Below are 1,153,433 nucleotides of genomic sequence, written 5' to 3' on the forward strand. Positions count from 1 at the left end.
AAATTCGCCTTGGTAGGGTCACATATGAAAAATATTTGACCAAAAAGACTTAACCACTAAATAAAATGTATTTGAATTCTTTTATTTATTTCAAAAACTTATTTTACTTAGGTTGATTAAAAACCAATATTCAGTTTTATTTTACGCAGTTTTATCTTACAAAATACTTGTAAGAGTAAACAACGCCAATGAAATGAACACAAATATTGATTTCAATATTTAAAGTTAAAATTAAGAACTTCAATTTTATAAAAAAAACACAAAAACCTATTTCATAGCACAGATAATTATACGTACTCTAACAAAAAGATTAATTTACAATAATAATTTCAGGTATATATTATTTTATTGTATCTCCTCTTGTCTCAATTACTGCTCTCGATCGATTACTCATTGAAAATACCTGTTATTTTTGATGTCTCAGACGTTATTTGATTCCTTATCTGTTTATTTCGCTTATTAATGGTGTTTTTCTTAGTACGCGGCCATGTAATCCGTTTTTTTGCAAAAAAAAAAACTTCGCACTGTTTTTGAATGAACATTAATGGCCCCTATTATGAGTTGCTTTCGACAAACTATATTCGTTGTAAAATTCGTATTATAAGTTGGCATCGCTGTCGAAAATTTCGTTGTGCATTTAATTTTTCAAACAAACTTGGAACAATTTTCGACAATTGTGGACAACCTAAGATAGATGACAGGATGGGACATACGTCATTTTAAAGGAAATGATTCAGCATTTGTCACCATCATAGCCCTTTTTCCATAATTTCGTCTGACTATTTTTAATATATTTATGAAAATTTTAATTTTTCACTGTTGATCCTTGGAACAATTTTCGACAATTGTGGACAAACTAAAATAGATGACAGGATGGGACATACCTCATTTTAAAGGCAAATCACTCAGCATTTGTCACCATTATTGCTCTTTTTCCAAAATTTTGTCTGACTATTTTTAAAATTTTTATGAAAATGTATAACGCATATTTTTGGGAATAATGTAATTTTGAACATTAACTTTTAAGTTTAATTGTATTGGAAAAATGCGAATTGCATTGGCAAATTTTAAGAAAATAATTTTCATAACAATTTTTTTTAAATTTTATTAGGGTCATTCAAATTTAGAGGATATTTTAAATGTATTCATTAATTGGTGTGCCAAAAACAAGTTCAAGAAATTGGAAGACGAGATCAATAATATTTTTAAAAAAGGTAATTGTTACTTCAATTTGTGTTGTATTATGTATGTTATTGTTTTTTTATTTATAGTGAATGCAAATACGTTGCTTATAGAAACTTATATCCATTGCAATAATACGGAACAAAATCAAATTAAAAAAATAAACCCTACGAAAAACTTGAAGTAATTTCTGTGCAAATATTAAAACCCGTCTACTGCCGAAACGAATATCTCATCAAACCAAATGCTACTTGGATCAGATAATGTGTTTAACCCCAGCTGTGGAAACTTAATTAGTACCGTTGATGATATAAATTTTTCCCAAAAACTTTTTGATATAACAAATAATAGTCCAGAAAATAATATAATTTCATCTACACAAATATCATTTCAAAACATTGATCAACCCAGCAATATTGTAACCACTGCCACAACAAATAAATTGCAAAATATTGACGATCCTCAAATTCCACCAAATAAAATATTTTTTGAATCAGATACTAGTATTGATGATACCGATCTAGATTATTTAGAAATAGTAAATAATGTCTACAGCGAAGAAAATCATCTACATTATGTATCAAATCAAGAAATTTCTCTTCAAGCTGAATTAAGTATTGCTCACACTACGGATGAAAATATTCAAGAAGATGAATATCGCATATTGACAAAAACATTAAAATCCAGCTCAATACCAAATAGAAATGTTTTTAATTTAGAGAGTGGCGAGGAAATAGAAAATAACGGTAATGATGGCGAATTTATGCTGACAAGCCAACAAATGATTCATCTCGAGGAGTACTATTTTGAAAAAACGCAACAGATCAGAGCACAACGAAGAACTACATTAAAAGGTGATATAAAAAACCAGCTGCCATCGAATTTTCGTAATAATATGCTGCTACACCAGTCGACCGATTTGTGTGACGTTGGAAATACGCAGCAAATACCAACAAAGGAAGTGGCCAAAAAGCTACTTAACTTTTTGGCCACTTCCGAAACGAAACAACGTTTCAATAGGCACAAAGATATATTTGATGATGTGGTATCTATGAGGAAATATAAAAAATGGATGTATTATATACAGAGGGTGAGTGTACCTGCTGAATTATATCTATTCACATTAGATCAACTAAAGTTGCCTAATGATAATCGCAAATTAATAGAAAGGAGCAAAAACACTCTTTTTATTGATGCAACGGGATCCATTATAAAAAAAATTGAAAAAAAAAATCCAAACGCATTTTCTTTATTCAATTGTAATGCATATCCCGGAAAATAATGGCAGAGGTATATTAACCTATATCAGAGGCGTTTTTATGCAGACATGAAGAGGAAGTTGGAGCTACAAACAGCAGGTAACAAGGCAGAATTGCAAAAAAGGCTAATAGATGAATTCGAGCGGCGTGATATTGACATCGGTACTTACGAATTTAAGTACAAAGAAGAAACTGAGATATGTACCCGTTCAACAACGAGTAACATGGACTTAAACACAATGTTTGCCGCCATGATGGAGAAAATGAACGAATATTCGAAACAACTTGCAGTTCGAGAAATTTTTAAAGTAAACAACGAGAAGCTGTTGGCTGAAGTTAAGGAAACTTTCAGAGTAAACAACGATAAACTTCTAGAATCTTCTAGAGCCACAGATAAGAAAATTCAGAAAGTGTCTGATGTTATTAACAACAGAGTGGATGGTATTGATAAAAAGGTATCGGACTTGAATAATGTTCAATGTCAAAAAGAGGCAGTTTTAGAGGCTTTAAATGAGAAACAATGTAAAGCCAAAATTAAATGTTAAAACTGTGGTAAAATTGGTCATATTCAGCGAAGCTGTAGAGCACCAAGAAAGCGAACCAGATATGTTTCACCATCAAGAAATAACCAGCCACCTTTAAAAAGAGCTAGCACTGAGGCAGAGGATTTGATATGGGCCCGTGAGGAAGTGGAGGATTGTATAGACAATGGTTTGTTGGTGTTGGAACCAGCGGATGTGAGAAGTGGCCATGTAACAATGGAGGCCCTCGTTGAACAGTGCAACGACAGAAAGGTTCCCGTTGGAGTGCTTGGTCTGTCCTGCAGTTAAAAGATCATCAGGCCGGGTTCCAAGATGGGTGAAGGTGCTTCGGCAGAAAAAGAAATGCATGAACTCGTTCGGAGACGAATTAAAATGACCAAATGAAAACCAGATATAGCTCACAACGTAATAAGGGTTTGTCATCCAAATTAACGAATCACTGCAAAGGACCACATAGGGTAGTTAAGAAATTGGACGACATGGTTTATAGAATACGGAAATGTGAAAGACCGATATCGAGAATTAAAGTTGAACATCTGAAACGACTAGTCGCCTATGGGAGAAGTGAATCTATGCCTATTCGGGACGAACAGGCTTAAGCGGGGGGCAGTGTTACGAAATTGTACTTGAATTCAAATATAACGATTTTAAGGGCTGATTTAAAAGTAGCATAATGCTTTCAAATAACAGTGCTGTAATAGCAAACTGTAACATATCTGTGGGCATTATTAAATAATAGCTTTCAGTTGATTTGATCGTAAGTTGGCAACGCTGTATTCGAATATTCAGTTAAAGAACATTGTAGAAAGTACACCACAGATGGCGTATGTATTAGTAAGATCTAGAATATTCGAATTTTGACAGTTAAAGAGCAATCTAGAGTGCAGATGGCAGTGTTATAAATAGTTGCAGAGGTTGCAATCGTGTGTCAGTTTATCAGAGACGCTTTTCGAATAAACATCAACTGAGTGCCTTAAAGTGTGTTGTATTTTTCAAGTGAATTCGTGTACATTATAAAGTGTGTTTGTATTTCTGCGAATTTATAAACGTATATAAAAAACATTGAGTGACTATTTAATTCTTTTGTTGTACATTTTAAATAAATAAAGAGTTGTTACAATTTTCAAACTACTAAACGGCTTTTATTTGCAATCAAAAGTATTTGGTTTATTTAAAGGAAATAAACCAGCTTTTGAAAAGGTTAAAACGTAACAATATTATTGAGATTTTCATAAACATATTATTAAAATATGCAAAATGTTTCGCTTGCGAAGTTGGAATGGAAATTTTTAATCCCGAATTTTCTGATGAAAAATATGACATTTTAACTTTTAAAAAGGATATTGAACATGTAATAATGCCTTTGTACAAATTTTATTTGCTTTCTACACTGCAAATAAAATTAAAAAAAATTGTTGAAAAAGTATTTGTGATTTTATTTGTTTTTTGGTGGACCAAATACCACTAACTGACATTTTAGTTAATTTTATGCAGGTTTAAGGTTGTAACCAATGCATGTGAGCCATAATACCAAATGACAATTCGTTCGATCGGCTATTTCGACTACAGTCGAAAATCGAACAAATTTTTTTTTACAGTCTGCACTGTATACTTAGCACTTCCAACAATTTTAGCAATTCCCACTTTTCCTCAATTTTAAAATATGTTCGCGCGTTTCGATACAAATTTCCTTTGTTTTCTTACCCATTTTAACAAAAAAGTAAATTTTTTCTTAAATTTACTGTTGTCTTCAAGAACAAGCTTAAAAACTAAGCTTTTAACACTTTCCGTAAAATATTTTTTTCTTTAAATCTACTTATTTTTTAAAAAGTACCGATCTCTAATTGATATCGTACGTATAATTACATATCTGTGCTGCCAGATTAAGTTTTAACTTGTAGTTAGTTTTTGACACTGTGTTCATGACTTGCAAAAGCCAGCAAAAATATCGATCAGAAACCCAGGGTTATTCTTAAACTCCAATTTTAGAGGGGGTACATACTATTACATGTGTGACTGTAAGTGTTAAAAACAAGTGGTTACGCTTTTTTGAGTAAATATTTGCCATGTGTGACCCTAATTTTACTTGTTTATGTATGAAGTTTGATATTGGCATGAAAAAAACTGCTGTGATTCACATTTCAAAGCCCATTTATTAGCTGATCATCGCCGAATTGTCCTGATTGGCCACGTTTGTGATACACTAGTATCTAAACAGTCTTAACCATTGTCAGTAGTAACGCAGTCAATTTGTGTCTTCTCGATACCAAATTCCTCCAAAATTGCATCTATTTGCACAAATAATTTTGCTGCAGTATGTCGTTTATGGAGCTCAATTATTCCAAGGTTCTTTACTATAATTTTATGCCCATTATAAAATTGTATATTTATACCCAAAATTCCACGGTTATGTCTTGTTGCCGTATCCATTTTGAATGAAGAAAAAAACTCTAAATAAATTTTTTTTTTAAAAATTAATCATTTATTGGCTTATGACATTGCCATATTATGTGCCCTCCCACAGGATCCCACAGGACTGTTCCTTCCATGGCAACCTTTTTATGTTTGCAGTTAACCCTTACTAACCCTACACACACCACTAGATTATTTTCCCCCAATCACTTACCTTTTTAATTATTCTTCCATTTTAAATATTTAAAAAAAATTTCATATTTGTTTTCATCAACGTTATAAAAATAAATTTTTGTTATTGAAAATGTTTAATAAAAAATCTGTATTTAAATTTTACACATTTTATATACAAGCAAATAGCAAAAACTCTATAAAATGATCTCATTTTTTAAAGGGCCTACGTATTCCTTTGTAATTTCTTTAGGAATTAATTACTTAGGTAAACTTATACTATCATAAAATCATCTAAGTAGACATAATCTCTTTCAGGAAGCGCTGCGGGGTCACTTTATCCATTAAACGATGAAACCTTTGGGCTGCATTAATAAAGTGGTCGTCCGAGTACCGTAAATGCAGTTTTTCTCTACTAGATAATTCTAGTGGTACCTGGCAGCAATCGATATGCGGCAAAGGATAAGCATCCTTGACTGTCAGCGCATTGAACTTACAAGCGTCCTTTCGTACGAGAGTAACCGGATTTGCTTTTTTGAGCAAATATTTGCCATGCGTGACCCTACCTTAATAGGGGGGTCAGACGGCATGTATTGCTTATGTATTGGGACATGTATTCGATACATATGGAATTCCATGTGTATGTCAAAATTAACGTTATACATACGATTCATAATTTTCACGTTCAAACGTACATATGTAATTACATGTGACATAACCTCTGTTTGTTTATAACAGCTGATGTTGTGTTTGTTGTGAAAAATTTATAAAATAAATAAATAAAAAACTAAATAAAATGGATTCAACATCGTCTCAAATTGTTATATGTAGCAGCATTATATCAATGATAATTGCACTAAAAAAAAAAAAAAAGATAATCAAATACTTAAAAGAAATCGCTCTATATGGAGCCATAAGTGGTTGCTTCGAAGAGATGCAGGTCTAGGTTTCACTTCAATGGCTATGGACGAGTTACAAGTGGAAAACCCCAATGCATTCCGAATTTTTACAAGAATGTCGTATACTACATTTTCAAAACTGTTTGAAAGAGTGTCTCCGTTAATAATGAAACAAAACACTGAGATGCGCGAAGCAATTTCTGCTACTGCTAGGTATTTGCTTTGACCATGTATCTGTACACATATTGTCTTAAATTAACTTTTCCATTTAGATTGCTTTTAACTTTACGGTTTTTATCGACTGGTGAAAGGTACAAGCAGTTGTCATATGGTTTTCGGATTTCGCCAGCTCCTATAAGTGTTATTATACCGGAGACGATTGACGCTATTTACTCTGTTTTAAATGACGAGTTTTTGAAAGTATGTATAAAATTGTCGAATATATATACATATTTAACAATTAGGTAAATATTTTAGTTTCCTCAGAACGCTAATGAATGGAAATGCATTGCCGATAATTTTGCAGAGAAGTGGAATTTTCCCTTTTGTATGGGTGCCATAGGTAAGAAGCAGATAAAAGTTATGTTATATAAAATTATTTTTAATAAATTTATTTATGAAGATGGAAAGCATATTGCTATTCGAACCAGAAAAGGGTACGGATCTTACTACTATAATTATAAAGGCTTTAATAGTGTTATACTGATGGCCATTGTGGACGCAAACTATAATTTTTTGTATGTAAACGTTGGAAGTAACGGAAGAGCAAATGATGCAGCAGTTCTCAACGAGTCCGCACTATGCGACGGAATAAAAAAAAATCTCTTTGATTTTCCTGCAGATGCTGAACTCCCGGTACGGATAAAAAAGTCCCTTTTGTTTTTGTTGCTGATGATGCCTTTCGTTTAACGTCAAGAATTTTAATGCCATATGGGGAGAGATCGGCAAACACAAACAAAATTTTCAATTACCGGTTAAGTCGAGCTCGTCGAGTTGTTGAAAATGCTTTTGGAATTTTGGCAAACAAATTTCAGGTTTTTCAAAGGGAAATTGACTTGTCTGTGGAAAAAGTAGAAAGCATAACTCTAGCGTCATGCGCTCTTCACAATTTTTTACGAAAACATGAGGCTTTAGACACAGAGTTAGTGGATGTTGAAAATACTAGTGCCCTGACTATTCAAAGTGGATCCTGGCGGAATGATGTTAGCATGACAAATCTTCAAAAGTGTCAAGGTAATCGTACAGTTGATGAGGGAAGGAAAGTGAGGGACACATATTCCGAATACTTTAATACAGTTGGTTCTGTTCCTTGGCAAGATAACGCCATACAAAAGTTTAACTTTTAAAGTATGTATACTAATTTTGAAAACTCAATAAATAAATAAAAATCTATAATTTTTATTTTTAAATTTTATACAGATTTTCTAGTTTTATTAAGACAATTGTCAAAAATTCAAGAAAATTGCAAAAAAACAACATTACTTTTTATAAGTTTACAGGAGAAGTAAAAAACGATATAAAATGAGATATTGAAACATTTTCATATCTTGATCACAATGAAACTACACAGAAAAAACTATATTTCAATTCAAATATTTATCGCATATTGAACAGGTTTCAATTATTTCATAATTGAATCAATAATTTTGATAATTGAATATACAACTTTCGTTATTGCTTGAACTTTAATAAAAGAAAAATTATTGACATTACGTAATTGAAATCACATTTCAGTTTTGTGTTTTCAATTACAAAAAATGTATTTCAATAACTTTTATAATTAAAATTCAACCAATATCGAAAATTGTTTATTCAGTTATCGAAATCAAATATATTAGAAAATTTTGTTTTTGAGCACATGAAGATACTTGTTTCAATTATGAAATAATTGAAACCAGTTCAATGTGCGATAAATATTTGAATGAAACTGTTTAGGAAATGTTTTTTTCTGTGTAGAAATATATTTTATAAAAAAAAATTAATCTTTTAAAAGTACACTTTATGCTATGTGTCTTACGTTATTTTGAATTGTTGTTTTCTGAAAACAAAATAACGTATCATCAATTTGTATGAATAAATAAATACTTAAATTAAAATATATTTTTTATTTTAAATAAATAATTACAAATAACTACTTATTAAAATATGGCACTTCATTAAATTTTCATAAAGACTTCAAAAAATACAAAATATTGAAATTTATTAAAAAGGTATACGTTATTTTCTGACTAATGAAAAAACACATAACTGTTACCAAAGTATATTTATACAAGTACATGCAAGTGATCAGCTGTTCATTTTTTTCTCCTTTGTAAATACTTGTGAGATTGTCAAAATTTTTTACTTTTTTGTTTTTCTTTCTGTTTGTTTACATTTTTTGTATATGAAAATATTAATAAAAAAAAAATTAATTTTGAAAATTTTTAATAATAAAAGTAAAAATAACAATTGGAATTATGTGATTTTGATCATTGTGCAAAAAAGATGTACAAGTGGCAGTGGTGACTTAATCGCGAAAAGACCCGATTAAAAGGCAACGTGAGTGAAATTTGTGGCAAAAATTTTCAACTGTTTTTGACAATCTCGCAATGTTTTACACAAACAAAATTAATGTTGTTTTTTTATTGTTGATTTGTTGTAGAGTTGCATGTACTTGTATAAATATACTTTGACTGTTACGATTCCTCATATTGTAAAAATGTGCATAAAAAAATTTGTACATAACCAGTAATACTGACAGAATTATTTTAAAAATTGGAAAGTTTCCTTGGCTCAACAAGATCAATTAAATCAAGTAAACTACATCCAAATATACGATGAAAACAATCAAATGGCTACAAATATCTCAACTAAAACAAGCTTAAACGCATCACCTATGAACCATAATGTCCATAATTCAAATCCAAATAATTCCCAGAAAAAGGAAGCCAGAAACAACAATGACGTTTCTAATTAAACATTCCAATATTGGCCATATTTTAGCAATTTTCATTTGATAAAAGTCTTTTTCTTACCTTAAGGTAATGCATAATTTGTGTCTGTGTGACTTAAACGAAAATATTCTTTAAATTTCGTATCATCATTCATCAAATATCGATCAACCAAGATCACAACAATATCTTGGTTGATCGATATTTGATCTGGGCCGGTTTTTCTACATTACGTAAATATTTTTTTTATTTTTTTCATGCTTTCAATATTAACAGAATTAACACATCTTCTTCATATTAATGCTGTACCATGTTATAGGCAGAAATTCGATAATTTGCTTCGTTAATTTCATCAACACTATTTGCATCGAAAGATGTTTATGTTGTATACATAAGAATTATTTATTTTAGTTCCAAATTTTAAAAACCTGTTAACCGAGTGATATAAACCGGATAAACCAGTTAATCCAAAATCAACATTTCGAATTAAATTTAACTACAATTTGGTAGTAGAAAATAATGTAAAATCGTTGAGTGAAAATATTAAAACATGTAGTTAATGCTAACTTTAGGTTATAACTTTATTATTTGTGGTTTAACCCTTTCCGACCTATAGCCTATCCAAGTGATAGATTTATCTAAATTTTTAAATTCTGTTATTTCTGTGTACATAGAACAATTTAAGGTATTAAGTTTTGTCAGTAAGACCCTTTATCCTTTTTTTTCAGGATGCGCACAATTGTTGCAGTCCGGTTTATTTAGCAAATAAAACAATCAATATCTTTGAAACAATGTTATTTATTTTTATTTTTCCGTATGGTATTTTACGAAACAATTTTGTTTCTTACTAAGGCATAAATATACCTGGCATTTTGAACAATATGTTCGCGTTCTTGATTTACATCCGGCAAGTCGGCAGCATCTTGCTGATGACAAATCATGCTCAAGAGGCCAGTGTTTATATCCATCAAGTCTTTTGTCTTGGCATGGTTGTTCGGATGGACGATATTTTTTGGCAACATTTTGGGGTTCTTCATCTTCATCTTCAGATTCATATTCATTATTTTTTTTTGTATCTATAGCTACTAGCTGTTTAGCTAATGCTATTTTAAAACTTAATAAATCATGGGTATTTTTTCGAAGTTGAGAATTTATTTTACAGTGATCTCTGTATTGCATCCAGGCGTTGCAGCACACAAGATCAATAAAATGTATAAACACTTTTAAAGTCCATTTTCGTGTTTTAAAAAATGACCTGTACGATTCCATTAATTGATCGCAAACATCAACGCCGCCCATACACTTGTTGTATTCCCTGACGATTCTAGGAGCTGGAACTTCCACATACCTTTTCTCTTTTTTTTCCCAGCGTTTCACGTGTTCAACTGGGCCACACCCGTAAGCTGAAGATGCAAGAATTACCGACTTTGAATCCTTCCACTGCACCACGACAATATTGTCTTCACTATGACAAAATTCCTCCATATCACCCCTTTTCATGTGTTTCTCATTCGTGAAATGTACGTTTTTTATTCTATTCCTCATTATTGTTCCAGTAGCATAAATTCCACGTTTCAACAGTGCTTGTAGTAGTGGTATTGTCGTGAAATAACGGTCAAAAAACAGTTTGGATCCTTCAGGAAGTGTTTCAGCCAAACGCAAAACAAAGCCTGGTCCTAATCCTAAATTTGAGCATGGAAGTGGTGTAGTCTTGCCCTGATAAATCTCAAAATCAAGGACCAGCCCCTCAGAGGTTGTTAAAACTTCGTTTTTCAATCCCACTCCTCTAGGTTTATTTGGAAGGCTTTGTCTAACAGGGCACCGACCAGTAAATGGTATCATTTGTTCGTCTATTGAGTAATTAGCATTACATTTTCTTGGAATATTTCTACAAGCAGATCTAACACGTTCAAGTAACGGATTTATTTTCCAAAACACGTTTGATTGTTTCTCTGCATCTGTTACTTCATTGTTGTCCACCACATGTAGACACATGCGCAAGAGAAAGAATCGATCACGACTCATGGTATCAGCTACAATAGGGAGTCTTGTGGTTTTCTCCCAGTACATGCGAAGCCTTGGATAGCGAATGCAGCCCATCGCAATGATGATTCCAAAAAAATTTTTCATTTCAGCTACTGATGCTCCCAGTGCTTTGCCCTTCTCGGCCACATGGTACCTGTTTGTGTACTCCGTAACTTTTTCTAAAAACTCATCATTGAAATACACGGAAAAATAATGATAAGGGGTCTCTATAGGTGTGTTTGTGTCCGCAGTTGCATAAGAGCTGCTTTCCAACTGATTCTCAAACGGTCTTTTTTTCCAAATATCACGACGATTGGCAGTTTGACTTGACTCTGGTGGTGTCTCTGATAGAGCATTGAACTCTTCTTCATTGTCGCTTTCCTGGTCTGCCAAATCATTTGTTACAACTGGTAATTCCCAAGTTGCATCCACACACTCATCATCACTACTAAAATCTTCCAAATCTGAATTTAAAATTTCAGCAAAGATATCGTCTTCAGTTAGTCCACCTAAGAAAAAGTAACAAGAATAGTTAACATATTTTTATAATATAGTCCTAACACGCACAATTGTAGCACTTCAAACTAATTTGACGAAAAAATATAAAAAATCACAAAATAATCACAAAATTACACTTTACATACAATATTTAATATTTTTCTTATTGGAAACACGTGTTTGATAAAAGATCCCACAAATTTAAATAATTTTAATTTATATGCAAACTTACCCTTTCGACTCATTTTTACATCTGTACAAAGTACACAACTGAAACTACGAAATTAATATTTAAAAAACAAAAATTTATAACGGTTCTTTATAATGATCAACAAAGACAGAGCATACTCAATAGTGTTTTGCCGGTCTTACTGCATAACTTCATATATTAAAGAAATTATAGATACTTAAACATACCCGCACAATTGTGCGTACACGGTCGGAAAGGGATAACAATAATATGTAATAATAGACTAATTCTATAAAAAGATGTTCTAACAGGATCTTCTAATTTTAATTTTCAAAAGAATTTTACATGTTTATTCCTTAAAGGATATAACGAGTTTGGTCTAAACGTATAGGTGTTTTACACTTAATAGTATTAGTTAACAATTTTTATAAATACATACACACGGAACTTTGTATGGACGTATGAAGGTGTGTATTTTTTAAATACTAAATATATTTTTCGTTAGTCATACCTCACTTGGTTAGTTTTTTTTTATTATTTTCTGAGTGTTTGCCTTTGTTATTCTTTTTTTTATTTATTTTATTGTTTTTTCCTCGATTTTTGTTGCTGTTGTTATTATTGTGTTAATTCTATTTCAGCGTTGTGCTTGCTGACGTGTTTCATTTATTTGTGTTTTAATGATGGAGAAGCAGAGAAACCTTGAAAGTGTGTATTCATTTTATTTTCGTTCATTTTATTTTACTTTGTTTGAATGTTTATTCATTTTAATCATTCGCTTTTACGTAAATTCCAATGACACTCTTTTTTATTTATATTTGTTGAATTAAGTAGAGATTTCAATTTTAATTAATTTGCTTAAAATGTTAATAGTTTTTAAAATAAACATAAATAAATAAGTATATGGATTGAAAAATTCCTGGCCCGACAACGAATAAAAAGACTTTGGATATAAAGTAATTTCTATTTTCTATACTCTGGCATCTTTATCACACTTTGGCTACTGCCAAGGACTCTGGTTACTACTATATTTATTGTTAAAAACGAGATCATCTTATGTTAAAGTTAACCTTAATGTTTACTTACCTTCAATTAGATAAAACATATCATTACACTATCTTCTAAAATCTAAAAACGGGATGTTAATTCCTACACCACCTGTTTCGACTAGTTCCCATCCTCTGAACTAACAGGCGCAACATGAAACGGTTCACCATTATACTGTAGATTTCCTAGCAGCACGCAGTGGGGCAGAATCGAAATTTTTTGGAAATAAATCTGGCATTTCTAAACGGTTGGTCCGATCGTTTGGGCGTAGCCAAGGAGTATTCGAGTTTAAGTTATTAAAATGGGCCCTACAAATACTCCAGGGGCTATGGGGTCTCAAAGTAGGGTACCTTTGACATGTAAAATGTTTAAACACGTGCCATTTTTTGTTTCCCATCCGATTTCAAAGAATTTTATATTTTTGTAAAGCGCTCGGCTAGATCTTGAGTGTATGAAAAAGTGCAATATTTTTGAAGGACGGAGTTTTAAAGTGGCATATTTTTGAATCTAATTGAGATATTGACTTGAAATTGCTTTTGTAAGACCAAAAATTAACTTATCTAAATAAAAAAATATAGCTCGGATGAATGTGGATCAAATTTTTCCTAATATCCGCAATCCTATTAAAATTTTGATATAAATTTTAGTTTTAGAAACTCAGAGAATATGTAATATATAATAAAATCTTTATTTATCAACGAAACTTAATGAAATTTTCAGCGTTTTTTAAGTTTGTCATTCTAAATATCAAGGTGTATAAAAACTTGTCAAAGGGTCAAAGGGAATCCCGCAATTCTTAAAATTTGGAGCAAAAATCCTTTTAGCAAAACTTATTGCTTTTGGTATTGGTAATAACTTCTGTCGATTTATATCGAGCTTTCTCAGAGATCACACTATACGAGTTGTTATAGATGGAATTTCATCAAACGAGTTCAAGATCAATTCAGGGGTACCGCAAGGCTCCGTACTTTCTCCTACTCTATTTCTTATCTTTATAAACGACCTTCTACGTCAAACTTACAACCCTATCTACTCTTTTGCAGATGACAGCAACAATATTATTTTATTATATATTGTATGTTAACCCACAAACGCACAACAGATCATGTTGCTCCTTCTTTTTTTATGTGTGGTGTAAATATTAAGGAATCAGAAGCTCTTGATGTTTTAGGCATGAGTATTCAGTGCGATGCACAGTGGGAGAAAACCCTAATTTAGTGGAACTAAATTCGTATCTTCTAAACGCTTGGCCAAATTAATTTCATTTATATGGAAATATTGCAGGCAAGGAGGTAAGCTAATAAAGTAATGCAAAATGGGTACTGCTACTTCAGTAGAATGAGCGGGAGAGGCTGCTAAACTACACTACCTCGGAAGAAATTCTATACTATTTTCAATTGTAAGAAATTATTTTAATATATCTTTCAAAAAATTTAAATTATATAAGTAATTTTATTTATAGCAAGTAACTATTTAAATCTATAGATTTTGGACATTTACCCTATTGCCGGCATAGGTCGAAATATTCATATAAAATTAAACTTTTTTTAGTTTTATTAATAAATTTATTTTTAAAAACGAATAACAATTATTAGTTATGAAATGATTTTATTTCATTATTATAAATAATTTAGTTATAATTAAACAATGAAATAAAGAGTAATTAAGCTAACTAATACTTGTTACAATTTTGTGAATTTTTATGAGATTTTTAAAATTTATTTAAATTAGTCGACTTCAGAGTCTGATCAATCACTAGGAAGTAATGGATCCAACAAAAATTGCCTAACTTTTTATAGCTTGCAGATGAAACAAGAGATGCTAATTGGGACTGATTTTTGAAAATCCCGGGGTTCGGGATTCGGTAAAGAATCCCGAAATCCCGACCCGGGGTTTTGGGATTTTCGGGAAATCTAAAATCCCGAAAATTATAAGAAAGAAACGTACATAATTATGTCTTTACAATTGAAAGAAAATTTTTTATTTAGCAATTAATTTTTATTAGACACCAAAACGCTTAAATACTTGCCTGAGTACATTATATAAGAACAAATAACAATAAAGTATGTACATTACGGTGGGTCGATTTTTTTTGACGAAAAAAACCAAGAAACGATAGGTCTAAAATCAAATCCTATTTTGCGCATTTCGTCTTTTATCCAATATTTCAGTATTTTTTTATTGGATAAAAGGCGAAATACGCAAATGTTATATTTTTAATCTAAATAAAGCACTACCAGATTTAAAAGAACTCATAATTTTAAGGCAAATTTGGTATATGGGCATTTGTTTTTAGCAACTTGTAAGTAGTTAGAATTACATAAATTTAATTTTTATATAATGTAATTACCAATAACACTTCTTATATACAATCTTAAAAAAATAAGGAACAAATTTAGTACGAGATCCACTGAAGTTATTAATAAATGTTAAATATTTTCAAGTACAGCAACAACTATAGATTGAAACTACATAACAATAAATCAAATATGCGAAAGTTTTTTTTTTTATTTTGCGCCACTAAATTGTTGATTTCTCCCACAGTGCGATGTCCGCTGGACAAAACACATTTTTCGAGTGTCGAAAGAAGCATTCAAGTGCCTTGGTTTTCTAAAACGGTGTAAGAAATACTTCACTCCATCTGATCTCCTTACTATTTACACCACTTATATCCGACCTAAAATGGAATACAACTCTCATGTGTGGGCCGGTGCTTCGAAGTCTATTTTGGAGTTACTCGACCGCGTACAGGAGAGAGCGAAGATGCTTATCGGTGACAGTAGGGTATCCAGCTCTATTGACTCACTGGAACATCGTCGCAATGTGGGTTGTGTTTCAGTGTTCTACCGATACTACAATGGTATGTGCTCTGCTGAAATTAGGGAACTTGTTCCCGAAACCCGTAGATCTTTACGCAACACACGCTCTTCGGCAAGGGCACATCAATTCGTTGTCGACTGGACAGTAGATCTCACAACACATTACAGGGAAAATTCGTTCTTTAGCCGTACTGTCCGTATGTGGAATAAGCTTCCTCCTGAAGTATTTCCTGTCACTTTCAATATATGAAAATTAAAATCAAATGTCCACAAACACTACTCCCTCTATCCTCCCTCCCATAACCTATTTTCCTAGTTCCAACACAATGCTTTGCATGAGTAGGGGCATGCCCTGAGTGCTGGTCCAAGAAAAAAAAAAAGATGAAATTTTGATAAAAAATAGGTCAATTTCTAAAGGGCGTAGGGCCGACATGTTCCAAAAATAGGACATGTTTTTTATACCAAAATGTTCTCCGCAATGAAACTTTATAGAAAACCATAAAATTGTTATACGTTCTTAAAGAAAGTTGTTTTTTAATAAAAAAAGAGTTAAGTCACCTATTTGTCCAAAAAACAGCAAAAATATACTATTTTTTGAATTTTTAAATTGAAAATCGCTTATTTTTGGATTCGTAATTGATATTGCTCTAAAATCTTTTATATGTTGTTGGTAATTTAGTTGTCTAACTAACAAAAAAATTCGAGTCCATTCAGTCCGAAAGTGCGCCATATATTTTTAAAAATGCGGACCAAAATTTTAAAATTTCACTTTTGAAATGCCTATAACTAGGAAATTATAAGAGCCGAGCGCTTTCCAAAAATATAAAATTCTTTGAAATCGGATGGGAAACAAAAAAATGCCACGTGTTTAAAAATTTTATATGTCGAAGGTACCCTACTTTGAGCCCCCATAGCGCTTCCCCTGGAGTATTTGTAGGGCCCATTTTAATAACTTAAACTCGAATACTCCTTGGTTACAAGGATTCAAATTTTATCCCGATCGGACCAGCCGTTTAGAAATGCCAAATTTATTTTCAAAAAATTTTGATTTTGCCCCACTGTGCAGCGTGTTGCATTAATATTCCACTAGTAATCAACACATGATTGTAATGCTGGAAAACACGACTTAGATATAGCAAATAATTCATAGTTTAGGTTTAAAAATGAATCACACAGCTAATATAGAAAAGTTTGTCTTGCTTCGTGTGTTCTATTATCAATGGGTCCATATACTTCAAGTCCTCTATTGTAGATTCTAAATGAAACAAGATCCAAATATTTGTGTCGAAGGGTTTTTTTCTCTTCCTCACTGCAATATCATACACTCTCTGTCGAATCATCATTAGAAATTTTTTTAAATTTTGCTGAGTGGTATATTTGGAACCGATTATGATCTATTGGCTAGGATTCTGTAACTGGATGAATAAAAAATAAATAAAGAAAATCATAAAAATATTTCCTTCATCTGTATTATTCTCGGAGAATAATTCCACAATATGGTTATATCACGTGATTATATTGACCTCATGGATATCAGACTTGCTTAATAAAGTGGTATGTTTAGTTCCCAACTTTTCATATAAATTTCCACTTCCCAAATATTATGTATATAAGCTTATATCCGTATTAGTTTAGAAAATATACCGTTATCGAATTTGCCCATTTTTACACTAAAAAACTTCGAATTACTTAGTGGATTTAGGGTAAGGGGACGTATTGTTGAAGTCCGGTCAGGCCACATTGAAGAAGATTTGATCGATCTTCATGACGACCTTATCGATCTCGACTGAAGGTCCCCGAACACTTCCTCAGGCAGCTTCGGAACACGAACGAAAATCACAAAAATCAAAATAAAAACGCACTCCCGTGCTATTCATTAAATGATTGAAAAAACAACAAAGTGTTTGTGTTAAAAAGATCATCAAATTAAGTATTAAATAAAATTGCCAATTTTATTTGTGCCACGTTCAACGCTGTTGAACCATCTTTGTTAACAAACACAAAATTAAAGAAATAAATTAATCCACCATATAAAGGCTGACATTTGTTTATGGTCCTTCGAACCGGAGCTAGTAAATAAACGTTGAATTTTATGCCATTTTGGCATTTGGTTTGAGCAATGTTGGATCAGTCATTCACTTACTCAGTAACGTTACACTTTTATAAACACTGTTGCATGTAAAAAACTAACTGCACTTTTTGATTAATTAAGAGATTAATGATCCCATTTTTTCAACCACTGAACTTTTAGGAATATGTTTCAAGTAGCGTGAGGCAAGGGCAATCCATCAATGTGATCCTTTAAAATATTTAGAAGATTATCAACTGCACTATTGGGTATATTGAAATAAATTGCCCTTTAGCCAATTTATTTTTCAGTTGCTCATTTCTTTGAAAACTTTCATTGTCAATATTTTTAGGATTATTGCTATCTTGATTATGATTATAAGTTTTTTCTGTGGATGTACAAGTTACTGACATTTTTTGGAACCCTTGACCATAGAGAAGCATAGAGCGGAAACTAGAAAAAACTCAAAAAATTTACTCAAAATAGATTTGTTTTCACATAGTTTTTTCTACTAATACATTCTCACCACTTAGGTTTGCTACAACTGAATTAGGTCTTTGATAGGAGAGTTTCCGCTCTATGTTTATTCTCTATGGCCTTGACTGCTGTATTGAGTGGTTATTGAGTAAGCAATGCAACTATTTTTTTTTTGAGTTAATTTAGCCTTATTATTTATTTTTAGTTCTTGCTAGTTAGTTTTATTTTTTCCCTCTTTTTAATCAATCCAGAAAAGAAAATTGATAATGAGAATTTTCATTTGAAATTCGGAAAAGAAATATTGAATTGGAGACTTTTCATTTGAAATTCAGAAAAAAACAATTGAAAATGAGAAAAAAAAATTTATGAAAATGAGAATTTTAAGAGAAATATTTAATTTAAAGTTTTAAGGAAATCACAAGTAGTCTATGAAATTTATTGTTAAAAGCTCAATAAAAGATTGTTAATAAAATAATGGAATTTAAAGTCAAATGTCTAGGGGAAATGTCTGAAAACTTATCCCGTGTGGGCATTTGTTACATGATAAATGTTATTCTTCAGTAAATCCCCAATGTCTTTTGTGCTGCAGATCAGTTAGCAGTAAGTACTAACAAATATTTGCCTTGTGCACTTACAAATTTTAAAAATGTTCATAGATGGAGAAATGGTTGAAAGAAAAAAGTATAATAACATATAGTAACCAAGATCGCGGTCGTGTTCTATGTAGAAGCGCAATCGTAGATGGTCACGATATGGTACACGTGCCGTACATCCATAGGAACCGATGGATGTCCCCTTATGTTAGCAGAAAAGGATGCAGTAAAATAAAAATACAATAATTAGCCATAAATGTTTCTGTCATAAATTAAATAATTCTATATCTAAGAGTTCTAAAGTGCCAATCATCCAAAAAGCTAAATTTTTTTTTTAAAAACCACAATTCAAAACGTAATGCATTTTTGATGAAATATTTGAGTTCCAAATTGTCAAGATTATGCGTAACCCGATGTGTGGATCGACATGATACCATTTTATACTTCACGAATATTGTAGGACTAATATTGGAAGCATTGGTAAAAATAACTTAGTGGAAAGAAAGAGACACGCCATCAAAAGCACATTTATTAATAAATTCTTAAAGTACACACGAAAAGATATGTATGTGAATTTTGCAAGTGCAATTTTAGAAAAAAAAGAAGCGAAGTTTAGAATGTAACAATGACATCCAACCTCTATAAAATATTAAAAATATTTATTTCAAGGCCAGTGAGTAATGCTACATCTGAAAGGTCATTCCCAACTAGGGTAGCCATATTTGGAACTCGGAAAAACAGTACACCCAGGTCAAAAAACCAGTATAAATAAAGAAAAAAACAGAACGCTTTTACAAAAACACAACAATTAATAAATTCATAACATTTTAAGGTATTAATTAAAAAGTGAGATCATAGCAATAATTATGATTGCTTTTGCATAGTGGCCAGAGTAAAGTTATTTCAAAAAATAAATATTAAAATATTTTCACATATTTTTACTAACAATATGCCTTTTAGATCATTAGTTATTTGTATATTTACATATGTATATCGCAATGGTTCCTCTAAAGAGAGTCAACTCAAAATTTTTAAATTTTCACTTTTTGCAAGAAATCGATGTACAGTAGTAATATCTTACATCACTATCCCTACAATTTCGCTAAAAATTCACTTGTATCCATCTTCAACTTTCATTGTAATGTATTAAAAAAATGTTTTTTTGCCTCTACTGAAAATTTTTAAATTTTGAGTTGACTGAAACCATTGCGATATGTATACATAAATTTACAATATTATATTTTTTTCTTTTTAAAAATCAAAATAGTTTTGTAAATTAGTTTTAAAAAATATTTATCACTTTTTTTAGATGTTTTAAAAAGCGATTCTTTCCGTCTTCCGTTTTCAAAAATGTTAAAATTCATTACAATTATTTGTTTTTATAATTAATTTACTTTTCAAGTTTTCAATCAATAGTTTATCCAAAATAAAAACATCAGACCGAAAATCCTTTCAATAGTGGCATTTCAAAAATAGAATTGCTATTTTTTACAAAATTAGGGAAACTTCCGCTGTTTAAAAAGTCTTTCTATTTCTGTTTTTATATGAATATTTTTAATTGAGCACAATTTAACTTCAGTAAAATCTAGTTTTTTAAATAAATAGTTCTTGAGAAATCATTGTTGAGTGAATGTTGAAAAATATAAAATAACGACTTAAATGTACTTGCAATATTCAGTAACTGTTGTTACCTGTGATTGATTTTTTAATCACAGTGATTAAATCACAGGCATGGAAATATCGCTCATCGCTACCGCGTACTCTGTCACACTGAATAGTGCAAATATCTTGAAAACTGAAGGTACTACTTTCAAATTTTTGTCATATTTGTTGTCGGCGTGATATAATTGTATTAAACAATTAGAGGAAGAATTTTTTAAATCTATCGTTGAATGAAATAAATGTAAACATTTTACTTTTACACAAACTTTTTTTTGTATGGAGTAACTTTGTTGATATTGACTTCTGCTTCAACTTCGTTTACTTTGGTATTCAGTTTTTCAACTTCTGGTAGAGAATCTAAAATATTTTCTACATCCAAAAAAAAAAACGAAAACTCATTTTTAGAAATTAATTTAAATTAAGTTTCACAGTCGTACTCGTTTGTATCAATTACGAATTCATTGGGTAGCCATACACTAATATCATTATGTGATAATGGTACTTCTGGAGGTCTTTGGCCTCCCTCAGTTTGTTTGCTTTTAGCACGGAAATTGGACACCTCCTTCTGCTCGTTTTTATGGTTGTCCATTGGGATTTTAGCTGGGTAATTGTGCGTCTTACCTTATCCGTATTACTCCAGTTTTGCTCTTATTGTAACAAAAATTACCTGTTTCCACTTTTCCATATTTAAAAACTTTAAAAACAAAGAGTTTATATTCACAGGTGCATTTCAATTGAGCTTTGTACTCTTTATAAAAACTATAAAATCACTTAAAAAACTAAAAATTTAATTTTTCTATTATCAGATTATGCCACTTTTGCTCTATTAACTCCTGTTCAAATCATAAAGCTGTTGGAATGATTATTTTTTGTGATTTGTTGCTCTTTCCTCTTCAAGGATATTGGCAGAGAAAACTTTTTTTCGCCAGTGGCTGAGATGGATTTCGTGTAAATCATCGTCGGCCACTAAAATCTCCGACAATACACCTTAAATGTTTCTACTACAGCCTAATTCAAACATATTTGCTACACCTTCCACGGACTCCTTTATCCCAAACAAATTAACCCTTTACGGCGCAAGAACTCCAATTTTGTTAGTTTTGTTGTTATTGAGTGATAAATAGAAGATGCTACTGTAGACTTAAAATTTATATCCATATCTAGAAAAATCACACACAACAAACATGTTGTTTGTTGTATGTGATTATCCGGTAAATACTGTTTCAACAAACTTCTAGCTTTTGTTGAAAATTTGTTCATCTATAGATAACTGCGCTTCAAATGGAACTTTTTTGTTCAATTCCTCTATCAATGCCGAATTTTATACAATCGTTCAAAATCATCGTGAAGTGAAGTAACTGCCTAAGTGATAAAAATCGTTTCGATGACATTGTCTCTCGTTGGCATCTTTCTGAATAGAGTATAAATTAGTCTGGTCTCTTATGAGGTTGATAATGTTCCCAGTAAGTAAACAGGAAATACCCCTTTTCTAAGGGAAGTATTTCTGGAGATCATATCCATGAAAACGTACATAGCTGGTTATTATTCAAACTTAGGCTTTTCGTTTTCCATGTAGTCTAAATCCTAAGCAAATGGCTAGACAACATTAAAACCTAAATCATTTGCAGTACTAATGCTCTGACTGATCGTGAATGCAGTTGATATATTGTCAGTGGGCTAAAGTTTATTTTTTAAGTCAGGTAATGCCTCTAATTCCTCATCAGAGCTTTCATCATCATTCGCCTCTACGTTGGATCAACAGAATCAGCGTCATCAGAAAAGCCAAGGACATCTTCACTATCTTCCCATTCTGCTAGCATATTTTCCAGGTCCTTAGCAGGTAGATTATGCAATTTACGACTTATATTGATACTGAAGAGGAAGCATTCACATTGGTAAATTAATACATCTCAACACGCAATGTTGCATATATGCAACAAACCAAAATCATTACAAAGCGTAACCAAATTGGTTTTGAAAAAAAATAACATAAATGATTATTGAAATAAACTCTCTTACCTTTCACTCACACAAATTTCAATAAACAAATATCAGATTTCTTCAATAAATAGTTTTTCGCAAATGAATTCGAAGAGTGCAAAACAGATTTGTACACTTACGTTACTTGAATGAAATAAATACCCAATTGATCCTATATAGAAAGCTTATTAGCTTCTAAACCGTTAGAATGCTTTATTGCCAATCTTTAACATGGAGTTAAATTGTTATATCAGCATATATAATATTTTTACACTTATTTTAGGGGTATGTTACAAAAATGCAACATGGCGCCGTAAAGGGTTAAATATGGCCTCCTCAATTGCCGAAAAAGTCTGCTAAATGTAAATTTATCAATATATTAACAATAAAATTTTATATACATTTTTGTAGAGAACCTTTCAGGCTTTTATTTGATATATAAGTTTTAATCTTAACCCTTTAATTTCCGGTTCATTGCAAGTGTCGGTACCTGTGCCATTTTCTCTATCAATTTCTGGTTCATTGCAAATTCAGCAAAGTTCAGTATCAAATTCATGTGTGTCAATTTCAGTGGAAGCAAGATGTTGTACCATGTTTAGTGTTCAATTGTCGCATCGATTGGATTATACAGGCGACCGGCAAGTTTTAATGAATGGGTTGCGGTTATTGGTCTTGCACCATCTTAAAAATATAAATTTTTGAACGTACCCATTGAAAAATGACTTTCTGCTGTTGTATTCAGGATTAAAGGCTTTAAGGTGTTGCCACAAACATTCTATAATATTGGTATGGTTACCAGTGTCCGGGTTCACAAATAATATTGAGTGGTTTACGGAGTAGCGAGTGCAACCTTCCTATGCTGTATTATTTACTTTCCAACAATTGGATATAATGACTGAACCTTTGCTATGTATTTGAAAATAATTGACAAAATAGGAACCATAAAACATTTTCCACTGTTTCTTTCAACACCCCCAAACACCCATTGGCCTTCAACATCTTCTCCGGCAATTACAATATTCGTTTGAAATGAGAAATATACACAAACTTCCCTGCAAAATGAGTTGAAGTCAACAGATGTTTGCAAAGACATCTGTGTTTCATGTTGAATGAACTTCAGTTGACCATTTTGAACTCAAAGGTAGCATAATAGTATTATCTGGCCAACAACAATCTTGACTTCTTAAAGAATCTGTCTTTCTCTCAAGCTTCGGTTGATATTTTTTATTTTTTTAAGAAAAATAAAAAACACCTAACAGAATATCTCACTTTTTTCGATAACTTAACTGTTGAATACAAAAATAGCAACGCATAACTAAAAAAATTACGTTATTGCAAGTAATAGACAATTTATTAACATACTCTGAAATTAGTTTCCCACAAGAGTGCCTCAAGGCACGCATTACAAAACACCAATTATCTCAAAAAGAATTATATATTAAATTTAACGTTGACTTTATAGTTACACATCTTTTAACATTTCTCTCGAAGGTTGAAATGCATTCAGACTTTAGGTTTTTGTTTTATCAGCTTTTTGTGAGTGATGTCAAAATTTTAGCACGTGAAATTTTGTGTGTGATTTTTTTAAAATTTTTTTTTTTACTTACTTTTAGTCTCCCGTATGTATAGGAATGGCAGATACACCCGCATACGGATTAAACTATCCGCCTTGACTGATGATCCGTTGATAGAGTTTATGGAAGCTATAGAAACAGACGAAGAAGATTTACCAACTTTGTAGCTACATTGTTTATTTCGACAATTTCTACAAGTAGCTTCCATTGTTGGTTTATTTGCAAAGACCACGGACTCTGTCAATCGTACTCAACGCTGCAAACTTCCAAAGGATTAGTCGTCACAAACGAACCAATAGGTTGCTCGGCCTTCGGTGTTGAAATAAGCACTGTCTTGTGGAAAGACAAAAAATGTGTAGGATTGGCTTCAACATATGTTGGCATTGAGCCATTTACAAGAACAAATCCCGAATTGTAAGAAACAGAGGTATCACGTTTCGACCGAAAAGCAAAGAAATACGTGGAAGACGATTGCCCACAAATTATACGCGAACATAACAGCCATATGGGTGGCGTAGACTTGATGGATGGACGTATGAGACGTTACCATGTTCGAGAAAAGACTCGCGATGCGATGATCCGTCTTCATCATTTTATTGACATAGTAAATACGAACATACACAAAAAAACGTGCAGCTGGTCGTCCAGGCAGTGGACCAATAACACCACAAGAAGATCCACATCCAGGAAGTTCAAAAGTTGGCGAAAGAGCGAAACATCCAATTGATGACGTCCGTTGTGACAATATCGACCACTTTCCAATCTAGTTAGACAAAGAAGGTGCAAACTATGCAAAACGTCTCAAACACAGTGTGTTAGCTCGAATGTCAATAATTGTTTTTATGAGTATCTTCTTACAAAGTAAAAAATATTTTCTTATTTTTGTATCTTTTTCATTAGTTTTTTCAATAAAATCGTATCATAATTAAAAGTTTTCATCTTATTTTTTACACCTAAACTGTCAACAGTGACCTGAGGCACTCTTCACCTTTTTTCACCTGGCTCCTAAACTTAATTTGCAAATTAGTTTCTGAGTTTATTGGGTCATAATTACCCTAACAAAAATTATTCGACATTTTTTTAGCTTTTTAAAGTTTGCGGGTTGATTGTATTGTTACGAAATTGTACTTGAATTCAAATATAACGATTTTAACGGCTGATTTAAAAGTAGCATAATGCTTTCAAATAACAGTGCTGTAATAGCAAACTGTAACATATCTGTGGGCATTATTAACATTGAATAAAAGCTTTCAGTTGACCATTGATCGTAAGTATGGCAAGGCTGTTTGCTGCGACCGTATATTCGAATATTCAGTTAAAGAACATTGTAGAAAGTACACCACAGATGGCGTATGTATTAGAAAGCTCTAGAACAGACAACGGCAGAGAGTAAAATTGCCTTTGCACACTAACAGCACTTTGCGTTTTTTGAGTAGCGCTCTCTGGCATTCAGTGCACTGATTCAAAGGTTTGTAAGAATGATTTCTTTTAATTTTTTTTGCAAATTACGTACGTGTGAAAGAAAATAAAACCAGAAAGCTCTTAAGGTGGCTCTTTGCCGATGTCTGCTCTAGAATATACGAGCTTTGACAGTTAAAGAGCAATCTAGAGTGCAGATGGCAGTTTTATAAATAGTGGCAGAGGTTGCAGTCGTTAGTGAGTTTATCAGAGACGCTTTTCGAATAAACATCAACTGAGTGCCTTAAAGTGTGCTGTATTTTTCGAGTGAATTCGTGTACATTATAAAGTGTATCTGTATTTCTGCGAATTTATAAACGTGTATAAAAAACATTGAGTGACTATTTAATTCTGTGGTTGTTGTACATTTTAAATAAATAAAGAGTTGTTACAATTTTTAAACTACTAAACGGCTTTTATTTGCAATCAAAAGTATCCGGTTTATTTAAAGGAAATAAACCAAACGTTTTGAAAAGGTTAAAACGTAACAGTATATAAAATAAACATAAAATTTCATGTGACTACAAACATATTTATAAATTAGAATCTAATTTATAAATATGTTTGTAGTCACATGAAATTTTATGTTTATTTTATATACTAATTATTAGAACATACCTCCAATACCATCCATCTTTGTTAGCTCCACAGAGTAATAGCAATGTATGTCCATTAGGATATTTGTAAGTCCCTTCTTTACGAATAAGATTTCACTCCACAAGTTTTTGAATTACTTGTCTGGATAATATTCCGTCCACGCTCATGAATATTCAATATTCGAAACTCCCCCATATTTAAATAATATGCAAATGAAAATGCTTCTACTTTGTGTTCTTACAATTGCTTTTGAAGGTAACGGTAATTGCACAGTTTTAACTTTTAAAGCTCCCATATTTTCAAATCCAATTATTGCAACACTTAAATACTGTTTACACGAGAAATGTTTGAATGAAATGGAGAGAAAGCTATATAATAATTCTTTTTAGTTTAATCTCGATAACTGCGACGATTCAAAGCAATAACTTTTTTAAAAAATACAAGATTCCTGGAGGTATATGTTAAAGTCTTTATAGTATGACGATTTAATAATTACATAGTTGCTTATAGTAATCGGCTGTATAGACGGAACTCATTTTGGTTTGCAAGAGCATATGGTTTTTCATGACCGGAAAACAATTTTAACATTATTGTTTGAAAACCAATCAGTTTTCAAATAATTTTTGAGTGTTTTTCATAAAAAAATTTTAAAATTGTTTTTCGCTCGTGTTCCTGAATCGGGCCATTAATTCCATGATTGTGAGAAAATATTTTTGCTAATATGTATGATTATTTCGATTTTACACTACCAACTTTATACTGAAATCGACTTTGGACGGCGATTAATCGAAAATACAACCCTGCGAAATAAAAAGCGTGGAATTTATTGAAAAGTCGTATGCGAAAAATTAGTGCGAAAAATATTGGCCCATAATCATAGTTAGAAATAAAGTATATTTTAATAGAAATAAAGTCGTCTTTACTTAAGAGTGGACTTTAGGTCTACCATAGACAAGTTAAAGTATATTTTTGACGTTAATGTCGACTGTAAATATAAAACTAGCTGAAGCCGTTATTAACTCATTTAACAACAGCATCAGCTGTTCTTCGCCATGTAAAAAAGTTCGGCAAAAAGTAAACAAAATTAAGTTAAAAGAACTTGGCAGAGATTTTGCAATTATTGAACAGTTAACAATAAAATTTAGTGTTTATAAAAAACCGACTTTTTAAAAAACCGGTTTGTCGGTTAACCGACATCGAAAAAACCGGTTAACCGTCATATATATGTAGAAAACATAAAATGTCCAATAAAGTATATACAGCATTAAAATTTGTAGTTTTTAGTAGTCAGGAATGGTTAATATTAAATACCTATGAATATACAAAAGTGCTAAGTCCATTTTATTTTGTAAAAATTTAAAAATTATTATCTCAGTCAAATGGAATTGAGTATAAATATGATACTAAATATATAATATACTTGTTTTAATTATTGGTTTATTCATTAAATTTTTCTGATATGGAACAGAAAATGTAGCAAGTCCCAAAAAAGGACCTATAAGATGCAAACGCACTTCTTCTTAGCTGTGATTGTCATTATAAATCATACCAAATAATTAATAAAACTCCATTATCAGATTTCAAAATATTTCAAATTATGGATTTTGGAACGTTGTTATTTCTGAAAACGAATTTGTACACTAAGCGAAATGAATAATAAAATAAAATTTTAAGAACAAAACACACTAATGAAGTCAAATTGATTGAAAGAAGGTATGCACATCAAATTCAACTTGACGTTTGGTAAAATCATCATGCTTAACTTCTAGAATTCTGCAGAATTTAATTTTTATAGTTTGATTATGTGCAATTTATTCTGAAAAAGTTTTTAAGTAAACTCATAGTCCTCTACTATTTAGAATCATTGCAATTCTTAAAAATATCAATCTAAATAGGTTTATATTGTAAATCAGCAGTTTATGTTTCAAATCAGACCAATAATGTTTGTACAATGAATATAAAAAATGCACAAAACAATGAGATTTCTTAATTTTAAACCTAAATTTTAAAAACCGGTTAACCGAATGATAAAAACCGGATAAACCGGTTAACCGAAAATCAACATTTTAAATTAACCGGTTCGCAAAAAACCGAGATTTCGAAGAAAAACCGGTTTTTCGGTTAACCGGTTTATAAGCACTAATAAAATTAGTACCAAAATATTCTAAATATGATATTAATCTTATCTTTTCCATTTTTCCACCACAAAAAACTTTTTTTCTTTAGTTGTCCCGGTAACTTTTATTATTTACCTTTTTTGGTTTTTGTTTTAATTTTTTATGTCAGCTGTTCAGCGGTGCCACTTGTCTGTATTTTGTTGTATATTGTATGAAAACATTTTCTACATTTGAGGTGGCACCCAGTTAAAGTCGGTTCAATTTAAAACATACTTTAATTTTGACTATAGTTGGGAAATAATATAAAGCGGGTTTTTAATTTAAAGTTGTTTTTAAAAAGAACCGACTTTAGTGTTTGACTATGATTATGGGCCATTCTTTTAAAGAAAAAATAATTGTGTTTCAAAATAACAAATCAAAAGTGAAATAATGCCACCAAGCCACGCGTGCCCACATATGGCATTATTTTGAAAAAAACATCTAATGGCAAAAAAAGCCTAGTTTTCTATTTGTAAAAAAGAGTTAGCTTTTTGTGGGAGAACCACTAGCTTGTCAGTTCAACTTCCCAGCAGTCCGCAGGTTATTACAATTTAAAACACATCCAAATGTATACTATTATGTCAATAGGAAAACATAAAATAAAATTGGTTAAGAGTATACAACTAGCATCCGATTCAGATGAGTCCTATTGCTATTCCATTGTAAAATGAAATACATATTAGGATTAAAGAAAAAGACAAAATCGATTAAAATGTTGTTATCGTACTTGCATCTGAATTGGAAGGCTATGTTAATATAGTTTTGTTGTTTGTTTTGGTTCAGCCGTTGTCCCGTTATTTCTTTGTTTTTTTCTACTCTTTCAAAGTAAAATTTCATATTGTAAAGTGTTTTTGAAAGTAAAAGTGGTTTAACCGTGATTGTGGCATTAAAAATAAATAATTAATTAAATAAGTACAAATTAAAAATAGTAAATGTTGTGTGTTTTTTATATTAAAATTTCTTTTCGGCTTCAGTAAAAGAAATTTAAGACGATTAAAAAAAGTCAGTGGAGTTGGACCCATCCGACCTTCGCTTACAATGTAGGTGGAGTTGGACCCATCCGACTTTCGCTTACATTGTCGGTAGAGTTGGACCTATATGACGGCCTAGGCCATCGCTGTGTAAATGTAAGTGGAAACTGAATACAGACTTTGGATTAGTCGCATCTACATTGTCATTGGTCTCAGTTGGAAGATGTATGGGGAAAAAATCCGCTGTGTTCAAAGGTCCCACAAGATTGTCTCTTCCGGACGAAGATCCGGCAGAAATTTCAGATGAGGTGAACCAAAGTGAAGTCAGTACTCATTTGCATTTTTGTTGATGTTTGTGATACAGAACATATCTACAGAAAAAAATTATTAAAAAACTCTGATAAATTTACAATTTCATTACTTTTTCAGTCGCAAATTACAAATCCAATAACTTCATCTTTGGCTGAGAGGCCATCGTCAAGTAAAGATGCTTGAAAGATTGGAGGCTGATGAAAATATCATACTCACAACAGATTTGTGGACGGAAATAATGCATGTAAAGAGTTTTTTTGGGAGTAACTGTGCACTATATTGATGGTAAGATTTTTTAAGTTCCAATTATTTAATTTTATTTAACTCTTATAATAATCAGGCATTGATCTTAAATCTGTTAATATTGTAGCGAAACAGATTGTTGGCAAAAAAAACTACTTCTAATTTAGAAATTTCTTTAACTTCAATTTGTAAGTCGTGGAACATCAGTGAATGTAAAGATAACGGACCAAATGTTGTTGGGGCATGCCGTACAGTTTTTGGACCAGATAAACACATCCCTTGCTTTGCGCATACTTTAAATATGTTTGCCATTAAATCTATTGATTTTTACACACCTGATCTCGAGGCTGGATTGCCAGATTTTGAAAATTCAGATGAAGACGAAATAGATGAATAAACTGGGCCCTCTGTAATGAAATCTACAATTAAAAAAATAAAAATAGTTTGTTTTTAAATAAAAGCGAGGCAGCCAGTACAGCTTTGCATGATTTCCAGAAAGAAAGCGGCAGGCAACCGAAGCGATTGATACAAGAAATAAAAACTCGGTGGAATTCCTTGTACGATATATTGGACCGCTGCACAGTGGTTAAAAACTTTTTTTTGGAAATAATTCGGTATCTTGTGAACTATTGGAGATATTGTTACGAAATTTTACATAGTTTGAGCTGAGGTGCTTTCGAGTTGATTTACGTTTGTTCAGCGTCCTAGCCCTAATGGGGGCAAGTACGTAGTCCTTCAAAGTTGGTCACCTCTGGTCTAAAATTTTTTTTAAAAAAAATCGCCAAAAATCCATTTATCCAAGTTTAGCTTATCTCTATTAGTTGAAGAGATATTCAGGTTTATTGATTTATTTTTTTTTAATTTTGGTCGATCTTTTTATGTTTTTTTTAGATATGGCGGGCCTACGTAGGGTCGAAATTTATTTTTAAAATATCAGCTATATTGGCGATAAAATTCTAAATAAAATAAAAAACTAACCGTTATCTGTACTTGTAAAAAGGCCCGTATTTTTTAAGTTTTCCCAAAAAGCTCATATCGTCACCTAAAATGCAAAATAACGTAACATCACTTTTCATAAGTTTATAGGAGAAGCAAAAAACGATATAAAAGGAAAACTATACTCAGGTCTCGTTTTATGCTATAGATGCGTTCCAAAAAAAATCGCATAAATTGAATTCGCATAAAACGATATATTCGTTCCAAAATTCTGAAAAACCGCATAAATTCAAATTTTAATTAAAAATCCAGAGCAAAATCACATAAAAAAAATCAACAAAAATATATTTATTTCATTTACTTAAACAGTAAAAACAAAAACCCTTTAAAAAAAATAAACAAAAATATAATATTAATTCATTAATAACAGAAAATGATCAAAAAAATGTTCATCACTAGAATTTAAAAAAAAACATCTAAAATTTTAGAATCTGTTAAAATTCCAAAAAAAAAAATTGTGAATTTAAAAACCGCATAAATTTGAATCCGCATAAAACGGGACCTGAGTGTACTTGAGATATTGAAACAAAATTTTCAAATCTGAATTACAATGAGAAATATATTTTATGAAAAAAAACTAATTTTTTCAAAGCACACTTTAAGATATGTGGCTTACGTTTTTTGAATTGTTATTTTCTGAAACAAAAAAAACGTATCAATATAAATTTTTATGAAAAAATAAAAACTTAAATAAAACTATTTTTTTTATTTTAAATAAAAGCAGTTTATATATATGTACATTTTTAATTTAATATGTTTTTTTATATTAATTACTAACTACTTTTTTAAACTAAAAAAGTTTCTTCATTAAATTTTCATTAAGACTGCAAAAAATATTTAATTGCAACAAATTTATTAAAAAATAATTAGGATACTACCTAAAATAAGGTAAAAACGATTTATTAATTAATTACTCAAAGCGTATACGTTATTTTGTTTAAGAAAATCATATACTTGATGATACTTTAGTTTCAATTTTTGTTATAACTTGGTTATTTTTGATAGTAAAAGTTTAAAATTGTGTACTCATATGTATGTAGTGAATAGTAATCAATAATAAAATCAATTTCGAATTTTTTGATGATACGTTGTTTTGCATTTTAGGTGACGATATATTTTTTCTTTTGTAGAAAAAAAATTTCTTCGGGACTATATAGAATTTTTATATGATCAGGAAAGATAACTTAATGCAAAAGCGTGTAAAGAAAAATTTGGCTCACTTAAGCGGACATATCACCTCCCAGTCCTATCCAAACTTAGACAAATTAAAAAAAAATTCGGTTTGAGTAAAAAATTCTAAAAAGGCAAAGCATCGATCCATGAAAAAGCTCCATATTTGTATAACCCCATATGTTTCTTACCTACTAAGTATTTTTACACGGTAAATAACGCCACAGTAGGCACTTTTTTAAAAAAAAAACATATTCCCCGTTTTAGGAATTTCAGTATTTGAAAATAAAAAATTTAAAAAATGCTAATGCCATTGTTTTAAGGACATTTGAGTCTATATTGGTTCCAAATATTGTTATGATATCTTTAATTGTTAAAATTTTACATTAAGTCGAATTTTATATTTTTATTCGTGGAATATCACCATTTTTTTAGTTTTTAAGGTAATTTTAAAAAGATCGAGCAAAATTAAAAAAAAATAAATCAATAAACCTGAATATCTCTTCAACTAATAGAGATAACCTACACTTTTTGTAGATCTTCTCAAGGACTATTTATATTCAATATTTCAGCTCATTAATAATTAGTTGAATTAATAATTTCTCCAATAGTTAACAAGATACCGAATAATTTTCAAAAAAAGTTTCTAAACCACTGTGCGCTATTTAGAAATATATGAATTTGTCAGTAGGGCACTCCGAAAAATAACTTCTGAAAAAGCACGAAGATGAAGACACCCAATGATATATCGCTGGATGAAATTGAAAGTTTGATGGAAATTAGAGAAATTTTGAATCCTATGTTTCTAGTTACAAAGGAATTATGTTCCGAAAAAAGTGTAACTGCAAGTAAAGTAATTCCTTTAATCAAATTGCTTAAAAACGTAAGTATATTTTAAAATTATTCCATTTTTTGAACTTTAAGAATCTTAATATATATATTTTAATAGAATATTGAAAATATCCTGCCCGTGGATGATGCCGCATATGAATTAAGAAAGAAACTGCTGCATAACCTTACGGAAAGGTTTAGTAAATTTTAAGTGTAGCCACGTTATTGGATCCTCGGTATAAAAAATTTCATTATCAAGAAGAAAAAAATATTGAAGCTGCGATTGGTAGAATAGGTTGGTACAAAATATTTATAAACTTTTTATTATTAATTATTATAACTATATAATTCTCTATAATTTGAAAGTAAATTTTTAATTTGGCTTAAGTTTATTTATTATAATTACAAAGAATATAACTGAAAATTAATTTTACACAATTGTCAGGGTAGAAAATGCATTCCAATTTGCCAATTGTGTAAAATTAATTTTCAGTTATATTCTTTGTATTATTACAGAGTAATTATAATAAATGAACTTAAGCCAAATTAAAAATTTACTTTCAAATTATAGAAAATAAAAAGTTCAAATAGTTACCAAAAAGTCTACAAATTATATAATTTTCTATTAGCAAAACATTTAGGAAAGATAAAACAACTAATAATGAAGAACCCCCACCAAGCAAGCGTCAACGGGAACCTAATAGTTTGAGCAAACTGTCGGGTATGGAATTCCACTTGAACTTACACAATACTTGAATCGGCCAGTTTGTCCCTGTAACATGAACCCCATTGAAGAATGGGAAAATTCCAAACAAAATTACCCAAACCTGTACGTTATTGCGCTGAAATTCCTTGGGATATTGGCAACATCTGTGCCATATGAAATACTGTTTTCAAAGGCTGGGTTAATTATAACTAACAAAATTTGTCCGAAGAAGATTGGTTTGATAATTCTTAAAATTTATAAAAAAATTTATATGTTTGCACAAAAAAATTTAGAAACGAATGTACAAAAAACTGCAACAAAACACAGCTCAAAATATAAAATAATTTTCAATATTATACTTATTCATAATTAGGGGGCGGATTTTCATGCTTCAAAAAAACCAAAATATGACCTAAAAATTTAAAAAATATGCACTTATATTTTTTTGCAAAGACATAAAATAATTAACTATGGATGGAGCAATGTTCAAAAAATACACAATAGTGTTCCCACTAGTTAGGACTTTTTAAATTTAACAAGGAATTAAATAGTTAAAGTTTTAGAATTATAATTGTTCTTCTGAGAAAACGATGGATATATTGATTATAAGATCTTGGTATGAATACTTGTTTAAAGCCGTAATCTTTAGAGCATCTATCTTGCGACTTGCCTTTTAAAATCATTAATATTTTGATCGTGCTGTGAAGTAGCATCCAACCATAATTTTCATCTTTTAATAACCCAGCAGTTAAGCAAGTAAGAATTAAATGTATCCCTTATAGACAGTAAATGTTTATTATGTCTGATCACTTGGCTGATACGTATGTGGTTACTTTATATATCGCATGTAATCTAGCATAAATGCAATAGTCACTTATGCGTATCTAAGTAATCTGTAGTGTGGTAACTTTAAACGTTAATTGTGTACTGAATTTGTCTCTAAGTAATCCAAAAGGGTCAATTGACCCTCTGCTTAGGACATTCACGTGTTAAAATAACTACTCACGTAGCTAGTTACGTAACTAGTTGTCACCCTAAATCGCAGATAAAATCACTAGTTCAGGACAGTCTCCCAGAACTGCTGGGAAATGACTGTCAGGAGTGGTAACTGAATGAATTTTTTCGATACATTTAATGAATTTTTGATACATAAAAAACTCTGAACTTTTTTGAAGTAAAATGTTTTGAAATTATAATTTTTAATTGCTGATAGAGAAATGAAGAAAACTTAATGCCAGTTTCTCGACAACTTTTGATGCTATTTCTATAAAAAATTCAACAAAAAAACTTTTTGTCCAGACAATAAGTTGCCCTTTGACGACAAAAATATTAAAAACATGAATAATATGCATGTAAATATGCATTTTGAAGTTAAATATAACAAAATATGCATTATCAATAAGATATGCAAAAATATGCTCTAACAAATCGATGCCACATTTTACAGATAAAACAGTTAATGACTTCACGTCATTGATTGTTTCGGCTCTGGAACACTCTAGGTGCCAGATCCCTCCAAAAACTAATACGCCTATTTCAAGTTCGGATATTGAAAGACTTCTTCTCGAAAAGAGAAGACTCAGAAGAGAATGGCAACATAATAGATCACCTGCTGCAAAGCAGAGGCTGTCCGCAGCAGTACGAAAACTGAAAAGAGCCCTTCATTTAGAGGAGGATCGCATAAACGAAAAATATATTAAAAGTTTGACGAGTACAAAATACACAAATTTCTCTCTTTGGAAGGCAACGAGGAACATTAAGCCACCGGTAGAGGCACAAAGCGCTTTAAGAAAAGCTGACGGAACCTGGGCACGAAGTGCTATAGAAAAAGCCTCAGTATTTGCTGAACATTTAAGTGAAGTATTTCAACCCAACTCCACGGCAAATGAGTTTGAACTAGAAGAACTGCCAGCTTCAACAATGGCTAATGCAGCCCAATTCGATATTAGTCCTGAGGATGTTAATAGAGTAATTAAAAATAAATTAGACTTGAAAAAATCACCGGGATATGATTTAATAACGCCATCAATGATTAAGAACCTACCAAATGTGGCAATAATTGTGCTATCTATATTGTTTAATGCGATCTTGAAACTAGGAATTTATCCAAAAAATTGGAAAATTTCTCAAATAATAATGATACCTAAACCGGGTAAAGATTTAACCCTGCCATCTTCTTATAGACCTATTAGCCTACTCCCTTGTTTGTCGAAGTTATTCGAAAAAATATTCCAGGAAAAGATAATACCTTTTTTGAATGATGGAAACATTATCCCAGTACACCAATTTGGTTTCCGTGAACATCATGGCACCATTGAACAGGTCAATCGTTTAACTGGAGAGATTCGAAAATCTTTTGAATTAAAGAAATATTGTTCTGCCATCTTTTTAGACGTTGCTCAGGCTTTTGACAAGGTATGGCATAAGGGTCTAATACATAAAATCAAATGTTTACTACCACTATGTACTCATAAATTGCTGGAGTCTTATTTATCGAATAGACTTTTCAGAGTTAAGTACAATGATTATGTGACGAGAGAATGCGAGATTGGAGCTGGCGTTCCACAGGGAAGTGTACTAGGACCTACGCTATATTTGATTTACACCTCCGACCTCCCTACGTGCGATAAACTAACAATTTCAACATTTGCTGATGATACCGCCATTATTAGCTCAGACGAAAACCCACTCATGGCATCTAGTCAACTACAGAATTACCTCGTACGTGTGGAGTCATGGTTGAAAAACTGGCGAATAAAGGTAAATAAGCTGAAAAGTAAACATGTTACGTTCGCTCTAAGGAGAGGAAATTGCCCACCTGTCACACTCAACAACGTTAATATACCGCAGTCTGATTATGTCACCTACCTTGGTATTCATCTAGATAGACGGCTTACTTGGCGCCGACACATAGAAACCAAGAGACTTCACATGAAGTTAAAAGCCTCTAGCTTTCATTGGTTAATCAGTGACCAATCAAAATTAAGCCTTGAATATAAAGTCATCCTGTATAAGACCGTTTTAAAACCAATTTGGACATATGGAATTCAATTATGGGGAATGGCTAGCAACACCAGTATTGATCTTATACAGAGGGCCCAATCTAAAATTCTTAGGACCATGACGGGAGCACCATGGTACATAAGAAATGAGAACATCCACAGAGACTTAGAAGTGACATTGGTAAAGGAAGAGTTCGAGAAAGTCCGTGAGAAATATATTGTGAAGCTGCGAAACCATCCCAATACGCTTGCAAGACAACTTGTGCAGACCCAAACCCGATCCAGGCTCCGTAGAGCAGATCTACCACCCCGCTAAGATGAGTGACAGTTTACCATAATGGCTCTCTTGCTGAAGAGCAAATAGTTTTAATTTTAGTTATAAGATTTAAATACTTATTGTAAGGTCAAAATAGACAGATTCAATAAATCAATAAAACGTAAAATAAAAAAAAATAAAAAACATTTTACAGCAAAATTGTTGATTCATCTTAAAATATTGGGCAATATACATACATATGTACATTAGAGTGACAATCAGTTGTATGAAAAAAAATGTTTGTTAAAATTTTGAAGAGTGCCGGGTGGAATATTGTGATACTAGGCCTATTTCTGTACGCGCATCGAGGTCAAAGTTCATATATATTCAAAATTTTACTATTTATATGGAATAAATAGGTGAAACACCTTAACTTTCTGCATTGTTTTCTAGAAATATGTAGATTTATTTATATTAATGAATATTACATTAAAAATGACCCAAAAACTATATTATCGCCAAAATTCGGGAAAAATGCAAATTTTTCAGTTTTTGTAAAAATGTTGCTACTAAATAAATACTTTTGCAATTGAATGCAAAAGAATCGAAATGTATACGTAATTAAATGGTAAAGTTATTTCAAATTCGCCAGACCATTAACGTGCCTCAGGCCACTTGAACAAAAAATTTTGGAAAAAAATTAACATATTTCGAGAAAAATTAAAATAGAAGGTAATTTTTATTAAAAATATATCCTTATTCACTTGTGTATGAGTTTTTGTCTTCGTCGGATACCGTTTACCTATTCACAGGTATAGCCAAAAAAAAATATTTTTTTTAACGGCTGTTTCGAATCTCCATTTTTAAATTTTTAAAAATTTTGTTAAACAAATTTCAGAATTTTTCGATCATCACATTGAGATTTATTGAGATCATAATATGGAATAAAAATATGAAAAATTACGTCAATACCTCTTACAGTTTTTCCGTACCTGCAATTTAAATTTTGCGATTTTCAAGAAAAACAAATTTTTGGTCCATATTTTGGCGAATGAGCCCAATTTCCTTACTGTTATAAATTTTAAGTAAAATCTATTCATAATATTATAGCCCCGATCATTTTAAATATAGTCTGAAAATTTTACTAAAATTGGATAACGTTAACCTTTAAATCGTGAAGGTCAAATGTCAAATTTTTCAATATTTTGAATTTCTAATGAAAAGATAGCGAAATGTTGTATATTTTGGGCCGATTTTAATGAAACTTGAGGAAATTCATGTTTAAAATCGAATTCCATCGGGTTTCAATCAAATTTTTTTTATGGATTGTAAATGTGGTGATTTTATGGCTGCTTCCATTCTATTTCCAAACATCTTGAAGCTACGTCTTCATCAGTTTCTATTCAATTGCAAACATTTTGAATGTGTATGGTTTTATTTCACGTTTTGGTGAAGTCAATTGGCCACCAAAGACAGTGTCTACGCGGATAATCCCATAACGTTGGAGCATTCGAAAACTCACATTCGTCAACTTATCTCCGAAATACCGTCATCAACAAGTTGTCGCAAGACTGATTTCGTATTGCAACAAGTAGAAGAGTATGAAGAAATTGCGCAACATTTTTCAAGGGTTTCCAAGCTAAGTTATTTGACATCGCAACATGTAAGTGCATCCAGAAATTTATGTAAATGTATTACTAAAGTACCTGCTGCTGAGGAAAACTTTTTAAAGTACCAACAAAATGAACGTAAAATGTATTTTTTCGTAAGGCTCCCATATGAACTTACCTTTTGTAAAACCAGCATTTAATCTTTAAAGGTAACATAAAAATAAACTATCACTATAGATCTTACTGTATCATATACATACATAGATCTTACTGCCTTTTATCAATTAAGAAAATATAAAAAAATTAAATTTTCATGGCCAGTTTCATCGTTTCCATCCGCTTCTAATTCAATGGAATAATTATGTAACGAATCTAAGCTGACGTCAGAATTATCAGAATCATAATTTATGCTGAAGGCTTATTGAGTTGTATAAGGTAGTTGAAGTTGTGTTGATAATTCAGGTAATTTTAAAAGACCAATAACTTCTCGAGGAAGCGGAAATTTTATTGAATTTTATTAATTCGGTGATATAAAAGTGGAGGAATTGCTTTTTATTTGTTTGTTTATGATTGATGAGTCAGTGAATGAATGAGTCATATAAAAACAAATATATAGATTTTTTTTAAAAAAAGCCCAAAAAGTCGATCGTACGTATACTTTAGTAACTGTGTGTATATCTAATTCATAGTAAATGTGATTATACTTTTCATTTTAAACAGTTTTTATGTTCTTCTGTAAAATTTTACATATTTTAGGTTCCTATTTCTATTAAGTTATTTCGTAAAGTTAAAATACATAAATAGTTCAGCCTGAAATTATGCAATAAAATTATGAAACCTGGTTTAAATTACTAGAGGTTTAAAAATACAAATTAATTTACTGCATGATTTTAAAATATACAGAATATTAGCCTGTGAATGGTAGAGATCAATACACATTTTTATGAATAACTTAAATATTTAATAACATTTAGATACATATTTTACATTTAGATACATATTTAGATATCCATGGTAGAACTATTTAAGAGCACTTTATCATTTAATTTAATGACAAACATGAGAAAACAAAAAAATATTAAAAAAAATTGGGAAATAATTGAAGAAAAACTACAATTATTTTCGAAATAATTGAGTTTAAAATTTTTGTGTTAGTAGACATCAATTGATCTTTGTGGAAGTAGAATTTCACCAAATTTTGACCACATATAAATCAGTTATGTTGATTCTTATTATATGCTTATACACTATTGTTTTATTGAGGGGACGAAATATGTGTTACGTTGCCAAATAAACATGTGAAATGTATAAAAAATTAAATCCACAGAACATTTTTAGCTATGAAAACTTATTCAGAATCGAGTTCATATACAATATTTTATTCTGAACGAAATTTCAAATTTAATGTCAATTTCATTCTATGGTAGTAGCTTAGAAAAATCATTCAAATTTACAGCTCACGTGAGGTTTAGCAATATTAAGAGTATGTAGTATTTAATAGATGACATAGGACTTAGCCAACCAAACGCAAAAATCTTTATTAGCATAAGGTTTTGAAAACATATGTATGTAGATACGTGAGTTCACAGGAGCAATTCATGTGGCCAAGAACGAATCAAGCCAATTTCCGATATACTCTGTTATGACGTGAAGTGTATCCCACAGAAAGCGTTTTGCATATATCGAAACAAATAATAGTAGGATGGGGCAATGTCTGAACTAAAGGCAGTGAGGCAAAACATGCCAACGACTTCTTTCTAAATAGTTTCCAACAGGTATTGAAACATGTGGCAATTCCGCATGTTCTTCATATTCTGGGCGTTTTCTGGCCACCAAATATAGACCACTACCTTAGCGCTATGGATATTTGGCTTTGGTGTTAATTGAAAAATACGGTCCTTTCACATGTTCCAACTTTGGATGCGTGTAACTTTTTTTAGGGTCGGATTAATATTAATATCTAAAAAATTAAACAAAAAATTTAATTTCAGCTCATTCGGATCGTAAATGAATTTTTGGCGATTTTTTTTTTAAAAAAAGGTGAAACCCGTGGTGACCAACTTTGAGGTGCACCTCATTGCCCCATTTCGCCAACGAAGCTGAGCAACTTAAAATAACATCTCAGCTGCAACCTTGTGAAATTTCGTTAAGATATCTCCAATAGCTCCCGAGATACCGAATTATTTAAAAAAAACACTTTTCACAATTTATCTTTCCGAATCGAAGAATTTGCAACAAAATGGTATCGATTTGTTGTTGCATATTTTGTTATAAATGCATATTTTTCTTTTAAATGCATATATTTAGCATATTTTTCCATTTTATTGCATATTTAATTTTCTTTTGGATATATTTTTAGAGCAGCAAATAGTCTAAAGGTATTTTATTCACAACAAATTCATGTAACATGTTTAGCACATGGTTTACATCGAGTAGCCGAAGAAATTAGATCTCAATTTGAAGGCACCATCTCGTGTTGCTAAATTTTAAGAAAAGTGTACAGTACAATTACGTAGACATTTCGATTCTTTTGAATTCATTTGCAAAAGTATTTAGTTAGTAGCAAAAATTTTACAAAAACTGAAAAATTATTTTGACCCAAAGGAGATACAGGGTTAATCTCCAACAATTTTTTTTTAATGTAATTTTTATTAATACCTATAAATAATTCTACATATTTCTGGAAAACAATGCAGAAAATTAACGAGTTTCACCTATTTATTTCATATAAATAGAAAAATGTTTCTTATATCTGAACTTTTATATCGACGCGCGTCCCGAAATCGTTTTCCGATTTGGCTCAAATTTTCAGCACTTAACTTTTCACAATATTCCACCCGGCGCTCTTTGAAATATAAAATTGGCTGTCACCCTAATGTACATACATCATACATGGGCATACTGCATTACTTTTTTACTGCAGTAAGCGTTTCAGTAATCAGTAAATGCTTACTGGTAATGAAATATAAGTTTCATTACCAGTAAATTTTTACTGATTACTGAAAAAAAATCAGTATTCAGTAAATTTTACTGATTACTGAAAAAAAAAAATCAGTAAAATTGCAGTATCTAGAGATTTTCACAAAAAATTAAAAAATAAAAACTTCAATTGATGTCAATATTAACACGGAAATGTCATTGAAGGCAAGTACTTAGTAAGTAATGGTACTTCAAAGGGCCATTCTACGTTGTCGAATGAAAGTGAGTGAATGTGAAAATCTCTATGCTCTGCAATTTTACTGATTACTGAAAATAATTTCAGTAATCAGTAAATTTTACTGATTACTGATTTTTTTCCAGTATTCAGTAAAATTAACTGAATACTGATTTTTTTTTCAGTAATCAGTAAAAATTTACTGGTAATGAAAATTGAAGTGCAGTACCAGTAAAATAAAATATATACTGAAAAAGTACTGGTACTGCAAAGTGCCCATCTGTGACATACATATATGTATATTGAAACTGTGACCTGAAATTTATATTTTTCTTGTATTTTGTTGCATATTTTTGTCATTTGTATTTGCATATTTTCTCTATAGTGCACATTATAAGCGCATATTTTTTTTATCTGATCTTTATTTACTAGTTTTGTATTTTTTTAGAGTTACTTATTGTTATTCAAAATTGAAAAATACATGACTATAACATGATCTCAACTTTGCATTCCGTTTAATAATTATTATGATTATAATCATGGAGACCAGTATAAGATAGGACTCTTTAATTTAATAAAATTTACATATTTTCTTTAATAATGCAAGTCAAAAGGACAATTTTTACAACTTTCAATTTGTTAGTCACGGTTGACTTTTCTTTGGAAATGCCAATATGCAATCAGGGTGATTAAGTTTTCTAAAAGTTTTCAATAATTTCTGTGCAGACTAGTAATAATTTTGTTAAACATATTTTGGTTTTTGGTGTCATGTGCATTTAGACATTACCAAGTGATTTAGTAAAACGAAGAAAAACTTTCTCTAGAAAATTTTAAATGATTTTCATACAAATGTTCAGGCCTTTAGTTTAGAAGTTTTATATGTATGTATACCTACATAAATTTATTAACTAGTTGCCTTACTGTAAGACTCATTATCAGCAAATACTGATAGGCTATTAAAATGTGACTAGATTGATTTCACTCATCATAATATTAAATTTATATCTCTAGTGGTATTTTTAAAGTTCTTTCTCAATATGAAATTGTACGAAAAATATTAAAACACATGCTCTATCAGTTTCTAAAGCAATTTATGCTAAATTTTTAACAATTAACTATACTAAAACTACTAAAAGTCTCGAATTTCAAAAAAAAAATTTCTTGAATCTACAAATAAAATTATGTATTATGATGATGGTAAGAGAACAATAACAAAGTATAATAATAAAACCAAAATTGCTTCACAAATCATTATCGCATTGAAACGCACACTCACACACAAGTACTCACATTTAGGTTTGTATAAATATTTGGAACAACAGAATTCTTCAGTTACTACAAAATGGCCGCTAAAAACATTATGTGAATTGATGCTATAACATTAACAATGTTCGAATTGTTCAACATACAACAGACATTGTGGACAACAGTGGAAAATTAACTGAAAATTTTGCCATCAATTCTTTGTCTACAATTGCTGTTGTAGTTGTTGTTGTCAGAAACAGTTATAAAGAAGAAAAAATTGTCCAAGAATGATCTTGATTTCTTGTTGCTATAAATATGTTTATAAAAGGCGCAGCAGAGCTGCTTAAATTGTCATTTTATTATGTTAAACTTGCTCTCTAACAACTCGTGTTCTCTTACTGTTTGACTATTTTTGCGTAAACTCTTTTAATTCAAATTTATTTGAACTTCTCTTACGCTGCTAAGTACAGAGATTTTTAAAGAGATATGAACTCTGCTAAATAAACGCTAACTGTTTACATGCAGAGAATTTTAGTACAACAAACATCAAGATAGTTTTTATTTTTTGTGTATGCCAGAGAGTGTTTCGTGTTTTCTGTTTTGTTCTGTTCTGTCTAAAACGAACACGTGTGTAATGCCGGAATAACGATTAGTAATTTTTGCTACTTTATTTTATTCCTTTTTCTTTTCTGTTTTATTTTATGTTCGAACCATATACATAGTTGTAGTAAAAACAACTGTAGCAATCAACGGCTACAAAAAGACATTTAGTTTCTGTTTTTGCTACACATACTTACACTATTTTTCTGCTTTAACATTTGCCCTGTCATCGTTTTTCTTCTCGTTTTTCGCTACTCTTGTGTTGTGTGTGTGTGGCTGTGTTGTAGATTTTATCACTAAATTCTGCCATTTATAATCGCTTTTATGATTCTTTTTATTACATGATTGCATGAGATTCAATTGAAACAAAAAAAGTGTTCGTACTTATAAGGTGATGGATGCTTTTACTTAAGGATTCTTAGTCATATTTCCTTATGTACCTATAATTGTTGGTTATTGCTATTTTTCTTACTTGTTGAAATGTTTGCTTTATTTTACCATTACGTGCATTAAATCAGCAGTACCAACAAATCGCTCATTTAATGCAAAATCGTCACAACTCAAATTTTAACATTCAAAGAAAATCTAACATTTCGCTTCACCCAAATTTCGAGAATAACAAAATTACATTTAGGGCCATAATTACATTTTAAGAAATTTAATAATGTTTCGCATTAAGGTAAAAAGAGTATCAAGCTAAATTATTTTAAAGGCCATTATTACAACTTGCCGTTATAGTTAAAGTTACCTTTAAGGGTACCTTTTTCTATTGCTTAAAGTTACCTTTAACTATAACGGCAAGTTGTAATAATGGCCTTTAAAATAATTTAGCTTGATACTCTTTTTACCTTAATGCGAAACTTTATTAATTTTTTTAGATTGTCTTTATTTAATTTAGGAATGTACAATTAATCGATCAACCAAACTTTCAGATTAATCAACATGTTTAATCAAATAATAGGCAGGTATGAATTAAAATTAAAAGTCTTAAAAATTCATTAAAAAATAAAATTACTGTACCTAAAAAGGTAACAATTGTGGGTCCATATTCCATATTTGTGATATCACAGGATCTAGGCGGTCATTAATGCGAAATTAACTGCTCACCAAATTGATTTCTCAATAATGCCATTGTACACGAAAAACATTTCTCACTGATGAATAATTTAAAGAAGTTGTTGCGGTGTGAGTTTTTTTATTTACAGATTCCTTCCGACATAAATTAATGTACTTCCGTCTTATATATGTAGATCTCGTTAATGTCAGGGAACCAGGAAGAGAACGCAGATATTTTCGATTTTGGCTGTTATATTGCGTAAATACAAGTTCTTTGTAAATAACACCTCGGAATCAATGGGCGTTCAAAGATTTTAAAATGCTTTTTTATACACTTTATAAAAATTTTGCGATATGAGAACATAGTATAACATCTAACCAAAATAATTTTATACATCATTGACAAACTTTTTTCATTCAGAACAAGGACATTTTCTAATGCTTCAGTTTTATTTTTATTTTTTGAAAATATATCCCATTAACTTGAAATTTTGCGCGATTTTTATTTTTTAATTCCAGATTTGCCTAATTATAGAACTTTTGAGGGTCAAAAGGTGTTAAACTAATTTTACTACCAGGAAGAAAGTTTCCTCTTTAACCCTATATATACTTTTGTACCTGTTTGTACAACACATTATCCATTTGAATGAAATTACTTCCAACATTTTTTCTATTTGTATTTTACCTGTTCATGTGACTGCCGCAAAGTACAGGTATAATTTGGTACATAATTGAAACTTGCTGAAATCGGTTCATTATTTCAACTAGCACCCATATAAATGTTCTCCCGAAATTGGACTTTATTGGTCGTAAATGGTTATTTTATATAGGTATATACACAATTTTCGCTCCAAATAAGTTTTATATACAGTAGAAGACAAAACCGTTCACAAAAAGTCCCGAAATTTTTCTATTACAGAAGAATTTTATTATTCACTATGAATAAGAAAAATATTAATTCATTTTAAAAAGTATCAATTTACTAACTTAAACAAAACATAAAAACTAAATTTAAAAATTGGATTAAATACAATATACAGTTTTCGCTTAATTGATTTTCAAAAATGTTTCAGTTTTTGCTGCAATTATCCGAAAAATCATTTACCAGATATTCTGTTAATTGATTCAGCAACTCGATTAAAAGACACCCGTTTAATTGCTCCAATGAATCAATTAAACGTTCATATATTAATATACAAATAAAATGCATTATTTTACATTGCCCCAATTTTATTGTTTTAATTCATTTATTAGAAACAATGTTTATAGCAATAACTTCTTAAAATAAACAATAACAAAAAGTAAATAAAAGGTAAAAGGAAAAAATTAAATTAACTTCACATAAAAATGAGATCTATGTATATGTATCACAGTACAACATTTTTCTGTTCATTGCTTTGGGACTCAATTCTGACAATTGCACCTGAAAGTAGACCCAAAAATAAGAACTTCTGCATCATTAGTTTTGTCAAGTAATTTAATGTCCATGCGAATTTTTTTGCTCAAGGTGGATTTATATCACTTTTTCTATATTTTAACACGGTTATATCTCGGTATACCTTACGGAATATCTCTTTTGTGTCTGAATCAAAGTGGTAGATATGAATAGGAGAAAAGCGGAACATACCTACCCGAAAAAAGTGCATCCAGTGCCTTAAATTATTGTATGGAATTTAATGTTAGCGTGTTTTCTTGATCAAATAAGCGGGCAAATCAATTAAGCGGAAACTACTGTACTACTTTTAAAACAAAAGTCGGCGTGAACAGTTTTGCCCCTTGTTTGAAAACAGTGTAATTTTAAAATTAATATTTTGTATGACCACCACGTGATTTTTTAGAGGTTTGATTCTTTCTGGCATACTATTTACAAGATTTTCCGAAATGTTTGGGCTTATATATTGCCTTGCTAGAGGAGCTCGCTCCCACATTTCAACTACAGGTCTTGGAGAGTCTTTTTCGGCAAACAGGTTCCGTTTCAAAATTGTCCAAAAGTGCTCGATAGGGTTTAAATCTGTGGCCTGGGAAGGCCATTCGAGCAGTTTGATTGATCCACCCCTAAAATTTAATAGTTTGCGATCTCGAGCCTTACTGCAGTATTTGTGGCTCCAAAATGGATTAAGATTATATTTACTTAATTTTCTCCTTTTAATATGAGAATTTAATTTAAATTTTTCACAAAATTTTTTTTGGGACAATATTGTTCACATGTGACTTCGTTCAGATGTGATTCAAAAAACGTATAAAAGTTCCGTTAGTTTAAGAGTGAGACACCAGATAATAGTAAATAGAGTGCTTAACAATTTACAAAAGGAAAGTGTTATCGGACCAGTTGTTATGTGCAAGAAATAATCTGTAAACTAAAATTTCATCTAATCGTGAACAGTTTTGTCTTCTACTGTATATGCGGAATTCATGTCACCTAATTTTATGACGGTGGGTCCATAATTAGTCATAGCTCCCATGTAAGGTCCGCTTCCGAAAATCACTTTAACGAGCATAAATCTCTTAAAAACGTTGGTATAATTATAAAATTCAACAGAAATAACTTTCATCCATACAATTATATAAATGTCTTTGTACTTGGAAGCGCCAGAAAGGGATAAAAAGGGGAAAACCGGTAAAGTTGGTACCTTTAGTTCTTAAACAATCAAGAGTAAACGGAAGCACATATTTGATTGAAATTTGGAGCATAGATATTCCCTTACTTGTAAGCAATAATAGGCTATATCTTTTATCCTAACTTGAACCATAAAAGGATAAAACGGGGCAAAATTGGTACAACCCATACAAAGTAAATAGTTATTTTCAAATATCTAAAGTACTGTTATAACTAACTTTTATATTATTGTAAGTACTTTGACTAATATTGTAAAATCATACAATATTATAGCGGAGCGGACGTCTTACGAAAAATGTCATGATTTTTTAAAATCGCAGGGTATTTGATATACTTTCAGTGGCATGAACTTTGGTATTAATTGTATTCATTTACTTTTTTATAAAATCCTTTCACATTTTTTATTTATATACGAAAGGGGTAGCGAAGCGCGCCGGGTTAAAGCTAGTAGTGAATAAAAATATGCAAAAAGTATGACAATACCTCCTGCGATTTTCGAGAAAAACTAATTATTTAGCCATACTTTAGCGAATGAGCTCAATGTCCTTGGTGTTATGAATTTTAAGTAAAACCTTTCAGAATATTATAGTCCAGATAATTCTAAATGTACTCTGAAAGTTTTACTAAAATTGGAAAACGCCAATAGTGAAGGTCAAATTTTTGGGCCGATTTTAATAAAACTTAAGAAAAATATAATATAGTATTAATAATAACAGCACAAAAATGGAAATTAACCCTTAATATCAGTTGGGGTTAAAATGACACTCAACTTTTTACTGATAAAAGAAAACATATTGGTACATTTTCATTGATATTCTGTTACTTTTTAAATTCTCTGGCATCATGACAGTCAACAACTATGCTTCTAGGTGGGTTAAAAATCTAGCAAGAGACTCTGATGACATTTTTTAATTATTCTAAATCAATATAACTCAAATAATACACACATAAATAAAAATGTTAACTTTTTGTACATCACATAAATTATTTTGATTATTTTTTTTCTAATGATAAAATCTGCTAGAAAGTTTTGGTATTACATTCAAATTAACAAGTAATTTATGGTTATTAAATAAACACTTTTAATATTCATATTTTAAATCAAAAGTTCGAAGGTCATTAATATGTATAAAAAGTCATATTAAGTTATTGGCTACAAGTTATTTCGGGCGTAACGTATAATTTCACAAATGCAGGAGTATTATATTGTAGACGTTCAGGCGTAAATGCAATTAAATTTCTACTACGTATTTTTATGAACTTTATTGAATTACAATTGGATTATATTTTAACAATGAAATTAAAATTATTAATTTTTCATATAAATACATGAACATTTTTGGTAAAAAGCATCAGTTTTCTATCAACAATAAAATAATTTAAACTTGTTTAAATATTTATAAATTAAAACAAAATCAGAATGTCAAAACTTATCGTAACTTTGGCAATTTTCTGTGTTTTTGGTGCCATTTTGGTAAAAGGATTCGATAAAAATTAAGCAATTGCCGAATTTATGGCAAAAATGGATGAATGCAAAGCTGAAGTTGGAGCAAAGGATAGTAAGTATTAATTAGAAGTAAAACAATTCAGAAATAAATCTTCAATAATTTTACGGAACTAAACAATATTAAAAAAACTTGTGATAACTTTATACTTTCAGTTGATGTTGAAGAATTAGTTGGTAAAAAGCCGGCCTCAACCATGGAAGGCAAATGTTTACGTTCATGCCTCATGAAAAAATACGAAGTGGTAGGTGATATGCAAGCACACATCATTATATATAATTTTTCTATCACTTTCAGATGGACAACAATGGTAAATTTGTAAAAGATGTTGCTGTAGCACATGCTGAAAAATATACAGATGGAGCTGAAGAAAAAATGAAGATAGCTCATGAAATAATTGATGCTTGCAGTGTCATTGAGGTACCAGCTGACCATTGTGAAGCTGCCGAAAAGTATTGCAAATGCTTCAAAGAAGAATCTTTAGCACATGGCCTTAAAGATAAATTTGGCTTTTAAAACTGAAATCTATGGATTTATGTAAATTAAATTCGATTTCGACGAGGATTGTTAATGGCTAAAAATTAGATTTAGAAATTTAAGAATACTGTGTATATTTTTCTTGTTTAAATAAATTTTTTACTTTCGTTACTTAAAGCAATTAAAGCTAAATGTGTTAATGTTATCTTATTAATCATATTTATAATCGAATCCCATTTTATTGAGTACACAAAAAAAGTTGAATTGCTTAAAAATTATACATATGTGACCATATGTTTTTGACATGGAGAATGGATTCTAGTAGACAATATTTATGCCACAGTGTATAAAACTGCGCAACATCCTAGAACAGGATGTTCCACGTTTTGATCATACCAAACTGCTGATTATGAGTAAAACATTCACCCTTATCATGGTTGGCGTAAACGTCTTACGCCTACGACTGTTTTGTACTAGATTAAAGATAAAATGCAAACTGTTTCTGACGTTTACGCCAACCACGATAAGGGTGATTAGCTCTACACACCCAACCTTCGACGAACACCGAACAAAAATATTGCTATTTCTTTCTTGCCAACTTAGTTTTCGCTGTGCTCTTGCGTAAGCAACAAAATCCGAAAGCATATAATTTCTGGATACACTTAAGGACTTAAGTCTTCACACGTACAAGAAATTTCAGATAACCGCGAATCAAAGAGTACTAGGAAAAAAATTATTATACAAAAAACATTTAATTACATTTTAATTAATGTACCAAAACAAAAAATTTCATTATCCTAAGAAAATAACGAATAATACAGATTAAACAAATAATAACGATAGACAAAAGTGTTCATACATAACGAGAAAATTCTTTAACTTTTAGAAAACATCTAATTTTTGAGTTCCTTTTAATAAAATTAATAGTTTGTTGGTCCGCCGTTAGCATCAATCACTGCCTGCAGACGTCTCGGCATCGATGCGACCAGATTTTCGGTCATATCAGGAGTAATTTCTGACCAGCACTTCTGTAATGCTTCTTTTAGCATTTCTCTGTTGGTCACATCAACATGAGCAATTTTTCGCTATAAAATATCCACGCATGCTCAATAGGGTTAAGATCTGGGGATTGGGGAGGGGTTTTTAGCTGCCTTGGTGCATAATACAGGAGCCAATCTCTCACAATATTCGCTGTATGCTTGGGATCGTTGTCTTGTTGGAAAATCCAACCCTGGCCAAGACCCAACATATCAACTGATGGCTGCAAATTGCATTCTAAAACAGTGATGTTCAAAAATAAAAATGAAGATGTATTGGTGAGAGAGCTACCCAAAGCAACCCAGCAAACATAATGTCAAACACTTAAAATAATAACAAAATGAAGAAAGTTTAGATTTAGGATTTTTGTCAAATAAAACCAATTTATTAAATGAATGTAATTTAAATTTTAAGGAAATGAAAAAATGTACATTGTAAGTCCGAAATTCTCTTAAATTTTTTATTTATTTTTGACTTTGTTCAATTGTAATTGAAACGCGTGTGTTTGCTATGCTTCGAACAAGAACAGCCAACAACAATGCTTAATAAATTTCTGAAAAAAAATGACGATAGTCCGCCATATGTGTTTTCTTCGCATGCTCAGCGATGAATGAACAAAAGTCGTTAAAAGAGCATAACAAATGTGTGTAAATTTTTCAAACAATTGTTGTATGGCGTGAACATCACTGTTCTAAAAGGTGTTTATAATAGTATCGATCCATAATACCATCAATAAACACTAACCGGCCAACCCCAGATGCTGCTATGGCGCCCCAAGCCATTACGTTGCCACCACCATGTTTCACTGTAGGAATAGCATTCTTAGGATCAAGTGCTGTATTCTTTTTACGCCAAACTTTTCCAAGCCCGTCATTTCCGAACAAGTTAAACTTGCTTTTGTCCGTAAATAAAACCTTCCAGAAATCAATGTCTTTGTTAATGTGATTTTTTGCAAATTCAAGCCGAAGTCTTCTATTCTTTTCAGATATCAAAGGTTTTCTACGGGGAACTCTGCTGGCATAGCCATGAGATCGTAACGTCCTTTGAATGGTTTTTGGATGAACTTAATTATTAGTAGTATTTTTGATCCTTTCTGCTAATTTGGACCCTGATATTCTCGGATTTTTTGCCACTTCTCTTAAAACAAGACTAACATCTCGTCTGGAAAGTTTCTTTGGTCGTCCTGGTCTTGACTTATTTTCTACGCAACCGGTATTTTTATACTTTTTAACTATGCACTGAACCGTAGCAAGTGATATATTAAAAAGTTTGCTAATTCCGCGAAAGGATTTTCCGTTTTTGTTTCTTTACGCGAACTCATCTTGACACTTGATAAATACTTATTTCAACAATATAATGCTAAAAAGATAATTCAACAATTACGCTGCCTACTGGGATTGCAAAAAAAAAAACGGTACTTGAGTAGCAACAGTTTCCAAATTATGAAGAAATTTCATTTCTTTCGTATTTACCGTTATTTTTTGTTTTGGTACATTAATTAAAATGTAATTAAATATTTTTGGTATAATACATTTTTTCTAGTACTCTTTGATTAGCGGTTATCTGAAATTTCGGGTAGGTATGAAGACTTAAGTCCTTAAGTGTATATTACAAACTTGGTCGTCGTTTCGACGACTGGTCTCATATGACTATAACTGTATATTTAAAAATAATGGATTGTAATAAATATATTTGTAACAAAATAGAAATACATGATAAGGGAAAATACCTTCCACCTTTATGAAGAAACATGTCCTTAATTTTGTTAATGTTTGTTTTTTTTTTTTCGAAAGTAAGCACGAATTAGCAGTCATTTATATGTACACAAATCTTTAGATGTACATGACGAGGTGGCCGAGTGGTTAAGGCGTTGGACTGCTAATCCAATGTGCTCTGCACGCGTGGGTTCGAATCCCATCCTCGTCGTTAAATATATGTATTTTAAATTCGGTTTTATATTTTATTTCACTCACTCATTAAAACATACCCCCATTTATGGCCCGATATCTAGAAAATTTAGAAGATTGACTTTTGATTATATGAAACTTTTTGAGCCGAATCATATCTTCATAACATAAACTTTAAAATATTTATATCTCTGTCATATATTGGATCCTAAGTATCTATCTTTCGACAAATGTCGCAGAATCAGGCTAATCGGGCGTTTATAGAGAATATTATAAACAAAATCTTAGTTACTGCAACAATCTTCTAAATTGTAAAAATATAACAATATCTAAAACTCAAATTTTTATAAATTTGTTGGATTTCCAATTACGTACATACAATTGGGGGATTCAAATGGTCTACTATTATGTCGTATTGTCATAATGTCCTAAAATATTCTTTTAGTTTAAACAAATTTTTGTTGTGTTTCAAACAAAAAAGTTCTAAACTAATAAGACTTTTTGAACTATGTTTATTGTTTTGTCATAAAATAACACTTTTTTTGTTTGCAGCACAACAACAATTTTAGGACAATATGACATAATAGTAGACCGTTTGAATCCCCCAAATATATCTTGATTTTTATTTTAAAATTAGTTCGTCCAAAGCAAAGTGGTAAAAGATTTGGAAACTTATCTCTTGGAAAAGTAAAAAATAATCATCGGGGTAGAGTTTCATGAAAGCCATAAAATAAAATAGAATGCTTAAATATCGGATCCAATAAGACATACATTGGGACATATTTTTAGATATACCCACAATCAAAAAGATGTGGGTTATATTATTATTGTCATTCCGTTTGTAACACATCAAAATATTTGTTGCAGATCCATATTAGTATATATATTCTTGGCCCTCATAAGGTTCTAAGACGATCTAGCTATGTCCGTCTGTCTTTTGAAAACACGATATGACTCAAACGAAATGAGCTAGCTGGCTGACATTTCCACAAGTACTCTTTGTTGTAAGGTTTGTTTGGTATTGAAAATGGGCAATATCGGTCCATGATGTCCCACCGGAATACTGTTTGAGCAGTCATTAATATGATGGTAATGCGACAATCCTTATAAAATATTGTACAAAGTACTCTGAAATTATGCTGAAAATCGGGCAACATTTGCCCCTAGTCCCCTCAGAAAATGACTAGAACATTCATAATTGTCTTATAATAATGAATATCGTGATGAAACATGATTTATATGAGCCTCTTTCTACCAATTTTTGTGAAGTTCGGTCCATAATTGACCCTAACTGCCATTTTTTATTGTCACAAATTTATAGTGGGTATACAAGATTTGGCACAGCCGAATATAGCACTCTAGTTACACATGATCTTATATATGTAAGTGTTGTTATTAAAAGTACATTTAGATGTTACAACATTACGTACGACTTGACGAAGAAAAATCTTAATTTTTACATTATTTAAAAAAAAAAATTAATTATCAAATCGTATTATTCGAACAAGTTGAAATCTCTCAAAAAAAATCGAATAATTTGGATACCCAAATACTTACATAAATGATGTGGGAAAAAGGCCGAAAGACCTGACAATACGATTTTGCATGTCCGAAATGATGTTTGAACGCTATAAAAGAGAGAGCGTAAAAGATCGTACGTGAAACCCGGCTAACCAGCCGATTCGACTCCGAAGCTAAGGGCGCTAAGTTAATGCTCTGTATTTGGTGGGAGCAAAAGGGTCGTATCTATTATGAGCAGCTGAAATCAAGCCATACAATCAGGGAAGCTTTACCGAACGCAACTGATTCGTATGAAGCGAACATTGGCTGAAAACGCAGAATATGAGCCAGACATGAAACCGTAATATTCCATCATGACAACGATGGCCACATGTTGCAATAAACTAATTAGGAAGAAGTGGTTGGGACATTTTGCTTCACCAGCTTTATAGTCCAGACCTTGCCCATACCGACTACTATTTGTTTAGATATGTAGAACGCTCTGCTTTTGGAGGTGGCTAAGGAACATATAGTTCTTTTCATTTATTTTTGAGATCACTCGTGACTAGTGCCATACTTTCACCATATTTTTAGAGATACCGGTAGCAATACTGGAAAGAGTGATACCAAGTCGCTGCCAACATTTGAATGAAATTATCTTTAAAAAGTAAATGTCAAAGATTGTTCTTTTTATAGGGACCAGATAACTGTATGTAATAGAGTATCCAAAACCGGTTAACCAGTTTTTTCATCTTTGTACACTCCAGAGGTTTCGGTTTTTCTAACTTTTCGTTTTTTTGACAAACTGGTTTTAATGAAATATATTTTCTAAAGGTCATTCAAACATATTTATGAAAAACTTTGATACCTTTTTTTAAAAATATTGATCTATTTTATAGAAAATTATAGCATTTGACAATATTTCGTAAAAGATATAAAATAATTTCAAAAAGATAGAGCCTTAAGAAAACAATTCTTAACACATTTCCTATTAGAGTCCACAAATAAAAATAAATTTAAGGATACTTTTTTCATATTGTTACGTTTTAACCTTTTCAAAACGTTGGTTTATTTCCTTTAAATAAACCGGATACTTTTGATTGTAAATAAAAGCCGTTTAGTAGTTTAAAAATTGTAACAACTCTTTATTTATTTAAAATGTACAACAACAGAATTGAATAGTCACTCAATGTTTTTTATACACGCTTATAAATTCGCAGAAATACAGACATACTTTATAATGTACACGAATTCACTTGAAAAATAGGCACTCAGTTGATGTTTATTCAAATATCGTCTCTGATAAACTCACTCACGACTGCAACCTCTGCCACTATTTATAACACTGCCATCTGCACTCTATATTGCTCTTTAACTGTCAAAGTTCGAATATTCTAGATCTTACTAATACATACGCCATCTGTGGTGTACTTTCTACAATGTTCTTTAACTGAATATTCGAATTCGAATATACGGTCACAGCAAACAGCGTTGCCAACTTACAATCAATGGTCAACTGAAAGCTTTTATTCAATGTTAATAATGCCTACAGATATGTTAAAGTTTGGGCACTGCTATTTGAAAGCATTATGCAACTTTAAATCAGCCGTTAAAATCGTTATATTTGAATTCAAGTACAATTTCGTAACAATATTAAATTCAAATTTAATATAAACCGGTTAACCGGTTTTTTTGAACACAAAACACCGAAACCGTTTAAGCGGTTTTTTTAAAAGACTATAATAAAAACCGGGTTTTTCAAAAACACACTTTTTTGGTTAAACTGGAAACCGGTTTTTCAAATTTGCCGATTTTTTGGACAGTCTAGTATGTAACTTTTCCGATCCTAACTAGGTTCGCAACAGAAAAAAAAGACCAAAAATTTTAAAAAAGTTATATTTTAACCTAATTATCTGAACTAAAAGAGATAACACAAACACGTAAGTGTATTTTAGATATTTAAATACGTCAGTATGACACAATTCAAATTCTGTTGCCATTTTCTATTCAACACAAATAATTTTCCATTTATTATTTTTGTAATAAAGTACCACTTTTTTTATTATTTGAATGCATTTTGATGTGATTTAAAACTTTAAACAAATAAAATACTAAAACAAATAACAAAAAATATGTATATATTAAGAATTAATTAAAAATATTTTGATTTTGTTTTCCATATACTCGTATGTATAGTATATCGTCACATAAAATGCTAAACAACGTTTCATTAATAATAATGAATAAAAATAATTAAAAAAGGAAAATCTAAATTCGGAAATATTAGGAGAAATTTAGTACATATCATATCAGAAATCATAGATAAATACACATAGATCGGAAACTCTGCTGTCATAGACCTAATTCAGTTGTAAAAAATTAATGAATGTAAAAACAATAACAACACTCTCGTATGTTTGAATATTTTGAGTAATTTTTAGTTTGAGTTTTTTTCTAGTTTCCGCTCTATGTGCATTTCTCTAAGTCAGAAATTATGTTAATTTTGCAATCGTTGTTTGCCCATCACTATAGAAATTGTTGCAATGATGTTACGCTGTTTGGCATTTCCGGTGACGATATATATATGGATTTAAGTGTGTCTGTACATTAAGAATAGAATGCTGAAAAGAGAAAACAATATAATATATATAGAGAAAAGCCTCAGTCGGCATTGTCCAGTACGGCATCGATCAGAGCCACAACCTTTTGGCGAAAGCGTCTGTTTTGTTTCCCGGACATTTCCCTCAAATATGGATGCAAGCTATTGAGAAATGATTGATCAGCGTCAGGTGAAGTTGTCATTAAACAATGGCGTTGATGTTCATTTTTACTTTTTATCCATTCGGCAAATTCCGTTAGGTCCACCGCACTGGAACTGCGTGTTTCTGTTGGATGCGGAAATGGGCCACTTTGAGGAGGATGTGCACTGATGATGTTGCTGTTATTGTTGCTGCTGTTGCTACTAGTATTTTTATGATTGGTGGCATTCATAGCTGGAGTACCATTGTTCGTAGTGTTTAGATTATTGTTCATGGTGGGATTTGTGATGTTGTTATTATTAATGTTATTATGGTTGTTATTGTTGCTGTTGTTTATACATCCAGATGTTGAATTGTTTACAAAATGCCTTTGATGATCTAATGATTGCAGCAAATGATCCATAGGTGGCATAATTGTGTTGGTGCCACTTGTTGTAACATCTTTCTCTTGTTTAATGGCTTGCAAATTTAGCGGCTGAGGCAATGGCAGAGGTGCATGTTGTGCTATGGCAACTCCTCCTACTATTGCACCCTCATGTAATGATACCACAACGTCTCCCTCTGCTATGCCCGCCACATCAGCCGAGTTACTAGAATCTTTGGTGTCGTCACTGCTGACAATGGGCATGTTACTGATACGTGTCATGGGAGGAATATTTCCAGCTGCTGCCGCTTTTCTTTGTGCAATTATGGTGGAGCTATTTTTCAGACGAGTCTTGGTGAATGGTATCAGGAATTGCAAGTACTTGGAGAGATAATATTTACGTTTACCCCGGCCCGTACTTGTGCGTGATAACTTTAGAGAACGTAGAAAACTGCTGCGTATTGTACGCCATCGCTCCCGACAGTTTCGTACTGAAAATGTTAAAAGAGAAATGCAAATTAAATAGAAAATTGGTAAAGAAATAAATAACTTTTGCATTAAATCAATCATTTTTAATAGTGTAACAAAAACCGCGTTGAGTATGAACAGCCTTAAAAAAAACTATATACTAATTACTTGAATAACATACATTTCAATGACTGTTACATGCCATCGATATTACTTAGAAGTAGTTGAATAATGACTTATATAATTTATACACTAAATATTTTATAGACCTCGAATGTTGGACATTTTCGTTAAAAATTAGCAATGTTCAGTATTGAATAACATTGGAACACGTCATTTGATTAAAACAAACGTGGTGCCTTTTAAAAGTATTCAGTTTTATCTTTTGAAATAGACCTAACAGTGAATAAACAATTTTAGACGCTGAAGTTCATTCACAATAAACTATAAAAATACAGTTTTCCGAAGACATATTTTTACGAGACAAAATCTACATAATTCAATGAAAATAATTCCTTCAAAATTCTTTATTTCATAATATAATTGTCCAATTCACAACATAGTTGTATTTTGTATGTTGTATGATACAACTATTGTGGTTGTGAACACAAATTTCACCAAGTCGTAAGTTGCGTAAGCGTTGAAAATGCCAACAGAGGAAGATCAAAACAAACATTCTGCAACACGAATAATAACATAGTGCAACACGAAAAAAAAACAAGTAACAGAGCTATATTCGGCTGTGCCGAATCTTATATACCCTTCACCAAATTATACTTCAAAATACAAATTTTAAATATTTTTAGGTAAACTAATTTTTTTTTGCAGTTTTCATTTTTCGAAAAAACAATTTTTCGAATTGTTATTTTAAAATTTTTGAAATTTAAAATTCTTTTTTTTTAAATTTTTAAAAAATGTTTGATTTTTTAAATTTTTTTTTGGTGAAAAAAAAACATTTTTTCCGATTTTGAACCATTGTACGTCCAACTTACTATGGTATTATATACTACGTCGTTGCAAAGGTCTTTGAAATATCAATCATTAGATATCCATATTGTCTACATTAATGACTTTGTAATCCAGATATAGGTCAAAAATCGAGGTTGTCCTGGTTTTTTCCTCATATCTCAGCCATTTGTGGACCGATGTTGCTGATTTTAAATAGGAAACTTCTCGAAAGCATGCCTGACAGAATTAATTTTTATCCCGAAGATATCTGGGGTCTTCAGAAAATAAGGATCCAGAATATATATACTTTATAGGGTCGGAAAATTATATTGTGGAAATTACAAACTTATATAAACTTTTGTCACGAAGGTGAAGGGTGTAATAACCATATACGGACACCATTACGTGATATAAGACCAAAAAAAAAATACCCGTGTGTACCAGTTTTGCCCAAAGTCATGCACTTTTTTTGGGGCCCCCAAATATTTGGGGCCTCGGTATCATTTTTGCAATAAAAGTGATCATTTTCTCAGGTTCATATCTTGCAAACAGTTCGGAATTTTAAAGTTTTTATGCGATTTTGATCTTGAAGATGAAGTTTTTTTGATTTTATATGTTTGTACTTTATGACAAGGGCTACAACTTTACCTCAGAGAGTAAATCAAAATTCCGAACTATTTGCAAGATATGAGCGTATTGAAATATTTACTAATATGTAATCTGGATAATAATTGTATTTTGAAATTAATTTCAAAAATAGAGCAACAGCACAAAAAAGGAGCTTTATTGTTGGGAATATCTTGATAACCGTTTGGTATATATCTTTGTTTTTTCCACTGGAATATGGCTAATGTTGAATTGCGCTACAGTGAGCCTCATTTTGAAACAATGAAAATATAATCTAGGACAAAATTTCATGGGCGATTGATAGTTTTTCTTCCAATAATCATAGGGACATCTTTCCTGTTGAAAACCTTAAAAAATCTCATCTCATCGACTAAAACATCGATCAACGGAGACTACTCTGCATGAGGTTGTTAGAACCATTGAAAGGTTCTAACAACTAGAGAATTTAGATATACATATACATCATCAGCTAACTATCTAGTTATCAGTTTGAAATCGAAAGTTATCCCTGCGAGTCTTGAGAACATCTTGAAGTACCAAGCATATAGAGTCCAGTGCAGATTGGTCTGTATCGCAGAGAAATGACCCCATACTGTCAAAAATAATATCGGCAAAAGAAGAAGGCCAGCCCGCAATGAAATATCGGCCGAAAGTCCTCTGATTAAATCATATTGGGCCCTATGTAATAGTCTACAATAGTTAAATGGCTGCTTATACCGCATATGGGAAAGTGCTTACGGTAAAACAGTGACAAATCTAATTGTTGTACCATCCTCTAAAATAAACGAAGTAATGAAAGAGTTTCATGACGGGACCAGTGGTGGTCATCTTGGTGTGACAAAAACCTTAGAGAAGCTAAAACAACGTTTTTATTGGGTGGGTTTGTGATGTTAGTTAATCCCCAAATTTGTTTTTCATTTTTTTTTTTGTTCAGTGTAAATACTTATTTAAGATATTTAAAATTTTATACATCTATATGAAACTGGAAACATTTTTATTTTAATCGAGCAGGCTATTCATTTTGCTTTTCAAAATGTAAAATTAAAATTTTCATTTAACAAGAAAATATATAGGTGATTGAAAGTTTTTTTTTTTGTCAAATTTTATTAAGAAGCAGGGAATTTGTGAATTTGGTTTTTATTTATCAATAAAAAGGCGAGGAATAAGTTTATCTAATTGATTTTAACGGTAAGACAGTTAGTTTTGTTGGTAAATTTATTATATAAGTGACAGTCAAACTTTTCTTTTAGAATTTATAATATTGGTCATAGCAATAGATCAAAATTGAATGTCCAGGGTAAGTTGCAACAAAAAGAAAAAAAAAACATATTTTGGCTGCAGCATATACATAATTGCACAAGAAAAATCTTTTGGAAAAAAAAACAATCAAAAACGAAATATTTCATACAAAATACATCGAGAACAAAATATATTTTGGAATACAATTATTCAAAATTTCAAAATTTAGAGTGACCAGCTTCTTTTCATCAAAAACTAATTTTCATATTTCTAATTTTGAAAACACAAATGAAAAATCAGATTTGATTCATTTAAAACTTAATCTCAAGTTACATTTTCACCTAATTTAACTTAATTTTGCTAATTTTCTTAACATAATTTTAACGTAATTAATTCAGTTCAACTAATTAATCAAATTTTAGTAATTTAACATTTATTAGCCAAATTTAACTTACATTTCACAATTTAAATCAACTTAACGTAAAATATAATTAATTTTTGTTTAAATTTTAACTATTGTTTTGTGATGGTCACCTAAATATGATATAATTTAAATTTTTACACTATCAGCATTACGTTTAATTAGTTAAAGGAAATATCTAAAAACTTTTAATTTTGAATTGCCAAACTCAAACTCTACATCTTCCGGCGCCTGCAGATACGAGTGTCAAGTTTAAGAGTAAGTAACGAAAATTAATAATAAATTTAACTTAATTAAACATACATATATATAGCAAATTAATTGACACACTAAATAAAAAAGGAAAGGAAAAAAAAATAATAATTTCATATTTCAAAAGATTCATAATATATTGTTTCCATATGTCACATTATATTAAGGTGACCATATTTTGTCAATTTCTTTTTATATCATAACAATTTTGCATTTAAATTTTGTTTAAATATTTTGTTTACTTTGTTTATTAATAAATTGTGTTATTGTGTAATTATGAAGTTTTAAATATTTTTGCGTACTAATTACGAAAGGTGAAGTTATAGCATGGAAATAGACTAGGTTATGGCAGATTTTGGGCTGATATTAATGAAGTATTCGGCATGGTGGGTGGGTTAACAATTGAATAGAGGTTACCATCTCTCTATTCAAAAAAGGTCCTCAATAATAATTATGTTTGTTTATTATTTTAATTTATAATTTTTATTACTTTTATTTTACATGGAGAATCGCTTTTTGTAGAAATTGTGAAATTCTTTCTTGCTACCTAAAGTAAAGTTTCCTGTTTTCGATTCGATTGTAACTCTGATTGGGCAAGAACACACCCCAACCCAGAGCACGGCCGGTATTACTAGGTAGACCTGCCCAAAAGGAGATACACCTCGACAGAAGAATCGTTACAGGTTGTCAGCAAGCAGTAGCCGATTGGGTAGCCAATTGTCCACAATGCATAGCAGCGAAGGGCCCAGTAAGAAGAAGTCGTGGACAACTTCAGCAGTATAACTCAGGTGCGCCATTCGAGCGGATTGCGATGGATGTAGCAGGCCCTTTCCCTGTCAGTGATGCTGGAAACCGTTACGTTCTAGTGGTTATGGATTATTTCAGCAAATGGCCAGAGGTATATGCAATACCCAATCAGGAAGCTAAAACGGTTATAAGCGTATTTGTGAACAACTGGGTGTGTCGCTATGGTGTTCCACTGGAGTTGCACTCGGATCAGGGTAGACATTTTGAATCCGCCGTATTCAAGGAAATGTGCGACTTATACGGAATAAGAAAAACCAGAACAACGCCACTGCATCCTCAATCTGATGGCATGGTCGAAAGATTCAATCGCACCCTGGAGGAATATTTAAGAAAAGTGGTCAGTGCTCACCAGAAGGACTGGGATGAACACATACCAAAATTTCTATTGGCATACAGGTCAGCTGTTCATGACTCAACCTCTCGAACACCTGCAAAAATTGTCTTCGGGACAGAACTCAAGTTACCTGGTGATTTAGAATTCGATATTAAGCCCTCATCAAATAATGAAAACACTTCCCAAGAGCAAGGTGACCTTAACGAAATTCACGAATTCGTACGCAGACGAATAAAAATTACCAGCGACAAAATGAAAGCCAGATATGATCGAGCAGCGAATTCTGAGGGATTTAATGAAGGCCAACTTGTACTGCTTTATAACCCACAACGCAAGAAAGGACTGTCTCCCAAACTACAAACCCATACAGGGTGATTAAGAAATTAAACGCCGTGGTGTACAGAATACAGAAAGAAAAGAGCCCGAGATCTAAAATGAAGGTCGTACATCTAGAACGACTAGCCGCCTATGGGAGAAGTGAATCTATGCCTATTCGGGACGAACAGGCTTAAGCGGGGGGCAGTGTTACGAAATTTTACTTGAATTCAAATATAACGATTTTAAGGGCTGATTTAAAAGTAGCATAATGCTTTCAAATAACAGTGCTGTAATGGCAGACTGTAACATATCTGTGGGCATTGTTAAATAAAAGCTTTCAGTTTATTTGATCGTAAGTTGGCAACGCTGTATTCGAATATTCAGTTAAAGAACATTGTAGAAAGTACACCACAGATGGCGTATGATCTAGAATATTCGAACTTTGACAGTTAAAGAGCTTTCTAGATGGTAATGCAGTGTTATAAATAGTCGCAGAGGTTGCAGTCGTGAGTGAGTTTATCAGAGACGCTTTTCGAATAAACATCATCTAAGTGCCTTAAAGTGTGTTGTGTTTTTCAAGTAAATTCGTGTACATTATAAATGTACTTTTTGGTATGGAAACCACTAGGATCTTTTTTTAATTTCTTAATTATTTCCTGAGCACAGCCAACTTGTAAGTAATGTAACTTGTAATTCAATGAAAATGGCAAGGGCTCAGCAAAATGACTTAACGTTTAAACTGTTTCGTTAAATTTTTAACAATTGACAATTTGAAGAATATGGGAATTAGGGCTGTTGCTTTATGCGGACCCGCTAGGTGTTATTGTGTACTCCTTTAGACTAGATGATCAAGCGCTGGGCTATCAGTTAGATGGTTAGAAGTGTTCGATTTTTCTGCAGACAAGCCAAAATGCTTTGCTGCTTGTGTTTGCTTTAGTAAAAAAAATATATAGTGTTACGTTACTACCTTTTAAAAGCAGTTCAATAGTTTAAAAATTGAAACTGCACATTATTTATCTAAATTTACATAACAATTCAAACAGTCACTCTATTTTAACACACAATTTATAATGTTACTTCTAACAGCGTCTATCATAAACTGACTAACGACTGCAAACGCAGCGCCATCTACCTTCGAGTAGCTCTTAACGGACAAACTAGTATCTTCAAATTCCGGAGCTTTTAGTAGCTTCAATGTAAATGTTAGCAGCTTAATAATTTAGTAATGCCATACTTACAAACAATGATCAACTCAAAGCTTTTATTCTATGTTGTATGTTCCACAATTAGAAGTCTCCAGAAATAGAAAGGTTGAGAAACATGACGAAACTTTAAACCAGCCGATAAAACCGTTATATTTGAATTTAAATAGAAAATTTAATAGAAAATTAACCCGAGCAAACCCGGTTCTTTCTACAACAAATACTCAAACTAACACAGATACGGGACTCTGAACTTTACCTATCGAACACTGCGAAGTTGTTCGTGGAAACTGAAAATACAACACAATATGTTCGGTACAAAATGGTCAAGTAGATATAAACCGCTATAATATGTACAATATTGACTTATAGATCTTTGGTTTGGCGGGCTGCAATATAAAGGAAATATGTTGTGGATCCACTGTACATAATACATAGAACTGTTAGCATCGGGATTAATTGAATGGTTACTCTACGCACTATACTTTCAGAGGCTCTCGACACTTATTGCAACTAACTCAAATATACATTTATTTAATGGCTATATCCAGCTTTAGTGGCTCTGTATGTTAGGTTTTTGTATTAGCTTCCATCGCTCCAGAATTAAAAGTCTTAATACATGACGCCTCTTACGGACTTTGATATTTCTTCCAGGCTGGAATAGAGAGGGTATAAAACGGAATAATATTTCGGGGATAGTGACTGGGAGACTGAGTGATCGGTAAGTATTCTAGCAGACTTTGATTTCCTTTCAATAGTTCCTGTCGTAGTTTCCGAGATATCGGAAGGAGGAAACAGTCACCTTCTCTGTAAGTGTCTGGCATAGATATATGAACGATCTATTTAAAGTATCGCAAACCATATTGTGTACCTGAATGTCATAGGTTGTATCCAGTACTGATTTCACTGAATTCTATCTAGTCTTGATTTAGTTAATCGATTTCATTGAGTACCTCACAGAGAAATACTACATACACAAATTGTATCCTCGTAAATGCGTTTAAATCAATTAAGACCGATGTGACACGATGTTTTTACAGTAAATGGAATATTTCTAATGTTTTTTTACTTTTGTTAAAATCATGAAAGACCTTTCCAGTAGCATCAATTGTAAAAATGTCTTTGTTATCTTTTTCGAATGTTTGAAACCTTATGAAAAATTCATACAATATCTCGAATTTCGTATATACAATGTAAATACATATGCATTTATTAAAAATAAAATGCAAGCATTAAAAATCAATTTGAAATTCTCTAGCATAAGTTTATCAATTGATGAAAACTTACTCTAAATTTCAAAAATTTCTAGAGCTTTAACAATTAAAAAGAAAATGTTTAACTAGAAATGATTGAAATTCTAAGAAACTATAAAAATAATATTCGCACATTTGTACGTACGTACATAAATGACCCAGCAGTTCTGGTTGACTGTCACGAACTAGTGAATTTACGTATCAGTTAGGGCAACGGTTCTCAAATGGGGTCAATGTCAGTTCTCTAGGGGTCCGTATAAACATTTCAGGGAGGCCGCGAAGAAATTGAGAAATCGAAATTAATCTTCAGAAAATGAAAATTGAAGATGAGAAACATACATGATGTTTAAAAAAATATTGGTTTTTGTTATATTATTTTCGAATGAAATATTAAAATAAAACATAAAAAATAATATAATGCAAATTTAAAATATTGTTTAATACTTAAAGAATGAAATTTTGGAAATTGTTTTGAAAAAAAATTATTGGAAATCTAAATGGATATTCAAGGATAAAAATTTTAAATGACATTTTTGACATTTTTTTATCCTGACGGTATAAAATAAAAATAATACGAAACAATTAACAACTCTTCTTGATCATTTGACACCAAATTTCGCATAGTGAGATGATCAGAAGTATTTTAAAACATTTTTTTTTTAAATATACTCCTTTGAAAATTTGAAGTCCTTTTAAAATCAAACATGATCACGAAATGAAAAACTGAAAACGCAGTTTTTATCCATTTAATTTATTGTTTTCGATGTATATCATCCGGTTCGTGACTAATATTGAGAGTCGTACGGTGTATTAATTAGCTATTCTGAATTTCAATTTGTATATTCTCAATATTAATTTAGATTTCAATTTGTTTTTTTTTCTTTAACATAAACGTGTTTTTCTGAATTACATATATTTCTATTTTCTCAAAATGAAATTGGATTTTTCTACTTTCAATTTATATTTTCCCAATATTGCATTTCTTAAATTTGCATTTCTCATTTTCAAATGTTTTTTCTCAATATTAGTTTGCTTTTCTGAATTTTAATTAGTTATTTCTGAATATTAATTGGAATTTCTTGTTTTCAATTCACGCAATATTAATTTGATTTTCCCAATATCAGTATGTAGTTTCTCATTTTCAACTTGAAATGGTGTAGTCACAAAGAAATCTTGATTTCATAATTGCTTAAAAGAATTATAAATTATCACCCTAACTATGAAAGAAATTTTAATGTTAATTTTTGTTAAAGTCGATTTTATTTTAAAATAGAACCATTGTTTTTATTTGAAAAAAGCCTCAAAACTTTTTTCAACATAAGTATACATTCAAATAATTGAAAATATTATTTAATGAATGTAAATAAAAACAGAAGTTTCAAAAAATTAAAAAAATGTATGTAAAAGTTCAAAACCAAAAGCTTTTTTTTTAAATAATAAAACAACATTTTAAATTATATTTCAAAATTGTTTTATGGTACGAAATTTAAAACAATAGTCAACTTTATTGACTTTAAATCGACTTTAATGCTTTTGTAGTTAGGCTGTATATGTACATACCTGTATTGCCTAACAAAGGAAATTGTTATTTTTTGAGTATGAACAAAAAGTGTACCGTGCTTTCAATGGAATGGGTGACGGAGCTGTGAAACAAAAGCTTGTGAGAACCCCTGATTTAGGGTGGCCACTAGGTATATAAATAGCCACTAATTACATAATTTTTTTTTTTCTTCTTGGACCAGCACTCAGGGGATGACACCTACTCATGCAAAGCATTGTGTTGGAACTAGGAAAATAGGTTATGGGAGGGAGGAAAGATGGAGTAGTGTTTGTGGACATTAGATTTGAATTTTCCTACATTGAAAATGACAGGAAATACTTCAGCGGGAAGTTTGTTCCACATACGTACAGTACGGCTAAAGAACGAATTTTCTCTGTAGTGTGTTGTGCGGCCCACTGGCCAATGGATGTGTTCTTGCGGGTATCAGGAACAAGTTCCCTAATTTCATCAGAACATATTCCATTGTAGTATCGATATAACAGTGAAACGCAGCCCACATTACGACGGTGCTCCAGCGAATCAATAGAGTTGGATACCCCACTGACACCGATAATCACCTTCGCCCTCTCCTGTACATGGTCGAAAAGCTCCAAAATAGACTTTGAAGCACCGGCCCATACATGGGAGTTGTATTCCATTTTCGGTCGGATATAGGTGGTGTAAATAGTGAGGAGATCAGATGGAGTGAAGAAATTCCTACACCGTTTCAGAAATCCGAGACACTTGAATGCTTCTTTCAACACTTGAAAATGTGTTTAGACCAGCGGACATCACATTGTATTCTCATGCCCAGAACATCAAGAGTGTCTGATTCCACAATATTTACACCATCCATAAATACATATGAAGCGACATGGTATGTTGTTCGTTTATGTTTCAAAATGCAACACTGAGTCTTGCGAGCGTTGAAAGCGCCCTATTCGCACGACCCCATTCAGAGATAGTCAGAAGGTCCCGATGAAGGGAATCATTCATATTTTGCCTCATTGCCCCAATCTCCGAAAGGCTTGGTCTGTAACTGAATGAATATGAATGGCAACTGTTGCTGTCATCTGCAAAAGAATAGATAGGGTTGGAAGTTTGACGTAGAAGGTCATTTAGAAAAATAAGAAATATAGTTTAAAATAAGAACTGAATTTATCTTGAACTCGTTTGATGAGATCCCATCTATAACAACTCGTATAGTGCGATCTCTGAGAATGCTCGATATGAATCGAGAGAAGTTAATACCGACACCAAAAGCAATAAGTTTTGCTAAAAGCGCATCATGCCATACTCTATCAAACGCCTAGAAATATCTAGAGCAGTGATGTTCAAAAATAAAAATGAAGATGTATTGGTGAGAGAGCTACCCAGCAAACATAATGTCAAACACTTAAAATAAGAACAAAATAAAGAATGTTTAGATTTAGAAGTTTTGCCAGATATAACCAATTTATTAAATGAATGTAATTTAAATTTTAAGGAAATAAAAGAATATACATTATACGGCCGAATTTCTCTCAATTTTTTTATTTATTTCTGACTTTGTTCTTTTGTGTTCAATTGTAATTGAAACGCGTGTGTTTGCTATGCTTCGTCCAAAGACCAACCAACAACAATCTTAATGAATTTCTGAAAAAATGAGACATTTGTTATGCTCTTTTAAAGAGAATAAGAATATGTGTGTTGTTACTCAGCGCGAAAGCACAATGAACTGAACATCATTGATCTAGAGCCACCACTTTATCTTCGCCAAAACGGTATATGGAACTACACCATTTTTCCGATAGGAAGGCTAGCAAGTCTCCCATAGAGCGTCCTCTACGAAATCCGGTTGCTGAGTAAATTGTTGGACTCTAAATATTTCACAAGATGGTAGTTAACCATACTCTCCATAACTTTGGAAAGTGCAGAACAAATTGCTATTGGGCGATAATTTTCAGGGTTGTTAGCCTCACCCTTTTTAGGAATTGGCGTTACATTAGCAACCTTCCAACATACTGGAAATACGCCGACACGGTATGAAGTGCTGAAAAGGTTAGCTAATGGACGAGCTAACGTCGAAAAGCACTGCTTCAAGACCAGCGCTGATATGCCATCTGGCCCAGGAGACTTATTTACGTTAAGAGCCACACATGGCAAATATTTACTCAAAAAAGCGTAACCACTTTTTATAGCACAAATTGTTTAACGTGTTCACTCTTACAAGTGTTTTTTTAGATCAAACAGCATCAAATAAAATAAAACTAAATAATTGTTTTGAATTGTATTATGTAAAAAGAGATTTTGACAATAAATAAAAAAATTAAAATATATTTTATTTAGCGGTTACGTCTTTTTTGTCAAATATTTGCCATGTGTGACCATACCGTTAGAAACACTAAAATGGCAATTGAATTCACCCAAAAAAATCATCCGTATGGGAATTATATTAACACAACTTTTATAAAACCAGTATAAACTTTTTAAGTGACTACGCTCTAGATTACTTAGAGGCACTAAAGTGGCAATTGACTCTACGCTAGATTACCTTGGATGTGTAAAGTAACCAATTGACTTTTCTCTGCAATACGAAGAATGACCCAAATTATATAAATTGGAGTGATCAGACAATTACTGTCTCTAAGGGATACATTGACTACTTGTAAAACTGCTGGGGTGTTTGTATATAAAACTAACGCAAAAGCTCTTTTTTTGTATTGTTTAAAACAATGCAAGTTCTAGTAGACTAATAACAGCCAGTGAGTCTCTCATTTGCAATAAAAACAACAACAACAACAACAAACAAAAAAGTGCATAAAGCACAGCGTCATCGTAAATGGTCTATTACACAGACAGGCATAGATGAGTAGAGTAAAACAAATAGAAAAAATGGAAAAAGCTCTTTTTTATTCATTGCTTTGCAACAAATGCCAAGTGTTTGCAAAAGTTTCAATTTGCACTGCCACAAAGAATATGAATTGTGTATATATGTACATAAATGTACATCTGTATTTAGTAGTATAAATAAAATACAAAAATACTTGTAGTTTTAGCGTCAAGCAAAAGTTATCAGATATATAAGTATGTAATTTGCAAATAAAAACTGCGAGAAACAGCAAATCTACACTTTAACCCATACTGATTCAAAGTCAAATCGTTACAATGTCATTTGTTGTACCTATTTCAAAAAGAAACGTGTATGTATCTACATCAAACTAAACTGCAGTTATTATGAGTCCATGTATATACCGCAGAATTTTATGTGCAACATAAAGCTATTCAAAGTAAATCGTATTATATTACAATAAGAATTTCATAATGGAAACTTTTTAAGATCTTTTAAGCTAGCTACAGTAAGACAGAAAAGTATTTTTGATAGTTATTTCTACGATTCTGGGAATCCTTAAGCATATAGAAACAAATAGATTTTTATAGAGTACATAATCAATTAAGACAACAAAATTTTTGAATAAGTTGTAAAACAATTTGGATACTTTTCAAACAATACAAACCCAAAATATCCAAAATCTGTTTCCAAATAGGCCACAAGTTCAATAATGTTTACAAGGAAATCTGAAGCAGGTAAAATAAAAGCGCAAGGGCATAAACTAGTGTTGCACAGTGGGGCAGAATCAAAATTTTTTGGAAATAAATCTGGCATTTCTAAGGAAAGTGTCATATTTTTGAATCTAATTGAGGTATTGACTTGAATTTTTTTTTGTAAGACCAAAAATTAACTTATCTAAACAAAAAAATATAGCTCGGAATAAATGTGGATCAAATTGTTCCTAATATTTGCAATACTATTAAAATTTTGATATAAATTTTAGTTTTAGAAACTCAATGAATATATAATAAAATCTTTATCAAATTCCGAAGGGTGTAGGAATAGGACATGCTTTTTATATCAAAATGTTCTCCGTAAAGATATATTTCAGATAAACATAAAATTGTTATATGTTCTTAAAGAAAGTTTTTTTTTAATTAAAAAAGCAAAAATCAACTATTTTTTGAATATTTAAATTGAAAATCGTTTTATTTGGGTCCATAATAGATATTTACCTAAATTTTATTGCCAATTTAGTTGTCTAACTAACAAAAAAAATTCGAGTTCATTCAGTCCAAAATTACGCCCTATATTTTTAAAATAGCGGGCCAAGGTATGGCCAAATTTTAAAATTTAAATTTTTAAATGCCTATAACTCGAAAATCAGAAGAGATAAATAGCACACGTAAGCATGTTTTTTGAAGACCTAGCCTTGCGCTTTTCAAAAATATTAAAATCTTTGAGCCCCCATATCGACGCCCCTGGAGCATTTGTATGGCCTATTTTAATAACTTAAACTCGAATGCTCCTTGGCTACGCCCACGTAATTCGATTCTGTCCCACTGTATGTTGCTAAATGTACCGATTACTGCGGGATTGTAGCGCTTCTGTGTGTAGTATTTAGGGTTTTTAATTTGCCGACCTTTTTTGATTCCCGGGAATCGGTATCATTTTTCTCTTCATTCCCGTGTACCCGGCTATTCCCGAAATATATAATAATACTGTAAACTATGAATATTATAACAAAATTGCATATAAAAACTTTGTGTTATAATCATTATATACAGAGCTTCGTATTAATTTATTAAATTTGAGCATAATTCACTAAAATCTTAATCGGTAATTAAAAAATGTCAGCCTTTCATTTCGTAAATCCATTCCCAATATCTAATTCTTTAGCTTCCTTCAAAAGATTAATTTAAATTGAAAACTTTGAATTACTAAATTTTTGTTGATTCAAATCTACTACAAATTGAGTTAAATGTTTTTTCTTCATTCAGTTTTATTTAGCTTTTAATCATTTTCAAAATGAATTGAAAAAAAATTTCTTAAGCCTTTTAGAAAAAGGAATGAATAGTTAAGAGATAAAATTTATGTTGATCTAGAAAATTTACAAATTATTATAATACAACATCTGCAAAACACACTCATTATAAAGCTGTCATTGTTACCTAAATGGCCAAAATAAATTATATACTTGAAAATACCAAATGGTGTGTCGCCATCAAAAGTAGGGGACTTTGTTCTACTAGTGTTTTCTGGAATAATTCGCAACAGTAAAATTCGAAACCAGTCAACTTCACAGGAATCGAATTCTTGTACCTAAAATCAAAATGGTATCTGAATCCCCAAAAAGGTCATTACCCATACGAAGACATGACAGTTGTAAACTCTTAAATCGTTTTTATGTCAATTTAGCTTGAGTCTTAAGTGGGGTAAATTGAATCCGATTAAATTTAGATAATTTTGTCGCTCAGTGGATGATCTAAAAAAAGTGGAAGTAAATCTCTAACTTCTAAACGTGCAGTCCGATTTTAATAAAATGTCACATGTCTATTGAGGAGGTATAGTTTTGAATTTTGGGATTCGGAGCATCAAGATATGAATAATTCAAAATAATGTAAAAACTGACAGAAAACTGCTATTTTGGTATTTTACATCTTCGATTTTAATGAATTTTACCACGTATTACGGTTCCAAAGGGTTTCTCAAATCTATGACCATTTCATCGGAGAACCTTTCCATTTCAAAAATATCGCGATTTGAAAACTGAAAATTTTTTAAAATTGTCTAAAATTATATACACATAACTGCCCATAACTTTGAAGCTACTCAAAGTCCAACATATTCTTTGATTCATTTTTAAAAGCAAAGATATTGTCCCTAAAATGGTGTGAATAAAATTGTTTACTTCCAAAAGGTTAAAGGTCAATTTTCAGCTTCGAGGTTATGGGCAATTATGTGTATATAATTTTAGACAATTTTAAAAAAATTTTCAATTTTCAAATCGCGTTATTTTACATCGGAATGAGTTTTCATTGAAAAAGTCACTGATATGAGAAACATATTGGAAATATTATGTATGTGGTAAATTTCATTAAAATCGGAGATGGTAAATCCAACTGCTGTCCGCTTTGACATGGATCTTTCCAAAATTTTTGTTCTCGATCCGATTTGAAAAAGTGATATAGTGATATAACATATAAAAAAAACTTGAAATTTGAATTTTCAAATGCGAATACATAGTAAATTATAAGATAACATGTTGTTATAGCGATATGTTTTGTAGATCTCTTTTAGTAGATTCCATATATCGTCCCCTCAATAAAACAATTTATTTTTTTATTGCATAATGTTTGTGGTCAAAAATTGGTGAAATTCTATTTACACAAAGTGGGTCAAAAGATCAATTGAAATATTACTTTTGTTCTAGATGTCTACTAACACAAAAATTGTAAACTCAATTATTTCGAAATGACAAAAAAATTATACACTATTGTTTTAATAAGGGGACGATATACATATGTATAAGTTTTCAAACCGGATCGATAACAAAAATTTGACATAATTTTTCATTTACCCGATTTAGGGGTCTCAAGGAGGGGCCTCCTGGGTTGTAAAAGTTCAAATCCAAAACTTAAACTCAGCTACACCTCATATACAACCAGGGGAAATTTGATTAAAATCGGAAGTTACAGATTTATTTCCACATTATATTCCTCTGTCCTACTATGTGTAGTGAGGTCATCCATATTTATTATTGAGGTTGAGATCTCTGAAATAATGGTTTATGACCAATCCGCTAAAGAATAAATTGGGTTTGAAGTGATTCCCAATAGATCGTTCAATTCAAAAGGGAAGGAGAAAGAACAGATCACTACGGAACTCCGGAGTTCAATATAAATTTATCAAACGAAACCCCATCTTATTACATCATATAGTTCGTCTACAGAGGAAATACGAAATATACAGAGAGCCTCAAAAGTGAATTTTTTGATTTTTTTAAGATCATAAAAATCATTATAATCCGACTTACATCTTTTTTTCAGAACCGAATCTATTGTTTAGAACAATCTCCAACAAACCGAAACTTTTAAATTGTAATCGATAGATAGATTTTAGGATTTTCATTATATTAAAAAAAAATCAAATAACTTTCAAATCAAATTTCAATTAACCGATAAATATCCGGCACGCAGGAGTCAATTCGTCAGGCTTGAATTATGCAAGTCTGATTAAAAAAGGAATACAGTAGTTTTGACTTACCTGCCTTTCACTTAAGAGAATTTTGCATATAAGTGCACAAAACTTGTGCTTTGTGTATTTATTTACCATTTCATTTAGCTGCCTAATACAAAATTAAATCGAAACATAATAAGGAAAATACGATTTTGAAAAAAATGAGAAGTTTGCAACTTCTTAATAATTTGAAATGTAGCTAAAATAACAAATTTGTCGTTATGTTTAGACGGAAAAATCACAAAGCTTCATGTAAATTATTTGCCGTTAGCTGCTTTTTTGGACAGTAAACTTAAATGCACTTACCAGCATCAATGAGCACGTAAGTGTATTAAGGTTAACTGCATTTTTATCTTACCTGCACAAAATATCGTGCAAAGTTGGTTGTGCAGGTAAGTCAAAATTACTGTAATATACAAATTATTGTGTCAAATTGAAAACATAAATAAGTACATATGTATGTAAATTTAAGGTCAATGCTAAACGGATCTGAAGCATTTAGTGAATATTTTATATTAAATGTCAAGTTTGAAATGACGAACTCACCAGCAATTGAATAAATCGGGTTATAGAACCTAGTTAAACACTTAAATCAGTATAAACTACACATGCATATGGTATCAAAGTCTAACAGTAAAAAAAACGAAATTTACAAATCAATCTAACTAAATTTACTTGCTGCTAAGTAGAAAAAAATTAAACTAAAAGCTCAAATACTGCCGCTGCTGTCATCATTCAATGCATATAAATTGCAAAGCTCAGAAGTTAATGCGTAAACTAAACAGAAACATAAAATAACAATAATAATAATATAAAAAAAAGAATACATCAAATATAAAGAACAACAGATTTTCACACATGAAAACTGCATCAGAAATGCAAATATTAGAAATAAACAAGGAAAAAAAAAGCTTTTCATAAGTATTGTTGCGAATGAAGAAGACCAACAATAAAATAAAACATTAAGAAAATAAAATAGAAACAGGCAACAACAACTAAACGTGCAAGTATGTATTTTCCTCCAATGTCGCGAGTCATGCACACGCGAAGAAAAATGTATGTATGTATGTACGTACATGGGTAAGTAAAATACCCATTTGAACAATTACACATAATAACAACAAAAACAGCAACAACAAGTACACCAAAACAAAAACGTCGACAGCGACTGCGAGTACATCGTCAATACAACAGAAATATGGATGTGTGGAATGATGTACTCTACTCATACTCTTTTTTAGTTAGTTGGTGACATACATGCGAAATATACACGCAAAGAAATAAATATGTTTTAATCAAATTGTTGTTGTGGTATCACTCAAACAGCTGATTATTTTTTCGTTACTTATTTGGCACTATTCGCTATCAATGTTTGTTTATATTATTAACTAAATATTTGCTAATTTTTAACATAAATTAATTGAAAATATACAAATCTTATATATGCAGTATTGGTCATAACTAGGTAAAGCGAAGGTTAAGTCAGAATTTTTTTTATAAAAAATCTTTTTTGGGATTGTTAATGTTCATATGGATTATGTAGCAAATCTTTTCACTGATAATGGAAGATCGGCTTTTGAACCCAATATGGATACCCCAATGACAGGAGCACCAATAACAAGAAATGAAGTGGAATATGCTATCAAATCCTTAAAGGACAAAAATGCAACAGGTCCAGACGAAATCGCCTCTGAAGTTTTGAAACTAATAGACAGCAATAACGTACAACTTCTAGTCAAACTATTTAATCATATATGTATATATACGACATGGGTCTTTATCCAGAAGATTGGCTGAAATCAACATTCATCGCCATACCAAAAAAAGGTAATGCTAAGAAATGCAATGAATACAGACTAATTAGCCTGATGAGTCATGCATTAAAAATATTTCTAAGAATTATTCACAAAAGGATTTATACCGAAGTTGCTATGGGGGAATCGCAATTTGGATTCAGGGAATGCATGGGTACACGAGAAGCGCATATTAATTCAGAACTGTCGAGATGCTCAGAAAGATGTTTTCATGTGCTTTGTTGATTATGAGAAAGCTTTCGATGCGGTCAAACATGACAAACTAATGGAAATTCCAACCTCTATTGGAATTAATGAAAGACGGCATGAATTGATGTCTGAGGAGAAATTAACATCTCAAGAGGAGTCAGGCAGGATTGCATACTATCCCCCTTATTATTCAACATATATTCTGGCCAACAACAAAGTGTTGGCCAGTCACGACATCAACCGTCGAGTTCTGAAAATACCATGGACTGCCAGAGCTTCAAATGATGATGTATTAAGAAGGATGAATGTCGACCGACAACTAATATCAACTATAAATAAACGGAAAACTTCATACTTAGGACACATATTGAGGAACAATAAATACAACATTTTACAACGAATCCTTAAAGGAAAAATTTAAGGAAGACGTGGTAGAGGCAGAAAAGAAACTTCATGGCTGAAAAACATCCAGGACTGAACAGGGTATAGCGATGTAAATACCCTCCTACAAGCCGCAAAGAACCGAGAGTTGACCATTTTAGCATAACATCAAAATATAAAGTGTGTAGATATCTATATTTATAAACATAGAATTGTACGATCACTAATATCCGAATAATGGATGAGTAAATAAAGAGGAATGTTCATATAATATTCATTTAATAAAAGATAATTTCATGAAAAACTAGTTCAAAATGATAAATCATATAAAAACGGACAAAACAAAAGCACACTCTTATAAGATGTTTAAATATTTGCAATGTGAGTTAACGGGACTCATAACGAATGCATTTAAGAATTCCAGAAGATAAAAATAAAGGAAGGCGTAATTTAAGTTTTATACCGTTTATTGTGAAAAAAAACAATGGCAAGGAATAAGTACTCCAGAAAAGACTGGAAGTCGGTCTTACCCCGTCATGAATTTTCAGGCTCATTTCAAAGTTCATGCAGACTGGTCGCATATTACCGTTTCATTCTAGACGACGGCAGCGTAAAACCCAGGATATGATGATTCCTGAATCAAAAGAGCAATACCAAGAGATCCTATAGCATCAGCTAGTCAAAGTATGCGTTAGCTTAAGAACAATCCGTAGAATAGCAGTAGAAGCAGGATTATGTAGCCGACGAATAGCAAAAACAAGAAAGCTAGACTGGAGTTTGCCAAAGCCCACATCGACTGGAGTGTCAGAACTGTTCTCTGACGAATCAAAATACAACTTAAAAAGTTCCGATGCAGTAAGGCAAAAGTAGAAATACAGAGTATTGCAAAGGAACAATTAAACATAGAGGAGGCAATGTAATGGTCTGTGTTGCTTTTCTGGTCAAGGAATTGGGCCAATTGATAAAATTTATGGGATTAAGGATCGGTTCATGTACCGTGCTATATTGAAAGATGTAATGTTGCTTTATGCCAGTGAAGAGATGCCACTTATAAGGAGCTTCCAACAGGATAAATATCTTTAGCACACCTCCAAAGTTTGTAAGACTTGGCAACAGAGCAATAAGATTCAAATTCTTTATTCGCCTGCTCAATCTTCCGATCCTAATCCCATTGAAAACTTGTGGGAGATTATTAATATGAAAATAAATTGTGAAAATTTCCAAAATAAGTATCGGCAATTTTTACTATTTATTTCATGCCGTTAAAATAGCTTGGGAAGGAATATCGCTATTAGTCAACGTTCGCGGCTCAACATCATTCCAAGATTTGTGAACTATAAATGGTGAATTGTGTGACACATATACATAGAAAAGCGTGTCGACGCTTGCGATTTTTAGAGAATGACACTAATTGGGAATACACAATCGGAGATGCTGTCAAATGCTCATAAAATACGAATATTGTTTTAGATAATAATCACAAAATGCTTCCCATCCAAACCGACTGATTTGTGGACTAAATACAAAGATGCCATGTATGATGATATTTTGCATAAAATTTGCAACTGCGTGAGGAAATTTACAACGAAGCTTTGATATTAATTGAGGACATGTGCTTGATGATGTCGAACAAGGTATTACCTGAGTTAGGCATGACAGCTCGGAATCGTCGATGCACGACGCATTTAATCAAGAGTTGCGATGAGAAAAACAATATAAATGTGATGCCTTGAGGGAATTAGTTGAAAAAAAACGTTCCACTATTGAATCGCAACATAAATATGCGTTCGATACTCTTATGAAAGTTGTGAAATATGGAACTGGAGGGATTTTATTTTGCTGGAAAAACTTTTTTGATCGCGTCGATTTTGGCAATAATACGCTCGCAGAATGATATTGCACTTTCTTCATCTGGAATTGCAGCTACGTTGTTCATTCAGCACTTAAGTTGGCATTGAATATTTAAATCAATGAAAATCTAACATGAAACATTTTCAAGAACAGTACGATGGAAACAGTGAAATTACAATTGTTTAAGTGGTCAAAGTGATATTTAAGGAATTGTTTTGAATTTTTATCCTTGAAAATGGCAAATTGAAAAGATATTAGTATTCCAGTTCGGAATATGGTGGTAAATCTCCGAAAGGAAAATAAATCTTATGGAGAATTTGCTAAGACAACAAAATTAAGCCGGCTACTGTACAGACGATCATAAAAAATTATAATAACACCAATAGAACCTAAAATAAGCCAAGATCTGGCAGAACTAAGAAGCTTTCGAGACGTGATATTACCAGTATTTTGAAAGTAGTGAACCAGGATCCGAAAATATACGCCCCAAAATTGACGGAACACATCTAAAAATGTTCCAATAAAATTGTTACTCCACGAACAATTATAAATAATTTACATGATAATGGATTTAATAACAGAACAGCATGACGTGATATTACCAGTATTTTGAAAGTAGTGAACCAGGATCCGAAAATATACGCCCCAAAATTGACGGAACACATCTAAAAATGTTCCAATAAAATTGTTACTCCACGAACAATTATAAATAATTTACATGATAATGGATTTAATAACAGAACAGCACGAAAAAACCACTAATTTCTGCGAAGAATCCTAAACTTCGGCTTGAGTTTGCTAAAGCTCATATGGACAAAGGTATGGATTTTTGGAATCATGTTATATTTACCGACGAAAGTAAGAAAACCAAAGACTGCACTTGATCCAAAGAATATTATACCTACAGTCAAACATGGTGGATGCAACGTTATGGTATGGGATGCCATGACGTCACCTCGAGTGGGTCGGTTGGTTTTTGTCGAAGGTAACATGGACCTCTATCAATATAAAAACATATTGGAACAAAAAAACAAAATTGTTTACCTAAAAATATTTAAAATTTTTATTTTGAAGTATAATTTGGTGAAGGGTATATAGGATTCAGCACTGCCGAATATAGTACGCTTACTTGTTTTTCATTCAAACCCACTGTGTGACAATACTTTCTTATTTCTTTGTTCTATTAATCGTTAAATGGGGGTTTCCCGCATTGTAGTACCAAGAAAACATACTTATTTTGGAGTTTTCTGCATGTATGTATCAACAAACTAAAAATCAAATACATAGTACATGTGGGTACACAGATCCTAACATACGCCGTTTTTTTGATGCAGAGAGTACCACTGTTCACAACAAACAAAAAAACCTACATAGAAATCAACATACACACATGCATACATACATAAATTAACGACAACAGAATGAATAGCCCGAACGAATGAACGTCCGACTAAAACGACCCAGTGCAAAAGCAAATTGAGTCAATTGCAGCGGACTGAGTAATTGCACACACAAATTGCAGTAGGTTTACATGGTACATACAAACATACATACATCCATATGTATGTAGGTACATATTTACTCATATCATACAATGTGTAAATGGTTGATGATGTTCTTGTTGTGGTTACTTACCCGTATCTTTTGTTTCATTGGCCACCTCTTGCCAAGCTTTTTGTATTTCATCTTTTTTACTATACTCGGGTAAAGTTGAATTCCATAGACAAGGTTTCGATTCGACCAGTTGCACAAATTTCACATTGAATACGGGATCATCTTTACGACTGCTCATCGTTGCTGTGTTGTTACCGCAGTGGGTGTTGGAGGTGGTGGTGGTGCTGGTGTAGTAGTTGATGGGTGTAGTGGGGGTGAATGTAGTTGCAGTTGCGATATTGTTGGCACTACCAGCAGTTGTACTAGTAGTATAATTGCCAAATGCTGCACTTGCAGCAGTGGTTGCAAAGTCTGACGTGGTAATGGTTGAGATTTTGTAACCACTTAATGTTGTTTAATTGATTTGTAACACTGTCAATGTTGCAGTGTCTTTCTAATGGCGCCGTTTCGTATTTCTTTGTTAACGTCGTAGGTATAACCTTAATACACTTAATATGTCTGTATGTATGTTTTCCGTTGGGGGTACGGGTGACGGGCGCGTTTTTAGTAGCAAGAGTTTTCGAATCTAGGTTGCAGCAATTTACAAAAATGTTTATTCTATGCCGTTCGTTCGTTATACTATTTACCTGCTCGTAGCGCGCGCGTTAAATACGTTAGTGTGTGCAGTTTAGAATATTAGCAAGTAAAAAAGCCCAACCTAACTCAACGGCTGTTGAGTACAAACTGAGCGCACAGAAAAAGCGCGCAAAAACACTGACACATAGGCACTCATACAGCGAAACACACAAAAGCTGTTAATGCAGTTGCCTGCCAGCCTGCCGTGTTTACTGCAGATTTGCATGCAAAATAGTATAACAAAAATCGCCAGAACCCAACAAATCAACAAACAAACGAGCGAACGAACAAACAAACAATTAAGTTAGCAACCGATTAAACGACAAAACTAAACGATTTTCGCGTCATATTCCACATCAACCAAATACTTGCGTAATGTATTTGGCGGATTAAGTAAAAACCTTAAAATTGCAGTAAATGTTGATTTCGGCCACAAGAAAAAAAAAGAAAGAGGGCGAAATGAAGAAACCTTAAATCGTTTTCAAAAACTTGCAACAAAACACTTTATGATACTCTTACTCGTGTGTGCAGTTTAAGTAGTAGAAGCTTTTTTCTAGATGACGTCATCTTTTATATTAATTGTGCACATGAATATTTGATGAGAATGCAGCATTTGCTGCGCTTTCAATGTAGTTCTGGTGTACATAAGTATGTGTTTGTAGCATTGTTGTTGTTGTTGTCGATTTATTTATTTTTCTTCTAGTCTTTGTTATTGCTGTTGCTTTTCATATTTTTTTTTATTCATTTATAACAAAATAGTACTCATACGTTTTAAAGCTTATCTATCTAACGTTGTTGGCATTCTTCATATAAACACAATAAAGCTTTCGCTCTTGCTCTTGTTGTTAGCCAGAGCTTTTGCATTTTAATATTTAATGCACATTTTGTGCATTGTTTTCCTACACAAGTCGTCTTGCATGCATGCACGTTAGGCTCGTTCGTACGTTCGTTCGCTTGTCAGTTTCTTTCTCTGTTTATACTCGTCATACCATTATAGTTCTCTTCATTCAAGTGGTTGTGGATAGAAACAAAAAGTTTTGGTTATTAGGAAATTGTGTCGTGGTCGCAAATACTGTCGTCACAATTTGCTAATGTTTCTTTTTTTTCGAGTTGTTTCTGTTCTACAACAGTGTGTGCGTGTGTTTCAAGGGGTTGCCAAGCTTTTAATGAACACTCGGCTTTAACTAACATTTATCTAAAAGCTGTTTTATTATGTGATGTTAATTGGCTCATTAAATAAATGTTGGAAATAGGACGAGATCTACATAAGTTTAAAGAATTTTAAGGATGTCGAATTGATCGCCGAAGTGACAAAGAAAATCGTATTCTAGCGATCAAAATAAGAAATATTGCGCAAGGAACCTACCTCTAAAATGAATTCTGATGTTCCTTATTTTGACCCAAAGGTCAAATTTCAAAAAATTTGGAGAATTTGACTAAGCGTATTTTTGCAAATTTGTTTATTATGACACGAACGCCATTTTGTGCATGTGCTGATTCTCATAGACGCATGATAAATATTATTTATTACCTTCATCACATTTATATTTATCATACGGCCTATAAACATGTAGAAATATGCGAAAATATTCGAATCGTGAGTGGCGTTATGTTTTCTTTTAATTTCTTACACTAAACGAAATATTTTTCCTTTACAATCCGACATATTTAAATAAAAACAATCTTTGGATGATTTTATATTATTTAAAAACGATTCATAAAGAAAACTTTTATTGCATTTTAAAAATTAAAATTTTCCAAAAAAAATCAGCTATAATTTGTTATTCCCATATTTTTGAAAAACGTCTTCTATAATTTTTTTAATTCTTAAAAATTTTGCATAAGAGGACATAATTTCCTACACGTTGATATATAATATGTATATCTTTTCTTTTCCACTAGTCAATGTTTGTTGTTGATTTTGAAATCAACAACGAACAGTAAATTATAAAATCTTACCGTTTTGTAATACATTTTTTTGCACTGCCTTGCCGACTGCTGCTTAACCAAATACCGGTGAACACTACAAGATGAAGCTAATTACTGTGAGTTATGTATTTTGAAGCCATGAGACTAGCGAAAAAGATATTATATATCAACGTGTAGTCCTCTTTTCAAAAATGTACAAAATTTTTAAGAATTAAAAAAATTATAGAAGACTTTTTTCAAAAATATGGGAATAAAAAATTATAGCTGATTTTTTTGGAAAATTTTAATTTTTAAAATGCAATAAAAGTACAAAATTTTTAAGAATTAAAAAAATTATAGAAGGCTTTTTCCAAAAATATGGGAATAAAAAATTATAGCTGATTTTTTTGGAAAATTTTAATTTTTAAAATGCAATAAAAGTACAAAATTTTTAAGAATTAAAAAAATTATAGAAGGCTTTTTCCAAAAATATGGGAATAAAAAATTATAACTGATTTTTTTGGAAAATTTTAATTTTTAAAATGCAATAAAAGTTTTCTTTATGAATCGTTTTTAATGAAATTTTACACTTATATAGAAACGTTCGATCCAAATCCAAAAGTAAAAAAGATATTTGTGAATTGTTAATGACAATCCCACAATTCCCAAAAAACTTTCCAAAAATCCCAAAATTGGGATTTTTTAGATTTATATCAATATTGAAGAACATATTGGGACACACAAAAAAGGTCTTAATTTTTTGAAAGCAGCTATGCGATTTGAGAAAATGTCTTAAGTTGAAATTTATATAAAAAATAGGTCTACTTCGGAAGGCTCTTTACCACGCAATAATACGAATTTTGATATTATTTTGCTTTTATAATATTTCCCGAAATGTTGTCTTTCAGAAAAATATAAATACACTATTTATGTTTTTCTTATTTTCTGTATAATTTAAAATTAATGTAAGTACTTTTTTCGAAAAAAATGGCGAAAAAACGACTTTTTTATTTTTTTTTAATTTGAATGCACATAACTTTTGACTCAGTAGAGGTTTTTAAACAATTTTTTCCTACTATTATTACTACTTGTCTTGTTAATTCAAAAAATTATATTTCAAGAAAATCGGTAAAGAATCCGTTATTAGCAAAAAACCAGACCAAGGTAGGTAAATAAAATAAAATTTTACTTTTCAAATGCGAATAACTCGTAAACTATAAGAGATAATATATGGCTAAAGCAATGTTTTTTGTAGATCTCGTAGATTCCATATATATAAAAATCATTCAAATCGGATCGTAAACAAAATGTTGGCATCATTTTGAATTTTTGATATACCCGAGGTGCCCCACTTTGGGGCATTGTGGCTCGGCCCCCCTTGGTGTTATAAGCCCAAATTCAAAACTTAATCTTATCAACGCCTCCTCTATGGCCATGGGAAATTTTATTAAAATCGGGCTATTCGTTTAGAAGTTACAGATTTATTTCCACTTTTTTTCAGATCCCCCACTGTGCGTTGTCATGATGGAATATTACGGTTTCATGCCTGGCCAGTGGCCACATACTCTAGGTGTTATTCGGCCAATTATCACTTCAAACGTATCAGTTGCGTTTGGTACAGGTTCCCTGTGATGGTCTGGTCAGATTTCAGCAGCTCATAATAGATATGACCCTTTTGCTTCCACCAAATACAGAGAATTACCTTAGCGCCATTGATATTTGGTGTCGATTCGACTAGTTGGACGGGCTTCACATACGATCTCCTTCGGGTTATTGTAATGCATCCATTTTTCATTCGGTGCAAAAATAAAATTTTTTTTAGCGCTTAAGTACCTTCAAACAAATCAAATTTTTTTAAATTAACTCAAATGTATGTATATAGGCGTTAAACATATTTTCGAATGCGGTGAGTAATTGTATTCAAGAAATTTAGAATCGTTAATGCGCTAGTTCGATAGGGTATGAAAATGGGATTTTTTAGATTTTTGGTTATAATATTCATACCAGGGGCGGAGTTATCGGAACTCTTTGCAAAATAATTAAGAATATATTTGGCCATCTAATATTGGTTACTATATTTTGATATCGATGCGAATTGAATTTTATATAAAAAATAGTACTTTTTTTGGATGGACCTAGTCCCCTCGGTATCAACAATTTTCAAACTTGTTTTCATTTAAAATATTTAATGAAAAGTTAGCTTTTCAAAAAGTACAAATTCCTAATAAATCTTCTTAGACATTTTTTAGATAATTTAAAAAGAAAAAAGTTATTTTTCCCAAAACTTTAGTAACTTTAAACATTTTTAACCAATTTTTGTCTTTTAAATTTGATTAGAACGATAATTACGAACTCATTTCGATTCATTAACATTAAATTAAAAAAATTCATGACATGAATTATTTTTTACTTTTTGTCTCTGAGATTGGGCGATTTGAATTAGTTTTACATTATTATTAAATTTAAAAAATATATATTTTAGTTCAATATTATTGAACTATCACTAACTTTAATACTTTTAGAGCACTACATTTTTTTCTTATCAATATTTTTGATCAGATAACATAAATAAGTAATAAATGTAGTGAAACCTCATTTTAGCCCAAAAACAGCTGAAATAAATTAAATTATTTTGGCCTGCTATTTGAAAACGTTATAGTGAAATGAATATTCCGAAATTTACTCAAATATATTATTTGGAAGAATACGGACTACTGATTAGGCTGATTCCAGACGCTAGAGTACTAAACGTACGCTAAAGTACTAAATTCACAATTAAAATATTATTGATTAATGTGCTGTTTTTCTAAAGCGAATGAGCGTTTTGAGTGGACGTTTTACATGTATTTTGTTTTTGTTACAATAACAAAACACATGTTAAATTTCCACTCAAAGTACTCGTTCGCTATAGAAAAACAGCACATAAATCAAATTTATTGTTATTCGCTCTAGGAAAGTTAAAGATAATATACAGAAAACAGACAATTAAAAGTAAACATATTTTGTTTGCATGTTAAACATATTATTATTTAGTTGTTGTAAACATATTCTGTTAACATCTTAAACATATTATGACTACGCGTATATAAACTTAACATTTAATGGTTGTACATAAAAATAATATGTTTACCTAATTATCATTATTTAGTTGTTCGAAAACCATATTCATATTTATAATTGCGATGAAAATATAAACGTTTACAGTAACTATAATATTGTTGAAATTAAATTAAAACAATAATTATATGTTTACGACAACAATATATTGTTACAGAGAACATAGTATAGTTGTCGTAACCATGTCCAACCATGTTTTTTCTCTGCGTGTAGGCGCCAGGGAAATGCATCCTTCAGCATATCGGTTGTGGCACGTGCAGTGTGTGCCGTTGCACCGTCCTGTTGGAACCACATGTTTTCCAATCCCAATTCATCAAGTAGCGGCAAAAAGAACTCGTTGATCATTGCTCTGTAGCGCTCACCATTCACAGTAACCGTTTGGCCCGCGACGTCTTCGAAGAAAAAAGGTCCGATGACTCCTCCAGCGAAAACAGCACACCATACAGTGACTTTGAGCGGGTGTAATGGCTCTTCGTGGGTTACACACGGATTTTCAGTGCCCCAGAAGCGTAAATTTTGCTTATTTACGTACCCGCTATGATGGAAATATTAACTTAGATTAAAGTGGATTTTAAAGTAATGGCGAATGGGATTTTGAAACGTTCAAATAGATGAAGGCCATGATCTTAAAATATATATACAGTCAGCGTCAAAAGAAAGTGTACAACTTGTTTTTACATTTAAAGCGTTTTATTTACATATTAAAAAACAATTTTTTCTCCAGTTGTAGTGTATTTAACAAAATACTTAATTGTTCTCTTGCAATATATAAACAAAAAACTAAACTATTTCAACTGCAACAAAAACAGTAACAACAAAACCAAAAATACTCCATTTTTAACGCGTCAGAAAAAAGTGTACACATTTAGAATTGCAATAAGATTTTTCTAGCTACATAAAAAAAAATATTGTTATTCTTTATTTTTGCCTAGATTATAATTTTTTGTGGATCTTGCTGCTAGTCTCATGAGATTTTAAGATAGTAGCTTTTCTTGTTTGATCGCGAGAACTTTAAAACCAAAATGGGAAAAGAAACTGCAATTGAAACAAGAAAGTAAGTCATAAAATTTAAAAATAAAGGCAAATCGTCACGTGAAATCTCCTCTATAATAGGAAGAAGCCATAATACTGTAAAAAAAATTATAGACAAACAAAAAAATTTAGAATTTTAGAAGATCAGCAACGTGCCGGAACACCAAAACGCCTTAACAACCTTGAAATACGATCGATTGTGAGAACATTGAAGAAAGTATTCACAGTAAGTGTAGTAAAATTATGCGAAGAATTAACAGATTCGTCTGAAGTGAGAGTTAGTAACAGTACGGTTCGCCGAGCGCTACACCCAAATGCTCTATATGGTGGAGTTCCGAGAGAATAACCCCACATTTCCAAACGAAATAAAGAGCGACTTCGAGAATTCGCAAACAGGTATAAAAACCAAGAAAATTGTTTTGGAATAATGTGCTGTTTACGGACGAAAGCAAGTTTGAGATTTTCGGAAGTAAAAAAAGGAGTAAAATTTGGAGAAGCAAAAATCAAGAGTTCGACCAAAAAATTTACTATCCACCGTAAAGCATGGTGGTGGTTAGGTGATGGAGTGGGGGTGTATGGCGGCAAGTGGCATGGGAAAACTCATATTTATTGATAGTTTGATGAGCAAAACCGATTACCTAAACATTCTTATAGAAAATATGGAACCCATCATTAGAAAATTAAATATAGACCGAACCTGGATCTTCCAACAGGACAACTATCCGAAGCATACTTCTTAACTTGTTAAAGAATGGTTGTTGTATCATACACCGAAACAACTGGAACAACCCCCACAGTCACCGAACATTAATCCCATTGAACATCTGTGGTAGCATTTGGACAGACAGATCAGAAAATGAAATATTACCAGCAATGACTCTCTACACGAAATCCTGCAGGAAGAGTGGTTCAACATCCCAACATCGGTGACATCAAAATTGGTAGAAACAATGCCAAGGAGGCTTGAAACTGTTTTAAAACCCAAAAGATGTCAAATAAAATACTAAACACGTTTTTTCATCTAATTTCCCTAAACTGTACACTTTCTTTTGACGCGTTAAAAATGGAGTATTTTTGGTTTTGTTGTTACTGTTTTTGTTGCAGTTGAACTAGTTTAGTTTTTTGTTTATATATTGCAAGAGAACAATTAAATGTTTTGTTAAATATACTAGAACTGGAGAACAAATAGTTTTTTAATATTTAAATAAAATGTTTTAAATGTAAAAACAAGTTGTACACTTTCTTTAGACGCTGACTGTAAGTGATGTTATTATCCGCGTACGTAAGTAATGCAAAATATTTAATAAATCTAATGATAAACATAAAACATTGCAAACTTACGTTTTGTTGCAAGAAAATCATGGGGTTCGTCTAATATATGATGTTAAACATCATCGGACACCTTTGTCTAACATGGTAATAAACTTTTTGCGTACAGTGAACTCGCGATAACGTGAACTAATTTTTACCAAGGCGGTTCACGTTTACGAGTTCGTTCACGTTATCGAATGCTAAAATTAAATGATAAACAAGTATTTTCAAACAAATATTTTATTAATTTTTAAGAACAAAAAATACATACTATATATGCAATAATTCAGTTCACTTTGCATTTGATAAATAAAAAATTAAATTTCTTATGAATAAAACACCTCAAATTAACAGAAACATTTATTTGGTTGAAGATAAATTTGTGAAAAATTTCTCCTCCATGCAGATTTATTACATATTTTAAACGGGTCAACATGTTGTGGCTGCGCCGAAAGCTTTTCTCCGGAAATTTTGAGGCAAATTGGCTTAAATTTTTGAAGCCAGCCATCGCTGGCATTAAAAACATGATCACTTTCTTTAATTTGCTGGTGAATTTCTAAAGATTTTTCTTTTAGCATCATTCCGCTTACCGGCATTTTTTGTTTCACATGCTAAGGAACCATTTGTACAGAGTTTTTTTTCCATTTTCGGAAGTTTCGATGCACGTAATGTTTTACGCTTTCCGGTACAGTATTATTTACACGATTTGTGAATTTGTGAAAAGCGGTTTGAAATGGGTAAAAATAGTTTAAAAAAAAACGTATTGTTAAATGATAATTTTTATTCATATACATTAGACATATAACTAATTTTTGGCGTACCACCACGTGATGGCCAATATTGTATGTATAAGTAATGAAAATCATTTTTTTAGGTCATTTGGAATCAAAAACATCACGCACCAACACCAATTGGTGTTCTAAAATAAACCAACATTTTTTTCTCTGAAAAATTATATAAATAATTTCATATTTTTTTTTTGCAAGTGTGAGGGATACTTCCCTTATTTAAAAATTATCTTTTGAAGTATGTCCGCAGTTATTATTAAAATAAAATCAAAATAATTTAAAATATTTCAAGAAAAACTTTATTGCGTTTGGTGCGTGAACTTTTTTAACAACCGCGAAAAAATAACACCGTGGTTTTTTATATTTTTTAATACTCTATACGACTATGCTATGCCAATTTGCATATTTGACTGATCACAGATCGAGCTCCTTTTCTCGATTGAACGCTTATTGGCCAAGTTATTATCGAATTTTGACATTTTGAGTTTTTATTGATTAAACGATTATTGGCCAAGTTATTAACGAATTTAAATATTTCGAGTTTTTATATAAAAAATCGATTTTTGTCCACAAATATGAGTGATCGTAGATCGAGCTCCTTTTCTTGATTAAACGCTTATTTGCCAAGTTATTAACGAATTTAAATATTTTGAGTTTTTATATAAAAAATCGTTTTTTGTCAGAAATAGGAGTGATCACAGATCGAGCTCCTTTTCTTGATTAAACGCTTATTGGCCAAGTTATTAACGAATTTAGATATTTCGAGTTTTTATATAAAAAACTATTTTTGTTCAGAAATAGGAGTGATCACAGATCGAGCTCCTTTTCTTGAATAAACGCTTATTGGCCAAGTTATTAACGAATTTATATATTTTGAGTATTTAAATAAAAAATCGATTTTTGGTCAGAAATATGAGTGATCACAGATCGAGATCCTTTTCTTGATTAAACGCTTATTGGCCAAGTTATTAACGAATTTAGATATTTTTAGTTTTTATATAAAAAATCGATATGAGTGATCGCAGATCGAGCTTTTTCTTGATTAAATGCTTATTGGCCAAGTTATTAAAGAATTGAGATATTTTGAGTTTTTATATAAAAATCCTATTTTTGTTCAGAAATATGAGTGATCACAGATCGAGTTTTTATATAAAAAATCTATTTTTGGTCAGAAATATGAGTTCGAATTTTGATTCGGTGAACTTGGATGGACCTAATGCGTTTCTGGATTTCCTTGTTTCCGCCGTTGAAATTTCTTTGACGATTGATTCCAAGTATAATATCTTGGCATTTCAGTGTATAGCAGCTTTCGGGCAAATTTTCATTCCGGCACATTTCAAAAAATCTGGTCAATGTTGTAGATGACTGTCGATCGACTCATTGTAATACATTCTCCTCAGTAAAGTACACTCTTTGACTATTTTCCAAAATGAACAACAGTTGGATATCTTTCATGAATTGAAAATTAAAAAATGCGCCAAATGGCTTCGTTACTACTAACATAGCGGCCCATCACTACCTTTGGTCACATATTTACAGATGCATTTGATAGGTTTTTAGATATATCGAAATAAAGTGGGCGTGGTAAATTCTTCTTACGAATTTTACTACGAACATTTAACCCTTTAATGCATATTGTTGCCAATTGTCTACAATCCAGTTCCACTTAATTTTAGACGAATATAAGCTTGATTCTAATTCAGAAAAATCAAATGGAGAACGCAAAGTTCCAGCTAAAGAAATTCTAAATCAAACTAAAGCTAAAGGAAATATAATAATGCATATTGTTGCCAATTGTCTACAATCCAGTTCCACTTAATTTTAGACGAATATAAGCTTGATTCTAATTCAGAAAAATCAAATGGAGAACGCAAAGTTCCAGCTAAAGAAATTCTAAATCAAACTAAAGCTAAAGGAAATATAATAAATAAAAATCAACTAAATATTTGATAATTTATAGAAAAATAAAAGTAAAAATCATGCATTTATGGGTTAAAAACAAATTAGCCAAATAGTTGCAGCCGTTTTCCGATTTTAGATAAATCGAAAAAAGTGGGCGTGTTGAATTTGTCCTTCAGATTTTAAATTGGATAACTACGAACCTTTAAACAAAAAATTAGCTAAATCGGTGTAGCCGTTTTCCGATTTTAGATAAATCGAAAAAAGTGGGCGTGGTCAATTTTTAATTCCGTAAAAACACAAGTTGGACTATGACCAACATTTAAAAAAAAAAATTTGTCAAAATCGGTCCAGACGTTCTCAAATGATGCAATTACCAACGAACGACATTTGACTTTTATTTATATAGATGACGGATTGTAAAGGAAAAATATTTCGCATATTTCTCAATGTACCTCAAAATTACTTCCGTTTTGTGTACGATATACCCTTATTTCGCTCGATATTTTCGACAACAATGTTTCGAAAGAACTTATTATTTTTTAAAAATATAGTACCCGAATGGAACATAAAGTTCAAATTATTTTTCAGATACTCTTATTTTTGCAAAATATATTTCATTTTATAGGCGTACAAATGTCACGTACGATGACAAGGAATTGCGTATATGATAAAATATGCTATAAATATGCTATAAACTGTAAAGAGCAAAGTATGCAAAAATATGCACTAAAAAATCGATGACAAAAATCTTAAAATTTTTTGAAATTAATATTCATACTATATATGTACATTAGAGTTCGTTTGTGACCAGGTCACGTCATTTGATTTTCGGGTATCATAATTTTTCTGAAGGTTTTTGCGCAAATAAAAATAATGGCGTCTTTTTTTTGACCAGATCACGTCATTTGATTTTCGGGTATCATCATTTTTCTGAAGGTTTTTGCGCAAATAAAAATAATGGCGTCGTTTTTTTTGTGCATTTTGAGCACATTTTTCTGTAGAGCAAAAACGGTTGAATATATTGCAAATCTGATTTCACTAGTCGATTGTGCATCAAAAATTAATACAAGATGATTTTGAATCCTTAAAAATAGTTCCAAAAACTCAAAACACAAATTTCATAAACAAAATAAAAAAAAAATATTTTAGATTTTTTAAATATACACGATGAAAAGCCTATTTAAGCTTAGCAAAACGGCACCAATATTTCTTTTCTATCACTAACCATTAAAAAGTTATTTGTCTTCAAAGTTATTTATTTAACAAGAATTTATTAGCTTGCCTTAACAAAACAGTGGTTGACAAAACAATGGAAACTCTTCCAAATATTTCATTAGTGGCCTAAAATCAGAAATAATTTTTTAAAAAATTTTAACATTTTTGTAGTATTTTATTTGTATACTTTTATTAACTTAATTTAACAAAAAACAACATAATTAAAAAAATTAAAAGATTTCTTTATTACGGCATTGACAAAACAATGGAAACTTAGGTATTATTTTAACAAATATGGTCTAAACTTTGCATTAACTCAATATTTTGTTGGGTATCCCTTATTTTTTATAACTGCTACACATCGACGATGCATTGAACCAATTAAAGAGTCAATGGTCTCCTTTGAAATATTTTGCCATTCCCTTATAACCGCCTCCGATAAATCTTCCCTCCTGCTGTAATTTTGGGTCCTTATTTTACGATCTACAATTTCCCATAGATTTTCTATGGGATTGAGATCAGGCGATTGGGCAGTCCACTTCAAAACACGTACCTCGTTGGATTGTAAACACTCGGTTACAACCCTAGAGGTTTGTTTCGGGTCGTGTTGGAATCCCCAAACTAGGGGCATATTTTCCTCAGCGTATGGATACATTACATCGTTTAATATGGTTCTGTATCCTATACCTGTCATGGTATCTTTTATAATATGAATTGAGGCCATACCTTGACCTGAAAAACATCCCCATACCATAATGTTGCCACCACCAAACTTTACAGTCTTATTTGTGTACTTTGGATTTAATCTTTTTCCCTTTGGTCGTCTTACAAATGTTCTGCTATCACTGCCTCTTAAATTGTATTTGATCCTTGGCAAATTGTAGATGAGCAGAACGGTTCTTTTTAGAAATTAGTGGTTTTTTCACAGGACGATAGCAACCAAGACCAGCCTCATTTGCCCTGCAACTAACTGTTCGGGTACTTATTTCGAATTTTAGGCTATTAACAACCCTCTCGAGGAGTTATTTTTGGAAATTTCTTGAACTCTCTCGCTATTAAATTATCTTGTCTAGGAGTAGTCTTATGAGGTCTTCCACCTAAATGTTGAGTTTTTACAGAACAGGTCTCACGAAATTTCTTTATAATTTTTGAAAATGCTGATTTATTTATTGAATATTTGTCACAGATAGTTTTTTGTTTTAAACCAGCTTTAAAATCATTAATTATTTTATTTTTTAAGTCTTCACAAATCTTAACTTTAGCCATTTTCGTTAACTTTGAAAAAAGCAATTATGCGAACAACTTAGAAAAAGAAATTGTGAAAAATTACCAGCATTTAAAAATAAAATAAATGTAAACAGGATGCTTTTTACATCATTATTTTAAATATTATTTTCATTTTACACTTCTTTCTTGCAGAAGTTTAAAAGTTTCCATTGTTTTGTCAGTAGCGAAATAGTGAATATTTTTAATTTTGTTCCCTTTTTATACCCTTCAGCTTCGTGAGAAGGGTATATATAAGTTTGTCATTCCGTTTGTAATTTCTACATTTTTCATTTCCGACCCTATAAAGTATATATATTCTGGATCCTTATAGATAGCGTAGTCGATTAAGCGTAGATAGCGTAGTCGACAACCTCTGAAAATTTCATCAAAAAACACAATGTATTGCATGCTTTGACAAAAAAGCAACAAAACGTATGGTTGGATGTGCAAGCTTTGCGTATTTTTTTTTTTGTGTTTTGTTTCTTTTGGCGTTGTTGTTGTTTTTTATACAACTAAACGTTTGTTTGGTTGTGTGTTGGTTTTTTTGACAAAAAAACAACAAAACGTATGTTTGGATGTGCAAGCTTTGCGTATTTTGTTTTTTTTTTGTGTTTTGTTTCTTTTGGCGTTGTTGTTGTTTTTTATACAACTAAACTTTTGTTTGGTTGTGTGTTGGTTTTTTTGACAAAAAATCAACAAATCGTATGTTTGAATGTGCATGCTTTGCGTATTTTGTTTTTCTTTTGTGTTTTGTTTCTTTTGGCGTTGTTGTTGTTTTTTATACAATTAAACGTATGTTTGGATGTGTGTTGGTTTCATTGCCTTGCGTATTTTGTTTTTTCTTTTGGTGTTCTGTTCTGTTTCGTTTGGCGTTGTTGTTGTTTTTTGTGTTCTTGATAAATTTAGGATGCTGTACGCTGAAAGTGGGCAATGTACATACATACCTATATACTAATTATAAAAAATAATAATGCATCCACAACAAAGGTGAAGGGTATATAAGATTCGGCATAGCCGAATATAGCACTCTTACTTGTTTCAGAATATAATTAATTATTTTGTTTGTTTTTCAGTTAATTTATATAAATAAAACTATACAAGTAAAATACTAAAAAAAATTTTATTTTAAAAAAATATTTTAAATTTTGGGCTACATATGGAATATTTGGAAAAGTTTCCATTGTTTTGTATCTTGGAATTTTTAATAACTTTAAAATTGTTTAACCAATTGTTGACGTTTTTTGTCACATTTTTGCTGGAAATCAAGTGTAATTCAATTGCTTGAATTATAGTCAAGCAATTGAATTGCAGTTTTATTACACTTTATTTCAGTAGCATTCTCCAGTAAATAGGAAACATAAATTCATTTCTCTTCTAGTGGTGGGCCTGTACCTTGAAATTTTTTTCCGTCCATACAATCTAATATACATACACGTGAACGTAAATTTTTCTGTAAAATATGTAAAAGAATTTGAAAATATTCTATTTATTTTCGACTCCACAGTATAGTTGTTACAAAAGTCATTAATACTGTTAACTTTCCAACACTGTATATCCAATTCATAAACCTTAAAATACAACACTGTCAACTGTTTACTAACATTTTTAAATATTTTATGACACACCCAGTTGGGTAAGAGAAACATTGATCAGCTGTTTATAGTTTTGTAATCATAGAAAAAAACAGAATTGGAATTTTTGTTAAATTTCAAGAAAAATAGTATAATTCTCAAATAAAATATGGCTTTAGCTCAAAGAATCCTTAAAGAAATCGTAGGCAAAACTGTTAAGGTAAGAAATAAATAAAATGTTTAGTAAAATTTACTAAGATTTCTTTAAATTTTAGCTGCCGGTTACAGCACGTTTTTCAAGTTTCTTGTCTTCCGATAAAGTACATGCCTTGGAAGAATATCCCGAAGTAGAAGTTTTAAAAAATCCTCCAGAATGGAAATACGTAGAGCGTTTGTTGCCCAAGAAAGTAGTACCAAAAATTGAACCTAAAGCCGAATATCCCTCGGGCTGGAAACCACCATCTGTGGGCTTACACAATGTAGACAAATTGAAATATTTTGTAGCGCGTTCCCGAAACCACATGATGCCTGTTTACTTAGAGAGCACCTTCCGTGGTCAACGTAGAGTAACTGTGGTGAAACATGTTCATGGAAATATCTGGGAATTGGAAAAGGAACTGCGCCAGTTGGTGGAAAAAGCCCGCAACGGAAAACTATGTGCCACAAGAGTAAACGAAATGAGCGGTCAAGTGCGTGTGCATGGTGATTACGTAGACATTGTTAGAGAATATTTGAAATCCAAGGGTTATTAGGCAATAAAGTGATCATAAGTTCTTGTTATATTTCTGTTTTCATCGAAAACATATATTTTGAGTGTTTTATTCAATTTAGGAATACACGTAAGTGAAATTAACTTAAAAACTAAAACAAAAAAAAAATTAAGATGACTCAAGATTAGCCTGTCTAAGTATAAAGATAGCAGTTAAAGATATCTGTGAGGAAAATAATTTCGTTGGATGGCATTTATGGTCATGTGGCTGAAGTTCCTACCGAGCCGACCACAGTTGAACGTTTGAGTGCTTTACGTATAGTTGTCCAGTCTTCTAAGATGTCTTCCTCATGAAGCATATACACAATAAACGGACCATTAACGGTAACCGCTTTCTTACGGGCCGGTCCTCTGACTTTACTGTGACGTTTATCATTGCCCCAGTCATCCCACGATATATCAACATTATGACGATCTTCCTCCAAACGTCTTATTTTTTCCATTAGATCATCATAGATTTGATCTAATGCCAGTTGTTTTTCGCTCTAAAAATTATAAAGTAGAGTTAAATAAAATGTTTTCCAAATGTACAATTAAATTATATATAACACTATATTTTTTTGGCCATAAATGAAGTTTTGCCAATATGTTTTAGAATTTCTTTACTTAATTACTTTGTCAAAATTAAATTTAGTGCGTCGATTATGAATAGCAACTGAACTTCAGTTGCGTTCCGATTGCCAATTTGGCAATATAAATGATAGCTGTCAGTTGCCATCTGTAATATCATTTAGGCAACTGGCAACGCAACTGAAGTTCGGTTGCCATCCATAATCGACCCATAAAATAGATACAAAAGAGTTTTCTGTATATCAAACATATATTAATTTACAAATTTAATGAAACTGTTTTGGGTGCGTTCGGCAAATCAGTAAATTTGCGCATAAATGATAACACCACCTACAAATTTTAGCCACAGATAACTAAATGATGCTTTGGTTGCACAAATTTGCAACCTCACAGCCAACAATTTGCATTGAAAAACGTTTGACGTAAAGCAATGATGGTGGCAAATATCGAATCGGCTTGAAACCGATAAAGCTTGTGGTGAATTTATTACTTTCTTTTAATGTGTGGTTAAAAACTACTATTTAATACCTTTCCATAAATTTATAACATATTGTTTACAAAATGCAGTAATTTGAACTAGTTAAAAAATTATATTTAAAATCAACGCTCTTTCAAATCGATCGTGAAACCGATCGATTTTCATTTATCAAAACAGCCCATTTGACAAATACTAAATAATTTGACAGAATTTATTAAAGATATGTAATAGAAGTTAATTTAAATGCATCAAAATGATACGAATATAATAATGATTAAAATTGTTTCTCTTCGAAATTGTATGAATTATTTAAAGGAATGGTTAAAAGATAACATTTAATTTTAAAAATTTAATTAATAATTAATTTTCGAACCTTTGGTATACGAACAAACTATAAGATTGTTGACAGCCTATTAAATAATTTATAAAATTTATAGATCTTCTTATTGTCTTTACTTAATAGGCAAATTGTGAGTACTTGAAACACATGTATGTTTAAAATATAATCGGACTTTAAAAATCTTATTGACTATCGAGATATTAAAAAAATGAGATTGAAATTAGAAAAACTTATAGAAATTATTATTTTCTATGCATAATGAATTAACAAAATCGCCTTAATGAAATTTTCAGACAACCGTACTGAGTATTAATATTTGTCAAAAACGTATGTATCATAATACAATTTCATTGTAAAATAATAGTTTTTTCCATTACTAGTCAGATTTATATTAATTTTTGTTGTAAACACTTTTAAATTTGTTGTAAACCATTTTTAAGATTTTAGCTAAAATCTACGCATTACTGGAAAATGTCGGTCAATAAAACTACTTTGATAACAAATAATATTATCGCTTTTATAACTTAAATTCTGAATTACACTTACTTCGAAATTTTGCAGGGCAGCTTGTTCTTCACTTGAAAATTTATGTTCTATATTTTCTAGTCTAAAACGTTTTAGAATTTCGGCCACTTCTATGCGATTCTTATAGACCTTGTCCAATTCTTTTAATGGCTGTAAATACTCTTCGGAGCGGCCATTACGTACCTCAGCAGATTGTCGCTCGATTTGATTAATACGTTCCGTGTAATACTGCTCACGCAGTTGACTAAATTGTTTCTCCAAATGATCTAAAAGCACGATAATATATATAGAAAAGTCCACCTATTTACGGACAACTTACCTAAAATGTCTAAACATTCGTTCCGTCGTCTCTCAATTTCATTGGCATCCATTTCCGACGAGTCATCGGAATCGATTTCATTTGCCTCCTCATCGCTGGACTCATGACCCGGACTAGAGTTGGAATGTTCAGATTCGGCACCTGATACGTCACCTTCTGCATCAGATTCACCACCATTTTTGACGGGCATTATCAAATTGTTCTAATTTGAAAACCACAGATTGTATGATTTTTGATTAATTTACGGTATATTGGAGTTCTAGTGCTTTTTAATACAGTTATTTTTGATTAAATAAATATTTTTTTAACAAACAATATTTTTTCATTGCTTTTGCTTTTTCCTTCTGTAAATGTCAAAATTGTAGAGAGTAAATATGTTGCTAATGTAATGAGAACCAATTGAAATGTAATATTAAACACAGGGCTCATCATAATAAGAATATTTGTGTAAAATATTTGACATATAGATGGCGTCGTAATGTATCAAATTGGGTAATCATTGAATAAGGCGAGAGCAATTCTACTTGCAATAATTTTACTTGTTTAAAATTTATAAGAGGAACTGTTTATTTAAATTTAATTTTAATATATTCTATTTGTAAGAACATATATTTTCATTCTTGTTTAAACTTCTCAATTAAATAATTTGTTACACACATATGCATAAACAGGTTTTAAATTTGTAAAAGGTTTATAAAACAAATTTAAAAATTGTTTATGCATATAGGAGTTATTATTTAAGCAATAATAAAAATGGAAATTAACCCTTAAGAGCACTTTGGCTCCAAATGACCATCAACTTTTAGTTTGTGTGTCATTTTGACACAAAGGATATATATCCAAAAGATTTTTTTACATATTTCTGTAAAATAATGCTGAAAGTTAAAGAGTTTCAGAAATTTATATCATACAAATAATACAATTTTGTATATATCTGACCTTTGACCATATATCTGACCCTTAATCGTTGTCCGATTTGGCTCAAATTTTCAGCAGTTACGTTTTAGACCTAGTGTCACAATATTTTTTTTCTATACAACTGATTGTCATTCTAATGTACATTTATGAGATGCAGTACAATTTGTACTGTACAAATATGTGTTCTTAATGCAGTTTAATTAATACTTATAATAAAATTATATATAGATACATATGTATGTAAGTACATTTAATGATTTCCTACATTTGTTTCACAAAAGTTTAACCCCATAATTTAGCTAAACGTTTCGTTAACACTTAATCAATTGTTTAATGTTTACATAAAAACAACAATGTCATTAACAACTATAATTTATATTATTTACAAGAATTAACTTAAAACAAAACTAAATTTTACAAATCTATTACTTTTGAAGGGCTATAGTTAACAAATAACTAAATTAACGGTTAAGGAGAATACAATTTTGTTGTTTGTTTTACCGTAATAAAACAACATGTGTATAATTGGACCATTAATTTTGAAAGTGCTGTAAGTCTAGTTTTGGTTGAAGTTGGGAAAATCATAGAGTTTGATTTATAGAACTCTATGGCATATAACGATGATTAAAAAGAATTTAATGAAATATAAAAAACTTAAAAAATTTGTAAATTTTCTACTATTTCTACTAATAAATAAAATAGTATTCTCTGTAACCTGAATATATTTGTTAAATGTAGACTTTTCAGTGTGATTGAATCAATTAAAACGTTTTCACTTTTATCAAAAGCACGCTGAATTAATTATTCAATAGATCAGTAAGGTGCTTGTTCCCATCGGAGGTAGAAATTAATTTATCATCATTCTCATTTAAAATTAAATCATATGTAATTGTAGGTTCTATTTCAGCACTTAGTTAACTATGTACAAAAATTGGCACGATATGTTGTAGGCTTTTCTCAGTTGTCATTTTCAAGTTAGTAATACGAACTAAAAGAATAAAAATTAATAATACATTTATTAAATATTTTATATATGTACATATTTGTTTAACATCGTTCCCTCTAATGACACAGTAAGTTCTAAAATAACTAATCATATTTAATAAAAAAATTGCATGTCTTGAGTTGCAAAACATTTATTTTGATACATAGACATAAGCTTTCTTTTGAGCAAAAAAAAAAATTAAAAAAGGGTCCATTTTGAAAAAAAAAAAAGTTTTATATTTTGCAAAAAAAAAGTAAAAAATGTTATGTCTTGAGTTACAAAACATTTATTTTCATAGATAACCCACTAAGCGACAAAAAAGGACTTAAAGTAAAAAATATAAGCTTTCTTTTGAGCAAAAAAAAAAAAAATAAAAAGGGCTCTTTTGAAAAAAAAGTCAACAAGTTTTTGATTTTGCAAAAAAATGCAAAAATTGAATATCTTGAGTTACAAAACACGTAGTTTGATATACAAAGTAATCCTCCTATCAGAAAATGCTATAAATTATGCGATTGGCCCCTAATGTCAGTTCTGTTTTGACATACATATGTAGTATGTGTAGTAAACACATGCGAAATATTGCTGACTATTTATTTGACCAATAATCGGTCGGTGACTTTGGCACAACGTGAATTTCGTCGCAGATTTCCTGGCCGTCCAACGCCTACTGGTGAAACTTTACGTTTAGCCGCTCAGCTCGAAGAGACTGGCACAACACGAGATGCTGCCAGGCGTGACAGACCCCGGAGTAGCCGTTCTGCAGAGAATATTGCTGCTGTAGCCGAGGATGTCATGGAAGCGCCGTCGACATCGACCAGACGACATGCCACGCAAATGGGTATCAGTCAACGGTCTTTACAGCGAATTTTGGTACAAGATTTGAAGATGTTTCCGTACAAAGTCCAGATGGTGCATCAGCTGTTAGCTGCTGTCCGCCAATCGCGTTTAACATACGCTCAAGCCATCCTTAATCACCACCAAGAGGAAGATGATTTTTCATCAAAAATAATCATGAGTGATGAGGCCCATTTCCATCTTAGCGGGTACTTAAATAAGCAAAATTTACGCTTTTGGGGCACTGAAAATCCGCGTGTAACCCACGAAGAGCCATTACACCCGCTCAAAGTCACTGTATGGTGTGCGGTTTTCGCTGGAGGAGTCATCGGACCTTTTTTCTTCGAAGACGTCGCGGGCCAAACGGTTACTGTGAATGGTGAGCGCTACAGAGCAATGATCAACGAGTTCTTTTTGCAGCAACTTGATGAATTGGGATTGGAAAACATGTGGTTCCAACAGGACGGTGCAACGGCACACACTGCACGTGCCACAACCGATATGCTGAAGGATGCATTTCCCGGGCGCCTTATCTCCCGTTTTGGCAATGTGCACTGGCCAGCAAGATCGCCTGATTTGGCCGCTCCAGACTTGTTTTTGAGGGGCTTTTGAAGTCGCGGGGTTATGTCAACAAGCCTCAGACTCTTGCAGCTCTTAAAGACAATATCCGTCAAGAATGTGAGGACCTATCGCCGGAAGTTTTGGCCAAAGTGATGGAAAATGCTATAAAAAGGGCTCAAATGACAATCAACTGTGGCGGCGGCCATTTACATGAAATCATATTCTCGACTTGATGTAAAAAAAATTAAAAGACCAAATAAAAATAATCCACAAGAAGAATCAAAGTTTTTAATTTTTTTGTAATTGCAGCCAAAAAACATCGGAAGTTTACTTTTGCGCCACCTTGTACATATATCACACTCGTCAAAAAAGTTTTTGATTTTAGAAAAATATGTGAACAATTTTTTTTAATTTTTTGTTTTTGAAAGATTGAAGAAATAGTTATCTAAACTATTTGGAACACATAATAGAATAGGTAGTAAGTTAAAAGGATGAGAACTCAACGAGTTCTTAACCGATCTTGTTGACAAAATGTGTCCGAATTATTATCCAATAGGACTAACCTTGGTGCAAATTTCATCCCGATCGTAGGACATCGATTTCAAAATTTGGTACACTTCACATGAAATACCCCATATCCATATATAATTTCATTTTTATATCCACCATAAAAAATACGAGGCGTATATTGATTTTGTCATTTCGTTTGTAACACATCGAAATATTCATCACAGACCCATAAAAGTCTATATATATTGTGGGTCCTTATGAAATTCTAAGACGATCTAGCTATGTCCGTCCGTCGGACTGTTGAAAACACGATAGTAACCAAACGAAAGGAGCTATCTGCCTGAAATACTCTCTGTTGATAAGGTTTGTTTGGTATTGAAAATAGGAAATATGGGTCATGTTTTTACCATCTTTGAACTATTATGCGGCAATTCTGATAAAATTTGTCACAAATTAGTTCTGAAACTCATTTGACGTCCAGAAGTTCCTTTCGAATAAATGGATATGTAATATATGACACCAAAGATCCCAGAGGTAGAGCATGCGGAGGCTCGGCAATTTTAATAAAAGCTCGAATAAAACACTACTTAATGTGTGATTTTTGCGAAGATTATCTTCAAGCTACTACAATCTGTCTTGAAGATTTTCATCGAAACTTAGTGATTTCATCGATATACTCACCCCCAAGATTCTCAATTACAGAAAGTCAATATAATAGATTTTTTAAATCACTAGGCCCCCGTTTCCTGGCTGCTGGCGATTATAATGCTAAGCACACATTCTGGGGATCACGACTGATTACCCCTAAAGGTCGTGTTTTGTTCGACTCAATTTCTAAAATGGGTTTGCATGTGCTTTCGAGCGGCCAACCTACTTACTGGCCTACTGACCCACGAAAAATACCGGATGTTATTGATTTTAGCGTGATGAAAAATATCCCTAGAGAAATGATTCAAATTGAATCCTCGCTGGAACTATCTTCAGATCACTCACCCACTATTATTACTTTATTGAGCCCCCTAGAAATTGTATCCCCGACTGGTAATTTAGCGATGGCAGGCACAAGAATAAATTGGCTCAAATATAAAAAATACCTCAGTACACATTGCTCGGAAAACATACCGCTAAGAACACCAGAAAACATCGATCACTCTCTTATCAATTTCGATAAAAATCTCAGAATGGCTGCTCAACATGCTACCCAAACACCCCGAAAATTCAGATATAATAGAATTAATTCTGCAGATGTCGAACGGCTCTTAAATGAAAAAAGAAGATTTCGAAGAGAGTGGCAATTGCACAGATCCCCCCAACTAAAATCGAAGCTTAAAGATTGTATAAAAAGACTTAAAAAGCTCTTGGAATTTCGAAAAATGGAATCATTGAATAAATATTTAGAAAGCCTGGACGCAACCCCACAATCGGATTACTCATTATGGCGAGCAACAAAAAATCTTAAAAGACCCGTTATATGTAAGTCCCCCTTGCGAAATTCAAGTGGTGGTTGGGCAAGAAATGATACTGAAAAAGGGAATCTGTTTGTTAATCATTTAAAAAAAGTATTTACACCGAACACATCAAACGAAGCAATTGAGTTGCCACCTGTTGCACCCTATTTTGCAGCAGCCGTACCCCTACGTTTTGAGATTCGAGAGATCGAAAATGCTATTGCTGATTTAAATCCCAAGAAAGCGCCTGGTATGGATAAGATCAGCAACAAGATGCTTATGGAGCTACCCCGGATAGCAATAAAAATAATTCTTTTTATTTTTAATGCTATATTACGACTTGAATATTATCCTCCAGAATGGAAGGTTTCACTGGTTACCATGATACCCAAGCCGGGAAAAGATCACACAAAAGTAGAATCATACAGACCCATCAGCCTATTGTCTAATATATCAAAGCTATTTGAGAAGATACTTATGAACAAGTTGTACCCGATGTTAACTGAAAACAATTGTATTCCGAATCATCAATTTGGATTTAGAAGAAAACACAGTACTATCGAACAAACCCATAGACTTGTAAATATGGTGAGAAAAGCGTTTGAAGAAAAGAAATACTGTTCTGCACTCTTCATCGACATCTCTCAAGCGTTTGATAAGGTATGGCATGCTGGATTAATATACAAATTGAGTCAAAATTTACCGGCAAACACACATAAGCTGTTGGAAAGCTATTTAACTGGTCGAACATTTAAGGTTAAAGAGGGAAACTTTTTAAGTACTGCACAACCCATTGAAGCTGGAGTCCCCCAAGGCAGTATCCTGGGACCTTTTTTATATTTGATGTATTCGTCTGATATGCCAACTAACAATCGCACTCATACATCAACATTTGCTGATGATACTGCTATTCTAAGCATTCATGAAAACCCTCAAGAAGCTTCTCGTCACTTACAAAACCACATATTTGAATTAGAAAAATGGTTAAAACAATGGAAAATTAAAGTCAACGAGCAAAAATGTACACACATTACATTTACATTGCGTAGAGAATCATGCCCCCCTATTCATATCAATAACCAAACAATAATTCAACAATCGGAAGTGAAATACCTCGGAATACATCTCGATCGTCGCCTTACATGGAAAAGTCATATAGATGCAAAGTTGACTCAAATGAAATTGAAATCAATTCAAATTAATTGGCTTATTGGCAGAAACTCCACGCTTAGTTTAGATTGTAAACTCCTACTTTATAACATGATCATAAAACCGATATGGTGTTATGGCATACAGTTATGGGGCACGGCCTCAGCGTCAAATGTAGAAAAGATCCAAAGACGCCAAAACAAGTTTCTAAGAATGATCACAGTTGCCCCCTGGTATATCAAAAACGCGAATATACACAAAGATCTAAACGTGCCCATTGTAAAAACTGAAATCTCGAAAAACGTACAAAAATATTTAAAAAAACTTGAAGTTCACCCAAACCCGCTGGCCCGCAACATATTAGATAACCGTGGCCACACTCGATTAAGAAGGAGGGACACAGCAGACCTAATCTAGAAGGAAGAATGCCAATTTAACCAAAACAACCATGAACACAAAATTTTTTCGTCCGGCACTGGCTGGACTAATTAAATAATAATTATTAGATATAAGATTTGAACCACTTATTGTTAGTTCATTAAATAATGAAGATACAATAAATAAATGATGAAAAAAAAAACAAATTAGTTCTAAATATTCTGAAATTATACTGTAAAGTATGGCGAAAATCGGACAACATTTATCCCTAGTCCCCATACATGGAAGCCTTCAGAAAATGACTTGAACATTCATAATTGTCTTATAATAACACTCTGTACGAAATTGTCTTCTTTTCAAAAATGTATAAAATTTTTAAAAATGAATAAATTTCTTTAAATTTATTAATTTTTAAAAAATATGGGAAAAAATGTTAAAATGTTATTAGGGGATATTTGCTTTATCTTTTGTTAATAAAATAAATAGTTGTGGACAGATTTTAATCATTTAGAGCTTGTTTTGTTTATATACTCTTAAATTAACAGCATAGCTTCATTTTCCATTTTTTCATGCCGTTTTAAAAAACAAAAAATCGAAATTTTGCTAAAAAACAATTTTTTTTTTGTCAAGAAAAATAATATTTCTAAAACGACTGCGATGATTAAAAACACGTTAAGCCTTTCTTAAAGGTAATTTTATTGCGGAATTTCGAAATTTTTTCATTTTATTCACTAAACTAAACCGTTATTGAGTTATGCTAATATATGTTGTGCAACCTCCTCCATTTTCGAAATAACGGTATATCTCAAAAATACGAGCTAACCTAAAAAAACGGTTAGCATCACTGAATTCAGCGTACCCGAATTAGTTTAACCCACCGTGTGCCCCGCTTGACAGTTTTTTCAACTAGCACAGTGTAATTATTCTTTCTACCAACTTTAGTGAGAATCGGTCCATAATTGACCCTACCCCTATATCAGAAAAGTATTTTATTGTCACATATTGATGGTGGGTGACTATAACACTCTATATTGAAATTCAGTTACATTATTACATTTTAATAATCATAACCGATTTCCAAAAAATTGTTTTTCTGTGTATACTTAAGCCAACGTTATGGCCTAAACAAATTGGGTTGGAGCTTCAAAATAGATTATTTCGCAGTCGTCTGATGGGTGTAGTGTGCATTTTGAGGCTACGGCAACTTTATCAAGCGATATATGGGTATAATTTGGACTGTAATAAAGGCTCTGAGTTTTGGATGTGACCTGAGTTCACTTAGTAGGCTTTTGAGAATAAAGACTAATACATTTTGAGATAAGCTATGTTTACACTATATGAAATCGTATCAGTTCAAAATGGATTTGTCTTTTTTGCATAGAAAGTTGCTGATTTTCTGTCCCAAAAGTGGGTCTTTGGATTCAGATATAAAATAAATTATTTAAGTATATAAAATTATTCACTTGTTTAAAAAAAAAAAAATTAGGAAAGTCCTCTATTGAATCTGCTGCAAAATTGTGTTATTTAATTTCAAAGTAAAAATATCTTATTCGCTGAAATACCAGAAATATATCGTTGTATTAGGACTAAGTGTAATTATATGTGTTATGTTCTTATTGTTTCAACTACTTAATACATTTGTTTATAGTACTTATTTTGTTTTTGTTTTATAATTTCTTAATAAATATATGAAACATACTATATTAAATTTATAATGTATATTTGCGTTATACGTTTCCCAGCAGTTTTACAAGTAGCCAATGTATCTCTTTTTGTCAATTGGTTATTTTATACATCTCAGGTAATCAAGCATGAAGTCAATTGTCACTTAAATGTCTCTAAGTAATCTAGGGTGTAGTCACTTTAAACATTTTTTGTACTGCACTTTAGAAAGTAATTATTTGACCCACCAGAAATAATCAATTGTCTCTAAGTGTACCATTTTTATTCAGATTTTGTAAGCTAGGTAGGGCCAATTGACTTCCACCTAGGATACGAATATGTTAAAATTAAAGCTAAAATCACTAGTTCGGAACAGTCACTCAGAACTGCTGGCAAGTTTCTATAATTTGTGTGTTTGTGATTTTGAGCTATTCATGCAACATTTCAATAAAATATACAATCATCTCAATACACGATATTCAAATATAATTTGTATATAAAGCAATTGTCTTTCTATTGATTTTGTTTAAACGTATTTAAAACATCTTCGAACTCCGTTTAAAATATTTCATATACGCATTGAGAAAAAGCTATTTATTGAAAGTGTTTCTTTTTAATTAGAGTTACAAAAATGATTTTAAAACAATATTTGGTTTTTTTAATTGGCGCCATTTTGTGCATGTGCAAAGTATCGGATGTTATTGGTGGTGTAAGTTTAGGTTAAATAGATATTTATTAAAAGTTGTGATATTTTACAAGTGAAAATGTGAATTGTTTTTAAGGCTGTGCACTCACTTTAATAAGTAAATTTTTGTTTAATAAATTTATATAGTAAAATCGTTTAGTAGAAGTAACGACCAATAAAATATGGTGACAAATTCACCAAAACCCACCTGTTTTCTAATCGAGAAATTTGCTGTCATAGTTTTCATCCGTCAATTTGTCACATATCGCCTATTTTGTTATCCTATTTGTTATAGCAGTCCATGCCAAACCCACCTGATCGAATTTAAAGCATCCGGCTCCATTAGGATTTAAATCGCGTAGTTCAAATTTTTCGAGGTTTTCGAGGAGCTTCAGAAAAAACCTTTCAGAAGCTCAAAGTAATTGGATTCATCTAAGTTTTAAGTTTTCGCAACAACAAGTGACTGACTTTCACATTTTGTGTTCGAAGTGTTGCAAATAAAGACTACGAATTTTGTATGAAAATGTTAAGTTTCAATTCGATTTGTCGCTCAAAACTCGTTCGCATTGATGTGGAGGTAATGAAATGTAAATCAGATTTCATTCGTTTAGAAAGCAAACAGGAGCATTAGTTCGATATCGATAATCAGATCATTATACTTAACTTGTACTACTACGCTAAAAATTCTTTATTAATAGAGGGGTTTTATAATAAACATTTTTATACCATATTAATGTATAAAAAGTACCAAAATGAGGGATCACTTTAATCCCTTATATGTTAAAATTTCTAAAAAGTGACAAAATCCATTTGATTCCACAATTCCATTTAAAATGAATTTCTTTGATATGGGATACAAAAAAGTACTAACACCTGGGTTTCACCCGTTTTATCCCCTTAAATGTACAAAAATCAAAAAGTACCACTCACCTGTCCACTTATTTTTTGCATATATCATATATTAAGTTTGACTTTTATTGCTAGCTTTATTAGTTCCGGAGATATAGAGATGCCGGTTTTACTCATTTTTACCTCAGTACAATTCGAATTTCCAAAAATTCAAATTTGGGAAAAATGTTTGTGAGGGAAAATTCGAAAATCGGCTTTACGAACGGACCGAATGAACCTAATGTAGTATTTTAGATGTCCAAAACCATCTTCAGAAAATTTCCTTTCCAATGAATTTGGTTTGGAGCTAATCGGTTGGATGGTTTCAGAGTCTATAACGGACATAGGTTTAAACATGTTTTGTGTTATATATATATAGATTATCGTACGTATTGCAATGGGGAAGAAGTTTAGATTTCAGAAGAACGCAAATACCAGACAGACATAAAGCAGACAAATTTTTGTCCTAGTCAATAGATAACAATCATCAGATCTTGAGCCGGCAGGATAGAGAAACATTATTGGCTGTCTACAAGACCGATAAGTGATAAATTATGCTGCTTCATTGAGGACCATCCTTATAACTCAGTCTTAAGGTTGGTCACAGGCAGCCTACAAGATGTCGTCGGATGAATCATTCAAACTACATCATCATCATCACACGTTTGGAGTTTACACCGGAACATATTGAAAAAACCTTTCTGCATTGCAGTTGGAACATGTTAGTTTTAATCGACAGTCATAGGAACGCCATCAATTCTGGGGACGAATTTATGTACTAAACTATTCCTTGACCTCAATGCAGAAACCTGGGATTAATATTTTATTGTCCTAGGTAATTACAACAGCAGATAGAATCAAGTCTCCAATGTTTTTTCAAATAGGAGAGTTTGGGCGACCTAGACACAAATCATGGCTGGTTAGCTACGCTAAAAGGCGAAAACTTCGTATGTCAAAATAATAAGGCACGAAAAAAATCCATACCAGCTAAAGTTCATACCACTCCTAGGGCAGCAAAGGCATCTGGCCATTCGTTAAAAATGGTTAAAGATCAGATATTTAGCTGCTTTATAAAGCAAAACTTTTGGCTGAATCATTCGCAAGTACTTCTCTCTTGTCGGAAAGTGTACAACCACTGATCGATCACGAATGAGTTTTAATTACTGTTAAAAGGGTTTTAGCGATTATCAACATGAATAAAATCATGGGCCAGATTATAATTCCTAAAAAGGGAGAGGCTAATTACCCTTTGGCGAATGCCCTATTTCCAAGGCGTTTAATTTTTATCAAAACTAATTGCTGTTGGTGTATGTATTAACTTTTCTGAATTTTCCTATATATATCGTTGAAAGAAGGAAGTACTTCACACCATCTGATTGGAGCTTATCGACGGCGCACGGTGGCTCATATCTCAATTTCATCGGCCAAAAGTTCCACTTTTTGTTAACTCCGATTTCAAAAAATTTAATGCCATTCAATACTAAAACTAAGGTAGCCAACAAAATTAGATACAAATATTGTCAATTGTGTGTGTGGCATGCTGTTAAAGTCAAATATTTTATGTAATTTTATAAAAAAAAAAATGTGATTTTTGTAAATTTGATCAGAAGTAAATTATCATATACTCGCAAACTATTATCGATAATTGGATGATTTTGTTTTGTTATGTTGGTTGGATAATAGTCTTTAAGAACTGGTATGATTTGTCACTGTACCGTTTATACCTGATGTGTTATTAATTTTTTTCTCAGGTCTATATTTGAGTCAAATTTGAATTTCAGTGGAATAAAATTGCTTAGGGTCATAAGGGGTTAAACAAATTTTACTACCAGGAGAAAGGCCAATGTGTCCTCTTTAAGCCTATATATACTTGTTGGCCTGTTTGTTGAACACTTTTTTCATTTGAATGAAATTACTCCCAATTTTTTTTCTATTTTTATTTTACCTGTTCATATGACTGGCGCAAAGTACAAGTCGCAATTTTGAAGATATTGCGATAAAATTTGGTACATACATTTTTTCGGCCCGAGGACGAAGCCTATTGAAAATGACGGAAATCGGTCTATTATTTCACCTAGCATCCATACAAATCGAGCCCTTAGCGCCAAATTATCGTAAGCGACAAAACACAAATTTTACAGGAGAAGGTTTTTTTTTTGATTATTTAGAAATTTATACATAGAATTAAAAATGTTATGATGCGATATAATATAATCTCGTTCAAGCTATTTGTCTATTTTTCAAAAATATTGATAACATTTGACAATTAAAAATTCATGGAATACTTTATAGAAAAATATGACAACAAATTTTTTTATTGAATTTTTGCATAGATAAAAATTTTTCGAATTGAAATTAAATTTTTATTTATAAATAGTTTTTAATGAAATTTCATAGTTATGTAGATTTTTCTATTTAAAATGGATAAATAAAAACGAATTTTGAAATTTATTATCAGCAATCCCGCAATTCCCAAAAAAAGTGTTGAAAAATTTAAAAAATGGTAATTTTTATTTTTTTTGGCTATAATATCCATACCAGGGTCGGGGTTATCGGGACCCTTAACAAAATAATTAAAAACATATTGAGCCACCTATAATCGGTTACTATATTTTGATCCCCTAAATTTTTATTTTACATAAAAAATAGGTGTTTTTTGAAAGGATCTGGTCTCGGTAACAACAATTTTGAAATTGGTTTTCCTTTAAAATATTTTATGAAAACTTAAAAAATTTTGCGAAAAATTGCTTTTTAAAAATTTTTAAATTCAAATGCATATAACTTTGGACTTAGTCATTATTTTTAAACAATTCTTTTTCCATTTGACACATACATGTGTTGTTAGTCCAATAAAGCAAAACTAGAGAAAATCGGACCCACTGTTATCAAAAAACTGGAGTAGGGTGGGTAAAAATGTTGAAAATTTAATTTTCAAATGCAAATATCTCCTAAGCTATAATAGATAATTGATAGCTACGACGAGAAGATTCTACATGTATAATGTTTTTGAAGTCGGAACTCAAACCAAGAAATAATATCGTTTTAAAAAAGTAACATACCCGAGGTGTCCTACTTTGAGGGCCCTTGGTCGCGCCCCTGGTGGGCCCATGAGGTCCACGTTCAAAGTTTAAACTCGACAACACTTCTTCTTTGCGCATGAGAAATTTCATTCAAACCAATCTAACCATTTAGAAGTTACAGATTTATTTCCCTCTTTTTTTTCTATACCACTGAGTGTCGCTTACGATAAAATTTGTTTACATATAAAAGATAAACATTGACTTACGATAAGATCTTACCCCCTATATTTTTGATGTTATTAACAATTTTGATATTCTGAGAACGCTAAAACATCAGTCGGTCCATCAAATTTTAATTTCTGCAATAAAACAAAAATTTTAAAAATGTCGCTTACGATAATTTGGCGCTAAGGACTCGAAATGTTCTCCCGAACAAATTTTGCTCCAAATAAGTTTTATATAAACTGAATTAATGTCACCTAATTTTATGATGATCGGTCCATAATTAGTCATAGCTTAATGCCATCTTCCGAAAATCATTCACGTAAATAAATTATAGTGTAGGGTATTATATGGCCGAACATACTTCCTTACTTGTTTTTATCTGCTTACAACTTTTTTAAAAGTAAAGCTGATTCAAAAATAAAAAAAAAAATCAATTTCATACTAAATGCTATACAAAAATTAAAAGTTCAACTTTTTAACCTTAAATTGATCAACAACTGCTAAACCGATTTTAATGACATTAAAACTGGAGAAAAATTCTCAATCGGTTAAAAAGTTACAGAGTTTTGGCAGATGAAAAACGATAATGAGCCACTGTGCGGCGTAAAGGAGAGGACAGTGATGTATTTACCTGTTGTTTTATCGATACATGCTACTTGGTATGTGTTCTACTGAAATTAGTAAATTTGTCCCCGATACCAGACGATTTTTACGCAAGAACTCATCCATATATGGTTCATTGGCAGTAATATCCGTATGTGGAAGAAACTTCCTGCTGAATCCTTCCTAACGCTGCGTTTACACATGCAAGTAGATTGATGAAAGTTGATAATACGTATTATTGTCGAAAATACATCGAAATGTCTACAAGTTGCTTGAGCGTTTACACATGCAAGTAAAAGTTCATTTTGTAAATGTTAGCGAAGGAGAATGATGTCTTCAAAATGCCACAAATATAAGAATATTACAGCTAATTCGATAAATAAACCTTTTATATATCAGCATTTGTTATTTTTAAGTCCATTTGCGGCTTGAAACCAAATTTTATTATTTTTATTCATAACAATAAAGTGTTACCATGATATTCAAATATAAAAATTTCTGGGGAAAATGTTAGGTTAACAATTTTTATAGATATTAGTAACAATTTTATTTATTAAAACTAATGAAATTGCTATTTTTACGAAAACGATAAGCATTAGTGGTCATTTGTACTATTTTCTTTTACAAAAATACATAAAATAAGTTAAAAATATAATTATTATTTCACCACCTTCTGATAAATTTTTTAAAAGCTATTTATTGGCAACTCTATTTGTCATCACTTGTATGAAAGTGTCGAAAATCACTGTCCACCTAAATTCAGTAGGCAGTGAGCTGCAAGTGGCTGCATGTGTGATTGTGTTAGTGCAAAAGTATGTATGTATTGTGTTTTTCGAACTGTTACTTGCATGTGTAAACGCTAGGTAATACTTTAAATGTAGGAAAGTTCAAATCGAATGACCACAAGCAATACTCTCGCTATCCTCCCTAACAACAGATATTTACCTAATTCCAACACCACCAATTGTATGAGGGCTGGTCCAAGAAGGAAAAAGAAAACTAATAAAATTATGAGAAATTATGAACAAATACATATTTTACATTTCTTACAATTATTTCAAAAGTTAAGCAAAACTTTTAATTTCAGGCTACCGAAGAGCAGATGTGGGCCGCTGGTAATCTAATGAGAGACGTTTGCTCACCAAAATTCCCCAAGGTTACTAAGGAAATTGCTGATGGTATTAGAGAAGGCAACTTACCCAATGAGAAGGATCCCAAGTGTTATGTCAATTGTATATTGGAAATGATGCAAACGGTAATATACAAACAATGATATCTTTCAATTTATAATACTTACATTAATTGCTGTAAAATATATTTTTATTATAGATGAAAAAAGGCAAATTCTTATATGAAGGTTCTCTAAAACAAGTTGAAATACTAATGCCGGATCATTTTAAAGACGAATATAGAGCAGGTTTGGCCAAATGTAAGGATGCTGCAGTTGGCATTAAAAATAACTGTGATGCGGCTTATGCAATTTTCACTTGCCTTAGATCAGAAATTACTAGATTTGTATTTCCTTGAATTTTGGGCAAATATTTAAAAAAAAATAATTTTTTAGACTAAATTGGCTCAAAGTCTTTTACATAAATTCGTCAAGTAATTGTATATAATAAATTTAAATATGTTCTTTATAAATATTAGTAAATTATTGAAATTAAATGATACGAGTAGTAAATAATTAAATGCATTGTTATTAGAAGCAAAACCAGAAATACAATAATTTTTTTTTAAATTACAGTGTTTGAGAAAACTTGCATTTTTCCTCAATTACTTGTATATAATTTGTTTAACGAGAAATGGCAATTTGTTAGTCAATGATGAACGGAATACATCATACAGAGTTCAATTGGATTTTATGATTTTCCAATAAAATTTCAACATTAGCAAGTTATATTTGAAACAAAGATTCGAAATTTTAATTCCATTCCGTTAAGAAGTTAATTATGAAATAATTTATATGATTAATTCCTTTGTACTTTAAATGTATTGAATTCAATCATTTGAGAATTCATTCTTTATAGAATTAATTACTTATTCCTTATATCATTAACATTTTCGTGAATTCAATTTTTATTCAAGTCAAATCTATTACAAAAGGGCTTAAGAATTTTTTTTCAATTCATTTTGCAAATAAACAAGACAAAACTGAATGAAGAAAAAATATTTAATTTCAATTTGTATTAGATTTGAATTAACAAAAATTTAAACATCGAAAGATGGAATGAATTCCATTATGAAAAACGATAACTGATTTCTATTTTAAAAAAATAAGATTTTGAATGAAGCTAAATAATTAGATCTTGGGAATGAATTTATGAAATGAATGGCAGACGGTTTTTAATTCCGTTAATTAAATTAGTTAATTGGAAGCTCTGATTTGAAATGGTTTCCGTTGTACATCAAAATGTTCTAATTTGTTATTTTCAACACTTTTAATTGTATTTTTGATTAAAATTTCTGAAATATACGACGCACAGTGACTCATTATCGTTTTTCATAGGCCAAAACTCTGTAACTTTTGAACCGATAAAGATATTTTAGAATTTTTTTTTGATGGACAGATATCTTCTAGAATTTTTCTACAGTTTTAATTTCATTAAAATCGGTTCAGCAGTTATTGAGAAATTTAAAGCTAAATTGAACTTTTTAATTTTTTATAGAATTTAGTATGAAAATACGAATACCCCCAACAAAAAATGTCAGTGAATTTATCATTAATTGGGAAATTTAGCACTAGGATTTGTGTCGATACATATATAAATTAACCATTTACGACCGATAAAGTATAATTTCGGGAGAACATTTGTATGGGTGCTAGGTGAAATAATGGACCGATTTCAGTCAGTTTCAATGGGCCGAAAAAAATGTATGTACCAAATTTTAGCGGAATATCTTCAAAATATGAACAGGTAAAATAAAAATAGAAAAAAAATTTGGGAGTAATTTCATTCAAATGAAACAAGTGTTCAACAAACAGGTAAAAACAGGTCAACAAGTATATATGGGCTTAAAGAGGACACTTTGGCTTTTCTCCTGGTAGTAAAATTTGTTTAACCCCTTTTGACCCTAAGCACTTTTATTCCACTGAAATTCAAATTTGACTAAAATATAGTACCTGAGAAACAAATTAATAACACATCACACAGTGGTATGAGTCGCGTTTAAGTTTTGAATTTGGACCGCTCCACCAGGAGCGGGACCAGAGGTTCCCAATATAGGACAACTCGGGTATGTTCAATTATCTCTTATAGCTTAGGAGATATTCGCATTTGAAAATTTAATTTTCAACAGTTTTACCCACCCTACTCCAGTTTTTTGGTGACCGCGGTTCCAAATATTCCCCGATTTTATCCATTTTTCTTTTATAGGATTAACAATAGATCTATATATCAAATAAAGAAGTGTTTAAAAATCATGGCTGAGTCCAAAGTTACATGCATTTGAATTTAAAAAAAATTTTAAATTTGCAATTTTGGCAAAAAAGTACTTTTATTCTTTTTAAGTTATCTAAAAAATTTCTAAGAGGATGTATAATGAATTTGTACTTTTTGAAAAGCTAACTTTACGCCAAATATTCTAAATGAAAAAACATTTATAATTTTTGATACCGACGGGATCAGATCCATTCAAAAAATGCCTATTTTTTATATAAAATTCAACTTTAGGGCAAAAATTCTCAAATCGCATACTCGATATCAAAATATAGTAACCTATTTTAGATGGCCCAATAAGTTCTTAATTATTTTGTAAAGGGTTCCGATAACCCCGCCCCTGGTATGGATATTATAGCCATAAAACGAAAAAATCCCATTTTTGGGATTTTTCAAGATTTAAAAATTTGTTTTTATTTTTCCATTTTAAATAGAAGAATCTACATAACTGTGAAATTTCATTAAAAAATATTCATAAATAAAAATTTTATTTCAATTTGAAAAATTTGTATCTATGCAAAATTCAATAAAAAGCATTTTTTGTCAAATTTTTCAAAAAAGTATTCCATGAATTTTTTAATTATCAAAAGTTATATACATTTTTGAAAAGTAGACAAAATTCTCTATCGATTGATATATAACATGTCTACCTTATGTTTTTTACGTGTCAAATAAATTAGGTAAAACTAAACAACTCGCTCAGAAAGTTGCCACCGTGCGACGATAATTCTAAAATACACATGGAGAATTCAGAAATGTGAACAATTGCAAACATGGTAATTAATATTATAGATTTCGACTCAATAGTAAATAACATTTTCACAATTTATGCGGAATTCGAAAGCGGTCAAATATATATTAATCGTATATTTTTAATTCATGACTATGACATTATTACTTAAAACAAATAAAAATATTGCTTATTTTAAGTAGGGGACAGATAAATGCAAAGTCATGCAATATACATATGTATTTACATATACATATATTTTATTTTAAAATAAGTACGTATGCAAAGTTAAAACAAATATATACTTACCTCTAATATTTCCTAAATATTTATTTAAATATCATTGATACGGATGATTTATTAGTAAAATTACTAGGTATTATATTACTTCATTATTTCGTTAGAAAAGTAAATGATAAATTCAAAGTTATAGTATTGACTAAAAAACTTTGAACAAATTTGAAAGTGTTACAATCATAATGGGAATATAGTGTATTGGGCAGTTACGTGTTTTCCTTTGGATTTAGTTTCAAACTTGCTAATCTCTCAAGTGATCTGTTCATAAAATAGATATACCAACATATTTTATAGATTTAAAATGTTCAATGGAAAATGAGTAGACTTTGTTTATTTTTTAATTACACTGACAATATTTTTATATTAAACCACCATGTCATAATTTATCAAACGCTTGAGAAATGTCGATGAAGAGAGCAGAACAATATTTCTTTTCCTCAAACGATTTTCTATTATCGAGAATGATAATACTGTGTTTTCTTTTAAATTAAAATTTATGATTCGGAATACAATTGCTTACAATTAGCATCGGATACAATTTGTTCTGGAGTATCTTCTCAAATAGCATTAAAATTTTAGACAATAGGCTGATGGATCTGTATGATTCTATTTTTGAGTGATCTTATCCTGGGCGCTTTCTTGGAGTTTAAATCAACAATAGCATTTTAGTTCTCTCGAGTCGCAAAACGTAGGGGTACGGCTGCTCCAAAATGGGGTACAACAGTTTCAAATGATTAACAGTATCATTTCTTGCCCAACCACCAAAGACAGGTCTTTTAAGGCTTTTTGTTCTATTTTTCATTATATTTCCTACTTCCGAATACTGTTTTTCATATTCATCATTGATTTTTGATGTTCGAAATACAAACTACAATATGTTGTGAACACTGGATGTTCTCAAACAAATAAACAAAAAAAATAATTTAATACAAGATACACGAAACAGATTGTTGTGAATAAATCAAATGTTTGTTGTTTTAATAATATGTTCAATACAAATATTACTCATATCAAATTTTTACGTCTGTACAATATTGTAGCTACAATTACAATGTCAATGTACTTTAATTTCGTCTCAAGTTCTAATTAAAAAATTATATTCATAAGAAAATCACAAACCATAAAAAAAGATCACAAAAATCTACATATATATGTAGAAAATTAAGTGATATTCAAAATGGTACAACAATGTTTCTATAAAAAAATGTTTTATTTATATAAATATAAACATTAGGTTTCCACAAAAAAAGTTATCGATATAATTTTTTATTTTAAAAAAACTCATGAAAATTCGAAAACGGCAGAAATGGTTGAAATTGCTTTATTGCAAATCCACGTATAATAGCAACAAAATGAGATATCGACCATAAAAATCGATGGATTCTTTTCGAATTTATTCACAAGTAAGTGAATTCGCTCATTTTCACAAAATTTAATGTTAATGTTCTTCTTTCGATTGATTGAATTTTGAAAACACTTTCCCCATGCTATGTACAAATTTTCACATCTATATTGCGTTTCAATAGACTCAGTAATAACAAATTGAAGCAAAAAATAAATTTTTTACGTGGAAATAGCAATTTTTTGTTTTAAAAAAAATCATGAAAAATCGAAAACGGCTGAAATTATTCAGATTCAAGGATTTCTCTCAAAGCCACATGTAATAGAAACAGAATGAGATATTGAGAATAATAATCGATTGATTGTTTTCGAATTTATACATAACTAGCTGAACCCGGTCCGCGTTGCTGGCTCTTAGAAAACATCTGTTTTATATTGCATATAGATTTTAATATACAGTGTCGGACAAAGTCGGTAATCCAACCTTCAATGTTAATATATGTAGTGGCATTTCGGCTGGTTTCTTATTTATGCACCTAATATGCAAGAGTAAACAAAATTGTTTATCACAGACCGAAAATCAAAAATCTGACTATACACTGCTACCCAAAAGGCTTTTCTGAAGATTCCGTAACAATTTCATCAAAATCGGTCCAGCCATTTTTGAGTTCATACGGAACATACATACACACATCCATTTTTATGAAATATAGGGCATCAGCGGTATAATGTAAAAATTGGATTTTTACACGCTCCTCCGCCCATGGACCGAATATCAAAAATCTGACTATACAGTGTTACCCGCTGGGCTATTCTGAAGATTTCCTGAAAAATTCATCAAAATCGGTCCAGTCGTTTTTCATATATATAGATGGCATTAGCGGTATAATGTAAAAATTAGGTTTTGCCACGCCCCTCCGCCCACAGACTGAAAATCAAAAAGCTGACTTTACAGTGTTACTCGCTAGTCTATTCTGAAAGTTCCCTGAAAATTTCATCAATATCGGTTCAGCCGTTTTTGAGTTCATTCGGAACATAGATACCCACATACATACACTGATGGACGAAAGTCACCGCCATTTCCCTTCAGAATGTTTAAAGGACTACCACGTTATAAATATAATTGAAACACAAAATTTTATTTTTTCAACAAAAACAATAATTCAATTTAATTATACTTCAGTTAAAACAAGTCTTTTTAACTTAACCTAATTTACAAATACGTACCGTGGCGATCCTTTACACATCCTAAAGAGGAAATGGCGGTGAATTTTGTCCATCAGTGTACATACAAACTTCAATTTTTATATATATAGACAGAAGATAGATTAAGTGAATTCGCTCATTTTCTAAATTTAAGCCAGCCATAGTCAACGTAATGGTTATAGCAAAGGCAAGACGAAACGGGAACAGGAACAGGAACCGCTTGAATTGAAATGGTATGTAGTTGGAAATCATCGGTATGCGTGGATTCAGAACGCCTTTGAATCTGCCACCGATGATTGTTGCCTCAATTAAATTTGGTGAACATTTGTTGATGTCAATCTCGTTCCGTTGCATAATTTCGGTGTGTTAATAAGCATAATCGGTAATCCAACATTCAATATTAATACATGTGGTGGCATTCCGGCTGGTTCCAATTAATTAAAACAGGTAAGAGAGCAATATTCGGTTGTGCCAAATCTTATATACCCTTCACCAAATTATACTTCAAAATACTATTTTTAAATATTTTTAGATAAACAAAATTTATTTTTTGGAAAATTTTTTTTTGCAATTGTTTTTTTAATTTTTTTTTTAAATTTTTAAATTGTAAATTTTTTTTTTTTAATTTTAAAAAACATTTTTTTATTTTTAAAATTTTTTTTGGTGAAAAAAAATTCGGGTTAAAAAATATTTTTTCCGATTTTGACCCATTGTAGGTCCAACTTACTATGGTCTTATATACTCTTATATCTATGAAATATCTATCATTAGATATCCATATTGTCTAAATTCATGACTTAGTAATCCAGATATATGTAGGTCGAAAATCGAGGTTGTCCTGGTTTTTTCCTCATATCTCAGCCATTTGTCCGAAAGCATGTCTGACAGAATTCGCGAAAGCATGTCTGACAGAATTATTGAAGATTTGGATCCCGAAGATATCTGAAGTCTTCAGAAATTTTATTTCAACAAACAGACGGACATGGCTTAATCGACTCCGCCATCTATAAGGATCCAGAATATATATATAGGGTCGGAAAATTATATCTTGGAAATTACAAACGGAATGACGAACTTATATATACCCTTCTCACGAAGATGAAGGGTATAAAAATTAGTAAGATAATTGACAGCTGGTTCTTCGTTCATTGCTGTGTCAATCTATTTTTATTTCATTGTTTCGCCAGGCAGTTTCAATTGAATTTGCTCATTGAGCTTGTTGATATCATAATTTTTTGGTGCCAAAATTGCCACAGCCAATCTGAATTTTGTGGAAAACGGCAGAATTTCGAGGGAACAAAATCTCATTTGTGGCGGGATCTATTGTAATTTTTCCATTTCCGATGTCAAACAATTGTTTTGATAATGTTTCGGCACAAGGGTCTTGAAGCAAATGCACACTCATGTTCGTCTATAGCGTTCGGCTTCTATAGCTTCATTTCCAGTGAAATAAATTTGAAAGAACTTGGCATCATCATTGAGAAGCGGGAGCAATGATCCAATTCTGAAGTCGACATTATTTAAGATATTAGTTGTCCCGAAGGACGTAATATGAAAGTATGAGTTGTATCTTCGGATATTTTGAAGGAAGATGCCCTTTTGCGATTTTCCTCAAGACTTGAATATTGTACTTGTAATCGACTAAAAATAACCAATTATATTTAAACAATTTTCTTCAGATCAGGAAACGATTTCAAAATATCAACTTCTGCGCCAGTTTTTAAAAATTCAGCCAATCTGAATTTTTGATGTTGGTTGTATGACTTGGAAATACCTTGTCGAAAACGGCTTGAATATTCATTTGCATTTGGCAGAAGTTCGAGGGAACAAAATCTCATTTGTGGCGGGATCTATTGTAATTTTTTCATTTCCGATGTCAAACAATTGTTTTAAGAATGTTTCGGCAGAAGGGTCTTGAAGCAAATGTACACACATGTTCGTCTATAGCGTTCGGCTTCTGTAGCTTCATTTCCAGTGAAATAAATTTGAAGGAACTTTGCATCATCATTGGGAAGCGAGAGCAATGCTCCAATTCTGTGGTACATTTGGTCTCGAGCTTTAAATGTGGGTATGAAGCCGACATTATTTACGAAATTTGTTGTCCCGAAGGACGTAATTTGAAAGTATGAGTTGTATTTTCGGATATTTCGAAGGAAGATGCCCTTTCGCGATTTTCCTCAAGATTTGAATATTGTTCTTGTAATCGACTAAAAATAACCAATTATATTTAAACAATTTTCTTCAGATCAGGAAACGATTTCAAAATATTAACTTCTGCGACAGTTTTTAAATAATTTTCGAAATATCTCACAATTTTTTAACCACACCATTATTCATGTACATTTATTTTGTAAAAAAAATAGATAAAACTTAACATTAAACACTTAAACCTTAAAATATAATACATAAACTCTACTCTGAGGTACCGTATGATTTAATGCTGATTAATACAAATTATTCAAAAGAAGTTGAAATTAAAACCGAAAATTCAAAATATCTAGTCAAGTATTACAAGTCGTTATCAGGTAAACTGGAGGGAGTTGGCGTTTTGGTCGGCTATTTGCATTTGTCATTATTACTCATCCTTTAGATCGGGTATATCAAAATCACGTTCTTTCATTAGATCCATCATGCACATGCCATGAGCATGGGCATTTTCACATCTATTGAAGAGAATTAGGAATATGTTGAAACCTTAAGAGTTTTAACTTAAGAGTTTGTTAACTTACTTATCGGCAATGGCCTCATTTTTACTATTACACTCATCGATAATTTCACCTAAATCATCTTTACGATCTGAAAACATTGAACCCATCATATCAAGGGTTTTCTCTTTATCCATTACCTGAGAACCTTCTTGTATCTGAAATTGAATTAAAAAAGTGAATTGCTATGGCAATAATTTTTAATAGATCCACTGCAAGTTACCAAATCAAATTGAGCCATTAAACAATGCCTAAAGCATTTCGAAGTGTATTGGGCATCTTGAACATTTTTAACCACCTCGATAATATGCTCTATGGAGAAGGAAAAATAGATTTATATTTATATTTTTATATAGACCTTTAAACAATTAGGCCAATATTTACCTTCATCCGGTTTCGGATCACAATCTTCTCCAAATGACATTAATGCTTCCGCAATATCTTTTACAGACATGCCATCATCATCAGCCTTTATTAAAAGAAAAATAAATATCAATTGATTTCAGTAATTGCTAGTTTGGCTTTAAAAACTTACATAAGTCAAAGCGATAATGGTAAAACAAATTAACAATTTCGGCAATAAATTCATGTTGGTTTTGCTGTTTTAACACTTTCCTCGAAAGTGTTTCCTTAATTTCGTTCCTTTTCCAATTTGTAATTTTTAAATTAAATTTCACTACAACTTAATAGCAACTGAAATGCAATTTGGCATTTATATACAGTTTTATGTTCCATTAATTCATTAATTAATTAATTGCTCGAATATTCGTGTTTTTCATAATAACAATATTTGTTTATTTTTTTTATCAGATATATTTAAACATTTTATTAATGGAATTTACATACATTTTGAAATTGATTAAAACTAAATACACGATCATTGAATGGGTAAAGTTTTACATGTAACTCTATCCCTTCAATGATCGAGTATGTAGTTTTTTTTATACCCTTCGCCAATAGTGGCAATAATATATACGATTGTCATTCCGTTTGTAATTTCTACATATTCTTGATCGTTATAGATAGCGGAGTCGATATAGCCATAGTCCGTCTATCCGTCTGTATGTTGAAATCAACTATTCGTAGCCACCAAATAACTTACATACATGATTCATACATCAATATATTAGCTATATTTCCGGCTTGGTTGCTATTTAAAATCGTACAATGGCTCAATTTCACTAATAAAATTTTTTTCACCAATAATGTTTACAATCTTTTTCTTAACGTACAGTTTGGCGAAGGGTATATAAGATTCTGCTCAACCGAATATAGCTCTCTTACTTGTTATTTCCCAAGGCTGATTGAAATCAAATTAGATCATGAAATTGGTAGTGAAGTGGTTAACCGTTTGTATATTGCCAAGCTGCTACGACTTTTTAGTATGAGCTGTAACTTCACAGAAAAAATTATATTTCAATTCAAACATTTATCCCATATTGAACTGGTTTCAATTATTTCATAATTAAATCAAGTATTCATTTGCTCAAAAACTAAATTTCTTGATATTTTCTATAGAATTTGATTAATTTGACAATTGAATATACAATTTTCGTTATTGGTTGAATTTCAAATACAAAAATTATTGAATAGATCATTTTCGTAATTGAAACACAAAAAATAACAAAAATGTGTTTTTAATTACGAAAATAATCTATTCAATAATTTTTGTGTTTGAAATTCAACCAATAACGAAAATTGTATATTCAATTGTCAAATTAATCAAATTCAAAACTCAAAATTCAATAGAAAATATCAAGAAATTTAGTTTTTGAGCAAATGAATACTTGATTTAATTATGAAATAATTGAAACCAGTTCAATATGTGACAAATATTTGAATTGAAACGGTTTAAGAAATAGTTTTTTCTGTGTTCTTGTATAATTTAGCTAGTTTACTATTAGAGCAAAAAGCTTATACTCTCTACTAATCGTAGTTCAAATCGCTAATTCTATCTCTTTCTTAATATATGCCGGGATTTTTCGAGACACATCCACATTTGTACCCACCATTTTTTTGATAACAGACGGTCTAACTATTTCTCGATTTTCTCCATTTTTTTTATTAGACTAATAACAAATTTATATGTGAAACAAAAAAAGACTTGTTTAAAAATCATGACTGACTCTAAAGTTATATGCATTTGAATTGAAAAATTTTTAAAAAGGCGATTTTTCGCTAGTTTTTGGCAAAAAAGTACTTTTTCTTTTTATGTTATCTAAAAAATTACTAAGAAGATTTATACTTTATGAAAAGGAATTTATACTTTATGAAAAGCTAACTTTACATTAAATATTTTAAATGAAAACAAGTTTGATAATTGTTGATACCAATGTTAATTTCAACTATAGGGAACTAACTAGCTTATCCCCCAACAATAAATTTCAGTGAATTTATCAATTAAATTGGGAATTTAGCATAAAAACAATTTTACTAAAATAAAAATGGATAATTTCAATGCTAAGTAAGATTAAAGAGATTTGAAAATATATTAAATCCGGAATTGTTTCAATTTACTTTCTCAACACACACATCCAGCTTCAATTATCTTGTTCTTATTCATAAATTACTGGCTGTTTTGATAACAAAATGTGAAAAATCCACCCTTAGTGTTTTTAATTTAATCATTGCAATGATCTAATTACATGTTTTTAAAACTTTTAAATATAGATTTTGAGTAAGTTAAAATATTTAATTGTTATTAAAAAAAAATTACCCATTTCTATTAAACTTGTGAATGTAATTCTAACAAAATGAATTCATATCATTTTTAATTGTATCATCAGCACTTTCCTTTTTCAATGATAATTATAGTTTTTGGTTTAAATATTTATTTTACTTTACTATATCAGTTCATTTTAAAATGTAATATGTTACTCTCGCTGTAACTAGAATGAAGCAAACGTTACAGTACCCCAAAAAAAGTACAAGTTATTTGTGACCATCGCACAGTGGCCGTAATACCCAATCTAGCGGCGATTTGTTAATAACTTTAAAAACATAAAATATTGAGAATGAATTTCTTATTTTTTTTTGTTAATTTATATATATTTAAATATAATTAATTCATTAAATTTTAAAATTTGTTGTTTTTACAAAATATACATTTTGGACTTGACCCTCTCCAATCTTGACGAAATTGGGTATAATTGTATTCTACATGCCGAAGACAAATACAAACTTTTGGATTACTGGATCAAATAGTTCCGGAGATACCAGGTCATGATCTTTGTTTGTTTCAGAAAATGTATGTACAAAATTTCTAGACTTTTGCTTGAATAGGAAAAATTGTATGCGAAAGAATCGATTTGGATTGCATGGGCGGAATGCGGTGGGCATGGCCGATTTTATTAAAACTTAGCTTGCGTTCTTTTTTTGTTTCAGAAAATGTATGTACCAAATTTCTAGACTTTTTCTTGGATAGGGCGTTGACCGTTGAGCGTGAACGATTTCGATAAAATTTATTTTTTTTCTTAATTTAGTCCATATAATTCTCGGTGCCAAAATTCAATGCTCCTTATAATTTTTGCACAAAGGTATGAAGCCATAATAAAAAACACTCTGCCATTTTAATTAAAAAACTCAAAACTTAGCAAAAACTTGCAGCAAATATTTGAACTTGACATAGATAACAACCCATTTAAACAAACTATGTAAACAGTATTATGCAACTTTTAAATCAGCCGTTAAAATCGTTATGTTTGAATTCAAGTACAATTTCGTAACAATATATATAAAAATGATGGACCGATTTTGATGAAATTTTCGGGGAACCTTCAGAATAGTCTGGCGGGTAACACTGATTTTCGGTATGTGGGCAGAGGGGCGTGGCAATAAAATGTTTACATTATACCGCTAATGCCATCTATATATTTAAAAAACGGCTAGACCGATTTTGATGAAATTTTCAGGGAATCTTCAGAGTTTCCCAGTGGGTAACACTGTATAGTCAGATTTTTGATATTTGGTCTGTGGGCGGAGGGCGTGTAAAAATCCAATTTTTACATTACACCGCTAATGCACTATATTTCATAAAAATGGATTTGTGTATGTATGTTCCGGATGGACTCAAAAATGGCTAGACCGATTTTGATGAAATTTTCATGGAATCTTCAGAAAAGCCTTTTGGGTAACTGTGTAAAGTCAGATTTTTGATTTTCGGTCTGTGATAAACAATTTTGTTTACTCCTGCATATTAGGTGCATGAAAAAGAAATTTCCATACTGAATTTTTTAATTCCTTGGAACCAGCCGAAATGCCATTACATGTATTAACATTGAAGGTTGGTTCTCGACTTTGTCTGACACTGTATATTAAAATCAAGATCGAGATGCAATATGAAACAGATGTTTTCTAGTTTCTTCTAAAACAACAGTTGATTTACAATATTTTTTGGAGAGGTGGGATTATAATCAAATTGGCAGAAGAAGGTCATAACGTTCAAGTAGAGTTTCATATTCGGTTTTAATCGAAACCGAAACCGCAGTTTTTCAAGGCCTAAAACCGAAACCGACAATTATTCTTCGGTTTTTAATTTTAATCTATTTTTAGTAGAAAGATTAAAAATTTAGAAATGAAAAACAAACTTTTTCATCCAAGTATTTCCTGACAATTAAAATTCAAATGACTGTTTATTTATTTAATTTAAAAAATAGAATGCAAAGTTTTTTTAACAAAGACTTAAATATTTTCAAATATCCAATAAAAGTATGGTGTACTGGCTGACGGGGTGCGCTTCGCCACCCCAATTAGAAAAAGAAATAGTACTATTAAGTCCTCCTTTGTGCATTATTAATAATTCAGGATTACATGTCTCTAGTTTCAAGTTTATTGGTTCATTGTAATGTGGATTCTAGTTCATTCGATACGTATTATTAGAATTAAAAAAGTACCACAAAGGCTCACATTTTGTATTCCCACTCAGCCTAATTTCATATTTCTGGGCCCATTATTATTGAAACTTCCAAAGAAATGTACCACTAAAGTCACCTTTTTGGAATTCTAACTCATTCAGTAGTACATCCAAAAGTACTATTACAATAAAGAAATAGCACTATTGTCAACTATTATGTACATAAGTAAAATAATTTAATATAATAAAAATCACTTACTTTATTGAGCCCCCTAGAAATTGTATCCCCGACTGGTAATTTAGCGATGGCAGGCACAAGAATAAATTGGCTCAAATATAAAAAATACCTCAGTACACATTGCTCGGAAAACATACCGCTAAGAACACCAGAAAACATCGATCACTCTCTTATCAATTTCGATAAAAATCTCAAACTGGCTGCTCAACATGCTACCCAAACCCCCCGACAAATCAGATATAATAGAATTAATTCTGCAGATGTCGAACGGCTCTTAAATGAAAAAAGAAGATTTCGAAGAGAGTGGCAATTGCACAGATCCCCCAACTAAAATCGAAGCTTAAAGATTGTATTAAAAAGCTCTTGGAATTTCGAAAAATGGAATCATTGAATAAATATTTAGAAAGCCTGGACGCAACCCCGCAATCGGATTACTCATTATGGAGAGCAACAAAAAGTCTTAAAAGACCCGTTATATGTAAGTCCCCCTTGTGAAATTCAAGTGGCAGTTGGGCAAGAAATGATACTGAAAAAGGGAATCTGTTTGTTAATCATTTAAAAAAAGTATTTACACCAAACACATCAAACGAAGCAATTGAGTTGCCACCTGTTGCACCCCATTTTGGAGCAGCCGTACCCCTACGTTTTGAGATTCGAGAGATCGAAAATGCTATTGTTGATTTAAATCCCAAGAAAGCGCCTGGTATGAACAAGATCAGCAACAAGATGCTTATGGAGCTACCCCGGATAGCAATAAAAATAATTCTTTTTATTTTTAATGCTATATTACGACTTGAATATTATCCTCCAGAATGGAAGGTTTCACTGGTTACCATGATATCCAAGCCGGGAAAAGATCACACAAAAGTAGAATCATACAGACCCATCAGCCTATTGTCTAATATATCAAAGCTATTTGAGAAGATACTTATGAACAAGTTGTACCCGATGTTAACTGAAAACAATTGTATTCCGAATCATCAATTTGGATTTAGAAGAAAACACAGTACTATCGAACAAACCCATAGACTTGTAAATATGGTGAGAAAAGCGTTTGAAGAAAAGAAATACTGTTCTGCACTCTTCATCGACATCTCTCAAGCGTTTGATAAGGTATGGCAATAACCATACCTTATTCATATCAATAACCAAACAATAATTCAACAATCGGATGTGAAATAAATCGGAATACATCTCGATCGTCGCCTTACATGGAAAAGTCATATAGATGCAAAGTTGACTCAAATGAAATTGAAATCAATTCAAATTAATTGGCTTATTGGCAGAAACTCCACGCTTAGTTTAGATTGTAAACTTCTACTTTATAACATGATCATAAAACCGATATGGTGTTATGGCATACAGTTTGGGACACGGCCTCAGCGTCAAATGTAGAAAAGATCCAAAGACGCCAAAACAAGTTTCTAAGAATGATCACAGTTGCCCCCTGGTATATCAAAAACGCGAATATACACAAAGATCTAAACGTGCCCATTGTAAAAACTGAAATCTCGAAAAATGTACAAAAATATTTTAAAAAACTTGAAGTTCACCCAAACCCGCTGGCCCGCAACATATTACATAACCGTGGCCACACTCGATTAAGAAGGAGGGACACAGCAGACCTAATATAGAAGGAAGAATGCCAATTTAACCAAAACAACCATGAATACAAAATTTTTTCGTCCGGCACTGGCTGGACTAATTAAATAATAATAAGATTTGAACCACTTATTGTTAGTTCATTAAATAATGAAGATACAATAAATAAATGATAAAAAAAAAATATATAATAAAAAGTACCATTAGAAAATAATGTACCAATTTTCCACATTTGAATCCCATCAAGTTTGAAATCAAAGTAATTTCTTGATTCTATGTTGAATATTATAGAAAATTCGAAAAGTACCATTTTGATGAACGAAAAAGTACTTCTTATTTGGTTTAGTTCTCCTTTTTTGGTATCACAATACCATTGAGCCCCCCCCCCCTATAGTTGATTATTTCTTTACTGGGAATCATATTAGCTAACTTTAATGTATATAAGCTAACTAATTAAATATATTAAAAAAGTACCATTAAAAGAAAATGTACCACTTTTCCTTATCCCCTTGAACACCCGTCAAGTTTGAATTTTAAATTTGTTAGCTTTTCCTATATTATCAACGGATTTTGTTTCTATAACACTAGATATTTAATAAATTATCAAAAACAGAAACCGATCGGTTTTAAATTTTTTAAAACCGAAACCACGGTTTTGAAATTCTTCGGTTTTTTGGAAACTCTACGTTCAAGAGCTATGGGTGTTTGCTTATATTAAACCTAATAGCCTTTATTTTATAAACATGCGATTTAAGAGTTCTACATTAAATTAAACAATAATTTATTTTTTTATACTATAACAAAATATATAATTTATTTATTTTTATTTAAAAAATTTGGGTAAATTGTATTTCATTATTTTAAAAAATATTTAATACAAACAAATTTAATTTACAAATGTTTATCATTCTCTGCACTTAGAGATCTAATAATACAATTTTAATTTATGGGCTTTTAATTCTCTGCCAATACACTTATTGATCTGATAAGCCGCCTCGCAGGGATGATTGGCTCTGATCAAAGTGTTACAATTATTGGCTTTGGCCACAGCAATCGACACTACCAGAGGATTATTTTCAGAGATCATGCCGGCAATACGAGCAATAGTATTTGTTGACAATTTATTAACATTTTCCATCTAAATTGTGAAATTCATTAGTTATGGGAAATTTTAGTTTGTTATTTTTTAAACACTTACCAATTTTGTTTTCTTTAACATACACATCATTAAACACTTCTCTTCGTCTGTGGGAAACTCTTCATACATCAGAGATTTTTCCAAAATGCTTGGATCCATTTTCAATTCTTTAACACACTCTACTTTGGAATTGTTTAATACTTCTTGAAAGTCTTGTATGCCTTTGGATATTTCGCGTTTGGCGCGTTTGTAGTTATCATGTATACCATTACCCCAAGGACTGGCTAAGGGTTTGCGTTGACCTTTGCTGTAGTCTATTGAGTTGCCATAGAAACTTTTCAACTATTAAGAACGTTAGTTTTATTTTTTGCTTAATATACAGTAAAATAAAGAGTTTGTGCTCTAAAAATTAACTTACACTTTTACCGTTGGCCACATTAAAGTAAATGCAAATACAGAATATAATAATAGCAGCTGAAATTTTCATTTTGATTTTGTTAATTCGCTTATTGAACACTAATATCTTTGTTGTTAAATTACAGTGCTTTTATATCTAAAATTTCTTTTAGAAATAGTGCCGATTAAGCATTTTTCTTTCAATTGAAAAGACCTTGTCTGAGGTCGTAAATTCATAAACAAAAATGACCATGAATAAAAGAAATGTTATACTTTGCTAGCGGAATTGTTAACATAAAAGAAGTTAGAGTACTATAATCGGCTGTACCGAATATTAAATACCCTCCTTATAAATATAATGAGAATTATAGAAACTACGTTGATATAAACAATAGAATATTCATCTGTATTCAGTGTTTTATTGGGGTTTAGACCGGATTATGTGGGTTCGGACAACGCAATTTAAAGTTATATTATAGTATTTTATATATTGTTAGAAATACTAGTTATTATACCCTTCACCTCCGTGAGAAGGGTATATATAAGTTTGTCATTCCGTTTGTAATTTCCACAATATAATTTTCTGACACTATAAAATATATATATTCTGGATCATTATAGATAGCGGAATCGATTAAGCCATGTCTGTCTGTCCGTCTGTCTGTAGAAATCAATTTTCTGAATACCCCAGATATCTTCGGGATCCAAATCTTCAATAATTCTGTCAGACATGCTTTCGAGAAGTTTCCTATTTAAAATCAGCAAAATCGGTCCACACAACTTTGAAAATTAAAATTGATTTCGTGGAAAATTACAAGGCTGTATGTCAGCTGCAGGACCTGGCAATCTTGTATTCATTGCAATTACAATGAACAGCCGAGACTACTTACAAATTTTAAAGGGCAATCTGAAAGTAAGTGCTGAAAAATTAGGTCCTGTAACACCTTGGGTCGTTCAGAAAGAAATTAATTTTGTTTACCTAAAAATATTTAAAATTTGTATTTTGAAGTATAATTTGGTGAAGGGTATATAAGATTCGGCACAGCCGAATATAGCTAGCTCTCTGTTTTACTTAAACATTTTTCTTCACACAACACAAGTCGAGGAAAAGAGTATATTAAAATGTGTATACAAATATATTTGGACAATCATTAAACGTATTTTTTAATTCTGACTCAAATTTGGATATGGAAATAAGTTTTATAGCGGGATTTCGAAATTAATTTTTCTGGATGTAGGCCTTATATAGGAGATATATATTATTATGGACCGATAGTAACAAAATTAACAGTAGGCAGAAATCACTACTTCAAACTAACTTCTGTAAAATATTTTATAGATTTTTATGGGCGTTAATGTATTAAAATCAGATTATAGGTTAAGAAGTTATAGATTTATTTCCACTGTGCAACATATTTTAACATAACCCCCATATAAAGTTCACTTCTGAATATTTCGTTATCGAGTTGAAATTTCACACAAATAATCCTCATATATTATACATAACTCGATGTACTGAATTGTATGAAGATCAGCCGATAATTGGTTATAGCTCCCATATATGGACCACTTCCGCAAAACACATTAAAATTTATAAATATCTAAAAAAAACCTTTATAAATAAAAAAAAACATTATGCTATGTTCACACTTTTTATCTTATGCTACAACATAAGATAAAAAATGATCAATAAACAATATATATTATACAAAAAGTTATAGAAGAAATTTTTGAATATTTGGATCCCGAAGATATCTGGGGTCTTCAGAAAATTGATTTCAACAGACGGACAGACGGACATGGCTTAATCGACTACGCTATCTATAATGATTCAGAATATATATACTTTATAGGGTCGGAAATGGAAAATGTAGAAATTACAAACGGAATGGCAAACTTATCACGAAGGTGAATGGTATAAAAATAAATCTCTTAATTATGTGAAATGTTAATGTTTTAGAGTAAAACAAAATCGATAAACTAAAAACATTTTCACTTTTAATTTAAAATTAATCGAAATACAGATTATGGCCGTATATCATTAAAAACTGTTCAGAAATTGCATTTTTGTGTAGCAAACTCTTCTGTTAAGTACATATTTGTTAACGATTATTGAATTGTTTCAAACAGATGTGGCAACCTTATATTCATTTATTGCGCCTTATGTTATGCCACATTTTATTTATTTATTTTTTAACAGTAACTGCTACTCTAGATTTCTATAAATTGTAGTAGTTTTTCGTAGTTTTAAAATAAATATTAAACAAATTTGAGTTAATAAATTTTGTGGCTAAAAGGAAAAAGTACTTAATTTAGTGAACAAAAGGTAAATACGTTTGTATTAACGGTTTTATATTGGAATTTAAAACTTAAATTTTTCATTGTTGCCCCAGAATTTCTGAAGTTATAATCTTAAACACACTGAAGAATAGTAGTACAATTCAGATACAACTAATTATTCGTTGCATTGGTGATGTAAATGAAATTTCCTATATTATTCTGACAACGTTAATATTAATTTTTAGGACCTCCTACATCATTATATATATGGGGCATTTCATGTCAAGTGAACCAACTTTTGAAATCGATGTCTTCCGATCGGGATGAAATTTGCACCAAGGTTAGCTCTATTGGATAGTAACTCAGACACAATTTTTCAACAACATCGGTCGAGAACTCTCTGAGTTATAGGGGGTAAAATTTTGACAATTTGGTCAAACAGGGGTTTTTTCTTATCCATGTAACTTATTACCTATTGTTCTTAGCAAAATGTGTCCCAAATAGTATAGATAGCTATTTCTTCGATCTTTCGAAAAAAAATATTTAAAAAAAAAAAATAAAAAATTTTTAATATTTTTTTTCCGAAATCAAAAACTTTTTTGACTTTTTTTTAAAATTTTTTCTTTTTTTTTTTTTTTTTTTTTTTTCTTAAAATAAATTTTAGATATTTTCCTTGAACACCTACTTGGTCGCTTAGTGGGATGCGAGTGGGATATCTATCAAAATAAATATTTTGTAACTCAAAACATAAAATTTTTGACTTTTTTTGCAAAATCAAAAACTTTGTTGACTTTTTTTTTTCAAAATGGACCCTTTTTTAATCTTTTTTTTTAGGTCAAACAAAAGCTTAGATATTATCCTTGAAGACCCTTTTGGTCGCTTAGTGGGATACGAGTGGGATATCTATCAAAATAAATATTTTGTAACTCAAGATATACAATTTTTGATTTTTTGGCAAAATCAAAAACTTTTTTGACTTTTTTTTAAAATGGGCCCTTTTTGTAATTTTTTTTTTTGCTATAAAGAAAGCTTAGGCCTATTCCTTTAAGATGGTTTTGATCGCTTAGTGGGATGCGAGTGGGATATATATCAAAATAAATGTTTTGTAACTCAAGACATACAATTTTTGTGTTAAAACATTTATTTTGATAGATATCCCACTCGCATCCCACTAAGGGACTAAAAATATCTTAAAGGAATGGACCTAGGCTTTCTTTTGAGCAAAAAAAAAAAATTAAAAAAGGGCCCATATTGGAAAAAAATTTTGATTTTGCAAAAAAAAATTAAAAAATTGTATGTCTTGCGTTACAAAATATTTATTTTGATAGATATCCCACTCGCATCCCACTAAGGGACTAAAAATATCTTAAAGGAATGGACCTAAGCTTTCTTTTGACTACAAAAAAAATTTAAAAAAGGGCCCATTTGGAAAAAAAATCGTATTTGGAAAAAAAAAAGTCAAAAATTGTAAGTCTTGAGTTAAAAAATATTTATTTTGATAGATATCCCACTCGCATCCCACTAAGCGACCAAAAGGGTCTTCAAGGATAATATCTAAGCTTTTGTTTGACCTAAAAAAAAAGATTAAAAAAGGGTCCATTTTGAAAAAAAAAAGTCAACAAAGTTTTTGATTTTGCAAAAAAAGTCAAAAATTTTATGTTTTGAGTTACAAAATATTTATTTTGATAGATATCCCACTCGCATCCCACTAAGCGACCAAGTAGGTGTTCAAGGAAAATATCTAAACTTTATTTTAAGAAAAAAAAAAAAAAAAAAAAGAGAAAAAATTTAAAAAAAAAGTCAAAAAAGTTTTTGATTTCGGAAAAAAAATATTAAAAATTTTTTATTTTTTTTTTAAATATTTTTTTTCGAAAGATCGAAGAAATAGCTATCTATACTATTTGGGACACATTTTGCTAAGAACAATAGGTAATAAGTTACATGGATAAGAAAAAACCCCTGTTTGATCAAATTGTCAAAATTTTACCCCCTATAACTCAGAGAGTTCTCGACCGATGTTGTTGAAAAATTGTGTCTGAGTTACTATCCAATAGAGCTAACCTTGGTGCAAATTTCATCCCGATCGGAAGACATCGATTTCAAAAGTTGGTTCACTTGACATGAAATTCCCCATATATATGTTCCCATTGATCCTATATGGAGCATAGGGCCTCATCATTACATTATTTAAATATAATATCTCAAATTACAGAGGTTTTGCTAAGAAGCTCAGTGTAATACCTATGATATTTGAGCATATTATCACTGATTACATGTATCATCAATAATCGTCTATTCTGTCATCATGTCAGCACGGATTTAGAAAAGGTTGTTCTACTACAACGAATGTCCTTCATCTTACAAAAAAAGTATTTCCAAGGATTTCTACAAAGAAAACAAACTGATGCGATGTATACTAATTTTAGTGAAGCTTTTGATAAAGTGAATCACAACCTTCCATACTGTGAAACATTTGCTGCAAAACATTTGAGTTTGTTGATTAAAGGGGAAAGAGGAATGGAAAAGGGTACTCTGTTTCATGTACATGAAGTTTTTGTTGATCATGTCATCCACATTTATTCTTTCTAATTCGTTCTGTAGAGAAATGTCAAAACTGAAAAACAAAAACTTCACTGTGTGGACACGAATGCAGTTTCAAAAGAGAATTTAAAAATGTTTTGCAGCAAATGTTTCACAGTGTGGACCGGAACTTATTAAGCAGGACCTTCTGGGTTTTTCATTTCACAGCTTAAACTGGATAAAATTGTATATTTTGGATAGAACTCAACGTGTTAAATTTCATAACACTTCAGAAATATTTTGGTTACTTCTAGTGTACCTCAAGCTAGCCATCTTGGTCCAATTCTCTACTCCCTGTTCATCAATGAACTTCCGGAAGATTTAAATGTTTGCAACATTCTACTGTATGCGGATGATGTTAAAATCGTGTTGAGTTTCTCTCAAGATGTGGATAATTTTTATCTCCCATTCGATCTCAACAATTTATTTTCCTTGATCTCGGAATTTTACTAGACCATAAAGCCAGCAAAATTAATTTAAGAAACGTTAGAACCATTTAATTTTTTTTTTAATTTTTATTATTTACAAAAGAAAAATAATAACTTTTTGCTCCAAACGAACATAAAGGTCAACAAAACGAGCACTTATTATACATATACTGAGTAATATTAATAATCATTTAAATTTACACTATATTGTGAAATTCTAATGTTTAGGATTTAATTATTAAGAACAATGCAAACAAACCAATGACATAAAAAGTACTCCAAGCAGAAGCGTAGGCTGATGAAGATGCTGAATTTTGATTGCCGGGACGATTTGTATTGGTACTAGAGTAACTGTGTGTACCGGTGTAACCCGGTTGTCCTGGTTGTCCAGTCTGGCCGGGTTGACCACCAAAACCTCCTTGGCCACCACTATATGAATGTTGACGACCATGTTCATCGGTTACATTTACATGAAAGCCACCATTACCGCCAGAGCCACCATAGGGAACACCATTAGCGTCTATACCACCATAACCATAACTCATTTGACTGTTGCCATTAGAACCAGGTTGTCCAGATTGGCTGTTGGCGCTAGACCAGGAACCAGCACTGCCGCCATTATTACCTCCCCAACCTCCTTGACCTTGTGCTGAAATTTAAACAATAAATAAATTAAAATAACCAAATTACTTAAATTGTAGTACAGAAACCAATAAATACCAAAAATTGTGATTTTAATCAATTAATTGCAAATTTTTTTGTTTAAGTATTAACTCATCCGAATTTTATTGCGTCTTACCTGCACTCATTTGAACGTGACTCAATACTATTAGAACACCGGCTAAAACAAACTGAATTGATTTCATCTTGGCTGTTGTATGGTTTTTAAATAACTAATACGATATGTTTACAAATACAACAACTTTATAAACTTGACTCATTTAGTGTTTTCTTCCTAAAATTTCCAAAATATAAACAAACAAAAATGGGAGAGAAACAGCAAATACATTAGAGCTCTCTTCGCTTTAAATATACAAAGCGAAATATGTTAATGAATAGTGTTAAGTATATAAAAGGTCATGACGAATCATATTTGCTCTACATAATAATCGTTTGCATTGATTCTGTGACAGTAACATCACTAGAGTAATAAGTAGAGTTTTTCACGGGAATTCCCGGGACGAGAAATTCCGTAAAATTTTCAATCCCGGGAAATTGTGCGAGAATTCCCGGGAATTATTTTCCATAGTTTTATGTCATTTTTTTAACTCGATTTTCTCTAAAATATGCTTAAGCTCCAAAACAAATTCGTGAATGTTCACGGTCACAGAATTCTATCCGATCGAAAGTGGAATTATTTTAGTATTTTGCTTTTTCACAAAGAATAAAACTAAAATTTTTGGAATAAAACATCTTTCCGTGGAATTGAATTTTGTTTTATATTATTGGGTTTTCTTCTAGTTTAAATTAACTAGAAGCAAAACAATGCAATTCAAAATTAAAAAAGAATAAAATATATATTTTTTGCGAATTAACAGAAATAAATGGAAATTGAGCCATTCCGATACAAATGACAAATGGTGACATGTTTGTATATAACCCAATTAGAAATCGTGTCAGTTTATCTCTTTATATTAAATTTTTACTGGATTTTTTATTTGTATCCAATTACATTTTAAAACCAGACATATTTTAGATTTTTAACGAAGTCTATATTCTTAAAATTGAGTAATCTGTTCTAGGCGGGAATTCCCGGAATCCCGGGAAATTACAATATGAATCCCGATTTCCCGGGAAATGAAAAAGTGCGGGAAAAGAAAAACTCTGGTTATAAGTTATTCAGATCTGGTATTTCGAGGCTTTGTTGTGGCTTTTGACAGATGCACAAAATATCAATAATCCACCAACTAAATTTATTTCTTATATTTCACTCCAATAACACTGTGCTCGAAATTGACACTTTTTTTGTAAAGAAGGGCACCCAGTGGGTTAAACTAATTCGGGTTCGCTGAATTCAATGGTGTTAAGCCTTACTTAAAGGTAATTTTTCGTTTTTTTCAATTTATTCAAGACCGTTTTTGAGTTACGCGAATATATGTTGTGCAACCTCCTCCATTTTCGAAATATCGGTATATCTCGAAAATACGAGCTAACCTAAAAATTCTTGGGCATATTATTATATCGAGTTTACTCCTAAAGGCTCCATAATGTGGTCCTAAATACTTAAAAAAGTAAAATTTTAGCACAGTGGCCCCATATTGATGTAAATTTACATCTAACTTTAGTAGAAAGTAAAAATTATAAAAGTTTTAATGAAGTACAAAATAAAGGAGTTAAAATTGATATCTTTATATTGGGTGTATGACTTAAAAATGCGGGATTTCTTAAATTTTTATCTTTTGGATTCTGAGTCAAAATAACTGTTCATATTTTGAGGCCAAGAACAAATCAAGCCAATATCGGATACTCCAGTTCCAAAGTGAAGCGCATTGATCGAACAAAATATTCGTCGGGCGGGGCACGGTCTGGACTCTAAAGAGGGTGAGGCATGTCTGGCCGTATATTATGGGTGTTTTTTCGGCCAATGCTCGCTTCAAATCCGTTCAGGTTCCTTGTGATGGTCTGGTCAGATTTCAGCAGCTCATAATAGATAGGACCAATGGATATTTGGCTTTTTATCTAATGAAAATGAATTTATTTTATAAATCGATGAAACACATTAACCATAAGCTTTGGTGAGCAATCGGTGTGCTTCAGCGCCACTTTTTTTCAAATTAAAGCAAAACTTCCCTCATATGACGATTCGTTGGTAGCAAATTCGACATATTCGAAGCAAAAAAAAACTTTGTTGTTTACACTATAATGTTCAGTAACCAAGTGAGAATAAATGACAGAATAAAAAAAAAACGCATTCAAAAGATATGGCGTATCTTTGTTAATCTCGCTTTTTTAAGTCATACACCCAATATCTTAGGAATATATCAACCAAAGATATCTAAGAGATTGCATCAATGATTTAAATAAATTAAATATTCTTTTAAATATGAAACATATGTAGCTTACAATTGCCACTCATGATGGATATAGTGGGAAAACTCTCTAGTCGAAGACCTAACTCATTTATCAAAAACCAAAGTATCAGTCAGAAGGTATTAGTAAACAAATCTGTGAATATTTTTAGTAATTTTTTTAAATGATTTTTTTCTAGTTTCCTCTCTATGGTTAAAAATATTAAATTTTTTACTATGTTGGTGAGTCATGTTTCAAACACTCCAACGCATTCAGTATATCAGCTAAGTAAAGTGTAGTGAATTGCTTTAAATATTAAAGTTCTCATTCAAAACAAATTTACCACAAACACATAGTATATGAATTACGATTGTGTGTTAGAATTAACAATATAATGTTAGGGCTGTTGTTTTTAACTCTAAATTAAACAAGCAGAACTTTGAAAGAATTTAATCTGCAATTTTCAAAATACATATTAACATAATCAATCCCGGGAATTCCGCAAAATATTCTATACCGAAATCCCGGAAAATTATGCGAGAATTATAAACACAACATTGTCAATTCAAAATTAAATTTGAATTAAATTCTAGGGATACCGGGAAATTTAAAAATTAATCGACACAAATTAATCGGTTTATTTGTTATTTGAAAATCGTCAAATTGTAAATTAATTTTAAACACCCAAAATTAATCGGTTTACCGATTGACGGTTAATCGATTGAATATCCTAGTATTTACTTAAACTATCAAATTAAATGAATTGATTTTATCGATTAGTAGAAGCTTCCGTTAAACATGTGTCAAAGATATTGTAATCAAGCAAATCAAACGTAACAAAATGTATTATACAGCTGAATGTTGCCAGAAAAAGTAAGGACTATTTTCTTTTTATTTTTTCAAACAAAATAGATATGATTGAGTGAATTCTTTTTTATCTTGCTATGGGCGGTACCACGCCCAATTTTCGAATTGCGCCCGGTTTTAGCCAAGAAGCGCACAATGGTATCGAAGTAAATTCCGCGAAGTTTTGCGACTTTCACAATTTTAGTTTAACAAATATTCCATAATAACTATTTACTTTTTATGAGAAGTGCCACGCCCACTTGAAATTCCAAAATAAAGAGTATCTTATTGTTCCTTCCAGATATAGAGGAACACATACAGTGGATAATTTTCTAAATTTTTCGGTTTTTAGCCGCACAAAGGGGCCTTTGGCCGCACTGTGACCTAGTTCAAAAGTGACTCAACTCAAAATTTTAATTTTTCAGAATTCAAAAAAAACTATATACCAATTGAAACATAAAGAAAGACATAACAATTTTCAGCAACAATTAAAAACAGCAAAATACACTGATATTTTTGTTATAGATAAACAAGTATATTGTGCATAGTTTAAGCCATAGAGCGGAAACTCTCCTGTCAAAGACCTAACTCAGTTGTCAGAAACCTAAGTGATGAGAATGTATTAGTAGAAAAAACTATGTGAAAACAAAAACAACACTCGATTATTTTCAGTAATTTTTTTTTTTAGTTTTTTTCTAGTTTCCACTCTATGTTTCTCTATGATTTAAGCCATTGAGAAACATATAGCGGAAACTAGAAAAAAAATTACTCAAAAAAGGTACACATACGAGTGTTGTTTTTGTTTTCACATAGTTTTTTCTACTAATACATTCTCACCACTTAGGTTTCAGACAACTGAGTTAGTTCTTTGACAGGAGAGTTTCCGCTCTATGTCTATTCTCTATGGTTTAAGCATATAAACCCGAAAATGAAATTTGAGAATTTTGAGTTGAGTCATTTTTGAACTAGATGTGCGATTTGTTGAATTATTATATTATTAGTAATCTGTTAATGCCTAACCAAAACTGTCTCAAGCAACCTTAAGAATTATTTTTTTAAATGTATCAAAAATTTTGTTAAAGAATTAAATATCCAATAAACAATAATTCACATCATGTTTTTTAACATTTCAATATTTTATTGTTTATCATTTAGTAATTCTTAAAACTTCAAGTGGACATGGAAAACAAATTATTAATTACTTCCACATTTTAGAAATGTCAATAAATACATCTGAGTTGATTTTTTTAAATAGTTAGCAATAAATCACACTTTCAGAGATGATTTTCAAATTGTTTACTGAAAGATAAAAATTAATTATAAATAAGCTCTTTGCTAACTCTCTGTTAAGTCAAATCGGTCTGCTAGTTAGCAAATCGATAATTTTAACTGAAAAAATTTATTTTCCGATACAAACATTTTCATATTAACGGCGCAAATCGAAGTACAAACGACGCAAGTTAGAAGACATGCGGCGCAAACTGAAACCAAAACGACGCAAATCGAAGGACTAAAGACGTAACTTCGTCTGCCATGCGACGGAAACTGAAACAAAATCGACACAACTTCGAAATCACAGACATTTTAAAAAGACGCAGAACGAAGCGACGCAAATCGGGGTATTGATGTATTGAAAAATTTGACTTTTGACCTTCACGATTTAAGGTTTAACGTCTTCCAATTTTAGTAAAACTTTCAGACTATATTTAGAATTATATGGCCTATAATATTCTGTATAAGTTTTCTCAAAATATATTAATTTTGTTTCTACATTTCCTGCAACAAATTAATGTCCTGGGGAATTTTTAATAACTTTAACATTTTATATCTCATTACAATTACGTACACATTTCTATTTTTCAAATTAAATTGCAAAAGTAATTTTTGAATGGCAAAATTTTTATAAATACTGAAAAAATTGCATTTTTTCCCCTTGTAAATGCATCTCAAAACTTCAGAAGGCTTGCGGCACCTTACCAAAATTCACCAAACTGGGGGGTGAGACTGGGAAAAATCAAACTTTTCTTGGTTACGGCAACTGTACTGTGTTCTTGGTAAAAATATATTGTTTTTGTACACAAATAATAGTTATTTTAATTTAATTTCAGCAATATTTTGGTTACAACAATCAATTTCAGTGAATTTATCAATAATATTTATATTGGGAATTGATAATGATAAAATGATTACTTTGAATCATAATATAATGTCATTGGATCATAAATATGCAATTGGTCACAATATGATTTCATTGGATCATAATATGATTACTTCAGAATATAGTATGATGAAGTATTACAAATATATTTGATCATTATATGATATTTTATGATACTAATAATGATCATAATATGTTTGGAATACAATCATAAATCTTATCATAATATGTTGCTCTTAGATTATGTTTAACACAACCATGTTTAGGTTGAAATTAGCACAAAAATACAGATTTACATAATAAAGAAGCCAATCTTTTACAAAACTGTTTACGGCTGAATCATTTCATTAATTAACATTTGCCAAATTTTTATTTTCGTTTTATGTACTCATCATAATTTTTTTTGGTTCACTTTTATTTTTAAAATGTAACGCAAAATATGTATGTATATTTAGCAGTGATGGAATTTGAACATTTATATTTAGTGCCAAATTGATGTATAAATTGTGCCAAAATGAGTTCAATAGTGCCTAAACTACTTATCACAAAGTAAACATAATTTGAATCCATTTTTGACGCAATTTATACATCAATTTGTTAAAAAGTAGTGGTAATTCAATTGAAATATACTGAGTCATTTGATACTAAACTTTGCAAATGGAATAATGTAATTATGATGCCCTCAGGTTTGAGGGTCGATTCAAATTTGTTTTTCAACAATATCTCGCAGATTTTCTAAACTGTAATGGCGGGTTTTTGACTTGAAAATTGTAGATTTAATTAAGTGTTTTTAGGATGTCGATTATTTTGTTTTATTTTCTAGTTTAAGCGTCCATCGAGGGTTAATCTCTACAAAAAAAATATTTGTGAAGGATAACATAATGAACATAACGCTAATGAAAATTTAAGAGACTTGAAATTATATTATTTACATAAATATGTAGATTTTTTATTTTAATTAGTTTTTGGATATTTTTTCCAATTTATTTTCTCAACACACACAGCCAGCTGCAATTTCCTCTTATTATTCATATTGTTACGAATTTGCACTAGCGTTTTGAATTTAACGGTTTGTAGCAACTGCCAGCAAAATTCATCGTGTTTATAAACATTTCCATCAGTAGAAGCTTCTACTTATCAACAATGTTGATAGCATGCGGTTGTTAGCAGTGTTGCCGTTTTGATTATTTATAACCAAAATTGGTTATTTTTTTTCCTGATGTGTATTTATTTTTCATTTTGGTTACTTTTTTCAAACATTTTGTTATAGTCGGATTTTTCATTAAAATATATATATTGGTTTAATTACACAGCGGAACAGAAATTTTGGTGCCGGAAATTTCAACAGCGTTTTGTACGCGTTGATGAACCCTCAGTACTATGTTAAACTTGTTTTTCCAGTCAACTCTCGTTTTCGAAATATCGCGGTTTTTTTTAAATTTTGAGTAATGCAGCTTAGAATGTGATTTTTTTAGCATGCAACTGGCAGCGTTGCCACTCATAAAATATTTTTCCTACCAAATTTCTAATTAAAAACTACCAAAACCTACCAAATTTAAAATATTTGAGAAATGCTATATGGATTCGTTTCAAAATTAATAGTTAACAGGGCACTGCTACACGTTCAATATATATTGACCGCGATCCAGTATCGCGATATTTATTGAACGTGTAGCATACGGTATTGATGGATCGCGATCCAAATCGCAGAATAACCTCATTTTGCGTGATCCATTTCAATGGATCGCGATCCAAATATCACAATATATATTGAACGCTGCTATAAAATTACCCAGAGGAAGAAAGTTATTTAATAGCACTACAATCATAAATATGTTAAAATCGTTCAGTTTTCGAGATTTTATTTTTGAGTCGATTTAACGACTCTGTCTGGCTGGTTGTATTTCACATGTATTTCACATAGCCCCCATATAAATGTCCTCCAGAAATAAGACATTATCCGTCATAAATGCTTGATTAATATAGATATTAAATAACATTTTTACAAATAAATTACACCTAAAAATACAATTCATAATTGACCATAAGGCCCTCTTCCGAAAATTATTTCAACGAGCATAAAACTCCTAAAAGTGTTGGTATCCCGAAAAAATTCAACACAAATAAGTTTTATATAGAAATAAATTACGCGTCCTAATTTCCATAATTGGATATTTAAAGTGTCAGATGAAACTGCAATATTGAAGCAGAGTTTAACATATATTATTAGAAAATAAAAGTTTTGAGAGTCCTTTGGCATTTTTTGAACTCAACACTACTAAATAAATACACATTTACCTGACTAAACTAAATATTTAAGAAAATGCTATCTTCATATTTTGCAAATATGTAGTTTTATTATTTTGGCTTAACATAAGTAGTTTTTTAGTTATTATTTTAATTATTTTGTTTTTAAAAATACTTCTGTATTCAGAAACATCGTAGCCTACCAAAATACGACAAATAACGGAACAAACCAACCAAACTACCAAAAGTCAATTTGTTAACTTGAAACTACCAATTTTGGTCCAATTGGACCAAAGCGGCAACGCTGGCAACTGGTCTACAATGTAGACCAGTAGACTCAAAACGTTTGAGTTCCATACGTTTTTTTATTATACAACTAATAAAACACAAAATATTATTTATTATGCCGTCTTTTTAGAAAATTTTTTATATTTCAATCTTTCATTACACTATTTTTCGTAAACAAATGTATGCATTATTGCCATACTTTCTACTGAATGCTTTGCTTAAGTAATCAAATGATGGTGAAACGTAAACCGGTAACCGTTGGTTAAATGGTCCCCGTTAAACAAACCGACAGTTAGGTAATTTACCGGTTAAAATGAAATAATCGTACATTGTAAAAATGGCCGTAAATATGTTTACATTTTATTTAGGATTTACAAATTAAATAAACATAAAATAACAGAAATTCACAACATACATAAATTATCATATTTTAGTTTGTATATTTTTTTTATTTATTTTAAGTTTGTCAAAATTGCTATTCGTTTGTCAAAAATTTGTGTCCTATGAGTAGAGATGCCAAACGGGGAATACCGTTCCCGAAAATCCCGGGATTTTTTAATTTTAAATCCCGGGATTTTCCACATCCCGTTTTTCAAAAATAAATAGTGGAAATTGTCATTTTTGTGTGCCTTTTTCATGCATTTTGATATTCTACATGCCCGAATATCGCAAAGTTGTTAAGCTCAACTTCTGCTACAACATATGTAGTTAATAAAGGAAAGCGGTATTTTTGGTTTTCCTTGAGTGGGGCTCTAGAAAATCAATTATTCACCTTTTTTTGTAAACTATATAACAAAACTCAATTTAAATCCTCTTCAAACGAAATTGATTTTATCTCAGAGCTCGAACAAAATGAAAATATTTCGATTGCTCAAAGGCTAAAAGATATTATTAATAAATGTAAAAAAAATAAAATTTAAAAAAAAATATTTTTGAAATCAAAAACAAAAAGGAAGTAAATTTTTTTTTATTTGATTTATATTACTTTTCTTTGAAACTTAAATTAATACTAAAACTGTGTGTTCATTGCCACTAAAACTACAAAAAATATAAGTTCATTGACAATTTCTGGTCCAAGAAAAGATAGAAATAAATATACAACTTCCATCACTTTTCATGGTATAATCTGAAGCATTTCTGGTGCCATTTGGAATGCAAGTATATGGAATATCCTTTGCATCCTGGTACTTTACATATACGTTTTACAGGTGTATACTCCCGCCAATGTTCAATACCATCAAAACTAATCGAACCTGAAGAAGCCCTATCATATGAGAGTTTTGGTTTCGAAGTTGATGGAGTGTTAGAAAAATCTACGTCCTCAGATACCTTAAGACTTCCTTGTTTTCGAGAGAGACTTTCAACCGCTGACAATACTAGGAATCCATCAGCTGCATCATTCCGGAATGCTAATAAATCCATTTGATATTTTTTCTTATGTTATTACTATTGCAACATTCCAACCAAGAGTTGCATACTGCTAAGTCGAGAAAATGGAAACTCTGAATATCCAATTCTTGTCCGAATAGAAATTCGGTATAAAGATAGCAAAAAGTCCATCTTGTCGACTCCTCCCATATATTAATTATATACATCTACAACGTTAGGTTGTGATACAACGATCTTCTTCTTTTGCTCAGAACAAAATCTGGTGACCTTTTTTGTCTTTATCAGCATAAGTGACGAAACCAATTGAACACAGCCCCCATATAGCCATTGCAAAAGGATAATGTTTTGGTTCATTTCAATGCAATAGTCATAGCTACATCTTCAAAACTTTTTTAAATCCTTTTATTCCGGTTCTATTTCCTCGTATGGTGCTTGTTGCCCATATTCCCTTCTCTAGCAAATATATTAATAAATTTATAGTGGTAAAATAATTATCAAAAAATAACTTGTGGTTTTTATTTTCTGGAATAGTTTTACATAGACGAATGACAATATCAGAGCAAATAAATTTCCGTTGGAAAAAATGTATGCCATATGTCATAGTATGAACTATGTTTCGTATCTAACTTTTTGTACTTAATAAGGCAATGATTATCTACTAAATTAATTACATAAATTATTTTTTAATTTATTTTTAGAAAAAACTTCAAAGGAAAATATAGAATTATAAAAAAAATTACAATAAGTATTTTGCCATAAAATGGGCTTTATAAACTGGCTATGCCATATGGCATAGAAAAACCGAAAGGGTTAAAAAAATATTTTTTTTTTGGTTACTTTTTTAGCATTTTGGTTATTTTTTTAAACAAACTTGGTTACAAATATTTTGAGGTTGTGGCAACACAGATTGCACCATCGATTTAACCGGCGAAAATATGATAATTTCTGGCTTTTTATGAAAAATGTTGATTAGTTACACAAATATAACTCTGAATTAAAATTGTAATAAAATGTATTATACATTTAATAGAACGAAAATAGAACATTATTTTTAAATCTAATAAATTTTAAATCTAAAATTCATAATTATTTGTATTCATACTCTATTCGCATTTCATTGTGTTGAAAGATAAGATTTATATTATTTGTTGTATTTAAATAATAATTAAAATATATAGGTACATTTTTAATTATAACACCAACCCATATGCAAACAAAGTAAAAAAAAAATAAACTAAATAGTATTTTAAATAATTTCCAATTTCAAAGAAATACATACTAATAAACTGTAGAAAAACACAACAATATAAAAACCCCACACAAGTGTCACTCATTTTGCAGTAATCGTCTGGAAATTCAAATGCAATCATCTGTTAAATTGTAATTCAGTTAAGTAAAATCTGTTGTTAGACGCAGTCAGTCAAGTCAGTATTCGGTAAATCCAGAGAAACATGAAAATTGCAATTGCGTGTTTTTTATCCACATTTGTGGTGATATTTAATGATGGTACGAGTGTAACATTTTAATTGCTATACAAATTTGAAAAAAGATAAACTTAATTAATAATGGAATTATATATGTATTACAGTAAGTGCTCAGGGTGGAGCCCCAGGAGCTTATGGGGGAGGAGGTGGCGGTGGAGGTCCCTATGGCGGAGGAGGTGGTCCTGGTGGAGGATATGGTGGTAATGGCGGAGGAGGTGGCCCTGGTGGTGGATATGGAGGTAATAGCGGAGGCTATGGTGGCCAAGGTGGTGCCGGGGGAAGCGGTGGTTTTGGCGGTCAACCTGGACAACCAGGCCAACCAGGAGGTTATGGTGGTAACGGCGGTTATGGGGGCAATGGCGGTAGCGGTGGTTATGGTGGACAAGGAGGTCAACCTGGAGGCAGTGGCGGCTATGGAGGCAGTGGTGGTTATGGTGGCCAGGCAGGCCAACCTGGTGGCTACGGCGGTAATGGGGGCAATGGTGGTTATGGACGCTAATACAAATTCAATAATGCTGAGCATGTCATAAAGTATAACCTTTAAAAGTATCTAATAAAGTTATTATTAAATTTTTTTATACAAATATAATTCTTTATACATATACAGTATCATATCTTCTGCAATCTTCCACTTAGAATTATTCCATTAGGTCTACATTAACTTTTAGCAGCGATAATTCTGTTATTGGAAGGATGCAAGTATATCGGCATTTTTAGTTTAATTTCGATTCTATATATTTTTGAACTAATAATGGTTTTGATGATATGCTAATGCTTCTTCGTTACTATTGGTGATAATAATAATTGAGCTTTCTGCTGTTGTCTTTATAACATCTTTCCTTGCCTTTCAGAAAATCCTACATAATAACATCTTCATAAAAACTGGAAAAGATATTCGTTAAGATTTATTATAATTACATCATTTGTAATGCGGAACTCGAAGAACGTCGTGTTTTATATTTAAAATAAAAGTTTTAAATACACTTAAAAACAGGGACCGAAAATAATAATTATTCTTGAAATTTCAAAGGAAAAAAGTCATCACAAGAGAATATCGGAGAGTCAAGTCAAGCATACCATTTGGATCGTTTTCAACTATATTTTCATAAAATAACATGCTTTTTAAATTCCTGATTTTTATTTTTTTTGTCAAAAATAATTGTTATTTTTTGATTTTTTTTTGTCCAGAATATTTGTCAGACTTTGATTTTTAATTTTTTTGTCAGAAATAATTGTTCTTTTTTTTCAGACATATTTGTCAGACTATGGGCCGTTTTCTCATTAGGTGATTATCTTTTTTCCCAACGAAAAATTGCAGATTAAAGAAATTTAGTTTTCTCAATGTCTCATTTGATTCTATTCTGTCGCAAAGCTAACCCGACCTCATCTGCTAATTATTTACATATTTATCGTACAGATAAATCCAATCAGCTGACTGCTGTTGATAGTTTTTTAGTGTTTGTGTTTTTGTAAACGATATTAAATAGATTTTATAAAAAAAAAAGTTTAATAGAGGAATTAACATTAATTTGATGAAGGATGAACTCGAAGAACATGAGTTCCAAGTGAATGCTGAAAGAGTTTATCATACCAGGCCTACATACTGGCATATATGCAGGATAATGAATTTTTCAAAAGATTCCGGCTGTCAATGCTGCTGATTTATGTAAACCTGTTGTAACTTGAAGGCAGGGTTCCCAACTTTCACGTCTATTTTGAGAGGTATTGCCAACTGAAAATAATGTTTTTTGTCGGTATATTGAGAAAACAAATATTTTTAACGGACAGTTTATCGGACTAATAAATTTATGTCGACATTTAGTAACAGGCAGTTTGTCGATACATTGAGAAAACGGGCCTTATGATTTTTATTTTTTGGTAGATATAAAAATAATTTTTTGAATTATATTTACATATATGGCGGATTTCACGTCAAGTGAACTTTTAAAATCGATGTCTTCCGATTTCAACAAGATCGGTCAAGAACTCTCGGAGTTAGAGGGGATCAAAATTTTGGCCAAACATGTGATTTTTCTCATCCATGTAGCTTATTACCTATTGTTCTTAGCAAAATGTGTCCCAAATAGTTTAGATAGCTATTTCTTCAATCTTTCGAAAAAAAATATTTAAAATAAAAAATTTTTAATATTTTTTTTCCGTATTCAAAAACTTTTTTGATTCTTTTTTCCAAAATGGGCCCTTTTTTTCTTCTTAAAATAAAGCTTAGATATTTTCCTTGAGGACATATTTGGTCGCTTAGTGGGCTGCGAGTTCGATATCTTTCAAAAAAAAATGTTTTGTAACTCAAAATATGCAATGACTTTTTTTTTGCAAAATCAAAAACTTCGTTGACTTTTTTTTCGAAATGGGCCCTCTTTTTAATTTTTTTTTTGCTCAACAGAAAGCTCAGATATTTTCCTTGACCTATTTAGTCGCTTAGTGGGATGCGAGTGGGATATCTATCAAAATAAAAGTTTTGTAACTCAAAATATGCAATTTTTGACTTTTTTTGCAAAATCTATTTTTTTTTTAAATGGGTACTTTTTGAGTACCTATTAAAGTTTTGTTAGCGCATTTGTTTTTTCATTACTCTTTCGGTCGTGTTCGTACATGCACTGTTATTTATTTAAATATATGTAAGTAAGCGAATGCATGTAATGTTTTTTGTTGTTAAATATAATGGACCACTTCTTATTTATATTTTTGGTAAATTCTTTAATGGTCCAATATACTATTTTGTAAATTTTAGTGATAGTTAGAATCGAACCTGCAAATAGAAACAGAAATAATAAGGATAAAAAAGAGGTCGTAAATCACGTAATTGGAATGTAAGAAGGCGAAATTATTAAGAAATTCCGGAAAATCCTATGTACCATAAGGAAAATCAAGAAGATCAGTTGAAGAACGAAAAATGGGACAACCGTGCGAAGAAACAGGCCGATTGTGATGTACTGATCCATTGAGTGAAGCTGACCGACAACATTTATTTGATAATTATTGGACCAAAGGCAAAGAGAATATATAGCAGATAATATAGAAACAATACTATCAAAAATTCCGATACTCATGAACAGGAAACTTCCGCAAGCATAAAAACGCATTTTTTTTTCGGTGAAAGATATTAAAATTAAAGTTTGCAAGCTTTTTTCATATCTACTCTTGGAATAAGCGATCGATATATACACACAACTTTATCGAAAGAGAACTCGAATGCATTTGCCAATCCCGACGTGAGAGGAAAACGTAATAATCATGCCACAGTCGACCCAGCAACTAAAGACAGCGTTAGGGAGTTTATAAAGGCCATACCCAGAGTTGAAATCTTCACGCGAGTTTATTGAAGGCAGTAAATGTATTGCAGACTTATATCGCGCAAACAAGGAACTTCAAATCAACATTAATTTACCTTTTGCACATTCGCATATATTGTATGAAATATTTAATACTGAGTTTAACATTTAATTTTTTAAGCCTAAAAATAGGATCAGTGCGACTTTTACGAAACATACAAAAATGCAAATGTCCAGCAAAAGTTAGATTGTATGAATCTCACACATCACACCAGGAAGAGAAGGAACTGTCACGAAAAGAGAAAGAAGAGGACAAGAAAAAATCTCATGTAGCACTGTACGATCTGCAAGCAGTACTGACATTACCAAAAGGCTTGACATCTAGTTTGTATTATAAAAACAAAATTAACTGCTACAACTTTTTTTTTTTTTTTGGAGAGAGATAGAAGGAAATCGAGGATCATTTGAAATCGGAAGCTGTGTTCTGCGGTATATTGAAAATATTGATATTGATTTTATTTGTTCACAATTTTTGTTCTTTATGACAAGGGGTGCAACTTTGCCTCAGAAAGTAAATAAAATTCCCAACTGTTTGCAAGATATGAGCCCGAGAAAATTATTACTTTGTTGCAAAAATGACACTGAGGCCCCAAAACTTTGGGGGCCCATAAAAAAGTGCATTACTTTCGGAAAAAGTGCATTACTTTCTTTTTTTTGTTTTTTATCACGTAGTGGTGTCCGTATATGGTTATTTTTTCGTGTTGCACTGTGTATGTCACCACAGTGAACGCAAATCTCATTCATGTGATCCGAGAACTTTTGTAGGCATTGTTTTATTGTATCTCGCAAATTTGTAAATGTATAGTTATGAAGAAATGCTTCAGCATATTGACATATAATACTACACAGCAATTAAAACATTTTGGTGGTCATGCTCAATTTGAACATTTTCCCATTCTCTATTATTAATTTTATTTTCAAAATTTCAAACATTGCATTTTTTTTAAACGAACCATTTTTAAGGGGATCTAAAAAATAAAATTGTTGGTTTTTTATGTCTAAGTATGAACATGAAATCAAATTTATCTAATGGCAGTTGGATGTCGTTATCAAAATAAAAGAAAATTTTACCTTCTTCTGCTGACAATGAATAGGCAGATTTTACACTTTTTGTTATTAAAATATTTAAATATACATATATCAATTATATTATTATATAAACATTTAGTGGCATTTAAACTTTTAAATTCAATTAAGTCTACCGTTAAAGGGTAGGGGGAACAGGGTTATTTTTATATAAATTATGAAACGAAAGAAATATATATCTCTTTTCTTTTAAACCCCTTGGCCAAGAAGAGCTTTTTTGTTAAATTTGTTCATATGCAATTGTTGGGCAAATCCTCTTTTTATTTTCTTTTCGACCTTTTTTCCACGTATCTTCTTCATGTTTTATAATTTTTTTTTGTGGTTCTGTTGTCTTTTTAATCATTTGATATTTCGTTTATATATATATTTCCAACGTCATTCATTTTAGCGGTAGTTATACTCTGTTGGAATGATATTGCTCTTGCCCTCCAAAATAATATTTATTGTTGTATGAAAATAATTTTCCACGGTACTATTTCAAATTCTTGAATTGTTAGGGTCTACAAATTTTCCCATAATGTTTGTCCACAGAGGAGCATAGGGCGCATGTTTTTTTAGCAATAACAATGCAAATTTATCATTATAATAACCATTAGGTACTTTTGAATTTGTTGTAGATTTTTTTTATATTATTATATATTTTTAGTCCTGTTAAGTAATATGGGTTTTTTTTATAGTTGGGACAGTTGATATCCTCAACTTTGTTATCTTTATTTTAATTGTAATTGTTTTTTTGTTTTTGCAAATTAAAAAGGTTTTGGCCATATAATGCTCCAAACTATAAACATTTTGTTCTTTATTAAATGTTCTTGCGGCTTAATTTATTGCTGCTAAACTCCAGTCTAAGCAAATTCGATTACAAGGCCACATTATTTGGTTCTTTATGCAGAAAACCTTAAGAAATAATAAAAATATGTCTATGTCATCTGAAAAGTGACTGATGAGAAGAGATTAATGGGTATTATACATTTTGTGGCATTTAAACTTTTAAATTCAATTAAGTCTACTTAATTACACTGGAACAGTGTTATTTTTATATAAATTGTGAAACGAAAGAAATGCATATCTCTTTTCTTTTTAAAAACCTTGACCAAGAAGCGATTTTTTTTAAATTTTTTCATATGCAATTGTTGGGCAAACCCTCTTTTTATTTTCTTCTCGACCTTTTTTCCACATATCTTCTTCATGTTTTATAATTTTTTTTGTGGTTCTGTTGTCCTTTTTATCATTTGACATTTCGTTTATATATATACATATTTCCAACGTCATTAATTTTAGAGGTAGACCCCTTTCACACTAGGCAATGTAGTTGCGCAAGTCTCTTGTGTTTGTAGATGCCAGAGGTAATGTCGGGTTAAGGAGAAGAAAATTTTACATGCTGTTTGTTGTTGGGCAAGAGACTTGCGCAACTAAATTGCCTAGTGTGAAAGGGGTCGTTGGAAAGATATTGCTCTTGCCCTCCAAAATAATATTTTTTGTTATATGAAAATAATTTTCCACGGTATTATTTCAAATTCTTGAATTGTTAGGGTCTACAAATTTTCCCATAATGTTTGTCCACAGAGGAGCATGGGTCCATATTTTTTTTAGCAACAACAATGCAAATTTTTCATTATAATAACCATTAGGTACTTTTGAATTTGTTGTAGATTTTTTATATTATTATATATTTTTAGTCCTGTTAAGTAATATGGGTTTTTTATAATTGGGACAGTTGATATCCTCATCTTTGTTATCTTTACATTCTTCCATATCCTCAACATAAACTGTTTCAATGCCTTTTCTTAGAGCTGACTTAGATTTTTTCACCAGTGTAACATATTTGTTTAGTAAAACCATCCCGTATCCATTCAACAAATTGTCACTTCAAAATTGGCTTCAACATCCTTATACGATATTCTTATGAAATGGTCGCAACATATTTGTATTACAACTATTTTTAAAATTGTTTTTTTGTTTTTGCAAATTAAAAAGGTTTTGGCCATATACTGCTCCAAACTATAAACATTTTGTTCTTTATTAAATGTTCTTGCGACTACATTTATTGCGGCAAAACTCCAGTCTAAGCAAATTCGATTACAAGAAGGCCACATTATTTGGTTTTTTATGCAGAAAACCTTAAGAAATAATAAAAATCTATCTATGCCATCTGAAAAGTGACTGGTGAGAAGAGATTCAGCAATGGGTATTATACATGTTGTGGCATTTAAACTTTTAAATTCAATTAAGTCTACTGTTAAAGGGTAGGGGGACAGGGTTATTTTTATATAAATTGTGAAACGAAATAAATTCATATCCTTTTCTTTTTAAAAACCTTGAGCAAGAAGAGATTTTTTTAAAATTTTTTCATATGCAATTGTTGGGCAAACCCTCTTTTTATTTTCTTCTCGACCTTTTTTCCACATATCTTCTTCAAGTTTTATGATTTTGTTTGATAATATGCCTCGCTCCTGCTTCTCTCTTATATGCAGTGTTGTTAGGCTTTTTTTGAAAAAATCGTCACATGTTGTATTTATGATTAAAATCAATTTTTATTTATAAAAATGGTAATTTTTTAAAAGAAAACAATTCAATAACATTTATTAAAACAATAACGGCTATATGCATAAAAAAACCTTATTGTAGATTTAGATTTAAATGCACAATAACTAATGTACTGATTTTCGTTTAAGCTGGCAATGCTTCTCATTTATTTCCCCTTTTTCGTTGTTAGTGTTGCTTTCAATTTGGATAAAATATTCGTTAATTTTCTTTTTTCATTTATTGTTTGTAGTAATAATACATTTTTGAAGATAACAACTAATTTTTAGAGAAAAAAATATATATTTGATTTTAGTACAAACATTTTTATATAGTTTATTTCAATTATTATTAAAAGTATTCGAATGACGAATATTCTGTGATAAAATAAACATCACTGTTTTATAATTTGTTTTATTAGTTTATTTTTATTGAAATTTTGTTAAATTTTAACAAAATTTAATGAATTTCTATGTGGAAACACATAGTTTAAATTCCGGAGTGGGTATATTAGATTGTGTGAAGGTTAGGTTAGGTTATGAAGGCAGCTAGTTATCAGCCAGCTCACTTGGGTCCATGAAATTGGTCCCTTTGTGTTACCCTAAAGATCATGCTCAGAACCTTAAGAGATTCTTCACATGTCAGACCTGGGTTCAATGCCGAACCAACCTGACGCACGAATGAACGAATCCATCCTCCTGATATCAAGAGTAGATAGATCCGCTAGGCCGTGCAAAAATGGACTACCTATTGTCGCAGTCCGCACCCCTGCTAAGGCAGGGCAAAGACAGAGGAGATGTTCAATCGTCTCATTCTCGTCTTCATCATGGCAACTTCTACAGAAGTCATTATATGGAGTATTCATTCTCCTAGCATGCTCACCTATCAAGCAATGCCCCGTGAGCACTGACATCAGAGCTCGAAGCCTAGCCCGAGGTAGCCCCGTGAGGGACATTGACCTACGATGGTCATAAACGGGCCAGGTGAGTCTCGATATCGTGCAGTTTGTCGAGTTAGACCATCTGAGTTGAGCAGACTCAAATAATTTACGCTGTATGATTGACTTACAGCAAGACAGCGGTGAACCGACCAAGTTATCGATCTCGTCAATTTGTAGGCGAGAGCCTCTTTTGGCCAGTTCATCCGCAATAGCATTGCCAGGTACACCAGAGTGACCAGGCACCCAGAATAACTCCAGGTTAGAATGTCTCGCCATCTCATTAAGAGATACCCGGCATTCATGTACCAATCTGGATGTCGAGTAGACGCCAGATAGGGATTTGATAGCAGGCTTACTGTCGGTACAGATTCGGATATTCACACCAAATAGCCTATAGTACTTCATCCAGTGTACCGCCCTTTTGATCGCTGAAATCTCAGCTTGGATTACACTACATTGATCATGTAGCCTGAAACACACCCTCTTCTGAAGATGGGGAATATAGAAGCCTCCACCCACCCCATCCGCAGACTTAGAGCCATCTGTGTATATGACAAACGTGTCCATGGAAGAATTAGACCCGCCCGTCAATGACACAGAGAAGCGTCTGTCAATAAAGGGTAAGGGAGTGCAGTAGTCAATATTAGCAGGTATATAAGATATACCGCCCAAAATAGACGCATGGCCAGTACAACTAGACCTCCATGCTCCAACAGTACTTAACCTAACCGCCGAATTTATGGCCAATTGTTTTGCCATCAGATCAGCCGGTAGCCAGTGCATCATTACAAACAGAGCACGAGACGGAGTACTGCGCAGCGCACCCGTGATCATTAGTGCGGATATTCGCAGGATTCTCTCAATTATCCCACAGTAGGTGGATTTACTTAGAGCCTTCCACCAAACTAGTGCTCCATACATTAGTATGGGCTTGACCACCATATCGAAAAGCCATTTCGCATTCCTAGGGCTTATTCCCCAGGTACTCCCAATGGCCCTTCTGCAGGCATAGATAGCGACAGCCGCCTTGGACGCTCTCGCATGAATATTAAGGCTCCAGGATAGCTTAGAGTCTAGTATAATTCCCAGATACTTAGCACTATCCGAGAGTTTAAGTTCCACACCGTTAAGGCGCGGTAATGGGAACGGAGGGATTTTGTACCTTCTGGAGAACAGCACAAGCTCCGTTTTCCCAGGGTTCACACCTAGTCCACTTGCAGTGCTCCACTGGCTGAGTGTACTGAGTGAAGTTTGCAGGCATTGTGATAAAGTGTCCAAGTGTTTTCCAGAAACAGCTACGGCAACATCATCAGCATATGCAACAGTTTTGCACATCATGGAATCCAATTTCATGAGTAACATATTCCACAAGATTCCACAAGAGTGGAGATAAAACCCCCCCCTGTGGAGTGCCCCGATTCGCTAATCTAAAAATAGTAGCAGTTCCCATAGAAGAGATAATGACTCTATTAGTCAGAAGTCTACCTATGAAGCAGATAATAGATTGATCTATACCCAGACCACCTAGAGCCGAAAGGATCGTCTCTGGCGTCACATTGTTAAAGGCCCCCTCAATATCCAAGAAGGCCACCAATGCATATTCCTTATGCTCGAGTGATTTTTCTACGAATCCCACAAGCGAATGTAAAGCAGTCTCAACAGATCTACCTTTCATATAGGCATGTTGAGACATGGATAGTCGGTTCGGGTTAATCGATGAACGAAGGTGTAGATCGATCAACCTTTCCATAGTTTTCAAGAGGAAGGACGATAGGCTAATAGGCCTAAAGTCCTTGGGTCTAGTATGAGATGCCTTCCCTCCCTTGGGAATGAAGGCCACCGTACATCTGGTCCACGACTCCGGAATATATGACCAAGCCAAGCAGGCCGAGTATATACGAGTCAACCAGGGAATAATTAAATCCTCATTCCGTTGCAGATCCGCCGGAATGATGCCATCAGGACCCGGAGATTTATATGGGTCAAAGCTACGCAGGGCCCATTTTAGTCTCTCCTCATTTATGAGAATTGTGACTTCAAAAGGCCCAGTATAAGATATCGCAGTGTTACCCTCAGATAGGGGAACACTGCCAGGGAAGTGAGCGTCCATCAAAACCTCTAGGGTTTCCTTTCCGCTAGTAGTCCAGCTGTCGCTCGATTTCTGAATATAACTCGGGACAGCGGCCGAAGATGACAAGATCCTGCGCAAGCGACTCGTCTCAGAGGAACCTTCCACGCCGCTACAGAAGGACCTCCAGGATTTGCGCTTCGCGTTCCTAACCAGGTTCTTGAATTTATTCACAGAGGACTTGTAAACAGACCAGTTGCCCAGTCTCTTGGCCTCATTGAAAAGTTTGCGACACTCTCTACGAGTGTTCGCTATCTCGGAAGTCCACCAAGGTGGTTTTTTCCTACCTCTGCAGATACTAGGTCTGCATGAATCTGATATCGCTCTATCAAACGCATTAGTCAAATTGTTGACCGCAATTTCAATATCATTCCGATCACTAATGATCGGAGGGTCAGGGAGAAGGCGAGAGAGAGTAGCATGTTGCCCAACCCAATCAGTCCTTCTCCTGTTTCGGATGGGCATAGCCCCCTTTTCACGAACTTCAATAACAAAGTCTATGTACATATGATCAGAGAATGAACAGTCATTCGAAACTCTCCATCCACTGATAAGATCTGAGTGCCTAGAACTAACTAGCGTTAAATCAAGAACCTCCCTTCTGTTAGTAACTACAAAGGTTGGTTCTGAACCAGTGTTGACTATGTCTATGTTATTACAAAGAATGAATTCGAAAATTGACTCACCCCTTGCGTTGGTATCCGAGCTGCCCCATACAATATGATGTGCATTGGCATCAGCTCCAATAATAACCGGCAGATTCTCAACTCTTGCCCTTTCAATTATGTCGCGAACCTTGCTGTTTGGTGGTGGTTCGCTGTGGTCATGTGCCATGTAGCTTGAGATAACTAGTATAGTTCCTACACCAGTTTCCCAGGCCGCTACCACAGTATCTTCATCGCTGTAATCAGAAAGAATGAAGATATTGAGTTTGTTGCTAGCTACTATACATGATCTAATGTTACCTGAGCCTTTCATGTATAGTAGCTTATGGCCTTTGGCACCTAGTCCGCGAACCCCTTCTCGATGGATCCAGGGTTCTTGGATGAGTGCTAGCTCCTCCCCTCTCTCGGACATCCGGAGGAGCAGGGCAGCCGAAGCTGCTTTGGAGTGGTGAAGATTAATTTGAGTTACCTTCACCATCTCCGTGTTTTTGTACGATTGTGACGTTGACGTCTTCTTGGTCCGAGGGACTCGAGTCCAAGAGGGCGTCCACGTCAACTACATCGTCCAATGGCCCAAAAAATTCACACACCATTTCAGAGTTGGAATGGGTGTCCTCTTGAGCAACAGAACTAGTAGTCTCATCGCAAGACATGTCCTCGGGGGTAGGTTCAATGTCATCCTGAACCAGTTTACCCTTATCGTCTCCTCGGTAAACTCTAAGAAAGATCGACTCGAAACCGTAGTAGACCTTTCCTAGATTTTTCCGAAGAGGCGCTAGGGACTCCTGGTTCATGATGACCGTGATCCTCCTGTATCCCCCTTCAGATTCGGAGACCCTGGCAACCATCCAATCATGTGTAGGGATGTCAGGATTTCCGATCCGAAGGAGCTCCAGTATTTCCTCCGGTTTCGCCGGTTCGTCGGGAACTCGGGCTGTGGATCTAGGCCGGCGTGGTATCTCGTCAACAGATACCACATTCAGCCTAGCTCCTTCCCAAAGGCCGTCCAACAGAGCGACAGCCTGCTTAAAAAGCATGGCAGATCGCTCGTTTGAACAAGCCATTAGTTTAACCCGACCGCGATACCAGCCGGCATCATCACACTGAGGGGGGGGTCCCGGGTTCTCTTTGAGAACTCGCCAGAACACTCCCATCAGTTTTCTGCGCACCATATCCCAATTTGCATGGGATATAGAGCAGTCAGAGTCACTCCGATCGATGACAGCCCGAACAAGATGACCTTTAGCCACCTCGCTGAAGGATTTGTTCGGAACGTTGCCGTTTAGGCGCGTCCTTAGACGCATGATGAGGATTCTGCAGGTCAGCTATGATGTTCCTTGCCCAGTTGAGAGATGATAAATCATCAGTCGAGAGTGACTCGGCAGGTTTGTTGCCTAACCGGTCGATAATTTTCTCGGCGGCTCGCCGTCTCAAAAAAGCCCTTCTGGCTGGTGTCACGTGCCTTGTGGGGTTGTTGTCGCCCTGTTGGGCAGGAGGCACAGCTTGGGAACCCGAAAACTTGTTCGCAGTTCCTTTGCTGGCAGGGAGAGGTGTAGCTTGGGTACCCGAAATCTTGTTCGCAGCACCCTTGCTCACAATCGGCACTGGGTTAGCTACAGCCTGAGTTTTCAAGCTAGCAGCTCCCAAAACAGGGGTTTTTACCGATCCTCTGTCGGTACGGGCCAAGGCAGCTTTCGAGGTGCTTGGGTTGAAATTCAGAGGCACCTCGCTGCTTTTACTCTTGCATCCTTTTTTAGAGGATGCAGTCTTTGCGCATTCAGATGTTTTAGGTTTCCCTAAAACTCCTCCTGCTTGTTGTTGAGCGCCAGTAGCTAGCAGATTAGCTCGGCCCGGTGTCGCCACCGAACTAACCTGGATCTCAGTAGCTCTCGATTCACTGCGACCTGAAATCGCCGCCGCGGGAATAGGGTCTCCGGAGATTATGAGGCCCCCGACCGGATACATAGGGCACTGTTTGTTTTCTTCCATTTATCGGACGGACCGACGTAAAAAGTGCATTTTATACCTAGCTGCCAGGTGAAAAACTGCCGCCCCACTGGGGTCAAACAGACCACCAAGCCGCCCAATATGGGAACAGACGCTGGTGGATTTCGGACTCTGTAAGGGAAAGGGACAGAGGACCCAAGGGGTCCAGAAAAGCGGACATGTACTGTCAGGAAGGCCCCAATCTCATTGAAAGGGAAAACCTTCTGACAGTACCGTCAAGTAGCCGCCCCATAGGGATATACAGACGCTACTTGACAAGGGAAGGGTAGTTCTTAGTTCGTGCTCACCATGAGCCTCTCTGGTATGGTTGTACCTGCCAGCACGGCCCCATGGCTCCTTGCACTTAAGCCTCTGCATCGCGTCAAGATGACTACCCATCGCAGAGGGTATAACTTGTGTGAAGCTTCTTCCACAATGTTTACACATTTTATTACTATATGGCGTTGCAGGTTAAAAGTAAATGACAAAAATGCCAATCAAACTCACTTGTGAACCTCATGTAGAACACTGCCGGAGGAATATCATACAAAATCATATACTATTAAAATGGAACATATTCGCCAGCGGAGTGGAAATTGTGCTTATCAATTGCAATATTATCGTCTATTATTCCAAATTTATCTTTAAAATCCTCTTTTTAAGATAAAAAGTAAAAATAATTCCTTAAAGTAGGTTTAAAGTAGGGTCGAACCTACTATAAAATTTGTAGACTTAACAATTGTTTATCAAAGGTATTTTAAGCTATCAATCGTTTATGAATACAACTTTATGAAAATGTTCCTATAATTGGTTTATAAACCTTTTGTAAATGTTTATGCATATGGCTGTTAAACTCTAAAAACATAGAATAAGTACATAAATATTATTATTCGTACAAATTATGTGTACAATTGCTGAATTCACAAAACCCCTTGTATCATTGTATCGAGTGTATTATTGAATTCAAATACAATAGTGTAAGCTTGTTGTTGGAAAAAATTTTCAAAAAACTGGAGTATGGTGGTTAAAAATGTTGAAAATTTAATTTTCATATGCGAATATCTCCTAAGCTATAAGAGATATTTGACAGCTAGGACAAGGTTTTTTATAGTGCTCGATGAGAAGATTATATGTGTGTATTTTTTTTGAAATCGGAACACAAACGAATAAATTGGATTATTTAAAAATATAAAAAGCCCTACTTAACATGTCCTACTTTGAGGACCCTTGGTCGCGCCCCGGGTGAGCCCATGAGGTCAAGGTTCAAAACTTGAACTCGACAACACTTTTTCTTTTTTCTTTTCATTTGAAATTTCATTCAAACCAATCTAACCATTTGGAAGTTACAGATTTATTTCCCTCTTTTTTTCGATACCACTGTGTGTCGCTTACGATAAAATTCGTTTTCTGTAAAATATAAACATTGACTTACGATAAAATCTTACCCCCTATAATTTTTAAGTTATTAACAATTTTGATATTCTGAGAACGCTAAAACATCAGTCGGTCCATAAAATTTTAATTTTTGCAATAAAAAAAATTAGAAAATGTCGCTTTCGATAATTTGGCTATAAGGGCTCGATATATTTACTTATCTAACTAAATATTTACCTAATTAAATATTTTTCTAACTATCTATTTATCAATCTAAATATTTAAAAATTATATAACTATTTCAGTCCAACTCATGGAGTAAATGGAACCCCTCAAAGTTAAAGAAGCAGAAGTCTGAAAAACTTAACTTTAAAAAGTGCGCTGTTCCCGATAAAAGTGATCAACTGCTAGACAAGCAGATGTCTTTTTTCGAAAATGAGGACACAAGAGCTGAAGAGAGACATAATCTACAAATTAATGAACTTCGTTTGAAAGAAGAAGTATTAAAATTAGAAATACAATTAAAAAAATTAGAAATTCAGAAATTTGAGCAAAAAGATAAATATTGATAATTTCTACTGCTTTGAAATTATGAAATTCTATTTATTTTTTCGTTAATTTTTATGTTTACATACAGTTAAAAAAGTGAGTAAACACCAGTGAATTTTTTGATTTTTTTAAGATCGTGAAAATTATTATAGTTCGACTTAAATCTTTTTTTCATAACCGAATCTATTTTTCAACCAAATATCCAACAAACCGAAACTTTTAAATTTTAATCAATGGATAGATTTTAAGATTTTCATTATCTTAAAAAAACAAATAATTTGAGGTCACTGAATATCAGAGCTGTAAATGAATCATTTATTTCTGAATTAATTCGCGAATCATTCAGACAAAAAAATGAATTGAATGAAATTTGAGTCAATACAAATGATTTTGGTAAAAATGAATTCCAATTCAAATGAATTGCAATTCGTTTCTAATTCAAATGAATTTGTAGAATGAATTGCAATTCGTTTCTAATTCAAATGAATTTGTCAAAGTGAATTGCAATTTATTTCCAGTTAATTTGAATTGAATTGATTTTGAATTCAATTCATTTTACAAATTCATTTGAATTGAAAACGAATTTTAACAAATTCATTTGAATTGGAAATGAATTAAAATTCATTTCTGCCTAATTCGTTTGAATTGATTCAAATTTCATTCAAGAATTAATTCAAAATTTAGCTAATTCATAACGAATTAAAATCAAAAAAGAATGATACATTTACAGCTCTGCTGTATATATATTTTTTTTTGTCTTTTTGTGAATTATTCAATATTTTGTGTTATTTTGTTTGTTTGTGATACATTGATACCTTAAATTGCCTAACAAGGCTGTGAATTAAATTATAAGAAAAATATTTACGTAAATAAATACCTGAACCATATAACGATTTTCTATTTAATTTTTATATTATACAAATTGAAAGTGTAGTAACGTCCGTTTGAATTTAAGGTGACGATATGTGAAGTAAATAAATATTTAATACGACCACAGTACATGAAGTTGCAGTTTTTTTTACAAATGATTTTATAAATTCTACTAAGCAAATTATGAAAAAATACGGCTATTGATGATTAATACAAAAACTTTCTTTATTTAAGACCCTCAAAACCAACAAATATTTTACAATATTGAAAAAAAATGTTCAATAAGGCTGTTTCGTGTCCTCGATAATCCATCTCCGATAATTTCGTTTTCATCGCTTGATATGGAATAGTTATCAAAGTCATAAACGTCTTTCAGAATCCGGCATAAGTTGTGCAAAATAGTACACGACAATATTATTGCCATAGTAGAGTCAAGGGATACTCTTATTCCCAGAGATAATACTGGGAAACGTCGCTTCAATACTCCAAAACACCGTTCTATTACGTTTCGTGTTCTAATTTGTGACTCGTATAATTTTTCTCCCTCAGTCTGTGGGTTGCTTAATGGTGTCATCAAATATGGCTTAACACCATAGCCGCCGTCGCCTAAAAGTAAATAGGATCCAAAATCTCCATTTTCAAATCTAGCTTTAATACGTCTGTTATTAAAAATATAACTGTCGTGGGCCGATCCAGGCCATCTGACTCTTATTTCCAGGTTAGAGTTGCAAATAGCCTACAAATAATTTACATATATTCGTATGCTTATTAAATCTCAGAAAATTCTGTAATTTAAAGAAACCTTACTTGTACATTCAATGAAAAATAACCTTTACGACATCTAAAAATTTCAGCATCAGTCCCTCCAGGAGATTGTAATTTAATGTGGGTACAATCTATAGCTCCTATGACTTTAGGAAACTTTGAAATACCATAAAAATGTAAAGCTGTCTTCCTCATATCCTCCTGAGAATGTGGCATTGTTATAAATTTCATTGAAAGTTTTGCAATTGCTTTCGACACTTTTTTTACAACGCGACTTGCTGTTGCGATAGATACTCCACAATAATCGCTTATTACAATCAGGAAGCTGCCTGTAGCGTAAAACCTTAAAGTCAACAACAGCATTTCCATAGGTGATAGTGATCGATTTCTATAAAGCAGATTAATAAAATATTTTTTATTTAATTATATTAGATAAACTTTTTTGAAGCACCTTACCTAGTTGTTGCATATTTTATGTTGCTGCCTATAAGTTTAACAACGTATTTTGCTGTGGACTTTGATATTCTAAATCTTTGTCTGAATTCTTCATCAGTTAAAGAAAAATGATTACGCCGCGCCAAATTTCTTTTTCTGCGCTTTACATTTTTAAAATTAAAAATATTACAGAAATATAAATGTTGATTTTCCATTTTCTTTTATTATATTTCTTACAATTAAGATGCTAACCGGCGAAGTTTGTTCGGTTATATTTAACAGCAACTTTGTTGTTAAATAGTGTCAGTTAAGAGTTAATCTCACATTGTGAAATTCAGATTAGCCTAACTTGCGGTTAAAGTTCACGTTAACATTTAATCGTACATTGTGAAAATGGCCGTAAGTATACATATGTATATTTTAAAAAACACAAATAAAGCTCGTTGATGTCATTCAAATTTGTTAATATATCTTTAGCTGTATCGATGTCATCGATATTAGCAATATAAGCAAAATATATTTTAATGATATTTATTGTTATATGAAAATAATTTAACACGGTACTATTTCAAATTCTTGAATTGTTAGGGTCTACAAATTTTACCATAATGTTTGTCCACAGAGGAGCATAGGGCGCATATTTTTTTTAGCAACAACAATGCAAATTTTTCATTATAATAACCATTAGGTACTTTTGAATTTGTTGTAGATTTTTTTATATTATTATATATTTTTAGTCCTGTTAAGTAATATGGGTTTTTTTATAGTTGGCACAGTTGATATCCTCAACTTTGTTATCTTTACATTCTTCCATATCCTCAAACTGTTTCAATACCTTTTCTTAGAGGTGACTTAGATTTTTCCACGTTCAGTGTAACATAAATTTGTTAATATATCTTTAGCTGTATCGATGTCATCGATATTAGCAGCAAAAGCAAAATATATTTTTAGGGCTTCGTATAATTGTAGAATTCGAACAACTACTGCTTCTAATGAAAGCAATCTAGTTTGGGAAGCAGTTCAATTTGTATTTCAAAAAATTGTAAATGTTTCTGAAAAGAGTTTCTACAGACGAAGGAATTTTGAAGCATGCATATGATGAACATAATGCAAGGGAATGACAAATACATTTCAAATCTACCAAATTCGGAATGTCATCTTTAAATAATTTAGCTACAGACAGATTCTTACCAGTTGACTGATGAATCCAAAAAAACATTTTTCATTAATTTTGTCAAGTGGTCCACAGATAAAAATGCAATATTGTGTTCAGCCAAAAACAAAGATATTTTAATTTCAGCTTCTTTTGATCAGTAAAAGCTGAAGAAATTGTGGGCTGACTAGGGTACTTTTGAGTTTCTAAATGTTTTTTAGACAGAGTGTCTTAATAAATCAGACCTTCCTGAAGAAACTTTAAGGTTACTGAGGCAAATTTTGCACTTAACCTGCGAATTTTTTACCTCCATCCAATGAAATTCTGCAGCCTACTCATCACGAACTTTTCGTTTCTTTTTCAGCAGGATCTGTAAATTATCCAAAACATAAAAATAAATTCTTTAATAAATTAAAACTACTAATTCACCTCATTTACTTCATCAACATCAATTAGGTCTTCATCCTCTAGTTCACTGTCACTTTGGTTAAAATTTTTATCTAAAATAAATTGTATTTATAAATAATGCTTAAAAAAAAATAATATTTGATTACCTATTATTTCCAAATATCGTTCATTTTTTCTTATTTACACACACTTTAAATTAATTGTCGAAATATTCTTACAACAAGCACGTATAACAATTCTTTTTTATTTAGTTTCTTTTCGAATTTACAGTTACAAATATTTGCAAAAAAAAAATACATATTTTATATTTGTCTCTTTCATTTACATTTTTACTTGTGCACATATTGCTATGCTTCTTAGTTGTGCCATTCAACATGCAATGTAGATGAGATTTTCATAAATGTTACCATATTTTTATAATAAAAGAAGTAGAAAATCGTCATGTTAGCAATTTTACAAAAAAAATCGTCAAACCACTAAATTTAATATAAAAAATTGTCAAAATTACGTAAAATCGTCACACCTAATACAACTGCTTATATGTGCCACCAGAAAGTATAAAAATATTCTTTTTGAGGTTTTATCCAATTTTCTGACAATATTGCTTGTGGCATCAAAAAATAAAGTATATCTACTTTGTTTTATAAGATGTTGTTTATGCCTTTGTAGCAAATTTAGCTGTTTTGTTGAAAATAGGTATACATCTAGAGGGTTTGATATACATACATACATAAATACATACATACATATGCTGCATAAATGTCATCCAGTTTTTGTCAGTTTCAATTAAATATAGAGGGCGATAAGAAGACTTTGTTGCGTTGTAATATCCGAAGTTGTTCCGATTTCATTTTTCTGGCAATATCTTTGGATGGCACTTCTTGATCATTACTTTGCAGTCTAAATTGCCTTTTCTGTTGGCATAATTTTCTGTCATGCCAATTTGTGGCCTTTTGGTATTTTTATTCATTTTGAAACAATGTTATTGCGAAAATTGTGTGTGATCATGATGTGTTAAATGTGTTTCTTGCACAATAGAAAAGGCACGCCCGGTACTTATAATAAGTCGGCCAATGTTCTTTTCTGGTTGAAGGTAAGAATGATTTATAAACAAATATAGGGTTCTAAATATAAATATAAAATATGAAATGAATAATGTGACATGCTACAATTTTTAGCAATTATTCGCCGAATGCTTCGAATTTCGTGTTTTTTTAATTTGTTTAGAGTGCGCGATGGAGGCACCATTGGATTCGATTCTACCATAAAATCCATTTTTTTGTGTGCTTACAACAAATCCATAACGCCCGCTACCATTTTTATTGCCAACTTGAAGGAGATCCGCCAGATGGTCCAACCTTACGCTTTTCATCTCTAAAATGGTTCATAAAAAATGTTAATATGTAAGTATATTTATTATCAGTGATGGACTTATTCGATTTTAACGTACATGTACTTCTTAAGGTAGGGTCACACATGGCAAATATTTGACGAAAAATACATAACCACTAAATTGACGAGTAAACTACGTCAAACAAATGTGTGCTAAATAAGTTTAGCACAGTGGTTACGTTTTTTTCGTCAAATATTTGCCATGTGTGACCCTACCTTTAGTCAAATTATGAATTTTCACCCTTATTTCTTCGGAAGAAAATTGAAAACCACTGCTTTTCATAACGCTTGCCATCTCCTCAAATATGTGGCTATTTTTCCTACATCCTCGCAGACTTCCAATATGATCAGACTAGAGTGTAATAAGAAGAGCCTCTTCATCAGCGGTCCGCAGTTTTTTTTTTCTTTGTAAGTAGGTGCGTTTGCTGTAATTAAGTTAATTGTTAGTATTATAATTTGTATTTTAATGTGTATTACTTACCTTTTATTCATATTTGCCCATTTGTGAAACACTTAAATTTTTGCGCACTTTTTATATTATTTTTTATTTGTAGCTGTCAAATTTTACTTGTACAGTGCTGTATTTTTTAGTCCATTATTAAGAAATTCACGGTTGCATCACTTGGTACTGAGTAGATTTCCGAAAAATTTTGTCACGAACTAGGTTTCATTTTGTATGGGAAATCTTGTCAAAATTACTAGAGATCTCATATGTACTAGATTTCGCTTCGGTGTAACTGCTCTATAATACGTTTATATAAATTGTAATTTAAAAACAAAACTTTTTTTGAAAAATTAAATTTAACCCATATATGCCGACTATACTACATGTAGTACATGTAGTTCTTGTTTACAGGATACGTCACGTTGATCAAAATACCAATTTTTTTGTTCACGTACTCACCAATACCTCATGGGAGATTGTGTGATCGCTTTATTTTTTGCTAATATTTTTGAGTTTTTGAATTTTTAATTTGTGATATTTTCATAATGCCCATATTCAGTCATTATGGACATATCTCGTTTGTACGGAAAGTAAAATTTTGTACATTTACAAGTGATTAAATACTATATTTCTTTGGAATTTATATTTATGAAGAGTAGCTTGATTGTTATATGCATGAATGTTTCATTATTGCGAGTTAGTTTTGTTGTTGTTACCCCAATGTCCTTAAAAAACCACTTTTTTCAATAAATTTTTAAAAAACTCTAATTGCACAGTTTTTTATTTCTCATTTGCTTCCAAAATAATATAAAAGTAATTTTAAAATTATCAACCTCAAGCAATCGGCATATCTGGGTTAAAATTGATTTTTGGAAAAAAAATCCACTTTCTATATTTTTGTATGCAATTTACAGAACAAAAATATTGAAGGATACATACATTTTCTAACATGTTTAAAAATTGGAAACAGTTTTTTTTTGTCACGAGTAAGTTTCTTTGAAATTTTAAAAATGTTCTGGTTTAGATTTCAAAGTTTGAATTTTATATAATAATGGAGGAATATCGCTCAGTTTTAATTGGATATATGTAACTTGTTAACGGCTTATCCAATTTTTACGTTATATCATAGCTTAGGTAATTTACCAAACTTTCAATATTGAACACTCGCATCCCACTAGGCAACCAAATATTTTAAGAAAGGGCCCATTTTAAAAAAAGTTTTTGTTTCGGCAAAAAATATTAAGAATTTTTTATTTTTTTTTAAATTTTTTTTTTTGAAAGATTGAAGAAATAGCTATCTAAGCCAGAGACCGAAAATAACGGGTTCACTTTAATTTCAATGGTAATTTCTCATTCGCAGCCATTAAAAATAATTGTTTGTGATATAGTGAGTGTCACTCAAAATCGTACAACATATTTCTTTTTAAATATTATGAAATTATACAGGCAATAATAGGTGATTATATAAAAAATTAAAAGTCATTTTATTAATTGGAACAAAAAATATGTATTTCAACAAAAAAGTTAACAAAACCTCAATTCGTTAAAAAAATATTCATGAAAATTAAAGAACATCACAGAATTCATATTACACTTAAATTCGTACAATTATATTAAATTATAATTAAAACTTTAAAAATTAAAAAAAAAATGTTAATATTAAATAATCCTAATACTTTGTAGGGTATCATTTGCTATTTTTTAGTGCCTTTACGATTTTAAAAGAAGCGTTGATATTCTGGGCACTGACAGTCTTACCCAATTTTTTTTATTTGTGGATAAGGGCAATTACACACACAATATAAAAATAGGATTTTAAAATATTTCCAAAACATCAACTTTCTAAAACTAATGAATAAAATTTGACTACGATGGTGTACGATTTTAAGTGACATTCACTGTATCACTGAGAGAGTGATTTATTCGAGAACTTTTTAGGCTTGGGGTTGAGAGAAACAGAAAAGAAGCAAACACAAATAATCTGGATGAGTGATTTATTATTTATTTTTTTTGTAAAGGTCAGCTAACGACTTTTATTTGCGAACATGGAAAATAAATCGCACAAATTACTTCATACTTATATTATTTCCATAATTTGTTAAAAATTACTAATAATATGTTATATGTAAATAAAAGAGAAAGTAACAGTTATTAAGAACAAACGAATTGTTTATCTCACACCAAACCAATAAAAAACAACGAAACGAATAAAGATCATACCAAACAATTAATAATTTTATAACTCTTATTTTCAGTGATTTATATTGATCACAAAAATATAAATCACAATTTGGGTTTTTTGATATATGGACGAGTTATTTTCGATCTCTGATCTATACTATTTGGGAAACATTTTCCTATGAACAATAGGTAATAAGTTACATGGATAAGAAAAAACACCTGCTTGGCCAAAATGTCAAATTTTGAACCCCTCTAACTCAGAGAGTTCTCGACCGATCTTGTTGAAAAATTGTGTCTGAGTTACTATCCAAAAGTTGGTTCACATGGCATGAAATGCAATATACTAAATTAAAATGTTTTAAAACATGTACAAAATTAATTTTGATTTCAAGTTATTGACATTTATGGTGTTTTCTTTTCTGACACAAAATGTTGCCTATATATTTTGTACCATTTATTAAATGTTACCCATACACTCATAATGTGTTGCATTTTTAACGATCACAATAGAACAAAAAATCATTACCATTTATGCAATTTTTTTTTATGTAGCTTCGAAATATAAAACTATACTTTTTGTTTACATAAAAAAGTGGTGCGTTTCTAACCCTTTGATAAAATTGAGGGTGAAACATGTAGCATATACCCAGGGTTTCAGGGTAACATTATAAGAAAAGGACACAAAGGGTAAAAGGCAGAAAAAATGCATAATTTATGCCAGAAAAGAAAACACCATTAGTAAATATTTCCTAATAATTTGGAAAATAAACTATGTACAATAGTTCGCAAAATTAACGTTTTTCTTATGATAAGTGTTTTTCCAACATTGAGAATTTATTTTTATGAAAATAATATTAAAAAATTCGAAATATATTTTTTAAAATTCGTATCGAAACCCGCTATGTTAAATATTATGAACCCTGATTATCATCCATCATGTTCCATCCGCCCATATTTTCCTAGAATTCGAGGGATGAATCCGATAATTTTTACCAATATAAAATTTTGGTAAAAATTAAAAAAATTCTTCTCAAACTAAACTCTGTTAAATATTATGACCACTGATTATTATAGTGGGACAGTTTATCTATAAATTCCAGCAATTTCCATCCGCCTTCGCCCATTTCCAAAAAATTTAGATTCATCCTAAAAAAAAAATTTTTCTTAAAATTTTAATTTCTTTATCAGAATTCGCAATGTTAAAGGGTGCGAATGAGTTATGATAGTAAAACACCACCTATCTTCTGCCAGAAGAAATTTAGATTTATCCTCCCAAGAAATTTAGATTCATCCTCCCAAGAAATTTAAATTTCCGAAAAATTTAAATTTCTCTATCAAAACTCGCACTGATAAGGGTTATGATCATGAGTTATGATAGAAAAACATCTTGGCTATAAATTCCAGCAAGTTCCACCTGCCCATCATCTCCCGTTTACCAGGAATTGAGATTCATCCATCCATTATAAGTAAATTTTAAAAATTCCAAAAAAAATACATATAAAAATATGTTTGACATTTATGAATTGAATTAGTTTTTGGAAAAAGCGGGAGATTAGTTCCCGTTGCCATCATTAGTGGTCCATTTGGTCCAACCGTATGGTTATTTTGAGTAAACTTTCCTTGATTTAGAATGTTCAACAGTGCATGTAAATATTTAAACAGAAGTCTGTTAACTCTGTTAATTTAACTTCACGCACATCTGATATTCTATATAATACCCCCATAATCAGAATACCTCTAAAAAACTATGACCCGTACTTAACGGATTCATCAAGCTCTAAGTACGGCCGAGATTGAATTAATATTAAAATGAGCTTGCTTCAAGCTTTAAACTTGTTTTAAGAACGAATTCATACTTGATTTAATCCAAAAATCGGATTGGTGTAAGAATGTCCGAGATTGAATTAATCGCAAAATGAGCTTGTTTCAAGAATTCTGAACTAGATTTAAGCACGAATTCGTACTTGATATAATACAAAAATTGGATTGATTTAACCTTCGCTTTACCAAAGGTACATGGTTTTCCAATACCCACCCGGGTGGTACTGCACTTTTATACATATATGCGACGAACAAAATTTTAAAAAATCAAAAAAACCTCATAAAAAGTTTAAAATGATTTTAATAAATTCTACAGATGTCTAAAATTTGTTCAGTTAGTCTTAATTTCATTAAAATTGAAACAAAATTAAAAAAATTATTAAACTACTAAATCCGTAATGGTCAGCGAAGGTTAAGCTCGATTTCGTACTTGATGCAAGCCAAACTAAGATTGATTAAAGAAAAACACATTATTTTTTATTTTTAATAAATTTTATTTTGTTTTAAAAATATAATATTTAATAATACTTGCAATATGAGATAAAAAAGAAATATACAATTTAACAATAGTATTACCTTACTTAAAACTCGTTTGCCACGGAAGTGGCAAAATTTGAATTGGACAGAAATTGTGTCGTCATCGACGCCAAACTATAGAATAAGATTAATATTTGTTAAATTATATTTGCAAAAATCAGTATTATTAAATGCTTACCTGAATTTTTTCCATTTAAAAGCTTCTTCCTAAATTCGATTCGAAGACCAAGACGAGGTATTGCTTCCTTAATGTTTTCACCTTTCATATATTGCAAGCTGTTGTATGTTACCTGAGAAGCTAAAAATGTACAAACAAATGAAATAATATGAAAATTGTTTATAAATTCTTTTATAATATCTGTGGACATTTGACAAAACGGCTTCTTTCTAAAACGTCAACTTTTCAGGAGAGCGAAAAAACTGTAAAAACTACTAACAAAAGTTCTTGTGTAGAAAATCAAGGAAATATTATATACATATAAACATTATAGACAAATATCCAATAAACAAGTAGCGCTTTTTCTTTTGTTTGAAAGAGCAATAGTTTTCTTTAAAACAGCAACAACAAATTTTAAGCAAACAAATTAGCTTGTATCATATAAGTCGTTTTGTCAAAATTGTTTTAATTAAATTAGAGTCGGCTTATGTAAAAACAAGTTGTTTTGTGAAATTGAAATATAAAAAAAGTCGAAAGAAGTTGATTTGACAAACATATTTCGGTATTATTAAAAAAAATTATTCAACTTTTTCGTTACAATAGCCAAATAATTAATCAAATATAAAAATGTTTCTTTAAAAATAGTAAATATTTGATTAGGTTGAATTTTAATATAAAAATTAACTTTTAAATAAAATAATACTATTATCTTATTATAAGAAGAAAACAGTAAAAAATCATATTTTGCGATTTACTTTGTGAAACTTTATTGAGTTTCTTCTTCGTCAAGATCCAGATAGATGTTAAACGATCTTTATGCTTTAAAAAATGTGTAGATAGGTATTTATCAGTGGCAGCATATCCATCAAATCGCGTTTTTTGTTATGTGATACGACGAATGGAGACATGTAACTTCGACCAATTGTGGAATCGGCATCTTTAGACGACGAGAGTTGATGTCTAGCTGCTTAAAAGCCTATCCTGGGTCTAGTGATGATTTGTACTGCAAAACTCCAGGTTTACTATTTTCACTCAAATTTTTTACCTGAAAAAGATATATGTATGTAAGTAGTAAAAAGTTAATATATAATGTAGCCTATAAATAAAATTATTTTTATAAATACCTAAAATGTTGCATTTCCTCCATGTGTATCTATCTTTCATCAGACCAATAAAATCTAAATAAATAGTTTTGGTTTAATTCATGAACGATTTGTAGCCGTTATTAAATTTACCCAGTCGTGTGTATGGTATATTGAAAAGGATGAATTTTTCTTAATTTTTTTCAATTTGCTCATGCACTGTATCAAACTCAAGATGCAACACAACTAGAAATGTATGGTCAATCCATTCACATCATCGAAATTTTTGGCAAAGTATTTTCATCACTTGAACCATATATTTAGCAAAAGATTTTTCTAGTTTGGTCGAAAACAAAGACATATTTACGTGTCCTTTTTTCACATTATTGGCCATAGCCTCAAGTTTTTTAATTCATTCATTTATACGAATTTTAATTTATTTTTATTTATTCTAGTATTAAGTAGCAAAACAGCTTCTTTTCTTCTGTTTTCCATTTTTAAAAGCACTTATGTTAAGATAAGACTTAACTTTTTTAAATTTTCGTTTCTGTAAAAGAACCTCTGTCGATACAAGACGTTTTGTCAAAACGAAAACTCGCGATCAACTGATTTAAAAATCTACTTGTCTCAGACAAGTGGTAGGTATTTCAATCTTTGCTTTCGACAAAACGACTTCTTTCCAAAGAAGCTGTTTTATCAAAAAATAATTGTTAATAATGTGCTAAAACTAAATAGAGATAGGCTGTTTTGGCAGTTACTAGTTTTTTTAAAATGATTTGAATTCTATGAGAGAAGTTGTTTTGTCAAATTGAAATTGGGGAAAAACCTGAAAGAGGTCGTTTTTTTGATTGCGTATCTTATTAGGGTTTTTATCCCGGGAATTCCCGGTACAAATTTGCCGGGAATTTTGCCAATTTTTCAATACCCGATTCCCGGGATTTTTAGTCGGGAATTAAAAACTGACGAAAATACATAGAAAACATGTTAGAACTCTATTTTTTTTACCAAAAAACAGTGAAAAGTTTTTTACAGTTTTTTGCTTATATCTTGGCAATAATAGACCGCTTATTATTATTATTATTTATTTGGGGTTTTTCGTATGAAAATTTAAAAAGAGACTTCATTATTTATAGAATTGATTTCTTATTGAATCATTCTAATTTCTTTAAATTTCTTCTTCAAATCCATAACAAAATAGCTTCAAAAATTTATTAAATGATTAAATTACACAGTACAACATTTTTCAGTTCATTGCTTTGGGACTCAATTCTGACAATTGCACGTGAAAGTAGCCCCAAAAATAAGAACTTCTGCATCATTAGTTTTGTCAAGTTGGCTGCCGTAATAATTTAATGGCCATACGATTTTTTTTTCCTCAAGGTGGATTTTTATCACTTTTTCTATATTTTAGCATGGTTATATCTCGTATACCGTACGGAATATCACTTTTGTGGCTGAAGCAAAGTTGTAGATATTGACTAGTAGAAAAAAAGTACGGAACATACCTACCCGAAAAAGGTGCATCCAGTGCGTTAAAAATCGCAGAAATGCCCATTTTTTAAATTTTTTAACAATTTTTCACAAAAAGGTTTAAGACATTTTTTCAATTAATTTTGTAAATGCTTTGATTTAACAAAAATTTAATCATTCAAAGTTTGAATAAATTATGTTATTAATTAACTTTAAAATTAATTCAGATTAAACAAAGGCTTTGGAATGAATCTAAAAACTTAAATATTAGGAATGGATTTATGGAATGAAAGCGAAGCTCTGATATTTAATAATTATAACACTAAGTTTTTATATAAAATTTGGCTATAATATTCCTAATTTACAGTATCATTATATATTTCGCGAATAGCCGAGTACCCGGGAATGTAGAAAAAAATTTCCCGATTCCCGGGAATCAAAAAAGGTCGGGAAATTAAAAACCCTAGCTGTTTTTTATACTAATACACACAACGACGCAAACAACAAATTGTGCACATGTAAATACATACAGTAACCCAAGAAAGTCTACATACAGGAAAAATTATTATGTTACTTTAATTTAAAGCAGTTTTTTTAGTTTTTTATGAGATATATAATAATAAATGTGAATAAAATCTGAACTTTATAGAGTTTTAAAAGTTCCTACTTTTATTATAAATAAACAAGTTTATCTTGTTGCTTGTAGAGATTTAGGCTTTTTTGAATCTAAAAGAAATGTTTGGTTAATTACAATTGCTCCAATACAATTATAATTATGTTTATAAATAGAGAAAAATAAAAAGGGAATACAATTTAATCAGTTAGAGGAATTCAATATTTATTGGAGATATTTTCAAGCTCACCGTTCAATGGTTATAAATAGAATGATTTAAATATGCATTTTGTTAGTCGCAGCTAACTTTAATGCCAAAATAGTTTTGACATAAAATTACTTTTTGTAGTAAAGATTAGCTTGACAATTGTAAAAGATTAAGTACTAAAATAATTACACAACCGTTAAATAATATTTCAATTTGAATAAATGTAAATACAATGGTTTTAAGGACTTCAATATAATGTTTTAATACAATATTTAATATAAATAAATTCAATTTTTAATTCAAATAACGCCCAAAAGTTCACCGTTATTAGTTATTGATTCTGAGCAAAATAATGAAAAATTTATTCTCGGTCACACCTACTTTTGGGTGGGCGGGGCTATTAAGTTTCATAATATTTTGAACATAAAAGCCCAAAAAACCAAAAAAAAAAATCGTTATTTGACTCAGAATCAAAAATTCTAATAACGGTGAAATTTTGGACATGATAGGAAATGTTACTAAACTCGACTTAAGTGATGTTGTTTTAATTTTTTTTAGTGTGAATTTATTTTTTTAACAAATATATTTCATTACTTTTAACTTACAAATACAGCTTTCAACGAAAGAAATTTAATTTGAATTCCTGTATGTAGACTTTATTGGGCTACTGTATATAGGTGTTTGTGTGCCTATAATATAGACACACAAACATCAAGCACATGAATTCTTAACTAAGAACAAAATGCTTGTATTATTTGTTAACGAGTGCACATTTTGTTGTTTATGTCTCAAAAAAACCTGTTTCTAAACGATATGCGCAACTATATATGTATGTGTGTGCTAGTACAAACGAAACAAATATTTCTTATTGAAAAAAATTGTACGTTATACCACGTTGTACCGTTATTATTGCAAATTCAGCAGTCTATAAAACAGAAAAAAGAAAACATGTAAAAAGAAACTTATCCAATGTTTTCGATTGACTTGCTGTATTATATTTTATAAATAGAATAACTGTATTATTTATAAATAAATCACAATAATAAATAAATTATAGACTTACCTTTTAAATACCCATAAACACTGGGCTGATGAAACTCCTGGAGAAGCTGGAGCAGGAGGGTGTCTTCTTTGTCCGGAACCACTTCTGCATCAATCATATTTTTTTCACACAACACAAAAAAAACACAAAAGACCGAAAACAACACGGAACGTAGAAAACAGACTGATGAAATTGCTTGTTTATTCACGTAACCACTGTTGCCAGATTTGCCGATTTATCGGCATTTTGACGATTTTTGATTGTAAAAATGGCAATGTGCGATTTTAGTTCTCAAAATGACGATTTTATGAAAAGTCTATATCCACATCAAGGTTTTCATATAATCATTTAATTAACAAATATTCAAAATTGACATATAGTTGGTTTGAAATCCTTTCATATGATATATGAATTGTTTATGTACATGACTTAGTATTCGAGATATATGTATGTAGGTAAGTCGTGGCTTTTTGTGCAAATATGAAAAATACAAACTGAATTATAAACTTATATATGCCCTTACCACTCACGGTGAAGAGTATACAAATATTTAATTTTTGTATGCAAATATTGAATAATTCTTATTATATAAACCTATTTTACAACATTAATTGTTTAAATATGTGAATTCTTTATTGGATTGTTAGTTTTTTTTCGAAAAAAACTGACAAATTTCACAAAAAAGTAGGTATTTTTATTTTTTCCGATTTTTTGATGATTTCAAAAATATTTTGCCGATTTTGACGATTTTTTAGTCAAATTTTGACGATTTTATACCAAATTTATCTGGCAACAGTGCATGTAACTACCCAGCAGTCCGCAGGTTATTACAATTTAAAACACATCCAAATGTATACTATTATGTCAATAGGAAAACATAAAATAAAATTGGTTAAGAGCATACAACTAGCATCCAATTCAGATGAGTCCTATTGCTATTCCATTGTAAAATTAAATACATATTCACCCCTATCGGCAATAACATGTGAAATTTTGTTCCCATGAAATATCCATTTCCCTCGAAGGGAAAATTGTTATCGGGAATATCATGATGAACTTTACATTCACAATAGTTGATTTTGTTCGTAACAGCTGTTTATTGTTTACAAAATTCCATCTAAAAATTTCACAACAAGGGGAATTTTTTTCACGTGAACAAAGTTGATGAACGAAAAAAGGAAAAGGGAAAATATTTCATGTGAAATTTGATTCGCGATAGGGGTGATTAGAATTAAAGAACAAGACAAAATCGAACAAAATGTTGTCATCGTACTTGCATCTGAATTGGATGGCTAAGTAATGTAGTATCATATTTTTAATATAGTTTTGTTGTTTTGGTTCAGCCGTTGTCCCGTTATTTATTGTTTGGTGTTTCTTTGTTTTTTCTATTCTTTCAAAGAAAAATTTCATATTGTTAAGTGTTTTTGAAAGTACAAGTGGTTTAACCGTGATTGTGGCATTAAAAATAAATAATTAAATAAAATAAATAAGTATAAATTAAAAATAGTAAGTGTTGTTGTGTGTTTTTATATTAAAAGAAATGTTCGGCTTCAGAAAGAGAAATTTAAGACGATTAAATGTCAGTGGAGTTAGACCCATCCGACCTTCGCTTACAATGTAAGTGGAGTTGGACCCATCCGACCTTCGCTTACATTGTCGGTAGAGTTGGACCCATATGACGGCCTAGGCCATCGCTGTGTAAATGTAAGTGGAAACTGAATACAGACTTTGGATTAGTCGCATCTACATTGTCATTGGTCTCAGTTGAAGATGTATGGGGAAAAAAATCCGCTGGGTAACCGACAGCGCGAGTAGAAAATTACTTTGAGAACAGCTCAGAGAGTAAATTTTATACCGCTCTTTTTCTCTTAGTTAATGCATTTTGAACTACCGAAAATTTCCAAAATGTCTGAGTTTGAGTATTAAATGAAATAAATACACAAAAACATTCATTCACTCCCAGATTTCAGTTTGCTTTTAACAATTACAGCTGTATCGCAATAATTGTAAACTTGTGGCCAAAAATATAACAAATTTGTTGAAATTTCACCTTTAAAGATCTAAGTTTAATTGGTATATGCTAATTTTGACCATTACAATTCATATTCCCCTGCAGATAATTTTGGATTTAAATAAAGTTAATGAATGAATTTTGAACTACCGAAAATTTCCACATTTTAATATTGAAAATTCATTATATACTTTAAAAAGAGTTATATTTTCTGGTAACTGTTTAAGCATTTCTTTTAAAAGTTTTTTAAGTACAAAAAACCATTTTCTTTTAAAATTTCTACATCATATTCCTCCATTTTTTAATTCCGTTCCAAATTCTGTGCCAAAATCGATAGATTCCAATGGCAGAAAAGAATCCGGCGAACCAATAGCCAATTTTAATGAACATATTAAGTTATTAAGACGGCTTAAATATTTTAGAAGAAAAAATTAATATTGTTCAAACTATTTGATCGTGTATGCTACCTGCATACATATGATCAGATAATACGTGATTAATTTTAATTATTGGGTTAATAAATATCAAAGAAATGAAATTATTTCAAGAAAAACAAATAATTTGTTAAAAATCGCCAAATAAATCGCCAACTAGTCTGTAAATCGCCATGTCGCCAATTGGAAATTTTGGTCGCCAAAGGCAATGAAAAATCGCCACGTTTGGCGAGAAATCGCCACATCTGACAGCCCTGATTTCAAGTTATCTTACTCTTAATTTGAAGTTTAACTAATTAACTACTTGATTTAACTTCTCACTTGTACTGAAAACAAGATTTTCTTACTTAATTCAAGAATTTCGTTCTTGTTTTAAGAAAATTTCCGCTTAATTTTTTTAATCAACCCCGTTTATACTTATTCTATGTACAAATGAGTATGAATCGTACTTAAATTTTTAAGTACAATTCTGGCTAAATTTGAGTAAAATAAACTTAAATTTAGAAGTGTTTTTTTCTTTCTGTGTAGGTATTTTAAGAAATGTATTCACTTTTAAGTGTTTTTTCACGCGTGGGTATGACCCATTATGGACCTAAGTCAACAAATTTAGTAGCATGATTTCTGTGTATATACAATTTATTTGAACTAAATTGTATATCGATAACAATATGTACTTTTAAAAGATTTATCCACGTTAAAGTGATTTTCGGAAGTGTGCCTTATATAAGAGCTGTGACTAATTACAGTGTGCGAGAGCGAAAATCGGCGGTGGTTCTGATTACCGGGAAAAGTTATATCAATTGTCAATTTATCAAAATCAATTCAATTTTGTGTCATTGTATCTTCTTGTTCGACGCTTTCGGTTACATTTATTCTCACATTGAACATAATAGTGTAAACAACAAACTCCGAATGCGTCATATTCTGGAAGTTTTGCAATCGGTATGTGCCGCTGCAACATTTCTCACAAAAGCATGATATGTTTTGCGCGGTTCAGAAGTGGTGATTTTGACAAAAGATGAAAATAAAGATTGACCAGGCCAGCCAAAAAAGTTTGAAGATTGTTGTCAAACTCAACAAGAGCATGCAAAATCATTGGAAGCTACTCAAGCAGCAATTTCAAATGTTTGCGAACAGCACGATTCATCCAAATACAGGGAAATTGGGTATCATACAAATTGAAGCCGAGAGACCTTGAAAGACGCACTAAGGTAATGCTCTGTATTTGATAGGACCAATCTATCTGGTTCTATCTATTATGGGCAATTGAAATCTGGGCAGACCAGGGAACCTGTACCGCACGCAATTGATTCGTTTGAAGCGAACATTAGCCGGAAAACACCCAGAATGTCCGAAAAGCCATGAAACCGTAATATTCCATCACAATAACGCTCGACCACATGATGCAAAACCTGTTAAAAACTATGGCTCATAATCATAGTCAGAAATAAAATATATTTTAATAGAAATAAAGTCGACTTTACTTAAGAGTGGACTTTAGGTCTACCATAGACAAGTTAAAGTATATTTTTGAAGTTAAAGTCGACTGTAAATATAAAACAAGCCGAAGCTGTTATTAACTCATTTAACAACAGCATCAGCTGTTCTTCGCCATGTAAAAAAGTTCGGCAAAAAGTAAAAAAAAAATAAGTTATAAGAATTTGGAAGAGAATTTCCAATTATTGAACAGTTATCAATAAAATTAGTACCAAAATATTCTAAATATGATATTAATCTTACCTTTTCCATTTTTTCACCACAAAAAACTTTTTTTCTTTAGTTGTCCCGGTTACTTTTATTGTTTACCTTTTTTGTATTTTTTTTAATTTTCGATATCAGCTGTTCAGCGGTGCCACTTGTCTATATTTTTTTGTATATTGTATGAAAACATTTTCTACATTTGAGGTGACACCCAGTTAAAGTCGGTTCAATTTAAAACATACTTTAATTTTGATTATAGTTGGGAAATAATATAAAGCTGGTTTTTAATTTAAAAGTGTTTTTAAAAAGAACCGACTTTAGTGTTTGACTATGATTATGGGCCTATGTATTTAGAAAGAAATAGTTTTGCTTCATCCGCTTTATAGTCCAAACCTTACCCCGTCCGTTTCCAGAAAGACGCGAAATAGTCATAGTTTACAATTGATTGAAATAGACAAAAGAGTAATAGAAATTAGATAACGTATCCTCATATACTTACCTGTACAGTGTTTGGTCTTAATGTGTAGAATGTTTAAAATTCAAGGAAAACTATGATATGTACTCACATCCAGCGTATAAAATTTACTATTGGTCAATTGTCAAGGTCTCTTATCAGTCATATTGTCATAATGTCCTAATATATCTCGACTCGGCAGCTCGGCTTAAGTGACTCTTAGGAATTCGGCTGGTTGGTTACGATAACACAATAAACATAGCATACAGAGTAGTATTATTTTAGGACATTTTTTGCTTGAAAAACAATAAAAACCATTGTGAAATATTAGGACATTATGACAATATGACATGATAAGAGACCTTGTGAATTGACCATATGTCTATCACTTTTTAAATTCATTTAGCACTTAAAATAGAAATCTAGCACTGTTTTTCTTTTCAAATTTGATTTCGCATTTTTTCGTCATATTTTAGTTTTTTTTTTTCTTTTAAAAATAAATATTTTTATGAATATTTGTTTAAACAACGAATATGTAAATTAATAAACAGATTTCTTAGTTTGTAACAAATTAAAGTATTTTGTTGCATTTATTCAGTACTTTTCTTTTCGTTAGCATTTTTTTCCATTATAAATTAAAATTAACTACAAAATAGCAAATTAAGTGGAAATTGTCATTGTTGAGACCTGTGATTAGTTTTAACTGTTGTTTAACCATCGATTGTTAATTGGGATATGTAAAAACTGAAAATCTCATAGCAATTTTCATACATATGTTAGTGTTTGATAACAAGAAATCGCATTATAGTTTTCATAATATTTCTCAAAAACCCCCTCCAAATTTATAAATCAAGATTCACAATAATACTTCATTAATAATATCACTTAAATCAATTAAATAAATGATGTTGTTTTAATAAATCAATTAAATGAATGATGTTTTAATAAATATCAAGATTTATTCATTATTTAGTAAACAATTATAATGTAAACAATTATAAACAGTTTCTCCAGCAAGTTTAAATATGTATATAGACAGACATCTTTTGGGATCCAGGTAAAACCTTAAATTGATGAGCACTTCATGTTGTTGACCTTCGCCGATATAAAATTCTTAGAAATACAAATTTCACGTGTAAAATTTTCAAAACAGAAACGCATTTAAATCTTGATATAAATAATAGTTTTATTTTTATACTTGAATCACACATCATTGTCTCATCTGTGCTTCCAACAAGATGAATTTCTACGCTCTGTTTATTTTAGTCTTGGCTTTGGTAGCCTGTGCTTTTGGTAAGTAGGATTATTAATTAGAAAACGATATTCGAAACTAACTTGTAATATTTACATGTGTTTTAAATAGGTAATCCTAATCCCAATCCTCAGCCTAATCCTAAACCATTGGGTGGAGGTGGAGGAGGTGGCGGCGGTGGCGGTGCTAATGGAGGTGGTGGTGGCGGAGGAGGTGGCGGTGGAAAGTAAATGCTGTTCCAAATGTATCCACCAAGTACATAAACATTATTTAATACATTGGGTTAAATGTTTGTTATTCTATAATTCAATACAATTTTGTTATTAAATCAAGAGAATTTAATTGTTTTTATACCCACCATCAAAGCCACATCGAAATATTTATTGCAGACCCACAAAAGCATATATATTCCGTTTCCTTATAAATAATTCTAAGACGACCTAGTTATATTCGTTGGATGGACTAGGTAGGAACTGTTTGGTATTGAAAATGGTGAAAATCGGTCAAGTAGAACCAGAGTTAGGAACAAAATGTGAGACATCCTCCAAAAAAAATATTTTGCATTTTTTGTTGAAAAAATGTTGATTAAACAATTTTTTCGCGAAAAAAAAATCTAGGTAAAAAAATGTCGAAGCCGCGATATATATGGCGGGATAGGTGCTTGGGTGGCCCTTAATATATTGCACTTTAGCCATTTTCGATGCTCCCAAGGTCTTAAGTTTTAGCATATAATAAAAATATGTAAACATAGAATTTTGATCTATATTTTTATTAATTTACTAGCTGTCCCGGCAAACGTTGTTCTGCCATAGCTCAGACAAAGTTTGAAGACTCCCACTATAATAGTACTCCAGATATGCAATAATAAATTTTTATTTCGTATGGGAGGTGCCACGCCCAGTACCTATATAGGTCAATGGTGAATCTAAACCATTCAGGGTCAAACCCACACAAACAATTTCATCGAAATCGGCCCAGCCGTTACGGAAGAGTTCTGTTACTAACACTCGTACAGAAAAATGCCATATCTCCGGAACCACTATGTCGATTTCGTGAAATGTACATGACCATGTCCATATACAGACCATCCCCAACGTGCCCTGAAATTTTGGTTGAAATCGGTCGACCCGTTTTCGCAGTTAGTGGTGACATCAAAATGTACATTTCTTTTTATATATAAGATTATATACGATATTGAGCTAAATCAACAAGAAAATATTGAAGAAAATATTCAGCCATTGATTTCTAAATTCCCTTCGAATCATTGGTTCTTAAAAATTTTTTATTTTTAGTTGAGGAATATTTCTATAAACCTTCTATTATATGTATATTTGCCTAAAAAGTTTTTCTGGTTCTAAGTTCAGGAACTTACTTTTAGCATAAATTTTATTTTTCTGCAATTCATAGTAAATTGTTACTATGATGAAGTGGGTCGTCGCACAGTGGTATAGAAAAAATAGAGGTAAATAAATATGTAACTTCTAAACGGTAAGTCCGATTTGAATGAAATTGTCGAGTTTAAGTTTTGAACTTGGACCTCATGGGCCCACCAGGGGCGCGACCAAGAGTCCTCAAAATAGGACACCTCGGGTATGTTACATTTTTAAAAAGATCGTATTTCTTGGTTTGTGTTCCGATTTCAAAAAAATTACACATTTAGAATCTCCTCATTGAGCACTAAAATTATCTCTTCTAGCTTAGGAGATATTCGCATTTGAAAATTAAATTTTTCAACATTTTTACCCACCCTACTCCAGTTTTTTGAGCATCCAAATATTTCCCGATTTTCTCCTTTATTGGAGTAACAACACATGTATGTATCAAATAGCAAAATAATTGTTTAAAAAATAATGACTAAGTCCAAAGTTATATGCATTCGAATTTAAAATATTTTAAAAGGCGTTTTTTCGCAAATTTTTTTGGAAAAAAGTACTTTTTTTCTTTTTAAGTTATCGCAAAAAATTTCTAAGGGAATTTGTAAGGAATTTATACTTTATGAAACGCTAACTTTTCATCAAATATTTTAAAAGAAAAAAAAATTGAAAAATGTTAATATCGGGGTGACCAGGTCCATTCAAAAAAACCTATATTTTTTATGTAAAATTCAAGTTTAGGGCAAAAATTCGTAAATCGCATATTCGATATGAAAATATAGTAACTGATTTTAGATGGTACAATATGTTTTTAATTATCTTGTAAAGGGTTCCGATAACCCCGACCTTGGTATTGATATTATAGCCAAAAAATTAAAAATTCACATTTTTGGGATTTTTCAACACTTTTTTGAGAATTGTAGGATTTCTGATAATAATTTTCAAAATTTGTTTCTATTTGTCCATTTTAAATAGAAAATTCTGCATAACTGTGAAATTTTACTGAAAACTATTCATAAATAAAAATTTAATTTCAATTTGAAAAAATTGTATCTATGCAAAAATTCAATAAAACCCATTTTTTGTCATATTTTTCAAAAAAGTATTCCATGAATTTTTTTAATTGAAAAGTAGACAATATCCTCTATCCATTTATATATAATATGTCTCCCTTATGTTTTTTACGTGACAAATTAATTAGGGAAAACTTAACAACTCGCAGAGAATTTACCTATCACTGTTTTATTATGGGTTCTGCTGGGCTTCACAAACGATCTCTTACGCTTCGGGTTATAGTAATAGATCCATTTTTCATGGCAAGTAATGATTCGGTGCAAAAATTATTTTCTTTTATATAAAAGCATATTCCAAGATCTCTTAGCTTCAATATAGATGGTATCCAATTTCCCTTTTTTTTGTGATCACCTGCTGCTGGTGATCACTTTGAAATTGCTGATTGAGTAGCTCTCAATAATTTTGCAAGCTGTTGTTTAAATTGAAAACAATCTTCATGGAGTAATTTCTCCAATTCTTGATCTTCAAACATTTTTGGCTGGCCTGGGCGATCTTTGTCTTCCGTGCCAAAATCACCACTTCTGAACCGTACAAACCGATGAAACACATTCACTTTGGTAAGCAATAGGTTCAAAAGATACGTCATCTACTGTAAATCTCGCAATTTTAAGTCATACACCCAATATATTATTAGAAAATTTTTTAAGAAACAATTTTAACAAATTTGTGACCAAAAATAAAATTTCCAATAAAATATGCAAACTCTAAACGTTATCCGATTTAGCCTAAATATTCAAAATTTGGTTTTAGAACAATATTAGAATAAAACAAGTAAGAGAGCTATATTCGGCTGTGCCGAATCCTTTATACCCTACACCAAATTATACTTCAAAATACAAATTTTAAATATTTTTAGGTACACTAAATTTTTTTTTTTTTACAAAGTTGTCTTTTTCATATTTTGGAAAAAAAAAATTTCGAATTATTTAAATTTTTTTTTTTTAAATTTTAAACAAATTTTTTGGTGTTTTTTTGGGTTAAAAAATATTCTTTCCGATTTTGACCTATTGTAGGTCTCACTTACTATGGTCTTAAATACGTCGTTGCAAATATCTATCATTAGATATCCGCATTGTATATATTAATGACTTAGTAATCCAGATACAGGTCAAAAATATGTCAAAAATCCAGGTTGTCCTAGTTTTTTCCACATATCTCAGCCATTTGTGGACCGATTTTGCAGATTTTAAATAGGAAACTTCTCGAATGCATGTCTGACAGAATTATTGAAGATTTGGATCGCGAAAATATCTAGGGTCTTCAGAAAATTGATTTCAACAGACAGACGGACATGCCTTAATCGACTCCGCTATCTATAAGGATCCAGAATATATATAGGGTCGGATATTTATATTGTGGAAATTACAAACGGAATGAAAAACCACCTTCTCACGAAGGTGAAGGGTATAAAAAGAGCCACCCTACTGTATAGTTAATATTTGTAGTTTAATTCTAACGAATTGAAGTCGTCTTAAATATAAATTTGTTTGCAAAGTGTTAAATGGATGTTGCTGGATGATAATTAAAATGGGTTTACTGTTAGATTTGATTTAAATACATTTTTTACATGTACTTTCTGTATCAATTTAGACGTTTTCCAAGAATATAAATTTTAATATTTTATTTGCATTTGTAAGTACGTAGTTAATAAACAAAATCACTTCAAATAAAAGGTATAAATATAAACTTACATTGTTGTTTCAACATTAGTGTTGTTTTAACTTTTCCATAATGAAATTCTACGCTTTGTTTATATTGATTTTGACTTTAATAGCTTTGACGTTAGGTAAGTGAAATTAATTATTGCAGTTAAGTGTTAATAGTGATTATTAATTGTTAATATTATGTGATTAATTAATAATAGTAAACAATTAATTATTAACTATTTAAATTAGGACACGGTGCGGGTGATCATGAAGCTGGTAAAGCAGGTCAACCTGGGAAGCCTGGGTCATCAGACGGTTTAGGTGGTAATGGCAGTGATAGTGGAAATGATGGCGGTCATGGAGGTGATGGCGGCAATGGCTGTAATGGAGGAGGTGGTGGTGGTGGCAATGGCGGCAATGGTGGTGGTGGCGGCAATGGAGGTGGTGGGGGCGGCGGTAGCAACGGAGGAGGCGGTGGCAATGGAGGTGATGGTGGTAAATGTGTTGAATCTAACTAGATTCTTATTATTAAATTTTCTCGTTAAACCAATAAAGTACTTATTTGAAAATAATTACTGAAGAATTTTGACGTTTTATGTATGACGTTTATGAAAAGTATCGTAGATTGTAAGGCTATTTAAGAAAAAAATCTATAGTTATACCCTACACCACCATAGTGGGGAGGGTATATTGGGTAAGTTCTAATGTTTGTAACGTGCAACAATATTGTCCCTACCTTAAAGTATACCAATGTGCTCTTTCTGATTCGATTAAGCGATGTCCGTCCGTCCATGTAAACCTTGGAATCGAACTACAGGTAGCAATTTCAAAGGTAATTCTACAAAATTTGCTTTTCTATTGCCCCAAGGACTAAGCCTATTGAATTTGGTTAGAACCGGTGCTTTATTTCTCCTAGCCGGCATACGATTGCCCTATCAGAAATTAGTCAAGCTCTCATATAGTTTATTTATATACGTTTTATATAAGCCTTAAGCTCTAACATTAACAATAACAGTGCAAAAATGGAAATTAACCCTTAAGAGTGCTTGGGGTCAAAATGACCCTAAGAGCCAGTTTCTGACTTCGTATTTAAATATGAATTATATTTAAGTTCTATTTAAATGCGAAAATGAGTTTCTCAGTGCTTTTTTAAATGATACTTAAATGGCCGACGTTGGTCATTTAAATTCTATTTAAGTTTCATAAACTACCATATGTTTTTGACAGCTGACTTTTGTTGTTTGGTTTTTTTTTCACTCTATTGTAGTAAAAAAATAAAACAAACAACAGCGTCTTGCTAAAAAAGCGTCTTGCAAAAACTACAATTCCGATGCGGGGCAATTGGAGCTTCTTTTGTGCATTTTCCTACCAATAATTTTATTGTTTAATAAACTTTTATTTCTTATTGGGCAAAATGTATCAATTTTTGTTTTGGTTGAACAGCTGTTTTAAGCAAAACTATCGATAAATTTTTGATATTTAGTAGTGCTACCATACTTTTATCTTATTTAAATAAGACAAATTATGTAGCACTGAAAAACTCAAACTGTATTTAAATACAACTCAATTTTAAGTTAAAATTAACTAAATACGTATTTAAATAACAAGTCAAAAACTGGGCATAAGATTTCGAAATCACGAAAAATAGTAATTTTGACCCCAAGTGCACTTAATATCAAAAATTATAATTCTATCGATTTAAGGACATTTCAGTCTATATTAGTTTCACATTTTGTTATGATATCTTTATCAGTTAAAATTTTACATTAATACAAATTTTATATTTATTTTCATGTAAAATATATGGTGATTATATTTTTTTTAGTTTTAATGGTAAATGACGTCCCAAAAATGTATAAAATTCTTTAATTTTACCAATATAACAATCTTCAAGTTCTAAGTTTTTCACCAATATCAAATACTTATATAAAAAGCCTTTATTTACTCAGCAGAAGTTCCACAAGCACTGCCTCTTTTGAAAAATGTGTACATTTTTTCATATATTGTGGACTATTTTTATTTAAAATTCAGCTCATTCGGATTATATTTGGCGATTTCATAACAATATCTCCAATTGTTCCAGCGATACCGAATTATTTAAAAAAAGGAATCTAAACCACTGTTATGCGGTAAAGTAAACATTCCTTGATGTAAATTTCGGTATTTATAGAGCCGTTTGTAACAAATGTTTAGCTTCTTTTGCCGCAACAGCATATTGCCTGCTATGCCAAGAACTTTTTGGGAACATTTTCTGCTTTTGGGTCCTAAACTTTTCTACAACATTCCTTCAGACATCAGCAACATACAAATATTATATTTTTGTATAAAATTTGACTGCAATTTCCGTGCTCTGTCTTTGGCCTCTAAATATTTTTGAGCCTTGCATGTTTTTAAACCTGCATTGGCTTTAACTTTTCGTACGAAATAGTTCGAGTACTGAGCTAACCGGACTGCTTTCCTACCAGATGTGTTGGGAGCTCTTTTCTATTTATTGACTTTTATTGGAATCAGTTTGACGGCATACCTTTGATTGTTTGGCGAACTTTTTGTAGTTCCAAGTTGGGTTTTGTTGAAATTATTTAAAAATTTTAGTACGCACTTTTTTCTCGTCACTCATTTTAATCTGATTAACAACAAATGAATATAATTGACATTAAATATAATAACTAACATGCTGTACAAAGGTAACTTGATCAAAAAACAAGTAAGAGAGTTATATTCGTCTATATATCCTTGACCAAATTATACTTCAAAGGTGTTTTTATATTTTTTGGAAAAAAAATTTCGAATTGTTTTTTTTAAATTTTTTTTTTATTTTTTAATTTTAAATTTTTTTTTTAATATTTAGCGAAAAAAAACCTTTTTTGGTGAAAAAAAATTCGGGTTAAAAAATATTTTGTCCGATTTTGACCCATTGTAGGTTCAACTTACAACTATAAGTCGTTGCAAAGGTCTTTGAAATATGTATCTATCATTAGATAACCATATTGTCTAAATTAATGACTTAGTAATCCAGATATAGGTCAAAAATAGGTAAAAAATCGAGCCGGAAGAATTCCGGAGATATTGATGTATGAATCGTGTATGTAAGTTATTTGGGGGCTTCGGAAAGTTGATTTCAACAGACATACAGACTCCGCTATCTATAAGGATCCAGAATATATATACTTTGTAAGGTCGGAAAATTATATTGTGGAAATTACAAACGGAAATGACAAACTTATACATATATAACCTTCTCGCGAAGGTTAAGGGTATAATAAAATTATACTTGGATTAAAAGTTTTAATGAAAAACTTATGTTAATGTTTTTCGATCTCAGACCTTAACGCTTTTGATTAAAATGCTCAAGGCGAATCTATAGAAGGTGACGACAGAAGAACAGCTGATTATTTTTTTTATTCAGTTGTTTAGACAAGTGAACTGTCAATTCACTTGTGTTTGTTGTGGCGAAAAATACAACAAACCCAAAAGCAAAAACAACCACAGGCAACTTTGACAGTTCACTTATCTTTTTACAAAAACAAAGTACCTGTTGTTTTTGTATATGTTGTATTTGTTGTAGTTCTGTCGTCACCTTCTATAAATTCGCCTTGAAAATGCTATGTAAAATAATAATAGCATGAATAATGTCATTTTAGATTTTTTGCTCTAATTAGGGTACCAAAGCTGGGTCAAAAATGATCTTTGCTAAATAATTCAGAACATATTGGGGCATACAAAACAGCCTCTAATGTCTTGACAGCAGCTAAGTATATGATTAGACAAATTTAGCATTAAGTTTAAAATTACATGAAAGATTTTTTAATTTTAAAATTATTTTTCTTTGAAAATATTTGCTAAAATTTTATCTTTTTTATATTTTGTGTATAACTAAAAATTAATTAAGTATTAAGTTTATAAACTACTGTGCAACTCGCCGGACATTTCTTCAATTCGAAATTTTTCGTACGACTTTCTGAATGAATAACAGGTTTTTAGATAAAGATTATTTTATTTTTCCACATAGTCCCCTTTGAGCCCAATATACTTTGTCCAACGTTTCTCCACATGATTTCATCGTTGGAGTCAAATCTCTTTCCGCCGAGCCATTTGGAAACTAGAAATAGCAAGGAGCAATTCCTAGTCTAACAAATGGATTCTTGCCATGGAAACTGCACATGTGTGCACCCTTGTCTATCGTGAGCAAAAGTGGCACCCATCTTGCGGAAATCTTTTTACCATTGAAATTGATGGTACAGAGTTCTCATTATATTTATTAAGGTAGGATCACACGATTGCCGCAATGCACCAATTTAATACAATTTTTATTGTGCTGAATTGGGGCCCAATAAAGAAATTGTCCCAATCAAATTCTCTGCAGTCACATGATTGCTTCATTTTATATAAATTTGATTGTCGTAAATTGGCGCAAAGCGATTTAGTGGCAATAATTGTCGCATTTCAGTCACGATTGTTCTAGTTTACGGCAACTCAGAGAAACAGCTGTTGTGCTAGATTTTAAATTTTGTATTGTTTACATAAATGTAAAAACAATCTATTTTTGAAAAAAATATTTGTTAAATAAAAAAAGAAAATTGCGTCGGCCTTAATTATCGTATAAAAAAATTAATAAAGAAATGTTAAAAGATGTATGTGGGTCAAAGAGTGGCTCACAAAAAGAATATTTCTTTTACAAAAATGAATATTGGCGCTAATTGTCTTCTTTGATTGCCGCACTAGAACACAATAAATATTGTTGTATTTTTAACTTTTTTATTGGTGCATGTTGCATATCAAGCATTCACATGATTGCCGCACCAGTGTTGCATTTGATTGGGCCAAATAAGCACAATATTGTTGTGGTTTGACATATGAGCCAATGAGTTGTGAAATCACACGATTGACGTATAAAATAGACCAATAATTGGTGCATTGCGGCAATCGTGTGATCCTACCTTTAGTCTTGGTTTTTTGTGATGGTTTTTTCTGCAAAAAATAATGCTTAATGAGCACACGAAATTCACCTTTTTCCATTTTCTTCTCAAGTCACGGGCACAGATATATACAGATTTATCAAAACTGACATTTATAAAAGTGGTGTATCAGCTTTTCTTGATTTAACACCATCGAAGAAAAAAGATAGCAATACATTTTACATACATATTTGCTATTCCTTTCTTACCATGGTGTTAAATGTGTGATGCCACCAAGGCGAATTTATACAAGGTAGAGTCAGTCAAACAGCTGATAAATTTGTTTTCGCTTTTTGGTTCTAACCAAGGCGAATTTATACAAGGTGGAGTCAGTCAAACAGCTGATAATTTTTTTTTTTCGCTTTTTGGTTCTAACAACTGTCAAAGCTTGTTTTTATATTTAAATATCTACATATTCTAAGCTTATTAACAAAATGTTTTTTGTTTACATAAATAAGTAAAGCCCTAACTATTGAATTATCTACATTATATTAAGATTAAATACTTATTTGTTTAATTTTTCATTTTGGTTTTTTGACATTTGTTAAGACCAATCGTTGTTTTTGTAGAACTGACACCACCTTGTATGAATTCGCCTTGGTTCTAACAGTTGTCAAAGCTTGTTTTTATATTGAAATATCTACATATTCTAATTGTATTAACAAAATATTTATTTTTTACATAAATAAGTAAAGCCCACACTATACAATTATCTACACTACATTAAGTTTTAATACATATTTGTTTAATTTTTCATTTTTGTTTTTTGACATTTGTTAAGACCAATTGTTGTATTTGTAGAACTGATAGCACCTTGTATGAATTCGCCTTGGATGCCACTTTGATACATTTTAACACCGTGACGTATCTGTTCATAATCTGTAGTCAAGGGGTAGTCTGCTATCAATGGCTGTCAAACACAAACTAAATGACGCTGCTTGTTCAAATTTTGACAGAAATAACCTGTTGACAGGTGCAGTATTCAGTTAAGAGGCGGGATATTCAAAAAAGTCACGGACTTACTGACCCGACTTACTGATTTTATTTAAATATATTTGAAAGATATAAATTTTTTCCATTCTGATGCAACCATGGAACATGTCAATGTGTATGAAATTTCTAATTTTAAATTAAATTAATTAAATATTTATTATTTGTAGAAATTATATGTTAATTTATACTATATTTTCTAAATTTACTAAATATGTACTAACAAAAATTAAAACTTAACAATTTTTAAAAATACACATGTTATTGTATATTTTAGGGACAGGGAGGCATCCATGAAGGACGTACACAATCGGGCCCCTTTGCACCACCTGGTCCACCAGGACCATTTCCATGACCACCACCACCGCCTCCGCCACCTCCTCCTCCACCACCACGTTCACAATTACAACCGCGACCACCACCGCCTCCGCCGCCACCACCTCCTCCACCAGGCAAAGGCGAAGCTGAAAAGTAAAAAATAAGTTATATTCTATTTAAAATTAAATTACTCGTATAGTACAAACCTTTAATGAATGCCAATAAGGCACACAAATATGTCAGCAACAATAAATACTTCATCTTCATTTTGTCAAGTAATTGTAATTACTGAATTGATTCTGTTAATCAGCTTGTGTTTTTTATAGTTTTGCAAAATATCTGTTTAGCATTTTAAATAAATTTTTATACGAAAACAGAATTTACATTTGTAAACAAACTGATAAGGAAAATCCTAAATATTTGGAATCACCTTTTCAATAGAATTTTTACTGCTACTTATTAAACGGGTGGTTTTTTATTAGCACGCGTTTAAAAGGCAGCTGAAAATTTTCGAATAAATAAAAATATTTACTCTATAACAACTGATTAATATGTGGGTTTTCCAACACATGTACTAAATATAATTATATACATATTTTTATACCCTTCACCTTCGTGAGAAGGGTATATATAAGTTTGTCATTCCGTTTGTACAATTCCACAATACAATTTTACGACCCTATAAAGTATATATATTCTGGATCCTTATAGATAGCGGAGTCGATTAAGCCATGTCCGCCTGTCTGTCTTTCCGAAGCCCCCAAATAACTTACATCCACGATTCATACATCAATATTTCCGGAACTCTACCGCCTCGGTTGCTATTTAAAATCGGTCCACAAATGGCTGAGATATAAGGAAAAAACCAGGACAACCTCGATTTTTGACCTATATCTGGATTACTATGTCATTAATATAGACAATATGGATATCTAATGATAGATATTTCAAAGATCTTTGCAACGACGTATATCCTACTACAATGGGTCAAAATCGGAAACAAAAATTTTAACCCGAATTTTTTTTCACCAAAGTTTTTTTATAAAAAATTTAAAAAAAAACAATTCGAAAAAATGATTTTTCCAAAGAATGAAACAACTTTAAAAAAAAATAAATTTTGTTTACCTATAAATATTTAAAATTTTTATTTTGAAGTATAATTTGGTGAATGGTATATAAGATTCGGCACAGCCGAATATAACTCTCTTACTTGTTTAGATATATTTTGTATGGAACCGTAAAAATGTATACATTTTTCCAATACGTATTTTCTTCGTTACATTATTACTTCATCAATTGAGAAACACAATAGAATTTAAAATTTTATTGTTAGCTAAACGAAATGGAAAACAAAATGATTAACTGTATGTCTGGAACATAGTATCGAGGTAGTCGTGTTTTTATACCCTACACCACAATAGTTGGGAGGGTATTATGCGTTATTGCTGATGTTAGTAACGCCCAAAAATATTAGTCTCAAAATATACGATCGCCTCAGAATCACTTTCATTCAGTCCAAACAAATCTTGTGCGCAAATTACTGGGCGCAATTTTTAAGATATTTAGATCAAATTCGGCAAAAACTTTTTTGACTTTTTTTCAAAATGGTTCATTTTTTTGTTTCTCGAAAGAAAGCTTAGGTATTTTCCTTGAAGGCGTATTTGGTTGCTTAGTGGGATGGCAATTGGATATCTATCAAAATAAATGTTTTGTAACTCAAGACATACAATTTTTGCCTTTTTTTGTTTGGCAAATTCTATCGTTTTCAGAATGGGCAACTTTTTTATATTTTTGTTGTTGCTCAGTTACAAAACATTTATTTTGATATATATCACACTCGTCTTCCACAAAGCGACGAAAATGCTCTTAAATGAATAGACCTAATCTTTCTTTAGAGCAAAAAAAAATTAGAAAAGGGTCCATTTTAAAAAAATGAAAAAAAGTTTTTGATTTTACCAAAAAAAAAAAATAAAAAATTGTATATCTTGAGTTAGAAAACATTTATTTTGATATATATCGCACTCGCATCCCACTAAGCTACCAAAAACCTCTTAAAGGAATGGACCGATGCTTTCTTTTGAGCAAACAAATAACACTATACAACAAAATCAAATTTTTTCCAAAATTACAAGGTCCGACCAACAAATTTTGATAGAGGAGACAACAAAAAAAGACACGTGTATCGGCGTTTTGAAAGTTTACATCTGAATTTTATTTGAAGGTTTTAAAGTTTCCCAACTCTGGCAGATTGTTATGTTAATCGGCATAAGAAACCATGTGATCCTTACATTTTAGGTATAAAATGTGTTCAGAAAATTTATGTAAAATGTTACGGAGAACATTTTTGTCCTTTTAAAGAAGAGCAAAAAACACCATTAAAACAGGGCTTTAAAGGGTTAAAATGTTTCGCAAAAATATTATCCGTGAAATTTTATTATAAGTCCCTTAATACAACAAAACGGATAATTCAACAAGAAAGTCAGAAATAAGACACAACAAAAGAGAGCCTAGTGTTAATTTCGCATTTATTAAGAATTTTATTTAGCAAAAATTTAGCATGAAAAGAAAATTTTCAAATTTAACTAAAAATCACCAATATCTTTATTATTTTACCTCCGATAGCAAATTTGGATAGAAAGTATTCATTAATTACATTTTGTTAGCTCTGTTTTAATGTTGTTTTTTGCTCTTTTTTAAAAGAAGGACAAAAAAGGCCCATGCTTTGAGGATTTAAAGGGTTAACATATTCTACAAAAATGTTCTCCGTAACATTTTACATAAATTTTCTGAACACATTTTATATGTAAACTTTCAAAACGCCGATACACGTGTCTATTTTTTTTCTTCTATCAAAATTTATTGTTCGGATCTTGTAATTTTTTTCGTGTTGTACAGTATAATTACGATTTCAAAAGTTGGTTCACTTGACATGAAATCTCCCATATTTACTTATGTACTTTGAAATTTTGAAAAACGGAAATTTCATTTCATCTTTTAGTACATAATTAAGATAATAATTAACTTAATTTGCGATGAAATTGCTAAATTTCATAATAATTATAATTAATTTTGATTCCTGATTTATTTTATTTAGAGAATGATTCAGCAAGAATTTAAAACAATTAAACATCTGTGAACTTTTGATGAAAGGCTTTGCTAATATATTTTAACTTTTTCATTATCAAAGTTAATAGTGGGAACAAAAAAAATTATCGAAATTCATATCAAAATTGTTTGTGTTTTTCATCAAATTCTAAAGAAATTTATGTGACTAACATTTTTAATTACAGATACAAATATGGTTAAGAAATAAAATATGATTACTCAAAATAAGAATGTCTAAAAATGTAAAATCCCCAAAAATGGTTGTATATCCCCAAAAATTCTCCCACGAAATTCTGTCCGCTTCGCTTTACCAAACCCACCCGGGTGACCACTTAGTTTTTATTGGTTTAATATTTTTTTTAATTTTATTTCGATTTAAATGAAATTTATACTCACTGAACAAATTTTAGAGTTCTATAGAATTTAATAGAAACATTTTAAACTATTTATAAGGTTTTTTTCGATTTTTTAAATTTTCGTTCGTCGCATATATTTATAGAAGTGCAGTACCACCCGGGTGGGTATTGGTAAACCATGTACATAAAAAACCTTTGGTAAAGCGAAGGTTAAACAGCATCAAATATACTAAAACAAAATATTTGTTTGGAATCATCATTTTAAGTTTTTGAAATAAATAAATGAATTCAAATATATTTTATTTAATGGTTACGTATTTTTCGTCAAATATTTGCCATATGGGCTAATCCTGCGTGACGAACGTTTCATTCGTACACGTTTTCATATTTAAATTAGAAAATTTTTTGGTTTTTCAAATAAAATACCTCCAACGTATACTATACGCTATAGTGAGATTTAAGTACAATTCCAAATGGCATAAGACATTTCCTTTTAATTGCCATTTTTTTTCGAAATAATTGATCTCAAAATTTTGTGACGCACGTTACAAAAAGTGGAAGTAACTTTAATAGTTGAAGTGTTTATTCGTAATTTTAGCGAATTTGGCATAATAAAGCACACACAATCTTATTCCTAAAAGAAAGACGAATGAAAGAGAATTCTAATATAACTTATTTGCATGAACAATCATTTGCCGTTTTCATAAAAAGCCGAGAACATTTTGTTACGCACGTTACGTGACGCTCGTTACAAATTATCCAGATGCTAGAAAATTATCTCCTTTTCCGTGAGAAGTTGCGAAAAATTCCATTCAAAGAGAAATTACTCAAAATTCATTTGTATTTAAATTAAATGGTCAAAAATATAGCTATCACTCGAACCATCTTGTTAACATTTAAGTAATTATAAAAACACATTAAAAAATCAATTTTTTTTGTATAAAATTAAGATATCTGACCTAGTGTTGGATTTGATAATCATTTTTGTATGAATGACCATCAAAATACATTTTGTTTATATATAAAATATTAAGAATTCCAAGTTTGATTCATTTAAAAAATTTTTGTTGGTAGACTGTTTCTGGGACTTGCCCATATGTTAACTAATTTACGTAAAATTACAAGAAGAAATAAAAAATTTTAATTTAAGCTAAAATATCATAGAATTTAAATGTTTTTCGTTTTGTTTAGAAATAATTGCATATTAGGGAAAGATTAGATTTAAGTTACATATGTACCAGATATTACGTTATACTTCTAAAGGATTTTAAATGTTCGCAGGGTATTTTGGACCGTGTCAGTTTATAAATATGATTTTAATAGATTTTTCAAAATAGTAAATAATATTTCATTAACTAAGACCCCTTTGTTTTTGTGGATACCAGACGTAATGTCGGGTTAAGGAGAAGAAAATATAGCATGCTGTTTTGTTGTCGGGCAAGAGACTTGCGCAACTAAATTGCCTAGTGTGAAAGGGGTCTAACACAAATAATATTATTTGTGAATTTAAATAAACAACAATTAAACTCTATTACTTACTTTTGTTTCACTGTAAAGTATTAAAAATAAATTGTTTGAAGTATTGTTTGCATAGGTTAAGGCGTTTATTTATTTAAAAATATTTAGCTAGTTAAATTATTTAGACTCTATTTTTTCATATAACAATATTAACTAACATAAAATATATTTTAATTCATTGCTGTTTTTCATTTAGCCTTTCAACATACTCAAGAATTGTGCAGTATTAAAAGAACAAATAACAATTGTGAATATCAAGTTCTTCAAAATGGAATAGAGTATTTTATATCTGAAAGCTAAAATTTCTAGCAAATTCTCTTTCAAGACAAAATTGACAAAATTATATTCATCGTTATATAATGGAGTCCCACAAACTCTTGAAAGCTTGTGATACTCGATGGCTGTCAATAGCCGTTAAACGTACTGTGGATCTATGCTTCGAGTTAAAACCCATTTTGTTTTAATTTCCTCAAACCAGCAATGCTATAAAACCAAATATTTAACTGATTATAATTTGGCGTACCATTCTTTTTTGAATCATTTGTAAGCAATTCAGCGGATACAACAAAGCTGTTTTCTGATATAAAATTTCTTCTACATAGTTTGTGTTTTGAAATTGTAACAGGTACAATGCACAGTGGTTCCGCCCATAGGAAAAAATCAAAAAAACGATCACAAAATATTTAGAAAAAATTCAAAAAAATTGTCACTTAAATGTCCAATCTTCTTAATGGCAAACCAGTTTTTGCTGGAAATCTAACGGGACTTTTCAAAAATAAAATTAAAAGCATAAGCACATGTTCATTTGCAAAGCGCAGCTGAACGCTGGAAGAATAATTCAAAGCACTTTTGCTTCAAAACGGTCTTGTAATTGATGTAGTCTACAAAATTAAATTATTTTTAATGGATTTTTAAGTTAAAGGTATTTATTTTATCTTTAGAAAATAATAAAAACTAACTTGTGTTGTAATTCTTGTGAAATTAATGTTTTAGTTAACCTATTTGTTTGTTCCTTTTTTTGTAAAACTTCATTATATTTACTTAAAGTTTTAGTTGTTTATATTTATTAGCCTATTCCATCAGGAACATTAGCTGTTTACATAGAATCTCCATTCCTTTCTGTCTGTTGCGATGTATCTAAGTTCGTTAAAAGATTTCCCCGTTTCAAGGAGGATAGTGCGTCTCCAAGTAGTCTTCGGTCTTCCTCGCAAGCGTGCTCCCTGTGGGTTCCATTGTAGTGTTGCGTTGCATATTTCGTCGTATGGCTTACGGAGAGTGTGGCCTAGCCAGTTGTATTTTCTTCTTCAGATTTGCGTATTGATGTCTTCCTGCTCAGAGATTTGTAGTAGTTGTTCATTTGATATTGTTCTTGGCCACCATATTTTTAAGATATTGCGTAGGCATCTATTCGTGAAAATTTGTAGTTTACGTTTAATGGTTTGGTTTACCAACCATGTTTCGGAGCCATAAAGAAGTATCGATGTTATACAAGCGTTGTATATGTGTATCTTCGTTTTTGGCTAAAGGGATAGGTCATCAATCTTCCTATGAATGTTGTCCTTCGTCGTGGCAAGTAGGACAATATCGTCGGCGTATTCTAGGTCTTCCAGTTGCTGGTTTATTCTCCATTGGATACCCATGTTTTGATGATTAGTATATGCCAGAATAACATCAAGGGTTGTAATAAAAAGGAGCGGAGAGAGAAGACATCCTTGCTTTACACCGCTTAAGGTTTTGAAAGGTTCGCTGCTTTTTCCGAGGTGCAGTACGCTCATTTTCGCATTGGTGTATTGGGCCTCGATTAGGTTAATTAGTTTCAGCGGGACGCCCTTACTTTCCAAAACTCCCCGTATTTTTCCTCTGTTTATCGCATCGAAGGCCTTTTCAAAATTAATAAACATTAAGTATAGCGTTGTATTATACTCGTTACATTGTTCTATTATGAGGCGTAGACTGTTTATTTGGTCTACACAAGAGCGGTTGGGGCGAAAGCACCAAAATTCCCCCTTAGGTTTCTTTTTCATTGTATTAATCAGATTCTTAAGATAATAAAAGTGCAAGTTAGTTGCGGAAATTTGCGGATGTGCTTGTAATATGCAATATACTAACCCGCCGGCATATTTTTTCGGATTATAACAAACTTTGAGGGGCTACGTACTTGCCCCCATTAGCGCTAAGAAGCTGAACAAACGTAAATAAACTCGAAAACACCTCAGCTCAAACCATGTGTAATTTCATAACAATATCTCCAATATTTCACAAGATACCGAATTATTTCAAAAAAAAAAGTTTTGCACTCTTATATATTTACCAAAGGCACCAAAGCAGAAAAATTACAAGAAGTGATCATCCACTGAAAAATGTTACATATGTGGAGGAAATCCAACAGAAATGAATAATTAATAATGGTCAAATGTTTAAACAAAGTCGTAAACAAAAATTTCATGCAAAAATACGGTTCTTTGAATACATTTTACATTTGCTTATAAGGAATTTCGTGAAAAAATTGGTTTAATAGTAGACAAGGCCAGAGATGGAGGTAGAGGATCATCCAACGATGGAAATCTGATCCATTTAATGAAAATCTGATCCATCGTTGAGCCACTTTACTTCAAGCTATGACATCGGACTACAAAATTGATGCCTACAAATTTAATGAATATGCCTTAGATACGGCTAACGAACTAATCAAAGAGTATCCATGGTACTATTTGCCAGCTACAGTCCATTAGGTGTTAGTTCGTGGATCTGCTGTGATAGAGCATGCAATAGTATCAATTGGAGAGCTTGCAGAGGAAGGTGCAGAGTCGAACAACAAAGAAATAAAAAAGATAGACTTAATCACAGCCGGAAAATGTCACGCATTATAACAAACACCGACATTTTGAATTCATTCCTTTTACGGTCCGACCCATTTATAATAAAGTGTAAGTGTAATAATAAAGTGTTAAAATATTTAGTTTATATTATAAACTAAATATAAACTTTATAATTAGCTTGTTTCCCTTATTCTTCAAATATTGGTTATGGTTATACGTGAGGTTTAGGTTGGCACGGTGTGCAACGACAAATCATGTCCATCTTTTCACCACATTTTTTAATTAGAAGTATTTTTGGCCGGGCCTCCATACAAGCGAATTTGATACATTATCGTCCGCAATTGAAAATTGTTTAATGTATATATATACCCTTCACCAAATTATATTTAAAAATATTTTTTTTAAATATTATTATTTAAACAAAATTAATTTTTTTTCTTTTAAATTGTTTTTAAATTTTTTTTTAAAAAAAATTTTGAAAAAATTATATTTTATTTTTTTGAATTTTTTCTAAAAAAAATTTTGCGAAAAAGAATTTATGACAAAAAAAAAACTTTGGGTTAAAAAAAACTTTGGGTTAAAAAAACCTTTGGGTTAAAAAATATTTATAATATAAATGGGGGATTGAAAAAAGTTCGATTTTGCCGAAAAAAAATCAAAAATTGTATATCTTGAGTTACAAAACATTTATTTTGATATATATCCCACTCGTATCCCACTAAGCGATCAAATAGATCTTAAAGGACTAGACCCAAGATTTCTTTTGAACAAAAAAAAATTTAAAAAAAGGGCCCATTTTGGAAAAAAGTTCGATTTTGAAAAAAAAAAAAAAGTGAAAAATTTTATGTTTTGAGTTACAAAACATTTATTTTGAAAGATATCCCACTCGCATCCCACTAAGCCACCAAATAGGTCTGAAAGGAAAATATCCAAAAAAGGGTCCATTTTGAAAAAAAAGTCAACAAAGTTTTTGATTTTGCAAAAAAAGTCAAAAATTCCATGTTTTGAGTTACAAAACATTTTTTTTGATAGATATCAAACTCGTATCCCACTAAGCGACCAAATAGGTCTTCAAGGAAAATATCTAAGCTCTATTTTAAGACAAAAAGGGCTCATTTTGAAAAAAAAGTTTTTGATTTCGGAGAAAAAATATTAAAAATTTTTTATTTTGTTTTTTTTTATATTTTTTTTTCGAAAGATTGGAGAAATAGCTATCTAAACTATTTGGAACACATTTTGCTAAGAGCAATAGGTAATAAGTTACATGGATGAGAAAAATCAAATTTTGACCCCCTCTAACTCAGAGAGTTCTGGACCGATCTTGTTGAAAAATTGTGTATCCAATAGGTCTAACCTTGGTGTAAGTTTCATCCCGATCAGAAGACATCGATTTTAAAAGTTGGTTCACTTGACGTGAAATCCCCCATATATAAAATGATAAGAATCTGTAATTGTCTTAGAAATTTGGGTTGACAATGATCCAATTTAGAACCGTAGAAGCCTTTTAAGAATTTTAATATTTAATATTTATTACATGCTGTTTTTATTTAAATTTATATCTATTGTACCGATTTCTATCCCGAAACCAAACTTAATCTATCACAATAAAATAAATAATTAAAACACAATATCTTTAAATTATATTTCCTTTGATTCCTCATATTAAGTTGTTGTTGGTTGTTCTGCAGTTGGAGCTGCAACAGTGGTGTCCGGAGCTTGAGCTGTATTTGATCCATCTCCTTTTGGAGTTTCAGCTGTATTTAGTGGTGCTTGTGGAGTTTGAGTAATATTCAAATCCAAAAGAGGTGGCTTCGCTATATCGCCAATTAGTGAAGTCAATAATTTCGTATTCGTGTCTAAAATTTTGCCAACTTCTCCCAATAGAGAACCAAATTGTGCATTGGTAGATACAACCAGAAGAGCACAAACTATAAAGACGGTTTTAAATTTCATTTTCAATTAGATTTTAAAGTGAAACTAAGAAGCAATCTTGGGATTGAAATGGTTTTATAGTATTTTTTTTTAAACTACAACGTGCTTGGGCATAATTGAAGTGAAATATTTAGTTTAGAAATATTTAATATATTGTTAAGATTTATGATCGCAAATTTGAATACATATTGTAAGTCTAAATATGCGAAAAACCACAAAAAAAAATTGTTGAAAATAAATTTTAAGTAACTATTTTAAATAAATAGTTTTTAATGAATTAATCAGTATACCCAGGCATTTTAGATCTAAAATATCACCCTAACTGTAAATTACACTAAAACTATCGCAAAATTCAGTTACAATACATTTTTAAATCTATAAATAATTATTAAATTATGAACTATTCGTAAAACAACTTTTATTTTATAAACTCGCCAGCATTATTAATAAATTTACTTAAATTAAATTATTCTACATATAACTAGAATTTATGTAAATTAAATACATAAAAATGCATTAAATACTCACACTTTGTATTCAATTCAATTTCACTTTAATTTACAAGCTTAAAATCTTAATTAGTTGAGTTGTTAAAATTCTACATTACACAGTTAAACTCTGTAAAATATTACAAATAAAACTGCATTTATTTACATGTACAAACATGATTATAATTAAATGAGGTCTAGATTTTATGACACAATTATATTTTTTAAAATGTTAGTAGTACAATAAACCAAAACCGACAGATTAAAGACCATAAAGTCCATCTCATTTTGAACTTGATGTATGCAAATGAGCATTTCAATTGCACGGACACGTAAAAATATGTACATATTTCAATAAAATAAATTTTGAATACAGTAGAAACTTGATAGCTCATATTCATTTGTAGTTGGTTGAAAATGTATTCTGAAATATTTTGTAACAAATTATTTAAAAGAGTATAATTTGTATTTAATAACTGACAATCGTATAGGAAAACTGACATAATCATTTAGTTGGATGTCAATAACATCGTTATTTATTTAAATAAATATTTAGTTTAAAATTGGAAGTGAATATCTCAAACCCCAAGTCAATATCTCAATTAGATTCAAAAATATGCCACTTTAAAACTCCGTCCTTCAAAAATATTGCATTTTTTTTAGAAAAGTGGACCAAGGTATTGCAACATTTTTAAATTTAAATTTTCAAATACCTATAACTCGAAATTTGTAATAGATAAATAGCACACACAAGACCTAACTAGACGAGCGATTTTCCGATGCCGATTTTCAAATAACAAATAAACCGATTAATTTGTGTCGATTAACCGATTAACCGAAATTCCTTTTTTTGCACTTTAAACAATTTTTTTGTATTTATTTTTCCCTTTCAATTCAAATACAAATTTCAAATTAAAATTAGATATTTTTGGAACATCCAATAAACATGATTAGTGAGTATGTATGTATAACAACTGACATATTTAATTTACATGTCTTTAAAACTTTGTTTGTATTTACATGTATAGACGAAACTTTTTTTTTAAATGAGTCTCTTATCATAACTAAACGAAACTATTAAATTAATCAAAATCTAAAGCAATCCAAAAAGGAATATGTATTCTTTATCATGCTTTTGATTTCTCCAATATATACAATCATCGAGAGAGTGTTTTTCCAAGAAAAGTTTTATTAAATCTAAAGAAAAAATCGTTTAAATTATATTCTTTTTAGAAAAGATTATTTCAGTAGATCTCACTAAAACCCTAAAAACTCACACATCGCTCATTTGCTGCAACAACGTCATAATTAAAAAAAGTTGTTTCAATAAAAACGCCTTTGAATGTTTTATGAAATTTTACTATTTCTTAAATAAATTTTAAACAAATTTTTACTTATCAAATATACGAGAAAACATGAATTTTAATTTTGATGTTTACAACAAAAAAAATACTCTCATACAAAAAATAATTGACTTTTTTGAAAACTGATAATTTTGTATTACTCAGTTCAAAAAACACGGATTTTGAGTTATGACGTTGTTGCAGCAAATAGGCGATATGTTCACAAAAATGATTTCAAATACCTTATTTGCCGTTTTTTATGTTTTTGTACACAAAATTCGCTGTTGTATTTTCAATTTAAAATTAAAATAGAAATTATTCGGTTAATCGAATAATTTTAAATTAACCGATTATTAACCGAATAAATCTAAACCTCGATTAATTATTTGCTCGATTAACCGATTAAATCAGAAACCCGATTAATTGAATACCCTAATACTCCCTGACTCATCAGACAGTATTTTTAACCCTTTAATGCATATTGTTGCCAATTGTCTACATTCCAGTTCCACTTAATTTTAGACTAATATAAGCTTGATACTAATTCAGAAAAATCAAATGGAGTACGAAAAGTTTCAGCTAACGAAATTCTAATTCAAACTAAAGCTAAAGGAAATATAATAAATAAAAATCAGTGTTTAAAAACCTAGACTACAAGTAGCAGTAGCAACGAAAAAACACAAGTAGTCTAGTTAAAAAATTAATAAAAACTCGGAGTCAATCAATTACTACTACTACTGCTACCTACACATTTTGGTAGCAGTAGTTGTAGTAGTACCAATAAAAGAAAAATTTAAAAGTAGCAGAGTAATTTATTTTCTATTGCTACCTTAAAAAAGAAAAAGTTTTGATGTAGCAGAGTCATTAGTTTTTTTATTAATTCTGCTACTTTTAAAATTAGGAGTAATAGAAGTAGCAGTTGAGGTAGTAGAAGAAGTAGCAGTTGAGGTAGCAATAAAATAAGTCAAAAATAAAAATCTTCAGCCAAAAAAGTATATTTGGGTAAGTTGGTCGTGTTGTAAACAAAAGTTCGGCTTTTTTGTTATACACACAGACAACACCATCTTTCTGTTAGCAACACGAACAACTGAGACGAATAAAAACGAATAATTCTTTTAAATACTCTCAAAACAAAAACAACATACAGTGTTTAATTCTGTCAATTTTGGTGTTATGACTGAAGATTTTCTTTTTTGACTAATTTTATTGCTACCTTAACTGCTGCATCAACTGCTACTTAACTGCTACCTTATTTCTAAATAATAAAAATTAAAACTCGATATAGAGCAATAGCAATGATTTGTATTTTTATGCTACTACTTCATTTACAATTCATGTTTTATTACTACTGCTCTGTTAAGAGTTTTATATTTTGAAGGTAGCAGTAGTTTTAAAAAAAAACAAGAAAACGAAACAAGACTATACTTTAGTAACTGTGTATAGGTCAAAAATCGAGGATGTCCTGGTTTTTTCCTCACATCTCAGCCATTTGTGGACCGATTTTGCTGATTTTAAATAGGAAAGCATGCCTGACAGAATTATTGAAGATTTGGATCCCGAAGATATCTGGGAAATCAGAAAATTGATTTCAACAGACAGACGGACATGGTTTAAACGACTCCGCTATCTATAAGGATCCATAATATATATACTTTATAGGGTCGGAAAATTATATTGTGGAAATTACAAACCTTCTCACGAAGTTGAGAAGGGTATAGTAATTATAGCAGTCTATTTTAATTAATCGAGATTATATGAGGAGGTCCATAACAAAACGCAATAATTCCAATTTTACAAATTTTTAGATAAACGAATAAGGCAGTAGGATACATAGTAGGGATGCCAATCCCGAAAATCGCTGGATTTTTCAAGATTGGGATTTCCTGAATCCCGGGATTTTTTTGGATCTTCAAATCCCGGAAAATTACGAGATTTTTTGATAGGATGATTTTTGAAGCTCCCAAAATACCTAGAAGGATTTATTTTCATATACAACTTGTTTATTAAATTTTATCACGATATTAATTATTATAAGACAATTATTAATGTTAAATTCATTTGCTGAAGGGGCCCATGTATGGGGACTAGGGACAAATGTAGCCCGGTTTCCGGTTACAGTATAAATTCTAGTACTTAGAACTTATTTTGTGCAAAATTTTATAAGGATTGCCGCATAATCAATTTATTTATGACTGCTCAAACAGTATGGGGCTAGGGGTAATCATGGGCCATTTTCAATACAAAACAAACATTTCGTTTGTGCCCTATCGTGTTTTAAACAGACCGACGGAAATTTTTTGTTATAAAATAAAACAATACTTTTATTTTTTATTTTAAATTTTCAGAGTGGTTATGGATTTCTCACTCTTTTAAAGTTCAGAATACGATTATAAATATGAAATATCTTTTGTGTCAAATATATTATAATTCAATGCATTAGTTTTTGCATTGTTATATTTTTACTTAGTTTATTAACGAAATAGTTTTTATTGTTGAACTTGATGGTTTTTTACTTAAATCCCGGGATACCGAAAAATCCAGGGGTCCCGAAAAATTCCGGGATTTACAATTCTAAAATCCCGAATCCCGGGATTTGTAAAAGCCAGTCCCGTTTGGCATCCCTAATACATACTGTCAGTTATTCATTTTCAATATGAACCATTATGTTTGGTAATGGCTTTTAAAATGGTAACATAGATTTTAATGCGTAAAATTGTATTTAGTCCGCTAACGATTGACTGTAATTGACGCCCTATGATCCAATGGGTTCATACTGAATTGCCCTTATAATTTCAATTTAATAAAATAAATTTTTAATTTTCAGTTAAATTTTAGTTCCTGAACATTAGCATGACAAAAAATTGCTGTTTGCATGAAATTATTTTGAAAATAACCATTTTCATAAAACAAACGTGCCAAATTTTCTGGGACTTTGTGTAAATACCCCTTTTCATAAATAAGACAAATTTTAATTAAAAATTTATTACTAAACTGAAAAACGTGTGCTTTTTTCTTTATTCTTGAAGTGCAACGATAAATTATATATTTAATTGTAGCAAAAAAAAAATAATACAAATGCAATAAAAACGTGTTTGCTGAATCAAAAGAAATGTAATTAATATTATCATTAAAAAATTTAAATAAATTAATATTAAAAAAAAACATTTTAATATAAGTATGTAAATAATTATTCAGTCACAGCTTTAGCAAAGCTATTAAAACAACATAATAAATAAATATTGTAAACAATAAAACAAAAGTAGAAAAAAATCTCAATTAATTTAAAACTTGTTATACTCACGCAGTGTGGCCAATTTAGCAATTTTAATGCTAGATCTAGCATTTTTAAAACTCATTTAACTATAAAAAGGCATTTAGCTCATAAACGTTCTGACTATCGTTATTTGTGAAGACATAATTATAATTTTACATAGTTTGGCTGAAAATGGTTGGGATTTAATTAGTGGGCGTGGCTCCTACCATATAAACTGAATAAATAATTTTGAATATCTGGAGAACAATAATTGTAAAGTAGTTAAACTTTGTATAAATCAATTTATTTTCACTGAATGGAAATTAGCTAAAAATGGTCTGGATCAGAAGAGAGGCTGTGGCACCTCCCATACAAAGTATGTAGTGGAAACTCACATACAAAATTATCAAATATCTGGTGAACTGTATTAGAGAAAGTCGTAAAACTTTGAATGACTTATTACGTTACCATGGTACGTAGTTGGCTGATAATGTGCCGGATTGTATTAGTGGGCGTGGCACCTCCCATACAACATATATATATAGTTATTTTCGAATATTTGGAGAACAAAAATTGAGAAAGTCTTTAAGCTTAGTAAAGATAAATTCCTTACCACTATACGAAGTTTAGCTAAAAATTTACGAGATCGGAACAGTGTTTGTATGACCTTCACGTCAAAGAAAATTAGAATTTGGAGAGTCTTTAAGCTTTGCCTGTATCACTTTCTAATATTTTTTTTCGATGTTTGACCGAAATTGGGAATTACTCATATAAAGAAAATAGTTATAATTGAATATCTGGAGAATGAACTGTAATTGTGAGAGTATTTAAACTGTGTGTAAATATCGTTGAGGATATTGTCCTCTTATGCCAAAAGTTAGGGGAATCGGTTTCCTCTAACACAAATTAAATATTTATAATCCAATATCTGGATAATAACTAACGCAATATTTCGTTAAGTTACAAACAGAATGACAAAATTAAAATACCCCCATATATTCAGTGTTGGGTATAAAAATTAAATAATAAAGTTGGACGATGAACAGGGAATATAAAAATTATAACATATTGCGTTCAGAGACAAAATTTGAGAAATGACTCATACAAAAACGTTTCAAACATAATTAAATATTACGTGTGGACGATTAAAATCTAATGTAGCGGAAGCTCAATGAATACAAAACTATATTACTTATTACACAGGTCAACAGCAAAAAAAAGGCTTCACTAACCATTATATAGATTTGATGCAACATAATTACCTCCCAGTAATCACCAAAGCCCCAAAAATTCAAGCACTTGAACATTTTGTTGGAATTTGACTTGAACGCAAATGTAATTATACTTTAAACATGAAAAAAATTTGAAAATTTATTTATTTTTCAAACAAAAAACATATGGCTTGAATTAATGTTTCCTTTTTACTGGAGAATGCTATTGAATTAAAGTGTAATACAACTGTAATTCAATTGCTTGACTATAATTCAAGGCTGGAATTACAAAAAAATTATGATTTTTTTTTTATGTATCTCCACATAATTTATGATAACTCAAAAAGGGCTAGTCCGATATTATTGAAGTAAACTTGGAAATTTACATAACCTTTAATCTATTCATATATCGCCCCAGTAATTTCGGAGTTATAAAAACAAATTGGAGCAAAAAATTTATTTTTTACATGAAAATAGCAAATATTTTTGGTTTAAAAAACTCATGAAAAATCGAAAGCGGCAGAAATTGTTATGATTTATTTCTTCATCTTAAAGCCACGTAAATTTTACGTGTTTTTTTTTTGTTAAAATTTTCGCTACAATAACAAAATAGATTTAAAATTTACACTCAAAGTACACGCTTGAAAATGAGCAATTCACTTAATTGTGAATAAATTGGAAAATAATCCAACAATTTTTAAGGTCGATATCTAATTTTGTTCCTATTACATGTGGCTTTGCGATAAAGCAATAAATCTGAACAAATTCTGCCGTTTTCGATTTTTCATGATTTTTTTAAAACAAAAAAATTTTCTATTTTCATGTAAAAAATATATTTTTTGCTTCAATTTGTTATTATAACTCCGAAACTACTTAACCGATTAAAACGCAATGTGTATGTGAAAATTTTAACATAGCATGGGGAAAATGTTTTCAAAATTCATTCAATCGAAAGAAGAACATTAACTACTCAATTTTATGTATATCAAACAAAAAAGTAAAATTTTGTGAAAATGAGCGAATTCACTTAATTGCGAAAAAAAATCGAAAAGAATCAATCGATTTTTATGATCGATATGATCATTTTGTTGCTATTATATGTGAGTTTGCGATAAAGCAATAAACCTGAACATTTTCCTACGTTTTCGATTTTTCATGAGTTTTTTAAAACACAAAAATTAGCTATTTTCACTTAAAAAATATATTTTTTGTTTCAATTTGTTATTATAACTCCGAAACTAATGAACCGATTAAAACAGAATAAACAGAATAAAGGTTATGTAAATTTGAACCTTTCTAAGTTTATTTTAATAATATGGGACTAACCGTTTTTGAGTTATCATAAATTATGTGGAGAAACGTATAAAAAATTCACAATTTTACAAAAAAAAATTTAAAAAAAAAACTGCTCCATAGAATCTGAAACATAATTGTACTACTGGAACCACAATGCATCAAAATTATGTAGTGGTTTAAAAAGCCTATACAATTTTTTCGATTTTGTTGCTCTGTGTTATCAAGCTGTTTTGCTATAAATGTAAGACTCCTAATGTAAATTATATAATTTAACCTAACAAACAATGCAGTCAATCACTGGTTAAAGAACTACAATAGTTCTCGAACGAATACTAAGACGGTCAACGCCAAACTAGAATAAGTACTAACCACAAGAACGCGTTCTAGAATTAGTTGTGAAACTAATATATTTTTCTGAATAAATAGTAAAAATTTAGTATTTTTTTGAATCAACTTTTGAATTTTTTTGCCAACACTGTACTCACGTGGCCGTTTTAATGAAAACTGGAATCAAAACAAAACTATTTGAATTTCATACAACAAATTCCCATAAAAATAGAAACTAAATAAAACAAACGGCAGAAATAGAGGTTGAAAAACATTTAAATGCTCAAGTTTAACATACAACGTACAGATTTGATTGATGCAACAATATTTTGCAATCGCTTGTACCCGAGATCGACTAGCATTAAACGGGACCATACAATCTCCAAATGCAATGTTGTTGAGTGTAGCAAATGTCAACCACCACAATCAGCATGACAATCTATGGGAAGTTGCAATTATAACATTTACTATACACATATACGTATAGTTAGTTGTAGTTAGTTTGTCAATGAAACACTTGCATGTACATAAAATAATGTGTTTAAACTAGCATCGAAGTTGAATGATAGGTTATTTTTTTCAGCATCAGTTGAGCCCAAAGTCAGATTTAGTTGTGATACATACATACTTCCAAATTCAAGGATCGCCTTCCCTTTGGCGTAACCAACATGTCAAATTAATGAAGGAGTGAACGAAGAGTTTCAATCTTCATGTTTTAACATATGGAGGAGTATACCAAGATACCAGTGATTAGTTATCACCACTAAATGAAATCTCCAGAGATTAACCGCAATTTGCATACCCTGCGCATTCATATAGGACGCAAGTATGTCAGCTACACAATTTCCTTCCTTTAGTCCCTATGTTTACGTATTCATATAGGGTAAACGATGAGATAACCGAAATTAATTGAAAATTTTCGATGTGATTTACACATTCTCGACATACTATCACTAAAGATAAGGATATATCCACCTGATATCCTCATCAAATTCAACTGGGCCAAGTAAATGCAACATCCATATCCGATCCATTCGGAATATTTATCATAAAACCGGTATTTTATATCATTAATTTGAGCATGAATTATGGACATTCATGTGTTGAAGCCACATTGTCTTGGTTGTTCTTAGGGCTCCCGCTACCATAATCTCCATCATTGTCATGAAACATTCCAGCCAGCCTTCTTTTTCTACAACGCCCTACACCAGACCCGTAGAAGATAATTAAGTTTCCTTTCGAAGCCAGATATAGTTGTTGTGGTCCAACTCTAATATCATATGAGAGGTTGAGGTTTTAATCTTAAGACAAACTTTTTCAACAAAAGAAATATCACCAACATTTATAATAAGACGATTAGACTAAATTTTTTGTATAACAGTGATATTTCTGTATAGCTTACTAGTGATAGTAGCGTGCTTTCAGCCGATCTACCTTTGAGCCTTATTTAGATTCGTTGATTCTTGAAATAATCTAATGTATATTGTTACGTTTTAACCTTTTCAAAGCGCTGGTTTATTTCCTTTAAATAAACCGGATACTTTTGATTGCAAATAAAAGCCGTTTAGTAGTTTGAAAATTGTAACAACTCTTTATTTATTTATTTAAAATGTACAACAACAGAATTAAATAGTCACTCAGTGTTTTTTATACACGATTATAAATTCGCAGAAATAAAGACACACTTTATAATGTACACGAATTCAATTGAAAAACACAACACACTTTAAGGCACTTAGATGATGTTTATTCGAAAAGCGTCTCTGATAAACTCAACTAACGACTGCAACCTCTGCCACTATTTATAACACTGCATTACCATCTAGAAAGCTCTTTAACTGTCAAAGTTCGAATATTCTAGATCATACGCCATCTGTGGTGTACTTTCTACAATGTTCTTTAACGGATTATTCGAAATCGAATACAGCGTTGCCAACTTACAATCAAATCAACTGAAAGCTTTTATTTAACAATGCTCACAGATATGTTACAGTTTTACAGCACTGTTGAAAGCATTATGCTACTTTTAAATCAGCCGTTAAAATCGTTATATTTGAATTCAAGTACAATTTCGTAACACTGCCCCCCGCTTAAGCCTGTTCGTCCCGAATAGGCATAGATTCAATTCTCCCATAGGCAGCTAGTCGTTTCAGATGTTAAACTTTAATTCCCGATATCGGTCTTCCACATTTCCGTATTCTATAAACCATGTCGTCCAATTTCTTAATAACCCTATGTGGTCCTTTGTTGTGAGCTATATCTGGTTTTCATTTGGTCATTTGTCATTTTAATTCGTCTCCGAACGAGTTCATGCATTTCTTTTTCTGCTGAAGCACCATCATCCATCTTGGAACCCGGCCTGGTGATCTTTTCTCTGCGGGACAGACCAAGCACTCCAACAGGAACAATTCCGTCGTTGCACTGTTCAACGAGGGCCTCCATTGTTACATGGCCACTTCTCACATCCGCTGGTTCCAACACCAACAAACCATAATCCTCCACTTCCTCACGGGCCCATACCAAATCCTTTACTAAATCTGTTCTGATGATAGACTGCGACGCTCCCGTGTCCATAGTAAGGATGTGCTTCCGACCGTTGATGTACCCACTAGCAGTAAGATTGTTATTTTCCAGCTGCAGTACTGATATGGAGATGGTAGGGCCATCAGGTGTAGGTGTCAGATCCTGTCCCTCAGTGCTAGCTCGCTTTAAAGGTGGCTCCTGTAATACTTGATGATTCGCCAGCTGGTTATTTCTTGATGGTGAAACATATCTGATTCGCTTTCTTGGTGCTCTGCAGTTTCGCTGAATGTGACCCATTTTTCCACAGTTATAACATTTAACTTTGGCTTTAGTTTGTCTCTTACTTAAAGCCTTTAAAACTGCCTCTTTTAATTCCTTTAATTCTTGACCATACTTCTATCATTTTCAGCGACAACCTCGATTTTCCGCACATTACACACCTGGGGCTTTGAAATTATCTTTGCAGTTTCTTGTACCAGCGCGAATGAGACGGTTTCAAAGAATGATGACTTTGGTGTGGCACATACCGCATATTTTATCTCTGGATCGCGAATACCATTCACAAATGCCTGTATCTTCAAATGGTCCAATAACGGATGGTTTTCGTCTGGATATGTAAGCTGCATCAAACGTTCGATTTCTGCCGCAAAGTCTTGTAGCGTCTCATTAGGTTTTTGTACTCTACCACGCAATTCCATTCGGTATATTTCTTTCATGTGTTCTCCACCATACTTACGTTGTAGAGCATCCATTATGTCATCATAGCTATTTCTGTTACTTACTGGTACGCTTTCCAGAACTATTGCTGCGTTCCCTTTCAAGGCCAAAATCAATTCTATGGCTTTTTCTTCATTGCTCCACATGTTTCTAATGGCAACTGTATCAAACTGGAATTTGAACACATTAAATGGTGTAGTGCCATCAAAACTAGGGGCCTTTATTCTACTAGAGGATTCTGGAATAATTCGTACCGCTCCTTCTTGATACTGATGACTATTCACTTTTGTTACCAAGTCGGACACTTTTTTGTCAATTTCGTCCATTCTGTTGTTAATAACTGCTCCTTCTTGACATTGAACATTATTCACTTTTGTTTCTAAGTCCGAAACCTTTTTATCAATGACATCCACTCTGCAGTTAATAACCTCAGACATTTCCTGAATTTTCTCATCTGTTACTCTAGAAAATTCTTGAAGTTTCGCTTCCATTTCCGCTAAGTGTTTAATAGTTTCTTTGACTTCAGCTTTAACCTCAGAACGAAGTTTCTCATTGTCGGCAAGAAGTTTCTCATTGTTGACTCTAGAAGTTTCTTGAACTTCAGCTAACAGCTTCTCGTTGTTTACTTTAAAAGTTTCTTGAACTTCTGTAAATTTCTCCATAATAACAGCAAACATTGTGGATAAATCCATGCTGCTTGTTGTTGCACGGGTAGAAACTTCCATTTCTCCCTAATGGATCACGCAAAATTAGGTTATTCTGCGATTTGGATCACGATCCATCAATACTGCATGCTACACGTTCAATAAATATCGCGATACTGGATCGCGGTCAATATATATTGAACGTGTAGCAGTGCCCTAAAGATTTGAAAGATCCATGACGTCGATGTGATGATATCCTCCTGTTGATTTGCTGGAATAGAGAAATTCCTGGAACAAATCTTGAAATGGCATATTTATACCCTTCACCTTCGTGAGAAGGGTATATATAAGTTTGTCATTCCGTTTGTAATTTCCATAATATAATTTTCCGACCCTATAAAGTATATATATTTTGGATCCTTATAGATAGCGGAGTCGATTAAGCCAAGTCTGTCTGTTGAAATCAATTTTCTGAAGACCCCAGATATCTTCGGGATCCAAATCTTCAATTAATCTGTCAGACATACTTTCGAGAACTTTCCTATTTAAAATCAACAAAATCGGTCCACAAATGGCTGAGATATGAGGAAAAAACCAGGACAACCTCGATGTTTGCCCTATTTTTGATCTATATCTGGATTACTAAGTCATTAATATAGACAATATGGATATCTAATGATAGACATTTCAAAAACCTTTGCAACGACGTATATAAGACCATAGTAAGTAAGACCTACAATGGGTCAAAATCGGAAAAAATATTTTTTAACCCGAATTTTTATTTTTAAATTTTAAAAAATTAAAAAAAAAAATTAAAATAACATTTCTAATTTTTTTTCCAAAAATGAAAAAAACAACTTTGGAAAAAAAATAAATTTTGTTAAAATTTGTATTTTGAAGTATAATTTGGTGAAGGGTATATAAAGTAATTTAGTTGGTAATGTGAATTCCAAAACCTTCCCGCTAGATTACCAATTTCTAATGCTAGTGTAAATGATTTAAGATTATTTATTCGTATGCCGGTTAATTAGAAACACCACATTGGAGTGCAATTACAAACAACTTTTCTAAAAGAGATTTTGCAATACAAGCGCTCAGATTTCGCAGTGTAATATGAGTACAAACATCAACTACAAAAACAAAACACACAAAATGATATCGTAATGCAAGTCACTACCTTGTATCTTGCTTGCCTTTTAAATATTACAAAATCTAAGCAAAACATTCAACTTATAGATACTTAGATATGAGTAGTTTTATTTTTGCACATACATACTTACATATGTACAATATAAACAGCAATATACATATATACGTACATGAACAGCTAACGACCTACGACAGTTAGTCAGTCCGTCCGCCAGCTAACCAACCATATAAAGCAACTAATGACTACAACCAGAGTTGCTGTTTTGGCTATTTCTACCTAAAATGTAAGGATTATATGGTTTCTTATGACGATTATCAATAAGAATGTGCCAGAAAATCACTCACTAACCCGCCCTCAAATGAAATTCAGATGTAAACTTTCAAAACGCCGATACATGTATCTTTTTTTTTGTCTCCTCTATCAAAATTTATTGGTCGGACCTTGTAATTTTGGAAAAAATTTGATTTTGTTGTATAGTGTTATCAATTAAAAATTGTTTCGCTAGGTAGAATTTTCAAAATATTTTGTGTTTAAGAAGTTATTTTCATAATAATATAAAGTTTAAAATCTTGAAGTATAAACCCCTTTGTAAAATGTTTTAAGAAAAAATTAAAATTTCATACTTTTGTTCACATTAAAAAAAAATGTAGTTCAAAATTATTTTCTTCATTTTGGTTAAATTTTTTTAAACTTGGTTTAAAATATTTTGCGGTTGCGGCAACACTGAACACAGCATTCATGAAACCATAAAAAACAAGTAGAAAAGTATAATCGGTCAAGCCGACCATATAGTACCCTACACTGACTAAATGAGCAAAAACATTTTTCTTTTAAAATATCAATAATTTATATTCGTGAGTGATTTTCGGAAGTGGGTCTTATATGGGAGCTATGACCAATTATAGACCGATCACCATGAAATTAAATCGTGTGATTTATGTCTATATGAAAGTTATTTATGCTGAATATTGTGTGTTTGCTAACATTTTTAAGAGATGTATGCACGTTAAAGTGATATTTAGAAGCGGGTGTATATGGGAGCTATGACTAATTATGGACCGATCCTAACAAAATTTGGTGACATGAATTTCGTATATATAAAACTTATTGTGGAGATACATAAATAAATTAAACATTTATGACCGATAAAGTCCAATTTCGGGAGGACATTGTATGGGGGCTAGAGGAAATAATGGGCTAATTTCAATAGGCTTGGTCCATGGGCCGAAAAAATTATATGCACCAAATTTTATCGAAATAACTTGAAAATTGCGACCTGTACTTTGCGCACAAGGTTTACATGGACAGACAACCAGTCAGCCAGACGGACGGACATCGTTTAATCGACTCACGAAGTGATTCTAAGTCGATCGGTATACTTTAAGGTGGGCGTTAGACCAATATTTTTGGGCGTTACAAACATCTGCACAAACGCATTATACCCTCCCCACTATTGTGGTGAAGGGTATAAACAGCCGGGTGATTTTGAAATGTATTAAACTTGTTCGTTGTTCGTTCGTTCTCTTATTAGCGTTAAATGTTGGTGGTTTTTTCTTATTGTAAAATTTTGTATTGTTTACGAGTGTAAATATTTGTGTGTTTATGTATTACAAGTTTCCAAATGATGCTGCCAGATAAATATAAAATCAAACTAATTTGTCGTTTAATGTGTTCTATAAGTCGAATTGAAAAAAATACTTTGAAAAATTTAAGTTTGGTTTCAGATACCATTTTACGTATAAAATAGCTTGTTTAAAAATGTATATAAATTTGACACGAAGAAAACTAATTCGGACGACAAGCATCCGATGCTCCTGACGAATCTGATTAGATCAATCAGCGACGCTACCCAGAGACATTCCAGATCATATTATCTCTGCCTGTCAAGATATTTTGCCATTGTAGATGACATTGTACCGTTTATTTTCCCTATTCGTCCAAACTACTACGTCCAATCATACAGTGACCAGAATATTCTGGATATTTTGATACTAGAAACCGTAGACCAAAAGTGTGCCGACTCTCTCAGAGCTTATTCATCGATTGTAATCGATATCACAAAAAATACTTTGTGAGACGAGACAGTACATACATATGTATATATGTTTTGTACATATCTCTTTCTTTAAGTTCTTTCTCATTCCATGAGAACTGCCTTAGAAACTGATTCTTGCTTTTTAAAACGTCAAATTACGTAGTTATTAGTGGTCAACGTCTCTAGATTGAATTCATGTATAATTTTCGCAGCCGAAGCTGTGACGTAAATTGTCGCTTGAAAAAAGAATTTGGTCATTCTGATATACACGAAGGTTAAAATCACTACAGAAAATCTACAAATAGTGCACATTTTCGTCTATAAACCATCATAGATTGGGATCGCAAATTCCCAAAGAACAGAGTTTGCGGCTCAGGCTTCTCTGGTCAGTATTCTCCAATTTGTGTCCCAGATAGGACTGCAAGCTTTTTAGGAAGATATCATGTTCAGGTATTAGAATCTAATATAATTATAATAATTAGATCATAATAGAAAATACACGAACCAGTGCACGTTTCTGTATTTTATCCGTCAGTATTGATTGACAGAGTTTCCGACTCAATCTTTTTTGTTCGGTCTTCAAAGTTCTGTCAAAATCCGATTTTCGTTTTGTATTGGTCTGCCAATGCTTTGAAGGATGGTGCCATATACAGTAATATCATTTTTAAGTCCACATGACTCCTCAAGTCTTATGTACAACATAACAGAAGTGTGTGGGATGAAAATATAAGTCGTCTCTAGGCTGGTTTGAGGAGTAGCGCTCATTTGACCAGGTGTGTTTTGGTGCCCACCACGCAAGTGTACCTTTGATAAGGATATATATAATGACCGGTGTATTGGCGATCCAAAAGGTTTTCTTCCAAATAAACTAAGATATTTGGTTTAAAGGAGTTTTACACAACAATACTTTATATTATTATCAGGGTCTCATTATCTATAATACAAAATCAAATTGATTGTCAAAATCTATTTTTGTTTTAAAATTTGTCAAATACATGATACTTTTTGGATTTACTCTACAATACTCTTTCAAATTCTGATTTGTATTAATACAAAGTATTGTAGTATAAATGCCCATTAATTTCGAGAATTCCATTCAATCGAGGAAGAAATTTGTATTTCATTCTTAACGCGATTGATCTTCTTGGCCCATCATATAAATATCCTCAAAGTAATTCCATGAGTTTGCATAACGTGGCCAGAATTTTCTTTTTAATAAGGAGCACAACATCATCAGCATATGCAACGACTTTTGTGCCCTTTAGGTGCAACTAAAGTGGCGATATCACACCACCCTGCGGAGTGTCTATTGTCACAGATTGTCTTGCACTGCTCTTGATCCAGTTTATTTTTAGTTGATTAACATCTTTCTACCTTGCAGTGTAGAGGTTTTAGCAAAGACTTCTCCACTTCGATCTATCTTGTGCCGCTGTTTCGGCAGTTCTAGGCTCGATTCTTTGTTCTGTCAGAATATTGTTGATAGTGACCTATTACGTTATTCTTCTTCTTCCTCTGCTTCTCGGTCCACTCTGTCCCGCTTCTGATATTCGTTTCGCCAGGCGGTTTTCTGGCATTCTAGCCACATGTCCAAACAATCTTAGCTTACTGCGTTCGATTTTGTTTTTCAGCGGTTCCGTAAAGTGTCATTTCGTATTCTGTCTCGTCTTGTTTTACCGGCCAAACGTCTTAAGTATTTCATTTCTGTTGCCTGAATTCTGCCTTGATTCCTCGTTGTTAGCGCCCATGATTCGCATCATATGTAAGGGTTGGAATATACGTGTAGTTTCGTACCCGTTGAAACTTCTCTCTTACCGATGAAATTTTTATTTAAGGCGAAGTATAAATTGCCAGTTGTAGCTATTCTACGATTTAAATCCTTGTCCGCTTTTCCGTCTTCGCTAATTGTGACTCCCAAGTAGCGGAAGTGTTCAACTTACTTTAATGCTTCGGATCCTATGTAAATTTGATGATGACTTTTATCGCGACTTATTATCATGGTTTCCGTTTTCCCTGTATTTATACGGAGGCATCTTCTGGTCATTTCGTTCAAAAAATATTGAGGTTTTGTTGGATGGCCACGTCATCTGCGTATGCTAACATTGAAAATTTCACTGGTTGCATGTTCCGCTTAGATATTCAAGTTATATCCTCAATAGTATCAAACATGTTGAAGGCATTCTCTATATCTAAAAATGATCACATCATAATATTCATTCTTATCGAGTGTATATCCACGTCATGCAAGGCTATTTCCACTCACTATTGTGCCTTGCTGAAAATACTCGGTGAGAGAATTCTCCTGACTTGGATGTTTCGCAGCCTTAGTTTTGACTTTTCTGTAGATAGATTTTGTATTATTCTTCATAAATATTTCTTTTGTTGTAACTAACACAAATGGGTCCAACTTTTATCATTCCCTTCTAGTTTAAAGATTTTCAGACTTTTTCATCTGCTACGTCCGTGCGAAATTTCATGTCAACCGAAACATTCAGTTGGGAATGGAAAATTTTATTTGCAAAATATTTAGATTGAGTCTCACTGTGCATTTGTGATTGAAGTAGATTCGACAGCAGTTGCAATACAAAATAATAATTATCCTCTACAGATCGCAGCCTTGCTTTATTTCATATTTTAGAAAGTATCGTTATCTTTTGTATTATTCTTCATAAATATTTCGTTTGTTGTTTCGTTGCTTCTAGTTTAAAGATTTTCAGAATTTCGTTGAGACAACCAATTTGTTGCGAATCGATTGATTCAGTTTTCTGGACCGATTTTTCCAGTTTTAGCTGCAAAAGTTTAGATCATAATTTGTGGTTTCAATTGTAATTCATCTTTACGAACTGACGTTATGTAGGCTTAACCAACATAACTTTATTTACGTAATTGAATTATTTGGTTGTTACAACGAATCTGTTTTCTGGGGATATAATATGGGAATATAATATTTTAACCAAAGGTATAAGTTGTCCCATAAAGACTCCCAAGACAATTAAAATATGTAAAGCATCTGGCCACACTTCACATCGTAACCGCTAAAATACTCATTCGTACAGACTTGTTACAGTAACATACATTTTAGTCGTCTGAAAGCTGGTCGACCGAACCAAATGTAACGTATCTGTTGCCGTTAACTCACCTTGTAACCACAACCAAAAACGAAGTGCAAAATCAAACATAATGCGGTCGTATTCTCTGCTTCCGTCTTAAGAAATTTAAACGTATGAAATTCACTGAAAACTGAAGAATTCTTATCAGTTTGTTTACAATTCTGTGCGCTAGCGCACGTATTAAATAACACAATAAATAAAGTACCAGACAACAATAAACAAAAAGTGAAAATTCAAAGAAAACAATTAAAAATAAATAATAAATTGTTAAATTAATGTGAAAGTCGAGAAAGAGATTTTTTTGTTGTGGTTTTGTTGTTTTGCCAACTGAAACAATAAAACTGAAGATCGAATGCCGCACAAAATTAACATAAAAAAAATTATAAATTTATGCAAATAAAATTATAAATTTTTGCTGTGTTGTTTAAAATAAACAAAACAAAAACAGATGTTTGGCAATTATTTAAATCGTTACGATCACAAAATTAACTACATATTTAGTTGCATGAAATTGGAATTTTTTACGTATGTGTGGAAATAATTGCTGCAATAAAACCTGTTGATGCTGTTGCAAGTTCTTAAGGAAATTCTTAAAATTTTTATGTGTAAACAACCGGCCACTTGAGATTTTAATGACGTAAAACCACCGGAAATGTTAAACTAAACATTCTTGCCATTAAATTAAGAATTTTTGTGTTTCAAAAAAATAATTTATTTTAACTTTTATTTAGTAGTTTTAAAGAAATTTAACATAATGGACAACGCTTTAGATGTTTCTAATGACTTTATTAATGCCGTAGTCGATTTCAATACTTGCATGTCACAATTAATCGACAATTTCCATTTCCATTCTATATTTAGTAATTTTGATATTTGGAAATATTTATTTTTAAGTTAAAAATTATTTCAATTATTTTTGAATCGAGTTGTTTATTATGGTCTGTGTTCTGTTCTGGAGACAATTTATTTCCTAAATTATCTTTATTTATTGTATTATGTCTGCATTTATTTATAACAAAAATAACATGAAAACATCTGGTCATTTTAGCATTCAATCAGAAATTTATTCATTTATTCATATATATAAGTATTTTTAAAATAAACAACTCATCTTATATTTCTTAAATATTTCTTTAGTGTTAAGACCTTTAAAAGACTTAATTAAATTACAATAGTGAATTTTAATTTCTTTATTTGTGTAAATATTTCATGTTTTAATGATTAAATATAAATTAAAAAAAAAAATATTTCTAATGAGTTTTTTCTTTTAAATATGTTCTCGATTCCATAGGGGATTTTTGACAGATTATCACAAAATTTGTGAGATTTTAGAGTACTGTATGGAACTCTATACTCTACGGAGGATGAGATGGTTTGTAAAATTCAATTCAGCAGCCCCAAGACTCCAGAGAGAATATTAGCGTCCACATAAGAAATAGAATGCAGCAAATAATTTTCTCTCCTAATCAACATATCTGCATCAAAGGTAATTCGGACAAAGGTCAGATAAATATTCTGAAACCGATTACTCTGTCGAACTCTAATTTATAGGTATAACGCACTTAAACCACGAATAATGTGTGGGAGTGGAACTCTCAATCTCTTTATCAAAGAATATGCTCTTAGAACTCAATCATTGGCGTAGATAGGAGAGGGCTGGGGTGATCAAAGTCCCCCCAGACTCGCATCGCCCACCCCAGATATTTTTTCTTTATTTTAATTGCTGCCTTATTCTTTAAATTTTTGTGTACTGATATTGTTACGATATTGTACTTGAATTCAAATATAACGATTTTAAGGGCTGATTTAAAAGTAGCATAATGCTTTCAAATAACAGTGCTGTAAAAGCAAACTGTAACATATCTGTGGGCATTATTAAATAAAAGCTTTCAGTTGATTTGATCGTAAGTTGGCAACGCTGCATTCGAATTCGAATATTCAGTTAAAGAACTTTGTAGAAAGTACACCACAGATGGCGTATGTATTAGTAAGATCTAGAATATTCGAATTTTGACAGTTAAAGAACAATCTAGAGTGCATATGGCAGTGTTATAAATAGTGGCAGAGGTTGCAGTCGTGAGTGAGTTTATCAGAGACGCTATTTGAATAAACATGAACTGAGTGCCTTAAAGTGTGCTGTATTTTTCAAGTGAATTCGTATACATTATAAAGTGTTACAATTTTCAAACAACTAAACGGCTTTTAGTTGCAATCAAAAGTATCCGGTTTATTTAAAGGAAATAAACCAAACGTTTTGAAAAGGTTAAAACGCAACAATATTTTCCAACAGCCGAATTCATATTCCTTAATACATTTCTTTAAATGTATGCAAAGTATACATTTGAAGAGGAAAGTGTGACTTTCTTTTTGGGAAGGTGGTGTACTTGCCGAGCCCAGAATAATAGTCTAGCTACGCTTATGAACTCATTATTTGTTGAATTAACACATAATGTTAATTCTACCATTGAGTGATTCAATTTTTCATAATTAATTAAGCGAAATATTGGCTGACTTCTATAAAGGATTGCAATTTGCTATACTGTAGATTTTTGTACGCTAAGTTCCCACATGGAAGCTGGTTTGTGAATTAAAAATGCGGGATTTACCAAGAATTGGAGGCATTACTCTATGAAACTTATTCTAAAACTCAAATAGAGCTTGCAAAATCATTGGAAGCTACTCAAGCAACAATTTCAAAAACCTTGATAGGCGATTTGGCATGTCGGAAATATTGTTTGAACTATATTAAAGAAAATTCGATAACCCGAAGCGTAATAGATCGTATAAGAAGCCGAATCGATACCAAATATTCATGGCGCTAAAGTTATTGTCTGTATTTGGTGGGAGCAAAATGGTCATATCTACTTAAATCTGACCAGACCGTAACAGGGAACTTGTACCGAACGCAACTGATTCGTTTGAAGCGAGCATTGATCGAAAAACGCCCAGAATGAAGTGGTTGGGAAGTTTTGCTTCACCCGCATTACAGTCCAGATCGTGTCCCGTCCGACAAATATTTGTTTCGAACGATGCAGAACGCTCTCTCTGGGATACACTTCACTTTGGAGCAGAGTATTCGAAATTGAGTATCCGAAATTGGTCATGATAAAAATAATATTAATAGTTCTTCGTTTTCCCCATAAATTAATTAAAAATTTCAGGCCAATGAAAACGTACTATATTCTTTTAGACTGAATACTTCTCTCTCAGCTGTTTCATTCATATGTATGTACATTAAATTGTTTCAATTGTATCACCTCAGGATAAAACTGGTAATACCAGAAAACAATTCAGTTTCATGCTAACAAAGAAAATTGTGATCTTATTTTGTTGGGACTGCAAAATTTATATTATAATTTTTATTTAATCTATAGTCTTATTAATTATACCCTTCACCATAAATTGTCATTCCGTTTGTAATTACTACATTTTTCATTTGTGACCCCCCCGTTATATATAGCGGAGTCGTTATATCGACATGTCCGTCTGTATGTCAATAACAACTTTCCGAAACCCCCATCCTTATATAAGATTCGGCACAGCCGAATATAGCTCTCTTATTTCTTTTGATTATTTTAAGCTTATATGAAAAAAAAAATCAATAAAATTTTATTATACATGAGCAGAGGTTGCATTTGTTGATCTTTTTGGTCAATTTGCTTTCAACGAGACATCTCAATGGATGAGTCAGTTTTCTGTATAATAAAAAACTTTTTAAAAAACACCTTAAATTCAGCAATATAAAATAATCAACATCTGTCATTGTACACGTACAAATTCAAAATTATCAATCAAATCCCTTTAAAAAATCAACGTTTAAAAATGTTGTCCCAGCACCCACCTTAAAGTAGACAAATCTGCTCAGGATTACTTTGAGTCGATTAAGCTTTGTCCGTCCGTCAAACCTTCGATAACATCACACGGACTGCTATGTGGAAAGCATTTAGAAAAATAGGAGTACCCCAGAGTTACTCCACACAAACGCTGGAGTAAAACAAGGATGTCCCCTATCACCTCTGCTATTCATTCAGTACTGGATGACATCATGAGCGAAGTCTGTTCAGAGGGAAGAGGAATAACAAGGATTTGGATTATATTTGTCTACTCTTTAACAAGATCTCCAACATGCAAGCAAAAATAGAAGATTTTGAAAGATTAGCACGCAATGTTAGACTTCAGATAAATATCAAGCAAACCAAAGCTATGAGAATCAACAACGTTAGGACCGATTGCATCATTATAAGACGTTAATAAGAGGCTCAAAAAAACGAGAGCGGCATTAGGAAGACTACAACCAGTATGGAGAGACTCACGCATGTCTAAAGTCTACTCTGTTGTACGGAAGTAATACTTGGTTAGACCCCTTTCACACTAGGCAATTTAGTTACGCAAGTCTCTTGTGTTTGTAGATGACTGAGGTAATGTCGGGTTAAGGAGAAGACAATTTTGCATGCTGTTTTGTTGTTGGGCAAGAGACTTGCGCAACTAAATTGCCTAGTGTGAAAGGGGTCTTAGTATCGAACATCATCACGCAAAAACTACAAGTATTCATTAACAAGTGCCTCAGAACCATATGCAGAATATTCTGGCCTAACAACATCAGCAACACGGATCTCTGGATCCTTACCAACGAGGAACCCATACTAACACAAATAAAACGTAGGAAATGGTGGTGGATTGGCCATACTATCAGAAAGAATCCGGACAGTATAAGAAGGATGGCGATAGAGTGGAACCCTTAAGGTTCAAGAAGCCAAAGAATACATGGAGACACACGATAAAACAAGATCCAGGACATTGCAATCTTACATGGGAAGACACGAAAACAACTGCATCAAATCGTGTAAGATGGAGATGCTTTGTGGAAGCCATATGCTTCCAAGAGGTGTAATGGAGAAAAAAAATCCGTCAACATCTACTGAACCTATATCATTTGAGAAAGAAAGAAGATTGGCGTTATAAATTTCAATAACCGACACTTTGTTTTTTGGTACCTATAACTAACTGATGCAAAATTTGAGTTCAATCAGGTAACGAGAACACGTGCCGAAAATCAATGCAAATTTGGTAAACAAGATTACTTTTTGAATTTATAAAAAAACATTTTATAATGTTTGAATTAAATATTTGTTATTAGCAAAAAAAAACAAACAAGTGTTTAATCGATATCCGGTTCTCGTCATCCATCTGGCCTTAAATTTTACATCAGTTAGTTCCAAAACATATGGAGTTGAAAAAATGTGTATTTTGTACCCACCTCAAGATAATCCTTAGAGTGTTTTATGGTGTTTCCCAAAATATTTTGGGTCCGGTAACCGTACGTGAGTGAGCTGAACCGTTTTATTAAAAATCTTATTTCATGTTTTTTTTTCCAAATATCTATATTTTCTCATCATTGGGCGTATGACATAAAAATTGGGGATTTTTTAAAATGTGTAACTTTTATTTTAAAACATTTGTACAATATAAATTTATTCGAAGCTCATTGTTAGCTATGACCTTTTCCCATCTTTCTGGCAAATTATATAAATTCCGAGCCAAAGGAAAGTTCCAAAGTGATGGGCCCACCAGGGTCGCGACCAAGGGTCCTCAAAGTAGGACACCTCGGATATGTTACATTTTTAAAACGATGCTATTTCTTCGTTTGTGTTCCAAAGTTCCAATTATCTCTTATAGATTAGGAGATATTCGGATTTGAAAATTAAATTTTCAACATTTTTAACCACCCTACTCCAGCTTTTTGATCACAGCGTATCCAAATATTTCCCGATTTTCTCCAGTTTTCCTTTATTGGACTAATAACATACGTATGTATGAAATAGAAAATGAATTGTTTAAAAATAAAGACTAAGTCCAAAGTTATATGCATTTGAATTTAAAAAATTTTAAAAATGCGATTTTTCGCTAATTTTTTGGGAAAAAATAACTTTTTTTCTTTTTAAGTTATCGGAAGAAATTTCTAAGAGGATGTATAAGGAATTTATACTTTCTGAAAGCCAGGTTTTCACAAAATATTTTAAATGAACAAAATTTTAAAAATTTTTGTTACCGAGGGGACCAGGTCCATTCAAAAAATACCTATTTTTTATGTAAAAATAAACTTTAGGGCAAAAATTCTCAAATCGCATATTCGATATCAAAATATTGTAACCGATTTTAGGTGGCTCAATATGTTTCCAATTATTTTGCAAAGGGTTCCGATAACTCCGAATCTGGTATGGATATTATAGCCTAAAAACTAAAAATTCCCATTTTTGGAATTCTTCAACAATTTTTTACACTTTAAATTTCAAAATTCGATTTTATTTACCATTTTAAATAGAAAAATCTACATATGTAACTGTGAAATTTCATTAAAAACTATTCGTAAATAAAAATTTAATTTCAATTTGAAAAATTTGTCATATTTTTCAATAAAGTTTTCCATGAATTTTTGAAAAATAGAAAAATAGCTTAAACGAAATTATATTATATCGCATCATAACATTTTTAATTCTATGTATAAATTTCAAAATAACCAAAAAAAACCTTCTCCTGTAAAATTTATATTTTGTCGCTTACGATAATTTGGCGCTAAGGGCTCGATATGGGAGCTATGATTAATTATGGACCTATCGCCATGAAATTAGGTCGTGTGATTTATGTCTATATGAAAGTTATTTCTGTTGAATTTTGTGTTTATACCAACATTTTTAAGAGATTTATGCTCGTTAAAGAAATTTTCGGAAGAGGACATTATATGGGAGCTATGACTAATTATGGACTGATCGCCATGAAATTATGTCGTGTGATTTATGTCTATATGAATGTTATTTCTGTTGAATTTAGTTTATACCTAAATTTTTAAGAGATTTATGCTCGTTAAAGTGATTTTTTGAAGCGGGCCTATGGGAGTTATGGCTAATTATGGACCGATCATCATAAAATTAGGTGACATTATTTGGAGCAAAATATGTGTAGATACATATATAAATTAACCATTTACGATAGATAAAGTATAATTTCGGGAGAACATTTGTATGAAATAATGGACCGATTTCAGTCATTTTCAATAGGCTTTTCATAGGCTTCGAAAAAAATGTATGTACCAAATTTTATCACAATATCTTCAAAATTGCGACTTGTACTTTGCGCCACAGGTAAAATAAAAATAGAAAAAAAATTTGGGAGTAATTTCATTCAAATGAAAAAAGTGTTCAATAAACGATCAAAACAGGTCAACAAGTATATATAGGTACCGTGAAATAACTCCCAAATGAAATAACTCCCCACGAAAAAATGGAATTATACCAAACAAATTTTTCATACAGCTTGGGACTTATTTCATTATGAAACAACTCCTAACTCCTACATTGTCTGCCTTTGTCAGGTCGCAATGATTTCTTAATCAGGTGCGAAACGAAAATCGGCTTTCTGAAATATTATAAAACCTTTCTGCAATGAAAGAAATCTTTTCTGAGCGAAGCCAGATCTTGATACACCCCAGAGGAGAAAACCTTAGCGGCCGGCAGGGCAAACAACTTTTCTGAGCGAAGACAGTTTTTGATATACCCCAGAGGAGTGGAGTTAGATTACATAAATAAATTGCTTCGGATTGGGAATTATTTCCCTTCTTTATTGACTAATATTTTTAAAATTATGAAACAGCCGATTATTGGGAGTAATTTCATTTTATCCTTGGGTAGTTATTTCAGTTTTCAAGTTTGAGAATTATTTAATTTTTGATGGGAGTTATTTCATTTGGGAGCTATTTCACGGTACCTTACATATAGGCTTAAAGAGGACACTTTGGCCTTTCTCCTGGTAGTAAAATTTGTTTAACCCCTTTCGACCCTAAGTACTTTTATTCCACTGAAATTCAAATTTGACTAAATTATAGTACGTGAGAAAAAATGTAATAAACGGAACAGTGACAAATCATACCAGTTCTTAACCCTTTGACGCATATGGGACACCGGTGTCCCAAATGTTTAACATTGGATATTTTGAAATTAAACATCTTTTTGTAACCAAATGCAAAACCGACTACTTATAACCAAAACTTTATTTTCTCTGAAGTTTGGTACATCTGATCAGCAAAAGTGAAACAAATAATTCAACTTTATTTTTGATAATTTCGAAGTTTTTTTTTTATTATATTAAAAAGTGATTTCTAATACATTAGTGCATTTTCAAAGAAGTTTTTCGATTGATTTTGTAAGAATGGCAAGTAAAGATTGTGATTAAATTGATTTTTGCTAAAAAGAAGATTTTGAACTATCCGCAATACGAGATTTCTTGTAAGTGTGGAAATTTTCCCGTCAATGTTTGATGATGTTTATATACATTTTTTATATATTTAGGCCTATAAAACTACTAGAATATTCCGAAGCTACTGGTCCACTGAACCAGATATGGGAGTGCCATGTATAGCTTCTGTTATGCCTCTTTCACGGTTTGAGGAAATAAGAAGAAATTTACATTTCTGTAACAATAGTCGCGATTATTAACTTCTCTTGAATTTAGACAAGTTTTAGTACGCCTTACCATTAACATCCATAACAAAAAAGGGTAATGGAAAAAAAACTTCAAGTAAGCGATGTCTGCAATGTGCTAAGAGTGCAATATGCTATGTGCATTTATGCTTCATATCAAACAGAAATTGTTTTGTAGCTTTTTAATCCTTAAAATAAGCAATAAAAAATGTTTGTCTAATTAAAATTAATGTTTTAGTTATTTCAGTTTGAAAATGTATTTATTACCTCCTGATACTAATTTCTCAGGGATAGTCGGCCCTTAATGCATATTGGGATATAATGATAATTTACTTCTGATCAAATTTACAATAATCACATTTTTTATAAAATGACATTGAAACTAATGGCTACCTTAGTTACAATGTGTTTACTATTGAATGGCATTACAATTTTTGAAATCGGAGTTAACAAAAAGTTGAACTTTTGGCCGATGAAATTGAGATCGGAGCTTGCGGTGGTCTGGACTATAATGATGGTGAGGCAAAACTTCCTATCTACTTCATTCTAAATACTTTTTAACAGGAATCCACGGTTTCATATCTAACCGCATATTCTGGAAGTTTTTCTGCCAATTTTCGCTTCAAACGAATCTGTTACGTTCGGTGCAGGTTCCATGTGATGATCTGTTCTGGTGTCGGCTGGTTGGGCGGGCTTCATATACGATCTCTTATGCTTCGGCTTATCGTAATGGATCCATTTTTCATCGCAAGTACTGATTCGGTGCAAAAATGATTTTCTTTTATAGGGAATATAACATATTATACCCACCACCAATTTAATACTACGGGCATTCTGTATTTTGTATAAAACCTTATCCGTTTCACCCAATTTGATTAGTTTTAGTAGAAAACATCATTGGTAAATTTCACCTTGCTAGATTCATGCATTTAAATGTTATCGGAATCAATTGTCACCTAAACTAACATTGAAAATTAAATAAAAGCTTTTAAAATAATACAAGTCCTTTTTTCAATTAACTATAATTTTTATTTAATTATTTTACAATAAAGAACACGATGAATGTTGGTTAATATATCACTGCACTTCAAAAATCCAATAGGAATACAAATTACTTTCCACCACCGCCGCCTCCACCGCCACCTCCTCCTCCTCCTCCTCCACCGCCGCCACCTCCTCCTCCACCACCTAATGGTTTAGGATTTGGTCGAGGATTGGGATTAGGATTGCCTATTTAAAATGCGTATGTATAAATAAATATTTTATTTAAGGTTTTAAAAACCTCGATTATTCAATATCACTACTTACCTAAAGCACAAGCTATTAAGGCCAAGACTAAAATAAACAGAGCGTAGAATTTCATCTTATCAGAAACAATGATGAGACAATAATGTTGAATGAATTGTATAAACTATTATTTATATCAAGATTTAAATGCGTTTTTTTTGAGCTTTGAAAATCTCACACGTGCGAAATACATTTCTAAGAATGTTACCAACTATTTAAGGGGTTTACCTAAACCCTAAGAAAAATTGAATGAATTAACCTGTTGGAAAAACTATTTATAAAATTTGTTTACATTTTAATAATTAATTAATCTTGAAAGGTATTTATAAAAAAAACATTGTTTATTTAATTGATTTAAATGACATTTAAGATGAATTATTATAGTGCTTCTTCACTAAATAGTAGTAAATATTGTAAAAACGTGTTTGTCATTTTTTGTTAACAAATATGCATGATCATTTGTGTATAAATAAAATAATTAAGGGACTTTTTTTTTGGTGTATTTATTGTAAAATACTTATAATTAAAGTGTAATTTTATTTTTTTTATATAAGAAAGGGTTTTATCCAGGAATTTTTAACTTTCGGTAGAATTATTGTCAATTCAAAAAAAGTATATGTGCATTTCGTATGTTATCAAAATTGCATATTGTTCCTTTGAAACATATATGTATGAGAAAAATCGGAAAAAACTAGAAAAGGGCATTATTGAGTCAAATCGAATCTAATTCGTGCAAAGTTGAAGTCAAATTTCAAATATTTTTCCAATTTTTTTTTCTTTTTACATACGATCGTATGGGCATTTGTAAGCTTATACTGTGGAACAGATTTTGCAAAAGTTGGAGTAACTGAAAATTAATTTGGGCTTTATGTTCCATTCAGAAGGTACTATATAAAATAAGTACATTTAAAACATTGTTGTCCAAAATATCGAGCGAAATAAGTGTATATCGTGGCATAAAAAGAAAGTTATGAAAAAATATGCGAAAATCTGCCAATCGTGGGAGGAGTTTTTTCTGTATTTCGCTGGCTTAACATGCAAAGGCTCTAAGTCCATATTTTAAAATTTTACAGGAGAGACAAAAACATTCAAACTTTTTTTTGCGTAAATATTTTTGAATTCCGTAAACGCAATTTTTTTGTATTTTTCTTTGTTTTCGATGTGCGTAAAAGCAAAATGATAACATAAGTATTTGCCGAGATAAAAGGTTTTTTGGACTTAGAGCTTTTACTATTGCTTAGTTTGTATTTTTTCTATTTACTTAGGTCTTTTTCTTAGAACTTGTCTTTCATTTCTTATTTACTATAGACAATATGGGTATCTAATGATAGAAATTTGCATTGCAACGATTTATATAAGGCTATAGAAAGTTGGACCTACAATGGGTCAAAATCAGGAAAAATATATTCTAACCCGAATTTTTTTTCATCAAAAAATTTTTTTTGCCATAATTCCTTTTTTCAATTTTTAAAAATTTAAAAAAATTTTCAAAAATTTAAAAAAAAAATTGAAATATTTAAAAAAATTTGGATAACATTTTTTTTAAGAAGGTTATATAAGATTCGGCACCGCCAAATATAGCTTTCCTACTTGTTTATCACTAATAATTTTTAAAAAATTTTAAAAACTTGAAAAAAAAACAATTTAGAAAAAAAAAATTGATGGCGATCGGTCCATCTTCCGAAAATTACTTTTTTAAATTTTAAAAGAAAAAAATGGTTGGGCATGACCGACCATTTTTTCTTACTTGTTTTAATACATGTCATTGAACAATTTGACAGAAATGGTTAAACTGTACTTTTTATAGGGACTTAGAGCTTTTTCTTGTGATAAATTGTTTTAAATTGGACTAAGCGCTTTTGCTCATCACTACAAAACAACAACAAAAAGAGAGATAACTCCAATTTTTTTCTTTGTAATCAATGGCCCATAATCATAGTCAGAAATAAAGTATATTTTAATAGAAATAAAGTCGTCTTTACTTAAGAGTGGACTTTAGGTCTACCATAGACAAGTTAAAGTATATTTTTGACGTTAAAGTCGACTGTAAATATAAAACAAGCTGAAGCTCTTATTAACTCATTTAACAACAGCATCAGCTGTTCTTCGCCATGTAAAACACTTCTGCAAAAAGTAAAAAAATTATGTTACAAAAATTTGCCAGAGATTTTGCAATTATTGAACAGTTATCAATAAAATTAGTACCAAAATATTCTAAATATGATATTAATCATATCTTTTCCATTTTTCCACCACAAAAAACTTTTTTTCTTTAGTTGTCCCGGTTACTTTTATTGTTTACCTTTTTTGGTTTTTGTTTTAATTTTCTATGTCAGCTGTTCAGCGGTGCCACTTGTCTGTATTTTGTTGTATATTGTATGAAAACATTCTCTACATTTGAGGTGGCACCCAGTTAAAGTCGGTTCAATTTAAAACATACTTTAATTTTGACTATAGTTGGGAAATAATATAAAGCGTGTTTTTAATTTAAAGTTGTTTTTTAAAAAGAACCGACTTTAGTGTTTGACTATGATTATGGGCCAATGTATTTTTACTTATTGTACATTACTGCATTAAAATCTCAATTTCTAAAAAAGTGGACTTAGAGCCTTTGTATGTTAAGCCAGCGATTTGTAAGTTAAAAGTGATGAAATATATTTGTTAGAAAAATAAATTCTTACAAAAAAAAATTAAAATAGCGTCACTTAAGTCGGGGTTAGCAAAATCTCCCATCAAGTCCAAAATTTCACAGTTATTTGCAAAGCCACGCCCAAAAGTAGGCGTGACCGAGAATTAATTTTTCGTTATTTTACTCAGAATCAATAACTCTAATAACGGTGAACTTTTTGGCGTTATTTGAATTGTTTTTTTTGCTAAAATCAACATAAGACGTGTATTATTATATATTTCATTAAAAAAAAAAAAAAACTGCTTTAACCCTATCGGGACTACTGGGATAATATGGGAGCTATGACCTTTATGGACCGATCACCATGAAATTAGGTCGTGTGATTTATGTCTATATTAAAGTTAACTATGTTGAATTTTGTGAGTATACCAAAATTTTTAAGCAATTTATGCACGTTAAGGTGATTTTCGAAGCGGGTCTATATGGGAGCTATGACTAATTATGGACCGATCGTAACAAAATTTGGTGACATGAATTTTGTATATATAAAACTTATTTAGAGCGCAATTTGTGGAGATAAATAAAGCATTTATGACCGATAAAGTCCAATTTCGGAAGGACATTTGTATGGGCTCTAGGTGAAATAATGCAATGATTTCAGCCAGTTTCAATAGGCTTGATAAAAATAATATGTACAAAATTTGATCGAAATATCTTCAAAATTGCGACCTGTACTCTGCGCATAAGGTTTACATGGACAGCCATCCAGCCAGCCGACCAGGGAGACGGACATCGTTTAATCGACCCAGAAAGTGATTCTAAGTCGATCGGTATACTTTAAGGTGGGTGTTAGACTGATATTCAAACATCTGCACAAATGCATTATACCTTCCCCACTATAGTGGTGTAGGGTATAAATAGAGTTCAATTTGCGCAAATAGGAAGTCATGCCAGAGAATTCCAAAGTAGGTCAATTTGGGATCCCTTCGTTTGGATTCCGATTTTTAAAAAAAATACAAATAAAGAATCTCTTCGTCAAGCACTATAAAAAAACCTTATCGTATCTATTAATTATCTCTTATAGCTTGGGAGATATTCGTATTTGAAAATTAAATTTTCAAAATTTTTTCCCACCTCCAAATATATCCCGACTTTCTTCATTTTTATTTTATTAGACCCGTATGCCAGTAGAGAATTCAATTGGTAACGAAAAATGTACAAAGATGATATGCTCAGGCTGCAACAACGTTTTGTTTTGGACCATTCCACGAATAAAATCCCTAATTACATTTAAAAACGCTATAAATAAGCAAATAAATGTGTACTTTCATCTAAATTTAATAATATTCTGATGTTTTATTAATTTTTTTAATTTCGAATCACTCATCAAGAACACTGTCCCAGGATAAAAGTATGATTTCAGGATTTCTGAGTATGCAGACCACGATATTTCTTCCACATCTTTTAGAATAAGCAAAAATTTCTACCATAGATATCTTGGTTCTCAAAATAAAACTCCGTCCCCAAAGGGTTAAACTAAAGTAACACAATTATTTTTCCTGTATGTAGACTTTATTAGGTTACTCTTTGTATACAAAAACTATAAAATATATTTTCGGTTTTAGAAAACTAGCAAATAATAGCAAAAAAAACAATCAGAAGCAAATTAATTTCTTACTACATAATAATTGGGTGCTAAGTTTTCCCGCCACCTTTGTCAAAATAATCAAAAATTGTATATCTTACGTTACAAAACATTTATATTTTCAAGGAAAACAACTAAGCTTTTTTTGGAGCAACAGAAAAAAAAGTGTTCAATTTGGCAAAAAAACGTCAAAAATTTTATGTCTTGAGTTACAAAATTTTTTTGATAGATATCCCACTCGCATTCCACTAAGCGACTAAAAAGATTTGCAAGGAAAAGAAATAAGCTTTTTTTTGAGGAAAAAAAGTCAAAAATTTAATGTTTTGAGTTACAAAACATTTATTTCGATAGATATCCAACTCGCATCCCTCTAAGCGACCAAATAGGTCTTCCAGGAAAATAAGCTTTCTTTTGAGAAAAAAAGGCCCATTTAGAAAAAAAGTCTTAGATTTCGAAAAAAAATATTAAAATTTTTTTATTTTTAATTTTTTTTTTTCGAAAAATTGAAGAAATAGCTATCTAAACTATTTGGGACATATTTTGCTAAGAGCGATAGGTAATAAGTTACATGGATGAGAAAAAACACCTTCTTGGCCGAAAATTTAATCCTATACATTATTTATTAAGGCAATTGATGTGAGCTATAAACTTAAATAAACTATTTATTATCTCAGAGTTCCTATTATCAAAATTATTTCAGACTGTCTTCCTGCTTATTATAACACAAATAAAATTGCAGTCTGTTTAAACAAACTGGTTAATTGATAACACTAGGCAACAAAATCGAAAAAAATTTAAAGGCTTTTTAAACCACTACACAATTTTGATGTATTGTGGTTCCAGTAGCCCGTTTCTGTATTTCTCGAATCGAAAAACATTCCACATGAAACGATTGAATTGCAACAAAAACTGTGTAAAATGAAACAAAATATGTTTTTTCACGCACAAGTGTTTCTGTATCTTGAGTTTGCGAGAAGTATCTGTCATTTAAATAATTTTCCATCAATTATTGGAAGGATGTGAGAAAAAGTGTTTCTGTAACAATATTTTGCGAAAAGTTTCTCACAAGAACTGTCAAAACAAGTCACATTTGAAATTGGTGTGAGAAAAACAAAATTTTAAAAAATATAGATATTTTTAACTTCGTATGTATAAATATGGAACCCAAATCAGCCGAAAATGTAAGTAGCCAGAGTTTGCATAAAATAATTATATATACTCATGTAAGTACACAAAAATGTGTTTCTAAATTATTTTTTTAAATTCAGCAGTTTTAAGCGCCATACATTACATCATTTAAATGATGACAATCAATAAAACACAATTGTTATATTTTGGCATTTTAAATCTTTTTAGCCTTTCACTGTTTTGGTTTTATTATAATTTATTTCTTTCGTTGACGTTTGTCTTGCATTTGACACTTAATTACTGGAAATATTCCAGTAAGAACAGAATCTGTGTTGGTATGTTTTCGTATTCAAATACAGAAACACTTTTTTCTCGCACATCGAGAAACGATGGAATTTTTTGTTTCACACTTCATGTGAGAAGTTTTCCGATGCGAGAAATACAGAAACGAGATACGAGAAGTTTTTTTTTTAATTTTTTTGTAAAATTTTATTTTGGTAACTCAAAAAGGGTTAGTCCGATATTATTAAAATAAACTTAGAAAAGTTTGAATTTACATAACCTCTAATCCGTTTATATATTTTATTTTAATCGGATCAGTAGTTTCGGAGTTATATTAACAAATTGAAGCAAAAAATATATTTTTATGTGAAAATAGCTAACTTTTTTGTTTTAAAAAAATCATAAAAATCGAAAACGCCAGAAATAGTCCAGGTTTATTGCTTTACTGCAAACCCAAATATAATAGCAACTAAATGAGATATCGGTCATAAAATCGATTAATTATTTTCGAATTTATTCAGAATTAAGTGAATTCGTTCATTTTCACAAAATTTTACTTTATTGTTTGATATACATAAAATTGAATAGTTAATGTTCTTCTTTCGATTGATTGAATTTTGAAAACATCTCCCCATATTATGGTACAAATTTTCATATATATATATTGTATTTCAATCGGCTCAGTAGTTTCGGAGTTATAATAACAAATTGAAAAATGTAATTTGCTTTGTTTTATGAAATCATAAAAAATCGAAATCGGCTGAAATTGTTTATTGGATTATCGAAAAGCCACATGTAATAGGAACAAAATGAGATATCGATCATAAAAATCGATTGATTCTTTTCGAATTTATTCACAATTAAGTGAATTAACAGATTAAAGGTTATGTAAATTTGAACTTTTCCAAGTTCATTTCAGTAATATCGGACTAACCCTTTTTGAGTTATCATAAGTTATGTGGAGAAACATCAACAAAAATTTGCAATTTTAGAAAAAAAAAATTTTTAAAAAAACTGGACCATATTTGTACTACTGGAACCACAATACATCAAAATTGTGTAGTGGTCTAAAAATCCTCTAAATTTTGTTTCGATTTTGTTGCCCTGTGTTATGAATAAGGCCTTTAATATGTAATACAATAACCTTTGTTAACATCTTCAGAAACCGATAACGAAACAGCAGAAAATACCGTTTCCGAAATATTCCAAATTAGAGTTACCTTTTCAAATCTGTAGCCAGCCTTGAGTTTTAAGTACTTGTTCCAAACAATACAGTGCAGCCCGCGAATAGTCTGTGAAATTCCAATTTCACACCAAATTAACCCCACGTCTACATAGGGGTTAACGCTACATGATTATTCTTTTAATTATTTGCAAAACGTGCTTAAACAATTCTAGACAGAATTAACGGTAATATTCACATTATTTTTGTTTAGGGTTTTCCAACTGCTAAGATTGCATCAGATTAAAAGTTATTCAATATTCATAATTTAATCATGAACACAGCTATAACTATATTATAAACAATAGCGTTTGATGGGTGCATTTGTTTTCAAATGATTGGGATGAACCTAAACCCGTTATGTGTGATAATAGCACTTCTTGGAATTCAATAAACTAATAAGTTTTCTTAAAGCAATGTAAATTGATTGAAAAATGTTAGTATAAATACTAGTTTCATTTAAATTTTCTTTATAATTGAACAAGATGAAACTGTACGCTTTCTTTGGTTTTGCATTAGCATTATTAGCTGTGGCTTTGGGTGAGTATTCGTCGTATTAATAGAATTTATAATTATTTTAATTATGTTCTATTCAACAGGAAATCCCAATCCTGAACCACAACCCAATCCTCTGCCATTAGGAGGTGGTGGTGGCGGAGGCGGCGGCGGTGGTGGCAAGTAATAGTCCTACCTATCCTATGTTGACATATTTTCTTGTACATTTTAAAAAATAAATTGTTAAAAATTATTTAAAATTTGTTTTATTTTTTGATATATAAGAATTAGTGTTTCTAGGACAAGCATATTAGTGTGTCCCAAATTTATTTTTTTTTTATTTTCTTGGGTGCTCAAACATATTTTGAAAGCCTATAGGGTAAAGTATTTTTGAGAATTTTTTCAGATTTTTTGGAAGAGGTTTAGAGGTCGCTCAAGTCGAGTTTTTGCCAAAAATCGGGTTTTTTGGCTTTTTTTCGAGTTTCATAACTTTGTAAAAACTCACTACTCCAAGCTTTATTCTTGTGTTTGCACTGAATTAGCTCATTAAGGTGATTGATCTTTCAAACTGCATTGTTAGTTTTTTTCATTTTCATAAAAATTTTAAAAAAATTGTAATGTAGGACACCTTAATGAGCCAACTCATTGCTAGAACTAAAAATTTTTGCACATAAAAATAAAGCATGGACGTTTTTCTTTAAACTGTGTCCTCAAAAGTAATGAAAATCGTGGGTCTTGACAAAGTTATGAAGAAAACTCCAAAAAAGGCCGACAAACCCGATTTTTCGACCTCTAAACCTCTTCCGAAAAATCTCGAAATACTTTACCTAATAAGCTTTCAAATTATGCTTGAGCCCCAACAAACATTTTTTTTTGGGACACGCTAATATACATGGTTTTATTTCCCTGAAGAAAATAGGTTTAAACCAGCGAAATGCAATGAGCTCTCAAATGAGCTCTCTTGTTTTTATTTTCACATGTACGCAGTGTTGCCACCAAAAAAATATAAACTACACATGCCTCATAACTAAATTACACATATGGCCAAAAATTACACATGTAAATAAATTTTCGTGATCGCAAATAGGAGAAATTGACTAAAGGCCCTATTGCGAATACAAGATTTTTAAAACGTACATGAATATAAATGGTAAGTAATGAATTCTTGAGATCAGTAAAAAATATAACATTAAGTCTAGTATTTATAATACCAGCACAAAAATTAAAATTAACCCTTAATAGCAATTGGGGTTAAAAGTACCCTCAACTTTTAAAATCACGAAAAATACAGTCAATATGAATGGTGATAATTTTAATGTTTAATTTTAATTGACAATATTGTCTCCTTAATAAAACAGTAGTATATAATTTGTATGCCATTTCGAAATAATTGAGTTTAAAATTTTTGTGTTAGTAGACATCTAGAACAAAAGTAATATTTCAATTGATATTTTGATCCACTTTGTGGAAGTAGAATTTCACATTTATTATGCAATAAAAAAATAATAGTGTATATTAGGCCGGGTCGAATTGTATGAACGATAAAAAGTAAAAATTCTAAGAAAGGTTCCTCAAGAAACCATAGGTCTAAAATGAAATCCTATTTTGCGCATTTCGACTTTTATCCAATGATATTTCAGTATATATATTTGTTTTAATAATTTTTTTATTGGATAAAAGTCGAAATGCGCAAGATAGGATTTGATTTTAGACCTATGGATTCTTGGGGAAAACTTCTTAGAATTTTCCGTAGAATGCGTTTCTGCTATAAGATTTTTTATGAAAAAAATCGACCCAGCCTAGTGTATATCCCAGCAAAAACTTCGCTTACAAAGCAACAAATAATGTATTTTTTAATAACTTACATTTTAAGTAGTAAAGTCTAAAAAAACAAAATAAACAAACAAAACAAATAATCAGTTACTTTTTTTCAATTTGCCAATTTTTGTTATTGCATGTTTATTTTTAGAAACACAGAAAATAATATTGTATTACTGTATGAACACCATTATTTGATGCACAATAAAATAACTAAGCAGTGGTGTAGTGACTACAACAGTAGACTAGCCAACGGATAGTTGCTGGTTCGACTGTTGGCTGCGACTTATTTTTTATTTTTTTATTTTTTGTTTGCAAATACAAAATTCTATAAATAATTCTACTAACAAAACAACTTATTTTCGGCCAAAAAATAAAGGATTACTTTTGGGACATCGGGAACAAAAATAATGACTTCTTTCAGTAGAAAAATAAGTAGTCGAATCGTCAATTCCCCTTATTTTTCGGCTTATTTATAAGTAAAGTTTTTGCTGGGATGCTTATACACTATTGTTTTATTAAGGGGACAATGCATTTTTTTTATATACAGTGGTGGCCAGGAATTTAAGACAAAAATTGTTTGCTAAATTCCATGTAATTGTCAATTATTTTTTCAAATATTTCCACAAATATGTATGCATGAGGACTGTTTTAACACACAAGTGTGTTTTATTCGACTGTGTCAATTCATACATATTCACCACGAAGTCATAAAATTTTTCGACAACTTGACAAAATTTTTTTTTTTTTAAAAAACATATTTTCTCACATTTATATCATTATAATTTTATTATTATAAAATATTCTTACCAAATTTCGTATTTTTAGTTTCATTAGTTTCGGTCATATCATGTTATTAACAGCGGATGTTCGCTGAGGTGGGTCAACGTATTTCCACATATCTTTGTCCATATATGTTTTACCGATTTTTCCAAACATTTTTCAGAAACTAGAAACATTAATAATAAATTTCATACCCTTAGAGGTCCATTTATTTTGGCTCTATCGCACTTAAAATTCAGTTGATGAAAAAAATTCAAGTATTTGTCTTAAATTGGTGGCCACCACTGTATGTAATTCGAATTTAAAATTACACATGAATTACACATGCATTCAATTACACATGGGCTACACATCCAAGTTAAAATTACACACAATATGTGTAATTACACATGAAGTGGCAACACTGCATGTACGCAAGCACCAGAGTTGTCATATTTTGCAAATATGTAGTTTTATTATTTTATTTTGTTCTTAAAAATACTTATGTATTCAAAAATATCGTAGCCTACCAAAATACGACAAATATCGGAACAAACCAACCAAACTACCAAAAGTCAATTTGTTAACTTGAAACTACCAATTTTGGTCCAATTGGACCAAAGCGGCAACGCTGGCAAGCACACACATTGTATAAAAGCAGTCAGTCTCGCATGAGCATTGATAGAAGCAGGTTGTGTTACGCTTTTATGCTTGTTTATTTCATTATTTCAGCTATTTGTTTTTGCCAGAGAATAATTCTCAACTCATACAACTACAATATCTAAAAACTGTAGTGGTGTGAGTTTGCATTTCGCTGGTTTAAACGCACAAGTCTCGTGACCTATTTCTATCATAGAATGATCGAATCGCTTTTCAAAAACAACCCTTCAATATCTAACACCTTTAAGATTTTCAATATCTACACTCGTTTCATGTTAACTATCCCTTAAATTTGTTATTTTTCTTCATGCTTTATCAAACATTTCAAATAATTCCTATTTAGTTCACATTTACTTCAATATAATATGAAAATTTGTTTGGTTTTAAAATTACTCTGGCTTCTTTTCAGTAGTCGAATAAATCTTTCGCCTTTTACTAAAGATTTCCGTGGAAAGGAGCACTCTAATGAGTCTAAAATAAAGTTTTTGGAATGCCTGAGATCTCGCTAAGGATCGTGGGCGATAAATAATAAATTTCAACAGGTTTTTAATTATGTAAACTGCACCAAAGTGTTAACATTTTTTCACTAATAATTGGGGTATTCCCTATTAGTCTGCTATTAGTCATATTGTCATAATTTCCTAATATATTATAATCATGATAAAAATATAGAAGGTAGTTTCAATCAAATTTTGTTTTTTAAAATAAGGTTTTTTGAAGTTTCCTTATTTTGTGAGAATTATAAAAAGCGTTGCCACATTCCTAAAAATGATTCTGATTATCGAGACATTTATTACAGAAAATGTGTAATTTATAATTTAGTATTTAAATAAAAATGTATTATGTTGTGTTGGAAGTTATTGATTCAATTTCTAACGTGCGCTTACTTATATTGGAACACGTTGACTATAAAAATAGGTTGACCTATAAAAATAGGTCTTTTTCGTATGCATTTTTCCATTTATATTATTACTATGCAAATATTTTATATTTTAATTATAAGAGACAGCACACGCATGTATGTATTTTCAAGATCTAGCCGAGCATTTGCAGAAAATATAAAAAGTCTGAAATCTGATGGAAAACAAAAAATGGCACGCGTTTAAAAAATTTGCATGTCGAAGGTGCCCTACTTTGAGTTTTAGATATAGCCAGCCGCTGTTGTCGTATGTTGGGTAATGTAGAGACTTTAAAAAAAATCATGTTTGAATGTTTGCAAAAATATTTGGTTTTTTTGCAGTTGGGGAAAATAAACTCATTTTTATGTGTTTTAATATTTTTCAAATTAATGTAATTTAAATATTCCCAAAGAATTAAAGGGAAAATTTAAAATTAATATGGCATTACTATTTTTATGAATACGTCACAATCCTTAAGCATGTCAGACGTAGAATTTGAAAAAATAAAGAGAGAATGAAACTACCTTCTATTTTTCTACTATGATTATAATAGTTGTTGTTGTGTTTTTTAAAAAAAAAATATAATTTTATGACAAAACAATAAACATAGTTCAAATCATAGACAACAACTAGATAGGTAACTGAGAGCCAAAAACTTAAGTCTGTTGTCAGAAACCTAATTCATGAGAATGTATTGCATGTATTTTGTTTTTGTATCACCCGTATGTGTGAAAAGAGACTAATATTTTACTCTCTTCTTCCGTTCTATGCGTTTATTCTATGGTTCAAATAGTGTTATTAGTTTAGAACTTTTTTGTTTGAAACATAACAAAAATTTGTTTAAACTATCATAATATATTAGGACATTATGACAATATGACCAAATAGTAGACCGTGTGAATACCCCAATTGTATTTCAAAATAATTAAAAATATGTAATGAAAAACTTTATTGCGTTTGTTGCGTGAACTTTTTTAACAACCGCGAAAAAATTTAAAAAAAATTGTAAATACATTTGCCATAGCTCTCTTCCTTTTTCCTCACAAATAAAAATATTTTTATGAAATGAATATCTACACGTGAATTTCAAAGTCTCTATTAAAGTAAAATTAAAAGTAATATTGGAACCTCAAAATTGCAGTCAACCACAGTACTATGAGCGGACTTTCATGCTTAAAAAAAAAATCAAAATACATATGAAATAAAATTTTAAAAAATATGAATTTATTTTTTTGTAAAATAACATAAATGATTAACTATGGGTCGCTCAATGACTAAAAATTACAATGGAGTTTCCAGCAAGTAGTCTTTCGCATAGTCTTTATATAATGTATCAATGAAAAAGTTATGTTTGAAAATTATAATTGTTCTTCAGAGAAAAAGATTGGTATATTAATTATAATATCTGACATTAACACTGGTTTAACGCCACAATCTTTACACAATTCATCATATGATCGTGCTGTAAAGTAGCAACTAGTGTTTATAAAAAACCGACTTTTTAAAAAACCGGTTTGTCGGTTAACCGAAAATTGGGCTTTTTTAGAAAACCGGTTTTTCGGTTAACCGACATCGAAAAAACCGGTTAAACCGGTTAACCGTCATATATATGTAGAAAACATAAAATGTCCAATAAAGTATATACAGCTTTAAAATTTGTAGTTTTTAGTAGTCAGGAATGGTTAATATTAAATACTTATGAATATACAAAAGTGCTAAGTCCATTTTATTTTGTAAAAATTTCAAAATTATTATCTCAGTCAAATGGAATTGAGTATAAATATGTTAGTAAATATATAATATAATTGTTTTAATTATTGGTTTATTCAAGTCTCAGAAAAGGACCTATAAGATGCAAACGCACTTCTTCTTAGCTGTGATTATTTGTCATTATAAATCATACCAAATAATTAATAAAACTCCATTATCAGATTTCAAAATATTTCAAATTATGGATTTTGGAACGTTGTTATTTCTGAAAAGGACTTTGTACACTAAGCTAACGAAATGAATAATAAAATAAAATTTTAAGAACAAAACACACTAATGAAGTCAAATTGATTGAAAAAAGGTATGCACATCAAATTCAACTTGACGTTTGGTAAAATCATCACTAAGTTTATAATGAATCATTATTAAGATTTTGCTTAAATTCTAGAATTCTGCGGAATTTAATTTTTATAGTTTGATTAAGTTTTTAAGTAAACTCATCGTCCTCTACTATTTAGAATCATTGTAATTCTTAAAAATATCAATCTAAATTGGTTTATATTGTAAATCAGCAGTTTAGGTTTCAAATCAGACCAATAATGTTTGTACAATGAATATAAAAAATGCACAAAACCATGAGATTTCTTAATTTTAAAAACCGGTTAACCGAGTGATAAAAACCGGTTAACCGAAAATCAACATTTTAAATTAACCGGTTCGCAAAAAACCGAGATTTCGAAGAAAACCCGGTTTTTCGGTTAACCGGTTTATAAACACTACTAGCAACCCACCATGATTGTGATATTGCAATAAATTGCTATGAAAATTTATAACTTAGTGTGTGAAGTTAAGAATCTTTGGTCAAAATCAGATCAGCTGATTTTTGAAATTTATTATTTATCGCCCAAGATCTCCAACGAGATCTCAGGCATTACAAAAACTTTATTTTAGACTCATTAGAGTGCTCCTCTCCACGGAAATCTTTAGTAAAAGGCGAAAGATTTATTCGACAACTGAAAAGAAGCCAGAGTGATTTTAACACGAAAAACATTTGCATCTTATACCAAAAGAAAGATAAACAAATTGAGAATTGTTTGAATAATAGCATAACTTGAACAAGACATGAAGGAATATAACAAATTTAGGTTGCTAGTAGTGATAGAAAATCTTTAAGATGTTCGATTTTTAAGGGTTGTTCTTGAAAATAGCGTGTATATCGTTCTACGATTTGAAATAATAGCACTCGATGTACATTTAAATAAACACATATGGTCAATTCACAAAAACTACAAAAAAAAAACGCTAGTTCACAAATCTTTGTCAGTTATTAAAACAACTTATTAACTACGCAATGGTGTCATTTTCTCGAAATTTAGGTTTTTTTGAATTATGACGATGTTGCAGCAAATGAGCGATATAGTAAAACAGGATATAGCATACAAAATCATCTTAGTCAATGGATACCTCAAAAAGCCGCCCAGTATTATGAGCCATTGCACGATTAAAAACATATACATATATAATTCACAATGATTCGTTTGATTAGGGTCCTTTGAAGAAGGATATCTCGAATTTCATTTTCTTAATTACTATACGATTGGGAAAAAACGTGCTAAATATTGAAAATGGGGTCCTGAGGATGTCAAAACAAATGTCACAAAATGTATAAATTTTTAAAAAAGTGTAAAAAAGTACTACATAGTATACTTTTGAATGTCAAATTGTAATAAAGTGCGATCATATAAACATTTCTGTACCTGCTCTAGTCATGCATTCAATTTTTGTGACTACAAAATGCTGAATCAACAATATTATCGCATAATAATTACACTATACAACAAAATCAAATTTTTTCCAAAATTACAAGATCCGACCAATAAATTTTAATAGAGGAGACAAAAAAAAAGACACGTGTATCGGCGTTTTGAAATTTCATTTGAGGGGGGTTAAAGTTTCCCAACTCTGGCACATTATTATTGTTAATCGGCATAAGAAACCATGTGATCCTTACATTTTAGGTATAAAATGTGTTCAGCTAATTTATGTAAAATGTTACGGAGAACATTTTTGTAGAATATGTTAACCTTCTAAATCCTCATACACGTGTCTTTTTTTTGTCTCCTCTATCAAAATTTTTTGGACGGACCTTGTAATTGTTTTGGTGTTGTACAGTGTTATTGTTTAAGATCAAAAGGCACTAATTTTACACATTTTACCCATTTTTATTCATGTTTTGAAAGATGAAATCGGTTCAGCCAAGATCTTTGCTTTATGTAAAACTAAACTATATTCAAGATCTTGTTTGAAAATATACAATTTGGCTCATTTCAAAATAACTGCAGATAACAACTAATTTGTATGCTGCTGTTATTAAAACCTGTTGAAATTTATTATTTATTGCCCAAGATCTCCATGGAGATCTCAGGCATTACAAAAACTTTATTTTAGACTCATTAGAGTGCTCCTCATATTATATTGAAATATTATATTGAAATAAAGGTAAACTAAATGGGAATTGTTTAAAATGTTTGAATAATAGAATAACTTAAATAAGATATAGAATAAAACACATTTAGGGGGTTGTTAATATGAATCGCATGTACAGATGAAAAATCTTAAAGATGTTCGATTTTTAAGAGTTGTTTTTGAAAGCCGATTCTATCGTTTCACGACAGAAGAAAATACATATCATCATTGAACCATTTCTAATAATATAGTTTTAAATTTATCAAAGGTTTATTAACAAATTTTGTATGGTCATTTTATTTTATAAGTCTTTGATAAATGTTAAATATTATTATTAAATTAAATTCATTAATTTAAGCAGTTTTTCAACCTAAAATTTAAAACTACATATATTATTAAAAATGGTGTAAATATTTAAAAGTACATGATGTGATATTATGATCGGACTATAGAATCAGTTTTCAAAAACAACCCTTAAAAATTCCAACATCTTTAAGATTTGCCATCCCTACACGCGATTCATATTAACAACCCCCTAAAATTTATATATTCCATCATGTATTTTTCAAGCAATTCTATTATTCAAACATTTTAAACAATTCCCATTTAGTTTAATTTTATTTCAATATAATATGATCATTATTTTAGTGTTAACATCACTCTGGCTTCTTTTCAGTTGTCGAATAAATCTTTCGCCTTTTACTAAAGATTTCCGTGGAGAGGAGCACTCTAATGAGTCTAAAATAAATTTTTTGTAATGCCTGAGATCTCGATAGAGATCTTGGGTGATAAATAATAAATTTCAAGAGGTTTTAATAACAGAAGCATAAAAATTAGTTGTTATCTGCAGTGGTTGAAATTCAAAAGTTTGAAAAACTGTAAAGTAAACTCCTAAAATAACTGTAATGAATAATCCTTGAGTAGTTTGTGAATGATTTCCTTCCATTAAACTATGATAAGCTCAATTTACAGTAATTCCTGAAGTTAATAAAATTACTGTATTTAATAGTGGAATTTGAAATAGTACTTTTTTACACATCTCATAGAATTCATACTTTTTGTGACATTAGTTCTAAGCAACAGAATCTGTGTTATAGCTTTGTATAATTTCAGTTCCCTACTAGGATCGAAAATAACGTAAAACTCTACTGATACATATAAATAATGTAAATAAACTGTTTCGCATTTTTATCGAAATTGATCACAGATATTTCTTAATTTTATTGTATTTTTATATTTATTTTTGTAAATTGTACTAAATTCCCTATTAAGTAGCGACATTTTGGCAAAAGATATTTATCAAAGTTGCGAAATTTTTAAGATTCATGAAAAACAAAAATTAAATTGTAACTCTTTCCGGGACGCTATAAGAGATCGGTGAAAATTAAAGTCAAAAAGGGTTTGCTTTTGTTTATTAAAGTAATTTATAAAAAATATCTATTTAAAAAAATTTTATCTTTGCAGGATTCCGAGCAAGGATGAGGTATAATTTTTATACCACCGCACATAAGAATAAGGTTTATTTATGGAAGTCTTTATAAGAAGTTTTCGTTTTGCTTAGACAAAGTGGAACACTGCAAGTAGAACACATCCACCACTTATAGTCCAGCTGGTCTGAATTTTTTACAGTGGGTCAAAGTTTTAATTTTTTGATCGAAGGTAGCATTATACTAACTGGAAAAAATGTGGTAAGTTAATATCTGAGAGAATTCTTAATGTCAGACCAGCTGGACTATAAGTTTATTCTACAAAAATTATCTACTCAACATGCCCTTTCAGAATTATTGGGTCGCTAGTCTGCTCCAAAAATGCTGTTGGACAGTGTTATTAGATAAGTGTAAGCCACCTCAAATATAGTATCTGCTCCTACTTTTGTTTAAAAAACATTTTGTTCGATGATACTACAAACAAATTATTCTTTAACAAAATGTAAATTAATCAACGTTCTATAACAAAATTTTAAATTTATCAACGTTTTATAAAATAATGTTTCAATACAAAATTTGTTTAATAAACCTTTGGTTATTTTAAAATTATATTATTAATTTAAAGATAGATCAAGTGATATTATTTCCTATCGCAAAACGTTGGAATTGCTTTTCAAGAACAACCATTAAAAATCTAACATCTTTAAGGTTTGCAATCTCTACCTACGAATCATATTAACAACCCCTAAATTTGTTATATGCCTTCAATTCTTGTTCAAGTTATTCTATTATTCAAACATTTTAAATAATTCTCAATTTGTTTATCTTTATTTTGGTATAAGATGCAAATGTTTTTGGTGTTAAAATCACTCTGGCTTCTCTTCAGTTGTCGAATAAATCTTTCGCCTTTTACTAAAGATTTCCGTGGAGAGGAGCACTCTAATGAGTCTAAAATAAAGTTTTTGTAATGTCTGAGATCTCGTTTGGGATCTTGGACGATAAAAGATAAATTTCAAATGACATTTAATAATAAAAAATATGTTATGTCCAGTTTAGAGTTGTAAAATGTGGATACTTTTGACTATTCAAAACTGTACATACAAGGGCGGGTCGATTTAAAAATCACCCAAGTGACAAGGAAAATCTTATTCTAGGGATCAAAATAATAAACTTTGCCCAAGGAACCATACCTCTAAAATGAATTCTGATGTTCCTTAAATTGACCCAATGGTCAAATTTTGAAAAAATCCCACTTTGACCCATTTAAAGTAAGGAAAACCAAAAATACCGCTTTTAGCAGTAGTTGAGCTTAACAGGTTATTGAGAAATCGGGATTTGGAAAATACCGGGATTTAAAATTAAAAATCCCGGGCTTCCCCGTTTGAAGTCTCTAAATATAGTATTTCCTATGCTGCGCTTCTTATCAAACCATAGGTTACAAAAGCCTCTTTTCCGTGTGTGTTTTAATATTAACTACCCATCTTTGATTTCAAATATCTCGTGTATCGGATAGGTTATTTTGGTTGTCTTTTAAAATAGCGTTTAGAAATTTTATACGGATCTTCATGATCACTTTCACCACACTGTCTTTCAGTTGGTAGATTTTATTTTTTGTTTACTTTCACTAATTTTACTTTTATTTGATAAGAATAATTTATGACACGAAAAACACTAATTAGTAAACAATGAATTAAAAACAAAGCAGAATATTTATTATGTTTTCTAACAAATAGTATATGCACGTGCCGTTTTTTTCTAAATTACAAAGAAACATTTTCATTATAGATTGATAGCAAGGTTGGCTACCGTTACCCCATAAATACGCTTTCAGCTCGACTACCGTTAACTCTAAAATACCGTTACCGAAATAACTGCAGTTTCAGTTACCACTAAAATGTTCTAACAGCTATTCTAAACGGTGGTCCAACCGTTTAGAATAGCACGATGTTAATTGTGAGTTAAGTTTTTGGCCAAAAAAATCAACCATAACGCGCACAGAATTGAGCAGCGCGTTAAAATGTTGAAGCCTTTTACGAAAATGGGCGTTCAAATCAAAATGCATTTCGTGCACTTCGATTTTTTTGGTTAGCATAATCGACCAAATGTGTCCACAATCGGGAGAATTGTGCACAAATTTCCGCAAACAGGGTCTGTAGAAAATGGGAAAACACCTGTACATTCTCGCCCAGTTCGTTTTGCGGAAAACATTGCTGTTATTCGCGAAGGTGTGACATACAAAATTGAACACAGACTTGCTGTGTGTAAACACTCGAGCAAGTTTAAAAGGGAATCGAAGAGACTTGCTTCAAGTAAACTTGCTGTGTGTAAAAGCAGACTTAGCCTATATAAGTAAAAACTTATTTATTAAATAAAGAAAACAGTTTGAATATATTTTAATAGCATTTATTATTTTATTTAATACATGGAAAATATCATCGGGATTACAGATGTGGTAGAATTACTTGCCACCACCACCGCCGCCTCCGCCGCCACCACCTCCTAATGGCAAAGGATTTGGTTGAGGTTCAGGATTAGGATTACCTATTTAACGAAACGATTTTAAGAAAATTATAATTATTTATTTTAATTCTTGGCAATCTTCCTGGATCAAAAACTCACCCATAGCTAAGGCTATCAAAGCCAATACTAAACCAAAGTAAGCGTACAATTTCATTTTGTTGAATGATACTGAAACTCATGGAGTAGCCAATATTTATACCACGACTTCTAAACACTGTTTTTATTACATTATGAAAATGTAGAATTAGAATAATCAAATTCCAAGAAATATTGATTGGGTAAAACCCAATTGTTTTTATTTTAATATCATCAACCATCCAACACTATTGTTGAACGTGATTAATTCTCTGAATTAGAAGGAAGCTGTGCATATTTAATGGTTTATAATCTAAATTAATCTTCTTATCAATTTAAACAAAACTATATTCGGAATTATTAAAACAAAATGCATACGAGTGTCAGTAAGTCACAATAACTCAGGTTGAAAATGTCAAAGACGTAAAATCAATTGAAAAGTTAAAAAACTTAAAAATTTTAAAGTGTGTTGAATGTAGTTGAGTTTTCGAGAAAAGACATCCAAGTCTTTCATCGTTCTAGATTAGTAGTTATGGAATTATTCCCAAAGATAATACTCATAAATAATCGAAGGGAGTTGAAGCTCACGATTTTGTGGGACAAACTAGAATAAAATTCTTTGTAAATAAAAAATAGTTTGAGTTGAAGAAAACTTGTGGGTAAGCCCGAAACTGGCTGTCTATATAATTCTAATTTAGCCCTGTTTTCGAAAGCCAGTTGTACATCGTTTCTGGTTCATTGCTGAGGTCTTGAGAATTTATACACCACAAAGCAAATAATTTTAAGGTGTTTGCACACTCGATACTGTGTGTTGAGTTCATTTTCCTTGTTCTTTGCCAAGGAGCATGTGGAGTATAATCGGCCTAAAAAATGTACAATGAATAAAATCTATCAAAAAATGGAAACCAATAGTGACAGATCTCAGAGCGGTTAATTTTGAATGCATTTTTACAAATCGAAAATATTTCTATAACAAACTCAGTATGCCCAATGTAGCTCATTTCCTTTCCCATTCAATTATAATTGCAACAATACCCTGTCGTCATACTACTAAATCTATACTAAATTTATATTAACAAATTATTTTGATTATCTATTGGAAAAAAATAAATAAACAAACAATAATATTTTATTTATTTGCGAAACACCTTTCAACTTTTCAGCAGAGAATATAAATAGAGCTGATTTTGCATACTTGAAAATAGTCGAAAGTTTTACAATGAAAACGTTGCTTTATCTTGGAATTTTACTGCTGTGCAGTTTAATTTGTAGTGCTCAGTATGGAGGAGGAGGTGGTGGAGGAGGCGGTGGTGGTCCTGAGGGAGGTTATGGCTATGGTGGAGTGGGACCAAATGGTCCCTATGGCGGTGCTGGTGGTAATGGCGGCTATGGTTATGGAACTTCGGATGGTCAGCGAGGCAGCGGTTCCAGTGGCAACGGTTATGGTTACAGTAATAAATAGTGAAAACAAGAAATTAAAAACATATTGAAATTTTTATTTATAAAATATAATTTTAAGAATTTTTTTTTGTATTTTAAATAAATAACAATAATACTGCAAAAATGTAATTATGTGTCTAGATAGAAATGGATCTTTCCATTATCAATTTTGATAGAAATCTTAAAATAGCTGCCCATCATGCTACACTCCCTCGTAAACAGTTCTGATATGATAATGTTTACTTTGGAGATTTCGAAATGCTCATGACTAAATAAAGAAGAGATCGAATAACGTGCCAACTACATAGATCTCCGCAACTCAAATACAAAATGAAGGAATGTACGAAACTGCTTAATAACTTTGACGCAACGCCAGAATCTGATTATCTTTCCTTGAGCAAGAAACGATGGTAAAACAAGTAAGAAAGTATGGTCGGTCAAGCCCGACATGAATTCGAATATATGAAACTTATTTGCGAAATTATATATTTTAAATATTTTTGATCGATAAAATCGAATTTCGGGAAGACATTTGTATGGGGCATTGTGAAATAATGGATCGATTTCAGCCAGTTTCAATAGGCTTGGTCCATGGGCCAAAAAAATTTTATGTACGAAATTTTTATCGAAATATCCAGACGGACGGACATTGTTAAATCGACCCAGAAAATTATTCTAAGGTTATGTTAAGGTGTTAGAATAATATTTTTGGGCGTTAAAAACATCTGCACAACCGCATTTTACCCTCCCCATTATGGTGGTGTAGGGTATAAAAATAGAATCGGTTTATTAGTGATCTTAGAAAAGTATTTACAACGAAAATATCGTACCAAATATTATAATTGCCTGCTATTTTAAATCAGTTTAACGACTTTATTATTTAACTGACCGAAAGTGTAAAATTAAAGAAGAATACTTTCTGAGTACCCCGCAGCCAATCAAACTCTACCTTAAGAAGCATCTCCATATACGCAGAGAAAAAACATGGTACGGCATGGTTATGACAACTATGTTTTTGTCACCATATTTTATTGTTTCATTTAATAGTAAGGGTCCTCATGTAAACGCTTAAAAGCCTCGCAAACTGTGCAATCTGTGCATTTTTACACTCTCGCAAATGAAATGTCAAAAAATGTATGGAAATTCGTTTGCACAACTCCGATAAGTTTGCGCGACAATTTAGACTCGCAAACTTGAATTTATTGTGCATTTGATGAATCAGCTGCTTTTGTTTACTTTTATTTATAAGAAATAAAAATCAAATAAAATATAATAATTTTGTGCATGTGAAAATTGTGTAACTTTGGAACAGAATAATTAAGGGCCCTCATGTAAACGCTTAAATGCCTCGCAAACTGTACAATCTGTGCATTTTTACACTCTCGCAAATGAACTGTCAAAAAATGTATGGAAATTCGTTTGCACAACCCCGATAAGTTTGCGCGACAATTTAGACTCTCAAACTTGAATTTATTGTGCATTTGATGAATCAGCTGCTTTTGTTTACTTTTATTAATAAGAAATAAAAATCAAATAAAATATAAAAATGTTGTGCATGTGAAAATTGTGTAACTTTGAAACAGAATTATTGTATTAAATGGCATTGTGTATGAAAACATTAACCAACAGCTAGAATATAAACAAAATCTTGCAAACTCTGTATATCACCGTTTGTTCCAAAGATTTAACTTTCATTCAACATTTTTAAAATTAAAATTTATACAATTTGAAAAATTTGTTAAGACTTTTGTTGAATTTATTTTTATTTGACATTTATATCAAATAGAGAGAAATTTAATGTATAAACTTGCACAAAATTGATAAGGTGGGTTCATGAAACACGTCGCGCAAATTTGCACAATTGAACAAATGGCAAACATAAGCGTTTAAATGAGTACCCTTATTGTATTAAATGACATTGTGTATGAAAACATTAACCAACAGCTAGAACATAAACAAAGTCCTCCAAACTATGTATACCACCGTTTGTTCCAAAGATTTAACTTTCATTCAACATTTTAAAATTAAAATTTATACAATTTGAAAAAAAATTATTAAAGCTTTTGTTGAATTTATGTATTTTTATTTGACAAATATAAATTTTCTGTATAAACTTGCACAAAATGCCCATTTGCACAAATGGGAAACTTAAGCGTTTAAATGAGTACCCTTAGTATTTTGTTCTCAACATTTGTAGAATGCTTTGCATTACTGTTTATTGTTGGTCTACCTATGATAATTTTAAAATTTTGCCATACCTTGCTCAGCTTTTTTAAAAATATAGGTCGAACTTTTGGACCGAATGGACTCGAATTTTATTTTGCTAGTTAAATTACAAATAATATACAAAAGATAGCAATATCAATTATGGAGCCAAAAATAAACAATTTTCAATTTAAAAAAATATTAATTTTTTGGTCGAAAAGGTGGCTTAACACTTTTTTTTGTTAAAAAAAAACTTTCTTTAAGAACATATAAAAATTTTAAGATTTTCTGTAAGGTATTTTTACGGAGAACATTTTGGTATAAAAAACATGTCCTATTTTTCGAATATGTCGCCCATATGTCCATCGGAATTTTACCTATTTTTTTTATCAAAATTATCACGTTTGGAAACCTTGATGTGTTCCCTATTAATCTCCAAAGTATTTTCCCATCCCCGAAGGAATTGTGAACCCTATGGGAAAAATTGTAAAAAACAACTTTGGGATTTTCGCTTCAATTTTTAGGAGTTTGACCTTTTGTTTTTTTTTACACTTTGTTATTCGGAATGACAAATTTAAATTCCGAACTATTTTTTTGTTTGTTTAGATATGTTAATTTTTGGTCATACAAAAAAAAATTTTTGATAATGAACAAATAAGAGAGCTATATTCGGCAGTGCCGAATCTTATGTCGAATTTTTTTAAAATATTTTTAGGTAAACAAAATTAAATTTTTTTTAAACAGTTTTTTAAATTTTTTAAAAAAGATTTTTCTAATTTTTTTTTAAATTCTTTTTTTTTAATTTTTAAAAAAAACGTTTTTGCAATGGACTTTGAAATATCTATCATTAGATATCCATATTGTCTATATTAATGACTTAGTTATCCAGAACCGAGCCACAAGAATTCCCGACATATTGATGTAGAATCATGAATGTAAGTTTTTTAGGCAGTGTTGTCAGATTAGGGGATTTTTCCCCAAATTGGGGATTTTATTTTGTAAATGGGGATAAATAATTGGGTTTGGGGATATGGGGAACAGTTGGGGAAATATTGTATGTTTTGGGGATTTTTATTTTTTCGTTTTAGTTTTCGTATATACTGAATTGTTTTATTTAATTTATGTAAGACCCCTTTCACTCTAGGCAATTTAGTTGCACAAGTCTCTTGTGTTTGTTGATGCCAGAGGTAATGTCGCGACATGTCGGGTTGAGGAGAAGAAAATTTTGCATGCTGTTTTGTTGTTGGGCAAGAGACTTGCGCAACTAATTGCCTAGTGTGAAAGGGGTCTAAGAGATTATTTTAAAATCGAAAGAAAACTTTAAGTCTTATAAGTCGTAAAATTTCAACAAATGCTATTTCTTATGGAATAAAATCTGAAAATTAAATGTATATAAAGAAGAGTATTCATTTCAAAATGAAATGGAAAATTACACTCTATGTAGTTCTCTTAATTTTGAAATTTTTTTGAAATAAGTAACCTTTATATATGTATTATAACCTTTATATACATACATATGTATGTATTATAGAATTATAATTGTGTTTAATAGCGAATTTGTGTTGATGCAGATGAAGATCCATGCAGTGAGAATATCACCAAACCCAGTGACGACATACAACTCCAAAAAATCCTGGAAACAATAAATAATCCTTCAGTTTTTCTACATTAAAAAGGTAAGTAGAGCTATATATATATTTAACAGCGATGTAGAACGTAATAAGTATTTGTTTTATTTTTTAGAAAGAGGACATAAGGAAAGCAGTGCCACCATTAGGGATGCTATTTGAAATTTCACATACAGAAACTCCGACAATTACCATCAATGTTTTGCAACATTTAAATATAAAATTTTTTATAAGTATGTATGTACATATTTTATATTTAAGTATTTATTCTTATTGTATTTAAAAATAACTGTAAAAAATAAAGAAATTATTTATTTTAATTACCAAATCGTACACTAACGGTATCAAATCGACGACGTATGGTGTCAAATTGACAACGGTGCTGTATTAAATTGACAACGGTCGGTGTCAAATCGTACACGAACGGTGACAAATTGAAAAAATTTTAAAAATAAAGAAATTTGAAAGTAAATTTTTAATTAGGCTTAAGTTCATTTTTATTATAATTTATTTGTAATAATTCAAAGAATATCACTGAATACTAAAATTTTAGACAATTGGCAAATTGGAATGCATTTTCTACCCTGCCAAGGGCGTCATCAACAATCTTCATTGTCAAGGTCTATTTGTAAATATTATTACAAATAAATTATAATAAAAATGAACTTAAGCCTAATTAAACACGGATGTCTTAATTTTTCCCCGGGTGTGGCTATATCGACTTCACTATCTATAACGATCCAGAATATATACTTTGTGGGGTCGCAAATAAAAAATTTAGAAATTACAAAAATGTTCATAAATTTTCTTAATATTTTATTCAACAACAAGTCAATGGTTGTGACATAGTATACTAAAATAGTGCAATATTTTTAAAGGACGGAGTTTTAAAGTGGCATATTATTGAATCTAATTGAGATATTGACTTGACAGATTTATTTCCAACAAAATTTTGATTGTGCCCCCACTGTGCAATGTATGCTATTTTTGGCTATATTTTGGTTATTTGAAATAATAAAAAAGGCTAAATAACATTTCAATAATTATACTAAAGAACATTTCACATTTTAATTAAATACAGTACGTACTGAATGAAACTAATTTAGATATTTTATATTATCTATATATGAAATTGATTTCATGTCAAGTGAACCAACTTTTGAAATCGATGTCTTCCGATCGGGATGATGATTAGTTCTATTGGATTGTAATTCAGATACAATTTTTCAACCAGATCGGTGGAGAACTCTCCGGTCAAAATTTGCCATTTTGGCCAAGCAGGTGTTTTTTCTCATCCATGTAACTTATTACCAAATAGTTTAACATATTTTTTTTTTTTCAAAATGGGCCCTTTATTATTTTTTTTTTCTTAAAAGAAAGCTTTGAGATTTTCCTTGAAGACCTATTTGGTACCTTAGTGCGAGTTGGATATCTATAAAAATATTTTTAGCTTTCTTTTTAACAAAAAAAAAAATAAAAAAGGGTCCATTTTGAGAAAAAAGTTTGGATTTTATAAAAAAAAAAATCAAGAATTGTATGTCTTGAGTTACAAAATATTTATTTTGATAGATATCCCACTCACATCCCACTAACCGACAAAATAGATCTTAAAGAAACCCCCTAAGCTTTTCTTTGAGCAAAAACAATTTTTTTAAGAAAAGGGCCCATATTGGAAAAAATCGATTTTGCACAAAAAAATAAAAAATTTTATGTTTTGCGTTAAAAAATTCGATTTTGCATAAAAATTTAAAAAATTTTATTTCTAGCGTTACAAAATATTTATTTTGATAGATATACCACTCACATCCCACTTAGCGACCCAAGTGTTACAGAATAGACCAAAGCTTTCTTCTAAGCTAAACAAAATTAAAATTGGGTCCATTTTGAAAAAAAAAGTCAAAAGTCAAGTTTTTGATTTTAAAAAAAAAGTAAAAAATTTTATGTTTTGAGTTACAAAATATTTATTTTGATAGATATCCCACTCGCATCCCACTAAGCGACCAAATTTATTTAAGAAAAAAAGGGCCCATTTTAAAAAAAGTCAAAAAAAGTTTTTGATTTCGGTAAAAAAAAATTTTAAATTTTTTTATTTTTTTTACCGAAATCAAAAATTTTTTTGACTTTTTTCCGATTGGAAGACATCGATTTCACTTGTAATGAATATATTATATATATATATATATATATATATATATATATTATTATATTATATATATATATATTACTTGTTTGTATTGAATTTTATTGAAATACAAAATTTTTAAGAGATTTATATAATAAGAGCAAGAAAATTTATTTAGCATTTCCTATATTATCAACTAATTTTGTTTCTATAACACTTAATATTTAATAAATTATCACAAAACCAAAAAAAAAACCGAAACCGATCGATTTTAAATTTTTTAACAACCAAACCGCGGGTTTGAAATTCTTCGTTTTTTGGAAAGGTCCATTATTATAGAAAATTCAAAAAAGTACCCATGATAATAAAGAAAAAGTGCCATGAAGTATGCCCATTATTACAGAAAATTAAAAAAGTACCATTAGAATATATTAAAAGTACCACTTGTGGTTTCTCACTATCTCGGGTCCATATAAGCTTAATTTCATGTTTTTATGTTAACTGGTGAAGAAATTACAAAAAGTACCATTCGAATATAGAAAAAGTACAAAACAGTCTACCCCTAGAATTCTCACTCACTTAGGACCATATACGCTTAATTTCATATTTTTATGTCCATTATTATAGAAAATTCAAAATGTACCATTAGAATATAGAAAAAGTATCAAAAAGCAGCCAAGTTCATGTTTCTATGTCCATTGTTATAAAAAATTCTAAAAGTACCATTAGATGAATAAAAAAGTACCTATAGTTGAGTTCCGTAAACAATAAATATCTAGTTTATTATACTTTGTTTTGTTAATTAATGTATAAAACAGTAAAATACGTTTATATTTTTGGATTTTTTTGTTTTATTTTACAAATGGCAAATCTGCCCCATCCCTTTAGTGTATTTACCCCATGGGTAGGGTGGTTTCGCCGTTTTTGGTCAATCTATAAATGTTAAAAAAATATGTAGTATATTAAGATTAGATAGCCAAGATTGAAATGAATAAAACTAAAGCCAACATATCTAAGTATCCGAAACAAGAAGAAATTTAAGAATATGTATTGTGGTTTTGATTTGACATCGCCTCAAAAAAAGTGGCGTATGGTCCCCCCCTCTACCCAACATACATGTATACAGTAGAGTGCTCCAAGATTGTATGGACGAAAAAAACTTTCTAGGTACAGGCCGTCCCCCCCTCTAGAATTGTTCTATGTATTGTAGAAACACGTTGTGTAAAATATTAGGATGATAGAATAACGTTAACTGGTGGCGCAACGACGCTGAAGTTTTGAGGTGCATTTACAAGGGGAAAATATGCAATTTTTTCAGTTTTTGTAAAAATTTTGCCATTAAATAATGACTTTTACAATTTAATTTAAAAGAATCGAAATGTGTACGTAATTGTCGTTATAATAAGATATAAGAGACAAAAATTGGTGAAAAAATGTTAAAGTTATTAAAAAATCGCCAGGCCATTAACGTGTCTCAGGCCACTAGAACAAGAAATTTATGAACAAAATTAACATATTTTGAGAAATATTAAAATAAAAGCTTATTTTTACTTAAAATATATCCATATTTACTTGTATATGAGTTTTTGTCCACGTAGGATACCGTTAACCTATTCGCAGGTATGACCAAAAAAAATAAATTTTTTAACGGCAGTTTCAAAACTCCAATTTAAAACTTTTAAAAATTTTGTTAAACAAATTTCAGAATTTTTTGATCATCACATGGGAATTTATTGACAACATAATAGGGAATAAAAATGTGAAAAAAGTATGTCAATACCTCCTATAGTTTTTCCGTACCTGCGATATAAATTTTGCGATTTTCGAGAAAAACTAATTTTTTGGCCATATTTTGGGGAATGACCACAATTTCCTTACTGTAATGATTTTTAAGTAAAAGCTATTCAGAATAATATAGTCCAGGCAATTTTAAATATAGTCTGAAAGTTTTACTAAAATCGGAAAACTTTAACCCTTAAATCGTGAAGGTCAGGTCAATTTTTTCAATATTTGGAATTTCTCATGGAAAGATAGCGAAATATTATATATTTTTGGGCCGATTTTGATGAAACTTAAGAAAAATATAAAATGAAGTCTAGTATTCACAATAACAGTACAAAAATGGAAATTAACCCTTAATAGCACTTGGGGTCCAAATGACCCTCAACTTTTAAAATCACGAAAAACACATTCATTTTGACCCCAAGTACTCTTAAGGGTTAATTTCCATTTTTGTACTGTTATTGTGAATACTAGACTTCATTTTATATTTTTCTTAAGTTTCATCAAAATCGGCCCAAAAATATATAATATTTCGCTATCTTTCCATGAGAAATTCCAAATATTGAAAAAATTGACCTTTGACCTTCACGATTTAAGGGTTAAAGTTTTCCGATTTTAGTAAAACTTTCAGACTATATTTAAAATTACCTGGACTATATTATTCTGAATAGCTTTTACTTAAAAATCATTACAGTAAGGAAATTGTGGTCATTCCCCAAAATATGGCCAAAAAATTAGTTTTTCTCGAAAATCGCAAAATTTATATCGCAGGTACGGAAAAACTATAGGAGGTATTGACATACTTTTTTCACATTTTTATTCCCTATTATGTTGTCAATAAATCCCCACACAGAAAAAAGAAATTCATAATTGGAATGAATTTTGTAATAAATATTATTAATCGAACTTGACTTTTTTTTCCCAAACTTTTTTCATTCAAAATAAGAACATGTTCATAAATATTATAAAATTTTACATGACGGAAATTTTTGCTTTTTTTACTTAATTTTTTTAATAAATTGCATTATAATTGTATTATATAATGAATTAGTGCAAGAATATTTGCATAATAGCCATATATTGGCCAATATTTTAAGATAAAAAGGAGAATATCTGAAACTTAAAAATTATCATTAAACATAATAAAACATTCATAAATATAAATATTGTAGCTGAAAATCATAAAAAAACTAAAAATTTTCCATGAAAAATTTCAAACATTTTTTAACAACATAAAAATAAAAATGAAATTGAAATTATATTTTTCAAGCCTTCTAGATTTTATTTCAAAACATAAAATATTAAAAAAATCATACTATTTAAGAAATTATTTATAAATGTTATGAATTGAAATCAATGAATTCGAATCATAATATTTATGTTGAAACTTTTTTCTGTGCATATGATGATCAAAAAATTCTGAAATTTGTTTAACAAAATTTTTAAAAATTTGAAATTGGAGTTTTGAAACTGCCGTTAAAAAAATTTAATTTTTTTGGTCATACTTGCGAATAGGTTAACGGTATCCTACGAGGACAAAAACTCATATACAAGTAAATATGGATATATTTTAAGTAAAAACAAGTAAGAGTACTATATTCGGCTGTGCCGAATCTTATATACCCTTCACCAAATTATACTTCAAAATTTTAAATATTTTTAGGTAAACAAAATTTAATTTTTTTTTCCAGTTGTTTTTTGAATTTTTTGGAAAAAAAAATTTTTTTAAAATTTTTTTTTTTAAATTTAAAAAATTTTTTTTTTTTCAAATTTTAAAATTTTAAAAAGATATTGTCTTTAAAATTATGTGAATAAAATTGTTTACTTCCAAAAGGTTAAAGGTCAATTTTCGAAGTATATATTTCAATGTAAAAATATCAAACCTCGCGCTGCTAAAAATTAAAAATGGACATTGTATGAGGAAACCTAAACTCTCTACTATGTTCGTGCAAAAAACAAAAATTGAGACTCGATTAGTTCAGGAGTTATAAAGAAAAGAGTTATTAAAAGTACGTTTTTAACACCATTTTAAATATCATATTTTTTCTTTTAAAATGGAATCAAAAATTATGTTGGACTTTGAGTAGTTTAATAGTTATGGGCAATTACATATTTGTATATACTTTTAGAAAATTTTAACATATTTTTCAAAATTCAAATCGCGATAGTTTCCATTGATTTGAGAAACTCTTTGGAACCGTAATATTTTGAAAAATATGACAAAAAATGCTTTTTATTGAGTTTATGCGAAGATACTAATAATACCACTGTGCAACGGGTCAATTGCTGAAAAAAATTTTCTAATTCGGCTTTTTTAAGCAAATCAGAAAAGTCTTTAAAACATATAAGAAATAATTCACATCATGTTTTTTAACATTTCAGTATTTTATTGTTTATCATTTAGTAATTCTTTAAACTTCAGGTGGACAAGGAAAAGACTTATTTTCCACCACCACCTCCGCCGCCGCCACCACCGCCATAGAAACCACCTCCACCGCCGCCTCCTCCGCCACCACCTAATGGTTTAGGATTTGGTTGAGGATCAGGATTGGGATTACCTATGAAAGGAATTAAATTAACAATTAAATTCAATTTAAAATATATTTATAATGGATTCAACTTACCCAAAGCCACAGCTAGTAGGGCCAAAACAAAGGCGAATAAAGCGTAGAATTTCATGTTGCAGAAGTGAATACCACACTGATGTAGCAAACAATTTGTTGATAAGTTATATTTATACTAAGATTTCAAAGTATTTAATTGATTTCAATAACTAGCTAAAATAGTTGTTTACTAAGAAAATGTGTACTCGTATCATTAATCAAGCGGTAAGTTTTTTTTAAAGATGTTATTGGATTATTATTAAAGTTGGGAAAGCCCTTACTTGGGAAAATGATTAGAAAATAGATATCATAGATTACAATTTTTTATGATTATTACAGTATCTAATTGCAATTAATTTACTTGTCACTTTGTAAAGATCAAATGATCATATTACGAGTATTAAATGAGGAGATGCAGAACAAAAGGTACTTTTTTTACAATTTAAAAATTTTAGGAAATTGATTTTTTTTTAGATGATTTTAACCCAAATATTATAAAAATACCAAAAAATCAAAAGTACCTTTTGTTCTGAGGCTCCTCAAATACTGGCTATAAATAATTTTTAAGAGTATTAGGGTCATTAACAATAAAACCTTAACTTATAGTTAGCACTAGCTAAAATTAAAAAGTTTGGCTGCATTATTTTTGCTACCACTAAATGGTGGCCATTGCGCCAAAAGAACTGAGGCCAAGAACGATTCAAGCCAATTTCAGATACTCTCTTCTGAGGTGAAACGTATCCCAAAGAGTGCGTTCTGCATCGATCGAAACAAATAATAGTCGGACGGGGCTCGGTCTGGTCTATAAATCACTTAATTCAAAATATTTTTTAGCAGGTATTGCAATATGTGCTCGCTTCAATCGAATCAGTTGCGTTCGGTACAGATTCCCTGCGATGGTCTGGTCAGATTTCAATAGCTCATAATAGATATTTGGTATCAATTCGGCTAGTGGTCGGGCTTCACATACGATCTCCTACGCTTCGGGTTATTATAATAGATATATTTTTCATGATTCGGTGCAAGCGGTGAGCGTTCTTTGCAAAGCCTTCAATGTCGATGATAGACGCATTGTTTCTATCCGGTGTTTAGTCCACCGTGAGATAAGACAAATGCGGCAGGTACTCATGCAAATCTAAGACACATTCTGTGCATCGTTGGCCATCTTCGTCTAACATGGTAATAAACTTTTTGCGTAATTATAAATGCGTCAATCATGCACTGTCTGATTTTAAATTAGCCACGTTCACTGACATTAATATCAAACTTTGAACAGATTTGTGTAATTCCCTAAGACAACTTGATTAAGCAAAGATTCGGCAACGTTGATAGAGCTTGAGGGTATACTTACAATTTGTTATAAATAATTTATAAAAAGTGAATAATTCATTTACTAAAGAATTAGTTACTCATTTTAAACCCCGAATTAATGAAAGACATTAAAAATGTTCTTAATACGTTTATATTGTACTTGAATTCAGGATCATGTCAAAATAGCTCAAATTTGTTTAAAGCATAGCTACAAACCATAAACTAAAGAGTTTGCTAGTCAAATTTTTTTTTTTTTTATTTCATATTTTATTTATTGTATCTTCACAAAATAATGTGAACTATCAATAATTTGTTCAAATTTTAAATCTAAATATTATTTTTTTATTTACGTCCCACCACAGCTGGACGAAAAATTTTGTTTAATTTATAGATCCTATAATCCTATATATGGATTCCTTCTTCTTAGTCGGATGTAGCCATTACTTCCCATTAATGTTCGTGCAAGTGGGTTTGGGTGAACTTCTAACTAAAATATGACTCCGCTTGTTTTTTTATTTCATTTTTCACCAGGGAGACACCTAGGTCCTTATGAATGTTAATATTTCTCACATACCAAGGCGCTGCTGTTATCATTCGTAATATTTTATTTTGGAATCTTTGAATTTTTTCAATATTAGAAGCTGAGGCCGTGCCCCATAATTGAATTCCATAGCACCATATGGGTTTTATTATTGAGCTGTACAGCAAAAGTTTGCAATCTAAACTCAATCTCGGGTTTTTACCAATTAACCAGTAAATTTGTAGTAATTTTAACTTCATTTGAGTCAATTTCGTATCTATATGCTTTTTCCAGGTAAGACGTCGGTCTAGATGCAGACCTAGATATTTAACTTCAGTTTGTTGAGGTATTATATGATTATTTATTAGGATTGGAGGGCACGATTCTCTACGCAATGTGAATGTAAGATGTATACATTTTTGCTCGTTTACTTTTATTCTCCATTGTTTTAACCACCTTTCTATGTCGAGTATATGGTTTTGTAACAGTACAGATGCTTCTTGGGGGTTTTCATGAATGGCTAGTATAGCTGTGTCATCAGCAAAAGTAGATATGTGGGTTCGACTGTTTGTAGGCATATCACAATTATATAGCAAATATAGGAAGGGACCCAGTATACTTCCTTGGGGTACGCCTGCTTCAATAGGCTGTGGTGAACTTATGAAGTCTCCCTCTTTAAGAACGAACTTTCGATGACTTAAATAACTTTCTAGAAGCTTGTGTGTGTTCACTGGTAAATATTGTTTTATTTTTATCGATAATCCTTCATGCCATACTTTGTCGAAGGCTTGCGAAACGTCGATGAAGAGTGCAAAACAATATTTTTTTTCTTCAAATGTCTTGAATATGATTTCTACCAACCTGTGAGTTTGTTCTATGGTGTTATGTTTTTCTCGAAATCCGAATTGATGAGTTGGAATACAATCAAAATGATTCACTATCGGCTTTAACTTGTGCATTAACAGTTTTTCGAATAGCTTTGATATATTTGACAATATGCTAATGGGTCTATATGATTCTACTTTACTGTGATCTTTTCCCGGCTTAGGTATCATTGTAACTAAAGAAACCTTCCATTCTGGTGGATAATATTCAAGACGGAATATAGCATTAAAAATAAATAGATTTTTTGGAGGTGATTTTTTGGAGTTTAAATCAACAATAGCCTTGTTAATCTCTGAAATCTCAAAACGAAGTGGTTCAGCTGCAGTAATATGGGGTAATGTAGGTGGTAACTCTATTATGTCGTTTGACTCGTTTGGGGAAAATACATTCTTTAGATGACTAACAAACAGGTTTCCTTTTTCAGTATCGTTTCTCGCCCAGCCTCCACTAGAATTACGTAGAGGAGGTCTGCTCATAACAGGTCTTTTTAATTTTTTTGTAGCTCGCCATAGAGAGTAGTTTGAGTACTGGGTGGCATCTAAGTTCTCCAGATATTTATTAATCGATTCAGTTTTGCGTTTGTGAAGAAGCATACTGAGGCGTTTGCGACTTTTTCTAAGCTCCGTTTTAAGTTGAGGGGATCTATAGAGTTGCCACTCTCGACGAACTCTTCTTTTTTCAGCTAATAACTGTTCAATGTCTGCAGAATAGAGTCTATTGTATCTTATTTGTTGGGTTATTTGAGTGGCGTGTTCAACAGCAAGTTTTAAGTTTTGTTAAAAATTTTTGAGTGAGATATCGATATCTTCTGGTGTTCTTAGAGATATATTTTCTGTACTGTGTGTGCTAATATATTTTCTATATTTCAACCAATTTATTTTCGTGCTTGATATTGCAGAGTGACCATTCGGGGATACTATTTCTAGGGGGTTCAATAGAGTAACGAAGGTGGGTGAGTGATCCGAGGATAATTCTAATGAAGATTTAACCTGCATTAGTTCCATTGGTAAATTTTTTGTAACTGCAAAATCAATGACATCGGGTATTTTGCTTGGGTCAGTAGGCCAGTATGTTGGTTCTCCGCTCGACAGCACATTCAAATTCAATTTAGAAATTGTATTAAACAAAGCGTGACCTTTCGGGGTTACAAGTATTGATCCCCAGTGAGTATGCTTAGCATTTTAATCGCCAGCTGCCAGGAATCGGGGTCCTAGTGATTCGTAAAAATGTTCATATTTGTTTTCAGTAATCGAAAACCTTGGAGGTGAATATATCGACGAAATTAATAGGTTTCTGTAGCAATCATCCAAACAGATTGTCATAGCTTGAAGATAATCTTCATAATAATCACACATTGAATGGTGTTTGATACGGGTTTTAATTAAAATTCCAGAGCGTCCACATGCTCTATCTCTTGGATCATTTGTGCCATAAAAAACATATCCATTTATCTTAAATAAACTTCTAGACGTCAAATGGGTTTCCGAAACTAACATTATATCAACTTCATGACTTTTTAGAAAATACTCGAGTTCGTTTTTATGTTGGCGAATGCCGTTTGCGTTCCAAAAACATATTCTTAGGCAGTTCATGATCTGTTTAACACAGCCTGCAATAACATTGATTGATCTTAAGCATTTCTTGCATCATGTTACTCATTGAGTTTGTAAAGTTATTTACCGATTGCACAAGAGTTTCTATTGTAGATTCTAGTCTGGTAAAATTGAAAATTGGCGTTTGCTCTCTTACCTCTGGGTTCATATTTTGGTTTTTTGGTTGACGGACTTGCGTTTGAGTTTGGTTGTTTCTTAGTACATTTGCATATGTTTCTTTGTTGTCATATGTCTGTTGCAACGGGGGGTAGTTAAAATTGATGTTATTTAATGGCTGAGCGGGGAAAATCTTCGGTTTAAGGCTTTGTGATTTTTTAACAATTGAGTAGACAGGACAGCCCCTGTAGTTCGCTGTGTGGTTACCTCCGCAATTGCTGCATTTTTTCATTTTAGGATCATCCTTGGATTTGTTATATTGGGATGTGTTATGCAACTCTCCACAAATAACACATACGGGTGGCAATTTGCAATATGCCTTGGTGTGTCCATATTCTTGGCAATTCATACATTGGACGGGGCCAAATCGTTTATGTGGTTCTTCTACCGTAATTTTACGATGCAATAAGTACTTCAGGTTATATATGGGATGTGTTTCATTTTTTTCAGGCTTATGTCACCGGGTTCAAGTTCAACACGGAAGAGTGGTTGGGGTTTTTTTTTCGCGATTTCTAATGTTTATCACATTTTTTGTCTTAAAACCTTTATCTTTTAAGCTTTGCTTTATTTCGAGTGGTTCAACATTACAGTCAATACCCTTTATTACAACTTGTAGACCCTTGCTTCCTTTCAGCTGATAAGTGTAAAAACTTTTTTTTTGAATTTCAAAATCTGTTACAACCTTGCTAGTCAAATGTTTAGTAGATTGTCCGGGAAGGAATCAGGAGATTTCTGACGAAAGTCCATCTTTAGACATTGTTTTCGAATGTTTTTTTTATCATTATCAATACTTGAGTTGTTAACTTTAACGTAACTTTTTGTTTTTCCTTAACAATAAAGTATTAAAAAACCTAAATCAAAACTTGATTCTTTACTTTTTTAAAAAAAATTTTAATTATTCGAATAATTTGATTAATTTTAAACGTGTAATCGAATTATTCGTACAGATTAATATCTCTTATTCGAATTATTCGTTTTATTCGAACAAGGGAAAAATCGAATAATTTGAATACCCAACTAATAACGTATCAATTTTAATGTGTTTTTGATTTTAATATGTAAAAAAGGATCATACAAAAATTTTTAATTATATTGAAAAAGCTCTTAGTGACAGCTTCAGTAACGTAAATAGTTATTCGGTAATGATAATCGAATAATGGAACGGACACAATTCGATTGGCGAAAAATTCCTTTGACACAATGAATCTGTTTTCTCTGTCGATCACTGGTTTAAATCCTTGTTTGGACATACATACAATGTTTAATTAAAGCCCCGAAACTTTCCTAAACCGCAACAATTAAAATAATATTAATAATAAAATTTAAATTTAAACAATATTTAATAACAATAAATAAATAAATTTCCATATAAATTGCAGGGTAAACTACCCAATAACAACCTTTTAATAATTAGGTAAATATGTATGTAAATGCAATTAAAATGCAACCAACACCTAACTACTGATAACCTATGGGAAAATATTCAGTTTGCGATTTAAATATACTTTTCACTAGAAATTTAAAAATATGTATTATAAATAGTAATAAAAAAATGTATTAACAGATTTACAGCTTAAATAAACAACTTTTTACTTTGAGATACTGGAGATAAGAGTATATAAAGCGTAGTATTTGTAGTGGAGAACTTTAAAACAAAGTTTCAGCATGAGAAATTTGTTGGTTTTGTGTCTTCTGCTGATCAGCAGTTTATTGTGTAGTGCCCAATATGGTGGTGGCGGAGGTCCTATTGGCGGTGGTGGTGGAGGGCCATATGGTGGCGGAGGTGGTCCTTATGGTGGCGGCGGTGGAGGGCCATATGGTGGAGGTGGTGGCGGAGGAGGAGGCAAAAAATAAATATTGAATGTTGAACGGAATTTGTTAAAATAAAATGTTGTTTAATAAAAATAAAAATTCTATACAAACTTTTTTATTCTTATTAAAAGAAAAATATATTATATTATTTTCTCTTTGTATAATCATATCAAACCAGTTTTAGTAAGATTGACAAAGAAAACTACTATTTAGAAATAAGTTGTAATTAATAAATTTTAATAATGTTGGAACATTTGTTTTTGCAATCATTAAATAAGAATTAATTACATAGCTATGGTCTATGTTTAGAATAGAAACATCTTTATTATAATATACTTAATAAGATTTCTAACAATTGATGAATACCGCACAGTGTTTTCATTCGCAAGATCAATATGTTTATGTTTTAAGCTCATCCTGATGCCATTGTCAGGACCAAAGTTGACCATCTCGGTCGTGTAAAATATTTCCGGTCCTGTAATGTTCGCAAATATGAATAGATTTTTACACTTTTAAATTTGTGTAAAAATCTATTCATCTGTAAAGATAACTTTAAAATCATTATACATTAAGGTGGACCGTATGCACAGTGGGGCAGAATCAAATTTTTTTGGAATAAATATGGCATTTCTAAACAGCTGGTTCGATCGGGATGAAATTTGACGCGGGTGTAGCCAAGGAGTATTCGAATTTAAGTTATTAAAATGGGCCTTACAAATGCTCCAGGGCGGCGATATGAGGGCTCAAAGTAGGGTACCTTCGATATGTAAAATTTTTAAACACGTGCCATTTTTTTTTGTTTCCCATTCGATTTCAAAGATTTTTATAGTTTGGGAAAGCGCTCGGCTAGATCTTGAAAACACATGCTGCTCTCTTATAATTTCCGAGTTATAGGCATTTCAAAATTGAAATTTAAACATTTTGCCATACCTTGGTCCGCTATTTTAAAAAAATAGGTCGTACTTTTGGACAGAATGAACTCGAATTTTTTTTGTTAGTTAGACAACTAAATTACCCAAAAATAAACGATTTTCAATATAAAAATTAAAAAAATAGTAAATTTTTGCTTATTTTTGAGCGAAAAGGTGATTTAACTTTTTTTTATTAAAAAAAAACTTTCTTTTAAGATATCTTTATGGAGAAGATTTTGGTATAAAAAACATATTTTGAATATACCGCCCCTACGCCCCACAGTGTGTTCGATGGTACCCATAGTGGCGATTAATTCATAGAAGCCGTTGTTTTAAAATATAATATTTTTTATTGATGAGTTATTATAATCACATAAAAAGACAGCATTTTGGAAAAAAAGTTAAAAAAAATGTTTAACCCTTTAAGCGCATTATTGCTTTTTGGAAAAAAAGATCTTTGTTCACAATGATTCATCATAGCACAGCCCAAATGACTGAAGCTAGAGTCATGAAATTTTAACTGTGAGTTCCTCCCTCCCCAAAACGATCCGATAAGAAGGGATTTCGAACGTTTAGGTGGTAAAAAAGGGTAAAAACGGGTAAATTCGGTAACCTTATATCTTCAAAACTAATAAAGATACAAAAAAACTTAAAATTGCATATTACTCCATTTAAAAAATAAGCTGACAGGTGTTTCGTACTTTTTGGAAATTCGAAACATTTAGGGGAGAAAACGGGTAAAAACTGTATATTGGTACTTTTTTTTGCACGCTATGTATCTTTTAAACCAATAAACATAGAAACAAATTTTAAATCGTATTCTTTAATTATCAAAAAATAAAAAATATAAGTTTGGTACTTTTTGGAAATTCGAACCCTTAAGGGAAAAAATTGTGTTTATTTTTGCTACTTATTCATAAAATATGTTTTTCTATAATCTGACATAGACATGCGAATATTTTATTATGATCTCCCACCACGATACAGAAATTTATTTGAATAAAATTTTACCAAAGCAATGGGGATAAAAAAGGTACCAAAAAGGGGATAAAATCGGGAAAATACATTTTATTTGAAATTATTAAGCCAATTTTGATAATATTTTTAACATTGGTTCGTGGATTCATACAAAAATTAACTAACAGGGTGTTATTTGGAACTCGATATTGGGCCAAATCCGGGTAAACAGTTTGGTACTTTTTTTAAAATATATTTTTTCTTGGGCACATTAACACAGATTTTAATATTTTGAGACATGTCTGTAGCATAAACAATTTTGGCAAAATGGAATATTTTTAAAGTTCGAACTTGAGGGGTGTTCGAGGAAGAAAAGGGAAATTGGTACTTTTCTCCTAATGGTACTTTTTTAATATTTTAAATTATTTCACTTATCGACATTAAAGTTAGCTGATTGTATCTAAGTGAAGTTTGTGTTAGGCATAGGGTACAATATTTAGGTACCAAAATGTGAGAACTGAACTATAGGTACTTTTTTATTCATTTAATGGTACTTTTTGAATTTTATATGGCAATGGACTTAGAAACATGAAATTAAGCATATATGGTCCTAAGTGAGTGAGAATTCTAGGGATTGACTTTTAGGTACTTTTTCTTTATTCGAATGGTACTTTTTGTAATTTCTTCACCAATTAACCTAAAACCATGAAATTAAGCTTATGGAAAACCACAAGTGGGGGCTTTTTGGTACTTTTTATATATTCTAATGGTACTTTTTGAATTTTCTGTAATAATGGACATATAAATATGAAATTAGGCGTCTATGGTCCCAAGTGAGTGAAAATTCTTGGTACTTTTTCTTTGTTCTCATATGTACTTTTGTGAATTTACTATATTTCCGTTTTCAAAAAACCGAAGAATTTCAAAACCGCGGTTTCGTTTTTTTTTGGGTTTTGTGATAATTTTTAAATATTAATTGTCATAGAAACAAAATTAGTTGATAATATAGGAAAGGCTATACAAATTTAAAATTCAAACTTGAGGGGTTATGGTTTAGTGAATGCGAATTCAAAAGTGATAATCAATGGTACTATTTGTTTATTGCAATGGTACTTTTTGAATATTTTATAATAATAAACCTAAAAATTTTAAATTACTCACACATGATTCTGAATGAATTTGAATTCACAAAAGGTGACTTTAGTGGTAACTTTCTTTTGCATTTTCTATAATAATGGACCCAGAAATATGAAATTAGACATTTACAATTAGATTCACAAAGGAAGACTTAATAGTACTATTTCATTCTACTAATTGGGGGTGGCGAAGCGCACCGGGTCAGCTATTTAATGAATAAAATTGGAAATTAAAGCATACTTAAAAATTCAAAAAATAAATATATATTAGTATAAATTTAATTTAAAATCCAATCTTTGTTTTACAAAAAATTTTATAAAAATACAATTTTTTTCAAAAAAGTTACAAATAATAATATTATAATTTTTTAGTAATGAATAATCATAAATCCATAAAAACAAAGCACTATAGAAAAAAAAGTTAAAAAAAAAAATTTTTATCCCGTTAGGTGCATTATTGTTTTTTGGAAAAAAGACCTTAGCTCACAATTAATGCTGTAACTTTGGAATGATATAAATTTAATTTAAATTTAAATTTAAATTTTTGTTTTTCACAAAATTTTATAAATGTAATTTTTTTTTCAAAAAAGTCACAAAAGAGAATATTATAAATTTTTGTAATGAATAATCATAAATACATAAAAACACAGCTTTAAAAAAATGGAAAAAATTTTTTAACCTGTTTGTCGTTTTTTGTTTTTCGAAAAAATATAATTTTCGCTGTAACTTTGAAATCAAAATAAATTTAAAGAATAAGTTAATATGTAATATGTATTCCTATTAGTATAAATTTATATCCAGTTTTTCTTTCACTAAATTCAGTAGGTAATGTAAAATTTAATCTGAAAAAATTAAAAATTTAAAAGTTTTGGGGGAATCTTTGGTTTCGTTTTACCTTCTTAATAAAAAATATATTAAAATATATGTATTATTCTGCATTCTCAAATTCACCACAAATATCCCAATTATCAGAAGCTTCATTGTAATCATTATCTTTATCGTTATCATTTACTGGTCTTGTTAAATAAATGACAACCAGAGTTTTTACACAAAAATTAAAATAAAATAAAACAAAACAAAAGGGCATTGTCTGGCCCTTCGGAATTTCACCTATTTATTATAAAAATTTCAAATTAGGGCCACATGTTCTAAAAACCCAAATCTGAGATCAAAAAACGGAAAGCAGCTTTGGAAACCTTGATGTTTTTCCATTTATCTCCAAAGTATTTTCCCAGCCGCGAAGGAAATGTGGGTAAAATTGCTAAAAATACCATTTTTGGGATTTACGTTCAAATTTTTAGAAAATTGTGGGATTCCCCTTGACTTTTGACAAGTTTTTTTACACTTTGTTATTTAGAATGACAAATTTAAAGAATAGATAGATATTCTAAGATCATAGCCTTCGTCAATTTCAACGTAATCATTATAAATGCCATCCTCAATATCACTTTCGACGACCCTTTTTAAAATCACATTCGTCATCAACACCACTATACTCTAAGTTAATGTTTTCACAGGTCAACAGCAAAAAAATGGCTTCACTAACCACTATATAGATTTGTGCATCATGGTTACCTAAGTACAAAAATGGTAAAATTTTTCAATTCTTTTTTTTTTTTGATTTTTTTTCTAAAATTGTGAATTTTTTTAGATGTTTTTCCACATAATTTATGATAACTCAAAAAGGATTAGTCCGATATTATTCAAGTAAACGTAGAAAAGTTCAGATTTACATAACCTTTAATCTGTTTATATATTGCGTTTTAATCGGCTCAGTAGTTTCCGAGTTCTAATAACAAATTGAAGTAAAAACAAGTAAGAAAGTATGGTCGGTCAAGCCCGACCATATAATACCCTACACTAAGTAAAAGACCAAAAAAAATTTTTCTTTTAAAATTTCAATAATTTATATTTTTGAGTGACTATGTTGACTATGTTAACTATGTTGAATTTTGTGTGTTTACCAAAATTTTTAAGCGATTTATGAACGTTAAAGTGATTTTCGGAAGCGGGTCTATATGGGAGCTATGACTAATTATGGACCGATCGTAACAAAATTTGGTGACATGAATTTTGTATATATAAAACTTATTTGGAGCGGAATTTAATAATACCCTACACTAAGTAAAAGAGCAAAAAAAAATTTTCTTTTAAAATTTCAATAATTTATATTTTTGAGTGATTTTCGGAAGTGTGCCTTATATGGGGGCTATGACCAATTATGGACCGATCACCATGAAATTAGGTGGTGTGATTTATGTGTATATTAAAGTTAACTATGTTGAATTTTGTGTGTTTACCAACATTTTTAAGCGATTTATGCACGTTAAAGTGATTTTCGGAAGCGGGTCTATATGGGAGCTATGACTAATTATGGACCGATCATAACAAAATTTGGTGACATGAATTTTGTGTATATAAAACTTATTTGGAGCGGAATTTGTGGACTTACATAGATAAATTAAACATTTATGACCGATAAAGTCCAATTTAGGGAGGACATTTGTATGGGGGCTAGGTGAAATAATGGACCGATTTCAGCCAGTTTCAATAGGCTTGGTCCTTGAGCCGAAAAACTAATATGTATCAAATTTCATCGAAATATCTTCAAAATTGCGACCTGTACTCTGCGCACAAGGTTTACATGGACAGCCAGCCAGCCAGCCAGCCAACCAGACGGACGGACGGACGGACGGACATCGCTTAATCGACTCAGAAAGTGATTCTAAGTCGATCGGTATACTTTAAGGTGGGTGTTAGACTAATATTTTTGGGCGTTACAAACATCTGCACAAACGCATAATACCCTCCCCACTATGGTGGTGTAGGGTATAAATATATTTTTTACGTGAAAATAGCAAGTTTTTTGTGTTTTAAAAAACTCATGAAAAATCGAAAACGGCAGAAATTGTTTAGATGTATTGCTTTAGCGCAAAGCCACATGTAATAAGAACAAAATGAGATATTGATCATAATAATCGATGGATTATTTTCGAATTTATTCACAATAAAGTGAATTAGTTTATTTTCAGAAAATTGTGTGTGCGTACAAGCGTGTACTTTGAGAGTGCCACGCCGCGGCGCACAATGGTTGAAGAGTGGCCGAAATTATTTTTTTTCATGTTCGATTTGGATAATTTTTTAGTAATTTGTTGTCAGATATCAGAATATAATGATTCCGTAATATTAGGCTGATATATTTATTATTTGTTTGGACAGACACGATCGAAGTTCATATGTTAGGATTAAATTATAATATTGATAAAATTCCATTTCATCCTTATTTTACTTTTAAGGATATTGTTGGATTTATTGTAATAACAATAATTTAAATTTTATTAGTTTTAATTAATCCTTATTTAGTGTTCGCTTGTTTAAAATGGCATGCAAATTTACTGTATATTCAATCTTTTGGTACAATCACAGTAAACTTATCATTTGACTTTGTTGTATATTTTCGTAAATGACAATTGCCATAGATGAGATTTGCATTAAAAAAATTGGAAAAAGTGCCATATAACAAATTTCGTAGAACAAAATATAAACAACATCAAAATTTCAATGTTCATCAACTTCAGTGGACTGCATCTTTTTAGCGCTGTGGAGCGCTGTTTAACGAAAGATGTCAAATTACAGCTTGAAGTCTCAGCTAAAAGTTAAAAAAAATCAGCTGCTCCTTTCCAAAAAAAACAGTAAAAACTATAAAGTGATATAGTGATAAAGTAACAAAACATGAATTTCCGTTCATGCATGTTGTTGTTGCCATAATTCTTTAGTTGTAGGAAGGAGGAATTTATCTCCTTTCCTGGGTGTTTTGTTATTTTATTATTTTGTATACTTAAATTATTAAGAAAACCCAAGCGAGTCGATCAACGTCAAAGCTGGGTAATACTATGTATTTATTTATTTTTTTAAAGGGACAAATCGGACTATAAAAGTCTTAATCTGTCCTCTTTAGTATTATTTTTTATTATTTAAAAAAATTACTTATTCATGTTTTTTCTATGGAAGATGGGCGTAAAAGTGGTCGGATCAGGTATATATTTTCATTCTACAATTATAATATTTATTTTTTGAGAAAATTGAGTTGATGCATTAAAAATCAAGGGAGTTATGAAACTTTTTCAATACAAGTTGTATGGGAAGTGGGCGGATATTTTTCAAATTTCACACAAATGATTCCGAGTGTTTAAAAATGCTATGTGCCAAAAATCAATGCCGTAGGTCAAAATATAATTTTCACTTTGTATGGGAGGTGGGCGTAAAAGTGGGCGGATCATTTTGATTTTTAAATTTGTTCTTGATTCAAACAAAAAATGCCTATGTGCCAAGTTGCATTGTCTTTGGACAACTTCTTCTATTTTTAGCCGCTCGTTGTATGAACTTCAACAGATGTGCGGCGCGCCGTCATGTTTAGGTTATGTTTGAAATCAATTTCGAAAATCTTTATAGAAGGATATATCGGACCACTACCTTTATTTTTAGTTATTTGTCGAATTTCAGAAACAATACAATTTTGTTATTACTTAATTAAATTTGGAATTATGAAATATTTTATGCAATTTAATAAAATTAAATATATGTATATATAAGTACATTTATTTTATATATAAATAAATATTAAATAAATATTTGATTAATCGAACGATCATTATTGGAATGAATAGCCTAGTACATATGTATGTTTAACAATGCATATAGACTTCAGATTAAATAAATGCAATTAAAATGCAACCAACACCTAGCTACTGATAACCTATGGGAAATATTCAGTTTGCAATTTAAATATAGTACATTTCACTAGAAATTTAAAAATATAATAAACTAGCTTGACCCGGTGAGCTTCGCTACCCTTGTCGTAGTAATATAAAAAATGTGAAAAGATTTTATAAAAAAAAATAAGTGAATAAAATTAACAGGAATATCTTGAGTAGGGAAAAGGAGGCAGTGTTGTTAGCTTTTTAAGTTTCATCAAAAAATGTATTTTATTCAGAAAAATGAGAAGTGAAAAGGAGGCAGTAAAATTTAGTTCTTCGAGTTTTCCTAAAATTTTGTAATACTTAAAAAGTGTTGTTAGTTTTTCAAGCTTCTGAAAAATTCTAATCGAATAATAAACATCAGTCAAATCGCTCTAACCGTTCTCAAGTGATGCCATTAAATACATGTACCATTTAATTTTTATATATATACATAGATAGAAGATAGATAGTAATAGAAATAAAAAAACGTATTAACAGATTTACAGCTTTAATAAATAACTTAGTACTTTGAGATACTGGAGATACGAGTATATAAAGCGTAGTATTTGTAGTGTAGAACTTTAAAACAAAGTTTCAGCATGAGAAATTGGTTGGTTTTGTGTCTTCTGCTGATCAGCAGTTTATTGTGTAGTGCCCAAATGAGCGGTCCTTATGGTGGCGATGGCTTAGGTGGTCCTTATGCTGGTGGCAGTGGAGGGCAATATGGTGGAGGTGGAGGCTACCCTCACGGCGGCAAAAAATAAATATTGAATTTATTTAATATTTAATTCAATATTAAAAATAATATTGAATTAATTTAACGAAATTAGTTAAAATAAAACGTTTATTAAAAATAAAAATTATATAGTCTTTTTTTATTAATAGGAAAAATATTTTATATTATTTTCTTGTGTCATTTCTGACAAAGAAAACTATGTAGTTAGAAATTAGTTGTAATTAATACCCAATAAACCTTTTTGCTTGAATGCTAGTTGAAAACAAGTGTAATTCCAGCCTTGATTCCAGTGTCAAGCAATTGAATTGTAATTATACATACATACATATTACACTTTATATCAATATCATTCTCCAGTAAAAAGGAAACATTTAGGAATTTTGTGATTATTGGGTTTTTTGCAATCATTAAATAAGAATTATTTAATTAAATAGCTATGTTCTATGTTTAGAATAGAAAAATATTTATGTATAGACGTTTTTCAGATCTTACAATGTTGTCAGTTCTGGCAATGTGCTGACAATTAAAAATTTTTAGAAAAAGGTAAATTGTCAGTTCAGACAAACTCGAATATTTTAGGACTTACACTATGATTTCAGATACGATATTTAAAGCGGCTTTCAAATAACAAATCATTAAATTCGTAAAAGGACCTTTTCATTCAGCTCACCAATTGGTAATTTTCAACCGAAATGAATATGAACAAGTAAGAGTGCTATATTCGGCTGTGCCGAATCTTATATACCCTTCACCAAATTATACTTCAAAATTTTAAATATTTTTAGATAAACAAAATTTAATTTTTTTTAATTTTTTGGAAAAAATTTTTTTTCGATTGTTATTTAATTTTTTTTTTTTTAAATTTAAAATTTTTTTTTTTTGTGAAAAAAAAATTCGGGTTAAAATTTTTTTTTCCGATTTTGACCCATTGTAGGTCCAACTTACTATGGTCTTATATACGTCGTTGCAAATGTCTTTGAAATATCTATCATTAGATATCCATATTGTCTATATTAATGTCTTAGTAATCCAGATATAGGACAGAAATAGGTCAAAAATCGAGGTTGTCTTGGTTTTTTCCTCATATCTCAGCCATTTGTGGACCGATTTTGCTGATTTTAAATAGAAAAGAATGTCTGACAGAATTATTGAAGATTTGGATCCCGAAGATATCTGGGGTCTTCAGAAAACTGATTTCAACAGACAGACAGACAGACGGACATGGCATAATCGACTCCGCTATCTATAAGGATCCAGAATATATATACTTTATAGGGTCGGAAATGAAAAATGTAGAAATTACAAACGGAATGACAAACTTATATATACCCTTCTCACGAAGGTGAAGGGTATAAAAACTTATGTAGAATTTTATATTTGGCTGTGGAAATCTTATATTCCCACTACGAATATATTGCGGGTACCGATTTTTACATGAGACAATAAAGTATATTTCTGATATAGGGTTTATATAAGATGTAGGGTCAATTATGGACCGATCCCCATAATAGTTGATAGAAAGATTTGGGTTCTATCCAAAGCTTTTCGTCTTGTACAGCTCACGTAGATCCATTTATTGTTCTCTTTGTATTAACTGAGGAAGATAAAGTAAAAGAGAGAATTAAAAGAATTAAGCTATAAGTAAAGCGAGAGTAGAGTTAGCAAGATAAATAATAAATAGAAATTAGAGGAGAGAAGAATTCAAAGAGCGCAGACCATTATGCGACAGTTACGGAGCCACTATGAGGTGCTTTTGCATGCTGGTCTTACTATATACTTTTCCTAATAAAGGCGTTTATGCTCCTTAATTCCTTCCCAGATAATTCGTTCGCCTAAAAGCCGGACACGCAGATCACACAGTGCCGGACAATTACAAAAGTGGTGAAGATGTTATCTTCCTTCTCCTTATATTGACAACTCCTGCAGAATTCGTGGTGAGAGGTAACGAAAGTGCAATGCCCGATGATCATCGCTACCATATTGCAAAAACGTATTCGTTGTAAATCAAGTAGATACGACGTGCGTTTACAATTGGCTTCCATGTGTCCACGTACCCAAGTGAGTACAATTGTTGAATGTCTCGCCATCTCATTTAAGGATGCTCTGCATTCCTGGACTGTATTTGAAGTTGTATAAACACCTATCAGGGAATGGATTGCACCTATACTGTCGGTATATATAGAATATCTCTACCAGATATCCCGTAATATCTGAACCATATAGAATATCTTTACCAGAGTCAAACGTTCTTTCAATACATATATATAGGTAGCTTAAAAAACTTTTTTTCTAGGGAGAAACGAGTACCTAATATCGGATTTTCAGCCAAAGAAAAAAAATGAAAATTCAAAATTTTCTCAATTTTTAATATGAAAATCTATTATTTTTGAACTCGTAAAATATCTAGCTTTAAAACTTTTTTCATGTGATTTTTGATTTATTGTGTTAATTACATTTTAATAAAATCGGTCATCAATTGAGTCTTATATTGTGAAACCACCAGGCGAAAGTATGTTGTTATTTTTAAATTTTAATTATCAATTGCGTATAACTTGCTAACTTAACTATAAGAAATAAATACTAAAATATGTATTAAAGACTTTGAGACCCTACAGCGCCGATCCTGATGAATTCGAAGGATCCGAGGTCAATCGGATCCAGTTAGAATTGACAGATTTAGTTTAAATTTTTTTGGATTGAAAATCCATTACAGGTTTGATTTGCCAGCTGATCTGTTATCTATATATATTAGGGTATTCAATCGATTAACCGTTAATCGGTTAACCGATTAATTTTGGACGGTTAACTGTTCGAATAATTTAAAATTGACGATTTTCAAATAACGAATAAACCGATTAATTTGTGTCGATTAACCGATTAATCGAAATGTATTCTTTTTTGCACTTTATATAAAAATATAGTTTTAAACACACACATTTTATTTCTTAACTCGTAAACATTCCCTTCTAGCAATAGTTTTTTTAAGTATAGTACGAAAACTGACTAAGGAATTTGGAAATATGACCCTTATTTCTAGAATGTTCTATGATGATTTTTGTCCTAATGAGTCGGAGGACGATATGGTAATAGACGAAACTGAAGACATTACTGAAACGAGTCTTTTATCACAACTTAAAGAAAGTATTAAAGTATTCAAAATCTAAAAAAAATCCAAAAATCCATGGTATGATGGAAGATTTTATATGATTAAAAAAAACTAAAAAAATAACTGAGAAATTGGATATTCTTTATCATGCATTACTTTCGATTTCTCCAACATCTACAATCAGTGAGATAGTTTTTTTAAGTCAAGTTTTATTAAAACTAAAAAAATCATTTAGAAATCATTTAAATTATATTCTTTTTTTTAAAGATTTTTTCAGAAGATTTCCCTAAAATCCTCACATGTTTATTTATTGTTTTGTTGAAATGTTATGTTTTGTTTGTTTTTTATGTTTTTGTTCTTTTTATTAACAAAATGCTTATATAAATACACAAAATTCTTGTTTTTCTTTTCAATTTAAATTAAAATGAAAATTATTCGGTTAATCGAATAATTTAAATTTAACCGATTATTAACCGATTAAATCTAAACCTCGATTAATTATTTGCTCGATTAACCGATTAAATCAGAAACCCGATTAATTGAATACCCTAATATATATAAAAGAGTAACGTTACTGACGGACTGACTGATTCATCATCGTACAGACCAAACGGCTGAAGCTAGAAACACGAAATTTTAACTGTGGGTTCCTCCCTCCCCAAAACGATCCGATAAGAAGGGATTTTTGGAAATTCGAACGTTTAGGGAGTAAAAATTGGGTAAAAACGGGTAAATTCGGTAACCTTATATCTTCAAAACTAATAAAGAAACAAAAAAACTTAAAATTGCATGTTACTCCATTTAAAAAATAAGCTGACAGGTGTTTCGTACTTTTTCGAAATTCGAAACATTTAGGGGAGAAAACGGGTAAAAACTGTATTTTGGTACTTCTTTTGCACCCTATGTATCTTTTAAACCAATAAACATAGAAACAAATTTTAAATCGTATTCTTTAATTATCAAAAAATAAAAAATATAAGTTTGGTACTTTTTGCAAATTCGATAAGGTATAAAAATTGTGTTTATTTTTGGTACTTTTTCATAAAATATGTTTTTCTATAATCTGACATAGACATACGAATATTTTATTATAATCTCCCACCACGATACATTAATTTATTTGAATAAAATTTTACCAATGTAATGGGGATAAAAAAGGTACCAAAATGGGATAAAATCGGGAAAATACAGTTTATTTGAAATTATTAAGCTAATTTTGATAATTTTTTTAACATTGGTTCCTGGATTCATACAAAAATTAACTAACAGGGTGTTATTTGGAACTCGAGTGCCAAGGTTATATTGGGCCAAATCCGGGTAAACAGTTTGGAACTTTTTTAAAAACATATTTTTTCTTGGGCACATTAACACAGATTTTAATATTTTGAGACATGTCTGTAGCATAAACAATTTTGGCAAAATGGAATATTTTTAAAGTTCGAACTTGAGGGGTGTTCGAGGAAGAAAAGGGAAATTGGTACTTTTCTCCTAATGGTACTTTTTTAATATTTTAAATTATTTCACTTATCGACATTAAAGTAAGCTGATTTGTATCTGAGTGAAGTTTGTGTTAGGCATAGGGTACAATATTTAGGTACCAAAATGTGAGAACTGAACTATAGGTACTTTTTTATTTATCTAATGGTACTTTTTGAATTTTATATGACAATGGACTTAGAAACGTGAAATTAAGCATTTGTGGTCCTAAGTGAGAGAAAATTCGAATGGTACTTTTTGTAATTTCTTCCCCAATGAACCTAGAAACATGAAATAAAGCTTATATGGAACCGACTGGGTGGGAAACCACAAGTGTGGGCTTTTTGGTACTTTTTCTATATTCTAATGGTACTTTTTTGAATTTTCTTTAACAATGGACTTATAGACATGAAATTAAGCATATATGGTCCTAAGTGAGTGAGAACTCTAGGGGGAGACTTTTTGGTACTTTTTCTTTATTCGAATGGTACTTTAGGTAATTTCTTCACCAATGAACCTAAAAACATGATATTAAGCTTATATGGACCGGAGTGAGTGGGAATCTACAAGTGACTGCTTTTTGGTACTTTTTCTATATTCTAATGGTACTTTTTGAATTTTCTGTAATAATGGACATAGTGAAGTTAAGCATATATAGTCCTAAGTGAGTGAGAATTCTAGGGGGAGACTTTTTGGAACTTTTTGTTTATTCTAATGGTACTTTTTTGAATTTTCTATAACAATGAACTTAGAAACATGAAATTAAGCATATATGGTCCTAAGTAAGTGTGAATTTTAGGGGTAGACTTTTTAGTTATTTTCCTTTAATCGAATGGTACTTTTTGTAATTTCTTCTCCAATGAACCTAAAAACATGAAATAAAGCTTACAGGGCCCGAATGAGTGGGAATCCACAATTGGCTGGTTTTTGGTACTTTTTCTATATTCTAATGGTACTTTTTGAATTTTCAATAATAATGGACCTATAAATATGAAATTAAGCGTATATGGTCCTGTGTGAGTGAAAATTCAAGCGGATACTTCATTTTACTTTTTCTTTATTATAATGGTACTTTTTTGAATTTTCTATAAAAATGAACTTAGAAACATGATATTAAGCATATGTATATGGTCCTAAGTGAGTGAGAATTCTAGGGATAGACTTTTTGGTACTTTTTCTTTATTCGAATGGTACTTTTTGTAATTTCTTCACCAATTAACCTAAAACCATGAAATTAAGCTTATATCGGAGTGAGTAGGAAACCACAAGTGGGGGCTTTTTGGTACTTTTTCTATATTCTGATGGTACTTTTTGAATTTTCTGTAATAATGGACATAGAAATATGAAATTAGGCGTCTATGGTCCCAAGTGAGTGAAAATTCAAGTCCATACTTCTTGGTACTTTTTCTTTGTTCTCATATGTACTTTTGTGAATTTACTATAATAATGGACCTAGCGTTTCCAAAAAACCGAAGAATTTCAAAACCGCGGTTTCGTTTTTTTTGGGTTTTGTGATAATTTATTAAATATTAAGTATTATAGAAACAAAATTAGTTGATAATATAGGAAATGATATACAAATCTAAAATTCAAACTTGACGGGTTATGGTTTAGTGAATGCGAATTCAAAAGTGATAATCAATGGTACAATTTTTTTATTGCAATGGTACTTTTTGAATATTTTATAATAATAAACCTAAAAATTTAAAATTAGGCACACATGATTCTGAATGAATTTTAATTCACAAAAGGTGACTTTAGTGGTAACTTTCTTTTGCATTTTCTATAATAATGGACCCAGAAATATGAAATTAGACATTTACAATTAGATTCACAAAGGGAGACTTAATAGTACTATTTCATTCTTTTAATTGGGGTGGCGAAGCGCACCGGGTCAGCTAGTCATATTATATTGGAATGATTGTGTCTGAAATTTCTTGCTGCACAGTGTTATCGAAAGAAACATATCTGGTGGTCGCACTTCCGAGTTGAAGTCCATTCAATTATGCGCTGATATGCTACCATATTCATAATAGATTTTTAGATTTATAAAACAAAATTTTCATATAAAACTTTTTTGATAAATTTAAAATTTTTCTAACGAGTTCCCCTAATGGGGTAACTAATAGTTATACTGACAGTATTCATACAAAAGTAATTTAATCGACAGTATAACTATTAGTTAATATATAACCAGACTTCGTGTTAATGCGGGTAAGACCTTTAATATTTAATTTATATTGACAATCGTTTAATTTATATTTGCATTTTTGCAAAAATAAAATTTTTCTAGTTAAAGCAATATTTAAATTTTAAACTAAATCATTTTCTGCAGGTGTACACATAATATTAATTTTACAGCTTTTGTAATTGGCTCTGTTTAAGTAATAATAAATAGATTTAATTGTTTTGTCAATCTTTCCATATTCTAGTAAAAGTTATGGTTTTCACAATTATTTAAAATCATTATTATTTATTGTTGGCTGCTTGAAAAACCCGTGATTTACAAAGAAGATCTCCTATGTAAAATATTCTGCTAGATGCTTGCAAATAAATAAAAGTAAATTTTTAATAAATATAACGCTGTCTTCCAAATAGTATATCGTTGCAAAATTTTAATTTAAATTCTTAGTATTGTGAAGTCTTTAGTATGAATTAGGGGAATCCTTCTCACAAACGATATGAACTTCATTGGTAATGCAATGCGATTATAATTTATTCTTAAAATTCTACTTTTGTTTTGGATAATTAATTAAGTGGAATTTTTAAAAATTACGAGTTCAAGTAATACAAATTATACCACCTTGAAAAACAGTAGTTACCACCATATGAAAATGATGCTGGGTTCGCAAATTTTTTTTTTATAGCGATCCACATTTATTTGACATACTGCGTCAAACATTAACCTCTAACATTTCGATTTGCATAAATCCCGTATTGATTAAATTTAATACAAATCAGATGTCATCTGTCAAAACTAGAGTCTTAAGTTTGATAAAAAAAACTCAATAGAAAATTAAAAACAGAACATTCGATAGAATGAAATAAACATAATTTTTAGGGGCTGACTAATGAAAATATTTTTCATCGCTTGTTGAAACGGTCTGGTATTTTTATAACCTTCACCATCGTGACAAGGGTATATATAAGTTTGTCAATGCGTTTGTAATTTAAACAATATCATTTTCCGACCTATAAAGTATATACATATATTCTGGCTCCTTATAGATAGCGGATTCGATTAAGCCATGTCTGTCTGTCTGTTGAAATCAACTTTCCGAAGCCCCAAATAACTTACATACACGATTCATACATCAATATCTCCGGAATTCTTCAAGCTCGGTTGCTATTTAAAACCGAGAAAATTGTGTTTTTACCTATATCTGGATTACTAAGTCATTAATATAGACAATATGGATATCTAATGATAGATATTTCAAAGACCTTTACAACGACGTATATAAGAACATAGTAAGTTGGACCTACAATGGGTCAAAATCGGAAAAAATATTTTTTAACCCGAATTTTTTTTTCACTAAAAGTTATTTTTCGCTAAATATTTAAAAAAAATTTTTCCAAAAAATTAAAAAAAACAACTTTGGAAAAAAAAAAATTTTGTTTACATAAAAATATTTAAAATTTTTATTTTGAAATATAATTTGGTGAAGGGTATAGAAGATTCGGTATAGCCGAATATAGCTCTCTTACTTGTTTTTTTTATTGATTTTGAATTTCTATTAATAAGTTAATTTTTATTTATAATTCAAAACATGACCAACATCCAATAATTGTTTGCATATTAACGAAGTTTAAAATTTTCCCTAGCCTGTCAGTTTGTCTGTACATGTTGCACTTACGTGCTAATTAACTTACTAAGAATAAGTATTCAAGGGTTTTTTTTCGGAAAAAAAGTATAAAAGCGGCGCACACTTTGTATTATAACCTTATGAAATTGAACACAGTTAAGTTTGAACCATGAAGTTGTGGTTAATTTTTGGTCTACTGCTAATAAGCGGTTTAATCTGTAATGCCCAGTATAAAAGTGGCGGCGGTGGTGGTGGAGGCTACTCTGGGGGAGGCGCCGGTGGTGGCTATCCTAAAGGTGGCGGTGGAGGAGGTGGTCCCATAGGTGGTGGCGGCGGTGGGAAATATGGTGGAGGTGGTGGCAGTCCTAGCGGAGGAGGAGGTGGTGGTGGTCCATATGGTGGTGGTGGTGGCAGTCCTAGTGGAGGAGGTGGTGGTGGTTCTTTCGGTGGAGGCGGTGGTGGCGGTGGTAAAAAATACGGATAAATACGATTTCAACTTTTAAATGACAATAAACTTATTATTTTATTTAATTAAACAAAATGCAAGATACATATTTGTTTTCTTATTTTATATGTACGATGTACACTGTATTTACTATGTACAGTGGGATTTAATCATTGAGAATTACACGCAATCTATGTCAATTTTTTCTATTAAATACCTATTTTAAAATGTGTTGTTTTGATCAATATTCTTGATACGTTATATTTGTCAAAGTATCAACTGTCATTTTGTGACATGTTAATGGGAAAAACCATGCAGTAATTGCAATTTGATTGATGTAATAATGTAACTTTTATTTAATATGTAAATTTAAAACATAATTGATGATTATATTATTCATTAATGATATTCGTTAATTTATTTATAAGTAGCTTTTAACCCGCTACTTTGTCAGCAGAATAGTTAAAAATAAAGCAGATTAATGTAAGTTAAGGGTATTTAATGCAGCTTCCGAAATGTTAAATTTTCCATGACTCTGGCTGAGATAGATCGATGGCATAGGTTATGTTGATTTTTAGGACTGCTTTGGTTTGTATATTATTCGCGTAGACCTGCGACTTAAGAAAATCCTAAAAGAAAAAGTATAACGCGATCAAATCGCACGATGTTAATTACCTCCACTTGAGATGACCATGCCCTAAAATCCCTCGTGCAGAATGTCTAATGTGACATGAGTTTCCTGGCACGTAGCGCCGTCCTATTGAAACCACATGTCGTTAGTTTCCACAGCATCCATTTCAGGACAAAAGAAGTTGGTAATCATCGGCCTTTAGTACTCGCCACTGTCGGTGATGGCCTTGAGAACGTCGTCGCCACCCTAAAATCTGATTTTTTCCGGATGCATTTTACTTTCTTGGTCTCATGAGGAGTGGTATCGTCCAAAATTCTTGATGATTATATTATACCTGAACTCGTTTTCGATTCAGGATTTATGACAAATACACCGGATAGATTCGCTTATGACAATGGTTTCCACTTTCCGGAGAGTGTCATCCGTATATACACTGACAGTTCAAGATCACAAAATAAGGTCTGTTGTGGTATCTTTTCGGACCAGCGGAAACTGAGATACTCACATCAAGGGATAACGAATAGTTATATCAAAGAACTGATTTCACACATGTAAATGCCAATGTAAGACTGGAAAGTGACTTGTAAGGTGACCAGAACAATCTGGCCCAATAAGTATATGCAGATAACATGATTTGCGATAAATCCGCCCTTAATCCATCTAAGGAACCTCATAGCGATCATTACTGGAAACTGGCCTTTAGGTGTAGAATGTGAACTACTTCTGCAGAAACTGTTATGACGAGGAGTAAAGGAGTCCATTGAACATCTTCTCTGTAACTGTCCTGTACTTTCGGATATGAGACGTAGAGTTCTTGGGCAACAAATACTAATTGACAAAAAATCTATATCATTAGAAATAAAAGGTCGAATGGTGCACAAGTTATCACAACGGGATCAACGTTTTGACCTACTTTCAGCTCATTCGGACCAGAAATGTATTTTTGGAAAAATTTTAATAGAATGTGAAACCCAAAGTGGCGTGTAATATTGCTAATTAAGCATAAAGGGCTTTATTTACAACTTTCGTATCTTTGGTGACCCAAACATAAATTTTCCGGCAAAAATTTTCGTAGAATATTTTAATGCGAAAAAAAATGTCAAATTGACCCCTATAGACAGGAACTAGAGGGTTAAGATTTTCCACAAAAATGCTCCCCATAAAATTCCACAATATAACTCTGACAATAACAATTCTCTCATGCATTAACTTACACCATTTTTTTTATTTAGTATAATGCTCCCTTCGATCAAAAAATTAAAACTTTGACCCATTGACCAAAAAATAAGATCAACTGGCCTATATACTCAACATGTCCTTTCAGAATTATGGGGACGTTATTCTGTTCCAATCAAAAAATCACCGTTTGTTGGACAATGATATACGTACAGTTCCTACTAACGACTATACATAACAAAATGTAGGGGAACAAAATTAGTATATATGTTCCATATTCTGAAATACAATTGGAAAATTCTGAAATATAATTAGATTTTTCTGAAGAGAAATAGAATAGATTCTAATATACAAATAGAAAAATATGATAAACTTGCTTTAATTAAATTAATAATTTTTAACACTTAAAAAACCGATTAATGTTCGTAATCCCAAGCTGTATGTGGTCCGCATTGGTTTAAATTCCCTGCAGGAAATGTCAATAGTGAATCTGTACTGACTTACTATTGACACAGTCACCAGTTATCTGACTTCTTATACCCCAGACAATGCATTTAGACATTTAACATTTGCTTGACATTAAGAATGAACCACTGACTTCGGCACTATAGACTATGTAGTTCTTATGGGACCATATGTATAAATATCTAATATCGTCCAACTCTTTCAACTTTACCTCAAAATTAATTTAGAAAATGTCCATTTTTCTTATTTAAACAAAACAGAACAAAAAATTAATATTTGTTTCAGTTGCCATAAACGGCAAAGTAAAACATGTAGACGATTTGTAGACAATGTCACCAATTTATTCGATAAAAGTGGTGACTTGGAGACACTTAACCCCAGGTTTCCTCAGGGTTAATACCACATATTAATACATATTTAAATATGTATATTATAATATGATCCAATTCTTTACAAGGTATCTAGGCTATAAATGAATAACCCACCACTGAATGGTTTAATACAGGGAACGTAATCGAAGTCATGTTAAGATCCCAACAAAGTTGGGCCGCTGTCAGTATTTATATAATCTGTACCAAGCACTACACCATTTCCAATTGTATTTCAGAAATTTCTAATTATATATCAGAAAATTCCATTTGAATTTCAGAAATTTCCAATTATATTTCAGAATTTTCTAATTGAATTTCAGAATATTCCAATTATATTTCAGAATTTTCCATTTATATTTCAGAAATTTCCAATTGTATTTCAGAATTTTCCAAATGCATTTAAGAATTTTCTAATTGTATTTCAGAATTTTGCAATTATATATCAGAATTTTCCAATTGTATTTCAGAAATTTCCATTTCTATTTCAGAAAATTCTAATAATGGAATTTTCTGAAATACAAATAGAAATTTCTGAAAAACAATTTGAAAATTCTGGAATACAATTAGAAACTTTTCATAGTTCTGAAATATAATTGGAATATTCTGAAGTATAATTGGAAATTTCAGAAATATAATTAGAATTTTCTGAAATTCAATTGGAAACTTCTGAAATACAATTGTAAATGGTGTAGTAGTAGTTTGGCTAGTGGAATTCAATATGTATAAATATCCAAAATATACAAAAAAAACTTGTTATACAAACTCAGCATTATCTACAGATATCATCCATACCGACATGAATCGTCTACTATCTGTTCTGATATTCTCAATAAGAACATCATAGCAGAATCAAAACAATGTACTTATTCATATATATATTAAATTTCAATCGTTTAAAAATATCATCTCAAATTATTCCATACAATGAACTCTCCTCATAATAAATTCATTATCAATTAAACTGTTTGTACATTTATCTCCTTTTCCTAGAATAACAGCACATTACGTGGAATTTGAAGTCACGTTTTACCAGCCTATGATAACCACTAATAAATTAATAAATTTTTATGATTGATAAGAGATTTTTAATTAATTTTGAATGTATGCAAGTTTAAATACATATGTATTTAGTTATGTATGCAATTATATATACATATTAGACGTCTGTCAAACAAATCAACCATTTAGTTTATTTTACATTTAAAAAATATTATTAATAGATATTGTTTACAATAATTTATTGTAAATCCCACAAATTTTTGTTTACAAAAATTTCTCATTCTCAGAACATCATCATTTTACACTCGAATGCTAAAAACGCATTAAAATCTTGGTATAAATATTAGTTTACGAAATAATTTTAATTCATTGTGGTATTGACTTCTACAATATGAAATTCTACGCTTTGTTTATTGTTGTCTTGGCTTTAATTGCCTGTGCCTTGGGTGAGTTGGACTGTGAAAGATGATGACTAGCTTCAATATTAATTTTGATAATAAATTATTTTTCTTTTAGGCAATCCTAATCCCAATCCTTTGCCAAATCCTAAACCGCTAGGCGGTGGTGGAGGAGGTGGCGGTGGTGGCGGCTCCTTCGGTGGTGGTGGTGGCGGCGGCGGTGGTGGTGGTGGAAAGTAAATCCATACATTGCATTTGATGATATTATAGTTGAATTTAAATGATTTATATTTTAAGTTGATTTGAATAAAATAACGAAATTTTAAAAGCTAATAGTAAATAATTGTTCAAATTTGTTGACTATTTAGTTAAACAGTTTTTAGGTTAGGTTTAATTGGTAGCTGCCAGAAGCATTGCTCACTTGGGTCCAAATATAGGACAGAATATAGCGTATTATTGAATTCAAAAAAGCTAAAATCAGATTCATGGTTTTTTTATGCATCTGAACAAGCGTATGCTGCGACATTTTATATACATATGTACTCCTATATCTTAGTAACCAAAAGTAGCCTTGGATAGAGTTAAGCAGCATGTTAATTCTCCCAAACTAATGAACAAAATCCCGCTAATATGGAAATTCGTGGATGTAAACCACAAAACTAAAAGAGAAATCCTTTACAGAGTTGGGGGTAGTGCACTAATTTTTAACTATCACTAATAGTTAGTGGTAGTGCCAATGTGGCTCCTGAACTTACAAAATAATCGAATTTCACTGTTAGCTCCAGATGACTTAAATTTAATACAAATATTATCTTCTTATGTCATGCCTGCACACAATTAAATAAAATTTATATTTGAAAGTTCGACGCCCACTTACGTAGAGCATGATATTAAAAAAAAAATTATTTATTCGATTCGCAGAATATAATGGCCATTCCGAGCCATTTAGATATGCATATTGCCAGCATTGGGTAGTCGCTTAGGTTTCATGAAGTTCACAAAACATGCAAAACATTACCTAAAATAAATTGGTGGTACCTTAAACCACAGTGTCCAGTAAGTATTCTCAAGTCACCCTTTACGAGCGATAGCAACAATTGAGATCTACGTTTGGACGTCTAAGTCCTCGAAAATTACCCCAAAATCGTTCAGGATATATGAACGAGCGTCGCGACGAGTCTTGAACCCCTATTGGCCAGACAATCACCCAACACATTCACCTAGTTCATTCAAAAATATCGAGCAGTCCATAACAACACCAGACCTCACTGCATATGATGATAAGGCTCTAAGAGCAGCCTGACTATCCGACTTAACAAATATCGTAGTATTCCTTAATCTCCATCTTAAACATTCATTAGAGCATATAGGTAATATTGATGGGAATGTACCCATTAGGTTACCCCTTTGAAAGTTGAGCCTATAAATATTAGCCTCAGTGTCACCATTAGCTTTTTTGGAACCATCGGTAAACCACACTTGATCGGCAGTATCCTGCAACCATGTCTGATTTAAACACTCATCTATTTCAGGTATAAGGACCCTAAACTTCCTATGTAATACCAAAGTTGGTGACATACTCGGATCATTTCCAAAGATGCCTAGAATACGCATGTGTCCACCAGATCACCCGGTATTACACGGAATATCCCCGGTAATCTGGATGCACTCCTATAGGTTTCTTCCATTATCAATATATGTAAGGGTATAGGATTACACCCAGAGCATGAGTAGGGCAGGACCCATGGACCCAGTAACAGAAATACAGATGATGCGATAGACCATATCACAATAAATCTGGCATTTCGAGTTTATGTTATTAAAATGGGGCCTACAAATGATCCAGAGGCGGCGCTATGGGGACTCAAAGTAGGGTACCTTCGACATGTAAAATTTTTAAAAACGTGCAATTTTTTTGTTTCCCATCCGATTTCAAAGTTTTTTATATTTTTGAAAATCGCTCGTGTGGTATTAATCTCTTATAATTTTCGAGTTATAGGCATTTCAAAATTGAAATTTTAAAATTTTGCCATACCTTGGTCCACTTTTTAAAAAATATAGGTCGAGCTTTTGGACCGAATGGACACGAATTTTTTTGTTAGTTAGACAACTAAATAACGAATAACATACAAAAGATTTCAGAGCTAATTTCAATTATGGATCCAAAAACAAACGATTTTAAATTTATATTTGTTTTTTGGGCGAAAAGGTGACTTAACTCTTATTTTATTAAAAATAAACTTTAAGAACTGAAGAACATATAACAATTTTATATTTTTATATAAGGTATCTTTATAAAGAACATTTTGGTATGAAAAACGTGACCCATTTTTCGAGTATGTCGCCCCTATGACCTTCGGAATGTGACCTATTTTTTTTATCAAAATTTCAACTTTGGGCCGCATGTTCTAAAATCCCAAAGCTGGGATCAAAAAACGGAAAGCAGTTTTAGAAACCTTGATGTGTTTCTTATTTATCCCCAAAGTATTTTCCCAGCCCAGAAGAAATTTTTTTGGATTTTTGCTCCAATTTTTAGGAATTGCGGGATTCCCTTTGACCTTTTGACAAGTTTTTTTCTACATTTTGTTATTTAAAATTACAATTTTAAAAAACATTGAAAATTTCATTGAGTTTTGTTAATAAATAAAGATTTTATTACATATTACATATTTATTGAGATTCTAAAACTAAAATTTGTATCAAAATTTTAATAGGATTGTAAATATTAGGAAAAATTTTTTCCACATTTGTTCCGAATTATATGTTTTTTTTTAGATAATTTAATTTTTGGTCTTACATTTATTATTTTTTTATTTATTTATTATTTTTATAAATTTTCTTAATATTTTATTCATCATTGGATCTGACTGAGACACATTAAGAAAATTTATACCAATTTTTTAGTATGAAAAAGTGCAATATTTTTGATGGACGAAAGTACCCTACATTGATTCCCCATAGCGCCGCCCTGGATCATTTAAATAACTTAAACTCAAATACTCCTTGGCTATGCCAAATTTTATTCCGATCGGATGAGCCGTTTAGAAATGCCAGATTTATTTCCAAAAAAAATTTAATTCTGCCCCACTGTGTGGCGTTAAAAGCTTTAAACTTTGAAATAATTTTGGAATTCTCTTCTAGCTATAATAGAAAGCGTCCTAAATACGCGACTTATATCACCGATGTCAAAGGATCCAGATGAGCTACAAGCTCTTATCTCCAATCTTATCCGCCAAAAATACCTTCTGACAATTTAACCATATTTAATCACTGACAACTATTAAAAATAGTCCATCATAAATTTAATCAACGACTGTATTCCTTCACGAACTCCATAAGAGGTACAAATGGGAGAATCTACAGCGTGATCTACAGGCTTGTGATTTCGTCATTGCCAAAGATGAGATTCTTTCCGTAAGCGATTGGATCCAAGACGAAAATAAGCTGTATATGCCAGGACAAACGTGCGTCATGCCGCGGCATTATAACCCGTCCAATAGTCAAACTATGCATGCTTCCCCAATAATAAAAGTCTGTATATTCGCATGTCCTTGTGTACCTCCATAACGGTTCGAACGTAATACTTTTGTTTAAAAATCTCGATTCGGAATGGATCCAACTTAACGTCCCGATACTGTAAGATTTTCCTCATACTGACTTTGGTTATATTTGGTGCGGAACCACAAATACGAAAATTATCTATTTTTGTATTTGAAATTCAACCAATAACGAAAATTGTATATTCAATTGTCAAAATAATCAAATTTAAAACTCAAAATTCAATAGAAAATATCACAGATTATTACAGATATGAAACAAATGACAGTTGTCAAAAAAGTTTTCAATGGTTGTGATTTGCAGAGCGAGAGAAAAATTATAATTTCAATAGGAAACTAGTGTGAAATATATTTGTCCCTCTTTTCAAACCACAACCATTTTGACATTTTCTTTTGTTATTTTTCTTCTGAAACCAGCTGATTCATATCTGTATAATTTGTGGAAAATATCAAGAAATTTTGTTTTTGAGCAAAAGAATACTTGATTTAATTATGAAATATTTGAAACCAGTTCAATAGGGGAATATTATTAAGGTCATGACAAATATCTTCAACACACCCTGCTTCATCAAAGACATTCACGGTCTAATCATCATCAGTAACAAATAGCACCATTACAGGCGGTCTATACGTTAAACTGTACTTCCGTCTCAGAACCGAAAAAATCACTGCAAAGGACTCACCGATGGTTAATTGTTCTAAGGAAACATTTACAAATGCAGACACAACTAATAAAATGACAACAACAAACAAGATTTCAACAAGAGTGTCAACCGGCACATCCCTAAGTCCAACACTTGATATTGTTTTTCTAAAAACTCAGTCTGAGATCTGTCTCAATTTTTTCCAAAAATATTTAGTCGGATTTTCTCCCAGCCCATATCCCCAACACTATTACAATAATAATTCTAATATAGTAGTTCCAGTAGTTCGGAAAATATTATTCGATCTTCGTCGGTACCAAATTGAGGCTTCAACAGCGTCAAACCTGTAGTTCAAAGATTTTTTTTCTATGCCTAACTATTGAATATATCACAGTTTCGGAAGCCTTCGTTGAGGCATGTAAAACCTTGGATAGAAAGTTTTAAATAGAAATGAGGAGAGGATGATGATCATTTAACTTCCTTTAGCTGTGGAGACAATTTTATATTTACACAGAGAAACCAGAATCGTGATAGCCAATACATTCGATTTTTTGTCAATCGAATGATTCTACATTAGTGGCCAATATTACAGTTGTGGGAAAAAAATTTAGGCGTAACAAAAATTTGATTGCTTCAATTCTTCTTTATCAACTGACCGAATCATTCGATTGGCAACAAATTCGATTGCTACTACGAATCTGTTATCTCTATGTATAAGCTGCATTTGCAGACTAGTGGATTTCATTCCAGTTTTTATCCAGGGTTGTTGAATGCGCCACTGCAAGTTCAAAATAAATAAGCCTATATATAATTCTAAACGGAAATTTAATTAGACAAGCTCCATAATTTAGTGAAGCAATTACCATATTTTATTAAATATTAAAAATATATTTATTTATCTCTCAATATGAATCACATTCTCACTATAAATCTATTGTTTATATGTATTTTTTTTAAATTTAATTTTCGCACAATTAAAATTAAATTTCTAGTTTTAATTCTGTATAAAACAATTTAAAAATTTACAAACAAATTTAGTAGCTCTAACACTTTTGTTTAAAGAAAACGGGTAGAAATTGTTTATATTTCGTAAAACTATGAAAATATTTGTAATAATATTTTTAGTACTTTCTGTAGAGGAAACTTTGCAGGTATGAGGAATTAAGATAGTTCACCATATTAAATAACTATTACATGTTTTGAAACGATCGATCGCTACATTTAAAATTGTGTACTTCCGAAATATTTGTTCTATTTTAGCAATCACTTGATGGCTTAATGGAATTAGCGAAAACTTCTGTCATTGATTGTTATGAAGATGAAGAAAATACTAAAAAGATTGAAATAACTGAGAGTAAGTATGAGCAGAGATACTTAAATCAATATGAGAGAGAGATACTTAAATCAGATATCATTTCTTAATCAGGGTTATTCCTGTTCTCACTTTCACCATTCACCTTATTTTTGAAAGTAGAATTACAACAATAGTACATAATTTTCTCAAAATTTCTTATTAGAAGTGTTTACACGTAATTTGTTTAACCTTAATTATATAATTTTATAAATTGTATTTTATATTTGGGGGATTCAAACGGTCTGCTATTAGGTCGTATTGTCGTAATGTCGTAAATTTTTTATTTAGTTTAAACAAATTCTTGTTGTTTTGCAAACAAAAAAAGTGTTATTTTATGACAAACTAATAAGCATAGCTAAAAAAGTCTTGTTAGTTTATAACTTTTTTGTTTTAAACCAAACAAAAATTTGTTTAAACTAGGAGACCGTTTGAATCCCCCAATTATATTGTTGTAATTATGCTTTCAAAAATAGGGTGAATGGTGAAAGTGAGAACAGGAATAGCCATGCTTATGTATAATATATATTAAATGTGTGTGAAGATAAATTTAAATTTATTTAGCACATACCTAAACCACATATTTTAGCTCAGCCCATTTTGTAGTTAACAGAGCACTGTTAATCACTTAACAGTCATAATACATGAATTATAATAAACAAATTTATACCTACAATAGTTTTTTTTAATTTTTTCCATTTTTTTCTTATTCTGAAATAATTTCAGATATTGTAGGTATAAATTTGTTTATTATAATTCAAGTATTATGACTGTTAAGTGATTAACAGTGCTCTGTTAACTGCAAAATCTGTCTGTGCAAAATAAATTTAAATATATCTTCACACACATATATATTAATCTAATTTGTTTTATTTCAGCTGGCTTTGAAGATATTGCGAATGGATCTCGTGATGCTGTAAGAAATGCAAAATGTATTCGTTACTGTATCATGAAAAAACATAATTTGGTAATTATATCAGTTAAGCTTTTACACTATCTGAGTTCTCAAGTAAGTTTAATAATTGAGACCTGGTTAAAATTTGTTCTTTTGCCGATTTAGAACAGATTATCAGATGTAGAGTACATTGGCAACTGAAAATTCTAAAAATTCAGATAGTGTAAAGTTAGTTTTATTAAGATTTGTTAAATAATCAAAATGTTAAGCATTATTAAAGCTTAGTCAATGAAGTTTGATTACTTGACAGGCCTTAGTTTTTTTAATTAACACAAATATATGTAAATCTCTTACTCTTGTTTTTAGTTCTCTGACGATAATTCGCTAAATGAAGCAGAAATCGTACCATTTTTCGCGTATTTATTTAACAACACCATCGACAAGAACCATCTTAAAGGAATCATTGCTGACTGTAATAAAGCAATCGCCAGAGAAACTGATCGATGTGAACGTTCTTATATGGCAAATAATTGCATTTTACAACGTTTGAACGAGAGTGGCATGAAAGGTATTTGAAGAACGGATAAATGGCAGATATTTTACTTAACAAGCTATGCTATTTGTGTAACTGTTTTTAACGTGGACATTTCTTGTATCAATAAAGTTATAATAATAGGGATATAACTAATTTTGGCGAAATTTTTTGCATACCACTACGTGATGGCCAATGTTGTATAAGTAATGAAAATCATTTTTTTAGGTCATTTGGAGTCAAAAACATCACGCACCAACACCAATTTCTGAAATAAACCAAATATTTTTTCTTTGAAAAATTATATAAAAAAATTAATTTTTTTTTTTGCAAGTGTGAGGGATACTAAAATTATCTTTTTAAATTTGTTCGCAGTTATTATTAATTATAAAAATAACTTAACGAAGGAATAAAATATATTGTATTTTAAAATAATTGAAAATATTTATTAACAACTTTATTGCGTTTGGTGCGTGAACTATTTTAACAACCGCGAAAAAATAATGACATGGTTTTTCATATTTTTTAATGCTCTATTCGACTATACTATGCCAATTTGCATATTTGCAAAAAATGTCAAAAATGCCCTATTATAATAATTATTGAAATAATTCAAGGTTATTGATTGTATTTAATAATAACACTGTGCAACAAATGAAGACTTTTGGAAAACACACGGACTGAACAGTATACATAGATTCAATTGTATTACCAACTCAGTTCGGAGATTTTGGTGACCAACAGCTAATTCAGACTTGGTGATATCGTTTAACTATATATGTATGGCAATAATATATCTAAGAGTCCACTTCAGGGATTTAAGGGGTTAAAATGTTGCGCAAAAATATTATCAGTGGAATTTTACTATAAGTCCCTAAATACACCAAAACGGAAAATTCAAATGCGAAATTAACCCTAAGCTCTCTTTTGTTGTGTCTTATTTCTGAATTTCTGGTTGAATTTTCCGTTTCAGGGACTTATAGTAAAATTTCACGGATAATATTTTTGCGGAACATTTTAACCCCTTAAATCCCTGTTGTAATGGTGCTTCTTCCTCTTTTTTAAAAGAAGGACCCATGCCTTGAGGATTTAGAGAGTTAACATATTCTACAAAAATATTCTTCGTAGCATTTTACATAACTTTGCTGAACACATTTTATACCTAAAATGTGAGGATCACATGGTTTCTTATGACGATTAACAATAAGAATCTGCCAGAGTTGGGAAACTTTAACCCCCCTCAAATGAAATTCAGATGTAAACTTGCAAAACGACGATACACGTGTCTTTTTTTTTTTTGTCTCTTCTATCAAAATATATTGGTCGGACCTCGTAATTTTTTTGGTGTTGTACAGTGTTATTTATCTTGTTTTCTTTATTGAATCATTTTTTTCAGAATCAGTTCTGCCGTTTACAGTGGATAGACGTGTTTTACATCGCTCTCACAAATAAATAAATAAAATAATTGTGAAGATAAATACAAAAAAAAAAATATATACAAAGATAAGTAACAGCGAATGGACGCTTATTAAATACTTATAAATATATTTAAATATTGATTTAAACAGCCAAAATAAAATTAAAAAAAACTGTTTGTTAATGCAAATATTAACAATCAGAAAAAAAAACAAAGCAAAAGTAATAAAAAAAAAAAACAACAACATTAATAAAACCCTAAATAAAGAGTGTAGTGTTTGTGTGTTTGTGTATGAGTTTCTCTTACTCTCCAACAAGTGAAAGGAGGCTCAGCAGCAATGGAAATAATGCATACATTGTTGTGAGCTCTCCATACAACAATAATAATACATATGATCCAAAAGATCACAAAAATTATTTAAGTGTAAGAACAACAACAAACGAGAGATCTCCACTCTCTAGTGCGCCAAAACAAAACAATTGTGTAGAAGACAACATAAAAGAAATTATAGAAAAACAAACAACAACTCAAATGGTTGCTGAAAAAAGTAATGCTACTGTGATCAATGTCACAAATAGTAGTAATGAAAATATTAACTCTATAAAAACCGGTGATGATAAGCAAAATCAATCGAGTTTTACATTAAAAAATACTGGTGCCATACCAAAAAATAGTATAGTGAAAAATACGGGAAAAATCCTAACAGGAATGGACCGTTACATCACTATAACTAAACGCAAGTCCAGTCCTAGGACATCAAAATTGGAACCAAATCCAAAACAGGCGAAGAAAAATCCGGTAAGTCAAAATCGTTTTGCAATTCTTGACAATCATGAAAGTAAAGAAAAACCCGCAAAGCCTGTAAAAGACTATAAGCCACCTCCTCTTTATTTGCGCGAACCTACTACAAATGTTTTGGTGAACAAATTGTCCCAACTTGTAGGTAAGGAGAATTTCCACGTGGTCTCTCTACGTAAAGGAAATATTCAAGAGACAAAGGTACAAACTTATTCGGAAAAAAATTTCAGAATGATTGTTGATAATTTCGATTCCGAGAAAAGAAACTATTATACATATCAACTGAAAAGTGCAAATGGTTTGACAGTAGTCATCAAAGGTATAGATAGTTCTGAGCCAACTGATGATATTAAAAAGGCGCTAGAGTCTGAAGGCTTTGAAGTGAAGTCCATTCACAATATAATAAATAAAAATAAAATTCCTCAACCAATTTTTAGAGTTGAAATCACTTTCAACTCTTCTCAACTAAAGAAAAAGGGTGACACTCATCCAATATACGGTTTAAGATATCTTCTAAATCGTAAAATAATTGTAGAAGAACCAATTAAGCGCAAAGGTCCACCTCAGTGCCTTAATTGCCAAGAGTTCGGTCACACCCGAACATTCTGCAAATTACCTTCTGTATGTGTAAGATGTGGAGATATTCATAAAAGTCAAGAATGCCCCCACTCAAAAACAGATAATATAAGAAAATGTAGTAACTGTGGTCAAAATCACACCGCAAACTACCGTGGATGCCCAGTATTCCTACGCATACAGGAATCAACGAAGGCAAGAAGACCTTTATATGCTCAATATACGGCTTCTAACTTTCCAAGCCTTCCTGATGCTTCTAGTGCTCAATATAGAAGTATCATAAAAAACAATAATCAAAACAAATCGTATGCCCATACGACAAATGAGGGTTCAGTTACCCAAATGAAAACAAACACAGGTGCTTCTAGTGCTCAATATAGGGGCATCATAAATGATAATTATCAAAACAAATCGTATGCCAATACGACAAATGAGGGTTCAGTTACCCAAATGAAAAGAAGCAATGGAAATAATTCCCCATTATTTTCATATGCACATGCATTAAAAGAGGGTGTACCAGTACCCGACAATAACTCTCAAAGCTCTATTGAGAATCTAATTCAAACCATGAACAGTTTCATGACGAACATGCAAAATATGTTTCAACAATTGATGCAGAATCAAAGCATGCTCATGCAGATCCTGCTAAATAAAAAATGAATTCTCTAAGAATTTGTTTTTGGAATGCTAACGGCCTTAGCCAACATAAGAATGATGTACAACAATTTCTCCACCTTCAGGAAATTGATGTACTACTCGTTTCTGAAACACACTTTACCATAAAGAACTGTTTCAGAATTAACGGATACTATACTTATGACACAAAACATCCAAGTGGTAGAGCTTGTGGTGGAACAGCTATACTAGTGAGAAAGGATATTAGGCATTTCCCAATGCCAGAATATAAAACGGATCACATCCAGGCCACATCTATAAATATACCTGATGGTAGAGTTACAATATCTTCAATATATTGTCCTCCTAGGTATAATATTAATCGAGAGCAGTTTCTCGAATATTTTAGGACTCTAGGTCCAAGATTTATAGCAGCTGGTGATTACAATGCAAAACATACATTTTGGGGCTCTCGCCTTATTACTCCTAGAGGGAGGCAACTGTTAGAAGCAATATCGTCTAACAGACTAGATGCCATATCTAGTGGCCAACCTACTTATTGGCCTACAGACCTCAATAAGATTCCCGATCTAATTGACTTCGCTGTAATCAAGAATATAAAAAGAGAATTTATTTCAGTGATCCCTTCGCTGGACCTCTCGTCAGACCACTCGCCTACAGTTTTAACGTTATTAGCAGTTCCAAGTAAATTGGAAAACTCTTACTCTTGTTTCCCTAACAAGAAAACGAACTGGTTAAAGTATAAAATGTATGTTAGCTCACACTTGCCACAAAACATCTCATTGAAAAATGAGTATGAGATACAATCCGCTGTCGATATATTTACAGACATTTTAACAAACGCCGTTAAAGTGTCCACGCCCCCAGTCACCCTGGGGAATTACAGACATTCAAAATGTCCTAAAAACATTGATTCTCTTATCAAAGAAAAGAGAACCCTCAGACGTCAATGGCAACAATCGAGATCTCCGAACGCAAAGGCTAAACTTAATCAGTGCCAAAGAAGACTTCACGTCGCCTTAAAGATTAATAAAGAATCTAACCTGAGAAATTATCTTAGAAACTTAGACCCTACTAAGAACACAGAATATAGTCTCTGGAAAGCTGTGAAAAATATGCAATGACCTATTGTATATGAGTCGCCCATACGCCTTCAGAACGGAGAATGGGCAAAAAATACTTCAGAAAAAATCGAAGCATTTGCCAATCACTTGGAGAATGTATTTACCCCAAATGATACAAATTCATATATTAGAGATAATGTCATAAATAATGTGGTGCCAGCCCCACTAAAATTCCGGTTCTCTGCCGTGAGGACGACGGTCAAAGGTCTTAAGGCTGGAAAATCACCTGGTATAGATAAAATTACTACCACGATGATAAGTAATCTGCCCAACTCAGCACTGAGAATTATTTTGTTCATATTTAACTCAATACTACGTATTGGATATTTCCCATCCTCATGGAAAATATCTGATATAGTTATGATACCGAAACCGGGAAAAGATGTCACTCAAGTGACATCATACCGTCCCATTAGCCTATTGTCAATATTCTCAAAACTTTTTGAAAAGTTGTTACTTGAGAGACTTATAGTGCACCTTGACGAAAATTGCATTATTCCTGACCATCAATTTGGTTTCAGAAGGAAACATAGTACTATCGAACAGGTACATCGGATAACTACACTTATTCGGAAAACCTTCGAGAGCAAGCAGTATTGTTCCGCATTATTTATTGACATATCTCAAGCCTTCGATAAAGTCTGGCACGATGGACTAATACACAAAATTACTAGATTACTACCTGCGAACGTACATAAACTGCTTAAAAATTACATACAAGAAAGATCTTTCCAAATCAGATCAAAGGATGTGATCTCAACATGTCGAAAAATATCCGCTGGTGTACCACAGGGAAGTATTCTAGGGCCGTTCCTATATATTTTATATACTGCAGATATGCCCACGAGCGCACTGACTCACACATCTACATTTGCGGATGATACCGCTTTTTTAAGTACACATGAAAATCCCGTAATAGCTTCTGAACAACTCCAGTCTCACATCGGCGATTTGGAAAAATGGCTGGACAAATGGAAAATTAAGGTCAATGCAACAAAATGTATTCACGTTACATTTACTTTAAGACGAGAAAGTTGCCCTTCCATACAGATAAATAATATCAAAATCCCAGAACAGAGCCATGTGCGATATCTCGGTATCCATCTTGATCGCCGTTTAACATGGTCCCACCATATTGAAGCCAAGGTTACGCAAATAAAATTAAAGTCAGTCCAACTGTACTGGTTAATTGGCCCACGGTCTGCTCTAGACTTGGAATACAAAGTGCTTTTGTACAAAACAATTATAAAACCGATATGGCTATACGGCATTCAGCTATGGGGAACAGCCTCCTCATCTAACGTTGAAAAATTGCAAAGAAAGCAGTCAGCACTGTTAAGGACAATAACAGGTGCCCCATGGTACATTCGCAATAGTAATATCCATAGGGATCTCAATGTCCCCATAATACGCGAGGAGATCAAACTCTCCAGTCTAAAATACATTTCAAAACTAATGGATCATCCAAACCCCCTCGCCAGGGAGTTGCTGTCATTTGAGGGTCATAGACGACTGAGGCGATTGGAAACACTGGATCTGGCCAGATAATCATCGAGCACTCATGTTGGATATTGCAGCGGCAATAACAACTTTAGTTTTAGTTTAGGTTAAGATTTGAATACTTATTTGTAAATTTCTAAAAAGAAAGATTCAATAAAGAAAAAAGATAAAAAAAAAAAAAAAAAAATTTTTTCAGAAATTTACAATAAGTATTAAAATCTTAACCTAAAAAAAAACTAAAGTTATTTGGCCAGATCCAGTGTTTCTAAGTTATCTATGACCCTCAAATGACAGCAACTCTCTGGGGGCAAGGGGATTTTAATGATCCATTAGCTTTGAAAGGTATTTTAAACTGGACATTGAGATCCCTATGGATATTACTATTGCGAATGTACCATGGTACGCCTGTTATTGTCCTTAACAGTACTGACTTCCTTTTTTGCAATTTTTCAACGTTAGATGAGGAAGGAGTCTGTTCAACATAGCTGAATGCCGTATAGCCATATCGGTTTTTTAATTGTTTTGTACAAAAGCACTTTGTATTCCAAGTCAAGAGCAGACCGTGGGCCAATTAGCCAGTGCAATTGAACTGACTTCAATTTTATTTGTGTCACCTTGGCTTCAATATGGTGGGACCATGTTAAAAGGCGATCAATATGAATACCGAGATATATGTACGTATATAACTTTTCAAATAAAAATATGTAAGAAAGTATACCGTGTATGATATGATTATAAATAATGTTATTTTAAAATTTATATGGGAGCTTTGACTAATTATAAACCGATCGCCCTAAAATTGGTGGCATGTCTTCTGTATATATGAAACTTATTTGTGTTGAACTTTTTTTAAATAATATATTTATAAGAGCTTAACTATTTTCAGATAGGGCAGTTGAATGGGGGATAAATAATGGACCGATTTCAACCAAATTCAATAGGCTTTGTCTTTGGGTCAAAATCAAAAAGCTTGTGACAAATTTTGTGGAATTTTAAATTGCGACCAGTAGTTTGATTCAGAAAGTGATCCTGAGCAGATCAGCACTAACTCAATATACCCTTCCCACTATGGTGGTGTAGGGTATAAATATCTACATATTAATGGTTACTATTCGTTATAGCATAACGACTCTTACTTGTTAAGTTTGTTCTTACATTTAACGGTCGTTTTAGTGTTTATTTGAATAGACTTTATTTCATATAGAAACAGCTTTAACGACTTTTTGTTGATTTCTTTTTGAAAATAAATACATACATATATTTTTAATTTTAAAATTGTATACTCTCTTAAGTTCACATGTTTTTTTTAAACGGGTATAGTTGTTATTGTTGTTAATTTTTTCATATTTTCTTTTGTGTTTTTATTCTAAACAAGAATTAATTATTGTTTGTATTACCAGGAAACAATAGCAAGTTCTCTCAATCCCCCAGCAGTTCTGGGTGACTGGCATTAACTAGTGCTTTTACAGATCATTTAGGGTGACCACTAGTTATATAAATAACTAAGTAGGGCGTTTATTGAATCTATATAGATTACAAAGAGACTTCCCGATAGCTGGTCCAAAGAAGTCAACGCATTGGATCACATACCGGTTACATAGCGTCATTCTGATCTACTAGCTAGATACAGTTGCAAGCTAACAAAATGCAACGATGAGTCGTATGACATTTGAGTTTGTCTCTAGATAAATATAAATATCCTATAAATATGTTATTTTCTACAATATATTTATTAAAATTTAAATAGTATTTATTATTATTAAAAGTTTAAAGTAGTAGCCTACTACAGCATTTAATCTTGAAGGCATATAATAAACTAGAGATATAATAGTATCGACAGATATTTTATCCTATTCTGTTTTTATTATTATTTCTATTTTTTTAAAATTTGAGTGGTTTTTCTTCATTATTTCCCGATCTAGATTTTCTATGGGATTGAGATCGGGGGAGTGTGATACTACAAAACTTGCACATTGTTTCATAAAATATTGCTTGCTAAGCGACTTGTGGGTTTATGCTCATTGTCGTGTTGAAATATACCACCAGGGGCCATTCTTTCTCGAAAATGGGGTAGCATTTTTAAAACAAAAATATTTGCTATTTTCACGTAAAAAATATATTGTTTGCTTCAATTTGTTATTATAACTCCGAAAGTATTGAGCCGATTGAAACGCAATATATATGAGAAAATTTGTGCATAGCATGGCGAAAAGGTTTTCAAAATTCAATCAATCGAAAGAAGAAAATTAACTACTCAATTTTATGTATATCAAACATAAAAGTTAAATTTTGTGAAAATGAGCTAATTCACTTAATTGTGAAAAAAATCGTAAAGAAACTATGGATTTTTCTGATCGATGTCTTAATTTGTTGCTATTATATTTGGCTTTGCGATAAAGTAATAACCTGAATAATTTCTGCAGTTTTCTAATTTTCATGATTTTTTTAAAACAAAAAAAGTGCTATTTTCATATAAAAATATATCTTTTGCTTCAATTTATTATTATAACTCCGAAACTACTGTGCCGATTAAACGTAATAAAAGCCTTTAACATTTTTCGATTTTGTTGCCCTATATTATTGACTTTATTTATGAGTGATTTCTTGGCGGGTCGTCTGGGAACTAGCAATATCTACTGCCGTCTTTCGTGGATCAATTTTGTCCACTTTTGTCATCTGACGGTTTTGGCGAATTGTAGTTTTTCGTGGACGACCACTTCCAGACTTTCTTTCCACGTTGTTTCTCAGACGAAATCGCGATGCAAATCGGCACATCGTGGATTTGCTAATATTGAATTGGAGCCCAATTTGACCCATGGATTTACCATATTCTAGAGCTTGTATAATAACTGATCAGCTATCAGCTGATAGCTGTTTCTATTCTTAAATCAATAAATTACAAAGTTTAAAATAAACGCTTATTTAAATAATCATAACTTACAGTATAAAATAAACGTTTAAAATGACTACACTCTAGAAGTCTAGACATGTAGTCACTCTAAAGTGACAATTAACTTCACGTTTCAAACTTCATATAAAAATAATTTTTTTTTTTTGAAATTTAAATTTGGTTGGCGGAGTTGAAAACTCTCAAATTGCCAGGTTATCCCACGTTGATTTTAGTTCCCAGTCGACCTATATCTTCATATAGGAAGCTGGAACTTTAAATCATTTATTAAAAAGTTAGGTTATGAAAACCAAAAACGATTGCATGTGGACAATGCAAACTTCGAGAAACTGTAACGCGGTACAGTTAGACGACGCCAAACATATACAATGCGAGAGTGAGCCGCAGAACTCTCGAAGGCAGCGAAAAAGGGACGGCCTGATTGCCCTTAAGCGATAATGACAATGACGCGCGAGCTCTTTCTCCACCTAGAGCTGAATTACGATTGATATAAAAATAATGAGAAATTATGAGAATTATAACAAGACAATTTGTACAAAACCAGTTTGTCCGTATCACTCACAAAAAAGTCCAGTACAAAATAAGCGTTTAAAGTGACTACACTCTAGATTACTTAGAGATGCTTAAGTGACAATTGACTTCACGCTAGATTACCTGGCATGTATAAAGTGAACAATTGAATGGTATCCGCACTACAAATATCACATTCGTGTCATATGACACAAAATGTATAAATTGGAGTTAGCCAAGTGAACAGACATTAGTCACAATTACTGAATATAAGAGATACATTGACTACTTGTAAAACTGCTGGGTAGTTGGTGTGTATATTTGTTCATGGATTTGTGTTACCGGCAAACAATAGCGGGCTCTCTCAACTGGTTTTGCAGTTAAATAATTTTTGCTGAGATTATTTATTTAAAATTTGTTTTTGTTCATTATTCTCTTTGTAAAAAATATACACGCAACGGCTGGAAAAGTCAGTTCACTTGTGATTTATGTAGGTGAATATTTAGTCAAGTTGGAATTATTTATCGACTGAATATAAATAATTCGACTTAAAGTCTAAAAATCCAATCTGACTTGAAATCTATTTACAAATCCACAGGCCAAAAGAACATTATTCAAAATTACTTGAAACAATCGAAATTCAAAATCATAAATACATTTCTTATCTCTTTAAAGTCATTACAATATTCAATGCAAATATGCATATAATTTGGAAAATATTAATCTCTAAATTTATGAAATTGAAAACTCTGAATTTAACATTCTGAGCATTTTCATGAGAATTTATTTGCCTTTCAATATGAATCACATTTTCACCATAAATTATTTTATTATACCTTCGCCTTCGTGAGAAGGGTATATATAAGTTTGTCATTCCGTTTGTAATTTCTACATTTTTCATTTCCGACCCTATAAAGTATATATGTATATTCTGGATCCTTATAGATAGCGGAGTCGATTAAGCCATGTCCGTCTGTCTGTCTGTTGAAATCAGTTTTCTGAAGACCCCAGATATCTTCGGGATCCAAATCTTCAATAATTCTGTCAGACATGCTTTCGAGAATTTTGCTATTTAAAATCAGCAAAATCGGTCCACAAATGGCTGAGATATGAGGAAACAACCAAGACAACCTAGATTTTTTACCTATATCTGGATTACTAAGACATTAATATAGACAATATGGATATCTAATGATAGATATTTCAAAGACATTTGCAACGACGTATATAAAACCATAGTAAGTTGGACCTACAATGGGTTCAAATCGGGAAAAAAAATTTAAACCGAATTTTTTTTTCAAAAAAAAAAATTTAAAAAACAAAAAAAAAATTTTAAAATTTAAAAAAAATAAAAAAATTAAAATTTAAAATAATAATCGAAAAATTTTTTTCCAAAAAATTAAAAAAAACAACTGGAAAAAAAATTAAATTTTGTTTACCTAAAAATATTTAAAATTTTGAAGTATAATTTGGTGAAGGGTATATAAGATTCGGCACAGCCGAATATAGCACTCTTACTTGTTTTTAAATTAACTTGTCCGACAATTAAACATTTACAAACAAATTTAGTTGCATTCAGACTTTTATTTAAAGAAAACGCTATTTCGACAAAATATAAAACTTTTTGTAATACTATTTTTAGTACTTTCTATAGAGGAAACTTTGCAGGTAAGAGGGTTTTCCTTATTAAATAAATTGAATTAACTTGTGTAAATTGTTAAAAAGAAATACGACTACTTTTATTTACTAATTACGCAGAGTCATAGACTACAATTTTGAAATATCATAATTATGTATATTAGGCCGGGTCGAATTGTAATGACGATCAAAAAATAAAAGAATATACATTAGAATATATTTTTATTGGATAAAAGACGAAATGCGCAAAATAGGATTTGATTTTAGACCAATGGTTTCTTGATGAAACTTTCTTAGAATTTTCCGTAGATTGCGTTTCTGCTATACGATTTTTCGTGAAAAAATCTACCCACCCTAATGTATATTCTTTTGAAACTAATTTTAGAATTGTTTGTTTTTTAGCTTTCAAACAGATAACGATTTCTAAAAATGGCTTTGGAAAATGGCTGTGTTACGATATTTTTAAGTCAAGATGCACACCAACTAAAGCAAAAATTAAAACATGTTATCACAGAAAGAAGAGTAACTCATTTATTTTTTAATTTAATTTACTTACTTGTTTTATAACTTAACTTTTTTACTAAAATATTTTAGAGCGTAAACAAAATAATTTTTTTTTGAAAAAATAATTTTCTTAAACTAAACCACTGCCATTTTAAAACTGAATTTTATAAATCCTTTTCCGTTTGTTACGAATTTGCATTAGCGATTTGAATTTAAGGGTCTATAACGACTGCCTGCAACATTCATGATGTTTATAAACATGTCCATCAGTAGAAGCTTATACTTATCAACAATGTTGATAGCACGCAGTTATTGGCATTGTTTGTAAGTATGACAACACTAACACCCATTTTCTCCATATCTGGTTATCGTTTTTCGCAACGATAACCCTCCAATTAGCATTTTTTTGTATGAGAACTGTCAGTTAATCGTCACGATAAAAAATAACCAGAGATTGAGAAAATAGGGGTAAATGTTTAAGCTACTAACATTAACACTAAAAGCTCTAGAATACCAATATTGAAGTTTTGTCCTTTAAGAACATTCATGAGGCTACTCGAAGGAAAATTGCGCTGTGTATAAATAATGGCGAATGACGGGAATCCCGTGTGTCACATAGTTTGTTCGTTCACTTTTGTATCACTGAGTAATTATTAAGACTCAAATAACCCAACTTTAAGCAAGTAGTCAATGTATCGCTTATATACAGTAATTGTCCCTAATTGATCGATTACACAGGTCAACAGCAAAAAAAAGGGCTTCACTAACCACTATATAGTGGTTACCTAAGTACAAAAATGGTAAAATTTTTTAATTCTATGGATAGATTTGTTTTAAATTTAATTTTTTTTTAAATTGTGAATTTTTTAAATTTCTCCACATAATTTATAATAACTCAAAAAGGGTTAGTCCGATTTTCATAGAAACGTTTAAATTTACATCTGTTTATACATATATTGCGTTTTAATCAGCTCAGTACTTTCGGAGCTATAATAACAAATTGAAGCAAAAAATATATTTTTATGTGAAAATAGGAATTTTTGGTTTTAAAAAAATCATGAAAAATAGAAAACGCCAGAAATTGTTTATATTTATTGCTTTATCGCAAAGCCACATGTAATGGGGACAAAATGAGATATCGATCATAAAAATCGATGGACTCTTTTCGAATTTATTCGCAATTAAGTGAATTAGTTCATTTTCACAAAATTTTATGTGCTTTGTATTTATATTATGTACTTTGAGCGTAAATTTTACATGTGTTTTGTTTTTGTTACAATTTTTGTTACAATAAAAAAAACTTCTCCATAAAATTTAAAATTTGGACCATATTTGTACTATATCAAAATTGTGTACTAGTTTAAAAAGTCTCTAATTTTTTTTTCGATTTTGTTGCCCTGTAATTGATTCCATCCAAATTTTAGAATTTCCAATACATTTATTTTACTCTTTATTTTATGGACTTTAGAATTCAGTTGAATGCTTAATGGAAATGGAGAGCAAGTCATTCGTCGATTGTTATGAGGATGAAGGAAATACTAAAAAGATTGAAATAACTGAAAGTAAATATGCAAAATTATTATAGAAAGCTTGACATAATTTAAAAACCCAATAGAATCTATATATTTTTCTAATTTATTTCAGTTGGCTTCAAAGATATTGCGAATATATTCCTTGATCCCGTAACAAATGAAAAATATATTTAAAAACTCTACCGACAATAACCTTAAAAGAATCATAGCTAAATGCAATGATATGATCGCAGGAGAAACCGATCGATGTGAATGTTCTCATATGGTCAGTATCTGTATTTCGCAGCATATGAACGTGAAAGATGTTTAAATAAAGCCAAAAGGATGATATTTTCAGTAATTTTTTTTTCTTGGACTAGCACCCCTACTTATGCAAAGCATTGTGTTGGAACTAGGAAAATAGGTTATGGGAGGGAGGAAAGAGGGAGTAGTGTTTATGGACATTAGATTATAGGAAAGTTCACTATATTGAAAATGACAGGAAACACTTCAGCGGGAAGTTTGTTCCACATACGTACAGTACGGCTAAAGAACGAATTTTCTCTGTATTGTGTTGTGCGGTCCACTGGCCAATCGACCACAAAGGGATGTATTCTGGATGAAAAACGTGAATTACGTAAAAATCTGCGGGTATCAGGAACAAGTTCCCTAATTTCATCAGAACACATTCCATTGTAGTATCGATAGAACAGTGAAACGCAGCCCACATTGCGATGGTGCTCCAGCGAATCAATAGAGTTGGATACCCTACTGTCACCGATAATCACCTTCGCCCTCTCCTGTACGCGGTCGAGAAGCTCCAAAATAGTCTTTGAAGCACCTGCCCATACATGGGAGTTGTATTCCATTTTCGTTCGGATATAGGTGGTGTAAATAGTGAGGAGATCACTTGAATGCTTCTTTCGACACTTGAAAAATGTGTTTAGACCGGCGGACATCACATTATATTCTCATGCCCAGAACATCAAGAGTGTCTGATTCTACAATATTTACACCACCCATAAATTCAGATGAAGCGACATGGTATGTCGTTCGTTTATGTGTCAACATGCAACACTGAGTCTTGCGAGCGTTGAAAGCGACCCTATTCGCACGACCCCATTCAGAGATTGTCAGAAGGTCCCGATTAAGGGAATCATTCATATTTTGCCTCATTGCCCCAATCTCCGACAGGCTTGGTCTTCCGATTTTAAAAGTTGGTTCACTTGACGTGAAATCCCCCATATGTATATTAATTATGTAAGACACAAGAATAAATAATCTAGAATACGAAGATGTGTTTTCGACACATAAAGCTAGAATTTGAGAAAAATGGATTACATGGCGTGGCACCTCCCATAGAAAGTAATTTCAAATATCTAGAGAACTATAATTGTAAAGTAGTTATTTAAACTTTGTATGAATCAATTTATTTTCACTTGGTACAGTGGGTATGGCACCTTCTGTACAAAGTACATAGTAAATTTTAAATAACTGGAACACCAAAATTGCGAGACTATTCAATACTTTGTGCTAAACACTTTTTAAAATTTAACTAATTTGCCTGGTTATTATTATTGGACATGGAACCTCACATACAAAATAAATAATTTTATCAAATATCCGTAAAGCTTTGAAGGATTTATTTCGTTAACATTGTACTTAGTTGACTGAAAATGTGGCGAATTGGATTATTGGGCGTACCAATAATGTTTTTTGTTACCATTGTACATGAAATATATAAAAGTGGGTGGGATCAGAACAGTGGAGTGGTATCTCCCATCCCAAGTATATTGATATTTTCGTTGATGCCAACAAAGTTTTTCAACTTTGTGTTAATTATGTTGATGACAGAAAATTTCTATGTGAAATTGAGAAAAACCAAAATAAATAAATTTTTAATTAAAATTGATAAAATTCCAATTAAAATAAAAAGTTTAAGTATGAAATTGAGAAAAATCCAAATAAAATTGAGAATTTCCATTTTGAGAAAATTTCAAACATAGATCGGAAACTTTCCTGTCAAAGACCTAACTCAGTTGTCAAAAATCAAAGAGGTGAGAATGCATTAGTAAATAAAAAAAACAATGTGAAAACAAAAACAACACTCGTAGATGTAATTTTTTTGAGTATGTTTTTTTGTTTGAGTTTTTTTCTAGTTTCCGCACTGTGTGTATTTCTCCACGATTCCAAATAAACTTCTTAATGAAGTTGAGAAATTTTTAATTTTTTAAGTCATGGAAATATAACCATATACGGATACCAGTACGTGATAAAAGACCAAAAATGGGCCCCTATAGATTTGTGGCCTCGGTGTCCATTTTTCAAAAAAGTGATCATTTTCTCAGGCTCATATCTTGCAAACAGTTCGGAATTTTGATTTACTCTCTGAGGCAAAGTTGTAGCCCTTGTCATAAAGAACAACAATTGTGAACATATAAAATCAAAAAACTTCATCTTCACGATCAAAATCGCAAAAAATTTTAACATGCGAAATAATTTTTTTAAAGCTGCCCAAAACACTTAAGGCCTGTTTCACGATGTCGAAAGAAAAATGATTCGAACAAATTTGTATGAAAACTATTCGAAAGAATTTTAAAAACTGAGAGTTTTTCATACAAATTTTTTCGACATCGTGGAACAGGTAGTTAATTATTTTAGTTTTTTTTTGCGGCTACCTAAACGGTGTTAAGAATCATTCCTAGGAAGTTCATATATTCTAAGAAGTTGTTTACTGAGATCTTAGGTTTCCTTGAATTTGAACGGTCCTTAACAGGGGAAAAAATCGAAATTTTTAAGGTTTTTTTTTATTATTTTGATCTTGAAGATGAAGGTTTTTGATTTTATATGTTCACAATTTTTGTTCTTTATAACAAGGGCTACAACTTAGCCTCAGAAAGTAAATTCCGAACTGTTTGCTTGAGAAAATTATCACTTTTTGCAAAAATGACACCGAGGCCCCAAAACTTTAGGGGCCCATAAAAAAGTTCATGACTTTGGGCAAAACTGGTAGACACGGGTCTTTTTTTTGGTCCTTTATTACCTAGTGCTGTCCGTATATGGTTATATTTTCGTGTTGCACTGTGTAATTTGTATTTTACTCCTATCAGATGCATGTTGGGGTCACGGATAGCACTGTTCGGGATACAACACGAGACCAACCATGTGTTCTATGACAAATTAAAATTTCCAAAAAGTACCAATTACCTTTTAGGTGGTTTTTTTAACAGAAGAATACGATTTAAATTGTATATTTAAATGCGACTTCTGAAAACCCCACAAGAAAATGTCTAGTGGATTCAAATCACAAGATCTAGTGGCAAATTCAGATTAATTTAAATAATAAAGTTATATAATTTGAACGTGCTGTTAAATCTGAACCACTTAATAATAAAATAAAAGAAGTAAGAAAGTATCGTCGGTCAAGCCATATAATACAAACTCTACACTGAGTAAATGAGCAAAATAATTTTCACCTTCGTGAGAAGGGTATATTATAAGTTTGTCATTCCCTTTGTAATTTCCACAATATAATTTACCAACCCTATAAAGTATATATATTTTCTGGATCCTTATAGATAGCGGAGTCGATTAAGTTATCTCCATCTGTCTGTCTGTCCGTCTGTTGAAATCAATTTTCTGAAGACCCCAGATATCTTCAGGATCCAAATCTTCAATAATTCTATCAGATATGCTTTCGAGAAGTTTCCTTTTAAAATCAGCAAAATCGGTCCACAAATGGCTGAGATATGAGGAAAATATCAGGACAACCTCTATTTTTGACCTATTTTTAATCTATATCTGGATTACTAAGTCATTATTATAAACAATATGGATTTCTAATGATAGATATTTCAAAGACCTTTGCAACGACTTATATAAGACCATAGTAAGTTGGACCTACAATGGGTCAAAATTGGAAAAAATTATTTTTAACCCGAATTTTTTTTGTCACCAAAAACAAAAATTTAAAAAACGAAAAAAAATTTAAAATTTAAATTTAAAAAAATTAATAATTCGAAAAAAAAAATTTCCAAAAAATGAAAAAAAAATAAATTTTGTTTACCTAAAAATATTTAAAATTTGTATTTTGAAGTATAATTTGGTAAAGGGTATATAATATTCGGCACAGTCGAATATAGCTCTCTTACTTGTTTGGAGCTAAATTTGTGTAGATACCTATAGAAATTGAACATTTACGAACGATAAAGTTCTATTTCGGGAGGACATTTGCATGGGGGCTATGTGAAATAATGGACCGATTTCAGCCATGTCAATAGGCTTCGTTCTTGGTGTACATGCCAACTTTGATCGAAATATCTTCAATGTTGCGAACTGTACTTTGCGCAATTGTAATCGACTTAGAAAGTAATTCCGAGTCAATCGGTATTATTTAAGGTAGGTGTTAACTAATATTTTTGAGCATTACAAACATCAGCACAAACGCATAATACCCTCCCCACTATGGTGGTGTAGGGTATAATTATGATTTTGTTATTAAGCCATACCTTACATTTTATGTCAAAAGCTATAAAACTTAATCTTTTTATGTTTTTTTTTATTCACATTTTATTTAGCATGCGCACAATTAAAAATACTTAATGAAACTTCATTTATAGTTCGTTGACACTATAAATTTAAATTCCCAGAAATTGTTAAAGTTAAAAAAGAAATGTCCATTAAACAAAAGCGATTTAAGTCGTTGTTGAGTCAAGCAAGTACGAGACTTAAGGAATGAGTATTAAAGCAAATCTTCAGTAGAGGAGATACCTTTAGATTCAAATTCTTTTTTCAAGCAGCTACCGTATTCTTCAGCAGCTTCGCAACTGAAATGGAAAATGTTATTAAAAAATAAACTTGTTTTCATATACATACATATGTACTCAAAATAAAAAACTTACTGATCATCACTGACTTTTAAGCCCTCACAAGCTTCTATAACCCCAGCAACAAGCTCCTTTTTGTCATCATCCTTAACAAGAGATTTAGACAATTCTATGGCTGCATCCTTAAGCATTTTACCATCATCGCTCATCTGTAGTAGAAATGTAATGAAATTTTATTATGTTATAAAGATAATTAGAAATAGAAAATTACACTTACCACACCGAATTTCTTTAGAGCACAAGCACGCATACATTTACCCTCTTTGGTATCGGCTGGTTGATGTTTAATCATGGCTTCAAAATCGGCTGTATTTAAATTTTAAAATTAGTTTAAAGAAACAGTTAGAATTTGTGATAGTGTACATAATTGCAAAGTATTGTATTTACCATCGGATGCACCAGTCTCTTCTTTACAGCCAGTGGCAATGGCAATTGCTTCCACTTTGGTTAATTGAGCCTTAAAAAAAATTGAGTTTATTAATAAAATGTTTATAATCGTTATAAAATTGCAGATAATTTTGAATTATAATAACATAAAAAAATAACATGTCGGACTAAAAAAAATGTTTACTGAAAACTATAGATTTTAAGAACTAGATATATCCAGTAGGTTGTTTTTTCGTATTATGAGAGTTGCGGTTCGAATAAGTGTGACACTTAAACTTCAAAGCTGAAAATTTGAGTAAAATCAGATAATATTATAGGGCCCATACACAACACCATCATTATTGAGCAATGAAGTTATTGTGCAATTAAGTTTGAAGCACACATTACTCCAGCATGCTGGTACAAAATTAATTTTTTACCAAAAATTGTGTGGAAAAGTTTGTAATGAATAATGATAAACAAAAACGAAAAATGATCAAAAAAAAACGTGTTTGGATGAAGAAATTGCTAGAAAACAAAGGAGAACTAGGACACACTAAACTTCTAAAAGAAGATGGTACATTTTTCTTCTCTGGAACATTCCTGATCTTCCAAAAATGGAGTTTATCGTAATACCACAACGAAGACTCCAAAACATCATCTGTTCCTGCAGTATTCGAAAAACGTTGATTTTTTTACCATTCTTGCTCTTGGCCCACCTCTTTCAATTGTTCTACCATTTTATTGTAGCATTGGTTTTTTAATTCATAGGCAAGGCATTGTTTTATAAACTTCGAAAAATTCTCCCCAAAATATTTTTTTCTTTGGCATTCATATTTATTTTTTTTTATTTTTTGATGTTTATGTCTTGACGATTTAAATTTTATGATCTAATTTTACAACACACGATTCAATCATGCTGGTTCAATCAAAAAAATATCAAACTATTTTTGATAAAGCACCAGCAGCTGGTACAATCACACTACAAGCTCATACACGATCAATCAGCTGGAACAATCACTTGATTGCACAATCATGATGGTGTTGTGTATGGGCCCTATTAATCTATGCCATATCAACTCCGAAGTTTGGAAATACGTCATTTTCTTTTGGTTACAAAATTACATACATAAGTTTCGAAAAAAACTAATAATTCGAAAACTTTTAAACAACAACAGTTCTTTAAAAATATTTGATGCAAATTTATATAAATTTTCTGAACCATTCGAATGCATTCCAATAAACAATTCAGCAAGAATTAATTCGTTGTCTTAATTCCTAAATACTTCAAACGTATTGAATTCATTCCTTAGAGAATTCATTCAAGTTTTTTGTAATTCAAATCCACTACAAAATAGCTGAATAAAATGTACAGAATGATTATATCTTTAATTCAAATCTATTACAAATGGGTTTAAGTAAATTTTTAAAACTAAAACATTCAATAAAGAAAAAATATTTTAATTGAATTGAATGGATTAGATTTGAATTAACACAAATTTAATCATTTAAAGGATGAATGAATTCAGTTATGAATTGATTCAACAATAAATGAATTCAATTCAAATAAAAGCCTATGAATGAAGTTCAAGAATTAGTTTTTTGTCAAAGAATTAGTTTTTTGTATGTTGGAAATTCCAACTTGTAATAATATCTTTTAATTTTTATACCCTACACCACCATGGTATTATGCAACGAAAATAATAGTCCAACACCACCCCAGTATACCGATCGACTCAGAATCTGCTATTTCAGAGTCGATTAAACTTAGAGTTTTTCACTGTAATTCCTGGGACGCGAAATCTTGGGAATTCCTCAAATGTTTCAATCCCGGGAAATTGTCCGGAATTCCCGGGAACTATTCCTTAGATTTATGTGATGGTTTTTGAACTTGACTTTTTCTAAAATAAGCTTAAAGATCCAAAACATGCAGAAGATTCACACAATAAAAAAGATTTTACCCAAATAGACCAATAACAAGTTCATTATTCAAATTATTCCAAAAACTCGTGAATGTTCAGGGCTGTCACAGAATTCTATTCCGATCGAAAGTGGAATTATTGTAGTATTTTGCTTTTTCACAAAGAGTAAAACGTAAATTTTTGGAATAGAACCAACTTTCGTGGAATTGAATTTAGTTTAATATTATTGGGTTTTCTTAAATTTTTAATTAATATCTTTACTTAATTTTTGATATAATAAGCAAAACTTTGCCAAATCAATATAAAAAAAATAATAATTTGCGGATTTTTTATTTGCATCTAATTATATTTTAAAACCAAAGACCTTTTTAGATTTTTTTGAATAATTTGTTCTAGGCGGGAATTACCGACATCCCGGGAAATTGCAAAATCTATCCCGATTTCCCGGGAAATGAAAAAGTGCGGGAAATGAAAAACTCTTTCAAAGTATAGGTAGCAATTTTGAAGATATTTCGATCAAATTTATTTCAGTCCAAGGATGAAACCTATTGAAACTAACTGAAACTTCCCAAAAAATCCAAATTTTTGCATTTTTTCGAATTTCACCCTTAAAGTCCACAATTGGTCCGAGGTTGGTAAAAAAATAATATGAATGATTTGTAGAATGTAGAATGTAGAATGCCAGCTTTGTACATATTTTAGAACACTTAGCTTAAATTCAAAATTGGCGTTTAAAGATATGTATCATTGTAGAGATACATTTCAAATAAATATTAAAATATTATAATTTTTTCTAGGAAACAAATAGAAATAGTGGTTTTCGGGGAAAAAAAACGAAAATTCAACATTTCCAAAATCAATAATTTTCGGACTCGCTTCAAAGATATTCCTTTGAATCTTTTCTCATATGAATTTTTTTATTTATTCCTCCATATTCTGAACTTTATAAAAATTGTAACAAAATGTTTTTAATAACAATTTCCATACAAATGTTGTCAAACTTTCAGTTTTGTTATAATTTTGTCACTGTCATAAAGTTCCAAATACGGGAATCGTCTAACTAACAGAAAATTTTAATGAAATCGGTTATAAATTGTGTCCGATACTGTAATCGTACCAAGATATGGTGAACATTTTTAATTTGAATTTTCTAATGTGTATAACTCTCTAATTATGAGAGATAAATAGCTCAAGAAATAGGCCTAAATGAGGGCTTTTAAATTGGCATACGTTTTTAAAAATTTGTGACAGCACTGCTCCTCAGTGATCTGTTGGGTCCAGAATCGAATCAGGCAGTTAGATATGGTAGATTTAGTTCCGAAACATTTTGATTCCGCCTGTAACCCTTTTTAGAAATCTTTTGATCAAATGTCAGTAGTACTGACTCAGTATCATTTGAGTAATATAGAAAATATAAAAACTGTGTTTTTTACTTGATAATTCATAAATTTTCGATCAATTCTTTTTATTTTTTAAGCCAATTAATTCATTTGTAAAAAATCATTAAAAATTGTATCGTTATAGATTTTACAACCGTCATTTAACTGTCAAACGATCACACTACACTTGTGTTATGACATTCGTGATGGATTGAAATTGATCATAATTTTCTGTTTTAACAGTAATGCATTAGATATCAAACCAGATATTTGGCACATTTTAGAAAAAATATTGATATCGAGATTGCGATTTAATTATTATTCAACTAGTATGAATTTGTATCCTTTATTTACCCGTATATTACAAGCGGCCAAAACTAAAACTGTAAACACTACAAGGAATTTCATCTTTATAATTTTTTTAAAAAACTTTTTGACACGGAGTACAAACTTAACAATGAACTTCTTTATTGCAACTTTTAACAATAAATGAACTAATATTGCACAAATTTCCAAAGTTTATTTATATCTACTTGAATTGATCAATTTAAAAGCTGAAAAATGAATTTATAATAAAATAATTTAACTTTTTTCTTTTTGTTTTGTTTTTTTTTATTATAAATTCTCATTTTGAGGTATTAATTTAATTGCTTGAGAAATTGCTTATAAGAAAATAAACAATTAACTTTTCCACAACAAAAAAAATTAATACAATAATAATGAAAATAAAAACAAATACATATCAATTAGATTTCAATTTTCAACTTTAACAATATGAGTGACGCTTAATGACACCTACAAAACATTAGAGGTAAGTATAATCTGTCACTCGTAAATCGTGGTTATTTTGTAGCTTAAAGTTGAATTATTTTTAAAACAAACATGCCACATTAGTTAATGTATTGATCGGTCCCTGCTGACTATGAGTGACGATCACTGATCTAGAGGTACCGATCGGGGTTACTTTAACTAGCCTTTACAGATAAGACAACTGGACAACAATCTGCTAAACCTATTAATTGCTTTAATTTCACAGTGCAACACGAACATTACGTGATAAAAGGCCAAAAAACAGACCCATGTCTCCTAGTTTTGCCCAAAGTCATGCACTTTTTTTATGGGCCCCCAAAGATTTGGGAGCTCGGTGTAATTTTTGCAAAAAATTATAATTTTCTCAGGCTTATATCTTGCAAACAATTCGGAATTTTGATTTAATCTCTGAGGCAAAGTTGTAGCCCTTGTCATAAAGAACAAAAATTGTGAATATACAAAATCAAAAAAACTTCATCTTCAAGATCAAAATCGCAAAAAACTTTAAAAAATTCTATATTTTTAACCATTTTCCCCTATTCAGGTCCATAGGTAGCAAACCGTTCAAAATTCAAGGAAACAATCAAGTACAAAAATGTACCTAAGATCTCAATAAACAACTTTCTAGAACATATGAATTTCCTAGGAATGATTCTTAAAACCGTTTAGATAGGTCAATATAAGTTAGTAAGAAAAAACTAAAGGAATTAAGTGTTTTGAGCCATATTATTATTATAAACTAAAGCATACTTTTAGGCAGCTTTAAAAAAAATCATTTCTAAATTTATATCGAATTTTTTTAAGTTTTTTGCGATTTTGATATTGAAGATGAGTTTTTTTTGATTTTATGTGTTCACAATTTTTGTTCTTTATGACAAGAGATACAGCTTTGCCTCAGAGAGTAAATCAAAATTTCGAACTGTTTGCAAGATATGAGCCTGAGAAAATTATCACTTTTTTGCAAAAATGACACTAAAAATTACACACTTAGGCCAATCATGAATAAAAAATCAGCGGGAGTTTTTTTCGCTTTTCCTATTTTTATACCCTTCACCATCCTGAGAAGGATATATATAAGTTTGCATTCCATTTGTAATTTCCACAATATAATTTTCCGACCCTATAAGGTATACAGATTCTGGATCCTTATAGATAGCGGAGTCGATTAAGCCATGTCCGTCTGTCTGTCTGTTGAAATCAATATTCTGAAGACCCCAGATATCTTCGGGATCCAAATCTTCAATAATTCTGTCAGACATGCTTTTGGGAAGTTTCACATTTAAAATCAGCAAAATCGGTTTACAAATGGCTGATATATGAGGAAAGACCAGGACCACCTCGATTTTTTACCTATTTTTGACCTGGATTACTAATTCATTAATATTGACAATATGGATATCTAAACCTTTGCAAGGACGTAAATAAGACCATGGTAAGTTGGTCCTACAGTGGGTAAAAATCGGAAAAAAATTTTTAATCCGAATTTTTTTTCCCAAAAAAAAATTAAAAAAACCAAATTTTTTTTTTTTAATTTAAGAAAAATTAAAATATTTTAAAATTTAGAAATACAAAAATTTTTTTTTAAAATTTAAAAAAAAAATAACAATTTGACTAAAATTTTTTTTCCAAAAAATTAAAAATACCACTTTGGAAAAAGAATAAATTTTATTTACTTAAAAATATTTAAAATTTGTATTTTGAAGTATAATTTGGTGAAGGGTATATAAGATTCGGCACAGTCGGATATAGCTCCCTTACTTGTTTGACCTATATCTGGATTACTAAGTCATTAATATAGACAATATGGATATCTAATGATAGATATGTCAAATACCTTTGCAACGACGTATATAAGACCATAGTAAGTTGGACCTACAATGGGTCAAAATCGGAAAAAATATTTTTTAACCTGAATTTTTTTTTCACCGAAAAATTTTAAAATAACAATTCGAAAATTTGTTTTCCAAAAAATTAAAAAAAAAACTTTGGAAAAAATAATTTTTGTTTAACTAAAAATATTTAAAATTTGTATTTTGGAGTGTAATTTGGTGAAGGGTATATTAGATTCGGCACAGCCGAATATAGCTCTCTTACTTGTTAACACTGAATTTGAATAGGAAAAATGGGAAAATGTGAAAAACTTTCGCGCATTTTTTATTCATGATTGGGCTGACAGTGTTCTAAAACTACTCGTTGTGCCAGGATCAGATGTATGCTACCTGCATATCAAGTAAAATGTACTTATGTTATTATGAACCTTCTACACGTAACTAAGGTGTAATCAAAATTATTGGTAATTAAATTTTAAGTTTTCGCTGTCTAGTAACTACGAAACATAACAATAGTTAATAAATAAAACGAATATTTTACTTCACATGTTGTTAAAATTACTAATTGGGATAGGAAATTACAAACAGTCAATTTTGATCGATTTTTCTGATATTCTGCAATTAAATAATAAACAAATCTCTTAATAACTGGCAAATTATTTCAGTTAATAATAAAGCTTGTCTTTATAGCTGGTATTATTTGAGAATAAGTTAAGCAAAAATTGGATTGCAATTATCATTCATAAATAAAATAAAAAAAACTATGTCACGAATTTCTATTTATTTTAAAATTATTTTTACACTTTTATAATGTTTAGTTACATTAAATCATTCCCTATCATTTTTAATTCAATAGAAGACCTAATATTTATTTGAGTTTGACCGAATATTCACATTCGGCCGCCTTAAAGACGAGATGTACTACAACATTTTTTATTTAGCTATATTTTTTATTAATGATTTTTTCATATGCATACACTTACAAAATACTTAATAATACTTTGCAGATACATGGTTTGTTGACACTAATTGAATCTAAGTTCCCAGAATTTTTTTAAAGTTAAAAAGAAATGTCCATTACACAAAAGCAATTCATGTCGCTGAGTCGTTCAAGTTGCAGACTTAAGAAGTGAGCGAGTATTTATTAAACTAAATCTTCATCAGGGGAGATACCTTTAGCTTCAAATTCATTTCTCCAGCACTGTCCATATTCTTCAGCAGCTTCGCAGCTGATAACAGAAAATATTATTAAATAGAGAACTTAAATTTAAATCTAGATTAAATACTTACTGATCATCACTAACTTCCAGTTGGTCACAGGTTTCAACTATATCAGCCATAAGCGCTTTTTTCTCCTCATCCTTAATCAAAGATTCTGATAATTCCAGTGCAACATCTTTAACTAATTTACCCTCATCACTTAACTAAAATTTTATAAAATATATACAATATCGTAATAAAAATTAGTTATCGAATAGAATATACTTACCACACCGAATTTCTTTAAAGCACAAGCATGCATACATTTCCCTTCTTGACTCACGGCTGGTTGATGTGAAACCATGGCCTCAAAATCGTCTGTAATTTTCAGAATTATTTTTAAATGTATTTTGGTCGCTTTTTTTATTTATTTACCATCTGAGGCACCAGCTTCTTCTTTACAGCCAGTTGCAATGGCAATTGCTTCCTCTTTGGTTAACTCAGCCTTAAAAAATAAATTTTTAATTATAATATTGTAAAAAATTCTTTAAACCTTGCATTGAATACAAGAAATTTAGTAATTATAGATTTTATTTCATGTAAAAAATATATTTCTTTGCTTCAATTTGTTATTATAATTCCGAAACTACTGAGCCGATTGAAACGCAATACATTTGTTAAATTTTGTACATAGCATGGGGAAAATGTTTTCAAAATTCAATCAATCGAAAGAAGAACTCAATTTTATGTATGTATATCAAACAAAAAAGTAAAATTTTGTGAAAATGAGCGAATTCACGTAATTGTGAATAAATTCGAAAAGAATCAATCGATTTTTATGATCGATATCTCATTTAGTTGGCGTTATATTTGGGTTTGCGATAAAGCAATAAACCTTAACAATTTCTGCCGTTTTCGATTTTTCATGATTTTTTTAAAACACAAAAATTTGCTATTTTCAAGTTAAAAATAAATTTGTTGCTTCAATTTATTATTATAACTCCGAAACTACTGAGCCGATTAAAACGCAATATATAAACATATTAAAGGTTATGTAAATTGAAACTTTTTTAAGTCTACTTCATTAATATCGGACTAACCCTTTTGGAGTTATCATAAATTATGTGGAGAAACATCTACAAAAATTCCCAATTTTAGAAAAAAAAATTTAAAAAAAAAAATTCCATAGAATTTAAAATTTCGACCATATTTTTACATCCGCAAAAATTCGCAATTTCAGAAAAAAAAATTTTTAAAAAACTTTTCCATATAATTTAAAATTTGGACCATATTTGTACTACTGGAACCATCAAAATTGTGTAGTGGTTTAAAAAGCCTCTAAAATTTTTTTGAATTTGTTGCCCTGTGTTATCTTTGAATTATTATCTATTTCTAAAATTGATTTACAATCAAATTTCAAAACTTTATATGAGACAAAAGAGTTGTGCAGTCGTGAAGATTTTCGCGCCAATATCCGAATTAATTCGCTTTGATGTAGGCAGTAGTATTTCTGAAATTGTTTAGATATTTAGTTATGGTTTTCAAAATCATCTATTGTATCATATAACATTGACGATGTTCAGGAAAATATTACTGTTGCTTGAAAATCTTTATAAAAAGCTTCGATCTAAGGCAATGTACACTACCCACAACTGGTTACCACAGACACTTTGCAAATAACCCCGAACAACATATTAAAATAAAACTAAAAGCATGGAAACATAATAACTGTGGTCATGTCATAGTAAATATGGATATTCCTGTTGATTGAGCAGCACCTGAACCCGGTTTCAATCCAAGTTTTGTATCGAATGAAGCTAAGAAATCTTGAAAGATGATTTTGTATATCTGAAATGCTGATTCAACGCTATAAAAGGAAATCATTTTTGCACCGAATCATTACTTGCGATGAAAAATGGATCCATTCTGATAACCCGAAGCGAAAGAAATCGTACGTGAAACCCGGCCAACCATCCGAATCGACACCAAAGGCAAATATCCATGGAGATAAGTTAATGCTCTATAATTGGTGAGACCAAAAGGGTCCTATTTATTCTGAGCTGCTGAAATCTGGCCAGACCATAACAGGGAACCTGCAACATTGGCCGAATAACACTCAGAATATGCGGTCAGACATAAAACCGTAATATTCCATCATGCCAACGGTATTCCACATGTTGCATTACCTGCTAAAAACTATTTAGAAAGAAGTAGTTGGGAAGTTTTGCCTCACCCGTGTCCAGACCATGTCCGTCCGACTACTATTTGTTTCGATCGATGCAGAACGCTCTCTCTGGGATACGCTTTACTTTGGACTAGATTATAGCTAACAATAGGCAATACTTAATTTTACACTAGGTTCGCTCCTTGTTTAATAGGTGCTTCACCGCTGGGTAGAACGTTATATATGCACTTTTAAAGCCAACGTAGTTGATAGCCTGTATGGTTATTTAGTGCTTATAGAAACTAACCGCTAACAGTTCCCCTCAGTATGTTAGGTGCCTAGTCCGCGAATGCCGTCACTGTGTGAGATGGTCCGTTATTACGTGCACACTCGTGGGAACAAAATTGAAGACCGGAAGTTAATTGAAAAGTATTTAGTAGGAGGAGTGGGTACAGAAATGATGAAAAGATAGCTGGAGTTGCAGATACGGTTTTCAGGGAAGAAGGGGTATCCGTATCATGCCAGGATAATGGAGTATGAAATGCTGGTTTAGATTTTAGATGTGGACGGTCTTCTGTGATTTTCGAGAGACTCTATTGGTGAACCGAGTACCATTCAAAAGTTCAAGGAGGTGGCCCTGCTCTCCGACGAGGAGCTAGATATCACTGTAACAGTCAGAATCCAAAAGAGTCGATCGTTAGAAGATCGCCCACATGGCATTGAGAGCATGAAGCTAGTTCGGCAGGTCGCTGTGGAGGAGTTTCCAAATGCCCCTCCTCGTAATATTTTGAATAACAGCCAAATGAAGGAAGAGGAAGCTAGGAGCGGAACCTGGAAATCTCTAGCTTATCTGGTTAAGATGGAGAAGAGATATCCGGCTTCGTTTACCTCAAAGTAGAAGTATTTTCTCAAAATACATTGGCAGGACTTAGCTAAATTCGAAAGAATTTACGGTCCTGTAACTGCAGTTTTGGGTTGGTCCTCTTCTGGGGAGTGTCATGTAGATGCTGACGTCGATTTTTAAAATCGTAGGATATCATTACAGTATCGATGATAAAAACTACATTACATTTCGGTTATTAAACTATTTTTTATATTCAAATGCTTCCAATTTCCATTCACACATTACTAAAGAATCGATTATTTCAGATCTGTAAAGCAGGTGATCTCGTGACCTCAACATGCACCTAATAGAAGTAATTGGTACCGCAGGCTGGATATTTAAATTAAAAATTTCTCAATTTCATTTAAATTTTTCTGAATTTCAATTGCAATATTCTCAACTTCTTCAACTTCATATTCCCAATTTAATTTAGAATTTTCTAAATATCGGGAATATTGTTCTCAATTTCAATTAAAAATTATGTGTATATATAGTCAAACACATTCGAAATTTAAAGCCATGCCATCTCATAAGTAATTTAGATTTTTTGTACTCCAAACACGTTTTCGATACGGACTATGAAAACGTATTCCACCTTCCGCAGAATGTCATCCAAATATTTATCGAAATATCACATGAAAGTTTTGGATGTGTTACCTTAACTTAAGCCAATATTATTCGAGGAATAAATTTAATATCACGGGATATCGGGCAGATGTGTACAGAGGAGATATTGAGGACTCGAATGACATTGCTACGATGACATAATATCCCTTGTTGGGAGGACGACGAAGAAGAGAAAGCCTTCATTAAAACAACAAGACGACTTGAAACAATGTTAACCAAACAAGTTAAGGCAAACAATTTCGAATTAATTACTTTATTTATAAATTTTAATTCCACCAAAATAATTTATTTTAAAATTTATTTATGCATTTGTATCCTTTATTTACCCGTATACTACAAGCGGCCAAAATCAAATATGCAAACACAATAAGGAACTTCATTTTTAATACTTTTTCTATTCACAGAACTTTTTTATTGCTACTTTAAGTGTTAAACTAATATTGAAGAAATCGTATAATTTTATTTATACTTATATGATTTAATGAACTTTAAAAATTCAAATCAAAAAATTAAATTATAATCAAAATATTTGTCATGTTTCACGAATCAATTTAATTGCTTGAGAATTTTCTTATAAGAAAATTTATACAAAATAAACAATTAAATTTTCCACACAAGAGATAAAATAAACAATGAAAATTGATATCAACTAAGCAGTTTTTAATTATGAGCTTTAACCAAGGTTGATCACCGATTCGAAACGGTTAAAGGCAAACGGTAACCCACATTAACACGAAGTCTGGTTAGGTGCTAACTAATAGTTATACTGTCGTTTAAAATTATTTTTCTATGAAAAATGTCAGTATAACTATTAGTTAACACTTAACCAGACTTCGTGTTAATGGGGGTTAGTCGGATTATTTCGACTAACAAATAATAAATCTGCCATTTCTAACCGGCGCACAGTTTCTCATTCTGAAAACCGTGACAAAAATCAAAAATTGAACTATAATATTTTGTGGAAATACCAAAACCGTTCTTAAATCGGGTAAAACTTTTGGTTGTTAGAGCCGCTCGAAGTTGGTAATTGTTAAGGCTGAAGATTTAATTTTAATTTTTTTTTCGATAAAAACTTTAGTTTTCAAATGAAAATGCTTGCTAAAGTTTACAATTGATTATTGTTTTTTTTTTGATTTTATTGAAAAAGTGTGTTTATTTGTTTTTAAATCCAACAAAAGCATTTGCCGGTTTTTTTCATTTGTAGGCACAGTTTTTCAGACAAGCTTTATTTTAGAGTTGTTGCCATTTTTAAACTACTATTATTTTCAAACAAAATAATACGGTCTAATTAAAGGAAATAAACAACAATTTTTAAAAGGTAACAAAGTAACAATACATACATTTTTGACAGAAAAGTTTTAAAATCAACAACAAATATTTTATTAGCTTTTTTAAATTTGTAAATTTAACTGTAGTGGAAAATATCAGATATACATATTAAATATCAACGTGTAGGAAATTGTGTTGGCTTTTCAAAAATTTATAAACTATTTAAAAATTAAAAAATTTATAGACGATTTTTTAAAGAAATATGGAAATAATTTTTTTTTTGGGAAATTTTAATTTTTAAAAATGCAGTAAAAGTCGTTTTATGAATAGTTTTAAATTTTACAGTTATATAAAAATTTTTAAGGAATTGTATAGAATCACTTTTTGAGTCGATTTTACAATGTCCGTCCATCTGGCTGTCTGTCCGGCTGTCCATGTAAACCTTGTGTTCAAAGTACAGGTCGGAATTAGTTCTATAAAATTTGGTACATAAAATTTTTTGGCCCAAGGACGAAGCCTGAAACTGTCTAAAATCGGCCCATTATTTCACCTAGCCCCAATACAAATTTCTTTCCGATATTGATCTTTATCGGTCATAAATGTTTAATTCATATACATAGGTATCCACACAAATTTCACTCCAAAAAGTTGTATATGTATATAAGGAAATCATGTCACCTAATTTTACGATGATCGGTCTATAATAAGTCATAGCTTCCATATAAGGTCCGCTTCCAATCACTTTAACGAGAATAAATCTCTCGAAAATTTTGGTATACACATAAAATTCATATAGGCGTAAATCACATGACCTAATCTCATGGCGATCGGTCCATAATTTGTCATAATTTATTGAAATTTTTAAATAAAAATCATTTTGCTCATTTACTTAGTGTATGGTATTATATGGGTTTGACCGACCAAATCGGGCGAGAATTGGATCCGCTATTAGGATATAGACTGAGATAAGTAGAAAAAAACTAAAATTTTAATTTTCAAATGCTAATACACTAATACCCCGGTTTGCTTCGCTAATAGGGTCTGGGGAAACGCGATGCAAACCGAAACACGATTTTCCATACATTTGTATTGATTTTCATTTAATTGGTTCCTAGGATTCATAATTTTTGTTGAAAAAATAGATTTTTCAATACAAACATTTTCATATTAACGACGCAAATCGAAGTACTAACGACGCAACTTCGAAACCATGCGACGAAAACTGAAACAAAAACGATGCAAATCGAAGCACTAACGACGCAACTTCGGAGCCATGCAACGCAAACTGGAACAACGTCGACGCAACTTCGAAATCACAGACATTTTAAAAGATGCAACTTCGAAACCAATGCAGAACGAAGCGACTCAAACTGGGGTATTAGTGAATCTCGTAAACTAGCAGAGATTAAATATAAACATAGCAATGTTTCTTGTAGGTTTATTCTTGTAAATTCTAATCTATGCAAATCTTTCATATACCCGGGATGTACCACTTTCACGCATTGCGGCTCCACCCCTTTTAATGTTTAAAATTCAGCTACTCCTCTATAGCCGTGGGATAGTTTATTAAAATCTGACAAGCCGTTTAGAAGATAATAATTTATTTCCACTTTTTTATACCCTCCAACAAAAATTAATTAAAGACAAAAACCAAACCATCCACTCCAGATGACGCCATGGCACCCCAAACCATAACTTTGCCTCCACCAAGTTTGACTGTAGGTATAATATTCTTTGGATCATGAGCAGTGCTTGGTTTTCTCTAAACTTTGGATCGGACATCACTTACGAAAATATTACACTTATTTTCGTCGGTAAATATAATACGTTTCCAAAAATCCATACCCTTGTCCATATGAGCTTTAGCAAACTCAGGCTGAAATCAGTGGTTTTTTGCGTGCTGTTCTGCTATTAAATCCATTGTCATGTAAAATGTTTATAATTGTTCGTGGAGTAACAATGTTATTGGAACATTTTTCGATCTGTTCCGTCAATTTTGGGTCGATCATTTTCGGATCCTGGTTCACTACATTCAAAATACTGGCAACATCACGTCTCGAAAGCTTCTTAGGTCTGCCAGATCTTGGCTTATTTTCGGTTCTATTGGCGTTATTATAAATTTGTATGATCGTCTGTACAGTAGCCGACTTAATTTTGTTGTCTTAGCAATTTCTCCGTAAGATTTATTTTCCTTTCGGAGATTTACTACCATATTCCGAACTGGAATATGAATCTCTTTCAATTTACCATCTTCAAGGATAAAAATTCAAAAAAATTATTAATTATTACTTTAATAATTGTAATGCTTGTAAATTTAAATAAATCGCCAAAATTAACAGTTATTTCCTTTTCTTTGTTTTTAATATTATATTTTATGTTAGAAGATACTACGTTGTATGTTGATTTTTTTCCGACTAATTATTATGTTTTGCCCCAATAATTTCTATGTTACATTTTTTCATATTCTTTTTTACTTCCAACAGTATTAATTAGAAATACCTTAAACATTGCTATATTTTTTTTTTTAATTTTAGCCACTAATTCTCTAAAACTTCAAAATCGTAGGGTGTATTTAGACCTCATTCCTTGACTGTATATAAGCTTGTCACGGGTTCATAATTATATACAGTTCCTATATAAGAATCACATCCGGAAAATTCATTATTCACATATTTGTGACATAACTCTTTTTCACATGCAAAATTGAGTCAGAACAAAAACATACTTATACTCTTTTTCTTCACTTGTGGTAAATAAGGAAAATGTTGAGCCAATTGGTAATGTTTAAAAATTCTTAGGTATATATTTAGAAGTGATGGAAGATAGATTAACATATTACTGTTGGAGTATCACACGGAAGTGTCCTAATGACCTCCATCTTAGAAAATTCAATAAAAAAAGCTTCTAATCGGTTAAATAATTTAATAAAATCTTGTAAAATCGTTTATTTTCGATTTTTACTCCTGCAATTTCTCGAAAACTACACGTAGCATTGAAAAAATAAGTATACAGTTCGAATCAGGTTATCGAATATACGAATATACTGTGTAATAGTTTGGAAGGTTAATGTAAACATGAAAATAAAGTCAAAAGTAAAATTTATTATACCCTTCACCTTCGTGAGAAGGGTATATATAAGTTTGTCATTCCGTTTGTAATTTCTACATTTTTCATTTCCGACCCTATAAAGTATATATATTCTGGATCCTTATAGATAGCGAAGTCGATTAAGCCATGTCCGTCTGTCTGTCTGTCTGTCTGTCTGTCTGTCCGTCTGTCTGTCTGTTGAAATCAGTTTTCTGAAGACCCCAGATATCTTTGGGATCCAAATCTTCAATAATTCGGTCAGACATGCTTTCGAGAATTTTGCTATTTAAAATCAGCAAAATCGGTCCACAAATGGCTGAGATATGAGGAAAAAACCAAGACAACCTCTATTTTTGACCTATTTTTTACCTATATCTGGATTACTAAGACATTAATATAGACAATATGGATATCTAATGATAGATATTTCAAAGACATTTGCAACGACGTATATAAGACCATAGTAAGTTGGACCTACAATGGGTCAAAATCGGGAAAAAAAATTTTGAACCCGAATTTTTTTTAAAAAAAAAAAAAAATTTAAAAAACAACAATTTAAAAAAAAAAAATTTTTAAATTTAAAAAAAAAAAAATTTTAAAATTTAAAAAAAAAAATTTTAAAATTTAAAAAAAAAAATTTTAAATTTAAAAAAAAAAAAATTAATTTTAAAATAACAATCGAAAAATTTTTTTTTTCAAAAAATTCAAAAAACAACTGGAAAAAAAATTAAATTTTGTTTACCTAAAAATATTTAAAATTTTGAAGTATAATTTGGTGAAGGGTATATAAGATTCGGCACAGCCGAATATAGCACTCTTACTTGTTTTTATTTAGGGTTTTAACCATAGAGAATAGACATGGAGCGGAAACTCTCCTGTCAAAGACCTAACTCAGTTATCAAAAACCTAAGTGCTGAGAATGTATTAGTAGAAAAAACTATGTGAAAACAAAAGCAACACTCGTGTGTGTGATTATTTTGAGTAATTATTTTGTTTGAGTTTTTTTCTAGTTTCCGCTCTATGTTTCTCTATGGTTTTAACTCTAAAATATTAATGTACGTACCATAGAGAAGTATAGAATGACCCAAAAAAAAACTTTTTTCAAGATGTTTTGAATAGGGGAAAACTTTTTAATGGTTAGTGATAGAAAGGAAATATTGGCGCCATCTTGTAAAGCTTAAAATAATGGCTTTTCATCGTGCATGTTTAACCTTCGCTTTACCAATACCCACCCGGGTGACCATTACGGATTTAGTAGTTTAATATTTTTTTTAATTTTGTTTCAATTTAAATGAAATTAAGACTCACTGAACAAATTTTAGAGTTCTGTAGAATTTATTAAAATCATTTTAAACTTCTTATGAGGTTTTTTGGGTTTTTTACAATTTTGTTCGTCGCATATATGCATAAAAGTGCAGTATCACCCGGGTGGGTATTGGTAAACCATGTACATAAAAAAACCTTTGGTAAAGCGAAGGTTAAAAAAACTAAAATTCTTTTTTTATGAGATTTGCACCCCCTGTTGTGGGTTTTTGGAACTATTTGTAAGGATTCAAAAATCATCGTATTAATTATTAATGTGAAATCAGATTTGCAATATATTCAACCATTTTTGCTCTACAGAAAAATGTGCTCAAAATGCGCGTCTTTAGATGCGTTGAACCACCACAAGCAGTAAAAATTTTCGAAAAAAAGGATGCCATTATTTTTATTGACACAAAAACATTCAGAAAAATGATGATACCCGCAAATCAAATTTTTGAAATTAACTCTAATGTACATATATTTACAGAATATATGTATATTGTTTTATTATAAGAGAAAAATTTGTCACGTTATGTCACGTACGATATTAAATTTTATTTATTATAAAATCATGCAAAGATTATTTTTATGTAAATTTGATTGATTATAAAGGAAAAATATTTCGTTTAGTGTAAGAAATTAAAAGAAAACATAACGCCTCTCACGATTCTAAAATTTTCGTATATTTCTACATGTACCTCAAAATGAATTCCGTTTTATGTCACGTACGTATACCCTTATTTCGCTCGATATTTTGGACAACAATGTTTCAAAAGAACTTTTTATTATTTTAAAATATAGTACCCTCTGAATGGAACATAAAGACGAAATTATTTTTCAGATACTCCTATTTTTGCAAAATCTATTTTCCAATCTATAGGCTTACAAATGTCACGTACGATGATATGAAATTGCCCACATGTCTGATACAACAACAACATACATTGACTAGAGTGTATGTATTTTGCAAGAGTTTGGTTTTTGACAACTTACGTCTTAGGTTTTTGACAATTACGTCTCATCTCTATGTTACTCTATGGTACATAAATGTTACGTGTACTTTTGGCTATTACGAAAAATTTTAATTTATCTTCGTTTGCAGTCCATTGTTTTCATCCGAATTTTTGGTAACGATGTGTATTTTCAAAGAAAAAATCTAAGTATAAAACTTAATTATTATATTTTTTTCATATACACACAATTAAAACAACTTGACAAAACTTTGTAAACAAAAGTAGTTTGTTGGACCGTTAAAATTAAAAAAAAATGTCCATTATACAAAAGCAATTAAAGCCAATTAAAGACAATAAGTCTTAAGGAGTGAATATTCATTTAAGTAAATCTTCAGCTGATGTGATGCCTTTAGACTCAGTTTCACTTCTCCAACACCGACCGTATTCTTCAGCAGCTTCGCAGCTGCAAGAAAAATAATATTATTAAAAAAACAAATAAATCATATTTTTAAATTCCAGGCAAAAAAACTTACTGATCATCACTAACTTCTAATTCGTCACAGATATCAATTATACCAGCAACTAGCTCTTTTTGCTCCTCATTCTTTATAAGAGATTTTGAAATTTCCAAGGCTGCATCTTTAAGCAATTTACCCTCGTCGCTCATCTGCAATTGTAGTTTGAATAAAATTTATTGTACCATAATAAAATAATTTGGAAACCAAAATTTAACTTACAATTTCGAATTTTTTTAGAACACAGGCACGCATACATTTGCCCTCTTTGCTCTCGACAGGTTGATGTTTAACAATGGCCTCAAGGTCGGCTGTATTAAAATTGTAAGATAAGGTTAGAAATCTAGTCGGAATTTAAAACGTATGTAGTTTGGAAGTTTTTTGGTTTATTTACCATCTGATGCACCAGCTACATCTTTACAACCTGTTGCAAATGTTATTGCGTCCTCCTTGCTTAATGAAGCCTTAAGAAATTTATAGTATTTCATTAAACAAATTATTTAATTACATATTGTTCCCTTTCTTTACCCCTATAATTTTTAAAGCAGCCAAGATTAAAAATGCAAACACTATAAGGAACTTCATTTTGATTATTTTTTAAATGAACTTCTTTGTTGCAACTTTTAAGGTTAAATGAATGATATTGACAAACAACTGAATTTTATTAGTACTTACATGATTTGATCTGTTCAAAAAATCTAAAATTTAATAAAATTATAATTTCTATTTTAAATTCATTTGTTTATCAGTTTAATTACATGAGAATGTGATTATATGAAAGTGAAATACAAAGAATTCTAAGAGGAATGAATTCAAAACATTTAAAGTACAAAGGAATTAAGTCTATGAATTAGTATATAATGAATTCATTAATGGAATGGTTAAGAGATCAAATTTATTACGATTTCAAAAACAGAATTAAAAATTAATTCTTTCGAACCTTTGATTCTAATGTATTTTCCAAAATATTATGTCCTCCTGCACGATTTTCTTGTACATCATTTTGAAATCGGACCAGTAGTTCAGAATAGACAGATGTATTATCACTTTTCTTCTGATTGACCCCACTATGATGGATTTGAATGGAATTATCAAGGTTTTTGACAAGCATATGGTAGAAGACTATAAATGGAGTGTCGTGAGGGAAACAAAAATAATATTTACAAAAACAGAATATCACTGTTCATTATTATTTAAATTTTAATGGTTAGTATTAGTTTTTTTTAATAAATATCCCCAACAATTTGACAACCTGGATTTTTTCAATATTTTTCCAGAAGGTAGACGGTTTAAAATAACATATTTGTTTCACATAATGAATAAAAACCTAGTAAACTAATGTAACTCTTAATAGGAATATTTAATTCTCACGTTGTTAATGTGATTAATTGGGAAAATACATTGCATGCAGTAAATTTTTTATTAATTTTTTGATATTGTGCTATCAATTTTTATAAAAAAGTTACATTACTCATTGACTAACTAATCATTAAGGTAGGATCACACGATTGCCGCAATGAACCAATTTAATACAAATTTTATTGTGCTGAATTGGGGCCCAATAAAGAAATTGTCCCAATCAAATTCTCTGCAGTCACATGATTGCTTCATTTTATATAAATTTGATTGTCGTAAATTGGCGCAAAGCGATTTAGTGGCAATAATTGTCGCATTTCAGTCACACGATTGTTCTAGTTTACGGCAACTCAGAGAAACAGCTGTTGTGCTAGATGTTAAATTTTGTTTTGTTTACATAAATGTAAAACCAATCTATTTTTGAAAAAAATATTTGTTAAATAAAAAAAGAAAATTGCGTCGGCCTTAATTATCATATAAAAAAATTAATAAAGAAATGTTAAAAGATGTATGTGGGTCAGAGAGTGGCTCACAAAAACAATATTTCATTTACAAAAATTAATATTGGCGCTAATTGTCTTCTTTGATTGCCGCACTAGAACACAATAAATATTGGTGTATTTTTAACTTTTTTATTGGTGCATGTTGCCTATCAAGCATTCACATGATTGCCGTACCAGGGTTGCATTTGATTGGGCCAAATAAGCACAATATTGTTGTGGTTTGACATATGAGCCAATAAGTTGTGAAATCACACGATTGACGTATAAAATAGACCAATAATTGGTGCATTGAGGCAATCGTGTGATCCTACCTTTAAATTCAGATTGTAGGTTCAGTTCTTCAGTTAACTGTTGGGTATAAAAAGGGTTAACTTTGGTACCATTATTTTTTGCTATGTCGAATGATATAAACGCACCGCCAATATAGTACGAACTGATCCACAGGGCGGTCCTATGGGGGCTCAAAGTAGGGTATCTACGACATGTACAATTTTTAAACATGTGAAATTTTTTTGTTTCCCATCGTATTTCAAATATTTCTATATTTTTGGAAAGCGCTCGGCTAGGTCTTGAAAAAATATGCTTGAAATTTTAAAATTTTGCCAAAATTTTGTTAGTTAGACATCTAAATTACAAATAACACACAAAAGATTTCAAAGCAATATCAATTATGGATCCAAAAATAAACGATTTTCAATTTATATATTCAAAAAATAATTTATTTTAGCTGTTTCTGGCCGAAATGGTGACTTAATTCTTTTTTTATTAAAAATACACTTTCTTTAAGAATATATAACAATTTAATATTTTTCTGTAAGGTATCTTTATGGAAAACACACTGGTATAAAAAACATGTCCTATTTTTCGAATATGTCGCCTCTACACCCTTCGGTTTTTTTTTATCAAATTTTAAACATTGGGCCATAAAATCCCAAAGCTGGGATCAGAAAACGGAAAGACTCTTTTGAAGCCCTGATGTGTTCCCTGTTTATCCCCAAAGTATTTTCACAGCCCCGAAGAAAATGTGGACCCTATGGGCAAAATTGTAAAAATACCATTTTTGGGATTTTCGCTCCAATTTTTAGGAATTGCGGGATTCCCTTTGACCTTTTGACAAGTTTTGTTAATAAATAAAGATTTGATTAGATATTACATATTTATTGAGTTTCTAAAACTAAAATATGTATCAAAATTTGAATAGGAATGCAAATATTATGAATAATTTGATCCACATTTATTCCGAACTAATCCCTATCGGACCAGCCGTTTAGAAACGCCAGATTTATTTCCAAAAAATTTCGATTCTGCTCCACTGTGCGTTAGAGAAAAAACATGCATTTGTATATAAATCCGCCCCTTAGTGATCACAACACACTACTACACTCGGCCAGCACACAAGAAATCGGCAACCACAAACGGTCCCGTAAAAATCGTAAATCGTGTCCGCCTTTGTCTATTTTTACTGGTTCTGATTTGCCTGTTCGGCACGTAATAAACTTTTCGCCCACATTGAAAGTGGAATTACATTTGTCGCGTGTTGCAACATCAGTTACGTATGTTCCTCTCTGGTAAAGCAATTAGGATTACCCACATCTAAGAAGGGAAAGGATGGATTTGGTCGTCTTACCATAGAGTCTCTATATGACCGGTACCCGAAAATGTGTATTTCCGCGAGGGTTACTGAAATTGTAGGAAACTGTTCCGGATGCTATTAGGGAATATTTTGCTAAATTGGAACTTGCCGATCCTTCTTTTAATCATTTCGCAAAGGTTACACTCGTTTTAGGACCCGAAATTAATCCAACAATTTTGAAAACCCGTATTTCTTCGGGTCCGGAACTTCCGATGGTCCAGTTCACCATATTCGGGTGGGTAATTTGTGGGTCATCTCCTTTTTGATCTTTATGGCCTAACTACTACATCAGTTTCATAGATCGGCGAGGTCCTTACTGGTCCATTTATTTTGCTATGAAAAACTGAAATCGAAGGGGTCCTCCATGGCCCGCTCTTAATAATGTATCTTGCAAGGTAATGTTTAAGTACACATTAATAAATTTCTCACTTTTACCCAGTTTAACAGTATTTGGTTTGTTGGGTTAATACTAGTTAGTAGTTTAGTCTACTCCTGTTTTTATACTTCTTTGAGAGGAGTTTCTACACCAAAAACTAATTAGTAAAACCGTTCACGGTACTTAAATATTGTCTAAAGGTAATACCATATCTACAAGTAATAAATAAATTAGATCTTTTCTCAACTTAATAATTTGAAGAAAAACTATTTTTATACCCTTCACCATCATGAGAAGGGTATATATAAGTTTGTCATTCCGTTTGTAATTTCTACATTTTTCATTTCCGACCCTATAAAATATATATATTCTGGATCCTTATAGATAGCGGAGTCGATTAAGCCATGTCCGTCTGTCTGTTGAAATCAATTTTCTGAAGACCCCAGATATCTTCGGGATCCAATAATTATGTAAGACATGCTTTCGAGAAGTTTGCTATATAAAATCGGCAAAATGGCTGAGAATGAGGAAAAAACCAGGACAATCTCAATTTTTGATCTATATCTGGATTACTAAGTTATTAATATAGACAATATGGATATCTAATGATAGATATTTCAAAGACCTTTGCAACGACGTTGGACCTACAATGGGTCAAAATCGGAAAAAATATTTTTTAACCCTATTTTTCTTTAAAAAAAACTGCAAAAAAAATAATTTTTTCCTATAATTTGAGTATAATTTTTTGAAGGGTATATAAGATTCGGTTTTTATTCCTTTCTTTTACATAAATTTCCGCTGCGCAAACACAGACAACAGACAGCAAGGGTTAGGAGCATCATTGTTAAGGTTATATCCATTTAGTTCAAGGGTCGAGTTAATCGTCGTAATGGGTAGAAACAGATTTCAAACGGTTTCATTATATTCATAATCCAATTCAGGGACGTTCAGTGGAAGCAAAGAGTTGTATCTTGCTCAATACATCACTTGTCGGATCGAGTGGATTGCACAGGCGATCAGCAAAGTTCATAATTCATCTGAACAATATGAATTTATATCCATTGAAAAATTATTTTATGCGGTTGTGTCTAAAATATGGAATTTAATGTGTCATCATAGCCACTCTATAGTATTGATGTGGTAACCTGTTTCCAGATCCAGTGTAACATTCTTTGTTTAGGCTTCCGTAAGAAATATGCTACATTTTTAGATTTTGTTTATAATGCTACTAAGAAAATGTAACAAATTTTTGCTCATTATACTTTAGTCTCTTAAAACCAAGACCATACAGAGTATGCGAGAAATATAGGGCAATTCACATCAGCCTAATGCTGTTGGAGAACGAGGATTGCAGTAAGAGGCATTATGTTCTCATTAAAGATTTATCACGGTACGTTAAAATATTTAATACATTTTTTTAATTATTTATATATATTTAAAATTTTATATTTTGTTCTTCAGATTTTTGAGATCATCTTTAAGCAATAGCAAAAACAGCATTCACTTTAGCATGACGTGTCTTACTTACTCCAAAGATCCAGAAATGTCAACAAGACATAAAGATGGATGATCCGAAATGGTTACTACAATGCCGGCGTATCTTCGTATATAGAATTCAAAAATAGCATTAATAATTTAGAAGTGCCATTCGTTGTCTACGCAGACTTCGAATGTCTATTACAAAAAATTAATAGTAGGATTAGCTCTAAGACACTAAATGAACAGAAACACATCCCCTATTCATTTAGTTATTATATTAAGTGTAGTTATAATGATAGATATTCAAAATCATTCACTTATAGTGGATTAGATAGCCCCCAAGTATTTGTCAGGGAATTGTTGAAAGACACAAAAGAAATTTTCAAAAATTATTTAAATAAAGTAGTTCCAATGAAAGCACTTACAAATGAAGAAAATGAGGAATTTAGAATTTGTGTTGACTGTAACCTTTGTGGAAAACCGTTGGACGATGACAGAGTTCGTGACCATTGCCATTTAACTGGTCGCTATCGATCTGCCCTTCACAACCATTGTAATATTAATTTTAAAATTAAAAAATTTATTCCAGTCTTCTTTCATAATTTATCATCGTATGATAGCCACTTATTTATAAGGGAATTAGGTAAAGTTGAGGGTACAATAGAAATAATTCCCATAAATAAGGAAACTTATATTTCCATTACCAGTTGAAAATAATAATTTTCAGTTAAGGTTGTGACGAGCAAAAGTCGTAGGCACTTCTTTTTGCCTCACATTAGTTTTTATTTGTTATTATTCAAATTTGTCTAAACGTTTATTGTATTTAGTTTAAGTAACGCCACCTAGTAGTAAGTAGGGAAAACAAAACAAATATCAGTACATTTAGTTTGCAACCATGGGAGACGTTACATCGCTGTGTATTAACTATTGTGTATGTATGCATGCAAGGCGAATTTATACAAGGTGCTATCAGTTCTACAAATACAACAATTGGTCTTAACAAATGTCAAAAAACAAAAATGAAAAAATAAACAAATATGTATTAAAACTTAATGTAGTGTAGATAATTATATAGTGAGAGCTTTTCTTATTTATGTAAAAAATAAATAGTTTGTTAATACGATTAGAATATGTAGATATTTAAATATAAAAACAAGCTTTGACAACTGTTAAAACCAAAAAGCGAAAAAAAAAATTATCAGCTGTTTGACTGACTCCACCTTGTATAAATTCGCCTTGTATGCTTGGTTGATCTGCCCTATAAAAGGAGAGCATTTGTGAATAATGAGTCAGTCAGCCAGCAGCCGGCGAAGAGGTAAGATCTTATTTAGCTGTTTAGGGGTTATACCTCTTACAATTAAATAATATCTTAAACTCCGAGAATAGCGGTTATACCCACTCTCGTAGTTTGCCTTTTTTTCTGGTGAGATTTACTAAAGGTTTTATTAGTCGGAGAAGGGGTTATACCTCTGCCACCTAATAAAACTGTGGTAATTGAGTATTGGTGGGATTCTGTGGTTATACCAGTGCCCAGCTTATAGGGGGGTCAGACGGCATGTATTGGGACATGTATTCGATACATATGGAATTCCATATGTATGTCAAAATTCACATTATACATACGATTCATAATTTCCACGTACATATGTAATTGCATGTGACATAACCTCTATAACTTTATATGTTTATTGTTTTTAACAATATATTTATTTAAAACATTTTTAAATCACAATAAATATATTTAATGCAATGAAACTTATTTTATTATGATTTTTCTTTACTCGCTTTTGTTTTTTTTATTTTGCACTCACACAGTGTTGTATTTGAAAATACAACACTGTTATACACACGAAAATAGAACATGCTCTAATTGCCAAAAATGTCACGAGTAATACACATGTATTTTACATACACAAAGTTTCATGTGGATCACACGGTATGTATATGTTTACATATGGAAAAATGTCCCAATACATGGCACAAAACACAAGCAATACATGCCGTCTGACCCCCCTTTTACTCAATCATCTTCCCACTCCGGTACTCCCTCTTGTTGACGCCCGTGGTGGTGCCGCGGTCAACGGAGAGAATCCCTGCGGCCTAAGACGTAGAGAGTATATACGGGAAGCCTTTCCCCGTCATCGCCGTACCTCCGTGATAGAGTACTACGGGAAGCCTTTCCCCGTCATCACCGTACCTCCGTGAAAGAGTACTACGGGAAGCCTTTCCCCGTCATCGCCGTGCCCCCCTCTTCGTAACAGTGTACTACGTCATAATAAAGTGTTGTGTTAGTGTATAAAATAAAGTACGATTTATAACGTTATAAGAAAAAGAAACTGTCTTTTTAATCCCCTGGCTTAAAATAAATTTTTGTAACGAACCCTGGGAGCCGCGAGCTCTACCCCAGCGTAAGGTGGAAAAACCTGTCGTTACAAGGTTTGTAGACTCATTTAGGTTTATGGCATCCAGTTTAGACGCATTATCTTCAAACTTAACGGCTGATGATTTTAAAATCATTAATAAATGTTTTCCAAATGAAGAAGAAAGGGAATTTTCTTATATTGATTCTTTTTCAAAACTTTCCGAAAGAAATCTCCCTGAACGGGATGAATTTAAAAATTTGTTAACAAATAAAGAGTGCAGAGTAGAAGATTACCAACATGCTAAAAAAGTATGGGAAACTTTTAATTGCAAAACACTGTTAGAATATACAGAATTGTATGTTAAAAGTGATACTCTTATTTTAGCAGATATTTTTGAAAATTTTAGAAAGATTTGTAAAAATATTTATGGTTTGGATCCCTGCCATTATTATACAGCACCAGGGTTATCGTGGGACGCTATGTTAAAATCAACACAAATACGTTTGGAACTAATAACTGATGTTGATATGTATAATTTGATAAAAACTAGTGTTAGAGGAGGGCTTGTCCAATGCTCGTTAAGACATTCTGTGGCCAATAACAAATATATGGCTGATTATGATAGAACAAAACCCTCACAATACCTTATGTACTTGGATGTAAATAACTTGTATGAATGGGCAATGTCGCAATACAAACCATATTCAGATTTTGTTTGGTTAAGTAATGAAGAAATAATTGCACTTAATGTAAATTGTCTTGAAGATGAGTCCAGTGAGGGTTATATCTTGGAAGTTGATTTAGATTATCCTACTGGACTACATGACCTACACAATGATTTACCATTCTGTCCTCAAAATAAGGTAGTTCCTCCGATGAGAAATGAAAAGTTGATAGCAGATTTAACTAATAAAAAAAATTATGCTATACATTATAGAGTGTTGAAACAATGTATAGCAAATTGTATGATTTTGAAAAAAAATCCATAGAATTATAAAATTTAAACAGGCTCCATGGTTAAAGTCATACATCGACTTAGATACTTTTCATAGGACTAAAGCGACAAATGCATTCGAAAAAGATTTCTTTAAGTTACTAAATAATGCAGTTTATGGTAAGACCATGGAGAATGTAGAAAAAAGAAAGAGTGTTTATATTGTAACACAGTGGGAATTGGACAGAAGAAATTATAAAGAAGCAAGAGCTCATATTGCTCAATTGAATTTTCATAGTCTGTCTAGGTTTGGAGATGATATGTTTGCCGTACAACTTAAACGAGTGAACATTAAATGTAATAAGCCAATGTACTTAGGTTTTAGTGTATTAGAACTTTCAAAATGGAAAATGTACGAATTTCACCATGGCTATATGAAACCCAAATTTAATAGTAGACTTCATTTAAATTACATGGATACAGATTCATTTATATATACCATTAGAACAGAAGATTTCTATAAGGATATCTCAAATGATGTACTTCAACGGTTTGATACTTTCATTTTAAATTGAAAACAACAAATAAATTTTAAATAAATTTTTTTGTTGTTTTCAATATAAAATACGAAAGAAAATGTTCGTTCGCATTTAGAGAAACAGGCAGTAAATATTTTTAATAAATGAATTGTTTTTAATTTTTTTTTTTGTAAATACAATAAATAATACCATATTTTCAAATATTTGTCGGTGTTCTTTTTTTAATATGTCAGATAATTATAAAAATATAACGAAATTTTTTTATAAAAAATCATATGCACGAAATAAACTGTGAGGCACTGTATGTACATGTTTTGGTTAAGTGAGGTTATATTATTTGTAAGAGTATTTAATAAATTGTCCAACCCTACCGAATTTTTGCATACACTAGGTTGTTTATTATCAGACTTTAAAATACTAGCATAGGAGATGGTTCCAGACTGAACTCGAACCTTTTTATTATTTTTATTTGGAGTGGGAACTCCAGAAATTGGCGAATAATAACTGCAATTAAGATTTACTGGTTGAACTATTTCGCCTTTCTTAACCCCTTTTGTCTATCTTTTAATCCCTTCAACAATGCTTTGTCAACTGGTCATCCACTATAGTTAGCAGAGTAATCGCCTCCACAGTTAATTCAAAAAAGTAAAAGGGACATCCATTTCTAAAAATTTAAATATATACAGCTATAGGAAACAGCCGAAAGATCTTGCGACATGGGATCATGATAATGTAATTCAAAACCTTTATTTTTATCTTATTTTCATTTTTTTTAAACTCACGATAGCCTATTGGTATGAGTCGTAACTTACCACTCATTAAGCCCAGTTTCCAATCCCGATGAAGCAAAATATTTTTGTTTTAATTTATGGAACATACAACATTGAATAAGAGCTTTTAGTTGACCATTTTTCTAGTTTGAAGATCATTGTAGAAATAGAGCTATTTAGATGGTAATGCAGCGCATATAAATTGGTCGTGAGAACACCAAACAAGTCAGTCTAATTTGAAACATCGTTAAGTAATGACATCAACTGCATTACCAGTGTATACTTCTACATTATAAAGTGTGTGTATTTCTGCGAATTTATAAACGTGTATAAAAACACTGAGTGACTATTTAAATTGTTGTTGCATAGATTTAAATAAATAAAGAGTTGTTACAAATATTAAATTACTAAACGGCTTTTATTTGCAATAAAAAGTATATTTAAAGGAAATAAACCAACGTTTTAAAAAGTGTTAAAACGTAACAATATTTTAAATTTATGTTCTCATGAGAGACAGACGTGTTTTAAATCAGCTCCATTTTAATTCGAGAATATTATTTACATTTATTTGCGCATATAAAAATAAAATTACTTGCGCATGGATGCCTATAATTAAAAATATTAATTAGTGTATCAAACAAAGAAAATCCATAATACAATTACAATGAAATATTTTAAATTAAAATATCATAATTGCCAAAAAAAAATAACATTGTTATATCAGACTAGGATAGTATGCAAAAAAAATATAACTGATCCAAATTATAACTAAATCTATTTAGTCACCAAACCAAGTGAGAGAGCTCGCTCTTGTTCCCCCGCTCTTCCATCAAATAATAACAATACACAATTTTTTAACAATCCCTTGTTATGAAATCGGTATGCGCTCTTAAGTGATGATGAAAATAACGATCACGTCCTTAATGATAATTCCAGCCGAAAATCATTTAAAGCACCTCCAATATACCTTCGCGAACCCATTTCAAATGATTTAGTGAAAACATTTATTGATAAAAATAATTTTCACATTGTTCCCATAAGAAGAGGTGTGCCAGAAACTAAAATTGTTATATACACTGAGGATGTTTACAGAAAAGTCTCTCAATATCTAAACAATAAAAAAAATGTTACAGACGCTGAAAAGCAGTAAAGACTTGATAGTGGTAATTAAAGGTATTAAGACCAGTGTAGATCCTAACGATATCAAGGAGGCCTTGGAAGAATTAGCTACTTTATGTAGAGTAAACATTGACATGCACAGAATGTTATTTATAGCAAAGAGAGAGAGAGACCAATAGAAATGAAAACAGAAAAGACCATTTAACATATTGAAATGCACTATATGTTGATGGTAACACAGTTTTTTCCCCTCCCAAACCATTATCATTATCATAGAAAAGCGTTACAAATTAAGATACTTCATAGATAATAAGATATTTCATAGACAATTCATGAAACTACTAGAAGACGATACTGTGTATGTAATAGGGTTCTATAAGTTGATTGTTCGATTCTTCGAACAATCGACTATTTCCTGAAAAAAGTCGAAATCGACTTTTTGGTCGGAAAAAAGTCGAACAATCGATTATGTTATCTCAAAAGTCTAATAGTCGATAAAAGTCGAATAGTCGATAAAAGTCAACTTTTTAGATTGTTAAAAAAAATATTGCACTTGCATTTTTTGTAGTGTATGCTAATATATGTAAATAATAAATAAATGTTTATAAAATAAAGCATTTTTCTACACAAAATTCTTACAACATTCTTCTAACTATTATCGCCTTGATAAATTTAATTTTTATTGCTAAACATTACAAAAGGCGCATCAATAAATGTAGAAACCATGTATTTTTTACAAGAAATGGTAAAAAGTTGAAAAAAGTCGAAAAGTCGACTTTTCATAAATACCAACAGTCGAAAGTACGAAAAGTCGACTTTTTAAAAAACGGAAAAAGTCGAAAGGTCGACTTTTTGTTTCAGCTATAGAACCCTAGTATGTAAATAGTAACGGAAAATTGCAGTCAGTTAGTTTATCATAAGCGCTATTAGAATTAACATCAACTGCATTACCAGTGTATTATTGTACATTATAAATTGTGTAATATAAGTGTGTGTATGTGAAAGTGACTAAACAGTTGATGTGGACATTTGAATAAATAAGGAGTGGTTACAATTTTAAACTACTAAATTATTAGTTTATTAGTATTACTAGTACTTTGAAAATTACATATTGACATAAATTATTACATAATTGTATTTATCTTAACTCTGTAAAAAATTTTACACACTCTTTTCTAAATATATATTCATTTGTTTCAGAGTTTACATTATTTGGTAATGAGTTATAAAGTCTATGTCCTTTGTAAAATAGTGATAACTGCATATTTGTGCCCATGTCTCGCTGTAGTCTGAAATCATCAAAATCTCTCAGACTGCATGGTTGTAAGTCTCCGACATAATTTATTTGCTCGCATAGATATGCTGGTGCCTTCCTTCTTTTCATTTTGCTTATAAATAGCAATCTAATCTGTTTTTTATATTTAGCCAATTTAGAGCGTTTCACATATGATTTATTGATGTATATCTATTGCATTTTAAGATGGTTCTCATTGCCTTATTTTGTAATTATTGTAGTCTTTCTATTTGTGTGGTTTTACAGCACGTACAGCTGTGTTCAAAATTATATGATCAATAGTTGCCCATAATTTAATAAGGTTATTTTGTTAGTCTGTCAACATTAAAACCATGCAAAAAAGCTTACGGTTATTACAATTGAATGTAAAACCCCAAAATAAAAATGAATTATTGTGATAGCTTTTATTTCTATGATTTTTTCTATTGATTTCCTTATTTGAACATGAAGTACAATAAATTAAAGTGATACGGAATGTCATAAAAGCTACGAACATTTTTCAGTCTTCTTGAAAATAAAGTATCCTTACCGACTAGTTATAAAAGTTTTAAATTTTATTGGGATATTATCTTCCACATTATAATAGTGGTTTGGTGTTTCGAAAAATTTGTATACTCCTTTTCAAGATGTTTCCAATAGGCTTCTGGATTTATATTAATTTAAATTTTTTCTTCTACCAGTTTTCTATATATTTGTTCAAGTGTTTTTTTTGATTTTTTTACAGAGTTTTTGTAAATAATTTTCAAAAGCGTATGATGAACCATTTATAGGATCGCCAACCTGTTCTGTGGACAATATACAAAATGCTGTTTTCTCCGAATATAACAGTAAAATTTTCAACAAAATTATTTAATAATTCTTGGGCAGATACAAAATTGCTACTACATTGTTTTGGGACAAAAAAGTAGCCTATATGAGCAAAGCAGAAACTCATAGTAGATGTCGTCATGAACTTCATCCTTAAGGGTTATCATTGTACAATAAAAATAGCTTTAGTTCAGTGGCTTTCCAATTTTTTAAGTCATCTAGTGATCTAGGTTTCCGTACAAACTCCTTAGAAAGAAAAGGACTAATTTTATAATGTTTCTCTGAAATGCTTGCTTTAGAATCACTTGAAACTTTATTATTTTTTTGTTATTTACTATTCTTAGTATAAACTTTCTCATTACAAACTTGAATAACTTTAGAAATGCCGATGGTCTCTATAGACGATTTGACAGATAGATATCATTGTCTGTAATGAGTTGTGCTAATTTTGCGCTATACGTTAAAACCCCGTTTACTTTTTTTTTTGCTATTTGTATAGATTTTGTACATCCATGTCGTGAAAAATGATAGGGCGTGGTTGTAATGAATGCTCTTGCTGGAGCATCACAAATAGCTCTTACACTAATTGGTATAGATTTACCGCTTAGGATAATACCATTGTCGATAACATTAAATTTAGATTCTTTTTTTATTATTCTTAAATTGTTAAAAAAAAATTAATGTTACTTTTTGATACACTCAATTAAAATGAGAGATTTCATTAAACTTGAAGAAATCTGAACGATGGAATTGTCGAATGTATTATTAATGATTACAATAAAAATATGCCTGTGAATGACAGAATTCGAAATATTGCTAACAGAAAAATTATTTGCAATAAAGTAAGCAAACATAAATAAATACATAGTTTGATTAAAATATAGTAATAGTAGTAACCATTTTATATAAAAAGATATCCAAAACAACTTTCAAAAATGAATATTAAATCATCACATACAGAACCAAAAAGCAAATTTAAAATTTGTTCTACAAAATTTTTTGGTTTTGGGGAGAGGGAAATTCTTATTTCATGATCAGAGCCTGATCTAAATTATTGAAAATAAGCAATTAAGATGAAGCTGAAGAATCCGCATTAGGAGATACTTAAGAAAATCATTTTAATGGGCAAATGATGTTTGTAAAGCAAAAACAGTCCAAAGCTCATCTTAAAGTGTACCGATATACAGCTGATATTAGATATTCTTTTTTTAAGCGATATGTTCGTAGGAAAATCCTATGGTTTGATGAGTTAAATTTTCATTGGCATTAAATGGAGTTAAACTATTAAATCCAATATGATTAAGACGTAGAATATATTTTTTAGCTTTGGTGAAGCTTTTAATTGAAGGACAAAGTTTCTAAAGTTAATATTAAATCATTGCATGTATCTAAAAGCTCACATACATTAGAAGAAGAACCAAATAGCAAGTTTTTTAATGTGGATGAAATGTCCGATTTGGATGCATTCAAAATCATGCCACTAGAAATGGGCTTTTAAGTCTAGATGAAATGTGAGCTTTACATGATTTGATAAGTAAGCGACATTCAATTTCGTACATCCAGTTGGAAATATAATGACATTTTTACAAGAAGAAATAGTAAATTACTTATTTCAGATTGATGACCGTCATAATTTTATGGAAGAGCGTCATGACGTGTCATAAAAACGTAAGATCAAATATAGAATATACTAATGCGGTTTTTAAAATCTACTTTTTTATTTCCAAAGGGAAATGAATGAGACATTCTGACATACATATAAAGTTTGAAATTGTAAGTTAAAAAACAGATTAAATTTTCTTAAATAACTCTTTAACAATTTAAGTTTTTCTTGAATGATAAAAACAGATTTGTTTCAAACATTTTTAAAAAAATTTTCGATCTGTATCATAAATTATACTTTGGTACTTGTTTTTTTTATTTCCATTTCAAAATTAAAAAAAAAAGTTTTGAGAAAATTGATTCTCATTAATTGAAGGAGAATCAATCGAACATTGTTTTCAGACATTATAGTAAAAATCGAATTTCTGGGTCCCTTTAAAACTTCAGAAAGAAGTTTAAAAATATCAAAATTTCAAAAAAAATATAGAAAGATTTCTGGTTATGCGCACAGTGTAGATTGCGAGTTATTGTTTTTATTCTATTCTGATTCTTTGTAAGTATTTAATCACTTATGCATTGAACACATTGAAGACAGCAGGCTACACGACTACACAAACACAAATTCTGGTGTCTGGAGTTGTAGTCGTGTGGCAGCTACTGAATTATTTTAAAGACGACAGCTACAAAGTAAACAGTTGATTTATAATTCAGTGGTGCCACTTTAATAAAAAATAAGCGTACAAAATTCCAAAGTAATTAAGATTTAAACAATTATTTTCAGTAAACATATATATATGGTTATAATTAATTATGTACCTGTTATTAATTTACATCAATATGGTTATCAAAAACTTCTCTTAATTAAGTAAAAAAAATATATATGTTTTAAACACTCATTTGATTTACATTTTTTATTATATTAGCAACACTATTTCTTTGTAGTTGACAGAAATAGAAATAAAATAAAAAACTTTTATTTCTTTAATTTAAAAGTGATATTTATTGAATTCAACGGAAAAACTTAACGGAATGGCAACAAAACGAACAAGAGATTTAAAAGGAAATATTTTTTGATTTTGAGTTCGAAATTCCTCCAGGAGCCAAAGACGATACAAAATTAAAGCTATCTAATAATAAATTTGTACTTGACGTCATTCGCCAGAAGTATTTAAAGATAAACAATGCATGGGTTATATCACTCTTCAGTACCAGATCCTTTGGCATCCGGTTTACTGGTATATGAATGTTTTACTTTAACTGATTGCTCCTAATACAGATTCAAAATAATTTCAGATGGAAAAGTTTCGGTATATAGAACTGGAAAAAATTTCATGCTAAAGAAGAAAAACGTTTTTGCAGATGAGAGGTGTACTTCAGAGCGCAAATATGCAAAATATACAAAACCTTCCGACTTTGCATCAATACATTTCTGAATGCAGATCCTTTTCATGAGGTATACTTAATGCAACAGAATCAATACAAAGACTATATTTTTTTACAATTCATTTTGATGCATCTGGACAAAGTGAGCGGATAAGCGTGTTTTGGTCTATAGCTATTCCTTATCGCCACACTCTAAACTATAAATGTTTCATTTTGGAAAAATTTAAGCTATTTTGCATCGAATACAAATTCAAGTGGAAATTTTTTGAACGATTTTGCACAGATGTCAGTTATGCTCTATTTGGAGCAGTTTTAAAAAGCAGCAACAACGAAACTATATCAGAATAACTATCGAGTAGTTTTCACTTCATAGAAAATTCCAGTCTTAATAAGAAACCGAAAATTTCAGTCTTATAGCCGAAGAAGAAATAAACAATTTTGAATATATTGCAGTCCATTCAACAAAATATTTTTAAAAATAATTGAACAAATATGTAGTGACATCAAAAATCAATTCGTAAAAGGAGCCGACAATGAATATGGAAATGAAGAAATATATATAAAAATAAACACATAATAAATAACAAATATCATCGACAAATTCCATAAGAAACTTTGTTTTCAAATCCATTAAAAGCTTCACCAAAGCTAAAAGAAAGATATTCTACGCCTAAATCATATTGGATTTAATAGTGAACACCATTTTATGCCAATGAAATTTAACCCTTAAAAGCCATAGGATTTTCCTACGAGCACATCGCTTAAAAAAATAAAATCTTATATCAGCTGTAGATCGATATACATACTTTAAGGTGGGCTTTGGACTGCTATGTTGAAGTGGCTCCTAATGCGCATTCTGCAGCTTCATTGAAATTGCTTATTTGCAATAGTTTAGAGCAAGTGCGGATCCAGAGGGGGTGAAATATATGGACGATATGGTGCGACACGAGGAGGATAATTATAAATAATTATATTTTTCAAGTTCCAAGTGTTAACGTTATTATAATTTGTTTGTTGAGCGTTGCAATTTGAAAACGGCTACGCGCTATAATGCAGGAAATGCCAGCAACATATGGTCCACCATACAGTCTTATAGCCGAAGAAGAAATAAACAATTTTGAATATATTGCAGGCCGAAGTCCATTCAACAAAATATTTTTCAAAATAATTGAACAAATATGTAGTGACATCAAAAATCAATTCGTAAAAGGTGCCGACAATGAATATGGAAATGAAGAAATATGTAAGATGTGTGAAGCAATTGAAATTACTTCTCCAAATACAAAAGTAGCTTTTCGTGTTAAAATTAATAAAAATAAACACATAATAAATAACAAATATCATCGACAAATTCCATAAGAAACTTTGTTTTCAAATCCATTAAAAGCTTCACCAAAGCTAAAAAAAAGATGTTCTACGCCTAAATCATATTGGATTTAATAGTGAACACCATTTTATGCCAATGAAATTTAACCCTTGAAAGCCATAGGATTTTCCTACAAGCATATCGCTTAAAAAAATAAAATCTTATATCAGCTGTAGATCGATATACATACTAAGGTGGGCTTTGGACTGCTATGTTGAAGTGGCTCCTAATGCGCATTCTGCAGCTTCGTTGAAATTGCTTATTTGCAATAGTTTAGAGCAGGTGCGGATCCAGACACGAGGAGGATAATTATAAATAATTATATTTTTCAAGTTCCAAGTCTTAACGTTATTATAATTTGTTTGTTGAGCATTGCAATTTGAAAACGGCTACGCGCCATAATGCAGGAAATGAGCCGCAAACATACGGACCACAAGCAACATATTGTCCGTATAGCTGGGTCCGTATGGCTCACCGGTTATAACCACAAAAATAAAGATGCTGCACTTCGCTACCCCTACCCTAGTAAAATTAAAAAATATGAATGATTTCTGATACAACCTAACTACACGCAGAGAAAAAATATAATTGGGCATGGTTACTGTAACCATTTATATAGTGTTACAAGTTTTTTAACTATATTATAGTCACAGTAACCATTTACATGATTGTGGTAACCATAATATGGTTAACTTACGATTCACATGATTGTCTCAACCATATATATGGTTACAGTAAACATATATATGTTTGTGGTAACCATATTTATGATGAATAATTTTATCATAATATGTTGTTCTCAGATTATGATAAGCCGAGAGCACCATAATATGATAAGTCCTTCATCATATAAATGGTTGTCACAAACATATATATGTTTACTGTAACCATATATATGGTTGAGACAATCATGTGAATCGTAAGTTAACCATATTGTGGTTACCACAATCATGTAAATGGTTACTGTGACTATAATATAGTTAAAAAACTTGTAACAATATTGAAATGGTTACAGTAACCATGCCCAAATATATTTTTGCTCTGCGTGTACGTACACATGCAAAATATAACTAACTAATTTGGTATGGGAGATACCACTCCACTGTTCTGATCCCACCTATTTTTAAATCTTTTGTGTAAAGAAATAACTCATATCAAGCTTTACTTTAACTTTCCTTTAAAAGGGAGGGGGCATTCCTACTACGCCTATCACGCTTAGCTAAACTTCGTACAGGGATCAGGAATAAATTTGTTTTTAGCTAACATCCGTAGAATGGTAATAAATTGATTGATACAGAGTTTAAATATTTTTAGAATTATTGTTCTCGAGATATTCAAAATTAATTATTTACATTGTGCCACAACCACTACTGCAATCCCGACCATTTTCATACAATCTCTTTAAAATGGTATGAGAGCTATGCGGACAAAGTTTGAATAACCTTGCAATTATTACTTTGTATGGAAGGTGACTCACCTACTTTTCCAACCCCTCCCACTTTGTTTCCCCAGATATTCGAAATCAATATTTACTCTGTATGGGAGGTGATACGCCCTCTAGTCTAATTCCGTCTATATTCAGCTAAACTCCGCACAGTAATAAGAAATTAATTCCTAAAAAGTTTAAACACTTTTACAATTATAGTTCTACAGATATTCGAATTTAATTATTTACTTTGTATAGGATGTGCCACGCCCACTATTCCAATCCCGAATTTCAGCGAAACTATGCAAAATAATAAATGAGCCATTTAGACTATGTTTGAAGAATCTTGCAATTATAGTTCACAAAATATTTAGAAATAACTATTGCATTTTTTCCGACCCGTACAATTTTTTATTAAACTTCATGTAGTGATTAGAAATTGATGCGTATGAAGTATTTACCCCAATATGCATAAACAGTTTTTAAATTTGTTAAAAGTTTATTAAACAAATTTTGAATGGAAATTTTGTTTTATAAACCTTTGATAAATTTAAAAATTGTTTACGCATATGGGAGTTAGAAAACAAAAAACACCTTCAAAATATAGTTTTTTTAAGTGACTTTGAATTACTAAAGTCTTCTTCTTTGTTTTCTATAACAACTCTCACTTAAAACAGAGCGAAATCAATCAACTGTTTAATTGTTTCTCTTATTTATTTACAACAACAAATTCGACAAACACGCATTGCTTTGTTTACATTTTAGCTTAAGGTTCACATGTACACGTTTTTGCATATGTGTTAGTAACATCATTAAACGTTAATAACTCCTAAAAAACTGAACTGATTTCAATAAAATATATATTCTGCACTTCTGTGAATAAATCCCAAGAGCTAAAAAAGATGTTCTACACCTAAATCATATTGAATTTATTAGTTTAACACCATTTTATGCCAATGAAAATTTAACTCCTGAAAACCATAGGATTTTCCTACAAGCATATCACTTAAAAAAACAACATAGATTTTATAATTTAAAAATTTACATACATATATTTAAGTAGAAAAGGAGCGTTGTTCCTAAAGTTTTACTACCATAAGTCAAATGTAAATAGTATTAATATTATGAGAAATAAAATAAATAAATGATAATAACAAAAATAATGATGCTGCAATCATCGTCAAATTTGAAAGTCCATATGATAGAAACTTTGTTCTCAATTCAATTAAAAGCTTCACCAAAGCTAAAAAATATGTTCTACGCCTAAATCATATTGGATTTAATAAACCATAAAACCATAGGATTTTCCTATGAGCATATCGCTTAAAAAAAGAAAATCTAATATCAGCTGTAGATCGATATATGTACATTAGGCATATAACTAATTAATAGTTATATCCCTAATGTACATACTTTAAGGTGGGCTTTGGACAGTTTTTGTTTGCTTTACAAACATGATTTGCTCGTTAAAATGATTTTCTGAAGTGGCCCCTAATGCGCATTCTTCATTGCTCATTGAAATTGCTTATTTTCAATAGTTTAGAATAGGCGCGGATCCAGAGGGGGCCAATAAATTTACAATTATTTAAATTTGTTTTCATTGATCATTTTAAAATTTGTTATAATTTTCTTTAAGGATGTTTTCAAAATTATTTTAAAAAGCCAGCCAAATAGTCGGCGTGGACGTGGACGATATGGTGCGACAATAGATGGATGGGTAAGTAAAAAATTATATCTCTCAAGTTCCAAGTGTTAACGTTATTATAATTTTTTTGTTTAGCGTACCAATTTGAATAATACGACAATGCGCCATAATGCAGGAAATGCGCTGCAAAGGTATGGTACAGCGTATGGTCCACCGGCTCCGTATGTGCCACCAGCAACATACGATAGAAACTTTATTCTCAATTAAATTAGGAGATTCACCAAAGCTAAAAAAGATGTTCTTCGCCTAAATCATATTGGATTTAATAGTTTAACACCATTTTATGCCAATGAAAATTTAACTCCTGAAAACCATAGGATTTTCTTACTAGCATATCGCTTAAAAAAAGAAAATCTAATATCAGCTGTAAATCGGTATACTTTAATGTGGGCTTTGGACAGTTTTTTTTGCCTTTCATACATCATTTTCTCATTAAAATGATTTTCTAAAGTGGCTCCTAATGTGCATTCTTCAGCATTTCAATAGTTTAGAACAGGCGCTGATCCAGTGGTGGTGAATAAATTTATAATTATTTTAATTTGTTCTAATTTATAATTTTAAAATTTGTTATAATTTTTTCTTATTAATAATGTTCTTTAAGGATGTTTTAAAAATTATTTTAAAAAGCCGACCAAATAGTCTGCGTGGACGGGAACGATATGGTGCGACAAGAGGTGGATGAGTAAGAAAAAAATTATATATTTCCAAGTTCCAAGTGTTAACGTTATTATAATTTGTTTGTTTAGCTTACCAATTTGAATAATACGGCTACGCGCCGTATATCTCACCGGCTATATATGGACCAACAGCAACATTCGGACCACCGGCAACATAAGGTCCGCCACCAAAATACCGGTAGCCGTACTATAATGGTGACCAGTAATATGGCCCATCAGCGAATGACCATGAAAATATGTTTTGGGAGGGAGTAGTGTTTGTGAACATTCGATTTGAACTTTCCTGTGCGGGAAGCTTATTTCACATATGTACAGTAAAGAATGAATTTTCCCTATAGTGTGTTGTGCGGTCCACTGGCCAATCGACCACAAAGGGATTTGTACTTGATGAAAAACGTGTATTACGTAAAAATCTGCAGGTATTATCTGCAGAACACATTCCATTGTAGTACCGATAAAACAGTGAAACACGGTCCAATCTAATATCAGCTGTAGATCGATATACTTAAAGGTGGGCCGTCACTGTGTGACATAGTCCGTTTCTTTACGTGCATAATCGTGGGAACAAAATTGAACCATTAATAAACGAAACGAAGGAGGGTGGGGAGAAGAACAGGACTGACAGAAGTAATGGTATGCACATCTGCTTTCAGGGTAATTTTAGGTTAAGCGAAAAGCAAGTGAGTTATGAGTTAGGGAAATAAAACCATTGCATTTAAGGGTTAAAGAATATGAAGAAGCTAGGAGGAGAATTTTCGGAAAACGCGGATGGAAAAAACTAATGAACGATATAGAAAGAGAAGACAAACTAGACATGAGATCGACTATATATACCCGACTATATACCCATATATATATCAATGGGGTAGAGATTGAGGGTCTTCTAGATAGTGGGGTAACTGTTACGGTAGTCAACGATGGATGTGTCGATATCGCGGTGAAGGCTGGAGTGGAAATACATAATTAATGGAAGCAGCTATCGCCAAGTTTCCATCTTTCGTGGAAAAGGGGACTTGGTAAAACCGATCTAGAAACGCATAACATCGATACGCGAGACCTAGCGTCTGCGAAGCAGAGACAGTTGTTCAAAAACTGATGTATGCGGAATTGGTTAGAATTCTTGCTATGGGTGTAATTGAGACGAATCAATGCCAGTAACGTTAGTGCGAAAAGGTACGAAAATCAGACTTTGTTTAGACGCACGAAAGCTAAATGCACTCACAGTCAAAGACGCTTATTCACTTCACCATATAGAAGGATTGCTCAGCAGACTGGGTGACACGTACTACATATCTAGTGTGGATTTAAAAGATGCATTCTGGAAAATCCCACTGGATATGTAGAGCCGTGAAAAAACTGCCTTTACAGTACCGGGGAGACCACTTTATCATTTTACAGTCATGCATTTTGGTCTGTGTAATGCAGCTCAAACCACACGACTCTGAGGAGATTCTAGCGTACATTCAGAACGGTAATCCTAGCCTAGCAACCCACAACTGGAAGGTGGTAAATGTTTCCGCTCAAGAAATCCTTGGCGCCACTATATGAGAGGCAAAACAAAATGTACTACAGATTCGATAGTATCAAGCCTAATGTTCCAGTTTTTTTTTTAACTTTTCAACAACATATTGAACTGCGAACGAGGACTAGAAATAGTTTTGAAAATTTCTCCAAAACTTTTACCTTCATTGTGAATTTTAATGATCATTTCAGTGATGGAAATAGGAATTTTATAATTGGAATTAATATTGGAATTCGCAAACTTAATCGAGGTTAAAGAGAGATCGAAATGTGGACCACAATTTTCCAATTTATGAACTCAAGTTACAGTTCCTCAAATGATCTAACTATTTGTTCCGCTTCTCTTCATTTACCAACCTGTTGATATTGAGATTCAGCTGTGCCATCATTGGGTCGCCAAGGTTATTACTTCGGATATCATCGCGCTCACTTCGTGTAATCGACCAGCAGCAATGAAGCGAACGGCTGTTACTGTGACGTTTTCGTTGAACTTTCTCAATGCTTGGTGTAGGGTGCTTGGAGGTTGTTGAAAGATAATTGAAGATCCGATCGGTACATTCTCTGAAGCCTTGCCAGTCTGCTTTATTTCAGTCCAGACAAACAATTATGGATAATTGGTCTTATCCCAGATAAACTGGTGTATTTTCCATTGTTGCTTTATTGGAATTTTGTTCCATAATTGTATTTGGTACTGTACTTGTATTTGTGACTTGTACTTCGGTGTTTAAAATTGTTATATTGTACAAACATGTCTATGTCACCATTTATGGACTGCTTCTTTTTGTAGTTTACAAAGAACTAAATTTATTTCAAAACAAGATAAAACAAGACAATTTATAGAAGGTGGTGGCGGTTTTACAAAAACAAAAACTGGTCTTAGCAAATGACGGAAAACAGCTGATGAGATTATATGAAAAATTTGAAGAAAAAAAAATTGTGGATATTTGAATAGCGGTAGTCTAAGTTAATAATGTAAAGTATTTAAGTTAAAAAGCATAAGTTAATAATGTAAAGTATTTAAGTTAAAAAGCATAGAATATGGAGATATTGAAATATGGAAACAAGCTATCAATTGTCAAACCAGGTGTTTGACTGATACCACCTTATATGGATTCGCCTTGACTTGATATACGTACAATCATAATTGTCAAAATAATTAATATAAAATAAACGTTAAATCTAAAATATTGGTAAATAAATAATTTAAATAAAATTATATGGCACAGGTTATTATTGTCAGATATTTCTTAAGAATTTTAAAAATGTCGATTTTTGAGGTATATGTCTTTGAACTTTTTACCCCAAAATTTGACATTTTATCTTTTATATATGTATGTCATTATAAATTATATATGTACTTTACTACATAGCTTTTATATATAATATCTGTGATAAATTTAATTGAAATCTTAAACGGCGAATCGGAATTTTCGATCCGTTTTGGGATGGATTTTCCCCTAAGTCCCTGTGCGAAGTTTGTGATAATTGTTTTTTATATCACTTCAGTAAATGTGTAAAAAATTAAATGTAATCAATGAAATTTTAAGAAAAACAAAAAAAACAGAAATTTAAAAAACGAAACGACAAACGTAAAAAATTAAATGTAATCAATGAACTTTTAAGAAAAACAAAAAAAAAAGAAATTTAAAAAACGAAACGACAAACGTTTAAAAGAATTTGTATGGAAGAAATTCAAGTTTCAAACGTTTTTCCAGTATTCTGTAAACAAAGAAATTTGTTTCAAAAGGTTTCGGTTTTCAAAATGAATTGCAATATGAAACATGTTCGCTTAGATTTCGAGGTCAATTTTCAACCCCTAATCAAAGATAAAATAAGTAATTATTTTTCATAAAAAAAAATAATTTTTTATCTTTGATTAAGCCTTAGCTACATGTAATTAAAATTTCGAAAAGTTACCCTGGCTTAGGATATGAAAATGTTAAATGTTAAAATGTTCATTGATTCTGAAAATGTCTTTGATTACAAATTCCATGATATTTATATTACAATATATGTATAAATATTATGTTAAAGTAATACAAAAGTACTTTTATAAAATAATAATAATTATGTTAATTTAAAAACAAATATACAATTTAAAAAATAAAAAAAATTGAAAAAAACGAGAATTGAATATTATGAATGCTGTTTTGAATACATATTAGCTATTTACCAAGTACAGTAACGCAATTGAAATTCATCATTTATTTCAATATCCAAGTGTTGCAAAGACGAAAATATATGATAAATATCACACCGCAAATCCGCATGTATACGTATAGGTTTATAGTTCTTAGTAAAACAATTTTGAATATACAGTTTATTTAAACACGGCAATATTTTCGATATATGTTGGAGGTCTTCTTCTGTCAGCATCACATGTTGCACTGACAATTCAAATAAATTTGAAAATGTTATATCAATATAAAATATTATTAAGCGTACGCGTATGTATAAAATTGGAAAGCTTAATTCTTTTATGTTGTCAGCATTTAAACATAAAAATTCTATAAAATCGCTTTCAGTGAAACATTCATTAGGCTCTACATTAACAATAGTGAAATCTGTACCTTCACGTACATGTAGAACTTTATATTTATGTTTCCAAATGTAGTTTATAATGATATAGTGAAAATCTTCACACACTTTTGTTAATTGTAGTTGTTCTTGACAAGTTAAAAATTTAAAAATATTCGCCAGTAAATAAGGGTTGCTAAAGACTTGCTCCACAACTTCCAACTGCTGATTTTCCATTTTTGATGAGATGCGACAAAAGAAAATTTATTGTTTCGTCCTCTACAACATTTTGGAACAGACTGATTTAATTGTGTGTTGAATATTTTATTTATATATGAAATACATGTATCTAGAGAGGAATTTTTATTAGATTTAAATCATGTCAATTTCAAATATACTTTTTAATTTCAAATTATTTTCCTAGACTTTTCAGAATATCTTGCCATCGCAATATTCTTAAATTTCCATAAAAATCTAAATTAGAGACTTTTTGAATATAATCTCTCGATATATAATTCATAATTGTATATTTTCACTGTAATAGGTAAAACTTTTGTTGTGCTGGATATTTCATAAAGGTGTAGGTTAAAATCTGGAATTAAAATTTATCTTAAAGCATAAAAACCTGTTTAAAATCTTATATAAATAAATTATCGATCTTCGGTATGGCGATTTTTATACCCTTCACCTTCGTGAGAAGGGTATATATAAGTTTGTCATTCCGTTTGTAATTTCTACATTTTTCATTTACGACCCTATAAAGTATATATATTCTGGATCCTTATAGATAGCGGAGTCGATTAAGCCATGTCCGTCTGTCTGTTGAAATCAATTTTCTGAAGACCCCAGATATCTTCGGGATCCAAATCTTCAATAATTCTGTCAGACATGCTTTCGAGAAGTTTGCTATTTAAAATCAGCAAAATCGGTCCATAAATAACGGAGATATGAACAAAAAACCGGGACAACCTCGATTTTTGACCTATTTTTGATCTATATATGGATTACTAAGTCATTAATATAGACAATATGGATATCTATTGATAGATATTTCGATTTTACTAAGATTATTTTAGAATTTATTTAATTGGAAATTCTTTGTTTTCAAATCTAAATTATAACAGTCTCACCTTAAAATAAGAGCCTAAAGTCTCGGAAAATTATACTAAAATTTATATAAAGGTCTCAGGATAAACTTTATTAGTTCCAATTTGAAACTAGTTCTATGGAATCGTTAGAAAGCCCGTATCCCTTCTGTTTAGTTGAAGAAAGAAAGCTTTTGCTGGGAATATGGATGGATTAATGTTTACTACTCTCAGAGCCAATGATAAACAAAATAATAATTTTATTTTGTTTATCTCAGAAACGAAACCCCAATTGACAACGCAATGAATAATGAAAATAAATAAAAAATGCACAGAATTAGGATTAGGTTTTGAACAATAGGAATTTATTGGATTCAAGGAGAATATATAACCTTAAGGTTCGATTGATGAAAAAACAAGAAGGAAAAATTCTTAGCTTAGAACGGAAACTACATTTTAGACATCTTGGCCAGGTTGACAGATGGTTTTAGGCATTATAAGAGAAAGAGACAGCCTGATTTTCATAACATTCAGCCTTTATATAGATTAAAGCAAAGGGGGAAAACTTTGCTCATCTCTAATATTAAGGCCAAAAGAATGTAGTATGCTTTTGGCATTAACACCTTCCTTAGAACTGTTCTGGCACCACTTCTTTAATCTGTGATTTTTGAATGAAATTCTCAGCCTCGGAACTAGTTCTAAGGAAGCAATAAATAACGAACACTTTTCTAGAACTAGTTCTTCCATCACTGTTTTTTTTTGTTTAAAATTGTCATAGTTGGAACTAGTTCCGGGAAGCAGTTAAGAAAATTATTGGTTTCATTCATTACAATAAAAGGGATTTTGGAACAAGATATACAAATTATCCTGTAGTTTTTTATATATTTTTTTTATTATTTTTTTTATGTGCATACAATTAAAAATATTTAAATGATTATAAATAGTAGTTGGTTCAAGTATCCAGAATTAAAAAGAAATGTCCATTATACAAAAGCAATTTAAACCGTCAAGTCGTTCTAGTTTGACATTCAAGAGAAGACTATTTCTTAAACTAAATCTTCAGGAGCTATACCTTTATCACCTAATTCAGTTCGCCAGCAGTGACCGTATTCTTCAGCAGCTTCACAACTGAAATGAAAATAATATTATAAAATAAACCAATAAATTTATTTTTTAATTCTAGGGAAAAACTTACTGATCATCACTAACATCCAACTCGTTACAGGTATCGATAACAGCAACAATGTGTTCTTTTTCCTCCTCATCCTGAACAAGGGATTTTGATATTTCAATGGCAGTATCTTTAATCAGTTTACCCTCATTGCTCATCTAGAGAATTGTAAGTTGAGTAATAAGTATAAATATGATAAAAATTAATTGGGAATGGAAAATAGAACTTACCACACCGAATTTTTTTAAAACACAAGCAAGCATACATTTACCTTCAGCGCTCTCGGTAGGTTGATGTTGAACAATGGCCCCAAAGTCGGCTGTAATATGTTTTCAATTCAAAAGTGAAATTCTCAAGCCATTTAGAAATTTATTTACCATCTGATGCACCAACTTCCTCTTTACAACTAGTTGCAATGGCAAGTGCTTCCTCCTTCGTTACTTCAGCCTTAAGTTTGAAATAAAATTTGAATTATTTCAATGTATAAAATAAAATTGTATAATTTATTTACCCGTATATTATAACCAGCTAAAATTAAAAATGCAAACACAATAAGGAACTTCATTTCTATAATTTTTAATAGGTTTTTAACAAAATGAACTTTTATAAAGCAACTTCAACTGTCAAATGGTCTAATGTTGAAGAAATTTCTGAATTTTATTTATACTCGATTTAATCAAATTAAAATAACAAAAATTTAATTATAATCAAATTAATACCTACTTCGTTTTTGTACATTCATATTTTCAAGTGACAGTTTAATTGCTTGAGAATTTATTTATAAGAAAATAAACTTCATATGAACAATTAATTTTTTCACAATTATCAAAAAGATTTTAATGTTTACCTTTGAAAATACGTTAGAGGTCTTGGTGGGAGCTTTAGCTGAAAGTACAATATTTTCATTTCAATTTAGACATCCAAAAAAGCCAACAGGATAAAATGGGTTTTATGGGAGGACAGCTAATTAGGATCACCCCCAGATTTATGCCAACATAAGTTAGTAATCAAATTTAAAGTTAATGTTAGTTTATTTTTAACGCAAATAAAGATAGAATCAAAAATTTAATACTGAGAATATTTTTATTAGCATGTTGTTAAATGATTAAATGGAAAAACAAATTGCATAAAGTCAAGTGTGATCGATTTTTTTGATATTCTACAATTTAATTATAAAACAAAAATCTTAATTAACAAATAATTATTTTATTTACTAAGACAATCCTTCACAATGAAAAAAATGTATGTTAGAATAATTCAAAAACAAATGGCATTTTAATTATCTATGATGGAAAAACTGTGTTCATTAACCCTCCGTTATTCGCAACTGATCTAGTTGATACAGGCAAAATTTTTTTTATTGTAAATTTGTTTAAACACCCTTTAGTTTTAAGCTATTTTTTGATAAAAATATATTTATACTGCAATTTTGTTTTTGTTATTCCTTTAAATACTTTGAATTTAATATTGTTTTTATGTTTTCGAAATAAAAAGTGAAGGGATTATTTTCAAACGCGCCTTTCTTTTATTGATATCAATTTGATACATTGCGACTACACCATTTTTCATTGAAATTGAGAAAATTCCAAATGAAATTGAGAATTTCAAATTGAAATTGAGAAAATTTCAAATGAAATTGAGAATTTCCATTTTAAATTGAGAAAATTCCAAATGAAATTTAGAATTTCCATTTCAAATTGAGAAAATTCCAAATGAAATTGAGAATTTCCATTTTAAATTGAGAAAATTCCAATTAAAATTGAGAATTTCCATTTGAAATTGAGAATCAGATGTTGTGGTCTGGGTAGAGCGACCAATTTCAATTTATTTTGTCGTAGAAAACATAGTTGGTCTTGTGTTGGATCCAGAACAGTTCTTTTGATACCTACTTTCCGTGGCTCCGACGTCCACCTGATAGGTGCAATTGGTACCGCAGGCATTATTCAAATGGAAATAATTTGGTCCAAAATATAAAATATTGTGAAGTCAAAGATGAATATACCAACCGTAAATCCTCCAAATGTAGGAGAGCAGAGGATTTTATATCTTCAAGAATTAATTAACGATTCCAAGTCCTATATAACTATGTACCGGAGATTGAAGTAAAGCTATACAACATACAACATCATTCCACCAAAGCGCTTTGGAATTGCAAGATATGCCTGTTGGACAATAAGACTGTGTACATTATTTTTTGTTTAATTTATATTATATTTATTAATGTAGAGTAAAATAAAATTTTCTCAATTTCATTTGGAATTTTCATAATTTCAATTAGAATTTTCCCAATTTCATTTGGAATTTTCTCAATTTGAAATGGAATTTCTCAATTTCATTTGGAATTTTCTCAATTTCAAATGGAAATTCTCAATTTCATTTGAAATTTTCTCAATTTGAAATGGAATTTCTCAATTTCATTTGGAATTTTGTCAATTTAAAATGGAAATTCTCAATTTCATTTGGAATTTTCTCAATATCATGTATGTTCTCAATTTCAATGAAAAATGGTGTAGTCTCGATTGAAAATGATTGCTTCAATAAATTTTATATTAGTATAATGTTCAATTGAAGTGAACATTTTACGTTTATAAGTTGTGAATGTTGAACAACAGAATTCGATGGAATATGATCGATGATTAGCTAGTTCGTCGTTTAATAACACTAATCGTGAACAGCTCCCATCCGACGTCAGGGATCGGATCGCACCTAGAAAGCTAAATTACTTATCTCTTTATATAGGATTAATGTTTAAGTTAAATTACAATTTAAGTTAAATAATTGTAATTCCATTTGTAACATATCGAAATATTGTTCGTACATATAACCAAAAAGTATTTATATTCTGGGTCCTTATAAAATTCTTTTTTTGGAGGCACGATAGGGCATCAATAGAAAGACTTAGGGGAATAAAATTGGCAAATATTAGCTTGGTAGGGAAAATGGGCAAAATCAGCGAACTAGAACCAGTATTAAGGAGTAAACCTCCAAAAAAAATATTAAATCTCGTTTAAATATCGTTATATAATTTTTATTTTGAAGTATAATTTGGTGAAGTGTATATAAGATTCGGCACAGCCGAATATAGCTCTCTAGTTTTATCTAATTTCTTGACTACTATTTTTAGATTTCTGATAAATCAAATCTTGAAAACATGGATTGGGAAAATATTGGTGTCAATTTAACCAGCGCGTTGCAGGTCCTCTCTCTTCTTGGCTAAAACAGTAACAGACAACGTTGCTAATTGAGAAGTCCTTCAGTATAAAAGTTACTTAACTGTTGTTCAAGCCAACACAAAATTAAACTAAAAGAACATATGTACATTAGGCCGTCTCACTTTTCATTTTTTTCGAAATTCCTTCATGAACATCGATTTTCTTAATCTACTATAAAAACCAAGAATTTTGGTGTATAAAGGTAGGATCACACGATTGCCGCTATGCACCAATTATTGGTCTATTTTATACGTCAATCGTGTGATTTCACAACTTATTGGCTCATATGTCAAACCACAACAATATTGTGCTTATTTGGCCCAATCAAATGCAACACTGGTGCGGCAATCATGTGAATGCTTGATAGGCAACATGCACCAATAAAAAAGTTAAAAATACAACAATATTTATTGTGTTCTAGTGCGGCAATCAAAGAAGACAATTAGCGCCAATATTCATTTTTGTAAAAGAAATATTCTTTTTGTGAGCCACTCTTTGACCCACATACATCTTTTAACATTTCTTTATTAATTTTTTTATACGATAATTAAGGCCGACGCAATTTTCTTTTTTTATTTAACAAATAATTTTTTCACAATTAGATTTTTTTACATTTATGTAAACAAAACAAAATTTAACATCTAGACAACAGCTGTTTCTCTGAGTTGCCGCAAACTAGAACAATCGTGTGACTGGAATGCGACAATTATTGCCACTATATCGCTTTGCGCCAATTAACGACAATCAAATTTATATAAAATGAGGCAATCATGTGACTGCAGAGAATTTGATTGGGACAATTTCTTTATTGGGCCCCAATTCAGCACAATAAAAATTGTATTAAATTGGTGCATTGCGGCAATCGTGTGATCCTACCTTAACACTTAAATATTGATGAACCGGAAATGGTCTCTCAAACCGTTTTTTCGTTTTTTTAGGCAAAATGCAGTTTTTCCAAAAAATTAAAAAATTTTGCTTTAGTAATTTGCCTCTAACTCAAGCGGTTCTTAACGGATTTAATGCTTCTTAAAGCAACATTGCCATTTTGTTAGATGGTTTTTTATTTATAGCATTATAAATTCAGATTTTCAAATACGAACTTGTATTTTGTTATTTTTTGCTTACCTTTTCTTATATAAAAATTGAACGAGGCAAAATTTGTATATTCTGTAAATGCAGTGTGGTATAAAATTTTAACATACAAATTTTGGTGTAAATAACAGTAGCATTCTGTTAAGAAAAACTGCACTTTTAGTTGAAATGATGAAATGACTAAAGTTGTTTATTTGTAAATTTCCTTCAATTTCATAAATACATTAATATAAAGTAAGAAGAGATTGAGTTTGGTTTTTTATTATTTTCAAATTTGCTAAAATTGTACTTTTAATGGAGTTTGGATGCGTCAAATCATTTTGCTCACTGTTTTCCTTCACTAGTGTGTTGTTGAAGGTTTTTAGCTGGTCCCTTGGACTATTTAAAGCGGATGTCATTACGTCCAACGTATTTAGTGAATGTCTTGGATCAAAATAAGATAAGTCAATCGCCATTTCACTTAAGTGGCGTGATATTATTCCCAAAGCAGCCTCCGCCACAGAAATATTTATTTTGCTATATTGCTACATTTGTTGTATCAAAAAAATATCGTTTAAAGCGGCATGTGTTACTAAAGTGCACTTAAAACAATGCTCAACGTAAATTTTGTCCAGAAAAATACTGAAGTCAGTGAGACCACGCAACTCATCATCTAAATTAAAAAAAATAAAAACTTTAATTTTAACTTTAGTCATTTCATCATTTCAACTAAAAGTGCAGTTTTCTTAAAAGAATGCTACTGTTATTTACACCAAAATCTTTATATTAAAACGTCCTACCATACTGCAATTACAGAATATAAAAATTTTGCCTCATTCAATTTTTATATAAGAAAAGGTAAGCAAAAATTAAAAAAAATTATAAGTTCGTATTTGAAAATCCGAATTTGTAATGTTATGAATAAAAACCATTGAACAAAATTGCAATGTTGCTTTAAGAAACATTTAGGAAATTTAAATAGCTTTCTAATGCATGTATTAGATTCAAATTCGTTAAGAACTGCTTGAGTTAGAGGCAAATAGCTAAAGCAAGATTTTTTAATTTTTTGGAAAAAAGGCATTTTGCCTAAAAAAATTAAAAAAACATTTGAGAGACCACTTCCCGTTCATCAATATTTAAGTGTTATACACCAAAATTCTTGGTTTTTAGAGTAGATTAAGAAAATCGATGTTCATGAAGGAATTTCGAAAAAAGTGTAAAAACTGAGACGGTCTAATGTACATGCCCTAAGCTAGACACGGCCAAACGTTAATAATATGTATTTGTCTTAAATAAAAAATATAATATTTTTATTATTTTTCATATGCACATAATAAACCAAAAAAAAAACTTAATAAAACATTGTAAATAGTTTTTTTGACACTATAAATTCAAGTTCCCAGAAATAGTAAAAATTAATAAGAAATATCCATTATACAAAAGCCGTTGAATCATTTAGGTTCGAAATTTATGAAGTGAGTATTTATTAAATCAAATCTTCAGCAGAGGAGGCACCTTTGCTCTTCAATTCATTTCTCCAACAGTGGCGGTATTCTTCAGCAGCTTCGCAACTGAAATATATAGAAAAATTAATAAATAGACAAAGAAATTTGATTTTTAATTTGATAGCAACTTACTGATCATCACTAACTTCCAATTCTCCACAGGTTTCGATTACCCCAATAGCCAGTTCTAGCTTGTCCTCATGCTTAATGAGGGATTTTGATAGTTCTATGGCAGCGTCTTTTATCATTTTACCCTCATCATCCATCTAGAATTATAGTTTGATATAGTATATATTTTGAAACAAGTAAGAGAGCTATATTAGACTGTGCCGAATCTTATATACCTTCACCAAATTATACTTCAAAATACAAATTTTAAATATTTTTAAGTAAACAAAATTTATTTTTTTTCCAAAGTTGTTTTTTTAATTTTTTGGAATTTTTTTTTTAATTTTAAAAAAAATTATTTTGTTTTTTAATTTTATTTTGGTAAAAAAAAATTCGGGTTAAACATTATTTTTTCCGATTTTTTCGTTGCAAAGGACTTTGAAATATCTTTCATTGAGGATGTCCTGGTTTTTTTCCTCATATCTCAGCTGATTTTCAATAGGAAACTTCTCGAAAGCATGTCTGACGGGATTTGGATCCCGAAGATATCTGGGGTCTTCTGAAAATTGATTTCAACAAACAGACAGACGGACATGGCTTAATCGACTCCGCTATCTATAAAGATCCAGAATAGATATACTTTATAGGGTCGGAAACTTGTATAGGGTCGGAAACTATTGTACAAACGGAATGACAAACTTATATATACGCTTCTCACGAAGGTGAAGGGTATAATAAAAATAATTAGAAATCGAAAAATGAACTTACGACACCCAATTTCTTAAAAGCACAGGCACGCATGCATTTATCCTCTTGCGTCTCGGCTGGTTCATGTTTAATCATGGCCTCAAAGTCAGCTGGATTAATTAAAATAAAAGGTTAGTTGGTTATAATCCTAAATAGAATTAAACGCTTTTTATTTACCATCTGATGCCCCAGCTTCTTCTTTACAGCCAATTGCAATGGCCATTGCTTCCTCTTTGGTTAATTCAGCCTTTAAGCATGAAGAAATACATCATTTAGTAATTAAAAATTTTAAAAATTAAAATTTCTATTCAAAATTATATTTATTGAATTGTGTCCTTTATTTACCCGTATGTTACAAACAGCCAAAATTAAAAATGACAACAAAAAAAGGAACTTCATTTTTATAAATTTTTACCACAATGAACTCGTTTATAGCAGCTATAAATCTTAAATGGACTGATATTGAAAATATATTTAAAGTTTATTTATACTTAGTTGATTTGATCAATTAAAAAACAAACATTTAATTACAGTCACTACTTTATGTAGACATTTTCATGTATAAATTTAATTGCTTGAGAATTTGAGAAGATAAATATGTAATTAAGTTTTCCACACAAATTATTTTAACAATTAAATAAAACGAATATCAATATTTTCATTTTTGACTTTAACAATATGAGGAACTAAAACATAACCTGTTATGTTACAGATAATCAATAAGTCATTATACCACAACTTCTATGTAATACTGACGGTAAGTGATTTACATTGAGAAACTAGTTTTTTGCTGAGTAACTTGTTAGTTTCTTTAAAAATGTCAAGAGACATGTTCAAAAAAAATTTATAATGATCTGCAATGACTACTACATACTATCTGTATTACTTGGAAGTAGTTCTGCAATGACTTTTTTATTATTTATAACATGGAGTACATTTTGGTTGAAGTACATTTCTAGTTCCACAGGCTCAGGTGTATATCATGCAATTAATGTATTTAGGTTTATAAACATTGAACACGTAAGGTGTAATAAACATTATTGTTAATTAAATCAAAAGTTATAGGCGTCTATTAATACAGTTACTACGAGAATAAAATAAGAGTTAAGAACACGAATATTTTACTTCACATGTTTGTTAAAACGATAAACGTTGCTGTTTGTTTGAATTTTTTTTTTATATTTTAGAATTTAATAATTAAGTAAAATTCCTAATTAACAAGTAATTATTATTACAGATTTTAAAATAAGCCTTCCTACCATTTAAGAATAACTCCGAGTGTCACGCCCAATAATCCAATACCGCCCATTTCCCGCCAAGCTGCGCACAATGGTACCGAAGTAAATCCTAATAAGTTTTGCGGCTTTCACAATTCTAGTGATAACCAGTCAGTTTATTGTAAGTACAGTAGACGCTCACAAATTAGAGCTTTCAGCAATTCGAACGTCCAGAAATTAGAATCAGTGTTTGCAATACATTAAACGCTCTGAAATTCGAATTTAAAATTCCAATTTCAGAGCGTTTTTTTGTTATTTGAACACAAGAAATCTCTACTAAAAAGTGAAAGTGTATTATTATAAATGTCAAATAAACGTAAAAAAATCACTTTACCATTGGAAACTAAAGTAAAAATATTAGAAAAGCTTGACAAAGGCGTTCAAGGGAACCAGTTAGCCCTAGATTTTAATGTGACAACATCTTCAAACACATAAGCAATCTTTTGCTTCTCCGTAATGATATTTCGGATTCGATGAAACCAAAAATACAAACAGATATAACTGATTATATGTCAAACAAAGATAAGTTGTAAATTTGGCCATTGTGCAAGCTATCCCTCCAATAACTTTTAACTTTATTATTTAATTTTTTTTTAAATACATACATATGTAAAATATTTTAGTTTTTTGGACTGAATTGTTATGTTTTTTAATTTAATTTATAAAAATATATTTAATGTATTGGACTGAATTGTTACGTTCTGTTTTCTTGTTTTTATCAAATAAAATTGAATTAAAAAAAAATTAAAAGTGTTTTATTTTAGTTTTTGGAAGTAAATTTACTCAATTTTTTTATTTTTTATTCGAAAAAAAACCTCCAGAAATTAGAATTGCCTCAAAAACAAAGCGGTTCTAATTAGCGAGCGTCTACTGTATTGTTTGAACAATGTTCACTGAACAACAAACTGTATTACCAGTGTGTTTTAAGGTATTAAACTAAATTATAAAATTGTATTAGTTTGAAATAAACAAACGGAAGACATTTCGAGTTTATGCTGAAAAAACATTAGTTTTCCAAAATCTTCTCTCGAATAGTGGGTATAAAAATGCGGCCACTGGCTTAAATCGTGCCTTTTTGCATATCGCTGCCTACAAGTTATCTTAAAATAAGTCGTTACTCTGCCGAAAAAAATAAGTTTTATAAACTGAAATTAAATTTAGCTGTAATTCAATTTGCTAAAGAACGTTTTCTTTTGGATTTAATATCCACCATAATCTAACAACAATCTAATAAAGAAATTAACGTTAATTTGAACAATTTCTAATAAAAATTAGGTAGATTACGTTTTTGTTGCACTCCCGGCAGCAGCGAAAAGTGATTACAAATCGTTTGTTTTATAGAAAAAAAGCACACACACACCTACATAGTTTTCTTTCTACGTCATCAAATACACAAATTCTAATTTAAAGAGAAAAGAAAAATCACCATGCACATAAGGCTTGCGGGAAAATGTCAGGTTTTTAAAATCCCAATTGAAATTTTAAAACAATTATCGATTTATTGAACTAAAATATTAAAATCTGTGCGAAAATTTGAAAAATGTTTTAATTTTCATAAAAAAATATAAAATCAAAAACATTTAATTACCATAAAAAAATTAAAAGATTCACAAAACCTTAAAAATCAAACAACAAAAACAAGTGGAAAAAATAAGACATAAGAAATAATGATTTAAACCAAAAATTTTTTTTTTTTTTTTTTTTTTCAGTATCTTTTTCTTTATTGAATCTTTCTTTTTAGAAATTTACAAATAAGTATTCAAATCTTAACCTAAACTAAAACTAAAGTTGTTATTGCCGCTGCAATATCCAACATGAGTGCTCGATGATTATCTGGCCAGATCCAGTGTTTCCAATCGCCTCAGTCGTCTATGACCCTCAAATGACAGCAACTCCCTGGCGAGGGGGTTTGGATGATTCATTAGTTTTGAAATGTATTTTAGACTGGAGAGTTTGATCTCCTCGCGTATTATGGGGACATTGAGATCCCTATGGATATTACTATTGCGAATGTACCATGGGGCACCTGTTATTGTCCTTAACAGTGCTGACTGCTTTCTTTGCAATTTTTCAACGTTAGATGAGGAGGCTGTTCCCCATAGCTGAATGCCGTATAGCCATATCGGTTTTATAATTGTTTTGTACAAAAGCACTTTGTATTCCAAGTCTAGAGCAGACCGTGGGCCAATTAACCAGTACAGTTGGACTGACTTTAATTTTATTTGCGTAACCTTGGCTTCAATATGGTGGGACCATGTTAAACGGCGATCAAGATGGATACCGAGATATCGCACATGGCTCTGTTCTGGGATTTTGATATTATTTATCTGTATGGAAGGGCAACTTTCTCGTCTTAAAGTAAATGTAACGTGAATACATTTTGTTGCATTGACCTTAATTTTCCATTTGTCCAGCCATTTTTCCAAATCGCCGATGTGAGACTGGAGTTGTTCAGAAGCTATTACGGGATTTTCATGTGTACTTAAAAAAGCGGTATCATCCGCAAATGTAGATGTGTGAGTCAGTGCGCTCGTGGGCATATCTGCAGTATATAAAATATATAGGAACGGCCCTAGAATACTTCCCTGTGGTACACCAGCGGATATTTTTCGACGTGTTGAGATCACATCCTTTGATCTGATTTGGAAAGATCTTTCTTGTATGTAATTTTTAAGCAGTTTATGTACGTTCGCAGGTAGTAATCTAGTAATTTTGTGTATTAGTCCATCGTGCCAGACTTTATCGAAGGCTTGAGATATGTCAATAAATAATGCGGAACAATACTGCTTGCTCTCGAAGGTTTTCCGAATAAGTGTAGTTATCCGATGTACCTGTTCGATAGTACTATGTTTCCTTCTGAAACCAAATTGATGGTCAGGAATAATGCAATTTTCGTCAAGGTGCACTATAAGTCTCTCAAGTAACAACTTTTCAAAAAGTTTTGAGAATATTGACAATAGGCTAATGGGACGGTATGATGTCACTTGAGTGACATCTTTTCCCGGTTTCGGTATCATAACTATATCAGATATTTTCCATGAGGATGGGAAATATCCAATACGTAGTATTGAGTTAAATATGAACAAAATAATTCTCAGTGCTGAGTTGGGCAGATTATTTATCATCGTGGTAGTAATTTTATCTATACCAGGTGATTTTCCAGCCTTAAGACCTTTGACCGTCGTCCTCACGGCAGAGAACCGGAATTTTAGTGGGGCTGGCACCACATTATTTATGACATTATCTCTAATATATGAATTTGTATCATTTGGGGTAAATACATTCTCCAAGTGATTGGCAAATGCTTCGATTTTTTCTGAAGTATTTTTTGCCCATTCTCCGTTCTGAAGGCGTATGGGCGACTCATATACAATAGGGCATTGCATATTTTTCACAGCTTTCCAGAGACTATATTCTGTGTTCTTAGTAGGGTCTAAGTTTCTAAGATAATTTCTCAGGTTAGATTCTTTATTAATCTTTAAGGCGACGTGAAGTCTTCTTTGGCACTGATTAAGTTTAGCCTTTACGTTCGGAGATCGCGATTGTTGCCATTGACGTCTGAGGGTTCTCTTTTCTTTGATAAGAGAATCAATGTTTTTAGGACATTTTGAATGTCTGTAATTCCCCAGGGTGACTGGGGGCGTGGACACTTTAACGGCGTTTGTTAAAATGTCTGTAAATATATCGACAGCGGATTGTATCTCATACTCATTTTTCAATGAGATGTTTTGTGGCAAGTGTGAGCTAACATACATTTTATACTTTAACCAGTTCGTTTTCTTGTTAGGGAAACAAGAGTAAGAGTTTTCCAATTTACTTGGAACTGCTAATAACGTTAAAACTGTAGGCGAGTGGTCTGACGAGAGGTCCAGCGAAGGGATCACTGAAATAAATTCTCTTTTTATATTCTTGATTACAGCGAAGTCAATTAGATCGGGAATCTTATTGAGGTCTGTAGGCCAATAAGTAGGTTGGCCACTAGATATGGCATCTAGTCTGTTAGACGATATTGCTTCTAACAGTTGCCTCCCTCTAGGAGTAATAAGGCGAGAGCCCCAAAATGTATGTTTTGCATTGTAATCACCAGCTGCTATAAATCTTGGACCTAGAGTCCTAAAATATTCGAGAAACTGCTCTCGATTAATATTATACCTAGGAGGACAATATATTGAAGATATTGTAACTCTACCATCAGGTATATTTATAGATGTGGCCTGGATGTGATCCGTTTTATATTCTGGCATTGGGAAATGCCTAATATCCTTTCTCACTAATATAGCTGTTCCACCACAAGCTCTACCACTTGGATGTTTTGTGTCATAAGTATAGTATCCGTTAATTCTGAAACAGTTATTTATGGTAAAGTGTGTTTCAGAAACGAGTAGTACATCAATTTCCTGAAGGTGGAGAAATTGTTGTACATCATTCTTATGTTGGCTAAGGCCGTTAGCATTCCAAAAACAAATTCTTAGAGAATTCATTTTTTATTTAGCAGGATCTGCATGAGCATGCTTTGATTCTGCATCAATTGTTGAAACATATTTTGCATGTTCGTCATGAAACTGTTCATGGTTTGAATTAGATTCTCAATAGAGCTTTGAGAGTTATTGTCGGGTACTGGTACACCCTCTTTTAATGCATGTGCATATGAAAATAATGGGGAATTATTTCCATTGCTTCTTTTCATTTGGGTAACTGAACCCTCATTTGTCGTATTGGCATACGATTTGTTTTGATAATTATCATTTATGATGCCCCTATATTGAGCACTAGAAGCACCTGTGTTTGTTTTCATTTGGGTAACTGAACCCTCATTTGTCGTATGGGCATACGATTTGTTTTGATTATTGTTTTTTATGATACTTCTATATTGAGCACTAGAAGCATCAGGAAGGCTTGGAAAGTTAGAAGCCGTATATTGAGCATATAAAGGTCTTCTTGCCTTCGTTGATTCCTGTATGCGTAGGAATACTGGGCATCCACGGTAGTTTGCGGTGTGATTCTGACCACAGTTACTACATTTTCTTATATTATCTGTTTTTGAGTGGGGGCATTCTTGACTTTTATGAATATCTCCACATCTTACACATACAGAAGGTAATTTGCAGAATGTTCGGGTGTGACCGAACTCTTGGCAATTAAGGCACTGAGGTGGACCTTTGCGCTTAATTGGTTCTTCTACAATTATTTTACGATTTAGAAGATATCTTAAACCGTATATTGGATGAGTGTCACCCTTTTTCTTTAATTGAGAAGAGTTGAAAGTGATTTCAACTCTAAAAATTGGTTGAGGAATTTTATTTTTATTTATTATATTGTGAATGGACTTCACTTCAAAGCCTTCAGACTCTAGCGCCTTTTTAATATCATCAGTTGGCTCAGAACTATCTATACCTTTGATGACTACTGTCAAACCTTTTGCACTTTTCAGTTGATATGTATAATAGTTTCTTTTCTCGGAATCGAAATTATCAACAATCATTCTGAAATTTTTTTCCGAATAAGTTTGTACCTTTGTCTCTTGAATATTTCCTTTACGTAGAGAGACCACGTGGAAATTCTCCTTACCTACAAGTTGGGACAATTTGTTCACCAAAACATTTGTAGTAGGTTCGCGCAAATAAAGAGGAGGTGGCTTATAGTCTTTTACAGGCTTTGCGGGTTTTTCTTTACTTTCATGATTGTCAAGAATTGCAAAACGATTTTGACTTACCGGATTTTTCTTCGCCTGTTTTGGATTTGGTTCCAATTTTGATGTCCTAGGACTGGACTTGCGTTTAGTTATAGTGATGTAACGGTCCATTCCTGTTAGGATTTTTCCCGTATTTTTCACTATACTATTTTTTGGTATGGCACCAGTATTTTTTAATGTAAAACTCGATTGATTTTGCCTATCATCACCGGTTTTTATAGAGTTAATATTTTCATTACTACTATTTGTGACATTGATCACAGTAGCATTACTTTTTTCAGCAACCATTTGAGTTGTTGTTTGTTTTTCTATAATTTCTTTTATGTTGTCTTCTACACAATTGTTTTGTTTTGGCGCACTAGAGAGTGGAGATCTCTCGTTTGTTGTTGTTCTTACACTTAAATAATTTTTGTGATCTTTTGGATCATATGTATTATTATTGTTGTATGGAGAGCTCACAACAATGTATGCATTATTTCCATTGCTGCTGAGCCTCCTTTCACTTGTTGGAGAGTAAGAGAAACTCATACACAAACACACAAACACTACACTCTTTATTTAGGGTTTTATTTATGTTGTTGTTTTTTTTTTATTACTTTTGCTTTGTTTTTTTTTTCTGATTGTTAATATTTGCATTAACAAACAGTTTTTTTTAATTTTATTTTGGCTGTTTAAATCAATGTTTAAATATATTTATAAGTATTTAATAAGCGTCCATTCGCTGTTACTTATCTTTGTATATATTTTTTTTTTTTTGTATTTATCTTCACAATTATTTTATTTATTTATTTGTGAGAGCGATGTAAAACACGTCTATCCACTGTAAACGGCAGAAAAACATTGACCAAACCAAAAATAAATTTATATAAAATGTTCTTTTTTTAATATATGGGGAATTTCATGTCAAGTGAACCAACTTTTGAAATCGATGTCTTCCGATCGGGATGAAATTTGCACCAAGGTCTATTGGATAGTAACTCAGACACAATTTTTCAACAACATCGGTCGAGAACTCTCTGAGTTATAGGGGGTAAAATTTTGACAATTTAGTCAAACAGGGGTTTTTTCTTATCCATGTAACTTATTACCTATTGTTCTTAGCAAAATGTGTCCCAAATAGTATAGATAGCTATTTCTTCGATCTTTCGAAAAAAAATATTTAAAAAAAAAAATAAAAAATTTTTAATATTTTTTTTCCGAAATCAAAAACTTTTTTGACTTTTTTTTAAAATGGGTCCTTTTTTTTTCTTAAAATAAAGTTTAAATATTTTCCTTGAACACCTACTTGGTCGCTTAGTGGGATGCGAGTGGGATATCTATCAAAATAAATATTTTGTAACTCAAAACATAAAATTTTTGACTTTTTTTGCAAAATCAAAAACTTTGTTGACTTTTTTTTTTCAAAATGGACCCTTTTTTAATCTTTTTTTTTAGGTCAAACAAAAGCTTAGATATTATCCTTGAAGACCCTTTTGGTCGCTTAGTGGGATGCGAGTGGGATATCTATCAAAATAAATATTTTTTAACTCAAGACTTACAATTTTTGACTTTTTTTTTTGCAAATACGATTTTTTTTCCAAATGGCCTTTTTTTAAAATTTTTTTGTAGTCAAAAGAAAGCTTAGGTCCATTCCTTTAAGATATTTTTAGTCCCTTAGTGGGATGCGAGTGGGATATCTATCAAAATAAATATTTTGTAACGCAAGACATACAATTTTTTAATTTTTTTTTGCAAAATCAAAATTTTTTTCCAATATGGGCCCTTTTTTAATTTTTTTTTGCTCAAAAGAAAGCCTAGGTCCATTCCTTTAAGATATTTTTAGTCCCTTAGTGGGATGCGAGTGGGATATCTATCAAAATAAATATTTTGTAACAATTTTTTAATTTTTTTTTGCAAAATCGAAATTTTTTTCCAATATGGGACTTTTTTTTAAAAAATTTTTTTTGCTCAAAAGAAAGCTTAGGTCTTTTCCTTTAAGACCTATTTTGTCACTTAGGAAGATGTGAGTAGGATATCTATTAAAATAAAAATGTTGTAACTCAAGACATTCAATTATTGACTTTTTTTTTGCAAATTCGAATTTTTTTTCAAAATGGGCCCTTTTTTAAAAATTTTTTTTTAGTCAAAAGAAAGCTTAGGTCCATTCCTTTAAGATATTTTAGGTCCCTTAGTGGGATACGAGTGGGATATCTATCAAAATAAATATTTTGTAACTCAAGATATACAATTTTTGATTTTTTGGCAAAATCAAAAACTTTTTTGACTTTTTTTTAAAATGGGCCCTTTTTGTAATTTTTTTTTTGCTATAAAGAAAGCTTAGGCCTATTCCTTTAAGATGGTTTTGATCGCTTAGTGGGATGCGAGTGGGATATATATCAAAATAAATGTTTTGTAACTCAAGACATACAATTTTTGTGTTAAAACATTTATTTTGATAGATATCCCACTCGCATCCCACTAAGGGACTAAAAATATCTTAAAGGAATGGACCTAGGCTTTCTTTTGAGCAAAAAAAAAAAATTAAAAAAGGGCCCATATTGGAAAAAAATTTTGATTTTGCAAAAAAAAATTAAAAAATTGTATGTCTTGCGTTACAAAATATTTATTTTGATAGATATCCCACTCGCATCCCACTAAGGGACTAAAAATATCTTAAAGGAATGGACCTAAGCTTTCTTTTGACTACAAAAAAATTTTAAAAAAAGGGCCCATTTGGAAAAAAATCGTATTTGCAAAAAAAAAAGTCAAAAATTGTAAGTCTTGAGTTAAAAAATATTTATTTTGATAGATATCCCACTCGCATCCCACTAAGCGACCAAAAGGGTCTTCAAGGATAATATCTAAGCTTTTGTTTGACCTAAAAAAAAAGATTAAAAAAGGGTCCATTTTGAAAAAAAAAAGTCAACAAAGTTTTTGATTTTGCAAAAAAAGTCAAAAATTTTATGTTTTGAGTTACAAAATATTTATTTTGATAGATATCCCACTAAGCGACCAAGTAGGTGTTCAAGGAAAATATTTAAACTTTATTTTAAGAAAAAAAAAAAAAAAAAAAAAAAAAAGAGAAAAAATTTTAAAAAAAAGTCAAAAAAGTTTTTGATTTCGGAAAAAAAATATTAAAAATTTTTTATTTTTTTTTTTAAATATTTTTTTTCGAAAGATCGAAGAAATAGCTATCTATACTATTTGGGACACATTTTGCTAAGAACAATAGGTAATAAGTTACATGGATAAGAAAAAACCCCTGTTTGACCAAATTGTCAAAATTTTACACCCTATAACTCAGAGAGTTCTCGACCGATGTTGTTGAAAAATTGTGTCTGAGTTACTATCCAATAGAGCTAACCTTGGTGCAAATTTCATCCCGATCGGAAGACATCGATTTCAAAAGTTGGTTCACTTGACATGAAAATGTAAAAATGATTTTTTTCTTAAATCAATTCACTTTCTTTATTGTTAAAACCTTTAATTTTTAAATGTAAATAATTTACTTATTTTTCTTTCACTCGCGTTATTAAAAATCAAAACAAACTAAATAAATTTTAATTAAATTAAATTTTAACATAAAAGTCACTAACTAATTTAAAACAAAATACTCTTTTTTGGAGTAAATGTGTTAATAACATAAAAATTTACATATATACAGCTACAGGAAGCAGCCGAAAGATCTTTCGACGTGAGATCCTGGTAATAAAGTGACAACCTTTATATTTTTATCTTATTTTAAATTTTTCTAAAGAAACACCATAGCCTAATGGCATGAGTCATAATCTACCACTCACTAAGCCCAGGTTCGAATAACGGTGAAGCCAAACCCGATTTCGAATTCCGGTTGAACCAGACAGTGAATACCTGTGTTACCATCAACACACAGTGCTGTTCAATATGTTAAATGTTCGTTTCCGTTTTCTTTTCTATGTGTCTCTTAGAGTTTTTACACTAGCTCACATCTAACATCTACCATCAACTTTCAAAGATCTTAACATCTTCCAATAAGAATTACACAGGGCTGAGTTCCAACATCTTTCTACATCTTTAAAAAATGTTCCTATTGCAAAAATGGCCTGGATATTGTGTCCTCTGGACAACCAACATACTGGCCTGCTGATCCTAAAAAAATTCCTGATCTCATAGACTTTGCCATAACAAAAAATATTAATCGAAATTCAATATCTACAGAAATGTCATATGATTTATCTTCTGATCATTCCCCAATTATAGTTTCTTATTACGGGAGGACTAACATTTCAAAATTTCATACTGAAACATATTACTTTAAAACAAATTGGCTTAAATATAAGAAATACATAAGCAGTCATATCCACACAGATCTTTGTATTCAGTGTGAGGAAGATGTAGATAAAAGTGTCAATGACTTTACGTCATTAATTGTATCGACTCTAAATCATTCAAAGAGTCAAATATTTCCTAAAACTGATATGCACATTTCCAACTCAGATATTGAACGACTTCTTTTAGAAAAGAGAAAACTCAGAAGAGAATGGTAACAAAGTAGATCACCTGCTGCAAAGCAGAGGCTGTCTGCTGCTAGTAAAAATCTGAAAAAAGCCCTTCAATTAGAGGAGGATCGTAGAAATAGAAATTACATTCAAAGTTTAACAAATACCAAACACACAAATTTTTCCCTTTGGAAGGCAACGAAAAATATCAAGCCACCGGTAGAGGGGCAAAGCCCTTTAAGGAAAGCTGACGGTACCTGGGCTCGCAGCACGGAGGAAAAGGCTAAAATATTTGCCGATCACTTAAGTACAGTATTTCAACCAAACTCGCCAACAACTGTTTTTGAACTTGAAGAGCCACCTGTGTCAACATTATCTAATGATAACATATTAACGAAGTAATCAAGGATAATATAATATTAAAAAAATCACCTGGAAATGATTCCGTTAACCTACTATGATTAAAAACCTACCGAGTGTGGCAATAATTGTGCTGTCTACAATATTTAATGCGATCTTTAAGCTTGCTTCCTTGCTTATCGAAACTGTTCGAAAAAGTGTTCCAAAAGAAAATCATAACATTTTTAAATGAGAAAAATATAATGATGAGCTGGGATCAATTTGGTTTCCGGGAACGCCACTGAGCAATCGAACAAGTTAATCGTATAACCGGAGAGATAAGAAAATCCTTTGAATTAAAGAAATATTGTTCAGCTATATTTTTGGATGGCGCTCAAGCCTTCGACAAAGTATGGCACAAAGGCCTGGTATGTAAAATAAAATGTTTGCTGCCACCATCTACTCATAAATTACCGTATATTTACAGTTAAGCACAATGATTACGTGACAAGAGAATATAGGATTGGAGCAGGAGTACCACAAGGAAGTGTTCTTGGGCCTACCCTTCATTTACACCTCTGATTTGCCTACGAGCGATGAATTGACTATTTCTACATTTGCTGATGACACCGCAATTATTAGCTCGCATAAAAACCCATATATAGCATCTAGTATACTAGATGGCTACTTAAGATGTGTGGAAACATGGTTAAACAAATGGAGAATACGTGTAAATGAGTTAAAAAGCAAACATGTTACGTTCACACTGAGGAGGGGATGCTGTCCACCTGTCACACTTAAAAATGTTAATATACCTCAGTCCGATTATGTTACATACCTTGGTATTCACTTAGATAGAAGACTTACTTGGCGCCGTCATATAGAAACCAAGAGACTTCACATGAAGTTAAAAGCATCTAGCCTTCACTGGTTAATAAATGACCAATCAAAGTTAAGCCAGGACTATAAAGTCACCCTGTATAATATCATTTTAAAACCAATTTGGACATATGGAATCCAATTGCGGGGAACGGCCAGTAATTCCAGTATTGAGCTTATACAGAGGGCCCAGTCGAAAATTCTTAGGACCATGACGGGTGCACCATGGTACATAAGAAATGAAAACATCAACAGGGACTTGGAAGTGCCACTAGTGAAGGATGAGTTTAAGAAAGTCCGCGATAAATATATACTGAAACTGCAATCACACCCAAATCCGCTTGCTCGGCTTCTCGCACAGAGCTAAACCAGATCAAGGCTTTGTAGAGGATATCTACCACCCCGCTATGATGAGGTCCATGCATCAAGCAATGCTCTATTTAGAGAGCAATTAGTTTTAATTTTAGTTATAAGATTTAATCACTTATTGTTAGGCCTAATGATATAGGCAGATTCAATAAATAAATAAAAAGTTAAAAAAAAAAGATATTTGTATAAAAATGAGGGACATTTTATTTGTATGAAATGTGTTTATGAAATTATTTTCTTATTTTATTTGATAGTACAAAAAAGAAAACCAGTCTCAATTCGTTTTGTTTTCTTAAAAACAATGATTTTTAATATTTTACCAATTTTAATGATGGTAGATGTTAGATGTTGCAAGTGTGAACAAATCTTTCAAGTTTTCAACATCTTACATACGTTTTGCCAAAATGTACGTAAGTGTAAACACCTATCTCTCTTTGTTATCTGTTTCTGTCCCTGTCTTTAAAAATTTAGCACGCACAAAATAATTTTGTGCATGCCAATGTTTACTCTACCTGAAGTAGCAACGAATACTCCCGATTGCCGGTGAGATAGAAGCTGGAAACTAGTTTCGTGCTAGCTACTTTATTAGACGTAGGAGAGCATCCAACACCAGTGTAAAAACACATATCAGTTACATGCTACAATGATGAAGGCAGATATTTCTCCTCAAAAATCCAGTGGAAAATAACTTAATTTTTGTCTTTTTCATTTATATACATATGTATATGTATATTTTCCAGTAGTTCCCTTTTGGAGCATAGGGCCTCAACAAAAGTTTTCCATCTGGGTTTGTCGTTAGCAGTATGTATGATTTCGCTCCAGGATACACCAGCCTCTGCTTCCATTTATACCACACCATTTTCAATTGTATTTCAGAAATTTCAGAATTTTCCAAATGTATTTAAGAATTTTCTAATTGTATTTCAGAAAATTCTAATAGCAATACTAATGGAATTTTCTGAAATACAAATAGAAATTTCTAAAACAATTGTGTCCAAATTAACATAAAGTTGAATTATTGAATTTATTATTTTTATTATAAAGATTATTAAACATGAATTTATTATGAATTGTTATCTTTATTATTATATTTCAATTTACGAAAAATGAATTATATTTATGAGAAACTTCGTTAAGTGTATGATTGAATTAATCTCTTTTGGTAATTTAACGAAACACTTAAGATAACCGTTACGTTATTCTAAAAAAGCCTTGATGGCACTTAAACCAAAAAAGAAAAACTTACTTTAAAACCAACAGGCAAACGATGAGTATTAAATAAAAATCCACTTATTATTTACATTCAAACACTAACTCTGTGTTTATTATTTTCTATTCTCTTTTCTCAACTTCAACACTTATTTTGTAATTTCTCAATCCTGAGGAATTATAAAATCCTGAAATATAATTAGAAATTTCTGAAATATAAATGGAAAGTTCTGAAATACAATTGGAAATGGTGTAGTCTGCGTCAGGTTTTGGATGGACGACCTCAAGGAATCCAGGAGAGGCCTCCTTGAGGTGTCCATACGATACCTTGTATTGTTACATAATTTTGTGGTTGTCCAAGACACGACCATTTACCATTTGAAATAATCAGCTGTGATTATTTCAAAAGTGGACCTTATATGGGACCTATTACCAATTATGGTTTGATCCTCATTGGGTTTGGTAAAGAGTGTAGCTTTCAATAAAAAATATTTAACACTAACGCGGATTTAATTTCTATATTTAGTAAATTAAATATGAAGCAGGCTCTAAGAATTAAATATATAGTGGATTTGTAGGAAGATCTCATTACTGGAGCTGAACGTGTAACTACAAATTATGGAGAGGTCATTGTTTTGGAGCTTCCTTCCTAAGAGATTTAGTTCCCTAACTTATAAGGATGTGGAAAGCTTTTCTTCAGGTTTATATTTAATATCAAAAACTCCCTTGAACGATGGAAAAATGGCATTCTCTAGAGGTTGGAGTTAAATATGGTTCCCAGACCCAGAGAATATAACCCTTTTAATAATTTTAGTACTTTCAAATAAAATAATTTTTAATTATTTTTTGTATTTAATAAAAGCATATAATTAATCCGTAATCAGTTGTAATCGAAATATCAAGCTAGAAGGATGTAGATTATTGATGATTTTCTACAGAAATTTGAAAGTGTAATATTAATTTCTACTACATTGGAATATTTCCTTTACTGAAAATTAAAGCTTTCGTGTGGATTTTCCACAACGTTGGGATTTAAACCAGTTATATAACGGCATAAAATTTTATTCAGCTGGATGGGGAGGAGTGGTTACATCTCATGAGCTACAAGAAGTACATACAAAATACACTAAATCAAAATGTATTTTTAGATTTAATAAATCTTATTGAGAAAGATTGTGTAAAGGATACTGAATACTCCTTTCAATAAAAAAAATTGTGTATGCTACATAATATTTTAATAAGGAAAAAAGAAAATATAAATTTATCCTGACACAGGGAGATCGTTAACTCGAATTGAAGTATTTTTAACAAGATTATTATCTTTATTCAAAAACAAATTTTACATTTTTATTATGAGTATTACATTCCCACTAAAACCGTTTCAAATAAAACAAACATTCAATTATTGGAAATTAAAGGCATACATGAAAGAGATAGACAATGATTTACAATTTGGATTATTGATCAAGAAGGTTGTTTAATAAATTTCGGAGGTGATGAAAAAAAACGTAGGTAAAATCTCCGATAAAAAAATATATAATTTACAATAAAACTAAACTAATTATAATTAATAAAGGCATTCGCACAAAAACTGTAGACACTAGACTTCAAATGTATCTTCAAATCCTTGAAAAATTACCATTGCTCCTGCTTGATCCACAAATTTTCAACCGCTTTGACAGCATTGGATTTTTTTTTAATAATAACTAAATTAATAACTTATGTGTTCAACACCCATGACTTTACGCTTAGTGTCATTATAACTCAGAGCTACTTTATTTACTTTATTAGTTAGAATTGTATGTAATTTAGAGGTAAATGTTTGCATAGAAGCTGCAGCAACAGCTTAATAAAATTATGCATTTCAAGATCAGTTATAAGTTCTAGTTAAATTTTTCTATATTTCAATATAGCATCCCATAACAAACCTGGAATTGTACATTAATACGCTGGATCTGAATTATAAATTCTCTTGAATACTTTTCTAAAATTTTCAAAGACATCTATTAGTACAAGGCGAATCTAATAAGGTGACAGCGCTACGGCAACAAATACAACAAGGCAAAAATAACATGCTTTTTGTTTTTGTGAAAAATTCTTCCAAATGTCAAAATCAGCTATCATTTATAAATACAAATTGTAAACAAATATTTATAATTATTTTCAAAGTTTTATCAGAACCAAATGAAGAAAATTATCAATAATATCTAGTTTAATTTGGAATTGAATTGGTCTTCATATAATTCACATGATGCTATAAAATTTCGACATTTGGAAAACATTTTCGAACTGTTTCTAAGTCATTATCAGAAAAATTATTAGCTAATTCATCTATCCCAGATGCTATAAATCTGTAAGAGTCTACAAATTTTAGCTCAACTTTTTGTGACTTTTTCATATCGTATACTTTCAAGCTGTTTTTTAATAATAGCCTCAGGAATGTTTTTTTGGGTATTGTCATTCAATAAAGTTTCAATATTATCGTAACTATACAGTAAATTTGCATTGGTGTGATATAGATATGCATTGCAAAACAATTAACTACCATTATATGATGAAATTTGATTTTATAGAAGTCTAAACATGAATTAATTTTATTGGAATTATTTTAAAATATTATTATTATAATTATCTTGATATATTGTTGTTAACACATAGTGGTATGTCTCCATATCATTACTTTTCAACAACATTCGATTTATATGTATAATCTTCTCATTAGTTGTAATGTAATATGGTCCGACTACAATTTTCAGCTTCTGGTCAATATTATTTTTTTCAAACAATTTAATTTCCTTTATATCAGCTGGAAAGTTCATTGTAGACAAGTTTAATACTCAGCCACATTTCAATATTATAATACTGTCTGAAATATTATTTATCTCATACGTTGAAGTTCATTTTGCATTGTTACCATTTCCATAGACTTACATATAGAATTGTAAAACAGAATATATCATTATTGTTTACATTAATACATGCCCTTTTCCTTGCTAATTCCATTGGATTACACTTTTCAGCTTCTTGTCATATCCAAAGACATTTATACTTATGTCAATATTATTTTTTTAAAACAATTTAATTTCCTTTATGTCAGCTGGAAAGTTCATTGTAGAGAAGTTTTATACTCAGCCACATCTCAATATTATAATACTGTCTGAAATATTATTTATTTCATACGTTGAAGTTCATTTTGTATTGTTACTATTTCCATTGATTTACATATAGAATTGTAAAACAGAATATATCATTATTGTTTACATTAATACATGCCCTTTTCCTTGCTAATTCCATTGGATTACACTTTTCAGCTTCTTGTCATATCCAAAGACATTTATAATTATGCCAATATTATTTTTTTCAAACAATTTAATTTCCTTTATATCAACTGGAAAGTTCATTGTAAAGAAGTTTTATATTCAGCCACATCTCAATATTATAATACTGTCTGAAATATTATTTATTTCATAAGTTGAAGTTCATTTTGCATTGTTACTATTTCCATAGACTTACATATAGAATTGTAAAACAGAATATATCATTATTGTTTACATTAACACATGCCCTTTTCCTTGCTAATTCCATTGGATTACACTTTTCAGCTTCTTGTCATATCCAAAGACATTTATATACGTTGAAGTTCATTTTGTATTGTTACTATTTCCATTGATTTACATATAGAATTGTAAAACAGAATATATCATTATTGTTTACATTAACACATGCCCTTTTCCTTGCTAATTCCATTGGAGTTGGAATGTATGATGAGCCATTTATTGAGGATGCTTTATTGATGTTAATATCCAACCATTTTATTTTAATAAGTGTTCAACCTGAATCTATTTCTTGAAATTTGAACTTTAATGCTATCTATTTGGTACTTTAGAGTATCTCCAATATCGACTGCTCTAGACAATCGCACCATCTCGGTTATGTGGTACATATGCGTTTCCTGTTTCAGTGGATGTGCAGGTCCGCTAAGCTGCAAATATCCAACAACATTTAAATTAGTATCTCCTTTTGGGAAACGGTATGTAGAAAGCCGAGATCTAACTGAGCTTTACAATAGAAGCATTCGATTTCTCTGTATTGATTTTATGTATGATCTTTTGCGCTGCAATGGGTAAACCATTTTTCCGTTCGTACTTCCACATTACAATCCTCGCAAACTATAAATCGCTCCAACCGCTGGTGTTTTGCAGGTATCAGTGATTAAGGCTCTAAATTTATTGACCGCTTTCTCGCTGCAGCTGATGTTGATGGTCTTATAATTTCAGCCTCTGATATCCTTAATCCTTCATGTTTATGGTTTTTTTTCCATCGATGTAAGAAATACACGAGCGCAATGAATACAGGGTTCGTGTATTTCTTCATGTTTTTGTAAACCTTTTATTGTGGTGTATAAGTTTTGACAAATGTCACAAATTAACATTTTTGACGACAATTTTTTATATTTAGTTTCTTACAACTTGTCTTAGTAACGAAATACGAAAGACTAATTTGAGAAACAATGCTCAAAACTCTAAGTAAACTAAGATGATCGTGTATTTTATGCTAAATCAATGTAGAAGAATTACTTTCCAACTCTTTTTAGTTCAGATGTATTTATAAAAATATATACAACCGTTTATTTTATTAGTATTCATTTATTCATTTAATTAACTTATATCTACATCTAAAATAACTCTACAATCACCCTCATGATCATGCCAAAAATAATCTAATTTAATCTCCCTCATCATCATTATTAAAATCCTCAAATTCATTTGAAGTATTTAAATAATATCCTAATTGATTATTAGGAATATAAAATTCACTATTACTATCATTAAAAATAGTATTATAATTATCAATTAAAAATAAAATTGTATTAACTTCATCATCCACGGTTTCCTCTAATGCAGCTTCATTCTTCATTATAGGAACATTTCCTTGCACCTCTACATCTATGAGCACTTCTGGAACCTCTCCTTGCTCCTCCTCCATATCTATGGGCACTTTTTTTATGATGTCATCTTTTTTAAGCAGCACTACTCCACATAAAGGACAAGGGATATGAATGAATCCTCTTATGGATTAAAAGGGCGTGTTCCCTTTTGTAAATTTTTCCGCAGATCTCACAAAATAAACTTGACATTTTTTTTGTTGTTAATGCACTTCCAAATGCAGTATGAATTAGTAAAAGAAAAATTTAAATTCATAAAAATTTAAAGTAAATATTATAGGAGCCTCTACTTGCACCTCCATATCTATGAACACTATAATTTTTTAAAACTAAACAATTATTTAAATTCACTAGTCACTTTAAGATTCTTTGCTAACGTTAACGACATTAAATTCTTCAATAACATCAATCCATTCATCGTTTACACTCCAACCATAATAGTAAAGACTCTCCACATTGAAGTTCTGCAAAATTACAATATGGGTAACCTATTACCATGTAAATTTTAGTCTTTTCAGTAATAAAATACATTCAGAAACTCGAATAACTTTTTTTCAAGTCATTTAAATTATTTTATCTATAATCATAATAATACATGTTTATTACGTGTTTTTAATGGTTTTTACAAATTATTGAATTTAAATGCAGCGAGAAATGCCTCAATTACAGAGGAACAAAATTGACATTTTGGTTTGATGTAGCGAATAATATAATTGATATATAAAGCATACGTCACAGACCAAACTGTGACGTGTGCTTTTATCAACTTTGTGGTTTTACAGATAGCGACTATCTCCCTCTGGAAGACGCTGCACTCCTCAGAGAGTTTACATGACCGTTTAATAACGCTGTCGACGCTTCCTCTTTGCCTCCCTCCACACTGTACAACCATAAGTAATAATAGGACTATCCAACTCACCAGGAAGCCGTTAATTCTAAGTTCCACTAACGAATCCCTAGTAGCCTCTATCTTAATGCTATAAAAGGCTCCTTCTATATCTAAAAACACAGATAAAGTATATTCCATATGATTAAAACTGTGCTCTATACAACCCGCCACCTCATGAAGTGTACTCTCAACAGACTTAATCTTAAGATAGCCATGCTGAGCGTTGCCAATGCGGTGAGTATCTATATTGCTCCTCAGATGTAGAGCTATCAGTCGTTCTAGTGTATTCAAGAGAAAAGACGTGTTGAACCGCAACCTACTCCGCTGATAAGCAAAAAACAATTCGATCTCTTCGTGTCTATTCGAGAACTAATGAACATTCTGCCGACCTTGACAGATCATAATCTTTCAAAAATAATTTCAAACATATTTAGTAACTATCCTACAAATGAAGGTAAACGACATCTGCAGCTAGCGGTTGGTTTGCACGTTCTGCACAGGACAGTATTTGTAATTGAGATGAATATAGACCAAATATCCGTAGAGATGGGACAAGTACTGACATCTTTTGGCACCTTTATATAGTAATACATTTGAGTAGATTGTTCTACTTTTTATGTTAATATATTTGCAAAGGTTGCCCTTTTATATTAATCCATATGAGAAGATTGGTTTGTTCTTATGTGTATGTGATTAGCAGCAAATTGCAAAGGTTGCCTTTCATATCAATCCATCTGAGAAGATTGGTTTGTTCTTTCGTGTATGTGATTAGAATTCAGCAACTCCTTCTTGCCTTTAAATAGAATGGCTTATGGTTAGGTCATCGTATGTAAGCGTCTACTTTTGCATTTGACAATGTTGCCTAAGGCCATGTAATCCTTTGCCCTTATTTACCATCACATCATTCATTCCTTATCGGACAAAATTATTTTTTCTTTTCGTTAGAATTATTTAATTTTTTATAACGCATGATATATTTTACAATACGATTAAACCTAGTGTGATTAAAAGCTGTAGTGCCAGAAAATACTTCCAAACCATAAAGAATATGGGACATCAAGAGAGCATAGGCTAATTTGTATTTAATCTGTACTGGTAAATAAATGTTATTTGAATGTATAGTATGCTAAATAACCAAAACTCTGTCAATACTAGAAAAATATCATCTGCAAACAAAAAAGATCTATATTCAGTAATATCATTAACATACATAATAAATATTAAAGGGAAAATAAAGAGGACCTAAAACAGAACTCTGTGGAATACCAGAAAATAGTGAAAGTATCCCAGAAAATATACCATCAATATCAACAAATTGAGATCTTCCAGTCAAATACGAATAAATAAACATACACGCGGACCTAGAAAATCCAAAGTATGAATTAAGTTTTTCAATCAAAACAGAGAAACTAATAGAATTAAAGGCCTTGGACAAATCAAGATATACTAGCACTGACAGGAAATCTCTATTATTATTACAAATTATCTTGAAATTTTCTCCTTTATATAAATTAGGAAATTAGGAGGATTTGAGGAGAAAATAAATAATTAACTACAATCACTCATAAAGTGATTATAATTATTGAGATTTATAATGTAAAGAGACAAAAGAATGGTAAATTGTATTAATATTTAATGTGTTATATATGCACAATTGTCTTAGTAGTTTACCTTTGGAATTTGTTTGTTTAGTATGTTACCAAAATACGGAAAATAAAGATTTTAATTAACCTCCTCAGTCCCAAAGAAAAACCAAGCGTCACTCGGTGGCTCAGAACTTAATTTCATTGGCCAAAAGTCCAACTTTTTGTTAACTCCGATTTCCAAATTGTTAATAGTATATATACCATTCACCAAATTATATTTCAAAATAAAAATATTAAATATTTTTAGGTAAACAAAATTGATTTTTTAAAAAAATTATAAATTTTTGATTTGTTTTTAATTTTTTTTTTAATATTTAGCGAAAAAAACTTTTGGTGAAAAAAAAAAATTAGGGTAAAACATATTTTTTCCAATTTTGACCCATTGTAGGTCCACTTACTATGGTCTTATAGACGTCATTGCAAAGGTCTTTGAAATATCTATCATTATATCTCAGACATTTGTGGACCGATTTTCTCGATTTTAAACAGCAACCAAGCCGGAAGAATTCCTGAGATATTGATGTAAGAATCGTGTATGTAAGTTATTTGGGGGCTTCGGAAAATTGATTTCAAAAGACAGGCGGATATGACTTAATCGACTCCGCTATCTATAAGGATCCAGAATATATATATTTTATAGGTTCGGAAAATTATATTGTGGAAATTACAAACGGAATGACAAACTTATATATACCCTTCTCACGAAGGTGAAGGGTATAGATATTGGCAATTGTGGGCGTGGCATGCTGTTAAAGTCAAATATTTATGTTATTTTATAAAAAATGTGATTTTTGTAAATTTGATCAGAAGTAAATTATCATTAATCGCAAACTATTATCGATAATTGGATAATTTTGTTTCGTTTTGTTGGCAGTCTTTGTAGTCTTTAAGACCTCATATGATGTTTCACTGTACCGTTAATACCTGCTGTATTAAAATTTTTTAAATAATATTCATATAGACATAAATCACACGACCTAATTTCATGGCGATAGGTCCATATTCAGTCATAGCTCCCATATAATGCCTTCTTCCGAAAATCATTCACGAAAATAAATTATAGTGTAGGGTATTATATGGTCGGACTTGACCGAACATACTTTCTTACTTGTTTTTTCATTTTATAACTTTCTTATAAATAAAGCTGATGCAAAAAACAAAAAAATCCACTAAATTTTCATACTAAATGCTATACAAAATTAAAAGTTCAACTTTAGCCATTGTGCGTCGGAATTGTCTGGGGAGCTTAAAAATCGAGAAGTTATTCATGTTGAAAAATCTTCGTTGATTGTAGCGTAGGCCGAGTCATCTATCTGGTCTGATATTGAAATACCGAGTGGATCGTTTGGTAGTTGGGAGTACCAACTATCGTGGTGAACATTGAAATCGCCAAGTATGCTAGGATAATAACTAGCCCCAAAGCTGTTGACGGGTGGAATATACACATTAACAATTTCTAACTCAATATCTCTAGTATTTATTGAGATACTTGTAACTTTTCTCTAAATGTGGCAACGCTTATCTGAATATTTATAAATGTAATAAACTTCAAAAATCCTCTTTCTTGTCAAAAAATTAAAAATGAAATATGTTAATACATATTTGAAAAAAAAAATTAATTAAATCAAAAAATTGATTTTTCTCCACCTTAAAAATAAAAGTTGATAAAAAGTAAATTTTTTTACTTTTCTGAAATTTGTAATTTTTTATATCATGGTTGTTTGTGGAAAATATTTATAATTTAAACATAAAATGGATGGTAAATAATAAAGACAACTTTTGAAAAGAATAAAGAAATTGTTGGCGTAAATTTTAATGGCGATGAGAGTTATTATTTATTTGTAGAAGAAGGTAAGCTAAAATTGAATTGTAATCTGCGAAAATATTTTATTTAATATAATTTAACTTTTTGTTTGTAGTTATGAAAGTGTACAACGTGCCCAAAGGTTCCGAAATACAAGTATGTATATTCCGGAGCCACATATATTTTCAAACTTTTTGGCACAATATATTAGCAACCTCGACTTTGTGTTGGACATTAAAGTGGCAAGTAAGTACATATAAACATCTGTATGTATTTTTGGGGCAATAACAATGTAATCATATTCGACATAACTAATTTGGTTTTGTTTTCTTTAGGTACTGTAAAACGGTGTCATACTGCAACAACATCCAATTACTTTAGTAAGTTCATATTGTTACAGATTCTGCAAAACAAAACAACTTATAATATATATCTTGTGTTGTAGGAAATCCAACTAATTCCTGAAATACAACTAGTGCTGAAAGAAAAATAGGCACCGTACAAGGATAGCAAAGGCAGTTATAACTTTGATTCTTACTGACAATCAGGACAAAATGTATGCACTGCACTGTTTAAAAGGAGAGGGGGGTGGTACTGCCAATGAATAATTGACTCTTCGCTTTATAATGAAAGCAAGACCACCGCCACGATCTCGTTTTCTGTCTCTCCGAATGATGTTGTAAGCACCGGAAGTCGATAGCCTACAATCCCTGGTTAGTTTCGTTTCCTGAATCCACGACCTTATTTATAAGAATATTATAGTTTAACTGCATGATCTTAAACGATAGTTGGGAATCCCCGAATTGCAGAGACCGCCGGGTATTGTGCTGTTGAGATGGTTGTTAAAAATACGTTGCAATTGAGGAGTTCTTGCCGGGGGTGGTTGCTGGGATGTCTTCACAGCACTGTGCGGGGTGAATTGCACAGGTGTGTATGGGGTGGCAACTGTCGTCGGGGGATTATTTATGTAAAATGTCCATTGAGTTGGGAATGCTGTGCTGGGGGTTCAGTCGCGGTGACTGGTGAGTCCTGAGCAACTTTTCAGGTGACATCAGTTGTTGTAGCAGCGTAAACAATTTTACAATATTTAATCAGGATGTTCTGCATGTTGATCAAGTCCAAGGAATTGTGCTACTTCTACTGGAAGGATCCATATATATCCACTGGACGTAGTGAAGTAGGGTTGGCTGTACATTTGAATATGTGGAGGGTGTCATGAGGACCCTGACCACATGCTGGGCATAAGTTGAAGACGAAGGTCATATTGCCTTTGAAGGCTTGGCTGTGTTGATGGCTTCTGCAGATAAAATTGTGGTGTATTCGAAACTAGAAGATCATGTAGTTTGCGGAAAATACTTCTTTTCGCCTTGTCCCTCTCGGGTAGGTCAATAAACTGTCGGCAAAAAGCAAGGCGCACCGGTTATGGTCGGATATGGGGGTAACACAAACTTAATCGCGACCCTATCATCCTTCTTTGTCGGGTTGGAGAGACACCGAACTATAGACCACAAATTGCCTACTCCAGAACTTAAGTTGCAACTCCTCAAATGATCCAACCATTTGTTTCGCTTGTCCACATTTACCATCTGATATCACGGTTCAGCTGGGCGATCCTAGGGTCATCAGGGTTAGTACTTCGGATTTCATCACGCACATATGCGAGTCCCGCTGCTTCTGCTGGGAAGTGCGGTCGCACTACGGATATTCTTCCAGCGGGAATGAAGCGAGAGGCTGCTGCAGTGATGATTTCGCGGTCGGTAAATTCTCTGAAGCCGTGCCAGTCTGCTTTCTTTTGGTTGAAGTAAGTTCGGCGTTCATTTACGATGAAATAGTTGGGTCTATTAACACACGATTATGGGTAAATGGTCTGATCCTAGATAAATAACTGCACGGCAGGTTGTGCAGTTAATCAGACGAGGACTCACAAAGGTGATATCTGGCGAACCAGCGCAATTACTCATAATCCGTGTTGGGGAATCATCAGTTAGTGTGCAGAGGGTGGATTCGTCAATCTATTCCGCCAGCGATGCTCCTCTCTGCTCTTCCCCAAGACTTGAGTGTCAGAACTGATGATGAGCATTGAAGTGCCCTACGACCAAATGTCCTAATGTCGGGATGGTAGCCTGATGGACAACTGGCTACTGGCGGAATGTAGGCATCTCCTGATCTGAACGCAATGATATTGGTCTCTAGAATTCAGATCGAGAGAAAGAGCTTTATACAGCACGGTGTTGTGTATGATAAATGAGATGCCTCCACCGTTGCCTCTGGTGCGGTCTTTTTGGAGAACGTTGTATCCGTTGCAACTTTGCAAATTGGAACTACTCATAAGTTGTCTCATGGACCGCAGCGACCACGATGTTGTGCTGGCGCATAAATCGGGTTATCTCAGAAATCTCTCCTTGGGAGGCCATTGTAGTTGAACTGCAGAATGAATATCAGAATTGATGGTTGTTGTAACAGCTCGATTGTGACCGATTGTTCTTTCCTGAAATTATAAGAATATATAGTTTTAATTATTTCTCAGGTTTTAGAATGCGAATAATTCGCGCAATTTTCAAATATCAGGAATCACCAACTGTCGAATCGAGAGTTCGAGAAGATGTGTGAGATATTTAATTGCAACTTTACCAAGATTCTTTAACATAAGCATTGAGATGCCATCAGGACCAAGAGCTTTCGAGGGTTTAGATTTGGAGATAATGTTTTCGACTTCAACGGGAGTGAAGGAACAGGGCATAGTATCTCGTTTGAGATTCTTAATTCTCCGGATTATGCTCTTTTGTCCCGGTTCTGAGAGGTGGGGTGTTCGACAAACTGTCGACAGAACTGAATTGCACATTTTCTGGCATCTGAGTATTGCATGTCGTTAAAGGTGACAGCGGCGAGGATTATATTATTTGTCGATCCAGATAGACTTCTAATAGTAGACCAGAGCTTTTTCGAACTAGATGTACATTGGTCGAGATGGGCTAACCATTTGTTGCGGCGATGTTCATTTATGAGATTAATAATCTCTGCCGTCAACTTTACAATTTGTTCATCAGCTGGATTATTAGCACGTAAGTGGTCGCGTTGTTCTGCTAAACGTGCTGCTTGAGATGGAAAATTGGGTCTTATATTAGGTATTCTTCCTTCGGGGATAAAACGCTTTGCCGCCTTGAGAATGGTTTCTCTCAAAACTTTCTCACCCTTTATGGCACATGTGGGGGCGGCAGATGATGTAGGGAATCGTCAATAAAGTTTGTAAAGCCATGCCAGATGGCTTTGTTGTAGTTTACAAACGTGCGTTTATCGGGCTCCACAAAGTCGATAGGTTTATCTACAGTGATCAAGATGGGAATATGGTCTGAGTTCAAAGCAGTCTGGGTTTGCCAGGTGGTATAGGCAAGTAGCGACGAGCAGACAATGGAAATATCTGGGGAGCTTGAGCATCTTGCAGTAACTCTTGTAGAGAAGTCCTCATTTATTGCAGCGAAGTCTGAATCATCAATCTGATCGGCATCGTTCCGCGGGGTTCGTTCGGTAATTGGGAATACCAGATCTCATGGTGAGCATTGAAATCGCCAAGTATTATTTTGTTATCAACTTGCAAGAGATGAGATATGCTTGGGTGATAACTGGCGCTGATGCTGTTAACGGGCGGGATATATACATTGACTATTTCTAGATCAATATCTCCAGTATATATTGAAATGCTCATTACTTCTAAGAATGGGTCGTATGTGGGAGAGATGGGAGGGACTGTCAACCTATAGTTGACATTTCGCTCAAGAATAAAAGCGAGTCCTCCACCATGATCTCTATCCCTCCGAATGATGTTGTAATTCCCAGAAGTTGAGAGGGAACAATCACTGGTGAGATTCGTCTCCTGTATTGCAGCTATTAGAATGTTGTTATCGTGCATGAGTTTTATAATTTTTTTTTTTAATTTTCATTTATTTATTGTATCTTCATTATTTAATGAACTAACAATAAGTGGTTCAAATCTTATATCTAATAATTATTTAATAAGTCCAGCTAGTGCCGGACGAAAAAATTTTTTAGTCATGGTTGTTTTGAATAAATTGGCCTTCTTCCTTCTAGATTAAGGTTTTCTGTGTCCCTCCTTCTTAATCGAGTGTGGTCACGGTTATCTAATATGTTGCGGGCCAGCGGGTTTGGGTGAACTTCAAGTTTTTTTTAAATATTTTTGTACATTTTTCGAGATTTCAGTTTTTACAATGGGCACGTTTAGATCTTTGTGTATATTCGCGTTTTGGTTATACCAGGGGGCAACTGTGATCATTCATAGAAACTTGTTTTGGAGTCTTTGAATCTTTTCTACATTTGACGCTGAGGCCGTGTCCATAGCTGTATGACATAACACCATATCGGTTTTATGATCATGTTATAAAGTAGTAGTTTACAATCTAAACTAAACGTAGAGTTTCTGCCAATTAATTTGAATTGATTTCAATTTCATTTGTGTCAACTTTGCATCTATATGACTTTTCCATGTAAGGCGACGATCGAGATGTATTCCAAGGTATTTCACTTCCGATTGTTGAATTATTGTTTTGTTAATAATTTGAATAGGGGGGCATGATTCTCTACGCAATGTAAATGTTATATGTGTACATTTTTGCTCGTTGACTTTAATTTTCCATTGTTTTAACCATTTTTCTAATTCAAATATATGATTTTGTAAGTAACGAGTCGCTTCTTGAGGGTTTTCATGAATGCTTAGAATAGCAGTAAAATCAGCAAATGTTGATGTATGAGTGCGATTGTTAGTTGGCATATCAGACGAATATATCAAATATAAAAAGGTTCCCAGCATAATTTATCCTGGGACCCTTGGGACCCTGAAAATTTATCCAAATAATTAAAATCTTGTTTTAAGTCGATAGTTCTTGCAATATTAGTTCTTTTGTGTGGATTTGGAACTTCTTTTAATTTTAAACTGAACTGAGCTTCAATATATGATTTGATGAACTTTCATTTAGTTCTGACCAAAGAGTCTATTAAAAAGTGTTACTACATACGGTATAAAATGGCGGGCTGAGGCTCGCCGGATTGGGTGATTCTTGCCAACACTGGTACCATTGTTATGGCGTACAAAAAAATACATACCAGCATTTAGGAAAAGTATAAAAAAAATTAAAGGAACCCGAAGTGAGTGATGAACGCAAAACATAGAAACATAAACTCAATATAACAATTTTCTGTCAAAACTAATCATCTTGTCGGCTGATGGACCGCCGACCTATTGTTCCCTCCCACAGGACCCTATTTTTTTCGAGTATCTATTGAATGCATTTCCAAATATGTTTTTCCTAGTCCTTTTTTTGTATAGCAGGGGAACATCGATATGGCCAAATCTAATTTCTGTCGCTGTTCGGAATTCAACTTGTGAGTTACTATATCTAGTGTATCATCCTCGTAATCGCACAGATTAATACCATTAGTTGTTAAACTATCGATATTAGCGAACAAATTGAAAGCCTTCATAAAATCAACTCCCAAGAATAGCTCACGACTCAGAGTAGGAACTAAATAAAAGTTGATATCATGTGACATACCACGAAACTCAACTTTGACTTTAACTCGACCGACTATAGGGTGATCGGTTCCATCCGCCGTTTTTATACTAGTCTTAAAATCGTGGATTGTTAGACCGGTCCTTTGTATGAAGCCCATACAATTACGACCTAAGCACGTAACCGTAGCACCGCTATCTAACAATCCCTCGATTTCCTGATTATTTATCATAATCCTAGTATAAAAACGTTAATCACCGCCCTCAAACAACGACGTGGCCGAAATTTCCCGCCTAACGTTTCTCCGTCTTTTATATCGCTCGCGCGCCTTCTTGATTTTATTCGAAACGTTACCGAAAATTCCAATTTTTGCTTGATTGTATTCCCGAATTCTGATATGCAGAGGTTTTAATTCTCTGAGCCGAGGCTCAGGACTTGCATCTAATTTTGCTTCACTATTTCTCAAAATCCTAATTTGCCCTTTCCCTTCTTCAATAGTTGATGTAGTCACTTGTCTAACTGGGCCTATACCTCGGTTGTCCGCGTCTCCCCAGTTCGAGACGGGTTCCGTGTCCGGTTTCCCTGACACCTTGGACATTTTGGAGTCACAACATTGTCCATTCCACATTTAAAACAAAAAATTCTTCGTGTGGACGAAGGACAATCAAAAAAACTGTGGCCAACCTCCTTGCAGTTTCAGCAGGTGTATTTGTTCGTGTTCTGCATCGCGTCCACTTCCAGTGTAGGCATTACTTCTTCCTGCTGGACCTCTATTTCATTGACTCTACCATAATTGGGACGCTGTTGGTAGCTCTGCCTCTGGCTTGCCAACAAATTCTCAGCCCTTTTTTTACTTCCCGACCAAAATATTGTAAATTGTAAACTTTTATGGGGAACAACAGTTGCGCTAAGGACGGCTTCAAATTTCCTATCATTATATCTATCAGGGACATCTCGTCATATGGGGTCTTTTGTTGATGACGTAGTTTAATGATGGCGTTATAAAAGTCCTGAAATGACTCATGAGGCAACTGTCGTCGATTGAGTATTTGCATCTGTACCTGGAACTCATTTTCGAAACGCTGGCACTGACTCAAAATGGCATTTTCAACTCTTGTCAAGAATTTATTTGCGGTGGTTCCAGTACCAGTCTAAGGCTGAACCCTCTAACAAATGATGGAAATGCCGCAAATTATCTGTGTCCGAACAGTTATAATCTCTTCGTAGCTCGTTGACACGGAAAATAAATTCCTGAGCATTCAAGGATTTGTTAGTCCCATCAAATTTTATCCCCCACTTGGATAAATTTACAAATTGATGATTTCCAAAGCCATTGGACATCGGCCAAGCATAGTTAGGAGTTGGTACATAATTCTGTTGTGGCTGGTAATTATACCCTTGTTGTTGCTGTTGATGATAGTCTTGTTGTTGCTGGTTATTATTATAGCCTTGTTGTAGCTGGTTGTTATAGCCTTGTTGTTGCTGCAAGTAAGCCCGGGGTGAATTAACCGCAGGCTGAGCCATTTGTTGTGGCTGCTCAAAGAATCTGTTTGCCTGGTTTATTTGAGGCTCAGGAAAACCTGGATAAACCCTTCGCTGCTGTTCATTTGCCGTAAAACTTGGTGCAGGCAATAATGGTGTTGGTTGATTTGACCAAGGAGCCTGATTTACAGCTGGCTGAGATTGTGTATATGTGACTGATGTCACCTCTCTTCCACTTGGATATGTTACTTGTGAGCAAACCGGTGCCACTAAGCTTCTAGTACTCTTGCATGAGCATCATGAAATGGCATAGTCGGAGCTGGATTTGTTAGAGTATTTTGTTGTTGTTGATTTGCGTTCAAGGCCATTTTTATTTCGTTTAATGCATTATTTAGTTTGTCGTCAACTTGCCTAATAAATTGAGCCTGAGAAATTCCGATAGAAGCGTTAATAACTTCCTGAATATTACTATTCTGGTTTTGTTGAGCCATACTTTCGCGCACTTCGCGACGAACACTTTGAGCTGTGAGGCTACTAAATTCTGGAGATATAATGGTGGTATTAAGGTCGTCTGGGCTAAGCGAAACCTCGTGAGGTAATGTTGGAGCTATGTATGAAGTAGTTGTGGTAAACCCAAATGTAGTGACTGCATGTGCGGTGCGAGATACACCTGCTTCAGCGGTTGACATGTTGCTGCTGGTTGGTAAATTGCTGCCCTGACGAGTTACTACCATATTCCACCAAAATTACTCCACAAAAATAAAAATCATTTGGAAAAATTTTAAAATTATGTTTTTCTCTCGGGAGTAGAAAGTACTACACCAAGGATTATAACCACGATTATAGCGAAAATCAAAATTAAAATAATAAAAAAATCAAGAATATAATAAAATAAAAGATAATATATAAAAATAATAAAATAGAAATTATGAAAAAATTTAACGCAAAAATAATGGATATTTACGGATACCGCACTAATACCGAAAATTATTTCTAAAAAATATAATATTGTGTAAATAAGTGATTGGGGTTTAAATCTAGCAGTGTGTGTGTAGGGTTAGTTAGGGGCAACTACTGAACCAATTAAGTTGCCATGGAAAGGACAGTAGGGTCCTGTGGGAGGGAACAATAGGTCGGCGGTCCATCAGCCGACAAGATGATTAGTTTTGACAGAAAATTGTTATATTGAGTTTGTGTTTCTATGTTTTGCGTTCATCACTCACTTCGGGTTCCTTTAATTTTTTTTTTGGTTTTTGCCCCAGAGGTGTAAGTCCCGTTCACGTCAACATAAGAGTCCGTAACGCGTTGCGACTTTTTTTGGAAAACATATTTCTTTTTGTTAACCTTAGAACAAAAATCGATTTTTTGTATAAAAACTCAAAATATCTAAATTCGGTTTTTGACAACAAACTTAGGTTCTTTGTCTCTCAGTAGCACTTCTTTGTATATTTTATTCCATGTTCTATGTCATTCAAAAATACGTTTTTTTTTTCTTTTTAACTATTGTTACCTTTTTCAAACCGCTTCTCACAAATTCACAAATCGAACACAAGCATTTTAACTTTTAAAAACGCCTGACTTTCGCCACACAATTGCCAAACACGGTAAGGGTGAATATTTGTATCAGGAATTGACGAAAAATTAAACACAGCCCCGTCTGTTACAAACTATGCCTTCGATCCAATCAAGAGTAGTTAAATAGAAAATGCAAGACATTTTTGTTGTTGAATATTAATATTCTTTATTTTATTTTCTCAGTTTTTTTCTTATTGTTTTTCTTTCTATATGTAGTTTATTTCTTTTTTACAAAAAAAAAAAAAAAACTTTATAAATTAAAGAAATTGTACATTTAAACAGAATAAACAACTAAAAAATGTTATATAGAGTAGTAGATTATTAATATTATTTATGTTCATTATGAGTGTAAAGCATTTATAAAATGGTAGATTGGTTGATGGTTTTAATTAAAAAGTTTTATTTTTTTTTATAATTTTCAATATTTATTATACACTAAACTAAACAAGAAAACTAATTAATTGTATGGAAAGGTGGAAAAAATAAAAAGAAATTATAAAAGTAAAAAAAGAAACAATGATTTATAAGCAGGCTAAACTAAATAAATAAGTAATACATTCAAAGAAAGTAACAGAATAACTTTTGTTTGATATTTTTTTGTATTCATATAAAGTTTATTTATTTAGGTTGTGGTAAATAAAAATGTTTATTCAAAATCATATTCAGCATTGTATTTAAGATCTAATAAATTAAGTGTTTAACGACTTGCTCTGAATTTTTGGGGATCTAAGTGCTGCTTCACACACATCAAGTTTACTTGCGCAAGTATTGAGTTTATAGAAGAGATAACAAGAAAAACAGGAGAAAATATTTCCAATCTCCTCTACTCTAGACATGTCAAAGTAAACTTGAGGTGTGTGTTAATCAGACCTAATTTTAGTGACTTGATTCTATCTTCAATATTTGTTGTGTTTTTGTTTTAGAAAAAACATCCCAATTTGTTTAAAAGGATGCGGCAGTTTTTTAATATCTTCTCTGTGTAACGATAATAGTTTTCAAATAAACAGACATTTTAAAACTTTCCCTATAAATTCACAAAATCAAATAAAATGTATTTTTTTTTAGTTTTTATATTTTGTATTTTCTTTTTTTTAAATTTATATTTATTTCGTTTTATTATACAAAATCATATTTAAAGCAAAAAAATGGTATTTTTAAAATTTTGTTTATTTTTCTTCTCTTTAAAAAGCTGGAAAAACATCTCTGTTTTTAAAATTAAATTCTTTTTTGTGTATTTCTTTGTTTGTTTTTTTAAATTATATGGTATTTTTAATGTTGTTGCTTTCATTTGTTTGTTTTATGTTGTTGTTGTGGTTGTTCTAACTTAATACTTAGGTAACTATAACTAACATTTATTAAAAGAATCTGTTTTTAGTTTTTTATATTATTTTTTGTTAAATTTTTGTTTTTTTTGTTAAATTTTTTTGTTTGTTTTATTTTTATATCCAAGTCATTTTTGTTTATTTTAGTGGAATATTTTTTTATTTATTTAATAATTGAAGTTTTGTTTTTCGTAAAAATTTTTACAGTTCCACAAAAATATTTGATGTCTTAATGATAAATTATTAAGATTTCTAGATATTTTGTTGTTTTAATTTTGTTTGTTTTGTAGTTGTCGACATTGTGAATTAAGTTTTGTTATCGATGATGTTTTACTGTGTACCGTGCAGGTTGCTTAAAGAAAATAATCCGCTTGAGGCTTTTTAGATGGTATACCTCGACTTTCTTGAGGTGCTGCTTCGAAAATGACAAAATCACGATGCAGGTACTCATTTAATTCTAAAATAGCTGCCACATTTCCACATCTATAAATAAAAAACATACAAATTATTGATAAAATGTAATTTTTAAAAGCTTTAATGCTATGTTAGTTTGGTTGTTTGTATGTTAGCTAAGATCAAAATTTGTAACTAAATTTCAAACCAGTTCTCGTATGTTCGAAATCAAATTCGGAAATTCGAAGTTATGTGCGCAAAAATGTTTAAAACTGTTAAAATAATATTTAGATCATACATAAACCTGATGGCAATGCAAAAAAAAAAAACATCAAACTTATGTTCGAAAGCAGTTTAAAATTAACTAAAAATCCTGAGGATACTTAAAAAAGAAGTTGTTATATATTTGAGGCCAATTTCTTAAATTTTCCAGTTTCAAACTCAAAAATTTAAAAAATTGATACCAAAATTTTTAAAATATTTATGCACGATGAAATGATTTTCGGAAGTGTGCCTTATATGGAAGCTATGACTAATTACACAGTGCAACAGTGAAAAAAACACACGATCATGACAGTATAGATTCGACTCTACTACCAAAGGGTAGTAAAACCCTATACTCAGTTTGCCCATTTTGGTGACCGATTTTTTTTTATGGGCCCCCAAAGTTTCTGAAAATCAGTGGGGCCTCTAAAAAAGGTGTCATCAGGTTTTGGTTAACAGCTAATTCAGACTTTGTGCTACGGCTTAACTTTATATGGCAATAATATAGCTAAGAGTCCGCCAAATAAATTTTGTTAAAATTTGTTTCCAAAAAATAGCTTTTTCGTGCACTTTTGTTGAAAAAATATAGGAAGAAAATTTTTTTTTTTACTTTTTTTAGAATAACTTCCTGGGACTCCTAATTTTTCAATAACAATATCCCGCAAAGTTGTAGCTACGGTAAATTTGAATAACTCTCGTGAACATATCAATGCAATCCGAACATACCTAGGTATTCTAAATAGCTGTCAAAAATCACTTTGTAGCTTAAAATTTGTAGTTTTTTACTAATTTTTGACTCTAAAACAATAATTTTTTGTTAAAAATGTATGTTCGAGTGTATACTTCTCTATTGTGCTGGAATAACGAAGAATGGGCAAATCATTATCGGTATGATCCGGGCGCATAACTTTATCCAATCTTGATCATGCAAGACCGGCTTGATGCAAGATATGAAAAAACTTTAAAATTTTTGAAAGTGGGCAAGGTTTGTGGAACTTCTGAAGTGTAAATATAAGCTTTTTATATAAGTTTTTGATATCGGTGGAAACCTTATGACTTAAAGATTGACATTTTAGTGAAATGAATAATTTTGTGACGTCATTTACCTTAAAAACTAATAATATTTTAAAATGGTGATTTTCCATCAAGAAAAATAAAAACTTTGAATTAACGTAAAATTTGAACAGTTACAGACATCACAATAAAATTTGGAAGTAATATAGACCTAAATATTCGTAAGTCAATGGCATCACTAATGTTGCCATTCTTTGTTTTTAAACACCGAAATTCCTGAAACGGCGAAAATTTGTTCCAAAAACTAAGTTTTTTTTAGAAAATAGCCCACTTTGACGTTATTTACAGCATGATAGTAAAAACGTTCTGTATGTATATAAACAACATATGGGGCTATACAAATGTGATGAGCTTTTGAGGGTCGGTGTTTTGCGTTTTTAGAATTTTTTACTCAAACATAATTTTTTTTTTTCAAAATTGCCCAAGTTTGGATAGGGCTGGGGGGTACAATGTCCGCTTAAGTTAGTCAAATTTTACCTTATATATTTTGCATTAAGTTCTCTTTCCAGATCATAAAAAAATTTATATAGTCCCGAAGAAAATTAGTTTTTTATAAAAGAAAAAATATGGGGACTTTTTTGGGAAAAAACTTAAAAAACACACGCATACAAAGTTGAAATATATAAAAAGATGCTTCAACTTTGGATGCGTGTAACTTTTTATAGGGACGAAATAATTGTTATCAGATTTGTTTTATTTTCTTTAGAATTTTATCGCAAATATACGTCATATATAAAAAAACAAATTTCGACCTTTCGTAGGCCCATCAAATTTAAAATACGAAAAAAAGATCGGGCAAAATTTAAAAAAATATTAAACCCAAATATCTCTTGAACTAAAAGAGATAACTACAGATAAAATCATATTTTTTGTAGACCTTCTCAAGGTCTATCTATATTTGAAATTGCAGCTCATTCGGATCATAAATGACTTTTTGGTAATTTTTTTATAAATGTGTGACATTGAAGGTCCACCCACTGATCCCCATTCCGAACACCTCAGCCGAGTAAATAATACAGCACAACATAGAAGTGTGGACTTGATAATACTATTTTTACAAAAAAATCTTTGTTTTAGCGTCAAAAAATAGGAAAAACGAAAATTGTTAAGGTACAAAGTGATCTTTATGTGCTATGTAGAGTGACTAGACACATTCAGAATGCATTGATATGTTCACAAGAGTTATTCAAATTTACCGTAGCTACAACTTTGCGAGATATTGTTATTGAAAAATTAGGAGTCCCTGGAAGTTATTCTAAAAAAAGTAAAAAAAAAAAATTTTCTTCCTATATTTTTTCAACAAAAGTGCACGAAAAAGCTATTTTTTGGAAACAAATTTTAACAAAATTTATTTGGCGGACTCTTAGCTATATTATTGCCATATAAAGTTAAGCCGTAGCACAAAGTCTGAATTAGCTGTTAACCAAAACCTGATGACACCTTTTTTAGAGGCCCCACTGATTTTCAGAAACTTTGGGGGCCCATAAAAAAAAATCGGTCACCAAAATGGGCAAACTGAGTATAGGGTTGTACTACCCTTTGGTAGTAGAGTCGAACCTATACTGTCATGATCTTGTGTTTTTCCAAAAGTCTCCATTTGTTGCATAGTGTTATTGACCGATCGTTACAAAATTTGGTGGGTGATTTGTGTATAAATGAAACATATTTGTGCTGAATTTTATTTGAATACTAACATAGTACATATGTCATAGATTTATGCACATTAATGAAATTTTTGAGAATCGTGCTTATATGGGAGCTAGGGAACATTCTTGACCGATTGGAACTAAATTTTGTAGTACAAGTTCAGCTTACACATCTGCTCAAAATAATAGATACACCAAAATTTATTTTTTAAAAACGAAAAAAAATAATGGTATATTGTAAAATTATAAAAAAAATTCAGTCGATTTTTATTTATAGTTAAAAGGAGAGTAAAAAACAAAAACAAAATATTTCATAATTAATAATAAATATTATAAAGTAAATTAAATTTCTTAAATTTCGAAAAATTTGGTGCTCATAATAATAGATACATTTTTAAAAATTCTTATTAAACAAAAGCTAATAAATTTTATCTTAAAAAAATTAGTTTATTATTAAAGTAAAGCTAGTATCCAGTATATCCACCTTTGTTTTGTAAAACTTTCTCCACTCTTCTGGGCATACTAGATATCAAGTTCTGACACTTCTCCAATGGAATCTCGTACCATATTTTTTGCGTTTTCTCCCATAAATCGTCTTTATTTTTGAAAACTTCCTTCGAAAGCCTTATCTTTAATTCACTCCACATGTTTTCTATTGGGTTTAAATCAGGGGATTGGCTGGGCCAGCTTAAAACAGGTACGTTATTCTCCAAGAACCAGTTTTTAACTAATCTTGAACTATGTTTTGGGTCGTTGTCCTGCTGGAATGTCCATATTAATGGCATATTTTCCGATGCATATGGAAGCATTACGTTTTCCAATATGTCTCTATACCCACTAGCATTCATGGTATCTTCTATTCGGAATATCGGACCAACACCATTCCATGAAAAGCAACCCCAAACCATTATGTTTCCCCCGCCATGTTTTACCGTCTTTTTTGTAAATTTAACGTGGAATTCTTTTCCTTTTGGTCGGCGTACATTTCTTTGGCAGTCGTTTCCAAACAAATTTATTTTTGTTTCGTCGCTCCATAAAATATTTCTCCATTTTTTTTCGCCTTCACACCCGGACCATTGTAAGTGCTCTTTAGCAAATTCTAATCTTGTCTTGATATTTTTTTGGCGTATTAGTGGCACTTTTCTGGCAATTCTTCCCGGCAATTTAGCTTGTAAAAGACGACGACGAACTGTTTGTGGACTGATTTCGTTACATAGCTCCGCAGAAATAGCTTTCGATGATATGAAAGGGTCTTTTTTAACCATAAGGACGATCCGCCTATCTGTTTCTGGACTGGTTTTCTTTGGTCTACCGCGAGTTTCTCTTTTTTGTTTTTTAGATAAAGCATTTTGGACAAAATGTAAAGATCTTCCTATGCTCTTTGCTATTTCCCGTAATGATTTTCCTTGATTTCTCATCGTTTGAACAATTTCGGTACAATGATGATTTCGTCCCATTTTCTTCAAAAGAGTCCTATTTTTTATAAAATTGTTGCTAAAATTTAAATTATACTTACTGTTTCACGTAAATAGGAACAAAAAATTGCACAAAAAAAAAATTGTATATAAACAAATTACAAATTACTGATGTGTATCTATTTTTATGAGCAAATAATTTTTTGTAATTCAAATAAATTCGTTTTTAAAAATCAACATGAAAGCAAATAGCTGCCAGATTTTTGACTGACATGACATTGCCAGATAGAAATTTTAATAATATGATGTATTCTTAACGCATGCGAGGAAATTTTCAATGTTACCGCCATTTAAATTTTTTCCAATTAGGTGTATCTATTATTTTGAGCAGATGTGTATATACAACTTATTAGTGCTGAATTTGGTTTGGATATGTTTATAAATAGATATTTATGAGATCTTAACTATTTTCAGATAGAAAATAAATTCTCAATTATACAATTCTTGTAACGTAAAACAAAAGAAAATATGAAAAAAATCAAAATCAATTTTTGAAATTATAAGGCTAAATATTGAAAACTCTTCCTAGTGATTCTACCTTCTACAATTATTGTTTCATGAGATAGGGCATTTGTATGAGGGCTAGGAGAAATAATCGAATGATTCTAACCAAATTCAATAGGATGTGGCATAATTGCGACCTGTAGTTTGAAAATTTTCAATCCCGAAATTTTCTTAGTTTTATGTGATGTTTTTTGAACTTAATTTGTTATAAAAGAATCTTAAAGCTCCAAAACAAATGCAGAAGATTCATACAACAACAACAAATTTAACCCAAATAGACCAATAACAGGTTCATTATTCAAATTATTCCAAAAACATGTGAATGTTCATTGTTGTCACAGAATTCTATTCCGATCGAAAGTGGAAGTGCTTTTACACAATGAGTAAAACGAAAATTTTTGGAATAAAACCAAAATAAAGATGTGTTGAATAGATATTAAACTGAGAAGCATTGCCAGCTTAGACAAGCTTTTACATTACTTATTGTGTTTTTAACAAACGTTTATAAATACAATACTTTTATTAATGGTTTTTAAAGCCAAAGTTTTTGTTAACAAATTTGTTCTTTAAATCTACAATAGCGGTATTCACAATGTAGAGTACTTGGCCTGGTAATGTAGTAAAAGTGCATAATATCAAAAAACTAAAACAACTAGGCCAAGTACTCTACATTGTGAATACCGCTAAAAAGTTTTTTTATGAATAAGACCGTTTATCTTTAATCCTCCGTTAGTCGCAACTGATCTGGTTGATACAGGCAAACATTTTTTTATTGTAAATTTTTTTAAACACCCTAAATTTTTGATAAAAATATATTTTTACTGCAATTTTATTTGTATTACTCTTTGAAATACTTTGAATTTAATATTGTTTTTATCATAGACAATAACTAGATAGGTAACTGAGAGCCAAAAACCTAAGTCTGTTGTCAAAAACCTAATTCATGAGAATGTATTGCATGTATTTTGTTATTGTATCACCTGTATGTGTGAAAAGAGAGTCATTTTTCAATATATATTACTCTCTCCTTCCGTTCTATGTGTTTATTCTATGGTTTTTATGTTTTTGAATAAAAAGTGAAGCGTTTTTTTATTGATATCAATTTGGTACATTGCGACTAGTCTCGATTAAATTCAAATAAAACAAAGTCTGAGTGAGATATCGAAATTATTTATTCGTTTGAAAGACCTATCGATGTCATTATGTATGTAATTTAACACCGTGCAATTGCCCGTCCGTGACTCTGACACATAAATTTCGCTAAATTTGACCGATGATGTGGGTTATGAGGATTATTTGCATAGACCTGCGACTTAAGAAAACCCCACATGAAAAAGTCTAGCGGTGTAAAATCGTTCGATCTCGATGGCCAGTTCATATCAACACCAAGTGAGATGATGACCATACCCCCAAATCGCTCGTGCAAAATGTTCAATGTAGCATGAGCTGTGTTGCACGTAGCGCCGTACTGTTGAAACCAAATGTCGTTGGTGTCCATATCATCCAATTCAGGCCAAAAGAATTTTGTAATCTTCGAACTATAGCGCTCTGCATTAACGCCGCCAGCCCAAAATCCACACCAAACAGTGACATTTTCGGGATGCATTGTATGCTCTTGAATTTCATGTGGATTGGTATCGTAAAAATTTCCACAACCGTAAAATGGGCAAAACGCATTTTGATAAAACAATTTCATAATTTGCACGTGTTGTTGAATGCGTCCATGGCAAAACAAACTGAATAAATTATAGGCAATTCGACATATGTAGCTTCAACAATATGGTTCGTAAGTCCCTATTGGAAAACACTTTATATATTTCTTATAGAGATATTTCAGTTCTCTACACCATTTCCAATTGTATTTCAGAAATTACTAATTGTATTTCAGAAATGTCTAATTATATTTCATTGGAAAATTCAATTATATTTCAGAAATTTCCAATTTTTTTAGAATTTTCTAATTGAATTTCAGAATATTCCAATTATATTTCAGAATTTTCCATTTATATTTCAGAAATTTCCAATTGTATTTCGGAAATATCCATTTGTATTTCAGAATTTTTAATTTATACTTAAAAAGTTTCTAATTGTATTTCAGAAATTTCCATTTGTATTTCAGAAAATTCTAATAGCAATACCAAAGGAAATTTCTGAAATAAAAATAGAAATTTCTGAAATACAATTGGAAAATTCTGAAATACAATTAGAAAATTCTGAAATATAAATGGAAAATTCTGAAATATAATTGGAAATTTCTGAAATATAATTTAAATTTCTGAAATATAAATGGGAAATTCAATTGGAATTTTCTGAAATATAATTAGAAATTTCTGAAATACAATTTGAAATTTCTGAAATACTATTGGAAATGGTGTAGTAAGGTACGAAAATCTTAACATATTTTTGAAAATTAAAGTTTCTCAACCTTTGTATGTAGTATCTAGTGATTTATTGTAACAAATGCTTTACGACCCAAAAGCTTAAGAAACGAAACCAAATTTTTGTATTACCAGTCAGGATCGAAGGTCGTACAACCTCATCGATAACTACGTACTGTATATCATAAGAGATACAATTTTGCATCACTGATGAAATGGCTTGCAAACTTTTGCAACAGTAAAGGTACGGTCACACATGGCAAATATTTACTCAAAAAAGCGTTACCACTTTTTATAGCACAAATTTGTTTGACGTGTTTACTCTTACAAGTGTTTTGTAAGATCAAACAGCATCAAATAAAATAAAACTAAATATTTGTTTTGAATTGTATTAAGTAAAAGGAGTTTTTGACAATAAATAAAAGAATTAAAATATATTTTATTTTGCGGTTACGTCTTTTTCGTCAAATATTTGCCATGTGTGACCCTACCTTAAGTTAAATGAAGTGTAGTTTGCATAAATTTGCTGCATAATTAAATTAAAAAACATTTGACGTAAAGCAATTATGGCAAATATGTTTTTTCCAACTCTAAATCTTTATTATGCTGCAGTGATGCAATGTTACTGCATTTACGAATTCACTAATAAGTTTTAAGTTAGTCACTTATTTGCAAAGATACGCTACCGTTGCCCCTAAATCAAGATTGGCTACCGTTACCCTTTCAGCTCGGCTATCGTTACCGAAACAACTGCAATTACCGATATTGAATACTATTTTATAAATAATTTTAAGTTATGAAAATAATAATTTTTGATTTCAATAAACTACAGAATCAAGGCGTATTAATCAGGTGATAGCATCTCGGCAATAAATACTATTTGTTAATTATACAATCATCTTTTTATACGAAAGCCATAGTGGGGGTAGTGTACTAAATGATGATTGAAATCAGAATTGCACTATCACTCAATAAATTTTTAAAAAATTTAGTATCAGCGCTACAATAAATTAGTGTAAAATTTTAACTTGCAATTAACAAAAAGCTGCATTAAACATACTATAACTAAATTTTAAAAAATTGTTGATCATGAAATTGTTGAATTCAAATTCGAAAAATAAAAAGTTTAAATATTTTTTGTTATTTTTAATTTGTTGAATTCAAATTCGAAAAATAAAAAGTTTAAATATTTTTTGTTATTTTTAATTAAGTACTAGCTGAACCCGGTCCGCGTTGCTGGCCCTTACAATAATTCTGTTTTATATTGCATCTCGATTTGAATATACAGTGTCGAACAAAAAAAAGCACGGACTTCCCCGACCTGATATCGCACCCGAAACACTGAGGTGGTCATTTGACAAAGTCGTAGCAGATATCTATAAGTACAGTGGCATGATATGCCCTTAAAAAAAAGAAATGGATGTATTTAAGGCAAATCGGATATTATATTTATGAATTTATCTTAAGGACACGGGATATACGTTTCTTTTTTTTTATTTACTCGGGAGCAAACCACATACAAAACATGAATTTTCCAAATGTAAGCCAGCAATAGTCAACGATTGGCCTTATGCTTTGTCGTTGGAAATCTTTGGTATGCGTGATCATTACGTCTTCGCATTTTAATCTGCCACCGATGATTGTTGCCACAATTAAATTTGGTGAACATTTTTTGATGGTCAATCGTGTTCCGTTGCATAGAAAAATGTTGCGGAGAAAAATTATCTGTGATCCAACCTTCAATGTTTCCGAATTTTCCGAATCCGAATTTTTGTAGTTGGTTGTAAGACTTGTGAATACCTTGTCGACAACGGATTGAATATTCATTTGCATTTGGCAGAAGTTCGGCGTGAACAAAATCTGATTTGTCGACGTTGTTTATCATTCGCTTCAGAGTACACCACTGTGAATTAAAATTTTTAGAATGATGTTAAGCAACGAAATTAAAAATAGCATTGTTTGATCGTTGGGAATGAAAAAAAGCATTTATTTCTCGAATGAAAAAATAAAAATAATTTTTTGAATTTTTTTTAACTTTTTTTTTATTTGCTAAATTTGGCCACAATTACTGACCTTGAAATCATTAGGTATAGTGTCATTAGCGGTATAGTGTAAAAATCTGAAGATTCACTGAAAATTTTATAAAAATCGGTCCAGCCATATCTCCGGAACCACTGAAATGAAATTTTGGTTGAATTCGGTCGACCCGTTTTCGCAGTTAGTGGTCACATCAAAATGTACACTTCTTTTTATATATAAGATTAGTCTTAAGTTTTAAATTAGTGTACAAAAATAAATTTAAACCATTTTTAACATAACAATTTAGTGCACAATTTGAAGTTGCACTTAAATTAGTTTAGAAAATAAAGTTGCAATAAACTGATGATTTGCTTTTTTTAAAATCACTTGCAATGATGCAAGACCATTCACACTTAATAGTGAACTTCGCTAATATCTTTTTAAATTTTATGAATTAAATGTAGGATATGACAAATTGTCGGTAATATGCTGGGATTATACAGATTTTTTATGATTATCCAACCGCAGTTTTTATCCCGCATTTTAACAATAATTTCTTATTTCAGTGTTTTAGAAATTCTTTTTCTATACTAATTCATAAATTAATAGTAATAGTATATTCTTGAACATGATTGAACCAAGAGTTCTCTCATATTTAAGATTTTTATTTAATTATATTTTTGCCAAGGTTGGCAACCGGTTCGAATTATTTCGGTAAGGCTATTTAAGTGGTAACGATATTTGTCTTATTTCAATAAAAGTATTTTAGTGGTAACTGTATTTGCTGTTAGTAAATGACGCAAATATTCAAACAATTGTGAAATAAGTTTTCATCAATTTCCACTTGCGTTAGAAATAAACTACATATAGAAGCAAAAAAATATTAAAAATATTTTGTAACTATTATTTTAAATTTAAATCAAAAATGAAAACTTAACTAGAATTATTTTGAATGTTAAAAAAAAAATCAATAGTTCTCCTCACCTGTAACAATAATTTGGTGCTGACCACACCGTCAAAACCGCTTCTCCAAAATGCCACTTAAAGCCCTCCATGACCAATTGATGGGCACGACAAATCATATCAATATCATTCGTTCGGGTAAATTGCATGACCACATCGGCTCCAAACAAATAGCCGGCGCCACGGGGTGATACACCCCAACCAGTTTGATCTTCTGGATCTGACCACAACAGATCACACATGGGACCATCGTGTGGCACTTCCTGTTTACGGTCAATAGTACGAATTTGATCTAAATACTGTATAGAGGGCGACAAACCACCGTGGACACAAAATATCTTCCCATCGATAATGGCCGACAACGAGAGATAGTCGAAGATTTCTGTACAATAGCGCCAGACAGCTGTGGATCCATACTTACGCAGGCATTCATCGTAAAAACCATAGACTTGTGTAATTTGTCGAGATTCATGATTTCCGCGTATCAGTGTTATGCGATCGGGATAGCGGACTTTGAGAGCTAGCAGCAGTAAGAATGTTTCGACACTGTAGTAGCCACGATCCACAAAATCTCCCATAAAGAGGTAATTTTTTTCCGGCACATCGCCGCCTACTTTAAAAAGTTCTTTGAGGTCATAGAACTGGCCATGAATATCACCACACACTGTGACGGGGGAGTCTACACGTTGGACGTTACCCTCCTCCACCAATATTTCACGTGCCTTGGCACACAGGGCCTTTACCTCATTTTCTTTTATAATCTCACAGCGTTTCAATTGCTCTATTTGTCGATCGAGATCGCTGTAGTCTGTCATTCTGTTTTAGCACGCTTGCCACACAAACACACGCACGAGAGGAGGAAAGGAGGAATCGTAACGTTAAACGGGGGCTTTGCCAAGCAGGTGTTAACAGATGACACAAATAACTACGATGACAGGTTTTTCTTTTATACAATATACGAAAAAAACTACTAATTGTATAAAACGTTGGCGGCTGGCAGGCAGGAAGAGTGAGACACTGTCAAAGAAAAACAACAAAAAATAAAACATTAAAATCTAATTAAATATTTTAAAGAATGTTTCTAAAAACACACACATATATAAACTCGTTCCTTTTATTTAATTTTCAACTAGAAAACTTTTATTGCTTCTCAAAATTTACCGCCTTTTAAGGTGAAACTTTTCCATAAGTTTATTTCTTAACAACTAACTCCAGCCATTTTCCAACCATCTTATATTTCAACAATACACATAAGCCGACGTCGCTGCTTGCCTTCAAAATAAAATTAAGCAGAAAATCAACTTACCGTTTTGTTTTCCTTGTTGTTGCTTGATTATCACTTAATATTGTTGTCTATTTGTATTGTTTATCAATAGTTTGTTTATTATTTTGCATTTTTTACGCGTTTTCTGATAAAATTAACAAAAATTTTCTGAATATAACATTAGAAAAAAACAAAAGAAATTATCGTGACCACTCAACGCTTGCTTACACGGTTGCAAAATTGTGTAGCATTATAGCATTAGTGAATTATAGCAAGGTACAGTTATGTTTTAAATAGGCACAAAGTTGAAGGGTTGTATTTTTAAGTTCAACAAGCACATGGTTGCATTTCAATGCCATGTTTCGTTAGCCAAAAAACGTTAACTTTAAAAGTATTGAATAATTTTATTAACTTAAAATTTGGCATAATAAAAGAAATTGTCGCGTGACATACATATAATATATATCATAGATAGAATAGACAATCACCAGTAAATAATTTAAAGCAATTTTAAATTTTAAAAAAATATATAGGTTATATGTATATCTTTTACGATTTTACAAACAAGTTCCCTATTTTCTTAATGTTTCTACAGCGAATCAATAATGTAAATTTATTTATACTTTTTCTAATCAGAATTGAAAAAGTTAAATGTATAATATAAATAAATAATCAAAAATGATTTAAATTAAAGAAATAAGCACCAATAATTCAAGCACTTGAACATTTTGTTAGAATTTGACTTGATTGCAAATGTAATTATGCTTTAAACTTAAAAAATATTTGAAAAAAATAAATATTTTTCAAACAAAAAACACATGGTTTGAATTCATGTTTTCTTTTTACTAGAGAATGCTATTGAAATAAAGTGTAATACAACTGTAATTCAATTGCTAGACTATAATTCAAGGCTTGAATTAAACTTATTTTCAACTTGAATTCCAGTAAAAATGCTTATTGGGTTGGGTTTAAAAACTGAAATTAAAAATGGAGTCTATTTTTAAAATTTTTCAAAATTAATTACTAGAAGCCCCAGGAGTTTTTTTATAAATTGTTCCGTCAAAATATGAGGAAACAGTTCCTGGAATCTATATAAAAAACATTAAAATAAAAATTGTCTCCAGGCGTAATTTTTATTATATATAAATAATATAAACAGAATTATGGAACTTTATGTTTTTGTTCAAGGGGTAGAGAACACGTATTCTTGTAATTTGTTTTTGCAATTTTTTTATGACTATTTGAATTTATTCTTTATTTTTTCTACTTTATTTATATTTTTAACATTATTATTTTTGTTCTGTTTTGGGTTTTCAAGTTAAAAAACCAAAGCAAGGCGAATTCATACAAGGTGGTGTCAGTTCTACAAAAACAACGATTGGTCTTAACAAATGTCAAAAAATCAAAATGAAAAATTTAACAAATTAGTATTTAAACTTTATATAGTGTAGATAATTGAATAGTGCGGGCTTTACTTATTTATGTAAACAATAAATATTTTGTTAATAAGCTTAGAATATGTAGATATTTAAATATAAAAACAAGCTTTGACAGTTGTTAGAACCAAAAAGCGAAAAAAAAAAATTATCAGCTGTTTGACTGACTCCACCTTGTATAAATTCGCCTTGAACCAAAGTATACCAAGTAGTCCAACTCTAAATTTTTTCAAATTACTCTCTCACATATACCGTGTGAGCTCAGAGAAATGTAAACAAATGGAATGTCTTGAAATTTAAACTTTTAATTTTTGATAAAATAACGTTTTTTCCACATTATTACTTTAACACATATTATTTAATATTTTTTTAAACACTTGCACACATTCATTGTTAAAAAGTTTCTATTTTGCACAAATCGAGAAAAAAATATATTTGGAAATTCTGACATGTAATTTTTTATTACTGTAGAATTTAAACTATAGGACAGAGTTACAATTTTTGGTATTGAAAATTCATACATACTCAAATTTAGAACCATAGAGATAGACATAGAGCGGAAACTCTTTTATCAAAGACCTAACTCAGTTGTCAGAAACCTACATATGTGGTGAGAATGTATTAGTAGAAAAAACTATGTGAAAACAAAAACAACACTCGTATGTGTGATTATTTTGAGTAATTTTAATGCTTTAAAAAAATGGATGTTTTTAAATTTATCAGAGGAATTCTAACGTTGCCTTAATTGTTGCATCAAAAGGTTTTTGTGGTCGACTTTCTTTTATAAAACTAGCCTGTGCTACAAACGTGTTACTGCAATCTTTACTGGAACTACTTTATGTGTTGGCTAGAGATTTGAGAGAAGACTTTTATCCCTATTTTCAACGTGTCCTGAATAGATTAATATGTTTGCTCAATAGTCATGATGCTAACCAATTGGAGTGGACTTTTAGTGTGTTTCGCTTATCTATTTATGGTTCTTAAGCCTTATTTGAAACGCAATATAGGCTTTGTCTTCAATTATATACCACCCTTGCTGGACGAGAGACGCTATGAAGAACGTGTTACCAATTATGCCGTTTTTCATTTATTGCTCGGGATGTTCGTGATTATGGCAAGTTCCTGGAGTTTATATTGAAAACTATAGAGCGTGAACAAGCTGATAGTGTGCAGGGCTGTGGGAGTTTATTGAGATAAAGCGCGGCGTAAAGGGACAATTCCATTGCATTGCCGGAGACTTTGGTGGCGGATAAGAAGATAAAACCACAACAGAGCTAGCAGTTGAATGATATAGTGGAATATCGTCAAATAATCCACTGTATCATTCATCATACCAAGTATCTGACAGCTGTCCCAATGAAATTGTCTCTCAAATCTTATTAAGAGACTAGCTGACCCGGTGCGCTTCGCCACCCCAATTAGAAGAATGAAATAGTACTATTAAGTCTCCATTTGTGAATCTAATTGTAAATGTCTAATTTCATATTTCTGGGTCCATTATTATAGAAAATGCAAAAGAAAGTTACCACTAAAGTCACTATTTGTGAATTCAAATTCATTCAGAAACATGTGTGCCTAATTTTAAATTTTTAGGTTTATTATTATAAAATATTCAAAAAGTACCATTGCAATGAACAAATAGTACCACTGATTATCACTTTTGAATTCGCATTCACTAAACCATAACCCGTCAAGTTTGAATTTTAAATTTGTATAGCCTTTCCTATATTATCAACTAATTTTGTTTCTATAACAATTAATATTTAAAAATTATCACAAAACCCAAAAAAACGAAACCGCGGCTTTGAAATTCTTCGGTTCTTGGAAAAGCTAGGTCCATTATTATAGTAAATTCATAAAAGTACATATGAGATCAAAGAAAAAGTACCAAGAAGTACGGCCTTGAATTGTCACTCACTTGGGAACATAGACGCCTAATTTCACATTTCTATGTCCATTATTACAGAAAATTCAAAAAGTACCATTAGAATATATAAAAAGTACCAAAAAGCCCCCACTTGTGGTTTCCCACTCACTCCCATATAAGCTTAATTTCATGGTTTTAGGTTCATTGGTGAATAAATTACAAAAAGTACCATTAGAATATAGAAAAAATACCAAAAAGTCCCGCCTAGAATTCTCACTCACTTAGGACCATATATGTTTAACTTCATATTTCTATGTCCATTATTACAGAAAATTCAAAAAGTACCATTAGAATATAGAAAAAGTACCAAAAAGCAGTCACTTGTAGATTCCCACTCACTCCGGTCCATATAAGCTTAATTTCACTCCCATATAAGCTTAATTTCATGGTTTTAGGTTCATTGGTGAAGAAATTACAAAAAGTACCATTCGAATAAAGAAAAAGTACCAAAAAGTCTCCCCCTAGAATTCTCACTTGAAAATAAATAATAATAAAAAAAAAAAAAAATTTTATTCAAATAAAAATATTCGTATGTCTATGTCAAATTATAGAAAAACATATTTTATGAAAAAGTACCAAAAATAAACACAATTATTATCCCTTAAGGGTTAGAATTTCCAAAAAGTACCAAACTTATATTTTTTGATAATTAAAGAATACGATTTAAAATTTGTTTCTATGTTTATTGGTTTAAAAGATACATAGTTTGCCAAAAAAGTACTAAAATACAGTTTTTTCTCGTTTTCCCCCCTAAAAGTTTCGAATTTCGAAAAAGTGCGAAACACCTGTCAGCTTATTTTTTTAAAAGGAGTAACATGCAATTTTAAGTTTTTTCGAATTTCCAAAAATCCCTTCTTATAGGATCGTTTTGGGGAGGGAGGAACCCACAGTTAAAATTTCGTGATTCTAGCTTCAGCCGTTTGGGCTGTGCGATGATGAATCAGTCAGTCAGTAACGTTACTCTTTTATATATATATACTATTGTTTTATTAAGGGGACGATATACACTATTTAAATACACACACTTATACTACACACTTTAAAAACACACTTTATGATGTACAAGTATACAAAGCGTTTATATTAAACTGACTAACGACTGCAACCTCTGCCATTATTTATTGACAGCGCCATCTTTCGAGTAGCATCTACAATGATCTTAACGGACAAAACTAGAATATTCGAATTCTAGAGCTTTTAGCAGTTTCAATGTTTAGTGTTGCCATATACAAACAATTCTAAAACTTCGTGCCAAAGCCATTATTTGGTTTACCGCATTTAATCTTGAAGGCTTAACATCAATTAGAGATATAATAGTATCCAGATATTTTTTCCAATTCAGTTCTTAATATTGTTTCTAAATCTTTTATATTTTAGAGGTTTTACTTCTTTACTTCCCGATCTAAAAGCTCCCATAGATTATCTATGGTTTGAAATCGGGGGATAGGGGCGGCCATTCCAAAATTTGCACATAGTTGGTGTTTAAACATTACCTGGGTCCATTTTTTCACAAAGATTGGGTAGCACATGTTGTTACAGTACCTCACAGTATTTAATGGCATTATATTTCTTTACATTTTTGTTATAGGACCACTACCATCACGGGAGAAAGTTGCTAATTAAAATATAAATGAGCTACATTCAATCGACTACTTCCAGACTTTCTTTCCACGTTGTTTCTCAGACGAAATCGCGATGCAATTTAATACATAGAATAAAAATGCAAAAGAAGAGATAAATTAGATACCGTTATAAGTTTCGTGTCACGTTCAAAGGTCATATGACACTGCGTTGCATATTTTTGCTCGAATCTGTATTTGGTAAAAGATTATGTTTTTGAAAACTAAAATTACGGAATATAGTTTTCAAAGGAAGTTTAAAATTCTGGGAAATCCCAAACCTTAGTCTCAATACGCATTTCGAGACAAGTTGAAAATTTGTATTATTAAGATACAAAATGTTTACATAAACAAATATGCTACTATTAAAACTTATGTGAGCACGTGCTCATCGGAATTAAAAAATGCCTCCCATGTATTCTGCAATATTTACGAATTACGTAACATAGTTCGTTTTTACTTGAATAAACATGCTATAAATAAATAGCTCCTAATAAAACGCTAACGAGTCACTACTAAAAAAACAACAACTCTCTTATGTTGACAGACAATCAGAGTTGCCATAATACACTTTACTTTAAAAAAAGTAACGAGTTTAATTTTTAAAATCTATTTACAAAATTTGATTTTATTATACAAATAAAACAAAAATAATTTAACAAAGCGTATTGTTTAAAAGTTATAGACAATTTATGGTTTTATCAGAGAACCGAATTATTTTTATTTTTTTAATTTCTTTTCAAATAAATATCATTTTGGATGAATAATATTTTTCGAAATCTAATGTTTGTTTTTTGATAAGAATAAAAATAAAAAGTTGGATTGAAAAGTATTAAAATCTGGCCTATGGTTTTTACATCATGTTTGGAGAGCTATTAATAAAAACTAAACATACATATATTAAAATAATAATATACACTCAGGTCTCGTTTTATGCGATAGATGCGTTCCAAAAAAAATCGCATAAAACTAATGAGCTAGCGTCATATAAAAACTAATGATTCGTTCCAAAATTCTGAAAAACCGCATAAATTTAAATTTTAATTAAAAATCCAGAGCAAAATCGCATAAAAAAATCAACAAAAATATATTTATTTCATTTACTTAAACAGTAAAAACAAAAACCCTTTAAAAAAATTAAACAAAAATATAATATTAATTCATTAATAACAGAAAAAACAGAAAATGATCAAAAAAAATAAGCTAAAACATTTTTTAAGGAAATTCTGTAAATATGTATGATCCATCTGAATGACTGAATAATTGTCGGCATAGTTTAGGAATTGGTTCAACGTCATTTTCATCACTAGATATTATCATATTGTAAAATATAATTTTCATCACTAGAATTTAAAAAAAAACATCTAAAATTTTAGAATCTGTTAAAATTCCAAAAAAAAATTGTGAATTTAAAAACCGCATAAAAAAATCCGCATAAAACGAGACCTGAGTGTATCAAAATTAACTCAACTGCACCCAACGTACTTTTATTGAATTCAAAGTTATAAACATGACGTAAAATTGCTAAATCTTACTGTATTTGCACATTATTGGTATTTTTATCAAGAATTTGACTATAAAACGTAACATACGAAAATGTTTTGGCAATTATTATATTAGCGGAGTTCCTTATTAAGTGCGAATCGTCTTTCATCATTGCAAATGTAAAATTGTATAGGATTTTGTGTGTATTTTGTTATTGGATTATTGTAAAATTTTGCCTTTGCAATGATGCTAGACCATTCGCACTTAATAGTGAAATCCGCTATTATAAAATATATAAACAAATGAATAAAAGTGGTGCAGCCGATAAATTTATGCTAAAATTGCAGTTTAAATGCCATTACGGCAACACTGATGCAGACAACATTTAATTAAATTCTCTCTTGTGCCTCTCCTCAGCAGCCTCTTATTTTAATTTAAAAACTCCGTTAGTGTTTTACTAACGGTGACGTCATAAATGAATATGAACCACCACCACCGGCTAGAACAGATATTCCATTCCGTCTTCTCCAATACATTTTATTATTTTTGTATAGTGGATGTTTTTGTTAGAATGATTTTTGCGTTCGTCTCGTGAGGTTGTTGTTCAGTCTATGGACAAAAAGTGTGTGAGCGAGTGTACAAAACGCGTATAGAAAACGTCAGCGTGCTAGTGTTTTTTTTTTGTTCATGAGTATGAAACAAAATAGTGTGTATATGTATATAAAAAAATATAAAATTAAGAAAAGAGAAGAAAAAAATTAATAAAAAATTATTTAAAATTAAAAAAAAAATACAAATGATTTTATTTGTAAACAAACCAATGAGTGTTAAAATTTAACAATTCACAAACATAGATACCTAAGCTAAACAAAATTATAATCTGATAAGAATATTTAATTATATAGAATTATGGCAATAAGTACTTATACGTACAGAGTAAATATTTCAAAGAAACAGACATGTGTATAAATTTTTTAAGCAAATTTAAAATGACTTAATTTTTGGGTGTTCTTTTTTTATACAAAATGTATATATGGTTGCTTTTTTACGCTGCTAAATTAAAATTATTTAATAAAAAAACAACAATTAATACCATAGAATTTGTTGTTTTGTATATGTATATTTTTTTTTATTTATTCTTATACATAATTCTCTTATGTGTTTAATATTTGTTGTTAATTTGTTGTTATTTACTTTTTGTGCGAATTAAGTTATTGCTCTCCGTTTTTCTCCATATGAAATTATACAATTTTAAAGCATACTTTAAGGAGTTGAAATTATTGCTGTAAAGTTTGCAAAATGCAACAGTGTTGCCATTCTGTTATTGTATTTAGGCGTTTTATAGTCATATTTTCAATTAATTTAAGAAGTGGGTCTCAAACAAAATGTGCTGTAGTGTATTATACATTAAAATACAAACGATTTATGGAAATTTTATTAATCTTTAATTTTTTTCCTTTTATAAAATTAGACTTTGGTCGTATGTAGAAAGGCCCTAACTCAAATAATTTGAAATTTACAGGAGTAGGAGAAAACATAATAGATACTAAACTGTATTATCAAAATGTTAAATTTGTTAAACAATTATATGTAAATCCATAATTTCTGATACTATTGCATTATATTTTTGTGACGAGGTGTATTTGTGTGAAATGTGAGTTAGGACTTTTCTACATGGGACCAACAATAAGTATTTTACTTAATATTCTAGGTTATTTCTGTTAGATTTAAATATTGTTTAATGGCATAGAGATTTTATTTTAATAGAGATTTTGTGTAATTATCAAGAAAAACAACCAAAATACGAAAAACCCATAATATTAATATAAAAAAAGTTTAACCAAACAACTGTTGCAAATTATGCAATAAATAAATCTTATAACAAAAATATTTATTAGATTTTTAAATAATTATAATCATTAAAGTGTGTTAAAATTTAAAAAAAAATCTTTTTCTTGCAGTTTGTCAAAAAGTCTAAAGAAAAGTGTTTGTAAAAAGTGCTAAGTGTTTAAAAAATTTATACTAAGAAGTATATAAATAACAATTTCAATAATATATCAAGAATCTCAAATAACCCCACCATATCCAAGGATTTATTTATCTATCTACCAAATTCATTGAACCAGATCAACTATGGGAAACATACATACAACTGGACCAAATCAGGCCTTAATTGTATCAGGTAAGTCCACGACTACTTTACTAAATGTTTTCAATGAAATTTTCTGTTATCAGAGTTAAATTTTAAATTGATATTGGGTATGGTAATTCCCAAACAAAGTAAACTGACCTTGAAAGCCTGTATATAGGAAACTATATAACTATCTATGTAAATGGTTTTAAGTTAAGTCTACCAGCTTCCGTTTTTTGTTATTAAAATGAGCCGATATTAGAACAGTAAGCGTTGTACCATGCATATTATTTTTTTTAATACGAGTGTTGGAAATTGGCTGGAAACCTGCTGTAAAAAGAAAAAAATTGTTTAAATTTCTTATATTCTTAAGGTAACATCACATTTTTCTATTTTGTGTTTGTAAGAAAAGTTCCCTAGATTATACATTTATAAAAGATTTCGCAAATAATTCTAATATAAAAAAATAATAAAAAACAATTTAAATTAAAGAATTCAATCTAACCCTAGAAATAGAATAAACAACTTCTTTAACAACCAAAAAATTAAGTCGTTAAAAGTCCTGGATAAAATAATGTTTATAACCTTTTGCAAAAGATTATACATAATATTATTATAACATATTTTACTACAATATTATTATAACATTATTAAAATAAAAATCGTTAAAGAAATGAAAGTTGTTAATTGGTTTTTGGATTTATTTATTTCAACTATACTTTTTAAAGAAAATAACTCAGAAAAAGGTATTTAATATGTCAAAAAGTACTAAAAAATGTACGACAGCTCTGAATTGTTCATTTGTGATAACTAGGGGGCGGATTTATATGCAAATGCATGTTTTTTCTCGAACGTCCAAATACAATGTAGACCAATTATCTATCCGAATCGCACATTTTGCTGCAAAATGGCATCGATTTGTTAGTGCATATTTTTGCATATTTTATTGATAATGCATATTTTGTTATATTTTACTTCAAAATGCATATTTATATGCATATTATGCCAATTTTTAATAAAAATATATATTTTTTGTCATTAATGGGCAATACATTGTTTCGACAACAATTTGTTTGTCGAATTTATTATAGAAATAGCAGTAGATAACATTTACTAACTAACTTCTTTCGACATCGAGAAACTGGCATTAAGTTCTTCATTGCTTAACAGTAATTGAAAATTATCATTTCAAAACATTTTTCTTCAAAAAAGTTTAGTTTTTTTAAGTATCAAAAATTCATTAAATGTATCGAAAAACATTCATATTTGTTTTAATTGCAAATTCGATTTATAAGAGATTTCGTTATCGAAAGATTCACATACACAGTTACCGCTCCTGACAGTCATTTCTACGAGACTGACGTAAACTAGTGATTTTGGAAAACTTAGAGACACTATAGATTACATAGAGACACTTAAGTGATAATTGTCTTTATGCTAGATTCCATGGGATGTATAAAGTAACCAATTGCACGTCAAATGACCCAAAATATATAAATTGGAGTCAGCCAAGTGATCAGATATTATTTCCCTCTATAAGGGATACATTTACTAATTGCTTAATTGCTTGGTTATTACGAGATAAAAATTAAGGTTGGATGCTACTTTACAGCACGATCAAAATAGAGAAGCTCTAAAGATTATGGCTTTAAACAAGTATTCATACCAAGATATTACAATTAATATATCGTCCATCGTTTTTTCAGAAGAAAAATTATTTTAAAAATAGTTTTAGAACTTTAATTGTTTAATTCCTGGTATAATTTAAAGAGTTCTAACTGCTGGCAACAGTGTTGTGTATTTTTTTGGACATTTCGAATTCCATACTTAATTATTTTATGTTTCTGCACAAAAATATAAGTGCATATTTTTTAAATTTATAGGTCATATTTTGATTTTTTTGAAGCATATTTTAGGCGCATATTTTCCAATAATAAATGCATGAAAATCCGCCCCCTAGTGATAACCTCATGTTACTGTATTTACAATTTTATTTTTAGTAGAGCCTTAAAGTATGCACCTCTTTGGAGTATAATTAAGATTAACTTGTTTTTTTATATAAATATTTTTGAGAACATTTGATAGTTAAACATTTAATTCGTTAAATTATTGATGAGTGCATAAATAATTAGTTACTTTGAAAAGTAATTAAACAAGTATTTAGAATTTATTTACACTAGGGTATTTCCAATCGTAAGCACATTGTTTATATCCATTTGCAAATAATCTTTAGTCCCATGAAAATTATTTAAAACTCGAAAATTCTTATTAAATACAGTGGCATTTATTTAATGCATATATTAAAATTTTGTATGGTTTTAATTGCTTTTTCAAATACCCATTACACATATCATGACCTAATTTTCAATTTCAGTTAAAAGAAAAGTTAAATTTTTTAAATTTATATTGCAATTATTAATTAAATTCTCAAATTAAATCACACTTCAGTTTAAATCAACTAAAATAATCGGCAATTATGTACATTTTCTCAGTATAATCACAAATTCCATGTTAGCTATAAAATTCTTCTCTTTCAGTTCATATAAATAAGTAGTATCAAATTTTGAAACCGATATTTACCACATTTCATATTAAATTATTTCATTTCATTGAGATTTTACTTCCAGACTCTTAACGTTTGATATACATTTTTCAAAATATGTATGTAAAATATGTATAAAGAAAACATGTGGTTTTGAAGGAACAATTTAAATATAGAAATGATGCAATTGTTGGTCATTTCGAATTTTGATAAAATCTATAACAAACATATTTATTTAAATATATACAAGACCTAAATGTATGTATATTAGAGTGCTCCAAGATTGTATGGACGAAAAAAACTTTCTAGGTACAGGCCGTCCCCCCCTCTAGAATTGTTCTATGTATTGTAGAAATACGTTGTGTAAAATATTAGGATGATAGGATAACGTTAACTGGTGGCGCAACGACGCTGAAGTTTTGAGGTGCATTTACAAGGGGAAAATATGCAGTTTTTTCAGTTTTTGTAAAAATTTTGCCATTAAATAATGACTTTTACAATTTAATTTAAAAGAATCGAAATATGTACGTTATTGTCGTTATAATAAGATATAAAAGACAAAAATTGGTGAAAAAATGTTAAAGTTATTAAAAAATCGCCAGGCCATTAACGTGACTCAGGCCACTAGAACAAGAAATTTATGAACAAAATTAACATATTTTGAGAAATAATAAAATAAAAGCTTATTTTTACTTAAAATATATCCATATTTACTTGTATATGAGTTTTTGTACTCGTAGGATACCGTTAACCTATTCGCAGGTATGACCAAAAAAATTAAATTTTTTTAACGGCAGTTTCAAAACTCCAATTTCAAATTTTTAAAAATTTTGTTAAACAAATTTCAGAATTTTTTGATCATCACATGGGGATTTATTGACAACATAATAGGGAATAAAAATGTGAAAAAAGTATGTCAATACCTCCTATAGTTTTTCCGTACCTGCGATATAAATTTTGCGATTTTCGAGAAAAACTAATTTTTTGGCCATATTTTGGGGAATGACCAGAATTTCATTACTGTAATGATTTTTAAGTAAAAGCTATTCAGAATAATATAGTCCAGGTAATTTTAAATATAGTCTGAAAGTTTTACTAAAATCGGAAAACTTTAACCCTTAAATCGTGAAGGTCAAAGGTCAATTTTTTCAATATTTGGAATTTCTCATGGAAAGATAGCGAAATATTATATATTTTTGGGCCGATTTTGATGAAACTTAAGAAAAATATAAAATGAAGTCTAGTATTCATAATAACAGTACAAAAATGGAAATTAACCCTTAATAGCACTTGGGGTCCAAATGACCCTCAACTTTTAAAATCACGAAAAACACATTAATTTTGCCCCAAGTACTCTTAAGGGTTAATTTCCATTTTTGTACTGTTATTGTGAATACTAGACTTCATTTTATATTTTTCTTAAGTTTCATCAAAATCGGCCCAAAAATATATAATATTTCGCTATCTTTCCATGAGAAATTCCAAATATTGAAAAAATTGACCTTTGACCTTCACGATTTAAGGGTTAAAGTTTTCCGATTTTAGTAAAACTTTCAGACTATATTTAAAATTACCTGGACTATATTATTCTGAATAGCTTTTACTTAAAAATCATTACAGTAATGAAATTCTGGTCATTCCCCAAAATATGGCCAAAAAATTAGTTTTTCTCGAAAATCGCAAAATTTATATCGCAGGTACGGAAAAACTATAGGAGGTATTGACATACTTTTTTCACATTTTTATTCCCTATTATGTTGTCAATAAATCCCCATGTGATGATCAAAAAATTCTGAAATTTGTTTAACAAAATTTTTAAAAATTTGAAATTGGAGTTTTGAAACTGCCGTTAAAAAAATTTAATTTTTTTGGTCATACCTGCGAATAGGTTAACGGTATCCTACGAGGACAAAAACTCATATACAAGTAAATATGGATATATTTTAAGTAAAAATAAGCTTTTATTTTATTATTTCTCAAAATATGTTAATTTTGTTCATAAATTTCTTGTTCTAGTGGCCTGAGACACGTTAATGGCCTGGCGATTTTTTAATAACTTTAAAATTTTTTCACCAATTTTTGTCTTTTATATCTTATTATAACGACAATTACGTACACATTTCGATTCTTTTAAATTAAATTGTAAAAGTCATTATTTAATGGCAAAATTTTTACAAAAACTGAAAAAATTGCATATTTTCCCCTTGTAAATGTACCTCAAAACTTCAGCGTCGTTGCGCCACCAGTTAACGTTATCCTATCATCCTAATATTTTACACAATGTGTTTCTACAATACATAGAACAATTCTAGAGGGGGGGACGGTCAAAATTCGCAATTTTATTTTTTTGGAGCACTCTAATGTATATATTTATGCAAATAAACATGGCAGCATTTATTTTCGTATAACTATGTATAGACATTTATAGCTGTATTGAACGCATTTCCTTTTAGCGTATAAACCCTACGTCATGTTGTGGCCATAAGGGGTTTTTAATTGATTTGGGCACTTATATAACTCACAATTTCCAATAAATTTGTTCATTCTTAAAACTGTGTTATTTTGGAATCACAACTCCTCTTTGTATCGGATCTTAATTTTCTAATGATTTATTCCAGTACTGAAAAAACATATTGTTACGTTTTTACCTTTTAAAAACGGTGGTTTATTTCCTCTGTATTTTAATACACACCCACGTTTATAATTCACAACCTAGCAGTTCTGGGAACTTATACAGCACACTGTAAGGCCGTTAATTATCGATGCATCAGAATAGACTGACTGGTTGATGTTCTCACGACCACCTGCATTACCATCTAGAACTTTCCAACTCCTTCTATTGATGCTTCTTGAAAGCTCTATTTCTACGATGATCAACTCAAAGCTTTTATTCGATGTTGTATGTTCCACAGCTATGTTAATAATATCCACAGATATGTTAATAAGGATTACTGTTAAGTTAACTGCTGTTATGCGTCCGGTAAACAACATTGTCCACAATTAGAAGACTAATTGGGGACAAGAAGGTTGAGAAACATGATGCAACTTTAAACCTTAATGGCTGGTTTAAAGTTATATTTGAACCGTTATATTTGAATTCAAATACAATTTCGTAACAATATAAATGAATACCCCTATATTAGAAAAACGATTTCTCAAACTCTTTAGATAAAAGAGTAGTTTGTTGCAATGATCATTTTATTATTATTTTATGGTGAAGATTTTATTTCATTGTTCAAGTTAAGTCTTTTTTTCATCGAGATATTGAACAGAAAATAATCCCTTGGGTCTAAATCACGTTTTAGGGAAATCTACATTTGCTTTGAATAGAGAATATGATCTACGTCAAATCGTAGATATATTCATGGAATTTCGAACAGGACACGACTTACTTCAAGATGTCTTTAAGATTCTGTTTTGATTCAAATACAGAAAATAGCCGCATGTTTCTTAATCTAGAGAATATGATGGATAGGAGACAACCTTTTGAGGTGCAATTGTTTTCAGGATTCACGTTGTTTTTTTAGTTTTAAGGAAATCAATACATCGTGTAAAGCTTTGAGAATGTGGTGAATTCGAAGTTAATCCATATAGCTTCATGGACCTAAAGATGTCCTTAAAATGATCCCTATGCTAAAGTCCCATATCATGTTGTATAAATCGATTGCTTTGGATGGTTCTTAGTCTAACTAATATTGATACTCGTAACAGCTTTGCCTATTGTAGTCAACTATTCAATATGTCATGTCTAATCAACTAGTCATCATTTAGATCAATTTATGGAATTTTGAACATTGATTACTTTTTGACGATTACTTGATGACTAAGTGTATTTACGACACGTTTAAAATTATCCAAACTATGCTAATAATAATAGTGAAATTCCCGTTGCTTTGTTTTCTGAAGCTTTGAGCTGGTAGGCTACCAGTAGTGATCTAAATCTTGAGAATATGATGGAAATATACAACGTCAAATCATGGAGGAATGGCACAACTACATTGTAGTAGAATTATTCCATGATCTCTAATGTCATGTGATGGAAGAAGCTCTTGATAAAATATCACTTTTTCGATGACTATATACATAACGATTGTAATAAATAATATTAATAGTTGCTTTGTTTTCCATTTTTTGAGAAACTCAATCCCTTGTGCAGCAATTGAAAAAGCTGTTTCAGGATATTGTTGACCGTACTTTTCATCTTAGTGTTCTTAAGAGCTGATCTTTACATTTCAGCTGGTCTTAAATAGGTAGAAGTCTGATTTTTCAGAAATCTATCAATCTCAAATTTACATTGGAATATTTGGTATTTGTTTATTACTAGCAGTATTTTTATCACTAAATTGTTTTAAACTGTCCAACAGGTTGTAATAATATTCTTAGAGGTTTCGTTTTCTTCCTTTTATGAAAATCAATGCCTCAGTTAGCCGGTATTCTCATCTTAGCCTTCTTCAGCGCCTATACGGAAGTAGAAATTTACTGTTTTAACTGGTCCTAGATCTGAGGAGTTTTGTGATGAAAGCATGTTTTTCATCTGTACATTGCATTAATGCAAGAGCGTATTATAGTTGAATAAATGGGCCAATTTTTTCATAAAATTATGAAACTGATGGAAATAATATTAAAATTACCTTTGCAAGGAAATGAATGCTGTGTGGTTGGATGAATTATGTTGCAAAGATCCCGGATTAGCAATCTACTATTTTGCAAATAAGTATAAATTAAATATTAGCTGCCGCTGAATAAGGACTAAAACAGAGATTTATTTATCGTATTTATTTGGAAGCTTTAAACTACAATTGTTAAAGATGAAAATTAAAGAAATTCCTATATAGGAGTCTTTATTAATTTTAATATTAAAAGTTCAAACAGCATTAGATATATAAATCTGAAGTACTTGTTTGATAATGGAAATAAAAACAATAAAAATTTTAATTCCACTCACCATTAATAGTAGAGTGCTTTTAAAATTTAACCCAACCATGCATACTACACTCACACACAATACAAATTTTCTATTTAATATATTTTCCTTTCCACGAATACATTCTATATCCTGTTGAAAATCCTTTGAATTTCAATTTCATAAATTCTTGCTCACTCATATCATATTTTCGTCATTAGTCTCTCAATTGTGTAAAATTTAACTCTCCTTTTATCTTACCATTTGCTTTTGTACTCTCCCTCTCTCATACTCTCAGTACTTAGCTCTCATTATTTGTTAAAAACATTGTTTATTTACATAATTTTTCTCGAACACGTTTAACTTCTAGCCCCCACTCTAACCGGCCGTTTTGAAAGTTCATAGAACAAGTAGTAAAATATTGTATAGTACACAACAATAACAACAACAACAGCAACTATATATACGACAAAATATGAGAAAAAGAAATGAATACCGGCCGGCGCCATTTATGTCTAAACAATGTTGCTTTTCAAAAGTATAACACAGGAAAAACAGAAAATAAAGGATGTTCACTACACTGAGAAAATTAATATGTATTGTGCTGAATTGCAAAATTTGGAAGAATTTTTGGAAGTTTCATTGACTTACTAAATGATTTGTGCTGTACTCTGTATTGGTAATCATGAACGCGTTATACTATGTGTATATTTAAAATTTAAATCAGAGGTCTTCAATATAATATAAAAAGGCCCTAACTCGGTAGTCCACATTACCCGAAGTTACTCTATATGTTTCTTCTTAATTAAAATATGCTCGACATTTACAAATAGTTAATCTTTGATCTTCTTAATGAATGTTTCTTTTAAAAAATTTACAATAAGTATTAAAATCTTAATCTAAACTAAACTAAAACAAAAGTTGTTATTGCCAACATAAGTGCTCGTTAAAATGATTATCTGGCCAGATCCAGTATTTTCAATCGCCTCAGTCGTCTATGAACCTCAAATGACAGCAATTCCCTGGCAAGGGGATTTCGGTGATCCATTAGTTCGACAGGTAGGTTAAACTGGAGAGTTTGATCTTCTCGCGAACATTCTCTATGGGAACATTAAGATCCCTAGGGATATAACTATTCCGATTGTTCCATAGGACACCAGTTATTGTCCTGCTTTCTGACTGCTTTCATTGAAATGTTTAACGTTAGATGAGGATCTGATTTGGAAAGATCTTTCTTGTATTTCTGTATTAGTCCATCGTGTCAGACTTTATCGATGACTTGAGATATGTTAATAAATAATGCAGAGCAATACTGCTTGCTCTCGAAGGTTTTCCGAATAAGAGTATTTATCCGATGTCCAGTTCGATAGTACTTTTGTAATTCAACCCATACAATTTTTGACTTTTCGTTTGCAAAATCCCACTTTTATTAAAAATTGGCCCTTCTTTAATTTTTTTTTGCTATAAAGAAAGCTTAGAAGGGTATAAAAACGGGCCAATTTTGAAAAAAAGTCGAAAAAGAAAAAGCTATCTAAACCATTTTGCTAAGAACAATATGTAATAAATGTGAGAAAAAACACCTGTTTCGCCAAAATGTATAAAATGTACTATCTTCTGAAGCAAAATTGACGATCAGGAATAATGCAATTTTCGTCAAGGTGTACTCAAGTAGTAACTTTTCAAAAAGTTTCTGAGAATATTGACAACAGGCTAATGGAACGGTATGATGTCACTTGAATAACACATTTTCCATAATTATCTCAGATATTATCCATGAGGATAGGAAATATCCAATACGTTGTATTGAGTTAAAGAAAATAATTCTCAGTGGTAGTAATTTTATCCATATTTTTCTATTTCCAGCATTTAGGCCTTTGATTGTCGTCCTCACAGTAGAGAACCGGAATTTAATTGGGGGTGGCACCACATTATTTATTACATTATCAGTGATAGATGAATTTGTATCATTTGGGCTAAATACATTCTCCAAGTGATTGGCAAATGCTTTGATTTTTTTTGAAGTTTTTTTTGCACATTCTCCGTTCTGTAGGCGTATGGGCGACTCATATACATTAGGACATTGCATATTTTTCGCAGCTATCTAGAGACTAGTTTTCTTAGTAGTGTCTAAGTTTTTAAGGTCATTTCTCAGATTAGATAGTTTATTAATCTTCAATGTGACGAGAAGTCTTCTTTGGCACTGATTAAGTTTAACCTTTACGCTAAGAGATCGCGATTATTGCCATTGACGTCTGGGTGTTCTCTTTTCTTTGATAAGAGACTCAATGTTTCTAGGATATTTTGAATGTCTGTAATTCCCCAAGGTGACTGGGGGCATAGACACTTTAATAACGTTTGTTAAAATATCTGTAAATATATCGACCATATTCATTTAATATATCCCTCTGTCTCATCTCTTGATCGAGTTTACATATGCTACTGCAAGTGGTCATTTGTATGAAAACTACAAATCAATAGCTCAGGACCTATATATCATGGATGACATGAGGAATAATTATTTTATTTGTATAGGATTCCATAAGATCAGCTAGGGTTCTGAAGTGCACGATAGTAAAACACACGATGGTAGTTAAATCAGCTATGGATCATAGATGATTGGAGGACTAATAGTTTTATTTGTACAACTAACCTCCATTATCACGATGTCTTAACAAATAGTTATACTTTCGGTTAAAAATATTTTTGTATGAAAACTGTCACTTACCCCCTGTTCGTGTAAAAAAGTTTAAAGCGTCAGCAGTTGTAGAAATTCCTGTTAAAGTTTGGAGAATCATGAAATCATTTGTAACACTGTTCTTTATTATTTAAACTAATTTTTAGAATAATATTAATCCATATATTCCAAAAGGATATAAATAAAGCGATTATGAATTCAATATAAAACAAAATTTTTGAAAATTACCTTTACTTTTTCTCTCTCTGTACTCATCCACTACATGGTCCTCAGTACACAATAACGGGTATTATGTTGTTGATTGTGTAAAGTACTATGTATTTTTTTTATTTTTTTTTTGAAAATTCACGTAGCTGAACATGGAAGAAAAATCAATATTCCTTGGCAGAAAACTGAAGTTGGCTTAGTCAAAAGACATTGTCCTTGTTAAATTATTTTTTTACGGATGTTGATTTGCCGAAAATTGAATGTCAGTGGCCTTTTGTAAAGTCAAAGTGTATGTTTTTTTCTTCGTATATATTTCCTTTTCAATTTTGTTTGTGTTTTAAAAATAAATTTTCTATTTATATGTAATGAATATGACTTCCTTTTTAAGATGAAATGTATATAATATAAAGGATTATTTCTTGTTACATTATCATATTATTTGCTATTGTTTTAAATGTAAAGATTTCATTAAATTGTGTTTTTTTATTAAAGGAAAATGGCATTGAGTTTCATTGCATTTAAGGCAGTCGCATTTGGTGACCGCTGTCTCCTCTTCCAGATATAATCCTTATATTCATTATTTTTTTCAAAAATATATTCCGTTCTGTATTGTTTTTATAAAAATTATTTATATCTTTGAACTACTTCTTTGCAATAAAAAGAAGGGTTTCTCAATTATTTGCTTAAGCAAAGAATGTCGGGTTTTTTTGAATGAGACTTTCTAGGATAAGGCTAGCATTATAGCAAACGTGGGTTGTAATGCGATTAACACCTCCTCTGCTATTCCTCTTATAATCTCTAAATCGCTAGAGAAATGTTATCTGTTAAGGTTTGCTCAGATTAGGTTGTTCGGAATTGCGATGTTGACTTGGCCCGTATATGATGCTGAACGAATGAATCTAAATATTTCAGGACTCTGCATTCTATACGCATGCTATGAGACTTGGTCCACGATTCAACAGCTACTGCAGGAATTGTTCGTCATTGTACACCAACCTCATATTTTTGAAAGATGTTCCGGTCTCTTAGATCAGAACTTTTCAGTAACTAACCAAACTGATACACGAATGAACCAATGCATCCTAATAATATCGACTCTCGATATATTCGTTAGGTCATACATAAAAGGATAACCCATTGTTGCTCTCCTAGGCCCTGATAGAGCTGTGCAAAGACAGGAAAGGTGTTCCATGATTTCCTCCTTCATCATGGAAACTGATACAGATGTCTTTGGAAGGAGTATTCATTCTCCTAGCATGTGCGTCTTAAACAGTGTCCTTTATGTCTTTATGTCCCTTTGTGATACCCTAAAGGATCATGTTCCGGTCTCTTAGATCAGAACTTTTCAGTATCTAACCAACCTGATGCACGAATGAACCAATGCATCCTAATAATATCGACTCTCGATATATCCGTTAGGTCATACATAAAAGGATAACCTATTGTTGCTGTCCTAGTCCCTGATAATGCTGTGCAAAGACTGATGAGGTGTTCCACGGTTTCCTCAGTCTACAGATGTCATTGGAAGGAGTATTTATTCTCCTAGTACGTGCGTCTTAAACAGTGTCCTTTGCCATATTTTTGAAAGAGCTATCCATGGTTCAGCATGGAAACAGTTCGAAGCGATTGAGGGACTTGTTGATTACACCTTGGGTATCACAAAGGGATGGACCCAAGAGAGTTGCTGGAAGAGCAGCTGCTAACTTGAAGCTAACCTATCCTAAACCATCCAAAATCATGACATGTTGGAAGACTAGTTTTGGTGAAAATTGGAAGGACTTATCAGCGATATAATGTTCTAATTTGTCCTTTATTAAAATTCGAAATTGTTAAGTCCTTATTGGCAAACCCTATATACTTAATTTACTTAAATTTCGTCTTTGTCATGTCTTATCTAAGAACGAATGAAGACATTTATAACAATTCCTTTCAATGTCCAGCACTAAATTAAAAATAAACAAAATATAATGTCACCATCAAGTATAATTTTGTGCAGTACCAGCACATCATTAAAATGGAAAACAACTTTGAAAATAATATAATAGAAAAATCGCAATTAATTCAGGCTACATTTATTTTCCAATGGTTATTTTCCATAATGGGAATAAATTTGCCTCCATTATTGAATCATTACCAGGATGACGGCAACAAAAAACTTATACAATTTGTTTGGTTTTGCTTTGCCATCTATACAACACTCCTGGTGGCACTGGTTATATGGATAGTTTACATCAACAATATTGTAGTGGATTTTGTGGTATTTAGCAATGATTTGGATAGTATTACCAGTGTCCTAAGCATAAGCGTCAATATAACGGTGGCTTTTGTCCAGGTGATCATACAAATGGTATCTATAATTAAGCACAAATGCCTTAAAATGATGCTGAAGAGAATAGCCCAACTGGAACAGGATATATTATTGTATTTCCGTGAATACCAATTGTTTCAAGACGATGCGGGCTATTTAAATTTCCAACGAAGTCGTAAGCGTTTTACCTATTTGATTGTTGTTTATTTTGGTGTGTTTTCATTAGCGTTTGGCATTTTGCTGTGCTATGTCAACTATCATTTAGTGGCCAATATTATGGACTTAAGGGATAAAGCATTAAGCTTATTTTGTACATTGGCTCTACAATTAAAAACCGTGGAATATTGTATTATCGTCCAAATAATCGATGAATTTCTCAGGTCTTTGCAAGGCTCCTTAAGGCATCTAAAGTGGGAAATTGCCAAGAGTCAGGACAAACCCTTTATGGGGGCATTTTTCCATGGCAAACTAATGGCCAATCAATTTTTATTGAATCGTATTTGGTTTTTGGTTACGAATATGGAAGATTATTTTGCCATACCGATGCTGTCTTTATTTCTTTACAATGGAATTGCCATAACTCACACTATAAATTGGTCATATGTACGTTCATTTGATTATTTGTATAATGACATGGATTCCGGAATGTGTAAGTATTTTTTTAAAGAAAAGTTTTTTTTTAATTTCTTGAATCCGGATATTCCTATTTTTGTTGTACCTATTTGTGTTTATTAATCTGTTGACTTCGGTTAATAAAAAGGGAAATTTGTTTTAATCGTTTTATAAATGTCATATGGTTCCTAAATAATTCACATCAACTGATATTTTTTAACCATCTATATCCGATCTAGAATATAATTCAAGTCTCACATATTGACTGGTGTTTCAAAGTCTATTTTGGAGCTTCTTGAATGCTCCAGAATAGCGTCTGTAAAACTTTTGATTTACTGGAATATCGTTCAATTGGAGTAAACAACTTGTTCCTGAACTTCATCTATCAGCAATATTTCATTCATTTGTATACGATTGGACGGATCTCAGTGAAAAACGTTCTTCCTCCCTACCATAACCTATTTTCCTAGTTCCAATACAATGCACAGAATGAGTAAATGTCAGTCCCTCAGTGCTATTATAAGAAACAAATGCTGGTGAGACCGAAAGTTTCCGATTGACACCAAATATCTGAAAACTTAAACTCCAGTAATGTGTGTTGTTGGAGATTTGGCACAAAAAATTATCAACTATTTTTAATGAGTTGTGGTTTTATTTTGAGGACTAAGTCCAATAGAATCTCTTAAAAACAATGGTCTTGTTCCAATTTGATAAATACAAAAAAAATACAACATCATCTACTGAAGTTTCTACAATTGCATACCAAAGATATATTCCTCCTGTTGCTGGAGATTTGACCAGGTTCACTTACTACATATTATAAAGTCTTAAAAACGATGGATTGAAATATCTCGGCGTTAATTTGGAACAAGTACAACAATAATGTATCTGATTATAATTGATTGATTGATAACATCGACTCTCGATAAATCCGTTAGGTCATACATAAAAGGATAATCCATTGTTGATGTCCTAGTCCATGATAAAGCTGTGCAAAGACAGAAAAAGTGTTCCGGTCTCTTAGATCAGAACTTTTCAGTATCTAACCAACCTGATACACAAATTAAGCAATACATCCTTTTAATATCGACTCTCGATATATCCCTTAGGTCATCCATAAGAGGATAACCCATTGTTGTGACTGTTCTAGTCCCTGATAGAGCTTTACAAAGACGGAAAAGGTGTTCCACGATTTCCTCCTTCATCATGGAAACTTCTACAGATGTTATTGGATGGAATATTCATTCTTCTAGTATGTGCGTCTTAAACAGTATCCTTTGCCTTTATGTCCCTTTGTGATACTCTAAATCAGGACTTTTCTGTATCTAACCAACCTGATGCTCGAATGAGTGAATATATCCTAGTAATATCGACTCTCGTTATATCTGTTAGGTCATCCATAAAAGGATAACCTTTTGTTGTGACGGTCCTAGTACCTCATAGAGCTGTGCAAAGACAGAAGAGGTGTTCCACGGTTTTCTCTTTCATCATGGAAAATTCTACAGATGTCATTGGAAGGAGTATTCATTATCCTAGCATGAGCGTCTTAAACAGTGTCCCTTGCCTATTTCCAGGTACATCAGAATGACCCGAAACCCAATAAAACTCCAGGATAGAATGTATCATCATCAGAGAGAAAGATTTAATTGCAGGTTTACTGTTGCTAAAAAACTGGATATTCTCACTGAAAATACTGTTGTTCTTTAACCAGTATAACGGACTCTTGATGGTGGAAATCTCAGCCTGAATTGATCCTGCAGGGTTGGAGATCATCCGTCCCTGATAGATAGTCCGTTAAGTAAGGCTATGGGTGTGCGGTAGTCAATATTTGCAAGGATGTTAGATGTTGTCGCATGCCCGGTATTCATAGACTTTCATACCCCCACAGTACTGAGCTTGATCGCAGAATTTAAGGCCAATTTTTGCAGGTAGCCAGTGCCTCTTAACAAACAAATTTGTTCTCATTTGTAATATTTTAAATTAAATTTAGATAATTTCTCACAAATTTTCAGATCGCTTATACTACATAATATTGATATTTCTTATCATGCTACTACCATGTTGGTTAACTCAATCATGCATTGACAAGGTGTGTTTTTATTTCTGACATTTTCTAAAATATTCAAAGTAATTTAATGACAATAAACATTTTTTTACAGTACAATCAATTTGGCTCGATATTGCACAATATCAAAACGATCGATGATTTAGCTATAAATTGCCGTGTACGGGAATATTCATTGCAATTGATGCACCAGGAAATGTTATTTACCTGTTCGGGATTTTTCGATATTAATTTGAAATGTTTTGGTTTGGTAATTAAAGAAAAGTGTTATGAAAGGAATATTTTGTTATGTTATTATGATATGTTTCCAGATGATCTTATCGATATCTACGTATGTGGCTATACTGATACAATTTAAATTACAAAACGAAACGGAAAAGGCAAATGTTAGATTGTAAGATAAATGTTTAATAATTGCATTCAAATGAAATATACTTACCCACTTATTCATAATCAATTTTTAATTTTATAAAAGGTTTATAAAACACAATTTCCATACAAAATTCGTTTTATAAACCTGTAATAAATTTAAAAATGTATTATGAATAAGGCCTTTAATAAATACATGTTTAATCACTTTGAATTTAATTTTGTTAACAATTTGGAAAACTTTTGTTTATTTCATATTAAATCTAGTCATTCTATCCAATGATAACGTAATTTTGTATATATATGTATTAAAATTAGAAGGACCTCACAAGGTTTCAAATTTCATTTTATTCCAAGTATGTATTTCTCTACTGAGTTTTGTATTAAATCATCATAAATGCAAACATATTTGAAATAGGTCATCATATTCATAAATCGATAACAAAACTCATAACATTCTATGGCCGTTACTTCACAGCCATATAATTACATTTTGACAGTAAAATATTATGTCTCCCACACTCGAATCATTATTTAATTTTCAGTCAACAGAGTAATATTTTCATTATTGAAATGGAAAATAACTTTCTAACGAATGTAATAAAATAGTATTATTCCTTTTAATAAAATAATTATTAAATATGATATTGTGTGGTATTTGTAATTAATTTGGTTATATCATGGAATAGAAATTAATAGAATGATCAGCAATTAATTACATAACTGGTGATAATTATTATCTACTAGTTGACCGCCATGGCATCGCCCGGTAGCATTTACTAATATTAGTTCTTCAAGTTTCTCCAACCCACATACACCTGCCTGTTCTCATTTATTTGCATATAAAATATCTAAATTTGTTCTGCATACTTTAGGGAGCTGTTTTTCCGAGTTTTACCCGGAATTTCTTAATTTTTTTTCTTTACAAACGAATTTCGAATTCCTGAAAATTTCGAATCGAATAAAAAAAATCAGCCAAATCGCTCCAGCAGTTCTCACGTGATGCCATTACATACATGGACCATTTCATTTTTATAAATATAGAAGATAGATTATTTAAACATTACAACTAAACTTTAAACTGTACTTCATTTTGAGAAGCTGTACTTTCCCTAAGCTTCTCAAAGTTTTCTTCTTCCTCATACTTCAGCTTAAAAACTTAAAATATTAAATTTCATATCAAGTGCTAAGTATTATAGACTTTTTCTAACCACACTTTACTTACGTTTTTACCTCACGTCTGGACATCAAACCATTGAAAAGGGAAAACTGTCTGCCATCCCCACTTGGACAATTGTTGTTTGTGCCATGTTTTGTGGCAAGTTATTTTCCATTTTGCTTCATACTCTAGTTACGTCGTTACATCTAAAATATATTTGTACCCTAAATAAATGTATGGACTGGACATGCATTAATGTCTGGCTGTTTAATAGGGGTATTCGTGATTTGTGTCAGCTTATCCTGCAGAAGAAATCTATAAATTAGTTCTTAGAATATAAAAGAACTAAGTTACCAACAAGTAAAATGTAGGGAGCAGCAGGGAGCTAGGAAATTCAGGCCCTATGAATCTCTAAAAATCTATTTCAGCCATCATGCCATGGCTTATTATGATATTTAGAAACAACCTAGAACAGGAAAATTCATAAGGAATGGAGAGAGGTTACAGTGGAAAGGTAAACAATATTACCGCCAAGTACTATAGACCGAGCAGTCTGTCATCGTTTTTATTGAAAATACTGGAAAGACTGTTCGATATCCATTTCTGGAACATCCTCTCCCCTGATAACTTCTATAGGGCACAACACGTATACCTTAAAGCCATGGTAGGCATTCATATTGTTCAGGTTACGATGATTTTCGTCAAACAACCCGAATGTGAACAAAATAGCGTAAAAATACACACAATTCATTCAGTTTCTTGATGTTGTTGTGGATATTTTATTTTTTACCCAAAAGAGCACACAAATTAAATGACTCTTTTTGCCTACCAATGCCTTAAAGGGAGGTCAGTGTAGACAGCCTTGCATGTCGTTGTCGGAACTATCGGGGGGACACTTGACAGAAAGGAGTATGTTATGGCATCTTTCTTGGATATAGAGGATGCGTTTAATAATGTGAACATATCCGCAATAGTTGATGCTGGAACTGGACAGCAAATATGCTTAAGAGCAAATATGCGTATTGGAAGGGGCACACCACATGATGTTGTCATCTCTCCACTTTTGTAGAAACTTGTCGTAAATAATATTTCTTTCTGGCTCAGTAGGACAGGCACCACTGTAGTCGCAGAAAAGTTTCTTCCCACAAAGAGAGAGACAGAACTCGGCTGGTCGAATATCATCCCTTATAGAATATCCAGCCCACTCTGACAAAGGATTGGAACAGGACTCTTTTGCCTCTTGGTAAGAATTCGTTTAGGCTTCTTATGGGTATAATTACTGAGCACTGTTTGATTGGACACATGTCGGAACGGATGGGTTACCCACGTTATAGCTATTGTAGAAGTTGTTTAGAATTTCCTTGGTGAACGGATCGAATTTGATAGATGAATGGGCTTTGAGAGAGGCGGAACTCAGCTGGTCGAATATCATCCCTTGTAGAATATCAGTACAACCGTTTTTATGTGACTGCCCGGCCTTACATGAGCGTAAACTACTACATCTTGGTAGAGCTCTTTTTCATGATCTGTACACGCAGAGAAAAAATATAATTGGGCATGGTTACTGTAACCATTTATATAGTGTTACAAGATTTTTAACAATATTATAGTCACAGTAACCATTTACATGATTGTGGTAACCATAATATGGTTAATTTACGATTCACATGATTGTATCAACCATATATATGGTTACAGTAAACAAATATATGTTTGTGGCAACCATATTTATGATGAATAATTTTATCATAATATGTTGTTCTCAGATTATGATAAGCCTTAAGCCGAGAGCACCATAATATGATAAGTCCTTCATCATATGAATGGTTGTCACAAACATATATTTGTTTACTGTAACCATATATATGGTTGATACAATCATGTGAATCGTAAATTAACCATATTATGGTTACCACAATCATGTAAATGGTTACTGTGACTATAATATTGTTAAAAATCTTGTAACACTATATAAATGGTTACAGTAACCATGCCCAATTATATTTTTTCTCTGCGTGTACTGTCTCAGAAATATCAGTAGTAAATATGATCGGATTTATTTTTATTTTATTCGTTTAGTCTATGGATACAAAAAAACCTTACAGACTTGAAACTTGAAACTAAATTTAACATTTATAATAAATTATTTAATTGGGATTTAAAAATAGCATTAGCTTCACTTATATCTAAATATCGGCAAAATTAAGTGGTTCATTTCTGGCATAATCAGTTCTATGAAAATAAGTATGAAAAAATTGAAAATTCCTTAGAGATCTCTGAGGAACAGAAATATTATTCAATAGATCTGGGCAGTCTATGATACCACAAACAATTATATGAAGGGATAATAAAGAAGAAATATTTCTTCTAACTTCTAAGGACTTCATTGAAATCCAGATACATCTGTTTTCATAACAAGAAAGAGGAGTTGAAAAATATAAAAAAGAAAATACAAGTTTTAAAAAATTAATTTGGATCTTTTCAAGACGATTAATATGTGTACTAGCATTAGAAGTACCGCTTGGTTCTCACGGGGACCACAGGAATAACATAGCCATCGAACATAGCCACCAAAATGGGCCATAATTACGAGTGAAATTGCACTAAATTGAGAGCAATGTAACCTAACCTAACTATAAATTAACACCTAAGCAGACTTTGTGTTAGAGGGTTAGAAAGAGATCTTATGTATTCGTTCGATATCGTGATACATGTCGGCTTTTTAAACAAATTACTTGATAATTTTTGATACGTAACAAGTAAGAGAGCTATATTCGGCTGTGCAAAATGAAATTTTAAATATTGTTACGAAATTGTACTTGAATTCAAATATAACGATTTTAAGGTCTGATTTAAAAGTAGCAAATAACAGTGCTGTAATAGCAAACTGTAACATATCTGTGGGCATTATTAAATAAAAGCTTTCAGTTGATTTGATCGTAAGTTGGCAACGCTGTATTCGAATTCGAATATTCAGTTAAAGAACATTGTAGAAAGTACACCACAGATGGCGTATGTATTAGTAAGATCTACAATATTCGAATTTTGACAGTTAAAGAACAATCTAGAGTGCAGATGGCAGTGTTATAAATAGTGGCAGAGGTTGCAGTCGTGAGTGAGTTTATCAGAGACGCTATTCAAATAAACATCAACTGAGTGCCTTAAAGTGTGCTGTGTTTTTCAATTGAATTCTTGTACATTATAAAGTGTGTCTTTATTTCTGCGAATTTATAAATGTGTATAAAAAAAACACTGAGTGACTATTTAATTCTGTTGTTGTACATTTTAAATAAATAAAGAGTTGTTACAATTTTCAAACTACTAAACGGCTTTTATTTGCAATCAAAAGTATCCGGTTTATTTAAAGGAATTAAACCAGCGTTTTAAAAAGGTTAAAACGTATCAATATTTTTAGGTAAACAAAATTTATTTTTTTCCAAATCGGGTCGTTGCAAAGGTCTTTGAAATATCTATCATTAGATATCCATATTGTCTATATTAATGACTTAAAAATCGAGGTTGTCCTGCTTTTTTTCTAATATCACAGCCATTTGTGGACCGATTTTACTGATTTTAAATAGGAAAATTCTCGAAAGCAAGTCTGACAGAATTATTGAAGATTTGGATCTCGAAGATATCTGTGGTCTTCAGAAAATTGATTTCAACAGACAGACGGTCAGACAGACAGACAGACAGACAGACAGACAGACAGACAGACAGACAGACAGACAGACAGACAGACAGACAGACAGACAGACAGACAGACAGACAGACAGACAGACAGACAGACAGACAGACAGACAGACAGACAGACAGACAGACAGACAGACAGACAGACAGACAGACAGACAGACAGACAGACAGACAGACAGACAGACAGACAGACAGACAGACAGACAGACAGACAGACAGACAGACAGACAGACAGACAGACAGACAGACAGACAGACAGACAGACAGACAGACAGACAGACAGACAGACAGACAGACAGACAGACAGACAGACAGACAGACAGACAGACAGACAGACAGACAGACAGACAGACAGACAGACAGACAGACAGACAGACAGACAGACAGACAGGCTTAATCGATTCCGCTATCTATAAGGATCCATAATATATATACTTTATTGGGTCGAAAAATAATATTGTGGAAATTACAAACGGAATGACAAACTTATATCTCACGAAGGTGAAGGGTATAAACATAAAGTACATGAATATCTCAAAACAATATTCGATGGAAAAGCGACCCATTTCCATATATTGTGTTGTTATTACAGTTTTTAGCGGAAAATATTTTCTGGTGTAAGCGATATTATAATTTTTTCTTTAATAAATTACCACTAACTTCACGTGAATACCATTATTGTTTACAACAAATCTCACAATAAATATAAATTTGTAAAATAAGATGAAAAAAATCATAGAAATGCCACTTGACAAATCATCCATAAATTTATGCCGTTACAAAATTTTTAGGTTGCCACATTACAATCCAGAGCGTCTACACTGACAGAAATTTAACATACGTTTAACATATATTTGTGTTAATTGAAAGTTTTCCACACTTCAAATGTTAGAGTGAGTGTGTTTGGGGTAACTAAAAGAAAAAGTTTGTTTTTGTTTTGCTTTATGGAATAGAATTAATTAACCTAATACATATGTATGAATGTATTCCAACTTGCAACTTTTCAACCCTTCGTAATTGAAAATCAAAAGTGAAAATGTGGTCTGTTGCAAAGAGCTACAAGTACTACTACAACAAAAACCCAGAGACCCAGGTAATAAAAATATATAAAAGATTGTAGTATATTAAAAATTATTATTTATTTTTCTTGTTTTTTTTTGTTGTTTTGTTGCTTTTCCCTGATGCAGAGCACGTTGATGTAGTAAATTTCGTTAGGAAGAAGACATATACTGTGTGGTGAGGATAGATAAAAACCATAACGAAATAGGGGTTGACTGCTGGGCTAAAAGAATATCCACCACCCCACTATTAATTGTAGTAAGTGGTGGTAATGGTTGTGTGTGAAAGAACTTTCTGTTCTGGATATTTAAAATGTTGCATATTTTCCACATCATCATCATCATCAGTATGTCTATGGGGGTATAAACCACGTTTTTTCCTCCTCATCATCATCATCAGCAGCATCTTCTTCTTGAATTGTCAAAGGTTTGTAGCTAGTTTTGAAAAGTGCATTAACCCAGGAGTATGAATGAATTTTGTTGTTGATGTTTGTCTTTTATTTTGTTTTCTTCTGGGTTTATTTGTCATTTTGTGTGGGGGTTGTTTTGAATAGATTTATATTTCTATCGCCCGGAGCATTGCGATAGGGGAGAGAAATTGTTGATGGGCTGTTATGTTACTGACTGACATTATTATGAAATGTATGTTTGTAAACAAAATATGAAATCATCAACATCTTCCTTTATGATTACTTTATTTATGTAATTTTATATATATTTTTTTTTTATAAAAGGACAAAGTAAATGAAATAAAATAAATAATAACAAATACCCATTCCAGTAATTCAAACATAATAAAACAATTTTAATAAAGCGTATATAATATGATGACTCATATTAAGAGAGTAAGGTTATGGTTACACTGACAAACGTCGCCTGTCAAGGATTTTAAAATCATGTTGTTTTTGAAAAATTAGCTTAATATGCCAATGTTTTATAGCATATAATTTCTCTGCTAAAATAGGAGATTTGTTTTAGATTTTGCGACTGGAAACGCTTTAGATAACTAGATATTATTGAAATTAATCTTATCTTCGCCTTAATTTTTTATCTCACCTTTTAGAGGTTATTCATCTCATCTTCGGAGAGATTACTTCAAAGTCATTAAGTAGAATGCTATTAAATTTGTATGTAGCATTTCCTCAGTCCAGTGGAATTTGAGGCTGTCCCTTAGATATAGTAGATCATAGTAGTATTATTCATGTCGAAGTACCATTACTACTATAAGGATAGTCGCTTAATGATCCTTAAAAGTCTGCTTTTCTGAGGAAATGTAAATAAACTGTACAAGCATCTTATATGATTTTGGCATCCTCACTTGATTGTTATCTCGGTTATCCTGGCCTACATGATCAGAGAAATAAACATCTTTAGAACATCCCTAATCCGGTAATTATTGATCGATATAATATAGAAAAATATACTGTTTACATAGTGCAGACAGACACTATGTAGTCGGGATATATACATATATTGTCTCTCAGGCAGAAATTTAGGTGGCCTTAAAAGCTTCAGATATTAAAAGAGTAAGGAGTATTAAGACGACTTTCTATGCTGATATTGAGACGGCGTTAAAGCCCACTGGTGGATCAATATCCATGCTGGTACATGACTGCAAAAGGGAGCTGAACAGGTTAAAGGAACTCTATAATGAAAGACTCTGTTAACTACGAGGACAGCGGCTATCCTAGGGAGGGCGGGAGAAATCGGAGTAACTGAGGCACTAACCGCCAAAGGAGAAGCGATTTGATTGATATCTAAATTTATACTCTTGTTTTGTTTCTTTTCATCTGTCTACCAAATTCGTGTTGTATATACCATTTTGCTTTAGAACATCACTCATATTGTAGTACAAATGCTATCTATTTTTATGAGAGTTGCCCTAACATCTGATTTGCCATTTTTGAAACGTCAAATTCGACACATCTGTTATACTTGTACTCACCACTACATCATTATTAATTGAAATTGAGAACATTATACATGATATTGTGAAAATACCAAAGGAAATTGAGAATTTCAATATAAAGTTGTGTATTTCAATATTCAATTTTAGAAAATTCAAATTGAAATTGAAAAAATTGAGAAAAATCCATATATATGGTCAATTCACAAGGTCTCTTATCAGTCATATTGTCATAATGTCCTAATAAATCAAGACTCGGCAGCTCGTCTTAACCGACTCTTAGGCATTCGGCGCAGGTCTCTGCTGGTTGGTTACGATAACATAATAAACATAGCATACAAAGTAGTATTATTTTAGGACATCTTTTGCTTGAAAAGCGATTAAAACCATTGTGAAACATTAGGACATTATGTCAATATGACATGATAAGAGAGCTTGTGAATTGACCAATAACACTGTGCAACAAGAAAATCTTTCCCGAATGAGACCAACGGGAAATGAAAGTAGATAATTAGTAAACCAACTGACATTTATTGTTTATTTTTCAAAACTATATATAAATTTGACAATTAAAAATATTTTTCTATTGAAAATGTAAATATAAAAAATAATTTTGAATTTTGTTAACAGGAATCCCGCAAAAAATGTTTTTAAAAAACCAAAAGTCGAATTGTTTGGCTATAATATCCATTCCATTAATAACGATTTGAGAATTTTTGCCCTAAAGTTGAATTTTACATACAAATTTTTCAAATAATTTTTCATTTTAAATATTTTATGTAGAGTTAGCTTTTCAAAAAGCATAATAGAAATTTTCAGCAGTATATTTACTCCAGATGCTACGAGTTTGATTAAATCTGTTACTAGATTTAAAAATTAACTGCGCATTAATTTAAATGTAATGCAATGTTTTTTTAATTTTTGTTAATATTAGTTTAGTAATGAAAAGTCTGAATTAAACCATTGATTGGTATCGAAGTAACAAAGTCGATGTAATACCAAAACATATGAACCCACCCAATTGTCCCCAACTTCGGCCAATTGAAAAATTTTGGGCTATTGTCAAAGCTAAATTAAAGAATAATAGAAACGCTATTATCGACAATAAAAAAATGTTATCTGTTTGGAATAAAAATGCAGCACAGGTGGACCGAAAAGTTCGAAATTTCAAATGGAAATTCTAAATCGCATTTGGAATTTTCTCAATTTAAATTCTCAATTTTATTTAGAATTTTCTCAATTAAACATTTAAAATCTTAAATTCATTTAGAATTTTCTCAATTTCAATTTGAAATTCTAATATTCACTCGGAATTATTTCAATTTCAATGAAAAATGATGTGATTTGTGAACGATCAACAGCTTTAGTAACTCGACAAGTTGGTTATACAAGATGGATTATGTGGTGTATTGTTAACTTACGGTACCAAATTCTGAACCCAAGTGGTTTATCAGGCTGCTGTCGAATAAACCTAAGAATTCCAAGAACCATAGTTCCAGAAGACTCCACTCCAATTTTACAAAAAAACGACACAACTACTTTAAAATAAAGACATGTTTTCATTGATGGATTAAAGTTAAATTTCTTTCTTGCCTTAACTCCATGAAATTCTTCCATTTAGCAAGCATTATTAAAATATGATTATAAAGCATTTTATTTTCATGAACTTTTACTTCAAATTATCTTCTTGTTCTTAGTCCAGACAAACAGAAATACCCTTGAGCATAAAATACGTCTTCTGCTTTACTATGCAAATTATACTTATTTGTAGCATTGTCTCCTGCTTATTTTTTTTTGGTCATTCTCGATAACAACAGTTGAAAACCACTCAAACTCTAGGTGTCTTTGAAATGTAACTTTGATGTCGGTCTGTCTTTCTGGCCATGTTTTTTTTCAATACAAAAAGATTTAAATTTATGGCGAATTGTTGTTAAATCGAGGGCGTAACTTTATTTGTTTTTTTTTTCAAATTTTGTTTTTATCCTTTTCGTATTTTTATTTTTGCATTCAAACGCTGACATTAACAGTATTGTCATGTGGTTTTCTAATTACTTCACCATAAAAAAGGGGTGCTTGGTATGCAAATCAGTGTACTCAGGTGTGTGAATTGAAATATTGCTAGATGTTAGTGAAATTAAAATAACGGAACAGCAGTTTGAGTTAGGGGAATATTTTGGGTACAAAAAATGTCACATTTTTTATAACCAAATATAAATGTAATTCCCAGGGAATAAAGTCAACATGTGACCATCGATATGTGGGTTCTTATTTAGGGGATTATGATTTCTGTCTCGAATTGGTTAGCAAAGTATTTTTTAATATCCAATTCTAACTTGGTCTTGAGACCACTAAAGAAATTTGATAATAAAGGCAATACAATATTAAGCATTAGTTTAATATTGGGGAAAAATGGGATGTGGTTTTCATCTTAACCAAACGTCTAATATTTCTAACCATTTGAACAGAATATTTAAGTTAAAAATAACTAAGCATCGAGACAAGATTTTTGTTTTATATTTTTAACGATGGTTTAATGCAAAAAACAAGAAAGAGAGCTATATTCGGCTGTGCTGAATATTGTATACCCTTCACCAAATTATACTTCAAAATACAAATTTTAAATATTTTTAGGTAAACAAAATTTATTTTTTTTCCAGTAGTTTTTTTCATTTTTTGGAAAAAAAAATTTTTCGAATTGTTATTTTAAATTTTTTTTTTTTAATTTTAAAAAAATGTTTGGGGTGTTTTAAATTTTGTTTTGGTAAAAAAAAAAATTCGGGTTAAAATTTTTTCCGATTTTGACCCATTGTAGGTCCAACTTAATATGGTCTTACATACGTCGTTGCAAAGGTCTTTGAAATATCTATCATTATATATCCATATTGTCTATATTAATGACTTAGTAATCCAGATATAGGTCAAAAATAGGTCAAAAATCGAGGTTGTCCTGGTTTTTTTTAAGTAGAAAACTTCTCGAAAGCATGTCTGACAGAATTATTGAAGATTTGGATCCCGAAGATATCTGGGGTCTTCAGAAAATTCATTTCAACAGACTGACAGACAGTTAGACTGACAGACATACAGACTCCGCTCTCTATTAGGATCCAGAATCTATATACTTTATAGGGTCGGAAAATTATATTGTGGAAATTACAAACGGAATGACAAACTTATATATACCCTTCTCATGAAGGTGAAGGGTATAAAAAGTATGTCGTCTGTATAATTGCATCCTAATCTTTGAGGTTTAATAAACCTTTAGTTGATAACATTTCATTATTCTGAAATCTAGTGCGTGGTGTTAAAAGCCCCAGCAATAAAACTAAGTATATCAGTATGGTTTTGAGAAGCAACAGTTTTCATAACAAATAATTATTTTTCATAATTTCTATAAACATATGCGGTTATATGAATAAAACCCAAATCAAAAATCAAACTCAATTCAATACAAACTATTTATTTATATACAATTTTGTGGTTGTGGTTCTACAAATACTGTTTTTAAATAATGATAATTATACTTAAAAATTAAATAAATATACACGAGTTATAGGAAACTTTTCTAAAGCCTCTAATCCCCCCAGGCAGCTCTTATCATATCGGCCGCCTTTTCCCCAATCATAAACACTGGCGCATTGGTATGGGCCGTAGGAGGAAACGGTATAATGCCACCATCCACTACTCTTAGTTTGCGTATGCCATGAACCTTAAGTTCAGGACTTACAACAGCTGTAGGATCCGTTGCTGGACCCATGCGACAAGTGGCCACTTGATGATGCAACGTATAGGTCATGGTTCGTATGGAACAACGCCAATAATCATCGGAGCCAAATGTGTAGGACTCACAACCCGGTAGAGGGGTATCTAAAATTCTTGTACCAATTCTTTGCATGGCAGGTGTTTTTGATATACGTATGGCTGCCTTAATGCCCTCCAGCATTACTTCCACATCGTTGGGATCATCAAAATAATTGGCATCAATCATAGGCCACTGCAAGGGATTTTTAGTTCTCAACCATACACGACCCACTGATTTGGGATGAAAGGGCATTATTAATACGGTATAATGATCCTGTTGGCTTTGCATTATGGGTCTATACAAGCGATTGTAGATTTCATCTTTTATATTGGCACCAACTTTTAAAGCAGTACCATCATCTGAGGCCAAACTGCCGCTGGCAAATATAATTTCACAGTCTGGCCAGTCCTTGGGACGCTTAGATCCCGGTACATTTAAAAATGTCAATGCTTCTACACCCGTTAAGGTGGACATGCGGGTATCGGGTCTGCCAGCTAAGAATCCTAATATATCGGATATACCAAAACGATTGGTAAATAAGGACTGATTAGTGGTATTGACTAGAAATGTGGGACCAAAATGAGAAGCATGTTCATACATTCTAACGCCCACGGGAAGCTCTTGCAAGATATTAATGCCTAGGCGTGATAAATTATCTTCAGGACCTACACCCGATAACATAAGTAGTTGGGGTGAGTTAAATGAACCAGCTGAGAGTATTACTTCTTTGCGAGCCTTGAAAACATAACGTTGTTTGCGATAGATAAACTCCACTCCATAGGCGGCCTTTGTCGAAGGATCTATTAAAACTTTAGTGACTCGGGAGAAAGTGAATATTTTTAAATTTTGGCGCCGCAACATAATGGGTTCTATAAATGCGCGATAGGCACTATGACGGCGGCCACCTCGTGTAGTGGCTTGAACATATGAAACGCCCAATTGGGATTCACCATTATAATCCGTATAGGCATGTCCAGCCTGTTGAGCACCTTTTATAAAGGCATGCACAATCTCTGTGCGATATTTCACATACTCCACACTTAATGGACCCGATTGATTGTGATAAGGTGTAAATTCCAGACCATCTAGATTGGCCATTTCAGATTTTAAAAAGTAGGGCAAAACCTCATTATAGGACCAGCCATAATTGCCCGCTTCAGCCCAGCTATCAAAGTCACGACGATTGCCACGATTATAGATCATAAAATTAATAGAACTGGTGCCTCCCAATATCTTGCCGCGTGGATGTAGACATTCATTGTTGTACATGCCGAAACAGGCACGTTTCTGTGGCACAGTTCTATAGTTCCAAATGGCATTAGTAACTTGCATATAACCACAAAGTACGGGAGCCAAATTAAAAATATTTTCCGTGCCACCAGCCTCTATTAAGGCCACACGCCAGTTGGGATTCTCCGACAGACGATTGGCCACTACACTGCCAGCTGTACCGCCACCCACCACTATAAAATCGTAGACATCATTGTTGCGGGGTACTAAAAAGGAATTTAATATTATTGTTAGATATTTAAAGCCAGAAATGAAAATTCAGCTCAAAACCTTACTTTGAGGACGCAAAAGTTCTTGTCGGAAATTACTCAATCCCAGTTGTGTTAAATCTCCAAGAATATTTTGAAGTGCATACGAGCTGGTCTGCAGGCACAATATTATGAATATGCCAGAAGTGCTGAACGTTTGTTTTAACTGCATCGTTTATGAAGTGATCTCATTTAATTCAATTTCAATTTTAATTTTTGGGCAGCTAATCAGAGCTCAGGTGTTGAACTAAGTAAATGAAATTGTTAAATAAATTGCAATTATAAAAATTTCAGACTTTTTAATACATGTATTAGCAAACTGGTTTAGTTTATATATAAACAAATTACATATTAACAATGTAGACTAAATAAGTAACTTTAGAAACAAATACAAATTTAAAAGTCTTTTCTACTTTCTTAACAAGAATTTTTAACTGATACCAATGAACACAACTTATGTTTCTTTCAATTTAAAAAAATAAACAATTAAAACCCGATTTTAATACTTTGCTCTTGCAACAATATTTGTAAAACTTGAAGTGAATAATGCATTTTGTTTTCAATATTTTAAAAAACTAGATGTGAACAATAAATTTTGTTTTTAAATGATGGTGTGTATTTACAAATTGTATGTATTTTAATTCGATTTTTGATATTGATTCATTCTTTTTTTAATTGCGAGACATGTCTACATCTTTTTATAAATTTCAAAGAGACGTTTTTGGAAAGTTTCGAGCACATAAAACAATAATTTCTAAACAAGTATTCATTGGAAAGAGCAACGCATTTTCTACACAATTTTCGTAACATGTATATAATTATCCGAAGAATTTCAAAACCGCGGTTTCGGTTTTAAAAAATTGAAAGTGTTATAGAAACAAAATCAGTTGATAATATAGGAAAAGCTAGCAAATTTAAAATTCAAACTTGACGGGTGTTCAAGAGGATAAAGGAAAATTTGTACTTTTTGAATATATTAAATAAGTTAGCTTATATACATTGAAGTTGGCTAATATGCTTCTCAGTAAAGAAATAATCAAGAATAGGTATTATGTTACCAAAAAAGAGAACTAAACCAAACTAAGGAGTACTTTTTCTTTCTTCAAAATGGTACTTTTTAATTTTCTATAATATTGAACCTATAATCAGGAAATTAATTTAATTTCAAACTTGACGGGGGTTCAATTGTGGAAAACTGGTACTTTATCTTCTAATTGTACATTTTATTATATTAAATTATTTTAATTATGTACATAATAGTTGGCTATAGTACTGTTTCTTTATGTAATAGTACTTTTGGAATATTTTATAATAATAAACCTAAAAATTAGACATAAATGATTCTACATGAGTTAAAGTTCGCAAAAGGTGACTTTAGTGGTACATTTATTTTGCATTTTCAATAATAATGGGCCCAGTAATAAGAAATTATGCATTCATGATGCTGAGTGGGAATACAAAATGTGGATCCTTATGGTATTTTTTTTAATTCTAATAATACGTTTCGAATGAGCTAGAATCCAAATTACAATGAACCAATAAACTTGAAACTAGAGACATGTTACCCAGAATTATTATTAATTCACAAAGGGAGACCTAATTGTACTATTTCTTTCTTCTAATTGGGGTGAAGAAGCGCACCGGGTCAGCCAGTACTCCATACATTTATTGGATATTTGAAAATAACTAAGTCTTTGTTAAAAACATGTTGCATTCTTTTTTAAATTAAATAAACAAACAGTCATTTGAATTTTAATTGTCAGGAAATACTTGGATGAATCTTTGTCAAAATTTTTAATTTTTCGACTGAAAATACTCGTAGATTTAAAGTAACAACCGAAGAATAGTTGTCGGTTTCGGTTTTAGGCCTTGAAAACCGCGTTTTCGGTTTCGATTAAAAGCGAACACGAAACTCTATTTATAATAGATAGGGCAGCCACTCTTCAAATGGGTTACTTTGGTCCATCTAATACGGATCCCATTGTGATACTCAAGATGCAAATAGCGGATCTCAATCTACATGCATTGTTTTCAAGTCAAGCCAATCAAATTCTCCGATGAATGAGTCTATGTATCTGAGACTTATGATAGAGAGATCTTCCAATCATGGGAGTTGCCAAGACCTCTTTCTCACTTCGAAAATATCTGTCTAATATGTACGACAGTTCCTATGATGCAGTATAATAGTTAATATTAGTAGCCTTATCTGCTCGAGAATGTAGATGTGTCCTGCTAACATCAGCAATGGAACTGTTATAAATGCGGGATTTTTTAAAAATTTTTGGTTTTATTTTGAAACATTTGTACATTATAAATTTATTCAAAGTATTGTCCAATGTAAGCTATGACCTTTTCCCATCTTTCTACCAACATATGGATTCCGAGCTAAATGAACTGTTCATCTTTTGAGGCCATGAATGAATCAACACAATTTCGGATACTCTGTTTCAAAGTGAAGCGTATCCCAGAGTGATACTGCATCGATCGAAACAATAGTTGTCGAACGGAGCACAAATAGTTGTCGGACGGAGCACTTCCCAACCATGATGGAATATTATTTTTCGGTCAATCCTAGTTTCAAACGAATCAGTTATGTTCGGTACAGGTTCCCTGTGATGGTCTGGTCAGATTTCAGCAGCTCAAGCTCCCACCAAATGCAGGGAATTGCCATGGATATTTGTTGTCGATTCGGCTGGTTAGTCGGCCTTCACTTACTATCTCTTACCCTTCACTTATCATCGCAAGTGATGATCGGTGAAAAAATTATGTTCTGTTATAGCAAAATCGTCTTTCAATATATCTCGGCTTCAATTCGTATGGTACCCAATTACCCTGCTTTTAGATGAATCTTGCTCGCAAACGTTTTGAAATTACTGCTTGAGTAGCTCCCAATGCATTTAAAAGCTATTATTGAGTTTTACAATAATCTTCATGGAGTAATGCCTCCAATTCTTGGTCTTCAAACTCTCGCACGTTGAAACCGATGAAACGCATTCCCCATAATATTTGGAGAAACCCATTATCTAAGCGAATGTCTTGATTTTTTCAATTTATTCAAAGAACCTTTGCACTTGTTTTATTAAAAAGTTTCATTCATAGATATCTGTCCATATTTGTACAAGTTACAAGCTGCACAAAGTTTTCCTAACCGGAGGTGGTCGACTTTAACAGTCTGTATATTACCTTGTATTCTAACGGGGTGGCCACAAATTTCAGTTTCTATGTTCAAGCCTTTGTTCTCCTCTAAGATTCGTTCATACATCATTTTGCAATCGGACTAGTAGTTTTAAAGATTGGGGGTAATAAATGTGAAGTAAGTAATAAATGTGAAGTAAATAAATTTATTGAATTTTATAAAATCTTTATCAGTTTTTATTTTACTACTACTATTGGTGAGGCAAATTTTTAAAACTAAATTTAATTTATTATTTATTAAGGATACTCATTTAAACGCATAATAGAGGGAGTAGTGTTTGTGGACATTTGATTTGAATTGTCCTACATTGAAACGGACGGGAAGCTTATTCCAAATACAATTGGTACGGCTAAAGAGCCCCCACTGATGAATTTAGTATGAAACTACGGGTATCGGTAACAAGTTCGAACGCATTAAATTGTAGTATCGAGAATCAATCGAGCAGGATATCCCACTCAGAGATTGTCAGAAGATCATTCATGTTTTGCCTCATTGCCCCCATTCTCCGAAAGGCTTGGCCTATAGTTGAATGCAAATGAATGTCAAATGTTGCTGTCATCTTCAAAAGAATATATAGGATTGGAAGTTTGACTTAGAAGGTCATTTAAAAAAATAAGGAATAGATTAGGAGAAAGAACGGAACCTTGCGGTACCCCAGAATTAATCTTGAACTCGTTAGATGAGATCCCATCTACAACAACTCGTATAGTGCGATGTGTGAGATATAAATCGAGAAAAGTCATTACCGCCACCAAAAGCAAGTAGTTTTGATAAGAGCGCATCATGCCATACCATATCGAACTCCTTAGAAATATTTAGAGACACCACTTTACTTTCGCCAAAACGGTGAATGACACCATTTTTCCGAAAGCGAGTACTGCCGGTCGCTAAGTAAATTGTTCGACACTAAATATTTCACAAGATGGTGGTTAATCATACTCTCCATTACTTTGGAAAGTGCAAAACAGATTGCTATTGGGCGATAATTTTCTGACTTGTTAGCCTCTCCCTCTTTTGGAATTTTGGAGTAACATTCAGAGACCTGCGCCGAATAAATTTCATGACGGCGGCTGACTCCAAAAATGTTCGGCGGCGGCTCAAAGCCGCCCGTCAGCCGGAATAACTACTCAAATTCTAAATAACTAAAAATTTAAAAAGTAAAATTCCGAAAACGTTATGAAATTACTATTGAACTTTTTTCAAAACGGCGGCTATTATTAAGCCGAACAAATTTTCTTAACTTTTAAAATTTATCGGCGGCTCGGCTTAGCCGGCTTACAGCCGTTCGGCGCAGGTCTCTGGTTACATTTGCAACCTTCAAACATATTTTTCTTTGTTAACGAACGGGCTATCGTCGAAGAACACTGCTTCTTGACCAGTGCTGGTATACCAACTGGTCCAAGAGACTTGTTTATGTAGAGATCCGTTAAAACCTTTTTAACAACGCGATCGAAAGAATATATTCGGGTAGTGGTTGATTGCTTTCCTGTAAGTTCGAATTATTTGCAAATAATTCAACACAGTCCCCTTGTGGTCTTATAACGAAACTGGTTTTGAATTCTGATAAATTATGGATTGACACAATTTGCGCTCTCACTTTGTTAGATGATCAATATAATTAACACTTTACATTTAATGAGTTTTGAAAATAATTCAGTTTAAAACAGTTTAGGCACCAATTCGTTGTTTCACACCCATTTCACTAAATTGTGTTTTTAACTTGACGCAACTGGAACCAACTAATTAAAATTCCAATTTATTTATTTTATTTTTTATTTTTGTGTAACATTGTTTTCTAAATGAATTGTTACTTTTTTAAATAAATCTAAATTGTTAATGATCACAATATTATCAAACCACGTTTAACTGACAAATTGACCACTCACAAGTTTTAAATGGGTATTTATAATTTTCTTAGTTTTATTTTAGGAAAAATTATTATCTTTATATTTTTTTGTTTATACAAACAAAATTTTGGCAAATTAAAATCTTTTAATTGTCATAAAAGTTATATGTTTTATTAAATAATGTAATGTTTTGTGACAGGTTAGTTATTTATTAATACTGTAAGATTTTTATCAGTTATGTGTCAACATCAAGTGTCAATGGCCTTAACCTTAAAACAGTTTAGGTACCAACTGGTTGACTCACACTCATTTCACTTGACGCACCTGGAGAAGAATTCAATCTATCCTCTATAATTCACGTTAGAATTTACAAATTAAAAATCCAATTTATTTATTTTACTTATTATTTTCGTGTAACATTATTTTCTAAATGAATTGTTACTTTTTTTAAATAAATCTAAATTGTTAATGATCACAATATTTTCAAACCGCGTTTAACTGACATATGGACCACTCACATGTCTTTAAAGGAGTATTTATATATTTTTTTTTGGTTTTATTTTAGGAATAATTATTATCTTTGTTTATACAATTAAAATTTTGGCAAATTAAAATCATTTAATTGTCATAACAGATGTATTTTTTTTTATTAAATAATGTAAAGTTATGTTAAAGGTTTGTTATTTATTACTACTGTAAGATTTTAATTAGTTATGTGTCAACATTAAGTGTCAATGACCTTAGCCTTAATGTAAATAGTGTTATAATTAATTGTAGAACATATCGAGCCCTTAGCGCTAAATTATCGTAAGCGACAAAACACAAATTTTACAGGAGAAGGTTTTTTTGATTATTTTGAAATTTTTACATAGATTTAAAAATGTTATGATGCGATATAATTTAATTTCGTTGAAGCTATTTGTCTATTTATCAAAAATATTTATAACTTTTGACAATTAAAAATTCATGGAATACTTTATTGGAAAATATGACAAACAAATTTTTTATTGAATTTTTGCATACATATCGAAATTAAATTTTTATTTATGAATAGTTTTTAATGAAATTTCACAGTTATGTAGATTTATCTATTTAAAATGGAAAAATAAAAACGAATTTTGAAATTCCCACAATTCCCTAAACATTGTTGAAAAATTCCAAAAATTAGAATTTTTAGTTTTTTTTGGCTATAATATATGTAAATACCAGGGTCGGGGTTATCAGAACGCTTTACAAAATAATTAAGAAGATATTGGGCCATCTAAAAACGGTTACTATACTTTTGATATCAAATATGCGATTTGAGAATTTTTGCCCTCAAGTTGAATTTTACATAAAAAATAGGTGTTTTTTTGAATGGACCTGGTCTCCTTGATAACAACAATTTAATTTTTTTTTTTTTTTTTAAATATTTTATGAAAACTTATCTTTCTGAAAGTATAAATTCCTTACACATCTTCATAGAATTTTTTTGCGATAACTTAAAAAGAAAAAAAGTTTTTTTTTCCCAAAAAATTAGCGAAAAATCGCCTTTTTAAAATTTTTTTAAATTCAAACGCATATAACTTTGGACTTAGTCATTATTGTTAAAGAATTCTTTTTCTATTTGACATATACATATGTTGTTAGTCCACGCTGTTATCAAAAAACTGTAGTAGCGTGGGTAAAAATGTTGAAAATTTTATTTTCAAATGAGAATATCTCCTAAGCTATAAGAGCTAATTGAGAGCTAAGACAAGGTTTTTCGATGAGCAGATTCTATATGTGTAATTTTTTGAAATTGGAACACAAACGAAGAAATAGCATCGTTTTAAAAATGTAAAATACCCGAGGTGTCCTACTTTAAGGACCCTTGGTCGCGACCATTTTGGACCAATGAGAACAACACTTCTTCTTTGCGCATGTGAAATTTCATTCAAACCAATCTTACCATTTAGAAGTTACATATTTATTTCCCTCTTTTTTTCAATACCACTGTGTGTCGCTTACGATAAAATTCGTTTACTGTAAAATGACTTACGATAAAATCATACCCCCTATAATTTTAAAGTTATTAACAATTTTGATATTCTGAGAATGCTAAAACATCAGGCGGTCCATAAAATTTTAATTTTTGCAATTTGGAAAATGTCACTTACGATAATTTGCCGCTAAGGGCTCGATATTATGGTTACCTAAGTAAAACATAAATAAGTAAACAAGTTTAAAGTAACACACGTTTTAACATTTTTATTATTTAATTCATCAGATCTTGTGGCCAAAATTGAACATAAAGAAAACCACAAAAATTTCTAATTAAATTGAAATAATAATAAACAAAAAGTTAAATAAAAAGCTTTTAAAAAGCTTAAATATACAACAAAAATATATTAAATTTTTAATAAAACTGTTTATAAACTGAATTGCTATAACTACCTCCAAGCTGCCTTAATCATATCGGCAGCCTTCTCTGCAATCATAAATGCTGCAGCATTTGTATGAGCCGTTGGTGGTAGAGGTATAACGCCCACATCCACCACTCTTAGCTTACTTATGCCATGTACCCTTAGTTCTGGACTAACCACTGCTGTGGGATCTGATCTCAAACCCATACGACAAGTAGCCACTTGATGATGCAAAGTATAGGTCAAAGTTCGTATGGAACAGCGCCAATAGTTGTCACTAGCAAACACATATGATTCACAACCCGGCACAGGAGTATCCAACAGTCGAGTACCAATTCTTTGCATGGCCGGGGTCTTGGATATACGTATGGCTGCTTTGATGCCTTCAAGTATATATTCTATATCTTCAATATTATCGAAGTAATTGGGATCTATCATGGGCCATTGCAGAGGATTAGTATTTCTCAGCCATACACGTCCCACCGACTTGGGATAAAAGGGCATTATTAACACCGTAAAATGGTCTTGTTTAGCTATTTGCAAAGGATGATACAATCGATCATAGATTTCCTGTTTTATATTGCCACCCTTCTTCAAGGCTGTACCATCATCGGATGCTAAACTAGCACTGGCGAATATTATCTCCACATCGGGCCAGTCTTTTGGTAACTTAGAGCATGGTACTTTAAGAAATGCTAAAGCTTCTACACCCGGCAACATGGATAAACGGGTATCTGGTCGTCCCGCCAGAAAACCCAAAATATCTTTTGGAGTTGCACTAGTGGAAAACAGGGTCTGTTTGGTGGTATTGACAATAAATGTAGGACCAAAGTGCGAAACATGTTCATACATTCTCAAGCCCACCGGCAGTTGTTGTATAATCTTAATACCCAAATTACCCAGATTATCGGCAGGTCCTATGCCCGATAGCATTAAGATTTGGGGAGAGTTAAAGGCGCCCGCCGAAAGTACAACCTCTTTACGCGCCTTGAATATATAACGCTGTCGGCGATATAGAAATTCTATGCCATAAGCCGTTTTAGAATTGGCATCCAATAAAACTTTGGTTACTCTAGAGAAAGTAAATATTTTTAAATTATTACGCTTAAACATTATGGGCTCTATGAAAGCTCGATAAGCACTGTGTCTGCGACCATAAAGTGTATTGGCCTGTACATAAGAGACACCCAATTGGGACTCGCCATTGTAGTCCGTTTCTGTTAGGCCAAACTGTTTAGAGCCCTCCACAAAAGCGTCTGCTATAATAGAGCGCATTTGTATATGTGCCACACTTAAAGGACCCGAACGATTGTGATATGATGAGTATTCCAAGCCATTCAAATTGGCTGATTCTGATTTTAGAAAATAGGGCAATACTTCCTTGTAAGACCAGCCATAATTGCCCAATTTGGACCAGGAATCAAAATCTCTACGATTGCCACGATTGTAGATCATAAAATTAATAGAACTGGAACCGCCTAGTATTCTACCTCTTGGTTGGGAGCACTCATTGTTGTACATGCCAAAACAGGCACGTTTTTGTGGTACCGATTTGAAATTCCAATTGGCATGGGTTGCTTGCATGTAACCCGCCAAGGCGGGTACAAGATTTAAAATATTTTCCACACCACCCGCTTCTATTAAAGCCACACGCCAGTTGGGATTTTCCGTTAAACGATTGGCCAAAACACAGCCTGATGTACCGCCACCCACCACTATAAAATCAAACACCTCATTATTGCGTGGAACTGTAATTTAAACATGATTGATACATTATAAACATTATTAATATTCAAAATATTTACTCTTTGGCCTTAAAATTTGTTCCTTTGCATTAGTCAAACCTAATTGCAGCACAGTATTTATTATATTTTGAAATGCCTGTGTCTCCCCTATTACCGCCATAATCAGCAGTACTAACAGCTGCCAAGATCTGTTTATCCTCATATTGCTATGGATTTGTGTCCGTTACACAACTAAATTCTTTTAAAGATGCATTTTGTATTTTTATAACAAAAAAAGTAATTGCATTTTTATAACTTTTCTTTTAAGAAGTTTAACAAATGATTCATTAGAAGTATACAAGTACGAGTATTAATAAACATCATTTATAACCTATATATTTTATTTATTTCGTGTTAAAATACATAAAAATTATTACAAGCTTAATTAAATTTTGTTTTAATGAAATGTAAAATCATGTAATTAATTTTAGGGGTCAGTCAAATTCTGGATTTTTGACAATAAGAACAAATTGATCATTTTGGTCCATAAACTATAGCTTTGACTTGTAACTGGATTGAAAATTATGATAGGTCCATTGCCAATGTTTTTATTCGTATTTATCTTTGTTATCGTTTGTTTATTATACCCTACACCACCATAGTGGGGAGGGTATTATGCGTTTGTGCAGATGTGTGTAACGCCCAAAAATATTGGTCTAACACCCACCTTAAAGTATACCGATCGACTTAGAATCACTTTCTGAGTCGATTAAACGATGTCCGTCCGTCCGTCCGTCTGGCTGGTTGGCTGTCCATGTAAACCTTGTGCGCAGAGTACAGGTCTCAATTTTGAAGATATTTCGATAAAATTTTGTACCTATTGAAACTGGCTGAAATCGGTCCATTATTTCACCTAGCCCCCATACAAATGTCCTCTCGAAATTGGACTTTATCGGTCATAAATCTTTAATTTATATATGTATCTACACAAATTTCGCTCCAAATAAGTTTTATATATACAAAATTCATGTCACCAAATTTTGTTACGATCGGTCCATAATTAGTCATAGCTCCATATAGACCCGCTTCCGAAAATCACTTTAACGTGCTTAAATCACTTAAAAATTTTGGTATATATACAAAATTCAACATAAATAACTTTCATATAGACATAAATCACACGACCTAATTTTATGGTGATCGGTCCATAATTGGTCATAGCTCCCATATAAGGCCCACTTCCGAAAATCACTCACGAATATAAATGATTGATATTTTAAAAGAAAAATATTTTTACTCATTTACTTGGTGTAGGGTATTATATGGTCGGGCTTGACCGACCATACTTTCTTACTTGTTCTAATAAAGTTTTTCGCATATTCTACTACGATTATTCAAATAAATTAATTCGATTAATTGTAAAATTAAAAAATCTCTAAAATGTTTTAATATTTGATAATGATGTCATTTATTTGAAAAAATTAATTGAATAAATTTATTTGAGATTTTTTTTTATCAATTAATGGTGTTTGTTTTTTCGATTCACATAATTCGGACATTCAAATCTGATTTTTGGAAAAAAAATATTTTATTAAGAGGAACACAGTTTTATTATTTGAAAAAAGTTGTTCGGTTATTCTTCTCAGATTATATACATATATGTTCAACTTAAAAATCTATTTTTAAAATATTCGATTATTCAACTCCAATTATTCGAATAAAATGTCTTGATTATATAAAGATATCCAATAAAAGAATTAACGATGTTTGTTTATTCGCTTAAAGTTCTTGGGTTATTCGACACAGATTTTTCGATTAACTATAAAATTATGAGATCCATAAAATGTTTCACGATTTGATTATGATGTAGTTTATTCGAAAAAAGTTAATCGACTTCGATTATTCGAATAAATTTATTCGGATATTCGAATAATAATTTTTATTAATGAATTATTGATTAATTACAAAATAAAGAATTTTAATTTTGGAATATTTTTTTTATATTGAATAATTTATTCGATTAATTGCAAATCTAAATGATTTAATTTTTCAACATTTAATTACACATTGCAACACGAAAAAAATAACCATATACGGACACCACACCCTCCCAGTTTGGCCCAAAGTCATGCACTTTTTTTATGGGCCCCAAAGATTTGGGACTTCGGTGTCATTTTTGCAATAAAGTTTTCATTTTCTCAGGCTGATATCTTGCAAACAGTTCCGAATTTTGTTTTACTCTCTTTATGGCCCTTGCCATAAAGAACAAAAATTGTGAAAATAGAAAATCAAAAAAACTTTATCTTCAAGATCAAAATCGCACAAACATTTAAAGAAATCGAAATAAATTTAGAAATAAATGTTTTTAAAGCTGCCTAAAAGTATACTTTAGTTTATAAAAAATTAATAGTTTATGGCCCAAAACACTTAATTACTTTAGTTTTTTCTTACTATCTTATATTGACCTACCTAAACGGTGTTTCCTAGGAATATGTTCATATGTTCTAGAAAGTTGTTTATTTTTTTTGTAGTTGATTGTATCCTTAAATTTTGAACGGTTTGCTACCTATGGACCTGAACAGGGGAAAATGGTTAAAAAAATCGAATTTTTTAAAGTTTTTTGCGATTTTGATTTTGAAGTTTGTTTTGATTTTATATGTATTTTCTTTATGACAAGGGCTACAACTTTGCCTCAGAGAGTAAATCAAAATTCCGAAGTGTTTGCAAGATATGAACCTGAGAAATTGATCACTGTTTTCCAAAAATAACACCGAGGCCCCATATCATTGCGGAATCATAAAAAAAGTTCATGACTTTGGGCAAAACTGGGAGACACGGGTCTTTTTTTTTTGACTTTTATCACGTACTGGTGTCCGTATATGGTTATATATCCATGAGTTATAAAATTACACACAGTGTTATCATATTAATGATGTTTGATTTTGATTCGATTAAAGTTATTCAATTATATAATTGAGAAACAAAGAATTAATATTTTTCAGATTTTTTTTAATATATTAATGATGGTTTTTTATTCGGTTAAAGTTATTCGACTCCGACTGTTCGATTGTATTCGACTAATTGCAAAATTAAAAAAATCTGTAAAATGTTTGAAAACTATTGTTAATTCGAATAATTACAATGATCGACTCCGGTTACTCGAATAAATTTATTGGAGATTCGAATAATTGCAAAACTTACAAAAATATATATTTTTTTTAATTTAATTTCATATCAAGGATGTCTGTTTTTTATTCGATTATTCGACTACGAATATTCGAATAAATTTTCTGGGTTATGTTATTGAAAAACAAAAAAAAATTCAAGATTTTGTTATTGTTAAAGTCATTAGATTACTAGATTGTTGGAATAATTGCATTCGATTAATTGTTAAACTATTACATTTTTATTATTCGAGTCCTGTTATTATTAGTTCAGGGGGATTATTGTGTAATTCGATTCGGAAGAAAACATTTTCAAATATAAGGCATACAAATTGTAATGATTTTCTTTTTATATCGAATTACAGTATAACCCAACCACAGTTCTAGTTAAGTTCTGTGTTTTAAAATTTGTAATTGATTCAATTTTGCTAAAATCCTTATGAAATGGGACCAACGTTATCAAAGGCAAAACTTTTTTTTATTTTGTATAGTAGTGTTATTTTGAATATCTACCAGACGAGGGCTAAGTAAATAAATTATTTATGTTGTTATAAGCAAACAATTACATTTCAAACCAGTATATTATATTTATATACTGGTTTGAAATTAGATCGGTTTATATATAAATATTTCATTTGTTAATAAAAATAGGTGAATAAACTTTTCTTTATTGAAATAATTTCTTTGTTTGTTTTATTTATTATATGTTTATACTCATAGTATATCTACGTAAACATTTCCAGTTTGTTAATTGAAATGCTTTGCATACTTCGCTTTTGTTATGGTTGATAGTTGCAATAAACTAATAAACATATTTTAAATAGACTATACGAGTAATATTGTGGGAGGTCAGGTTTTTATGGCTGTAATTATTTTTGCTATTTTTTTTTTCAAATTTACATACGTTCACACTGCAAATGTGTACTTGATAAATGAGTTTTGTTAGAGCAAACAAAGTATTCACAAATAATATACATAATAGTGTGTTGATAATGCGATATTTATAAATGAATGGTTTTTTAATTAAATAAATATTTGTTCAATGGATTGTTAAATATCGATTTTTCAGTGTTCATGCTTATTTTGTCAAATATTTTCAGTATGTGAACGTACCTTTTTTCCATTATATTATTTCTCTAGGGAACATAGGGATTAGACAAGATTATTCCATCTTACTCTATCGTTACTATATGTTTTGATTTTTTGCCATGATTTATTTAGCTTTGTTGCATCCGTTAGAATTGTTTTTCGCCAAATGTTTGCTGGCCGGCTCTTCTTCTGCTGTCTTAAGTGTTCCAGTCCAGTGCAGCTCTGGATAAACTTTCTTCTCTTGATTTGGTTTTCGATGAGTGTTTTTGTAATAAGCCAAGTCTCATTTCCATAAAGCAGCGGTGATTGAAGATACGCAACTTGGTGTGGAGAGATAGTTAATCGGGGTTGTCATAGAATCCAATACATTGGTCTCGTGAAATCAAAAGTTATCGGTTTTATATTCGATCTAGAATTAAATTCTTTATCGATTAAACAAAAAATTACATTGGATTTCATAAGTCAAATGTACCTTTTTTGTCGTTTTCAAAACCGATTCCGACAATGATTGGATTCTATGACAACCCCGAATGTGGCATCTAATTCTACAGCTTTGGAGAGAACTGTAAGATCATAAAATATCGCCGTCTTTGTGGGAGAGTAGACGTATGTCGTCCGCGAAATCAAGATCCTCTAAATGATTGTGCAGATTAAAAACTATTCCTCTCCTTTTTGTTCAACAGGTTTCATGCGACTGTTCACTATTGTCACCATCACCTTGTGTATTGAGTTAAGGAGTGTAATACCCCTCCAATTGTTACCATCACTTAGATCGCCTTTTTTAGGAACTTTAACGATTGTACCTTTTAATCATTCATTCGCTTTACCAAGCCTCTGTGATGGATGGCTGAATAATTTCAACTGAGGCTATTGGATCAATTTGAAAAAAATTCGGCTGATATGCCGTCCACACCTAGTGATTTATTTCTCTTTAGTGAAGTGATTGCGTTCATGACCTGATTGATGTTTATGGCTTCCGTTAAAATTCCGGTTTGGTCCATGATTGTATTGTTCTCTTCGTTGTTAATGGTTGTGTTACTAATATTCTCAAAAAGCTCTTGCCATCTTCTGGTATGTTGTTCTACACTGGTATGTTGTTCTACACTACAGTAATAAGTAGTTGTCCGTCGCAGTCTCTTACTGCATTGTTGTGGTTAAAATTTGGATAGTCGACTTATAATCTGGTGAAGGTGTCGCATGTTGTTTGCTCCGACATCATCCTCTGCATCCCCTGCTAGATTTTCGTAGTATTTCCATCTATCGACGAGTGCTGATCGTTTAACATCTTTGGCAATCGTTCTGTATTGTGGATTAAGTATGTTGTCTGCCACTATGTGCAGTTGTTTGAGTTCATTCTTTTGTTTGATCCGATATCGATATTTTCCTAGTTTACATATCCCACTGTTTCCTTTGTAATGCTGTTTAGCACTTCACACGTTTCTTCCCACGAGCCATGATTGTTGTTAAGCAGTCTTTCCCTCATTGCGTTCGTTATTTCACTACTTCTTCCTTCATCTGCATGTTTATTCATGTCAAAACGCTTGCTCTTAGCTTAATCTTTATTGAAGCAATAATCAGTGATCCGAATCAATATCTGCGCTACGTTTAGTACGTACATCCGTTAGCTAACTTCTCCATAACTGTCGTATTCAAATGTGATCAATTTAGTTTTTTTACCTTGTTAAACTCTTGACGGAGCCATATAAGACGTTCTCCATTATCCTTCCTCGAACCTAGGCCATGTCTTCCCATAACGTTCTTCATGTCTGCATTATCTGCTCCCACCTTGTCGAGCAAAGGTATTTTGTGTATAATTGAAACTAACTGATCGTAAGAAACGTCCTTTGTGGTCTCTTCTGCGTCTTCGGTGTGGGCGTAGCACTTAATGTTTTCCTTATCTTCGTACGGAACCGAGCCATTATAATGCGAACACTAACAGGTTCCCAGGAGTTAATTATGTTTTCTTTGTATCCTTTGCCATTAAGACAGCAACTCCACTTTAATGTTTCTTCTCTTTGCCGCTATATGTAATTGTGTTTCCATTTGATATAAATTCTCCACTTCCAAGCCATCGCATTTCACTTATTCCTAGGATGTTTAATTTTAATTCCGTCATTTGTGCCTCTAACTGGGCTAGCCTTGTTGTTTCCCTAATCGTATCATTTTCCGTATACCAAGGGTCGTCCACGTTGATGGGTTTGGTATTATGGTTTCCCTTGTAGAAGTATCGAAAATCATTGTTCTTCAGATAGATGTGTCATTGGTCTATCGTACACTAGGTTGAAAGTGGCTGACACTTTAAAGCCCCTAGCCAGTCTTATGGTTCGTGATAGTTATTTAGAAGAGCCAAGTACTGGCCTCGTCTATCCAGAGATCATTGACAACTCGGACTTTCATTTCCGAATTCACCCGAGGCTCCCTTCCTGGAACGTGTGAGCAGTTCGTGACTGCTTATTTGATTCTTAGCTACCCAATATATCTATTGAGCGTTCCACAATCCGCAACCCGTGGACGCTTCCGTTATGTAGGCGGAACTATAATAAAATAATAATTGTTATTTATACGTGATGCATGGATATTTCAAATAAAAACTTTACTAAATAAATAAATATTGTAGATATACACCCATTAATAAACAGTTTTTAAATTTACAAATTTTGTTTTAAAAACCTTTTATAAATTTAAAAATTGTGTATGAATATGGCGAATAAAGTTTAAAATAAATTTTCCAAGAGAAGTTAAAATTAAATAGCATTTTAAATTTGACTGAGTCAAATTAAACAATTTCGAAATCAAACTAAAATTAAGTAATTTCCTAAGATATTTTGCTTAATAGGAGCGAAATTTATTTTTGACAATAGAGATTTGTACGTGCGAAACAATTGCCAAAAATAATTGTTTATTTAAATTATGTTTTTGCACCAGCAACATTACAAAATAATAACACAAAAGAAAAAAAAAAGAAAATGTCAAAATTAAACATATGAGCGAAATGGAAATTAATACTAAAAGAAATGTGTACTGAACCGCTCAGTACTGAGCAGAAAACGCTTAAAGGTGGGTTATGTTTACATTATACGATACATTTGAAATTCCATGTGTTTGTCAAAATTCACTGTAAAAAAGGGTGTTTATTTTAGAGGCGGAAAACTTTAAATTGGTATCACGGTTTTCTGTGACAGTTGATTTGACAGTTATTTGTTGTTTTGACCTCCAGGTTACTCCACGTACGCGCTAGCCGCGAAATTATATTAAAATACGAATGCCATAAACTTATCTAATTAATAAATCCAATTGAATGGATATTAAAAACGTTTTCATTTGTTTTATTGAAATTTAAAGTTCTCTGCCTCTATAAAAAACACCTACATACGATTCATAATTTCCACTTTCATATGTAATTGCGTGTGACATAACCTCTTTTAGTTTATAGAATTGTTGTTTTTAACTGTTTATCTATTTAATAAATTTTTAAATCGCAATAAATATATTTAATTTGATGAAATTTATTTTCTTATTTTTTTTCTCTACTGGTTTTTTATTTTTCACTCTCACAGTGTTGAATTTAAAAATACACACGAAAGTATAGCATCCCAGCAGTTAGTCAAGTACTCAGCAGTTTTAGGAGACCTTCCCGAGCCAGTGATTTAATTACAATGAGACTATCTGATATCTAGTCCAAAGTAGTCAACGCATTGGATTCAATGGAGGCAGTTACCTTACTATCTACCTAGTTGGTTACTTGATCAGCTATATAACTAGTTATTTTAACATGTACGTTTGCGAATTGACCTGAAACTGTCAGTTAAAAAGACATCTCATAGACAGTCCGATTTGAGTAACCGATTGCTTGTAAACAAAACCTTCCTCCGATAACTCTCCAATAGATTACTACTAGTACGTAAAATAAATACTTTCTAAAATGCAGTACAAAACAAACGTTTAATGTGCCTACACTCTAGGTTACTTACAGACACTAAAAGGACAATTGACGTCACGCTAGGTTACATGGGATGTCAGTATACTTACTTAACCTAAATAAAAATAAACTGTATGAGAATTATTTCAACACAATTTATATAAAACCAGGTTGTACGAATTACTCATAAAGCAGTACACAATTAACGTTTAAAGTGGCTACACTCAAGATTACTCAGAGACACTTAAGTGATAATTGTCTTCACGCTAGATTACATAGGTTGTATAAAGAAACCAATTGAGTATAAAAACCGGTTAACCAAGTGATAAAAATCGAGAAACCCGGATAACCGAAAATCAACATTTTAAATAGGAAGATAAAACAGTTTATCGGTTAACCGGTTTCTAAACACTAACTGCAAGACAAGAACAACCAAATTTGTTTATTTGAAATGACGCTGCAAAAAGTTTTATATTTAACTGTTATACTACAGCTCAACATCTCTTAAATAGCCACTTCATTGCTGTTAACCTTGATTATTTTTTTTAACAATGTCAGTAAATACTCGCACAAATAATAAACATTTTATGCAGTTATATGCAGTATATTTAATTCCCTTCATTAGTTTATTTGCATAATTTTTTCTAAGCATTATGTTATGTCATAAAAAAAGTAATAAAACAGATAAGTATTTTAAAATTTTTTGCAAAACTTGAAATATTTTTGGCGGGTTAGTATAAGTGTAGACAGTTTTTATACTCTTCATCATGAGTGCTAAGGCTATAAGTATATACACTGAATCAAATAAGTCTCCGTACAGATGTTTTGTTCGTAACTGATGTTATATTTTTACCCTAAAAACATAAAATCTCTAATAATTGAACTTTTTAATTTAATATATGAATAGTAGTGAACTACAATGTGGCAACTTTATGAGTCATATTGCAAATATGCTCATGTAATAATGACTTTTACATGGCAACACTGTTTTTTTACACCGAAAAAGTCTCCGTACAATGTTTGTTTTTGTATTATAACGGTAATCTAGCATTTTCTTTTGATCTAAAAAGTATTGAATATCAAAGAAAGTAGTGTTTTCTCTAAACGAAAGTGTTAATTAATAAAATTAAAAATTATGGAGTGCAAAAATAAGCAGATTTCAATAGATACCAAAAAAATTATAATTGACCTTAAAAATAATGGAAAAAGCCTATCGGAAATAAGTGAAATTGTTAAAAGACCACGTTCATCCATTCAATACGTCATTCAACAATTTAAAAAAACTGGAACAATGACAAACAAACCTAGAACTGGCCGTCCAAGGAAAATAGACCAACACTTGGAGAGGAGAATTATACGAACCGTAAACAACAACCCCAAAATTAGTGCGTGTCTCATTGCTGGAAACTTGAAATCTAGTGACGGAATCACTGTAGACCCCCAAACGGTAAGAAACGTCCTTAAAAGAAATGGATATAATGGACGGGTTAGTCGTAAGAAGCCGTATGTTCGAAAGGCCAATTTGAAAAAGAGATTAGATTACGCCTCTGAACATATTGATAAGGATTTTTTGTTTTGGGATAGAGTAATTTTCAGTGATGAAAGCAAATTTAATGTTTTTGGGTCAGATGGAAGAAGAATTGTATGGAGAAAGCCAAATACCGAAATGTACTCGAAGCATTTGACCCCAACTGTAAAGCATGGCGGAGGTAGCGTAATGGTATGGGGATGTATGGCCTCTTCTGGTGTTGGTAACCTCGTTTTTATTGAAAATACAATGGACAAATTTGCTTATTTAAATATATTGGAAGAAAACCTTAAACAAAGCGCGGAAAAATTAGGTTTGCGGCACTTGTATTACTTCCAGCAGGACAACGATCCAAAACACACCTCTGGAATAGTGAAAGAATGGATCACTAATAATGTCCCAATGCAGTTAAAACACCCACCGCAGTCACCCGATCTCAACCCGATTGAGCATTTGTGGGACCACTTGGAAAAAAGATCCGGCAGCACATTATATCCAATAAAGACCAACTTAAAGCTGTTATTCGGGAAGAATGGGAAAAAATAGATCCTACGACCACAACAAAGCTGGTACATTCAATGAAAAGCCGGTTAAATGCAGTAATTTCCAATAAAGGAGGACCAACCACATATTAAAAGTCATTATAAGGGATTTTAATCTAAAAACGATGAACTGTACGTAGACTTTTTTGGGATTGTTTTTAGTGAAGTTGAAGAAATTGTTTTATTTTTTATGTTTTTAATGAATATTGTTATATTTTGTTTATGTTATTTTATAATTTATAATAGATATTATGAAAAAAAAAAATGTATTAATTTAATAAACACCTTGTTAACAAATAATAAATTAGCCATATATGAAATGATATAATCTGTACGGAGACTTAATTGATTCAGTGTATATCGTTAGCTTAGTGTGCAAACGTGCTAGTCCAGTTTTTATGAAAATTGAGAATTTAATACAAAACTCTGAAATAAGTAATAATACACGGTTTGCGTAAAAAATTTACAATTATTTTGTGTTTTCTGTGGTATAAAAGCGTGCTAAGTCCTTTTTATTTTGTCAAAATTGACAAATTAAACTGTCCAACTGCATTTTTGGAACAGAATAGCAGCCCTGTAATTCTGAAAGGGCATGTTGAGAAGATCATTTTTGTAGAATAAACTTATAGACCAGCTGGTCTGAATTTTTTTTACAGTGGGTTAAAGTTTTAATTTTTTTTATAGAAGGGGAGCATGATACTAACTGAAAACTATTTTGTAAGTTAATGTCTAGGAGAATTCTTATTGTCAGAGTTATATGTGAAATATTATGGGGGTTATTTTCATGAAAGGTCTTGACCCTCCAGCTCCTCTCTTTAGGGGTAAATTTGACCCTTTTTTCGAGAAAATCAAAAAAGTCTCAAAAAGGACATTTAAGGATTAAAATATTCTACGAAAATGTTTACCGGAAAATTTCAGTGGGGGTCAACAAAGATACCAAAGTTGTAAATTTACGCTCTTTACGCTTAATTAGCAAAATTACACACCACCTTGGGTCTCAAATTTTCAAAAAAAATCACCAAAAATCTATTTATGATCCGAAAGAGCTCATATTTAAAATATAAATAGTCCTAGAGAAGATCTACAAAAAACATTCATAAACATGTAGGTTATCACATTTAGGTCAAGAGTTATTTAGGTTTATTTATTTTTTTTTAATTTTGCTCGATCTACGGTGGTTCGATTTTTTTTAAATATCATCTATATTTGCAATAAAATTTCGAATACTGTGAAAACAACTTGCTGACAGTTATCTCTTCACTATAAAAAGTTACCCGCATCCAAATTTGTATCATTTAAAAATTACCGTATTTTTTAAGTGGCGTGTAATTTTGCTAATTAAGCGTAAAGAGCTTTATTTACAACTTTGGTGTCTTTAATGACCCTCACCGAAATTTTCCGACAAAAATGTTCGTAGAATATTTTAATCCTTAAATGTCCTTTTTGAAAGGACTTTTTTTGGATTTTCTCGAAAAAAGGGTGAAATTGACACCTAAAGAGAGGAGCGAGAGGGTTAAGATCTTCCACGAAAATGACCCCCATATAAATCCACAATATAACTCTGACAATAAGAATTCTCTTAGACATTAACTTACAACATTTTTTCAGTTAGTATAAAGCTCCCTTTGCTCAAAAAATTAAAACTTTGACCCACTGTAAACAAAAATTCAGACCAGCTGGACTATAAGTTTATTCTACAAAAATTATCTACTCAACATGCCCTTTCTGAATTATAGGGTCGCTATTCTGTTCCAATCAAAAAGTGTGAATTTGTTGGACAGTGTTATTATCTCAAATCTTAATTTTTGGTTTATTCATTAAATTTAAACGAAGAAAAGTAAATCACAAATTTTGTATGGAAATAATTGATTTTGACTACTGATATCAAAAACGTTGCTCCATTGCCTTTTGAGAGCCAATGTGTAATAAAACTGCATCGACAGATTTAAAAAAAATCAAAACAAGAAATTAACCATTTTAAATCAACGCATATAACCCATTGTTCCGAGTACTTAAGTTTTTATACCCTACACCACCATAGTGGGGACGGTATAATGCGTTTGTGCAGAAGTTTGTAACGGCCAAAAATATTGGCACAGAGTACAGGTCGCAATTTTGAAGATATTTCGATTTGGTACATATTATTTTTTCGACCCAAGGACCAAGCCTATTGAAACTGGCTGAAATCGGTTCATTATTTCACCTAGCCCCCATACAAATGTCCTTCCGAAATTGGACTTTATCGGTCATAAATGTTTAATTTATAAATGTATCTTCACAAATTGCGCTCCAAATAAGTTTTATATATACAAAATTCATGTTACCAAATTTTGTTACGATCGGTCCATAATTAGTCATAGCTCCCATATAGACCCGCTTCCGAAAATCACTTTAACGTGCATAAATCGCTTAAAAATGTTGGTATACTCACAAAATTTAACATAGTAAACTTTCATATAGACACAAATCACACGACCTAATTTCATGGTGATCGGTTCATAATTGGTCATAGCCCCATATAAGGACCACTTCCGAAAATCACTCAAAAATATAAATTATTGAAATTTTAAAAGAAAAATATTTTTGCTCTTTTACTTAGTGTAGGGTATTATATGGTCGGGCTTGACCGACCATACTTTCTTACTTGTTTTAAAACAAAATGTAAGTTGTTATACCGCGATTAAAAAATACATTCGTATCTTTAGTTAAAAGATTTCTTTCTTTGAGTATAGATGCTAGCAGCTCAGATCTCTCATTGATAAGGTCAAGGTCACATATCAAGACACTTAAATGAAGTAGTCGTTAACACTTAAAAATCGCTGTCATGTACATCCGAAAAAAACTTCCACCATCTCTGTGTTCGACAAATCTGATAAGCTACGTACACACGGTTGTCAGGAACATGCTCAGGAAATGGTTAACACAACTATGAGAACTTACGTTGAAACATATGTGTGTTAACCATTTATTGAACATTTTCTGGCAATATTGTAAGAATATGACAACCGTGTATACGTAGCTATAGATATTGATTTACAGGAGATGGTACGTAGTCTGAGACCCGCAAAAAAAAATCACGCACAAAATGTCTCGTGTTAAAATTATGACATCACTCGCAAAACAGCTGACAGAACAAGAACTAAAAGTCAGAATGTATTTCGACCTTCGAGAACTAAAGTCACCGTTAAATTTAAAAAAAAAATTATATGTAATAACTTTTTGAGATAATTGATGTTTTGTAATGCATGCCTTGAGGCACTCTTGCGGGTTAGAGGGTTAATCAGAATATGTCGTTTTCCTTTTATTCATAACATGTAATTTAACAACACAAAATTTGCAGTCAGCAATATGGTTTTTCAGTTCTGTCCAAATCATAGGTATACAAAACTTCAAATAACTATGGTCTCTAATACATGGTTGTCATATTCTAACAAAGTTGTCAGAAAATGTTCAATAAATGGTTAACAACCATATGTTTCAACATAAGTTCTCATGGTTGTGTTAACCATTTTCTGAGCATGTTTGAAAATGTTGTTATTAGGTGTGTTCGCGTACTTTTCAGTAACAAATATCCAGTAACTTTATTTTAGAGAGTAAAAATAAATTACTCTCAATCTGAAAAGTAACAAAAAAAAGTACGCGAACAACAATATGTAAAAATAAGTTGTATTTTATTATAAATTAATTTAAAACGTTTGTTTTGGGCTATTTTACTTCTTTTCTTTGCAAAACTTGTAAATTGTATTAATTTTCAACTTTTTAGTTTTGTTTGCATTTGCAACCAATGTTTTAAACGTTTTTTATGTTGATATTTTTTACTGGAAAAAAAATGTCCAGTAAAAATATCATGTTCTCTATCTACGAACTGTAACTTTTAACACTCTCTTGTTCTCTCGTTACAAGTTTTTAAAAGTAAACGAACGGAATCCCGTAACTTCCAGTGATAATTTGTACAAATTATCAAGTACGCGAACACAAATATTGTCTTTCAAGTTAAAAATTATGAAACGGGCACACGATTTTACTTATGACAGCCAATGTTGACAAATTAAGGTAGATCCAAAGCTACACTTAGGTGAAAAATTTATTAATGTACACTTAATACAAATTCACTAACGGTATCTGGCCACCAAATTTTATTTCTTTATATTTTGATATGTGTTATTTATTGCTCGTGCACTCCTTAGTAACATAATTGTAGCGTTACTGGTGATACTTGTATAATAATAATATCTTGGCACCAATTTTTTTTTTGTTGACCTGTGTTATTTATTGCGCGAGCACTCCTTGGTAACATAATTAAAGCTTTAATGTTGACCTACTACTAATAGCTTAATTTTATTTTTATTAATATTTATATGAATGTCTTGTTTATGTTAAATAAATACTTTTCGCATCAATAATTCTACATATAATTGAATCAAATTTATAAAAAACAGTACAACTGTAAACAAATCTGCATAATTTGCCGCAACTGCTAATAAATATTGTAGTGTGAAAATATGTTAGTTAAAAATATTTAAAAATGTTTAACAAGAAGAAAAATTACATACATATGTATTAGATACATATAATAAAGAGAAAATAAAAATAAATAAAATATTTCAAAAGATTTAGATGTCTAGATATATTAAGTTCGAATATGTAGGGTTTTATAAAAAAAACTCATTAATATATCTAGACATCTAAATCTTTTGAAATTTTTTATTTATTTTTATTTTCTCTTTATTATTTAATATATGTTGATATAGAATGCGTCTATTGCTTTTTTATCGTATGTAAAATAAAAATCATTGAAATCGGTCCATATTTCTAGAAGTTACAATCTCTAAATACTTATTTATACCCGATGTAGTAGTCAACTTTGCTCATACTATATTGGAAAAATCTATGCCCTTGATTGAGCATATACAAAACGTGGGCTATTTATCTCTTATAGTTAGCGAATTGTACTCATTTGAAAATTTGTATTTCAATGATTCACTCACAATAAGCATTTTTGCTGGAAGTCAAGTTCAAAACAAGTATAATCCCATTATCCCATATTATGTGGACAATTGGTACAATATTGTCTCCGATATTCAAAAAATATTTAATTTTGAAATTTGTATTTTCAAATAAGTATAATGAGGGGTGGGGTTCGGCGTCAAAACTTATTCTCAATACTGCTCTGCTAAGCTTATATGAAATTTCATGTCAATCACAACAGCTAGTTAGAAATGACAGATATATTTCCAAAATATGTTAATTATGCCCTACTCAAATATTATGAAATTATTTGAGTAGAGCATCACTCATTCGAAATATGCAACACAATGAACTTTCAGAAACACTTGATTTTAAATCAATTGTAATTCTTTTGTGTTTATAAGACAATGACAGTGATATCAATGGACTATATTCAAAACCCTCTATCTTAGAAAACAGATATATGTATTTTAAAGGTCGCAAATAAATTCTAAATATAATTAAATCTTTTTTTCTGCAAAAAAAATAATTTTGTATAAATAAAACGTATATATAGATGGTTTTATTGTTAGAAATAATTTTATAATTATAAATTCCATCATGTTTATTCTTGAATGGATTTAACAAATCAATTGGTATACAATGGATAGAATTAATATATTGTAGAAAAAAAGTTTTAGTTTTGGGCCATATCTCGAAAGTACTTTAGTCATTTTAAAATATTTATTCAGATTCGTGATCAGCATTTTACACTCAACAATACAATAGTGTGGAGGATATTATGCGGTTGTGTTAATATACATATGTAAAATGTATGTCCAAAAATAAAAGCCTAAGAAACCTTAAAGTATACCGATGGACTCAGAAGTCGGAATGGTTTTAACGATGTTCGTCGGTTTGGCTGTTCATATAAACACAATTTGGAGTTCCGTAAAATTTGGTATATGCTTGTTTTTCGTTCTAGCAATGAAGCATATTGAAGTTGGTTAGAATCGGTCTATTATTTCACCTAGTCGTCATACAAATGTTCCCCATAATAGGACTTTATCGGTCTTAAATGTATGATTTATATAGGTATCCACACAAATTTCGACATAAATAAGTTTTATATAAAAGTGAATCCCAACTGCAAATTTTCTGCGGATCGGTTAAGGACCATAGACCCCATAAGACCCACTTCCGAAGATCCCTTTAACGAGCATAAATCTCCTAAAAAAATGCAACGCAAGTTGCATTTTATTGTTATTGATTGTATGATGATCAATCAATAACACGGTGCTACGATGGAAAAAAACTTGGAAAACCACTTAACGTGTGTTATAGAGCTTGCTGAGTTCATTACAAATTGTGTCAAAAAATTTCAGAAACACCCTCAAATTCAGAAGTTATCCTGAAAAAAACGTTTTCAGTGATGTTCGTCAACTTATCGATCTGTAACTCAGTCAGTTTTTGTCAGACTTTAAATTTGTTAACGGGTTTGGAAAGAAAACTGATAACGCTTTAAAATGGCTTGCAGTTTTTGATACATTTGTAAGTTGTTAAGAATGTCTAAAAGAAAAACAAAATTTATCAACTTTTTTGATTTTACTTAGTCGCTTTTCAATGCTTATTTTGATACGGAAGCTTATAAAAATGTATACCAATGTATAAAGGAAATTTATTTCTTAACAAAACATGATTTTAATTACTCAAATCGGATCAAAATTGTAAAAGTTAAAGTCAACTTTTCACACCTTTTATGGTAATTTCTCCCCCAGCTCATATGAATAAAAAAAGAAACAAAAAACTATACAAAAAAAATATTTGTACAATTTTTAATTTACAAGGTAAATTTTTGTCGAACTTTTTTCAAAAAAGTTTAATAACTTTGACAAGTATAAACCGATTTTAACAACTAATGTCTCGTTTTTGTCTATATAAAACACTGTGCCAAAAAATAGGGTTTCATAGAAAAAAATTAAAATAATTATTGTTGAATTTGAAAAATTACGAAAAAAATAAAAAAGAAAGCGAAATTATTTATAAAAACTTAAACAACTTCTTGGAATATATATTTTATGCATACATTTTATGAAAGCTTAATTCTTTACCTATCCACAATTTTTTAAATTTTGAAATCGGTCTAAAAATGTGAGAATTAGTGGTACTAAAGTACTACGACCTTCCCTAAAATAGTTTTTTCAAAATAACTCAAAATTTAGAGGGTGTTTCAAAATCTTTGAAAACGGTTTCAGTATGTCCTCACCTAGGCCTACAACCTCCATTAGGTTACTTTCAAGTTCAAGTTCTTCTTTTGTAGCAGAGTGTAATTAGTCACAGCTCCCATATAAGGCCCTCTCCCAAAAACACTTCAACGAGCATACATCTCTTAAAAATGTTGGTGTCCAAATAAATTTCATATGTACACAAATTATGACACCTCTAATTATATGATGATGGGTCAATATTTAGTCATAGCTCCCACTTCAAAAAATCACTTTAAAACGCATAAACCTTTTACAAGTATGTATTGCGATATAAAATTTAACTCAGATGAGTTGTATATGAACAGAAATCATTCTACAAAATTGTTTGATGATCGGTACATAATGGGTCATAGTTCCCTTATAGCGCCTCATTTCTGAAAAACGCTTTAAAGTGATTAATTCTCCTAAAATTTTAAGTAATGAAATAAAATTTTGTAGAGTTATCTTTAACCATATTAGAAAATTTTTAGGGAACCGGTCCATATATCTCAATTCAGATCATAATTGGTTTTCAACAAGATCGGTCGAGTTACAGGGGGTCAAAATTTGACATTTTGGCCAAGAAGGTGTTTTTTCTTATCCATTTATCATATTATCTATTGTTCTTAGCAAAATGTGTTCCAAATGACTTAGATAGCTCTTTCTTCAATCTTTCGAAAAAAAGCAAAAAAAAATTTAAAAAAGGGCCATTTAAAAAAAAATCAAAAAAGTTTTTGATTTTGACCCCGTCTAACTCAGAGAGTTCTCAACCGATCTTGTTGAAAAATTGTTACTAGAACTAATCTTGGTGCAAATTTCATACCGATCGGATGACATCGATTTCAAAAGTTGGTTCACTTGACATGAAATGCCCCATATTATACCCTACACCACCATAGTGGGGAGGGTATTATGCGTTTGTGCAGATGTTTGTAACTCCCAAAAATATTAGTCTAACACCCACCTTAAATTATACCGATCGACTTAGAATCACTTTCTGAGTCGATTAAACGATGTCCGTCCGTCCGTCTGGTTGGCTGGCTTGCTGGCTGACCATATAAACCTTGTTCGCAGAGTACAGATCGCAATTTTGAAGCCTATTGAAACTGGCTGAAATCGGTCCATTATTTCACCTAGCCTCCATACAAATGTCCTTCCGAAATTGGACTTTATCGGTCATAAATATTTAATTTATAATTGTATCTCCACAAATTGCGCTCCAAATAATTTTTATATATACAAAATTCATGTCACCAAATTTTGTTACGATCGCTCCATAATTAGTCATAGCTCCCATATAGACCCGCTTCCGAAAATCACTTTAACGTGCATAAATCGCTTAAAAATGTTGGTATACTCACAAAATTCAACATAGTAAACTTTCATATAGACATAAATCACACGACCTAATTTCATGGTGATCGGTCCATAATTGGTCATAGCCCCCATATAAGGCCCACTTCCGAAAATCACTCAAAAATATAAATTATTGAAATTTCAAAAGAAAAATGTTTTTGCTCTTTTACTTAGTGTAGGGTATTATATGGTCGGGCTTGACCGACCATATTTTCTTACTTGTTTTATTTAAATTTTCTTTCATATTGAAAAAAAACCACTAAAAATAGGACAATTTCTACTCATAAAAATTTTAAATTCGATCCAACTTTATAAAATTTTCATCAATCATTGATGTTGATGAAGTAAGTCCCGAAATTTGTAGCACAGTGTTATTAAAAATTTACTTATTATCTTTTTTTGTTTATTGCTCTGTCATTGTGTTTTTTGTTTTGCTTTCTTGTCTCACTAATTATAATAATTTAAAATTCTTAAAAATAAAACACAAAACATTCAGTTACAAGCACTTTCTATTTATGAATAAATTATCGCTACTGAGTAAAAAAAAATCTTAAGAAACTAAAGACATTAAAAACTAAATCTTACATTAAAAGTTTACGCTATCTTCTGCTACTTCCTTTGTCCCATTATGACCAAACCGAACGTATCATATCAGCTGCCTTTTCGCCAATCATAAATGAGGCCGCATTGGTATGACATGTTGGTGGAAATGGTATGATACTGGTGTCGGCAACACGCAAACCCTCAATACCATGAACTTGAAGTTTTGCATTAACCACGGTGGTGATGTCGTTGGAGGGACCCATGCGGCAAGTAGCCACTTGATGGTGTAATGTATACGACATGACACGTATGGAACAGCGCCAATAGTCATCAGAGCCAAATCGATGGCCCTCACAGCCAGGTATTGGTATTGTGTGTAAACGTGTTCCAACGCGTAGCATTGAGGGCATTTGCGTAATGCGTATGACTTCTTTAATGCCCTCCAGCAGAAATTCTACATCTTCGGAGTTGTGAAAGTATTTTGGGTTTATGCGTGGCCATTCCAAGGGATTGCGATTTTGTAGCCACAGACGTCCTATCGATTTGGGATGAAATTGCATGATGAGAAAGGTGAAATGATCTTGTTGGGCATCTTTTAGAGGTTTATAGACTTGACTATAGATTTCCGGTCTAAAATTTGCTCCACTCGTTAGAGCGGTGCCATCATCCGAGGCCAAACTGCCGGCCACATTAATAAATTCCACATCAGGCATATCGTTGGGTTCCAGAGAACTGGGTACTTTGGCAAATGTTAAAGCTTCTACACCTCCTATAGAAGAGAGCATAGTACTGGGATCGCCAGTGGTGTAAGATTTAATGACATTGGCGGTTAATCCTGAGGTAAAAATGGTTTCACCCGTGGTATTGGTAGTGAAGGTGGGGCCAAAGTGGCACATGTGATCATACATTAGTTTTCCCACTGGCAGTTCTTTTACTATAGGCACCCCAATGGCCTGCAAATTATCACTTGGTCCAATGCCCGAAAGCATTAGAATTTGTGGCGAATTAAAGGCTCCGGCTGATAAAATTATTTCCTTGCGTGCTCGTATGGTATACAAGGTATTGCGGTATAACACTCTCACTGCATAGGCTCTCTTAGTCTGGGGATTTATTAAGACTTTGGTTACACGAGCCAGTGTTACTATATGCAAATTTTTTCTTTTCTCTCTAATGGGTTCTATGTAGGCTTTAAAGGCGCTATGTCTACGACCATTCAAAGTATTCGCCTGCACATAGGAGACACCCAATTGTGACTCACCATTGTAATCGGTTTTAGCGTGGCCCGCCTCTTGTGCAGCTTTGACATAAGCATGTACATATTTTGTTCTATATTTTACATCCTCCACATTTAAAGGACCCGAATGATTGTGATACGGCGAGTATTCCAAACCCTGGAGCTGAGCATTTTCAGATTTCAAAAAATAGGGCAAAACATCCTGATACGACCAACCCTCATTGCCAAATTCGGCCCATCTATCAAAATCTCTTTTGTTGCCACGATTATAAATCATAAAGTTGATGGAACTGGTGCCGCCCAATACCTTGCCACGCGGCAAAGAGCACTCATTGTTGTGCATGCCCCGGCAGGCAGCTTTTTGAGGCACCGATTTGTATCCCCAATTGGAATGGGTGCCCTGTAAAAAGGCCGCCAAAGCGGGAACTTGATGTACAATACTCTCTAAACCACCCGCTTCGATGAGATAAACCTGCCAGTTGGGATTCTCTGACAAACGATTGGCCAAAACACAACCAGCTGGCCCGCCGCCAACTATTACAAAATCATATTCGGCATTTTGTTGGGGTGCTAAAGTAAACAAAGAAACACAATTAATTAATTACTTAGTTTATTGTTAAAACGTTTTTTTGTAAGTTCAAATAATTAGTATTCCATCACTATAATTTGCCACCAAAATTTGACTCACCATCATTGTAGCGATTTTGTTTAAATACATTGGTGAGTCCCAAATTTAGCACTTGTTGAATATTCTGTTGGCCAGCAATGACCTGCACTAGGCCTACTAATATTAAAATTCTAAACATCAAAAAACAAATTCTTAAGACCCTTCTAAGTTTAATGCACTGGCTTAACGTTTTATTTTATTATATTTTTAATTCAATCGCCTAGAGCGTTAGTAGCGCAAGCGCGTCTTATTCGTTACGTTTCTTAATTACAAATAAACTTTGTTTTGGCTTAATTCTGAACAAGCTTTTTGTAACTGCTGAAAGCAAAAATGCAATAATTTGCTGTTTGTATTCTCGGTGGTTGTTGAGTTAAACTTGTGCATGTGCGTAAGTTTATGTTTTATGGGTTTTTTACTGGTTGTCTTTGAATATCTTACTGATTTTCAAGTTTATCTAATGCCCTTTGCCTGCTTGATGTTACTGCCACTGTGACTGGTGGCTGCTGTTTATGTTACAGCTGATGATGATGCCCGATAGCGTCAGATAGTTTTAATGACTTTTCTATAAATGTTTTGTTTTAGTTTTGTTATTCCCTCTTTCATTTTTTACCATTTCTCTTGCTAAACATCTTCAGTTTTATTGTTGAGGTATTTTTTCATTATTGGTTTTACACCATTTCCATTGTAAAGTTTGAAATATTGCAAAAAAGTTAGCAGATTTTAGATTTATTAAGATTAGGTTCTAGTCCTACGTTATTTTGTATTTAATTATTTGCGGTATATTTACTTGTTGCGAAGTTACATGAAATATATGATCATTGTAGGGTATACACCAAACCATTATTATTATTAGTGAGGATCTACGCACTGCGAGCCAGAGAATCTTTTGTGCAGACAGATTTAGGCTACTTATAAAGCCATTATTATATTTGGTGAGAGATCGATAATGTCCCCCGCGACATAAAGATCCTTCTAAGCCATTTAGTTCTGCATATTGCCAGCATTGGACATGTTCAGAGGTTTCAATTACCAACATTACCTAAAATAAATTGGTGTCCGTTGAATAATCCTGTAAGTATTCTCAAGTCACCCTTTCCTAGCGAAAGCAACGACTGGGATCTACGTCTGGATAGGGTAATGAATCGTTTGGACTGTCTTAGTCCTGGTAAATTACCCCAAGATCGGGTAAATTCCAATTTAACCTAACCATATAATCGATTAACCATCAATCTGGTGGGCTCTAAGATAGAGATGCGTTCAGTTGCTAGAGTCATTATCAAATGAATATCAAAGAATAATTCCAGGATGTTTCCTAAAAAGAATACAAGACTGATTGGCCTAGTTTACCATATGGACATCCTCAATTTGCTGATAGCTTCCGTAACCGGGGATTTGAACGTGTCGAAGATATTTAGAGTCCAGTTTTACTATCGTTTTATTGGAATTCATACACTGGTGATAAGAAGCAAGAGCCGCGATGCAGTCTCCCCAGTGAGAGTTAGGAAGCCTGGGTTGAGTGAGTTCCCATTGTATAACTGGTGATGTTGCTAATATCAATCGTTTGGTCTCCGAGGATCATATTATGCCGATACAGATGTTCATCCTAGCCTTCCTTTTCAGATACCTTCTTAAATTCTGCAAATGATTCACTGAGGTTTCATATGTTGACGAGATTAACAATATGTTTGCTATCATACTCAATATCAGTTGGTGGAACCAATTACTTTTAGTCTTAGTTCTGTATAGGTTGGTTGGCTAAGCGGATCGACACAGTCAGTGTGGCCACGGGTAGCTTAAAAGCGCTACCTACCCTCAATTACGAGTGAACTTTACGATTACCAACAGTGAAATCAATATGATATGGTAAGAAAAAACAGTCATAAGAAACCATCCAGTTGGCAATTATTCTCACTCCTATTTAAGACAAAAAAACTGGACTCTGATGTCTTATTAAATACATTTAAACTATTTCGGTTTGACATGGTCTTTGGGAGAAAGATATAAAGGATCGCCTTTCAAAATCCATAGTAGACCTTCCCTTGAGCCTTCCTCGGTGAGTCCAAAGAGTCGTTGTCCAAGAAAACAATAATCTTTATTGAAAATTTCTCGGCGTCCGCAAAATTTCATAATCTTACCGACAATTTTTAAAATAATCTCCGAAATATTTTTGGGAATATATGGGCTTGGGGTTTGTCGCTCACCGATACCTCTTCGATCCTAGATCCTATCCATACATCAGAAAGAATACAGACAGAATACAAACTAAAGATGCAGTTTGGAGTAGCAACACTGTGTGGCAGCAAAACAATTAGTTAGCAGGGTTGTCAGATTTTTTACCTCCATCGCCAAAAGCTAAACGAAAAATCGCCAAAAGTCGCCAAAATAATTTTTTTGGAATTCTACATACATATTTTATGAATTATAAAGTCAATTTATTTCGGTTTAAATATAGTGCATTAGTTATTTATATTAAATTGATATCAAAAGTTTTTTTTTTCAAAAATTAATTGCAGTTTCATTATCACTGCATTTTATCTGGAGGCTGAAATCAATTGCAACACAATTTATTAACATTCATACCTATAACTTATTATTCTTATCAATGAATCTAAAAGTTCGTATTGAATTTTATTACGTATGAGTTGCTGGTTGGTAAAATTAATTAATGTTTAGAACGGCCTTTAACAATTCCAGCTGCATCGCAGTAATTGTAAACTTGTGGCCAAAAATCTAACAAATTTGTTGAAATTTCAGCTTTAAAGATCTAAGTTTAATTGATATATGCTAATTTTGAACATTACAATTCATATTCCCCTGCAGATACTTTTGGATTTAAATAAAGTTAATGAATGAATTTTGAACTACCGAAAATTTCCAAAATGTCTGAGTTTGAGTATTAAATGAAATAAATACACAAAAACATTCATTCACTCCCAGATTTCAGTTTGCTTTTAACTTGTGGCAAAAAATCTAACAAATTTTCTTTTAAAATTTCTACATCATATTCCTCCATTTTTATATTTTGTAATTCCAGTCAAAATTCTGTGCCAAAATCGATGGATTCCAATGGCAGAAAAGAATCCGGCAAACCAATAGCCAATTTTAATGAACATATTAAGTTATCAATATTTCCATTATTATTTAAAAATTACGGCTTAAATATTTTAGAAGAAAAAATTAATATTGTTCAAACTATTTGATCGTATATGCTACCTGCATCCATATGATCAGATAATACGTGATTAATTTTAATTATTAATTATTGGGTTAATAAATATCAAAGAAATTATTTCAAGAAAAACAAATAATTTGTTAAAAATCGCCAAATAAATCGCCAACTAGTCTGTAAATCGCCAAAAAATCGCCATGTCGCCAATTGGAAATTTTGGTCGCCAAAGGCAATGAAAAATCGCCACGTTTGGCGAGAAATCGCCACATCTGACAGCCCTGTTAGTTAGATATGACCGTGATAACAACTAGCGACATCGGATTCTCTTTGATTCACTTTTCCTTCGCCATATCCCTATTCGATCATTTGCAACCCAAATAAAGTGGTACTTGGCAACCTTACTTTAGATTTGGAAGTTTGGTCCCCGGTTGCTTAATCTTTTTTGAACGCTATCGTATAGGCGCCACTTCTATAGGAGCTGCTTACAGAAGCTTAGAGAAGCTACATAATTGCTCCTTAGTGAGTTTCTTAGTTTTTTTTCTTGGATTTTAAAGCAGAATGAACAATTTCTTCACAGATCTTAAACTTCTAAAGTTACGGAAGTATATTTTTTACAATCATCCATGCATAACAATCCATTGACTTCTTCCATTCCATATAATTTTGAATGGAAAGGGTGTACTATCATTTGACTTAATTATTATGTATTCACATATAACCGGTTGTATTGAAATCTGCACAGAAAAAAAATTTCATATTTGAAATATATGTGTTTCTACATAAACTGTATGAATTGAATATGTTAATTTATTCCCAAAACTTTTGTTTGAATTTTGAGTACGAATTTGTTTCATTCATATAATAAAATTGAACATGAACATAGAGGTAGTAATCTGTAAATTTAATTTGCATTATCAGTAAAAATTTACTGATTACTGGAATTTTTTGCAGTAATTAGCAAAAAATTTTACTGGTAATGAAAACTAAATTGCAGTATCAGTAAATATTTATTTTTACTGCAATTTTACTGGTATGAACATGAAGTAGTTTTTGTTTTGTTATTGATTTTCAATTCATTCCACTTATGCTCACAACATTTTTTCTCTGTGTAGTGGCTCTGAACGTTTCAATAATTAAATACAACTTGGGCATGACATGTACGCGAGCAACAACTAAAATTCAATTCAATTTTTATTTTGTCTAACATAACCATGTTTGATAGATCAGCTGCTAAATCGCGTACATCATTTTAATTATGATTTTTGCATTTGTTTACTTACTTACACATTATTATTTATTTGTTATTTATTTAAATATGTAAATGTGCGTTTATTAGTTTATTTGGTTTGGTTATTGTTTTATTTAAATTTAATTATGTGCGAAATTATTTTGTATTTCAATTGTGTGTTGTTATTTGAATAAGAATATTGTTTCCTTAAGATTACTGTCAGTCCATTGCCTTAAGATTTGGTTATAAATGTGTTGTAATGATCGTTAAAGTTGGTGGATCACGCACGATCTTGGTTTTAATAAAATATTGCAGACAATTCTTGGAATTCAGATCTTAATTTAAGACATTCCCTAGCAATTCCATGTTAGCTATTAGTTGGATTAGTTTTTTTTTTATTCAATTTATGCTTTAAGGTCTTTGAACCCTTTGATTGAACTATGATGCTACATGTAGCAGCAAAAACCTTATTGTCTCAAGGTTGTCTCAATTAATTTTTAATTTGACTAATTGTCTTGCAAAAATCATGTTTAATTTAATTGTCATCTCAATTGGTATCTGAAATGAGCAGCACAATTATTTTGCATAGCTAAATGTGTTACAGAATCTTGGATTTCGATGGACATATTTTTATTTTATTACCCCTTCGTGACGAAATCTTAAAATACCTGTATTATAGGCGTGGCTAACAGTCTCCATCAATGTTATAAAATTCCATGATGCTAAAGCAATCACAGACACAAAGTAGGAATTTTCCAGATAAATCTTTTGTTATAATAGTTCTTCAGTGATGATTAAGAGTTATTTTCTGTAGAAAATTCTTTCTGTTGATATTGCTTCCGGAGCATGGATCTAATTGTAGGATAAATCGGTCAAGCTATTCAGTTTTGTTGCTAAATATATAATACTTATTTGCAGAGTTTTCAAATTCTCAAATCAGTCGGTCTCAATTCTAAGCAAATTGACTTATTAGACCAGTAATTGAAAGCCACTTTTTCATGAGGATTTTGAAGGCAAGACAATTCGTTGGGTGCAAAAATTGAGAATATTCTACCAACCGGCCCTTTTATCCGAAATTTAGTTGGAGATATTCAGAGCAGAATTGGTGTAAATGTTTGATTCTGAAAAAAAGGTTTATTTCGGTGACTAATGTTTTTCATTATCATACAAAAAATGACAATTAACTGGTGTTTACTCACTTTTGACGCCCATAGTATCAATACTATAGGGCGATGTCAGATCGAATAACGGTCTTTTTACATTCTTATTTCCTATCGCAATCGTAATTTAGGCATAAATCCTTTAAAAGTACCCAGGTTCAAGAATATTTTTGCACTTACTGTTGGAAATATGGTAAAATAATCCACATACGTCACAATTGAGACATCTTGAGGAAGTGCAGAATGCTTGATTAAAGTACTTCCATATAAAGACTCTTGATCTCGAGTTTGAAGCTGAAATTAAAAAGCCATTGTCTGTTACTGTAATTATTGATAGTGGGGTCGTTCGCAAAATAAGTGGTAATAAATATGAATCTTCTAAACTATTAGTACGATTGTAAAATGATGTATGAACGAATCGTAGAGGAGGACATGGGCTTTAAGAAAATTGACATTTTAATCATCCAAATCCATTTATAACCAAATGTCAAAGTCGACCATTTCGGGTTAGAAAAACTTTGTACTTATACAAATATGGACAAATATCAATAAATGAAACTTTGGGAAAATAAAAAACGCCTGTTTATTTCACTATGTTATCTGTTATAGTTTAAAAGATATTTATGTTTAAATTTACAAATTTTCGTTTTTTTACCATGACTTTATTTTGCTTACCGTAATATCTTCGGTAATGGTTATCCAAATATTTTTCTAAAAATATCTTCTAATTATGCAATAAAAAGTTGTTGTTAATACAAGGTGGCGCAAAAGTAATCCTCCTATCAGAAAATGCTATACATTTTGCGATTGGCCCCTAATGTCAGTTCTGTTTTGACATTTGTGTAGTAAACACATGCGAAATACACGTTAATAAACAATGTTACGCTACACTGCTTCAGAACGCGGAATATTGCTGACTATTTATTTGACCAATAATCGGTCGGTGACTTCATCAAAAATATTCATGAGTGATGAGCCCCATTTCCATCTTAGCGGGTACGTAAATAAGCAAAAATTACGCTTCTGGGGCACTGAAAATCCGCGTGTAACCCACGAAGAGCCATTACACCCGCTCAAAGTCACTGTATGTTGTGCTGTTTTCGCTGGAGGAGTCGAGGGCCAAACGGTTACTGTGAATGGTGAGCGCTACAAAGCAATGATCAACGAGTTCGAAATCTCGAAATGAGTTTGTAAAATGGCGAAATTTTTACATAGAAAAATGGAGCTTAATTGTTTTTAATATTTCTCAGCTTTACGAAGCAAACACACACCATTAGTAATAGTTCTAGAACTAGTTCTTTTTTTTTCTTTCAAATTATCACGTTATTTTATTATTTCTATGGTTAATTTATATAATTAGCTTTAGAAGACTTATATTTACCGTATATATTTAAGAATTCATGGGGGTTGACCATATGCTAAACATAAATGAAAATTCCATTGAAAATGGCTAAATTTTGACAAAAACAGAGCTTAATTTTTTTCAATATTTCTTACGATGTGTGTTTGACATCATTAGGAACAGTTCTAGAACTAGTTCTTCCGATTTTTGTTTGAAGTTGTCATGTTAGGAACTAGTTTAATAAACAGCTGAGGATTTTTTATTATATCTATGGTTAATTTATATAATTAGCATTAGAAGACTTATATTTACCGAATATATTTAACAATTCATGGGCGTTGACCATAAAACCGTAAAACACTAATGAGAAATCTAATTTATAAACATTTAATAAAACTGAATTAAATGCTTGGGTTCATGAACGAACTAGTTCAATTTAATGATTCACTTAATTAAGCTAAATAAACAAGTTCAAACTTGGTTCAAATTTTGAACCATATACAGAGAAAATAAATTCATAATTGGAATGAAGTTTTTAATAAATATTATTAATTAATTAATGACTTTTTTTTCCCAAACTATGTATTTTCATTCTATAAAATTGTACATGACGGAAATTTTTGCTATTTTTACATAATTTTTTTTTTTGATATTTTATTATAAATAGCTTTTCAAATGCACTACACAAAGATTTAGTTCAAATATTTTTGTATACTATTGGCAAATCTTTCAAGATGAATCAACAAAATCTGAAACGTAAAAAAAATCATTAAACATAATTACACATCCAAAAACATTGAAGCATTAAATCTTTTTCAAAAATGCTGTCAATTTCGCACATATTTTTTTAGTTTGAAGCTGAAATAAAAAAAAATAACAAAATGTCCGAGGAAATTTTCAAAAATTTTGAATAACATAAAAATATAAATGCAAATTTAAATTGAACAAAAAATATGAAAAAAAATCATGCTATTGAAGAATCTATTTATAAATGTTGTGAAAATCAAATGAAATCAAATTTATGTTGAAACTTATTTCTGTGTACACTTTTAACATTACATTCTTATTTTTTATTAAATATTTCAATTAAATAGAAATACAATTGTAAATAAATAAACAATAGAATGAACGAAAGCAACTAGGAGTATTTAATTCGAGTTATTTTTTATTTTAAAATGAGTTATTTTTTTAAATATTTGTAAACCATTAAATTGCTGGACATTTATTCAATTGCAGCGTACATTGCAAATTTGAAACCTAATGATTTCTTTTATCCCCGCAGACTTAATTGCATGAATTGGTAGTTCACGTAGGTCGTTCCAAATCAAAAAAAAAGTGCAATTGAACTAGATAAGCTACCTATTTTTTAACTAAATTGAGCGGTCATTGAATTGAACTATAAAGCACAAGTCTACTGAAATAACTATTAGTTACTGAAATAACTATTAGTTTTGTGTTTATACGTTTGTGCTGATGTTTATAATGCCCAAAAATATTAGTCTAACACCCACCTTAAAGTATACCGATCGATTAAAAGATGCCAGTACGTCCATCAGGTCGCAATTTTGGAGATATTTTGATCAAATTTGGCACTTGCATTTTTTTCGACACGAAATGTATTGAAACTATCTTAAATCGGTCCATTATTTCACCTAGCTCCCATACGAATGTCCTCCCGAAATAGGACTTTATAACTGTGTATAACTTAGTGTATTGAAACTATCTTAAATCGGTCCATCATTTCACCTAGCTGCCATACAAATAGGACTTTATAACGGTCATAAATGTTTAATAAGTTTTATTTATACCGAATTCATTTCACCAAATTTTATTATGATCGGTCCATTATTGGTCATAGCTCCCATATAAGGCCCACTTCCGAAAATCACTCACGAATAGAAGTTATTGATAGTTTTTAACAGGTATTGCATAATATGGCCGAGCATTTTCATGATGGAATATTATGGTTTCATGTCTGGCCGCATATTCTGGGAGGTTTTCGGCAAATATTCACTTCAAACGAATCAGTAGCGTTCGGTATAGGTTCCATGTGATGGTCTGGCCAGATTTCAGCAGCTCATATTAGATAGGACCCTCTTGCTCCCACTAAATATAGTGCATTACCTTGCGCCAGGGATATTTGTCTTAGGTGTCGATTCGGCTGGTTGGCCGGGCATCACATACGATCTCTTACGCTTCGGGTTATCGTAATGAATCCATTTTTCATTCATTCACTATAAGCGTTGGCGAACAATCGGTGTTCTTCAGCGGCACTTTTTTTCAAAATTAAGAAGTGAGAAAAAACTTCCAGTATATTTGTTGTTGAGTTATGGAAATATAACCATATACGGACACCACAACGTGATAAAACACCAAAACAAAAGATTTGCACAAAGTCATGAACTTTTTTTTAAGTTTTTTGCGATTTTGATCTTGAAGATGAAGTTTTTTTTGATTTTATGTATTAACAATTTATATTCTTTATGACAAGGGCTACAACTTTGCCTCGCAGAGTAAATCAAAATTCCGAACTGTTTGCAAGATATGAGACTGAGAAAATGATCACTTTTTTGCAAAAATGACACCGAGGCACCAAATCTCTGGGGCTCATAAAAAAGCACATGACTTTGGGCAAAACGGTGAGACTCGGGTCTATTTGTTTTGGTCTTTTATCACGTAGTGGTGTCAGTATATGGTTATTTTTTTTTCGTGTTGCACTGCGTAACTAACTGACATATATTTACTGTTCAAAATGACATATCAAACAAAAACCGCGTTTAAGAGATTTATTGTAAATCCCTCATTTTTAAGTCATACACCAATAACTAGTGCCAAAGAACTAGTTCCAGAAGCAATTCCGATATCACAAGTTAAAGATTAAACTCGCTCTGGAACTAGTTATTTTGGAACTACATTTTTAAATTTTCCTGGGTATTGCAAGACTTTTATTTTAATTTCCAACAAATATCAATTGAAAAATAGTTTGTTTCAATTTTGTTATATTTTTATTTACCGTCTCATTGTTCTAATCATACACCAATGATTTTCTTAACAACTTTATTAATTATTTTTGTTTTTTATTCTTTCTTTTTAGGTAAGATGCATTTTGTTAAAAGAGGTTCTAAATTAAAACCGTAAGCTAAATTACTACTCCCTAAGCCATTTAAATTGAACGCCAAAAAGTATGCAAAATTAAATTTACTTATTACAATTCACTCACCATTTTACTACATTTGGATGGTAACGCCTTTTAAATGACTAATTTTATTAATTACTGGTAAGTCAAGCTAAATAAATGCCAACTCTTAAGTGGTTTCCAACAAAATGCTACTTATAAAGTACTAAGGTTAATTCAAATTTAAAACAAATGCTAAGAAACAATAAATACTTCAAACTGCTAAATAAAATTTACACCCTATGTTAAATACAAAAACAGTTGCATAGATTTGTTTGAGACAAAAGAAATCTTTAAACCAATTTAAATCGAAAACAATTCTATTAAATAGCAATTATTTTCTACATAGTTTCTAATGATTTCTTTAATTTCACTTATATCCTGTCATTTTTATCGAAAACATGTGTTTACGTATTGTTTTCAAATCAAATCGTTTAATTCCTTTAATACCCAAAATACCTACAACAAAATCACATGCAACTCATGTGGCAAATTGCATTTTTTTTGTTTAACATGCTGGGCTTGTGTGCATGTGCACCATCCCCGTAAGCTGTCTCTGAGGGCATCACAAGCAGCACTTGCAGCCTAGCCTCTGTTCACAGTGGATAAAAGAAAAAACATCAATGTAATGAACAATTTTATGGCAATGTTGAAATTAATACTCTTACAACCCTTATAACGCCATGTCTCAACAATGATTATATAATTTATTTCATTCCCGTTTTTTTTGCGCTGTGTTTCTGTACATTAAACAGGATTTTAAATATTTGTTCTTTTTTGCAACGGGGTGGTGAGAAAAATGCATTTTTTTCATTCTTATTTGGTGGTTACATGTTTTTTTGGTTTTGGTTTTCGTTCTTTTTTTAGGGGGAGTTAAATTGAAATAAATGCAGTTTAAAGTGTAATAAATTTTGGGAAAATTTGTTGCGAATTACTGTTTTTTTTTAATATTTTTTTTTAATATAACAGTGTGTGTGTATTTATAAAATTGAAGAAATTTGTCTATATTTGCATTTAGTTGGTTGTTATTAGTTTGAGGGTTACTGTTGTATTACTGTCAAAGTAATATTTTATGTTGCATATTTTAAGGCTGTTTATAGTTTGGTGATGCCAGAAGTTAATTATGTTAGTATTTTTATAATTTTTATAGTAGTATGCAAATTTAACTGATTAATTTTTTAAATCTTAATACATTTAATGAATTGTAATGAATTAAAGATATTGGCCCATAATCATAGTCAAACACTAAAGTCGGTTCTTTTTAAAAACAACTTTAAAATAAAAACCTGCTTTTTATTAATTTGCAACCATAGTCAAAATTAAAGTATGTTTTAAATTGAACCGACTTTAACTGGGTGCCACCGCAAATGTAGAAAATGTTTTCATACAATATACAACAAAAAACAGACAAGTGGCAATGCTGAACAGCTGACATACAAAATTAAAAAAAATCCAAAAAACGTAAACAATAAAAGTAACCGGGACATCTAAAGAAAGAAAGTTGTTTGTTGTAGAAAAATGGAAAAGATAAGATTAATATCATAATTACGATATTTTGGTACTAATTTTATTGATAACTGTTCAATAATTGCAATATCTCTACCAATATCATGTAACTTAAACATTTTTTAATTTGTGACGAACTTTTTTACTCGGCGAAGAACAGCTGATGCTGTTTTTAAACGAGTTAAAAACAACTTCAGCTAGTTTTATATTTAGAGTCGACTTTAGCGTCAGAAGTATACTTTAACTTGTCTATGATAGACCTAAAGTCCACTCTTAAGTAAAGTCGAGTTTAATTCTCTTAAAATGTACTTTATTTTTGACTAAGATTATGGGCCATTGAATTTGTGAAATACAGTTTCTTATATGGAATCTATAGAAAAATTCCACTGGATAAATACAGCAATGTTATTATGGGTTAATTTTAATTTCACTCTGTTGAAAGTTTTGGTGGACATATTTAATAACCAGGGCAACCAAAAATATGCTCTAAAAAAGTGTTTTATGCGCATAAAATATGCACTTAAAAACGAAAAATATGCTCTTAAAATATAAAAAATATGCACTTAAAAATAGTTGGTTTTTGTTGAATTTCAAAGTTTTATTAAACAAATAAGTAGAAAGAAAGTAAAAAAAATATTGAGCTCATAAATTAAATTTGGTAATTATACATGAAAATAGTCTGATTCAGTTCATTTTATTATTGCAATAAATTACTATGTATTTACTTAAGTTTTCAAATTTTCAAATTCTTTGTTTTAAATTTCCGTAGAGTTTCTTAGACAATCTTAATCAATTGATCAATTCAATTTTAAACTGTCTAATACTTCAAATTTGTTTAGAATTATTAGGATAATATTTGACTTTCTGAATTCATATGCTCCAATATGTATAGGATCAGTAGGGAGAGGATGTTCTGCATAAATTTCTCTAAATGTTTCTATTCTACATGTAGATTAAAAACCACTTTTTTATCATTTGAATTATATTAAAAAAAACTCGTTGGAGAGGGTGTTTAATTTTTTGGTGAAAAAATTTAAATGGATTTTGGAGCATTCATCATGTATTTAGGTTAACGTCTAAATAAATTCGGCTTCAAAAATTTAAATAGAATTATCAAAAAGCCTTACAATTGTTGATTTATTTAAGACTGCGGCGATTATCATTGGGACTCAAAATGGGTGACCTGACATACTAGAAGATAGTGTGCTGGACTATCAATCTGAGAGTTGCGAGTTCGATTCCGGCCAGAGACTCTGGCTGTATCAGCAGACAAGCAAAACGCTTAGCATTGTTTCCTCTATCTATCTAATATCTTCGTTAGAATTTGTGTAAATCTATCAACGAACAATGAATGCGAGGTTTTCAATGGATCTTAATATTCTGAACAAATTGTCCATAATACATAAAATTTTTAAATTTTATTTACCCAATAAGCATTTTTACTGGAATTCATTGAATGCAATTGTAATTCAAGCCTTTAATTATTGTGATTACAGTTGTATTCCACTTTATCTCAATATCATTATCCAGTAAAAAGTAAAAATTTTTTTTATTTAATTCAAATATTCGGTAATTAAGCTTCCTTAAATCCACGAAAATTCAATGAAGATAAGGCGATTATGGGTATTCTAATTTTTTCTTTAATTAACTTAGGCCAATTATCATTGGACCCTGAAAAATAGTAAAATATAGAAATGAAAAATTACAATGCAAACAATAAAATTATATTAAGAAAAGAAAATATGCAACAAAAATATGCAGTTATGAGCTAAATATGCCAAAATATGCTATAAAAAGCAAAATATGATAAAATATGCTGTAAAGAGCAAAATATGCAAAAATATGCACTAACAAATCGATGGCAAAATTCTTAAAATTGTCTGAAACGGATAAATAACTAACTCATATGTTTATACGACGCACAGCAAAAAATATGATATTGCATACTTTTGGTTGCCCTGTTAATAACAGATAAAAGAAAATTTAAACATTGAAATAGAAGACTTTAGTAATAAAGGAAGGAATTGGACGTTTCCTGATCAATTTACTCCAACTATTTTTTCTGGTAACTTTGACAACGTGCCCATTTTACGGCGTCTATTGTCATGCCTCAGCATATGTGTTATTTAAAAGTATCCCGCTTTGTCTGCTCATTACTGTATCAATCTCTTTGAGCTGTAATACAAGCAATAGACTTTCTAATATGGTTCCTTTCCCTGCACAGTGGGGCAGAATCAAAATAAATCTGGCATTTACCAACGGTTGGTCCAATCGGGATAAAATTTGTTGTGAGCATAACTAAGGAGAATTCGAGTTATTACAATGGGCCCTACAAATGCTACAGGGGTGGCGCTAAGGAGGCTCTAATTAGGGTACCTTCGACATGTAAAATTTGTTTATTTACTTTTTCCTATTTTTAAATATTTGAGAGATAAATTTTATCCAATTTTGCTTTACTCTCTTGTTGTAAGTATTTATTGGGAAAGCAAATGAATAGAACTCTTATAAAACCAAAACATAATTCGTCAATTAAATCGTTTATTTCAAAAACCAGTCAAGCAACAAATTATTGAGTCTGAGTAAATCAAAGAAAACTTCCTAGCAACCTAAAAAATTACTTTGAAAAAATTTATATTTTTACCTATGTTGTTATCCATTTGTGTAACTGTTTGATAAACATTAATTTTTTTTATTTGTATTAACATAAATTTAAAAAATAATATAAAGTTTACACTTGACTGATTTTTGAAACAAACAACCATCACTATTGTAAATTTCTTAAGAAATATTCTAGGAACTTCAAAAGTAAAATGACAAATGAACTTTTTCAAAAGTTTAACATCATATTCATATATACATATATGTACATGAAATAACTATTCGTCATCATACCCTCGTTCTATAGTTTATTCTGTTTTCGTTGTAGGCCATTGAAAAAGATTCCCATAAAACTCTTCATATCCAACCAAGTTTTAGAGGTTCTCAATCTTATTATTTTTTCACATTTATTGAGACCTACAGCGACATAAATCACTTGCATTATTTCTGCACTAAATGCGGATTTCTCGGCTTTGCTTCATCGTAATAAGGGGTCAGTATTCAATTTTTTTTCATTAAACGCTGCATTTACCTTTACAAAACAGCAATCGCCCAATAACTAAATTTTGGATTTTTTGTTGCTTGACTGGTTTTTGAAATAAACGATTCAATTAATGTAAAGTCTTGTTTTACAGATTTTTAAGTAATATATCGTATAAGTCTAATTATATGTTGTATTGTATTAGCCCATAAAATGTTATATTTCGCATTTTCTTATAGGGTAAGATCACAGTTCCGCAACCATGGTAGTGTGTTTGGATTGACATTAGGTCACTTTTTAGTTGGTTATTGCTCAATATATCGCTAATGAAATCCATAAACCTTCTATGTGGAATTAATAATAGATCATGCTCATAAACAACAACATTAACAATTTAACAAAGTAGTGGAGCGATCACCCCACTTGGGACGTTCCACACTGTTACCAAGATTTGCGAAGAAAACTCTCAATTTCAACATCGATAAATATTATGAAGTTGTTGATATGTATCCCAATACCTCGATGCACAAGAATTTGTTAAATTTTGGTAGTTGGCACAGTATTTATTTAAGACTGCTTCCTAAGGGGTCTGCTATTTCTGTGATCTGTCTATGGTCCCTACAGTCTTATACAGGACAGATTATCTTAGTTTCAAAAATTTAAGAAACAATTTTGTCAACATTTACAAAGAAAAGAAATTCGAGTTTTTTAATCATGACACTCTGAAGATCACTCTCTTAAATACTAGATCCTCCCCTATAATTTTCATTTACAGCATTCTTTAATTAGTTAAGTATTAATACAATCAATGATCGTAAACAAGATCAGAGCAAATGTGTTTCGGTTAATTCAAAATTTGACTGTTGATCGGTTTGGACAGCACTTTTATTCGAGTTTTTAAATCATGGCACTCTGAAGATCACTCTCTAAAATACTAGATCCTCCCCTATAATTTTCATTTACAGCTTTCTTTAATTAGTTAAGTATTAGTACAATTAATGATCGTAAACAAGATCAAAGCAAATGTGTTGCGGTTAATTAAAAAATTTACTGTTAATCAGTTTGGACAGCACTTTTAATTTTTTTTTTAAGAATTGTTTACTGTCAGAATATTTGAAATCAGTACTTTTTTAGACTCTGTTGCTCTAAAATAATGATAAATGAATGATAAATCAATGATCGTAAACAAGATCAGAGCAAATGTGTTGCGGTTAATTCAAAATTTGACTGTTGATCGGTTTGCACAGCACTTTTAATTTTTTTTAAGAATTGTTTGCTGTCAGAATATTTGAAATCAGTACTTTTTTAGACTCTGTTGCACTAAAATAATGATAAATGAATTGGAAACCCATATTATTTTCAATTAATTAAGTCTCAGTGCCAGATCCAGTTAAAATTTCTATTACAAAATCTGATATGATTTTTAATATTCCGTGCCCAACATATTTTGCCCAACATTGTTAATATTTAAAAAAAAACTCTAAATTTTAATGTTTCAACTTTGAAGATTTTCCCAAAACTGTTGGATTCTTTTGACCGTTGGCGTTTCTAGAGAATCAAAACATTTCACAAAAACCAAACATTAAACCAGCTTTATGAAAAAAAAACAACATATTGAAATATAAACTTAATTAAACAACATTTGAATGATCTTTGCAATTTACTTCCGCTTTCAGCAGTAACCGCAGCAGCATCCGCCAAAGCAAATATTTTGACTGTAAAATAAAAGAACAACAAATAAATGTTTGTTTAATTCAAAAGTCTTAACAATAACAACTATAAACAATAAAAATTTTGTAAACTTATAGTATATTTAAGTGAATTATCATAATTAGCATAAAATTGTTTAAAAATCAAGATCGAAGAGGTGTTTCAGCACTTTAAAGGTGCTGGGTCTGGTATGGCTGGCGTTGATGTTGAAGCTCATGCTAAAACTAAGTTTAACAAGATTTCGATATTGATTTAATTCATAGTATAAAAAGAGACAACTGTTTTTTTTAAGTAACTATGTTTCAATACCTACAATAAATACACAAAATTTTTAAAATAAAAACAAAGAAAAATCAGAAATTGTTTAACAAAACATTGACATTGAATACAATAGGGGGGAGACCATGTGAATTTCATCACGCCGACGATGATGTTCATTTTAATTTTGATGAAAACAATGTATGCAAAATCATCTAAAAGAAATAACAGCAGAAATATTCAATGTCAATGTTAAACGGTAAATAATAATAAAAATTCAAAATTTTGAAAACGAATAATCGAGTCATATATGAGTTATTTATAATTATCACACAATACGCCTTTGGTGATCCATGTCTCCGTTTCATTTGTTTTGGTTAAGTATTTGCCTTTTTTGTGCTCTTAGTTTTATAGTTTTTTAATTGAATTTTTTTATTTATTTTATGAGTAAAGTTATTTACTAAGAGCCAACAATATGGGTATTTCAGTTAAATATTTGCTGTTTTAATTAACATTTTAGGCTTGTTTAAGGCATTTGTGTTCCCTGCAAACAAAAGTCAAAGGTGTTAAATATCGTAATTTAGATTTATGTGGAGCACATACTGTAATTATTACATAAATATTGATTTTATAGATTTGATTAGATAAACATATTGACAATGAATAATTTAGCGTTAAACGTGTCTAATAATCAATAAATTGTTTTGTTTAATTTATTAACAGATTCTTGATGAACTTGTCTTATTGGTTGTTATGAAATGTTAGTGTTAGCAAATTAGAAATTTATTGAAATTGATATTAAGAAAACTTTAACAATTTATTTTAAAAATTAATAACAATTTTGGTGGTAAGCTTTATTTATTCAAATACTAGTTTAATTTGAACAATGTGATGGTTTTTTAAACTTATTGCTCAAGTATTATCATTAAAGAAGCTAGGAAGTTTCAATCTCTGATCCCATCATGGAATCAGCCTGATCCACATCCACTTTCAGTTTATTTAAGACTCATTATGAATCTATAAATGGAAAAATAATGTAGCTTGTCCCAAGATCGTTTGTTAGATCCTCAATATTATGTTGAAGATTTATTTTATACATTCACAATCTGGTAACCTGGAAAGTGGAACCATCTCAAGCATATATCCAAAGTAGTGTTTCCAAAAAACCGAAGAATTTCAAAACCGCGGTTTCGGTTTTAAAAAATTGAAAACCGATCTGTTTCTTTTTTAAATTAAAAAAACAGTCATTTGAATTTTAATTGTCAGGAAATACTTGGAGGAAAAAGTTTGTTTTTCATTTCTAAATTTTTAATTTTTCTATTGAAAATATGTAGATTAAAAGTCAAAACCGAAGAATAATTGTCGGTTTCGGTTTTAGGCCTTGAAAAACCGCGGTTTCGGTTTCGGTTTCGATTAAAACCGAACACGAAACTTTAATCCAAAGGATATATATTCTGGGTCATTATGAAATTCTAAGACGATCTAGCTATATCCATCTGTCTGTTGAAAACACGATAATGCCCAAATGAAAGGAGCTATCTGGCTGAAATAATCTACAAATATTCTCTGTTCATAAGGTGTGTTTGGTATTAGAAATGGGCAACATTGGTCCATGATTTCACCTAATGTTACCAACACAAAAGTTCGTGCCTTTTTGAATAAAATACAACTTTTTTATCCCTTCCAAAAAACATAATTTGTCGAGGTCATAAAAATAGTTATTGTTGTTGTGAGATAATTTCATCTTTGGAGTCAAATCTCTTTCCGCCTAGACATTTCTTCAGGTTTGGAAACAAGAAATATTCACTCGGGTCTAAATCCGGAGAATAGGGTGGAAGAGGATGCATTTCGTAGCTTAATTCATGGATTTTTGCCATGGAAACTGCATATCTGTGTAACCTTTTGTGCACCCGATTATGAGCAAACGCGGCAGCCATCTTGCGGAAAAGTAATAATTTAAAATTGAAACTACTGAGCCATGTGAGACGGCTATGGCTTCCACAATCTCTTGCACTTTTAAACTCCAATCGGCCAACACCATATTGTGATTTTGGTGGGCTTTTTTATACCCTTCACCTTCATGAGAACATTTAAAGTATATATATTCTGGATCCTTATAGATAGCGAAGTCGATTAAGCCATGTCCGTCTGTCTGTCTGTTGAAATCAATTTTCTGATGACCCCAGATATCTTCGGGATCCAAATCTTCAATAATTCTCTCAGACATACTTTCGAGAAGTTTCCTATTTAAAATCAGCAAAATCGGTCCACAAATGGCTGAGATATGAGGAAAAAACCAGGACAACCTAGATTTTTTATCTATATCTGGATTACTTAGTCATTAATATAGACAATATGGTTATCTAATGATAGATATTTCAAAGACCTTTGCAACGACGTATATAAGACCATAGTAAGTTGGACCAATGTACAATGGGTCAAAATCGGTAAAAATATATTTTAACCCGAATTTTTTTTTTCACCAAAAAATTAAAAAACAAAAATTTTTTTTTAAAATTAAAAAAAAAAAATTTTTAAATTTAAAAAAAAAACAAAAAATAACAATTCGAAATTTTTTTTTCCAAAAAATTAAAAAAGACAACTTTTGAAAAAAAAAATTAATTTTGTTTACATAAAAATATTTAAAATTTGTATTTTGAAGTATAATTTGGTGAAGGGTATATAAGATTCGGCACAACCGAATATAGCTCTCTTACTTATTTCCATTCAAATTGATGGTGCAGAGTTCCCTTAGCATTATCAAGCATAGCATTGGTGCATTGATGGTTTTTTTCCGCAAAAAATAATGTGCAGACAAAATTCACTTTTTTCCAATTTCTCCTCAATTCACGAGGTAGTCTGATATCAAATTTTGACAGGAGTCAACTAACAGATGCTAATTGCCCTTTCAGAAATTAAAAAAGTCGTGGACTGATTGAACCATCTGCTTGTGTTTTAAAACTGGCTTAAAAATATTAAACGTTAACAAATATTTAGATGTCCGTAATAGGTTGAACAGCGTATTTTTTTAAGCCCGATAGAACTTACAAAAGTGTTAACTGTCAAATGAACTGTCATACTCACTTTTTGACATTTATACTCTGGCGCTTGATCAACGCTAACAAATTATCCAAATTTACTTGTTATCGATTTGCGCAACTTATAGGCGACTGTTTTATCGCAAAATTGTGTTCAGCGATGAGGCTAATGTTTGGCTTAACACGGTTGTTAATAAACAAAATTGCCACAGACTTCATTACATACAGAAAAAAAGTAACCGTTTGGTGCGGATTACACCTTATTTCTTCAAAAATGAAGCCGTAGTTCGCGTTATGGTCAATGGAGATAGTTACCGCATAATGATCAATTATTTTTTGTTTAAAAATATGAATGACATTGATCAGGGCGGGAAGTGGTTTCTACAGGATGGCGCTACGTATAATGAATTCATTGAAATCAAAATTTGGCGAAAACATGATTTCGAGAAATCGATTATTTCCTGAGGGGCTACGTGAAGTCACAGGTTTATGCTGATAAACCAGCAACAATTAAAGCCTTGGAGGCCAACATGCTCGAAAAAGTGACCCAAAATTGGAAGTCTGGAATGCGCATCGTCCATGCCGTATACAGGCAATATCTATTCCTTTCTATGCAAAAGAAACATACAATGTGAACCACACAATGTCATAATTATGCTTCCTACTAATGAATACCTGAAGGTTTGGATTGTATGTCCTTCAGGACAACCAATATACAGACTTACCGATCCTAGATCTCAGAAATAATAATTAAAATCTCATATGATCTATCTTCTGTCCATACTCCAGTAAAAGTATGCTATTACATATTCACACTGATCTTTGTATTCAATATGTGTAAGGTATAAATATAAGTTCTTATTTGTATCGGTTATAAATTGTTCCGAAAGCGTATATACTCATTTCGAATTCCGATATTGAACGACTTATTTTCAAATTTTTTGCAAACCAGAGACCATAGATAATTACCATAGACCAGTAACTCTCCTGTCAAAGACCTAACTCTATGCCAGAGACCAGGCCCGGATCCAGGGAGTGATAAAAGGAAATTCTCCCCAAAACCGAAAAGCTTTAGTATAAACAAGTAAGAGAGCTATATTCGGCTGTGCCGAATCTTATATACCCTTCACCAAATTATACTTAAAAATATTTTTATTTAAACTAAATTAAATATTTTTTTAAAACAGTTTTTTTTAAAAATAATTTTTTTCCAAATTGTTTTTTAATTTTTTTTAAAAAAAGTTTTTTTCCAAATTTTGTTTGTATTTTTTTTAATATTTAAAAAAAAAATTTTTGGAAAAATATTTTATGACCAAAAAAATTCTTTGATGAAAAAAAAATTTGGGTTTAAAAATATTTTTCTTGATTTTGACCCATTTTAGGTCCAACTTACTATAGCCTTATATACATCGTTGCAATGGACTTTGAAATATCTATCATTAGATATCCATGTTGTCTATAGTAATGACCAGGGAAACCGAAAATATGCTCTAAAAAAAGCGTTTTAAGCGCTTTAAATATGCAGTAAAAACTTTAAAATATGCTCTTAAAATTTAAAAATATGCTCTTAAAAAAACAAACTTTTACATAATTTATAACCAAAAAATATACTTTTATTTAAAAAATCAATACAATTTATTTCTAAAAAGGTAAAGTAACATAAAATAAACAAAAATAACAAGAACTAAACAAGTATAACAAAAAATAAATACAACATAAAAACAATAGGAACTTAAGTTATGCAAAGGCCTCGAGGAGTATTTTTTGATGATGTTTTATATACATAAATATAAAGTCACTTCTTCAATTAGGGTTATTATTGCAACAAAATAACAAAATGTTGACTTAAATTTTCAAATAGAAATCGTCTATTGGATCTGAAAACATTTTTATACATAGAAAATGTTCTTTCGACATCAATTGATGTTATAAGAGCAAATTTAAATGTAATATTTCTTTAACAATTAGAACGGTTAAGTTTGAATTAGAACTAAAATTTGATATTTAGATGGCGCTATTATTAAAATAGTGCTTATTTTATATTAAAAAAAAAACATATATTTTTCAATTTTGAATTTTAAATAAAGGAAGTAAAAACCTGTAACACAACAGCGAAAAATAAGTAAGACAAAGTATGTTTTTGATAAAGTCAAAATATGCTATTAAACAGTAAAATATGCTCTAAAACGCAAAAATATGACATAAATATGCTCCTAAAACAAATATATGTAAAAATATGCATTTAAGGGTAAAATATGCAAAAATATGCACTAACAAATCGATGCCAAAATTCTTAAATAGTTCTGAAACGTGTAAATATCTTATCAATGTGACCATTAGACTCACCAGAAAAAACATGCATTTGCATATTTTGGTTTCCCTGGTAATGACTTAGTAATCCAGATAAAAAAAATAGGACAAAAATCGAGGTTGTCCCGGTTTTTTCCTTATATCTCAGCCATTTATGGGCCGATTTTGTAGATTTTAAATAGCAACCGAGCCGGAAGAATTACTGTATATTGATGTATGAATCATGTGTTTAAGTTATATGTATATATATTCTATAACGATCCAGAATATATATACATTGTGGGGTCACAATGAAAAATGTAGAAATTACAAACGGAATGACAAACTTATATATACCTTTGCCTAGTCCATTAGATAGCTATTTTGTTATGGAAGAAACAACGTTTTTCGTACCTTACCACTTCCGAATTTGTAGCTATGGTTTGGATTCTATTGATGTGCTATTTCAACTGTATATTTTCACCGGACTTGGAAGTCCCTATGAAGAACAAAAATGCAGTTAATTCAAATGTTCAAAATAAATAATTCATAATAAAATGTGCAAAATCAATTTTGATTGCAATTACTTCAATCAATAAAAGCCGATAGATTTCTATTTATAAACCAAAAACTCCCTTGACGTTTGTTGTGTTACAAAACACGTCAAATACATTCAATATTTTAAAATATTGAAATTATTTACGGAAATTTTTTGGAAGTCATATAAAATAATATTTATTGGACATTTACTGTTTAATTGCCTAAATCTAAATATATTGGTTATAAAATAAATAAAAACACTTCAAAAAAATAATTTCGTTTTATAAAATCGTTTGTTTTATTTACAAATTTCCTTAAAAGCTAAATAAATCAGTTCTTATTGAATGTCTTAATAATAGATAAAATTTATACAAATTATGCTAGAAATTCTTAAGAAAATAATAAACTATTTTTACTATATTATTATTTTAAGATAAAATCACAATTTTTTAACAATTTTGAAACAAGAGATAATAAAATGACATTTGAAAAAGCATAAATATATGTATTAAATATATTATAATTTTGAAATATTTTTTTGTCATTTATTTTCATAATTTTTTCGAAATAAACTCTGTTAAAACTAATGACTACTTAAAACTTATATAATAAGTTCTTAAAAATTCCTAAAATGTAATAACCTGATAGGCAAATTTATTGTAAAAGCAAAATATGAACAACGAAATTAGACAAGTTATTGGATTATCAATAAAATTTTCAAATTTCTTACTTGGTTTTTCTTTTGCTTTTATAAAAAATTGCATTTTGCGAAAAGTTTTCCCCCCTGGTATTTTGTTGTCTATTAAAACTAATATTTTACACTTCTTCCGTACCAACTTAAGGTATAAAACCATGATCTTGCTTAATCATATCGGCCGCCTTTTCAGCAATCATAAACACTGGTCCATTGGGATGACCAGACATAATTTCTGGCATAATACTGGCATCGGCTACACGTAAATTTTTAATACCATGTACCCTCAAACGAGCATCGACCACAGCTGCCCTATCAGATCTAGGACCCATTTTACAGGTACCGGAGTAGTGGTAAATGGTGAAAGTGAAATGTTTAACGTAACATTCCCAATAGGCATACGATTTATAGGGATACTTCTTGCATGTGGGGATTTTACGTTCCCAAAGTTTGGCATTGATTTTCTGGAAACCCGGCCTATCCATAAGACTTAGAGCCTTCAACAGACCTCTGACAGAGATGTCCACATCGTAGGGATGGGCAAAGTAGTTGGAGAAGATGAGTGGATATTTGCTGGGATCGGTTGATTTCAACATAATGCGACCACGACTTTTAGGTCTTAGGATCATGGGGAATATCATAAAGGCATTCAGATCTTGATCTTCAATTTCGGCAAAAATACTGTCATAGATGGATTTCTTCAAACCAAAAGCTCTGGAGATGGCGGGATTTGAAGACATGGAACCACCCACCAAAAACAATTCAATATCTGGCCAACCATCCTCCAAATGTTGATTATCCAAGTCCCAAAATGCCATGGCTTCACAGCCACCAGGAGAGCCATAAGGACCGGTTTGACGATTAAACAAATTCAACAAAGTGGGTTCAGCAAAGTCCTCAAAATGCAAAGAGGTGGCATTGGTGGTAAAGGTAACAGCAGGGGCAGTATGATCTTGTAAATTATAGCCTACAGCCAAATCAGCTATGGGTTTAATGCCAACTTCTTTTAAATGTTTGGCAGGACCCACACCGGATAACATCAGCAGTTGTGGTGTATTAATGGCACCAGCCGACACTACTACTTCACGTCTGGCCAACACTTTATGGGATTTACCATCGGTCTGCACAATAATACCATAGGCGGTTTTGGTTTCAGGATTAATCAGAACCTTGGTGACCAAAGCATTTTTCTTGACATGCAAATTGGGACGTTTGCCTTTGATGGGATATAGATAGGAACGATTAGAACTCCAGCGTGTGGCATTGCGTGTGGTGGTATGTAGGTAAGCAACACCATTCTGTATGCGACCATTGTAATCACGGTACTTAAGACCATCCTGTTGGGCGGACTCTACAAAAGCTTCAGCAATCTTGGAACGCCAATTGACGTAGGAGACTTTGACGGGACCATCACGGCCCACAAACTCTGCATCAGCATCGGGTACACTAGAGCCTTCATATTTCTTGAAATAGGGCAAGACATCCTTGAAACTCCAACCCTCATTACCCAACTCAGCCCATCTGTCATAATCTCTACGATTGCCGCGAGTGTACATCATATAATTCAATACCGAAGAGCCACCCATTACCTTGCCTCTGGGCCAATTGCAACGGTTGTTGTTCATGGCCAGACAGGCATGATCGGAAGGTTGGGTTCTATATTTCCAGTTCATTTCACCCAACTGCAAAAAGTGAGCCACTATAGGCACATCCATAATTAAACTTTCCGGACCACCAGCCTCCAACAATAAAACCTTCCACTTGGGATTTTCCGATAAACGAGCCGCCAAAGCACAACCGGCTGTACCAGCTCCCACCACTATAAAATCATATTCACCTTCCATGGTAATGGTGTTGTCGTAATTTTCCAAATTCACATCATTTTGACCGCGACGTAAAAAGTCTATAGTTTCGAGTATAACGTTACGTTCTTGGGCCCATGATATGGCCAGCAATATACTGGAAAGGGCCAAAAGGCCCATTAGTGGTACTTTTTTACACAATTTTAACATGTTGTTGCTTTAGTTTTGTCTTTGAATTCTTCAATTTCACTTTTGATTGTTTTTTTTTATTTATTTATTATTAATTAAACATAATAAATAATTTTTATTTATTTTAACACTCCGTTTATTTTTAGTTTTTTTTTTTCTGTGAACTGCACTCCGTAAGTTCTTAAGTTTCGTTTATTCTATTCTTTACGGTCAAACCGTTAACAACCGTTGAGTTGGAAATCTAAACTCTAAATGTATTCAGACGCGTTTTATGTATCGTTTATAATAAAGCTAGCACGTCTGTCTGTCTATTCGTCTGTGCTGTGCTGAATAAACTTCTTAAAATTATTAAATAAATTAAAAGAAACAAAAACAACTTCAACTACTCAACTATTGTATTCACAAGTTCTTAATGAGTGTTTCTTTTAATGCTCTCTAAAATTGAAAATTCCAAAAAAAATACAAAAAAAATACAAAAAAAATATAAAAAAAATATATATAAATCTACGGAACTCTATTTATAAAATACTACAACTCCAACAAAAAAAAATAGTTGAGTGATCTAGCCAAAATCGCAAAAACTGGTTCGCTTTGGCCAACAGCATTTGTCTAGTCGTTGGCAGTAATAGTGTTTAGTGCCACACCGTGCATGTTGTTGATGATGATGTAGTACGTTGGAGTTGGTGATGTTGGTAGTGGTGTTTGATATTGGTGTTTGAACTTAAACTTTTCACAGTTGGCGCTTAAAATATTGAGCGTCAACTGAAATAAAATAAATAAAAGTTGCCAGATTATGGGGAAAATTACCCCTTGCAAATCGATTGAAACAAATCAAAATAGTTCTAAAGTCAGGGAGCGGTATGAAAGGGACGTGTCATGTCGTTGGTCTACAATGGGTTAAATTAACGCACTGTTATTAAACAATATTAGTTCACAAAACAGTCGAACACATTTTAAATTTTAGCTGTGTTTTGTTTTTGTTACAATAATAAAACACTTGTTGGATGAATTTATTCAAGCCAGTAGTTCTGGAGAATCCAGGATTTGAATACATGGAGCATCCCATCAAAAACATTTCAATATCCTCCAAATGAGGATGATCTAAGTACCAAAATGCCATAGCTTCACAGCCACCAGGAGAACCGTTTAGGTGATTGAACAAATTAAACAAAGTGGATTCAGAAAATTCCTCAAAATGCAAATACAATTTTCGCATTGATACAATTTTCGTTCGGCACGCTATTTATAAAAAGGTTTGCTTTTTGATATGAATTGAATTTGTTTTTAACCAATTTTGTTAAAATTTTAACTCTTAAACAAGTTGGGAAACATTGGAAACTTATATTTGGAAAGAGAAAATATTGCACTACACCAAAAATATGCCTGGGATATTATATAGGGATTCTGTTTTTTTGAAGTATATAATGAATACTTTTTTAGTAGCAAACTAGCTGACCTTACAGACTCACAAGATGTGTCTAAGTTTATCGTGGGCACCTGCCGCATTGGCCTAGACCACACGGGTGACTTAACACCGGATAGAAATAATACGTCTATCACCGCCATTTAACGCCTTGCAAACAACGCTCAGTTGGCAAATTCTTGTACAAAGATTGCACAGATCAATGAACAAACCCCTTGCTCGAGAGCTCGGTCTATCTAATCCCTGCCATCCATAGCTAGCTAATCAACTAAAAATCCCAGGACAATTATCAGAGCAGCAACATCCGGCCTGATAATCCATTCCGATGTATGATCTCTGATCATCTTCAAAAGTTCCCTGCCGATAAAAGTCAGAGTGTGCTACAATAATACACACTTCAGATTTCGACCGAGAACCAAGCCCAACGACCAGTACATCTTGAATGCTACTACCCCAATACATTTCCTGAAAAAAACGCTAGTTGTTATCTGATACTTTTAATGGCTCTGCTGAACTCAGCAACAGCACTCAGAAGATGCATTTGGTGTTCCGAAGTCTGCACAAACATCAATACTTTAACCAACGATCTTCTTCTGCTCGCGATTTTGGCTTTGAACCACAGCCACCACGACATCACCCGAAGTGACCAACACCAATGATCCTACAGGACCGAAGTCCTGGGGCCTAGGATTCCCGTGGTACTAGATAAGACTCTAGTCAGCTGCGAATTTAAAAATATTAAATTATCACCAGGAAAGATTTATTTCCAAAAAAATGTTGATTCTGTCCCACTGTGCGTCTGTAAGACCCCCTTGAGGCACGGATATGCATCTTGGTTATGTCCAGACCTTGATGTTGTGCTTCGAGGGGAAATATGGAGCGAAACCGGGGCTCCGAGGTGCACGGACCTCTTTCCTGGAGATAATTTAATTAGAAAAAATGTTTGGGTTCGATTTATCTTCTAATATATAAAAATCTCGTGTCACAATGTTAGTGTTTGAACTTCTCCGAAACGGCTTAACCGATTTTTATGAAATTTTGTATATATGTTTGGTAGGTATGTGAATAGGTCGTAAAGTATATTTCATACCGCTAGGTCATTAGGGTGACCCTATCAAGAATTTATTTTTACCATTTTTTGACCAAAAGCATTTTGGTCGAGATTTTAGTATTTTGTATGAGCAATATCCAAATATCAATATTTAACTATTTTTATGAAATTTTGTATATATTTTTGGTAGGTACGAGAATATTATATATCATACCGCTAGGACATTAGGATGTCCCTATCCACCCATTTTTTAAAATATATTTCGCCAAAAAATTTTGTTTTTATTTCTCTTCATTTGGCATCAAAAATACCTATAATGCCAACTTCACTTAGAATACATTCGCTATTTTTTATTTAACAACCAAAATATTCACTAGAAATAATTTGTATGGCAGAACAACGTTTGCCGGATCAGCTAGTAAATTTATAAAATTAAAAAAAACGTATTTTTGAATGATAATTTTTATTCATATAGGTTTGGGGTATGTTTGATTTACATTTGATTTGATATCATAATTTCGTTCATTGCAATGATCTACGATACACGATATTCTTTGTTGTCTGGCGCGTAAACAAATAATGCTTTTGGTGTTCCGAACGGGAACGACATACAATTGACCATGCGAGAAGTATGGATTTTCAAAGTAATGTCTGCCCTTGAGATTTGTTAATTGTCATTGCAAATGCAAGCCGTACCGGAAACTGCAAATATTTAATATCGAATGTTATGTCGGTCGGAGACATTGGGTTCCGAGGTATCAAAACGTCTTCTCCTTTGTACTTTCCTTTAAGTATTGTTGCTTCAATGACGTTATTCATCAGGCCATTACAAAGACGTGATTGTTTTATGTTTGGTAAAGTTATCATTACCGATCCGACTTTCAGTTGGAGATTGTGAGGAGATAATCCGGGTAATTTAAGCGAGTTTAAAATCTCGGTTGGATAGTTGATGACATCATCATGTGTACGTCATCAATTCGACAGCAATTTCACTTTGAATCTTAAAATTCAATTTGTCGACATCAATGCTTTTCGCATCAACGTTCGCTTAACCAATTGTAATTGTGTGCAACGTTTGGAAACACCATTCGGATGAGTTCGAAATTTGATTCGGTGAACTGGCAGAATGCGTCGGGAATTTGAATGCAGCCGGTCGAAATGTCAACCGGGATTTTGCCGTTGCCAATGTCCAGAAATTGTTTGGAAAATACTTCTCCAGATTGATCGTTCTGCAGCTGGACACGCATGTTCACAGTGAATTAGAGTTTGGACGACTTTAAGCATGCATTGACCCTCCGTTAGTCGCAATCATTTTAAATTGAGACTAGTCGCAATGTATCAAATTGATATCAACCAGATCAGTTGCGACTAACGGCGGGTTAAGTTCATCGGCTGGCGTTGACTGTGGGATCACTGGCAATGTATGCGAAAATCACATGCCAACAAAATCATCGCACCACAAACCGGCTTTGATTATTTTGTAAATCTTGCAACGTTTTTTTTTAATGCCTCCAAAAACCTTTTATGCAAAACTTTGGCCATTGATTTGCATATTGAATAGCAACTTGAGAGCTGTATGAGCAGTTCGACCGCCTTCCAACAACAATTCAAGCAGAAACTTCTGACGAAGCAAGTGCAATATCGTTCTGCGAACGTATCGTATTTCCAGTTCCACCGGTAGCGTCAAATCAAAATATCATCACACATGGCGACTTTGTATTTGCTCCACAAATCAATCGGTTTGGATGGGAAAAATGTTGAGATAATTATCGAAAACAATCTTCGCATTTGATGACCATTTGAAGAAAGCTGTGAATATCCGAGTATGTCTTCCCAATGAGTGTCATTCTCTAACAATTGCAAGCGTTATCACGCAATTCACCATTAATAGTTCGCAAATCTGGGAATGATGTTGGGCCATTAATGTTGACTAATAGCAAACGCAAATATAAACACTCATCGTTTATTGGATGGACTGTGTAAATGCGACGTATTGCGTTGAAATTTCCTTGCCAATAGATACCAATCTTGGCATTTCAGAGTATAGATGTGATCGTTCATCATTCCGGCACATTTAGAAAAATCTGGTCAGTGTTGTAGATGGCGGTCGATAAACTCGCTGTCATACATTATCCTCAGTAAAGTACACTATATGACCATTTTCCAGATACACGGTTAAATGAACAACAGTTGGATGTATTTCATGAATGGCAAATGAAAAAAATGCGACAAATTGCTTCGTTACTGCTAACATGGCGGCATTTGAAATTGAGTGACTTCATTGTTGGAACTCTCCGCACTAACTCAGCCTTTGGTTACATATTTGCAGATATATTTGATAACTGTGCGTGTTTGTGGACGTGGACAATATTTCTTTCTGTAAAAAACTTTTGTGGAATATTGCGGCAATTTAAAAAAAAAATAGCCAAATCGGAGATTTTATCGAAAAAAAGTGGGCGTTGCAAATTTTTCTTTCAGTAAAGACGTAAATTATATTACTACGAACATCTAAAAAAATTTAGCCAAATCGGTGCAGCCCCTTTTAGATAAATCGAAAAAAGTGTCTTTTAGCGATTTCATTTCCCCCATCTGGTATTATTAAAACTAATAAATCTGGCATCACTAAACACTTAAAATAACAACAACCTGTTGATCAATTTTGACTACTGTCCAAAGAGTAAAGTAGATAGAAGAGCCATTCTTGACAATATTTGTTGTATTTGTGTTCAATGAATCTTTTGTTGCTTTCGTTTTTCATCAATGGTTCTTTGTTTTTTTTTTTTTTGACTTGTTTTGTGATGGCGGTCAGTATTTAAAATATTATTTCTGTAATCTTTATAATGCTGTTTTAGCTTTAAGTCACTTTCGTTTTTCTTCTTCTCAATTTATTGTTTGGCTGTTTGTTGGTCGGCTGAGTTTATATAATGAAAGAGAATTGAAATTCAAATAAAGATCGATTGAATCTAAGATTCATGGTTATAAGCACGTAACCGTGATTTTATGCTGCTAATTTGAGTTTGGTTAGTTTTCTGAATGTCTCCAATAAAAAAGGGTTTATTGTTAAAAAAAAAAATAATAAAATTAAATAAAAATTCAGCATGCCAATGGCACTGGCTATTATGACGGTTCAATTATGTTAGTTTTTTTTTTATAAAATTTTAAATGGAAATTTTCAAATGCTGGATAGATTTTAAAATGATTAGAAGTTTTGTAAAGTATGGACTTGAATTTAAAAAAATATTTAGATTAAAACAAGAAAGAGTGTGGTGCATTTTATATACCCTTCATCAAAGATGATCAAAAATTGGTGAAAAATATGTGAAAAAATCGAGGTCGCAGTTTTTTGTTTATATCGCTGATATTTCGATTTTCTCGATTTAAGATTACTATTTAAAATCGATTGCAACAGACAGACGGATAGACGGACATTACTATATCGACTCCGCTGTTTATAAGCATCCAGAAATTTAAATTTAATTTTGGGAGTGGATTCCCAAATTATTGGAGAGACATGTGTTATCAGTGAACGTTCGGTGATCGAAGAGTTTTAAAATTAATTCGCCAAATATTGTTCATTAGCAGAGAAGTTGTTCCGTTGTATCCTCCTTATGCTCGTTGGTGCAGATTCTAGAAAAGTGTTTGTATACCAAGGCACTAATGAATAGTCAGTTCCGTAAGTGTCGTCTAAATAGATTAAACACAACAAGTAAGAGAGCTATATTCGGCTGTGCCGAATCTTATATACCCTTCACCAAAATATACTTCAAAATACAAATTTTAAATATTTTTAGGTAAACAACTTTATTTTTTTTTCTAAAGTTTTTTTAAATTTTTTTCCGAATTGTTATTTTAAAATTTTTTAAATTTAAATTTTTTTTTAATTTTAAATTTTTTTTTTTGTTTTTTAAATGTTTTTTTTGATAAAAAAATCGGGTTAAAATCTTTGCAAAGGTCTTTGAAATATCTATCATTAGATATCCATATTGTCTATATTAATGACTTATTAATCCAGATATAAGTCAAAAATCGAGGTTGTCCTGGTTTTTTCCTCATATCAACCATTTGTGAACCGATTTTGCTGATTTTAAATAGGAAACTTCTCGAAAGCATGTCTGACAGAATTATTTAAGAAGATATCTGGGGTCTTCAGAAAATTGATTTCAACGACAGACAGACAGACGGACATGACTTAATCGACTCCGCTATCTATAAGGATCCAGAATATATATTATTTATATGGTTGGAAAACTATATTGTGGAAGTTACAAACGGAATGACAAACTAATATATACCCTTTCCACGAAGGTGAGCTTTAACACTTAGAATTGTCATGGAGTTAATCACTGATCTCGGTTTCACGTTATGCTTTTATGTACAAGGCGTTTGAACTAAATTCCATTGTTGTACAGATCCACCATCAAAAAATGGTATAATGATTTTGTGATTCCGTCTGTAACACATCGAAATATCTAGGTCCTCATAAGATTCTAAAATGATCTAGCTTTGTCCGTCTCTCTGTCTGTCTGGTGAAAACACGATAGTGCCCAAACGAGAGGAGCTAGCTAGCTGAAATTCTCAATAAATACTCTCTGTTGATAAGGTTTGGGCAATATTGGTCCATAATTTCACCTAGCCCCCATACAAATGTCCCCCGGAATACTGTTTGAGCACTCATAAATTTGTTGATTATACCCCAATCCTGATAATATTTTGCATAAATTAGTACTGATTTTGTAATTCTGTTTATGACTCATCGAAATATTCATCACAGACCCTCAAAAGTTTAAATATTCGGGGTCCTCATAAGATTCTAAGACTATCTAACTATGTCCATCCGTCTGTCTGTTGAAAACATGATAGGGCCCAAACGAAAGGAATTTTATTTGTGAAATTATCCACAAACACAATTTGTTTGGTATGGAAAATGGATAATATCGGTCCATGATCAGAGACGTGCGCCGACCATTTTGATCGGCGTCGGCGGCTAATGACAAATTAGGCGGCGGCGGCTGAAACCGTCTCTAAGCCGAAAATTAATCAGCTAGCCTTTTTTTGTTCGGCTACAGCTGCCCACACACGGGTGATTTGTGAGTGCGATTTGTTCGTGTTCGACTTGTTAATGGGGCTGTGCGCGAACAAAATCACAAGTAATTGAAAATTTTCAATCACAAATCAGGCGAACAAATCATTACGTCTGTGGCCAGCTTAAGTATATTTATATAATAAAATATTTTATGAATGCAAAATAATTAAAATGTTTTGGTACATAAATTTATTAGAATTATTTCATTAACCAGATCATAGTTGTCATGAATAAATAGAACTCGTTTCACAGTGACCCCATTTAAATTGGAACGATTATAAAACCTTATGCCGTATAATGAAAACTAACAAATTATGACAAAAGGAGAGCGGAAAACCAAGCCTATATGATGTGTTTAATTTAAAAATTTAACTTATATTCCAAAAACTCTAAAATCTATAAACTATAAGCACAAAATTAAAACAAATCGGCGGCTTGTAGTTAGCCAATTTTAGCGGCGGCGGCTATCAAAAATTATTGTCGGCTCGGCTTAGCCGGCTATTAGCCGTTCGACGCAGGTCTCTGTCCATGATTTGACCTAGCCAACATACAAATGTCCTCCCGAAATACTTTTTGTTGATCATATATCAATCCTGAAATAAATACCTGAAATTATACTGTAAACTATGGGAAAAAATCGGGCAACATTTGTCTATAGTCCCCATACAAGGTCCCCCTCAGAAAATGAATGGACTGAAGGGTGGATAGTTTTTAATTCCGAATTAAGATTTTAGTGAATTAAGCGCAAATTTAAATTAATTCGAATCTCTTCGATGCCAGCTATAGTCCATATTGATGTGATGAACGCAGATTTGATCTAAAGATGCTTAAAGATCAGCTGGTATACTGCCATCTACTCCAGATGCTTTTTATGTTTTATACAAAGACTGACACTAATACTTATACTGAGATATATTAAATATACTTAAATTAGTTTAGTTCATTTAAAATCAAAGTTTAGCAAATCTTCCATGAATTACTTACTTATTTAATTATAGATCGAGCATGAGATTGTTAATAATATATTTAGTAGCTCTTAAATTACATATTAACATATTTGTTTTAGCAATTATTTAGGCAAATTTTCCCTACGATTAAAAATTAATCATAAATCAGAGTGAGAAAAAAACAATTAAGATCAGAATACAATATGACGCTTGACCGAGGAAACTTGTTAATACGCGTCATTAACCACATTTTTTTTTATAAGATCGTGAAATGCAAAAAAATAATAATAAACAAAAACAATGCCAAATAATACAAAACAATACAAAAGCAAATCTTTTTACAGACTAAATATTAATTACTAGCAGTGAGTAGCGTTAAATTATTTGTTTTTATTTTATTTTTTTTGTTATTAACAATGAAAGGGAGTCTCAAAATTAAGAAATAAAAAAAAACACAAAACAACAAATTAACCTGACTGTAGTTTATAATCAGTTAAAATAATTATACATACGTTACGTCTGTGTCTTTGTTGAGGCAGAGATGATGATGGCCTGTGACAGATTTCTAAACGCTGCTTTCATTTGAATACGTGAATCCACGAATCCATTGAATATGATTAAATTTTAAGAATAAATTTTTGTTTTTATTGCGAATTTGTGTTTGTCTGAAAAAGGTCTTAAAAGACATTTTGTAGTAATATTTTAATGAAGTTCATTGAACTTGTTAATGCAAAAGAAAACTGGTTAGTTTTAAAACTTTGAATAATACGAGTATTTAATTTTTTTTTAATAGAAACATTTTTAATATTTTAAAAAAATTCAACTGTATTTCATTAAAATAAATTCAATTTAGTGATTGATTTTTATTATTTGTAATAAGAATGCTTTTATAATTCTCGATTATCTCCAAAAGCTTTCTCGTTACATTGATATCATTCAGGAATTCTTTTAGATAGACCAATACTACCTTAAATCATTGAAATAAATTCAATTAATCACCAGATTTTTCTTAAATTTCCTTTTATTGGATCGCTTTATGTTATTCATAATAAGAAAGCTTTGATAATGCTGGATTATCTCCAAAAGCTTTAAAGTTACAACGATTTCAATTCAGCAATTCTTATATAAAGCTTTTATATCTTCATATATTACTGTCTAAAAACATTTCAGTAGGACTATTCAGTTGCTCAGTATGTGGTGGTTAAATCTTCATTCTCGAAGATTCGAGAACCATTAGCGATTATGATTATGGGACTGGCTTGAGACACAGCACTTCTTTCACCGTTTTGCCGAAAGTAAAGTGGTGGCTCTTGATATCTTCAAGGCGGTCGATAGATGTGGCATGGTGCACTTTTATCAAAACTTTTTGCTTTTGGTGCCGGTAATAACTTCTCTCGATTTATATAGAGCTTTCTCAGAGATCGCACTATACGAGTTTTTAAAGATAAATTCAAGGGTACCGCAAGGCTCCGTTCATTCTCCTACTCTATTTCTTATTTTTCTAAACGATTGGGGCAAGGAGTCAAAATATGAATGATTAACTTAATCGGGACCTTGTGACAATCTCTGAATGAGGTCATGCGAATAGGGTCTCTTTCAAAGCTCGCAAGATGACACAAAAAACGAACGATAGACTATGTTGCATCATTTGTATTTAGGGTTGGTGTAAATATTGTGGAATCAGACGCTTTTGATGTTCTCGGCATGAAAATACAATGTGATGTCCGTTGGTCTAAATACATTTTTCAAGTGTCGTAAGAAGCATTCAAGCGTCTCGGTTTTTTGAAATGGCGTAGGAATTACTTTATTCCATCTGATCTTCTCACTATTTACACCACCTATATCCGACCGACAATTGAATACAACTCCCATATTTTCGAGCGTACAGGAGAGCGCGAAGGTGGCACTAGGGTACCTAAACTTATTGATTCGCTTTAGCACCTGCGGAATGTGGGCTGCGTTTCACTGTTCTATCGGTACTAAAATGGAATGTATTCTGATGAAATAAAGGAACTTGTTCCTGATGCCCGAAAATTTGTATGTAATACAAGTTTTTCATCAAGAACACATTTATGGTCGATTTGCAAGTGGACCGGACACCACACTACAGGGAAAATTGGTTCTTTAGCAACACTTTCCGTATGTGGCACAAACTTTCCGCTGAAGTCTTTCCTGTCATTTTCAAATCGAATGTTCACAACCACTACTCCCTCTTTCCTCACTCCCATAACATATTTTCTAGTTCCAACACAATGCTTTGCATGAGTAGGGGTCATCCCCTGAGTGCTGGTCTAAGAAGAAGACAAATCTGGCTTCCGGCTATATGTCACGAATGGCTTTGACTGTATTCTCTTTTAAGCGATTCAATATCTTCCGTATTGCCACTCTCTTTAATGGCATTCCATATAAAAGTCCAACGGAGTAAAATCTCAGATCCGAGATCCCGTTGAAGTCTTTCCTGTCATTTTCAACAAACCCTATTCCCTCTTTCCTCCCTCCCATAACCTATTTTTCTAGTTCCAACACAATGCTTTGCATGAGTAGGGATCATCCCCTGAGTGCTGGTCCAATAATCTTGTTTCTGGCTATATCTCACGACTATATTCTCCTTTAAGCGAATCATATCTTCCGCATTACCGCTCCTGGCATTCCATAAAAAAGTCCAACGGAGTAAAATCTCAGATCCGAGATACCTAATTATCATCGTCAAGACCGTTATTACTAAAGTTAGTTTGCAACATTTCTGATCTGATGAAAACTATATCTCAAATTTTTTTCAAAAAATTGGAAAGTAGACCGCACATCACACTATAGGGAAATTCGTTCTTTACCCGTACTGTCCATTTTGGAACAAACTTCCCGCTGAAGTCTTTCCTGTCATTTTCAACATTGGAAAGTTCTAATCGAATGTTCACAACCACTACTCCCTCTTTCCTCCCTCCCATAACCTATTTTCCTAGTTGCATGAGTAGGGGTCATCCCCTGAGTGCTGGTCCAAGAAGAAAAAAAATTGGTTTCTGGCTATATCTCACGAATGGCTTTGACTATATTCTTCTTTAAGCGATTCAATCTTACAGTTTATATCTTACATTTTTGAAATTATTTATGTAGGCTTTGTAGCTCTTGTCGTTAACCGACATAGTCTGGATTGAATCGCTCATTCATGGCCTTAGTAGACTAATTCAGAGTATAAAGACGACGATCATTAATGTAGTCCACTACCAATTCTGTGTCACGATCTTTAAGCTCAACATCGCACTCGGTTAGGTCAAATCGAACTATTCGTCCTGCTAAAATTTAGTTCTTTCTTGTTGATCAAATCGAGGAAGAGAACGTGATTTAATTTAAAATAAAAATCATTCCTCCTAAGTAAACTTGTAAACATTAATTTGCCAAAATTAAAAATGTCTTTTAGGTCTTTATTCGTTGAGTCAATAATTTCACAAAATTTACAAACTTTTATAATCATCATTTAAATATCAATAGCCCATTTCATTTCTAGTTAAGATATATGATATTTATTTTTATTTTTTTTAATAAAACATATGATTAAAACAACAACAACAATAATAAAAACAAATAAATAATGGACAACAAAAAGAACGTTAGAAAATTTTATAAATGTATTCAGAATAAAGAAAAGGCACTTTGATTCTAAAGCAGTAAAAACAGTTAAGTTCGAAACGCGAGAAAGTAAAGACCTCCTCAACATCGCTTGAAAAGTTTGTGGAAAAAAAGTTTTGAATTAAAAACAAAAACTTGTGATTTCGTTAAAGAATACATTCGAATGCGAACATGAATCACGGTTTGCAAAAACTTTTATTATTTATATTATGTTTACGCTGCATTGCCGCGCAGCAATCAAACGTGGCCTTGTTCGCTTTGGACTTTTTGCGGCGCGGACAAAGTGATTTGAATTTGGAGATGAAAGATAATGAAGTGAAATTGTTAAAGGAATATGATTTTATAATTGTGGGTGCAGGCACAGCCGGTTGTGCCTTGGCGGCCCGCTTGTCGGAGAACCCGAAATGGAGAGTTTTATTGCTGGAGGCCGGAGGACCGGAAACACTGGCCATGGATATACCGGCCATGGCACATTTCTTGCAATTAAGTCCTGAAATTAACTGGCGTTATAGAGCCCAGACATCAGACCGATATTGTTTGGGTGTCACCAACAATCGTTGCAACTTTCCACGCGGCAAAGTCATGGGTGGTTCTTCGGTGTTGAATTACATGATGTATACACGAGCCAATCGTCGTGACTATGATAAATGGGCTGAGCTGGGTAATGAGGGCTGGAGTTATAGAGATGTTTTGCCTTACTTTAAAAAATATGAAGGTTCTACAGTTCCCGATGCGGATAGCGACTATGTGGGTCGTAAGGGACCGGTTAGAGTTTCCTATACAGATTGGAAAAGTCCTATAGCCCATGCTTTTGTTAAAGCTTTGCAGGAAGATGGTCTCAAGCGCCGTGATTATAATGGCCGCATACAACAGGGTGTATCCTATTTGCAGAGTACCACTTACAATGCCATCAGATGGAGTTCTAATAGAGCCTATTTGTATCCGTTAAAGGGTAAAAGACCTAATTTACATGTACGCAAATATGCTTTGGTTACCAAAATACTAATAGATCCTCAAACTAAAACGGCTTATGGGGTAATATTTGAATCTCAGGGTAGATCGTATCAGGTGTTGGCACGCAAGGAGGTAATAGTGTCGGCTGGAGCCATAAACACTCCCCAGTTGCTGATGTTATCGGGCATAGGACCAGCCAAACATTTGAGAGAAATGGGCATTAAGCCTTTACAGGATTTGGCGGTGGGCTACAATTTACAAGATCATTTTGCTCCTTTTGTTACCTTTCTCACCAATACCACCAGTTTGCATTTGACGGATTTCTTTGATGTTAATAATATTTTGGATTTTGGACGCAATACCGGCCAATTTGGTACGCCTGGAGGTGTAGAGGCCATAGCTTTTTACGATCTCGATCATCCTGACGTTGAAGATGGCTGGCCCGATATGGAACTATTTCTTATTAGTGGTGGAATAGATACAAATCCCGCTACCATACCAGCTCTGGGATTAAAGCGTGACATTTATAATGAGTTGTATGGGGATATTATTAAAAAAGAAGCCAATGCTTTTGTGATATTCCCCATGATCTTGCAGCCTCGCAGTCGCGGCAGAATATCTTTACGCAGCAGTGATCCTCACAAATATCCCTTGATCTATCCCAACTATATGGCCGATCCTTATGATTTAGACATTGTAGTGAGAGGTGTATTGAAAACCATAGATCTAATGAACAGGCCAGCCTTTAAGAAAATCAATGCCAGATTGTCACAAGCTACAATACCCGCCTGTCGCAAATATGGCAATCTAAAATCCAGAGCCTATTTGGAGTGCTATGTTAGACACCTGACTTTCACCATCTATCACTACTCGGGTACCGCCAAAATGGGCCCCAAAACTGATAAAGCCGCAGTCGTAGATCCTCGCCTGAAAGTTTACGGTATTAAGAATTTACGTGTAGCTGATGCCAGTATAATGCCCAAAATTATAGCTGGCCATCCTAATGGTCCTGTGTTCATGATAGCCGAAAAAGCGGCCGATATGATCAAACAAGATCATGGTTTTATTTGAATGAAATCGGAAACTCAGGTGTAAAAAGATGTTTTATTTATTATATATATTAATGATGGATGATAAGGTACAATTAATACTAATATTTATGTAATTAATTAATGAATTATCTATTAAATTTATAAATTATTGTTTGTTGTAGAACATGATATCATTTCTAACTAAATACAAAGAATTTAGTTATTCGTTTAATAGAAAAAATATTTAAAAAACTGTAGATAAATACTCAAAGTAAATAAATTACATACTAATTATAAAATAAATGTGATATTTAAATTTAGAATATTAAAAGAAAATAAAACTCGTTTTTTGTAAATTGTTTTGTATTTAATTGATTTAATAATTAAAATTTGTATTGCATTTATTTGTACTTCATCCATTAAGCGACTGCCTATTTAATTTTTTATGAAGTGGGTCAAAATGTGGTAATTAAAATGTGGAATTTGCATAAATAGATTGCAATTGCAAAAATAAATGGTAAGAAAAGGCTGCTTTTGCGCATATATTTTTAGATTCTAAGAGGGGGAGTAATAATGCGTAATAATTGTATGTAGATTGATAAAAGTTTTCAGAGACTTTAAACTTGAAGCTTTAAATAGCTATAAAGCACCACTCGCTACAGCTAATAGCACTAGTTATTTTACTAGTCTATTTAGGATGTAGATACACACAAACATGCTAGACGTATCTCAGCCTTTTTATGCACCGATTTTCAATATCAGTTACTATTTTTTTTTCCGATTTTAACCCTTCTCACGAAGGTGAAGGGTATAAAAATTACTGGCATTCGTTGCGTAAGTTATCTAACATATTTCAGGGAACAGACTGACGTCGCTTCACTTACTCCGCTATTTAAAAAAACTTAGGCCATAAACAATAAAAACTTAAAGTGGGTTCCTCTCTTCCCATATAGATCCACTAGGAATGTATTTCGAATGTTTAGGAAATACTAAGTCATTAATATAGACAATATGGATATCTAATGATAGATATTTCAAAGACCTTTGCAACGACGTACATAAGTTGGACCTACAATGGGTCAAATCAGAACAAAAATATATTTTAATCCGAATTTTTTTTTTCACCAAAAGTTTTTTTCGCTAAATATTCAAAAATTTGAAAAAAAAAAAAAAAAATCGAAAAAAATTAAAAATACAACTTTGGAAAACAAATATAAATATTGTTCACCTATAAATATTTAAAATTTTTATTTTGAAGTATAATTTGGTGAAGGGTATATAAGATTCGGCACAGCCGAATATAGCTCTCTTACTAGTTTTTACTCTTTTTATTATATTTATATAAACCGTCACATGAAACCTGAAGAATGTAAAAAATGTTTGCAAAATAAGGCCTTTAGGAATATGTACCTCTTTACTGCATATTTTTCCCGCTGGAATGGCTTCCACCGAAAGCACTTTTAGCCTATCCTGTCTGACGGTACTTATAAGTACCGCAATTTTTGGTGCCCTGTAACTCTCCTTGTATTTAAACAGGGTGATTTCAAAATTATTTCTTTAAATGACTAGATCATACTCAATATTATTTGCATATACTGCATTTTAATTGAAGCAGCTTACTGTGTAATCAGCCCAATCAGTACTGTATTGAAAAACAAGTAAGAAAGTATGGTCGGTCAAGCCCGACCATATATTACCCTACACCAAGTAAAAGGGCATATATTTTTGAGTGATTTTCGGAAGTGGGCCTTATATGGGAGCTATGACCAATTATGGACCGATCACCATGAAATTAGGTGATTTATGTCTATATTAAAGTTAACTATGTTGAATTTTTTTTGTATACCAACATTTTTAAGCGATTTATGCACGTTAAAGTGATTTTTGGAAGCGGGTCTATATGGGAGCTATGACTAATTATGGACCGATCGTAACAAAATTTGGTGACATGAATTTTGTAGATATAGAAATTATTTGGAGCGGAATTTGTGGAGATACATATATAAATTAAACATTTATGACCGATAAAGTCCAATTTCGGAAGAACATTTGTATGGGGGCTAGGTGAAATAATGTACCGATTTCAGCCAGTTTCAATAGGCTTCGTCCTTGGGCCGAAAAAATAATATGTACCAAATTTGATCGAAATGTCTTCAAAATTGCGACCTGTACTCTGCGCACAAGGTTTTAATTTACAGCCAGCCGACCAGCCAGCCAGCCAGACGGACGGACGGACATCGTTTAATCGACTCAGAAAATGATTCTAAGTCGATCGGTATATTTTAAGGTGGGTGTTAGACTAATATTTTTGGGCGTTACAAACATCTGCACAAACGCATTATATCCTCCCCACTATGGTGGTGTAGGGTACTAACTAGTTTAATATTAAATTTTGGTTCATAACTATTAAACTAAATGAAACTTAGCAAGAGTATAAATAGAAGAAAGTCTTTTTTTTTAGAATTGGAAAAAATATTGTGTTATTGAGCTATAGGCCGTTGTCCGCTTTGAGCTGGATTATCCCAAAATTTAGTCAATATACAAATTTTAAAATTATTTTTTTTTGTTTTCTTTATACACAGAAAAAAGTTTCAACATAAATATTATGATTTCATTTCATTGATTTCAATTCATAACATTTATAAATAATTTCTTAAATATTAAGATTTTGTTCATATTTTGTGTTTTCAAATTAAATCTAGAAGGCTTGAAAAATATAATTTCAATTTCATTTATACCCAGCAAAAAAAGTGAGGAAGAAGATGCAGAATTTTCACAACAAATAGCATGCTTGATGTACTTCCAATTTTGGTGAAAAAGCTATGAATTTTACATTAGCTTGTCATTGGAGGGATGTTGTTCATTTTTGACAACTTTTTACTTAATGCTTTCGATGCGATTAAATTTCGATTTTAAGGTGTTATTTTAATGTAGGTAGTGGATACCTATATTTTTTGGCATCTTGGATGGAAATATAAATAATAGAAAAAAAGTGATGTAATTGAGCATTTATGAATTGATTTTAATGTAGTTATAAAATTTATGAAACAATGGTTGATTAATTTTAATGATTAAAAAATGTAAAAATTGTTTGTATACCAATTTTTACAGGTTTTAATAAATTTTATAAAATTCAAAAAATGTAGGAAACAATTACATCAACGAAATATTTATAATTCAGTGTCAAATACCCATATTTAAAATCACATCTTCAGAGGTAGAAAAGATTCATTTGCAACTTTAGATGTGATTAAAATGTCATATGTAAAGATGCACTTCCATTATTTTTTGCTGGGTATTTGTATGTTGTTGAAAAATGTTTGAAATTTTCCTTGAACATTTTTTTATTTATTTTTATGATTTTCAGCTATAAAATGAGCCAATATGCGCGAAAATGATTAATTTTTTTTAATGGGATGATATGCTTAATGTTTATTTATATTTTATTATGTTTTTTATTATGTTGTTTTTAATTTTCAGATATTGTTGATTCATCTTAAAATATTAGGCAATATATGGCTATTATGCAAATAGTTTTGAATTAATTCATTAGATAATGCAATTATAATGCAATTTATTATAAAATATTATTAAATTTATGCAAAAAAAGCAAAAATATCCGTCATGAACAATTTTATAATATTTATGAACATGTTCTTATTCTGAATGAAAAAAGTTTGGGAAAAAAAAGTCAAGTTCGATTAATAATATTTATTACAAAATTCATTCCAATTATGAATTTCTTTTTTCTGTGTATAAATAAATATTTTTATACTCTTCACCATGAGTGGTAAGTGTATATATAAGTTTGTCATTCCGTTTGAAATTTCTACATTTTTCATTTGCGACCCCATAAAGTTATATGAGGAGCTGCAGAACAAATGGTACTTTTTTGCACATTTAAAAATTTTAGAAAATGAATTTTTTCTAGAAGATTTCAACTCAAATATTATAAAAAAAACCAAAAAACCAATTTGTAAAAAAAAATCGAAAAAGTACTTTTTGTTCTGCGGCTCCTCATATATTCTGGATTGTTATAGATAGCCAAGTCGATATAACCATGTCCGTCTGTATGTTGAAATCAACTTTCCGTACCACCAAATAACTTACATACATGATTCATACATCAATATATCGGAAATTATATATATAAAAAGAAAAAGCGGGATAACCTCGATCTTTATTGTTGGTTAGTTTACGTGGTAGTTCATTGCGTGCGAACAACCATGTACAGTCGAAGGGACCTCGTTTTGACAAGACCAGCTCTTGTAAAAATAACTTAAAATATTGACAGTTACTGTCAATCGATTTATTTTGTAGTTGCGCGTTAAATTCTAACATGTATTACAAAAAATATTTCAAGTATTGAAATCAGGAAAAGAATCCAAAAGTAAAAAAGTTGCCTTATTAAACGTGGAAATACTACATAAATATACTTATGTGCTCAAGTTTCATACCACAACAGATTTTCAAATTTATTAATTTATTTATCTAACGTTCCATTCACCTGAAACTGTGCTGCAATTGCACAATTTGAATTTAATAAAGTTTCAAGCATCAGTGTCAATAACTTCAAATGAGCTAAAACGTTGTATTGCTAAACATTTTTAAACTTGTAGTTGTATTTATTCAGCCGCTTTATTCTGCCATCATAATATATTTTAAGTTTTCAGCAGCCAAACAAGAGAATAAATAAATAATACTGAACACCAGCAGCAGAGTACAAGTAATTTTCTTAATAGACCTGACTAAAGAAAAACTCGGTCAAAGACAACCACAGCTTACTTGTATGTCATAAAATATACAAACTTGTATGTACATAAATATTTAGCTACAAGTAAATAACAATTTGTTTTCATTTATGGAAAAACTATTAAAAGACCCACAAATTTGTATATACGATTTAAAACTGTAAAAGATAAAGCTTTTGTAAACAAGAAAAGCTTTTAAAACCGTTAGTTAAGGCATGTTCTGTATACAGCTGCTCCATCATTTGTAAAAACAAAACAGAAATACAAGAATCGCAAATGTAATTTGCAACATAAAATAAATATTTAACATTTACCTTGACTGGAGTTTAGAGCGTCAGGCAACTCATGTTAGTTATTACAATACAACTCGCAATTATTTCGAAAGAATGAAGTTTTTGGGGGCTTTTCAAGCATGTTCAGTGCAGCTTGAATGTCATTTATTTTGACATGTTTTGTTTGGTGAATGAATGAATGATTAATTTCTTGAGCGATTAGAACACAATTAGTAAAAACTTACCGACTGACCATTTAGTTGTTGGCATTGTTTCTAAAGAATTCAATGTTGTTTTAAAAAATTACTTGAAAGGGGGAGCTTCTTATAGAAGTTTAAAACAATATAATTTATAGCTTGAAATTAATTTTAAATATAGTTTTAAAAAGATATCCGTTCATTATTTTATTACAAAAATGCTACTACCTCTACCTCTATATTAAATATTAAAATAGCAGCCTTATTTCTAATAAAACAAAAATTCCGAACGGCAAGTTTTTAACTTTAAAGGCCCAACTATAATATGTATAAGCTAGCTTAAGGTAATGTCAAAACCGAAATGCTTAAGAAAATCCGAAGAAACTTTTAGGTGGCTATAATGTACTTACGTGCATTCAAAACAATTTATCTCCATTTGCACATTTATGTGCAACATGCAATTAAAAAAATACGTATTTCTTATTATTTTATCTAAATAAATTAATTTCCTTCATCCTTTTCATTTAGTTTTCTATTTTCTTTGTATAAATAAACAAACAGCTGATTCCGTACGGAATGTGCGACCAGCTTCGCACTTTGCTTAAGCAAATAAAATTTGACGAAACTTAACGAAACTCTCTTAAGTACATTATAGTTTGTCACATACATTTTATATGTATTCGCACAGTTGCTTAAGCTGACTTAAGCTAGTGTATGCATATTATAGTTGGCCCTTAAGTTTTAAATTTGTAAAAATCGTTTGGAAAATGGCAGACTTACGGTAGCTTAAAGTCATGATGCTCCCCAACTAAAGCCAAATACTGTCAGCTATGTTTAAAAAACAGGCAAGATTGCTATATTCGGATGTGCCGAATCTTATATACTTGTCACTAATTTCTGGTGAAAATTTTACATTTATCACAGTCATTTGGGGGCTGATTTTCTCTAATTTAAATGGAAATATAAGTTGGACTCTACCAACAATCGAGTATGTAAATTATTTGGGGGCTTCAGCAAGCTGATTTCAACATAGAGACGGACATGGTGATTTGATACGAAGAAGAAGAAGTTAGTGAAATACAAACTAAACTGTGTGCATGCTTGAATCAATTACCTTTCTGCAAACCATAAGTAAAGGGCGTTTTTTAAGGTCGAAATTGTAAATTTTAATCAAGACTTTAGTTATTCGAAAGATGGCATTAACATTTGAAAATTATTTCGGGCATATGGCCTCGGCTGTTCTTGACGAAGCGCATTCTGGACTTTGGGCAACTTTTTCCAGCATTGCAGGTCGTATGTCACGAATAACACGAACAATATTGGCCATCAAGGCGTCAATTGTTGCTGGTTTATCAGCATAAACCCGTGACTTCACGTGACCCCACAGGAAATAATCGAGAGGTGTCATGTCTCACGATCTTGGTGGCCAATTGAAAGGTACATTTCTCGAAATCATGTTATAGCCAAATTTGTATTTCAATAAATCGATGGTTGCGGTCACCTTATGGCAAGTAGCGCTATCCTGTTGAAACCACATCTCGTCCGGATCAATTTCATCCATTTCAAACAAGTAAGAGAGCTATATTCGGCTGTGCCGAATCTTTTATATCCTTTATCAAATTATACTTCAAAATAATTTTTTTTTTTATTTTTGTTGGGAAAAAATTTTTCGATTTGTTTTTTTTAATTTTTTATTTAAATTTTTTTTTTTTTTTTTAATTTTAAATTTTTTTTTGTTTTTTAAATTTTTTTTAGTATTTGACGAAAAAAAAAAATTGGGTTAAAAAATATTTTTTCCAATTTTGCTCCATTGTTGGTCCTTACTGTGGTTTTATATACGTCGTTGCAAAGGTCTTTGAAATATCTATCATTAGATATCCATATTGTCTATATTAATGACTTAGTAATCCAGATTTAGGTCAAAAATAGGTCCAAAATCGATGTTGTCCTGGTGTTTTCCTTATATCTCAGCCATTTGTGGACCGATTTTCGTGATTTTAAATAGCAACCGAGCCGGAAGAATTCCGGAGATATTGATGTATTCATGTATCGTGTATGTAAGTTATTTGGGGGCTTCGGAAAGTTGATTTCAACGGACAGACAGACGGACCTGGCTTCATCGACTCCGCTATCTATAAGGATCCAGAATATATATACTTTATAGGGACGGAATGACAAACTAATATATGCCCTTCTCACGAAGGTGAAGGGTATTAAAATCATTGATCATGGTGCGGTAACGGTCTCCATTCAGCTCAATTATGATTAAAAAATCCGCGGGAGTTTTTTTTCCTTTTCCTATTTTCAACATTGAATTTGAATAGGAAAAATGTTTAAAGGAAAAAGGGAAGACATTTTTTTTGAAGAAATAGGGTCCGATAATGCCACCAACGTGTAAGCCTCATCAAATGGTGCATAATTCTGGATGTAATGGAGTCTGTAGGGTCTGTTGTAGATTGGTCGCACTCCATATGCAGCCTCGTCGTTGAACTCAATTTTGCGATTAAACACCCTTTACGTACTCGACCGCGTACAGGAGAGGGAGTTAATGTCAAGTAGCTCATAAATATTATGTAAAGCACTGACATATACACTAGAGTTATACTCCATGTAAATAGTAAAAAGATCACACGGAGAGAATTATCATATTTCAAAATGTGATTATCTTAGCGGGCATCACAGTGAACTGGAACATCATGGATACAGGATCTTTTGACATACATCCGAGTCATTTATGTCACATGATCCTGATTAAGCGAATTGTCAATGGATTGTCTCATTATAGCAAACTTCAATATACTAGTCCTACAATTGAATAAATACGAATTGGAAATGTTATTTTTAAGATAAGAATAGTTAGTGTTTTATATATGGGGCATTTCATGTCAAGTGAACCAACTTTTGAAATCGATGTCTTCCGATTAGATAGTAACTCAGACACAATTTTTCAACAAGATCGGTCGAGAACTCTTTGAGTTAGAGGGGGCAAAATTTTACATTCTGGCCAAGCAGGTGTTTTTTCTTAACCATGTTACTTATTACCTACTGTTCTTAGCAAAATGTGTCCCAAATAGTTTAGATAGCTCTTTCTTCAATCTATCTAAAAAAATATTTAAAAAACAAAAAATATCACTAGTTTACAAATCAAACATTTTTGTTTGCTCATGGAATGAAACTTATATTTTTGAGAAGATCTAGGGACGCTAATCAATTGACCATTTTTTGTTTCCCACCTATACGTCAAAATTTTGAGATATATGGATTTTTATTTTTTTTATTTTATTTTTATTTTTACCGAATTGTGGTAATTAAGTACTTCCATCGTTTTTGTGTACTCAACACTCTGGCGAAGCTACTAGATACTTTCAGAGTTGTATTTTTTTGACAAATTCCAAAAAAAATTAACGGAACAAAAATAAATACTGTTTAAAAGTACATATTTCCTGTATATAAACGTTAATAAATCGCTATTAAATACAAAACTCTAAAGCAAAAACTATTTTAAAATGTCTTATAGAAAGTGTAAAATAAACCCTGACAATTTTTGTTTTATTTGCGGAAAAATAATTCAGTCAAATCGAGGTTTTCCTATAACACAAACACTGCAAACTACTTATTTACATTAAAAAATTTCGTAAAAGCTTTAGATAAGACAAAACCAGCATTTCAATATTTATGCAGCGTGTTCCCGAGTCTTTCTTAGGAAAAATTAAAAGAAGAGATATTTGTGGGTCCTCAAATAAGAAAAATTTTGGGTGATACCAAATTTGAATGTCTATTAACCGATGTTGAAAAAGCAGTATGTAATTCTTTTTAACTTGTTGTTCAAGAATTTTTGGGGAATAAGAAAATTCAAAATTGCAGAGATATTGTTGCGAATTTTATACACAATTTTGTACTGATGGGTGTAAATATGTCCCTCGAATTTCACTTTTTACATTCTTATGTGAATTTTTCCCCGGAAAGCCTCGGACACATGAGTGACGAACATGGAGAGCGTTTCCATCAAGATTTGAAGTTTATCGAGGGGAATTATCAAGGTTTTTGGGATCAGAATATGCTAGGAGACTACTGTTGGATTGTCGTAAGGGAGACAAATGAAAATAATTATAAAAAGAGGACTAAAACACTTCACTTTTAATTTGTTTGTTCTAATTTAATGTACATTTCTATATGTTTCGTTTTTAATAAATATCTGAAAAGTTTGACGTCCAGGATTTTTTAAAATATTTTTTCCGAAGTTAGAAGACCTAAATACTCAAATCCCCATATGTTTCAATTCATGAGCAAAAACCTTGTAAACTAGTGTATTTAAAAAAAATTTAATATTTTTTTACCGAAATCAAAAACCTTTTTAACTTTTTTTTAAATGGGACCTTTTTGTCTTAAAATAAAGCTTATATATTATCCTTGAAGACCTATTTGGTCGCTTAGTGGGATGCGAGTGAGATATCTATCAAAATAAATGTCCCATATAGAATCGATCTAGAATATGTGCTTAATTGATAAACAATTCCTATAATACGTTCCCCAAAAAGGATCAATATAAAGCAATGAGTTCGTTAAAAGTGGATTGTGCTAGCCAAATACAAATGAGAGGCATTTCAAAGACCTTTCCAACAATATAACGTCACAGTAGGTCCGATAAAATTTGTTTCGGGTTTTGAACAACTAACTAACCCAAAAAGAGCAAAGTTGTTAGTTTAATATGTTTTATCTTGACCGCTCTGCAATTAAGGATGAATGTAGTCGTATTTCAGTTTGCTTTTAAAAATCCCAAGTGAGGCCTGCAGACCTATGGGGCTTAAAAGATGTCATCGCCAAACCCTATTTTTCCATAATTTTCTTAAAAAGATGTCATGGCAACTATTTTAAAATTTCGCTATAAATTTCTTTTTACTTGTTATTCCAAATTCTAAGAAATTGTTCAGTTGAAAAACTATTTGCTAGTCTGTAGGGGTTTGACGTAATAAAAAAACTAATGTTTTTAACCGTAAATAATTGATGTAATGTTTACAGCAGCTAACCTCACGCTATCAAATGTAGCACACTTGGAAAATTAATTTTTGATTCAAAATTTTAATCGATTGTTTTTTTTACAAAGCATCTTGTCATAAATCACCGTAGTTATTTACTTAATCATCCTGTTTAATTACATATTTATTTGTATTTTTTAATTGTTTATTTCTCGATTGACTTTGTTGTTTTAAAGTTTATACTTTTAATTGAAACCTCACCTCAATGAATTGCTTAATTCACAACAATCTGTATCGTGTATCTTGTATTAAATACACTTTATGTTTATTTGTTTGTGAACACCCAGTGTAAATTGTATTAATCGGGGTTGTCGTGATTCTATGACAACACCGAATGTATTTTGTATTTTAAACGTCAAAACTCAAATAAGAAAAACAATATTCAGAAGAATACTGCTTTTCTAGAAATAAAATTAAAAATAGACTTGACTAACTCCAATTGATATATTTTGGGTAATTTCACACGTATGTGCTATTTGTAGTGCTAAGAGAAAACAATTGGTTACTTTATTCATGCGAGGTAATCTTGCGTAATGATAATTGTCATTTAAATGTCTCTCAGTAATCTAGAGTGTAGTCACTTTAAACGTTTATGTTGTACTGCAGTTCTTTGTGAGTAATTCGTACAAAATATATATATCTATATTTATTCCCGTCGTTCCAAGTTGGAGCATAGGGCCACAATTCGTACAAACTGATTTTATACAAATTGTATTGATATAATTCTCATACTGTTTATATTCTTTTTATTTAAGTAAACTGACAGCTCATGTAACCCAGTGTAAAGTCAATTGTCACTTTAGTGTTTCTAAGTAACCTATAGTGTAGTCACTTTAAAAGTTTCATTTGTACTACACTGTAAAAAGTTGTTAATTTACCCACCAGAAGTAATCTATTGGAGAGTTGTTGGAGGAAGGTTTGATGAGAAGCAATCGGTTATTGGACTGTCTATTTTAACGACTATTTGAGGTCACCCGCATCAAGTTAGCATCAAGTAACCAGTTAGGTAGGCGCTACGAACAATGTCCCCAATGAACAAAATCCCCATACCGCAAATGACTTAAAACCCAAAAGTACTAAATGAAATAAATCCCCAACAAAATAAAAAAGACCGACTTCGCATACTAATTTCTCATCTTGGGTTTTCTGGTCGAAGCCGGTTTCTGATACACCTCAAGGAGAGAACCTTTGCGCCCCGGCCGAAGGCCTGTAATGCAAAACAACTTTTCTGAGCGAAGCCAGTTTTTGATACACCCAGAGTAATTTCATTATGAATTAAATCCCCAATTTTAGAAATGAAATAAATCCCCAAAAAATGAACTAAGTCACTAAATTTCGTTGTTGGTTTTTTATATATAAAATTTTGGGGCCTTAATTCATTTGCGGTTTGGGGACTTTGTTTGTAGAGCCGTTACGTAGCTAGTAAGATATCTGACTCTAACCGTTACTTGAATTCAATACTTTGACTATTTTGGACCTGCTATCAGACAGTCTCATTGTAATCCAAAAGGGTCAATTGACCCCCTGCTTAGGACATGCACGTGTTAAAGTAACTAGTCACGTAGGTCAGATAAAATCACTAGTTCTAGACAGTCTCTTAGAACTGCTGGGTATTGTATTTGAATACAATAATACATGGATAAAAGGGGTTATGTGAATTGAACAAATGATTAAAGTTTGATGTTAACAACTTATTTTGTTGTATTTGTGTTTTGTTGTAATTTTGTATTTGATTAAAAACTTACAATTATAATTGATAATTATTACGTCAATTCATGCTAAAAGTGCACTGTGGGTAGTGGTTTATAATAAAGGCCCATTGTTGAAATAATTACATACCTAAAAAGGAATTTTTTTATTTAATTTGTTTACAAATTATTTAGATAAAATAAATATGTATGTTGTAGTAAATGATACAAATTCATGGGTATTCCCTGGATAAATTGTAGTTAGCATTTAAAATCTGATTGTCATCTACATACATTTTTGTTTTTATGTTTTACTCAAGGTTGGCTATCGTTTCGAACGGTAACGCTAAATTGGATTATTTCGGTAACGATATTTTATTGATTGCGGCCGGGGGTCCCCAAATTAGGACACCTAGGGTATGTTCAATTTTTAAAATGATCCAACTTCTTCGTTTGTGTTCCGATTTAAAAAAATTACAAATATAGAATCACCTTGTCGTACCTATCAATTATCTCTTACAACTTAGGAGATATTAGGAGATTTGAAAATTAAATGTTCAACAATATTACCCACCCTACTGCAGCGGGTCCCGATTTTGTACATTTATCTTTTATTGGACTAACAACAAATGTATATGTCAAACAAAAATTGGATTGTTTAATAATAGTGGCTAGCTCCAAAGTTATATGCAATTGAATTTAAAAATTTATAAAAATGCGATTTTTTGCTAGTTTTTGCGAAAAAAAGTACTTTATTTTCTTTTTAAGTTATCTAAAAAATTTCTAAGAAGATGTACTAAGAATTTATACTTTTTAAAAATTACACTAAATATAATCATAAATAAAATGACAAAAAAAAATTAAAGCTATTGATACCGAGGGGACCAGTTCCATCCAAAAAAAACACTTATTTTGTTTATGTAAAATTCAACTTTAGGGCAAAAATTTTCAAATCGCACAGTCGATATCAAAATATAGTAACTATAGCATCCAAAACCGAAAACCGGTCAACCGGTTTTTTCATCTTTGTAAACTCCACCGGTTTCGGTTTTTTTTAACTTTTCGGTTTTTTGACAAACCGGTTTTTGTAAAACGGTTAACCGGTTTTAATGAAATATATTTTCTAAAGCTCATTCAAACATATTGTTACGAAATTGTACTTGAATTCAAATATAAGGATTTTAACGGCTGATTTAAAAGTAGCCTAATGCTTTCAAATAACAGTGCTGTAATAGCAAACTGTAACATATCTGTGGGCATTATTAACATTGAATAAAAGCTTTCAGTTGACAATTGATCGTAAGTTGGCAACGCTGTCTGCTGCGAATTCGAATATTCAGTTAAAGAACATTGTAGAAAGTACACCACAGATGGCGTATGAATTAGAAACCTCTAGACAGTTAAAGAAAAAGCTAGAGTGCAGATGGCAGTGTTATAAATAGTGGCAGAGGTTGCAGTCTTTAGTGAGTTTATCAGATACGCTATTCGAATAAATATCAACTGTGTGCCTTTAAGTGTGCTGTATTTTTCAAGTGAATTCGTGTACATTATAAAGTGTCTGTATTTCTGAGAATTTATAAACGTGTGAGTGACTATTTAATTCTCTGGTTGTTGTACATTTTAAATAAATAAAGAGTTGTTACAATTTTTAAACTACTAAACAGCTTTTATTTGCAATCAAAAGTATCCGGTTTATTTAAAGGAAATAACCAACGTTTTGAAAAGGTTAAAACGTAACAATATTTATGAAAAACTTTGATACCATTTTTAAAAATATTGATTTATTTTATAAAAAATTGTAGCATTTGACAAAAGATATAAAATAATTGCATAAAGAATTCAAAAATGCTAAATTTCCATTAAATAAAAATTTAATATAAACCGGTTAAACGGTTTTTTTAAAAGACAATAATCGAAACCGGTTTTTTCAAAAACACAATTTTTCGGTTAAACCGGATTTTTAAATTTGCCGATTTTTTGGACAATCTAATAGTATCCCATTTTAGATGGCCAAATATGTTCTTAATTATCTTGTAAAGGGTTCCGATAACTCCGCTCCTGGTATGGATATTATAGCCAAAAAACTAAAAAACCCATTTTTTTGATTTGCGGGATTAATAATTACAATTTTCAAAACTTTTATTTTATTTTTCGATTATATAACTGTAAAATTTCATTAAAAAATATTCATAAATAAAATTTTAATTTCAATTTTGAAAAATTTGTATCTTTGCAAAATATGATAAAAAAAGCATTTTTTTTTTTCATATTTTCCAAAAAAGTATTCCATGAATTTTGTAATTGTCAAAAGTTATATATATTTTTGGAAAATAGACAAAATTCCCTATCCATTGATATATAACATATCTACATTGTTTTTTACGCGGCAATTTTTTATTTTAAACCAAGAAATAGGATCGTTTTAAAAATTGAACATATCGGAGGTGTCCTACTTTGGGCAGCACTGGCCGCACCCCTGGCAGGCCCATGCGAAACATAAACTCAACAACACTTCTTCTTTGCACATGTCAAATTTCTTTCAAATCAGACTAAGGGATTATAAGTTACAGATTTATTTCTCTCTTTTTTATACCCTTCATCTTCGTGAGAAGTTTGTCATTCCCTTTGTAATTTCCACAATATAATTTTCCGACCCTATAAAGTATATATATTCTTGATCCTTATAGATAGCGAAGTCTATCTGACTGTTGAAATCAACTTTCCGAAGCACCCAAATAACTTACATACACGATTCATACATCAATATCTCCGGAATTCTTCCAGCTCGATTGCTATTTAAAATCGATCCACAAATGGCTGAGATATAAGGAAAAAACCAGGACAACCTCGATTTTTGACCTATATCTGGATTACTAAGTCATTAATATAGGCAATATGGACCTTTGCAACGACGTATATAAGACCATAGTAAGTTGGACCTACAGTGGGTCAAAATCAAAATATTTTTTAAACCGAATTTTCTTTCACAAAAAGTTTTTTTTCGCTAAACATTAAAAAAAAAAATTTAAAAAAAATGACTAAAATGCAAAATTGTAAGTTTTTTCTTTAAATCATGACTCCTTAATTAAAACGTTTTTAAGTCGTTTTACGTTTCAATATAAAGTTGTTCAATATCTATAAAAACCTGAAATTGTCTCTTATAAAAATTCTTTTAAAATCTAAAGCGTTTTCTTAAACTTTATTTTTTTTTCTAAAATATAAAAAAAAACATCTTAGTCCCTTTTGTATCTCCTCCATATTGCAAGAATTTTATTTGTTTTAACCATAAACAACGAAATTCTCTTAAGTGATTTTTTGTATTCATCCAGGAATAATAAAGTAGTCAACATTTCTTAAGTACGAGTAGCGTGGACAAACTATTTTTAATTTTTTTTTATTTGGCAGAAATACGCATAAAATCTTTTACGTGAAATTTATATTAAATTTTCGATACATGTACTCGTACTAGTCATAAAATTTCTAGTTCTTTAAACGTTTTTAATGAAATAATTGCGGTGATTTTTTCCAAACATGTTGGTGAATTAATTGAAATTTAATTCTTATAGCTTCAATTTCAACTGAAATTCTCAAGTATGTAGTTTTTTTTTAGAAGATTTTACAACATGTACATGTGAAATTATGATTAATTTGTGTGATAAAATACTAAAATGAAATAATTTTGCACATGTAATACAAAATTTCACTAATTCAGGTTGGCGTCTTTTCTAGGCATGATTGAAAAACGAATACTTTGAATGATAATGTATTAAAATTAAATATTTACAGTAGTGTTTATTTGCTTTGACTTAACTGTTATAGCCTCTTATAATATGCTTGATTAAATCTATGAGTTTAGTTATAAATACTTCTGGACTTTCGAATCCAACAGATCAACAGTTAATGCTATTTTTATTTAATGTCCATGATGTAAAAATGTGACACTTTTAATTTAGTCTATATGTTGGTTGCTAGGCAAGATAAAGAGTTTAATAAAAAAAGTAAGAGCAATGAATAATTGGCTTAAATTTATTTGAGCTATTAATGCATGATTTTAAAAAAGATATCCAAAATTTAATGCTTATTGATCAACCTGTTAGATGTTATATGTATGTAAAAGTTAGATTTTATTGAGCTTTCAAGAAGCTATAAAAATATAAATGCTTAAACACGTGAAGCAATTATAGTCTGATGGCTTTTTTGAATTTCAATTATGCAATAATTGAATACTATATTCAGCTGTGCCGAATCATAAATACCGCCCACCTAAATATAATTCGGGTATTCACACGGTCTGCTATTAGTCATATTGTCATAATATATTATAATAGTTGTTTTAAATAAAAGAAGTATTATTTTATGACAAAACAATAAACATAGTTCAAATAGTGTTATTAGTTTAGAACTTTTTTGTTTGAAACACAACAAAAATTTGTTTAAACTATCATAATATATTAGGATATTATGACCAAATAGTAGACCGTGTGAATACCCCAAATGTGAACTATAGAAACTACATTGGTATAAATACTAAAATATCCATATTCTGTTTTTGCTATTGCGGCTGTATTTTATATTTTGTTAGAAAGACTGGTCTATGACAAAAACCAATTTGGAGTCTGTGCCTTTTTGAAAGAAACATAAGTTTTTGCATAAAAAATATTCTATTTTCCAGTATAGTTTCCTTTGAGCTCAATGCACTTTGTCCAACGTTTCTCCAATTTTTTTATCCAAAAAATAAAATTTTTCGAGGTCATCAATCGTTGGAGTCAAATCTTTTTCCGCCGAGCTATTTCTTTGCAACCAAGAAATGTTCGGATGAGGGATCAATTCGTAGCCTAATTCATGTGTGCACCCGATTGTTAGTAAACGCGGTAGACATCTTGCGGAAAGTTTTATAATACCCAAGTGATCATTCAAAATTGAAATCACTGAGCCATGTGAGATGCCTATGGCTTCCCCAGTCTCTAGCACTTTCAATCTCCAATCGGCCAACCCCATATCGTGATTTTTTCAATTGTTTCGGGTGTTGAGACCTCAACTGGGTGTCCAGAACGTTCGTCATCTTCCGCGCTTGTACGGCCACAACGAAATTCCGTAAACCACTTATTTACCATTGAAAGTGTTGGTGCAGAGTTCCCATAGTATTTATCGTGCTTAGCCTTTATTTGACAGATGTTTTTTTTCCCCAAAAAATATTGCTTAATTCACTATTTTCCAATTTCTCCTCAAGTCACGCAGTAGTCTGTTATTAATGGCTGTCAAACACAAAATAAATGACGCAGCTTATTTAAATTTTGACAGGAGTCAACTGACAGATGCCTGTTGACAGAAGAAGTGTTTTCCTTTCAGTTAAGATCTGGGAAATTCAAAAAGTCGCGGACTTACTGACCTATCCTCATATATTTTGGCTTGATTTTTCCGAAGAACATGCTATTTTTCTTACGGCTATATCTCGGAAACCAATTGGAATGTCGCACAGTGTGGCAGAATGAAAATTTTTGGAAATAAATCTGAAATTTCTAAACGGCTGGTCCGATCATAATACAATTTGACGAGGACGTATCCATGCAGTTTAAGTTATAAAAATGGGCTCTACGAATGTTTCATGGACAGCGTTATGGTGGCTGAAAGTAGGAATCCTTCGACATGTAACATTTTGAAACACGTACCATTTTTCAAAGATTTTTATATTTTTGAAAAGCGCTCGGTTATTTCGTGAAAAGACATGCTTGCGTGTGCTATTTATCTCTTATGATTTCCAAGTTACAGGCATTTGAAAATTTAAACTTAAACATTTTGCCATACCTTGATACATATTTTTAAATATAGGGAGTACTTTTGGACCAAATGGACTCTAATACTATTTGTTAGTAAGGCAACTAAATTACCATTAACATACAAAAGATTTCAGAGCAATATAAATTATGAATCCAAAAATAAATGATTTTGCTGTTTTTTGGTCGAAAAGGCGAAAATCTTTTTTTAATAAAAAAAGCTTTCTTTAGGAACATATAACAATTTTACGTTTTTCTGTAAGTTATCTTTATGCAGAAGATTTTGTTATAAAAAACATGTCCTATTTTTCGAATATGTCAGCCCAACGCCCTTCAGAATTTGACATATTTTTTATCAAAAAATATGAAAAAGAATCTAATTGAGATATTGATTAGAAATTTATTTTGTAAGACCAAAAAAAAATTTGTTCGGAATTAATGTGGATCAAATTGTTCCTAATATTTGCAATATTATTAAAATTTTATACAAATTTTAGTTTTAGAAACTCAATTAATATGTAATAAAATCTTAAATTTGTCATTCTAAATAACAAAGCCTAAAAAACTTGTCAAAAGGTCAAAGGGAAAATTACAAAAATGGTGTTTTTTACAATTTGGTCCCATTGGGTCCACATTTCCTTCGGAGCTAGGAAAATACTTTGGGGATAAATAGGGAACACATCAAGGATTCCAAAGCTGTCTTCCGTTTTCTGATACTAGCTTTGGGATTTTGTAAGATGTGACCCAAAGTTGAAATTTTGATAAAAAATAGGTCAAATTCTGAAGGGCATAGGGGCGACATATTTGAAAAATATAACATGTTTTTTATACTAAAATCTTCTCCGTAAAGATAACTTACAGAAGAACATAAAATTGTTATATGTTTTTAAAGAAAGTTTTTTTTTTTTAATAAAAAAGAGTTGAGACACCTTTCTATAATTATACACAGCTGACATCCGGGTCCTTACAAAATTCTAAGACGATCTAACTATGTACGTTGAAGGCACAACAGGCCCTACAATGGGTATAAAATGTTTCCCAAATAGTCTTTGGTCATCATACACATTTTGTTCCCGATAACATTTAAACCTTGACCCTATACTCTTTGCTCAAAATTGCCCAAGCAGTTTGTAATGCATTAAAATAGCACGTTGTCTCTTTTGGCCAGATCGGTCAATTAGCTCAAAATATTCAAATAAATGTTTGGAATGTAATAAATTTATTTGTAGGAATCATTCCGAGATGCGCCATGAGTGTAAAAAACATAATCAGAAATTATGTTATTTGAATATAATTTCTGAAGTACAGGTTAAGGGTTAAATGCATGAATCTATATGTTGAGCCATTTATCTGGTTTCTATAAAAATGCACAAAAATCACTGCTCGTGTTATATTGGTGGTGGGAATACAAGATTCGGCATAGCCGAATATAACACTCTTATCAATTCAATTTATTAATTTCACTTTTAATTTATGTTTATCTTATAACATTTTTACTTTCAAAAACAAGTTCATTGAACGTTGTAAAACCATAGAAATAAGGTCATCGTCAAGCTTCAAAAAATTTTGAATTTTTTATAGAGATTTTGTTGGTAACTAATAAAATTAAATTTTACAAAGTTGTAAAACAAATTTTTTAACAATATTCAACACCTTGTAAATAAATTTTAAATAGAAGATTTGTAACTGGTTTTCAATAAGGAAGTTACTTTTAAATAGATTTAAAAACTATTTCTTTTATTTTATATTTATTAACACAAATATTCTTAAATTTATTGGTGTTGAAAATAGTAAAACATTTGTAAAAACTATGACGATTTCATGTAAATGATTAATGCTAATTTTGTTTTGATTTTATGTTTCTTTTTTAAGAATTGTTTATAAACGTGTTTGTAAATGGTTAATCAGTTATTGTCAAGGTGTATAATTAGAATTAAATTATTGTTATTAGCTTTATTAGATAAGCTTTGTATTTAGAATAAAATGTTAAGGAATTGTTTGTTTCTGTTTAATGATGGGGCTTTACAAATAATTATTTTCCTCGTAGTTTACTCAGTCAGTAGGCTAAGTTTATGCGCATAAATTAGTTAATTTGTTTTCAAATTTTAATTTAATTCATAAATACTTATGTAATTTTTTATTAAATTTTGTTATGACAATAAATTCTACATTCAAAAAATCTGTTTTATTAACTTTTATAGTTTACAGAGAATAAATAACACTGTGTGTTATTTTGAGTCATGGAAATATAACCATATACGGACACCACTACGTGATAAAAGACCAAAAAACAGTTGCAAACAGTTCGGAATTTTGATTATTGTGTTTTGGGCCATAAACTATCAGGGCATGGCTTACTAAATGCAAACGATCAGTTTCTTTCTTATTTTATAATGAAAAGAATAAAAAAAAATTTTCTAAATTTATTTCGAATTTTTTAAATTTTTTTTTGGCGATTTTGATCTTGAAGATGAAGTTTTTTTGATTTTGCCTCAGAGAGTAAATCAAAATTCCGAACGTTTTGCAAGATATGAGCCTCAGAAAATGATTTGCAAAAATGACATCGAGGCCCCGAAAAAGTCGATGACTTTGAGCAAAACTGGGTCTTTTTTTTTGGTGTTTTATTATATAGTGGAATTTTTCTGGTCCCCATTAACGATGCAGAACGGGGTCTTCGTGTACAAACCATTGCAATTTTTAAGAGCTTAGTGCAAAAACGTGATAAGCCACACGTAATGAAAAAATCGATTTGGGGCTAGAATTTTTTAGTTCACTATAAATTTCCTAAATTTTCATAACCTTAAGATTTTGAACTACATAGATTTTTCTTTCAATATTTTTATTTTAAGGTTTAACAAGTTTTTGCACTAAGACCTTCAATTTTATAAAATAATCTAATTATAATACATTACTTCTATAAATTAAAATTATCCCTAGTCATTAATAATAAAACAATTAAGAAAAATACATTAAATAAATAAAATTCCAACTATTATTTATTTTATTTATTTATTTACTCACGATTTGAATAGTTAATACAATTATTGTTTGAATACCAAGTACCCATAGACAAGACAACAACTTCCTAAAAAATAAGATGATGTTGAACAAAAATTCTTATGATTTTCAAAAATGAATAATTGTGAAATGAAAACAAGAATTGCATACTCATGACAAAAAACACAAATAATTTAATAAATTTGAAATAAAAAGTAAATGAACTTCCTTGTTAAATTCTCAAACAACGACATTTTTAAACAGACAAGCGTATAAATTTGAAAATAATTTTAATTTGTTGTTAAATCTAAATAATGTATTTGATAAACCATGCATAATTTTATTGTTTATTTTGTTTATGTTTTTAATTTATTTAATAATAATTATTGTCTTGTAGCTATTGTTAAAATGTATTGTTAAATTATACAAAAAAAAGTACTCAGACTTTTAAACTCAACTCTAGAGTAATTTTCAATAAAAAAAAAAAACTAATAACAACTACTTTCAATAGTTTAATGACTTTTTAATCTTTTATAAAAAAATCTTTCACATCAAATTATTCAGACACGGCAATTAAAAAATATGTATATAATTATTCAATTTAATTCAATTATATTAAGGGTGTTAATTTCTGACATGTTTACTAACCACCTTCAATATTTTTTTTTAATATTTATAAACTTGACTTCTTTATATGCAGTTTTTTTTATTCATTATTTTTTTATTATTAGACTTTTAAGAAGATTTATGAAAGAGATTTATTCAACTCAAAAATCTCATAGAAAAAATGGTGATTTTAAAAACTGGTAGTTCAACATTACGACAGTTGGTAGCTGAATTGTCCATAGTTTGTTTTGATGTTTGAGATATTAAATTTTAGCTTGTAAAACTAGTAACCTTTTAATATATGACGAAGTAAAAGTTTGAACATATTCGCTTCAAAGGAAGTACTAATAAATTTTATATATTTGGTCAGTTCACAAGGTCTCCTTCATGTCATATTGTCGTAATGTCCTAATATTTCACAAAGGTTTAAAAATGTTGTTATTGCCTTTCAAGAAAAAAAAATTCCTAAAATAATACTAACCAACCAGCAGAGATCTGCGCCATACGCTTACACGTCGGTTAAGCCGAGCCGCCGAGTAGTGAAATATTAGGACATTAAGACAATATGACATGAAGGAGACCTTGTGAATTGACCAAATATTCATTACCAAATTCCGTCATTCGAAATTTGCGATTATGGCATTCGTTATCGAGCAAAAAATCTAGTACATTTTATTGTAATTTCGATACGAAAGCTTCACGAATGCTGTAATTTGAACCCAGTTTTAAATATACTAGATACATTTTAATATTTCCATCCAATTGCCCAAGTAGTAAAGCTTGTGATCAAGCTACAGAACAATGCTGATTAACATGCCCGTAATCATAGCTCAAATCATTAACCGGAGAATTTCCGACACTGTGCTACGGCATCTAAGGCCCGAACAAGCTGTCTGCCGGACCCAAAATGCCTGTGTGGACTCATCAATAGTCTAGGAATAATTATCGACTTTATAGTGTGATGTAAAATGTCATGTTGTAGCTAGTGTCCGCCAGGACTGCGTGCTGTATCTCGTCATTTTGCTACCTAGGCAGCATCGTAACAAACACAGGTAGTCACAACACAACAAAGATGTATCGTACCGAATCTAAAAAGCCAACCAAACATTCGATACCCTTTGGTCAGTATGAAAATCTTCTGCCATATCCATGAACTCCAAGGTATCGGTATATTAAACTGTTGTGTCAAGTCTGTGCTCTTCTATGCATGCGAGGCGTGGAATACAACAGAACATGAAGTAAACTCTCTCCCAAGAATATTAAAAGTTTTCTGGCCTAACACCATATGTAATATAGAGATCTGGAGACAAATAAATCAGAGGCTAATCCATATTGATATCTTGAATCGCAAACGGCGCAGAATTGGTCACACGCTGCGCAGGCTTTCAACTAAGATTGCCATTGACTGGAACCTACAGGTTAGGACATATTCCATGTTATGGTCTGGCTAGATTTCAGCAGCTCATAATAGATAGGACCCTTTTTCTCCCACCTTTCTCCCACCAAATGGTCGGGTTTCACTTACGTTTCGGGTAATAATAATGGATCGATTCATTTTTCATTGCAAACATCATTTCGGAAACGCAAATTCGTCTTTCGAGGTCACTCAGCTTCAATTCGTTTGGTAAGCAGCAATTTTGAAATTGCTGTGAGCCTCGATATCGAGCAGTTTGTAGTGTTAGACCATCTGAGCTGAGCAGACTCAAATAATTTACGCTGTATGAGTGATTTACAGCAGGATAGCGGTAAACCGACCAGAATATCGATCTCATCACCTGGAAGACGTGAGCCTCTTTTGGCCAGTTCATCCGCGATAGTATTGCCAGGTACACCAGAGTGGCCCGGCACCCAGAATAACTCCACGTTAGAATGTCTCGCCATCTCGTTAAGAGATACCCGGCATTCATGTACCAATCTGGATGTCGAGTAGACACCACATAAGGATTTGATAGCAGGTTTACTGTCAGTACCTATAGTACTTCACCCAGTGTACCGCCCTTTTGATCGCTGAAATTTCAGCTTAAGTTACACTACATTGATCATGTAGCCTGAAAGACACCACCTTCTGAAAATGGGGAATATAGAAGACACCACCCACCCCAACCGCAGACATAGAGCCATCTGTATAGATGACAAACGAGTCCCTAGAAGACACCAATGATACAAAGAAGCGTTTGTCGATAAAGGGTAAGGGAGTGCAGCAATCAATGTTGACAGGGAGATAAGGTACACTTCCCAAAATAGACGCATGGCCGGTGCCAGGCCTCCATGCTCCTATAGTGCTTAGCCTAACCGCCGAATTGATGGCTAATTGTTTGGCCATGAGATCAGCAGGTAGCCAGTGCATCATAACGAACAGAGCACGAAATGGAGTACTCCGTTGCGCAACCGTAATCATTAGTGCAGAGATTCGCAGGATTCTCTCGATCATCCCACAATAGATGGATTTACCTAGAGCCTTCCACCATACTAGTGCTCCATACATTAGTATGGGCTTTACCGCCAAAAAGCCATTTCGCATTTCTAAGGCTAATTTCCCAGGTCTTCACAACAGCTCTTCTGCAGGCATAAATAGTGATAGCCGCTTTAGACGCTCTTGCATGGATATTCGGGCTCCAGGATAGCTTAGAGTCCAGAATAATTGCCAGATACTTAGCACTATCCGAGAGCTTAAGTTCCACTCCGTTAAGAGTGGATTTTGTACCTTCTTGAGAAAAGCTCCGTTTTCCCAGGATTCACACCGAGTCCACTAGCAGTGCTCCACTGGCTGAGTGTACTAAGTGAAGTTTATAGGCAACATCATCAGCATATGCAACATTTTGGCTCTTCATGGAATCTAATTTCATGAGTAGTATATTAATGACAAGATTCTACAAGAGTGGCGTTAAACCCCTCCCTGTGGAGTGCCTCGGTTCGCTACTCTAAAGATAGTAGCAGTTCCACACAACCTTACAAAGTGAAACATTTTTTTCTTTTACAATGGAACAAATAATTTCTTGATTTTACTCTTAACACTAATGCACGTTTAGCGTGACAAATATTGAATCACAAGTTTGTATTAACAAGCGATATTTAACACTGTTAAAGCGACTTTCCACATTGAATTGTGTATGTTTGCCAATAAGCATTACCAACACTGATTTTCACTAATAGAAATCAGCTGTTGTCAACAAATTTTTTGCATAAAAAGTACTTAACGCAGCTGCAAAAAAGGGTATTATCTCACACTGAAATATAAAATACTTAAATGAAATTTCTAGAATAGAACATATGCCTGCTCCAATGGTAACATAAATGGAACATTTTTTTCAGAAAAGAAAACACCATAAGTGAGAATAAATGGCAGATATTTACCCTTCAAAATGACATATAAGTTATTAAAAACAAAAACCCCGTTCCAAAGATACGTCATCTGCTGTGAATCCCTCATTTTTAAGTCATACACTCAATATTTCCGCAAGGTCAAACTCCATTTTAGACCTATGGTTTCTAGGACAGAGTTGGTTAGAATTCTTCTTAAATCATTAGTATATTTGAAAACGATGTGAATCTAAATTCCGGGGAAAGTTTTAATCTCTTTGGAAAAAAAATTTCACTTGAAAAATTGTGCAATAAATCTTTTTTGACATTTTTAATTGCAAATACTGTAGTGAGTATTTTAATTCGTACTAATTCACAATAATTTATTCATTCGATCAACAACATGCCACTAATAAATAACATTTTAAGCAAATAAAAATCTCTATAAATTTTTTTTTCAATATTTTTGTTACAATACTTACAATATTTAAATATTTCTGTACAGAAATATTTACTGTATTTAGTACTTTAATTCATACTAATTCACAATAATTTATTCATTCGATCTACAACATGATATTTTAAAACAAATAAAATTCTCTATAAATATTTTTTGTTTAAATATTTTTATTACAAGTTTATTTAAATACTTTTTGTTATTATTACATTACTAATTGAAACTAAACAATTTATATTTTTAAAGTAAATACAAAGTAGTTAACCATAAATGTAAATAAAAAAATAAACATAAATAAATTAAAACTAAAATAATTCGCTACTTAAATAAATATAAAATAAAAACGTCATTAGTGGCTCGTAAAAATAATAAGAATTACTAAAAAATAAACAAATATTTATATAAACAAATGACTAAGCAACAACGATTACTAGATAATAATACAAAATAATAGTAAAAATACCTAAAATTTTTATTTTATTCACGTTTATGACACAATGGCAACTCTAAGTTTTTGTTTCGTTTATTATTATTTTTTTTGTTGTAAAGCTAACGCCCCCTGAATGTGAAAATGTAATTACGAAAATAGTAAAATTTATAATGACAGTAAACAATTAATAACAAGTGGACAACCTTTGGTAAATGACAGTTATAAAATGTTTGGAGGTCTAGTGTATTACACTGAGAGCATAGTTTAGTTTAATTTAATTTTGTTATGCTAACTTTTGTCTACCACTTTGTATTCGGGATTGTGGAACCAATCTTCTTTAATCAGATCGGCACCCTTCTCACCAATCATTATGACAGGGGCATTAGTGTTGCCACTACTAATGGTGGGCATTATGCTGGCATCTATAACTCTTAAACCTCTAATGCCATAAACACGCAATCTAGGATCTACTACTGCTTCAGGATCCCAGGCTGGACCCATTTTCGCTGTACCACAGGGATGGTATATGGTCATGGATATAGTACGGGCTTGACAATCCAAATATTCGTCCGATAGGAATTTGAATTTCTTGCAATTGGGCAATGATTTTTGCCATAAACGTGAACCAAACTGTTTGAAAACTTTAGCTTCGGCCACACGTAAAGCAATTTTGGCTCCCTCTACCAAGGTTTGGGCATCAAAGGGATCATCGAAATAATTGGCATTAATTTTGGGATAATCAAAAGGATTTGCTGATTTTAGCTTCACCCAGCCTCTAGAACGGGGTCTTAGCAACAAAGGCATTATGGTCCAGGTGTCCTTATTGGCTATAGGCTGATAAACTTCTTGGTAAATTGATTCCTTTAAGCCCAAAACCTTTTTAACACGGGCACCATTATCTGAATTAATAGAGGCGGGAGCCATGTGAAATTGTATATCAGGCCAATCTATGGATTTATTGGAAAAGGGTGTATGCACAAAAGCCAAACCCTCTACACCACCCAAAGTGGTCATGGGTCCACGTTCTCTTAAGACATATTGAAATGTAACTGCTGTGGGATTGAAACGATCTTGCACTATAGACACTGGTTTATCCACCAAAAACGACAAACCTCCCATACCCACATGATCTTGTAGATTTTCTCCTACCGGCAAATCTTGCAACACCTTAATGCCATGTTTTTCTAAATGTTTGCGCGGCCCTATTCCCGACAACATCATTATCTGAGGCGTATTAATGGCTCCAGCTGATAAAATAATTTCTCTTTTAGCATACACCTTAATAACTTGTCCATTCTTAACAAATTCTATTCCCTTAGCTCTCATGGTGCCCGGTTCTATCATGACCTTGGTAACCTGAGAATTCATGGATAAATGAAAATTGGGACGATTTCTTATGGGTCTCAAAAAGGCCTTGGCCGTACTACAGCGAGATCCTCTTCTTATGGTACCCTGGGCTATCATGAAACCCGTTTGTATTTCACCATTAATATCACGATTTTCATAACCAATTTCAGTGCCGGCCTCTACAAAGGCAGCCACCAGGGGTGAATGCCAGGGAGACTCTTGCACGGTTAAGAGACCACCCTTGCCATGATAGGGATTCTTATTTAAATAGGGATTGCGATTATCTTCAGATTTCTTAAAGTATTTCAAAATGCTGTCATAACCCCAGCCAGGATTGCCCAAGGATTCCCAGTGATCATAATCATAGCGATTGCCTCTCACATACAGCATGTAGTTCAAAACACTGGATCCACCCAATACCTTGCCTCTTGGCCAATTGCAGCGATTATTTTTCATGCCCAAACAGGCCTTATTCGAGGGTTCCGTTTTATACTGCCAATCCAATTTACTCAATTGCAAATAGGCTGCCAAGGAGGGAACATCTGATATTTCATTTTCGTCTGGCCCAGCTTCTATCAGTAGAACTTTCCATTTGCGCACTTCACTTAAACGATTGGCCACCACAGCTCCTGCTGAACCGGCACCCACCACTATAAAATCATATTCGCTATAGATATTCGTTTGATCAAAAACTCTTGATTCCGGATCCACATTGTCGTATTTGTAGTAAGTTATGGCGGCCAGTATTAGGGGAATTAGCCAGAGACCAGTGGTGACAACACCAAAGGTGGATTTTATCACAGTCGTTATGAAAAGTAGATTTAGCACCATGTTGGTTTTTGTTTTTATGGGAAAATTATTAAAACAATTTTAAGGACTTCGTTGGGTATTTGTGTTTTTTTGTAGGGAGTTTAAGTATGTTTTCTTTCAGCTTTAGAGCTTTTTACGTTTGACCATTGTAGTAACAAATCTCGCAGAGAGAAATCTGAAAAGAAAGGAAAAATAAATGTTAAAATAGCACAACAGATGTATTAGTAATAAGAATAGAAACATATAATTTAATTTGAATTATATAATAAACTAGTTTGAACTAGTTAGTTTAAAGACCAGTTCTAGTTCGTTTAAAGACCAGTTCTAGTTCCATTCTAGTTCAGTTCTAGTTCAGTTCTAGTTCAGTTCTAGTTCAGTTCTAGTTCAGTTCTAGTTCAGTTCTAGTTCAGCTCTAGTTCAGTTCTAGTTCTAGTTCAGTTCTAGTTCAGTTCTAGTTCAGTTCTAGTTCAGTTCTAGTTCAGTTCTAGTTCAGTTCTAGTTCAGTTCTAGTTCAGTTCTAGTTCAGTTCTAGTTCAGTTCTAGTTCAGTTCTAGTTCAGTTCTAGTTCAGTTCTAGTTCAGTTCTAGTTCAGTTCTAGTTCAGTTCTAGTTCAGTTCTAGTTCAGTTCTAGTTCAGTTCTAGTTCAGTTCTAGTTCAGTTCTAGTTCAGTTCTAGTTCAGTTCTAGTTCAGTTCTAGTTCAGTTCTAGTTCAGTTCTAGTTCAGTTCTAGTTCAGTTCTAGTTCAGTTCTAGTTCAGTTCTAGTTCAGTTCTAGTTCAGTTCTAGTTCAGTTCTAGTTCAGTTCTAGTTCAGTTCTAGTTCAGTTCTAGTTCAGTTCTAGTTCAGTTCTAGTTCAGTTCTAGTTCAGTTCTAGTTCAGTTCTAGTTCAGTTCTAGTTCAGTTCTAGTTCAGTTCTAGTTCAGTTCTAGTTCAGTTCTAGTTCAGTTCTAGTTCAGTTCTAGTTCAGTTCTAGTTCAGTTCTAGTTCAGTTCTAGTTCAGTTCTAGTTCAGTTCTAGTTCAGTTCTAGTTCAGTTCTAGTTCAGTTCTAGTTCAGTTCTAGTTCAGTTCTAGTTCAGTTCTAGTTCAGTTCTAGTTCAGTTCTAGTTCAGTTCTAGTTCAGTTCTAGTTCAGTTCTAGTTCAGTTCTAGTTCAGTTCTAGTTCAGTTCTAGTTCAGTTCTAGTTCAGTTCTAGTTCAGTTCTAGTTCAGTTCTAGTTCAGTTCTAGTTCAGTTCTAGTTCAGTTCTAGTTCAGTTCTAGTTCAGTTCTAGTTCAGTTCTAGTTCAGTTCTAGTTCAGTTCTAGTTCAGTTCTAGTTCAGTTCTAGTTCAGTTCTAGTTCAGTTCTAGTTCAGTTCTAGTTCAGTTCTAGTTCAGTTCTAGTTCAGTTCTAGTTCAGTTCTAGTTCAGTTCTAGTTCAGTTCTAGTTCAGTTCTAGTTCAGTTCTAGTTCAGTTCTAGTTCAGTTCTAGTTCAGTTCTAGTTCAGTTCTAGTTCAGTTCTAGTTCAGTTCTAGTTCAGTTCTAGTTCAGTTCTAGTTCAGTTCTAGTTCAGTTCTAGTTCAGTTCTAGTTCAGTTCTAGTTCAGTTCTAGTTCAGTTCTAGTTCAGTTCTAGTTCAGTTCTAGTTCAGTTCTAGTTCAGTTCTAGTTCAGTTCTAGTTCAGTTCTAGTTCAGTTCTAGTTCAGTTCTAGTTCAGTTCTAGTTCAGTTCTAGTTCAGTTCTAGTTCAGTTCTAGTTCAGTTCTAGTTCAGTTCTAGTTCAGTTCTAGTTCAGTTCTAGTTCAGTTCTAGTTCAGTTCTAGTTCAGTTCTAGTTCAGTTCTAGTTCAGTTCTAGTTCAGTTCTAGTTCAGTTCTAGTTCAGTTCTAGTTCAGTTCTAGTTCAGTTCTAGTTCAGTTCTAGTTCAGTTCTAGTTCAGTTCTAGTTCAGTTCTAGTTCAGTTCTAGTTCAGTTCTAGTTCAGTTCTAGTTCAGTTCTAGTTCAGTTCTAGTTCAGTTCTAGTTCAGTTCTAGTTCAGTTCTAGTTCAGTTCTAGTTCAGTTCTAGTTCATTATTTTGTGTCTGACAAAGATTCCATATAAATTTCAAATTTATTTCTTTATACTAATACATTTTTTTCCTTTTCATTACAGGTAATATTGACCAAATGGAATTTATAATAAAATTAAAATATTCTTAAAAAAAGTAAGTCATTTGCATAAAATTTCAACAAAACCTATAACGAGTTTTAAATTAATCGCCAGCAACCTTTACATTATCTGTGTAAACATCGGCTGATTCAGAAGGGCTTCTCATAGTGAAAGTGATTGGATATAAGACAAGAGTTTACATATTTTAAATTAATTAAAGAATTATTTAAACCTTTGACTGATTTAAATAACGTGATACAAACTCGTTTTGGTTACAATATAAACCTTTAATTTTTGCGACATAAGTTATTTTTGTAAATTCCCACAGTAATATTGATTCAAACACTTTCGAATGCCGTTTTCTAAAGTTTTTTTTTTGTAAACAATATCATTTGTGACTCCATATTAATATGATTTTACTGTCATTATTTAAATAAATTAAGAGATCTGTATAAATAAACTCTTTTACCATGTATTCAGATTTGCTACAAAGTATATTTTATAGTTTAAAAAAATATGCATATTCTGGCTCGTGTTCTCATTTAAACCTGTTTGCAAAATTAATGCAGAAATATGCAAATTTAAGTATTTGTTTGTATTTTATGTTCTGAAATGTATCATGATGAAATAAATTCTTTACATACGTTTTTTATTATATTTCTTTTCGATATTTTATTTCATTATTATGTTTCTAAGCCTAAATCGCTAAGTTATACATGGAATGCCAAATTGTATAGATTTCTAAATGGAGTTCAATAGCCGTTAAATAAACATTTAAAGAAATATTATATTTTTATAACGAACTCTAAATGGTAGAGAGTTTACATATTTATTTTCTCATTTTGTTTGTTACACATTGTATTATTAATGAGTAGAGATTTTTAACGTTTAACCCCCATTAACACGAAGTCTGATTATGTATTAACTAATAGTTATACTGACAGTTTTCATATAAAAATTAAATTAACTGGCAGTACAACTATTAGTTTATACATAACCAGACTTCGTACGTAAGTTTTGGGAAATTTTAACCGACGAATTTGTTTAATTATTCTTTCTATTAAAATTAAATTTGCTGAAATATATATCCATTTGAAAATTACTAAAAAAAAACTATCGAATTTTGGTAACACAGACCCCAATCGATGAAGGATTAATCTATTTTTTGAACTTCCGGAAAGGTTTAATATTGTTTATACGAATCAAATTATATCTAGGTTTACTATGTTATGTAGGCATTTAAATCCACCTAACACTCTAGTACTGTTCCGGATTTTAAAGTATCATCTTATAGCTGCTGTAAAACTTCTGACAATGCCCATTTTAAAAAAAGTATGACCTGAAAGACTGTATTGTGGCTGGGAAGGAAGAATTTGGAATATTCTTGGCTTTCGATGTTAAATCTTAGTTCCATTCTGTCATTTGATTTTAATTGGTTCCCAATAGATTACTTCCGGATTTTAAAGTGCAGTAAAAAATAAACTCTTAAAGTGACTACAAACTAGGTTACTTGGAGACACTAAAGTTGCAATTGACTTAACGATAGGTTACATGGGATATCAGTATACTTTCACTATAATTGTGTTTATTTAGTTTGAACTGACAAGACTAACATTATTGTTAGGTTATTCTTCAATGCCAGTACTACAATTAAAGGTACCTCTCACTATTAAATAATGCGAGGAAGGTCTAGTTTTTTCTGAAACTAGCGTAATAGGTTTTGTGTAGCGTTCCTAATATTCCGGATTTTTTGAATTACTATTAAATAATAAAAAAATCGGTTCATTCCCAAACATTTTTTTGGGGAAAATTCCCAAAAACCAATACAACTAAGTTAAATCTAGAAAAAAAATTTAATTCCTTTCGAAAAGAACTTTTGCAATTCAGAGTAGATATAAACAAATTTAATACAGTATTATTGACATTATTTTCACGAGATGTGAATATCCTACAAGTCATTTAAGAACTTAAAATTTCTGGTTGTATTAAGTCGACCTACTAAGTAGAAAACTTAATTTATTGTATCTTCATTACTTAAAGAATTATCAAATCTTACATTCAAAAACTATTATTTAATTAGTCCAGCCAATGCCGGGCGAACAATTCTGTATCCATTGTTGCTGTGCTTAAATTGACATTATTTCTTAGGTACCGTGAAATAGCTCCCAAATGAAATAACTCCCAATGAAATAACTCCCTATGAAATAATTCCCATCAAAAATTAAATAATTCCCAAACTTGAAAAATGAAATAAGTACCAAAAGGTAAAATTAAATTACTCCCAATAATCGGCGGTTTCATAATTTTAAAAATACTACTCCCAAAAAAGCGAAATAACTCCCAATGAAATAAATCGCAATAGAAATGAAATAATTCCCAATTTATATAATCTAAAAAAAGGAACTACAAAAGTGAAATTATTCATCTCTTACCAAACATTTTTTGCAATCAAAAACCGGTTTTTGATACACTCCAGAGGAGAAAACCTTTGCGCCCGGCCGAAGGCCGACAATGCAAAAACCTTTTCTGAGCGAAGTCAGTTTTTGATACACCCCAGAGGAGAAAACCTTAGCGCCCGGCCGAAGTCCGCAAATGCAAAAAACGTTTTTGAGTGAAGCCAGTTTTTGATATTTATGGGTTCTGCTTTTGCAAAGTAGAACCTAACAAAAATGAAATAACTCCCAATACAGTGAAATAACTCCTTATTCCCAAAATAAAATGAAATAAAACCCAACAAAAATTTTATTGGGAGTTGTTTCATTGGGAGTTATTGCATTATGAAATAACTCCCAACAAAAAATTATGAAATAACTCCCTATGCGTTGGGAGTTGTTTCATAATGAAATAAGTCCTAAGTTGTATGAAAAATTCGTTGGGTGTTATTTCATCTTTTCGTGGGGAGTTATTTCACGGTACCTATTTCTTATTGTCTTTGGATTATGTCGGTTGTTTCCCTCCTTCTCAATGGAATCGAATTGTTATCTTATATGTTGCAAGCCAATGGATTTGGGTTTATTTCATGCTTTTTTAAATATTTTTCTACATGTTTCTTGATCTCAATTTCCATAAAAGGAATATATACTATGATCATTCTTAAAAACTAGTTTTGACGTCTTTGGATTTTTTCTAAATTTGACGCTGAGGCCATGCGTGCCATAAAACCATATGATCGATTTATAAAATAGAAGTTTACAATCTAAAGCGTTGAATTTCTGCAAAGGAGCAAATTAATTTCAATTGATTACAATTTCATTTGAGTCAACTTTGCATCTATATGACTATTCCATGTAAGGCTACGTTCGGGGGACTCCAGCTTCAATGGGTTGCGGAGAACTTAAAAAGTCAAGCTTAAATGTTCAATAACTTGCCATACTCTATCAAACGATCGTGAAATATCGATGAAGTGAGCAGAACAATATTTCTTTTCCTCAAACGGTTTTCTTACAACATTTACAAGTCTATAAGTACTGTTCGATAGTGATGTGTTTTCTTCTAAATCCAAATTAATGATTCGGAATACAATTTTTTTCAATTAACATCTACTACAATTTGTCCATGAGCAACTTCTAAAATAGCTTTTATATGTTAGACAATAGGCTGATAGGTCTGTAGGATTCTACTTTTGTGTGATCTTTTCCCGTAGTCATACCTCCATTTTGCGGGATAATATTCAAGGCATAATATAGCATAAAACAAATATAATTATTTGTATTGCTATCCGGGGTAGCATCTTACCAGACACTTTTTTGGAGTATAAATCAACAATAGCCTTTTCGATCGCGCAAGCTTTTATTTGAGTTGAGCAATTGCCTCTCTCTTCAAACTCTTCACTTTTCATTTAAGAACCGTTCGACATCTGCAGAATAAATTCTAGTATATCTGATTTGTCGTGGGATTTGGGTAACATGTTGAGCAGCCAATTTGAGATTTTTATTGAAATTGATAAGAGAGTGATCGATGTTATCTGGTGTTCTTAGCGTTATGTTTTCCGAGCAAAATATGTACTGAGCAATTTTATATATTTAAGTAAATTAATTCTTAAAATAATAATTATATGTCAACAGATTTTATATTGCTAGTATCAAAAAGTCTATGGATATAATTGAAATATTCGATTAGCAACAAATCACAACGAAATAACGAATCTATAAAATAATACCATAACTTTAAGAAGAAAATTTCCGAAATTTCCCTACAAAAATTCTCAGGATTTTCGAGACAGAGTAACAAAACCTTTAGCCCGACTGAGCTCCCTATTAGTGAAAAATTTCCGATTAAAGGTAAATAATGGTTACAGTACTACGAAAAAGTCCTTGTTATCCAACACAGCATATTTAGAGATTTGTTCGTGAAGACAACCGGCCTCACCTCACATGACGATAAAGCCCTGAAATATTTATTTTATTAAACAAACGTTTAATGTAGTAAGTAGGAGGTGGTTAATAAATTGTTTGCCTTTATAAAAGTAATGTAAAATCAAATAAATATATGTTGTCTAAATAAATCAAATATGAATGTAACTCAAGAACATATTTAAAGATTTTTACAGCACTTTGTCATTCAAGATAATTCTACAATTATAATTAAATATTTAAATGACAGCACAATATGACTCTCATCTGGCAACTTTAAATTTATCATAGCACATGTTTCAAAATACTTACTTAAGTATGTATTAAGTAATCTACCAGTTTGGTTCAAGTTTATTGGGTCGAGGTTAAGTCTACTCTAAAAATGTATTGAACAGATTCTTATAAATTAAACTTTAGTCAATGTTAAGGTTTGTTATTTCTATTAAAAGCAAAAATTCTGAATAATTAAATGAAAACTTGTAGTCAATGATTAAATGGAAAATACTTTTAAAATAAAATAAAAATAAATAAATACAAATTTATCAAAATTTAAGTTTATTAACCTTTAGCTTAAAAAATAAAACTATAATTTTACATTAAAAAACAAAATTAATTAAAGATTTCAGAAATCATAAATGAAATAAAATAAATAATGACTAAAATTTTAGTTAAAGTGTTTAAATGTATTGAAAGTTTACTAAAAAAATAAACGAAAAACCCAGCAAAACAGATAACGGAAGTATTTGTGTAAAATAAAATAAAAAATATTTAAATATTGCGGAAGTTTAAAAAACCTAAACACACAACTCAGTTAACGGACATACAAAAAAAAAAAAACGGCATGTCAACAGCACTTGACCCAGTTTATTGGCTAAATTTAAGATCTGGTTTCTTGAGTTGTTTCTTATTAAATTTTCAAATTACCTTTTTCATTTTTGTTTTGTTAAATTATATTAAATTTGCAGTATTGTTTCAGTTTGATGGAAAATCTTCTTTTATTTTGAATCTAGAAAGATCTTAATATTTATACCAATTTTTGTTTTTATTAAAATAAAATGATTGAGTGATTTTATTTTGCTCTCTTAAATCGAGAGATATGATTCATTTATTACATATGTTTTAAATCAATGAACTTTTAGAGCAAAGTACTTTGAAGCCTGCGTAAGAATACATTAATTTGATCACGTAGTTATATTAACATTTCGATGGTTGTGTTTTCTTAAAAATAAATTCATATGGCCGATAGGAAATTTTAAGAATTAATGGAAAGTATATCAAATATACCGGAGGCTTAGAAACATTTTAGTTGGAAAACAATTTATGTTCTCAGAACATATTTATATATTCTGGTAAAAAAATAGTTTTCCCTCTTTTGAGCCATTGAACTTTTATTAGATTAAAATAAAATTCGTATAATTGACAATTCTAATATTTATAATATTAAATTAAATATTTGTAAATTTCAATAAACTAAAATATCTGAATTTCCCGGCTCTTAATTGTCAACATTCATCTGTCACTTGACTCCTGTCAAAATTTGAACAGACTGCCTCATTTAGTTTCTGTTTGGCAGCCATTGATAGCAGGCTTCTTCGTGACTCAAAGTATACAGAGGCGACACGGCAAAAAAAAAATATATTTGCCTCTACACCATTGAATTCTACACCATCACTTTCAATGGTTAAAATGTGGTTTACTGAATTTCGTTGTGGGCAGTTCGATCTGAAAGAGTATTTTAGGGATATCCTGGTTGAAAATAAATTATTTGTAAATATATAAATAATGGTCTGATCGGTGTAAAGTATTACATGGTATCAAATATTTGATGAAAAAAAATTCGGGTTAAAACATATTTTTCCCGATTTTGACCCATTGTAGGTCCAACTTACTTCCACCTTATATACATCGTTGCAATGGACTTTGAAATATCTATCATTAGATATCCACATTGTCTATATTAATGACTTAGAACACAGATATACATAAAAATAGGGCAAAAATCCAGGTTGTCCCGATTTTTTCCTTATATCTCAGCCATTTATGGGCCGATTTTGTCGATTTTAAAGAGCAACCGAGACGGAAGAATTCCCGACATATTGATGTATGAATCATGTATTTAAGTTATTTGGGGTCTACGGAAAGTTGATTTCAACATACAGACGGACATGGCTATATCGACTTCGCTATCTATAACGATCCAGAATATATATACTTTGTGGGGTCGCAAATGAAAAATGTAGAAATTACAAATCCAGGGGGGGTGAAATTTCCCCTTCCCCCAAAACCGAAAAGTTTTCATATAAAAATAGGAATAAAACAAGTAAGAAAGTATGGTCGGTCAAGCCCGACCATATAATACCCTACACTAAGTAAAAGAGCAAAAACATTTTTCTTTTAAAATTTCAATAATTTATATTTTTGAGTGATTTTCGGAAGTGGGCCTTATATGGGGGCTATGACCAATTATGGACCGATCACCATGAAATTAGGTAGTGTGATTTATGTCTATATGAAAGTTTACTATGTTGAATTTTGTGAGTATACCAACATTTTTAAGCGATTTATGCACGTTAAAGTGATTTTCGGAAGCGGGTCTATATGGGAGCTATGACTAATTATGGACCGATCGTAACAATATTTGGTGACATGAATTTTGTATATATAAAACTTATTTGGAGCGCAATTTGTGGAGCTACATTTATAAATTAAACATTTATGACCGATAAAGTCCAATTTCGGAAGGACATTTGTATGGGGGCTAGGTGAAATAATGAACCGATTTCAGCCAATTTCAACAGGCTTAGTCCTTGGGCCGAAAATAATATGTACCAAATTTGATCGAAATATCTTCAAAATTGCGACCTGTACTCTGCGCACAAGGTACATGGACAGCCAACCAGACGGACGGACGGACATCGTTTAATGGACACAGAAAGTGATTCTAAGTCGATCGGTATACGTTAAGGTGGGCGTTAGACTAATATTTTTGGGCGTTACAAACATATGCACAAACGCATAATACCCTCCCCACTATGGTGATGTAGGGTATAAAAAAGAAAAATGTAGAACAAATTTTAATTTTTCCCCCCCAAATGGTTGACCTGGATCCGCGCCTGAACTTATATATACCCTCGCCACTCATGGCGAAGGGTATAAACACAGTTTTACGAATTTGAGCCGAATATTATTCAGTTTTTGATTCGATTCGGTTAAAATGATTCTAGCGGCATCGCTATTTTGGGTCATTTCGGTAACTATATTTTAGGGAGAACGGTAATTTTGGACTGACTTTTTAGAGTTATCGGTAGTCGAGTTAAAAATTGTATTTAATGTATAACGGTAGCTTAACGATAACGTTAGACAACCTTGGTTTTAATGTATTTTATTCTCCCCATTGCATCTTATTAAACAGAAATTCCTATTGGACCTTTAACTTCAACTGAGTCTTTCTGGAAAAGATGTTGTCATACAGGAATTAAATGACTAGTGTAAACCATCCTCTTTAACATACCCATAATTTAATCAGCTTGGAAATCCCTTTTTTTAGTAATAAATAAATACTTACTAACATGGCAAAAAAACAGGTCTATTTTAATCATTCTTTGAGGTGTGTCTATCAACCAACAAAAGAAAAAAAAAACAAAAACATTTAGTTTTTTTTAATTAACCTTGAATAATGTTCTAAATTTTAAGATTATTTAACAATGATAATCAAATATTTCTTTTCATAGTGACTAGAATTTTAACAAACAGCCATAAATTTATGGCACAAAGTTTACATACAAATGATGTGAATTAATTGAATGAAAGCCCCACACGAAAGTATGGATGAAGCTGGTACCGGCAGCAGAGCGCATTTAAATTTTTTTCCGTTAACAAAAAGAAAAAAAAACATGTTATGAATAAGATTTAAATACAATTTGATAAATTATAAGATACGAAACAAATTTAAAACAAGATAAATACAGAGTAATCAAATTGAAGACATAATAATCAAAATAATTTCGGTTAAAAGAGATGGTGACTATGAAATATTACTTCTTTAATTTATTTAAGTTACTTATATACAGTTTCAGCTAATATCGGATAATATTTTACAAGTCCACAACAGAATTTCTGTTCTACAAGCGTTACCACTGAACTACAGTAACCGAAACAATAAAAAATACCGTTACCGAAAAATCTAAATTACCATTACCGATACTTTCTAACCATTTCGATTTGTTAGACAACATTTTATAGGGCACATATCAGTCTATTTGAAGTTTCTATGATAAATTTATTCACAAAATTAAACGGATGTTGTATATCTTTCACCAACGTTATGACTAGCTTATGTTCTTGCAAGTCATCTGCTAAATTATTGATTTCTTTCCTATGTACATATGTTTAATCAATAATTATAGATTTAGTTGAAATTCAAGAATTAATTTGAATTTATTTGTTTAAATATGTATTTTAGTCAAGTAAGCGTGACTCTTCAACTGTGAATAATGGAAAAATTTTTGAGTACCTTCTTAATGTTTGTATTTGCCATTCAAAACGATTTGCCTTTAAATATTAATAACAAACTATTAATTTATGTAAAACTACAAATTTTAGGTAACTTAAGTTATAGTTTATAATTATAAATAAAATTCAACAATGAAAAATTCTAAGAGTAGGATCCAAGAGGTAACTGAGAGCCAAAAACTTAAGTCTGTTGCCAAAAATCTAATTCATGAGAATGTATTGCCATGTATCTGTGAAAAAAACATAATTTTGTTTATTTTTTTCATTGAGATTTCTCTACTTTCGTTGTATGTATTTATTTTATGGCTAGATCTACTAGAGGAGCCTTTGACTTCTATGGAAATTGTGTTGAAAGTGGAGAACTGATGCTTTAAATCCTTTTTTTTTTTGTTATACTCCATCACTGTCCGGGAACAATAAGTCCTGATGAGGACTTCTAAGACTATCTAACTCTTCTAATTAATGCAGGCGATTTTAAACTACATATAATATAAGCTTTATAATTGATCTTACAACATATTATCGAGAACATATGTGTTTTTATTATATGAAAACTATATTTCGATATATGTTCCCGATCCTGTTTGTCTGCAGTTCGTTGCAAACTAACCCGATGCTCAAATAAGCGAATCCATCCACATATCCATCAGGTCGTGCCCGAGAGAGCAGGACATATACAGAGGATTTGTTTCGCCGATACCTCTTCATTACCGTCCTCATCATCACAACTTTCATAGGGTCTATATGTAACTCAAGATGTCGACAATGTAGACATAACAGACCATTTGATCTAAGCGTACCCATAAAATTCAAACTGTTTCGACGACTACAGCATGAATGCGAAATTTCAACTAACCAGTAAATTTTCTTGTCTTGACGATACTCGGTTTTAGCCAGTTCGTTTGTAACGTTTTTTCGAGAGATCTCAGCATGATTCGGCACTTAGAATAGCTCCAGGTTAGAATGATTCGTCGTCTCATTAAGAGACTGCCGGCATTTAAGAACTAATATAAAAGTAGCGTAGACATCAGAGGAAGTAGCGCCATTATAGATCTTTTAATGCAAATTGAGATATTATAGATAAGACCCGAGGGTATAATATTGAATATTCTATGTCTCTCAATTTAAGTAATTCAAAACCTTCTATCTTGAAAAACACAACTTTCCAGGAGGGCCAAAAAACTGTTTTTTCGCGTATTACTTGAGTTATTAAAATTCGGTATTCTATAATATTTTTTAAAAACACCTACTGAATCTCACATGCAATTGGCTTTTAAAATTTTGCATTATTGTGGACTTTATGATAGATAGAGTGTTTTGCTTTTCAAAAATTTTCAGTTTGTATGTATGAAATGATCAGATATAGGGTTTTGCACTTTAATACAAATTTATTATTTTGATTTCATTTATACCAACTATTAGTTTTTAACGTGATTTATTTACGATAGCGTTTAATAATCTAATAATACAATATCAAAAGGTCAAAAAGTCGATTCTTTGTTTCAACAACAGAACCCTAGTTCTCATCTGGTATCAATGATAAGTCATCTGATTTTTTAAAAATCCTATACATCATCTGATTCAAAATTAATTAATATCTTTATAAAGCTTTTCTGATATTGAGGACGTACACGGCACAGCTCAGTTAACAACTAATACTGTAAGGGTAGCTTGAAAAAAATACTTTCCTTTTGGTCTACTATTACTTAAATGTTAAAATTCATTATGCTAAATGAATTCACTTTTTAATTTCTCACTGCAAAACTCCCTGATATAGTTTTTTCTCTAATTTCCTAAATCCAAATTCAATATGCGACCAGTTTCTCTTACGTTATCAGATTCTTTATTTGAGGTTATGAAATAAATAGGCTGTTAAATGCCATGAATTGTGCTATCTCCTATAACATTTATTTAGTACAAATTTGGGAAATTTAAACCAAGGAACGCTTGAGACTCATGGAAATTTTGTGAATTGGGTTTTTGAAGAACTGAAAGAAAACAGGTAAAAGGGGTATGTTCGGCTGTACCGAATCCTATATACCCTTCATCAAATTATACTTCAAAATAAAAATTTTAAATATTTTTATGTAAACAAAATTAATTTTTTTTCCAAAGTTGTTTTTTGAAAAACATAATTTTTCGAATGGTTTTTTTAAAATTTTTTTAAATTTTAAAAAATTTTTTTATTTTTTTAATATTTAGCGAAAAAAAAACTTTTGGTGAAAAAAAAATTCGGGTTAAAAAATATTTTTTCCGATTTTGACCCATTGTAGGTCCAACTTACTATAGTTTTATATACGTCGTTGCAAAGGTCTTTGAAATATCTATCATTAGATATCCATATTGTTTAATCTTAGTAATCCAGATATAGGTCAAAAATAGATGAAAAATCGAGGTTGTCCTGGTTTTTTTTCCTTATATCTTAGCAATAGCAACAGAGCCGGAAGAATTCCGGAGATATTGATGTATGAATCGCGTATGTAAGTTATTTGGGGGCTTCGGAAAGTTGATTTGAACAGACAGACACACAGACGGACATGACTTAATCGACTTCGCTATCTATAAGGAACCAGAATATATATACTTTATAGGGTCGGGAAATTATATTGTGGAAATTACAAACGGAATGACAAACTTATATATACCCTTCTCACGAAGGTGAAGGGTATACAAATTGAGAACTAATATCGTAAGAGAAGCTAGTTGGACATTTGATTTGATTCAACTCTAACTTCGGTTCATATTACCGTTCCTTTCTACCTTTACTAAATGAATTTTACAAATATTATTTTTTGAGTTCATTTTTATGGCGAAACTATCTTATTATTTTACTTCTTTAATTCTTTTGTTGCTTCTATTCTTGCAAGATCTCTTCTCTTTTTTTCATAATATCTCATTTTCTGTCTTTAGAGCTGCATTATTCTCTGTTTATTTATTGTATTTCGTTATCTTTTTATAAAAAGCAATACTAATTCGATTAACTTACACGCTCTTGGCAACATTCTAAAGCAAGATCTAAAAAACAACAGCATGATGGCTCATTGAGTAAATAATATATTCCTTTTTGATTGTCATTAAAACAAGTTTATCAAAATAAAAAAAAATTTAAAATAAATATTCCACATTGAAGCACAGACCATCGAAAGCAAGAAGACTCATAGTCTGACTATTGAAAACAAATTATTTAAAACACTCAAATAATTTCGTGAAAAAAACTTTTTTTTTCTAGAATCTTTGTGTTAAACAAAGAATGGAAAAACCACAGAGCAAAGTATAAAACTATATAACTATACAGACGTTCAAAGTCTATTCTTTAACTAAAGCATTTTGAAAACATTTTTAATCATCTTAAATCAATGATATAATATTGATATACAGTTAAATTTTACAATCACTGTGTAGCAATTTTATAGTTTTATATGTATGTATATGGGCGTGGTATTAATATTATTAAACCTATTTAAAAAATCTTCCAACTTAAGACATAGACTCAAAGCTGTCTATGAAGTGTTTTACTAAAACTGCTTCTCATATAAGTTTTGTTTGGGTTTTTGGATATTAAACAAGTTCTAATCATTAATAAGTGTAACCGCCAGAGATTGGTGTTAATTTAACAATTTAGTAGATTTATTGAGATTTAATAGTAAATGTGGTAATGTAGCCAATTCTTCCGGTTTGTTTTATTTCCAAAATCAAAGTTGAACTAATTAAGAAGAAGGTTATTTTAATGTTTCTAAACAATTAAAGAACAATGGGTGGGGATATATAAATAAATTTATTTTTATACAAAGTTATTTAATGTTCTGTAAGATATAAGTCATTTGTATATTTTGTATGTGTTTTAGCTCTAGTATTTAGAGTATGAAACTCTAAACTTAATTTTATAGAATTAAATAAAATAAAAATTAATGAATTTCAAATAAAATTTAACGGTACTTCAACTTCTTTTGTTAAAGAAATTGTCAAACGGGCTCCAAAAACTTTACGTACTTATTACTGTTTATTGTATACATAGATCAAGATCTAACCTACGATTTCTAGGACACAAATAAAATAGAAAAGAAAAATGGAGAGAAAAAATATGATTTCCCATTGATGAAACCAACGTTTGTATAAAATTATTAGTCATTTGTTTCAACGTTTTACCAATTTGTACAACCAATTCCATTATTTAGTAATTAAAGAAAGACTAATCCAAAATTCCTAGGACCATGACGAGATCGTAATCCTACATAAGGAAGAATTGATGATAACATTGATAAAAGACCAGAAATTACGTGACTAATACCCACATGGCTTCCTAGAACCGATCTACCCACATTCTAGCATGGGGAACTTTTGTTAATTTAAGACTCAGGATTTTGTGAGAATCTCTGGATTGGATTGTCGGAAACAGGATCTATTTTAATCGCAATATTCAAGTTATATGGAACATAAAAAATTTCTGTGGATAAATAAATATTAGGAATTAGAAGGTGTTGATGTTCTGGGCATACGAATTCGCTGTGTACTAAGAATTAACAATTTTCAAGTACATAAGATATAAAATTATAAGTAGAAAATTGTATTCAAAAACACACGAATTAAAGTCGAAATTAAATATATATTGATGGAAACATTTGAACGAAAAGAAGCTGACCACGAATTTCTCATTGTTACGAATTTTAAAATCACAACTTTTTGGTGGTTTCACACTAAAAAGTTTATTTTATTAGAAACAATAAAATTACAAATAATTTGTATGTTTTCGTAATATTATTTTAACAAATAATGAACAATTTAAAGGAAAACAACAAAATTATGTTCTATCTAATAATCGATAAATATCGTTTGTTCTATTACATATTAATAAAATATATCAAAAGTAATTGTTTTTATTCTCCATTCAGCTATTTTCCAATATTTTAATGTTAAATATGTTTAGGTATAAAAATATTACTTAAATTAAATAAATAGTTGTTATGGAATGTCATTTTTTAATAAATAAACTTTTTGATACTTTTTGGAAGTTTTTAGTTAAAGACTGGGCAAATTGCTGATAAATCGATACATCTGGTAAGCCTGATATGATCATGTTTTAAATAAATCATCTGGCAACAAAATGTTTATTATATTTATTTCAAGCAGCCGAAAGGTATGCAATGGATTAGTATTAAAGTGAAATTTTGTATTTGTAGTTTTTATTAAAACAAAACTGTAGCCTAACTTAAGGCAGTAATATATTTTAACCCTTTAAATATAAAAATACATAGAAATAATTAAATTTCAATGTGTCCAAAATATTTCAAACGTTTCACTAAAATATAAATTTTCTACAATGAAGTAAATTATTTTGGGAAATATTTGTTTATGTATATTTTTCCCAAATGAAAATTAACTTTTTTTATGAATTTTGTTGTAAATACTTGCGGTTTTGGTGTTAAACTAGATGAGATAATATCTCACAAGGATTTATTTATCGGATTTTCATGTGGAGTGACTGCTGGACAATCCAAGGTTCTAATATTTTTTGAGTTAAATGAGGTTTTTATAAACGCAATTGAGTAAATTAATGCCGTTTCTTTATGGAATATGTAGCTTTATATTAGATTCTGTGAGTGAAATATCACTAAACTATCACAAAAAGTTTTAAAATATATTTCTTATTATTGGGAAATATAATTTAAAGATAACTTTAACATTAGTTTCATTCTTTATGACAGGGTACCTGGGTGACAGGGTACCCGAGTAATTGTGACAGGGTACCCGGGTAACTTTTTGAAATTCAATTGTCATTTTCTCTGTATGCAGAATTCCTAAGAGCTTGAAACTGAGAACTCATAACTTTTTGTTATATTTATTTTTTATAATGGACACTTTTGTGTCTCGACTTCGGAGGGAGTGGTAAATCATTTTACATTTTACACCCTTAACAGGGTGACAGGGCACCATATACAAATTATATTGGAAAATATTACTCATACGCTCACAACACAATGCTGAGTAGTCTTTCTACTTGCTAAATTTATTTGAGTAGTGTGTATATTAGGGTGGGTCAATTTGTTCGGGCCCAAAAAACGTGGTAAAGCGTATAGCAAATTCGCAATCTACGGAAAATTCTATGAACTTTTTCAGAAGAAACCATGGTTCTAAAATCAAAATCGAGCTTCCGGTTTTTTACGAGAAGATTTGGAGCTCAAGACCTCTTTTGCTAGGAGACCTCGGGTATGTTCAATTTTAAAAATAATAATATTTCTTCGTTTGTGTTCCGATTTCAAAAAAATTACATATATATAGAATCTTCTCGTCGAGTACTACATATAACATCTCGTAGCTATATATTTTTTATACATCTTCTTAGAAATTTTTTTAGATAACTTAAAAAGAATAAAAGCACCTTTTTCCCAAAAAAATAACGAAAAATCGCAAAAGAGGTCTTGAGCTCCAAATCTTCTCGAAAAAAACCGGAAGCTCGATTTTGATTTTAGAACCATGGTTTCTTCTGGAAAAGTTCTTAGATTTTTCCGTAGATTACGAATTTGCTATACGCTTAGTAGTCAAAAAAATTGACCAACCCTAGTGTATATATTTTTGAATCCCCATTTATTGAATTGACGTTAGGCTAAACTTTTTTTTTGCATTTCATAATATGGAGCATTTGTATATATTGTGCAATTATATGTAACTTCATAGGTTCTGTATGTTGGTACCCGGGTACACTGTCACCCTGTTAAAGTTTTTTTTTTGTCACACACATAAGGGTTAAAAAATTATTTAATTTCTCTTTAATTTGAATAAGTTAGAATCAAATCCTGTCTCAGAATAGCACACAAATTCACACATTCTAATAACATACTCGCGCCATCTATACTATTGCATTCACAAAAACCTGGCTTAACTCAAAAATAGATTTATTTCGATTTATATTCAGATGTAAAAACAATGTGCTGATTCACAGACATAAAGTTTGGAGTCGTTTAATGAACAATCGGTCGTTCATGAACAATCCAATTCTAATCAAGTTCACTTGGACAAGTCTTGAGTTCATAGATGAAAGAGGAAAAAAAATCTCCTTTATCTTCTACAAACTCAAGACTTACGCAAGTAAACTTGACGTGTGTGAATCAGCACAAAAAAATTAAAAAACTAAATTTTTTTTTAAAAATTTAAAACAAAAAAAAATTGAATTTAAAATAACAATTCGAAAAAAAAATTTCCAAAAAATTAAAAACACAACTTTGGAAGAAAAAAATAAATTTTGTTTACCTAAAAATATTTAAAATTTGTATTTTGAAGTCATGGCAGAATCAACCAGGTACAATTCTTAGGGAGAGTTGTCAATATTTATCCCTACAACGTCAAATAAAGCATTTACTCTCATCAATTTTCATTTTGTTTTCGCGATGTTTTGCACGTTATATTAAAACCAACACATATTTATTTGAAGCAATTTTAATTTGTATTAAATATTTCACGGAAAAAAGTAAATTGTACATAAATTAATTTATTTTTGTTTTAGACATTTCGTTTTGTTTTTTCTAATTTTCTTTTGTTTGACATTATAGGGAATGTATAATTGACAACATACTTTTCAATAATTGTACCTTGCTTGTTCTGCCATGTTTTGAAGTATAATTTGGTGAAGGGTATATAAGATTCGGCACAGCCGAATATAGCTCTCCTACAGGTTTTTTCCAAAGTAGTTTTTTAATAAATTTCTAGAAAATTTTTTTTTTCGAATTGTTATTTAATTTTTTTTTTAAAGTTTTAAAAAAAATTTTTTTGTTCTTAAATTTTTTTTGGTAAACAAAAATTTGGGTTAAAAAATATTTTTTCCGATTTTGAACCATTGTAGGTCCAACTTACTATGGTCTTATATACGTCGTTGCAATATCTATCATTAGATATCCATATTTTCTATATTAATGACTTAGTAATCCAGATATACAGTGGTTGACAAAACAATGGAAACTTTTCCAAATATTTCATCAGTGGCCTAAAATCTGAAATAATTTTTTAAAAAATTTTAACATTTTTGTAGTATTTTATTTGTATACTTTTATTAACTTAATTTAACAAAAAATAAAGGACATAATTAATTAAATTCTAGAAATGAGAAAACAAAATTAAAAGATTTCTTCTTCTTTATTACGGCATTGACAAAACAATGGAAACTTAGGTATTATTTTAACAAATATGGTCTAAACTTTGCAATAACTCAATATTTTGTTAGGTATCCCTTATTTTTTAAAACTGCTACACATAGACGATGCATTGAACCAATTAAAGAGTCAATGGTCTCCTTTGAAATATTTTGCCATACCCTTATAACCGCCTCCGATAAATCTTCCTTCCTGGTGTTATTTTGGGTCCTTAATTTACAATCTACAATTTCCCATAGATTTTCGATGGAATAGAGATCTGGCGATTGGGCAGGCCACTTCAAAACACGTACCTCGTTGGATTGTAACCACTCGGTTACAACACTAGAGGTGTGTTTCGCGTCGTTGTCGTGTTGGAATCTCCAAACTAGGGGAATATTTCCCTCAGCGTATGGATACATAACATCGTTTAATATGGTTCTGTATCCTATACCTGTCATGGTATCTTTTATAATATGAATTGGGCCCATACCTTGCCCTGAACATACCCAAACCATAATATTGCCACCGCCAAACTTTACAGTTTTATTTGTGTACTTTGCATCTAATCTTTTTCCCTTTGGTCGTCTTACAAATGTTCTCCCATCACTGCCTCTCAAACTGTGTTTGGATTCGTCGGAAAAGAGGACAGTATTCCATTTCTGTATCGACCAGTTTAAATGATCCCTTGCAAATTGTAGACGAGCAGAACGGTTCTTTTTAGAAATGAGTGGTTTTTTCACAGAACGATAGCAACCAATACCAGCTTCATTTACCCTGCGACAAACTGTTCGGATACTTATTTCTAATTTTAGGCTATTAACAACCTCTCGAGGAGTTATTTTTGGGGATTTCTTGAACTCTCTCGCTATTAAATTATCTTGTCTAGGAGTAGTCTTACGAGGTCTTCCATCTACATGTTGAGTTTTTACAGAACCGGTCTCATGTAATTTCTTTATAATTTTTGAAACTGCTGATTTATTTATTGAATATTTGTCATAGATACTTTTTTGTTTTAAACCAGCTTTAAAATCGTTAATTATTTTATTTTTTAAGTCTTCATTTTAGCCATTTTCGTTAACTTTAAAAAAAGCAATTATGCGAAAAACTTAGAAAAAGAAATTGTGAAAAATTTCTTTTTAAAAATAAAATAAATTAAAATAACTGTAAACAGGATGCTTTTTACATCGTTCTTTTAAATATTATTTTCGTTTTACACTTCTTTCTTGCAGAAGTTTAAAAGTTTCAGAATATAATTAATTATGTTGTTTGTTTTTCAATTAATTTATATAAATAAAACTATACAAGTAAAATACTAAAAAAAAAAAAAATTATTTTAAAAAAATATTTTAAATTTTGGGCTACATATGGAATATTTGGAAAAGTTTTCATTGTTTTGACAACCACTGTAGGTCAAAAATAGCTCAAAAATCGAGGTTGTCCTGTTTTTTCCTCATATCTCAGCCATTTGTTGACCGATTTTGCTGATTTGAAATAGGAAACTTCTCGAAAGCATGTCTGACAGAATTGTTGAAAATTTGGATCCCGAAGATATCTGGGGTCTTCAGAAAATTTATTTAAACAGACGGGTATGGCTTAATCGAATCCGCTATCTATAAGGATCCAGAATATATATACTTTATAGGGTCGGAAAATTATATTGTGGAAATTACAAACGGAATGGCAAACTTATATATACCCTTCTCATGAAGGTGAAGGGTGTAAAAATAATAAAATGTTCTAATAATTTTGAAACACTGACAAATATATTGTTAACAAAAATTACAATAATAACAACAATTAAATTAACAAATGACATATTAATAATAAGTAATTGGAATGATGAATATATCCTCCAAATCAAAATACTTTAGAGAATACCTTATATACTTTATGTATTCAACTGTTTCCTAGTTAACTTTTTTAACTAAATAAAATAAAAATTGTTTCTATACTAACTTTTTTAAAGATTTACAAAATAAGTTTCCTAATCTAATTCAAATTGATAATGAATAATTTTCATATTATTTTACTACTTGTGGCAAATTACTTTTGTATACACCAGGTATACTATACATTTGAATAAATTACATTATTTACATATGTTGAGTTTTTACATTTATTACATCAAGAGGTAAATATTCCTATAAATCACAATGTGTGTCGACTAATTCATGCCACAAATACTGTTTGTTGGTAACAATATCAACATGCTGTAAAAATGTATAAAGATTTAGATTTAGAGATATAGATACATATTTATGATGTTATAAATGCTTGTGTCTGCATAAATTAAACAAAACAAGAAAGAAACAAACTATTTTTACATGACAAACATGTCAGTGTTGTCAGTAGTATGAAGTTAACAAATAAATACTTAAAGTTAACAATAATACACTGCTAAAACAAACAATGAACACTGAACGTAACAATAATGCAACAACGATTGAATTTCATTTGTATTTACAGGTATTAAAACATATTTGTTTAAAAGTTTTTGCTGAACGCAAAGTAAAAGATACTTTTATAGTGGTGATGATGGGATTTTTTGTTACTTACATTGAATAAAGTTTAAAAAACTTGTTTTTGCAATATTTTTTTTCGTTTTTTGTATTTATGAAGTGTGTATATTTTTGGAGATTGTAAAAAATTTCTTTGTTTTTTTTCTCCTTTTTTGCATTTCATCTGTACTTAAAGTCTTTGGTTTCATATGTGTATAGAGTGACCTAATTTTGCTTCCCAAAACAAAGCTGGTCGATAAGTAAATACTAAAAAAATTTGCATAAATTTTTTGTATTTTTCAAGTATTTTAAGCAGCAGTTATAAAAATATGTTGGCGTTTATACAAAATTTTACACAAGTTCCTGAATCTTTTTCATGACTCAGAGTTGAAATATTTGGTTGTAAAAAATAGTGGGCTACAAAACTAGAAATATAAAGGAAGAGAGACTTAAGCTTTCAGAATACTGTTTGCAGACATGTCAAATTTGAATACTGGAGGTGCTACACTATACTAACGCTTCATAAATAACCTACTACAGACATCATTTTAATATCTTTTTATAAACAATTTTCACTCATATTTGGACTATAATTTATTTTTAATCTTTGCAGGTTTCTATAAAAAATAAAATGTAATCTTTATATTGTAACTTCTAGCTGAACTTAAGATTATATTCTAATGTAATTGATCGAACATAGTAACAAACACGATATGCTCTATAATTTTCGATTCCGACAGTTCCGCTTTACTTGGGGGGTTTAATGAGGACCCTGACCACAAGCAAGACATTGATTGGGACAAGCATTAATCATGTTGCTTCATGTTAATCCCAGTTATTCCAAAACTACCCTAATGAGGACCCTGACCACAAGCTGGACATTAATTGGGAACTAAGCGGTCTATGCGGAGAAGCATTCATCCTGTTTATTCATGCTAACCCCAGTTATTAAAAAACTACCCACATTTTTCCCTAGCAGGTTCTTCTCAGTGTTTAAAACACTACGATAACTAACCAATTTTTAACTATTGATACTGCTTCAAATATTGTTGAAGTAGCAACTGGACCATGTGAAGGTATCCTCTATGAATGTCGTTCTAAAGTTCCTTGTATGAGCTGCAATCCTATGGATTCTGCACATACCTCTGTATGTTCTCCTTGTACGTACGAAGGTCCTTCCTTCCTTGCATGCCTCAGGGGAAACTTCAACTATATGATAATGTAGTTATGATGACTTCTCAGGTGTCATCTCAGTGATGATATTCAACGATGGTGTAAGGTTTCTTCATGCATGCCCCCAGTGCTGCCGGCTAGAGCAGTGGAAAACTTATTTCTATATCATAATTTTAACTTGAAATTCGGTGGCATCAGTAGTGGAGGTAAATAATCTGACAAAGGTGACCATCAATATTTTTTTTTGGCAGTTTACAGTCGAAATTTTGACTAAATTGACTATTTACCTCCTTGTCCAGGTGCTGATGAGAGTTGCCGGTAACTTTGTTGGTGGTAGGTACAGATTCTAAGCAATAAATTAATTACGTATTTCGCTGATATAGCTACTAACCAGGCCGAATAGGCCATCAACTTTGTCACCCATCGGATAAATAGAGCTGTCGTCCTCATTGATATTAATTATAGTAGTTAAACAAGAGTGGCGACAGAACCCCATCCTGTACAACTCTTTGTTTAACTATAAAAAATCTATGAACGATTAGCGCTAACTCAGATAATTCACGATCCTCCTCTAGTGAGACACTGAGAAAGAGCTGCTGTTAGGTGACGGATAAGCTTGTGAAGATGAAGAGCTGCGATATTCATTGCTACTCTCGACAACAGTCGAAACTTTCACAAGTATTAGGATCGGTACGACTCTACCTTTTTTGCCAGACGTAGGATATAATAAGGCTCCTCAATGACAATGGTTTTAAAGCCAGATACTCGACTCCCAACTCGCCAATTGGGTGTAATCGGACACCTCATTTTAGTTGGAATATTTCATTTCGACTGGCCTCTCTTAGGGTGCTCAATTAATAACTGGCAAAACACACTCGGCAATCCTTCAGTGTCTGCAAACTTTATTCCTATTCAGTCATCCTTATTCGTCGATTTGGAGCGAGACCGAACTGTAAACCACAATTTCTCATCTTCTCTACTAAGGTTGCAAAGCTGCAAATGATGTAGGTACTCGTTTCACTGTTCAGTTAGGAGATCCTAGGTCGTCCTCTAAATGACATCACGCTTATCTGGTTCGAACCAGCTGCACATCAACATCAAATAAAGCCCAGATTTCGGGACGATAGTCTTTTGAACAGCTCAAACTGACCTGACCCCAACGACCTTGTCCTCAGGGTGTTGGTCTGTAGTTGTTGTGACTAACTCATTCTGGTGTGGTCAATTAGTTCTGACATACTCTGGATAAAAATGGTCCCGAATTTCCTGCTATTTGGCCGATTGACTCTGGTTATTCCGGTGTGAAGATCCGGTTGTCGTGGGAATGGATTTTTTTAATTTCTATTGTTGTAACAGTTCTACTGTTGTCGAGAGTTCTTTCCTTATGAAAAAACATTCACTTGGTACAGCTATCGCTGAGTTGTCAATCTATAGACGTTTGGGTCTTGTGTATTTCCAGATATTTGATGCAATTGCTCAACCCCTCTGTTTTACTGAAATCCATTGATCAAATTCATGATTTTATTTTAAAAATAGTTTCAAGAATTTTCGCCACAGTTGACAATTTAGATATCGGCCAGTAATATTGCTCTTCAGTCGCGTCTTTCACAAGTATTAGGACCGGTATGACTCTACCTTTTTGCCAGAAGTTGGTTAAGTTGAAAGTTTAAAACACCGTTGCCAAGTACACGACTTCTAACTCGCCAATTCAATTGGATTGTAAAGCTGCAGTATATGCGACACTGGAAGGTTAAGAAGTTTACGATAAATATTTCATTTATCGTTGAATACCATGCAAAACACACGCGACAATTGCTCAGTGTCTGCCCACTTTATCGCAGTCATACTTATTCCTCGATTTGGAGTGAGTCTGAACTGTAAACTACAATTTGTCATCTTATTTATTCAGGTTGAAAATCTAAATATGATCTAGTTAGTCCTTTCAATTGTCTTCGTTCACCAACCAGCTGTTTTCACTGTTTAGTTAGGAGATCCTAGAGTAGTGCTCTAAATGACATCACGCTCATCTAGCTCTAACCAGCTGGCTACTGAGGGAAATAGACATTATAAAGCTCTAACTATTCCTTCCCTCAAACTGACCGAAACGTGCTGACCCCCAGAGTGTTGGTCTATAGTTATTGTGAATAGCTCATTCGGTTGGTCAATGAGTTCTGACATGCTCTGCAGAAAAATAATCCGGAATTTCCTGCCATTCCGCCGATTAACTCGGGTTATTCTGGTGCGTAGCTTCGGTTGTCGTGGGAATGATCTTTTTAGTTGTTGTTACAAATCCACTGTTGTCGAGAGATCTTTCCTTATTAAAAAACATTCACTTGGTACAGCTGTCGCTGAGTTGACAATTTATAGCTGTGTGGGACTCGCTAACTTCCGGAAAGTAGATGTAACAGCTCAACTCCTCTGTTATACTGAAATCCATTGATCAAATTTGTGTTTTTATGTAGAGTGTAAGACGATTTGTTTTCTATAATTTCTCTGCCTTTCTTTCAAGTCATGTTTTGAAAGCTCATTGACGTTTCAAAGGAATATATTTATAGTGTCGAATCGCTGATAATTGGTATGTAGGATTTATCAGTACAAAATTGCAGACATTTGTTGGAACATTTACACCCCGTAGCTAATTGTTTTTTTTTTAATTTTCATATCGCACTGGTTCTAAAGAGCGTCAACTCAAAATTTTCCAATTTTCACTTTTTGCCAGAAATTGATATGCAGTGGTCATATCTACCCACTGTAAAAGCTGCTATCATTTTCTCTACTCTTTCGCCAAAAAATTCAGTTGTATCCGTACAGTTGTTTCATTGTAATGTATTGAAAAAAAAATAGATTTTTGCTTCTACTGAACATTTTAAAATTTTGAGTTGACGCTCTTTAGAGGAACAAGTGCGATATATGCATACTAAGGTGACCGTAAAGAATCGATGTTCGTCTGGACCCCACAAAACGATTCCCTTTTTCAGATATTGAGATAGCCGAAATTTGAGCTCGATTAAGCGAAGTTAACCCATGCCGTTCGTCGCTCAAAGTTCAAAAAAATCCAAATGTTTTGCAAAAAAGCTAACATACAGAGCCATAACTCCAGAACGGTGAAGAATAGAAACACGTTTAATATATCAAAAGAAAACTAATATTGTTTTTCAAAATTTATGTTATATACATAGTAATTGTTTTTATTTTAAGTCAAACCGAGTTACAACAGCCTTTAGCCCGAAAAACGTGACCTGGTACCAGTAGGAGCAAGTTTGGTTTTTACATAAGGTGTCTTGGAATTAACATTTTTTTGTTAAAATGTATTTTGGAACTCAATTTTTGTTCAAATTTAATCTTTTATTATTTTGTTCAAATTTAATATTTTATTATATGGGGATTACCGGAAAAAAAAAGATTTTTTCGCACTTTGATCTCAGTAGCTGGAAAGGGCAAACGAACAAGATTCCGACATTTTTTCCCCCCATATTAGATCCGGTTACCGTAATGCATACATTCACCTCTATCGCGAATAAATCAACCCATTTTTCGTTCATCAACTTTGTTCACGTGAAAAATTTCCCATGTGAAATTTTTGGATGTAATTTTATAAACTATAAACAGCTGTTACGAACAAAAATCAACTATTGTGAATGAAATTTTCATGGGAATATCACGATAGCAATTTTCCCTTAGAGGGAATGGATATTTCATGGGAACATAAATTTCACATGTTTTTCATGATAGGGTGAATATTTCACATGAAATATGTTCCTTTTTTCACGTGAAAAAAATTCCCCATGTTGTGAAATTTTTAGATGGAATTTTGTAACCAATAAACAGCTGTCACGAACAAAGTCAACTATTGTGAATGAAAAGTTCATGGGAATACCACGATAGCAATTTTCTCTACCAGGAGTAGAGCAGCACTTATTTGTAATAGTTTTTCTTGCGATTGACCCTTCCCCTTATTGGGTGGTAAACTTTAACAAACACCCTTTATTCAAATGTTAGCATGAACTAATAATACCAAATCTTTTCCAGTAGTCGTATGTTGGACTCCCTCTCTTATTAAATTAAAAATTTAAATTTATTCATTAATTTCAGACGTTGTGTTTATTATTGTTGTTTTGGGAAAAAAGTACGTAATCATGTGAATTTACAAACACGCACTTTAATAGATTTGTATACAATACATAGATGTATGTAAGTATATACATTTTGTTTATATATTTACATACATATTTATATGTACAACTAAATATTGTTTATATATTCAGAGTGAGTCTGGTACAGCACGCCTGTGTTTGGATTACTTCATTTGGGATTTTGTTTTGTTTTTTGTTGTCATTTTACCAATCTACTATGTGTTTGACTGTTTATTGTTGTTATTGCTGTTGGTGTCTTCTCCATTTTTCTTTTAAAGTCCGAGTCAGTCTGTCAACTTGCGTTTTACTTTGAATTTTTCTTGTTGTTGCTGCTTTGGGTGAAGGGGGTTTGTCACTTTTGTTTTCATTGTTTTTGTTTTGTCATTGTTTTTGTTTTATGCTTTTTCTCACTTAATTCTTTTTCTCTCTGGCCATGTTTTTGTTTATGTTTTTTTTTGGTTGTCTTGATTTATGATTTCGATTTTTAGTTTTGTTTTGATTTCAAATTTTATTCAAGGTCGTTGGTCAACGCTTTTTGGACATATTCATCCGTTAGTGTGCTTGCGTGTTACTGTGCCTTTTTGTGTTGCCAAACTACGTGGATTTTGGTTGTTTAAGAAAATTGATTGCGTTATAGTTGTTTGTGGTGGTGGCTTGGATGATATTTTTATTTATTGTTGATTTAGTATCGTTATTTATTGGTAAACTGTGGTATTGGTAACGCCTTTAACTTGTACAAACTGGGCATTTGACCTCATTATTTTAAGGTTTAACTATTTTCTGGGGTGTAGAAAAAAATAACTGTGCAAAAAATGATATCATCTATAAGAATTGGGTAAGTTGTGCAAAAGAAGTGATAGACGAATGTCTTGTTAGAAAAATATAAAAATGAAAATAGCAACATTATTACTGTCAAACTATCCTTATAGGAGTAGCTTGTTACCACACAGCGGGAGCATTTGGAACATAAAAAAACAATTATAATAAATATATTTTTTATACATTATTGTAATACACACATTTTGACAATATGACATGATAGGAGACCTTGTGAATTGACCAATTGTTTATGCATTTAATGTTTAAGCCTTACGATAAGTAATTAAATCTTATAACTAAAACAATTATTGTTCTCTCAGTGGAGAATCATATTTTACAAATTAGTCTCAAATTAGATGAGTGGTAAATCAGCTTTACATAGCCTCTTGATCTGGCAAGCAGCCATTCGAGTGGGTTCGGATGATGATGTAATTTTGACAAATAAGCTTCACGAGTTTTTCTAAATTCATCCACGACCAAAGGCACATGTCTCTGTGGATGTTCTCATTTTTTATGTACCATGGAGCTCCCGCAATGGTTCTAAGAATTTTGGGTAGTGTCCAAATGTTCTCGTTCCCACTACTGCGCCTTAACGGAGTGGAACTTAAGCTCTCGGATAGTGCTAAGTATCTGGGAATTATTCTAGACTCTAAGCTATCCTGGAGCCAGAATATTCATGCGAGAGCGTCCAAGGCGGCTATCGCCATATATGCCTGCAGAAGGGCCAAGCCTTAGGAATGCGAAATGGCTTTCGACATGGTGGTTAAGCCCATACTAATGTATGCAGCACTAGTTTGGTGGGAGGCTCTAAGAAAATCCACCTACTGTGGGATAATTGAGAGAATCCTGCGAATATCTGCACTAATGATTACGGGTGCGCTGCGCAGTACTCCGTCTCGTGCTCTGTTTGTAATGATGCACTGGCTACCGGCTGATCTAATGGCCAAACAATTGGCCATAAATTCGGCGCTTAGGTTAAGTACTGTAGGAGCATGGAAGTCCAGATGTACTGGCCATGCGTCTATTTTGGGTAGTATATCTTATCTCCCTGTTAATATTGATTACTGCACTCCCTTACCCTTTATTGACAGGCGCTTCTCTGTGTCATTGGCGGGCGAGTCTCCTTTCTCTATGGACACGCTTGTCATATACACAGATGGCTCCAAGTCTGCGGAAGGGGTGGGTGTAGGATTTTATATTCCCCATCTTCAGAAGAGGATGTGTTTCAGGCTACATGACCAATGTAGTGTAATTCAAGCTGAGATTTCCGCGATCAAAAGGGCGGTACACTGGATGAAGTACTATAGGCTAGATTAGCAGTTGTAAATCCCTATCTGGCGTCTACTCCACATCCAGATTGGTACATGAATGCCGGGTATCTCTTAATGAGATGGCGAGTCATTCTAACCTGGAGTTATTCTGGGTGCCTGGTGTACTCTGGTGTACCTGGCAATGCTATTGCGGATGAACTGGCCAAAAGAGGCTCACGTCTACAAATTGACGAGATCGATCACTTGGTCGGTTTACCGCTATCTTGCTGTAAGTCAACCATACAGCGTAAATTATTTGAGTCTGCTCAGCTCAGATGGTCTAATTTGACAAATTGCTTGATATCGAGACTCACTGGCCCGTATTTGACCATCATAGGTCAATGTCCCTCACAGGACTACCTCGGGCTAGGATACGAGCTCTGATATCAGTGCTCACGGGGCATTGCTTGATAGGTGCGCATTCTAGGAGATTGAATACTCCATACAATGACTTCTGTAGGAGTTGCCATGATGAAGACGAGGATGAGACGATTGAACATCTTCTCTGTCTTTGCCCTGCCCTAGCAGGGGTGCGGACTGCGACAATAGGTAGTCCATTTTTGTACGGCCTAGCGGATCTATCTACTCTGGATGTCAGGAGGATGGATTCTTTCATTCGTGCGTCAGGTTGGTTCGGCATTGAACCCATTTCTGACATGTGAAGGATCTCTTGAGGCCCTGAGCATGATCCTTAGGGTAAAGTTGCTTCATAAGACAGTCACTTTAGCAATTGGGCCTAGATTTGCAAAATAATCCAACTAGAGTCAAAAACTTAATACTAAATTTTATTGACAAATTATTTCCGGGAATATTTCATTTCCCGGGAGGCGAAAAAGTCCGGGAAATTAGAAACTCTACTACCAAGGTATGAAACGTGATCAGACTGCGGGATGTTCATACTATTTAGTGTCACTGGTGGTCAACTTCCACTCCTAAGTGAACACGTTATGTGCTTGGTTTTGATATCATTTACTTGTATTCTACCACGTATCCACACGTCTGAGATAATTATCTAGGTTTCTAGATGCTACATTTGAGTCCGGATGAGAACCAAGAATTGCAGTGTCATCTGCAAAGGTGGAAATGGTTAATTCTTCGGACTCGGGCAAATCAGAGGTGTATAATAGGGAAAGGTTTGATCCAAGAACACTTCCCTGAGGCTTGTCAAATAATTTCCGCACTTTATCCTAAACAAGCAATCCGATAAGTAAGACTCTAGTATTTTATGTGTACTAGAAGGCAGTAGGGATTTTATCTTATGCCAAACCTTGTGAAAAGCCTGCACAACATCTAGAAATATTGCCGAACAGTATTTTTTAGTTCGAAAGATTTTTGTATCTCTCCAGTTAGGCGGTTAAATTGCTCAATTGTTACGTGATGCTCACGGAATCCGAATTGATGATCTGGGATAATGTTTTAACTACTTAAGAATGTTAAAAATTTCCCTTGGATTATTTTCTCAAATAGTTTAGACAAACAAGGCAATAAGCTAATCGGTCTGTAGGATCATCCTTTCCTGGCTTGGGTATCATTATAATTTGGGAGATTTTCCAATCATTCGGAAAAACTCCTAGAGTCAAGATCGCAGACATGAGCACAATAATTGTCACATCTGATAGGTTTCCAATTATGGAAGGTGTAATTAAATCATAACCTGGAGATTTTTTATACCCTTCACAATCACCCCTATCGCGAATCAATATTTCACATGAAATATGTTCCCATTTACCACTTTTCGTTCATAAACTTTGTTCACGTGAAAAAATTCCCCATGTTGTGAAATATTTAGATGAAATTTTGTAAACAATAAACAGCTGCTACGAACAAAATCAACTATTGTAAATGAAAAGTTTAGGGGAATATCACAATAGCAATTTTCCCTTCGAGGGAAATGGATATTTCATGGGAACATAAATTTCACATGTTTTTCACGATAGGGGTGCATGAGTGGCAAGGGTTTGACATTTCTTCATTTTTCATTTGCGACCCCACAAATATATATTCTGGATCGTTATAGATAGCGAAGTCCGTCTATCTGTCTTTCTGTATGTTGAAATCAACTTTCCGTAGCCCCCAAATAACTTACATACATGATCTATACATCGATATATCGGGAATTCTTTCGGCTCGGTTGATATTTAGAATCGACAAAATCAGCCCACAAATGGCTAAGATATAAGGAAAAACCGGGACAACATCGATTTTTGGCCTATTTTTATCTATATCTGGATTACTAAGTCATTAATATAGACAATATCTATCATTATATATCCATATTGTCTATATTAATGACTTAGTAATCCAGATATAGATAAAAAATAGGCCAAAAATCGATGTTGTCCCGGTTTTTCCTTATATCTTAGCCATTTGTGGGCTGATTTTGTCGTAAATTGGACCTACAATTTGTCAAAATCGGGAAAAATATTTTTTAAAACAAGAATTTTAAAATTTAAAAATAACAATTCAAAAAATGAAAAATACAACTTTGGAAAAAAAAAAATAAATTTTGTTTACCTAAAAATATTTAAAATTTGTATTTTGAAGTATAATTTGGTAAAGGGTATATAAGATTCGGCACAGCCGAATATAGCTCTCTTACTTGTTTAATTTTCACAAGGTCAAAATCTATTTTATACCTGTGGTTTCTAGGGCAATGTTGCGTATTCCTCTCGTATTTCATCTTCTTCTAGAGACAAATCGACCCTAATTTGATGATATGCGGTAATTTCTTTTTCATTCAGTTTTATATGAATTTTGTGCAAAATTTAATTACTTATTTTGTAATTTTAAGTTTCAAAATGGTACTTTTCTTTATTACAAAGTAAGTAATTTTGTTTAAATAGTTCTTGTGAAATACTCTTACTTTGTTACTTTGCTTTAAAATTTTCACTATTACTTTTTACAAAAAAACGAGATTACATTACTGTATTTTGTATTTAATTACTTAAGAAATTATTACTAAACATATTAACCATATAAAACAGTATTTAATTCGTTAATTTTTATTGGTCATGCTATATAAAGTTTAATAAAGTTAAAATAAAACAACATTAAATAATTGTTACAAAATATTTCTCTTGTCTTTCTTTTTTACCTGGCTTACATGGAATATTTAGTTTTATTTAAAAAGAAAACTACTCGTGTAATAAATTGCAGAAAAAAATAACGTAAATCATCTATTGTTGATTTGTAAATTATAGCATATTTCTGTGGAATTTGATTTTGATTTTTCTTTATAATAATAAAATTTCATTTTGTTTAACTATTGGAAATCACTGAAAGTACTCGTGTATGGAGGAAACGTTACATTTTCAATTGATATTTTAGTGATTTGTGCTCGCATTGTAGTAATTTTAAAGGAAAATGTGTCTGAATCCCCGTCCAAGTAGTCATGTGTAAGTCGCTTACATATAAATGTTTGTTTAATAGTAAAATTAACATACACTCGAGGCGAAATGTTGGTGATATGCGCTACCTTTGAAGAGGGGAACTGATGCAGATGGACTGAATAGTTCATCAGTTTAGTTCTAACAATTTATATGAAAGGGACACCGTTTAGACACTCTGTAACAGGTCTCCGAACTAACCCAAATCATCATATTCTCTTAATTCATTATGATACTGGTTCGAAAAATTTAAATAAAATGAATTAATAACAGTTTTTGTAAAATTTATTATAAATTCTTTGAAAAGTGATTGACTTTTTGCTACAATTGAACAAATTAAGTGATTTATCCTTTCTTTCCATATCATAGTACTAGTGAGTTTAAAACAATTGACTCAAATTTCCAGCAGTATAATTATACAACACACTATTTACCTTTAAGTCCACTGGTATACATTAAAGTAGTGCATTGGATCGTTTCAATCTATGATCTTTACAGAAACTAAACTGGTAAAAAATAATTTCATAGAGATCAAGTATATTTCTAGTTTTTTGGATCTCAGATGATATATTTCTCAATGTTACACACGGAATGACAATCATTCACCACTTTTGAGCAAAATTCATAAGATTTTCCAGCAAAATAACTAACATTTTTCTCTGAGTTTTCTGTTTATAGTTTTAAACATAGAGAAATACACATAGAGCGGAAACTAGAAAAAACTCAAACAAAAAAAATTATTAAAAAAATCACACATGCGAATATTGTTTTTGTTTTGACTAATGTATACTCAGCACATAGGTTTTTGACAATTGAGTTAGGTCTTTGACAGGAGAATTTCCGATCTATGTCTATTTGTCTATGGTTTTAAACACAGCACATTATAATTCAAAAATCAAACATTATATCATAAATACATGATACAATTTGTATTTTATTTATTTTTTTTGCATAAAATTATTTTGTATCAGACATTAAATTAGGAAAAATTATAGACTAATATTTCATTCATAACAAAAGCTAACAATCAAATAAATCTGATTCAGATACACTTTGTAACCAAAAAAAAAATTAAAATGAAAATAATAATCATGTAATACATGAAATAAAATATGATCAAAGAAATATATACATTTGATACAATAAATTATAATATTAAAATAATCTAGGATGAAAATAATTCAACACAATTATTGTGTAATTTGTTTTCTTTAATCTAGCAAATTTTGTTATTACATCAAGTCATCTGTAACTACTATCCTCCCCCAAACGATTGGAATATAATACAATCAGTACAATCCTTAGGTATAATAATACCTTATACTAGCACGGTGAGGAAGGTGTAATGCGTTTGAACTGACTCAGAATCACTTTCTGAGTTGAATTATTGCTGTCCGTCCCTCCGTCTGTCCATGTAAACAATGTTTTCAAATTACATGTCGCTATTTTGCTGTAGGGTAGAAATTTGTAAAAACTGCATCAGAAAATTGAATTTACATTATAAATGAACATTAGAGTGTCGCTTAGAATTTTTTGAAATGTTGACACAGTAACCCCTGAAATCTTACGTAATGACCTAAAATACCACCAAAAAAAGTTTTAGCTTGTTCTAAGAAGGGCAACCCGTACCGACTTTCGATTTAGTTTTGAGGTGCATTTACAAGGGGAAAAATGCATTTTTTTCAGTTTTTATACCCTTCAGCTTCGTGAGAAGGGTATATATAAGTTTGTCATTCCGTTTGTAATTTCTACATTTTTCATTTCCGACCCTATAAAGTATATATATTCTGGATCCTTATAGATAGCGGAGTCGATTAAGCCATGTCCGTCTGTCTGTCTGTCTGTCTGTCTGTCTGTCTGTCTGTCTGTCTGTCTGTCTGTCTGTCTGTCTGTCTGTCTGTCTGTCTGTCTGTCTGTCTGTCTGTCTGTCTGTCTGTCTGTCTGTCCGTCTGTCTGTTGAAATCAATTTTCTGAAGGCCCCAGATATCTCCGGGATCCAAATCTTCAACAATTCTGTCAGACATACTTTCGAGAATTTTGCTATTTAAAATCAGCAAAATCCGTCCATAAATAACGGAGATATGAGCAAAAATCCGAGACAACCTCTGAAAATTTCATCAAAAAACACAATGTATTGCATGCTTTGACAAAAAAGCAAGAAAACGTATGGTTGAATGTTTTTTTTTGTGTTTTGTTTCTTTTGGCGTTGTTGTTGTTTTTTATACAACTAAACTTTTGTTTGGTTGTGTGTTGGTTTTTTTGACAACAAATCAACAAATCGTATGTTTGAATGTGCATGCTTTGCGTATTTTGTTTTTCTTTTGTGTTTTGTTTCTTTTGGCGTTGTTGTTGTTTTTTATACAATTAAACGTATGTTTGGATGTGTGTTGGTTTCATTGCCTTGCGTATTTTGTTTTTGTTTTTTATTTTGGTGTTCTGTTTCGTTTGGCGTTGTTGTTGTTTTTTGTGTTCTTGATAAATTTAGGATGCTGTAAGCTGAAAGTGGGCAATGTACATACATACCTATATACTAATTATAAAAAATAATAATGCATCCACAACAAAGGTGAAGGGTATATAAGATTCGGCATAGCCGAATATAGCACTCTTACTTGTTTTTTTTTAATTTTGGTTTAAGTAATTACTGTTGCAATTTAATTTAAAAGAATCGAAATGTGTACGTAATTGTCGTTCTAATAAGATATAAAAGACAAAAATTGGTTAAAAAATGTTAAAGTTATTAAAAAACGTGTCTCAGGCCACTAGAACAAGAAATGTAGGAACAAAATTAACATATTTTGACAAATATTAAAACAAAAGTTTGTTCTTACTTAAAATATATCCATATTTACTTTTATATGAGTTTTTATCTTCATAGGATACCGTTAACCTATTCGAAGGTATGACCCAAAAAAAAATATTTTTTTTTTGACGGCAGTTTCAAAACTCCAATTTCAAATTTTTAAAAATTTTGTTAAACAAATTTCAGAATTTTTTGATCATCACATGGGGCTTAATTGAGAACATTAAATTTTGAAGGTCAAAAGTCAAATTTTCCAATATTTGGAATTTTTCATGGAGAGATAACGAAATATTATCTATTTTTGGGCCGATTTTGATTAAACTTAAGAAACATATAAAATGAAGTCTAGTATTTACAATGACAAAAATGGAAATTAACCATTAAGAGCACTTGGGGTCAAAATGACTGTGTTTTTCGTGATTTTAAAAGTTCAGGAATCTTCAATATTTCGAAAAAAAAAAGAAAAAAATTTAAATTTTTTTTTACGAAATCAAAAACTTTTTTGACTTTTTTTTAAAAATGGGCCCTTTTTTTCTTAAAATGAAGCTTAGATATTTTCCTTGAAAAATTTTTCACTTTTTTTTTTGCAAAATCGAACTTTTTTCCAATATGGGCCCTTTTTCCAATTTTTTTACTCAAAAGAAAACTTGGGTCCATTCCTTTAAGATAATTTTGGTCCCTTGGTGGGATGCGGGTGGAATATCTATCAAAATAAATATTTCGTAACTCAAGAAATACAATTTTTTAAATTTTTATGCAAAATCGAAATTTTTTTCCAATATGGGCACTTTTTTAAATTTTTGTTTGCTCAAAAGAAAATCTAGGTATATTCCTTTAAGATATTTTGGTCGCTTAGAGGGATGTGAGTGGGATATCTATCAAAATAAATATTTTGTAACGCAAAACATAAAATTGTTTATTTTGTTTTTGTAAAATCGAATGGGACTTTTTTAATTTTGAAAATAAGTCAAAAAAGTTTTTGATTTTACAAAAAAAGTCAAAAATTTTATGTTTTGAGTTACAAAATATTTATTTTGATAGATATCCCACTCGCATCCCAGCGGAAAAGAAAATATATACATACATATTATATATCAGTGGAAAATATGTCCTCTATTAAAAAATTTACAAAATTTTTAAGAATTCAAAAAATTATAGAGGAGTTTTTTCTAAAATATGGGAATAATAAATGGTAGCTGATTTTTTTGGATAATTTTAATATTAGGCCCTAAAGGCTCCTTAAACGTTATGCGATGTTGCTAAAATTGTAAGCATAGAACAATTTTAGGTTCATCGAAAATCGGAAAAGTGCACAATTAGGGCCATCCTAATCTATATTGTTACGTTTTAACCTTTTCAAAACGCTGGTTTACCTCCTTTAAATAAACCGGATACTTTTGATTGCAAATAAAAGCCTTTTAGTAGTTTAAAAATTGTAACAACTCTTTATTTATTTGAAATGTACAACAACAGCAGAATTAAATAGCCACTCAATGTTTTTTATACACGATTATAAATTCGCAGAAATACAGACACAATTTATAATTTACACGAATTCACTTGAAAAATACAACACACTTTAATGCACTCAGTTGATGTTTATTCAAATAGCGTCTCTGATAAACTGACTCACGACTGCAACCTCTGCAACTATTTATAAATCCCGGGATTTCCCGTAAAATTATTGTCGGGAATTCCCGGGAAATTTAAATTTTTTTCCCGGGAAAAACGGGAAATTTAAAATTAATTAAAAATACAATAATATATTTAAATATAACATCTCTGTTTGATGAATGCCTTGTTCCAAATATTAGTGGAGGTTTTAAACCACATTAAGGATACAGTAGAAGCATTAAGCCGAAATCAAACCATTTTGCTGATAGGTGATGCTATAATTATCACTCTTTATAAACAGCTGTTATCTAAATATTCTAATATCTCTCAAAAAATGGTTCATGCAATTAAATTAAACCTAAAAACTTCAACATTTTAAGATAAATTATAAGGAATTAGCAGGAATTAGATTTATTTGAAGTAGCAATTGGAGAACAAATTGCGTTTGTCTTTATAATGCTTTACTAACGATGAAGCCAACATCTGTTTAAAGCGAAAAAATTTTTCGTCGAATGATTTATTGAATGCATTAGTTATTTTGATAAATCAATTTTTTTTTTAAATAGTTCTATGACGGACATATAACATTAGCAGAAACCAAAAACCAAATACATTAGAACTACTTCTTTACTCTTTGTAAACTATATGAAGTAATTTTGAACTTAATGTATTTAATTTTATGTTAAAATATGTATATTTTATTTAAAAACATATAATAGAAAAATCAAAAGAAAGAAGCTAAATAGTGCATTACAAATCCCATTAACATATTAATCGATATCGAATTATAAAAGTACGTTCACAATTTATAAAATTTTGTGACACTTAATTGCTCTTTTACTCTATTACCGCTAATATTTAATTTTATAGTAACAAGTGATCTCCAAATATTTCAACAAACTTTTTTTTGGTTTTATGTGAGTACAATTGAATTGTAACGCATTGGTTTTCTTTTTTAATAAAATGACACAATTTTATAAAATAATTTTCTTTTTTACTTATTTTTCTAGTTGAAAAAACATTCCCGGGAATCCCGGGAAATGAAATTTTTCATTCCCGTTTCCCGGGAAATAAAATTATTCGGGAAACTCCAAACCCTATACAGTTTGCTATTACAGCACTGTTATTTGAAAGCATTAGGCTACTTTTAAATCAGCCGTTAAAATCGTTGTATTTGAATTCAAGTCCAATTACGTAACAATATGTTTCTAGAAATAACATTTTACAATAAATTAAGTCTGATTAAAGACTGTGCCATGCAATTTATTTTCATTTATACTAGATATTTATAGAATTTATTTAAATTTTATAGAATTTATTTAAAAGAACCAGAAATACTTTTTATAATGTTAAGTAGGAAAATTCGAATATTTTTTTCTTTTAAATTACACGAATTCATTTCCTTGTGTGATGTCAGTTAAAATAAATTTATAATATTTTAATTTCAATAAAGTTATTACCATAAAAATTTAGGAACATTTTATACAAGTAAACTCTAACAAAATATACCCTATGAGAAATAATTGGATATTTAGTAGAATGATTTGTTGGAAATGTTAAAAGTAAAAGGATAATGCAAAATATTAGAAATTATTAATTTCAACGTTTGAACCAATAGGTTTGAATCAATATCGTTTGAGAGAAAATGTTGGTATCACTTTTTAAGAATTAAATACTAGATTTTAAAAGCCGTATTTTGTTTGAAATTATCTGAACATGATCTTTGATCTTTGGTACCATAATATTATCAAATGCTCCATCACATAATGTAGGGTTCAACTATCTAACTACATCATTATAATAAATATCAAAGCACTTAACTGACACTTATTTGTCATTTGTTTATTTTTGCTTATTTTCACAAGATTTTTTTTTAGCTCTTTTACTTGTTTAGACTTCATACTCAATTTAAGTTTCAAATTATGTTATTAAATTTTTCGCATAATGGAAATGTTTATTTTGTCATGGGGGTGTTATTGTTGGTTTTACAAGTTCATTTAACTTTGAACTTCATGTTAAAATATAATTTAAATTTACGTACTTATGTTGAAAATTTAGATATTTTGAACATATTTTATAGAGTTGTGCTTTAAAGATTTTAGAAAATAGAACATTAACATTTAGGCAATTATTTTATATAAAATTTTATAATATCTCATATTTAATGGCAATTTATTATTTTTCTTTTCAGGTAATTTATTTATTTCCTGTTTTGTTTAAAATTCTAAAGATGAGGTAAATTCGTAAGTTTATATATTTTGTAATTTCTTAATATAATGTATTGTATAAAGATAAACTTTGAGAAATTGTTTGTATAAATTGAATTTACAAATTGTAGTATTCTTTTTAATTTCGTTTTTGTTTGTTTATTTATACGAATTTCTAAATTATAAATAAGACAAAAGGTTTCTTAAACATAAATTTTGTTATAAATTTGCGAAAATAAACTATTTTGTTTCTAATGCCTTTTGTTTACAATATGAAAGTTTACTTTTGTTTATATTTTTAAATGAAATTTTTGCGAATTTTTTTCTGTTCAAATTAACATAAAAATATGGACATTTCCACGGTTTAATAAAAATAAAGAAATATTAAAAAGTTGTCGTAGTGTTTCCATTTTTCGGTTGCAGTTTAGTTGCATTATGTTTACTGCTAAATGTATTAATAATATTAGCAATAAATATGGAATCTAGAACGCGACAATAAATGTAACTAGTTTTCAACTGCATCTAGAAAAATGCAAAAATCTTCTAATTCGAACATAATTTATTAAAGCGTTTTGTTTTCAACTAAATTACAATAATATTTACATTCGTTGTTTTACAACCTTTAATATAATTTAGCATGCGACGAAGTATGGTACGAAATACGTTTTATATAGTGCTTCAATAACTGTAACACAAACTCTTGAATTAAGCCTTCTTTACTGCCCGAACTTCTATTTTTCTTTGTTTTTGAAAATGTTTATCTATGTTGTCGCCTTAAGATAGCGAATGTGACACATTTTGAAGAATCAAAATAATGTGTTTACAGTGATTAACTTTGTTTAGTTAAAGCTTCAAAAATTTGATTTGAATTAAAATTTATAGGCAGTTGCTTACAACGATCGCGGAATATTAACAACTGGCGATTATTTAGGTACAAGAACGCGACATTAGTATATGAACAATAGGGCCATAACAAATCACACACAAATCGCGCCGATATTTGTAATATACAATTTTTTATTATACCCTTCAGCTTCGTGAGAAGGGTATATATAAGTTTGTCATTCCGTTTGTAATTTCTACATTTTTCATTTCCGACCCTATAAAGTATATATATTCTGGATCCTTATAGATAGCGGAGTCGATTAAGCCATGTCCGTCTGTCTGTCTGTCTGTCTGTCCGTCTGTCTGTCTGTCTGTCTGTCTGTTGAAATCAATTTTCTGAAGGCCCCAGATATCTCCGGGATCCAAATCTTCAACAATTCTGTCAGACATACTTTCGAGAATTTTGCTATTTAAAATCAGCAAAATCCGTCCATAAATAACGGAGATATGAGCAAAAATCCGAGACAACCTCTGAAAATTTCATCAAAAAACACAATGTATTGCATGCTTTGACAAAAAAACAACAAAACGTATGTTTGGATGTGCAAGTTTTGTGTATTTTGTTTTTTTGTGTTTTGTTTCTTTTGGCGTTGTTGTTGTTTTTTATACAACTAAACGGTTGTTTGGTTGTGTGTTGGTTTTTTTTACAAAAACGTCCCAGCAGTTCTAGGAGACAGTACCGAACTAGTGATTTTACCCATCATTTAGGGTGGGAGCTAGTTACTTCAATAGCCACGTGACTAGTCATTTTAACACGGGCATGTCCTAGGAAGGGGGTCAATTGTCTCTTTTTGATTACAATGGGACTGTCTAATAGCTGGTCCAAAGTAGGCAACGCATTGGATTCACAAACTGGTTACATAGCGTCAGTTAACTTGCTAGCTTTGTAACTGGTTACTTGATCAGCTACTTGACTAGTTATTTTAACACATGCATTTTGATTACAATGTGACTATCGGATAGCTGATCGAAGGTAGTCAACGCTTCTGGTGGGTAAAATAAACTGCAGTACAAAAAAAAGTTTGAAGTGACTTCACCATAGGTTACTAAGAGACACTAAAGTGACTATTGACTTCATGCTATGTTACATACGATATCAGTATAATTAAGCAAAAATAAAAATAAACTGTATGAGAATTATATTAACACAATTTGTAAAAAACCAGTTTGTACGAATTACTCACAAAACGTTTAAAGTGACTACACTCTAGATTACTTAGAGACACTTAAGTGACAATTGTCTTCACGCTAGATTACTTGGGATGCATAAAGTAACCAATTGTCTTCTCTCTGCACTACAAAGTGCACACACGTGTCAAATGACCAAAATATATAAAATGGAGTCAGCCAAGTGATAAGACATTTGTGACAATTACTGTCTTTAAGGGATACATTGACTACTTGCTTAACTGCTGGGGTAGGCTTGGATGTGCATACTTTGCGTATTTTGTTTTTTTTGTGTTTTGTTTCTTTTGGCGTTGTTGTTGTTTTTTATACAACTAAACGGTTGTTTGGTTGTGTGTTGGTTTTTTTGACAAAAAAGCAACAAATCGTATGTTTGAATGTTTTGTTTCTTTTGGCGTTGTTGTTGTTTTTTATACAATTAAACGTATGTTTGGATGTGTGTTGGTTTCATTGGCTTGCGTATTTTGTTTTTTCTTTTGGTGTTTTGTTTCGTTTGGCGTTGTTGTTGTTTTTTGTGTTCTTGATAAATTTAGGATGCTGTACGCTGAAAGTGGGCAATGTACATACATATATACTAATTATAAAAAATAATAATGCATCCACAACAAAGGTGAAGGGTATATAAGATTCGGCATAGCCGAATATAGCACTCTTGTTTAATTATAAAAAACGCAAATACTTATATTTGAGCAATGATGTACTAGTTTGGCGCTGAACTTCTTAGGAATCATTCGAGAACTAGTTATTTCATCAGTATGTTGATTTGAAATTGTCTCACTTTTAAATATTTCCAAGAAGCAGTTTAGAATATGTTATCGTTTGATAGGTTCAATTTAGAATTAGCATAAGAAAACATATATTTAGAGAGATTTGGTGTTCATTGATCGTTAGCTTAGTGGGCAAACGTCTTAAGTCCCTTTTACGGGAGACATAAAAACATTTCAAAATACTTTGTTTTAAATATATTTGTAATGAATTCGAAAAATAGATTTAAATTTTAATAGAATAATGCTTTGTTCATACTCAGTGTAGGGTATTATATTATCGGGCTAGTCCCAATATACTTTTTTACTTTTTATTTGATATTAATTTTTTGAGATATAAATTTTGTATTTTTCCATAAAAATAAAAGCTTTTAAACAAGATCTATAAATTTCCCATGTCTATAGAGGAGGTGTTAAATTTTGTATTGAATTTGGGCTTATAATACCAAGGGGGGATCGGGCCACAATGCCCCAAAGTGGGGCAGCTCGGGTATATTAAAAATTGTTTACGATCCGATTTGAAAGATTTGTATATATATATATAGAATCTACTAGATGAGAATATTATATGAGCCATATATTATCTCTTATTATTAGTGTATGAGTTATTCGCATTTGAAAAGTAAAATTTAATTTTTTTTGCCTACCTTGGTCAGTTTTTTTTGCTAATAACGTATCCAATTCTTTCGCGATTTTCTTGAAATATATTTTTTTGAATTAACAACAAATTTATTAATAATTGTAATAAAGAATTCTTTAAAAATCTCTACTGAATGAAAAGTTCATACTTAAAAAAATCGTTTTTTCCTACCTAACCTATTTATACCCTACACCACCATAGTGGGGAGGGTATTATGCGTTTGTGCAGATGTTTGTAACGCCCAAAAATATTAGTTTGAATTAACAACAAATTTATTAATAATTGTAATAAAGAATTCTTTAAAAATCTCTACTGAATGAAAAGTTCATACTTAAAAAAATCGTTTTTTCCTACCTAACCTATTTATACCCTACACCACCATAGTGGGGAGGGTATTATGCGTTTGTGCAGATGTTTGTAACGCCCAAAAATATTAGTCTAACACCCACCTTAAAGTATACCGATCGACTTAGAATCACTTTCTGAGTCGATTAAACGATGTCCGTCCGTCCGTCTGGTCGGCAGAGTACAGGTCGCAATTTTGAAGATATTTCGATGAAATTTGGTAAATATTATTTTTTCGGCTCAAGAACTGGCTGAAATCCGTCCATTATTTCACCTAGCCTCCATACAAATGTCCTCCCGAAATTGGACTTTATCGGTCATAAATGTTTAATTTATATATGTATCTCCACAAATTCCGCTCCAAATAAGTTTTATATATACAAAATTCATGTCACCAAATTTTGTTACGATCGGTCCATAATTAGTCATAGGTCCCATATAGACCCGCTTCCGAAAATCACTTTAACGTGCATAAATCGCTTAAAAATGTTGGTATACTCACAAAATACAACATAGTAAACTTTCATGTTGACATAAATCACACGACCTAATTTCATGGTGATCGGTCCATAATTGGTCATAGCCCCCATATAAGGCCCACTTCCGAAAATCACTCAAAAATATAAATTATTGAAATTTTAAAAGAAAAATGTTTTTGCTCTATTACTTAGTGTAGGGCCCGACCATACTTTCTTACTTGTTTTTATGTAAATTTAAAATTAAGACAACATTTTCTCTAATCACATAGCTGCTTTCAAAAAATTAATATCTGTTTTGTATGTCCCAATATGTTCTTCAATATCGTGTAAATGGATTTCATAGCCCCGAGCTTGGTGCCATCAATATATCGAAAAATTTAGAAAAATCCCAATTTTGGGACTTTTGAAAAGTTTTTTTTTAGGAATTGTGGGATTTTCTTTTGGATTTGGATGGAAAATTTCTATATAAGTGTAAAAAACGATGCATAAACAAAACTTTTATTGCATTTTAAAAATTAAAATTTTCCATTTTTTATTCCCATATTTTTGAAAAAACTCTTCTAAATTTTTTGAATTCTTAAATTTTTTTTAAATTTTTTAATAGAGGATATAATATCCTATACGTTGATGTATAATATGTATATAAGTTAGAGCCTTTCTATATTGAAAAACTAAATTAAAAAGTCCTAGGTGCTAGATGTATTTTTTGAGTTTAAAAAGTTCTACATCTAGTCCAATTAAATCACAAGTTACTTTGAAATGCAGTAAAAACTTTTTAGAGGAATATATGGGTTTTTTATACTTTTTTAAACAAGTTTACTTCTTAAGTATTTAGTAAATACTTTCTTCATTTGAAAATTTTCCATAAATTCACAAAAGAATTCTAATTTTAGTTTAGCTGGCAAAAAAAAGTTTGTTTGTTGAAGTCTTTTGTTTTGTATCCGCTTGTGTGTGTCTTAGTTCTTTTGATTTGTAGTTTATTTTTTTTTTAACAAAAATGTATAAATAAATTTCTCTAAAGATTTAAAAAATGTTCACTTATTTGTAGATTGTAATTCATACTACATTTTTGCAATAATAACTTAATGTTTTTATTTCTATAAATACAATTATTTTCTTATACATATTCACTATTTTTTAGTAATTAACTTACTTTAAAGCATTTGCACTTGCACTCAATAATGTTGACACATTTTCCGAAACCAGCAGCAAGTAATAGCAGCAAGCAATAGCAACAGCAATCAGTAGCAAACCAACAATTGCAACAGGTTGTTTGTTTATTTTTCTAGAGTTTAAAACAGGATTATTTCTTGGTTTTCTTACAAGAGTAAACAATGACAAAGTAAATATTAACAACAAATAATGATGAACACGTTTTGAAAATTCTAAACGTCAAAAAAACTGCTTTAAAACAAGTGGTTAATCCGGCAGCTGACAGTGATATTTATGACTAGATATTTAGATTTAAACACTAATATTTAGTTGTTTTATTTTTTTTGTGGTAAAAATGCAACAGACCAAAAAATTGCAAAATGCTTTAAACACACACGTTGAAAGTTGTAATATTATTTATTTATATATTTTGTTTTAGTTTTTTCTTTAAATTTTTTTAAAGAAAATAAATAGACACATTTGTGTTAAATAGAGGATTTGGAAATTTAATATTTATTTGTGAAAATAAGCAAGATAAAGTTGGTTGCAACACGTTTTTGTTTTACTTTAAACAATGCAGCATAAAAAAGTTCACACAGTAATTATTAATAGTAAGTGGGTCAGACAAAATATGAAATTATTTATTACACAGCTTTTTTTAAATTTGTTTCTTTATTTTTTTTTAATTTATTAATAATTCTTTTTTTTTTTTTAAAAAATTTAAATTTTCTTAATTTTATTTTAATTTTTTTTTCTATTTTTTCCTTTTTTATGTAAAAATTAAACCGTGTTTTCTTAAAGCCGTCTTGTTTAAAACTGTTTTAAACCGCCAAGCATCTTGGTAAAACTAGCTTAGTAAAATTTACAAAAAACCACAGACACAACAAACATAAACCCCTATTTACTAAGTTGTATTTACTTGCATTGTTTAAATTTGCAACTCATACATGTTGGCTTGGAACTTGTTTGATGTGTGTTTCATTTATGGCTTTTGGCGGTATTTCTTAATCACAGACAAAAAAAAACATGCTTTTTGTGAATTTTTTCTTTGGTTTATTTTGTACTTTTTCAAATGTTTAATAATATTTTTTTCATAGAAAACTATTAAACAATTTTCTTTAAAATTATTATTATTTTGATCATATTAAAACTTATAAAGAATTGCAAATGCCATCAGCTGATTCAATATTAAAGATGCTTAAGAAAGATATACAATTTGAAGGAAACTATCTTATGAGGATCAATGATCTATGTGCATAGATATATGTAACTGTGCCAGACAATCAGGAGAACTTATTGTTGGTTGGTTGGTTTACATGGTAGTTCAGAAGTAGAGTCGGAGGGACCCTGTTTTGAAAAGACCACACCACTCGTCAGATGTAATGTCATTTACATCGCAATGTATACCAGAATATCGAGTTTATTATAGCCACCTTTAATCGTGAGATATCTCAGTGGGTCATTAAGTTTAGACCCAGCTACCTTACCAAGCTTGGTCAATATGTAGATGCCCAGGAATTTATGCCTTTTAACACTTTCTCTTTTTCACTATCACTACAGCTACGACAAAGGTCGTTAAAAGTAAGTCCCATGCTTACGTACACAGAGAATACAGATTCGTAATAGCAACCGAATTTGTTGTCAATCGAATGATTCGGTTGCACACATACAATTTTTCGGTTCCTAGCAACAGAAAATCAGTGGATAAAGAATAATTTCGGTTAAAGCAACCAAACTTTTGTTACCACTTCTAAAATTTTGTAGTCACAACTGGAAAATTCGGTCAATAAGGAAGAATCATTCGATTGGCAACAAATTCGGTAGCTACTAGGAATCAGTTTTCTCTGTGCCCCGTCAAAACTTCCCTTCTATTTCGGGTTATCAGTTGCATAGATCGTTTTTCATTAAAAGAGGGCCACATTAATTTGACCACTCTACATGTGTCTAGGTTACGCCATCTGTTCTCAGCCTTTGTAAGAAAGTTTCTGAAGATAATACTTCTAATAGTCCCCAGTGGAATTAATACTGAGACCGCATGGGAGATAACTAAACTAAGGTAATGTCAGATAGACGAACTAGCCTTCACAGAGCATTCTTACATTGCCTGACCAAAGAAGATGAAGTTGTGTAGGCCTTCAGTCAGAGAAGTGCCGCCTGAAATCTGTATATATCCTGGTATCATATTCGTATACGATATTAACCCTACACCACTCACTCCTGGAGGCAATTAAGACCTTGAACATCCTATAAAAATCTGTATATGGAGTAATACAGTCCGAAGGTTGGTATACGATCGAAGGCAGTAGGCCCAGAATCCCTGCGTGACCATATGTTCTTCATCTCCAATATCTAGATTCGTAAAGCCTCGCTGCAAACAGAGGTGGCCATAATGTGAAGGTCTATTGGAACAAGGTGCAGGCTAACCTCTGGACTGGACGTACTAGGTTGAGATTAAGTCTCCATTGTTCACCAAACATCTTATGACAGGTGTAATAGCCCACCGTTTAATTTTTAATCCTATGTTAAGTATTTAGTTTGCATGATAATTTAGAGTCCCGGTTAATACCTAGATAGTTTGCATTATTTGATAGCGAGATTTCGTAGTTTTTCAACCGCAGAAGTCTAAAGTTTGGAATCTTGGTCTTTGTCGTGAAACGCACATATTCTGTTTTGCTTGGATTTACCGCAAGACCACTTTCCGTGGCCCAGTTGTCGAGCAACCCTAAAGCACTAATCACATACGGAAAAAATCCTGATACAAGTATCATCACAACGTTCGCATAAGCAACAGAGCTGTCTCTGTAAGGTAGGGTTGCTGACCAATAGAGGGCCGTGTTAAGCCCTCTAGTCAATGCCTTATGTGAGCGTCGATGAATCTTTCCAATGTTTTAAGCTGCAAAGATGAAATACTAATTGAACGAAAGTCCTTCGCATTCTCATGACTTCTTTTGCCAATTTTGGGAATAAAAACTACTTTGACTCTCCTTCAGTTAGTCGGAACATGGTTGAGATAGAGCCAGAGCAGAGCGTAAATATTGTATGCCTTTTTGCGCTTTGTAGCATCTTTGGCAAAATACCATCAGGAGATCTTATACGGAGAGGAAGTATGTTTGTCTATGCATATTTATACGTTCCAGGCTTTAGACAACACAATGAAAGACTTTGATTGGTGAAGAAGTGTCTCGATTTCGAATGTGATTTGTGATTTTATAGTACAATATCATCGGTGGTTAGATTTAACCTTCTCTTGATCACGAACAAGTTAAACAGCAGATATTTAATCCTACACAAAACTGGCAGCAGTTGATGACAAATTTCTCCTCAACTTAACTTTAGTTCTTCTTCAGACCCCAGATTTTACAAGGCTTTTATCTGAGTTTCCGTTTTAGAGTTAGAAAAACCTGTTATAGGGTATTTCTAAACTACAAAGTTTAAAGTCTATTTTTCCAATAATCACTTATTTGTGTGTGTCCCATGACACAGCCATATAAAAGCCTTTTACTACGTCATTTTGTCAGTTTTTTTATATAAATATATAATGGATTTTTTCAGGTTTGTTTTATTTTTTCTGTATTTATTAAACACAATTTTCCAATAATTGGAATTTCTGGCATGACCACATTCCACCAGAAAATTAATGTGAATTTGCAGAAAATGTTAATAGAAATAAAAGGGGTTGGTCGCTGAATTTTTTTTGCATTTCAAAATAACAGAAAACTTGTTAATAATTTATTGGGTGTATGAGTTAAAAATGCGAATTTTTTTTAAAATTTTTAACTTTTATTTTTAAACATTTGTACAAAATGAATTTATTCAAAGTATTTTGCATTGTTAGCTATCCCCTTTTCCCATCTTTCTGGCAACATATTGATTCCTAGCCAAAAGAACTCCTCTTTTGAGGCCAAAACAAGTTTCTAAGAATGATTACAGTTGCCCCCTGGTATATTAAAAACGCGAATATACACATAGATCTAAACGTGCCCATTGTAAAAACTGAAATCTCGAAAAATTACAAAAATATTTAAAAAAACTTGAAGTTCACCCAAACCCGCTGGCCCGCAACATATTCTATAACCGTGGCCACACTCGATTAAGAAGGAGGGACACAGCAGACCTAATCTAGAAGGAAGAATGCCAATTTAACCAAAACAACCATGAATACAAAATTTTTTCGTCCGGCATTGGCTGGACTAATTAAATAATAATTATTAGATATAAGATTTGAACCACTTATTGTTAGTTCATTAAATAATGAAGATACAATAAATAAATGATGAAAAAAAAAATAGTATTCGGACTGGGCAAGATCTGGACTATAATCTGGTAAAACATCCCAACCACTTCATTCTAAATATTGTTCAATAGGTACTGTATAATGTGGCTGGCTGATCGTTGTCATGATTGAATAATTAATTTCGTTCTATGAATGAAACTTCATATAAACTGTCACTATGATACAATTCCAAAAAAATAAACTTAATTCCCCTTTTAAATGTAAAGACCTTGACCTAAATTAAACCAAACATAATAAATACATAAATGAATGCAACCAATTTAATAACGCTCCGCTGCAGCAGCCAGCCACAGCTGCAATCTAGCTGCATTAACAATTGTTTTTTTCTGAAGCTGATTACAAGACAAGGTCGTTTACAAAGAACCGGTTAAATAAGAAATTGAAACAATCATCATCGGCTGCAATAAACAAACCAGGGCAGCTCACTTAAAGAGTGTTTCTTCTTGTCTTCTTTTATAAATTTTTAAAATTAAAAACAAAATCCACAACATTTCCGTTGCATAAGAGTGGGATACAAAACATAATTACAAATAAACACTTGACAATTGAAAATAAATAAAAAATAACAGTTAATAGTTGAAAATGGTGAACTAAATTTGAAACTATTGAAATTGCCCATAAGCTCATGAAATTAAAGTTTCAATTGATCGTCAATAGGCCATTGATCGTAATCAATTATAATAAATGTAACACAAATAAACAACAAAATACCATTTAAAGCCAAAATAATTATATTATGACATAATTAAAAATGAAAACCATTCCAGTAAAAAATCGAGCTACTTTTTCGTGCATTTAGAAAAAATCACTTCTTAGATGTAATACTGTCTAAAATAAACAAATGTCTTTAAAGTATAGGCCATTGTTAGCTATCACCTTTTCCCATTTTTCTGGCAACATATGGATCACAGGCCAAAAGAACTCATAATCTTAGGTGACCAAGAAAAAATCAAGCCAATATCGGATACTCTGTTCCCAAGTGAAGTGTATCCCAGAGAGAGCATTCGGCATCGATCGAACCAAATACGGCATTATCTTAGCGCCATGGATATTTTACTTTGGTGTTGATTCGGCAGGTTGGCCGGGCTTCACATACGATCTTTTACGCTTCACGTTATCGTAATGGATCCATTTTTCATCACAAGTAATCATTCGGTGCAAAAATGTTTTTCTTCATAGCGTCTTTCAAGATCTTTCGGCTTCGATGTGTAGATTCACTAAGTAAGGTTTTACCTCTACATTTCAGGAACCAAAAATCCAACTTAATCTGAATTTATGCAAAAAATAAATAGTACTTTTAAGGGGATAGAAAGAGCGAAACACCAGGTTTGGTACTTAAATGTATCCCATATCTCAGAAATTAAATTTAAATGGTTTTGTTGTCCTTCTCAAAAAAAAATGTCAAATGGATTTTTTGAAATTTGAACATAAAAGGGCTCCAATTTATTGTACTTTTTTTACAAAAATATTTTCGATTTGCTAATTCGAAAATGTATCTTTTGAAATTGTCGTATTCGAAATCCGACAAATTAATTTCAGTTTTCGGTTTCAACTCTGTCAAGTATATGGGGGATTTCACGTCGCATCCCACTACGAGACCAAAAAGCTCTTAAAGGAATAGACCTAAGATTTCTTTTGAGCAAAAAAAAATTTAAACAAAGACCACTTTTGAAAAAAAGTTCAATTTTGCCGAAAAAAAAATCAAAAATTTTATATCTTGAGTTACAAAACATTTATTTTGCTATATATCCCACTCGTATCCCACTAAGCGACCAAATAGATCTTAAAGGACTAGACCCAAGCTTTCTTTTGAGCAAAAAAAAATTTAAAAAAATGGCCCATTTTGGAAAAAAAAATCGATTTTGAAAAAAAAAGTGAAAAATTTCATGTTTTGAGTTACAAAACATTTATTTTGAAAGATATCCCACTCGAATCCCACTAAGCCACCAAATAGGTCTGAAAGGAAAATATCCAAGCTTTCTTTTGAGCAAAAAAAAAATTAAAAAAAGGTCCATTTTGAAAAAAAAGTCAAAGTTTTTGCAAAAAAAAGTCAAAAATTGCATGTTTTGAGTTACAAAATATTTTTTTTTATAGATATCAAACTCGCATCCCACCAAGCGACCAAATAAGTCTTCAAGGAAAATATCTAAACTTTATTTCAAGAAAAAAATAGGGGCCCATTTTGAAAAAAAAGTTTAAAATGTTTTTGATTTCGGAAAAAAAAATATTAAAAATTTTTTTTTTTTTTTTCGAAAGATTGAAGAAATAGCTATCTAAACTATTTGGAACACATTTTGCTAAGAACAATAGGTAATAAGTTACATGGATGAGAAAAATCACATGTTTGGCCAAAATGTCAAATTTTGACGTCCTCTAACTCAGAGAGTTCTGGACCGATCTTGTTGAAAAATTGTGTCTGAATCCCGATCGGAAGACATCGATTTTAAAAGTTGGTTCACTTGACGTGAAATCCCCCATATTTTAACTTTAGTAAAAACTGAGAGGTTAATAAAGAAAACACTTCGAAAGTGTTAAATAGTTTGTTTTATTAAAAAATCAATACGCGATTTAACATGTAAAAAGGTTTTTTTCTGCAGGAACCGGTAAAACATTTCAAATTGCGTGGGCATAGCAACCCGTGATTGCTAATTGGTAAAAAGCTGTTGAATTCTTCATGATCTTTTGCTTAAGAATATGACATTGTTCGTTTCTCTTTAAAAAAAATCAGAATTTCCCAGCTGATAGTTAAATTGTCCCAAAAAAATTTAAACTTAAAGGAGAGTGATTTGCATGGAGGACGTTTAATATACCTTCAGCTTTTAAAATAGTAAATAAAATCTTGAGTTAGAATGAGTTGGCTCTATTATCTGACGAAAAGCAAGATATCGCAGAGATATCTGATCACATCCAGAAGTTAGAGCAATCTCCTCATGCAGCTGGGTCCAAAGTGAATCAAATTAAGTGTCTCGATAGCTACTCACAAAGAATGATCGACAAGAGGACGTGGAAGAGTTGCAAAAGACCATTACACAGTTGTTCCCTTAAGAAAGCGCAACTAATAAGGAGAAAACGAAGATTTATCATAAAAAATGGATCAGAGAAATTCTAAGCCCTTCGCTAGATTCTAAAGAATCTAAGGTCCCACCAATACCGTCTTGGGAATATCCTATACTGGGGTACAACAAGTGATCACATACTTTTTTCGAATTGGTTATATTTGTCATTGAACGACCACTTTTCCAGCTGCCAAAATAACCGTTCTTCTGTCTGTCTGTTGAAGGCTCAATAGAGCATAGAGAAAAGGACCTATGGTGACGAAATGTTTCCCAAATATTCTCTGATAATCAGAAATGCTTGGTATTGAAAATGATCAAAATTCGGGCAACCGAATAACATAACATTTAAATGTAAGATTCTAGCAAAGTGAAGTCTAGTATTTATAATAACAGAACAAAAATGGAAATTAACCCCTAAATGGCACTTGGGGTTAAAATGACCCCAAAATTTTAAAATCATAAAAAACCTTGTCAATTTCAATAGTGGGGTCATTTTAACCACAAGTGCCATTAAGGGTTCATTTCCATTTTTGTTCTGTTATTATAAATACTAGACTTCATGTTATAATTCTCATAAGTTTCAAAGTCGGCCTAAAAATAAATAACATTCTGCTATCTTTAATTAGAAATTCCAAATATTGAAAAATTTTACGTTTGACCTTCACGATTTAAGATTTAAAGTTTTGCAATTTTAATAAAACTTTCAGAGTCTATTTAGAATTATTTGGGCTATAATAGTCTGGATAGGTTTTACTTAAAATTCATAACAGTAAGGAAATAGAGTACATTCGCCAAAAAATGGCCATATAATTGGTTTTTCTCGAAAATTTCAAAATTTAAATCGCAGGTACGGTAAAATTATAAGATATATTTTCATATTTATATTCCCTATTATGTTCTCAATAAATCCCAAAGATATGATCAAAAAATTCTGAAATTTGTTTAACAACATTTTTACAAATTTGAAAATGGAGTTTTGAAACTGCCATTAAAAATTTTTATTTGTTTGGTCATATCTGCGAATAGGTTAACGGTATCCAACGAAGACAAAAACTCATATACAAGTAAATATGGACATATTTTATGTAAAAATGAGCTTTTATTATAATATTTATCAAAATATGTTAATTTTGTTCCTAAATTTCTTGTTCTAGTTGCCTGAGACACGTTAATGGCCTGGCGATTTTTTAATAACTTTAATATTTTTTGACCTATTTCGTTTTTTTATGTCTCATTAGAACGACAATTACGTACACATTTCTATTCTTTTAAATTAAATTGCAAAAGTAATTTTTAATGGCAAAATTTTTACAAAAACTGAAAAAAATGCATTTTCCCCTTGTAGATGCATCTCAAAACATCAGAGGGCTTGCGGTACGTCTTAACTCCCACCGATTTACCTAAAATTGTTTACCAATTTACACCAAACTTTCGTTTATTAAGGGCCACCCTAGTATACATGATTTGACTTAGCAGTATATAAGACTCTTACTTGCTGGTGTCTCTGGTCACACCTCCACTTCAAAATTCGATCGATTGACAAACATGGAAACAGATGTTAGACATATCGATCGAGATTTGTTTACTTTGACTTCTCGTATTTACCTTTCTAAAAATGATGGAGAATTATTCGATATTCCGAACATTCATATTTTTAAACATTTTGGTTCGAGACTTATTCGATTGTTTATTCTGCCAGTTGCAGAATATAGAAAGAAAATACAGTTTTTTAAATTCTTTCCAAACTTTGTTCGACTCACTCTTTATTTCACATCGTGGAACTTGCAGTAAGTGACAATTAACTTTCAATTTCAATATTGCATTTTAATGTTGAAATTAATAGTCTTAATTGAATGCGATAATATCCTTTTGACATCAAGGAAATCATCATGATACATGTAGAAAACAAAGTTCAAATATGTGGAAAGCTGTGGAAAGCTGTGGAAAGCTGTGTCGTTTTCAAAAACTGTCAAAATAAATAAATTACCAGCATCCAACATGTTTGCATTCAATACAGAGCTCAAGTTGTGTCTGAATGTACATTTTTAATTAGTTGACTAGGAAGGTGTGTGGAAATGTGAGCAGCGTTTTTTTTTTGTGGGAGTAAACTGGAAATTATGCAAACAAAAATATGTTGTGCAAAGAAACATGTTTTTAATTTTTTTCTATAACTTAAATGAGTTTGTTTCAAAATTTGAATGTCTAATAAGAAATTCCCGGAAGTTTTCATAAATCAAATTTAGAATAACAAAGAGTTATGAAACTGTGGTTTAATATAAATTAATATTTAAGTATGTTATAAGGGGATCATAAGCCATTGGGGTAAAAATTTTAAACTACAAAAACTACTAAATTTTAAAATTTTTTAGCTTGAATTCCAAGCATATAAAAATTCCCATGATTTTTTAAAAATATTTTCAAGATGATTTAATGTTTATACACATTTTCATTTTGTTTATTACACATTTACAACAAAATAACAAAAAAAATTACCATTATTTTGCACAAAAATTTGGAAATATTTTTTAAATTAGTTACACAAATAAATATATGTACTCTGCATCTTGTTTAAATGCTACCAACTAGTAAACAGTCATAGTAAATGTACTCCTCATATCTAGTATCCGTTTTTTTCTCCGACTTTTTCTATTACAAAATCAAATATTTACATGATACTAACAAAGGTATAGAGTACTTGCCAGCAACCACAATCCATGTCATCTTATTTAACGTCTCCATAACAAACAGATTTTGAAATTTATGCCGTCTTAAGAAAAAAAAAAAAAAGAAAAATTTTGAAAATGTTCACATCACTAAAAACGAACTCAAGAGGCGCACAAACAAATGCTCTTACAAATAAATTTTACCAAATCTGATAAAAGTCGAAAAACCAAAACAACTCAACAGGAAAAAGAAACAAAGCTGCTTCCCCAAGATGTGTCATTTGTAGGAAAATCTCTTTTTTTCTTTAAAATATAACTTTTATTAACTAAGTTTTAAATTAAAATGTTGTAATTTTTATCTTATTTTTACCAAAATTTTAAATGATTTTAATAATCATGTAATGAGTGCTTATTTGGTTTATTTATTTGATGAATATGTGTCTGTTAGTATATAAAAAAACATATTTAAATAATTTATATTACACTAATTATAATTATTACGTTTGGCTGTTAAAAACATTCAAGTCGTAACCACTTTTTCCTTCTCTTCATTAAATTAAATGAGGCATAAATTTATGTTTAATAGCATGAGAAATAAAAAAAAATTAAATTATTAAAAACTACATTCATATCTTTTGTGGTAAGCGTGATTTTCTGCAATCTAACGGTGGTGTGTCGTTGGATCAGGATTATAAGATTTTGTTAATGGCATGGCAAAAAAGGAACAAATATACAATTAAAATTTCGGTAAATTAGCAATCTCTTGATGCATTGACAAGACGTCAAGTGATAAAAATGCAGCAGTGACTTTTCCAAATTTTTATCAAAAAGTTCCCAGCAGTTGGAATTTTCAACTCCACAATATAAATTGTTTTTTATGCCATTAAAATGTAGCAATACTTAGCTTTTAATCCTTTGTAATGCTAATGACTGGTAAATAAAACATTGTTCAATATGGGGTCAGGAAGAGTCTGACCATTTCAAGTTATTAACCAAACCATTACGTTGTTCGTATGATGATATTCCACCTTCTGAATATCCGTTAGGTCATGCAAGACAAACCCGCCCTTTTTTACCAATCTCTGGTCAGCCAAAGTGGCAGAGAAACCCACTGTCTCCACCTCCCTGTCATCATACCAACTCCTACAGAATTCATTATATGGTAGATTCAATCGTCTAGGGTGCACACTGTACAGGCAGTGTCTGCCACTACATTCGTAGTAGATAACGCGGAATTTTATTATTCTTGCAGATCTACGACAGTCATATATACAGCATATAGCCCTTGGCGTATCACAGGTGTTCTCAAGATACCTCCTTTGCACGATGAAAGCGGTACAGCAATCAATCGGTCAACCTCACCATCCAATATCAAGACACAACTTTTGACCTATGAATCCGCAATACAGTTTCCAGGGAAATAAATTGATTTACCCAACGGGAAGCCTAGAGGTCATTAGATGGTATAATTTGTATCATGATTATCCATGCCGAGATCCGTAAGATCCTAGCAGAGGACAACCACCAAACAATAGCACAAAATTGTCATGGGTTTAACTAACCACCATGACGAAAATACATTTTATATTCCTAGGTTTAATTCTCCACATGGTCCTTCTACAAAATCTAAACAATTTAATAAACGATGAAGAAGAATTATTCAGGAAGTCTACTTCACTTAAAGTCTTACCCCCATATGCATAAACAGTTTATAAATTTATCAAAGGTTTATGAAACAGATTTTGTATGGAAATTTTGTTTTATAAACCTTTGATAAATTTATAAACTGTTTATGCATATGGGGGTTAATATCTTATTTTGGTTGTTGTTTTTGGCAACAAATACAATAAGTTTTGGAACAAATGTTGAATGATAGTGTATCGAATGACAAAAAATGCTGTGCAAGAATATATTTTTAATCAACCTATGTGGATTTATGAAATAAGTAGAACATCATTTAGAAAAACAATAAATAGTTTATGATTTAGAACGGAGTCTTTTCATACTCCTGAATTGATCTGAACACCTTTGATGACTTCTATAAGTAGAGCTATTTCTCAAAAAGCTCGACGTTATTGTTTTACCAAGCCATATTATCAAAATTTTCTGGTTTGATCTAACGGATCGTTTTTTGGAATACACGGAAAGCTTCAATGTTCAGCTGATAGAAATCCTTCAGATAAACCTAACAAGCCTTTCCATAGATAAATTTAGAATATTTTGTGCCTATGTTCAGATAGAGAGGGGAAATGGTTCAGATTCAGATACAAATTGACGACGCACAGTGGTATGAGAATAAAAAAAGAGGGAAATAAATCTGTAACTTCTAAAAGCTTAATCCGATTTGAATGAAATTTCACATGCGCAAAGAGGAGGTGTTGTCGAGTTTAAGTTTTGAATATTCCTCATGGGCCCACCAGGAGCGGGACCAGGGGTCCCCAAAGTAGGACACCTCGGGTATGTTCAATTTTAAAAATGATTATTTCTTCGTTTGTGTTCCGATTTCAAAAAAATTACGTATATGGAATCTTCTCGTCAAGGTGGCGCAAAAGTAAACTTCCGATGTTTTTTGGCTGTAATTAAAAAAAAATTAAAATCTTTGATTCTTCTTGTGGATTATTTTTATTTGGTCTTTTAATTTTTTTACATCAAGTCGAGAATATGATGTCATGTAAATGGCCGCCGCCACAGTTGATTGTCATTTGAGCCCTTTTTATGGCATTTTCCATCACTTTTGCCAAAACTTCCGGCGATAGGTCGTCACATTCTTGACGGATATTGTCTTTAAGAGCGGCAAGAGTCTGAGGCTTGTCGACATAAACCCGCGACTTCAAAAAGGCCCACAAAAAGAAGTCTGGAGCGGTCAAATCAGGCGATCTTGCTGGCCAGTGCAAATCGCCAAAACGGGAGATTAAGCGCCCGGGAAATGCATCCTTCAGCATATCGGTTGTGGCACGTGCAGTGTCTACAGTTGCACCGTCCTGTTGGAACCACATGTTTTCCAATCCCAATTCATCAAGTTGCGGCAAAAAGAACTCGTTGATCATTGCTCTGTAGCGCTCACTATTCACAGTAATCGTTTGGCCCGCAACGTCTTCGAAGAAAAAAGGTCCGATGACTCCTCCAGCGAAAACAGCACACCATACAGTGACTTTGAGCGGGTGTAATGGCTCTTCGTGGGTTACACGCGGATTTTCAGTGCCCCAGAAGCGTAAATTTTGCTTATTTACGTACCCGCTAAGATGGAAATGGGCCTCAACACTCATGATTATTTTTGATGAAAAATCATCTTCCTCTTGGTGGTGATTAAGGTCAAATAAATAGTCAGCAATATTCCGCGTTCTGGAGCAGTGTAGCGTAACATTGTATATTAACGTGTATTTCGCATGTGTTAACTACACAAATGTCAAAACAGAACTGACATTAGGGGCCAATCGCAAAATTTATAGCATTTTCTGATAGGAGGATTACTTTTGCGCCACCTTGTAGTTTTATTTTCTAGATCTACAAAAAGAACTAGTTCAGGATTTTAATTGTGAACTTTAAATTTTATCAACGGTAAAATAATGGAGATAGTCATGGACTATGAAATGGATAATAGTTAGCTGAATATTGAAATAATTTTCTGCACTCAATATATTTTATTCAATAGTAATTCTCTTATTTCTATAGACCAGTGGTCCGCTTTCACAGCCATCAGAGACTAAATATAATTGGTTATTTATATATTAACATCGCTAATGTCCACAAACTGAATACAAATTTTCAAATAAAAAACTGAAATTAAAATCAATAGCGGGTCAGATTACAAAAGAGAAATTAAGTGGATAATAATATGTGGATAATAATATGTTATTATAATCCGTGTTCAATATTCATTTTATGCCGACCACTGGTCTAGACTAATAGTTCATTAAAAGTTAACGAATTTCACAATTTGGTCGATAGATGTATATGAATACATATCTATTTTCCATAAAGTTGTTGATAAATTCTGTTAGGAAATTGTAAATTCCAGGAATTGTAAAAGTACAGATTAGTATCTAAAAAACCTTAAATGTTTTAATTGGAATTAAATTTCAGTATATTTGAGGATTTTTGGTAAAACAATTATAGAGGTAATAATTGTGAGTAATGTTCTAAATTGTGCTTAAACATTGTTCATTAAAATGATAAAACATTATATCATTTTAATGGAAATTCAAAGAATTTAACTACATAAATTCGGTTGTATCAAAGCATTCACTTTAAACTCTTCAGCCACATTTTTTTTGTGTATAAGTTTATAATCAAAACAATTGCATTTTTACATTAATTAGGGTTCATATATTATGAAAAATAAGAAAAAAACAAGTAAGAGAGCTATATTAGTAATCCAGATATAGATCAAAAATAGGTCAAAAATCGAGGTTGTCCCGGTTTTTTGCTCATATCTCCGTTATTTATGGACCGATTTTGATGATTTTAAATAGCAAAATTCTCGAAAGCATGTCTGACAGAATTATTGAAGATTTGGATCCCGAAGATATCTGGGGTCTTCAGAAAATTGATTTCAACAGACAGACGGTCAGACAGACAGACAGACGGACATGGCTTAATCGACTCCGCTATCTATAAGGATCCAGAATATATATACTTTATAGGGTCGGAAATGAAAAATGTAGAAATTACAAACGGAATGACAAACTTATATATACCCTTCTCACGAAGGTGAAGGGTATAATAATAAAAATACACCAAAAGGTTTTTATGGAATAAGGTGGTTAGTTTATTAACCACCATAGCGGTTGGGATTAAACATAATTATGATGAACTTATCATTTTGACAAAATTGAAACATTCTCCAATTATTTTATATCATTTGGTATTCCCTCACCTTCTATGTAATCAACCGGCTCTTACAATCGACAATTTTTTCACCATTTTGGTTTCACCACATTAGCTTGGGTAGAGTCCCGAGCACCATCATCAGATCGACTTGTTCCTAATAATTCTCTTCTTCGTCGAGTTCAAGACTGCAGATTTAAAGACTCTACAAAAGGTGGTTAGAAAACTGACAACTAAACCGGAAAAATTTAAATCCATGGTAGGCGTTCATATTGTTCAGGTTACGATAATTTTCGTCAAACAACCCGAATGTGAACAAAAGAGCGTAATAGGACGTAAAAATACACACAATTCATTCAGTTTCTTGATGTTGTTGTGGATATTTTATTTTTTACCCAAAAGAGCACACAAATTAAATGCCTCTTTTTGCCTACCAATGATTTAAATGCTTTTCTTTAAAACATTTTTAAGTGTTTGGTAGAATGTCCATAATAAAATTCATTTAATTCTTAATTTTTAATTCCTAAATTTATATTACTGCTGAAACATTGCTATAAAACAAGAAAAACCCCATAAGAAATCAGATATGTTTCGTAAAATATCGTTTAATTTGAAATCCCACCTTATTGTTGTCTCTTACATTAAAGAGGATTTACCAATTGCATTCACATGTGCATGCTAACTTGGCCTAATCATTCAGCTGTATTACAAATACATTTCAACTAAAGTCAGTCACAAAATTAAAGGTATTGAAGTCGGCAAATGACTAGAGTACCCGGTTTTATTTGGCTTAAATGCTTACGCACGTAGACCAAATCAAAACTATAAAATACTCATACTGATAAATACTATAGTTTTTTTTTAAATTTTATTTATAAATTTGTTGTAAGTTTTTTGTTGTTGTTGTTGCTATGATTTTTTGGTCATTAACATTTTGACATCATTTGTGCTGTTGGCCAAATATTTATATATTTTTTTTGTTTTTAAATTTCATTTAATTTTGTTTATTTACTGCTACTTCTTCTATTGGCAGTTAAATGTGAGTTACTAGTGTTTGCTGTTAGGTTTGTGTTAATCCGAAATGTGTCAAGGTTACTGGGTTTGTACTCGTATGACTGCCTGAGTGCCGGTATGTTTTATTGAGTATCTGTGTTTATTTATGTTGTAATCTGTTTCATCTTTAATGTTTTTTCTATCGATTTTTTTAGGTCTAAAGATGTGAAATTATATGATTAGCAGGTTATTGTTGTTGATTTAATATTAGTTTGAATTGCATTTGCAAAAAAAACTTCACAATTAGAGAAGTCTCTAATCATTTTGATATTGAAATTTTTTTTGGTTGGGTGTGTTTAATTGTAATAATGGAATTTAAATTAACATTTTTAGTTAGACGTGCCATTTTGGTTGAATGTCAAATATTTATTTGAATATGCCTAATTAGTATTTGCACATTTGTGAGATTACTGAAATTCTTCAATGTTTGCAAGATCAAAAGTAAATTAATAAACATACCGCCTTTAGATTAGGTTATAAGGATGATATTGCGATATCCACATTTTCTCTTAATACTATCACGTCTTTCATATAAATAGATTCCTCATTACATATGGCTTCACATCTCTCATTTTACTATGGAACTGAAAGTAATAAAAATAATAAACTTTAAATCTTGTATAGGTGAGGTCAGGACACCAATGTTGACCATTTGCTTACCAAGAATTGTATGAATTGTATAGTATATAGTCAGATTGTCATTTAATCCATTTCAAGAAATATTTTTTTTTTTTCACAAGTTGATAAAATAGTATTTTGGTAAGCAATAGTCTCATATTGCCCAATGATTACAACAATCATTGTCGAAGCTAGTTTGATCCGCACGATAACTTGAGACAGTAGAGAAGGATGTTGTGCAGATATTTCTGATGATAGATTAGCGCTTTACTTAGGTTAGGTTCTATGGGCAGCCATTCTTGAAAGAAATCACTTGAGTTAATACAAAACTAATTACATTTTTATACTTAGATTCCCTTGGCCATTATGAAGTTGGTTATATTTTGTGCCCCCTGAGATCTAAGATACATCCTATATAGCTCTTCCAAGCTTTAGAGATAGGTGCACCAAATATAATCTCTCTCAAAATACTCACCAAATATAGTGTCTCTCCGACCAAGGTCGGACATAGACAGAATAGATGAGACACCGGCTCTTCCTCATTACGACAAAATCAGATGTAGTAATTCGATTCAATTCCTGCAGCTCCCGTGGGAACCATTCGATATTCTTGACAAATCTGTTTAGATCTATCTATTGGGTGTATGATATAAAATTGCGTTTTTTTTTAATTTTTAGCTTTTATTTTGAACATTTTGTAAAATATAAATTTATTCAAAGTCCATTTTTAGATATAAACTTTTCCCATCTTTTTGGCAATATATGGATTTCGAACCAAAAGAACTGCTCATCTTTTGAGTAAAAGAAATAATCAAGCCAATATCGGATAAGTGACGCATATTCCAGAGAGAGCGTCATGCATCGATCAAAACAAATAGTATTTGGACGGGGTGCGTTGCGTTGTCATGGTGGAATATTACTGCCGCCTTCTTAGGTTAGGTTCTATGGACTGGCATTCTTCAAACAAATCATTTGGGTTAATACAAAATTAATCACATTTTTATACCTAGTGGTAGACAGCGGGTGTTTTCGAACCCAACAGGTTCCCTTGGCCATTATGAAGTTGGTTATATTTTGTGCCCCCTACCTATTATTCTTGAAAGAGCTATCGAGGATGGATGTATCTGAGATCTAAGATATGTACATCCTCCACAGCTCTTCCAACCTTTAGAGAGAGGGAAACCAAATATTCTCTCACTCAAAATGGCCAAGGTCGGACATAGACAGAATAGATGAGACACCGGCTCTTCCTCATTATGACAAAATCAGCAGTAATTCTACCGTTGATTCAATCTCATAGCATTCATTCCTAGTTGATACCATAAGACTTATCTGCTCTCCACGGAATGTAGAAAATGTACAGACCAAGTCTATCACGAGAAATTGATTTCATTGAATTACCAAATCTTAGCAAGCCCAAACAGTTATACCATTTCCAATTTTATTTCAGAATTTTCTAATTGTATTTCAGAAATTTCCATTTGCATTTCAGAAAATTCTGATAGCAATACAAATGGAAATGAATTAAAATATAAGCAGAAAATTCCGCAATACATATGGAAAATTCGGAAATACAAATGGAAAATTCGGAAACACAATTAGAAACTTCTGAAATACATTTGGAATGGCGGCCAATAGCCTCTTCACCCCTTGTATATCTAGTTTACCCTTACAATTTCCATATCGCTTTTTAGCCTTTACTTGCAAGATTATCCGAATTTTCGTTTATTTATTGGGTATATGACTTAAAAAGTTTTAGATTTTATTTTGAACCATTTGCACAATATAAATTTATTCAAAGTATTGACCATTGTTAGCTATGACCTTTTCTCATCTTTCTGGCAACATATATATTTCGAGCCGAAAGAACTGCTCATCTTTTGAGGCCATGAATGAATCAAGCGGATACATTGTTCCAAAGTGAAGCGCTTATAGAGTTCGGCATCGACCCAAACAAAAAGTAGTTTGACGAGGCACAGTCTGGACTATAAATCGGGTGAGGCAAAACCTGCCAATCACTTCATCTTAAATACTTTTTAACAGGTATTGCAACATGTGGCCGAGCGTTGTCATGATGGAATATTACGGTTTTATGTCTGGCCGCATATTCTGGGCGTTTTCGACCAACGCTCGCTGCAAACGAATCAATTGCGTTCGGTACAGGTTCCCTGTGATGGTCTGGTCAGATTTCAGCAGCTCATAATAAATAGGACCATTTTGCAACCACCAACTATAGAGAATTACCTTTGATATCGATTCGGCTGGTTGGCCGGGCTTCTTACGCTTCGGGTTAATGGATCCATTTTTCATCTCAAGTCATTACTTCGGTGTGAAAACGATTTTCTTTTATAGCGTTCAAGCATAATTTCGGTCATGTAAAATCGTCTTTCAAGGTCTCTCGGCTTCAATTCGTATGGTAGTCAATTTACCTACTTTTGGATGAATCCTGCTGCTCGCAAACATTTTGAAATTGCTGCTTGAGTAGCTCCCAATGATTCTGCTAGCTCATGTTGAGTTTAGCAACAAGCCAATTCTTGGTCTTCAAACTTTTTTGGCTGACCTGGGCGAGCATTGTCTTCCGTGTTAAAATCGCCACTTCTGAACCGCACAAACCATTTATCGCACGTTCAAACCGATGGAAACATTAACTATAAGCTTTGGTGAGCAATCGTTACCTAAGATTTGGTGTAAGTTGTTGCAATTGGAACTTTGAAAGATTACAATGGTCGCCAATCAATATAAGTCATTATATCCCTGTTTGGAACAGTAAAATTCATTGCGAAAACCAGAAGTATCACAAGAGAGCCTTTAAATATATGACTAAGAACAGTAGTAAAATAAACTTATCCTTCGAAGAATTTAAAACAATATGTAATGACTGTTTAAGTTGGAATATTCTCGTTACCAAGTGGAATAAATAAATAATACAAGGAGATAGAAAATAGCACACCATAATCCCTGCTGTGAGAACCATCCAGTACTCCTGACAAATCTGTTTAGATATTTATAAGATACTTCACTGAGACAGTTCGATTCGAAAGAAAACATTTTCGGTATACAAATTCGATCGATTTTATTCTCGAAATGAATTACAAAATAACCTTCTAAGTAGATCATGATAGAAGGTGTTGTAGCCATTATTTCTCTTCAGCTCCTACTTCATTTGTTATGTTCCGACATTCGTCAAATCATGCAGTGTCCAGTAAGTATAGATATATGAGGTCTGAACGAGCAAAAAGAGTTTTGTTTAATTTTCTTGCCAAAAAGTACCACATTATTATGGATATTCTACAACATTCAATTGTAGACCAATGGTGACCACAATTTCAGTGGATTTATCGATCATATTCGATATTACAACCAAAGAGATACCAATGTTGCTGCGTGTCACATATTCGTCAAAGGCTTACCTATTTATTGTTCAATCGTCAGCATTCTTATTCCCAAAACCCATCTTAGACCGACCAGGTGATGACCAAACTAGGTCAGGGAATGTACACAATCTAGTAGAGATTTTGACCTTACACTTTCCAATGATCGTTACTGACAATGGTCTACGACTCTAGATAGAATTGATAAACAGTGTAAATAATGGGGAGCCTGAGACATACCCAAAAATTAGTAGTGTACATTTTCGTTTTTGAACCATCATTGTAGATTGATATAATCCCGAAGGATTTGTGATCGCAAGTACGATCGTTCTTCAGTCCGCTTGACTCTTCCACTTCATTTGCCGTTAATCCAAGTTTTCTGACTAGTACATAATAAGTTCTTTATTAGTCAACTTTGTTGAAATACCTCCTTATAAAAGTCATTTAAATATTGAATACAGATACAAAAACTTACGGCCCAACCTCTGTAAATTTTATTCACATTTAGTCATGACCACTTGACGTTAATTAAATTTTATTTGGCGCTAAACTAACAAGTAAATGAGTTCGTAATGTCAGTTTCAAACATTAAATGGACAATGAAGTGAGAAAATTTAAATAATTAAAGTAACGAAATGAGGTTTTAATGTTTCAAATGACAATCACAGCTTTGAAAGTTAATTTTATTTTCAAATATTATACTTAACTGACGGAAAAACATTAAATTTTTAACTTTGTTTTTATTTTTTCATTTCGTTAAAGTTTAAAAAGTCATATGGCTCAAACAAAACTTGAATTTTTGGAATTACTTTTGTTAAGTTTTTGCACCAAATGTCATAAACCATAAATCACTAAATTGGTTTATTTCAAAAAGGGCTTAACCCAAATTTTATCAAAATAAAAAAAAAATTTCAAGGATACTAAAACAAACACAAATTCTTATTAAAAGTGTAAGGTTTTTCATTTAAAACTTATTAAGTTTCTTTAAAGAAAACTTTTCCTAGTTGTTACCTTTTTCCCTTAACTCTTATTATTTACAGAAAATTGTTATTTTCGTTTTTACTTTTTTTCTATTTTAGGTTTTACTACTTTCCTATGAAGAAAACTGATTTTCATTTGATTTTATTAAGGAAAATATTAAATACATTTTACTGTCGTTTGTTGTCGGCTATTAAAATAAAGTTTTTTTTTTGTTAAAACTCACCAACTAACTTGAGTGAAATGTTGGTTACTTTTTGTTGAAAGATGTTGGAAAAAATATTAGAAAATACAATGAACTTAAAGCAGATTTATGCTGGTCGTTAAAAATTTTAAAACGGATTTTAATATTTTGTATTTTTCTCTACAAAATTCAAACTAAAGTTAAACTGCAATTATAGTGGTTTATGACGATTTTGGTTGAAACAATTTTTAAATGTAACGCTATGTTATAAGGATTATTAATATAATTACGGTTATTTGGTGGATTAGAAACCCTTGTTATTATTTAAAAGAAAAACTTGCATAATTAAATACATGTTGTGTTTCACTGCAATCTTAATTGCATCTTCTGTGGTCATAGTTTTCAGATAAATTAAATGGAAATTTTTACAAAAGTCCGATATTTCAAAATCATCAGTTGATTGTCCAAAAAAAAAAACACTATTTTCCATAGATAACATAAATTTGTTTATGGTATTTTCACAGAACTATTTATTTTAGTTTACATTTGAGTTGAGTTTCGTGCAACTCACTTAAGAACATAGATATTTGTGTTGTGAAGAAGATACAAGGAAAAGAAGAAAGATGTAGAAAAGAAAAATTACAGAAATTTTGGAATCTAAAGAGACATAGATTTGTAAAAAAAAGTAGCATGTCACAAATATCTCGTCATCCCAATTAAGAAGGCCCGGCATTCTGGTACTTGACTCAAATTTGGGTACATACCTATAACAGCTTTTATCTCACTTACACTGTCAACATATGTACAAAAAATCCTACCTGATATTCTGTGGAGAAGGATGGCTTGTGGGCTCATTATTAAATTTAAGCCTTTTTATAACCCCTAAGTAACCCAACCTGAATAATAATGAGCCCACAAGCCATTCTTATCTCAAATTATTTGACCTCCTGCAATTAGTTCTCCACTTTTAGACCCTCCTATAAACAGAAAGTACACTGTATCGCAAGGCTCCTCTAATCCTGTGTCAGACCAGACTGAGAAACCAACCATTAACGAGAAGAAAGGCCTTGATGTGCAATATTCAAGTGGATCGGGGTGATTTTGTATCGTACGGTCATTCAGATATCAGCATGACTTAAACTATATCTACTCTTAGATGCTCTATTCTAAACTTTCGAATTTGCAGACCGCATTGCTCGAAAGGCCCTTGCGTGCAAGTTGCGACTTAAATTCATTTTGACCTCCCTATACTCGTCTACTCAAATTAGTATTTTAGTCTTCACTCTAACGTCAGATTCATGCCATTCTGGTCTGGTATCTTCATTATATTCATTTATTATTCTTTAGATTGACTGTAACCCTATTAGAACCGTGCAAGTTGCGACTTCATTTCATTATGACCAGTGAGAAATACTTCTCTAGACTAGTCTGCTCAAATTCGGATTCATGTCATTGTCTGATATCTTCATTATATTCATTTATTATTCTTTAGGTTGAATGTACCCCTAGTGGTGCCAATATTGGAAAACTTGTCAGCCATTTCGTTGTACTCATGGTAGATTAGCACATATTAAAGTATTATTTTGGATTAGTTTCATTTGTAAGTTCTTTTACAGCCACTTGAATGGCGAAACAATTTGGCATATTATTGTCTTTCAATATAGAATCCTTGGCCTTCTGATCCTAGAAAAATCCCTGATCTAATAGATATTGCCATATCAAGGAATTTAAATAGAAGCTCTATTACTGTAGAAATATCATACGAACAATCTTCTAATCATTCTCCAATATCCATGGTATCTTACAGAAGCTACATTGTTCAATACTGAAAATCAGCAGCCATATCCACACCGAATTTAACATACAGTGTGAGGCATATATCAGCGACTTCAAGTCTCTAATCCTTTCGGCCTTGGATCACTCCAAGTGCTAAAATGTGTATTTTTAATACAGAAATGAATAGACTCCTGTTGGAAAAGAGGAGATGTAGAAAGAGATTGGCAGCACAACTGATCTCCTGCTGTCCACTGCAAGTAAGAACCTAAAAAGAGCCCTTCATTTGGAAGGGGATCACAGTGTTCCAACCAAACCCCCCAATAAATAATTTTGTATTAGGGGAGTCTGTATTAGAAACAGATTCTGAACTAATCAATATTAGTCTAGAAGATTTTCAGAAAATCAAAAAAGACAATCTTAAACAAAATAAATCTCCAGGTTATGAATTAATTACAACTTGCGATACTGTCTTCAGGAGTTTTTCCGAATTATTGGAAAATATCCCAAATTATAATGATACCCAAGTCAGGATTTGACATTGGCATCATCCTACAGACCGATTTGCTTATTGCCTTGTTTGTCTAAACTATTTGAAAAATTGAACGAAGAGAAAATTTTACAAGGAAAGGTAAGGTTTCCAGGCAGCCGCGAAGTGAAGAAAAGAAGAGCAGCTCACTTGGATGCAAAGCTATAGGTCCGTTTGTGTTACCCGAAAGTAGAAAGTCAGAAAAAGAGGGACAGATAGAAGTGAAAAAGAAAGAAGGGGAAGATTGAAAAAATTCAAAGAAAGATGTTCGAAGTAAGCGGGAGAGGGTAGATTTTTTAAAAATTGCGTATCGATGAGTTGGCGGTTATTAGTTCACTGTAAAGATATCCTCATGTCTTGTCTTTTTAACCAATTACTGCTCCTTGTAAAGGCATTAATGTCCTATTTAGGGAAACCATAAGCGTAGATCTCCTAAGTGACAAAAAGGATGAAATATGGTCTCATCCTCCTCCTCGTTTTGACATCTTCTGCAAAAGTCATTCAAGGGCAAGCCAAGTCTCCTCGCATCAAGGGAAAATAGTCAGAACATTATCCTAGATCACCAATTCGGGATAATTAACAATTGAGCAAGTTAACCGCCTAACTGGAGAGATACGAAAATCTTTCGAACTAAAAAAGTACTCTTCGGCAATAGATATTGCCCAGCCTTTTGTCGAGGTTTGGCATAAAATCGGATAGCTTGTTTAGGATAAAATGCGGCGATTATGTCACAAGCGACTATGCGATCAATGCGGGTGTGTTCTAGGATCAAACCTGTACCTATTATATACCTCTGATTTACCCATTTCTGAAGAATTAAACATTTCCACCTTTGCAGATGACACTACAATTCTTAGTTCTCTTGTGGACTTAAATGTAACATTTAGAAACCTAGATAATTATCTCAGGCACATGGAGACGTGGTTATAAAATTGGTGAATACAAGTAAATTAAATCAAAAGTATGCACATAAAGTTTTCACTTAGGAGAGGAAGTTGTCCACCAGTGACACTAAACAGTGTAAACATCCCACAGTCTAATCACGATACATACCTTGGTATTCATTTAGATAGAAGCCAAGCGGCTCCACATGAAACTAAAAGCTTCTAATTTACACCAAAATCGAAATTAAGCCTTAACTGCAAAGTCATCCTGTATATTTAAGACAGTCTTAACCAATTTGGACATACGGAATCCAATTATGGGGAACAGCAAGCAATACCAGTATAGATCTAATAAAGAGGGCGCAATCCAAAATTCTTAGAACCATGACGGGAGCTTCATGGTACATAAGAAATGGGAACATCAACAGAGACTTAGATGTGCCTTTAGTCAAGGACGAATTTAGGAAAACTCGTGAAGCTTATTTGCCAAAACTCAAGACAGATCAAGGCTGCGTAGAGCTGATTTACGACTCATCTAATTTGAGACTTATTTGCCAAATATGATTATATACTGAGAAAACAATCATTGTTTAGTTATAAGATTTAAATACTCATTGTAAGGCTTCGTAGTAGCAACAGAATTTGTTGGCAATCGACTGATTCTGCCTTGGTGACCTAATTTTACAGTTGTGGCTACAAAATGTTAGAAGTGTTACAAAAGCTTGGTAGCTTCAACCGAAATTCTTCCATATTAACTGATATTGTTTTGCTAGAACCGAAAAATTCGGTTGTCACTACGAATCTGTTTTCTCTGTGTAGGAATTCCTAAACCCATTGTGTTATTCTATTGTTTTTGTTACTTTTAGGAAATCCTTTCATTATTGTCGGGAATTCCTTGTAGTACAGCTAAAGCATTGTAAAGCCTCGAGCTACCACAACTCTAGCAGTTTATGCTCTTAAGCTACGTTTCCGCATACACCGTAATCGGCACCGAAAACGAAATTCCATACATTTGCACCGAAAAAAAGTTCGTTTCAGAAATCGGCAACGAAAATTGGGAACGAAACGGCACCGATCAGTAACGAAAAACTTGTCATTTGGGGCCGGAACGAAAACAACTTCAAGTAGGTTGTTTTCGGTGCTGCAGGAACGAAATTATTTTAATTATTTTTTTATTTCAAATTTAAAGAAAATCAGAATGAATAAAAAAAATAAAATTTTCTTTATTGGAAGAGGAAAAAATAATAGATTTTGTCAAAAATAATGAAATTCTATTTAAAATTAAAAAATAATTTCGTTTCTGTTTTATGCCGCAACGTACCCAAATGAAACGAAAACAATTCAAAAACGAGACGGTGACGAACACCAACGTTTTTCAGTTTTCGTTATCGGCGCCGATTACGGTGTATGTGGAAACCCAGCTTTATAGGATAAACTGTTTCTTTCACCTGTGTTTATGTAGTTTTCTTATTTTGAAATATGTGTTTGGTTCTTCTTCGATCCCAGTTCCATATTTCCAGCTCTTTGATTGATCGGTCTACCAAGATTTCTGGTATGGCGAGATTCTTCGTTAAGATTTTCTTTATCTTCGTTGATGCTTCCGCTGTCAAAAGAGGATTCTTAGACCTCTTTCCAGGTCATCCATTTCTTAAATCTTTTATTTCGAAGTGCAGATTATTTCTCAAACATTTCAGTTAAGTCGAAAGTGGGCATTTCTATCATTTTATCTATGACTGGTATCCCTTCGGTAGGTCCGTAGTGACCAGAGAAACGGATCTTGATATTTAACCTACATTTTTACCAATCACTTTGAGCCTAAATACTGAACATTATGAGTTCAGGAGGTGGATGATTCAAAGTAGTGAATGTGAAAAATGAGCATTTAACTGTGTTGATTAATAATATCTTATTAAACTTTTCATCAATTCGTCATAAACTGTTAAAGAAACCTACGTGTTATACTACAAAACCAGTCTTGGATTTGTATAAAAAATTTATAAATAACAAAACAAATATCTGCAAAATACTTTATAAATAATAAATAAACAAAATTCAACCATTAAAATTCATTCAAATATTACAAAATGTTGAAAAATTTAGCCAAAAACAAAATGAAATAAATGTAAAAAACCATGCGAATCCGCACATAAAAACAGTTTTAAATAATTTCTCAATAAATTTTTTTCTTTCTTCTTTACAAAACCATAAAAACGGGGGCTTTGGATTGAAGTGAAGTGAAGTTATAGTTTTTAACGGAAAAAGCCAAACAAAATTCACAAACAATGATTACAAATATTTATTAACAAATTTTAACAGACAAAACAATAATAAAGTTGTATTAGTAGAGTAGTTGTGGCAGTAATAGAAGACAAATATAATAAAATACAATAAAAAAGAGCCAAATACTATTGCGTTATTAAAGCCAGAGTTTAACAGCAGCAATGTGATCATTCATTCATTTATATTGTCGCGTCACTGTTGGCCATAAACTAAAAAAATAAAAATTTTATTGTTGTATAGAAAACTTTAAATATAAATTTAATTGTGTTGGATATAGCAAAGTTTTGGTCAAAATATAACAATACTCAAACTTACCTACAAATTTACTGAATCCCCAATTCCAGCTGGGGAGTTTTTTTTTCAATTATTTCGTATTTATTAACAAGTAGTTGTGCTATTTATCACGTACTTTTATTTCATTATATACAAAATGCTTTTAGGAGAAGGTGTAAATATTTGTATTACTTTTTTCTCAATTTGTTTCATTCAAATTATATTAATTTAAAAGTAAAAATTATAGTCTGCGTCATGTAAAGTAAATTTGCAGAGAGAAAAAAATGTGTAAATGACCATGTTTTTTCTCAGTTGTTTGTAATTAATCACTAGCACAAGTTTATTAACCCATATTTGTATTTCAAATAACATTTATCATTGTCACACTTGTAGCCAATTTGATAATTGCACACAATCAGAGAGTTAAAATAGTATGTGCACGAAGTAAATATTTGTTGTTTGTGTATTCGGTTTAAGGTGGAAGCGATCATGAGAAAATCTTCATCGAAGTGCACCAAGCATGTCTTCCAGTGAAGTCCTTTCAACTCTCGTTCCATTAAAAGCTCGAATGTGGCTGGAGTGGCATCACATTAAGCTGCCATAACCCATCACTCGCGCTAAATCCGGTTTTCTCCTTGTCTTTGTATAAAATCTCTACCTTCTAATAACCACTTTGCAAGTCCAATGTGGAGAACTATTTCCTCTCCATTTCGTTGACAAACTCTTTCACTTCACTTCGTTTTGCTCGCTTCGCCAGTATTTATTTGGTGCTTTATAATTACCATTCTACCTTGGCTTTGACTTTTTAAGGCGATGACGGAAGTATGATTCTTCAGAAGCTGTTTGGCTGTATTTCTAACGGGCGGCGCTAATCCTTCTACCCATTTCTCCACATATTCCGCTAGTAGCTCGTGTTCTTTGGTGGATTTTTTGCCATGTTCTGGGTTTTTCTCGGAATTAATTACTGCCTCTTCTGAAGCGCATTGAACTATTTCGAAATTTGGCTCGAAGATTTTTTCATAGCTGGACAGGTTAAGCACTCACACAGGAACTATTCTGTCGTTGCAGGTTTTAACGTAAGCTTTTGCTGTTATAAGATCACTTTTTATTTCTGCATTTTCTACCACCCACAAACTGTTGTCCTCACAATCTCCCTCCATACGGTCCCATACTAAAGTCTCTGACTGTGGTCGTAATTTTTGATGCTCGACGGTAACTAGCTTTCTCACTTGCATCTTGTTTTCATATCCGACATCGATTGGTATTTCCACATTTCTCCAAATCATAACATTTTTTCCCATATGCAAATTAATGCCGTGACTAATCATGAAATCAGCACCAATAATTACTTCGTCCACAATGCCGGCAACAATAAATACATGATTGACGATAACGTTGACAATGTTTAACTTCAGATTTACTTCAAAATATATAGTGGCATAATGGTTCAATTGTATTTTTGACTAAATCGGGCCTGACGATAGACTTTGATTCCTTTATGTCTTTAGTAAAAATGTGCTTCCGAACGTTGATGCACCCACAAGCAGTAAGGATGTTATTTTTCTGTTGCATTACGGATATGGAGATTTTGGGGCCCTCATATGTAGGAGCTAGCTCTTTTCCATAGTGCTATCTCATTTTAGTTTAAAGGTAGTTATTGCGATAATTGATGATTTGACTGCTGGTTGGTTTTTGGAGGCGAAGCAGAACTGCTTCGTTTTTTTGGTTCTCTAGTACGCAGTTATAACATTTAACTATGGATTTATTTTGTTTCTCATTAAACGCCTCCAAAACCTCTTTTAAATCGTCGACAATACTTTTCTCATTTTCAGCGATATTTCGCACCTTGCATATTTGCGGCATAGACTTTGCTGTTTCATGTGCCAAAGCAAATGAAATGGTTTCCTCAAATATTAACTTCCGTGTGGCATAAACCGTATGTTTTACACCAGGGTCACGAAGGCCATTCACAAATGCCTCTTTCTTGAAACTATCTAATAATGGATGGTTTTCGTCTGGATATGTTAGCTGCATCAAGCCTTTGATTTCCGTCGTAAAGACTTGTTGCGTCTCATTGGGTTTCTGCACTCTACCACGCTATTCCATTCGGTATATTTCTTTCATGTGTTCTCCACCATACTTACAGTGTAGAGAATTTATTATGTCATCATAACTATTTCTGTTACTTACTGGTACGCTTTCAAGAACTTTTGCTGCGTTTCCTTTCAATTCTATAGCTTTTTCTTCATTGTTTCATAAGTTCCTCTTGGCAGCTTTATCAAACTGGAACTTGAAGATACCAAATCGTGTGCTAACATTAAAAGTTCTTTGTTCTACAAGAGGTTTCTGGAATAATTCGCACCGGTCCATCTTAATATTCCAGTTTATTTTTTATTGACACCATTTCTAAGTCGGGCAGTTTTCTATTGATGTTTTTGCTTCTAGGCAACTTCCTAAGTCGGACACCCTTTTCTCAATTCCATCCACTCGGAGGCAACCACCAACTTCTTCCAATGATACTCTTGCAGAAATAAAGGGCGATAGTCGCCGTTCTTAACAGATTGCAATTATACCAACATATTTGACTCTGTTGGGAAGATAAAACTATGGGTCGGAAGTTAATTATCCAGAGGGTTGTTTCTAAGTGCGTTTTGAACAGACACCTAATCACATAATCTCCCAGTACTTCCTTGTAAAGAGACATTTTGCTGCCAAAAGATTTCTAAACCAGATCAGTACCCCGTTTCTGTAACTTGTGAGAAGTTTTCGCATCGAAAAAAATTTAAAAATTCTTGTAGTCATTCAGTTTTTAACAGGATGATTTAGGTAATGTTTAAACTGAATAGATTAAAAGTACAGACACAGATATCGATTTACTAATATTCGCCCTGTGTTTAACAGTATGTTTATAAATGTTTCGAATGAAAAGTTTCTCACATACAATACAGAAACGAGGTACAGCTCAGGTTCACAATTTCTAAGTAAAAACACTCTAAGGACCGTTTTCTCAATGTATCGACAAACTGCCTGTTACTAAATGTCGACATAAATTTATTAGGCCGATAAACTGTCCGTTAATATACCGACAAAAAACATTATTTTTAGATGGCAATAACTCTCGAAATAGATGTGAATGTTGGGAACGCTGCCTTCAAGTGGCAACATGTTTACATGTTGCCACTTGAAGGCAGCTGTTTAATGCGGCCATCGACAGCCGGAATCTTTTGAAAAAATCATTATCCTGCGTGTCTGCCAGGTAGTTAGGCCTGGCATGAAAAACTCTTTCAGCATTCGCTTGGAATTCATGTTCTTCGAGTTCATCATCCATCAAATTAATGTTAATTCCTCTTATAAAATCTCTTTAATTTCGTTTACAAAAACACAAACACATAAATACTATGAACAGCAGTCAGCTGATGGAATTTATCTGTACGATAAATAAATAATTGGCAGATGAGGTCGGGTTAGCTTTGCGACAAAATAGAAGCAAATGAGACATTGAGAAAACCAAATTTCTTTAATCTGCAGTTTTTCGTTGGGAAAAAAGATAATACCCTAATGAGAAAACGGCCCTAACAGAAAAAATTTGTGGAATTTAAATATTTTTTAATAAAAAAACTCCAATAATTATATCTAAAACATCATGATTTAGCGCAAAATTATTTTAAACTTCAAATTAATTTAGTTAACAAAGTATTCCTTATATAATAACTGCCACAAATTTTAATTTCAAAATGTTTTTAATGTTGTCGTAAAATGAAACATTTTCCTCATTATCTATCTTCAACGTTTTATCAACACAAAACAGCACAACAACTAATATCTTTCATAATCTTGATTTCAATTTAATCTCAAACATAATCCATTAAATACCAAACAAACTGTAAGTCTCACCTTTCTTTATTTAGTCAGGCGTTACCAAAAGAAAATTCCATTTGCAGTAACTCTCGTTTAATGTGGCTTTTCATAAATTCGGTGGTCTAGTTATTTAGCTTGAAGAAACGTTGTTTCCATCTGCCCAACTTGTCATGTTGCATTTCCGTAAAATGATTTTCTCATTTAAAGCGCAAAAGCCAAATGTCAAATTCATTTTCAATGTAACGCTGAGTGTTTTAGTTGCAAACAAGATCATTTTTGTGTAAAGAAATTAAAAAAAACGTGAAAGTACTTGAATGTTAAAATGTTGTTAGCAGATTAAAGAGTTTTTAAGTTGAGAAGATAAGTAAATGATTTTAAATTGGGTTAAAGTAATAAGGGAATGAGTTGGCATGAATGGAGTTAAAAGAAGTTTGCCTCAGGAGGCTATGAATATCAATCTATAGCTACTACGTTGAGGAGAATGCACAGAGAAAACAGATTCGTGATAGCAACCGAATTTGTTGCCAATCGAATGATTCTATCTTAGTGACCGAATTTTACAGTTGTGGCTATAATATTTTGGAAGAGGTAACTAAAGTTTGGTTGCCTCAACTGAAATTCTTCTTTATCAACTGACATTCTGTTGTTAGAACTAAAAAATTATATGTGTGCAACCGAATCATTCGATGGACAACAAATTCGGTTGCTATCACGAATCTGTTTTCTCTGTGTGGGAGTGGAGAATAGAGGCTTACTTTACAAATCAGCTCTGCTGAGGCCAAGACAATTAAGCCATACGAATTTGGTTTCCTCACATGTATTCCGTGAAATTCGGATATTTCGCACTACATAATCATGGAAAACAACTGCGTTAAAAATATCCTCGGATCCAGTAGGTAGGTATCCTCGGATCCTGAATAGGAATATATGGAAAAGATTCTTCAAATAACTCCAAGGCTATACTGGTATCAGACTTCTACTGGATCCTATAGTATTAGGGTAATCGAAGGTCTGGTTACAGGATAATTCTCAAATTATGACAATAGTCGGAGCTATTGAAGGACTTACGGGTACGAAGAGAATTAGAGACTGCAGAGCATACAAAAGGTCTAGAATTTCATGATGGATTACAATATATTGATGGTTGTAAGCCATTTAATATCGTTTGCTTTATCATGAAAGTTATGTATTTCGATTAAAATTGAAAAGTTTTCAAATTCGAATTATTTTCTTTTGAAAAATTCACTTTCTTTATTGACCAAACGATGGGCTCTGGGTTATTTTGAAACTTAAATTTTAACTTATTTTTATCTACTCAAAAGTCTCTTTTGAATTTAATTTTTAAACCTATTCTTCAATATCATTATTATTAACAAGCCTTTTTTACACCTTCTCTTTTTAGGTAACTTAACTAATCTGGAATTTTGTTTAAATCACACACCTGTGGTGAGAAAAAAGAAATACTCAGCTATGTAACAATACTCTTGAACACAATGGTAACATAAACTCCTGCTAATACCAATATCGTAACACATAAACTGAAAAATTTTAATTGAAATTCAAAACCTCATAATATTACACTACCAAAAACCCTAAAAGTCATTAATACTTGTACTTTTTTTAGTAACAGCAACAAACGTTTATGGCCTGAAACACTTTTTTTTAATGAAAGTGGGTGAGCGCATAAAGAAAAAAAACAACAATTACAAAGACATAATTTACTACCGGTACTGTCACATGTCAAGGTGACAACTTAATGACATGTAAACAAAGTTTAAACAAAATAAATTATAAAACAAAAAATAAAATTAATTATGACGGCGTTAACATTACACTGGGGGGTTTCGAATACACTATTTACATTATTTCAACACCGAACAGCAAATGCAAATCCCTTTTAATTACTTAATAACTAAACATCTTTGAAAAATGGGTAATATTTAGCTCCCCAACTCTAACTACTTAATATTATCTTAATTTTCACTATTTTTGCAAAAATAAAATTCATAATTTGTTAGCTAAACTTTGCTTACCTTGGAGTATCTTTCAACTTTTTAAATTGTTGATGGCTACACTCATAAACCTCAACATAAATTCAATTTTGTCTTGAGGTCTATAGCGGTTGTAACTCATATTATTCACCACTTGCTCGTACTTCCATAAAGTAGCCACAGAATATTCACACTTACCTAGTTTTATTTATGCTGTTTTTTTTTAGGCTTTTGTGACTTTTTGCTGTAATAATATTTGTAATAATGCTGAATATTTATATTTCTTTTATCTATTATGGAACACTAAACAATAATACATTCACTTCCCTGGGAATTTTTGGGGGTTTTGCCAAACAATACAGTTTTAATTTAGGTTTTAATACAACTTGCACTAGGGCAATGTTTTAAGTTGCAGGAGAACTTGCAGGAATGTAACAAGTATTTATAATCAATTTAATTGATTTACTCTCATTCATGGTGTTTGTTGGTCTTTTTAAAATCTCCACAATAGGGTGGATTTTATATTCTGTTCGACTTTTCGGTCACTTCCGACACAACTATTCTTTAAGCAGATCAAATTAAACTTGTTCAACGTTGTGTCACTTATTTTTAGAGGAGGATAGATGCATTATTAAGCTCTATACACTTTGTCTAACGTTTCTATAATTTTTTAACCATTTAAAAAAATAAGATTTATCGTGGATCCACGTTTCTTCCACGGTGAAAAACTCCATATTGCCGTTGAACAACGCCAAACACTCCTGCGAAGTTGTCACACGATTGCTGCATACATCTTGCGGAAAGCTTTATCATACCCAAGTGATCAATCAAAATTGAAACCACTGAACCATGTCAGATGACTATTGCTTCCACAATCTCTCACATTTTCAAACTCCCATTGGCCAACACGATATCGTGAATTTGTTCAATTGTTTTCGTGTTTGTTCGGCCACAACGAAATTCAGTAAACCGCTTTTTTAACCATTGAAATTGACGGTGCACAGTGGGGCAGAATCAAAATTTGTTTGGAAATAAGTCTGGCATTTCTGAACGGCTGGCACGATCGCAATAAAATTAGACATGAGCGGAGCCAAGGAGTATTCAAATTTAAGTTATTAAACTGGGTCCTACAAATATTCCAGGTGCGGCGCTATGGCGCGCTATGGGGACTTAAATTAGGTTAACTTCGACATGTCAAATTTTTAAACACGTGCCATTTTTTTGTTTCCCATCCGATTTCAAATATTTTTATATTCTTGGAAACATGCTTGCTTGTGCTATTTATCTCTTATAATTTCCGAGTTATAGGTATTTCAAAATTGAAATTTTAAAATTTTGTAGACTTGACCAATCTAATAATCTTACATTAATCTCTATCGGTTATCAGAATGTTCGTGGCATGAATACAAAATTAAAGTCATTTTATCTTCAAAGCTTCGACATTGAACATAACATCATAGTTCTAACTGAAACATGGCTCCGTGATAAACCTGAGAAGAGGATCCACAATTCCGAAATAATGTGCAATAAATTCCAAATTTATAGACGCGATAGAGTTGGAAAGGAAGGCGGCGGAGTTTTGATTGCCGTCTCAACTCTTTTTCCTTCAGAAGAAATAATCCTTAATGATGTCCAAGATATCGAATTCATCGCTACATGTGTCAAAACTAAATTTAGGACTGTATTTATCACATGCTCTTATATTCCTCCTACGTCAAGTATCCACATATATGAACTACACGCTACAGCGATAAAGCTCGTAGTAAAACTATCCAAACCTGATGACATAATTATTGTTCTAGGAGACTTTAATATGCCGAACATAATGTGGTGTAAAACTCCTGATTCTTACTTTTTAAGTCCATCAATAAATTCCGAATCAAATGTAGACCTATTAGATTCCATTGCAGATTTGGCACTTTTTCAAATAAATAGCATACCGAATTCATTAGGAAAACTACTGGATTTAGTGTTTGTAGATCAACCTGATGAATTTAATGTACAACGCATTAATCCTTTATCTACACCAGAAGATGCTTATCACCCTACTCTTGAAATTAGTGCATATTTAAAAACTCAAGTATCGGCAAAACCTGCTCTAAATGAGGAAAAAGTCTTTGACTTTAAGAAAGATGATTATTCCAAATTAAATCACCTACTCTCAACGGAAAATTGGTTCTAAATTAATCCTAATAACAATTTAAGTCCCCATAACATTGATCTAATTCTAAATCAATTTTATGATGGCTTATTTAAATGTTTTAAATCATCTATTCCAATGATGAAGAAAATAATTCCGAATGGTCCTCCTTGGAACACCACGCAGCTTACGAGTTTAAAAAATTTGAAAAATAAACATTATAAAAAATACAGGAAATCTGGTCTATCAACTGATTACGCGAGATACTCAGTATCCAGATCAGCTTACAATTTAGTAAATATCCAATGTTACAATAAATATATTTTTAAAGTAAGGAGAAATTTCAAAAATAATCCTAAATCATTCTATCAGTTCGTCAATTCGAAACGTCGAGTATCTGGATATCCATCTATGAGACGAAGTCCAGTAATCTGTAGATACTCGATCTATGATCATCAACTTGATAAAGTTGAGATATTCCTTGATCTTGGCGTATTACTTGATAATAAATTATGTTTTAATTCTCACATTTCACAAACTATTAACAAAGCCAAAGGGGTATTAGGTTTCATCAAACGCTGGGGAAAAGAGTTTGATGATCCTTATGTCACAAAGCAATTGTTTACGTCACTTGTGAAACCAATTTTAGAATATGCTAGTGTTGTCTGGGATCCGCAGTACGATACCTATATAAGGAAAATTGAATCCGTCCAAAAACAATTTCTTTTATTTTGCCTTCGCAAACTCCCATGGAATTCAAACATTAATTTACCATCATATGAAAGTCGATTAGCACTCATAAAACTCCCTACTCTAAAAAGTAGAAGAATATATATGAATATCTCATTCATGGTTAATTTACTGAATGGAACAACTAATTCGGAATTCCTACTTCGTAAAATCGAATTCATAGTTCCAAATCGACCAAAAAGGAATTATATCCCACATAAGATCCAATATTTCCGTTCAAATTATGCAAACTTTGATCCAATGCGTAGAGTTAGTGCTCAATTCAATAACTTCTATCATCTTATTGACTATTCGACTGATCCTAACGTCATCAAACGGAGTATTCATTTATTAAACTGATGACATTTAAACTTTGTATTTTTTAAATTATACTAAGTATAGTAAATACATTTTAATTAAGATTTAAGAATTATGCTAGCCTGTAAGAAATTGTAATTTCCTTGGCGATTTAAATAAATAAAATAAAAAAAATAAAATACAACTAAATTACCAATAATATACACAAGATTTCAGAGCAATATCAATTATGAATCCAAAAATAAACAATTTTCAATTTAAATATACAAAATTGGTGGAATTTTGCTGTTTTTGGGCGAAAAGATGACTTAACTCTTTCTTTGATAAAAAGAAACTTTCTTTAAGAACATAACAGTTGTATATGTTTTTGTAAGGTATCTTTATTGAGAACATCTTGGTATAAAAGATGTCTTTCGGAAATTGACCTATTTTTTATGAAAATTTAAAATTTGGGCCACATGTTCTAAAATCCCAAGGCATTTTTTTGAAAGACTGATTTTTAAAAGTGGCATATTTTTTAATATAATTGAGATATTGACTTCAAATTCTTTTTTTTTAAGACCAAAAATTAACTTATCTAAACAAAACTCGGATGGAAATCAAAAAAAATGGTACCCTACTTTGAGCCCCCATAGTGCCGCCCCTTGATTTAATAGGCGGGAAATTCATAAAGCACAATAACAAATGATCTGTAATAACAAATGATCCGTAAGTTGTAGCAATCCCGGTCATAGAACAAGATCTAATCTTTTGTGGAGAACTTATCTAACCAATTCCCTTTTAATACATACTGATTGATACTATGCAGATGCTTTTGGAAATAACTGACTCCTTCTAATATTTCTGCTATGAAGTGACTTTTTATTATGATAACGGATGAATATAATAGCAAAAAAATCATAAAATTGTATGCCTTCTCAAATCGTTAGCTTTGTCAAGGATTTGAAATTGACGGCCTTCGAGGAAATGTGTATTTTTTTGAGAATAACTTTCTTAATAATGGACAATGCTATTGATTTGTACCAGGGATCTACACTAAATTAGAAGAACTATTGCCTTGATTGGATAAGACTGAGTGGCAACTTTTGTTCTGGACTGGAAACGAGTCCCAGTTTTCCACGCTCCAGGATTCATGCTATGTCTGATTTTATGTCTGATTTTTATTCCAAGAAGTTGTAATATAATTAGAAAAGTAGGCTAAACTAATAAATTTTTAACAATTTAATAAAAACATTGTCATAGTTTCACCCTCCACCATAAGCCCCTAATATCTTAGACACTTTTAATTTTAAAATAGTCTTTTGACATTTGGTTTATGGTGTCTCGTTTTAATAATATTGGTCACACTTACTTTATGGTTAGAAAGAAACCGAAAACAGTTAAGTAATACCTGTCTGCATTCATTATATGTATGTGTTACCAGCATTTCTGTCTTTATTTCTTTTATTTTATTTTCCTACAAAGAAACATAAAGAAATGCAAACATTTAACACCGTTTTACATGTTGACAATATTATTACGTTTCAGGTTTTTTGAACATTCGATTTTGTGTTGTTTTTTTCATGTTCCGATTGATAAGAATTGATAAAATATTTTAATTTTATTATGATTGATTGGTAATAATAAGTGATATACAAATAAGCTGGTTTTTCTGCTACGGTTGTTTACGAGTAGTTTGTTGATTTTAGTTTTTCTTTCATTGAAATTCAGTGGAAAAGAGAATGTATACTTTTAGGCGGGTAAATTACAATTGCAAGTACGTAATGAGTGTAATTGTAGCAGTTGTATAAAATAATTGAATTTTAAAATAAACTTAGCAACACAACTTAAATTTTAACTACTATTATTTAATGTGAAACCTCATAAAATATTAAAAAGAAAATTTACCATTTTAAACATCATGGAACAATAAATAAACTTAAAGAAATTTTTTAAACTAAGAAAATATTCTTCAACTATCTTTCCAGAGACGCACAAAGGTTGGCATAAATATCTAGTCGTCTTGCCTGCAAAAAAACCTATGTGTAATTTTAAGAAATCTTTTATTAATTTACCATTTAAGAGCCTTTATGTAAAATCTATTAATTACCTCTATATTCCAAAACAACTCTACTGATTCCGAAGTTATTACAAAGTTAAGATAATGTACAATAATAACATGACAGAGGACTATGAAGTTCCACAATGAAGTGTTCTCGGACCAACAATTTATATAAACATTTCCTCATTTGACACTAAATAATTATCTCAGTTGAATAATTTTTAAATATCGCGAGTCAATATTTCACATGAGATATTTTCCCTTTTCCCATTTTTCGTTCATGGTCTTTTTTCACGTGAAAAAAATTCCCATGTTGTGAAATATTTAGATGGAATTTTGTAAACAATAAACAGCTGTTACGAACAAAATCAACTATTGTGAATGAAAAGTTCATGTGAATATCACGACAGCAATTTTCTCTTCGAGGGAAATGGATATTTCATGGGAACATAAATTTCACAAGGGGAACTTTTGCACATGAACAAAGTTGATGAACGAAAAATGGGAAAAGGGAACATATTTCATGTGAAATATTGATTCGCGATAGGGGTGAATTTTTATTATTTTTTTATGGAACATTTTCTAAAACACAATTAACTATTTTTAATTCCATATATAAATTTGTAGTAGATATTTTCGAACCTTGGGGTCAATTCATATTTTCATAGAGTTTCTGATTCTTGTTTAGTGAAAAATTATAAATAAATAAAATATAAATGATTATCTGGCCAGATCCAGTGTTTCCAATCGCCGCAGTCGTCTATGACCCTCAAATGACAGCAACTCCCTGGCAAGGAGATTTGGGTGATCCAGTCGTTTTGACAGGTAGTTTAAACTGGAAAGTTTGATCTCCACGCGTATTATGGGGACATTGAGATCAATATGAATATTATTATTGCGAATGTGCCATGGGCAAATGTTATTGTCCTTAATAGTGATGACTGCTTTCTTTGTAATTTTTCAACGTTAGATGGGAATAAGAGAATAAAAGGCAGTGTCTACTGCGATGAACTGGCATTAAAGTTCTAAATACATCTTACAGACAATGCTCGTGCCTTTAAGACCGATATATTGGCGATCAGGAAATCTTGAAATATTCTAAGCGAAATTAATATTAGTGGGAGTGGCATATTTTTGAATCTAATTGAGATATTGACTTAATTTTTTTTTTGTAAGATCTAATCAAAAAAAATTAGTTCGGAATAAATGTGGATCAAATTGGTCCTAATATTTGCAATCCTATTATAATGTTGATACAAATTTTAGTTTTAGAAACTCAATAAATATGTAATAAAATCTTTATTTATTAACAAAACAAAAAATGGAAAAAAAACTTGTCAAAAGGTCGAAATGAATCCCGCAATTCCTAAAAATTTTAGCGAAAATCCCAAAAATGGTATTTTTTACAATTTTGGCCATAGGGTCCACATTTCCTTCGGGGCTGGGAACCTTGATATGCTCCAATTTGGAGATAAATAGGGAGCATATCAAGGTTTCTAAAGCTGCTTTCCGTTTTCTGATCCCAGATTTGGGATTTTAGAACATGTGGCCCAATGTTGAAATTTTGATAAAAAATATGTATATTTCCGAAGGACGTAAAGCTGACATATTCGGAAAAAGAACATATTTTTTATACCAAAATATTTTCCGTAAAGATACCTTACACAAAAACATAAAATATATGTTATATGTTCTTAAAGAAAGTTTTTATTTAATAAAAAAAAGTTAAGTCACCTTTTCTTCCAAAAAACAGCAACATTTTTGAATTGAAAATCGTTTATTTTTGGATTCATAATTGATATTGCTCTGTAATTTAGTTGTTTAACTAACAAAAATCGACTCCATTTATTCCAAAAGTGCGCCCCTAAATTTTTAAAAAAGCGGACCAAGGTATGGCAAAATTTTAAAAATTATATTTTGAAATGCCTATAACTCGGAAATTATAAGAGATAAATAGTACATAGTCGAGCGCTTTCCAAAAATATAAAAATGTTTGAAATCGGATGGGAAACAAACAAATGGCGCGTGTTTAAAAATTTTACATGTCGAAGGTACCCTATTTTGAGCTCTCATAGCGCCGCCCCTGGAGCATCTGTAGAGCCCATTTTAATAACTTAAACTCGAATACTCCTTGGTTTATGCCCACGTCAAGTTTTATTCCGATCGAACCAGCCGTTTAGAAATGCCAGATTTATTTTCAAAAAATTTCTATTCTGTCCCACTATATAACGCTAATAGAAGTGTTAACAAATCATTCAAATAAATCGGTTAACACTCAAGCAGAAATGGAAGCAGTTTTTCACATTCTCTGTTACTGTTCTGCTTTTTAAGAGGCGAATACCTGCATTTCTGGGTGAACACATGGTGATCGATTTACCAGACTATGTGACATTCAAATCCTATCTATTCTACTTGATTGCTTGTGGGAAGGGAGCTACCACATTTTTGGTTTTAAATAATTGTCAGTTTTAAAAATAATCTCCTCCAAAAATCATCAATTTCTTCATTAAATATTCAAAAATTAAGACATTTCAATCCTTTCTCAAAACCGCAAACGTCGAAAGTCAACTTTACATAAACAGCAAAAGTCGAAACGTCGACTTTTTTTATTTCAACTATAGAACTCATGTAAAATATATTTCCTTGAATCCAATGAATGACTTTTGTGATGTCTGTGTGTTAATACTTATTTTATCAATAAGCTGTTTTCATTATCATCGATATACCAGTCGATAGTGTGCTGGACTATTAATCTGAGGGTTGCGGGTTCGATTCCCGTAAGAGACTCTGGGTGTATCTGCAGACAAGCAAAATGCTTCGCAGTTTGTGTTTGTTAAAAAAAATATATATATCTGCATTGGGCTTAGTTTTATAATATTGGATTTAGTCTCATCCATCGTCTTTAAATGTCCCTTAGATTTTGTTGGAACAAATTTAAGCACACTTTGAATCATATAAATGTGACTGCTTTTGATCAGTTATTAAATAAAGTGCAATCCATTGCTGACAATAATGTTTCATACCAAAGCCATAATGTAAGACATCAAGGGCGATTTTATGAATGTCAACAATTTCAGGTCCTTTAACTTTTTTAAAAGAAGCATTATTTTGACGACCTGTATGTTCTTCTGCCGATTATTGCGAAGTTCATACAGTCCGTGCGTCAATAAAATGATTTTGAGGGCGGGTCTCGTCTCCAGGTTTCTCATCTCCAGGTTTTTTGATAAAAAATCATTCTACTTCTCAACATATTCTCCTTTGAGCTCTATACAATTTGTCCAATGTTGAGATGATTTCATCGTTGGAGTCAAATCTCTTTCCATCGGGTCATTTATTCTGGTTTGGAATCAAGAAATAGTTACTCAGTGCTAAATCCGGACAATAGGGCGTATGAGAGTGCAATTCGAGGCCTAATTCTTGGAAAGCTTTCTCATGTGGAAAGCTTTCTCATACCTAAGTGATCATTCAAAATTGAAACCACTGAGCCATGTGGGATGCCTGCGGCTTTCACAATTTCTTGCACTTTCAATCTCCAATCGGCCAACATCGTATTTTTTTTCAATTGTTTCGGGTGTAGAGACCTCAACTGGGAATGCAGAACGTAGAGCCGGGAAATTCAAAAAGTCCGGGACTTGTTGACCCACTCCCGTATTATAAATTATGTGACAACTATTATCATTTCTTTAAAACGATTGTGATACATATTTGTTCCTCTTTCAAAACCACAACCATTTTGATATTTTTATAAATCCTTAAATAAATAAAAATATTTTAAAATTATAGTTTTTTTTTATTTTTACAGAGAACTAAATATCTAAAAATTACAACTTAAAGTACAGAAGCGGAAGAAAAATAAAATTTACACAAAATAAGGAAACAGTTTACAACATAAATAAAAATAATAAAATAAATAATTTTTCTCATTCTTTTCTCTTTATACAAAAGACAATTTATAACAATAACAAAATATTGACTAGTCAGTTTTTTCTTAGATTTTTCTTGAAAATTTCTAAAAATGTATCATGGAAGCCTTAAATAACATCTAATGGAACATTGAATTACTACTTAGCCCTGGCGGCGTACCGGTCGCATACCCCAATCTTCTTTAATCATATCGGAAGCCTTTTCGCCTATCATAATAACGGGAGCATTAGGATTGCCATTAACAATAGTGGGCATAATACTGGCATCTACCACACGTAAACCCGAAACACCATAAACTCTCAGGCGGGAATCTACAACAGCGGTGGTATCCCAACTGGGACCCATTTTACAAGTTCCCGTGGGATGATAAATGGTAAAGGTGAACTGTTTTATGCAGCAGGCCCAATAGGCATCGCTGTTGAAGTCCAAATGTCTACAGCCTGGTAAAGGAATGTTGTGCAATCTGGAACCAAATCTTTGAAAGGCTTGGCTGCTGGAAACATTAATAGCCAATTTAATGCCCTCCACCAAAACATCAATATCCTCCTGATGGGCAAAATAGTTGGGTATTATCTTGGGCTGTTGCTGGGGATTACGTGAATTTAAACGTATCCAGCCTGTACTTTTCGGCCTCAGTAGTAGGGGTAATATAGACCAGGTTTCAGAATTTTGCAAAGGTTTGTAGACTGTATTATAGAAGCCATCTCTTAGATTTAATATCTTGCGTATCTGCTCACCACCATCCGAGTTAATGGAACTGGGACAGAAATGAAACTGTATATCTGGCCAATCCACTTTAGGATCTTGAAATTTGCTGTTAAGGAAAGCCACACCCTCTACTCCTGTAAATGTCATGGGACCACGTTCTCTTAAGATGTACTCCATGGAGACGGGTATTGTTTGGAAACGATTACGTGTCACTGTAAGAGGAGAATCCACCACAAATGTAAGACCTCCCAAACCCACATGATCTTGTAAATTACTACCCACTGGCACATCAGATACTACGGGTATGCCCATTTCTTGCAAATGATCCGAAGGTCCTATGCCCGACAGCATGAGTAGTTGTGGTGAGTTTAAGGCACCAGCTGAAGAAATTACCTCTCTTCTTACAAACACTATGTTCTTACGGCCATTTTTTATGTATTCCACACCCGTGGCTCGTTTATTTTGATCTATTATAATGCGTGTGGCCTGGGCATGCAACACAACATCCAAATTCTTGCGCAAGCGCACTGGTCTTATGAAAGCCTTGCCCGTACTGCATCTAGAGCCTCTTCTCACCGTTGACTGGGTGATCATAAAGCCTGTCTGTAATTCACCATTAATATCACGATTTTCATAGCCCATTTCCAGGCCGGCTTGCAGGAATGCTATAGACAAGGGAGTACGCCAGGGAGATTCCTGCACGGTCAAGTAGCCGCCCGTTTCGTGGTAGGGAGTCTGAGCTAAGTAGGGATTGCGCACATCTTCGGATTTGAGGAAATATTTTAAAACATCCTCATAGCCCCAGCCAGGATTACCCAACGATTCCCAATGGTTGTAGTCATTTTTGGAACCTCTTACATAAACCATGGCATTTAGAACACTGGAGCCACCCAAAACTTTGCCTCTAGGCCAAAAACAGCGGTCTCCTTTCATAGCCTGACAATATTGCCTAGTAGCTGAGGGTGTAGTTTGATATTTCCAATCCAATTCGGTGAGTTGTAAGTAACCAGCCAGTGCTGGTACATCGGAAATTTCTGTTTCATCTCCACCCGCCTCTAAAAGCAATACCGTCCAGTTCTTAACTTCCGACAAACGATTGGCCACCACTGCACCAGCCGAGCCGCCACCAATAACCACAAAATCATATTGGCGTCTTATCTGTAACATACAAAATCATTTTTTAAGATTTCTTTTCTCTAAATTTCAAAATATCAAAAACTTACTACTTGTGGCTCTTGTACTTTATTTTCGGGGTCTACATTTTGATAACGATAATAATTCATGCCGATTGCCAGTAGGGGTATCATACCGAGCAAAGATGTCATTGTGCCAAATGCCATTTTTCAGTAATTGTCAGATCCACGGATCTTCTTTAACTTTGGATTTTTGTTTACTAAAACCGTTAGTTTCCGGCGCACTAGTCGATAGCGATACTTCTGATAATATTTTGGGTGTATAGTTACGTATACCTCCCGGTTTGGCCACCTTATACTGAGCCTTTGCCTTTTGATCTTCTTCTAAAATATCCAGATACGATTTTATATACAAATGATGATCTAAGTAATCCTTTTGTTTTTGCAATGATTTATTCGATTTAGTGGAAACTACAGAAGTAGCTCCGCCACTTGCTACCGATGCAGCCGAGGAAAATCGAGTGGGCGTGCAATGACACGATGAATAGTAAATGCCACTGTCTGTACTTTGTGAACTCTTGCGCTTATAATCACCCTTGATGTCACGATACAGTTCTTCTGCTGTCTCAAAAGCACTCGATTGATAATCCGATGTAGAGGAATGACTATCGAGAGATTTTCTGGAACCTAATTGCGCTTTCGATATTTTCGCTTTTTCATAAGTTTGCTTTGCCAAATTGTATTTTTGTCTTTGCCGATAGTATTCTTCGTCGGTAGAGGAGGCGTTAGAAATGCTGGAAGATGTATAGATTAGTTCTTTGTGTTGCTTGTAGCGTGGCTTGGGAATAGAGAAGCTTGGAGAGTTGTTGTGAAAATTAGTTGATTGATAATTTTGATTGTCTTGGTGCTGATGAAAATTTGGTTGTTGTTGAGGAAAAGGTTGCTGTTGTCGTCTAGAAGTGTTACATTTATTTTGTTGTGATATCTCTTGTCCCATATTTTAATTGATTGAAATATAGGAAGCTGGAAATAAAAAAAAAGTTTTTGAGAAAATTTTAGTTAAAAGTTCTTCTGGAAATAGATTTTAAAGTGATTGGTGTTTAGTATATCAATTTAATTTATTTCATAATAATTATGGTTAAATAAATATTTAAATTTACAAAATTCTGAAATTGATAAAATTAGAATGACCTGTAAAAACTGCCCGATTTGTCAAATAGATATCAGCGATGTACGTTAGGGTTATAAAGGATTCTAGTTACACGAGCTCACTTGGGTCCATTGATTGGTCCCGTTGTGTTACCCTAAGAAATCATGTTACGGTCCTGTAAATCAGTGCCTAACCAACCTTAAGTCGTGTAGATAAGGACTACCCATTATCACAGTCATAGTCCCTGATGATGATGTTCAATACCTTTAACTTTGTCTTTGTCATGAAAACTTCTACATAAGTCATTGGAAGGAATATTCATTCTCTTTGCATGCAGACTTTTGCCTTCATCATAATAATTTGGAAAGAATATTAATTTTCCTAGTATTCCGTGAGAGTCCTATCAGAAACGACGACCTGTGGTAATCGTAGACTGTCCGTGTAAGCTTCGAATAACGTGCATGTGGGTAAATTAGACCATCTGATCTGAGCAGACCCATAAAGGTGACCCATAAGAGTGACTTACAGCATGAAAGCGGTACACCAACCTATAGGTGGTGTCGTCATTAGAGTGTCCAAAAAACTGGCAAATTTAGGAAACCGGTGTCCGGTTTAACCGAAAAAGTGTGTTTTTGAAAAAAATTTGAAATTGTGCATCTTTGAAAATTTAGCATTTTTATATTCTTAAGACTCTATCTTTATGCAATTATTTTATATATTTTACGAAATATTGTCAAATGCTATAATTTTCTATAAAATAAATCGACATCTTTAAAAATGTTATCAAAGTTTTTCATAAATATGTTTGAATGAGCTTTAGAAAATATATGCCATTAAAACCGCTTTACAACCCGGTCTTACAAAAACCGGTTTTTCAAAAAACCGAAACCGGTGGAGTTTACAAAGATGAAAAAACCGGTTTTCGGTTTCGGTTTTGGATACTCTAGTCTTCATCTTGTAGTGTCATTTCCAGGTACATCAGAATGACCCTGCATCCTGAATAAATCCAGGTTAGAATGTATTTCCATTTCGTTTAGAGATGTGCGGCATTCATAAACCAATCCAGATCCCCTGTAGACACCAGAGCGAGATTTAATTGCACGTTTGCTGTCGGTATAAATCCGGATATTCACACCGAACATGCTGTAATACTTCAACCAGAGTTACGCCCTCTTATAGCCGTAATTTCTGTCTGGAAAACGGTGCACCGTTTAACAGTGCTAGGTTAATTCTCAGGGAGTTGTTTAGTTTTCCCTAATTTATTTGACACGTAACATAAGGTAGACATGTTATATATCAGTGGATAGAGAATTTTGTCTACTTTTCAAAAATGTATATAACTTTTGACAATTAAACAATACATGGAATACTTTTTTGAAAAATTTGACAAAAAATGCTTTTTATTGAATTTTGCATAGACACAAATTTTTCAAATTGAAATAAAATTTTTATTTATGAATATTTTTTAATTAAATTTTACAGTTATGTAGATTTTTCTATTTAAAATGGAAAAATAAAAACAAATTTTGAAATTTGTAATCAAGTATCCCGCAATTCCCAAAAAAGTCTTGAAAAATCCTAAAAATTGGATTTTTTTGTTTTTTTTGGCTATAATAACCATAATAGGGGCGGGGTTATCGGAACCCTTTACAAAATAATTAAGAACTTATTGGGCCATCTAAAATAGGTTACTATATTTTGATATCGGGTATGCGATTTGAGAATTTTTGCCCTAAAGTTGAATTTTACATAAAAAATAGGCATTTTTTGAATTGACCTGATCCCGTCGGTATCAAAAATTATAAACGTTTTTTTCATTTAAAATATTTGGCGTAAAGTTAGATTTTCAAGAAGTACAAATTCATTATACATCCTCTTAGAAAATTTTTAAATAACTTAAAAAGAATAAAAGTACTTTTTTCCAAAAAAATTGCGAAAAATCGCCTTTTTTAATATTTTTATATTCAAATGCATGTAACTTTAGACTCAGTCATGATTTTTAAACATTTATTTCTTTATTTGATATATAGATTATTGTTAATCCTATAAAAGAAAAATGAATAAAATCGGAGAATATTTGGAACCGCGGTCACCAAAAAACTGGTGTAGGGTGGGTAAAAATGTTGAAAATTAAATTTTCAAATGCGAATATCTCCTAAGCTATAAGAGATAATTGATAGCTACGACAAGGTTTTATGTAGTGCTCAATGAGGAGATTCCGTATGTGTAATTTTTTTAAAACGGAACACAAACGAAGAAATAGGATCATTTTAAAAATTGAACATACCCGAGGTGTCCTACTTTGGGAACCCCTGGTCCCGCTCCTGGTGGGGTCATGAGGTCCAAATTCTCGACTACACTTCCTCTTTGCGCATGTGAAATTTCATTCAAATCGGCATAAGGGTTTAGAAGTTACAGATTTATTTCCCTCTTTTTTTAATCTCATACCACTGTGCGGTGCACTAATCCTGCAGCGTGAAACTGGCCCCTTCCGAAAACGGGGGATGTAAAAACTTCACCTACCCTAGTCGAAGGCTTTGAACTATCTGTCCCTAAACCAAACCAGTGCACCATACATTAGTATGGGCTTAATCATCATATCAAAGAGCCATTTCGCATTCCTTGGATCTATACCCCATCCCACGCTTATATATTCATGTTCCAGGACAGTTTAGAATCCAGAATGTTTTGCAGATACTTTGCACTTATTTTAAACTAAATAAAAACAAGTAAGGAAGTATGTTCGGCCAAGCTCGAGCATATAATACCCTACACTATAATTTATTTTCGTGAATGATTTTCGGTAGAGGGCATTATATGGGAGCTATGACTAATTATGGACCTATCGCCATGAAATTAGGTCGTTTGATTTATGTCTATATGGAAGTTATTTGTGTTGAATTTTGTGTCTATACCAGTGTTGCCACTTCATGTGTAATTACACATATTGTGTGTAATTTTAACTTGGATGTGTAGCCCATGTGTAATTGAGTGAATGTGTAATTCATGTGTAATTTTAAATTCCAATTATATCCAAAATAAATTGTCAATGTATGTCTTTTATCTATATTTTGGATTTTAATTGAATGAATTATGGATTGTTCAGATTTCAAAACCGACTGAAATAAATATGTACGTTTATATGAGGGAATAGCTACTATCCTATATTTTACTCCTATACTCAGTATAATGGAATTATATGTATGAAGATATGAATCTAGTTTGAACTAAATTAACATTAAGGTTTGCAGAAAAATACGATAAGTAATTTGGAGATTGCTACGTTTGGTTTTCCAAGTGGACATTTCGCCGTTTGTGACAGTTTTGTTTGCGTAATATTGGTAATAGAAACTAAATTTTGGTTTATATTAAAGACTTTTAATTCCAACATGAAAAAAATATAAAACAACAAATAGTATTCAATAACTATACATTTTTACAAGTTATTAAAAATTGTTATTGGAAAAACGTTAATTTTCAAGATAACCCAAAATCGAAAATTTGTATTTTTATAATTTTAAATTGTTTATAGAATAAGGGTAGCGGTATTTACAGATAACGATATAAACTATTATATCGGTAACGGTAATTGCAGTTATTTCGGGGTAACGTTAGCCAATCTTAACAGAAAAAAACAAGAACGTAGGAATTTGTGCGAGAAATTTTTTTTTACAAATTGTTACTAGTTATTTTTTTACCCGTAAGAACTGTTTTGTGTTTATGCTATTGTCTGTCTGGTTCCTGGTGTGTGTTTGGAAGCTTTATTTCAAATTTATAACTACAAATTTTAAAAATATAAACGTTACAAGATTTTACTGGTAAAGTATTTACTGGGAAGGAAAATGGTCAGAGCTATAATTTTTAAACAAATACTAAAAAATATTTATCTTTGAAACTGAAAAAAAACTGATTTCAAAGCACTTTATATAAAATAAGAATAAATTCAAATTCGAAAGCAAACAGTGTGCTATTTTTTAAATATTGTTACATTTTTAATACAAATGTAACAATTTCCAATGGAATAATCTCCGAATGAACATTGATTAATATTTCTTAAAAGCGTATTTGGGATTGACATATTTGACTGATCACAAAAATTCATTAAATTAGAAAAGTTCATTAAAAAAAGAGATTGCTAACCTTCTTTTAATACCCTAATATATCCAATTCCTGGATAAATTAAAATCACCGCATGTGAAAATTGTCCATTGACAATAAAGTGATCGTATTTGGTCCAAACTGTGAAAAACCTTTTATATTCATGACAATTTTAGACAATTTCTCCTATTGAAATCACGAAAATTTATTTACATGTGTAATTTGTTCTCGTATGTGTAATTTAGGTATGAGGATGTGTAGTTTATAATTTTCTTGGTGGCAACACTGGTCTATACCAACATTTGTATGAGATATATGCTCGTTAAAGTCATTTTCGGAAGCGGGTCTTATATGGGAGCAATGAGTAATTATGGAGACATTAATTCAGTTTATATAAAACTTATTTGAAGCGAAATTTGTGTAGATACCTGTATAAATTAACCATTTACGGCCGATAAAGTAGAATTTCAGGAGAACACTTGTATGGGTGCTAGGTGAAATAATGGACCGATTTCAGTCATTTTCAATAGGCTTTGTCCTGGGGTATGTACCAAACTTTATCGCAATATCTTCAAAATTGCGATTTGTACTTTGCGCCAGTCATATCAACAGGTAAAATAAAAATAGAAACAAATTTGGGAGTAATTTCATTCAAATGAAAAAAGTGTTTAACAAACAGGTCAAAACAAGTCAACAAGTATATATGGGCTAAAAGAGGACACTTTGGCCTTTCTCCTGGTAGTAAAATTTGTTTCACACCTTTTGTCCCTAAGCACTTTTATTCCACTGAAATTCAAATTTGACTAAATTATTGTATCTGAGAAAAAACTTAACACAGCAGACTATTATCCTACCAACATAACAAAAAAATCATCCAATTATCGATAATAGTTTGCGAGTAATGATAATTTACATCTGATCAAATTTACAAAAATCACATTTTTTATAAAATTACATAAAATATTTGACTTTAACAGCATACCACTCACACAATTGACAATATTCTTTATCTAATTTGTTGGCAACCTTAGTTTCAATTGAATGGCATTAAAAGTTAACGAAAAGTTGGACTTTTGGCCAATGAAATTGAGATCTGAGCCACCGTGCGCCGTACTAAACGGGTGACTATGATATGTTAGACAGATGTTCAACTCAAACAAAAAAATAGGAAATAAATCCTCAAAGATGGAAAAAAACGAAAACTAAAAGTTACTGATCTACAAAAGTAATGATTATTATTATCGTTAGTAGTGTAAAACCATAAAAACATTTAACTGAAACTATGTTTAAACCCACAAATATACAACAGCAAAAATAATAATAATAATAAAGCCGTGTTTGTCGCAGTTACAAACAAAAAACTTGAGCAATAAACTTGTTTTTTCGCAAGCAATATTTTTCTTTGGTTTTTTATTTATTTCTTTGTAAATTTCATCTTTTTTTGTGTAAGCAATTTACAAAAAAACGGGTATTAATTAATAGTCATGATTTAACAAACAGTTAAAAAATTTAGTACACAACGAAAGTAAGAGTGTGTGCTGGATTTTGTTTTTTATTATAAATTATGTCAAACGCTTTAGTGGACGACAATTGATTTAAAAATAATTTCAAATAAAAATTAACCATAAAAAATAATCACACAAGAAAAATTTTAAAGACTTACAACAGCATTAATATTAATGATTACAAAATCGTTTTAAAAATAGATCTTAAACTGGTTGCAGGTATAAATTTCTTTTGCGGGATTTTGATGGCCACCAGCTAAACAGATGGGCGGTATATAGAATTTGTCATTGCGTTTGTAACACATCGAATACTGTTTGTGCAGTCATAAATATGCTGATCATGCGGCAATCCTAATATAATTTTGGGAAAATTGTCCCTAGTCCCCATACAGGGTCCCCCTCAGAAAATTAATTTAACATTCGTAATTGTCTTATAATAAAATTGGACCTAAATCTTATATGAACCAAAATCTTTCTACCAACTTCTGTGGGGATAGGTCCATAATTGACCCTACCATCTATATAACCCCTTTATCAGAAAAATATTTCTGTTGGCAAATATTGACAAGATTCGGCACAGCCGAATATAACACTCTTACTTGTTTACTATTGCCTTTCAATTGTTAGGTATTTTATAGCCACACGCAGCTGTGAGGTTTTCTAAAGCTTATGGTTAGTTAAACTATATCATGAATTCAAGTTCATTGCCATTTAATCGTTTTAAAGTTTTAAATGTTTCAATTTTTTATGTCGTAGGTTGGTTTGTTGTTTGGCTCTCATGTCTCCATGAATTTATTACATATTTTCTTTTATAACATTTCATTTGTAAACGGAAATCCATGACAAATCAGGTTTTGTAAATTAATTTATTTTAGATTGGGAAATAACAAGCTGCAAAAGTAAAACGAAACCAGCATTACAAAATACTATATAATGACAAAAAAAAAAATAGCAAACTATTGCATGTACCAACATTAATATTAAAGGATTTGTATATAAAATTGTTAAATCATTTCGTTTTTTTTCATAAAATAAACATTTGCATCCTTATGGAAACGAAAAACTTAAAACTTATTTCCGCTTATTACAAATTCACTTGAAAAACCTTACCAAAAACATTAGATAAGATTTACATAAACTCAAATGAGCCACTTTAATACACGTTTGAATAAATCTTCAAATTTTCATTAGTTCCTCTTTTTTGTTTGCTGTTTAATTTGCCTGTGAGCTTCATAAAATTATCATAAATTATTGCAATAATTTTGTAGTACGATCTAAAGTAATATTTTGCATGTTTCACAGGGACAGACATAAATTTACTTAACATCATGTACAGATGCTTGTTTCTTGTGCATTTATTACAATGTCTATAATATTTTATATTATTTTATATTTAACTTTATTGTTGCACGCAATTACCGCATTGTCTTTGATTGCTGCAAAGACATGAAAATCCCAATTTTGTTATGAATTTATTTTGTAGTTAATCTTCCGTATTTTGTTTTGAATCATATGTATGTTACACTTAGAAAAATATTTTAGTAACAATAACTAAATCCTAGCGATGTAAATCTAGTGAATTTTTCCTGAATCTGGGGATTTGAGAAACAAATCCCAGTTAATTTTATGATTTTTGATATTTTGAAGCTTCCAGAAGCTTCCAAAACATTTATGAACAAAATTCTAACACACTGTGGTTCCAAACCCAAATCTGGTTGGAAAAATTTATAATTTTATATATTAATTATGTTACTTTCTTTGGAAAGGGGATAGATTGGTGAAGGAAAGGTGTTGATAGGAGGAGAAAAGCTTTATTTTTGACAACTCTGTAATTACGAGTTGAGTTTGTTGTTACAGCGCCTCTGGTGGTGAGTAGGCGCATTATTAAGATATTTTATAGCCATTATGTATTTATTTTACTTCGTCAGCGTTTAATGGTCTATTTATAAAAATAATTATTTTCATTGCTTATTTATATCACCTGGTCGGCCCACTTATTGGCCTTCTGATCCTAGAAAAATTCCTGATCTAATAGATTTTGCCATATCAAGGAATTTAAATAGAAACTCTATTACTGCAGAAATATCATATGAACTATCTTCTGATCATTCTCCCGTTATATTAAACTATTACGGCCAATATGCATGCTCTCATACAGAAGCTTCATCATTCAAGACTGATTGCTTGAAATATAAAAAATACTTCCTCACATACAGAGTGAGGAAGATATCAACAATTGCATCAGAGACTTTAAGGGCCGTTTTGTCATTAGGTTATTATCTTTTTTCCCAACGAAAAACTGCAGATTAACCCGACCTCATCTGCCAATTATTTATTTATCGTACGGATAAATTCAATCAGCTGACTGCTGTTCACAGTTTTTATGTGTTTGTGTTTTTGTAAACGAAATTAAATAGATTTTATAAAAAAAAGTTTAATAAAGGAATTAACATTTATTTGATGGAGGATGAACTCGAAGAACATGAGTTCAATGTGAATGCTAAAAGAGTTTATCATGTCAGGCCTAACTACCTGGTAGACATGCAGGATAATGAATTTTTCAAAAGATTCCGGCTGTCGATGGTCACATTAAACAGCTGATTTATGTAAACATGTTGTCATTTGAAGGCAGAGTTCCCATCTGAAAATAATGTTTTTTGTCGGTACATTGAGAAAACCAAAATTGTTAACGGACATTTTATCGGCCTAATAAATTTATGTCCACATTTAGTAACAGGCAGTTTGTCGATACATTGACAAAACTTGCCTAAGTCTATAATATTTTCGGCCTTGAATCACTCTAAGTTCGAAATTCCTCCTAAACCTAAAATGTATATTTCTCATGCTGAAATTAATAGATTCCTTCTCCAAAAGAGGAGATGTAGAAGAGATTGGCAACACAACAGATCTCCTGCTGCTAAGAAGAGGCTGTCCACTGCAAGGAAGAAACTAAAAAGAGCCCTATTATTCGGAAGAGGATCGCAGAAATTGAAAGTTTAACCAGTTTAACCAGGCAGCTAAGAACATTAAGCCAACGGTATAGGGTCAAAGTCCGATAAGAAAATCTGATGGTACCATAGTTTTCGCTGAACATTTCAGTAATGTGTTTCAACCAAACCCCCAACAAATAATTTTGTATTAGGGGACTTGCCTGTTCGCATAGAAAGAGAACTAATCAATGTTAGTTTAGAAGATGTTCTGAAAATCATAAAAGACACTCTTAAGCTAAAAAAATATCCTGGTCATGATTTAATAACACCTTCCATGATTGGAATCCTACCAGATGTGGAAATTATTGAGATCACAGTATTATTCAATGCGATCTTGTCTCCAGGAGTCACAGGAAAGGATTTGACAATGGCATCATCCTAAAGACCGATTAGCTTGTTGCCTTGTTTGTCTAAACTATTTGAGAAAGTGATCCAATGGAAAATTTTAACATTCTTAAATAGTCATAACATTATCCCTGATCATCAATTCGGATTCTGTGAGCATCACGGAACAATTGAGCAAGTAAACCGCCTAAAGCTACGTTTCCGCATACACCGTAATCGGCACCGAAAACGAAATTCCATACATTTACACCGAAAAAAGTTCATTTCAGAAATCGGCAACGGACACCGATCAGTAACGAAAAACCTGTCATTTGGGGCCGGAACGAATACAACTTCAAGTTGGTTGTTTTCGGTGCTGTAGGAACGAAATTATTTTAATTATTTTTTTATTTCAAATTTAAAGAAAATCAAAATGAATAAACAAATAAATTGTCTTTATTGGAAGAGGAAAAAATAATAGATTTTATCAAAAATAATGAAATTCTATTTAAAGTGCGACGTCCAAAATTAAAAATTAATTTCGTTTCTGTTTCATGCCACAACGCACCCAACTGAAACGAAAACAATTCAGAAATGAGATGGTGACGAACACCAACGTTTTTCAGTTTTAGTTTTCGTTATCGGCACCCATTACGGTGTATGCGGAAACGCAGCTTAACTGGAGGGATACGAAAATCTTTCGAACTAAGAAAGTAATGTTCGGCAATATTTCTACTGTTGAACAGGCTTTTGACAAGGTTTAACATAAAGGTCTAATACACTATACTAGAGTGCACTAGAATACACAAGACTATGCGATCGATGCTGGTGTACCTCAGGAAAGTGTTCTATGACCAACCCTGTACCTATTATACACCTCTGATTTACCCGAGTCCGACGAATTAACAATTTCCACCTTTGCAGATGACGCTGCAGATGACGCTCATTTGGACGTAAATGTAGCATTTAGAAATCTAGATAATTATCTCAGACACGTTGAGACGTGGTTAAAAAATTGGAGAATACAAGTAAATGTAATCAAAAGTAAGCACATAACCTTTTCACTTAGGAGAGGAAGTTGTCCACCAGTGACACTAAACAGTGTGAACATCCCACAGTCTGATCACTTTACATACTTTAGTATTTATTTAGATAGACGCCTTACTTGGAGTGGGCACATAGAAGCCAAGCGGCTCCACATAAAACTAAAATCTTCTAATTTACACTGGCTAATCCACTATTAATCGAAATTAAGCATTATTACAAAGTCATCTTCTATAAGACAGTCTTAAAACCAATTTGGATATACAGAATCGGATTATGGGAAACAGCTAGCAATACCAGTATAGATCTAATACAGAGGTCGCAATCCAAAATTCTTTGAACCATGACGCGAGCTCCATGGTATATAAGAAATGAGAACATTCAAAGAGATATGCCTTCGGTCAAGGACGAATTTAGAAAAACTCGTGAAGCTTATTTGTCGAAATTACATCATCATCTGAACCCGCTGACAAGGCTATTTACAGAAACTCAAGACAGATCAAGGCTGCGTAGAGCTGATTTACCACTCATCTAATTTGAGATTTACCACTCATTTAATTTGAGATTAATTGCCAAATATGATTCTCCACTGATAGAACAATAATTGTTTAGTTATAAGATTTAATTACTTATTGTAAGGCCTAAAGGCAAGAACACTATTATAATAAACGTATAAAAAATCTCGGGATGCCAGTAAGTAAGACGTATAATCGTGTTTCTAAGCTAGAGAGGCTCATAGCATTTTGAATATTCAACAAGTGGTAGTTTGCAGTTCAGTCTCTTCCAAGGCCCATTCATCAATCATATTCGATATGCCAACCAAGGATATATTAATCTCGCTTTGCGCACCAGAATCAGTGACTGCATTTCCCCGGATGTCCTCATATTCTGGTACCTATACTAACCCGACAAGGCGTTGTCTAAGTCTAATTAATGCATTCGAGAGACATTTCGACATTATCACGTTGCAAAGCTGCACGCATATTCGACGTCTCGAGATTTAATTTTCTGAATCTTTTTGTAGTTGTATTGATGGCATAGATTTCTGCGTGGAAGACGATGCAGGTATCAGACAGTCTGAGAGAAACTAAGAGCCCAAGTTCATCAGAGAAAATTCCCGATTAGTGACCGTTTCCGTCTTAGAACCTTTATTGTAGACTGAGCTCAAGTCACCCTGGAGGAGAGATTAGATCCGTCCGCTACTTTGATGACCAATTGATGTAAGATGGTGACTAATACGGTCATGATTCCGTAAGCATGACTGCTTGAGTCTTAGAGCTGACTTAGCAGAGATCATTCGAGGGAATGTATATCTCTATACTGGCCCAAGGAGTGGAACCCATTTAGCCAGTAATAGGAAGACAATCTAATCTCAGAAAGGAGAGGTGTGCTTTAGTATGCAAGGAAGCCAAGGTTTCCTTCGAAATTTTCCAGAATTTTACCATTCAACCGGATGGTCTAAGTTCCCGAATTTTACATCTTCTGGTTAAAAGTACCAATTCGCTCTTCTTCGGATTGATTCCCAACCCATTTTCACATGATAGTAGAACGCCAAGGACTCATTCCTTGGATGAACTAGTTCAATTAAACAATGTTAAGTTTCACTGTTCTCACATTAACAATTTTCTTAAATTTGCTTTATTAATTACAACAATATTATGCATTGTAATGAAAAATCGTAATAAAATAAATTTGAAGGTCTCTTTATTAATACTAAATTATTTATTTGGAAACTTATTTCAAGAATTTTTAAGTATTTTATTGTGTTGCAAAAGTGTTGCACGATGCAGACCTGAATATGCATTCAAGTGGTTTGAATTTTGCAATATTAAATTGGTTGGTCTTTAGTAATAAAATTCTTAAAATTGTTTGCAAAAGCAGTAATTGTCTTAGTTTCTTTTTTTTCGATGGCAGCATAATTACTCAACAAACATATAGGTTCCATATACAATTGAGAATTATTTAAAATCTATTTACTTTTTTAATGTTTAAAAATTAGTTTTCATTGAAATTACTAGCACTCATTTCTTTGAGTGTCATATCGCCATAATAATAAAAAAGATTATTTATTTAAACACAATTTCGAAAATTCAAGAGTATAATCTAGTTGCTGAAAGTTTTCGCGATTTATCTATTTTTATTGTTTTGTGTTTGTACTGAATATTATGATTTATATTTGGCGGTTGTTGTTAAACAAACGCATTACATTTTATTTAATTTTTTTTTTATTTTATTGTTGCAACCATGTGGAAATTTTGAAAATGTTTAACCGCATACCAAACATTTCATACTTTTGCAATGCGTTCGTTTTTATTTCTTTTATTCGCATTGTTTGCGGTTAAATGCAAGAAAACGGAGTTCATGAGTTGAAAGATTTAAACAATAAAAATGTAGAAAAAAATAACACAAAATTAACAACAATAAGTTGTAGAGTAATTTGTCTACAAGTTCATTAACTTATGTTTAACATAAGTTTAAATAGGTATTTCATTTAATAAATGGTTTGTTTGTTGCTAATTTATGAGTTTATTATAAAGGAAATGTTTAGATTTCTAAATGCAGCTTAATATTTCAGTTTAAACTTTAATTTACAGCGTTTACTAAGTAGATTGCTAATTATAAAATATTTTCTTCTTGCTTTTTTCAAAGAAGTCACAAAAATAGAAAAATTCGATTTAAACTAGCACTGACTAAAACCACAATTTTTAACATTGATCATGTTACAGCCAACATAGCACTGTTAAGCACATGTTTCAAATCTAAATTTCTCAAAACCCTAGATTATTTCAGCTATTCCACTATTACATTACCAACAAGTACCCGTTGGACGAACATTTCTATATGTCAAACATTCACCCAGTTCCCAAAATGGTCACAAATCTTCATAAGCATTTGTGTTCAAAAAACTCAAATTTATTTAAATTACAATATTACTTCTGATATCCTACCTTTCTTTCACGTCAGGAATTAGTTTTTGTTTATTTTTTTATATTTCTGAAATTATTTCAGATACATTTTTTGTATTACTCTGTGTGTAATTGTTTGAGTCATGGAAATATAACTATATACGGACACCACTAAGTGATAAAAGACCAAAAAAAAAGACCAGTGTCTCCCAGTTTTGCCCAAAGTCATGCACTTTTTTTTGGGCCCCAAAGATTTGGGGCCTCGGTGTCAGTTTTGCAAAAAAATTATAATTTTCTCAAGCTCATATCTTGCAAACAGTTCGGAATTTTGATTTACTCTCTGAGGCAAACATGTAGCCCTTGTCATAAAGAACAAAAATTGTGAACACATAAAATCAAAAAAAAACTCATCTTCAATATCAAAATCGCAAAAAACTTTAAACAATTCGAAATAAATTTGTTAAAGCTGCCTAAAAGTATGCTTTAGTTTATATTAATTTAATAGTTCATACTAACTTATATTTAACTACCTAAACGATGTTAAGAATCATTCCTAGGAAGTTCATAAGTTCTAGAAAGTTGTTTATTGAGATCTTATGTACATTTTTGTAATTGATTGTTTCCTGGAATTTTGAACGGTTTGCTACCTATGGACCTGAACAGGGGAAAAAAGGTAAAAAAATCAAATTTTTTAAAGTTTTTTGCGATTTAGATCTTGAAGATGAAGTTTTTTTGATTTTATATGTTGACTATTTTTGTTCTTTATGACAAGAGCTACAACATTGCCTCAGAGAGTAAATCAAAATTACGAACGGATTCCAAGATATGAGCCTGAGAAAATTATCACTTTTTTGAAAAAATGACACTGAGGTCACAAATCTTTGGTCTTCGATAAAAACAGTGCATGACTTTGGGCACAACTGGGAGACACGGGTCTTTTTTTTGTAATTTATCACGTATATGGTTATTTTTTTCCTGTAGCACTGTGTTATAATTCATTTATTATGACTGTTAAGTGTTTAACAGTGCTATGTTAACTGTAATATGATCAATATTAAAAAAATAGGGTTTTGTCTGTGCTAGTTAAATTCGAACTTATCTTTACACACATGATTTAATCACATAATTAAATGTCATAGGGTTTTTGGGATTTTTTTTTACTCTTTAAAAATTTAACTTTAAAATTTACATTGATATATTATGCCAACGTGTAATAAGTCACACTTTGCTTAAACTTCATTAAATGGAAATTTTATTTGATGTGATTTTAAGTGGCACAACATGAGCTTTGTCATATAATTGTATTTAAAGTGGGTCTTTGGCACATTGGACACACATAAAATTGTAACCTAATTAAAGCATTAATTGTCACTTTTAAATTCATGACAAATAATCAGCGAAATTCGCAAAACATTTGATGAACAACACAAAACATAAGTCTGTTGAAATCGTTAGTTTTTTTTTACCAAAACGTGCGAAAAATTTCAAGTGATTTTGATTTCCAACTGCAATTTTTTCAATATTTTTTGAAAATTAAACAAATATTTTTGATGTAATTAATAGTAAATAATTAATTTAAATTAAATTCTTTTTAAGTTTTCAACACATTTTTTAATTTTAATTAATTTCTGCTTTTTATTTAATTTAATTTCAAGCCACTTAATTAAAACAATTTGTTTTTTAAGTAATTATTATTATTTGTTAACAAACTTGAATTTAAACCGTTTTTATAACTTGCTGACTGTAAGTCTTATTACCAACTAAACTCTTAGATCTTGTACAATCCTCATAAACTATCATAAAACGTCAAACATCAAACAAAATGTCAATCAAAGAAACAAATCGTGCTTAAGATGAAAAAAGCGGTAATAAAATTTAAAAAAAAATCATTAAAATAAATTCGAAAATTCATCTCAACAAAATGAACTATTATCTCTTCATAAAACATACAAATAATATAATTAAGTGTGAAGGGTATTTATTTAGTGTAACAATTTATTATAAAAAAAAATAATAATAAAAAATTAATGTATCTATAATTAATGTACACAAAAAGAAGCCTTTAAATTTAAATGAATTTCGAAATATTCGTACATATGTAGGTTTATTTGTCAAATTTATGTTCCACATGTGTTACAACAATGGACTGAAATGTATAAAACAAGTAATTAATCACTTCATTTGGAAAACAATAGAAATGAAATGGATACAATGTTTTTCTGAGTTTTTTTAATCTTTGTATATATTTCAGTGGCATTTGTTGTAGCTAATTTGTTAGCGAAATTTTTATAAATAAGTTAAGCAATTTGATGTAACTGTCAATATTAAGGTTCTTTTTGCTAAAAGCTGCATTTTCACAATATTCAATTTTCTTTAATACAAAGAGCCCCATCATAAAAATACCAAAAAGGCTAACTTTGTGTTTTGTCGTTCATTTAGAGCAGTGGTGCCCGAAATCACAATTCCCTAGCACGCGTAGGTTAGGTTAGGTTCCATGGGTAGCCACTCTTCAAGCAGCTCACTTGGGTCCATTCAAAACTGATCCCATTGTGATACCCAAGGGGTAAACATCTTGGTATTAATTATACGTCCGTTGTTTCCAGGCTAAACCAACCAGATTCTCTGATGAAAGAGTAGATTCGTCTAAGACTTATCCTTGATAGCTCATCTAAGCATGATAGGAATGGTGTTCCGAAGATACGTTCCCTCAGATTTATCAGAGCCGGGCATTGACAGAATAGGTGTGACACCGTCTCATCCTCTTCTTCATTATGGCAGCTCCTACAGTAGTCATTATACCGTAGGCCCAATCTCCTAGCATGTGTCCCAATTATACAGTGTCCTGTAATGAAGGAGACAATTAGCCTTATTTGCTCACGACGAAATTCCATAAGTAGATTCGTCCTGCTGGCATCATATACGGGCCAAGTAGACCTCGTTGTAACACAGGAAGACTCATTGGTCCACCTGCTTTGTGCAGATTCATATAGTGTCCGCTGAACAGCCATCTTGCATATAGCAAGGGAAATACCAGAAAAGGGGTCGATCTCATCATCATCCATCATCGCCCCCATTTTGGCCAGTTCGTCAGCTATACAATTACCCTGATTACCATCGTGGCCAGGGACCCATATAAGCGTTATCCTAGAATGTCTCGCTATCTCATTAAGGGATACCCGGCATTCCTCGGTTAACCTAGATGTCGTAAAGACACCCGCTATTCCTTTAACGGCAGCCTTGCTATCGGTAAATATACATATATCACCAGATATTTGATAAAACCTCAGCCAGTTGGATGCACGTTTAATGGCCGTAATTTCCGCCTGAAGAGCCGTACAGAAGTTAGGTAGCCTGAAATAGGATTTAATCCCATAGTTCTCAATAAAGAAACCACCACCGACCCTATTGCCCCTCTTTGAGCCATCAGTGAAAACCCTTATGACATCATCAGGGGGTAAGAGTCCGCACGCGTAATAGGGCAAGAAAATTCTACTGACGTTACTTTGATACACATACACTATAAGCTTACTTGTGAGTTTTCTTATAATGATCATGTGTTTGTTGCTTTGTTTTCATCTGTTTTACCAACACAACCAAAGCTTTGATGGTATGTGTTCGGGCACCACTGATTTAGAGCCATATCCATATCATTAAATCCATGCTTCTGGGTCTATTAGTATGGAAAATTTAAAAAGTTAATTCGAATTAAGAAAAAGTATTATATGTTAAGTACCACTTTATGTGTTCTAACTTCAGTCAGAAGGAAACTTCGTGGTTTCCCATTAAATTAATTTTTAATTCCATGTTTCTAGGATGTGTGTGAAGATAAATTTAAATTTATTTAGCACAGACATAAACCACATATTTTAGCTCAGCCCATTTTGCAGTTAACAGAGCACTGTTAATCACTTAATAGTCATAATACTTGAATTATAATAAACAAATTTATACCTACAATATCTGAAATAATTTCAGAATAAGAAAAAAATGGAAAAAATTAAAAAAAAACTATCCATCTGAAATAATAGATGGATATTTGAACCCATCGTAATATCAGGATTCCAATAAATTTGACTTTTTTGAAAAAATATATCTGGCCATTATGGAAATTAGGAAAAGGGCTCGGATATGACACTATATAGAAATGGTAGTCCTAGGGTCACTGAATGGAACTGTGGTAGTGGGATACCTGAAATAATTTTGGGATTCCATTAGAAGGAAGAGTGAGTTTTCACTTCATTAAGAATCATATGATCTTAATTTTATTTCTCTATGTTAATTATTACAGGAAATGGAGAAAGTACCATTATAATAAGCAGAAATTAAAGAGAACCACTTCACTTTAATTTGTGAGTTTTCAATTCATTCATCATTTTTGTGACTTAAAAAGTGGTTTATTACTTCTATTGTATTTTACAGAGGACATGGCATATTTTCTCTTTATTTTGTATCGTTTTAACTCTGACATTTGATTTACTGGCACCATGCGCGGATCCAGGGTGGTGAAATAGGAATTTGGATAATTTTTAGCGTTGTTCAAGCTTTGCTTTGCCATACTGATCATAAATATCAAAAGAGAGCACAGTATGACAGTTCGTTTGACAGTTAACCCTTTAGTAAGTTCTATAGGTCTTAATAAAGCCTATAGAGCCTATGGTGGTGAGAAGGAGCATTATTCTAGCCAATTACCATTTTTTTACATCGGTGGCGTTTAAATGTTATACCACCGAAGGAGGGCACTGTGATAAATATTAGTTATTAGTAAACTACTCAATAATTATAATAAACTAATGTTGTTGATTGCCAGCGGCTGGGAATCGAACCCAGGTACCGAAATACCAAAAAGTACTAAATAAATAACTGAGGTTTTTCAACAATTGAATTTAAATTTCTGATATTCTGAGACCTTAGACATTTTTGTTTTCAGATTTTGAGACTCAACTAGTGCCGAGTCCGATTTCGGATCATAGTTGTTTATTGTTAATGGAATTTGGCCAAAATATCTTTAATATATACTGCAGAGGCAACGGTTGATAAACACTTGTAGAGCATTAAGATATCAGTGAAGAACTGTCCGCAGCTGTTAAAAATATTTATATTGGTACATTTGGAAATGTGGGTTGTTTGGCTTTAGCTATATGTTTTACTCTCCTTAAGTCCCGACCCCGATCATGCCATGATGTTGCTGATGAGCTCAAGGTGAGCCATAGTACCTTATCATTCCTTAGTACGATTTCCCTACCAGCATATAGACCTGAAGAGCGTTGAAGATGGTCATATCGGACTAGATATGCATTTAAATACTGTCTATTATTTACATAATTAAAATAAGAGTTGAACTTGAGACAGAATATTTTTTCTTCATTACTCTTAATTGTATATTGGCATATAAAATTTTGTACCAGATTTTAATTTCTCTCTTCTATTTACTTTTCAATTTTTATTTTATTTAATTGTGTTTTATTTACTTCTTTATTTTTCTGCTTTAAAAAAACGATTATTTTTAACTTTGAAAAAAACTACTCATAAGTTGGTCAAATCAATGCGGAAATATATATGATCAATAACCATGCATACACATGCTAAGAAAAAATTTTGGTGAATATTTATGTTCGCTGCGTTGGTAAACTAATTATATTTATTTATGTGTGTTATTACTGTAATAGGAAATGATTTTTTGGGTAAGTTGGCTAAGTTTTCATTCAATACGGCTTATTTTGAAATTTAAACAAGTTTTAAAAATTGTTGTACGCTAATTTTCATTTCCTAAATAAACTGGTTGAACAATGTTGTAGACAGACCTTTAATCTTTGTCGATAAGAGGCTAGTTTTCACTAGATGGAAAAAATAATAAACTGGAATAAAAGATAGTGAAATGAAAATTGGCATAGACCTTCATCTTTATGTTGTAAATAAAGAGCTAAGAGTCACTATAAATCACGTATCAAATACGCGAGATATTGAAAATTAAACTTCACAAAAATTGGTTTTTTGCATTCATCTCTTTTAGGAATTTAGAAATTCCTTAGTGCCAAACATAAAAATGAACGCTTAATGTTTGCAAATCTTTCAAAAGAAAACAACAACGATTTTCCTTTTGGAAACATATTTTTTCATTGATGTAATCAAATTTAATATATTTGGTTCAGATTGAAAGTCATAAGTGAGGAGAAAAGCTAATGAAGAGCTCCTATGAAAAAATTTAAAACAGAAATGCACATTAGCTGGACCTGGTTTATTTCACTTTATTCAACACATAAAATGAATCAAAGTGTTTATCTTGACATTCTTAAATCAAAGTTGTCCTAATGCAAGGAAAAGCTGGGTCTTAGCTACAAATACCATTTCTTCCAGGATAACAATCCGAATGATAAGGCATATAATTTGAAGTCGTGGTTGTGAACACAACTGTGCAGAGAGCCAATATCGCGGTTACATTGTCATATTAAGACCAGTCACTACTGAAAGAGTACTGAATCCAACTTGTGGTATCTAAATATATTTGACAACAAGATATATAGCTGTGCTAATTTAGCATTTTTCAATAACACAAAAGTCAGCGCTTTAAAAAAAACGATCTTAAAAAAATGTGCCAATCTAACATTTTTCTTTGAATAGTTTTTAATATAATTTCGTCTTATGATTTTAACAACTATTGGGCGCCAAAAGGAAGGACAACTCCTGGTCCGAATCCTACCATCTTCTAGGAGAAGTCAGAGTAGAATGGGTATCACATCTTTTAGGATGTGTAAAGAGGTCGGGAGACCTTGAATTTTTCTCCTTGGACAGTTTTCGATACCTCATATAGGTATAATTTAATTTCTCTTCCTTGGGTCCCATCAGCTGTAACATTACATATCGTCTAAAGGCCCTATTGTATTATCAGCTTTTTGAAGAAAGATTGTTAAGATTCCGATTTTAATTGTACCGAACCACAAAATAAAATACCTGTGAAGCGAATTCAAGAGAATAACGGGGCTAAATCATTTAAGAATGGGAGGAAATCAATAATACTGATAGTAAGAAACCTTTGACCCCTAATCGTAAACATTTTGTAATAATTTTATAAAATAATGTTGATGGCTTTAGATTTATTGGATTTTCAAAACCTGGTTTCACAATTGTTTAAATGGAAGGCGTTTGGCCGGTCATAGTGGTTTTTAACTCTGTATCTGTTAACCGGTTTCGTATAAAAATATTTTTCTTATAGACGGGAAACGAGACTTCCAAATGGATATAACTTCTAAAAGTTAGAAAATCTTTGCCGAATTAAAGAGTTCATGCCTGTGCAAAAAAATATTGATTAGTTGAATAAGATCTTCGTTCAGATTTCAGTTGTTTTCGAGAACTTAAACCATAGAGAAATACACATAGAGCGGAAACTAGTAAAAAATCAAACATATGTAACGTGTATAATATAAAATAATAAATTTAATAATAAAACCATTTAATTCATAATGATTAAATTACCACCTTGTAATTCTTATTTAGTTTATAATAATTTGTATATAAGTAATAAATGTTTACACATTGTCGTGGCGGTTCATACGAGAAAGAATTTGCCAACCACTTTGATATTAATTTATCAAAGTACACTGACATAAATCGGTCAACCCTTTTTTTTCGGGACACGGACATAGTTCGAGTATCGATAATACATTTTACCAGCTACTTCGGTCGACTGTTCAATACAGGGGCTTCGGCCCACTGTTCAAGAAAGAGGCTTCGGCCGACTGTTCAATACAGTGGCTTCGGCCGACTGTTCAATACAGAGACTTCGGTCGACTGTTCAATACAGAGAGTTCGGTCGACTATTCAATACAGGGTCTTCGGCCAACTGTTCGATACAGAGACTTCGGCCAAATGTTCAATACAGAGACTTCGGTCGTCTGTTCAGTACAGAGGCTTCGGCCGACTGTTCAATACAGGGGCTTCTGCCAACTGTTCAAGACAGAGGCTTCGGCCGACTGTTCAATACAGAGGCTTCGGTCGACTGTTCAATACAGAGACTTCGGTCGACTGTTCAGTACAGAGGCTTCGGTCGACTGTTCAATGCAGAGGCTTCGGTAGTCTGTTGAATACAGAGTCTTCGGCCGACTGTTTAAGACAGAGGCTACGGCCAACTGTTCAATACAGAGACTTCGGTCCAAATGACCCTTAACTTTTAAAATCACTAAAAATACACTTATTTTGACCCCAAGTTCTCTTAAGGGTTATTTACAAAAGTAAATAACATTTCGCTATCTTTAAATTAGAAATTCCAAATATTGAAAAATTTGACCTTTAACCTTCACGATTTAAGGTTTAACGTTTTCCGATTTTAGGAAAACTTTCAGACTATATTTATATTTACCTGGACTATAATATTCTGAACAGATTTTACTTAAAACTAATAACAGTAAGGAAATTGGGCTCATTCGCCAAAATATGGCCAAAAATTAGTTTTTCTCAAAAATCGTAAAATTTAAATCGCAGGTACGGAAAAACTATAGGAGGTATTAACATACTTTTTTCACATTTTTATTCCCTATTATATTGTCAGTAAATCCCCATGTTATGATCAAAAAATTCTGAAATTTTTTTAACAAAATTTTTAAAAATTTGAAATTGTAGTTTTGAAACTGCCGTTAAAAAAATATTTTTTTTTTGGTTATACCTGCGAATAGGTTAACTGTATCCTATGAAGATAAAAACTCATATACAAGTAAATATGGATTTATTTTAAGTAAGAATAAACTTTTGTTTTAATATTTCTCAAAATATGTTAATTTTGTTCCTACATTTCTTGTTCTAGTGGCCTGCGACACGTCAATGGCCTGGCGATTTTTTAATAACTTTAACATTTTTTAACCAATTTTTGTCATTTATATCTCATTAGAACGACAATAACGTACATATTTCGATTCTTTTGACTTAAATTGCAAAAGTAATTACTTAATAGCAAAATTTAAAAAAAAAACTGAAAAAACCCCTTGTAAATGCACCTTAACACATTGACTGCCAAGGCACTTTCACCAAATAAGATGCTGGGGGCCACAGCATTTTCTTTCCGTAATCTCTTCGAAAACGTCAATATTGGAATTTAGGCTACTGTCAGTAATATTTACTGCTTAGAAACCGATTTTTTATAAATAAGAGGGTCTTACGAAATGGCGAAAAGGATTTTTTTATGGGATACTGAGTTAGAAAAAATACTCAGTACAAGTTCAGAAAGTGATGAAGAATGTGAAGATTACAGTTTTGATGAGGAACTTCCAGACAACATCGAAAAAATTCTTAAAATCCAGCACTATTGTCTGACATGGCTAGAGAGAATAAAAGTCGTGTCAGACATATGTGTCCGACGTGGAGTAAACCGCATAGTGCAGTGTCACACATATGTGTCTGATGTGGCAGTCAATGTGTTAAAACTAAATCGAAAAGCACGGGTTGCCCTTCTTAGAATAAGCTAACAATTTTGTTGGTGGTATTTTAGGTCATTACGAAAGTTTTCAGGTCGATAAAAATATATTATCGACCCTAGAAAGGGTAAATCAATTGTGTTATCACTTAAGGTTTGTGGATCCGTAAGTCTACCCTGGACTCGACTGAACTACCTCAGACGATGACAAAACCACGTTATACATATACGAGTATTGTTTTCACATATTTTTTTTACTAATACATTATCACCAGTTAGTTTTTGACAACTGAGTTAGGTCCTTGGCAGAAGAACTTCCGATCTATGTGTATTTATTTCTGACTTAAACCATAGGGTAGCATAGAGACAAGACGCAATTGTCAAAAATCTAAGTCTGTTGTCGAAAACCTAACTCTTGCAACAACAAAACACATGTTAGTCAATGTATTTTGTATCAGACATCTGATTTGTTATATGCCTCTTTGACAATACGGTGTATCTCGTCTCTATGTATAGTTCTCTATAACGTAAACTATAAGTTTCTTACAAATTTTCCAAAGTTTTGAATCTGAACTTTTAATTTTGTAGTTAATATATTTTGCTAAAGAAATATTGTACAACATTCGGATTTTCCCAACTTACCTGGATATTTTTGTTATAAATTTCTTAAAGAAATTATAAGTTGTCTGCAGCGATCACAGTTAAATGCTTCCTATACGCAATTGCGGCCATTGTAATTGTTGTAGGAGCAATAAAATAACATAGTTTATGGTTTAATAAATTTAAAAAGATGTTGCCGATTTGCCAAACAAAATGACTGTTGCACAACAGCATCAAGTGCTAAACATGTTGTGTAAAACACTAAAGACGATGATGAAGATGAATGAATGAATGAATGATTTTTGCGTTGAAAAGTTTAATGGATAAAGATGAATGGATGCACTGTTTGATTTTCTTTAATTATTATTGTTGTTATTATCAATTATTTTTAATTATTTGGTTTATTTTATTTGTATATTTTGTTGTTGTTGCGCAAATATGTTTGCTTATTAACAGGTTTTCTATTTAACGATTTTATTTGAAAAAGTTTATTGTTTTTCAAGTGCGATTTACTTATTTCATTTATTTGATTTGAGTATTTAATAAACTTTCCTTTTTTCACACTTGTAATTTTATGTTGGTTTTTTTTTAAACTTATTAATATTTTTAATTCAATAAGATTTTTGTGCATAAATTTTAAATTGAAATATTTGATTTGTAGTCTATAATCTGGTTAAATTTAATTCCCACTGACCGTGTGTAGTATTTGTATTATTAAGTAATTTCTAACTTATTCATTATTCATGGTCTGTTATGATGAACATCATTATGATCTTTATAATAGTTGTCTTCACTATTTCTGTTTTGTGGTAATTTGAAATTTTTGCCACTAGTTTTGTTGAAATTATTATTATTATTTTTTTGTTTTTATTTAATGTTTTTCTGTTTGTTTGTCTTTATGTATGTTTTTAATCCATTTACGTTTTACTTTCTTATTTTTATAGCTTTCTGCATTAAACTTATTTTTATTTATTTCTTTTTTTTTAATTCATTTTTTTTTAAAACTTTTTTTTTTAATCCAACTTTATTTTGAAAATCACCGCTCTTTCAGCGTTACGTTGTCATCACTAGGCCAGCACTTTAAACAATGAATACTCTTTTACAATTTCAAAACCATATTGGCCATAATAAGTTTGAAGTTTGTAAGCGAGCGATACGTGTTATTCATAAAATACAATGCGATTAATACCCATCAGCACCACCACACCGTCTTCATTATCACCTTCATTAACATCATTATAATCTTCATTATCATGATCATTGTTTCATTATGATGTTATTTGGTAATAAAAGTTTTAGCCGAAGAGTTAAAAATTCCTCAACGTTTTGGTATGAAGAGCGAAAGTTTTTGGGTATAAGTTGTAAATTGATGGTAAATGAGTGGCTCAACTAAATAAGCTTTTTTTTGACTGATTTAAAGTAAAGGAAGAGATGCCAGATAATGGGATGGCTTGGATTTTTTCAAGACCTCTTAGTTGCAGTCATATTTCTACGAAAACATATTGTCATTTCAATCAATGTTTTGAAGAAAGTAAAAACTTTGCTTCCAAAAATAATTTTCCTGAATTCATATCTAGCTTTTTCAAAGAAAATTAATTCAGAAGTACCGCCACGCTCCATTCCCAGTATTTGAATATGGTCGAGTGAGTATTACAAGAATTTAGAACTCAGAAGCTCTTGATGTTCTGATTCTGGGGCAGAATCAAAATATTTTAGAAATAAAAAATATTGCAATCTTGCTCTGCGAGTAATTTGGTTGGTCCGAAAAGTGCTGCTTCTGAGGGGAATTTTTCTTCCGCCAACAAAACGCGTGTAATCCTCTGCTACGCCTATGTAAAATTTCATTCCAATTGGAACAGCTACTTAGAAATGGCAGATTTATTTCCAAAATATTTTGATTCTGACCACTGTGCAGTGTGACGTTCGCTAAACTAAACACATTGCTTAATTACCTCGGGTTTTTAAATTGGCATAAAGATTACTTCAATCCATCTGATCTCTCTACAATTTACCGCATCTCTATACGATGATAAATGGAATTAATTTTAATTTATGGGCCGATACTTTAAAGTATTCTTTGGAGTTTCTCGATCGCATGCAGGAGAGCAAAGTTAGTAGGTGATTGGGAATTTTTTTGTAATTTTCTATACAAATTTATATCTTTATATATATCAAGTAAGAGAGGAGCTATATTCGGCTGTGCCGAATCTTATATACCCTTCACCAAATAATACTATAAAATACAAATTTTAAATATTTGTAGGTAAAAAATTTTTTTTCCAAAGTTGTTTTTTTGGAAATTTTTTTTTTCGAATTGTTATTTTTAATTTTTTAAATTTAAATTAAATTTTTTTGTTTTTTAATTGTTTTTTTTTTTTGGTGAAAAAAAATTCGGGTTAAATGCATGATTTTTACTTTTATTTTTCTATAAATTATCAAATATTTATTTATTATATTTCCTATAGCTTTAGTTTGATTTATAATTTCTTTAGCTGAGACTTATTGTACTCCATTTGATTTTGCTGAAGGAGAATCTGAATTAGTATCAAGCTTATATTCGTCAAAAATTAAGTGGAACTGAAATGTAGACAATTGGCAACAGTATGCATTTAAGGGTTAAAAAATATTTTTTTCCGATTTTGACCCATTGTAGGTCCAACTTACTATAGTCTTATATACGTCGTTGCAAAGGTCTTTGAAATATCTATCATTAGATATCCATATTGTCTATATTAATGACTTAGTAATCCAGATATAGGTCAAAAATCGAAGTTGTCCTGGTTTTTTCCTCATATCTCAGCCACTTGTAGACCGATTTTGCTGATTTTAAATAGGAAACTTCTCGAAAGCATTTCTAACAGAATTATTGAAGATTTGGATCCCGAAGATATCTGGGGTCTTCAGAAAATTGATTTCAACAGACAGACGTACATGGCTTAATCGACTCCGCTATCTATAAGGATCCGGAATATATATACTTTATAGGGTCGGAAAATTACAAACGGAATGACAAACTTAAAATTAGGTGCCATGACTTCTGTATATTTAAATCGTATTTGGAGGAAAATTTGTCTAGATACTAGGGTATTAATTTTTGTCGGTTAACTGTTCGAATTATTCAAAGTTGGTGATTTTCAAATAACAAACAAACCGATTAATTTGTTTCGATTAACCGATTAACCGAAATTTCTTTTTTTTGTACTTTAACATATTTTTTTACATTTATTTTTCCATTTTAATTCAAATGTCAAAGTAAAATTACATATTTGTTCGAACATCCAAGAATCATGTTTAGTATAAAAACTGACATATTTAATTTACATTTATTTGTCGGTTGAGTATATGATAATAGACGAAACTGGAGACACTACGGAAATAAGTTTTTATCAGAAATTATCGAAATTATTAAAAATATTTAAAATCTAAAAAATCCAAAAAGGACTTCAATGGTATAATGGAGATTTTATATGCTTAGAAAAATACTATTATATTCTTTACCATGCCTTACCCCCTGTCTATACCTGACAAATATTTATGTTGTCAAGACAAAGTTTTCTGAGCAAAAGGACTAACAATTTTGTCATAACGAAGCAAAAATACTAATAAATGAAGACCATATCTGATAATTTTATATCTTGATAACCATTTTGAAGTTTATCATGATAAAAATTTATCAGGTATAGACAGGGGGTTACTTTCGATTTCACTAACATCTAGTTTTATTAAAACTAAAGAAAATTAATTACTTTTTGGTTGAATTGCTATGTTTTGTCTATTTTGTATTTAAGTACAGAAAATTCGTGGATATATTTTCAGTTTAAATAGAAATTATTCGGTTAACCGATTAATATAAAATTAACCGATAAAATCTTAACCCCGATTAATTATTTGCTCGATTAACCGATTAAACCCGAAACCCGATTAATTGAATACCCTACCAGATATGTACCTATATAAATTAAACAGTCATGACCGATATGGTCCAATTTTGGGAGGAAATAGTGGACCGATTTAATCCAGTTTCAACAAAAACTATTAATAGGTCATATCTTGAGATAAAAAGTTCAAAGGTCTATATTTCAAAAAAATAATTTTTTTTTGTCCAAATTACTGTTAAACATGTGGCATCGCCCTAGTTCATTTACACCTTCTTCAATAACTTTTCTTCAGCACTTTCGCTTTTATATCCAGACAACAAAAAAATCAATGCAAATATAAAGCAACTCATCGTAAACTTTTATCTGTTGCTCACTCTTGCACTTTGCTCACTAAACAAATGGAAAAAAAGCTTTTTTGAAAGCTTTTCAACTTTACAATGACACTTTAGTTTGTTTGCTGGAAAGGTTGTGAGCATGCGCAAAATACTGCATAAAATACGTGACTTTTTATCAATTCACTACCGTTTCAATGATTATTTACATGGAAGAAGAGATTGAAAATAAGTTGAATATTAAAAAAAAAACACAATAAAAAGCACGTTGTCAATAATAAGATTCAGTAGAGTACTTTTTATCAATCATGTTTTGTTTGGCCATAAAATATTTTAGTTTTTTTTTAAGATTTTATTGATTTTAATTTTATTTACATTGATGATTAGAGTTAGATACTTAATCATTGCAGGTGGTTTGGACAATAACATTTTCGATTTGGCTTGAATTTGAAATGTTGCAATAATAATTATTGATTTTTTTTAATTTGTACGAATGAGTTATTTATTGACAGTTTTAAACACATTAAGTTAATACATATTAATTATATAAATTGTATAACTCGTAATAAAATGGTTTATTTAATACATAAAATATAAAAACAAACTAGTTTTAAAATGCCACCCAATGCTGTACACGAGTTTATTATTTTTTCTCTCACCTTACTTAGATGTCAATTAAATTACTGTAATTGCTGTCAAACGTCTGCATTAATTTCAAACTACTGAGGTAATTTTTGTTTAAAATTGATGTTTTTGCACCCCAGTTGCTCAAGATATTTTATTGAATCTTTGCAGATAAGTTTAAAGCGTAATTCATATTTGTTAAACATATTTTGTTAAACTAATTGTTAAATATTTTATACGAATTATATTAAATAAGTCTCTTGCCTCTTATATGGACATTAATTGTAGTAATAATAAAAAATATTGGAAATATTTTTGTTTTTTAAATTCCATTTGAAAAGTATTGGAGTTTAGTTTATGTCTTTCATTAAGGAGATGATGTAAAATCTGTCACCAAATGTTAAAACAGTTGATGAAATCAAATTACTTTAATTTATAAATATTTTCTCTTGATGATCGAATAATTACACATTCTTGAATAAACCTGAGTCTCTTTATATGAATTTCACACAATTGAAAGTTAAATAATAAAGGAATTTTCTGTTCAGTATTACTTTCATAAGGATTGTAATAAAGTCTTAGGTTATTGTAACCAGGTAAGGAAAACTTTGGTTTAATTGTGCTTCTGCAAAACATAGGTAAACTTTTCCTTATGTCAGATTTGTATATGATCATTATTAATCTATTTTCGGCTTTATTGATCTAAATATGTTTATTTGCTTTATAACTCATATAGGCTGTTTTTTAATACCTATATAACTTACTTAAGGGTTAACTATCAAACGAACTGTCATATTGACAGACACTTTTTGACATTTATGATCTGGCAAATCATCATGAATAGATGGACGCTTGACTATACTATCAAAATATCCGAATTTACTTTGAAAATCAATTTTAGCTTAACGGAACCCTCCAGACTCCATTACATCCAGAAAAATTCACCGTTTGGAGTGCACAGTTGTATAGAAAACAAAAATAGAGGGAAATAAATATGTAACTTCTAAATGGTAAGTCCGATTTGAATGAAATTTCACATACATAAAGAGGAAGTGTTGTCGAGTTTAAGTTTTGAACTTGGACCTCATGGACCTAACAAGGGGCGCGACGTATGGTCTTCAAAGTAGGACACTTTGGGTATGTTACATTTTTAAAACGATCCTATTTATTCGTTTGTGTTTCGATTTAAAAAAAATTGCACATACGGAATCTCCTCATTGAGCACTACAAAAAACCTCATAGCTATCAATTATCTCTTATAGCTTAGGAGCTATTCTCATTTGAAAAGTAAATTTTCAGCATTTTTACCGACCCTACTCCAGTTTTTTGATAACAGCGGATCCAAATATTTAGCGATGTATGTGTCAAATAGAAAAAGAATTGTTTAAAAATAATGACTAAGTCCAAAGTAATATGCATTCGAATTTAAAAAATTTAAAAATAAATTTTTTTTAAAAAAATTCGCTAATTTTTTGGGAAAAAAGTACTTTTTTTCTTTTTAACTTTATCGCATAAAATGTCTAAGAGGATGTATAAGGAATTTATACTATTTATACGATGTCCGTCCGTCCGCCTGGATGGCTGGTCGGCTGGCTGTCCATGTAAACCTTGTGCGCAGAGTACAGGTCGCAATTTTGAAGATAATTCGATTAAATTTGGTACATATTATTTTTTCGGTTCAAGGACGAAGCTTATTGAAACTGGCTGAAATCGGTCCATTATTTCACCTAGCCCCCATACAAATGTCCTTCCGAAATTTGACTTTATCGGCCATAAATGTTTTATTTATTTATGTATCTCCACAAATTCCGCTCCAAATAAGTTTTATATATTCAAAATTCATGTCACCAAATTTTGTTACGATCATTCCATAATTAGTCATAGCTCCCATATAGACCCGCTTCCGAAAATCACTTTAACGTGCATAAATCGCTTAAAAATGTTGGTATACACACAAAATTCAACATAGTTAACTTTAATATAGACATAAATCACACGACCTAATTTCATGGTGATCGGTCCATAATTGGTCTTAGCTCCCATATAAGGCCCTCTTCCGAAAATCACTCAAAAATATATAGTATTGAAATTTTACTTAGGGTAGGGTATTATATGGTCGGGCTTGACCGACCATACTTTCTTACTTGTTTTTTCTATACCACTGTGCGTTGGTGGGATCATCGGACCTCAGTTCTTCAAAAATGAAGCCGGAATTCGCTTTAGGGCAATGGAGATCGTTACAGCACCATGATCAATGATTTTTTCTTTGGGAAAATATGGATGACATTCAACCAGGCTAGATGTTGTTTCAACAGGATGTCATACGGCGACCGCAACCTTCGATTTATTGAAATCAAAATTTGGCGATAATTTTATTTCGTGAAATGGCTTGGCCTCCATTGTTGAACGATTTGAAACCACTTGATTATTTCCTGTGAGACGAGGTGAGGTCACTTGTTTATGTAATAAACCAGCAACAATTCACGACTTGGAGGATAAGATTGTTCATGGCTATTTCGAGCCAGCAATGCTCGAAAAAGTGGCCCAAAATTGGACGTGCAGAATGCGCTTCGTCAAAAACAGCCGCGGTGGCCATATACCAGAAATCATTTTCAAATGTTAATGTCATGCAATTTTTTTATTAAAATTTACTTTTTTGGGCTTAAAAATACACCCTTTACTTTTACCTTAATAATATCTAACTCCAAAAAATCTAACAAACTGCGAAGCGTTTTTTTTGCAGCAAGAGTATCTCACAGGAATCGAACCCACCACCTTCTGAATGATCAGCCATTGATTGGGGCACTCATGATCTCACTACTCCTCTACCATTAAATTAATAATTAAAAATTCCGGAAACATGTTTAAACATGTTTATGCTCTCGTAGCTGCAAGCATGTTAAATAATTTGTAGTTCAATTCCAAAACAAAAGATTTCTATCATGACTTGATTTATGTGGTGGCAAAATATTTGCATAAATACCGAGTTTAATTTATTAAACAAATGCCTAGTTTTGTAATTTTATTCGTAACTTTTTGCAATTACTTCAGCCTGGTTTTGCAGTTTGAATATCTTCACAACTAACTAGAAGCTTTAAAAGTGCCACAATTGAAAACGAAAGTTGTAAAACCACCGCTGCAACTACAACATATCATCATTCACAGCAGCAACTAGCCGCAAAGTGTATCATTGCACTGGTGTTGCAACAATTGGCGGCAAAATGTTGCTATAAATTTTCTTAAGCCAAACAACAAAAAAGAGGGAAAACTGTCAGAGTGTGAAACCATGTGGAATCAACTTCCAAAAAAAAAAACAAATTATATTAAAGTTAATATTGCATGCGTTTAATGTGGCAAGTATATTTATTTTTCTGCTTTATATTTTAATGTCATTACTAGTAAATGTCAGTTTTATTTTCTTTGAGCTGTGACTAGAAATAAAAATGATATGCAAGAAATTAAAACTTGTTTATAAGTCACAACACTTTGACTGTCTTGATACTTTTTTGCTATTTGATATTTGAGAAATGTTGTGGTGAAGGTATATTTGAAATGTTTAAATATTGTCAACTACCTATGGTCCTACAAACTGGATAAACTTACCCCCTAAAGCTACGTTTCCGCATACACCGTAATCGGCACCGAAAACGAAATTCCATATATTTGCACCGAAAAAAAGTTCATTTCAGAAATCGGCAATGAAAATTGGTAACAAAAACCTGTCATTTGGGGCCGGAACGAAAACAACTTCAAGTAGGTTGTTTTCGGTGCTGCAGGAACGAAATTATTTTAATTATTTTTTTATTTCAAATTTAAAGAAAATCAAAATGAATAAAAAAATAAATTTTCTTTATTGGAAGAGGAAAAAATAATATAATTTGTCAAAAATAATGAAATTCTATTTAATGTGCGACATCCAAAATTAAAAAATAATTTCGTTTCTGTTTTATGCCGCAACGCACCCAACTGAAACGAGAACAATTCAGAAACGAGACGGTGACGAACACCAACGTTGTTCAGTTTCAGTTATCGTTATCGGCGCCGATTACGATGTATGCGGAAATCCAGTTTAATAAAGAAACACAAACGGAATTCTATTTAAAAAACAATATGAAAAATTTTCGAAAATTATTTGAAAACTCATTGATTTTCATAAACATTTTTATAATAATTCATCTGAATCAGGTCCTTCAGTAAAAAAATGCAAGTAATACGGCATGTTCTGCATTGCGCCAGAAGTAACACTTTGAGTTCGATTTGAATTAAGAAAATGTAATAATTCAAAGGTTGAATGAACTTCGTAAACAAGTACATATATATCAGATTATTATAATTACTAAACTATTTCTAAGTAAGACAGATGGTAAGTAGTGGTCATTGAAAAGTAAGTTGTTCTGTAATTAAAAGTCATTACCAAGTTTTTGCTGGGACTAGCTCGGGAAAGAACTGAAAGGAGGTGAGTCGTTAGCGGAATCACGAATTTATCTTCTCCAGCCTGATAAATGAATCATTTAACTCATGTAATTATTAACTGTGCTAGTTCGCCTGAAATGCCTGACAAGTCATATTTTCTATAAGTCCTAAACGTTACAATAGAAAAAAATTATAATATCATTGGAAGAATTACAACACGAATAGAGAAGTTAGTAAGTTGTGGAGCACTGTCCAGTTTTTCTATAACTAAGCGAAGAAAGATGATGATAGTACCCCGATCGAAACTGACAATATGTCTCAAAAAGAATATTCAACAAAAAGGAAATAATTTATTTATTACCAAAATCCACTAATATTTAAACAATTTATTGGTCGAATTTTCGTCAACTTCCCAAAACAACCAAACCCAAATAAAGCCAACTAAAGTTGTTAAGTAAAAATAGAAAAGAACATGCACTTGTCGGAAACATAAACTATAATCTCTCTACTGTAACTATTGTAAAATAAACTTCACACTTTATAATCCCCAACCTTTTGAATTTCTTCCATTCCCTCTTTGTCTTCCCTCATCGCATGGATCCTTCATACCTTTCCAATCCTACTAGTGGTACCAACATATAAAATACAAAAATAAAACAAAAAAACAATGAGATAAACATTTCATCCTACGACTAACATCTTACCTCCAGTCAGGAGACAGTAGTCGACTGCTCAGGCAATGAGGTTAAAAATAAAATTTACTTCCCTACTATTGGCCATCAAGGACATTCTTAAATCCCGATACTCCAAAACACTATTCAATCTGTGAAAGAGAGCCAATAATGGCGCGATTGGAATCAACAACGAACGCTCTGAATTCCAGTTTATGTTAGACTAGTACCTTAGGTTGAAGGCCATACCCAGCGCATATCAGGCAGCACCTCATGAAGATGTCTTAGTTTGTTAGTAATCGCTCTCAGAATGAGGGGTCAAAACACCAAAAATAAGAAAGGTATTCGAGAAGTCGAAGACAGAGCACTCGATCCGCTTCTCCGCAGGCTGGCTTCAGTCCCCGCAAATCATGCATTGACGATGTCATCAGTTTACGGATCATAATTGAGCAATCTGTTGAGTAGAGGACACCAATCATCTATTTTGGGAAACCATTCGATACTTTTTCCCATTCAACCATATGGAGTACGCTAGCAAGCAAAGGCAACCCAACGAAAATAATTGCTATTGTTAAAGCCACAGATTGTCAAATTCTTCAAATCGCAATTAAAACTGGAGTGAGACAAAGTTGTGTCCTGTCGCCTCTACTTTTTAATATCGTCATGGACAACAAAATGAGAAGAGCCTCGTATGAACAGCGCACAGTGGTATGAGAATAAAAAAAGATGGAAATAAATCTGTAACTTCTAAACCCTTCCGCCGATTTGAATGACATTTCACATGCGAAAATAGGTAGTGTAGTCGAATTTACTTAATTTTGAATTTGGACCTCATGAGCCCACCAGGAGCGGGACCAGCGGTTCCCAAAGCAGGACACCTCGGGTATGTTCAATTTTTAAAATGATCCTATTTCGGCTACACTTCCTCTTTGCGCATGTGAAATTTCATTCAAATCGGCGTAAGGGTTTAGAAGTTACAGATTTATTTCCCTCTTTTTTTATTCTCATACCACTGTGCAGCGGGGAATAATTTGGGAATTCAACAGAAGGTTAGAAGATTTCGACTATGCCGGCGACATATCGCATTCGTTCAACAATACTGTATTAACTGAAAATATTCTTATTTTATCTTTTCGGTAAAAAAACAATACATAACACTATCTGCAAACAATGAGCAATGGAATGGATATGCAGCGGAATATTGCGGAATTTTCGTTAAAGAAAACTTTCTTAAGCTTTATGAAAACTGTGTCTCTTCTGAACACTATTGTTCCACAACTTCAATGATATGCCGGATAAGATCAATACTGAACAAACTGAACAAAGCTGGTCTAAAAATAAATACTGCCAAAACTAAATCAATGAGCATTCAACAGAGCATTCGTATCAACGTTCTGCTATCTCGGAAGTTTTCTGACTGTGACAGGTGGTTCTGCAGACGACGCAAGAAACCGAATAAAAGCTGGTAAACATACATTTGGTATCTTAAACCCCATATGGTGATCAGCACATATTTCGAAAAGAACCAAGCTAAAGATATTTATTCCAGCATAAATGGATGTGAATAGTGGAATGTAGCTCACAACTGTTAACTCGATACAGGTCTTCATAAATCGCTGCCTGCAGATAATTTAAAAAAAAAACTACAGGAACCTCTATACATATAAAAGTGACCGATAAGGTAAAGGGAAGATCATCTTGCATTTAAATTTTATAGTGAGATTTATGTATTTAAAGCGGCTATATTTTTCAAAATTTTACAAGGAAATTCTTATAAAGAAACATTTTAAAGGTCACTTTAAAGCGGAAGTACTGTGTCGAATACGCCTTTTACTCAGTACGACGCTGAAATAGAATTAGTAACCTCTTTCACATATCTCGGGAGTATTATCTCCAGTTCTAGCGGTTCCAGTGAAAATATAAATTCACGTATATGTAAAGCTAAGGCTGCCTTCGGTGTGCTCTCTTCTGTTTGGCAATCCACAACCATATTCAGAGACACAAAAATGAAACCCTGCAAGCAACTGTGAATATTCTGGCGTAACATCAGACACCAATTCGTATAGAAATTAAACGACGTAAATGGTCCTTACTTGGACATACCCTATGCAAACTACAAGATAATATAACAAGACAATGTATCAAGTGGACACTTCAAGGAAGCCGAAAGAAATGGAAGCAGCGAAAGCTGGTGTATCCTAGAGCGAAATAAAACATATGGCTAGCGACAAACCCAGATAGAAAACCTTTGTTGAGGCCCTATGTTCCTAAAGGGAACCACGGGAAAATATATATATATTCCTCACTTTAATTAAAGGCATATTATAATAATGGCCCTAAGTTACTAAAGTCAACACGACTTTTCGAGTTGAATTCATTATTAGTTCATTAAGTAATGAAGATACAACAGATAAATCAAATGTAAAGAAAAACTGAATAAACAATTAGAAGATTTTACTGTCTCAATTGATTCACTACAACAATAAAAGTAATGAAATCCAATCATTAATTTTCCAATATTTAAAAACATCCATCATCTACAACAGCTCTTCAGAAAACTGGAATCTATTAGTACTAACGACTAATATGAACATTATTGTTAAATTACCATAAACAGTTGTGTAGTGTAAACAATTTGTGTGACCATGAGACCAAGCGGAGGCAATACCGATTAACGCCAATGTCAATGTTATGAAATTCGATGCAAACATGAATTGCATACATACGGACGTTTGATAAAAGGAGTTGGAAATAAATATTTAGTTTCCCAGCAGTTTTAGGAGACAGTCTCGAACTAGTGATTTTATACATCATTTAGGGTGACAACTATTTACATAATTAGCTACTTGACTAGTTATTTTAACACGTGTATGACCCGTTTTGATTACAATGAGACTGTCTAGTAGCTGGACCAAAGTAGTCAATGCATTACTAGCTACCTAACTGGTAACTTGATTAGCTACATAACTAGTTATTTTAATATGTACTGATGCTAATTGACTTCTAATAGTCAGCTAAAAAGACATTCGAGCCCTTAGCGCCAAATTATCGTAAGCGACAAAACACAAATTTTACAGGAGAAGGTTTTTTCGATTATTTTGAAATTTATACATAGAATTAAAAATATTGTGATGCGATATAATATAATTTCGTTGAAGCTATTTGTCTATTTTTCAAAAATATTGATAACATTTGAAAATTAAAAAATTCATGGAATACTTTATAGAAAAATATGACAAAAAATGTTTTTTATTGAATTTTTGCATAGATAAAAATTTTTCGAATTGAAGTTTTTTCTACTTAAAAATTAAAATGGAAAAATAAGAACGACTTTTGAAATTTATTATCAGCAATCCCGCAATTCCCAAAAAAGTGTTGAAAAATCCCAAAAATGGAAATTTTTAGTTTTTTGACTATAATATCTATACCAGGGTCGGAGTTATCGGAAACCTTTACAAAATAATTAAAAGCATATTGGGCCATCTAAAATCGGTTACTTTATTTTGATATCGAATATGCGATTTGAGGATTTTTGCCATAAAATTTAATTTTACTTAAAAAATAGGTGTTTTTTGATTGGACCTGGTCCCCTCGGTAAGTAAAATTTTTATTTTTTTTTTCATTTAAAATATTTTATGAAAACTTAGCTTTCAGAAGGTATAAATTGCTTATACATCCTCTTAGAAATTTTTTGCGATAACTTAAAAAGAATAAATGTTCTTTTTTCCCAAAAAATTAGCAAAAAATCGGCTTTTTACATTTTTTAAATTCAAATGCATATAACTTTGGACTTAGTCATTATTTTTAAACACTTCTTTTTCTATTTGACACACACATATGTTGTTAGTCCAATGAAGGAAAACTGGATACGTTGTCGGAAAATATTTGGATACGCTGTTATCAAAAAACTGAGTAGGTTGGGCAAAAATGTTGAAAATTTAATTTTCAAATGCGAATATCTCCTAAGCTATAAGAGATAACTGATAGGTTGAGAAGATTTTACATGTGTAATTTTTTTGAAATCGGAACACAAACGAAGAATTAGGATCGTTTTAAAAATGTAACATACCCGAGGTGTCCTACTTTGAGGACCCTTGGTCACGCCTCTGACGGGCCCATGAGGTCCACGTTCAGAACTTAAACTCGACAACACTTCCTCTTTGCGCATGTGAATTTTCATTCAAACCAATCTAACCATTTAGAAGTTACAGATTTATTTCCCTCTTTTTTTCTATACCACTATGTGTCGCTTACGATAAAATTCGTTTACTGTAAAATGTAAACATTGACTTACGATAAAATTTTGAAGTTATTAACAATTTTGATATTCTGAGAACGCTAAAACATTAGTCGGTCCATAAAATTTTAATTTTTGCAATAAAAAAAAAATTTTGAAAATGTCGCTTACGATAATTTGGCGCTAAGGGCTCGATATCATAGACAGTAAAATAAACGATCCTTCGCCAACTCTCTAATAGATTGCTTCTGGTCGGAAAAATAACTACTTTCTAAAGTTCAATACAAAATAAACGTTTAAAGTGACTACACTATAGGTTACTAAGAGACACTAAAGTGACTATTGACTTCACGCTATGTTACAGGGGATATCAGTATAATTAAGGAAAAATAAAAATAAACTGTATGAGAATTATATCAATACGATTTGTATAAAACCAGGGATCGTAATTTTCTTATTTAAGATAGCATTCGATATCGTGCAAGAAATTTAGTACATTTGATCATAATTTCGATATCGAAATAAGTTTTAGATACCATAGCTCATTCCACCACGAATGCGGTGATTTGGTCCCAGTTTGTGTAAATTACTCATAAAACGTTCAAAGTGACTGCACTCTAGATTACTTAGAGGCACTTAAGTGACAATTAACTTCTCGCTAGATTACCTGGTATGTATAAAGTAACCAATTGTCTTCCCTCTGCACTACAAAGAGCATATATGTGCCAAATAACGCAAACTGTATAAATTGGAGTCAGCCAAGTGATAGGACATTAGTGACAATACTGTCAATATGGGGGATACATTGACTACTTACTTAACGGCTGGGTTTTTATGTTAAAAATACAAATACTATCAACAATTACATACATAGTGTTAACAAGATATTTTTAATTTAATTTTTTTTACAAAATATAAAATAAATAGAAGGAAAAAAGCCAAACTTTTATATTGGCATATCAAATTGTTTTTTTTGAAATAAATGTACAGAAAACAGGCTTCAATTTCAAATGAAAATGCCGGAAATCGTTGTTGCTTATAAATTTAGTTGGTTGGTTTTGAAAAGAAAGGTTGCCACAGTATTCAAGTGTTATATTATATAACCCACTGGTTAATTATCAAATGCTAAGAAAGTTTAGTAAATGAAATACAACTCTTTTTAACAAATTGTTAAAATTTTTATTGTTGCTCATAAAAAAACCAAAAAAGATCATTGAGCCCATATATCATTCAATATGATTTCATAGTTTACCTTAACTAATAAATAATTATTACACCTAAAGTTGTAATTTACACTTAATTACCTTTTTTCGTAAATAAAAGCCTCAATAGTTACTTAAAACACCATCTAGAAGGTGTTGGTTTATTAAAAAACACCACCACAGGTGTGCAGACAGACAAATAGTGGCTCTCCAAATATAAATCGATTGAAATCTCTTATGGTGTTTAACTCTTAAGCTGACTATAAGTCATAAATTACCGGTTTTCATTTATTAAACCATCTATTAAATACTCTGTCTGTAATTATGAATTGCAAATTGTTTTGAAATCTACCATTGCATTCAATTCAAGTACACATACTAACTAACTAACTACACAATTGTACCTAATATTTAGTAGCTATCAAAACTTATAATTACGAATTAAAAATTTGAAAAATTTTTGTTTTATTTTATTTTTATTGTTGTGTTATAATTTTGAAAATCAACCAATAGGATTTTATTGCTTTATTATCCATCTTTTTCTAAATTAATTAAACATTTTTTGTTTGTGTTTATTGTTGTGGTCTAATGTTTGTTCAAATAACATGCCTCATAATTTTACAAAACGGTTTTTTTTGTTTAAATAATTTATTATTAGTTTTAGAAGCAAGGCACTGAGAGAAATAATATGAGTTTTATATTAAGAAATAAGAATGTTGGAAAATTACGTTTTTGGGATTTAAAATCATTTTTATTATAGGAAAAGTAAATCTGTTCATGCATCATTATTCTTTTGGGAATGAACTCATTTAAATGTGTCTCCCTTTTACTTCATATCTTGTAAAAAATCAGCTCCAATCTCGCAAATAATCTTTTCATATTCAGAAACTCATGTTGATGTATTTACTTCTTTTAAGATGTCAAATACTTTAAGCATAAAAACACAGTCCCTTCATCCCACAAATGATTCAAGAATCTCTTTTGTACACGATCAGTTGATAGTTACGTCTTATTATTCGAAGTAGCTACCAAGATATCATTCTTGAAAATGAAAAACATTTAGATACTATGTATTAGGTGTCAGCCATGATCTTAATGAATTGGTTCTGTGTTAGTGACTAACACCAGTTTTAGTCCCAGATCGTAATCAAAGAAAATCATGAAAAACAAGTAAGAGAGAATACCCTTCACCCTTCAAATATACTTCAAAATAAATATTTTTAGGTAAACAAATTTATTTTTTTCCAAAGTTGTTTTTTTTTAATTTTTAGGAAAAAAAAATTTTCGAATTGATATTTTAAATTTTTTTTTTTAAATTTTAAAATTTTTTTTTTGGGTTTTTTAAATTTTTTCGGTTTTACTATGAACTTATATACTTCGTTGCAAAGGTCTTTGAAATATCTATCACTAGATATCCATATCGTCTATAGTAATGACTTGGTAATCCAGATATAGGTCAAAAATAGGTAAAAAATCTAGGTTGTCCTGGTTTTTTCCTGGTCCATTTCTCGAACTCAAGTTATTATGCCAAATTTTGATTTAAACAAGTAAGAGATCTATATTCGGCTGCGCCGAATTTTATATACCCTTCACCAAAATATACTTTAAAATAAAAATTTTAAATATTTTTAGGTAAACAAAATTTAATTTTTTTCCAGTTGTTTTTTCGAAATTGTTTTTTTAATTTTTTTTTTAAATTTTAAATTTTTTTTAAATTTAATAATTTTGTTTTTAATTTAAAAAAAATTTTTTTTTTTAGTTTTAAATTTTTTTTTTTAATATTTAGTGAAAAAAAAATTCGGGTTAAAAAATATTTTTTCCGATTTTGACCCATTGTAGGTCCAACTTACTATGGTCTTATATACGTCGTTGCACAGGCCTTTGAAGTATATATCATTAGATATCCATATTGTCTATATTAATGATTTAGTAATCCAGATATGGATCAAAAATAGGTCAAAAATCGAGGTTGTCCTGGATTTTTCCTTATATCTCAGCCATTTGTGGACCGATTTTCTCGATAGCAACCGAGCCGGAAGAATTTCGGAGATATTGATGTATCATTCGCGTATGTAAGTTATTTGGGGGCTTCAGAAAGTTGATTTCAACACACAGACGGACATACGGACATGGCTATATCGATGTGGGGTCGCAAATGAAAAATGTAGAAATTACAAAAACGGAATGACAAACTTATATATACCCTTGCCACTCATGGTGAAGGGTATAAAAAATCGACGGTTGTGGCCGCCGTATGGCACGTAGCGCCATCCTGTTGATACCAAATCTCTGATTAATGTCATCCATATTTTCAAATAAAAAATCATTGATCATGGATCGTTCATTCGGCTTTATTTTTGAGAAATAAGGTCCGATAATACCATTAGCGTGTAAACCGCACCAGACGGTGCATTTTTCTGGATGTAATGGACTATGTAGTGTCTGTTGTGGATTGATCTCAATTCATATGCGTCAATTTTGTTTATTAACAAATCCGTTAAGCTAAAAACGAGCCTCATTGTTGAACACAATTTTGCTATAAAACAGTCGTCTATAAGAAGGGCGAATCGATGACTGATTTTATAATTTGGTAGCGTTATTCAAGCGTCATCTATGCATGATGATATACTGATCATACATGTCAAAAAGTGAGCGCAGTATGACAGTTCGTTTGACAATGAACCCTTTACAATCTGTTGCGGAGACTATGTAATATTCTTCCATAATTTTCAAAGTTTTCATAACTACAATCCATTAACTGAATATTCACTATTATCAGGACTACGAACACAAATACGTCAATTCTTCTGTGTACGGGGAAAACGTATCGTAGGGAGGTTTTTGTGAAAGCGCCTCCAGATTTTTACTTTCTGCTGTAATACATGATTAGTAATGAACAATTAACTAGTAGATGTAAGATTTTGTTCATAATTTTCTTTGTAATTCTTCATATGTCAGTATTTTTGTGTGAAAATTACATTTGATGGCAGACATCGTTAAGCGAACAAATGGTCTGACCAAGTTGTACGAACAAGAACATGACACCGACAAGAGTTGTCCACACCAGACAAATTAATTTGCGGATAAGAAATTGTTTGCTGAATGAACAAATTGATGGCTAGTCAAGACGGGGCTAATTTATGTCTTCAATGACAGATTTTTATAAATTTTTCCTGAGTGTAACTCCAACTATTTCTAAAAATTCCATTACACGTGTTAACAAATGTTTAGCATTTACAATTACATTAATTAATATTTAATTGAATTTTGTTCGTAACCTCCGAATAGAAAAGAAACACGAAGAAACTAAATAAATATAAGTTTATGTCGGTATGTTATTACAAAATAAACCCTGCTGCTAAAGAAGAGTTGAAAAACCTAATTGCCGTCTTAAATTTAATTTATATATGTTGTTTCTTATTTATTTTTTATTTATTTATGTATATTGTAAAACAAGTAAGAAAAATGTTGTACTTTACGTTGCGTATCTAATAAATTCATTTCGTTTACTTATTTTTATTGCATGGATTATATTTAGCAAGGGGCAGAGCGAAGCTCTTAAAAGAAAAGTATAGAAGAGAGATGAATTTATGGACATAGGAATTAGAAACAGAGAAAGACATCATAGGAATAGGACTTATGTATATCATTCAATTATTTTAGTACAAATGCCAAGATATCTGTGATTAGCTAAGAAAAACAATGATTTTGTTTCAGCAGCTATATGTATTAGTTGAGTTTACAGTATTTTGTTACAGCAACAAACATTTATTTGGCTCTCTCAACTGAATATCAGTGGCTTTTGCTAAAATTATCAATTTTTACAAATTGAATGATTGTTATAATCATTTTGATAATTTTATTTATTTTTATACCCTTCACCTTCGTGAGAAGGGTATAATAAGTTTGTCATTCCGTTTGTAATTTCCACAATATAATTTTCCGACCCTATAAAGTATATATATTCTGGAGCCTTATAGATAGCTTGGAAGCCATGTCCGTCTGTCTGTCTGTTGAAATTAAATTTCTGAAGACCCCAGATATCTAAGGGATCCAAATCTTCAATAATTCTGTCAGACATACTTTCGAGAAGTTTGCTATTTAAAATCAGCAAAATCGGTCCACAAATGGCTGAGATATAAGGAAAAAACCAGGACAGCCTCGATTTTTGACCTATTTTGAAGTATAATTTGGTGAAGGGTATATAAGATTCGGCACAGCCGACTATAGCTCTCTTACTTGTTTTAGAATAGTTTATGTATAGAGTACATTTAATTCGTTTTTACTTATATTTCTTCAATATTTATTACTAAATAACATGCTATTTCCAGTATAAGGAAACCACATATGTTATGCGTAATATCAATTGAAATTCCCTCTACAATTTGCAATTTAATGTTTTATATTTTAACAATTGTTTTAAAAACATTTCATAATTTACTACTCATGCTATTCAAAGCTAGAAAAACTAAAAGTCTTCAAAATCTTTGATTCATTTGTTTTTAAATACAATTTTTTTGAAAACCATAGAAATAGTTTTTATTTAGCTAAACAAATGATTAAATACATTGTTCTGCTCCGATATTCATACATATTAGAACTATTTATAATTTTTTACTTTAGTCTAGAAGTCATTTAACGCTCTTGTTTAGTGCAGTCTGGCGTAAAAATTAATCTTTAATTTCTATCAGTTGTGATAGATTGTAATCCTCTCAACAATAATTTATTATAGTCTAACATTGCAGTGTGTGCATTAATAAATAAGATATAATAAATGTATATGAAATGTATCTGATGTTTTTTGGAGTTTTGTATTGATGTTTAATTGGAATATCACGCATATTTGGTGGTGAACCAAAACAAAAAGTAAACGAATGCAGCAAAAAATTGTTTTTTAGCATCATTTGAAAGCCATACCTACATCGAAGCCATACCTGAATGAAAAAATGTTGTAAGTTAATGTCTGAGAGAATTCTTATTGTCAGAGTTATATTGTAGAATTTGATGGGGATAATTTTTGTGGAAGATCTTAACCATCTAGCACCTCTCTTTTGACGCTTTTTTCGAGAAAATCTAAAAAAGTCCTTTCAATAAGGACATTTAAGGATTATAATATTCTAAGAAAATTTTTGTTGGAAAATTTCATGGGGGTCGCAAAAAGGTATCAAAGATGTAAATAAAGCTCATTAGGCTTAATTACCAAAATTACACGCTACCTACGGTTTCACAATTTTTTCGCCAAAAATCCATTTATGATTCAAATAAGCTGAAATTTAAAATAAAAGTTAGTTCAGGATATGGATTTTAAGATATGGCAGGCCTACGGAAGGTCAAATTTTTTTTTGGAATATCAGATATTTTTGTGATAAAATTCCAAATAAAATATAAACAACTTGCTAACAGTTATTTGGTACCCATAAAAAGTTACACGCATCCAAATTTGGAACATGTAAAAGGACCTTATTTTTTAGTTTTTTTTTTTCTAAAAAAGTCCCAAAAAATTTCTATATGATCCAGAAAGAGAACTTAATGCAAAAGGGTGTAAAGTAAAAATTGGCACACTTAAGCGGACATAGTAACCACCAAACCTATCCAAACTTTGCCAATTTTTAAATTGGCAAATCGGTAAATAACGCCACAGTAAAAACTTTTCTAAAAAAAACTCAGTTTTTGGAACACGAAAGTACTACATACATATATCGCTGATTTTCTACATTTTCTGTCACCCAACTCGTATACTTCTATCCTCCTATCCTTGTGCTACTCAGTTTTTGGGACACATTTTCCCCGTTTTATTTTTGGTATTTGCAAATAAAAATTCTATAAATTATAATGCCATTGATTCAAGGACATTTGGATCTACATTAGTTCCAAATTTTGTAATGAAGGTAAATAACGTCCGAAAAATTTATAAAATTATTTCATTTTACTGAAATATCAATCTTCAGGAACTAAGGTTTTCGCTAATATCAAATATGTACTTATATAAAAAGTTTTTGTCATATTAGTGTAGATCTTCTCAAGAACTATTTATATATTCAGCTGATTCTGATCATAAATGGATTTTTGGATAATTTTTAAATAAATTTGAAACCAGGGGTGACCAAATTTGAACACCAGTAAATCAACTGGAAAACACTAACCATATGAAATTTCGTAATAATATATCCAATAGTTCCCGAGATACCGAATTATTTCCAAAAAAATAAAGTTTATAAATCACTGTATTACAATTTTTTTTTATTGGAAATTTCAAATTTGTTTACAATTATTATAAATTTGCTATTATATTCATAAATTGTTCCCTGAATAAACATAAATTATATTTAATTAATATTTTAATACAATTTTCTATATATTCAATATATTTACATTGACAACATTGTTAATTTATTCTCATTTTATTTGTTCTCATTTTAGGTAAGCTTTATCCACTTTACCATATGGTGAACTTGCTAACTGTGGTAAGTTTATAGACATGGTTGATGGCGTCGCTAATCAACAGAGTGTATCAAATAAAGGTAATTAAATTTGTTTATCAAACAAATGAAAAACGTTACATTAGAAAAATTTTGTGTGGCAAAGTTGACTACCATTAACCCTAAATTAAAGATTCAGCTTTACTTGCATAACATCTATCATACCCTTAATGAAATACCATTACCTCTTAAATTCGGTCACTTTTATTCTATAAACAATTTTAAATTGTTTTGCATAATTAACTTCATTGAAATCTGAAGATGTTTAAATGTAACATAATGTCTCTTTTGTCAACTTGAGTTTAAATTTTGTGAATTTTTTCAACGATTGAAGTCAGGTTACTGCTAATAAAATACCGATTCAGAAGATACATAATTAGTTACATTTTAATTGTTTTAAATCTTTAATGGATTTAATTTAAATGCCTAGGTTCACAAACATCTATATCATAGGCTATTGCATTTATAGCGTATTGTTTTTTTAATTTTATTCTTTTTTGAGAACATGACCCATGAATTAAAACAGAAGAGATTACCACAAACCTTCTTCTGCAAGTCCTCAAAACACTTGCAGGTTACAGCAAGTCGTTCAAGTTATTTCCAGAAAGCAACAAACAAGTGTCTCCACATTATTGCCGCAAGTAACTTCTGCAAGTCGTGACTTCTGGAAGTCGATTTCTAATACGAGTTTACACGAAAAAAACTTCTGGAAGTCACTTCTGGAAGCAATTTCCGCAAGAAAACTTGGTAATGGACACACGGCTCAACAGCAAAACAGCATGCAAAATTTTCTTCTCCTTAACCCGACATTACCTCTGGCATCAACAAACACAAGAAACTTGCGCAACTAAATTGCCTAGTGTGAAAGGGGTCTAATAGAATTCATATTCTCTTTGAAAGTCAGGCAGTCATATCGTACCCTTAGCGCCAAATTATCGCAAGCGACATTTTCGAATTTTTCTTTTTATTGCAAAAATTAAAATTTTATGGACCGACTGATGCTTTAGCGTTCTCAGAATATCGAAATCGTTAATAACTTCAAAATTATAGTAAGTCAATGTTTACAGTAAACGAATTTTATCGTAAGCGACACATAGTGGTATAGAAAAATGAGGGAAATAAATCTGTAACTTCTAAATGGTTAGATTGATTTGAATGAAATTTCACATGCGCAAAGAAGTAGTGTTGTCGAGTATCCAAATAACAGCGTATCCAAATATTTCCCGATTTTCTCCAGTTTTCCTTTATTGGACTAAAAACATATATATGTGTCAAATAGAAAAAGAATTGTATAAAAATAATGACTAAGTCCAAATTTGTATGCATTTGAATTTAAAATATTTTTAAAAAGCGATTTTTCGCTAATTATTTTGGAAAAAAGAACTTTTTCCTTTTTAAGTTATCGCAAAAAAATTCTAAAAGGATGTATAATGAATTTATACTTTCTGAAAAATAAGTTTTCATAAAATATTTTAAATGAAAAAAAAAATTAAAAATTGTTGTTACCGAGGGGACCAGGTCCATTCAAAAAACACCTATTTTTTATGTAAAATTAAAATTTAGGGCAAAAATTCTCAAATCGCATATTCGATATCAAAATATAGTAACCGATTTTAGGTGGCCCAATATGTTTCTAATTATTATGTAAAGGGTTCCGACCCCGACCCTGGTATGGATATTATAACAAAAAAATTAAAAATTCCCATTTTTGGAATTTTTCAACACTTTTTTGGGAATTGAGGGATTGCTGATAATAAATTTCAAAAATCGTTTTTATTTTTTCATTTTAAATAGAAAAATCTACATAACTGTGAAATTTCATTAAAAACTATTCATAAATAAAAATTTAATTTCAATTCGAAACATTTGTATTTATGCAAAAATTCAATAAAAAACATTTTTGTCATATTTTTCAATAAAGTATTCCATGAATTTTTTAATTTTCAAAAGTTCTAAACAAGGCGTATTAACAAGGTGAGTGCATAAAATCAGATGTTTGTTAATTCGCTGTGGTTTTATGTACACTATATGTCAAACTTTGTTTATGTTTACATTTGTTATTGTAAATAACATAGTAATATTTTAATTCGCCCTGATTTTGACATTTACAGTACATTTTAACAAAAACAAATTGCCTGTTGTTTTTGCATTGTTGTATTTGTTGCCGGGACGCACTCACCTTGTTAATACGCCTTGGTTCTAAATATTTTTGATAAATAGACAAATAGCTTGGACGAAATCATGACATTTTTAATTTCAAATTAATCAAAAACACCTTCTGTAAAATTTGTGTTATGTCGCTTACGACAATTTGGCGCTAAGGGCTCGATATATTTATACATAAAATATAGCGGAAACTGAACTGGGGTCTAGCATCTATTAAATACTTAAATGCCACAGATTGAATCTAATACTGATCCACTATTTCCAGAAAGAGTGAGAACTAGAAATCTGTCGTAGCATTACACAGTATCTTTATTCTTAAGATGTTCCTCCTATATTTAAAATTTCAACTTGCTGATATTCAATATAAATCACTTTTCTCTTTGTATTAGTTCATTAGTAACCCACAAATTCTCTACAAAACTAATTCATTATACATATTTAAAATAAAAACCCAAAATTCTTCTAAATTTATTTTACTTACTTTTTATTTAAATTAAAAATTTATTTTTTTTCTTTGTCATTTAAAAATAAACTTAAAATTATATAAAAATTACTTAGAAAATACATTTGTAACATTAACTGACTGAAATATTTACACAAATTAACAATATAAAATAAATCTAAAAGAAATTATTATTTAATAACTCACTGGTAACCAAACAGACTATAAAATATTGTAAAATAATTATAAAAAGAAAAGTCGTACAAATTTCAGTTCAATAAATATCAAATTATAAACAAATTAATTAAGTAACTAACTAAATTTTATTTGGAAAAAAAACATAACTAAATTATGAACACACTTGCTATGAGACTTCATCTAGGTTATTAACACCTAAACTACTTGAGGTATCCGTGATATTGCAAATATTGGATTTTTCGTGAATATCCCTTTTCACACGATATTGCGAAGAGCTTAGCCAAAGATCTTTAATCATATCTGCTCCCTTTTCGGCAATCATTACCACGGGAGCGTGGATATTACCATTGGTTATAGCGGGCATAATACTGGCATCTATGACTCTTAGACCCGGTATGCCATACACTCTCAGTTGAGGATCTACCACGGCCCAGGGATCAGAGGGAGGACCCATTTTGGCAGTGCCGGACATGTGATAAATTGTCATGGTATACTGGCGTATAGCACAATTCCAATACTCATCGGTGAAGTGAGGTAAATGCCGACAATTTGGCAATTGTTTGGACCAGAAGCGTGCACCAAATCTCTTTAAGGCCTGAGTTTCACCCATGGCCACAGCAGCCTTAACACCTTCCCGTAAAACATCTACATCATCTGGATGTGTTAGATAGTTGTGATAGAGCAGCGGATAACGCAGAGGATTCTTGGATGCCAATTTAATGAAACCTTTACTCTTGGGTCTCAGCATCATGGGGAATATGCCGAAAACATCACGATTACTAACTTCACCGTACATGTCATTATAGAATTCTTCGGTTAAACCATGGGCCGTCTTGACCTGAGAACCACCATCTGACATGACGGAAGCTGAAGTCATCATAAAACTCATATCAGGCCAATCATCACTAGCATTGGCATATTTGGTATTGATAAAAGCCACAGCCTCCAAACCCACACTAGAGGTCAGGGGACCATCTTCTGTAATGGCATAACGCAGGGCTGTATTAATATTAACCATTCTCTTCATCACTATCGATATGGGATAATCGATGAGAAAAGCTATGCCACCCACCGCAATGTGATCTTGTAAATTCTGACCCACACCCGGCAGATGGTGTACCAAAGGCAGACCTACTCTTTGTAGCTCTTCTGCCGGTCCTATACCCGACAACATCATGAGGTGGGGTGAGCCAATAGCTCCTGCTGCTAAGATAACTTCTCTGGTGGCATAAACCGTTTGCAATTTGCCATTGCGTATAAACTGCACCCCAGTGGCTCTTTTGGTTTGGGGATGTGTCAAAACTTTGGTAACATGTGAGAATAAAGCTACATGAAGATTCTTCCTTAAGCGAGCTGGTCTCAGAAAAGACTTGGCCGTAGAGCTGCGGGAACCACGTCTCATATTGAATTGATAAAAGGCAAAGCCCGTCTGTTGTTCACCATTAACATCCACTATATCATAACCCATTTCCTCGCCAGCTTGTAAGAAAGCTGGACCCAAGGGTGTGTTATAGGGAGCATCTTGTACAGTCCATAAACCACCTGTAATATAAATACAATATTTTAGTAATGATTTTTAATTTTTTTTTTTATAATAAGACTTACCAGTGCCATGATATCTTTTATTTTTGGCCAAGTAGGGATTTCTTTGATCCTCCGATTTGCGAAAGTATGGCAAGACATCTTCATAACTCCAGCCTGGATTACCAAATGAGGCCCACTGATCAAAATCTCTTTTATTGCCTCTGATATACAACATGGTATTGAGTACAGAACTACCTCCAATAACTTTGCCACGAGTCCAACAGCATCTTTTGTCTTTCATGGCCTGACAGGCGGTATTTTGTGGTTGGGTTCTGGAAGAGAAAATAAATAAGTATTTATATTTAATATTTAAACTTGAATTGCATAGACAAGGTGAATTTATACAGGCGACTGCAAAGGCGAATTCAAGCAATATGCTCTCAGTTAAATAAAACAAAATTTATGAATTCGCTTCAATTTGCCTGAATTCGCCTTTGCTGGTGACTGTATAAATTAAAAACTACTTAGTTAGAATTTATAAACATTTTTTAATATAACCCTAGAGCAAAGAGAACTGATACTGAACTAGTCCCATGATCGGGGACTAGTTCACATGTAATTAAAAATATGAAAACAATTTGCACCAATTTATGACAGAGAGTAAAGACCAAATCCTTATTTCATTGATAAATTGTCAACATTTTAAAATTTTTGGATCGGTTGAATGAAATGTCAATTTTTTACATTGAACTAAAACGTTTAAAACTAAACCTTAAAACTAAATTTAAACAAGACTCAAGTAAAGTTACAAAATTAGTAGAGTTCTTCCAAATTATATATTATTTACACTTAAAATAGGTTGTGTTTCTAAAGATTTTATATTATTTACACCTAATATACATTGTTTACATAATGCCAACAACTTAAATATGAGCAAGATTCAAGAGAGTTCTGAAATTCTTTGCAGATTATATGATTTTTTAAACATTATATAATATTTACTCTAAATAAAAATTGTTTACACAATGTAAACAATTCAAAATTTCGGAAAATTAAGAAATATTTTATAAAAAAATCTTTATTTAAGGCAGATTTATATAATTTACACTAAATATACATTGTTTACATAATGTCAACAATTGAAGTATGAACAAGATTTAAGAGAGTTCTGAAATTCTTTGCAGGTTATTTGATTTTTTAAAGATTATATATTATTTACTCTAAATATAAATTGTTTACACAATGTAAACAATTCAAAATTTCGGAAAATTAAGAAATACTTTAAAAAAAATCTTTATTTAAGGCAGATTTATATAATTTACACTAAATATACATTGTTTACATTATGTCAACAATTCAACATCTAGCCGTATTGAAGAAAATTATCTAAAAATCTAGATTTAAAACAGATTTTATATAATTTACACTAAAAATACATTTTTTACATTATGTAAGCAGTTCAAAATCTATAAAAATTTAAGAAGTCTTCAAAAATTCATTATTTTTATACAGATTTTATTTATATTTACACTAAATATATATTGTTTACATAATGTAAACAATTGAAATATGAATAAGAGTCAAGTAAAATTCCAAGATTATTTTATCAAATACAGATTAATAATTATTTACATTAAATATACATTATTTACACAACGTAAACTAGGCAAAATTTAGCAAAATTCAAGAAAATTTTCTATATTTCCAGAATTAATGAAGATGATATATTATTTACACTAAATATATATTGTTTACATAATGTAAACAATTGAAATTCGAAAATGTTTCAAGAAGATTTTCGAAATTATTTGACTTTTTTCACAGATTTTATATTATTTCAGTAAATATACATTGTTTACATAATGTAAAAATGTCAATATCTTGTAAAATTCAAGAAAATTTCCGAAATTTCTAGGTTTAATAAAGATTTTATATAATTTACATCATAAATACATTGTTTATATTATGCAAACAATGAAAATACGAACAAAAATCAAGAATAATTTCAAAAATTCATATTTCTAATAGAGATTTTATAATATTTACAAGACAAACAAGATTCAAGTTTCAGAATTCTTTAATTACTCTAAATATACATTGTTTACACAATGTAAACAATACAATATTTTACCGAACTATTAAAAATTTTTAAATTTCTTCATTTAACCCACATTTTTATAATTTTTACATCAAATAAAAATTTTTACATAATGTCAACAATTGAAGTTTAAGAAAAATTCAAGAGAAGCTACAAAATTTATACAGTTAATACTGATTTTGTTGCTTTTTACACTAAATATACATTATTTACATAATGTCAACAATTCAAATTCTGGCAAAATTCAATAAAATTTTCTAAATTTTCTTGATTTGAAAAGTAATTTATATAATTTACATCCAATATACATTGTTTACATTATGTCAACAATGAAAATTTTAACAAAATTCAAGTAGAGTTAAAAAATTCTTTCATTTGATACTGATTTTTTATTATTTACACAATATTTACATTATTTACACAATGTAAACAATAAAAAAATATAGATAAATTCGCAAAAGTTTTCTAAATTTATTTTTCAGACAGATTTCATATTATTTCCACTAATTATTCGTTATTTACATAATTTTTTTTTATTATTACACAATATTTACATTATTTACACAATGTAAGCAATTGAAAAATATAGATAAATTCGCAAAAGTTTTCTAAATATATTTTTCAGACAGCTTTCATATTATTTTATATATTTACATAATGTTAGCTACTGAAAATAAATTGAAATTTTTGTGAAATTCAAGAAAATTTCTTTAAATTTTTCAGTTGGTGCTAAATTTAGCAGGTAGACACTTCAAAACCAATTTTTGACTACTTTGTTTACACTTTGTTACAAAATAACTGTTAAATAATAAACTTTATTTATTTTCTTCTTTTTTTTATTGTACAATATTTATTACATTTCACATTATAAAATTCAGTGAAGTGAAGAAAGTTCATAATCAATTATTTATAAGCAAATAAAACAAAAGAAAAATTAATACAAAAATAAATTTCAAATGTCAGCATTTGAATTATATTAAAAAAATCTCAGTGAAACTTCAATATAATACAAATAAAATCCATATCTCATGATTGTTTCCTGACAACTCTGTGTAAAATTGAATCGAATCCTTAATTGATGCAGTAAAAAAAAACTAAACCATCAACTTGGTTACTGCTGGAAAAAATATAAAAACCCAGTGACCTACTTAAAACTAAAGTTTACCGGTTTTTATTTATTTATTTTTTTTTTTGAATTTTCAAAACCATTATATTCAATATTGTTTAAACGCGAGTAGTTGATAAAAGACGTTTTACCTAAAAAATAATATTGTTTTCCGCTTGATTGCCTTGTTTGTTGGAAACACATGTTTTTCAAACTTATTATTAAGAAAAAACAATAATAAAAAGTTGTAAAATGTTTATGTTTTGCACGTTGAAAATTTGAATTGTAAAAACAATTGAGTACTTTATATTTTGAGTTGAACAATTTTTAAGAGATTAGAGATTTGGTTGTCTTTTTTTAGTAATTACATTTAAATAACTTATAGAGTTAGTTGTTTCATACATTTTTGAGAGTTTTTGATATTTAAGACTTGTTTATACGGTTTTTATTTTGTTTGCTTTTATGTGGAAATATTTTGTTTTAATTTTGCAATACAGCGTTAATCATAGAACCACTTCAAATTTTTAGTATTAAGCTTTGTTTATATTAAAATAACTGAGATTTTAACAGATTTGAGTAATTCGTAATTTTCATAATATCTTATTAAAGTATTATCACTTAATTCTCAATAGTTTATAGTGTTTGCCTCAACTCTACATTAACACCTAGATTTTTTCCTTTCAATATCCGTTTCAATTGTAAAAATATCTCCAGAATTCCCAAAGTTATAAAGATATTTGTAAAAATTGTCAAAATTAATATTAATCATACGCACCCTGGTGTTAATGATAATATAAATCCATTTTTATGTAAAACTTTCCATATAAAAATGCGATCTATCTGAAACTTTAAATATTAGTAGAGAACATGTTAAGCTTTAAAATAATATATATTAGAAATGAGCAGATGGGATCACTGTGCAAATGAGGTTAAAATTATTTTTTTTTTGGTATTTATTCAAAATTTTCTTAAGCCATTATGCAAAAATAAGTTCTTTATAACTGCTCCTATCTACAGAGATAGTTTTAATATAGAAAACGGCTAAAATCAGTTAACAGAGTTTCTAAATTTTACATGAGTTTTTTGTTATTGTAATAAAAATTTTAACAAAAACAAAACACATGTAAAATATATACATACAATTTTCTGAAAATAAGCGAATTCACTTAATTGAGAATAAATTCGAAATAATCCATCGATTTTTATGATCGATATCTCATTTTGTTCGTATTACATGTGACTTTGCAATAAAGCAATAAACATAAACAATTTCTGCCGTTTTCGATTTTTCAGGATTTTTTTAAAACAAAAAAATTGGATATTTTTACATAAAAAATATATTTTTTGCTTCAAATTGTTATTATAACTCCGAAACTACTGAGCCGATTAAAACGCAATATATATGTGAAAATTTATACATAGCATGGGGAAAATGTTTTCAAAATTCAATCAATCAAAAGAAGAACATTAACTACTCAATTTTATGTATATCAAACAAAAAAGTTAAATTTTGTGAAAATGAGCGAATTCACTTAATTGAGAATAAATTCGAAAATAATCCATCGATTTTTATGATCGATATCTTATTTTGTTCGTATTACATGTGACTTTGCAATAAAGCAATAAATTTAAACAATTTCTGTCGTTTTCGATTTTTAAGGATTTTTTTAAAACAAAAAAATTTGATATTTTTACATAAAAAATATATTTTTTGCTTCAAATTGTTATTATAACTCCGAAATTACTGAACCGATTAAAACGCAATATATATGTGAAAATGTATACATAGCATGGGGAAAATGTTTTCAAAATTCAATCAATCGAAAGAAGAACATTAACTACTCAATTTTATGTATATCAAAAAAAAAAATTAAATTTTGTGAAAATGAGCGAATTCACTTAATTGTGAATAAATTCGAAAAGAATCAATCGATTTTTATCTTCGATATCTCATTTTGTTTCTATTATACGCGGATTTGCGACAAAGGAATAAACTTAAACAATTTCTGCCGTTTTCGATTTTTCATTATTTTTTTAAAACAAAAAAATTGGATATTTTTACATAAAAAATATATTTTTTACTTCAATTTGTTATTATAACTCCGAAACTACTGAGCCGATTAAAACGCAATATATAACCGGATTAAAGGTTATGTAAATTTGAATATTTCTAAGTTTATTTAAATAATATAGGACTAACTCTTTTTGAGCTATCATAAATTATGTGGAGTAACATCTAAAAAATGGCTGGCTGTCCATGTAAACTTTGTGTGCAAAGTACAGGTCGCAATTTTGAAGATGTTTCGATAAAATTTGGTAGATATAATTTTTTCGGTCCAAGGACCAAGCCTATTGAAACAGGATGAAATCGGTCCATTATTTCACCTAGCCCCCATACAATTGTCCTCCCGAAATTGGACTTTATCGGTCATAAATGTTTAATTTATATTTGTAACTCCACAAATTTCGCTCCAAATAAGACTCATATATACGAAATTCATATCACCAAATTTTGTTATGATCGGTCAATAATTAGTCATAACTCCCATATATACCCGCTTCCAAAAATCACTTTAAAGTATACACACAAAATTCACCATAAATAACTTTCATATAGACATAAATCACACGAACTAATTTTATGGTGATTGGTCCATAATTGGTCATAGCTCCCATATAAGGCCCACTTCCGAAAATCAGTCACGAATATAAATTATTGATATTTTAAAAGAAAAAAGTTTTTGCTCATTTACTTGGTGTATGGTATTATATGTTCGGGATTGACCTACCATACTTTCTTACTTGTTAATGCTAAAATCTGAAATGTTCCAGAATGGATAATATATTGGAAAGTTAATTAACTGGACGAACATTTAAGCTTAAAGAAGGAGACTTTTTAACATCAACATTTTCTGAAGCTACTTACAAAATCTCATATTTGAAATAGTCACTCGGCCTAAATCCGGATATTAGGGCGGATTGGGGGCAATTCGTAGCATATTTCATGGATTTTTGAAATCGAACATGGCAGCCATCTTCCGAAAAGCTTTCTCATACCCAAGTGATCATTTGAAATTGAAACCACAGAGCCATGGCTTCCACAATATCTCGCACTTTCAATCTCTGATCGGCCAACACCATATCAATTGTTTCGGTTGTAGAGACCTCAGTAAACCACATTTTTACCATTGAAATTGATGGTGCAGAGATTCCATAGTATTTATCAAGCTTAGCATTAGTTTGGGTGATTTTTTTCCGCAATAAATAAAGCTTGGTGAGCACACGAAATTAATTTTTTTCCATTTTCTTATCTAGTAACGCAGTAGTCTGCTATCAATGGCTGTCAAACACAAAGAAAAAGACGTAACTTGTTCAAATTTCGACAGCAGACAACTGAGAGAGCCGGAAAATTCAAAAAGTCACGGGCTCAATTCAGTGGTGGTAACCGTTTTTTAGGTTAGCTCATGTTTTCGAGATTACACCGTTATTTCGAAAATGGAGGAGGTTGCACAACATATATTCGCGTAACTCAAAAACGGTTTAGTTTATTAAATAATATGAAAAAAACCGAAATTCCGTAAAAAAATTACCTTTAATATGTTTTTGATCGTTTCAGAAATATAATTTAAAGCGAAGTTCCAAATAAAACAAGCCCTAAACGATTAAAATCTGTACACAAGTTTTATTTTTATTCACAAAAGATAAGATAAATAACTCGTAGTAATTAGTACTGCAATAGTCGGCAATACAGTGCCGTTTTTACAAAACGGCAAGATTCTGTAAATTTTAAATTTGACTAGTTAAAAAGATAAGATTATATATTATATATCAACGTATAGGAAATTGTGTCTTGTTTTCTAAAATGTATAAAATTTTTAAGAATTAAAAAACTTATAGGAGATTTTTTGCAAAAATATGGGAAAAAATGTTAAAATGTTATCAGGCGATATTTTTTTATCTTTTGTTTATAAAATCATAAGTTGTGGACAGATTTTAATCATTAAAAGCTTGTTTTGTTTGGAACAATCTTTTCTATACGCTTAGAAAAAATTAACAGCGTAGAAAACTAAAATTTAGAAATTTGGCCAAATTATCGTAAGCGACATTTTTAAAATTTTTGTTTTATTGCAGAAATTAAAATTTTATGGACCGACTGATATTTTAGCGTTCTCAGAATATCAAAATTGTTCATAACATCAAAAATATAGGGGGTAAGATTTTATCGTAAGTCAATGTTTATATTTTACAGTAAACAAATTTTATCATAAGCGACACACAGTGGCATAGAAAAAAAAAGAGGGAAATAAATCTGTAACTTCTAAATGGTTAGATTGGTTTGAATGAAATTTCACATGCGCAAAGACAAAGTGTTGTCGAGTTTAAGTTTTGAACGTGGACCTCATGGGCCCACCAAGGGCTCTCAAAGTAGGACACCTCGGGTATGTTACATATTTAAAACGATATTATTTCTTGGTTTGAGTTCCGATTTCAAAAACATTATACATGTAGAATCTTCTCATCGAGCACTACAAAAAATGTCCTCGTAGCTATCAATTATCTATTATAGCTTAGGAGATATTCACATTTGAAAATTAAATTTTCAACATTTTTACCCACCCTACTCCAGTTTTTTGATAACAGCGTATCCAAATATTTCCCGATTCTCTCCAGTTTTCCATTATTGGACTAACAACACATGTATGTGTCAAATGGAAAAATAATTGTTTAAAAATAATGACTAAGTCCAAAGTTATATGCATTTGAATTTAAGAAATTTTTAACAAGCGATTTTTCGCAAATTTTTTTGGGAAAAAAGTTCTTTTTTTCTTTTTAATTTATCTGAAAGCTAAGTTTTCATAAAATATTTCAAAGGAAAACCAATTTAAAATTGTTGTTACCGAGGAGACCAGGTCCTTTCAAAAAATACACATTTTTAATGTAAAATAAAACTTTAGGGCAAAAATTCTCAAATCGCATATTCGATATCAAAATATAATAACCGATGTTAGATGGCCCAATATTAGGGTGGGTCAATTTTTTTTAGTACTAAGCGTATAACAAATTCCTAATCTACGGAAAATTCTAAGAACTTTTCCAGAAGAAACCATGGTTCTAAAATCAAAATCGAGCTTCCGGTTTTTTACGAGAAGATTTGGAGCTCAAGACCTCTTTTGCTAGGAGACCTCGGGTATGTTCAATTTTAAAAATAATAATATTTCTTCGTTTGTGTTCCGATTTAAAAAAATTACATATATATAGAATCTTCTCGTCGCTGAAGATATATAGAATCTTCAGCGGGATTGCTGATAATAAATTTCAAAATTCGTTTTTATTTTTCCATTTTAAATAGAAAACTTTACATAACTGTGATTAAAAACTATTCATAAATAAATATTTTATTTCAATTCGAAAAATTTGTATCTATGCAAAAATTCAATAAAAAATATGTTTTGTCATATTTTTCTATAAAGTATTCCATGAATTTTTAATTGTCAAAAGTTATAAATATTTTTGACAAATAGACAAATAGCTTGAACGAAATTATAATATATCGCATCATAAAGTTTTTAATTCTATGTATAAATTTCAAAATAATCGAAAAAACCTTCTCTTGTAAAATTTGTGTTTTGTCGCTTACGATAATTTGGCGCTAAGGGCTCGATATAATTAGCAATAGAACTAAAATCAAGTTTTTCTCAGAAGCAGATATTGTAGGCTCTAGATACCACGGCTGTAATGCGAAAATATCGTTGTGAAATATTGACAGAATCGCAATTATGTATTAATTACGCTATGCATATGGCCATTCGTGACACATTTTTGTTAAAATAAATGATGCTAATTAAATATTGTTAACTCAGAAGAATTGAAAATGTTTTCGACAGTTTACATTGATTAAATAGACGAAAAACGTAATCCTTTAATTTATATACATACGTGATGTCAATATATATAGCTTTAGAAGATACTACAATACATACGACTGAATGAAGAAAAAACGTATTTTATCCGAATAATTCGATTAATTTCAAACATGTAATGTAATTCGAACAAGAGAAACATCTCATAATTTGGATACCCTATTAAAGAGTCATTACATTAAATATTAATCACCATGAAATCATGTAGGAAAGAAATTACTCTTTATAATGTACATGACAGTTGATATTAACTCTAACATCGCTTATGTTAAACTGACTAACTACTGCAACCGCTGCCACTATTTATACAAAGCGCCATCTGCTTTCGATTGGCATCATGATTGTTCTTAATGGACAAAACTAGAATATTCGAATTTTAGAGCTTAAACATTTAGTGTTACCATACTTATAAACAATGCTAATATTTAGATTCGTCGATGCTCAGACCATTAATTAGAGACGAAGACAATACATTGCGAGAGTTATTAGCAGCTATAGTTGAAATAGACTGCCATAAACCTGAGAGACTGGACAAAGAAGCCGATTTGTTGGAAATTGAACAACAGTTAATTTTGGTCTCTGGTAAAGAATGTTTAATTACCAGTTCCTCGATCATGAATGCTGTCAATAGTCCATACAAATTGATTTTGTTTGCCTTTAAATGAGTTAAAATTAACATTTTCCCTACGACTGTTTTTTAGTCTGTCAAGTTATTTTTTCAAAACCAAGCAATGTTTCATGAAGATTGTGTTACGCTTGTATTTCAACAAACATTTTTTCAATATTATTTTTTCACCACAAAATTTGTTTACCTATTTTTTAACAACAAACTTTTCTTGTTGTTTTTAATATTTTAATATTTATCTTAAAGTATACTTGGTAAAGGGCATATAAAATTCAGCACTCTTACTTCTTTTATATTAAAATTAAAATAATCCAAAAAGTAAAATATCGTACAGTCGAACCAAAGAAAGACGAAAAGTCGACGTTGGACCCAAAATATTATCAAGTGTTAGTTGAATTTATATTAGCCAATTTATCATGTACCAAATCTTATGAAAGTACTAGTAATATTTTGAATCTTAAAAATTCTTCATATTTTTTCCATAATCAACTGTTTTGTCATTTTGTAATATTCCTGTGATTAACGGAAAAAAATATAAGAAAAATAAACAAATATTTATGTATTTTCTGTTATTTAAACAGGTTTAAGTATTTCCTAAGTCTGTTTAGTTTTTATTTACCATTTCATTCTTAACTTTTGTTTACATTTCTGGTTGCATTTTCAAAACAAAACAAACCACTCAATTCTCACAGAGCGCTTTTACTCTCTCACTCAATTTGTTGTTGTTTTTGTATGTATTTCCAGCAAGTTTCTTTCTTTGGTCTTTTGTTTTTTCAAAGAAAATCATGAAGTGTTATTTTTTTTGTATTGATTGTTTTGCTTAGTTTTTCTTTTAATGTAGTTTTTTTTTGCAAAAATTTTCATAACAATGTTGCATCAATATGACAGTAAGTTGGTATGTGCAAACTAGACACATATGAAGTATGTGAAAATTATTTGCAGAACAGCATAAACTGCAAGAAATTTTGCTATGCTTCAGTACCCTGTTATTAATTTGTTGTGCTCGAGCACCTTCAAAATTGTAGAAAAAAAAATGGTTTTAACATGTGCGCCCACCAATATTTCAACAAAATGAAAAAGTCGAACTAGATTTCTTTCCCCCCGCCTAAGGTTAGCACTAATATCATGCATGAGCTAAATGATTTTATGTCAATAAAGTAAAACTGGGGAAAAACAGAGTTGACAATTTGAATATTTTCTAGTTTCTGAACACAACACAATGCAAGGTCAATGAAATAGTCACACGCATCCAAACATCTTTACAGGTTATAGATTTTTAGGTCAACTAATTAATATCCAAAACTAACACACATTAAAGATTAAATTAGAACGAGAAACCAGCTCCCCTTAAACTTTTAATAAAAATGCAGCTTGACCTCTTAAATATTCAAATATTTTTATAAACAAGCTGCATTCGAATGATTTGGTTAATGGGTTAAACAACTGTAAAAAATCTTGTGTGGTTTTTATTGAAAATTCTTGTTTAATTTTTTAAAATATGTATCTGTTCATCTATTCACTACAATTTCTAGTTTTTTCACTTTAAGATCTATAATTTTAATAATAATAGTTAAATTAAATCCAAAATCATTGAAACTACGTAGAATGAAATTCTTAAAAGAAAGCTTATTTCTTTAGTTTACACGCTGTTGTTTAAATTTATTTTTTCTTTAAATCTACCTTCCAATTTTATGTCTGCACCTTCATTTGCATTTAAAAGTCATTATCATTATTTTCTATCACTGTATTTTTATTTATGAATGAATGCATTCAAATGCCGTTTCTTTTCATGATAATTTATTTACAACAATTTAAAGCAGATATCAATTTCAGTAAACATAAAATGTGGCAGAGAAATGGTTTTTAAATAAAAAGTAAATCACTAGGCGTGAAGGTGTAAAATAGGAATTTAACAAAATTTTTTACGAAAAAGTTTTTTGAATAATATTTATTCATTTGACTAAACAGTGGAATCATTATTATAGAATGTAGCATTCGGAGTAGCTATGGTTTAGCCATAACCTTTAAAAACTTTTAAACTACTGCTCTGCATCCACAAAATTTTAATAATTTGAGCCACGCTCAAATTATTCGATTAGCAACAAATTCAATTATCAAAACGGAATCTTTATATTGAAACACCTCGAAGAACCCAATTAATATCAACATCAAATGACTTGCCACTCATCCCACTAATATCTTGGAAACTGACTTAAATTAATTGAGGCCATCAGTGCAAAAGTGGTGTAATCCACAATTTTTGTTTTTTGTTGTTCTAGTGTTACATACTCTCAATATGAAGTGGAGTAAGACACCTTTTGGTATTCAAAATCAAATGGAGCTGAAAAAATCGCACAGAGCGTAATATAAAAAGTAATAGAGCAAAAATGGTGTAAGTAACCCCTACCTTAAGTAAATTGTTTGGGGTTACACCACTTTTGCGGTTTAGCTCATTGAATAAACTAAAACGGCAGTATTGGTAGTGTTTTCCAATTTTTAAAGCCGTTTTAAAAACAAAAAATTTTAAATTTTCCTAAAAAAATATTTTTTTGTCAAAAAAAAAATTATTTTTGTCAAAAAAAAATATTTTTATAAAATTTAAAGGAATTTTATTGCGGAATTTCGGTTTTTTTAGCTTGTTCAATAAGCTAAACCGTTTTCGAGTTACGCGAATATATGTTGTGCAACCTCCTCCGTTTTCGAAATAACGTATATCTCCAAAAACAAGGTTGCCAACTCTTCAGCTCAGAAAATGGCTAGATTTAGAATTAAAAATGGCTAGAAATGGCTAAAACCCAAAATAACTGAATACACATTCATAAATATTGTCTTTTTATTTAGTGAGATCGATATAAAATAAAATATAATTGGTCAATTCACAAGGTCTCTTATCATATCATATTGTCATAATGTCCTAATACTTCATAATGGCAAAAAATTAGCTAAAATTTTACTACTCTGTATGCTATGTTTATTGTGTTATCGTATCCAACCAGTAGAGGCCTTCACCGAATGCCTAAGAGTCGGTTAAGCCGAGCTGCCGAGTCGAGATATATTAGGACATTATGACAATATGATAAGAGACCTTGTGAATTGACCAAATATATTACATTTCAAAATCGGATCCATTAAATAAATGCAAAATTGATTTTTGAATATGACTGATGGTTTTGCTTTGGAAACAATTTCATAGCCTGTTCTCATATTTTGTTTTATTTTCAACAAAAATTTCAAGAAAAGTTAGGACAAAAGTAGAAAAGACTAGGACAAAATAAAATGGCTAGATCTTCCGGCTTTTATTCCGGATTAAATCTAGCCATTTTTTATGGCTAAATGAAAATAAAATCGCTATATCTGGCCGGAAAATGGCTAAATTGGCAACCTTGTCCAAAATACGAGCTAACCTAAAAAAAACGCTTAGCACCACTGATTTCATCGTACTCGAATTAGTTTAACCCGCCGGAAAAAAAGTGTCAATTTCGTGCATAGTGGAATTTATCTTATATCTTTTAGGATTTAGATTATCTAGGTAAGGGATTCCAATTAAAAAAAACTAATTAAAGTTCACAAATTACAAAAAAATATTTTGGATATAAATCTGTAATTTCTAACTAGTTGTTCTGATTGACATGAATGAAATTTGGATGTTACAAAAACTAGTCTAAATAATAGATATTTGGTAATACAAGTAGAGCATTGCTTTCACATTTGAAAAATAACATTTATAAGAGCAAACTCTATATATAACCACGAATTTATATTGTGTTCTTCTGCAAATTTCGTGAAATATATTCACTGTGACCTAATTTTGGTGAACTTTGTACCAACGAATCGTCATATGCGGAAAATTTTGGCTTACTTTTATAATTTGAAAAAACTGCCGCTGAAGCACACCGATTGCTCGACAAAGCTTATGGTGAATGTGATCCATCGGATTCAACGTGCGAAAGATGGTTTGTTCAGTTCAGAAGTGGTGATTTCGACAAGGAAGTCAATGATCGCCCAGACCAGCCAAACATGTTTGAAGATCAAGAATTGGAGGCATTACTAGATGAAGATCATCAGGAGATTTTTACACCGAGTCATTATGTGCGATAAAAAATGAATTCATTACGATAACCCGAAGCGTAAGAGATCGTACGTGAAGTCCGGCCAACCAGCCTAAGCAACACCAATGTCAAATATCTATGGCGCTAAGGTAATGCTCTGTATTAGTGGGAGAACTATTTTTAGAATATCGGTTACGGTGATGGTAAATGCAGTTATTTCTATAAATGTAGTTTAGAAATGGTAGCCAACCTTTAATTAATGTAATATGTAGCTATTTTACTGTCATTTATTTCCTGAAGTTTTTGATTAGTGTGAACATACTTTTTTAAATTTGATGAAGGCCTCAAAGTTTGAAAAAAGAAACCTACTTACATATTTTTTTGTAGTATCAATAATACAAAAGTTATGGGTGATTGATTAATGATACCAAAATATAGGCTTCAGAAATTAATCAACTAACAATAGGGAAATCTTACTAGGCTTCCTACGAAAGTAAAGTGATGTCTCTGTAAATTTTAAAGGCACTTTATGAAACTTATTTTTTTCGTGTTTTTTATAACTTTTATTGATTTATGTACATTAAGGTGGCCTCCAGAAAAGGGTTGTGGATGTTCCCAACTAAAATAAAAGCTTAATTCATGTTAATATGTTTCCTTTGTAAGAAATATGAAAATAACATAAAAACTTTAAAATTTACCTTTTTATACTATGATCTAGGTCACCAAATACTATCTCTAGGACAACAATTTCGAGAAATGGTCTCTTCAACAAACTAAACTTTAATTTTACTTGGTCAAATCGAAACATTTTTTTGTCCATATAAACGGGGACTTCCTACTGTACATATATGTACATTTTAAGCTGCCAAAATGCAGTAGGTTCTAGAATGCTGTAGCTGTGTGGCTTTCATCAGAGATGAACTATGACAGTCCTGCTAGCCTTCCTTCTGTCATTCGTTTTCATTCACTGATGAACCAAGTCCAACTAAGATTTAAGTCAGAAATATGTGGGAATCTCTGAATGGTGTGCAACTGGTAATGTTGCTAATAACTATGGAATAAAAATTATAAATTGTTCAGTGCAAGTAAGGAAAAGCTAAGAGTAAACTAAAACTGCTTTATTATAATTGACTTAATAACACACTGTACATTTTATAAGATCTGTGTTTGTCTGCTAGTTAGAAATCCAACCATGTGTTCTTGATATTTAAAGGTAACATAATTATTAGAAAGTTTGGTTCTCAAAATAGTCCTTTTTGTATTTTAATTTGGTGAAATAATTTAAAGCAATCAGCTAAATTGAAATTAAGTCCATGAAAATGGAATTCCCTTTCATATTATTAAATTAGAAATATCTGAAGTTACTACAATAACAATAACAACAGCTAATTATTATTTGCCGTTCCGTGGATGTATACTTCGGAACGATTTGTGTCTCAAATTATTTATACAGTTACATATTGGGTGTATGATTTAAAAATTCGGGATTTTTTTTCAAATTTTTAGCTTTTGAAACATTTGTAGAATTTAAATTTATTCAAAGTATTGTCCATTGTTAGCTATGGCCTTTTCCAATCTTTCAGTCCACATATGGATTCCGATTCAAAATAACTGATCATCTTTTGAGGTCAAGAATGAATCAAGACAATATCGGATACTCTGTTCAAACGTGAAGCGTATCCCAAATAGAGCTTTTTGTATTGATCGAAAGAAGCGGGTGAGGTAAAACTTCCCAATCACTTCATTCTAAATACTTTTTAACAGGTTCCCTGTGATCGCCTGGCCTGATTTCAGCAGCCATTTTTTTTTGTATTTTTAATTTAGCAAATTTATTTTTAAATTGTATTAAATTAAATATATTTTGTATATAAAATACTTGATTAAATATAAGCAAAAAAATTTACACTCTAAAATGGACATTTTGGGAAACTTCGAAAGTTTTTGAAATCATTTAGAAGCTTAAAAATTAGTTTCTAAAACAAAAATAAAAAAAGAAAAATGTTAAAATTATTTAGAAGCTTTAAAATTAGTTATTAACGCCAAAAGAAGGCAAAAATACTTTTCTACATGAACATTTTTTGAACTTCGAAAAATTTTTAATTTATTTGGAAGCTTTATTAAAATGACAAAAAATTGTTCAATACACTAAAATTAACAGTTTGGAAAACTTCGAAAGAAATTGTGTTCCAAAGGTTAAGATTTTGAATCAATTTTCATACGAAATCAATTGGAAAAAAAAACGATTCATACGAAATCAAAAGTAAATTAATTGGTTCATATCGATTGAAAATTAACCGGTTTGTATAAAATCTCATGAAAATGAATAGTTTCATATGGAATCAAATGAAAAATGAAGCAGATCTTATGAAAAAATATTCAGTTCATACAAAATCGAATGACAAATAACCGGTTCGTATGAAATCTCATGAAAATTTCCTCTCATCAAATACAGAGAATTGCCTTAGTGCCATTATTTGGCTTTGGTGTCTATTCGGCTGGTTGATCGGGCTTCAAATTCGATTTCTACTCTTCGGGTTATCGTAATGGATCCATTTATCATCGCATGTAATGAATCGATGCAAAAACGATTTTCTTTTATAGCATTGAAGCAGCTTCAATTCGTATGGTACCCAATTCCCTTGCTTTTAGATGAATCCTGCTGCTTGCAAATTGGAAACATTTTAAAAACTGCGTGTTTTTCATAATTTTCTGGAAGATTTTTTCGTCTAGAATTCTTCAACAAGGCATAATATAATTGGAATTCTACTTATAAAGAAATTATCAAAAACCAAGTATTGCTGGTTTCGTAGAATTTTCTTACTGATAGATTTCCATTAGTAAAAAAAATGACCCCAAATTTGGACTCAAAACTTTATTATATTGCTACTCAGCTGCGGAAATTAAACATTAAGTTTTAACCTTTGTTCATGTTTACAAATAAAAAAACCATAATTTGCATATTAAATAATTTACAACATTTAACACGAGTAAAATTTAAACATTCATTAAAAACCACTTTAATAATTTACCAGACACTTTGGCGCCTTAACAGACTTCAATTATAAAAAAAACTATTAAAATTCTTAAAGCAATATTTGGTTTAGAACGTACAGGTAGGTGTAAAGGAATGTTAATTAACATAAACATTTAAAGAAAAATATTGTACAAAACAACTTGTAAACTCAACTCAAATCACTGTCAAGGTTTTTCAAATAGTTTAAAAGAAACAAATGATACACACAATTAAGTTTTTGGTAAATTACAGACACTTAAACAGAATTAAAGTTCATTTTTATAAAAATTTAAAGGTTTAATTAATTTCTTTTTTCTGAAATGAGTGATTTTATTTAAAAATTAAAGAATAAAGTGAATAATTGATTTATTTCAGGAAAAGCTAAATTAAAAATAATAGTTTTTTTTTGTTAAAGCTAATTAAAAAAATAATTTAGCCACATTTTCATAACAATTTTGTTTTCTTTAAGCTTTTTAAATTATGATAAACTTTTTGTTTAATTCGAAACAATAGAAAGCACATGGGCACACTTTATTATTCCCTGAAACTATATTTATTTCAACAAAGTGATAAATGACTCAGTTTTTTGTTAAAGCTGTCAACAAAATACCGAATTTTCTACTTAAACAGAAGTATATTCACCGTTTTTTTATAACATCTATTACTAATTGTCTAACAATCAATCATTTGTAAAATCCAAAATAAATTCCAAATAAATGTGTCTTTCCAGCTCAATTGTCTTTAAGATCAAAACTATTGTCAAGGCAAAATAAACCAAATACTCTTTTAACAAACGGCCTTCAATACGTTTACGTACATACGTGTAGTTTTCAAAACATTATTTGAATTTTGCCCAACACTTCAGGCATTAAGTAACTGAGACAACTCTCTAACATTATTACGACAACATGTAGATAGAGTTAACAGTTAACACCCCTTTAAGACATTTCATTGACACCTAAATGTTACTGCTGAAAGCGAAAGTTCTTTTGTTTATTTAAGTTTTCGTATTTTGTGAGCAAATAAAGGAGCAATGTGTCAAAACATTACAAATGTTTAGAGTTAAAGAGAAGTAATTTGTTTGGGCAGAGCTATTTAGAAGTGGTTGTATAAATTAGAGATTAAATGGACAGTGATTTAAATATATCAATCAGTTGTCATTGCAATGAATTGTAGTAAAGATATATTGCTGTAGGAAACTCAAATGATATCGGTACTTTTTCAACAATAAAAGTACAAAATAATTTGTATAGTTTTTTCAAATAAATGCAGCCAGAGAAAAAATTATAGTTGTGCATGATCAGTGCAATCATTTCAACATTATTACAAGTTTTTTAATAATATTATGGTCACTGTAGCTATATAATCTGAGAACAAAATAGTATGTCTAACTGTTTATCATAAAAATTATTGCCACAACCATATATTTAATTACTACAATCATATATATGATTTCTGCAATCATGTAAATAATTACAGTGACCATAATATTGTTGAAAAACTAGTCAAAATCTTGAAATGATTGCAGTGGTCATGTACAACTATATTTTTTTTCTCTGAGTATGGTGCGCAAATTTGAGGTTTTAAAGTAAATTGTCTATGAAATTATGAAATGTCATAACATTATTATCCATATTCTCTCTATGCCGACCACTGATTTACAACATAAGTTGGAAAATATTAAGTGTATTACTTAAGTATTCGAGATTAACAATAGATGGCGTATCTTTTGAACTGGGTTTTTGTTTTTAATAACTCATATGTCATTTTGAAAGGTATATATCTGTCATTTATTCTCTCTTAGGTTTTGAAAATTATAGTGTAAACAACAAAGTTTTTTTTGCTTCGAAAATGTTTAATTTTGTGCCAACAAAGCGTCATATGCGGGAAGTTTTGCTTTAGGTTAGGTTAGGTTCCATGGGTAGCCACTCTTCAAGCAGCTCACTTGGGTCCATTCAAAACTGATCCCATTGTGATACCCAAGGGGTAAACATCTTGGTATTAATTATACGTCCGTTGTTTCCAGGCTAAACCAACCAGATTCTCTGATGAAAGAGTAGATTCGTCTAAGACTTATCCTTGATAGCTCATCTAAGCATGATAGGAATGGTGTTCCGAAGATGCGTTCCCTCAGATTTATCAGAGCCGGGCATTGACAGAATAGGTGTGACACCGTCTCATCCTCTTCTTCATTATGGCAGCTCCTACAGTAGTCATTATACCGTAGGCCCAGGCTCCTAGCATGTGTCCCAATTATACAGTGTCCTGTAATGAAGGAGACAATTAGCCTTATTTGCTCACGACGAAATTCCATAAGTAGATTCGTCCTGCTGGCATCATATACGGGCCAAGTAGACCTCGTTGTAACACAGGAAGACTCATTGGTCCACCTGCTTTGTGCAGATTCATATAGTGTCCGCTGAACAGCCATCTTGCATATAGCAAGGGAAATACCAGAAAAGGGGTCGATCTCATCATCATCCATCATCGCCCCCATTTTGGCCAGTTCGGCAGCTATACAATTACCCTGATTACCATCGTGGCCAGGGACTCATATAAGCGTTATCCTAGAATGTCTCGCTATCTCATTAAGGGATACCCGGCATTCCTCGGTTAACCTAGATGTCGTAAAGACACCCGCTATTCCTATAACGGCAGCCTTGCTATCGGTAAATATACATATATCACCAGATATTTGATAAAACCTCAGCCAGTTGGATGCACGTTTAATGGCCGTAATTTCCGCCTGAAGAGCCATACAGAAGTTAGGTAGCCTGAAATAGGATTTAATCCCATAGTTCTCAATAAAGAAACCACCACCGACCCTATTGCCCCTCTTTGAGCCATCAGTAAATACCCTTATGACATCATCAGGGGGTAAGAGTCCGCGCTGCCATGAATCCCTATTCGGGATCTTAATATGGAAATGCATATCGAAAAATGGTTTTGCGATGCAGTAATCGACATTACTATGTAAGTACCCATAGTAGTTCAGTATCTTAGAGTGCCCATGATCTTTACCATACCACGAACATCCAGCATTTAGTCTCACAGCAGAGTTGAGAGCCATTTGTATCACCATCAAATCAACTGGTAACCAGTTCAGGATAGTAAAAAGTGCCTTAGAGGGGGTAGTCCTTATAGCGCCTGTAATCAGTATCGCAATAGTCCTGAGAACTCGTTCCACAGCCTTACGGTGAGTAGCATTATCCAAGGCGTGCCACCACACCAACACTCCATAGAACAAGATGGGTTTAACAACTGCTTTGAAGATCCAACTGATACCCTTCGGCATAATACCCCAGTTTGTACCAATTGCCTTCTTACAGGAGTAGATGGCTACATAAGCCTTGTTAATCCTGTTTTGAATATTCAAATTCCAGGACAATCTTTTATCTAGAATGATGCCAAGATACTTCGCATTATCTCTAATCTCAAGACTGATTCCATTCAGTCTAGGTGGTCTGAAGTCATCGATCTTATACCTCCTAGTGAAGAGAACCAGTTCCGTTTTTTGTGGGTTCACACTAAGTCCACATGAAATACTCCACTCACTCAGTGTACTTAATGCTGATTCCATACAACTGGATATTGTATCCAGAAATTTACCAGATATAAAAACTGCAACATCGTCAGCATATGCGACTGTCTTGATCCTTCTGTTGTCCATCCTGATCAACAGGGAATTCATAGCCAAATTCCACAGAAGTGGTGATAAAACACCCCCCTGCGGGGTTCCACGATTGGCCACTTTTAAAACACTTACACCACCTAAAGTAGCACAAATGACTCTATAACCGAGTATCTTTTCGACTAGTCGGCGAACACATAGATCAATTCCCAGTTCATCCATCGCAGATAGGATGGCATCGGGCCTGACATTATTAAAAGCTCCTTCAATATCGAGAAAGGCAACAAGTGAATACTCCTTATGTATTAGAGCTGTTTCCACAGATCTGCCTTTGGTGTAGGCATGTTGGGATTTAGAGATGAGTTCCGACGGAATGGTCATTCTCAAATATACGTCAATCACCCTTTCTAGGGTTTTCAGCAGGAAGGATGCAAGGCTAATTGGCCTATAATCCTTTGGTTTAGTGTGAGTCGCCTTACCACCTTTAGGAATGAAGACTACTCTGCATCTCGTCCACCATGTGGGGATATAGGTCCATCTAATACACGCTGTGTATATGCTAATGAGCCATGGTACAACTATTTCTTCGTTCTTTTGAAGATCAGCAGGAATAATGCCATCCGGCCCAGGAGATTTAAACGGGTCGAAGCTTTTGATTGCCCATTGGATTCTATCCCTGTTTATCGGAACAGAGTTATCACCCGGAGCAACAGAATCGGCAGCCCCATTCATAGTCTCATCATCGACTGGAAGGCAACCTGGAAAATGAGTATCTAATAGGACCTCAAGTGTTTCCTTACTATTCAGAGTCCATCTACCACAGGGTTTCTGGATATAGCTTGGTACAACCGGTGAAGTTGATAGAATTTTACGTAATCGGTTAGTCTCAGAGGATCCTTCCACGCCGCTACAGAAGTCCCTCCAGGCTTTCCTTTTCGCATTCCTCGTAAGGTTCTTAAAGTGGTTCACTGAGGACTTATATTCCGGCCAGTTACCCAGCCTCTTTGCCTCGTTGAACAATTTACGACACGCCCTTCTTGCGTGTGCAATCTCAGGGTTCCACCAGGGTGGCTTATTCTTTGTTTTGCTTTACTTCTTTAATTTTAAAAAAAGTGCCGGTGAAACACACCGATTGCTCACCAAAGCTTATGGTGAATGTGTTCCATCGGTTTAAACGTGCGAGAGGTGGTTTGTGAGGTTCAGAAGTGGTTATTTTGACACGGAAGACAATGATCGCTCAGACCAGCCGTAAAAGGTTGAAGACCAAGAATTGGAGGCATTACTCCATGAAGATTGTTGTCAAACTCACTAAGAGCTTGCAAAATCATTGGAAGCTACTCAAGCAGCAATTTCAAAACCATGGCGAGTAGCAGGATTCATCCAAAAGCAGGGAAATTAGGTACCATACGAATTGAAGCCAAGAGACCTTATATAACGATTGTACATGTCCGTAATGATGCTTGAACGTTAAAGAAAATAAAAAAATTCATTACTTGCGTTAGAGATTGTATATGATGCCTGGCCATCCAGCCGAATCGACACCAAAGCCAAATATCCATGGCACTAAGGTAATGCTCTGTATCTATTGAGCTGCTGATATTGATGCAACTGATTAGTTTGAAGCGTGAATTGGCCGAAAAATGCCCAGAATATGCGTCCAGACATGAAACCGTAATATTCCATCATGACAACACTCGCCCACATTATGAAATTCATGTTTAAAAGTATTTAAAATAAAGTTTTGCCTCACTTTTATGGTTCAGATCGATGCAAACCTTCTTTCTGTGATACGATTCACTTTGGAACAGACATTGTCTTGATTCATTGGCTCAGAATCGATATGTTGCCAGAAAGATGGGAAAAGATCATAGCTTAAAACGGCCAATACTTTGAATCAATTTATATCGTACAAAAGTTTCAAAATATAAGCTAAACATTTTAAAAAATCTCGCATTTTTAAATCATAAATCCAATAAGAAATTGAAAATAAGATTTCGAGCTGGAAAAAGGCCAACCAATTGTAGTCGGGAATGTAAGAAAAGATAAATTCACTGTTTATTGTTGGTATTTTGTTAAAGCTTTGATATCGTTGCAAATAAAACTTCATTATTTGTAATTCTCAATCACTATATAGTTTTATTTGTATAATATTGTTACGAATTAGCGAATGCTTGCAACATTCATCATGTTTATAAACATGTCCATCAACAGAAGCTTATATATTTATCAACAATGTTGATAGAACACAGTTATTAGCATTGATTGGAAATGTTTATGCTTATAACCATAGAGAACATAGAGCGGAAACTAGAAAAAAACTCAAACAAAAAAATTACTCAAAATAGTCACACATAAGAGTGTTGTTTTTGTTTTCATATTGTTTTTTCTACTAACACATTCTCACCACTTATGTTTCTGACAACTGAGTTAGGTCTTTGACAGGAGAGTTTCCGCTCTATGTCTATTCTCTATGCTTATAACATTGTACATTATAAAGTGTTTAAATTAAGTGTGTAATAAATTAAGAGTGTGCATTTCTGTGAATTATAAACGTGTATAAAAACACTGAGTGACTATTTAAACTGTTGTTGTTCATTTGAATAATTAAAGAGTTGTTACAATTTATAACTACTAAACTGCTTTTATTTGCAGTCAAAAGTATCCGGTTTATTTAAAGGAATTAAACCACCGTTTTTAAAAGGTAAAAACGTAACATTTAGCTTAGCCTTTGGGAAAAGGTTTCCTGATGATCTGACCTAAGCAACCAGCTTATATCCCAACAATAAACTGCTTTTATTTGCAGTCAAAAGTATCCGGTTTATTTAAAGGAATTAAACCACCGTTTTTAAAAGGTAACAACGTAACATTTAGCTTAGCCTTTGGGAAAAGGTTTCCTGATGATCTGACCTAAGCAACCAGCTTATATCCCAACAATAAATTTCAGTGAATTTATCAATAATATTTAATTTGGAAATTTAATATTAAAACAAGATTAAGAAATCTGTTGTTTTTTTATGTGTTTGGTTGAATTCTGGCCATATGTTCTTGATAGCGTTGAAAGTATTTACAAGTATTAGAAAGCTTAGTATAAGATGGATCTTTTTTTAATTCCAAAAGTAATTTGGTCAACTATTTCGAAGCAATTAATCAAATTTAAATTGAATTGCTTAATATCGTGAATAAGAAAACTATTGTATAATGTCTCAAATAAAATAAAGAAAACAGGATATTTCCTTGGCTCTTTTAATCTAAACAAGTAAGAGAGCTATATTCGGCTGTGCCGAATCATATATACCCTTCACCAAATTATACTTCAAAATAAAAATTTTAAATATTTTTAGGTAAACAAAAATTTTTTTTCCCCAAAGTTGTTTTTTTTAATTTTTTTTAAAAAAAAAATTTCGACTTCGAACTTCGAATATTCAAATTTTTTTTTTGTATTTAGCGAAAAAAACATTTAGTGAAAAAAAAAATTTGGTTTAAAAAATATTTTTTCCGATTTTGACCCATTGCAGGTCCATATTACTATGGTCTTATATACGTCATTGCAAAGGCCTTTAAAATATCTATCATTAGATATCCATATTGTCTATATTAGTAATCCAGAAATAGGTCAAAAAAATAGGTAAAAAATCGAGGTTGTCCTGGTTTTTTCTATATATCTCAGCTTTGTGGACCGATTTTCACGATCTTAAATAGCAACCGAGCCGGAAGTATTCCGGAGATATTGATGTATGAATTATTGGGGGCTTCGGAAAGTTGATTTCAACACACAGACGGATATGGCTATATCGACTTCGCTATCTATAACGATCTAGAATATATATACTTTGTGGGGTCGGAAATGATAAATGTAGAAATTACAAACGGAATGACAAACTTATATATACCCTTTTCACGAAGGTGAAGGGTATAAAAATATCCCAGAAAATTTAAGCATAACATTTAGTTTTCTAATATTTTTAAATCTTTTTCGTTTAAGTGTTTTTTGTATTTTCTTTAAATCAATCCAAATATTATGATCGTATATTTTTTCAAATTTTAAACTACTGTGCTTCATATTAAACCTGATATTGACAATCAGCTGTTATTTTTTTACTTCAACTCAGGCATTTCAACAAATCTCAAAGAGCATATGCTATGAGTTTCACTCATTATTAACAACTTTAACAAATAAAATTTGCAAATACAAAACTACAAAGGTTGTTTTTTCATTTTGCATTACATAATAAAAGTAAATAGTATTTTTATTTTGAGTGACTCATATGGCTGGGCTTGCAAGACAAGTTTCAGATTTTATGCACATTTTTTCCACTCAGTCTAAATAATGTCTAGCCAAAATACAACTACAATGAATATAGAAACATATGAAAGAGAGTTGTATGAAGTAATAAATGACAAATATTTTATAAATGATAATTAATAAAATAAATATTCAAGAACTAAACAAATAATAAGCTAAAAAAAATGTAAAATCTTCATCATTTTAATTAACTCTATTTAAATAATCAACAAATGTATTATGCCTTCACTATGTTTAAATGATGTTGATAAAAACATTTAGCAGATTTTACAAAATTCCCAGTACTCTATTATATTTGATGTTTAATAACTGCAGACAAAAATATAAAAAAAATATTGCAGCATCATCATAATTTATAGTTATCAACATTGTTATTAAAAAAAAAACTTATAAATTAAAGAAGAAAAAAACCCTGAAGGCCGTGTGTAACTAAAGTTTATTACATGAAGTCTGGCTGTATAAAAAATTGTAGTTCACATACGTTATTTTTGCTTTTCAGCAGACAACCAAATTATGAAACTACATGACTTTGTTTTATTATTATTTATTTGTATGAGTATAAAAAAAAATTAATTAAAACAGATTCCTTGACCACTTAAATTAATTTAAATATGTCATTTAATGTTAAACGAGTTGAAAAGTTAAATGACAATGAATTAAACCTATGAAAAAAAAAATAATAGACTTTTGGTAAAAACAAATTTAATGGTGTAGAACAGTACTGACACGGAACCAAACAATTTTAAGTAAATTTTGTAAAATAAAATTTTGTAAAACAAAAGACTTGAAACACGAATTTTATTGTGCAAGATTTTGTTTAAAAGAATTGCTTGCAGTTGTGTCCATGAACATAAAACATAGTGTAATTTGGTAGTTAATATGTGAAACTAATACATTTTAACTGATTTGATTTTGGATTTCTAATTTAGTCTAAATTCTGAGTCTACTCAGCTGGAAATCATAAATTAAAGATAATATCCCAATTGATTAATTAAATACAATTCATCAGGTTGTTATATAACAATGTCAGCATATTTATTTATCGGTGCAAAGTGGTTTACAAGCATTTTATTTTGGAAATAATTCGGTAGCTCGTGAACGATTAGAAATACATTGAAGATACCCATACAAAGTAAATAGTTATTTTCGAATATCTGAAGAACTATAATTGTGACAGCCTTCAAACTTTATACGAATCAATTTCTTTATACGAATCACTTTCTTATGAATTTTAATAAAAATGGGATGTATCTTAAACTCCCATACAAAGTAAATAGTTCTCAAATTTTGCCCGAATCGCATTTTGTTTTATTATTGACTGAAAATGGGCGGTATTTTATTAGTGGGCGTGACACGTCCCATATAATGTAAATTGTTAATTTCAAATATCTAAAGAACTATTTATTATTGTAAAAGTAGTTACGATCGAATTGAGTATCACTTAACGAAGTTTGAATTGGATTAGTGGGCGTGGCATCTCCCATAGAAAGTAATAAGGTAATTTCGAATATATAGAGTACTTTAATTACACAGTCCAACAGCATTTTTGGAACAGACTAGCACGTTATTTTTATTTTATTCGCAAATATAAATGATGTTTAAAAAAAATTCGAACCTCTATAGGCCCGCCATAATTAAAAAACCAAAAAAAGATCGAGCAGAATTAAAAAAATAAATAAATAAACCTAAATATCTCTTGAACTAAAAGAGATCTTAATACATTTAAGATAAGGGACCCCCACTGAAATTTTATGGCAAAAAATTTCGTAGAATATGTTAATCCTTAAATGTCGTTTTTGAAAGGACTTTTTTGATTTTCTCGAAAGAGGGTGACCCCCTCTTTGACCCCTAAAGAGAAGAAATAGAAGGTTAAGATCTTCCACAAAAAGGATCCAAATAAAAATCCACAAGATAATTCTGACAATAAGAATTCTCTAAGATATTAACTTACAACATTTTTTTCAGTTAGTATAATGCTACCTACGATCAAAAAATTAAAACTTTAACCCACTGCACAGTGGTTTCCCTTATATGAACAAGCGGTCAATAATCAATATCTCCAAAACTAAAAAAGCTAGGGTCTTCAAAATTTATCAACTCATAGCATGCCCGAAGAACTTAAAGTTTGCAAATTTTTAAGAAAAAATATTAGCAGCTGTAGCCACAGTAGCCCTTTGATCTTTCAAGGGTTAATTGGCTTTTAGATTTGTTTTATGAATTTTTGAAATAAAATATTTCAGTATGAAAATTCGTTTGTTTTAAAAAATTTTAGTAAATTTTTATTCCATTTGAATTATACACTGAAAGAAAGACTAAATTAAAAAGTTATACAAATTTATATTGCGCGATATTTTTCGGGTATGTTGCATATGCTTATTTTTCGCTTCAGCTGCTTCACCTATTGACACTACTACATGCTTGCTTATCTCAGCTCCATGGATCAGATTTTTATGTACCGAAGCAAAAATAAGACGGCGCACAGATGGATTTTGGTGTCAAAAAGTCAATTTTTCAAACACTTAATTTCAACAATCAAATGATGCAGTTTTGTAGAGAAATGTTTAAAGATGAAATGTACACTTATAGTTTTAAGAAAAAATTTATTTTATTTTTAAAAAAGTCCATGCTAGTAGAGTCCATGCTAGGGTGTTAAGCAAAAATTTACTTATATTTTCACGCAATTCAGTGGTTTATATATGTATAATTTTAACCTTTAACATATTTGAAAAATATAACATTTCCACATCAATGAAGATATGCCCAAATCTATAAGTCTCTAATAATTATTGTATTTTTGATTTTCCATGGAGAAAAAAATGTAGCCCCACTTTCCCCCAAGCTCTTTTTTTAATAAAATGAATTGTTTTCAGAAGTTTTCGGAACTGGATGAAAACTTAAAATTTTTTGTCGAATAATAAACGAAATATCCAAAAAATTCTAATCTATGAATGGGTTTCGTGGGCCGATTTTATTGAAACTAGGCATGAGTTCCTTTTTGGTTTCAATAAATGTATGTACCAAATTTCTAGACTTTTACTTGGATAAAAACAATTTTATGCGAAAAAATCAATTTGGATTGTATGGGCAGTGGGCGTTGGGCGTGGACAAAAACTTTTCTTACAAATAAGCCGAAAAATAAGGGGAATTTGACGATTCAACTACTTATTTTTCTACTGTAAGAAGTCATTATTTTTGTTCGTCATTATTTTTGTTCGCGATGTCCAAAAAGTAATCCTTTATATTTTGGCCAGAAATAAGTTGTTTTGTTAGTAGAGTTATTTATAGAATTTTTATTTACACAAAAAAATAAAAATAAAAAAAATAAGTCGCACACCCGATTCGAACCTGCAACCTCTGCACAGTGGTTTCCCTTATATGAACAAGCGGTCAATAATCCATATCTCCAAAACTAAAAAAGCTAAGGTCTTTAAAATTTGTCACCGCATAGTATGCCCGAAGAAATTAAAGTTTGCAAATTTTTAAGAAAAAATTTTAACAACTGTAACCACAGTAGCCCTTTGATCTTTCAAGAGTTGATTGGCTTTTAGACATGTTTTATGAATTTTTGAAATAAAATATTTCAGTATGAAAATTCGTTTGTTTTAAACAATTTAAGTAAATTTTTATTCCATTTTAATTACTGAATTATATACTGAAAAAAAACTAAATTAAAAAGTTATACAAAGTTATATAATGCAATATGAGGTAAGGTAAAATAAGACATTAATATACATATATCAAATATTAATCAAATTTAAAACTCCTTGACTTAAACTACTTGTTTTCTTTGTTGGTAAGTTTGTCCTCCAGAAATAAATGGATCTGAACTTAAAACACGCTATTTAAAAGTTCTGTATTTGTAGCATTGCACGATATTTTTCGGGGATGTTGCAATCTAAACTGTTTTATATGAATATTTTTCGCTTCAGCTGCTTCCTCCGATAATTCACCTATTGACACTACTACATGTTTGCTTACCTCAGCTCCATGGATCAGATTTTTATGTACCGATGCAAAAGTCAAATTTTCAAACACTTAATTTCAACAATCAAATGATGCAATTTTGTAGATAAATGTTTATAGATGAAATGTACACTTATAGTTTTAAGAAAAAATTTATTTTATTTTTAGAAAATTGAACTAAAGTCCATGCAAGGGTGTTAAGCAAAAATTTACTTATATTTTCAAGCAATTAATTTTTTTATATATGTATAATTTTCCTAATAATACTATTTACCTTTAACATATTTGAAAAATATAACATTTCAACATCAATAAAAAAAAATTATGGGGAAACCATAAACCGTTAAGAAGATATGCCCAAATCTATAAGACTCTAATTATTATTCTATTTTTGATTTTCCATGGAGAAAAAAAAATGTAGCCCCACTTTCCCCCAAGCTCTTTTTTATAAAATGAAAGGTGGGAGTGTCTTGTTTCGATTAAAAAAAAGAATAGTTTTCGGAACAGGATGAAAACTTAAAATTGTCGAATAATAAAAGAAATATCAAAAATATTCTTATCTATGTATGGGTTTCGTGGGCGGTGGGCGTGACCGATTTTATTGAAACTCGACATGCGTTCCTTTTTGGTTTCAATAAATGTATGTACCAAATTTCTAGACTTTTGCTTGGATGTAAACAATTTTATGCGAAAAAATCAATTTGGATTGTATGGGCAGTGGGCGTGGTCGATTTTGATAAAATTTTATTTTTTTCTTAATTTAGTGAATATAATTCTCGGTTCCAAATTTCAATGCTCTACGACCACCCCTTATAATTTTTGCTCAAAAATGTATTGCATTTGGATTGCATGGGCGGTATGCAGTGGGCATGGCCGACTTTAATAAAACTTAGCATACGTTCTTCTTTTGTTTCAGAAAATATATGTACAAAATTTATAGACTTTTACTTGAATAGGAAACATTTTATGCGAACAAATCTATTTGGATTGTATGGGCAGTGGGCGTTGGGCGTGGTCGATTTTGATAAAATTTTATTTGTTTCTTAGTTTGGTCCATATAATTATCTGTGCCAAATTTCAGAGCTCTACAACCACTCCTTATAATTTTTGCAAAAAAATGTATGAAGCCATCCCTCTGTGGGGCGGGTTAGTATATTTCAGATTACACGCCCATCCGCAAATTTCCGCAACTAACTTCAGCTTTTTTATTATCTTAAGAATCAGATAAATACAATGAAAAAGAAACCTATGGGGGAATTTTGGGGGAACACAACTAAAACTTTAAGTAAACATAATGAAGTTTTACAAAAAAGTAACAAACATATAGGTTAACTAAAACATTAATTTCACAAGAATTACAACACAAGTTAGTTTTTATTATTTTCTAAAGATAAAATAAATACCTTTAACTTCAAAATCCATTGAAAATAATTTAATTTTGTAGACTACAGCAATTGCAAGACCGTTTTGAAGTGCACTTTTGCTTTGAATTATTCTTCCAGCGTTCAGCTGCGCTTTGCAAATGAATATTTGCTCATGCTTTCAATTTTATTTTTAAAAAGTCCCGTTTGATTTCCAGTAAAAACCGGTTTGCCATTAAAAAGATTGGATATTTAAGAGATAATTTTTTTGTATTTTGTCTAAATATTTTGTGATCGTTTTATTTATTTTTGGCCTATGGGCGGAACCACTGTGCACTGTAAAAAAAGTCAGACCAGCTGGACTATAAGTTTATTCTACAAAAATGATCTACTCAACATGCCCTTTCAGAATTATAGGGTCCCTAGTATGTTCCAAAAATGCTGTTGGACAGTGTTATTAAACTTCGTATGAATAAATTTATTATCGCTGTAAGGAGTTTAGCTAAAAATTTTCTGAATCGGAACAGTATGTGTGTCACCTCCCATACAAAATACAGTCAATTTTGAATATCTGGATAACTAAAATTTGCGAGATTCTTCAAACATTGTCGGAAATTTTACGTAATTCGACTGAAAATGTATGGGTTATTATTAGTGGACATGGAACCTCACATACCTTATAATTAGATGTTATCAAATATCAGGTAAACTGTATTAGCGAAATCCGCAAATCTTTTAAGGATTTATTTCGTTAACATGGTACGTAGTAGGCTGAAAATGTGACGGTTTTTGTGAAAGTCTTAAAGCTTATTACGGATATATTCTTAGCTAAATAGCTAAAACTAGGAGAGATCGTAACAGTAGATGTAGGACCTCCATTACAAAGAAAATTGCATTTTCGACAGTCTTTTCGTTTTGTCTGAAATGTTTACGGTTGAAATTGAGCGGGATCGGCTTAGTGGGAATGACTCCTCTCATATAAAGAAAATAGTAATAATTGAATATCTTAAACATCGTAGCAATGCACAATGGGCAGAATCAAAATTTTTGGGAAATAAATATGACATTTCTAAACGGGACGTAGCCAAGGATTCGAGTTTAAGTTATTAAATTGGACCCTACAAATGCTCAAGGGGCGCCGCTATGGGTGCTCCAAGAAGGGTTTCTTCGACATGCAAAATTTTTAAACACGTGCAATGTTTTTGTTTCCCATCCGATTTTAAAGATTTTTATATTTTTGTAAAGCGCTCGACTAGGTGATATTATCTGTTAAAACTTCCTAGTTATAGGCATTTCAAAATTGAAATTAGGCCGTACTTTTGGACCGAATTTAGACAACTAAGTTACCAATAATATACAAGATATTTCAGAGCAATGTCAATTATGGATCCAAAAATAAACTATTTTCAATATATAAAAAATTAAAAAAATAGTAGATTTTTGCTATTTTTGGGCGAAAAGGTGTTTTAACTCTTTTTATACTCTACACCTTCGTGAGAAGGGTTATTCCGTTTATAATTTTCACAATATAATTTTCCAATCATATAAAGTATATATATTCTGGATCCTTATAGATAGCGGAGTCGATTAAGTCATGTCCGTTTGTCTGTCTGTTGAAATCAACTTTCCGAAGCCCCCAAATAACGATTCAAACATCAATATCTCCGGAATTCTTCCAGATCGGTTGCTATTTAAAATCGGTCCACAACCTAGATTTTTGACCTATTTTTGACCTATATTTGGATTACTAAGTTATTAATATAGACAATATGAACATCTAATGATAGATACTTCAAAGACCTTTGCAACGACGTATATAAGACCATAGTACAGTGGACCTACAATGGGTCAAAATAGAAACATTTTTCACAAAAATGTTTTTTTTTTAAATTTTAAAAAAAATTAAAATAGCAACTCGAAAAAAAATGTTCAACAAAATGGAAAAAACAACTTTGGAAAAAAAAATAAATTTAGTTTACCTAAAAATATTTAAAATTTGTATTTTAAAGTATAATTTGGTGAAGTTTATATAAGACCGCCGAATTTAGCTCTCTTACTTTTTTTTGTTAAATCTTTCTTTAAGAGCATATAATAATTTTATGTTTTTCTCTAAGGTATCTTTACGGAAAATATTCTGGTATAAAAACCATTTCCTATTTTTCGAATATCACATGTTCTAAAATCCAAAAGCTGGAATCAAAAAACAGAAAGCAGCTTTAGAAACCTTGATGTTTTCCCTATTTAAAACCAAAGTATTTTCCCAGCCTGAAAAGAAATGTCGACCCCATGGGCCAAATTGTAAAAAATATTGCGAGTTTCCCATAAATTTTTGACAAGTTTTTTACATTTTGTTATTAAGATTGACAAATTTAAAAAACGTTGAAAATTTCATTGTGTTTTTTTTTAATAAATACAAATTTTATTACATATTTATTGAGTTTCTAAATCTAAAATTTGTATACAAATTTTAATACACAGAGAAAACAGATTCGTGATAGCAACCGAATTTGTTGCCAATCGAATGATTCTACCTTAGTAACCGAATTTTACAATTGTGGCTACAATATTTTAGAAGGGGTAACAAAAGTTTGGTTGCTTCAACCGAAATTCTTCTTTATCAACTGATTTTCTGTTGATAGAATCGAAAAATTCTATATGTGCAACCGAATCATTCGATTGGCAACAAATTCGGTTGCTATCACGAATCTGTTTTCTCTGTGTAGGAATGCAAATACTAGGAACAATTTGTTCCACATTTAAACAAATCTTTATTAAAATTTTGATACAAAGTTTTGATTCTACCCCACTGTGCAATTGGCGATACTGCAATGTAATGTGTTCGCAGAAATTCTTATCAAATTCTAAGAGCGATAGAAACTTTTGGAATATTTGTTTGCCTAAGCCCCAATGTCAAGCAACATCAGATTCAACCCAAGACAATCAAAAATCACCAAACCTAAAAATTCAATATAAATTATTTTAAACCTCACAGAATCATTTATCATATTTTGTGTCTATTAAACCATATTTTATCTCTATTAAAAAACGATTTAAAATACATTTCTTTGTTAAAACAAATAAAATTCGGTGGTAAAGTTTACAAAGGCCACAAAACAACTGATAGAAATGAAAGACTTTATCTAAGCATTAAAACATCTTACATATATGTATCTTATGTATATTCAGCTATAACTAAAAACTAACTTTTCAAAACATATGATAAATGATAAATTTTCGTTTTAAAAAAAACGTAAGAAATTAAGCGCCATATAATTGTTGTAACAATACGGAAAAGTTTTGAACTAATTTTTAATACTTAAATATAATTTAATTACTCACAAAATTGCTGCTACATGTTTTTAGCTTGTCAACGAGGTCATAAAATAAATTTAATTTTAATTTGATGGTTTTTAGATAGAAAACGTTATTATTCTATTATTTTTTTTCTCTCATAAAGATTTTATGGATTTTTATTCTGCATTTCTTATGAGTTAAGCGTTGAAATTGCTGTAAATAAAAATAATTATATTGGAGAAAGCCTATATGGAGAAAAAGTGAAACATGATTGCTGTTGATACTTTTCTATTTCTACTCATAAAATTGGTTTCATATCAACAAGTTTGTGTTTAAAATCTTTTGTTTTATTTCATTCATTTCAAAGGAAAGTGTGCTAGAATTACTTTGTCGTTTTGAATCTTTTGTCTGGCAAAATGTATAGCTGTCAGTTGTAGGATTAGAGATATACAAGTACAAGTTATTTTTTATTGCTAAGCTAAGCAGTAATATTAATTTATTACTCAGAATGTAACGTGCTGAAGTTTTTATAGGAATTACAAAAGATATTTAATTAAGCTGTGCTATATTGTTTGATAAACTTGGAATATCAGAAATCCAATCGAAAATTGCTCAGTTTCCCAGCAACTTTTCGAGTAGAAAATTGCTCAGTATCTGAGTAGGGTTTTCTACAGAAAATTGCTGAATTCTACAGAAAAAACTGAGCAACATTTCCTACAGAAAATTTCTCAGTTTCTGAATAAATTTTCTTTAAAAACTTGCTAAGGTTCTAAACAACATTTCTTAGAAAAAATTGTTCAGTTTCTATGCAACTTTTGCTATAGAAAATTATTCAGATTCTGAGAAGCTTTTTCTTTAGAATATTTCTCAGTTTCTAAGCAACTTTTCCCATAGAAAATTGCTCGGTTTCTGAGCAACATTTCCCATAGAAAATAGCTCAGTTTCTGAGCAACTTTTTCTACAGAAAATTGCTCTGTTTCTGAGCAACTTTTCTTACAGAGAATTGCTTAGTTTCTGAGCAACTTTTCCCATAGAAAATTGCACGGTTTCTGAGTAACTTTTCCCAAAGAAAATTCCTTAGTTTCTAAGCAAATTTTCCTATGGAAAAATGCTGAGTTTCTGCGCAACTTTTCCTACAAAAAATTACTAAGTTTCAGGCAACTTTTCCTAAAAAAAATTGCTTTTCTGAACAACATTTCCTAGAGAAAATTTTTAAGTTTCTATGCAACTTCTTCTTCTATGCTATGGAAAATTATTCAGATTCTGAGCAACTTTTTCTTTAGAACATTGCTCAGTTTCTGAACAACTTTTCCTACAGAATATTGCTAAGTTTCTAAGCAACTTTTCCTAAAGAAGATTTAAAATTATTCAGATTCTGAGCTACTTTTCTTTAGAAAATTGCTGAGTTTCTTGAAAAATATTTTTTAAAGAAATTGCTCAGTTTCTGAACAACTTTTTCTACAGCAAATTGTTCAGATATAGAAAATTGCTCAGTTTCTGAGCAACTTTCCTCTAGCAAATTGCTCAGCTTCTGACCAACTTTTCATACAGAAAATTTCTCAGTTTCTAAGCAACTTTTCCAGTTTCTAAACAACTGGAGAAAATTGTTTGTTTTCTGAGCAACTTTTCCTATGGAATATTGCTGAGTTTCGGAGCTACTTTTTATACAGAAAATAGCTCAGTTTTTGATCAGCGTTTTCTACAGAAAATTGATGAGTTTCTGAGCAACTTTTCCTATGGAATATTTCTCAGTTTCTAAACAAATTTTCGTACAGCAAATTGCTGAGTTCATGACCAACTTTTTATACTGAGAATTGCTCAGTTACTCAACAAATTTTCCTATACAAAACTGGTCAGTCTCTGAACAATTTATCCTATAGAAAATTGCTCAGTTTCTGAGCAACTTATCCCATAGAAAATTTATCAGTCTCTAAACTGCTTTTCATATAGAAAATTGCTGAGTTTCTGAGCAACTTTTCCTACAGAATATTGCTCATTTTCTGAGCAACTTTTCCTACAGAATATTGCTCATTTTCTGAGCAACTTTTCATACTGACAATTTCTCAGTTTCTAAATAACTTTTCTTACTGAAAATTGCTCAGTTTCTGAAACACTTTTCATACAGAAAATTGCTCAGTTTCTGAGCAACTTTCCTATAGAAAATTGATCAGTTTTTGACCAACTTTTTCCATAGAAAATTGGTCAGACTCTAAACTGATTTTCATAAAGAAAATTGCCCAGTTTCTGAGCAACTTTTCCCATAGAAAATTGAATAGTTTCTGATCAACTTTCCTACAAAAAATTGCAAAATTTCTGAACAACTTTTCCTATAGAAAACTATTTAGACTCTGAGCAAGTTTTTTCATACAAATTTGCTCAGATTCTGATTCTCTTTCCTATAGCAAATTGCTCAGGTTCATGCAATTGTTTAGATAAAGAGCAACTTTTCTTACAGACTATTTCTCAGATAGCGAAAAATCTTTCCTATAGAAAATTGGTTAGTTTCTGAGCAATATGTCCTATAGAAACAATCGTTAGGTTCCAAGCAATTTTTGATTATGGACTATAGATATAAACCGTATAGATTTCGTTGACTTTTTATTTGTGTTTATTTTCTTAAGCTTCGTTTTAATAACCACTTGCCCCTTTAATGTTTTTTGTCTTTATATTTAAATGATTAATTACAGCTCCGCTTAACTGTTTTTTTCACAGTTTTTAGTAAGTTTTTATCACAAAATGAGTTGATTTAATCAAATTAGTTGCGTTCGCAGAAAACACTCGTAACTAATCTCAACCTAATTGTATAAATTAACACGTGGAACTAATACAAAACAAATCAAAACATTTAAAAATTTAACAGGCTGTGAAACAAAAAAAAAACTATGTTACATAAGTTAACAAAAATTTAATTAAATACAGCTTCATTTAATAAAACCGTCAAAGAAATTCAAACTATTATTATGATTCATAGACACAATATAAAAAAAATATTTGCCTGAAAGCAAAAAATAGGGCTTGTGTCTCAAGTTTTTAGTTTTTTTGCACAAAAATCCATATGTAAACATTGTGGGGTAGGTTAGTGATAACAGCTGGACAGAAAAATATGTATTGATGTCGCCAGTGTTTATCTATAAACATTTGTTTTATTCAAAATATGTAACGTAATAATTATGCAAATTAATTTGTTGTTTTCTTTTTTATCTAGTCTTCTATCATTATAACTTTGTTTTGCAAAATTTAAACAAATATCAAAAGTCCAACAGCCTTTAGTTAGTTTAAGTAGTGGAAAGATTGTAAAATTTATAAAATCGGTTTGTTATTATGGCATATAAACATACTTAGTTTTTGTAGAAATTCACACTAAATTGTGTTAATCAAATAAACTAATTTGTGGTACCAAATCATACTCGTACTTTTATTGATTGTACTAAATAGTACTTCATAAATAAATGCAAATATTGTGCAATATTGGTCAAGTAAGTTTTATAATATACGGTTTTTCAATGTTATTTTACTTTGGTTATTACATTTTTTAAGGTTTTTTTAGATTAAAATATCAAATCTAAAGTTACGGACAATCAAGTACATTTTCTCTAGATTTCAAAAAGATGTTATATGAAATTGAGCTTGTTGAAAATTCCTATAGAAAATTGATTAAATTGTGTGAAACTTTTCTTTATCAGATTCTTAGCAATTTTTCTAATAGAAAATTGTTAAGATTCTTAGCAATTTTTCTTATAGAAAATTGTTTAGATTCTTAGCAATTTTTCTAATTGTTCAGATTCTGAGCAATTTTTTCTATAGAAAATTTTTCAGATTCTGAGCAATTTTTTCTATAGAAAATTGTTCAGATTCTGAGCAATTTTTTCTATAGAAAATTGTTCAGATTCTGAGCAATTTTCTCTATAGAAAATTGTTCAGATTCTGAGCAATTTTTTCTATAGAAAATAGTCAGATTCTGAGCAATTTTTTCTATAGAAAATTGTTCAGATTCTGAGCAATTTTTTCTATAGAAAATTGTTCAGATTCTGAGCAATTTTTTCTATAGAAAATTGTTCAGATTCTGAGCAATTTTTTCTATAGAAAATTGTTCAGATTCTGAGCAATTTTTTCTATAGAAAATTGTTCAGATTCTGAGCAATTTTTTCTATAGAAAATTGTTCAGATTCTGAGCAATTTTTTCTATAGAAAATTGTTCAGATTCTGAGCAATTTTTTCTATAGAAAATTGTTCAGATTCTGAGCAATTTTTTCTATAGAAAATTGTTCAGATTCTGAGCAATTTTTTCTATAGAAAATTGTTCAGATTCTGAGCAATTTTTTCTATAGAAAATTGTTCAGATTCTGAGCAATTTTTTCTATAGAAAATTGTTCAGATTCTGAGCAATTTTTTCTATAGAAAATTGTTCAGATTCTGAGCAATTTTTTCTATAGAAAATTGTTCAGATTCTGAGCAATTTTTTCTATAGAAAATTGTTCAGATTCTGAGCAGTTTTTTTCTATAGAAAATGGTTCAGATTCTGAGCAGTTTTTTTCTATAGGAAATGGTTCAGATTCTGAGCAGTTTTTTTCTATAGAAAATGGTTCAGATTCTGAGCTATTTTTTCTATAGAAAATTGTTCAGATTCTGGGCTATTTTTCCTATAGAAAATTGTTCAGATTCTGGGCTATTTTTCCTATAGAAAATTGTTCAGATTCTGGGCTATTTTTCCTATAGAAAATTGTTCAGATTCTGAGCTATTTTTCCTATAGAAAATTATTCAGATTATGAGCTATTTTTCCTATAGAAAATTGTTCAGATTCTGAGCTATTTTTCCTATAGAAAATTGTTCAGATTCTGAGCTATTTTTCCTATAGAAAATTGTTCAGATTCTGAGCTATTTTTCCTATAGAAAATTGTTCAGATTCTGAGCTATTTTTCCTATAGAAAATTGTTCAGATTCTGAGCTATTTTTCTTATAGAAAATTGTTCAGATTCTGAGCAATTTTTCTTATACAAAATTGTTCAGATTTTGAGCAATTTTTCTTATAGAAAATTGTTCAGATTCTGAGCAATTTTTCTTATAGAAAATTGTTCAGATTCTGAGCAATTTTTCTTATAGAAAATTTTTCAGAGTCTGAGCAATTTTTTCTATTGAAAACTGTCCAGATTCTAAGCAATTTTTTCTAAAGAAAATTGTTCAGATTCTGAGCAATTTTTTCTAAAGAAAATTGTTCAGATTCTGGGCAATTTTTTCTAAAGAAAATTGTTCAGATTCTGGGCAATTTTTTCTAAAGAAAATTGTTCAGATTCTGAGCAATTTTTTCTATAGAAAATTGTTCAGATTCTGAGCAATTTTTTCTATAGAAAATTGTTCAGATTCTGAGCAATTTTTTCTATAGAAAATTGTTCAGATTCTGAGCAATTTTTTCTATAGAAAATTGTTCAGATTCTGAGCAATTTTTTCTATAGAAAATTGTTCAGATTCTGAGCAATTTTTTCTATAGAAAATTGTTCAGATTCTGAGCAATTTTTTCTATAGAAAATTGTTCAGATTCTGAGCAATTTTTTCTATAGAAAATTGTTCAGATTCTGAGCAATTTTTTCTATAGAAAATTGTTCAGATTCTGAGCAATTTTTTCTATAGAAAATTGTTCAGATTCTGAGCAATTTTTCTTATAGAAAATTGTTCAGATTCTGAGCAATTTTTCTTATAGAAAATTGTTCAGATTCTGAGCAATTTTTCTTATAGAAAATTGTTCAGATTCTGAGCAATTTTTCTTATAGAAAATTGTTCAGATTCTGAGCAATTTTTCTTATAGAAAATTGTTCAGATTCTGAGCAATTTTTCTTATAGAAAATTGTTCAGATTCTGAGCAATTTTTCTTATAGAAAATTGTTCAGATTCTGAGCAATTTTTCTTATAGAAAATTGTTCAGATTCTGAGCAATTTTTCTTATAGAAAATTGTTCAGATTCTGAGCAATTTTTCTTATAGAAAATTGTTCAGATTCTGAGCAATTTTTCTTATAGAAAATTGTTCTGGGCAATTTTTTCTATAGAAAATTGTTCAGATTCTGTGCAATTTATTCTATAGAAAATTGTTCAGATTCTGGGCAATTTTTTCTATAGAAAATTGTTCAGATTCTGTGCAATTTATTCTATAGAAAATTGTTCAGATTCTGTGCAATTTATTCTATAGAAAATTGTTTAGATTCTGGGCAATTTTTTCTATAGAAAATTGTTCAGATTCTGAGCAATTTTTTCTATAGAAAATTGTTCAGATTCTGGGCAATTTTTTCTATAGAAAATTGTTCAGATTCAGCAATTTTTCTTATAGGAATTCTTCAGATTCTGAGCAATTTTGCTTATAGGAATTCTTCTGATTCTGAGCAATTTTTCTTATAGAACATAGTTCAGATGCTGAGTAATTTTTCTTGTAGAAAATTGTTCAGATGCTGAGTAATTTTTTCTATAGAAAATTGTTCAGATTCTAAGCAATTTCCAAGTTTTGCATGACATTTATTGTTATTCGGGGCAGAACATTTTTCTTGTTCCGAGCAAACATTTCTGCAATAATATTTAAAAACTATACAGGCATTTAAGTGATGCAACCTGTTGTGATTTCTGTATGACTAATTTATTGCCAACAAAATTATTAAATAGAAATACAAAATTAAAAGAAACATGCACTGGGAGTGGAAATATTTAGTGCGACACAAATTTGTAAATCTCCTTAATCAAGGCTTCACGCAATCGACCTAAATTATACAAAAAATATTTATCATAAAACTGCAAAGTTTTATTTTGCAAATCAGTTCCTCTATAAGTGTGTTAAAAAGAGGGCATAATCTTGTTGCTGTTTTTTCTGATTTCTTCTCTCCCCTTACTCACCTATACTTCCAATCCATTTTACTTTTATGCAAATACAACGACAGCAATGGAACATCGGATATTTCCGTTTCATGGCCACCAGCCTCCAACAGTAAAATCTTCCAATGTGGCACCTCTGAAAGACGCGAGGCCAACACTGTACCCGCTGAACCGCCTCCAATTATAATAAAATCATAAGCACGCTCAATTTCTTGTACATTAAAGGGACGATTTTCGGGATCAAATAAATCATAATTATAATAAGCTATAGCGGCTACTAGAAAGGGTATTATGGTGAGTTTGCCCACACCAATAATTGTGGTGGCCACTTTAATGGCCGCCGCTATGGCAAGACCTAATTTTGAGGCTCCTATGGCGGCTATGCCGGCTGTAGCGGCCGCTGTTGAAGCCGAGCTAGCTTTGAAGAGCAGGCCGCCCACAGAGGCGGCTGCAACGCCCAAAGCGGGTACAACTACCATGATGTTTTAAGCAAAATTTTTACTAATTTTTGTTATTTATCTTTTTAATTGTTATTTTTTTTTCAATAAATTCTTTTAATTTCTTTTTTTTTTTTGTTATCAATTAATTTTCACTTTTGTTTTGCTTTATTTGCCTTGACTTTTTTTTTCCTTTCAATATATTATTTTTTTGTATATGAAATCAATCACTGCATTTTAGATTTTTTCACGTATTTTATATTATTGCTTTTTATTTTTTTCCTTTTGCTTTATTTCTTCAATTACAACTTTCGTTTAAATAAATTCCATTTTGGTAAAAAGCTTCCACACTTAAAATAGTAAATAATAAAAAAAAAGAAACAAATTTCTTAACCGCCCCGTAAAAGGCATGCGCACCGTCTAACCGTTTCGTTTAAATGTTTGTCGTTAACTGAGTTCAGTCTTTTAGCACTTGGCTCAAAATAAATTTAAACTCAATTTAAAAGACCAACTCGTAAAATTGAAAACAAACCCAGAAACCAACTCAACTTATTGTCAAAATCAACTTGTTGTTGTGGTGTTTAAACTGAAACACACTCCACAAACTGAAACTGAGCCTACAACCGCATCCAAACTTGAGCATGAGAGTATGGTTTTTTTTTCGTGCTCATGCTTGGTTGCAAGTGCTGGTGGTGTAGTATTCGATGGATCCGTAAATAATTTTAAATGTGTTATTGCTTGCCATATCGAAGTTTTGTTAACACCATTTCCGAATTTTTTTTAACATTTTCCTAACAATGAATTTATTAAAATTTAAATCAGTCTTTATTTTGAATGCATTAATTTTTTTTCTATAGAAAATTTCTCAAATTCTAAGCTTATTCCTCAACTTTTCCTATAGAAAAGAGCTCAGATTCTGAGCAACTTTTCCTATAGAAAAGAGCTCAGATTCTGAGCAACTTTTCCTATAGAAAAGAGCTCAGATTCTGAGCAACTTTTCCTATAGAAAAGAGCTCAGATTCTGAGCAACTTTTCCTATAGAAAAGGGCTCATATTCTGTGCAACTTTTCCTATAGAAAAGGGCTCATATTCTGTGCAACTTTTCCTATAGAAAAGGGCTCATATTCTGTGCAACTTTTCCTATAGAAAAGGGCTCATATTCTGTGCAACTTTTCCTATAGAAAAAGGCTCACATTATGAGCAACTTATCCTATAAAAATTGGCTTAAGTTCTAAGCAACTTTTCCTATAGAAATTGGCTCAGATTCTGAGCAAGTTTTCCTACAGAAATTTTCTCAGGCTCAGAGCAACGATTCCTATAGAAAATGGCTCAGAGTCTGAGCTACTTTTCTTACAGAAATTGACTCAGATACTAAGCAACTTTTCCTACAGAAATTGGCTCAGATTATGAGCAACCTTTCCATAGATATTGACTAAGATTCTGAGCAACTTTTCCTACAGAAATTGACTGAGATTCTGAGCAACCTTTTCTATGGAAATTGGCTCAGATTCAGAGAAACATTTCCAATAGTAATTGACACAACTCTGAGCAACTTTTGCTATAAAAATCTGTTCAGTTTCTTACGAACTTTTCCTACAGATATTGACTGAGATTCTGAGCAACTTTTCCTATAGAAATTGACTCATATTCTGTGAAAATTTTCCTATAGAAAAGAGCTCAGGTTCTGACTTACTTTTCCTATAAAAAAGAGCTCAGATTCCGAGTTTCTTTTCCTATAGAAAAGATCTTAGATTCTGAGTTTCTTTTCGTATAAAAAAGATCTCAGATTCTGAGTTACTTTTCCTATAGAAAAGAGCTCAGATTCTGAGTTAGTTTTCCTATAAAACTGAGCTCAGATTCTGAGAAACTTTTCGTATACAAAAGGGCTCAGATTCTGAGCAACTTTTCCTATAGGAAAGGGCTCAGAATCTGAGTTACTTCTCCTACAGATATTGGCTCAAATCCTGAGTTACTTTTCCTATAGAAAAGAGCTCAGATTCTGATTTACTTTTCCTGTAAAAAGGTGCTCAGATTCTGAGTTACTTTTCCTATAGAAATGAGCTCAGATTTTGAGTTACTCTTCCTATAGAAAAGAGCTCAGATTCTGAGTATATTTTCTTATAGAAAAGTACTCAGATTCTGAGTATATTTTCTTATAGAAAAGTACTCAGATTCTGGGTATATTTTCTTATAGAAAAGTACTCAGGTTCTGAGTATATTATCTTATAGAAAATTCTTCAGATTCTGAGTATATTTTCTTATAGAAAATTACTCAGATTCTGAGTATATTTTCTTATAGAAAAGTACTCAGATTTTGAGTTACTCTTCCTATAGAAAAGAGCTCAGATTCTGAGTATATTTTCTTATAGAAAAGTACTCAGATTCTGAGTATATTTTCTTATAGAAAAGTACTCAGATTCTGAGTATATTTTCTATAGAAAAGTACTCAGATTCTGAGTATATTTTCTTAAAGAAAAGTACTCAGATTCTGAGTATATTTTCTTAAAGAAAAGTACTCAGATTCTGAGTATATTTTCTCATAGAAAAGTACTCAGATTCTGAGTTACTTTTCCTATAGAAAAGAGCTCAGATCCTGAGCAGCTTTTCCTGGAGAAAAGATCTCAGATTCTGAGCAACTTATCCTTGAGAAAAGAACTCAGATTCTGTGCAATTTTTTCTATAAAAATCAGATCATATTTTTAGCAATTTGAACAGATTCTGAGCAAATTACTCAGAGTCTGAGTTACTTTTTCTCTTGCTCAGTTTTGTGAGCAACTTTTAGTATAGAAAATTGCTCAGATTCTGCAAATTTTTTGAGATAATTTTCCATATTTTCTCTGAATATGAGAAACTTCCTTTTCGTATATTTTTGTATTAATATTTCGTTAATGGTATTTTAGGGGAAACGTTAGCCGACCTTGGAAATTATCTAAAAGTTTGCCTTGCACTAACTTTCAGTGGAATTCCCCTTTTTTTGTTAATAATAAAAAAATGTAAATTAATAACTTAACCATATAAACGGTGTAGCAGATTTTAAAACTAATTGTTTATTTTCCTTATTTCTTAGTTTTTTGTTTACGTGATATTTTTAACGTTGGTCTCTTAAATAAAATATGTATTTATTCAATGACATCTTTTGCAGATTTTTTTAAGTTAAATTATGTATTATTTATCCCTCAGCAGCTAAAAGCTGTTGACATTCACTATCAATGTAATATGATAAGAGTACTAACATTGTAATATGGTACTAACTGTGGTACTAATAATATCATTAAATGAATTCACACGAAAAAATAAAATGTAAAGCATTGCTTGAGATTTTGGCTTTAAACATGAAATACCCATAAAATATTTGTTTTATCTTAATTATAATGGGATTTTATTAAAGTTTGCTTCTAGTTAATACTAAAAATAGCTCAGACCAAAGGCCATTAAAGGGAGGCACGTTTGGTATGGAAAAAGCAATCTTAATTAAGATCTACTTATGCCTTATCTGCTTTAAAGAAATGGGTTTTATATGAATTATTTATTTAGTTTAAATATGCTTTAAGTCATAGAACAATTAGCAATATGTTGCCTTAGAAAAGGAGTTAAGATAGTATTAAGTGAAAATTTGCCATAAACTATTGTGCAATTAACAATATAATGCCTTAGAAAAGGAGTTATGACAAAATTGCATCTTAATTACACAATTTTCTTTATCTCCCTCATATAAATTACCACTAATTAATACACTAGATGTTTGTATTTGCTAATAATAGTACAAATTTCATATACAATTATTTATGCGCATGCGTGGGGCGGTTTTCGCAAACACAATGCTTTTAATAATGCAAACTTATGACAAACAAAAAATTTAACAAAATATTGTCAAAAGTATAGAAGAAAAAAAACTGAAATATTTTGCAATAATATAACAAAATTTATAAACAAAATATTACATACATAAGGAAAATCATACAGATGAAACAAGTGCGAAATGCTAAAGCAAAGGCATTAACGACTTTTAAAATACACTACATATTTGTACAAGTAACTTGTGTTTATTGATAGAACCTAAAATCTTGATCTCTATTCTGCTCTATTTCTTATTGAATCCACAAATAAACTCTCGATTCCTTAAAGAGGGCTTAATTTCAACAAATAGATATCTATCAGTTTTGATAATTTCAACCAATACTTTTTGGTTTGAAATTAGTGTCAAGTTACCTGTTAGGTAGATAGCAGATAACTATTAGGTATTTTACACCGTAGATATCTAGTTTAAAATTACATCCATAAGAGTCAAAAAAGGTTTTTATTCGATTCCTAATGAACCGATTCAGCTACTATAGGATTTAAAATGAACCGGTTAAGAATTTATTCGATTCTAAATGAACCGTTTTAGATATTATTCGTTTAAAAATGTACTGATTCAGTTTTTATTCAATTCCACATTAACCGGACAGAGTTTATGCGAATCTAAATTAATTCAACCGGTTTAGATTTTATTGGAATCCAAATTACCCGGTTCAGAGTTATGTGGATCAAAATGAACCGTTTCAGATTTTGTAAGATTCTAAATCGAACTAAAAATTTTTTATTCGATTTAAATGAACCTGTTCTGTTTTTATTCGATTTTAAATGAACTGTTTCAAATTCTGTTCGATTCTAAATTAAAGAATTAAATGAAATGAATTTAACCGGTTCAGTTTTTATTCGAATGCAAATTAACTGGTTCAGAGATTGTTTGATTCTAAATCGAATTCGATTTCAAATGAATCAGTTCAGTATTTAATCGATTTTAAATGAACCGTTTTAGATTTTATTCGATTCTAAATGAACGAATTCATTTTCTATTGGATTCCAAATGAACAGTTTTAGATTTTATTCGATTCAAATGAAACTAATCATTTTTTATTCCATTCCAATGAACCGATTTATTTTTTTCTTCAATTATAAATAAATCAATCTTAAAAACTTATTCGATTCTAAATGGTGCAGTTAAGTTTTTATTTAATTATAAACGAACCGGTTTCATTTTTATGGGATCCAAATGAACCGGTTAAGAGTTTATTCAAATCTAAATGAATGAATCTTATGCAATTATAAATTTTACAAATCATTTTTTAATCGATTCCAAACGAACGGATTTATTTGATTTGATTCCAAATTAACCGATTCAGATTTAATTCAATATTAAATGAATAGATAATTTTTCATTCGATTTTAAATGAACCGTTTCAGATTTCACTTGAATTTAAATGTACCGATTTTGTTTTTATTCGATACCAATTTAACAGCTCCAGTTTTTATTCGATTACAAATTCAACGATTCCGTATTTATTCAATTCTTAATGAACCGTTTCAGATTTTATTCGATTCTAAATGAAAGGATTAATTTTATATTGGGTTCCAATGATTCAGTTTTTATACAACTACAAAAGTACATCATATGTTTATTCGATTCCAAATTAACGGTTTAAATTTTTATTCGTTCCCAAATGAACCGGTTCGTAAATTATTTAGTTCTAAAATTTAGTTCTAATTTTGTATTACCGGTGGAGTTTTTATTCAATTCTAGAGGAATCTGTTCAGAATTTATTTGATTACAATGAACAAGTTCAGAATTTACTTAATGGAAAGAATCATGTTATATTCGTTTCCAAATGATTGATCTGATTCATTCGGAATGGAATCATTGCAGAAATACAAACTAGAGAACAATAAATCATATATGACGGTAATATTCGGTTGTTTCTAATCTTTTGTACCCTCCACTAATTTAATAGATACTCCAATTTTTGCTGGAAGAATAGTCCCAACAAAGTTTTTCATATATTTTGATCTAAAATTTGTTGCTAGTTCAACGTATTTTGTTAATTTTTGGAGACATAAAATAGCAATTAGCTATAACTATTTATGCCAAACTTCTAGGTCTTCTCGATTAGGTCCTATCGTGTTTATTTTAGTTGGTCTGATTTTGCTCATATTCAATACCAAACATTTATGTTAAAAAAGTTTAATTTGGGGGAACATTTCCCTTTAGACCATCAACAGGCGGACATATTGATGGACATAGCTAGATCATCTTCAAATTTTATAAGGATAGATGTGTTTCAAACGTTATAACAAAATTAATATAATTTTGGAAGTGGATATAAAAATACACCGCTAGTAGCCACTAAGCTGCGATATATGACCTAATCCATCGTATAGTATTTAACCAAGCCATCGTATAGTCCTTAACCAAGCCACTATTATATGCCTCACAGTCTCTAATTTTAATCGTCCCTTTTCGTTTTACAATAATATAGAGTGACTAGGGCCTGATTCAGAAAAACGAAAGCAAAACAATATTCAAATTTTTGTATGAAAAACACTCAAAAATTATTTAAAAACTGAGTGTTTTTAATATAAAAAGTTTAAAATTATTTTCCTTTTGTGTTTCTGATTCAGGCCCATAGCCTCATCTAATTTTTTAAAGCTTTAATTGAGCATTTACCTACTCCTATTCATATGCAATAGCTGTTTGCTACCTGACATTTTCCACCCGAGCAGTACAACCTGTTTTCCACTCTGAACATCAAGGGCTGGTTAGTCATATAGAATATATTTTCCAATGTTACACTTTGCTAGTGAAAGAGTGGTAGTTTCTCAAAATCTTATATATGCACTTCCAAAGCTAAACTCGAAACATGCGTCTTTCACATTACAATTTCCCGCTAGCCAACACCTAATAAGGATCCATCTGTCCGTATAGAGCCCTACTGCAGCAATCTACCACCCTGAATTTAACCCTATAACAATCCACAACATTTACTCAGACTATCAACATATTAGGCTATCAGTGCAAAAGTGGTGTAACACCAAACTATTTATTTAGTGGTGTATTCAACATACATCACTTTTGCTACACTATAATATAATGCATTACTTTGTTATATTATGCTCTGTGCTTACCCCTTTTGGAGGACTGTATACAACACCAGAACAGAAACCAAAAAAAAAAAAATTGTGAGTTACACCACTTTTGCGCTGATGGCCTCATATAAAGTCACCACCACCTTTCATCTCACTGGTGACATTGCTCATTACAAGTCTAGAGGCATTTAAGATTGTCAAACTTGTGAAGTAATAATCTTTTTGAGTGTCCATCTCCACTCTGTAAACATAAGATCTGAAGCCCGTATCCATAATCAATCCATATGTGAACACCTCAGAACTCTTTCACAATTTCCACATCCCTAACCTGGATTGTACCTCAGTAGAATCCAGCATGTGCGAAATCGATTTCTGGGACCTTTACAAGCTCTGAGGCCGACTAGAATTTCTGCACATCCAGCATTCGTGAGAAAGTTTTATAAATTAATAATCTAATATAATTTAATATCTATACCTCAGATTTAGGGTTCCTACGCGGGAAAAATTTCCCGGGAATTCCCGGAAGTATTTTTTGTTAATTTCCGGGAAATGTTTGTCGGGAATTTACGGGAATTTCTTCATAAGTTTTCTTCTAAAAGTTACTATATTCAGATACGTTTCGATGGCCAAATCTGTGGCTAATTGAATTATTCTATTATATCTATTGATTTCTTCGGTTCTAACAACAGATAATAGTCAGTTGGTAAAGAAGTATTACTATTGAAATAACCGAATTTTTTAACTCAACTCAAGCCACAGCAGAAAAAATTGGTTATTAAGAATGAATCAAATTTAAAGTACATATATGCTTTTAAACGAATTATTAAGATGCCTAACATTACAACTTTTAGGGATATTCAATGATCATTATTCATATTTAGAGAAAATAATAACAATAATAGTGGTACTTATTTGTTTATCAGATTTGAAAAATTTCACTAACTACGCATGTTTTGTAGATTTAACATGGTCGAAATTCTTAAGTATTTTAATTAAACAATGAATTTATTGATTTCATACTGATTAAAACTACGACTGTGACAATACCGATCAAATGCCACTATTAAATCAGAAACCCTTATAAAGGCTGGACCAACAACCAAATACAGTAATTTTATACTTCTTTTAAAACCCTGGTAAAATTATAAGTCAATTTATTCGAAAACATTTTTCTGGTTTTTGATATAATTTAGTGTTAAAAAATTCCGAAACGATTTTTTAATTTCCTCCCGGGAAAGAAAAAAGTCCGGGAAATTAGGAACCCTCCTCAGATTGTACTTCCGAAATCGATTTTCGTGAACGGATTCTCAAATATCTAAAAGATTAATTACAAGTTGATTGATTAATGTAGAAGTAGCCTAAACATATCGTGTGACATTCTCTTTAGGAGATGAGATCATCTGATCACATTAAAAATGAGTTTTTTAAGCTATTATGTATATAGCCTCGTAGATTTTAGTTCGGCCTGGAGGTAAATCCGAAAGTAAAACTGTATGCTTTTGGATTTTCCTATTGTTTTTATTCTATACAGGGCTGTCAGATGTGGCGATTTCTCGCCAAACGTGGCGATTTTTCATTGCCTTTGGCGACCAAAATTTCCAATTGGCGACATGGCGATTTTTTGGCGATTTACAGACTAGTTGGCGATTTATTTGGCGATTTTTAACAAATTATTTGTTTTTCTTGAAATAATTTTATTTCTTTGATATTTATTAATCCAATAATTAATAATTAAAATTAATCACGTATTATCTGATCATATGGATGCAGGTAGCATACACGATCAAATAGTTTGAACAATATTAATTTTTTCTTCTAAAATATTTAAGCCGTCTTAATAACTTAATATGCTCATTAAAATTGGCTATTGGTTCGCCGGATTCTTTTCTGCCATTGGAATCTATCGATTTTGGCACAGAATTTGAAACGGAATTACAAAATATAAAAATGGGGGAATATGATGTAGAAATTTTAAAAGAAAATGTTTTTTTGTACTTAAAAAACTTTTAAAAGAAATGCTTAAACAGTTACCAGAAAATATAACTCTTTTTAAAGTATATAATGAATTTTCAATATTAAAATGTGGAAATTTTCGGTAGTTCAAAATTCATTCATTAACTTTATTTAAATCCAAAATTATCTGCAGAGGAATATGAATTGTAATGGTCAAAATTAGCATATATCAATTAAACTTAGATTCGATGCAGCTGGAATTGTTAAAGGCTTAGCATTGGCCGTTCTAAACATGTTAATTTTACCAACCAAATATGTATGTAGAATTCCAAAAAAAATATTTTGGCGACTTTTGGCGATTTTTCGTTTAGCTTTTGGCGATGGAGGTAAAAAAAATCTGACAACCCTGATTCTATATAAAACTCCATTTTCTTTCTAATAAACTAGAGATAAATAATTCGTTATTTAATTACCTGAACCTAGAGCAGGGATGCCCAAAGCTAAAACTGTATTTGTGTTGCTGAGCGAAAGAGACCTTCACTGAAAGAAAAAGTGAACTAAATAAAACATCAATATTTTTAAGGCTTTATTTGTTAACAATAGTCAAGTTAAAAACCTTAACCCTCTAAACCTCAAAAATAATTATATTTTTATTTAAAAAAATGTAAATGTGATTTTAGTTACAGATTTGTTAACATTTCCCTAGAAGGTCGAAATGCATTCTGACTTTTAGTTTTTCTTCTGTCAGCTGTTTTGTGAGTGATGTCATAATTTTAGCACCTGAAGTTTTGTGTATCATTTTTTTTAAATCAAAGTTTTACTAACTTTCAGTTGACCTATCTATTCGATATATTTTTTTTACTAGTTTTTAATAAAATCGTATTATAATTATGGTTGTTTAGACCTAAACCGGCAACATTGCCCTGAGGCACTCTTCACCTTTTTGCATCTGTTTTAGGAAACTTAATTTTCAAATTAGTTTCTGATGGCTGATTGTGAGTTTATTGGGTCATAATTACCCTAAAAAATTATTCGACAACTTTTTTGCGGGTTAGAGGGTTAATCAAATTGTCCATAAAAGTAAAATTGAGTAAAAAAAACGCAATAATTTTTTAATGTTAGAAATTTATTAAACAATCCATATATTTCGTTCAGTGGTCTTGAAAAAATAGCAATACCCGCTTAAGCTACGTTTCCGCAAACACCGTAATCGGCATCGAAAACGAAATTATATACATTTGCACCGAAAAAGTTCGATTCAGAAATCGGCAACGAAAATTGGGGCCGGAACGAAAACAACTTCAAGTAGGTTGTTTTCGGTGCTGTAGGAACGAAATTATTTTAATTATTTTTTTATTTCAAATTTAAAGAAAATCAAAATGAATAAAAAACAATAAAGTTTCTTTATTGGAAGAGGAAAAAATAATATATTTTGTCAAAAATAATGAAATTCTATTTAATGTGCGATATCCAAAATTAAAAAATAATTTCGTTTCTGTTTTATGCCGCAACGCACCCAACTGAAACGAAAACAATTCAGAAACGAGACGGTGACGAACACCAACGTTTTTTAGTTTCAGTTTTCATTATCGGCGCCGATTACGGAAACCCAGCTTTATCATGTGCATTCGTCGCTGTCTCAGTGACGACTAAACAAAAAAGAATAAGAATATGTATGTTGTTAGTCAGCATTGTCATTGGAACGTTTGGAAACTCTTTGTCAGAAAGAGTAGGTTTTGCAAATCTAAAGTAGTTACAAACAGTATAACAATTCGTATATACCCATCTATATTAATTTTAAAATCAGGCTTCAAAACAGCCAGACAATCAACAAATATTGTCAGTAATTTGGTAGTACAAGTAATTACATTGTATGGGATGAAAAATCATATTGTCAAGTACAATACTCATGCAAGACCATTAGTACGGGCAAAAAAAACAAAAAACAAAACATTTGTCAAAAAAATATTCAACAACATACATATGAGTACCAAGATACAAGTGCTTAAACTTAAATCAAAAATGTGGCAAATAAATAAAAAAAAAGCAAAAGGCAACATATGTAAGAAATCACGTAAATTATAATGTAAGATTTTGTTTTAATTACTACACTTTAGTAACTTCTTTAAGTAATTTAATGGTTTCAAATGGTGGTTGGTACAATTGTTGTGTTGTTTTTTTCTTCTGTTGCTTGTTTGGGCTTTTAAAAGCGATAAAGATTTGACGAAAAACTTCAAAAAACACTTTAAGATACTATGAGAGTTTTGTAGTTTTTTTTTAGGAAATACATATGTTGTATTGATGAAATTTACTTTTTAATGTAGGAAAATACGACCTTGAACTATATAGATTTTGTCTGTTAAATGTTTGTTTTTAAGCAGTCATGGTTATAAATTTGGTTTTGTTTGTTTTTCTAAATTTCTTGGCTAAATAATTTAGTTGTATTTTAGTTTGTTTATTTTATTTATTTAGTACATAAAAGGGTGTTAATGAGCATTTTGTGGTTTTCGTGTAGTGGCCCATTACTAAATGCTGGAAATACAGCCTAGACAATCAACAAAGATAACCCAAAATACAATGTACAAAAGTCGTTAAATGTACTTTAAGTAATTTCCGTTACATTCGTTTAATCATTAAATTTAATTTCCTGCTATTATTTAATATTTGTTAGTAAGTTTAACCCTTAATTGTAACAATTGAAAGCTATTCAATTAGGGCTATCAATTCCCAAATCATACAACTTTTAAGCTACCAGTTTCTAGTGAATAACAGTGAAATATACGAACTTTTAATTATTCCCACGACAGGCGGCTCTACGTACCGGAATGACCCAAGTTGTCTCTGTCAACTCAGCAACCACTGCTGCTACAACAACAACTTCAAAGAACTTCTAATTTAGTTATGAATTGAACAAATATTTTAAATTAATCAAATTTTTCTACATCATAATTTATTTTGAGCCCTTTTTTAACTATTTTAAGGTTAATAATAAAACATTTTAAGGTTAATAATAAAACATTTGTCCCTCCTCTTAACAAACTATTATTTTATGGTCACTGTGTTTCTCCGCTTATTATGATCTTTTTACTATTCAACATTTAATCGTAATTGCAATTATACTCTAGAAGGCTGTTTGTGTATTATTTCACACCTAATTTGCTTTTATTGTTTAAAGATAAAGATCAATTTATCTTAAATAAATAAATTTTGAAATTTTATTTCTTGTTTTGGGTGTAGTGAAACGGGAGTATGTGTAAACTACTCGTATGTATGAAGGGTGCGTGTTTTAGGTTTCCAAAGTTTAAATACTTAAATATCACAGTTATAAAATTAAATTGCGTTTTTAGTTTTATTCATTAAAATTCATTTCAATGCTTGTATTTAACTACACGCAAAAATGTATACATATTTCGGAAGTTAAAAGTTAAAGAAACTAAATAATTTAATTAATAAATTACTTTGGTTTTCAGTTTTCTCAAATTACGAGGATAGCTTGAAAATGTTATCGAAAGAGACAACTATCTGATTTCCTCTTATGCATATGAATCAATAAAAATGTTAAAATCGTCATTATCGGCTCTTTTATTTTGAAAAAGTGTTCAAAATTCATTAAAAATTAATAATTATTTGAAAAATCTTTTAAGTTTTCAGCACAAAATTATCATAAAATGTCCCTAAAATTGGCCATAAAAATCCGCAAACATTATTCCGTGTAATTTTAAAAATTTTGCCGGTAATACTTCCTTATAAATCCTAGGGAAATTCTCACATTGTGTTACCCCCTATCACTCAGATATATTTCAGCTAACTTTTCTGTCGAGAAGTTAAATAATTTAAAATATTAAACAAGTAAGAGAGGGATGTGCCTTATCTTATATACCCTTCACCAAATTATACTTCAAAATAAAAATTTTAAATATTTTTATGTAAACAAAAATTTTTTTTTCCAAAGTTGTTTTTTAATTTTTTTGAAAAAATTTTAAATTTTTTAAATTTAATTTTTTTTTAAATTTTAAAAAAAATTTTTGTTTTTTAATTTTTTTTTAATATTTAGCTAAAAAAAAACTTTTGGTGAAAAAAAAATCAGATAAAAAAATATTTTTTTTTGATTTTGACCCATTGTAGGTCCAACTTACTACGGTCTTATATCCGTCTTTTCAAAGGTCTTTGAAATATCTATCACTAGATATACATATTGTCTATATCCATATAATCCAGATATAGGTCAAAAATGGAGGTTGTCCTGGCTTTTTCCTTATATCTCAGCCATTTGTGGACCGATTTTCTCGATTGTAAAGAGCAACCGAGCCGGAAGAATTCCGAAGATATTGATGTATGAATCGTGTATATAAGTTATTTGGAGGCTGTAAGTTATTTGGGAAAGTTGATTTCAACAGACAGACGGACATGGCTTAATCGACTCCGCTATCTATAAGGATCCAGAATATATAATTTATAGGGTCGGAAAATTATATTGTGGAAATTACAAACGGAGTGACAAACTTATATATATCCTTCTCACGAAGGTGAAGGGTATAATAAAAATTTTAAATATTTTTAGGGAAACCAAATTAAAAAAAAAATATATTTTTTATCATTTTATCATTAAAGGAAGAATTCCGGCTCGGGGGGCTATTTGGGGTCTACGGAAAGTTGATACAGATGGACATGACTATATCGACTCCGCTACTTATAACGATTCACGGGTCGATTATGGGGTCGCCAATGAAAAATGTAGAAATTACAAACGGAAGGACAAACTTGCCTCTCATGGTGAAGAGTATAAAAAGTACCATTAGGAGTAAATTACCAATTTCAATTTTAGTTCTTGAACATCTTTCAAGTTTGAAATTGAAAAACACTCCATTTTGACAAAAAAAATTGTGACACAGATATGTCTTAAACGATTCAAATCTATGTTAATGGGCTCAAGAAAAATATATCATTTAAAAAAAGTACCAAACTGTTTACCCGGATTTGACCCAATTACACCTTGGGCCTCAAATTCCAAATAACACCCAGTTTGTTAAAATTTGTATCAAAATTTACTAAATTTTGTATTCAAATAAATGTCTGTATCATAGAGAAACATAGAGCGGAAACTAGAAAAAAGCTCAAACTAAAAAATATTCAAAATAATCACACATACGAGTATTGTTTTTGTTTTCACATAGTTTTTATTACTAATACATTCTCACCACTTAGGTTTTTGAGAACTGAGTTATGTCTTTGACAGCAGAGTTTCCGCTCTATGTATATTTCTCTATGGTCTGTATCGTTGTTGGAGCTCATAATAAAACATTAATATACCTATCTCAATTTAAAGAAAAACTAAACACAATCATAACCAAATTCATATTTTGTATTTTTTGATAAGTAAATGATAAGATTTTAAATTTATTTATATGTTTATTGGTTTAAAAAAAAATACCAAAATACAGTTTTTACCCGTTTTCTCCCCTAAATGGTACGAATTTCTAAAAAGTAGCAAACACTTGTCGGCCTTTTTTTCCAAGGGAGTAAGATGCAATTTTAAGATTTTTTATATCTGTATTAGTTTCGAAGATATAAGGTTACCGATTTTAACCCTTTTTACCAACTAAATGTAGGAATTTTCAAAAATCTTTTTCATTTAGAGGGAAAAAAGTTACAACAGAATAATCGGGATATCTAAAAAAACACTTACAACAATTTAATTGTTACAGTTTCCTAAAATTGAAAAATATATACAAAAATTATTTTTTTTACCACAAATTTCAACTTTTGGATTTAGGATTGTGTGACCGAACTGTTTAGCAGATAAGGAGAAGCAATATTGTTGAATTTCCAAAAAACAATATTTATGTCAAAATTTTCTCGATTAGGAACAATAAGTAATCTGTTTTCAATTAAAATCCGAGTCCATTTTTAACAGACAAAGAGTTTCGACAAAATGATGCAAACATATTCAAACTGTATAACGAATCATCAATCTTACACTAGGGACCTTTTTTAAAAAATGAAACACGAACAATTCAATGGAATGACCAAAATTTTGACTTTATTAGCTCACAAATTTCATGTTTAAAAATAATTTCTGGCTTATGACCTCAGCGACGGCGAGCATACCCCAGCAGTTCTAGGAGACAGTACCGAACTAGTGATTTTACCCATCATTTAGGGTGGGAGCTAGTTACTTCAATAGCCACGTGACTAGTCATTTTAACACGGGCATGTCCTAGGCAGGGGGTCAATTATCTCCTTTTGATTACAATGGGACTGTCTGATAGCTGGTCCAAAGTAGGCAACGCATTGGATTCACAAACTGGTTACATAGCGTTAGTTACCTTGCTAGCTTTGTAACTGGTTACTTGATCAGCTACTTGACTAGTTATTTTAACACGTGCATGTCCTAAGCAGGGGATATATTGACCCTTTTGATTACAATGTGACTATCGGATAGCTGATCGAAGGTAGTCAACGCTTCTGGTGGGTAAAATAAACTGCAGTACAAAAAAAAGTTTGAAGTGACTTCACCATAGGTTACTAAGAGACACTAAAGTGACTATTGACTTCATGCTATGTTACATGCGATATCAGTATACTTAAGCAAAAATAAAAATAAACTGTATGAGAATTATATTAACACAATTTGTAAAAAACAGTTTGTACGAATTACTCACAAAACGTTTAAAGTGACTACACTCCAGATTACTTAGAGACACTTAAGTGTCAATTGTCTTCACGTTAGATTACTTGGGATGTATAAAGTAACCAATTGTCTTCTCTCTGCACTACAAAGTGCACACACGTGTCAAATGACCAAAATATATAAAATGGAGTCAGCCAAGTGATAAGACATTTGTGACAATTACTGTCTTTAAGGGATACATTGACTACTTGCTTAACTGCTGGGACCCGTTTCTACTTTATCAATAGTGCATCGATTTCGGTCTCACATATATAAGAAACTCACACGTAGACGGTGCCCGCGGGCGTTCTGCTGGAGACCAATGTTTTAAAGCAAAGACCAGAGATTTTGCATACCCCCACAAAAAGTAGTCCAAAGATGTCAAATCACCACGAAGGAGGTGGCATATTCACAGTACCATTTCTTGAGATTGTTCGGTCACCAATCGTTTGGCCTCCAAATGATTTCCAAAGACATGAGGAATATAAAAATCACAAATTATTTGCCTGTAGCATTCGCCATTCACGGTAATGTTGGCACCGGTTTCGGATTTGAAAACAAATGGCCCAATGACGACTTCGGCATGTAAACCGCACCAAACAGTTAATTTTCGAGATGTAGTGGAACCGAGTCAAGTGTCTCATGAGAATTGTGCTCTCTATAAGAAACGGCAATTTCGCTTGTTTACATACACGTTAAGCCAGAAATGAACCTCTTCGCTGAAGATGTTTAGACTAGACGAAGTAATCTATAAGTTTGGCGAATAGAGTGCGGCAGAAGTTTAATAATAATCATCGCACAATGGGGCAGAATCAAAATTTTTTGGAAATAAATCTGCTATTTCTAAACGGCTGGTCGATCGGGATAAAATTTGACGCAGCCGTAGCCAAGGAGTATTCGAGTTTAAGTTGTTAAAATGGGCCCTACAAATGCTCCAGGGGTGGCGCTATGGGGGCTCAAATTAGGGTATCTTCCACGTGTAAAATTTTGAAACACGTGCCAGTTTTTTGTTTCCCATCCGATTTCAAAGATTTTTATATTTTTATATTTATGTATCTCTTATAATTTCCGAGTTATAGGCATTTCAAAATTGAAATTTTAAAATTTTGCCATACTTTGGTCTGTTTTTTTTAAAAATATAGGGCGTACTTTTGGACCGAATGGAGTCGATTTTTTTTTTAAATTACCAATAATACACAGAAGATTTCAGAGCAATATCAATTATTTATCTAAAAGTAAACGATTTTCAATTTAAAATTTAAAAAAATAGTAGATTTTTACTGTTTTTCGGGCGAAAAGGTGACTAACCTCTTTTTTTATTAAAAAAAAAACTTTCTTTAAGAACATATAACAATTTTAAGTTTTTCTGTTTTTTAAAATTAACTATTATGGTTTTTTGATACAAATTTTATACTGGCAATTCTGTTATTTACTTGTTATATCAAACATTAAATATTGTAGCAAATATTACTTATACAATTATTTATTAACTTTTTATTAATTGTTTCTCTTTATATTTTTTCTTTACAGGTGAGTGTTTTTCCTTATTGTGGCATGAACAATTTACTTTCAGCAGAAGCAATGAATGATCAGCACAATTTGTTAACAGTGTGACGCATGCGTCTGAAAATAAAGAAATAAAAAATACATAGAGAAATGTGCAAGTAAGTGACCTAAAAAATTAAATAAAAACGTATATATAGAAGTACAATTTGAAATAAAAGTTATTTAAATAAAAAAAAAAAAACAAAAGCAATAAACACGAGTTGAAAATAGACGATAAAAATACAATACTTTGCGGTGTATGAGCGTAACATCTAACGATCACCTAATTTGATCAAAACGTCTTAGTGTGAAGTACATACTATTTGAATCTTTATAAATATCAATGATTTTCTTTATCAATAAAATAAATTAAATTAAAAAACACTTTCAGTTTATAGCTAAAGATAAAAAAGCATAAAATTAAAACGAAACTGTGATCACTTGAAATTATATAACAAAGCTGTGCTATCATAAAATATATATTACCAAGAAAATGCAGTGAACATCTATTTAATCATTGCAATTAGTTTCGAATAGTTTAAATTTAAACAAAATAAATTAACTTCTTTAAAATATATTTAAATTTGGTTTCCATTAGGTTTTAAACGAGATCGCTACCTTCATGAAAAGAAAACTTTTATTAATTGTTTCATCAGGTTTTAAAAGTGATCGTTATCACCGTGAAATGAAAAATGTATGATTCAGAAAGGGATAAAAAAAACCTTTAATTGAATAATTGTTAGATTTATGTTTCAAAGTTTGATCTCTCGGATCTTACTGATCTGAAACATTTAACAAAACTAATGTAGTATCGAGTGCACCCGCGTTTTTTACACCAATTAATTTATTTTACGTTGAAAAAAATCTTTAAATAAAATTATTATTGCCCAAATAATAATGTATATTTTAAATAACTTTCACTATTAACAAATATTACGCTAACGATTTACACAAATTCGGCAATTGTTAAAAGCAAAGCTGTTTGAAATAAAATCAACTCAATTTCAATTGAATATGATTTGAGAAATTAGACTCTACAAATGTAGTCAGTCGCTACCAACTATTATTGTTACCCCTTAAACCACATTAATTTTGTGGTTAATTTCTTTTATTTATTTTAATTTTACAAAATAATTCCGTCTTTAGCTTGTGGGCATGCGCCTCGCCTGCTATACATACAAATAGTGTCTAAATATTTTAATTAAAATTGATAAAACGTTTTGCTAAAGACACAGCACAATTTTGTAATTGGTATTGACATGAACATCACATCACTCAAGTCTATGCCAATGTTTTTTTATGTACTTGTATGTAAATAATGTTCAACAACTTATTTGAAGTTCATTGAAATAATGAACTGGTACACATTATTTTTTTGGAAACATGCATACAAAACAATTTAGATTCTTGGATAAAATTTGCAGTGTATAATTAGAGGCAATTTTATAGCATTAAATATTATGAGCTTTTTAGAAAAAAGACAAGGTTTAAATTCGGGATATACTATGTAGATCTAATCTAATATAATATCATGTTAATTTAAATACTCCATTTTAATTATCTTTTAAAGTACCAAATTATAACAGCTTTCTTTTATATAAAACGGCTTTCAGTCTGATTATCTACATTTGAACCCCTTTTGATATCCAATCATGTTCAATCATGAAATAATTTCTTGTTATAAAAACTTTTCGAAACCGGTGGTTCTAGGATGAATTCTCTCATAAGATGTTCCATTACTAGTAAAACCATTTCATTTTCTCGTATAGAAAATGTTCATTTACATGCAATCTCGGACAGTCCTTAGGAATGCATATTGGCAGCCGATGCACAGTGGGGCAAAATCGAAATTTTTTGGAAATAAATCTGGCATTTCTAAACGGCTGGTCCGAGCGGGATAAAATTTGATTTGGGTATAGCCAAGGAGAATTCGAGTTTAAGTTATTAAAATGGGCCCTACAAATGCTCCAGGGGCGGCGCTATGGGGGCTCAAAATAGGGTACCTTCGACATATAAAATGTTTAAACACGTGCCATTTGTTTCCCATCCGATTTCAAAGAATTTTATATTTTTGGAAAGCGCTCAAATAAACATGCTTGCGTGTACTATTTATCTCTTATAATTTCCTAGTTATAGGCATTTCAAAATTGAAATTTTAAAATTTTGTCATACCTTGTTCCGCTTTTTTAAAAATATAGGGCGCACTTTTGGACCGAATGGTCTCGAATTTTTTCTGTTAGTTAGACAACTAAATTACCAATAACATACAAAAAATTACAGAGCAATATCAATTACGAATCCAAAAATAACCGATTTTCAATTTAAAAATTCAAAAAATAGTATATTTTTGCTTTTTTTTGGACAAAAAGGTGATTTAACTCTTTTCTTATTAAAAAACAACTTTCTTTAAGAACGTATAACAATTTTATGTTTTTCTATAAAGTTTCTTTACGGAGAACATTTTGGTATAAAAAACATGTCCTATTTTTCGAACATGTCGGCCCTATGCCCTTAAGAAATTTACCTATTTTTTATCAAAATTTCAACTTTGGGCCACATGTTATAAAATCCCAAAGCAGGGATCAGAAAACGGAAAGCAGCTTTGGAAACCCTGATGTGTTCCCTATTTATTCTTGAACTATTTTCCCAGCCCCGAAGGAAATGTGGACCCTATAGGCAAAATTGTAAAAAAATACCATTTTTGGAAGTTTTGCTAAAATTTTTAGGAATTGCGGGATTCCCTTTGACCTTTTGACAAGCTTTTATACACCTTGTTATTTAGAATGACAAACTTAAAAAACGCAGGAAATTTCATTGAGTTTTGTTAATAAATAAAGATTTTATTACATATTACATATTCATTGAGTTTCTAAAATTAAAATTATATCAAAATTTTAATAGGATTGCAAATATTAGGATCAATTTGATCCACATTCATTCCGAGCTATATTTTTTTGTTTAGATAAGTTAATTTTTGGTCTTACAAAAAAATGTCAAGTCAATATCTCAATTAGATTCAAAAATATGCCACTTTAAAACTTTGTCCTTCAAAAAAATTGCACTTTTTCATACTGTGACTGAGTCAGAACCAATGATTTGTGTTGAATAAAATATTAAGAAAATTTATAAAAAAAAATTAGTATGAAAAAGTGCAATATTTTTGAAGGACGGAGTTTTAAAAAAAATGGCACGTGTTCAAAAATTTTACATGTCGAAGGTACCCTACTTTGAGCCCAAATAGCGCCGCCCCAGGATTATTTGTAGGGCCCATTTTAATAACTTAAACTCGAAAACTCCTTGGCTACACCCAACTCAAATTTTATCCCGATCGGACCAGCCGTTTAGAAATGCCAGATTTATTTCCAAAAAATTTCGATTCTGCCCCACTGTGCAGTGGACATAACATTATATTATCATGCACAGAACATCAAGAGCGATTCCACAATATTTGCACCACCTCTAAATACAGATGAAGCGACATGATATGTCGTTCGTTACATAGATTTAGACCATTGGTAGGCGTTCATATTGTTGAGATTACGAACATTTTCGTGAATTTACACGTACACAACCCGAAAGTAAACAAAACACACAGCAAGAGCGTAAAAAATACAAATAACTCATTTAGTTGCAAACAATAGAGCGTAAAAATACAAATATTTCATTCTGTTGCTTGATGTTGTTGCGGATTTTTTATTTTTAACTCATACATGCACACAAAATACAATTTCTCTTTTTGCGCTTCCCTGATTTAGACGTTTGATGTAGAAGATCGTTTAGACCATTCTAGGTATTTGGGATACAAATGGGTGGGATCGGAATAGTACATAGCAAATCTTCATTAACGAATATCTGGAGAACTTTTATAGAAAGAGTTATCAAACTTTGTGTACATTACATTATTGTCCCGCTGTTGCTCTAAAAATTAGGTGGATCTGAACTGTGGGCGATACAAAGTAAATGCTTGTTATAGAATATCTAGATAACTGTTATAGTGAGAGTCTTAAAAATATGCTTGAATTATGTTGTTACCATTGTAAGTATTTATGGCATGCTAACTTCGACTGACTGAATCGCAATTGTGTCTCTCGAGGTATGAGCTGTAGCTGGAACCATATGTCAGGATTAATGAGAACTACCGGACTAAAAAATAATATGGTCCGATATACCTTCCCGTAGACGGTTTTTGGTTCCCCAGCATCATTATCGAAAAAAATATGGACCGATAACTCTATCAGCCATAATTCCACATCAAGCAGTACATCTGAGAGGGTTTAATATTCGCTTTTTTATACGACGTTCTTGCGTTGAGTGTGATGACATTATAAAATTTAATTGAATTGTTTATTACCTGCAAAAAAAATAAAATTAAAAACTGTAAAAATAAAAAAGATACATAGAGCGGGGAGTAGAAAAAAACTCAAACAAATGAATTACTCAAAATAATCGCACATATGATTGTTGTTTCTTTCTCACCACTTAGGTTTTTGATAGGAGAGCTTCTGATACATGAGTATTTATTTATGACTAGTTGATCGGCTCGGCTTCGCCCGGTAGCATTTAATAATGTTAGTTCGTCAAGTTTCTCCAACTCTGCCTGTTCTTATTTATTTGCAAATAAAATATCTAAATTTGTACAGCATACTTTAGGGGCTTTTTTATTACAGTTGACTGGACTCATAAAAGCCGGTTTTAGCCGTAATTTTTTAATTTTTTTTCTTTACAAACCATCTCCTGAAAATTTCGAATCGAATAAAAAAAAAATCAGCCAAATCGCTCCAGCCGTTCTCACGTGATGACATTACATACATGGACCATTTCATTTTTATATATGTATGTAGATTAGATTGATATCAGCCTAAAATGAGTCCCACGCAAATCTTAGAATTCTTTAAAATGAATAATATATGACTAATATCACAATTGTTCTCAGTGGGTTATGTTAAGATCCCTAGGATTGTGAAATCATATGAAGTTACATCGGAGCAATCGAATCATGACAAATTATACATATCTAAAATACAAAATAACGTAACATCAATTTTCATAAGTTTATAGGAGAAGCAAAAAACGGTATTAAATGAAACTATTTTAGATATTGAAGCAAAATTTTCAAATCTGAATTACATTGAAACTAGAATTATAATTTATACAAAAAATTAGTTTTTGAACTATATTTTTGAATGAAATTTGAATCAATTCAAACGAATTAGGCAGAAATGAATTTCAATTCATTTCCAATTCAAATGAATTTGTAAAAATGAGTTGCAATTCATTTACAATTCATTTGAATTGAATTGATTTTGAATTAATTCAAATGAATTAGAAAAAAGAATTAGCAATTCAAATGAATGATTCAAAAATGAGTTGCAATCAATCAAATTCAAGAGCAAATCTCTAGGGGGAATGAAAGATTTCTCCTACCAAAATGAAAATATCCAGTACAAAAATTGAAAAGCCTTGTCCTGTATATGCGCCTGATCAATGAAAACATGGTGTTTGGAGTTTATTTCTTCAAGAAGAACTGATTTTTATTTTGAAATACGCTGAACGACAAAACATATTTAATATTCAAGAAGCAATTAATAATTTTTGAAATTTTGTGACCCACGACCACCCAACAACAAACTTTTTGCTAATATTTATATTATATTTATTTCAAAAAAATAAAACTATCTTCCAAAAATAATCAAAAATCAGGAAAAATAACAATGTATGTAGTTCAAACCACAATTGAGTTTCATAAATAAGGCTAATTAGATTTAATTAGAATGCATCATTCACCTTAAACAACAATAGCTTTTCAAAATTATCATCTGAAAGAAATCCACGTTTAGGGATGTTTAGAATAGAGGCGTACGAAAATAATCTTTCAACACCAGCTGACGATGGTAACGGCGCATTATATTTAAAGGAAGACTTTTTAACCGTCGATTAATTATACTGCATACTTAATGACATTGAAGAATCTGCTAAATAGGCTACGAATTTCGCTTCGGAGTTGGAAATGAATTGCTAATTTTTTTTTCTAATTCGTTTGAATTAATTCAAAATCAATTCAATTCAAATGAATTGGAAACGAATTGCAATTCATTTTTACCAAATTCATTTGAATTGACTCAAATTTCATTCAATTCATTTTTTTGTGTGAATCATTCGCGAATTAATCCAAAAATGAGTGATTCATTTACAGCTCTGATTTTTATAAACACATTTTTAAATTGTGTATGTTTTTTTTATTTTAATTACTATCAACTACTTTTTTAAAATAAAACAGGTACATACTTCATTAAATTTTCATAAAGACCGCAAAAAATATTCAATTGCAAAAAATTTATTTAAAAAAAAATTAGGATACTACCTAAAATAAGGTAAAAACGATTTATTAATTAATTACTCAAAGCATATACGTTATTTTGTTTAAGAAAATCATGTACTTGATTATACTTTTGTTTCAATTTTCCTTAAACTTGGTTATTTTTAATAGTAAAAGTTTAAAATTTTGTACACATATGTAATATGATGTAGTGAATCGTAATCAGTAATAAAATAGATTTCGAATTTTTTGATGATACGTTGTTTTGCATTTTAGGTGACGATATGTATAATATTTAAAAATATAAATTTTTGGAGGTTTGTTCATCAACACAAATAATGGTGCAATTTATTTTGTTAAAATCCCTGCATATCTGCTGCTGGGGCCAATAATTTTGAGTGGTATTTGCTACAGAGTAAAAACAGCTGAATTTATTTCAAATCTGACTTTACCATATGGTTTCATAGCAAAATTTATAAAAAATAAGTCTTATTTGAAAAGATTTCAATTTTTTTCCCCAAAAAATATTTAACTTTTTTTACTGACAACTATGGTTAAATAAGATTTCAAAAATATGCAGCTGTTTATTTTAATTCTGAAAAAATTTCACTCAAAATCAGTGGTTTATAATTGCACCAAAAAAAAATAAATAAAATTTTCCGTTATTAAATGATCTAATTTAGTTTTTTCATAATTTTAAATTTTATTGCGATTGCGGTAGCGGAATCGCATTGGGTTAAATTAGTTTATAATAAAATTTACAAAAGTTAAAATTATGCAGACATAGCTGGTATTACATTACATTTTAAATTATGAAGATTTCAATAAACTTAATGATATCAAAAAATTATATTTTCATAATTTAAAATTATTGAATATATAATATTTGCACTTCTATATATTAAACATATTTAACACCAATTTCACTTTACGGCCATTTTCACAATGTACGATTAAAAGTTAACGTGAACTTTAACCGCAAGTTAGGCTAATATGAATTTCACAATGTACGATTAATTCTTAACTGACACTATTTAACAACAAAGTTGCTGTTAAATATAACCGAATAAATTTCCCCGGTTAGCATCTTAATTGTAAGAAATATAATAAAAGAACATGGAAAAACATTTATATTTTTGTAATATTTATAATTTTTAAGTGTAAAGCGAAGAAAAGTAAATTTTGCACGGGATGATCCATATACCACCCGGATATTGCACTTACAAACCAAACAACAAATGTGCACTTTTCCTTGTTGGTTTTCAGTAATTGTTGTTCAGTTTGTTCTGTAAATTTTACAGTTAGGTACCTTAATATTTTTGAGTTTTATACGTTTTTTTATTATACCACTAAGAAAACACAAATTATTATTTTTTATGCCGTCTTTTAGACAACTTTTTATATCTCAATCTTTCATTACACTATTTTTCGTAAACAAATGTATGCATTATTGCCATACTTTCTACTGAATGCTTTGGTTAAGTAATCAAATGATGGTGAAACGTAAATCGGTAACCGTTGGTTAAATGGTCCCCGTTAAACAAACCGACAGTTAGTTAATTTTCCGGTTAAAATGAAATAATCGTACATTGTGAAAATGGCCGTTAGAGGGTTAAATTTGTGCAATGGTTTAGAAATCATTGCATCGTTGGTGGTTGTTGTATTGGCTAAGTCAACATGACAAGCTTTTAATATAAATGTTTGAAAAAGCTTTATATAGTGTAGCTTACTGTATAAAATATTTTGTTAGGCGATTTAATAACCATTACATAGCATTTCTCTTTCAATTTTTTAATACAACTTTGTATCTAAATTATAAATTATCTGTAATTAAAGCCAAATTAGTGACAACTGTGTAAAATTATGACTTTAAAAAAAATAATATTTTATTAATAAAATCGAACTACTAAAACATTGAACAATGACAACTATGTAGATAGGTAACTGAGAGACAAAATCATAAGTATGTTGCCAAAAATCAAAATCATGAGAAAGAATAGACTATGTACGAAAATAATACTTTCGAGAGCAATTTTGTTTAATTTTTTAATTTCTATCTCCTCAAGTTCTATGTATTTATCCTATGTTTCCCTTCTGGTTATTCTTTGACTGAAAATACCATAGAATAAAAACATAGAATGGAAGGAGAGAGAAATGCCCAATAAACACAATTGCTCTCTTTTCACACATATGTATGTATATATGTGTGATACAATAACAAAATACATGGCAATACATTCTCATGAATTAGGTTTTTGACAACAGACCTAAGTTTTAGTCTCTCAGTTACCCATCTAGTTGTCATCTATGGTAAATACCTTCTCGTTTGCCCATTTTCTACATGAAAAACTCTTTCATATTTAAGAAACATTACTTTATTTATCTACAAAATTAATAACAAAAATATCGGTTTAAGCTTTAAATGCATTTTTAATATCTTTACAATTCGTTATGAGGACTATTAGCATCCCAATCCTCCTTAATCATGTCAGCACCCTTCTCACCAATCATTATAATGGCGGCATTGGTATTGGCAGCCACAATATCTGGCATAATACTGGCGTCCACAACTCGCAAACCTTTAGTACCATGAACGCGTAAGCGCCAATCAACCACATTGGTAGGATCCGTAGAGGGGCCCATTTTAGTGGTGCCCACAGGGTGATAAACAGTGGTGGTCATGTGTCTAATATAACAACGCCAATAATCGTCGGACTTGTAGGGTAGAGAATTACAAGCATCCAAATCAATTTTATGCAGTGAGGTCTCCCTCTCGCTAAATGCCTTAGTTTGAGGCAATTTTGAATAGATGTTCAAAGCTCTAATATAAGTATCCACATCACGTTCATCTGACATATAGTTGACATGTATAAGCGGCTTATCTAGATAATTAGCACTTCTTAATTCGATGTGGCCCTTTGAGAAGGGTTTCAGATGCAGTAGATAAGTGATGTAGGTATTGGAATTTTCATTAGCCTTTAAAATCGAGGCGGCTACTTTTTTATTGAAACCCGTAGCTTTGATGTAACCTTTGAGTTCTGGAGATTGCATAAGACTAAAGAAATTGGTAGTTTGTATATCAGGATTGGGTCCATGTAAGGAGGTGGTGTTTATAAAGCCTGTCAAGGCTGTAGCTTCATGATGTAAAAGTTTACTATAACGACCCATGATTAGGTTAAACATGGCATCAACCAGCTCTTCGTCTGTGGGCTTACGAGCAGTGGATTTGTCAATTTGGAATACTACCGGCAAACTGGCGTGATCCTTAAGATTGTGGCCTACAGGCAAATCTACCAGAACAGGTATGCCCAATTTTTTAAGGTGTGCCGAGGGTCCGATGCCTAAAATGAATAAAAAATTATAAAAAATACAAATAATCAAATCATTAAACCAAAATAATTAAAAACTTCAACTCACCCGACAACATTAACATTTGTGGTGTACCTATAGCTCCTCCTGCCAATATTACCTCTTTGGTCACCTTTACTGTATATTCTTTTTTGCCTTTCAAAACAAATGTCACTCCTGTGGCCCTCTTTTCCTTGTCAAAATTGACTTTCTTCACTTGGGCATAGCGTATGACATGTAAATTCTTACGTTCCTTATGCAAGTGAGATTGAGCCGTTGTTATACGTTTGCCTTGGTCTTGTGTACCCAAAATATCAATTTGTCCTATCCAAGAGCCTTCTGTAAAATCAGGAGCTGTGCCATAACCCATTTCACCCATGCCTGCCTTGATAGTTTCACGAAATTCATTATCCGAAACATAATTATTAAGGCCCATTGGTCCACCCACACCATGATCTCCGGGCTTATAGCCACCTCGGGTCGAACGTAGATCTTCGGCTTTACGGAAATAGGGCATAACATCATCAAAGCCCCAAGTTGGATTGCCGCGATCACGCCAATCATCGAAATCAGCACGAGTACCGCGAGCATAAATCATGGCATTCATGCCATTAGTACCGCCCAACATTTTGCCACGAGGCCAGTGACAGCTTTCGCCCTCCATGGCCATACAGGCTTTGCCATTGGGTTCAGTGTGGTATTGCCAATCCCAGTCCGAAAATTGTGTAGCCATATGCCAGCCTACAAACTGTAAGCATTTTGATATATTAAGGGTTTTTTAATTCAAAATTAAGTCAAAATAGATTACCTGAGTTTCAATGGGTGGATCACCACCAGCCTCCAGAAGTAAAACTTTCCAATTGGGATTTTCACTAAGACGTCCAGCAACAACAGAACCGGCACTACCAGAACCAACTACCACAAAGTCATAGTCACCCAAGCCTAAAGACACAGGATATATCATAGATATCATAAATAAAATGTTGGAAAAAATAAACAAATTTCTATCTCATTTGGAAGATTTTCTTAAAAACCTCTATATGTAAGTGCAATTATAGATTGAACTTGCTTAATACATTTTGTTTTACACTTTCTGACTAACTGAATATTAATATTCACCATCCTTTAGTTGCTATCGATAGCAACTGCGATCCAAAGGATCTTTTGTGCATCGCTAAACTTCACCACAACGTACACAGAGTGGAAAAAATTAAAACAAATCCATTGACTCGATTCCGAGCCACTTCACACTACACGATCGGAACATTGTCACAAAACTCGGTGGTCTCATCATGAAAATCTGCACTAAATATCCGGAAAATCATGCCATAAGTATTCTCTGATCGTTGTTTTCCCGCGATAGCAACTTTTAGGATCCAACTGATAAGTTACCCCATTGTCGGGCGAATCCTCTTTGAAACCAAGAACGAATTCTGTGGATTTTTGACAAAACAACTTAAGTGGAATTTTTAAAATTTTCATGTCCTTAGAAAGCTTTGTATAATTCTTTGAGAGCTTTCATAATTTTTTAAGGACAAACAATAAAATAATTATCGACCAATTCAACAGTTTTTCTCTCTTCTGAAAAAATGGAACATTTCATTTAAGTTACTTTGTCAAAAGTCCACAGAATTATTTTCTAGCGTTTCCCTGTGGTATGCCTAAGAATTGTTGCAGTTTTATAAATGAGCGACAAGTTTCACTATCGTTTCCAGCATGGCCCAGTCTACCCATTATTGACCCCATGTTTGTTCTGTGATGTAACGATCTCATCTCTTGAGATGATAGTGACCGAAGTCCAGCCTGGTTTTTCAACATCAAAAAAATCTTCAACTACATAAATTTCAAGAGAAGACAATTTAATATTCGAACAAATTAAGATCAGGTAATAAAATATAGAACTTATTTAGAACGAGGGGTCTTTAAAATATGTTTAAAAACTTTAGTTTTTTCATCAAATATGTCGCTCTGGCATTATGAGATATTTTATTGACTTTTAGCGTATCTGAGCTTTTTATAGGGCCTTTCAAAAATAATATTTTTTAGAAAATTTTCGATAAATTCAAAATTTTTCTTCATAATTGGCCAAATTTGGAGAGGGCTTAAATGAACCAGTTTTTATTTTAAATTTTTGGGAAGAAACGTAAAAAATATGCCCTATTTTAGATGTTCCTGATAACTGTATGGAACTTTTTTCTATTTTATTTGAAATTATTGCTGAAATATAACTGATATTTTTCAGTCTTATCAAAAATAACTCGGCCACACATTTTAAAATAATTTTGTCAACTAAATATCTCTTGATATAAAAAGATAACCCACACATGTAAGCGTATTTTTTTTAGATATTTTCAAGTACTATCTTAATACAAAATTTCTTGACATTCGGATACGAACTGAATTTTGGGAGACGGCCCACTAGCCACCATTCCAACTACGAACTCAAAAACTATTCAGCAGTGACTTTCACTATATGAAATTTCATTAAGTTATCTCCAATCGTTTACGAGCTACCGAATTATTTCCAAAATAAAAAGCATAGATAAATACACATAGATCGGAAACTCTCATATCAAACACCTAACTCAGTTAGTAAATAAAACTATTTGAAAACAAAAACAACAGTAGTATGTATGATTATTTTGAGAATTTTTTTTGTTTGATTTTTTTCTAGTTTTTTCCCGCTCTATGTGTATTTCTCTATGATAAATGTGTCTAAACCACTGTGCACTAATCCCTTTTAGGTACAAGGACTTTTAAATTCCTATTCAAGTCAGTAATATACAGTCTGCTAAGCTACAATACAAGATTGCAGGATCATTCCATTGTTTACCTTTCTTAGCAATTTCTTCACCATAATCGGCCGGCCAATGCGATCGATCGCTTAATGCACAAAACTTTGTTATCAATGTTTGCAATAACAAGGTCATTAATGTATTTGCCGGACCCGCTGACCTTGCGGCACATTCCGTAGTTAAATAATCCATTATGTTTTTTGTGGCACTGTCTTTTTAATTTCACTGTATTAATTTCGAACTCTACACATTTAATCGTAACGTTTAAATCTCACACTGTATTTAAGAACTAAAACTATATTCCCATTTTTCTGGTCTTTATATAGTGAAATGAAAGCAAGAAATGTGTGTGAAATATCAAAAATTATAATTTACATTTTATTTGCATTTTGTTATTGTAAATTAATTGGTTGCAACTTAGGGTGAGCCTTAAAGTGTTTGTTTGGCGGAATTGCAATAAAATCGTTTTAAATTATATTTCTTAGCTTAATTGAAAAGTGGAAGCGAAGTAAAAAAATTCCATATTTGGGTGTGGTAGGAATTGAATTTGAAACTCTTAATGTAGTGGCCATAATATATACTAAATATTGCCTCTTTTCTGCCCCATGTTAACAAAATTATATTTTTGGTATGAAATTGAAGATATTTAAATGATCTGTTCAATATTTATGCTTGGAAATACACCAATATTTTGTGTGATATATAAATATTTAAATTTAAATTATATTTTTTACCAAATTGTAAAATTTTATATTTTTCTATTTATATTTTGTGAGTTATCTAAAATTAAATTCTTATAAATCTTGAAAATAGCTTTAATTAGGTACTATATATGGCCAGAGTTAACTTACAAGTACCCTTTTGAAAAATAAAGGCAGAAAAAGGGCAACATTTTTTGCCTGAAAATAAAACTCAATAAAATTAACATTTTTAAAACCATTATTTAAACCAATTATATTCTTTTTATCATAATCTACTAAATATTTTCCTTTTTTCATATACATTTTGGGGATTTTTTGCTTTTCTCATATTTATTTCTTCTCCCCAAGGCACCCCCTAATTGCATTTATGAACGCGATCAACAAACCTAATCGCAATCATATGTAAGAAAAAGCTTTTTATGATAGAATAAAAAATATAGATATGATAAAAAAAGAAAGCTTTTCTGTAGCCCACCCTATTAAATGCATTAGTAGGGGGCGCCATAACTGAAATGTCAAACAAATTTGTTGACAATTGTTTACAAAAATAAAACGCTATTTTTGTTTACTACATATATTTTATTATTTAGTTTATTACATTATTTTTTTTTCCCCGTACCTTAAATGCATATTAAGTTGTATTTAGTTGATTAAATAAAATTTGTGTAAGTTCGGTTTGGTGTATTTCATATTAATGAGATGTGAAAAAATAACGACAAAGTATTTTTGTAACGCAGATTGATTATTGTAACATTATGGACCAACCCAATAAAATGTTACTAACTGAATTGTGATTACTAAATTTCACAATATGTCCTAAGATAATAGGGTTCTTCGAGTTCTTGAGCATTTAATATTAGACAATCAAACATTTGAACTGAAAATTAATAAAAATAAATTAATTAATTAAAACAAATTTAGCACATTACTTAGATTAACAATTTCAAATATGTTGTTCAGACTAGATAAAAGAAGTTAGATTGTTATATTTGGCTGTGCTAAATTCTAAATCAGGGATTGTCATTTTATAGCACAATTGTGCAGACGAACAACACACATATTCTTATTCTCTTTAAAAGAGCATAACAAATGTCTCATTTTTTCAGAAATTCATTAAGCATTGTTGTTGGTTGGTTTTTGGATGAAGCATAGCAAACACACGCGTTTCAATTACAATTGAACACAAAACAACAAAGTCAGTAATAAATAAAAAATTTGAGAGAATTTCGGCCGTATAATGTATATTCTTTTATTTCCTTAAAATTTAAATTACATTCATTTAATAAATTGGTTATATCTGGCAAAAAATTCTAAATCTAAACATTCTTTATTTTGTTCTTATGTTAAGTGTTTGACATTATGTTTGCTGGGTAGCTCTCTCACCAATACAATGCCAGTTTTAGTTTTGGCAATCTCTGTTCTAAATACACCTCAGTGTACTAAGATACAAATTTAAAAATTGATTGGTAAAAAATGGTAAATTGTGGTTAAAATCATAGAGAAACATAGAGCGGAAACTAGAAAAAAAATCAAACAAAAAAATTACTCAAAATAAACACACATACAAGTGTTGTTTTTGTTTTCACATAGTTTTTTTCTACTAATACATTCTCACCACTTAGGTTTCTGACAACTGAGTTAGGTCTTTGACAGGTGAGTTTCCGCTCTATGTCTATTCTCTATTGTTAAAATATTCAATATCGTTGTAAAGGCTTTTGAAATAACTTTTAACTATTTAGAATCTAAATCGTTTATTAGACTATCTAAATTTTAGATAGTCTAATAAACGATTTATATTAAAAAATATTTCCAAAAATCGAGGTGTTTGTCCTTGTTTTGCTCATATCTCAGCCAGTTGTGCATCGATATGTTAATACCAATATTGGATAAGTTTGTCATTGCGTTTGTAATTTCCGGAGCCGATTAAGCCATGTCCGTCTGTCTGTTGAAATCAATTTTCTGAAGACCCCAGATATCTTCGGGATCCAAATCGTCAATAATTCTGTCAGACATGCTTTCGAGAAGTTTCTTATTTAAAATCGGTCTACAAATGGCTGAGATATGAGGAAAAAACGAGAACAACCTTGATTTTTGACCTATTTTTGACCTATATATGGATTACTAAGTCATTAATTTAGACAATGTGGATATCTACTGATAGATATTTCAAAGACCTTTTCAACGACGTATATAAGACCATTGTAAATTATACACATTTATTAATATTTTTTAAAATTAAAAAAAACAACTTTGGAAAAAAAATAAATTTTGTTTACCTAAAAATATTAAAAAATTTTATTTTGAAGTATAATTTGGTGAGTTTTTTAGTCTTACTAGTTTTTTTTAAATACATTCTCAGCACTTAGGTTTTTGACAACTGAGTTAAGTCTTTGGCAGGACAGATTCTGATTTATGTGTATTTATCTATGACTATTAACCAATAATAACTTTGTTTCAGTTAATCATAATTATTATAACTGACAAACATTTTGATCTCTTATTCATGATTATTATTAAAAAAAAGTTTATTTTTATTTTTTAAATTTTGCAACGTTGAAGATATATTTTAAGTCATGATTATATTAATAATAATAAAATTAATAATTACACTAGTTTACAAGGTTTTTGCTCATGAATTGAAACATATAGGGGTTTGTGTATTTAGGTCTTCTAACTTCGGAAAAAATATTTAAAAAAATCCTGGACGTCAAACTTTTGAGATATTTATTGAAAACGAAACATATAAAAATGTACATTAAATAAGAACAAAAAAATTAAAAGTGAAGTGTTTAGTCCTCTTTTTATAATTATTTTCATTTGCCTCCCTCACGACACTTCAACAGTAGTCTCCTAGCATATTCTGATCCTAAAAAACTTGATAATTCCTGTCGTAAAACTTCAAATCTTAATGGAAACGCCATCCATGTTCGTCACTCATGTGTCCGAGGTTTTCCGGGAAAAATCCTCATGAAAATGTAAAAAGTGAATTTTGAGAGATATATTTACACCCATCAGTTCAAAATTATTTAATAAATACGCAACAATATCTCTGTAATTTTGACTTTTCTTATTCCCCAAAAATTTTGAACAATAAGTTTAAAGAATTCCATGCTGCATTTTCAACATCGGTTAATAGACACTAGGGTATTCGAATTATTCCATTTTTCTCTTGTTCGAATAAAACGAATAAATCGAATAAGAGATTTTAAATTGTTCGAATAATTCGATCACACATTTAAAATTAATCGAATTATTCGAATAATTTAATTTTTTTTAAAAAAGTAAAGAATGAAGTTTTGATGTCGGTTTTTTAATATTTTATTGTTAAAGAAAAACAAAAAATAACGTTAAAGTTAACAATTGAAGTATTAATAATGTTAAAAAAACATTCGAAAACAAAATTTTTTATGTCGTTCATTAATTCGGGTTTTAAATTGAGTAACTAATTCTTTAGTAAATTAATTACATATCGTTACATTAATATAGAAACGCCCTAACTCGTTTTTCCCCAAAAGTTAGTTTTTTGCATACCTCGATAGATAATCCCGTAATACACCACTAATTCATAAAAGTCTGTGTTAAAAAAATTGCAACTATAGAATTTTAAGTTTTATTAAGTTGTTTCCTTCTCCTCTAAAATAATGAAAATGTTAGTTAGGGCCTTTCTCTATTAATGTAGCGATATTCAGTATTTCTAAATTATATATAACAAATTGTATTATGCATCAAGCTCTATCAACGTTGCCGAATCTTTGCTTAATAAAGTAGTCTTGGGGAATTACACAATAAAGGGAATCTATCCAAACTTTAATATCATTGTCAGTGAACGTTTCTAATTTGTTTATCATTCGATTTATTAAATATTTTGCAACACCGCGTACGTGGTTAATAACATCATTAATTATATACATATTTTTTAAGATCTTGGCCTTCATCTATTTCAATGTAATCATTATAAATGTCATCCTCAATATCACTTTCGATGACCGTTTCAAAATCACATTCTCTCCATCACATTCAACTCCACTTTAATCTAAGTTAATATTTTGATTATTAATTGCGATTCTTCTAATATTTCGCCAGCTAAATAACAAATACTTTATTTCGTAACTTTTATTTTCATTGTTTCAAGTCCGAAGTTGAACATTTTGAAATATTTGTTTTTAGAATTGTAACTTCTTATTGTGAGTCATTATTACTTATTTAAATTTTGAAATTATGAAAAATTTTAAGCAATTTAATAAATTTAAATATATATGAACATTTATTCGTTTTATTCGATTATTCTACATAAGATTGTTCGAATTATTCGTTATTCGAAAATGGCCATTTTTAAATTGTTCAAATAATTATTCGTAAGAAATTATTCGATTAATCGAACGATCATTAGTCGAATGAATACCCTAATAGACACTCAAATTTGGTATCAACCAAATTTTTTCTTATTTGAGGACCCACAAATATCCCTTCTTTTAGTTTAGCCTCAGAAAAACTCGGGAACACGCTGCATAAATATTGAAATGCTGGTTTTGTCTTATCTAAAGCTTGTACGAAATTTTTAATGTAAATAAGCATTTTGCAGTGTTTGTGTTATAGGAAAACCTCGATTTAACTTAATAATTTTACCGCAAATAAAACAAAAATGGTCTGGGTTTACTTTACACTTTCTAGAAGACATTTTGAAATAGTTTTTACTTTAGAGTTTTGTATTTAATAGCGATTTATTAACGTTTATTTACAGGAAAGATGTACTTTTAAACAGTATTTATTTGGTTCCCGTTAATTTTTTTTGGAATTGTAGCTTCGCCAGAGTGTTGAGTACCCAAAAACGATGTAAATACTTAATTACTACAATTCGGTACACTACAGTATGCATTAATAGTAATCAGAGCAGGTGAAAAACAAAAACCCATATATCTCAAAATTTTGACGTATAGGTGGGAAATAAAAAATGGTCAAATAACTAGCGTCCCTAGCTCTTCTCAAAAATATAAGTTTCATTCCATGAGCAAACAAAAATGTTTGATTTGTAAACTAGTGTTATTAATTATTTTTGAAACAAAAAATTTTTCTAACAGCACGTTTTTATAGAATGAATGGAACTCATTATAGAATGAATGGAACTCATTCTAAAAAACGTGCTGTTATTTTGTAAAATAACATTTCTATGAGTTATTTTTAACATTTATCTAATATATTACTTTAGGGTTCGCAATACGAATAAATTTTTATAAAACAACTTCAAAAACAGTTATTGTTATTAATATCTATTATATATAACAATAAAAACAATTTAAAAAAAAAATAAATATTTATTGAATTGTATTTGTTACTGAAAATAAATTATTTTTGTGGTCCATTGTTGTTTTGATTTACCATGAGAGGTCTTTGAAATATCTATTATTAGATATCCATATTGTCTACTCTGCACTCCAGATATAAATAAACCAAGAGGTAGTCGTGGTTCCGATATATTTATGTATGAAGTTATTAAATGTATGTGAGTTATTTAACTCCACTATAACGATCCAGAATGTATGTACTTTATGGAGTCGCAAACGTTTTCGTTTGCTGTATCTCGTAGGAATACAGCAAACGCACTAAATCCATTTTTTGAAAAAATTGCTAAATTATTATCTCAGTCAATGGATTTGCTAGAATGTTGTAGGTAATATCAAAAATATGTAAAACAAAGGATTTTACGACGTTTTGTACTTTTGTACACTAAGCTATATTGATTTTATCGCAAAATAATTCGTCTGACTCTATTTAACAGTTTTACATATAGTTTTAACATATAATTATTTATGACTCCTTATCATTTTTATGACCTACTTCAATAATTTTGTTATTTGATAGGTTTCTGTACCCTACACCACAAGTTGTACAGATATTCATACATAAGATGTAGGTATGTATGTTTGTTATTCCGTTTTTAATATCTACAATTTTAATTTCCTAACCAGAAAATACAATTCGCACACTAAATACAATAACGTCACAACTCAAAATTCTCAAAAAACAGTTTATGTAAAAATTATTGTAATATTTAAAAAAAAAAAAAATTGTAGTATGAAAATAGTCCATTATGAATATGATTTTGCTATACTTTATACAATATTATTTTGTGTTTGTGAAAATAAAACACAATTTTGAGTTATGACCATACGACAATCATGATTATTTTATCAAAAATGGCACATAACAAAATAATACAGTCAATTGAACTCACCTTTTTCAATTAAAAAAGCACAAATGAAAATAATACACCACAAAATTAATCACTTTTTACAGTAATAGTAACAAAACTAAAAATAACACTATTTAGTCGATCGTGCAGAAGCAATGACTGTCGTTTTTCCAGCCAAAAAAGATAGTGATGAGAAAGGAATTTTTGGAGTAGTTAGAGACGTGTATGTGAATAAATTTATGGAAAATTTTGAGTTGTGAATAAAAGTTTTCATTTGCCAACAATTTTGATAGTATTAATCAAGTATTACAAGATAAATTCTGCAGAACGGCATATAAAAAAAATTCACTTAATTGTGAATAAATTCGAAAAGAATCCATCGATTTCTATGACCGATATCTCATTTTGTTCCTATTACATGTGATAAAGCAATAAATCTGAAAAATTTTTACCGTTTTCCATTTTTCATGAGTTTTTTATAACAAACAAATTAGCTATTTTCACTTAAAAAATATATGTTTTTGCTACAATTTGTTATTATAACTCCGAAACTCCTGAGCCGATTGAAACACAATATATATGTGAAAATTTGTACATAGCATGAGGAAAATGTTTTCAGAATTCAATCATTCAAAAGAAGAACATTAACTACTCAATTTTATGTATATCAAACAAAAATCTAAAATTTTGTGAAAACTTGTGAATTCAGTTAATTGTTAATAAATTCGAAAGAAATTAATCGATTTTTATGATCGATATCTCATTTTGTTGCTATTATATGTGGCTTTTCGATAAAGAAATAAACCTGAACAATTTCTGCCGTTTACGATTTTCAAGTTTTTTTTTATTGATTTTATTAATTACTTAACGTATTTACTAGGGTATTCATTCGACTAATGATCGTTCGATTAATCGAATAATTTCTTACGAATAATTATTCGAACAATTTAAAAATGGCCATTTTCGAATAACGAATAATTCGAACAATTTTATGTAGAATAATCGAATAAAACGAATAAATGTTCATATATATTTAAATTTATTAAATTGCTTAAAATTTTTCATAATTTCAAATTTAAATAAGTAATAATGACTCACAAAAATTGTAGTGTTTCTGAAATTCGACAAATAACTAAAGACAAGGGGACTTTCGATCACTGTAGATGAGTGTTCCGATAGCTTCTTCTATAAATATATAAATATTACTGCAAGAAGATACAATTCTAAAAACAAATCTTTCAAAATGTTTAATTGGGACTTGAACCAATGAAAATAAAAGGTACGGAATAAAATATTTGTTATTTAGCTGGCGAAATATTAGAAGAATCGCAATTAATAATCAAAATATTAACTTAGATTAAAGTGGAATTGAATGTGAGAATGTGATTTTGAAACGGTCGTCGAAAGTGATATTGAGGATGATTACATTGAAATAGATGAAGGCCATGATCTTAAAATATATGTATAGAAGTGATGTTATCAATCATGCACTGCCTGACTTCAAATTAGCCACGTTCACTGACAATGATATCAAACTTTGGACAGATTCCCTTTATTGTGTAATTCCCCAAGACCACATTATTAAGCAAAGATTCGGCAACATTGATAGAGCTTGATCTATAATACAATTTGTTATAAATAATTTAGAAATAATGAATAATTAATTTACTAAAGAATTAGTTACTCATTTTAAGACCCGAATTAATGAACGACATAAAAAAGTTCTTAATACGTTTTTATTGTACTTGAATTCAGGATCATATCCAGCTCAAATTTTTTAAAGCATAGCTCCAAAACGGAAACTAAAGCATTTGCTAGTCAATTGTTTTGCAGATTGTTCGGGAGATAATCTGATCAGAAAATTTCTGTTGAAAATTTAATAATGGACTTTGTTTCGAATGTTTTTTAATGATCAATACTTGAATTGTTAACTTTAACGTTATTTTTTGTTTTTCTTTAACAATAAAATATTAAAAAACCGACATTAAAACTTCATCTTTGCTTTTTTAAAAAAAAATAAATTATTCGAATAATTCGATTAATTTTCAACGTGTGATCGAATTATTCGAACAAGTTAAAATCTCTTATTCGAATTATTCGTTTTATTCGAACAAGAGAAAAATCGAATAATTCGAATACACTAGTATTTACTCATTTGGTCCATGAATTAAATCAGCCAATTGTAGTAGGGAATGTAAGAAAAGATAAAAAATCACTAGACCCCTTTCACATTAGGCAATTAATTACGTAAGTCTTTTGCGTAATTTTTGAGTTTGTAGATGTCAGATTTAAGTCGGTTTAAGGAGATGAATTTCTCAAATTTGAGTTAAGACTACACTACACCACCAAAGTGGAGAGAGTATATTGGATTAGTGCTGATGTTTGTAACATGCTAAAATATTGTTCCAGCACCCACCTTAAAGGATCACTTTCTGAGTCGATTAAGCGATATCTCCTAGCCTCCATATGATTGCCCTATCTGAAAATAGTTAAGATCTCATAAATATCTTAGTTATACATATGTTATTCCAAACCAAATTCAGCACAAATAAGTTTCATATAAGCCTAACTCGCACCACCAAATTTTGTGACGATCGGTCCATAACACAGTGCAACAGTGAAAAAAACACACGATCATGACTATATAGGTTCGACTCTACTACCAAAGGGTAGTAAAACTCTATACTAAGTTTGTCCATTTTGGTGATCGATTTTTTTTATGGGCAAAGTTTCTGAAAATCAGTGGGCCTCTAAAAAAGGTGTCATCAGTTTTTGGTTAAAATCTAATTCAGACTTTGTGATACGGCTTAACTTTATATGGCAATTTTGTTGAAAAAATATAGGAAGAAATTGTTTTTTACTTTTTTTAAAATAACTTCCAGTGTCTCCTAAATTTTTCACTAACAATATTTAGCAAAGTTGTAGCTATGGCAAAGTTGAACAACTCTTGAGAACATATCAATGCATTCTGAACGTGTCTAGTCACTCTAATAGCATATAAAGATCACTTTGTACCTTAACAATTTTCGTTTTTACTATTTTTTGACGCTAAAACAAAGATTTTTTGTTAAAATAGTATGATCAAGTCCACACTTCTATGTTCTGCTCTATTATTTACTCGGCTGAGGTGTTCGGAATGGGGATCAGTGAGTGGACCCTCAATGTCACACATTTAAAAAAAAATCGCCAAAAAGCCATTTATGATCCGAAATCTGAAATTAAAAATATAGATAGTCCTTGAGAAGGTCTACAAAAACATGCTTTTATCTGTAGGTTATCTCTTTTAGTTCAAGAGATATTTAGGTTTATTTTTTTTAGTTGTATGTTTATGTTTTCGCTTACTACTTAAACAAAACCTAAAAATTACTATTAGAAATCTTGACTTATTTATTTTACGATTTTTATACCTTTCACCTTCGTGATAAGGGTATTTATAAGTTTGTCATTCCGTTTGAAATTTCCACAATATAATTTTCCGATCCTATAAAGTATATATATTCTGGATCCTTATAGATAGCGGAGTCGATTAAGCCATGTCCGTCTGTCTGTCCGTCTGTTGAAATCAATTTTCTGAAGACCCCAGATATCTTCGGGATCCAAATCTTCAATAATTCTGTCGGACATGCTTTCGAGAAGTTTCCTATTTAAAATCAGCAAAATCGGTCCACAAATGACTGAGATATGAAGAAAAAACCAGGACAACCTCGATTTTTGACCTATATCTGGATTACTAAGTCATTAATATAGATAATATGGATATCTAATGATAGATATTTCAAAGACCTTTGCAACGACGTATATAAGACCATAGTAAGTTGGACGTACAATGGGTCAAAAATTAAAAAACAAAAAAAATTGTTTTAAAATTTAAAAAAAAATAACAATTCCGAAATTTTTTTTCTCCAAAAAATGAAAAAAAAAATTTTGTTTACGTAAAAATATTTAAAATTTGTATTTTGAAGTATTTTTTTTTTCTTTTTTATCGGGATATTGACGAAATTTTGGCCAAATTATTCTGGCAGCCCTATTTATGACCACAACCATTAAAAAATGTCTGTGTAGAACGTCAAAATATACATTTTTTGACAACTGTCATTTGTTGCATATCTGTATTAATCTGTGGTAAAGAGTATATAGTAATCGACACAGCCGAGTATAGCACACTATCTTGGTCTTTATTATTACTATGGCTGTTTAATCTTAACTGCAATATATTATTGCCATAATAAATACATTTAATTTGTTTACAGTAAAAAAAACGTATACATAAAAAGCTTTTAATATTTTAGATTTAAGAAAACGTAAAATCGAACTTTACAGTATAGTTTTAGGGATTGATATGAAATGTTAAAGTAAAACGTTATACAAAACTTTTAATAAGTTTCAACACTTTTGTTGTATTCAGAACAAAAATCTTCTTTAAAACTACACCACTTCCAATTGTATTTCAGAAGCTTTCAATATAATAATATAAATATTATTATTTAGATAAAATTGGGCACAAATAACTACAATACTAAGTAATCCGAATGGAATAAATGGAACTGATTAGGAGTCGGGCTTATACTTATACTTATTTATTATTTATAAATAAAAACTAACACTACATAGTTAAAAAGTATACCTTATTAATACCCATAATTTCAACAAATAGATATCTACAGTATAAAATACCCAGCAGATAAATTTACCGAAAAGGTAACTAGACATATTTTTACTCCATAAGTAACTTAGCTCTGTTATTTATCTATTTGTTGAAATTACAGCATAAAAATAAAATAATTTATTTTCTATTATCAGTTTCTTTAAACACTTGCATTTTCATTAATTCAATTTGAGGGAAACTGAACTTTTAAATTTTTCATAGTTATATGAATTGCTATAGTAAATGTAAGTAAATAAAATGTATGTTCATTAGAGTCGTTCATGGTAAATATCAATCCATATACTGGGGAAAGGGAATTGACATAAAATGCATGTGTTTGGTTCTTTAGAATTGGAGACCACCGGTTCTTGTTCTTACGCTCTATATGAAAGGAAATTGTCACCTTAACATAGAGTTGGCATAGCAAGGTGTAAATTGACATCTTTCGGACAGTCTGTGACAGGTCACAGAATTAACCGAATAAACATGTTCTATTTTTAATTAACTTATAATATATGTATTTACCAAATTTGATTAAAATTCATAAACATGTTTGTAAAAATTATGGAAAAGTCTTCACATATCGGGAGGCTATGCTTGGGCCAACTTCAATATCCTACTTTTACACAGGTCAACAGCAAATAAAGGCTTCACTAACCACTATATAGATTTGATGCATCATGGTTATCTAAGTACAAAAATGGTAAATTTTTTTTATTCTATGGATAGATTTTTTTTAAAAAAAATTTTTTTTTATAAAATTGAGAATTTTTTAGATGTTTCTCCACATAATTTATGATAACTCAAAAACGGTTAGTCCGATATTATTGAAGTAAACTAAGAAGAGTTCATTTATATAACATTCATTTATAAATTTATATAACATTCAATTTGTTTATATATTGCATTTTAATCGGTTCAGTAGTTTCGAAGTTATAATAACAAATTTAAGCAAAAAATATATTTTTTACGTGAAAATAGCAAATTTTTGTGTTTTAAAAACTCATGAAAAATCGAAAACGGCAGAACTTAGGTTAATTCCTTTGTCGCAAAGCCGCGTATAATAGCAACAAAATGAGGTATCGAGGATAAAAATCGATTGATTCTTTTCGAATTTATTCACAATTAAGTGAATTCGCTCATTTTCACAAAATTTAACTTTTTTGTTTGATATACATAAATTTGAGTAGTTAATGTTCTTCTTTCGATTGATTGAATTTTAACTTCAATATCCCACGATTATTGGAACTCATTGCTTTATTGAAAAATCAATGAAAAATAGTTTGAAAACAAATTGTTAACACAATTTCGAATAATTCCATTTATCGCATTTATTTTTAGTATAAGTAATGTATAATCACTATCAAAATTAGTACATAAACTTTCCATTTGTTTTTCTTAATTCACGTGCCATTGAATTTTACACCCACTCCAGAGACCCTCAGCTTATCTAACGACCTCTATTAAAAATCTCACACAAATTATACAAAGTCATTGAAAACAAAATTTTATTTATTTTATTTTTCGGGGTCTCATGCAGATAAGAGAACTCCACTTAAATTAAACTTGAACGTCCCTTACCTTAATATCATCTTGATAAAATGAAAAATAAACAAATTTAAAAGAACTATTAGATACTACTACTGTTTAAATATACATATAAATAACAAGTTAAATTTATAAAACTATAACACTTGACACGTCTACAATTCGTGATAATGATAATTATTATGTAGATCATCAAGATCTTCAGTGGACGACCAATCTTCTTTGATCAAATCTATGGCCTTTTCGGCAATCATAACTGTTGGCGCATTGGTATTGCCACTGGTAACATAAGGCATGATTGAAGCATCAACGACACGTAGATTTTTCACACCCTTAACCTTTAGACGGGGATTAACACAGGCTTTGACATCAGCCTCAGAACCCATTTTTACCGTACCCACATGATGATAACAGGTGGCCGAAAAGTAGGTTACATAACATCTCCAGTATTGTTCAGATTTAAAGGTATATTGATCACACTCCTCAATGGGTATATGCAGAAGTTCGGCTTGTTTTTGCTGGAAAGCTTGTGTCTGCTCTAGATTCTCTAAATACTTTATGGCACGCAATACAACTTCCACATCTTCGGCAACAGACATGTAATCGGCATTAATTAAGGGTGCATCTTTGGGGCTGGAGGATTTCAATTTAATATCCCCCATGGATTTGGGATGTGCCAAGTTGGTGAAGAAAATTAAAAGCTCATGATTTTGTATGGTCTCTCTGAGTTGGGGCCTCAACTCCTCCTTTACATTCAAACCATTTAAAAATATTTCCAAACCCATGGCGTCGCCTCTTCTCAATATCAAGTTATGGAATTCTATATCGGGATAAACAGACTTTTCAGCCGGTTTGGTGTTAATGAAACCGGTAAAGGAGGCAGTGCCATGTGTGGTCATAGGTCCTTTGTTGTGTATTAAATATTGATAAATATTATCTAATACTTGTTTTTGATCAACGGGCTCACCCGTCAGCTTCATAAATACTTGCACCATTAAATGATCTTGTAGGTTTTGTCCCACGGGCAAATTTTGCACAACTGGTATATTAAGAGGTTTCAGCACCTGCTCAGGACCCACGCCCGATAGCATTAACAATTTGGCAGAGTCTATGGTGCCAGCCGATAATATAGCTTCCCGTTTAACATTGACCTTCAGTGTTGTTTTATCGTTCAACATAAAATTCAACGATTTTACTTTCTGGCCATTATCCTCAAATTCCAGTTTAGTTACTTGAGCATTTTTGATAACCTTTAAATTAGGTCGATGCGAAACTTTGGCCAAATGTCCTTTTCCAGTACTGGCTCTATGGCCATTTTTTATAGTGCCCTTAAGATGACTATAGCCAATATAGCTGCCTTCAGCAAATTCCTTTACGGTGGGTACTCCCAATTCACTGGCGCCTTTCGAGAGCATATCAGTTATGTCCTCATCAAAGTGGGGAAATTCATCAATTGTTACATAACCCTGGGGATGGCTTTCATTACCTACTGGTCTAATGGATTTCTCAAAATAAGGCCAGACTTCATTGAAACCCCAACCGGTGTTGCCCTCCTCTAGCCAACGATCATAATCAAAACGATTGCCTCTTACATACAGCATGGCATTTATGGAACCAGAACCTCCTATAATTTTACCTCGAGGCCAATGGCATTTGTTATCCTTATAAGCCTTACAGGAGCGGCCATTGGGCTCTACAAGGTAAGGATATGTGAATTCGGTATGTTGTATGGCCAAAAACAAATTGGGAACCTTTTAGGATATAGAAATTATTAAGATTTATTTTTACGTTAAATTATTTTTAAGTAAATACCTCTGACTCTTGGGGAGGATCACCGCCGGCCTCTAAAACTAAAACCTTCCAATTGGGATTCTCACTCAAACGACTAGCCACTATGGATCCTGCCGTGCCAGCTCCCACCACCACAAAATCATATGTTTCCAAGCCCGCTTTCAGTGCAGTCTCTGCATAGTCTGCTGGCCAATACTCTGGTCGGGAGATATTACACTGGGCCGCAAATATACTTTGTACTAATAAAGTAACCAGAGAATTCATCAGACCCGTACTGGGTGTAGCACATTGTGCTGCTGCCAAACTTGCTGTCATCCTTATTCTTTGCCTAACTGAATGAAAATGCGCGAATGTTTATTTTTTTAACACTTGAAAACTATTAACTTAACGCTACCAAAACTAAATGTTCCCTTATGCTATCTACACATGAACGTATGTAGGTATCAAATTAATACTTTAAATACGACTAGCTGACCCGGTTCACTTCGCCACCGCAATCGTAATTAACCCTCTAATGCTTAAGTATGCCTCAGGGCACTCATCGCAAAAAGCCAATAAATGCAAATATAATTGATATTTCAAAATCAGATCACAGATCACATTTGCCTAATTTTATGAATAATTCAGAAATTACTATTAGTAAGAAAAAATCCTTTTATTGTAGATCTTAATTCAGTCTTGATCATGTGTTGTTAATTCCTTGATTCGAAGTTCATTATTTTAGAAAATTAAAAAAATACCATTTAAAGAACGAAAAAGTACCATTAGTTCTCCCTTTTTGGTACCTTACTACCAGTAAACCTCCTATTATTGATTCCTTCTTTACTCAGAAGCATATCAGTCAACTGTTATTTATATAAGTTAAATAATTTAATATATTAAAAAAGTACCAATTATCCTTTTCCCTCTTGTATATCCGCCAAGTTTGAAATACAACATTTTGGCAATATTATTCGTGGCAAAGATATGTCTCTAGCAACTCTCATCTGTGATCATGTGCTCAAGAAAAAATGTGTTTAAAAAAGTACCAAACTGTTTACCCATATTTGGCCTAATCTACACGTTCCCACTTGAGATCCAAATAAAACCATGTTAATTAATTTTTGTATGAATGTAGGAACAAATGTTGGCTTAATAAAATGTATTTTCCCGTTTTACCCCTAAATGGTTCAAATTTGCAAAAAGTACTAAATTTCTATTTGGTATTTTCTGTTAAGTAAATAATATGATTTAAAATTTATTTATATTTTTACTGATTAAGGGTGCAAAAACACTACCGAAACTTAGTTTTTACTCGGTTTCCCCTAAAGCCCTCGAATTTCAAAAAAGTACCAAACACCTGTCTGTTCATTTTTTAAGTATATTAAGAAGTACTTTGAATATTTTTGGTTTTGGTACTTAGTTTAGAAGATATAAGGTTACCGAATGTACCAGTATTTACCCCTAATTATCCCAAAAATCCCTTCTTAGATGTTGAATCAATCAGTCACTCAGTAACGTTACTCTTTTTATATACATATATAGAAGATTAAGTTATTTAGTACCGCGTACTTTATTTACATTCATTCTTCTGTACAAATAAAAGTATTTTGTGTGTAATTTATTATTGTTTGTTTGCTTATCAGCTTTAATATGTTTAAATTATAAAAATTAATCGAATTACTTGTTGAAACAACAAGATTAATTAATTAAATTGTGATGGTATTTAAAATGATTTGTCAATTTTTAATTTTATTGTTTCTGAAAATTCAGGTTCAAATCAACTGCACTTAATAGTTACTTAACTTGTGTCATTGCATTTTTTTTATGCAAATCATTTCCGAAATTAAACAAAAAAAAAAAAATAATTAAATTAAAATTTTATTATGTTCTTTGCATTGTCACCTCAATAATAGTGATGTTCAGATACAGAAATTTGCTTGAGCTACAACACATTTTACCAGAATATATGCAACACCCTACGATTAATAGAACACAATTGGGGTATTCACACGGTCTACTATTTGGGCATAATGTTAAAAATTTTCAAACAAAAAAGTTCTAAACTAATAAGTCTATTGTTTTGTCATAAAATAATACCTTTTTTAAAAAAACACAACAACAACTATTTTAATATATTAGGACATTATGACAATATGTCTAATAACAGACCGTTTGAATACCCCAAATGACACCAGGCCATGTGTGCTGGTGTTTACAGACGCAGTTGTCATAACCCAGCAGTTAAGCAAGTAGTCAATGTATCCCTTAAAGACAGTAATTGTCACAAATGTCTTATCACTTGGCTGTCTCCATTTTATATATTTTGGTCATTTGACACGTGTGTGCACTTTGTAGTGCAGAGAGAAGACAATTGGTTACTTTATGCATCCCAAGTAATCTAGCGTGAAGACAATTGTCACTTAAGTGTCTCTAAGTAATCTAGATTGTAGTCACTTTAAACGTTTTGTGAGTAATTCGTACAAACTGTTTTTTTACAGATTGTGTTAATATAATTCTCATACTGATATCGCATGTAACATAGCATGAAGTCAATAGTCACTTTAGTGTCTTTTAGTAACCTATGGTGAAGTCAGTTTAAACTTTTTTTTGTACTGCAGTTTATTTTACCCACCAGAAGCGTTGACTACCTTCGATCAGCTATCCGATAGTCACATTGTAATCAAAAGGGTCAATTGACCCTCTGCTTAGGACATGCACGTGTTAAAATAACTAGTCAAGTAGCTGATCAAGTAACCAGTTACAAAGCTAGCAATGTAACTGACGCTATGTACCCAGTTTGTGAATCCAATGCGTTGCCTACTTTGGACCAGCTATTAGACAGTCCCATTGTAATCAAAAAGAGACAATTGACCCCCTGTCTAGGACATGCCCGTGTTAAAAAAAAGCTCCCACCCTAAATGATGGGTAAAATCACTAGTTCGGTACTGTCTCCTAGAACTGCTGGGAAGTTTTGAAGTCGACTCACAACTAATTAGACAAAATTTACACCGACACGCAGTGGGAGAATTTGGAAATATATATGGGGGATTTCATGTCAAGTGAACCAACTTATGAAATCGATGTCTTCCGATCGGGAAGAAATTTGCACCAAGATTAGTGCTGTTGGATAGTAATTCAGATACATTTATTTTGATATATATCTCACTCGCATCCCACTAAGAGACCAAAAAGCTCTTAAAGGAATAGACCTGAGCTTTCTTTTGACCAAAAAAAAAAAAAAACAAAAAAAGGTCCCATTCTGAAAAAAAAAATTTGATTTTGGAAAAAATGTTATTTATAAATTTCAGTAATTTTTTCTTCGAAATATTGAAGAAATATCTATTTTGACCCCCTCTAACTCAAAGAGTTCTTGACCGATCTTCTTGAAAGATTGTGTCTGAATTACTATTCATTAGGACTAACCTTGGTGTAAATAACATTCCGGAATATATCAATTTCAAAAGTTGTTTCACATCACTGAAATCCCTCATATATAGAAGATCTTTTGACTTTGGACTTTATATACTATCGGGAGGGGGAGGAGTGTTTTCACTAGGCTACAACAAAGTGTATCATCTACACGAGGTGCTAAAATATTTATTTAAACACCAGTTTATATGGTTTTGTTCCACGAAATTTAATTTTACCTCAACTATAAAACTGTTAGAAATTGTTATTGTTTTTTCACAATTCCTTCAAACAACTCATTTTCAAAGCAATTTATATTTTGTTATTTTTAAGTTTAAACTAAATTTCTATTTTATTTTCTACAGTACAGTTTTACTTTATAACTACTTTTTACCAGTGTTTAAAAAACTAGACTACAAGTAGCAGTAGCAACGAAAAAACACAAGTAGTCTAGTTAAAAAATTAATAAAAACTCGGAGTCAATTATTACTACTGCTACCTTCACATTTTGGTAGCAGTAGTTGTAGTAGTACTAATAAAAGAAAAATTTAAAAGTAGCAGAGTAATTTATTTTCTATTGCTACCTTAAAAAAGAAAAAGTTTTGATGTAGCAGTCATTAGTTTTTTTATTAATTCTGCTACTTTTAAAATTTAGTAGTAATAGAAGTAGCAGTTGAGGTAGTAGAAGAAGTAGCAGTTAAGTAGCAGTTGAAGTAGCAGCTAAGTAGCAGTTGAGGTAGCAATAAAATAAGTCAAAAATAAAAATCTTCAGCCAAAAAAGTATATTATGTGTTGTTGTTGTGAATGTATATTTGTGTAAGTTGGTCGTGTTGTAAACAAAAGTTCGGCTTTTTTGTTATACACACTGAAAACACAATATTTCTGTTAGCAACACGAACATCTGAGATGAATAATTCTTTCAAACTCTCTCAAAACAAAAACAACACACAGTGTTTAATTCTGTAAATTTTGGTGTTATGACTGAAGATTTTTTTTTGACTACTTTTATTGCTACCTTAACTGCTGCATCAACTGCTACTTAACTGCTACCTTAAAAATTAAAACTCGATATAGAGCAGTAGCAATGATTTGCATTTTTATGCTACTACTCCATTTACAATTCATGTTTTATTACTACTGCTCTGTTAAGAGTTTTATATTTTGAAGGTAGCAGTAGTTTTAAAAAAACCAGAAAACGAAAAAAGACAAATGCTACCGCTACCGCTACATACACTTTTTTGAAGCAGTAGTTGTAGCAATAGTTAAAAATTTGTTAGTTATCGTAGCTTTTTAAACACTGTTTTTTACTTGTCCCCTTATTTTCTTAAACACTTCACCATACTTTGAAACTCAAACAAAAAATTACTCAAACAAATTACACTTACGAGGGTGGTTTTTTTGGTTTTCACATAGTTTTTTTTCTTTGAGTTAGTCTTTTGACGGGACAGTTTCTGATCTATGTGTATTTATCTATGATATTTCCATTAAAATTGTTTAAATACAAAAACAATTTATATGAAAAATTACTCAGAGTTTGAGTGATTTAGAAAATAACCATCATAATAAAATCAACGCAAAATCAAATAATTACTATACAATACTAAAAGTGTATAACTCCCTTGCACACTTTTATCTAGCGGTGACATTTTTAAACAATTTCTAGAATGATCTACCGGATTTTTCAAGAACGTTCTTGCATGCGCCTGAATGTTGTGAGCAACATTTTAAAATGTTTAATTCAACATGAACATTTTTGGAAACTTTCTTTCTTTTCACATATATAGAACTCAATTTCTCAAATTTTAAGCCTTTTCAAAATAATCTAAGGCAACACTGGTTATGAGTAAATCAAATATTTATATAAAAAATACTGTTTTTTTAACATCTTATCGTAGTTTTACAATATTGAAAATGAGGAAATTCCCCACATTTCACATGCACATTAAATAAATACTATACAATACTAAAAGTGTATAACATCCATGCACACTTTTATTTGCCCGCAACATTTTTGAATACTTTCTAGAATGATCTACCGGATTTTTGCTAGAAAGTTCTTGCATGCGCATGAATGTTGTGAGCAGAATTATCTAATTTAAAATGTTTAATTCGAAATAAAGATTTTTGGAAACTGTATTTTTTTCTCTGTTTGTCGTAATATAGTTATAGCTTATTCTATTTATATTCCAATTAATATATTGGAATATAAAATATTGCAATAATTCTCCAAAATATTGCACTCAATTTCTCAAATTTTAAGCCTTTTCAAAATAATCTAAAGCAACACTGGTGATGAGTAAATCAAATATTTATAAAAAAATACTGTTTTTTAACATCTTATCGTAGTTTTACAATATTGAAAATGGGGAAATTCCCCACATTTCACATGCACTGTAAATAGAATAAAATATTTACGTATAGTAAGGCTATCTATATAAATGCTATGACTAAGCAAATACAATTTTCAGTTTAAGTGGAAGACACACGTTGAAAACAACAGAAATTTTAAATAAAATGAAAAGCGAAAAAATACACATACCATGGATAACAACAATTCGTTTAGCCACACAACCAACAACAACAACACGTTTCTTAACAGATTCTTCAATGGAATTATGAACAGAACTCAACCCTATATGGTACCCACTACAACCGACAATAGTTCTCCATCATTTATTAAAACCAAGAAAACGACGATTAACTCAATGAAATTTAGTACAGCAACAAACAGCAACAGCACGGTATTCAACAAAACACAGTCAGCAACACAAGCCACAACAACAATTCGACCATCAACAACAAGCTCAGCAACACAATCCACTGCATCTAGACTACCGTCAACAACACGTCAATCCTCAAAGACAACAACAACGAGTTACACAACACAACCAACAGCAGGTGAACCAATAACAACAACACACTACTCAACAGAATCATCAATACAACATGATTAACATAAAGCAGTTCGGCAGCCAGCAACACGCTATGCAACATGTTTTAAATATAAACAACTCGGATACTAACATTATTGCCAAATGGGTTAAAATTAATATTCGAAAAGAACTAGAGATATTTTTATTTTTACAAAAAAAAATTATTGATTTAAAAATGTCTAGTTGTGAAAAGTTGTTCTGAATATAGTTTGTTTTTTATTTATTATTAACAACTGAATTAAATATACCATAAACAAATCTTAATAAAACAATAATTTTCAATTTCATTTTGAGAAACTGAAATATTTGAATACCCAACACTACCATAGTGGGAAATATTTATCCCATACCCACTATAAAGTAAATAGTACCTTTCGATTTAGAATCACTTTTTAAACCCACCACCAAAAAGATGGCGGATATATTATGTTTTCATTCCGTTAGTAACATAGCGAAAAGTTGGTAGTAGAACCAAAAATAATATATATTCTAGGTCCTTATAAAATTCTAAGGCGATCTAGCTATGTCCGCCCGTCCGTCTGTTTATCTATTGTTGGCAAGAAAGAGTCCCGAGGAAACGTCGTATGGGTATGAAATTTTTTTCAAATATTCTTTTTAGATTAGAATGTTTGTTATTGAAATTGAGAAAAATCGGGCAGGAGTTATGGACCAAAATGTGAGACTACTTCCACTACCATACAAAATTCTGCAAAAATAAGTTACATGTAAAAACAAATCACAAAATGAAATTTAGTATGGATCGGTATATATTTGATCATAGCCATATATAGCCCACTCCACTAAAATCACTTAAATTCGCATAAATCTCTTATAAATATCGATATCAGGTTGAAATTCTACCAAAATAATTGTAATATAGAAATCGATGTGTCGAATTTTATTATGATGGGTTCATAATTGGCCATAGCTCCCATATAAGAACCACTTCCGAAAAACACTTAACTACTTGATTATGGATCTATAATTATATGTAGCTCCTATAAAAGGCCCACTTCCTATACCAATATGAATTTTACCACAGATATTTTTTATACAAAACCCACAATGTTGGTGGTGGCTATATAAGATTCGGCTGTCGAGTTTAAGTTTTGAATTTGGACCTCTGGAGCCAGGGGTACACCTTGGGTTTGTTACATTTTTAAAACGATTCTCTTTCTTCGTTTGTGTTTCGATTTCATATATAGAATCCCCTCACCGAGCTCTATCTATTATCTCTTAGGAGATATTCGCATTTGAAAAATTCAGTTGTTTGATAACAGCGGGTCTAAATATTTCCCAAATGTATATATCAAATAAAAAAGGAATTGTTTAAAACTCATGAATTAGTCCAAAAAAGGCGTTTTTTCGCTAGTTTTTTGGAAAAAAGTAAGTTTTTTTCTTTTTAAGTTATATAAAATATTTCTAAGAAGATGTATAAAGAGTTTATAATTTTTGAAAAGCTAACATTACATCAAATATTTTAAATGAAAAGAAATTTGAAAATTTTTGATATCGAGGGGACCAGGTCCAATCTAAAAAACGCCTATTTTTGATGAAAAATTTAACTTTAAAGCAAAAATTCTCAAATCGCATAGTGGATATCAAAAATAGTAACCCATTTTCGATGGCCCAATATGTTCTTAATTATTTAGTAAAGTGTTACGATAAGATATTATATGGATATTATAGCAAAAAATCTAAAAAATCCCATTTTTAGTATTTTTCAACACTTTTTTTGGGAATTGCGGAATTTCTGATTAAAAATTTCAAAATCAAAATAAAAGATTTTATATAACTATAAAATTTCATTAAAAAATATTCATAAATAAAAATTTAATTAGGGAAAACTTAACAACTTGCTAAGAATTTATTTAACATATAAAATGGAGAACTAAAATATTTTCATCATTTGAGATATACAAAAGTTTAAAGAACATTTTGAATTTAATAGAAAAATCATTTTTGGCTAAGAGCCTTTTGTTTCGAACATAGAGCAAATATACATATAACCTAAGTGGTGAGAATGTATTAGTAAAAAAACCTATGTGATAACAAAAACAACACTCGAATGTTAACTTTTTGAAGAATTTTTAAATGTTTGAGTTTTGTTCTAGTTTCCGCTTTATGTATATTTTCTAAATGGTTTTGAACATAGAGAAAATATACATACATAGATCGGAAATTGTTTTTGTTTTCACAACTTAGGTTATTAACAGCTGAGTTAGGTCTTTGACAGGATAGTATGTGTATTAGAGTATTCAATCGATTAACCGTTAATCGGATAACCGATTAATTATGGTCGGTTAACTGTTCGAATAATTCGAAATTGACGTTTTTTAAATAACAAGTAAACCGATTCATTTGTGTCGATTAACCGATTAAACGAAATTTTTTTTTTGCACTTTATATAGAAATATAGTTAAAACCTTATGTGTGTGACAGGGTACCCGGGTAACTTTTTGAAATTTAATTGCAATTTTCTTTGTATGCTGAATTCCTAGGCTCTTGAAACTTTCTGAGAACTCATAACTTTTTGTTAAATTTATTTCTTATAATGGACACTTTTGTGTCTCGACCCTTAACAGGTAACAGGGCACCCGGGTACCCCATACAAATTATATGGAAAATATTACTCATACGCTCACAACACAATACTGAGTAGTCTTTCTACTTGCTGAATTTATTTGAGTGCTGTGTATATAAATTGGAATCCCCATTGATTGAATTGACGTTATGCTAAACTTAAACACTTTTTTGCGTTTCATAATATGGAGCATTTGTATATATTGCGCAATTATATGTATCTTCATAGGTTATGTATGTTGGTACCCGTGTACCCGTGTACCCTGTCACCCTATTAAAGGTGTTTTTTTTTACACACTCATAAGGATTAAACACACAAATTTTATTTCTTAACTCGTAAACATTTCCTTCTAGCAATAGTTTTTTGAAGTATGTATAGTTCTAGAATTTTCTATGATGAACTTTGTCCTAATGAGTCGAAGGACGACACGATAATAGACGAAACTGGAGACATTACTGAAACGAGTCATTTATCAGAACTTAACGAAATTATTAAAGTATTTATAATCTAAAAAATTCCAATGGTATGATGGAGGATTTTATGTGCTTGGAAAAAACTAAAAAAGGAACTGAGAAATTGGATATTCTTTATCATGCCTTACTTTCGATTTCTGCAACATATACAATTAGTGAGAGTGTTTCTTCAAGTCATGTTTTATTAAAACTAAAACAAACTTGTTTAAAAGGAAAGCATTTAAATTATATTTAAAAGATTATTTCAGAAAATCTCGCTAAATTCTTAAAAGAAATCACATGTGTATATATTTATTTATTGTTTTGTTGAATTATAATTTGAAAGTAAATTTTTAATTAGGCTTAAGTTCATTTTTATTATACAGTGAGTGTCACTCAAAATCGTACAACATATTTTTTTTAAATATTATGAAATTATACAGGTAATAATAGGTGATTATATAAAAAATTAAAAGTCATTTTATTAATTGGAACAAAAAATATGTATTTCAACAAAAAAGTTAACAAAACCTCAATTCGTTAAAAAAAATATTGATGAAAATTAAAGAACATCACAAAATTCACATTTCACTTAAATTCGTACAATTATATTAAATTATAATTAAAACTTTAAAAATTAAAAAAAAATTTAATATTAAATAATCCTAATACTTTGTAGGGTATCATTTGCTATTTTTTAGTGCCTTTACTATTTTAAATGAAGCGTTGATATTCTGGGCACTGACAGTCTTACCCAATTTTTTTATTTGTGGATAAGGGCAATTAAAATTATACCCAATTTTCTGATAGGTAATAGCACACACAATATAAAAATAGCATTTTAAAATATTTCCAAAACATCAACTTTCGAAAACTAATGAATAAAATTTGACTACGATGGTGTACGATTTTAAGTGACATTCACTGTAATTTATTTGTAATAATTCAAAGAATATCACTGAATACTAAAATTTTTAGACAATTGGCAAATTGGAATGCATTTTCTACCCTGCCAAGGGCGTCATCAACAATCTTCATTGTCAAGGTCTATTTGTAAATATCATCTATTTAACTTACTATTATTAGGAATTATTATTTTTGTTTGTTTGTTTTTTATGGGTTTTGTTCTTTTTATTAATAAAATGCTTATTAAGTCTGCTTTTACACAGGGCAAGTTTACTTGAAGCAAGTCTCGTCGATTCCCTTTTAAACTTGCTCATCTGTTTACACACAGCAAGTCTGTGAGCAATTTTGTATGTCAAAACCTAATAGACGCCATATTGAAAATGAGAAAACAAAAGAGAATTGAAGAGACTTGCCAGTACAAGCAAGTGTGTACCCCTCTTCTTTCTTCTTGCTTCTCTCTCCTATAAACTCCAGACTTGCGCAAGAAAACTTGCCCTGTGTAAAAGCAGACTAAGTATAAAAAATTCGTGTTTTAAAATTAAAATAGAAATTCGATTAATCGAATAATTTAAAATTAAACGATTATTAACCGATTAAATCTATACCCCGATTAATTATTTGCTCGATTAACCGATTAAATGTGTATTCTCTATGATTATGAACAAAAAAAAAATATATAAAACTAAAATAATCAACTTTTTTAAAAAATTGTATTTAATATGTTTACAAAAATTATTTATACCCGAAATGAAATCATTTCTGTCCTCTCCTCCAATCCTCTTTAATCATATCCGCAGCCTTTTTGGCAATCATTACAGTTGGTCCATTTGTATTAGCACTGGTTATTAAAGGCATTATTGAAGCATCAGCAACACGCAGATTATCAAAACCTTTCACTTTTAAACGATGATTTACACACGAAGTTGAATCGTTTTTTGGCGCCATTTTAACAGTGCCAGCATAGTGATAACCACTCATAGAGCAATACGAAATGTAACATTTCCAATACTCATCGGACTTATATTCGTAAACATCACACTCTTTAATGGGTATGTGTAAAATGTGGGCATTTTTTTCTTGGAAAGCGGTAGTATTTTCCAAACGCATCAAATATTTAGCGGCCCGTAATAGGACTTGTAAATCATGTGGATGATCAAAGTAATTGGTATCTATAATGGGCTCTTCCAAATATGAGGAGGAGGACAATGTTATGTGTCCCCTTGATTTGGGATGCAAACACATTGTAAATATTCCTAAAATATCATGTTTTTGTATTTCACTCATAAAATATAACACCATTGCCTCATTCATCGAAAATGCCTGCAAGAAAACGTTCATGCTGTTAAAGTCGCCTTTACGAAATGCTGCATGATACAATTCCACATCAGGGTATGGGCTGTTGCTAGTGGGATCGGTGTTTATGAAACCAAGTAGGGAGGTGGCACCATGAGAACTTAAGGGACCTTTGTTGTATAACAAATACTGATAAATTGTGTCTAACATTGATGTTGGATCGGCTGCTTCGCCATCCAAGGCCACATAATACCCTGCCATAACATGATCTTGTAAATTATGGCCAATTGGCAAATTGCGTTTGACAGGAATCTTTAGAGGTTTAAGAACTTCTGGGGGACCCACACCAGACCACATTAGTATTTGTGGATTAGCTATGCTGCCCGCCGAAAGTATAGCTTCCTTTCTAACAGCCACAGTTAGAAGATGTAAACCTTGAACCATGAAATCTATGCTTAAAACTCTTTTAATTTTTGCATCAAAATTCAATTTTATAACTTTAGCATTTTTAATAACCTGTAGATTAGGTCTTTGCGAGACCTTACCCAAAAATGTTTTGCCAGTACTTGATCTATGGCCATTCTTTATAGTGCCCTTGACTTTGGCATAACCGGTGTAAGTGGGCTCAATGAAATCCTTAACATGAGGTTGCCCTAATTCTTCAGCAGCCTTATAAATCAATTCAAAAATATCATCATCGAATTGCGGAAATTCATTTATAGTTAAATAACCTTGGGGATTGGACTCATTTCCCACTGGACGTACTAGCTCCTTAAAATATGGCCAAACATCATTGTAACCCCAGCCTTTGTTGCCTTCAGCCAACCAATCATCATAATCATCACGATTTCCTTGCACATAAAGCATGGCATTTATAGAGCCAGTGCCACCAATAAGTTTTCCACGAGCTGAGCTACATTGCCCATTCTTAAAGGCTTTACAAGAACGTCCATTAGATTGGATCAAAGTGTTATGAACATAGTCCGTGTGTTGTACTGCATAAAATAAACCGGGAACCTTTAAAACAAAATAAACAAACATTTCTATAAGATATTTTGTATCCAAAAAATATAGCTCTATATAGTTTTTTAACATTTACCTCCGATTCTTGTGGCGGATCATCACCTTCTTCCAAGACCAATACGTTCCATTCAGGATTTTCACTTAACTCACTGGCTATAACAGAGCCCGCTGAACCAGCTCCCACCACTACGAAATCATACTTATCTAAACCAATTTCTAAAGCTTCTGCTGCATAATCTAGTGGCCAATAGCTGGCCGGTGATATTTGACACTGAGTTGCTAATAAGGATTGTATCAGCACACCTACAAACGTGTTCATGGACCCTACACTATTTAGGGAACACTGGCCAAGAGCTTCCGACATCTTGTGAGAACTGTGGTTAAAATATCAATGATAAACTGTTAAAATTGCTGAAAACATTCAAGTTATACACAAAGAAGTATTATGATCCAAAGATACATATTTCGACGCATGCAATAATGCAAGTGACCGATAAAAACGAAATGTTTATGGTGTTTGTAAAAGATGATTATTATTTTATTACATGGGTTTCAAGGTCAGATAAAATTTTTATAAATGTTTGCATTTAAGAACAGTTAAGAGTGTTCTGCTATGCCGAATCTTATATACCCACCACAATTATAATACGAGCACCAATTGTTGAGCATTTTGTATAGAAACCAAATAAATGGTTCACCCGATTGGTTAGTTGGACGTCGAACGGTCATTTTGTTCTTAAATTTGTTTGTTTGAACCGATTTTATCCATAACACCAAACATTTCTAATCGACAAAGTATATTTGCTGGAAAATTTCATCCCTCGTGCCTTGGTAGACAGATGGACATAGCTATATCGTCTTAGAATTTTATAAGGTCCCAGAATATAAATACTTTTGTGGGTCTGCAACCAATAATGCGATGTGTTACAAGCGGAATGAGTAAATCAATATAGCCCCTATATTTTTGGTGAAGCAAAATCCACTTGAAAAAATGTGTGTCAAATTTGGTATAGCAGCTATTAAGGGGCGATCTTCATAAAATATTGCATGCTGATGTCTATGAATTTCATTCTTGTTATACCCATCGCCATGAGTGGTGAGTAAACAATCGCCAATTTTTTGATTTTTTAGCATCTTAAAATCGTTATAGTCCGACTTAAATCTTTTTTATTCAACTCAATCTCCAACAAACCGAAACATTAAAATTTTAATCGATGAATAAATTTTAGGATTTTCATTATCTTAAAAAAAAATCAAATATTTTTTGGTGTATACTCACTTTTGAGGCTCACTGTAAGTTTGTCATTCCGTTTGTAATTTCTACATTTTTCATTTGCGGCCCCACAAAGTATATGTATATATTCTGGATCGTTACAGATAGCGAAGTCGATATAGCCATGCCCGTCTGTCCGTCTGTATGTTGAAATCAACTTTCCGTAGCCCCCAAATAACTTAAATACATGATTCATACGTCAATATGTCCGGAATTCTAACGGCACGGTTGCTATTTAAAATCGACAAAATCGGTCCATAAATGGCTGAGATATAAGGAAAAAACAGGGACAACCTCAATTTTTTACCTATTTTAGATCTATGTATATCTGAATTACTAAGTCATTAATATAAAGAATATGGATATCTAATTATAGATATTTTAAAGTCCATTGCAACGATGTATATAAAGCTATAGTAAGTTGGACCTACAATGGGTCAAAATTGGGAAAAATATTTTTTAACCCGAATTTTTTTTTCATCAAACATTTTTTTTGTCATAAATTATTTTTCCAAAAATAAAATTTTTAAAAATTAAAAAAATTTAAAAAAAAAAAATTTGGAAAAAACTTTTTTAAAAAAAAAAATTAATAGCAATTTTGAAAAGAACAAATTTAAAAAAAAAACTTTTTTATAAAAATATTTAAAAAAAAAATTATTTTTAAGTATAATTTGGTGAAGGGTATCTAAGATTCGGCACAGCCGAATATAGCTTTCTTACTTGTTTTTGGTTCAATTTCGTATTAATAACAATATTTACAAGAGTTTTCTGGTTCTACTAGATCGATTTTGCCCATTTTCAATACTAAATATTTTTGATCCTCTCCAGGCCGTGTATTCAACAGACAGACATAGCTAGATAGATCGTCTTAGAATTTGTGACCCAGAATATATATAATTTTTGGTTCTACCATCAATATATCGGAATAAATGTGGATCAAATTGTTCATAATATTTACAATCCCATTAAAATATTGATAAAAATTTTAGTTTTAGAAACTCAATAAATATGTAATATGCAATAAAAAATTTATTTATTAACCAAACTCAATGAAATTTTCAAAAATTCTTAAATTTGCCATTCTAAATAGCAAACTGTAAAAAAAGTTGTGAAAATGCCAAAAATGTTATTTTTTAAAATTTTGCCCATGGGGTCCGCATTTCCTTCTGGGCTGAGAAAATACCTTGGGGATAAATAAGGAACACACATCAAGGTTTCTGAAGCTGCTTTACGTTTTTCGATCCCAGCTTTGGGATTTTAGAACATGTGGCCTAATGTTGAAATTTTGATAAAGGAATAGATCAGATTCCGAAGGGCGTAGGGGCTGTCGCCCCTACATGTCGAAAAATATGACATGTTTTTATTCCAAAATGTTCTACTTAAAAATACCTTACTAAATTTTGAGTTTAGTCCCCCTAAATTGGCAAAATCTGACACTGTGCGGTGTATAGATCGATCCAAACCAAGTGGAACTTAATTTTCATGATCTAAACCAAGTGGAACTTAACATTTCATTTTTCGCCCAAAAAACAGCAAAAATCAACTATTTTTTGAATATTTAAATTGAAAATCGTTTAATTTTGGATCCATAATTGATATTGCTCGGAAATCTTTTGTATATTATTCGTAATTTATTTGTATAACTAACAAAAAAACGACTTATATTTTTAAAAAAGCGGACCAAGGTATGGCAAAATTTTAAAATTTCAATTGTGAAATGCCTGTAACTTGGAAATTATAACACGCAAGACCTGGACGAGTGCTTTCCAAAAATATAAAAATCTTTGAAAAGTAAAAATTCGAAGGTACCCTTGGCTATTCCCAAGTCACCCGTTTAGAAATGTCAAATTTATTTCCAAAAAATTTTGATTCTGCCCCACTGTGTAATGGTGCATAAAAAGCGAGAACTGTTGGTACTTTTTGTTCCTTTAAAAATACTGTTACGAAATTGTACTTCAATTCAAATATAACGATTTTAACGGCTGATTTAAAAGTAGCCTAATGCTTTCAAATAACAGTGGTGTAATAGCAAACTGTAACATTACTGTGGGCAACCTAAAACATTGAATAAAAGCTTTCAGTTGACCATTGATCGTAAGTTGGCAACGCTGTTTGCTACGACCTTATATTCGAATTCGAATATTCAGTTAAAGAACGTTGTAGAAAGTACACCACAGGTGGCGTATGTATTAGAAACCTCTAGACAGTTAAAGAGAAATCTAGAGTACAGATGGCAGTGTTATAAATAGTGGCAGAGGTTGCAGTCGTTAGTCAGTTTATCAGAGACGCTATTCGAATAAACATCAACTGAGTGCCTTAAAGTGTGCTGTATTTTTCAAGTGAATTCGTGTACATTATAAAGTGTCCGTATTCCTGAGAATTTATAAACGTGTATAAAAAACATTGAGTGACTATTTAATTCTGTTGTTGTACATTTTTAAATAAATAAAGAGTTGTTACAATTTTCAAACTACTAAACGGCTTTAGTTCTCATATGCAGGTTCTCAATCTTTGAATTTATTGGCATTTTGCGATGAGTGCCTTGGGTATGATTGGGCATTAGAGGGTTAATTTACAGATGTGTATTAGAAAATAAATATTACAATTTACAAGTGATATACAGAATTTAACATAATTCTATACATTAATTTATTAGTGAGTTAGCATAAAAATATGTTAGCATTTATGAACTAAAAAATAATTTAAAAACCAAATTAAGCACTTGATTGAGCATGACGTTGTTCATATAACAATAAAAAACCAACAAATAATATAAATAATATATTATCAATTGTTAATTGTTGCTAATTAAATAAAACCATAAAATGTTTAATACCCGTTTTTTTCTGTGCATTGAACTCGCAAGATTGAGAACCTGCATTTGAGAACTAAATAATAAACGATTGCAATTGTAAAATGTTTCATTATAACAGGTATTTCATAGAAAGAAACGTTTAGAATGATACAGAATTTTTATTTTTTAACTAAATACAAATTGAATAAAAGTAAAAGTTATAATCGACTGCAGAGTGGTTTAGAAACTTGTGCTTAAGCAGGCCTAAATCAATTCCAATATCTCAACACTATGCAGCATTTAGCTTGATCTAAATTAAACAAATTTTATTTTCCTTCACCTTTAACCTTCGCTTTACCAATACCCACCCGGGTGACCACATCGATTTTATTGGTTTAATATTTTTTTTAATTTTGTTTCGATTTAAATGAAATTTGTACTCACTGAACAAATTCTAGAGTTCTATAGAATTTAATAGAACCATTTTAAACTTTTTATAAGGTTTTTTCAATTTTTTAAAATTTCGTTCGTCGCATATATTTATAGGAGTGTAGTGTCACCCGGGTGGGTATTGGTAAACCATGTACATAAAAAATCTTTGGTAAAGCGAAGGTTAAACAACACTATATTAAAACTAAAATGTACTACTCAAGATTCGACCAATCTTCCTTAATAATATCCGAAGCCTTTTCCGCTATCATAATAGTGGGTGCATTGGTATTGCCACTGGTAACATAAGGCATTATTGAAGCATCAATGACACGTAAATTGTCGAAACCCTTCACCTTAAGTCTAGGATCCACACAGCTACGGTCATCATCCAAAGGACCCATTTTAACCGTGCCTACTGGATGATAACAAGTGGTAGAGAAATATGTAAAATAACATCTCCAATACTGTTCCGTTTTAAATTCAAACTCATCGCACTCCTCTATGGGTATATGGATAATTTCTGCTTGTTTATCCTGGAAGACTTGGGTCTGTTCCAAACTCATAACATATTCCATGGCTCGCAGTAAAACATCGACATCTTCTGGTGCCGTAAAGTAATTTGCATTGATTATGGGCGGATCTTGAGGAGTAGAAGATTTAAGTGTTAAATCTCCCGCCGATTTGGGATGGGCTAATATGGCGAATACGGTCATTAAATCATAATTTTCCACGGTATCTCTAAAGCAGGGCCTCAATTCATCTTTTATTTTAAAGCCATTGAAAAGTATATTCAAACCCATGGTATCACCACGCCTCGTAATGAAATGATGAAATTGCATATCGGGATAGGGAGTTTGTTTGGATAAGTCGGTGTTTATGAAACCCGTTATAGAAGTGGTACCTTGGGTAGTAAATGGACCTTGGTTATGTATTAAATATTGATAGATTGTATCCAGTAATTTTTTCTGATCAGGAGAATTAGCCGGCAGGCGTAGATATAATTGTATAATAACATGATCTTGTAAATTTTCTCCTATGGGTAGGTTTTTTACCACTGGTATATTTAGAGGATCCAGCTTGTGTTGTGGACCCACACCCGATAACAATAACAATTTAGGAGAGTCTATGGCTCCTGCAGATAAAACAACCTCACGCTTTACCTCCACTTTAAGTTTATCTTGTTGTTTTAATAAAAATTCCACCGATTTAACTGTTTTGCCGGAATTATAAAATTCCAGTTTAGTAACTTGGGCATTTTTAATCACCTTTAAATTTGGCCTTTGAGAAACTTTACCCAAGTGACCTTTGCCAGTACTGGCTCTGAGGCCATTTTGTATAGTACCCTTCAGATAGCTATAACCTATATAGCTACCTTCTACATAGTCCTCAACTCTAGGTATGCCCAATTCCTCGGAGGCTTCCAAAATCATAGAGAATATATCCTCATCAAAACGTGGGAATTCATTAAGAGCAACATAACCCTGGAGATGTGTTGCATTGCCCACCGGCCTTACAGATTTCTCAAAATATGGCCAAACATCATCAAAACCCCAACCAGTATTGCCTTCCTCTAGCCAACGATCATAATCAAAACGATTGCCTCTTACATAAACCATGCCATTGATAGCACCAGAGCCTCCAATTAATTTACCTCTAGGCCAATGGCATCGGTTATCTATATAAGCCTTGCAAGATGTGTCACTAGGTTCCGTAAAATAACTGTAGGTATAATTTGAATTTTGCACACCAAAAAAGAACGAGGGAACCTTATAGGAAAGATTGACAATAATGGTTGTTAAATCATATAAATAAATTAAACAATAACTTACCTCTGATTCTTGAGGAGGATCACCGCCAGCTTCCAAAACCAATACTTTCCAGTTGGGATTCTCACTCAAACGACTGGCCACCACTGAGCCAGCAGAACCTGCACCCACCACCACAAAATCATAAGACTCCAAACCAGATTTCAAAGCTGTCTCAGCATAATCTGGTGGCCAATAATCAATACTGGAAATATTACACTGCGCAGTGTATATACTCTGCACCAGTAAAGTAACCAATGAATTCATTACACCCACACTTGGCATGGGACATTGTGGAGCAACTGTTTCTCCACCCGCTATCATATGATTCATCTTAACTCCAAATAATGAAAACTAGTAATGATTGTTGACTGTCGTATTTTGTAAAATTTAATATCTTTTTTATACTCAAAAAAAAAAAGTTTCGTACATTACATTCGAATAGGTAATTGCCACTTTAATTGTGAATTAGCGTTTTACTTAAATCTTTTGTGCGTCCATGTTGCAGTGTCATTTGCTTTTTGTTCGTTATAGATTTGATTATATTGATTGTATTAAATATCAAGTTCAATGACTAAAGTGTAGGGAAAAACGCAGTTTTGAAGAAATCTAATCAAATTTAAATCACAGTCATATAAATGAGAGATTCACTTTGCTACATTTTTATGTATTTTGTGAAACAGACTTTACAACAAGTTAAAACTTAACTGGTCGTATCCTATTCTTAAAACAAAGCTTCGAATTAATCAATTCAATTTGAGCTTAATTCACTAAGATCTTAATTCGGAATTTTCCATTCCCAACATCAAGCTCGCTAGCTTCATTCAAAGAATTTTATTTAAAGAAATAAAATTCATACATTCATTAATCACCCCTATCGCGAATCAATATTTCACATGAAATATTTTCCCTTTTCCTTTATTTCACGTGAAAAACTTCCCCTTGTTGCGAAATTTTTAGATGGAATTTTGTAAACAAAAATTATTACGAACAAAATTAACTATTGTGAATGAAAAGTTCATGGGAATATCACGATAGCAATATTCCCTTCGAGGGAAATGGAAAAATTCATGGGAACAAAATTTCACATGTTATTGCAGATAGGAATTCTTCATTCAGTTTTGTTTAACTTTTTATTATTTATTGTTCAATAGGAATTCAAACAAGTAAGAGAGCTATATTCGGCTGTGTCGAATCTTATATACCCTTCACCAAATTATACTTCAAAATAAAAATTTTAAATATTTTTAGGTAAACAAAATTTATTTTTTTTTTGCATTTTTGGAAAACAATTTTGCGAATTGTTTTTTAAATTTAAAAAAAAAAAAATTTTCAAGGTACCACTTCTATAACGGGTTTCATAAACACCGACTTATCCAAACAAACTCCCTATCCCGATGTGCAATTTCATCATTTCATTACAAGGCGTGGCGATACCATGGGTTTCAATATACTTTTCAATGGCTTTAAAATAAAATATGAATTGAGGCCCTGCTTTAGAGATACCGTGGAAAATTACGATTTAATGACCGTATTCGCAATATTAGCCCATCCCAAATCGGTGGGAGATTTAACACTTAAATCTTCTACTCCTCAAGATCCGCCCATAATCAATGCAAATTACTTTACGGCACCAGAAGATGTCGACATTTTACTGCGAGCCATGGAATATGTTATGAGTTTGGAACAGACCCAAGTCTTCCAGGATAAACAAGCAGAAATTATCCATATACCCATAGAGGAGTGCGATGAGTTTGAATTTAAAACGGAGCAGTATTGGAGATGTTATTTTACGTATTTCTCTACTACTTGTTATCATCCTGTGGGCACGGTTAAAATGGGTCCTTTGGATGATGACCGTAGCTGTGTGGATCCTAGACTTAAGTTGAAGGGTTTCGAGAATTTACGTATCATTGATGCTTCCGTAAATGATTTCAACAGACAGACAGACAGACGGACATGGCTTAATCGACTCCGCTATCTATAAGGATCCAGAATAGATATACTTTATAAGGTCGGAAATGAGAAATGTAGAAATTACAAACGGAATGACAAACTTATATATACCCTTCTAACGAAGGTGAAGGATATAAAAAAAATTTACTTAAGCCTTTTTATAATAGATTTTATTAAATCCATTCATTGACTTCAAGAGAATTTTAATGATTCAATAAGGAATTAATTATATAAAGAATAAAAAAATAAAAGGAGTGAGTTCAATACATTTGAAGTACAAAGAAATTAAATATATGAATTAATTCATTAAAGGAATGGTTAAGAGTTTAAATTTATTTTGATTTCGAACATGGAATTAAGAATTAATTCTTTCCAACCTTTGGTTGTAATACAAAACTGGCATTGTGTTTGTGATTTACAAATTAAGGGGCTAAAATTTTGTAAATCAAGCATTTTATTTATATTTTATTCATATTAAATTTAAAAACAAAATCAAATTAATTGGACTGATTAAAATGTGATCTTAAAATATATTTCAAAAAAATCGAAAAACTTGTAAATTAAAACCATCGCTCCGAAATTTCTCAATACTCAATCAGTATTGGACAGACCAATCCTCCTTAATAAGATCCGCTGCCTTTTCCGCAATCATAATAGTCGGACCATATATATTAGCACTAGGAACATAAGGCATTATTGAAGCATCAACCACACGTAAATTATTCACACCCTTAACCTTTAGTCTAGGATCCACACATGCACTATTATCATCCAAAGGACCCATTTTAACTGTACCTACCGGATGATAACTAGTGCTAGAGAAATAAGTAAAATAACATCTCCAATACGGCTCCGTTTTAAATTCAAATTGATCACATTCCTTAATGGGTATTTGTAGGATTTCAACCTGTTTTTCCCTGAAGGCTTGGGTTTGTTCCAACTTCATTAAATATGCCATGCCTTGTAGCAAAACTTCTACATCTTCTTGAGCTGATAAATAATTTGCATTGATTATGGGCGGATCTTGAGGAGTAGAAGATTTAAGTGTTATATCTCCCACGGATTTGGGATGGGCTAAAACTGAAAATATGGTCATCATATCGAAATTTTCTATATTCTCTCTAAAATAAGGCCTTAAGTCATCTTTTACTTTGAAACCATTTAAAAGTATATCCAAGCCATTGCTATCGCCCCGTCTAGTAATAATATGAAAGAATTGCATATCGGGATAAGTAGAATTTGTTGAAAAATTTGTATTGATGAAACCTGTTAAAGAGGCAGTACCATGGGATGTTAAAGGTCCTCTGTTATGTATTAAATATTGATAAATAGTGTCCAGTAATTGTTTCTGATCCGGAGGATTAGCTGGCAGGCGTAGATATACTTGAATCATGACATGATCTTGCAAATTTTCTCCTATGGATAGATTTTTCATAACCGGAATATTTAAAGATTTCAGTTTCTGTTCTGGGCCCACGCCCGATAACATTAACAATTTAGGCGAATCTACGGTGCCCGCTGATATAACAACCTCACGCTTTATTTCCACTTTAAGTTTATCTCGTTGTTTTATTAAAAATTCCACCGATTTGACTGTTTGACCTGTGTGATCGAATTCCAATTTAGTAACTTGAGCATTTTTAATCACTTTTAAATTCGGCCTCTTGGAAATTTTGCCCAAATATCCTTTTCCAGTACTGGCTCTGCGGCCATTTTGTATAGTACCCTTGGCATGGCCATAACCTATATAGTTACCTTCACCAAATTCCTCAACTCTAGGTAGGCCCAACTCACCGGTGCCTTTGAAAATCATGGAGAATATGTCCTCATCAAAACGTGGGAATTCATTAAGAGCAACATAACCTTGGGGATGTGTTTCATTGCCCACCGGCCTTATAGATTTCTCAAAATATGGCCAAATATCATCAAAGCCCCAACCGGTATTGCCTTCCTCTAGCCAACGATCATAACCAAAACGATTGCCTCTCACATAGAGCATGCCATTGATGGCACCAGTGCCTCCAATTACTTTACCACGAGGCCAGTGACATCTATTATCTTTATAAGCCTTGCACGACTTACCATTAGGTTCCGATAAATAGCTATAGGTAAAATTCGTATTTTGCACACCAAAAAAGAAACTGGGAATCTTTTGAAAAAGAAAATCAATTATTTGTTTATATTTAAAATAAAACAAAATGCTACTTACCTCTGATTCTTGAGGAGGATCACCGCCTGCTTCTAAAACTAACACCTTCCACTTCGGATTTTCACTCAAACGGCTGGCCACTACTGAGCCAGCAGAACCTGCACCAACCACTACAAAATCATAAGACTCCAAACCAGATTTCAACGCTGTCTCCGCATAATCTGGTGGCCAATAGTCGCTTTTTGAGATATTACATTGAGCCGCATATAAACTTTGCACCAATAAAGTAACCAATGAATTCATAATACCCACACTCGGTGCAGAACATTGTGGTGCCGCAATTTCAGCTGTCATGTAATTCATCTTAACTCGAAAAGATCCAAATTGCAACTGACAGTTGATGTTGTATTCTTTAACATATCATTTTAGATATTGCATTCTGAATAGACTTTTTATGTTAAGCATAATCGTGAAGGTATTTCTACTTTTTTAAACAGATTCTTAGTTAAATTTATTGCATCAAGTTGAATTTATTAAATTTAGGCAAAAAGTGTTAAATAATAATTGTTCAACAAAATATGAGTAATTTATATGAGTGCTAAATGTACATAATAATATGAGATTAATTCAAATCGTTATCGCAAACTGAAACAAATATTCCTAAAATATTTTGCATATTTTTTTAGATTATACAATAAAAAATTCAATAAATGTTTTACGTGATTCTGTTAATATATTTGTTTAAAATTGTTATGCATGTTAAAAGAATAAAAAAGTATGGTCGGTCAACCACAACCATTAAAATACCCTACACTGACTATATGAGCAAAACATTATTCTATTAAAATTTCAATAATGGTTTTTCGTGACTGATTTGCGGATGTGAGCTTATATTGGAGTTAAAATCTTACTACGTATTGCATTCAGTTTTGAAAACATTCACGAAGGATCTTGGATGTGCTTTAACAAAATGTGTTGTAATAAAAGTAACTCGAAAACTTTAAAAACTTAAAAAAAAAGTTGTCGAATAATTTTTTTTAGGGTAATTATGACCCAATAAACTTAGAACAGCCATCAGAAACTAATTTGCAAATTATGTTTAGGAACCAGATGCAAAAAGGTGAAGAGTGCCTCAGGGCATTGTTGCCGGTTTAGGCGTAAACAATTTTATTAAAAAACTAATGAAAAAGAAATAATAAAAAATATTTCGAATAGATCGGGCGACTAAAAGTTAGTAAAACATTGATTTAAAAAAAATGACACACAAAATTTCACGTGCTAAAATTATGACATCACTCACAAAACAGCTTACAGAACAAAAACTAAAAGTCAGAATGCATTTCGACCTTCGAGGGAAATGATAACAAATCTGTAACTAAAGTCACAGTTAAATTTAAAAAAAAATTAATACTTTTTGAGATATTTGGTGTTTTGTTTGCGGGTTAGAGGGTTAAGTAATTTTTAAACATTATCCCTTTAGTAAGTTGCCACAGTATTTTTTGTCTATCTTACACCAATTTTGTTAATAAAAATTGGTGGAACAATATATTAAAATTTCCTTGAAAATGTTTCCATATTCTTTATACACAAAAAATCTCAATGAACCAGTCTATTCTATATAGTCCTGTAGATATGTCTCGTAAAAAACTGTATGTTTTAAAAAATCAGTTATATTTCTTCAGTTTTTAAAGCGCTCAAACTATGAGGGCGGGATAAAAAATATATTTATTATTAAACATAGTCTCCTTTCTGCTCATTACACTTTCGGCAACGTCTATCCAATCTTGTATATCTTCCAAAAAAGAAGATTTCTCAAAATAGGGATTAGTTTTTAAGATTATTGTTGGAATCAAATCTTTTTCCGCAAATCTATTTCTTCAGGTTTGGAAACAAGAAATAGTTACTCGGGATTAAATACGTAGAATAGGGCGGGATGGAGCAATTTGTAGCCTAATTCATGGATTTTTGCATTGTCCTCGTGAAACTAACTTTTTTCTTAGCCAAAGGCAGTCGTTATTTTTCCTATCCTCATTAAATCGACCAAATAAGTTGGTAAAACAATCAGTCGTCATTGATTGTTTTACCCTATTGAAGGTAGTCAATATGGATTATACTGCGTGCATCCTAAAAAACGATCGCCATGACTTTATTGGATGACGATACACCCCGAGAAACCCATTGTTTTAACTGCTGCTTAGTCTGGTATGGTGGATTCACGGCTCGTCCACGGTAAAAACTCGCCCATATTACGGTGGAACAACACTAAACACTCCTGCGATGTTGTCACACGATTGCGTTTGTGGTACGGAAATATTTTTAGTTTAATTTAATTATGGTATTTTTAAAGTTACAACTTCAAAATGTCATAAATATTTATACCCTACACCGTCTTAGTATGGAGGGTATATTGGATTAGTGCTGATATTTGTAACGTGCAAAAATATAATCCTAACGCCCACCTTAAAGTATACTAATCTGCTCAGGATCACTTTCGGAGTCGATTAAGCTATGTCCGTGCATGTAAACCTTGTAATCAAACTACAGGTAGCAAGTTTAAAGATAAATCGAACCCAAGGACTAAGCCTATTGAATTTGTTTAGAGTCAGTAAATTATTTCTCCTAGCCCCCATACATCTGCCCTATTCGATAATAGTTAAGCTCTCATAAATATCTTAATTATAAACATATCCAAACTAAAATCAGCAAAATTAAGTTTTATATAAGTTGAACTCGTGCTACCAAATTTAGTACCGATCGGTCAAATATTTTCCATATCGCCCATATAGGCACCATTCTCGAAAATTTCATTAATATGCATAAATTGCAAATGATCACACCAAATTTTGTGACGATCGTTCCATAATTTGTCATAGCTCCAATATGAGAACTACTTCCGAAAATCACTTTATCGATTATAAATATCTTAAAAATGTTGGTATTCAAATAAGATTCAATACAAATAAGATTCATATCAAAAGAAAATTGTTCAAAATCATATACATATAAAGAATTGTGTTTTTGGCAATTTATAACAAATTGATACTCAAAATGAAATAGTTGTGGTAATAAATTTGATATAAATATCAATTCATATAGTTTATAACAATTTTATTAAATAAATTGTTGATTTCAATGTGATAAAGTTCCCAATAATTTCAAATTATCCTACGCTCTATAATCAGTTATTAAAAATCACTTTTATTAGAATACATAAAAGCAAGGTTGATTTTTCCTAATATACATCAAGATTTTGAAAATTTTTATTAAAACAATAGAATTTTTGTGATCAGTTTCAAAAATAATAATAGTAATAATAATATTAAATAATTAACACTTTTATTTTAATAGAATTTAAACATAATTACAACTAAAGTTAAGCTGCCTTCACTTTATGATCATATCATATTTACCATTAAAATTTAAACTAACAATTCACGATCATTTTTTGTATTGAGCCGACGACCAGTCTTCCTTAATAAGATCTGCCGCCTTTTCCGCAATCATAATAGTCGGCGCATTTATATTAGCACTAGGAATATGTGGCATTATTGAAGCATCAACCACACGTAAATTATTCACACCCTTAACTTTAAGTCTAGGATCGACACAAGTACTGTTATCATCCAAAGGACCCATTTTAACCGAACCTGCCGGATGATAACAAGTAGTAGAGAAATAAGTGAAATAACATCTCCAATATTGTTCCGTTTTAAACTCAAATTGATCACACTCCTTAATGGGTATTTGTAGGATTTCAACCTGTTTTTCCCGGAAGGCTTGAGTCTGTTCCAAACTCATTAAATATTCCATTCCTCGCAACAAAACTTCTACATCTTCTTGAGCTGATAAATAATTTGCATTGATTATGGGTGGATCTTGAGGAGAAGTAGATTTAAGTGTTATATCTCCCATGGATTTGGGATGGGCTAAAACTGCAAATATGGTCATCATATCGAATTTTTCAACAGTGTCCCTAAAAAATGGCCTTAATTCATCTTTTACTTTGAAACCATTTAAAAGTATATCCAAGCCCATGATATCACCCCTTCTAAGCATAATATGATGAAATTCCATATCGGGATAGGGAGTATTTGTTGTTAAATCTGTGTTTATGAAGCCAGTTAAAGAGGCGGTACCATGGGAACTTAAAGGTCCTCTGTTGTGTATTAAATATTGATAAATAGTGTCCAGTAGTTGTTTCTGATCGGGAGGATTAGCTGGCAGGCGTAGATATACTTGAATCATGACATGATCTTGCAAATTTTCTCCTATGGGTAGATTTTTGATAACTGGAATATTTAAGGGTTTTAATTTGTATTCCGGACCCACGCCTGACAGCATTAACAGTTTAGGCGAATCTATGGTGCCCGCTGATATAACAACTTCACGCTTGACCACCACTTTAAGTTTATGTTGTTGTTTTATTAAAAATTCCACAGATTTTACTGTTTGACCTGTGTTATCGAATTCCAGTTTAGTAACTTGGGCATTTTTAATTACTTTTAAATTTGGCCTTTGGGAAACTTTGCCCAAATGTCCTTTGCCGGTACTGGATCTGCGGCCATTTTGCGTAGTACACTTTACATGACTATAACCTATATAGCTACCTTCACCAAATTCCTCAACTCTAGGTATGCCCAACTCTCCGGTACCTTTGAAAATCATGGAGAATATGTCCTCATCAAAACGTGGAAACTCATTAAGGGTAACATAACCTTGAGGATGAGTTGCATTGCCCACCGGTCTAATGGATTTCTCAAAATATGACCAAACATCCTCATAACCCCAACCGCTATTGCCTTCCGCTAGCCAGCGATCATAATCAAAACGATTGCCTCTTAAATAAATCATTCCATTAATAGCACCAGTACCGCCAATTACTTTACCACGAGGCCAATGACATCTGTTATCTTTATAAGCCTTACAAGATATGTCGCTGGGTTCCGTTAAATAGCTATAGGTAAAATTCGTATTTTGCACACCAAAAAAGAAACTGGGAATCTTTTAAAAATTAAAAACAATTATTATTTTATATTTAAAATAAAAAAAAAAATGCCAATTACCTCTGATTCTTGAGGAGGATCACCGCCTGCTTCCAAAACTAACACTTTCCAGTTGAGATTTTCACTTAAACGACTGGCTACTACTGAGCCAGCAGAACCTGCACCCACCACCACAAAATCATAAGACTCCAAACCAGATTTCAAAGCTGTCTCCGCATAATCTGGTGGCCAATAGTCACTTTTTGAGATATTACATTGAGCCGTATATAAACTCTGCACCAATAAAGTAACCAATGAATTCATAATACCCACACTCGGTGCAGGACATTGTGGTGCCGCAACATCAGCTCTCATGTAATTCATCTTAACTCCAATAGATCCAAATTGCAAATGACTGTTGACGTTGTATTTTTTTTTAATATTTCATTTTAGCTTTAAACATATTCTGAATAAACTTATTCTATTAATCATATTCGTGAAGGTATTTATACTGTTAATTGTTTTTGAAACAGATTTTTAGTTAAATCTTTTGTGCGAAAACAATGCGGTTTGTTTTGTCTTATTTTTTTATTTCATTCCAGACTTGATTATATTGAAGGTACTAAAATGTGGATGGAGTTAAATTAATTTAATATAGGCAAAATATATTGAATAAATAAGACAACAAATTACGAACAATGTGCTAAATATACAAACGTATTTTAATAATCTTTAATTAATTCCAGTCGTAGTCGCACGAATTATTTTCTTAGCAGATGCAAAATTACTTATTTTCAGGTCAAAGTTAATAATTGGCTGTACATTTTAAAGGTTGAATAACAATAAATAAGGGCAGATTACGAATATGATAACACAATGAGATTACAATAAAATTGTTAAAAAAAATACAAGTAAGAGAGCTATATTCGGTGTGCCGAATCTTATATATCTTTCACCAAATTATACTTCAAAATACAAATTTTAAATATCTTTAGGTAAACAAAATTTTTTTTCCAAAGTAGTTTTTTTAATTTTTTGTAAAGAAAACGAATTGTTATTTAAATTTTTTTTTTTTAAATTTTTAAAATTTAAATTTTTTTTTTTTAATTTGAATTAAAATTTTTTTTTGTGAAAAAAAAATTTGGGTTAAAATTTTTGACCCATTGTAGGTCCAACTTACTATGGTCTTATATACGTCGTTGCAAAAGTCTTTGAAATATCTATCATTTGATATCCATATTGTCTATATTAATGACTTAGTAATCCAGATATAGGTCAAAAATAAGAAAATAAAAAATCGAGGTTGTCCTGGTTTTTTCATCATATCTCAGCCATTTGTGGACCGATTTTGCTAATTTTAAATAGGAAACTTCTCGAAATTATTGAAACAGAATTATTGATGATTTGGATCCCGAATATACATACATATATGGGGTCTTTAGAAAATTGATTTCAACAGACAGACGAACATGGCTTAATAGACTCCGCTATATATAAGGATCCAGAATATATATACTTTATAGTGTCGGAAAATTATATTGTGTAAATTACAAACGGAATGACAAACACATTCTTAAACCCACATTCTTTAATAGGGAAAACCTATTAGGTTAGGTTGTAAAGAATGGAATATTATTGGTCAATTGACAAGGTCTCTTATCATGTCATATTGTCATAATGTCCTAATATTTTACAATGGTTTTTATTGCTTTTCAAGTAAAAAATGTCCTAAAATAATACTACTCTGTATGCTATGTTTATTGTGTTATCGTAACCAACCAACAGAGACCTGCGCCGAATGCCTAGGAGTCAGTTAAGCCGAGCCGCCGAGCCATGATATATTAGGACATTATGACAATATGACTGATAAGAGACCTTGTGGATTGACCATATGTGTTTACATCATTTTCCATACCCATGATATTCGATATTCATGTATACCGTTTATACTGGTCCCATTGTGCGCTCTAGAGATATTTAGCCTGGTTTCCGCTGTGTCTTCCAGTTAGATATTATATCCCCTAATAAACAGTTGTACCCTATCAATACTGGTCTGCTCAATTTCAGGTTGATATTGGCTACTGGGGAGATAAGAAAATGTTGACTCTTATGACAGGTCGAGACTCAGTCATTGCATAAATAATTTGTTAATTTTAATCCATTTACCTTGTTCCTTAAGATCCTTGGTTGTTTTATATTATATTAATAATAAACTTCTCGATCATATACAGAAAGTATCAAATCAATGTAACTTTTGAGTTCAAAAGTTAATCGAATTTTAATTTGCAAAACTGTTAGTTTTAGTATTGATTTGGCCGATAAAATACCAGCACTCTTTCTCATCTAGAAATAAATTTTCTTAAAAACTGTTATGATGTGATTTCCTCAGGAAACACGAATATGTTTGACTATACCAGACATATGAACTTCATTACTTCGTTTCGAAAATAAGTTAGATTATAATTTGTAATTGCATTAAATAAAAAGTAAAATAATTAACATTTTTATTTTAGTATAATTTAAACTTGACTAAAACTAATTAAAGTTTAGTAGCCTTTAACTTATAACAAGACAAATTTACCACTAAAATTTAAACTAACAATTCACGATCCTATTTTGCATTCGGCCAACGACCAGTCTTCCTTAATAAGATCCGCCGCCTTTTCCGCAATCATAATAATCGGCGCGTTTATATTAGCACTAGGAATATGTGGCATTATTGAAGCATCAACCACACGTAAGTTGTTCACTCCCTTAACCTTGAGTCTAGGATCGACACAAGCATTGTTATCATTCAAAGGGCCCATTTTAACCGAACCTACCGGATGATAAAAAGTAGTAGAGAAATAAGTAAAATAACATCTCCAATATATCTCCGATTTAAAATCATATTGATCACATTCCTTAATGGGTATTTGTAGGATTTCAACCTGTTTTTGCCTGAAGGCTTGAGTCTGTTCCAAACTCATTAAATATTCCATGCCTCGTAGCAAAACTTGTACGTCTTCTTGAGCCGATAAATAATTTGCATTGATTATGGGTGGATCTTGAGGAGAAGTAGATTTAAGTGTTATATCTCCCACGGATTTGGGATGGGCTAAAACTGCAAATATGGCCATCATATCGAATTTTTCAACAGTGTCCCTAAAATAAGGCCTTAATTCATCGTTTACTTTGAAAGCATTTTGAAAGTATATCTAAGCCCATGACATCACCTCGTCTAGTAATCATATGAAAGAACTGCATATCGGGATAGGGAGTATTTGTTGATAAATCTGTGTTTATGAAGCCTGTTAAAGAGCCAGTACCATGGGAACTTAGAGGTCCTGTATAATGTATCAAATAGAGATAAATAGTGTCGAGTAATTTTTTCTGATCGGGAGGATTAGCTGGCAGGCGTAGATATACTGGAATCATAACATGATCTTGTAAATTTTCTCCTATATGTAGATTTTTGATAACCGGAATATTTAAAGGTTTTAATTTGTATTCTGGACCCACACCCGACAGCATTAACAATTTAGGCGAATCTATCGTACCCGCTGATACAACAACCTCACGCTTTACCTCTACTCTAAGTTTATCTTGTTGTTTTATTAAAAATTCCACAGATTTAACTGTTTGACCGGTGTGATCGAATTCCAATTTAGTAACTTGGGCATTTTTAATGACTTTTAAATTTGGCCTTTTGGAAACCTTTCCCAAATATGCTTGACCAGTACTGGCTCTGCGGCCATTTTGTATAGCACCCTTTAGATGGCCATAACCAATATAGCTACCTTCACCGAATTCCTCAACTCTAGGTATGCCCAACTCATTGGTACCTTTGAAAATCATGGATGATATATCTTCATCAAAACGTGGAAATTCATTAAGAGTAACATAACCTTGAGGATTATAGTCATTGCCCACCGGTCTAATGGATTTCTCAAAATATGACCAAACATCATCATAACCCCAACCGCTATTACCTTCCTCTAACCAGCGATCATAATCAAAACGATTGCCTCTTATATAATTCATGCCATTAATGGCACCAGTACCTCCAATTACTTTACCACGAGGCCAATGACATCTGTTATCTTTATAAGCCTTGCACGACCTGCCATTAGGTTCCGATAAATGGCTGTAGGTATAGTTCGTATTTTGCATACCAAAAAACAAACTGGGAATCTTTCAAAAATGAAAAGCAATTATTTTTTTTATATTTAAAATAAAAAATTGTGTCACTTACCTCTGATTCTTGAGGAGGATCACTGCCAGCTTCCAAAACTAACACCCTCCAGTTGGGATTTTCACTCAAACGACTGGCCACTACCGAGCCAGCAGTACCTGCACCCACCACCACAAAATCATAAGACTTCAAACCAGATTCCAAAGCTGTCTCCGCATAGTCTGGTGGCCAATAGTCGGTTTTTGATATAATAATACACTGAGCCCTATATAAACTTTGCACCAATAAAGTAACTAATGAATTCATTATACCCATACTCGGTGCAGAACATTGTGATGTAAATGATGCACTATCCGCAACTTCGGCTCTCATGTAATTCATCTTAACTCCACAAGATTCAAATTGTAAATGACAGTTGATGTTGTGTATTTTAACAATTCAGTTTAGCTTTATTCTGAATAAACTTATTCTATTATCATATTCGTGTAGGTATTTATATTTGAAATTGTTTTGGAAACTGAATTTTAGTCAAATCTTTTTTGCGAAAGCAATGCGGTTTGTTTTGGTATTTACTTATTTTTATTTCATTCCAGACTTGATTATATTGAAGGTACTAAATGTGGATGGAGTTAAATTAATTTAATAGAGTAACTTCGGGTAATGTGGACTACCGTTTTGTTTCTTCTAAATTTTGGCCACAATATATATGGATATTAAAAAAGTTGTGAAGCAATATATTAGCTAATGTATTCCCTAATTGTTTTTGCAGTTGAAAATTTTTTCCGTCAAAGGATAAAAAAATTATGTGAAAATATTGTAAGGAACCCAAAAACCAGCATTAAAAAAATTGGAGGGTAATATGGACCACTATATGAGGGTAATGTGGACTAGTATTTAATACATAAAATTCATGAACCAGCTAATCATGAATGATTAAAAAATTTAATTTCAATATATTTTTATTAATACAAACTAAAAAGTCGCGTTCTTGGCTTAGATAGATTGCTTACAAAGTACATAGTTATTGTCGGGTAATATGGACCAGTAGTACATAATCAAGTAATTTAAGTGGTCCACATTAAACGAACTTGGGTTACAGTGGTAAAAAAATATTTTTACCTAATAATCTAAATGTGCTTAAATTCTTACCACATATATGCAAAACTACGTGTCCACTTTAACTATATAAAACAACCAAACATTAAATTCTACAAAGTAACTGTACCAAATTTTGTTTCTTACTTGAGCCGAAAAAAATGTTGAGCACGCGCATTAATTTCAATACAAGAATAAATAGCCAATATATCAATTACTCATGAAAGCAAATGTGCAATTGTCGTTTCAAACAAATTGTAAAATGTACGACAAATCAGTTTTATCATACCTTCAATAGTTTCTGAAAAAATACACTGGTCCACATTAGACGCATAGTCCACAATACCCGAAGTTACTCTATAGACAAAAAATTTTGAATAATTAAGACAACAATATATGAACAATGTGCTAAATATATAAATACGTATTCTACTAATCTGTAATTAATTCAAGTCGTAGTGGCACGAATTATTTTCTTAGCAGATGCAAAATTACTTATTTTCAAATCAAAGTTAATAATGGGCTGTACATTTTAAAGGTTGAATAACAATAAATAATGGCAGATTAGAGTAACTTCGGGTATTGTGGACTATGCGTCTAATGTGGACCAGTGTCTTTTTGAAGGTATGATAAAACTGATTTGTCGTACATTTTACAATTTGTTTGCAACGATAATTGCACATGTGCTTTCATGAGTAATTGATATGTTGGCATTTTATTCTTGTATTGAAATTAATGCGCGTGCTCAACATTTTTTTCGGTCCAAGTAAGAAATAAAATTTGGTACAGTTACTTGGTAGAATTTAATGTTTGGTTGTTTTATATAGTTAAAGTGGATACGTAGTTTTGCATATATTTGGTAAGAATTTAAGCACATTTAGATTATTAGGAAAAAATATTTTTTTACCACTTAAAGGCCTAGTTAGTTTGTACGTTCCGTTCCGAATCAGCTGTTTTGTTTTTAGCATAGGGAAAGTTGTGTATGTCGTTAGTTTTTCTGTAACGTTGCCGTTCTGTTGCGGATGAATCTGTTGAAAACAGAATTTTTTCGGCAACGTTAAGTGACAGCTAAAACAGCTGATATCATATATACACAAAAATGGCAACAATATGAGAGCAGTGGTGCCAACATTTTTGAAAGGGAAATATTTATTATTAACAAAAGAATAAAAAATATAATATTTTCAAAAAAACATTGAAATTTAATAAAATAAATATAAATTTCTTTTAATATGTAGCTATGTATGTAAAATAAATAGTTTAAATTAAATCATTAACAAAAAATATATGTATGTATTTATAAAAATGTTCACAATAATATGTTGAAGGTCTAAATACAAAAAACACTAAAAATAGTAACAAAATCACCAAGATGGTTTTTTGGTTATTATTTTAAAAACAGCTGATACGATCTTACGGAAAAACTAACTACAATATAACAGCATTCAGAACGGCACAGAACAGAAACGTTACAGAACGCAAAGACTAATGGAGCCTTAACCCAAGTTCGTGTAATGTGGATCACTGAGATTGCAATAAAATTGTTAAAAAAAAACAAGTAATAGAGCTACATATAATCTGCTTTGCCGAATCATATATCAGAGTTGGGGTTAGTGCATTAAATATTTAGTGCACTATGGTTTCCACTAAATCCCACTATAGTGACAACATTTTGATTTTCCACTATTTTTCATCACTATTATTAATTAATTTTAGTGAAAAACTTTCTTATACCACTACCACTATTGCTTAGTGAGGCTGTTATTTTTCAACTCACCACTAAATAGCTATTAGTGATAGTGAAAAATTTTGCACTATCACTAACTTTTAGTGGAAACTGCAAATTTAGTGCACTACCCCCAACTCTGTCATATATACCCTTCCCCAAATTATACTTCAAAATACAAATTTTAAATATTTTTAGGTAAACAAATTTTTTTTTCCATAGTTTTTTTAAATTTTTGTAAAAAAAAAATTTTCGAATTGTTATTTCAACTTTTTTTTAAATATTAAAATTTTTTTTTTTGAATTTTTAAAAATATTTAATTTAAAAAATTCGTGTTAAAATTTTTTTCCGTTTTTGAGCAATTGTAGTTCCAACTTACTTTGGTCTTATAATATCTATTATTAGATATCCATATTGTCTATATTAATGACTTAGTAATCCAGATATAGGTCAAAAATAGGCAAAAAATCGAGGTTGTTCTGGTTTTTTCCTCATATCTAAGCCATTTGTGGACCGATTTTACTGATTTTAAATAGGAAATTTCTCGAAAGCATGTCTGACAGAATTGTTGAAGATTTAGATCCCGAAGATATCAGACGGACAGACAGACAGACGGGCATGGCTTAGTCGACTCCGCTATCTATAAGGATCCATAATATATATACTTTTTAGGTTCGGAAAATTATATTGTGGAAATTACAAACGGAATGACAAACTTATATATACCCTTCTCACGAAGGTGAAGGGCATAATAAATAATAAAATATTTCAAATCCAATACATCACATTCTTAGACCGTTTTTCCTATTAGGTTAGGTTATAAAGAATGGAACATTATGTGTTTACATCATTTTCCATACCCATGATATTCGGTATTCATGTATACCGTTTATACTGGTCCCATTGTGCGCTCTAGAGATATTTCGCCAAGTTTCTTTTGTGTCTACCAGTTGGATGTTATATAAATCAAACATTTGTACCCAGTGCTGCGATTTTGGAGAAATCGTCAATTTACAACAAAAAAATCGTCAAAATCGTCAAGTTAAAAAGAAAAAATCGTCAAGACATTTTTTATTAACTTTTTAAATATTTTTTTTTTATTTACAGGCAAATAAATTTATTATTTAATAAAAAAAAATAATTTAATTTTGGTATTATGTGACTTTACTCTGGTAGATTTCTGTGTGACATTTTTTTAATAAGTCATTTTTAATTGCTATATTAAAACATTGAGAATTATTTAACTTAAGATAATCTTTTGAAAACAATATTCCTTGTAATGTTGAAGAATCCAAAGCATTTCTGATTTTTGTTTTATTTAAATTTACAGTATTAAAAATTCTTTCAACGTTGTTCATATTACGTAATTCTCGAACTTCATTATCAAGTTCTTGATATTCTTTTCCATTTAATAAATTTGGAATAAGTTTGGCCAATTGTAAAATTGAATCATTTTTTTGTTCATAAACCTTTATAAGGATTAACTCCATTCTAAAGGTTTATCGCCAAAATCAAAATGTTTTAAAATTTGTGAAACCAATTCAATATAAAACTGGACGCTGTCTGCCTTTCAATTTGTACATTGCAAAAGGGGACTTACAAAATTTGAATTTTAGGAAAAAAGGTTACCATATGTTTTGCTTTTAAAAAATCGTCATTTTTGTTCGCGGGAAAAATGAAAAATCGTCAATCGTCATTTTAATAAATTTGACTTAAAAAATCGTCAAAATGACGATAAATCGTCAAAGTTGGCAGCGCTGTTTGTACCCTATCAATACTGGTCTGCTCAAATTCAGTTTGATATTGGCTACTGGGGAGATAAGAAAATGTTGCCTCTTATGAGAGGTCGAGACTCAGTCATTGCATAAATAATTTGTTAATTTTAATCCATTTACCTTGTTCCTTAAGATTCGTGGTTGTTTTATATTATAATATTAAGAATAAACTTCTCGATCATATACAGAAAGTATCAAATCAATGTAGCTTTTGAGTTCAAAAGTTAATCGAATTTTAATTTGCAAAATTGTTAGTTTTAGTATGGATTTGGCCGATAAAATACCAGCACTATTTCTCATCTAGAAATAAATTTTCTTAAAAACTGATATGATGTGATTTCCTCAGGAAACACGAATATGTTTGACTATACCAGACATATGAACTTCATTACTTCGTTTCGAAAATAAATTAGATTATAATTTGTAATTGCATTAAATAAAAAATAAAATAATTAACATTTTTATTTTAGTAGAATTTAGACATGACTAAAACTAATTAAAGAACAAATTTACCACTAAAATATTAACTACCAATTCACGATCCTCTTTTACATTCAACCGAAGACCAGTCTTCCTTAATAAGATCGGCAGCCTTTTCCGCAATCATAATGGTCGGTGCGTTTGTATTACCACTAGTAACATAAGGCATTATTGAAGCATCAACCACACGTAAATTATTCACACCCTTAATCTTTAGTCTGGAATCGACACAAGTTTTAGCTTCATCCAAATGACCCATTTTAACCGATCCTACCGGATGATAACAAGTGTTGGAGAAATACGAAAAATAACATCTCCAATATTGTTCCGTTTTAAATTGAAATTCATCACATTCTTTAATTGGTATTTTTAGGATTTCAACCTGTTTTTCCCTGAAGGCTTGAGTCTGTTCCAAACTCATTAAATATTCCATGCCTCGTAGCAAAACTTCTACATCTTCTTGAGCTGATAAATAATTTGCCTTGATTATGGGTGGATCTTGAGGAGATGATGATTTAAGTGTTATATCTCCCACCGATTGGGGATGGGATAATACTGCAAATATGGTCAACAAATCGAATTTTTCAATATTCTCCCTAAAGTAGGGTCTGAATTCAGGTTTAATATTAAAACCATCCAAAAATATATCAAAGCCCATTTCATCACCTCGTCTTGATACAACATGATGAAATTCCATATCAGGATAGCGCGACTTTCTGAATAAATTTGTATTTACGAAACCTGTTAAAGAGGCAGTACCATGGGAACTGAAAGGTCCTTTATTGTAAATTAAATATTGGTAAATAGAGTCCAGTAAGTTTTTCTGATCGCGAGGATTAGCTGATAGGCGTAGAAATAATTGTATTATAACATGATCTTGTAGATTTTCACCTATGGGAAGATCTTTAATAATCGGAATGTTTAAAGGCTTCAGTTTATATTCTGGACCTATACCCGAGAGCATTAGCAATTTAGGTGAGTCAATGGTACCAGCAGATATAACAACCTCACGTTTTATTTGCACTTTAAGTTTATCTTGTTGTTTTATTAAAAACTCCACGGCTTTTACTGTTTGACCTGTATGGTCGAATTCCAATTTAGTTACTTGGGCATTTTTAATGACTTTTAAATTTGGCCTTTGGGCAACCTTGCCCAAATATCCTTTGCCAGTACTGGCTCTGAAGCCATTTTGTATAGTACCCTTGATATGACTATAACCTATATAGCTATCTTCACCAAATTCCTCAACTCTAGGTATGCCCAACTCACCGGTACCTTGGAAAATCATGGAGAATATATCCTCATCAAAACGTGGAAACTCATTAAGGGTAACATAACCTTGAGGATGAGTTGCATTGCCCACCGGTCTAATAGATTTCTCAAAATATTGCCAAACATCTTCAAAACCCCAACCTTCATTGCCTTCCTCTAGCCAGCGATCATAATCAAAACGATTGCCTCTTACGTAAAGCATGCCATTGATGGCACCAGTACCTCCAATTAGTTTACCACGAGGCCAATGACATCGGTTATCTTTATAAGCCTTACAAGATAAGTCGCTGGGTTCCGTTAAATAGCTATAGGTATAATTCGTATTTGGCATACCAAAAAAGAAACTGGGAATCTTTTGAAAAAGAAAAACAATTATTCTTTAATATTTAAAATATACAAAATTTGCCACTTGCCTCTGATTCTTGAGGAGGATCACCGCCAGCTTCCAAAACTAACACTTTCCATTTGGGATTTTCACTCAAACGACTGGCCATTACTGAGCCAGCAGAACCTGCACCCACCACCACAAAATCATAAGCATCCAAACCCGATTTCAATGCTGTCTCTGCATAATCTGGTGGCCAATAGTCACTTTTGGAAATATTACACTGAGCCGCATATAAACTTTGCACCAATAAAGTAACCAATGAATTCATTATACCCACACTGGGTGCAGGACATTGTGGTGCCGACACATTGTAATGCATCTTAACGCTAAAACTTTCAAATTGCTAATGACTATAAACGTAGTGTTTTTAAACATTTAATTTGAAGTTTACATTCAGATTAAATTTGTTCCACTTACTAATCATATTCGTAAAGGTAATTAAACTTTAAATTGTATTTTGTTTAAACAGATTTTCAGTTGAATCTTTTGTATGAATATATTGCGTTTGCATTGTTCATTATTTTAATTTTTTTTACCTACTAGACTTTTGATTACATTGAATGTTGTAAATAAATATCAAATTTAATTTATGAAGCCCCATTTTCTCAACATTATTTTAACAGTCAAGATAACCGACTGTTAAAATAATGTTTGTATGAAGACTGTCAGTGAATATAAAACCAAACATTGAAAAATTTGTAGAATGCATGAAAGTTAAATAATTATAGCAGTAAAACATTAAGAAGTAGGCAACGACGAAATTTCATGACATTTGCGTATAAAAGAAAATGTATAGTTTAATATTCATGTCTTAAGGTAGGGTCACACATTGCAAATATTTGCTCAAAAAGGCGATACCACTTTTTTTAGCACAAATTAGTTTGACGTGTTTACTCTTACAAGTGTTTTGTAAGATCAAACAGCATCAAATAAATCAACATTTTTTTTTGAATCATACTAAGTAAAATAAGTTTTTGAAATAAATAAATGAATTCAAATGTATTTGATTTAGTGGTTACGTCTTTTTCGTCAAATATTTGTCATGTGTGACCCTACCTTTAGTCCAAGAGGATTGGAAAATGTGTGTAAATTATTTTAGATCTGGATCTTTTAAAAACTGTGACAAGTAATTCTCAATATTCGTTTTATAGTACTTCAAGTTCTATGGAAAGTAATAAATATATTTTATTAATCAATATAGAAATTAAAAGAAGTCGAAAAAATACTTTCATATTTTCCCATAGCAAATCAATCTGAAGTCTTCGAGGTAAACATTTAGTCAATTCACAAGGTCTCCTATCATTTCATATTGTCATAATGTCCTAATATTTCACAATGGTTTGGAAAAGTTATTATTGCCTTTCAAGCAAAAAATGTACTAAAATAATTCTACTCTGAATGCTATGTTTATTGTGTTATCGTAATCAACCAGCAGAGACCTGCGCCGAACCTCTAAGAGTAGGTTAATCCGAGCCGCCGAGTCGTGATATTAAGACATTATGACATGATAGGAGACCTTATGAATTAACCAATTATGTATCAGAATTAGTCTACATATTTACAAAATAAAATTGCAATAGAAACATTTCATGTAGTTTAAGATAGCACTAAGGTTTAAGTCTACTCAAAAATGTATTCTAATTAGATTTGAACACACTTTTCAATACAGTATTTTGTGTTTGGCTATCCATCGTCTGTAGACAGAGGAAATTATGTGAGGAAAAAATAAGAATTATCAATGACGCTGTAGAATTAAGCAATATTTAAGAAGCAACGACGACAAGTTATAGATAAATAAGCAGTGCAACAAAAAATATGCAATATCAGATTTATTGTTTTAGACTATTATTTATAGAAGTATTCAACAAATGTGCAGATTCTTAAGATCCATCGAAAACCTTGCGTTTGAAGAATATATAGATTTACTCAAATTGTAAAGAAGATATTAAGATATATTTTGAGTCCCTATTATAAAACTGCAACTCAAACGTTTTTATAATTGCCGCACAATTCTTAAATAGAACAAATCATTTGGATAATTACACAGTACAACATTTTTCAGTTCATTGCTTTGGGACTCAATTCTGACAATTGCACGTGAAAGTAGCTCCAAAAATAAGAACTTCTACATCATTAGTTTTGTCAAGTTGGCTGCCGTAATAATTTAATGACCATACGAATTTTTTTTCCTCAAGGTGGATTTTTATCACTTTTTCTATATTTTAGCACGGTTATATCTTGTATACCGTACGGAATATCTCTTTTGTGGCTGAAGGAAAGTTGTAGATATTGAATAGTAGAAAAAAAGTACGGAACATACCTACCCGAAAAAGATGCATCCAGTGCCTTAAAATCGCAAAAATGCCCATTTTTTAAAAAAAATTACCAATTTTTCACCTTTTTTGATCAATAACTGGATTACAAATGCAATTATGGACCGATCACCATGAAATTAGGTCGCGTGATTTATGTCTATATGAAAGTTATTTATCATGAATTTTGTATGTATACCATCATTTTTAACAGATTTATGCACTTTAAAGTGATTTCCGTAAGCGGGACTTATATGGGAGCTATGAATAATTATGGACCGATCATAATAAAATTTTTTGACATGAATTTTGTATATACAAAACTTATTTGGAGCGAAATTTGTGTAGATACATATATAAATTAAACATTTATGACCGATAAAGTCCAATTTCGGGAGGACATTTGCATGGAGGCTAGGTGAAATAATGAACCGATTTCAGCCAATTTCAACAGGCTTCTTCCTTGGGCCGAACAAATTATATGTACCATATTTTTTTATGATCGGTCCATAATTAGTCATAGCTCTCATATAAGACACGCTTCCGAAAATCACTTTAAAGTGCATAAATCTGTTAAAAATTATGGTATACATACAAAATTCATGATAAATAACTTTCATATAGAAACAAATCACACGACCTAATTTCATGGTGATCGGTCCATAATTGGATTTGTAATCCAGTTATTGAGCAAAAAAGGTGAAAAATTGGTTAAAAAAAATTAAAAAATGGTCATTTTTGCGATTTTAAGGCACTGGATGCACTTTTTTCTGGTAGGTATGTTCCGTACTTTTTTTCTACTATTCAATATCTACAACTTTCCTTCAGCCACAAAAGAGATACTCCGTACGGTATACGAGATATAACCGTGCTAAAATATAGAAAAAGTGATAAAAATCCACCTTGACGAAAAAAATTCGTATGGCCATTAAATTTTTACGGCAGCCAACTTGACAAAACTAATGATGCAGAAGTTCTTATTTTTGGGGCTACTTTCACGTGCAATTGTCAGAATTGAGTCCCAAAATCATGTGTTGTACTGTGTTATATTTAAATATTAGAAGCCGAATGTATGTACGGGTTAATCTACATACATGATAAATGCTCCAAAATCCATTGCAATTTTAGAATACTTCGGCAAATTATAAATCGGAGGAATAAGTTACTATTTCAGAAACAACAGCAAAATACTACCTGAATACTTTATGGGCCCCCAAAGATTTGGGGCCCCGGTGACATTTTTGCAAAAAAGTGATAATTTTCTCAGGCGCATATCTTGCAAACAGTTCGGAAATTTGATTTACCCTCTGAGGCAAAGTTGTAAACCTTGTCATAAAGAACAAAACTTGTGAAGATCTAAAATCAAAAAACATCTTTAAGATCAAAATCGTAAAAAAAAAACTTAAAAAAATCGATTTTTTACCTTTTTTACCTTGTTCAGGTCCATAGGTAGCAAACCGTTCAAAATTCAAGGAAACAATCAACTACAAAAATGTACCTAAGATCTCAATAAACAACTTTCTAAAACATGAACTTCCTAGGAATGATTCTTAACACCGTTTAGGTAGGTCAATATAAGTCAGTAAGAAAAAACTAGAGGAATTAAGCGTTTTGGGCCATAAGCTATTAAATTATTATAAACTAAAGCATACTTTTAGGCAGCTTTAAAAAAATTTATTTCAAATTTTTTATACCCTTCACCTTCGTGAGAAGGGTATATACAGTGGTGGCAGCTATTTAAGTCAAATACTTGAATTTTTTTCATGAACTGAATTTTAATTGCGATAGAGCCAAAACAAAAGGATCTAAGGGTATGACATTTATTATTAATTTTTCTAGTTTATCAAAAATGTTTGGAAAAATCGGTACAACATATATGGACAAAGATATGTGGAAATATGTTGACTCACCTCAGCGAACATCCGCTGTTAATAACATGATATGTCCGAATATTTGATAATAATAAAAATATAATAAGGGTACTCATTTAAACGCTTAAGTTTCCCATTTGTGCAAATGGGCAAATTTGCGCGACATGTTTCATGAACCCACCTTTTCAATTTTGTGCAAGTTTATACAGAAAATTTATATTTGTCAAATAAAAATACATAAATTCAACAAAAGCTTTAATAATTTTTTTTCAAATTGTATAAATTTTAATTTTAAAATGTTGAATGAAAGTTAAATCTTTGGAATGTTTATGTTCTAGCTGTTGGTTAATGTTTTCATACACAATGTCATTTAATACATTCTGTTCCAAAGTTACACAATTTTCACATGCACAAAATTTTTATATTTTATTTGATTTTTATTTCTAAATAAAAGTAAACAAAAGCAGCTGATTCATCAAATGCACAATAAATTCAAGTTTGCGAGTCTAAATTGTCGCGCAAACTTATCGGAGTTGTGTAAATGAATTTCCATACATTTTTTGACATTTCATTTGCGAGAGTGTAAAAATGCACAGATTGCACAGTTTGCGAGGCTTTTAAGCGTTTACATGAGGACCCTTAATGATATAAATGTTAGAAAATATGTTTATTTAAAAAAAAAATTGTTGGTCAAGCTGTTGAAAAATCTTATGTGTTCGTGGTGAATATGTATGAATTGATACAGTTGAATAAAACACACTTGTGTGTTAAAACAGTCCTTATCCATACATATTTGTGGAAATATTTTAAAAATTAATTGAGAATCACATGGAATTTAGCAAACAATTTTTGTCTTAATTACCTGGCCACCACTGTATAAGTTTGTCATTCCGTTTGTAATTTCTACATTTTTCATTTCCGACCCTAGCGGAGTCGATTAAGCCATGTCCGTCCGTCTGCCTGTCTATCTGTTGAAATTCTCTTTCCGAAGCTCCCAAATCACTTACATACTCGATTCATACATCAATATTTAAAATCGCAACCTCGATTTTAGACCTATTTTTTAACCTATATCTGTATGACTAAGTCATTAATATAGACAATGTGGATATCGAATGATAGATATTTCAAAGACCTTTGCAATGACGTATATAAGACCATAGTAAGTTGGACCTACAATGGGTCAAAATCGGAAAAAATATTTTTAACCCGAATTTTTTTTCCACCAAAAAAACATATTGAAAAAACAAAAAATAATTTTTTAAAATTTTAAACTTAAAAAAAATTTTTAAATTTAAAAAATTTAAAATAACAATACGAAAATTTTTTTTTGAAGTATAATTTGGTGAAGGGTATATAAGATTCGGTACAGCCGAATATAGCTCTCTTACTCGTTTTTTATTTTATATGTTCACAATCTATTGGAATGTAACTCAACACAATTTCTATACAAAATTACTTAGAGACACTTAAATGACAATTATCTTCACGCTAGATTACCTGGGAAGGTTAATGTAACCAATCGATTTCTCTCTGCACTACTAAAAGCACATACGTGTCAAATGACAAAAAATTATAAATTGAAGTTAGCCAACGCAGAGCGTTTAAAGTGTTAGAACTAAAAAATATCCCTACCTCGAGCAAATAATAAACCATTTTTTGTCGGTGGCAATGAAATATCAATTTTTGTATGATCGATTATTTTGCCACTTTACAGGCAAGAAAATGTATGGTCTATACCAGTATATCCATATGTTACAATCGTAATGTTTTCCCCAAATCTAATATTATTAAATAATCATCTTAATATAATAAGGCAGACAGGCACCTCTTGCTTATCTCATTGCATTTAACATTTTTAGCCAATCACTAATGCACTCACAAATTTATTTCCTTATATGGATATAAGTTGTTTTTGGCAACTTATTTTTGGAAATAAGCTAGTATGTTAGCTTTTTGATTGCAATGTTATGGAAATAAATTGAATTTAGTTTGTTTTACTTTTTTTTCAACTATAATAAGCTTAAATTTATTTTGTAATGAATTCAAAGTGTTATCAATAAATACTACTTAGTTATAATATTAAAATTTTTACATAATACTCATACTAGACAACATAGACATAATTTGAATTTTTTTTAATGTTAAATACAGGTCAAACCATGGAAAACTTGTTTGGCCCCATCTTCTTGTTTAACGTTTACGTCTAAGACCACTGTTTTGATTGATACGCATGGTTTGTGATGGCAATGGAATTTGTGGTATTGCTGCGGCTCCAATAAAATCATTGCGTTGCATACCAAGTGCTGCTTCAATGTATTCTGAAATGAAAGTAAAATGTTTGCAATTATTTCATTTTTTCCCGTAGTGCTAAGTCAATTTTCCATTTGGTCAAAATAGCTTTTTATACCCTTCACCTTCGTGAGAAGGGTATATATAAGTTTGTCATTCCGTTTGTAATTTCCACAATATAATTTTCCGACCCTATAAAGTATATATATTCTGGATCCTTATAGATAGCGGAGTCGATTAAGCCATGTCCGTCCGTCCGTCCGTCTGTCTGTTGAAATCAATTTTCTGAAGACCCCATATATCTTCGGGATCCAAATCTTCAATAATTCTGTCGAAAAGTTTCCTATTAAAAATCAGCAAAATCGGTCCACAAATGGCTGAGATATGAGGAAAAAACCAGGACAACCTCGATTTTTGACCTATATCTGGATTACTAAGTCATTAATATAGACAATATGGATATCTAATGATAGACATTTCAAAGGCCTTTGCAACGATGTATATAAGATCATAAGTAAGTTGGACCTACAATGGGTCAAAAGCGGAAAAACTATTTTTAACCTGATTTTTTTTTTCACCAAAAAAAAATATTGAAAAAAAAACAAAAAAAAAATTTTAAATTTAAAATAACAATTCGGAAAAAATTTTTTTACAAAAATTTAAAAAAACAACTTTGGAAAAAATAAAATTTGTTTACCTAAAAATATTTAAAATTTGTATTTTGAAGTATAATTTGGTGAAGGGTGTATAAGTTTCATCACAGTCGAATATAGCTCTCTTACTTGTTTTTCATAATAAATTCACCTTAATTAAAATCTAATCTGATTTGATTTTGAAAATTAAGAATTAATTCTTTCGAATTTTAGAATAAAGGATGTGTTTAACCCCTTGTGGACCAAGGCTTTAAATAGTTGAAAAAGTTTTATTTTTTTTATGAAATATTGAAAATAGGGACTTCAGGAAATTATTTACAAAATTTTAACTTTGTGGAGGATCGGCAAGGTACCGAAAGGGACCTGCAAGGATCCGAAAGTGACCTGGTACCGTTGGGACAGCATCAGCCAAAAGATAAAAAACTCATTGATTTTTGTTTACATTTTATTACTATATTGATTAGTCTATTTTATCGTATTTTACGAAAAAGTTACAACATAAATAAACACCACAATGAGAACATGAAATAATTCACCGTTATACTGGGTAAGCGAATTTGCCAATAGGCAAACAAATATTTTATTCCAAAGATGATAGTGCACTTCAAAGTACTTTTGCGCAAAAAGGGTCAAAATATGTTTTGTTTTCATTTTGTAAGCTTATTATTGTTATGGTACTTATAAGTATCGTCGGTCGACAAAGGGTTAAATCAAATACGTTCTTTGTCTTAATCTAAAATTATCCTCTTAAATGTTTCAAGATTCGAGAAGATTTTTACCACCGAAGTAGTAACAGTTTAGCATATTATTCCTCAAGATGTATTTGAATGTCAGGGAGAAACTCAAGACATTTTTTTAAATATTTTTTGACACTTTCCGTCACGAATTTATTTCTGAAATATTTGCCAGTATTATTGAAACCACTTTCTGTTGTAAATTTTTTTTTATAATTCCAGGTATTTGTTTTCAATAACGCTCTGCTACAAAATGACACTTTTTGTCAGAACTTGAAAAGCCACCTAATATGGAAGTTGTAGGCCTAGGTGAGGATATACTAAAACCGTTATCAAAGATTTTGAAACACCTTAAAATTTTTGAGTTATTTTGAAAAAACTGTTTTAGGGTAGGTCGTAGTACCTCTAACCATAGAGAAAATACATAGAGCAGAAACTCTCCTGTCAAAGACCTAACTCAGTTGTCAAAAACCTAAGTGCTGAGAATGTATTAGTAAAAAAACCATGTGAAAACAAAAACAACACTCGTATGTGTAACTTTTTTGAGTAATTTTTTTGTTTGAGTTTTTTTTTCGAGTTTCCGCTCTATGTTCTCTATGCCTCTAACTCACACATTTAGACCGATTTCAAAATTTTAAACAATTATAGTTTGGTAAAGAATTAAGCTTTCATAAAATGATTGTTAAGATCTATATTCCTTGTTGTAAGTTTTGTGTAAGTTTTTATAAATAGTTTGGCTTTCTTTTTTATTTTTTACCTAATTTTTCAAATTCAACAATAGTTATTTTAATTTTTGTCTATGAAACCCTATTTTTTTTGCACAGTATTTTATAGACAATTTTATATAGACAAAAACGAGATATTAGTTGTTAAAATCGGTTTATACTTGCAAAAGTTATTAAAAAAAGTTCCACAAAATTTACCTTGTAAATATGGGCTGGGGGAGAAAATACTAAAAAAGGTGTTAATGAAAAGTTGAATAACTTTTACAATTTTCATCCGATTTGAATAATTAAAATGATAGTTTGTTAAGAACTAAATTTCCTAAATACATTGGTATAAATTTGTATAAGCTTCCATATCAAAATAAGAAATGAAAAGCGATTAAAATCAAAAAAGTTGATAAATTTTGTTTTTCTTTTAGATATTCTTAACAAAAACAATATTTATAACTAACAAATGTATCAAAAAATGCACGTCATTTTAAAGCGTAATTAGTTTTCTTTTTAACCCCGTTTAAAAATTTAAAGTCGGACAGAGACTGACTGAGTTACAGATCGATAAGTTCACGGACATAACTGAAAACGGTTTTTTCAGAATAACTTGACCTACACTAGGTCGTTTTCCAATTTTTTTTTTCCATCGTAGCACCGTGTAATTAATATGTATTCAAAGGACAATACAAATATTAAAAACACAACAAATTTTAAACTTAATTTCACTTATTTAGCTTTCACTTTCATTTTGTCACTTATTTATCCTAGCAACTCACCATTATCGGGGGTTTGTACCTCCGATAGAAATTCAGCCTGTCTCACTTGTATATTATGATCCAGCTTTTGAATGGCATCCTCCAGATGAACTTTTAATACTTCTAAATGTTTTTTCAATTGTTTCGATTGTAAAATTTCACTTTCTACTGTGGCACTTTTAACACCTTTAAATGTCATTAAAACAACTACTACTGCTAAAACGATTAGGAACTTTGTGTGCAGCATGACGAATGAATGAATGTTGGAAGCTGATGTTTTAACGTGGAGTTTTCTTGATAAACTGAATTTGAAAATACGTTTGGCGTTTTCTTAATAAACTAAAATTCGAAAATTCGCTTGTGACAACCACCTGTTTATGTTTATAAATGGAGAATTTATCACTTGTTTTTTGATTTAAGATTTATAAAGCATTTTTCTGTATGTGTCTCCACATGAAATGCTGCTGTGTATGCCAAGCAGCCAAATGTTTAAACAAACTTATTGATTCTTTGCTGCCTCAAATGGTGGCTCTGGAAACTGGTAAAACTTGTAATTTATTGCGATCTTTTTTTGTTTTAGTTTGTTTTAATTTTGTGTGGCAGAGCAGATTTATTTTTAAAGTCGTGCATTTTATTTGTGCGCAAGTAAATGCATTTGATATTTTCCTTCTACATAACAAAAATGTGGCTGTAAATACTTTTATGTAATTATTGTTTAATTTATTAAAAATTATGTAAGATTTTGTTGTTGTTTTTTTTATTGTTAAAATAACATTTGCAGTTGTTAATTAAGTCTGTGATTAATACAAATTGGTATAAATTACAGCTGTTGGTGATAAAGGTTGTTTTTTTAAAATCATCTTATTTAGAGAGTATTTTTTTATTTTAGTATTTAAAGTTTAAATACTTTTGTTTAATACTTTTCATTTTCTTTAGATTTTTAAAGTGATATCGAAATAATTTAAAGATCATTGCCATTTTATATATAAAGATTTTAAAATTGTATTCTATTTTCTGAATATCATTAATTTCCCTGCCTATACTTTTTAGTCATAGTAAATGTGATATACGATTACGGCAATTTGGATCTATGGTATGGAGCAATAAGAGCCAGTGCGTAACCCCTCAAATTTGTACATATGCGGAAAATGTTTTCAAAATTTAATCATTCGAAAGAAGAACATTAACTACTCAATTTTATGTATATCAAACAAAAAAAGTAAAATTTTGTGAAAATGAGCGAATTCACTTAATTGTGAATAAACTCAAAAGGAATAAATCAATTTTTGTGTTCGATATCTCATTTTGTTGGTATTATATGTGACTTTGCGAAAAAGCAATAAACCTGAACAATTTCTGCCGTTTTCGATTTTTCATAATTTTTTAAAACTAAAAAATTTGCTATTTTCATGTAAAATATATATTTTTTGCTTCAATTTGTTATTATAACTCCAAAAGCACTTAATTGTGAATAAATTCGTAAAGAATCAAACACTTTTATGATCGATATCTCATTTTTTTGTATTATGTGTGGCTTTGCAATAAAGCAATAAACCTGAACTATTTCTGCCGTTTTAAATTTTTCATGATTTTTTTAAAATAAAACAATTTACAATTTTCACTTAAAAAATATATTTTTTGCTTCAATTTTTTATTATAACTCCGAAACTACTGAGCCGAATTAATCGCAATATATAAACAAATAAAAGTCTGTGTAAATTAGAACTTTTCTAAGTTAACTTCAATAATATCGGACTAGCCCTTTTTGAGTTATTATAAAAAATTTAACCATTTTTGTACTTAGGTAACCATGATTTATCAAATCTATATAGTGGTTAGTGAAGCATTTTTTTGCTATTGACCTGTGTAATTGTCCAGATTTTAGAACAGGATACTGTAGTCCAACTCTCTAAAATACTATAGTAAATTATGGATCCTTAACTTAGTCCCGGTCCACACTGAAACATTTGCTGCAAAACATTTTTAAATTCTCTTTTGAAACTGCATTCGTGTCCACACAGTGAAGTTTTTGCTTTTCAGTTTTTGACATTTCTGTACAGTACGAATACGAACGAATAAATGAGGATGACATACTCAACAAAAACTTCATGTACATGAAACAAAGTTCCCTTTTTCATTCCTCTTTCCTCTTTCATCAACAAACTCAAATGTTTTGCAGCAAATGTTTCACAGTGTGGACCGGGACTTAATCAAATTTCCCCCTCCACACAATCCAATAGCTCTGGCAATAATATTCGTTAAGGATTCAGTTTCATTTTTAAAATTTCCACTTTCAATTACAGTTAACTGGCCTTCAAGTCCACATAAAGTAATACTCATGATTTCTTAACATTTTTGTCTTGGTCAAAGCAAATTGTTGCAACATGTAGCGTACTATATGAAAATATTTTAAACAACATTGACAACTAGTTGCGGAAACTTTATTAATACCAAATAAATTAAAGAAAAAACAAGTAAATTTATTATAAAATTTTTAGGCTGTCAACACCAAATATATTTAAAATGTTTAAGTAATTAATACATCTTATGAGAATTGATTCATTGGACCAGTAAGAGGATTTGATAAGTCATGTAGCAGTCACATTTGAAGCTATGTTTGTAAACAAAAATACATTGAAATCAAAACGGAAGTTTCTACCTTCCAAACAAATTGGGATAACTGAGATCTATAATCAGTTTGGCACACGTTAATGTTTCTTCTTTTAAATAAAACTCCGCCTAAAAAGTAGTATATACATATATATGATCATATAGATGATCACCACTTAAATGTTTACTAACCCCTCAGCCACTAATTGTTGCTGATAAATATTTTTTATAATAAATGCCATTTGCCAAACACTATTAAAATAACACCTTTTTGCTTTTAAAAGCCATGACACAAATTAATTTAAATATGGGTTTCACTAAAAATAATTTTTATTAAATAAAATCTCTCAAATACATAGATAAATACACATAGATCGGCAACTCCAGTGTCAAAGACCTAACTCATTTGTCAAAAATCTAGTAAAGATATCAATGTGAAAACAAAAATAACACTTGTACATCTGACTATTTTGAGTAATTTTTTTGTTTGAGCTTTTTATAGTTTCCGCTCTATGTGTATTTCTTTATGCTTAATATTCTAAAAAATTAATTTGACTATAAATACAAAATGCTTATTTATCATTGTCTATAATGAAACCAATCTTCTTTAATCAAATCGGCCGCCTTCTCAGCAATCATTAGAGTTGGAGCATTTGTGTTACCCGTGGTAATGGTGGGCATAATGCTGGCATCTATTACCCTTAAACTTTTAATGCCATAGACTCTAAGGCGGGGATCCACTACAGCATCACGATCATTATAGGGGCCCATTTTACAAGTGCCCACTGGATGATAAATTGTCTGGGAATAATAACGAGCCACACACTCCCAAAAGGCATCACTTAAATACTCCACTTCGGGGCAATTGCGCCACACATAAATATTTAGAGTAGCATTCAAACGTCTTAAAATGGGGGCCTGGCTAAATTGATGGCCAAATTTTAAGGCATCCACCTGTAAAAATATAACAAAAATTTTTATTTCTCTTAAAAAAAAACAAGTAAGAGAGATATATTCGGTTGTGCCGAATCTCATATACCCTTCACCAAATTATACTTCAAAATACAAATTTAAAATTTTTTTTTTAAATTTAAGTTTTTTCAATTTTCGTCGTTGTAAAGGTCTTTGAAGTATCTATCATTAGATATCCATATTGTCTATATTAATGACTTAGTAATCCAGGTTGTATAAAAACAATTTTTAAATTAAAATCTTACCATAATAGCCATATCCAAAGGATTATCATAATAATTGGCATGTATTTTGGGATAATCTTTATTATGCCTCGAAACAATTTCCAGCCAACCACGACTTTTGGGCCGCATTAGCAAGGGTGTTATAATAAAACTATCTTTATATATAATGGGTTCAAAGGATTGTGCAAAATTTATCATGCTCATGGAGGCAGCACGTCTACCTATAAGACCACCATCTGCACCATAACCATAACTGCCCAAAAAATACTGTACATCTGGCCAATCTTTACGGGGATCCTGATATTTACTATTCCAAAATCCCATAACTTCCGCAACGGGCACAGCATAGAAAAAACCATTGGCATGATGTAGAAACGTATCAACCGATTTGGCATTTAACATTTCGGGCACTATAAATGATAAACGATCACCCGTTATGGTATTATCTATAGTATATAAACTGCCCGTGGCTGAAATATGATCCTGTAGATTACCACCCACACCGGGCAGCTCTTTTATAACATCAATATCATGTTGCTGGAGTTGTTTGCGGGGTCCCACTCCCGACACCATTAACAACTGAGGACTGGCTATGGCTCCGGCTGATAAAATAACTTCACGTGTAGCTTTAACTCTGTGCTTGGTACCCAACCATTCGAATCTTACTCCCTTAGCCTGTTTGCTGTCCGGATCTATGATAATTTTCTCCACAAAGGCTTTAAGTAAAATATCCAAATTGGATCTTCTCCAAACAGGTCTAATATAGGCCTTATTAGCGCTACAACGTAGACCATCTCTTACGGTGGCATGGGGAGCAGCGAAGCCGTATTGGGAACGGCCATTGAAGTCCTTGTAAGGGTTAAGCTGTGGATGGTATACAAACATTTTCTGTTTTGTTCAAAAAATTCACCTTTTCACACTTACCAAATTCAACTCCTTGGCCGCCATTAAAAATATATCCAACAAAGGCGATGGAAAGCGATAATTTTCCACCGTTACCGGTCCACCATGACCATGATAGGGATCATGTTCAAAGCCCGCTACACGATTATCCTCCATTTTGCGAAAATAATGCAAAACATTATCATAATTCCAACCCACATTACCCAACTCAGCCCAATGATCATAATCCTTGCGATTACCTCTTAAATACATCATGGCATTAATGGAACTGCAACCGCCCAACATTTTGCCTCTAGGCCAGCCGCATTGTTGATTTTGCATAGCCAAACAGTAACGACTGGATTTTTCCGCTTTGTACTTCCAATCCCAGGGACTACGTTGAAATACTGGATATAATTGGGGTACATCGGCAAAAGCTGGTTCATCTCCGCCCGCCTCTAAAAGTAAAATATTCCACTGTTTTACCTCGGAGAGGCGTGAGGCTAAAGCACAACCTGCCGAACCACCACCCACTATAATGAAATCATAACTATCACGTAAATCACCAATGTATATGGGTCGTACACGATTTTCTCTATCCACTATATCGGGACGATGTTGTCGAATGCCCTCTAAAAGCATGACTAATACCATGGCGCTAGGACCTATGGTTAAGAGGAAACGCCATAAGGTAACAGCTCCTTCATAATTTATCATTTTGCACTTAGTTTTCTTATTAATGACGATATTTTAAGATTTCTTTGTCTTCACGGTTTGATCACTTATTTAATACTAATTTATGTCTTTTAAATTTGGATTTAAACTATTTTCAGTGAAAATTTGTTTATTACGTTTTTGTTTTGTCTAAAATTTTTGTGGATCATGCATTTTTTTCTCTTTTTGTATTTGTATTATTCTGGGTCACTATGTTTTTTGGCGTTTTATTAGTTGTCAGGCATCAGCATTTTGCAATATGATGTGAATCAACTTTTCAATTAATTGTAAATATTTATATTGTTGTTTATTCTCAGTCAGTTTTAATTGGAAACGCGTGCTAGAGAGGGAGTTGTAATTAGTGTTTTTTGTTTAAATGATTACCAGGGTATTTTAATCGGTTAACAAACACAAATTGCGAAGATTTTTGCTTATCTGCAGATACCCAGAGTCTCTGGCGGGAATCGAAACCGCAACCCTCAGACTGATAGTCCAGCACAGTATCCTCTAGTCTATCGGGGGAATTTGAACGAGAGATTTTGAAATATTTTCATTGAATATAATTTTAATTGATACACTATAATTAAAGTATTATTTTGAGTAAATTTTATATCTATATATGTATATAAAAGAGTAACGTTACTGACTGAGTGACTGACTGACTGATTAATCATCGCACAGCCCAAACGACTGAAGCTAGAATCATGAAATTTTAACTGTGGGTTCCTCCCTCCACTAAGAAGGGATTTTTGGAAATTCGAACGTTTAGGGGGTAAAAACGGTTAAATTCAGTAAACTTATATCCTCAAAACTAATAAAGATACAAAAAAAACTTAAAATTGCATGTTACTCCATTTAAAAAATAAGCTGACAGGTGTTTCGAACTATTTTGAAATTCGAACCTTTTAGGGGAGAAAACGGGTAAAAACTGTATTTTGGTACTTTTTTGGCATAGTATGTATCTTTTAAACCAATAAACATAGAAACAATATTTAAATCGTATTCTTTACTTATCAGAAAATATAAGTTTGGTACTTTTTGGAAATTCGAATCCTTAAGGGATAAAAATTGTGTTTATTTTTGGTACTTTTTCATTAAATATGTGTTTTCTATAATTGACATAGACATACGAATATGCCACCACGATACAGAAATTTATTTGAATAAAATTTTACCACCTCACTGGTGATAAAAAAGGTACCAAAAAGGGGATAAAATCGGGAAAATACATTTTATTTGAAATTATAAAGCCAATTTTGATCATTTTATTTAACATTGGTTCCTGGATTCATACAAAAATTAACTAACAGGGTGTTATTTGGGCCAAATCCGGGTAAACAGTTTGGTACTTTTTTTAAAACATATTTTTTCTTGGGCAAAAAACATGAAATAAAGCTTACATGGGCCCGAGTGTATGAGAATCCACAAGTGGCTGCTTTATGGTACTTTTTCTATATTCTAATAGTACTTTTACAATTTTCTATAACAATGAACTTAGAAACATTAAATTAAGCGTATATGGCCCTAAGTGAGTGAAAATTCAAGCGGATACTCCATGGTACTTTTTCTTTACTCTGATGGTACTTTTTTGAATTTTCTATAACAATGAACTTAGAAACATGAAAGTAAGCATATATGGTCCTAAGTGAGTGAGAATTCTAGGGGGAGACTTTTTGGTACTTTTTCTCTATTTGAATGGTAGTTATTGTAATTTCTTCACCAATGAACCTAGAAACATGAAATAAAGCTTACATGGGCCCGAATGGGTGGTAATCCACAAGTGGCTGCTTTTTGGTACTTTTTCTATATTCTAATGGTACTTTTTGAATTTTCTATAATAATGGACTTAGAAATATGAAATTAAGCACATATGGTCCTTAGTGAGTGAGAATTCTAGGGGTAGAATTTTTGGTACTTTTTCATTATTCGAATGGTACTTTTTGAATATTTTATAATAATAAACCAAAAAATTTAAAATTAGGCACAAATGATTCTGAATGAATTTGAATTCACAAAAGGTTTTTTTCCATAATAATGGACCCAGAAATATGAAATTAGGCATTTACTATCAGATACACAAAGGGAGTCTTAATAGTATTATTTCTTTATTCTAATTTGAATATAATTGTAATTGATACGCAATAACTAATGTATTATTTTTATTGAATTTTTAACTAATTTTCTTTAATTTCTTTTATTTACAGGTAATAAATATCCTTATTTCTACAAAACACACTCTTAATCTTAATCCCTGGTAAGTTCTTTCCAATCACTTTATCCAATCATCTAAAACCAATTGAGCCCCCTTCTCAGCAATCATAATAGTGGGGCCATTGGTATTGGCACTTGTTATATTAGGCATAATACTGGCATCAATCACTCTCAAGCCCTGTACCCCATGAACCTTTAATAAATCATCTACTACCGTTGAAGAATCACTAGCAGGACCCATACGACAACTTCCAGCTCCATGCCAGGCACTTATATAAAAGTATTTAATATAACACAACCAATATTCTTGAGAATATGCTTCTAGAATATCACATTCCTCTAAAGAAATTGTTATTAATTCCAAGCCATAGTACCGGAATTGTGGAGTTTCTAGGAGAAATTGTATAAATCGCACAAAACGTACTAAAGTCATACGATCTTCTAAGTGAAAACCATAATTATTTTTAATGGAAGGTCCTTCAAAAGCATTGTTGGATTTTAATTTAATATTACCCCTTGATTTGGGTTTGACTAAAAGACCAAATATTTGTAAAACCAAATGTTTATCGGCTTTCTTTAGAAATTGCTGGGAAATTTTTTCTTTAAATTGTAAAAATTCAAATAGATTTGAGGTCTGAGAAAATCTGGTTATTTCCGATACCAACATAACATCGGGTTTATTTGTACTTTGTAAATCCAATGTATTTATAAAACTCACTAAATTGGGGCTGCTGGCCAAAGGACCAGATTGTTTTAAGAAAAATTCTTTAATAGAGTCCCTCAATGTTTGATTATTTATTTGGGGTATATTTTTAGTGAATTTTAAAATCAAGGGCATCATGCCATGATCTTGTAAATTCTCACCTACCGGTAAATCTTTGATTATAGAAATATTTAACTTCTTTAAGTGCTCCGAGGGTCCTATGCCCGATAGCATTAAAAGTTTGGGAGTATTTATGGCCCCTGCACTTACAATAATTTCTCTTTTAGCCTTGACATAATGGCGTGTACGATTTTGAAACATAAATTCCACCCCTGTAGCCTTATTTCCTTTAAAATGGATTTTAATGACCTCACTGTTCTTCAAAATATGTAAATGATGTTTGCGATCTTTAGCTACTCTGGCCAAATACGTTTTTCCCGTACTCATACGTCTGCCTAGGAGAATAGTGGCTTCTAGATTGTTTAAAATGCCGGTATTTACTCCATTATTGGGTTTTCCAATAGTTTCTGCCAAGAGATTTTCTATCAATCTAAAATCTTCTAAACGCTGAAAATTATTTAAAACTAATGAACCCTTAGGGAAGTTTTGTAGGCTTTGATTTGTTTTGGCTTTTTGAAAGTATTTTTGGACCTCATTCCAGGACCAGGCTTTATTACCCTGTTGCTGCCATTCATCAAAATCTTCGGGTCTACCCTCAAGAAAGACATTGCCGTTAATGCCACCCGTACCACCAATCATTTTACCCCGGGGCCAATAACAGCGATCGTTTTGCATGCCTCGACAGCAAGAAGGATTCTGTTCCGAATAATCGTTCCAGGTATAAGAAGTATTAGTCAGTAGAAGAGAAAGTGAAGGGATCTGAAATAAATTAAATTTATTAAGATGTCTTTAAAAGGCTTCGAATGTACTTACTTCAGACAATAAAGGAGGATCACCGCCAGCCTCTATAACTAAGACTTTTGCCAGCCGATGTTCACTTAAACGACTGGCTACAATGGAACCTGCCGTTCCAGCTCCTATTACTATGTAATCATAACTTGGAAAATTTCCCGAATAACTTTTAGGCCATAATAAAGGATCCTCAAATTGAAGCTTGGGTTCGGTTATGTTATTGTATATATTTCTTATAAAATTATTAATAAATCTTAAATTTTCCTCAGCTTTATTAGCAAAAACGACATCTTGTACAACAAAAGCTAAAATTATAATAAAAATTACCACTAAAAATATTCACAGATGAGAAATATGTTAAATTTTATGGAAATTTATATGGCTACTTACCCCTTTTCATTTCAAAATATTACAAGTTCTTGAATTTCTATCTGGAACATATATTTTTCAATTAAAAAAATCTCAAAATTTCCTACTCAAACTCTGTTTAAGTTCATCGCTTTACTAAATGTCTAACCCTTATCCATTTAATCTTTTATAAGCTAATTTCAAACTCTGATCTCAAACTATTAAATAATTTGCCTAATTAATAAATTTATTTAAATATTTTATATATTTTTTTTTAACAAAATGTTTAAATATTATGTGTATGCCCATTTTAGGGTATTAAACACTTTCTAATACATTTTTCATAACATTAATCTAAAACTTTTACTTTAATTACAAAGTTTCATTTGAGCTTTTTAACAGTGTAATGTTAGAAAATATTAAAAGCTTTTTTGCTATACTGTTACATTACACTCGCAGCTATATAAATATGGATGGTATGAAATAGTGCCTTTTAATTACTTACATCGAAACTATTCATTAATTTAGAAAAAGTTTAAATGTAAAAATTAAATTAAATAACATTATAATCGATGTTTAAAATTCTCCAATTACAAAAACGCCTTTTAGCTTATTTTATTAAAAATAAGTCAGTTTCAGATAATTTATTCAAACATTAGTATTTCAAACAAAGATGAAAAACTTAAAATTTAATAAATCCGAAATTAACCCCCCGACAGAGTAGCAAGCCGTAACGGCGCGACCGGCAGCTAGCCGAGCAGCTGGTAAATTTTCAGGAGCCGCGCCGCCGCCGAAAGTACCGGCTCATCGGCGGCTTATTTTCTAGCTGATTTCATCGGCTGAGTCGATTTTTAAGTACTTTTTTGTAAATTTAGCGTCTTTACAATATTTCACACTGTTTTATAATATCACTAAAAACAACTAGTATTTACCTGAAGTTTACACATGTAAGTAACTGAACACATTCATACACAATTTCCACAATTGTGTTAGTGCAAAAGTATGAATGTGTTGAGTTTTTCCAACTGTTACTTGTGCTAGGTTAAATACTAAAATATTTTTTTTCAATTATTTTAAATTTTACCAGGCTATTTAGTGGAAGAATTATTATATATCCCAGGAAAAATTTATTAGTTCTAGAACGCATGATTATAGCCAGTACTCGTTCTAATTAGACGTTGGGGCCAACGATTTTTGTTTTAAAACAATGAGAACTCGTTCTTAAGAAGCTTTACTTGGAATGGTTCTGAAAACAGTTTTTCTAAAACTTTAGCAAACACACCTTAGGAACTGTTCTAGAATTAGTTTTTTCATCAGAAAATAAAGTAGAATTTATTTTACATTTGCTCTTTATTTATATGAAAACATTTTCTATCATATTTACCGCCGCGCCTGGTATACGAGTACATATATAATACTGGAAATAATACAAAATATATTTTTGGAACAAATTAAAATTTCAGTAACACTTTGCATTTTCTCTATTGCCGCGTATCGGAAAAAATATAAAGCAAAAATAGGAATATCTTTTTAAGATGATTTCTGGATATACCGAATGATTTTAAATTGTTTTTTTATTTTTCAAACTTATTAATATGCAGGATTTAATATTGAACATTTCCTCTCATAAATGTAAAATAGTAAAAAATAGGCATTGCTATATAAAAGCAATACATGCTAATTAAAAAAAAGTGTTTCTTTAAAGTCGGCTCAGCCGAAAAAATATTTAAGCCGGTAAAAACTCGGCGTTAAGCCGCCGCCGCCGACAATTTTTACCTCTTCAGCCGCCGCCGAAAAAATAAGACTTGCTTCTCTGCCCCCCGACTAAACATATATTTATTCAGCAGATTTCGAGACTTTGTATGAACAAAGAAGATCTAATATCAGGTTGCCGCTTAAGCAACATATTGTTACGTTTTTACCTTTTAAAAACGGTGGTTTATTTCCTCTATATTAATCGGATACTCTTGATTGCAAATAAAAGCAGTTTAGTAGTTTAAAATTGTAACAACTCTTTATTTATTCAAATTTACACAACAATTTAAACGGTCATTCTATTTTAATACAATTAATACAATGTACAGAATATACAGCACACTTAAAGGCAGTTAAGACCTTTAGATTGATATTTTAGTAAAACTATATAATTTTAAAAAATTTTGGGACTTCATTTACCTTAAAAACTAAAAAAAATTTCATATGCTGATTTTCCACGAATAAAAATATAAAATTTGAATTAATGTAAAGTTTTAAGAGTTAAAAACGGGGAAAATGTGTTCCAAAAACTGAGTTTTTTTAGAAAAGTGCCTACTGTGACGTTATTTAGCGTGTGATAGTAAAAATACTTAGTAGGTATCTAATAAACATATGGGGTTATACAAATATGGAGCTTTTTCGTGGATCGGTGCTATTCCTTTTTAGAATTTTTTACTCAAACCTAATTTCTTTTTTTTTAAATTGGCTAAGTTTGGTTAGAATTTTTCTTTAGACGCTTTTGCATTAAAAATTTTTTTTTCTACAAAAATATATGGGCTTTTTTGGGAAAAACGTAAAAAATACGGCCTTTTAGAATTTCATCGCCAATATATCTGAAAAGTAAATTTCGACCCTCCGTAGGTCCGCTATATCTAAAAAACCATAAAAAGATCGAGCAGAATTAAAAAAAACTAAATCGATATCTCTTCAGCTAATAGAGATAACCTACACTTGTAAGCATATTTTTGTAGATCTTCTCAAGGACTATTTATATTCAAAATTTCAGCTCATTCGGATCATAAATGGATTTTTTTAAAAAAATTTAGACCCGAGATACCAACTTTGAGGGGCTACGTACTGGCCCCCATTAGCGCTAAGAAGCTGAACAAACGTAAATCAACTCGAAAACACCTCAGCTCAAACCATGTGAAATTTCGTAACAATATAATAGTTCCCAAGATACCGAATTATTTAAAAAAAAAGTTTCTAAACCACTGTGCTATGCTTCATATTATTTGGTGTTCTCAAGGCTAATTTATATACACTGCATTACCATCTAGATGCTTCTTGAAAGCTCTATTTCTATAATGATCTTAAAAGTATATTCGAATTCTAGAGCTTTCAGACCGTTAATTTCAAAACGCTAATGCAAATTCATAACAATATTTATGAATGCTCAAACAGTAGTTTGGAGAGACATTTGTATGAGAGGTGGGTGAAATCATGGACCGCTTTTGCATATTTTCAGTAGGAAACAAACTTTACCAACAACAACAGTATTTCAGCCAGCTAGCTCTTTTCGTTTGGACCCTTTCGTGTTTTAATAGACAGACAGTCAGACGCTAGATCGTGTTTGAATCTTATGAGGACCGGGATATAAATACTATTTGGCTCTATGTTCAATATTTCGATATGCAACTGGGGCTTTTAATTTCCCGATCTTTTTCGATTCTCGGGGATCAGGAAATTTTTTTCTACATTCTCGGGTACCCGGCTATTCCCGAAATATATAATGACACTGTAAATTAGGAATATTATAGCCAAATTTTATATAAAAATTTAGTGTTATAATTATTAAATATCAGAGCTTCGAATTAATTAATAAAATTTGAGCTTAATTCACTAAAATCTTAATCCGTAATTAAAAAATGTCAGCCTTTCATTCCATACATCCATTCCTAATATTTAATTTTTTAGATTCATTTCAAAGTCTTTCTTTAAACTGTATTAATTTTAAAGTTAATTAATAACAGAATTTATTCAAACTTTAAATGATTAAATTTTTATTAAATCAAATCATTTACAAAATTAATTGAAAAAATTGTGTTAAACCTTTTTGTACTAGATTTTAATTGAAGAAAAATTTAATCATTTAATAAATTTTTGAAGCTATTTTGTTATGGATTTGAAGAAGAAATTTAAAGAAATTAGAATGATTCAATAAGAAATAAATTCTATAAATAATGAATTCTCATTTTAAATTGTCATACAAAAAACCCCAAATACATAAATAATAATAATAAGCGGTCTATTATTGCTAAGATATAAGCAAAAAACTTTAAAAAACTTTTCACTGTTTTTGGGTGAAAAAAACAGAGTTCTAACTAGTTATTTATGTATTTTCGTCAGTTTTTAATTCCCGGGATTCCCGACTAAAAATTCGGGGAATCGGGTAGTGAAAAATTAGCTAAATTCCCGGGAAATTTGTACTGGGAATTCCCGGGATAAAAACCCTATATGCAACAAATGCAATGACATCTTATCTGAAGGTGGGTATACAAAAATAACAAAGAAATTGTGAAAATAGAGGTTATTCAAGCATTTTAAAGAATATTATTTCAATATTTAAACAGTTTGTGGTTGAAACATAGATATTACGATTTTTATATCAGAATGGACAACTTAATACATATAAAACTCACCAATATTACATGAAAAAACTAATGAAAAACTCCATTAATATATTTATCAAAACAAATAAAACGTCTCATACAATAAACATACATTTATTCATAATTTTTTTGTTTATATTACACTTCCCTATACTTAAAACTAAATTGCATTTAAAATTGCCTAAATATCTCTAAAATCGCTACGCTACTATATATTATTTAACCAATCATCTTTTATTAATTGGGCAGCTCTTTCGGCAATCATAATGGTGGGACCATTAGTATTGCCACTAGTAATATTTGGCATAATACTGGCATCTATCACTCGCAAACCTCTAATGCCATGAACCCTTAATCGCGCATCCACCACTGCTGAGGGATCGGTAGCAGGACCCATGCGACAAGTGCCTACAGCATGCCAGGCACTTACATAGAAATATTTTATGTAGCACAGCCAATAGTCATTGGAATCATGCAAAAACTGATCACATTCTTCAATGGGTATGGTAATTAATTCCAAGCCATAATACTTGAAAACCGAGGTGTTCACCAGCTTTTGTATATAACGTATAAAACGTAAAAGTGTCTGACGATCTTCCTCAGCCAATGCGTAATTATTGTGTATTAAGGGACCTTGCAGAGGATCTGTGGATTTTAGTTTTATAAAGCCCCTTGATTTTGATTTGATTATCAGACCTTGTATTTCCAATATAGTGTGATTTTCCAATTTATTTAAAAACTTTTGCACCAAATCTTGCTTAAATTGTAGAAACTCAAAAACATTAGAGCCTTTAGTGGGCTTACTAAAGTGTGTTACCAACATAATATCTGATTTATTGGGCTGCTTCGCATCTAGAGTATTAATGAAACCCACTAAGGTGGAACTGCTTGCTAATGGACCCTTTTGATACATTAAATAATCAAATATTGAAACCGGACTAGAGTCATCTGTGTTAAGGGGTATATTTTTAGTAAGTTTTAACACTAGTGGCATCATGCCATGATCTTGAAGATTTTGTCCCACCTGCAAACTTCTCAACACGGGTATGTTTAAACTTTTTAAGTGTTCGGGCGGTCCTACACCCGATAACATTAACAATTTGGGGGAGTTAAAGGTGCCCGCGCTTAATATAACCTCCCTGCGAGCTCTTGCTCTCAACGTCTGAGTGCCATTCAAAACAAACTCCACTCCTGTAGCTTTGCCGCCATTATGAAAGAGAATTTTTGAGGCCACACTGTGTTTTATGACATGTAGATTGTGACGTCTATGAGAAACTCTACCCAAATAAGTTTTACCCGTACTCATCCTTTTTCCACGATCTATGGTTGCCAATATATTTTCCATATAACCAGGACTTTTGGTTTTTAATAACTTTTCCGCTTCATTGGTGGCATTTACCATTAGTTCTTTAAGTATGTGATAATCATCCAAACGTTGGAAATAATTTAAGGTTAAAGAACCCAAAGGCCAGGTTTTATTATCTAATTCTTGGGTGGCTTTTTCATAGAACGGATAGACATCGTTCCAAGACCAGCCTATATTACCCTGCTGTTGCCATTCATCAAAATCATCGGCATGACCGGTTAGAAAGATATTGCCATTTATGCCTCCAGTACCGCCAATCATTCTTCCTCTAGGCCAATAACAGCGCCCCTCTTTCATTGCTTGGCAACATGATGGATTGGGCTCGGCATAGTCGTTCCAAGTATAAGGAGTATTTAGCAATTGCAAGGAGAGAGTGTGAATCTGTAATAAAAATATTTAAAACAATAGTTAATTGCATCTTTAATTTTCTAAATATCCATGTTTTACCTCCGACAATAGGGGCGGATCACCGCCAGCCTCTAAAACCAAAACTTTTACATGGGGATCTTCACTTAAACGACTAGCCACCACAGAACCTGCTGTACCAGCCCCCACCACTATATAATCAAAGGTCATTTGGCCATGCTTCACAAATTCAGAGGAATAATCTTTAGGCCATAATTCAGAATCTTCTAATTCCAACTTTTTACTTGTGACTGCATCAAATAGCTGCTGCAGCAAATTATCCACATATTCAAGTTTGTTAGAGGTTGCATTATTGTTGGTGGCAAAACCTTTCAGCACATACAAGTCCACCAGTTGAACATTTTTTAAAATAATCCATAACAGCTGTATAATGAAAACTAAAATTATAAAAATTAATTCATTTACCCCAAAATTCAAATATTCCACTTACCGTCCAGCCATTTCATTTTGAAATGTTATACAGCCCGTTGTATGTGGGCCTACTCCAGAGTTAATACTGACAAATTAAGAAGTTCTTTTATTTTTAAAGATTTTATTTTTATCAAACCACAAATGATAAAAAGGTTAATTGTATAATCAGTTAATATTATTTACTTTTTCTGTTTACTCCCAATAATATAATTATTTGTTAGACAAAATGATTAAAACAAATGTTATTAAACCTTGAATTAAATTGTTGCTGTTTCGCATATTTAGCCAAAAAATAATATAAAATATTTTATATCACATTGTTTTGCTAATAAAGTTTAAAAAAAAAACAAAGTGAGGTGTTTAATTTGAATTCATTTATTTAGGTTATTGCACTTTAAACATTTAACATTTATGTATATTGTTGATATTTGCCACAACTTTAACCACTGTAAACAAATAAAGCTTTATTTGCTTTTAATTGAGGAAGTATTGAATAAAGCTTTCTGTTTGTAACAGTAAAAAGCTTTTTGTGTTAATGTTAAATGTACACAGTCGAGTCCAAATAAAGTTGTTTAAAGATGGATGTTATTTTTAAGTTACAAATCGTTTAGGGACTACTGTTTAAAACTTAGGAAACTATTTGGCTAATTTGGGTCACTATGCAGGTGAAATTTGAACAAATCCTTCATATAAAAACCTTTAAAATGAAGTTATTAGTGAAATAGGTATTTTTTTCTACTACAGTCTATTATTTTAGAGCAAAAAAATCAGGATCAGTCTAAACTTTGGAGTATCTAAAGGAAATCTATTTCAAACTTTAATAAATTTTTATGTGAACTTTGACCTCCAATATCTCAAGTACATTGGGATATAATGTTTGTTTAATTTATAAGTTTTTAGTTTGAACAGTTTAATTTGTCATTCAAATCTTAATATGTAAATAAATGAAAAAGAGACGTATTTGTTGGTGAATACGGTAGAAAGAGAGGGGACCATTCGCCAAGAGCATGGAGCGGAATCGTTATATGTAAAATATAACAAAAAATGTACTAATTTTTAACCGAATGTTAATGCATTTATATTTTAATTCATTAAACTAAATATATATAAAAGAGATTAGAAATAAGTCCATTGCGGGAAGCATTAAATTATTTTTTTTTACTATTTTCAACACGAATGATTTTTTTATAGTGTAAATGAATCTTAAGCTCATTTTTGTAACAATATCGTTAACAATTTCTTGCAAAATGAAAATTTGTAATACTTAGTTGAAATAGTAATCTTTCGTTTAAGATAAAAAATGTATCAGTACACAGAAAAAAATAAAATGCTGAAAGAATTATGTGAAAATGGAAAAATCACAACTTTATATTTCAAATGGCTAAAATGACCAAAGGCTTTTATGCAAAAATTACTCGTTCTCGTTTGGAACTTCAATATCTAAAATTCCTCCTTTTCGCTTGACGATAGAATGCTTTGTTCGGACACAAATTGAAAAAAATCTAAAAAATAAAATTGTAAAAATGCAAAATTCTTAGTTTTTTTGACATTTCGGTATGAATATCTCAGAAACAAAGCATTGCATTGTTAAGCGGAACGGAGAAATTTATTCCAAATAGTTTAGATTTCTATTCCAATCTTTGGAAAAAAAATTAAAAATAAAAAATTGGATTTTGAAAAAAAAGTCAAATATTTTTAATTTTTTTTTTTCGAAAGATTGAAGAAATAGCTATCTAAACTATTTGTAACAAACATCGATATTAATAAACTTAATTATAAAGAAAACAGATTCGGTGTACTATTAATTACTTTAACGTCTCGATTCCTTATTTTTTGTCAAAATTTCATAACTCTTTTGAAAGGTTTTGAAATTATCTATATTTCTGTTTCACCAATTGTTGCAAAAAATGGTCGCAAGGTGATGGTAATGACATTTGTCTTATAAATTTTAAAAAATGCCTCTTATTTTGATTTTTTTCGATGTTGCTACATTCAGAAAAAATATAGACCTAACACTCCTGGATAAAGTAGCGGAACATTGTCAAGCCAATTTTTTTTTTTGTTTTAAGGGTCAAAAAAGCGATTTTCGGGGGTAACATAAAAATAAAAAAGTCGTAGAACAAACTTTGTTTCTGATACCCAGAGATTAATTTTCTATAATAAAAAAGTTCTTTATCGCAAATAGTCTATTTTGTAATATTCCTAAGTATCAAGGTATATTAATTTTATAAGGTAGTGTCATCGACGAATTCAGAATACCGAGCGAATTGGTTATATTTTTTTTTATATGTAGTTTGACATTGTGCCTGCACTTGAAGGCGAATTGGCTGTCAGGGAAAAATGTCAAAAACAGCTGACAAATACATCAAAGCGAATTTTTTTTTAAACAAAAAATGTTTATAAATCATCATATAATCACACAATTTCACTTCAATCACAAATTCCACATATACAAAATGAAACCAAAGTTTGACATTTACAAAATGTAAACAAAGTTTGACACAAGGTGCATTTAATAAGGTGCCATCGGCAGCACAGCTGATTATAGAAATAGCACGCATAAATGTCAAACTACATATATAAAAAATATTCGCCCGTATGTCAAACTCTATATATAAAAAATAAGTGAATTCGCCTGTATTTATTTCAATTCGCCACTGCTGTCACCTTGTTAAATACGCCTTGGTTTGACATTTATTCTACACCACGGCGAAAAATGAACATAGTAGCAAAAAACGATTAGCTGTTCTGATAACACTATCTTATAATTAATATATCTTGGTATAGATCAAGCCGAATTAAAAACAACAGGTACTTTGTTTTTGTTAAAATATAATTGAACTGTCAAAGTTGTCTGTTGCTGTTTTTGCTTTTGGTTTTGTGTTATTTTTCGTCACAACAAACTCAAGTGAATTGACAATTCAATTGTCTAGACAACTGTATAAAAAAAAAATGTTTTAAATTTAAAAGAATAAAAATGGAAATGTCCAAATCAGAAGACCCAGGGTCAAAAACAAGTACATATAATCTCCGTGTTGGTGAAATTTGATTTGAGATAATTGCTTGAATGACTTAAAAATGTTGGATTTTTTTTAATTTTTAGCTTTTATTTTAAAATATTCGTACAATATAAATTTATTCAGAGTATTGGCCATTGTTAGCTATGACCATTTCCAATCTTTCTGGAAAAATATGGATTCCGAGCCAAAAGAACTGCTCATCTATTGAATTCAAGAACGAATCAAACCTAAATCGAATACTCTGTTCCAAAGCGAGAGAGCGTTCTGCATCGATCGAAACAAATAGTAGTCGGACGGGGCATGGTCTGGACTATAAAGCGGGTGATTCTAAATAGCTTAATTCTGAATAGCTTTAATAGGTATTGCATAATATGGCCGAGCGTTGTTATGGTGGAATATTACGGTTTCATGTCTGGCCGCATATTCTGGGAGCTTTTTTTGGCAAATGATCGCTTCAAACGAATTAGTTGTGTTCGTTACAGGTTCCCTGTGATGGTCTGGCCAGATTTCAGCACCTTTTTGCTCCCTCCAAAACAGAGCATTACCTTAGCGCCATGGATATTTGGGTTTGGTGTCAATTCGGCTTGTTGACCGGGCTTCAGGTACGATCTATTACGCTTCGGGTTATCATAATGGATACATTTTTCATCGCAAGTAATGAATCGGTGCAAAAATTATTTTCTTTTTAACCTTCAAACATCGTCTTTCAATGTTTTCAACTCATATTGAACTTCTGAATGGAACAAACCAGCTGCACTTCTTTTCAAATTAATGAAGTAAAGCAAAACTTCCCTAATATGACTATTCGTTGGTACAAAATTCGACATTTTCAAAGCAAAAAAAACATCGTTATTTACACTATAATGTTCAATAACTAAGTGAGAATAAATGACAGATATGTACCCCTAAAAATGATATATACGTTATTATAAACAAAAACCGCGTTCTAAATATACGTCATCTGAATCTAAATCCTGCATTTTTAAGTCATATACCCAATAATTTATTAAAAATTAGTTAAATTTGATAAAGCTTAGTTCACTATAATTTTAATTCAGAATTTTAAAATGTCAGAATTATTTCCATAAAGCAAAACTAATTATTAAACTTCTTAGTATACATTGCACAGTGGTATGAGAATAAAAAAGAGGGAAATAAATCTGTAACTTATAAACCCTTACGCCAATTTGAATGAAATTTCACATGCGCAAAGAGGAAGTGTAGTTGAGTTTAAGTTTTGAATTTGGACCTCATGACCCCACCAGGAGCGGGACCAGGGGTTCCCAAAGTAGGACACCTCGGGTATGTTCAATTTTCAAAATGATCCTATTTCTTCGTTTGTGTTCCGATTTAAAAAAAATTACACATACAGAATCTCCTCGTCGAGCACTACATAAAACCTATCAATTATCTCTTATAGCTTAGGAGATATTCGAATTTGAAAATTTAATTTTCAACATTTTTAACCACCCTACACCAGTTTTTTGGTGACCGCGGTTCCAAATATTCTCCGATTTTATCCATTTTCCTTTTATAGGATTAACAATAAATCTATATATCAAATAAAGAAAGAAGTGTTTTTGAAGTGCATTTGAATATAAAAAAATTAAAAAAGTCGATTTTTCGCAATTTTTTTGGGAAAAAAGTACTTTTATTCTTTTTAAGTTATCTTCTAAGAGGATGTATAATGAATTTGTACTTCTTGAAAAGTTAACTTTACGCCAAATACCCTAAATGAAAAAAACATTTATACTTTTTGATAGCGACGGGATCAGGTCCATTCAAAAAATGCCTATTTTTTATGTAAAATTCAACTTTAGGGCAAAAATTCTCAAATCGCATACTCGATATCAAAATATAGTAACCTACTTTAGATGGCCCAATAAGTTCTTAATTATTTTGTAAAGGGTTCCGATAACCCCGTCCCTATTATGGATATTATAGCCAAAAAACGAAAAAATACCATTGTTGGGATTTTTCAAGATTTTGTTGGGAATTGCGGGATACTTGATTACAAATTTCAAAATTTGTTTTTATTTTTCCATTTTAAATTGAAAAATCTACATAACTGTGAAATTTCATTAAAAAATATTCATAAATAAAAATTTTATTTCAATTTGAAAAATTTGTTTCTATGCAAAATTCAATAAAAAGCATTTTTTGTCATATTTTTCAAAAAAGTATTCCATAGTATTTTTAATTGTCAAAAGTTATATACATTTTTGAAAAGTAGACAAAATCCTCAATCCATTGATATATAACATGTCTACCTTATGTTTTTTAATTTAAATTAGGGAAAATCGGAACACCAACGAAGAAATAGGATCATTTTAAAAATTGAACATACCCGAGGTGTCCTACTTTGGGAACCCCTGGTCCCGCTCCTGGTGGGGTCATGAGGTCCAAATTCAAAACATAAACTCGACTACACTTCCTCTTTGCGTAAGGGTTTAGAAGTTACAGATTTTCATTTAAAGATGTTTTATAAAGAATAAATAAAGCCAAAGAATCAGTTCCTGCTGAAGCTTTAATAAAATATTTAAGAGATCACATTTAACAGCATTTTGAAAATGAATGAATTATTTTAAAGTTTCAAAATCAATTTTTTTCTTTTCAAATTCTATAGACTAAATAACTTTTTATAAAACAATTCACTTATTAGCAGAATTTTGAAGTAGGCAAAATAATTTTTATTTGGACTTTTTATCCTAAAGGGAAGAATACCGTAACATAATTGGTACGTGATTGATTCCTAGGGGATATGAACCAGTTCTAGTTCTAATAAACTTTTACAATAGGATGTCCTAGAACAAAGTAAATGTACATATTTTAGGCATGTGTGTCAAGTAATGGAAATAACTTGTTCTCTTTTCACATGTCATGGGACTAGTGCATTTGAAACAATGGTCGACAATTATAGTCTACAGATGGCCAAGTTGATCAGTTACTCATCTGTAAACAGCACGAATATCAACAAAGTTCATCAAAATTACCAAAAAAAAAGAACAAAAAATAAACACAATTAATAGTTGGTCAGATTACAACAGATAAAGTGCTGTTATTATAATCCAAGTTCCATATTTTATTAATGCCGACCACTGATTTAAAACAACTGATACAAATTTCCCACGTTATGGATTGTGGCATAAATCTGATTAATTTTTCATTCAATAATCCAAGCAGTTTACATAGTTTTTTATGTATCTATATGAATTTAATCAGTCTCACTTTCAATTTAAATTTATTCCTCAATTACAACTCTGTTATCCTTAAATTCTTTAAATCACATAATTTATTAACAAAACCAATGTAAGTCCTTTTCTTTTTTAAATAATTTTATTTGAATTAATTCAAGGTTTATTTGTTGATAATGCACCAATATTAATTGTATTGAACGTTTTTTCCGTTTGGTTTTGTTTTATTCACATATTATTTTATAAATTTTTTATTTCAAATAACTTTGAAAAACTGACGTAATTAATTTACATATATTATTTATTTTTAATCAATTTTTTTTTTTTATTTGAACTTGTAATATTTAATTAAATTTTCCTTTGGCAAGCACTTATTTATTTTAGTGTTCTAATCAAGTTTAAGTTTAGATTACAACTGATTTTCTTACTATGAATTTGTAAATTTATAAACAAATTTCAACATTGAACTAATTTTTCAAGTGATAAGAACTCGGCTGTAAAAAAAACGGTGCAATTTTTTGCGGGAAATTGCAAGTATTGAAATCAATGTTATACAGATTATGAGAAGTGTGGTCGAATATATTGGGTGGTATGTGGTTTTTATTATTTTTTTGATATGTATTTAAATAGGGGGTAAATAAATTGTGGTTGTATTTTAAATCCAGAATTACCTACATTTTATAAATAAAAATATGAGCAACTTTGTCTTAAAATAAATTAAATGTCGAGGGTTTATAATCAAAATCGTCTATCTATACTATAGATAGTCCTTATTGAATATAAGCCCTAGTTATATAAAGAGTACCATTTTTTGACTGACTGATTCGTGATTGAACATCTCAAATATCTGAAGCTAGACACATGCAATTTTGTTTGTCGGTTTATCTCTAGAAAATAATCCACCAAACAGATATTTTTGAAATTCGAATTTCCCGCTAATATTGGACCTACAATTGAAGCTAATACATATTGTATTTTAGAAACATTTTCTCTAAGCTAACGTTTGGTTAGAAATTTAAAGTAGGGTATTTTAAAACGTTTTATTACCCCTCTACATACCTGCTTATTAGGTCAATGAACTTAAAATAATTATTTATTTTCAATGCCGTTCAGATTTTTATAAAATCAGCAATTTCTTCTTACCTTTTCTAGTAAGTAAAAGTCATTTTACTATATAAATATATACATATTGCTAACTATATATGTCATCTCTAAATAAATATTCAAACACGTTATTGCTCAACCACTTAATCTTAAATTAGTTCTCTATTTTATTTAATTTATAATTTCTAATTAAGTGTATTTTTATATATAAAAAAATCAATTAATCAATTGCGCTTAAAATAAAAATTACAATCTTAGAAGCAAAACTTTGTAATAAATATTATAACTAACTTAGAAAAAAAAAACTTAAAATGAAAAATTTCTTTTAAAAAATACAAACACAGGCACTCTAAAAAAGATATAATTTGGTTTCGAATAATGCTAGAAATAACTACAATTAAACTAATATAAAATTAAGATTTAGTGACTTAACTTAACCACTAAGTATTTATTTAGATGACTGTATTCTTAATCCAAAATTCTTTAATCATATCGGAACCCTTTTCTGCAATCATAATAACAGGAGCATTGGTATTGGCACTCACCAAATTGGGCATAATACTGGCATCAATGACACGCAGACCTCTAATGCCATAGACACGCAGCTGGGGATCAACCACTGCCTCGGGATCCCAATAGGGACCCATTTTACAGGTGCCCACAGGATGATAAATGGTGACTGTATAATGCCTGATCATGCACTCCCAATAGGGATCTGTAAACATTTGAAAATGTTGACAACCCGGCCATTTAATGGCCGATAAGCGTGAACCAAATCTTTGCATAGCTTGGGTGCGAGAAAGAGCTACTGCCACCTTAACACCCTCAATCAAAGTTTTTAAATCCAAATCATCTGTCAAGTAGTTGGGAATTATATAGGGATAGTCAAAGGGATTACCAGATCTCAGTTTAATAACACCCTTGCTACGAGGTCTTAGCAACATTGGTATTATACTCCAAACATCATGATTGTTTATCTTTTCGAAAACGGCCCGATAGAAAGCATCTGTTAAACCATGAGCCTTTCTCAGCTGATTACCGCCATCTGAATTGGTAGAGCCGGACACAAAATGAAACTCTATATCTGGCCAATCCAAAGTTTTGTTGGCATATTTGGTATTGACAAAAGCCAAACCTTCCACGCCGCCCAATATAGTCAATGGCCCTTGACCAAATACCGCATACTGCAATACCGTGGACATGGAATGGAATCTACTTTCCACTATGGACACCGGTTGATTTACCAAGAAGGTTAAACCTCCCAAACCAATATGATCCTGCATATTTTCACCCACATTCAATTCCTTGATAACAGGTATACGATGTTTTGCCAGCTCTTTTCTGGGTCCTATGCCAGATAACATTAAGATTTGTGGAGAATTCACTGAACCTCCCGACAGTATAACTTCCTTTTTAGCCCTTACATGGTATAATTTTTGTTCTTTAACAAACTCCACACCAAAAGCCAATTTGCTAACGGGATCTATCATTATGCGTGTCACCTGAGAGTTCATGGATATGTGCAGATTGGGCCTTAGTCTAGCTGGTCTCAAAAAGGCTTTAGCTGTACTGCAACGACTGCCTCTACGAGTAGTACCCTGGGCTATCATAAAACCAGCTTGTTTCTCACCATTCAAGTCACGATTTTCATAACCCATTTCCACACCAGCCTCTACAAAACTAGCCGCCAAAGGAGTGTGATAGGGAGCTTCGCCTACGGTTAGATAACCTCCGGTAGAGTGATAAGGTGTACTAGCCAAGTAGGGATTTGTGTTGTCTTCTGATTTTTTGAAGTAATATAAGGCGTCTCGATAGCCCCAACCAGTATTTCCCTGTGTCTCCCAGGCATCGTAGTCATGCTTACTGCCTCGCAGATATAACATGTAGTTCAAAACACTGGAACCTCCCAAAACTTTGCCTCTAGGCCAATTGCAGCGACCACCATTCATAGCTGGAAAATTTAAAGAAAATTATTGAAAATTTTATAAATGATACGATTTAAGTTAATATTGGACTATAAAGACCTAAGATTGAAGCTAATAAAGACCTAAGATTGAAGCTAATAATGGACTAGATAAAGACCTAAGATTGAAGCTAATAATGGACTAGATAAAGACCTTCGATTGAAGCTAATATTGGACTACATAAAGGCCTTCTATTGAAGCTAATACTGGACTATATAAAGGCCTTCTATTGAAGCTAATTTTGGACTTCATAAAGGCCTTCAAATAAAGCTAATATTGGACTATATAAAGATCTAAGATTGAAGCTGATATTGGACTATATAAAGACCTAAGATTAAAGCTAATATTGGAGTATGATTTAAGCTAATATTGGACCATATAAAGACCTAAGATTAAAGCTAATATTGGACTATATAAAGACCTACGATTGAAGCTAATATTGGACTATACAAAGGCCTTCGCTTGAAGTTAATATTGGACTATATAAAGACCTACGATTTAAGCAAATATTAGACTACGATTGAAGCTAATATTGGACTAAATAAAGACCTACGATTTAAGCAGATATTGGACTATATAAAGACCTACGATTGAAGCTGATATTGGACTAAATAAAGACCTTCCTTTGAAGCTAATATTGGACTTCATAAAGGCCTTCAAATAAAGCGAATATTGGACTATATAAAGGCCTTCAATTGAATCTAATATTGGACTATATAAAGGCCTTTGATTGAAGCTAATATTGAACTATATAAGGACTTTTGATTGACGCTAATATTGAACTAAATAAAGACCTACGATTGAAGCTGATATTGGACTATATAAAGACTTTTGATTGACGCTAATGTTGGACTAAATAAAGGCCTACGATTCAGGCTAATATTGGACTATATAAAGACCTACGATTTAAGCTGATATTGGACTATATAAAGACCTACGATTGAAGCTAATATTGGACTATATAAAGACCTACGATTGTAGCTAATATTGGACTATTTAAAGATCTAAAATTGAAGTTGATGTTGGACTACGATTTAAGTTAATATTGGACCATATAAAGACCTACGATTCAAGCTAATATTGGACTATATAAAGACCTTCGATTCAAGCTAATATTGGACCATATAAAGACCTAAGATTAAAGCTAATATTGGAGTACGATTTAAGCTAATATTGGACCATATAAAGACCTAAGATTAAAGCTAATATTGGACTATATAAAGACCTTCGATTGAAGTTAATATTGGACTACGATTGAAGACTATATAAAGACTTACAATTGAAGCAAATATTGGACTTCGATTTAAGCTAATATTGGACTATATAAAGACCTACGATTTAAGCAAATATTGGACTACCATTGAAGCTAATATTGGACTATATAAAGACCTACGATTCACGCTAATATTTGACTATTTAAAGGCCTACGATTGAAGCTGATATTGGACTAGATAAAGACCTTCCTTTGAAGCTGATATTGGACTAGATAAAGACCTTCGATTGAAACTAATATTGGACTACATAAAGGCCTTCAAATAAAGCTAATATTGAACTATATAAAGGCCTTCAATTGAATCTAATATTGGACTATATAAAGACCTTCCATTGATGCTAAAATTAGACTATATAAAGCCCTTCGATTGAAGCTAATACTGCATTTCCAATATTAGAAGTTCCTAACTAAATTTATTATTTTCTCAAACTTACCCAAACATGAGGTTCCCGTTGGTTCCGTTTTATATTTCCAATCCATTTTACTCAATTGCAAATAGCCAGCCATTAAGGGTACATCTGATATTTCCGTTTCATCGCCACCCGCCTCCAGCAATAAAACATTCCAATTTTCCACCTCCGTTAAACGATTCGCCACTACCGAACCCGCCGAACCAGCTCCTATTATAATAAAATCATAATGATCTCTTATTTCATCACCGGGTGTATCGTTGGGTCTTGATTCTGGATCCATGATTTCTTCATATTGAAAGTAAGCAATGGCTGCCACTAGCATGGGCACAAACCATGAGGTGCTAGTAGCAGCGGTGACAGCGCCCACAATACCGCCTGCCGCACTAGCTATTGCACTCATTGTGGTTTTTTAGAATTTCAAAAGGATTTAAATTTAATTTTAAAGATTTGTTGAGTTAAAAAATTATTGAATATTAATGCTTTAAATGAAACATGGCCAATTTAAAACTGCAAAGAAAAATAAAAATTATGCAATTTAAAAACTCAATAAATTATTATTACAAAATAATATAAACGTCGTAATATTTATAAAACAATTGAGTTCAATTCCCATTAAGATTCCTGACAGTAGTAAGTATTTAGTTATTGTTTTTGTTACAGTATTTACATTTTCTTGGTTTACGTTTCCGGAATTTTAAATTTGAATATCATCGTTATCATGACCGCCTGTCTACCATTTTGTTTTGTCACAAAGTTATGTTGTTTAGACAGTTTTAGCCTCTTTTTTTTGTTTTTTAATAAACAAACCTACAACTTTAATGTTTTATTGGGTTTCTTTTATTAACCAAAATATTTTTCAATATTGCATGTTACTTTTACATATTTTTTCGTATGAAATTGAAATTAAAAAATAAAAATATAATAAATTACGTGCACCCGGTAACGTACATGTGTACTTAGTAACACATTGACACATTCACACTCTCTATATGTTTACAGTTAGTTTTTCTTTCATTTTAAAATTCATTAGATGTGTCAACAATATTTTGTTATTTCAAACCGTTTTCAAATGCGGCGTTAGCCAACATCACCGCTTTTTGTACCATTTATAGTAAATATGTATGTATGTATGTAATTCCCAAAATATATGTAAGTTTAACATAAAACTTATGAAAATCAAACTTTAGTTTTGCCAAAAATCATGTTCAAATGTGGTATATAACAGAGATGGAAAATTTAGTACTTTTTGCAGGATTTTTTGACATAAAAAAATGGCGTATCTATCTCTACGAAATATTTAACTATGTACTTTGTTTAAATAACAAAACATTGTTACGAAATTGTATTTGAATTGAAAAACAAGTAAGAGAGCTAGCTATCTTTTATACCCTTCACCAAATTATACTTCAAAATAAAAATTTAAAAAAAAATATTTTCGAATTGTTTTTTTTAACTTTTTATTTTAATTTTAAAAAAATTTTATTTTTAAATTTTAAAGATTTTTTTTTTATATTAAGCGAAAAAAAACTTTTGGTAAAAAAAAAATTCGGGTTAAAAACGATTTTTTCCGATTTTTACCCATTATTAGGTCAAAAATCGAGGTTGTCCTGGTTTTTCCTCATATCTCAGCCATTTGTGGGCCGATTTTGCTGATTTTAAATAGGAAACTTCTCGAAAGCATGTCTGACAGAATTATTGAAGATTTGGATCCCGAAGATATCTGAAGATATCAACAGACAGACAGACAGACAAACTTATATATACCCTTCTCACGAAGGTGAAGGGTATAATAACGTTTTTAACAGCTTGTTTAAAGTTGCATCATGTTTCTCAACCTTTCTATTTCTGGAGACTTGTAATTGTGGACAATGTTGTTTACCGGCCGATTAACAGCAGTTAACATAACTGTGGATATTATTAACATAGCTATGGAACATACAACTTTGAATAAAAGCTTTAAGTTGATCATTGTAGAAGTAGAACTATCACGAAGCTTCTAGAAAGAAGATGGCAGCGTTTGCAGTCGGACCTGTACATTATAAAGCGTGTTTTTAAAGTGTGTACATTAAAAGAAAGTGACTATTTAAATTGTTGTGTAAATTTATCCGTTTTATTTAAAGGAAATAAACCACCGTTTTTGAAAGGTAAAAACGTAACAATATGTATTGACAAATAATAATTTAAATTAATTAATTAATCTCAAATCTAGTATTAGCAACTTCTTTTAGTTATTAAAGCGATGGATTACAATAAAAATCCATTTTTGATAAAAATCCATTTTGATTTCTCTTGACTCATCCACCCATCAGAATATGTTTTCAAATAAACTTTCAAATACTGAATACTAATTTGGTCATCATTCATATATTTGTCAAAATCCGAAAGTTAAAATTATTATCATGTATCATAAATTGAATCTAAAATTTAATACTTCTATGGTTAGAGCTCAATTTTATTTCAATATCTCAATTTTCCATTCCTGATTTTATTTATTTCATATAGTTTTATGTAAATAACCTGTTAATTTTAAAGTTAAAAGTTTTGACGTAAAACTTTCAAAAATCTTTCATCACTTTATTAGAAAGAATATTTACTTAACTTTTAAACTTAGATAAATAAACATTGTGGCACACTACGTATGGCTTTGGTTACCAACAACACATTACCATATTTATTATTAAGGAGTATTGTAAAATTCCTTATAAAGATTACTGAAAACATTGTTTTTCAAATTGGCAACAATTTTGACATGTTACATTTTTTTGCGTCTACACGCAGAGAAAAAAATAGTTCGGCAGGGTTACGACAATATGCTTTGTTCTTTGTAACAATTGTTCAATTCACAACTGACGTTGTACAGTCGTATGAGTTATAAGTCGTCTGAATCTACAATAGTTTTACAAATGTTGTTGATAATTTCTATATAAATACTTTAATGAAAATTTAAGTGTTACCAAAAGTTCATATTTATACATAAACAAAAAAATTTTAATTTTAATGTAAAATAACAACCAAGCGGTAACACTGAAATCAGTTAATTTATTTAATTTATGAAAAACGATAATTTATTTTAAATATTGTCAATTGATTGCATTTTTAGTTTGCTATTGTTCGCTGCACTATTAATTTTACATATTAATAGACTTTGGGATGTTTTGTTTTTATCTGTTTCTTTTGGCATTTCAAGGCTTGACAAGGTAAACTTACGACATTGCGAAATTTGTGTTCACAACATATGTATATATTATTGTCGTACACAAATAATTTATTTCCCTCTATTTTTTTCTATACCACTGTGCGCCGTGGATATTTTTTGTCGATTCGGCTGGTTGGCAGGGCTTTATATACGATCTCTTACACTTCGGGTTATCGCAATGAACCCATTTTCATCTCAAGTAATGATTCGGTACAAAAATTAATTGCTTTTATAGTATCATTTCGTCTTGCAAGGTATCTCGGCTTCAATTCGTATGGTACCCAATTTCCCTGATCATGGATGAATCCTGCTGCTCGCAAATGAATTTTTAAAAATGAGTTGCAATTCATTTTCAATTCAAATGAATCTGTAAAATGAATTGCAATTCGTTTGCAATTCAAATGAATTTGTTTAAGTAAATTGCAAATTCGTTTGAATTGAATTGATTTTGTATTCATTCAAATGAATTAGAACAATGAATAGCAATTCAAATGAATGAAACCAAAAATGAGTTGCAATCAATCAAATTCAAGAGCAGATCTAAAGGGAATGAAAATTTTTAATTTAAGTTTCCCTTTTTGAAAGGATTTTTGCCGATACCTAATAATTCAATTAGTATTTTGCCGCTACCTGACAATTCCAGTATATCATGTGAATTTCCAATCTAAGAATTTTTTGTAATTGGACTATACTAGGTGATTATATATACTAGGTCTTTTACATAAAAAATTAGTTGAGTAAAATCAATTCAAATTTCAATCAATTCAATTCAAATGAGTTGGAAATGAAATGCTAGTTCTTTGTTCTAATTCATTTGAATTAATAAAAAATCAATTCAATTCATATGAATTGCAATTCACTTTGACAAATTCATTTGAATTAGAAACGAATTGCAATTCATTTCACAAATTCATTTGAATTGACTCGAATTTTATTGAATTATTTTTTTTGCGTGAAAAGAATTAATTCCAAATTTGCTAATTCAGTGCATGAATAATTCGCGAATTAATTCATAATTCAATGATTCATTTACAGCTCTGGTCGACCGTGTAAGGCTGGGTCTCCTATCTGGTATTACATTAAACTTTATGAGCAGGCACCATTACGAGTTAGGCAGAACGAGATCTTCTTTTAATATCCCCAACGTTGTTTCAGTTGCAATTCCGCTGGGGACTATTAAAATTAGTATCTTCAGAAACTTTCTACAAAAAGCTTCCTTTCAGCTTCTCTGCGAAAGCCCAACCCAAGCCTCAAATTCCTAGGCAACTATATAGTTAGTAACCAACCTTGGTGAGTTATCTGGGTCCAAACTTAATGACCTATTGAGAGAATTAACGGCTATAGCTAACAAGTGATGTAGTCTTGTCAAAAAGGGTTTCTTTTTTAGAAAAGCAAAGGTAAAAAAAAGTAAAAATACACATAAATCTTTTTGATAATTTTGGAGCCAATATTTTAAAATAGTTTTGGTAAGTAAATGGACGAATAGAAAATGTTGAATAATTAAACATGTTGGCGCTAGGAAGATATGATTCCTAATTTTGAATTTTCTATAACAATCAATCATTCAGTTTTACAATCCTCTGGATACGTTTAAAAATCAATTTAAACCCTATTAAAGTATTAACACATATTTGACAGTTATTTGACATAATATAAAAATGAAATGGTCCATGTATGTAATGGCACACAGTGGTTTCGAATCTTTTTTTTTGGAAATAATTCGGTATCTTGGAAACTATTGCAAATATTGTCACGAAATTTTTTCGAGTCGATTTACGTTTGTTTAGCGCTAATGGGGGCCAGTGCGTAGCCCCTCAAAAATGGTCACCTCGGGTCTCAAATTTTAAATATAATTAGTCCATGAGAAGATCTACAAAAAATACGCTTACAAGTGTAGGTTATCCGCATTATTTGAAGAGATATTCAGGTTTATTGATTTATTTTTTTTTAATTTTGCTCGATCTTTTTATGGTTTTTTAGATATAGCGGGCCTACGGAGGGTCTAAATTTATTTCTAAAATATTTTTACGTTATTTCCCAAAAAAGCCCATATATTTTTTCTTTTGTAGAAACAAATTTTCTTCGAGACTATATAGAATTGTTATATGATCCGGAAAGATAACTTAATACAAAAGCGTGTAAAGAAAAATTTGGCTCACTTTACCGGACATATCACCCCCCAGACCTATACAAACTTGGCCAATTTAAAAAAAAAAACACATTTTCCCCGTTTTAGGAATTTTGGTATTTGAAAATAAAGAATCTCAAAAATTCTAAATCTATGATTATGATATCTTTAACTGTTAAAATTTTACATTAATTAAAATTTTTATTCGTGGAAAATCACCATATTATAATTTTTTTAGTTTTTAAGGAAAATTAAGTTCCAAAATTTTATAAAATTATTTAGTTTTTTTAAATTATCAATCCTGATGTCATAATGTTTTCAACAATATCAAATACTTATATAAAACGCCTTTATTTACTCCTCAGAAGTTCCACAAACCGGCCCCCTTTGACAAATTTGTACGTTTTTTCATATAATGCGTGCAAAATCTGTTACAACAAAATGTCTGTTAAGTCAGTATGTGTTTGAATTCAAAATTTACATTTGATATGTTAGTAACATTTTGTACGCTTTATATGAAAAAACGTACAAATTTGTCAAAGGGGGCCAGGTTTGTGGAACTTCTGAGGAGAAATAAAGGCGTTTTATATAAGTATTTGATATTGCGTGAGAACAGCTGGAGCGATTTGGCTGATTTTTTTTAATCGATTCGACATTTTCAGGAGATGGTTTGTAAAGAAAAAAAATTCAAAAATTCGGGAATTTTAATTTTTAATATATTGTCTTCTTTTCACTTCTCACTTTTCTTAATAAGAGACATTTTTTGGATAATCTTGAAGAACTAACATTAGAAAATAGCTAGTCATCTAGTTTGACATAGAAACATGAGCTATGTAGCAAATAAAATTAAATGATTACTCAGTTTACAAATAGCTGTAATTAAAAATACTAACAAATTATTTAATAACTAATCGTTATTATTAAAACTACCAAAATTTGTAGGAAATATCTACCCAAATAATAGTTATTCATAACTATCACCTGTTTGCACCACTGTACATTAAGACATTGTAAATATTTTTGTAAAACCATCGAAAAAGTGTATTTGATTTGATATCAGTGACATAAATCTTAAATTTTTAATTGCTGCTCTCCACATTTTTATAACTTTTAGGTATATAAACAAAATCTATTAAGAATTTAGTCTAATTTAGTCATTAGTAATTTGGCGGGAAATTATTACTAATAATAACGTCTCTAGAACCAAAAATGGCTACAAAAAAAAACCTACACAAATTCTCTTACCACAAAATAATGTTGCAAATTATGAACTCTAATAACAACAACAACAGCAACAACACAGTAAGTAAGTACTTGTATTTTATGGTAGTTTAAACCAGTAGTTTGGAAAAACTAGTTTCAAACTTATTTCATGTCAGCTCTATTGGATGGTGTAATGATGATGATGATGTTGATTATGATTATAACCACTGGCTGGTAAATACCACAACATGCTGCATGCTGTTGTTGTGTTTGAGACCAGAAAAATTTTCCGTCTAAAAAAGCACCAAACTATAAGACAGGTTTACAATGCAAAATAAAGAAGAAAACAAAAAAAAACATGAAAAATAAACGTAAAACAAATCAAATGGCGTCTGTTATAAAAGTCAAGTTCAAGGTATGAGAAAAGTTTACAAATGAAAATGTTAAAACAATTTATAGTTTTAATGAAAACAAGAAACCAGAAAAACTGAACTTTAGAACTCATAATTATTGAAATTTTGACAACTTTCATTGATTTACCGTTAATTAACACAGTTTCGGTTTTATTAAAATTTTTACGCTTTTTTGGTTTTAAAACAAGAATGTTGTTGTCTTTACGAAAAGAAATACACATACGCTTACATTTAAAACAACAACAACAATGTGTGGCCATTTTTGGTTAATAGAGGAAATGCTATTTGGGTAAAAGTCGACCTTAAAATGAGCTATACCAATTATTGTTTTTGGTACTAATTTAAAGTTGTCAAAGACAGTGTAATAATTAAAGGAGATAAAACAACATCTAGTCAGAACTGAAAATTTTCCAACCGATTTTATACCTTTTAGAAGAATTCTGTCTAGATTTCAATTCCTTTATAAGAAATCCGAAATTTAATATTTAATAAATAAAAATTAAACAAGTAAGAGAGCTATATTCGGCTGTGCCGAATCTTATATACCCTTCACCAATTTATATATTTTTAGGTAAACAAAATTTATTTTTTTTCCATAGTTGTTTTTAAATTTTTTGGAAAATTTTTTTTTCCAATTGTTATTTTAAATTTAGAGAATTTACCTAACAAGAAATTCATAAAAAATCATGTTGCCTACATAATAACATTTTTATGAATGTAAATAACAGTGCTAGATAATTTCTCACCGAGTTGTTTAGTTTTCCCTAATTTATTTGACACGTAAAAAACATAAGGTAGACATGTTATATATCAATGGATAGAGGATTTTGTCTACTTTTCAAAAATGTATATAACTTTTGACAATTAAAAAATTCATGGAATACTTTTTTAAAAAATATGACAAAAAATGCTTTTTATTGAATTTTGTATAGATACAAATTTTTCAAATTGAAATAAAATTTTTATTTATGAATATTTTTTAATGAAATTTAACAGTTATGTAGATTTTTCCCAAAAATGGGATTTTTTCGTTTTTTGGCTATAATATCCATAATAGGGGCGGGGTTATCGGAACCCTTTACAAAATAATTAAGAGCTTATTGAGCCATCTAAAATAGGTTACTATATTTTGATATCGAGTATGCGATTTGAGAATTTTAGCCCTAAAGTTGAATTTTACATAAAAAATAGACATTTTTTGAATCCGTCGGTATCATTAATTATAAATGTTTTTTACATTTATTTAGCTTTTCAAAAAGTACAAATTCATTATACATACTCTTAGAAAATTTTTAGATAACTTAAAAAGAAAAAAGTACTTTTTTCCCAAAAAAAATGCAAAAGATTGCCTTTTTTAATTTTTTTATATTCAAATGCATGTAACTTTTGACTCTGTCATGATTTTTAAACACTTCTTTCTTGATTTGATATATATATCTATTTTTAATCCTATAAAAGAAAAATGGATAAAATCGGAGAATAATAACACCAAAAAACTGGTGTTGAAAATTAAATTTTCAAATGCGAATATCTCAAAACCTATAAGAGATAATTGATAGCTACGACGAGGTGTTATGTAGTGCTCGACGAGGAAATTCTGTATGAGTAATTTATTGTAATCGGAACACATAGGATCATTTTAAAAATTGAACATACCCGAGGTGTCCTACTTTGGGAACCCCTGGTCCCGCTCCTGGTGGGGTCATGAGGTCCAAATTCAAAACTTAAACTCGACTACACTCTCTTTGCGCATGTGAAATTTCATTCAAATCGGCGTAAGGGTTTAGAAGTTACAGATTTATTTCCCTCTTTTTTTATTCTCATACCACTGTGCGACGTATATAAGACCATAGTAAGTTACCTACAATGGGTCAAAATCGGAAAAAATATTTTTTAGAAGGAATTTTTTTTAAAAAAAAAAAAATTTTTTTTTTTTTTTTTTTTTTTGGTGAAATAAAAATTCCCTTTAAAAAATATTTTTTCCGATTTTGACCCATTGTAGGTAACTTACTATGGTCTTATATACGTCGCGACACGTCGTTGCAAAGGTCTTTGAAATATCTATAATTAGATATCCATATTGTCTATATTAATGACTTAGTAATCCAGATATATGTAAGTCAAAAATAGGTCAAAAATCTAGGTTGTCCTGGTTTTTTTCTCATATCTCAGCCATTTCTGGACCGATTTTGCTGATTTTAAATAGGAAACTTCTCGAAAGCATGTCCGAAAGAATTATTGAAGATTTGGATCCCGAAGATATCTGGGGTCTTCAGAAAATTGATTTCAACAAACAGACGGACAGACAGACGGACAGACAGACGGACATGGCTTAATCGACTCCGCTATATATAAGGATCCAGAATATATATACTTTATAGGGTCGGAAAATTATATTATGGAAATTACAAACCGACTGACAAACTTATATACATATACCCTTCTCACGAAGGTAAATGGTATAAAGAATTCCGACTCTTCTGAAAATTTTAAAAGATTTTTAAGGAATTTTTTTTAAAAATTAAAAAAAAACCAAACGTTTTGACATAGTTCTTATACATTCTTAGTATTTTGTAAATTCTAAATAAAAATACAGATTATGCCGATATTCTTTAGAAATTCGTCTGAATTTTCATCAGGTAACTTTGATGGAAACCATTTTGTTGACACGAATGGTTTCAGAAGATTTGATCGAGTTGATAGTGCTGTATACACTGAGAAATTTGTAATGTTCCACTATAATCATATGAGATCGCTTAGGTTTGATGGGCACTTGCAAAATCAGTAGAATGTTATGGACTTGATACTCAAAAGTCGGGTACCAAAAACGTTTATTTAAATGAATTTCTCTATTCGGGAAAACCATTAGACTGTGTGGATCTTCAGCCTAACCGTTCACTCGTAGAAGTAGGTCACATTTCCGGTTGCAACAAACAGGTGGCTTAACTTAGCATACCTCGTTGCCATAGATAGGTTATTAAAAAACGTACGTTAAAAAAAAGAACACAAACAACAACAACGTGTGGCCGTATTTATATTTTTTTGTAAATATAAAACGCATGAGGGCGTTTAAAACACACGCCAAAATGAATGAGTTTAACAAAAATGTCTTGTCATCAGCGACGGGACAGACTGACAGACGCATTTGGTAGTAAAAATTAACAACAAACAACAACGTTTATAGTTTAAACAAGAAAGTTTTGTTTATGAGTGCGTTTCTTGTGGCTTTAAAAAGTTCTTGAATTTCTCTTTTTTCGTTTTTTTATCTTTAACAACTAAAATCTTTAAAATTATTAAAAACTAAATAGAAATTAAGTTCAATAACCTGGTTAAGGTATTTTGAACATTTGTTAGTTTATGAAATAATTTATTTGTTTGTTTTTTCCTTAATACATGATTTTTATTAATGAATCACTTTTCATTTCACTGATTTCTTTTATTTTGTTTGATCATTTGTAAAGAAATAATAACTTTAGTCTGTTATTTTTTTACTAAAAATTATGCAAATGTGTTTAAAAAATAAATTATCACAAACATTTACTATTCATTATTAAATTTAAACATTTCTTATAAATTTTTGTTGTGGCATTTCTTTAAGTTTTATAACTTTTATAACAATTAACGTAAGTTTGCTTATTTATGAGCGCTTGCGCTTTGCCACCTCCACTTTTTTTTTTTTTTTATTTATTATTTTTTTATTATTTTCAAATTATTTGTTGTTTTCTAACACTTACTTAATAGTAAATTTTTGTAATATGTACAAAACAAATTTCGTATCTTTCGTTTACACTTTTTTTATAAATTCTTTCCCTTAAACGTCAATATTTTATTCACTTTCTTTTTTATCGTATCTTCTTTAAACAATATTTTATTTTTTTTAACAATTTTAAGTTAATATTCGAAATTTCTTTTATTTTTTCCGTTTTAACTTCTTTTCTCTTGTGCGTCTTATTGGTAACTGATTGTTATTTGAAATTCGTACTTGGCTTGAATAGTTAAACTTTGGTTTGACCACTTTAAGTAAGAGTTTAAGAAGAGAGAGTCTTTCTTTGCTTATAAGTAGAAACCTCTCTTTAACTTTACATAGATATCTATATTTAAGAGTGACTTTAATGTTGAAACATTTTGTGAGGATTTCTTTGTTTAATTTATCTATGTTCTAACGAAGGTTTCCATTACGATAATCCATAGTTGATTCGATAGTTCATACGAAAATCCAAATTAAACCAACAATTTTGTACGTGTAGCTAGATGTAAGCATTTGATAAAATGTATGAATAATTATTTAAATAAAAATCAAATTTTAATAAAATTTTAAACTATTTGTTTGTCTATGAAAAAACTACACCATTTCTCTCACGTACACAATTACTTTAACTCTCGCCATTGTATTTTTTCGGTCATAGGCCCATAGTCAATTTAACTGGTGATTTTATCTATTTTTGTATAAATTTTAGGCAATTAATCGACATTATTATGGAACATTGATATAAGAGTGTTTTTTACTACCTCAGATCGCTTAAAAATTATGGAGAGGAAAACTGGAAACGGATCCTAACTCCCGATAATTATTTCAATAAAAATAGAGAAATATATGTACGTAATATTTCCCTATTTTTATTGATTTGTTAACAGATTGAAAATATTTGTAATAAAGCCCCATATCAAGGCGAATTTACTGTACAGGTGGCGTTGATATTACTACAAGTACAACATTGCTATAACAACATTGAGTTTTATTGTTGCTTGAGGCATAGAGAACATAGAGCGGAAACTAGAAAAAAACTCAAACAAAAAAATTACTCAAAAAAGTTACACATACGAGTGTTGTTTTTGTTTTCACATAGTTTTTTTTTACTAATACATTCTCACCACATAGGTTTTTGAAAACTGAGTTAGGTCTTTGATAGGAAAGTTTCCGCTCTATGTGTTTTCTCTATGGCTTGAGGGGCAAAAGTGTCAAAAAAACAAAACAAAAACTTGTGAAAAAACAAAAATAATAATCAATTAATATAAAAAGTAATAAATTCAATAAAAATAAAGTTAATTTTACATCAACGCTATATTTATTTGCGAGGACATCGATCCGCAATTGGGTAGTCCAGAGAAAGCATCCAAAGATAATAAAGCAAATGAAAAATTGATAAAATGCTCCAAATGTATTCACGTGACAAATGGTTGTGATTGCTCGAATGCACTCCGGAGCTAGACGCTTTGTTGTACTTTTAACAAATCCTATAAACTTTTCTTGAAGCTGAAAAGGTAAACCAAACTAATTTTGACATAAAATAAATTCGTTTTGTAAACAATTTTTGACAAGTTTGCCCCAAGGCGAACAAAAAAAAGTAGATCAGCTATGCTGTTAACGCCACCTGTACAGTAAATTCGCCTTGCCCATATTCTGAACTTTTTGACAGTGATAAAATTACAATAAAACTTAATTGTTATTTAAAACATTTTTGTTACAGTCTTGTGTTGTCATAAAGTTAAGAATACGGGGAAAGAGTATTAAAATACACCAAACTTATGCATAGTAGGGTCGCATTCCCACGACAGCCGGTTCTACGTACCGGAATGAATCGAAAATCTTTGGCCAAGGGCTGTCAACCCAGCAACATCAATACAGTTTTTAATTTCGAATTTCCGGAATTGAACAATATCATGGACCATGGCCAGCGACGTAGTTCATCGACGTCTTCGACAATCATCTTACGGCACACTTCCACCCTCTCCACCGCAATCACAACAACAGCAGCAACAACAACCATCACAGCTCACACCATCGATTGCAGTCCGTGGACCTGGAGTGATATCCATATTGCAGTTCGACTGCAATGGCCTCCAAAGGAAAATTTCTGAAATAACCCGATGTATGTGCCAACACAACATCGCTATCGCTGCGGTCCAGGAGACTTAACTTACTCCGAACGTTCTCCGAAAAGACCACAAAAGAGGCAAGATTGATGAGCTTTGCGTTATGATAAATGGTTATCTCATCGAAATCCAAAATTTCATCACTGCATGTAACCTGCAGTTATTACCAACGAAGTCATCGACAATACTCTTCACCACCTGGACGAAGGAGGTAAAACTAAACTTAGGCATCATGGTCGACGGCGTACAAATTTCGACAGTGAATCACCTGAAAATGTTGGGTGTCACTTTTGGTAGCCTTTTTACCTCCTCAGCACTCCCACTGCAATCGCGCATAAACTTCGAAATAGCAACAAGATCCTCAAGGCACACATGGAATATGGTTAAAGTAACCTTGCTAGCTACCTACAAGACGATTGGTCGTTTAGTGGTCAACTATGCTGATCTAGTGTGGTCACCTTCGTTGAGTGATACTCAGTGGAAAAATTTCCAAAGCTGTGAAATTGCAACGTTAAGGACCGTTACAGAATGCTTTCAAATTACCTCTACCGGTCAAGGAATACAACGTCATGTTGACGCAACAGTTCTTTCTGGGATCTCACCGGATCTCACACAGTTGGAGTCACCCCCAGGCTTATTACACAGAACCTACGTATATACGAGGAGAGCATACAGAGGTATGTGCATGATCCATTTCATCTCAGCTCGTATATGACAGCTTTCAACGACATGCATTGAGACGCCATCAATGTCCTAATTGGATGTTGCCCAAATTAATCTATTTTTATGGAAATTTAAAATTTAGACTGAGTTTTCTAAAATCCCAAAGCTGTTATTCCAAAATCGGCAACCATTTTCGATACTATGATGTATTCTAAATCATTAGAATTATTAGTTTACTAAATGTGGACTTTATGGTTAAAATTACAAAAAATATGAAAATTGAGATTTTTATATCGTGTATTTATTTCCACCTCTACATTTGCTATCTAAAAGTGTACCAAAGTAAACAATTTCATTAAGATATGTTAACGAACAAACCTTCTATTGAATACTATATATTTATCAAATCTTCAATTTCAGAATTTTTGTCTAAATATATCCCTGACGGAAACCTGGGGACAAGTGTCTCCAAGCCACTAGTGGTGACTTTTTGGAGACATTGACAACGAAAGGTCTACTAAAATTAACTACTTTATATGGACGTGAGAAAAAATACAAATCAATATTTTGTACGAGAAATTTTTAATGTTATAGATTATTAGTCAAAAACATACATTCAAATCATAGGCCCTGGAAAAAATGGTTTACAAATATACAATGTTTTTATTATTTTCTTAAGGATATTATTCCAACATAAAAAATGAGTATAATTTTCAATCGGAAACCTTCACAGGTCCTTCCAATTGTAACTAATTTTATGTTGGAATTTCGTATTTAGCCAATTTGTTCTAAAATCTCAAAGCCGGGAATCCCCAAAGGAATACGGTTTACACTTTTACCAGCCTCGGTCCCAAGAAATAATAAAACATTGTATCGAAGTTGGCTACGGATTCAAAACTTCATTATAAATTGTTTTTTAACAAGTCATGTAGAGTTGTAAAATGTCGGTACTTTTGACTACTCAATATGTACTATACTCAATACATTTTTTTGGGTACTCGATACAACTCAATTCTTTTAAAATCTGAATTTAACATTTGCACTTTTTCACTGACAAATATTGAAGATTTCTTGCTTGTTGTTCAGAAAAATACAACACTGAAAGTAGTTCCTTTTTGGTATTGAGTACCCAAATACTCAATACATTCGCACCACTATTGTCATGATGGAATATTACGTTTTCTTTTCTGGCCGCATATTCTGGGCATTTTTCGGCAAATGTTCGCTTCAAACGAATCAGTTGCTTTCGGTATAGGACCCTTTTGCTCCCACCAAATGAAGAGTATTACCTTACAGATCATCACGTACGATCTCTTATGCTTCGGGTTATCGTAATGGATCAATTTTTTCTTCTTAAGTAATGATTCTCTTTTATAGCGTTCGAACATCATTCTTTTAATGTACATATATCCGCTGCAATTAGTATGGTACACAATTTCTCTGTTTGTGGATGAATCCTGCCGCTCGCAAACTTTTTGAAATTGCTGCTTGAGTAGCTTCCAAGGTTTTTTAAAGCTCTCGTTGAGCTTGACAACAATCTTCATGGAGTAATGCCTCCAATTCATGATCATCAAAAATTTTTGGCTGGCCTGGGTGATCTTACGTGTCAAAATCACCACTTCTGAACCGCACAAACCATCTCTAGCACAATGAAACCGATGGAATATTAAAGAAGTAAAGCTAACCTTCCGCATATGACGCTTTGTTGGCACAAAATGTTCAATAACTAAGTGAGAATAAATGACAGATATGTACCCTTCAAAATGACATATAAGTTATGAAAAACAAAAACCACGTTGTAAATCCCGAATTTTTAAGTCATACACCCAATAAAAATAATATGACAATGTTGGTAACCTATTGAAAAATCTCCTGTCAAAGACCTAACTCAGTTGTCAAAAACCTATGTGAAAACAAAAACAACACTCGTATGTGTGATTGTTTTGATAAATTTTATTGTTTGAGTTTTTTTCTAGTACCGCTCTATATTTCTCTATGGATTAAATTCTCTAGATTTCAGCATAGCGGTAACGGTAGCCAACTTTGTATTCTAGTCATCTAAAACAACAAATTCCGGCAAAAGAAATGTTGTAAAATAAACAAAAAAAACTTTCAATTTCAAAAGTTTATGTCAGACACACAACAGCTCACGCATGCTCTTGACACTTTCAAAATATGTGTCTATTTACAAGCAGAATTCTCGGCACTTTGCCCTTTTATCAATATCAATATAGATTCAAGAGTGATTTCAAATGAAAAGGGAAAATATAAATGACAGACAAAACATAAAACTAAACACACAAAAAACCCCAACAAGTGACAAGTCATGATGACATTTACAACAAGAGTAATTTCCTTTAAACGTCAGCATAATGAACCTAAAAATATCAATATATTTCTATTGTTACTCCATTATTTGTTTAGTTTTTTTTTTAAGGAAAACTTTAAAAGCATGCTAATGCTCACGTATGCCAACTTAAATGTGGGAATTGGCAAATTTCATAAAAAGCAACAAAATATTTTTTTTTATATTTTTATTTTATTACAACAAATAAAACAAAGTTCTCTTAAAAATTGTGTTTAATAAGTAAAGAAAAACTTAATATTTAACAACCACGAACCATTTAACAGACAACAACTGTCAGTAAGAAATGTACTCTTTTCATCACTTTGAAACTTTCTCTTTAAAGTTAAAACCATTTGACAATTTGATGAGTTAGTGTCATGTAGCGACAGTTAAATTCAGATTTAGTTTAGAAAAATAATGTAACAGTGACATTGAAATAAATGTATGTTAAATGTGACATTTGTGTATCACATGTTATTTTTGGAATTCAGTAGAAATAATAGGATTTTGTTCGAAAAAAAACGAAAATTCTTAAATTTGAACGAAATATCTTTTAAACTATAAGACTAGAGAAATAATCAAGAATGTCTTTACATTCTTTTACATATGATCATATGTTCATTTCTCTGATATTTGTTCAAATATCAGCAGAACAAAATTTGCATGTTCTCAAGATCTGATTAATCATCGCACAGCCGAAGAGCTTGAAGATAGAAGTACAGGTAGGCCTCCATTTACGCGGTTTGTTGGGCCCATAAAAATAGCGTGTAAATCAAATTCTAAGTTAGAAAGAAATGCTTTTGTGGGTTCAATAATTTTTTATTTCGCGTAAAACAATACATCAGTCACATAAAAAAGATATTGGGACCTAATAATCGCGTTAAATAGAAAACACATACATAACATATCGTCACCTTAAGTGAAAGCGGACGTAACTACACAAAATTCAAAATCGAGTTTTTGTTGGATTGAACAATTGCCAATAATACTCTATTATTATTGATTTTATAACGTATCCTGTAAAAACAATAAAAATGTAGTTACATCCGTTAATATTTGAGGCGACGATATATACTTTAAGTAAACTTATTTTATTTGTACTAAAAACTTACTTAAAACAAAAGTAAAGTAAAAAACTCAACTAAAAAAATTATCATATTTCTTATAGAATATTATGAAAAAATTTTAAAAATCCAGATCAGAAAGATCCACTAGGAAGGGTTTCTTGGAAATTCCAGCGTTTAGGGGGTAAAAAGGGTAAATTCGGTAACTTTATATCTTCGAATCTAATACAGATACAAAAAAAAGTAAAATTGCATCTTACTCCATTTAAATAAACGCTGAGAGGTGTTTGGTACTTTTTTAAATTAGTACCTTTTAGAGGAGAAAACGGGTAAAAACTATAATTTGATGCATTTTTGGCACCTAATGTATATTTTAAATCAATAAGCCTAGATATAAATTTTAAATCTTATTCTTTACTTTCCAAAAAGAACAAATATGAAATTGGAATTTTGGTACTTTTTTAGAAATTTTAACTCTTAAGGGATAAAAATTGTGTTTATTTTTGGTACTTTTTTCAATTTATTTGAATACAATTTTATCAACTCAATGGAAACAAAGAAAATACCAAAAGGGTTAAAAACGAGAAAACAAATTTTATTCGAAATTATTAAGACAATTTTTAGAAAATTTTTAACATTGGTTCCTGAAGACATACTAAAATTAACTAACAGGGTGTTATTTGGATCTCGAGGACCAAGGAACAGTAAGCCTCGAAAGTGAATAAACACCAAAAATTATTTGATTTTTTTTAAGATAATGAAAATCCTAAAATCTGTCCATAGATTAAAATTTAAAAGTTTCGGTTTGTTGGAGATTGAGTTGAATAATAGATTCGGTTCTTAAAAAAAAGACTTAATTCGGAATATAATGATTTTTATGATCTTAAAAAAATCAAAAAATTCACTGGTCTCACTTCTGAGGACCAAATCCGGGTAAACAGTTTGGTACTTTTTTTGAAAACATATTTTTTTCTTGAGCACATTAACACATATTTAAACCGTTTGAGACCAGTGTTTAAAAAACTAGACTACAAGTAGCAGTAGCAACGAAAAAACACAAGTAGTCTAGTTAAAAAAATAAAAACTCGGAGTCAATAATTACTACTACTACTGCTACCTTCACATTTTGGTAGCAGTAGTTGTAGTAGTACTAATAAAAGAAAAAATTAAAAGTAGCAGAGTAATTTATTTTCTATTGCTACCTTAAAAAAGAAAAAGTTTTGATGTAGCAATCATTAGTCTTTTACTAATTCTGCTACTTTTAAAATTTAGTAGTAATAGAAGTAGCAGTTGAGGTAGTAGAAGAAGTAGCAGTTAAGTAGCAGATGAAGTAGCAGCTAAGTAGCAGTTGAGGTAGCAATAAAATAAGTCAAAAATAAAAATCTTCAGCCAAAAAAGTATATTATGTGTTGTTGTTGTGAATTTATATTTGTGTAAGTTGGTCGTGTTGTAAACAAAAGTTTTGTTATACACACAGAAAACACGATCTTTCTGTTAGCAACACGAACATCTGAGACGAATAAAATCGAATAATTCTTTCAAACTCTCTCAAAACAAAAACAACACACAGTGTTTAATTCTGTCAATTTTGGTGTTATGACTGAAGATTTTCTTTTTTGACTACTTTTATTGCTACCTTCACTGCTGCATCAACTGCTACTTTACTGCTACCTTAAAAATTAAAACTCGATATAGAGCAGTAGCAATGATTTGTATTTTTATGCTACTACTCCATTTACAATTCATGTTTTATTACTACTGCTCTGTTAAGAGTTTTATATTTTGAAGGTAGCAGAAGTAAAAAAAACAAGAAAACGAAAAAAGACAAAAAGATACTGCTACCGCTACATACACTTTTTTGAAGCAGTAGTTGTAGCAACAGTTAAAAATTTGTTAGTTAACGTAGCTTTTTAAACACTGTTTGAGACTAATGTGCTGTTTTTCTATAGCGAACTAGTGCTTTGAGTAGACGTTTTACATGTATTTTGTTTTTGTTACAATAACAAAACACATGTAAAATCTACACTCAAAGTACACGCTTGAAAGTGAGCGAATTCACTTAATTGTGAACAAATTCGAAAAGAATTAATCGATTTTTATCGTCGATATCTCATTTTGTTGCTATTATATGTGGCTTTGCGAAAAAGCAAAAAATCTGAACAATTTCAGCCGTTTTCGATTTTTCATGAGTTTTTTAAAACACAAAAATTTGCTATTTTCACGTAAAATATATATTTTTAGCTTCAATTTGTTATTATAACTCCGAAACTACTGAGCCGATTAAAACGCAATATATAAACGAATTAAAGTTTATGTAAATTTGAATTTTTCTAAGTTTATTTTAATAATATAGGTTTAACCCTATTTGAGTCATCATAAATTATGTGGAGAAATGTCTAAAAAAATTCACAATTTTACAAAAAAAAAAAAATTAAAAAAAAAACTTCTCCATAGAATTTAAAATTTGGACCATATTTTTACTACTGGAACCACAATACATCAAAATTGTGTAGTGGTTTAAAAAGCCTCTAAAATATGTTCGATTTTGTTGCCTGTGTTATCTAACTTGTAGACAATAAAGTTAGAGTTAGGTATAGGGGATAATATTAAATAATAGTTAGGTTCCAAAATGTGAGAACTAAACTATTGCTACTTTTCGATTTTTTTTTTTAATGATGGACCTAGAAATACAAAACTAAATATATGTGGGCTTAAGTGAGTGAGAATTCAGGGGGGAAACATTATGTTACTTTTTCTATTTTGTTCACCAATGAGCGAGTGGGAATCTACAAGTAGTAACATTATGGTACCTTTTCTTTATTCTAACGGTACTTTTTCAAACCCACAAGCGGTAATTTAATTATACTTTTTCTTTCTAACGGTACTTTTGAATTTTCTATAATAGTGGAACTAGAGTAATATTAACCATATATGAGGAGGTCCATAACAAAACGCAATAATTCCAATTTTTTGGCATAATTGAATAAATTTAATAAAAGACATTTTGGCATTGAATTATTCATCTTTGTTGTGGTTTTTGAAATGGAATTATTGCGTTATTATGGACCTCCTCATATAGTCGTGATTGAGTGAGAATCTACAAAGGGCAATTTATGGTCCTTTTTCGAATGTTTTTTTAAGACAGAGAATAAAATTTCACTTTCGGAAAATCATAATTTTATCAAATAAAATAACATTTTAAATATTCCTATGGAGCTTAAAGCTATTTCCCCCCTCTATTTTTTCTTTTAGTAAAAAAACTTTTAATAAACTCTCCAAATTTTCTCAAACATTCCAGGTGGCTGCTGCGGTTCAACTAAGAAACGTACTATTGTGGGTGGATGGGCCTGGGCCTGGTGGCTAGTAACAGATGTACAGCGTCTCTCTCTCAACGTTATGACCCTCAATCCTATGTGTGAGAATGTGGAAACAGCCCAAGGTGTGCCTTTGACAGTTACCGGTGTGGCACAGTGTAAAATAATGAAGGTTTGTATAAATACCCCTCAAACAAATAAGTTAATCTATAAATTATATTATAAAAATTTAAATAATTTATCTTATTAATATTTAACTACAATATATACAAATATTTATTAATTGTTTTAAAATTACCAACAACTTTTATGAAGTATTTTAGTAGACCTCTTCCCCCCAAAAATAAATAACTAAATAAGATATAAATTGTATGTAAAACTTGCATGTCATTTTTAGCTTTTTTTCCGAAATTTGGTTTAATTACAGAATTTAAATTAAAGTACATATTTATTTTTATAAATATTTTTTCTTTGTTTTTATATTTACAATAAATATTTATTTATTATAGTTCCTAAAATCTAGAGAATTTATTAAAACAAAAGTAAGTTTATTAGTTAAAAACAAAATTTATGTCTTGTTTTTGAAATGTGTTGTATAATTTTTAAGCTAAACACGCGTTTATTATTTTCTCAAATATGCAATAATTATGTTAAAAAAAACCATTCATATTTTCCAAACGGACAATCAGAAAATAACAAAATTATTAAATTTTCTTTTGAAAAGTTTTAGTTTTTTAACGTATTTAATAGCCAGTTTATAAATTCACTGAAATTTTCATTTGTCCACTTAGAAAAGTTTTCACTGTCTGTTAATTTTTTGTTTTGTTATTTATTGACACCTTAAAAATATGTATTCTGTACTATTGTTGTATAGTAGTACAATAAAACCTATAAATTTATTATTTTATTTTTAATGTGATCCTCAAAGTATGCTTTAGTTTTTGTGTGTATGAATAAATATAATTGCAGAGCTCTTAACAACTGCCTTCTTTTTTGGTTTTACTTAGTACAGATATTTAAATATTAATATTTATGTAATGCCTTTACATACTTTTTCATAAGTCCCAATTTGATTTGTAATGTAGGCAAAATCATCTTATCTCTGGAAACCAAATGCAGGTTTATAACTCAGAGTTTGAGTGGGTGACCTCTTGAGCAATAGAACTTTTTGTCATGTAGTGCGATTCACTAACTTTTATAACGATAATCGTATCGTTAAAATACATTTAACGAAAATTTATCGAATTTGCTATTCAGCACGAATTTGGTATTTAACGATATTCGTTGTCGGTTGAAGTCAGCTGTTACTTTAAGCAGTTTTTTTTCATAATGTTAGCGACAATAATTTAAGTTGTGTTTATTTAATCGATAAAGTGTATTTGCAAATTTTTCTTCGTCATCTTCACCTTTTGTAGCTGGAGCTATCGTAAAAATAATGAAAACACAATTTAGTTTACTTAACTTATTAAAATTTACAAAAATAAGCCGAAAAATAAGGGGAATTTGACGATTAGACTACTTATTATTCTACTGGATGTAGTACTTATTTTTGTTCGCGATGTCCCAAAAGTAATCCTTTATATTTTGGACGGAAATAAAAAAAAGTAAGTCGCAGTCACGATTCGAACCAACAACATTCTGACTGCTAGTCAACGTAGTGCTCACTACACCACTTGTTAATTATTTCTGATGCTTGTCTGATTTTCGTTTATTATGACATTTTGTAAATTATTTGAATACAAAAATACAGCTGTAAACAATCGTTAAAAATAAATTATTGAATCACACTATCGTTACTGCATGCGATTATTTATGTCGATAAACATTACGATTGTCGGTTCGTTAAAAGTTTGTGAATCGCACTACTGAACCGGTTTATCTTTATCGTCCCCTCGTTAAACTAGAAGAAAAATCGTCTCGATGCTAGTAGACCTTTCCTCGTCGAGACGCTAAGGGTTGCTGGTTCATGATGACTGTGTAACCACCTTCCGATTCGGAGTCCCTGGCAACCATCCAATAATGAGTCGTAATGTCAAGATTTCCTATACGAAGAAGTTCTAGTATATCCTCCGGTTTAGACGGTTTTTCGGGAACACGTTCATTGAACCTAGGCCGGCATGGTATATCGTCAACAGAGACCACTTCCAGTCTAGATCCTTCAAAAAGGCAGTCCAATATAGGCGGTCGTTTGAACAGGCCATCAGATTTACCCGACCACGATACCAACCGGCATCATCACATTGAGTGGGGGGGGTGTCTCGGGTTCTCCTTGAGAACTCGCCAGAACACTTCCATCAGCTTTCCACGCACCATATCCCAGTTTGCGTGAGATATTGAGCTATCAGTGTCGCACTGTGGGAGAAATCAACTATTTAGTGGCGCAAAATAAAAAAAAAAACTTTCGCATATTTGATTTATTGTTATGTAGTTTCAATCTATAGTTGTTGCTGTACTTAAAAATATTTAACATTTATTAATAACTTCAGTGGTTTGGTATTGACAACTATTTAAATGTAAAAAATATTTCAGAATTTTTTTTTATGAAAAATTGGTTTCAAAGTTGTTATTAAGCTGGATAGCCCAAGGTTTTCTTTAAGTTGTATTTTTACTTTTTTTATGTAGATGGAATATGAAGCTTGGTAAATCAGAAAAATAAAAATATATTTTCCGCTATTTGTGATAACCAATGGCCATATTCTTATAGAATTTTATTTTTTTACATTTTGAATTCTCGGAAGGTTGCCAGTTACTAATGCTGTGAGATGCAGTCCTAATTTTTTTACCAATATCAAGGCCATATTACAGACTACATATGGTAAAAAATTTAGCTGCGAAAAAGTGCGAGGTGAATTTATATAATTTTTTTAAGAAATTATTATCGTACTAAATTTGTTCCTTATTTTTTAAGATTATATATAAGAACTGTTATTGGTAATTACATTATATAAAAATGAAATTTATGTAATTCTAACTACTTACAAGTTGCTAAAAACAAATGCCCATATACCAAATTTGACATAAAATTATGAGTCCTTTTAAATATGGTAGTGCTTTATTTAGATTAAAAATATAACATTTGCGTATTTCGCCTTTTATACAATAAAAAAATACTGAAATATCATTGGATAAAAGACGAAATGCGCAAAATAGGATTTGATTTTAGACCTATCGTTTCTTGGTTTTTTTTTTCGTCAAAAAAATCGACCCACCGTAATGTACATACTTTATTGTTATTTGTTCTTATATAATGTACTCATGCAAGTATTTTAAGCTTTTTGGTGTCTAATAAAAATTAATTGCTAAATAAAAAATTTTCTTTCAATTGTAAAGACATAATTATGTACGTTTCTTTCTTATAATTTTCGGGATTTTAGATTTCTTTACCAAATCCCGAACCCCGGGATTTTCAAGTCCCGATTAGCATCTCTAGTTTCATCTGCAAGCTATAAAAAATTGGAACCGTTATCGAAAGATGTTAGGCAACTTTTGTTGGATCCATTACTTCTTAGTGATTCATCAGACTTTGAAGTCGACTAATTTAAATAAATTTTAAAAATCTCATAATAAAAATTCTCAAAATTGTAACAAGTGTTAGTTAGCTTAATTACTCTTTATTTCATTGTTTAATTATAACTAAATTATTTATATAATTAAAAATAAACTTATTAATAAAACTAAAAAAAGTTTAATTTTATATGAATATTTCGACCTTTGCCGGCAATAAGGTAAATGTATAAAATCTATAGATTTAAATAGTTACTTGCTATAAATAAAATTACTTATATAATTTAAATTTTTTGAAAGATATATTAAAATAATTTCTTACAATTGAAAATAGTATAGAATTTCTTCCGAGGTAGTGTAGTTTAGCAGCCTCTCCCGCTCATTCTACTGAAGTAGCAGTACCCATTTTGCATTATTTTATTAGCTTACCTTGCCTGTAATATTTCCATATAAATGAAATTAATTTGGCCAAGCGTTTAGAAGATACGAATTTAGTTCCACCAAATTAGGGTTTTCTCCCACTGTGTGTCGCTGCAAACGAGTCTTGATGACAGGATTAACTATACGAAGGAGTTCTAGTATATTCTCCGGTTTAGACTAGCTCCTTCCCAAAGGCCGTCCAACAGAGCAAAATCCTGCTTGAAAAGCTGGGAAGATCGTGCGGTTGAACAGATTATCAATTTTACCAGACCACGATACCAACCTGCATTATCACACTGAAGGGCGGTCCCGGATTCTCCTTGAGATCTCGCCAGAACACTCCCATCAGTTTTCTATGCACCATATCCCAGTTTGCGTAAGATATTGAACAATCAGAGTCGCTCCGATTGATGGCAGCGACTTGGCAGGCTTTTCCCTAGCCGGTCAATAAATTTATCGGCGGCTCGCCATCTCAAAAAGGCCATTCTGGCTGGTGTCACGTGCCCAGTGGGTTTCTTGTCGCCTTGTTGGTCAGGAGTCACCGCTAGGGAACCCGAAGATTTGTTCGCAGTTCCTTCACTGACAGGGAGAAGTGAAGTTTGGGTACTCGAAAATTGGTTTGCAGCTCACAATCGGCACTGGCTTTGCTGTAGCCTTAGTTTTCAAGCTAACACCTCCCAAAAAGGTTTTTACCGATCCTTTGTCGGTACGGGCCAATATAGAATTTGAGGAGCTTGGAATGAGGTTCAGAGGCACCTCGCTGCTTTTAGACTTGCATCCTTTTTAGAGGATGCCTTATGAAAACATTCAGAGGATTTAGGTTACCCTAAATCTACTCCTGCATATGGTTGATCGCCAGTAGCTCGCAGATTATATCGGCCCGGTGTCTCCACCGAATTAATCTGGATCTCAGTAGCATTCGATTCGCCGTGACCTGAAATCGCCGCCGCGGGAATATTGTCTCCGGAGATAATGAGGCCCCAGAGGACCCAAAGAATCCAAAAGTGGACAGGTTCTGACATAAAGGCTCAATTTCAGTGAAAGGGAAAACCTTCTGTCAGAAAAGTCAGGTAGCCGCCCCATAGGGGATATACAGATGCTACCTGACAAATGGAAGGGCAGTTCTTAGGTAGTGCTCACCATTAGCCTCTCTGGTATGGGTATTCCTGACGGCTTGCATGGTTCTTCCGCATCGCGTCAAGATGACTACCCATCGCAGCGGGGTGAAACGATCCATAAAAGTAAGTTTTTAAATGATAAATGTTTGATTATTTTAAAATCGAAAGTTATTTTAGTTTAACAATAAATCTGAACTATATATTTCAATTTTCAAAATTCTCAATTAATATTTATCTACAAGTTACCCCCATTATCACGAAGCCTGGTTATGTGTTAACTAATAGTTATACTGACAGTTTTCATACAAATATAATTTTAACCGACAGTATAACTATTAGTTAACACCTAACCATGCTCTGTGTTAATGGGGGTTAGTGGTAGAAAAAAAATGTCAAACTTTTTAATGGATATTATCAATATTAAGATTTATGATTTTAATATTAACTACAGGTGAAGGCTTTTCCGATAGTGGAAATTTAATGTGAAGCTTTTGTAAAACAATTTGACAAATTTATATCAAAATCTAATTTTAATAAGTATAAATGTTTAAATTCTAACTTAATTTGCGGATCACATTTTATTACTTGTATTAATTTTCTTTATAAAAAACTCTGTAGCTTAGTATGTCACTATTAACTTATGTTTAAACTTTTAGTTAAAATTAATTATTGATTTGTTTTTCTTTTTATACTTTTTTCTTTCTTGTTTTCTTTAGTCAAACTCGTATGCAAAGTCTTATGAAACTGAAGAGGTATGATTTTCCTTTAAAAACAAAAAAGATACACAATCATTTTCATTTTCTTAGTGAAATTAATTTTGATTTAATGTTTTGTTTGTTTTTTTTTTATTCTACTTTCATTGTTTGGATTATTTTTTGGTAAACAAAATCTAAATATTGGAGTAATTTTGCATTAGTTTTGAATTGTTTAATTTGAAAAAAAATAACTGTGTTTTATTTTGATAACAAGGTACGCCCAAAACACTTTATATACATGTATTTTTTTTAATTAAATTGTAATTAACACTTAGGTTAAGGATTTAAAAAATTAACATTATATTATGTAAATGTAAAAAAAAAATGTGTAAATAACATTAATATTAAAACAAAATTTTAAGGATAATCACAGATAAATATTTAAAGTGAACTTTAAAAGCAACCTTTAACAGTTGGCAATATAGAATCTACATAATAAAGTTATTTTTTTAAATTTCTTTACTTAAAGTTAAATTCACAAAAGAAGGAGATGTTGATGGCTTAATTTTGTAATAAAATATCCTAATATGCTTGCAAATATTAACATAAAATCGGATAAGATGTGACTTGAATGTTTGTTTAAAATGAAGCTGTACTTATTGCTCCCACTATCAACAAGGTTGCATTCGATTATTAATAAAATTTGTAGCATACTTATTGTGATTATCCTTATTATTTATATTCATTCATTTCAATAACACACAGTAGTTTGGAAAAATTTTATTCTGTAAATATTTTGGTAGCTCCTGAACCATTGAAGATATCTTAATGAAATTTTGCACCGTCAGAGCTAAGGTGTTTTTGAGTTGATTTTCATTTGCACTGTTTCGTGGTTGGAAAGGAGGTAGTGGACGGCCACAAAATTAAAAAAAAATAACAAATTCGAGTGTTAAATAAATTTGACTGTGTTCAATTTCGTTAAGATATCTCCAGCTATCAAAACAAAATTTTTCTAAGCCACTGTGCAACATTATACTGCACCATCTGTAAATTATTGATATTTTCATGTAATATAATACATACCCCCCTCATATAATTATGTAAATTATTTATTTAATATGTATACATATGTGTTTTATATAAATATTTAATCTCATAAATAAATATACTATAAATATGATGTATTAATATTCTTCTTTTTTTTTTCTTTTTTTACCATTACGTTACGTTTCATTTCATTTCCGTTGATTTTAAAACTATTTGATGGATTCGTAACTTCGTTCGTTCGTATATTCCTTATTTTGCGTGTTGACTCTCTCATCATCTTCATTTGCTACATACACAAACAAAATAACAAATAATTCCTAAAAAAAATCAACTCTCCATCATCATCTCCTTCAACTTCAATAACAAACTAAAAAATATAATAAAAATAATCCAACCAAAAAATAATAAATAAAAAAAAAACAAAACAAATCTAAATCAATGGCTGATTTTTTATGCAGATGATGAATGTTTATTATTTTCATCATCAGGCTGACGAACTTTTGGGTACGGCCAGTGAGCAATTTTTGGGCAAGAGTGTAACTGAAATCAAGCAAACCATCCTGCAGACACTTGAAGGACATTTGCGTGCCATATTGGGTAAGTAATTTGGTTTGGTTTTAATTTAATATAAAACAATGCTAAATTTAATCTATGTAAGTGTTAATATCCATAATATTTGGAATATTCACAGTTTGTTGCTTCGAAAAAGAAAACGTGGTATACTTTTAGGTTTAATTCGTAAAACTCTCTAATATTTCGATTCCAACCAAGAATTTTTTTAAGTTCTTCAAATCAGTTGAATTGATTTTTCTTTTTCTGGGAAAATTATTTCCATTATCGATTATTATGAAATTATGTGACAAGGAGAACAGAATTTGTAAAAAGCCCAAATATTTTCAGACCAGTAAGGTGTTATTGAGTAACTCCATTGTATAAAGCATACAAAAACTATTTACAAAATAACCCCACAGATTTATGCAGCTTTACTTTAATTATTTGAAGTAAATGTATTTACTGATTTTTATTACAAATGTTTACGTTCATTACAATTTCCCAAACTGTGTTTACCCTTAACTATACGCCTGTAAGTATGTAATAAAAAAGGAATTATATTTAATTCCTTAAGTATGTATGTTCCCTGTTTTTATCATTGTTCTAACACACGCTAAATTATTTTGCCTTTGCTCAATTATGCATATAATTCTCTATTTAAAAAATACCACAGTGCTAATGTCTTTTAATGAATTCTTAAATGTGGGAGTAAGGGTGTCCCACATCTCCAAAATTTGAACAACATTTCTAATACAGATTCCAACTAGTAGATATTTCGGGGCTACCTAGTGGGAGCATATTAAAAATTTTTACAATTATTTTTCCAAATAGTTTTAATAAAACAAAATTTAGTTAGGAAACTGGACAATACAGAAAACAAGAAACTTTTTAAATAATGTAACTTGAATACACTTCTGATATACATATGTTGCTGATATTGGTGTTTGTTTATATGCATTGTTTTATTATTTTGGAAATGCAAGTGAGATCCTCTTCCTCATTCTGAAAACTCTTGCAGAAGTCATTGTAAGTCGAATCTTCTAGCACGGGTTCTGAATTTACAGCATCATAGGACATCTGGCGCCTGTTATCGCAAATCTACAATATACTAGAACGTGACTTTTTGAATGAAACACAGGTTTTTGGATAACAAATCATTTTATTTTTCCTCTAAGTCTTCTCTGATCTCTATACACTTTTTCGAACGTTACTACAAATTTGTTATCCCTTCCAAGAAATGAAATTTGTCAAGGCCATCAAAATTGGTATTTGATGACCGATTCACCCCGAGAAACCCACTGCTTTGACTGCTGTGTTTTGTTGGATCCACATTTCGTCCACGGTTACGAAACGGTGCAAAAACTCGTCCATATTGCGTTTGAACAACGCCTAGCACTCATGCGAAGTTGTCACACGATTGCACAAACGCAATCGATTGAGAGCAAACGCGGCACCCATTTTGCGGAAAGTGATCATTCAAAATTGAAACCACTAAACCTTGTGAGATGCCTATGGCTTCCACAATTGCAATCTTCGATCGGCCAACACCATAACGTGAATTCTTTATTTTTTTCGGGTGTAGAGACCTCAACTGGGCGTCCAGAACGTTCGGCATCTTTCGTGCTGATACTTAATGGTGCAGAGTTCCCAAGCTTATCCTTGGTTTGAGTGATGGTTTATTTAATTTTTTTCCTATTTTCTCCTCAAGTCATGCGGTAGTCTGCTATCAATGGCTGTCAAACAAACTAGATGACACAGCTTGTTCAAAATTTTGACAGGAGTTAACTGATAGATGCTTGTTGACAGGAGCAGTGTTGTCCTTTCAATTAAGAGACGGGGAATTCAAAAAGTCATTGACCCACTCTCCCCGCTTATATTAAATAACATCACTGCCTGTCATTCCGTTATATCTAAACGAGTGAGCTGCCCTTTTTATAGACAATATTACAACAGCTTGAAGAATCCTACACCCGTTTGGAATTTCCGTTTCGTATAAGGAATAATAAAGTGCATAAGATATTTCCAAATTCCTGGATATAGACATATTGGATCTAATTGGAGACCAAATTATACTTAACTACATAATCGAATTAATGTCTCTGTTGGACAGTTTCTTCTAAACCAAAGTATAAGATAAAAATCCCTCAACATAAATCCGGCAAACATAAGTGTTATTTCTAAAAAAACACTAAGTTGATGGAACTTATATCTAATATAAATTCCGGTTTCTGCAAAGCTAAACATCAGTCAGTTTACCTTAGCAAAAACCGGAATTTAGCAAAGCTTTTAGCAAAGTTGATCACAAATGATTAATAAGTAAGCTGGATACTTTTGGTTTCACTGGTAGCTTTCTGTTAATCCTATTTATGGTATCGGTAACAATGCGTAATTTGCATTAACTCAAAGTCAGAAACTCTGTGTTGGCTTCACAGTTTGTGTTTGTTTAAAACAAATTAAAGATGTATAAAAAGTGATGCCTTTCGAACCCTTTGATAAAATTGAGGCCAAGTAGCATATTTTCGGGGTTTAGGCCAACAATATTTGAGAAGAACACATTATACGCTTACCAAACTAATTTTTTTAAGAAAAGAAGACAAGGAATGATAAAAGGAATGATAATTTATAATAATGTTACGTTTTTTACCTTTTAAAAACGGTGGTTTATTTCCTTTAAATAAACCGCATACTTTTAATTGCAAATAAAAGCAGTTTAATAGTTTAAAATTGTAACAACTTTTCATTTATTTAAATTTACACAACAAAAGTTTAAATAATCACTATGTGTTTTTATACAAATACACGTTTATAATTCACAACTTATAGAGCACACTGTAAGTCAGTTAATTTATCTGTACTTAACGATGCTTCAAAGTAGACTCACTGGTTGATGTTCTCATGACCACCTTACACTACATTATCATCCAGAAGTTTCCAGCACCATCTATCGATGCTTCTTGAAAGTTATATTTCTACAATGATGAACTCAAAGTTTTTATTCAATGTTATAATATTCACAGTTATGTTAACAATGTCTACAGTTATATTAACTGCTGTTTATTGGCCGATAAACAACATTGTCCACAAAGTCTTCAGAAATAGAAATGTTGAGAAACATGATGCAACTTGAAACCAGGCGTTAGAAACAGTTATATTTGAATTCAAATACAATTTCGTAATTATATTTTTATGCCAATTTTTAACCGATCGAGCTCAAACTTTTATTAATTTTTTTTCTATCCTAACCTCAAACAAAACTGACCTTCGTTTTTGAAACAGATGAGTTTTCAATTTTTCCAAACATTGAGGGTCCGCCTTAATATACATATTTTAGGTTATCCTAAAATTATGATTTAATAATTTAACATTTCTGTCAAATAATCACTTCCCTTTTTTTTGCTCCAAGCTGTTTATTTTCACCACATGACTTTATAAAATTGTTTTCAGTATAAATAATTGTGCATATGTACTCGTAGTTTGCAAAAATTACTTTACATCCTTGCAAAAACTTTGTGTCAATTTCTTTCAGAAAGTTTATAAGTGTTGCCAGATATTATTTTCAAAAATCTTTTCTCAAATGTTAATAAAAATTAGTTTAAAATTGTGGAGATTAAACATAATTATATGATTTATATGCAATAATTAGAATTAAACAAGTAAAAATCAAAGAACTTTAAGATATTATATATGATTCAAAAGACAAATATTCATCTATGGCAACACAGCTACAACATAATAAATATTAAAGAATAAAGTCATTGTCATGAATACGTTAATACAACTAAATAGAGAATGATGCTGTTGTTAGCACAATCATTGCTCAATGTTTGGCACTGACTGGACATTTTATACTGTTTTTTTCAGTCCCATCATAGATTTCGTTTATTTTATGCTACAGAAAAAGAGCAAAAATTGCTCAATTTCTTGTTATTTTATTGAAAAAGTCAAAGTAATTTCAATAAATCTTTTTGTGAGTTTGACAATTTATTAATACTTGTACAATTTTATAGCAATGTCTTAAAGTAGGGTTGATGACAGTGATAAAAGAGTATAATGTAATGATATGAATATGGGGGATATTTAGAAGATAAGTTTATATAATGAGACAGTTTTTTTATGTGATCATTTATACAATATTCAATCAAAAAATGTATTTATGTTGGGGTTATAATGAAAATAGTGATAGTTGCAAGAAATAGTTTTCTAAACCTTTGATAGAAATAATAAATTCATTACGAATTAAGGGGGTTAGTTTTGGAACTAATATTTTCTTTTCATTGTTTATGTTTTCATCAGGCATTGTATTTAATAGCAATTTATTACAATCTCGATTTCCATTAAAAGAAAAAAATTTCGGCTATGCCGAATCTTTGGTGTAAAAAAAATTCGGGTTAAAAAATATTTTTTCCGATTTTGACCCATTGCCCAACTTAATATCATCTTATATACGTCGTTGCAAAGGTTTTTGAAATATCTATCATTAGAAAAATAAGACAAAAATCGAGGTTGTCCTGGTTTTTTCCTCATATCTCAGCCATTTGTGGACCGATTTTGCTGATTTTAAATAGGAAACTTCTCGAAAGCATGTCTGACAGAATTATTGAAGATTTGGATCTTCAGAAAATTGATTTCGACAGGCGGACAGACGGACGGACAATGCTTAATCGACTCCGTTATCTATAAGGATCCAGAATATATATACTTTATAGGGTCGCAAAGTTATATTGTGGAAATTACAAACGGAATGACAAACTTATATATACCCTTCTCATGGAGGTGAAGGGTATAGTAAAGAAACATTTAATAACTAATAACCTAGACGGTATCTTATTTTCGTGCAAAAGTTGTCCGCTATTAAAAATTCCCTCTCGCATTCTCATGAAACCCAACGTGTTTTGGCATCTAAGAGCAGCATAAGTTCTTTTTTGTGTACTTTGTTAAGCTTTAGTTTCGGGTTCCAAATTTTCCAGACTTTTTCCATTCCCGGAAAATAATAAAAAAAATTTAATTGCCCAGAATTTTTCGAATTAGAAAAAATGTAAACCATATTTTTGGTTGTCCAATGTTGTCCCAAGCTTTTTTAAGAGTTTATAATGTAATAGTGGCAACAGGCAAAGATGAAATACCAGCTGAAATTCTTCTGAATTCTACGACCGCACATCACATCTGTATGGAAGGAGGAAAGACAATCTCCAACTTAGAAGATAGCATTATCGTTAAGTTACCGAAAAGTGGTGACTTGAAAGATTGCAACAACTGGAGATGAATTGCTCTGCTTAACACCATACATGCAAGGCTTCAAAGTAAAATGAAGAACAATCTACGAGATGAACAGTCAGATTACCGGACAAGCAGGAGCAGTATCCCAGGCCAACACCCTTCGCAATGTAATAGAACAATCCTTCGTACCTAATGTTCGTATATTTGAAGAAAGTCTTCGATACCATCAGACGGACAGCCATATGAAACGTATTGAGAAGAAAATGAGAATCGCAGAAAATAATTCGAATCATCAGAGCTATGTACGAGGATGCAGAAACACAGTTCTTCACAACGGGAATACATGTCATCCATTTCATACAAATGCTGGAGTAAAAAAAGGATCCCAGCTATTTACTATAGTGCTGGATGACATCTGACAGATTTCCAGCCAAACAGGAGCTCCCTTGTACCTACTGTTCGTAGATTTCAAAAAACCCTTCTATACCATTAGATGGACTTCCATATGGAAAGTATTTGAGAAGAAAAGGAGAACCCCAGAAAATAACTTGAATCATCAGAGTACGAGGATGCAGAAACTCAGTTCTTCACAACAGGAATAGAAGTCAACAATTTCACACAAATTCTTGAGTAAATCAAGGAACCCTGCTATTCACAATAGGATGACATCTTGAGCGAAGTCTGTTCAGAGAGAAGAGGAATCACATGGAGTCTCTCACTCCAACTCGAGGACTTGGATTATGCGGATTATGCAAGCAAAAGTAGAAAGAAAAATTACCACGCAATGTTGGACTTGAGATAAATATCAAGAAAACCAAAGCTATGAGAATCAACAACGTAAGCACAAGGCCAACCAGTTCACTACCTAGAAAGCTTCTGATATCTAGGCAGTACAGTGTCAACGAATGGCGACGCACAGTGGTATGAGAAAAAAAAGAGGGAAATAAATCTGTAACTTCTAAACGGTTAGCCCGATTTGAATGAAATTTAACATGCCCAAAGAAGAAGTGTTGGTGAGTTTATGTTTGGAATTTTGACCACATGGGCCCACCAGGGGTGCGGCCGGGGTTCCCCAAAGTAGGACACCTCGGGTATGTTCAATTTTTAAAACGATCCTATTTTTTCGGCTTTGTTCCGATTTCAAAAACATTACATATATAGAATCTCCTTGTCGAGCACTACAAAAGATAATTAGGATATTCGCATTTGAAAATTAAATTTTCAACATTTTTACCCATCCTACTCCAGTTTTTTGATAACAGCGGGGTCCAAATATTTCCAGATTTTCTAAATTTTTCTATTATTGTACCAACAACAAATGTATATGTCAAACAAATAAAGAATTATTTAAAAATCGTGACTGACTCCAAAGTTATATGAATTTGAATTTAAAAATGTTAAAAAAGGCGATTTTTCTCTAGTTTTTGGGGGAAAAAAACTATTTTTTTCTTTTTAAGTTATCTAAAAAATTTCTAGGAAGATGTATTAGGAATTTACACTTTTTGAAAAGCTAACTTTACATTAATTATTTTAAATGAAATCAAATTTGAAAATTGTTGATACCGTGGGGACCAGGTCCATCCAAAAAATGCCTATTTTTTATCTAAAATTCAACTTTAGGGCAAATATTCTCAAATCGCATACTCGATATCAAAATATAGTTACCCATTTTAGATGGCCAAATATGTTCTTAATTATTTCGTAAAGGGTTCCGATACCCCAGCCCTGGTATGGATATTATAGCCAAAAAACTAAAAAATCCCATTTTTGGAATTTTTCAACACTTTTTTGGGAATTGCGGGATTCCTGATTACACATTTCAAAATTTATTTTTATTTTGCTATTTTCAATAGAAATATCTATATGACTGTGCAATTTCATTACAAAATATTCATAAATAAAAATTTAATTTCAATTTGAAAAATTTGTATCTTTGAGAAAACTCAATAAAATGCATTTTTTGTAATATTTTTCAAAAAAGTATTCCATGAATTTATTAATTGTTAAAAGTTATATATATTTTTGAAAAGTAGGCAAAATCCCCTATCATTTGATATACAACATATCTATTTTATTTTTCTTTACGTGGCAAATTAATTAAGGAAAACTTAACAACTCGCAGAGAATCTACATCTATGGCACAAGAGTGGAATCCTCAAGGCTCAAGAAGCAGTGGTCGGACAAAGAAAGCTCGATCGGAGCCGCGACTTGGATACTTCAAGAACTAGAACAGTGCAATATTACATGGGAAGACGCGAAAACAACTGCAACAAATCGTGTAAGATAGAGATGCTTTGTGGAAGCTATATGCTCCCAAGAGGGGTAAAGGAGAAATAAAATCTAATAGTGGTATTTGACCGGATTTCTCACGGGTGTGAATCCGAGTAGTTAATCGGAGAAAATTAAATTATATTGAAATTTTTAAAGGATTTAAAAGTTCCGACTGAGATAAGTCTTGAAAAAATTCGTAATTCGTTGCGAAAGACTTTGATTATTTTAAATTCTGCGATCCCTAGTTTTCATTAAAAATTCTCTTAACTTATTTCAAGAACACTTGTCATAAACAACTGTTAGATACGAGTATATTCTCTCTTAAATGCTAACAAATCATTAATAAATAATAACAGTTTACGTTATTTACTGCAAATTACTTAAGGTATTGTATTTATTGATTTTTTTTTTGTGTGGCCACTTGGTAAGAAGGACACGTTATAACAAGAACTCGATGTTTGTATGTACAAATATCCTTCAATGTCTATGTCTCAAACTATTAGAAACAAGTGTAACAATTGTCACCAGGACACGTTTGCCAAGTGGTCAAAGAAAATCGGTTTGTTTTCATAAAAAAACACCGAAAGTCGTTTGAAAGTGAACTATTGTTCATATAATTTATAACCAAAGACGTCATACAAAAGGAACCTATAAATTAAATATTTATTTATTATTATTAAGCAGTTACAAGACACAAGTAATAATTATATTCATTTATAAAGCAGTTAATGTGTTTTAATTTAAGAATAAAATGGTTGTTGGTATGTTCTCATATCAGAAATCTTTCATACTTTTTGTAGTTTTTATAATGAAAAACAGACCAGGTGTTTTTTGTATTTAAATGGCTTAAGATAATTTAAGCTTTTAATTATAAATTTCTAGTGTCTGTGCGCCGTATATGTATTGCTTTGAAATCATAAAAGTAAACAACAAAACGTTGATAATAAAATTAAAATATTAACGTTGTTACTTTGCTGCTGTAACCAAATTGGGTGCTATAAAATTCTATACAATGAATAGTTTGTTTTTTAATAATTTCAAAGAGCGAATTTGCAAAATAATGTAACTACCCTAGAGGAAACCAACACAGAACTGATCCCGTTTTTAATAGCCTGGGTTTTGGAATCATATATAGATCTAACTGTTAAAATTTTGAACAAACTTAAATAGAAATCAAAAACTAATTATTGTTCTGTTTCAGACGAATTGGCTAAACCCGGTTCACATCTGCAATATTTTAAAATTGACTGGTTGGATTTCCACTTTCAAACTTTCAGACTAGATATTCCATGACTAGAGTACTATAAATGCATTCTCGTTATCGATGCTTATATGGCATACATATGACTTCCGTAAGTCTGCGGCTCCGATCGATCTTTTGCATTGAGTGCGAGGAGATTACATACCTTTTAATTTCCATAGCAATTATGATGCGGATGAGAAGCAATCGGTGGATCACCTCTTTTGTCTTCTGTTCTCTTCTCTCACAGACAATGACAGCGACATTTGGCAGTCTAGGTGGCACTAGATATTTCGAAAAGTTTGAAAGAGTATGGTTAACAAAAACTATCGCTTTTGATGTTGATAATAAGTTTTCTGACTTCTTACTGAGCCTTCATATAGATCGAACTATAAGAGTTCTTGCAGATGGGAAAGAGTTCAAGATCAATTCATTAACAAGGCTTTATTCTTATAATATTCTATGTAGAACTTCCAAACCCATCTGAGTAATCAGAAGCTCTTGATTTTCTTGAGGTCTGAACTCATTTTGTTGAAAGAAGTGCCTCAATTTCATGAAATGATGCAACAGCTACTCCCGAAATTTTTAATATTCGCTTCTCATATATTCAAACAAACGGGAACGCGAATGAATGCGATGGTACTTCAATGTATATTTTGGAGTTTATTGACCACCTACTGATTACGTTTGCTTAATCCGTTCAATTTCTTCAAAGTCTTCCTCTTTTACTTTACACAGCTATAAGCGTCTGGAGACAATACGATGAAGTGGATTCTTCAGCTCTGAATAGGGAAGGTTGTAGGATAATCAACTCCAGATCAAGCTCTCTTAATTACTTCCTTCTGGGGGCTCTTAAGAAATCCAGCTGAGAATTCCCTGCCTTCTTATTAAAGTACAATTGCTTCGACGCCTGTTTGTGCAATTCAGATGACATCAGCCGCCCTTCTTTGAACCCAGTCCAACAGCTCTAGACTTGACCTTGCAGCTCCGTTCCCATATGTGGGAATTATATTTAATTTTCGGACTAATGAAGCTAGTGTACATACGAAGAAGGTCGGAAGGTAAGAAATATGTCCGACACCGTCTCAAGAAACCCAAGCACCTAAAAATATCCTTCGCAACATCGAATATATGACGATTCTAACGAACACACTGTATTCTCGTATCTAGAATCATAAGGTTATCTGAAACTTCAAGAGTTGCGTTACCCATACAAAGAATTAATTATGGTGAAAACTCAAGACGTTTGTGTGTCAATAGACAGCGATGAAATTAACCCGGTTTAATTCACCCCATCTGGAGATTGTTATAGGGTCTCGATTTATCGAGTCATCCATATTCACCCTGAGAGTTTTATTTCAAAAATAGTGGGTAAATGTCAAATGAAAATGAGTGACAGATATTATTGTCATCCTCGAAAGAAAAAATTGGACTTGAAGTGATTGTTAGTAGATCATTCATGAAAATTAAAAAAAGGGAAGGAGAAAGAACCGAGCCATGGGGGACTCCAGAGCTCAATATGAAGTTCTCGGAGCCAACCCTTCGTACACGAAGGAAACTAGAAATAAAACGAGAAAATTCAACCCCGATACCGAACGAGATCAATTTCGAAACTAGACCGGTCAAATGCTTTCGAAATGTCGAGTGCGACTACCTTAATCTTTCCCATGCGGTGTATTTATTGACACCACTGTTCTGAAAGAAATGCCGTTAGGTTCCCAGTTGAACGACTACTAGAGAAGCCATATAGTCTGTCATTTAGAAATCTATTCGATTCTAAATACCTGATAAGACTTGACAAGAGAGCCCCGAACAAATTGCGATTGAATGATAATTATCCGGATTGATGGGGTTGCCAGTTTTGGGGATTGGCTGGATGTTGACAACCTTCTAACAATGATATGAGAGGTAGAAAAGGTTTCTGAGTGGACGGGCCAGCGTTGATGAACAATTTTTTTAAAACAAGTGCTGTACCAGGGGATTTGTTAACGTTGAGTCCGGATAATGCTTTCTTAACTGCCCGAGTTCTGAAGAATATTTCAGGCACCGATTGATTGCAGTCGGGAAGAAATGAATTTGTTGAGAAAATGTTTGGCAAAAGGTTTGCTTTTTCCTAGGTTCCCAGTTGAATGACTACTACGGAAGCCATATTGTATGTAATTCAGAAATCAATTCGATTCTAAATACTTGACAAAGTGATAGTTTAACATGCTCTCCATAACCTTCGAGAGCGCCGAACAAATTGCGATTGGGCGATAATTATCCGGAATGATGGGGTCGCCTTTTTAGTGGATTGACTGGATGTTGGAAACCTTCCAAAAATTGGGGAAAATCCCAGATTGAAGTGGAGGGTCCAGCGTTGATGAACAATTTTTTTAAAACAAGTGCTGATATACAATATGTACCAGGGGATTTGTTCACGTTGAGTCCGGATAAAGCTTTCCTAACCGAGTTCGAGTTCTGAAGAATATTTTAGGTATAATACAAGATATAGTGGATATCACAGGCACCGATTGATTGCAGTCGGGAAGAAATGAATTTGTTGGGAAAATGTTTGCCAAAAGGTTTGCTTTTTCCTTAGCTTCGCAAGAAGGGGAAGAATTGAAGCGCCAGTGTTGTTTCGAATTCTCTTGACAAAGTACCAGAAACTTTTTTGGGGCATCAAGGTATCTAATTCGTTTGCGATGTTCGTAAAACAGCCTTTCGCGATCGAGTCTTTACATGCCTGTCTACGGAGTTGATCAGTATTCTTCATCAATTTTGAAATGCCATATTTTTAGCTCTAACTTCCTCACGACAAGTTCTATTGGACAAAAATGTGTACGTCGATTTGCTGGAAATTTTCCCTCTTGGTATGAAGAGTTTCATCCCCAACAGATCCGTGTTCACTACTATTTGGGGATTTCAGGTGATGGTTCTCTGACCTCCAAAAAAAATTACAAACCACATCCCGATATACTTATCTATCTGTGGTAGTGGTTACCACCCCACTCTGTTAAGTAGGATTTAGGGCAGAGATGAAGTTGACAGATTTCAGGAGAAGATCTTCCCAAAATAGCGCTGTCAGCGCAATAGATAAGTTCGAATCTAGCTATAATTGGCGAGTGTCTCCTGACATCTTATTCAAATAGGACAGAGACAACCTCTCCAGTTTCTACAAAGGAGACACTCGAGATTTTCCGCACAGTGTCTATTTGTAATCAATTGGCCAGTAGTAAATACTCCAATATCTTTCCATAATCTACATTCCAAGTACTAAAACTACACCATTTTTCATTGAAATTGAGAACATTATACATGATATGTATTGAGAAAATTCCAAATGAAATTGAGAATTTCCATTTTAAATTGAGAAAATTCCAAATGAAACTGATAAATTCCATTTTAAATTGAGAAAATTCCAAATGAAATTGAGAATTTCAATATGAAATTGAGAAATTCATTTCAAATTGAGAAAATTCCAAATGAAATTGAGAATTTTGAATTGAAATTGAAAATTTCCACAGGCATATCTTGCAATTCCAAAGCGCTTTGGTGGAATGATGTTGTATAGTTCTACTGCAATCTCCAGTAGTTATACAGGACTTAGAATCGTTAATTAATTCTTGAAGATATAAAATCCTCTGCTCTCCTGGTATATTCATCTTTGACTTCACAATACTTTTGATTTTGGACCAAATTATTTCAATAGGGTTAAGTATTAGTGAATAGGGACTCAATGGTAAAAGTGTTGCTAGAGAGTTGTCAAAAATTTCACGTAAACAAGTTCAGATAACTGATTACCCAACTCTTGCTATCAACACTTTTGACCCATTCGTTTGCGCTTTCGGCAGTGATCGAAACTCTGCTACTATCCATTTGAATAATGCCTGCGGTACCAGTTGCACCTATCAGGTGGATTTCGGGCCACGAGAAGTAGGTATTGAAAGAACTGTTCGGGATCCAACACGAGACCAACCATGTTTTCAACGACAAAATAAATTGAAATTGGTTTAAAATGGAACTTCTCAATTTCATTTCTCAATTTCAATTTGACATTCTCAATTTCATTTGGAATTTTCTCAATTTCAATGAAAAATGGTGTAGTTGCCTCAAACGAAAAATACGAATGTGGAAGAAACTATTAAAAATACTGCTTTAATTTTGGTGGAAAATAAGACAACATCAAATGAATCACACTCGAGAATGTAGCCAGACATAGTAATCTTATCTGAGTTCAAAAATACCTGGCGGGCCAAGGTATTTCTCCTACTACTCATAAATAAGGGCAGTAATAACTACTATAGCTACTATTACCAAAAGACCCTGGGCTTTTAAAGTTGTAACTGTTAGTAAGAGTAAATATAACAGAGTTACAAACTTAATGCCATATTAATTTATGTTATTCAAGCCTTACTAATCGCTTTTAATTACGGAAAAACTAATAAAAATTTGATAATCTTTACAAAACTTAAACAGATTAAAAATATGAAATATTACTGCAATATTTAAGTAATTCATGATTGATATTTTAGTTTTCATAATCTTTTAAATCTATCATAGTAACATTTATCAAACATAAATATTATTTTACAAAAATTATTAAAAAAAAGAAAAAACTTTTACGTCATAATATTATCAAACTGTAAAGGCAGAGAACACTTGTTCAACCATCAAAATGAACTTTATCGTAACTTACAAATAAGTTGTAATAAGTTTTACAAAAAAACTCGTATTGTGTTTCATATTTTTTTTGTTATTTTTCTACATTATTTATTTAATATTTTTTTTTTTGGGGAAAGACCTTTAAAATTTTATTGAACTCTCACGCTGTTTGTCATGCAACCTTGTTTAAACTAATAATTTCATTTAATTAAATTGGAAATAACACAAACTACACGAGCATTTTGATGATTTTAGTATCTATGAGTTTGTGAAAACAATTTGTTCAAATTCTATACAAAATAAATAAATAAAAAAACAGAGGAAAGAAATTTAATTTTTTTGTTTACTCACTAATAAAATTTATTAAACAGAAGAAAAAAAACAACAGATGACAGAAACATAAGACAAACTTTTAATTAAATGAAATATTTTTTTATTAATAAGACCATTTTTTATTAATGTAATTGTATCGTTTTAAATGAACTTGAACTTGATAAAGGAAGGAGTGCTGCGTAGATAAAAATATTCTATTGTAAATTAACTTAAGGTTTATTATTGTAACGAAACAGTGGAAACTATTACTGGGGGATGGTGGGAAACAAAATAATTTGATTACAAATATTTCATTCAGTTACTAAATAATTTACAGTATTTACTTTACAAAAATAAGGGTATATCATTGGTCCTTGTAAATGTCCTTTAATAACCAGACAATAATCAATAAAAGAAAATATTTAACGTCAAGGAAAACAAATAAACTACAATTGGAAGTATATATGTAGATTAGGGTGTCTCCATTTGTATGATACCAAGAATAATTTTTTAGGTACTCGATTAAAATGAAAGCTTACTGCCTTCTAGATTAATGAGTTGGTGAGTTGGATCGAAGGAGAAAAATTTGTTTTTTTCAGGGCCTTTTATATTTGTTCCGAAAACAACCAAATACAATTTAAACAAGTAAGAGAGCTGTATTCGGATGTGCCGAATCTTAGATACCCTTCACCAAATTATACTTAACAATAATTTTTTTTTAAATATTTTTAGGTAAAAAAAATTATTTTTTTTTTCGAAATTTTTTTATAAACAAGTTTTTTAAATTTATTTAATATTTTTTCTTTTCGAAATTGTTTTATAATTTTTGTTTAACCCTCCGTTAGTCGCAATCATTTTCAATCGAGGCTAGTCGCAATGTATCAAATTGAGATCAATAAAAAAGAAGGCGCATTTGAAAATAATGTCTTAACTTTTTATTTCCAAAACATAAAAACAATATTAAATTGGACCCATTTTAGGTCCAACTTACTTACTATAGCTTTATATACATCGTTGGAATGGACTTTAAAATATCTATCATTAGATATCCATATTGGCCCATAATCATAGTCAAACACTAAAGTCGGTTCTTTTTAGAAACAACTTTAAAATAAAAACCTGCTTTCAATTATTTTGCAACTATAGTCAAAATTAAAGTATGTTTTAAATTGAACCGACTTTAACTGGGTGCCACCGCAAATGTAGAAAATGTTTTCATACAATATACAACAAAATACAGACAAGTGGCAACGCTGAACAGATGACATACAAAATTAAAAAAAAACCAAAAAGGTAAACAATAAAAGTAACCGGGACAACTAAAGAAAAAAAGTTGTTTGTTGTGGAAAAATGAAATATATAAGATGAATATCATAATTATAATATTTTGGTACTAATTTTATTGATAACTGTTCAATAATTGCAAAATCTCTACCAATATCTTGTAACTTAAACATTTTTTACTTTCTGCCGAACTTTTTTACTTGGTGAAGAACAGCTGATGCTGTTGTTAAACGAGTTAATAACAGCTTCAGCTAGTTTTATATTTAAAGTCGACTTCAACGTCAAAAGTATACTTTAACTTGTCTATGATAGACCTAAAGTCCACTCTTGAGTAAAGTCGAGTTTAATTCTCTTAAAGTATTCTTTATTTCTGACTATGATTATGGGCCATTGTCTATATTAATGACTTAGTAATCCAGATAGATCACAAATAGGCCAAAAATCGAGGTTTTCCCGATTTTTTTATATCTCAGCCATTTGTGGGCTGATTATGTCGATTTTAAACAGCAAAATAGCCGGAAGAATTCCCGACATATTGATGTATGAATCATGTATGTAAGAGTGCCGGGTGGAATATTGTGACACTAGTCCTAATAGTTAAATGCTGAAAATTTGAGAGAAATCGGACAACGATTTCTGAACGCGCATCGAGGTCAAAGTTCAGATATATGCAAAATTTTACTATTTATATGGAATAAATAGGTGCAACTCGTTAACTTTCTGCATTGTTTTCTAGAAATATGTAGATTTATTTATATTAATGAATATTACATTAAAAAAAATTTTTGGAAATTAACCCTGTATCTACTTTGGGTCAAAATGACCTTTATTATCGCCAAAATTTGAGAAAAATGCAATTTTTTGAGTTTTGGTAAAAAAATTTGCTACTAAATAAATACTTTTCCAATTGAATGCAAAACAATCGAAATATGTACGTAATTATCGTTGTAATGAGATATAAAAGACAAAATTTGGTTAAAAAATGTTAAAGTTATTACAAATTCGCCAGGCCATTAACTTGTTTCAGGCCACTTGAACAAAAAATTTAGGAAAAAAAATTAACATATTTCGAGAAAAATTAAAATAAAACCTAATTTTTATTTAAAATATATCCGTATTTACTTGTGTATGAGTTTTTGTCTTCGTAGGATACCGTTAACCTATTCACAGGTATGGCCACAAAAATATATTTTTTAAATGCCGTTTCGAATCTCCTTTTTAAAATTTTTAAAAATTTTGTTAAACAAATTTCAGAATTTTTTGATCGTCACATTGGGATTTATTGAGATCAAAATAGAGAATAAAAATATGAAAAAATTATGTCAATAACTCTTACAGTTTTTCCGTACCTGCGATTTAAATTTTGCGATTTTCAAGAAATACTATTTTTTTGGCCATATTTAGGCGAATGAGCCCAATTTCCTTACTGTTATAAATTTTAAGTAAAACCTATTCATAATATAGTCCTTGTAATTTTAAATATGGTCTGAAAGTTTAACTAAAATTGGAAAACGATAACCTTTAAATCGTGAAGGTCAAAGGTCAAATTTTTCAATATTTGGAATTTCTAATGAAAAGATAGCGAAATGTTATATATTTTAGGTCCGATTTTAATGAAACTTGAGGAAGAAAAAATCGATTTTTGGCCTATTTTTGATCTATATCTGGATTACTAAGTCATTACTATAGGCAATATGGGTATCTAATGATAGATATACATTGCAACGATATATATAAAGCTATAGTAAGTTGGACCTACAATGGGTTAAAATCGGAAAATATTTATTTAATCCGAATTTTTTTTTTTCTCCAAAATCTTTTTTTTCGCTAAATATTAAAAAAAAAATTAAAAAAAACTTAAATTTAAAAAAACAATTCGAAAAAAAAATTCCAAAAAATTAAAAACTTCAGTGTTCATAAATAAGAACACGCCTTATTTGAATACCCTTATCACACAAAGTAAATAGATATTTTCGAATATCTTGAGTACTAAAATTATGAATCATCATATCACTGCGTGAGGTTTCACCAAAAATTGGAGGGATCGGAACAGGGGATGAGTCACCTCACATGCTGTTAGGTTTGAAATTAAAACGTTTGTAGTAGTTCAGAATAGATGGCTTATTTATAATTTTTAAAAGAATAATCACACCTTTATTTCACACGTGTACAAAATTGTCATTGATAACCTAGAAAAACTATTATGTCATTAAAAACAAATTGCCTAAATTTCCATAACTGTTTTTTTAATTGCAGCAATTTATGTTGTTTTAATCAACATATTCCACAAAAAAAAAAATAACTTATAAGTAACATTTCATAATAGTTTTGAATGTGCTAGCAACAATAATTGGCATTGTAAAATGTACTATAAATATGTTGTATGCATATTTAGTTTTTAAATAAAAAAAAATATTACACTGTTTCCAAATGGTTTTTAATTTTTCTCCATCCACCTAGGAGTACATTAGGTTGGCCACAAAACTTTCATTTGCTTTCATTTTAACACTTTTAATCCAAAAATACAAAAACAAACGAACTTCAAAAACAATAACAAGAAATGCTGTTTAAAAAGTGATGCCTTTCTAACCCTTTGATAAAATTCAAGGTGAAACATGTAGCATATTTACGAGGTTTTAGGGCAACATTATTTCAAAAGAACACGTTATACACTTACCAAGCTACAGTTTTTTTCAGAAAAGAAAGGCAGAATAAAGGCATCATTTTTGCCAGAAAAGAAAACGCTTTTAAATACAATTTTGACATCACGTGAAAGGTCTTTGAAATGCGCCTTCAATCCCACTACATAAATTATGAAAAGTGTTTTCCGCAAACAATGCTCAGTTTTCCTCCATATAAACGAGGCCACCGTAATGTATATATAATACCACATTTATATCTATTGTTTATTCACATTTAAAATTATGGTTGGTATCTTATTTTAATTTTTATACCCTTCACCTTCGTGAGAAGGGTATATATAAGTTTGTCATTCCGTTTGTAATTTCTACATTTTTCATTTCCGACCCTATAAAGTATATATATTCTGGATCCTTATAGATAGCGGAGTCGATTAAGCCATGTCCGTCTGTCTGTCTGTCTGTCTGTCTGTCTGTCCGTCTGTCTGTCTGTCTGTTGAAATCAGTTTTCTGAAGACCCCAGATATCTTCGGGATCCAAATCTTCAATAATTCTGTCAGACATGCTTTCGAGAATTTTGCTATTTAAAATCAGCAAAATCGGTCCACAAATGGCTGAGATATGAGGAAAAAACCAAGACAACCTCGATTTTTTACCTATTTTTGACCTATATCTGGATTACTAAGTCATTAATATAGACAATATGGATATCTAATGATAGATATTTCAAAGACATTTGCAACGACGTATATAAGACCATAGTAAGTTGGACCTACAATGGGTCAAAATCGGGAAAAAAATTTTGAACCCGAATTTTTTAAAAAAAAAAAAAAATTGAAAAAACAAAAAAAAAATTTTAAAATTTAAAAAAAAAATTTTTAAAATTTAAAAAAAAAAAATTTAAAATTTAAAAAAAAAAAATTTAAAATTTAAAAAAAAAAAATTTAAATTTAAAAAAAAAAAAATTTTAAATTTAAAAAAAAAAATTTTAAAATTTAAAAAAAAAAAAATTTTAAAATTTAAAAAAAAAAAATTTAAAAAAAAAATTTAAAATAACAATCGAAAAATTTTTTTTTCTAAAAAATTCAAAAAACAACTGGAAAAAAAATTAAATTTTGTTTACCTAAAAATATTTAAAATTTTGAAGTATAATTTGGTGAAGGGTATATAAGATTCGGCACAGCCGAATATAGCACTCTTACTTGTTAAGCTTCAATTTACATAGTCAGCATTTTATTAATTTCTAAAATGGTTATTAAAAATGACAATGCGACAAATTCTTTATACTTTACACTGAACGCCCTAGATGTATTGTATTTGGAGCTGAACAGTGCTTACCCAAGCGTTTATATTACAATAGTTAATAGCAGAATTTGAAAAATACAATACAAAACAATGTTTTGTTTCTCAGTTTCAAAAATATTAAGGAAATTTCCCTAACATAGACATAACCTAGCACAAATAATACAGAGGTAATTAAGGTATCAAATATTATTTTCATTATGTCCTAGAATCGTTTTTGGGTCCATAATCAACTCCGAAATTGTTATAAGAGACTATAATCACACGATTTAAATTCTTCAATGAATTAAATATGTCGATTTTCAAAAAATAACTTTCTATTTACGAAATATATTTGCTGAATTTGGGAACTTGTCCACTTTTCAACTAAGTATTTGCTAAACAAAGTATTCCCCCTTTTCGAAAAACCAACCTTGCAAAAATCTGTTTTTTTAATATTTCTCATTTACAGTAAGTAATACTTAATTTATCTTATATCTAGCATCAAAAATGTTACGGCTTCAACGACAAGTGTATTTAAATGGTAATAAAAAATACTATAGATCATTAACTTTTACCATCAATTTTCATATATGAGAAATGTTTGTATTAAATAGAAACAATATCTAATATAAACATATAAACCTAGTAAACGGTACGTAAAAATAAATAATTTGTCAAATGGCACAAATCTATTCACACATCATTAGTTAGAAGACTGAAAATATGGGTAGATGTTTGAATGTAGAAGGTGTTTTAGAGAGCAGGTCAACAAGGGGAAATACATAAAAAAATAATATAATAAGCAAGTTCGAATAATATGCCCTATAACAGGAGTTATAACACAAGATGAAATAATTTTAAATAAATATTATTACTCATACGTAATGGGTGCCATTTTCAGAAAATTAGGTATTGCTCATACGTACATGTCGCTCATTTGCTACCAGAGGCTGTAAATTACTAATCAATTGTCACGATAATGTATTGTTTTCCTTACGAAGGTGAAAAACACAGGTCTAAACAAGTAGAGAGCTATATTAGGCTGTGCCGAATCATAAATACCCTTCACCAAATTATACTTCAAAATACAAATTTTAATTATTTTTAGGTAAACAAAATTTATATTTTTTTCAAAAGTTGTTTTTTTAATTTTTTTGAAAAAAAATTTTTTAGAATTGTTTTTTTTTTTTTTTAAATTTAAAAAAAAAAATTTTGGTTTTTAAAATTTTTTTTTTTTTTTTTTGTGAAGAAAAAAATCGGTTTAAAATTTTGACCCATTGTAGGTCCAACTTACTATGGTCTTATATACGTCGTTGCAAAGGTCTTTGAAATATCTATCATCAGATATCCATATTGTCTATATTAATGACTTGGTAATCCAGATATAGGTCAAAAATCGAGGTTGTCCTGTTTTTTTCCTCATATCTCAGCCATTTGTGGACCGATTTTGCTGATTTTAAGGAAACTTCTCGAAAGCATGTCTGACAGAATTATTGAAGATTTGGATCCCGAAGACATCTGGAGTCTTCAGAAAATTGATTTCAACAGACAGACAGACGGACATGGCTTAATCGACTCCTCTATCTATAAGGATACAGAATGTATATACTTTATAGGGTCGGAAAATTATATTGTAGAAATTACAAACGGAATGACAAACTTATATATTCCCTTCTCACGAAGGTGAAGGGTATAAAAATGCCTTTAATTTGATATTATGTACTACGTTTCACATAAGCTTTTATCGGAAAAGAAGGCCGAAAAGGGCGACATTATAGTTTTGGGAAAGGCATCTTGTTGTTTTTAGTATAACTGAAGCAAGATAATTCCCATAATTCCCAAAAAGATATTAAAAAAAATTTAAAAAATGTAAAATTTAGGATTTTTACCCATTTGGTCCGAGGCTGGTAAAAGACTTGTATGACATATTAAAAACATACTAAGTTACATAAAACTGTATTCCACTTGGTATTCCCAATTAAATCCAAAATTTCGACATAAAATAAGTTAAATTTAGAAGGGCCTGTGACAGACCTCTATTAAAAGTTTGAAACATATTTTTATATTGGAATAATATATTTAAGAATAAAAATATTTCACATTTGTAAAGATTTGTATATGGGATTTTGACTAAATATCTGTTAAATTCAAAATATCTGTATTATTCAACTATAAAATCATCTACTTTTGGACTCGAAAAAAAATTATTTCAAATTTTTATCGTGAGAATTTTCTTAAAGAAACGAGTTAATTTTAGTGAAATTGGAAGTAAAAATGTATTAGATTTTGAAAAAAAACTTAATATTTAAACAAAAACTGTGAAATTGAATTCATAAATGTGTTACATTCAATAAAAGGTTTTTCTGTTAGCTATCACAGAGAAACTGCTACATTGGTACAGCTTTTGATAGAACATTTTAAGGAAATACAAATCCTGCAATTACCAGAAAAAAAAAATTCTAAATTTTGTATATTTGGGAATAAAGTGCACTTTTAGTCAAGGACTGGGAAAATAGTAATATTGTTACGTTTTTACCTTTTAAAAACGGTGGTTTATTTCTTTTAAATAAACCAGATACTTTTGATTGCAAATAAAAGCAGTTTAAAATTGTTACAACACTTTATTTATTCAAATTTACACAACAACAGTTTAAATAGTCACTTCTTTTAACATACGCACTTATAATATAATGTACAACTGCAATATCTGCCACTATTTGTACATAGCGCCATCTTCCTTCCAGTAGCTTCATGAAAGTTATATATCTACAATGATCCACTCAATTATAATATCCACAGATATGTTAACTGCTGTTAATCGCCCTGTAAACAACATTGTCCACAATGAGAAGTCTCCAGAAATAGAAATGTTGAGAAACATGATGCAACTTGACACCAGCCGTTAGAAACCGTTATATTTGAATACAAATACAATTTCGTAACAATATGAATGATTTGAATAACATCATAGTGTCTAAAACTGTTGCCCGTTTTGTAATCCCAGCTTTTTGATTTTACAACACTTAACCTAAATTAAAAAATTTCGAAACCTCTATTAAAATTGTTTATGCATTGTCTATTTTCAAAACTATCCAGGGTGAGATACCTTTAAAAAAATTTCGGTCTTTTCGGCCAAAAACATACGATAATTCAAAATTTTCTAATTTTTCTAATTCAAAATCGATTATTTTTGGACTCGTAAAAGATATTGCTTTGAAACTTTTTCCATATGATTTTATATTTATAATAAATGGATATAATTTGATTAACATCTGTCATGAATTGTGTGCAATATTTTGGAAAAACGTCCTCAATGTATGGTGAAATTTCGAAAATATAATTTTCAAACTCTCTAACCACAGAATAACAAGAAGGGAAGGCTCTCATTTTTACTACAACTTCTGTCTCTTCTCATATACAAGTTTTAAGTGAATTCAATACACTTGAGTGAGACAGTTGTCTTCAAAAAAAAACATTTCTAAAATTTCTTATTGAAAATGAGTAAAAAATTCAAATAAATTTATTTTTTCCAGAAATAATGGAATAAAAAGCAGCAAAATCTATTTATAAAATCTTTCTAGGTCAAATATAAATTAAATAATTTGGGAATGGTTTGAATTTTTAAATTTAATTGTTAAAAATTTTGAGGTCGCTTTTTTACAAAGTAACCACGAATACTCCTCTGCTATTTGAAATTACAAGTCAATCTGAATAGTCAGTTAAAAATTACAGTTTTATTTTCATAATATTTTGGGGATTATATATAAAAGGTATTTTATTAAGCCCGATAGAACTTGCGAAAAGGTTAACTGTCAAAAGAACTGTCATACTGCGCTCTCTTTTTGACATTTATGATCAGTATACTCTGGCAAATCATCATGAATAGATTGAAGTTTGAACAACGCTTCCAAATTATCCAAATTTACTTTGAAAATCAGTCATCAGATCGATAGACTACTGTTTTCAGCAATGAGGCTCATTTTTGGCTTAACGGGTTTGTTAATAAACCAAATTGCCACATATGGAGTGAAACCAATCCACAACATGCCCTATAAACTCCATTACATCCAGAATATTCTATCTGGCTTAAAAAAACACTCTATATAAGAAATATGATATTAACTTTCCTTATTTTTCAGTATTTCTTCACACTTTGATAGGCCAGTATTTGAGTATTAGTTATTTTGCCAATGTCACACTAAATTTCATTTAATCAGAACATTTTGTGGTAAACCACAGTAAAAGACAGAAAATTTATAAATTATTAACAGAACCACATAAAATTATCATAAACTACAGCAGCATCCACTTGAAAATGAAGGCGCGGATCCAGAGGGGGTGAAATAGGAAATTCACCCCACCCCAAAACCAAAAAGGTTTCATATAAAAAATGGAATAAAAAGAAAAATGTAGAACAAATTTTAATTTTTTCCCCACCCAAATGGTTGACCTGGATCCGCGCCTGGACTAAAGAAATTATATAGAAAAGGGACAATGTCCAAATACTGATAAAATATTAAGTACTTGATGATGAATAGCGATAATTTGCAAATTTAGTAAAGACTCTAGAGTTGTATTTAAACGAAAAAACCTTAAAATTTTGAATTGAACGTAAAAATATATTTCCACGGTTTATCCATAATCCATTTGCATCAATTGGATTTTAGCACTAGAATATTCCGAGTTTAATTCTCCCAAGTTTAAAAGTTCATTTTAAAGCAAATTTAGTCGAAAACATTTCCACGACAATTTTCACTTCTCACTCAGCAGAAGTTTGTCAACTTAGCGACACTGAAAAGCTCAACATTTTAGTTAAGATTTTATTAATTTTTGAGCATTTCCTGTAAAATGAAAAAAATTATAATCAGTTAAATATTTTTCTTACCATTACGCTAAACATTTTCTACCAGTTAATGTGAAATTTTGCTTGACATTTATGTCTTTTACAATTTTCTTAACTGTTTGACTTTAAATTTCTAATACACATAATGATTATGGCTTAATAACTTTTAGACACGTTTCTTGGCAGCACAAAACATGAACATGACACAAACTTTAGCCACTTTTAAACACACCCACCACACATAATAATGTGGTAAAGATAATGGTCATGATAGTAATGATAATGTACTCCTACTCTCAAGCGTCTTTTTGAAAAATAATAAGACATTTATGTATTACACTTACCTCCTTCCAATGTGTTTGGCTTAGGTTTATTTTAGCCACAATCTAAAAAAGGACAATTATGTTATAAAATGTCTTAGCAGGATGGTAATGAAAGCAAACGCTATATTTAGTTTTTAATTTCAATGGATTTCTTTTCTAAGTATAGAAAACTGAGCAATGAAAGTAACTAGTACGTTTTAGGTCTACTTAGATGTACAAATGTAAATTAAAGAAGTAAAGCAAAACTTCCCTATAAGGACCTTAAGAGCGGTGAAGCAAAACTTCCCAACCAACTCTTGTTGAGTTTTGCAACAATCTTCATGGAGTAATGTTTCCAGTACTTGGTCTTCAAACTGAACGATTATTTTGATCGTATCAAAATCACCACTTCTGCAACCGCACAAACCATGACTCGCATGTTGAAACCGGTGAAACATATTCACTATAAGCTTCGGTTAGCAATCGGTGTGCATTAGTGTAATTTTTTTTGTAAATTAAAGAAGTAAAGCAAAACTTCCCTATTCTATTTACTCTTCAATCTTATTATCTTCAATGCAATAATAAGAAATGCCCGGTATCATTTACTAATGTTAATTCTTCAAGTTTCTCCAACCCACATACACCTGCCTGTTCTTATTTATTTGCAAATGAAATATCTAAATTTGTACTGCATACTTTAGGGAGCTTTTTTTATTACAGTTGACTGGACTAAAAAAATAAAAAAATTCCAAGTTTTACCCGGAATTTTTGAATTTTTATCTTTACAAACCATCTCATCGAATAAAAAAAAATCAGCCAAATTGCTCCAGCCGTTCTCACGTGATGCCATTACATACATGCACCATTTCATTTTTATATATATAGATAACAAAATGTGCAATTTTCTTTAAAATCTTGTTAAAAGTTTCATTTACTTTTTGTAACCACATTTCACATGTTTTTTTCTTCTTTTTTGTTTGTTCTTATAACATCTAAAAAATCTATTATCTCTCTATATGGTTTAAGAAAAATATACGAAACATCAAACAATTTAAACAAACTCAGTTAGAAGTATTACATGACACTTTTTGTTTTACTACATTTACACCAATAAATTGAAAGTCATTTTTTAAAAAACGAAATTTTTGCAACATCTCTAATAATATCATGTTTTACGAGTCAAATCATTTTTCTTAGAGCTGATATATTTGGGAGAAATGCACTTTATGTAGGGGTATATTTTGATAGAAATAATATTATCCTATAAATCATTAACTGATAATAAATACGAGAATTATAGCAAAAGTAATTGTTAAAAGGAATAGCTTTCGAAAATTTATATTTTATCCAAAAATGCCTTTATTGGAAAATGCGAATTAGATTGCCTTAAAATACATACTCATAGAGATAATAACTTGAAACTAATGGGTTTAATTCCTTCTAAAAATGTTCCTTTTATTGCAAAAATATATTTAACAAAACAGTATAATGAATGAAATTTTTAAATACGTTAAGGGCCATTATTACAACTTGCCATTATAGTTAAAGTTACTTTTAAGGGTACCTTTTTCTATTGCTTAAAGTTACCTTTAACTATAACGACAAGTTGTAATAATGGTCCTAAGAAGTGACCAGAGATTAACTGAAAACAGCAAATATTACAAAAAGTACTTTTCAGCATATAAGTACCGAATTATTTACACACGTCTCTTATCATCTATGTTAAGAAGTGTAGCTAACATAAATCTAATTGAAAGTGTTGGCAACATACACTGTCTCAAACAATTGTCCGTACTCCATACAGCTGAAAATACAGTTGGTTATAATTCGAAAAATATTTACCCGATTCGAATAAAGTTAATAATGGCCCATAATCATAGTCAAACACTAAAGTTGGTTCTTTTTAGAAACAACTTTAAAATAAAAACCTGCTTTAATTATTTTGCAATTATATTCAAAATTAAAGTGTGTTTTAAATTGAACCGACTTTATCTGGGTGCCACCTCAAATGTAAAAAATGTTTTAATACAATATACAAAAAAATATAGACAAGTGGCACCGCTGAACAGCTGACATAGACAATTAAAAAAAATACAAAAAAGATAAACAATAAAAGTAACAGCAAAATCTGAAGAAAAAAGCAAAATGTGGTGGAAAAGTGAAAAAAATAAGATTAATATCATAATTAGGATATTTTGGTTCTAATTTTATTGATAACTGTTCAATAATTGCAAAATCTCTGCCAATATCTTAAAACATAAACATTTTTGACTTTTTGTCGAACTTTTTTAATTTGTGAAGAACAGTGGTGCTGTTGTTAAATGAGTTAAAAACAGCTTCAGCTAGTTTTATATTTACAGTCGACTTTAACGTCAAAAGTATATTTTATCTTGTCTATGGTAGACCTAAAGTCCACTCTTAAGTAAAGACGACTTTATTTCTCTTAAAATATACTTTATTTCTGACTATGAATATGGGCCAATGTTTTTTAAAAGTCCAACAAGTGATTATTAAAATTGTCAATTAATAGTAAAATAAAAATAGGTTAACATTTATTTTTAACAAAAAATTAAAAGTAGTTGAAAATATTAACTCAAAAAATCTATTAATAAAATGCATACTATGATGATGTATGATGTCCTTAATCTGTAGTTTCTGCACCAATATTGCACCATTCTTGAACGATGACATATTTCAGCATTTGCTTATTAGTAATTTTATGCTTTAAAATTACACTTTTTGTCAGAACTTAAAAAAAGTGACCTAATTGGGGTTATAGGCCTAGGTGAGGACATACTAAAACTGTTTTCAAAGATTTTGAAACACCCTCAAAATTTTGAGTTATTTTGAAAAAACTGTTTTATGGTAGGTCATAGTACTTTAGTACCTCTAACTCACACAATTTTAGACCGATTTCAAACTTTTAAACAATTATGGATAAGCAACAAATTAAGTTTTCATTCTGTGTCTGCATAAAATGTATATTTTAAGAAATTGTTTAAGTTATTATAAAACGTTTAAAATTTGTTTTTATATTTTTTCGTAATTTTTCAAATTCAACAATAGTTATTTTAATTTCTTTCTATGAAAACCAAATTTTGTTTGCACAGTGTTTTAAAGACAATTTTATATAGACAAAAACGCAAAAAGTTCCAAAAAATTTACCTTGTAAATTAAAAATTTTACAAATATTTTTTTCCGTACAGTTTTTGTTTTTTTTTTTATTCATATGAGCTGGGGGAGAAAATACTCAAAAAGGTATTAATGAAAAGTTGAATAACTTTTACAGTTTTCATCCGATTTGAAAAAGTAAAACCATGTTTTATTAAGAACTAAATTTTATTTATACATTGATATAAATTTTTATAAGCTAAATAATCAATGAAAAGCGCCTAAAATCAGAAAAGTTGATAAATTTAGTTTTTTGTTTTGATATTTTTGACAAAAACAATACTTATAACTTACAAATGTAACAATAAATGCATGTTAAGCGTAATCAGTTCTCTTTCCCAGCACGTTAAAATATTTAAAATTGGACAAAAACTGACTGAGTTATAGGTCGTTAAGTTGACGAACATCACTGAAAACGGTTTTTTTAGAATAACTTCTGAATTTGATGGTGTTTCTGAAATTGTTTGACACAATTTGTAATGTACTCAGCAAAACCTACAACCCACGCTAGGTCGTTTTCCAGTTTTTTTCCATCGTAGCACCGTGTTATTAAATCAGCAGTTTTAAATATTAAAAACTCAAGACCTCCTAAAACTACTCCAAGGCAAGATAATTTAAAGACAAGAGAGTTTCAAAAATTCACAAAAATTACTCTAAAATTGAAAATTAAAATTCAATTTACCATAGAACTTTTAAACTGTTCGGGACAGAAATGGAATACATTTATCTCTTCGGATAAATCCAAATTAATTTTAAGTAGCAGTGATGGGAGAACATTTATAAGGCGGCGGAAGGAAAAAGGCTGCACCGCAAGTACACAAATAATACAGTCAAGTTTGGCTGGTTATGGTGCTATGGAATTCAATTATGGGGCACGGCCTCAGCTTCTAATATTGAAAAAATTCAAAGATTCCAAAATAAAATATTACGAATGATAACAGCAGCGCCTTGGTATGTGAGAAATATTAACATTCATAAGAACCTAGGTGTTTCCCTGGTGAAAAATGAAATAAAAAAAACAAGCGGAGTCATATTTGAAAAAGTTAGAAGTTCACCCAAACCCACTTGCACGAACATTAATGAGAAGTAATGCCTACATCCGACTAAGAAGAAGGAATCCAACAGAATATGCCCCTAGTTCGTAGATTCCAGCACGACAAAGACCGCAAAAAAGCCAGTAGAATCAATCCAATGAGGTACATTTGTTGAAGTGACCTGCCCAATCGGCAGATCTCAATTTTAGATCGCAAAATACGGATGCAAAATTATACCTCAAATGACCCTTTATCAGATGCGATTATTAGGGAATAGCAAACTATTTATCTGTGAAGCAGTAATAAAAAACAAGGGATATTTCTCTAAAAAGTCACTTAAGGTAGGGTCACACATGGCAAATATTTAACGAAAAAGACGTAACCGCTAAATAAAATATATTTTAATTATTTTATTTATTGTCAAAAACTCCTTTTACTTAAGACAATTCAAAACAAATATTTTGTTTGATGCTGTTTGATCTTACAAAACGCTTGTAAGAGTAAACACGTCAAACAAATTTGTGCTAAAAAGAATTGGTTACGCTTTTTTGAGTAAATATTTGCCACTATGTTTTACAGTTTTTAGCGGCCATATTGTTAAAACTACATATGTCGAATTGTGTGCCGTTTATTCAGTTTTTTTGGCCGAATCACCAATATATTAAGAATTGAAGTCAAGTAGCTCCGTACACATATCCCCATAAAGTAGATTTCATTAACTAATTACAATAAGATGAATATTCCTGACTAATTAAGCCATTTCTCATATGAAAAATGTGCACACTCGTTATTCAAACTCTTTTTATTTTGTTATGAAAACGGCTGATAAAATACATAAATCCTTAATAAGTTCCGGATGTGAAAAGGTAATGAAAATACAATAATACTGAATTTTCCAACCCTGTTGTTTCTAGTACATAATTTTGTTATTTGTTTGTTGTTATTGTTTACTATTACAGTACTACAACTATTGTTGTTGTTTTAAACATTACAAAAGTTACGCTCTTTTTATATAACAACAACAATTTATGCCCCCCTTCTTTGCTCAGAGAGCTTTTGCTATTATTATACTCTCTGCACAGAAAATGAACTGACAAATTTTTTTGGGTGTCTGTCTGCCCCAACAAATGGTGGGGTTTTTGTTTGGCGCGCTTTGAGGAATAAAATCAGTTTTCAACTAGACCTTAAACTGTTTACTCGTATACTACCGACATAAAGAAATAAATTTGAAAGAGACAAAATAATAATAATAAAAAAAAACAGTGTGTGCGTTTATAAAAAAAATTCTAACGTAAAAATGTTTGTTTAAACTAATAGTAGTAAATTTTTTATGAACAATAATAATAAAAAAATTTACAAATCAAATAAACCAATTAAAGCAAATAAAAATATAAACTAAAATGGCTTCATTTTTTATTTAATAAAACATTCTATAAAAAAAACTAAAAAAAATAATAAATAAAAAGTTCAACAAATTTAAATTACAACAGCCTTCAATTAATTTATTAAAAATTGTAAAAAAATTATAAAACTAAACTTACATATTGTTATTACATTAAATTTTTAATTATGGGTTTTGTTTATTTTAGCACATGATATTTATTTTGTTTAATTTAATTATAAAAAAAAAACTCTGGAATTAAAAATTGGAAAAACACATGCATTCAAACATTTTTTAGGAGAAACAATTTAATTTAATAATAAAGTTTTTTTATTAATTCCTAAAAATGCATTTAAAATTTTAAATCCCAAATATTTTTTTTTAATTATATTCATTTCAATAGCAAGGTTTTTTATATCTGCCAACAAATCAATGCTGTAATATATTTTCAATTTAAATTTAGAATTTGGTTCAATTAATTTAATCAGAAACTGTTGAAATACTTGTCTAAATATAATGCATAATTTTGTGTTTTTTATTTCATATAGAAATTAATACATTTATTAGTTGCCTATTAGTCCCTAAGATAACACATTGGGGCACTGAGCAGAAATATACATTATTTGTGAATATAATTTTCTTAAAATTTAAAAAATAAAACAAAATTCCACCAACCTAAAATTTCAAAATTTTCCTTTCAATTGTGTGCATAGAACGTTAAAAATCCATTTCATACAACATTAAAATGGCTCGTTACACATTTGAAAATGTAATTAGCACAATTTCAAATATTTTATGTAATAAACTGTTATTTACTATTTGTTGTTTCGTACAAAAGACACGCACTATTTCCAGACTGATGTGATTTAAATAGCATGACAATGATTATTCTCTGTCATGTTTAACGTTTGTAACTTTTTAAAGTAAATTAATTACATATATATATTAAAACCAATACAAGCTTTTACCTAAAATAACTGTCATTCGATTTGCCATTAAAATGTGCAATCCCCTTTTTACCGTTGTTTCCAAAACTATTTCGAAATGATTCTTGAGTAACTTGTGCCGCTATGATCACTGCTCCTTCAATATTTGATCAAGGCAATCCCATTTCAATGACAAACAAATAACCAAAGTTACTTTAGATTATATTTAACCTAGCCCCCATTTAAATTTTATACATCCAATCATTTCATGACTTAAAAATTCGGGAGTTTTTAAAATTTTCAATTTAATTTTTAAAATTTTTAGCTTTTATTTTGGAACATTTGAACAATATAAATTTATTCAAAGTATTGACCATTATTAGCTATGACCATTTCCCATCTTTCTGGTGATATATGGATTCCGAGCCAACAAATCGTATCATCTTTTGAGGCCAAGAACGAATTAAGCCAATTTCGGATACTCTGTTCCAAAGTGAAGCATATCCTAGAGACAGCGTTTGCATCGATCGAAACAAATAGTAATCGGATGGAGTACGGTCTGGACAATAAAGCGGCTGAGGCAAAACTTTCCAACCACGTTATGCTAAATAGTTTTTAACAGGTATTGGAACATGTGGCCGAGTGTTGTCATAATGGAATATTACGGTTTCATGTCTGGACGCATATTCTGAGCGTTTTTTGTCCGAAGCTCGCTTCAAACGAATCAGTTGCGTTTGGTACAGGTTCCCTGTGGTGCTCTATTCAGATTTCAGCAACTCATAATATATTTTGCTCAAATACATAGAATTACTTTAGCGCCATGAATATTTGGCCTTGGTGACGATTTGGCTGGTTCCCAGGGCTTCACATACGATCTCTTACGGTTATTGTAATTTTTTATCGCAAGTAATGAATCGGTTCAAAAATGATTTTCATTTATAGCGTTCGTTTTTCAAAGTCTCTCGACTTCAATTCGTATGCTACCGCATTTCTCCGCTTTTGGATGAATCTTGCTGCTCCCAAACGTTTTGAAATTGCTGCTTGAGTTGCTCCTAATACTTTTGCCAGCTCTTGTTGAGTTTTACAACAATTTTCATGGTGTTACCTCCAGTTCTTGGTCTTCAAATATGTTTGGCTGGCCTGTGCGATCTATGTCCAAAACACCACTTCTAAACCGATGAAACTCATTCACCATAAGCTTCGGTGAGCAATCGTTGTTCTTCAGCGGCACTTTTTTCAAATTAAAGAAGTAAAGCAAAAACTTCCGGCATATAACGCTTCTTTGACACAAAATTCGAAATTTTCGAAGCAAACAAATCCTTGTTGGTTATACTATAATAATGTTCTTAATTGTTTTTCTTTTAAAACTCGAAGGTTGAAAATTACTATTTGAATATTATTTTGATACCAAATAAAAATTTCATTTTCCATCCCCGTTTTGGCGCGAAAATATATTTTAAAGGTGTATTGCGAATTTAGCTCTTTATTTAAAACCCGAAAGTCGAAACTCTGGAAGCCATGTGATTTAGCAGGTGCTAAATTAAATAATTTTCTTTATTTCTTAACATTTCAAACAATATATTCGCTATTTCTCCTTTTAGCACTGATTTTGGGCAGTAAAGGTATATACGAGGATTGTGATATAAACGTGAATCTTTAAATAAATCTGGTGTGATAAATTAAAGATTATTAATTCAATAAAATAATTCAGAATTTGTAACAGTTTTACAAAGCTTTAGTAACTGCAAATCAGAGCTAGCAGTACTTACAGAATGTTATTAGCCATTTTCTAGATTATTAAACGAAAACCTTCAAATCATTTCTGGTTTTTCTCCTTAATTAGTTCGTTTAATACTCATACAAAATTATGATTTATCGAAATTTTCAACTCTACATTTCCATTATTTCTTCCGCACTAAAGACGGATCTTTTATTCTGTTGTCATATTTTTTAATTTGAAAACAAATAATAATCACTGAAGAGGAGGTGATCAAATAGTTTCTAATATAAGAAAGTCGCTTTTTTGAAACCAAGCACATTTTAGATATAAAATATCAGGCAATGAATCGATATGATTCCATTTTGGCAAGACAACACTCAAATTGATTTAAGTAGTAGATTATATTCCAGTCAGATGACTAGCGGATTCAGCTGATCGCATTGAGATATCAATTAATATCATAAATCTAGTTACCGATACTTCATTTATGTCTTATCACTTGAAGAGTTAACATTCCTTTTTAATTGTCTCCTTTTCACAGTGAGACAATAACTGTTAACGAATGTTCAAGAATTATTGCATGTTTACTGATCGTCTAATGATCCGTCTTAAATTGATCCGTGAATATTCAACTGTTATTAGCCCAAAGCGGGTTTGCGACAGATACTGCTTCTAAGATATTTAAAGGACTGGTTTATTCATCTGCCTGTTCATAATGTAGTGGTTGGTAATTTCTGACTGAACAGCTTTTCCTTTCACTGGCTGATAAAGATGTCAATTTTCCTACGAATGTTTCTGTCGTATAGAACTCCTCTAGACTTCCTGATCGCCATTTTCTCAGACTGATACATAACAATAAATTCGTCTGCAAGACAGAATATGGCCTTTATACCGAGAGTTCCTCATAAGGTCCCAGTATAGCCTGGTGCTATATTCAAAACATCATTTTCAGATGTTTGGTCCAGGAATAAAGACCAAACTTTAGATTTTAGACGTTTAGAAACTTCTTATAGATCAGATGTATTTATTAAAGCCGCACTGCACACCATTGAAGCTGATTCAATATAGTGAACAAGGGCTTCCAAAAGGCTATATTTATGCGTTCCGATGACATAAATACCAATGTCCGCATTAACAACAACTTGAAACCCTTGTTGTTCAGTTCAAAAAGAATCGAGATGTTGATAAATTTATCCATAATAGTGGATGGATCACCCCCACAAACATGTTTTGATATGCGTTGACAACTCTCGCATATTTTCCCTTTTTAAACGGCATATTTTACTCTGAAAAGCATATTTTTGCATTTCAATGAAAACGTTTGCAGCTGTTTGTGAATTTGAAATAATCATAGAGTGTTTAAACTAGAAATAAAGAATTCATTACTTTTGAATGTTTTGAATTTTTGAAATCTAAAAGTACGGCAATACTTTTACTAAATTTTTAGTACTTTTACTAATCTTGATTGAAAAGGATTAAAAAAAAATATAATTAAGTATATCACAGTTAAACTTTCACCAAAAATGTTTGCTACTTTATTGTTTTTTAGCTGTAGTCATGTAGGGCAAAAAATTACATTACTTTTAAAACGCTCATTAAAAAAACACAATAGTCAAAAAGAGTTAAATATTGTTTAACCTTCACCAAAAACAACCATTTACTGTAAAAAATTATTTCTTATATTTAAGGATTTAACTACTATGTGAAATTCCAATTTTTTTTAAACATTTCAAAAGGAGAAGGTTTCCGAAAGCAAAACTTTGATGAAAAGCTAAACAATATTTATTAAAGTGAACACTAAATGATTTAAAAAATGCTTTAAATATAATAAAAATTCCATATATTTGTTTAATTCACAGCTGAAGTTATAGTTCAAGGCGAATTCATATAAGGTGGAGTCAGTCAAATAGCTGATACGAACTATTACAAGGCGAATTCATATAACGTGGTGGCAGTTCTAGAAAAACAAAAAAATGGTCTTAGCAAATGTCAGAAAACACAAACTAAAACTTAAAATAGTGTAGATATTAATAAGCATATAATAGACAAATATTGAAATATAAAAACAATATTTGAAAGTCGCTAGAACGAAACAAGCGAAAAAAAAGTTATCAGCTGTTTGACTGACTCCACCTTATATGAATTCGCCTTGGTTCGTATCAAGGTAAACCACCACTATTCAATTAAGTTTTAATACACAATTTTTTAAGACCAATTGTTATTTTTGTAGAACAGCCACCACCTTGTATGAATTCGCCTAGGTTCGTATCACAGATTATTCTTCTTTTTTTGTTTTCTATTGCCATATTACTGGAACCAACTGATTCATATCTCTGTAATCTGTAGTTCGTATGTTGTATTACTTTTGCTTCCTTTTCATGCAAATGTCATTAATTTTAAATTAATAGGTTAGAAGATGTCCTAGTTTCAAAACAATATTACCCAGAATTCTTCATAACATAAATACTAGGACAACCTCGTGTTAAATTCATTGGTGATGGTGCTATTTTCACTATATTTAATTCTAGTTTTTCCATTACTTTTTGTTAGTTTTCTTAAAGTTCCCATTTTTTAACGATTAGCTTTCCTTCCCCAAATTTTAACTTTGCCAAAAAAAAATTCTCCACATTTTTTCTTTGCAAACAAAATAAAGCGTGAAAATGTTTCAACATAAATGTTTCCAACACAAAATAAATATATAAATAGCATGTAAAATGTTTGTACATTCCGTTTAATTACCGGAACTTCCTCCCTTCCTTCATCCATAACAACCTTCACTAACTTACGTCTGCTAGTTATTTATTGTTGACACCGAAAAAAGGAACTCAGATTTAAGTAAAATGGTTTTGAAACAAACAAAACATTTAATAGTTAAAGGAAATTTGTTTTAACAACGATACCATTAGAAATGTTACCCCAAAAACGTGATGGCCATAAATATTGATGGAGCAGAAGTTTGCTGCTTAAATGCCTTAAATAGATTTAAGAGATTAAGGTTTTTTAAAAGAATTGCGACTTAATGTTTTTTGGGAGATAAAATTAAAATAAAATGTTAGGTGTAGAAAATATGCCGAAATGTGCCATTTTCAGGTTATTGTCCCAGTATTTCTGAAGGTCACCACTGATTACCGAATATACAGTCATATGAGTAGCATTTTCTCTGAACTTAAATTAGTCTACGAATTTTGTTGCTTAGGTTAGGTTAAATAGGGTGAAAAGTTACACAGTTGGGAACTTCATCATCGGTTTCATTGTGATACATGGAAATAAATACTCAAAGTAAGAAGTAGCATGCCTTTGATCGTTTTCCACTCAGTTACATGATCAAATGCATTTATCGTTCTGCCATTTATCTCTAACATATCTGTTAGTCTTCCCTGTCTTCACTGTCAGTCACGCCACACTCTTCCAGGACATTCTGTAGTCCACAATGCCCAACAACACGAAGAAATGGATAGTGAACTATCTGAGTGGCAGGCAGTCATTCGTAGAGATGTCACCGGAGGAGTCATGCAACTTTCAACATCTCCCCCGAGACATGTCAGACAGGACCTACGGAAATACGAGGAGAGCATACAGAGGTATGTGTAGGATCCATTTGATCGCCGCTCGTACATGAGCGACATTCACAGAGACGCCATCAATTCCGAGGTAGCAGGATACCGTATGAATGTCGTACTTGGAGGTCGCCCACCACCGATAGCAGACACCGAGAAGATTCTACCGCGTGGAACAAGAGTCGTTCTGGCACAACTTAGATCAGGATGGAGCAACAGACTTAATGCCTTTTGGTCCCGTATAGACCGTATCGTCCTTAACTTATGCCCAGCATGTGGTCAGGGTCCCGACACCCTCTGTTCGTCCTTTGGACTTGAACAACATACAGAACATCCAGCTGCTACAACAACAACAACAGTCTTCCCAGAATCATACGCTTACACCATAAAAACGATCCAACGAATCGGTCAGTTTCCACTTTTAAGAGCGAATGTTTGTGTATCTGCCTTCTCTTTGTAGGTGCACCTTGCAGACCTGGTATCCAGTAGAGGTAAACTGTATATTATCCCTTCAATAGATGCCCGGTAATTAAGTATAAATTGGATGTCATATTGACACCCATAACAGATTTAGAAACTGCTGAGCATCGGTATAGATCGAAATATTATTCATATAGAGTCTGTAAATCGCAGCATTATTGCTGGAGTCTGAAAGCCACAACCGTCATTGTTTGCGCAATGTAAAAGCTCTCTAAATCGTCTTTGAGCCATCAGTGAAGGCCTCTAATGGAATCTCCTTTCGAGTTTCTTCTGCATGTATACAAAAGTATGGAGGTGTAATAATGCATACTATCCGAGATTGCCCCCAGACTGTTAAGCAGAGTTGCGTAAGATTATCTCAAACGAAGTTGTATTTCCCCAAGTCCTCCTTATGTATGTATTTACTACATAAATAAATTGTCATCTTTGGACACTCTAGATTGGATGTATAGATTGTGGAATATGAACAGTTTAGAAACCTGAATAACTCCCACATATGTTGCATTATCGGATAAAGTATGTTCCACCCCATTTATGCAGTGGATATGTAGGGACTTTATATCTTCTCGTTGGATGGGTGGATTTCAGAAAAGCACTCCACCAAAACAATGGGGATAATTACCCAAGTCCTCCTTATAAACCTTCTACATGAAAAAATTATCATTGGCGCTTTGGACACTCTAGATTGACTGTTAAGATTGTGGAATCTAGACAAGATAACTCCTATATATTTTGCTCTATCGGATAAAGTATGTTCCACCCCGAAGTGCCGAATAAAACAAATGTAATTTGTAACTTACGTTTAAATTTTAATACGATAGAATCCGCATGATGAAGTGTCGAAACAGATAGGAAATGAAGCAAAATCTATAGAACATTCAAACTACAACTTCGTTTGTGGACTAAATGGTATGGTATGCAGGCAGCCGTCCAAAACCTTCGTCTCGTACAGCTCACTTGGGTCCAATAATCGTTCCCTTTGTTATACCCGAAGAAGAAAAATGAAAACAGAAAGAAAGAAAAGGGAAATAGAAGTTAAAGAAACGGTAAATCTATAGATTATGTTATAGTGAAATTTGCAAGAGTAGAGTGTAGATAAAAAGAGAAAAGAAGGAGGAGAGGGGTTGAGTATTTAAAGAATTCGAATAACGCAGACCAGCATGGGATGGTTGCTGGGTCCCTAAGAGGTACAATTTGCATGTCCAGTCTTATCAACCATCCGCTTTCCTTGATAAAGCGGTCTATATACCTTAGTTCCTTCACAAATAACCCGGAGAGGGTACTAAAAAATCGCTCACCTAAAAGCCTGGCTCGTAGATCACCCAGTGCCGGGCAGTTACAGAAGAAGCGTTCTTCCTCATTCTGACAACTTCTACAGAAGTCGTGGTAAGGTAGTCCAAGTCTTGCGGCATGAGTACCGAAAGTGCTGCCCGGTGATCATCGCCACCATGTTGCTCAGTCGTATTCGTTGTAACCGAAGTAGATAAGACGTACGTTTACAATGCAACGCAGGTCATATAATCCTCGTTTTGCACAGGTGGATTCATTACCCCACCTTGCTTGGGAAAGTTCGTAATATGCGTCATGTATCAGTTCCTTGAAGGTTGACAACGGGATTCCACAGAGGAATTCTAAGGATGTCTGGCATTCCTGGACCATGTGCGATGTGGACTAAATAATTATTACCACTTATTTTGCATTCGTTCTACTGTGCATTGCCTTATCATTTGCATATTAAAAAACATTTTCAAGTCCAAATTGTTGTTTTTTTTCTAAATCCTCCAACGATTTATTTTATGTAGTATGTACAATACTTCAAAATAAAAAACACATAAATTCTATTTATAGCAATTAATTGGCAACTTGGGCAATTTTTCATTTCAATAAATACCATTATTATATTCCTGAATTATTGTCACACGAAAAATCTAAATATGTAAAACGATTTCTATGTAAATGTGCCAAATAAATCATGTACGTTCCAAAACAATAAAAAAAACTTTTAAAATTAATTTTCCTATACAATGAGTTCTAGAAATACCTCCCCGCCTGGAGCTGGTGTTTGGAGATTTTTAATTTTGAATAAAAAATAAACCAAAACAATTTGTTCCATGCCATTGATTTTTTTTAAAGCTAGAATAAGTATGGCTGGCAAATTTAAGTAGACTGCCTAGAAAAGTCATTTACTAAATATTTGGGTATATCATCAATTTTGATTGACAGCTTATCTGGAGTAGAAATGGGGAGCAAGACAGGGAGAGTGGCAGGAGGGTGCTTAAAATATTAAATGTTAAGGAAGAATATCTTTGGCATAACACAAATGTTTCCTGTTCTATGTATTTTTTTTAGGTTCTATTGTTTATATTATAAAAGTATACCTTCATTTAAGGTTTTATTTGCCCTCTTACCACCTACTTCCTTTGTTTGTTATTAAAAATAGGTATCCTTAATATCCTTCAAAGTGAAAAGGAATACAAACAAAAACACTTTTCTTTGTCACGAAAGTTTGGCTAGATAAACAAATTTCTATTGAGCTGTACAATGTTTTTAGCAAGTTTTTTGGGGGGTATTTCTGCTATTATATTAAGGACAATCACAGATTGTAAAGGAATTGCCTTTGGCTAAAACCAATTGTATAAAATAATGGTAGAAATAAAATATTAAATAGAAAAAAAAGTTGTATAAAAATAAAAATTATATAAATTAATGCCCGTGGCAAAAACAATAAAACGATATCGAAGTTATATTGTTCTAACAATGAGTTACTCTGTGAATACCTTTAATAGGAAAATAACTTTCAAAGTCGTTGCCCTGAATTTCTTTTCAATGTGTTTCCTTTATCCTACAATATTTATAAATATAATTAATTATTTTACAAGTTAATGGCTTGTGCTTACTTCTTTTTAACAAGGTAGTGTAATTTTAAGAAAAAGGTTTTCTTAAATTCTAAAAAATAAGACAACACTACATTACGCTTCGAAAATCTTAATAGGTACGTAAAGAATAATTGAACCATGCCCATTAGTTAAAAGTTAATATTAGCATAGTGTGCCCGTGTTTGGTGCAAATGGTCATGGAAAATGGCAAATGCTTTTTTTCAGTCCACCAACAAAATTCACAGTAATGCTATTATCACACCATTGCGTCTTTGCAAAACTCAAAATGGTTTAGCTTTTTTATAATGTTTATTGAGTGACTCTGTTCCAATATGGCGAAATGATAATATTAGAGAGAGAGAAGAAGAAGAAAATAAACAAAAAAAAAACACAATTATTTGTTAAGATGTTTCAGTTATTATTGCTTTGTAATGAAAAAATTGTGGCCGAATTACGCTGTATTTTCCTTTCGGAATGTCCAATATTCGATCACTCTTTCCAGCATTGCTATCAGTATCACTTTGACTTCCAGTTCTTGAATTGTAGCTTGCTTATCAACGAAGACTTCTGACTTCACATAGCGCTCGCCATTTAATTCATTGCAGTAGCGCTCGCCATTGACGGTTATATTCTATCCATTCTCTTTTTTATAGAATACGGACTGATGATTCCATCAGCCCATAATCCACACCAAACAGTGTGCAGGTGTGCGGTCTTGATAAAAAACGTGTATTACGTAAAAATCTGCAGGTATCAGGAATAAGTTCCCTAATTTCATCAGAACACATTATATTGTAGTACCGATAGAACAGTGAAACGCAGCCAAGAAGTCCCAAAATAGATTTAGGAGTACCGACCTAAACATGGGAGTTGTATTCCATTATCGGTCGAATATAGGTGGTGTAAACAGTGAGGAGATCAGATGGAGTGATCAGAAATCCGAGACACTTGAATGCTTCTTTGGACACTTGAAAAATGTGTTTAGACCAATGAACATCACATTGTATTCTCATGCCCAGAACATTAAGAGCGTCTGATGCCACAATATTTACACCACCCATAAATATATATGAAGCGACATGGTGTATGGTTCGTTTTTGTGTCAACATGTAACACTGAGTCTTTCGAGCGTTGAAAACGCACCTATTCGCACGACCCCATTTAGAGATTGTCAGAAGGTCCCGTCTGTAATTGAATGAATATGAATGGCAAATGTTACTGTCATCTGCAAAAGAATAGATAGGGTTGAAAGTTTGAAGTAGAAGATCGTTTAGAAAAATAAGGAATAGAGTAGGAGAAAGAACGGAGCCTTGCGGTACCACTGAATTTATCTTGAACTCGTTTAATGAGATCCCATCTATAACAACTCGTATAGTGCAAACGCAATAAATATTGATAAAATTGCACCATGCCACAATCTATCGAATGCCTTAAAAATATTTAGAGCCACCACTTTACCAAAACGGAAGGCTAGCTAGTCTCCGTAGAACGTCCTTCACAGAAGCCATACTGGCGGCCGTTAAGTAAATTGTTGGATCCCTAATATTTAACCAGATGGTAGTTTACCATACTTTCCATAACTTTGGAAAGTGCAGAACTGACATGAGAATAGAAACCTTTCAACATACAGGAAATACGACTGCACGGTATGATGTGCTGAAAAGGTTAGTTAATAGACGCGCTAACGTCGAAGAGTACAGCTTTCAAACCAGCGCTAGTATGCCATCTGGCCCAGGAGACATATCGAGCCCTTAGCGCCAAATTATCGTAAGCGACATTTTCCATTTTTTTTCTTTATTACACAAATTAAAATTTTATGGACCGACTGATGTTTTAGCGTTATCAGAATATCAAAATTTTTAATAATTTCAAAATTATAGGGGGTAAGATTTTATCGTAAGTCAATGTTTACATTTTATATTAAACGAATTTTATCGTAAGCGACACATAGTGGTATAGAAAAAAAAGAGGGAAATAAATCTGTAACTTCTAAATAATTAGATTGGTTTGAATGAAATTTCACATGCGCAAAGAAGAAGTGCTTCTGAGTTTAAGTTCTGAATGTGGACCTCATGGGCCCACCAGGGGCGCGACCAAAGGTCCTCAAAGTAGGACACCTCGGGTATGTTACATTTTTAAAACGATCCTATTTCTTCGTTCGTGTTCCGATTACACATATAGAATCTTTTCAAGCGCTACAAAAGACCTAATTGTAGCTATCAATTACCTCTTATAGCTTAGGAGATATTCGCATTTGAAAATTAAATTGTCAATAGTTTTACCCAGCCTACTCTAGTTTTTTGATAACAGCGTATCCAAATATTTTCCGATTTTCTCCACTTTTCCTTAATTGGACTAACAACATATGTATGTGTCAATTAGAAAAAGAAGTGTTTAAAAATAATGCCTAAGTCCAAAGTTATATGCATTTTAATTTAAAAAATTTTAAAAAGCCGATTTTTCGCTTTTTAAGTTATCGCAAAAAAATTCTAAGAGAATTCTATAAGGAATTTATACTTTCTGAAAGCTAAGTTTTCACAAAATATTTTAATTAAAAAAAAATTGAAAAATTTTCTTACCGGGGGACCAGGTCCATTCCAAAAACAACTATTTTTTTATGTAAAATTAAAATTTAGGGAAAAATTCTCAAATCGCATGTTCGATATCAAAATATAGTAACCGATTTTAGATGGCCCAATATGCTTTTAATTATTTTGTAAAGGGTTCCGATAACTCCGACCCTTGTATGGATATTATAGCCAAAAAACTAAAAATTTCCATTTTTGGGATTTTTCAACACTTTTTTGGGAATTGCGGGATTGCTGATAATAAATTTCAAAATTTGTTTTATTTTTCCATTTTGAATAGAAAATTTTACATAACTGTGAAATTTCATTAAAAACTATTCATAAATAACAATTTTATTACAATTTGAAAAATTTGTATCTATGCAAAAATTCAATAAAAAGCTTTTTTTGTCATATTTTTCAATATAGTATTCCATGAATTTTTAATTGTCAAAAGTTATAAATATTTTTGAATAATAGACAAGTAGCTTGAACGAAATTATATTATATCGTATCATAACATTTTTAATTCTATGTATAAATTTCAAAATAATCAAAAAAAACCTTCTCCTATAAAATTTGTGTTTTGTCGCTTACGATAATTTGGCGCTAAGGGCTCGATATTTACGTTGAGATCCGACAAAAACCTTTTTACAGCACGAGCTCGAAAGAATATATTTGCCATAGTCACTAATATTCTTTCGAGTTCGGGCAGTGGTTGATTACTGTCCAACAACTGAGAATTACTTGCAAATAATTGGGCAACATTTTTTACTACCCCGAGGAGCAGTAACAACTTTAGTAAAAATGCGTTGCTCGTATAGAGTTTTTTCGCATCTTATTACTTTGGCACTCGAAGATCTTGCCTTTTTGTGTAGCGAATCAGTTTGTGCGTTTTTGTTATTGCGCCATGTTCTGAATGCTTCCTCCCTGGATCTGATTGCACTCTGATTAAATCATGATTTTTGTCTAAGTCTAATTAAAGATTTCTTTGATGGAATGAAAGTTTTTATTCCCAACATGATTACCTTCTCTTACTTTATTTATAAGATTAGATTATAAGGATGACACTGGTTCAATTAAGAACGAGCAATCATATAAACCAAAGCGGACCATGATTATGATGATTTCTTTAATTTAATATATCGAACAATAATTATATTTGGAACTTATATAGATAGAAAGATCTTTTAATAATTGGATTGATAACTTTTGCCATTCTTTTTATTTAAAACCCAAATTGTTCTCAGAGTCCGTCGAGTTTTGTTTGACTGGTTAAGGTATATCGATGACACTAGTACAATTAAGAACCAGTCTACATAGAGACCAAACCAGCCCATTATGATTCCATTTTCAGGTAGTCCTTTCGATGGCTTGATATTTTCTAGTACTATCCATGACTTAAGCCTATGATATTTTTCAGCTTCTGAAATTAATATAATCCATAAATATGAAATCGTTTTCATATAAGAAGTGTTATGCATCTTTGATTACCTCCCTGCACCATCTACAAGTAATATCTTCAATTAGTTAGGTGTAGAAGTACTGAATAAAGTGCAACCTAGGCGAATTTAAACAAGGCGGAAGCACAGTATAGAATTCAGGCGAATGAGAACGTCTTGTTTGACTTTCACATGACCAAGGCGAATATATGAATTCGCCTTGCACAAGGCGAAGGTGAATGGAGTGGCAAATTCGAGCGAATTCATTAATTTGTTTATACTAAAGTTCTAACTTCTCTATATGTCTGTAATACTGTAATCTGTTACAATTTAAAGGGGAAAACATCTGTTATTAGCAACATGATTTATTTTGGCATAGTTTTACTAATTTTTACTTAAATATGGAAAATTTAAAAATGAATTCAATTTGTTTTCTTCATTTTTTATCATCAATTACTAAACTGTCAGTTGCATTTAAATCATTTTTACGGCATCCCTTCTTGCCAAGCAATGTTGCTGTAAAAACTAGCTCAATAGATGCTCATTGTCAATAGTAAGTAATCATTTGCAATGGGTCGGTCACACACAGCTCAACACTCACACACAATGTTGACAGTTGATATCTAAATCAAACCATCTGCCAATATCCTGCTCTTTTGTCACTGTCATTTTGTAATTTCGTTTTTTGTTTGAGTGTCCTTTAAAGTGTGTTTTTGTATTATTTTTTGTTCGACTTTTTCACAACTCTTGCACTTTTTTTCAATTTGTTGTCACTTGTTCTTAAGGAAAAATTACAGAACAATACAAAAATTTAATAAAGAATTTAATGCTATTGTGCTGCTGCTTCTTTTCCAGAAAACTGTTCAACATTTTGTTGTTCACCATTTTATGACATTTGACCTGGGTTGTTGTTGGTAGCAGTTAACTGTTACTTTTAGCTGACATTAGCATGGAGAGGGGAGAATTTTAACACTAATTGTTTTTATTTTTTATGATAGACGCACTCTTGCCATAATGTAATTTGGTTTAAGCCAGCATGGAAGTGTAGAAAGGTTGATGGTAATAGGCAAAACCTTTATTGAATTAAATAAAAAAGTTTTCAATTTTATGAAAAGGAAAAAAAATAAGATTTAAAATGTTTAAATAATAGTTTTGAAATATAAGTTTAAAATAAGCTTTAAAGTTAAAAACAAATTAATCTTTCGTTTAATAAACCAAAGAAATATTCAACTTCTAAACTTGTTTTATACGAAAATGCCGGTATATTTCATTTTAAAGCTATAAGTTTTTTATGTTTCCTATAAAAAAGTAATGTTTTTGTGTATAAAACACGTGTAAAAATCGTATTTAATTTGGCAAAATTATCTCAAAATAAAACGTGTATTTACCCTGAGGCACTTGCATGATGTCTAGTTTTTTTGTCTCTCTTATTTTGCCATTAACTACCATAAAAAAATAACTTGAAAACGTCAAAAAGTAATTGTTTTGATGTTCTTTACTTTACTAGTTTATTTTTTATTGGTTTAAATTAAACAAACAATGTTTATGATTTTAAAATAGAATTGAATGGACAGGTTTTAGTTTGGTGTTAGAATAGGGTTAACATAATTTGGCGTATAAATAAAAAAGGGGAATTTGTGGGTTTTTGATCATTAGTAATGAATATTCACAAGGTTATTTTAAGATAGTTGCATTAGCAACGGCTTACATCCAACATTTACCATCAATTTGGAATACTGCTATCGTATAACCATTTAAATTTTATAGGCCTGATATCACAGCTCCTTTCAACATCTTCAAAAATGTATTTATATCCCATTGTATTCCACTCAACATCATTCGATAATTATAGTTTCCTTTCTAGCTTAATTCAACTAAATCGAATATATTGTTACGTTTTTTCCTTTTAAAAACGGTGGTTCATATCCTTTAAATAAACCGTATACTCTTGATTGCAAATAAAAGCAATTTAGTGGTTTCAAATTGTAACAACTCTTTATTTAAGTATTCAAATTTACACAACAACCTCTTTAAACGGTTATAATTCACAGGAATACACACACTTAAATTACACTCTTTATAATGTACAAGAACAGATTAATTAATTCAAATTATTATTTTCAAAGTTTATAATTCTGTATTTCTGACGTGGTCGTGGCCAAAATTAATTATGTTAAATGTTAGACATCGGCATAAGTGTGATAAATAAGTGCTGGAATTTTAAACAATGAATTTACACAAAGACTTTTTTGACTTTTGGATATTCTTTTGTAACATAGATATGAACTAAGGCTACTTACACAGATAATATAAGTTCATATCTGGAATAAATTTCAACATAATCTGAACCTATTGATCACTGAAAATTAATTTTGAATATGAATTTCTTCATACATATTATGCAATTGAACATGAAGAAGTTTTGTTATTGAAATTAATTGTTTTAAAATTTTTCTATCTAAGAAACATTGATATGTAAATATTTTTATTACAATTACATGCATATTTTATAACTGTAAATCTTTAAAATCTGCATTTTTTCATTGTCTCTGAAAATCATAAAAATATTAAATTTATTCAAAGAAAATTTCAATTTATTCAAATAGAATTTCAATTATTCTTCCAGAAAATATGAATGAAATTTTAAATAATTTTTGGTCCAGCCTTTTCAAATTGTATTATGAAAAATATTCGTAAAATGTATGAATCAATTTAGTACTTATTATAAATAGAATGCAAAGAAATGCAATTCATACCATTTACAGTGGTGGCCATGAATTTAAGACAAAAATTGTTTACTAAATTCCATGTAATTGTCAATTATTTTTTCAAATATTTCCACAAATATGTATGCATGAGGACTGTTTTAACACACAAGTGTGTTTTATTCGACTGTGTCAATTCATACATATTCACCACGAACACATACAATTTTGTCTACAACTTGACCAAAAAATTTTTTTTTTAAATAAACATATTTTCTCACATTTATATCATTATATTTTTATTATTATAAAATATTCGGACCAAATTTCGTATTTTTAGTTCCATTAGTTTCGGTCATATCATGTTATTAACAGCGGATGTTCGCTCAGGTGGGTCAACGTATTTCCACATATCTTTGTCCATATATGTTTTACCGATATTTCCAAACATTTTTCAGAAACTAGAAACATTAATAATAAATTTCATACCCTTAGAGGTCCTTTTATTTTGGCTCTATCGCACTTAAAATTCAGTTGATGAAAAAAATTCAAGTATTTGTCTTAAATTGGTGGCCACCACTGTATGTACAAAAATGTCTTTAAAAGCATCTCAGTTTAATTAGTACATACTACAGTTTCAAAGATCCAATGAAATATTTACCAATTTAAACTTTCGAACTTTTACAATGATTCAGAATTTTTTTTGATTCAGAAACACGGCAATGTTTTTGTGAATATCAATCAGGTTTCAAAATAAACTTGTTGGGTTTTTTATACAAAAAATTTTAAATTGTTTTCCGTTTCTGAATCCCGCCCTAAATAAACATGTTCATTCAAGAGAATTCACCATTTCCTTTATTAAGATTGAGAATAAGTCCAACATCAAAGGCTATTAAATAATGATGTATATACCTCAGAAGAAAGGTACCATTCAATCCTTTCTAGTCTATAAATTATAAATATTATTACGTTTTTACCTTTTAAAAATGGTGGTTTATTTCCTTTAAATAAACCGTATACTTTTGATTGTAAATAAAAACAGTTTAGTAGTTCATAAATTATAACACTCTTTATTTATTGAAATTTACACAACAACAGTTTAAATAGTCACTATCAGCCCAATTATGAATACAAAATTCCACGGAAGTTTTTTCCCATTGAATTTAAATAGGAAATATGAGAAAAGGGAAAAAGCTCCCGGGGAATTTTTATTCATAATTGGGCTGTATGTGTTTTTATACAAATACTCGTTAACACTTAAATTATACTTTATATTGTACAAGACAGTTGATATTGTTATTTTAAATTTTTTTTTTTAATTTTAAATTTTTGTTTTTTTTTAATTTTAAAAAATTTAATTTTAAAATTTTTTTGGTGAAAAAAAATTCGGGTTAAACTTATATATACACTCAGGTCTCGTTTTATGCGATAGATGCGTTCCAAAATCGCATAAATTGAATTCGCATAAAACGATAATCTAGCTTCATATAAAAACCAATGATTCGTTCCAAAATTCTGAAAAACCGCATAAATTCAAATTTTAATTAAAAAACCAGAACAAAATCGCATAAAAAAATCAACAAAAATATATTTATTTCATTTACTTAAACAGTAAAAACAAAAACCCTTTAAAAAAAATAAACAAAAATATAATATTAATTCATTAATCACAGAAAAAACAGAAAATGATCCAAAAATTAAGCTAAAACATTTTTTAAGGAAATTCTGTAAATATGTATGATCAATCTGAATGACTGAATAATTGTCGGCATCGTTTAGGAATTGGTTCAACGTCACTTTCATCACTAGAATTTAAAAAAAAACATCTAAAATTTTAAAATCCGCATAAAACGAGACCTGAGTGTACGTCGTTGCAAAGCTCTTTGAAATATCTATCATTAGATATCCAAATTGTCTATATGAATGACTTAATAATCCAGAATTTTTGTTCGAATTGTTATTTTAATTTTTTAAATTTAATTTTTTTTTTAAATTTAAAATTTTTTAATTTTAAAAAATTTTTTTTTTAAATTTTTTGGTGAAAAAAAAAATTCGGTTCAAATTTTTTTTTTCCGATTTTGACCCATTTTAAATGGAAATATCTATCATTAGATATCCATATTGTCTATATTAATGACTTAGTGACCCAGATATAGGTGAAAAATCGAGGTTGTCCTGGTTTTTTCCTCATATCTCAACCATTTGTCTGACAGAATTATTGAAGATTTGGGGTCTTCAGAAAATGTATTTCAACATGACAAACTTATATATACCCTTCTCACGAAGGTGAAGGGTATAAAAATGTAATAACTTATCATTACCCTTAATCTAAATCGGAAGGTAACATTAAAGAAAGAAGTCACTGTGATTTTTAAATGGCTCATTGTTACTATTATAAAGCCAAATGGAAACCCTCCTTCTGAAGCCTATAAAGACTCATATCTAAGAATGTTTCTATCCGTAAACATTTCATAAGTACCTGATTAATTCAGTAACTAAATTCATGGGCCTAATTCTAAAGTCCACCATTATATAAGGTAACATTGAATAAAGAAGTCACTGTGCTTTTTTAAATGGTTCATTGTCGGCAACTATTTCCTCAGTCTTGCTAAGTGTCAAAACCTCCTCTTCACTCTTTTACCTGTAAACCCTATTTAATGACGCAAGTGGCTAAAAAGTAATGATCGATTGTAAACAATTCAATTTATATGTTTTACTACAAATCTCATCAGTTTAAATTATTGTTGCTTTAAAAACTGTTGAGTTCTTATCACTTTTTGAACAACCGCATAATGACGTCAAGTTCAATAGCGTCTAGGACTGACAAGAGGGGAGAAATAAATATCAAATTAAAATTTGATTTAAAATTACTTGTATCAGAGATAACGAAAACAATTAAGTTTTAGCAGTGTGATAATTTTGTTTAAATTGAATACATAAATATTTATATGTAAGTAAGTACATATATATAATATGTAGAAAAAGATAACTGAAACAATTTACAATTTATATTTAAATGGAAATTAATAACTAAAGTCAGTTATTTGTGTTAAGCATTTGAAACAATGTATATTTTATAACAAATTAAAGAATAATTAATACAAAAACTTTAAATACAAAGTGAAGAATTAAACAAACTAAATAAATTAATTAAAAAATTAAAAACAAAACTCAATAATTTAAAAACATCTTTGGAAAATTTAAATTAAAAGTGAAGCTTTTTCAAAAACATAAACCTTAAAATTTATCTTCGAAATAGATTTAAAACAAAGTAAATTAAAAAATACCAGAAAATAATTCAAAATTCAACAACAAATTAATTCATCAAGAATATTTTCTAAATAAATATGTCTATGATTTGGATGGGTACTTTTAAACTGACCTTAATTGTGGGTCTAACATATGCAGTGATTTCAAGGTAAATTAATTTTTTTTCAATTCAATTATTAACAAAAAACAAATTTAGAATACACAATATTTCTTGAACAAAAGAATCCATGGTCATAAAAAAGTTCTCCAGAACTTCGAATTTCGAAATTCGATTTAGTTGTGTTTTTATATAGATTCAAAGTACATATTTTGTAATAAAGGTTCTTTCAATAGGGACTTCCGAATAGTTATATTAAACGAATATTAATTTAAACACTTTACTCTTATACTATTTGAAGAAATACTGGAAAATAATTAAATTTATCTCTGCCCTATCGTTACAGGAACTCTTACAGTCGAAGAGGTATACAAAGATCGCGATCAATTCGCAGCCTTAGTGCGCGAGGTAGCCGCACCTGATGTCGGCCGCATGGGAATCGAAATTCTCTCGTTCACCATCAAGGACGTCTTCGATGATGTCCAATACTTGGCCTCGCTCGGCAAAGCTCAAACGGCCGTTGTTAAACGCGATGCCGATGCTGGCGTAGCCGAAGCCAATCGTGATGCCGGCATACGTGAAGCCGAATGTGAAAAGAGTGCCATGGATGTTAAATATTCCACCGATACGAAGATTGAGGACAATGCACGTCTCTTTAAATTGCAAAAGGCCAATTTCGATCAGGAAACAAATACTGCCAAGGCCGAATCTCAATTGGCCTACGAATTGCAGGCAGCGAAAATACGTCAAAAGATACGTAACGAAGAAATACAAATTGATGTGGTGGAGAGACGTAAACAAATCGAAATCGAATCACAAGAAGTACAACGTAAGGACAGAGAATTGATTGGCACTGTCAAATTACCCGCCGAAGCTGAAGCATTTAGAGTACAAACCATAGCCCAGGGTAAACAGTAAGTGTCATTATTTTACAGCTAGAGAAATTTTGTTATAACTAATTAATATTATTTTCCAATTAGATGTCAAACTATTGAAATGGCCCGTGCAGAAGCCGAAAAGATACGTAAAATTGGTGCTGCCGAGGCTCATGCCATTGAATTGGTGGGTAAGGCCGAAGCAGAACGTATGCGCATGAAGGCCCATGTCTATAAACAATATGGAGATGCTGCCATTATGAGTATTGTTTTGGAATCACTACCCAAGGTAATTTAATTCATAGAGAAAAAAAATAGAAAAAAGGTCAAACAAAAAAATGACTCGCCACTTAGGTTTTTGACAACTGACTTAAATCTTTGACAGTAGAGTTTCCGATCTAAATGTATTCATCTATGATTTAGTTAAAAACTTATCCCCCCCCCCCTATTCATACAAAAATTTTAAATTTATCAAAGGTTTGTTATAAAACAAATTTTTTATATAGAAAATTGAGAAATTTAAAAAAATCTCTATGAATATTGGGCTTAATTTAAAACTTAATAAAAATTTTAACAAATATTTTGTTTATTTGACAGATTGCTGCCGAAATTGCCGCTCCTTTGGCTAAAACTGAAGAAATTGTTCTTATCGGTGGCAATGACAATATAACCAACGATGTCACCCGCCTTGTGGCCCAATTGCCACCCTCAATCAATGCCCTAACTGGTGTCGATCTATCCAAGGTTCTATCGAAAATACCGGGTGCCAAAGCGTGAGATTTAGCTCATCTCTCGGCACATGGATTTGATGATTTGGCAATGGCTTGAACATAACTATAAACGAATTCCGATATTGCATTTTTTTGACCAACGACGACGATGATAAAATTTTGACTAAATTATTGAACTTATAAAGAATAACTTTCTTTATTTAACTCTTAAAACAATCAAGTAAAATAACACAAAATATTTTTGAAGTCATTTATTTATTTTTTTTAATTCAAAATCATGTAATAAACTTTACATTTACAATATAACAAACAAACAAACAAACAAATTTAGGCAAAACGTAATAAAGTGTGTGTATGTTTAAACAAAAAAAATTAATTTAAATAAATAGTAAATAAATGCAATAAATTGGCTTAATTTTTTTTTAATTTTATAATGATTACATTTAAAAAAGTTTCACATAAATTCAAATTTAGAATTAAGGCGAGGAATTTTCTCAATTTTTTAGCTTATTACTTGCAAAAGCATACAATTTTTTGAAATCTCCTTAAATTCCTTTTCTGCTTTAGCATTACAACTTTAAAATAAAATATTTAAAAAAGAAATACAAACGCATCCCATATTAAAAATGCGGAATTATTTAAAAATTAATACATATCTATTTAATCGTTTAAAAACACAGTTAAATCTGTTAATAAGTAAGAGATCTATATTCCCTTCACCAAATTATACTTCAAAATACAAATTTTAAATATTTTTAGGTAAACCAATTTTTTTTTTTCATTTTTTGGGAATTTAAAATTTTTTTTTTTCTAATTTTATAAATTTATAGAAATTTTTTTTGTTTTTTAAATTTTAAAAAAAATTTTTCGTGGAAAAAAAATCGGTTTAAAAAATATTTTTTCCGATTTTGAACCATTGTATGGGTCTTATATACGTCGTTGCAAAGGTCTTTGAAATATCTATCATTAGATATCCATCCAGTAATCCAGACATAGGTCAAAAATCGAGGTTGTCCTTGTTTTTTCCTCATATCTCAGCCTTTTGTGGATCGATTTTGCTGATTTTAAATGGGAAGCTTCTCGAAAGCATGTCTGGCCGAATTATTGAAGATTTGTATACCGAAGATATCTGGGGTCTTCAGAAAATTTATTTCAACAGACTGACAGACAGACATACAGACGGACATGGTGTAATCGACTCCGCTAACTATAAGGATCCAGAATATATATACTTTATAGGGTCGGAAAATTATATTGTGGAAATTACAAACGGAATGACCAATTTATATATACCCTTCTCACGAAGGTGAAGGGTATAAAAAACGCATCTTATTTTTCGGTTTATTCATGTATAGCCCCCTGTCTATACTTGGCAAATATTTATCATTAGCAAATAATGACATTTGTTGCCAAGACAAAGTTGTCTGAGTAAAGCACTAACTGTTTTGTCATAAGTCCCCTTTTACAATGCAGAAATTGTTTCCTTTTTCGCAGTGTGAATATTTACATTGTCAAATGCATATAAACATTGCTGTGAGAAAAATGATATGAAGCAACAACATGAAAACTGCGAAAAGTGGAAAAGAGAATCAAAAAATGTCTAGTACAGATAGTCGTGTACTACACAATCTACCTCTTCAACCCCTCGCCTACAAACTTAGACTGTCTGCCTTTCAATTTCTGCATTGTAAAAGGGGACTAAGGAAGCAATAATAATAAATGGGGACTACTTATACCTGATAATTTTTTATATTGACATTTATCATGACAAAAATTTATCAGGTAAAGACTTAGGGCAACGGATATTTATTACCCATTGTATATACATACCTAAGACCCCTTTCACACTAGGCAATTTAGTTGCGCAAGTCTCTTGTGTTTGTTGATGCCAGAGGTAATGTCGGGTTAAGGAGAAGAAAATTTTGCATGCTGTTTTGTTGTTGGGCAAGAGACTTGCGCAACTAAATTGCCTAGTGTGAAAGGGGTCTAACAGACATAAATTATTTCCAGAAATAAAAACGACATGTCGCGACATTAGATAAATTTTCAAGGTATTAACTAAAGGGTTTTAAATAAAATTATAGAAGAGTTTTAAATTTTATTATCTGGGGCATAGCAAAATCAAAAATTCAAATAAGTACCTTTTGTTCTGCGGCTCCTCAAATGCTTTCTACGAATTTCTTCTACTCTTCTCTCTTTCTTGCTATGTATCGTAAGTGGTTGCAGGATTTTCTAGTCTCTTTAGCTACAGTATTTCTCCATGATGTTTTTGGTCGACCAACGTTTCGATGTCCCTGAGGGTTCTACTCAAGTGCTGCATGTGGGACTTCAGACGGTTATTTTCTTAGAATGTGACCCAGCCAACTATCTTTACGCTTCTTTATATCATTCTCATCCTTAATAGCAAATTGTCGTTCGTTATTCTGTGAGGCCACTATATTCTTGAAATACTGCGAAATCATCTATTGATAAATGTCTGCAATTTTTTAACTATTTTCCTTGTGAGGAACAATATTTCGCACCCATATAATAGCTTGGATTTTACGCAGGCGTCAAATATTCTTAGTTTCGTTGAAACGCTGATTGCGTTGTACCACCATCATAACTTATACTGTTGCCAAGATATTCAAAACTGTTCACTTCACTGATCATCTGCTTTTTTATTGTACCTTCCCCAATTGAGTCCTACAGGCACTGTTTCATCAAATATAACATCCATCACAGTTATAAATAACAGCGATGACAGAGCACACCCTTGCCTTACGCCACTCTTCGTTATAAAGCTATCACTTAAAGCGCCATCATTCAAAACCCTGTACGTCGATCCTTCATAGCTATTCCTGAGAATGTTAATAAGCCTTTGTGGAATACCTCTAGTATCAAGCGCCATCCAGATAAAGTCTATCTTCAGAACATCATAGACTTTCTCGTAGTCTACATGGGTCAAATATATAGTTGAACTTTTTCGATATACAGTGAATAAATCATATAAATTCGAAAAATTTTCTTTTTGACCCTGGTTAATAAAAATATTTTTACTTTAACAGAGGCTAACTAATTCAAATTCTCTGTGGAGCACTTGCAGGATATTGTATATCTCTAACGCAAATCCAAGACCGTTACAAATCAAAATTTTAAACTAGTAACTATGTATAACACTATTCCCTAACTGAAATTAGTAAATTAAATGTATTAACTGATCGATTATATATCCGTATTTGGCCAGATTCGAATTTATGGTGGTTTCTTCTTTCGCTAGAGCATCAGCTCTGTTATTCTGCCTCTATCCTCTAGAGACAGCCGACATTCTTGGACAATTTTTGATGTGATGTACACACTCTCTAGGTATCTAATGACTTGAATTATGCTACCGTAATCTGATACTCTAAGGGACAGTCTCAGATTTAGCTGGTCCGAAAAGATACCACATCTGACCTTGTTTTAACAATTAATTTTTTCATATTTCACAAATTAATTTTTTGCTGAAACTTGCATAAATATGCATATTTTTTCAAAGAAAATATAAGTTTTAAGTTTTTTATTAAGCGCGACACATCAAATATTAGTTGTAGACCGCATAACTTATATATATTATGGGTCCCCAAACGACAAATGCAAATAATTTAAATGAATTTAGGCACGAAATATGTTAACCTATGCTTTTAAACAATTTACAAAACGGATACATTAAATACATCACATTTTTTTATACCCTCCACCAAAAAGTATTTGTCATTCCATTTGTAACATATCGAAATATTGGACGTTGAACCAAAAAGTATATTTTAGGCCTGTCACAGAATTTCATTCCGATCGAAAGTGGAATTAATTCAGTATTTCGCTTCTTAAGAAAAAGAGAAACAAGCATTTCTTTCGGAATGAAACCACTTTAAGTTTTAAAAGTGGAATTGATAATTATTTGTAATCATTTGTTTTTCTAAAATGTTTAATTAATTTCAGTACCATAAACTTCACTTTTGTTTTAATATAAACAACGCTGTTAAATTAATTAATCGGAATCTGAAGAACCTAATACGAAATCGATCGGAATTGAAAACATTCCGAACAAAATGTGTGACAGGCCTGTATATTCTGGGTCCTTATAAAATTTTAAGGCGATCTAGCTATGGCCGTCTATTGGCACGATAGGTCCTCGAAAATAACGTACAGGGATGAAATTTCCCCAAATATTATTTGTTGATCAGAAATGTTTGGTAATGAAAATGGGCAAAATCGGTCAAATAGAGGTATGGTCCAAAACGTGAGACAACTTCTAAAATAGTTGATATTTTTCGAAAATGTTTTGCTATTTTCTTTAAATAAATTGCAAATAATACCATGAAATTTGAATATGATAAAATCGGTCCATGATTTCTCCCAGACACCATATTAATATCTTTCCGGACTAAGGCTCTATAGAATATAAATTCCTATAGAAACCAGTATCCATACCAAATTCAGCAAAAATAAGATACACATAAAAACAAATTGCAAAACGAAATATTATTTGGATCGGTACATATTTGACTATAGCCCCCTATAGCCAACTCTCTAAAATCACTTAAATACGCATAAATCTGTTAAAAATATCGCTATCAAGTTGAAATTATTCAAAAATAATTCGAATACATATATAGAAATCGTCGTACCGAATTTTATGAAGATCGCCAGCTAATTGGTCATAGGTCCCATATAAGGACCACTTCCGACAAACACTTAAATACACATGTGTAGGGGGCGGATTTATATGCAAATGCATGTTTTTTCTCGAACGTCCAAATACAATGTAGACCAATTATCTATCCGAATCGCACATTTTGCTGCAAAATGTCATCGATTTGTTAGTGCATATTTTTGCATATTTTATTGATAATGCATATTTTGTTATATTTTACTTCAAAATGCATATTTATATGCATATTATGCCAATTTTTAATAAAAATATAGTTTTTTGTCATTAATGGGCAATACATTATTTCGACAACCATTTTTTTTGTCGAATTTATTATAGAAATAGCAGTAGATAACATTTACTAACTAACTTTTTTCGACATCGAGAAACTGGCATTAAATTCTTCATTTCTTCAACAGTAATTGAAAATTATCATTTCAAAACATTTTTCTTCAAAAAAGTTTAGTTTTTTTAAGTATCAAAAATTCATTAAATGTATCGAAAAACATTCATATTTGTTTTAATGGCAAATTCAAGTTATAAGAGATTTCGTTATCGAAAGATTCACATACACAGTTACCGCTCCTGACAGTCATTTCTACGAGACTGTCGTAAACTAGTGATTTTGGATAACTTAGAGACACTATAGATTACATAGAGACACTTAAGTGATAATTGTCTTTATGCTAGATTCCATGGGATGTATAAAGTAACCAATTGACTTCTCTCTGCATTACAAATAGCACGTCAAATGACCCAAAATATATAAATTGGAGTCAGCCAAGTGATCAGATATTATTTCCCTCTATAAGGGATACATTTACTAATTGCTTAATTGCTTGGTTATTACGAGATAAAAATTAAGGTTGGATGCTACTTTACAGCACGATCAAAATAGAGAAGCTCTAAAGATTATGGCTTTAAACAAGTATTCAATAGTTTTAGAACTTTAATTGTTTAATTTCTGGTATAATTTAAAGAGTTCTAACTGCTGGCAACAGTGTTGTGTATTTATTTTGGACATTTCGAATTCCATACTTAATTATTTTATGTTTCTGCACAAAAATATAAGTGCATATTTTTTAAATTTTTAGGTCATATTTTGATTTTTTTGAAGCATATTTTAGGCGCATATTTTCCAATAATAAATGCATGAAAATCCGCCCCCTACACATGTGAATATGGATCCATAATTATATGTATCTCCTATATAAGGCCCACATCCGAAAAGGGCATTATCCTCCAGTAATGTGAAATTTACCACAGATATATTCTAGTTATAGTAAATATAAAACCAACCAAATCGGGTAACCAGATAAATGATTTTAAACAAAACGCACATGATATTGGTGGTGGGTATATAAGATTCGGCAAAGCCGAATATAACACTTACTTGTTCATTTTCTTATCGATTCCTTTTCGAAATCGATTTCCAGTTCATTTTCAATGACACTTTTTTATATAGATTAAAAATTCCAATTCCTTACGAAAATAAGCAATTTGTTGAATATTTGCAAACTCTTAAAAACTTTTTCCTAAACATATAACAAATTTTAAAAAATTTGATCCCTGAACAGAAGTTAGGCACACTGTTAGATTAATAATTTCCAGATCTAGTCAGAATATCAGTGGAGTATATTCTTCGTTATACAATGGTTAAAATAAGCTTAAAATATAATTGTATAACGACAGATCAAGTGTCTTTCACAGATTTTTGGATTCATGGCAATTATAGAATTATTGCAACTGTTATTTAATCTTCCCCCAATCTTCGTTCCTTTTGAGCGAATGCCGCTCATCTCTGATAGAGATAGCCAAGCAGTTCAGCATCAGAATCATTGGGTTTGCGGAGTACGGGAACATTGAGCTATCTAGTGCAGATACCACCGCATAGCTTCCACTGGATTTGGAATCTGTTGGTATTTCCCTTCACTAGTTAGTCTCTTATAAAATTTTAAAATATCCAGTCTAATGTCTGGCCAAGGTCTTGATATTGTTGTAAGATATTTTCAAATCGCTACAAAATTAAAAAGATTAACTTTCATCCATTGATCAATATAATATTTGAACTGAACAAAATGTCTCACATAAAATACAGTAACGAAGTACAGCATATCAAGGTTTAAAATATTAGTGCTCCACAACTTCGAAATAAAACCTTTAGGAGAACTCTTCGTTTGTTCAAATCAGATGACCAGTTCCGAAATTATGCCAGCTTCAACATAATCTCCTTTTCGTAAACATTTTCAAAGACTCGATCTTTAGAGCCCTCATATACATGAAATTAAAAATTCGTTAATAACCAGACTGAATGAATGAATAACTTCATAAAATTTATAAATTGCAGCAAATAAAGTTGAAATAAATTAAAGTAGCAATAGCATTTACGGTTATGTACTTAATCGATCAGTAATTTCAGGTTCCAGTCTTTTGATTAAGTCAAACATAAGTAAAAATAATCCAATCTTAACAAAATGTTTTTTATGGCAAATTTGACTTATTTACATAGAATTAAGCTTATTTAATAAAATTTAAATCGTATCGAAAAACGATTTTGAAATTATAATAAAATGTACTAAATTTCTTACTCGATATCGAATGCCATAATCTCAAATAAGATAATTATGATCAGTTTTACTCGATATTGAATGCGGTAATTCGGTCCCTGCATTTTTAGTTAAAAATATTCTGCATTATTTGATAATAGAGCTTCGAATTAATTAATTCAATTTGATCTAAAATCTTAATTCATAAATAAAAAATTTCTGCAATTCATTCTCAAAATCCTAAGCTTTTATTTGAATAGAATTCATTCATTGTTGAATCAAGTCAATGGAATTAATTCATAAAATAATTCATTCAACCTTTGAATGATTAAATTTTTGTTAATTCAAATAAAATCCAAATTGAATTAAAATATTTTTTCTTTATTCAATTTTGTTATTGTTTTGCTTTTAATTGTTCAATTAATTGTTCAAGATACTTTGTAATGGATTTGAATTAAAGGAATCAAAAATTCAATACGTTTGAAGTACTAAGATATTTTGTAATGGATTTGAAGAATTAATTCTTTAAAGAATGAATTCTCAATGGAATGAATTCAATACATTTGAAGTACAAAGTAATTAAGACAACGAATTAATTCGGGCTGAATGCATTAATGGATGGAAAAGAGATACAATTTAAATGGATTTTGAAAATTCAATTAGAAATTAATTCTTTCGAACTTTTGTTTGAGAAATATTATAATACTAGCCTCCCAACAGAAAGTAGACTTTGTTTTCAATTCGATAAATAGCTTAATTCTTAAATTGTTTTCAAGCCTTATTCTCAAATGTTTGGACTACGAATAAAAAGGTACACTCAGTAGAAACTAAATTCTCAATTATACAATTCTTGTAATGTCAAACGAAAGAAAATCAAAATCAAAGTTTGACGTTATAGGGGTAAATATTGAAAACTCTCCCTAGTGATTCTACCTTCTAAAACTATTGTATCATGTATAAAACAATTTTTTATTATTTTAAATTTCAAGTATTCTGCAATATTTTTATCAATAAGAATAATTTGAGAATAATAAGGGGTTTCTTAAACAACAATTAAATTTTATATTTGCGATGGATATCAAATTTTGGTACTTTTTTCAAATCAAATATGAAATTTAAACCTTTATTTTAATTTAAGAAACCTTTGAGAATTAAATTTGGTATGAAATTAGGCCATCAGCGCAAAAGTAGTGTAACCCACAATTACCAACTATCAATGCAAACATGAGGTAAGCTACCTTTTGGTATTCAAAAGCGGATGTAGCTGAAAAAATCGTTTTTGCACAGAACATAATGTAACAAAGTAATGTAGCAAAAGTGGTTTAAGTTGAATATAGTGTGGGTACACCACTTTTGCGCTGATAGCATCAAATAAGTTATTTATTCGAACTTTTAACTGTCTCATTATGGGACCTAAGAAATCCCTTACAATGTCTTATTGAAAAACAATTTATTTTAATAATATACAAATTTTAAATGAATTTTAAGTTTTTCAAGATTTTTCCCTGCCGACATAGATTTTTTAAAATAAAAAATTTTAATTTAAGCCAATTTATTTGAAATCAATTTTGAAAAAAAAATTATATTTGAAACAAACACGCACTTTTCTTTAAAAATTTAAAAATAAAATTAAAACAATAATATATACATAAATAAAACAACTTTTATACAATTTAGTGAAAAGAAAAATTTAGTTAAAAATATTATTGTTTTTAATAGTAATTTATTAAAAAGTTTCTATGATTTTTTTTTTTGCTATTTTTACTATAAAATAATTTTATAATCTTTTAATAAAAATATATATAAATAAACACAATTACTAATCCACCAAACTTTTGTATAAAGAGTGTTTGAAAATTTATTCTAAACCAGTGGTCGGCACTCATAGCCAACATGAGCCGAGCACAATCGGTTATTTACATATAAACAACAAATTCCATTACATGTTCTTTTTACTCCGACCACTGCAAAAGGAAACAAGATTTTTTGAAAATAACAAAAGTAGTATGGAAACGAAGATATTCAGGCCTGTCACACATTTTGTTCGGAATGGTTTCAATTCCGATTGATTTAATTTTAAGTTCTTCAGATTCCGTGTAATTTATTAATTCCAAAAATATTGTTACGTTTTAACCTTTTCAAAACGTTTGTTTATTTCCTTTAAATAAACCGGATACTTTTGATTGTAAATAAAAGCCGTTTAGTAGTTTGAAAATTGTAACAACTCTTTATTTATTTAAAATGTACAACAACCACAGAATTAAATAGTCACTCAATGTTTTTTATACACGTTTATAAATTCGCAGAAATACCGACACACTTTATAATGTACACGAATTCACTTGAAAACAAGTAAGAAAGTATGGTCGGTCAAGCCCGACCATATAATACCCTACACCAAGTAATGAGTAGAAATATTTTTCTTTTAAAATATCAATAATTTATATTCGTGAGTGATTTTCGGAAGTGGGGGTTATATGGGAGCTATGACCAATTATGGACCGATCACCATAAAATTAGATCGTGTGATTTATGTCTATATTAAAGTAACTATGTTGAATTTTGTGTGTATACCAACATTTTTAAGCGATTTATGCACGTTAAAGTGATTTTCGGAAGCGGGTCTATATGGGAGCTATGACTAATTATGGACCGATCGTAACAAAATTTGGTGACATGAATTTTGTATATATAAAACTTAATTGGAGCGAAATTTGTGTACATACATTGATAAATTAAACATTTATGACCGATAAAGTCCAATTTCGAGGGGACATTTGTATGGGGGCTAGGTGAAATAATGGACCGATTTCAGCCAGTTTCAATAGGCTTGGTCCTTGGGCCGAAAAAGTAATATGTACCAAATTTGATCGAAATATCTTCAAAACTGCGACCTGTACTCTGCGCACAAGGTTTACATGGACAGCCAGTCAGCCAACCAGACGGACGGACGGACGGACATCGTTTAATCGACTCAGAAAGTGATTCTAAGTCGATCGGTATACTTTAAGGTGGGTGTTAGACTAATATTTTTGGGCGTTACAAACATCTGCACAAACGCATAATACCCTCCCCACTATGGTGGTGTAGGGTATAAATACAGCACACTTAAAGTCACTCAGTTGATGTTTATTCGGAAAGCGTCTCTGATAACTCACTAACGACTGCAACCTCTGCCACTATTTATAACACTGCCATCTGCACTCTAGATTGCTCTTTAACTGTCTATAGCTTTCTAATACATACGCCATCTGTGGTGTACTTTCTACAATGTTCTTTAACTGAATATTCGAATTCGAATATACGGTCGCACTTACGAGCAATGGTCAACTGAAAGCTTTTATTCAATGTTAATAATGCCCACATATATGTTACAGTTTGCTATTACAGCACTGCTATTTGAAAGCATTATGCTACTTTTAAATCAGCCGTTAAAATCGTTATATTTGAATTCAAGTACAATATCGTAACAATATTTAATATGTCTGTATTTCTGATTTTAATTTGAACAGCGTTTATTTATTAAAGTAACTGTGAAGTGTTTGCTACAGAAACTGATTAAAAATTTTAGAAAACAAATAATTATAAAGAAATAATCACTTTGAAAACTGAAATTGGTTCTGAAGAAGCAAAAAAAACCGAATTAATTCCACTTTCGATCGGAATGGAATTCTGTAACAGGCCTGATTAACTACGTTTCCACGTTAGCCAGATTTGTTGGTTTAGGCCAGTGGTCGTCACTCATAGCCACCATAATCGGTTATTTATATGTAAACAACACGAATGCTAACGAAGTTCATAAAAATATGAAACCAAAATCACAATTAATGGTAGATTAGATAAGAACAGAGAATGGATATGTTTAATATGTTATTATTATACATGTTTCATGTTCTCTCTATGCCGACCACTGGTTTAGGCCAACATTTATTAGAAAGTTGGACAAAAATCTGTAAATCATTCAAGCACGGAAACTATTGTGTTTTATTTCATATGAATGTATTTGTATTATCTTATAATTTTTTTACTTGTTATTTTTAGTATTTTTTCAAAATAGTAGTAAATATAGTAAAAATAGCACATCAATGAACAAATCAACATTATTTTTTATTATTTTATATACATTTGTTTAAATTTATTTTTGTTATTAATCTTGTTTATTTTATTTTCTTATACATACCAATTTTTTTTTTGTTTTTTTCACAAACAATATTTAAAAAGAATAAAAATTACAATTACAAACTTTGGAACTTTATAAAAAACAACATGAAACTACTATATTTTGTAATACTTAAATATAACTGAGAATAAAAATCTATTAAAAATTAATAAATTATAAATTGTATTTAATTATAAAAAAACTTTTCGGAATAAAACTTTTTTGCAATGGTAAATTATATTATAATATAGATGTGTAAAATTTATTTGTAAATGCAAACTAACATTATAAAACTTAATAAAAACAAATATACAATTAAATATTAGATAGTGTTTTTATTTCGAATACATCCGATTTGAAACTATACCAGTTAGAAACTGAATTTCTCATACACTGTGTCAAATGTCAGCAAAACAAAATCAGATCCGAACATAATTTGTTAGAGTCTCTTTTTTCCAGAGACCGAAAATAACGGGTTCACATTCATTTAAATAGTAAATTCTCATTCGCAGCCATTTAAAAATATTTTTTTGTGATATATCACTGAGAGAGTGATTTATTAGAGAACATTTTAGGTTACGGGTTGAGAGAAACATAAAAGAAACAAACACAACTAATCTAGATGAGTGATTTATAATTTATTTTTTTCGTAAAGGTTAGCTTGTGACTTTTATTTGCGAATATGAAAAATAAATGGCAAAAAATCAACAAAAACGAATAAAGGTCATACCAAACCATTTAAATAAAAATTATTTTATAACTGTTATTTTCAGTGATTTATTTTTATCACAAAAATATAAATCACAATTTGTGGTTTTTGGTATATGGACGAGTTATTTTCGATCTCTGCTTTTTTCAAATGCTTGATGATATCCATAATCGGTTATTTATATATGTTGAATATGTTGAAAATATCCGCAGTTTTTTACACCCATTTCGAACAAAATTTGTAAAGTTTTTATGGGAAAATTTTACTGAGATCCTGCTTTTCAATCGCTGGTAGGGAACTGAAGGCCTTATTGAAATTGTTTTCTTATTCATCGCATCAATATTCTTTATATAATTACCGTTTTTTTTTTCTTGAAATACGAATCCGACCTCAGAATTTTCGAAATGTCTTTGGATAAAGTTATAACAGCTCGAATTCACTTTTATTTATAAACTTTTTTATGTCATCTGAAAGTTCTACCAATTGCCTTCATAATAAAGGTTTAACCTCTATTATATCTTGTTCTTTCTTTGAGTTACCCTTCGCTACATTTCGCATTTATTTTACAGCAAACTTATAAGTCACAACTTTAAGACATAATTTTTCCCAAGATCTATGGCTATCAACATCGCTTTTATTTCCGCTTGGAAGACACTACATTTACCCGAAAAACAGTGTCCGTCTCCACTATCTAAAATCTATAACCTCTGCCTACATCCAATTACGATCATTCAGTTAATACCGCATAACCATTATGTAATATGTCGGAGTTATTCCCTCTCCGGGATCTCTATTGCACTATCCTATCGATGTTTATTTCCGTTAACATGTAGCCTTAGATAAACGAATCTCTGAGGATCCATGTGCGGCAAACGTATTCGTATAATGTTCCTGTATGGCCAATTTCTTTCGGCCTCATACAGCCTAAGTAAACCTTTCAATGCCATTCCCATCACGTAATCCTTAATGGCTAGTGGATGCCGAATGATATCCATGACCGATTGCGATGTGCTTCTTGTGACTCCGGTGATGCCAAGCAAGGCGCATATACATATATGAGTCAACTTTATTGAGGTCCAAAGAAAATGGCCATACATACGAATGCTTTCAATATCTCCAGTACGTTCCTTCTTCAGTACAATTTACTGTCTGTTCAACACCTCCAAGTTTCGTTAGTGCCAAACTTTTCACTTTATATATTCTGGTGAATAGTACAAGTACTGTCTTATCGGGATTGAACGTCGAACATTTGGTTTCAGCCCAGCATGAGAGATCGATAAGCGCCCTTTGCATGATATCACAACATCATCACAACATTCTTCCCATATTAACCGCCAACAGCCACAGTAATGGAGATAAGACCCGCTTTGTGGAGTCCATCTGATAACCATTGAATTGATGATTATGATACTTAGCACCATTACTATCCAATTCAGCAAGATCTCTATATATATAAGAATGCCCCCAATGTATAGTCCCTGTGGTTTAAACGACTACGTCATGCACTCCCAACAGATTTACCTTTAAGGTTGGCATGTTGTGTCCCACTAATGACGCGCGTATCAATGGTACTCCTCAAATATATATCCACTAGAAAAGATTGATAGAAAAGACGGCAGACTGATCGGTCAGAAATTTTTTTCTGAAAATGTTCTGAAATTTCTGAAAAATCTCTCTACATCCCTTTGTTACGTAGTCCATAACCAGGCACCTCTACATTAACTAAATAATAGACAACGTGGTCCGAGATGTTACATGGATCCGGTGATAAATATATATGGTTCGAAGGTATTTACCGCCTGTATCGCCTTATTCATGGACATCACGAAGTATACAGGGCTGGCAAAAATTCCAAAATCCATTTCTTATGGCAGCTCTCATAGAAAGTAATACATTGTAATAATAATTTTTAATACATAACTAGCTGAACCGACAGACGTTGTCTTGTCAAATTAAAAAAAATGCTTGTGTTCGATTTGTGAATTTGTGAGAAGCGGTTTGAAATGGGTAAATCAGAGACACAGAACCTAAGTCTGTTGTCAAAAACCTAAGTCTAGCAACAACAGAATACATATAAATCAATGTACATATTTTGAGTTCTTATATTTATAAGTAATCGAATTTTGGTCTGAAATATGAGTGATCACTGATCACAGATCGAGCTTCTTTTCTTGATTAAACGCATATTGCAAGTTGTTAGCAAATTATAAAAAAATGATTTTTGTTCAGAAATATAAGTGATCACAGATCGAGCACCTTTTCTTGATTAAACGCTTATTAGCCAAGTTATTAGCGAATTTAGATATTTTAAGTTTTTATATAAAAAATCGATTTGTTCAGAAATATGAGTGATCACAGATCGAGTTCCTTCTCTTGATTAAACCCTTATTGGCCAAGTTATTAGCAAATTTAGATATTGAGAGTTTTTATATAAAAAATCAATTTTTGTTCAGAAATATAAGTGATCACAGATCGAGCTCCTTCTCTTGATTAAACGCTTATTGGCCAAGTTATTAGCGATTTTAGATATTTTGTGCTTTTATATAAAAAATCGATTTTTGTTCAGAAATATTGGTGATCACAGATCGAGCTCCTTATCTTGATTAAACGCTTATTGGCCAAGTTACTAACGATTTTAGATGTTTTTATATAAAAAAATCGATTTTTGGCCAGAAATATGAGTGATCACAGATTGAGCTTTTTTTCTTGATTAAACGCTTATTGTCCAAGTTACTAACATATTTTAGATATTGTGAGTTTTTATATAAAAAATCGATTTTTGGACAGAAATATGAGTGATCACAGATCGAGCTCCTTTTCCTGATCAAACGCTTATTGGACAATTTTAGATAAATCGAAAAAAGTTGGCGTAAAAGTGTGCGTGGTAAATTTTTCATTCCGTAAAAACCTAAGTTGGACTATGACCAACATTTAAAAAAAAAATTCTAATTCGATCCGGCCGTTCTCAACTGATGCAATTACCAACGAACGACTTTTGATTTTTATTTATATAGATAAATAGCCCAATTATGAATAAAAAATTCCGCGGGAGTTTGTTCCCCGGGAAATTTTTCCTATTGAATTTGAATAGGAAAAATGAGAAAAGGAAAAAACTCCCGGGAAACTTTTATTCATAATTGGGCTGAATGCTTATTTTTACTTCAAATATTTCCGTATTTACTTGTATATCGTTACCTTAATATAGAAAGGCCCTAAGTCGTTTTTCCCAAAATTGAGTTTTTTGCATACTTTGATAGATAATCCCCTAATACACCATTTATTAAATAAAATAAAATGCCACAACATTAAATTCATAAAAATCTGTTTTTAAAAAAAAAATCGCAACTACAAAACTTTAAGTTTTATTAAGTTGCTTCCTGCTCTTGTAAAGTAAAGAAAATGTTAGTTAGGGCCTTTCTATATTAAGGTAGCGATAGTAGACAATCACCCTTATCGTGGTTGGCGTAAACGTCTTACGCCTACGACTGTTTCGTACTAGATTAAAGATTAAATGCAAACTGTTTCTTTAATCTAGTACGAAACTGTCGTAGGCGTATGACGTTTACGCCAACCACGATAAGGGTGATTGTCTACTATGGCAGTTTCAAAACTCCATATTAAATTTTATTTGGTTTTTTGATTGTATTTTTATGAAACTTTAGAAAAACATATCTTAAAACATAGAGAATTATACATAGAGACGAGACACTCCGATTTGTCAAACAAAAATACAACAAATCATATGTCTGATACAAAAACAAAATACATTGACTAGCATGTATTTTGTTGTTGCCAGAGATAGGTTTTTGACAAGACTTAGGTTTCTGACAATTACGTCTCGTCTCTATGTTACCCTATGTCTTAAAATCTAACGTTTACAATTATAGTGGAATAAGGGAAATTGACACTTAACACAGTTGGGGCCAGTATTACCCCAAACTTTTAAAATCATAAAAAACGTTTGCAATTTGAATACTGTTAATTTTAATGTATAATGCCACCGTATTGAAAATAACTTCCTCAATTCAGGTCTCTTAACCACTAACCACAAATATTAAGGAAAACAGCTCAATTCTGAATAAAAAATTCCGCGGGAGTTTGTTCTCCGGGAGTTTTTTCCCATTGAATTTGAATAGGAAAAAGGAGAAAAACTCCCGGGGAATTTTTATTCATAATTGGGCTGAAAGTGAATATTTAGAGGTAAAGTCAGAGTCTCTGAGCTAGAGGTCTTTGGATAGTAATCGTTGGTAAGAAGTCAATGAAGTTATATTCGCTCTTTTGAAATCTCCTTTATACTACTAGTAATCTAGACCCAGTTAAACAACCTTGCTAGGGGGAAAATAAAATAAAAAACTTTTTCCGATTTTTTTTATGTTTTATTATTTTATTTATTAATTTATTAAACATAAAATTATTAAATGTATGCATTTTTATTCAGTTTTATTATATTATTATAATATTACTTTAAAGTATAGTTAAATATACTTAATATTTTTTGTTTTATTTATTTCTTATACAAAAAAGTAATTTATATGCAATATATAAGTAAATTTAATATTTTTTTTTTTTAATTCTTACTTGATTTTTGTTTTTCTTTATTAATTTATATTTTTTCTCTCGACAGTTAAATGTATGCTGTGTTGATTATAAAGAAACTAAAAATAAAAGGGAGCGAGGGAGGATTTTAAAATAAAACACGAGAGAGAATTGAAATGACAATTGTTTTGATTTAGCTTTTCTAAAGAAAAATTAACAAAATAAAAAGTAAAATAAAGTTTAATAAAGTTTAGAAGAAATAAACAAAATTTATTTATCTTTTTAGTAAAATTTAATATTTTTGCTTTGAAAACAATAAATGTTTGTTTAAAATAATAAAAAATAAAATATATAGAATATGTTGTTAAGTGTTTTTCAAACAGGAGGAGAGTTGATCTATTTTAAAACTACTAAAAAAAATTGTGTTTTTTTTGTAATAAAAAGTTAGTACAAACGAAGAAAAATCGAAATAAAATAATAATTAAGAGGAATTATAAATGTAAAGAGATTTTAAGGGTAAAAAAAGAGAGTAGTAAAAGGACTTTTTTGGAGTGGGGGGGAGGTAATTGAACCAATGATATATATTTTTAAATTTGAATATATATATATGAATAAAAAAAGTATAAAAACAGCTTTAAAACTTTTTAAAAGTGTTTTCTTTTTTATTAAAAAGGATAAATTTTAGTAATATTGCCCAATTTGTTTGTTATTAATATTATTATGTTGTTTAATTTTAAAGTTAGATGGAGGGGGTGTTTTGGTATTTAGTCAAAATTTTTGTTTTTTTTTTCTTTTTTTTTCAAAAAAAAAATCTATTGGTGAATTTTACAAAATATGTTTGTTATAATATATTTGTTTGTTTGTTTAAATTTAATTATTAATTATTTTGTTTTTTAATATTAAAAATCTATAACTTTAGCCTGCATAAATTTTTTTGTTTTCATTAAATTACAATATTTACCTTTTTGTTATTGTGGTTTTGTTAGATTTTTTTTTGTTTGTTGTTGTATGTATATTTAAATTAGTTTTTTAGGTTTTTTTTAATATTTTTTGCTTTTATCGTATGTATATAATGTATGTATATAATGCAAGTATATAAGTATATGTATTAAAGTTATATTTAATTAAAAAGTAGTTTTTGTTGTTGTTGTTTATAATATTTAATTTGTTATTTATTTCTTTAGGAGGAGAAGGAGCTGGTTTATTTTGTTGTTTTAGAGATGTGCAAATAATTATTTAAACTCTTAATATGTTTTTTGCCTTTTTTATCTTTATGCTAATAATGTAGTTGTTGTTTTTGCTGCTGGTGTTATTAAATGGAGAAATAATTTCAAAATATATTTAATAATATCTTTTAATTTTTAAATAATATAAAATTAATATAGTTTTTGGGGGGTTTTGTTTTTTAAAAAATCCTTATTTTGCCGCTCTCTTTTATTTAACACTTACACACTTTTCTCTCTTTTAAGTGATGAAAAAGTCCTTTTTCGTATTGATTTGATTTGATTTTCTTTACGTTTTATTTTATTAATCAATTTCTATTTAAAACTCTTTTTTTGTATTGTTCGGTTGTTAATTTGTTTTCACATTCAATAAAAGTTTGCATTTCTTGTTATCTTAATAAATATTTTGAATTTATCTTTTGTTTTTAAAATATATATTTTGTTTTTCAATGGAGTCGTCATATATTTCATTAATATATTTAAAAAAAATAGCAAAAATCTGCTTATACACGTTTTCTGTCGTGTCTCAATTGATTTTTTTTATATTTTATATAAGTATTTCTCTCTTTTGCGTTCGTAAATCGGCTTTTTTGGTATTTATTATATCTTTTATTTATTTAGCATAAAGTGGTTGTTGGTTGGTTGGTTAGTAGTCGTCGTGTCTATCTCTTTGCATATAATCCTCTTGGTAATTTCTCTTCAAAAAAACTTTTTTATATATTGTATTTTTTGTTATTTATTTTTTTCATTTAATGCATTCAATTGTCTTCTTTTGGCGAACCAGGATTGGTTTCTTCTGGTTCATCTTTAAACTTTTCTTCGCGTGGTTTAGCAGCGCCGAAAATTGCAGCTGCCTGCTTCGTCTCCGCCAGCCCATTAATGGGAGCGTCTACGGTACGGGGTTTCAGTTGAAGTCGGGGTCTTTCACTGTCATCTGTTGTAAATAAACATGAATAGATATGTTAGTTTATTCTTGAAATGTTTTTTAAATAAAGTTAACGTATTTTTTGTAATCATAAATAACTTGTTAAAATCTGTAATTAGTATTGATATGAATGTTTTAGTATTAATATTATTGACCAAATGTGGTTTTCAAATATTACGACTGAGTACTACAAAATATTCCCAGTGCTAAAAACCTTTCACATAGTTTTGTATTTTTTGGAAAATGTTTATTGTTGCAATTAAATCAAAATGTATACAGAATATATTTAACTAAACAATTCTAAATTATTCCATGTTATATTTATTTCAAGTTTATCTACCGATTTCTCTCTTCCCTACAGACATTCTCTACTTTCCAACATAAATTTATCTTTGGCAATATCAAGATTTTCCACAAAAAATCAATCTCTCTCCCTATGTCAAATTTTCCCTTTCCAAATACATCTTTCTTTGGCAAGATTAAGATTTTCCTTAAAAAATCCCTTTCTCTCCCTACAGAAATCTCACTCCGTCGCCAGATCAAGTTTTCCTATAGAAATCTCTCTCTGTCGCCAGATCAAGTTTTCCTATAGAAATCTCTCTCTGTAGCCAGATCAAGTTTTCCTTTATATTTCTAGATTAAACTTTCTGAAAGAAATCTCTAGCTACATGCAAGTCTATTTTACTATTAGCTCCTAAATGATCTAGCCATGCAAGTGTTATTTTAATAATAAATAAAAAGAAAAAAAAAAATAACGATAAGGTTTGTAAAACCCTACCTATACTACCTAAGGTTGACACCGATGTTGGTCGATCATTTTGAGTAAAATGTCCGCTACCACCGCCAGCACCACTACGTAGCTCACGTTCACCACCACGATTCCTGCTGAAACTATTATAGCGTTCATTGTTGCCGCCGCCATCCCGACTTTGACCTCCAAAGCTTCCCTCGCGATGATTACGATCATGATGATTGCGATCATTATAGCGATCATCGTTATTGAAATTGCCATAACGACCACGGTTCGCGGGACGATCTAAACAAATGTAATTAAGAAAATGAAGTGGAAAATATGGTATACATATATTAATAGTTAGTTAACATAGAAATAATTTAGTATGTCTTGAGAAAAGTGTAGAATTTAATTGACAAATTATAGTTATACAAGTATAATAATTTCGTTGGAGGAGGATTTTTTGTTGTAAGGCGGGTAGGGAGTGATAATACAAATTTTGGCATGCATTGTTGTAGTTTAGTGTGTTTGTGACCAAAAAGTGTAAAAGCCAAAAGAAAAATAATTTATCTCTAACATAGGAAAAAAATTAAAAAGTTGTAAGAAAGTAGGATGTGTGTGTTTTTATGTGGAAACATTTGATTAATTTTTAGCTGTTAAACACTACTAAAGACAAGTGAAAATAAAAAAAAAATTATTGTTTGGCATTTAATAAGACGGGACTTATAATTTACCATTATATCCTCTATTCATACCACCGCCGCCTCCACGATTTCTATCATTGTGACCACCATGATTATCATTGTACGAACCTCTATTATCCCGATCACCACCACGATCATGGCCGCGATCACCACCACGATCACCACCGCGATCGCCACCACGATCTCCACCCCGATTACCTCCACCACCGCGACCAAAGTTTTGCTGGTGACCACCACCTTGTCTGGGTGGACCACGTTTGTTGAATCCACCACCACCTCCTTGGCTGTAAAGAAAAACGAAACATTTAAATATAATTATTCGTTTATGTTATGATTTTATTTATTTGGTTTTGTTTTTACTTACCGATCATTTTTCTTGCGCTCAGCAATGTCAATTCTTAACGGCGCAGAAATGTCATCCAATTTTATACGTCCATCAAATTCCAATGCCTTTTCCAAGTTTTCTAGTGTCTCGAATTCCACATAGCAAAAGCCTTTGAATTGATCTGTTTCGCGATCCTTAACCAAGCGTACATTTTTCACTTCGAAATCTTGGAAAATTTTCACCACATCACCTTGCACAAGACCTTGGGGTAAATTGCCGACATATGCAATGTAAGGAGCTTCGGTGGGCAGCTGTTTGCCACCACGATCTCCAAAATTTCTGGAGAAAAAACATAATTAAATAATTTAAATATTGAAATATGGGACTACTTTTTTGTTAATAGCAATATAAGTTCCGATATTGTGTTATAAATTCTTGACTGCGTTATGCAAAACATTTTTATTAACTTTTAGATGCAATTTTGTTAAAAATTTGTTTTATATTGTGTTAAATCCCTTTTGAATTTAAAAATAAATCCCCTTATAAAAAACACATTTTTCAAAAACATAACATTTCACCTTAATATGCCCTCTATTTTAATTTTAGTTCATTTATGATTGCTTTCAAATAATACTTTATGTTATTTTAATATGCAAATATATTAAAACAAAATGTTCTAAATTTATACCATATAAAATATTCTACTTATCGCTTGCTTATTATTATTTATTAATCTTGCGTCTTACTTTAGTTTTATACAATAAATAGACCACTATGACTCAAAGGTGCAAAAATTATTTATTTATTTATCGCCAGCATAGAAAAAACACACATACTATCAATTTAAAAAATTATCATAAGTAGTTTAACAAGGTCATATCGTACAATTGATTTTTAGAGTAACAAATCTCAGCCCACAAAAAAAATTAACAAAATTAAAATCAATAGTTGAGAATTTCATATAATTATTAGATATTTCGATTTGTTCAAATGAGATTTAAATTGCTTCCTCAATATGTTAAAAAACATGGTTACGATCAAAGGTTCGAAAGAATTATATCTTAATTCAAATTTCAAAATCAAATTAAATATAGCAGTTGACAACACAATGGAAACTTTTCCAAAATTTAATCTGTTAAAATTATCTCTAGATCATGCATGACCCCACGTACCTCATTTGGTGTCATTACTGCGCTGGAATCTCCAAACTAAGAGTATATTTTCCTAAGCGCATGGATATACATATAACATCGTTGAAAATGGATCTGTATCCGATACATAATATCTCATATGATATGAACTGGACTCATACCTTGCCCTTAGGGATGCCAATCCCGAAATTAACAAATCCCGAAATATTATGAGATTTTTGATATTTTAGGAAGATTTTTGAAGCACCCAAAATACTTAGAAAGCTAAATTTCAGCATATTTATAATACTAATCTCGCTTCAAATCCAAACGCAGCCAGATTTTTTAATTTGAATCAGGGAGCAGCACGTCTCCCTTGCATTAACAGGCTTTTACACAATATACACTTTTACGAAATTTATGTTCAAGTTATTTTCTGAAGGGGACTAGGGGCAAATGTAGCCCGATTTCCGCAGTACTTTACAGTATAATTTCAGAGTATTTACAACGTATTTTATGCAAAATTTTATAAGGATTGCCGCATAATCAAGATATTTATGACTGCTCAAACAGTACTCCGGGGGACAATTGTATGGAGCTAGGGGAAATCATGGACCATTTTATTTTAATTTAATGCATTAGTTTTTGATTTGTTATATTTTTACTTAAATATATTAATGAAATTAATAGTTTTTATTGTTGAATTTGATGTTTTTGACGTTTAACTAAAATCCCGAAGTCCCGAAAAATCCCGAAATCCCGAAAAATCCCGGGATCCCGGGATTTACATTTCTAAAATCCCGAATCCTGGGATTTGTAAAACCCAGTCCCGTTTGACATCCCTACTTGCCCTGAAAAACATAGTATTTCCTCCGCGAAAGTTGATTGTCTTATTTGTGTACGTGGGTCCTGTCACTTTCTTGTCATCCGAAAAGTGAACAGTATTCCATTCAAGTCTCGGCCAGTTTAAATGTTATTTGGCAGTACGGGTTTTTTTATATAAATAAGAGTATTTTTGCAGGTGGCGATAGCAACAAAGACCTGCCTCATTTGACATGCGGTTAACAGTTTGAGAATTATTTTCCAATTTCAAATTATTAATAACCTCTCGGGGAGTCCTTCTAAATGTTGAGTTATTACAGTGGATTATTGATATTCTTCCGGGGTTGTAATTTTTTGGAATTTCTTAGACTCTCTTGCTATTAAACTATATTGTATTTTTATTCATTGCATACCAACATATTTAAACTGTTCTAGTTTTTTATGTATTTTAATCAATTATTCGAATATTTTTAATCGTTATTCGTTCGAATGCTCGATGAAAATCCATCAGCGCCAATTAATTCGTTGTCTTAATTCCTTAGCTCTTCAAACGTATTGAAATCATTCATTATTGAATTAAGGAGTGAGATCGAAAATACACGTTTTACCTTAAAGCTTTTTACACAAGTATTATTTGATTTGTTTTTTTGCTCAAGTTACCTTTGACCCCCTGTCTATATTTGACAAATATTTATCATAACAATTGATGACGTTTGTTGTCAAGACAAAGTTGTCTGTGCAAAAGCACTAACAATTTTGTCATAACGAAGCAATAATACTAATACAGTGGGACCTCGATTATCCGTATTTGGTATATTCTGGATAATCAATTTTCCCGGTTAATTGAGTACCAATTTTGAGTAGTTTTTTAAAGGATTTTATGTACATGTTTAAATAATATAAGGATTTTATGTTTAAATAATATAAGGATTTTATTAAATTTCGGATATATGCCCACTGCATTTCAGTAAGTTATTCTACGCATTTTTCAAAACTGCAGAAGTAACAGCGTTCCAAGCATTATTAATTGACAGCAGTGCTTTCTTGATGTTAAACGCTTTCTTAAATTCTTATCTATTGATTGACGTGAATAGTTTTAGCACTATAGTTTTTCGATAATGACATTTAAAGCTCCATATTGCACCCTGATCCATCGGTTGGATCAAAGACGTCACACATTTGGTTAGAAAATTGTATAAATCGTTCATTGCTAAGTTTTTCTATTATATTTATATGAATTGTGGCAGCTATATAATAAGCTGAAGATTTTTGTAATAAGTTTGTGAATTCCATGTCGCTTTTATGTTTAATTTTGAGTGGAATATTTTAGCCTTTTCATTCACTATTAATTCAGAAATTTTGGTTCTTCAGCAGTCTTTAAATATTTTCAGTTTCGAATGGGGAATTCCTCTTTTTTGTTTTATTCACATTGTGTTTGTTGTTATAATCCCGGATAATTGAGGTAATTACGGTTAATCGATGCAAAAAAGTTTAAATCGATCCAAAATTAGTTTCTTTTTTGTTTCATGAATAATCGAGGCCTCACTGTAAATGATAATTTTTTATCTAGACAACGTTTATCATGATACAAATTTATCAGGTATAGACATGGGTTGAAAAATATGTGAATTATTATGTTTAATGTCAATTATGTTCATTTGTTTTTAATCTGATTAAATTGAGTGACGAGAAAAAAGTTCGTATTAAAATTATTAAATATTTTCATCAAAACCGAAATTGGTCCTACAAAAAGATGGCCAAACAATCAAAGGTCTGCCGTCAAACTGATTCCAATGTTATTAAACAGTATCGGGAGAACTTGTCCGTTGATAGAAAACCTGGTTCAGGTAGAAGGAATGGTCCACATGATGTTTCTAGAGCCAATAAATGGAAAGCATTTTTAAAAGAGCTCCCAACACATCCGGTTAAAAACACACAAGGCTTAAAAAATTCCTGACAGGAACTCTGCTAGAAATTTAGAGCCCAAAGACAGAGCACGGAAATTGAAGTCAAATTTTATAAAAAAAATATACCTGGGAATGTTGTAGAAATGTTTAGGACCCAAAAACAGAAAATTTCCCCAAAAAGTTCTTGGTATGGCTAGCAATATGCAGTTGCGACAAAAGAAACCAAACATTTGTTACAAAGGGCTCTATAAATACCAAAATTTACATCAAGGAATGTTTAAAAAAGAGTATGCTTCCATTCATAAGACTTCTTAATATGTCCACTTATTTTTGGCATCCTGTCACTATGGTAAGCCAGGTCTTGAACAATAATGTGATATTTGTACCAATAGAGGCAAATCCTCCAAACTGCCTGAAGCTAAGGCCATTGTCCAAAAGTGTGGTAGATTTTAAAAAAGGATTGACTACCTGTGACAGAAAGCACTATAAAAACCTTAATGGAAGGATCCAGAAAAGGTAAAAATAATATTTTTTGTAAGTTGTAATAACAAATTAACATACTTCAAACGTATTGAATTCATTGTTTATTGAATTAATACTATATTGAATCATTCAAGTTTTAATAAAATTTATGAAATGATTCAATGTTTCTTTAATTCCAATCTATTACAAATATGCTTAAGACAATCACCCTTATCGTGGTTGGCGTAAACGTCATACGCCTACGACAGTTTCGTACTAGATTAAAGAAACAGTTTGCATTTTATCTTTAATCTAGTACGAAACAGTCGTAGGCGTGAATGTTTTCAATTTAATTTAAATTTTAAATAGCAAAAATTTAATGATTCAAAGGTTGAATGAAATTCTGTTATAAAAAATTTTCATTACCCCCTGTCTATACCTGACTAATTTTTATCATGATAAACTTCAAAATGGTTGTCTAGATAAAGAATTATCAGGTATAGTCTCCATTTATTAGTATTATTGCTTCGTTATGATAAAATTGTTAGTGCTTTTGCTTAGACAATTTTGTCTTGACAACAAATGCCATTTATTGTTATGATGAATATTTGTCAAGTTAGACAGGGGGTTATGAACTCCACTCAAATAAAAATCTATGAATGAAGTTAGAGAATTTGTTTTTTGGGAAAAGATTAATAGAATAGAATTGCTGACATTTTGTTAATTCTGAATTAAGATTTTAGTGAAATAAGCTCAAATTAAATTAATTCGATGCACTGGTTACGGCTACGCTTTCAATTTTTAAAATAAAAACCTGCAAAGGGTTATTCTAATCTAGTACAAAACTGTCGTAGGCGTAAAACGTTTACTCCAACTACGATAAGGGTGAAATACCTAGCACATGGAATTTAAAATGTCCATTAAGTTGTTTAAATACACTGGTGGATCGGTTGACCGTCATAGATTTCGTCGTCCATGCTGCGTGCGAAGTCCCAGAGCTATTAAAGCTGTGCGGAACCGAATTCGAAGGAATCCACTCCCGAAGCAGCAAATAATGTCGCTAGAAATGATTCTATCAGAGGTATCCATTTCTTACATGTATAACAAATACTATTAAGCATATGTATTTATTTTAGGCAGATTTGAACGAAAATTTTACGTTTGTTTTGTTTTTGAAAAATATCAATCAATCTATAAAATATCGAACATTTATGAAATTTATTGCAAATTATCTAGTATGCAAACAGAACTTGTTTCTTTTTTAACAAATATTTACATCCTTGTCTTAAAATAACTATTATTTGATTAAAGTTAAAAGTTGCTTAGTTTTCTCTCTTATACATTACATAATATGCCTGTTGTTTTTGTAGGTTTAACATTATACTGAACGCGCCTTAATTTTGACGTTGAAAAATGTTTATTATGAGCTCACTTTTCTTTACCAGCATTGCAAAAATATTTGCAAATCAATAAACAAAGTAAGTCAATGAATTCCGTTTGTTTTACGATAAGTAGATATACGCTCCGTTATGAAAGATTTCTGGAAAGAACTCTTGACAACAATGTTACTGTTACAATCACAACTTTTTATTCTCATTTCATTCCATTAAAGTATTCCAAAAAAAAATAAATAAAACTGTCATAGATTAAAGGGTCCAAGACAAAAATGTACAGGAGGTAGACTCCATGATGAACTAGGGTATATAGCTAGATATGATATAGACAAGCTTCTAAATTTATCAGGGGAATAGGCAGGCTATTTTAAATGACAGTCCACGCGAGACAATCCCGTCCTATACTTATTTTCTGTCCTTCAGACCAGGATTTAATGTTATTTTCGCCTCACTTGCTCTCCGAAATGCATTTTATAATACACACCCCTTCTAATCTATATGTGCTTATATTTTAGATTATTTATTTCATAACAAAATAGGCAAACCCACTTGGGTACATCCAAAACTAATCCATAAAAATACAATACATACTTCTTTTTAACACTACCAAGAAGTGATTTAAACTAATTGTTGGACACATTCTCATTGACTTCGAGGTAAAATTCTTATTTGGATGGCTGCTAATTTTTTAAAATATCAATTTTTTTAAGTAGGTATTCACCATCTTAAAATTAAAACGGTATGCAGTCTGTTCGTTTTCATACAATTTTTGCAATTTTTAAATCTTGTTTACTTTTTGTATTAAAAATTTCGAAAGCTAATAAACATGGCAATATTTTGTATACTTTAAGAATATGTATGATGAATATACAAAATTTAAATTTCCTCAAATGCATGTAGGTATATTTACAAAAGTAAATACTAAATTTTTTCTTATATATTTTTACAGGAGAAAACTCTTTTTAAACTGTTTTTATCATTCACTGGAGGTTAGTGATCTTTAAGGTTTTGCAAGTAATATAAGATCAAATAGATACCGATAGCAATATTTTTATTAGCCAACATCTTTCATACGATTTTTAATAAAAAAAATAATTATCTTTTTAATAACTTTTATATCACTACAAATTTACTGATCCATTAAAAAAAATATTTTAAGTATTTCTTAAAATAAAATTATTTTAAATTATAAATTAATATTTTAACACTTGTATTAAATAATCTGATTTCTCTCTTAATTATATAATAACTCAAAGTTTAATAAACAAAACAAATCACACAAATGATATGCACAATACAAAATGGTCATAATTAAAACAACACCCAACTTTTAAGATATCTCATACATTAAAGGGTTAAAGTATCCACAAACCAAAAATCTCCCATACCACAGCCACATACTAGTACTATACTCTACTACTGCCACAACTTCCGGTAATCGAATTGGAAAAACAATGGAAATTCAAAGCAAACAAAGTTTCATAGTCCGTCAGTCATTCTTCAGTCAGTTGTATTAGAAAAGTGGGGGCTTGCCATTGAGGCAGGTGATTTCATACACACTTCTGCTGTTGCATAGACTCTAAACACAATAACAACAATGAAGCATTTAGCTTTATGAAGGGTAGGAAAAGTACAACAAAAAAAATAGAAAAATATTGCAAAATTACTCCTATGCAAATTTTTTGGCGCCTGTATTGTAGGGTTCTATAAGCGACTGCGCTGCCCACGTCATGAGCCGCTGAAATGAGCAAAACCATTTTTTTATATTGGGTTTTTCGTAATGAGAAATGGGGGATCTTCAAACCAATGCACGGTGTGTGTGTGTACTGTGTTTGACGTCAGCCCGATGAGCCGGAGTATAAAGTTGTATTGGCCTGCGGCGAATATTTTTGGCAACAACGACTGCGCTCTGTCGCCGTTTGCAGAGCCTGAAGAAAAAAAACACATTTTCTTCATACTTTGACATTTTCTGACTTCACCAAGAAAAATATTGTGCCCCACCAACATTTTTTCAAATACAAGTCTTTAAATCAATTGCATTTGCCCATAATCTTTCTCATAATTTACTAATTTCCATTTGAACACTTCATTTTTATAAGATTTTTGAAGCATTTCTCAGAATTCTCTAAAAACACATTAAAAATAATGAATAAATATCGTACGGCAACGTTGTATTTCGAGCTACCATCTCTTAACCAGCGGCGAACAGAAAATCACACACAAGCAATGTAAAAAAAATTCACCAATTTTTCTTTCAATTTTATATGCACATTTTTGCATTTTCCAAAAAAATTTCATACACACATTAAAATTTACACTTTAATTAACACAATTTGCTGAATTTTATAGTAAATTTGTTTATAATTTAACACAAAAAAACTAAATATTTACCTAGGATGTTCAAAACCACCTCTTCCAGCCATGTTTTATTTTTTCAAATGGTCTTAATCACACTCTATTTGTCTTTGTCTAATCATACAATTTTTTCTTAATTTGCGGCGAATTGAAGACTGCTTCTTCTTGATTTTTGACAAGTTTCCTTTGGTTTCTTATTCTTATGCTGTCAATATATAGTGATCTCTTTTTTTCTTGAAGTAACTCAGCGGCGTATTGTTTAATCAAAACAAAACAAAAAACCTCTACAATAAAAATGTGCGTTCAGAGTTGTATTTATTTTGTTTAATTTATATTTTTTTTTAATTTTAGGTTGTAGTATTTGTTTTATTTACTTTTGTATTTTTTTACTTTTATAAAGAATTTATATTTTGTATTTTTATTTTTTTTCAATACTTGTGCATCAATTTAACACTCCCAATCTTTGTATATGGGGGCGCCGTTGCGCGCGCACATTAAATTTTGTCCTTATTTTTTGGTGTAATATTATTACCAAAATAATTTTTTTTAGTTTTTTGGTCTTTATTTAATACATTTATATTATTTTTATAATTTAGTTTAATTAGAAAAATCGTGTTTTATTTTAAATAAATTTGTTAAAATCCGTTGAGCTTTGATATTGCTTTGGTTGAAAAATTTTTTCAGTATTTGACGGTTGTCAAACGATGTATGACAAACTGTCTGGCAGGAATATATAACCCAACAAACAAGTTGTCCTTCATATTAAAAATAAAAATGTTATGATTATTCCAATATTTGCAATAATCTTATATTAAATTCATTTATTATATTTCAAAATATAATAATTAACATTTATTTATTTAGAATGAAAAGCATTAAATAATTTTTAATTTTAATAAACATTTATAATTTAAACTAATAGTATTGTTTTCAAGAAAGAATAAATTGTATTTCATTTATTTTGTGGCGACTATTTTACTGAAAGAAATTTAAAACGTGTTCAACTTTATGTTATTCGAATACACAACAATTTACTTATTTTAAAAAACCTCAATATAATTTATTAAAAATTATGTATATTTTTTTTATAAAATTATTTTATTTCCAATTTACTTGGTTTAAAAGATACAAATGTACACGAATTTAACTGTAAATAATAAAAAAAAAATAGACAAATATTTTATATAGCTATAAAATATTTAGAAATATAAATATTTATAATTGGAAACAAAAACTAAAATAATAATAATAAGTTTTTATATAAATTATAAAAAATTATATAAAATAAAAATTTCAAATTAACAAAAAATTCATAAATTTAATAAATTTTTATTTTATTCACAAGTTTTGATTTGTACCGATTTGACTTTATTATTTGTTGATCGTTGGGTAATATTAAATATATTTTACATACTTGGCAGCACTTTTAGTAACGCCCTCAATCTGGCAGCTTTTAAAAACACCGCTTGTCGAAAATATGCGAATACGAGGCACAAAAGAAAATGTCATTAGTATGACATTTTTTCATCTCCCTTTTCCACAAAGAATCGCCCGTAAATTGTACACGTTTTGCAGTTAAAAAAGCGAAAAATTTCTGCAAAATTCCAAAATTACCAGCAATTGCATCAGATTTTAAGTGATTTAATTGAAAAAATAACGTACACAAAGTAGTGAAAGCGTAAAAATGGCATTAACTTCGCGTTTTTATAGTGAAAAATATCCCGAGGTGGAAGATGTGGTTATGGTCAACGTACTGTCCATTGCCGAAATGGGTGCTTATGTGCATTTATTGGAATACAATAACATAGAGGGCATGATTCTGTTGTCTGAATTGTCCAGACGTCGTATACGTTCCATCAACAAATTGATTCGTGTGGGCAAAACAGAACCCGTCGTCGTCATACGTGTTGACAAGGATAAGGGTTACATAGATTTGTCCAAACGTCGTGTCTCACCCGAAGATGTAGAAAAGTGTACAGAACGCTTTGCCAAAGCTAAGGCTGTCGATCTATTGTTGCGTCATGTTGCCAATTTGTTGGCTTACGAGTCGAGTGAACAATTGGAGCAATTGTACCAAAAGACTGCCTGGCATTTTGAAAAGAAATACAACAGCAAAGCTGCTGCCTATGACATTTTCAAACAATCAGTTACAGACCCTACTGTTTTCGACGAATGTGATTTAGATGAAAAGACAAAGGAGGTTTTGTTGAACAATGTCAAGCGCAAGTTGGTATCACCAACTGTTAAGATTCGTTCGGACATTGAATGTTCCTGCTATGGTTACGAAGGCATTGATGCTGTAAAGGCTTCTTTAACCAAGGGCTTGGAATTGAGCACTGAAGAATTGCCCATTCGCATAAACTTAATAGCTCCTCCACTGTAAGTTTGAAAATCTATTAAATATGAAATGTTTTATTTATAAATATATTTTTAACATTTATTAACAGTTATGTGATGACCACTTCAACTACCAAGAAAGCTGAAGGTTTAAAGATTTTGGAACAAGCTATCGATAATATTAAAGCCAAAATCACCGAGTACAATGGTGAATTCAAGGTTATTATGGCACCTAAACTTGTTACTGCCATTGATGAAGCCGATTTGGCTCGTCGCTTGCAACGGGCAGAGGCTGAAAATGCCGAAGTTGGTGGTGACGATGACGAGGAAGAAGATGTTGAAGAAGGCATGCAATTTGATCCAGAAAATGAATCGATCAATCACAAAGGTGGACGTCGTCCCACGAAAAAGGGTGACGATGAAGATGACGAAGAGGACGATGATGAAGAAGACGAGGAATAATTTGTTTTTAGTTCGTTTTGGTTTATTTTCAAACTTCTCATTTGAAACATTGATTTGCAATTGCTATTATTTTAATAATTTTTTTTAGTTTATTTAAAGCTTTTGTGTACAGTTTCCATAGATTTTTTTACTCAAGTTCTTTTGTTTTTATTTTAGAGAAATGAAAACAAGCTAAATGAACTTAAATGCAATTGTAACAAGAAAATAGAAAAAAAAGAAGAAACTTAAGAACAATATATACAATCTTTTTTATAAATTTAAGAGACTGGACTCTAAAGGACTGGTTTCTTTCTTTTTAAATAAAATATAAATTATAAACCTCAACAATTGTCTTTATTTTAATGTTAGTAATGTTGATTAATCATCAAATAGTCTGTTTTGCAGGGTTTATTTCTTTACTTATACTAACACTTCTCAAAAGTTGATGAAATATTTTGAAATCGCGATATTAATATTTTGGCTTATTTGTCTTAAAAACAATGTGCAAAGAAAATAGGTTTTCATAGAAAAAATTAATTTGATATTCCCTAGGTGCCCCACTTTGGAGCATTGTGGCTCGGCACCCCCTTGGTGTTTTAAGCTCAAATTCAAAACTTATCAACACCTCCTCTATAGACATGGGAAATTTTATTATTCGTTTAGAAGTACAGATTTATTTCCACTTTTTTTCAGTTCCCTCACTGTGCCCTGGTGGCTATGAGAGCCGACAACTGATCTAAATACAACTGTCACAGTTTTCAATATTTCTACTTCTTCTGCTACAAAGTTTCTCCAAGCTTCTAAAAAATGTTTCTACTAGTGAACCTACTGGAAACTCAGCCAGTGGTAGTTATATCTGTCAGTTATTTTCCTGTAAACAACCCGAATGTCAAGTGTTGTTTACAGGTAAATAACTAATTATATTTGGCCCCTGGTGGTTGTGATTGCCAACCACTGATCTAATTACAATCATACTTCCTTGCACTTCTAACAAAATTATTGAATTAGTGAACCTACTGTGACTATTGAATAAATATACATCGAGCTCTAGGCCAAGAAATTGAGCTACTTCCCCTGAGTTAGTCCATAAATCTATAGGACGCAGTATGATTGGCTGGGCAGTTGAAAACGTTGGGATCCCTGACCACATGCTGGGCATACACTTGGGAAGATATGGTCTTTGCGGCATCAGTATGCATTGAGCCTGTTGCTACCATGTTTTCCGAGGCAGGAGTTTCTACGTGTCTGCTATGGGTGATCTCCAGCTACGACATAAATGCGATATCTTTCTACCGCGTTATTAATGGCGTCTCTTTAAATGTCGTTTAAAGCTGATGTATAAAAATTTCGACCTAATAGATCCTGCACATACCTGTGTATATTTTACTCCTATACTTAAAGGTTCATTCTGACATGCCTCGGGGGAGACTACATGGTGGTTACTTCGTAACTCAATTCCAAAACGAACATGTTCGAAATTGTGTGCTAAATACATATTAATTCGAAAAAATGTCATTTCGAATTAGCGAGTAAGCTACCAGCTGTGTGATGTTGAAGCTAAGATGACTCCTCTGAATACATCCCATTATTCCATTACTGCGTAAATATTTGTTTTCTCTTGTATGTGGTATTCCGAGTTTATCTGCATGCAGCTTGTAACAGTTCTAAGAGTAGCGTAATTGACCACTGATCAACCAATCGTCTTTTAGGTAACCAACAAGGTTTATTTATACATGCCCCAATTGCTGCCATCTAGCGCTTTATCTTGTACATATCTACTTCGCAATGTGTACGTGATTACAGTGGCGGGAGCTTAGGAGGTAAAGATTCTGTTAAAGGTAATCTCTAAAAACACTCGACTCTAGATTCATCTTTACCAACTTCGTCCAGGTTAATTCTCCAAGGTAAGCATTCAGAAGACCATATAGGTCATCAAAAGTCGTCCGCATACTAGGAGCTGGAAGATTAAAGAGGGGCGAGAGTACACCGCCCAGAGAAACTTCTTGCTTAAATATCCGGTCCTGTATCTAAACTATAGTTTACGATCCATCTCCTTCATATTGTTGAGAATATTCTCGGAGAGTGGCGTGGCTGACTACTGATTTTAGCCCAGTGAGATATCTGTTGTAATGGCAGTTAAGGGTGATATGAAGATTTCTAATTGTAGCCCTGTGAGATCTCTGTGGTAATGCCATTTAAGGGATGTATGCGATATGAAGATTTCTAATTAACTTCTTTTTTTTGCTTGGACCAGTACTCGGGATGACCCCTACTCATGCATTGCATTGTGTTGGAACTAAGAAAATAGGTTATGGGAAGGAGGATAGAGGGAGTAGTGTTTATGGACATTTGATTTGAATTTTCCTACATTCGACAGGAAGTTTATTCCACATACGGACGGTACGGCTAAAAACGAATGTTCTCTTTAATGTGTTGTGCGAACCACTGACCAATCGACCACGAATGGATAAGCCCTTGCTGATGAACGCGTATTTCGTGAGAAACTACGGGTATCGGGAACAAGTTCCCTAATTTCATCACAACACATTCCATTGTAGTATCGATAGAAAAGTGAAACACAACCCACATTGCGAACGATGTTTTTGTAACTGAATGACAAAACTTTAAAATTACAAGCTAATCAAATTTTTGGATTCTACAACTGTACAATGCCGCTCGAAATAACGAAGGAGTTGCAAAAGATTTTTCTGAATTTTATTCTTTTTACTAATGACGGATTATATTTTATCAATTGATATTTTATCAAATTACACACAGGTAATTATTAAAGAATACTGCATTTTATTTTTCTTAAATTCATTTTTATTTATTTTAACCAGTAAACTATAAAAGGATATTACTTAACCAAACAAATGTATACCTATGTATATATATTTTTTTTAAATGAAATGAAACTTATGCAACCACCAATTATAGTTATATTTATACGTTTCTTTTTGTTTGTTTTATAATTTGTAGAACTATAAACTCTAACCAGATCATGATAAACTTTTTCGCATATTTTTAATAATCAAGCCCCATAATATTTTGTCTAATAGTTTTTAAAAACTTATTACACAAATAAAATATAAAATTTCAAAACTCTTAAAATCAAATATTTTTTCAATTATATTTGGTAATTATTATTATTTTTTTTTTTTCATAATTTTGCGTATATGTTTATTTCTATAGTACAATATGTTTCTAAATCATTTACGTAGTGATTTTTTTAAATTAAATTTACTTACAAGCTAGAAAAAAAAGAGTAAGAAATGTATATGTTTTAAAATTCTTAAATCTTGCTTGATTCGTTGATGTTGTTTGTTGTTCTTAATATATTTTGTTGTTTTTTTATGAAATTCAGTACATTGGTTTTATTAACTTTTTTATTGTATATTTGTTTCTTTGTTTATAAAATGTCTAGTCATTTTATTTGTATTTGTTTTATGACTTTATTGTTTGCAATTTTTTTTGTTTAATAAATATTTTCATTTCATGTTTTTCTTTATATGGTTATAGAAAAAAATGTTATAAGAAATGCTTCCAGCCTGAGGTAGTTCGTAATTAAAATGGTAGGCTTTTTTTAATTAGTTTTAATGCTTTTTGTTATTAAATTTTGAATTTAATTATTGTTGTTATTTATTAAATTTATTTCCTTTTCCATTTTCAAGTATCTAATTTTATGTATGATTATTGTGATTTCAAATTAGATGGTTCAATTAAATTTCAACTTAAATTTAGTTTTGTTTTTGTTGTTTTTGTTTTTAATCTAAAACTATAAATGAGTTGTGTGTCCAAGAAAAGTCTATTTTGCTTTTAAAATTTTAAAGTTTTTGCTATGAGTGCAGCAATAGCTTGAGTTTTATTACCATAATTTCTACGAAGTTCCGTAATGACGTCGTCACGTTTGAAGCCCATTTTAACGAGATCATTTACATCGCTTTCACTAAATTTGTCACCAGCAGCAATTGCATTCGCTGTACTCGTAGAGCAGGCTAAACATACAGAAATCATTATGTTAGAGATCATTGAATATTAGTTATTCAATTTACCTCCACTGCTCGTTTCTCGTTTACTTTGCTCAATGGCATCTTTGATTGCACGCTCTTCGGCGTCATTGGCTGATTCTGCCATTACTTTGAGATCTTCTTCTGAGTTGCCCGACAAGCGGGCACACTCGGGCAGTTCACTTTCGGGCAAGAATTTTGTTTCCGTACCAGTGGTACCAATGCGCAAAACATTAGTCTGCAAGTCAATGTTACACTGAAATTTTAAGAGGAGATTTAATTTGTTTGTTTATAACTCGGTAAGTTTTAAATAAGAAACTGGCCACCACTTAACGTTTATTATTTCAATATAAAAATTAACTATTCTCAACGATTTAAAAAAACAAGTGAGAGAGCTATATTTGGCTATATTATAATTCAAAATAAAAATTTTAAATATTTTTAGGTTTTTTAATTTTTTGAAAAAAAAAATTTTCGAATTTTAAAATTATTTTTTTTAAATTTTTAAAAATTTTAATTTTTTTTTTGTTTTTTTCAATATTTTTTATTTTTAGCGAAAAAAACATTTGGTGAAAAAAAAAATCGGCTTAAAAATATTTTTTTCGATTTTGACCCATTGTAGGTGGCTATGGTCTTATATACGTCATTGCAAAGGTCTTTGAAATATCTATCATTAGTTATCCATATTGTCTATATTAATGACTTAGTAATACGGATATAGGTCAAAAATAGGTCAAACATCGAGGTTGTTCTGGTTTTTTCCTCATATCTCAGCCATTTGTGTACCGATTTTGCTGATTTTAAATAGCAAACTTTTCGAAAGCATGTCTGACAGAATTATTGAAGATTTGGATCCCGAAGATATCTGGGGTCTTCAGAAAATTGATTTCAACAGACAGACAGCCGGACATGGCTTAATCGACTCCGTTATCTATAAGGATCCAGAATATTTATATGTACTTTATAGGGACGGGAATGAAAAATGTAGAAATTACAAACGGAATGACAAACTTATCCATCGCTTTTAACATGAACATAAATTTCTTAGGTTCAAACATCACTGCTATTTGGTAGGAATACTATCCATACTTTTGCTCATTTGCAAGCTTCTGAAGTCAATATAAAAACAAGTCTTCTCTAAAATTACCTGATGTCTTTTTAGCATATCCAAACCCAGCAACATGTCCATGGGTTGTTGTTCCAAAACCGAAAAGCTTGAAACTAAATAATCATTTTCTATTTGTAATTTGCCCATATGAATGCGACCAATAATACGTTGGGTGCCAACACCTTTAGCTATACCACTCCATCTAAAACGAAAGAAAAACAAACAAACCAAAAAAATTAAATTAAATATTTGATCAAACAAAAACAAAGAAAATTACTTGGTATCAATTAAATGTGTAACATTACAACGTTGAGCACAAGCCGAACTCATAATGGTAGTTTGAGCACCTGAATCCACAAAAGCCTTAACAGGAACACCATTCACTTTGCAATTTATATAACTATAAAATAAACAAACATAATTGAATATCAGTATCAAAATCAATGTACATATATTTAAAAAAAAAACCATACAGCATTGTAACGGTGCCAAAAACTTCGGGATGCATTTCAATTGCGGCTGCCATATTTTCTTGAATATTCTTTTGCTTAATCTCCTCCTCAATCATGCGTTGAGCTTCCGGATCAAAGGGATCGGCATGTAACATGCGCAAACGTTGAGCATTGCGAGCCTTTCTGGCATCAATTTGTTCTTTTAAGACCTTCTCAAAACTCTCCATATTGCCCGATAACAAAGCATCGGCCAAGCGGGGATTGTTTTGTTTCAACAATGCCAATGATTCGGGATTATCAAGGAACATTTTACGCACTGCTGTTGGATCATCATCATAATTGACATTGAATTCATCTGTGTCATTGTATTCCAGAATATTGGAACCAGAACGATAGCCACTGTTACCACCAGCACTACTGCCCGAACTGGTTCCGGGTATGTTAATATTGCTGAAATCCAAGTCACGTATGGCGGCTTCATCTGTAAGTTTAAATTGAAATATCTCATTAAATTTCAATAATGTTTTAGTAGATTTTTGTGTTTTTTTAAGGAAAAAAATAATTGCAGCTGCTGGGTTTTTCTTGTGATTTATTGTAAACAAATATTTAGAAAAAAAAAACATTCAAACATTTTGTTGTTTATACCTACAATATTGTTTTAATTGGCAAAAAATCCTAAATGTTTACGTTCGCACTAAACATCATTGACCTTAACATTGAACAGCGAACAAAATAAAGTTCAATGCATATGAATGTTGTGTGTGTAACGCCTTTACCAGTTGTTTAAGTTACTTATATGATGTCATTAAATGCCATGATTCAATTTGTGTTGTTTATTTTTTATTATTAATTTACCAACTCCAGCTCATAGTGATGACGAATAGTATACATGTTTTCCATATCCATGCAATTTAAAGTTCTCCAGAATTTTCTTTTCTTTTCAAAATACCTAAAGTAAAACTGTTAATAACCTTGGGTACAAAGTATATATTCTGTGCCATGGGGGTTCTCCAGATAATTGAAATTTATACCCACCATCAATACATACATATTTTTCAGATATATTGGTTATATGGGGGGTAGGATCAATTATGGACCAATCCCCACAAAAGTTGTTAGAAACATTTGGGTTCATATAAAACATGCGTATGTCAAAATAATATCGTGAGATAATTATGAATGTATTATGAAATGTATGTCGCCCGATGTTCGCCATACTTTACAGTATAATTTCAGAGTACTTAGAACTAATTTGTGCAAAATTTTATGATGATTGCCGCATAATCAACATATTTTTGACTGCTCAAACAGTATTCCGGGGGACATTTGTATGGGGTGAAATTCCCATTTGCAACGATATTTCCCATTTTCAATACCAAACAAACCCTGTCAACTGAGAGTATTTGTGGAAAACTACCGTATTAGGCCAATGAATATACTTTTGTAATTTTTTTAAAGATACTCTTTCGGTAATTTTATTCAGAGTAGCTACCACCATCTCCCCTCCATATATTTTCTTGATGAAGCACTCTACAATGACGTGGCTAGATGGTATAACACGTTTGCAAGTTTCAAACTCATGGGCAGTTGTAAATTCGAACTTGTACGTTAAGAAATTATATCGCTTGAAAATATATTTTCAGAAGATAATGGACATTAGTTTTCCATCAATACATGTCACTGGTCGGTGTCGGCTCTGTCTATAAATGTAAAAACCTTTAACATTTACATCTATGAAGAGCAAACTACATACTACATGTCATAAACTAACTTTCAAGTATTTCAATATTTAAAATTAACCAACTCAAAAGGGTGTTCACGGTACACAGAGGTTGTTTTTAATTTTATAACCCGATAACCAAGCAACCGTGAACAACCTTAATGATTTCAATTTTTTGACTAGATTTGTTTATTTTTCCAAACACCATAGTCAATAACTAAACATTCCCACGACAGCCGGTTCTACGCACCGGAATGACCCGAGTTCACTCGGCTAAGGACTGTCAACTCAGCAATCACTGCTGCTACAACAACAACTAAACGTTTTTAAGGCGGTTCAAAAAACATAGAACCAATTTATAACTAATACCATAGAATTGGTTTCTTAAAAGCCCTAAGCACTTTATAATCACAATAGTGTTCACAGAACTGGTTCCCGAAGTAATTGCTACATCATTAGTTAAAGAATCTGAAGAGTTTCTGATTACACTCTAGAACAATCGCGGATCCAGGTCAACCATTTGGGGGGAGAAAAAATTAAAATTAGTTCTACATACCTATTTCCTTTTTTTTTACTTTTTTATAAGAAAAAAATTTCGGTTTTGGGGGGAATTCTTATTTCACCCCCTCTGGAACCGCGCCTACTCTAGAACTACACCATTTCCAAATGTATTTTGGAAGTTTCTAATAGTATTTCAGAAATTTCTGTTCAGAATTTTCCAAATTTTTTTCAGAAACTTTCATTTGTGTTTCAAATTTTGCTAATTATTGTATTTTAGAATTTTCCAAATGTATTTCAGAATTTTCTAATTGCATTTTGGAAATTTGAAAATCTGAAAATTGTATTAGAATGCACATGAAAATTTCTGATATACAAATGGAAAATTCTGAAATACCTACATATGTAGGTGCAATTATAAATTTCTGAAATATAATTGGAATATTCAGAAATGGAACTATTAGAAATGTCTGAAATACAATTAGAAACTTCCCAAATTTTATTGAAAATGGTGTAGTTATTTTAGAACAAGTCAAAGGACAAATAAAAAAATTGGAAATAACTAAGACCCTAAAATGTAGGTCCCTGAATCATCTGTGCATTTTCTCGATTGATTCTTTGCTTCTTATGGTTGTTTTAGTTTAATTGCATGCAATTTTTATTTTTTCTTCTTTGGAATAAAGTAGAATTTTAAAAATAAAAATAATTACATAGAATATATAATGTATACGCACATTTCAGCGCATTGACCCAGTTCTGAAAGTCCAAAACAAATATTACACAAACACTTAAACAAATTTCATTTCATATGTAGTATGTCGTTCGAAATGGCCAGGCGGACAGACATATAAACAAGTCATAAATAAATGGATGACAAATATAAATAAATGTTGTAAAACAAAAAAAAAAAAAAAACACCAATCACACCACAGTAGTAACAACACCAAATAATTTATTTGTGTGTATATAACGCAATTTTTGTGCACTTATTTGGAATTACTGCGCCTACATTGCAATATTCAATTACAATTTCTTCTTGGCAAATTCATACATTCATACATAATTAGTTAAACAAAATTATGACTTACCCAAATCCATTGGAGTACCACGACCAGCAGCTGAAATGTTGGATCTGGCGGCTTGTGGTGGACGTTGTATTTGTAACATCACACAATCGCCATCTTTTATGCCAAAATGTTTCAGAGGCTTCTGGTTGTCGATCAATGGCTTGCCATTGAAGACAACAACCATTTGTGAGCCGGTAATACCAGATTCCACCTCACAAAAGGCTTTAAAATTTTCCAGTTCCAATTCCTCCGAAACATCAAGAAAAAAGATTTTATCCGTTGTGGTTGTTACAGTAATTTTCATCTTGACCCTGTAGAGTTTTGTTGATGGACTTTAGAGTTGTAAGAAGTTCTACGCAAAAAGATATTCTTTCGTTCTTTGAGCTCAAGTAAAAAACAATGCTTTGTTTTTTGTTATGATTCTTCTTTTTTTATGTTTTGGTTTATTCTACTCGTTCGGACGTACAGTGCTCACACCTGCAATGGTTGAGTGTTAAACGAAATGTGAATTTCTTTTTTAAGAAAATTAAATTGGTCGTGTTAACGGCAAAGAACAATAATTTGCCAAATTATTTACTTATATACTATATTGCTTTAAATTTTGGAATAATTTTCATTATCTTTTTTCTGCTTACAGCACCGAATGCTTTGTATGGATTGTTGTTGTTATTTTTTTCCTCTTGGTATTCTCTTGTTTCTGGCTCTTTGCTACTCTTATTTTTAGCTTTCGTATTTTTATATTAATTATATTGTTAGAAATGTTATATTACCTTTTGTCTAGCGGAAACTATGTTATCTTGCTAATTTTCTGTAGAAATTTTATTTAATTTCACAATAAACCAATTTTTGTCAATGAAATTTTAAATTTTCTAAATATTGTGTTGCTTCTATTCCCAATTCTTGTTTGTTCTATTTTGCGTGTGGCATTTATTTGCAGTGATGGTAATTTAGCTCGTTTTCTGTCAAATTTAGCGATTTTAGTTTTGCATAGAAAAGTGCGTTTAAAGAATTGCAGCGACTTTTTTGCTATAATCCCGTTCATACATGCAATTTTTATTTCTTAATATCAGCAAAAACGTATATAAATAACGGTTCTTTGTTTTCAACTTTATGTTTTAATTTTCTTTCTTTTAATAGTTGTTTTATATTTTGTATTGAATTACAGAAAAATTATTGAACTTTGGTATGGTTTTTAACAATGGTTAAATAGATTTTAATTTGTAGAATTGGATGCAGTATTGTTTGACAGCTGCTAACTTTAACATTGAAGCTGCTAAAAACTCTAGAATTCGAATATTCTAGTTTTGTCCGTTAAGAAGCTACTTGAAAGAAGATGGCGCTGAATAGTGGCAGTAGTTGTCGTCGGTAGTCAGTTTATCATAAGCGCTGTTTAGAGTTAACAATAACTGCATTCTTATACATTATTAAGTGTGTGTATTTCTATGAACTATAAAGGTGTATAAAAACACTGAGTGACTATAAATTGTGTTGTGAGAATTTTTTTTGGCATAAATTAAGATCATCGAAACAGCTTGCATTTTAATATTTTGTGTTGGTGTTTATAGCTCTCATAATTATAAGTACAAAAATGTTAACATTTTTGCCTGCTCTCTTTTAGTTTACGAGTTATAGGCATTTAAAGTCAGTATATATAATAGTAAATTTCTCATGTATTTGGTAAATAATCTGATCATTATGGGTATCATTGAATAGTGCTTCAAAATACCTTTAATATGATATATAATATGGAACTGTTTATAAATATTGTGAACCAAAAATTCCTTTTTGAATTTATATGACAGTATTTCAGAAAATTTTGATATACAGAAAAAGTGATTTTAGCGAAGGCGGTGATCGATACACCCCAGAGTTTGAAGTCCCTTCGATTGGCCGAAGGCCGGCAATACAGAAAATATGAATAGTAACAGAAAAAAAATTATAAAAATATAAACTGTTGCGGAGATCTTGATTTGTTCCCTTTGGGTACCATTGAACCCACTGTGCGATGTGTACAACTTTTACAGATGGAAAATTTGACAGTACATTTGTAAAATATATGTTGTCTGATAACACCTTAATGAGCAAAATGTATTATTAAATAGAACCCTGTCAACACATTATTGTTATAATGGTTACCAAAGTAAATTAATTTACTTTGATGGTTACCGATTATCAATGAAGGTGTTGTAGACGATTATTTGTTTCGTGCCGCGGTGTTACCATTTGTTGGTTTTAATACAATTTTTATTTGAACCAACAAGTGGCAACACCGCGGCTGACATGTGTGGCTGACATCAGCAAAACCATTTTTTTTTATTTTAAGATTTTACGATTTAGATTTGATGACCCCAGCCAAAATATTCCCATAAGAAATACACAGGCGTGAGCATGTGAGCTGCTGATATCAGCCGCTTGAGGCGGAGTATAAAGTTGCCAGATTGATAAAAATATTCAAAAAATGGGACAATTTTTTCCTTTTTATTATTTTCTATTGAGAAGACAAAAAAAAAATCAAATACAACGCTGTAAACATTCAGCACTATTCAGCACAACAAAAACATATGACATTTGCGCATATCACGAACAAAAAAGAAGAAGCATTATTATAAGCAGCAAAGCGAAAAGAAAAAATATTCGGTAAAAAGATCTCTAGAGAAAAAGTGAAACTCTGAAAAAAAGGAAGAAAAATATATAATTGTGATTTTAATATACATAACGGTGAAAATCAGTCTAAAAATTGTCATAAAAATAATAAAACGTATTAAATTTTATAAAATTAATAAAATAAAAGTAAGTTTTAGCCTGATAATTAGCAAAAACTTCATTTGAAAAGTGACATATTTTTTCTGTACAGAGTCTTCGTGAAAAAAATTTAAAGACTACGTGCATGAAATTAAATACACACATATAAGAACAAAGAAAAAAAGTAAAAAAGAAATATATAAATTTAATTTTTTTCTCGAGGGTGACGGAAAAAATATATAATATAAAATACATATATTAAATAAATTATTGTTGAGAAAAAAGGTGATAATTTGAATAAATTTAATTTTATAGGTGAAAAAACACAGCAAAATTAAACAAAGTCAGAGATTAAAAGCAAAAGAAAAGCAAAAATATAAAGCAATTAATTTCTTTGTGTTTCTCCACAAAAATAGAAAAAAGGTGTGATTTATAATGAGTGCTCAGCCCAGTCCCGCGTGTATGACTCCACAAAATGAGCAGGAAAAGGTAAGTTTAAACTTAAAATTATTATGTACCCCAAGAAAAATATACTAACAACTTTTAAAAATATCACAAAATATTTATGAAAAGAAATTGAAGCTATTATTATTTTACTTTTGCCAATACAGCTGCCACTACTTTCTGGGGCTTAAATACATATATTTTTTCTTTCTTTCGGGTTTATCTTTTGTATTTATTTTGCCCTTATTATTTTTCTTGTCGCTTGAAGTTGGTATTGTTGTTGTTTTCATAATGGTTGCCAGGTGTTATGATATGAGAGTTAAAATTAAAATGGTTGCTTGCTTCTTTTTGGTTACATTTCCCTTTATTTCTTCACTTTTAAGCAATTTCGTTATATGTATATTTTCTTTTGATTTGCTATTAATAAAAAAGAAATTTATTTCATATGAAAAAAATAGAATTTTCAATATTGCAAGTAGCAACGACCTGAAATTGTGCAAACCTTCATTCAGAAAAAACAACAATAATTTTGCTATGCACGACAATAAAAAAATACATACAAAAACAAAAACTATAAAAAACAACTACAACTACCACCTTAACTGAATATAATACATACAAAAACAACAACTGTTTAGAATACAGTCTGTATTTCGCAGTGATGCTAAATTTGCGTTTTATGTAGAAAGGAAAGCGTTCAAGAACAAATGCATTTAAGATTTGTTGCTTAATAAACCATAATTTAGTGTATTAAAAATATTACTCATAAAAAACTTTTATTTCAATGACCTTGGAAGCAAAAACACACATATTTAAATTTTTTGATTATATTATTTTAAACATCAGTTTTTCTTATGCAAATACAAATTCTAACAATTCTTTCTTAATGTGTAGTTTGTATATAATTCTCAATGTAAAGTTGTAGCTAATTGTATATGTTTGCAATTTTATTTAAAAATGATAGTTACCAAAAATTAGTAGGCGTAAGTCCTTCTATCGAATTAATACATTTTGGACAAAATCAAATAATCGTTGGTTCCATTTAAGATATCCATAATTTTGCAATCGAATACTTATTTTAGAAAATATTCAAGATGTTGTTTGTTTTAGGATTTCAATGTTATTTCTTCAAATCATCAGTAAAATTTTATATTTGTCCTCTATAATATTTGTAGTAGATTTTTTTTGTCAAGTTTCAAGGTTTTCAAAGCAAATTAAATAGCGTTAATTTTTAAATTTAAACTATAGTTATGGCCTTGTTCGCCAACAGAACCAACTTGATTGAATCTTAATGACTCAACACTATCCAAAGGTTTCCAAACGATTGTACCATTACTTTTAACACGTTTGAAGCTGTTTATTTAGTTTCAAGAAAAAATTGCTGGTAACTGATAAAAAGCTTTCTACTTTCAAAAATCAATATCGCATAGATTTAAACGTCATATATTTATTATAATCTGATCAGCAGGGCTGAGATTTTCATTCACTACAAATGGAAAAATATAAGTTTTTATTAATTTAAAAAATGCAATAAAAATATTTGAATATGAAAATTACATACTCATAACAGCAAAATCATCTGATTCGGAAATGTATTTGGTAAAATTTTGTGTTACTAACTACAAACATGCATTTGCAGGAAAATCCTAGTCCCGCAATCAGCAAATGCGAACTTTATTAGATTAATAAGAAAATGTGCATATTCACATTTCAAATGTCTGTCTCGAACATGAACTTGACAATTAAGAGATCCTCGAAAAATGTGTTAAACTACTTTGTATATACAAGTTTTTAGTAACTAATTAACTTTAATTAATATTTCTCATATAATTGCTAATTATGAAATACAACAGTATTTTAAATAAATAAGAATTGAAATTGGTTGTTTAAAAAGTTTTTGGAATAACGTTTTTGTTAATTTGATACTCTTTGAGTTGATAATTAATATAAAATACTCTAGCTACATATTTATTGTGCTACTTAAAGTATGGAAATATTTTGTAAAATAAGCGTGAACACTAAAAGTTTATATAACGAGGGATTATATAAAATGTCTTTTTGTTTGCCCAATATTCTGCAAACAATCTCGGCAAACCACTTCTGTAATAGAAATTCTAAGAAAAAAAAATATTTTTGCAATTTTATTAACATTTATGTATTTTGTCTTTGTTAAAAAAATATAAAGGATGTCTCAGTAAGAGTGCAGCTGTCGCATATGTTTATTCCGAATATTAAAAACCGGTGCGCTTTACGTAAAAACAATGCGTTGCGATAGAAGAAGGTTTAGGTTTCCAGGCAGCCACGAAATGAAGAAAAGAAGAGCAGCTCACATGGGTCCAAGCAATGGTCCCTTTATGTTACCTGAAAGCAGAAGAAAACAGAAGAAAGAGGGACAGATATAAGTGAAAAAGAGAAAAGGAGAAGATTGAAAAAAAATTTAAGAAGGAGATGTCTGAAGAAAGAGAGAGGGAGGATATCTTAAGAAGTTACGTGCCAATGAGTCGGCGGTTATTAGGTCACTCTAAAGAGATCCTCGTGTCTGGTCTTTTTAACCAATTAGTACTTCATATAAAGGCATTAATGCCCTCAAGCCTCATATTCGAGAGCTCAGAAAGACTATTTAGGGAACGATGTCCCAGAAACCTTAGGCGGGGATCTCCTAATGCCGGACAATGACAAAGAAGATGAAAAATAGTCTCATCCTCCTCCTCGTTCTGACAACTTCTACAGAAGTCGTGGTAACTTATTACAAACATTTGCAAGTTATGCTGAGACTGCGATGCTGAAAGTCATCTTCTCCGATGAAGCCCATTTCCATCTGAATGGCTTTGTGAATATACAAAATTGTCCAATTTTGTGCTCATTCAATTAATGAGAAAAAAAAAATACAGAACTAGCAACTGTGTGGTTTGGCGGCGTTCTTGTGGCCTCAAGTGGACAGAATGAATCTGGAAGACATGTGATTTCAGCATTACGGTGCCAACTGCCACACCGCACATGCAACATTCGATTTATTGCAGCAACGATTTCCAGAAATTCTGATGTCAACTGGCCACCAAGATCATGCGATTTAAAGCAGTGCGATTTGTTCAATTCCTGAGCTCAAATCCGAAATCCAACGGGTCATCGGTGAGATACAGCCACATCTCTGTGAAAAAGTCATGGACAATTTCATGAAAAAAGTAATGGCCTTTGTCAGAGCCGTGGGGGTCATTTGACGGAAAATTTATTCCATACTTAATCGGAACATGTCTTCTTTACAATCAAATAAAACAATCACAACTACCTCAAAAAATACGTGCTTTTATTTTAAAATGAAAAAGTACATTCTTTCTGAGACACCCTTTATTTCTGAATGCAAAACTGTATCTTTTTGAATAATTACTTTTTAATTCCATTATTTTGTCTAATTCTGACTTATAAAATATGAATTTTTGCTAATTTGTAGATGGTGTTCAGAAATATAACCAAAAATTATAAATTGACTAAAGCGTTTTCGAGATATCGCCCATTTTAAGTTTATACATATATATTTGACCCGATGTCACAAATTAAATCCAATTTAAAATGTATTTCTTACATCTATAAGTTTTATTAACACAAACTTAATATTTTTGTAACAAAAAACACTATCTATAAAATGTTTGCCAATAATGCAAAAATTCTAAAATATTTCTATATATAGAATTAAGTGGCGGCTTTAACAATATATTGTAGAAGATATAAACAGTTTTTTGTTCTCCTGAAAACTTGTATTTTTTTTAGATAGAGGGGTTTATATGTATGTATTCCCTGGATATTCTTTACTAAACAAAAAATTTCTAGTAGAAGTGATTAGTTTTCCTTGGCGACCTTTAAAATCCAATAAATATCATTTGATAATGGCACTCTTGTATATTCTGTTAAATATTTGCACAAGGTAACGGTTAAAAATATTTCAATAAAATTTTTTAAAAATTATGCACATTTTTAGTGACAAATACAGGAACAAAGCTGTTGATATGAAACAAATATATATTTGGTCAATTCACAAGGTCTCTTATCATGTCATATTGTCATAATGTGCTAATATTAACGACTCTGCGGCTTGGCTTAACCGACATTTAGGCGTTAGGCGCAGATCTGTGCTGGTTTGTTACGATAACACAATAAACATAAATTTTTGGCTTAGAAAGCGATAACATTTTGAAATATTCGGATATTATGACAATACGACATGATATGAGACCTTGTGAATTGACCAATTTTGTTTCAACAATTATCACATTCGAGTATGTATGTACATATAAGTGTTTTTGAATATAATATACTCCCAGTTGTTTAAATGTTCTATTTATTTAATACATATCTACATATTTATTACTTGAATATTGCTTAAGTTTTAAACCTTCAAATATTTCTTAATCGTGAGAAAATGTAATTAATAAACCAAAATTTACTAAAAACAATTACTTTAACCCAAGTTTCAAAACCAAAACTTTGCATGAAACAATTTAATTACCAAAAAAAGAAAAGCAAGCAAAAGCAAATTACGATAAAAATTACTTTAAAGAGCAAATAAAAATTTGGATTTTCATCACAAAACAATTCGTGCGAACAGTTATTGTAAAATATACAAATCACGTTATTTTTTTCCTAAAATTAATTTTTAATAGATACGAGTATACAAAGCTTTCATTTAAGCGTTTTTTTTAGTTGTTATTCCAGAATTAGCATTGTTGAGCTTTTGCGAACAGTTGACAACATGTTTGTTTATTGAATCTGGCATATTTGTTTTGTTATTGTTTTTATTTTTTTTATACATATATATCTTTTTTATCTAGTATGTAGTCTTGTCTCATTTATGTATATAGTTGTGCTTTAATTGTTATTTTGTTATTATTTAGTTGTTTTGTTTTTGTACGGGTAGTTGTTCTTTTCCACACAATGTGTAACAGGGATGATAAATGTGAAATGATTTTTGTACTTTTGTTTTTGCTTTCAAAATGGCCATTTTTGGTGAGAGAAATTATATACTGGTAGTGTGTAATAAAAATAATGTTAATGCAGTTATTTTTGTTGTATTTTTATAGAATATAGTTTTTTTTTAGATCATATATTTATTAGATAATATTTTGTTGTTGTATATGAGATTTTTGTTTATACAAATTTAAAGAATTTGTATTAATTAAATATGTAAATGTGTATTTTTAGAAATAGATACAGTGTAGAACAAAAGTTTATATTGGATATACATAGTAATTTTTCATACTTAATCAGCCTTATCATGTAAGGCGTAGTCGTTTTACGACAACGACAGTTTCGTACTAGATTAATGATACAGTTTGAATAATTTCTTTAATCTAGTACGAAACTGTCGTTGTCGTAAAACGACTACGCCTTACATGATAAGGCTGAATATTACCTAAATACAAATCGAAACAAAGAAATTCAAATTAATATTGGGAAATAGAGTATCTAAAACCGAAACCGAAAACCGGTCAACTGGTTTTTTCATCTTTGTAAACTCCGCCGGTTTCGGTTTTATTAACTTTTCGGTTTTTTGAGAAACCGCTTTTTGTAAGACGGTTAACCAGATTTAATGAAATATATTTGCTAAAGCTACCATTTCTAAAAATATTGATTTATTGTATAGAAAATTTTAGCATTTGACAATATTTCGTAAAATATATAAAATAATTGCATAAATATAGAGCCTTAAGAATTAAAAAATTCTAAATTTCCGAAGATTTAGTATACAATTCTTAACATATTACCTATTAGCTTCCATAAATAAAAATAAATTTTAGGAGACCTTTTTCTTATTAAAAACAAATGTAATATAAGCCGGTTAACCGGTTTATTTTAAGACAAAACCCGAAAACGTTTAACCGGTTTTTTTAAATGAAAACAATCAGAACCGGTTTTTTTAAAAACACAGGGTGAATTCCAGTCATATCTTTATCAAGACAGAGCATGCAAACGCGTAGTTAAAATTTAAAAAAAAAACTTATCATACTGCTTGTTTTTACTTTTTCATACATTTTGCGATATGAAACATTATCAAAGTTTACACGGTTGCGTTAAGAATCACTCGAATTTTTAAGGTTGCATTGCATACATACATTTTGGAATTCACCCACACTGTTCGGTTAAACCGAAAACCGGTTTTTCAATTTTGCCAGTTTTTTTGGACACTATAAATAATACAAACTTATATTGAGAAAAACCCTGTTTAAAATGAGAAATCCAAATTGAAGACAAGAAATATACCTATATTTAATATTGAGAATATAGAAATTGTAATTCAGAAAAATTCAATTATAAATCACACATTTAGGTTCACCATCGGATAATTACTGTCGAATATATTTAAGCCCAATATTTCCAAATATATGAGTCCCACTTGCAAAGAACATTCAAAATCAATGTTTATAAGCTTGTAGTTTCTAAACAAGTTTAACTTTGACAAAAAAAGAAAACAAAACATTTTGTCTAACAATAGCAGTCTAATATTTTAGCAATAGTGATTGTGTTATTTCATTTGTACTACTTATAAAATCTTTATAAAGCAAACAACTATTATTAATGGCCGTTTATTTAACAGTTTGCTACAATTTACTTTACACAATTGTATTGTACCAATTTGATAAAATGAACTTGTACCAGGTTTTTCATCTCCGTTGTATGTGAATAGACCGACTGAGTGTATTGTATTTATGTTAGACAAACAAATAACCAAACAAGGTCGAACATTGCCCACCCCACTTAAATGACAAATAACTATTATTAAAGCTGATTTTGTTTTTCGCTTGACGTTCGTCCGTCCGTCTTCTTCTTCTCGCACTAATACCCAGTATTGTTTTATTTTTAATTGTAATTAAATGAAAAACAACAACGATAAGTATGTACTAGACTTAGTATCAGTGTTTTAATTAGCTTGAATCGGTTATTCGAATACAGATGATGGAATGTGCTAGAAATTTATAACCAAAGATTTGAAAGTTTCCAAAAAATGTTTCCTTTTTTAAAGTTTTTTAATCATATTTTTAAATATTTATAATGTATATACTTATTTTGAAAAAAAAAATTATTGAAATTGACATATGGTTAAATAAAACACTTATGAGGGTTTTCATACATTTTATCTCTCTATACATACATCATTAGCATTAAACATTTTTCACAACTGACTTAGGCTCTTGAACCACTTGAACTAGTGCCGAGAGTCCTTTTTTGAAGCAAAAACTTCCGGTTTAAACAGCTGTCGCTGAGTTAAAAACCTTTGGCCAAGTAAGACTCGTTTCGTTCCGCAGTGAAGATAGGAATTTTAAAGGGAATGTCTTGTTCTATATATGACTGCTTAATATTGTAATAAATAAAAATATTTGCCGAAAAAAATGTTCGAATAACGTATGGTGAAAGAAATACGAACAAATATAAAATTAACGAAAACAGTTGAAAAAAAATTTATTAAAATTCAAATTGTAATTAATATTTAAGCTTACATACTAAAGTATATTTACAAAAAAAAATTAGCTCCTTCGCGATTTGCTTTTCTTATTTTTTTGGGAAGATTACTCATTGAAGCCTGAATTCCTTCTGTATTTATACTTTTCAGCTCCTTTTTTATTTTCAGAATTAGGGAATCAACATTTTTGGCTCTGTATCCTCTTTCATAAACTTTTCGTTTCAAATTAGCCCAAAAAGTTTCAATAGGTCGCAATTGTGGAACATTTGGAGGGTTCATTTCCTATGGGACAAATTCTATTTTTTTATTTTTCAAGTTTCCTATTGTGGATTTCGCATAGTGAGAGGACGCCAAATCTGGCCAAAAAATAATTTTTTGTTTTCGATGATATTTTTCGATAAAATTTTTAAGTGCTGGCACACATTTTTCATTGTAAACTTGGGCATTCACAGCTAATCCACCTTTAAAAAAAACTGGTTCACTGATACCACTTTCACTTATGGCTAACCATAACAAAACTTTTCCTGGGAACTTTGTCTTACGAATAAATTTAACTTTTTCGGTGGCGGCGTGACTAGAAGACTCAAAATAATGTTTTGGTTGCCATTCATTTCCTTCAACGGTAAAATATGTCTCGTCGTCCATTACACATTTGTACTCTGATGAGCAAGAAAAGTAATTTCTGGAAAGCTCCCGTAGTCTATGTTTAATTACCTTTTGTTGAGCTTCGGTGGTAAATGGTGCTGTTCTTTTCTTCCTTTTCTGTACTCCCATGGATTCTAAATATTTCTTAATTGTGTTTTTGTCACAATTATATTTCCTACCCAATTGACGATATGTTTTTGCACTGGCACCTAATACTTCATTTTTTAATTTAGAGCGTAGTTCGGAGTCTTGTAAACTGCATTTCGACCAGATCCACTTTTTCTTTCAATTGGCATATTGTTCTCATATAGGTTTACTGTCTTGTAGATAAAGGTTTTTTGGAATCCCATGTCCTTAAAGTGCCAAAAAATTTAATTTTTGGTTTTATTTGGGTTTTCTTCACAAAATTTTACAATTAATTTTCGACGGTTCAGTTCGTTTAGTGCCATTTTCGAAACAAATATTAAATTGATCCGAACAATTTTATGTTTGATAAATAAAAAGACAGTACTCTTGAATTTACCGTATGTAATTTTTTTGTTAATGTCATGTGTCATTTTTAAATAGAGTGTTTTACTTGTTCGTATTTTATTCACCATACGTTAATGGACAACTCTAACCTAAACATTTGTTTTCATTATACATATGTAGACATTTGTCGTTTACAAAACTAATTAAATAAAATTATAAACAATTTATTTTTATTAAACAAAATTTATTAGGCCATTTAAATACATAAATTTAACAAAACTTAATTGAGTTAAATAAATCACTTTTTTATATGCACACAAACTCATGATTTCTCATTTAAAATTCTTGATAATTTTAAAGGGATTACATTGTTTATAAACCCTTATTTATATACATACTGTAAAGAATTTTAAATTTTCACTTGAAATTTTTTGAAATGAAACTAGATAGTTTACAAAATCTTTTGCTTCTGGCATTCTGTTTAATTCATTCTAATAAAATGATCTTGTTTTCATTTCGGAATTTGGTTTGTTGTAAATTACATACTTTTGAAGAACTCCCCATTCTTTTTTTTTCAATGGAAAATATCTTAAATGTTTATTTGAAACAAAAGATAATCTCTTTTTTTTTTGGTATTTTTTGTAAAGTAGGTAGTGGCAAAGATTAGTTACACTTGATGCGGTCTCTTTTGTTTGTAGAGCCATTCTTTTGAAACATTAAACTCATGTTGTGAAAGATTATAAGCGTGAAAATTCTTTGTGTTGTGAATGCAAAAATGATCATTGTTGAATTTTAAACAAAAATTTGTTAAGAAACAATAAAAAAATAAGTTAAATTAAATAAGAAATAATCCATCCGTTACTTTAAACGTACATATACTACACTGTACTTGTTTTCCTCTTTTTTTGTAGCAGTTGTTGTAGGGTTCTTAAATTTAAAAATTCTTTTGTTGTGGTGAACAATTTTCAGGAATTTTTTTGTAATTAGAAAATTTACTAATAACATAATTGAGGCAATGTCAACAATTGTTTGAAATAGTTTGAGAGATTTACTTATTTGTTTGCCAATATGTTTTGTATGAATCAACACGTACAGTGTGTGGTTTTGTTTTAAAGTACATAATTAGTGTTTTTATACCCACCACCAAAAATATGGGGGTATATTGATTTTGTCTTTCCGTTTGTAAAACAAATATTCATCGATGACCTATAAATGTATACATATATTTTCTGGGTTCTTATTCAATTGCAGAAATTGACAAAATGTCTTAAAGAAATAATTCATATGGATAAATTCTATTTTATTGTCCTTAAAAGGTCTCTTCTTATATGACATTTTATCAAAGAAATGTATTTTGTTATATCATATCACATTGTCGATTTGTCATTGTTTATGAAACATGTTTTGAAAACGTTTTAAAACATTTTAAAGCCAACGTGATGAAAAAACAAATGCATTTTATAACCAACTTCAATTTCAAATTAATACGAAATTCATTGTTTTACGATTTCCATTTCAGCAACACCCACTTATACGTTATTAAACGTTTATACGGATTGTCTTGAATTGAATTGAATTTCGTAATATGATTTTATTAGGAAAAAAGTTATTGCTAAGTAAACCATATTATCAATTATTATTTGTTTGTGGTATAAATGTATGTATTTTTGTATCAACTATGACCTCAGCAAAGATTTTTTTTATTAATATTTATAAATTTATTAAATGACAGAAGTATATAGATATAATTTGTATAAGAATTAACATTTTTTAAGCATGATTTAGTATTCTTGGTGGTTTAGAAAAAAATACAATAATTTAGCTATTAGTCATTCATTTGTCTGTTATAGAAATTTTGGTTGAAGTTTAATTACAGACGACAATAAAAATTTAAAATATTTTTAGGTCCATCCTGTTTATCAAGAAATAATTTTCAAACTTAAATTTATTGTTTACATGGTAGAATGCATATTGGGCGAATATCAGAACATCATTGAAATATTCTTTCAACTTCCATCCTAAAATTTTTAAATTTTTTTTTTATTTCGATTTTTTTATTCTTTTTCTTTTTTGCAAATTCTTTTTTAGTTTTGTATATAAATAACATACCATTAATTACTCATCTTTAAATTTTTAATTACAGTTTAATTTTCAATCTGAAATTTAACTATATTTTAATTTAATCTCCCTCCTTTAAATGATGTAATAGACTCCATATTTGTATATAAATTAATATAGCTACTTAAAAATAATAAACTAAATGATTTTGTTATTTATTCTCAATAATAAGTTTTGTAAATATGAAAACTTCATAATGAAGAAAGAAAAAAATTGTTTACACCTTCCATGCTAAACATATAATTTACTTTGTTATTTTTGTTAACCGGTTTATATGATCTACACAAAAAAAGTGGGTAATATGAATTTTGGATAAAGGCTTGTTAGCTTCTCAATAATTGAAATTGAAAGAACTGTTAGCGACTAATTATCTTTTACAACTAATTATCTATTCATGTTATCGACACTTCTACAAGTAGGGTATAGTTGCCTTGTAAAGTGGGAGGATTGCTTTACCCCAAGAGAGTTTATTGTTGGCTGTAGGACGAATGTTTCATTCTAGATAGACTGTAAACCAGTGTTTAACCTAATGTTGATTTGACAATCTTTAGACTGTGGAAGACTTGGCTTATACTTAGAATTTTTAATTTTCCCATACTTAATAAGTAATGGGTCGATTATGGATTGCAACTAGGGTTTTTATCCCGGGAACTCCCGGTACAAATTTCCCGGGAATTTTGCCAATTTTTCAATACCCGATTCCCGGCATTTTTAGTCGGGAATCACGGGAATTTAATACTGATTTTTTCACCAAATAACCATGAAATGTTTTTTTTTACAGTTTTTGTTCATATCTCGGCAATAACAGACCGCTTATTATTATGTATTATTTATATGTGATTTTTTGTAGAGTTGGGCATAATCGTTCTTTTTACTGATTGGCCGTTTTTGTTCAGAACAAATAAATAAACAAGTTCGTTATTTTTGTTCAGTTGTTCACTGCTATTCTGTGGTGTTTGACTGAACTAAGTGAATGAACAATTGCTCGCTTTTTGCAGTGAACCTGTTCGTTTTGAACAGGTCAGTTGCTTTTGGAAATAGAATTTGGCATATTATAACATGATTTTAATAATAAAGAAAAGAATAAGGAATTATATAAAATTCAAACAACATAAATCCCATTGAAACACGTTTTAAATATAAGCTACAGTAATGTCAGACGACCAAAAAGAATAAAGTGAGTAAAAAGAACAAAATGATTGAACAACTTCTCATTATTCATTTGACTGTATTGTTCAATTGAACTTGTTCGTTCATGAACAACTCAACTCTAGATTTCGTATGAAAATTTAAAAAGAGAATTGATTATTTATAGAATTTATTTCTTATTGGATCATTCTAATTTCTACAAATTTCTTTTTCAAAACCGTAACAAAATAGCTTCAAAAATGTATTAAATGATTAAATTTTTCTTCAATTCAAATCTATTACAAAATGGCTTAAGTCAATTTTTTCAATTAATTTTGTAAATGATAGCAAAACTGAATCAAGAAAAAAATGTTAACTCAATTTGAATTAACAAAAACTTAATGATTCAAAGTATGAATAAATTCTGATATTAATTAACTTCAAAATTAATTTAGTTCAAACAAAGGCTTTTGAATGAATCTAAAAAAATAAATATTGGGAATGGATTTATGGAATGAAAGGCTGACATTTTTTAATTACGGATTAAGATTTTAGTGAATTAAGCTCAAATTGTATTAATTAATTCAAAGCTCTGATATATAATAATTATAACACTAAGTTTTTATACGAAATTTGGCTATACTATTCCTAATTTACAGTATCATTATATTTTTCGGGAATAGCCGGGTACCCGGGAATGTAGAAAAAAAATTTCCCGATTCCCGGGAATCAAAAAAGGTCGGGAAATTAAAAACCCTAATTGCAACCGAACTACAGTTGCGTCGCCAGAGGGCTACAGAAAATTATGGCTATCAGTTGCCATCTATTTGGAAACTGACAACGCAACTTTAGTTCGGTTGCCATCCATAATAGACACATTAATCTTTTCAGATTAATTTGTAAATTTTTTTTTGTCATAATTTGAACCTGTAAAGTACGAACAAAAGAAATTTTGTAAATTCTTGGAAATTTTCGTAACGAAATCTATTGTCCAATTACCGCATTCGATAACGAGTAAACTTGATCGTAATTTTCTTATTTGAGATTACAGTATTTGTATTGTATAAAATCGGAATTTTGATATGAATGTTATTAAGAGTTAAATAAAGTTTAATTATCATTTAGTTCAAAGATCACAGTACAAAATTTAAGAGAAACAAGCAAGAGTGCGAATTAAAAATCTTCCCGAAGTATACTTTAAGAAAAATATTAAAAAGAATTTTTGGTGAAAAAAATATTTGTTGAAAAAATAATTCTGATAAAAAAAAGTTTGAAAAAAAAATTGGTGGAAATATTCGAGGTAGTCGATAAATAAAATAAAAAAATAATTCAGATAAAAAAAAAATTTTTTAAAAAATTGGTGAAAAATTCGAGGTAGTCTCGATTTTTTATGAAAGCTATTTGGTAGCGGACGGACATGGTTGATTTTAAGATATAAACGTTACGATAAATGTTCCATAGATGATTTAAAAAAAAAATAAAATACAAAGAAAATTTATTGTAATTATTTCAAAACTTGAGACCTAAATAATTATGCGTCGCCAGAGGGCTACAGAAAATTATGGCTATCAGTTGCCATCTATTTGGAAACTGACAACGCCACTTTAGTTCGGTTGCCATCCATAATAGACACATTAATCTTTTCAGATTAATTTGTAAATTTTTTTTGTCATAATTTGAACCTGTAAAGTACGAACAAAAGAAATTTTGTAAATTCTTGGAAATTTTCGTAACGAAATCTATTGTCCAATTACCGCATTCGATAACGAGTTAACTTGATCGTAATTTTCTTATTTGAGATTACGGCATTCGAATGCGATAATTCGGCCCCAGTATTTGTATTGTATAAAATCGGAATTTTGATATGAATGTTATTAAGAGTTAAATAAAGTTTAATTATCATTTAGTTCAAAGATCACAGTACAAAATTTAAGAGAAACAAGTAAGAGTGCGAATTAAAAATCTTCCCGAAGTATACTTTAAGAAAAATATTAAAAAGAATTTTTGGTGAAAAAATATTTGTTGAAAAAATAATTCTGATAAAAAAAAAGTTTGAAAAAAAAAAATGATGCCTTTATTCTGACTTTTAACCTTTTCTGTGTTCTTTTCTAAAAAAAATGTAGTTTGGTAAGGGCTACATTATTTTCAAATAATGTTGCCCTAAAACCCCGAAGATATGCTACACGTTTCACCCTCAATTTTATCAAAGGGTTAGAAATGCAGCACTTTTTAAACAGAAAAATGTATAGTTTTACAATATTTATATAAAAGAAAATTGCATAAATGGTAATGGTTTTTGTTCTATTGTTATCATTAAAAATGTAAAACATTGTGAGGGTATGGGTAATCTTTAATAAATGGTACAAAATATGTTGGCAACATTTTGTGTCAGAAAAGAAAACGCAATAAGTTAAACTATAGTGGATATATTGATGGTATCAATTATGTATGAAAGTTCTTTGGTAGTTTCATAAAATTTTTCAACATACAGACGGGCATAGTTGATTTTAAGTTCTAAACGTTACAATATATGTTCCATAGACGATTTTTTTAAAAAAAAAAATAAAATAAAAAAAATACTAAGAAAATTTATTGTATTTATTTTAAAACTTGAGACCTACGTAGTTATGTTGATGTTAATTAATAATTATACCAGTTATGAATAAAAATTCCCCTGGAGTTTTTCCCCTTTTATCATTTTTCCTATACAAATTCAATGGGAAAAAACTCCCGGGGAACAAACTCCCGCGGAATTTTTTATTCATAATTGGGCTGAATATGAAATTCATATAAATTTTAGGATAGTATTTATTGGAATGATCAATGTTTAAATTTCATACAATTTCTTATCAAAAGTTATTTATTTTAATTAGTTTTAGTTTTCTAATTATGCAAAAAAAAATCCCGGGAAATGCTGGAACCAATTTCCAAATTTCCATTAAGGGAACACTTAAAATTTCAATTTAAAACAGAAATAAATTCTTTATGTTGTTACAGTTCAATTCCAACATTCCATTAGGGGAATAGTTATGTTTAAAATGTAAATTTTTCCCTGGGCAAAAAATCCCCAGAAATAAGTTGAAACTGGTTAGCTATAGTTAGCGGTTATCTTAAGTAATGGTTACTTTTTTTTTTCTAAACCTTTCTATGATTTATGTACCGTTACTGAAGTAATATCAAAATACCATATTTAGTAGTTTCTATTATTAAAATGTTTAACTTTGAACTTTTCAGCAACAACAAACAAGTCATGAATTAAATAAAGCTGTTTATAATTTCTATTCGAAAAATGTTTTCCCTTTGTTTTAGAACTTATTGCTTCCGTAATCTATTTGTTGCTTGTCTTCTACCGGCTTTGCGTTTGCGTTTACATTTACACATTACAATTTCTTTTTTGTAGTTCGACTACTTCCGGGCTCTGTGTTTTTGTCTGCTATTAGATTTTATGTTTTACAAATGTAATATTCAAAAAATGTGCTCGTTAATGCAGCATTTTTATTGGCTTTAGTTACAGATGATTTTTAAAAACTTTATTATATTTTGTTTTAATTGTAAATCTAGTTGTTTAGATAATGAAATATTCTAAATTAACTAAATATGTATAATTTTGTTTAAAAGGTATTCATTTTGATTTACTGCAGCTTTTTTTTATCAACTTATCTTCAAAAGTTTAAATTAATTATTCTCTGCAGATTTATTTCTAGTTTAACAAAACATTTTTTTTTTGATAAATTGTTTATTTTAAGTTTTTCTTTTAAACTAATTTGCTGCCTTATATGATTGCTGTATTAATTAGAAAGTAACAGAATATAACAGACCATCAGACTAAGACTCATCTTAATAACGCTGCCACAAATGCAAGTAGAATGTCATAAAGTCTCTCTTGACTGACATAGATTTCATTCATAACTGTACGTGCCGCTGCTAATAATATTATTTGTAAATAAAAAGTCAAATGTGGCGAATATATTAGAAGTATAATGGCACATTTTACTCATTTATATTTAATATATATTTATGTATTTGTACACTTGTTTATATATTTAATTAATATTTCTTTTTTTTTATAAAAAAAAAAACAGCAATGTAAACAAGATTTCTTATAAATATTGCAATAATTTAATTTGTAAACAACTGAGCTAAATATAATGTTTATTGTTTTGACTTACCTATACCGGTTTATTGATAAAACATTAAAAAAATCTATAAAAATTTGCCATAATTTCATAAATTTATTTAATTAAAAAATTAATCTAATAATTTGCGTTAGCTGTTTATTAAATGATGTCAACAAAAATAAAATTTTGCGCAATTTAAATTGTTAACGGTTCAAATGTTTTGAACGCTCTCTATCTATATAAAAGTTTATATTGAGGGGTTTTCAGTTGCAATAAAACGTTCAAAACACACCTCTATTGTTTTCAAAAGTCATAATAGAAGAACTATGTACTATTAATTTAGTTTCTAGTATTCAGAATCTGGTGGGTACTAGTATTTTCCAAATCACAGGGTCGTGTCGATATAATATCCTCGGATCCTCACCAAAATGCAAATTTAGTTATGTCTCTACTCATAAATCGCATCTGGGTGTATTGTATTGGTTTTATGTACAAATTCTCTGTTGGTCGCTTTCAACTCTCGCAAGACTGTTGCGTGTTGACACTAAAACGAACGACAGACCATGTCACTTCATCTGTTGTTGTTGTAGCAGCGTGAACAATTTTACAAAATTTAATCTGGGGTTCTGCAATATCAACTCCAAGAAATTGTGCTACTTCTGCTGGGTGGGTCCATAAATCCACTTGATGTAGTGAAATGTTGCTCCATTCTGATCTTAGTTGTACCAGAACTACTTTTGTTTTACGTGGCAGAATCTTCGGCGTCTGCTATCGGTGGTGGGCGACCTCCAAGTACGACATTCATACGGTATCCTGCTACCGCGGAATTGATGGCGTACCTATGAATGTCGTTAAAAGCTGTCATATACGAGCTGCGATTAAATGGATCCTGTACATACCTTTGTATGCTCTCCTCGTATTTTATAAGGTCATGTCTGACATGTCTCGGGGGAGACTCCAACTGTGTGATGTTGAAGTTTGGATGACATTCGCACGACAGCCGGTTCTGCGTACCGGAATGACCCGAAGAAGAGGCTGATAGCAGAAGTGTAAGCGTCTGTCGCTATTTAAGTGCTGACATCACTTAGAATTCACAGTAAGGAATTCTAAGGACTTCTGTATCATTGTTTACAGTAGCACTCAAACTTCATTCAATGATTTTAGTACTTAAAAAATCATTTAATGGATACTAAAATGTCGAAGTTATTAGACCCAACCTGTAGCCGTTAGATATCTTAGTACGTCATTAAGTTTAGAGCCATATCCTCGCCAATATTGGTCATTCAGTGCTGGGCTTTCGCAGAGAAGGTGCAAAAAGGTTTTCTCTTTTTTCCTATCCTTACAGCTACGAGAATGGTCGTTTAGCCAAGCGATGTGCAAGCTTGCCTAGCATCCAGTGCACCGTTAATACTGCCAGCAACCTTGATAAAATAAATAAGTTGTGCCATCTATTCTCAGCCTTTGTTAGAAAGTGTCTAAAGATAATCAGACCAATCATGAATAAAAAATCCGTTGGATTTTTAATTCATGATTGTGCTGAATATTTTTAATATTCCCCAGTGGAATTACTACTGAAATGGAGTAATATAGTCCGACGGTTGCAATACGATCGAAGGCAGAAGGCCCATAATCTAGAATCCAGAAAAAAGAGTCTTCTGTTCAACAGTATACAAGGATTTTATTTAAATAGAATTCATTCATCATTGAATTAATTTATTATGGAATTTATTTATAACAGAATTCATTCAACCTTTGAATGATTAAATTTTTCTTTATTAAAATCTAATAAAAATAGTATTAAACTATTTTTCCTTCATTCAGTTTTGTTTTTTTTGTTTTTATTTAAATCATTTACAAAATATATTTAAAAAAACGACTTAAGTCTTAAGAATTGAAGAAAAATTTAATCATTCCATAAATTTTTAAAGCTTTGTAAGGGATTTAAATTCAAGAAAATTTGAATGATTCAATAAGGAATTAATTCTATAAAGAATGAATTCTCAAAGAAATGAATTCATTACATTTGAAGTACAAAGGAATTAAGCCTATGAATTAATTCATAATGAATTCATTAATGAATGGTTAATATATCAACTTTATTTTGATTTCGAAAATGGATTTAAGTATTAATTCTTTCTAAACTAAAAAATTACATAATTTCTATAATATTTTCAGCCGGCTGTCAGTCAGTTGTTGTTATACTATTTAATATAAACATAATTTATATCACACTGCCTTCATTCCATCACCTTTCCTGGCTACTTCTCCCTATAATGCATTTCTAATCACTTACACGAAACGCAATAGTTTTCGTTGTAAACAATATTCACCGTTTGTAATAACATTTGTGTTTGTTTTCTTTTCTTTTTTGAATAAATTTTGTTTAATAAAAGTCAAATGTATAATCTTATATGTAAATGTTTGTTTGTTGTTTTGTTTTTGTTAATTTAACGTAAATTTTATGTAAAATATTGGTTGGTCTAATGTAGTAAATGTGTATGCATAGAGAGTATACACCGCCCAGCAGTTTTACAGGGAGTCAATGTATCCCTTAGAGACAGTAATTGTCACTAATATCTGATCACAATTTTATATATTATGGGCCATTTGACACATATTTGCTCTTTGTACAACAGATAGAAGATATTTGATTACTTTATACATCCCTGGTAATCTAGCAAGAAGTCAATTGTCACTTCAGTGTCTCTAAGTAATACAGAGTATGGTCACTTTAAACGTTTTATTTTGTACTGCAATTTATAAAGTAGATATTTTACCCACCAGATGTAATATATGGGAGAGAACTCGGAGGAAGCTAATGAAGTAACCAGTTAGGTAGCTAGTAAGGTAACTGACTCCATGTAACCGGTATGTGAATCCAATTTGTTAACTACATCGGAGCAGTTATTATACAGTATATTTGTAATCTAAAAACTAGTCACGTAGCCATTTATGTAACTAAATGATAGGTAAAATCAATAGTTCTGGACAGTCACCCAGAACTGTTGGGAATATTTGCTTTATATTCACTCACTATGTAAATATATCCGTCGGTAACTAGAAGGAGGTGGTGATTAATGTGGAAATATACTATAGATTTAATAGCATGTTTAGACATTTTATTGTTTTATTTTCTGTTACATTTTGCTTTTGGAAATTCCTTTCCCAAAATAAGGCAATTGTTTTGTGGAACATTGTAAATAAATTGCGCATTTCATTTATATATTTATATGTATACCGTTTATTCCTTGTGTTGTTTTAAAACAGCAAAGAAAAAAACTGTTTTGTTTTTCTGTATTTTATTTATTTATTTTTATTTATCTTGATGTGCGGTTTTTTTAAATTTAACTTTAACATATGTTGTTTTTTTTTGCGGTTGTCAAAGAATTTTATTTAGAAATTTTCATGTCACACATTTTATAATTTTATTGAATCAAAAATAAAGCATAAGGAAATTCTAAAATTTGATAAGAAATAAATAAATGTGGTCTTTAGGTGTAGTTGTATCCTGCTTAACTGTTGATTTTATCATAAGTCGTTTACTGATATATTTTTTGAATTTTTACTTAAATAAATGTTATTCAAATTATCGTCTGTCTTTAATTCCGAGCTCTGAAATGGCTAATTTAATGATACGTTGCTTGGTAGCAATATCTTGTATAAGCCTTTCAATTTGTATACATTTTTCAGCATACAAACAAAATTTCGGAAATATCTTAATAAAGTTCATATGTACATTATAATCTAATAGATTCCCCGATAGAAATTACCAATAATTCCAAATAGTATAAATACGAAATAATAATTGAAGGTGCTACCCTTCTGAACAACATAGTACTTTTTAGCTATGACCTTTTTCCACCTTTCTGGCAATATATGGAGTCCGAGCCAAAAGAACTGATCATTTTTTGATACCAAGAACGAATAATTCCAAAGTGAAGCGTATCCTACATCGATCGCAACAAATAGTAGTTTGGACGGGGCAATGTCTGGACTATAATGCGGGTGATACAAAACTTCCCAAACACTTTATTCTAAATAGTTTTTAACAGGTATTGCAACATGTGGTCTGGGTGTTTTACGGCCAATGTCCGCTTTAAACGAATCAGTTGTGTTCGGTACATGGTCTGGCCAGGTTTGGTCCCTCCAAATACAGAGCATTACCTTAGCGCCATGGATATTTGGCTTTGGTGTCGATTCGGCTGGTTGACCGGTCTTCTCGTAATGATTCGGTGCAAAAATCATTTTTTTTGTAAGCGTTCAGACATCATTTCGGACATGAAAATCCCTACTTTTGGATGAATTCTGGTGCTCGCAAAGGTTTTGCTGAGTGAATAGCTCCAAATGATTTTTCGAGCTGTTGTTGAGTTTGAGGTAATCACTAGGGTTTTTAACCCGAAATTCCCGGTACAAATTTCCCGGGAATTTTGCCAATTTTTCACTACCAGATTCCCGGAATTTTTACTCGGGAATCCCGGGAATTAAAAACTGATGAAAATACAAAGAAAACAAGTTAGAACTCAATTTTTTCACCAAATAACCGTGAATGTTTTTTTTTACAGTTTTTGGTTTTTTATTGAGGTTTTCGTATGAAAATTTCAAAAAAAGAATTCATTATTTATAGAATTTATCATTCCAATTTCTTAATATTTCAAATCCATAAAAACATAGCTTCAAAAATGTATTAATAACTAAATTTTTCTTCAATCTTTTGCAAAATGGCTTAAGGCAATTTTTTTTCAATTAATTTTGTAAATGATAAAAACAACACTGAAAATCAAGAAAAAAATGTTAACTAAATTTGAATTAACAAAAATTTAATCATTTGAATAAATTCTGTTATTAATTAACTTCAAAATTAATTCAGTTTAAACAAAGGCTTTTGAATGAATCTAAAAAAATAAAATTGGGAAAGGATTTATGGAATGAAAGGCTGACATTATTTAATTACGGCTTAAGATTTTAGCGAATTAAGCTCAAATTGTATGAATTAATTTGAAGCTCTTATATATAATAATTATAACGCTAACCCCCAGTAACACGAAGTCTGGTTATGTGTTAACTAATAGTTATACTGACAGTTTACATACAAAAATAATTTTAAACGACAGTATAACTACTAGTTAGCACCTAATCAGACTTCGTGTTAAATGGGGTAAGTTTTTATACGAAATTCGGCTATAATATTCATAATTTACAGTATCATTATATATTTTGGGAATAGCCGGGTACCCGGGAATGTAGAAAAAAAATTCCCGATTCCCGGGAATCAAAGAAGGTCGGGAAATTCCCATGAAATTTTCCATGTGAAATTTTTAGATGGAATTTTGTAAACAATAAACAGCTGTTACGAACAAAATCAGCTATTGTGAATGAAAAGTTCTGGATCAGATATTGAATATTTCATGGGAACATAAATTTCACATGTTTTTCACGATAGGGGTGAATGATTCCAATTCTTGATCTTCTAACTTTTTTGGCTGGCCTGAACGATCTTTGTTTATATTCCGTGTCAAAATCACCACTTCTGAACCATCTGAAAAAACCATATCTCGCCTCCAATTATTGATTTTCAACTTTATTATTGTATATTCCCAATTGTTTAGAAGTGAAATTTATACTTCAGTTACGCATTCAATGTTTATGGCTTACGTTATTTACAATCATGAAATGGGAATATTCACCGCATTGTAATTTTTGGTTTAAAAAAATGTAGCATGAAGACTGGCGACATTTTTCGATGTCACTTACACGTAATTTTCTTATAGTGCTGTTAAATTGTTAGAAGATACTCTTGGAGTAGTTGACCATTCTAGATATGATCATCCGTGGCAAACAAATCTTAAGCACACAAAAGCCCTACTTCGTCAGTAGTTTGGAAGAGATGTGTAATAGTGCTCGGAGATCAAGAGTCAGATACAGAAAAAGGTGACATAAAGCAAATAATGAAGAAGAAAGGTAGTGTCTTAAAAAGTGGTTAGAGATTTGAATTCACCGTTGAATATCCTTTAAATAGCCAAACTATTCCCCTGATAAAACATAGTATGTTACACTCCCAAGTTTATCTAGAAATCTAGTACGTAGCCATTTAAATCCAACTGTTTCCGGCTCCCATTTACCTATAAAGGCCCCAATTTACAGTGGCCGGTAATCACTCCTACTAGAATTCTGAGACTACACCTATCCAACTCAATTAGTGTTCAAGTTGCCATTGCATCCAGTTTTTGCCAAAAGGCATTGGACACTAGATAATCCGTCCTACTATTCTAGGATTGGTTGGTGGAGTCACTGAATCTTTCAAATATTAGCCTGTTTTTTTGGTTGCCCTTGCATCCAGTTTTGGCCAAAAGGTGTTGGATACTTGACAATTCGTTCCACTATTCTAAGATTGATTGGTGGAGTCACTGAATCTTTCAAATATTAGCCTGTAGTAGTGACAAATAGGAGGTCTTAGAACGAAAGTAACGGCCATAGGATAATTCCGTTTACAAATTAGAACATTTTCACAGTGGAGGAGTATTTAAACAAACAAAATGACAGTCAACATTCTACGTCAGTCATCTGCAATTGTGTACCAATCCGACATTTTGTTTATAAATTAACCATGAATCTTTCAGCAGGACTTTGTCCCAGCATATAATGCAAGAACAATACAAATCTAATTAAAAAACATTTGGCCAATTTTATTTCTACTGAAGATACATATTAGCCGTCTCGTAGACCAGATCTGAATCCTTTAGATTAGAAATTGTGGTCTGCTTTATAGAGCATGGTTGTCACCCAAATTTGGTATTCCTAAAGCGTGTCCTTATCCTGAATGTTGAAAATTTTCCTATGGATTTGGTACGTACTGCTATATTACGACGTTTTTAATACTTAACTTACTTTTTTATAGTTGTCGTTACGATTTTATCACGAAAAAACTGTATACTAGAACTTATGTACTACGTACAACTAGCATTTAAAATATAATACTGGTATTTTATTAGCCATATGAATTGTATAAAATTTACATTAAATCATGCTTTTTTCCAAAGAAATATAAAAGAATAACGACTACTGTTTCCTTGGACAGAAGCAAAATAACACGCAAAACAACATGACATCATAAAGTTAAAACTCCAAATAAAATTATAAATACAAAATGACTCTGCAAAGTTTACCTTTTTTCTAAATCTGCACTAAAATATACATTCTTACGCACATATGTACTTACAGTTTTGTTATTGTTTTGTGTTTTTGCGTTATCAACATAAAAATTAAGAATTGTGCTAAAACGGAGTATAAACAGAAATCATGTTACTCTAATAATATCACGTGTGATTCACCACACACTTTAAATGTTTAAATGTGATACGCAAAAAATCCACTAACAAAACAAACAAATAAACAATCAATAAACAAAACAAAACATAATTTATTAGCAATTATAAGTTAGCAGGTTTTGTATTTTTTCCTTGTCTGTCTATATAATATTTATCAATACTTAATTAATATACATAAATAATAATAATAATTCTAAGAAAAATATTAAGGAAATTCCTACTAATCAATCCATACAAATATTATCACAATTTATTATTAATAACTAAATTAATGTTTATTTAATTTAATTTTGTTTAGGTATTTCAGTGGATAAATGAATTAGCACATCCAGAAACGCGTGAAGCTGCTCTATTGGAATTGAGCAAAAAACGCGAAACCGTTACAGATTTGGCACCAATGCTATGGCATAGTTTTGGTACAATAGCTGCCCTCCTACAAGAAATCATAAATATATATCCTTCAATTAATCCTGCCACATTAACTGCTCATCAATCAAATCGTGTTTGTAATGCCTTAGCATTATTGCAATGTGTTGCTTCGCATCCCGATACCCGTACGGTATTTTTGCAAGCACAAATTCCCTTGTTCCTATATCCGTTTTTGCAGACCACCTCAAAAACGCGACCATTCGAATATTTAAGATTAACGAGTTTGGGTGTGATTGGTGCGCTCGTTAAGGTATGTTTTATATTTACAATTGTATTTAGAATTTGAAATATTTAATTAATTTTTGTTTTGTTTTGTTTTCCAGACTGATGAACAAGAAGTGATAACTTTCCTTTTAACTTCTGAAATCATTCCTTTATGCCTACGCATTATGGAATTTGGCTCGGAGCTGAGTAAAACTGTGGCTACATTTATTTTACAAAAAATATTACTGGATGAAAGTGGTTTGTCATATGTCTGCCAGACATATGAACGATTTTCACATGTTGCTATTATTTTGGTAAGTTATTTATTTATATAAAAAAAAACAAAACAATAAATTAAGAAAAATTTCTATTATAATATAAAGCAAATCACACATATTTAAGAAATCTTGCTATATTTACACCAATAGATTAATTTAAGAAATTTCGCAATTCAATGCTGAATTTTTTTGTTTTATAATTAGAAGATTTATTTTTCTTTTTTTTTAAATTTTATTTTCAAAATAAGGTAATTTGTTAATTGAAGAAAATACGTTCTTATCTCAGACATAAATTAAATTGTTTATATTAATACAAAGTATGTGGTTATCAACACACTTTATTTAAAAAGGCATAAAAAAACAATAAAACGTTGCAAAAAGTCAGGCCCCTGAAACTCTCAAAAAGAATACTTAAAAATATTAAAATAAATTTAAATTTATATACAAAATTTATATTATAGATTTTGTATTGAAAACAACATATATAGAAGCAAATGCTTCGACTATATATTTTAGTATACAAATTTGTGCGAATTTGAAATCATATGTAAACTTTAGCAGCCACTCTAATCCATATTTCAGTTTTTTTAATACAAATTATAGTTAATTGAACCCAATCCTGAAAAACTATTCCCTAAAACAGTTTTCTGTTCAAAGTGAAGAAACAAAATGGAATTGAATTAAAATCCCCCAAGTAAATGTATGGTTCGATTATGGATGGCAACCGTTGTTGTCGGTTGCCAACCAGAAATTTGTGCTTGCCAACGCAACTGAAGTTCGGTTACCATCCATAATCGACCCATTGGTGTTGCTGCGCACCTGAAAAATGTGCTTGAAATAAGCTCTAAAATACATTAAAATGTTTTGGTTCGTTTCGGATTAAGCCGAATATTTATTCGAATATAATGTTCGATTTCAACCGTAAAAAAAGTATTTTCTGTCGGGTTCAACTAATTTCATATTGTTGCCAACGAGTACTCTTTCACGTTAAATTAGCTAATTTTTTATGTCAAAAAAAGTAAATCTAACGAGAAAGAATTCAAGAAAGAATTTATAAAAAAAAAACTATTTTTTCATAAAAACTTTAAAAGAAATTTTTTTCGAAGAAATAAATATTAAAGGGGTTTTTCAAATGTGATATTTTTCGTAGTTTTAAATTTTTTCACAAAAAAGTTTTATTTGCCACCAAGTATTAAAAAGAACTTTTTTGTCAAAAAGAATCTTCTTTACAGGAAATCCTTTTGAATCTAATAGAAGAAGGGATAAAAAAGCTGTTTCATTAATTTTTTTAGGCAGGGGAAAAACTCTTTTTTTTTATTATACATATAGATTTTTCACCGTATAATAAGCTTTTTCATTAAAACTGTGAAGAAGCTGTTTTTACAAACAATATTTTTTACCCAATAAATGTACTATGAAAAGGTCTTATTCTTCAAATTTTATAAATTTTTCTCCAAAAACTAATATTTTGACAATAAATATGACGTCCAGGCAGAAAAATAACGTCACAGTATTGTTGAAGATTGTAGATAATTTCTAGTTCTAGTTCAGTACTAGTTCAGTTCTAGTTCAGTTCTAGTTCAGTTCTAGTTCAGTACTAGTTCAGTTCTAGTTCAGTTCTAGTTCAGTACTAGTTCAGTTCTAGTTCAGTTCTAGTTCAGTTCTAGTTCAGTTCTAGTTCAGTTCTAGTTCAGTTCTAGTTCAGTTCTAGTTCAGTTCTAGTTCAGTTCTAGTTCAGTTCTAGTTCAGTTCTAGTTCAGTTCTAGTTCAGTTCTAGTTCAGTTCTAGTTCAGTTCTAGTTCAGTTCTAGTTCAGTTCTAGTTCAGTTCTAGTTCAGTTCTAGTTCAGTTCTAGTTCAGTTCTAGTTCAGTTCTAGTTCAGTTCTAGTTCAGTTCTAGTTCAGTTCTAGTTCAGTTCTAGTTCAGTTCTAGTTCAGTTCTAGTTCAGTTCTAGTTCAGTTCTAGTTCAGTTCTAGTTCAGTTCTAGTTCAGTTCTAGTTCAGTTCTAGTTCAGTTCTAGTTCAGTTCTAATTCAGTTCTAGTTCAGTTCTAGTTCAGTTCTAGTTCAGTTCTAGTTCAGTTCTAGTTCAGTTCTAGTTCAGTTCTAGTTCAGTTCTAGTTCAGTTCTAGTTCAGTTCTAGTTCAGTTCTAGTTCAGTTCTAGTTCAGTTCTAGTTCAGTTCTAGTTCAGTTCTAGTTCAGTTCTAGTTCAGTTCTAGTTCAGTTCTAGTTCAGTTCTAGTTCAGTTCTAGTTCAGTTCAGTTCTAGTTCAGTTCTAGTTCAGTTCTAGTTCAGTTCTAGTTCAGTTCTAGTTCAGTTCTAGTTCAGTTCTAGTTCAGTTCTAGTTCAGTTCTAGTTCAGTTCTAGTTCAGTTCTAGTTCAGTTCTAGTTCAGTTCTAGTTCAGTTCTAGTTCAGTTCTAGTTCAGTTCTAGTTCAGTTCTAGTTCAGTTCTAGTTCAGTTCTAGTTCAGTTCTAGTTCAGTTCTAGTTCAGTTCTAGTTCAGTTCTAGTTCAGTTCTAGTTCAGTTCTAGTTCAGTTCTAGTTCAGTTCTAGTTCAGTTCTAGTTCAGTTCTAGTTCAGTTCTAGTTCAGTTCTAGTTCAGTTCTAGTTCAGTTCTAGTTCAGTTCTAGTTCAGGTCTAGTTCAGTTCTAGTTCAGTTCTAGTTCAGTTCTAGTTCAGTTCTAGTTCAGTTCTAGTTCAGTTCTAGTTCAGTTCTAGTTCAGTTCTAGTTCAGTTCTAGTTCAGTTCTAGTTCAGTTCTAGTTCAGTTCTAGTTCAGTTCTAGTTCAGTTCTAGTTCAGTTCTAGTTCAGTTCTAGTTCAGTTCTAGTTCAGTTCTAGTTCAGTTCTAGTTCAGTTCTAGTTCAGTTCTAGTTCAGTTCTAGTTCAGTTCTAGTTCAGTTCTAGTTCAGTTCTAGTTCAGTTCTAGTTCAGTTCTAGTTCAGTTCTAGTTCAGTTCTAGTTCAGTTCTAGTTCAGTTCTAGTTCAGTTCTAGTTCAGTTCTAGTTCAGTTCTAGTTCAGTTCTAGTTCAGTTCTAGTTCAGTTCTAGTTCAGTTCTAGTTCAGTTCTAGTTCAGTTCTAGTTCAGTTCTAGTTCAGTTCTAGTTCAGTTCTAGTTCAGTTCTAGTTCAGTTCTAGTTCAGTTCTAGTTCAGTTCTAGTTCAGTTCTAGTTCAGTTCTAGTTCAGTTCTAGTTCAGTTCTAGTTCAGTTCTAGTTCAGTTCTAGTTCAGTTCTAGTTCAGTTCTAGTTCAGTTCTAGTTCAGTTCTAGTTCAGTTCTAGTTCAGTTCTAGTTCAGTTCTAGTTCAGTTCTAGTTCAGTTCTAGTTCAGTTCTAGTTCAGTTCTAGTTCAGTTCTAGTTCAGTTCTAGTTCAGTTCTAGTTCAGTTCTAGTTCAGTTCTAGTTCAGTTCTAGTTCAGTTCTAGTGGTTTCACAACGTTCTAAAAACCTCAATAAGTTAAATAGTAACACACTACTTGACACAACTAGGGAAAGCTAATTATTCGTGTAGACATATTCCAATAGGCGACAAAACATTAATTTTATTTAATAGAAAAATATCATTTAATTATAGAAAACAATTGATTAACAATATCAGTGCAAAATGTGGGGACATTTGCATTAATCATTTTTAAATACGTTTAAAAGAAAGTACATTTTTGTATATGTTTGTATGTTCATATATACTAGGGTTTCTATTCGGGAAAAAAAAAAATATCCCGGGAGTGCACAGATAAAACAGATTCTAGTGATTTGTTGCCAATCGAATGATTCAATTATATCCATAGATTTGTTCGATAATAGCAGCAGATTCTCGGACAATACAGAAGACTTGCAATTTTAATAACCCAATTTTTGTCACCCCAATTGAAAATTTTCAGCCTCAACGGAAAAATTTTTATTATCACAAAGAAAACTATAATCTCTGAGTGACAGAAACAAAAATTTGGATTTAAACTAGGACTAATTATCTTTCTAGTGGTTCGACTTAATACAAATTGTAATTTTAAATTTGTAAAAGAATTTATATTTAGAGAAAATAATTACAATTATTGTGGTTTAAATTTTATTTGTATAATAATGTTATTGAATTTTAAGGATTTATTTCAATAATTTTATTGATTTTTGGTTTAATTTAGTATTGAATGAACAGATATTTTAAATATGTTTCCGGAATGCAAAAAGTCCGGATATTAGGAACCCTAACATAAATACATAATCATTTGTTGTTGTTTTATTTCTTTCAGGGTAAAATGGTGATACAATTAGCTAAGGAGCCATCTGCACGTCTACTGAAACATGTAGTACGTTGCTATTTAAGATTATCAGACAATCCCAGGTAAGTTATTTATTTATTTTATTTTAATTAATTTAATAACTTAAATCCAAATGTGTGTTTCTTTTTTAAATTAAAGAGCACGAGAGGCTTTAAGACAATGTCTTCCGGATCAGTTGCGTGATGCCACATTTTCAGTATGTTTACAAGATGATAAATCAACTAAACACTGGTTACAATTATTAATTAAAAACCTAGAATTAGGCGCTGTGCCACCCACAGATCCCCGTCAAATTGGTATGTCACCTTTGACCTCATAAATTAAGTAAAAAATAAAACTAAAAAAATAACAGGTCAGACTTAATAGAAATACAAAAATGATACATAAGAAAGCAGCTTTTTTTCTAAAAAAACAAATATATATAAACAAAATTAAACAAAAAACAGTCCAATGGCTTAAAGTCTGTCTGTTTTTTTTTATAGATATATTTTCGTTATTAAATAAATAATTAAATATAAATATTTTTTACTTAAAACAAAACTGAAAAAAAAACAAAAATAAAAGAAACAACAACAAAAAAAACTAAGCTAAATTAAACAAAACAAAAAAGAAAAAAGCAAAAATAATATTTCGTATAAGGTAAAATATACTTAAACTTAAATGAAATCTAAATCTAACAAAATGAAAATCATATTTAAACATAATGTAAATTAAACGTGATAAATGTGAATATTATTATTAATAATAAAATAACTTGATAAATTATGAATATATATTAAAAAAAAACAAAAAAAAAACAAAAAACAAATCCAAACCAACAACAATAAATGTAAACTATGTATATGCATAAATAAGTTTAACAAATTAAATACATTTTAAAATTATAAACTAACAGAGGAGACTGTGAAACAAAAAAAATTATAATAATTAAATACTAAATTTAGAAACAAAATTTAAAAAAGAAAACCCAAAAAAAACAACTTATATTATTATTATTAAGCAATGGTACCTTAACATTTATTAGCGAAAGAATAATACACATAACTTAACAACAACAACTAAACATACGCATTAATTAACATTTTTTCTAAAGAAAAATTATAAATACATACGAATAAATTTTTAAAGTAAATTGTAAAAGTAACTTTTTTTAGCATTATCAACTATTTAAAATTTAAAATAACAAAAAGTATTTGTATTACTAAAAACAACAAGAATTTAAATTTTAACAAACTTTTTGTTTTATTTTACTAAAAAGAATTGTTTTCTATTGTTAGTTAAATTAAGCGTATGATTTTAAATTTTATTACAAACAAAACTGTGAATATGTTTTTAGCATCATTTAATTATAAAACATATTTTATTTTTTTTATAAAAAAACCATTGTTCTTTTTTAACATCTTAATAATTGTAAGTAATCTTTATAAATACTATATATATAATAATAAAATACATACATACATATAAATAAATAAATAGTAATTAAAACAGATTTATTATCTAATTGTAGTAAGCTTAACTTTAAACAAACAAAAATTAAAAACAAACAAAACAAATCTTATATTAGAAATATTATATATTGTTAATTGAAAAAAACAACAACAGAAAAAAACTATAAAAAAACAAACTATTTAAAGTAAATTTTATAAATTTATATACACTACTCAATTATATTACAAACATGATTTAAAGATATTGATTTTCATAGTTTTTGTTAATAATGTGAAAAGTTTTATCAAGTTATGAACAAGATTTTTATAATTAAAGTTGTAAAACTTTATTTTTATCATGTTGTTTTTCTATCAAAAAATATCTTTAAACTTATCTTAATTTTGTTTCCTTAACATTTTAGTTCAAAAAGAGTTCAGATTTATTAAAAATTTATTTTGTAATTGTGTTGCTAAGTTGCAGATAATGATTCCAATTTACAGCCCTGTATAGTAAAATGAAAACTTTTCTAATAGATCTGAAAGTAATTATTTGTTTTATAGTTAATTTAAATATTTAAAAATTTCTTTTGTAAATGTGTTACTAAGTGGCAGATAATGAATCTAATTTATAGACCTGTTCTGTAAAATGAAAACATCCTTATTAGATCTGAAAGTAATTGATTGTTTTATAGTTCATTTAAGAGAGTCAGAAAAGAAAGCTGTTGAGACATTTTCAGAAAATATTGCTTTCCATTGTCCGCCTTGTTCTGTTTGAAATGAAAATGACTTCTCCAATCCTTAATATGTAAAGCCAAATTTTAAATATTACAATAGTTTAACAGCAATCTTTGTAGTATGAAAACTCCCTGGGGTTTACTCTGTAATTCAATTTGAAAATGGAAAATGTTTAACAATCATAAGATGCAGATACATCACCCCTATTGCGAATCAATATTCCACATGAATATGTTCCCTTTTCCCATTTTTCGTTTATCAACATTGTTCACGATGGATTTTTTGTAAACAATAAACAGCTGTTACGAACAAAATCAACAATTGTGAATGAAAAGTTCATGAGGAATATCACGAAGGCATTTTCCCTTCGAGGGAAATGGATATTTCATGGGAACATTGCCGTATTTTTTAGCCCAGTTTTGTAAAATGAAAAAGTCGCTTTCAGATCTGAAAAATAATTGTTTTATTTTACATTTGAATATTTTAAAAGAAAAGTGGGGTTAGATTTTTTCTATTTATCAGAAAATATGGCAAAACATTGGTGAAACAAATTATTAGCCGTGTTGTGGGTGAAATGAAAAAACTTCTCCATTCATAAACATGTTTACCCAAGTTTTAAACGTTAAATTTTTTTTAAAGCATCAACATGAATAGCCCCTGGGCTTTAATCAGCCAATTGTTTTAAAAGTAGAAACGGGGTTGGTTTTTTAGATTCGTTCAAAAATGATGGCCCCACTAATTATAAAACAAACTGTTCATACTGTTCTCTAAGTCCAAATTTAAAGTTTTTCGGTGGCCTACTGCTTTATTCGATTTGTAAGAGAAAATTTTGAATTACAATGAATATTTCACACAGATCTTCGAATTAATTCGGAATTAAAAAATGTCAGTCAATTATTCCATAAATCAAACATCTTATTATTTAGCTTCATTCAAAGGCTTTTATTTAAATGGAATTCATTTATCGTTGAATTAATTCATACAGAATTCATACAACATTTGAATGATTCACTTTTTGTTAATTCAAATCTAATAAAAATTGAATTAAAATATGTTTGCTTCATTCAGTTATTAATGAAAAAAATTAATTGAAAAAAGATTCACTTAAGCAATTTTGTAATAGATTTGAATTGAAGTAAGATTTAGTCATTCAATACATTCTTCAAACTATGTTGTAATGGATTTGAATTCAAGAAAATTTTAATGATTCAAAAAGGAATTAATTCTATAAAGAATGAATTCTCAAAGGAATTAATTCAATAAAAAATTTTAAATGAATTAGCTAAATTTCTAAAACTATCAGGATTACTACTACGTAATTAAATTCGAATTTAATCCGATGTGATATTCCCAGTTTCCTAATTTTCTCTCTTAAATATGTTTGATCCGAAGTAGAAAATTTTATTCACAACATAAAAAAATACAAATTACAAGCTATCAATTTTTTAACATATTAAACTTAAATTTCTATATTAATAAGCTCTGAATACATTAGAAAATTGCAGATAATTGGCTAACATTTTTATAATTTATAAACATATTTTAAAAATTATTACACTAAAATCATTTGAAATTGAGATTGAGTTTTTGTTACTGTATTGAGTAGTGTTATTATTTTATACAAATAACATTTGATCATCGTAAAACCTAATAAAGTTAAAAACAAAAAAACCGAACAAGCTCCTAAAACTATGAATTATTTAAATAAACAAATTACACAAAAAAAAAACAAACAATTGTAACTATTTATATAAATAATAATTGTAAAAAAATATTTTTCGTTTCGTTTTTTGGAATACATTAATCATTATTTTATTTTTTTTAAGTTAAAGCTTAATGCATTGTAACATTTTTTGCCTATAAATATTTTTATTATTACTATAGTTTTTTGTATTTATAATTTTAATTTTATTTAAAGAAAACTAAATCTTACAAAGTTCTTATTTCTCTTTTTTTTAATTGTTAATATTTTGCATACCAAAACCCACTACTATCCCCTCATCCTATTTGCATATATTAGAGTTTTTTCTTCATATTAGTTTTTAAACAATTTGTTTTAAAGTAAAAAAAATATTTTTAAGGCTTTTTTAAAATAAAAAACAAAATATATATAATTGAAGCAATTTTTCAAAAAAAAAAAAACGATTTTTAATTTATTTTTATTTTTTTTTGGTTTTATTCATGATACAATAATTGTAGAAGGTATAATCACTAGGGAGAGTTTTCAATATTTACCCCTATAACGTCAAACTTTGATTTTGATTTTTTTTCATATTTTCTTTTGTTTGACGTTACAATAATTGAGAATTTATTTTCTACTGAGTGTACCTTATATTGTTGTGTCATGGTTTCATTAATGAAATTTTGATTTGGTTGGATTTTTATTTATTTTTTTATTATTTTTAAATAATTATAACAGGTGGAATTAGCTTCGTATGGTAATTTCGAACTACAAATTCGAAAATTATAATTTTCTTGGAAAATAACACGAATGAGTAGTTTAAAAAATTAAGCAAAAAAATGCCTAATTCAGATATGCTGACCGTCTGTAAACCGAATCCGAGTAACGTTTTCGTTTTTAAACGAATTCACATATTTTCGTGTTCTGTAAATCGAATCCACATGATTTACTCATTTTATTTCAAGTTAACAAACCTATATCAATGTACAGAAAGTCTCTCGTTTTTGAAATCACTCTGTGGTATTCACTGCAGTTGCAATATAAAATGTTATCTTTAGATCGAAACTTTCTAAATAAAACTCTTGATTCTGCCCGTACCAACTGTGTTTTTTACTCAGTCATATAAAAACTAACAACAGGGGAGGGGTGTGTGTGGATTTTTTCTTTGCACACACATTTTGTTGTCTTTGCACTGACTAAAACAAATGTGCACAAATATGTTTGCTATTAAATAAAAACATTAACGAATATTTTCATAAGAAATTTGCTTCAGTGTACACACTGAAGTTAATACTAAAAGTATTGTGTGAGTTTAGCTACTTTGCTCTAGAATACCTCACTCTCGATTTCCAAATTTATGATTCCAGTTATTTGGATGTACAGGCGCAATCCAACGGTTCAAAACTCAAAGTTTCTAGGGGCAGCTTTCTATTTTCTCGGACACTACACACATCAACCAGAAAGTGAAATATTTTATTCCCACGACAGCAGGTTCTACGCACCGGAATGAACCGAGTTCACTCGGCCATGGGCTATCAACTCAGCAACCACTGCTGTTACAACAACAACAACCAGCAAGTGAAAACCTGGTGCCAGTAGACAATTATAGTGTGTTCTCAAGACAACCGGTTCTATGCTCCGCAATGACCCGAGTTTACTGGGCCATGGTCTGTCAAGTCAGCAACCATTGCTGTTACAACAACAACGATTGTAGTGATATATCGCTTCTGATGACTGATCTGGATCACTTACACGAGGAGATTCACAGATGCTATAAACATCCCAACGCGATTTCAGGCTAGTTACATAGGCAAACCCAACTCTAGTAGTTGTTTTAACTCCAACTGTGCTAATGCTTTTGACGGCCGCTACAATTACGCTCTAATTACGAACAACTTGTTGGCAGTACTTGCTCCTACTTATCTAATAATCATCAAAAAGTTGTCTCAGAACTACAAAAACTTGAAATAAAAATTATTTCTGTGATCGAAAGGACCCTGTTTTGACAAGATGACACCAATCTTCAGATATAGTGTTCTTTACATTATGATGGATATAAATGGGGAACGTACTAATTCCTACCTGAAGCCATGATATATCTCTGGACCCAGATAACTCACCAATGTTAGTTGATATGTAATTTCTTAGGAATCTGTGTTGCTTGACAGTTAGGGCCGAGACATTAAAGTGTCATATCGCATCACAAATCTTCATCCAGGTAGAGGAGATCTTAGCGATCTGGAAAGCCACGGACTTGATAAGGGGACACATCACAACGGGATCAACAGTGACATTTTGTGTAGATAATCTGGCTATACTTAGGAGTGATAACTGGTCTCTGCTCCATTGGAGACTTCATTGGTAAATGGGATAGTGACACACAGACATTTTGTTAGATGTGCGAGGATATCAATGAGCTAGAAATAGTAGTACACATGTTGTGTAACTGTCCTAGATTACAGTGTCTCAGGAAAAAAGGCTAGGGAAAAGATTCCACGATCAACGAGGAGATATAGCTAGTTATGATCTAGGCAATTTATTAGCCTTTATCAGTTAAATATGCTAGCTAATCCCTGCCCTGCCTATGGGTCTCCGAGTGGAAGTGGCAGAGATTTCGCAGAGAAGGTGTTAACTCGTTTTCCTTGTCCTTGCAACTGCGACAATGGTTGTTAAAGGGGAGTGCGAGTCGACTTGCATGCTTACCTAGCACTCAGTGACCCGTTCATATTGCCTTAATATGTCCCTTTTGTTATAGTTTACATATATGTTGCATAGTATGTTTTCCATCAAAAGAGGGCTACATGAGAGAGCATTATTTGATAAGGGAATCTCGCAGTTATTGAGTAACCATAAACTCGAAACAAACCTGGTACTAGTATCACTACATCGTCCGCATAACCAATGACTTGTAATCCTTTATTTTTCAGTTCAATAAGAATCGAGTTAACAATGATAAGCCAAAGTAGTAGAGAGATAATACCACCCTGGGATGTGCCACGTCCTACCACCTTCGACTTAACGCTCTTGCCAAGACTTGCAGTAACTATTCTTGATTTGCTTAAATACGAGAGATCTCTATGACTTGTAATCCTTTATTTTTCAGTTCAATAAGAATCGAGTTAACAATGATAAGCCAAAGTAGTAGAGAGATAATACCACCCTGGGATGTGCCACGTCCTACCACCTTCGACTTAACGCTCTTGCCAAGACTTGCAGTAACTATTCTTGATTTGCTTAAATACGAGAGATCTCTATAACTCTTACAACCTCATGTAGAGCTATTTCAGTACAGCGATTTTAAAGTAGGCATCATAGAATAAAATATACATAGAAGCGACGTTTTACGTTAAAAATATGAAAGACTTATTGGAAGAAAGTCATTCCCTTTCTCATGACTTCTTTTACCGATTTTGGGAATAAAAACTGGCGGGAATATGGTTAAGAGAGAAACAGATCCTAAATATTCTATGAAGTCAGGATTATTCTATGATATACTTCTTGGACTAGATAACTTGAATGAGGGGAAATATATTTATCGCCCATGATATTCTATCTTAGAAGATAATGTTTTCATTGATTCTGAATTTGAGAATATTTTAATATCAAAATTCATACGATATACACGGATAGTTCTGCCTAAAGAACGAGTTTTCTTTTAACTGTTGTTAAACTTATTCCAATTTTTTATTAATTATTTTTTTATTTTTCTTTGCTATATTGCTTAAATACAACACAACTGAAACGAATAGTTATTATATTCTGCTAACTCATAATAAAAAAACAAAAAAACTTAAATAAAAAACAATTTTATTTTTTATACTTAACAAAAATAAAAAAAAACTACAAAAAATATGAAAAAAATAAATAAAAAACAATTTTTGCCACTATACAATAAATAAATGGGAATTTCAATAACAAAAAAATACATAATATGTAATAAATAGTTCTGATTTCCACTAAAACATAACATTAATACTATAAAAATGTTTTTAAAACAAAATTTTTTATTAAGAATTTATTCTTACAAAAATAATGAAAAAATACCAATGAGTATAACAAAAAAAAAATATATATTATTAAATCAAACATAAATAAAATGATATCGATCAATGAATATTTAAATATGAATTTAGTATTAGTTTAACACAATAATATTATAAATTATATTAACAGAAAATATTTAATAAAACAATTCTAAAAAGAAATACAAATTAAATTTAAATTTAGTAATAATAAATTAATATAAAATATATCAATTAAATTTGTTTTAATATTATACATTTAATAGGGTATTTTTATACCCTTCACCTTCGTGAGAAGGGTATATATAAGTTTGTCATTCCGTTTGTAATTTCTACATTTTTCATTTCCGACCCTATAAAGTATGTATATATATTCTGGATCCTTATAGCGGAGTCGATTAAGCCATGTCCGTCTGTCTTTTGATATCAGATATCTTCGGGATCCAAAGTTTGCTATTGCACAATTGGCTGAGATATGAGGAAAAAAACCAGTACAACCTCGATATTTGACCTATATCTGGATTAGTAAGTCATTAATATAGACAATATGGATATCTAATGATAGATATTTCAAAGACCCTTGCAATGACCTATATAAAACCATAGTAAGTTGGACCAATAATGGGTTAAAATCGGAAAACAAATTTTAACCCGATTTTTTTTCACCAAAAGTTTTGTTTATTTTTTTTTATTTTATTTATTTAATTTCAATACAAAGAAGCCTTCGTGGCCAAAAAATACATGTATTGTTAAGAATATATCTATGTATGTAAGTAACATAAGTAAATATTTAAAATAGAAAATTAAAAGGCTCCCCAGCCATATAAATATTGCATAAAATTTAAAAATTAAAGGTTTCTATAGCCAAAGTTTAAACAATATAAATGGGTAATGACATAAAAATTAAGTATAGTTTAATTTTGATCTCTATTAAAGTAGTCCAAGAGTTTCTTCTTGTATGTAAGGTAAGAATACGAAAAAAGTTTGAGATCATTGGGAAGTATACTCCAAGTTCGGTGAATTCTTATCAAAAAGGAATGGTCAAAAATAGAAAGATGTCCTAGTGGAACATCAATTTGAATGTTGCGTATTGAATTAATAAAAGAAAACATATTCAAAAGTAATTGAGGTTGTCTATATCTCATGATTTTGTAGAAGTGAAGCAAAATACGTAGGTTAAGATAATCATAAAATTTACATTTTAAAAATATAGGAACAAGCGCCGAGACTCGATCATGTTCATGTATATTTACATTAAAAACATAGCGTACAATTTTTCTGACAACTTCCTCAATAATATTCAAATTATAGGCCCAAGTCCCAGAAAAAACCTCAAGGCAGTAGTTAACTCGTGACATTATTAGTGAAAAGGCCAGTCGACTCCTGATGTGTCTTGGTGTATAAGCTTTTAAACGGTACAAATTTCTCAAGACCAGACAGCATGAGTTAGCTATGGAATTAACATGATCTGAAAATTTGAATTTCGCGTCTAAAATAACACCAAGACATTTTAGAGAATCAGTAAAGCAAATTTCACGACCACTGATGAATAATCTGGGGGATGACAAATTCCTATTAGATGAACTAAATTGTATAGCCTTTGATTTGGTAGGATTAATCTCAAGCGAGTTCATATACATCCAAATAGATATAGAGTTGAGGTGATCATTTAAAGAATTTTCAAAATTGATTAGTCTAAAATCAGAAACATACAACAAGAATATGTCATCAGCAAAAACATAGGGCTGACAAATGCCATTATTCATAATTGAAATCCCATCATTCAAATAGATAAGAAATAATATAGGTCCAAGAACTGACCCTTGGGGTACCCCCAAAGTAACTAGACCAGTACTGGAGCAAGATTCATTTAAGGAAACGTATTGGAATCGATCAATGAGATATGAATATATTAATTTGCATGCTGATTTCGAAAAATTGAAGTTCTAATGGAGCTTCTTTATAAGAATATTATGATTGATACGATCAAAAGCCTTAGTAAGATCTAAAGAAATCATTGTGCAATTTTCATGACTGTCAAGCTTTCTCCTAATAGATTCAGTAAGTGAGAGTAGTAAAGAAGTAGTATTAAGATTCCTTTGAAAAGCGTATTGATTTGGATTAAATAATGAAAACTGATTACCAGGGAAACCAAAATATGCAAATGCATGTTTTTTCTGGTGAGTCTAATGAGCACATGGATAAGATATTTACACGTTTCAGAACTATTTAAGAATTTTGGCATCGATTTGTTAGTGCATATTTTTGCATATTTTACCCTTAAATACCTATTTTTGCATATATTTGTTTTAAGAGCATATTTATGTCATATTTTGCGTTTTTAGAGCATATTTTACTGTTTAATAGCATATTTTGAGCTTATCAAAAACAAATTTTGTCTTACTTATTTTTCGCTGTTGTGTTACAGGTTTTTACTTCCTTTGTTTAAAATTCAAAATTGAAAAATAGATGGCTTTTCACCAAAAAAAAAAAAATTTAAAAAACAGAAATTTTTTTTTTTAAATTTAAAATAACAATTCGAAAAATTTTTTATCCAAAAAATGAAAAAAACTGAAAAAAAAATTTTGTTCACCTAAAAATATTTAAATTTTTTATTTTGAAGTATAATTAGATGAAGGGTATATAAGATTCGGCACAGCCGAATATAGCTCTCTTGTTTTAATATAAAATAAGCACTATTTTAATAATAGCTCCATCTAAATATCAAATTTTAGTTCTAATTCAAACTTAACCGTTCTAAGTGTTAATCAGTTGATGTCGAAAGAATATTTTCTATGTTTAAAAATGTTTTCAGATCCAATAGACAACGATTTTTATTTGAAAATTTAAGTAAATTTTTTTTGGTTAAAAATTATGTAAAAGTTTGTTTTTTTAAGAGCATATTTTTTAAATTTTAAGAGCATATTTTAAAGTTTTTACTGCATATTTAAAGCGCCTAAAACGCTTTTTTTAGAGCATATTTCCGGTTTCCCTGCTGATTACAATAGGATAAAATCTGTACCTTGATTAAATTTTCTATAATTTTAGATATAGCCGGTAAAATAGTTATAGGTCTTAAATTATCGTAATCAAAATTGCCATTTTTAGAGATAGGTACAACTTTACCAATTTCTATAAATATTAAAAAATTGAAAAAAAAAAAATTTAAATTTAAAAATAAACAATTCGAAAATGTTTTTTTTCCAAAAAATTAAAAAAAATGCAAAAAAATATAAATTTTGTTTACCTAAAAATATTTAAAACTTTTATTTTGAAGTATAATTTGCTGAAGGGCATATAAGATTCGGCACGACCGAATATAGGTCTCTTACTTGTTAGGTTTCCAATTGAATTTTCAATCTTTTTTACCCGTAGACATTTTTTCAACTTTAGAAAGATTCGGATAAATGTACCTACCTTTTTTTTTTAATTCCTTTGCCTAACATTGAACCTAAGGTCGCTTTGTTCGGCTTTAAACCCAACGATTTGGCGGATTTTTTTTATTCGAAAGAAAAAAATTCAAAAATTCTGGGTATGCAGTACAAATTTAGATATTTTATTTGCAAATATGTAAATAAGAACAGGCAGGTGCATGTGGATTGAAGAAACTTGAAGAACTAACATTAGTAAATGCTGCCGGGCGAAGGGAACCGGGAGGGTCAAACAGTAGAATATAAATAGAGCGTTCTATAAAGAACGCTACAATATCTAATGAAAGTTAACTGAAAAAACAACTATAAACACCAGTTTTACTATGAAGAGTTAATTTTGCTCCCATTTATTTGATGAAGTAGTCAGCATACAGAAAATGTACATAGAACGGAACTAGAAAATAACACAAACAAAAAAAAATATCTCAAAAAAGTGACACATTTCTAATGCGTGGTGAGAATGAATTAGAAAAAATTAATTAGGCTTTTGACAACTGAGTTAGGTCATTGACGGGAGAGTTTCCGATCTATGTGATTGTGTTAACCGAAAAAAATTATCCAAAAGCTGAATTATTTTATGTTCATGTCTTGAATGAATCTAATAAGAAATGGATTCAAGAATCTACAAGCGAGCATTCGTTATGTTAATATAAGTCTCTGAAACGTTTTCTTGCTACTTTTTTTAGGTGTCTCATTTTTAAACAAAAAACATTCAACTTAAGTATCTAAAGAAGCAGTTTTTGTTATTTATCATTTCTTTGGAACTAGTTCCGAAGTTGTGAATCTTAAGCAAATATCATTGATTAAAGAACTGGTTTTATGACTTTGTCTTAGAACTTGGTCTAAAGGTGACAATTCTGGTAATTCCGTTACTGGCTGTCATGAGAATACCCACAAATTGTGTAATTGTCATTTTCTGTTGCAAAATAGGCAACCAGAAATTTGTGGTTGCCCTCTTACAACGCAACTAAAGTTCGGTTGCCATCCATAATCAAAGCATAAGACATAACAAATTTCCATTAAATAAACACAAATTGTTATTTATATGGGTTTTATATATTAGTTGAATTTATTTTTTTTAGTCACACATTTCATCTTTAAGAATTCTGTGCACTTTTTCCAGAAAAATATTATCTACGCCATCATACATTATTTTTTTTAAAATTATAATAAATTTTATTAATATTCAAACTAGCAGCATCTTTAAATATGGTTTATTTAGTTTCAAATGTATAATGTTTACGGCCATCACCGGGATATTGTTTAACAGCAACGGGACGATACATTTTGTAGTTGTCCAACCAATAGAACAAAGCCAAACAGCCGGCCATGCAGCCTAAAAAGCCTAACCAGTATGTGCTGTTGGCATAACGGGGAGGAGCAGCTTGTGACCAACGATCTTCACTGTACAAATCAGCATCGGCATGGAGCTGAAAATGAAATGAAGAAATTTTATTAATAAAATACTAAAAAGTAAAAGGTCTTAATGATAAAAAGACATTTATATTTTTAAATTTAAATAAAACAAATGAGAGCCTATTCGAAAGATGTATCTTCAACAAAATTGGAAGACACTATAAAAAGTGTTTATAGTGTTTTTTTAAGGTTTAGGGTAAGGCGAATAATTGAAGTCCAGAAATTAAAAATGTAACTGTGTACCAATTACTATTTACGATTATAAATGGTAAATTCACCGAAAAGTAAAAAAACCCTTAATAATACCTAAGGCATAGATGACAACTAGATAGGTAACTGAGAGGCAAAAACCATAGAGAAAATATTTATCTATGGCCAAAAACCTAAGTCTGTTGTCAAAAACCTAATTGATTTTGTATTTTGTTATTTTATCTCCCATATGTGTGATTATTTTGGGTAATTTTTGCGTTTGAGTTTTTTTCTATTTTCCGCTCTATTTGTATTTCTCTATGACTAGAACTACCTAAATAACCATAGTTGTATTTATGCCTTATTCAACTTTAATGGAAAAGGTTTAATGATAAACTGGCGTATACAACTGGTAAAAAGCGCGTGGGAACAAGCATACTTCCATTTCTGGAATAAATAATGCTGTACTTATTACTAAAAATTGTCCTTAATAATTAATGCGAATTGTTCAGAAAATAATGCGAAATTTTGAACACTGAAATTGATTTTATAAAAAAGACATTGCTCTATTTCTATTATAGATGTAGTCAAAATTACAGTATCTTATTAGAATTTAAAGAAAAAATATTTTTATAGTTTCTTGTTATTTAACAAAATCTGGATTTTTGACCAATTAATCCGGCATTACAAGTAAACAAGTACCAATTTTTAGACGTAAGCAATACAAAATAACATGGAAATTCCTTGCAAAATTAAAATAAACACTTACAGTTTCATGCAAATTACGCTTCAATTCAGGAAAATCATATGGATAGTAAGGATCACGAGCTTCAATACCTAAGCCACCTTCCAATTTGGGATAATCACCATAGCCCAAACCGTTGTCAGCATAGGGCTTGTATTCTTCGGGCAGTAAAAAGTATTTTTTGGCAGCAGCTAAATGCTCTTCTTCGGTTTTGGGCATAGGGGCTGGTTTATAATCCTTGTTCCAGCCGGCCACTGTCAATGTGGAAGAGGAAAAACAACAAAATTAATACTTGCAGTTACGTAAACATGGTAAATTCAATAGATTTACTCAACACATAAAAACCTTCATATACTTACTGCTTCTAACAGCTTGACGGAACAAAGCGGGATTGGTGGCATTTAATTTTTGCACCAATTTGAAGGTATTCATTACTGAGGCCATTTTGCAGATATTTTTCTAGGAATCCGCTCCACTGGACAAGAATTTCTATGGATCGGCGTTTTGCCACTAATAAATGTCAAATTATAAATGTCAAAAAATTGTGTTGTTTTGTTTTGATTGTGTTATTCGGTGATGGGGCTTTAGCTATTTTTCCTATCAATTCAAGCGATTTTAAAGTCAATTTAGCGGAGGAAAAAGTGTTTAGCTAGCGATTTGATTTATTAAATCTAAAAAGGGATAAATTAGTAAAAATTGAAACAGTTTGTGTTTTAACAATTGTTTTAGTCCCCTTTTGGGTGCCCCCCCGATAGACCAGTCGATAGTGTGCTGGACTATTAATCTGAGGGTTGCGGGTTCGATTCCCGTCAGAGACTCTGGGTGTATCTGCAGATAAGCTAAACGCTTCGCAGTTTGTGTTTGTTTCTAAAAAAAATAAAAAATTAAAGGCAAACATTTTTCTCATTCTCTTTTGAACTAATCTAAACCTGTGTAATACACACTCTACCTCTTGAACCCCTCGCCGACTGCCTTTTAATTTCTGCATTGTAAAAGGGGACTTAGTGATAGTTCCTTTAATTTTAAACATATAAACGCAACAATTGTTGCCTGCTATATCTAAGTTTAGGAGTTATAAGACTTTTAAGTCCTTATATATAACAATAATATGATAATATTGTTAATCGCATCCTCAATGTAAATACAGTGAGACCTCGATTTTCCGTAATGGTCGGGACCGGGAGCATTCTGGATAACAATTTTCACGGTTAATTGAGTAACAATTGTCGTTTTTTGTTTATTTTTGAGTGGAATATTTTATCCTTTAATTCACGGTTAATCCATAAAATGGAGTTCCTTTAAATAGTTCCTTCCGGAACCATTCATAAACTTCAAAATCTACTTTTGGTTCTTCAGCAGTATTTAAAGTTGTTCGGCTTCGTAAGCCAACAACATAATCACTTTGTTTTTTATAATGTCTAACACTAACAATCCGCACTTCTCAAATTTCTATTAATTAAACACGTGTAAATATGTACAATGCCGGATAATAGAGGTAATTACGGTTAATCGATGCCAAAAAATGTTGATCGATCCAAAAATATTTTCTTTTTCTTTCACGGATAATTGATGTTGCCGGTTAATCGAATCACGGCCTCACTGTATAATATAACAAATTATCGAAACCTTTCCTGTTCTTGTTTTGTTTAGCAGTTATACAGCAATAAAAGTAGCTTTTTTCATTTATTAGAGATAAAAAAGACTTCGTATGGCCGAAGTCCGGTTTTTAAGAGAATTATTATATTAAGTCTCTTTTGGGCATACATACCCCTAATTTGAAACCGCTTCCGAATGTCCGAATATATAATATTGACAGACATTTTTTAAATGAAGAAAGCTTTTCGAAAAAATATATATATCGTAATTGCTAATACAAGCCATTTTAAAAGATATTAAAACATTTGATACGAAATATTTACGATTTTAGCTATGTTTAGTGATATAACGCTAAACACTTAAAAAAAATTAATTAAGCGATTTTCACATATTTGGCGGATTTCTATACAAAAAGTTACCACTACTTGTGTTATTTTAACGAGATACAGAGTTGCATTTGTGTGTATAACAGTTTGTTGGGAAGCAGAGAGTTGCCAGATATTGCTTAATGGGTATTACCGTTAAATACGCTATAATGAAGTTGTAATTTAAGCATTATAAACTTATAAAAACTTTTTAAGCATAGTAAGGGCTTAATATATTAAATGTAGAGCGCAATAGTGTGTCAAATATAACTGAAGTGATTGCTTAATTGTATTCTAAATATTTATTGAGAAAAATTATTTTGTTTTGAACTTTGCAGTAGTTTTTTTTTAAATTAAAATTCAAGTTATTTATTTTTTCAATATACATACATATATTTAAACATTTATTTAAAGATTTTTATTTAATTATTTTAACAAATTTGTAAATAAACTTGAATGAAAAAACCCTGAAATAACATTTATTAATAAAAGTCAATGGAAGTACAATAAAATAACCCCAATAAATACATATCAATGATATAGTAACTGTTTGTAATACTACTACAAATTTTAATTAAGTACAACATTATAAAATTATAACGATTCAATTTTCCAATGATTTGGATCCATTAGATAATCTCTGTAATTAAAAAGAAATAAAACATACATATGTAAAATGAAAACAAAATTTGGAAATTTTATTAGGAAAAAAAATTAAATTCTAGTTAACAAGAGTATTTTACTTTTACATTCAATTTAAATTTAAAGCTTACCTTTTCTTCAGCATTAATTGCATGAACTCTTCCTTTAAATCTGTCAATTTGCCCGCTTGGCCACCATATTCCTCCGGTAATAGTTCTTTCGGAACATGTTCATAAAGTGTCTCAATACCCGTGGTATGAAAATGCATCTAAAAAATTCACAATTTCAATTGAGCGACTTAACAATAAGCTGGCAAGTAATTTATGCTTAACTCACCATACTAAATACTTCTTTGTTGATAAAAGGTTTCACCACGCTTACCAAACGATCCAAATACGAGGGACAATTAATCATGTGCATGGCTTTAATACGCACTGGAAATGCCTGCTGTAGAAATTTCAAATATGTGCGCAGAGTTGTTATTGATAAACGTGTCGCATGTTTCATACTGTAACCAGTCATATCGAAAATTTGAACTTCGCCCTCTGAAAGCATTGAAGTGTTGCCATCACTAATATCTGGCATTGAAAAACGACAATCGGTGATCATTATGAAGGCCTTGGTGTCTTCCGTATGATGCATCTATTTTAAAGAAATATCAATTATTTAGCAAGTTATTATGTATTTTTGTTTATTTTTATAGAGATTTACCTTTCGGGGATCTGGATCACATAGTCTGAAACATGTTATGCGATAATTTTCAGGTGTTAGACCTGGTAAGGGCACCATATCTCTATAGTTTTTGTTATGAAATTGCTTTAATGATTTTGAGTTATTTTCACTTGAAGTATAGATACTTACGCATATTCGAATGTTCTTTGACTATCTTCGTCTGTGGGATCGCGATTAATAAAGATATGTGGGCTTTTATTTCTTATTGTGTAGTTAACTTCGATTAATTTCTTAGTTTCTTCTACATCTTTGTACATGCACAAGTAGAAACGTTCTAATAGGAGACGATCTGAAAAGAGAAACAAAAACAATTTTTATATTGCAAGTATTTGATTTAGACCTCTCAATTTCTTGAGATTGCCACTCGTTTTCCCCTTGTGGGAGTAGATAAAACATTCATATGAGTCTTAAATAAAATGTTCAAAAGATCGTCAGATAAATTGAACCGAATCCAACAGAAGTTGTTCAGGATTGGAGATATAAGATCTGTTTCACATTAGGCAATTTAGTTGTGTATGTTTGTTGCTCAATTTTTCTGTTTGTAGATGTAAGAATTAAGATGTTAAAAGTAAGGAGAAGAAAGCTTTTAAAATTGGAGTACAGATTTCCTTGTACCCGGCAAATTGTTTTGTTGCCTAATGTGAAATGGATCTAACAAAAAGTAACCTGTAAAGTCTCCTTTACACGATCACATTTTACAACACTCTTGTGGTACGGTAGCTTCCCTAATATCGACCGAAAAAAAGCTCTCTTGACTTTTGAGATCTCTTACAATTCCTAACACTCTTTCGGTTCATTTTAAAACTAGCATTTTACAGTTATCATGTTTAGAGTGGGAATAGTGCTTCCAAGATTTATGTAGAGTATAAAAAAAGTTATTTTTGATTGCAAAATTTAATATCTAACTCATCGAGCCAAATTAATTAGAAACATAGAATGGGTTTCTGGAATTTCAGCTTAAGGAAATCATGTTTTCTATAATCTAAATTTTTCTTAAACATCTTATTGAATGATGATCTATTAAAGTACGTACTTCATATTTAAAATCATAAAATTAATTGTTATTGTTATTATTATTATTTATAGAGGAATATACCAAGTTTGTTTATTATTTAAACGATTCCGTAAACATTAAAATCGTAATGATTTCTATTGTAACAAAATAAGCTTTTATTTGCAATAAATTATTCAGTACAAGTTTGATTTTACCAACAAAATGCAATTAAACTATAATTATTATTATTAATAGAGAATTTATGAATATAAATAAATAAACAATTTAAAATTTGCATATAAAACAAACCATTTGAGGAAGCAAATAAAAAATTAATTTTGTACTAAAATGTAAGTAGGTAATTTATTAATCTTAGCCCATTTATGGTATAAAATATTTACATAGAGCGTATTCCAAACTAATAAATAAATTGTGAGAAATAAGTATGTAGTAGGTAGTGATCACTGAAGTTATTGGAAAGAAGAGCGTATGTTTTCGCCAGACTCTCTAGTTTTCGAAAAAAAAACATTTTCAATTAGAGATTGATCATTCAGTGACGCTACTCTGAAACAGTGCATAACGATAATTGAAATTCACTATGGGGACCTAACTATCGAGTGTAAATCCCAGCAAAACGAAACTAAAACTATGGTGCAAGATAACCTTTTTCACGCTACCCCGCCAGAACAATGTTTTACTAATTCTCTCAGATAAATTCTTAGGCATCATTCTAGATATCAAATTATCCTGAGGATTAATCTACAGTCAAGAACATATAAGGCAAAGACGGCAGTATATGTATGCGAAAGGGTCATATGTGGGATATCAATCCTTGAAAAGTGAATTTACTCTTTTAGATGATAATACAACCGATGTTGGTGGAAGACAGTGGACACGGACGTAAACAGGAAAGTGTCTTTGATAGTATGGGAATTCTGATAAAAGATGCAAGCCTATGACATTATTATTCCCTATGATCTACTGGAAAGTAGATGATTCTTCGAAAGTTTGTCCGAAATGAAAGACATCTATATTAATCTTCCTTCTATACTTCAACTGTTTTTATTATTCTTCTTTACCTAAACTAAATTGCATTTCTTCTCTCTATCAATCCTTCTGCTATTCCTCTTCTACACGACATGAGTTTCAAAGGTTGTCAACCCAAAGTCAGCTGTATCAGCCGAAAGGAGTTCCGAGACCAGGAAGGAATTCCGAGACTCTTTTAGGACTTGGAAGTCCTAAAAGAAACGATATTTAAAAGTTTACGCCAATCACTCCGTTAAAAAGCTCAACTGCAAAATTATACTTTTTATGTCTTTCTTAAGTGAAAACTAAAGAAGATTAAGGGCGTGATTCAGAAAAATTTTAAAATTGTTTTCCGTTCGTGTTTCTGAATAGACCCTAAATAACGAACACGTGAGATCTAACTACTGGAGGCTGGTTATGCTAAAGAAACTAGGGACACAAATTTGCGTGGTAAAACATTTTAATACAAAATTGATCACCTAATTAACCATGCCACTTCATAGTTTCAACGATGAAATGTGAATGATCTATTGAGAAACGATTTTCCAGAGCATATTTCTTTCTTGCGAACTCTTAAGTAATTTCGAGATCAATTGAAATATTATTAAACTGATTTCCGTATCTGTCTACAAACAAAGGCTGGCAAGCCTCTGTATATAGTAGTTGTCATACAATGGAAACTTTTTCAAATATACAATTAATAGTTCATTATCCAAAAAATTGTTTACGATATTTAAATTTTTAGTATTTCAGAACTTAATTAAATTAATTAATTAAATTCTGAAAATAGAAAACACTCAACCCTATTATCACAATTCGAAAAAATGGTATCGCCATCGTTTAAATTTTACCTTGGATAGGATATATTTAAAAAAATATTTAAATATTTAAAAAGGATCGATTTTTCGACAAAAACCCGGCCAAAACCACAAGAAAAACATCTTTTTTGAAAAACTGATATCGCCAGCGATACAATTTCACCTTGGAAAGGAATAGTATTTAAACAAATTAAATCAGCCGTTTTTTTATTACCTACTAAAAAAAACATTAAAAAAAGTTATAATTTTTCATTGTCAGTACTTTGCCAGATCTGACAACATTGTAAGATCTGACAACCGTCTATACATATCTTAACTGATTGAAATCCCCAAAGAAGCCAAAACTACAGATTCGGGGTTGTCATGGAAACCAATCATTGTCGGAATCAGTCTTGAAAACGACAAAAAAGAAATCTTTAGTTTAACATAATTTTCCATAGAAAATAAGTGTTTTCTATAGAAAATGTTCAGAATAACATTATTATCTATAAACAAGTAAGAGAGCTATGTTCGGCTTTGACGAATCTTATATACCCTTCACCAAATTATACTTCAAAATACAAATTTTAAATATGTTTAGATATACGAATTGTTTTTTTCAAAATTGATTTTTTAATTTTTTTAAATTTAATTTTTAATATAAGATCGGAAAATTATATTGTAGAAATTACAAACGGAATGACAAACTTATACATACCCTTCTCACGAAGGTGATGGGTATAACAAGTAAGAGAGCTTTATTCGGCTGTGCCGAATCTTATATACCCTTCACCAAATTATACTTTAAAATACAAATTTTAAATATTTTTAGGTAAACAATAAGACATTTTTTTTTAAATTGTTTTTGGAATTTTTTTTTCAAATTCAAAAAAAAATAAAAATTTTTTAAATTTAGCAGTGAAAAAAGTTTTTTTGTTAAAAAAAATTTGGGTTAAAAAATATTTTTCCCGATTTTGACCCATTGTAGGTCCAAATTACTATAGCCTTATATAGTACATCGTTGCAATTGACTTTGAAATATCTATTAGATATCCATATTGTCTATATTGTTACGTTTTAACCTTTTCAAAACGTTTGTTTATTTCCTTTAAATAAACCGGATACTTTTGATTGCAAATAAAAGCCGTTTAGTAGTTTGAAAATTGTAATTCTTTACTTACTATTTAAAATACAACAGAATTAAATAGTCACTCAATGTTTTTTATACACGTTTATAAATTCGCAGAAATACAGACACACTTTATAATGTACACGAATTCACTTGAAAAATACAGCACACTTTAAGGCACTCAGTTGATGTTTAATCGAAAAACGTCTTTGATAAACTCACTAACGACTGCAACCTCTGTCAATATTTAAACACTGCCATCTGCACTTTAGATTGCTCTTTAACTGTCAAAGTTTGTATATTCTAGAGCTTTCTAATACATATGCCATCTGTGGTATATTTTCTACACTGTTCTTTAACTGAATATTCGAATTCGAATATACGGTCGCAGCAAACAGCGTTGCATTACTTACGATCAATGGTCAACTGAAAGCTTTTATTCAATGTTAATAATGCCCACAGATATGTTACAGTTTGAGAGGCACTGGTATTTGAAAGCATTATGCAACTTTTAAATCAGCCGTTAAAATCGTTATATTTGAATTCAAGTAAAATTTCGTAACACTGCCCCCCGCTTAAGCCTGTTCATCCCGAATAGGCATATATTCACTTCTCCCATAGGCAGCTAGTCGTTTCAGATGTTCAACCTTAATTCCCGATATCGGTCTTCCACATTTCCGTATTCTATAAACCATGTCGTCCAATTTCTTAACTACCCTATGTGGTGCTTTGCAGTGATTCCTTAATTTGGATGAGAAACCCTTATTACGTTGTGAGCTATATTTGGTTTTCATTTGGTTATTTGTCATTTTAATTCGTCTCCGAACGAGTTCATGCATTTCTTTTTCTGCTGAAGCACCTTCACCCATCTTGGAACCCAGCCTGATGATCTTTTCTCTGCGGGGCAGACCAAGCACTTCAACAGGAACCATTCTGTCGTTGTACTGTTCAACAAGGGCCTCCATTGCTACATGGTTACATACCAAATCCTCTGCCTCAGTGCCAGCTCTTTTTAAAGGTGTAATGCTTGATGATTCGCCAGCTGATTTCTTGATGGTGAAACATATCTGGTTCGCTTTCTTGGTGCTCTACAGCTTCGCTGAATATGACCAATTTTACCACAGTTATAACATTTAATTTTGGCTTTACATTGTTTCTCATTTAACTGCCTCTTTTTGACATTGAACATTATTCAAGTCCGACACCTTTTTATTAATGCCATCCACTCTGTTGTTAATAACATCAGACACTTTATGAATTTTCTTATCTGTGGCTCTAGAAGATTCTTGAAGTTTTGTTAGAAGTTTATCGTTGTTTACTCTGAAAGTTTCTTTAACTTCAGCCAAAAGCTTCTCGTTGTTTACTTTAAAAATTTCTCGAACTCCTGCTTTAACTTCAGATAGAAGTTTCTCGTTAGCTGTTTCCATTTTTTCCATCATAGCCGCGAACATTGTGCGTAAATCCATGCTGCTTGTTGTTGAACGAGTAGAAACTTCCATTTCTTCATTATACTCGAATTTGTAAGCACCGATGTCAATATCACGCCGTTTGAATTCGTCTATCAGCCTCTTCTGCAATTCTGCCTTGTTACCTGCTGTTGGTAGCTCCAACTTACTCAATTCTTTCTTGAGTTGTTCAACTTTTAGTTCCTCAAACTTCATGCTTATTAATTTGCAATCCCACTTCTGACACCATTTGTCACGTTTTAACCTTTTCAAAACGTTTGTTTATTTCCTTTAAATAAACCCCGTTTTTTTCTTATATCTCAGCCATATGTGGGTCAATTTTATCGATTTTTAATAACAACCGAGCCCGGAGAATTCCCGATATATTGATGTATCAATCATGTTTGTAAGTTATTTGGGGGCTACAGATAGTTGATTCAGCATACAGACGGACATGGCTATATCGACTTCCTTATATATAACGACACAGAATATATAACTTTGTGGGGTCGCAAATGAAAAATATAGATATTACAAACGGAATGACAAACTTATACATATACCTATACCATTGCCACTCATTGTGAAGTGTAAAAAATCTTCAGTATAAGAGCATTTCTATAGATATTTCTATAAAAGAGCTTCAGAAAAAGACTAAAATCGTCAATATAACAGTATTTTTTATAAAAAACTTCAGTATAATTCGATTTTCTACAGAATAATCTTTTTTTTATAGAAAATATTGAGTATAACAGTATTTTTTATAAAAATGTTCATTACAACACTTTTTTCTATTTATATTTTTTATAGAAATTTTCCACTATTTTCTATAGAAAATCTTTAGTATAACAGTATTTTCTATATCGAAATTTCAGAATAACAGTATTTTATATAGAAAATCTTGAGTATAAAAGTATTTTTTTAAGAAATTCTCAGTATAACAGTATTTTCTATAAAAATGTTTAGTATAATTCTATTTTCCATAGAAAATCTTCAGAAAATCAGCATGTTCTGTATAATAATTCTATTGTAATGTTTAGTATAATTATATTTTTTATAGAAAATCTTCAGTATAGCCTAGTACTATGTTCATATTTGCGAAAAATTAAGGGTTTTTCATGCGAAAAATTTAAATACAATTTTAATTTCGTGCGAAAGATGTGCTGCTTATGTTATTTCGTAGTTAAAAAATAAGGTTGTCAGATTACATATTTTTACATATTTTTTACAATAAGAACAGAGTACTGCTTCTGCGAAATTATTTCGCAAATATTTTTTATTCCAAATATATTATATACAGAGTACTAAGCTTATAACAGAATTTTCTACAGAAATTATTTTATAACACTATATTTGAAAGAAAATCTTCAGTATAAATTATTTTCTATAAAAAGTATTGAAAATAATTAAAATGTTAGTACATACTATGAAGTTGAAAAAAATATTATTTTGATATCTAACTTAAATTTTAGTTTAAATGCCGTCTTGTACACATAAACGTTTATACAATTCATTCAAAAATGTTGTATCATTCTATTCAAAATTTTAAAAAAGTAACGGTTAATATTTTCAAAGACAAGAAACGATGCCATCACTCATTGAATAATTTCATTTGTTTTCAAATGTTATTCTTTTTAAAAATTTTAAAAAAGTAACGGTTAATATTTTCAAAGACAAGAAACATTGAATAATTTCATTTGTTTTGAAATGTTATTCTTTTTTTATTTTAAAATTATGCTCAATTAATAAACGTAAAATGTGAATGCTCCATAATATGCATTTTTGCAAGTCATGAGATGAAAACATTGTATGATAAACAAAAGATTTTTCGGAGAAAATAAACACAAATATGTTATACAATATAAATATTGTTTTCATAAACAACATATACATATATTTGCAGTTATTTGTGAATGTCTGACTATTTTTTTTATAAATAAAGCAATTGAAAAAGTTAAGTAACGAGTTGATTCTTTTAAATGTTATACATATTTGCAATTAAATGTTATGACATGGTGAACTTGAAAATTAAAATTAATTGTATGTATCCACTGCATGAGAGCTAGCTTGGTGTTATAAATAAATAGTTCAACTTCCAGCAATATCGATTAAAAACGATTACTTGTCATTTCATGTTTTTATTTATTTCTCTTGTAATTATCATCACTAAACTTGTTTTGGCGCTCAATTTAATGAAATTATACCGTTATAATTTATGTTATCACAACAAAACAAGTTTTGCCAACCACTAATAAATAAATGCAACAACATAATCGAAATTCTTGTACATATTTTTGTTTTTGTTCTTATCACACTCTCTCCACTCACTTACCAATTTGTTTGGGTAAGTTTTTGTTTTCCTCAAACCATGTCTGCAAGTTATCAATGGTTTTTTCATAGTCTTCATCATTATTGGTAGCCATTGTTTGTACAGAAGTGGGTTTTTTCCAAAATATTTTAATAAACAAAAAAGCACCAAACTAAATTTGTTTAAAGAAATTCAACAAATAACACTTGTTTGCATAAATTTGGTTTTTCTTTATTTTTTTTATTTATAGTATATTGTTGTTGTTTTACTTTTTTGTGTATATGCACTTATATTAAAAAAATACTATTTAAATAAAAATATACAACAATTTGCCACTACAACATCTGCTGTGTAGAGAGTTCTACACCAACTGATTTCTGTTCTTCAACTAAAACTGTTGCGTTTTTTCATTGGCAATTTTGTACATTGTCTTTATGTCCGTTGTTTCCACACATTCGCTTCGTTTTGTTTTATTTCTAAATTACGAATAACATACGTAGCAGCAATTTAACGCTTGACTAAATAACCAACAACCAGTCAGTCAGTTAGTGAGTGAGTGAGTGAGTGAGCGAGTGGCATTAAATGCAGCATTTGCACAAAAATTAATATGCGTATCGGATAAGAGTTGCCATGCAATAAATCGATTAATTAAACTTTAAAGTTCATTGTTAATATTTTGTTGTTGTCAATGTTTATACATATTTTGTTTGTGTATCCATTGTACTTATTTGCGCATGGCAGCCCTATTTTAATGTGAAGTTAACATTGAGTGTTTACATTAACATACATTTTATGTTAATAATTCTGTTAAAATATGTACTGGTTTTTATACACCCAGAGAAATAATATAGTTGCACATGTTTACCATAACAATTTCAAAATTTTTAAAAGTTTTTTTTAAAAATATTATGGTCACTGTAATTATATAAATGATTGCGGTAACTATAACATGTTTGTAATTCAAGACATAAAATTGTTGAGTTAAGCGACCAAAAACTTCTTAAGGGAATAGACCCATTTTTTTTAGGTAAAAAAAAAATAAAAAATTGGCCCATTTTAAAAAAAGTCAAAAAAGTGTTTGATTTTGCCCAAAAAAAAAAAATAAAAAATTGTATATCTTGAGTTACAAAATATTTATTTTGATATATATCCCACTCACATTCCACTAAGCGGCCAAATAGGTCTTAAAGGAAAAGACCTAAGCTTTCTTTTGAGGAAAAAAAATTAAAAGAAGGTCCCATTTTGGAAAAAAATTAGATTTTGCACAAAAAAAGCAAAAATTGTATATCTTGAGTTACAAAATATTTATTTTGATAGATATCGCACTCGCATCCCATTAAGCGATTAAAAGGAAAGAACCAACCTATTAAAGGAAAGAACCCAAGCTTTCTTTTGCGAAAAAAAATTTTGCTAAGAACAATAGGTAATAAGTTAGATGGATAAGAAAAAAACACCTGCTTGGCCAAAATGCCAACGATCTTGTTAAAAAATTATGTATGAATTACTATCCAATAGGACTTACCTTGGTGCTAATTTTATCCCGACATCGATTTCAAAAGTTGGTTCACTTGACATGAAATCCCCCATATACATATGTATATATTTACAACAACTCTATATATTGTTACGTTTTAACCTTTTCAAAACGTTGGTTTATTTCCTTTAAATAAACCGCATAATTTTTATTGCAAATAAAAGCCGTTTAGTAGTTTGAAAATTGTAACAACTCTTTACTTATTTAAAATACAACAGAATTAAATAGTCACTCAATGTTTTTTATACACGTTTATAAATTCGCAGAAATACAGACACACTTTATAATGTACACGAATTCAATTGAAAAATACAGCACATTGTGAGGCACTCAGTTGATGTTTAATCGAAAAGCGTCTTTGATAAACTCACTAACGACTGCAACCTCTGCCACTATTTATAACACTGCCATCTGCACTCTAGATTGCTCTTTAACTGTCAAAGCTCGTATATATTCGAATTCGAATATACGGTCGCAGCAAACAGCATTGCCAACTTACTATCAATGGTCAACTGAAAGCTTTTATTCAATGTTAATAATACCCACAGATATGTTACACTTTGCTATTACATCACTGCTATTTGAAAGCATTATGTTTAAATCAGCCGTGTTAAAATTGTTATATTTGAATTCAAGTACAATTTCGTAACAATATATATGTCAAACAGAAAACGAAATGTTTAAAAATCGTGACTGACTCCAAAGTTATATGTATTTCAGTTTAAACATTTTAAAAAAGGCGATTTTTCTTTATTTTTTTGGAAAAAAAGATTTTTTTCTTTTTAAGTTATCTAAAAAATTTCTAAAAAGATGTTTTAGGAATTTATATTTTTAAAATTGTTAATACCCAGGGGCATAGAGAACACATAGAGCGGAAACTCTGCTGTCAAAGACCTAACTCAGTTGTCAAAAACCTAAGTGGTGAGAATGTATTAGTAAAAAAAACTATGCGAAAACAAAAACAACACTCGTATATGTAACTTTTTTGAGTAATTTTTTTGTTTGAGTTTTTTTCTAGTTTCCGCTCTATGTATATTTTCTCTATACCCAGGGTTATCAACAAAATGGGTAAAATTAAATTCTCAAATCTGGCATCTCTTTGCATATTTTTGATTTGATTTCAAATATTATTCACTTGAAAAGTCTGAATCAACTACATATTAAGCTGGCCACACACGGAATGATTTGTTCGCCTGATTTGTGATTGAAAATTTTCAATTACTTGTGATTTTGTTCGCGCACAGCCCCATTAACAAGTCGAACACGAACAAATCGGACTCACAAATCATCCGTGTGTGGCCAGCTTTAGACAAAGACTACAATTATTCCTTCGCGAGTTTAAACCAGAAAATTTGAAATTTACAGCAGGTAAACTGACTAAGGAAGGGTTAACAGTGTTATTCTGTGTTAGCATGACGGCACAAAAGGAAATGTCTTTTGGTTACCTATAAATACAACTTCTATCTGTCAGCCTTTAGATAAAGGTATTATTCAAAGATTTAAATTTCATTAACGCAGTTTTGTTGTCAAAACTATTCTGTAATATTTAGAAGCAAATTTAGAGGGTTCAAAAAAATCGACATTCTTGAATCTACATATATTTTTGGTGGAAGATAAATGAAATTGTAATGATCTCTTTTTGTTTATTAAACTAAAAAAAATATCAAGTTTTTTTTATTAGACCTTCCTTAGGCGGATACCTCTCAATAATGGACAAATTTCAGGCGATTTCGTAGCTGTCCACTATAGAGAGTTTTCACTGTAAATATTTATTATAAATTGCAGTAAACCATTTCATTATTATTTTATATATTTAATCAATTTCAAACAATGTCCATAACAAAGTATTCTATAGATCCTTCATAAATAAGGTAGCAAATAATAATAATTTGATAAAAAAAGCTAATCTAAGTTAGTAAGACATTTATTTTGGTATTAACTGTTATTAAAATACAATAATCGAACAGACAGACACATATTGAGTTGAAATTATATAATTTACTTATTTAAGTAGTTCAAAGATAAGATCTTATGAGGTAATGATTATGTGGTCAAACTATAAAATAAAATATTGTTACGAAATTGTACTTGAATTCAAATGTAACGATTTTAACGGCTAATTTAAAGTTGCATAATGCTTTCAAATAGCAGTGCCCAAACTTTAACATATCTGTGGGCATTATTAACATTGAATAAAAGCTTTCAGTTGACCATTGATAGTAAGTATGGCAACGCTGTTTGCTGCGACCGTATATTCGAATTCGAATATTCAGTTAAAGAACATTGTAGAAAGTACACCACAGATGGCGTATGTATTAGTAAGATCTAGAATATTCGAGCTTTGACAGTTAAAGAGCAATCTAGAGTGCAGATGGCAGTGTTATAAATAGTGGCAGAGGTTGCAGTTGCAGTTAGTCAGTTCGAACAAACATCAACTGAGTGCTGTGTTTTTCAAGTGAATTCGTGTACATTATAAAGTGTGTCTGTATTTCTGCGAATTTATAAACGTGTATAAAAAAACATTGAGTGACTATTTAATTATGTTGTTGTACATTTTAAATAAATAAAGAGTTGTTACAATTTTTAAACTACTAAACGGCTTTTATTTGCAATCAAAAGTATCCGGTTTATTTAATGGAAATAAACCAACGTTTTGAAAAGGTTAAAACGTAACAATATGTTTGAAAATATACATTAAACATGACTCCAACTCCTTTTTGTAATTAGAAGACAAGTAAGAGAGATATATTCGGCTATGCCGAATATTATATACCCTTCACCAAATTATACTTCAAAATACAAATTTTAAATATTTTTAGGTAAACAAAATTTTTTTTTTTTAATTTTTTGCAAACATTTTTTTTCGAATTGTTATTTTAAAATTTTTAATTTTTTTTTTGGTGAAAAAAAAATCGGGTTAAAAGGTCTTTGAAATATTTATCATTAGATATCCATATTGTCTATATTAATGACTTAGTAATCCAGATATAGGTAAAAAATATGTTAAAAATCGAGGTTGTCCTGGTTTTTTCCTCATATCTCAGCCATTTTGCTGATTTTAAATAGGAAACTTCTTGAAAGCATGTCTGACAGAAAATTGATTTCAACTTAAGAAAATTGATTTCAACAGACAGACAGACATACAGGCGGCCATGTCTTAATCGACTCCGCTATCTAAAAGGATCCAGAATATATACTTTATAGGGTCGGAAAATTATATTGTGGAAATCACAAACGGAATGACAAACTTATATATACCCTTCTCACGAAGGTGAAAAACTGTAATCTTGGAAACATCGTTAATACATAGAGCTGAAACTCACCTATCATAGACCTAACTCAATTGTCAAAAACTCTTCTTTCTTCTTGCCTCTCTGTCCTATAAACTCAGAATTGCGGCAAGAAAACTTGCTGTATGTAAAAGCAGACTACTTATTTATTAAAAACAGATCTTATTTATGTACATTTATATATTACAATTTCAATTAACACAAATCTATTACAAATATTTAATACTATAAACTAACAATTTTATCACAATTTACCACCATAACCAACCACTTTTTGTTTCACTCTTAGCAACAACCCATTGATTAGGATCAACAAGATAATCTCTGAAATATATTATAAAAAATATATTAAATTAAATTTCAGTATCATTTAGTAAGTGGATATGGAAAATTTACCTTTTTTTGGTCAATATATTCCACCATTTTGATTTGATAACGCTTAAAGATTCAGCCTTGCCACCATATTCAGAAGGCAACATGTCACGAGGCACATGTTCATAAAGGCTCTCAATGCCGTCAGTGTGAAAATGGATCTATTGATGTATAATGGAAATAATAGACCATTAATAAGTCAAAAATGTATGAATACATACCATTTTAAATACATCTTCATGTATAAATGGTCGCGTAATGGCCACCATACGATTTAGATATGTGGGACAATTTATAATGTGCATAGCCTTCAAACGCACCGGATACGCATGCTGCAAGAAGTTCATATAGGTGCGCATTGTCATCAGTGACATGGAAGCCATGTGACGTAAACTATAGTTGCCTATATCAACAATATGAATTTCACCACTTGCCAAAGACTCCATTTCCTCAACTTCAGCATCGTTGGCAAAATCTTCTTCCACATCAGAGTATATAAAACGTACATCAGCCACCAAAAAGAATGCCTTGCATTCCTCTATGCTATTTTGCTGGAAAATATAAAGAAAATTTCTAAAAATTCTTAACATAAAAGAGCCTACAAATTGAAGCAATTTGAAAAGAAAATATACATAAATAAAATTACTGCGATTAATCCCTAATGTAAATGGAGTCAAATGCTTTGAATATCTCAAGGCGAATTTATACAAGGTGGAGTCAGTTAAACAGCTGATAACTTTTTTTTCGCTTTTTGGTTCTAACAATTGTCAAAGCTTGTTTTTATATTAAAATATCTACATATTCTAAGCTTATTAACAAAATAATTATTTTTTACAAAAATAAGTAAAGCCCTCACTATTCAATTATCTACACTATATAAAGTTTTAATACATATTTGTTTAATTTTTCATTTTTGTTTTTTGACATTTGTTAAGACCAATTGTTGTTTTTGTTGAACTGCCACCACCTTGTATGAATTCGCCTTGGATTATCTTTACCACAGATTAATACAGTAATAGCAAACTGTAACATATCTGTGGGCATTATTAACATTGAATAAAAGCTTTCAGTTGACTATTGATCGTAAGTATGACAACGCTGTTTGCTGCGACCGTATATTCGAATATTCAGTTAAAGAACATTGTAGAAAGTACACCACAGATGGCGTATGTATTAGAAAGCTCTAGACAGTTAAAGAGCAATCTAGAGTGCAGATGGCAGTGTTATAAATAGTGGCAGAGGTTGCAGTCGTTAGTGAGTTTATCAGAGACGCTTTTCGAATAAACATCAACTGAGTGCTGTGTATTTCAAGTGAATTCGTGTACATTATAAAGTGTGTCTGTATTTCTGCGAATTTATAAACGTGTATAAAAAAACATTGAGTGACGATTTAATTCTGTTGTTGTACATTTTAAATAAATAAAGAGTTGATACAATTTTCAAACTACTAAACGGCTTTTATTTGCAATCAAAAGTATCCGGTTTTTTTAAAGGAAATAAACCAACGTTTTGAAAAGGTTAAAATGTAACAGTATGGTTATTTTGACATTCTACAACCAGTTTTCAGTGGTTATGGTTAATATAATACAATTTTCAATAGTGTGAAAGCGAGTGTGAAATATACATATATTTCAAACCACAACCATTTTGACATTTTCTTTTGTTTGTTTTCTATTGTCATATTTCTGAAACCTGCTGATTTATATCTGTATAATTTGTCATATTTACATTGGGGATTAATCGCAGCAATTTTATTTCTATTTTCTTTTAAAATTGCTTCGTAACCCTTTATGTTTATACACATCAATTTGTGCCTTGCATCTTTTAATATTAACCCTCTAATGCTTAAGCATGCCTCAAGGCACTCATCGGAAAATGCCAATAAATACAAATATAACTGATATTTCATTTTTTTAAAATAATTTAAGTGTGTTTTTAGCAACTTTTACATGAGTTTTTGCATTTATTTGCATTTTTGCGATGAGTGTCTTGGGTAAGCTTGGTTAATATTTGACAACTAACAACAATTCAAAAGCAAAACATGAACAATTCCCTACAATCGTGCAACTTTTTCTTCAGAAATCTCTCGATGTACTTACCGCTTTGACATCTTTCTCGGTTAAACGAAAACATAAGATTTTGTAATTTTCGGGCGTTACACCGGGTAGTGGTACCATGTCACTATAAATATTAAAAAAATTATTTATGAATTAAATTTCGAATAAATTGTTCGGAGTTAGAAACATATTTAAATACACATTGATCGGAAACTCTGCTGTCAAGGACCTAACTCAGTTGTCAAAAACCTAAGTGGAGAGAATGTTTTAATAAAAAAGTTCTGTTTAAAAAGAAACTGCATTCGTATCTGTGATTTTTATGAGTATTTCTCGCAGTAATAAAAAACAAAGGATAATCAAAACAAAATACTGAGTCGCTAAAAGAACCAGATAATTGTTATAAAAATTAAGCCTAAGCTAAATAATTTTGAATTTGCGGAAGTCAAAATCCACTGTAGACCTACCTAGGACAAAGTTGCTTAAAATTCTTCGTAGAATCCATTTCTCCCCACTTATTCGTATATTGATTTAAGGCTCTTTCATGATCTGTAATGTTTTAAATGTGTGTCACTGATGGATCTACTAAAATTTGTCAGATATACCGAATGGTTTCCACACTATTTACGAAGTTATTTGGATTAAGCAGGGAGATTTTTATTACTAAAGAATAATTATACATCAGTTTAAGGGTAACACAATGGGCCTAAGATCTTTCGAGTGTACTCTCTAATTGCTAAAGGTATTTATAGACGGCAATACTGACTATTAACACTTTTCAAATTTAAAATATTATTGAAATCAGTCGGTATTTCAAAAAATAGTTTCGAAAAACATTTATTGTTTACACGATAGTATTACAAATATTTTATTTCTTTGTTGATTGATATTTTTCTGAAAATTTTATTTTTATTTTATATTTTCTTGACATTTTTATTTGCCTTATTTGTTTTTATAAATACATACCCGATACATATGAAAATAAAAAGTTTTTGAATTGTTTTAAACAAATTTTCAATACCGACCGTAAATCCAAAAAATGATTTGTATTTTTTGAAAATCTAATACAATTTTTGTTTAGAAGATGAAATTGTATTATGATACCTGAGTTTTTGACAAATATTAATACTCAGTATTGCCGTTTATAAATACCTTAATCTATTAATTTTTTTATTGAGTGAAAAAGTCAACAAATTGTCTCCATGGTCTTGCATTCGTACTTACACTGTCTGAAATGATTTCTGGGTCATTTCATCATAGGGATCTCGATTAATAAACAGATGTTCATTTTTATTTCTTAATTGATAATTGAGCTCCAACAATTGTTTAGTATCTTCTATATCACCATTCATGCACTTCAAAAATCGTCTTAATAGGGTCGTGTCTGAAATAAGAATTAAATTAGTTTTAACTCATAAAAAATCCGTATAGATGAAACTTATTGTATGTTGATTACATAGGAAAGTCTACGACATATATATGTACATATATATTAAACCGATTTTAAATATATGTAAATTGTTTTAATAAAAATTCTTTCAAATGAAAAAGAGGAAATAAAAAATTAAAATTGTGTAAGTCCAATTTTACAATGCAGAAATTGAAAGGCAGACATTTTTCTCATTTAATTTGAACTAACCTAAACCTGTGTAATACACACTCAACCTCTTCCACCCCTCACCCACAAACTTCGTCTGTCTGCCTTTCAATTTCTACATTCTAAAAGGTGACGAAATAAAATAATGCAAATTAAAATATTTGATGAATACTTTAAGGAGTGAGTGTAAGTTGCTCCTTATAGCAGACGTTTTTACGAAAACTGAAGAAGCTAAACCTATTGGAACATAGTCTGATTTTACACACAGCAAGTTTACTTGAAGCAAGTCTCTTCGATTTCCTTTTAAACTTGCTCGACTGTTTACACACAGCAAGTCTATGTTCAATTTTGTATGTCAAAACCTAATAGACGACATAGTGAAAATGAGAAAACAAAAGAGAATTGAAGAGACTTGCCAGTACAAGCAAGTGTGTACCCCTCTTCTTTCTTCTTGCCTCTTTCTCCTATAAACTTTAGACTTGCGCAAGAAAACTTGCTCTGTGTAAAAGCAGACATACGATTATTTCCACTTTCGTACAAATTCTGTGACAGAACTGATTAATTATAATATTAAAAATTGAGTAATAATGACACTGTCATTTATTTCCAACAAACAAAAGTTAAATTAAGTACCAGAGCACATTATTCGCACTTCGAGGTTCATTATAGAAGTCCAAATGCGGGAAGGGATATACACTATTAAGCTTTGATGCTCTTTCCAATTCCAAATTGAAGGTTCTTGAGAGTTGTTCGAGTAGTGAAATTGTAGTTGCTGGTCATTTCAATGTTCACAACTCCTATTGGCCAATATGTTGAGCCATTCGCCGCTCACATGCACCTTGCGCAATTAGTGAATGAACCAACATTTGATTTGTTGAAGGGCACCAACATAACACTCTTGACCTTTTTCTCACCTCACACCCTGAAAAGTATGAAAGAACATCCATGAACCTCTCTGTAATTCGGATCATTGCACAATTTCCACTTCCTTTTTGCTCTCAGAACTTTTCACAAACTGCAACGAAACGTTAAATTTTTATCTATAAAAAGGCTCGTTGGGCTGAGCTCAACGATTTCTTTCGGCATTTTAATTGGAAACTTTGTTTCCTAGACAATAACGTCAATGCCATGGTGAAAATGGTTGAGAAAATAATCATGTTGGGAATGAAGTCTTTCATTTCTGCAACGCCTTCTTACTAGAGTTCTTTCTGTTCCCCGGGGATAATGCTATCTCCTCAATTCCGACTCTTTTAAAGGATGACCAAACATTCACTGACCTGGTCGACAAAGCTAACCTTTAGCTGAATTATTCTCAAGTAATTCTTACTTGACGGAAAGTTATCAACCAATGCCCGAACTCGAAAGAGTATTAGTGATTATGCAAAATATATTCTTTCGAGATCGTACTGTAAAAAGGGTTTTATCGGATTTCAAAGTAAATAAGTCTCCTGTGCCAGATGGCATACCAACGCTGGTCTTGAAGCAGTGCTATTCGACGTTAGCTCGTTCATTAGCTAACTTTTCAGCATTTCATATAGTGCCATCGTATTTCCTGTGTATTGGAAGGTTGCTAATATCACGCCAATTCCTAAAAAGGAAGAGGCCAATAACCCTGAAAATTACCAATATCCATCAATATCCAATATCAATTTGTTCTGCACTTTCCAATGTTATGGAAAGTAAGGTAAACTTCAATCTGGTTAAATATCTGGAGTCCAACCATTTATTTAACGACCGCCAGTATGACTTCCGTAGAGGACGCTAAACGGGAGACTTGCTAACCTTCCTGTCGGATAAATGGTATCGTTCCATTTACCCTTTTGGCAAAGTAGATATTTCTAAGGCGTTCGATATTTCTAAGGCGTTCGATAGAGTGTGGCACTTATTGTTTTGGTGTCGGTGATAACTTCTCTCGATTTACAGAGATCGCACTATACGAGTTGTTATAGATGACATCTCATCAAACGAATTCAGTTCTTTCTCTCAATCTATTCCTTATTTTTCTAAACGACCTTCTACGTCAAACATCCAAACCTATGTATAAATTCTTTACCTTTAATATTTATTCAATTACAGACCAAGCCTATTGAAGATTGGGGCAATGAGGCAAAACATGAATGATTCCCTTAATCGGGACTTTCTGACAATCTCTGAATGGGATTGTGCGAATAGGGTCGTGCGAATGTGATGTCGCTGGTCTAGGATTTCTAGAACGTTGTAGGAATTACTTCACTCCATCTAATCTCCAAGTATATCCGACCGAAAATGGAATACAACCATGTATGGGCCGGAGCTTCAAAGTCTATTTTAATCATCCCTAGCAAAAACTTGGTAATGACTTGCAATTACTGAACAGCTTACTTTTCAATGACTACTTCATACCACCTGCATTACATATAAGTAGTTTAGTAATGGCTGGCATATAATCTGATTTATAAGAACTTGTTTATGAGCTGATTTACGAAATTCACAATTATTTCATAATAAAACTCTTTTAACGTTTTATTGATTAAATTTTAATTGATTAAAATCTAATACAAATTGATGCCTTCTTGAAAACTTTCAAAAAATATGCACATGGATGCATATAAGAATCAACAACACGTGTAAGTGATAAAATTGTTTTTATCAAAATGGGATCCAATAGCGTCCAATTCATCCCGAAAAAATCACTGTTTGGTGATTTCCAATAAAAAATGTCGATGATATCTCACAAACACTTTGTTTTATTTAATGAAATACCCTTATATATTAGATCTTTAGAAGTTACGAAGGTTGTTTTACTGGTACTACTTTTAACACCTAGAATATCGAATTATAAAAAAGTACTACATATCTCAACCTCACCTTTTTTATACCCTTCACCTTCGTGAGAAGGGTATGTATAAGTTTGTCATTCCGTTTGTAATTTCTACATTTTTCATTTCCGACCCTATAAAGTGTATATATTCTTAATCCTTATAGATAGCGGAGTCGATTAAGCCATGTCCGTCTGTGTGTTGAAATCAATATTTTGAAGACCCCAGATATCTTCTGCATTCAAATCTGCAATAATTCTTTCAGACATGCTTTCGAGAAATTTGCTATTTAAAATCAGCAAAATCGGTCCACAAATGGCTGAGATATGAGGAAAAAGGACCTTTGCAATGACGTACAGTGCTGGCCAGGTATTTAAGACAAAAATTGTTTGCTAAATTCCATGTGATTGTCAATTATTTTTTCAAATATTTCCACAAATATGTATGAATGAGGACTGTTTTAGCACACAAGTGTGTTTTATTGAACTGTGTAAATTCATACATATTCACCAAGAACACATAAAATTTTTCTACAACTTGACCAACATTTTTTTTTTTTTAAATAAACATATTTTCTAACCTTTATATCATTATATTTTTATTATTATAAAATATTCGGACCATGTTCACAATTTTTGTTCTTTATGACAAGGGCTACAACTCAGAGAGTAAATCAAAATTCCAAACTGTTTGCAAGATATGAGAATGAGAAAATTATAACTTTTTTGCAAAAAAGGCACCGAGGCCCCCAATCTTTGGGGGCCCATAAAAAAAGTGCATGACTTTGGGTAAAACTGGGAGATACGGGTATTATATGTCCGTATATAGTTATATTTCCATGACTCAAAAAATTTACACACAGTGTAATGAATGAATCAGCCACTCACGTTATTCTTTTTTATATAAAGATATCTTTTTGTTTATTTTTGCCTAACAGGCCAAGCACTGTGGGTTGCCAGATAATAAATTTAGAATTTAAACTCAAATATGATATTTTAAAAACATTAATCACAATTTGTACACATTTTTAATTATAGCAACAAACACTATTTATCTCGAAATCATTAGAGCACACCTCGTATACATATTTACTATGACTTCTAAGTACAAATAAACTTAAACATCTGATTAGAAATAAATGTATAATACTCGTATTTTATTATTATTTTTTTTTAATAGAACAAAAAATAAGTAAACTTATTACGTTTCAGGCATATGGAGGGAGAACAAACACACATTTGGATAAGAAGATTATTGCAAATTTAACACTGACCTTTGGCAATGATTACAATTACAAATAACAAATGATTTAATTACAAATTTACTCAATTAAAATATATAAATAATAAGTGATCTTATATTATATATAGATAGACATTGTGGATGATCTTTAATTTACATACTAATTTCAGTGGGTAATTTTGGATTTTCTTTAAACCATTGTTTCAAATGTTCCAGTTTTTCATGCAATATCGTTATTTCACTTGTCATAGTGACTAATTTGAACAAATTTTTATATGTTTCTTTGAATTTAGTTTTGATAAAAACTACATATGAACAATAACAAATAAAATTTAATAAAGTAATAAATAAACTACACTTGTTCACTCAACGATTTGTAAACGACTAAATTCAGTTTTGCCGTTGAACGAATTTACTATTTCGATGACGATCAACAAATATTTTATTAGACACAGTGGTTTGTAGTGAAATGAAAAATGTTCGACTGAAAATTGTAATTGCTTTGAGTGAAACTCAAAAACTATATTATTTCTAAAGATTATTTTCAAAATTAGCCAAATTGTCTATGCAATTTATAAATCTTTGAAAATACCTTTCATTTGAAGTATTAATTATTATTTATGTATAAATGTTATTATCTGAGATATAGACAAAAATATGTCTAAAAACCTATATAGTAGTTTTTGGACCGATTTTGCTGATTTTTAATATCAAAATTGGTTCCGTAGAATATCCCGGTCCACCACGGCGGTGCACAGTGTCAGATTTTGCCAATTTAGGGGGACTAAAGTCATAATTTTGTTTGTGTTTTTTTCCTTAAGTTTCAATTGAGTATGAGAGACAATTGTCCAAATAATAAATAAATGCATATCAAAGTGAAGAAATGTGAACCAACACAAAGTAATGGTGCTCCAAATGTCGTGTTTATTACAGAAAATAAAAATCCAATTTCTACCCGCTGCATGTTCACTAACTTTGAACAATTATAACTTTTTTGTTTTTGAATAGTTTTTGCCAATTTCATTTTTGTTTTCTTAAGTTTTTATTCTTTTTAATAATAGATATTAATAAATAATTTACGATAAATTTTCCGCGGCGTTTTATATAAATCGTTTTATTGTAAGTATATCTGAAAAGTAAGAAATTTTTCATGGACTCAAAAATATAGAATACCATTTGATTCCAGGGTTCTGTTGTCATCACATGATAAATTGAAATATAACCTATTGGGATTACAAAATGTTTCTTGCAATCTTCTGCATACTGCATACACATTTTTTCAAAAGTTCAGCAAGATAGTTTTCAGGGTTAAAGTTGTTTTTCAAGGTTATGTTTAAGGGTTAACGTTTGCCGATTTTAGTAGAACTTTCAGACTGTATTACTAAAATTCATATTACTTAAAATTCATAACAGTAAGGAAATTGGTATCATTCGCAACAATATGGCCAAATAATTAGTTCTCGAAAATCGCAAAAATTTAATCACAGGTACGGAAAAACTATAAGAGTTATTGTCATACTTTTTTCATATTTTTATTTCCTACTAGCTGACCCGGTGCGCTTCGCCACCCCAATTAGAAGTGTGAAATAGTAGTGAAATATTAGTACTATTAAGTCTCCCTTTGTGAATCTGATTGTAAATGTCTAACTTTTCATATTTCTATGTCCATTATTGCAGAAAATTCAAAAAGTACCATTAGAATATATAAAAAGTACCAAAAAGCCCCCACTTGTGGTTACCCACTCACTCACATTTAAGCTTTATTTCATGTTTCTATGTTCATTGGTGAAGAAATTCAAAAAAGTACCATTAGAAATAGAAAAAGTACCAAAAAGTCTCCCCCTAGAATTTTCACTTACTTAGGACCATATATGCTTAATTTCATGTTTCTAAGTCCATAGTTATAGAAAATTCAAAAAAGTACCATTAGAATATAGAAAAAGTACCAAAAAGCAGTCACTTGTGGATTCCCACTCACTCTGGTCCATATAAGCTTTATTTCATGTTTCTAGGTTCATTGGTGAAGAAATTACAAAAAGTACCATTCCAATAAAGAAAAAGTACCAAAAAGTTTCCCCCTAGAATTCTCACTCACTTAGGACCATATATGTTTAATTTCATGTTTCTAAGTCCATTGTTATAGAAATTTCAAAAAAGTACCATTATACCCTATTCCTAACACTAACTTCACTCAGATACATATCAGCTAACTTTAATGTCGATAACTGAAATAATTTAAAATGTTAAAAAAGTACCATTAGGAGAAAAGTACCAATTTCCCTTTTCTTGCTTGAACACCCCTCAAGTTTGAAATTTAAAAATATCCCATTTTGCCAAAATTGTTTATGCTACAGGCATGTCTCAAAATATTAAAATCTGTGTTAATGTGCCCAAGAATAAATATGTTTAAAAAAAAGTACCAAACTGTTTACCCGGATTTGGCCCAATATACACTTTGGTACTCGAATAACATTCTGTTAGTTAATTTTTTTATGAATCCAGGAACCAATGTTAAAAAAATTATCAAAATTGGCTTAATAATTTCAAATATAATGTATTTTCCCGATTTTATCCCATTTTTGGTACCTTTTTATCCCCATTGAGGTGGTACAATTTTATTCAAATAAATTTCTGTAACGTGGTGGGAGCTCATAATAAAATATTCGTATGTCTATGCCAAATTATAGAAAAACATATTTTATGAAAAGTACCAAAAATAAACACAATTTTTATCCCTTAAGGGTTCGAATTTCCAAAAAGTACCAAACTTATATTTTTTATTTTTTGATAAATAAAGAATACGATTTAAAATTTGATTCTATGTTTATTGGTTTAAAAGATACATAGGGTGCCAAAAAAGTACCAAAATACAGTTTTTACCCGTTTTCTCCCCTAAAAGTTTCGAATTTCGAAAAAGTACGAAACACCTGTCAGCTTATTTTTTGAATGGAGTAACATGCAATTTTAAGTTTTTTTGTATCTTTATTTGTTTTTAAGATATAAGGTTACCAAATTTACCCGTTTTTACCCATTTTTACCCCCTAAACGTTCGAATTTCCAAAAATCCCTTCTTATCGGATCGTTTTGGGGAGGGAGGAACCCACAGTTAAAATTTCATGATTCTAGCTTCAGTCGTTTGGGCTGTGCGATGATGAAACAGTCAGTATGTATATATATTCCGGATCCTTATAGATAGCGGAGTCGATTAAGCCATGTCTGTCTGTCCGTCTGTCTGTTGAAATTAATTTCTGAAGACCCCAGATATCTTTGGGTTCCAAATCTTCAATAATTATGTCAGACATGCTTTCGTGAAGTTTGCTATCAGCTAAATCGGTCCACAAATGGCTAAGATATGAGGAAAAAACCAGGACAACCTCGATTTTTGACCTAATATCTAATGATAGATATTTCAAAAACCTTTGCAATGACGTATATAAAACCATAGTAAGTTTGACCTACAATGGGTCAAAATCGGAAAAAATATTTTTTAATCCAAAATTTTTTTTTTCACCAAAATTTTTTTTCGCTAAATATTAAAAAAAATAATTTTATAAAATCTAAAAAATTAAAAAAAACAATTCGTAAATTTTTTTTCGAAAAATAGAAAAAACTGGAAAAAAAATAAAATTTTTTTACCTAAAAATATTTACAATTTTTATTTTGAAGTATAATTTGGTGAAGGGTATATAAGATTCGGCACAGCCGAATAAAGCTCTCTTACTTGTTTTTGTATTATATTGAAACGTATAGCGGGTTAACCCTAGACACAAATTGAAAAATTCATTCATTATTACAAATAATATTCAAAAAATTTGAATTGAAAAATGTCGCAATTTCTTGTGAAAATACTAATTATAGTATCCTTTTATAGTGGAAGACAAAGTACGTATATATTTTTGGATATCTAGATAAATAATATCAATAATTCTATGTATATAGCAGAAGGATATAAGTGCTACCATTGCAACTCCCAATATGATAATTATTGTGATGAAATACCCAGATTTAATGAAACGGATGGAAGTATAAAACGTATACTTTGTGATGATGGCTGCGCAATTATGAAGGGCCAATGGGGTAACGAAGACATTAAGTTGAATAGAAGAGCAGTGTTTTGGCGGGGTTGTACTTATAATCACTTTTACGGTCGAAGACAGTGTACTCAACAGTTTGCTGTATGCTGCAGATGCTTTACAGACTACTGTAACTATGGAATCGATTGCTTGGAGGCGTTTGCGTTTAAATTAAAACCAAATATTATGATTTATATTATTGCTCTATTCGGTTTTGTTAGTTTTATTTAATTAACATAAATACATATTTTATGTTACAGATTCCTAACATAAATAATTTTGAGACTTAAAAATGCTTCTATTTATATATAGCCCAGATTTTCGTTTATTTAGATAAATGGTGCGCCATATATCATATTCTTACGAAATTGTACTTGAATTCAAATATAACGATTTTAAGGGCTGATTTAAAAGTAGCATAATGCTTTCAAATAACAGTGCTGTAATGGCAAACTGTAACATATTTGTGGGCATTATTAAATAAAAGCTTTCAGTTGATTTGATCGTAAGTTGGCAGCGCTGTATCCAAATTCGAATATTTAGTTAAATGTATTAGTAAGATCTAGAGTATTCGAATTTTGACAGTTAAAGAACAATCTAGAGTGCAGATGGCAGTGTTATAAATAGTGGCAGAGGTTGCAGTCGTGAGTGAGTTTATCAGAGACGCTATTTGAATAAACATCAACTGAGTGCCTTAAAGTGTGCTGTATTTTTCAAGTGAATTCGTATACATTATAAAGTGTCTGTATTTCTGAGAAGTTATAAACGTGTATAAAAAAAACATTGAGTGACTATTTAATTCTGTTGTTGTACATTTTAAATAAATAAAGAGTTGTTACAATTTTCAAACTACTAAACGGCTTTTATTTGCAATCAAAAGTATCCGGTTTATTTAAAGGAAATAAACCAAACGTTTTGAAATAGTTAAAACGTAACAATATCAATGTTAAAAAAAATTTTTTTATATTAATATTTCACTTCCTCTGGATCCACGCCTGGACGAAACAGATGGAAACTTCGTGGTTTCAATTTCCTTGTTGGTTCACCAAATATTCAACATATATTCCTTTACTCTGGTGGATGTTTAAAATGAAAGCCTTCATCAACATTAAATCGCTTACAGAATTTTAATATAAAACTGCATTAAAAATTTTATTATGCCACTCTTCATCATGAGTGGCAGTTATATAAAAGTTTGCCATTCCGTTTGTAATTTCTACATTTTTCATCTGCGACCCCACAAAGTGCATATATATGTACATATATTCTGGATCGTTATAGATAGCGAAGTCGATATAGCCATGTCCGTTTGTCCGTGTGAAATCAAGTTTCCGTAGCCCCTAAATAACTTACATACATGATTCATGCATCAATATCAAATCAATTTAAAATCGCCAAAATCGGTCCATAAACGGCTGAGATAATCTCGACTTTTGATCTATATCTGTATTACTAAGTCATTAATATAGACAAAATGGATATCTAATGACAGATATTTCAAAGTCCATTGCAATGATGTACATATACATATTTTTTCATCAACTGAATTTTAAGTGCGATAGTGCCAAAATAAAAGGACCTCTAAGGGTATGAAATTTATTATTAGTGTTTCTAGTTTCTCAAAAATGTTTGGAAAAATTGGTAAAAAACGGTAAAACCCACTTCAGCGAACATCCGCTGTTAATAACATGATATGACCGAAACTAATGGAACTAAAAATACGAAATTTGGTCCGAATATTTTATAATAATAAAAATATACTGATATAAATGTGAGAAATATGTTTATTTAAAAAAAAATTTGTTTGGTCAAGTTGTAGAAAAATCTTCACATTCGCATCCATTTAAAAATAATTTTTTGTTATATATCACTGAGAGAATGATTTATTCGAGAACATTTTAGGTTTGGGGTTGAGAGAAACAGAAAAGAAACAAACACAAATAATCTGGATGAGTGATTTATAATTTATTTTTTTTCGTAAAGGTCAGCTTGTGACTTTTATTTGCGAACATGAAAAATAAATCGCAAAAATTCATTTGATGAAAATCAACGCTTAAATATATTAAATTTATCAAAAGATTAATAACAATTTAAATAAAAATTCTCATTTATTTTACCCAGACTTCATTACTTCATGCTTATCATATTATTTCCATAATTTGTTAAACATTACTAATAATATGTTATTGTATGTAAATAAAAGAGAAAGTAACAGTTATTAAGAACAAGAACAAATGAATTGTTTATCTCACACCAAACCATTAAAAAACAACAAAAACGAATAAAGTCATACTAAACCATTTAAATAAAAATCATTTTATAACTGTTATTTTCAGTGATTTATTTTTATCATAAAAATATAAATCACAATTTGGGTTTTTTGGTATATGGACGAGTTATTTTCGATCTCTGGTTAAAACAGTCCTTATGCATATATATTTGTGGAAATATTTGAAAAAATAATTGACAATTACATGGAATTTAGCAAACAATTTTTGTCTTAATTACCTGGCCAACACTGTATAAGGCTATAGTAAGTTGGACCTACAATGGGTCAAAATCGGGAAAAATATTTTTTAACCCGGATTTTTTTCACCCAAATTTTTTGTTATAATTTTTATTTTCAATAAATTAAAAAAAAAATTGGAAAAATCTTTTTTAAAATAAATAAAAAAAAAACAATTTCGAAAATAAAAAAAAAATTTGAAAAACAATTTTGAAAAAAATTTTAAATTTTGTTTATCTAAAAATCGAAAATAGAAAAAATTTTTAAAAATAATTTTTAAAAAAAAAAATTTTAAATTTGGAAATTTAGCATTTTTTAATTCTTTATGCAATTACTTTATATCTTTTACAAAATGTTGTCAAATGCTACAATTTTCTGTAAAATAAATCAATATTTTTAAAAATGGTATCAAAGTTTTTCATAAATATGTTTGAATGAGCTTTAGAAAATATATTTCATTAAAACCGGTTAACCGTCTTACAAAAACGGGTTAGTCAAAAAACCGAAAAGTTAAAAAAAACCGAAACCGGTGGAGTTTACAAAGATGAAAAAACCGGTTGACCGGTTTTCGGTTTAGGTTTTGGATACTCTAATACCAAGTTTTAACAAATTTGGAAGAGGTAAGGTTCGATGCCTTTCGAAAAATTTGGTTTCCTTCCTATTATATTGAAGATTTCTACAGAAAATACTGTTTAACTCTTATACTGAATAAAAAATTATAAAATGAATCGCAGGAGTACTAGGTACCTTTTAATATGAAATAGAATAAAAAAATGGTACGATCAATTCAACTTTTCCATCGCTGATGCCAATTTATAGACGCAAATGTTTATACTCTTCACCACAATCGACTCAGAATCACTTTTTGAGTAACGATTTAACGATGGTAGTTCATGTAATCCTAGTCCGAAGTAAATTTACCCTACATAGTAGATAACAAAGAGACTGTCCGATAGCTGGTAAAAAGCAGTGTTTAAAAAACTAGACTACAAGTAGCAGTAGCAACGAAAAAACACAAGTAGTCTAGTTAAAAAATTATAAAAACTCGGAGTCAATAATTACTACTACTACTGCTACCTTCACATTTTGGTAGCAGTAGTTGTAGTAGTACTAATAAAAGAAAAATTTAAAAGTAACAGAGTAATTTATTTTCTATTGCTACCTTAAAAAAGAAAAAGTTTTGATGTATCATTAAAAAAAAAAAAGTTTTCTATTAATTCTGCTACTTTTAAAATTTAGTAGTAATAGAAGTAGCAGTTGAGGTAGTAGAAGAAGTAGCAGTTGAAGTAGCAGCTAAGTAGCAGTTGAGATAGCAATAAAATAAGTCAAAAATAAAAATCTTCAGCGTAAGTTGGTCGTGTTGTAAACAAAAGTTCGGCTTTTTTGTTATACACACAGAAAACACGATCTTTCTGTTAGGAACACGAACATCTGAGACGAATAAAATCGAATAATTCTTTCAAACTCTCTCAAAACAAAAACAACACACAGTGTTTAATTCTGTCAATTTTGGTATTATGACTGAAGATTTTCTTTTTTGACTACTTTTATTGCTACCTTAACTGCTGCATCAACTGCTACTTTACTGCTACCTTAAAAATTACTACTACTCTATTTACAATTCATGTTTTATTACTACTGCTCTGTTAAGACTTTTATATTTTGAAGGTAGCAATTGTTTTAAAAAAACAAGAAAACGAAAAAAGACAAATGCTACTGCTATCGCTACATACACTTTTTTGAAGCAGTAGTTGTAGCAACAGTTAAAAATTTGTTAGTTATCGTAGCTTTTTAAACACTGGTAAAAGGTAGTCAACGCCAGTTACAACTCATAGCTACCTAATTGGTTACTTGTCTTATATATACATGTTAGTCTATTATTAAAAAGAAATAAAACAGTTTTTCTATATTTTAATATGTTTTCAACAACAATTACTTTATTTTGTTTACTTTCTTTATTTTTTTTTTCATTTATTTATTTGTAATACTTAATTACTATATAATTCATTCATTATTATTTAATAACATTTATCAAATTTATAATTATTATAAATAAATAATCTTATATGTTCAGTATTTCTGTTTTTTTAATATATAAAACAATTATAATACAATTTATATTTTTTTATTTTATAGATCAAAATCATCCAACATTGATATAAACATTTAAACATGGTTTAATAATGTTGGTGGTTTGTAATGGATTTTGATTGGATTATACTTAATTTAAAATTTTATTTTAGTTTGGTTTTTTTTTAATTTCATTTCTCCTAAAAATATTATTGACAATAGTATTGATTCAAAATGTTAACTAACATGTTATTAATGATCGTGTAATCATTATTGTTATAATTAAATGTATTTAAGTATATATTCTTATTTAAATTTTAATTTTTATTTACAATATTTTTATATAAAGACTGTTACTAATTTTAAATATGTATTCTCATGCCTACAATATATAATAACAGATATTATAAAAGGGTTGTTGGAAAAGTTGAAGAAACACCTTAAAAACTTTTCGATTAAAATGTGGTAAAATATTTGAACTTTTAATTACAGGTGCAATACTCACGATAGTGTCAAAGGCTCTTTTTGCATTATGAACTGGTTGCCTCCTCATCTTATGGCAAACAGAGTTGCTCTAAAACTCTGCCTAATACTCACAACAACGGCAACATGGAGCCAGAGTATGAATTGGGGACAAATGCCTGAGGCTTCTTCGTATCGATCTAGATAGTAAAACAAAAGAGGAACTAACTCCCCCATGAACTCATAGTTATGAAATTAAATATATTCTATCCTTAAAGAGTTTGAATCCAAATTTCTATAACAATGTACCAGTAACACGAAAATAAACATATAGGAATCCATTTGAGGTCTTCAATTATATCTGAAGGACGAAAAAACACGCGTGTGGGGGCTTTTATATTGCACGAACTATGACTGGAGTGTCTTGAATGCAGGGCATCTCTTAACGATCTACACGATACTCAGTCACTAAGGTGCGCAGTATGTGTAAATATATGATTCAAGGAAGACTCAAAGACTACCAGTATGAAGACGAGGGCCATATGGCTTGACGACGTATTTGACGAGCATGTATGGAATGCACTTAGAAAATTTCTCATATAATGATTTCTTCAGAAGTTTTCAGAATGAGAAGGAAGTTTAAACGTTGAGACAATTATTCTGCCCTAGCCTTTCCACTATTTGAGACTATTTTGTCACCTTTGTTATTCCATGAGGCAAAATTTTTTTCTATTTATCCAATATTTCACATAGTATTAATTGGTCCTATTGTCTAAAATATTTGTTGCTCACACCTTTTTCAGATAAGAATCTTTTGGTCTTATTGATTTGAGACTTCAAATTATTCATTCTAGTTGAGGGAATCCATACACACTGGAGCTAAATACAACCCAAACCATTAGGAAAGCCATTATCAGAAGTCTCTAAAGCCATCCGGATCGTTAAAATTTAATATAGTTTCGCCTGAAAAATCAATTTTCTGAATAAAAAATTTTACACGTTTTTAAAGAAAAAAAAAATACTGAAATTGGTACTGCCAGTACCAGTTTCCACATGCTTTTTCTTCCAAATATTAACGAATATAGCCGAGGCTATATATATGTATACATGGCTACACTATTATGAAAAGACAACCTTTCGAAGCCGATCATCCAAATGGTCTCTGTATGTTAAAATATGCGCAAGACACTTGCACTGAGTCGATAAGACAGAATTTTAAACTTTTCTTGGGTACTTATTGTGAACATGAATCCACCATCTTCGTGGTTACCATTGTTTAATAACTGACACAAAAGTCTGGCTGATAAGGTATTCAGGGAGGAACGTATTCTATTGAGACAGATACGACATTATCGTTGCATGAAATCCAAAGACTTTAAGAAAAATTACCGACCGATCAAACTAAGCTTTTTTTTCTTGGATACCGTGGACAAACTATTAAACATTTATATAAGGAAAACAGATCCGAATGGAACGAACACTATGCTCCTTAAAGGAATAACAGGAATTAATATATAAGCCCAAAGACTTGTCGAAGGATCAAACTGGTCTTCATGAATGAAGAATTGTTAAAATCTTACCGACCGATCAAATTAAGCTCTTTTCTCTTGGAGGAGTTGCTGAAATCTAGCGTCATTAAGTTTGACCAGAGGTTTTCCACAAGATGGCTTTCTGCATCTACTGTGGATCCAGATATCGATAGTCAGCTGGATAAACTTAATGACTGGGGCTTCCCAAAATATGGTTACGCCGACAATCAGGTTGACGATGAATCTAAATGGTGCTAGCAAAGTAGGCTTAAAATTAATCATTGTTCCATTTAGAAGACTGTAATATAGTCCTGTGTGTATTTATTGACATACAAACATACAAACAAACCTTCTATTTTAATGCTTACATGATATGTATGACCAGAGGTTTTCCCCAAGGTAGTAGTCGGCTGGAGAAACTTAATGGTTTCCAAACATATTCAGCGAGGAATGTGCTCTGACAACTTACCCGATCAAGACTATCCTATGCCATTTACAGGACGCAAATTGTTGAGACTTAACAAGACGACTTTTAACTGCTCGACTATTAAGTTTTCTGAGGAGTATTTTTGGGATTATTCTTGATAAAACTCTTAATATGCTATATGAAGCAATTGACCAAGCGTTAATAATAGGAACTGGATGCAGGAGATGCTGACATTCAGCGTCGTTAAGTTTGATCAGGGGTTGTCCACAAGGAGGCGTATTATAGCCGTTGATCTGGTTATATCTATGTAACTAATCGAAAGTTGCAAGGAAAGTGGTCTGACAACTAACCCGATCATTTACATGATGCCGATCGTTGAGACTTATCAAGACGTCTTTTAACTGCTCGACTATTAAGTTTTCTGAGGAATATTTTTGGGATTATTCTTGATAAAATCCTTAGCTAGGCTGCACTTTCAGGAAGCTCATAAATGTAATTTATACCTTTCAATAGCCCATTGGTAGGATATGCCTCTCTATGTGAACTAGAACTGAACTAGAACTGAACTAGAACTGAACTAGAACTGAACTAGAACTGAACTAGAACTGAACTAGAACTGAACTAGAACTGAACTAGAACTGAACTAGAACTGAACTAGAACTGAACTAGAACTGAACTAGAACTGAACTAGAACTGAACTAGAACTGAACTAGAACTGAACTAGAACTGAACTAGAACTGAACTAGAACTGAACTAGAACTGAACTAGAACTGAACTAGAACTGAACTAGAACTGAACTAGAACTGAACTAGAACTGAACTAGAACTGAACTAGAACTGAACTAGAACTGAACTAGAACTGAACTAGAACTGAACTAGAACTGAACTAGAACTGAACTAGAACTGAACTAGAACTGAACTAGAACTGAACTAGAACTGAACTAGAACTGAACTAGAACTGAACTAGAACTGAACTAGAACTGAACTAGAACTGAACTAGAACTGAACTAGAACTGAACTAGAACTGAACTAGAACTGAACTAGAACTGAACTAGAACTGAACTAGAACTGAACTAGAACTGAACTAGAACTGAACTAGAACTGAACTAGAACTGAACTAGAACTGAACTAGAACTGAACTAGAACTGAACTAGAACTGAACTAGAACTGAACTAGAACTGAACTAGAACTGAACTAGAACTGAACTAGAACTGAACTAGAACTGAACTAGAACTGAACTAGAACTGAACTAGAACTGAACTAGAACTGAACTAGAACTGAACTAGAACTGAACTAGAACTGAACTAGAACTGAACTAGAACTGAACTAGAACTGAACTAGAACTGAACTAGAACTGAACTAGAACTGAACTAGAACTGAACTAGAACTGAACTAGAACTGAACTAGAACTGAACTAGAACTGAACTAGAACTGAACTAGAACTGAACTAGAACTGAACTAGAACTGAACTAGAACTGAACTAGAACTGAACTAGAACTGAACTAGAACTGAACTAGAACTGAACTAGAACTGAACTAGAACTGAACTAGAACTGAACTAGAACTGAACTAGAACTGAACTAGAACTGAACTAGAACTGAACTAGAACTGAACTAGAACTGAACTAGAACTGAACTAGAACTGAACTAGAACTGAACTAGAACTGAACTAGAACTGAACTAGAACTGAACTAGAACTGAACTAGAACTGAACTAGAACTGAACTAGAACTGAACTAGAACTGAACTAGAACTGAACTAGAACTGAACTAGAACTGAACTAGAACTGAACTAGAACTGAACTAGAACTGAACTAGAACTGAACTAGAACTGAACTAGAACTGAACTAGAACTGAACTAGAACTGAACTAGAACTGAACTAGAACTGAACTAGAACTGAACTAGAACTGAACTAGAACTGAACTAGAACTGAACTAGAACTGAACTAGAACTGAACTAGAACTGAACTAGAACTGAACTAGAACTAGAACTGAACTAGAACTGAACTAGAACTGAACTAGAACTGAACTAGAACTGAACTAGAACTGAACTAGAACTAGAACTGAACTAGAACTGAACTAGAACTGAACTAGAACTGAACTAGAACTGAACTAGAACTGAACTAGAACTGAACTAGAACTGAACTAGAACTGAACTAGAACTGAACTAGAACTGAACTAGAACTGAACTAGAACTGAACTAGAACTGAACTAGAACTGAACTAGAACTGAACTAGAACTAGAACTGAACTAGAACTGAACTAGAACTGAACTAGAACTGAACTAGAACTAGAACTGAACTAGAACTGAACTAGAACTGAACTAGAACTGAACTAGAACTGAACTAGAACTGAACTAGAACTGAACTAGAACTGAACTAGAACTGAACTAGAACTGAACTAGAACTGAACTAGAACTGAACTAGAACTGAACTAGAACTGAACTAGAACTGAACTAGAACTGAACTAGAACTGAACTAGAACTGAACTAGAACTGAACTAGAACTGAACTAGAACTGAACTAGAACTAGAACTAAACTAGAACTGAACTTTTTAAAAAGTAAGTTTATTTATTTCATTATTTATCATAAGTTTGACAATATATATCATAACTCCATTTTCTTTATAATTATTTAATTAATTCAGTAACCCACTAAGCCATGCGGCTTGCCAGCAGTTGAAAATAAGTATAATACAATATATGAAAAATAACACTAGTTTACAAGGTTTTTGCTCATGAATTGAAACATATGGGGATTTGTGTATTAAGGTCTTCTAACTTTGGAAAAAATATAAAAAAAATCCTGGACGTCAAACTTTTGAGATATTTATTAAAAACGAAACATATAAAAATGTACATTAAATTACTACAAAAAAATTAAATGTGAAGTGTTTAGTCCTCTTTTTATAATTATTTTCATTTGTCTCCCTCACGACACTTCAACAGTAGTCTCCTAGCATATTCTGATCCCAAAAACCTTGATAATTCCTCTCGAAAAACTTCAAATCTTAATGGAAACGCTCTCCATGTTCGTCACTCATGTGTCCGAGGTTTTCCGGGAAAAAATCCACATGAGAATCTAAATAGTGAATCTTGAGGGATATATTTACACCCATCTGTTCAAAATTATGTAATAAATTTGCAACAATATCTCTGTAATTTTGACTTTTCTTATTCCCCAAAAATTCTTGAACAACAAGTTTAAAAGAATTCCATGCTGCATTATCAACACCGGTTAATAGACACTCAAATTTGGTATCAACCAAAATTTTTCTTATTTACGGACCCACAAATATCCCATCATTTAGTTTAGCCTCAGAAAGACTCGAGAACACGCTGCATAAATATTGAAATGCTTGTTTTGTCTTATCTAAAGCTTTTACGAAATAATTTAATGTATGTAAATAAGCATTTTGCAGTGTTTGTGTTATAGGAAAACCTCGATTTGACTGAATAATTTTTCTGCAAATAAAACAAAAATGGTCTGGGTTTATTTTACACTTTCTAGAAGACATTTTGATATAGTTTTTACTTTAGAAATTTGTATTTAACAGCGATTTATTAACGTTTATCTACAGGAAAGACGTACTTTTAAACCGTATTTATTTTTTTCCCGTTCATTTTTTTGGAATTTGTCAAAAGAATACAACTCTGAAAGTATCTAGCAGCTTCACCAGAGTGTTGAGTACCCAAAAACGATGTAAATACTTAATTACTACAATTCGGTACACTACAGTATGCATTAGTAGTACTCAGGGCAGGTAACAAATAAAAACCCATATATCTCAAAATTTTGACGTATAGGTGGGAAACAAAAAATGGTCAATTAACAAGCGTCCCTAGCTCTTCTCAAAAATATAAGTTTCATTCCATGAGCAATGAAAAATGTTTGATTTGTAAACTAGTGTAATTTAACAATGTATATTTATTGCGAATTTATAAAGTAATTTTTTAAGAGTTTTTTTCTTTTAAATTCATTAATTTAAAATAATTATTGGAATTTTGTTGCAAATTGAAGATAGAGTATGTCGGCCATAATCGTTATGAAAGCGTTCAACTTTGAATCTTCCTTGTGCTCGGCATCTTGTGTTGTATTGGTGATCGATGACATTTAAGAATCGGATGACATTAAGAAAAGGTGGAACAGGTCAATGCTATGTCTTCGATTCATTTCAATATCTCTCACTGAGGTCATGAGAACTTATCATTCATATGTCATGGACGCTATTTTGCAAATAGTATCTTTGTAACTATATCACTTTCGCAAATCACTTACTTATCAATGTCGGTGACCGATGCTTCAAATGCGTATTCTCAAATTATTTCAGAAGTACTATTATAGTTAGCTGCCTGACAGTAAGTTACCAGTTTTGGTATTACTTAGGCGGAAATTTACGGTATTTTCATTTGGTCTATGGAGTGCTTTATGAGAGGCTTAAGGAATGCAATATTTTTGGCGGAAATTTACGATAATTTTTCTATAGATTATTACGTTATCCTCGTATAAGATAATATCGCGAGTTGTCACGGATTTGAACATCTCAGAAGGAACTAGCTAGGTAAACATTGCTCGAAACACTTGTTTGGTAGTTGTGGGACCGAAACATTTGTTTGGTATCCCATTGGATATGCTGGAGAAAAGACTTTATCCCCGGTAGGGTCGGAGTTAATTCTCCACTGGGAAAATTGGTTCAAACAAGCAAAACGATTCATCAGACTGTCCAGGAGTAAATCCCACAAGCTACTATATATCGATTAGAGTCCTTAGGATACTTTCCAGATTGTTTACTGGCCTGTTTTGAATATTTGAATATCTGAAACGGTTACGAAACAATTTGGGTGGTTTTTTTACAAAATTATTTTTTAATTGTTTAACTTGCTTTTCCAACATCCCTCTCATATCTATTACTAGTATATATTTGTGAAAAAGAACTAAATACATTAGATTTAAGTTGGTTTATATAGATACATTAAAATATTTAAGTGTATACTGTAAAAAATGTGTAAAAAAATTAATTGTAATTCAAAATAACATCGATATGTGACTTGAAATATACAAACACTCATTATTATAGCAGTTGAAATCTATATTTTTCTTACAGTTTTTTGGAAAAGGTCAATATTTTCTTTTGGCACTTATGAAGGATTATGAATCTGGCGATGAAGTTTTGAATAATATGGAACGGAAATCAACATTAATTCAGAAGGAATATAGATTTACTTTGGTATATTTCAATAGAGTTAGAGCTGTTAGAGTTTTATGATGTATTTTTCTGGGATACTAAAGCTACAGTTAACACTCGCTTGAATAAATTTATAGGAAATTTAAGGAATCAAATAATATTTTGGCCAAAGTCATTTTAACACTGCTTGAATATTTCCTTTCCTTATTACTGCAAATAAACTTAAAAAAACATAAATCTATAACACAGGTCAACAGCAAAAAAAAAGCTTCACTAACCACTATATAGATTTGATGCATCATGGTTACTTAAGTACAAAAATGGTAAAATTTTTCAATTCTATGGATAGATTTTTTTTAAAATTTTTTTTTCTAAAATTCTAAATTTTTTTAGATGTTTCTCCACATAATTTATGATAACTCAAAAAGGGTTAGTCCGATATTATTGAAGTAAACTTAGAAAACTTAAAATTTACATAACCTTTAATTTATATATATTGCGTTTTAATCGGCTCAGTAGTTTCGGAGTTATAATAACAAATTGAAGCAAAAAATATATTTTTTACGTGAAAATAGCTAAATTTTGTGTTTTAAAAAAATTTATGAAAAATTTAAAACGGCAGAACTTGTTCAGGTTTATTAATTTGTCGCAAAGCCACTTATAATAGCAACAAAATGAGATATTGAAGATAAAAATCTATTGATTCCTTTTGAATTTATTCACAATTAAGTGAATTCGCTCACTTTCACAAAATTTAACTTTTTTTTTATATACATAAAATTGAGTAGTTAACGTTCTTCTTTCGATTGGTTGAATGTCGAAAACATTTTTCCCGTGCTATGTACAAATTTTTATATATATATTGCGTTTTAATCGGCTCAGTAGTTTCGGAGTTATAAAAACTAATTGAAGCAAAAAATTGTTTTCGATAATCATAAAAAATCGAAAACGGCAGAAATTGTTTAGATTTATTAATGTATCGCAAAGCCACATGTAATAGGAACAAAATGAGATATCGATCGTAAAAATCGATGGATTATTTTCGAATTAATTCACAATTAAGTGAATTTTCTGAAAATAAGCGAATTCACTTCATTGTGAATAAATTCGAAAATAATCCATCGATTTTTATGATCGATATCTCATTTTGTTCCTATTACATGTGGCTTTGCGGTAAAGCAATAAATCTAAACAATTTCTGCCGTTTTCGATTTTTCATGATTTTTTTAAAACAAAAAAATTGGATATTTTTACATAAAAAATATATTTTTTGCTTCAATTTGTTATTATAACTCCGAAACTACTGAGCCGATTAAAACGCAATATATAAGTAAAAATTTGTACATAGCATAAGGAAAATGTTTTCAATATTCAATCGATCGAAAGAAGAACATTAACTACTCAATTTTATGTATAACAAACAAAAAAGTAAAATTTTGTGAAAATGAGCGAATTCACTTAATTGTGAATAAATTGGAAAAGAATCAATCGATTTTTATCTTCAATATCTCATTTTATTGCTATTATATGTGGCTTTTTGACAAAGTATTATTACTTGAACAAGTTCTGCCGTTTTCGATTTTTCATGAGTTTTTTAAAACACAAAAATTTGCTATTTTCACCTAAAAAATATATTTTTTGCTTAAATTTGTTATTTTAACTTCGAAACTACTGAGCCGATTAAAATGCAATATATAACCGGATTAAAGGTTATGAAAATTTGAACATTTTTATGTTTACTTCAGTAATATCGGACTAACCGTTTTTGAGTTATCATAAATTATATGGAGAAACATTTTAAAAAAATCATAATTTTAGAAAAAAAAAATTGTTAAAAATCTATCCATAGAATTTAAAAATTTTACCATTTTTGTACTGCTGGAACCACAATACATCAAAATTGTGTAGTGCTTTAAAAAGCCTTCAACATTTTTTCCATTTTGTTGCCCTGTGTAATCTAATTACTTTGACATTAGTTTCATACATATTTAAATATTTTTTTTTATTTATTTATTTTTTGAAAATGTTAACATTTGTTTTTAATACTGATATAATTTGTTTTTTTTTTTGGTTTCTTAAACAATATTTTGGTAGGTTTTTATTTTACAAATTTGTATGTATGTATGTATGTAAATCTTTTCCCTTCTTAAAAATATAACTTTTGCAATAAATTTTTATATAATTTTTTTTCTACATATATTTCATTAGTTCTATTTCTATTTTTGTAAGTCTATGTTAAGCTCCCAAGGAATGTATGTATGTAATCTCTGTAAGCTTAATGTAAAAAGTTTAACATGTAATTATTGTGATTTTTTTTTATATAAGGGAGATTTATTTGAAAGAAAACGGGAGTAAACTGAATAGTCCTTTTAAAATTTAGGGAATATACAAATAGAGACGAAACGCTTTTAATATAAAAAAAGCTCAAAAAGCTCTCCACTTAGGTTTCTGACAATGACATCTCGTCTCTATGTTACCCTATGATTTAATTTTTTTAAATATTTGAACAACTGTAAGCCAAGCTTTTAAGCATTGGTATTGTTAAAGCTTTCATCAAATAAATGGAACGCTTTAAGTGATTCTTAACATTAAAAATTAAGCATTCTTTAGCCAGTTTTATAAAAGCTTTGAGGAAATTTAAAAAAAGCTTTCAATATCAAACAACGGCTTATATGTTTTGCTGAAAAAAGCTAAATTTAAACCCCTTTCAAAGGACTTTAAGCTTTATGTGATCTTTAACATTTAAAACTTAAACATTTAAGCTAGTTTTATAAAATCTTTGAAGAAATTTAAAAAAACTTTCAATATCAAACAAACACTTCTATATCTTGTTGAAAAAAACCAAATTTAAACCCATTTCAAAGGACTTTTCAGCCTAAACTTGTAGTAGTACTAATCAGAGCTTAATTTTATTTTGAAATATTTATTTTTCTGTAAACTTGTGTAAGTGTGTTTTTTATATAGAGATTTTTAATAAGTTTCATATTAAATTAATATAATTTTTAAATACAAATATTATTTAGTTTTTATATGATCTTCATTATTTTTTATTACACATTTTAACATTTAATTTATTCTTTTATGCTTGACTTTTTTAAAAAAGCTTTTTTTTCAAATAATACAGAAAAGCTCTTCTTATGCTAATAATTTTTTAAACAAACAATTACTGCTAACTACTAGTAAGTGCTAAAATACATAAGTACATTTTCCCATAATAATAACTATATAAAGTCTAAATTTGTTTTACTCTTAATTGCAATAATTCTTTATTCTTTCAACCTTTTCTATTTACATGGTATGAGTACGTGCCATAGTACTGTGCCTTCTTGACTATGTGAATAAATTACGTCATAAATTATTTAGCTGAGCTTTGCGCTGCGATTCCAAACGTATTTCCAGCATTGCATACGGCAACACACTCACCACCAGTATTATGACTAATGTTATGATTTTCGGTGTTTCACACATGAAACCATGTGCCGCGAAGGTTATGCCCAAGCCAAGGAAACGTAACGATTGCAGTGGTGATGCTACTTCTGCTACATGATTTGCATGATTTAGTGTTACCAAGGCCAGCAATAAAGTTTCCCACATGCCATTGCAGGCGCCCCATGAGGCGGCCAGCACATAAAATAGTGCACTGTCATCGCTGGAGGGTTTCCAGGTGGAGAGAGCCAGCAGTAGGCAGGAGTGAAAGAAGAAGCCGGCCACTAAAAAAAGAAGAGAAATAAGAAGGTAAGATAAAAGAACACATTCTACATGTACTTAAAAATAAATAAACATTTGTCAAAAATAACAGAATTTTGATTTTATTTTTTATAAAAAAAGCTATATATATACCTGATAAATTTTTGACATGATAAATGTCCAAATGGTTGTTAAGACAAAAAATTATCAGGTATAGTCTCCATTTATTAGTATTATTGATTCCTTGTGACAAAAATGTTAGTGCTTTTGCTCAGAAAACTTTGTCTTGACAACAAACGTCATTAATTGTTATGATAAATATTTTTCAAGTATAGACAGGGGTTGATAAAAACTAAACTATATAAATATGACATTTAATTACAGATAGTCACAGATTATTACAAATATGCAACAAATGACAGTTGTAAAAAAAACAAGTAAGAGAGCCATATTCGGCTGTGCCGAATCTTATATACCCTTCACCAAATTATACATGAACAAATTTGAATTTATATTTTAAATTTTTTTTTTAATTTTAAAATTTAAAAAAATTTTGGTGAAAAAAAAATTCAAGTTAAAAAATATTTTTTCCTATTTTGACCCATTGTAGGTCCAACTTACTATGATGGTCTTATATACGTCGTTGGAAAGGTCTTTGAAATATCTATCATTAGATATCCATATTGTCTATAGTAATGACTTAGTAATCCAGATATAGGTCAAAACTAGGTAAACAAAATCGAGGTTGTCCTGGTTTTTTCCTCATATCTCAGCCATTTGTGAACCGATTTTGCTGATTTTAAATAGCAAACTTCTCGAAAGCAGTCTGACAGAATTATTGAAGATTTGGATCCCGAAGATATCTGGGGTCTTCAAAAAATTGATTTCAACAGACAGACGGACAGACAGACAGAAGGACATGGCTTAATCAACTCCGCTATTTTTAAGGATCCAGAATATATATACTTTATAGGGTCAGAAATGAAAAATGTAGAAATTACAAACGGAATGACAAACTTATGTATACCATTCTCACGAAGATGAAGGGTATAAATAATATCGAATCGCATGGTTATTTTGACATTTTACATTGTAGAATCTACAACCACTTTTCAATGGTTGTGATTTGCAGAGCGAGAGAATAAATAAAATGTTCAATAGACAACGAGTGTGATATATATTTCTCCCTCTTTCCTAACTACAACCATTTTGAAATTTCCTTTTGTTTGTTTTCTATTTACTGAAAACAGCTGATATATTAAATGATTTTCATAATTATGTACTAACCAAAATTACGTTCCATTCCTAAAGTTTTTATAACTATTAGAAATTGTACAAATTATGATACAAATATAAAGCTCCTTAGTCCCGGTCCACACTGTGAAACATTTGCTGCAAAACATTTTTAAATTCTCTTTTGAAACTGCATTCGTGTCCACACAGTGAAGTTTTTGCTTTTCAGTTTTTGACATTTCTGTACAGATTGAATACGAACGAATAAATGTGGATGACATACTCAACAAAAACTTCATGTACATGAAACAAAGTTCCCTTTTTCATTCTTCTTTCCCCTTTCGTCAACAAACTCAAATGTTTTGCAGCAAATGTTTCACAGTGTGGACCGGGACTTAACAGTCTTTTAATAATTTAAACAAAACCTCCACAGCTAAATCTCAGACAGACTTTCCTTTTTAGAACAAGTCACTAAAGGATAACCCCATAATAATAATTGGAAGAACCTTTACCGTGCAGACTTAGTGAACCATCTGGAAAGGGAACCTTAACTCCATTCAATGATGATCTTACAGGGTAAATGGAGACTGGATTTCAACTTATTGAAATTAATTCACTAATAAAAAAACATGTATAACGATCAAATGAATTAGGTTATGTTGCTAAAGTTTTTAAAACTTTGATACAAATATTAAGCTCGTTAAAGGTTTACCAATCTTCTAAGAATCCAAGACATTCACCCCATAGAAATAATTAGTTGAACTATTACCATGTAAACTCAGCGAATCATCTAGTAAGTGAAATTCAACTCTTTCCAATGATGAACTTACGGGATTAAATGGTGGCTGAAGACCTTTTCATGGCTTTTATTTTGAATATAAACTTACTGTCGACTTGAAAATTATATTTGAACTTGATTTACTAATGAAAAAGTTCTATTGGGTATTCCAGATAATACGTGAAACTATTGGAAAGTGTCTAACTTATGATATACATATTAACTACTTTAAAGTTTCTACGAATCCAAGTGTTCCTCAAATAGAGAAACTCAAGCATCCACTGCTAAATATTATTATTATTGAGGCTTTACGCACTGCGACCCATAGGATCTTTTGTGCAGCCTTAGATATTCTCATTCCAACAGATTTAGGCTATGAATGAAGCCAATTATTCTATTTGGTGAGTTGTGTCCCTCGGATAGAACATGTTCAGAGGTTTCGGCATGAAGTTCACAAAACATACACTATTCATTCTCAACATTACCTAAAATAATCCAGTAAGCTTTCGCTCGGTCATGGTGACACCCTACTTAAGAAATCGGAAGTATTTAGTTGGGTCAGTGTTTCAAAATGGTGAAGGAGTATTATCTCCCCATTTGTGGTACTTGGCTATAAACACCCTGCAGGTGGATTTGGAAAACAGGAGGCACTGTCATTATAATCAGACTGATAAACTCGAAATTATCTTGGTAGTACCCATGACAGGAGGCTATATTGGAGTTCAGTATAGAAAAAAACCAATGGTCAAATATTCATGTTAATTTTTAATATATCGGGGATATCAATTGTTTCATATTTGCTCTAAATATTATATTTAGCCCCATTTCTACGACGTCTGGTTAAAATGATTACTGTATAAAAACTGTCAGTATAACTTTAGGTTCAAAAACAATTAGGCATTGTGTAAATGGATTTTCGGTTAATGCTATAAAATAACTGAGAGATTACACAAATAAAAACGTAAAAATTTCAACTATACTCACATATTACCACAATACGTTTCGTATGTCTAAGAAGCATACTTAAGGTACCAGACACAATCAGTTGCATTATACCCATTCCCACAATAGCTCCTGGTACCATACTAATGCCCAATGAACAAGAAACAAAGGCCTGCAAATTAGAAAACAAACATTAAATTAGAAATTTTGTTTGCAAATTCAAATATTTCACAACTTACCCTTAAAAAATCACTCAAAATATAGGCCTGCTCCGTGCCAATAAAATATGCCAAGGGACCAGCAAACAGCAGAGTATCAGTAATACCCTTGATGCGTTCATGACGAAAAGTAGCCTGAATTTTACCCACCAGTATGGAGAACACCAAAGCCAGCATAGTAAACACCAAATACACAACAATCAAAGTAAAGCTGCCTTCTCGGGGTTTCTCATTTATAAACGAAGAATATATGGTTTCATTGCCAGCATAACCCTCGGCCTGTAGATCATTGTGCCACAGCGGGCACATATCAGCACCACATATACGATTGCCATGTTCATCTAAATTATAGAATTCACTTTTAAAGCCAGACATGTGATTCCAAACGTAGGGAGTGCTGGGTATAAACGATTGAAAAGCAGCCGAAACTGGTACACTAGAATTTGTTGTTTGCAAAAGTTTAACTGAGCTGGACTCAGTGGTCGTGGTGGTGGTGGTTGTTGTTAGATCAGGGAATTTCGCATTCGGACAATTCCAGTCATTTGAAGTGCATGACAATATAAATGAAGCTAGTATAGCTCCCACTATAATGCCTAGGTCTTTGGCAGCATGAAACCATCTGGCCAAACGTCTTACCTTTTGATCACGATTGCAAAACAGTTTATGTTCCTCCCAAGAATCCAAGGCATGTGACGAGAGCAGCGTACATTCATGCTGAGAACAGCTCAGCTTGCTGCCATAGTGAACCACAACAGCTATTTTACTAATAAACGAAGGACTATGCGTCAACCCGAAGAGTATGTAGGCAGGCAGCATCGTATAAATTGAGGGGTACAAATGACACAATAAAAATAAACACACAGCCACATAGTTGACACCCATCAGCAGGGAATAGCCAAATTTATGTATAAGTTTTGGTGTAACCAGGCACATGCCCGCCGATATCAGCAGACCAACACTGAGGAGCAGTGAACCAATATTAGGACCCACTTGCAGCCATTGTTCTCTATGATGCCACACTGAATTGGAGCCCTGTAAACCAAATATTGGCACTAAGGCGGCACACTTGAGACCATGAGCCACCGCTAGAAAGGTAAATGATTTACCAACTTTCTGTCTGATATGGGCTGGTATTTTATGTCGGCAATTACGATTGTTCAGTGTTATTAAACGTCTGATGGATGTAGCTCCTATTGAGCTATTAATTGATTCTCGGCGGCGTGAAGCGGCCAAGGCAGCTTGTACATGATATGATGATACTGGATTGATACGATGTGATCTAGTCGATATGGGAGAATAGGCCGGCATGTGCTGGAAAGACAAAGACAAATGGTTTAATTTGCAATCATTAAGGATTATTTAAAGAGTTTCAGCTCATCTACCGGCTATAGCCGGCTTTAAATAATTTTAAACATGTATGATTATATATGGAAGCTATGACTAAATATGGACCGATATTCACAAAATCCAACAGCTTGATTTTTGCACAATAGATATTTTCATGTACTTTATGAAGGTTAATGTGCTTTTCGGAAGTGCTCTTTGACCAATTATGGACCGAGGGTACTGCAATTTCTGTATATATGAGGATTATCTATGTAATTTAGTTTTGATTGGACCATCGTATAGTATAATCTCTGAGGTAGCTCGCTATAAATCGAGAGAAGTTATCACTGACCCCAAGAGCAATAGGTTAGGTTCCATGGGTAGCCACTCTTCAAACAGCTCACTTGGGTCCATTCAAAATTGATTTCGATTGTGATACCCAAGGGGTAAACATATGGGTATTAATTATACGTCCATTGTTTCCAGGCTAAACCAACCAGATTGTCTGATGAAAGAGTAGATTCGTCTAAGACTCAACCTTGATAAATCATATAAGCATAATAGGAATGGTAATCAGAGGTTTATCAGAGCAGGGCATTGGCAGAATAAGTGGGACACCGTCTCCTCCTCTTCTTCAGTATGACTGCTCCTACAGTAGTCATTGTACCGTAGGCCCAATCTCCTAGAATGTGTCCCAATTATACAGTGTCCTGTAATGAAGGAAACAATTAGCCTTATTTGCTCACTTTCCAGAACGCCCCCACCAGTTTTTGCTTCACCATATCCCAATTCAATTGAGATATGGATCTGTCATTGGCACTCCGGTCGATAATCGCCCTGACAAGATTATCTTTGACAATCTCACTAAAGGACTACGTTAACGACCTATGTCTCGCTTTCTGCCTTTTAGGTCCCGGTGCATCCACCTCTGAACATTGCCGTTTAGGCCCCGCTGATGATTCAAAAGAAGGAGGAGCGGTCTTGAGACCAGCAATGTGGGCTTTCACCCAGGAGAGTGAAGCTTGTTGCTCCTTAGTGAGATCCTCGATTTTTTTAGAGCCGAGTGTCTCAATAAAGCGATAAGCGGAACTCCTATTGGTAGCAGCTCTTTTAGCAGGGTCTTTATGCCTGGGATTTGAATCGGAGCCGGAGTTGGCCAGGGGTGATGCGTCTTCAGGACAGGAAGATTCCTTTGCTAGACCTGATCGCACATGTGGCATGTGGGAGACATCTGTGATAGGCGACTTAGTCGCTTCCCCCTTAGAGGCACCCAAGATAGGGGGTTTAGCCGACTTGGGCCTTAGCGGCTTTGGAGGTACTAGCATAGAAATCCAATGGTACCTCACCGCTTAGGTCACTACCACCTATAGCCTTAAATTTTTTACATTCAGCCAACCTGGGTATATCAGATTGACCTCCTGCAACAAGAGCAATAAGTTTCGATAAAAACGCACCAAATCAGACTCTATCGAACGCCTTTTAAATATTCAGAGCCACAATTTTTCTGATAAGAAGGTTAGTAAGTACCCCGTAGAGCGTCCATTACGAAAGTCGTACTGGCGTTCGCTAAGTAAATTATTGGAATCCAGATATTCAACATGATGGTAATTTACCATACTTTCCTTAATTAAGAAAAACACAGAGCAAATTGGCGTTACATTAGCAACCATCAAACACATAGGAAATTCGACTGCACGTTATAAAGAGCTTCAAGAATTTTTAACTGCGTGAGCGCAAAATAATATTGTTACGTTTTTACCTTTTAAAAACGTTGGTTTATTTCCACCGGATACTTTTGATTGCAAATAAAAGGAGTTCAGCAGTTTAAAAATTGTAAAAACTCTTTATTTATATAAATTTACACAACAATTTAAACAGTCACTCTATTTTAATAAAAACACACGTAATAATGTATAAAAATGCAGCGAATATAGGGCCCGTGATAAACTAAACTGCTACCGCTGCCACTATTTATATACAACGTCATCTTCCTTCCAGTAGATTCATGAATTATCTTAACGGACAAAACTAGAATGTTCTGCTTCTAGAGCTTCAAAGTTGCCATACTTACAAACATAATAGCTGAGTGTTATCAACATTGTTGATAAGTAGAAGTTTCTACTGATGTAAGTGTTTATAAACATGATGAATGTTGCAAGCAATCGTTACAGACCGTTAAATTCAAATCGCTGGTAATAACTTCTGTCGATTTATATCGAGCTTTCTCAGAGATCGCACTATACGAGTTGTTATAGATAGAATTTCATCAAACGAGTTCAAGATCAATTCAGGGGTACCGCAAGGCTCCGTCCTTTCTCCTACTCTATTTTTTATCTTTATAAACGACCTTCTACGTCAAACTTCCAACCCTATCTACTCTTTTGCAGATGACAGCAACATTTGCCATTCATATGCATTCAATTATAGACCAAGCCTGTCGGAGATTGGGGCAATGAGGCAAAATATGAATGATACGCTCAACCAAGATCTTGTGACAATCTCTGAATGGTGTTGTGCGAATAGAGTCGATTTTAATGCACGCAAGACTCAATGTTGTATGTTAACCCACAAACGCACAACAGATCATGTCGCTCAATCTGTTTTTATGGGTGGTGTAAATATTAAGGAATCAGAAGCTCTTGATGTTCTAGGCATGAGTATTCAGTGCGATGTCCGCTGGACAAATCACATTTTTCGAGTGTCGAAAGAAGCATTCAAGTGCCTTGGTTTTCTAAAACGGTGTAAGAAATACTTCACTCCATCTGATCTCCTTACTATTTACACCACTTATATCCGACCAAAAATGGAATACAACTCTCATGTGTGGGCCGGTGCTTCCAAGTCTATTTTGGAGTTACTCGACCGCGTACAGGAGAGGGCGAAGATGCTTATCGGTGACAGTAGGGTATCCAGCTCTATTGACTCACTGGAACATCGTCGCAATGTGGGTTGTGTTTCACTGTTCTACCGATACTACAATGGTATGTGCTCTGCTGAAATTAGGGAACTTGTTCCCGAAACCCGTAGATATTTACGCAACACACGCTCTTCGGCAAGGGCACATCAATTCGTTGTCGACTGGACAGTAGATCGCACAACACATTACAGGGAAAAATCGTTATTTAGCCGTACTGCCCGTATGTGGAATAAGCTTCCTCCTGAAGTATTTCTTGTCACTTTCAATATAGGAAAATTCAAGTCAAATGTTCACAAACACTACTCCCTCTACCTATTTTCCTAGTTCCAACACAATTTCAATCACAAATCAGACGAACAAATCATTCCATTTGTGGCCAGCTTAAGGGTACTCATTTAAACGTTTAAGTTTCCCATTTGTTCAATTGTGTAAATTTGCGCGACGTGTTTCTCTATTTGGTAAAAATTTCGAATAAAAATAAATTCAACAAAAGCTTGTGTTTCATTATACAATACCATTCACTTCAATCATTCTGTTCCAAAGATACACAATTTTAGAGGAAGTCCCACAGTTTGGACCAATACAAAGCATTTCTGATTTTTGATTAGCATAAAATATTTGGGTAAAATTTCATTCCCCTACGTCCTTCCCTAGAGGCCCTATCGGGCTAACATCAGACAGACTTTATGCTTCTACTACCAATATTTCGATATGTTACAAACGAAATGACAAACTCAATATACCTTTGGTGGTGGGTATAAAAAATCTCTTTCTTAATAAACACCTTTATTCTTCAATTAGTAAATATTTAAAAATTAATTTTTGAAATGTAATTGACGTCATACTCAGTTGTAAAGAATTATCAACAAAATATTCCATCAAGAAATTTATCATCGTAGTTGGTGCAATTTAAAAATTTTGAAAACAAAATTCATTCATTACAATACTTAACCACAAATCCACCTACACATGTAAAAGTTTTTCTTTGTGTTTAATTGATTCAATATAATCCTGCAGCATTTAGTTATATACCCGTGTACTTTTAGTACCTACTTAAACTGAATAAGTAGTATGTGATGATGCCACAATTTAACCACTTTGTTTTTGTTTGTCACCTATTTTAAGTTGAAGTTATTTTAAATACAAAACCATATACATACATATATGTACATATGTTTTCATTCATAAAAATTGCGCACATAAACAAATAAATAATCTCTACATCACCCCATTTCATCCATCCATCCATCGTTCGTACTCACCTCTAAGGCTTGTTCGTCCCATATGTTGTGTGTTGCACCCGAACTTCTAGTACGCAGCACACGATGTCGATTTGTCAATGAATGACGAAAATGATGGGGATGTTGGTGTCCATGATGCCTTAAAGTTACTGCACCAACAGCCGTGCCCACTCCAGCACCATAGTTTAATAGGGCAGCCCCACCAATTGGTAAAGTACTTGCTTGGGTCGGACCACCACTAGTTGCTGTTGTACTGTGTGGTGCAATGCCACCCATACCCAAGCCAGCCATTAAATAGGGATTGTAGTTGGAGTGCTGAGAATACATAAAATAAGCAAAACAAAGCAATTTAAGAGAGTTTCTACTTGTATGATTTAAGAGAATGATGGAAGATATAGAGAGAGGCTGAAAATGAGATTTACATGATTTTTTATTTGTTTTTTGAAACAGATGAAATATGAAATTATGGCAAATGCGAGGGTTGGTAGATAAATCAATAAGGGATTAATATTTGTTATGGCAAACTGTCATCTGAACTTTATTCATGAGTTCAAATATCATTGTCTCTTTCAACTAGTATAACTATGTGAAGCTACTTAAGGAGCGCATTGATTTTTGGATTTTATCACCCTAATATTTTTTTTTAGATTTGGAGAAGTTTCAAGAAGTTGAAATCTAAGAAATATGGTGAATATATCAGTAACGTAAAACTCTATTGAATTAAATTTGCACTTCCCATCTTTCTATTACCACCATACGCAAAACGTTTCCCTAGCTGACCCGCCCCAAATACTTAGTTCATCATTATCATGAATTGTTCAAGATGCTCAACAGCTTTAGAAGTGATTTCGTTCAGACATGTTGAAGGATTTAAAAACAATATTCTAGAACAATTTGCACACAATACCTATATTTTGCTTGTCTGCAGATACACCCAGAGTCTCTGGCGGGAATCGAACCCGCAACCCTTAGATTCATAGTCCAGCACACTATCGTAGAGTCTATCGGGTTAATCTTAGTAAGAGTTACACAAACTGATGCTAGTCTTTAAAATTAGTCCCAATGAAAAATTATTTATTCTACTAAAGATGTCAATGTTTTAAGTGGATCATTCTGCAATTCACAAAATCAACACGGTTGCAGTATAATCCAGAGCGCTTTATTAGAATATCAAAAACCACAATGTATAGCAATGCTATGTTAAACTGGTAGTGACTCACTTAGTTCCTTTCAGGGATGGCATCTGAAATTTACAAACTGTACCAACTTTTATTAAAAATTTTGGGCTTTGATTGTGCCTGAACTGCAAATATTTCAAACACGAAATCGTTAATGAGCTTTAAACTGCTTATTTATTAATATTCTGGAGTTCATTTGGAATCGTTTTTTTAAAAAAAGTCGAGGTTTTTAATAATGATATTTAAAACAAATATTTAACAAAAAATCATGTCAAAAGAAACTAAACGGAATAAACAATCGAACAAATTTTCACCTCCCCTTCAAAAAACCAAAAAAAATAATTTTAATTTCTTCCTCCTCCAAAAGGTTAAGCTGGATCATCTTCCGATACTGTTATAATAATTGTACCAAATGAATCATTGGCGTACTATTGTACTTTTCAGTCACGAAAAGTACCAAAAAAAGTACAATTGTACCAACTTTGCTCTCCCTGATTCCTTTGTGTTCAGTTGTGATACCCGGATAATAAGAGTCGAGAAAAGCAATTCTCTCATCAGGCCTACTTGGCTTCATCGACAAATCCCTCAGGTCATGCTAGAAAAAGTTGAGTTGATCAATGAGATATCCCACAGTTTCAGCATATCCTTCAGCAACTCATGAAGAAATTTTTATATGATATTCAATCCCCTAGCCAGTGACCAATTTACTGACACTACAATGTTGATTAAACGATTATAACTTATGATAGATGTTATCCTTGACAGCATCATACAATGGTCTGTGTCTAAATATGGGAACACTGGGGCCAAACAAAGTCCGACTCAATCTAGGACCCACTTTTTTCTCTAGCATACCCATTAGAGGTACTAGTAGTGTGGTTACAAATAATTTTTCGATCCTCCCGTATGCCAAATAATCGGACCATTCATTCCCAAAGTAGGCCTAATGTTCAGTTAGCTGGAATACATTCACTCATACGACGATAATGACCTGAGCGAAGGCTGACTATCCCACATCATAAACATCTTTGTACCTCTTAATATTCTGCTCAATCATTGTGTTATATGGAAATAAATAATTTCTAAACGACTTGTCTGATAGGGAAAAAATATAAATCGCTTTCCAAAAATATAAAAATCTTTGAAATTGGATGGTTAAATTAAATTTTATCCCGATTGGACCAGCAGACATAGTGACAAATGAAAGATCAATTAATGTTGTCGAGGAATTGCAAATAACGCCAATTGGATTTCGCGATGATTACATTAAACAGTCTTTTTACTTTCTAAAAACATGCAACTGCAAATCGCAGCTTTAAGTGAATCTCACTCGGAAAATATTCGCATGTTGCCTACGAAAAAACTCTATATTTCGGAGAAAATTGGGATTCGGGTTAGAATATTTTTAGATGAAACTGTTTTTGTTGCGATGTAATTTGATTGGCAGATTTAAATGATATTGATAGCAAAGCATATGGTGCAGGTTTCGCAGACTATTAAAAATATATCAACATCATTATTCGGAAAGCTAATCGTAAGCCTTGGATTCTGTAACGTCATTCAACACTCTTCAGAAACCAGTGGGCCTCTCAAGATTATAAAATTTTTTCCCCACGATACGATTATATTTATAATATGTTTGGATCTTGGACCGCTAAAAGTCAGAAAACTCAAGAAGTATCGATGGACAAACATTTTCACGGCTGTCAGGAGCATTATGCTAAGCCAATGGAAAATCTGGATATTGTTGTTCACGATATTACTGATATACAGTACCAAATACGATGAGCAATCAAAAGTTCTCCTAGTCCAGATCGCATCATACCATCAGACCTGCAAGATTTGCATATTGGCACTATTAAGCCATCGATCTTTCTGATCTTTAGATCATATCTACGTCTATCATATGTTATATCAAGATGGACATCATATAAGTAGTTTTAATTACAAAGCGCGGGAAAACACTCCACTTTAGTACAGATGGCATTATACCATCAAATCTACATGGGAGTATCGGCACTTTGATGGAGAAAACAGATTCGTAATAGCAACCGAATTTGTTGCCAATCGAATGATTCGGTTGCACACATAGAATTTTTCGGTTCTAGCAACAGAAAATCAGTGGATAAAAAAAGGTTGAAGTAACCAAACTTTTGTTACCACTTCTAAAATTTTTAAGTCGCAACTGTAAAATTCTTTCACTGAGGCAGAATCAATCAATCGATTGGCCACAAATTCGGTTGATACTATCTAATGAAAATGAATAGCAAATAAAGTAGTTTTGATTTAAAAAAGAGGTAGAACATCCCTCTCTTACGCTGAGGATTTTAGATCAATCATCCTTACTGCTAAATACTCTGAAAAGGATAATTGATATCTACATTAGATAGTCGCCTGAACCAGTGATAATATGCCTGTAATAAGAATAGATCGAGTGAAGTTGCACTTAACTCACTAGTGAGCTATAAGGGAAGATATCTGAACTACTAGGAATTAACATAAATTGTCTTCATATACCTAGAGAGCGTCATCAATAACATGAAATCGAGATTGTCGCCCTGGAAGCTCGGGGTGTTAATTCTGCTATTGTGTTGTTTGTTGAAAAATTCCTCACCTTCAGGGGAATAGATGTTAAATACCTATAAGAGACACTAACTTTAATTGCCTTCGTAGACGTGGAATTAAGATTGACGACTTGGAAACTCTGGGTGTAAATACTGCAATCATGTCATTTGCTGGAAAACTGCTCATGTTCTTTAAGATTAAGTTAATATTGTTAGGAAATTGCACTATGAATTTGAATTTAACGATTTTAACACGGGTTGCCACATCCAACAGCTTTTGTATACATTGCCATAAATGGATACTTGGTAGCACTGTGCTACCAACATTAACTGTCACAGCTAGGGTTTTTAATTTCCTGGGAATCGGGAAATTATTTTCGACATTCCCGGCTATTCCCGAAACATATAATTATACTGTGACTTAGGAATATTATAGCCAAATTTCATATACAAACTTAGTGTTATAATTACTAAATATCAGAGCTTCGAATTAATTGATAAAATTTGAGCTTAATTCACTAAAATCTTAATCCGTAATTAAAAAATGTTTCATTCCATAAATCCGTTCCTAATATTTAATTTTTTAGATTCATTTTTAAACCTTTGTTTAAACTGAATTAATTTTAAAGTTAATTAATAACAGAATTTATTCAAACTTTGAATGATTAAATTTTTGTTAAATCAAATCATTTACAAAATTAATTGAAAAAATTGTCTTAAACCTTTTTGTAATAGATATTAATTGAAGAAAAATTTAATCATTTAATAAATTTTTGAAGCTAAAAACTGTAAAAAACTTTTCACTTTTTTTGGTGAAAAAAACAGAGTTCTAACTTGTTTTCTATGTATTTTCGTCAGTATTTAATTCCCGGATTCCCGACTAAAAATCCCTGGAATCGGGTAGTGAAAAACCGGGATTTCCCGGGATGAACATCAAGGTGAGGTTAGTCAAACAGCTGATAACTTTTTTTCGCTTTTTGGTTCTAACAATTGTCAAAGCTTGTTTTTAAATTTAAATATCTACATATTGTTACGTTTTAACCTTTTCAAAACGTTGGTTTATTTCCTTTAAATAAACCGGATACTTTTAGTTTAAAAATTGTAACAACTCTTTATTTATTTAAAATTACAACAATTACAGAAATTAATAGTCACTCAATGTTGTTTTTATACATGTTTATAAATTCGCAGAAATACAGACACACTTTATAATGTACACGAATTCACTTGAAAAATATAGCACACTTTAAGGCACTCAGTTGATGTATATTCGAATAGCGTCTCTTACTACGTTTATACGTAGCATATTCGCAAAGAAAAATTATTTGCAATTAATTAACTCACTGTTTATATGTCACATTGGTTACGGAAAATTCTTGTTTTTATGAGATGCCGGATGGTAAAATTTAATTAGTTGGTAGCTCTTTTATTGAATAAAATATGATACATTTTTTATTTTTTTAAATGTAAAAATTAAAGAATCAAAAATTCTTGCTCGTCTTGCAAACCAATTAATGCAAAAACGCAATGAAATATTTAAAAAACGTCTTAATAAACTTAAAACGTTAAAACATATGGCAATGCTTAAATTATTATTTGCAAATAGTGTCGTTAATCAGGAATTGTTTTCGTGAGTTAGCTATTCGCAAATTTAAAATTAATTCACTGTTTATGCGGCAATTTTTTCTAATTGCAATATTTTTATTTGCGAATAAGCCGTGCGTATAAACGTAGTATCTGAAAAAACTCACTAACGACTGCAAACCTCAGCCACTATTTCTAACACTACCATCTGCACTCTAGATTGTTCTTTAACTGTCAAAGCTCGTATTTTCGAAGCCTAGAGCATACGCCATCTCTGGTGATTTTTCTACAATATTCTTTAACTGTCAAAGCTAGCAAACATTCAGCGTTGCCATACTTACGATCAATGATCAACTCAAAGCTTTTATTCAATGTTAATAATGCCCACAGATATGTTACAGTTTGAGATGCACTGCTGTTTGAAAGCATTATGCAACTTTAAATCTGACGTTAAAATCGTTATATTTGAATTTCGTAACAATATTCTAGCTTATTAACAAAATATTTATTTTTTACATAAATAAGTAAATTATTTTTTTAATTTTTCATTTTTGTTTTTTGACATTTGTTAAGACCAATTGTTGTTGATTAACATGATTGCTCTAGAAAAAGATCCTTCTAGTTTTGTCCGTTAGAAATAAACCGACGTTTTTAAAAGGTAAAAATTTAACAATGTTAACAGAGTTTCGGTACAATCACCACTGTTCTGTGACAAGAATATTAATACTCTACTCGTGATTATAAATGATGTCAAGGGTGTTAACTCTGCGCCAACTTAACTGGTATTATTCACTAGGCGATATAAGAACCACATTATTTAATCAAAAGATCGATGGATGTCCGATATTACCATATACCTGGGTCTGCTATTTACAGAACCTTTAAAATATTTCGCTTCATTGAGCAAGATGGGGATAATATGGGTTACAGGTGGTAAATATGGTGTTCACTAACATGGTCTATCAGCGAAAGAAGCTACATTCAGAGGAGAATCTGTTTAAAAATGTGTACTTTTAGGGAATATTGAGTAAATGGGGAAGATTTAATACCAAAAATCACAAATTTTTTTATTTTGGAAGATCAAAAACAATTCTTATAAATTTCATCTACTACCATTAGTATACCTTCCCTTTACATATACCCTCCCCTAGAAAAATGAAAACAAAGTAAACACACAAATCTTCTTAAATAAATAACAAAAATGTAAACAAAAAATTTTGCTCTTTTCTTAACTTACCTTTCTCTGATGCAAACGTTCTCTCTCACGACTCGCCTCTCTGGCCAATTGCTCACGCATTTCACGCTCTCGGCGTTTTTCGCGTTTGCGCTCTATCTGTTCAAGTTCGTGTAGATTTGGTAAACTTCCCATGATGTTTGAATGTTGTGATAGTTTTTTTTATTTAACTTTTTGTTACAGTTTTATTGTATTTGCTTTGTTTGCAGTACAAGTTGTTGGTTGTTATTAGTGTTTTAAAAACTTTGTATCTTTAAAGTTTCCATTATTTGTTTGAACTTTAAAGGAGAATATTGTAAAGCCACATTGGGGACGGATGGTCACAGAAATACAACAAAAATACTCGGTTGTATACATTTAAGACAACACACGTACACACATACTTTTACTGGTGAAGAGAAAAGTTGAGGTGATTGTTAAGCACTGTTATTGTTATTGTTTTTGACAGTTGACCATTATGATGATGTGGTTTTTGTTTGTTTTGTTATTGCTAGTATTATCTTAACATGAAATAAAAACAAAAAGAAGGACCAAGTATTAATTAAGATGAATAAAAACAAAGAAAAACAAGTAAGAGTACTATATTCGGCCGTGCCGAATCTTAAATACCCTCCACCTAAATATGATGGTATAAAAGCTGAAATAATATAACAATTGTTAGAAAGACTAGTTTACGCAGAAGATATTTTATTTCAAATGTACAAAAAATTTTATCTAATTCAGCAATTTATAACTGAAATTCCTATTAGAACGTTTGACACAGTTAATTATTGTCTTTTAATTGAGAAATTGTCGTCTAAACTTAATTTTTCTAAATCTTCGTGTAAATTATTATTTTCTTACATAGGTAACCGTTAACAGTTTGTTGGAACTGGGTTAAACGATCTACAATATCTGATTGTCAAAGTGGCGCACAGTGGTATGAGAAAAAAAAGAGGGAAATAAATCTGTAACTTTTAAACCCTTAGTCCGATTTTAATGAAACTTCACATGCGCAAAGGGGAAGTGTTGTCGAGTTTAAGTCTGGACCTCATGAAATGAAATTTTACAATTTATATACTTAATAATTAGTATACAAATATATTTAGACAAATTTCAAAATATTTGGTTGTGGGACTTTTGCGGGAGCTATGACCAATTATGATTCGATTGTCATAAAATATTTTTACGTGATTTTTATGTATTTATATGAGAGCTGTGGCCAATTATGGACTAATATTCACAAAATTCAGTATTATGATTTTTGAATACAAATTACTGATCTGTGTACCATTTTGGTTAAATATATGGATGCTATGACCTATTATGATCCTAAGTATTTAAGGGCTTTTTTTGTAGAATTTCATATAAACAACGCTATTAACAAGAGTGGACCTTATGTGGGAGCTATGCCGAATTATGCACGAATATTTAAAAAATCTTGTAGTACGATTCTTGGATACAAATTACTGATCGGTGTTAAATTTTTGGTTGAGTGTAGATTTTTATGGATATTTGTGCACGGTAATGTGTTTTCCTGAAGTGGTTCTTATATGGATGTTATGACCAATTATGGGCCTATCATCATAAAATTTGGTACATCGATTTTTGTATATATTGAATAAATTTGTTTTAAATTTCAACCTGATAACTATATTTGTAAGAAATTTATTAGGATTTTAGGGATTTCCGGGAAGGGACCTTATATGGGAGCTATGGTTAAATATGGACCGATATTCACAAAATCCAGAAGTGTGATTACTGGATTCAAATTACTGGATCTGTGCGTAATTTCATTTTGATATCGATATGTTTTTAATACTTTTTAAGGTTAATATCTTTTTTCGGAAATGGGCCTTATAGGGGAGCTATGACCAATTATCGGCCAATCTGCATAAAATTTGGAACAGTGATATCTATATGTATGAGTATGATTTGTGTGGAATTTTAGCATGATAAATGTATTTATAAGAGATTTATGAGTACTTAACTGATTTTTGGAAGTGGACCTTATATGGGAGCTATGGTCAAATATGGACCGATATTCACAAAATCCAGTAGTATGATTTCTAAATATAAACTATGGATGTGTGTGAAATTTTGTTTTGATATTGATATTTTTTAGATATTTATGTAGGTTATTGTGTTTTTCGGAAGTGGTCCTTATATGGGAGCTATAACCAATTATCGGCCGATCTTCATAGAATTAGGTACAGCGATTTTGGTATATATGGGAATTATTCATGTCGAATTTCAACTTGATAGCGATATTTATAAGACATTTATGCTTATTTAAGAGATTTTCGGAAGTGTACTTTATATGGGGGCTATGGTCAAATATGGGTCGATCCACGAAAAATTTTGGAATATAATTTCTTTTACCACGAAACTTATTTTTGCTGAATTTCATGTGGATATTCCTATTTTGTAGGCATTTATAGACCATAGAACCATATTTCGGGAAGAAATTTGTATGGGGGCTAGGAGAAATCATGGACCGATTCTTATAATTTTCACCAGAGTTACTCCTTTTATCATAAAAGTAACGAGTGCAAAATTTTATGATATTAGCTGCAATATATTTACAAAAAATGTCCAAAAATATGTGAAAATTATCAATTTTTTTTTGAGGTTGTCCCACATTTTCATTCATAACTTTGGTTCCACTGTACCGATTTTGCTGATTTTCAATACCAAACTGCTTAGGACAATAATAAACACTTTTCTTGCAACTCTACTAAGTTTGTTTGCGTATTTTGGACGTGAGCGTGTTTTACACAGACGGACAGACGGACAGACGGACAGACGGACAGACAGACGGACATTGCTCAATCGACTTAGAATTTCATAAGGATCAATAATATATATACTTTGTTGGGTCTCAGATGAATATTTCTCAATGTTACACACGGAATGACAAACTTATATATACCCTCATTCACCACTTATGGTGGTGGAGGGTATAAAAATTAAAACTCTCTTCTGTTGTTGAAGGGAGAGTTTCTTAACAAGTTATTTTCTATAATAGAATTATAATGAGTTTGACAAGCAGTTGTTATTAAAAGTTTAAAGTTCATTAAATGTTAAGAAAAGGGTTGAAGTAATACTCAGGTTACCATTTTTTCCAGTAATTTTCATAAACAAAACATATTGTTAAGTTATTTTTTTTGTTTTATTTATTTTACGCTTTTTATTATATTTATTAATCATGTTTATATATCTTTATTTTGGAAACCAGCGATATTCATACGTTTGCTTTAATTTATCTCTCTTTCTGCTTATTTTTGTTTTTTATGTTTCAGGTATAATGTTTCATACTTTATAGGAGAATATTTCTTTTAATTAAGAACAAAAAATACAAATTAATGAGACAGTAGTATATTTACACCGTTATCGCTAAAATACCGCTAACGATATAATCGTAAACAGAATTACCTCTAAATACCGTTACAGATATTCTGTAAATAATTTAAATTATAGAAATGAATTTAGTGCCAAAAAAGCTTCGTATGCGGAAAGTTTTGCTTTACTTCATTAATTTGAAAAAAATGGCGCTGAAGCTGAAAGTGTTCCATCGGTTTCAATGTGCGAGTGATGGTTCAAACTGGTGATTTTGACGCGGAAGACAAAGATCGTCCAGGCCAGCCAAAAAAGTTTGAAGACTTAGAATTGAAGGCACTACTCTATGAATATTGTTTTCCAACTCAATAACAGCTTGCGAAATCATTGTCAGCTACTAAATCAGCAATTTTAAGACGTTTGCAAGCACCAGGATTCAACCAAAAGCAGGGAAATTGGGTTCCATACGAATAGATGCTTGAAATACGATTTTGTATGACTGAAATGCTATTTGAATCATTACTTGCAATGAAAAATGGATCCATTTCAATAACACAAAGCGTAGGAGATCGAATGTGAAGCCGGGTCAACCAGTCAAAGCGACACCAAAGACAAATATCCATGGCGTTAAGGTAATGCTTTGTATTTGGGGGGGAGCAAAAGGGTTCAATCTATTATGAGCTGCTGAAATCGGCCAGAGCATCACATGGAACCTGTACCGAACGCAACTGATTCGTTTGAAGCGAACATTGGCCGAAAAACGCTCAGAATATGCGGCAAGACATGAAACAGTAATAATCCATAACCTGTTAAAAACTATTTAGAAATAAGTGGAAGTTTTGCCAGATCGATACAGAACGCTATCTCTGGGATACGCTTCACTTCAGAACAGTGTATCCGAAATTGGCTTGGCCTCAAAAGATGAGCAGTTCTTTTGGCTCGGAATACATATGTTGCCAGAAAGATGGGAAAAGGTCATAGCTAACAATGGGCTCTGAAAATGCTAACCAACCCAAAAAATACCACCTTTATTAACTTATTTCAGTATAAAATTACCGTTAACATTAAAATATAATTACGAAACAGTAGCCAACCTTGTTTTAAACGTAAAATATATTTAATTGTATCCCAAAATTGATACCCAATGTTCCATGGATTATCCAACAAGTCAATACATCCGAGGATGGATTATACCTGGAATATTCATAGGAATCTCTGGATATTCTAATCAATACCCATTTTCCACGTGGCTGATGGTGAAACACTTCACAATGAGTCACTCTCTGAAATCTCACAAGAGAGAAACTCCGTAAAAATCACCAGAACCACATGATATTCTGCTGTGGATGCCGCTGATGCTGCAGATTGCGAAGGATTCCAGCATTCCTTGGCTCTATAAAATCTCTTCAACATCTCTCGTTTTTCCTGTTGAAAACTGTGGAAAGACTCATAATCTTATATATGAGGCAGAAGTTGGATGGCTTTTCTCGCTTATCCAAAGCATATCTAAAGGGTTGCTCAAAGGAGACAGTTGTAACGTTCTAAAATATCTAGATGTTGAAGTAGATATACATTGGCAACTTGATTGTGACCATGTCGAAATCGACAGTTATTACTAAATACGGTTGGCTTCTAAGCTAAGCTAATTTATTGGATGAATACCTCTTTAATACATACAATACTGACTTATGGATCTCTAGTTTGGTGGCACAGAAAGCACAGAAATCTGTATTTATGGCATATTTTCAATTAATGGATATTTTTATCTGTATGGAAATACGTAGAACCAACTGTACAATATTCAGAGCTCTGCTTGAATCAGTATCATATGTGAACTACGTACTAGTTCTTCAGAGGCTCTAACCACTATTTTACATATAACTCCAATTTTTCTTCCCTCTGTTACACCACGCCTCTTTCAGACTTTGACAGTATGTTCAAAGTAATTATTCCTTCCAGAAGGTAAAGGTGCGGAGGAGAACATGAATAATATATATGATTTATGGTATGGTAATCCGTCCAAAGCCTTCGTCTCATACAGCTCACTTGGGTGCAATAATCTTTCCCTTTGTGATACCTGATGAAGAAAATGAAAACAGAAAGAAAAGAGAAATAGAAGTTGGAGAAAAAGGAAGTCTATAGATTGAGTAAGAGTGAAATTTGCAAGAGTAGAGTATAGATAGAAGTGGGAAGAGAAGGAGGAGAGTGTTTAAGAATTCAAAGAATTCAACTAACGCAGATCATCATGGGATTGTTGCTAGGTCCCTAAGAGGTGCAATTTGCATGTTCGGTCTTATAAACCATCTGATTTCCCTGATAAAGGCGTCTATGCACCTTAGTTCCTTCACAGATAACCCGGAGGGGATATTAAAGGATCGCTCACCTAAAAGCCTGGCACGTAGATCACCCAGTGCCGCATAAATACAAAAGAAGTGTAGGATGGTCTCTTCCTTTTCCTCATTCTGACAACTTCTGCAGAAGTCGTGATAAGGTAACCCAAGTCTTGCGGCATGAGTACCGAAAGTGCAATGCCCGGTGATTATTGCCACCATGTTGCTGAGTCGTATTCGTTGTAGTCGAAGTAGATACGACGTGCGTTTACAGTCCAACGCAGGCCATATCATCCTCGTAATGCCACAGGTGGATTCATTATCCCACCTTGATTGGGCAAGTTCGTAATATGCGTCATGTATCAGTTCTTTGCAATTTTCAAACGGAATTCCACAAAGGATGTCTATTTCATCATCCTACATCAAGCCTCCTATTCCCGCCAAGTAATCAGCAATACAATTGCTGATTACTTACACACGTACCCATATGAGTGCAACTGTCGAATGTCTCGCCAACTCATTTAAGGATGTCCGGGATTCCTGGACCATATTCGATGTTGTATAAACACCTAATATATAGATATGATTTAAGAGTATAAACTGATGGCTACAAGATGAGCTGTCGCGTGAGATCGGGTGTCTTCTGTAATGAATTAGGGAAAAGAGTCTCAATAACTCCTCCAGCTAAAGCTAGTGTAGATCAGGAACAAATATTGGAAAGAATGCAGGATTTTACGCAAAAGCAATATTCGTGGAAGCAATGCAATTTTCTTCCATAGCCAGGCCGCACTTATGTCGCTCAAGTACTATACTACGGCATCCACCGTGGTCAGACAGAGTAAGGAAGAACTGTCAAGACTAGATCGTCTATCGGATATCACACCAGTTTGTGTCCCTGAACATAGGGACTACTACGGAAATGAGTAGGAAGACGAGCTGACCATAGAACTATCCGCTTTAAATGTCTCAGCTACAGTGTCTGACGCAATACACCTCGGGACCATTAAAAGTGAAATCTTTAGATACTACCTTCAGAAAGCTGACTACAGATGGAGAAAGATAGAAACAAACAAAACTGCCAGGAAATTGTAGTCTGATATCCGAAAGGACATTTCGAGGACAATAGAGTGTCAGGTCAATCGGTAAGCATGAAATCAGACTTGAGCTTCCCTTCAATTGTCGCACAGTGGGGGAATTCCAAGGTAAAATAATTCAGCGCATATTGGGGCATACAAAACAAGTTTTAATTTTTAAAAACAACTATGAGATTAGATTCTGGCATTAAGTTGAAATTTACATAAAAAATAGGTCTATTTTAGAAGGCTTTGGTCCTGAAATCGAACTCAATGAAAATTCGCAAACTTTTCTACAAACCTGAGTTGTCCTACTTTCAGACAAGACAGCGCCCATCTAGAGAGCTTTGTGGGTTCTGTCGTCAAAATTTAAACTGGAATACACCTCTGCTAAGCTCTTGTGAAATGTCATATGAATCATAACAGTCAGTTAGAAAGAGCAGATGATTTATATCCAAAATATTTTGTTCTGTCCCAATGTTCAGCGATAATGAACTTCAAAGACTCTGTAATTTATGTGAACTGATAGAATGAACTCTGAAAACCATCCCTATCGAATTTGAGTTCCCGGAAAGGAGAATTTAAGCTAGATGTTGTTAATATTATTTATATTACAAGTATTTATTAACCCTTTAAAATTCTTTGTTAACATTCTCTCAATCCCACTGTATATCGTCCTTAATAAACAAGGACAATTTACTTATGCTTATCCAAACATACACTCATAGTAAGGATGTAGCTCCTTGTATATTTTGTACCGGCTATTCGAATTTGATTGCATGTGTGGTTGAGTAGGTGAAAAATAATAAATTTTTACTTGTTTTTATCTACGAGTATATGATTTTTTTGTCGTTGTTATTCCTGTTGGTATTTATGGCTTTATAACAAGAGATTTTTTTACTTTAATTCCATTTTGTTGCTTTTTTTTATTGTGTTGGTTTATTTTTTCTTGTACATTTTTAATCCTGTGGTTTCTGTTTCTTATTGTTGTTGTTTTGCTGCTTTCATTTCATATTACATTAAGCTGTCATTTCATACAATTGCGTTCGATTGTGAAAAAAAAGGAAATTTCTATTCGTACAGTAGATTTACTCTATATGATGTTTTTTATTATAAATTCATTCATTCTTTCATTTGTTCGTTCAATTTGTTTCTGTTTCTGTTGCTGTTACTGTTACTAAATAAAGTATCGAACGAACATCATTATCGTCATTTTCTGGTCACTTAATTTGCTATTTTTGACATATGCCTTTAAAATCCATTAGCTGCTGTCACAAGTTATTAATTTTCCTCTATAAGGCGTTGCTGTCATTTCCACAAAACTCTTTTTATACCCTCCACCACCATAAGTGGTGAATGAGGGTATATATAAGTTTGTCATTCCGTGTGTAACATTGAGAAATATTCATCTGAGACCCAACAAAGTATATATATTATTGATCCTTATGAAATTCTAAGTCGATTGAGCAATGTCCGTCTGTCTGTCCGTCTGTCCGTCTGTCCGTCTGTCCGTCTGTGTAAAACACGCTCACGTCCAAAATACGCAAACAAACTTAGTAGAGTTGCAAGAAAAGTGTTTATTATTGTCCTAAGCAGTTTGGTATTGAAAATCAGCAAAATCGGTACAGTGGAACCAAAGTTATGAATGAAAATGTGGGACAACCTCAAAAAAAAATTGATAATTTTCACATATTTTTGGACATTTTTTGTAAATATATTGCAGCTAATATCATAAAATTTTGCACTCGTTACTTTTATGATAAAAGGAGTAACTCTGGTGAAAATTATAAGAATCGGTCCATGATTTCTCCTAGCCCCCATACAAATTTCTTCCCGAAATATGGTTCTATGGTCTATAAATGCCTACAAAATAGGAATATCCACATGAAATTCAGCAAAAATAAGTTTCGTGGTAAAAGAAATTATATTCCAAAATTTTTCGTGGATCGACCCATATTTGACCATAGCCCCCATATAAAGTACACTTCCGAAAATCTCTTAAATAAGCATAAATGTCTTATAAATATCGCTATCAAGTTGAAATTCGACATGAATAATTCCCATATATACCAAAATCGCTGTACCTAATTCTATGAAGATCGGCCGATAATTGGTTATAGCTCCCATATAAGGACCACTTCCGAAAAACACAATAACCTACATAAATATCTAAAAAATATCAATATCAAAACAAAATTTCACACACATCCATAGTTTATATTTAGAAATCATACTACTGGATTTTGTGAATATCGGTCCATATTTGACCATAGCTCCCATATAAGGTCCACTTCCAAAAATCAGTTAAGTACTCATAAATCTCTTATAAATACATTTATCATGCTAAAATTCCACACAAATCATACTCATACATATAGATATCACTGTTCCAAATTTTATGCAGATTGGCCGATAATTGGTCATAGCTCCCCTATAAGGCCCATTTCCGAAAAAAGATATTAACCTTAAAAAGTATTAAAAACATATCGATATCAAAATGAAATTACGCACAGATCCAGTAATTTGAATCCAGTAATCACACTTCTGGATTTTGTGAATATCGGTCCATATTTAACCATAGCTCCCATATAAGGTCCCTTCCCGGAAATCCCTAAAATCCTAATAAATTTCTTACAAATATAGTTATCAGGTTGAAATTTAAAACAAATTTATTCAATATATACAAAAATCGATGTACCAAATTTTATGATGATAGGCCCATAATTGGTCATAACATCCATATAAGAACCACTTCAGGAAAACACATTACCGTGCACAAATATCCATAAAAATCTACACTCAACCAAAAATTTAACACCGATCAGTAATTTGTATCCAAGAATCGTACTACAAGATTTTTTAAATATTCGTGCATAATTCGGCATAGCTCCCACATAAGGTCCACTCTTGTTAATAGCGTTGTTTATATGAAATTCTACAAAAAAAGCCCTTAAATACTTAGGATCATAATAGGTCATAGCATCCATATATTTAACCAAAATGGTACACAGATCAGTAATTTGTATTCAAAAATCATAATACTGAATTTTGTGAATATTAGTCCATAATTGGCCACAGCTCTCATATAAATACATAAAAATCACGTAAAAATATTTTATGACAATCGAATCATAATTGGTCATAGCTCCCGCAAAAGTCCCACAACCAAATATTTTGAAATTTGTCTAAATATATTTGTATACTAATTATTAAGTATATAAATTGTAAAATTTCATTTCATGAGGTCCAGACTTAAACTCGACAACACTTCCCCTTTGCGCATGTGAAGTTTCATTAAAATCGGACTAAGGGTTTAAAAGTTACAGATTTATTTCCCTCTTTTTTTTCTCATACCACTGTGCGCCACTTTGACAATCAGATATTGTAGATCGTTTAACCCAGTTCCAACAAACTGTTAACGGTTACCTATGTAAGAAAATAATAATTTACACGAAGATTTAGAAAAATTAAGTTTAGACGACAATTTCTCAATTAAAAGACAATAATTAACTGTGTCAAACGTTCTAATAGGAATTTCAGTTATAAATTGCTGAATTAGATAAAATTTTTTGTACATTTGAAATAAAATATCTTCTGCGTAAACTAGTCTTTCTAACAATTGTTATATTATTTCAGCTTTTATACCATCATATTTAGGTGGAGGGTATTTAAGATTCGGCACGGCCGAATATAGTACTCTTACTTGTTTTAAATTTATTTCCCATAATCCTGAAATTGGAAAAGAGGAATGAAATATATGTACAATTAAAGCTTAAATTTCTTGAAGGTTTATGTTGATGAGAGAAAAATGTTACGAAAATTAAACAAATTGAGAAAATTAAAATAAAACAAGTAAGAGAGCTATATTCGACTGTGCCGAATCTTATATACCCTTCGCCAAATTATAATTCAAAATAAAAATTTTAAATATTTTTAGGTAAAGAAAATTTATTTTTGTTTTCCAAAGTTGTTTTCGAATTGTTTTTTTTTGAATTTTAAATTTTTTTTTTTGGTTTTTTCATTTTTTTAGTATTTAGCGAAAAAAAAACTTTTGGTGAAAAAAAAAAATCGAGATAAAAAAATATTTTTTCCGATTTTAACTCATATTCCGATTTTTTGCTCTATATACGTCGTTGCAAAGGTCTTTGAAATATCTATCATACTATCATCCATATTGTTTATATTAATGACTTAGTAATCCAGATATAGGTCAAAAATAGGTCAAAAATCGAGGTTGTCCTGGTTTTTTCCTTATATCTCAGCTATCTGCGGACCGATTTTCTCGATTTTAAATAGCAACCGAGCCGGAGGAATTCCGTAGATATTTATGTATGATTCGTGTATGTAAGTACAGGCATGGCTTAATCGACTCCGATATCTATAAGGATCCAGAATATATATTCTTTATATGGTCGGAAAATTATATTGTGCAAATTAAAAACGGAATGACAAACTTATATGTACCCTTCTCACGAAGGTGAGGGGTATAATTAAAGGGACAAAATTACAAAAATAAATACACAAAATTTATTTAAATTCTACAGATATTTACTACAAGTTACTTAAGATAAATTGCATACTTCAATAAAGGAAAGTTGTAAAGCTATAAAGTTATAAAGTTATAAAGTTATAAAGTTATAAAGTTATAAAGTTATAAAGTTATAAAGTTATAAAGTTATAAAGTTATAAAGTTATAAAGTTATAAAGTTATAAAGTTATAAAGTTATAAAGTTATAAAGTTATAAAGTTATAAAGTTATAAAGTTATAAAGTTATAAAGTTATAAAGTTATAAAGTTATAAAGTTATAAAGTTATAAAGTTATAAAGTTATAAAGTTATAAAGTTATAAAGTTATAAAGTTATAAAGTTATAAAGTTATAAAGTTATAAAGTTATAAAGTTATAAAGTTATAAAGTTATAAAGTTATAAAGTTATAAAGTTATAAAGTTATAAAGTTATAAAGTTATAAAGTTATAAAGTTATAAAGTTATAAAGTTATAAAGTTATAAAGTTATAAAGTTATAAAGTTATAAAGTTATAAAGTTATAAAGTTATAAAGTTATAAAGTTATAAAGTTATAAAGTTATAAAGTTATAAAGTTATAAAGTTATAAAGTTATAAAGTTATAAAGTTATAAAGTTATAAAGTTATAAAGTTATAAAGTTATAAAGTTATAAAGTTATAAAGTTATAAAGTTATAAAGTTATAAAGTTATAAAGTTATAAAGTTATAAAGTTATAAAGTTATAAAGTTATAAAGTTATAAAGTTATAAAGTTATAAAGTTATAAAGTTATAAAGTTATAAAGTTATAAAGTTATAAAGTTATAAAGTTATAAAGTTATAAAGTTATAAAGTTATAAAGTTATAAAGTTATAAAGTTATAAAGTTATAAAGTTATAAAGTTATAAAGTTATAAAGTTATAAAGTTATAAAGTTATAAAGTTATAAAGTTATAAAGTTATAAAGTTATAAAGTTATAAAGTTATAAAGTTATAAAGTTATAAAGTTATAAAGTTATAAAGTTATAAAGTTATAAAGTTATAAAGTTATAAAGTTATAAAGTTATAAAGTTATAAAGTTATAAAGTTATAAAGTTATAAAGTTATAAAGTTATAAAGTTATAAAGTTATAAAGTTATAAAGTTATAAAGTTATAAAGTTATAAAGTTATAAAGTTATAAAGTTATAAAGTTATAAAGTTATAAAGTTATAAAGTTATAAAGTTATAAAGTTATAAAGTTATAAAGTTATAAAGTTATAAAGTTATAAAGTTATAAAGTTATAAAGTTATAAAGTTATAAAGTTATAAAGTTATAAAGTTATAAAGTTATAAAGTTAGTCTTTGGCATTTTAATAAAAAGCCTCTTGAAATTTAAATCTTCCTAAAATTCATTAATCAACATGGCACTTAATCACAGCATTTAATTAATCAATTAATCTTGGTTTCCTTTATAATTTTGTCTCATTTTTTGGCAATTGTTTTTCTAGATTACGTAGGCCCTGGTAATTTATAACTTTAGTTTAATTTGGGCATAATTGGTCTTTAACTAAGAAATTAAATATGTTCCTGTTTTTTTTTTTGTTAAAGGCATTTTCAGCTTTCATTGCATGGACAGCAATTGTTGAATAAGTTATAAATTGTATTTACATTAAGCTGTTGTTGTTCTATATTCATTGTTTAATCACTTTTCGCAGGACATTTTGTGTGAATATAGATGAAATGGTATGAGTTTATTTGTATATGAGAGTGTTTATGAGCATTTGTTGTAGGCGTGACAACTAATTATCTAAAGTAGAAAACGAAATGAAAAGGTATGATTATACAAAGTTGTTTTGCTGTAGTTTTCTTTATGGTCACTGTAGTTAGTTTGTATGCCAACTCTCACCTAACCAAACACTCACACACACACGGTTTTACTGTTAGTTACACTTTAAGAGAAATGTGGCCAATTAACCGTTAGATTTCCATTTTTTGTTTTCTGTGGCATGCTTTTAGGCGCATTTGTTTGAAGAATAGTAAACACTTCGCAAGGTTAGTTTTTTGTTTTAAATCGAATCCTTTTGTTCATCAGTGTGGATCCTTTTGTCGGTATGATGTCAAAGGTTTAATGAAAAATATACTTTTAGAATTTTAAGCATTTAACTTAAAGCGTTTTTTAAAAATTTGTTTTCAACATTTACATCAGATAAAATGCCATATAAAGGTTAGAATATTGTGTTTAATTTTAACAAAAAGCCAATTTGGTAAAAGCTATTTTTGTTGTTTACTTAAGATCTTTTTAACCACAATTGATAAAATTTTATCTTAAATTCTCTTTTGTTAGATACAAAAAAAAACACCTAAATAAAAGTTTGCTTTAGTCAGCAATTTAAAAAAAAAAACTGTCAAATAATTGAATACGCTTATGAATATATAAATATTTTGTTTCTGTTTTCATACTTTATTAATATCCTTTTTGTTATAATGACTTTTAGTTTGTTGGTTGTACTCGTATTTATGTGGCGTGAGTTTGGTATTCTCTTCGTCTTAAATAATGTGAAATATCATATAAAAAAATGAAAATACATTTATTTACTGTATCAAATTGCGTGTAACATGTTATCAACACAACTGACATGATGATCTCTCAACAAGTCAGTTGCTGACACATAATATAAACTACTGGGGGTACAGTCATGCTACTTGTGGTACAACGTGGTTGATATCTAAACATTTTTACTTTCACATATTTATTTACTAAACAAATACCTTCACATATACATTCGGAATCAGGATTAAGAGGTGAAATTGAAAAGGTATTCAAAAGCTTAAGATTTAACTAAAGTTTTTTAATCAGCTGTTTTGAAAGGTTACAAATTAGAAATTCTTAAAATTATAGAGTTATAAACTAACATTGTTTCATAAATGTATAAGTTTTTAAAGCTATTTTCATTCTATCTTAATATTAAAAAACTTGTTTTTTTGGGTCCCCAAAGATTTGGGGCCTCGTTGGCAAAAAAGTTATAATTTTTTCAGGCTCATATCTTGCAAACAGTTATGAATTTCGATTTACTCTCTGGGGCAAAGTTGTAGCCCTTGTCATAAAGAACAAAAATTGTGAACATATAAAATCAAAAAAACTTCATCTTCAAGATCAAAATCGCAAAAAACTTCAAACAATTGTAAATAAATTTAGAAATATTTTTTAAGCTGCCTAAAAGTATGCTTTAGTTTATAATAATTTAATAGTTTATGACCCAAAACACTTAATTCCTTTAGTTTTTTCTTACTAACTTATATTGACCTACCTAAACGGTGTTAAGAATCATTGCTAGAAAGTTCATATGTTCTAGAAAGTTGTTTACTGAGATCTTGGGTACATTTTTGTAGTTGATTGTTTGCTTGAATTTTGAAGGGTTTGCTACCTATCGTCCTGAACAGTGGAAAAAAGGTAAAAAATTCGATTTTTTCAAGTTTTTTGCGATTTTGATCTTGAAGGTGTAGTTTTTTTGATTTTATATGTTCACAATTTTTGTTTTTTATGACAAGGGCTACAACTTTGCCTCAGAGAGTAAATCAAAATTCCGAACTGTTTTCAAGATATAAACCTGAGAAAATAATCACTTTTTTGCCACCAAGTCCTAAAATCTTTGGGGGCCCATAATAAAAAGTGCATGACTTTGGGCAAAACTGGGCGACATGGCTCTTTTTTTTGTCTTTTATCAAGTAGTGATGTCCGTTATGGTTATTTTTTTTCGTGTTGCACTGTGTTATTCTATAGTTGATGTTACAAATTTAAAAAAAATTTGCTCTTTTGAGTATATCTCCTTCCATTATCTGAATTTGACATTTTTACTTAAAACAAAATACTTCAATTTATATTTACATGTTTAAAATTTTGAACGTTACACTTTTGATATGATTTTTTTTTGGTTTGCTTTCCTCTCTTTTCCTTTTAAACAAATTATATTTCCATATAGTCATTTTTCATGTTTTTTTTTTTACTTCATCTTTGTCATTGTGAATTGTCACTGGAGGAGAATGAAAAATCTGTTTATGTAAGTTTTTTAACAGTTTTCTTTATATTTTTTGTCCTTCTTGGTTTGTTTTTTGCTTAAAACCAGAAATCCTTTAAAATTATTTCAAACATAAACTCATGCATATGTAAATCTGTTTCTTTTGTCTTGATTCCTTTAACAAATTTACACAGCCAACGACCGTTACAATTTTAAAAAGAAATTTTAACACACACTCTCATACATACAAACAAATTGTTTTTGCATTTAACCACAACTATGAGTTTGTATAACTACTACTGTTGCTACCTGCCACCTCAAAAGCATCCTACGTGCACCACCACAGAGTATACATTTGTACAAAATACAAAAATGAAAAAAAACAACGAAAAACAAAAATTATTATAATTATGTAAATGTATATGGTGGGTTGGTTGGGAGGTTGATTCAGTGATTGTTTCCTTGTGGATGACTACTACTGCTACACTTCACAAAATTTGTTAAAAGGCATAATTATATTTTTTTTATTAAATACTCAACAATTTATTCAAAAATAAGCAACATTATAAAAGGTAAACTATATGTTGTTCTTATCCAGGAACCCTGGAACATTAGGAACGGGGTATCTAGGTCTGATTTTCGGCCCAGGGTATGCATAATGTGTAATAAGCACTTAAAAGCATAAAATATGCCCTTAAAATATAAAAAATATGTCCTTAAAAGTTGCTTGTTTTTGTTTGAAATTCAAAGATTTATTTAAAAATATGTAATTAAAAAGAGAATAAAATACTGAACTCATAAATTTAAGTTGGTTATTATAGTATTAAATTTTCGATTTTAATGATATGTAGATTTATGAAATATAGATAACACAGGTCAACAGCAAAAAAGCCTTCACTAACCACTATACAGATTTGATGCATCATGGTTATCTAAGTACAAAAATGATAAAATTTTTGAATTCTATGGATAGATTTTTTTTAAATTTTTTTTCTTCTAAAATTGCGAATTTTTGTAGATGTTTCTGCACATAATTTATGATGACTCAAAAAGGCTTGAAGTAAACTCAGAAAGCTCAAATTTGCATAACCTTCAATCTGTTTATATATTGCGTTTTAATCGGCTCCGTAGTTTCGGAGTTATAATAACAAATTGAAGCAAAAAATATATTTTTTACGTGAAAATAGCAAATTTTTTTGTTTTAAAAAACTCATGAAAAATCGAAAACGGCAGAAATGGTTAATATTTATTGCTTTATCGCGAACCCAAATATAATAGCAACTAAACGAAATATCGATCATAAAAATCAATTGATTCTTTTCGAATTGATTCTCAATTCATTGAATTCGCTCATTTTCACAAAATTTAACTTTTTTGTTTGATATACATAAATTTGAGTAGCTAATGTTCTTCTTTCGATTGATTGAATTTTGAAAACATTTTCTCCATGTTATGTACACATTTTTACATATATTGCCTAAATATGGGATCATAATACTGTGTATCATGCTGAGAAAATGGCGAATATGGAGGGCATCGAATAGATGAAGACATCAACTATTATTTTTACGGAAAGTCGTAATCTAGAATGTGATTACTAATACCGTTACTCTCGTAAATGCTAAACCCTCCTCCATATTCTCAAAAGTCTTTCTGAACCTAATTAGGCTAACACTCAAAAGACTTGTTAATATGTTCACTAAACTTACTTATTTGAAGGCTCATCCGGATCGTATTGGTCTATCCGAAAATATCATATGTAGAGCGTATGAGGAGAGAATTTAGTCGAATTAGAGATGAAAAAGTTTCTAGGGATACCATGCCAACCAAACCTGGAATATCTTAGGAATTCTTATAGGAGAGCACTAAGAAATTATGTTACGAGAACTGGCTTCTCAAACTAGCCGATAGTCATATTTTTTAAAAATATTCATATTTTACTTAATTAAGAGCGCACAACATATCACCATAGGTAAACCCGAAATTTACCAGTTGTCCCTCTACTCAACCTAACGTAGAGTATCTTATACGAGAAATATTAAAAAGTAGGAATCTATGTAGTCACAGCATCAAGATTAATCCTAGTTCATTAGTCTCATTAATTATTTGCAAAACATACATCCTTCTCGATGTTAAGGGAAAATAATAACACTGTGCACATAATTGACACTTTTAAGCTACATCGTGCAGTGTTCTTCTATGTTTAGTACTGCAATAGTCGGCAATGCAGTGCCGTTTTTACAAAACGGCAAGATTCTGTAAATTTTCTGTTTGTTTTTGATTTTGAATCCATAAATTTGACTAGTGAGAAAGATAAGATATATATTATATATCAATGTATAGGATATTGTATATTCTTTTCAAAAATGTATACAATTTTTAAGAATTAAACAATTTATAGAAGACTTTTTGCAAAAATATGGGGAAACAAATTTAAAATATATAGATATTTGCTTTATCTTTTGTTTATAAAATCAAAAGTTGTTGACAGATTTTAATTATTTAGGGATTGTATTATTTGGAACTTTATTTTCTATACGCTTAGAAATAATTAACAGCATAGCTTCATTTTCCATTTTTTAATGCCATTTTAAAAAACAAAAATTTCGAAATTTAGCTAAAAAATAATTTTTTGTTTGCCAAATTTATATTTCTAAAACGACTGTGAAGATTAAAAACATGTTAAGCCTTTCTTAAAGGCAATTTTATTGCTTTAATTGCTTTAGTGTTTTTGTGTTACGAGAATATATGTTGTGCAACGAAAATACGAACTAACCTAAAATAATTAAGTGAGCTATATTCGGCTGTGCCGAATCAGCATACACTTTGAGAAGGGATAATTTTCCTGAGATACATATAAACAACGTCAGAATTCCTTAACAAAACCTTCTAAGATACCTTGAACTCTTTTTGGCTGCCAAATTTTCCAAACATCTTTAGCAAATTTTTTTTTTTACTATTTTAGTGCTGATCATAATACAAAAATGTACTGATGCGTATGATTATTTCTAATGCACGAATATCAATCATACGCCACATACCATTCGATATTTACTGTAGTTGGGAGTTTTGTTACAATTAAAGTTTACATGGCGTATGATTAATATTATCTTCGTGTAATTAAAATATTCATCCGCAGTTTTGGTATTTTTAAAAAAGATGTTTCAATTTGAAATACTATTTCATAAGAAACATTTATATGAATATAAGCAACCTAAAAATGCTACAGGCTTTCTCAGCCATCTCCAGTTGTCCAATATATCTTGCAATATATCTTGGCCTATTTTGTCAAGAAATAGAATACGAAATGATTTTCACAACTTATATTTTCTATAAGAAAACATTTTTAACTTATTTTATCGCTACAGTTATGACAGTAAGTGTAGCTATTTAAAGTTGAGCCTGTTTTAAAATTCAACTCTCAAGGACCCTAAAAGTATGCTAGAATATAATTATATACCCTTAATTTAATTTCCCTGGGTATTTACAAACAATGACTACTCACACATCTATATGTACTAACATTTAAGCAAACATGCCACTGTATACCCAGCAGTTCTTGGTGACTGTCACGAACTAGTGATTTTACTGTCACTTAGGTTGACAACTAGTTACGTGAGTAGTTAAGTGAGTACTTATTTTAGCATGTCTTAAGCAGGGACTTACAATGAGACTATCTGTTAGCTGGTCTAAAGTAGTCAACACATTGGATTCACATGCCGGTTACATAGAGTTCGTAACCTTGCTAGCTATCTAACTGGTACTTGATCTGCTACATGATCAAGTACCTAAAATAGTCTGTTAAAAAGACAGCTCAACACAGTCTAATAATAGATTGCTTGTTAACAGACATTTCTCCGACAACTCCGATGGGTAATATAACTACTATCTAAAGTGTAGTACAAAATAAACATTTAAAGTGACTACACTCTAGGTTACTTAGAGACACTAAAAAGACAGTTGACTTCACCCTAGATTATCTGGGATGTATAAAGTAACCAATTGACTTCTATTAGCTCTACGAACAGCACATATCGAGCTCTTAGCGCCAAATTATCGTAAGCGACATTTTTTTTTAGCGCAGAAATTAAAATTTTATGGACCGTTAATAACTTAAAAAATATAGGGGGTAAGATTTTATTGTAAGTCAATTTTTACATTTTACAGTAAACGAATTTTATCGTAAGCAACACACAGTGGTATAGAAAAAAAAGAGGGAAATAAATCTCTAACTTCTAAATGGTTAGATTAGTTTGAATGAAATTTCACATGCGCAAAGAAGAAGTGTTGTCGAGTTTAAGTTTTGAACGTGAACCTCATGGGCCGAACAGGTGCGCGACCAAGAGCCGTCAAAGTAGGACATCTCGGGTATGTTACATTTTTGAAACGATTTATTTCCGATTTCAAAAAAATTACACATATAGAATCTTCTCATCGAGCACTCCATCCTACTCCATTTTTTTGATAACAGCGTATCCAATTTCCTCCAGTTTTCCTTCATTTTACTAACAACACATGTATGTGTCAAATGGAAAAAGAACTGTTTAAAAATAATGACTAAGTCCAAAGTTATATGCATTTGAATTTTAAAAAGGCGATTTTTCGCTAATTTTTTGGGAAAAAATAACTTTTTTCTTTTTAAGTTCCCGCAAAAAATTTCTAAGAAGATGTAAAAGGAATTTCTACTTTCTGAAAGCTAAGTTTTTATAAAATATTTTAAAGGAAAACAAATTTCGAAATTGTTGTTATCGAGGGGACCAAGTCCTTTCAAAAAACACCTATTTTTTATGTAAAATAAAACTTTAGGGCAAAAATTCTCAAATCGCATTTTCGATATCAAAATATAGTAACCGATTTTAGGTGGCTCAATATGTTTCCAATTATTTTGTAAAGGGTCCCGATAATCCCGATATTATGGTATGAATATTATTGCAAAAAAAAATAAAAATTCCCATTTTTGGAATTTTTCAACACTTTTTTGGGAATTGCGGGATTGCTGATAATAAATTTCAAAATTCGTTTTTATTTTTCCATTTCAAATAGAAAAATCTACATAACTGTGGAATTTCATTGAAAACTATTTATAAATAAAAATTTAATTTCAATTCGAAAAATTTTTATCTATGCAAAAATCCAATAAAAAACATTTTTTGTCATATTTTTCAATAAAGTATTCCATGAATTTTTAATTGTCAAAAGTTATAAATATTTTTGAAAAATAGACAAATAGCTTGAATGAAATTATGTTATATCGCATGATAACATTTTTAATTCTAAGGAGTGAGATCGAAAAATTCTTAACATACATATATGTTTATAAAAAAGAAACCACTAAACTTACAGCTTTAATTTTTTTTTTATTTGATTGAAATTATTATTACAATTTACAAAAAAAATTATTTTTATAGTTTTAATCACTAGTGATGAAATTTTGAACCTTTTTCGGAAACCCTTCCATTAACGTTTTTATAGTGCTTTCTGTCACTTTGCTCGAACATGTAGTCCATCTCCGTTTAAAATCTACCACACTTTTGGACACCTTTTTTGTACTCTTCAATTCTCTTTTAACAAGAGCCCAATATCTCTCCACTGGCCTTAGCTCCGGGCAGTTTGGAGGATTTGCCTCTCTTGGTACAAATACCACATTATTGTTCTTGTACCACTCAAGGGCTTGTTTGCCATAGTGACAGGATGCCAAGTCAGGCCAAAAATAAGTGGACACATTATGAAGTCTTATGAATGGAAGCAGCCTTTTTTGTAAACATTCCTTGATGTAAATTTCGGTATTTATAGAGCCCGTTGTAACAAATGAGTGGCTTCTTTTGCCGCAACTGCATATTGCTTGCCATACCAAGAACTTTCTGGGAAATTTTGTCTGCTTTTGGGTCCTAAACTTTTCTTCAACATTCCCTCGAGCATCAGCAACATAAAATTTTTGACCTGGAAGTTGCGAAAAATCTGCCAGAACATACGTTTCGTCATCCATTATGCAGCAAGAATATTTTTTTATAAAACTTGACTTCAATTTCCGTGCTCTGTTTTTGGCCTCTAAATTTTTAGTAGCGTTCCTGTCAGGAACTTTTTGAGCCTTGTATGTTTTTAAACCTGCATTAGCTTTAACTTTTCGTACCAAATAGTCCGAGCACTGAGCTAACCGGGCTGCTTTCCTACCGGATGTGTTGGGAGCTCTTTTGAAAATGCGTTCTATTTTTTTGGCTTTAGAAACATCATGTGGACCATTCCTTCTACCTGAACCAGGTTTTCTATCAACTGACAAGTTCTCCCGGTACTGTTTAATAACATTGGAAACAGTTTGACGGCAGACCTTTGTATGCTTGGCCAACTTTTTGTAAGACCAAGTTGGGTTTTGTTGAAAATATTTAATAATTTCAGTACGCACTTTTTTCTGGTCACTCATTTTAATCAGATTAACAAAAAAATTAATATAATTGACATTACACATAATAACTGACATGTTTTTCAAAGGTAACTTGATCAAAAAAAAATTCAAATAATACTTGGGTTAAAAAATGTAATGAAAAACGTGTGTTAAGAATTTTTCGATCTCACTCCTTATGTATGTATAAATTTCAAAATAATCAAATAAAACCTTCTCCTATAAAATTTGTGTTTTGTCGCTTACGATAATTTGACGCTAAGGGCTCGATATGTTTCAAATGACCCAAAATATATAAATTGGAGTCAGCCATGTGTTCATAAATTAGTGACAAATACTGTCTATAAGGGATACATTGGCTACTTGAAAAACTGCTGGGTACTAAGCGTAAACTCACACTTACCCATAATTTTGTTAACAAGATTTATTACAAATACAAAGCACGTAATCATTTTAACGTAAAAAAAATAAAATACAGGTTTCTTGTTGTTGCTGTTGTTATTCTTAGTTTATATCCTTATTTGTGATTAAATGTAAAAATATGTTTTTAAGTTTCTACTATTTAAGTATACAGGGGTACTACTCTAAATAAATTTATTCAAAGTGGTGATATATTATTTTAAGTTTCAAATCTAAGGGTTTAGATTCAGCAAAAGAAACTGAATAAATATACATTAATCATTTAAACACAAAATACTAGTAGAAACTAGAAAGATTTCTAGGAAAATACTTTTTTTAAATGTTTAAATATTTAAAATTTAACAAAAGTTAATACTTTAATTCTTTATACACAGCAGGGTTAGTTGAAAAACAAGTGCCAACAAGCATATAATCTATAAACTTCTTAGAATATCAATAGCAAATCAGTTAATTTTGTAATTCATTAATGGCCAATATGTCAACTTAAAACACAGCACCTTGTATGTGCTCTAGAAAACTAGAGACCAAAACTCATTAACTAAGTAAGATGCTAATTTTCTTTAGCTCCTGCTTTACCACATACCGACACGCACTTTCAGTATTTAACGTTTCTATTAAAATCAGCACACGCACACATTGAAACCATCTACTTTTACAAAGATACAATAAATAATAAGAAAAAGTTGAAACGGGATATAAAAAAATAATGACAAACAATGGTGCTAAAAGGTCTGGGCATAAAACACCCTACAATGGATTCATTTAATTAGAAATTCCTAATTTTAAATATGAATTATTGCGAGTAAAAACAATATGAAAATGCTTAGAGCTAAGAAAAAATGTTGTGCATGTTGGTGTAATAAATCACTGTTTTTTTTGTGACATTATAGAAGAATAACAATAACAAATTATAAATAATTACATACATCAAATCGAAAGAACAAAATATGAATGTTAGTTCAATTATACAGTGCAATATGAAAAAATATAACCATATGCGTACACCACTACGTGATAAAAGACCAACAAAATAATACCCGTGTCTCCCAGTTTTGCCCAAACTTCATTCACTTTTTATAAGCCCCCAAAGATTTGAGACCTCGCTGTCATTTTTGCAAAAAAGTGATCATTTTCTGAGGCTCATATCCTGCAAACAGTTTGGAATTTTGATTTACTCTCTGAGGCAAAGTTGTAGCTCTTGTCATAAAGAATAAAAACTGTGTACATATAAAATCAAAAAATTTCATCTTCAAGATGAAAATCTTAAAAAACTTTAAAAAAATCGATTTTGTTTACCTTTTTTCCCCTTTTCAGGTCCATAGGTAGCACACCATTCAAAATTCAAGGAAACAATCAACTACAAAAATGTACCTAAGATCTCAATAAACAACTTTCTAGAACATATGAACTTCCTAGGAATGATTCTTAACACCGTTTAGGTAGGTCAATATAAGTTAATATGGAAAAACTAAAGGAATTAAGTGTTTATAAACTAAAGCATACTTTTAGGCAGCTTAAAAAATGTATTTCTAAATTTATTTTTAATTTTTTAAAGTTTTTTTGCGATTTTGATCTTGAAGATGAAGATTTTTGGATTTTATATGTTCACAATTTTTGTTCTTTATGACAAATGCTACAACTTTGCCTCAGAGAGTAAATCAAAATTCCGAACTGTTTGCAAGATATGAACCTGAGAATATTAACACTTTTTTGCAAAAATGACACCGAGGCCTTAAATCTTTGGGGGCCCATGAAAAAAGTACATGACTTTGAGCAAAACTGGGAGACTCGGGACTTTTTTTGGTCTCTTATCACGTACTTTTTATATTTCCATGACTTAAAAAATTACACACAGTGTTATAAATCTTGCTGAACTTTGTTTCTATCGGCTGGCATATGACCCATTAGAATGTTCGAATTTAAATATCTTATATTGTATAAGTGACGGAGATGTTTAATTCACATACAGACATTTCGGCTGCTGAAAGAATTTTCTCTGTAAATCGGTATATTGACTGAAAATATAGTGATGTTCTTCTGAATCCAAGGTTGGCTACCGATTTTAAGCGGTTAAAAGGTAACAGAATTTCGGTGACGCTAATAATATTTACATAATAACTTTACTATCAACTTTGTTTTAACTTTAGAATTCAATAAACTCAATTATGGAAAACAAAGTTTTGCATTTAAATTTATTATTTAATTAAAACCAAGGTCTATTAATAAGGTCTGTGCAACTCTACAACAATTCAAAAACAAAAAGAAAAACAGGCATTTTGTTTGTGTAAAACTATACTGAACTTGTCAATGTATGTATATCAAATTCAAGAACTATTAAACATGAAAAAAGGCATCTTGCAGTTGTTCACAAGTGTGGTCAGAATGTGTAAGGCTTTAAATTGTGATGCGGCTGATGTAAGAGCTATAGGAATGAAAAACGTGCGGCCGAAAAAGAATTGAATGCAAAACGAAAAGGAGTTGAAGAACAAAAAATTGAGTTAGAAATCTACAAATTGAAAAAGCCAGATCTGCTGTATCAATAGCGCATTTTTATTACTTTTTTAACGTTTTTAATTTGTTTTAATAAAACTTAAGAATTAAAAAAATGTCACGACACACAAAAATAAACAAATTAAAAAAAATGTAAACAAATTTTGACAATCACAGTATGTAAACACAAAGGGGCAAAAAATTATCAGCTGATTAGTTGCACAGACCTTATTAATAGACCTTGATTAAAACAAAATTTTCATACAAAATTTGTTTTATAATCCTTTGATTAATTTAAACATTTAAGTATTGTGAATAAGGCCTTTATAATTTAAAATAATTTATAGAACAACATACAGTGGGGGAATTCCTAAAAAATTTAAATAAAGCTGTAATTTTTAAACGGATAGTTCGATTTTAATGGCTATGAAGGTATTGTGCTTGAGTTTAGAATATGAATTTGGACTTCAATTCCGTTGGATTTAGGATTTAAGTTTAGGAATTGTTTCTGGTTTATCGCATAAATCTGAGATTTCACAAAACCTTTGAAAAAAATCGCATGATGGTGGTCAGTTGACATCAGAATTTCTTGAGATAATTTGTTCTGGGAATCGTTGTTGCAATAAATAGATTGTTGAAACCACATGTTTTCCAGATCCATGACATCTAGTTGGGGCCACAAAAATTATCATGTTCTTATAACGAATGCACAGTCACTTCAATTTCGGCAATTTGTGAGTGCTGAGCACCACCAATTAGCTGTCTCTATCGACTGCTCCATTTCTGAGGCAACTGTAGAAACACTAACGGAAGTGTTTCAATCGGCTAATAGCATTGCCTGTAAGCCGACCATCTGCTGGGGTAGGAATAAGCCTCCTTGTTGAAACCCTGAGATAGATATGGAAAATCTATCCATATCTATCTCAGGGTTTCAACAAGGAGGCTTATTCCTACCCCAGCAGATGGTCGGCTTAGAGGCAATGGGAAACTGGCCTACATACAAATCCTCATTGAAATATTTAAAAAACAACTCGAGAAACGGGAAAAGGCAAGCCTGGAGGGAATTCTGTAGCGGCTGTCAACATCTCCGGTTGTACCAAGATATATTCAAATACCCTGTGGTAGATGGACTCTGACACTTGAGGTCTTACTTGACAATCATTTCAAAGACTCTGTCTGTCTGTTGAAATCAATTTTCTGAAGACCCCAGATATCTTCGGGATCCAAATCAGACATGCTTTCGAGAAGTTTCCTATTTAAAATCAGCAAAAGAGGTCCACAAATGGCTGAGATATGAGGAAAAAACCAGGAAAACCTCGTTTTTTGACCTATATCTGGATTACTAAGTCATTAATATAGACAATATGGATATCTAATGATAGATATTTCAAATGCCTTTGCAACGACGTATATAAGACCATAATGGACCTAAAATGGGTCAAAATCGATAAAAAAAATATTTTTTAACCCGAATTTTATTTTTCACCGAAAAAAAATTTAAAAACAAAAATTTTTTTTTTAAAATTTAAAAAAAAAAATTTTAAATTTAAAAAAAAATATTAAAATTTAAAAAATATAAAATAACAATTCGAAAAAAAAAATTCCAAAAAATTAAAAAACTACATTCTTTGAAAAAAAAAATAAATTTTGTTTACCTAAAAATATTTAAAATTTGTATTTTGAAATATAATTTGGTGAAGGGTATATAAGATTCGGCACAGCCGAATATAGCTCTCTTACTTGTTTAGCATTGCTGACCGTATGTTACGAATAACACGAACAATGTTGCCCTACAGGGCGCCAATTGACACATTCATTTCTCAAAATGAAGGTTTGGTTGCCTTATGTCACGTAGCGCTATCCTGTTGAAACCACTCCTCGGCCGGATCAATGTCATGTATATTTTCAAACAAAAAATCATTGATCAAGATTCGATAATCATCCTCATTGACTGTAACGCGCACTCCGGCTTCATTTTTAAAGAAATAAGATCCAATAATGCCACCAGCATGTAAACAGCTCCAAACTGAGCATTTTTCTGGATATAGTCAGTAGGGTCTGTTGTGGATTGGTCTCACTCTATAGCTAAAAATTATCCTCTTCGCTGAAGACAATTTTGCGATAAAACTGTCGTCTACAAATTGAGCGGATCGATGATTAATTTCAAAATAAATTTGGACCGTTTGATAACGTTGTTCAAGCGTAATTCATACAGGTCTGATCATAAATTTCAAAAAGTGAGCTCAGTATAATAATTTCTGTGACAGTTAACCCTTGCATTCTGTCGGGTTTATATTGCAGAGTATCAACAAATTTGATATCACTTAAAGACCAATCTGCGGACAGTAGTGTACCCAAACTTCTCCATAATTAAATGATACTAAAATGCCATTAAAATAAATATTATTTACATATAAATATATACGAATTTCTCAACAATCATTTCTTAATAGTCATAAAAAAGTTTTCTAATACCTGTATTTTCTTGTTTTGTCTTTCAAATATTTAATCTTTCGTTAATGTTCGTCCTGCCCAAAATTACTAAACTTCCTGGCGTTTATAGAGTAAGTGTACTGTGCAAGTTTGTATCTTCTACTTAGAACTAATCTTTGGGTCGTATCTTTTGCTTAATGTTCTATTTACGTGTAAATTTTTCTTTTAATATTTGCGTGTTTATTAATGTATTTAAATAGACTGATGATTTAGCCTGAGGTAAAGAAATGAAATTAGATTTTATGATGCATGTGATGAAATCAAAAATAAACAAGAAAAAAATAAAAAAACAAAAAATAGCTAAATAACAAAATTGTATTATTCCATTTTGCTTTTTGCCCCAAACATTCTTTAAATAAAGTTGTTCTTACAAGTGTTTGGAATTAATTTAATGTGAACATTTTAAAATGTTAAAAGAACAAATAAGAGAATTTTCTTTGAATTCCAAGGAAAAAAAGCTTGTTGCTTTTACACATGTCTGCATAAATTAACATGTTCTTTTTCATAATTACTTTTACCGATCACAAAATGTCTGGGTATCTGAGTTTTATAATTTTGTGTTTGATGAACCTGTGTAATAAAAAATGTTATGCCAAATGTTACTATATATATTTTGAGTTACAAAAGGAAAAAATATGAAATGATTATCTAGCATGTAATCAAAAGATAACATGTATGAATTCAGTTAAAACTAACAAATGATTTTAAGAGCGCCTAACTTTATACTCCTTTTTTTTAATTTGATTGCATTTCACTTTATTTCACAGCAAATAAACTTTATTATCGACATTTTCTAAAAGAGTACAAAATAATGCTTTCTCTGCTTTATACAGCCTTGTTCATAACTTGATTATATTTATAGAACTTTATTATTATTATTGTTTGTTTGAAAAATAAAGTCATCACTTTTAGTTGAGAATTAATAAACAAATAAATAAATAAAACTTTTGCCATATACTCGTTCATAACTCTTAACTAAAAGCAACTTTATTTTCTATGTTGGGGAATTTTTTTCTTATTCTGTGAAATGAACAACAGCAACAGCATATGTTGTTAATAGTACGAGCAACTATTTTATTTATTTGTTGCTACAGTTGAATAATTAAACTTATATGTACGTTTCATGAGAAAAATTTCTGAAAGTTTTCTCTTTTATTATTATTATTATTGCACACAATAAGCAACAAAATTATAATTGACAGAGTTCAAATAGTTGCTATGACAACTGAAAATTGTAGCATATTTTCAGGAGGGGTGTTTGGAATAATTTTGTTGCATATTTACAGGAAATGTTTGTGGCAAAAATAGGAAAATACAACTCTCTAGTTAGGTGATGAAAGCATTTACGTTTGTCGCCATCATTTGTGTTCTATTTTTGTCATGAATTGTATATTTTGGGAAAAAAGCAAAACACACAATTTCATCCATGTAAATTAACTAACCAATTTTATTTCTTTTTAATAGCGAATTATTTAGAAGTTTAAACAACGTAAAAATACAAAAATTAAGAGTGCTATATTTTTCTGGGCCGAATTTTACATACCCCATATCCTAGTATCTCAACAAAAGTCCATTGAAACTAACCGAGGAACGGGACAGAATACAGTATTTGATAGGGGAAAGGGACAGGACGATGGATTGGTTAATCGGTTGGGTTTGGGACGAATGGAGACAGGACGGAATAGGAACACGAGTATAAAAGACGAACATTTTGGATAGTAATCATTCAGTTGTGGAGATAAATCACTGAGTAAGAGTTACTCAGAGTGACAAGCGTAAACGCATTAGAGTATTTTGAGTTATTGTTTTTTTAATCTTACTTAGATGTAAATAAAGGGTAAAAGGAGTTTTCTAAATGAAATGAATTGAATTGAAACCTAAAGTGTTTTATTTCGAGTTGCGAGAGAGATATAGAAGGAAAGGTAGTTTTCTACATACATAACATAGTATTCGGGATATATCTGAAAATATTGCACATATTACTGCTATTTGTGAACCAATATTGATTTTTAATACCAAAATTCTTTATGTCTGCATGAACTAAACTAGAATTAAACTCGAACTGAACTAGAACTGAACTAGAACTGAACTAGAACTGAACTAGAACTGAACTAGAACTGAACTAGAACTGAACTAGAACTGAACTAGAACTGAACTAGAACTGAACTAGAATTAAACTCGAACTGAACTAGAACTGAACTAGAACTGAACTAGAACTGAACTAGAACTGAACTAGAACTGAACTAGAACTGAACTAGAACTGAACTAGAACTGAACTAGAACTGAACTAGAACTGAACTAGAACTGAACTAGAACTGAACTAGAACTGAACTAGAACTGAACTAGAACTGAACTAGAACTGAACTAGAACTGAACTAGAACTGAACTAGAACTGAACTAGAACTGAACTAGAACTGAACTAGAACTGAACTAGAACTGAACTAGAACTGAACTAGAACTGAACTAGAACTGAACTAGAACTGAACTAGAACTGAACTAGAACTGAACTAGAACTGAACTAGAACTGAACTAGAACTGAACTAGAACTGAACTAGAACTGAACTAGAACTGAACTAGAACTGAACTAGAACTGAACTAGAACTGAACTAGAACTGAACTAGAACTGAACTAGAACTGAACTAGAACTGAACTAGAACTGAACTAGAACTGAACTAGAACTGAACTAGAACTGAACTAGAACTGAACTAGAACTGAACTAGAACTGAACTAGAACTGAACTAGAACTGAACTAGAACTGAACTAGAACTGAACTAGGACTGAACTAGAACTGAACTAGAACTGAACTAGAACTGAACTAGAACTGAACTAGAACTGAACTAGAACTGAACTAGAACTGAACTAGAACTGAACTAGAACTGAACTAGAACTGAACTAGAACTGAACTAGAACTGAACTAGAACTGAACTAGAACTGAACTAGAACTGAACTAGAACTGAACTAGAACTGAACTAGAACTGAACTAGAACAGAACTAGAACTGAACTAGAACTGAACTAGAACTGAACTAGAACTGAACTAGAACTGAACTAGAACTGAACTAGAACTGAACTAGAACTGAACTAGAACTGAACTAGAACTGAACTAGAACTGAACTAGAACTGAACTAGAACTGAACTAGAACTGAACTAGAACTGAACTAGAACTGAACTAGAACTGAACTAGAACTGAACTAGAACTGAACTAGAACTGAACTAGAACTGAACTAGAACTGAACTAGAACTGAACTAGAACTGAACTAGAACTGAACTAGAACTGAACTAGAACTGAACTAGAACTGAACTAGAACTGAACTAGAACTGAACTAGAACTGAACTAGAACTGAACTAGAACTGAACTAGAACTGAACTAGAACTGAACTAGAACTGAACTAGAACTGAACTAGAACTGAACTAGAACTGAACTAGAACTGAACTAGAACTGAACTAGAACTGAACTAGAACTGAACTAGAACTGAACTAGAACTGAACTAGAACTGAACTAGAACTGAACTAGAACTGAACTAGAACTGAACTAGAACTGAACTAGAACTGAACTAGAACTGAACTAGAACTGAACTAGAACTGAACTAGAACTGAACTAGAACTGAACTAGAACTGAACTAGAACTGAACTAGAACTGAACTAGAACTGAACTAGAACTGAACTAGAACTGAACTAGAACTGAACTAGAACTGAACTAGAACTGAACTAGAACTGAACTAGAACTGAACTAGAACTGAACTAGAACTGAACTAGAACTGAACTAGAACTGAACTAGAACTGAACTAGAACTGAACTAGAACTGAACTAGAACTGAACTAGAACTGAACTAGAACTGAACTAGAACTGAACTAGAACTGAACTAGAACTGAACTAGAACTGAACTAGAACTGAACTAGAACTGAACTAGAACTGAACTAGAACTGAACTAGAACTGAACTAGAACTGAACTAGAACTGAACTAGAACTGAACTAGAACTGAACTAGAACTGAACTAGAACTGAACTAGAACTGAACTAGAACTGAACTAGAACTGAACTAGAACTGAACTAGAACTGAACTAGAACTGAACTAGAACTGAACTAGAACTGAACTAGAACTGAACTAGAACTGAACTAGAACTGAACTAGAACTGAACTAGAACTGAACTAGAACTGAACTAGAACTGAACTAGAACTGAACTAGAACTGAACTAGAACTGAACTAGAACTGAACTAGAACTGAACTAGAACTGAACTAGAACTGAACTAGAACTGAACTAGAACTGAACTAGAACAGAACTAGAACTGAACTAGAACTGAACTAGAACTGAACTAGAACTGAACTAGAACTGAACTAGAACTAGAACTGAACTAGAACTGAACTAGAACTGAACTAGAACTGAACTAGAACTGAACTGAACTAGAACTGAACTAGAACTGAACTAGAACTGAACTAGAACAGAACTAGAACTGAACTAGAACTGAACTAGAACTGAACTAGAACTGAACTAGAACTGAACTAGAACTGAACTAGAACTGAACTAGAACTGAACTAGAACTGAACTAGAACTGAACTAGAACTGAACTAGAACTGAACTAGAACTGAACTAGAACTGAACTAGAACTGAACTAGAACTGAACTAGAACTGAACTAGAACTGAACTAGAACTGAACTAGAACTGAACTAGAACTGAACTAGAACTGAACTAGAACTGAACTAGAACTGAACTAGAACTGAACTAGAACTGAACTAGAACTGAACTAGAACTGAACTAGAACTGAACTAGAACTGAACTAGAACTGAACTAGAACTGAACTAGAACTGAACTAGAACTGAACTAGAACTGAACTAGAACTGAACTAGAACTGAACTAGAACTGAACTAGAACTGAACTAGAACTGAACTAGAACTGAACTAGAACTGAACTAGAACTGAACTAGAACTGAACTAGAACTGAACTAGAACTGAACTAGAACTGAACTAGAACTGAACTAGAACTGAACTAGAACTGAACTAGAACTGAACTAGAACTGAACTAGAACTGAACTAGAACTGAACTAGAACTGAACTAGAACTGAACTAGAACTGAACTAGAACTGAACTAGAACTGAACTAGAACTGAACTAGAACTGAACTAGAACTGAACTAGAACTGAACTAGAACTGAACTAGAACTGAACTAGAACTGAACTAGAACTGAACTAGAACTGAACTAGAACTGAACTAGAACTGAACTAGAACTGAACTAGAACTGAACTAGAACTGAACTAGAACTGAACTAGAACTGAACTAGAACTGAACTAGAACTGAACTAGAACTGAACTAGAACTGAACTAGAACTGAACTAGAACTGAACTAGAACTGAACTAGAACTGAACTAGAACTGAACTAGAACTGAACTAGAACTGAACTAGAACTGAACTAGAACTGAACTAGAACTGAACTAGAACTGAACTAGAACTGAACTAGAACTGAACTAGAACTGAACTAGAACTGAACTAGAACTGAACTAGAACTGAACTAGAACTGAACTAGAACTGAACTAGAACTGAACTAGAACTGAACTAGAACTGAACTAGAACTGAACTAGAACTGAACTAGAACTAGAACTGAACTAGAACTGAACTAGAACTGAACTAGAACTGAACTAGAACTGAACTAGAACTGAACTAGAGCTACACCTGATTATACTTTAAGAATATTATGGCTGTACTTTTTTAAACATTATTTAATTTAGGCCCTATACAATTTATGTGAGGTAGTAATCTGCAAGGAATTTGTTACAATTGTTTTAAATATACAAGTCCACAAAAAGTTGACAATTTCTAGATGAATTTTAATGAATATTATTATAAATAAACCTGTTGCCTAACTCCGAGGAACCAAATACAGGACCAGTTCATTTCTCGGGTTGCATTATCTGGTAGTCCTTTATCATCGATCATCTGCAAATCTTTCTTTCGATTGTGGAATTAAGTTATTCATGCTAAACTCGATTATGATAAACTCGATCGAAATATTTGATAGAGTTGTATATCGACTATTTGAGATACTACCTATTCTATTCTTCAAACGGAGGTACATATTCGGTCTTTAAACTCAGGTATATTTAAATCTGTTAAAATAGCTCCAGATCTACCATTAAATGATGATAGTGAAATATGAAAACACACACAAGTACGTGATGAAATCGATTTTAAAAATGAAAAAGGATGCGATTTATTATTTCCAATTTGTCTATTGTTTGAAAATTAATTTTAACCATTTGAATTTATTCGTATCAGATTTTTTGTTTCAAAAAGTCTCAAAGAATGTTTCATATTTTTCTCCACTCATCAGCAACTGTTCGAACACCTTTGTCCCATATTGTATTGTTCTTACGGACAGTTATTAATTTGATCTATTCTCCATATTGTTACAAGTCATTTTTTTATTTTCATAAAAATCAAATCAGAATTTCAAAGTGACCAATCGTGTGACATGAGCAACTCAATTTATGTCATCCTTTATTACGTTTCTTTTTATTTTTAATTTTTTTGTTTCTGCAACTTCTGAGAATTGAACAAAAACTAAGGACATACAACATACATTCATACCAATTTATTTAATTAGTAAAGTGTCCTTGAGTAGGAAAAAGAATAAAAAAAAAGTGGCACAGTTTGTAAATACACAGACACATAAATTTACAATGTTTTCCCAAATGATGGTTGGACTGGAAGAGGACAAATGCGAGAGAAGTTTATTTAAAACTAATTAAAAATAATTTCATGGTAAAATTCATTGCAATTACTATGTATTTGCCAAGTTGAGCGGTATTTATTATGTGTAAAATAAAGTTGGCAGTTTTTTTAATCATGTAGAAATGGTTTTTAATTATATTTGTGTTCTTTTGTTTTGTTATTTAAACAATGTCAACAGAAATTAAAAAGGATTTAAAAACAAATTTAAACGAAAAACTGTTTGTTTAAATATTTAAAAATAAAAAAAAAATCAATTTTGTTGTTTTTCTTTAAATTTCCATTTCATTGCTCTTATTCTTCTACATATTATGAAAAACTCTAAATAATAAAAATAATTTTTCCACAGCATTAACACGTACCTAAGAGTGAGTGTGAGTGTGTGTGTGTGTTTGTAACATACTTTTCAAGAACCTTATGGAAAAAGTTTTCGTTGCCTATTTTTAGGTTTCGTAAACATGTGAAACTTGCACACAATCTGTTGCAGGAAAAGTTTGTGTTGTTATTCAAAAAAAAAAAAATTAGAAAGTTTTGTAGGAAAACTTGAACATCATGTGGTTTCATAACTAGTAATAATGGAAAATTAACAAGTTATTTGTTCACATGTATGTATGTAGTTCTTTGAATAGTGGGCTTTCTATTTAAGTAGATTTCAAAATTAGATTGTAGCAGAGTTGTATAGCATTTTTCAACTAACAATACATATCTAGGCAAATATACCTAAAAAAAGCTTATTCAATTCAAAATACAATGATTGATGGACATGTAATTATTACGGCCTCTATACTGCATATTGTTTACCCCTGGGAATGTAACAAATGTTTGATTTCTTTTGCCGCAACTGCAACCACTTGCACTTGACCTGCATAAACATTGTTTATTCCTCGATAATAATGCTCATGGTCAAGCTTACTTTGATAGGCGTGTTGCTTTATCAATATCCACAGTCCCAATAAGTTCCTAAGGCTATATATAAGTTCGTCATTCCGTTTGTAATTTCCATAATATAATTTTCCGATCCCATAAAGTATATATATTGTGGATTCTTATAGATAGCGGAGTCGATTAAGCCATGTCAATTTTCTGAAGACCCCAGATATCTTTGGGATCCAAATCTTCAATAATTCTCTCAGACATGCTTTCGAGAATTTTCCTATTTAAAATCAGCAAAATCGGTCCACAAATGGCTGAGATATGAGGAAAAACCCAGGACAACCTCGATTTTTTAAATTTATCTGAATTTCTAAGTCATTAATATAGACAATATGGATATATAATGATAGATACACACAGCCTCAGAAGTGAGTATACAATAGCGAATTTTTTGATATTTTTGAGATCATAAAAATCATTATATTCCGACTTAAGTCTTCTTTTTCCAGAACTGAATCTATTATTCAACTCAATCTCCATAAAACCGAAACTTTTAAATTTTAATCGATGGATAGATTTTAGGATTTTCATTATCTTAAAAAAAATCAAATAATTTTTGGTGTTTACTCACTTTTGAGGCTCACTGTATTTCAAAGACCTTTGCAACGACGTATATAAGACCATAGTAAGTTGGACCTACAATGGGTCAAAAACGGAAAAAAAAAATTTTAAACCGAATTTTTTTTTTCACCAAAAAAAAAAATTTAAAAAAAAAAAATTTTATATTTAAAAAGAAAAATTTAAAAAAATTTTTTTTTCAAAAAGTTAAAAAACAGCTTTAAAAAAAATAAATTTTGTTTAACTAAAAATATTTAAAATTTGTATTTTGAAGTATAATTTGATGAATTGTATATAAGATTCGGCACAGCCGAATATAGCTCTCTTACTTGTCTATATATATAAAAATGAAATGGTTGGAGCGATTTGGCTGATTTTTTTTTTATTCGATTCGAAATTTAGAAAAAATTCAAAAATTCCTGTTAAAACTCGGAAATTCTTTTTTTTTTGTGAGTCCAGTCAACTGTAATAAAAGAGCTCCCTAAAGTAGGCAGTACAAATTTAGATGTTTTATTTGCAAATAAATAAGAACAGGCTGGTGTGCGAGGCTTGGAGAAACTTGAAGAACTAACATTAGTAAATGCAACTAGTTTTTTATAAAAAAACCTAATGTAGTTGTTGACATTTAAAATTAAATAAAGGTCATAAAATATCAACCACTCACTTTTAGATCAAATTAACCCTTAAATGCATGATTTTTACTTTTATTTTTCTATAAAGTATCAAATATTTAGTTGATTTTTATTTATTATATTTCCTTTAGCTTTAGTTTGGTTTAGAATTTCGTTAGCTGAAACTTTTCGTACTCCATTTGATTTTTCTGAATTAGAATCTGAATTAGTATCAAGCTTATATTCGTCTAAAATAAAGTGGAACTGGAATGTAGACAATTGGCAACAATATGCATTAAAGGGTTAAATTTTAATTTCAAAATGTGTCAAATTTTATCCGAAGACCCTATGAAGGTTAATGAAATATCCATAATTCAGATTTACCTATACATAATATTGTGGTTCTGGAGGAACCTGTTCTTTCATAAAATTGTTTAATTCAAATTTTTTTTCGAAATTCTCACCCTCGAAACTAGTTCAAAAAAGCATTACAGAACAAACACATCTTATTAGAGACCCTTGTAGAACTAGTTCTTTCATCATTCGAATCTTCATAACGAAACATCTAACGCCATTAAGTTCAGAATTAATACATTGATTTACAACTCAAACTTATCTATGCCTTGTAGGTTTCTGGAACTAGTTCTTTAGTTTATGATTTTTGTTCGAAATACAGTGAGCCTCAAAAGTGAGTATACACCAAAAATTATTTGATTTTTTTTTAAGATAATGGAAATCCTAAAATGTATCCATCGATTAAAATTTTAAAGTTTCGGTTTGTTGGAGATTGGAAAAATAAGATTTAAGTTGAACTATAATGATTTTTGTTATCTTAAAAAAATCAAAAAAATCGCTGGTGTTTACTCACTTTCGAGGCTGTGTGTACATTTAGAAACTTCAGAAATACAATTGGAAATTGCGTAGTTCTTTTCTCATTGATTTTAGTTTTTAATTGTCACGCTTTTGAACTAGTTCCTAGCAGCATAGAAAAGTACATAAGTTATCTGAATTTGTCCTTCACTTTTCTTTATATTTTCTCACGCACGTTTTTGTTAAATGAATACTTTAAAAATAATACTTAAAACATTATTTTAATTACCACAGTTTTCATGTTAAACATAATTTTGCTTTAAAATACCAAATGCAAACTCTCTAGTACAGTGTAATTTTAAAGATTAAATAAATAATTAAGCAAACATTAACATTATTTAAGAAAATGAGGTGTTGTATTACCAAAAATCCAACCATCCAACAACCATAAACACACAGATATCTACAACGGAAATGCAAAGCGGAATGGACAACAAAATGTTGAAAGTATGTACAAACAAAATGTTAAGATGGAAATGAAAATATTACCCGGGGGTATTAATAAATGAGCAGCGGTTTTTTTTAATTTTTGCTAAACTCAATTACAAATGTGTTAGCCAACTGAAAAAAAAAAACAAAAAAAGAAAAATGTAATAAAAAAGGGTCAAAAGCATGTAATTTAAAATACAAGTACAATAAAAAACATACTAACAGAGAGAGAGAGAGAGTACCCAGCAGTTCTGGGAACTAGTGACTAGTTTTTTAACATGGATATTTCCTAAGTAGGGGTCAATTGACCCTACATAGATTACAAAGAAACTATCCGATAGCTGCTTCAAAAAGGTCAACGTATTAGATACATATACGTCGTAATTGCTACCTAACTGGTTACTTGATTAGCTACAACATGTAAGGATGCTAAGAGTAAGCTAATTGTCAGTTGAAAATAAATCTCTCCCAAACAGCCCAATAACCAATTGCTTATACGCTAACCTTCCTCCATCTACTCTCTAATAGCTTACTTCTGGTGGGTTAATCTACTTTCTAAAGTGTAGTACAAAATAAATGTTTAAAGTGATAAAACTCTAAATTACATAGGGACACTAAAGTGACAATTGACCTCAAGCTAGATTACCTGGGAGGTATAAAGTAACCAATTGACTTCTATTAGCACGACAAGGAGCACATCCATGGCAAATGACTCAAAATATATAAATTGATGTCATTCAAGTGATCTGAAATTAGTGACAATTGTTGTCTATAAGGGAAACATTGACTACCTGTATAAAGCTGCTGGGTAAAGATAGCACTCATGCTGATACGTATGAGGATTTGTGTAATGTGTCATCAGGGCTGGCAAAGACAGTAGTTACCGAAAATATCCTAATATTTTTCAAACTTTTCCATATCATGCATAACTATGGTAACAAAATTCTAAATTTTCCATGTCTGTTTTATATGTACGTGCAAACTCTACTCGTTCCTACATATTTACTTAATTCAGTAAATACAAAGTTAAGTATTTAGAATAGCAAGTACTTATTCCATTTATTTTAGCAGCAAAGCAACAATTGTAAATTACGCTGCTCTATCAAAACAAGTATGAAATGTACTCGACTTCTACTCCCATTGCAAACATTTTATTTGTGAAAAGGGACCCTAGAAAGTAAAACAGAAAGTTGCTTGTTGCCATTAAACCCTTTTTTTGTTTTGCAAAATTTTAAACAAAATTTATACATAAATAAATGAATACGTAAAATGTTTTAGAATTTTAAATATGTTTCATCATTAATGTATTATTGTTTAAGTTGTAAGGAAAATGGGAAAATGTAGAACAACATAAATATTGACTTGTATATAAATATTAGGTTTATTCCAGTACTAGTCTGATTTGCTGGTTTAAACTTTAAAGAAAATCGTTCCTAAAATTTCAATATACATATGGGCATTTCCTACGATTAGTCAACCGGGATCTAAAAACTAGTTGCATTAGTTGCCTCAAACGAAAAATAGGAATGTGGAAGACACTATTAACAAGTAAGAGAGCTATATTCGGCTGTGCCGAATCTTATATACCCTTCACCAAATTATACTTCAAAATAAAAAATTTTAATATTTTTAAGTGTACAACATTATTTTTCAGTTTTTTTAATTTTTTGGAAAAAAAAAATTTTCAAATTGTTTTTTTTAAATTTTTAATTTTAAAATTTTAAATTTTTTTAAATTTTAAAAATTTTTTTTGGTTTTTTAAATTTTTTTTTGTTGAAAAAAAAAATTCGAGTTAAAAAATATTTTTTCCGATTTTGACCCATTGTAGGCCCAACTTACTATGGTTTTATATACGTTGTTGCAGAGGTCTTTGAAATATCCATCATTAGATATCCATATTGTCTATATTAATGACTTAGTAATCCAGATATAGGTCAAAAATCGAGGTTGTCCCGGTTTTTTGCTCATATCTCCGTTATTTATGGACCGATTTTGCTGATTTTAAATAGCAAACTTCTCGAAAGCATGTCTGACAGAATTATTGAAGATTTGGATCCCGAAGATATCTGGGGTCTTCAGAAAATTGATTTCAACAGACAGACGGACAGACAGACAGACAGACGGTCATGGCTTAATCGACTCCGCTATCTATAAGGATCCAGAATATATATACTTTATAGGGTCGGAAATGAAAAATGTAGAAATTACAAACGGAATGACAAACTTATATATACCCTTCTCACGAAGGTGAAGGGTATAAAAATCAATACAGATATATTATTGTGTAAATACCGGATAGAGACCTACATAAATGCACTTTTAAAATAAATTAAAAGTTCCATTTCGTAGATTTTTACATTTCATACTGTCAGCCAAAGTTGACTTTTATTTTGCGTAGGTTCGTTTACACATGTTTATAACTTAAACACGATGAAATCCATCTTTTGAACTATACATAGAGCTACCAAAATGTTATCGAATCGGGAAAAAAAATGCTAGGAAAATTTTTGTTTTCTATATTCGTTGGACATCAAAAGCGTACGAACGTAAGTTCGTGAACCCATGAAATGCCCATATGTAAATGTTTTGGAATTCATTAAATAATAGTTTTTGTTGTTTTTCAGAATAATTCCGACTAAAGCCGATTGGTGTGCTCGATGACAACAATATGCAATATTCATGGAATCTTGATGAATTTAATGAAAATTCCAGAATGTTACCATTAGTGACTGAGGATTTACATTTTAGCCTGACAATTATTACCCATATGGTAGGATTTTCTTTCCATAATGTATCTGTAAGCGTGATTTGTGAGGCAATGTTAGTCGAATGCAATTGAAACTGATGGCATACTGCTTAGGTTTCTAAAATTAATTGTTCCACTAATATCTGACCATTTCATATAACTCATAAACTCCATTATCATTCCTACGATTCCGCGTAGCTGGAAAATCAGCAGAATTGTAATAATTCCTAAAATTAGGAATCCAAAAAATTTAATGAACTACACAGGGCAACAAAATCAAAAAAATTTTAGAGGCTTTTTAAACCACTACACAATTTTGATGTATTGTGGTTCCAGTAGTACAAATATGGTCCAAATTTAAAATTCTATGGTGAAGAATTTTTTTAATTTTTTTTTTCTAAAATTGCGAATTTTTGTAGATGTTTCTCCACATAATTTATGATAATTCATAAAGGGTTAGTCCGATATTACTGAAATAGACTTGGAACAGTTCAAATTTACATAACCTATAATCTTTTTATATATTTCGTTTTAATCGGCTCAGTAATTTCGGAGTTATATTAACAAATTGAAGCAAAAAATACATATTTTACGTGAAAATAGAAAATTTGTTTGTTTTAAAAAACTCATGAAAAATTTAAACCGGCAGAAATGGTTCAGGTTTTTTACTTTATCACAAACCCACATATAATGGCAATAAAATGAGATATCGATCATAAAAATCTATTGATTCTTTTCGAATTTATTCACAATTAAGTGAATTCGCTCATTTTCACAAAATTTTACTTTTTTGTTTGATATACATGAAATTGAGTAGCTAATAATCTCTTTCGATTGATTGAATTTTGAAAATATTTCCCATGCTATGTACAAATTTTCACTTTAATCGGCTCAGTGTTATAATAATAAATTGAAGCAAAAACAAGTAAGAAAGTATAGTCGGTCAAGCACGACCATATAATACCCTACACGAAGTAAATGTGCAAAAACAGTTTTCTTTTAAAATATCAATAATTTATATTCGTGACTGATTTTCGGAAGTGGGCCTTATATGGGAGGTAAGACAAATTATGGACCGATCACCATGAATTTATGTCTATATGGAAGTTATATACATATGTTGAATTTTGTGTGTATGCCAACATTTTTAAGAGATTTATGCATGTTATGGGAGCTATGACTAATTATGGACCGATCGTAACAAAATTTGGTGACATCAATTTCGTATATATAAAACTTATTTGGAGCGAAATTTGTGTAGATACATATATAAGTTAAATATTTATGACCGATAAAGTCCAATTTCGGGAGGACATTTGTATGTGGGCTATGTGAAATAATGGCCCGATTTCAGCCAGATTCAATAGGCATGGTCCTTGGGCGAAAAAAATTATATGTACCAAATTTTATCGAAATATCTTCAAAATTGCGACCTGTACTTTGCGCACAAATTTTACTTGGACAGACAACCAGCCAGACGGACGGACGTCGTTTATCGACTCAGAAAGTGATTTAAAGTCGATCGGTATACTTTAAGGTGGGTGTTAGATTAATATTTCGGAACTTTGATTTACTCTCTGAGCCAAAGTTGTAGCCCTTGTCACAAAGAACAAAAACTGTGAACATATAAAATCAAAAAAACTTCACCTTCAAGATCAAAATCGCAAAAAACTTAATCGATTTTTTTACCTTTTTTCCCTGTTCAGGTCCATAGGTATCAAACCGTTCAAAATTCAAGGAAACAATCAACTACAAAAATTTACCTAAGATCTCAGCAAACAACTTTCTAGAACATATGAACTTCCTAAAAATAATGCTTAACACCGTTTAGCAAAGTCAATATAAGTTAGTAAGAAAAAACTAAATTAAAGCATACTTTAAAAAAAATAATTTCTAAAGTTTTTTGAGATTTTTATCTTGAAGATGAAGTTTTTTTTGTTCTTTATGACAAGGGCTACAGCATTGCCTCAGAGAGTAAATCAAAATTCCTGTTTGCAAGATATGAGCCTGAGAAAATGATAACTTTTTTACAAAAATGACACCGAGACCCCAAATCTTTGGGGGCCATAAAAAAATGCATGACTTTGGGCAAAACCGTTAATCGGTTAACCGATTAATTTTGGTCTGTTAACTGTTCGAATAATTTAAAATTGACGATTTTCAAATAACAAATAAACCGATTAATTTGTGTCGATTAACCGAAATTTCTTTTTTTTTTGCACTTTATATAGAAATATAGTTTAAAACACACAAATTTTATTTCTTAACTCGTGAACATTTCCTTCAAGCAATAGTATTTTTGAAGTATTGTACGAAAACTGAAACTAAGGAATTTGGAAATGACCTTTTTTTTGAATATTTCTATGATGAATTTTGTCCTAATGAGTCCGAGGACGAAACTGAAGACATTACTGAAACGTGTCTTTTGTCAGAACTTGACGTAACTAATAAAGTATTCAAAATCTAAAAAAATCAAAAAAGAACTCCAATGGTATGATGGAGGATTTTATATGCTTAGAGAAAACTAAAAATATAACTGAGCAATTGGATATTCTTTATCACGCCTTACTTTCGATTTCTACAATCAGTGAGAGAGTAAAAAATCGTTTAAAAAGAAAGCATTTAACTTATATTCTTTTTTAAAAGATTATTTCAGAAGATTTCCTATTTATTGTTTTATTGAATTGTTGATTTTCCCTTCAATATAAAATTAAAATACAAATTATTCGGTTAATCGAATAATTTAAAATTAACCGATTATTAACCGAATAAATTTAAACCCCGATTAATTATTTGCTCGATTAACCGATTAATCCAGAAACCCGATTAATTGAATACCCTACTATTTATATACACAGTGGCTTCTTCTAAGTAGTAGTTTCATGAATTATCTGTAATGTTAGCAGCTTAAACGTTTGATGTTGTCATACTTATAAACAATGTTAATAACAGCGTGTTATCAACATTGTTGATAAGTAGAAGTTTCTACTGATGGAAATGTTTATAAACATGATGAATGTTTCAAGCAGTCTTTACAGACCGTTAAATTCAAATTGATGATGAAATTTCGTAATATTTTGAACAATTGAAAACATTCAATCCACTGCTCTGATATAAATTACACTATACAACAAAATCAATTTTTTTCCAAAATTACAAAATTAAATTTTGATAGAGGAGACACAAAAAGACACCTTTATCGACGTTTTGAAAGTTTTCATTTGAATTTCATTTGAAGGAGGCTTAAAGTTTCCCAACTCTGGCACATTCTTATTGTTAATGGGCATAAGAAACCATGTGATCTTTACATTTTAGGTATAAAATATGTTCAGCAAAGTTATGTAAAATGTTACGGAGAATATTTTTGTAGAATATTTTAACCCTCTAAATCCTCAAGGCATCGGTCTTTTTTGTCTTTCTTTTAAAAAAGAGCAAAAAGCTCCATTAACCCTTTAATGCATATTGTTGCCAATTGCCTACATTCCAGTTCCAATTAATTTTAGACTAATATAACCTTGATACTAATTCAGATTCTAATTCATAAAAATCAAATGGAGTACGAAAAATTTCAGTTAAAGAAATTCTAAATCAAACTAAAGTTAACTAAATATAATAAATAAAAATCAACTAAATATTTGATAATTTATAGAAAAATAAAATTAAAAATCATGCATTTAAGGGTTAAAACAGGGATTTAAGGGGTTAAAATGCAAAAATATTATCCGTGAAATTTTACTATAAGTCCAAGAATACACCAAAACGGAAAATTCAACCAGAAAGTCAGAAATAAGACACAACAAAAGAGAGCATTTATTAAGAATTTTATTTTAAAGTACCCCAAAAATTTAGCATGAAAAAAAAATAGTTAAAATTTAACTACAAATCATTAATATCTCTATTATTTCATCTTCGATAGCAAATTTAGATAGGAAGCTGAAGTGCAATGATTTGTGTTCTCCATGTCGTAGTGGACATTTTAACTTTAGTTTGCTGCCCCTGCTAGGGTGGCTCCTATCATTGACATTTTAGGTTCATGTTTTATCTTATAAAGGACTCTTTATTTCCAGGACCTTTAAAACCCAGGGTTGGTGAAATTAATTTTAATTTAATTCCAAAATAGAGCATGTTTGGAAAAGCATTCTCTCTAGAGTAAGATCAGGTTTTTTAAATAGGTATGGTTTTCTTCCAAAGTATTCATCTATTGCAACTTTTTACACTTTGTAGTTTGCCGTCTAAATTGTAGTTTAACAAATACTATAACTAATTGTAAAATAAACAACAAGTTACTTGCTATTAAATTGTACTTCATTTTCTAAACTAGGAACCATACCCTTTAATGTTTTTAACATTTTCTCTGGGAGAAATGTATTTACATATTAACGTACATTGTAAACAAGTACGTTATTAGACTAATTCAAAATTATATGGAGAAAAACAAGTAGGAGAGCTATATTCGGTTGTGTAGAATCTTTTATATCCTTCACCAAAGTATACCTTATGATAAAATGGGTTAAAACTATTTTGACCCATTGAAGATCCGAATTACTTTGGCGTTATATACGTCCTTGGAAAGGTCTTTGAAATATCTAGGGAGTTATTTTAAAATTTCTGAAATTCAAATTTTGGAGCAGTCTTATATATAAATATTTGTATGCATATAGTCAGTATAAATAAGTATTTTTGCATTGTTAGTAACTGTTGGTTGATATTTAACAATAACCATTAGATAAAAGAAAAGAAAATTATAACAGCAACAATAATATCAACAACATGATTGTTGTTCTTATTTAATTTTTTTTTCTATTTGAAATGTTATTGTTCTAATTCAATGTCTAAGTAGAACGAACAACGAAGCAAAACGAAAGTGTAGAAAATTTTATAGAAATTATAGATTTGAAAAGGATGTGCCCAAAGATGTGTGCTAAACGGACACAAAGTAAAGGATGATGGGTGGAAATTATATAAAAACTAGGTCGAAATATAAATTACAAAACAATTGAAATGATAAGTAAGAAATTGTTTAAAGTAAGTAATTAAGTTTACCTTTAATAAACAGCAAGAAGTTGGCATTGATATGATTATTAGTGATTACCTTCTGCATTACATGGAATTAGTTAAGTAATGGTTGGCTTATAATTTGATATATATAAGCTTTTATTTAAATATATGTAAGAGTATTCGAAAGAATTAATTCTTAATTTCAATTTGGAAATCAAACTAAACTGTATCTCTTAACCATTCCACTATAGGTAATTTTACCCATTTGTTCGAATTTTTAAGTTTATTTAAATAGTTAAAAAACAAACATAAATTTAAATTAAATATGGAAAACAATAGTGATAGTAAGTGCTTAATATTTTAAGAAAAATATTTCGTAAAAAAATACATACTTCTGACATAACCCTTAATTTTATATTTTCTGAAAAATTAACTTTGGATAAACTTTTAAAAAGTTTGCCAAATTTGGCCGGGTTTAAACAATCATAAACGTGTTAAATGTGGAATTTTGAGTTTAATTTGTACATTTTATGTTGCACTTTTTGAGAAATATAATTTTTCGTAGGCAGCCTCGCTTGCAAAATAACAAACTTAAGGAAGTTTGGTTGGATGAACAAAAGAAAGAGGAGAATAATGCTGCTGTTTACAATTTTGTTGTTGCTAAAGTTGAATGCGGCAATATTTTTAATGAGGAATAGGTTTATTTTTGATGTTTTGGAAATAAAAATGGATCCGACATTTTGAATTTGGAAAATTTTAACTCAGATTCGAAATCAGCAATCTAGAATACTCCTGTCTACCAATTTTCATGTAAATCAGAAGTCATTTTAAAATTTAAGCCGCCATATTGGATCCGCCATTTTGAATTTGAAAAATTCTATCTCAGATTCGAAATAAGAAACCTTGAAAACCGCTGTATACCGATTTTCTTTATAGTTTTGGCAACGAAAATGGTTAAAATTACCTATAGTGCATTATTATGAATTGTTTGTTGTAGATTGGGCTGAATAACAGATTCAGTTCTAAAAAAAAGATTTAAGTTCGACTATAATGATTTTCATGATTTTTTACGCCAAAAACAACATTTAGCGATTTTCTTCATTTCCCCTGCAATTCCTATTTTCCACAATATATATTAATGCAGAATGCTATGTGTTGCAGTATGCTATCACTTGTCATTAACTTCTAAATTAAACGTCAAGAGTCGTAAATACTTCTTTTCGGCTGAGGTACAAATAAAACTTTGAACTGCTCACTTCGCTATCCTACTCCTATTGTTTCTTATTGGTAAGAATCCATATTCAAAATAATTTAATAAATAATTGGAAAATTCCTAATCCTTTTGTTTTATTCATTCCTTTTCATTTCATATTGTTTGTTAAATTATTCTGAGAACAAAATCTAAACGATTTTGTTTCGTTTCAGAGAGTTTGAGAATTTCCAATTTATCCAGCCTTTTCCCAAATCTCTGGTGTTTACTCACTTTTGAGGTTCTCTGTAATTATTTATAGAATTAATTCAAATGTACTGAATGATTACATTTTTCTTCAATTCAAATCTATTACAAAAAGGCTTAACTAATATTGTTTCAATTCATTTTGTAAATGATTAAAAGCTAAACAAAAGCAAAACTGAAATATTTTAAATCCATTTGTATTAGATTTGAAATGGAAATCATTTAAACATAGAGCGGAAACTAGAAAAAAAAACTAAAAAAAATACTCGAAATTATCACACATACGAGTGTTGGTTTTGTTTTCACACTTTCACTCTGACAACTGAGTTAGGTCTTTGACAGGAGAGTTTCCACTCTAGGTCTATTATCTATGGCTTGAGGAATGTCTGTTATGAATTAATTCAACGATAAATAAAAGCCAAAGAATTAAATGTTGGGAATGGAATTTTTGGAATTAATGATTTACAGTTTTTAATTCCGAATTAAGATTTGAATAAAGCTAATTTTCAACACCAAACAAATCCTATCAACAGAGTGTATACTAGCTCTTTTTAGCTTCTTTCGTTTAAGCCCTATGATGTTTTCAACAGACAGATAGACGGACAGATGGATAGATTAGTTCTACGACCAATATTTAGATATTTTACAAACGGAATGACAAGATCAAAATACCCTAAAAGAGTTCAGAGTTCTGAAAGCCAACTGAATTTTTTGGCCGGCTGTGTGGCTCGTGGTGAAAATGAAAAAAAAAACAAGTAAGAAAGCTATATTCGGCTGTGCCGAATCTTATATATCCTTCACCAAATCATACTTCAAAATACAACTTTTAAATATTTTTAAGTAAACAAACTTTTTTTATTTTTCCATAGTTGTTTTTTTCGAATTTTTAAAATTTTAAAATTTTTTTTTGATGAAAAAAAATCGGGTTAAAAAATATTTTTTCCGATTTTGACCCATTGTAGGTCCAACTCGTTGCAAACTTCTTTGAAATATCTATCATTAGATATTCATATTGTCTATATTAATGATTTATTTATAAATAGGGCAAAAATCGAGGTTGTCCTGGTTTTTTCCTCATATCTCAGCCATTTGTGGACCGATTTTGCTGGTTTTAAATAGGAAACTTCTCGAAAGCATGTCTGACAGAATTATTAAAGATTTGGATCCCGAAGTTATTTGGGGTCTTCAGAAAATTGATTTCAACAAACAGACGGACAGACAGACGGACGGCCAGACAGACGGACTATAAAAAGGCTATAAAAAGGGTTTGGAAGATACTTCTCAGTACAAGCAAGTGTGTATCCCTCTTCTTTCTTCTTACATCTCTCTCCTAAAAACTCAGACTTGCTGCAATTAAACTTGCTGTGTGTAAAAGCAGACTTAGTAGTAAAGAAGCAGAATATTAGCATTTTAACTCATTACTAGGTAATGAAAGTTTTTGCTGGTTACCTAAGTTGACAATTTTTGTTTCGTTTGTGGCTGTAAAGTTGTCAAGGGAATGTTATGAATTGCTGTAATTTATTTCGCACATTTTTAGAATATTGTGTCATCTGTGCCTTCTCTTCCAACAAACAAATGTTGTTCATTCTGTATGTAGTACCTCTGTATGAAGTACCGTAAATACCCAGCAGTTCTAGATGACTCTGGGACTAGTTTTTTTTTACATTTTCTTGTCCTAGGCGGATATCAATTGAACCTACATGGATTAAAAAAAGTAAACTCTGAATTTCGAAAGAAGACTTAGCGACAATTGACTGCCGTAAAGTGTTGTTTAAAATGACTACACCCTAGATTACTTAGAGACATTAAACTGACAATTGACATCACACTAGATTATCTGGGATGTATAATGTAAACAATTAACTTTTTTTTGCATTACAAAGTGCATATACGAGTCAAATCACTCACAAATTTATAAAGGAATACATTGACTCCATGTAAAACTGCTGGTAAATACTGTATAAGTACCTGTGAGGTACCTACCTCCTTTGTATCCATGTATCCATGTATCTAGTAATCTAAACATATGAACCATTCACAATACACATAATAGAATTTACTGTGCATAACATTATTATAAAATTATGCAACAATAGCAAAATATATAGAATGAAGAAAATAAACAAAATAAAAGGGGGAAAATAAAAACAAGTCATTAAATTATAGCCTGAAAGCAACGGCAATAATATTCCAGCCATATTTAGGCCATAATTTATACCTTTATGTGGCTCCTCTACCTGCTCTCTAATAAGAATGTATGTATTTAAATGAACATTTAATACGCTTTGCAGCATTATCAATAAATCTCTGTCAACTTAACTTAAGAATTGTGAAAATATTTCTAGATTTAAGTCTGCACACAGGACATGCACAGAGCATGTTAAGGCATGCTTATAAACATAAGTGTAATATGTATTGCATACTTACTCTGTGGTTTGTGAAAGGATTTCGTAAAATATTTGCAAAAATATGAATAAAGGAATTAAGCAAGTGTATTTTTATCTATATTATAAAGTATTTTGCTGCAATAAAGCTTATAATTTTAAAAACGATTTAAAACAGAGACCACCTTAGAGATTTCATGCATTGTTTCAATATAATTGAAAATGTGGCATTTTGTTTATTTAACAAAAAATATGGGAAATTTCTAAGAAATAAATTCAATTAAATTTAAGTAGTGGTAACAGACATGAACTGATACTTGAGTGTGATTTTATGGAACAATGACAATAGTTATAGAAGCATTAAGTTTTAAGAAAAACACTTATCAAGGTGATAATATAAAAATAAATGTTTTCAATAGAAATTAAATTAAAATTCTGCAAAACAATTAAAATTACAAATTGAGTTTATATAAATTAACAACTGACAAAATGTAAATCCCACAAATTTGCAAAACTCTAAATATCCGACCAAAGAAAGGATTAATATTATTAAAGTAAACAGCAACAAATACTCGTAAAATATTATGGAAAATCTAAGATTTAATGACAAGAAATTTTTTGTTCTTTGAAAGTTTCACACAAAAGTTTTCATATAATATTTGGCTGCAACGAATATTTAATACCCTGCACCTACTAAGCCAAGAATTAGAATTTTTTGTATTTTTTAATAAAACATTTAAAATATAATTGAATGTCGGAGACTCTATTGTGACTTTTTAAAGATAATGATAGTATGACGTTATATGTGAAGAAAGACTTCATAAAGAACCACGAATGAGGCTAAACTGGAAATTCATAAAGAGTTCAATTAGGACTAGACATACATCCACGAATGAAACCAAATTGTGACTTCATAAAGAACTATGATTGAAGCTAATATTAGACTTTATAAAGAGCCACGATTGAAGATATAGAACCACGATTGAAGACAAATTGGAACAATTGAAAACAATTAGAACTACGATTGAAGCTAATCGTGCACCTCATAAAGAGCTAAATTAGAACTAGATATAGAGCCACGATTGAAGACAAATTGAGACTTCATAAAGAACTACGATTGAAGCTAATCGTGGACTTCATAAAAAACTAAGTTGGGACTAGATATAGAACTAGATATATGTAGATAAGAACTACGAGGATCTGTTAAAAAAAACACTTGACTTGGTTTATGTGGTAGACAGCTACATGTAATCAATCAAGTTATAATCGAAATTACTGGGAATAGACCAAGACAGTCGCATGAGTCATCTCAGATGGATTTTCCAAAAATCTGTCTTATTACATGAAGTGCTGGATCTTAGTATCTTACCCATTAATCTATAAATGTCCTACCAGTCTCTATATGAGGGTTGTATAGTGCGTTTATACTTTATTCGGCTCTTATTTTTCGGGAAATTAATTATACGCCATCTATTTTCCGGCTACTGAAGATAATGCTTAAAGATTCAACATTTAATAGTCTTATGCAGTATTGCGAAACATAACGGCTCTGAAATATTCAAAGCTGAATCTGAACTGGATATCTCGTACACATATGATGCTGTGCGATTTCTGCAATTATATCTTTGCACTCCTAATCAAATACCTATCATGATTTAAAATAATCTTACAAGTTGACTTGACATTTACACTCAGTTGTTAATGGTCAGGAAAAGAACCGACATTAGAGACCTTCCAATTGCCAATCATACTGTGATGCTCAGCACTCACTAGCGTTAAATCTAGAATTTAATTTCTTTTTCAGACAAAGAATGTGTGTTCTGAACCCTCTGCTTCTAAAATAACACAGATCTACAATGAGTTTGGTGCCGCTAAAACCAAAAAGCTAAAATTTTGGTCATTCCATTGAATGTGTTGTGTTTTACTTTTGAACAAAGTTCTATGCCTCTAATAAAAAATACCCTATATAAGATAACAAAACGGGCACTCGGATTTACTTATGACAATCAATATTTCAAAATTAAGGTAGATCCAAAGCTACACGTAGAAAAGTCACTGCAATCCCAAATGTTGTGGTGCAAGAGCGTCTGCACAGATCAGCAAACGCAACCTGGATTCATATGATTGGTCACTATATAAAGGATAATTCGGTGATTGTAAGTCTATTGAGGGTTATGCTTAATACATAATGGTTGATACAAGTCATATAATGTTACGTTTTTACCTTTTAAAAACAATGGTTTATTTCCATTAAAAAAACTGGATACTTTTGATTGCAAATATAAACAGTTTAGTAGTTTAAAATATGTAACAACTCTTTATTTATTTAAATTTATACAACAACAGTTTAAACAGTTAATTCTGTGATTGATGTTTGATGTTTACTCTGCCTCTGCCACTATTTATAGACAGCCCCATCTTTCAAGTAGTGTCTACAATGATCTTAATTGACAAAACTAGTATATTCGAATTCTAGAGCTTTCGATGTTAATGTTAGCAGCTTAAACATTTAGTGTTGCCATACTTACAAACAATGCTAACAACTGCATGCTATCAACATTGTTGATAAGTAGAAGCTTCTACTGATAAACATGTATATAAACATGATGAATGTTGCAGGCAATCGTTACAGACCATTAAATTCAAATCGCTATTGCAAATTCGTAACAATATGTTTGTTTATTTTGTGGGTTTTTAGTTATAAAACCCGTGTTATTATAAAATCTAAATGATTTGCTTAATTATGCAGAAATCGTATTTATGAATGAAGTAAACTTTAATTTTGTTTGGGCCAGCCTAATAAACATTTATTTCGTTGTTCAAGTACCTAAGGAATAATCTTGTTTTACTGTAAAATGCCATAGAATTTTTCCAAAGTCATTTAAGCTCTAGTTTGTCTATTCCTTTCACATGCTCGCATAGAAAATCAAACGTTATTGTTATGTTTTCTTAAAATACACATTAATTTCTATCACGGTGCAGTATAAAAAGAAAGGTGTTGGGAATAAACTGAAAAAAGTACTATATTTTTTTATGTCATAATTGAATTTCAAAATCATAACACATTGTGTCAATTCTTATAAAGGAAGGTATGGTTTGATTCATGGTTCTGGTGTAATAACGTATGTTCACCTTAATAAATGCAATGTTATCAGTGAAGGCTGTAAAAGCCAGAGAATGAGAATGAAAGCAATGAAATTAAAATTAAACCGCAGTGCGGTTGTTATCGTTAACTTTGTTGTGGAATTTCAAATATTAATATCAATTACCAAGTAATAAAAGACATACATATGAACGTACTTGCCTACTTTGTGGATACAAAGAGAAGGTGTATGTCTGGCAAGTTAATTTAGCTAATTTTTAGTAGTCAGCAAGCTTCTTTATGCCTTTCTTTCATTTAAGAGTCATACAAAGTAGGAGTATTAATAAAAGAACATTGAATTATTTAATTTACTTATTTTATAAAAGGATTCTTTTGAGCCATTTTATTCTATGCTCATCGCTAAAGAAGCTTATTATAAGAATAAAAAACACAATTTAATAATAAATTTTACTCGTTTTTATATGGATTTTTTTGTAATGTTGTAGTAATTCTTTGGAGCAGCAACCTTTTTCAAAGAAAAACCTTTATTTAAACAATGAAACATCATGGTCAAGGGTTCATAAAATTTGACCCAATCAAGCTATTTGTAATGTTGTACAATATAAATAATTTATTGATTATAATCTGCAAAATACATTAAATGCCAACAAGATATTTGTAAAGAGTTTTACAAGCAGTTGAGTTAAATACAGGAACAATATATTTAAGGATTTATAGGCACTAGGATGGTTTGAAAATTAACTGACTGCGGTACAAAATGGACACGCAATAGCTGATTTAAGAAAAGTTGTATGGAAATACATGTCGCGACATGTCCAAGGGCAAATCGTAAACTACTCGTTTAGGAGAATCATGCTGAATCTTAAATGGTTTTCCATACACATCAATTCTTATTAAGATTAGAAATCGCAGGACATATTTTTAAATAGTATTCCATCCCTTTTATTGCCACACCATGTTTTCATTTAAATTGTGCAAAATCTTACAAATAATCTTTTTTAATTTTATCCCTTAGTATGTCTTCAAATATTTATTCATTTTAATAATTAATAATTTATTATCCTTTCTTAAGAAAAAAAGGAGAAACGAAAAGAAATAAGAAAACGAAAATATAAAGAAAAAACTGGTTAAACAATCTTCCAACTTCAAGAGGCCAAACAAAAAATGGTATTTTCCTTTGGGGGATTTTATACAAATGTCTACTTTTCTTCCACTATACATGTTTTTTTTACCCTCCACCACCAAAAGTGGCGAATGCGGGCAATGAAAAACACTGAGAAATATTTATCCAAAATGTATGTAGTTCCTTATGAATTTTTTAAGTCGTTTTAGCTATGTCCATCTGTATGTGTGTGTAAATCACGCTCACATCCAAAATACACAACCGACATTTAGGTAAATTCTAAAAAATTGTTTAACATTATCCTAAGCCGCTTGCTAATGAAAATCAGTAAAATTGGTTTAGTAGAAAAAAAGTTATAGACCAAAATCTGAGACAATCTAGTTCCGAGATTTGATGTATTTTTCCAAAACAAATTCCAACATTGTCACGTTAGTGTATATTTGTTGTAGCTTTGGTTTTACATTGAACAATAACATGCACTGAATGTCGTGTTCGTGATTGTGTAAATCTGGTTTAAGGTGCAGGGTATTTAAGATTCGCCTTAGTCTAATATAGCATTATAGCTTGTTTAAATATAAATTTTCTTGTTCCACTGTATTGGGTTTTACTACTACATATTTTTGACATATACAATTTTTATACCCTTCACCTTCGTGAGAAGGGTATATATAAGTTTGTCATTCCGTTTGTAATTTCTATATTGTTCATTTCCGATCCTATAAAGTATATATATTCTGGATCCTTATAGATAGCGGAGTCGATTAAGCCATGTCCGTCTGTCTGTCTGTCTGTCCGTCTGTTAGTTGAAATCAATTTTCTGAAGACCCCAGATATCTTCGGGATCCAAATCTTCAATAATTCTGTCAGACATGCTTTCGAGAAGTTTGCTATTTAAAATCAGCAATCCGTCCATAAATAACGGATATATGAGCAAAAAACCGGGACAACCTAGATTTTTGACTTATTTTTTTATCTATATATGGATTACTAAGTCATTAATATAGACAATATGGATATCTAATGATAGATATTTCAAAGTCCATTGCAACGATGTAGATAAGGCTATAGTAAGTTGGACCTACAATGGGTCAAAAAAGGGAAAAATATATTTTGACCCGAATTATTTTTTCATCAAAAAAATTTTTTTGTCATACATTTTTTTTTACAAAAAATTGAAAAAAAATTTAAAAAACTTTTTTTAAAAAAAATTAAAAAACAATTTTGAAAAACAATTAAAAAAAAATTTAATTTTGTTTACCTAAAAATATTTAAAAAATTTATTTTAAAGTATAATTTGGTGAAGGGTATATAAGATTCGGCACAGCCGAATATAGCTCTCTTACTTGTTTATATTCAAATATTTTAAAATCCTTTTTTTCGTCCTTCATTATTAATCTTTTTCAGAGAACAATAAATTGCTTGTTAAAATTATTTAAAGATTTTCTTAGATTTCTCATATAGGTACTTGAATAATATTTGTTGTTTTTCACTTGGAAAATATTTATCTCCTTTTTGGTGGGATGTTATACATTTGTACATATTGTAATATGAATTAAAAACATTAAATTTCTATTTCTATTGATGAAATGAAAGGATTTTGTTTGCCGGATTTAGATTTGCATGCTGCTGTTGTAGCAGCAGTGATTGCTGAGTTGACAGCCCTTGGCCAAGTGAATCCGGGTCATTCTGATGCGTAGAACCAGAATGAATTGTCATTCAAATCCATTTTTTTTTAACGCTTTATTGATTTATTGAATCTGTCTGTTATCGACCTTACAATAAGTATTTAAATCATAACTAAAATTAAATCTATTTGCTCTTCAACAAGAGAGCCATCTTAGCGGGGTGGTAGATCTGCTCTACGGAGCCTGGATCGGGTTTGGGTCTGCACAAGTTGTCTTGCAAGCGTATTGGGATGGTATAGCAACGTCTAAAAATACGGCAGAACAATAATTCTTTAATTCAAAAGATTTTCTAATCTCTCCAGTTAAACGATTGACCTGTTCAATGGTGTCATGATGTTCACGGAAACCAAATTGGTGTACTGGGATAATGTTTACATCATTCAAAAAGGTATTATCTTTTCCTGGAATATTTTCTCGAATAGCTTCGACAAACAAGGGAGAAGGCTAAAAGGTCTATAAGAAGATGGCAGGGTTAAATCTTTACCCGGTTTAGATATCATTATTATTTGAGAAATTTTCCAATTTTTGGGATAAATTCCTAGTTTCAAGATCGCATTAAACAATATAGATAGCACAATTATTGCCACATTTGGTAGGTTCTTAATCATTGATGGCGTTATTAAATCATATCCCTGTGATTTTTTCAAGTCTAATTTATTTTTAACATCCTAAGGACTAATATCGAATTGGGCTGCATTAGCCATTGTTGAAGCTGGCAATTTTTCTAGTTCAAACTCATTTGCCGTGGAGTTGGGTTGAAATACTTCACTTAAATGTTTAGCAAATACTGAGGCTTTTTCTATAGCACTTCGTGCCCAGGTTCCGTCAGATTTTCTTAAAGCGCTTTGTGCCTCTACCGGTGGCTTAATGTTCCTCATTGCCTTCCAAAGAGAGAAATTTGTGTATTTTGTACTCGTCAAACTTTTAATATGATTTTCGTTTATGCGATCCTCTTCTAAATGAAGGGCTCTTTTCAGTTTTCGTACTGTTGCGGACAGCCTCTGCTTTGCAGCAGGTGATCTATTATATTGCCATTCTCTTCTGAGTCTTCTCTTTTCGAGAAGAAGTCTTTCAATATCCGAATTTGAAATAGGCGTATTAGTTTTTGGAGGGATTTGGCAACTAGAGTGTTCTTGAGCCGAAACAATCAATGACGTGAAGTCATTGCCGGTCCTATCTACGTCTTCCTCACACTGTAAATTAGGATTTGTGTGGATATGACTGCTGATATATTTCCTATATTTTAGCCAATTTGTCTTAAAATACAAAGAGTCCTTAGGAAATCTCGGGATCTTGGGTCTCTCACAATAATTAATAATTACATGAGAGTGGTCAGATGATAGATCATAGGATATTTCTGTGGATATTGCATTCCGAATAATATTTCTCCATATGGCGAAGTCTATTAGATCAGGAATTTTTCTAGGATCAGTTGGCCAATAAGTTTGGTGTCCAGGAGACACGAAATCTAAGCAATTTGTGCGATCAACTAGAGCTTTATACAGCTGTCTACCTCTGGGATTTACCAATCGCGAACCCCAATATGTATGTTTGGCATTGTAGTCTCCACATGCCAGAAACCAATCTCCTAGTGTTATAAAGAATTCTTCAAATTTCTCCTTGGTCATCGAAAAACGTGGTGGGCAATATATAGAGCTCAGAGTTAAGTCTCCAGCTGGGTATTCAAGGCGAATAGATGTTGCTTGCATATAATCCTTTGAAAACGCATCTAGGGCATAGTGTCTCAATCGGTTTCTAATTATGATACCGGTGCCGCCATATGCCTTACCATCCGGATGGTTTGTGTAATAAAATGAGTATCCTGATATATTAAAGTTATATCTATTTGTAAGATGTGTCTCCGAAATTAACATCACATCGATGCTTTTATTTAACATAAAATGGGAAATTTCCCATTTGTGCTGGTTTAAACCATTTGCATTCCAGAAACATATCTTCAAAAAATTTATTTTCTTGTTAATAGAATTTGAATCATTTGGTTATGTGCTCTCAGAAGCTCTTGTATTGTTTGAAAATGAAAAGCCATTCCAATGGGCCAGTAAATTATTGAGGAAATTATTTTTTTTTTTAACCAGTTAAATTATTTTTTAACCATTATTTCGTAGGTCTTTAAGTAGTTTTAGTTTAGCTTTATTCGTAGGTCATTGAGTAGTTACATTTTTAGTTTCAATTGTAAGTCTTTAATAAGTTAAATTGTAGCTTAAAGTCTTATATTTTAGCCTCAATCGTAGACGTTTAATTAGTTCAAATTTAGCTTTAATTGTAGGTCTTTAAGTAGTTCAATTTCAGCTTCAATTGTAGCTCTGTAAGTAGTCCAATTTTAGCTTCAATTTTAGATCTTTAAGTAGTTCAATTTTGGTTTTAATTGTAGGTCTTTAAGTAGTTAAATTTTTGCTTCAATTGTAGGCCTTTAAGAAGTTTTAATTTCAATTTCTGGCTTAAATTATATATCTTTAAGTAGTCAAATTTTAGCTTCAATCATGGGTCAGATAGTTTAAACATAATTCATTTTCTTAGCACATTAATGACATTCTTTGGAAACATTTTAACACGTCAAACATCCAATCCTTCTAACAATCTGAATGGTGTCTTGCGAATATAGCGTTGAAATAGCTTGCAAGACTCAAACATTAGACACGGCTCTGACAAAAGGCCATTACTTTTTTCATGAAATTGTCCATGACTTTTTCACAGAGATGTGGCTGTATCTCACTGATGACCCGTTGGATCTCGGATTTAAGCTCATGAATTTATAAATTTAATGTAGAATATTTCTTAGAAATTATTGTTACGTTTTTAACTTTTAAAAACTGTGGTTTATTTACTTTAAATAAACCGGATACTTTTGATTGCAAATAAAAAGCAGTTTAGTAGTTTAAAAATTGTAACAACTCTTTTTTTATTCAAATGTACAACAACAGAATTAAATAGTCACTCAGTGTTTTTATAAACGTTTATCAATTCGCAGAAATACAGACACACTTTATAATTTACAAAATACAGCACACTTTAAGGCACTCAGTTGATGTTTATTTACACAGCATCTATCAAGAACTAACTAAGGACTGCAACCTCTGCCACTATTTATACACAGGCCATTTCTAGTGAACATTCTACATTGATCTTAACGGACAACTACTATATTCGAATTCTAGAGCTTTCGAAGTTAATGTTTAAACAATCAGTGTTGCCATACTTTCAAACAATGCTAACAACCGCATGCTATCAACATTGTTGATAAGTATAAGCTTCCACTGATGGAAATGTTTATAAACACGTTGAATGTTGCTGGCAGTTGATACCGACCGTTAAATTGAAATTGCTAGTGCAAATTTGTAACATTATTAATATTTAAATAATTGGGTGTATGACTTAAAAATGCGGCATTTACAATAGATGGCGTATCTTTTGAAAGCGGTTTTTGTTTTTAATAACTTATATGTAATTTTGAGTGGAACATATCTGTCATTTATTCCCACTTATTGTTGTAAACAACAAAGTTTTGTTGTCAAATTTTGTACCAACAAACCGTCATATTCGGGAAGTTTTGCTTTACTGCTCTAATTTGAAATAAAGTGCCAATTGCTCACCAAATCGTATGGTAAATGTGTTCCATCAGTTTAAACGTGTGAGAGATGGTTTGTGCGGTTCAGAAGTAGAGATTTTAACACGAAAGACAAAGATCGCCCAGGCCAGCCAAAAAAGTTTGAAGACCAAAAATTGCAAGCATTACTCCATGAAGATAGTTATAATACTCAACAAGAGCTTGCAAAATCATTGCAAGCTGCTCAACTATAAAAAGCAGGGAAATTGGGTACCATACCAATTGAAGCTGAGAGATCTTGAAAGACGAGTTTGAATATCCGAAATGATGCTTAAACGCTAAGAAAAATATCATTATTGCATGAAATTATTACTTGCAATGAAAAATGGATCCATTCGAATCGACACCAAATCCAAATATTGATGGATCTAAGGTAATTCTCTGTATTTGGTGAGAGTAAGAGGGTCCTATATATTATGAACTGCTGAAATCTGACCAGACCATAATAGGGAACTTGTAACGAATGCAACTGGGTGATTTGAAGCGAGCATTGGCCGAAAAACGCAGAACGAACAGAGTATCCGATATTGGCTTGATTCGTTCTTAGCTTCAAAAGATGAGCAGTTCTTTTGGCTTTTAATCCATATGCAAAAAAGATGAGAAAAGGTCATAGCCAACAATGGCCCATATTATGAATAAATTTATATTGTACAAATGATTCAAAATAAAAGTTTCAAATTTGAAAATTAGTAATAAGAGTATCTGAAAAATAATTTGGTCTTTATGTTCCATTCAGAGGGTACTATATTTGAAAATAATAAAAAGTTCTTTCGAAACATTGTTGTCCAAAATATGGAGCGAAATAAGGGTATATCGTACGTGACATAAAACGAAAGTCATTTTAAGGTACATGTAGAAATATGCGAAAATTTTCCAATCGTGAGAGGCGTTATGTTTTCTTTTAATTTTTTACACTAAACGAAATATGTTTCCTTTACAATCCGTTATATTTAAATAAAAACAATCTTTGGATGATTTTATAATAAATAAAATTTAATATTGTACGTGACATACCGTACGTGACAGATTTGTCTCTTATAATAAAATATTATACATTCTGTAAATATATGTATACAAAAATTAAAAAAAATTAAAGGAAAATATACATTCAGTTTCAGTAAATAATTTTATAATAGCAAATAAACAATCAGAGTGAAATTCATTTCATACTGTATGCTAATTGGGAGCTTAGTTTTAACCACAATTTTAGCCTAAAACATGCCAATTAAATTAAAAAATTAAATATTGTCAGTTTAAACTATTATATTATAATATTTTAGTGTTTTCTCCTATTCAAGGGTTTTTGGGTTTTCGGTCATGGTAGTCATTCTCGTGGAATTGCCCATATGTGAGATTCAGTAGTTGCTTTAAAAAAATATTTTAATAACTCAAGTAATACACGAAAAAAAAACAAATTTTTGACTCGCGTAAAAAAATGTGTTTTTTAAGATAGAGTATTTTGAATATAGGCCCTCGATATATTCTTTTTTAAGTGATACCAACATGTGGCTATCATATTCTTTCAATTATGTACCAAGTCTGACAGAGAATTAATACATTATTTTACAATTTACTATTCATTTATAATTTATTATCACTACATAAATTGTATGAAGAATATTTCATAGAAACTATCAATATTCAGGGAATATTTCAAAAGACAATTTGAATATTATTAGAGTATTCTGCTTTATTCATATTTATGCAAATATTTATAGTCAAAATCATGACAATGCTGAAATCAAACAAAGTTGCATCAATCAAACTTTCAACGAAACGAAAAATAAAAAAAAGAATTTATTAATCGGAATTGGAAGTGCGACTATTCTGGTACAAATTAAGAATTTGGGAATTTTAGTACTTTTGAATAGAATTCATATTTTATTACATATTTACTCTAAACTTAATTTTATAAAAGCACTTCAATCTTTACTAATGGAAGTGGGAGGCGAAAATAAACGCCTTTTAAAATGTTTAGGGAATTTACTTTCAGTTTCAAAAATGAACAAATATTGGTTTTTCATACATACTGAATACCTTTTAACAGGTTTTTTTTTCATTTCATATTTATAACTATACCTACATACATGTGTTTTTATATATGAATGTATATGGATATGTATATTGTATGTAAATATTGTATGCTTTACAAGCATGTAATTTCTAAACAAAAAAAATATATACAATTTTATTTGCCTAAGTAATCACACAAATATTTGATGAAGTGAATATCAAAGAAATTGAAATTTACATTGATATTAATGTTGGTTGATGTTTTAATGCTGATGTTCTTGTAAATATACTATACTAAACATATTTTTTTATACCCACCAACAAAAAAAATGGTGGGTATATTGATTTTTTCATTCCATTTGTAACATATTGTTACGAATTTGCAATAGGGATTTGAATTTAACGGTCTGTAACGACTACCTGCAACATTCATCATGTTTATAAACATGTCCATTAGTAGATACTTCTACTTAACAACGTAAAAATTTTTAAGCTGCTAACATTAACATCGAAAGCTCTAGAATTCGAATATACTAGTTTTGACCGTTATTAAGGCTACTCGAATGAAGATGGCAGTGTGTATAAATAGTAACTGGGGTTGCAGTAGCTAGTTTGTTTATTTCCAATCTAAAGTATCCGGTTTATTTAAAGGCAAGAAACCACTAATTTTAAAAAGGTAAAAACGTAACAATATCGAAATATTGGTTGTAGTACCAAAAGGGTCCTTAAAAAATACATCAGTCCATCTATCAAGGACTTAAAGTAATGAAATTTTCTTTAAATATTCTTTGTTGAAATGAAAAGTTTGGTATTGAAAATAGTCAAGAGGGGTATATAAGATTCGGCACAGCCGAATATAATGCTCTTACTTGTTATTATTTTGTATTTACTTTATTTGATGTTGGTTGGCATTAATTTTAAACTAAAATAGCAGTTAGTTAACATGTAAATGACATCGAAGCCACTCATGTGGCAGGGAAATACCAATCATGTGTTATGGCTGCTGACATTTCAAAGAATGTTAACATTTCTATTTCATTGCTACATTAATACAAAAGCTAATTGGAAATTGTATTGTATAATATTAAAAATTTAATACACAGCCATACCATAGCTACTTTTTTATATTTGTTTTAGAAATTTAACTAGAATTTGTAATAATATATTGTAGCATGAATAAGTCATTTCAAGTGCCTGTCTCTCTGCTGAACTTGAGAGAAAAGAATAAGCAACATGCCAACCAATAATTTTGTAAATTGCTTCGTTTATTTTATTTTACATTTAACTCCCATTTGCTCAAGTACGAATGATGATGATGATACAAAAAAAGTTGGCATGCAATTTTAGCTGGTTTAGTAGGAAATGACTATAAACGTGGACGATTACTTATACGTTCGTTCATTCATTGATGTTAAGTATTCATAAATAATTTAATATAATTAAATCTTGTCATATTTTAATAAATTATGTACCACAGCTGCTCGAGATAAAAGGGAGTACATGAAAATTTAAATAAATTTATTGTAAGGGTACTCCAAAGAAACAATATGAAATATTTATTTAATCCTAAAATAGGTACAATCGATTAAAAATATTTATCAATTAGCTAATAGTATAACCAAGGTTTTAACATGTCCCGGGGCAAACCAAGGGACTCTGAAATATCTATTTGAAGGGCAGAAATATATTGTTACGTTTTAACCTTTTCAAAACGTTGGTTTATTTCCTTTAAATAAACCGGATACTTTTGATTGCAAATAAAAGCCGTTTAGTAGTTTAAAAATTGTAACAACTCTTTGTTTATTAAAAATGTACAACAACAGAATTAAATAGTCGCTCAGTGTTTTTTATACAAGTTTATATATTCGCTGAAATACAGACACACTTTATCATGTACACGAATTCACTGGAAAATACAGCACACTTTAAGGCACTCAGTTGATGTTTAATCGAATAGCGTCTCTGATAAACTAAAAACTCACGACTGCAACCATGGCCTCTATTTATACATACGCCATCTCTCGTCATCTTTCTACCATGTTCTTTAACTGTCAAAACTCGTTTAGTCGAAGTCTAGAGCTTTCGAATTCGAATATACGAGTCGCAGCAAACACTCAGCGTTGCCATACTTACGATCAATGATCAACTCAAAGCTTTTATTCAATGTTAATAATACCCACAGATATGTTATAGTTTGAGAGGCACTGCTGTTTGAAAGCATTATGCAACTTTAAATCAGCCGTTAAAATCGTTATATTTGAATTCAAGTACAATTTCGTAACAATATATAGAGCGAAATTTTACAGGACTGTCTATAAACTTCGACCTCACATAACCTTCTTGTAAAAGGATAGAACGGGTATAATAAAAATGTTCTATACATTAGGATAACGAAAACTTTCTTTGAATCTTAAATTTCTTCAAGCGAGGTGATTTTACGATCAATTCCCTAGGCAAATTTGTTTGATCGCTATGTAAATTAGTTGTGTGTTTAAAGTCTGACATGTTATTATCAAAAATTGTGAATACGTCAATCGTACTTGGTAACTTTAGACTATTTGTATATGTCGTCCGGACCCGAAATTATAATATTAGGGTCAGCTAGGTTTGATCCCTTTATGTTAACTGTAAGTAGAAGTAAAGTAAAGGGATAGAGTTGGAGAAGGATAAAAATTTAGTCTGATACTATATTTCTGACGAAATCCCAAAGAATTCTATTTTCATAAACGCTTGTAGGTGATTTTCAAGTGCGAAGCATATACAGAGGATATGAAATATGGTTTTATGCATCTGTAGAAGTCAAATACACTCAGGTCTCGTTTTATGCGGATTGAAATTTATGCGGTTTTTAAATAATTTTTTTTTTTTAGATTTTTAAAAGATTTTAAAATTTTAGATGTTTTTTAATGCCTTTTTACCATTTTTAAATTAAACCAAGTTTGATCTGTTTTCCGGATATCAAGAGTTGCATAAGAAACTTAAAAATTCAAAATCGCAAAGATTAAAGACAAATTATTTTGCAAGAAAAAAAGCAATTGATTTCGTCCCCTATTCACTAGATTAATTCTAATGATGAAAATGATATTTTACCATATGATGACAATATGATTATATCATCTAGTGATGAAAGTGACGTTGAACCAATTCCAAAACGATGCAGACAGTTATTCAGTGACTCAGATTAATCATACATATTTACAGAATTTCCTTAAGAATTGTGTTAGCTCATTTTTTTTTTTGGATCATTTTCACTTTTTCTGTAATTAATGAATTAATTCTATATTTTTGTTTATTTCTTTAACGTATTTGGTTTTTATTGTTTAAGTAAATTAAATAAACATATTTTTTTTGTTGATTTTTTTATGCGACTTTGTTCTGATTTTATAATTAACATCTGAATTTATGCGGTTTTTCAATATTTTGGAACGAATCATTAATTTTTATATGAAGCTAGAGTATCGTTTTATGCGAATTCAGTTTATGCGATTTTTTTTGGAACGCATCTATCGCATAAAACGAGACCTGAGTGTAGTGGTAATCTATGTCTTTTCGTACAGTTTTCGAATTTGCAATGCCCTGTGAGCTGAAATGTACGAGTCTGGTATAACCTTGACCATATGAATATTCCTATGAATCATGTCTATTGGTTTACCTATCTAGTTTGAGCATCTTCGAGGAGAGTATTATTGATGGATAGTTTACGAACTGTCAGTGATATTCCAAACATACTAAATATGTTCTAGTAAAGAAGCCTAGAACAATACAAGAACAATAATGTCCGCGATTAAAGATTCGGATACTTTTATTCAATATCATATAATACCTCATCCAGTTTGCAGTCCTTTTAATAAGCCTTTAATATCCTTTTTCGGAAGCCTCACATTCACAACATTCATTCGAATTCCTCAAGCCATCCGAGAATAAGTTTAAATTCCTCGGTGACGAGGATAGTTCTCCTTAATTGCCGTACTATCCGAGTTCTCGAACGTTTTCGAGAAGTATTGGCTTGGAGTACAGTAATCCATGAGACTTGGTAGATTCTCAATTGCCCTTATGATACTAGAGTGACATCAAATTGGTAGTTCCTGTGCCTTCGAAGCTCTAATCTGTAGTAGGCTACAGCACTCCGCCCTGTATTGTTCATTTATTAGCCATTTTAGAGACATTTGTTGCCCCCATTTTGCATTCCATGATCCTAAATGTCACCTCAAATTAATATGACAATCGATGAAACGTTTCCAAGCTCCTCCAGGGCTAATATCTGCTGGTACAATGTTATTATTATTCTTCTTCTATATTTTGAAATGCTATTGTACAATCGAGTAGTTTTGGAACTCGAGTGATCTTTTAATATATTTTACGAAACACAGTGATTTAGAAACTTTTTATTTTGGAAATAATTCAGTAGCTCATGAACGATTGAAGATATCTTAATAAAATTTCACATAGTCAGAGCGTAGATGTTTTTGAGTTGATTTGTGTTTACACGTCTCATCTGACTTGTACTTCCTGAATGCATGTTGATATTCGAAGATGAATGCCGATTAACATAATCGAAGAAATTTAAAAATTAGTCGATCAATTTCGATGAACAAATTAAAATTAAACTCGAACAATAGACAAACCTATATTATTTCAGAGAAACTCTAGACCTTATCTGAGCTAATGGTATATAAGCTACTGGAGACTTATTTATGATTTCTTAAGTTATCGTATACGTCTGCGAGGTTTGGGGACATGAGGTTTGTCTTCAATCCGTAGAAGCGGAGAAGTGAACTCATATCACGCTAAAGGACTTCAGACTTATAAGCATAAGTTGTTCGTATAACATTCGCCATTGATTGTTTTACCCTTTTGAAGTTAATCAATGTAAATTATATGGCGTGCATCCCAATAAACGGACGTCATGACTTTATTGGCTGACAAACCCACCTTGAAACCCACTGTTTTGTCTCTGGTGTGTTGTAGTGGATCCACTCATCCATATTGCCGTTTAACAACGCCAAAAGATAATGCGAAGTTGTCACACTATTGCGTTTGTGGTCGATTGTGAGTAAACGCGGCAGCCATCTTGCGGTAAGCTTTCTCACATCCAAGTGATCACTTAAAATTTAAACCACTGAGCCATGTGAGATGCCTACAGCTTCCAACACCAATATCGTGAATTGTTCCTATTGTTTGAGGTGTAGAGACCTCAACTGGACGTCCAGAACGTTCGACATATTTCGTGCTTGTACGGCCATGAAACCATTGAAATTAATGGTCCAGAGTTCCCATAGTATTATCAAGCTTAGCTTTGGTTTGAGTGATGTTTTCTTCCGCAAAAAATAATGCTTAATGAGCACGCGAAGTGCTCTTTTTTCTATGTTCTCCGTAAGTCACTTGGTAGTCTGCCATCATATACCTGTTGATGTCGGCGGTTAGGTTAAGTACTGTAGGAGCATGGAAGTCCAGTTGTACTGGCCATGCGTCTATTTTGGGTAGTATATCTTATCTCCCTATTAATATTGATTACTGCACTCCCTTACCCTTTATTGACAGGAACTTCTCTGTGTCATTGGCGGGCGAGTCTCCTTTCTCTATGGACACGCTTGTCATATACACAGATGGCTCCAAGTCTGCGGATGGGATGGGTGGAGGCTTTTATATTCCCCAACTTCAGAAGAGGGTGTGTTTCAGGCTACATAACCAATGTAGTGTAATTCAAGCTGAGATTTCAGCGATCAAAAGGGCGGTACACTGGATGAAGTACTATAGGCTATTTGGTGTGAATATCCGAATCTGTACCGACAGTAAGCCTGCTATCAAATCCCTATTTGGCGTCTACTTGACATCCAGATTGGTACATGAATGCCGGGTATCTCTTAATGAGATGGCGAGACATTCTAACCTAGAGTTATTCTGGGTGCCTGGTCACTCTGGTGTACCCGGCAATGCTATTGCGGATGAACTGGCCAAAAGAGGTTCATGTCTACAAATTGACGAGATCGATCACTTGGTCGGTTTACCGCTATCTTGCTGTAAGTCAACCATACAGCGTAAATTATTTGAGTCTGCTCAGCTCAGATGGTCTAATTTGACAAATTGCTCGATATCGAGACTCACTTGGCCCGTATTTGACCATCATAGGTCAATGTTCCTCACGGGGCTACCTCGGGCTAGGCTACGAGCTCTGATATCAGTGTTCACCGGGCATTGCTTGATAGGTGCGCATGCTAGGAGATTGAATATTCCATACAATGACTTCTGTAGGAGTTGCCATGATGAAGACGAGGATGAGACGATTAAACATCTCCTCTGTCTTTGCCCTGGCCTAGCAGGGGTGCGGACTGCGACAATAGGTAGTCCATTTTTGCACGGCCTAGCGGATCTATCTACTCTGGATGTCAGGAGGTTGGATTCGTTCATTCGTGCGTCAGGTTGGTTCGGCATTGAACCCATTTCTGACATGTGAAGGACCTCTTGAGGCCCTGAGCATGATCCTTTGGGTAACACAAAGGGACCAATTTAATGGACCCAAGTGAGCTGGTTGATAACTAGCTGCCTTTATAACCTAATCTAACCATATCCTGAGCTCTTTAAACCACAGTTTCGAATTTGGTATTTCGCAATAAAGTGGAATCACCTGTGAATATTAATAAATTCTGGGTAGTGAATGTTAAGAATGGATCATCCATGGATATCATTCATATTATTGCTATAATGTCGTGGCTATGCTTGGTAAAAGGTTGAAATGTATGAGCTTATTATATTCTGCAGAGACGGATACTCTGGTGATTAAGGAAATTTGCTAGCTGACTGGAATCCCCGTTAATAAGAAGGAATATAGAACTTGAGTAAAGCTCATCATTTAACGAGATGGCTTGTCTGTTTAACATAATAAACATTTGGAAATTGGAGCAAAGGAAATAAGCTTTTTAATAGGTATATTAATAATGTTTAGCAAACTTCAACTAAGGACGACTTGGTGCTGCATATAAGCGATAGTTGAAACAAAAATTCTTGTTCGACTCTTGTTCGAATCCTAATAAGCTCATCTGACCACAATCGATAAACTATCCAACATCTCGAATATTAATTTGGAGCATATTATGAACTTTGAAATGACCTGGAGTTAGTTATACGGACTATGTTAAAGCAAAGTTTACATAGTTTCACAATGGACCAAAAGGTCTAACAGCTTTGGATTCGACTTAGGCAATCATCCTAATTAGCACTCAATCAAAGAGCAGATTATTGTATTCTAGCTATCCAGTCCCAATACAACTATGGAATGAGGTAGCAAATTGATTCTTACAAACGAGTACAATGTAGTTATGTTGTGAATAAAAAAGAGTAGGTGAGACTGCCGAACTCTGGCATTTCAAAGATTCCAGATATTTGGGTGCTTCATATTGCAGGACCTGCTGAATCTATCGAAGATTTACGTCAAGAGGGTTAGTGTCTTCATTGGTACTGGACTTGGAGTGACAGTCGAATTCTAGCGTTTCCAAGATTCAAGATGTTTGGGTGCTCCATTTTTCAGGACCTCCAGAATCTGTTGAAGATTGACGTCTTCATTGGTGCAGATGCAGTTTTAAATTTCATCTGACAATTTTCAGGTATCACAATGATGAAGAACCCAAGTCTGTCAATCCTTTCCAATAATTTTAAAATAATTGTTAAAAGGTTTATTTGTCACAAGTAAAGATAGTGCAGTCTTGTTAAATAGATGTATAGCTTCCAGATTAAACAGCCTTATACTTCTGTATTCATTCATCATATAAGTGTGATTAAATTTCAAGGATAATACTCTCATACACATGGTATTATTTAAGTGCTTTTAAAATGTTAAAACCTTTTTAACTTATTTCTGCTTAAACTTTCAACATAAGTAAGTATTAAAACAGCAATTAAATTTTCCAGTGAACTCAAATACAAATAAATCTATTCGATTTGCAATTTGCAATGAAATTTATTCAATTTCATGCTTTGTAAAATCCAACTGATGCTTATCATACGATATCAGCAGAAAATAAACAACATTTATTTTTTGTTTTCACTAGAATTCATATAACATTTGGAACCATTATTGTAAAATGTATGAGAATTATTGAATGAAAACCAATTGTATTTGGAAAATGCTTAAGGAAACTAAGAACTGATGACAACATTTTTTGTTTACCCACATGGATTGTTATTAGAAGGATTTGTAGCAGTTTTAGCTTAAAAAGTATGCAAGCATTTAAAGGATACAATAATATCTAGATAAATTCCCACTGTTTCAAAACTATTTTATAAATGCTGTTCCATTACAAAGTTCATCTAAGTTAGTTGTAAATTTCTTACATTTTAAATTTTTAATAAAGCCAAAAGTACTGCCAGTTTTCTGAATTACACCTTTTTATGTGATTTTAAAAAATGAAATACAATAAATGTTCTTTTACGGACACTATTTTTTATTTATTTATTTATTTTTATTGTGTTTTATTTGTGCGCCAATACAAAGAGGATTATTTTTCTTTATTGTTTGATTTTCAAGAGATTTTTCTTTATGTGGTTGCAAGTACAAGTACGAGTGGTAACATGCCCCAAGCGTAGGTGCTTTATTTATTTATTTTTTTTTAGTATTTTTAAACATTTTTATTTTGTTTAAGATTTTGTCTTGCCCACCATAAATTGTGTCTGTTTAGAATTATTTATTAAATTGTTTCATTCTTTATGCCTTTTCTTCCAAGTGCTTTCTTTTTTATATGATTTTTATTTTCCATTTTTTTTATTTTGTATTTTTGTTACCAATTTAATGTATCAAAACAACGTCTTTTTTATATTTATTGATTTTTATTGGAAATTTATCACTTTGTAACAGGAAGTATTGTGTATCGTGAGTGCATACAGCCAGTGGAAAATTAAGTGTTTTGTGGTGCAGGTCACATATTTCTTAAATGGTAGGATATTATCAGTATTACCATCATATTTCTTCTTTAGCTTAATCCTTCTTTCCAACCCTCCATGATTAAAATTGAGGCAATGTTTAAATTTCACACGTTTGCATGCAATACTCTTTAAGACTAACTCCTCTTATTTTGATATTGTAAGTTTTAAACTGACCGAAAAAGTAATTAAGAAGCTCTTCATTGAATAACATATATTTTGCGATTAGCAATACTGTAGTATGCGATAAATGCTTTTCTCGTAAGCTTCTCTAGAAAGCTCTTTTCTTCAGAAATTTGCTCTCAGCGCCGAAACCATGTTCAAATGTTTGGAATTTTTTCCAAGGGATGATGGTAGAGGAGTCTTGTAATTTTGGAAAAAATCAAATTTTTTCCAAAATTACAAGGTCCGACCAATAAATTTTCATAGAGGAGACAAAAAAAGAAGACACGTGTATCGGCGTTTTGAAAGTTTACATCAGAATTTTATTTGAGGGGGGGGGGGGTGTTAAAGTTTCCCAACTCTAGCACATTATTATTGTTAATCGTCATAAGAAACCATGTGATCCTTACATTTTAGGTACAAAATGTGTTCAGCAAAGTTATGTAAAATGTTACGGAGAATATTTTTGTAGAATATGTTAACCCTCTAAATCCTCAAGGCATGGGTCTTTTTTGTCCTTCTTTTAAAAATGAGCAAAAAACTCCATTAAAACAGGGATTTAAGGGGTTGAAATGTTCCGCAAAAATATTATCCGTGAAATTTTACTATAAGTCCCTGAATACATCAAAACGGAAAATTCAACCAGAAAGTCAGAAATAAGACATAACAAAAGAGAGCTTAAGGTTAATTTCGCATTTATTAAGAATTAATATAGAGGACCAACAGTTCATATTGGCTCATTCAAGGGACTCATTGCGAGCACTAAAACTTCTAATGTCGCCCCAAAGCTGTATCCAAAATTCGCCGCTTCAAACCATGCACCAAATCTGGCCTTGTCTATATGCAGTGGTTGACAAAATAATGAAAACTTTTCCAAATATTCCATATGTAGCCCAAAATTTAAAATATTTTTTTTTTAAATAAAATTTTTTTTTTTTTAGTATTTTACTTGTATAGTTTTATTTATATAAATTAACTGAAAAACAAACAACATAATTAATTATATTCTGAAAAAAGGGAACAAAATTAAAAATATTCACTATTTCGCTACTGACAAAACAATGGAAACTTTTTAACTTCTGCAAGAAAGAAGTGTAAAACAAAAATAATATTTAAAACAACGATGTAAAAAGCATCATGTTTACAGTTATTTTATTTTAAAATTCTGGTAATTTTTCACAATTTCTTTTTCTAAGTTTTTCGCATAATTGCTTTTTTTCAAAGTTAACGAAAATGGCTAAAGTTAAGATTTGTGAATACTTAAAAAATTAAATAATTAACGATTTTAAAGCTGGTTTAAAACAAAAAAGTATCTGTGACAAATATCACTAGTTTACAACGTTTTTGCTCATGAATTGAAACATATGGGGATTTGTGTATTTAGGTCTTCTAACTTCGGAAAAAATATTAAAAAAAATCCTGGACATCAAACTTTTGAGATATTTATTAAAAACGAAACATATAAAAATGTACATTAAATTAGGACAAAAAAATTAAAAGTGAAGTGTTTTAGTCCTCTTTTTATAATTATTTTCATTTGTCTCCCTCACGACACTCCAACAGTAGTCTCCTAGCATATTCTGATCCCAAAAACCTTGATAATTCCTCTCGAAAAACTTCAAATCTTGATGGAAACGCTCTCCATGTTTGTCATTCATGTGTCCGAGGTTTTCCGGGAAAAAATCCACATGAGAATGTAAAAAGTGAATTTTGAGGGATATATTTATACCCATCTGTTCTAAATTATATAATAACTTCGCAACAATATCTCTGTAATTTTTATTTTTCTTATTCCCCAAAAATTCTTGAACAACAAGTTTAAAAGAATTCCATGCTGCATTTTCAACATCGGTTAATAGACACTCAAATTTGGTATCACCCAAATTTTTTCTTATTTGAGGACCCACAAATATCCCTTCTTTTAATTTAGCCTCAGAAAGACTAGGGAACACGCTGCATAAGTATTGAAATGCTGGTTTTGTCTTATCTAAAGCTTTAACGACATTTTTTAATGTAAATAAGCATTTTGCAGTGTTTGTGTTATAGGAAAACCTCGATTTGACTGAATAATTTTTCCGCAAATAAAACAAAAATGGTCTGGGTTTATTTTACACTTTCTAGAAGACATTTTAAAATAGTTTTTAATTTAGAGTTTTGTATTTAATAGCGATTTATTAACGTTTATCTACAGGAAAGATTTACTTTTAAACAGTATTTATATTTTTCCCGTTCATTTTTTTTTTGGAATTTTTCAAAAAAATACAACACTGAAAGTGTCTAGTAGCTTCGCCAGAGTGTTGAGTACCCAAAAACGATGTAAATACTTAATTACCACATTACGGTACACTACAGTACGCATTAGTAATACTCAGGGCAGGTGAAAAATAAAAACACATATATCTCAAAATTTTGACGTATAGGTGGGAAACAAAAAATGGTCAATTAACTAGTGTCCCTAGCTCTTCTCAAAAATATAAGTTTCATTCCATGAGCAACCAAAAATGTTTGATTTGTAAACCTGTGTATTCAATAAATAAATTAGCAGTTTAAAAAATTATAAAGAAATTTCGTGAGACCGGTTCTGTAAAAACTCAACATTTAGGTGGAAGACCTCGTAAGACTACTCCTAGACAAGATAATTTGATAGCGAGAGAGTTCAAGAAATTCCCAAAAATAACTCTTCGAGAGGTTGTTAATAGCCTAAAATTAGAAATAAGTACCCGAACAGTTAGTCGCAGGTCAAATGAGGCTGGTCTTGGTTGCTATCGTCCTGCGAAAAAACCACTCATTTCTAAAAAGAACCGTTCTGCTCGTCTACAATTTGCCAGGGATCATTTAAACTGGTCAATACAGAAATGGAATACAGTCCTCTTTTCCGAAGAATCCAAATAAAATTTAAGAGGCAGTGATGGGAGAACATTTGTAAGACGACCAAAGGGAAAAAGATTAGATCCAAAGTACACAAATAAGACTGTAAGTTTGGCGGTGGCAATATTATGGTATGGGGATGTTTTTCAGGGTAAGGTATGGGCCCAATTCATATTATAAAATATACCACGATAGGTATAGGATACAGAACCATATTAAACGATGTTATGTATCCATACACTGAGGAATATATGCCCCTAGTTTGGAGATTCCAACACGACAACGACCCGAAATATACCTGTAGGGTTGTAACCGAGTGGTTACGTTATAAATAGAAAATAGTGTTTACACAAAACGTTCTTTAGAAAATACTGTTATACAGAATACTGTTATACACAACGCTTTTTATACACAGAAAATACTGTTATACACCACATTTTCTATGGAAAATACTAACAGTTCTTCCAACCACAATATAAGCAGGATTGTAATTGTCAATTCATTGCACATTTCCAATAGTCAAATGGATTCAGCTTATGATATGGCATGGTAATCAGGCAGCCGTCTAAAATCTTCGTCTTATACAGCACACTTGGATCCAGTAATCGGTCCCTTTGTGAATCCTGAAGAGAAAATGGAAACAGAAATAGAAGTTGGAAAAAAGGGAAGTCTATAGATTGAGTCAGAGTGAAATTTGCAAGGGCAGAGTATGCGAGGAGAAGGAGGAGAAGAGGTTAAGAATTCAAAGAATTCAACTAACTAACGCAGACCATCATGGGAGAGTTGCTGAGTCCATAAAAGGAGCAATTTCCATGTTCAGTCTTATCAACCACCTGCTTTTCTTGATAAAGGCGTCTATGCAACTTAGTTACTTCACAGATAACCCGGAAAGGGTACTAAAGGATCGCTTACCTAAAAGCCTGGCACGTAGATCACCCAGTACCGGAATATTACAAAGAAGTGTAGGATGGTCTCTTCCTCTTCCACATTGTGACAACTTCTGCAGAAGTCGTGATAAGGTAGGTAACCCAAGTCTTGCGGCATGAGTACCGAAATTGCAATGCCCGGTGATCATCGCCACCATGTTGCTAAGTCGAAGTAGATACGACGTGCGTTTACAGTCCAACGCAGGCCATTTCATCCTCGCAATGGCACAGGTAGATTCACTCCACAAAGGAAGTCTATTTCGTCCTCCGACATCAAGGCTCCTATTCCCAAGTAATCAGCAATACAATTGCCCTCATTGTCCCTGTGTCCACGTACCCATGTGAGTACAACTGTCGAATGTCTCGCCATCTCATTTAAGGATGTCTGGCATTCCTGGACCATATTCGATGTTGTATAAACACCTACCAGTGATTTAATTGCGGCTTTACTGTCAGTATATATACGAATACCTCTACCAGATACAATGTAATATCAGAGCCAGTTTGCCTCTCTTCTAATGGCCTGAATGATGCTACTTCCATTTGGGAGTCTAAAGGACATTCTTATTACAAATTCAGGAATGTATACACCGCCGCCCATTTTATCCCCCTTTTTGGACCCATCCGTATAGATGGATAGCCTCATTACATCGACGGAGAGACCATCAACAGGCTCCATACTGGATGGGATTGAGAAACCGATGTTCCTCAGGAAGAAGGGTTTGGGGTGCAGTAATCAATATGATCAGGAAGATTTTGTATACTTCCTATTATACAAGCATGTCCGTAGGATCTATAATTCCATGAGTATTTCTTTCTATATAGAAATCCTTCATCTCTATGTACAACATTTCAGCAGCTAAACTGCTTCTATTTATTCCTTCATGAACTTTTTCCGCTCACTGATTGTACGATATCCTCTACTGTATTAGAAATAAAACAAAAAGCAAACAAACACCTTTGTTTTATTAAATGCCATAAAACACTGGCAAAAAAGAGTGCAAAAACAAATACTAATAAAAACAAAAACATATGTATGCCTGGCTTTATAGGTACGAAAGGTGATTTTTTCAAATTAAAGCAATGTGGAAAAACAACGAGAGTTATAAGATTAAATACCTATATTAAATGTGATGCTGGAACGAAAACCAAACAATACAGTTGGTAGAATGCCAAGTTTTTGTTGGAGTGAGAGAATTTTAAAAATTTTAAATTTTTGGAACAAGACAATGTCAAACTGGCAACCAAAGAGTATTAAAATTAAAACAAAACATTTGTTTATATTTACACAAGTTACAAGCTGTACAAAGTTTTCCTAATCTGAAGTGATCAACTTTGTCACCCAGCATCTCACTTTGTATACTAAAAGGGTGGTTACAAATTTAATTTTCTTAAAGCCTGTGTCCTCCTCTACAATTCGTTCATACATTATTTTGCAATCGGACCAGTAGTAGACAAATTGTTTTAAATACAAGAAGAATATTCAAGAGACATATTCCTGAAAATCCAAATATACAATCATTAATTACGATGTTTCCGGATCACTCAAATATCCCAAAACTCAAAATGCATATTTTCAATTCAAATATTTAACGTTTACTTGCTGAAAAGAGTGTAGCAACAAGATAGATCGCCTGCTACATACACATGCTCTTCATCGCTTCTATAAAACTTAAAGAAGTCCACTTTTATAGTTGAATCGTAGTTACAGATACTAAATCGTGGAATTGTAAACATGATGATGATACTGCAATACCTAGCTCCCATACAAATCTTCATGTAGCTTCTGAGAAATTTTCCAACTATTTCAGACACTTGGAGAGATGGTTAAATAATTTGGGAATAAAGTAAACATATTAGATTTAAGCTTAGAAGGAAAGACTCTCTACACGAGCAACGCCTGCGAGCCAAAGTTCTTGCTGCTCCTCGGGGCAGCAAAAGCTTTTGGTCATTCGTTAAAAGAATAAAGGATAATGCTAGTTCCTCAATTCCTACTCTTTTAAAGGATGGCCAATCATTCACTGACCCGGTTGATAAAGCTAACCTTTTGGCTGAATTATTTGCAAATAATTCAAATTTACAAGAAAGCAATCAACCACTACACGAGCTTGAAAGAGTATCAGTAACTATTGCGAATATATTCTTTTGCGATCGCGCAGTTAAAAAGGTTTTAGCGGATCTCAATATAAACAAGTCTCCTGGACCGGATGGAAGCCCGTATTAGTGACTATGCAAAATATATACTTTCGAGCTCGTGCTGTAAAAAGGGTTTTATCGGATCTCAACGTAAACAAGTCTACTGGACCGGATGGTATACCAGCACTGGACCGTTAGCAAATATTTTCAGCATATTATACCGTGCCGGAAAATTTCCTATATGTTGGAAGGTTGCTAATGTAACGCCAATTCCAAAAAAGGGAGAGGCTAACAACCCTGAAAATTATCGCCCAATATCAATCTGTTCTGCACTTTTCAAAGTTATGGAGAGTATGGTTAACCACCATCTTGTGAAATATATAGAGTCGAACAATTTACTTAGCGTCCAGCCGTAGAGGCCGCTCTACGGGCCTTCCTATCGGAAAAATGGTGTCGTTCCATTCACCGTTTTGGCGAAAGTAAAGTGGTGGCTCATGGTACGCTCTTATCGAAACTTATTGCTTTTGGTGTCGGCAATGACTTCTCTCGATTTATATCGAACTTTCTCAGAGATCGCACTACGCGAGTTGTTGTAGATGGGATCTGATCAAATGAGTTCAAGATTAATTCAGGGGTACCGCAAGGCTCCGTACTTTCTCCTACTCTATTCCTCACTTTTCTATTTTTCTAAATGACCTTCCAACCCTATCTATTCTTTTGCAGATGACAGCAACATTTGTCATTTGAGATTGGGCAAAACATGAATGATACACTTAACCAAGATCTTGTAACAATCTCTGAATGGGGTTATGCGAACAGAGATCAGAGATATCATGTTGCTTCATCTGTTTTTATGGGTGGTGTAAATATTAAGGAATCAGAAGCTCTCGATGTTCTAGGCATGATAATTCAGGGTTATGTTCACTGGACAAAACACATTTTTCAAGTGCCGAAAGAAGCATTCAAGTGTCTCGGTTTTCTAAGACGGTATAAGAAATACTTCACTTCATCTAATCTCCTTACTATTTACACTACTTATATTCGACCTAAAATGGAATACAATTCTCATGTATGGGCCGGTGCTTCGAAGTCTATTTTGGAGTTACTCGACCGCGTACAGGTGAGGACGAAGGTGCTTATCGGTGACAGTAGGGTATACAGCTCTATTGATTCTCTGGAGCATCGTCGCAATGTGGGTTGTATTTCACGGTTCTATCGATACTACAACGGAATGTGTTCTGATGAAATTAGGAAACTTGTCCCGATACTCGTAGTTTCTCACGAAATACGCGTTCATCAGCGGGGGCTCATCCATTCGTTGTCGATTGGTCAGTGGATCGCGTTTTCTCTATAGTGTGTTACAGAGAAAATTTGTTTTTTAGCCGTACCGTCCGTATGTGGAATAAGCTTCCTGTCGAAGTATTTCCTGTCCCTTTCAATGTAGGAAAATTCAAATCAAATGTTCCTAGTTCCAACACAATGCATTGTATGAGTAGGGGTCATCCCATTAGTGCTGGTCCAAGCACAAAAAAATTTATAGGATCCAGATCAAAATACTTAGGAGCACGTTAGAACCAATCTCCATAAGAAATGAGAACATAAAGACTTGGAGATACCATTAAAACAAGTGACAAGAACAAGTTTGGATAGAATTCATGAGAAATTCGTACTCAAACTACAAAGTCATCCGAAGCTACTTGCAAGATTTCCAACACGAACTCATTTATAAGGCTTCGTGGAGCCGATCTACCACCCTGCTAAATTGAGGATATTTTGTTAATCAACTGAGAGAAAATATTTTTAGTTACAAAATGGTGAGGACTATGAAGTAGATACAGTTTCAATGCTTAAATATGTTAATTTAGAAAATATGAACAGATTTTCTAAATTATGCTAAACAAAATATAAAAAACTTATAAAAAATCTGGAAAACATTCCATTTAAAGAAATTTCGATGGATCGATAAGACCATCGAATTATTTTATTACTTTTTTATTGTTTTAAATGTAACTTAGATGCTAAAACTTTCATTGCCATGTACTGAGTTAACCTCCTAACCCGCTAACTTTGAAAAAACTAAAAAAAAGTTGTCGAATAATTTTTTTTAGGGTAATTATGACTCAATAAACTCAGAACAGTCATCAGAAACTAATTTGCAATTTAACTTTAGGAACCAGGTGCAAAAAGGTGAAGAGTCAGGGCATTGTTGCCAGTTTAGGTGTAAAAAACAATAATTATGATACGATTTTATTGAAAAACTAATGAAAAAGAATTAATACAAAATAATTCGAATAGATCGGGTTAAATTTAGTAAAACTTTGAATTAAAAAAAAAAATCACACACAAAATTACATGTGCTTAAATTATGACATCTCACTCACAAAACAGCTGACAGAATAAAAACTAAAAGTCAGAATGCATTTTGACCTTCGAGGGAAATGTTAACAAATCTATAAATAAAGTCACAGTTAAATTAAAAAAAAAAATTATAATTACTTTTTGAGATAATTGGTGTTTTGTAATGCATGCCTTGAGAAGGTTAAAATGCTAAAAATCTATCACTTCACAACTTACACAAAAGCATTTTAACACCTACTACAACCGCTTATAAATAAGTCATTACTTTAATAACACTAAAACTAGTTGCAAGTAATGACTTAAATAACTCATTGATAGTTAGGTCCGATCGAAGGCATTATCAGTAGAAACTGAATACGTCTATGCAAATGACTAGAAAGTAAGCAGTTTTATAACAGATAACACCGTACGGCACTCAATATTAGACACGAACCAGATGATATAAGTCTGAAACTAAAGATCAAATGGAGCCAAACTGCGTTCACAGTTTTTTATTTCGTGATCCTGTTTTCTTTTAAAAGAACTTCAAAATTTCAAAGGAGCACATTTTTTAAAAAAATGTTTTAAAATACTTCTGCTTATCCTACTATGCCAAAATTTGTGTCAAATGATCAAGAAGATTTTTAGAATATTTCGTATTATTTTTATTTTATCCTATTTGGCTCAAAAAATGTAATTTAAAATTGTTATTCTTTAATATCCTTTTAGATTTCAAATAATTTTTTAAAAGAAAAATATTGCGTTGAAGATCCAAATATTGAATACCACATGCCAAAACTTGACTACTTAAGAGTTAAATAATATTTTTAATTTGCACTATTTGTTTTTAAATATTTTATTTTAAAATTTCATTCGAAAAAAGTATAACAAAAACCTTTGAGAAAAGCTACGAAGAATATTTTTTAATGTAGACCTGTAGTTTGATTACAGAAAGTGATCCTGAGCAGATTCAGAAAGTGATCCTGAGCAATTTGGTATGCTTTAAGGTGGGTGTTAGGACAATATTTATTATAAACATCAGCCCTAACACATTATACCTCCCCCTCTATGATGGTGTAGGGTATAAACATGCACTTTTCTCAATAAAACTTTTTTATATACAAATAAATGTTTTTTTAATATTTTAATTTGAACTTTATATTTATAAAGGATGAATTTTTGACATTTAGTATAGTATATTTCTTTCTTTAATGCACTATTTTTTTAAAAGGAATTTATTGGCAATCTTAAAGGATAAACATTTTAAAGGACTTTTTTGATATATTTTGATCCTGACAGGATAATATAAAGATAATACAAAATATTTTACAACTCTTCTTGTTCTTTTGAAATCAAATTTGGCATTATTGGATCAGCAGAAGTATTTTTAAATATTTTTTGGAAAAATGTACTTCTTTTCTCCATTTAGTTTATATGTCATCCGGTTCGTATCTAACGATATTTTCTCTTTTTGTTGAGCGGTGTAACAAATAAGTGATTACACAACAACTTCTGTGTAACGCAGATGGTATATAGTAGTCATTGAAAAATAATTTATTGAGTAACTGCAAGGCATTATCAAGTTTTTGCAGGGTTAATATTTGTACATGTAGTTTATACTTTGCTAGTATTTTTTTGTTCAAGAAAAATAAATCAAACGAAATAAAGATTATACTTAGCTATTTTTATTTAATATTTCTCTGCTATTTAATTAAAATTATTACTACCTACAAACAACTAATGAACCCCAACTAATAACAATAATAATCCAAAATAAAAATAATAATAAAGCTCTCCATAAAAATCAACAAAAATAGTTAAATAAATGCTTTAGCATATGAAATCTAGAAATTTGATTTAATAAACACTTACCATACGTAGTAAATCATCTAATAAATTCAGCAAATAATTAACAATCATTACCGTTGAAATCACATAAAAAGTAAATAAATTTTTGCCATTTATGGCCAAGAGGAAAGAAAACAAAACAAAACAACCAAAAACCAAAACAAAAATACACACACACACAGGATAAACACACTTATTTAAACGCACTCTGCCAACATAGAGCAGAGTAAGTAGTTAGTTGTTGGTATTTATTTATTTTGTTGTTGTTATTATTACATATTAACACACGAACATACAGGATGTTATTAAATTATTTTTTTCCCGTTTTCAACAATATAAGAGCATAAATTAAAAGTGAGAGTCACCGAAACTCATACAAAGAGTCAAAGCATGATAAAGAGAGAGAGTGAGCAGAGGTGTATCACCAACTAAACAAGCATTAATTATATTATTTTTGTTGCTATTTTTTTATTATAACTGTTATTTTAGCTATTTGTTGTTGTTGTTATTGTTAACAGCTATGATTCTTGGCATACCCTGTGTCTGCAAAAAACAACACAACAAAAAAAATATACAAATTTTTTTTTATGAAAAACAGCGGCACTGCTACACAGTTTGACGCCCATTTTAAATATGAAGGCATGAGTATGAGAAAAACAAATAACACAGATGTAACCAACAACTGTTTACTGGCAAAAAAATAAAAAAAAATAAAAGAAATACAGAATTAAATAAACAACAACAGTAAAGAAAATCCCAATTTAAAGGATAATACACACAAACTTACATAAACAAATGTGTAAGTATAAATGAAAAAAGTGTATACTAACAACAGCAGTAGCAACAAAATATATTTTATTTTTTTTGTTTTGACTTTAAGCATCAATCTTTTATACGCCTATAAACGATGAAAATAAATCAGTGTTGCCAATTAGGAGATTTAATAATGGAGTTTTTAACTTAAATGGAACATTTATCCCCATATTAATAATACATTTTTGTATCCTACACCATCATAGTGGAGATGATAGTGGGGATACTTTCTTAAGAACATAAATTTCCATACAAAATGGCCTTATTCATAATCAATTTAAAAATTTGTCAAAGGTTTATAAAACTATTTTTATACCCTACACCACCATAGTGGGGAGGGTATTATGCGTTTGTGCAGATGTTTGTAACGCCCAAAAATATTAGCCTAACACCCACCTTAAAGTATACCGATCGACTTAGAATCACTTTCTGAGTCGATTAAACGATGTCCGTCTGGTTGGCTTGCCGGCTGGCTGGCTGGCTGTCCATGTAAACCTTGTGCGCAGAGTACAGGTCGCAATTTTGAAGATATTTCGATACAATTTTGTACATATTACTTTTTCGGCCCAAGGACCAAGCCTATTGAAAATGGCTGAAATCGGTCCATTATTTCACCTAGCCCCCATACAAATGTCCCCTCGAAATTGGACTTTATCGGTCATAAATGTTTAATTTATCTATGTATCTACACAAATTTCGCTTCAAATAAGTTTTATATATACAAAATTCATGTCACCAAATTTTGTTACGATCCGTCCATAATTAATCATAGCTCCCATATAGACCCGCTTCCGAAAATCACTTTAACGTGCATAAATCGCTTAAAAATGTTGGTATACACACAAAATTCAACATAGTTAAATTTAATATAGACATAAATCACACGACCTAATTTCATGGTGATCGGTCCATAATTGGTCATAGCGCCCATATAAGGCCCACTTCCAAAAATCACTCACGAATATAAATTATTGATATTTTAAAAGAAAAATATTTTTACTCATTTAGTTGGTGTAGGGTATTATATGGTCGGGCTTTTGACCCATTGTAGGTCCAACTTACTATGGTTTTATATACGTCATTGTAAAACTCTATCATTAGATATCCATATTGTCTATATTAATGACTTAGTAATCCAGATATAGGTCAAAAATCTAGGTTGTCCTGTTTTTTTCCTCATATCTCAGCCATTTGTGGACCGATTTTGCTGATTTTAAATAGCAAACTTCTCGAAAGCATGTCTGTCAGAATTATTGAAGATTTAATTTCTTACGAATAATTATTCGAACAATTTAAAAATTGCCATTTTCGAATAACGAATAATTCGAACAATTTTATGTAGAATAATCGAATAAAACGAATAAATGTTCATATATATTTAAATTTATTAAATTGCTTATAATTTTTCATAATTTCAATTTTAAATAAGTAATAATGACTCACAAAAATTGTATTGTTTCTGAAATTCGACAAATTATTAAAGATAAAAGGGCTTTCGAGATGAGTGTTCCGATAGCTCCTTCTATAAATATATAAATATTACTGCAAGAAGTTACAAAATTTTTAACTTAGGACTTGAACGAATGAAAATAAAAGGTACGGAATAAAATATTTGTTATTTAGCTGGCGAAATATTAGAAGAATCGCAATTAATAATCAAAATTTTAACTTAGATTAAAGTGGAGTTGAATGTGATTTTGAAACGGTCTACGAAAGTGATATTGAGGATGACATTTATAATGATTACATTGAAATAGATGAAGGCCATGATCTTAAAATATCTGTATATAAGTGATGTTATTAACCGCGTACGTAAGTGTTGCAAAATATTTAATAAATCGAATGATAAATAAGATTCGGCACATCCGAATATAGCTCTCTTACTTGTTTAATAAAATGTTTGGATCGTAATGGTTTAAATATGAACCAAAATATTAAAAGCTTCAAAGAGATTCTGAGAAAAATCAATCAATATGCAAAAAAAAAGAAGAAGAGTTTGTGCCGACAAATTGCAAGTGGGAATGTCTTCTGATATTAAATAACTTAAAACTTATATTAACTATGGATATTATGTAGGCTTTTCAATTATTCCATTTTAGTTTTAATCGAATAAAAGTTTATAATTTTTTTTATTATTCGAGTGATTGATTAATTTTTTAAATTTCCTCGATTATTCGAACGAATAATTGGGACAAGGTTAAGGTTGTTTAAGTTTAATTTGATAATGTCGAGATCTTGAGATCTTAAACTAAAATTTATGAAAACTAAATGTAGAAAGTTTTTAATAAAATTTCCAATAATGAAACCGTCTTCATCAACAATTCTATTTATATAAACTATTTTTTAAAATTTCAACTTGAAAATTTATTTATTCGAGTATTCGATTATTATTGATCGAATAATTTTTTATTCTAAACTGAAAAATGTTATTGAATCAAATAAGGTTCATAAGAAAATATGTCTTACCTCTGTTTAAGGTCAGGTATCATGGACGTAATTAGTGATTTATTCAAACTGATAATGTTGTTGCCATTATTGATCCAATTTAGATTTCGGTTATGATGATGTGGTACGATTTAGAGTTTCTAATTTGTTTTATTTTAATAAACATGTAGTAACAAAACATAATGAAAGTCGGACGAGAAATACAATTTCCGCAGCCTAATGGACTAATAACCTAATTATAGATTGATTTTCTGACACAAAAACCTTAAATTATTCTATAGGCAGTTCATATTTCAGAACCATCAAAAACTTTTGTGTATTCCTCGCTGACAACTTTTATAAACATGGATGACAGTTTTTAACGTTCAATCAACATAGAAATATTTACCCTTATCGCGGTTGTGGTAGGCGTTTTACGCCATTGACAGTTTCGTACTACATTAAAAATAAAATGCAACATGTTTCTTTAATCTAGTACGAAACTGTCAATGACAAAAAAACGCCTACCACAATCGCGACAAGGGTGATTATTTAGAAATTATGTTCAAAAATTCGTATTAAAACGCTGCAAAAAATTTGTAAACTTGTCAGTCATTAGCAATTATGGAGTTTATATGAAATACTAAGAATGGAAGAATAAAGTTTTACTACATTTCAATTTGTCGCATTGACCATGTGGGCATATGATTAATATCGAGAAATTAAAACAAGTATCCTCAGGCATAATCTAGTATTTTGTAAACATCCCAGTTCAAATTAAATGGTGCTCTGTCCAATGTCCAATTTTAGTATATCGTATTTATTATTTTAAGGAAAATGAGAAAAATTCTCGGTATCAAGTTCTTAATTTTTTCTTTATTGGAAATTCCATAATATTTCGACCAAAGGTTTTAAATCTTTCTCTTTTCCTTTAGACATCTCGCACAGTTTTGTGGAAAATTATAAATGTTCAGAATTGAATAATTTTTGAACGATTCATTTTAACAAACGTGGTGTCTTTTGAAAGGATTCGGTTTTATCTTTACAAAGATTTTATAAATAAAAAGTACATTCTTAGCAAAAAGATCTCAAAAATCTATAAATAATCCGCTACCAAATTTAATTGCAATCGATAAAAACTTAGAACCACAATAATAACTATCGATCGCTCTACATTCTACATAGGAAAACACGCATATACTCGATATCGATACATTTTGGAGACAAGTTCGAATCATTTTGCATACCGGGATGTTTGAATTTAGTAATTTAGTACTAAAATGATGGAAAGTATCTTTTTCCCGTATTAGATTTGCATAATTTATAGGTATTATAGTAAAATTACGTTAATCAGAGGTGCATTGCAATAATCCTTCTGAGTCCATTTCTTTATTCGATTTACGCTAACGATCTACGGCGACTCCGAATCCGGGATAAGATTCCTCTCTCTTTCTTTCTTTCTCTTTTTAATATACGGTTTTGGACTCTTCTTGCATTCTTAATCTATCCTCACTATCTTTATCTTTTTGAAGGGAATCACAATGGATCTCAAGGTCTCCGAGTGGAAGTGCACATAGCGCACACCCCTTCCAAACCTAACCTAACCTAACTATCTTCCAATTCAATTAATATATTGCAATATTCAGTTGTGGTATGGATGTTGTCCTCGAAAACATAAGGGATTCAACTAATAGACTATGTTTAAACTCTAATTTATCTAAATGTATGCTGATTTTGAAGAAATGACTAGTTTTACTATCTGTGGCTTATATTGTTTTGCATCAATAAAAAATTACACAGTGAAGGAAAAAATATTCCGGGGTTCTCCTGCAGCAATTCTGTTTTGTTGGAGTCCATAGAGTACGGAAATACTTTTAGTTTTTATCAATCACTTCGTTTTAGTTAAATAACGGTATTCTTAAAGTTACAAATTCAAAACGTCATAAATATTGTTACGTTTTAACCTTTTCAAAACGTTTGGTTTATTTTCTTTAAATAAACCGGATACTTTTGATTGCAAATAAAAGCCGTTTAGTAGTTTAAAAATTGTAACAACTCTTTATTTATTCAAAATGTACAACAACCACAGAATTAAATAGCCACTCAATGTTTTTTATACACGTTTATAAATTCTCAGAAATACAGACACAATTTATAATGTACACGAATTTACTTGAAAAACACAACACACTTTAAGGCTCTCAGTTGATGTTTATTCGAAAAGTGTCTCTGATAAACTCACCAACGACTGCAAGTTCTGCTACTATTTATAACACTGCCATCTGCACTCTAGATTTCTCTTTAACTGTCTAGAGGTTTCTAATACATACGCCATCTGTGGTGTACTTTCTACAATGTTCTTTAACTGAATATTCGAAATCGAATACAGCGTTGCCAACTTACGATCAAATCAACTGAAAGCTTTTATTTAATAATGCCCACATATATGTTACAGTTTTACAGCACTGTTATTTGAAAGCATTATGCCACTTCTAAATCAGCCGTTAAAATCGCTATATTTGAATTCAAGTACAATTTCGTAACAATATTTTATTTTGAAACTAATCTTTTATTTTAAAGATATGAGTTTTACCTTTTAAACCGAATAAGATTTGTTGTAAAAAATTAACATAACTCATTAATAGTTTAATAGATTTTTATTTACATGTTTTGGAAAGCTACTTTAGTATATTTTTGCACTAAAATAAGAAACAAATATTTGAATGTCTCCCAGTTAACTTAGAGCGTGAAGAAAATTAAAATTTGTTGAAAATGTTTTTAAAACAAACGACCTAAAACTCAGAAATTTTCTGAGCAATTTTTTTAAACTTAAACGAAACGAATTCTTAAATAAACGAAACAATTTTTAAAATTAATATCAAGCTGTAACTTTCAGAATATCTTTATTTCTCTAAGTTTGCTTATAAAAAAAACAGTACTAAACGAAGTGATCGAGAAAAACTATAACTATTACCGTACTCTATGGATTCCAATACAAAAGAATTGTTATATGAGAATTCCATGGTTTGGTTTACGTGGTAGTTGCCAGTGTGCGAACAGTCAAGTAAAGTCGAAAGGATACCAGGCCTTTGAATTTTAAATATTAAAAATATTAAATTGAAACTGAATTTAGTATATAATGAATATTTGGAAGGGACTAATAATTTAATTGTTCAGAACACTTCCATGTAAGAGAAAATAGTCCAAATTCTGTCTTAGCGAAACTTGTTCAGCACAATAAAACATACAGGAAATGTCAAAAAATATATCGCAACTAATCATTCAAATTGTGGATCAGTTGTTTCCAAACTTCAATAAAGATAATGATAAAAATATCAAAGAAAATGGGTTTCATTTGCATATGGAAGCCATATCTAAAACAGACAGCAATTCCTGATGTCTTTGTAGATAGTGAAAAAAGTTTTTTTAATTGCGACATTTACATGTTGATTTAAAGTCAAGGTCTTTATTTTTGATTATCTTTTAAAAACCCTACGAAAATTTACTTGCATTTCAACCATGTTTCCCTTTTTTTGGTATCATAATCGTTATCTTCATCACCAATAACCAATCAGAAAAGAGCTCAAAGCTGAATATCAAAAAAAGTCATGAAAAACAGTCATGTTTACCGTCACAATTTGCCAGCTCGAAAAAAACCCATGGCTTTAAGTCATGACTTAAAGTCATAATGTAAATGCCCCTGTAGGAGAATTTTATTGTTTATTAAATTATCAGAACATGTAGAAAAAAAAACGTTTATTTTAATTTTAATAATT

At 31.0% G+C, this 1,153,433-nt stretch overlaps 49 protein-coding genes, 3 long non-coding RNA genes, 5 other non-coding genes and 2 pseudogenes across 63 annotated transcripts; 18 read left to right on the forward strand and 41 right to left on the reverse strand.

Annotated features, from left to right (window-relative positions):
* Positions 1 to 6,402: 6,402 nt before the first annotated feature.
* LOC135958631 (piggyBac transposable element-derived protein 3-like) lies at positions 6,403 to 12,163 on the reverse strand. The gene is made up of 3 exons (XM_065509524.1): positions 12,151 to 12,163; positions 10,298 to 11,929; positions 6,403 to 6,422 (listed from the first exon to the last, which is right to left on the reverse strand). Exons 1-3 carry the CDS (start codon positions 12,161 to 12,163, stop codon positions 6,403 to 6,405), a joined length of 1,665 nt encoding a protein of 554 aa, XP_065365596.1.
* Positions 12,164 to 48,725: 36,562 nt separating this feature from the next.
* On the forward strand, positions 48,726 to 49,473 carry LOC135957968 (general odorant-binding protein 28a-like; annotated as a pseudogene).
* Positions 49,474 to 52,169: 2,696 nt separating this feature from the next.
* Positions 52,170 to 52,251, forward strand: TRNAS-GCU (transfer RNA serine (anticodon GCU)). The gene has a single exon. It is a non-coding gene; the product is annotated as a tRNA-Ser (tRNA).
* Positions 52,252 to 56,289: 4,038 nt separating this feature from the next.
* Positions 56,290 to 79,897, reverse strand: LOC135958878 (type-2 histone deacetylase 1). Its single transcript, XM_065509812.1, has 2 exons — positions 79,186 to 79,897; positions 56,290 to 57,346 (listed from the first exon to the last, which is right to left on the reverse strand). Exons 1-2 carry the CDS (start codon positions 79,340 to 79,342, stop codon positions 56,394 to 56,396), a joined length of 1,110 nt encoding a protein of 369 aa, XP_065365884.1. The 5' UTR covers positions 79,343 to 79,897; the 3' UTR covers positions 56,290 to 56,393.
* A 14,058-nt stretch (positions 79,898 to 93,955) lies between these two features.
* mRpL49 (mitochondrial ribosomal protein L49) lies at positions 93,956 to 94,694 on the forward strand. The gene is made up of 2 exons (XM_065508208.1): positions 93,956 to 94,109; positions 94,165 to 94,694. Exons 1-2 carry the CDS (start codon positions 94,059 to 94,061, stop codon positions 94,639 to 94,641), a joined length of 528 nt encoding a protein of 175 aa, XP_065364280.1. The 5' UTR covers positions 93,956 to 94,058; the 3' UTR covers positions 94,642 to 94,694.
* On the reverse strand, positions 94,661 to 97,151 carry Brms1 (breast cancer metastasis-suppressor 1-like protein). The gene is made up of 3 exons (XM_065508207.1): positions 96,891 to 97,151; positions 96,593 to 96,837; positions 94,661 to 95,143 (listed from the first exon to the last, which is right to left on the reverse strand). The coding sequence occupies exons 1-3, from the start codon at positions 97,078 to 97,080 to the stop codon at positions 94,859 to 94,861; spliced, it is 720 nt and encodes a 239-aa protein (XP_065364279.1). The 5' UTR covers positions 97,081 to 97,151; the 3' UTR covers positions 94,661 to 94,858.
* A 14,698-nt stretch (positions 97,152 to 111,849) lies between these two features.
* Obp19a (Odorant-binding protein 19a) lies at positions 111,850 to 112,285 on the forward strand. Its single transcript, XM_065508122.1, has 2 exons — positions 111,850 to 112,011; positions 112,086 to 112,285. The coding sequence occupies exons 1-2, from the start codon at positions 111,859 to 111,861 to the stop codon at positions 112,281 to 112,283; spliced, it is 351 nt and encodes a 116-aa protein (XP_065364194.1). The 5' UTR covers positions 111,850 to 111,858; the 3' UTR covers positions 112,284 to 112,285.
* Positions 112,286 to 120,342: 8,057 nt separating this feature from the next.
* Obp19b (Odorant-binding protein 19b) lies at positions 120,343 to 121,061 on the reverse strand. Its single transcript, XM_065509924.1, has 5 exons — positions 121,008 to 121,061; positions 120,857 to 120,941; positions 120,696 to 120,784; positions 120,497 to 120,630; positions 120,343 to 120,430 (listed from the first exon to the last, which is right to left on the reverse strand). The coding sequence occupies exons 1-5, from the start codon at positions 121,059 to 121,061 to the stop codon at positions 120,343 to 120,345; spliced, it is 450 nt and encodes a 149-aa protein (XP_065365996.1).
* A 7,028-nt stretch (positions 121,062 to 128,089) lies between these two features.
* On the reverse strand, positions 128,090 to 128,789 carry Obp19c (Odorant-binding protein 19c). Its single transcript, XM_065510046.1, has 3 exons — positions 128,721 to 128,789; positions 128,363 to 128,644; positions 128,090 to 128,302 (listed from the first exon to the last, which is right to left on the reverse strand). Exons 1-3 carry the CDS (start codon positions 128,787 to 128,789, stop codon positions 128,090 to 128,092), a joined length of 564 nt encoding a protein of 187 aa, XP_065366118.1.
* A 5,264-nt stretch (positions 128,790 to 134,053) lies between these two features.
* LOC135957069 (keratin, type II cytoskeletal 1) lies at positions 134,054 to 134,945 on the reverse strand. The gene is made up of 2 exons (XM_065507730.1): positions 134,786 to 134,945; positions 134,054 to 134,635 (listed from the first exon to the last, which is right to left on the reverse strand). Exons 1-2 carry the CDS (start codon positions 134,850 to 134,852, stop codon positions 134,211 to 134,213), a joined length of 492 nt encoding a protein of 163 aa, XP_065363802.1. The 5' UTR covers positions 134,853 to 134,945; the 3' UTR covers positions 134,054 to 134,210.
* A 10,333-nt stretch (positions 134,946 to 145,278) lies between these two features.
* LOC135958933 (uncharacterized) lies at positions 145,279 to 146,009 on the forward strand. Its single transcript, XM_065509884.1, has 2 exons — positions 145,279 to 145,429; positions 145,512 to 146,009. The coding sequence occupies exons 1-2, from the start codon at positions 145,375 to 145,377 to the stop codon at positions 145,904 to 145,906; spliced, it is 450 nt and encodes a 149-aa protein (XP_065365956.1). The 5' UTR covers positions 145,279 to 145,374; the 3' UTR covers positions 145,907 to 146,009.
* A 34,168-nt stretch (positions 146,010 to 180,177) lies between these two features.
* Positions 180,178 to 180,773, forward strand: LOC135956236 (uncharacterized). Its single transcript, XR_010576365.1, has 2 exons — positions 180,178 to 180,477; positions 180,548 to 180,773. It is a non-coding gene; the product is annotated as an uncharacterized LOC135956236 (long non-coding RNA).
* A 3,754-nt stretch (positions 180,774 to 184,527) lies between these two features.
* Positions 184,528 to 185,112, forward strand: LOC135956318 (uncharacterized). The gene is made up of 2 exons (XM_065506770.1): positions 184,528 to 184,669; positions 184,779 to 185,112. Exons 1-2 carry the CDS (start codon positions 184,615 to 184,617, stop codon positions 185,045 to 185,047), a joined length of 324 nt encoding a protein of 107 aa, XP_065362842.1. The 5' UTR covers positions 184,528 to 184,614; the 3' UTR covers positions 185,048 to 185,112.
* Positions 185,113 to 190,630: 5,518 nt separating this feature from the next.
* LOC135958998 (rRNA 2'-O-methyltransferase fibrillarin-like) lies at positions 190,631 to 191,254 on the reverse strand. Its single transcript, XM_065509974.1, has 2 exons — positions 190,999 to 191,254; positions 190,631 to 190,938 (listed from the first exon to the last, which is right to left on the reverse strand). The coding sequence occupies exons 1-2, from the start codon at positions 191,057 to 191,059 to the stop codon at positions 190,748 to 190,750; spliced, it is 252 nt and encodes an 83-aa protein (XP_065366046.1). The 5' UTR covers positions 191,060 to 191,254; the 3' UTR covers positions 190,631 to 190,747.
* A 48,153-nt stretch (positions 191,255 to 239,407) lies between these two features.
* Positions 239,408 to 239,531, forward strand: LOC135959327 (U5 spliceosomal RNA). The gene has a single exon (XR_010576533.1). It is a non-coding gene; the product is annotated as a U5 spliceosomal RNA (small nuclear RNA).
* Positions 239,532 to 242,537: 3,006 nt separating this feature from the next.
* Positions 242,538 to 242,660, reverse strand: LOC135959329 (U5 spliceosomal RNA). The gene has a single exon (XR_010576534.1). It is a non-coding gene; the product is annotated as a U5 spliceosomal RNA (small nuclear RNA).
* Positions 242,661 to 244,749: 2,089 nt separating this feature from the next.
* Positions 244,750 to 244,875, forward strand: LOC135959325 (U5 spliceosomal RNA). Its single transcript, XR_010576531.1, has one exon. It is a non-coding gene; the product is annotated as a U5 spliceosomal RNA (small nuclear RNA).
* Positions 244,876 to 246,386: 1,511 nt separating this feature from the next.
* LOC135959326 (U5 spliceosomal RNA) lies at positions 246,387 to 246,512 on the forward strand. The gene has a single exon (XR_010576532.1). It is a non-coding gene; the product is annotated as a U5 spliceosomal RNA (small nuclear RNA).
* Positions 246,513 to 247,907: 1,395 nt separating this feature from the next.
* Positions 247,908 to 248,403, reverse strand: LOC135958932 (uncharacterized). The gene is made up of 2 exons (XR_010576476.1): positions 248,140 to 248,403; positions 247,908 to 248,061 (listed from the first exon to the last, which is right to left on the reverse strand). It is a non-coding gene; the product is annotated as an uncharacterized LOC135958932 (long non-coding RNA).
* A 34,825-nt stretch (positions 248,404 to 283,228) lies between these two features.
* On the forward strand, positions 283,229 to 283,543 carry LOC135958632 (uncharacterized). The gene has a single exon (XM_065509525.1). It carries the CDS (start codon positions 283,229 to 283,231, stop codon positions 283,541 to 283,543), a length of 315 nt encoding a protein of 104 aa, XP_065365597.1.
* A 3,862-nt stretch (positions 283,544 to 287,405) lies between these two features.
* LOC135959092 (uncharacterized) lies at positions 287,406 to 287,887 on the forward strand. Its single transcript, XR_010576497.1, has 2 exons — positions 287,406 to 287,592; positions 287,663 to 287,887. It is a non-coding gene; the product is annotated as an uncharacterized LOC135959092 (long non-coding RNA).
* A 4,907-nt stretch (positions 287,888 to 292,794) lies between these two features.
* Positions 292,795 to 294,630, forward strand: LOC135958908 (general odorant-binding protein 19d-like). Its single transcript, XM_065509852.1, has 4 exons — positions 292,795 to 292,896; positions 293,006 to 293,099; positions 293,975 to 294,063; positions 294,358 to 294,630. Exons 1-4 carry the CDS (start codon positions 292,843 to 292,845, stop codon positions 294,565 to 294,567), a joined length of 447 nt encoding a protein of 148 aa, XP_065365924.1. The 5' UTR covers positions 292,795 to 292,842; the 3' UTR covers positions 294,568 to 294,630.
* A 17,558-nt stretch (positions 294,631 to 312,188) lies between these two features.
* Positions 312,189 to 316,713, reverse strand: LOC135957918 (general odorant-binding protein 28a-like). The gene is made up of 5 exons (XM_065508760.1): positions 316,553 to 316,713; positions 312,919 to 312,988; positions 312,749 to 312,837; positions 312,547 to 312,680; positions 312,189 to 312,471 (listed from the first exon to the last, which is right to left on the reverse strand). Exons 1-5 carry the CDS (start codon positions 316,604 to 316,606, stop codon positions 312,387 to 312,389), a joined length of 432 nt encoding a protein of 143 aa, XP_065364832.1. The 5' UTR covers positions 316,607 to 316,713; the 3' UTR covers positions 312,189 to 312,386.
* Positions 316,714 to 319,981: 3,268 nt separating this feature from the next.
* LOC135957919 (general odorant-binding protein 19d-like) lies at positions 319,982 to 324,123 on the reverse strand. Its single transcript, XM_065508762.1, has 5 exons — positions 324,038 to 324,123; positions 320,473 to 320,542; positions 320,327 to 320,415; positions 320,128 to 320,261; positions 319,982 to 320,066 (listed from the first exon to the last, which is right to left on the reverse strand). The coding sequence occupies exons 1-5, from the start codon at positions 324,089 to 324,091 to the stop codon at positions 319,982 to 319,984; spliced, it is 432 nt and encodes a 143-aa protein (XP_065364834.1). The 5' UTR covers positions 324,092 to 324,123.
* A 6,577-nt stretch (positions 324,124 to 330,700) lies between these two features.
* Positions 330,701 to 331,425, reverse strand: LOC135958633 (general odorant-binding protein 28a-like). Its single transcript, XM_065509526.1, has 5 exons — positions 331,369 to 331,425; positions 331,235 to 331,304; positions 331,063 to 331,151; positions 330,859 to 330,992; positions 330,701 to 330,788 (listed from the first exon to the last, which is right to left on the reverse strand). The coding sequence occupies exons 1-5, from the start codon at positions 331,423 to 331,425 to the stop codon at positions 330,701 to 330,703; spliced, it is 438 nt and encodes a 145-aa protein (XP_065365598.1).
* Positions 331,426 to 358,341: 26,916 nt separating this feature from the next.
* LOC135959036 (general odorant-binding protein 28a-like) lies at positions 358,342 to 359,031 on the reverse strand. The gene is made up of 5 exons (XM_065510029.1): positions 358,978 to 359,031; positions 358,844 to 358,913; positions 358,697 to 358,785; positions 358,491 to 358,624; positions 358,342 to 358,423 (listed from the first exon to the last, which is right to left on the reverse strand). The coding sequence occupies exons 1-5, from the start codon at positions 359,029 to 359,031 to the stop codon at positions 358,342 to 358,344; spliced, it is 429 nt and encodes a 142-aa protein (XP_065366101.1).
* A 5,204-nt stretch (positions 359,032 to 364,235) lies between these two features.
* LOC135959278 (general odorant-binding protein 28a-like) lies at positions 364,236 to 365,508 on the reverse strand. Its single transcript, XM_065510407.1, has 5 exons — positions 365,455 to 365,508; positions 365,287 to 365,356; positions 365,131 to 365,219; positions 364,387 to 364,520; positions 364,236 to 364,320 (listed from the first exon to the last, which is right to left on the reverse strand). Exons 1-5 carry the CDS (start codon positions 365,506 to 365,508, stop codon positions 364,236 to 364,238), a joined length of 432 nt encoding a protein of 143 aa, XP_065366479.1.
* Positions 365,509 to 397,334: 31,826 nt separating this feature from the next.
* Pp4-19C (protein phosphatase 19C) lies at positions 397,335 to 410,742 on the reverse strand. Its single transcript, XM_065507684.1, has 3 exons — positions 410,539 to 410,742; positions 409,254 to 410,249; positions 397,335 to 398,999 (listed from the first exon to the last, which is right to left on the reverse strand). The coding sequence occupies exons 2-3, from the start codon at positions 410,045 to 410,047 to the stop codon at positions 398,870 to 398,872; spliced, it is 924 nt and encodes a 307-aa protein (XP_065363756.1). The 5' UTR covers positions 410,048 to 410,249; positions 410,539 to 410,742; the 3' UTR covers positions 397,335 to 398,869.
* An 8,208-nt stretch (positions 410,743 to 418,950) lies between these two features.
* Positions 418,951 to 922,639, forward strand: Flo2 (flotillin-2). 3 transcript variants are annotated; one of them, XM_065508402.1, is made up of 7 exons: positions 418,951 to 419,145; positions 864,170 to 864,357; positions 869,944 to 869,979; positions 871,458 to 871,566; positions 921,130 to 921,697; positions 921,764 to 921,947; positions 922,256 to 922,639. In XM_065508402.1, exons 1-7 carry the CDS (start codon positions 419,097 to 419,099, stop codon positions 922,433 to 922,435), a joined length of 1,314 nt encoding a protein of 437 aa, XP_065364474.1. In that variant the 5' UTR covers positions 418,951 to 419,096; the 3' UTR covers positions 922,436 to 922,639. The 3 variants fall into 3 exon arrangements, with proteins under 3 accessions (XP_065364474.1, XP_065364475.1, XP_065364476.1); XM_065508403.1 differs by lacking the exon at positions 869,944 to 869,979 and having other exon boundaries at positions 418,954 to 419,145; positions 871,428 to 871,566; XM_065508404.1 differs by lacking the exons at positions 418,951 to 419,145; positions 864,170 to 864,357; positions 869,944 to 869,979; positions 871,458 to 871,566 and adding an exon at positions 920,695 to 920,834.
* On the forward strand, positions 431,540 to 434,824 carry LOC135956619 (putative gustatory receptor 98b). Its single transcript, XM_065507162.1, has 4 exons — positions 431,540 to 432,398; positions 434,374 to 434,450; positions 434,521 to 434,676; positions 434,738 to 434,824. The coding sequence occupies exons 1-4, from the start codon at positions 431,540 to 431,542 to the stop codon at positions 434,822 to 434,824; spliced, it is 1,179 nt and encodes a 392-aa protein (XP_065363234.1).
* Positions 446,053 to 448,200, reverse strand: LOC135957083 (glucose dehydrogenase [FAD, quinone]-like). The gene is made up of 2 exons (XM_065507748.1): positions 447,976 to 448,200; positions 446,053 to 447,906 (listed from the first exon to the last, which is right to left on the reverse strand). Exons 1-2 carry the CDS (start codon positions 448,118 to 448,120, stop codon positions 446,183 to 446,185), a joined length of 1,869 nt encoding a protein of 622 aa, XP_065363820.1. The 5' UTR covers positions 448,121 to 448,200; the 3' UTR covers positions 446,053 to 446,182.
* Positions 455,194 to 456,974, reverse strand: LOC135958968 (glucose dehydrogenase [FAD, quinone]-like). Its single transcript, XM_065509915.1, has one exon. The coding sequence runs from the start codon at positions 456,957 to 456,959 to the stop codon at positions 455,403 to 455,405; it is 1,557 nt and encodes a 518-aa protein (XP_065365987.1). The 5' UTR covers positions 456,960 to 456,974; the 3' UTR covers positions 455,194 to 455,402.
* LOC135959040 (glucose dehydrogenase [FAD, quinone]) lies at positions 476,491 to 480,032 on the reverse strand. The gene is made up of 3 exons (XM_065510033.1): positions 479,985 to 480,032; positions 478,356 to 478,437; positions 476,491 to 478,237 (listed from the first exon to the last, which is right to left on the reverse strand). The coding sequence occupies exons 1-3, from the start codon at positions 480,027 to 480,029 to the stop codon at positions 476,517 to 476,519; spliced, it is 1,848 nt and encodes a 615-aa protein (XP_065366105.1). The 5' UTR covers positions 480,030 to 480,032; the 3' UTR covers positions 476,491 to 476,516.
* Positions 501,651 to 503,568, reverse strand: LOC135958877 (glucose dehydrogenase [FAD, quinone]). The gene has a single exon (XM_065509811.1). It carries the CDS (start codon positions 503,532 to 503,534, stop codon positions 501,666 to 501,668), a length of 1,869 nt encoding a protein of 622 aa, XP_065365883.1. The 5' UTR covers positions 503,535 to 503,568; the 3' UTR covers positions 501,651 to 501,665.
* Positions 515,688 to 517,982, forward strand: LOC135958983 (glucose dehydrogenase [FAD, quinone]-like). Its single transcript, XM_065509951.1, has one exon. It carries the CDS (start codon positions 515,813 to 515,815, stop codon positions 517,664 to 517,666), a length of 1,854 nt encoding a protein of 617 aa, XP_065366023.1. The 5' UTR covers positions 515,688 to 515,812; the 3' UTR covers positions 517,667 to 517,982.
* Positions 543,406 to 545,312, reverse strand: LOC135958772 (glucose dehydrogenase [FAD, quinone]). The gene has a single exon (XM_065509669.1). The coding sequence runs from the start codon at positions 545,310 to 545,312 to the stop codon at positions 543,423 to 543,425; it is 1,890 nt and encodes a 629-aa protein (XP_065365741.1). The 3' UTR covers positions 543,406 to 543,422.
* LOC135958975 (glucose dehydrogenase [FAD, quinone]-like) lies at positions 631,449 to 634,423 on the reverse strand (annotated as a pseudogene).
* Positions 681,921 to 724,325, reverse strand: LOC135959023 (glucose dehydrogenase [FAD, quinone]). Its single transcript, XM_065510007.1, has 3 exons — positions 723,834 to 724,325; positions 683,680 to 683,930; positions 681,921 to 683,616 (listed from the first exon to the last, which is right to left on the reverse strand). Exons 1-3 carry the CDS (start codon positions 724,289 to 724,291, stop codon positions 682,241 to 682,243), a joined length of 2,085 nt encoding a protein of 694 aa, XP_065366079.1. The 5' UTR covers positions 724,292 to 724,325; the 3' UTR covers positions 681,921 to 682,240.
* LOC135957688 (glucose dehydrogenase [FAD, quinone]) lies at positions 749,989 to 754,075 on the reverse strand. The gene is made up of 4 exons (XM_065508474.1): positions 753,818 to 754,075; positions 751,793 to 751,926; positions 751,054 to 751,732; positions 749,989 to 750,977 (listed from the first exon to the last, which is right to left on the reverse strand). The coding sequence occupies exons 1-4, from the start codon at positions 753,969 to 753,971 to the stop codon at positions 750,076 to 750,078; spliced, it is 1,869 nt and encodes a 622-aa protein (XP_065364546.1). The 5' UTR covers positions 753,972 to 754,075; the 3' UTR covers positions 749,989 to 750,075.
* LOC135958254 (glucose dehydrogenase [FAD, quinone]-like) lies at positions 766,810 to 769,061 on the reverse strand. The gene is made up of 2 exons (XM_065509148.1): positions 768,676 to 769,061; positions 766,810 to 768,614 (listed from the first exon to the last, which is right to left on the reverse strand). Exons 1-2 carry the CDS (start codon positions 768,967 to 768,969, stop codon positions 767,019 to 767,021), a joined length of 1,890 nt encoding a protein of 629 aa, XP_065365220.1. The 5' UTR covers positions 768,970 to 769,061; the 3' UTR covers positions 766,810 to 767,018.
* On the reverse strand, positions 779,668 to 781,604 carry LOC135958841 (glucose dehydrogenase [FAD, quinone]-like). Its single transcript, XM_065509761.1, has 2 exons — positions 781,312 to 781,604; positions 779,668 to 781,229 (listed from the first exon to the last, which is right to left on the reverse strand). The coding sequence occupies exons 1-2, from the start codon at positions 781,597 to 781,599 to the stop codon at positions 779,673 to 779,675; spliced, it is 1,845 nt and encodes a 614-aa protein (XP_065365833.1). The 5' UTR covers positions 781,600 to 781,604; the 3' UTR covers positions 779,668 to 779,672.
* On the reverse strand, positions 785,947 to 787,872 carry LOC135956621 (glucose dehydrogenase [FAD, quinone]-like). Its single transcript, XM_065507163.1, has 2 exons — positions 787,564 to 787,872; positions 785,947 to 787,500 (listed from the first exon to the last, which is right to left on the reverse strand). The coding sequence occupies exons 1-2, from the start codon at positions 787,870 to 787,872 to the stop codon at positions 785,947 to 785,949; spliced, it is 1,863 nt and encodes a 620-aa protein (XP_065363235.1).
* On the reverse strand, positions 789,898 to 792,022 carry LOC135957288 (glucose dehydrogenase [FAD, quinone]-like). The gene is made up of 2 exons (XM_065508009.1): positions 791,705 to 792,022; positions 789,898 to 791,644 (listed from the first exon to the last, which is right to left on the reverse strand). Exons 1-2 carry the CDS (start codon positions 792,005 to 792,007, stop codon positions 790,091 to 790,093), a joined length of 1,857 nt encoding a protein of 618 aa, XP_065364081.1. The 5' UTR covers positions 792,008 to 792,022; the 3' UTR covers positions 789,898 to 790,090.
* On the reverse strand, positions 794,922 to 797,025 carry LOC135956625 (glucose dehydrogenase [FAD, quinone]-like). The gene is made up of 2 exons (XM_065507169.1): positions 796,693 to 797,025; positions 794,922 to 796,645 (listed from the first exon to the last, which is right to left on the reverse strand). The coding sequence occupies exons 1-2, from the start codon at positions 797,008 to 797,010 to the stop codon at positions 795,083 to 795,085; spliced, it is 1,881 nt and encodes a 626-aa protein (XP_065363241.1). The 5' UTR covers positions 797,011 to 797,025; the 3' UTR covers positions 794,922 to 795,082.
* On the reverse strand, positions 799,090 to 801,181 carry LOC135956626 (glucose dehydrogenase [FAD, quinone]-like). Its single transcript, XM_065507170.1, has 3 exons — positions 800,861 to 801,181; positions 799,868 to 800,799; positions 799,090 to 799,812 (listed from the first exon to the last, which is right to left on the reverse strand). Exons 1-3 carry the CDS (start codon positions 801,179 to 801,181, stop codon positions 799,230 to 799,232), a joined length of 1,836 nt encoding a protein of 611 aa, XP_065363242.1. The 3' UTR covers positions 799,090 to 799,229.
* LOC135956632 (glucose dehydrogenase [FAD, quinone]-like) lies at positions 805,932 to 807,855 on the reverse strand. Its single transcript, XM_065507175.1, has 2 exons — positions 807,562 to 807,855; positions 805,932 to 807,500 (listed from the first exon to the last, which is right to left on the reverse strand). Exons 1-2 carry the CDS (start codon positions 807,853 to 807,855, stop codon positions 805,932 to 805,934), a joined length of 1,863 nt encoding a protein of 620 aa, XP_065363247.1.
* LOC135958198 (uncharacterized) lies at positions 813,701 to 817,131 on the reverse strand. The gene is made up of 2 exons (XM_065509079.1): positions 816,891 to 817,131; positions 813,701 to 814,040 (listed from the first exon to the last, which is right to left on the reverse strand). Exons 1-2 carry the CDS (start codon positions 817,114 to 817,116, stop codon positions 813,913 to 813,915), a joined length of 354 nt encoding a protein of 117 aa, XP_065365151.1. The 5' UTR covers positions 817,117 to 817,131; the 3' UTR covers positions 813,701 to 813,912.
* Positions 820,052 to 822,468, reverse strand: LOC135957853 (glucose dehydrogenase [FAD, quinone]). The gene is made up of 3 exons (XM_065508660.1): positions 821,600 to 822,468; positions 820,697 to 821,539; positions 820,052 to 820,433 (listed from the first exon to the last, which is right to left on the reverse strand). Exons 1-3 carry the CDS (start codon positions 822,272 to 822,274, stop codon positions 820,059 to 820,061), a joined length of 1,893 nt encoding a protein of 630 aa, XP_065364732.1. The 5' UTR covers positions 822,275 to 822,468; the 3' UTR covers positions 820,052 to 820,058.
* Positions 824,541 to 826,497, reverse strand: LOC135956634 (glucose dehydrogenase [FAD, quinone]-like). The gene is made up of 3 exons (XM_065507181.1): positions 826,488 to 826,497; positions 826,119 to 826,402; positions 824,541 to 826,064 (listed from the first exon to the last, which is right to left on the reverse strand). The coding sequence occupies exons 1-3, from the start codon at positions 826,495 to 826,497 to the stop codon at positions 824,541 to 824,543; spliced, it is 1,818 nt and encodes a 605-aa protein (XP_065363253.1).
* On the reverse strand, positions 830,972 to 833,168 carry LOC135957810 (glucose dehydrogenase [FAD, quinone]-like). Its single transcript, XM_065508614.1, has 3 exons — positions 833,035 to 833,168; positions 832,626 to 832,981; positions 830,972 to 832,559 (listed from the first exon to the last, which is right to left on the reverse strand). The coding sequence occupies exons 1-3, from the start codon at positions 833,048 to 833,050 to the stop codon at positions 831,021 to 831,023; spliced, it is 1,911 nt and encodes a 636-aa protein (XP_065364686.1). The 5' UTR covers positions 833,051 to 833,168; the 3' UTR covers positions 830,972 to 831,020.
* On the reverse strand, positions 840,477 to 854,740 carry LOC135957012 (glucose dehydrogenase [FAD, quinone]). The gene is made up of 3 exons (XM_065507655.1): positions 854,658 to 854,740; positions 844,005 to 844,490; positions 840,477 to 842,284 (listed from the first exon to the last, which is right to left on the reverse strand). The coding sequence occupies exons 2-3, from the start codon at positions 844,381 to 844,383 to the stop codon at positions 840,786 to 840,788; spliced, it is 1,878 nt and encodes a 625-aa protein (XP_065363727.1). The 5' UTR covers positions 844,384 to 844,490; positions 854,658 to 854,740; the 3' UTR covers positions 840,477 to 840,785.
* Positions 922,640 to 938,829: 16,190 nt separating the features above from the next.
* eIF4H1 (eukaryotic translation initiation factor 4H1) lies at positions 938,830 to 951,348 on the reverse strand. 3 transcript variants are annotated; one of them, XM_065508945.1, is made up of 5 exons: positions 951,028 to 951,348; positions 942,961 to 943,260; positions 942,627 to 942,880; positions 941,938 to 942,195; positions 938,830 to 941,168 (listed from the first exon to the last, which is right to left on the reverse strand). In XM_065508945.1, the coding sequence occupies exons 1-5, from the start codon at positions 951,057 to 951,059 to the stop codon at positions 940,993 to 940,995; spliced, it is 1,020 nt and encodes a 339-aa protein (XP_065365017.1). In that variant the 5' UTR covers positions 951,060 to 951,348; the 3' UTR covers positions 938,830 to 940,992. The 3 variants fall into 3 exon arrangements, with proteins under 3 accessions (XP_065365017.1, XP_065365020.1, XP_065365018.1); XM_065508948.1 differs by having other exon boundaries at positions 942,705 to 942,880; positions 951,028 to 951,333; XM_065508946.1 differs by having other exon boundaries at positions 941,947 to 942,195; positions 951,028 to 951,298.
* A 1,175-nt stretch (positions 951,349 to 952,523) lies between these two features.
* eIF2alpha (eukaryotic translation initiation factor 2 subunit alpha) lies at positions 952,524 to 954,117 on the forward strand. The gene is made up of 2 exons (XM_065508944.1): positions 952,524 to 953,370; positions 953,439 to 954,117. The coding sequence occupies exons 1-2, from the start codon at positions 952,676 to 952,678 to the stop codon at positions 953,788 to 953,790; spliced, it is 1,047 nt and encodes a 348-aa protein (XP_065365016.1). The 5' UTR covers positions 952,524 to 952,675; the 3' UTR covers positions 953,791 to 954,117.
* Positions 954,118 to 956,569: 2,452 nt separating this feature from the next.
* Positions 956,570 to 963,133, reverse strand: rngo (DNA damage inducible 1 homolog rngo). Its single transcript, XM_065507201.1, has 6 exons — positions 962,643 to 963,133; positions 959,358 to 959,817; positions 959,162 to 959,284; positions 958,924 to 959,086; positions 957,822 to 958,032; positions 956,570 to 957,764 (listed from the first exon to the last, which is right to left on the reverse strand). Exons 1-6 carry the CDS (start codon positions 962,923 to 962,925, stop codon positions 957,586 to 957,588), a joined length of 1,419 nt encoding a protein of 472 aa, XP_065363273.1. The 5' UTR covers positions 962,926 to 963,133; the 3' UTR covers positions 956,570 to 957,585.
* Positions 963,134 to 965,191: 2,058 nt separating this feature from the next.
* On the forward strand, positions 965,192 to 998,382 carry Rcd-1 (Required for cell differentiation 1). Of its 3 annotated transcripts, none has more exons than XM_065506927.1 (6): positions 965,192 to 965,411; positions 965,780 to 965,852; positions 989,361 to 989,741; positions 989,815 to 990,009; positions 994,217 to 994,308; positions 994,385 to 998,382. In XM_065506927.1, exons 2-6 carry the CDS (start codon positions 965,799 to 965,801, stop codon positions 994,563 to 994,565), a joined length of 903 nt encoding a protein of 300 aa, XP_065362999.1. In that variant the 5' UTR covers positions 965,192 to 965,411; positions 965,780 to 965,798; the 3' UTR covers positions 994,566 to 998,382. The 3 variants fall into 3 exon arrangements, with proteins under 3 accessions (XP_065362999.1, XP_065362997.1, XP_065363000.1); XM_065506925.1 differs by having other exon boundaries at positions 965,193 to 965,411; positions 965,679 to 965,852; XM_065506928.1 differs by lacking the exon at positions 965,192 to 965,411 and adding an exon at positions 965,429 to 965,648.
* Positions 998,383 to 1,006,579: 8,197 nt separating this feature from the next.
* ND-ASHI (NADH:ubiquinone oxidoreductase subunit ASHI) lies at positions 1,006,580 to 1,008,416 on the reverse strand. The gene is made up of 3 exons (XM_065507402.1): positions 1,008,255 to 1,008,416; positions 1,007,920 to 1,008,149; positions 1,006,580 to 1,006,975 (listed from the first exon to the last, which is right to left on the reverse strand). The coding sequence occupies exons 1-3, from the start codon at positions 1,008,337 to 1,008,339 to the stop codon at positions 1,006,760 to 1,006,762; spliced, it is 531 nt and encodes a 176-aa protein (XP_065363474.1). The 5' UTR covers positions 1,008,340 to 1,008,416; the 3' UTR covers positions 1,006,580 to 1,006,759.
* A 1,805-nt stretch (positions 1,008,417 to 1,010,221) lies between these two features.
* Positions 1,010,222 to 1,019,343, reverse strand: LOC135956987 (alpha-tocopherol transfer protein-like). Its single transcript, XM_065507628.1, has 6 exons — positions 1,018,954 to 1,019,343; positions 1,011,360 to 1,011,519; positions 1,011,210 to 1,011,291; positions 1,010,835 to 1,011,140; positions 1,010,630 to 1,010,766; positions 1,010,222 to 1,010,496 (listed from the first exon to the last, which is right to left on the reverse strand). Exons 1-6 carry the CDS (start codon positions 1,019,042 to 1,019,044, stop codon positions 1,010,451 to 1,010,453), a joined length of 822 nt encoding a protein of 273 aa, XP_065363700.1. The 5' UTR covers positions 1,019,045 to 1,019,343; the 3' UTR covers positions 1,010,222 to 1,010,450.
* A 4,552-nt stretch (positions 1,019,344 to 1,023,895) lies between these two features.
* On the reverse strand, positions 1,023,896 to 1,032,186 carry LOC135957443 (alpha-tocopherol transfer protein-like). Its single transcript, XM_065508186.1, has 6 exons — positions 1,031,978 to 1,032,186; positions 1,027,404 to 1,027,563; positions 1,026,225 to 1,026,306; positions 1,024,347 to 1,024,676; positions 1,024,150 to 1,024,286; positions 1,023,896 to 1,024,077 (listed from the first exon to the last, which is right to left on the reverse strand). The coding sequence occupies exons 1-6, from the start codon at positions 1,032,063 to 1,032,065 to the stop codon at positions 1,024,005 to 1,024,007; spliced, it is 870 nt and encodes a 289-aa protein (XP_065364258.1). The 5' UTR covers positions 1,032,066 to 1,032,186; the 3' UTR covers positions 1,023,896 to 1,024,004.
* A 19,147-nt stretch (positions 1,032,187 to 1,051,333) lies between these two features.
* On the reverse strand, positions 1,051,334 to 1,067,098 carry LOC135958895 (uncharacterized). The gene is made up of 5 exons (XM_065509839.1): positions 1,066,967 to 1,067,098; positions 1,060,425 to 1,060,718; positions 1,054,941 to 1,056,230; positions 1,054,744 to 1,054,873; positions 1,051,334 to 1,051,771 (listed from the first exon to the last, which is right to left on the reverse strand). The coding sequence occupies exons 1-5, from the start codon at positions 1,067,096 to 1,067,098 to the stop codon at positions 1,051,410 to 1,051,412; spliced, it is 2,208 nt and encodes a 735-aa protein (XP_065365911.1). The 3' UTR covers positions 1,051,334 to 1,051,409.
* Positions 1,067,099 to 1,153,433: the final 86,335 nt, after the last annotated feature.

Source organism: Calliphora vicina, chromosome 4, assembly GCF_958450345.1.
Source record: "Calliphora vicina chromosome 4, idCalVici1.1, whole genome shotgun sequence".
NCBI classification, from domain to species: Eukaryota; Metazoa; Arthropoda; class Insecta; order Diptera; family Calliphoridae; genus Calliphora; species Calliphora vicina.

What these genes read in the sequence shown, in the direction of transcription:
- LOC135956626 (XM_065507170.1), bottom strand. Translation starts at nt 801,181, where the DNA reads ATGAATTACATGAGAGCCGAAGTTGCGGATAGTGCATCATTTACATCA. An exon ending in ATCCTCCTCAAGAATCAGAG is followed by an intron (nt 800,800 to 800,860) that starts GTAAGTGACACA and finishes CATTTTTGAAAG; the next exon opens with ATTCCCAGTTTGTTTTTTGG. An exon ending in ACTCCCTATCCCGATATGCA is followed by an intron (nt 799,813 to 799,867) that starts GTTCTTTCATAT and finishes GATATACTTTCA; the next exon opens with AAATGCTTTCAAAGTAAACG.
- LOC135956632 (XM_065507175.1), bottom strand. Translation starts at nt 807,855, where the DNA reads ATGCATTACAATGTGTCGGCACCACAATGTCCTGCACCCAGTGTGGGT. An exon ending in ATCCTCCTCAAGAATCAGAG is followed by an intron (nt 807,501 to 807,561) that starts GCAAGTGGCAAA and finishes CTTTTTCAAAAG; the next exon opens with ATTCCCAGTTTCTTTTTTGG.
- LOC135957918 (XM_065508760.1), bottom strand. Translation starts at nt 316,606, where the DNA reads ATGAAATTCCTTGTAGTGTTTACAGTTTTAGTTTTGGCCGCTTGTAAT. An exon ending in AGAGACTGGTGCATCCGATG is followed by an intron (nt 312,838 to 312,918) that starts GTAAATACAATA and finishes ATTTAAATACAG; the next exon opens with CCGATTTTGAAGCCATGATT. An exon ending in CTCTAAAGAAATTCGGTGTG is followed by an intron (nt 312,681 to 312,748) that starts GTAAGTGTAATT and finishes TTTCTACTACAG; the next exon opens with ATGAGCGATGATGGTAAAAT.
- LOC135958878 (XM_065509812.1), bottom strand. Translation starts at nt 79,342, where the DNA reads ATGAGCAGTCGTAAAGATGATCCCGTATTCAATGTGAAATTTGTGCAA. An exon ending in CAATGAAACAAAAGATACGG is followed by an intron (nt 57,347 to 79,185) that starts GTAAGTAACCAC and finishes TAACATTTTCAG; the next exon opens with TACGAAACTGTCGGGAGCGA.
- LOC135957012 (XM_065507655.1), bottom strand. Translation starts at nt 844,383, where the DNA reads ATGAGTGCAATAGCTAGTGCGGCAGGCGGTATTGTGGGCGCTGTCACC. An exon ending in AACGGGAACCTCATGTTTGG is followed by an intron (nt 842,285 to 844,004) that starts GTAAGTTTGAGA and finishes TAAATTTTCCAG; the next exon opens with CTATGAATGGTGGTCGCTGC.
- LOC135957810 (XM_065508614.1), bottom strand. An exon ending in ATCCGCCCCTATTGTCGGAG is followed by an intron (nt 832,560 to 832,625) that starts GTAAAACATGGA and finishes TTTTTATTACAG; the next exon opens with ATTCACACTCTCTCCTTGCA.
- LOC135958632 (XM_065509525.1), top strand. Translation starts at nt 283,229, where the DNA reads ATGAAGTTGTGGTTAATTTTTGGTCTACTGCTAATAAGCGGTTTAATC.
- LOC135956621 (XM_065507163.1), bottom strand. Translation starts at nt 787,872, where the DNA reads ATGAATCATATGATAGCGGGTGGAGAAACAGTTGCTCCACAATGTCCC. An exon ending in ATCCTCCTCAAGAATCAGAG is followed by an intron (nt 787,501 to 787,563) that starts GTAAGTTATTGT and finishes CTTTCCTATAAG; the next exon opens with GTTCCCTCGTTCTTTTTTGG.
- LOC135958198 (XM_065509079.1), bottom strand. Translation starts at nt 817,116, where the DNA reads ATGCTGCACACAAAGTTCCTAATCGTTTTAGCAGTAGTAGTTGTTTTA. An exon ending in GGTACAAACCCCCGATAATG is followed by an intron (nt 814,041 to 816,890) that starts GTGAGTTGCTAG and finishes CTTTCATTTCAG; the next exon opens with AATACATTGAAGCAGCACTT.
- Obp19a (XM_065508122.1), top strand. Translation starts at nt 111,859, where the DNA reads ATGTGGGCCGCTGGTAATCTAATGAGAGACGTTTGCTCACCAAAATTC. An exon ending in TATTGGAAATGATGCAAACG is followed by an intron (nt 112,012 to 112,085) that starts GTAATATACAAA and finishes TTTTTATTATAG; the next exon opens with ATGAAAAAAGGCAAATTCTT.
- LOC135957069 (XM_065507730.1), bottom strand. Translation starts at nt 134,852, where the DNA reads ATGAAATCAATTCAGTTTGTTTTAGCCGGTGTTCTAATAGTATTGAGT. An exon ending in TCACGTTCAAATGAGTGCAG is followed by an intron (nt 134,636 to 134,785) that starts GTAAGACGCAAT and finishes TTTAAATTTCAG; the next exon opens with CACAAGGTCAAGGAGGTTGG.
- LOC135956619 (XM_065507162.1), top strand. Translation starts at nt 431,540, where the DNA reads ATGGGAATAAATTTGCCTCCATTATTGAATCATTACCAGGATGACGGC. An exon ending in TGACATGGATTCCGGAATGT is followed by an intron (nt 432,399 to 434,373) that starts GTAAGTATTTTT and finishes ACAAATTTTCAG; the next exon opens with ATCGCTTATACTACATAATA. An exon ending in ATTTGAAATGTTTTGGTTTG is followed by an intron (nt 434,677 to 434,737) that starts GTAATTAAAGAA and finishes ATATGTTTCCAG; the next exon opens with ATGATCTTATCGATATCTAC.
- LOC135958877 (XM_065509811.1), bottom strand. Translation starts at nt 503,534, where the DNA reads ATGTTAAAATTGTGTAAAAAAGTACCACTAATGGGCCTTTTGGCCCTT.
- ND-ASHI (XM_065507402.1), bottom strand. Translation starts at nt 1,008,339, where the DNA reads ATGGCCTCAGTAATGAATACCTTCAAATTGGTGCAAAAATTAAATGCC. An exon ending in CCGTCAAGCTGTTAGAAGCA is followed by an intron (nt 1,008,150 to 1,008,254) that starts GTAAGTATATGA and finishes CCACATTGACAG; the next exon opens with TGGCCGGCTGGAACAAGGAT. An exon ending in AGCGTAATTTGCATGAAACT is followed by an intron (nt 1,006,976 to 1,007,919) that starts GTAAGTGTTTAT and finishes TTTCATTTTCAG; the next exon opens with CTCCATGCCGATGCTGATTT.
- LOC135958895 (XM_065509839.1), bottom strand. Translation starts at nt 1,067,098, where the DNA reads ATGGGAAGTTTACCAAATCTACACGAACTTGAACAGATAGAGCGCAAA. An exon ending in GGGACGAACAAGCCTTAGAG is followed by an intron (nt 1,056,231 to 1,060,424) that starts GTGAGTACGAAC and finishes TTGTCTTTCCAG; the next exon opens with CACATGCCGGCCTATTCTCC. An exon ending in GAAACGTATTGTGGTAATAT is followed by an intron (nt 1,051,772 to 1,054,743) that starts GTGAGTATAGTT and finishes TTCTTTTTTTAG; the next exon opens with TGGCCGGCTTCTTCTTTCAC.
- eIF4H1 (XM_065508945.1), bottom strand. Translation starts at nt 951,059, where the DNA reads ATGGCTGGAAGAGGTGGTTTTGAACATCCTAG. An exon ending in GGTGGTTTTGAACATCCTAG is followed by an intron (nt 943,261 to 951,027) that starts GTAAATATTTAG and finishes TTTTTTCTCCAG; the next exon opens with AAATTTTGGAGATCGTGGTG. An exon ending in TATGAATAGAGGATATAATG is followed by an intron (nt 942,196 to 942,626) that starts GTAAATTATAAG and finishes ACATTTGTTTAG; the next exon opens with ATCGTCCCGCGAACCGTGGT.
- LOC135957083 (XM_065507748.1), bottom strand. Translation starts at nt 448,120, where the DNA reads ATGCAGTTAAAACAAACGTTCAGCACTTCTGGCATATTCATAATATTG. An exon ending in AGAACTTTTGCGTCCTCAAA is followed by an intron (nt 447,907 to 447,975) that starts GTAAGGTTTTGA and finishes ATTCCTTTTTAG; the next exon opens with TACCCCGCAACAATGATGTC.
- LOC135958983 (XM_065509951.1), top strand. Translation starts at nt 515,813, where the DNA reads ATGAATCACGGTTTGCAAAAACTTTTATTATTTATATTATGTTTACGC.
- LOC135957443 (XM_065508186.1), bottom strand. Translation starts at nt 1,032,065, where the DNA reads ATGACAAGTGAAATAACGATATTGCATGAAAAACTGGAACATTTGAAA. An exon ending in CAGAAATCATTTCAGACAGT is followed by an intron (nt 1,026,307 to 1,027,403) that starts GTAAGTACGAAT and finishes TAATATTTATAG; the next exon opens with TGACATGGTACCACTACCCG. An exon ending in ATGAAGATGTATTTAAAATG is followed by an intron (nt 1,024,287 to 1,024,346) that starts GTATGTATTCAT and finishes ATACATCAATAG; the next exon opens with ATCCATTTTCACACTGACGG.
- LOC135957288 (XM_065508009.1), bottom strand. Translation starts at nt 792,007, where the DNA reads ATGAATTACATGACAGCTGAAATTGCGGCACCACAATGTTCTGCACCG. An exon ending in ATCCTCCTCAAGAATCAGAG is followed by an intron (nt 791,645 to 791,704) that starts GTAAGTAGCATT and finishes CTTTTTCAAAAG; the next exon opens with ATTCCCAGTTTCTTTTTTGG.
- LOC135957688 (XM_065508474.1), bottom strand. Translation starts at nt 753,971, where the DNA reads ATGGATTATTTAACTACGGAATGTGCCGCAAGGTCAGCGGGTCCGGCA. An exon ending in ATCCACCCATTGAAACTCAG is followed by an intron (nt 751,733 to 751,792) that starts GTAATCTATTTT and finishes AAATGCTTACAG; the next exon opens with TTTGTAGGCTGGCATATGGC. An exon ending in ACAAATGTTAATGTTGTCGG is followed by an intron (nt 750,978 to 751,053) that starts GTGAGTTGAAGT and finishes TATTCATTTTAG; the next exon opens with GCATCGGACCCTCGGCACAC.
- LOC135957853 (XM_065508660.1), bottom strand. Translation starts at nt 822,274, where the DNA reads ATGATAAATTATGAAGGAGCTGTTACCTTATGGCGTTTCCTCTTAACC. An exon ending in CGGCCAAGGAGTTGAATTTG is followed by an intron (nt 821,540 to 821,599) that starts GTAAGTGTGAAA and finishes TACCATCCACAG; the next exon opens with CTTAACCCTTACAAGGACTT. An exon ending in CTTTGGATATGGCTATTATG is followed by an intron (nt 820,434 to 820,696) that starts GTAAGATTTTAA and finishes ATATTTTTACAG; the next exon opens with GTGGATGCCTTAAAATTTGG.
- mRpL49 (XM_065508208.1), top strand. Translation starts at nt 94,059, where the DNA reads ATGGCTTTAGCTCAAAGAATCCTTAAAGAAATCGTAGGCAAAACTGTT. An exon ending in TCGTAGGCAAAACTGTTAAG is followed by an intron (nt 94,110 to 94,164) that starts GTAAGAAATAAA and finishes TTTAAATTTTAG; the next exon opens with CTGCCGGTTACAGCACGTTT.
- LOC135958841 (XM_065509761.1), bottom strand. Translation starts at nt 781,599, where the DNA reads ATGTCGGAAGCTCTTGGCCAGTGTTCCCTAAATAGTGTAGGGTCCATG. An exon ending in ATCCGCCACAAGAATCGGAG is followed by an intron (nt 781,230 to 781,311) that starts GTAAATGTTAAA and finishes TTTGTTTTAAAG; the next exon opens with GTTCCCGGTTTATTTTATGC.
- LOC135956318 (XM_065506770.1), top strand. Translation starts at nt 184,615, where the DNA reads ATGAAATTCTACGCTTTGTTTATATTGATTTTGACTTTAATAGCTTTG. An exon ending in TTTAATAGCTTTGACGTTAG is followed by an intron (nt 184,670 to 184,778) that starts GTAAGTGAAATT and finishes TATTTAAATTAG; the next exon opens with GACACGGTGCGGGTGATCAT.
- Brms1 (XM_065508207.1), bottom strand. Translation starts at nt 97,080, where the DNA reads ATGCCCGTCAAAAATGGTGGTGAATCTGATGCAGAAGGTGACGTATCA. An exon ending in CGAATGTTTAGACATTTTAG is followed by an intron (nt 96,838 to 96,890) that starts GTAAGTTGTCCG and finishes TCGTGCTTTTAG; the next exon opens with ATCATTTGGAGAAACAATTT. An exon ending in CTGCCCTGCAAAATTTCGAA is followed by an intron (nt 95,144 to 96,592) that starts GTAAGTGTAATT and finishes TATAATTTTTAG; the next exon opens with AGCGAAAAACAACTGGCATT.
- LOC135959040 (XM_065510033.1), bottom strand. Translation starts at nt 480,029, where the DNA reads ATGATAGCAAACATATTGTTAATCTCGTCAACATATGAAACCTCA. An exon ending in CGTCAACATATGAAACCTCA is followed by an intron (nt 478,438 to 479,984) that starts GTGAATCATTTG and finishes GGCCTAGTGCAG; the next exon opens with GTCATTGCTGGCCAACAGAA. An exon ending in ACAAAATCGCTACAATGATG is followed by an intron (nt 478,238 to 478,355) that starts GTGAGTCAAATT and finishes TGTTTACTTTAG; the next exon opens with CACCCCAACAAAATGCCGAA.
- LOC135958633 (XM_065509526.1), bottom strand. Translation starts at nt 331,425, where the DNA reads ATGAAGTTCCTTATAGTGTTTGCATTTTTAATCTTGGCTGCTTTAAAA. An exon ending in TGTAGCTGGTGCATCAGATG is followed by an intron (nt 331,152 to 331,234) that starts GTAAATAAACCA and finishes ATTTTAATACAG; the next exon opens with CCGACCTTGAGGCCATTGTT. An exon ending in TTAGAAGTTAGTGATGATCA is followed by an intron (nt 330,789 to 330,858) that starts GTAAGTTTTTTT and finishes TTTTTCTTGCAG; the next exon opens with CTGCGAAGCTGCTGAAGAAT.
- LOC135957919 (XM_065508762.1), bottom strand. Translation starts at nt 324,091, where the DNA reads ATGAAGTTCCTTATTGTGTTTGCATATTTGATTTTGGCCGCTTGTAGT. An exon ending in TGGCCGCTTGTAGTATACGG is followed by an intron (nt 320,543 to 324,037) that starts GTAAATAAAGGA and finishes TTATTTTTTAAG; the next exon opens with GCTGAGTTAACCAAAGAGGA. An exon ending in AGAAGCTGGTGCCTCAGATG is followed by an intron (nt 320,416 to 320,472) that starts GTAAATAAATAA and finishes TGAAAATTACAG; the next exon opens with ACGATTTTGAGGCCATGGTT.
- LOC135959023 (XM_065510007.1), bottom strand. Translation starts at nt 724,291, where the DNA reads ATGGTAGTTGTACCCGCTTTGGGCGTTGCAGCCGCCTCTGTGGGCGGC. An exon ending in AAAATGGATTGGAAGTATAG is followed by an intron (nt 683,931 to 723,833) that starts GTGAGTAAGGGG and finishes TTTCTCTTCCAG; the next exon opens with AACCCAACCACAAAATACCG. An exon ending in TAAAAGATATCATGGCACTG is followed by an intron (nt 683,617 to 683,679) that starts GTAAGTCTTATT and finishes TTTATATTACAG; the next exon opens with GTGGTTTATGGACTGTACAA.
- eIF2alpha (XM_065508944.1), top strand. Translation starts at nt 952,676, where the DNA reads ATGGCATTAACTTCGCGTTTTTATAGTGAAAAATATCCCGAGGTGGAA. An exon ending in AACTTAATAGCTCCTCCACT is followed by an intron (nt 953,371 to 953,438) that starts GTAAGTTTGAAA and finishes ATTTATTAACAG; the next exon opens with TTATGTGATGACCACTTCAA.
- LOC135956634 (XM_065507181.1), bottom strand. An exon ending in ATCCTCCTTTATTGTCTGAA is followed by an intron (nt 826,065 to 826,118) that starts GTAAGTACATTC and finishes AATTTATTTCAG; the next exon opens with ATCCCTTCACTTTCTCTTCT.
- LOC135958254 (XM_065509148.1), bottom strand. Translation starts at nt 768,969, where the DNA reads ATGACAGCAAGTTTGGCAGCAGCACAATGTGCTACACCCAGTACGGGT. An exon ending in ATCCTCCCCAAGAGTCAGAG is followed by an intron (nt 768,615 to 768,675) that starts GTATTTACTTAA and finishes ATATCCTAAAAG; the next exon opens with GTTCCCAATTTGTTTTTGGC.
- Pp4-19C (XM_065507684.1), bottom strand. Translation starts at nt 410,047, where the DNA reads ATGACAGACTACAGCGATCTCGATCGACAAATAGAGCAATTGAAACGC. An exon ending in GCACCAAATTATTGTTACAG is followed by an intron (nt 399,000 to 409,253) that starts GTGAGGAGAACT and finishes TTTTATTTATAG; the next exon opens with ATGTGGAAATGTGGCAGCTA.
- LOC135958631 (XM_065509524.1), bottom strand. An exon ending in ATGCTGCCGACTTGCCGGAT is followed by an intron (nt 6,423 to 10,297) that starts GTAAATCAAGAA and finishes TTTTTTTTTTAG; the next exon opens with TGCAATTATCATTGATATAA.
- Obp19c (XM_065510046.1), bottom strand. Translation starts at nt 128,789, where the DNA reads ATGAAAATTTCAGCTGCTATTATTATATTCTGTATTTGCATTTACTTT. An exon ending in ATGTGGCCAACGGTAAAAGT is followed by an intron (nt 128,645 to 128,720) that starts GTAAGTTAATTT and finishes CGTTCTTAATAG; the next exon opens with TTGAAAAGTTTCTATGGCAA. An exon ending in TGTTAAAGAAAACAAAATTG is followed by an intron (nt 128,303 to 128,362) that starts GTAAGTGTTTAA and finishes TTCACAATTTAG; the next exon opens with ATGGAAAATGTTAATAAATT.
- rngo (XM_065507201.1), bottom strand. Translation starts at nt 962,925, where the DNA reads ATGAAAATTACTGTAACAACCACAACGGATAAAATCTTTTTTCTTGAT. An exon ending in TGGTACTCCAATGGATTTGG is followed by an intron (nt 959,818 to 962,642) that starts GTAAGTCATAAT and finishes TTAAACTTACAG; the next exon opens with ATGAAGCCGCCATACGTGAC. An exon ending in ACACATTTAATTGATACCAA is followed by an intron (nt 959,087 to 959,161) that starts GTAATTTTCTTT and finishes CTTTCGTTTTAG; the next exon opens with ATGGAGTGGTATAGCTAAAG.
- LOC135958998 (XM_065509974.1), bottom strand. Translation starts at nt 191,059, where the DNA reads ATGAAGATGAAGTATTTATTGTTGCTGACATATTTGTGTGCCTTATTG. An exon ending in CTTATTGGCATTCATTAAAG is followed by an intron (nt 190,939 to 190,998) that starts GTTTGTACTATA and finishes TTTACTTTTCAG; the next exon opens with CTTCGCCTTTGCCTGGTGGA.
- Flo2 (XM_065508402.1), top strand. Translation starts at nt 419,097, where the DNA reads ATGGGAAACATACATACAACTGGACCAAATCAGGCCTTAATTGTATCA. An exon ending in TCAGGCCTTAATTGTATCAG is followed by an intron (nt 419,146 to 864,169) that starts GTAAGTCCACGA and finishes CAAACATTCCAG; the next exon opens with GTGGCTGCTGCGGTTCAACT. An exon ending in TTTTGGAATCACTACCCAAG is followed by an intron (nt 921,948 to 922,255) that starts GTAATTTAATTC and finishes TTTATTTGACAG; the next exon opens with ATTGCTGCCGAAATTGCCGC.
- LOC135956987 (XM_065507628.1), bottom strand. Translation starts at nt 1,019,044, where the DNA reads ATGGCTACCAATAATGATGAAGACTATGAAAAAACCATTGATAACTTG. An exon ending in CAAAGAACATTCGAATATGC is followed by an intron (nt 1,011,292 to 1,011,359) that starts GTAAGTATCTAT and finishes CAAAAACTATAG; the next exon opens with AGATATGGTGCCCTTACCAG. An exon ending in ACAAAGAAGTATTTAGTATG is followed by an intron (nt 1,010,767 to 1,010,834) that starts GTGAGTTAAGCA and finishes TGAATTTTTTAG; the next exon opens with ATGCATTTTCATACCACGGG.
- LOC135959278 (XM_065510407.1), bottom strand. Translation starts at nt 365,508, where the DNA reads ATGAAGTTCCTTTTTTTGTTGTCATTTTTAATTTTGGCTGTTTGTAAC. An exon ending in AGAAGCTGGGGCATCAGATG is followed by an intron (nt 365,220 to 365,286) that starts GTAAATAAAAAG and finishes TAATTAATCCAG; the next exon opens with CTGACTTTGAGGCCATGATT. An exon ending in CTTTTAAGAAATTGGGTGTC is followed by an intron (nt 364,521 to 365,130) that starts GTAAGTTCATTT and finishes CTATAATTCTAG; the next exon opens with ATGGATGATGAGGGTAAAAT.
- Obp19b (XM_065509924.1), bottom strand. Translation starts at nt 121,061, where the DNA reads ATGAATTTATTGCCGAAATTGTTAATTTGTTTTACCATTATCGCTTTG. An exon ending in TGATCCGAAACCGGATGAAG is followed by an intron (nt 120,785 to 120,856) that starts GTAAATATTGGC and finishes CCTTCTCCATAG; the next exon opens with AGCATATTATCGAGGTGGTT. An exon ending in TAATGGCTCAATTTGATTTG is followed by an intron (nt 120,631 to 120,695) that starts GTAACTTGCAGT and finishes ATTCAATTTCAG; the next exon opens with ATACAAGAAGGTTCTCAGGT.
- LOC135958933 (XM_065509884.1), top strand. Translation starts at nt 145,375, where the DNA reads ATGAAAATTGCAATTGCGTGTTTTTTATCCACATTTGTGGTGATATTT. An exon ending in TGTGGTGATATTTAATGATG is followed by an intron (nt 145,430 to 145,511) that starts GTACGAGTGTAA and finishes TATGTATTACAG; the next exon opens with TAAGTGCTCAGGGTGGAGCC.
- LOC135958968 (XM_065509915.1), bottom strand. Translation starts at nt 456,959, where the DNA reads ATGCAAGCAACCCATGCCAATTGGAATTTCAAATCGGTACCACAAAAA.
- Rcd-1 (XM_065506927.1), top strand. Translation starts at nt 965,799, where the DNA reads ATGAGTGCTCAGCCCAGTCCCGCGTGTATGACTCCACAAAATGAGCAG. An exon ending in TGATTGGTGCGCTCGTTAAG is followed by an intron (nt 989,742 to 989,814) that starts GTATGTTTTATA and finishes TTTGTTTTCCAG; the next exon opens with ACTGATGAACAAGAAGTGAT. An exon ending in CACATGTTGCTATTATTTTG is followed by an intron (nt 990,010 to 994,216) that starts GTAAGTTATTTA and finishes TATTTCTTTCAG; the next exon opens with GGTAAAATGGTGATACAATT.
- LOC135956625 (XM_065507169.1), bottom strand. Translation starts at nt 797,010, where the DNA reads ATGAATTACATGAGAGCTGATGTTGCGGCACCACAATGTCCTGCACCG. An exon ending in CAGAGGTAATTGGCATTTTT is followed by an intron (nt 796,646 to 796,692) that starts TTTTTTATTTTA and finishes AATTTTTAAAAG; the next exon opens with ATTCCCAGTTTCTTTTTTGG.
- LOC135958772 (XM_065509669.1), bottom strand. Translation starts at nt 545,312, where the DNA reads ATGGTGCTAAATCTACTTTTCATAACGACTGTGATAAAATCCACCTTT.
- LOC135958908 (XM_065509852.1), top strand. Translation starts at nt 292,843, where the DNA reads ATGAAAATATTTGTAATAATATTTTTAGTACTTTCTGTAGAGGAAACT. An exon ending in CTGTAGAGGAAACTTTGCAG is followed by an intron (nt 292,897 to 293,005) that starts GTATGAGGAATT and finishes GTTCTATTTTAG; the next exon opens with CAATCACTTGATGGCTTAAT. An exon ending in TCATGAAAAAACATAATTTG is followed by an intron (nt 294,064 to 294,357) that starts GTAATTATATCA and finishes TCTTGTTTTTAG; the next exon opens with TTCTCTGACGATAATTCGCT.
- LOC135959036 (XM_065510029.1), bottom strand. Translation starts at nt 359,031, where the DNA reads ATGAAGTTCCTTATTGTGTTTGCATTTTTAATTTTAGCTGGTTATAAT. An exon ending in TAGCTGGTTATAATATACGG is followed by an intron (nt 358,914 to 358,977) that starts GTAAATAAATTA and finishes TTCAAACTTAAG; the next exon opens with GCTGAAGTAACGAAGGAGGA. An exon ending in TTTTAAAAAAATTCGGTGTG is followed by an intron (nt 358,625 to 358,696) that starts GTAAGTTCTATT and finishes ACAATTCTCTAG; the next exon opens with ATGAGCAATGAGGGTAAACT.